This window comes from Rhinatrema bivittatum, chromosome 1 (assembly GCF_901001135.1).
Source record: "Rhinatrema bivittatum chromosome 1, aRhiBiv1.1, whole genome shotgun sequence".
NCBI lineage: Eukaryota > Metazoa > Chordata > Amphibia > Gymnophiona > Rhinatrematidae > Rhinatrema > Rhinatrema bivittatum.
In genome coordinates this window covers 457,223,113-458,376,545 of record NC_042615.1, presented here as the reverse complement: position 1 = coordinate 458,376,545, position 1,153,433 = coordinate 457,223,113, and the positions used below count along the sequence as shown (strand labels likewise).

General features: G+C 44.4%; 1 protein-coding gene and 2 long non-coding RNA genes across 8 annotated transcripts; 1 reads left to right on the top strand and 2 right to left on the bottom strand.

The window, feature by feature from the left end:
• Positions 1-115,597: 115,597 nt before the first annotated feature.
• On the bottom strand, positions 115,598-124,243 carry LOC115093606. The gene is made up of 3 exons (XR_003857352.1): positions 124,089-124,243; positions 117,086-117,228; positions 115,598-116,324 (listed from the first exon to the last, which is right to left on the bottom strand). It is a non-coding gene; the product is annotated as an uncharacterized LOC115093606 (long non-coding RNA).
• Positions 124,244-189,245: 65,002 nt separating this feature from the next.
• On the bottom strand, positions 189,246-456,662 carry LOC115093598. 2 transcript variants are annotated; one of them, XR_003857350.1, is made up of 5 exons: positions 456,508-456,662; positions 281,275-281,450; positions 193,914-194,147; positions 189,951-190,103; positions 189,246-189,304 (listed from the first exon to the last, which is right to left on the bottom strand). It is a non-coding gene; the product is annotated as an uncharacterized LOC115093598 (long non-coding RNA). The 2 variants fall into 2 exon arrangements; XR_003857348.1 differs by lacking the exons at positions 189,246-189,304; positions 189,951-190,103; positions 193,914-194,147 and adding an exon at positions 268,310-268,923.
• Positions 456,663-458,448: 1,786 nt separating this feature from the next.
• On the top strand, positions 458,449-1,120,637 carry MPDZ (multiple PDZ domain crumbs cell polarity complex component). Of its 5 annotated transcripts, none has more exons than XM_029605550.1 (48): positions 458,449-458,507; positions 476,398-476,448; positions 477,423-477,589; positions 494,202-494,423; positions 501,380-501,519; positions 519,283-519,496; positions 547,633-547,761; positions 603,587-603,796; positions 610,455-610,569; positions 611,276-611,364; positions 617,969-618,164; positions 630,358-630,447; positions 632,211-632,290; positions 644,273-644,419; positions 646,666-646,836; positions 655,323-655,409; positions 659,908-660,090; positions 668,884-669,093; positions 683,306-683,422; positions 699,023-699,190; positions 719,341-719,694; positions 722,327-722,450; positions 750,539-750,737; positions 774,782-774,886; positions 786,966-787,058; positions 800,701-800,878; positions 841,630-841,740; positions 876,525-876,623; positions 913,042-913,204; positions 932,697-932,893; positions 933,729-933,820; positions 933,954-934,041; positions 966,163-966,243; positions 967,530-967,622; positions 967,713-967,787; positions 993,839-994,028; positions 1,002,682-1,002,827; positions 1,006,867-1,006,950; positions 1,024,322-1,024,515; positions 1,035,018-1,035,165; positions 1,051,030-1,051,116; positions 1,058,204-1,058,300; positions 1,065,245-1,065,285; positions 1,077,274-1,077,396; positions 1,102,403-1,102,507; positions 1,112,729-1,112,841; positions 1,118,297-1,118,420; positions 1,119,208-1,120,637. In XM_029605550.1, exons 2-48 carry the CDS (start codon positions 476,433-476,435, stop codon positions 1,119,352-1,119,354), a joined length of 6,402 nt encoding a protein of 2,133 aa, XP_029461410.1. In that variant the 5' UTR covers positions 458,449-458,507; positions 476,398-476,432; the 3' UTR covers positions 1,119,355-1,120,637. The 5 variants fall into 5 exon arrangements, with proteins under 5 accessions (XP_029461410.1, XP_029461390.1, XP_029461430.1 ...); XM_029605530.1 differs by having other exon boundaries at positions 719,341-719,718; XM_029605540.1 differs by lacking the exon at positions 458,449-458,507 and adding an exon at positions 464,313-464,391 and having other exon boundaries at positions 719,341-719,718.
• Positions 1,120,638-1,153,433: the final 32,796 nt, after the last annotated feature.

Genomic DNA, 1,153,433 nt, shown 5'->3' with positions numbered 1-1,153,433 from the left:
ACATGTCTGAGCCTGGGCTGGGACCAGGAAGCCAGGCCCCTGCCGACCTGTACAGCCTGAGTGAGACCAACCACAGAAGGTTGGTCTCTGAGTGGTCCTCCGACTACTCTAAGCCCTTTTGGACCTGACTCTGGGAACAGCAAAGGCAGGCAGGCCGGACAGGAGACAAGGGCAGATGAAGGCTCTAGAACATGAAGACTCAAGATGAAGAACTTGGAGACGTGAAGACTCAGATGAGAAGCTTGGGACGTGAAGACTCAGGATCAAGGTTCAGGAACAAAGTCTAGTACTGGGTTGAGGGTGAGATGCAGCGCGCCCTACACAGCCCACCACAGGGCGGACCCATGGGACTGGTTGCGGACCACGCCTGGGTGCAAAGCAGACTCCAGATGAATACATGGAAGATGAAGCCGGAACATGGCGAAGATTCAGTAGAAACCTGTGCCGAGATGCGCCCTACACAGCCGCCCATCGCTGGTCATGGACCACGCTGAAACGGAGCAGGTTCAGTCAGAGTCTTAGACATGGACGGAGCATTCACAAGAACATCTGAGGGCCAAGACAAGATTCAGGGTAAAGGACCAAGATGAGACTTGGCGTCAGGCATGAGACAGGGGTCCAAGACAAGACTTGGCTTCAGGCATGAGACATGGGACCAAGACGAGACTTGGCTTCAGGCGAGGATGACCCTCTGGAGGCTTGCGCTGCAGACGAGAAGTCAGGCTCATACCACAAGGTGACGAGACATGACATGGCACGCCAGAAGAGATAGCAATGAGGAACCAAGAGTCCTGAAGCAGAAGCGGAGACAAGGCATCAGGAAGGAACATCAGGAACATCATACAACATCAGGAAGAACACGAAACATCAGAAGACAAGGAATATCCAGAAGAGACCAGGAACATGAAGAACGAAGAGAGATCCCACGAAGAACAGGAAATACCAGCAGGAGTGAAGAGGAGGAGTCCTGGAGAGGAACTAACTCTTTGCGAAGGCAACCAAGGACTGGAAGCTGGACCCTATATTAGGCTGAATATCAGGAAACGCCTTGGGAGGAGTCCAGGTGGGGCCAGGAGCATATCCAGCCACAGGCCCTTTAAATCTGTGAAGGAGGCACGGCCCACACCTTAGGAAACAGGAAGCAGGAAGTTCAACACCATGGAGAGCGGCCATGCTGCCATTGTGAGTGCAGGAGCCGGAGCAGGCCACGACCAGGCCCGACGTTAGAGTAGCGGCATCCAGGCCATGAGGGACAGCTGGGAGTGACTCCTAGCTGCAAGTGAGGCTGGGGACTGCGGCCTCCGGGCCACGAGGCTGAAGAGGGCATTGGCAGCACTCCCTGCCGCGAGAGGGTTCTGATGAGAGCGGCTCCATGCCGCGCTGAGAAGTGAAGGAAGTTGGAGGCCTCTTGGCCGCATCAGAAGCAGCACGAGAGAAGAGAGATCTCCCGTGGCTCCGGCTGCGAAGGTAAATGCCTGCTCTCGGCTAGCCCACGAGCAGACGTGTAACAACTAAATGTTGATGAGCACTGTGGTAATAGTGTGAGAGGTGAATGAAAGTGTGAAAATAATCCTCACCATACAGGAGCGAGCAACTGAATTGAATTCCTCTGTGCTAGCTAGAATAAGGATATTTAATTATCTTTTGTTTTTCACAATCAACTAGCCCAGTTCCTGTTAGGTGCCATGAATAAACACCGAGGGAGCACTCCTAGTCCTTGTACACTTCAGAAGATAAACGCAATTAGTGGAGTGGAGGAACATGCTATGTTGTTAGTTAGAGTATAGATAAGTTTCTGACTGCTCCAGAGACAATGTAGCCAATACAGCACAAGGATCACAGTCAGGGAGCTACATCTGGGACCCTCTGATGCTCAAGCCACACCCACGAGCAGCATTGCAGCAAGCCACGCCCATGAACAGTGGCAGAGGGTACGAAAATTCATCATAAATAAAGTCAGCTAAGTGCATGCTTGCCACAAAGTCTAGCTAGATTGAAACTTTTCCAACAGCATAAAGAGAGTGCAGAAACACTGCAGCAGCTGTCATAAGTTATTCTGCCAGAAACATATGTTAAGGATACGCAGTACAAAAGCCTCAAAATTCACAGGGACTGAAGAGTTCACTGGAAAGAGAAAGAGAAAGAAAAAAGGGTTAAATAGACATACAGAGTCAAACAGCACAGAAAAGAAACACCACAAAACACTTATTATCTACCTACTTGCAATTAGAGTATTGATTTTGTCCGACTGCACCTGCAAGACAGAATTGGGACATAAAGATTCATTTTCTTCATAGTGGCATTAATTACTAAATTCTTGATATAGAAAGCATAGCAGTTAATACTCAAACCATATTTATCTGATTTTATTTTTATGGTTCTCTTCATTTAAAATACTTGTTAACTAGGAATTGAAAGGAAACCAAGTTGTGTTAAATGTGGAAAACTTACAGTACATTTATAATATTTTCATGACTTGTTTCCCACTGTTTAAACTTGTGATAATAAATCTGAATTTGTAAAACTTTTATCTGTTTACATTCAAGTTGGGGGTTTTTTTCCTATTTGGATTCTGCCCTCTCTCTTCCCTTGGAAGACTTGCTGAGTGGGTTCTGGACCACTATTTCTAATATTGGGAGACCCTGTAAGGATAATTCCTTATCTATCCTTTCCCTCGCTGGACAATTACAATTTATGACTCCTCTGATACCACCTGAAATCCCATTGCTGTTCCAGCGCTGCCTCTGCCACCGCAGCAGGAGGGCCTCTACGAATGCACTCTGGAGGGGCAGGGACTTCGATAAGGAATCACCAGAAACGTTGGGATCTATGAACTAGATCTTATTCAATAAATATTTTAAAGTTCATGTGGTATTGCATGTATGCTAAAATGGCTCTTAATGGGTGATGCACTAATTCTTTTAAATCACTAATTAAAATACATTGTCTATAATGAGTGTGCACAATTAGAATGCATGCTGTCACAAAAAGCATCCCATCAATGTGTTACTCCCACCTGATTGCTAAATAGCCTTTGGTCACTACTCATAATAGTATTATTATGCCAAACTGAGCATGTTTAATCCTTTTTACCTCATGGCACTACTCCTTGCTTGAAAACCTTATAAAGAAAGTCTGGCAAATGGGGATGGATGTCTGTGCTGAGGTGTTACAATTCTAGCTGCAGTCTCACCTTCTAGCTGCAGTCTCACCTCCAGTGTGCCCTGCTATGAACTGTTCTTTACTACCTCATCCCTGGCATCATGCTTCAATCTGTCTTGCAACCTTCACTCCAATAGGGGACCCTCTAGGCTGCCTAGGCTCCTCCTTCCTTCCTGCACCACACCCAGAGTCCATCCCTACTTTACCCTGTCTGTCCCTTGCTTCAGTACTTCTGCATCAAGTCCCTATTGGCACCTTGCCCTAGCCATTCTTGCCTTGAAGCCTTCTCAGGCCTTTCCTTGCTTTGTCTCATGGCCTCAGGGCCTTCTGACCTCAGCCTTGCCTTACCTTGTCTCATGGCCTCTGAGCCTTCTGACCTCATCCTTGTCTTGCTTTGCTTTGTGGCCATTTGGCCTTCTGCTCCTAGCCTTGCCTTGTGGCCTTAGGCCTTCTGGCTCTCTTCCTTGCTTTACAGCCTATCTTGGCCTACTCCTGACCTTTGGCCTATCTAGGCCTTGCCTACCTCTGTGATTTCTTTGGGCCTCTCCCCGTATTGCCCCTCAGGGTCTTCCTGTATTTCTACCTTCAGGCTTTCAGTTCCATGCTGTCCTTGTCTTGCCCTGTCTTGTCTTGTTTTAGACCGTTCCTGTCCAAGCCTGAGTTCCAGTCTTACCTGCATGCTGTTCCTGAGTTCAAGCCTTACCTGCGCTCCCTTCCAATCCAAGCCTTGGTTCTAGTCTTACCAACCTGTCCAAGCCTTGCTTCTGCTTCACCAGACTTTCCAGGTCTTGTTCTAGCTTTGCCAGGCTGTCCAAGCCTTGTTCCAGCCTCACCAGACTGCCCAAGCCTTGCTCCAGCCTCACTGTTCCATCCAATGCTTCTTACACTCCATCCGGACCAGAGCCAAAACATGAGGTGAGGAGTAGGAGAGTAACTGAATTCCAGAATAGAAGGTAAAAGGAGAGCAGAGCGATGTCTATGACTTGGTTTGTGTCTTGCACTCCATTTGTGTATTACCTTTCCTTTGTTTGCCCTTTGCAGGTCTGTAGATGGACAGGGTTAATGAGTGGATAAGTAAGTGTTTTTGTCTATCATTCTTCCATGTCAGTATGTGTCTCGAAAAAGCAGAGTGAGAGGAGGAAAGAAAAAAAAAGGAAGATGGGAGGTAGCATCAAGAAAGTGATGGCAAAGGGGAATTTTGGGTCAAGTGTATCCAGATAACTTAACTAGTTGCTCTGCAGTTGAATGTCAGCCCCCTAATTTGTACAGCCTGTTACAAAATTACCTCCTAAATGGGTCATCTGAGAAGTATATCATCCCTCTACAAATACTCTGTAATATTATGAAAAGCAATGGCAGGATGACACAGTACGTGAGGGCCTCAAAGCTATAAGAAAGGAGTTCTGGATTCAAACTAAAACAATTGTAAATGCACTAGATGCACTGATGGCTATTGATGCTGACGCTTCTGAAAGACTGTTGTGTTCTTTGAACAGACTAAGCACATGAAAGGACAGAAATGACTATTGCAATACACCATCAAGTAGAACTTAGAAGGCAATTGTTCCATCAACTAAAGCTACTCCTCCCATCCACCATTCCTGCTCCATCCATACCTCACAAGAGTGGCCACATCAGAGGATCATGGATTCTAAGTGGAAAGACTGGAGAAATTCATCCAAGTTTCAGTGGGAAGTGGTTGTCTTCTGACTATCCCTATTAGTTCTTACTCAATACCTTCTATGAGGGACGTACCGCTTAATTATTGCTTCCTTTTCTCCACTGAAACATGTTCTGTGGTCTCTTCTTGATGCCTGAGACCATATAGAGCATAGGATACATGCAGTGCAATGTTTCTGCTCATTCATGGAGTTTGATAGGAACTTGAAACAGTTATAACATTGTGCTTTCTGTACTGTGAAATGTATAACAATGTTTGAAAAACAGTTGCCATCTGTTAACCTTTTGTTTGGAAATACATTTGCATTGTCTAAATAAATGTGATATGGTTTTTGAAATGTTCAAGTATCTGTTGATACAGAACCTCTCCTTTAAGGCCTTTCTCTACCTCTCTCTCTCTCTATTTTTCTTCCTCTCTGTCCCTTTTCTTTCCTCTATTCAACATCTCCCATAATTCATCCTGTTGCAAAAGCCATTTCTCCTCCTTCTATGATCCCAAATGCCTGCAGTTAGCTGGGTTCTTAAATGTTTATACCTAATCTGAGATAGGTATTAAATTGTATGCATGTGCTAAATAGCTTGTAGAGAAGAGCACACTATTTACCACAAACCTGCTAAAACCTAAGTTATATCTGATGCACTTCATTTTCATGCATTCATTTGAATGTCTTTTCAAAGCAATGTGCATTCCAGTGCTTTAGTACATAGCATGTATTTTCAGCATGTATGATAAATGGTCATAGCATGCACACTAAGCTTTACTGCATAGATCCCATTGACTTTTGAACAACACTTAGTCATTCTGGAAATTATTTCACTTATTTATATATTAGACACTGAAAAAGAAATTTCAAAAATAAATAGTTTAAATGTGAGGCACATACAGATGTAGATACCTAAGGCCTTACAGATAAATATCTTCATGCAGTTCCTCAGAATTCAGTTAAATACAACTGGTCAAGTAAATCATTCATGTTTTTCATAGAAAAAGTATGAATACAGCATTTGGCTAAAGTGAGAGAAATGATACCTAAATAAGAAAGAAATGTTTTGGTCAAGTATGAATCAATAGGAGTAACCTAGTAACATAGCAAAATAAGATTGAATACTCTAGCCAGTTTGCCAAGCAAGAGGGTCATTTATCAAAGTGCTATATGGCGTTTTTGCATGCAAAAACACCATAATGCATGGTGCGATGCAAATTAGGAAAAGGGGAGGAGTTTGGGGTGGGATTTCTGGCCAAGTTAGTGGTCTTTGCAAATTCATATCACATGGTTTTAACTACACCTTTTTCATTAAGCCATGTGATATGGCTTTATTGCACTTTGCAATGTTTTCACAAATAGCATATTCAGTATTTTGAGAGAGAGAGAGAGACTAGCTATAAGGGCCTCATACTAGGTAGGTATTTATACCTCTATAGGAGGCCCACCTAGCTACTCGAGGTGAGGTTTAGGTATTAGTGTAGGGGTTAGGGGCCACTTTAACATGCAGAGTGTGACGTACAAACAGAACAGTGCACTCTTGTGAAGATTTGATGACCTTCGGAGTGAGGAAACTCACCCAAAGATGAGATTTGTACAATGTTCTCTCAACCTAGCTTGATGTTACCCAGGAAAAGAGTCCATCAAGCTAGGTTGAGAGAACATTGCTCAGCAGATGAAACAGAAGAAAAAGGAGCAAGGGCAGATTGCCCCTGCATCCAAGTGTTGGCTTAACACAGCTTCTACTCCCAAGGTGGAGGCATCAACTTCCAAGACAAACATACCTGTAGGATCTGGATGGCAAAGACATGGACCCTGGAGGAAAGCCTGTTTTAATTTGTTGAAGGCAGTGACTGCTTCAGGAGGCCATTTTTTAGTATTAGCTCCTTTTCTGATAAGAGCAGTGAGAAGAGCCACAATCTGGGAGTAACTGGGAATAAAATGATGATAGAAGTTAGCAAATCCCAGGAACCATTGTAAGGGGTGAAGTCCAAAAGGCTGGGGCCAGATCTGGATACAGGTCATCTTTTCTGGATCCATGCAAAAGCCATCACTAGAGACTATATATCTCAGGAAGGGTAAACTTTCTTTCTCAAAGATTCAAATTCTCTAGTTTGGCAAACAGTTTATTGGCCCAAAGTCATTGAAGGACTTGACAGACATTCCGGTGATAGGACTGAAGGTCTTTAGAAAAGATGAGGATATCAGCTAGGTAGATGACCACGATAACATACAGCAGATCCCAGAAGACCTCATTCATCTTATTCTAAAATACGGCAGGGGCGTTGCACAAGCCAAAGGGCATAACAAGATTCTCATAATGGCCATCTCTAGTATTGAAAGTGGTTTTCCACCCATCATCAGGTCAGATACAAATTAGATTGTAAGCTCCCCGAAGATCTAGTTTCATAAAAATTTAGCTCCTTGAAGTCGGTCTAGTTCTGCAATTAGCAGCAGGGGATAATGGTCTTTCTTTGTTATGGTGTTCAGACCTTGGTAGTCTATACATGGCTGGAATGTGCCATCCTTCTTAGCTACAAAGAAGAATCCTGCCCCTGCTGGTGATGTAGGTCAGAAGAATCCTCTCTCGAGACTTTCTTGGATGTATTGTGACATAGCCTAACTCTAAGGAAGGGACAGAGAATATACCCTTCCTTGTGGTTGAGTGGTACCTGGCAAGAGATTAATGGCACAGTCATTGGTACAATATTCTGGTAAAGTATCTGCCTTCTTCTTAGAGAACACATCAGTGTATGCTGCATATGGTGGTGGTAATCCCATCAGCAGCACTGTTGATGGGGGAATAACCAGGAGAAGACAGGAAGTCCGGCAATGGAGTCCCCCAACTGGTCAATTGGAGGGTTCCCCAATCAATAGTGGGACAATGGAATTGTAACCAAGGTATCCCCAAATTGATGGGATGGACTGCCTTTTCAATGATGAAAAAGGTTATTTCTTCCACATGTAGGATGCCAGTACGAAGCTTTAAAGGTTCCGTGGTCATGGTGATGCAACCCAGAAGAGGTTCTCCATAGATAGATGAAATTGTCCAAGGTGTGCCCTTGGGACGTGTTGGTAGGTTTAAGTGGAGAACCAGATCTTTCTGGATGAAATTCCCCCCGCACCGGAGTCAATGAATGCCTGAGTAGGAAATTCGAATTACTCCAAGATGATGGCTACTGGCAAGAAAAGTTGGGGAGCTGGAGTGGTGTAACCTAGGGACTTACTCCTAGACTTGGGAGTTTCCCTGCTTCACAGGACATTGAGGAAGTAGATGTCCCTTCCCGGCACAGTAGAAGCAAAGCCCTTGAGTGCGTCATCTATTCTTTTCTTCAGCTGTAAGGTGGCTTTGACCCATCTGATAGGTTCTTCCGATTGCTGGAAACTAGCCTCAGTTACTGGGTTAGGAAACAGGAAAGCCAGTGTGACCAGTCTTCGAGAGGTCTGTAGCTGCCAAGAATAGTGCTGGAGGCAGCAATCGATTCTCCCAGTGAAGTCAATGAGGGCGTCAAGAGCTTCAGGAAGCTCCCTTGTGGCCAATTCATCATTGATTCGGGGAGACAATCCCTCTAAGAAAATATTTCAAAGGCTGTCCTCTCGCCAGTCTAATTCAGTAGCCAGGGTTCGAAATTCTATGGCATAATCCATAAGTGGTCAAGACCCCTGTCGGAGATGTAACAACTCAGAACTGGCAGTGGTCAACCTGCCTGGCTCATCGAAGACTTGTTTCAAGGCTTGAACAAATTGCTGTAGATCTGGAATGATAGGGTCTCTTCGTTTCCATAAAGGAGAAGCCCAGGCCAGAGCTTTCCCATCCAGGAGAGAAAGAATGAAGGTATTTTTAATGGAGTCACTGGGGAATTGTGCTGGTTGTAAGGTAAAGTGCATAAAATACCCTAACATGCCTAAACGCCCACCAGGCCCGGTGGGCCTTGTTCTTTTCCAGGTTTGATTTCAAACTTCACTACCACCCTGCTAAGAACCTCCGAGCGGATGCTTTATCCTGGTCATTTGAACCCAAAGATTTCCCCGAAGAGCCAGGTCACATCATCAACCCAGCTTTTTCTCCTTGCTGACACCCATCCAGTTCCTATGGGAAAAACCGTGGTGCCTCGATGACTCTGAGAAATGGTTCTCCGTTGGGTACACGATTCCAAAGTTGCCGGTCACCCAGGACAAGTGTGAACTGTCGCACTGCTCCCATGGTTTTTCTGGTGGCCTACTTTGGTCTCTGACGTGAAGGCATACGTGAAATCCTGTAATGTTTGCGCACAACAAAAACCCCCAGTTGGGCGACTGTGGGGACTCTTACAGCCGCTTCCAGCACCCAAAGAACCGTGGACCCACTTGTCAATGGACTTCATTGTGGATCTGCCTCCTTCTAAGGGTAATACTGTGATATGGTTTACCATAGACCGTTTTTCGAAAATAGCTCATTTTGTGCCTCTTACGGGCCTACCATCTGCACCCGAGTTAGCACCATTGTTTTTTCATCACATTTTCAGACTGCATGGTTTACCAGTAGATATTGTCTCTTATTGAGGTCCTCAATTTGTCGCCAGGTACTAGCGCTCCTTAAAGGCGTTCTCACGTGCATACATTAATGACCTACAGGACAACTGGTAATACTTCTTATCCTGGGCAGAGTTCTCCCACAACTCTCACATTGCCACAGCTACTTGAACATCTCCATTCTCAATAGTCTATGGAAAGCAACCTCAACCACCGTTACCCATACCTCTCTCCATGCCGTCCCCCGTGGTACAGGCTACTGCGGATACCCTTAAGACATTGTGGGAACAGACTAATCTCCGTCTGTGCCAGACCGCTTCCAGGGCCAAGAAGACTGCTGACAGTCGACGCCGTGCAGCTCCTGAATTCGTTCCTGGCCAGAAAGTCTGGTTAAGTTCCAAGTACATTAGATAAATTCCTTCATAGAAATTCGCCCTGAGGTTTATTGGACCATTCTTGATTACCCGATGCATTGGACCTGTGACATACCAACTGCGGCTGCCTCCTTCTTTGGGTATACATAACACCTTCCATGTATTGTTGTTCAAGCCGGTAATGCTGTCTTGGCTTTCCCGGAGGGTCCCCTAGCCACCTCCATTGGTGGCAGAAATCGATACAACTTATAAAGTTAATGAAGTCCTAGATGTCCACCGTAGAGGCTGCCGAAGGGAGTACCTCCTTTCCTGGGAGGGTTACTGACCCGAGGAAAATTTTTGGGAGCCTGCAAGGAACATCTTAGATAAGACCCTCCTCTTGAACTTCCATCGTGCCCATCTGGGCAAACCACGACCTCCAGGACGGGGGTGAAAAGAGGGGGTACTGTTATGCTCGCTGCCCGCGGCTGCCCTGCGGTGTGGCCCTCTCACCTCTTTAAGCATCCTCCAGGCTCCAGCTCTCTGTCGCATGCGGCAGTGGGCCACTGGCTCCGACCTCGGGCTCCTGCCAGCACCTCCGGCCCTGTTTCACTTCCTGGGATTTTCAGCCAGGGTGCCTCCATCCATTGGGCCTCTCTGCGGGTTTCACGGAGAGACACCACCAGCAGCACCGCGCCCCTCCCTTGGCATGCACGCACACAGCAGTAAACCTTTTAAAGGGCCGGTGGCGGGAACCTGCCTGCGGACCCGGATGCTGACGTCAGATCCTTCAGTGTATAAAAGCTCAAGTCTCACACTGAAGCTTTGCCTTTGCAACAGGTCTCCTCAGTTCCCTGTTGGTTATGAACACTCGTTGCCTCTGTGCCTTCTCATTCCTTGTTCCTGAGTGTCTTCCAGTTCCTGTGTCTTCGTTCGTCTCGTCTGTACTTCGACTGATCTCCTGGTGCTGACCTCTGCTACGTCCGTCCATTGCCTGCCTTCTCCAAGCCTGACCTCTGCTACGTTCGACCAGTCCCTGCCTTCTCCAAGCCTGGCCTCTGTTACGTCTGACCATTGCCTGCCTTCTCCAAGCCTGACCTCTGCTACGCCTGACCACGTCTGCCTTCTCTGTGCCTTGACCATTGCTATGCCTGACTACGCTTGCCTCCTCCATGCCCTGACCATTGCTATGAATGACCACACTATAGACTCCTTTGTGTCCAGAGTTCTACATTGCTTGCTACATCTTCTAATTGCCACCGGCTCTCATTCGAGTTCAACAGTGACACCTCTGTCCCTATTCTCTGGACTTGGACCCTTAAGGCTCCAGCCTTTCTCTGCTCAAGCACCTTCAGTCAATCCTCGTTCCTTGGTGCTTGGGTTCCTGTACTGGGACCAGTCCAGGGTAATACTACGCCACCTGCTGGCTGCTGTTTCTGGGTTGCACTACCTGCCTTCAACTTTCTATCTCGAGGCCTGCCTAATTCCTGGTGGCCCCAGCACTCAAAGGCTCAACCCGAGGGGAACGTGGGCTGGTATAGGTGAAGCTCCAGTGGCCTCTAGCTTCAGCCCACTCCACCTGCTGACGGTGGGGACCCATTGGCCCTTGCCTGCAGGTTGCATCAACCCCACCTCAGCCCAAGGATCCATATCCAGCCCAATACTGACCCATTATGGGATGCCCGAAGCCCCGATAGGCCAATCCACCCCTGCACTTGAGGGAAGGAGCCAGGAGTGTGGTGCCTGAGCAGAGCAGTGGCAGCAGTAATGGCAACAGGCACATAAAGCCGCTGCTGCTGTTACTGCTGCCATCACTACTGCGCCGGTAAAATAAAAATGGTAGAGTGAGTGCAGAGCTAGTGCAGAGCCTCCGGGGAGGCTCCCTCACTGTACTAAAAGATTGTGCGGGGCCTGGTGTTGGTTGTAGCGGCTCAACAACACTGGGCTGCAGTGACCAACACAAACCCCATGATCCTCCCGCCTGGCTTACTGTGCGGCTGCTCTTTCTTTCTTGCTGCCTGCAGGGACTGAGGACCCTGCGGGCTTGTCAGCAGAGCTGCACGTTGATGTCCTTGAAGGCAGGGTAAGGCAGCTGTGGATGAAGAGTTTTGATGGGCAATTTTTGCCGCTTCAACATTTTGCTGCCTGAAGCGACCGCCTCACCCTGCCTCATTATAGAACTGCCCCTGGGCATTACTCCCATTTTCAGGGATCTATTGAACAGGTCTTTCAGCAGATCCACCAGCGCATCTCTGAGCTCTTTTGGTATCCTGGGATGTACCTTGTCCAGCCCCATTGCCTTGTCCACTTTCAGTTTATTTACTTCTTCCCATACATTCTCTTCTGTAAATGGGGTTGCATCTACCCCAATCGCATTTGTGCTTTTGTTAAGCAGCAAAAGTTCCTCTCTAGGTTTTTCTTTATTCACCATCAATCAAAAGTTTTTTTAAATATTTCTGCTAGTTCTCAACTCCCTCCACAGATTACTCCTTGTCTCCTTTCAGTCTTGCAATACCATTTCTGGCCTCACTGATATATCTGAGAAAAGTTTTTTTTTCTCCTTGCTTAACCTCTTGCCACCAATCATTTCTTCCACTTTATGTTTTGCTTTCCTGATTTCTTTCCTCTTCTCTTTTAACTTAACCAGATATTCTTCCCTGTTCTCTTTTTGGGATCCCTTTTATTTCTTGAACGCTGACCTATTAGCCTTTATGATTTTTTAGCCACCTCCTTTGAGAACCAAATAGGTTTATTTTGATGCTTAATTTTGCTTACTTTTCTTATATAGAGATTTGTTGCCTTAGTAATCTCCTTTTAATTTGTTCCACTGTTGATCCACTTCTCCCATCTTTTCCCAGTCTCCTCTCTAAAGGACCTGAACCTTCATTTTAATTGCTATTCATGAACTGCCCTTGTCGATTAGTCTTTTGCAATGCTTTTGTTGCCTGCTTCACTAAGCATGCCATTGAATTGCTTCACAATAATTAATCCTGGAGTAATAAAAAGGTTTAAAAAGGTTAAGAATATATAGTGAATGATTTTTTGTTTGCTATCTCATATAGAGCCCACTCCATATGGCAGTCAGATTTCTCAAAATGGCAATTTGTATTTATTTTTTTTCTTCAACTTATAGACAGCTTATCCTTCCAAAAAGCTCCAGGCAGATACATAACATTCAATATACAAAATTACATCAATGTAAACAATACATTACAAACCTAACAGTGGGAAAGACACCAACACAGAACACAAATAGATGAACTGTGAAATGCCTTATAAGATGCCTAGTAAAATCCTGCTGCCCCCAAATCCCAAATCATTAAAAGTAGATGTAAGCAGCCAAGCCCTACTGAATTTATGAAAGCTCATGTGTTAGTCCCCTCCAGTCCTTTGAGTAAGGACTGGAGGGGACTATGGGTGGGGGAGCTCTCTTTGCAAAACTTGGAAAGGGTATCATTTTATATTTGCAGTGCCAGCAAATCGCCACCAGATGGCAAAACGAAGGATAGCTGAAACAGGTTGTATATTGCCTCTGAGACTGTTCTGGATGAAATTGTTAATAATTTGGGCTCCATTAAGAGGGGCGGTAGGAATATCTTGCAAGGGGAGGGTTCAAGGGATGTATAATCCTGGCTCAAGGTTTGGTAGTAGGAGATTCGGGAGATTCAAGAAGATCCCCACTGTGGATTAGGGGTGGGGAGGAACTACCAGCCAGTGCTCAGGAGACCCTCCTGTTTTGAAGTGAGCCCTGCAGGAGCTTTTCTTCTTAAGGGGAGAGGTCTAAAGTAAAAGAGTAATCCTTTTCACAAGGAATTACTCCAGGAACCTGGACTAGGTTTTCCCACAGGAGAAGAGTCCAGAAGGAGATGGCCCCTTTCTATAAGGGAAGTAGAGGAAAGAGAAGAAGAAGCTCATAAGAGGGAGTATTGTCAAGGATTCTGGAGAAGTCCTTGAACTCTGCCTGCAAAAATAGCAAGACCAGCAGGGCCGGTGCGTCCATTAGGCAAACTTCAGCGGTCGCCTAGGGCGCCAAGCCGTAGGGGCCGCCTAAGAACAGCCACGTGGTGCCGCAAGCGGGGCCCCCAACTCCCTACCTGTTTTGGCGCCGACTGTTTCTATTTCTCTTTTCTGTGAGCAGGATAGGCCCCGCTTGCGGCACCACGTGACTGCTCTTCAGCGCCCCCTATGGCTTGGCACCCTGAGAAGCACACAGTCAGTGCCAAAACAGGTAGAGGTTGCGCGACCGGGGAGGGGTCACAACCGGGCGGCAGTGCGAGGGTCACCTAGGGCACCCAATACCCTTGCACCAGCCCTGAGGATCAGGGAATAGATAGTACTCTGTTGGCCCATGAGGGAGAGATGTTCTTATTCAGAGAGCAGAGGTGGCTCTATATGGAGGAGTGTGAAGTATCCCACTAAAGGTGGGATGGGATATAGTGCCTATTGTGTCTGTGGGATCTAATAGAAATGTGAGCAACATTTGACAGAGTGAGTTTGGAAGAAGAATGAGGTAAAGTGGTGGGAAAGAATCGGAAAGCTTCTTTAAAGTTTATTACAATCTATTGCCAATTGTGTTTGGAGTATGGTGAAATTGTACCTTGGCTGTGAAACATGTGAACTCTGATTCATTCTGGTAAAGTGTAATACCCTCTTTAAAATCTTTGTAAATAGTTGCTTTGCTGGTACCCCAGGATTAAAAGTTCAGTATTTTACAAGAATACCTGATGTGGAGTTTGATTGGAGGGGCACCTTGACTCCCATAACTACCAAAAGGAGTCCTGGATGAGTGGCATCCCTGTCCAGGTCAAGGAAAAAGGGTACCTTGTCTCCTTTTTGTACAGATCCACTATGCCATCTGCTTGACCAACATGGCTGAACCCTACAAAAATTTGAGGGACTGGCACTTGGCTTCTACCGGTATCAGAGCCTCTCAACATTTTATGTGCCCCGTTACACTCAGAAAGTCTATTAAAGTCCATCACTCCTTTGGAATGGAGTTCCACAAACTAGGACCTATAACAGAAAAGGTCTTATTCGTAGTTTCCAGCAGGTGAACCTCCTTAGGAAATTTGAAAGGGTTGCCAACTGTCCTGATTTTTTCTAGACCTTTTTCAGTTAAGGCCGAGAACATTAAACTATTAGAGGCTAACTTTCAAGCATGAATGTGGCATTTACACATGAATACGGCCACGCTTACTTTTACTATAGTATTTTATAACCCATGTGTTCAATATATGCATGTTTTATTTTTTTAAAAGTGTTATCTTGACCCTTCAACATACGCACATATGTAGATTTATGTGTGAATGAATACGATGCAGTGAAGCTACGTATTTCAATGCAATGAAAGTACATACTTTACCCACCTATTTAAAAAATATATGCACATGTATTGAATCTACAATAAGACTTACTCACAAAGTCCTGATTTATGCACATAAGTTGGTGTATTTTAAAGCATGCACATATCCAGGAAATCACCAATTTTTACCAATTATTCCACCAGTTCACCCAGTCCTTCTCCAGATTGAGACCCTCCGGGTTCTTTAGCCTGAACTCCTCCCAGTTCACCCAGCTCTACCTCCCAGTCAGTACCACACAATGAACATGTTTAAAATCACTTACGCCAGAAAATTAGAAGATGTGAAAATATGCGAATACATTAGCAAATGCACATGCACACGTGTCTTTTAAAATAGCAACTTACATGCCCCTGGACCACCCACTTTTTACATGGGTATATATATATACACCAAAAATTAAAATATGCACATATTTTGGTCTTTTATATATATATATATATATATATTTATATATATTTATATATTTATAAATGATCTGGAAAGAAATACGACGAGTGAGGTAATCAAATTTGCAGATGACACAAAATTGTTCAGAGCAGTTAAATCACAAGCAGATTGTGATAAATTGCAGGAAGACCTTGTGAGACTGGAAAATTGGGCATCCAAATGGCAGATGAAATTTAATGTGGATAAGTGCAAGGTGATGCATATAGGGAAAAATAACCCATGCTATAGTTACACAATGTTGGGTTCCATATTAGGTGCTACTACCCAAGAAAGAGATCTAGGCGTCATAGGGCCTTATTTTCCAATATTGCATTGGTAACGCATTAGGGGGTGTTACCAATGCAAATGAGGCTTCTTTCATGCAGTGGGGAAACATCGTGTGCAGCGATGTTTTCCCACTGCACAATGATTCTTTTATCACAGTGCACGATATTCCCAGACAGGAAGGAGAGAGAGAGAGAGGAGAGAGAGAGAGAGAGAGAGAGAGAGAGAGAGAGAGAGAGAGAGAGAGAGAGAGAGAGAGAGAGAGAGAGAGAGAGAGACTTACTATAGTGCCTATGCCCTACATAGGTATTTTAACCCCTATAGGAGGGCCACCTACTAACTCGGGGTGGGGATTAGGTATGAGCGTCGGGGGTTGGGGGCCACTTTCGCATTCCACATGAGACCTACGGACAGAACAGTGGTCTCTAGTGCAGATTTGCTGGCTGTCGGAGTGAGGACGCTCACTCCAAGAAGTGGTTTGGGCAACTTTCTCTCTACCTAGCTTGATGGACACTCCTACCTGGGCAACAACATGCTAGGTGGAGAGAACGTTGGCCAAATCTCCGCTTGGAGTGAGCGTCCTCACTCCGACGGCCAGCAAATCTGCACTAGAGCCCACTGTTCAGTCCGTAGGTCTCATGTGGAATGCGAAAGTGGCCCCCAACCCCCGACGCTCATACATAATCCCCACCCAGAGTTAGTAGGTGGCCCTCCTATAGGGGTTAAAATACCTATGTAGGGCAGTAGGCACTATAGTAAGGTTCTCTCTCTCTCTCTCTCTCTCTCTCTCTCTCTTCTCTCGCTCTCTCTCTCTCTCTCTCTCCTCTCTCTCTCTCTCTCTCTCTTCTCTCTCTCGAGAGCCTGAAACAGGCTGTCTGAGAGAGACACTATCTTCAACTTCAGTTAGGCATTTCTCATGTTCTCCCAACATAGACATTGCCCCTTTAGTGAAATTACAAAGCTGAGAGAGGGAAAGCATCAAAGTCTTTTGTCCAGGCTTATGATCCTCCAGACATCAACATGTAAAATATTCCCAAGTTCTACAAGGTCCCAATCTGGCTCAGGACCTTCACTGAGTTGAAAAAGCCAACACTAACCTGAAAATCCGACATGACACAAGGTCAGAAGCACCAAGATGTCCTGTTTGTATGGAAAGCTAATTGCCCCTCTCCCCTCCCTACATAACTACTACTTGGGGTTTCATCCTTTTCCAACCCTTTCACCGGATGCACAAACTCCAGCCGATCACAAGCAAGGGTAACATTTGGAGACCTTTATTCACCCACGCCACCTTTACTCACTCGTGCCAACAGCCTCCACAGGAATTGTAGCATTCCCTCTGACAGCAGCAGCAATCGCTTGAGCCGGCAGAAATCTACCACATAGATGACTCGTCAGCCAAAAAGGCAGTAGACCTAGCACCCAGACTCAGAGAGGCCCCAGAGCAAGAAGAGGTCTCTGCACGTGAGTCACCTTGGGTTTCTCCTGACTGACGCTGAATATGCTGATCCACTGGGCCTCATACCAAGGCTAAACTGGGAGACGAAGTAACTGATTTCCCCTTTATCTTCTTCCCTTTCGGAACCAGATGGAATCAGAAAGAGGTAAAATAGAGGAAAATATAAAGAAAGAAAAAGTACTTCAGCAGAGTGTCAGGCAGTGACAGCTATCTTGATATCGCCCACTCCTTATCTGCTATTCTGTATTTCTGTGTTTTTCTAATGGTGAAGAGTGTCAATATGTCACCAACAATATTAAACAGCATCTCCAAATGTTCGGAAATTTGACAGTCGAAACTTGGCAACCCTAAGATTTGATAGTAATTTGCAGACACATTCAGGATTTTTGCTACTGTACAATGGCATAAAAATGGACTGTCTGGTAACAAAAGCAAATCACTCATGTGAAAAAGGCTTAAAAAAAAATTCTATTAAATTGTTAAGACATCGACATTTCTTTTCCTTTATTATCAGCCAATTGTTCTGAGAATTTCAGGAAGCTAATTTTTTTTAATAAATAAGCAAGAAAGCAATCTTATTTTATAGAAAATATCATATTTCTACCAATCACTTTTCACAGTAGCCATTATTGCCAGTTCCTCTTCAGTACATACGTATGCATCACAAATCATATCCTCTTGGCATTTGTCTGTGACCAAGTATTGCAAAGCTCTTTTATTACCTGGAACACACAGGTATGCAAACAGTACCAAATGCAAAACCAGTTTTGAAAAAAGAAACCAACCATGCATTTTTATTCTGAAATGCCATGTCATTAAAAATGGTGCATTTTTGTTTTAATTTCCTTGAATACATGATTTTTCTGTTAATTTATGGATAAAAGTGAGTGAAAACCTACTGTTGAAACCCAAATGCCATACAATGAGGACAATTGCTGGTGGCCCGGTATAATACAGGCAGCATCAGTGTTACATCAAGAAAGAAATAGGAGTAGTGTGGAACACTACAAATACAGTATTTCTCTCTGGTACATTGTTGTAGGCAAACTGAGGAAGTTTTTCATGGCCGATCAGAAAGAATAAGAATGTTTGTCACTAGTCACTACTATATCTCAATCTAATTAAAAATAAATATTTGATGTCCAGAATGGCTGTGATTATTAAAGTGTTGGGACAGGAATCCTGTAGTCGACTTTCAGTGGTGCATAGCTATTATCATATTCAAACTAAACATATACAGTATACAGAATATATACACTCACATAAGATATTAAAAGTCTACAACCTCTGGGTCAGACGTTTCCTTTTTAATAATGATAAGTCGAGTTTAATGGCCTTAGCACACATACAGTAACCCCACCACTCTGCAGTTAATTGCAGAAGATGTCCTCTCTCCATTAATTTAAAGCACATTGCTGACTACAAGTTAAATCTCTCAACCTCAGCATATCTTCTCCATCAAATGTTAGACCCATTACAAGAAGCAGGGGAAGACAGCTATATTTAAGAGTTTCTTACAGAGCTGCTGTGAGGCTGTACACTGGTAGAAAGATTTGAAGTAAACTCCTGAGAGAGAGAGAGAGAGAGAGGGAGATGGGGAAGGGAGAGAGAGAGAGAGAGAGAAGAGAAAGATCCAGGGAACTTGCACATTATGAGTAAGGCTGGCATGCACAACGGAATGAATGGTTGGCATTTGCAAAGCTGTATGGCAGGGGAGCCTCTTAGCAGTTTGCCACTGCCAGCTGATGCCTCTGTTGAGCGTCAACACTAAAGCCAAAAAAGAGAGGCAGGTGCAGGAATGGGGGTGGGTGGTGGGAGACAGGGGAATGAATCAAGGAACAAAAACACACCAACAGAACGTCTGTTCTTCAAATCCCGTCCTTTGTTAATAAAATGTACACAAAGCATTGCTTAAATATAGATAATGTATTTTTAAACATGGTAGATTCCTTGCATATGCAATCATGCCACTTTTGACAATTCTCCTTCACCTTAACAGGGCACATTGATCTAAGCGCTTTTTTTTTTTTTTTTTTTAAACCAAGAAAAACTGGGCATTGTCTAGCAAAATGCTTTATGCTGATTATAGTGGATTTCCTTTGGGGACACAGAGCATCTGCTTCCTAATGCATCCCTCCCCTTGAAGCTCCCCCTTCCTCTCACCATAGAACACCCCCCCTTAACCCCTCCCCCCCCCTCACTCAGCTAACCCAGGGCCTGGGAACGGAGGCTGTTACCAGACTCAATCCTCTGTCTTTACAGTAAAGTGTCAGGGGTTCATCCCTCCTGTATGCAGTCCTCTGGTTAGCAAAAATGGCAAGGAGCAGGCATTAGTGCCAGGATTCTGGAATTTATGCTCTGCGGTGCTGAAGATGAGGCGTGAATCTTAAATCTTTACCACTAGCCAATCTATCTGATATTTGGAGATGGCCAGTTCAAAAACAACATGAGAAATAAAATTACAAGTAGTACAGATTCTGGTGGGTGTCAAAAGCAGAAGAAACAACCGAAGTCAAACCATCAATTATACATTTTAAAATGAGTATAAAAATGGAGGAGAAATACTTTGGACAGGCTGAAAGTCTCACAATTTCAACAAACAACCATACCATCTTCATTCATGGGTCAAAAAAAATCTCCTTATTTTCATGTGAATGTGAAGAATAAATTGCTAACACATATATCTATGCAAAGAGTTTTATGCTATAATTCAAAAATAATAACTTATCTGATACAACTGATGCAATGGGGTATATGAGGAATCAGATTAAAGGAAACAAAACAAACAAAAAAAAAAAGCCAACATGATCAGAGTTTCACCATGAGGCTGCTTCAGGCAAAAGATCTGAAAATAAAAAAGCACCAATCAGATGCCGTAACTAGTCACAAAATTTCATTTCAGTTATACTTACATTCACTTACTTCACTTGCAATCACATGCAAAAATGGATCAGTTGTCAGGCGCACAAGAATGTTATAATGGATATACAGCAAATGGAAATTCTCTGAAATTAAGAGGGCAAAATGGTTCAATCACAAAAACACATATCATTCACCAATGAGTTGTTCCTCTTTAAAAACAAATCCATAATGCTACTTAGTAGGTGTAGAATACCTATTAGTCCATGTCAGACAGAACCAGAAAAAATTGTTTCCACTCTATACTCAAATTCAGTCCCTTTAGACAGAGGATTGAAGATGAAAATCAATATCTGCTCTAGAAGAGTGAGAACAGCATCATGATCACCACTGCACTGCAGACGGTTTGATATGATCAATGCAAAACATTTTTGGTGAATTCCATTGAAGGTTCTTACTTGCACAACGAGATACAAATAGGGCGCCTCATTTCTCTGAGACCAAAGACAATTCTGATGTTCCAAAAGTCGAGTGTGGAGTGATTGTATAGTTCTGGCATGGACAAGCAATGAAGAGTCAAATATCAAATTCAAGGTTCCTCCCTTTCCCCCACCCTCTTCAACATATACCTACTTCCACTCGGCCAGCTGCTAACTAACCTTAACTAAAACATTTCCTTTATGCCGACGACGTGCAATACTGATCCCCATCAAAGAATCCATTGCAAAACACTCGAGAACTGGGAAACCTGCCGACGAGAGATCAACCTTCTCCTCTCTAGTTTAAACCTGATACTAAATTCAGCGAAGACGGAAATCCTCCTCATCTCCCCGGAAAACAGTAATACCACACAAGGTGCACCATCGAACATCTTTGTCACCCAAGCAAGAGATCTAGGAGTACTAATCGACAACCGCTTGAATTTAAAATCATTCATCAACCGCACTACCAAGGATGGCTTCTATAAACTGCAGGTACTAAAAAGAATTAAACCACTCCTTCACTTTCAAGACTTCAGAACTGTCCTCCAAGCCGTAATTTTCTCCAAGATAGACTAATGCAACTCTATCTTGCTAGGTCTCCCTTCCTCATCCATTAAACCTCTTCAGATGCTCCAAAACGTTGCAGCCAGAATTCTGACAAACACCAGAAGAAAAGACCACATCTCTCCCATCCTCAAAAATCTACACTGGCTACCAATACATTTCAGAATTCTTCATAAGTCCATTACCATCCATAAAACCATTTATTTATGTATTTATTTATTTATTTAACAGTTTTTCTATACCGACATTAAAATACACATCATATCGGTTTACATTATAACAGCAGGTAGAAAATACATAGAACAGGGAGGTGGGGAGTGGATAACCAGCAAAAACAAGAGTTAGAGAGGGCTCTAACTGGGAGCCCGAGGCAATAGTTAAAAAATGAGGGGGGTAGAGGGGGCGTAGTAGGGGAGCTAGTTTACACAGACTGGGGTGGAGGGGTATAATCCATTCCCAAGCCCCTCTTAGCCTTCAAATCCCACTCAAATTACACTCATCATCCAGACCTATCAGAGAAGCCTACAGAGGATCCCTACAGGTCCCCCAAACCAAAGTTACACACCATCTTTCCTTCAGAGAATAGGCCTTCTCTACAGCGGGACCATCTATATGGAACGCCATTCCCCCTGACCTCAGACAGGAACCATGCTTATTAACATTTAGAAAGAGGCTGAAGACATGGTTGTTCAGACAAGCCTTTCCCGAACCTAACGGACTTAACAGACTGACTGCAACAACCATTAAGATACATTCCAGCACTATGTAAATAAATGTTCCTTTTCTTACTGTTTAACTACTCCGGCTTCTCTACTTCCTCCCCCAATTCATGCTCCCCCCTGTTTTATTATAACTTTGCTTGCTTCTCTCCACTTGTTAAATGTTCAAAGTTATCACTCCCCCTGTTACTTGTAAACCATCATGATGTGATTGTATCATGAATGCCGGTATAGAAAAGCTCTAAATAAATAAACAAACAAATAAATAAATAAATAAACATCTGAAACTCCAGTCTTTTGCCTACAATAGGCTATCAACTACATCATATAAGTGTTGCATCCATCGGTCTTCGACGGCTTCGCCCCGCCTACCTCTCTCTCAGCTCCTCCCGCTCACCTTGGACTAATGGCCGCCACAGCGTCTGCTTGCCGTTCTCTCTGGCATTACCTGACCGGCTTTGGTGCTGCCTCCCGCCATTCTCTTTCAAGGTACCTCTAGGGCGCACGCCGCCCTCTTCTTTAACTCCACATTGATGCGAACCCCAGGGGTGTCCCCCTGTTCTGATGTCATGACTTCTGGGTATATCTGCCTATAGTATTTGCTAGCTCGTTGAGTTAGCAACAGGATTCATATGGATGGGATTTGCTCTCCGTTCCTAAGCTTCTCTGCCACTCCAGTGCTATCTGGAACTCTTACTACCCTTCGGGGGTTTCTAACAGGGTACCCGCTCCTCAGGGGCCTCTCTGCTTCTTTCAGGTGCTATCAGGAAACTGGTACTCGCTCCTCGAGGGCCCATGTTTCCTGTGTCGCTGCCTGCAACCTCTACCCTTCTACTAGGAAGAACTAACTTACAGTTACCAGCAGTGAGTACAGAAATCATCTCTCTCCACAGTACTGCTTCACTGGAATCAGGTACTCGCTCCTCGAGGGCCTGCTCTCTGCTCCGGTGCCAGACCTCTCATCTACTGGAATCTCTGTTACTAAGTGAGTACAACACTACCGAGTCTCTCTGCTCTAAGGGATCAGGTACTCGCTCCTCGAGGGCCTGCTCTCCCTATCTCAGAGCTTCACCTATTTCTACATTGGGACTCTGAATGTTAATCTTATTGTGTGCTCATAACTCTCAGTCTCTTTCCACTACAGCACTGCCTTACAGAGGATCCGCTGTTCCAGCGTTCTGTGTGAGACGTGCCCAGCCGGGCTCTACAACCACTACTCACTACTGCCACCTCTGGTGGTCACTTAAACTGTCTAATAAAAGATTCAAATCTGTGTTTGTCTGTCCGGAGTCTAGCCTGACACCGTGGTCCCTCACGGGACTGCCCCCCCCCCCCGTGGGCGTGGTCAGCTGCCACAGTGTCCAAGGATCCACCCAAACACCATTAACCATAACAATAAGACTCCAAAATTCAACCACCCAAAAATTCCCTAAAGAGCCAATTTAATACACATCTCAGGGCAACAACGCCAACATTTTAATACAGAGCATGTAAATAGAAAAGTTATATTAATTAAAAGCCACATGCGTCAGAGGCCGACCAGAATTCATGTTTTGGAGACACTATATCCAGTGTGAATGATTTATGAATTCTGGTTGGCCACTGACACAGTTGGTGAACGTCGAAACATGGCAGTGTCGGGCTTTGGTTTTTAGCACTACAGCTTTGAATCTACATGCGGCTTTTGATTAGTATAACTTTTCTATTTGCATGTTCTGTGTTAAAATTTGGCATTGTTGCACTGAGATGTGTAATAAAGGGGGTCTTTGTTTTTGGTGGCAATTGATTTAGATTTAGTTTTTTGCACCTTAAGTATCTGATACCACCTACGATAATCTCTTTTATATGCCTCTACCTCTCATGTTTGGATTTATCATTCTATGGTATTGTCTTTTGGGTGTTTGTATATATTCATGGAAAAATAATAACATATACAACATGTGCAATAGTGCAAGAAGTAAATTGTCACAGCATATAACTTTGATTAGTAACTGGACTGACAAAAAAATGTGATAGATGACATTGGAGGGCACACAGAACAAAGTTCACATTTATAATGCCAAATAAGTTTTTCTCCAGTTAGTCTGTAAGGTCTGATCAGAAATCAAAGGAAATGTTGAAGGACATATATACTCTTTCAGATTCCTGTCTTGCATATATAGGATCATAAAACTCTAGGAGTTAAAACATGGATATAAGATTATAACAGACTAATGAATCCTGGCAATCCTCATTGATGATGCTGAAAACCAGAAGACACTTGTCATTGTCTCTTGGTGCCGAAGTGATATCACTTTGGCACTTGTCTACAGTGTGGCTGGCACCATTTTTAAAGATCCAGATGTAAGTGGAGTGAATGGGCTTTGTTCTGGCCCTTTCCATTCTTTTACCCAGAAGGAAGGGGATAAATGGGGATTAGGGAGGGAGGACCCCAGTCCCAGACCACGTCTTCGGGGTGGGGAGTAGAAGGGGCCTGAGGTGTTCTAGCTGGGTAGGCCTAGGCTCCAGGCTCAATTTTAAAGGCAGAAGTGGGACTTGGAGGGGCCAGCCCGGTTTGCATCTTACAGGGCAGGAGGGTAATTGGAGGTCTGTAGGAGGCTTGGTTTGGTTTCTTTTTTGTTTAGGGGATTTTGGGGGTTTAATGGGTTTTTTTCAGTTTAGGAAATGAATCACAGAAAAAAAACATTAAACAAAGCAAATAGCAAAACAAAACAAGACAAAACGAAAAAATGAATTTTGCATTTTTACAATTTTGCATTGTAAAACTCCACATGTACATTCACCTGGGTCATTTTCAGACAGCCAATTTATCCTGGTAAATAGGTCCTTAACTGCATAAATGGCTTCTGAAAATTACATTTGTTTTTGCAGAAATTCATCTTATTTCATTCTACCATTGTTTCCCAACTTTTCTTTCCCAACAAGTTGGGAAACAACTTTTCACAATCATTTTGAATCTTAATCCGGTTTTCAAATTTCATTTTTGTTGGGTGTGTTGGGTTTCTATATATACTGCAATTCCAGTAGCTCATTGGGGTATTACAATACATGACATATGGGGAGGGTAATTTTTGAACGGCTCACAGCCTAAAGTCTGGTGGTATTCTTTACTTGCAAACTTTGGTTAAAATGTTCAAAGCTGATTTATGCACAAATGAAACCGCTGCAAAAATTTGCAGACGCATACTTAACAGGTGCTGACATCCATGCAGAAAGTGACACCTATTTGGGAACAGGTGTAACTTTCTGCTTGCATACTTATGCACACACTTTCGAAACATGAGCATCAGTTTTGCCCCTGTCCCAACTCTGCCCCTCTGATTGCCTCTTTGTGATGTGTGGGAAAGTAAGTGGGAAATTGCTTCTGTGCATTATGGTCACATCCTCCTAGCAACTTCCCAAAAGGCCATTTACACCCAAAAATATGTGAGAAAATCTTTCCTGAAATTTATTCCCAAAATAACAGAAATTCAATGACTATTGGGAAATTAAAATGCAACCAATGAATCAAATCAATGAACATAGTTAGCTACATTAAATCAGCCATTGTTTATTCTTGTAACTTAGTAAAGATGGTAGAAAAGGACCAAATGGTCCATCCTGTCTGCCCAGCAAGCTTCTTATGGTAGTGTCTGCCGTGCCATGCAGGTTACTCCCATGTTTCTCTTAATGGTAGCAACTGCTGCTTCGTATAGTTTTTCCCAAGTCTTATGATAACCATAAAAAATGTACTGCTAGCAACATTTTTACTGGGTGAGGAGTATTCTTGAAAATTCAGACAGTGATGACGGGTTTTGCTTATGGATTTAGCCTTAGAAGTAGTCCTATGCCTTTTCACTTTTGTCTGCGTAAAAGTCAGGGCCCGTGTTGGTTTTCATCTAAATCCAATTCCTCTTCCACCCCCCCACCCCCCACCCCCACCCCCAACCATCAAAGCGGAGAATGATGATGTAGTTTCGTCAAAGCATCAAACCTTATTGGTTAAGTGTAGTAATCCCTTTCTTTTTGTTAAGAGTAGTATTTGCTGCTTCATGCAGGTTACCCCCATGCTTATCAGTTCCCCAGACCTTAAAAGTCAGGGCTCTCATTGGTTATTGTCTGAATACAACTTCCCTTTTCCCTTGCCATTGAAGCGGAGAGCAATGTTACAGTTACATCAAAGTATCAAGGCTTATTGGTACTGCACCAGCAAGTTACCCCCATGCACCCTTTACTTCATTTCCATCCGCTAGTCTTTAGGGATCCACAGTGTTTATCCCATGCCACTTTGAATTCATTGACTGTTTTAGTCTTCACCACCTCCTCCAGAAGGGCATTCCAGGCATCCATCACCCTCTTCATTAAGAAATATTTTCTGGTGTTGGTTCTGAATTGTCCCTCGTGGAGTTTCATTTTGTGACACCTAGATCTACTGATTTATTTTGAATGGAAAATGTTTGAAATCCGTGCATCATTAAAACCTTTCAGGTGTCTGAAGGTCTGTATCATATCTCCCCTGCACCTCCTCTCTTCCAGGATAAACATATTCCTATCCTTCAGCCTCTCCTCAAAAGTCTTCTGATACTGACCCCACATTATTTTGGTTGCCTTTCTGGACTGTCTCCATTCTGTCTCTATCCTTTTTTAGATACAGTCTCCAGAACTGAATTCAGTATTTCAGGTGAGGCCTCACCAAGAACCTGTACAAGGGCACTATCATCTCCTTTTTCTTACTGGTTATTCCTCTCTTTATGCAGCCTAGCATTCTTCTGGCTTTAGCTATTGCCTTGTCACATTGCTTCACCACCTTCAGATTGCCAGACACAATCACCCCAAGATCCCTCTCTTGATCTGTGAACATCAACCTTAAACCCCCCCCCCCCCCCCCCCCCCAATATCACATACAGCTCTTTTGGATTACTGCATTCCAAATGCATGAATTTACACTTCTTGGCATTGAATCCCAGCTGCCAAACCTTTGACCACTCTTAAAGCTTTCTTAAATCACTTTTCATTCTCTCTTCTCCTTCAGGCGTATCCATTCTATTGCAGATCTTAGTATCATCTGCAAATAGACAAACTTTACCTTCTGTTCCTTCCATAATGTCTCTCAAAAGATATTGAAGAGAAATGATCCCAATACTGATCATGTGCATTCCACTTAACACCATTTTCTGTTGCAGGAGCATTAGGGAGCGGTCACGATTCTGAGGAGAGTTGTGTGCCCTTGGACCATGGCACAACTGCGGAGAGCTCTGTAGAAGCGCTGAGGCAGGCAAGACGTGTCCAAGCATGGGTGGAACAGGCTGACCACCGGAGCCCTAACCTCTGCCGAAACTGCACGCACCGGTAGAGACCCAGCAATGCAATGCTGTTCTCTGGGGTAGCTTTCCGACCACTCGATAGCCCTTTCGGACCTGCCACTAGGGAGCGGCAGATACAACAGGACAGACAGAGGTCGAGGACAGGTGATGGTACTAGAACTTGGAACAAGATAGGACCTCGGGCTTGGACTAGGCTTGAAGACTTGAACAAGATGAGGACACTTGGAACTCAGATGAGACAAGGGCGCTTGGAACTTGGAACTCAGATGAGAAAGGATGCTAGGAACTTGGAACTTGAACGAGAAAAGGACATTTGGAACTTGGAACTCGGATTAGACAAGGACACTTGAAATTCAGATGCAAGATGCTCAGACGTAGATGGAAATCAGACGTAGACTCAGGAGAGGATTCTGGATACTCAGACAAGGACTCTTGGAACTTAGAACTCGGAAGAGAAGAGGAAGCTTGGAACTTGGAACTTGGACGAAGTCATTTGAAACTCGGAACTCTGACGAGATAATAAGGACTCAGGATACTCGGAGACTTAGACAGGCACTGCCCCTCAGGGCACCCTACACAGCTGACATGGGCTGGATGTGGACCACCCTGACCCACTGCGCACCCTACACAACCTGAAGAGGCTGGTCACGGACCACGCAGAGAGTGAGACATGTGCAGGACTGAGGCTCAGGGTGAAGGAGGAATCTAGGTAGTGCTCGAAGACTGATCCAACCGAAAGATGGCTCCAGCCACTGGAAACGGACACAGGATAGATATGGATTTACTCCCAGGGAAGGTCAGCTGGAGACGAGGTCCAGGGCGAGGCAAAGCTGAACCAGGAGCTAGGAACTGATGGTACTTCAGGATCGGAACTGGACAAAGGACATCAGGATCAAGACTCGGAACTTGGAACTCAGAACATCAGGATCAGGACTTGGAACTTGGAAACATCAGGACTGAAACGTAGGACATCAGTTACAAAAGGACACAGGTACCTCGAGACACCAGGACATCAGGGCGTCTGGATATCTATGGCATCTGGATATCAGGGAGCTCAGGAGAGGAGGACCTCAGAGATGTCTGGAACACGAAGGACGAAGTAACAAGTACTTCTGAAGCGGGGACATCAGGACAAGAAACATCCGGAGACTGGACACCAGAAGATGAAGACGTCAGAAGACAGGAGCATTGGAACAACTAGAGACAAGGAAGTCTAGATATCTGAAGACAAGGAGGTCTGGACATCTGAAGGCGAGGAGACAGGATCTGATGAGAGACCAGGACATGGAACAAAGATGAAGACGAAGGTTCAGGAACCATGGATAAAGACAAGGAATACCAATGAAGAACAGAGTGCCTTGAAGAAGTTAGGAAGGATCACGGAGGTCTCCTGGAACAAAGAGCTGGAACTGATAATCCAGGAACAGTCCAGCTCCATGACTGGCTCCTTGCAAAGGTAACAACAGAATGAAGGAAAGCCCCCTTTATAGGGCTGAAGAGGAAATGCCTTGGAACATCAGCAGGAGGAACCCAGGAGGACAGCCCACTGCTGGCCCTTTAAATGAAGCAGAGAGGCTTCATGAAGAGGAAGCAGGCCCTGAAGTGAGTGGCTCCCTGCTGCGAAGGAAGAAGATTGATGGCAGCACCCTGCCACAAGAAGAGGACCTTCAGGGCGGGCTACAGAAGAGGATGACAGTGGCGGCCTCCAGGCCGTGAAGAAACGGCAATGGCTCCCAGGCCGCATGGGAGGCCTAGTCGGCGACGGCTCATGCCACGTGGAGACTGCGGTGTCGGCGGCGGCCTCCAGGCCGCATGGAGAATTGGTGGCGGCAGGTCCCTGGCCACGAAGAGGGATAGCATCGGCAGCTTCTTGCCACGAGGAAGCACGGCAGCACAGCCTGAGGCTGGACGACGGCGGCTCCAGGCCGCGAGGAGCACATAGGAACTTCAGAGGTGTCAGCAGCGGCAGCGGTGGCCTCCGGGCCCTGCTACAAGGTAAGAGGCTGCTTGTGGGCCCGCAAGCAGCATCGCAACATTTTCTCTTCAGAGTAGGTTCCATTTACCATTACTCGCTGTCACCTATCAGTCAACCAGTTTGTAATCCACTCTACCACCTTGGCGCTGACTCCCAAGCTATTCATTTTATTCACAAGCCTTCTATAAAGGACCATAACAAAAGCTTTGCTGAAATCCAAGTAAATCACATCATGAACTCTTCCTTGATCAAATTCTCGTCACCCAATCAAAAAAATCAATCAGATTTGTCTAACATGTCTTTCTCCTGGTGAATCCATGCTACCTTGGATCCAGCAACTTACTGGATTGTAGGGTGTTCACTATTCTTTCTTTTAGCAGAGTCTCCATTAATTTTCCCACCACCGAGGTGAAGCTAACTAGCCTGTAGTTTCCAGCCTCCTCTCCATTACCACTCTTGTGAAGCAGGACCACAACCCCTCTTCTCCAATGCTATTTCCAAGGATCTATTAAACAGGTCTTTCAGCAGACCCACCAAGATATTTTTGAGCTCCCGTAGTATTCTGGGATGCACTTCATCTGGCCCCATGGCCTTGTCCACTTTCAGCTTGCTTAGTTCTTCCCATACATTCTCTTCTGTAAAAGAGTTATGTCTACCCCATTCCCATTGTTGTACTCACCACCCGCGGAAATCCTGTGCCGGATCGTTCTGGCCAGCAATGCCTCCATGCCCTGCCTGAGACTTCGGCTGCAATGGCCTGCCTTTCCAGTTCTACTCCGCTCACACTCTCGGATGCCGGGGCCTCCTTGGCCTCACCAGTGCATGAGACGCCGCCAGCTTCTGGCCCCGCCCGGGTTTCCCCTAGGCACGCACATGCGGTGCTGGCAGCTATTTAAAGGGCCTATGGCGGGAAACTTGCGCCCACCCAGGAGGATGACGTCTTCAGCTCGGGCCTATTTAAAGCTCCCTCGGGCCGTACCCAGATGGCTTGGCAACGAGTCTCCTGCATTGCTTCCTCTCGGGATCCTGCGCTTCTCCTGGAAGGACTCTGATTCCAGTACCTGACTCCTGTTCCAGTACCTGGTCCTCATTCCCTGCTTCCTGGACCCATCTCTCGGACGGACCTCCTGGCTCTGAACCTTGGACTGGACTTCACCCTCCTCGTCTGCCTCCTGGCTCTGAATCTTGGACCAGACTTCACCCTGCTCATCTGCCACCTGCCTCTGAACTTAGACTGGACTTCACCTCGCCTATCAGCCCCTAGTCCGGAGCCTTGGCTCTAGGCCTGCCACCTGCCTTCTGACCCTGGGCAGGCATTCTCCTCTCTGCCCTTTTGCTGGCACCTGGACTCTGCTTGCCTTGCCCTGCCAGTCAGCCATCTGTCTTGCATTTTGGTTGCACTGATATTGTTTTTGATACAAAGTACTATTCCTCCCCCTTTTCTGTCCTCTGTGTCCTTCCTTAACAAGTTATCACCCAGGATGGCCATGTCCCAATCATAAGGCTCCATGAATCATATTTCTATAATGGCAACAATGTCCAAGTCCATCTCCATCAATAGGAACTACAGATCTGAGATTTTGTTGCCCAGGCTATGAGCATTAGTGGTGATAACTTTCCAGCTTTCTTCCCTTACAGGATCATTCATCAAAATGTGTTAGGGCCCTAGCACTCGCAATAATGCCATAACACAAGCGACAGTTATTGCAACATGCAGCACAAATGCAAATTTTACAAATTTATTCAAAGCGGCAGGATTGAGTGGGACCAATGAAAATGAGGGGCATTTTCGCACTGTACAATAGCATAATGCACATGTTTAACACCGGAAATAACTACACCTTTTTTCCTGGCACTAAGCTGTGTGACAAATTCTGTGAGAGAGAGAGAGAGAGAAAGAGAAAGAGAGAGAGAGAAGCCTCTGAGATGGTACACATAGTAGTCAACTATTTAAACTGCTATAGGAAGGCCAGCTAGTAAGTCAAGGTGAGGATTTGGTGGTGGTCTAGGGTTTTGGGGCCAATTTTACTTGCAGAGTGAGATGTACGAACAGCACAGTATACCTCAGTGAAGATTTGACGTGATTTGGGGAGAGGAAAGTCACACAAAAACTGATATTTCTACAATGTTCTCGTCTAGGGTGAGAGAACATTATAGCTGGCCCTCCTATAATATATAAATAGTTGACTACTATGAAAGCCTTATAAGGAGTCTCTCTCTCTCTTTCTAAAGTGCACACTAAGATAGAGAAGAAGATACATAAATATATTGAAACAAATCACTTAGCAGATTGCAATTCTGTATGCTTTTGAATCAGGCTGCACACTGAGGGGTCAACTTTAAAAGCCACGCAATTCCATTTGTGCGCGGTTCCCGGTGATGCGCGCATGTTATAAAATACGATATCTATGCACATTTGTGAGCGGGTTCACACTTGTGTGCACAAATGGGGGGGAGGGGATTTTGTAAAGAAATGCACGGTGACGCAATAGGGCCTCTCCCAGTTCCCTGTCGGTCTGCTCCAATTAAGAAGTGGACTGGAAGGGAACTTTCCTATACCCCTACCTACCCTTCCTACCTTTTCCTTTCTCCTCCCTGACCCCTAACCACTACCTATCTAGGCTATTTATTTTGTTTTGTTTTTATAATTACTGCTCCTTTGGAGCAGAAGTAACTTCCGCGCTCCGGCTGGCTGCTTATGCGCGCTTCCCTGGGACAGAGCCTAATGGCTGCTGCCCCACCCCGCCCCTCCCCACCTAGACCCCGCCCCACCCCTTTTCGCTGGCCCAGCACTTCTGTGCGTATCGGGGGTTACGCGCATGGCCTGGCCCTTTCTAAAATGTGCTCGGCGCGCCCAAGGCCTGGCCATGTGCATAACCTCCGGTATTTGCGCAAGCGGGCCATCGAAAATTCAGGCGTAAAAGTGGGCCTCGATCTGGTTAGTAACAACTGCCAGTATATAACAACTATAAGCTAGAATACAAGAAAAGATTTCGATTTACATAACTAGCAAATTTCAATTAAAACAAGTTAACTGATAGCACCAAAGAATAGATAGTCTGTGTCTAAATGGAGCCTTTGACATAAAAGTCCAGAAAGTAGACCTCAACCATTAAAAAGCATGCTTCCTAGATTGTGTTAATCTAAACACTGTGCACGTAATCTTAAAAAAGCTTAATGGGCAGATCTGAGTGATCTAGCGGTAGTACATACCAATCAACTTTAGAGAAGAGATACAAAGGACTAAGACCTGTAAGAACATGAAAAAGAAGAGTTAAAATTTAAATCTGGCAAGAATTTTATCAGTAGCCAGTGGAATTCTCCAAATATTGGCGAGATGCTTTCTCATCTATGTGTACCTGTAACCATCCTTGGTGCTTACAGATACTTCTGATCTGGCATCATCTGCACATTTCATGAGAATTCTTCTTTATGCTGTCATCCAGTCTGGAAATGAAAACGCTGAATAGTCATGACATCAATCACATAAACCAATGAAATTCCATTTAAAATTAAATGGAACTCTTTCCTGATATGGCTGTTCTCAGAGCTTCAGTGCACCTACAGAAAGCAGCTTGAATAGTAAACGAAAATACAGAAGGGCCATTCAGCAAAATGTTTCTTTGTCACATTACATTTCTTTTTGAAATAGTACAATTTATAAGTAAATCACTAAGAGGTTTTCATGAACTTTTTTCTTCTTAATTGCAAAGATCACAAAGTCGAGAGACCAAAACATTCAGATTAACTCCTCGTGCAGCAAAGCATTTACGGTGGACTTCACAAAACCTGTTGAAGTTTTCGTACTAATCTATTTACATTACAGCGTAGCTCTAGACAGACCATAAACTAAATCAAAACAAGACTGGAAAGGTGTACTCCAAGGTGCACGCAAACTTTACAAATATGTTCTATGTACCCCACTCACCACTCATTCGCCTCTCTTACCCCCTCTCCATGCCCTCTCACTCCTCTCCCCTATTTCTCCCTCCTCCCACCTAATGCTTCTTCAGCTGCCAGCTCCTCTTACTGGTCTCTGCTTTTGTCTTTATTTTTTTTAACTTACATGCATAACTTTTCAATCATATGTGGAACTTTCTGTTAATAAGAAAAATATGTGCGCAAGTTTTAACACAGGTGCAAATGAAAAATAACAGATGGACAACTCATCAGGCACATAAGGTGTTCCTACAGTTATTGTAAAGAATGTCCTAACAAAATGAATCAGTTAAATTAAGCCTATCCATTTGTGTATAATTTATCATTCCTATGTCACAGGCAGGCCTGTAAATGAAAGTGTGCTACCACAATAACTCACAGTAGCATATGTTGGCACACGTCAGGAGCCATGGTAAATAACACGTGTTAATGCATGTTATTGTGGTAGTATACTTTCATGAATCAGCCCCAGAAACCGAAAACATAAAAGATGGACAGATGTCATGGCTCTTGCAAGCAACTGTGTGTTCAGCACTAGGAAATATTTTCTTTTTTTTTTTCAATTATTGCTGTAATTAAATTAAATTAATCAAGTTTAAATAAAATTCTTATCTTCTATGTTAGTGGAATCAAGCCCAGAGTTAAAATGGCAACTGAAGAAGATGTCTGGTGAGGAGATCCTGTACTGCTGGGGAAACTTAATTCTTTGCTATTCCTTGAGCATGGTTAAATAAAAGGAGAAGGTTTGCGGGGGGGGGGGGGGAGGGTCCCCCCTCCCCCACAGACCCTCTAATTGTGCAGCAGTCAATGCTAGAGCGCCTTCAGTCTATCCCATTGTCCAGTCGGAGGCAATGTCCATTGTCACTGAAGTCAAGAGAGCGACTCAGCAGCTGCACATAGACATGGAAATTTGTTGAGTCCCAGTCTTAGAGCACCTCTTGCTCCATTTCCCACAGTGGTAGCATCAGCAGTGAGCATGTCATAGTCTGCCCCAAGAGTAGTGGAGGAGAGCCATTGGGAGCATATTGGTGCTTGGATTTCAGCCTGTGAGGGGTTAATACCAGGGATGGAGCAGAGCAAGCAGCATGTAGATATGATACAGATATGATACAGACGTTCAGATACCTGAAAGGTTTTAATAATGCACAATCGTTAAATCCTTTCCATTGTAAAAAGAAAATCAGTAGAACTAGGGGTCATGAAATGAAACTTCAGTGAGATACTCAGAACCAACATCAGGAAATATTTCTTCATGGAGAGGGTGGTGGATGCCTGGAATGCCCCTCCAGAGGAGGTAGTGAAGACGAAAACAGTGAAAGAATGCAAAGGGGCTGTTGCACCCGGTCACAGACGGCTGCAACCTTTGCTGCTCACCTCATTTTGCCCTGTAGCTCCGATTCTGTCAAAGATGGCCACCACTGCCTCTGCACGCCGACCTCCCTGGTGTTCCTGGGACGGCGTGGGCGATCCTGGTCACCATCTTGAATCTGGTGTAACTTAGGGCATGAGTGCTCGCGCCTGCCTCTGTCTTATCCAAGTCATGGCGGGAACCTCGGAGGCGTCCCCTCCGCATGACGTCACTGCCTACATGTACTTAAGCCTACCGGACCTTCCTACCAATGAGTTAGCAAGGATTCCATTTTGCTCAATTCCTTTTCTCGGAGATGCTTCACCTCGCTGTTCCTGCATTCCAGACTGAGTGACTCAGGTACCCACTCTTCGGGGGCCTTGCTGCACTCAGGGCTATCTGCTCCTCGGAGAGCCTTCTCTGTGAGTCTCACCTTCACCAGCTTAGTGAGTACCTCTTGCTATTTCTATGGACGACCCTTCAGTGCTCCTGCTCCGGGTCTCCGCTGCTGCTACAATGATATCTCTACTGCAACACCACGGAGTGAGTACTAGACCTGATCTTCAACTCTGCTTCTCTCTTGCTGTGCAGATCCTCAGGTTACCCTGCTCTGTGGACCACTACCGGATCCATGCTGTCTTGTGTCTGCTGCCAATATCTATCTCTGGCCTATCCCACGCTGCGAACCACTACCAGAGATAACCACTCACAAGAACTACCAAGAAGCAAGTATTTCCCAGGTTACCCTGCTCTGTGGACCACTACCGGAGAATCCATCTCAGGTCTTCCTATTCAAGCACTGAGTTTACAAACTTGCTCCTCGGGTTTCTCTTTGCTGTAAAATAAATATATCTCTGACTCCTGTGTCCATCACTGCTGAGACCCCGCCTGACATGGAGAGTCCCCACAGGGATCCTCCCTGTGGGTGGAGTTAGCTCTTTCCATGACCCAAGGGCCCACAAACCAAGTTCAAGTATAACAGGGGCATGTGTAAAACACTGGATCCCAAAAACGGCAAGAAGTTACAGGGAATCGGATTCAGACAGTAACCAACAAGGGCCCTAGCTTTTACGGTTTGGGAAACTGATAAGCATGGGGGTATCCTGCATGATGCAGCAGATACTATCATAAGCTTGTGGGCAGACTGGATGGACCGTTTGGTCCTTTTCTGCCATCATTTCTATGTTTCTATGTATGTTTCTCTATAGAGAATAGAGGATGGAGTAGCAAAATGCATTTGGGAGATATTTGGTGTCACTGATGGTGGATCCCCTTCCTAGGTTAACATAGAACTCTTCTCCTGAAGTTGTGACTTGTGTGGTGTCTCTGGTTAACAGGCCCCCTACTCCCAAGTCCTCTCCTATTATGCTGGAAAATATATGAATTGTCTAATTTGTCTTTTCTACTTGGAAAAATCTGTTTCTTCTTTGGTTACATTTTCAAACAATACTTATAGTCAGATACTCAGGAAGGCACCTTGTCTGCTCAGATAGAGAACTAGAGAATTTGGAAAGTTCTATTGATCAGCTATCTTTGGTACAGTCAACTCATATGGAAGACAAAATGGCACTCATCATAAAATTGAGAATTTAGAAAATACTGTGAGGCATTTAAATCTGTGGATATTAAATTTTCCTAAGATCTCGTTGATTTCTCCTGTTGAACTTTTCAAGTCCTATATAGATGACGTTCTCAATATTTCACAAGAACTAATGCCCGATATTAGTAAGGCCTTTTTTCTTCCTTCTGGAAAGGGACAGAAATTAGTGGTGATGGGCAAGATCAGACAAGCCAGGATATTGCTAACTTTGATTTTTCTGAGATGTTAGAGTCAATGGTACTGATGAGTCTCACAGGGTTAATTTGTTTTTGACTTTTTCATTCTCCAATATCAGGATTTAATCTTGTATCTCTGGAATGCTCAAACTTTACTCACAGGTTACAAAATATGGATATTTCCAGACTTGTGTAGGTCTACAAAGAAGTGCAGAAAGACATTTCTTTCTATACGCCATGAGGTTATGGCCCTTTGTGCAAGTTTTTTCTTTGTTTCCTTTCTAAAAGTTTACTGATTATTATTGAATGTAAAATATATTTTTGAGCCCTCTCAATTATGGTCCTTTATAGACTCTAAAAAATCCAGGAATAATGAGAATTCCTCTTTCTGATTTGTATGGAGAGCTATGGAGTGCCCCAAGGAAGAAGCAAAGAAGGATCACAAACTTGGTCTTCCCTACAATAAGTACTAACTCTTCCGCTATTTTCTCCTACTTAATGTTTACTCTGCTTCCATTAAATGTTCAGTCTCTGTCAAAAAGAAAATCCCTCTGATCAATGACCTGCTAGAGGATCTACACCCCACTATTTTCTGCATCTCTGAAACCTGGCCTAATGACAAAGATAATGTTCTCTTAAACCAAATCTCCCACCATAATTATGAGGTATTTCACTTTCCTAGACCTAAATGAAAAGGTGGGGATTTATTAATAATTAATAATTAGTAGGGATGGGCTTCATTTTTATCTGCCGGGTCGGGCAACCCGTGGAAAACTTCTAACGGGTAGCTTTTTTCTTTCTCTGCAATTTTCGCCGAAAAAAAATGGACCCTCCCCCCACCCCACCCCTTCAAATTTTGTTAATTACAACCCCCCACCCTCCCAACTCCCCAAAACTTGCCTAAAGTCCCTGGTGGTCCAGCGGGGTCCCGGTAGCGATTTCCCTCTCTCGGGCCATCGGCTGCCGGTAAACAAAATGGCGCCAGTGGCCCTTTGCCCTTACCATGAGACAGGGGCTATCGGTGCCATTGGTCAGCCCCTGTCACATGGAAGGAACAATGGATGGCCCTCGCCATTTTCTATGTGATAGGGGCCGACCAATGGCACCCATGTGACAGGGGCCAACCAATGGCACCGGTTGTCGCGGTTCAGAGGGCCGACGAAACGATAGGAAAACCCCCAAAACTTCAAGTGGTTTCTTATTGTTTTTGGGGGGGGAGAAAGGGCACATTAAAAAAAAACAAAACACCCCAACCCTTCAAATTTAATTAACTGCAATCCCCCACCCTCCCAACCCCACAAGACTTGCCCGACCCCCCCCCCCCCAAGACTTACCGAAAGTCCCTGGTGGTCCAGCGGGGTCCCAGGAGTGATCTCCCCCTCTCGGGCCATTGGCTGCCACTAATCTAAATGGCGCCGATGGCCCTTTGCCCTTACAATGTGACGGGATATTGGTGCTATTGGTTGGCCCCTGTCACATGGTAGGAGCAATGGATGGCCCACGCCATTTTTTAAAGATGGTGCCAGCTGTCCATTGCTCCTACTATGTGACAGAGGCCGGTCAATGGCACCGATAGCCTCTGTCACATGGTAAGGGCAAAGGGCCACCAGCGCCATTTTGTTTACTGGCAGCCAACAACCTGAGAAAGTGAGATCACTCCCGGGACCCCCGCTGGACCACCAGGGACTTTCGGTACATTTTGGGGGGTCAGGAGGGTGAGAGGTTGTAATTAATTAATTCTGAAGGGTTGGGATGTTGGGATTTTTTTTTTCCGTTCGGGTCAGCCGAAAGAAAATTGGCCCAAACCGCGGGAAACTAAATTTCACACGGCAGGCTGATAACAAAGGCCGAACCAAAACGTTCAGCAGAATCACATCCCTAATGCAGAATAATATGTGAAATTATTTTATTCCATTTCATTTTATTTTTGTACCTCACGTCTTATGTTCTTGATTTTTAATTAATACATACTTGAAAAATTCAATAGATAGATGTTAATGCCTGTTTATGAATACTTCCTATGTATCCCACTGTTATTCACTGATTTTATACCTATGAATGTCATTATTGTAAACCATTGTGATCTTTACTTGGAACAACGTTATATAAAATGTCTAAATAAATAAATAAATAAATAAATAAATAAATAAATATTCTTTCTCTAAATATTTGTTTAGGGGGATTAGATTCTCTTGGAATATATTTTCTTCTTAAAAATATATTTCTGCTTTTCAATCCCTGATTTCTTTGTGGACTCCTTCTTTTAGTTTGGTCTTTGTAAACCTTCCTTAACCTTTGCAGAACCAGGCTAGATGCTTGGTCCACCTTAAACCCCATCAAGGGAGAGAGCTCTGTGGTCAGGAACTTGCTGGGCAGAATAAGAGGTGAAGCCCAGCTGGGATCAGGAGGTCCATGTCTCCAGGAGAAACAGTTCTTGAACCCTCTCTGTGACCAGGTATGGTGTGAGTACACTGCTAGAAGGGAGGCTGTCTGCCATTGTTTGTTTGCTGAGTAAGATAATAAAGTTGCAAATTGCATGAAGAAAGGCTGAAGTCAGTGTGTTTCCTGCCTCCAGCCTATGAAGTTTGCTCGGCTAACCCATAGCCTTCTGTAAGTAACCATTGTACTTATTTCTTTCTTGCTTAGGATTTTGTTTTTTCGTTGTTTTCAAAATGATTATTTTTTTCTTTGCAAGAAATAGAAATGTAAACTGTATCACATAAAAAGAAAAAACATTAGTGTAATCACTTTTTGTAAAAGGAATTCTTCAACCAGGCTTATGAGTGAATTCTCAAAACATTATGAAGATAACTTTAAAACATGTGCGCGCGCCCATAGACGGAGATATATGGATGCATTTATTTTAAACATAGCCATACAAGTTTTGACTTATCCAGCTAAGTGGTGAAACATATCTGGCAAAGTAGCGTTGTTTAAGACTCATTCATCTAAAAGGGTCAATCATCAAATTATGTTAGGGCTGTATGGCGTGATAAAAGGGGGGTAACGCGCAAAAGATGTGCGATATTTAGCACGTGGTGCATTAGTTTGCAAATATGATTATGAGTATGTAAAAGCTAGAAAATTACGAAAATTAGGGGTGCCTACCACATTTAGCGGTGAAATAACGCACAATAACATGGGTTTTAATGTTGGAAATAACTTTTTTTTTGCTGTAAGGGCCAAAAAAAGGTTTTATTGTAGGACAGCGGCCCTTATCGCAAAAGATTATCACGTGATAAAATGAGGCCTGCTATCAGACACATCTACCAAGGGCTCCTGGGTCAATAAAAACACCTTGTCTTACCTGGCCTGTCTTCTTAAAGCTACAATCAGGCCGATGCAATACAGTGTGTTCAGCCGAGCGCACTGGTTAACCTGTGGTTGGACGCATGTTTTGGACATCCATCCACAACCCCTTATGCAATAAGGGGATTAGCCCATCCAAAATGCATGTCTAACCCCCCTCCCCCCCATGAAGCTAATATTTATTTATTTATTTATTTGTTTATTTAAATGTTTTATATGCCAATATTCCATGTGAGAATCACCAGTTCATAAAGGTTTATAGGTAAAATATTCATAATTATAATGAGTGCTACAAAGTAGACATTCATAATAAATGGAAGTAATACAATGCTAGATTATAGGGGTTTGCAAGGGGGGGGGGGGTCTGTTCAAGACTTATTTTGGTTATCTGAATCATGGGGAACTGGGTGGACCTTGCAAGACTAGAAGATTGGGCATCCAAATGGCAGATGCTGTAGCTACATGATATTTAGGAGCTACCACTCAGGAAAAAGATGTAGGCATCATAGTGGATAATACTTTAAAATTGTCAGCTCAGTGTCCTGCAGCAGTCAAAAAAGCAAACAGAATGTTAGCAATTATTAGGAAGGGAATGGTTAATAAAACGGAAAATGTCATAATGCCTCTATATCACTCCATGGTGAGACCGCACCTTGAATTCTGTGTACAATTCTGGTTGCCGCATCTCAAAAAAGATATAGTTGCGATGGAGAAGGTACAGAGAAGGGCAACAGAAGGGGATGGAACAGCTCCCCTATGAGGAAAGGCTGAAGAGATTAGGGCTGTTCAGCTTGGAGAAGAGAAGGCTGAGGGGGGATATGATAGAGGTCTTTAAGATCAAGAGAGGTCTTGAACGAGTAGATGTGAATCGGTTAATTACAATTTTAAATAATAGAAGGACTAGGGGGCATTCCATTAAGTTAGCAAATAGCACATTTAAGACTGATCGGAGAAATTTCTTTTTCACTCAACGCACAATTAAGCTCTGGAATTTGTTGCCAGAGGATGTGGTTAGTGCAGTTAGTGTAGCTGGGTTCAAAAAAGGTTTGGATAAGTTCTTGGAGTAGAAGTTCATTAACTGCTATTAATCAAGTTTACTTAGGGAATAGCCAGTTAGCCACTGCTATTAATTGCATCAGTAGCATGGGATCTTCTTAGTGTTTGGGAAATTGCCAGGTTCTTGTGGCCTGGTTTGGCCTCTGTTGGAAATAGGATGCTGGGCTTGATGGACCCTTGGTCTGACCCAGCATGGCAATTTCTTATGCTCTTATGTTCTTAAGTAGAAGGCATTTTTGAAAAGCCAAGTTTTTAAGTCGCTCTTGAATTTCTTTTTGTCCATTAAGCCATTTTGATGAGGCTATTAGCTATTACCTCCTGATACAAAAAAAAAAGTGCTCCCGATGCGTACATTTTTACCCTCAGAAATTAACACCTGCCCTGGAGAAGGTATTATGTTTTAAGGAGCCCCTAAAGTTGACAGTAAAGCAGAAAATGCTGCTTTTCTGTAGTTCCTCCAACTTAATATCGTGGCGATATTGTCGGAGAATTGAAAAAAGGAGTTAGATTAAAAAAAAAAAAAAATTTTAAAGTGCAGGCGGTCAGGTTAGGAAAATGGACACTGCTTATTTGAGCGTCCCTTTTCCTAACCTGCTGACAGCCACGTCTCCTGGGCACCCACTGCCAAGGAGGCACTAAGGGCACACAATTTTCCCTAGAACCTCCTTTTTACTGCGGCAGCCCATTTTCATATTGCAACGGGCACCTCAAAGAGTTTGATCTTCGCGTGTTAGAAGAGGAAGTGCTCAATCATGAGTGCCCATTTTGCTCACGTCGATATTGCATCGGCCTGAATGTTAGGGGGAAGTTTACTTGTAGTAGAATGCTGGCTGTTTTGGGCTTCTCAGCAGTGATGACCAGCAGTGATGACAACAAGAACTACAACAATAAGCAAGGGAAGTTCAAAGCTATCCTAGGGAAGTCCCAGCACCAGAGCCAAAGCCACTGGGTCCACCATTTGAGCATCCTGTTATGGTTTTGAGGTGTTGGAGTGGATTCTTGGGTACTGTGGTGATGACCACTCCCACGGGGAGGAGCCCCTTAAGGAACCGCAGTACTAGGCTAGACTCGAGACACGCAAACACAGAAGATTTGTCTTTATTATACAGCTGAATGATACTACCAGAGGAGGCAGTAGTGAGGTGATCCAGTAATAGCAGTCCAGGGGCCCTCAGCAGAGGAGACCCATCTCACCAAGGTAGATGTTAGCAGCACATGGTGGTATAGGGAGTTCCAGATGCAGGTTCCCAGTGCTGAGCTGTAGATGAGACAGACTGACAAAGATTAGATTACTCACTAAGTTGGTAGCTGTATTGATGAAGATCCCGACGGGCAGAAGTAGTTGGATTGCAGGCACACAGGCAGGGAGAGCAGGCCCTTGAGAAGCGAGTACCTGGTCCCAGATAGGCACCTGAAAGAAAGCAAAGGGTCATCGAGGAGCGGGTACCCAGGTTAGTTGAATAACCCCGAAGGGCAGAGAGAGCTTCCAGCGGCAGCACAGAAGTGGCAGAGTAGCTTAGACCGGAGGCATTCCAATCCTTGCTAACTCGAGTTGTTAGCAAATGAAGGGCAGGCTAAATACCCGGATGGTGTAATGTCACTCGAGGGGGACGCCCCCAAGGTTCCCGCCATGACATGGATAAAGATCTGGGTGGCGTACGCACCCTAGGAGGCCCTCAGGAGAAACATGGCGGATAGCCTTGCCATTGCCATTCCAGGGACGCTGGAGAGAGCGGCATGAAGACACTTGGGAAGATGGCGGTAGCCATCTTCCCAAGGCTAGAGGAGAGAGCAGGAAGAAAGGTGAGGCACAGAGGTCAAAGCTGTCTGAGACTGATGGACGCAACAGTACCCCCCTTCAAAGAGCTCCCTCTAGACTCCCTACCTGGTCTTGGTTTTTGAGGATGTGATCGGTGGAATTGTTGAAGCATCTCCTTGTCCATGATATTAGCCAAAGGTTCCCAAGAGTTTTCTTCAGGTCCGTAACCCTTCCATGACAGGAGGTTTTCCCAAACTGTGCCTCTCTTTCTTACATCAAGGATGGCATCACCCTTGTACTCGATGTCTTCTTCTGCATCAACAGGAGTAGGTTCAGGTGTCTTGGTGGAAAACACGCTAAGAACAAATGGTTTCGCTGCTGAAACATGGAACACATTATGAATCTTCATTGCTGGAGGAAGTTTCAGACTGTAAGTGAGCATACCCAATTGTCGGAGGATAGGAAAGGGTCTGACAAAGCATGGAGCAAATCGAGCTGATGTAGCTTGAGTCTCAGATGTTTGGTAGACAGCCAGACCTTGTCACTAGCCTGGAATTCAGGAGCCTTGCTATGGTAAGCGTCTCATAGCCCTTCTTAGGTCTTTGTCCAGCATTTTGGAGTATCTCTTTAGTCTTTCTCCAGAGTAGTTGGATATCTTTGGCAGTAGATTGAGCTGCCGGGGACGACACTGAAATTGGAAGTGGTAAAGGTGGTAAGGATTGTCGTCCGTAGTCCACTTCAAAAGATGTAGATCCAGTAGATGATGCTGGATATGAGTTGATGGCGAATTCAGTGCAGGGCATCAGTTCAGCCCAGTCATTCTGATGTGAACCAACATAGGCACATAGGAACTGCTTGAGGGTTCTATTCATTCTCTCAGTTTGGCCATTCGACTGAGGATGGTACGCAGAGGTGAAGTCAAGTGTGATGTCAAACTTCTTACACAAAGTTTTCCAGAACTTTGCTGTAAATTGAGCTCCTCTGTCAGAAACAATGTGTTTAGGCATGCCGTGTAGGCGAAAGATGTGGCTGATGAATAGTCTGTGTATGTATGGTAAGAATATAGTGGTTGATGTATGAATATGGTGTTATCAGCAAAACAATGTGTGTATTACAATGTAAAATATGTATTTAATCGTTATTAAATGTGATATAATAACATGTTTATATGAGATGTATAATAAAGAATATGAATATTTTTGAAATGAGATAAACATTGAATATTAATGGTTATATTTTTTGGGGATTCCCTATATGTGTTGGATTGTATATTATTGAGGGGATCTAGTAGTGCCCTATAGTGATTGTGATGAATAGTTTAGCAAGCTCCATGGATGAAGCCAAGCCAGGGAGAGCCACAAAGTGAGCCATCTTGGAGAAACAATCCACTGTAACCCAGATGGTATTGTTACCTCCAGAAAGTGGTAAGTCCACCACAAAGTCTGTAGCAATGTCAGTCCAGGACTCATCTGGTACTGGTAAGGGATGAAGCTGGCCCCAAGGATGTCGGGGCGGAGGTTTCTGTCTGGCACAGGAAGCTACGTACGCAAAAGTGTCTTCCTTCATGGTGGGCCAGCAATAGTACTTCTGTAGCTTTGCCAGAGTTCATCGTTGACCAGGGTATCCAGCCAGTTTCGAATCGTGAGTCCATGCTAACAGTTTCTTTCTTAGATTGCAGGGTACAATGGTCTTGCCTGGAGGAACCGGATGAGTAGCTGTCAGAATAACTCTCCTTGGGTCAATAATATGCTGGGGTTCATCAGGTACGTCTTCAGAGAGAAAAGAGTGAGATACTGCATCTGCTCTAACGTTCTTATCTCCAGGGAGATATTTCAGCACAAAGTCAAATCTGCTGAAGAACAGGGACCACCTTGCCTGTCTATGGTTAAGGCGCTGGGCGTGACGGAGGTACTCCAGATTTTTGTGATCAGTGTAAACAGTGATGTGATGTGATGTTGTGCACCTTCAAGCCAGAGGTGCCACTCTTCAAATGCCATCTTTATTGCCAGTAGTTCTTTATCCCCAATGCCATAGTTCTTCTCCGCTGGCGAGAAACGTTGGGAGAAGAAAGAACATGGATGCAAGATCTTAGAGTCACTGGTCTGGCTTAGCACGGTTCCTATGCTTACATCCGAGGCATCGACTTCCACAATGAAGGGCCGTGCAGGGTCCGGATGGCGGAGGCATGGCTTACTTGAGAAGGCGTCTTTTAGCTTCTGAAATGCTGTCACAGCTTCCGTAGACCAATTGGCGACGTTGGCACCTTTCTTAGTCATCGCTGTTAATGGAACAGTCAGTGAAGAGTAATCCTTGATGAAGGTTCTATAGTAGTTGGTAAATCCCCAAAATCATCTAAGAGCTTTTAGATCAGTGGGTTGTGTCCATTTTTGAATACTCTCAAGCTTCTGAGGGTCCATCTGGAAATCTTTGTTCGAAACATTATACCCTAAGAAGGGCACAGATTCCTTGTGGAATTCGCTTTTAGACAACTTGGCATATAAGCGATTCTCGCGAAATCTCTGCAGCAATCTTTTGACATCTTACAGATGGGTATTCAGGTCCTGGGAAAATATCAAGATGTCATCTAAGTACACAATGACAAATTGGTAGAGTAGATCATGCAGAATGTTGTTTATCATGTTTTGGAAGACAGCCGGGACATTGCACAGACCGAAGGGCATCACCAGGTATTCAAAGTGCCCATCCCAGGTATTAAAAGCCATCTTCCATTCATTGCCAGAGCAGATGCAAATTAGATTATAGGCTCCTTTGATGTCAAGCTTGGAGAATATCTTGGCTCCCTGTAGTCTCTCAAATAGCTCCAAGATGAGTGGTAAGGGATAGCGGTCCTTTACAGTGATCTCGTAATGGATGTAATGTTCCATCCTTCTTCCCCACGAAGAAGAAGCCTGCACTGGCAGGAGACTTGGAGGATCTTATGAAGCCTTTCTGAAGATTCTCCTGGATGTACTCTGACATTGCTTTATTTTCTACTACGGAGAGAGGGTAAACCCTTCCTTTGGGTGGTTCTGTGTTAGGCTTCAAATTGATGGTGCAGTCATATGATCTGTGTGGAGGCAATACATCAGCGGCTTCTTTGGAAAATACATCTTGAAAAGATGCAAATTGAGGCAGCAACCCTGGCAACAACGGGGTAGTTGGCAAGCAGGTTATTGGAGAAACTTCCATCAGGCATTTGCCATGGCAATCTGGACCCCAACGTGAAAGCTCCAAAGTGGCCCAGTTGAATTGTGGCATATGTTTCTGCAGCCATGGTAGCCCATCATAGTTGGTGATTCGATTATTAGGAATGTAGATAGCTGGGTGGCTGGTGGGCATGAGGATCGCCTGGTAACATGCCTACCTGGTGAGAAGGTGGCGGACCTCACGCGTCACCTAGATAGGATTTTAGACAGTGCTGGGAGGAGCCGGATGTCGTGGTACATGTGGGCACCAACAACATAGGAAAATGTGGGAGGGAGGTTCTGGGCCAAATTTAGGCTCTTAGCTAGAAAGCTTAAATCCAGAACCTCCAGGGTAGCATTCTCTGAAATGCTCCCTGTTCCACGCGCAGGTCACCAGAGGCAGGCAGAGCTCCGGAGTTTCAATGCGTGGATGAAACGATGGTGCAAGGAAGAAGGATTCAGTTTTGTTAGGAACTGGGGAACGTTTTGGGGAAGGGGGAAGTCTCTTCCGAAGGGATGGGCTCCACCTTAACCAGAGTGGAACCAGACTTTAAAAAGGAGACAGAGCAGCTTTTAAACTAGAACAAAGGGGAAAGCCGACAGTCGCTCAGCAGCGCATGGTTTGGAGAGAGGTATCTTCAAAGGATACTAATGATGCATTAGAATTAGGGCATCCCAACAGTGAGGTTCCAATAATAAGAAAAGTAGTCCAAGTGCCTGTAACTAAAAACTCACCTGAGCTAAAAAATTCTAACTTACCCCTATCAATTAAAAAGCAGAATGAAAATACAAACAAAAAACAAACTTTGAAATGTTTGTATGCGAATGCCAGAAGTCTAAGAAGTAAGATGGGAGAATTAGAATGTATAGCAGTAAATGATGACATAGACTTAATTGGCATCTCAGAGACATGGTGGAAAGAGGATAACCAATGGGACAGTGCTATACCGGGGTACAAATTATATTGCAATGACAGAGAGGAGCACCCGGGAGGCGGTGTGGTGATTTATGTCCGGGATGGCATAGAGTCCAACAGGATAAACATCCTGTATAAGACTAAATGCAAAATTGAATCTTTATGGGTAGAAATCCCTTGTGTGTCGGGGTAGACTATAGTGATAGGAGTATACTACCGTCCACCTGGTCAAGATGGTGAGATGGACAGTGAAATGCTAAGAGAAATTAGGGAAGCTAACCAAATTGGTAGTGCGGTAATAATGGGAGACTTCAATTGCCCCAATATTGACTGGATAAATGTATCATCAGGACACGCTAGAGAGATAACATTCCTGGATGGAATAAATGATAGCTTTATGGAGCAATTGGTTCAGGAACCGACGAGAGAGGGAGCCATTTTAGATCTAATTCTCAGTGGAGCACAGGATTTGGTGAGTGTTATGCTCCACAGCCATGGGAGGCCACGGCTGCGATCCCCTACCTCACCCGCGACGGCGACCTGCCGCGGGAATTCCGGAGGAAGCCCCTGATGCTAGGCCCATTGGTCCGGCACGGGTCCCCACGCTGATCGCCGCAGGAGGAGCCGTCCCTGCTCCTCCCTCGCGGCGTTTAGCAGCGTTTCCTCCACGGAAGACATTCAAGTTGGCCGCCACCATCTTTGGGCACGAGGCCACGCCTCCTTCTCAGATTTAAAGGGCCCTGATCCCTTTAACCAGCCTCACCTGTTCCTGATCAACCTGAGCAGGGGAAGTATAAAAGGAAGCTTCCTCTGCTCATTCCTTGACTTGGCAACGTCCCAACGCTGTCTAGTCTGCTTGCTTCGGTGAGTTCCTTAAGCTTGGATTCTGGTTCCTGTTTCATCTTGGTGTTCCTGGTTCCTGACTTCGGAATGGCTTACGGTGATTCTCTGGTTCCTGACTTCGGATTGGCAAGTAGTGATTCTCTGGTGTGTGACTTTGGCCTGGCAAGTGGTGATCCCTCGGTGTGTGACTTCGGACTGGTAAGTGACGACCCTCTGGCACTCGACCTTGGACCTCCTATTGATCATCATCTCCAAGGGCCACCTAAGTCCCAGCGGCCTGGGTCCCTATGGGCTCCTCCCGGGGGGACCGCGGGCTTCCAGGTCCCCCCTTCCAGGTCGGACCCAGCACCTCAAGCCAAAATCGAAGAAGAGCCAATGCAATTGGGTCAGATTAGGCTTACTCCTGAAGAACGTCTCCGATGCCAGCTTTCCAGCCTTTGCCTTTTTTGTGGGAAATCAGGACACATAAGATAAGCCATACTGGGTCAGATCAAGGGTCCATCAAGCCCAGCATCCCGCCTCCAACAGTGGCCAATCCAGGCCACAAGAACTTGACAAGTACCCAAACATGAGATAGATCCCAGCAGCCGATGGAGGTTCTGCTGCCAGCACTTGCTCTGTACTACTTGCCCCATCCATCCGGGAAACTCCCGGGCCTATGTTCGGCAGGAGGACTGCTCCTAGGCCTGACTTCTCCTTCTCCTCCATTAACACTTCCAGTGTCTATCACTGTGAATAATCAGGAATTCCATACCATGGCTCTTGTAGACTTAAGAGCTGGGGGCAACTTCATCTTGAAACAGCTGACGGAACATCTTTGGATTCCTACCATCCACACACCATGCCCCTTCTCCTTTCCTCTATCCACGGAGAATCCTTGCCTGGACGGGTCACTCATACCATGGCTCCACTCCATCTCTGTACTGGTTCCTTGCACGTGGAGTCCATAAATTTCCATGTCCTGGACAAGGCCATACACCCGGTGGTCCTAGGCTTGGCTACAACAGCATCCCCCCCCCCTCCCCGTTTTACTGGGCTACTTTGCAGCTCTCCCGCTGGGGACCCTTCTGCCATTCTGTTTGGAGACTGTCGCGCCTTGGCCCTGTCTCAGTACCTTGCTCCTACTTCCGGGTCTTCCACCACAGTACTCAACCTTTGCAGACGTGCTTTCCAAAAAGGCCGCCGACACTCTGCCACCGCACCGCGCCTATGATTGCACTATCAATCTCCTGCCCAACACCGAGCAGAATTTACCTGCTCTCGCTTACTGAAACCCAAGCCATGTCGGAGTACATCCATGAGAACCTGGCCAAGGGATTCATCCGTCCCTCCACATCGCCAGCCGGAGCGGGTTTTTTCTTTGTGGGAAAAAAGAATGGGACACTCCGACCCTGCATCAACTACCATGGTCTGAATGAAATCACCCCTCATCACAGAACTCTTTGATAAGCTCCAAGGGGCCAAAATATTTTCCAAGCTGTATCTCAGAGGAGCCTATAATCTGGTTCCCATTCGAGAGGGCGATGAGTGGAAGACAGCTTTTAATACTAGAGACGGCCACTATGAATATCTCATTATGCCGTTTGGCCTTTGCTATGCCCCAGCTCTCTTCCAGAACTTAATGAACGAGGTCTTCAGGGATATGTTATACCGATGTGCTTTGGTGTATCTCAATGACATCTTGGTCTTCTCAAAGGATCTGCAAAGTCATCGCTGAGACGTCTCCTGTGTCCTCCAGCGTCTCTGGAAAAACAAGTTGTATGCAAAATTAGAGAAATGTTCTTTTGAGCAGGAGACTGTCCCTTTTCTTGGATACATCGTGTCAAGCCAAGGCTTCCAGATGGACCCTGAGAAGCTGAAAAGCATTCAAGACTGGCCTCAGCCTATGGGCCTCCATTCGTTACAGACTTTTCTTGCCTTTGCCAATTACTATCAGTCTTTCATCCATCACTACTCCTCCCTGGCAGCACTCCTTACGGCCCTGACCCGTAAAGGGGCAAATCCGTCTCAGTGGCCACCTGAAACCGTTACCGCATTTCAGAACCTCAAAGCCACTTTCCTCCATGAACCCTGTCTCAAGCATCCTGATCCTCGATGACCTTTCATTGTCGAAGTCGATGCCTCCGCCGAGGGAGTTGGAGCAGTTTTAAGCCAGTACTCTGCTAACCACACCTTGCATCCATGCTCTTTTTTTTCTAAGTGCTTTTCTCCTGCTGAGTGAAATTATGCCATAGGAGATAAAGAGCTTCTGGCTATCAAGCTAGCCTTTGAGGAGTGGCATCCTTGGCTCGAGGGGGCTCAGCATTAGATCACTGTGTATATAGACCACATGTCTGGTGTGCCTAACAGGGATGAGTTGGCAGGGTCTCCTCCTCTTCTTCCTTGACAGCCTGGCAATACTCTGCTAGTCTGTACTCATCAGCTGGTCCCTCTTCCTCCTCTTCCAGTCTTGTAGGCAGCACCCATGAATGCTACCTTGCCTGACAGAGGCCACTGAATCCAGTAGCATCTGAGTCCTCCCCGTCTCCTCCCCTGAAAAAAAGGAAAAATTGTACATACTTTCAATATATATGCTATGTGGGCTTTTTCTCTTCACATTGGATCTTCTTTTTTGGCTAACAGAACAGCTGCATGGGCTCTACTCTAGTACCTCATGCTACTAAGCAAACTTTACAGAAAGTATTCCCATGGTTGAAAAAGCTACCATGAAGCATTTGAAATGCACCAGCAGACATAGACAGAAAGAAGACTCACAAATCAGTGTGGTTCTTGACTGCTGGCTCTATAAACCCTCTGCATCACTTCATATTTCAAAACAGTAACATCTCTCTATGTAAAGGAGCAGCCATTTTTTTGGCCCTTGGAATATGCCCAACCCCTTACAACCGTCCTGTATATGGCTTTAGCTGGTCTTAGTGCCCTCAGTGTGGCAGAGGACTCATCAGACCCTGCCTGTCTGATGTCAGCATAGTATTAATGGGCAGTGGAGGAGCAGCACTCCTCTTTGGGTGGGGAGTCTTCACTGAGTGGCAGCACAGGGCTGGTATCACTCAAAGGAGAGTTTAAGAGAAGGGTTCTAGGAAAGGACTTTCTGGACATGCAGAAGACAAAAAGAGGGTGCAACAAGCTGGGTGTAAAAGAAGGTGCTAGAGATAGGGCATCCTGCCAGGGAATGGTCACCAGAGTCTAAGTCAGATGTTGCTATAAGCAGATTGATACTGCAAGGAGAAAGAAAATAACCTAGGAGGAAAATATTTCAGCTAAATCACATCTACTGGGCAGCCAAGATGGAAGTGGTACCTGTACCAAAGACCTGACCAGTGCAGTCAGTCTAGAGGTGACAATAAACTTTTTTGTTGTTGTTTCTTTTTGCATAGAGATACTGTGGGAACATTGTACCCATTTGTTGCATGTTTGCACATTTGTTTTCCAGCCAGCCATTATTAAAATATTTAATTGTCAACAGTACAAGGGTGGAGAGCATCATTTTGGAGAGTTTGACTCGAGCAGGAAGAGTCCCAGTGAGTAAAAAACCCTTATGGCCATGAATTTATTCTGCTTCCTCCCCTGCCCACCCTCCTCCCTTGTGGTAACCTTGGGTGGTCATGAGGCCTTGAATGGTTGGTGGCCCTCCCAATGTGCCCCAGTGCCCAGGGCCTGTGCTGGATGTGGGCAAATTATATTTATGTATAGCAGTAGACATGTTTATAGTCAGTACATACTAGCTCTTTATAGGCCTTTCCTGACAACACTGCTCACCTTGATGACCTTCTGGATGGTAGGTATCCAGCTCTCCAACACCTCTCACAGCTGCCTCTGAAATGGTGCTGAGTGAGGACCATCCGTTCTGCTGAGGAGAATGTGATCTGGCTTGCAAGCCTCTCAGCTCCCATCCTGGTCTACTTCTGCTTCACCCGGCATAAGAGGTCTCACCACTTGTGGCTCAGGTCTTTCTCACTCTGATTATTGTGGAAGAATGCATTGAGCCTGTGACGGATATTCTTCTCCCAGGTCTGCTCTTTTCTGTATGAGCCCAGTCTCCCGTGCTCCTGCCCATATAAGATATTCTGGGGCACTCCGCCAATGACCTTTCTCCATTTGGAAAACTGACCATTTAGTCCTAGCCTCTGGAAAATGGAGGGGAGAGGGAGCAGGGGCAGGAAAGCACTATATAAAAATTCATTTATATATAGATAAAAAATAGTTTTAAAAGACATGGGATAAAATTACTCCATATAAAATTACATATATTTATAATAATAAAAAGGAAAGCAGTAAAAATAATTTTTGAAAGTGAATTCATACCTCTCAATTTGAATCAGAGTAGCAGTAGAAGCAAGGATAGCAGTGAGAACAGGCAATTCCATATTTTCATCAGTAGATGGCAGCAGCAAAATTAATCCTGGGTCTGGTCAGAGTTGCTTCTCTGTTTAAGCCAGCCTGGGTCCTTGTGATTGAAAAGCTATCTGGTTTCCTGTGAAACTTAACTACTCCTTAGGAGGGAAGTTGCATTTTTGGCAATAAATTCCACAATTTTGTGTGGACTTTATTGCAAGGAAAATGCCATTCTTCTGATTTGCATATTAAAAGAGATTGTCAGAAACACTTCTCACAGTGCCAACTGTTTTGTACATGAACCTCCTCTCTGAATACTATAATATAAAACCTAAAAATGAGTTCAAACAAATTACCCACCATTTTAGCAATAAAATATTACAGTGTCATAGAATTGCAAAAAAAAACCCTCCCACCTATTAATTTATAGGTTTATGCACTAAAGTTTAGCATTCATTCTCGTACCATTTAGCATGCACTTAAAATAGCATGCTATATACTAATAGTTTAACATGAAATTAAACTGGGATCACATAATGTTAGCATGAACTAATATTATCCCACATGTAAATGAAGGAATTCCATATGCAAATTATCCTTTTATGCATGCACATTAATAGTGTGATTTGTTCTTTTCATCCAGACATATAATGGTCAATATTCAAAACTAAAAATGTAAATGGATAACTTGGAATTAGATGGATAACTTGGAGTTAGATGGGTGCCATGGATAACCTGGAGATAGATGGATAACTTATGAGTTAGATGGATTACTTGGAGTTAGATGGCTTTGAAAATTGACCTCTAAATGTTTAGTCATGATTTTGTAAACCTTGTCCAGACAGATAAGCCCCCTTCCCTGAAAATGCCCCAATATGCCCCTTCTCTCCTTCCCCCTTACCCCAACCCTTCCCCTCCCACTCTCCCACTCTCCCAGTACCTTTAAAAATGAAGGTCCTTGGCCTTCGAATGCAATCCCGGCAGCTTTCATCGTTGAGAGAGGAGGAGAAGAGCCTTCTATTTGACTGTACTCGAATATCATGAGAAGATAGGGATTAATAACATCCTTGTTGGATTTGTGATTTCTGTGATTTTTCAGGATTGTTTGGTTGATTTTTCCTGCCTCTACTAATTGACAGTTTCGGACTTTAAGTAAACTGTTTTTCATTTGGAACAGAAAACCAAGTTTGGACTTGTTTTTGTTTCTGGTGATCCCCCTGGGCCTGGCAGATGAATTCTGCTCCTCACACATGAATTCTTGCTGTTTCCAGATTCAGCGCTGAGTGGGCTGCTGCACAGCAGTCTTTGAAGGAGACCCTCTTGAAGGGGGGAGGGGGGGTCACATTTATGTTCAATATTTTTTTTACTGCTCATTCAACTGTATGAAATTAAATTTTCTGAAAAGTTAGAGCATGTAACAAAGTCTTCGGTCATTGCTAAAGCTGGCTCGTCATTGACTGATGTCTCGTGTTACATGGCCTCTGCAATCATGAAGTTTGTTGCATCATCCGACAAATTACAATACTTAACTTTTCTCCACTATTTTATAAATATGATGCATGCTACTTTTACAGTATAAAATATTAGCTCATTGAGCAATAGTCATTTGAGATACTGTTATTTTTCATAAATCTTTTATGTTATTGTTACTATTTCCCAATATTTAAAAACCTGGTGCTTACTCATGAAGTTGTATGCAGGCATGGGAAGAACACGTGCAGTCAAACAGGAAACCAGCTAAAGGAAAAGAACACAAAGAGGATGTTCCATTTGGTGGGACAGATTCTCCCGTTCATGCAGCATATAAGGAATGAGGAGTTATGAGTTTCAGCAGATACACGATTAATGAAAAAGAAATGTTAGTGAAGAGTATTGTTTGATAAAGAAAAGTAGGAATGCATTCCATGACTTGTCCTGTCTGTTCTTCCCTAAATTGGTCTAGTGTTGATAATTTTTGTCAAACTGGTTGATCTGTTGCTGCAGTTCATCAATCGGATTTCACATAAACCTTTAAAGGTGCATTTTTAAATCAGCATGCGGGTGTCCATGTGCAGGGAAGTTCCCTCCCAGTCCACTCCAATAAAGGAAGTGGACTGGGGGGGAACTTTCTAAACCCCTAGCTAACCTGCCTCCCTTTTCCCCTATCCGCCTTGACCCCTAAAACCCCTCTAAGCAACTTTGGTTTTTTTTTGTCCTAATACCTGCTGTCCAGAGCAGTAGTAGTAGGTTGCGCAGGCCGGCTGGCTGCCGGCACGCCCTTCAGTGGGACAGTGCCTAATGGCGCTGTCCCGGCTCGCCCATGCCCCACCCATGCCCCACCTATACCTCATCCCCGGCCTGCCCCTTTTTTTTTATCAAGCCGGTCTTCAGCGCGTATTGGGAGATACGTGTGTGGCCGTGGGACTTTGATAATGTGTATGGTGCACGCACAGCCTGGCCACACGTGTATCTCCAGGTTTTAACATGCGCCAGCCTTTTAAAATTAAGCCGTTAGTGTGTAATTTTCAAAAGCATTAATTCACAGAAAATATGCTTTTACGTGTACAGTTGGGCTTTTTAAGGGTAGTACATGTAAAAGCATGTGTGGAAGCAATTTAGCGCATAACTTTTCGGGTATACCGCAAAGAGGGCTAGAGTTGGGGGTAAGGAAATCATTTATATATGTGACTCATCTTTGCCTGTCATCAAAGATTTTCTCTTCATGTTTTTCCATCATGGGCAGTGGGAGAGGATTTTTGTATTTTTGTATGTCCTCCCCTGCTCGTAACCCCAACTTTTTGTAGGAAGGCATGAGGAGACTATAAAGTTCCCTCAGGACATGTGATTTAGGTCATTGCCTCTCCCCAGGAGCACTGATCAGCAGGAAGAGTAGGAGTTTGATGTTGATCTTGGCCATCCTACCTTTGGATTGATCAAGCAGAGAAAAGGATTTGCTACAGAATGTTGTGGATTTTTGACTGGTCTGGAAGGAAGGGAATTTCTCCTGGTACCCAGAAGGATTGGGTCATTGATCCTTTTGCCCTACTTACCAGTCAGGGCAGGGGGGGAAGAGAAGCTCTTCAGAAAAATAATGTGCATAGATTGAATTTTCAAAAATATGTGTTTCATTTTCCATCAAAAAAAGTACCTGCCAAAGGAAGGGGTGGGTAGTTTTACTTTCAGAACTGGTGCAAAGGAAAAAACCGTACACGTGGACTGTGTCCCAATACGAACGGTTTGAAAAGTGCCTCCTCTATGGCCAATGCACATGCAAAAATTAAGATTCCAAGGTAAGCTTGAGATCTTTTGCAAAAACAGACAGAATTCAGTAAAAGTGCTCCACTGAGACAGATTAGGGACTCAGAAACAGCCCAGAGACAAAGCAGCAAGCCCATCAGTAGGGGGAAAGAGAGAAAAAGGTACTGCTGCTTTAAAGGGAAGGCAGCTGGGAATTGTAGTTTTAGGAAGCCAAGATTCAAGAGAGGAAAGAAGTAATTTTAAGGAAAGGGCTACCGGGTATTGTAGTCCTAGAGGGGCATAACCTGAAAAGCAAGGTGAGGCTAATAAAGGTGTGGTGCTGGAAAGGGAGAAGTGTCTACCAAAAGACTGCTATCTGAAGAGGTATGGCCTGACTGAATGTGACCCAGATAAGCCAGGAGTTACAACCTAGTTGGGAATATCCATACCTGTAAACTAAGAGTTTGCAGCTGGACTTAGCAGCTTGCATAGGGTGCAGTAGAGAAAGGTATTTTATTGTAATGTAGAGCTTAAGCCAACCTGTAAATGAGATGCCTGTTGTAATGTCCAGAAGGCCCTCATTTTGCAGAGAATGAAACTGTTTTGCTGCCTGAGGAAAAACAGGCTGAAAAAATAAAGCCATGATTTTATTTCAAGAGCCCGACTGTGTGATCGTTTCCAGCAATCTGGAAATGATCCAGGGCAGGGCATGAGCAGTGAGCAGCCTGTTACATAGAAACAGATTCATAGAAACATGACATCAGAAAAAGACCGTATGGCCCATCCAGTCTGCCCAACTATCCAATTAATTTAGCATTTTAATTCCCATCATTTCCTTAGCGTTCCCCTGTATTTATCCCATGCTTTCTTGAATTCAGATACTGTTTTTGTCTCTACCACTTCCATTGGGAGGCTGTTCCACACATCCACTACTTTCTTTGTATAGAAATATTTCCTAAGATTACTCCTGAGTCTAACCCCTTTGAATCTCATCTCATGACCCCTCGTTCTAGAGCCTCCTTTCCATTGAAAAAGGCTCACCTCCTGTGCATGGAAACCTTTGAGATATTTGAATATCTCTATCATATCTCCCCAATCTCACCTTTCCTCTAGGGTATACATGTGTAGATCTTGAAGTCTATCCCCATATGCTTTAGAATGAAGAAGACCACTGACCATTTTAGTAGCCACTCTCTGGACACTCCATCCTGTTTTTGTCCCCTTGAACTTGCAGTCTCCAGAATTATACACAGCACTCCAAGTGAGGTCTCTGATCCTATTCAGTGGCACTATCACCTCCCTTTTTCCTGCTGACCATTCCTCTTCATAAATAGCCAAGCATCTTTCTGGCTTTTACTGCCACTTTATCCACCTGTTTGGCCACATTAAGATCATCAGAGACAATCACCGCCACACCCAGCTTTTCCTTCATGATTAGAAGAATTAAACCTCCAAAACTGTATCTTTCCCTTGGGATTTTGCATCCTAAATGCATTACCCTGGGTAATTGCCAGGTTCTTGTGGCCTGGATGGCCTCTGTTGGAAACAGGATGCTGGGCTTGATGGACCCTTGGTCTGACCCAGCATGGCAATTTCTTATGTTCTTATGTTCTTACCCTGCAATTTTTAACATTAAATCTTCGTTGCCAAACCTTAGAACATTCCTTGAGCTTTGCTAGATCCCTCCTCATGTTTTCCACTCCTTCCTGATATCCACCCTGTTACAATTTTTTGTATCATTAGCAAAAAGTCAAACCTTTTCCAACAACCCTTCCCCACGCGCTGCCTTACTCAAGGAGATTTGAGTTTGCACTGTGTGGGCCGCTGCCGCCTCCCCACCCTGTTCATCTTCATGCCCAGAGCCAAGATTTCGGGTGATTCTTCAAGCAGCGCCCACCTCAGGTCAAACCGAAACCCAGAAGCAGCTGAGGGAAAGCCTCGGAAGTGACAGCGGAAGGATGGAAGGCGGCCCCAGAGTACATCCTGCTCCCAGCCTCATGGCAGTGACCCGCCAGCTCGCTTTTCACCTTATAGTACTGAAATCGGGAGAGAGGCTGTAATCGTTAACTAGATGAACCCATGAGTTCTTTAAAAGAAAAACACACACATCCCTTTTACCAGTCTATAGTCTGGAGTATTTCAGGCATTAATGTAGCAAACTACAGCATTCTCATAAAATAATGAAAATGTTTTAAGCAGCTTTCCTTAAAATATGTTTGAAGGCTTTCAAGTGCTTAGCTCATGCAGTAAGTAATGTGCGTGACAAGTCCAAGTGAACCCTCAGATCAAGTGTGTGTCTGGGAGCTCATCTGTGACACATTTCTAAACATGGCTGCTGGTATGTCGAGCCCTCACCTATGTAGCCTCTCATCATAAGGGAGCTGTTCCATTCCTTTTATCATCTTTGTTGCTCTCCTCTGCACGTTTTCCAGTTCTGCTATGTCTTTGAGATGGGGGCAACCAGAACTGCACATTATATTCAAGGTGTGATTGCACCTTGGATTCAGACAACATCCAATACTGGGCCCTGATTTTTATGGTCTGGGATACTGATATGCAGACATTAGGGAAAAAGTGCAGGACTGCTTCTATGGCCAAGTCCAAAAGCAAAGCATGTCGAAGCAGCATTTTCTGAATTATCAAGAAGGCTGCTCACCCTGTAAAAATGTTGCAAGCAGTAATTTTGCTATGGGTTTGATAATTGCTTGGTTTTGATTATTAATATTACTACCCTTTAACATAAGGCTTGGGGGTAACCTGCATGAAATGGCAGTTACTACTATAAAAAAAACTTGCTGGGTAGACTGGATGGACCATTTGGTCTTTTCCTGCTGTCATTACTATGCTACTATATATTATATTGTTCACAAAAATGTTGAAAAAAGCCAGTCCAAGGAAGGATCCCTGAAGCATACCTCTAGTAACATCCCTCTCCTCAGAGAAAACTCCATTTACCACTACCCTTTGTCACCTCCCACTCAGCTAGTTTTTAACCCAGTTAGTTATTCTAGGATCCATACCAGGGGCACACAATTTATTTAGAAGTCTGTGCAGAACTATGTAAAAGGCCTTGCTGAAATCCAAGTACATAAGAACATAAGAACATAAGAACATAAGAAAATGCCATACTGGGTCAGACCAAGGGTCCATCAAGCCCAGCATCCTGTTTCCAACAGTGGCCAATCCAGGCCATAAGAACCTGGCAAGTACCCAAAAACTAAGTCTATTCCATGTAACCATTGCTAATGGCAGTGGCTATTCTCTAAGTGAACCTAATAGCAGGTAATGGACTTCTCCTCCAAGAACTTATCCAATCCTTTTTTAAACACAGCTATACTACCTGCACGAACCACATTCTCTGGCAACAAATTCCAGAGTTTAATTGTGCGTTGAGTAAAAAAGAACTTTCTCCGATTAGTTTTAAATGTGCCCCATGCTAACTTCATGGAGTGTCCCCTAGTCCTTCTACTATCTGAAAGAGTAAATAACCGATTCACATCTACCCGTTCTAGACCTCTCATGATTTTAAACACCTCTATCATATCCCCCCTCAGTCGTCTCTTCTCCAAGCTGAAAAGTCCTAACCTCTTTAGTCTTTCCTCATAGGGGAGTTGTTCCATTCCCCTTATCATTTTGGTAGCCCTTCTCTGTACCTTCTCCATCGCAATTATATCTTTTTTGAGATGCGGCGACCAGAATTGTACACAGTATTCAAGGTGCGGTCTCACCATGGAGCGATACAGAGGCATTATGACATTTTCCGTTTTATTCATCATTCCTTTTCTAATAATTCCCAACATTCTGTTTGCTTTTTTGACTGCCGCAGCACACTGAACCGACGATTTCAATGTGTTATCCACTATGACACCTAGATCTCTTTCTTGGGTTGTAGCACCTAATATGGAACCCAACATCGTGTAATTATAGCATGGGTTATTTTTCCCTATATGCATCACCTTGCACTTTTCCACATTAAATTTCATCTGCCATTTGGATGCCCAATTTTCCAGTCTCACAAGGTCTTCCTGCAATTTATCACAATCTGCTTGTGATTTAACTACTCTGCACAATTTTGTGTCATCTGCAAATTTGATTATCTCACTCGTCGTATTTCTTTCCAGATCATTTATAAATATATTGAACAGTAAGGGTCCCAATACAGATCCCTGAGGCACTCCACTGTCCACTCCCTTCCACTGAGAAAATTGCCCATTTAATCCTACTCTCTGTTTCCTGTCTTTTAGCCAGTTTGCAATCCACGAAAGGACATCGCCACCTATCCCATGACTTTTTACTTTTCCTAGAAGCCTCTCATGAGGAACTTTGTCAAACGCCTTCTGAAAATCCAAGTATACTATATCTACCGGTTCACCTTTATCCACATGTTTATTAACTCCTTCAAAAAAGTGAAGCAGATTTGTGAGGCAAGACTTGCCCTGGGTAAAGCCATGCTGACTTTGTTCCATTAAACCATGTCTTTCTATATGTTCTGTGATTTTGATGTTTAGAACACTTTCCACTATTTTTCCTGGCACTGAAGTCAGGCTAACCGGTCTGTAGTTTCCCGGATCGCCCCTGGAGCCCTTTTTAAATATTGGGGTTACATTTGCTATCCTCCAGTCTTCAGGTACAATGGATGATTTTAATGATAAGTTACATCTAGTGTGCTCCCTTGATCCAACTCTCTAGTTACCTAATCAAAGAAATCACCTCTTATAAAACCATGTTGCCTCGGATTTTGCAATCCGTTGGATTCCAAAAATTGCACTATCCTCTGTTTTAGCAGTGATTCCTTTACTTTTCTCACTACAGAGGTCAGACTGACTGGCCTGTGGTTCCCTGCCTCCTCCTTACTTCCACTTTTATGAACAGGAATCACATCTTCCTTTTTCCAGTCCTCTACAATTACTCCAGACTCTAAAGAAGCATTGAAAAGTTCACCCAGTGGAGCTGTCAGGAAATCTCTATGTTCTCTTAGTACCCTCGGATGTATCCCATCCAGCTCCATTGCCTTATCTACTTTAAGTTTAGTTAGCTCCTCATGAACACACTATTTGAAAATCGATTCAGGTTTACCTCACTTCCAATCTTATTTATGTTTGTTGAATATGGTACTGCTCCAGGCCCTTCCACAGTGAACACTGAACAGAAATATTTGTTAAGTAATTTTGCTTTTTCCTTATCAGTCTCTACATATCCCCCCCCCCCTTCACCTTTGAGTCTGTTGTGGAGGTGGACCCTTGGCCCAGGAGGCAAGGCTGGATGGGAAGCGGAGGCCAGCTGGAGCTTCGCCAATACCAGCCCTCATTCCCTGCAGGTTGAGCCTTTGAGTGCCGGGGCCAGCTGGACTTAGGTGGGCCTCCATGTGAATGATCCCTTAAGGAAGGCCTGAGGTTGACACACCGGAAGGCAGCAACTATCAAAGGAGTCCAACTGCAGAAGGCAGCTGGCGAGACTGAGAGGCAGAACCAGGAGGCTGGCGAGTGGTAGGCAGCTAGGTGCAGAGAGGAGTCCAGACAGGAGATTGGTACCTGCGTCAGGCACAGGTCAGGTCCGGGGAAGAATTAGGGGCGGGTGGCAAGGCACGAGGTTGAATCCAGGCAATGGGTCAGAACCAAGGAATCCATCCGAGAGGGAAATGGAGGCAGGAACTGGTACTGGAACTGAGGCAGGATCAGGAACTGGAACTGATGCAGAATCAGGAACTGGAACTGAAGCAGGATTAGGAACGCAGGCAATGTAGAGCACAGCTGAACAGCATGGAGACCTGTTGCCAAGTCAAGCTCTGACTGCCAGAGCTTGCCTTATATAGGAGGGTTTATAGACATCATCAGAAGGGGCCACGGGTTGCTTTCCCACCATGGCCCCTTTAAATTCAGAAGAGTCGAGCACGCGCATACCTAAGGCCATCAGGCCAGATAGGAGGCAGCAGCAGCGTGTAGCTGCGTGGTGGAGAAAGGGCTTAGCCAGGCCCAGAGGGACTCCCCACCATGCAGAGCACCCCAGGAGGTGAGAGAGCGGGACAGGAGCAGGAACTACTGCACGCCGTCACCAAAGGATTGGGGGCCAGACTGGAGAGCTGGCATCGGGGGTGAGTGAACCTGGCCACAGGCCTGCGGTGGCCAGAGAGCACTACAGTACCCCCTCCCCCTTTTACAGCCCCCTCCTGGAGATCTGGGCTTCCCAGGGTGTGAGGCATGAAACTGCTGAAGTAGATTCTTATCAAGGATGTTGATAGCTGGTTCCCAGGAATTTTCTTCGCGACCATATCCTTCCTATGAGTGTAAGTATTCCCACTACATCCCCTCTTACGGACATCAAGAAATTCCTGTACTCGACAGAATATATCGGTCTTGATATCAAGGGAAGATGCTTCATGAATCTTGCATGAAGGCCAGGAGAGGATCAGTGGTTTGAAAAACGACACATGGAATGAATTATGAATCCCTAATGTGGGTGGAAGGCAGAGTTGGTAAGTCACTGGGCCAATGCGTCGGGTAACAGGAAATGGCCCAATGTACCTGGGAGCAAAGCATCGAGACGGAAGTTTGAGACAAATTTGGCATGTGCTAAGCCACACTTTGTCACCTGGTTGGAATTCAGGAGCTGGTCTGCAATGAATGTCAGCAGACTTCTTGGCACAATTAGCCACTTCTTGGAGCCTTTCATTAGTACAGATCCACAGTTCATGTAAAGCCTCAGCAGTATTCTGAGCCACGGGATGGAACTTCTAGAGGCATCGGAATAGGTGGCCGAAGCTATCTCCCATAGACAACAGAGAACAGAGAGGCTCCCATGGAAGTACTGACGTGTGAGTTATGGGAAAACTCAGCCTATGGGAGTAACTGAGACCAGTTGTCCTGCTGGTCATTGTAGTAGGCCCATAGAAATGCCTTAAGCGAGCGGTTCATGTGCTCCACTTGGAACATTGGCTTGCGAATGGTATGCTGTAGTTAGATCCAAGGAAACTTCAAACTGCTTGCAGAGGGAGCATCAGTATCGGGGGACAAATTGGGGGCCTCTCTCCAAAGTTATGTATTGTGGGAGTCCATGCAAATGAAATATGTGAAGGAAGAGTAAATGTGCCAACTCGGGTGCAGAAGGTAGGCTGGGCAATGGAACGAAATGTGCCATTTTAGAAACCTGTCTATGTTACCGGGGGTCTTCAGAAGGTCAACTAAGAAGTCCGTAGACAGGTGAGTCCATGGTTCTTTAGGGATCAGCAGAGGTTGAAGTAATCCCCAGGGTTGACCCACAGGTGGCTTCTGTTCTGCACATGTGGGCAGGAATCCACGTAGGCTTGGGTATCCTTGATCATCGTGGACCACCAATAATAATGTTGAAAGAACATCAGAGTATGTGCATACCCGTGGTGCCCAGCTACTTGGGAATCGTGTGCCCATCTCAATACTCGCTCATGGAGTCTGCATGGTACTACCATCTTCCTGACTGGGATGGTCATGGCAGCTGAAAGGTAGGTATGAGCAGGGTCTATTATATGCTGGGATTCTTTGGAGAGTCCTCAGGTTTGAAAGAATGGGACAATGCATCGGCCCATTGGTTCTTTTCCATGGGCCTATACCTCAGATTAAAGTCAAACCGAGTGAAAAAGAGGGCCCGAAGGGCTTGCTGGGAATTGAAACATTGAGCATGTCGAAGATGTTCAAGATTCTTGTGGTCTGTGAATATTGTGAAGAGATGTTATGCGCCCTCTAGCCAAGGGTGCTATTCTTCCAAGGCAAGCTTAATAGCGATCACCTAGTGTGTAGTTGCAGTCTGCAGCAGAGAACTTATGTGAAAAGAAGGAACAAGGGTGTAGAGCACCCTTAGAGGAGTGTTGGCTTAAAACCGCCCCTACTTCGACAGAGGAGGCATCCACCTCTACGACAAAAGGGCGAGTCAGGTCCGGATGTCATAAGCAGGGTCCATGAAGGAAAAACTTTTTCAAAGCTTGGAAAGCTGAGACAGCTTCAGGAGTCCAGTTTCTGGTGTCCACCCCCTTGCAAGTGAGAGCTGTAAGGAGTGCGGCGATGACTGAGTAGTTCATAATAAAATGGCAATAGTAGTTCGAAAATCCTAAAAATCATTGGAGAGCACGTAGGCTGGGGCCAATTGCAAATGCTTCTGAGTTTACTGGGGTCCATGGTAAAACCATGCCAAGAGACAATGTACCCTAGGAATGCTAAGCTTTTCTTTTCAAACAAGCATTTATCTAACTTGGCAATCAAGTATTTGTCCTTTAAGCATTGGAGCACTAGATGAACATCCTGGCAATGAGCAGACAAGTCCTTAGAAAAGATAAGGATGTTGTCCAAATAAGCTACTACTTTGGTATAGAGGAGGCCCTGGAATATTTTGTTTGTTCGTTGGAACACCACTGGAGCATTACAAAGGCCTAAGGGCATGACGAGATATTAGTTATGCCCATCTTTGGTAATAAACACAGTCTTCCAGATATCTTCAGGATGGATGCGAATAAGGTTATATGCTCCCCTCAGGTCTAATTTAGTGAATATAGTAGCACCTTGGAGGTGATCAAACAGCTCGCTGATCATAGGCAAAGGATATTTATCCTTGTGGGTGATGGCATTTAGGCCCCGGTAATCTATACAAGGCCATAATGATCCATCCTTCTTAGCGACAAAAAGAAGCCCGTGCCTGCGGGAGATGTGGAGGGTCAGATGAATCCTTTAGTTAAATTTTCTTGGATATTCTCTGTCATGGCCTTGGTTTCTGGGACGGAAAGCGGGTAAGTCCTGCCTCTAGGGGGCATAGTCCCTGGCAAGAGATCAATTGGACAGTCAAACTCCTGGTGAGGTGGAAGGATTTCAGCCTTCTGTTTAGAAAATACGTCCTCGTAGTTGGCATAAGGTGCTGAAAGGTCGGGAGTGGTGACTGCAATCAGCAGAGATAAGGGTGGTTGAACCCTTTTCAATCAAGAATTATGACAATAAGCACTTCATTCAGACAATTGCAAAGTAATCCAGTTGAATTGGAGCGCGTGCTGCTGGAGCCAGGGTAGGCCGAGAACCACTGGATGGATGGACTTGTCAAGAACATAAAATTCAAGTTCTTCCTCATGGAGGGCTCCAATCTTGACCTCAACAGGGGAGATAATCTGAGTGATCTTCCCAGGCAGAGGATCTCCATGAATGGACACGATGAGTAGCGGAGTTTCAATATCTTGGCTGGTAATTCCCAAATGGACGGCGAGATCCTTCATCAAAAAATTACCACAGGCTCCGGAATCAACCAGAGCAAGCGCTGGGAAGGAATGAGAGTTCCAGGTCAAAGTAACTGGGAGAGTCAATTGAGGGGCCGGACAAGTAGCGCCTGAGTTCAGGACCTCTACCAAACTTAGGCTCGAGTGTTTCTTGAACGAACATGCATGCAGATAAATTGTGTCCTACGGCATCGCAGTACAAACATAGACCTGCTTGTCTCCTTCTGAGACATTCCTCCGATGATAGGCGTTCTTGCTCTAGCTGCATCGGTTCTTTAGAGTTGCCTTAGTCACCACAAGCGGAGGAGAATGGGAGCAATCCGTTGTAACACGAGGGAAGTGGAGCTCTCGATTGCATTCCCTTAGTCGGTGGTCGATGTGACCGGTAAAGTCAACGAGGCCCTCAAGCAAAGCTGGGAGCTCACAGGCGGCAAGCTCTTCTTTAAGATCAGATGAGAGCCCATTCAGGTAGATGGAATGTAGACAGTCCTCCTGCCAACCCAGTTCTGCTGCAAGCATGCGAAACTATATGGCGTAGTCATTGAGAGACCGATGTCCCTGCCGAAGGTGTAACAAATCAGAACTGGCGGTGGCCTGCTGACCTGGTTCATCAAAGGTCCTTCGAATATAAACACAAAGTGGGAAAGCTCTTGTAAAAGGGAATCTGACCATTTCCAGAGTGGTGAGGCCCATGCCAATGCCTTGCCTTCTAACCGTGAAAAAATAAACATGATCTTGGTAGCATCATCTTGGAACACAGTTGGCTGAAGAGCGAACTGCATATAGAACTGTTTGATGAAACCTCTATACAGCTTCGGGTCACCTTTGAAGCGAGGATGAGTGGGTAGCGAGACTGAAGCCTTGACTGGTAATGACAAACCAGACACAGCTGGAGTGGGGCCGATGGAGACCAGAAGAGAATCCAGTCGGCCATTAAGTCGCTCAATGGAAGCTGCCAATGCCTCTAGGAACTGCTGCTGCTCCTGAATCTTGAGAGCCAGGCCCGGGATGGTTGGGATGGCGGGAACCTCCGCCAGGTCCGTGGCCTTGGCAACCTGTTGCGGAGGTGGACCCTTGGCCCAAGATGGTGTAAGCGCCACCTGTGGGGGAGATAGGCCTCCACAGACCTGTGGGGGAGACAGACCCCACGGGTCCCCACCGTCGGGAGGCGTAACCGCATGGGAAGCAGAGGCCAGCTGGAACTTTGCCAATACTAGCCCTGATTCCCTGCGGTGGTCGGGGAGCACAACAGAGTCTCACAATGTTATTTTTGCACTTCCTTCTATCACTAATATATCTAAAAAAAACATTTTGTCCCCTATTTTACTGTATTTGCTATGTTTTCTTCTATTTGAATTTTCATATTCCTACTTTCCCAATTTCTCTTAATTTTTCCAGATATTGTCGCCTGTCTTATTCTTTCTGCTACTTCTAAATATAGCTTTCTAAATATTGCTTTTTTCCCCATTTCTATATGAGTATTTAATGTTTTACTTGCCTTAGTGTTTGTTCACCCATCCCTGATGATTCTATTGGTGGAAACATGGCTACTCAGATGTTCAAAATATATCCCGTTAAGTGGCTGCAAACTGGAACTAAGAAAAATAAACTTTTGGAGCCTTTAGGCCCGATTGCCCAGGCCTAACCCCCCCCCCCCCCTGAAAACATGTAAAAATAATTATGGACCTAGTACCAATCACTACTCCACCATCTCTATCCACCAAATTAAAACAAATCCAGCAGCACTAGTAACATGAGGCCCCCCCCCTCCCCTCCTCAGGTTTTCAGTTTAAATTATGATCCATTCCCTCTCCCTTTCTCCACCCACTACCTCCATTGCACTCTTCTTAGCCTTTCCAGCCACTTCCAGCATTGCTCTGACAGAAATGCTGACCTTCCAGAATTTTTCTGGTCCCCATTTGGGGATCTCTGTTGGATTTGAACCCTTGCAGGACTGCAGAGATGTCTCTCACCACTTCTGCAACTGCTGAAGGTGACCCGTGTAAGAATTGGCTTACATATGAATTGTATTATAAAATGTTGTATTTAATTTGTATTTATGTAATATGTACTTATGAAACTGGCTGCTCTAAGCCACTGTGGGCAGTCCTATGGGACTGCAAAAGCAGAATACAAGAATAAGATTAGATTAAATTAGTTATGAGATGCCATTTGTACTGTCTGAACGGCCCTTATATTAAAGGGAATGGAACTGTATTGCTGCCTGTCAGCGTATGATATAATAAAGACTTTTTTTTTTACTATGTGTGGTTGTTTCTGGTGATCCAGGGCAGGACACAGGTGGTGCCTCGTCACATTCCTGAAAACACAGCAGACTAGACATGGATAAGCCACTTTGGCCCAAGCTGAAAATTTATGAATCTTGTGCATTTGGACATCCATTTTCCAAGATTCTCTTAGGATGGAAGTGCCCAGCTATCTGAAAATTGTTTGTTTTGCTTTTTTTTTTTTTTTCCCCCCAATATTTTTTTCTCATGCTCTGAAAAAGAAATTTGGGATGGCTTTTGGAATACTCAGCTCATTTTGCAGATTAGAGATCTTATTTTTGTAGGGGGACTGAAGAAATTTAATACTCTGTTTAATGTTTATTTGAGTCCCCTTATTTCTGTTATCCAAGAATACAGTGAAAGTTGTCATCTGTTTGCAGATGATATGCAACAGTGGACCATAGTAACGGGGAATCAAGCTGAGATTGTTGCTAACCTGACTAATTGTCTGGATGTGGTTACTGATTTGCTTAAGGGGAATAAACTTAAGCTAAATCCTGATAAAACTGAGCTCCTGTGGCTGAGTAGATAGGGGAAGGAGTTGGATAAGGAGTTATTCTTCACTCTAAGGAAGTGGTGAAGAGCTTGGTAGTTTATTTGGACTCCTGCTTATATCTATGCATAAGCAGATTGATTCAGAGGTATATGGAACATTTGCTAGTCTATGCTTGATCCAGAGTTTGGGCTCATTTTTGAAGACCTTGCAATGCCTGTCCATTCTTTAGTAGCCAGTTGGATTGACTATTGTAACATGCTGTGCCAGGGTTTGCTCAAAAAGAACATTAGACACAGTTACAAGTTTTACTGAATACTAGGGATGTGAATCGTGTCCTCGATCGTCTTAACGATCGATTTCGGCTGGGAGGGGGAGGGAATCGTATTGTTGCCGTTTGGGGGGGTAAAATATCGTGAAAAATCGTTAAAAATCGTGAAAAATCGAAAAATCGAAAAACCGGCACATTAAAACCCCCTAAAACCCACCCCCGACCCTTTAAATTAAATCCCCCACCCTCCCGAACCCCCCCCAAATAACTTAAATAACCTGCGGGTCCAGCGGCGGTCCGGAACGGCAGCGGTCCGGAACGGGCTCCTGCTCCTGAATCTTGTCGTCTTCAGCCGGCGCCATTTTCCAAAATGGCGCCGAAAAATGGCGGCGGCCATAGACGAAAAAGATTGGACGGCAGGAGGTCCTTCCGGACCCCCGCTGGACTTTTGGCAAGTCTCGTGGGGGTCAGGAGGCCCCCCACAAGCTGGCCAAAAGTTCCTGGAGGTCCAGCGGGGGTCAGGGAGCGATTTCCCGCCGCGAATCGTTTTCGTACGGAAAATGGCGCCGGCAGGAGATCGACTGCAGGAGGTCGTTCAGCGAGGGTTCCGGCGCCTCGCTGAACGACCTCCTGCAGTCGATCTCCTGCCGGCGCCATTTTCCGTACGGAAATGATTCGCGGCGGGAAATCGCTCCCTGACCCCCGCTGGACCTCCAGGAACTTTTGGCCAGCTTGTGGGGGGCCTCCTGACCCCCACGAGACTTGCCAAAAGTCCAGCGGGGGTCCGGAAGGACCTCCTGCCGTCCAATCTTTTTCGTCTATGGCCGCCGCCATTTTGGAAAATGGCGCCGGCTGAAGACGACAAGATTCAGGAGCAGGAGCCCGTTCCGGACCGCTGCCGTTCCGGACCGCCGCTGGACCCGCAGGTTATTTAAGTTATTGGGGGGGGGTTCGGGAGGGTGGGGGATTTAATTTAAAGGGTCGGGGTGGGTTTTAGGGGTTTTAGTGTGCCGGCTCACGATTCTAACGATTTATAACGATAAATCGTTAGAATCTGTATTGTATTGTGTTCCATAACGGTTTAAGACGATATTAAAATTATCGGACGATAATTTTAATCGTCCTAAAACGATTCACATCCCTACTGAATACTGCTGCTAGACTTCCACCACAGATATGGGGGAATAATTAGGTTGAACCATTGCTTGCAGAGCTGCACTGGTCACCTGTTAAAAGTCGAATTGTGTTCAAGGTGCGACATCACGGAGAACCCAAGTATCTGGCAAATTTGCTGGTTCATCACAACAAGCATTTTAAGTCTTGGAAAGTTGCAACTCTTTGGTTATTTTGGGACCTTAGTTATGGTATTCCTTGCTGGAGGACCTTTGGGCAAAATTAAATTATTTTAAATTGTGCAAGAAATTAAAGGCATGGTTCCTTTTGCGTGTGTTGACCTGAGAGTTGCATGGATTGTTTGCTGGTTGGTACTATGGGTGGGTTTGCTGGTTGGTACTATGGGTTCTTATAGCCTGGATTGGCCACTGTTGGAAACAGGATGCTGAGCTTGATGGACCCTTGGTCTGACCCAGTATGGCATTTTCTTATGTTCTTATGTACTGGTTTGGGTTTCTGAAGGGATTCAGCAAGAGAGGGAGTTGGAATGGGCAGATTCTATTTGTTGGAATGTTTTCTGGTAGTTGCTTAGTTTTGATATAAAGTTTGCCTGTAAATTTACCGAACCCTGGCCATGTTCTGTTGTGGCTGAGATTGTTTGTAACTCGCCCGGTGCTGTGCGAGGTTGGGCATGTAAAACAAACAAACAAAAAAAATGGAATGAAATAAATAATTAAACATACAAGGAAATTATTCTGCTATTCTTGGGCTGGCAAGAGCTATCATTGCCACAGTTCAGAAGTACTGTAGCACCTGCTGACCTGTTGAGGTACAGGAAGAGAGCATAGAGACAAACACCGCACTGCCTGCCACATCTAGTGACTGGCCAACGGTCAGCTTTGGAAAGTGCCTTTTCCAGTACTCCTGCCTAGCCCAATTTCTGGAGGGAGACTTTTGACTAATTCTGTTGGCCGAGCTTAAACTCAGATGCATCGCTGTCTCTGTGCTCCTGCTATCTCCAGGTAAAGTCAGCACTAAAAATATCGGCAAGGGGCAGTGGAAAAAAAAAAAAGAAGCAAGCTCAGGCCTAAAGTCTCTTTCCCAAAACCTGTTTAGTCAGCAACTACATAATATGGGAGGAAGTGTGGGAGTAAAGCAGGGAAAATACTGCAGGTCAGGCATGATGGATTGCTAACACGAGGTGGATAAGAAGGAATCAAAGAAACTATACAGCAAAGTTAAAAACAACATAAAAAAATAAAGCAAACCTTCAAAAACCTGCGAATGCTTCTTAAACCAAACCCTGCTCACGGAATCTTAGTGCAAACATAATTTGATAGTCTCCTTTTTCATGGTTCTTCCCTCTGTCTATCATACTCTTCCAGTACTAATTGACTGCCATAACAACAGACTGCAGTTTTCAATGTAGTAAAAATATTTGCAGTTAGTTTAATCGTGGACAGTTTCATTGTCAGACAAGCTGTTGTGTTTTCCCTGAAAACAAGTGCAAGAAGACGAAGAGGTACTGCGTGACAGACAAAACGTCATGAATGATTCATGCCGTACATATGGGTAAAACTTTTAATCAAAACAAAAATCCAAATCTGCATGGCTGTTGCTATACTGCGCAGCAGACACTGGTTACAGAGTGCATGCAGAGCAAAGTAACATTTGGCAGTAGCTTCTTTGCCGAATAGTTGATCATTAGAATGAATAGATGCATATAACGCAGAAATGTTCTTGGTACTGGATAGTTGGAATGTGAATATATTTCTGGATATAGCTAATGTTAAATAAGAGAACACAAAGGCATGCTATATGAGGACATGGGATTTTATTTATTTATTTTTTTTAATGATTCTGTATGCAGCTAGCTCAGTATCAGATTCTGTTCGGCCGGTAGAGCAGGTCACAGTTATAAGCCTGCAATATTTTCTGTATCCAAACATGATACATTCAGGGTGAGGATCCCCGGGAAATGCAGAAAGGTGGAATTCCGGAGGCATTCTCACACGGTCGGAGATGCAGCGCACATTTAGAGCCTTTAACAAATAAAGTTTATTTCCATAGGCACAGGAATAATTCCTTAATGGCTAAGGATTTCTGTCACTAAGATTCTTTTTGAACTTTGAAAGGCAACTAGCAGAAAAAAAAAAAGCCAAATAGCAAATGTCAACTAAAATAGACAATATTGTATAGCCCCTGGGCAACATGTATGTCACAGAGATAGGCAAACCTCTGTGTTTTAGGACCCTAATAAATTAACTGAATCCAATAGAGAGAGATTTTGAGAATGTGTATTCAGTCAGTGCATCCAGAGAGAGGAGTCTTGGTGTTTGTATGTGCTGAGAGGAGGAAGGAGATGGGAAGTGGCCTGGAGTGAAGAAAATGCCCTGTTCCTGGTGAAACTGTACCACTTAGGAAGACTATGATTCTCAACAGTAGACTGTTCCACCTCATTGACACAGAATCCCATAGTGGAAGTATGAGTATAAATGGAGGATCTATTTTTGGAAACTGGAATAGTCTGGATTCACTGAGTTGTACCCTGAGAGAGGGGAGAGCCATTCAATAAAAATGGAATATGAAGATCAACTCCTTGGCAAAACTGGGGAGAAGGTGCATGCTTTAAAATCCTGAAGTGTGAGTAATTTACCTGAAGTTGGAGTAAAATAATAAATAATTTTTCCATTGACTTGAGAACCATGATCTCAAAGCACCAAGGGAAGACCAGACTAGGATGAACCCTTAAAGGAGAGGAACTGATGAGAACACGATCAGTAATTGGGAATGAAAGGGTATTTAATGTTGGATGTGTCACGGTTGTGAGCCCTTGGGCTGTTGCATGGTTGATGCAGCCTATTAGGCAAACCTACTAGGTCCATGATGACAGCTGGCAGACAAACCCTTACTGGGACTGGAGCTGGAGCTTCATCTGTACCAGCCCTGTTCCCCACGGGATGAGCCTTTGGGTTACACAGGCTGGCAGGGCTTAAGCAAGTGTCCCTTAAGGAGCAGTCAGAGAGAGTCCAGGTACAGGCAGTGGTCAGGGCAGGCAGTGAGCAGATGATGTCCAGCTATAGACCAAGGTCAGGGCAAGCAGCAAGCAAATAAAGTCAGACTCCAAGGCAGAGGTCAGAACCAGAGAATCAGACCAAGACAGACAAGATACTGAGGGACAAGACAGGGCAAGATGGACAAGGCAAGGTGGAAAGGACAAGGCAATGGAGGCAGGGCAAGGGCACAGACAAGGCAAGGCAAAGTAGCAAGGCAAGCTCAGGAACAGCAAGACAAGGTATGGGAGCAACGAGACAAGGCACAAGGAGAGGCAACATGCACTGCAAGGCAGGAGGACCTGTTGCTGAGTTGCCAAGTAATGGGATGGCTGGGCCTAAGAGGGCAGCCTCCCATGACATCCTCAGGCAGCACCGCCAGAAAGTTCCCACCACCGGGCTTATTTTAGAGGAGACAGCGTGTGCACCCGCACAATGGGCGTGCACAGCAGTAGCAGTGTTCCAGCTGTGAAGGAAGCAAGTTTGGCATCAGGCAGGTCAGTGGCTCCCATGTGTAAGTGTAAACGGTCATGGGGCTCTTCTGCAACCAGCCAAATGTTACAGGATGTTGTAACTCTGAATCTAATTTATTTTAATATTTCTATTCCACCATTTGTGGTTGTTCAGGCACTTCAAAATAGATTACAGTGCAGTACATTAGGTCAGTAGTTGGGGAATACATTACAAGGCCACTTCAGTGTAGACGTTTAGGTCAGCATTACAGTGAAGTAGATTATAATGAGCTATATTACATTACCTTCAAGGGAAAAATGTTTCAAAAGGGAAACTTTGATAAAATGAGGAAAATAGAAAAAAACTGAAAGGTGCAGCTGCAAAGGTTAAAAGTGTTCAACAGGCATTGACATTGTTTAAAAATACAATCCTAGACGCGCAGTCCAGATGTATTCCACGCATTAAGAAAGGTGGAAGGAAGGCAAAATGATTACCAGCATGTTTTATAGGTGAGGTGAAAGAGGCTACTTCAGCTAAAAAAAATCCTTCAAAAATTGGAAGAAAGATCCACCTGAAGAAAATAGGATAAAACATAAGCATTGTCAAGTTAAGTGTAAAACATTTGATAAGACAGGCGAAGAGAGAATTTGAAATGAAGCTGGTCACAGATGCAAAAACCCATAATAAAAACTTTTAAAAATATATCTGAAGCAAGAAACCTGTGAGGGAGTTGGTTGGACCGTTAGATGACCAAGGGGTTAAAGGGGCCATTGCAGAAAGACTAAATTAATTCTTGCTTAATGAGGATGTTGCGGAGATACCAGTTCCGGAGATGGTTTTCAAGGATGATGAGCCAGATGAACTGAACCAAATCACGGTGAACCTGGCAGATATAGTAGGCCAGATTGATCAGCTGGACCGGATGGTATGCATCCTAGGCTACTGAAGGAACTCAAAAATGAAATTTCTGATCTATTAGTTAAAATTTGTAACCTATCATTAAAATCATCCATTGTACCTGAAGACTGGAGGGTGGCCAATGTAACCCCAATATTTAAAAAGGGCTCCAGGTGCGATCCAGGAAACTATAGGCCAGTGAGCCTGACTTCAGTGCTGGGAAAAATAGTGGAAACTATTCTAAAGATCAAAATCATAGAGCATATGGAAAGATATGGTTTAATGGAACACAGTCAACACGGATTTACCCAAGGGAAGTCTTGCCTAACAAATCTGCTTCTTTTTTTTTGAAGGGTTAATAAACATGTGGATAAAGGTGAACCGGTAAATGTAGTGTATTTGGATTTTCAGAAGGTGTTTGATAAAGTCCCTCATGAGAGACTTCTAAGAAAACTAAAAAGTCATGGGATAGGAGGCGATGCCCTTTTGTGGATTATAAACTGGTTAAAAGTCAGGAAACAGAGAGTATAATTAAATGGTCAATTTTCTCAGTGGAAAAGGGTAAACAGTGGAGTGCCTCAGGGATCTGTACTTGGAACGGTGCTTTTCAATGTATATATAAATGATCTGGAAAGGAATACGACGAGTGAGGTTATCAAATTTGCGGATGATACAAAATTATTCAGAATAGTTAAATCACAAGCAGATTGTGATACATTACAGAAGGACCTTGCAAGACTGGAAGATTGTGCATCCAAATGTCAGATGAAATTTAATGTAGACAAGTGCAAGGTGTTGCATATAGGAAAAAATAACCGTTGCTGTAGTTATACAATGTTAGATTTCATATTAGGAGCCACCACACAGGAAAAAGATCGAGGCATCATAGTGAATAATACTTTGAAATCGTTGGCTCAGTGTGCTGCAGCAGTCAAAAAAGCAAACAGAATGTTAGGAATTATTAGGAAGGGAATGGTTAATAAATCAGAAAATGTCATAATGCCTCTGTATCGCTCCATGGTGAGACTACACTTTGAAAACTGTGTACAATTCTGGTCGCCACATCTCAAAAAATAAATAGTTGCAATGGAGAAGATACAGAGAAGGGTAACCAAAATGATAAAAGGGATGGAACAGCTCCCCTATGAGGAAAGGCTGAAGAGGTTAGGGCTGTTCAGCTTGGAGAAAAGGCGGCTGAGGGGGATATGATAGATGTCTTTAAGATCATGAAAGGTCTTGAACAAGTAGATGTGAATCAGTTATTTACACTTTCGGATAATAGAAGGACTAGGGGGCATTCCATGAAGTTAACAAGTAGCACATTTAAGGCTAATCAGAGAAAATTATTTTTCACTCAACGCACAATTAAGCTCTGGAATTTGTTGCCAGAGGATGTGGTTAGTGCAGTTAGTGTAGCTGAGTTCAAAATAGGTTTGGATAAGTTCTTGGAGGAGAAGCCCATTAACTGTTATTAATCAAGTTTACTTAGGGAATAGACACTGTTATTAATTGCATCAGTAGCATGGGATCCTCTTAGTGTTTGGGTAGTTGCCAGGTTCTTGTAGCCTGGTTTGGCCTCTGCTGGAAACAGGATGCTAGGCTTGATGACCCTTGGTCTGACCCAGCATGGCAATTTCTTTTGTTCTTATGTTCTTAAATTAGAAAATGCAAATCAATGGGCATAAATTCAGATGCTCTTCTCCAGATTGAAGAATCAGTTATTATATAAAGATTTGTTGTTTATTCAAAGTTCAAAAATACAAATTCATATTATCACTGTGTCCTGTACAACTTTCAGACATTATTGTCCCTTAACATAGCCATGTTTCACCTTACGGCTTCTTCTGGAGGCTTTGAGTAAACCACACATCTTAATATCATAATGGATTATTAATATTATAACGGATTCTTCAATCTAGAGAAGAGTATTGGAATTTATGCCCATTGATTTGCATTTTCTAATTTATCCTCACATTTTTCCCTTCATGATTTCAAAACTTATATGAGGTTTCTATATCCACTCTGACTTTATTACTATATTACATTATAGCATGGTAGGTTAAGATTAGGGGCTATATTTACAATGAGGTAGATTACAATGGCTTACATTTCATTATTGTATGGTAGATTATAGTGAGCTATAGTGAGCAACAGAGGTGTAACGAGGTTCATTTACATTACCATGAGGTGGGATATCATATCGCCATAGATTAGGTTTCAACACAGGTCATTTTCTAGAGTTTCTTTGCTTCCTAGTTATTGGATGTCATAGTTTAAGTGGCTAGTCAGTGCTGAACAGAGGGATGTTACAATGGGCATCAGTCTGTTGGGTAATTAGCCATGTTTTTAATCAGCACCAGAAATCTAAGTAGTCATTGATTCCTTGCAAGTAAGAGGAAGTGCACGCCATAGATCCAGTGCTAGAGCAGTGAAGAATCTGGATCTGTTTTTTTCTGTCAGAATTTTTAAGGGTTGGTGCAGTTAGCTATTTTTCTTTGACTTGAGCAAAGATTTCTGTTTGGGTAATATCCAGGGCCGGTACAAGGGGATTAGGCGCCCTAGGCACCTTCTGCCATCCCCCCCCCCCAGCCATACCCCCCCCCCCTTGTTTGCAGTCCCCCCCCCCCGCTTACAGTCCCGACTCCTATCTCTTGTGAGCGGCAGCAACAAAGAGAAGTGGAGATTTAAATTTTTGCCTCCATGGCTAGCTTCTTTTCAAATTCTCTTTTTGCCTGCCTTATCAATATTTTACATGTATCTTGCCAATTGTTATTCTTTTTCTATTTTCTTCAGCTGGATCTTTGTCACAATTTTTGAAAGAAGGTCTTTTGGATAAAATAGCCACTTTCACTTCACCCAATCATTTGGCCTTCCTTCCAACTTGCATGTGCATGAAGCTCTGTATTTTTTCTCTAACAATTGATAGGAGGATGAGTTTGGAGAAGCTCTCGCGGTGTTTAAGAAAAAGCTAGAAACTTTTGGATTTATCACTGGTAAATGGCTGCATCTATTCTTTTCTGTTGCAGTGATCTCATTCTCTGGGCCAGAAAGACACAGGCACTGCTGATTTTTATCTTTACTGGAGGAGGGTCAGGGTAAGAATGTGAAGATTACAGCAGTAATAATGATTTTTTTGTGTGAAGGTAGCGCACTGACACATTGAAGAGAAGATGCTTTGGTTCTGTAAAAACAACAGTTTATTTATTTGTTCAGGCATTTCAGCTTATTACATGCAGGTACTCTAGGTATTTCTCTGTCCTTAGAAGGCTCACAATCTAACAGGCAGAGTTAAAAATCTGTAATATGGCTGCAATACATGATAGATGGTGTATTTTGTGTGATATTTCCATATCGCATGATACAGCACAAAATAAGGGCAGAAAATCCACTCTATTACAATAAGCTGCATTGAATGACATTTGAATGCATACATTTTGGAAATCCATGCAAAGCAACTCATGCGACTTAATCTTATAAAATAACATGACTGACTTGAAAAAAAATCAGCCCTGTTATTTTATTGCATTTGAGGGAGTTGTAGTTATTTTCCTGGGGGAGCATTGTGATGCTAATGTGGGTCCCCGATGCTCCTGCAGGAAATTTTAAAGAGCCAAGCAGCCAAAAACACCTCTCCCCAAAATTTCCCAAATCATCCTAAGCGTGCCCTGCCACCTTCCGGCTATTTTCCCCTTTTTTGGGGGGAGGGCAGAGCTGCCTCAGAATATGGCAGAGAGGAGCAAATGTCTCCTCAGACCCCTAGGGGTGATTTGAGAGTTTGTTTGGGGGAAGTCTTTTAGCACGATGGCGGCCCTGGCTGAAGCATGTCATGGGACAGGCTGGAAGGTGAGGGCAAGCACAGGCTGGAAGCTTGAGGGCAGGCACAGGCTGGGAGCTGGAACCAGGTACTGGCTGAGAGCTTGGATCTAGCACAGACTGGAGAAAGGATACAGAGCACAGGCTGGGGGCTGGATACAGAACACAGGAGGATAAGGGTAAGGCCTGGGAAACAGAAAAGGGACTGGACTGGGCTCGCGAGCGGCAATGGCAAAGAGGAGTGGAGATTCGAATCCCCACTCCTCTTTGCTGCTGCCGCTCATGCCCCCCTAAGTTTCGGCGCCCTAGACCCAGGCCTTGCTCACCTAGTGCTTCCGCCGGCCTTGGTAATATCCTTTTATGTTGTCAGATATGCGGGGACAATGTTTTTCAGTGCCTTGGATTTGAATGATATGATCTTAAATTTGATATGCAGTGAAATGGGTAGCTAGTGTAGGGTTATTAAGAGGGAAGAAGCATGTTCTCCGTTTTTTCTGCCCATGATTATTCTACAAACATTTTGGTAGTTCAGTGTAGATCACTTTGCAATAGTCTTAGTGTGCTAGTACTGCAGCTTGCTTGTTGTGAACTGTGCCCACTCACTTGATTCGAAGGAGCAGCCTGTAAATATTTTTTCCTGTGTAAATATAAGTCACTGAAACCACATTTTTGGAGTGTGTGTAAGTTATTTCATGGTTCTGAGTATTTGAAACATGGCTTCCAGAGATGATTTGGTAACCCTTGCTATTGAGTGCTTTCACCTGCGGACCACCACTACACTACCTGATTGACCTTATACTGTCGAACAATGATTATACTTCCATAGGACCTAAAATTAGACATTCAGAGCACTCAGAAAATAGAAGTAGCCATAGATGTTCCATTAAAACCAAAGCTCCCAGTTTCCTGCAGCAGTTCAGGGGTAGATTCTGTGTTAGTAAGAGTTATTCTGCAGCAAAGTTTATAACATGTTATGGCAATTCCACCGCTTGATTGTGTGTTAAATGAAAAACTACTTTCTCCAATTTGTTTTAAATCTGCTTCCTGTTAGCTTAAAAGAGTTTCCCCTACTCCTAGTGTTATTTGAAAAGGTAAATAACCATTCCCTATTCTACTCCACTCACTATTTTGTAGATCTCAGTCTGTTTTATTTTCCATTCTTTTCTGAATAATTCCTAGTACTCTGTTTGCTTTTTGGGTCACCAGCTCACACTGAGCTAAGTATTTAGACATATTGTCGACAAGGCTCCTAGATCCTTTTCCTGGGTGGTTACTCTTCAAGCAGAACCTACCATCATGTGCATCACTTTGCACTTGTCCACATTAAGCTTCATCTGCCATTTAATTGCCCATTTTTCCAGTTCTGTAGTTCCTCATAATCTGCCTGTGTTTTAACTACCCTGAATATTTTTGTGTCATCTGAAAATTTCATTTCTTCACTTGTTGCTCCTTTTCCGAGATCATTAATGAATGAGTTGAACAGCACTGGCACCAGGACAGATTTTTGGGGTATTCCACTATCCACTTTTCACCACTGGGAAAACTGACCATTTAGTCCTATTATCTTTTTCTGTCTTTTAACCAGTTGACCAAACCACATTGAGACAAGACTTCCTATCCATGGCATTTTAGTTTATTGAGGAATCTCTCATGAAAGATTTTGTCAAATATATTCTTCAAATCCAAATACACTATATTGAGCAGCTGTCCTTATCCACATGCTTGGTTATAATTTGAAAGAATTCTAATAGGTTAGTAAGACACATTCTCAGTACATTCTAGATTATTATCAGCATATTTTTCATTCCTTTCTTTTTTGTACTCTTTTTCTCTGTGTCCCATCCAGTTAAAATTCACACACTTGTACTTGCACTATATACACTTTCTATAGGTGTGCAAATTTTGAATTCCTTACCAACATCTCATCTACTCAAACAACATAATTGCTTGGGACTATATATCCACAGCAGTGAATATATAAGCAGTAGTAATTTTAGATTTGTTCATTCATTTTATAGGTCATAGTCATTTGTTAGGTTTGTTTCAAATTACAAAAGAAATTTGTTCTTTTTTATTTCTTCATTTGTTAACTTTAGTCAATGGGGGAAACAGTTTTCCAATTTTGGACTCCCAAATTGGGCTTTTTGAATCATTTCTAATGAAACTGGTGGGCAGACATCATCATAAGGGTGAAGGCATGCCAATGCATAAAGACTATGTCAATATGGCACCAAAAGGGGCATAAAGAGCCCAATGACCCCTAATGGGGCAAAACATTTCCAGCAGTGGCTAGAATTCTACAAGGCACCATCAGAGGGAACACAACAGCAAAAAGAGGGGTTGAGGGGTGAGAGAAACATATGGACTAAGTGGATGGAGTAAGCGTCTTTCACCAAGTCTTATTGAGTACCTTCACATGGTGACCCTGTTGTACAATACCTGAACTAAATCTCAGCTAGGTGACTACTAGAATTGAAGTATGATAAGAAACAAAAATAAAAATTCATACTGGCCGCACATCACCCAGGATAAAATGGTGCCCACCCTTAGGGGCAGATTTTCAAACGCTATGCGCATAACATACACTCGTAACCTGAAAAACATCTGCCCCTGCGCGCGCCGAGCCTATTTTGCATAGGCTCGGCAGCGTGCGCAAGCCCCGGGACGCGCATATGTCCTGGGGCTTCGAAAAAGGGGCGGTCCAGGAGCGGGTCTGGGGGTGGTCCGGGGGCCTGTGCTGGGGGCCTGTGCTAGTGCCTGTGCTGGGGGATGGCGAGCCGGTGCACGCAAGTTACGCCTGCCTCAGGCAGGCGTAACTTTTGAAATAAAGGTAGGGGGGATGATTTAGTTAGGGCTGGGGGGGCGGGTTAGATAGGGGAAGGAAGGGGAACATGGGGGTGGCCAAAAAAAGTTCCCTCCGAGGCCGCTCCAATTTCGGAGCGGCCTCGGAGGGAACGGGGAAAGCCATCGGGGCTCCCCTCGGTCTCAGCGCGTGCAAGGTGCACATGTGTGCACCCCCTTGCGCGCGCCGAGCCCGGATTTTATAACATGCGCGCGGCAGCATGTTCGCCGGGTTGCGTGAACAAATCTACACCCGTGTGTAGATTTTAAGATCTGGCCCTTAGTCTAAACACTAGAGGTAATATTGGTGGTAGCGATAGTACTGAATCTTCAGGTGAAGATAATATCCCTGGTTCATGGACCCTACTGTAGCAGCTGATAAATCATGGAAGCTAATGAAAAAATTAAGAGGATTATCTACAACTAAGTGGACTCCTAATGATAGAAAGAAGATGATGTATTACTATTTATTTGCCAGAAACTCTATTTTTACATATATAAGGTATAAAAAGAGAGACCAAAAAAAATAGAAGAAAGAGAAATTATATCAAAGGCAAAGTTATAAAAGGCAACAGATGCAAATCATAGATTTTTATTTGACCAAATTATAACACAGAAATATTTAAATGACAACTTAAAACAACTGAAGGATGAAGCTAAAAAAGAGATAGCTGAAAAAGAAGGAAATGAAGATAGGAATTCCAAGGGAGAAAAGAACACAATAATAAAGTTGCCAAAGACCAGTACAAAGTAGCCTGGGAAGAAGAAAAAAGGAAAAAAATGAGGAACTCAAACAAATAAGGACTAGCGTACAAGGGGTGCCCGAGCAGTTAGAGAGGGGTAGAGAAGGCAAATTGTAGCGTGTCTCTGGAGGATGGAGTTAAAGAATACCACATTAAAGACAAATGGAAAACAAGCTAAGAAAAAGAGCAAGAAGAAGAATGAGGCACCCAAACCAGCAAGGATGACAGGACTAGGAATGGCCAAGCAGCCAGAGAAGGAAGGAAAGACAACTGGTAGGGTGTCCCTGAGGGATGGGGGTGCACTGTGGGAGAAGGTGGATGGACCAGGTCAGGCCAGGAGGCAGAATGAAGGAAGGAAATAGGAGATTGAAGAACTGGCAGTGGAACTCCTGGTTTATATGGAGAGGGATAGGTATACTGGAGTCTTGGGGAGGGAAAGATTACTGAAAGTAAATTTAACACCCAAAGTTAGAAGCATGATAAGTATTAAGGAACCATCTATTGATATTATGGATGTAAATCAGATAAAATATTGTATAGCAATATTATTACTGAGAGAATCTTGCCAATAAGAACACAAGGCCAGAAGAATAGGAGAAAGACGACAACTCCTCCTTGGAAAAAAATGCATAGAAGAGAAAATTAAATCACAGCATACAGAGGTATCATTAGTACATGCAAACTTCAAAAAAACAGACAATTAAAGTATTGAGGAAAATCAAAAACAGAAAAGTAAGATATACTGCATTAACAGAGGTATGAAGGTATAAAGAAACAGAAAGGAGAAGCACCAAAATAAAATATTTAAAGGCAACCTGAAGCAGTTCTATAAAGAGTTGGGGAAGAACATTAGTGCAGTTAAAACACCACCAACAAAAGAAGAAACAGAACAGTTTTGGAGAAAGTTATATGAAGATCCTATAGAGCATATCAAAAAGGCAGAATGGTTGCCCAGGATAGAGAGAAATATAAAACAGAGAAATATCAAAACTATGGAATGGCCTGAAATTATAACGACTGTGCTGGAAGCCAGGTTAAAAAGAGCCCCAAATTGAAGTGCCCTGTCACTGATGGCTAGCCCAACTTTTGACTCAAATATTTGACTTCTCTCCATCAAGAGCTGACTAACTGCAAAAGCCAATTGATCAGAAAGCCAGAATTAACTCCACAATGGCTAATAACAGGAAGAATACTCCTCCTTCCAAAAGAAAGAGTCAAATAATGTCTAAAAAAAACTATCAACCACTAACCTGCTTGCCAACAATCTATGAGCAGTTCACTGCAATCGATGAAGATAGAATACATCACCTCACTGATTTTAATAGAATCCTGGCAATAGAACTGAAAGTTAACGAAAGAGCAGCACGTGGAACCAAAGACCAGCTGAGACTAAATAAAGCCATTAAGACCAGCAGCGTGCATAAAGGTAGATCACTTCTCCACGTTCTATATTATCTTCCCAGCTGAGGAAATGGTAATTCCTTCTGAAGTTCTGCCAGTCTCAGCTATGCCTCAGCTTAGGAGGTGTCCACTCAATCCACTCCACTCCACTCCAGGAGAGACATAGTTCAGCAACTCCTCTTATAAGGGACTCCACTCCTACTGATCTGCTCCAGAAGGGGAAGCCTATTCCAGCCAATCCACTCCAAGAGGAGTCTAACCTGGCTGTTCCAGCTACCCAGCACCAAGGAGATGCAGTTCCAGCCACCCAGCACCACACTGTGCCAGCAGCCTAGTGCCCGAGAGACACTGGCCAAGCCACCCTGTGCCCGAGAGGCTCTGCTCCAGCCACCCAGCACCTGAGAGATTGTGGCCCAGTTGCCCAGAGCCCAAGAGACTCTGGCCCAGCTGCCCAATGCTAGAGAGACTCTGTCTCAGCCACCCAGCATCACAGAGATGCCGACTCAGCTACCCAGTATCAGAGAGATGCCTAGCCAGCTACCCTTTTCCAGAGAAATGACACCAGTCCAGCTACCCAATGCGAGAGAAATGCTGGCCCAGTTGCCTGGAGCCAAAGTAACTCTGAGCCAACAGTCCAGCCTCAAAGAGACTCTGAACCAACAGTCCAGTCTAAGAAATGCTCTGAACCAACCGTCCAAGCTCAGAGAGACTCTGATCAAGTGGCCCAGTCTCAGAGAGATGCCAGCACAGCCACCCAGCACCAGAGAGATTCTAGCCCGGCACCTCAGCACACAAGAGACATTATTAATTCGTACTTCAGCACCAGAGAAGCTCTGACCCCATACTTCAAAGCCAGTGAAACCCTGATCCAGTGCTTCAACATCACCTAAAAAACTCTGTACCTTGAGCCTGGACAGACCCCAAACTACTACTTCAGCTCTAGAGAGAGACTCTAATCCAGTACATGTTGACTTCAGCCCACATGGCAAATGGGACTCAGGAGGAGGAAGTCTTAAAAAGGGGGGTACTGCTGCACAGCCTCTCCTCCAACAGGGTTCTCAGCAAGTACCACTCCCTGCGGTACAAGTCACCACTTTCCTGGTCACATGATGCCTCAACCTCAGCCCTACTTAACCCAACCTGTCCAGTTTCTCAGTGCTTCTTCATTGAGTCATCCTGGCTCCTTGACCTGGCCACATCCTTCTCTTTATTCTATCTTGCCTTGTGGCCTATCCAGGCCTTCTGCCTTGCCTTGTGGTCTATCCAGGCCTTCTGGGCTTCCTCTGCAGTCTCGTAGGCCTACCTGCCATATTCAGTGCCCTCTTGGGTTTTCCTGCCTTACCTTACAGCCTCCAGGTCTACTAGGTTCTCCTAGGTAGACTTGTGTCCTGTTGGGCTTTCCTGTTTATTGTTGCCTGTTCTGTCTAGTGTAGTCCTTGTCCAGTCCTTGTTCTGTCTTGTACTGTCCAGTCCAGTCCCTTTTCTGTTTCCCAGGCCTTGCCCTTGTCCTTTTGCCTTAGGCCCTGCTCTTATCCTTCAGCCCCCCGCTTGTGCTCTGTATCCTTTCTCCAGTCTGTGCTTGAACCAAGCTCTCAGCCAGTACCTCGTTCCAGCTCCCAGCCTGTGCCTGCCTTCAAGCTTCCAGATTGTACCTACCCTCACCTTCCAGCCTGTGCCTGACTCCAGCTTGCTGCCCCATGACATACTTCAGCCAGGGCTGCTATCGTGATAAAAGACTCCCCCACAAAAAACCTCTCAAATCACCCCCAGGGGTCTGTGGAGACCTTCTCTCCCCCCGCCATAGAAACATAGAAATGACGGCAGAAGAAGACCAAACGGCCCATCCAGTCTGCCCAGCAAGCTGCACACAATTTTTCTCATACTTATCTGTTTCTCTTAGCTCTTTGGTTCTATTTCCCTTCCACCCCCACCATTAATGTAGAGAGCAGTGATGGAGCTGCATCCAAGTGAAATATCTAGCTTGATTAGTTAGGGGTAGTAGGGATAGTAACCGCCGCAATAAGCCATGCTTATTTGTTTTACCCAGAATATGTTATTCAGCCCTTATTGGTTGTTTTTCTTCTCCCCTGCCGTTGAAGCAGGGAGCTATGCTGGATATGCGTGAAGTATCAGTTTTTCTTCTCCCCTGCCGTTGAAGCAGAGAGCTATGCTGGAAATGCATTGAAAGTGAAGTATCAGGCTTATTTGGTTTCTGCCATCTTCTGAGGCAGCTCTAGCCCCCCCCCCCCCCCCCCCCCCAAAACAAAGGAGAAAATAGCCAGAAGGTGGATGTGCAACAAGCAGGAGTCTCCATAAACCCTCAGGATCATTTGAGAAATTTTGGAGAGAGGTGTTTCTGGCTGCTTGGCTCTTTAAATTTTCCTGCAAGAGCATTAGTGATACACATTAGCATCCTTATGCTCCCCCAGGAAATGCAATAAAATAACAGGGCTGATTTTTTTCTAAGTCGGCCTTGTTATTTTATTAGCATAAGATTAAGTCGCATGAGCTGCTTTGAATGGATTTCTAAACTTTATGTATTCAAATGCCATTCAATGCAGCTTATTGTAATAGAGTGAGTTTCCTGCCCTAACATTGTGCTATATCACTGCAATATGGAAATATCATGCAATAGACACCATTTATCATGCATTGCAGCCATATCGCAGATTGTTAACTCTGCCTGTTAGATTGTGAGCCTAAGCACAGAGAAAAACCTAGAGTACCTGCATGTATAAGCTTTGAAATGCCTGAACAAATAAATAAACTGTTGTTTTTACAGAACCAAAGCATCTTCTCTTCAATGTGTCAGTGCGCTACCTTCACACAAAAAAGTCATTACTAATGCTGTAATCTTCACATTCTTACCCTGACCCCCCCCCAGTAAAGATAGAAATCAGCAGTGCCTGTGTCTTTCTGGCACAGAGAATGAGATCACTGCAACAGAAAAGAATAGATGCAGCCATTTACCAGTGATAAATTCAAAAGTTTCTAGCTTTTTCTTAAACACCGCGAGAGCTTCTCCAAACACATCCTCCTATCAATTGTTAGAGAAAAAATACAGAGCTTCTTCCACATGCAAGTTGGAAGGAAGGCCAAATGATTGGGTGAAGTGAAAGTGGCTATTTTATCCAAAAGAGCTTCTTTCAAATACAGTCTAACTTCAGTTAGTCAGCCTGAGTGACTCACTGCTCTCTTGATTAACAAATGTTGGTCCCTATTCAAACCCTATCACACTACCTCAACACCTTTCCAAGGTGAGTAACTGAGCTGAACTATTCAACTTTTTTACTTAGGTATACACTGCTCCTAGCTTATTTCTAGCTTCTGGCTACTTTTTTTTTTTTTGGGGGGGGGGGGGGGGGGTTGTGGGTTTTTTTTCAATACAAACACTCAGTTCTTTAAAAGTCTGCAGAACACTCAGTTCTGCAGACTTTTAAAAATAAACACACTACCTACTGTTTACTAGCTACCTTATTGACTGACTTTAAAAATACAAACAGTCTAACTTGTTTATTCACTGCCTTTCTGACTATTAAAGACACAAACACACAAACACACTAAATAATATTTCCAAATTGTTAACTTTGCCCCAATACTTTTAAAAAAGACAATATCCCAAGCAAAAACTTACTGATTCCTTTCAGCCACCAGCAAGGTGATCCTCTCCTCTCCTCTCAGTGTTCCCAATTTCTGAAGAAATTGAACTTTTGGTTCTAGAGAAATCCATCCACCCAGTGGTTCTGGAACTACCTTGGCTCCAATGTCACTCCCCCCCAATTCGATTGAGGGTCTCTTCAGCTGACAGAATGGGGCTCTGCCTGTCACCAGACTTGTCTAATTAAAATGGCGACCCCACCAGTGGTTCTTCTGGCGACCATTTCCTCAGACATACTTGCGCCCTATGCAGACTTCGAAGACGTGTTCTCAAAACAGAAGGCAGACCTCCTACTACCTCTTTGGAGATTTGATTGACCCATTGATCTTCTACCTGGGACCACGCCCCCTCTGAGGGCGTACCTATACTCTGTCTCTTCCTGAGACCAAGGCCATGACAGAATACATCCGGGAGAATCTTGTGAAGGGGTTCATTTGCCCCTCTACCTCCCCTGCTGGTGCAGGGTTCTTTTTCGTCACAAATAAGGACAGATCTTTAAGACCGTGTATTGATTACCGTGGTCTGAATGCAATCACTCTCAAGGACAAGTACCCTCTGCCCTTGATATCTGAATTGTTTGATCTGCTACAAGGAGCTTTTATCTTCTCCAAGTTAGACTTACGCGGAGCCTAACTTGGTGCATATTTGCCCTGATGACATCTGGAAGACTGCTTTCAACACCAGAGATGGGCATTACAAATATTTAGTGATGCCCTTCGGCCTTTGTAATGCACCCGCAGTTTTCCAGCGAATGATTAATCAAATCTTCAGGGATCTTTTGTACATCAAAGTTGTGGCGTACCTGGATGACATTCTTATCTTCTCCAAGGACCTGGCTACGCACCGTATTGATGTTCGTACCGTACTTCAATGTCTTCAGGAGAACCATCTGTTCATGAAATTGGATAACTGTCTGTTTAAAAAATCCAGCTTGCCCTTTCTGGGGTACATAATTTCCCAACAAGTGTTCTCGATGGATCCTGTGAAACTCAAAGGAATTCAAGACTGGCCACAACCTGTGGGCCTGAAGGCAACTTTTCTAGGATTCACAAATTACTACTGCCACTTTATACTGCACTACTCTACATTGGCAGCTCCTCTTACAGCTTTAACCCGTAAGGGTCAAGACACCCGAAACTATACCCTGGAGGCTATTTCTGCCTTTTATCGCCTCAAAGAGGCTTTCTTAACAGGATCCTGTCTCCATCATCCAGACCCTAATTGCCCCTTCCTGGTTGATGTAGATGCCTCTGCGATTGGAGCAGGAGCGGTCCTGAGCCAACGCTCTGCTTCTGGATCCATGGTCCTGTGTTCCTTCTACTCATGTAAATTCTCTGCTGCAGAATAAAATTACAGCATTGGAGACCGCAAGTTACTCGCCATTAAGCTGGCTTTGGAGGAATGGCACCCATGGCTAGAGGGCACTCAACATAAATTTACAGTGTTCACAGATCATAAAAATCTGGAACACTTGAGCCAAGCCCAACGTCTCAATGCCCGTCAAGCCCAATGGGCTCTGTTCTTTTCCAGATTTAACTTCGAGCTTCGCTACTGCCTGGCAGAGAAAATTCTCTGGGCAGATGCCCTATCATATTCATTTGAACTGGAGGACAAACCTGATGAACCCAGTCATATTATTAACCCAGCCTGCATTTGTTCTTTGGCTACTTATCCTGTTCCTACTGGGAAAACTGTGGTGCCCCATCGACTCCATGAAAGAGACCTCCGGTGGGCACATGACTCTGTTTGCCAGTCACCCAGGGCGAGCGTGAACCTTAGCGCTGCTTCAGCGGTTCTTCTGGTGGCCCACTATGGTCTCTGATGCTAAAGCGTACGTTGATTCCTGCAGTACCTGCGCTCAGCAGAAACCCCCGGTCGGGCGATGTTGTGGGATCTGCTAGCAGGTTAGCAATCTGTTGGGATTTGCTATGCAGATGGGAGGAGCTAGCAGATCCGAATAGTAGTCTGATAGAATCCCCTCCCCAAAGGGGAGGAGTAGCAATCTGCCTCCTATGGGTCTACTAAGGAATGGCAATGTATTATGAAGTAGACTGCAAAGTTGACAATCTGTACCAGTGGAGTACTAGAGATGGTGCTTCGTCCCGACCAGCACCACGCCCCTCCCTAGGCACGCGTGCGCGCACAGCTAGTCTTTAAATAGGGCCTGTGGTGGGAACCTGGCCGCAGCCCTGGATGATGATGTTGGCAGAGCTCCAGTATATAAGCCCGGGCTCCGATCTCTCAAATTGCTTTTGCAACAGGTCCTCTCGCTAGTCAAGTACTCTTTGCCTCAACAGTTCCTGGTTCCCAATCCTGATTGCCTTCGTTCCTGTTTCCTTTTTCCTGTGTTCCTGTTCCTTCGTCTCTCCTTCGGATTGCCCTGGACCTCTGCATTGCCTGACTACACTGTTGCCTCTCTCCAGCCCCAGACCTCTGCATTGCTTGACTACGCCGTTGCTTCTCTCCAGCCCTGAACTTCTGCTTCGTCTGACCATCCTTTTGATTCTCTCATCGTCTGGACCTCAGCCTTGCTTGCCACTGCTTCCATATTTCCACCAGCCCTGATCCCAGCTTGCTTAGATGCCTCTTCAGCTTTTGTCCTGGACATGGTTAATTCAGGCTTCGGCCTGCTCTTGCTCGGGCACCCTCTGTCAGACTGTGTTCCTATTGGCGCTCTGTCTCCGGGACCCCGCCTCATCCAGTACAGACTGATACCTACACTAGTTACTGCCTCTGGGTTGACCTCAATCCACCCATCGATGACCACTGATGGAGGCCACCTAAGTCCAGCCAGCCCCGGCACCCAAAGGCTCAACCCGCAGGGAACGTGGGCTGGTATTGGTGAATCACCAACCGGCCTCCATCCATCAGCCCTCTCTGCCTGCCAACGGTGAGGACCTGTAGGATTCCTCCTACAGGTGGCGTCAACCCCACCTCGGCCCAAGGGTCCACCTCTGGTGCAACAATTAATTATATGAAATTTTCTTTTTTTTGTCTCCCTGCGATTTTTCTGCCTCTTTAATCAATGCTGTTAGATTTTGGTAATGGATAGGCGTTCAATTTTTCTTTTTTGTTTAAGATTCTTTTATACGATTTTCATATGTAGTTGCTTCATTTATTTCTATAATCCAAAAATGTTAATCCACAAATGTGGGGGTATATCCAATATTTAATGTGTCCAAAAACCCGCACACAAACCCAAACTTTCTTTTTTATATATTCATTGTGAATTTTTTCTTTTTGTGCTAAAATAGTCTACATTCAACCATGTGACTCTCACTTACATATATATGAACAATTTTGAAATTGCTATGTTTTGTTTCTAAAATATTTAATAGGTGTATAGTGATGCTTCATAAAACTTCAAGAGCACCTAGCCTCAGTGCCTTGCTTAATTTATTGTTTAATCATGAGCACCACCGTCCACCCTCTAGTCCTTTAATCAATTGTTCAAAAACATATAATGTTATTTTTTAATTATTTAATTTTTTTGAAAAAACGTGTTTTAAAAAGTAAGTGTAGAGCACTAATGTCAAACAGGATTGCAGGTCGCCAATCATTTAAAACCGGAGCACAAAATCCAAAATGACACTTATCTTTCAATTGGCCCGGGAAGTGGCTTGGTGTAAGTAAAGATTTGTCTGGTTCCAAAGTGCCTTGATGGCATTGGCAGTGGCTTGCACAGCAGGAGAAGGCACCAACTATGGTATGGGTAGCGGTAGTCATGGTTGTTTCCCGTAGATGATGGAAAAGGGCGATGTACCTGTGGCAGCGGCAATGTGGGAGTTGTGGTGCTCATGATTAAACAATAAATTAAGCAAGGCACTGAGGCTAGGTGCTCTTGAAGTTTTATGAAGCATCACTATACACCTATTAAATATTTTAGAAACAAAAACATAGCAATTTCAAAATTGTTCATATATATGTAAGTGAGAGTCACATGGTTGAATGTAGACTATTTTAGCACAAAAAGAAAAAATTCACAATGAATATATAAAAAATATAAAAAAGAAAGTTTGGGTTTGTGTGTGGGTTTTTGGACTCATTTATTTCTATGGCAGACTGATATGTTTTGTTTATTTCTAAAAGCTGATAAATAAAAATTAAAAAAAAAATTGCAGATGACAAAATAATTTCGGGTAGTGAAATCACAGTCACATTATGAGAAACTTCAGGAACACCTTGCAAAACTGAGAGGTTGGGAATCCAAATGGCAGATGAAATTTAATGTGGACAAGTACAAAGTGAAAATTATTCCAGGTAGTGAAATCACAATCAGATTGTGAGAAACTGCAGGAATACCTTGCAAGACTGAGAGAATGGGCATCCAAATGGCAGATGAAATTTGATGTGGACAAGTACACATAAGAAAAAGTAATCTACATTGCTGTTATGTGATGTTAGTTTCCATATTGGAAGTTACACCCAAAAAAAGGATCTGGGCATCATCATGGATAATAGTTTGAAATCCTTGGCAACAGTCAAAAGAACAAATAGAATGTTAGGAATTATTAGAAAAGGAATGGAGAAATTCATAATATATCTGTATCGCTCCATGGAGAGACCACACCAAGAGTATTGTTTGCAATTCTGGTCGCTGCATCTCAAAAAAGATATAGTTGAATTGGAAAAAGTCCTGATGCAGTGTTCACTTACAGGTTTCTCCCCAGCAGAAACATAAGAGCTGTGTGCATCTGACTTTGCTTTCCTTTATGGTAAGTACTGCTCTTTTGCAGGGCTTCCCTTTCCAGTGTGGCCACATGCTCCTGACCTGTGACCCCTATGTTTGGCAGAGTCGTGAAGCAATGACTGAAAGATGATACCAGCAGTGCACAATCAGAACAGGATAACATACAATGTGGCCTAATCTCATTCTCTGATTCAATGAAACATTACCAGATTTCCGGAGGAAGCGCCTGTGTTGTTTCTGAACATCTACTCTTTCCATCTGAATGTTTTCTCTCTGTCTAAATGCCAGAATAAGAGTTTCCTACATAATGCCTTCTACTAAACCAGACCCCTCTATAAAAGGACTATCCATCAAGGCAGCACACAAACTGAGCAAAGCTTATAGTTTTAATGGCAAAACGTGAACACATTTGAGTAATCTACAGCAGAGAAAACAGAAACATTCCAGGTGTTTTCAAGGTTTCGATGCTCTGCTTTTGTACCATTCGTCTTCCTAGTGAAAATACTGGGATATTTTCATTATCAAGTCTGGAATACTTTTTGTACCAGAGTAAAGCAGCAGTCATCGGCTTGCAGTTGATCTTTTGCACACTTTCCCTGGTGTGCACAGTGAATCAGATGAATTTCCAGTAATGGCATGTTATAAGGCAAGGAATAAAAGTGATTATTTTGGAATGAAATGCTCGTAATATATAATTAGCAAATAACAGAATACTTAAACAGCACAGCAGCAACATTAATGCTATTAATACTCCCAAAATAAATGCACTCATTTAAAAAAATTATGGGGTAGATTTTAAAAGGGTGCACACGCTACCTGGCGTGCACACATGTACACCTGATTTTATAACTTGCGTGTGCAGGCGCACTCAAGTAATAAAATCAGGGGTCGGCGCGCGCAAGTAATAAAATCAGGGGTTGGCACATGCAAGGGGGTGCACAATTGTGTACCTTGCACATGCTGAGCTGCGCAGCCTTCCCCCGTTCCCTCCCAGGCCGCTCTGAAATCGGAGCGGCCTATGAGGGAACTTCCCTTCCCCCTAACCTGACCTTCCCACTCCTTCCCCTAACCTTCCTCCCCTTAGGCCTACTCTAAACCCCCCTGACCTTTGTCTTACCTTTTGTGCCTGCCTCTGGGCAGGCACAAGTTGAGTGCGCCAGCAGGCTGCCGGCACGCGATCCTCAAACACAGCAGCAATGGCCGCTGTGTCGGATGTCTCTGGCCCTGCCCCTGGACTGCCACACCCTGCCCCCGGACCGCCCCTTTGGTAAAGCCCCGGGACTTACACGCGTCCCGGGGCTTTACGCGCGTCACCGGGCCTTTTTAAATAGGCCGAGTGCGCGTAACCTCCCTACGCGCGTAAATCCTCTGGATTTACGCGCGTAGGGCTTTTAAAATCTGGCCCTATTTATTTTAGCTTTTTACTATTTTTTTCCTTTCTGATGCTGTATTACATTATAACTTTATTAGTATGTGTGTTTACTGAATTCAGTATTCATAATGTTTGTGGCCAATGCTTATTTTTGGAAAACATACTGAAAAATACCCTTCTTTAGAGGCTGGAGTAGTTCTGAAGGACTGGAAAAGGGTGGATGTGGTTCTTATTCATAAAAGTGGAAGTAAGGAGGGGACTTGGAACTACAGACCAGTTAGTCTGAGCTCTGTGGTGAGCAAACTAATGGAACCGGTGCTAAAAAAAAAAAAAAAAAAAAAAAAAAAAAAGAGGATAGTATAATTTTTGGAATCCAATGGATTGCAAGATCCAAGATAGCATGCTTTTACCAGAGGTAAACCTTGTCAGACAAATTTGATCAATTTCTTTGATTGGGTTACCAGAGAGTTAGATCAAGGAAGAGCGCTAGATGTAGTGTACTTGGATTTCAGCAAGGCCTTTGACATGGTTCCGCACAGAAGACTTATAAATAAATTATATGCCCTTGGTATGAATCCTAGAGTGACTGACTGGGTTAGAAACTGACTGAGTGCAAGGCGACAAAGGGTGGAGGTAAATGGAGCTTTCCTTGAGGAGATGATTGTTATTAGTGGTGTGCCTCAGGGATTGGTCCTTGGTCTGGTTCTTTTCAACTATTTTTTTGAGTGACTTAATGGAAGGGTTGACAGGAAAGATTTGTCTTATTCCAGTTATACCAAAATCTGTAACAGGGTAGACAGCCTGGAATGAGTGGAAAACATGAGGCGGGATCTAGCAAAGCTGGCGGAATACTCTAAGATCTTGCAGCCAAGATTTAATGCTAAAAAATGCAGAGTAATGCATTTAGGATGCAAAAACCCAAGAGAAAGATACAGTATTGGAAGTGAAACTTTTCTAAGAACAAAGTAAGATTGGGATCTGGACATAATTGTATCTGATGATCTTAAGGTGGCCAAACAGGTGGATAAAGTGATGGTAAACGCCAAAGAGATGCTTGGTTGCAGAGGGAGTGGAATGGTCAGCAGAAAAAGGAAGGTAATAGTGCCCCTGTATAGGTCTCTGGTGAGATCTCACTTCAAATACTGTGACAATTCTGGAAACTGAACCTTCAAAAGGATTTAAACAAGATGGAGTCGGTCCAGAAGGTGGGTACTAAAATAGTCAGGGATCTATGATCTAAATCAGTGGTTCTCAACCTTTTTTCGGCCGGGACACACCTGACAGATGGTTCTCAAGTGCGTGACACACTGAACATGTGACCATCACGGGACAAAATGTAAATATACATTCTGCATCCTCAGGAACCACGTCGACCCCCAAAAATGGGTGCAGAGCAGAACTAGGGCATTATCCGTACAGCTCACCATACAAAAAAAGATTTTCTGGATCTGATGACATCTCAGTAAAAGCAAAACAAACTCTTTATACTGGCAGGCACAATACCCCTCCTTATGAAAAGACAGTAATTTACCACTACAAATATTTAACCAGGCCCTAAACACTAATACACCTCCTATTGGGAAAACAGAGCAAGCCAAGCTTTTATAGATACCCACTTAGAAATAATTGTAAAACTATACTAATAAATGTTACAAAACAGCTGATGAACAGAATAACATCCAACAATTAAAAACTTATAAAAATTAATAAAAATTGTCTAAATATCAAAATATTTCAAAACAGCAGACACATCACATAATACACAATAATTAAAATGGCAGTCAATCAAGAAAAATAAACTTAAAAAGCTGCCTTTACTTACCCTTTCCAGCAACTCTCCTACTCCTTTCCCTTGCAGGCCAATAGCACTCACCAGAAGCAGCAGTGGCTGCTAAAGCTCTGTCCTCACAGTCCTCTTCCTTAGGACCCACAACCAGTCACAACCAGTCTCTGTCTCACACAGACCAGTAACTTCCCTAACTAGTATCTCTTCCTCACACACACACACACACACACCAGTCACCTCCCTGACCAGTCTCTCTCAATCACACACATGCTCTCTCACTTACAACCACACACACACAAGCTCTCACTCATGCACCCAGGCACCTATTCTACCACACACACACACTGCCACTCATGCACCCATTGTATCACACACACAAGCTCTCACTCATGCACCCAGGCACCCATTCTACCACAGGCACACACACAAAGCTGCCACTCACCACCCAGGCACCCATTCTATCACAGGCACACAAGCTCTCACTCATGCATTCCAACACACACACACACCTGCCACTCACGCACCCAGGCACCCATTCTAACACACGCACACACACACAAAGTTGCCACTCACGCACCCAGGCACCCATTTTACCACACACACACAAAGCTCCCACTCACGCACCCAGACACCCATTCTACCACACACACACACCAGCTCTCACTCACGCACTCAGGCACCCATTCCACCACACACACACACACAAGCTCTCACTCATGCACCCAGGCACCCATTCTACCACAGGCACACAAGCTCTCACTCATGCATTCCAACACACACACACACCTGCCACTCACGCACCCAGGCACCCATTCTAACACACGCACACACACACAAAGTTGCCACTCACGCACCCAGGCACCCATTTTACCACACACACACAAAGCTCCCACTCACGCACCCAGACACCCATTCTACCACACACACACACCAGCTCTCACTCACGCACTCAGGCACCCATTCCACCACACACACACACACAAGCTCTCACTCATGCACCCAGGCACCCATTCTACCACAGGCACACAAGCTCTCACTCACGGACCCAGGCACCCATTCTACCACAGGCACACAAGCTCTCACTCACACACCCATTCCACCACACACACACACAAGCTCTCACCCATGCACCCAAGCACCCATTCTACCACAGACACACAAGCTCTCACTCACACACCCATTCCACCACACACACACACAAGCTCTCACCCATGCACCCAAGCACCCATTCTACCACAGGCACACAAGCTCTCACTTATACACCCAGGCACCCATTCTACCACAGGCACACAAGCTCTCACTCACGCACCCATTCCACCACACACACACACACAAGCTCTCACTCATGCACTCATGCACCCAAGCACCCATTCTACCACAGACACACAAGCTCTCACTCATGCACCCATTCTACCACAGGCACACATTGTTTGGCCCCAATAAGCCTGGCCTCCATTTCTCAGCTGCCTCTGGCTTGACCTCCCGCGCGCACAACGTCTCTCCAGCCGCCTCCTGTGGTGCGCAGGGTCTCTCAGCTCTTCAGCTGTCGGCAGCGGCGCACAGCGTCTCTGCATTCTTTGGCCCCGCTGGCGTCAGTGCGCAGGTCTCTTCATTCTTCGGCCCTGCTGGCGTCGGCGCGCAGGTCTCTCCGCTCTTCAGCCGCCGCTGGCGGCGCGCAGGTCTCTTCATTCTTCAGCCCCACTGGTGTCGACGCGCAGGTCTCTCCGCTCTTCAGCCGCTGCCGGTGGCGCGCAGGTCTCTTCATTCTTCGGCCCCGCTGGCGTCGGCACGCAGCGTCTCTTCATTCTTCGGCCCCGCTGGCGTCGGCGCACAGGTCTCTCCGCTCTTCAGCCGCTGCCGGTGGCGCGCAGGTCTCTTCATTCTTCGGCCCCGCTGGCGTCGGCGCGCAGGTCTCTCTGCTCTTCAGCCGCTGCCGGTGGCGTGCAGGTCTCTTCATTTTTTGGCCCCGCTGGCGTCGGGGCACACGTCTCTCCGCTCTTCAGCCACCAGCAGCGGCGCACAGCGTCTCTTCTTTCTTCAGCCCCGCCGGCCTGGCCTCCAGCGGTGGCGCGCAGCGTCTCTCCATTCTTCAGCCCCGCGCCTGGGGAGAAGGGAAGCACAAGCGGGGCAGTGGAGGAGCCGCGACACACCTGCCGGTGCTTGGCGACACACTGGTGTGTCGCGACACACCGGTTGAGAACCACTGATCTAAAGAATATGGGGATAGACTTAAAGATCTAAACATGTAAACCCTAGAGGAAAGCTGAGATAGAGGAGATATGAAAGAGACATTAAAATATCTCAAAGGCTTCCATGCACAGGAGGTGAGTCTTTATCAATGGAAAGGACTCTTTAGAATGAGGGGTTATGAGATAAGGTTGAAAGGGGGTAGACTCAGGATTAATCTTAAAAATATTTCTTTATAGAGGGGGTGGTGGATGTGTCGAACAGCCTGCCAGGGGAAATGGAGACAAAAACTGTATCTGAATTTAAGAAAGCATGGGATAAATACAAGGGAAGTAATTAGAATTATAATGCTAACTTACTTGGATGGATGAGCAGACTGGATGGGCTATATGGTCTTTTTCTGCCATCATGTTTCTTCGTTTCTATGTTTCTATGATCCCTTACACATTTTAGTTTATAAAATCAGTAAGCTATATGCTAATGAGGAACTCACTCCTGAGTGGATACAATGGAAAATGGGGCAAAGAAGAAGCTTTATCTAAAAAAAGATGATGGGGCACCCATTTTTATTGGCGTGGTTTACAGGCCTCCAAATCAAATAGTAGTACTAGACAGAGATCTGATTCTACTGAGCATTTAGTCTCTTGTATGATATCCTCCCTATCAACTTGGTGGGGGTGTGGCACATTATATCTGGGAGAGTATAACGTCCAACAGGATAAAGATCATACAAGAGACTTAATTCTCAGTAGAATCTATATGGATAGAAATCCCATGTGTGTTGGGTAATAGAATAGTGATAGGAGTATACAACCATTCACCTGGACAAAATGGTCAGACAGATGATGAAATGCTAAGAGAAATCAGGAAGCTAATCAATTTGGCAGTGCAGTAATAATGGGAGATTTCAATTTCCCCAATATTGACAGGATAAATGTAACATCAGGACATGTTAGAGACATAAAGTTCCTGGATGTATTAAACAACTGCTTCATGGAACAAGTGGTTCAGGAACCAACGAGAGAGGGAGCTATTTTAGATTTAATTCTCAGTGGAATGCAGGATTTGGTGAGAGAGGTAAAGGTGGTGGGGCTCCTTGACAATAGCGATCATAACATGATCAAATTTAAACTAATAACTGGAAGGGGAACAATAAGTAAATCTACAGCTCTAACACTAAATTTTCAAAAGGGAAACTTTGATAAAATGAGGAAAATAGAAGAAAACAGAAAGGTGCAGCTGCAAAGGTTAAAAGTGTTCAACAGGAACGAACATTGTTTAAAAATACAATCCTAAACGTGTAGTCCAGATGTATTCCACGCATTAAGAAAGGTGGAAGGAAGGCAAAACGATTACCAGCATGGTTAAAAGGTGAGATAAAAGAAGCGACTTTACCCCCAAAAACAAATCCTTCAAAAGAAGGATCCATCTAAAGAAAACAGGAAAAAGAATAAACATTGTCAAGTTAAGTGTAAAACATTGGTAAGACAGGCTAAGAGAGAATTTGAAATGAAGTTGGCCGTAGAGGCAAAAACTCATAATAAAAACCTTTAAAAATATATCCGAAGCAAGAAACCTGTGAGGGAGTCGGTTGGACTGTTAGATGACGAAGGGGCTCTTAGGGAAGTTGAGACCATTGCAGAAAGACTTCTGTGTTTACTAATGAGGATATTGGGTAGATACTGGTTCCGGAGAAGGTTTTCAAGTGTAATTAGTCAGATGAACTGAACCAAATCATGGAGAACCTGGAAGATGTAGTAGGCCAGATTGACAAACTAAAGAGCAGCAAATCACCTGGACTGGATAGTATGCACCCCAGGGTTCTGAAGGAACTAAAAAATGAAATTTCAGATCTATTTGTTAAAGTTTGTAACCTATCATTAAAATCATCCATTGTACCTGAAGATTAGAATGTGGCCAATATAACCCGAATACATTTAGAAAGGGCTCCATGGGTGATCTGGAAAACTATAGACAGGTGAACCTGATTTCAGTGCTGGGAAAAATAGTGGAAACTATTCTAAAGATCAAAATCACAGACCATATAGAAAGACATTATTTAATGGACACACCCAGCATAGATTTACCCAAGGCAAATCTTGCCTCACAAATGTCTTCATTTTTTTGGAGGGGTTAATAAATATGTGGATAAAGGTTCACCGGTAGATGTAGTGTATTTAGATTTTCAGAAGGCGTTTGACAAAGTCCCTTAAGAGAGACTTCTAAGAAAACTAAAAAGTCATGGGATAGGAGGCGATGTCCTTTCATGGATTACAAACTGGTTAAAAGACAGGAAACAGAGAGTAGGATTAAATGGTCAATTTTCTCAGTGGAAAAGGTTAAACAGTGGAGTGCCTCAGGGATCTGTACCTGGACCAGTACTTTTTAATATATTTATAAATGATCTGGAAAGGGACGAATGAGGTAATCAAATTTTCAGATGATAGAAAATTATTCAGAATAGTTAAATTACATGCAGATTGTGCTAAATTGCAGGAGAACCTTGTCTGGAAGATTGGGCATCCAAATGGCAGATGACATTTATTGTGGATGTGGACAAGTGCAAGCTGATGCATATAGGGGGAAAAAATACATGCTGTAGTTATACGATGTTAGGTCCATATTTAGAGTTAACACCCAAGAAAAAGATCTAGGCATCATAGTGGAAAATACATTGAAGTTGTTGACTCAGTGTGCTGTGGCAGTCAAAAAAGCAAACAGAATGTTAGGAACTATTAGAAAGGGAATTGTGAATAAAACAGAAAAAGTCATAATGCCTCTGTATCACTCTATGGTGAGATCGCACCTTGAGTACTGTCTACAATTCTGGTCGCCGCATCTCAAAGATATAGTTGCACTGGAGAAGGTACAGAGAAGAGGGCCAAAATGATAAAGGGGTAGATTTTAAAAAATTGCGCGATCGAGGACTTTTGTTCGCGCACCAGGCGCGACCCGGGGGCTGGTCCAGAGGCCTCGACCATGCCCCCGGGCCGGCGCCACGCCCTCGAAACGCCCCCGAAACGCCACGGCACGTCCCCGAAATGCCGCGTCATTTGGGGAACGCCCCCGACATGCCCCCTCCCCGCCCCTTTTACAAAGCCCCGGGACTTACACACTTCCCGGGGCTCTGCGCGCGCTGGCGGCCTATGCAAAATAGGCGCGCCGGCGCGCAAGGGCCCTGTGCGTGTAAATCCGGCCGGATTTACGCACGCAGGGCATTTAAAATCCACCCCAAAGTGGATAGAATGGCTCCCCTATGAGGAAAGGCTAAAGAGGTTAGAGCTGTTTATCTTATAAAATCCAGGGTAGGTGTGCACAAGGGTGTGCACATTTGTGCACCTTGCGAGTGCCGAGCCCTGGGCGCGCTGCCCGTTCCCTCCGAGGCCGCTCCGAAATCAGAGCAGCCTCAGAGGGACCTTTCCTTCCGCCTCCCCCCACCTTCCCCTACCTAACCCACCTCCCCAGCCCTATCTACACCCTCCCTACCTTTATTCCCAAAGTTACACCTGCTCGAGGGAGGCCTAACTCGCGCGCGGGCCGGCTGCCGGCGCACCAGGTTCCGGTCCGGGGCTGGTCCGGAGGCCACGGCCATGCCCCCAGAATACCCCTGGCTGGAACCACACCAGCGGCCACACCCCCGGAACGCCCCTGGATGATGCGCTGCCGTGACACGCCCCGACACACCCCCGACACGCCCCCCCAGGAAAGCCCCTGGACTTACGTGCGTCCTGGGGCTTGCGCGTGCTGCCAAACTTATGCAAAATACGCTCGGCGCGCACAGGGAGGGTTTGGGGTAGGTTTTCGGGGGTTACGGGCACTTAACCCTTTGAAAATCTATATGTAATAAAAATGTGTATCATATATCAAAAGATTGGATTGATAGCCTGGTATAGATAACATTATGAAAGCTTTATTTTATTACGTCAGAAGAATGAGTAAAGTGAATCCATTAGCCAGTAAAAATGCCACATAATGACATTCCCAGATGGAAAGGAAGGAATCCCTCTCCAGCAGTGAAAGAATCTCAGACTTTCTTGTATGCACTTATATAGGATTTTTGACATGATAAATTATAAACTACAGGATGTCACTAGCTTTTGGGTTTTTTTTTTTAGAAATCAAAACCATATGTTAGGATCTAATATTAGATTGTAGTCTAAGCCAAGTAGAAGGGAACCAGCCAATAGCATTACAGAAAGAGCAATTTCAAAACAGAGAGAAAGAAAACATGGCATGTAAAGGTTGACTGTAAAGGTTTTGAAGCATAGATTGCATTGATATGGATGAATAGATAGTAAAATAAACCAAAGGAGTGTCAGGAAAGGATGAGTCAGCAGAAGAATGTATTTGGAATAACTGTAACTTAAGAACGTACGAACATAAATTATTCTATGACGAGTCAGATCCAGATCCATCAAGCCCAGCATCCTGATTTTGACAGTGGCCAGTCCAGGTCACAAGTACCCAGCAGATCCTCAATAGTTGCTCTACCCCACTCAAGTCTACCTGGCTACCAAGCTGTCCATATTCAGCTGCCATCTGACTGAGCAAGTTTGCTGGATAAACATATCCAGCCAATTTGGCCAGGATATTGCAGCGGCACGGCCACATCACTGAATATTACCCGACTATCTAATAGTTTGCCGGATACTTGCCGGTTCATTCATCAAATTGTGATGAGCTGTTATCGCGATCTGGAAATTCAAATTAGGACACACAGAAATCCCAAAAATGACAAAGCTGAGGTAAAGGCAATACATTTTTATTAATATTTGTCAACACTTTCCCAGATACACAGTTCACATGTCACACCACATATATATGTTACCATTTTATATGTCTTTTTTAAACTATGTTTTTTATGATTTTCATTCATTTATGAGTATGTTTTATTTGTTTGTATGTTGTAGCCCCTGATGGAGCCCCATTGTAAGAGGGCGAAACTCGGCCTGAGTCGGGCTTGTTTAAAGATATTTGTCTCTGTCTAATAAAGAATCCAGATTGGACATTTGGCTTCTAATTCTGTATTGTTGCCTCGACGGTTTGGTTAAATAGCCTCCCTTGCTGTTTCATTAGTCCAGCCATGCAGCAGGACACCGCTCTTCGTCGTGGCAGGATACTGCCAGCAGGGGGCCGCAGACATTGGCTGCCACACCTCCCTCTAGGTGTGCACGCACACAACTTCCTGGTATTTAAAGAGTCCATGGCGGAAAAGTCCCCGTGGTCCCTAGAAATGACATCAGTGGCTCAGTCCTATATAAGGGCAGCAACCCGAAAGCAATTCGCCTCGGCAACAGGTCCAGCTGCTTCCTAGTAGTGCGTGTTGCTTCCCTGCGTTCCATTCTTCAGTCTTTATCCAGCTTGTCCTCAGTTGTCATGATATGGACCCTTGGGCCAAGGCGGGGTTGACGCTTCCTACTTTTACTGTAATAATTGATGCAGATGAATAAAATAAGTAAAGTGCATACTGAAAAATAGTGCAATCCCTACAGAAAAACAAAAGAAAGTACACAGTTCAAAAAAATTACAGTCACTGCCAATCTTGACACATTAAGACATTTTCTTCCTCCACTATTCACTAGCTCTGAGATACGAGTAACTGAACTGGAACAGACTCCTGAACAGATGAACTTCTACAGACTCCTTCCATGCAGCAACATTTAATGTAGATCTCCCAGTCTGGCAGTTCTTACCCTGACTATAGCCAGAAATCCCCTCTGCAAACCTTAAGGCAAGCCTTCAGTGAAATGCAAAGATTATAGAACAATTAACTCCCCTGTCACTACTCTTCACCTATTTTGTGGTCTATCAATCTCAGAATCCTCCTTGGACCTCAAGAAATCTCTTTCTCCTAAAAGGTTTAAGGGCTCTGAACCTGAATCTCAGCCACCTTCCCAGATGAAACAGTGAAAGAAAAGCTGCAAGCCAAAAAGTGGGCTAATGAGTTGTGTTAAAACATGGTCTCTCTCAAGAAACCTCCCACAAGAGAGTGTCAGGAAACACCATACACTCCTATTGTCTCTGACATCACACATTCAGCATCTTTGAAGACCCTGAGGTATATAGTAAGGGACACTTTTGTGACTCTTATATGCATACAGCTTGAAACCCATTAAGAACGTAAGAACATGCCATACTGGGTCAGACCAAGGGTCCATCAAGCCCAGCATCCTGTTTCCAACAGTGGCCAATCCAGGCCATAAGAACCTGGCAAGTACCAAAAACTAAGTCTATTCCATGTAACCATTGCTAATGGCAGTGGCTATTCTCTAAGTGAACTTAATAGCAGGTAATGGACTTCTCCTCCAAGAATTTATCCAATCCTTTTTTAAACACAGCTATACTAACTGCACTAACCACATCCTCTGGCAACAAATTCCAGAGTTTAATTGTGCGTTGAGTGAAAAAGAACTTTCTCCGATTAGTTTTAAATGTGCTACATGCTAACTTCATGGAGTGCCCCCTAGTCTTTCTATTATCTGAAAGACTAAATAACCAATTCACATCTACCCGTTCTAGACTTCTCATGATTTTAAACACCTCTATCATATCCCCCCTCAGCCGTCTCTTCTCCAAGCTGAAAAGTTCTAACCTCTATAGCCTTTCCTCATAGGGGAGCTGTTCCATTCCCCTTATCATTTTGGTAGCCCTGCTCTGTACTTTCTCCATCTCAATTATATCTTTTTTTGAGATTCAGCGACCAGAACTGTACACAGTATTCAAGGTGTGGTCTCACCGTGGAACGATACAGAGGCATTAAGACATTTTCCATTTTATTCACCATTCCCTTTCTAATAATTCCCAACATTCTGTTTGCTTTTTTGACTGCCGCAGCACACTGAACCGATGATTTCAATGTGTTATCCACTATGACGCCTAGATCTCTTTCTTGGGTTGTAGCACCTAATATGGAACCTAACATTGTGTAACTATAGCATGGGTTATTTTTCCCTATATGCATCACCTTGCACTTATCCACATTAAATTTTATCTGCCATTTTGATGCCCAATTTTCCAGTCTCACAAGGTCTTCCTGCAATTTATCACAATCTGCTTGTGATTTAACTACTCTGAACAATTTTGTATCATCTGCAAATTTGATTATCTCACTCATCATATTTCTTTCCAGATCATTTATAAATATATTAAAAAGTAAGGGTCCAAATACAGATCCCTGAGGCACTCCACTGTCCAATCCCTTCCACTGAGAAAATTGTCCATTTAATCCTACTCTCTGTTTCCTGTCTTTTAGCCAGTTTGTAATCCACGAAAGGACATCGCCACCTATCCCATGACTTTTTACTTTTTCTAGAAGCCTCTCATGAGGAGCTTTGTCAAATGCCTTCTGAAAATCCAAGTATACTACATCTACCGGTTCACCTTTATCCACATGTTTACTAACTCCTTCAAAAAAGTGAAGCAGATTTGTGAGGCAAGACTTGCCTTGGGTAAAGCCATGCTGACTTTGTTCCATTAAACCATGTCTTTCTATATGTTCTGTGATTTTGATGTTTAGAACACTTTCCACTATTTTTCCTGGTACTGAAGTTAGGCTAACCAGTCTGTAGTTTCCTGGAGCCCTTTTTAAATATTGGGGTTACATTTGCTATCCTCCAGTCTTCAGGTACAATGGATGATTTTAATGATAGGTTACAAATTTTTACTAATAGGTCTGAAATTTCATTTTTTAGTTCCTTCAGAACTCTGGGGTGTATACCATCCGGTCCAGGTGATTTACTACTCTTTAGTTTATCAATCAGGTCTACCACATCTTCTAGGTTCACCGTGATTTGGTTCAGTCCCATCTGAATCATAACCCATGAAAACCTTCTCTAGTACTGGTATATCCCCAACATCCTCTTCAGAACCCACCACTCTCTTCCTGAACCCACTCCTGAACCCACTCCTGAACCCACTCCTGAACCCACTCCTGAACCAACATCCTCTTCGGAACCCACCACTCTCAACATCCTCTTCGGAACCCACCACTCTCTTCCTGACACCACTAGCCTAGAGGGTACTCCAACCAGCTGGCTACACACCCGCTCATCCTCCACCATGCATCCACTTACTATCCCCATCATCTACAACCAAAGGTGGAGAGCTCCTAAGCTCCCCACACCCCACCTCAACCGCCAACAAAGAATCAGGCCCATCATGCTGACACCCATAACCCAATGTCTAGGCCTGGCTCTTCTTTCACTCACATTGTTCAACGCGCAATCCATATCCAAAAAAACCACATTACTCAATGATTTCTTATCTGATTCTAAACCTGATATTTGCGCTGTATCAGAAACTTGGTTAAAACCCACCGACATTGCCCTAATCAACCAGCTGCCCATCCAGAACTACGATATACTATCCATACCCAGACGTAAAAAAAGAGGAGGAGGCCTTCTCCTAGCAGCCAAGAAACCACTAGGCCTGACACTGCAGACATCCAATTCCATAGCAAACATAGAATTCGCGCTATTCAACTCTAAACATCTGACTATTGCTCTAATCTACGCTCCCCCCGGAAGTCTTGAATCAAACCCTTCCCCAATTATAGAGCTAACAGCAAAACACCTGAACTCCGGAAAACCAACCATCTTGATGGGAGACTTCAACCTCCATGTGGATGTTCAACCTCAATCCTCCAACTGTAAAACTCTTCTCTCCTCCCTCAACCATATGGGCTTCAGACAAATAGTAAAAGATCCCACCCACAAAGCAGGTCACACCCTAGACCTTATCTTCATAAACGAAGGCTTTTCATCCCACACCACTCCTACATGTTCCACGGTACCTTGGTCTGATCACAGCATCATTACATCCATGTTAGAGATGTCGGAGCCACCCCCTCATACAACCCAAACAATCTCCATTTCGGTTAGAAAACAGTGCTCAGGCGATCACCTCAGCAAACACCTGACCAAGGAGCTAATGAATCTAGACCTTACGGACACCAACTCAGCTACAGCTTCATGGCTCAACATCACCAACAAGGTCGCTGATCAAGTGTGTCCCAAGAAAACAAAGTCCATCAACCCAGATAAAGACAACAGGAAACCTTGGTTCACTACAGAGCTGAAAGCACGCAAACACGAGCTTAGAGGCAAAGAAAACCAATGGCGAAAAAACCCAACTAAAACATCCCTTCTCAACTACAAATCATGTCTCAACACATACAGAATCGAAATCAACAAAACCAAGAAAGAATTCTTCTCCAAAAAAATACACCACTTCTCATTTGATTCAAGAGCCCTCTTCGCCTATGTCTCAGCCCTTACTAAACCTCCTGGACCGTGCATCCCCGATGACCAAGCTCTTAAAAAAGCCAATGAACTAGCCAACTACTTTGACAACAAAATTACCTCACTCATTGCCCCTCTCAAAGCGACTTTCTCACACACAAGCGCCACCAGCAACCACAGCTCCCAAGCATCTATAGCACCCGTTCTTCAACCCAACACTTACACAGCAGAGCTTACATCTCTCGAACCCACCTCCACATTGGAAATATCAAACATTCTTAAGAAGATAAAACCGTCTTCTCACCCCCTAGACCATATCCCATCAAACCTGCTGAGTTCCATCTCTGACATCGTGGCCAAGCCACTTGTAGACATCATCAACCTCTCTCTCACCCAAGGCCAAGTTCCCAACCAACTCAAATCTGCAATGCTTAAACCTCTCCTCAAAAAACCCAACCTTCCCACCACAGATCCTGCAAACTACAGACCTATAGCAAACCTTCCTATGTTAGCCAAAATTATGGAGAAAGTGGTCAACCGACAACTCTCTGAATTCCTTGATGACAACAATATCCTCACCAATAACCAATACGGATTCCGGAAGAAAAAGAACACCGAATCACTATTAGCCACTCTAGCTGACACCATTATCTTCAATCTTGAGAAAGGCCAACCTTGCCTTCTCGCACTCTTGGATCTGTCAGCAGCGTTCGACACCGTGAATCATTCTAGCTTACTACAACAACTCACAGACATCGGCATCACAGGAGCAGCGTACAACTGGTTTAAATCCTTCCTAGAGAACAGAACTTACAGAGTCAAAATAAACAACAAGGAATCCCACCCCATCCAAGCCAAAATGGGGGTACCACAAGGATCCTCACTCTCCCCCACCCTTTTCAACATTTATCTTCTCCCACTCTGTCACCTCCTCACTAACCTCAAACTTACCCATTTCCTATATGCGGATGACATACAAATTATCATCCCCATAACGGACACCTTACACAAGACCATGGCCTACTGGAATAAATGCCTCTCAACCATCAACGAGCTTCTAACCAGCCTCAACCTGGTTCTAAATACCAATAAAACGGAAATCCTTATAATAGCACCGAAAAAATCTACCCTACCTACCTCCAGCAACTCTCCAGACACCTCAGGATACACCACCTCACCGCAAGTCAGAGATCTGGGCGTAATTCTAGACGACAGACTCAGCCTCAATAAATTCATTAACAACACCACCAAAGAATGCTTCTTTAAACTACAAGTTTTAAAGAAAATAAAACCACTTCTACGCTACAGAGATTTCCGTACAGTTCTCCAAGCCATCATTCTCCCGAAATTAGACTATTGCAATTCACTTCTGCTGGGACTCCCCGCATGCTCTACCAAACCCCTCCAGATGGTTCTAAATGCCACAGCAAGAATTCTCACCAACGCAAAAAAAAAAAGACCACATCACCCCAATCCTCCAGCACCTCCACTGGCTTCCCATTAAATACAGGATACAGTTCAAAAGCAGCATGATGATTCATAAGGCCCTTCATAACATATCCCCACTCAACTTAACCTTCAAGCTGCAACTTCATACTTCGGATAAGCCGACTAGAAGAGCATATCAAAACAGACTGATTACCCAGCCAGCAAAATCCGCCCTGAGAAAACGCGCTCTATCAACTGCGGGCCCGTCTCTCTGGAATTCCCTACCACCAGACCTCCGCCTTGAGCCGTGCCATATTACCTTTAAGGCGAAACTCAAGACTTGGCTCTTCCTGCAAGCATTCCCAGAGAGCTAAGAACTAGAATATTTAACACCTCAGTCCTTTGATTTTAATGTATTGTTCTCTGCCTTATTTTTTAGACAAGATTAGCAATTGCCTTTATTTATATGCTTAAAGTTGAACTCAGTTCTGTTCTTTTACTAATTATTTAGATCAAGTGTTCTGATTTGTTCCATGTAAACTGCCCCCGGCAGCTTTGTTCTTTTACTATTTATTTAGATCAAGTGTTCTGATTTGTTCCAAGATTTGTTCCATGTAAACTGCCCCCGGCAGTAGTTCTTACTGTTATTTGTAAACCGGAGTGATATGTATTGTATACAGGAACTCCCGGTATATAAAAACTATAAATAAATAAATAAATAAACACCGAAGCAAAGAAATTATTTAATCTTTCCACGATGGCCTTATCTTCTCTAAGTGCCCCTTTAACTCCTCAATCATCTAACGATCCAACTGACTCCCTCACAGGCTTTCTGCTTTGGATATATTTTAAAAAGTTTTTACTGTGAGTTTTTGCCTCTGTGGCCAACTTCTTTTCAAATTCTCTCTTAGCCTGTCTTATCAATGTCTTACATTTAACTTGCCAACGTTTATGCATTATCCTATTTTTTTCTGTTGGATCCTTCTTCCAATTTTTGAATGAAGATCTTTTGGCTAAAATAGCTTCTTTCACCTCCCCTTTTAGCCATGCCGGTAATCGTTTTGTCTTCTTTCCACCTTTCTTAATGTGTGGAATACATCTAGACTGTGCTTCTAGGATGGTATTTTTTAACAATGACCACGCCTCTTGCACACTTTTTACTTTGGTAGCTGCTCCTTTAAGTTTTTTTCTAACAATTTTTCTCATTTTATCAAAGTTTCCCTTTTGAAAGTTTAGCACGAGAGCCGTGAATTTGCTTACTGTCCCCCTTCCAGTCATTAATTCAAATTTGATCATATTATGATCACTATTGCCAAGCGGCATCACCACCATTACCTCTCTCACCAAATCCTGTGCTCCACTGAGAATTTGATCTAAAATTGTTCCCTCTCTTGTTGGTTCCTGAACCAATTGCTCCATAAAGCTATCATTTATTCCATCCAGGAAAGTTATCTCTCTAGCGTGACCCGATGATACATTTACCCAGTCTATATTGGGGTAATTGAAGTCTCCCATTATTACCGCACTACCAATTTGGTTAGCTTCCCTAATTTCTCTTAGCATTTTACTGTCAGTCTCACCATCTTGACCAGGTGGACGGTAGTATACCCCTATCACTATAGTCTTCCCCGACACACAAGGGATTTCTACCCATAAAGATTCAATTGTGCATTTAGTCTCATGCAGGATGTTTATCCTGTTGGACTCTATGCCATCCCGGACATAAAGCGCCACACCTCCTCCCTGGTGCTCCTCTCTGTCATTGCGATATAATTTGTACCCCACTATAGCACTGTCCCATTGGTTGTCCTTCCAACATGTCTCTGAGATGCCAATTAAGTCTATGTCATCATTCACTGCTATACATTCTAATTCTCCCATCTTACTTCTTAGACTTCTGGCATTAGCATACAAACATTTCAAAGTTTGTTTTTTGTTTGTATTTTCATTCTGCTTTTTAATTGATAGGGATAAGTTAGAATTTTTTTAGCTCAGGTGAGTTTTTAGTTACAGGCACTTGGACTACTTTTCTTATTATTGGAACCTCACTGTCGGGATGCTCTAATTCTAATGCATAATTAGTATCCTTTGAAGATACCTCTCTCCGAACCATGTGCTTCTGAGCGACTGTCAGCTTTCCCCTTTGTTCTAGTTTAAAAGCTGCTCTATCTCCTTTTTAAAGGTTAGTGCCAGCAGTCTGGTTCCACCCTGCTTAAGGTGGAGCCCATCCCTTCGGAAGAGACTCCCCCTTCCCCAAAAGGTTCCCCAGTTCCTAACAAAACTGAATCCCTCTTCCTTGCACCATCGTCTCATCCACGCATTGAGACTCCGGAGCTCTGCCTGCCTCTGGTGACCTGTGCATGGAACAGGGAACATTTCAGAGAATGTTACACTGGAGGTTCTGGATTTAAGCTTTCTACCTAAGAGCCTAAATTTGGCTTCCAGAACCTCTCTCCCACATTTTCCTATGTTGTTGGTGCCTACATGTACTACGACAACCGGCTCCTCCCCAGCACTGTCTAAAATCCTATCTAGGTGACATGTGAGGTCCGCCACCTTTCCACCAGGTAGGCATGTTACCAAGCGATCCTCATGCCCACCAGTCACCCAGCTATCTACATTCCTAATAATCGACTCACCAACTATGACAGCCGACCTAACCCTTCCCTCCTGGGCAGTAGGCCTTGGGGAGATATCCTCGGTGCGAAAGGACATTGCATCACCTGGAGAGCAGGTCCTTGCTACAGGATCCTTTCCTGCTGCACCAGGTTGATGTTCTCCAATCATGAGACCTTCTTCCTCCAAGGCATCACCTAGGCTGCCAGTCTGAAGTTTGGACTTGGCTACTATGTCCCTGAAGGTCTCATCTATATACCTCTCTGTCTGCCTCAGCTCCTCCAGGTCTGCCACTCTAGCCTCCAGAGATCAGACTCGTTCTCTGAGAGCCAGGAGCTCTTTGCATCGCATGCACATGTACAACTTCTCACCAGCAGGCAAAAAATCATACATGTGGCACCAGAGAGTGGCACCAGAGAGTTTGGAGGACATGAACAGGAGTGCAAATGGCTACTGCAGACATACTGGGGAGGATTTTAAAAAAGTGCGCCTTCGCATACTTTTGTTGGCGCACCAGGCGCAAACAAAAGTACGCTGGATTTTAGTAGATACGCGCGTATCTGCTAAAATCCTGGATCGGCGTGCGCAAGGCTGCCGATTTTGGGCAGCCGGCGCGCGCCGCGCAGCCTGTCTCCGTTCCCTCCGAGGCCGCTCCGAAATCGGAGCAGCCTCGGAGGGAACTCCCTTTCGCCCTCCCCTCACCTTCCCCTCCCTTCCTCTACCTAACCCACCCCCCCGGCCCTATCTAAACCTCCCCCTACCTTTATCCATGGATTTACGCCTCCCGGAGGGAGACGTAAATCCACGCGCGCCAGTGGGCTGCTGGCGCGCGGAGACGCGATCCAGGGGCGGTTCCGGAGGGCGCGGCCACGCCCCCGGACTGCCCCGGCCCGAAACCACGCCCCCGGGCCCGCCCCCGAAACGCCGCGTCCCGCCCCCAAAACGCCGCGCCGATCGGCCCCGCCCCCGACATGCCCCCCTCGAAAAACCCCGGGACTTACGCGAGTCCCGGGGCTCTGCGCGCGCCGGCAGGCCTATGGGAAATAGGCGTGCCGGCGCGCAAGGCCCTGCTCGCATAAATCCGGGCGGATTTACGCGAGCAGGGCTTTTAAAATCCGCCCCACTGTGTATGTCTTCGTGTTACTATAGGTGGTCTGCGGGTTGCTCCCGTGAACTGCCACACTCATCTTCCTGGCAGGGCCACACGATGTGGCAGGGTGCTGGGCCACTCATGCAGTGAGTTTTTGCCTCTACGGCCAACTTCTTTTCAAATTCTCTCTTAGCCTGTCTTATCAATGTCTTACATTTAACTTGTCAACTTTTATGCTTTATCCTATTTTCTTCTGTTGGATCCTTCTTCCAATTTTTGAATGAAGATCTTTTGGCTAAAATAGCTTCTTTCACCTCCCCTTTTAACCATGCTGGTAATCGTTTTGCCTTCTTTCCACCTTTAATGTGTGGAATACATATGGTCTGTGCCTCTAGGATTGTATTTTTAAACAGTGTCCATGCCGGTTCCTGTTGAACACTTTTAGCCTTTGCAGCTGCATCTTTCAGTTTTTTCTATTTTTCTCATTTTATCAAAGTTTCCCTTCTGAAAGTTTAGCACGAGAGCCGTGAATTTGCTTACTGTCCCCCTTCCTGTCATTAATTCAAATGTGATCACTATTGCCAAGCGGCCCCACCACCATTACCTCCCTCACCAAATCCTGTGCTCCAAGAATTAGATCTAAAATTGCTCCCTCTCTTGTCGGTTCCTGAACCAATTGCTCCATAAAGCTGTCATTTATTTCATTCAGGAACTTTTACTCTAGCATGTCCCGATGATACACTTACCCAGTCAATGTTGGGGTAATTGAAATCTCCCAATTTGGTTAGCTTCCCTAATTTCTCTTAGCATTTCACTGTCTGTCTCATCATCTTGACCAGGTGGACGGTAGTATACTCCTATCACTATAGTATTCCCCAACACACAAGGAATTTCTACCCATAAACATGCAGGATGTTTATCCTGTTGGACTCTATGCCATCCCAGACATAAAGCGCCACACGGCCTCCCGGGTGCTCCTCTCTGTCATTGCGATATAATTTGTACCCCGGTATAGCACTGTCCCATTGGTTATCCTCCTTCCACCATGTCTCTGAGATGCCAATTAAGTCTATGTCATCATTCACTGCTATACATTCTAATTCTCCTTACTTCTTAAATGTCTGGCATTAGCATACAACCATTTCAAAGTTTGTTTTTTGTTTGTATTTTCATTCTGCTTTTTAATTGATAGGGATAAGTTAGAGTTTAGCTCAGGTGAGTTTTTAGATACAGGCACTTGGACTACTTTTCTTATTATTGGAACCTCACTGTCTGGATGCCCTAATTCTAATGCATCATTAGTATCCTTTGAAGATACCTCCCTCCAAACCATGCACTGCTGAGTGACTGTCCGCTACCTTTGCACCAAGTAGGCATGTTACCAGGCAATCCTCACCCTCACACTCACCAGCCACCCAGCTGCTACATTCCTAATAATCAAATCACCAAGTATGAAGGCCAACCTAACCCTTCCCTCCTGGGCAGTAGGCCTTGGAGACACATCCTTAGTACGAAAGGACTATGCACCACCTGGAGAGCAGGTCCTTGCTACAGGATCCTTTCCTGCTGCACCAGGTTGATGCTCTCCGATCATGAGATCTTCTTCCTCCAATGCAGCACCAGGGCTGCCAGTCTGAAGTTGGGACTTGACTACTATGTCCCTGAAGGTCTCATTCATATACCTCTCTGTCTGCCTCAGCTCCTCCAGGTCTGAGACTCTAGCCTCGAGATATCTGACTCATTCTCTGAGAGACAGGAGCTCTTTGCATCGCATGCACATGTACAATTTCTCACCAGCGGGTAAAAAAATCATACATCTGACACTTGATGCAAAAGACTGGGAAGCCCCCTTCTTGCTGCTGGACTGCTGCCTTCATCTCAAATTTGTTCAGTTCCTAGTAAAGTTTTAGGTTGCTATGGGAGTAGGATTGTGTCTAATTAACGTCCTTTAATTGTATTAGTGAATTCACTATATGTCTGGTAGTGGCCTACAGCGGAATGATCAAACTCTCAATAAGGTTTTTTTTTTGTTTTGTTTTGTTTTCTGAAAGTTGTGCCTGCCTATAAATTAAAGGATGAGCTAGGGGTGGGTGGGTAAGGAAATACAAACAGTCTAACTTCAGTTAGTTAGCCAAAGTGACTCATTGCTCTCTTGATTAACAAATGTTGGTACCTAATCAAACCAAATCACACTACCTTAACACCTTTCCAAGGTAAGTGCTGAACTTTTAAACCTTTTTACTTAGGTATACACCGCTCCTAGCTTCTGACTACTTTTTTTTTTTTAATATACAAAACACTCTAACTTTTGCTTATTATCTGCCTTACAGACTATTAAAAATAAACACACTAACTACTGCATGTTAGCTGCCTTACTGACTATTTAAAAATACAGTCTAACTTCAGTTTATTCCCTGCCTTACTGACTATTAAAAGCGCAAACACACACAGACACACTAAATAATATTCCCAAATAATTAATTTCATCCCAATACTTTTAAAAAAGAAAATTTCCCAAGCAAAAACTTACTGATTCCTTTCAACCACCAGCAAGGTGATCCTCTCCTCTCAGTGCTCCAACTGGATTGTGAATTTTGTTTTGATAGTTCATAGATTGCCTTGCCCTAAAATGCGTGGAGCTGGACACTCACCACTGCTTTCAGGCAAGAAAGTTAAGCATTCTGTCACTGAATTGCATTCTGTCACTGAAATGCATTTGGCCAGATTTTAAAAGTAGAGTATGAGGCTGCAGGTGCCACCAGCAGATCCACCTCAACCCACCCTTCAGGAAAATGGTATTTACAGCACAAACAGCATCAGCATGGCCTTCCAGAGGAGTGGTTTGCACATAACACTGATTTTCCTTAACCTCCCAAATGAGGGCTTTCATATTGAATGCTGCAGAAACATGTTCCTTCTCATGATCGCTGTCATTTTTCTAAATCCATTGTATGCAGTTAACTCTTCCCGTTTGACCATTCAGAGTCAACGATGTAAAACCATAAGAGTGAGGTCTTGACCACTATGTACAGTACATAAGTGAAATCCTATTTCATGTTTTTCATTGAATTGTCAGTATGATGCCTTGGATAGATTCTACTAGAGTATTTAGTCTTTTTTTCCCTCATTAAAGTGGTCTATAGTAAGCATATTTCTCATAGACGCAACATGCGGAAAACCCTTCTGCACTTCAGACACTAAGTTCATGGAGTATGTAACATTAGCACAACTGAATATGTATCTTTAGCTACAAAAGAGCCTTATAAGCAACTAGGTACTAATGTATTAGTAGTATATTTTTATAGTAACTATAGTACAGTGCCATATGGGGGATCAGAAATTGGTTATATACTACACTAGTTTTCTCCCTACTACAGTATCTTGAAAATTTGTTATGGCTTAAGAGAAATGTGGAATGGTATCTGGCTGTAATTTATTTTAATTTAACTGTTCCCAACTGAGCCAGCTCATCTCAGTACCATCTAACTCCCAACTGTTTATTTTGAGATCTTCTGGAATTTAAAGTTAATACTAATTCTTTTTATCCTGGCAACCATCTGTCTTCAATTAATAACAATAATAATAATAAAATCCTGGTCCTACAGTTACCTGGGGATACAGTTGAGATTTATGTTTTTAAAATGTGCTGAATTTCACTTGCTGGAATGTTCTGGTAAAAATGAAAGAATCCAGCTTTATAGATTGTACAGTCAAATCCAGGAATTTGCTTGCGATTTAAACATTGTTGTGGTTGACTCATGTAGAGGTTGAAGACCCGTGGGGACAGTCCAGGGCTACAAGGTAAGACAGAACTAAGCTAGGGAATCTTCAGCCTATAACAGCCGCCTCCCCCACAGGTTGAGCCCATGGGTTCTGGCAGCCAGCAGGACTTAGACAGGGGCTTGGACTGAGGCTAATACTGGACTGGAGACTGAAGCAGAGACAAGGGTGGAACCAAAGGCAGGCGTGGAGCTGGAGTCTGGAACAGGATGAAGGGAGATGTGGTACACTATAGCAGGCTGGGGCACTGGAACAGGCTGGGACACTGGAGCAGACTGGGACTCTGGTACACTGGAGTAGGCTAGGACACTGGAGCAGGACTGTGACTGAGATTTCAATCAAGGACAACCTGGATTGGGACTAGATGTAATGCTGAGGGGCAACACTATCGAGTTTACCCTGTTGAGAATACCTACATTGATTCCTGCTATTCAAAGACCTACAGTCTTCTCTCTTGAGACTATCTGGGAAGCTATTATTGAACTTCGGAGTTCAATTTCACAATAACTATCTCCAGTCATATCAAAATGCAATGAGTTGGAAGAAAAGGTTGGTGCTCTCTTTGCAATACAACAATTGAAATGGACTAGCAATTTTCTTCTATTAGAGACCAAGTAAGTGCTCTACAACAAGTACAATCTGCTATGATTAAAGAAAGGGTTAACACTGCTCTGAAAATTGAAAATCTGGAAAACGCTATTAAAAATAGGAATTTAAGATTTATACATGTTCCTCAAGTACCCCTAACACCTCCTAGAGATATGTTTAGGAGGTATTTAATGGAGATCCTCCAGATTCCTGAAAATGGGATTCCACCAGTGTCTAAAATATTTTACCTGCCAAAGTTTAGAAGATCGGAAACACAAGGAGAGGAGCAGCACCGTTAATTCCAGTTGGAGAATCAAGTGTGAATATTTCAACTGTGCTGGAGACATCGGATTCAAATTTAGCTGTTCCAGCTTCATTGATTGAGACTCTCGCACTTGAACCAGATAAAGATTGGTTAACGAGACTCTGTTTTTGACATAGGGCTGAGTCTTTTCTTCAATGTAACGTTAGGGTCTTCCCGGATGTCTCGAGGTAGACTCAAAAAAGGAGGAAATCTTTTCTCTTACTACAACCGCGGGTTTTGCAAATTGGGGGTGTTTTCTCTTTCTGACGTTTCCATGCAAGTGCATGATAAAATATCAAAATAATTCATATATATGTTAGGATCCCCCACAGTTAACTCAATTTCTTGTTGGGAAAACTCATGCGTTGCCAACAAATTCCAGTGCTAATTCATTGTAGTTCCCTATAGATAAAATATGGCTGCTGTTTTGTCTATTGATCTTTTTTCTTTGATGTTGAAAGAAATTACTTTGGGTGGGGGATGGGTCTGCTCCCACAATTTGAGGACTTGTATTGAGAAATGGGAAATGTTAATATCTTGCTGTATATTCTTTTAATCCTCTTCTCATTTTTAACCCTCCTTTTTCCTCTGATTACAATATTTCCCACAGCATGTTTTGTTTACTAGAGTCAACACCAGGCATACTGTTGCAACATAAGCCAGTCAAAATTGAAAATCAGAGGCATCTTACACAACTTTAATGGAGGTTTTCTGGAGATATCATACAAATTATAAAGGTCTTTCTGTTCACATAAATCCCTCACATAGTCACTACCATTGACAACTGACCCATTCTTGAGCGCTGACAAAGAATTCATTGTAAAGTGCTTTATTAAACAATTACAGCAGGTGAAAACTTCTGCATTCCTTTCCCATTATGTTTTCTGCACTTCTGGGAACAGGAAAGGTGCTGAGTTGCTTACATACCTGGCCAGTGCCTCGCTGTTCTGAGCCTGACAGGCTAGTTAGGCCTCAGCTAAGCAGCAGAGAATAATACACTCATTGTTAGGCCACAAAGGGAAGCCGTGCAGCAGCTATGTGCTCACAGAGGTAAATAAATGGAAACATTCAGCAGATTATGCACCGTGAAGACTGCTAATGCGCTCCACTGGCATTCCCAGTCCAGTCACATCAAACAGAATATAGCATGAAGAAGCGCAGATTTCAATTTAGGTAATGCACATGCAGCTGGAGTGGAGCAGAGTACCGTGTCCGTGACAATCCATCTCCCATAGATTAATGTCTAGTGCAGGCAGGTATGTCATAAACCATGGCCGAGATGAAGAATCTTTGAGTGTTTCTCCTAGGTCTGCTAATGCACTTTGCCTGCTTGTAAAAGATTTTGAGCACAACAGATGTAAGGCAATTCCTTTTAAACGATGCCTTTAACCCATAGCATGTCAGAATCTTTGAATGCAAGCTATCTTCTTTAAAAAAAAAAAAAAAAAAGACAGCATTGTTTCTGTAATGTAATGCAAATGCACATTGTGGTTTTAATTCCCAGCTGAGGAAATGAGGCCTTATATCGCTAAAGCCATATACATGTCAATAGCCCATTATTCTTGAGTTTTAAATGTAATCACAGCCCTAGCTTGAAGAGAATTCCTAAAATATACAATTTGCAGCGTGACTATCTTCTTCTATTTATTCTGCTCCAGGAAAAATTAAAAAAGAAAATGCTTGAGCTAAAAGTGAACTTTCCTATAGCATGTGGTTGAGCTGTACTCAGTGAAGAGGTTAATGTTATTTCTAATAAGCATTGCAACAGCTGTGAATCTGAAGCATTTCTATCAGTGTATCTTTGGTCCAATTTAGTATGACAAGTTATTTCCAGGTAATTATGAATATTTGTGCTTCTTTTTCTTGGTAGGAAACTGGGACCTATCTTCTATTTCCAAAGGGTCTTCTGAAGCTAATATTTCAAAGGAAGCTAGGACACAACAACTTTAACTTAAACAAAAAAATCATCATCAGCATCATCATCCTTAGTCATGTGACCATGTGAACTCTTTCTTTAAATACTTTTTATATTTAAGAATAAATTCTGCCTACATGTCACGGGATCACATTTAAGAGGATCGTTATTTCATGTAGTTTTGCCTTCTGCTATTTGGAAGGTCTTCAAGACATTACTCTTTTTGGTGAATACCTGCTGGTAATACTGGGAGAGTATGTTCTGTTCCTCCTCTCTATTAAAAAAAAAAAAAAAGAAAAGAAAAAAAATCAGAATAGTTCTCTTGTAATTTAAGGCATCCAGTCCCTCTTTGCAATTGAGCTATGCCAGGATGCACCCTTATTGAAACACCTGGGAAAATAGCAACCTGAGAGCATTCAGCTTCTTCCATGTGCCCGGAGGTTCAGGGGTGATACAGACGGAAGAAATGCCACATCAGGCCTGGATAGCTTCAGACAAAATACTCGGTGTATCCTCACTTTAATGGTTTGGCAATGTATCTAGGACAGAGTGTGTTTGTACTGTAGCTCTGAGGTGTCTAAAGTATTTCCAGAAATATGAGTAAGACAAAGTTAAAAGTCCCTGAGTGAGCATCATGGCACCGGACTGAAAAAAAAAAAAATGATGGTGGGTCATTCCCTTGGAGTGATCCAATACGAAGCAGCTTGTGGTTTTGATTTGGAAAGGGCAGTCTGGGATTAATGTCCATCTGCTTGCCCTTTTGAAAAAGTACCAGCGGACCTGCAAATTAATTTTCAAAGGGAAACTCCCCACGAGATTCCCTGTGAAAATCCAACCAGCAAGGTCTGCAGATCCCAAGGTGAAGGTTGGACGTGAAATGCAATCGCTTGTCTTTCCAACTCAAAGCGCGTCACAGTCAGGCTCAGTAGTCTCCTGCCACAGAGGGCTTACAGTAAAGGATATGGACCCTGGACTTTGCACCTGCTGTTCGTGTGGGGTGAAGTATGACTAGGGATTTGAAAGTCCCACAGTTACCTGGGTAAATAACTTTGAAAGCTGTCCTTCCCAAGCCATTGGGTCCTTTCTGATATCTTGTTAAAGCCCTGAAAAGGTAAACCAGGGGAACAGTGTGCCTCATGACCTTTTTCGTGTCACGTTTGATTTCTATCAGTGGATTCCTGAGGTTAGAAAAAAAAATAAAATAAAACTAGCTTTACTTCACTCTTTGAAAATAAGAAAAAAAAAACAGTCTTCACAGGACTTAGAAACACTGTAATAGTTGATTAGTCCCTGCAGTGGGGGAAAATTTAATTTTGTGGTTTAGACTCAGCATGCTTCGATGGTATAATAATACTATGGCCGCCATCCAATGGCTGACAACCAAGAACTGAGGCATTCTCTGTTCTTTACTCCCTTGTGCAGCACCTGAAAGTCCTGGGGCGAATCAAACAGTAAAATAAAGCTCTACGACGCTCACCTGCAAAAGACTGTAAGAAAAAAAACCAAACCTCATTTTAATGCTTTCAGGCTGTATTAATTAGAACAGGATCCCAAAATGAACAGAAAAATAGTGCAATAAGTACTAAATCGCCTTTCCAGTGTTTCATTACTCTCTTATTATGCTTGTAGTTATACATATGGAAAGAACTTAATGGGTGCCCAATTAGACCAAGTTGTTCAGTCTCGAGTGCAGGGATATTAATGGAGGGACGCACAGGAGTGCAAAAGCTATAAGTTAATTACGGAAGCCTCTGCTCTCAGGTACTGAAAGTAAGACTAAGTCCTCCAAACCTTAGCATACCTGCTAAGGTCATTTAGCAAGCACAAAATATGGCATCCTATGCACAAAGGCCCTAGTGTACATGCTAGCCTGGTCTGAAAAGATGTTCGTGTGTATGTGCTAAAATTAGCATGTACATGCATATAAATGAAGAAATATCAGATGTGAATGAGGCTTTAGTGGGTGTGTGCCAAACAGAATGGTATGCTTTCATTCTTGAGCTATTTAGCTTACATTACCTAAAGCCAAAAATATATAACACCTGCTCCAGACCAGGTGTTAACTTTTTAGTATGCAGAGTAACTTAAGGGCTCCCCTAACAGGAGGCACTGGGAATTATGAATGGAGGAGATGGGATGGTGAGAGCAGGAAATATTGTGGGAGGTGGGGAGTAGAAGACAGGGGACAGACAAAAAAGAGAGAGAGAGAGTGAGATAGGGTGGAAAGGAAAGGAAAGAGAGACAAAGACATGGAGAAGAGGGGAGAGTAAAAATGCCAGCACACACACTTTAGAACTTCAGACAAATATGTATATACCACATCTATGAAGACAAGAAAATGTATTTTCAAAACAAAATGTTCACCAGTGATGACTGTTTTTCAAGCATTGATTATGATGCACTACACAAGGCACAGCATTATAGATATGGCAAACCCTCAAATTCCAATCAAATACCATGACTGAGCTGAAATGTTGCACTGCATGCGTTCTGTGTCTGGTGTCTTGCAGGGTCTCAGATGGTATGAAGAGTGGAGATGAGGCTGCAGCCATTGAATTGTAAGTCTGATATGGAAGGCATCATCAAGTGGGAACTCATCTGACAGCTTCTTTCCATCCTAGGTTGAATGTGCCTTCTCCTGCCTTTTGACCTCTGGTCCATGGCCCTCTAAGACCACTGTTCCTGCATGGCATGGACGAAGTGGGCAGCAGCTTCATCCATGCCATGCCATGAACTTGCTTTGCTGGTGTAGGGCAATGGTCCTTGCTGTCACTGCTGTTAAGTAGGCTGTATGACGGCAACTGCAGGCGTTCTGAGCTTTAGCATGAACAGCCATCAACATGCTATTCTTAGCCAAACACTACAGGATGCTCTTCTGACTCAGGGCTGGCATATTTCCCTCTATAGCTTCAATGGGATGGATCTGTCGGGGATGTCCAAGGCACCTTCTGGAGCCAGTCCTTCTCCTCCTTAGCAGACATCTGAGGTATGTTCTTTTTGGTCTGGCATTTCTCTCCATGAAGTCTCATTCCAGGGATCCAGATGCTCTCTTACTTTGGCTTTCAGCACTGACTACAAACCCCATGTGCTAGGCTTACTTTTATAACAGGTTGAAGCAAGGGGGCTAAGCCATGGGGAAAATGGGGCAGCAAATGCTCAGTTTATCTTGCACATGCTTTGGTAGTAGCCTCATGTTATTTAGCACAAAAAGGCTGTTAGTACGATGACCGCTACAAGGAAAATTTAGCTAACAATTTACTTTATAGGCTGATAAACGACATTTTATCGTGCATGCTAAATGTTTAGGTCAGGTATGTAAAAAACATTTTTTAAATATATTTTAGTACATAAACCCCTATATATTCTGTTTATGACGTGAATGGCATTTTGTTAAGATTAAATTAACTCCTAATGCAGATGTTGTCAGGTTGCTTTGGTTGAACTATTAATATCAAAAAAAGCACTCTGACAGTATCAACTAAACAATGACTAACTCCCCTTTAGATAAAGGCCACAGTTTAGCAGTGGGAATTATCTGAAACTGATTTTAACTGACATTGGATAATCTTAAATCCTAAACAGAGTTAGGAAAGTTTTAAAAATGTGTATAGAAAAGGAGAAGGTTTCAGTTTTAACCCTTCTCTCCAAACTTTCTGCCTGATTTTTGTAGCCACATGATCTTCCCAAAACACAACTGCCACCTCCCACCTCAGCATCCTCTCTCTTTGCCCCTTGGGATCTCCACTAGTTGGCCCTTGACTAGGACCTGGGATAGAAAATGTAGGAGTGTAGCAAACCATTTGCTACAGTATCCCAGTGTAGTGGCTGCAGGGGTAGGCTCCTGTCTGCTAAGTGCAGATGGGGTTAGCAGTGGAAGGAGAGATAGCTATTTTTTTTTTGTTCCCTGTTCCACATGAGCTAGGCCTTAGATCCTACCTATTTGGAATAGGAAGATAAATAATCTTTGCTGGTCCACAACTTGGCTAGTGATTGTGTTTCAGAGTTTGGAACAAAGTACACATGTTTGGAGATTTTCTCTGGATTCCCTATTCCTGGCTTTGGGAGAGAAATCCCCTGCCCTGGGAAGGATAAGACAAGAGAAGACATGCTGAAATCCATTTTGCACCCAATGGTTAGACAGTGGTAACTCTGGGAATGTGCAGAGAAAACATTTTTGTTTTCTTTGGCTCGTTGTCAGAAGGTTTTTTTCCCATGAATTTTGATTCATGGATTGTTTGATTCATTTTCATTCATGAGAAAAAAAACAAATCAACCAATTTAAAAAAAAAAAAAAAAAGCCCAAATGGCCAAAAAACAAAAATGAGGACTCCCAGGGCCTCCCACCCGCAAAAATGCTGGGGCCAGGAATTCCCCCCAGGACCCCACTTGCCCAGTATGGAGAGGACCTGCCAGCTTCGATCTGGGTCCAGGCTGAAGCCTTGGTCTTGTGTAGGCCGAGGACCATGGTAGCTCATCGCCACCTCGGCCTACTCAAAGCTGAGGCTTCGGCCTGACCTGGAGGCCGGGTCCAACACCGCAACCTGACCCTGATACTGGCCACTGATGCCGGGTCTCAGCCCGGACCCAGGCCCAACGTTGCGACCTGATCCGGAAGCCAGGTCCTGACACCGGGGGCTTGGCCTGGACCAGGCCAGATGCTGCAACCTGACACGGAGGTAGTTTCCCAATGCTGGGACCTTGGCTTAGGAGGCATGGACCCAGACCTGACATTGTGATCCGGCCCAGAGACCAGGTCATGATGCTGGGGCTTCAACCCGGACCCAGGCCCAATGCCACAGCCTGACCCAGAGACCACATCCTGACGCCTGGGCCTCAGCCCTGGTTCAGGTACAGACCTTGGTGTCCAGGTCTGGAGCTCCCCTGTCCGATGTCTTCTTTCTTTGGCTCTTCACTGCCAAATGACATGTCTGCTAGGGTCACCTGGGAGTGAATTAACTCCAGCATATTCACCCCCAAGGGCGGCACTATTGATGTATAGCAATGCCGTACATCAAAATGGCACTGTCCGTGGCGGTGAATATACCAGAGTTAATTCACTTCTGTGCCACCCCAGCAGATGCCATCAATTGGCAGTGAAGAGCTGAAGAAAGAAGATGTCAGCTGGGGGACCTCCCAGGCCTGGACACTGAAGTATGGGCCTGACCTTCAGGTCAGGTCTCAGCCTCGGGTCCAGGCTTCGGGTCCTGGCCTTCAATGGAACCTGATGGATCAGGCAAGATTTTTTTTAATTTTGGGGGGCCTTGTCTGAGATCCCGGTGTCGCATTTGGGCTTTGGCCTATGCCGGTGCCTCGGCCTAGGCCCAAATCCGGGGTCTTACCTAGGGAATAGGCCGCAGCCCCTGCTTTGGGCCTCGTTCTATGCCCTAGGCGAGGCCCAGCTACAGGCGCAGAACTAGGCCCAATGCATTTTTTTTTAAAAAAAAACAAAATGAACGAATAAGGTTCATTTCATTTGGGGGCCCCCAAATCAGTTCTGGACCCCCTGAATTAAACGAATTAGCCTTATTTGTCACATTTTGCAGTTTCATTTTAAACAAATGTGCAACCCTAGTGTTTTGTGAATCTGTTGTCTATTTGAGTGGTTTTGCTTTTTTGGGTTTGAGGAGGAAGATTTTGCCACCCTTCATGCCCAGAAGTGGGGAAAGAAAGGAGGAGGTTTCCTTGTATTGCTGAATATTGGAACTTGCACCCTGAAAGATCCAATAAGTGCCATCCTCCCTCGCTGACTATAGACAAATCCAATTTAAAAAACTCACCTTTTTGAAGCTGATTTTAAATTAGAACCACTTCTCTACAATAAATGAACTTACCCTAGGCTCATTTGTAATGCTCATTTGTCTTGACTAGGTTGTAAACTTCATTGCCTTCACAGCATCCCTCAGCTCCTATCAGCCCAGGGAGCAGTGTCCTGGCCAGGTCATCCACATGGCATTGCAAGGCACTGCCACTGAGCCTCTAGCTTGGCCCAATGATCAGTCTTGAAGGTGCATGCATCTGTATGAATGTGTTTGAGTGTGTATATATGTAAAGAACATGATACTAGGTGGACTAGAAAAGGATATCTCAGTTCTGTGAGAAGGCTCTTAAAAGGCCCTTTATTAGGCCTGCAGTTCCTCTATATAATTTACTTTTCTTACAAATATTCCCTATGCTTAATCCTTCATGCTGGCATTTTAATGTTCCTTTTCTGCCTGTTGTGTTCATGGTTAATATGAAATGCTCTGTGAAATTATCCAGTGCTGTTTCATTCCAATTTTACTACCCACAGCTCTAATTTTGCTGTCAGCCAGAATAGCTGAGTTTGTCACTCACAGGCACTTGTTAGTAAAGTTCAGTCCTTGGAGGATCACAACTACTTGCAATGTGCTGCTTTCATATGAACAACCTGCATGCTGTATAAAACAACCTACTATACATGCCCCAGTCTGGAAATGTATCTGTTGTGAATGGAGTACAGCCTGAGTTACCTAAACATTTACCAGCCATAAATTACTAGACACTCCAGTTCAGCAACATGTTATCCAAAGGCTAAATATCTGAAGACTTAATTGAATGTGCTCATTAATTGTAAATACAGAAAAAGCTTTTCAAAAAATAATAATATAAAAGACTTCATGAGTGCTAGTAGATTCTCCATGAAGAACAAAAAATTGAAAAAAAAAAAAAAAGACAAATATGGACTCTTCTAAGCCCATTAATCTTTAGCTTTTTGATGTCATATTTATGATTTTGATGTGAGGGAAGTGCCTAATTAATCATAAATGGAAAGCATGTGCATGCACGTTGGCTGGATTCTACTAATTTGTTGCATGTTAAAAAGGAATTAAGCTCTGTGCTTTACCTTAACGAAAGGTTTTCTTTCAAAGACCTGATAAAGAGAGGATAACTCTCAAAAGCTAGTCACAGATGTATTTAGTCCAATAAAAAGGCATTGCCTACTAGTTGATATTTTTTTTATGGTTTATTTATAAGTTTAACAATAATATACAAGCATAACTTGTAAAGAAAATAATCAAAGGATATAAATACAGAATAATCCAAAGGGAAAAAAAAAAAAGAAAAAGCATCCTTGCTAATACAGACCAGCATATAAAGGAGAAGTAATCCAGAGTCATAGGGAGAATATTATATGAAATTATAACAAAGCAAGTTCCTCCATGAAAACATTTTACCCCATAATCAAATAACCAAATTCTCCTATCCCTATCCCACCCAAAATGTCACAAGACAGAAGAAGACTCTCCTCTACCTGAAGCCCTGGAATCAATAAGGAAGTCAAGCTGTGATGGTTCCAAGAAAACATTTCTCTATAGTAAAAGTAATCAAACGTTTGCAAGGAAATCTCAACAAAAAATGGGCCCCCAAAAACCTGCCACCTCACTATGCACAGAAATAGATTTCTTCCTTCTCTCTTGGGTTGCCCTACAATATCATTTAAAAAAATATACTTTGAACTCCACATACAATAATTGAGCAGAACGAAAAACCATCATATCACCATCTTGTATAGAAGAAAAAAAGTCATCAACAGTATGGCCCTAAGATCATCATCCTCTACGGTTAGCTACAACAGTGCAGAAATGCCAAATTCAGAGTTCTCTGGACTCCCAAGTGCTTGGTCAGCAGTCAGGAGATAATTGGCCTTTAGGATAGAGCTTAGAGCAAACACTTTCTCAAAATTCTTTTTCTTCCTTCAGTGTGCTTTTGCTCTAGTATTTCTTTGTGCGGTGCTTAGAGCAAACACATTCACCCAAAAACATTTTTCACTTCTTTCAGAATCAGACTTCCTGCCAGTGCAGACACTTTCCACAAACTGCTCTCTTTTCAGACACTTCTAGGAAGCTTGGGCTTCTGCCTGTGCAGTCGCTTAGTGCAGAAAATCCCCAAACTGACACCATATGTCCCAGAGCATGAGCAGTCTATGGCTGGCTGGAGGACAGATTCACAATCTGGACTCCATTTTCCTCTTGCACAACTTTATTCTTCACACAAGAAACATAATTTAAAGGCTACTTACCTTGCAGTACTGAATACGTCAGTTATGTTATAAAGAGCTGCCTTCTCTTTCTCCCCAGGGCCTGTCTTCCTCTCCTCTGAGCCTACGCTTTATTCCTGCTCAGAGGAGACACCCTCTACCCAGAATGCCCTTCATTAAAGTGGAGTGAGCCCAGACTGCTGGGTCTATTAAAGTGTTCTGAGGGTTTCTATAGGGAACTCTGTCACAAGGTATTTCTAGCATTCAAAGGACTTCCTAAGTTGCCTGCCAGGTTTCTAAGAGATATAGAAGTCTGTTGGAAAGTCCAGCCTTTCCTGCAACTTGACTCACATGGCATATGTCTGCGACCGATTCAACTCACGTCATGTGCTGCCCTTCTCTCCTCTCCAGGCATGCTCGCGGCAGGGGCTAGCCACTACCGATGCATACCTCCGCTTTCTCAAGGTTCCTTGTGGCAGCCGGGATGCCGCTGCCACCCACGCTGACTCCGGGCCTTGCTAGGTGCATGCATGCGCCACCAGGCCCTCCTTTGAAGACTCAAGGGCGGGAACCTTAGGGGCATCCCTGACTGATGACATCACTAGGTCAGGGTTTTTAAGCACCGCCTTCACCCCATGCTAGCTGACTTGGCAACGAGTTCCTTCGCTACTGGTGTTTGTTCCTGTCTCCTTGAACTCGTGGGCTCAGATCTAGCTGTGACTCTGGCTCGGGTACCCCCTCCTTAGGGGCCTGCTTGCGCTCCTGTTGGAGACCTTGTCTCCAGGCTTTCCCCACTCCTCAGGCTAGCCCTGCACCTTCCAGAGGTCCTGCCTGCCGACCTCCCTGCTCCTCAAGGTTGCCTTCCAGAACTGCCTTACTGCTTTGGAGACTCAACTCTGTGCTCCCTCGCTCCTCGGGGCAATGCCTATGCCAGTGACTGTACTCCACGCTTCCCATTCCTCGGGGAAGTGCCTATGTTCTACACCAGTGATTGTACCTGTGCTTCCCCACTCCTCAGGGTAGTGCCTACGTTCTACACCAGTGACTGTACTTTGCACCTCCCCGCTTCTCAGGGTAGTGTCTCCATTCCTCTACCAGAGGTTCCATCGTGCACAGCTCCGCTCCTCGGGGTTGCTCACGTCATTACTTTGGAGATTTGACTCGGGCTTCCCTGCTCCACGGGACAGCCTACGTCATCACACCAGAGCCTCCTTCGCTACGCAGCCCCACCCCTCGGAGCTGCCTCTGCGGCATACCTCCTGAACCTCCTGCCTCGCACTCCCCGCTCCTCGGAGCCTGCCTAGCACTTCTCTCTCAGAGGTTCCTGCTCTGGCACTTGCATCTCCAGCTCAGCTTGTATACTGTGGGTTCCCTCTGAACTGTGTCACTCACCCCGCTCCTCGGGACCTCCCACAGAATTCTCTCTACAAGCTCCTGCGATAACGTGGTTACAACACGGGATGCTCTGTTCCTCTACACACTACTACATCTCCTGCTGTTTTGCAGAGCTCATCGAGGATATGGACACAGATGCACTGGCATATTGGCCACACAAGTATGAAGTCTGGCCAGACCTAGTCAAGGTGGCCCAACAATCTTTTCTGCCTGCCAATCAGAATGCCCAGTGAATGTGTCTTTTCAATGGCAGGGACTTAATGAGCCCTCATCACTCAATACTAATGCCAGAGTTGATGGAAAAATTGGTGTTTTTGAAAATCAAACTGTCTTTGCTTGGGTTTCCAGAATGTCATTGCATGTGGCAACATGCTGAAAGCACCTTGAAGGCCTTGATGCCATTCTGCCTACCTGCCATGATCAAGACATACTAACTAAATGGTATTACTGCCACATAACTACCTACCTACCATGTTCATATGTACCACCTTATGGATCTTGCTGCTACTGCTCTGTTTACCTAGCATGCCCCTTATGCCAAGTTAGGAATCTTGCAGCTACCACTCTGCCAACCTGCCATGTTCGTTTATACCAACTTAGGGGTCTTGGTACCACATGCCTATCTGCCATACCCTCTTACACCATCCTAGGGGTCTTGCTGCTACATGCCTACCTGCCATGACGTAGGGGGTCTTACTGATACTGGTCTGCTTGCCTAGTTGCCATGCCACTTATACCAAAGTAGGGGATATGCTGCTATCTCTCTGCCTGTCTATCTGCCCTGCCCCTTATACCACCTTATAGGGCTTGCTACTATCACTCTGCATACCCACCATGCCCCAGATGTACCACTTTAGGGGTCTTACTACTACTGCTCTGGCTGCCTATATGCCATACCACTTATCCCATCTTAGGCATCTTTCTGCTACTGATCTTCCTATCTTCCATGCCTCAGATATACCAACTTTTTATTTTATTTTATGCATTTTACAATACCAATTCAAAAAGAGAAAATAAAGAATACAGATATCTCATAATCTAATAGGTAACACACATATCTATATATTTAAGCCTTATCTGTGATAATAAGGAATTCTAATTAAACCCCAGGAAAGAAAAAAAATAATAAGCGGTTAAAGGAAAACAAGGGATTCCCCTCTGAATAATTGAAAAGAAGACTACTCCTAGATTATTTTCACTTTGCCTCGTTACCTAAGGCTACATCTTCATGGGGATGGGTGTCAAGAAATTTACGTAATTGTGTAATTTCAAAAAATACATATTTCTGACTATTTCTCAAAATCTCGCATCTACATGGATATTTTACAATAATTTTACCCCCCATATTTTCTACTTCAGTTCTCAAATCTAGGAATTTTCTCCTCCTCAGCTGCATCATTCTGGAAAGATCAGGATATATCCAAATTTTCCCCCATAGAAATTTTCCATTCTATTTCTCATATGTAAACGAAACACAGCATCTCTATCCATAGCATATACGAACGAAACATGCAATATTGATCTAATTTCTATCTTTGTTTCTATAGTGGCTTCTATTACTTCGGTTAAATTTAGTGATAATTCAGCTGATTTATTCTCTACTGTTATACTACCTTTAATAGCGACATAATATATCTTAGAGATAGGAGGCAAAGATTGTTGAGGCCATTTTAAACCTGAATTAAATATTCTTTAAATATGTCTAAAAGTGACACCAAATCAAGTTTGGGAAAATTCAAAACTCTAAGATTTAAATACTTTTGAGAATTTTCAATTGTCTCTAGTCTTTTATTATGTAGTATTTTGGTTTTCGTAAATCTTTGATGGCATGTTTCTAAAGTACTCATTCTCTTTTCCATCAATTCTCTTTCCTTATCAATCCTTGCAATAGAAGACTCCATATTTAAAGATCGAAGATTTGAGTCAGTTGTTAGTTTCGTCAGGTTAACAATCGCTGTTTCAAGTGATGTAATAGCGGACCAGAGAGAATCCAATGTTATCACATTTGTTTACCCGGTAGTATTTTCATTTCAGATCCTGATTCCCATTGTCTCCTTTTAGCTAGGTTCTCACCATTCATCTCATCTTTAGAAGTAACTACTTGTACAAAATCAGAAGAAAGCAAATGAGGTGGAGGAGGAGTACACGGGGCACCGGGACTAAGAGATGTTTCGGCCGGAAGATCGGGCATCCGCTCTATGCCTGTATCTTCAATGGCCCCTTTCTCCAGTTGCTTACTAGGAGCTAGTGAGAAGAAAGCTGGTATCTGGGATTGAATAGGCTCAGATAGTGGAGATGATGTTATCACCTCACGTATCTTTGCCTTCCTTTTAGTATGAGGCATAATAATACGTAAATTGTATACTGTGATACCTAGCTTCCCTCTCTCTGGTGTCTTCGATAGAAAAAACTTCCAGTCCTGGGTGGGTTTCAGAGCGAGTAGAATTAAGTAATAAATGTAATTTACTCACATTTAACAACAGTCCAATTCCGGGAGCATTCCTAAGTGTGTTGTCCAAAGAAAATGTTCAGCCAAGCCACGCTCCCCTTTGGCACGCACGGCTTCGGCGACGCGCCGGCAGTAGCAAGCGCCAAAGGGGGTTGGCTTTTAGGCAGCAGCCAGTCACCCCTTGATGACGTCAGCGCGGGCAAGGTTTAGGCGGCTCATTGGGGGCCGGGGAAGTCACCTCACCCCTTCAGACGTCCGCAGGAAACTTTCTAAAGGTAATGTCCTTCTTTTTCTCGCTCCTCCACCGAGAAAGCGCCGAAGGGGGCTGGCTTTTATGCAGCAGCCAGTCACCCCTTGATGACGTCAGCACGGGCAAGGTTCAGGCGGCTCGTTGGGGGCCGGGGAAGTCACCTCACCCCTTCAGACGTCCGCAGGAAACTTTCTAAACTAATGTCCTTCTTTTTCTCGCTCCTCCATCCAAGATATACTAACTTAAGGGTCTTGCTGCCACATGACTACCTGCAATGCCCCAGATATACCATCTTAGGAATCTTGCTGCTACTGATGTGCCTACCTGTCATATCCACTTATGCCATCTTAGGGATCTTATGCTACTGCTTTGCATACTTATATGCCATGCTGCTTATATCAATTTAGAGGTTTTGCTGCTACCACTATGTCTATCTAAATGCCATGCCTTTATACCACCTTAGGGGTCTTGCTTACATATGCCTACTTGCCATGACCCTAATACCACTTTAGAGTTCTTGTTGCTATTGATCTGTCTACTTGCCATGTCCCCTTATACTACCTTAGGGGGCCATGCTGCCTTATAACACCTCGCTGACTGACTACCTGCCATGCCTCTTATACCACCTTAGGGTTCTTTCTGCTACCGCTCTGCCTTCCTGCCATGCCTCTTATACCACTGTAGGGGTCTTGCTGCTAATTCTCTGCCTACCTTCCTTGCCCTGATCTTGGGGGTCATGCTGTTAATTTGCCTACCTGCCGTACCTAAGATGTATCAGCATGGGAGTTTTTATGCCTCCATGTTATTTGCTGTTCTTAGTTTGTTGATTATACTGGGGTGTTTTATTTGTCCCCTGAAAAATAATTGTGAGAAAAGGAAAAGAATTCAAGTTTCTCTTCCCACTGCACCTGTTTAATGGTTCCTCATTTTGTTCTACCCCTCAACAATACTAGCCTGGTTCTCCCATCTTGTTTGTTGGTTTTACCAGGGTGTAAAGTCTGCAAAACACCTCAGTCCGAAGGAAGAAATACATGTAGAACAGAACACATAACAAGAAAGATCTTTTACATGTTCTGAATGTGGAAAGAGTATCAGTAGGAAGAGAGAACTAATGCAACAACAGAAAATCAAGAAAAGGAAGAGACTGTCCATCCAGTAGTAAAATCAAGTTCAAGTTGGGTTTGAAATAAAAGCTCATGTCACAAAAATGATACTGATGACAGATCAATCTCTTGTACTAAATCTGACAAGTGGAAAAAGCTTTCACAGGAAAACAGACATCTTCCATGCCAATCTGTCTTGTTGTTCTACCCCATATCCTTCACCTTAGACGTTTTTCTTCTACTCAGCATTACTTGCTGCTTCCATGCTTCTTATCTCCCATGCTTCTTATATACCATCTTAGGAGTCTTGCTGCCACATGCCTACCTGCCATGCCCCAGATGTATCACTTTAGAGGTCTTGCTTCTATTGATCTGCCTACCTTCCTTGGTCCCTTATACCACCTTAGAAGTCTGCTGATACCACTCTGCCTATCTGTCAGTCCCTGATATACACCTTGGGGGTCATGTGTTAATATGCCTGCCTGCCATGCCTGTTATGTATCAGCATGGGATTTTTAGTGCCTTCTTGTTGTTTGCTGTTTTGAGCTCAGCCTAGTTCTCCTACCCTGTTTGTTTGTTTGTTTGTTGGCTATATTGTGGTGTTTTGTTTCCAGAAAAAAAGCAGGTGAAAAATAACAGAGAAATACAAGTTTATCCTCTCACCCCACCCTTTTATGGTGTCCATCTTGCTGTCAAGGCCTGTCTAGGTTTGTGCTGTTTGCGATTCACTGCATCCCTCACATTGATGGTTTAGACATATTTACGCTGTTTGTAATGGACCGGACTCCAAACCAAGGTCGTTTAGACACATTTATGCTGTCTGCAATGCACAGCACTCCAAGATTTGAGGGTATAGGCACCTCTATGCTACTTGCAATTATGCATACTGTATGCCTTGGGCGCTTTGATACCTTAAGCTGTTAATGATTCTATTTACTATGTCTTGGGAGTCAGAGTTCGTCAGCATATATTAACTCTACATCACTATAGTTAATCAAGTAACAGATGGACCCATAACTGAGTTAATGATCTATTTGCAGTTTCACTGTACCAGTCATCTGTAAATTAAACATGCATGGCTTTATCTTTACAGTTTGACAGAAGTATATGCTAGTTCACTGGTAGGGTCAACTACATTCCTCCTACTGAGATAGGCATCCCCCACTCTGGCTCTCTATGAGCTTCTTTCCATATCCCATTCCCTTATGATACTTGGTGACTCTTGCTTTTACCCTAGCTATCCGTTGCTTTGGACACCTGCTTCACTGCTCCTCAAGCTTTTGATACCATTATTCCTCAATTTCAGCCCTTGAGGTACACCTTAGGGGGTTTATGGCTTCTTTACTATGCTCCAACCATTTCAAATTTAATAAATTCCAGTGCTACTGTTGCTACCACTGCTTCAAGTCTTGATACCTTAGGGTGCTTTCTCTGCTGCTCTGGCTGTCTATGAGGCTCCTTCTAAATCCCCTTCCCATAAAGTACTAGTTAAACCTTGCTCTTGCCCTGGCCACCTGTTGCTTTGCTTACTTGCTGCACCATTCCTTGGGGTCCTTCATGCCATTCCAGGTACCATGTGTTCTTGACTGTATGATAGAAGCATAAGCTACTGGTAGGATCAACCATGTAGCCATGCATCTGACTGGGACAGGCATTCCCACTCTGGTTGTCTTGGAGCTTCTGTCCAAATCCCCTTCCCCACATTAATTGCTGACTCTTGCTCTTGCCTTGGCCATCTGTTGCTTTGGGCTTTTGATACCATTCTTCCTCCACCTCAGCCCTCAAGGTACATGGACACCTTGGGGGTTTTATAGCTTGGGGGTTTTATAGCTACTTTACATACTCTGCTCCTACTATTTCAATTTTTAATAATTGCCAGCACCACTGCTGCCACCACCTACCTTAGGGTGCTTCCTCTGCTGCTCTGGCTATCTAGAAATTACTTCCAAATCCCTTTCCCCTATGGTATTTTCTGACTTTTGCTATTGTTCTGGCCATCCTTTGCTTTGCATGCTTGCTGTACCACTTCTCAGGCTTTTGATACCATTTTTTATGTATATCTTGTGTGTGTGTGTGGGGGGGGGGTTCAGCTTCTCTTCTTGCTGCATTGCTCTGCTCCCACCATTTTAGTTTTTTATAAGTGCCAGCACCACTGCCTCCGCCATTGCTCTAAACCAGTCTTGGTACCTTAAGGTGCTTATCCCATTGCTCCAGCTGTTGCGTAGGAGGTGGATCCTTGGGCTGAGGTGGGGTTCACACAACCCATAGGTGAGGACCTACGGGTCCCCAGCATCAGCAGGTGGAGTGGGCTGAAGCTGTAGGCCACTGGAGCTTCACCTATATCAGCCCACGTTCCCCTCGGGTTGAACTTTCGGGTGCCGGAGCCGGCAGGACTTAGTCGGGCCTGAAGTTTAAGTACAGGTAGGAGATGGTTCAGCCCAGAGACAGCAGCCAGCAGGTGGCATGGTCCTATCCCGGACAAGACGTTGAACTGGAACTCAAGCACCAAGGGAAAAGAAGGAACTGAAGGTGCCTGAGCAAAAAAAGGCCGAAGCCTTAATAGTCCATGTCCAGAGGATAGGTACAGAGGCGCCACTGTCAAGCTTGAATGGAAGCTGGCAGCACTTGGGAGGTGTAGCAAGCAACGTAGAACTCTGGACTCAAGAAAGTCTGAGGCGAAGTCATTCGTAGCAATGGTCAAGGCACGGAGAAGGCAGGCATGGTCAAACGTAGCAATGGTCAGTCACAGAGAAGGCAGGCGTGGTCAGACGTAGCAATGGTCAGGCATGGAGATGGCAGGCATGGTCAGACACAGCAATGGTCAAGGCATGGAGAAGGCAGGTGTGGTCAGGCATAGCAATGGTCAGGCATGGAGAAGGCAGGCATGGTCAGACGTAGCAATGGACAGGTATGGAGAAGGCAGGTGTGGTCAGACATAGCAATGGACAGGTATGGAGAAGACAGGTGTGGTCAGGTGTCGCAATGGTCAGGCATGGAGAAGGCAGGCGTGGTCAGACGTAGCAATGGTCAGACATGGAGAAGCAGGCATGGTCAGACATAGCAATGGACAGGCACGGGGAAGGCAGGCATAGTCAGACGTAGCAGAGGTCAGAACCAGGTAGTCAATCCAGTAGACAGATGAGACGAACACAAGGAACAGGAAGCAGGAATCACAGGAACAAAACAAACCCAAGCAACTAGAACTTGGAAACCGGAACAGGAGACCAAGGCGACCTGTTGCAAAGGCAACACTGAGGAGCACTGCCTGAGCTTTATGTTGAGGGAACTGACGTCAACATCCGGGTCCGTGGCCAGGTTCCCATCGCTGGCCCTTCAAAGATTTCACTGGTGCACACGCTTGCCTAGGGAGGGGTGCAGTGCCACCAGCAGCATCTCTCTGCGAACTACGAGGAGAGGCCTGACAGATGGAGGCATCCTGGCTGGAGGTCCCAGGAAGTGAAGCAGGGCCGGAGGTGCTGGTGGAAGTCCGAGGTCCGGACTGGCGGCCCACCGCCGCCAGCAACAAGGAGCTGGAGCCTGAAGCTTGTGTAGAGAGATGAGAGGGCCGCATCGCGGGGCTGTCGCGGGTGACGAGCGTAACACTAGCTTTCTATGATGTTCCTTCCAAATCTTTTCACCTATTCTTGCACTTGTCCTGGCCATCCATTGCTTTAAAAAAGCCTTACCTACCCAGTTAACTTTAATGGTGTCATACTTACTTGGACAATTTCTTAAAACTCTTGGAAGTACACCCTTAGGGGTAGATTTTCAAATAACGCGAATAGGCGTACTTTTGTTGGCGCTCCAGGCGCCAACAAAAGTACGCTGGATTTCAGTAGATACGCGCGTAGCCGCGCGTATCGGCTGAAATCCGGGATCGGCGCGCACAAGGCTATCGATTTCGTATAGCCGGCGCGCGCCGAGCCGCGCAGCCTACCCCCATTCCCTCCGAGGCCGCTCCGAAATCGGAGCGGCCTCGGAGGGAACTTTCTTTTGCCCTCCCCTCACCTTCCCCTCCCTTCCCCTAGCTAACCCACCCGCCCGGCCCTGTCTAAACCCCCCCCCTTACCTTTGTTGGGGGATTTACGCCTCCCGGAGGGAGACGTAAACCCCCGCGCGCCAGCGGGCCGCTAGCGCGCCGGGACGCGATCTGCGGGCGGGTCCGGAGGGCGCGGCCACGCCCCCAGGCCGCCCCCGGCCGTAGCCACGCCCCCGGAATGCTCCCGACACGCCCCGAAAACGCCACGCGGTTCGGGCCCGCCCCCGACACGCCCCCCCCCCCCGACACGCCCCCTCCGAAAACCCCGGGACTTACGCGAGTCCCGGGGCTCTGCGCGCGCCGGTAGGCCTATGTAAAATAGGCTTACCGGCGCGCAGGGCCCTGCTCGCCTAAATCCGCCCGGATTTGGGCGGATTTAGGCGAGCAGGGCTCTTAAAATCCGCCCCTTAATCTTAGTTTTTCTCTTTGTTCACCTGTGTTCCTGCCTTTGTAATTCAATCTATATTGAGTGAGTGCCAACTCTTTACACCGTTGTGTGGACTAGTGAGTCTCACATGGAACAACGGTATATAAAACACTCAAATAATAATAATAATAATAATAATAATAATAAAACTCATTTCCCTTATGGTTCTTGCAATTATTGGTCTCTTCTATGAATTACACCACAGCAAAAGGTAAGGGCTGAAGCTGTGCAGCATCCAAAACTACCAGCTCTAAATTCCTCCATGATTACTGCTTCTGAGTTAATGGAGACAGTATTTGAATATACCGATTCAAAAGAAGAAGTGTGTTCTGATCTCTCTGAATCACAGGGCATTAACAGCTAGTAGCTAAAAAGCATTTAGTGCCTCTAATAGGGTGTATCTTAGCCTCCAGTGAAGACTTATTACAAGTCTAAACAGCCATCTCCTTCAGAAATGATGTCAGGCCTCCTTCAGGGTGTCTAGAGCTTTGTACCAGTTTGTTTAGTGTCCCTTGTCCTTAATTTGGAGCCTTGCATTGTTATTGCTATTCTGGGTGGCTGCTTTGCACCACTCATTATACTTTGGAGTCTTCATGCCACTCTTTCACTTGCTTTCACTCTCTATCATTGTCTTGCTTTCATCTACTATCAAAGCACTCATGTGGTGCTTTATTCACCCTTTATGGAGCCTTGAGTTCTTCATGCCACACTTGGTTCCACTTTGCTTCTCTTGTACAGCCTTAGAGAGCTCATCCCACTATTGTTGGTGCCCTTTGCCCCACTTTTAAAGCCTTGGGGTGATCTTGCAATTCTTGTAGCTGTTTTGCACCTCTGACGGTGCTTTGGGGAACTCTGGACACTTCTGGTATTCCTTTGCCCCTTTATGGTGAATTAGTTTCTTCATGCCACTTTGGTGCCATGTTGATATAGTCTTGTTGCGTTGGCATGCCGTCATCCTTATGAGATTTCTATTTTCTACCACGTTTCATTAGAAATAACTAAAAAATTCCAATTTGAAAGCCCAAAATAGGCTGCATTGCTTTCCCCATTAACTATAATAGTAAACAAATTAATAATTAAAACAAATACAATTTTTTTTGTTTGAAACTAATGAAATGAATGGAGGTGACTATGACATGAATGAACAAACCAAGCCAAATTGTTTTCTTTTCTATATTCCTAGTTGGAGTGAACTTCCTGAGTCAATGCAATAATTCTACCTAGATATGAGGGAGGAAAAAAAGAACAGGTTAGTTGCTGTGTGGTGGTAGTGAGAAGTGCATTCCTACCTAGAAGCCAGCACCCAGTAACGTACCCTTCCTGAAAGTGGTCATGAATTCCTAACTGCGAGAGGATGTAGGTATCATGACTGGATTCCACTCCTGTTTTGTCTGGCACTAAATCTGTTAAGTACTCATATTAACTCCTTGGGCTATATATTTAGCTTTAATCTAAGAGACATTAATCATCCACAGGTAACATTCCATCTACTATTTGTAGATGACTAGAAGTTTTACAGCTCCTGTGATCTTCACTTCTGAGTAGTTAAGAGTTTCTGAGATTACATCAGGATGATATCTGGCCTGGATAAATACACTAAGTTGACCTAAAGCTAAGTATAACTGAGAACATCACTTTGATTGAACACTGTAACATAAACTTGGTCCCAGAAAACAACACAGAAGCTGATCCAACGTAGCAGCAATGCAACCAAAACAAAATTAGATCAGTGTCAGGAAATACTTTGATTAAAGGTAAAAATCAGTGCTCGACTGGGGCCGAGTTTCGCCCATACAACGTGGGCTGCTTCAGGGGCTTTATACACTTCCGGTACACTGAGACACTGATTTGTGCATTTGTGCTGTTCTGTACTGTAAATTTAAACAAGATTCCTGCTGTGGACAAATACAGTAGACTTCCTGTTTGCTGAGATGTCAATCGATTTACAGACTGTGCGCTGAGCTATTGTGCCTAAGCTAATATCTGTAGCTGCACTACTAGTTACTGTGAAGCAGCTCACATTGTATGGGCAAAACTCGGCCCGAGTCGGGCACTGGCTTTTACCTTTAATTAAATGATTTCCTGACACTGATCTAATTTTGTTTTGGTTACATAAAGAACTTGAGCAGGAAGGTGTATGCTAAAAACTATGAATCAACTTGCATCCTTGCACTGTCCTACAGTTTTGGAATTATATAGACTAGCCCCACAAATTTCTCGAACATTTAGATGTAAGAATAAGAAAATTCCTTCATGCAAAGCAGGTAATCTATAAAATCAAATGTATGCTGAGATTATACATTCTGAGACCTAAAGATGATATAGAAATAGATTAAACATATAGAGCTGCTGTAATAGACATCCAAATCAAAAGGCAGAAAATATATATCAGACACACAAATAAGTCAATACACAGAATGACATATAAAAATATATGTAAAATAATGTTAATTTTATTTAGCACAAAATGGAAAACATTCAAATATGTATCATCTCAAACAATAATAATGTATCCACTAGCTTCAATCTAAAATGATTTACATACCACCACTCACACTCACACATACTAAACACATAAAAAGATGTTACAAAAGGATTGCCTTCCACCATGTTTCGCTTAGCAAAGCTACTTCAGGGGAAAGTCTGCATATCATATCTCAATATATAAATAGTGGATACAATTCTGTATTTCAAATCTTGATCTTCTCTTGAAGAAAACCACAAGTGACATCATTGTGAGAAATAATTATTCCTCATTGTTCTTTCGCGGCTGTGGCCACTGCTGACTCCATCTTCTCCGCGGCATGGAGCTGCGACATCAATGCTGAGGTCCTCACCGGATGGCAGGAAGCCATTCCAGCTGTTGCCTGCTCCTCTCTGCATTTCTGTGTGGCAGGGCACCACTGTCCATGGTCCTGCCTTCCTTCAGGGCTCTCCTCTAGGCACCAGAGCGTGCCTCTTCAATGTATTTAAAGCGCCAGTGACAGGAAGTGCTCCTGGCCCCACCTGAATCCAGCTGGTCTTCATTTCCTTGTTCAGCCCTATTTAAGGGTCTCTCTTCAGTCATCCAGGGCCTTCGGATTGGGTTTCACAGTCGTCTGTGTCTTCTCTTCGGTCCAGGTCCTCCGTGGTCTACTCCTGCTTTGACGGCTTCGTCTTCATGTTCCTTATGTCCTTCGTCCGTGCCTCCAGATATCTTCAGGTTCCTCATGTCCTTCATCTGTGCTTCCAGATGTCTTTGTGTTCCGGATGTCCTCTCAGTGCATAGTTAAGCTCTGGAATTCATTGCTAGAGGATGTGGTTATGGCAGTTAGTGTAACTGGGTTTAAAAAAGGTTTGGATAAGTTCCTAGAGGAAAAATCCATAAACTGTTATTAACTAAGAAGCAATAGTAGCTTGAAATCTATTTAATGTTTTGATACTTGCCAGGTACTTGTATCTTGGATTGGCCACTGTTGAAAACAGGATGCTGGGCTTGATGGACCCTTGTTTTGACCCAGTATGTCACATCTTAATTTCTTATGTTTTTATGTTCTCAGAATGGCAACAGGACCTTTCGAATATTGACCTCTCTATATCTGAACAGAGATGAATTAATTTTTCTGCTGATTTTCTTTGGTAATTGTTTGTACTTCAAAAATTCTAAAAGCAGGAATGCAAGAGGTTTTATTTTTTTATCTAAGAATTTCAAGTATATTTTCAAATTAAAATGATTTATGTAAATGGCTGTTCAGGATACAAAGAACGAGGGTGCTTAAATTGATACTAATCAAGTTTAAATTCATTTTAAAATCAAGGGAAACACAATTTTTTTACAGCCAAGATGATAAGCTGCTAGAATAATCTATTTCTTGGAACTGAAACAACTTCGATAAAGGTATTTAAAAATGAAGGGAGCACACCAGCTAATAGTATAAATGAACATAGTCAAAAATATGCTTTTAGAATATGCTTGGTAGAAGGAAAAACACTAGCAATACACAAAAATATTTTTAGTCAAAAACTATATAAGAATGCAGATCATATTTATTTTTTTAATGGAATGCTTGAAATGTTTGTGCATATTTGGATACTGAGCTGAAGGAAGATATAAGATAAAAGATAGGTGGATTTACTGGGGCTGTCTGACTGCCCCTTATTGAATATAAACAAACAGGTCATAGTCATTTTGAATGTTTTATGAAATGAACTAAAATGATGTGAGTTCTAAAACATATGGCTGTGATCCGGATTTGCCTTAAACATATCAAAGAGTTTAGGTCAGATCTGCAACATGCAGTTCTTATAGAAACATAGAAACATAGAAATGACGGCAGAAGAAGACCAAACGGCCCATCCAGTCTGCCCAGCAAGCTATGCATTTTTTTTTTATTTCTCTCATACTTCTGTTACTCTTGGCTCTTAGTAACCTTCTGGTTCTATTTCCCTTCCACCTGCACCATTAATGTAGAGAGCAGTGTTGGAACTGCATCCAAATGAATATCTACCATAGTTAGGGGTAGTAACCGCCACAATAAGCAAGCTACACCCATGCCTTTGTTTACCCAGACTATGTAATTCAGTCCTTGTTGGTTATTGTCTATATATAGATCCACCTTTCTACGTTCCCCCTGCCGTAGAAGCAGAGAGCTATGTTGGATATGCGTGAAGTATCAGACTTCCTCCCCTGCCGTAGAAGCAGAGAGCTGTGTTGGATTTGCTTGAAGAATCAGACTTCTCCCCTGCCGTTGAAGCAGAGAGCTATGCTGGATGTGTGTTGAAAGTGAAGTATCAGACTTTTTCCCCTGCCGTAGAAGCAGAGAGCTATGTTGGATAAGCGTGATGTATCAGACTTCCTCCCCTGCCGTTGAAGCAGAGAGCTATGTTGGATATGCATAAAGTATCAGACTTTCTCCCCTGCCGTAGAAGCAGAGAGCTATGTTGGATTTGCTTGAAGTATCAGACTTCTCCCCTGCCGTTGAAGCAGAGAGTTATGCTGGATATGCATTGAAAGTAAAGTATCTGGCTTATTTAGTTTGGGGTAGTAACCGCTGTAACAAGCAAGCTACTCCCCGCTTTTTGTGAATTCAAATTCTTTTTTTCCACACTTCCTCTTGCCGTTGAAGCTTAGAGCAATGTTGGAGTCGCATTAACTGTGTGTATGTTTATTGAATAAGGGTATAATCTCCAGGCAGTAGCCGTCATTCCCGTGAGCCACCCACTCTTCATTCATGTCCTCTAGTTCTTCTAAACTTAAAATGGAAAAGTTGAAGACTTTTTCTTGGATTTAATATGCTTCATGGGAACAAAAAATATTTGGGAACCAATCAGTGATTTACTTTGTTTCAGTAAAATTAAACAAAATCATGTATGATTATAACTTTCTGTCCCAGCAACTAAAATATTTAATCTGTAAATCACCAACAAGAATAAGAAAATGTACATTCTCAAAGGAAAAATAACCATGATTAGAAAAGTAAAAATAATATATTAATGAAATATATGCAACAATTGTCAAGATTCAGTCAATTAAGCTGTAACTTTTCCAGGATAGGCATTTTCCCATTTGAAATGTACTATTGTTCGGAGCCACATCTGAAGGAATTAGAAACAGTAGGAACATAATCATAGAAAAGCTAAGCATGTGCATTTGTTTAAAATGAATGTGTAAAATGCAATAAATTAGGCCATTTTGGTGCATTCCAAATGAATGAACCAAAATTAGCCTCCTATTAAAATACTCAATAATTTTCAAGTATTTTCATATTCATGCATTTAAAAAAATAAAAATAAAATGGGCCTCTGGCAGGACCAGGCCAGGTCCTGTAACTGAGGTCTAGGCCCAATGCCATGGCTTAGCCTGAGGCCTGGTCCTGTTACAGAGGCCTAGGCCTAGGCCTGATACCAAGGTCTGGCCCCAGGCCTGGTCTCATTCCTGAGTCCCAGCTCGAGGCCTGGTCCCAAGGCCTAAGTCCAATCCAGAGGCATAATACCATGTCTCCCAACATCTTCTTTCTTCTATTGCCAAAAAATGACAGTGTCTGCTTGAAGGATGCAGCACAGTCATGCCACTATGGCATCTTCCTCCAAAATGGATGGTTCCATTTTATTGTTTGGCCACACATTTCGATGGCTATACATCAAAATTATGCCATCTACTTAGGAGGAAGACACTGCAGTGACGTCACTGCAATGAGTCCTTCAAGTGGACAGCATTATTTTTCAGCAATGAAACAAGAAAGAAGACATTGGGAGGCCTGGTTCTAGGACCCTGGGTTAGACATAGGTCTTGGTGATGGGACTTAGGCCTTAGACCGGCTCCTTGTTGTGCCTAGGCCTATGCCTAGGCCTCAGCAATAGGTCCAGGCCTTAGGCCGGGCTCTGGTACTGACCTAGGCCTTGGTGCCAAAACAAGACTTTTAGTTGAGCCCCGGCACTAGACCTAGGCCTCTATGCTGGAACAAAGCCTCAGACCTGGCCCTGGCACTGAGCCTATGCCTTAGCAATGGGATCAGGCTTTAGGCTGGTCCGCGGACTGGGTCTAGACCAGAGCCCTGAGACTTGAGCCCTGGACAAATCCTGTATTTTATTATCTATTGAAGTTATTGGACTTCAATACAAAATGAAAAACAAGTGGAACAAATAAATAAAAAATGTTTTTCATTTATTACAAACCAAACAAAGGGAGGTAACCTATAAAATGAATGGATCAACTGAAACAAAAATTTTGCCCCTGCACATCCCAAAAGCTCAATACTACGGCAAATTCTATTTGCAAGCAGTTATTCTGTGTATGTTTGTTTTGTCTATACAATATGTTACATTTACCAACATGTCACTTCACTTACAAAGGTATTCTATTTTATGTTCATTAAATAATGCGCAGAAATTGGAAAGAACAGTTGGCAAGTGACAACCAGCATGTTCTTCCCGATCTGATAGTATGCAAATGTTTTTATGTTATTGTGTAACCATATATATTTGTCTGTTTTAAGTTAATTTTGAGTTTGATTGATCCAAATTAGATGTTACAAATACCTTCAAGACAATCATTTTTTTTTTTTTTAAATCTAAGGGGTAGATTTTAAAAAGATGTGCGCGGGCGTACATGTGCGCACGCTACCTGGCGCGTGCACATGTACACCTGATTTTATAACTCACACACGCAGGCGTGCGCAAGTTATCAAATCAGGGATCGGCGCGCTGCCTTCCCTGTTCCCTTCCCCCTATCCTGACTTTCCCCCCTTCCCCTAACCTTCCCCCCCCCCCAGCCCTACTCTAAACCCCCACCAAAATTTGTATCTTACCTTTTGCGCCTGCCTCTGGGCAGGCGCAAGTTGCACATGCCGGCAGCCTGCCAGCACACGATCCTCTGACACAGCGGCAATGGCTGCTCTGTCGGAGGCCTCCGGGCCACCCCCGCCCCCGGACCGCCCCCAGACCGCCCCGCCCCCGGACTGCCCCTTTAGTAAAGTCCCAAGACTTACACGCGTACTGGGGCTTTAAGCACGTAACTGGGCCTTTTTTAAATAGGCCAGGCGCGCGCGTAAGGCAGGTTACACGCGTAAATCCTCTGGATTTACACGCATAACCATTTTATGTGTGAGGTTTAAGAAACTCTGATGGTGTCTCTTAATCTAGCAAAACCAAAAAGACTATAAAGTCTAATATCAAACTGTGTGCACCCAGTGTAATATAAAGTGCTGCAAAAATCTTGTTGAAATTATTGTGAAACCGCATCAGCAAGCCTGACAACGGCCGTGGAAACACTTGCCGTTCGGACCACTCGTCATTTGCGGTATTGGTATGTCCATGCAAATCACTTGTTTTCAAAGAATTATGAACATTATAAGCTTTATCTGTTCCTCCATAGAGAGTTCATAAGCCCGACAGCGGCCGGTGTTTCGCGATCGGTATCGCTTCTTCAGGAGTCATTTGCAACAGATCATGGAACAGATGCTATGTAAGAACAGAAACATTGCATGAAACAAAAGTGATATCAAAAAAGTACTTAACTGAAGGTGTCACAGCACGCCAACCTTTGTCCCGGACAGTCCATCGGGCTCAGCTGTAACTAAACGATGTATCCAGTAGCGCTGGATACATCGGGCTCAGCTGTAACTAAACGATGTATCCAGTAGCGCTGGATACATCGTTTAGTTACAGCTGAGCCCGATGGACTGAATTCAGCAGTAGAATATCAAGTTTTCTTATAAATAAGCAATATTGAACCGTTTTTGGGTCAAATAGTACATTACCTGTTCAGCATAAGATATCCTTGAATTTGTTGCATCACTTCAAAGTAACGTCATCACGTCTGATTTCTCGGCTTCAGATCTATCTCACAGCTGTTTTGTTGCTATAGCAATGGTTCTTGGATGACGTTTTGACGTCACAACGTGCTCAAAAACGCGGGCTTTTTAAAGGGTAGGTTTTTAGCGTTACTCTGTCCCGCTGAAGTTTATTGATTTTGGGAGACGGAATTGTCCGGGACAAAGGTTGGCGTGCTGTGACACCTTCAGTTAAGTATTTTTTTGATATCACTTTTGTTTCATGCAATGTTTCTGTTCTTACATAGCATCTGTTCCATGATCTGTTGCAAATGACTCCTGAAGAAGCGATACCGATCGCGAAACACCGGCCGCTGTCGGGCTTATGAACTCTCTATGGAGGAACAGATAAAGCTTATAATGTTCATAATTCTTTGAAAACAAGTGATTTGCATGGACATACCAATACCGCAAATGACGAGTGGTCCGAACGGCAAGTGTTTCCACGGCCGTTGTCAGGCTTGCTGATGCGGTTTCACAATAATTTCAACAAGATTTTTGCAGCACTTTATATTACACTGGGTGCACACAGTTTGATATTAGACTTTATAGTCTTTTTGGTTTTGCTTGGTTTACGGTGACAAGACTATTTTTTGGTTCTTTGTTTTTTGTATTGTGTAGTCTCTTAATCTAGACCAGAGAATATATTCTAAAGCTCATTGTAATAACCACCTCTCTTGTTATTATTTTCAGGATATGTGTCCAAACAGAGTAAACTATACACTTCTGGAATACACATAGGGGTTGACATGCCGGGAATATTTTAGAAAAGCCCGGCGACGCACGTAAAGCCCCAGGACGCGTCTAAGTACCAGGTCTTTACTAAAGGGGTGGGGAGGGGGCGGGGCATGGGTGGAACAGGACCAGAGGCCTCTGACACAGTGGCCATTGCCGCTGTGTCAGAGGATTGTGTGCTGGCAGGCTGCCGGCAGGCGCAAAAGGAAAGACAAGGGTCGGGGGGGTTAGAGTAGGGTAGGGGGGGGGAAGATTAGGGGAAGGGTTGGGAAGGTCATGCTAGGCTAGGGGGAAGGGAAGTTCCCTCTCAGGCCGCTCCGATTTCGGAGCGGCAAGCAGCCTGGGAGGGAACGGGGGAAGGCAGCGCGGCTCGGCGCAAGCAAGGTGCACAATTGTGCACCCCCTTGTGCACGCCGACCCCTGATTTTATAACTTGCGTGCACAAGTTATAAAATCACGTGTCCATGTGTGTGCGCTGGGTAGCACGTGCACCTGGACGTGCACGCACATGTCTTAAAATGTACCCCATAGAGCAGCAGGACTGAGCATGCTCAAATGCTGATACTGCACAGACAAAAGGCATTAATCTAGTATTTCCCTAGAGGCACACCTATCCAGTCAGGCTTTCAAGATTGCCTCAATGAATATGCATGAGATAGATTTGCATACACTGGATCTCCAATGTGTGCAAATCTACCTCATGCATATTCATACAGATTTCTTAAAAATCCCAACTGGTTAGGTGTCCCTCGTGGAAATGATTGGGAAACCCTGCAGTAAGCTATATTCCAGAAAAAAAAGTACTCCTTTCTAAAGACATTTTTGCTATCGTCAGAGGAATGTTTGGTATTAGAAAATACACAAATTTTGTTTAGATTCCCAAAAGTACAGTCGTGCAAAGTTGGTCTGCTCTTCTCATTCAAGATTTAGTAACTAGGTAGTTTGACTAGCTGAAACTCATTCATAGTTAGTCTCTTCAAATTTTAAGATGTTTTCTTCAAAATTAAGTTTATTCAGGAACAGAAAGGTCTGTTCACTCGTGCCTTTTCTAGACTGTTCCCAGAGATAAAATAATTCAAAATTTAAGAAACATCAGTTCTAATTCATATATGCCCTCTCTTTACACAAGTCAAATTACCACTCCTCTATTACAAAAGTATACTCTCTCATACTTGTACATCACAAAATCTGCACAATATATTCACATACCAGGCAACAGATCATCCTGTCAGATGATCTTATTTCTATGATTTGTATTTTTGTGGAGAAGCTGTTTCTCACCAGTTTCCATGAAGATTCGCCATGCTATAAATATGTACATTTTGTGGAGTCAGCATCAGCAGGGGAAGAGATAACAGAGGAAGAGGAAATACTCTATAGGGATGATATATAGGACCAAGATTTAGTTTTTGTGACAGTCTTAGGAACAAGTTATTTTCAGGTTCATATTTAATATGAAAACCATTTTATACTTTGTGCCAGCAGTTGGAGGAGGATCTGTAGCCTTCCACACAGAGAGTTCATGAGTTGCCATTCTACACCAGTTACTTGGCTTTTATTTTTTTGCCACTGGCATATTCCAGATCTCTTTCAGGATCACAGCAGGAATAAGCCAGTCAGCCACCTCATTCTATATTGTAGTTTTTGAGTGCTTTTCATAGGCAAACCAATATATTTCTTTTCCTACTGATAGCACTAACAGTAAAATATAACAGAATTTTATGAAATTGCTCATTTCCCTTCAGTTTTTGAAGCAATTGATTGCACACACAGAGTAATCAGACTTTCTACTTGGAGTGAGATCATCTACAGAAATCACAAGGGCTTTCACTCACTCAAAATGCAAGTGATCTGCAATGTCACAGTTTTAATAACTGAATTTGCATATAGGTTTCCTGGCACTTGTTATGAAGCCTACATTCAGTCACGGTTGAGTATTTTTGACTGCTTTGAATGTGGCAATATCACTTGGGGGTGGCTTCTAGGTATATACGTAGTACACACGACCACTAGTTTCCATCTAACTATTGCTTTGTTTTCTAACAGGTCTAGCAGCTCTGCACAAGGAGGCCTACTCCTGCCTAACCAAGGGCCAGGAGCAGTGTGATTTACCTTTACCTCTCTAACATGCTTCTTCTCTGCCTCTCCTCTACAAGGTCATCCCCTCAAAACCTGATGTATGATTCCAAAGCCTAACTTAAGAGTGCAGCAAATGAGAGCTACAATGAGGCCTAGAGGCAGACCAGGGCTGCAGTAGAGAGGAGTTTGGCCTACTGAAAAGCCACTTTAGGTGCCTGGACAAATCAGCAGGATGTCTGATATATAGTCTCAGTAAGGCTTATGACATTTTCTCAGCCTGCTGAATGCTACATAATCTAGCCAAGATCTGTGGCCTGCTTGTTCCTGAGGGAGAAAGCCCACATTCCACTGACACTGAAGAGGAGGAAGAGAAGGCAGAAAGAGAAGGGGCAATTGAAAACGTACAATGCCAAGCACATGACTAGGCTGTCCTCATAAGGAATACATTGATACAGAGATACTTGTAAAGTGAGTAAATGTTTATTTACAATGGGCTCTCTCCAGTTATACATATATTTACACAGAAACCTGGTGCTTATTTACAAAGCTGTCCCCTGCTTTTTCCAGTAGCCAGCGGCTACCTTGGATGAGCCACTCAGAAGCTATGCCTCAGGGAGGTACAGTCTGAGCTGACACTGCCCTCTGAAGAGGACTGAAAGTTCATGCTATAGTAATGGGGAGGGCTTGAAGAAGGAACCATGATGGGCAAGGATTTTTGTATGGCTGTTGCAAGGAAAGGGGGAAGAGTAGGAGGAAGGGCAGGAGGAGGAAAGCCATGAATATTTATTTATTTAGAAAGTCTTCTATACCGATGTTGGTCGAAACATCACCTCAGTTTTCATGGAACAAAAGCAACGGAAATTACAAGTAACAGGGGAAGGATAGGGGGTACAAAAAACCAATAGGAGAGCAGAGAAGCATAGGAACAAACAACAAGTGAACTATGATATGCCAAGAATCCATCTTCTCGTATGTATGCTGAAGCACATCCCCAATATGGTGTAGCTCTCCTGCAGTTTTCCTATCTGCTTATTTTTGCCATCATTCTCTCCTTGCAGGCCTCATGTAACACCTCTGGGGTGGCCACAGGAAGCTGTACAAGCTGGATGATGGCATCTTGCTGCTCCTATGGGAAAAGCTCTGGTGACCAGAGAATGCAACTCTTCCTCCTTCTCCTCCTTTTCCTCCTCCATCTCTGTATCTTATGGCTCTTCTTTGGTTCCAGCTTCTCTGTTAGAATTTCCCACCACATGTGGCAGCTGCTCCATCGATGACAGGCCCGGCCATTCCACATGCCCTTGTACACCTGCATGACTGCAGTATGACCTCTCTAGAGGAATGTCAACTTCCTCTCCTGCAAATATTGAAACAATAATGATTTGTATAGCAAACTGATTTTGTAGGGCAAACTGCTGATAGATGTATTTAAACTGCTTGTGTGAGAAGAATGGCATCCAATGCAGCTAGAAGATTTGAGCATATGGAGGACTTAAATATGTGGGCAGCAGCATGACTGGATGGATATCTGCCTTTCACTTATGGCTCTAGCAACTTACTGTTGTTTGAATTGTGCTTTGACTGCTATTATATTTTATCCACAGAGGAGAGGACATGCTTGACCTTTGATGCTCTTCCACAAACTCTGCCTAGCAGCCTTTCAGTCATTTAACCTGTACTGTAAAAGGCTGGCAAAGAGAGATATGATACCAGCACTGACAGTCAAACTAGCATCAGTGCTGTACTGTGGTCGGGGATCATTATGGTATACCATCCAGGCCTGACAATTGCCTGTCTGCTAGCAGGCAAGCTAACCAGTTGCAGGAGGCTGACAGCTATGGTTTAGCTTAGCACTTAAATCCTATAAAAGCTGGTCTTTGAAGTTCCTTTGTCTAGCCACTTAAAAGTCTCCTGCAGGAATTGTAATGCCTCAGGATGTAGTCTTAAAACATGGACCTGCCTTTATTCTCCCTCTGCCGGAGCTGTCTACCTTGCCCATTCTGCTTAAGGATATAACAGGAAAGCCTTGAATGGCTGCAGACAGAGGCAATCTACTTGTATGAGGGAAAGCACTTGTGCATGTTACCTATGTACACCAAGGAAGCAAGAATGGCAACAAGCTGAACTTACCTTTTGTGCCTTCTGAGCAGGAGATATCTTAATAGCTGACACCTAACACTGTAGCTTCATCCTTGGTAAACAAAACCTTCTATTCAATGGCAGATAAGCTATGCTGAGGTAAAGAATCCTTCCTACAGAAAGCAGCCTGTTTGCCTTTGATCTTCTTGTCGTGGACACTCCATTTTTTTCTGAGGTCTTCTACATCCCTGTGGTTATGAAAAAATGCATACATTTGTTCACCATAGCTTGCCAGATTTTGTGTTTCTGATAGGCATTCACTTTAGTGGATGTCTGACTAAACAGATTATTCTGAACCTTCAGGACTACAATGACCAAGATTGCTTCTGGCAGGCTTGTGCAGCTGAGCAACCCTCCTGGCAACCATTGTGCGTGTGCTGGACAGTGGATATGCGCACAGATATAAAATGCCTGTTTCTGCACATATATTGCTGTAAACTACATGCACATGTGGAAAATTGGCACATTCATTATTCATGCATAAAAAATTGAGAGTATATCTGTGGACAAAGTGCATACATGTGTACATTTAAGAAATGCATGCACACATATTCCTTACCTCTGCATATTCAATGTGCAATAGATATGGAGCACTTATTTTATTAAGATTCCATAACTAAATATGTCGTAATGTTTTATAAGAGTGTATTGAAAAATATTTATTTATGTATTCCTAATTATCTGCAGTTTTACCCATTATTAGCTAGGGATAATTTGCACACAGGAACATTAGGTATTTTCCTGTGATGTACACAAACAGGTATAGTTTTCAGGATATCCATAATGAACGTGCATGAGATATATTTCCATACAGTGGACATTTAAATCTATCTCATGCACGTTCATTATGGATATCCTAAAACTAGACCTGTTTGTGGCACTCCAGGATCCCTGGCGTAGAATATGTTATATGTGCAATGAAGTTAAGACTACTAGGTCAGTTGACTTGATGAAAATGCTAATTACTAGGGCCAGAGAATGGCAACTAAAATGATAAAGGTGATGGAATGTTTCCCCTATGAGGAAAGATTAAAGAGTGCAGGTCTCTTCAGCTTGGAGAAAAGACAGATGAGAGAAGATATGATAGAGTTCTATAAAATAATAAGTGGAGTGAAACAAGTAAATGTTAATCGGTTATTTACTCTTTCAAACAGTACAAAGACTAGGGGACATTCAATGAAGTTACTAGGTGATACATTTAAAACTAATAAGAGAAATATATTTTTACTCAATGCATAATTAAGTTCTGAAATTCATAGCCAGAGGATGTGATGAAAGCTATTAGTGTAGCTGTTTTTAAAAAAGGTTTGAACAAGTTCCTGGAGGAAAAGTCCATAAACCATTATTAAGATGTTAGTTAATAGATTCCATGTTGCTTATCCATGCTATCTACCCCCTGGAATCCTGCCAGATACTTGTGACCTGGATTAGACACTGTTAGAAAAAGGATACTAGACTTGATGGACCTTTGATCTGATGCAGTATGCAAATATTATGTTCATTCACCTTGCTTTAGAATTTGAGTGCAGTAGCTATTGGTATATTTTGGTAGTGTACATTAAAACTTCTCTCATGATATGACTGTTTTGTAGTAGCAAGGTATATGCTGCCTAATGTGCCACTGTAAGGAATGGCAGGTCTTGAACCAGCAATCTCTGGAACTCAGAGAACTGGTCTTTGGATATGGCCACAAGACCCACTGATCTCAGAGCACTTACATAGTAATCATCTAGTAATCTTAGTGGGAGCTACCACACCTCTGGAAGCTCCCAACTGGACCAGCACAGAATGTTGTCCCCATATTGAGCCCTGAATATAAGGAGATCTCACTTGGCATGCCTTTGTTGGTCTAAAAAGTCTCATGAGGCCTTGCCTGTGGAAAACCTGCTTGGTTAGCCTTGATTTCTGATCCACACCAAATTTCTGAACTATGCTGTGTCCAAAGTCTCGATCTGTCTATGCCCACATGTATTCCATGGACCATAAAGTCACAGGTGTGGCCTGCACCTGAGGACTCAACTCATGGGGAACAGCCACGGCAATGGGGAAGGACACACCCAGGCTCTGTGCATGATAACTTTCCATTCTTCACCATTAGATGGAGCCCCCAACTAGAATATAACAATTTTTGAGATGCCTTATGGACACAGTTCTATGCATACAGGTCCATCTCTAGTCCTTGCAACAAAAGGTGGACACTCTGTAAGGGAATTTTGATCATGAGAACAAATTGTCCTCTATTTTGATATCCTTGATCATGACCACACCAAGGAACTTTTGAGTTTACTCACCCTGAAATTCCTCAGGGAACTGCTTTCTTCTTAACTAATATTTTCAATCAAATAGTTTCCAACCTTTTGGTGTTTCTGGATTGATTTTCTGTCTCAACGTCTTTCTTTCCTCATTCTCTGCCCTTGCCTCTATTCCTTTTTCTTGTTTTCTGTTTCTTTCTGGTTTCCTCTCTCCTTTTCTTTTCTATTTCAGTTCTTTCTCTTCCTTCTTTGTCTCTTTCCTCTCTAGACAATATTTCAATTCTTTCTCTTCCTTTATCTATCCTCCTCTTCTGCTTTTTTCCTTCTTTCCTCTCTTCCTGGTCTTCATTCCTTCTTTCCTTTCACCGTTTCTTCTCTCCTTTCTCATTTTCCTGCACTCTCTCTTCCATTTCTTTTCTTTTTTTCTCCACTATCTTCCTGGCTTACCCCCTTCCCCAATCCAAGGCCCTCCCTTCTCCAAGTCCTACCATTCTTGGTCCTCTTTTCCCTCTTTATTGTCCTCACCATCTCCCACCTTTGCTCTCCTCTCTACCTTGCTCTTATCTTTCTATCCTCTTTCCTATCTCCTTACTCCCACCTTTCTCTCAGCCCACTCTTTCCCACCCCACAAATTTTGATTTCCCTCCTCAAATGCACACACAGACACACACATTCTTGCCCCCCCCCCCCCTCTTTTCTTGCTCTCTCCTCTGACTGCGTTGCTTGCCTCAGTGCCTGAGTCCGTCACTCTTTCTCTCTCTTTTCTCTCTTCACTCTCTGCTCCTTTACTCTTTTGGTCAGTGCAGTCCCTGGTAGGGCTGAAATAGCAGGTGGGACCCACAGAGGAAAGCCCTTCCATACAGCTGTTGTTTCCTTTCCTTTTGCTGCTGATTGGCTCTGGTTAGCAGAATGAGCCAATCAGAGGCAAGAAAGGGGGTGGTGGAGATGCAGGTGGAGAGGCTACTCCCACCTTGGCTCCTGCCTGATTCAGCTGCCATTCTAGTTCCTGCCTTTTCATCATCAAACACCTGCACAAAAAAAATAATACCCATGCCAGGAAGAGCAGGATGGTTTTTAAGAGTCTCTAGGTCAAATCCGGAGAGTTCCAAGATATGATTATGACTGTACATTGTATCATAGACAGATGTATATGCATTACTCTTTCCCATATACCACTTGTTTTGCAGTTTCGATTTGTTATAACATTTTAAACATGCTAATGTCAACACTTTTTCTTATCTGCATGTCCAACTGGGGCATGACCTATCTGTGTCTAAATTTCCACCAAAGCTTTCTGGCCTGTTCATTATAATTGCATTCATGATTGTTCATGCACATACACTGACTGTATGCCACAGAAAGGAAGGGCAGATGACTAATGAAAAAGTAAGGGGGAAGGAGGATAGAAAGAAAGCAGGTGGAAGAAAATAATGACTTGCATTAAGTTTGCTTCTTTAACAGTCAGTTTACAGTCTGTTGCTGCTACTACTAATTCAAGGACAGGAGGAGCAGAGCAACCTCAGTCCATCCAACAGCAGTAACAGAAAGACCATGGGTGATCCTTACACTACCCTCCCACCAAGGTCCATTTATTTTTTGCAGAATTATGCATTGTCAGTTTCATTTGCTGGAATGAGATACCATTATGTACATTGCAAATGTTGAATGATTGGGTGAGATTGCAGTGAAGATATGAGAGTGAAGGAGTCATGAGTTGAAAGGAACTGTATATGTAAGGAAATAGCATGTACATAAGCATATGGCGTAGTGATCAGTGGCTGATGGTAAAACCATATTGCAGGACAGGGTTAGAACTTATCAATGAAAAAAGAAAGAACTCTGATGTTAATGTTATAATCCACTTGAGGACCAATGACCTAGCTAAAAATGGAGTCAATGTAGTGCAGAGGGAGTTCCAGAATAGGCATTTTCAAAGGAATTGCCTATTTACGCTAAGGGAGAGGAAGGGTTCTATCATACAGCCACTTGGCTCATAACCTGCCAACCTGGTGTAAAGAAAAATTATTTAGCTATATTTAGGGTTGGGCCCATTATGGAAAAATAAAAGGCTATATTACAGTGATGGCCCACAACTTTCAGTGACAAGATAAAGGATCCAAAGTGAGAAATTCAGATCATACATTGACAAACTAGAGGAAGAGAATAGCAGACAGAAGCCAGTGGTCTGTCTCAACATACATGTTAAGGCCTTATTGCATAACATGCTATTTATCATGCAGAAGAAGGCCTTAATATATATGTTATGTCATGGTTTCGCCTGCCATGCAGTTTCGCCATGCTCTGATCCAGTCTGCTGTGACACATCCCCACCAGCAGAGGCCTTCAGTGAGCTCTGCCTGTGGTGCAACCTCCTCTCCACCAGGGGTCCTCACCCTTGTCAAGCTCCACCTTGCTGCTCTCACCACACCCAAGCTCCATCCCCATTTAACCCTGCCTTACCAGAACCTAAATCAGCATGGGTGAGCGCATTGCTAGGCTATTATCATTTTGTTTTTTATATCTTATTATATTTTAGGATGTATTATTTTATGCTATTTTTAGATTAGTATTGTTATTTATTTAGTAATAAATATTGTCTTCTTATTATTGTTTTTAATGTTCATTTTATCTGTCTTTGTTTTTATATTTGATGTAAACCGGTGTGAAGCTACCATGAATATCGGTAAACAAAAATAAATAAATAAATAAATAGATAACCTAGATGCCGTTTCATGGAGTCACCTTTGGCTCTCTGATCTGGCCACTCTTATGTTGTTCTATGTCTTGTGGCCTCCAGACCTTCCTGTATCTTGCTCCTTGCCTTGTGGCCTCCGGGCTGTCCTTATCTTGCTCCTTATTATGTGGCCTTCTCAGGCCTTACCTTCCCTAGTGGCCTCTGAGCCTTATTCAGCAGCTTTTGGGTCTTCAGTGTTGCTGCCTTCAGGCCTCAATGTTATGTGTTGTCCTTGTCTGCTCCTATCCTTGTCTTCCTTGTTTAAGTCCTTCCCTGGTCTGCCTTGTATAGTCCTTCCCTGCTTTGCCTTGTCCAAGTCTGTGTCCATATCCAACCTAGTCCCTGCTAAGTATCCCAGCCTGTGTCTGTAGCCAGTTCCAGCCTTATTCAGTATCCTGCCACCCTACTGTCCCAGTATCCATCCCTCAGCTCCTTGCCTGTTCCAGTATCCTTTCCTCAGCTTCTTCCCTGTACCTATACTCAAACCTCTACTTTGAGTCTGTCTCTGCCCACTACATCCAGTCTGTGTCTGCTTTATCTTGTCCAGCTTATCCAGCCTGTTCCGTTAAGCCCCACTGGCCCCCAGAACCCAAGAGCTCAACCTGTGGGAGAGGGGGCTAGCTAGGTAGAAGACTAGCCTAACCATGATGTTCAGCCGACATAGCCAAGTCCTATTGGCCCCCAGAACTCAAGGGCTCAACCTGTAGGGGAGGGAGCTGGCTCGGAAGAAGATTAGTCCAGTTTTCAACCATGAAATTTAGCCAACGTAGCCAAGTTCTGCTGGCCCCCAGAACCCAAGGGCTCAACCTGCAGAGGAGGGGGCTAGCCAGGCAGAAGATAAACCTAGCTTCTTCCCTGTTCCTCTGAGGATGCTTCCAGACCCCAGCCCACATGACATGTTAAAGTTTATTGCAGAGGCCTTAAAGTTTATTGCATATGCTGTTTTATTTCATGTTCCTTATAAAGTGATTTCTAAATTGTAATAAATGTACCACATTGGAATCAAAGATAATAACTGATATCCATTAAAGAAGGCTCTTGGCAGGACTGGACTGATCCAGTTTCTCTCCGAGTGAGAGAATGCAATCTAATCCTAAAAGTTAATAGTTACCAAGTAAGGTAATTTTACTTCTCTCAGGAATTGGAAATCATGCCTCCATAACTCAGTGAGAGTCAGCATCATAACAAGATCAATTAATAACATTTAGCAAAAAAATCTATATAAATACCGCTTCTTAAAGATCTCCACATTCTGAAGTCCAGCCCTTCATATTTTGAGAGTCTATTTATTGCAATCCAGCGAAATGGACAAGATCCAGGAAATTCTCTTCCAGTACTGTAACTATCCAGAGGGCTCATACCCTACACATTCTAAACCTAAATAGGCTAAGGTGACCCCCAAAGGGGTCAGTGGTACAGTACATTCCCTTACTACATTCTGTCTTAGTAAATGGGTCTGCCAATATATAGAAATTTAACATCACTCTAATTCTTCCTGTTCTCTCAATCTTTGGGAATCTCTCCCTTCTCGGACTTTTCTGTCCTTAAAATATGTCAGCTCCTCAGAGCCCTCTAATAGTTAAAGTGTAGTAGATCCAATGGAAAACCAGAACACATTTCTACTACTTCTTGTAAGCCCTTTTAGCCTTTACTGTGCAGACTGGGAACAGAAGTTCCTGTGGTAATGTCCGTGCATTCCTGGCCACAGAAACAACACAGTATTCCCTAAACTGTGATGCTCAATTACTGCAGTTTAGTGAAAATCGTGGGAACTAACCCGCATTAAAACCAGATGTTAACTCACAGTTTTAATGCGACTTAGTAACCATACCTCAGTGTGTGAAATATTGGCTATATTTTTCACAGCGCCAATGCACAGTATAATCGCATACCAAAGTCCATTTTTTAATTGAAAAATTTTTTAAATTGTATAATTTGCACAACCAAAATACCATAGAGTAAGGAGATGCCCCAAAAATTGAACACATAGATCTGACTCTGGCCTCATAACTCCTAGGCCTGCTTTGGATGTTTTTGTAGTTCGTGATAAAAGCCATATCTTCACATCAAAGATAAAACTTTTTGCTGCATACACAAAAAATTAACTGGGCATCACTGCCACACAACAAATGTCATACAATACATACCACCATTACAATCTTGCAGTTCTTCTTTATGTGAATATTTTTGTGTTCATGCCCACTTTTTTGTTTCCTGATTTTTGGGGGCAGAGAGGAGTTGATCATGTTATACTACACCAGCAGGATAAATTCATCAGACATTACAAGAGGATGCAGGACATTTCTAAAATTTTTAAAAATAATAATAATACTTATAAACAACATCTATTTGTAGTAAGAATATATTTAAATCAAACACTACTTCTACTCTTTGAGAAAAAAAGGAAAAGGAGATCATACTGTACAAGTTGAAAAAAAAAATCTGTTAGAGTGGCTGCATTTTTGCCTGTGATATTTCAGCCTGCAAGACATATTCAAGTCTGAGGGCTCCCAAAGGTGAAGAAATAGTTTGGATGTATTTTACCAAATTGATGTTTGTGGCCATATATGTAGGTGGCTTGCAAGATGTTAATGTTGCATCTATTGTGGATCTTCCTTTTATGGACTACAAATATCTTTTTCAGACAAATATATATTTTTGCTCAAATCTCTCAAAGATCTGCTTTTAATACTTTTGCCATTCAGAATTTTTACAGTATTCGCCCTCTAAAGGCCAAAAAGAAAATGCTGATAAATCGAGCCCAGAAAGAATGGATAGAAGGAAATAAGTACTTTGGAAAAACATAACATAAGAACTGCCATACTGGGTCAGACCAAGGGTCCATGAAGCCCAATATCCTGCCTCCAACACTGGTCAATCCAGTTCACAAGTACCCGGCAGGTTTCTAAGAACAGATAGATTCAATACTGCTTACACCAAGGGATAAGCAGTAGATTTCCCAAAGTCTACCTGGTTACTAAGAATTTATGGGCTTTTCCTACAGAACTTGTCCAAACCTTTTTTAAACAGAGCTACACTAACTGCCTTTACCACATCCTCTGGCAAATAATTCCAGAGCTTATTTGTGCATTGAGTGAAAAAATATTTTCTCAGATTTGTTTTAAAAGTGCTGCTTACAGCAACTTCATGGATTATTCTCTAGGCTTTGGATTTTTTTTTTAAGAGTAAATAACTGGTTTGATTTGTGTTTACCCTTTCCATCACACTCTTGATTTCATAGACCTCTATCATATCTCCCCTCAGCTGTCTCTTCTGCAAACTGAAGAGCCCATGGAGGATCCATTCCATCCTCTTTATCATAGAAACATATAGAAACATAGAAATTTGGCTGCTCTTCTCTGTACCTTTTCTAGTGTGACTCTCTTTTTCTAGCATCTTCCATAAACTGATTTTAAATGAGTTCAGACTAATGCATAAAGCAAGCTTGTAACAACTCAATGCAAACCTATACAGGGTCCTATGGAGCTGCAATGCATGCATTTTCTAATGTTCCCATTATTGAATTTGGATAGGGGATTCATTTTCTCCATAATGTTACAACTTCCCCTTACCTATTTTCCAAAGGATACTTTGAGATTTTCATTACATTAATCTTTCCATAACAAAGAGAGTAATTGTGATGTCAGGAAAAAAAAATATGCATTAAGTTCATGTTTGCTAGCTTTCAACACATTTACTGAGGGGGGGGACGGGGGGAAGTGTCCTTGAATTGGAACAACATGGACTGAGAGTTTGTATATTCTCTTCTATTTTTATTCCTCTGACTCTCTAATATGCAGTAACTCTGGCTCCCAGCAACTTGGCCTGATCATGTTTCAGAAAGTGAAGCTGAAATTGAAAATAGCAGGGGGAAAATAAAACATTCCAGGCTTTTTGCATTTGTGCATGGCAACATTCACGGTGGCATAAACTACATCTTGACGACGGGGTAATAGTACTTGGCACTAGACCAACTGTTGGACTTCAACCATAATGCATGCTCTGTGTTGTTTTAAAAATCTGACTTGTTCACTTTAAAAAGATATCTTTAATACTAGAGATCATGGTAAAAAAAAAAAAAAAGAAACTTAATGTAACATGTACATTCATCGCTAGAGATGTAATTCATTGGTAAGTCCTACCGCACAACATGAATGCCACGAAATTTTAATGAGCTCCTATGAGGAACAGCAAGCGGAAGAGAGCCACAAGAAGCTCTGTAGGAGGAAAGATTGTTTATTTTTCATTTCCTTATCTTATGCTCTTGAAGACATACACAATACTGGCGAGAAAAAAAAAAAAAGAGTAAAAAGTTAAGAGCTTGATGAAAATGGCTTTATCCGGTGGTGGCCCTCCTGATGCTTGAGAAAAAGAATCCACACAGTTCTGGGCATGTTGAAAAAACAGCAGAAAGTCAGCGACTGGAATATGAAATATGATGTTGGCAGAAAGTGACGTGTCCTTAATATAGCATGCCGATTAAAGTCTCGCACCCCCCCCCCCCCCCCCCTTTGTGTATATGGCAGAGCCACAATGGTTTAAGCATAGTCATGCACAAAATGCATTTTTTCAGTGATTGGCTGATTGGAAATTGAGTGGAGCTTTTCTTTAACTTCTGTTTTTCATTTGTTTATGCTTTGGTTTGGGGTTATTTTTTTCCCTTCTACCCTAACTTGCTAGGTTGAATTAGGCGAGCCCTTGCCAGGCTGAACTACAAACAAAGGCATCAGAAATTTCATAATTGCATTAGACCTCATCATATTAGTGGTCCGGGATCATTAGGAGAATTTTTTTCCCCCCCACTGCCAGGCCTTTCATTAATCTCCTGAGAAAAACCACAAAGCACAACACAGTAAAGCATGGACTGTATTCTAGCGTAGCAGCAGTTTGGGGGTGGAAGGCACAAAAGTTTGACTATGCTTTTTATTTTACAGTGCCACAAAGGGCCAAGGGATTTCAATGTATTTTCTTTTGCACAGGGAAGAAGCAGACACAACATTTGCAGTACAACTTCACACTGTGTCAGAAGTAAACTTTTCTCAAAGCAAGCACTGTACTGCAGAGTTTGAGCGCACCAAAGCATTCTCCTCTAACCCTGCTTCGCACCCACCTTCCACCCCTAAAAAAAAACATAGTTATAATATATTGAAGAGGTTTCTCTGACTTTCTTTAACGTTTTGTTCCTCGCTGTAGAAAGGAAAAGCACAGGTGTGCAGAGCTGCCTCCACAGTTTGTGCTGCAAATCTATTAACACCCTGTTAGTGCTATTCTTCCATGCTGTTCTAAAGCTTGGCTCCGGTTCTGAATGGAAGTGTGTATACTGTGCATTGTGTAAAGCAATCAGGGAACCTCGCCATAAGAACACTGCAAACACCTGCACGCAGCTGCAAATTATCCAGAGGGATAAGTGTTTGAAATTGCTGAATCCAAATGGGTGTGCAAGAAAGGCTTAGCCCAAAAAAAAAAAATCTTTTTAATTACGCGAACGCACACTTGACATTGAAAGGGAGTTCTAAACATCATTTTTCTTTTGGTAAAATGCACCTTTTTTTTACTTCTACAGAATGCTTTCCTAAATATTTTAGGGGATTATCTTTGTGCAAGACACAGCTCATCTACATTGCATAAACCATCTTTTCTAACCTTGAGAAACACATAACAAAGACTATCTTCTTCTATTCTACTTGAGATCTAATTGGCTTTTGAAATACAGGGGGCTTCTTAGACTCGCATCTGACTCCATTTGGCAGATTCCACAGAGACCATGCCGATGACTTCAAAGCTGCAGCTAGTTCAGTTGAATAGGCTGGTTGCTGTTGGTTTTGTTTTTCTTAAGACTCACCCTTGATTTTGAATAATATGAATATTCATATCTTTTAGTAAGTAAAGCCCTTGAAGACATCTATATCACTTTTTTATGTGTCGACTTATTCACTGAACTTACACAAAGTCAGTGTGATTCAGAGGGCAACAGTCTTGCACCTAATCATAATTGAGAAGGACGTGAGTATGGAAAGAAAATCCATACCACCGTGTCATATACTGTCTTGAATAGAAGTACACTACAGGGTAAGATGCTGTCCTACAAACAGTTCTTTAAAGCAATATCCCATTTTGTGCACATTAAAAATCTCCGCTATCTTTTGAAAAATCCCATACCCTTTGGGGTAACTTGGGCATTTATGGCTTGGGAAACCACCAGTGGGATAAAAGAGACTCTGGCTGTTCCTTATCTGCAAGTTTATTTACAGTGAAAAGCAAAACAGAAAATAATGCAGTTCACCTTGCAGTTCTGGTAGCACACAAACATTAAACATAGCAGATTTTGCACATTCTGGGTTCCTGCCTCCTCCCAGGGGACCCTCTTCTAACCCTTCTGAGCCCTGACTCCTTATAATATGGTAAGGGGAACCTCCCTTTACCCAGAATCCCTTGCGGGGCTGATTCTTAAGAAGGAATGGGCCAGATAGCTGTGGTCGATCCCTTAAAGTAATTTGAAGGACTTTCCTGTACACTCCCTCACATGCGTATAAATAGTCAATGAGTTTCTTAGCTCTTGAGAAACCTTTGTGCATTTTATCCAGGGCTGCATTGACTTTGGTGGTTACTGAAGCATGGAGAAACCAAAAGAACAAGGATCTGTGAGCAAAAGTAGTTCAACTTTATAAATCAGGAAAAGGTTATAAAAAGATATGCAAAGATTTGAAAATGCCAATCAGTACTGTTCAAATTCTGATCAAGAAGTGGAAAATTATGGGTTCTGTTAATACCTCCCCATCAGCTCACCCTTATTCAGGTGAGTGCCTCCCTGTACCAGGGACACTTTTCTATACAGAAAATCCACAACAATGTTTTCCTTTCCTGCCCTGTGACATATTTTATAGATGAACGGCCGTAGAGCCAGGAACCATATCATCACTCTGACATTAGACTCTTTATTTCTATTTATCCATAGGAGCAGTTGATAGTCCATTTTGAGTATAAACTGCTGTCCCAGCAGGTAATACAATAAGGCCCATTTGACTGCCAAGGCCTCCATCTCGACGTTGAGAAATGCCTCTCTCATGGCATCAGCTTCCGGCTAATGTATGCCACAGGATGTTCTTAGTCATTCTTCTCTTGGACTAAGACTACTCCCAAGCTAACTTCTGAGGCATTGTTCTGCACCATGAAGGGTTCAGATGAAGTCTGGACTTATCAGGATCAGTTCAGAGTATAACACCTCTTTCAGAGCACAGAAGGCATCCTCTGCTTCACTTGACCACTGGATCTTCTCTGGAACTTTCTTCAACAATAGCTTTGTGAGAGACTCTGCCTTCTCCAAGTTATTGGACTTCTTGCCCTCCCAGCAAGCCCTTAGGGTTAGCCATCAAGCTTGCTTCTTCAGATTGGTTAGCATGACCTGGAGTTGGCTTAGATATGTCTTCCAATCTGGGATGTACACCATGATGTCATTCAAGTAGGCGGCTGCATACCCTTGATGTGGGAAAAGCAGGCAGTTAACCAAGTGCTGAAACATTGTGCCATGGAGTCCAAAAGGGAGGATGGTGAACTGGAAAAATCCACCTGGCATTGAGAACGCAGTCTTCTCTTTCCCTGTTGTACTGGGCTGATCCCAAACATTCAATCAGTTCATCCACTCGATGCATCAGGTACACATAGTGTTTTAAGAGCTTGTCGACCTTCTTAAAGTCAATACAGTACCTTATGCTCCCATCTGGCTTCAGCACCAGCACTATGGGTGAGAAACAACCACTGTTAGAAATCCTTTATAAATCTGAGCCAGAGCATCTCGTTCACTTCAGTCTCAATGATGTGGTGCCTGGCCTCAAGAATCCAATAGGGTCATTGCCGCACAAAACTTCAGGAGGCGTAGTGATGTCATGCTGCACCAGGTAGGTACAACCTGGTAAGTTCAAGAAGATCTTCTTGTTTTCCTCTACCAGCTGATTTAAGTCAGCTGTCTGTATAGTGGACAGCTGCTCTCTAAAAGGAATCTGGATTCGATCTACTTCAGGTCTGACCTCTGGATCATACTCTTCTCCTTGCACTACTCCACACACCTGTGCAACCCACTTCTTCAGAAGGTTTACGTGGTAGAATTGAGTTCCTTTCATTTATCTGGCTGTGCTAATTTGTAATCCATAGGCCCTATTTTCTCCAAAACTTCAAAAGGTCCTTGAGAATTGGCTAACAACTTGCTTTCTTTTTTTTTTTTTTTTTTTTAGTTTTGCTCAATTTTGCATCAATACAAAATATGGAACATGTTGACATAACATTTTGTATGTAAATAACATCATATAACACCGGTAGGTATACAGCAATAAAAACTTATGAAAACGTCAAAGAGCAGTGAATAGTACTGTGTGTGTGTAAAGTCTCATTGCTAAACACCGGAATACTCAGTACCAAAATAGGGACCTGGATCCCTCCCCTCCCCCCCTCCCCCCTATCTGCTAATAAGATGTAGGTGATAATATATAGGTGATATTCAATCGCCAGCAAATAGATCCTAAGGTATCCCTGAACAAGGTAAATTGTGCATTAAGCTAAACCTCCCAAGAGATTGGTGAAAATAGAGAGGCAGCAGAAATCATAGTCGCTTGACAGTACCCACAACAACATTTAAACATTATCAAGATTTCCCAGCCCCTTCTTCCACTCATAGTATTTATGCCAAACATTCCTAAAAATGCCCAGTGTGTGGCGGAGATGAGCCGTAATTTCTGCAAGCCTATAAATGTGTTCCACTTTGCTTTGAACCTCCCCTAGCGTGGGGACCATAGGGGATTTCCATCTCCTGGCGATTTCTATTCTAGTCACCGAAAATATATAATGAGCCATAGTATCGGGTTGGTCCTTCCCCAGGGACAAGGGAAACCCCAGCAAGGCTTGTTGAGGCAAGATGCGAATAGGGGCCCTATAAATGGTGGCCAACCAGATTTCCAATTGAGACCACAATGGGTGCAGTACTGTACATTCCCACCACATATGGAAAAAACTACCGGTGGCCGAGCATCCCCTCCAGCATTGCGGGGAAAAGGAAGGGTACATGCGATGTAACCGCTCTGGAGAGTAATACCAGCGCAACACCATCTTCCAAGCATTTTCAACAATATGTGATGCGATTAAACCCTTGCCCGTCTGAGAAAAGAGCGCCTCCCATGCCCCCTGCTCAAAGGTGCGATGTAAGTCTGCTTCCCAGGCTTTAACATAAGGGGGTTTCTGGAAGTTTTCCCTCCCCAGGAAAGCATATATATTCGAAAGTAATTTAGTAGTTTGAGTATTTAAACACAAACGTTCAAAATCAGATTTTCCTTGCTCTAAATGCCCCTGCAAGTGGTTAGACTGAGCAAAATGACGTAGCTGGAGATATAAATAGACATCAGAGGCCGCTAAATCAAATTTTTGTTGTAACTCCCAGAAGCTTAATAAATTCTGTGTGCCCCATAGCTGCCCCCAATATTGAATTCCCTTCTTAGCCCACCCTCGAAAGGCCTGACTTTGGAAACCTGGAGTAAATAGGGAATTAGCATACAAATATGTGCTATGATGAAATTCCTGATTTCCTACCAACCCAGATTTGTTAGCTTCCCAGAGCTGTAAAGAGAGCAGCATAGAGGGTGGTAAAATATCTCGGGGCTGAAGGAGCCAAGTCTTTTTAGGCTGCCAGAGAAGACTACACAACGGTACAGAAGCCAGTAATTGTTGACTAAATATTATCCAGGGCTTCTGTAAGAAACTCCGATGCCAGTCTACCAGCGTCTTAAGCCTAGCCGCGGTATAATATCTTTCTAAATTTGGTACACCCAAGCCACCCTGGGATTTATTTCTGTAAAGAATCAGACGAGCCACTCTAGGTCTGCGGCCCCCCCAAATGTAGAACAACAAGCGTTTTTGCCAAATAGTAAGGCTTTGCCTAGGTATGGCTAAGGGAAGCGTTTGAAACAAATATAAAAACTTGGGCAAAATCATCATTTTCACGGCAGCTATGCGCCCAAACCAAGAAATCCTGTATCGATTCCACTCTTCCAAATCTTTAGTTATCTGAGCCCATAATTTATCATAGTTGAGCTTGATCATATCCTGGGAAGCGCTGATATATACCCCTAAATATTTAAGGCTAGCGTGTGCCCATCGAAATCTAAATTTCCCCCTCAAAGACTGCTCCATGTCCGCTGGAACATTGACATTAAGAATCTCTGATTTTTCCCAGTTAATTCGAAATCCCGAAACCTTGCCAAAAGCCTTAAGAATTTGGGAGACTAGGGGAAGTGAGTGCTCCGGTTCAGTGACCAAAAGCAAAATATCGTCCGCAAAAAGTGATATCTTTGTGGAGAAAGCGCCCACCTGTACCCCAGAAATTCCTGGATTCTGCCGAATTATATTGGCCAAAGGTTCTAAAAAAATAGCAAAGAGCAATGGTGACAGGGGGCAACCCTGCCGTGTACCTCTCTGTACCTGAAAGGTGGACGAATACCCCCCATTAACCTTTACACATGCCAAGGGATTCTGGTAGAGTTGATGTAACCATTGTAAGAAGTGTGGCCCAAAATTCAAGCGGCGTAATAAAGTAAATAAATAGGGCCAATGAACTACATCAAAGGCTTTCTCGGCATCAACCGAGAGAGCCACGGCTGGTATCCTACGTTGTTTTACCCACCAGATCATATCCAAGATCTTATGCACATTATCACTAGCCTGCCTACCCGGGATAAAGCCAGCCTGGTCTGGATGAATAATCTGGGACAGGAACCCATTTAGCCGGTTTGCTAGTATCTTTGCAAGGATCTTTAAATCAATATTAATGAGGGATATCGGTCGGTAAGACCCGCATACCGTGGGATCCCTACCAGGTTTAGCCAAGATCGTTATGCCGGCCGTATTTGCTGATGCTGAGAGTGACTGCCCTTCCCTCAAAGACTTGAAAAATTTAGCTAAAATAGGGGCAAGTTGTAGAGCAAACTGCTTATAGAACCGCCCCGTAAACCCATCCAGGCCAGGTGATTTGCCAGGTTTAAGGTTTTGAATAACCTTTTGAATCTCGAGTTCGGAGATATCCTTATCCAGGATAAACTGCTGCGCAGGTTCTAAGGCAATCAAGTCTACATTCTCTAGATATTCGTCTATGGCACTCTGTGTTATCTGACCATCAGCAGAGTACAATTCAGAATATAATTGCTGAAAGCGCTGCCTGATCTCCGTGCCAGTGGTTAGCATGGTACCCCCTTGACTTTTAATTTTAACAATGGTCGCCTGATCCTGTCGGCATTTTAATTTGCGAGCCAATAATTTCCCCGCTTTATTACCGCCTTCAAAATATTTTTGTTGAGTCCGTTCAAGCTGAAACGCAATAGCAGCAGCATCTAAGGATGCTATGTGCGTGCGCACAGCCTCAAGGGACGCAAGAATATCCTTTCTCGTTGGGTCCCGTTTATGAGTTTTCTCCAGCTCCAGCAAGCGTCGTACTAGGCTCTCTCGTTCTGCTATTCTTTGACGTTTGAGATAAGAAGCTCTAGCTATAAATTTCCCACGTAAAACGGCTTTTAAACATTCCCAAATCGTTCCAGCACTCATCTCCCCATTATCATTAAATGCTAAATAATCTTGAATTTCTTGTTCTATGTGTGTAATAAAATCCGGATCGTTAAGAAGAGAATCATTCAGTTTCCAATAGTGGACCCCTCGATCATAATTTTTAAGCTGTAAAGAAAACCAAATGGGGGCATGATCCGACCATACAATGGCCTCTATGTCCACTTTCGTCACCCGCGGTAATATGCTTCTACTACCCAAAAACATGTCAATCCTTGAATAACTATTATGTGGGGTTGAGTAAAACGTATAGTTTCTGGATTTTGGGAATCGAGTGCGCCAAATATCCAAAAGGCCCATATCGGTCATCAGACCTTTAAGGGCCCGGCGAGCTAGCTTTGGGTCCGAACTGTGCCCTGTAGAGGTGTCCTTGCCCGGGTCTAGGGTCAAATTGAAGTCCCCACCAATAATGAGAGTCCCTTCTACTTGAGAAGCCAAAGTGTGATTCAGGGATTGAAAAAAATCTGCCTTTTGAGTAGTAGGCCCGTATACAGAAACTAAGGAGAAGATTTCTCCCCCCAGTGAGAGCTTCACCATGACCATGCGGCCTGAGGGATCTGCAAGAAGATCCTGAAATTCAAAGTGAACATCTTTGTGTAATAAAATTCCCACCCCCGAGTACCTTGAGGAGGGAGTTGCAGCCGCCCAATATTGATGAGGGTACTTAGGATGTTTCATAAGGCCCAGATATCGTTTTCGGAGGTGGGTTTCTTGGAGTAAGACCACCTCGGCTTTCATCCAGTCTAATTCCTTAAACAATAATTTACGTTTACCTGGGCTATTAAGCCCTTTAGTGTTAAGAGAAAAAAATTTTAAAGCAACCATTAGAGTACAGCCTCCCCCCTATCCTGCCACCTCCCGCCAGGGAGCCACCACCCAAAATCCACTTGCTTGTAGAAATCAACCTTATCACCTTCAATATCAGAAGCCATTGCCCCGAACCCCAACCCCCCACCCTCCCCCTTCAGCAAACCCAGAAGCACAAACCCTGTGCTCCAAATGAACATGGAGGAAATCGTCGTCACTCCTCATGGCACCTATACGGGCAGCGAATTGAACATTAATTAACCGCCAATTTTCCTGCAAACTAGCAAAACAAAGGTCCAGCATGCCCTGAACCCAAACTCAGTTAGTCCACGTTGTCTGCCGTAGTATCAGTGGAAGGATTCCTCTGAAGCCGTCTTCTCCCCTTGGGCACGCGCTGCCAGCGAGGCTGGGAATTGATTGTAGTCGCAATGTGGGTCAGAGTAGAACCGGTTCCTTTCGCCATGGGTGGTACTGCTATAACGATACCTGCCTCCTTCAAAAGCGCGCTGGCCTCCAGGACTGTCTTGACGCGATGGGTAGTACCCTGAAGCATAAAGGACACTCCTCCAGGAAAAAGCCAGCGGTACCGGATGTTAGCCTCCTATAGTTTAGTAGTAACACAGCGAAATTCCTGACGCTTTTTTAAAGTAGCGGAGGATAAATCAGCAAAGATAGCAATATCCTGATCCTCCCAACGCCATGTGCGCTTGCTTCTGGAAATAGTAAAAAGCTTTTCTTTCAAAGTGAAAGAGTGAAAACAGACCACTATGTCTCTAGGTCTATTGGCAAATTTCGGTCCCAGTGCTCTATGTGCCCTATCCAGAAGAATATTAGGCATGGTGGTGTCCTTCAGGGTTTCTTCACTTTCCCAGAGGAAAGCAGCAATTCTTTCCACCACAACAAAGCAGTCCCCATACTCCTCCGTTTCCGGTATTCCTCTTATCCGCAGATTATTTCTCCGGCTCCGGTTTTCCAGATCTTCCACCTTTTCAGCTAAATTCTGGCAGATCTCTTGTAAATTCTGGTGGCAAAGTTGCATCTGAGTCCAGCCCTCCCCCTGAGTATCCAACCGGAGCTCAGCCTCATCCACCCTTCTGCCCAGCTCTGCATGGTCTTCCTTCAGGTCAGCAATTAAGGTGGTAATTTCTGCTTTATAATTTTTAATGTCCTGCCTCAATTCTATGAACCAACCTCTAATTTCGTCCCGGAAGGGTTCTGTAATCTCCGGAGTCAGCAGTGCCGGTGCCCCCTCTTCGCCCTCCGAAATCGTGTGCTCCGCCGCCATTTTAGAATTTTCGCCGCTATTTTCGCCGGCGTCCCTGGTGAAGGAGAACTTTTTGAGGTCGCCGATTTTTCGCTTGGTCGTCATTCCTCCGAACGCTGAAGCCCCCCGACCGGCAGTCGCCCGTTTTTGAGGCAGAAAAAAATCGTTTAAATCGCGCGGTTTCAGCGATTTGGCCCGCGGTGCTCACGGAGCAGCAGAGTTAAGCTGCTCGCATGAGGGGTGACGTCACTTCCTCTCCACAACACAACTTGCTTTCTGAAGATGGGAGGAGGACAAGGACACGGTCCCCTGGATGGAATACTGTTTAGGCCATGGGGCAATTGTAACCTCGGACTTGAGGAGCCTGAGCTTTCTTTAGGCATAGGTAGGCCACATCCCCATTTTTGTTTAGGCAATTCTGCACTCAGAGAATGTAGTCAATAAGGTTCTGCCTGGGGTTCCTTTTGTCTTCCTAAGTTTTACGAGCTATGTCCAAGATTCCTCTTGGCCTTCTTCCATATAGTAGTTCATAAGGGGAAAACACCATCAAACTCTGACGTACTTCATGGATTGCAAACAGCAATGAGTCCCAATTCTTGCCATCTTCAACATTTACTTGAGCGTCTGATTGAAGCACTCAATGAGGCCATTGATGTGCAGGTGATATACTGAGGTACACGGAGTTTTTACCTTCAGCAAAATGCAAAGTGTTTTCATTACTTTGAACATGAACGGGGTCCCCTGATCTGTAAAGATCTCCTTGGGAAGCCCAAGTCATGAAAAAACCTCCATTAGGGCAGTCACTATAGATCTCTACCCAGAAACTATATCCTAAGAGAATACCTCACCTTGATCACACATGCAGAACACAGACAGACCCTCACCAAAGACAGAATAAAGAGGTCATAAATTATAAATAGAAATATGCAGACAAAAATTGAACTGGAAAATACAACAAGCCAGAATCTATATGCAGTGCAACAATGGAAAAACAAAATATCAGCTGTTGCGTTCATCGGTCGCAGATGGCTGTGACTGCTCTGCCTCACCTCTCTTTTCCCTTTCTCCTCCTCCTTTGGAAAGATGGCTGCCTCTGCTGCTGTTTGCCGAACCCTCAGCGTCTCCGAGCCAGCATGGGCGTCCCCATCCGCCATGCTTCTTCCTGAGGCCTCCTAGGGCTCGTGCGTGCACGCCGCCCATGTTCTTAAACACGTCATGGTGGGAACCTTGTGGGCTGCCCCACCACATGACGTCAATACCTCCAGGTATTTAAACCTCCGCTCCGCTCCAATACAAGTTAGCAAGGACTTCAGTTTTGCTACTCTGACCACTTCTGAGCTGATCGCTTGGATTACTCACTACCCTCTGGGGTATTTCGCTACCTACTGAAGCTCTGGGTACCCGCTCCTCGGGGGCCCCTCGCTTCTACTTGCCCTTCGGGGTTATTCAGCCTAACCTTCAGGACACCCGCCTCTTGGGGGTCTTGTCTGCTTTATTCCAGGTACCCTCGGTGCTCCTAGGTACTCGCTCCTCGAGGGCCTATCCTGCTCTGGGTATCCTGCACCTCGGACCATAGGTCCTTCTCTTCACTCAACTACCGAAGGAAGCTATCATCGCTGCTACCCTGCGAGTACTACTACGCTCCAAGCTCTCCTCATTCTACCCTTCAGGTTCACGGCCTATCCCGCACTGCAGAACACTACCAGACCTTTGCTACATCTGGGTGAGATCATCAACTACTACTACTGAGACTATCTGGAGACTTACTGTGATATCGCTGGACTACAGCACTGTCTGTCCTTGGACGAGTATCATCTTCATCACAGCAGTATAATAAAGCTTCCTTTCCTCTGTGTCTGTTTGCTATTGAGTCTAGCCTATCGTTGTGGCACCCCACGGGGCCCCTCCCCATGGGAGGAGTCATCGCCACTTCGATCAAGAGTCCACATTATGCCACAAGCACATCACCATTCCTCATAAAACATCAATCAAAAAAATAAAATATCAATTATAATGATTAAATCAAACTAATAAAAATAATAAATATTTCAAAACTGCTGATGAGAAGAATAACATCCAATAATTAAATACTCATAAAAATATTTGAAAATTTCCAAAACACCAATAAAATGTTTTAAAGCAACAGATACATCCAATAATGCACAATAATTAAAATGAATTAGGATAAAAAGAAATCCCCTTCTCTCCATACCTGTGAACTTTGATTTCGAGTCACTCTGAGATTGTCATGGATTAGTGGTGAAAAGGAGGGATTAGAGTTAGCACCCAAACTTTATCCTCTCATATACACACATATAGTCATTCTCTCATACACATACTTTCTCACACACACACACACACACACACACACACACACACATACACATGCTCTCTCTTTCATACACACAAACATGTTCCCTCTTCTGCCCTCTCACACACAAACACACACATGCTCTCTCTCTCTCTCATGCTCTCTCATACACACAAACACAGACACATACATACATGCTCTCTCGTACACAGATGCTCATGGTCTGACTCTCACACATGTCTATAGTCTCTCAAACACAAACACATGCTTTCTCTCTCTGTCTTACACATAGGGGCGGATTTTAAGAGCCCTGCTCGCGTAAATCCGCCCGGATTTACGCGAGCAGGGCCCTGTGCGCCGTGCGCCTATTTTACATAGGCCTACCGGCGCGCGCAGAGCCCCGGGACTCGCGTAAGTCCCGGGGTTTTCCGAGGGGGGCATGTCGGGGGCGTGCCCGATCCGCGCGGCGTTTTCGGGGCAGGACGTAGCGTTTCGGGGGCGGGTCCGGGGGCGTGGTTACGGCCCGGGGTGGTATGGGGGCGTGGCTGTGCCCTCCGGACCCGCCCCCAGGTCGCGTCCTGGCGCGCTAGCGGCCCGCTGGCGTGCAGGGATTTACGGCTCCCTCCGGGAGGTGTAAATCCCCCGACAAAGGTAAGGGGGGGGTTTAGACAGGGCCGGGGGGGTGGGTTAGGTAGGGGAAGGAAGGGGAAGGTGAGGGGAGGGCAAAAGAAAGTTCCCTCCGAGGCCGCTCCAATTTCGGAGCGGCCTCGGAGGGAACGGAGGTAGGCTGCGCGGCTCGGCGCGTGCCGGCTATACGGAATCGGTAGCCTTGCGCGCGCCGATCCAGGATTTGCGCGGCTACGCGCGTATCTACTAAAATCCAGCGTACTTTTGTTGGCGCCTGATGCGCCAACAAAAGTACGCCAAATCGCGCTTTTTGAAAATCTACCCCATATGCTCTCCCTCTCATACATACACATACATTTGCTTTCCCATTCTCACACATAAATATGCATACTATCTCCCACTCTCACAAATATGTTCTCTCCAATTCTCTCAACACATGCTCTCTTTCACACATACATGTTCATGCTGTCCAGCTCACATGCATGTTCATGCTTTCTCTCACACATACATACTCACATGGTTTCTCAAACACACATACTATCTCTCTCATGCACACACTCTCACACACATGCACTCTCTCTCACATGCACACACATGCATATGCTCTCACACAAATACATGCTCTCTAACACATACACAAACACAAGCTCTCTCTCTCTCTCACACACACACACACACACACTCACACACATGCTCACTTTCTTCCACTCTATCTTAATTACAAACACATGTTCTCTCTCACACAACACTTTAACTCAGGCTGGACCTCTTTCTTTGTTCTTTAGCCTACCAATGGGATGCATAGTCTGTTCACAGCCCTGCTGGGCATCTCTTCTTCTTTAGACCATCAATGGGTTGAGATCCTCAAATGTAACTCTGTCATGTACTGCACCCTTGATTTCCATTGACCCATATGAATGACTGCATGTTTCTGCATTAAATCTTAGTTGCCAAGTACTTTACCATTCATCAAACTTTCTTAGATCACTCATTTTTTTTCCCATTCCATCTAAAGGAAGTTTACATGACTTTACTGAGCGCAGCACCCCCTTCCCCATACCCCATACAAAGCTGCATGTTTTAAGTATAGTATCTGTTTATTTTTTATTTAGAAACTCTGCATACTAGAAATTTTCTAAGCCCCAAATGTGGGTACTTCAAACCCTTGGTGCATGCCAAGCCTCAAATGTCAAAGGAACAAACGTTTAGTAATTAAAAGGTTATTGTCTCCTTCTAAAGGTATACAGAGCTACATTTTAGCAATGTACACCTCCCGGGAACATTTCAACCTAGCAGATTTTTTTTTCAGTTCTCTAGGCTGAAGTAGTAATATAATATGTAATAGTTATGCTTATTTTTTTAACTACACATATTGTATAGCACATTCCTCAGGCTTTGTACTTTGGTATTAATTCTGTATATTCTATATCACTACTCCACATTGACCCTCGCCTACCTTCCTATACCTTCCTGGCAGGAATGCAAAGTTATTGTAGATCCTCAACTGGCCAAGTGCTAGAAGTGAATTTCAGCGCCTTCTTCAGTCTGCATGAGCTACCATCCTCAGCGCTCCTAAAACACCCTTCAGTACCTGCGGTACGACCAAATCTTGTCTACCCTCATTGGACTGTAGTCCCATATTCAAACCTTTATGCACCAAATTAGCATTAACATTTTATGATGCCAGCAAATTTTCTTGTAAGGTGTTTTGTTTTATTATTAGACTGCTTTCGGAAGGAAATATAGTAAGCTGTGGGTATGTGTGAGCATGTCTGTGTATGGAATTGGTGTCCTATTCACACCAAAATGTCAGGAAAACTGAGAGGGTCCATGTGGATCCTGACAAGGATTTGTTTGTTTGGTTTGGTTTTTTTTGGGGGGGGGGGATCCACGTATACACATGGACACATACACATTCACATTCTAGAAAGTAGGCTCTGCTAATTATGCATGGAACTTCTAATTTTGTTCTTTCCCTGGCAGCAGCACTTCAGCATGGGAGAGGGTGGTCTGGACACAACCTTTATTATCCACTGTCCAACATTATAGAGTTGATACTTCTGAGCTATAAGGTGGAGCTAATTGGGTCTTTCCATATGGAGCAAAGCAGGCTTGAAGTGGCTTCCCTCCCAACTCGAAAGAAATGGCATTGTAAACTAGTCAGGAAGGAGAAAAATATCTGGGAAGAAATGCTGGTTCAACTTACACAATAGCATTTCTAAAATGGAATCTAGACACCAAAGAGTAAAAAGCTCATAAAGGCTGCTGGCATATTTTTGGGAAATGAATGAGTTTTAAGTTTATAATTCCTAATAAGCAGGAAACAGAGCCCCAGTCAAGTGTTCTCTTTTGCAGGTTCAGTACAGCAGATGTTCATCAATCACACAAAGTCCTGTATGGAAATAATATAATAAAGAAACCCTTGTTGCATTTTGCAATGTCTGATTATAGATTGCTGTTTCCCAGAAATAATCTCAACAAAAAGGTAATTCTGCAGTGTACAAAAAAACACGAAAGGAAAAAACAATCCTACACGAACCCTTTACGTCAACACAGCTTTGATGAATTTGGCCCAGTGTCACCATTCTTTGCACAGGTTTGTAATCATAGATTTAAAAAAAAAAAAAAAAAAAAAAATCCGTTAATCACAAGAGGTCGTGAATAATGCAAACAACACAAAGCAGAGCAATTATAAGACAAGTATTTCAGCAATGTTCAGTTGAGTGGGTGTGGGCGAAGAAATACTTTTACAGTTTGCCTGCTGGTACAGGAATGATTTACATGCTAAGTAAAGGTTATTGTTGCTAATTATTATGGATATTTTCCTGAAGTTATTTATGTAAGGAACATTAAGTGCACCTGTACTATAATATTTTATAAGAACTGTACAGAAGTAAATTGCTAGGATTTTCCAAATCACCCAGACAAGAAATGCTTAGTCAACTGAAGCAATATTATCTCGCTTATTTAAAACTGTTCAGCCTCGATAAGGCTCTGTCTATTGACTGAAAACAGAGTTATTATCAAGATATAAGTATATAGCCAGCGCTGTATAATGGTGTAAACAAGGGATGGAGTAAGAAAGCTTTTGATCGTCTATAACTAGAACTCAAGTGCAGTACTAGAAGTTGTTTATATGTTACAATCAACAATACAAATTGCTGGTAAACTGTCCAGACTAGAAGTAAAGGGACTTTAGGTATGGAAAAAGGCTTTTCTTCTGTCTTTAAAACAACACTAAAGGAAGGCAGTAACTATCTTCTGTGTTAAACTGAACATTGAAATCTTAACAAATGGATGTGTGTGTGTGGGGGGGGGGGGGGGGGGGGGGAGGTCAGAAAGTGCCCTGTACTATTGGCTTCGGTGTTTTCATAGACACTGGGAGCTGAGATCAGAGGGAGGAGTATAATGATGCGTCTGACACTTCCCAACGACAGGTGTCTACCTGAAGTGAGTAGTTTAACAGAATGCATGAGCCCACTTGGCTCAGGGTTCAATGCCTTCCTTTTCTTATCCTGTCCTAAGAATGTGGTTGGGCGAGCCCAAGCCTGGGGTGCCCAGGTCCTCGGGATGAGGGAGATTAGTCTTGGGGATCCGAGAGTTGACATCGGAGATATTGCAAAGAACCAGAGGCGAGGTCTCAAAGAAGAGGGGGAGTTGGTCCCATCTGTCTGGGAAAGCTTTCTTCTGAGTTTTTGAAGAAAGCTGGTTTTCTTTGAGGGGGGGGGGGGAGTTAGAGAGAAGCCTGCCTTGCAATGAGAAGGTCCTGCAGAGCTGTTACCTAGAGAAAAGCATCAACAGGAGCTCATCTGAAGGGTAGCAAGAGGAGCCTCTAGTTCCCTACTGGAAAGGAGTCTGCATCACGTTTGCAAGTCCCACCGGGGAAGTGCCCAGGGAGGGTCCCTTGTGAAGAGTACGTTCTGCCAGGGACTGCAGATTTGCCAGTGAGTGTGTCTGGGATTTTCTTCTGGAACTCAGTGTAAGGGGTTCCTTCCTAGTATGCATCAGAAGCTATTGAGACCCTATAAAGTAAGTAAAGGGAGTAAAGTTTCCTAGCTGGAGTCAGGAGAAGGCCTGTCAAGCTTGGGGAAAAGCCATCCTAGCGTTGCTGCCTGAGGAAAGCATCACGCAGAGGGCTCAGCTGTCCGTGTCTCGTGAGGAGCCACGGAGAGAGCTGTCTCCAGATGCGCAAATACTACCAGAGAGGGTTTTTTTTCCTTATCACACAGTACCTACGGCCAGGGTGTGCCGATTTACATGGGATTGAGACTCTCATTCATTCGAACTTTACTTTTTCTATATTGATGTACACGAAGCAAAAGCGTCCCCACTGTGATTTGTCATCTGCAATCAAGTTTGGAGTGGTGGTGTATGTTTATTTTTGCTAATCTGTTACAGAAGGCCTCCAGGAACACCCTCCAGGGCCTTGAAAGACTTGTCCTTTCTCCAGCGTGAGGGAAGAGCCCGGGAGCATGGGAGCTGAAATGGCCCATGAACTCCCATGACGGTTCCTGTCAGCAAGAAGGAGTTGGGGCAGGGGGCTACATTTATTTTCTTTATTGACGTGCACTATTCATAAGTGTACCCTTGGTGATATTTCATCTGCAATCAATAGTCAGTAAAATTATATTTTTTTTAACAAGAGCTGGCTTGTGCAGTGTTTTGGGTTTTTTTTCCCCTTTTACCAGAAGAAGCAGAATACCTCTACAGGAAGCTTAGGGCCTTGAAAACTTTACCTTCCCCCCCCCTTGTCAGGAAAAGAAGTTGGAAGCATGAGTTAGAATGTGGCCCCAGCACTTCCCGGTGAACCCCTGAGCCATGTCAGCCGGCAGGACAGGGGTTACAGCTGCTAGCAGGTCGGGATGTGGTTAGTTTCAGTCTCTTGTAAAGGTAGAGGAAGCTATATAGAGCTTGCTTCAATCTACTCCCAAATACATTTGAGTCCTACCTATAGTTTTGTTTATTGAGCTTCTAATAAACCAAATGACAAATAAGAACATAAGAACATAAGAACATGCCATACTGGGTCAGACCAAGGGTCCATCAAGCCCAGCATCCTGTTTCCAACAGTGGCCAATCCAGGCCATAAGAACCTGGCAAGTACCCAAAAAAAGTCTATTCCATGTTACCATTGCTAATGGCAGTGGCTATTCTCTAAGTGAACTTAATAGCAGGTAATGGACTTCTCCTCCAAGAACTTATCCAATCCTTTTTTAAACACAGATATACTAACTGCACTAACCACATCCTCTGGCAACAAATTCCAGAGTTTAATTGTGCGTTGAGTAAAAAAGAACTTTCTCCGATTAGTTTTAAATGTGCCCCATGCTAACTTCATGGAGTGCCCCCTAGTCTTTCTACTATCCGAAAGAGTAAATAACCGATTTACATCTACCCGTTCTAGACCTCTCATGATTTTAAACACCTCTATCATATCCCCCCTCAGTCGTCTCTTCTCCAAGCTGAAAAGTCCTAACCTCTTTAGTCTTTCCTCATAGGGGAGTTGTCCCATTCCCCTTATCATTTTGGTAGCCCTTCTCTGTACCTTCTCCATCGCAATTATATCTTTTTTGAGATGCGGCGACCAGAATTGTACGCAGTATTCAAGGTGCGGTCTCACCATGGAGCGATACAGAGGCATTATGACATTTTCCGTTGTATTCACCATTCCCTTTCTAATAATTCCCAACATTCTGTTTGCTTTTTTGACTGCCGCAGCACACTGTACCGACGATTTCAATGTGTTATCCACTATGACACCTAGATCTCTTTCTTGGGTTGTAGCACCTGATATGGAACCCAACATTGTGTAATTATAGCATGGGTTATTTTTCCCTATATGCATCACCTTGCACTTATCCACATTAAATTTCATCTGCCATTTGGATGCCCAATTTTCCAGTCTCACAAGGTCTTCCTGCAATTTATCACAATCTGCTTGTGATTTAACTACTCTGAACAATTTTGTGTCATCTGCAAATTTGATTATCTCACTCGTCGTATTTCTTTCCAGATCATTTATAAATATATTGAAAAGTAAGGGTCCCAATACAGATCCCTGAGGCACTCCACTGTCCACTCCCCTCCAATGAGAAAACTGCCCATTCAATCCTACTCTCTGTTTTCTGTCTTTTAGCCAGTTTGCAATCCATGAAAGGACATCGCCACCTATCCCATGACTTTTTACTTTTCCTAGAAGCCTCTCATGAGGAACTTTGTCAAACGCCTTCTGAAAATCCAAGTACACTATATCTACCGGTTCACCTTTATCCACATGTTTATTAACTCCTTCAAAAAAGTGAAGCAGATTTGTGAGGCAAGACTTGCCCTGGGTAAAGCCATGCTGACTTTGTTCCATTAAACCATGTCTTTCTATATGTTCTGTGATTTTAATGTCTAGAACACTTTCCACCACCTTTCCCGGCACTGAAGTCAGGACAACCGGTCCACAGCCTCCCGGTCTGCAGACAAAGAAATGTGTCCCAATTGCAAAATTAAAAAATAAAGCTGTGAGATAAAAGAAGCCATCGGAGAAATGGGCTAAAGATCTAAAATTCAAAGTAAAATTAGGAAAGATTTCAATAAAGATTTAGGGGTAGATTTTTTTAAAAAGCGCGATCGCGTACTTTTGTTCGCGCAGCAGGCACAAACAAAAGTACGCTGGATTTTATAAGATACGCACATAGCCGCGCGTATCTTATAAAATCCTGGATCGGCGCGCACAAGGCTGCCGATTTTGGGCAGCCTGCGCGCGCCGAGCCGCGCAGCCTGCCTCCGTTCCCTCCGAGGCCGCTCCGAAATTGGAGCGGCCTCAGATGGAACTTTCTTTCGCCCTCCCCTCACCTTCCCCTCCCTTCCCCTACCTAACCCACCCCCCCCCCCGCCCTATCTAAACCTCCCCCTTACCTTTGTCCTTCGATTTACGCCTGCTAGAAGCAGATGTAAATCATCCGACCCGGGGGCTGGTCCGGAGGCCTGGACCATGCCCCCGGGCCGGCACCACGCCCCCTGTCCCGCCCCCGAAATGCCGCGGCCCGCCCCCGAAATGCCGCGTCATTCGGCCCCACCCCGACACGCCCCCTTTAAAAAACCCCAGGACTTACGCACGTCCCGGGGCTCTATGCGCGCCGGCGGCCTATGCAAAATAGGCGCGCCGGCGCACGAGGGCCCTGCTCGCGTAAATCCGGGCGGATTTACGCGAGCAGGGCTTTTAAAATCCGCCCGTTACATTTTATCTAAGAGCCACTGGGGATCTTGACAAAAGAGAGGAACAAATGATAAGCATTACGTCTCACATTAAAAGGTAGAGATGCATTTGGAGATAAATTTTGCAAAGCTTACTTGGGAATAGGGATGTGAATCGTGTCCTCGATCGTCTTAACGATCGATTTCGGCTGGGAGGGGGAGGGAATCGTATTGTTGCCGTTTGGGGGGGTAAAAATATCGTGAAAAATCGTTAAAAAATCGTTAAAATAATCGAAAAATCGAAAAACCGGCACATTAAAACCCCCTAAAACCCACCCACGACCCTTTAAATTAAATCCCCCACCCTCCCGAACCCCCCCCAAATAACTTAAATAACCTGCGGGTCCAGCGGCGGTCCGGAACGGCAGCGGTCCGGAACGGGCTCCTGCTCCTGAATCTTGTCGTCTTCAGCCGGCGCCATTTTCCAAAATGGCGCCGAAAAATGGCGGCGGCCATAGACGAAAAAGATTGGACGGCAGGAGGTCCTTCCGGACCCCCGCTGGACTTTCGTACGGAAAATGGCGCCGGCAGGAGATCGACTGCAGGAGGTCGTTCAGCGAGGGTTCCGGCGCCTCGCTGAACGACCTCCTGCAGTCGATCTCCTGCCGGCGCCATTTTCCGTACGAAAACGATTCGCGGCGGGAAATCGCTCCCTGACCCCCGCTGGACCTCCAGGAACTTTTGGCCAGCTTGTGGGGGGCCTCCTGACCCCCACGAGACTTGCCAAAAGTCCAGCGGGGGTCCGGAAGGACCTCCTGCCGTCCAATCTTTTTCGTCTATGGCCGCCGCCATTTTTCGGCGCCATTTTGGAAAATGGCGCCGGCTGAAGACGACAAGATTCAGGAGCAGGAGCCCGTTCCGGACCGCTGCCGTTCCGGACCGCCGCTGGACCCGCAGGTTATTTAAGTTATTGGGGGGGGGGGGGTTCGGGAGGGTGGGGGATTTAATTTAAAGGGTCGGGGTGGGTTTTAGGGGGTTTTAGTGTGCCGGCTCACGATTCTAACGATTTATAACGATAAATCGTTAGAATCTGTATTGTATTGTGTTCCATAACGGTTTAAGACGATATTAAAATTATCGGACGATAATTTTAATCGTCCTAAAACGATTCACATCCCTACTTGGGAACTATGTGCATAAAGTCACACCAGTCTTGACAACTCTCTACTGCAGGGGTGGCCAACTCCGGTCCTTGAGAGCCACAAACAGGCCTGGTTTTCAGACCTTCCACAATGAATATACATAAAACAGTTTGCATGCAAAGTGCATGCTCTACTGGCTTCTAGTGCTCTACCAGACCAAATTCAAAATCCTGATTCCAACCTACAAAGCCCTTAAAAGAAATGCAGTACTCTCCCTCAGCAAGCACATCGCACTTTACCTACCCTCCTGTCCTCTATGCTCACTATCACACAGCTCGATACTGTAACGTGCGGTTGGAGATTCCCCGTCTGTAACCCGCTGTGGGCACACAATTTGGACACGTAAGGCGATCCTGCAATAGAGCCTCCAGTTTCACGCGTCCTTAGCGCTTCTTGAAACCGACCCGTAACCCTTTCCGCACCCAGCATGTATTTGATATGTAAATGAACGAATTAGCTATTTAATGAACGAATTAGCTATTCCCCTCCGATACTGTGACGCGCGCTCCGATTATCTCCTTTGTAACCTGCTATTTTGCCGCGTCCTTAACCTGTTAGTTTACCACCTACCCTCTACCTGGTGTTAGTGTGGTGTTCGAACAGCTACGTACCAGACTGCACCATGGACGACCTCCATATATACTAACATTTGCAGCGTAAAGTTGTTATATATATATATAAATATATATATATATATATATATAAATACCTGTCACTTTCCTGAATCCCCCATCTCCACAGACTCAATGTCAGGGCACTGGTGTGGCAATTAGTAACTCTAAGGGCAGGAGCAGGGCTGGACCCAGGACCTGCTGACTAAAACAGGATAGGACTGGCCTGGAACCAGATCTTCTGCCTGGATCTGCCACCTCCCCCTCGAGTTGAGCTCTCGTAATCTGGTGGCTGGCAGGGCTCAACAGAAAGTGCACTTGTGGACAGGGACGAAAGGACACCCCCTAGTGCAGGACTGGACTGCAAGGAAACAAAAATAAAAGGGTGTCCACAAAACAAGCCATTAAATCTGCTGAGTTCTCTCCTAGCTCCTTAGGTTATGGAATTAGCCTTAATCCTAGAACGACCAATCCCCTCCCCAAAAATATCTCGCTTACTGTTTGTTGATGATCTGAAATGCTACAGTTATTGTGATGCTCATTTAGCAGAACAGCTTCATGTGGTGAAAAGTTTCTCAGACGACATCAGAATGACATTTGCTTTGGAATAATGTGCTAAGGCAACTTTCCTTAAAGGAAAATTAAAGCAAAACTTAAAACATCTTCCTGACTGAAGACTGCAATTATAAAGGAACTGGAACAGGAAGGTGTATATAAATATCTAGGAGTAGGGGAAGGTGGAAAAATTGACCATAAAGTATTGAGAGAAAAAAAATCAGTAAAGAGTACTACAGGAGAGTGAAGCTGAAATTGAAAAGGTCCTCAACAGCATGAAATAAGATGCAAGCTATTAACCAGCATGCAATTCCTGCATTATCATACAGTTTTGGTATAGTAGACTGGCTTCATAAATATCTCAGGAGTACCTGACGAAAAAATAAGAAGGCTCTTCTATACCCTGTCCACTCCAAATGCAGCCCCTCCCCTCCCCTGCAGGGAAACAGGGAGGGGAGTGGGAGCAATAGGACAAGAGGGGCTGGAAGAGGGAGCAGAGTGGTTCTTCTGTTGTCTATTCAGTCTCATCCATTCTCAGCTCCATCGTCTCCCCTCCCGTTCCATGCATGCTGCCTGAGAGGGGAGGGACTGGAGAAGAAAGCAGGGTGCTGAGGTCTGTAAGGTAACCTTTTTGTACTAGCCCTGTGTGCCCATCCCTAGTCAGGGGGACAGCACTGGGATCAGGCAGGGGGGCAAGGGGGAGCATGCTGGGATCACCGATGGAGGGGACAAGATAGAGAGATAGAATGTGTGTGTGTCAGTTACAGAGATGGAGTCTGCTTTTGCATCTGTGTGTGTGTGTATGAGAAAGAGAGAGAGGAAAGCGTGGATCCGTGGGTGCCTAAATGACACTGTTTCCCCTCCCCCATGCAGCCTTCGTTGCCATCTGTGTAAGCTGATGCTTTTCTGTGGCGTCCTCCTCTGCCATTGTGCCCCTTCTACCCCTACCGCTAACTTCTCTGAATCTCTTTCACACTATAGCTCACCATGCCACTGTTTTCCCCCTCTGTTAGCTGGCCAAAAACAGGACCTTGTTCCCCTGAATAGCTTGCAACGTCAATGTGACCCTTGCACGGGGCCGGCAGGAGGCATGAGGCGAACTAGGCGGCCCACCTAGGTTGCCGGAAACGGGCAGGGTGTGATGCTTATATTGATGAGATCTCTGGAGAAAGAGAGATCACGCAGTAGTAGGGGGACATCACCACTTAGGGCGGCTGAACATCTTGCACCGGCACTACTGGAATCCATCGGGCTCGCTGGAAAAACCCTCAACTGGTTTTCCTCTTTCCTTAAAAACAGATTTTTCAAAGTTTCCTACAACAACTTTTCATCTGAGGCCATCCCTCTAGATACTGGAGTTCCTCAAGGGTCGGCTTTATCACCTATTCTCTTTAATATCTACCTTCTTCCTTTATGCCATCTTTTAACAAGCCTTAACATCATTTTCTACATGTATGCTGATGACATACAACTTCTCATTCCCATTACTTCGTCTTTAGAAGAAACAATGTCAAAAGCAGCCTCACACTTGAAAGCAATACAAAATCTGCTGAACAATCTTAAACTATGCTTAAATATGAGCAAAACAGAATGTATATTAATTACAAGAAAAAACTTTGGTATAACTTCCACTCCACCCTTCCAATTTGACAACATTCAAATTCAACTCAAAGACAACGTTAAAGACCTGGGTTTCTGGCTAGATAATGAGCTAAATCTTAAAAAGCACATCACAACAAAAACAAGAGAAGGCTTTTACAAAATTCAAATACTCAAACACCTAAAACCGCTGCTTCATCCCCAGGATTTCAGAACCGTTCTTCAAGCCCTCATCTTCTCCAGTTTGGACTACTGCAACTCCCTTCTGATAGGCCTCCCTAATTCAACATTAAGACCTCTGCAGTTACTCCAAAACGCAGCTGCCAGAGTCCTGTCTGGTAAAAGAAAATCCGACCATATATCCCCAGTACTTTACAACTTACAATGGCTACCAGTTAAAAAAAGAATAGAGTACAAAGTACTCACAATCCTACACAAATCAATTCACAAAGCTGACTACTCTGCCCTGGACAATATTATACATCTACACAAATCTTCACGTACAACAAGATCTACATATAAAGTTCAGCTGGATGTCCCTTCTTTACCTCAAGCCAAATTATCCTCCACTAGAAATAGAGCCATCTCCATCATCGGCCCAAAATTATGGAACGCACTACCTCAACACCTCAATTCGCAAGAAAACTTTAAATCTTTTAAAAAAGATCTTAAAGATTGGCTACTCTCACAGTCTTACAATGGCTGCTCACCCAATGACAACTGAACATAATCTTTTTCATATCCACCTTCACGTTCCTTTTTATGCCAGCAATCCCCTCCTTCTGTCTTTCGTCCTGTCTTGCAGAAACCTTTTTTCTCTTTAACGGTTTCAACCGTCTACTTCAAGTGTTGCTTACACTCATAACTATTGTTCAATGTATTGTTCAATGTATTTATTGACTTTTTTTTTTTTTTTGTATTAAAGCGTTTATTAGCATAACAATAAGCAACAACAAGTAGCATACAAATTGAAACAATGGGAACACACTGCAGGCTAGAAGTAATACAGACAATTTGTACAACTTTGTTCCCCATCCCCCCCTAGTGTCAAATATGCTAAGAACTTTCAAAAGCCTTCAAAGTTAGTCCAGTGCAGAGCTAAAGTGGGATGATTACAGAGCTGGAAATGCATCACAATAAATTATAAATACAGGTAAGCCTGGTTGTGGTAGGGACCTATGAAACTATATAATAGCAAGGCTAACCTAAATGGGAATAAATTGGTGAATGTCATCAGGTCGGCACACATCGGAAGTGTCAAACAACACCGCCACTCTGAGACCAGTCCAAAAATGGTGTCCATACGTTTTGATGGAGCGATAACCGATGATGGCGCGTGGCTGTTAGTCGTTCCAAAACCTCCACCCGGTGAAGTCGTCGGACGATTGTGTTCAATAGTGGAATATTTGTGCTCTTCCATTTACTTGCCAATGCAATCCTGGCAACAATAAAGATCTGTTGACATAATCGCTGACCATGCGGGGATAGACTCTCCATCGGATCACCCAACAGGGCGTGCGTCGGGCCCACGAAGAGGGGGCAGCCGAACATTCGAGTCAGCCAAGCCTGTAGCATCGACCAATATGGCGTTACAATTGGGCAAGTCCACCATACATGAAAGTAAGTACCAATATGGCCGCAGTTCCGCCAGCAATTACTGGACACATTGGGGTACATTTTATGCAGACGGGTGGGCACATAATGCCAGCGATATATCATCTTTACACAGTGTTCCTGGTAGTGGGCTGATATGGAGCATCGACGAACTTGTAAGAAGATAGCCTCCCACTCCTCCAGGCTCCAATTAATATTCAGCTCACTTTCCCAAGCCAAGGAGCATTCAAGCTTAGTATTCTGGGGCCCCCGCAGTAGCATATAAATCTTGGAAACCGCCTTCTTGACATCTCGAGCATGAATACAATAAGACTCAAACAGCGTTTTAGTGGCTAAATGACTGGTATTTATTGACTTTTTAAGTTAATGTTCTGATTCATTCTCTGTCACTCTGTTATGAATTTAAATGTAACTGGTTTGTTATAATGTAAACCGGAGTGAAGGCTATGTCAGCTGTACCTCGGTATATAAACAAATGCTAAATAAATAAATAAATAAATAAATAAATAAATAAATAAAAATACTGCCTAGAAGACGCGCCCTGTGGCTGCATGGCTCCCACACATCAATACATTCCCTCTGCATGAGGAGATGGACAATAACATGTGAAGGCGTGGGGGGGAAAAAAAAACAGAAAATTCAGATACATTTTTTTTTCTGTTTAATTTCCCCCCCCCCCCCCCCCCCAAAGGCCAGAAGTGGAACATTCCTTTTATGTTTGTATTATTGTGATTTTCTGTGACTTTAAGTATAGTTATGAAAGGATTGGGAAGGAGGGAGCATGGTAACATAGTAATGATGGCAGAAAAAGACCAAAATGGTCCATCTAGTCTGCCCAGCAAGCTTCCCAAGGTAGTAACTGCTGCTCCGTGCAGATTACCCCCATGTTTCTCTTAAGGGTAGTAACTGCCACTCTATGCTGGTTTAGCTTTTTTATTTATTCCCGTCCTCTAGCCTTTTAGGGATCCACAGTGTTTATCCCATGCCCCTTTCAAATCCTTCACAGTTTTAGTCTTCACCACTTCCTCCGGAAGGGCATTCCAGGCATCTACCGCCCTCTCAGTGAAGAAATATTTCCTGACATTGGTTCTATGTCTTCCTCCCTGGAGTTTCAAATCGTGACCCCTAGTTCTATTAAATTGTTTCCAATGGAAAAGGTTTGTTGATGACCACGGATCATTAAAAACTTTCAAGTATCTGAAGGTCTGTATCATATCACCCCTGCTCCTCCTCCTCTCCTCCAGGGTGTACATATTCAGGTTCTTCAACCTCTCCTCATAAGTCATTCGATGGAGACCACCCACCATTTTGATCGCCCTTCTCTGGACCGCCTCCATCCTGTCTCTGTCTCCTGGCACAAGTGTAAGCAATGGCTTACGGGTTCCCATAGCTACCCATGGTAGGCCACTGCTTTGGCTTCTACTTCCCTGAAGGCACCTACTTCCGGAGGGAAGGAGGCCCTTTGATAAAAAAAAAAAAAAAGGCCCTCTGGAGGGCAAGTCAGGATTTGAATGTATTCATCATATTACACCTCACTCCATGGATGGGGAACAGCTCGCCATCATGGTAGTCAATTAGGTGGGCAAGTTAGTGTACATTCCCGTCCATAAATTTCAGCTTCCATTTTACTGATGTTTCACTTCCAAAAGTGAAAATGCTACTTGTGGAAAGTTTGCGCATATTCTTTTCATATATAAAAAGTACAAGCATACTTATTAACATGCATGCATATTTTTTGGGGGTGGAGGGCCAGAGATATGTGCATTTTATAATCTGTGCTACTGGTGTCATAGAGTTTAAAAAATACACATATAACTTTATGCGCGCTCATTTATACGCATATGTACCAATCAATGCACATTATTATAAATTATCCTTCCCATGTGCCTGTTTAGATAGCAATAAAGGGCATAATGTAGTGCATAATTTTGAAATGGACAAAATTGCACTCATTCATTTAGCCACATAACCCACTATTCAAACACAGTTTATGAAAATCTTGATGTCTTGTGTAAGTTTAAATGTACACACACAATACATGTTGATGTTTGTTCCAAATGGATCAAACAGAAAATAACCTATTATGAAAATACCCCCAAATTTTCAGGTGTTTATATATTCATGGCTTTCTTTTATTAAAAAGTGGACCTCCAAATGCCAAGGCCTAGCCCCAGGATGGGGGTCTGGCACCAAGGGCTAGGTCTTGGAAGCACCCAATGAAAAAGCTTAGGCCTGGGCCAGGTCTGATGCTGAGGCCTAGGCCTGGGCCAGGACTGGGAGGAGCAATGGAAAGCCCTGGATCAGGCCTAGGCCGTGACACCAGGCCCTGGGTTTGGCACAGGGCATAGGCCTTGGCACCAGTCCCAGCCTAGGCCTAGGCCTTGGTGCTGGGCCCTGGCCTAAGCCTTGGAGCTGGGAGCAGGCCTTGATGCCAGGCCCAACCCAGACCTATACCTCATCCCCAAGCCCAGGCAGTTTTTTAGCCCCAGAAAACCCAGCCAGAAACTCCAGAAGCCCGGTTTTTTTGTTTGTTTCTTTGTTTCAGGTTTTTTTCCTTGTTTGATATTTTTTTTTCAGTTTGGCAAAAGAACTAAACTGAAAACATTTTAAATAAAATGAATAAAAACAAAACAAATTTCCTGAAGCCAAAAAAACAAAACAAAACAAAATTTTATGGCTGCACATCCCTAATAAGTTTATAATAGATATATTTAGGTCAAATACACTAAGATGATCAAAATAAAAGTTAAAAAAAATAGCATTTGACTGTGAAAAATAATTGGAACTTACAGTAAATAAACTGGTGTCAGTTTGCTAAGAAACTACAGTAAGTATAGAAATCCAGGGCCAGTAGACATTATTTCAGATAGACAAAACAATCCCATGCAATGGAGGAAAAGAAAATCACAAGAAGTAGACAGAAGAAGGTGATTTTCTTGGTGGGGGATCTCATTCACCAATGTATCCAGCATACAGAAAATGATATGATATAGATATTTAAATACCCAAAAGATATTAATGCCTAATTAAACGTTTTCCAGTGGAAAGGAAAATGTAAAACTAGGGATCGAAGGAGGCAGATTTAAGAAAAACATCAGATAATGTTCTTTCACAGAAAGGGTGGTGGATGTATGGAATGCCCTCCTGGAGGAGGTAGTAAAGAGAAAGATGGTAGCAGAATTTTAAAAAGCATGAGATAAAAATACAGAATACCCCTTGTTGCCAAGAAAATGGAAACAAAATACTGGGGTGATATGCATGAAGCAGTGCTTCAGTTTCAAAACCACATTGTATTGTGTTTCAGGGAAAGGCATGGGATAACCTGCATAGAGCTGCAGTTACTGTTTAACCTTAAACAGAAACCACGGGGAAACCTGAACAAAGCAGTAGTTGCTTCCCTAAACAGAGCGGCAGTTGCACCCTAAACAGAAGGCACAAATATAACCTGCACAGAGCGGCAGCTGCAACCCTAAACACATTGCAAGGCAGATTGGATGGGCCATTTTATTCTTTTTCTGCCGTCATTTACTATGTTACTATGAAAAGAATGTAGGGAATTTGGAAATGCATCCATCATTCTATATGGATGATTAAAGAAGATTACCATCTCTTAGCAAATTTAACATTTTAGTGAAATGACTGATATCAAATAGTGTTTCAAGTTGGGCACATCATCACAGTTTTTGGCAGACATCACTAATCAGAGTGCCAGGCTCGGACCATTTGCACTTCATATGAATGTAATAAGAAATCAAGCTGAACAGCACTAACCTCTTTATCTGCCTTTATCTGCCTTTGCAAACAAAAAATCCACCAATGCAGGTGATACTTAACTCAAACAAAATCACAACCTGCATGCACAGAAAATATTTTTTTCTTTCTTATTTTTGTTTATAAAAATGAAACACTTTTGTTAATTTCTCAGAGTATACACAAAATTATTTTTTAGGTGTGCGGTGGTCGTTTCATTAATGAGCACAGGTCCCATCCAGGTTAACCTGACTCTTACTTTTAATCATGAACAAACCACCGCCACCCACTTGTTTGTATCACTTTAATCCAGAAATGCAAAAAATTCTCAAAAACTTCAAAAATCATCAGTTAAAAAGTTTTTAGTGAGAACAGATGCCATGTCAGCAAAAGAGGATGCTGAGAGTGGGAACTTAGGTTTGCCATTTTGGAAAAACTTTTGAGGCAGCACTTTGGGAGTGAGCCAGTTTAAGAGAGAAAATCTTTAAGAATTAACAACTTGGAGTAAATCTACAATGAAGGAGAACTGAGATGACATGTGGGTGAGTAGTGACCCCTGATGAAGACAGCCATAATGCCCTCACGCTAGATAGGTATTTATATCTCTATGGGAAGCCCATCTCATAACTCAAGGTGAGGTTTAGGTATTACTGTTGGGGTTAGAGGCCACTTTGACATTCAAAGTGAGATGTACGAATAGAACAGTGCTCTCTTGTGAAGATTTGATGACCTTTAGAGTGAGGAAACTCACCCAAAGATGAGATTTGTGCAATATTCTCTCAACCTCTCAACTTCTCAACTTGTAATACAACAGATTGTGAGGTGTTTTTGCCATGAAGAGAACATTCAACTCTTGTTTAGCTTGCATCCGTTCCTTTTTGATGGAATCATCCAACATTCAGGTATGTGAATGTTTAAGGGAATTTTTTTTTTTGTGAGGTCAAGAAGGTTTTGTTGGTATTTCTTTTTTTTAAATGCAGAGTAAGCCAATATATGACCTTGTAAAACTGCCTTTGCAACATTCCAAAAAGTGATATCAACAGTAAAAGATCGGATCATATAACCCCAATACTTAAAGAGTTACATTGGTTACCGATCCTATACAGAATACAATACAAAGCTCTTACCCTCATCCATAAAACACTCTACAATGAGAATATAGACTGGTTCAATGCCACTTTGCACTTTCAGATATCTCAAAGGAGCCTATGTTCTTCAAATACCGGACACAGTCAGGGAACGTGCACTTTCGTTGGTGGGACCCATCTTATGGAACAATCTACCTACAGAGCTAAGGACAGAACCCCTGATACAAACTTTTAAGAAAAAGCTAAAGACATTGGCTTTTTCATAAAGCATTCATGTGAACACAACTAGGCTTACAATAACCGTCATACCCCCATACTATAACTATTATAGCCCCATAGTACATATCTGTTAGAAAATGATACACTTATCTTTACCCAACGACTGACTACCCTAACAAAGCCGATATTATGTGACAAAATCTGTTTTGAATACCACCTGATTATAATGATGAAGCTAACATGTTATCTGCCTTTCTGCAGAAGGCTACTCAAGATAAAAATGTATGTAACACCAATTGACTTTACCTTTACTTGCATTTCCAACTAATCTATCTTTATTGTCTTATCATGAGAAACTCTGTAAAAATCCCACTGTAATCAACACTGTTTAGTTTTTTGTAAACTAGTTCGAATGTCGGTATATAAAAATAAATAAAATAAAAATAAATAAATATCATCCACATCCACAGTGTCATTGAAAGATTTATATTCCTCTCATTTCTCTTTGAGAAAGGGGGCAAATTGATGGTCATCGAAAAGCCAGGGGGACATTTACCACTTCTTAGAAGGCTGAACATCGGGAGAAAGCTCCAAATGGTATAGCACAACATCATCATCTGAGAAAACTATGGGATCTATAGTGCAGTACTCTACCATAGAGTACAGAGTTTCTGAGAATAGTAGATAGTTTAGTCTAGCATATACACGATGAGAGTGGGAGTAATGTGTGAAATCCGCCTCTTCCAAGTGGGCAGTTCGCCAAACATCAGCATGAGAAAATGCCATACTGGGTCAGACCAAGGGTCCATCAAGCCCAGCATCCTGTTTCCAACAGTGGCCAATCCAGGCCATAAGAACCTGGCAAGTACCCAAAACTTAAGTCTATTCCATGTTACCATTGCTAATGGCAGTGGCTATTTTCTAAGTGAACGTAATAGCAGGTAATAGACTTCTCCTCCAAGAACTTATCCAATCCTTTTTTAAACACAGCTATACTAACTGCACTAACCACATCCTCTGGCAACAAATTACAGAGCTTATTGTGCATTGAGTAAAAAAGAACTTTCTCCGATTAGTTTTAAATGTGCCCCATGCTAACTTCATGGAGTGCCCCCTAGTCTTTCTATTATCTGAAAGAGTAAATAACCGATTCACATCTACCCGTTCTAGACCTCTCATGATTTTAAACATCTCTATCATATCCCCCCTCAGCCGTCTCTTCTCCAAGCTGAAAAGTCCTAACCTCTTTAGTCTTTCCTCATAGGGGAGCTGTACCTCTGTACCTTCTCCATCGAAATTATATCTTTTTTGAGATGCGGCGACCAGAATTCAAGGTGCGGTCTCACCATGGAGCGATACAGAGGCATTATGATATTTTCCGTTTTATTCACCATTCCCTTTCTAATAATACCCAACATTCTATTTGCTTTTTTGACTGCCGCAACACACTGAACCGACAATTTCAATGTGTTATCCACTATGACGCCTAGATCTCTTTCTTGGGTTGTAGCACCTAATATGGAACCCAACATTGTGTAACTATAGCATGGGTTATTTTTCCCTATATGCATCACCTTGCACTTATCCACATTAAATTTCATCTGCCATTTGGATGCCCAATTTTCCAGTCTCACAAGGTCTTCCTGCAATTTATCACAATCTGCTTGTGATTTAACTACTCTGAACAATTTTGTGTCATCTGCAAATTTGATTATCTCACTCGTTGTATTTCTTTTCAGATCATTTATAAATATATTGAAAAGTAAGGGTCCCAATACAGATCCCAGAGGCACTCCACTGTCCACTCCCTTCCACTGAGAAAATTGTCCATTTAATCCTACTCTCTGTTTCCTGTCTTTTAGCCAGTTTGCAATCCACGAAAGGACATCGCCACCTATCCCATGACTTTTTACTTTTCCTAGAAGCCTCTCATGAGGAACTTTGTCAAACGCCTTCTGAAAATCCAAGTATACTACATCTAACGGTTCACCTTTATCCACATGTTTATTAACTCCTTCAAAAAAGTGAAGCAGATTTGTGAGGCAAGACTTGCCTTGGGTAAAGCCATGCTGACTTTGTTCCATTAAACCATGCCTTTCTATATGTTCTGTGATTTTTATGTTTAGAACACTTTCCACTATTTTTCCTGGCACTGAAGTCAGGCTAACTGGTCTTTTTTAGTTTCCAGGATCGCCCCTGGAGCCCTTTTTAAATATTGGGGTTACATTTGCTATCATCCAGTCTTCAGGTATAATGGATGATTTTAATGATAGGCTACAAATTTTTACTAATAGGTCTGAAATTTCATTTTTTAGTTCCTTCAGAACTCTGGGGTGTATACCATCCGATCCTGGTGATTTACATCTCTTCAGTTTGTCAATCAGGTCTACCACATCTTCTAGGTTCACCGTGATTTGATTCAGTCCATCTGAATCATTACATCTGGACTGTGCTTCTAGAATGGTATTTTTTTAACAATGACCACACCTTACAGAGATAACTTATACCAATATTTGCTTGATTTTTTTTGGCAGTTTTGAGGGGTTTGCAATCTATATTTGGGTTGTCGGTGATGTTGAAATCTCCCCCCATTAATATAGTATACTTATTTATTTATTTATTTATTTTATTTGCGGATTTTTCTTTACCGGTAATGAGGGGTGGGGGGCGGTCCTGCGCTAGCCAGCAGCGATCACACCACCGTGGTGTGATCGCTGCTAGTTTCGCACCCAATAGCGCCACCATAGAATTTTAGCTATTGGGCACAAAATAGAACGTGAAAAGGCCCTTACCTTTTCGTCATCCGTGGTGTCTTCGCGGAGTCAGCCCAGGTGACGCCCCAACTCCTCCTCTTCTGGGGCCGACTCTGCCCCCATCTTGGTATCACACACGTTAAGGGACGTTTCGCACATGTGCGATCCATCTGTAAATGACCCCCTTAGTCAGTTAGCTGGGAGAAATAGCAAAATAGTCAATTAACTGAGAGAGATAGTTACACAGGAGGAAAAGGCAAGGTATCATAGCAAGAGATAATTATAAGATAGGAAGTAAGGGTTGACAAGTGAGTGTTAAGAGGGCGTCCAAATAGTTGGCGATTACTTTGTTGTGCGAAAATTGGTAATTCAGGGAAAGGCTTGTAAGAAGAGCCATGTCTTAAGTTTTTGCTTAAATTTTTTGGGGAATGATTCCTGACGTAGGTCAGGGGGCATATCATTCCATATTGTGGGTCTAGCTATGGATAAAGCACGCTCCTTGGTAGAGGAGGGGAGTACGGCTTTATGAGATGGCATATGTAAAGTGGCAAAAAATAAGAAATCCAGTATCGCTGAAAATATTTAAATATCAAAAATGCAAGAGATTCAGCTTGAAAAGACAAAGCAAGGGAATGTTTGTTAAATCTCTAGGGAAAACTCATATGAGTGCCACTAAGGGCTACAACCTGTTATGCAGAGCTCTAGAAGCACGAGGGCTTTTTAATCATTGGAATCCCAGAGAAAATGATTCTTTGAAAAGCTATCATATGCATAGGTGCAAAAAGCCCACTTGGGACCTTGTAATTTTTGAGTTACCAGTCCTGTAGAATTACAGTGAGACCATGCCGGGTTATTTCACAGAATATCTCATGCAATCTGCACGCAATCCGACATTGCAATGTTTCAGGGAGATCCTTCTTCAGTGAAACAAGAACTGCTAGATGCCGGCAGATGCGACTGGTGTATGACCTATGGTAGAAGTGATAAACAAACCTTTCAAAAGATGGACCGCATCTTTATCACTTACAGGCAAACAAAGATGTCAGGACACCTACTTGATTTAATGCAGAATGGTCAATATGTTGGCTTGGCCGCGATTTGAAATACGCTGAAGTGAAATGTAACCAATTAATAGATTAACACCGAGAGAGTTGCAAAGTTCTATACACGGGGCTCAAAGTTCAGAGAGTCCTCTGCTTACGTGCGTGATGAAAATCTGCTGAATCCGATGTGTTTATCATTGACAGAGTACTGCTGCTGAACGCTGACATTTAACTCGGAGGAGTCCCACCAAAAGCGGCAGTAAGAAATAGGAAATGACGACAGTATGTCCAAATAAGGGCATCTATGTCATCCAGTGGCCATATTGGAATGGTTGGGAAAGCCTTTTCTCTTTCAATGGGTAAATACATCATCCGGTGGCCATATTGAAGGAACCCTACAACTCCAAATATGGGTGTCTACATCATCAAGGGGCCATTTTGAAGGGGCTGAGGAAACCCCTATTCTTTAAATGGGACAAGAAGAATTTTATGACCTTCATACAGTAATTCCTTCTTCTTGTGGTATGCTTGGAGTATGTTATGTTTGTCCATATAGTGAAGGTAGTGGGCGATAGATTGCCGTGATCTATGGTTAGAGTCCACAGGGGGGGCCAAGCGGTGGACCTGCTCCACCATTATAGATCTTGCATTGACGGTTACACCGAGGGCATTGGGCAACCACTCCTCAAACCAGTAGGGATGTGAATCGTTTTTCAACGATTAAAATTATCGTCCGATAATTTTAATATCGTCTTAAAACATTAAAGAACACAATACAATAGGAATTCTAACAATTTATGTATTCCTATTGGCTGGCTGCCCTCTTATTTATTGATGTTACCAAGGTTCCCACTGAGGTGATGGTTGGGGGGATGGGAAATGGAAACGGTTGGTAGCTTGACAAAAAAAAAGTAATGTGATCAGTCAATGCGACTAGAACTTGTGCCCTATCCTTGATACTGGGAGTGTTGTGATCTACCTGCATGCAGTGCCCTATCCTTGATACTGGGAGAGTTGTGATCTTCCTGCACACAGTGCCCTATCCCTGATACTGGGAGTGTTGTGATCTTCCTGCACACAGTGCCCTATCCCTGATACTGGGAGTGTTGTGATCTTCCTGCACACAGTGCCCTATCCTTGATACTGGGAGAGTTGTGATCTTCCTGCACACAGTGCCCTATCCCTGATACTGGGAGTGTTGTGATCTTCCTGCACACAGTGCCCTATCCCTGATACCGTTGTGATCTTCCTGCACACAGTGCCCTATCCCTGATACCGGGAGTGTTGTGATCTTCCTGCACACAGTGCCCTATCCTTGATACTGGGAGTGTTGTGATCTTCCTGCAAACAGTACCCTATCCCTGATACTGGCAGTGTTGTGATCTTCCTGCATGCAGTGCCCTATCCCTAATACCGGGAGTGTTGTGATCTTCCTGCACACAGTGCCTTATCCCTGATACTGGGAGTGTTGTGATCTTCCTGCACACAGTGCCCTAACCCTAATACCGGGAGTGTTGTGATCTTCCTGCTCACAGTGCCGTGTCCTTGATACTGGGAGTGTTGTGATCTTCCTGCACACAGTGCCCTAACCCTGATACCGGGGGTGTTGTGATCTTCCTGCCCTGAGCAGGGATACAGCACTGCATGCAGGAAGATCACAACACTCCCGGTATCAGGGTTAGGGCACTGTGTGCAGGAAGGTCACAACACTCCTGGTATTAGGGATAGGGCACTGCATGCAGGAAGATCACAACACCCCTGGTATCAGGGATAGGGCACTGTGTGCAGGAAGATCACAAAACTCCCAGTATCAGGGATATGGCACTGAGTGCAGGAAGATCACAACACTCCCTGTATCAGGGATATGGTACCGAGTGTAGGAAGATCACAACACTCCCGGTATCAGGGATAGGGCACTGTGTGCAGGAAGATCACAACACTCCTGGTATTAGGGATAGGGCACTGCATGCAGGAAGATCACAACACCCCTGGTATAAGGGATAGGGCACTGTGTGCAGGAAGATCACAACACTCCTGGTATTAGGGATAGGGCACTGTGTGCAGGAAGATCACAACACTCCCAGTATCAGGAATAGGGTACTGTGTGCAGGAAGATCACAACACCCCTGGTATCAGGGTTAGGGCACTGCATGCAGGAAGATCACAACACTCCCGGTATCAGGGATAGGGCACCTTGTGCAGGAAGATCACAACACCCCTGGTATCAGGGTTAGGGCACTGCATGCAGGAAGATCACAACACTACCGGTATCAGGGATAGGGCACTGTGTGCAGGAAGATCACAACACTCCCAGTATCAGGGATAGGTGACTGAGTGCAAGAAGATCACAACACTCCCAGTATCAGGGATAGGGCACTGTGTGCAGGAAGATCACAACACTCCCAGTATCAGGCATAGGGCACTGTGTGCAGGAAGATCACAACCTTCCTGGTATTAGGGATAGGGCACTGCATGCAGGAAGATCACAACACTCCCGGTATCAGGGATAGGGCACTGTGTGCAGGAAGATCACAACACTCCCAGTATCAGGGATATGGCACTGAGTGCAGGAAGATCACAACACTCCCGGTATCAGGGATAGGGCACTGTGTGCAGGAAGATCACAACACTCCCTGTATCAGGGATATGGCACTGAGTGCAGGAAGATAACAACACTCCCGGTATCAGGGATAGGGCACTGTGTGCAGGAAGATCACAACACTCCTGGTATTAGGGATAGGGCACTGCATGCAGGAAGATCACAACACCCCTGGTATCAGGGATAGGGCACTGCTTGCAGGAAGATCACAACACTCCCAGTATCAGGCATAGGGCACTGAGTGCAGGAAGATAACAACACTCCCGGTATCAGGGATAGGGCACTGTGTGCAGGAAGATCACAACACTCCTGGTATTAGGGATAGGGCACTGCATGCAGGAAGATCACAACACTCCCGGTATCAGGGATAGGGCACTGTGTGCAGGAAGATCACAACACTCCCAGTATCAGGCATAGGGCACTGTGTGCAGGAAGATCACAACACTCCTGGTTTTAGGGATAGGGCCTGTGCGCAGGAAGATCACAACACTCCCAGTATCAGGGATACGGCACTGCATGCAGGAAGATCACAACACTCCCGGTATCAGGGATAGGGCAGGGCACAAGTTCTAGTCACATTGACTGATCACATTACTTTTTTTGTCAAGCTACCAACTGTTTCCATTTCCCATCCCCCATATATTGTCAGTGTGAACCTTGGTAACATGAATAAATAAGAGGGCAGCCAATAGGAATACATATTCATTCCTAAACTGACCTTATCTGATCTGAAAAGTGTCAAATTGTATCATTTTCTGTTAGTGCGCACTAACTCCCGGTTAGTGTGCACTAACTCCTGTTAGTGCACACTAATCGGGAAAAACGATTTTTTAGCTAAAAAATCGTGCCAAACACGATTTTCTTCTCCTGCCAGACGATTTCGATCGTTAAGACGATCGGGCACACGATTCACATCTCTACAAACCAGTGATGTAGTGCATCAGCTTGTAGGGATTCCGGCAGGCCCACTATCCAAACATTATTTCTCCTAGAGCGATTTTCTAGCTCATCGAGTTTCTTCTCCAGTTCTAGATTTTTTGTGCGCAAGGCCACTATACTGTCTTCGGCCTGTTCTTACCAGTCTTCCTGGCACTTGACTCGCGCATCTACCACTACTATCCGAGACTGTTCACTCACCTATTTGTCATGAAGCTCATCGAATGATGATTGCAGTTTCTGCAGTTTGTCGTACAAAGCAGCTGATACCATTTTGGTGATCTCCATAAGTAGAACTTCTGAAACACCGTCTGATGTTAGGGCGAGCTCAGCCGCCATTTTGTCTTCTGTAATGGTTGTCTTATCTGAGGTCAACTTCCTTCCCTGACTCGTCAAGATGCAGGGTGATATGAAGAAAGAGACAGCAGAGGCTCACTGCAATTCAAAGTAGAAAATATCAGGTAGTTTAGGTAGAGTTTGCAAAGGTTATCGGTTGAAAGGCCATGGACCACCAAGGAGCACCAAGTGTAGACCTCCACTCAGGAAGACGTCATCACCGGAAGTCCTGATTTATGGTAATTTTAGATGTTTCTTGAAAGCAATATTAGCTCTTTTCATTGTTTGGAGGATGCTTTGTTTGGTTTTATGATTTTATTGTGATTTTAGGTTTTATGTTATTTGTTTTTGTACCTCACTTTGGAAGCTTTTATTGTAAAAACTGGAAAGTGATTTATAAATGTAAATATATATATATATAAAATATTCAACAACTGGAGATTTATAAATGTAAATATATATATATATATATATATATACCTTATAAATGGGCTCTGACCAACGGCCCGCAAATGCGCAGTAGAGAGCAGCTCTACCGCGCATGCGCAGGCGAGCACATCGGTCAGAGCCGAGCATGCCCGAAAAAAAAATGACGCTGGGGCCGCAGGAGCGGCGGCAGTGAGAAGCAGAAGCAGGAGCGGCGGCGAGGAGCAGGAGCGGCGGCGGCGAGAAGCAGGAGTGGGAGGAGCAGTAGCGGCGCGCGCGGGAGGGCCCCCCCCTCCCAGAGATCTTCCGTTTGCTGGTTGTGGATGATCTGAAAGGGGAGGGGATTGAGAGAGGGGGAGTGACTGAAGAGAGGGGAGGAGAGAGTGAGGGGAGGGGAAGGAGAGAGTGAGGGGAAGGGGGGAGGAGAGAGTGAGGGGGGAGGGAGGAAGGGAGGAGAGAGTGAGGGGGGTGGGAGGAAGGGGGGAGGGAAAGGGGAGGGGGAGGAGAGAGTGAGGGGCGTGGGAGGAGAGAGTGAGGGGGGGGGGGAGGAAGGGGGAGGGAAAAGGGGAGGGGGAGGAGAGAGTGAGGGGGGTGGGAGGAAGGGGTGAGGGAAAGGGGAGGGGGAGGAGAGAGTGAGGGGGAGGAGTAAATGAGGGAGGAAGGGAGGAGAGAGTGAGGGGGGAGGAGAGAGTGAGGGAGGAAGGGGGAGGAGGAAGGGGGAGGGAGGAAGGGGGAGGGAGGAGAGAGTTAGGTGGGAGGGAGGAAGGGGAGAGGGGTGAGGGGGAGGAGAGAGTGAGGGGAGAGTGAGGGGGAGGGAGGAAGGGGAGAGGGAGGAGGGGGCAGGAAGGGGAGAGGGGGGAGAGGAAGGAAGGGGAGGGGGGGAGAGGGAGGAAGAGGAGGGGGAGAGGAAGGAAGAGGGGAGGGAGGGAGAATAGAGGGGGAGGGAGGGAGACTAGAGGGAGGAGGGAGAATGAGGGGGAGGGAGTGGGAAGGAAATGGACTGAAAATTTTTTTTTTAAATGTAGCCCGTTGTTAACGGGCTTAACGGCTAGTATATATATATATAAAATATTCAACAAGAAAAGGAAGTAATACGATAGCTAGTGAGACCACATATTGAGTATTGTGTTCAGTTCTGAAGGTTATACTTTTGTAAGAAGAAAAATGGAAACAATGCAGAAAAGAGCTATGAAGATGGAAAGGAAGCTGTAGAACTAGGGGTCACAATATGAAGTTCCAAGGGAGTAAATTCAGGAACACTGTCAGGAGGTATTTTTTTATGGAGAGGGTGGTAGATGCCATCCTGAAGGAGGTAGCTGTTGACAAGAATAGTAACAGACGTCAAGAAAGCATTGGATAAACACATTCATAGTGACAAAGGAATGGAAATGAAGGCATTGGACAATCTTCACTGAGCAACAATTGCAGCCCAAGCAGCAGTGACATGATTGCATTGCATTTCCTGGATTGCATGGGAAAACCTGCATGGAGTAGCAGGTGCAACCCTAAAGTAGACAAAAACAAGATTGAGGGTTGGGTTCCATGTAGGAATTTGATTTACTTTGGCTAAATATGGATAAAATTGCTGCTGAGCAAATTAGATGGGCCTTTTGGTCTTTATCTGCCATCATGACATTTACTATGTAAGACCTGAAACAGAAACTCTAAAATGTATTCACTAGAGGAAAATAGGAAAAGGAGGACATGATCGAAACATTCAAATATTTGACAAGCTTCAATAAAGTATGGGAAGGTGAAATTTTCCATAGAAAAGAAAATTCTGAAGCTGCAGGGAGGAAGTTTCAAAAGAAACTTGAGAAAATGCTTCTTTATTGAGAGTGTGGTAGGTGCTGGAATAGCCTATTGACAAAGGGAGTGGCAAACAAAATCAGGCATTCAAAAATCCAAGCAAGGGATAGATATAGAGAATGGTTCATGTTGTTTTAGGTGTGGACCTTCTCATTTTTTCTATGTGAATTTTGAAAGAAAGTATGCAGTCCAGAATCACTCAAAGGTATACTAAATTTGTTCAGTGAGACAAACATAGGCTATGCTAGTTGATGTTTTGTTCTTAATTTGTATGCGATTGTGCATGTGGAAGAGGCTAACCTTTATAATATATAAATTTCATTGAAGTTGATTATTGATCGATATAGTAATCAGTCAGCCTGGCTAATGCAACTGTCAAATTGTGCTGTATCTTAGATAAGTCTCCTGCTAGCTCTGCTCTTGTTAGGTCATCAGCATAAATAAAGCTGTGTCTTTTTGGATAAATTGTTTGGTCATTCATGAAGATCTTTAAAAAACTGGTGCCAATATACTTAATTGTGGTAAGCACTAGTGGCTGCATTTTTTTCTAAGTTTGACAAAGGAGTCGTACTTTTCAATAAGGATTTGGATCATATGGTCTAGCTGGTAGATTTTCATGCCATAGATTTTCCAAAGCAGCATTTAATGGTTAACAATGTCATATGCTGCTTTGAGGTTGTCAAAAGCAAAACCAATGATTAGGTATTTTTCAAAGCCATCTTTGATGTGCTGAGATTCAGCACCTGACCTGTACATAACTTACCCAGCTGAAAGCCAGCCTTTCATGAACGAGTTGTTTTCCCAAAATTTTTGATAGCAACTCAGGAGAAAACAAAACAATAATAAAAGATAATAGAAGTATGAGTTGGTAACAATGCAAGACATAGGGGAGCCCGACAGGAACCAGCAGACTAGAACTCCTCAGAAAGCAACCAGCTTAATGCTGGTAGGTATCATTGAGCAAAGCCCACAGGGACATAATCAGCTTGATGATAGGGCAATAATCTCAGCAGTTTTGGTAAATGTATATATTATTACGAAGTTTTATGGTGAAACATAGGGAGTATGGTTATTTATCCTGGCTAATAACGAAGCAAAGAGGAAGACAATAAAAACTGACTTAGATAAGGAGCTATATCTATCAGCAATAAAGATCCTACATTTGGCAATTGGGATAAGAACATAAGAACATGCCATACTGGGTCAGACCAAGGGTCCATCAAGCCCAGCATCCTGTTTCCAACAGTGGCCAATCTAGGCCATAAGAACCTGGCAAGTACCCAAAAACTAAGTCTATTCTATGTTACTGTTGCTAGTAATAGCAGTGGCTATTTTCTAAGTCAACTTAATTAATAGTAGGTAATGGACTTCTTCTCCAAGAACTTATCCAATCCTTTTTTAAACACAGCTACACTAACTGCACTAACCACATCCTCTGGCAACAAATTCCAGAGTTTAATTGTATGTTGAGTGAAAAAGAACTTTCTCCAATTAGTTTTAAATGTGCCACATGCTAACTTCATGGAGTGTGCCCCTAGTCTTAGTAGTGCAGACCAGAAGAACTAGGCAGATTGAATGGACAGATTGATCTTTATCAGCCATTATCAATTATGCTACTATATAAAAACTGAAAAAAAAAATGATCTAAGATTCAAAAAATGAATTTCAGTACTAAAAAGTGTAAAAACATGCATTTGGGGGTAAGAAAAAAATCACTAGCTATATATTATTTGTGCAGAGAACTGCCCCAATTCCCATGTCTCCACTAGAAGTTCCTAGCTCAGGCTATCGGATAGGAAGTTAAGGAAAGTGCATACGATTTCTAACCAGTACCACTTCTAAGGATGTTGGGAGTGGTATCTCCTGCCTGTATAACTGCAGGTAGATGCGTAGAGTGCTGCGGCATTTTGAATTGGGTTTTGAGTTTAAGAGGCGTCTTCTTTTTTATTTGGAGTTCCTTGGTATCCAAAATCTAGACCCCCATATTCAGATACCTAGGAGAAGGGGATAGAAACATCCTTGTTCAGCACCCATCTGGTCTGGAAGGGTTTGAGTCAGTTTTGGATGACTAATTTTGGAAAGTCATTATTGGATTTGTGGTGAGTTTCTGATCCTGGCTCCAGGAGGATTTTTCAACTGCTGTGAAGAAGATCAGAGACTAGAAACCTGTTGTCCCCATCCTATAACATGAGGAGGAATGGCAGTGACACACCACAAGAGAAGTATTTCTGTTTATTTTAGATTTCTGTGTCCTTTATGGTTTGAAAGGCAGTTTTTGCCAACTTTCCTGCCCAGAAGAGGGGAGAACACTTTCCCTGGTGTGCTGTATTTTGGGACTTTCAAAACAAAAGATCTAGTTTGTCATCAGTAAGACAGCAGAGCAAATTGAGGAGTAAATTTGGAAAACTTTATCGTAGTTTCTACCCAAGCAGCTGAGAGGACAGTGTGGACTGAGCTTGTGAGAGCATCTGGGACCAGGGTGGGAGGGATAACTACTGGAGATAGGAGACCCCCTTCCCTACTATGAAATCCTGCTTCCAAAATCTGGGACGAGAAGTTATCCTAGTGCCACCTACGGTGAGGGACACTCACCCAGAGAAAATAAGATTGAGACTGTGGACAATTTATGGATTAACACTGAGGAAATGTATGTAGTGGCCTAATATAACCACACACATTTGATACAGTAAAGTTTGTTGGGCGAGGGATTGGAACCCCTCACCTGAGTGTCTAGTGTGGTTATTGACTCTGAGACAATGTAGAATCTATAAGACCATGAGTATACCAAGAGAAAGGTGTGGGGTTGGGGGGGGGGGGGGGATATTTCTCCTGCAGCCTTGGGTCCTGGAGTTTCATCTTCCCCCCATCCCAGGTCTGAATAAACATTGTAACTGTGTACATGAACTTAGCCCAGCACTGAATGTGACCTCTGCACATTTCAGAAAAAATCCTGAAGTAGCGGCTACATTTGGAAGGACAAGAATGAGAAACTGCTAAAGGAGCAATCATCTCAGATAACCTCAAGATTGCTAATTTAATAAAATAACAGGAGGACAAGCTAACAGTATGCTTGGTTGCTAAATAGAGGTATTATCAGCAGGAAAACGGTAATATTACCCTTGTATAGGTCACTATTGAAACCCCATCTTGAGTACTGAGCTCCATTCCAGAGACCATAATTTTGTAAAGACATTGAGAGGATGGAAGCTTTTCAGAGAAGGGCTATTAAAATCATTGTTGCGCAGGAGGGGGACCCTTGGGCCGAGGTGAGGTTGGCGCTACCTGTAAGAGAGATCCTACGGGTTCCCACCGTTGGCAGGCGGAGTGGGCTGACTGACGGAGGCCAGCTGGAGCTTCGCCAATACCAGCCCTCATTCCCCGCGGGTTGAGCCTTTGGGTACCGGGGCCAGCTGGGGTTAGGTGGGCCTCCGTGTGTAGTCGTCGATGAGAAGATGGAGAGGTCAGCTCAGAGGCAGCAATAGCAGAACTGAAGAATCTGTACTGGACGAGGCAGAGTCCCGGAGACCCGGGTGCCAATAGGAACCAAAGTCTGACAGGTGGCGCCAGAACAAGAACAGGCCGAAGCCTGAAAGGCCAAGTCCAGGACGTAGACAGAGGAAGCGTCATAGAACAGGCTGAAGTCAGGGCAGGAGGCAATCAAGGAGCGGTGGCAAGGCAAGGCTGAAGTCAAGTCCGGGAGAGAAGCAAAAGCGTGGTCAGGCGAAGCAGAGGTCTGGACTAGGAGATGATCAGTAGTGGTCAGGTGAAGCAAAGGTCTGGACTAGGAGATGATCAGTAGCGTAGTCAGGCAAAGCGGAGGTCTGGACTAGGAGATAATCAATAGCATAGTCAGGCGAAGAAGAGATCTGGAATAGGAGATGATCAGTAGCATAATCAGGCAAAGCAGAGGTCTGGACTAGGAGATGATCAATAACTTAGTCAGCCAAAGCAGTGGTCAGGTTCAGGAGAAGATCAGTAGCATAGTCAAGCAAAGCAGTGGTCAGGTCCAGGAGAAGATCAGTCCGTATGGAAAGATGAGTAGCAGGAACACAGGAATGAAGAAGACAAACCAGGAATAGGAACTTGAAGGGAACAGGAATCAGGAAAACAAAGGAATCATCAGGAGGCAACGAAGTACACGACTAGCGTGGAGACCTGTTGCAAAGGCGACTAACAGGAGCTGAGCCCGGCCTTATATACTGGAGTTTCAGCAATGACATCATCCAGGGCCACGGCTAAGTTCCCACTGTGGGCCCTTCAAAGGAAGAAGAGATGCATGCGCACGCGCCTAGGGAGGGGCACGGCGCTGGACGGCGGCGTCTCTCCACGAACCATGCAGGGAGGCCTGCTGCGGACCACAGGAGTCTGTCGTAGAACCAGGAGCGCCAGGGACGGCCCATGGACTGAGCTGGCGGCCTACAGCCGCAAGGGAAGTGGAACCAGACATTGGATTAGGCAGCAGAGGGTAAGAGGACCTGGCTGCGGGCCTGCTGCAGCTGGCATATGCAACAGTACCCACCCCCTTATGCCCCCCCCCCCCGGAGGTCTTGGTTTGCCCAGATGGGCACAATGAAACTGGAGGAGGAGGTTTTTATCCATGATGTAACGAGCTGGTTCCCATGAATTCTCTTCTGGGCTGTACCCCTCCCAGGAAAGGAGGTATTCTCACCGGCAGCCCCTACAGCGAACATCAAGATGGACCTTGTAAGTGGTGTTGGACTCCACAACCAGCTGGGATGGTTCAGGAACCTTGCACAAAGGCCAGGATAGGATTACTGGCTTCAGAAGTGACACATGGAAAGTATTGTGGATTCCCAAAGTTTGTGGCAGCCGAAGCTGGTACATAACAGGTCCAACACGACAGGTGACTAGGAATGGTCCGATGTATCTAGGTGTGAACCTTTGGGAAGGTATCTTAAGATGAATGTATCGTGTACTCAACCAGACTTTCTGGCCAGGGAGGAACTCAGGAGCAGAGCTTCGATGAGTATCAGCAGACTTCTTGGCCCGGGTTGTGGCTTGGCTTAGGCGAAGATTCAAATGATTCCAGAGAGCCTTGAGGGCATCTGCAGTAGCTTGCGCAGCAGGAGCGGGTACTGATAGTGGTATGGGTAGAGGTGGTCGAGGTTGCTTACCATAAACAATGGAGAAAGGCGACGTGCCTGTGGCAGCAGCAATATGTGTGTTGTGGGAGAACTCCGCCCAAGGAAGGAGTTCAGACCAGTTGCCTTGACGGTCAATTATATAGGTGCAAAGAAAGGCCTTCAAAGAGCAATTCATAAGCTCAGCTTGTCCGATGCCCTGTGGATGGTAAGCCATGGTGAGGCTGATGTTGATGCCAAACTTACTGCAAAGAGCGCGCCAGTAATGTGCAACAAACTGTGGACCCTCTGTCCAAAACGATGTCCTTGGGTAAGCCATGCAGACGAAATATGTGGAGGAAGAACAGGCATGCCAATTCCGGAGCAGAAGGTAAGCCCGGTAATGGAACAAAATGGGCCATTTTTGAAAACCTGTTGATGGTAACCCATATCATCGTGTGACCCTTGGATGGTGGTAAGTCCACAATGAAATCTGTGGAGAGATGCATCCACGGATCTTCAGGAGCTGCAATTGGTTGGAGCAAACCCAAGGTCGACCGATCGGGGGGTTTCTGTTGAGTGCAGGTATTACAGGAATCGACGTACGCTCTTGCATCAGAGACCATAGTGGGCCACCAGAAGAAATGCTGAAGCAGAGCTAGAGTTCGTGCTTGCCCTGGGTGGCCAGCAAACTTGGAATCGTGTGCCCATCGGAGAACTCTTTCACAGAGGCGACGGGGCACAACAGTTTTCCGAGCTGGGACTGGGTGAGTCGCATACAAGCATATATAAACTGGGTCAATGATATGACCAAGTTCTTCAGGAATGTCTTCAGGTTCGAAGGAATGAGAGGGTGGTGGTGTCTATAAGGTGGTGACTATAAGGTTCGCCTGGGGCACCTAATACCTTTGCGCCAGCCATGGATTCGGGGAGAGGGTGGTGGTGTCAGTTTTTTAAGTTTCTATCACTGAAGGGAGCCAGGCCTTTTTTTGGTGGGCCGGGGACAGAGAATGAATGATCGGGAGGGGGGGACAGCACAGCAATTGTTCGCACAGGGCAGCAAGAAAGCTAGCTCCGGCCCTGCTAATATACCATTCTGATCCTCTTATTCAGAGGCCCGCATTGGAGATTTAAGGAAAGAGTCTGAAAATGCAATTGGAACACAAACACGAAAAAGAAAAATGTATATATTTCCTGCAGCATTTATTTTCAGTGAAGATATGCCGTTATAGTATATCATACATAATAACAACAATAGTACTTGGCTGGCCTACCTCATAGTATATTATGCAAAATAGTTATGCATATGGACCGTCAGTTTCATCCCACTGGCAGTGCTTAACAAGGTTAACATAAAGATCTGGAGCTATTGCACATAAAAAGGATGCCAGCTTAACACAGTTGGGGGCATTTTTATTGCTAATTTAACTGGTGTTAAATTACTGAGTATTTAACTGTCACTAAAACCATTTAGGGCCCAATTCACTAAAGTGTCCTCTCTAGTAATACTTTTCAGCAAATGAAAAATAACACAGGCTGTTTGATTCATCATTGTTATTAAAGCAACTGTGATTTTTTTTTTTTTTTTTTTTTTTTTTACAAGAGTCCTAAACAAGCACATTAGTCAGTCATCCCTAACGACACGGCCATGAGAATATTGCAGAGAGTGGGAAATTCCCATCTGCCTGGCAATTTACAACTGTAACAGAATTGTTGAAAATAATGAAGTGCAGTCTTCATGTGCCTTTAGGCATTCTAAAGAACAAATTCAGATGACAGAATCACATTCTAACTGCATGATGTGCAATGTTATTTAATCAGTGAAATCAGCATCACAGTGTACCTATCTCTCTCTCTCTCTTTTTTTTTTCTTTCTAGAAATCCAAAATGAATTATATTCATTTGATTCACTAGTCGTAAATGGCTCCACAGAAACATGCAACCTGAAAGGTGAATTTTAAAAGCCGGGCGCTTGCCAAAATCAGGAGACGTGCGTGCATCTAGGACATTGCTTGCGTCCATCCCGATTTTAGAAGCTAGCCACATGCGTGCACAAGTTCCAATGCACGGATCTCTGGCATTGGGAAGAAAAGGGGCAGAATGTGGGCAGGCATGGGTGGGGTGTGGGCATTCCAGGGTGGGGCCAAGAGATGTACATGCAAGTACCTTCGCACCCGGCCATGCACCCCAGTATATTTGAGCAAAGAGTTACTTCTGCGATGGAGGAGGTTTAAGTCTCAATAAAACTAGCTCCAGGCATCTATGAAGTGTTTGGGTGAACTGGGGGGAGTGCAGGGTAAAGAACCAGGGGTGTTTGGAGGACCTAGCTACAGACTGGGCAAACTGGTGAAACTGGTCATGGCCTGGATGTGAGCCTGTTACAAAATTCCTGCACTTGCGCAGCTGAAAGCCAAAATTACGCAACTGGGCGCACACACTTATAAAACTAGGAGCACACGTTCACAACTCCATGGCTATTTTGTACCATACACACACATACGTGCGCACAGGATATACAATTGCTGCGTATGTGGCTGCACACCCACACACACGCTTATATGTGCACCCACATGCTCGTTTGAAAGTTACCTTCTCATTTTCTAGTTATGGGTGATTTTTAACCTTTGGGTGGATTGAGAAACGCGTGAAGACTAGACATTTTATTTCTCTGTTGCCGGTGAATGATTTAACACAAATTGTTCAGGGACTAACACATGAGAAGGGTCATAGCCTTCATTTAATTTTTGGATCTAAGATGGCTAACAAAATGGGTAAATAAAAATTTGGGTGAACTTTACCTCCCTCTTAGCCTGATCATTGTTTGGTGCATTTTGGTTTTAATTCTATTGGTGATTCTCAAGTTTTGAGTTAAGAGAACATATTTTGTATGAAGATAGCTAAAGAGATTTTTGAGGAAAAGATAGGAATTTTAATGGTATTTATTTAGAGACCACTCAAGATTTTAATTTGGAAAGTGGAATTAATAGTTGGTATAATATGCTATCCCCTACTTATGTGTGGAGTGAGCCAGGAAAAGGAAGTAAGATTAATAAAAATAGATTAATTTCCCACTGGTTTACTTTAGAATTGTTGCGCTGGAGGTGGACCCTTGGCCTGGTGCAGGACTGGTACGGCCCTCTGGTCAGTCCCAGACAGCGCCTGCCACCAGAAGGTGGAGCACACAAGGAGACAGAGGCTAGCTGGAGCTTCATCAATAACAGTCTGGGGTTTCCGCAGGTTGAGCCCTTGGGTACCTGGACCGCCTGGACTTAGGTGGGTCTCTGGTGGTCTCCCGGAGAGGTATCGGAGCAGTGTGCCCACCACGAGCAAGGGTTCGCGGCTGATGCAGAGTGGGTGAGCTAGACCTGAACCGGAAGCTCCGGAGACCTCAGGAAGGCAACAGTTTAGAAAGGTCCTCCAGATGATACAGGCTGCGCTTGCAGATCTAGCCATGTGGAGGCCACGGTTGTTATCCAAGTACATTCATCCAATGGTCACCGGGGGCCAGAAGAGAATGTCCGAGTGAAGCGCAAGGGTCAGAGCCAGAGTATCAGCCCAAGAGAGGTCAGCCAAAGCAGGTGTTAATACCAGAATCAGTCCGTTCGTAGTTGTAACAAGCGCGGGTCAATTCCAGGCAGCAGACAGTAGAGTGGTCAGGCAGGCAGTGGTCAGTTCCAGGTGGCAGACAGTAGAGTGGTCAGGCAGGCAGTGGTCAGTTCCAGGCAGCAGGCAAGAGAATGGTCAGGCAGGCAGAGGTCAGTACCAAGAAGTCAGTCCGGATAGGTACTACCTGGGAAGAACACAGGAACAGGAGACACTGAAACAGGAGACACTTGGAATAGAGGCAAACTGTCACACCAACGGTGTCGACCCGAACTAGGTGCTCACCGGACCTGGGTCCGGCCACCACAGAATGGACGCCGGACAGAATGGTGGTCCCAGGGTGTGGTCGACTGGGAATGGGTCCCGACGAGCAACTGAACAGGGAGCAATGCAACAGCCCGATTGTCAAGGCAAGGATCAGGGGTTTGAGCCATTCCTTATATATGGAGCTTCAGTGATGTCATCGGCGTGCACCTCCCGGGGTTTTCCCACACTGCTCCCTTTAAGAGTGGAGAGCTCGGCTGGGCGTGTGCCTAGGGGCGAGGCCGAACCGGACGAAGATGCAGAGCCCCGATGGGAGCTCCGCTGTGTTGCGTCCGTCGGTTCCCAACGCCATCCTCCTGTGCTCCTTACCTCATTGACGCCTCCCTCTTCGTCCTCGGGAGGACTAGCTGCTGCAAACCGTCGTGGCTCCTGTGGACCTAAAGGCACACGCACGGCGCAGCCCCGACGGAAGTACCGACGATGGCGCGAACTTCGGGGGCATCCCCCGAAGATGATTTATTTTATTTATTTATTTTGAGTTTTTCTATACCGGCATTCGCGATGAGAATCACATCAAGCCGGTTTACAATTAACAAGAGGTGAAGGAAGATAACAAATAATAAGAAACTTTAACAGGTGCTCAAAAAGATTGCAGTTACAATAAAACAAGGGAATTACAAAACTTGGGCAGTGAAAAGGTGAAAGGAATATAACAGTGAGAATAAATTTACCAATTAATGGTGTGAACCAGGTTATGGAGTTTGCAGAGTTATTGAATTACCGTGTTGAGGTACCGTTATTAATTACCCTCTTAAGAAATTCTAATCGTCAGTTAGTGGTGAATTAAGGTTCAAATGGGGTCTGGAAAGGCTTTCATAAATAACCACGTTTTGAGTCTTTTCCTAAATGTAGGAAGGCAGGGTTCCTGTCGCAGATCCGGAGGGATGGAGTTCCATAATGGGGGTCCTGCAGTGGAGAAAGCCCTGTCTCTGGAGGTTATAAGTCGAGTGGTTTTGGAGTGTGGTACCTGTAGGGATTCTCTCTAGGATTCTCTGATAGGTCTGGAGGAGGTATATTTTCTGAATGGGATTTGAAGGTTAAGCGGAGAGTATTGATGGATGGCTTTGTAAATGGTGGTTATGGCCTTATATATGATTCTGTAGTGAATTGGCAGCCAATGAAGGTCTTTGAGGATTGGAGAAATGTGGTCTATTCTCCTTGTGTTTGTCAATATTCTGGTTGCCGAGTTTTGAACCATCTGAAGGGGTTTAGTGTGAGATGACGGGAGTCCTAATAGAATCGAATTACAATAATCTAATTTAGCGAAGATTATTGATTGCAGTACTGTTCTGTAGTCATTAGTGTGGAAAAGAGGTTTTATTCTTTTTAAGACATGGAGTTTATGAAAGCAGTCCTTGGTAGTTTGATTTATGAATGATTTTAGGTTTAGCCTGTTATCAATGATAACTCCTAGGTCTCTTACTTGTGAAGTTTGTAAGTTGGCTGGTGGATTTGTGTAGATGTTACTGTTTTCAGGGGAAATTAGAAGGAGTTCGCATTTTGAAGAATTTAGTATTAGGTTTTAGGGATGTGAATCGTTTTTTGACGATTTAAAATATCGTCCGATATATTTTAAATCGTCAAAAATCGTTAGGGCCACGATACAATACCAATTCCCCCGATTTATCGTCAAAAAATCGTAAATCGGGGGAAGGGGGAGGGCAGGAAAACCGGCACACTAAAACCCCCTAAAACCCACCCCCGACCCTTTAAATTAAATCCCCCACCCTCCCGAACCCCCCCCAAATGCCTTAAATTACCTGGGGGTCCAGCGGCACACTAAAACACGGCACACTAAAACCCCCTAAAACCCACCCCGACCCTTTAAATTAAATCCCCCACCCTCCCGAACCCCCCCCCCCAAATGCCTTAAATTACCGGGGGTCCATAGCCTTAAATTACCTCCGTAGCGGTGGTCCGTAGCTAAATCAGGGGAAGGGGGAGAGCAGGAAAAGCGGCACACTAAATTGTGTAGTCTTCAGCCGGCGCCATTTTGCAAAATGGCCGCCGCAAAATGGCGGCGGCCATAGACCAAAACGATTCGACGCAGGAGGTCGTTCCGGACCCCCGCTGAACGACCTCCTGCAGTCGATCTCCTGCCGGCGCCATTTTCCATACGGAAAACGATTCGCGGCAGGAAATCGCTCCCGGATCCCCGCTGGACCCCCAGGAACTTTTGGCCAGCTTGGGGGGCCTCCTGACCCCCACAAGACTTGACAAAAGTCCAGCGGGGTCCGGAACGACCTCCTGCGTTGAATCGTTTTGGTCTATGGCCGCCGCCATTTTGCGGCAGCCATTTTGCAAAATGGCGCCGGCTGAAGACTACACGATTTAGTGTGCCGCTTTTCCTGCTCTCCCCCTTCCCCCGATTTAGCTATGGACCGCCGCTACGGAGGTAATTTAAGGCTACGGACCCCCAGGTAATTTAAGGCATTGGGGGGGGGTTCGGGAGGGTGAGGGATTTAATTTAAAGGGTCGGGGTGGGTTTTAGTGTGCCGTGTTTTAGTGTGCCGCTGGACCCCCAGGTAATTTAAGGCATTTAGGGGGGGGGGTTCGGGAGGGTGGGGGATTTAATTTAAAGGGTCGGGGGTGGGTTTTAGGGGGTTTTAGTGTGCCGGCTCACGATTTTAACGATTTTCACGATACTTTACACACCCAAACGGCAACAATACGATTCCCTCCCCCTCCCAGCCGAAATCGATCGTTAAGACGATCGAGGACACGATTCACATCTCTATTAGGTTTATGATGTCACCCGCAACTGAGATAAAAGGACTCGGCATTTGCTAACACAGCGAGTTATCAAAGGTTTACCTACTTACGGTTTGCGACCTAAGCTAGTCTGTTTCCGGACTTACCAGAGGTACCTGCTCCTCGGGGGCCTCGCTCTCGTATTTTGCAGGTTACTGACGGAACGGGTACTCGCTCCTCGAGGGCCTTGTTCCTGGACTGCTTGCTGATACTTCTGCCTCGCTACTTGCTACTTCTGGGAGTCTTCACCATCACACCCTCAGAGCCTTCCCTGGAACCAGGTACTCGCTCCTCAAGGGCTTAAACCTTCCAGCACCTGGGCATCCTGAGACCATTGCGTGAGTGTTACCATCGGGTTCGGTAAGAATATAAGAACATAAGAAATTGCCATGCTGGGTCAGACCAAGGGTCCATCAAGCCCAGCATCCTGTTTCCAACAGAGGCCAAAACCAGGCCACAAGAACCTGGCAATTACCCAAACACTAAGAAGATCCCATGCTACTGATGCAATTAATAGCAGTGGCTATTCCCTACGTAAAATTGATTAATATCCATTAATGGACTTCTCCTTCCAAGAACTTCTCCTACACACTATCTCTTCAGTGTCTCTATAGCTCCGCTTCCAGGGATCACTGTTCCGGTATCTGAGGGACGACAGCCCTGCCGGACACCTCAGCTCACTACTGCCACGTCTAGTGGTGCAACTTCCAGTCTAATAAAGATCTATCTGTGTTTGTCTCATACTGCAGCCTAGCTGGTGGTCCCTCTCAGGATCTCCTCCTGGGGGCGCTGTCATCTGCCATCGGCCCAGGGATTCACCAATTCTACTAAGTGGTTATTTCTTACACCACGAGCGGTATCATCATCTACCACTCTGTGGGAGCCAACCCACTTCAGACCATTAGCTCTACCTACGGAGTATTATAAACTGCTAGCTCCTCCCCTTGGAGGAGCAGCATTGAACACGCTGTGAGGCCTGCAGGGACGGAGATGCTGAGGGAGTCCGCTGTGAGCAATGGGGACGCTGGGGGTTCGCAGCAACAGGCAAGCCTGCGGTTGTGGAAGGTAACACCAGGTGAGCAGGCCCAGTCGCGGCACCCAGACGGCTGAGACGCACAACAAGAATTGGCTGATTATAAGCATAGGTTGAATTGCTTAGAGTGATGGTGGAGGAAGACTGATAAACCTGGGGATAGGATACTTGGGGAAATGCTGCTAATATTTATTTAATAAAGATTATGAAGATTAAGAAAAAATATTACTTTGGGTTTATTCGGAATGTGGATAATAATCCTAGAATTATGCTCAAAGTGGTATGGTCTTTGTTGTAGAATGAAGTGGATGTATCATTGAAGTTTGAGAATATCCCAGATTAAAAATGGCTTCTTTTTTCCAGGAGAAAGTTTTACAGTTAAAGCAGTATATGGATAATAAGTCTATAAGAGTGTGAAGGTTGGCTACCACTTGTTGCGATGCTGCCCGCAGCCAGAGCTATGAGCAGCCTCTTACCTCCGTGGCCCAGAGGCCGCTGCCGTCCCTGGACATTTCTGAGTGGCAGGAGCCACCGCCGATGTTCCTCTGCGGCATGGAAGGTTGCCTTTCTTCTTTGGCACGCTGGGGCCATGCTGGCGTCCCAAAACGGCAGGAGCCGCTGACATCATCCTTTTCGTGGCATGGAGCTGCTTGTGGCAGGCCTTCCCATGGAAGGGAGCCAACAAAGTCCCTGGGCCTGGTCGCAGCCTAGAGACCGCTCCGAAACTCCATCTCTGTGGCAGGAGCCGCTCCCAGTTTCTCTTCACGGCTCAGATGCCGCCTCCCATGTCGGGCCTTCCTGTGGCCTGTTCTTCCTGCTCCAACGTCTCAGCCTCATCAGCAGGACCACTGTCTGTGGTCCTGCATTCTTTCTCTTCCTGTTCCTTAGGCACAGGGCTGCGCCTCCTTCTGCGATTTAAAGGGCCAGTAGGGAATGGTCCCTCTGGCTCCACCTGAATCTTCTCCCTGCGCGTCTTCCTTCTCCAGCCCTACAAAAGGGCTCAGTTCTCAGTTTTACTTCACCTTTGCAAGGAGCTAGTTCATTCTTGGACTTCTCTGCGTTCCTGCTCCTGCTTGGCTTCCTGCATCTACGTGGGATCCCTCGTCGTCGTCTGTCCTGGTCTCTGCTGATGTCTCATCTGTCCTGATGTCTCCACTGTCCCAGTCCTGATGTACCTCGGTCTAGTATTAATGTCCTGATGTCCATCCTGTCCAGATGTTCAAGGCTTCGCTTGATCCATCCTAGCGTGGTCCGTGACCAGCCCAGCTGGGTTGGTAGGGCGCGCTGTGGCCCAGTTGTCCGCGACTACCCCCGCTGGGGTGTGTAGGGTGCTGGTGAGTCTTCTCCATTTTCGGAGCCGAGGATCTCCGTGTTCCTTTCTGTCACCTCCTGAATCTGGAGTCTTCTGGATGTTCCGCTTCGTCCGACCTGGCTGCCCTTCACTGTGGGTCCGGGGTGTCCATCCCGGATGTCCTGGATCTTCACCTTGGAGGCTTGTCTCTTAATCATTCCTCCAATGTTCTGGACTCCGGCTATACCTAGCCTCCGGCGGGCAGTGCTCCAGTGAATAGCCTGAGGGCCGTTCTGGCCACTGCAGCCCCCTCCCCGGCTGTGGGTGTTAGAGTCTTATCCGGAGTCTTCTCCATCCTGAGTTTTATCCTGATTTTAACTTGTTTCATCCTCACTTCATCTGAATATGATCTTCGTCTGAGTCCAGTCTGATCTTTGTCTGAGTCTGATCTTTGTCTGAATCCGTCTTCAATACCGTCCGAGTCCTGTCTTCATCAGCATCAGAGTCTTCAACTTCAGTTCCAGTCCACCCTTGCCTCCTGTACGGCCTGCCGCCTTTGCCGTTACCCAGCAGCAGGTCCAAAAGGGCTTGGAGAGGTCAGAGGATCACTCAGAGACCAACCTTCTGTGGTTGGTTTCACTGAGGCTGTGCAGGTTGGCAGAGACCTGATCTTCTTTCCACTCCCAGATGAGGCTACATCTCACTGCAAGGGCACACACACCTTGTTCCGCTATGGGGAGCGCCCCCTAGCGCTCCCTTCCATTGCAGTGCAACACCACTGATAGGGATAAAGTAGATATTCTATTAGTTGAAGGGAAGGATTTTTTTTTTTTGGTAGAGTTTAGTAAATTTTCTTTGTTGGAATTTAAGTATTATTGAAATTAAATTAAACCATTTTATATGCCATTGGATCCATGCCCATCCTATTTAGTTTGAGATTTGTCTGGTGGAATTTTAGATTGGCTGTTAATTTGTCATTAACAGAAGGTGAAGTTTATTTATTTAGATTTATATTCTGCTTTTTCAGGCACTTCAAAGCAGATTACATGCAAGTACTGTAGGCATTTCCCTATCCCTGGAAGGTTCCCAATCTAAGTAATAAAGGTCAGAAGCCGTGATAGTGGGATTTGAACCCTGGCTTCCCTGGGTCATAGCCTGCTGCTCTAACTACTAGATTACTCCTCCATTACAAGTCCTGTGTCTTTTGAAGAAGGTAATGGTAACTCCAGTTTTGAAGAGTACTAGTTTAGATCCAGCTATATGTAGTAATTACAGACCAGTTTCTAATTTGTCATTTGTGGCTAAATTAATTGAAAAGGTGGTGACCAAACAGGTATCTGAATTTTGCAATAGTAGTGAGATATTAGATAAGGTTTAAGCTAGATTTAGGGGTGGCTGTAGCACAGAAACAATGTTGGTAGCAGTGTTTGATGAGGTTTTATCTAGGTTAGATATAAGGGAAACAGTTTGTTTTATTATTTTATTAGATTTGGCTAGTGCTTTTGATCTGATTGATCATTCTATTTTGATTTCACATTATTTTGAATTGGATTTAAGAGTTTTGAAATGGATTACTTCTTTCTTATGTGACAGAAGTCAATTCATAATCCTTCAAGGGGGGAAATCACAGTTTAGAGATGTGAAGCAAGGGGGTCATACAAGGTTCTTCACTTTCTCTGTTTCTATTTAATTTTTTTTGTAATGTCTCTAGGTAAAATTACTAAGTCTTTTGTCTTTTCCACATATATTTATGTAGATGACATACAATTTCTGGTGCCTCTTGGGGAGACCCTTTGAAAACTGTTACCTGGGCTAGGGGGAGGGGGTGTGGTACCGTGCGTGGTCAGTGGCTGGCCAGAGAACAGACTCAAGCTGGATTCTGGCTGTTTACTCATAAGCATTTTAATAATCACAGAAAATAATGTAACAAAAGTAGCTCTGCTTACCTTAGCAGATCTCAAACAAAAGATAGCAGTATTGACTTTCCCTAGGCTCCTTCTCTTCTCTGGGGCTCCCTTGTTCTCCCCGGGCCTAACTTCTTATCCTGTTCCAAGGAGAACATACTCAGAGTGGAACTCCCTTCCTGCCCTTGGCTTAAGGCGGACCAGGCTAAATGCCTGGTCTCGTGTTTTTAAGGAGGATCTTTCACATACCCTCCCCCTCAACTTGAGCTTGTCAGGTCAATTGTCTGCCATTTCCCTGGTTAACTCCCAGGTAAATAAATCACACTTCCTTTATTCTTTGTCTATCCTCGCTTCACTACAGAGGGTAGGATCAGTAAGGGGTCCTCTAGACCAGAGAGTACCTTTCCTTCCCCAGTCTGTATATGCCTTCAGCCCAACTAAAGGGAACAATCTACTAATGGGGATTGCTTAAGTTTTCTAGGGTTACTCTCCCTCACCCTTTATAGGGAATCAGCTAAGGGCTCTTGAAATTCCCAAGGTTCCCTCTCATACCTCGAGGCCTTTCTTACCTCTGGTTGTAGCCACTTCCATCTAGCATATTTTAGCCAATGAAATACAGCTCCCAGGCCTTAGCGTGCTTCTCCAGGATTGTTGCCAGTATGTTTCTGTTGTGTAGCTCACTCTTTCTAGGATGGCAGTTTTGATATCGGAATAGCTGGCTCTTTCAACTGGATTGTAGCTTGAAAGGTGGCTTGGCTTTTGCCGGTAAGTAGATTTGCCAGATATATATCCATCTAGTTTCTGGCCAACCAATCATGCAGGCAGTTCTTTCAAAGTACTTTATTAAAACATCTGGATTTTTCCCTGACTTCATATTAAACAACACTGAAGACATTGGGATTGCCTGTGTTGTGGCAGCTTGCATTGCTTAGGCCATCTGTGTCAGCGTCCCCTTCTGCTGTTTCAAATAACCAGCTGCGTGGAATCATTTGTAGTACACAGAGCCATTTTGGGAGGAGTATCATTTTAACCAACTGTATTCTCCCTGTTAGCGATAGGGGTAATGCCCTCCAATGTTGTAATTTTGTGATAGATTGCTCCAGTAGCGGTGAGACATTGGCTTTGTATAGGAGATCTATATTGGTAGGAATTCTAATACCTAAGTATTTGAGTTCTTTCGTGACCCAGCATAGTTGTTTATTGGTTATTATTGTTTTATTTATATTTTATGTATTTTCATGTAATTTTATGTATTGTATATTTTGTTGTATGTTGTTTTGAATGATTATTTGGAAAGTGATTGATAAATACTAAGACATAAAATGATAAAGTATACACAGACTTTCTCTTTGATAATTTGTACAAAGCCCACAGGAGCAAAGTACTTGCAGACTTTGCAAGTGGGTGGGTAGCTTTCAAAATTGCCCCTTATGTATCTCAGGGGCTGTAATTTCAACACTTCTTGTTGTATTATTAAATCAATTACGTTGTACAATATGGTGCTATTATCCTCCCAGATGAGTTAATGCTACATTCACTAAATGAAAAGTGAATTCAAAAATTCTTGTGAGTTCAATAAAAATATATAACAGAATGAGTATTGGCCCTAGAGCTCATGCCACAGTACCCCCATCACTCACAGCTAGGTAGGAAAGTGGTACATTCATGCCCAGGGAAGGAGGGAAGAAGAAATAATGACTGACGCTACCATGGAAGTCCCTGCTAGCAGCATCAAGGGTATGCCTCATATAAATGTAAAAATATAAGAGGTGCAATGCTGGCTCAGACCAACAGTCCATCAAGCCAAGCATCTTCCAATTCAATTTACAATTCACTTCACTTTGGAGTACCCTGATGATCCTAATGTGTAGATCAATTCTCTGCTGCTCACTTCCAGAAGAAAGAGGCAGCAAATACCATGTCTAACTGACTAATAGTTTTTAATGGACTGTCCTCCAAAACCTTGTCCAAATCTTTTTAAAAGTGATGAGGTGACCAGGGGGCAGATTCCCGATAATGACTGGCCCGGGGATTCACCGCCCATGTCAGCCCAGGAGATAACATGTGGTCTGCTGAGCACGGCTCTGTCACAGCCCTCGGCAGACCACGTGACTAGAGCGACGGCCCACCGGGAGTTGCCCGATCCCCCAATAGGCCAATCCACCCCTGGAGGTGACCCTCTGGCTCTCAGACTGCATACTATCTGGGGAGAGGGGAAGGGACATAGTCCATTGAGAGAGAAACATGGTGGGAACAAGAAAAACAAAATCTTCAAATGAATGGTATTAACATTTTCAAATTCTAGATACAGGAACTCTTAGGTCACAATTGGTTCCTGAAAACCATGCCTTAAGCAAAAATAAGTCAAAAATAATATTCCCATAAGAAAGAATATTACACATGGGGAACTGGTTCCAGCATCAAGGCTTAGTTCTCTATTTTCACCAAAATAACCCTGAAATTACAGGAACCAATTCTGTCTTAAACCTGAGGGCTATCTGTATATCTGGATCAGTTCTGTAGGCATTTTGTGAGTGTGGGTGTATTTTAGGATGACAAAATGTGATGAATAAGGGTAATTTGTTTTATTTGAGGACCCCCAAAATGAATCAGGGCTCCCAAATGAAACAAACCTTATTTGGCTCATTTGTTTTAAAAGCCGGGGCCTCACCTAGGGTCGAGGCCCAAAGCAGGGACCGTGCCTAGGCCTGAGCACGATGCTGGGGTCGAGGCCTAGACCCGGGCCAATGCCAGGGCCGATGCCAAGACCCCAAAAAATTTGAAAAATTTACCTGAACCCTTGGTATACAATGAAGGCCAGGTCCCGACACCTAGGCCTCAGCCTGGGCCAGGGCCCTGGCCCAGGCCCAGCATCAGGCATTTCTGTAAATCAAAATGAGCCTTTGGACAGAGCCACAGTATTAGGCCTGGACTTGGGTTCTGGTCTAGGCTGAGGCACAGGCATCGTAACAGGGCTTCCTGGTCAGGCTCCAGTGTTGGGCCTGGGTTTGGGCTGAGGCCCCAGCGCTATAACTCTAGGCCTCACCGGTGGATCCCCATCAGACCGGGTAAATGGGGGCCAGATGAATCCTTGAGAGGCCCCATTTATTTTTTTACTTTTTATTTGGGGGGGGGGGGTGTATGTTTGATTCATTTTTTTTTACATGAATGAAGTGAATGAAACGTTCCATGTATCAAAATTCATGGGTAAAATACCTCCTATAAAAACGAACCAAAAAACGAAAATGAATTTGTTTTCCCTGCATATCCCTAGTGTATATTCCTTAATCCAGAGGACGGATGACCTCTGTTGTCTATTGCAAACATATTGCCCTGTTCAGCTTTTCCCCATTCATGTGCAGAATAGTGCACACTGGAACAGAAAGCTGAGGCTGTTTTAAAATTACCACCTCTCCATGTTGTTTATTGCTTCCCATTTCAATCTTAATTTCTGTTCATGCTGTAAATCCTAGGGATGTGCAGAGCAAAAGTTTATGTTCATAAGTCCATAAGTCGAAAGGGGGTCCCATTTGCGGTCAATATGGACATATGGAGAATTCCATAAGTTGAGTCTATGTCCATACGTGCAAATAAAAATTTAAACCCCTCACCCTCCTTAATCCCCCCCCCAAGACTTACCAAAACTCCCTGGTGGTACAGCAGGGAGTCAGGACGCCATTTCTGAACTCCTTTGCGAGGATCACGTGACGCGGTGTCACGTGATTCCCCGCGTGATCGCTCCGGGATCCTCGTTGCACCCAAAAGGAACTTTTGGCCAGCTTGGGGGGGTCAGGAGGCCCCCCCAAGCTGGCCAAAAGTTCCTTTTGGGTGCAACGAGGGTCCCCCGGAGCGATCGCGCGGGGAATCACGTGACGCCACGTCACTCCGACGTGACGCCGACGTCACGTGCTCCTCGCAAAGGAGCAGAAATGGCGTCCTGACTCCCTGCTGTACCACCAGGGAGTTTTGGTAAGTCTTGGGGGGGGATTAAGGAAGGTGAGGGGTTTAAATTTTTATTTAGGATCAACAATCGTGATTTCCAACTTATTCAACATAGCTATGTTGAATAAGTTTGAAATCCGATCGTTTTCGCCTCATCACTTTTTTAAGTTAAAAAAAAAAAGTTGCGTTTTACATTTAAGTTCAAAACGAATGCACACCCCTAGTAAATCCTTCACCAGCAGGGCATCAGCTAGGCTACTAAGCCCTCTGATGACTTTTTTCCCAGTTTCTCAGACCTACTACAGGGGTTTGTTTCGGGAGTGGAGGAAACTGGCACTACAACTTTCTGGTAATTATGGGGTTGGGGCTGCTGATGTAAAATCACATGTTCCTCCCTCTGCCATGTTTAATCACTCTGATATCAGCATCCATCTCCTCCTGCACATTGAGCCGCAGGGGCCAGGCCTAGTCATGCTGACATCAGCACTTGGCTACCAATAACGTCATTAGATGAATCATGCATCTTAGATCTGAAACTGGATCTACATTTTGCTGTGACTTAACATTGGGATGTCACAAGTTGGACAATGCAAGATCAAGGATTTCCTGTATATAAATGTGTTTGGTGTTTTGATTTGGAATCTCCAAAATGGCCGGTTTCCAAGCTGCATGTGCCTCCTTTCTCTGTGAGAGATGTGTGCTGGCATGGGAATGTGTATTGGCAGCATAAGGTGCTTGATATATGGGATCTTGGGATGAATGGAAGATTTTTGTTTATTTAGGCAGCAAAGAAGGTGCACTGGCCTTATTTGTGTTACAAGCAGCTGTTCTACCACTGTCTGTTCTACAGGCCAGACGCTCTGCTTTCCCCTAAGGAGTTGTGAATGAGAAGGAACAGAAGTGGAAAGTTGGGAATCAAAGACGAAAGATGAAGGCTGTTCAGTTAGAACTGTAGTTAGTTTATCTTAAGACAGAACAAAACAAAACAAACCGCAGATCCCCTCAGTCAGAGCAATCTGCGAGTCATTGCATTCTGATAGCCTTTGCAATGAGATGCCTTACTTCTGAAGTGATTCTGTCTATAGTGATTATTTTAATGTGCTCAGTTCATTAACTGATCTGCCGGGATCCCCTCAGGCAGCAGAGGCAGTTGTCTTTCTAACAGGAAGTAGGCTCCAAACAGGAATTTTTCAAACATGTTGTGTAAGACCTTCATTTTTTTTTTTGTGCTTTTTATCTGTGTGTTCTTGTTGGCTACTGCCATCTTATTAATTAAAAACAGAGTTCCGCACCTTCAGGATCTCTAGCAATGACACATGACATGATAATAGTCTTACAAAGAGACTGGGACAAAGGCAATATGTTAAGTTCAACATATGCACCTGCCAACTTTTCCTGAAGCATGTTGGTGTCAGAAAGTAATAAGGCACACTACACAGATAGAGGTTATAGTTCCATCTGGCATCATTTAATCTGCACATCAGAAATGCACAAAGAGTTAACGGTTTTAAATTACTTGTGAATACATTGGAACTAGCAAAAAAAAAGAAGAATGCCACTTTCTTAAGGACATGATTGCTGAAACCCAATTGTTTGTTTCTATAGACTATCTCTGCATTATGATGTTTATACTAGTATTACTGCAAAAACTGGAGACAGCCAACAGTGTATTTATAATGCTAACAAATATCTACTGTGGATAGCAAGACAATTTAGGGGTTAGGATGAGCAAATTGGTTCCCATTAAATCTGAAACCTCATCAAAACTAGAGAAGTTCATTGTTTCAGAGGTGAACCAGAACATCAATGAATGAGTTTGTACAGATGTGAGCCATTCACTGTGCATGAGGTCAGAGAAGTGCAGCTTAGATTGAACCTCCATGTTTCACTGGTTCAGGTCTTCCTGACCCTCTTTGGATGTGAATATTCATAGATTCACATTACATTCAGGTACTTCCAATCTGCCAATATTGTGCATGAATCTGAAGCAACCCGCCTTCTCTGAATAGTTGGGAATAAACCTTCTGTATTATCCTGTAAGGCCTAGGAACGTTCTCGCTTTCGCTTTGTTTGCAGGACTGGCACCCAAGTGATTATCTTGATATTCCTGGTCTGTGGATGGATCTTGCCTTTCCCTAGGGTGTAGCCAAGATACTGGACCTCTTGCCCTTCCAGCAAACCCTTCTTAGGGTTAGCTGTTAGACCTGCTTTCTTCAGACTGGTTAGCACAGCCTGGAAATGTGTCTTCCAGTCAGGATTGTGGACAACAATGTCAACCAAGTTGGCAGCGGCGTACACTTGACATGGGTGGAGTAGGTGGTTGAACAATCATTGAAACATTGCAAGGGTGCCATGAAGGCCAAACGGAAGTACGATAAACTGGAAAAGTCCACCAATGATTGAGAATGCAGTTTTCTCTTTCGCCGAGGGCATGAGAGGGACCTGCCATATCCTTTGGAAAAATTGAGGGTAGAAACGAACTGGGCCAATCCCAACCAGTTCGTCCACTCATGGCATTGGATATGTGTTGAGATTTGAGACCTCATTGACTTTTTAAAGTCAATACAGAACCTGATGCTCCCATCTGGCTTCCACAGCAATACTATGGGTGAGGACCAGTCACTGTTAGACCCATCTATTACCCTGAGCTGGAGCATCTCCTTTACTGTGGTCTTGAAGATACGGTGCCTGGCCTTAGGAATCTGATAGGATCGCTGCTGTAGCACAACTCCAGGAAGTATAATGATGTCATGTTACACCAGGTGGGTATGACCAGGCAGGTTCGAGAAGATCTTCTTTTTCTCTACCAGCTGCTTTAAGTCAGCTGTCAATGTAGTGGACAGCTTTTCTCTAAAGGAAACTTGGGCTCGGTCTACTTCAGGCCCAACCTCTGTGCCAAATTCTCCTTCTTATACCATGCCACACTCCTGGGCCTCCCATTTCTTCAGGAGGTCTACATGGTAGATTTGAGGGGGTTGTTTTTTTTTCCATTTATCAGGCTAAGCTATTTTGTAATCCATTGGCCCTGCTTTCTCCAAAACTTCATAGGATCCTTGCCAATGGGCTAACAGCTTGCTTTCTGATGATGTAAGAAGGAGAAAAGCACAGTCCTCTGGCTAGAATACTCTTTGGACCATGGGACGATTGTAAGCTTGAACTTGAGAACTCTGAACCTTTTCCAGACATAGATGGGCAGCCTCCCCAGCCTTTTTTAGGTGATCTTGCACTTGGAGGACATAGTCAACAAGGTTCTGTCCAGGATTTGCGTCATCTTCCCAGGTCTCGCAAGCTATGTCCAAGATTCCTCTCAGTCTCTTCCCATATAGCAACTCAAAAGGGGAAAACCCCATTGAGCTCTGTGGTACTTTGCAGATTGAGAACAGCACATAGGGTAGTAATGCATCCCAGTTCTTGCCATCGTCATCGACAAATTTTCTCAACATTTGCTTGAGCATCTGATTGACGTGCTCAATCAGGCCATCGGTCTATGGGTGATATATCAAGGTCCACAGATTTTTTTTAACTTGAGCAAGGCGCAGTGTTGTTCATGACCTTGGAGATGAAAGGGGTACCCTGATCCATCAGCATTTTCTTGGTCAGCTCAAGTCATGAAAAAACCTCCATTAAAGCAGTTCCCACCATCAGGGTCTTTATGTTCTGTAGTGAGACTGCCTCCGGATATCTTGTGGCGTAGTCTAGTATGACGAGAATGTACTTATTTCCTTGAGTCAACCTCTCTAGTGGCTCAACAAAATCTATGCCCACTCTTTTAAAAGGGATCTCTTGTATCGGCATTGGTATGAGAGGTGCCACCCATACTCCAGCAGGCTTTGTGAGCTGGCAGGTAGGGTAGGGTTGGCAATACAACTGGGCTTGTTTATGAAGGCCCGGCCAAGAGAATTGTGCTAGCATCTTTTCCTGGATCTTTTCCTCCCCCAGGTGACCTCCTAGAAGGTGACTGTGAGCCAACTGCATGACCTGCTGATAATAGGATTTGGGAACCAGGAGTTGTTCTATCACTTCCCCTTCCACACTTCCCTTTGTGACGCTGTAAAGTAAATTCTCTTTCATCACAAAATAGGAAGGAACAGGGTCTGCAAGTTGCACCCCAGAGACTACCTTTCCATCCACTCATTGTATATGCTCGTGGGCCCACTTAAAGGATTCATTCTTCCTCTGAGCATGCCAAAGTTTCCCAGATAACCCCGGAGAGTATAGTCCCCAGATAGGTAGCCTACCTGTCCTCTGGCCAGCCTGTCAGTCATGCTGTGCACTCAGACATTTTTCAAGAAGCCATCTGGGTCTTCTCCAGGGTTTATCTTAAGGAGTGCCGATGGCACTGAAAGTGGACTGGTTACAGCCATTTGCATAGCTTGGGCTATCTGCATTAGAACCATATGCTGCTGCTGCATCGCCTGCTCATGTAACACCTGCTGCTGTTTAATTTGCATTTACAGGGCATTTTGTAATTGCTGCAGGTGGGTAGCAAGGACCTGAATCACCTGCTCCATCTTCCATGCTTATTGTGCTTTCTCCCGGTTATGTACCTCTTCAGGGATAGGAGAGCAAAAACAACAAAAAAATTCTGCTGGCCTATCTGGTCTTACTCACTATTCGACCCTTGAATATACAGGCGGGATAGCTTCCTTGGCTTATTGTGCAAAGCTGGGGGGGTGGAACTGGAAGGTCCCAGGAAAAGAAAAAAACTCTGTAGGGTTTTTATTTTTCTTCTCTTGCTGTGAACATGGACTCTTGCCTGTGCTTCCCGCTTAGACAAGAGATCCCACCACTACCACCATTTGTGGTAACTCGAGCGTAGTGGGTGAGAACAGTCAGAGTCAAAAGAATACAGACTCTGGCTGTTCTTTCAGCGCACTTTATTTACGGTGGAAAAACAAACACAGAAAACGAAAGGGCAGCACAACTTACCTCCCAATCTCAAAACATGCATCGCAGTTCATCTTAACTTCAGGTCAAAATCATTGAGCGCAGCTCAGTGCAATTTACTTTAACTTCAGGTCAAAAAGTTAGTGCAGCACAGTGCAGTTCACCATAACTCCAGGGCAAAACATATAGTGCAGCTCACCTTTAGGCATAACAGGTTCTGCTTTCCGGGGCCTGTCTAACCCTTCTAGGCCCTGTGATGAAGGGCTCCTCCCTTTACCCAGGGCTCACTGCTGTCTCAACCTTAAGATGGACTGGGCAAGACAGCTATGCCTGGTCCTTTAAGGTAATCTGAGGGAGTTTTCTGTACACTCCCTCATACAGAGTAACTAATATTACTCTGGAATTACATAAGAATAAGTTGGCTGTGAGTGGTAAATCCCTACACTAAGTTGAATAGAAGAGAAGGTTTCCATCCAATAGCAAAAATATTTGAGGCTACAGGTCTAGTGTAAATCAAACAGAAGAAGAGACCCTAAATAGGAGCTGTACTTGACAAGGGGGAAGTTACCTGAAAGCAATGCTAGAAAAAAATCAGAGGTGTTGTCTGGCTGCAACCTAACTAACCTGAGAAGGTGCAATGGTTCTTTTATTTTTTCTTGGAACCCCAGAAAGTGGACTGTAATTGTTTGCTGAAGATTAGCTTTTTTTTTTTTTTTAACCTGAGCTTAGAGTTGTCATACGCTCTCAATGAAAATGCACATGTGAAGCTTGAAAAGAAAACAGCTGAAGGAATATTGTACCTGTAGCGTCTGGACTTCTGGAATTAAGAGCTGTCAAATTGTTCAGCAGGTGAAATGACAAATTATTTGTCTCTGGATTAAGAGAGCTGCCAACCCTGAAACTAGTCAGCACACAGAGCAAGGATCAAGAGCTTGGTATCCTGACTAATACCTGGGAAGTCAGTGCCATAGGAGCATATTAATTTGAAGCAGTGGTTTAAGAGTACTGGCATTTTGTTATGGGATCCTCCTGAGGCTGACATAATGAAAACCTCCTGGTATAAGAGGGCGGAGGGTCATCTTCCTTCAAAAGGGGGCGCTATAAACATTGGGTGTGACACTACTTGACATACCTTCCGTTTTGAGGAGAGTTGGTTTACGCCACACTGACCCTGTAATTCCCAATGGTTTATTAGAGTTGACTTTGTTACAAATTAACCTGCACGCAAGTCCAGGAAAGCCACAAAGCCTAAACCCAGTGTACCTGAATACCCCAAGGCTCCCGCCTCATCACAAAGGTCATATTAAACACTTTATAAAATCGTCTTTTTCAAACCATTCAGGTTACAGAGTCTCAACTTCCTTTCGGACTACATTACAAGCCCTGATTTTACTGTCTTTAAACTTTCTGTAATTCTTTGCTGGTGGGCCTTCCCCGCCACTGCATTGTGAGCCTTACAAATTGTTCAAAACTCTGCTGCTCGCGTTCTGATGGGTATCAGCACATGCGAGCATGTCACCCCTGTACTTCACTCGTTACTCTGGATGCCAATTCAATGGCGCGTGCACAATAAACTTGACATGCTTATCCATAAATTGCTTTTTCATTCCACTTCTCCTTGGATAAGTGCTGCCCTGTGTATCTATAGGCCTTGAAGGTCCCTAAGATTGGCATACAAGGGCTTATTAGAAGTTCCACCACCAAAATCGGTTCACCTATCAGAGACTCACAAGAAGGCCTTCTCAGTGGCTGGCCCATTGATATGGAACTTCCCTCCCTGAAGACCATGAGGTGAATTATGAGACTTACGCGTGTGCACACACGTGCGCGCGTGTGCTGGCTCACACACGTGGACGCTGAGATTTTAAAATAAACTATAACACATGCGCACATATGCGTGTATGTTATAAAATCAGCTGTATGCGCGTACATGTGCGTGCAAATGCAGCGTCTACCGCATACGTGAGGCCCCGCCCCCAGAATGCCCATTTTTTCAAGCCCTGGGACTTACGTGCATCCCGGGGCTTGCGCACGCCGCCGAGCCTATGCAAGATAGGCTTGGCGCGCGCAGGGGGAGGCGGGGAGGTTTTCAGGGGTTGCGCGTGTATCTTACGCGTGCAACCCTTTGAAAATCTACTCCTTAGGGAATAGCCACTGCTATTAATTGCATTAGTAGCATGGGATCTTCTTAGTGTTTGAGTACTTGCCAGGTTTTTGTGGCCTGGTTTGGCCTCTGTTGGAAACAGGATGCTGGGTTTGATGAACCCTTGGTCTGACCCAGCATGGCAATTTCTTATGTTCTTATATTCTTATGTAAGGTCAATGGCTAAATTCAGCACCAGACATAACTGAAGTATTTGAGCAGTATTATAAGACTTTGTACTCTAAAGGCCCTATTGTTTTAAATCACTTGAAGAGTTTTTCAAGGAAATTGCACTCCCTCAGTTGAGGGAGGATCATTGTCTTCTGTTGGAGGCCCCATTAAGTGAGTTAGAAATAAGAAAGGTGATATCTCAATTACAAATAACAAAATCACCTGGGCCTGATAGATTTGGGCCAGAATTTTACAAAATAATGTGATTTTATACTATTGCATCTGAAAGACATGTTTCAAGATTTAAGGAATGTAGGATATTTAGAGGAGAGTCAAACCCTAGCAACAACTGTCTTGATACCAAACCCTGGGAATAATCCAGAATATCCTGAATCATACAGACCTGACACCTTTTTAATCCAAGATATCAAAATACTCTCTGCTGTTTTGTCCAATAGAATGAACAGTATTATTAAACAAATTACACATAAAGATCAGACTAGCTTTGTGCAGGGAAGATATCCCATGGCTAATATTCTAAAGGTACTCACTGCTATTCAAATATCTAAGAGAACTAAAAAATGTGGTTTACTTTCTAATATGGATGCAGAAAAAGTATTTGACAGAGTAACCTGGTAGAAAGTTTTTCAGTTGAATTAAACTAATGGAGCAACAGTTACCACCCATAACAGAAGGCGAGTGGGGTAACCTGTATGGAGCTTACTGGGCAGACTGGATGGACCAGTGGGTCTTTTTCTGCTGTTATAATGGACAATTGACTCAGGGACTCAAACTACTTAGAGGGACTCAGTAAGGGTTCCCTTTATCTCCTTTATATTTTATTCTTACTCTGAAATTCCTTGTGATGAAATTAAGCGGAATGTCAACTTTCCAAGGAATTGTGATTGGATACAGAAAACTTAAAATGAGTCTGTTTGCAGATGATATGCTTCTTTATATTATCGCTATGATATTAAGTCAGAGGGTGTACAGAAAAGCAGTTTTTTCTGCTTTTCTATACACTTGCCCGGTGCCATCTGAAATTAACTCCTTCCTTTCGGAAAGTAAAATGTATGGCTTGGCCGCACATTTTACTTTCTGTATTGAGCCTGACTAACTAATAGGCTCATCAACATGCATTTGCATGTGATGCGCGCTATTAGTTTCGAGGGGGTTGGCCGCGCATTTTTCATGCGCTATTATTACCCCTTACGCTATTATTACCCCTTACGCTATTATTACCCCTTACGAAGGAGCGCGACAAAGGGGCTTGCCCCTTTGTGCGCCCCTTCGTGCGCACCAGAGCGCTCCAGACCCTAATAATTGCATTCCTTTCTAGGTAGGCACTTAAACTCTCCACCTGCAATTATTTGCCGGACCTGCTGGCCCTGTCCAGGAAATGTACCTCGCCAACAATACCAGTCACTATTTCCCAAGAACTACCCTTAATGCTGAAACAACAAAGTTTACAATCAACTTATACCAGACAACAACCAACAACCAGACAACAATCAACTTATACCAGACAACAACCATCCTACAATCAACTTATACCAGACAACAACCATCCTACAATCAACCTATACCAGACAACAACCATCCTACAATCAAATTATACCAGACAACAACCATCCTACAATCAACCTATACCAGACAACAACATCCTACAATCAAATTATACCAGACAACAACCATCCTACAATCAACTTATACCAGACAACAACCATCCTACAATCAAATTATACCAGACAATAACCATCCTATAACCAACAAATGGTCCTGCCCAATATTGGAACTGTCCTACTCCAATTTCTCACATACAGTGATTTATATTTCTACCAGTATTACTAAAAAGTACACCAACATCATCATGTTTGCCTCTCACATTCCAGTCCTAAAATACTCTAATTTCACTGCCTACACAACGAGATCGAAGGCTGTCAATTCATGCTACAGATCTCTCATTCCCATCATGACTTCACCATTAACACAATTCATGGGTTTAATGACATTTTCCATTCTCCTACTGAACACACAATCTCTACTAAAAAAAAGCCATTTTATTAGGGGATATCATTACAGATGAGTCACCTGATATATGTGCAATCACAGAGACATGGCTTAAAAGCACAGACGTTTCCATTATTAACCAACTACCTACAGAATCATATGATATATTCTCAATTCCAAGACTCAAAAAGAAAGGAGGAGGAATTCTACTAGCAGCAAAGAAGTCTTTTAAACTCTCCCTACAGCCCAGCCTACAACCTCACAAGATGGAAATTGGCCTTTTTAAATCAAAGAACCTCCAATTATGTTTAATTTATGCTCCCCCGGGCATATTGGAAAAAAACCCATCATTGCTAACAGAATATATTGCAAAATATATCAACATCAACATACCCACTGTTATACTAGGTGATTTAAACCTCCACTTTGACCGCACCCCCCTCACCTCAGCCTGTGAAGCAACTCTATCTACTATGAAGGCAATGGGATTTAAACAAGCTGTAACAGGCCCAACTCATAAAGCAGGCCACACACTGGATGTGATTTTCACAAACACAATCAGACCCACCCCAATGCACTCCCATACCATGGTCGGACCACTACCGAGTAGACACTAGATGTACAGTTAATAGTAATCTCCACCCGACATACCCTAAAAACAAAACTATTGAATTCAGGAAAAAATGCCAAATGGAAGACATTATTGAAGCTATAACGGAAGAAAGCAACAATTTAGATCTCTCGAATGCCAACATAGCATGTACTACTTGGCATCAAATCACCAGTGACATCGCCAATCGTCTTTGCCCACTAATAACGAAAGAGATCAACGCGGAAAAGAAAGATAAAAAACCTTGGTACACGACTGACCTCAGAAATATGAAACGTGAGCTTCGTAAAATGGAAAAAAAATGGATCAAAAACCAAGACTCAATTCTACAACAAAAATTTAAATCACTACTCCATAAGTATCGTAAATCAACCGATGAGGCTAAGAAAAACTATTACTCAACAAAAATCCATCAATACCAGTTTAATCCACGTGCCCTCTTCCAATACGTTTCTAATCTAATCTCCCCCTCACCGAACATCTACCCTGAACATGATGTGGAAAATAATTGTGAGAAATTAGCCTCCTACTTCCAGGATAAGATATCTAAGATCATGGCTTGTTTTACATCCCCATATAGGCCAACAACCCTGGCACCTACAAGCTCTCAAAGTGATTCACCCACACTCTCATATTTCGAAACTTCTTCTGCTTTGGATATTGAGGCAATTTTAAAAAAAATCAAACCAGCCTTACACCCAATTGATATCATGCCAACTAAAACACTACTGGCCATTCCTACTAGAATCGCCCCTGCAATTTCAAACATCATTAACAAATCTATTACAGAAGGAGTCTTCCCCACGCAACTCAAACATGCTATAATAAAGCCTACACTTAAAAAAGCTGACCTGGATCCTTCTGAACCAGCCAACTATCGACCTGTATCGAACCTCCCACTATTATCAAAAATACTCGAAAAAGTCATAAACAAACAACTAACTGACTTTCTAGAAGAAAATCAATTACTATTCCCTTCCCAATACGGATTTAGGAAGAACCATAGCACTGAAACACTGCTTGTGTCCCTCTCTGACGCCATACTAAAATCCCTTGACACCGGTCACTCTTATATTCTGGCCCTACTCGATATTTCGTCTGCATTTGACACAATCAACCACATGACTCTCCTCTCCCTCCTATCACAAATTGGCATCACCGGCACTGCCTTATCCTGGATACAATCATTCCTGAAAGATAGGACATACAGTGTCAAGATGGGACACCATTCATCTAAACCTAGAAATCTTTCACAAGGTGTCCCTCAAGGATCCTCCCTTTCCTCAACCCTTTTCAATGTACATCTATCTCCACTCTGTAAACTACTGAAGAAATTGGATCTCCTTCATTTCATATATGCTGACGACATCCAGATCATTATCCCGATCAAGGATTCACTTGCCAATGCCATGAAGATCTGGGAATCTGCACTTGCCGAAATAAAAAATCTACTCATGGAAAACTTTCTTGCAATCAACACCAACAAGACCGAACTACTCATCATAACGCCACAAAAGAACAACATTGCAAACACTCATCAATCTCCGTCTTCAAATACAGATCTTACTAAACTAAAACATGTCCGCAGCCTTGGAGTCATGATTGATAATCATTTTACATTGAAGAATTTCATCTCGACCACAATTAAGAGTGGCTTCTTCAAGTTACATACCATGAAAAGAATTAAGCCGTTATTACACTCACAGGATTTCAGGACTGTATTACAAGCTACAATTCTACCTAAAATTGACTATTGTAATGCACTTCTACTGGGCCTTCCGAAAAGCACAATTCAACCATTACAGATGTTGCAGAATGCTGCTGTTCGTTTAATTACCAATACTAGACGTCATGAACATATTACTCCAGCACTCATGTTCCTACATTGGCTACCAGTATCCTACAGAATTACTTTCAAAGTTCTTTCACTAATCCACAAATCAATATGCAATGGTTTTCGGATCAGTTCATATTTCGCACATCCAACAGACCTATTAGAAGTATTCACCAAGCAAAATTAGATGTCCATCCTCAAAAAAACGTCAAACTCGTATCCACCAGATCAATATCTGGAACAACATGCCGCTGGAGCTGCGTACTGAATCATGTCACAAAACATTCAAACAATACCTTAAAACATGGTTGTTTGAACAAGCATTCACTCTTTGAATCCTTTGCATACTGCTAATCCATACCCCCCCTATGTCTTTCATTCAACTTTTTGACCTTAATGGAACTTTGGTTTTGCCTATGACAGTTAATTTTATCCCGCATAATACGTAAATATTAATATATTATGGTTTTCATAGTTAATGAAGTTAGCATTTTTTTGTAAAGATTTATCAGTTAAATGTTTTACTGTGTTCAAACTGTTATATGTAAAGCTGGTTGCTAAATTATTGTTTCACTGTAAACCGAAGTGATGTATAGCTATACGTACCTCGGTATAAAAGAATCTATAAATAAATAAATAAATAAATATAAGGGGTTATAATAGCACATCGAAAACACGCATCCAAATGGGGGCTAACGGTGTGCTTGACCTGAGTGCACCGTTCTGTATCGGCCTGTATGTTTTTAATATTATGGGTAGCTATCATCTTCTTATTGATATGACCAAAAAAGTTTTATGCTTGTTTTATTATAATTATTTAGCAGCCCTACCTCTGTCTTCCTTATTTATCTGATTATGTTGTTTTTTCTTGAAGCACTCATTTTTCACCATTTTCAATAAAAGAGGCAGTTACCCAATTTTAAATTCTATTAAACCCCTGACGCAGGCAGGAGTATCTGCCGAAACATTGCAATGTTGGGTGATTATGGCAACCAAAAGGCAGATTTGGGAATGAGAAATGAGAACATTTCTACAAGTGAACATTACAAATGCTAGCAAGTTGGAAGATCATCTGGAATTTAGCACGTTTTCATTCAAGAAACAGCCAAGAAGTATCATTAAAAGATAAGTGCTTGTAAACATTTTGCAATTGAATTTTAAGTGCACATAAAAAGTATATATAAAAAATGAGTGCTTCAAGAGACAACAATATAATCAGATAAATAAGTGAGGCAGAGGTAGGACTGGTAAATGATTATAATAAAACAAGCATAAGCCTTATGTGGGCATATCAATAACAATATGATACCAGCTCATAATTTTAAAAACACAGTGTACTGTGGATAATCATTTATATAGCAGTTCCCCATGTTTTCTAAATAGAAAAAATATTGAATTGCTATATGTTCAAGTTAGCTGATTTATTTTTTTAAGATATTTAATATGGATCAGCGATTACCTAAAAGAGGGAAAAGATTAGTGATAAATCCCTTTCTATTGGCTAAGAAAACTATTTTATTATCCTGAAAACATGATAAACTTTCAGCATAATTGAATTGGAAGATATTAACAAAAAGTAATGTTGTAATGAAAAACAAGAAACTCATTGAGAAGTAAGGTAACAAAGCAACAAATATAAAAGATCTGTATATTCAGTATTGACAGAAGGTTGTAAATCTATGAAGGAATTGGTTTTCTGACTATAGGGTGAATTTTCAAAACATTTATGCATGTAAAATTAGCATATATGCATGTAAGTAGCTTATACTCATATACATGCTATTTTATAAAGATTGAAAGTGTTCTTGTAATTTTGGTCATTAACGCATATTCATGCGTGAAAAAAGGGGCTGCCTAGGGGCATTCCAGGGCGCACCAAGAAGTACACGTTCAAGTACACGTACCAAGAAGTACACATGCTATTTTAGAAGAGACATAAGCAGATACATTTGGCAACTTATTTGTGTAATATTTCACATGCTAATTATCTTGCATAATTAATATCTATTGTTTATTGTTGGTTGAGTGGGAGGTCTGGATGAACTGGGGGAGTTTAGAGTGAAGAATTAGGAGGATCTCGATGACATGGAGATGGACTGGGTAAACTCATGGGGTTTCCTCAAACTGGTGATTTCAGTTATTCAAGCATATTTTAAAATATACCAACTTCCATGGCTGCATGCACCCATACTACATCTGCCTAGGCTATTTGTCTACTATCATGTGCAGAAGGTGAGGGCCTTGGCCGTTGGGATGTCATGTTGGTTTGGTTAACTTCTCGGGGAGGCTACACAAGAATGCAGATCTGACTCTCTGAAGGTAGGATTGGGAATCAGGTGGTGTCCTGCCTTCACTTTTATTTTCCAGTCACCTCTGAAATGTCACAGTCACAGAATAGTTTTTAATGACTCTAGGAGCACCCACATCTCTCCTAAGCAAAGCTTTACATCATAGAACCCAATGCTAAGGTGTATTAGAAGCTCTTTGTGTCGACGGACCAGTCACAGGTAGCCTTAGTCAGATATAGAGATGTCAGGTTGCTATAAGGCGCTTGGACATTGTAGTTCACAGATAGTCATGTGGTGCTGTTGTATGTACATATGTATATCCCCAGAAAATATGTAGAGGAGTTTGCTTGTATCAATAGCTAGTACCACTTACAGTCCTAATGCAATCTGTGGCCACCCTTAAAGCACATAGGCTGAGCAGTCCTGGGGCAAACAGCTTGCAGATTCTTCTGTTTCTAACTTCACTCCCCACCTTTCCATGGTTTTATGGTTGCAGGCCCTTGCTGATCCACATGGCTGTCAGGACCTGTGGGCAAGCTGGAAGAGCTACTGTACTCTAGGCTGTGCCTCATGTGGTGTTTGTCACTTTTACAATTAGTGGTGAGCAGGCAGTGGGCTGATAGACTCTCGGTGATCAGCTCTATATATAGCATAAAGGCTAGAGAAACTGTTGTCAGCTTATAACTTCAGGAACTTACAAGTTGCCTCCATAGTAAACTGGCCACAGTGCTGAATGTATAGGCCTACTGCTCCCAGAGGTCTCATGTGGTTGGCATGATGGCTTATGCCCTATCTGTGTTGGTCTCTTGCAAGACACGCATTTTGTGCCACCTGAGGCCTTGAGGGACCCATGTCATTACCTCAGACAAAGGATGTTTCATATATGCCTCTGACAGATGTCTTTTATGAGGGCAGGTGTAGATAATCTTCTGTGCCAATTAAGGACTCAGACTATTTCATTAGCAGTTAGGGATAGGCAGTCACAGATATCATTGTTGTTTGATGACAAACAGTCCAAGAACATACGCATTGACCATATGTAGGTTCACGAAGTTCTGCAGGTAGTCAGTACTCAATAGATATGTGTCAGTGTGCATCTTGGTGAGTGATGTGCTGTGTTAGCCTCTGTCAATCTTAGTATTTGGGAGTGCTGTTGCACTTGTAGGTCCCTACCTTACCACACTAATGCGTACCCCAAATCAGGCAGTGTGTGTGCATTCATTTTGCACACACTGGCTTTGGACCCCAGTAATCCAGTGCTCCTACTCTTGAGAAGGGGAGTGCTGTGACCTCGACGGAAATGTGGACCCCTGGCCTGTGTTGGGATTGATGCTAGCTGGGAGGAAGACCTGCCTCAAGTTCCCAACGACAGGAGGCGAGGCTGACGGAAGACAGGGGTCGGCTGGAGCTTCATCAATACCAATCCTGTTCCCCACGGGTTGAGCCTCTGGGTGCTAGAACCAGCTGAAATTAGGTGGGCCCCTGTATGGGAGTTCCGACGAAGTACCAGAGGCAGGTTCCAAGGAGGCATGGCCTGGTGGGAAGAAGTCCACTCCAAAGTCCTGGGCAGGTGGCAAGCAAACAGAGTGAGGTCCAATCCAAAGTCCTGGGCAGGTGGCAAGCAAACAGAGTGAGGTCCGATCTGAAGACATGGGCAGGAGGCAAGCAAACAGAGTGAGGTCCGATCTGAAGTCAAAAGCCAAAAGGTCCGTCTGAGGAGAGGAGTGAAGGGCGAGGAGCCAGGAGCTGGAACAGGAATGGAAGGAGGGAGTAAGAACAGAAGGCAGAGACAGGAGAGGGTCCAGGAACGGAGGGCAGGAACTGGCAAGAGAAGGCACCAGAAACACCACACAAAGCAGGAGACTCTTTGCCAAGTCAGAGAGGAGCAGTGGGAGCAGGCCTAAGTAGCCCAAGAGTGGTAACGTCATCCGGAGGGGCCCGCGGGAATTTCCCACCGCTGGCCCTTTAATTGGAGACCACAGCCGCGCATGCACATGCCTAGAGGCCAAGCCCAACCAGCCAAGAGACTGGCGGCGTCCCACACTGAAAGGGATACCCGGCACTGAAGGAGTGGAGGCCGGGCAGCGGGGATGCGGCGCTGGAGTCCAGAGGTGAGCAGGCCATCGGCATGACATCCGGGACCGCAGGGAGCCAGGCTGGTGCGGCCGGCGCAGTCGGAGGGTGCAACAGTACCCCCTCCTCTAGGGCCCCTCCCCGGAGGCTTGGGTTTCCCTGGATGGGAGAGATGAAACAGCTCAAGCAGCTTCTTATCCAGTATGTTGGTGGCCAGTTCCCATGAATTCTCATCCGGGCCAAAAACCTCCCAGGATAAGGTTTTCAGCCTCTTTTCTGATATCCAGGCCATCATGGATCTGGTAGATGGGCTCTTCTTCGGCTGTTAACGGTTGAGGCTTGGGGGGAGTTCGAGGCAGCCAAGTTAACACCAGAGGCTTCAGAAAGGAAGCGTGAAAAGAATTGTGGATTCTTAGAGTAGGAGGTAGACGTAACTGGTAGGTGATGGGCCCTAGTTGACGTAGTACCGGGAAGGGGGCCGATATAGCAGGGGTGCCAAGCACATGGATGGGAGTTTCAAGCAGACATATTTAGTGCTGAGCCAAATCTTTTCACTGGTTTGGAAATGTGGAGCAGGCCTCTGGTGAGCATCCACAGTTTTCTTGGATTTCTGACCCACCTTTTGTATGTTCCCAAAGATGGTGTAACTCATGTGCTATCAACTGAGTAGCTGGAGAAGGAACCGTTAAGGGTAGAGGCAGTGGAGGGAGGGGCTAACGGCCGTAAACCAACAGGAAAGGTGAGGATTTGGTGGTGGAGGAGTTCAGTGCAAATTCTGCCCAAGGAAGTAGAGGGGCCCAATCATTCTGTTGCAAGTTAACATAGCTATGAAGGAACTGCTTCAGGGTCTGGTTGGTCCTCTCTGCCTGACCGTTAGCTTGCGGATGGTACACCGTAGTAAAATCCAAGGAGATATTGAATTTCTTGCAGAGAGTCTTCCAGTAGCGGGCAGTAAATTGGGTACCTCATTCGGAGACTATGTGTTTCGGGAGGCCATGAAGCAGAAAAACATGTTGCATGAAGAGCTGTGCCAGCTGCGGAGCAGAAGGAAGCCCAGGTAGCACGACAAAGTGCACCATCTTGGAGAAGCGGTCCACCACAGTCCAGATGACTGTCTTGCCTTCAGAGGGTGGTAAATCCATGACACAGTCCGTGGCAATATGCGCGGGACATGGTAAGGACTGTAATGAACCACAGGTGGGACCTGATAGAGGTTTTTGTTGAGCGCAGACTTGACAGAAGTCAACATAGTCTCAGACATCTGTCTTGGGCCACCAGTAGAATCGTAGGACCAAGGCAAGAGTGCGGCCTCGCCCAGGGTGTCCCGCGGTGTGGGACTCGTGGGTCCAGTGGAGAATTTTGTGAAGTCTGCAGGGAACCACCTCCTAGCTCCATTTGTCCCTAGAGGCACGGTGATGGTAGCCAATAGAAGGACTTGAGCAGGATCTATGATATGACGAGGAGGTTCAGCGATGTCTTCTGGAATGAAAGCACGGGAAAGAGCGTCAGCTTTGGTATTCTTAGCTGCTGGGTGGTAGCGCAGAGTGAAATTGAAGTGGGTAAAAAAGAGTGCCCACCGGGCTTGGCAAGGATTCAGCCACTGGGCTTGATGGACATATTGTAAGTTATGGTCCGTGTATACCGTGATAGGATATTGGGACCCCTCCAACCAGGGACGCCATTCTCGAAGGCGAGCTGATTGCCAGCAGCTCTTTGTCACCGATTCCATAGTTTCGTTCTGCAGGTGAAAACTTTCTTGAAAAGAAGGAACACGGATGGAGTGTACCGGTAGGAGAATGTTGACAGTAGCACCCCTACTCCTTTGGACGAAGCATCGATTTCGAGCACAAAGGGGCGCAGCGGGTCGGGATATTGCAGACAAGACTCACAGAGTAAAGCAGATTTTAGAGATTGAAATGTGATTACGGCCTCAAGGGGCCATTGCTTCGTCGTGGTGGCCTTGCGGGTCAGGCAGTTATCGGGGCTACGAGTTTGGCGTAATGGTTAAATGCCTGATAATAATTAGCAAACCCAAGAAATCGCTGAACCGCCTGTAGGCCAGTGGGTTGTGGCCATTCCTGGATGCTCTTAAGCTTCTCCGGGTCCATATGAAATCCATGCAGAGAGACTATATACCATAAAAAGGGTAGGCTCTCCTTCTCGAGCACTTCTCGAGTTTGGCAAAGAGCTGGTGGTCACGAAGTCGTTTAAGCACACAGGCGACGTCCTGGCGATGAGTAAGGAGATCCCTGGAGAAGACTAAGATGTCATCCAAATAGACTACAACACATTTGTATAAGAGGTCGCATAAAATCTCATTCATCATGTTTTGAAACACGATGTTATGGTTTTGAGGTGTTTGAGTGGATTCTTGGGTACTGTGGTGATGACCACTCCCATGGGAGGATCCCCGTGAGAAACCACAGTACTAGGCTAGAACTCGAGACACGCAAACACAGAGATTTGTCTTTTATTATACAGCTGGATGATACCACCAGAGGTGGCAATAGTGAAGTGATCCAGTAGTAGTAGTCCAGGGACCCTCGGCAGAGGGAACCCGTCTCACTATGATAGATGTTAGCATCCCACGGTAGTTTAGGGAGTTCCGGTTGCTGGTTCTCAGTGCAGAGCTGTAGATGAAAAAGACTGGTAAAGATTAGATTACTCACTAGCAGGCCGATACAGTACAATGCGCTCCGATGGAGAGCACTGTTAACCCGCGTTTGGACACGCGTTTTGACACGCTAGCTTTACCCCTTATTCAGTAAGGGGTAATAGCGTGTCGAAAATGCGCATCCACCCCCCTGAAACTAATAGCACCCCGCAACATGCAAATGCATGTTGATGGCCCTATTAGTTATTCCCGCGCAATACAGAAAGTAAAATGTGCAGCCAAGCTGCATATTTTACTTTCAGAAATTAGCGCCTACCCAAAGGTAGGCTTAATTTCTCTCGGCACCGGGAAAGTGTACAGAAAAGCAGTAAAAAACTGCTTTTCTGTACACCCTCCAACTTAATATCATGGTGATATTAAGTCGGAGGTCCCAAAAGTTAAAAATAATCAAAAATTAAAAAAAAAAAAATTTTAATCGGCTCACGGCTCTCGGGTTGAAAACCGGATGCTCAATTTTGCCGGGGTTCGGTTTCCGAACCCGTGGCTGTCAGCGGGTTTGAGAACCGACACCGGCAAAATTGAGCATCGGCTGTCAAATCCGCTGACAGCTTCCACTCCTGTCCAATTAGAAGCGCTAGGGGCGCGCTAGTGTCCCTAGCGCCTTTTTTACCGTGGGCCCTAATTTGACTAATTTTTTTTTCTGAATCGTGCGCACAGGAGCATGGCCTGTGTGCGCGCCAGGAGAGCGCTTTTTACTGTATCGGCCTGTAAGTTGGTAGCTCAATAGATGAAGATCCCAGCAGGCAGAAATAGTTGGATTACAGGCACCAATGGCAGGGAGAACAGGCCCTCGAGGAGCGAGTACCTGGTATCCAGATAGGCCCCTGAAAGAAAGCAAAGGGCCCCCGAGGAGCAGGTACCCAGGTTAGATGAAATACCCCGAAGGGCAGAGAGAGCTTCCAGCGGCAGAACGGAAGCAGCAGAGTAGCTTAGACCAGAGGCGAATCTAATCCTTGCTAACTCGATTTGTTAGCAAATGAAGGGCAGGCTAAATACCTGGATGGCGTGACATCTCTCAAGGGGACGCCCCAGAGGTTCCTGCCATGACGTGGATAAAGATGTGGGTGGCATGCGCACGCGCACCCTAGGAGGCCCTCAGGAGAAACATGGCAGATAGCCTTGCCATAGCCGTTCAGGGGACACCGGAGAGAGCGGCAAGCAGACACAGCAGTAGCCATCTTCCCAAGGCTAGTGGGGAGAGCAGAAAGAAAGGTGAGGCACAGAGGTTGAAGCCATCTGAGACCGATGGATGCAACACACGACTGGGGCATTGCAGAGACCAAACGGCATAAATAAGTATTCATAGTGCCCGTTGCGAGTGTTGAAGGCCGTTTTCCATTTGTCGCCCTCCCGGATGCGAATAAGGTTATATGCCCCATGCAGGTCAAGTTTAGAGAAGACCCGGGCTCCCTGTAGGCAATAAAATAACTCAGAAATCAGAGGCAGGGGATAGCGGTCCATCCGTGTGATAGCATTTAGACCTCTATAGTCCTTTTTGGCTACAAAAAAGAATCAAAAAAGGATGTTGATTTGCGAATTAATCCTTTGTCTAAATTTTCCCATATGTAGTCGGACATGGCCCTTGCGGAGGCAAGGGATAGCGGGTAAACCCGACCCCAGGGGGGTTCAGAATTAGGCAGGAGATTAATGACACAATCGAACGAGCGATGCGGAGGCAGGTTATCCACTCCTTGCTTGGAAAAAACCTCCATGTAGGGGGCATAACAAGGTGGTAGCCCCACGAGAAGGAGCCCCATGGAGACACAGCGATGAGTCATGGGCAACTTTAGTCACGAGACCTGACAGGCGGGACCCCACTGCGAGAGTAGCAAAGATACTGGTTAAGGAAAATGTTTCCTTAACCAGGGCATGTTCCCTGGTTAAGGAAAATGTTTCCTTAACCAGGGCAGTCCAAGTACCAACGGATGAATGAATGGAGCAGTCGATGACGTGAAAGGTTAAGGTCTCTTCGTGTAGAGCACTGGTGCGGAGAATCAGTGGGATGGTGGTATGGGTGACTTTGCCCAGCAAGGGCTCCCCGGAGATAGAGGAAAGTACGAGAGGTATTGGGGCATTGCTCGTTCGATTTTGCCATTAATCTCCTGCCTAATTCTGAACCCCCCTGGTGCCGGGTTTACCCGCTATCCCTTGCCTCCGTAAGGGCCATGTCCGACTTCTTCCTCAGGGCCGACTTCTTCCTCGGGGCCGATTGACTACCGAGGATAGCCTCTGACGCCGTCGGGCAGGACTATGCTTGTATTGTGGTGAGGCAGGGCTCCTCTTAGCTCAATGCCCAGTACATCCAGGAAACGCACGGGCTTAGGACAGGTTGGGGGACTTCTCCTGGGCTTCACCTCTCCCGATCCAGTTCCTCTCAAGATGGACATGCAGGAATTTCACACTCTGGCCCTGGTGGACTCCAGGTCAGGGAGCAATTTTATCCTCAAGCACCTGGTGCAACACATTAAGATTCCTACTTGCCAGGGGCAGCACCGATCATGTAGCCACCGGAGGAGGCGCAGAGACCCCCATAGCTGCGGACACTGAAGCTCCCGGCTGAATGGTAGAATCCAGGGGCTGGCTAAGGCGTTCTGCGGCTGAGGCGAGAGACTCCAGGACCTTTTGCTGCTTAGCATTCAGATCAAAATATTTTTTGCCGTGTTCTTCATTTACACACTGTCATAGATTTGCTATTGCAGCATTCCATACAGAGTTCACAGTAAAACATTTTTTGTCGCATTTTTTATTTATTTACATACTGCCACAGAATATATATTGCAGCAATTCTTTTAGGAATCGACAGGTCAGTATAAGGTGCGCATTTTTTTTCCAACTCGTAGCTTTATTTATTTATAATATATGGGCATTACTTTGTCACTCCTTTTCTTTTTGATTGACAGCCATTTTGGCGCATTTTTATAAGAGACGCTGGCGCATTTTAGTCTTGTTATTTCGATCCGAGAGAAACAGAACTGATGTTGCAGTGTTTAGGCTGTGCAGCGCATCAAATGGTAAGCGATTTCCAACATTGCTCTATTTTCTGTGGCATTTTTTCCGTTTTTTAACTAAATCAGTTGTTTTTATAGGCACAGACAGTTTTTCTATACCAGCATAAATATATCAGTTTTAGTAAGTTTTCTTATTATTTTAATTTTGGTTGTAATTTGGTTGTCCATAATGGATCATTTTTTGTATGCTGGCATGAATATTTTAATTTTAGCGTGCCTATTGGTTTTAATTTATTGTGGCATCTTGGCTTACTCGAATAGATTATATTACCAATTGACCTACAAGTTGTTTTTTCAATTTTGTGGTTTTTTTCGGTGCTATTTCTGTTTTGTATTTATTAAGATGTTTGGATTATTTTTCATAGATATCACCAATAATAAAGCGCACAAGAGAACTATGACGATGTGGATATAGTATTGTTCGGTGTATGCAATTGTAAGCATTATCATCAGACAATTCATATGTAAAATTCATAATTAAACTACACTACACATGATTTTAATTAATATATTGTCAAGACACGGGTTCTAGTTACTCTTTTTAAGTTTCATTTATTCATCATTCACATAGGTTGCAGCACTGGTCCATTTTCATCATTCTGTTTCTTTCTTTTTTCCTTTTACTTTTCATTTACCACATACATATCATAATTAGTTCATATTACACATGTTTGGAGAGCATTGTTTTTTTATTTTTTTATTTTTTTAGATATAAGTATTATCCTTCATTTAGTTGCACTATTTATAATATCTATATTTTTTATTTATCACATTATAGATGTTTTAATTTTTATTTACATTAGAAATCCAGATATACAGAAAGAATACAGCGATAAATTTGAGGTAAAGGCAATATTAAACTATTATTTTATCACATATATTTATTACAATTCATGTTTTCAACATTCTATGTCACACCACATACATTTATGTCACCATTATAAATGTTCATTTTACATGTTTGTTTTAATTGTGTTTTTATGATTTTTTTTTAATTTATGTATCATCACATGTTATTTATTGTATGTTGTAGCCCCTGATGCAGCCCTATTGAAAGAGGGTGAAACTCGGCCAGAGTCGGGCTTGTTTGCACATTCTTGTCTCTATTCAATAAAGAAATCCAGATCAGACATTTGGTTGCTTATTCTGTACTGTCGCCTTCAGGATCTTTTGAGCCAAGCCCTGTATGGCCTGCAGAGTCGAGGCCTCCGCTGGGTCTATGGACTTGGCAAACTGTTGTGACCTCGATGGAAATGTGGATCCCTGGCCTGGGTTGGGACTGACGCTTCCTGGGAAGAAGTCCTGCTGCAGGTTCCCAATGACAGGAGGCGAGGCTGACGGACAGGGGCCGGCTGGAGCTTCACCAATACAAATCCCGTTCCCAGCGGGTCGAGCCTTTGGGTGCCGGGACCGGCTGGACTTAGGTGGGCCCCTGTACAGGAGTTCCGACGAAGTACCAGAGGCAGGTTCCAAGGAGATGTGGCCCGGTGGGAAGAAGTCCAATCCGAAGTCCTGGGCAGGCGGCAAGCAGAGTGAGATCCAATCCGAAGTCAAAAGCCAAAAGGTTCGTCCGAGGAGAGAAGGAGCAAAGGGCGAGAAGCCGGGAGCTGGAACAGGAGTGAAAGGAGGGAGTAGGAGCAGAAGGCAGGGACAGGAGCAGGTCCAGGAATGGAGGGCAGGAACTGATGAGAGAAGGCACCAGAAACACCACACAAGGCAGGAGTCTCATTGCCAAGTCAGCGAGAAGCAGTGGGAGCAAGCCTAAGTAGGCCAAAAGTGCGGCACGGGAGGTCCGGAAGTGAGCAGGCCGTCGGTGTGATGTTGTGGACTGCGGGGGGCCAGGCGCTGCGGCTGGAGGGTGCAACAGGGAGCCTCATACACCAGTAATCCAGTGCTCCTACTCTTGAGAAGGGGATCCTCATACACCAGTAATCCAGTGCTCCTACTCTTGAGAAGGGGATCCTCATACACCAGTAATCCAGTGCTCCTACTCTTGAGAAGGGGAGCCCCATACACCAGTAATCCAGTGCTCCTACTCTTGAGAAGGGGAGCCTCATACACCAGTAATCCAGTGCTCCTAGTCTTGAGAAGGGGAGCCTCATACACCAGTAATCCAGTGCTCCTACACTTGAGAGGGGAGCCTCATACACCAGTAATCCAGTGCTCCTACACTTGAGAGGGGAGCCTCATACACCAGTAATCCAGTGCTCCTAGTCTTGAGAAGGGGAGCCTCAGAGAAATGACAGTATGGACTGCTTTATGAATGGACTCACTAGTAGTATTCTTACATTCCTCCTTGGTCACTCACTGTTTATATCTTGCATTGAGAGAGGGATGGTGTTGTGAATCTTGCCAGCGTCACACTTCAATTATGCAATCTAATGTTTTGGTATGGGTTGACATCTGCTTTTAATATACACCTTCCACCCCTGCCCCTGAGGCTTTTCCACCTAGTACTTGGAGTGGGTCTAATAGTCCAGTTATTTGGGAGTATGCAGGGTTCCCAGAGCTTCACCTGCCAGAGAGGCTTTCCAGTTTTGGGAGAGGGGTTGTGTGGTGTTAAGAAGCTATCCACTGAATGTGGGGATGCAGGGATGCAGGAACACGGCGTGCCAAGGACTCTCTAATGCCATTGATGTTGGGGTTATTTAGATTAATGTATAATACATGTAATAGTCATCTTTACCTTACATGTATTATACAGATCCCCAAGCCAGGTCATTATAGGGGTGCCAGCTAGTCTGTGGAAGTCTGCTTGGTCCCAAGCAGCAGCAGCAGCCCTCTAGGCCCTCTGCTCTTGGCCTGTGGGCATTCTTTACATGACACTATTCCCTCCTCCTCCTCCTTAGTTGTCACACAGCAGCTGACACCCTGTTCCTGCAGCCTGCAAATAGATATATTTTGTTTAGTGTGAAATCTAAAAAGAGTTGAGTACAGATAGCCTTTGAAGTGGAGTCATGACACAAATAAGAGAGTCCAAGGTTAAGTCTTGTGTGATGATGATTATAACTTCCGCTTAACACCACACAAGCTCTACATGTATACAATGTACTCTGTGGATCAGACATCTGCAGTTGCACATTTCAGCTCCCTACAGGTGAACTACACCTTGGCCATGAGTCACTTTTCAAGTAGGCCTCTGACAAAAGAGTGATATAATGAGAGCATTCGATTCCGTAGCCAGAGAAAGGGGTCATTGTATGGTCAGAGGTGATATATCTTCACTATGGAAGAGGCTAATGGGTTATCACTCCACTATGACCAGCACATAGCTGTACAACCCAGAGCGAAAACATAGCTATTGTATCTATAGTCAAGCATTTCCACACCAATTGTACCAGACAGTGTATGGAGCTGTACACTAAGCTAGCTAGTGTCCATCTCACATCTCACCAAGAGTTAGCTAACAGTATGCTGTGCGAAGAAGACAACAGGAGCCAATGCTGAAGCTTTTCTTGCTGTCTTTCTTAGGAGCATACAATGAGAGTTCAGTTGTATGGCATAGCCCATATGGTCTTGCCTGGTAGGTAAGTGCTAGTTGAAATGTACAAGAGCATTCTAGTATTCAAGGTCATATGGAGGGCAAACCTTGCACCTAGTGAACCGTTAATATAAAAGCCACACAAGGAAAGGATCCAACCAGAAAGTGTATTTTTCAAACCAGTGACCACTTTATTAGCGAACACATGTAGTCTACTGTTTGAAATAAAGTCAACATCTTTGGTAATCACATTCTGCAAGGACAAGATAGCAAATAGCACAAAACAGTGTAAATTATATGAATAGCACATTCAGTGTAGACCTGTACATATAGGGGCGGATTTTAAAAGCCCTGCGCGCGTAAATCCGGAAGGATTTACACGCGTAGGGCCCTTGCGTGCCGGTGTGCCTATTTTGCATAGGCTGCCGGCGCGCGCAGAGCCCCGGGACGTGTGTAAGTCCCGGGGCTTTGTAAAAGGGGCGGGGAGGGGGCGTGTCGGGGGCGTTCCCAAAACGACGCAGCGTTTCGGGGGCGTGCCGTGGCGTTTCGGGGGCGAGCCCGGGGGCATAGCGCCGGCACGGGGGCGTGGTCGAGGCCTCCAGACCAGCCCCTGGGTTGGGTGACGGCGCGCCAGCAGGATGCTGGCGCGCGCAGATTTACATCTGCTTTTCGCAGGCGTAAATCTGCCAACAAAGGTAAAGGGGGGGGGTTAGATAGGGCTGGGGGGGTGGGTTAGGGAGGGGAAGGGAGGGGAAGGTGGGGGAGGGCGAAGGAAAGTTACCTCCGAGGCCGCTCCGAAATCGGAGCGGCCTCGGAGGGAACAGGCAGCGCGCACTGGGCTCAGCGCGCACAGGTTGCACAAATGTGCACCCCCTTGCGCGCGCCAACCCCGGATTTTATAAGATACACGCAGCTACACGTGTATCTTATAAAATCCAGCGTACTTTTGTTCGCGCCGCACAAATTTTTAAAATCTACCCCATATTGAAATAGCACCATTACATATACAGGCTCAGCATCTTATCCTTTTGGCACAATCATGATTACAACAAAGAACATAAAACGCGGAAGTGGCACCCCCAATAGCTACAATGCAGTTCTGTTTGAGCTGATAGCACCCTTACTATTAGATGGTGTAAACTGTATACTATGTGGATCAAAGACTTGCTCATGGCCAAGGTAGATGGTATAAAAGTGTAGTCATATAAGGCAGCAAGCAGACCAATGTTATATCACAGTAAAACAGTTCAATATCAAAAACAAATCTATTATTCAAATGGTGTTCAAATTTTATTTAAAATTTGTTCAAACTATAACATATTCAGATTATATGTTTGCATAAGCAAATCACATTTGTAATTACTTTTCATAAATATTCTCTTACAAGATCTACTTTCAAGTATTTTAACAATTTTATATCAGAAACTCAGAAACTACCATACCATCGATATTAAATTATTATGTAAGTAACAACATAAATTTCTTAAGAACATAAGAAATTGCCATGCTGGGTCAGACCAAGGGTCCATCAAGCCCAGCATCCTGTTTCCAACAAACCAGGCCACAAGAACCTGGCAATTACCCAAACACTATGAAGATCCCATGCTACTGATGCAATTAATAGCAGTGGCTATTCCCTAAGTAAACTTGATTAATAGCCGTTAATGGACTTCTCCTCCAAGAACTTATCCAACCCTTTTTTGAACCCAGCTACACTAACTGCACTAACCACATCCTCTGGCAACAAATTCCAGAGCTTTATTGTGCATTGAGTGAAAAATAATTCTCTCTGATTAGTTTTAAATGTGCTACTTGCTAACCTCATGGAATGCCCCCTAGTCCTTCTATTATTCGAAAGTGTAAATAGCATCTACTCGTTCAAGACCTCTCATGATTTTAAAGACCTCTTTCATATCCCCCCTCAGCCGTCTCTTCTCCAAGCTGAACAGCCCTAACCTCTTCAGTCTTTCCTCATAAGGGAGCTGTATCATCCCCTTTATCATTTTGGTTGCCCTTCTCTGTACCTTCTCCATCGCAACTATATCTTTTTTGAGATGCGGCGACAAGAATTGTACACAGTATTCAAGGTGCGGTCTCACCATGGAGCACTATATAGGCATTATGACATTTTCTGTTTTATTAACCATTCCCTTCCTAATAATTCCTAACATTCTGTTTGCTTTTTTGACTGCTGCAGCACACTGAGCAGATGATTTTAAAGTATTATCCACTATGATGCCTAGATCTTTTTCCTAATATGGAACCTAACATCGTGTAACTACAGCAAGGGTTATTTTTCCCTATATGAAACACCTTGCACTTGTCCACATTAAATTTCATCTGCCATTTGGATGCCCAATCTTCCAGTCTTGCAAGGTCCTCCTGTAATGTATCACAATCCGCTTGTGATTTAACTACTCTGAATAATTTTGTATCATCCGTAAATTTGATAACCTCACTTGTCGCATTCCTTTCCAGATCATTTATATACCGTATATATTGAAAAGCACCGGTCCAAGTACAGATCCCTGAGGCACTCCATTGTTTACCCTTTTCCACTGAGAAAACTGACCATTTAATCCTACTCTCTGTTTCCTGTCTTTCAACCAGTTTGTAATCCACAAAAGGACATTGCCTCTTTATCCACATCCCTTTTGTTCAGAAAATGTAACTATTTTAATATCTTTAGAATTTGATTCTTTACTTCTATTCTATTCGGATGACATTCTTTAACTTCTATGCTGTCTGATATGAGTCTTTTTAATATATTAATTTGAGCTCAGGCCTGGCTAGTCTTTTGCTTTATATTTCTTGTACTTATCTTTCTTTGCTTTCTTCTTTGTTTTCTTTGTTGGCCAGGTTTATCTTTTTCTTCTTTCTTCTTTTTCTTACTTATCTGCTTTCACACTATTCTTTAAATAAATCAAAATCTATCTACTCCATCAGTGTGTTCACTGGGTGTATAGCGATGCAATCTTATTGTTACTGTTACATTTTAAACTATTACATTAAATAATAATTGTTTTGCCTTATTATTGGATTAAAAAATGTGTTTTGTAAGTCTTCAGTCCACTTTCACTCTATCTGTTACACTCAGGCTTGTGGACCCTTGGCCGACGGGAGGATGGTATACCTTTTGGAGGATCCGTAGGTTCTCTCGTCGAGAGGCGAGGCAGAGCAGAAGACGGGACGAGCTGACCCTTGGCACTGGAGACTAAGATGGCAGCGGAGACTGATGAAGGGACGAGGAGAGGAGTGTCTTCACCCCTGGAAGTCTGTGGTCCCCCCAGGAGGAGCCCGTAGGGACCCAGGCCGCGGGACTAAGGCGGACCTTTGAGAGGTCAGGTGTCGGTGCAAGGGCTGACTGGAGCTTCGCCCTGGAAGCCCGCTGCCCCCCGGGAGGAGCCCGCAGGGACCCGGGCCGCTGGGACTTAGGTGGGCCCTTGGAAACGGTGGTCTTGAAGGAGTCCTAGTTCAAGTGCCAGAGGGTCAACGCTCACCAGTCCGAAGTCATGTACCAGATGATCACTGCTTGCCAATCCGAAGTCAGGAACCAGAGAATCACCATAAGCCAATCCGAAGTCAGGATCCAGGAACACCAAGACGAAACAGGAACCAGAGTCCGAGCACAAGGAACTCACTGAAGCAAGCAAACTAGACAGCATTGGAGGACGTTGCCAAGTTGAGGAATGGTCAGAGGAAGTCTCCTTATATACTTCCTCTGGCCCTGGAGATAAGAATCAGCTGCAGGCAATTAAAGGGACGAGGTCCCTTTAACTCTGGTGAAGGGGCGTGGCCTCACGTCCAAGGATGGCGGCGGCCATCTTGGATCCGGGCCGTGGAGGAGAGCAGCAGTGGCTGCGCGGGAGGAGCAGGGACGTGGCCGCGCGGGAGGAGCAGGGACGGCTCCGATCCCGGCGGCCAGCCCGAAGGCCCACGCCACCGCGCGGGGGTGAGGAGCTCGGGGCAGGGCAGTTGGCCCGACGCTGCCCTGGTTGTCGGAGGAGGTAGGGGGCTGCGCCCGCGGACAGCCGCGGGCGCAGAACACAACACTATCTCAACCTTTTCTTTACCAATTTAACAAATTATCTTACTTTCTAGAGTTGTTTTAATAAGTGGTACAACTCTATAATTAATGTTAAAAATCTTAGCATTTCCTACTTAAATTAGCCTAATAAGATATAACATAAACTCCATTCAGTCATACACCAATTACTACAAAGTTCTCCTTTTAAATAAACTAATTTCTCTTAACTTTTAGGCACTCCTCCTTCTTTGCAAACCAGCTCCTAACTGACTCTTCAACTGTCACTTTCTTTTTTCATGCTTTTGATGATATCACTACATTAAATAGTGTCATGGATTACTTGGTTATTCTCCTTATTAGTATTTATCAGCTTCCCTTTTATTTTATTTTTAACAACTACTGATGTTGCTTAGTTTTTATTACATTAGTCAACTTTTGAGCTTTTTCTAATTTTGAATTATATCCTGATGCTTTAACTATATTTAGTGTCCCTGCTCTGATCAGTTTACTTGTATCCAGGGAAGCTAATGACATGCTTACCTGGATACGATCTCTCTTACACACCTGGTTGTGGGGGCGGTTGCGCCCTTGGTGGTAATGTGAATGTAGGGGGTGCCTATCACTTGGGATGATAGGCAGGGAGAGCGGGGATCCAAAAGAAAATAAAGAAAGCGAGAATTACATATGCAATCAGTTGACTGTTCATGTTTTTGGTATTGTGTGACGACACTGTTTCTGGCGTACTATGCCATGTTGCCGATGGTTGCGTGATACTGTTTTCTTTAGCATATGGATGCATATTCTTGCTGCCAATAAAGATTATTTTGAGAAAAAGAAAAAAGTACGTCACTAATGACCTATCCTATCCTAGCCTGAACTTTTTATCTTAAAGAGACCCTCTAATATAACTAATAACTTAAAACATCACAAAAAAAAATAATACAAGAGCCTTAAATGCACTTACCTGAGCAGAAAAGGTAATGAAGGCAGTGGAAACAGGAGCAGAGGGCTTCTTTTAAAAAAAAAATGTATTTACAGCAGCTCTTGTCCCAGGAAAAGAATTCCATTGGCAGTGTCAGCCATAGTTAGCAAAGCTGACTACTGGTGGAAGCTTGTCTCTCCTGTTTTTTTACAGATCAGTTAGCCTCACTTCGGTGGTGGGAAAAGTAATGGAGTCACTGTTGAAAGAGAGAATAGTTAACTATCTACAGTCGGGAGAATTGCTGGACCAGAGGCAGCATGGATTCACCAGGGGAAGATCCTGTCAGACAAATCTGATTGACTTTTTTGATTGGGTAACCAAGGAATTGAATCAAGGAAGAGCACTCGATGTCATCTACTTGGATTTCAGCAAAGCTTTTGATAAGGTCCCGCACAGGAGACTGGTGAATAAAATGAGAAACTTAAGAGTGAGTGTCGAGGTGGTGGCCTGGATTGCAAACTTGTTGATGGACAGAAGACAGTGTGTGATGGTAAATGGAACTCTCTCTGAAGAGAGAGCGGTTTTAAGTGGTGTACCACAAGGATCGGTGTTGGGACCGGTCCTGTTCAATATCTTTGTGAGCGACATTGCAGATGGGATAGAAGGTAACGTTTGTCTTTTTGCCAATGACACTAAGATCTGCAACAGAGTGGACACGCCGGAAGGAGTGGAGAGAATGGGACGTGATTTAAGGAAGCTGGAAGAGTGGTCGAAGATATGGCAGCTGAGATTCAATGCCAAGATGTGCAGAGTCATGCATATGGGGAGTGGAAATCCGAATGAACTGTATTCGATGGGGGGAGAAAGGTTGATGTGCACGGAGCAAGAGAGAGACCTTGGGGTGATAGTGTCTAATGATCTGAAGTCGGCGAAACAATATGACAAGGCGATAGCTAAAGCCAGAAGAATTCTGGGCTGCATAGAGAGAATATCAAGTAAGAAAAGGGAAGTGATTATCCCCTTGTACAGGTCCTTGGTGTGGTCTCACCTGGAGTACTCTGTTCAGTTCTGGAGACCGTATCTCCAAAGAGACAGAGACAAGATGGAGGCGGTCTAGAGAAGGGCGACCAAAAAGGTGGAGGGTCTTCATCAAATGACTTATGAGGAGAGACTGAAGAATCTAAATATGTACACCCTGGAGGAAAGGAGGAGCAGAGGTGATATGATACAGACTTTCAGATACTTGAAAGGTTTTAATGATCCAAGGACAACAACAAGCCTTATCTGTCGGAAAAAAATCAACAGAACCAGGGGTCACGATTTGAAGCTCCAGGGAGGAAGACTCAGAACCAATGTCAGGAAGTATTTCTTCACGGAGAGGGTGGTGGATGCCTGGAATGCCCTTCCGGAGGAAGTGGTGAAGACCAGAACTGTGAAGGACTTCAAAGGGGTGTGGGATAAACACTGTGGATCCATAAAGTATAGAGGATGTGAATGAAGAGTGGGTGGCTCGCGGGAATGACGGCTACTACTTGGAGATAATACCCTTATTCATTTTGGTCGCCTTTCTCTGTACTTTCCCCAGTGCACTTACCGTATATCTTTTTTGAAATGCTATGACAAGAACTGCACACAGTATTCAAGGTGTGGTCTCACCCTGGAGGGATAGAGAGGCATTATGATATCCACCATTTTATTCACCATTCCCTTCCTAATAATTCCTAACATTCTGTTTGCTTTTTTCACTGCCACTGCACACTGAGCTGATGTTTTCAATGAATTATCCACTATGACACCTAGATCCCTTTCCTTGATTGTAGCTGCTAATAATAAACCTAACATCATGTAACTATAGCAAGAGTTATTTTTTCCCTATATGCATCACCTTGCACTAGTCCACATTAAATTTCATCTGCCATTTGAATGCCCAATCTTCCAGTCTCACAAGGTCCTCCTGTAATGCATCACAATCCGCTTGGGGTTTAACTACTCTGAATAATTTTGGGTCATCTGCAAATTTTAACACCTCACTCATCGTATCCCTTTCCAGATCATCTATAAATATATTAAAAAGCACCGGTCCAAGTACAGATCCCTGAGGCACTCCACTGTTTACCTTTTTCCACTGTGAAAACAGACCATTTAATCCTACTCTCTGTTTCCTGTCTTTTAACCAGTTTGCAATCCATATCTTTTCTCTTGTGCCTGTATTTCTTCCTTCTGAATGAGAGTTTTTTGACAAACCACCCCAGTATAATGAACCATCAAACAGGGTGGGAGAACCAGCTGAGATTGTGGAAGGGTAGGAGAAAAGAAATAACTAAAGAACAGGTGCCATACCATGGTAGTGGAAGCTGGGGTTTTTTTGTTGTTGTTTTTACTGTTTTTTTAATTTTTGCTCTGGGGACAAAATACCCCAGTATAACAACCAAGAAGAAAGCAAGTGTGGGAAGAACACCCCAAGGCTCCAACAGAGGGCATCAGGAACATTAACATGAATTCTTGAAAGCAGTATGAGAGACAAACTGGCACCAAAAGTGGCATCAGCATCCTAAGGCACCATGAAGGGGGAGCCAAGCAGTAATTGTGGCAGGGAAAACCCCAAGGCAATGATAAAGAGGCCAAGAAGCACAAAGGCTGGCATCAAGATACCAAAACAAAATGAGAGGTGCAAAGCAGGCATTTCAGAGAGGCACGAACACTTCAGAGGCAAGGTTTGGGGGATAGCAGCAAGGCTCAGTGGCAGAAAGAAACCCAAGGTATAAAGTCTGGGCATGGAAGCAAGCTAAGTGGCACAAAGACTCCCAAGGTATAGCAAGAGGAGAATATCAGCAAGGTAGAATGGCATGGGAGATGCCAGTCATGCTGTTGAAGCACACTTGCCAATTGTCAGATTCAGTACAAGAAATTAACTGTAAAAAGTATCATTTTCTGGAAATAAGCTTTGATTACATTCCCTGCTGGAACTTGTTCTAGCTGCTGGGTGGAATTTTGATTTTCTTGTGAAATTGGCTTGCTGAAGGAAACTGATATCACGTGCAGAACATTTTAATTGTTTCTCTAATGGATATGGTGTGATTTGCTGGCAAGTTGGGAGAGTGACTTTAAATAGAAACCTTTTCCCATATTCTGTAGCTTTAATCTGTTCCATTTCCTGATTTTTTGGTTTTGCATGGATTTTCTCTGCCTGGATGATACTAATACAACACTCAGAACATGTAAATGGTTTCTCTCCTCATTCATTGGTACAGTAAAACACTACCTATTGACTGTGCCACCCTAATGTGTATGTGTGGAGAGAACTATCAAATAAACAGAGTCAGATCTGACTGACTATCCAACAGCTGAAGATTTGAAGATTCAGGTTTCTGGCCAGCATAGATTTCAACTTTCTCTGCTATTTGGTTATTTTATTTCTCTGGCTCTGGTAGCTGTCTGCCTAAGACCTGGCTTTCAAAGGCCTTGTCATTGGTCTCAATTGTAAATAAGTAGAGCATAGAACTGAGGAGTGGGAGGACTGCAGAACTGCACCCCAGGAATCCTTTCAGCTTGTTCACTCAAGCTGTTTAATTCTGTAACACTGCTCTTACTACAGAGGAGTACTCACTGGGGTAACTGCAATTAGGCTTTGAGTTATAACTCTAGGTCCATTTTGAATGGAGAAGAGAAGAGAGGGATTTTTTTTTCAAGGCTCTTAGGGAAGAGGACTACAATTACTAAAAGACCACGTTTCATCAGCACTGATGTTTCAACAAATGAAAAATGTAGAGAAATAAAACTTGCTCAATGGTGAGAATTTTATTTTAAAATATTTATGACTCTCTCTGACAGCCTAGATGATTTACAATCTTACATACATAAAAACAGGTTAAAAAACAATTACTATAAAAAATATACATGACATATAGACCCAATCATACTCTGAATCATTTTGCACAATTACTATGGCGAAAACCACTGGAGTTCAGATCTGCTTCTATCAGACATCTCAGGCAAATCGATATTTAGTGCCTATCAGTCTGTACACTCCTATTCCAAAAATGAAGATAACACCTCAGTAAACTAATGTGTCTACATTTTTCAGAAGATTTTTTAAATTTGCTTCAGCTCTTAAAATGTATGAATGCGTATCCCATATCTTAGGACCTGCAACTAAAAAAGTTGTCTCCCTTGCCTGACATAAGTATAAATAGCACAATGATGCTAATTCCAACAGTTTTTCCAAAGTGAGCATAACGTTGGGTTAGGGATATAAATCTTGAGCAATGCACTGAAGCTGTATGGGGTCACCAAGTTCAATACTTTAAATATTAGAATAAGGATTTTAAATTTAACCCTCCAAGTTATTTTCTGGGTGATGAATCCATATTGTCTCAAGATTACAAGTCTACAAGACATTGCATTAAAATTTCCTGCTCCCACTGGCCAGGAGATTGTCTGGGGCTGGTCTCTAGGGATTCCTATACTCTGAAGATCCCCCCAGTACTGTTCTTTCCATGTGCAGACCTATTGAAATCACCTTACACCCTCTTGTATAGTACTTGATGGGTACTTTGAATTCAGTAGTACTTGGTGACTACTCATATGCCAACAGGACAAGTTGACAAAACTGCTTCCCAAAAAAAATTGATGCAGTACACTGCTGTGAATTTCTAGAATGCTTTCAGGGAATCTCAACTTCAGAAAAATGTCTCCCTCTGGAGACAAATTCAAAGAGGGATCAGCTATCTTCCCTTAGGAAAGGGGAAATTCACCACTCTAAAGAAACAGAAAAATGGAAATAAACCTATAATGCCTAGATCATTAATGCAAGATGCATTTCCAAGGCACCCACAATAAAATACATTGTGGGCCACTTTGAAACACTACAGGAGGAGAGAAAAGAACATAGCCACCCCCTTCAAACTACAACTCCTACCCTGCTATTCTGGCTCTAGGGAACTGCTGAGAAAATAGTTCAGCCCATACTTTCCTACTCTCTCTAACCACAAAATATCATCTCTATGAGAGACATTCTGACATGGTAATATCTCCAAATGGGTTTGTTTTTCACATAATTATATCACACAATATAAGTCAAAAAACAATACAGACGAGATGTCAATAGGTGATGAAAAACAGACATCAGTATATGCACTTTCACTTAAACTAAATATTTTAAATAGCAATCAAATTCAAGAATAACTTATATTAGGGACCATCATACTACCCCACGGATACTGAAGCCAATTTTTTAGGCTTTCAGTTTTTTCACCGCTCTGGGTGCATTTTAATCATAGGTCCAAGCAAATATTTTGAGAATTTTTTTGTTTGTTTTTAAATTTTTTTTATATTAAAAAGAGATATTTCTCCCATTTGGCATAACCCGACATGATATCACGTTTTGCACGCGCTGCCTCAGGGCCTCACTGGTGTAACCTCTTCGACTGGCAGAAAAGCATATCTCACAGGATTATTGCTCTAAAATAAAAAGAACATTTTTAAGAAAATATAATAATGACACATCATCGGGATAAATATATTCATATCCGCTTCACTGAATATATCAAGCACAATGCATACTCCCGAAAATGGAGCGTGTTATTTAGACTTAAGCACACTGAACCAACAGATAAAATGCTTGTCAGGCAACCATTTAGCACGGCACTGAGCATGTGCAATTATTTAAAAGTAAGCCCTCATTATGTCAATATGACGTCAAACTGCCAAAGAGACTGACAAAAAAATGAGCATAATAAGAGAATGAATAAGTCAACTACAAAAAAACAGTCCATTCAATTTCACAGTTTAACCCGTGAGGAATAACTGTTTGAAATTGGAAAATCCATTGTTGTTCATGTTGTCTTAATGTTTTAACGCGATTGCCTCCATGCCAGTGTGGTGAAACAAACTCCAAAATGGTCCATTGAATATCATCAAAATCGTGGGCTGCCTCCAAAAAATGAGAAACCATTGGTGCCTCAAGTTTGCCAGTTTTTAAACAGCTTCAATTTTCAATAAGATTCGTCGGCATCATGAGTTTAGTCACACCAATATACTTCAAATGACATGAGTAGATAATCATGATCAAGATTTCATAGTGAACTTAGGATATTTGAGAAGACAAAAGCTACAATTGCAGGCATCTTTATTATAATCACAAAGTCGTGGGGGATCATAAAAAGCTGATTGGACAACATAATTCTTCAGATTTGGACCACAAGAAAAAGAAAAAGAAAAAGAAATTGAACTGGAGCTTGAAAAATAGAGTGCACTTTCTGCATGTTAGACCAGAGCTTTTGAATAGCACTACAGATAGATGCAGAGGCAGTGGTGTAGTGCAAAATCACAGTCTGCTGGTTTGAGTCCACCGATGAATTTTTATTTGAAAGTAAAAGATCACGATTAGAATACAGAGCCCGTCGATATGCAGCTTTTATTGATGACATCGGGTATCCACATTGTAAGAACCTTTGAGCCATTTGTTTGGCTTGAACTTTAAAGTCCACAGTGTTAGAGCACAAACACCAAAGTCTAAGAAATTGGCCTACCGGAAGGTTAACTTTAAAGTTAGTTGGATGGAAGCTATCAAATCATAAAAGATTATTCCGCTCATTCGGTTTTCAATGAATACTAGTGGCCAGTGCAGTATCTTGTTTGGTAATAAGAATGTCCAAAAAAGAGATCTGAACTTCATGATAATTCATAGTGAACTTCAAAAAAGGATTAAGTGTATTAAGCCACTGATGGAATGCAAGAAAGGTGGAAATGGGTCCATGCCATATGACAAAGATGTCATCTATATACCGTTTCCAGCATTTTAATTGTCCACTCCCTGGAATTCTGAATGTATGTTTTCTCAAAATCAGCAACATATATGTTAGCTATATCAGGGGCCATTGCGGCACCCATAGCAGTTCCTCATATCTGAAGAAAACATTCTTCTTCAAATGAAAAGTAATTTTTGCTTAAGGTAAGTTCCAAAAGTTGAATTATATATTCAGGAGGAATCCATTGTGGCTGTGGACGAGTGGAGAGTAGTCTACACACCAACACAATGACCTCATTCTGAGGGATAACAGTGTAAAGTGATTTGATGTCAAAGTAACCAACAATTAATCTGCTTCAAGAGTTAAAGATTTCAAAAACTGCAACATATACAAGCTATCTTTAATGTAAGACGGAGCAGTTGACACAAAAGGCTGAAGAATTTTGTCCAAAGAAATGGAAATCGGTGTTGCAGTTGGGTGCTGCAGTCAGGATAGTGGACCCTTGGGCCGGTCTACCCAGGGAGGCAGGGTAGGCCGTGAGGCGGAGCCACAGGCTAGTGGTGTTCACCCGGGAACCAGAAACCCCCCAGGAGGAGCCCGTAGGGTCCTGGAACCTTGGGACTTAGGAGAACGCTCAGAGTCTATAAACAGAGAAAGCCTGGGCAGAGGGTGTAGCAATGAAAGTCCAAAGAGAACACAAAAGTCTGTAGACCAGCAATGCAGATTGAGGACCCGCTGAAGGTAGGACAGCGGGCAGCAACAACACCTGTGGCAAGCTGGACCGTGAGGCAGGAGTTGAAGACAGGCTGTGAACTGGAGCAGGCTGTAGACTGGAACGGAGTCTGGAGCTGGCTGTGAACCGGAGCAGCTGTAAACTGGAACGGAGTCTGTAGCTGGCTGTGAACCGGAGCAGGCTGTAGACTGGAACGGAGTTTGTAGCTGGCTGTGAACCGGAGCAGGCTGAAGACTGGAACGGGGCCTGCAGCTGGCTGTGAACCGGAGCAGGCTGAAGACTGGAACGGGGCCTGCAGCTGGCTGTGAACCGGAGCAGGCTGAAGCGGAGCCAGGAACGGACCAGGGTCTGAGGCAGGCGGCAAGCTGAAGCAAAGTCAGGACAATCCAAAGGTCAAGTCAGGAGCGAGGAACAGACGAAAGCGCAACTCAGAACTACTAGGCAGTAGTGAACCTCGTTGCAAGGCAAGGAGAAGGCGTCCGGACGCCGGTTAAATCAGGCTTAGGGCGTGGTGTCGTTAGCACAGGCGGGGCCAGACTTCCGGGAGCTATGCGCACATAGTGTGCATCCTCACGCGCGCGAGAGGCAGCGGGGAGACGGGCAAGCAATGGCGGACGCCATGAGGAACCGGCAGAGCTGCAGGGGTCCCGGGTGTACGGAACGCGGCGTTTCCAGTAGTGGAGGTGAGCCCTGTTCAGAGTAAGAGAAGGGGAAGCGGTGGAGACCGCAACAATGGGTTCAAGAACAGAATCATTAGCAGACACAATAGGCCTGCTTGGAGGATGTTCAAGAGTCTTATGAATTTTAGGAATAATATACAAGACAGGTATCCTTGGATGTTTATTAATGAGAAATTCCTTTTCATGGGTTGTTAAAAAACCCCATGTATGGCCTAATTCAACCAGAATTTCAAATGTAGGATCCATAAGTAATTGCTGATAAAAACTAGTATCCATCAGCTGGCGATATACTTCCTGTTGACATTGTGAGCTAATGAGGATCACAATCGCTCCCCCCTTGTCAGCCAGCTTGATTACAATATCTTTTCTAGTTTTGAGCTGGTGCAAAGCCTTAGATTCTACGCGTGTTAAATTGTAAAATTGGTGCACAGAGGAGCGTTCAATGTCTTGCACATCACTGAGAACTAATTCCTGAAAAGTAAGTATTGCAGGATCACCTGAGGATGGAGGACACCAATGAGATTTATTTTTGACTAGTGAATCATCAGAAGATTGATTTGGAATCTTTTCAAAAAAGACTTTACATTGTAGTTGCCTGATAAATATGAAAAAATCACATCGAAAAAGAAAAGGATCATGCCGTTGAGTTGGTACATAATTTAATCCTTTATTAAGTATTAGTTTTTCTTCATTTGTTAACGGACAATCTGATAGATTGATAGTAGCAGAGGATGCAGTAAAATCTATGTTGGAGGATACTGACTTTGTGGATGATTGAAAGGGAATTGAGACTGTGTCCGTGGTGTTCCAATCTGACATGTTGTAATTGCAAGCCCCTCTGCACCGTCCACGGGCGTTCTGGCCTTGGTGCTGGGGCTATGGGAAATACTCCCCGGATTGTTGTTCTTCATCACTCCCTGAGGAACTGTCTGTTAGGTTAAAAGTAACATGCTTAGTGCCTTTAACCGAGTGATCTTTATTAAGCCAAGGATAAATAGAGCCCTTTTATAGTCGGCTTCGTCTCGCTTAAACTTATTGATCTTAGCCAATTTCAATTCCGATTTCAATTTGTCCATGCTTTTGTTAAACTCTTGAAGACTGGAATCGAACACGTCCAAAACAGTATCAGTTTTTAAAGATTCCAGCATACTTTGAGCTTGGGATAACAATTCACTTGAAATTTTACATGCCTGATCTAAAATAAGTAACATTAAATCCATACTGCATTTATATAAAAAAAATTTAAAAACAAATAAAATAATTCTCAAAATATTTGCTTGGAGCTATGATTAAAGTGCACCCAGAGCTGTGAAAAATCTGAAAGCCTAAAAAATTGGCCTCAGTATCCTCGGGGTAGTATGATGGTCCCTAATATAAGTTATTCTTGAATTTGATTGCTCTTTAAAGTATTTAGTTTAAGTGAAAGTGCATATACTAAAGTTTGTTTTTCACATATCATAGCTGGAATGAACCTCACTCATAGCCAGAATATATGGGTGAAGGGATCCTATTAGTTCCCCTACTAGGATTTAATCAAGATTATACCATTGATATGGGATAGACAATTTAGGGGTCCATATGCAAAAGCCATTTAGAAGGATGACCTAACAGTTATCCGTCTAAATGGCTTAGCTGGCTGTATTCAGCCCTTATCCGGTTAAATTCTAGCCAGGTAACTAGTTAAAGGTATTCAGCTATTGATAGCCATATAACTTCAATCGGGGATATTCAGTGGGACAGTTACCCCACTGAATATTCAGGACAAGTTATCTGGCTAACTCTAGATGGATAACTTGTCCACTAAACTGAATATTGGCCTCTACATGACTTAATGGGTTTCCAGCACCCCCAAGTGAAAGCTAGTAAAAGAAGAGTCCCTTTAGTTTATACTGCTAGATCACTATTTTACCTTGTGGATTCCCTTTTTGCTGTAGTAGAGTAAGCATGTCCAATGTTGTTCTCTAATTTTTCTATTAATTTACTTTTTGCCTCCATGGAGCATTTCATTTGGATGGGAGTTTCTGTCCACCCTTCCAATCCATTCTATCATCTTGAATTAATGTAATCAAGTTTGGAGTACCCAATCACTTGGTACTTAGTTAAGCTTATTTAATTTTGCTCTATTATCAACTGGGAGAGGTTCACTTTCCAAATGATGAACATGAGATCACCAAGTGATATTTCTGGTGGTCTGCGAGCTAACCGCGTGAACCACCGCCCTAACCACCAGTCCTGGGTTAGAGCTACCATTCTCCCATACAGCAAAATGCCAACAACTCATCTCCCAGCAGGGTGCCACTCTCTGATGTGGCAGAATACTGCTTGCCCACCATGTGGCAGGAAGTTGCCGACTCCAGCTCGCTGCGCCTCTCCCTAGGTGTGTGCATGCGTCACTCCCCTGTTTTTAAAGGGACTGTGGAAGGAAAGCCCCCACAGCCCCTAGAGATAATGTCATCAATGCTGCCCTATGAAAGGGCAGCTCCCCAGAATCAACTTGCCTCAGCAACAGGTCCAGCTACCTTGAGTGGTGCATGTTGTTCCTCAGCTTGTTCCTGCCTTTGTCTCAACCTGTTATAGTATTCATCCCAGCTTGATCCAGTCTTCATCTCAGCTTGTCCCAATCCTCATTTGCCTTGCCAACTTGTCTCAGCCCTATCCATCCTTTCTCTTCTCCTTCAGATAGATATCATGTTTGAACCTCACTTGAACTCTGAATTTGCCTGTTTGCCGCCTGCCCTTGACTCCACCTGGACTCTGGATAGCCTGACTGCCACCTGCCCTCAAAACTTACCTGGACCCTTGACACATCCATTCGCTGCCAACCTTAGCCTTGCTTTGGACCACCTCTTCAGTCATTAGCAGAGACCTTCGCCTAAGTCCTGCTGTCTCTGGCACCCAAAGGCTCAAACCAAGAGGAACGTGGGCTGATAAAGGTGAAGCTCCAGACTGGTCTCTGCTGCGCCGGGTTTGCCTGCTGACAGTAAGAATCTTCAGGGCTCCGTCTTGCAGGTAGAGCCACTATTGACTCAGCTCAAGGGTCCTCGAACATAACACCAAGATTCAAGGAGAGGATGACTTCCAGCCATCCTGAGAAGATAAAGGAGAAATAAGAGAGGAGAGGAGTTGAACCCATCAAGGGCCCATGTACATCTATGGAAGATTGGGAGAAGAGGAATAAATGTTATCACCCTGATACTATGCAAGGAGAGAGAGAGAGAGGAGAAGGACCTAAAGAGGACGTAGAAGAAAACAATACTAAAACACTTAAATTTCATCTTCAATACTTCATTTACATTGGGAGGGAAGTACCATGGCTTGGCCCTATATTCAATGGGAGGGAAGACATCAATTGACTTAAAGAACTATTTAAATTGGATTTAACATCTAACTTGATAAAGACTGCAAGAAGTCACAAACTTACTTAAAAGCATTTGTACCATCTTAACATTGAAGCACACAGCTGTAAAGACTCTAAATCATCATTTGTACCTTATTAGTTAAAGAGAAATGTTGGAAACCATGTGTTAAGAACATAAGAACATGCCATACTGGGTCAGACCAAGGGTCCATCAAGCCCAGCATCCTGTTTCCAACAGTGGCCAATCCAGGCCATAAGAACTTGGCAAGTACCCAAACACTAAGTCTATCCCATGTTACTGTTGCTAGTAATAGCAGCGGCTATTTTTTAAGTCAACTTAATTAATAGCAGGTAATGAAATGAGTAGTGACTGTAATGCTCATCTATGCTGTTTTCTTCAGTGCTGTGTATAAAAAACTTTAATGTGGGGAAAATTAGAGCAGTGTAAAGGGCCTTGAAAGGATACTTCCCCCCTGCATAGGAAACCCTGGAAATACATCTTATGGCATAATAACAGTGATCCATCTAGATTATAAATTTGAGATATGGCCTCTGGAATGGAAATGCAACCATCACAGGGGTTACATGGGTATGATCTCAATCACTAAAATATACTGCTAGTGCTCTTAATATTTGCATTCCCCTTTAAGGATTCATGGGTCCTTGAAAGTCTATTACTCTGTATTCTTTTTGCTCGCATTAGGGAGTCTTCATAAGACCATTTGCTGTATTTCAGGTTTTTCCCTCTTTCCCATTTTTATGCCTTTCCTGTGAGGGAGGTACACTCTATCACAGGCAGATACTATTTTCCTATCGGCTTTTTATGTGTGTGCACCACAGTTTAGCCTCATAAACACTACATGGCCATTGCTCACACATCTGTTCTGTGTGCCTGTGTGTATGCTTTGCATTCTTTTCGATTCTGTGTTTTGGGCACAGTTCAGGAGTTGCAAGGGCCATGTAAAATAACTGCACATGAGGCGGATTGCAGCATGTCATTTGTGAAATTACAAAATACAAAAGAAGAAAGATGACAAAAAAAAAGGTATCACACCACTTTCAGCTTAGACTATTTTATAAGGTCTAACAGCAAGCCGGTGGCACATATGGTCGTTAGAGCATTGCCAGTCTTTTCTATCATCCACCCTGATAATTTTTATCTTTTTCACTGTACATAAACTGATTCATCCATAATGTTCAAATGTAAATCCAGAACACAATCCCGACATCAGCTGATGTTTCATGCACAAGAGACTGCTTGAGGGGATAGAGTAAAAAGTCACACTTATCTGTAGATGGTGCTCAGCAGGACAACAGCATCTCAAAATGTCTACCTCATCCTGACCTGCGTTTAGCTGCATTTTGCTTCTTGTTCCTTCTGTGCTTTTTACCTTTGCTGTTTCTGTGCATGCTAATATGTCTTATTGTCTCCAAGTCTTTTTTCTATACTTTTCTTTCATTTGATGTCATGTGTTTTGTTCCATGTAGGTTAGCAAAGTTAATCCATGTGTAAAGGTACTGATTCATCCATTATGGCAGAGTTTTTCCAACCTGGCCAATATATGCAGATTTATCTCATGCATGTTCATTGTGCATGTCCTGAAAACCCAACTGGCTGGTGGATCCCTAGGACAGGTTGGAGAAGCTTTGCTTTATGGTTTTCTCACCAGTGGATGAATGGATGCATATTCTAGGGTGTGACCTGGAGTGGAACTGATGGACCTTTTTAAAGTAGAACTCTATGTCCAGATATCCCTAATGAACATGTACAAGATGTATTTGCATGCAGTATCTCCTATAAATGCAAATATGTCTCATGCATATTCATGGAAGGGAGGTCTAGGTGAACTGAGGGGGAGCTCAGGCTGAAGAACCAGAAGAGTCCCAATGACCTGGGCAGACTGGTGAAGGAATCAGAAAGCTGGTCATTTGAACTACCCATGCATGTTTTAAAATATATTGATTTCTGCGCAGAAATTGGGTTTTTTTGCGAACAAGTCCTACTTTATTTTCACGTGTAAAATAAACATGCATATACTTTTATAATTGATAGGGAAAGAACACATGCCCAAGGCATTGAAATACTCGTTTTCAACTCATTGCATGTATTCATGCATAAGCATACATACGCACATATGGGGGCAGATTTTCAAAGGGTTACGTGTGTAACCCCCAAAAAGCTGCCCCTGCGCGCGCCAAGCCTATCTTGAATAGGCTCGGTGGTGCGCACAAGCCCCGGGACGCACGTATGTCCCAGGGCTTCGAAAAGGGGCGTTCTGGGGGCAGGGCTGCGTGCATGTTATAAAATCGGGTATAGATTTGTTCGCGCCGGGTTGAGCGAACTAATCTATGCCCGCGCCCGGTTTAAAGATCTGCCCCATGGTGCGGAGTAAAGATATATGTATTTTACATTACGTGCATATCTGTTATGAGCAGGTTATAAAAAACTATTGCAGATCTCTGTGCAACTGTGTATGTGCATATATGCAGCTGCGCAGAGTTGTTTGATAGTTGCCCTCAATTTGTGTGCAAGTATCATTGGTGTGTTTCAGTAAAGATTTTTTTTCATATGTATATATTGTTAGTCTGTGTGCTGTGGCGATCAAAAAAGCAAAGACAATGTTAAGAATTATTAGAAATGGAATGGCAAATAAAACAGTTAGTGTCATAATGCCTCTGTATCGCTCCATGGTGAGACTACACCTTGAATACTGTGTGCAGTTCTGGTCAAAAAGGATATAGCTGCACTGGAGAAAGTGCAGAGAAGGGCAACCAAAATGATAAAGGGGATGGAACAGCTCCCCTATGAGGAAAGTCTAAAGAAGTTAGGGCTGTTCAATTTTGAGAAGAGATGACTGAGGGAGGATATGGTAGAAGTCTTCAAAATCATGAAAGGACTTGAACACGTTAATGTAAATTGGTTCATTTTCCTGTTCCATGTAAGACTCGCATTTTAAGTCACTCCAATGTTATATGTAAACCGAAATGATTAGCAACATTGTTGCTAGAATTTCGGTATATAAAAAATGTTAAATAAATAAATAAAATAAATAAATTTACTCTCTCAGATAATGGAAGGACCAGGGGGCACTGCATGAAGTTAGCAAGTAGCTCATTTAAAACAAATTGAAGAACATTCTTTTTTCTCAGTGCATAGTTAAGCTCTGGAATTCATTGACAGAGGATGTGGTTACAGCATTTAGTGTAACTGGGTTAAAAAAAGTTTTGGATAAGTTCCTAGAGGAAAAATCCATAAACTGCTATTATGATAATTAATAAGCAATAGTAGCTTGTGATTTATCTAATGTTTAGGAACTTGCCAGGTACTTGTATCGTGGATTGGCCACTGTTGGAAACAGGATACTGGGCTTGATGGTCCCTTGTTCTGACCCAGTATGGCATATTTTATGTTAATGTGTATGGTGCAGAAGAAATGAGTGTGGATGTGATTGAAGGAGTGTGTATGGAGGGATGTGCCAGCTTTTATCCTTTTGATCACCAACAGTAGTGCTAAAGTGCAAATTGTGTTGGAGTTCAGCTTGTGCATACATAATCATCTGTGCTTTTGTAAGAATAACGTCATTCATTTGACCCATACTACATATATAGTCATGTTCATGCATGAATGAATGAAGTATACATGTCTAGAGGGGGAGCACTGCTAGAGCCTATATAAGAGAGAAGATGGAATAGGGAAATACAATATGTAAAAGGTGACACTGTTAGGCTGGATGTAAGGTCTAGCTAAGAGTTTTTAAAGCACTTGGCTAGACCTTACATCTTACACAGCTTGCAGAGAAAGCAGTGCAGTGTCTGTTAGAGCGACTTCTGGACACAAGTGTAATCATGGATTTATTTATTTTTTTTACATAAAAGGTTTGGTCACATTTCCCTCTCATGGATAGCCATAGAGTAAAATGGCAAGGTTTTGTGTTTTGTTTTTTTTAATAGGTTTCCGGCTTTTATTATGGGAGGAAAAGAAAAGTGACAAAACAGCTCCCATAGATCTTGTCAGACAAGGTCTAGCTGGGATTCCCATAGAAGCTATATGACTATGGCAAAGCATCATCTGGCAATATTCTAGCCCCTAGCTGAAATAAATATATTCTGAGAGCTCCAGGAAATGAATAACGGGAGCATAAATGTGTGGTCCATTAACTCTGGGTGGGTTAAATTAGTCAGAAAGAAAGGTGTTAATCGAACGTCTATATGTCCCCCTCTTACATACTCCAAATATCATTTTCAAAGCTGTGTTAGATACAATGTTCATTTTTATTTACGCTGTTATTTGGTAAAAGTATCCTTATATAGTCACCTTCTAAAGCCCCAAAACCCAGGGGAATATTAAACCCATAGCCTGCTTGGTTACTTCCTGGTAACTTCTTTTATACCATAATGGGAGAGATGTAGAGTGACATATAGTATATAGAAATCTCTTTGTGGTTTATGTGGGGTTTATGAAAAAGTACTCTATTGAAGCTTGAAATAGCCCAACACAGAGTGACAACACCAGAATGGCTCAGAGCTTGAAGTGCATTTTATTTGGATCTAATTCATTAGTAACAAGCTTCAAATAAATTGAGCAGATGGGCTTGGAGATATTGTGAAAGTGTATGTGGGTGTGTGCATTTTGGGGTGGGAGGAGGAAGTAAGGCGAGATGGAGACTCTAAACGGCATTAACACTGTAGCTCATTAAATATCAAAACCATTTTTCACATAGCTTGGCATGTCTCTGCTACAACTTTTAATTGCAAGTAATTTCTCACCAAAGTTAAGGAGGAGAAATGAAATAATAAAAGATCTGAGCAATTAAGACAGATTTCTCTCTTATTGTCCTGCTAGAAGATGAAAGCTATCCAATGGATATGCACCCGGGAGGAAGACTACTATGATCTTGGGGGCCTCTCTCTTTTGAAGGCTGGATCAGGCTTTTTATCAACAGACATTGCTTTGTCACAAACATTCAAAACAGAATGGAAGCACTGTGCTCTCTTAATAGCGAATATCAGTCTGTGATATGCCTCAGGAGATTCTCTCTTCTTTTGCAATGCAAATATTTTCAAGTGTACTAAACACGTTTTAGCACCTCTGTGTAGGCACTAAAACTATTTGCATTCAGAAATACCCAGAGTAGGCAGATTGGTACAAACTTATGCTTCTGCCATATGTGGTGCAGAATTTGAGCCAGCAATCAGGGTGTGGACGCTACTCGCAATTTACATTTTATTTGACATTCTTGTTCCAAAGAGTTATTAATGAAAAGAAATCTAACTGGCTAGCTCTGTGTGATCAGGATCAGTCTGAGCCAGTCCTAGTTTTACACCATTGCAGCTAGATATTCTCTTAAATCCGTAGCAGAGTTATTTGGTCACCTCCGTTATGAAGTCAGCATGGGACCTGATTCTCTATGGCTTTTCTCCCATTCTGTATGTAAGGGGAAAAAGCTTGACAAATCATCCCCTAAGAATGATACTTATAAATTAGTTTTCATTATGAATTGTATTTCCCCTTAAACTACTTTTATTTTTTAACTAATATTACCTGAGACATGTGGTATCAAAGGGATCACAGACAACTTGCACGTAGCCAAAAAGTCATCTTAGTAAAAGGAAGACTAAAACACAGGACAGTCAGATTGCTGTGTTACAATACTGAAACTTAAAGCACAGTCCCAGCTCTGATCACGGCATCCTCTGAATGCCTGAGGCCCGATATTTGCTGTAGAAGACCCGCATAAAATGTGTTGTGGTGTTCCCTGGCTTAGGTCATCATGTAAAATTAAAAAACAAATAAAACTCAGCTCCCACATTATGATCCACTGAAACTTGCCTGATGAGAAGTACCAAGACAGTGGGTGGAATTCAAGTTTGTAATCCAAGATCAGGATCTTTTGATTCCTTTTCACTTAGGGTTGACATTGTATCAACCATCTCAACCAAACAATCTGATTCAGTCCTGGGTTTTGGGTTTTTTTTTACCCCATTTTAGGCATGGATATGTAGTTCTGAGGTTACTAGGGAAATCACGATAAAAGTCAGAACTGCAAATCCACAACTCAGCCTGTTTGGTTGACCTGGGGAGAGGTGGCAATCTATCACCATTGTTTATCTGCACTGAAATTTATTTAATTGGTGTTGTGAGCGTAGACCCTTGGACCGAAATGGAGTTGGTGCAACCTGCAGGATGGAACCCTGCAGGCCCCCACCACAGGCAGATGGAGTCGGAAGAGGGAAAGGCCCAACTGGAGCTTCATCTATACCAGCCCACATTCCCCTTGGGTTGAGCCTTTAAGGTGCCAAGGCTGGCAAGTCTTACATGGGAGCCTCTACTGATGGTCAGAAGATCCATAGAGGCAGGTTCAGGTCAGTGGCAGGCGGTGTTTGAGAATGTCCAGAAGGCAGGCTTTGGTCAGTGGCAGGTGACATTCAAGGAAGGTCCAGGAAGCAAGCTGAGGTCAATATTGGGTATCCATCCAAGGGAAGGCAGGATGGATAGGCAGGTCAGGGAGGCGAGAAGCAGGACAGGCAAGCAGACGAGGAGACGTGAAACACAGAAGAACTGAAGAAATGACCATGAGAACTGAAAAGCAAGGATGACAATGACCACTGGAACTGAAAACAGCGATGAAGACCAGGAACAGAAGACAAGGATCACAGGAATTTGAGAACACAGGCAGGGAATACTGAGGCAACTCACACCACAAGGACTGTAGAGAGACCTGATGCTGAGGCGAGGATTGCAGGGAGAGAGGGCCTTATATAGGCCAAGGGTTGGGATATCATTCATGGGCGCCATGGGGGATTTCCCGCCCCAGGCCCTTTAAGTTTGGGGATGTCGGGCTCGCGCACATCTACGGATGGCACTGGGGAAAGTCGGCGGTGTCCTACCATGTTGCGTCAGGGTTTTCTGGATGCGGCAGCCTGCCATGTAGCGGCCTCGGGACTCCTTGGCGGCATCAGGAACCTGTGACGGTAGGTCGGAGCTGGAGGTAAGAGCGGCGATTCATGGGGGAAGCCGACGGCCCGCCAAATGCAACACTTGGTTTAAGATAGTGTGCAAATGAAACTATGTGATGGTCAATTAGTTAACAGAAATCATACCTCTATCACCATCTCAAGGACTGTGATGTTCATTTCTTGGTGTCATGAACTGGTTCCATATGGAGCTAGAAAATCAGCTTCACATTCATGTAGTAAGGTATCAGAAAATTGTCAGTCGATCATCTTCTTGCATATATTTTAAAAATCCATTACTTCCCAGAGGAGAAGGCTCGCACTGCTCGTCATTGTGAAAGTTACATCAATTCTCTTGCGCAAAAGGGAAAAAAAGTCACATAACATGCACAGTAATGGTTTGCACTTTACCACTATCAATGATGGACATTATTAAAAAAAAAAAAAAACCCCTTCAAAAACATTTTCTGTTTTGTTGCAGTTTATTGTTTAGGTCTTTTTAATATGATTATTTTGATTTCTTTTCACAGTTTCTTTTTACAACTTATAAATAAGCATCTGCGGTCAGCAGAAAGCATCCATCATCTTGTAAGTTGCATCCTGAAGATCCTGAAGCATAGAATGAACTTAGCTTTGCTCTCCTACACATTTGAGAATCCTCAAGGGGTAGCATTCTGACAAGATGAGGATTGCCCCCAACTGACCAAATAAACACCTAAAAAGAAGACTAAAAAAAAGCATACACAGTGCTAATTGTTTAAGGGTGACAGGCAGCTGCAGTTTGCAGGTAGCACTGGCTGTGGTAGCTGGGGGACAGTCTCATGCCATCCCCACCCCTCACCCCTCCAGGTCCCTACTGTTTTTAAGCAGCCAGAACCGTATGATTTAAATTTAGAAGGTAATTCTATAACTGCGCATGCTGGGGGAAATTTCAGTGTGAACCTAGGTGCATAAGTTCACTTTGAAAATGCTGGGGCAATTTCCCTTCGCCAAGCACAAAATAACTCATGGAAAGTTAGACCTGTGTAACTTGCGATGGTTAATTTACGTGCATACTTTAAAAAATAATCAAGTATGTACCTAAGTCCCAACTACACCCTCAGAATGTTCTATCCCAATCCACATAAAAGTGCATGTGAAATCGGATTCTGCACGTACTTTTATGCATACTGGGCCCTTTACATGCATAGGGGAAGATTTTCAAAGGCTACACACGTAACATACGCGCGTAACCAGAGAAAATCTTCCCCTGCGTGCGCCGCTGAGCCTATTTTGCATAGGCTCAGCGGCGCACGCAAGCCCCAGGACACACATAAGTCCCGGGGCTTTTAAAAGTGGGCAGTCCGGGGACGGGTCCAGGGGCAGGGGCAGGTCCGGGGGCGTGATGGTGGTCCGGGGGTGTGACAGCGGTCTGGGGGCGTGTCCCGAGCCCTCCTCCATTCCGGCTGTGCCGGAGGTTTGCGCTCCGGCAGCCTGCCTGCGCACGTAGCAGGCATAAGAAATAAAATAAGGTAGGGGGGATTTAGGTAGGGCTGGGGGGTGGGTTAGATAGGGGAAGGGAGGGGAAGGTGGGGGGGGGGGGGGCGGAAAAAAAGTTCCCTCCAAGGCCGCTCCGAAATCAGAGCAGCCTTGGAGGGAATGGGGACAGCCATCGGGGCTCCCTTCAGGCTCGGTGCGCGCAAGGTGCACATGTGTGCACCCCCTTGTGCATGCTGAGCCTGGATTTTATAACATGCGCGCGGCAGCGCGCGCTTGTTATACAATCGGGCATAGATTTGTTCGCACGGGGTTGTGCGAACAAATCTACGTCCGCACATAAGTTTTAAAATCTGCCCCATAGCGTTTTATTTATTTATTTATTTTACAACTTTTCTATACCGACAGTCGTGGGTACATCATATCGGTTTACATGGAACTGAGAGAAATACAGCAATAATGAATGCTGTACACCATACGAGTCCTATTGCTTTACATACAATAAACTATTTTTTCCAATTTTTAACTATTTATTTTTTAAATTCTTTATGTGCTAACCTTGTTGGCAGGAGTAAATATATCTATTCCAAGTTTCCATGAGACCTGCTTTTAAGAGATCCGATGGTATCTTAGAACCATCATACATCTGTTAATGCTTGTTCACGACAAGACTGACTAACAGTCATTTGAGGCCTGCTTACATTATCCAAAGTCTTTTCTTTAGCTTTCATTTAGTGCAAGCCATGTTGAATGACTTCCCAGATATAAGATATAAATTCTAGGAAGTTTAGTCAATATAACCAAACTCTGCAAAGTACACGTATGGCTTCCAAGAATCATCCACGTGGACTGGAGCTCTGCGGTTATGCACAAGTTTTCTTCATGGAAACGGAAATTCTCTGCTCTCAGATACCTATTCTCTCCTAGTAATACACGTTCTTTTAATCGGTGGTCTAATTTAAAATGCTGAATTAATTAGGTGGTAGTGAACAACTAAGTTAGCTTGGAAGCTGAAAGGAAATGCCAACATCCCCCTCTAGTGGTTATAAAGCGAAAAATATTCATTTCGTAGAGTTCGACTCGGCTTTAGACAGGGAGTTCAACAACAAACAAAGAACAAAAATGCAGGCTAAAACTGTTTATAATTTGGTTTTCTTTCTTTCTTTCTTTCTTTTTGTTTTCTATGCCCAAAGAGAGGGCTGTGAACTCAGCTGGGTTTTCCAGATTTTCTGAGCGATCGGAAAGAGTTATTTGCAAGGGAAACACTAGGCGTGCCTCGACTCCCACTGCACTGCATGAGATAGGAGGAACTCGTTTTGGGGACTGAAAGTGCAGAAAAATATTCCTTTTTCTTTTCTGTAGTCAAAAATAAAAATAGCATATCTGCTGATGGAATGGACAGAGCCTGAACTGGTGCCATAGGAGATCCCAAAACAGATTGCTTCCCGTGGGACATCACAGATAGAGGGGGGGAAAAAAAAGGAAAAACAATGAAAATTACTTCTGCGTCTATTTGCTTATCATCAGAATCACATAAAGATATTTTTCTCTTGCCTTCTTCCCTTCCTTCCCTCTCGCTAGTTTTTTGTTTTTTTTTTAAAGGTAAAACCTCAACCCTAAATGACTGGCTAATAAGTGTTTAGATTAACACCATCGGACAAGGCAAACAAAATATGTTGTGATTTCAGTGAAAACTGCAGATAGAGGACAGAGGCCCAACCTAGCCCATAATTTGAATCCTCTTAAGCATCTGAAATAACAGATGACAGACAGATCGAGTCTCACTCATTTGGAGTGAGCCGTCTCATTTTCTTCTGGCTTCAGTTCCTTACAGTTATAAGCCTTCACAATTGTAAGGACAAAAAAAAATAAATTTATAACATCTGGAAGATGGAAAATCACACTCTGAAGATTTCAGCTCTCACCAATTCAAACAAGGGCAGCTTGACACAGATTTGATTTGATCAAGTAATACCAGGAATCTAAATATAATGCTCAATGAAAGAAAACCCTGTTACTTTGGGAGTGAAAATATGAAAGGGCTGCAGGAAAGAAAAGCTGGAAGTAAACAGGGAGGCTCATAATGTATGTAATGTGTGTCTTTTGAATTCTACAGCAGAAGGATCTTTTTACTTGCATATTCTTTTATTACCGCATTTTAAGAAAGAACCATGAGTGGAAAACAAAGAATCCAAAATGCTGCCATTGGTCTCCCCAAATAAATTGAAATTGTAGTCAACAATAACAGCAATAATACAATTAAATCACTTTGAAAATTCAGGTGTCTTAAAAGACAATTGTATTATACCATCCCTTTGAATCATGGGAATCTGATTGTCTACATTTTTTCCAACAGCACGCCTACCATGTCTCAAAAATATATTCTCTCCTAATCCTTTCTCTAGGGTCTGAAACTTTTTGCCGCTCCACATTGCTTTACTAATAAAGCAAACATAATATTAAGAACATAAGAACCACCATACTGGGTTAAACAAAGATTGCATCAAGCCCAGTATCGTTTGCAATCCAGGTTACAAGTACATGGCAGGATCTCAAACAGTAGATATAGTCCATGCCGCTTATCCCGGAGACAAAGGGTGGCTTTCTCCACAAGATGTTACATATGCCCAAACCTGGCCAAAGAGAGGGAAAGCAAGTATAATTAAAGGGCCTTTGTACAATTCATAGGTACAGATTATTGGGCTATAATTAAGATCAGTCTACATAATGCAATATAATTTCGGTTTGGTTAATGCTTTTCTACTGGTATACCAGTAGTAAATGCATGGTCAATGTAAGAATACACATAAATAATGTATAACAATAAATCATTAAAAATGTGTTAAAATATATACTAAAATAGTATAAAATACATAATTAAGAACAAAGTAATGTCAAATTAAATGAGCATTAAGCATTACAATAAATAAAATAAATTAAATAACACAATAATTACCAATTTCATGTTAAACCCATTCCAAAACCTCCTCTTTAAAAAGATAACCTCATAATTTTACATCCTAAAACATACAAAATGTCATAAATAAAAATTGTAAAGCAAGTTCCCCTACAAACTCTTGAACATACACACAATGTCTACAGCATGGGAGATATGGTGCTCTGATGAAACCGGGGTCTGTGGTAGGGTGGCCAACTTTTCCATGGACCATAACTAGGTACCCCACTAAAGTTCATGTTTTGGGAGGGGAGGTGGGGGGGGGGGAATGGTTACAGACTACTGTCAGTTGTCGATCTACTCATTATTTGGCTTTCAATCACCCCCTCAATATACTTTGTTTTATAAAATGTTATTTGAACTATCCTTATAAAGTCATCAACTACAGCCTCTCATGCAGTTTTGCTCTCTATCACAACTAAAGCCTTTCTAATACACACTCACCTCCATACTTCCCCAAAAACACACACTCCTAAACACACTTCTCTCTCTCTCACACACACACACACACACACTCCCAAATACACATCCTCCTATCTCATACACACATGGCCACTCCCAAACACTTAGCCTCCTCTCACACACACACACACTCCCAAATACACATCCTCCTATCTCATACACACATGGCCACTCCCAAACACTTAGCCTCCTCTCACACACACACACACTCCCAAACTCACATCCTCCTCTCTCAGACACAGATGGCTCGCTCTCCCTTTCCTTAAAACTTTCCCAGCCTTTCATCTGTCTCCCTTGTGCCACATGTCTCTCAATATGCCCTCTCCCTCCTCTGTGCATTCCTCTCTTGTGTTACCCTTTTGTTTCTAGTCCCCTCTCTCCTCATGCTATTGTCTTTCTCTCTCTCCTGTCTCCCTCTCCTCCCCAGTGCCTTCCTCTTTCTCTACCTCCTTTCCTCCTGTATCTTCTTGTCTCTTGTGCCTCTTCGGTCTCTTCCTTCCCCCTCTGTCTTCCCCCCTCTGTCTCCCTCCTTCACTCATGCTCCCATTGTGCCTCTCCCCTTCCCTCTGACCTTCCTTCCTTCCATACCCCCTCTGTGTCTCTTTCCTCCCTTACTCCCCATGTGTCTAGCTTCCTTTCCCCACCCTAAGACTGTCTCTTTCTCCAACTTCCCCTCCTCTGTTCCAATATCCCTCTGCCAGCTCGCTGCAGCCCCTCTCTCAGGTCTTGGCCCAGCACTCAGTGAGGGAGGGGGAGGGACCCAGAGGGCATTGCTGCAGAGATCTGTGGAGCCATTGCGAACTGAGGACTGTGCTGTGCTCCGCCTCCTCTCCCCATCCCATCCAATCACAGCACAGGAAAGGAGGCAAGCGGGCAGGAACACAGCTCAGCTCTCAGCTCTGTCTTTCCTTATAACCAGGAAGCTGTGCGAAGGAGGAGGAGCCTCTTGCAAACACCGATTTTCAGTGTCCGGTCAGTACTTGTGACCGAGCACTGTATAGCACAGCAGAAAACCTGGCTGTCCAGTCCAAAACTGGGCAGCTGGCAACCCTAGTCTGCGGTAATGATCTAATGTAGATGCTCTAGTTTTGAATTTATGCGCCCTGTGGTTAATAGATTTGATAGTATTCATTTTTATGCTTGTCTACGCATGTCACTTTTATGTATAGTTTATGTATATTGTTCATTTTTATGTTTCTTTTAAACTGCCACAGTCCTAGGAGTGTTCAGGGGACAAATGATTTTAAAATCAATCAATACACAATCTCACTGGGAGATGAAGGGGGAGGTAGAAGATGCTGCCTCACATAGCATTCACTAAACTCAAAAAATATACACATTCCCTCCCTCCCTCCATGAAAAGCAAATAAGAAAAGGCTTTTTCCATTCTGCTTTGTCACTGCCAGGATCAATCCCCTTACAGTCCTTCATCTCAAAATCAGGGAGGCTGAACAGCATGGAGCAATGTATAGACTCAGACTAGATCTGGAAAAATGTACAAAGAGAAAGAAGCTGGGTAGGTTCTATCTGTCTAAATTATGTAATCAGTTGAGGCTATATTTGAAGTCCCATCTAGTCTTGTGTCTGGGTGAAATTGCTGACAGTCCTTCATTTATTTATTTATTTAGACATTTTATATCCGTCGTTCACGTACAGATCACAACGGTTTACAAAGTCACGTTCATAGTATTAATTCAACAAACAATGATTGGTTACGGAGGTGGTATTCATAGACAGGAATTAATATCTATCATTGTAATTAATAATGGATCTAATATGTAAGGCAATGAGTATGGAAAATTAAAATGAAATGATAGCTTTCTCATCTTAGTCAGAGGGTTGTTTTGAGAATCTTCCATTCTCTTGTTTGATTTGTTCTTCATGATTCAATTATCTTTTGTCTTTCTTGTCTTTGTTGCTCTGTATATTCCAATGTTTTAAGTTAGTTTATATGAATTTTTGAATAGCCATCTTTTTAGCTCACATTTAAATCACTTCCTGTCTGATAAAATATGTAGCGTTTCAGGCAGAGAATTCCAGACCTTTGGACCCGCTATGGAAAACAAACTTGAGAACCTGTCAGCTAAAACAATTTTTTGTAAATTCCTACAATTTAATTCATTATATTCAACTTAACAGTTAAATAAATGTATGAATTAGGGATGTACAGCCCAAACGTTTTCAGTTCGGTTTGTTTTTTATAGTTTCCCACCATACAACGTAATGATGCTGGAAGCACCTCAGAAGTGCTGAAGTGATGTCACTTTGGAGCCAGTGTCCGGCCCACCAGTGCTATTTTTAAATGTAAGGAAGGCAGGGCAGGAGCAAGTAGGCATCACTCCTGCCCTGTGAACCTTGTAGCCATATGGATGGGGTAAGTGGGAGCCACAGAGGTCCCCAGCCACTGGAAATGTTGACAGAGTGGGAGTGAGGGTTGGAGGGGCCAAGTGAGGCCTAGCTGGCTAGGGCTGGGCCTCATCCTTGATTTTTACTGGGCAGAAGGTAAGTCAGAGTGGCCAGAGAGGTCCTCACTGGGCCCTTGGAGCCCAGCTGAGTAGTCCTGAACTATGGATTTGATTTTACCAGGCAGGAAATAAAAAGCTTCACGGAAGCTTTTTATTTATACAAAAATGAAAATACCAAAAAGGTTTTGAGTATTATTGTGAAAGGCCATTTTTGGTTCATTCCATTAGGAACGAACAGAAAATGCCCTCATTTGTTCCATTCTGCACATTCATTTCAAATGAATGCACATCCATGGTATGAAATAATGGTGTGCACAGAAAGATATTTTCAGATCAATTTGTTATTTTGGCTCAGTTTCCTTTTTCATCTGTTTGTTTCCAGTAAGGTCAGTGGGGGAAGCAATGCATCCTGTTTTTGACTCTAATATTGGGGTGATTCTAGTCATCAGCAGCAGAAGTACCAGGGTCTGAAGCCATCAAGAGTGGCGTGAATATTCCATGGCAGTAAGAGGAGGCAAATGACACCAATAGAGGCATAAAAGAGTCCACACCACTGTGAGAGAGGCAAGGCAGCACAAACAGTGGATTGAGGCGTCAAACTAGGGGCGAAAGCACCAAAAGTGGTATGATCACTCCAAGGCACCAAAAGAGGGGCAAAGGACCCCAGTAACAAGCAGGCATAAATTTGCTCATGCCTGTCACACTAGGCACCACTCATTTTCAAAGTAGACTTATGTGTACAAATTTGCTTTGCAAATGTGGGCAAACATCTTGTGTGTATCTCTGTGGACCACTGAAAATTACCTTCTTTAAGAAGCAGTATTGCACACATACATACACCACCCCCATGCCTTTCCCCCGTGAAAAGCAACTTACTGAATCAATAATAATGAACACAATCATTAATCTGCTGCTTTCTACTTTTGTTATTTCATCACATTGTAGGAAAAGAAGATCTCTTGCAAACTCCTGCTTAGGCACTCCTACCGCTGTAGATCTAAGTAAATCTGGGTGCTCTTCTTCTAGCACTATCCTTATACATTTAAATAATAAAGGCAGTGTAAAGAATTCAAGTGTGAATTCAGAGAAACAGATTTTCCGAAGTAAAGGAGTGTCCATGATGAAAGGTGTACATGATTGTTTCTAAGAAAATACCAAAAAAATGTAAGGAATAAACTACCTTTGGCCAAGACAGAAAGAAAACACAGAAGCGACAAAATAGTTAAGATAATTTATGCACATACACACATGCTCTTTCTCTCTCTTACTCTCGTTGCATGGACTGATCAGAGGACAGTATCTCCAGTGCTTTTTGTTGTAGAGTAACCAGCATGCACAATATGATTTCAAGTGTATGGACACAGCAGCCAAACTACAGCAACCAACATGGCAGTGAGCAGTGGAGTCGCTTACTCCTGTGATACGTGAGTGTCCAGTTATTCCAGGCACATTCTTTTTAATACTTTTTAAAATCATAGTCCTAGAATGATGTGTTCATTCCTCAAAACCACATATCACTCTGGAAAGCTACATTTCACAGCTTTCCCATACTGCAACACTGACAAGACAAATAGCTCTGGACATAATTTGCTTTTTTTTTTTACTTTTTGTTCTGGAACTTAGTAAGGTAAAGAATTTCTAAATTAACCATAAGGTAAAAGTGTCCATGTAGATAAAGTGAAGGTCACTGATAAATAGGGTTTCTATATAGTTCCATGTCTATAGGGAAAGGCACATTCAATCCTGGTTTTAATCTTATTGCACGCCTGGACTTGTAGGTCCCAATTCTTAATAAACAGGAAGTATTCGTCCGTGCATGCACTGGGTGGAAGACCAGGACTGAGTTTGCCCCACCCCATAGAAAGAGAGCTGCATATAAACCCCGACGATAAATAGTTGTCATAGTTAATGGGATGCTGCCCTGACTGTTCCCCAGTAATATGACTTCTCACTCTATCACTATGCCATCATCCTGAATGTGAGCTCGCATTCTCTGCCAACTCATAGTTAGTAAAGTTGAGTGTCAAAGATTTGTGCTTACATTCTTGCCAGTGAAAACTCTGGTATGCACATTTCTTTTTCGACTGGCTCTATAGGGGAAATTGGAGCATATTTGGTTTAAGCTGTTTAGACTTCACCCTTAGCCCATTCCATTCAACTTACATCATTTTTGACTGCTGTTTTTCCTCTATTTGGGGCCAAAATACATTCTAGCTGACTTTATCAAATTGACTCAGGAATAAGAAAAACCCGTAGATCAGGTATCAATATGGGGCTTCTCAGGGTTAAGATAATACTTTTAGTTCTTTCAAAACAAACAAAGCAATGGAGTGGCACTATCTTTGTAAAACTAACAAATCCTTAAAGAAACAAAGGAGGTTCTTTTTTCAGCCAACTTAACATAATTATGAAATTTTATGCAGGTATACTCTTATATGTTGGCAACCACGGCAAATAATGGGTTCTATGTACAAAAGTGCATTAGAATGGGCAGGTAACACTCATTGCCTGCGTTGCCTGCATTGAACTGCTGTTTAGTGTATATTACTGTTCCTAAACTAATTAGATGCAGAATGCTGTCACAATAAATTAGCCCTGTTAAACCGAACATGACTATTTCAACATGGCAGCACTCTGTGTAGTCCCTTGCATCCCCCATTAACTGGACCGTAAATGTGGACTTGGTTCAGGGGACCCAGCATGGGGAAAGGAAGGTAACAATGTAAAAGTTCTCTGCCCCTTGCCCCCACCCCCCAAACAAGTCAAATGCATTAACTCCCAAAATGTCTGAGTCCACCATTAAAACCACCCACTTCCCATTCCTGAAGTGTTCAGTCTGCTTCATTGCAACCTACACAACTCTCACCCCCATTCCCTTGCCCCTTGACATATCTGATCCTCCCATCAAAACTCAGCTACACTCCTCACCATAAATTGTCTAAACCCCTTTACAAACCTCCTACCTCCCCTCTACCATAAGTGTCTGATCACCCAGCTTCACCTCCTGCTCAGGATCAGGGAAAGCAGCAAGAGAACAAAAATGGCCTATCTTGCTCCTGCCTCTTCACTAGTCCTTGCTAGAATGGACTCTCTCTCCACCTCCTGCCACTTCCCTAATGCTGAGGTGGGAGGTGGGAGTGGTGGGGTGATTGAATACTTTGGAGGATGGGGGATGGATTATGATAGGGGATGAGAGACTTCTTGGGTGTGTGGGGTGAAAGGTGGTGTCTGCAGAGGGTGAGGCCCAGGATACTGCTTCCCCTCATTTCTCAATTGCTAGTGCATCATTCCAGAGGTCAAGGCTTTGAAACATGATATCAAGTTGGGCACAGGTATGACATTTTAAAAGGAAAGTACCTTACATTTGAAAGTGAACTCCATATTTTTAAATGCAATTTTAAAAAATGTTTTGAAAATATTGCTTCCATTTGGGACCTATGATTATATGTATAAGGACAAATAAGGTGAATTTTGATATATGCACAGGTATTCAAGCCTTCTTTGAGTTATAAAAATGTTTATTGAATTTTGCTGATGTTGCGCTGTTATAAAATTACCCACTCGATATTCAGGTAAACCTATGCACATATTGTCTGTATGTAGGTACATTTACCCATAATTAGGAAGGCATTCCTGGAGGCAGAGCTGGGGAAGGGTTAGTACTTTTGTGCATACATTTGCAAGTTAAGAACATAAGAACATGCCATACTGGGTCAGACCAAGGGTCCATCAAGCCCAGCATCCTGTCTCCAATAGTAGCCAATTCAGGTCAAAAGAACCTGGCAAGTTCCCAAAAAAACTAAGTCTCTCCCTTGTTACTATTGCTAATAATAGCAGTGGCTATTTTCTAAGTCAACTTAATAGCAGGTAATGGACTTAAATAGCAGTTAGTAGATGAAATTGCATGCTAGTAGTTATGGTGGGATAATTTTTAAAGGGAAGTTATGCACATACTTTTCCTTTCAAAACTGATGTAACTTATGCACGTATTTGAAAACATATGCAGGCTTTTACAAAATTATTTTCAATCAGGCTAATGCAAGTCCATCATGTAAAAAACGTGCACCCAAACTGGGCACACATTTTTTGAACTTGCGCACATCCACATCTCCTGGGCCCTCGATACAATAAGCAAATGAGCTGCCATGCTAAAAGGGATGAGCAATGGGTAATTTGTATGTCCATAGCATTAATTATCAGGCACCCAGGAGATGTGGCTGTGGGCCCACAGCAGCCTGGCTAGAGTTTCCTCCCCACCCCCGACAGGGCTGTTCCCGATTGGTCCCTTTCACTGTCAGCCTTCTGAAAGGAGCTTGGTCCTTTCACTGACATGAGACAGTGAATGGACCAATCAGCAGTAAGTGAAGGAGTGAATAAATTAATATTAAGTGATCGACAAACTGGTTAAAAAACAGGAAACAGAGAGTAGGATTAAATGGTCAGTTTTTTCAGTGGAAAAGGGTAAACAGTGGGGTGCCTTAGGGATCTGTACTTGGACCGGTGCTTTTTTAATATATTTATAAATGATCTGGAAAGAAATACAACTAGTGAGGTAATCAAATTTGCAGATGATACAAATTATTCAGAGTAGTTAAATCACAAGCAGATAGTGATAAATTGCAGGAGGACCTTGCGAGCCTAGAAGATTGGGCATCCAAATGGCAGATTAAATTTAATGTGGACATGTGCAAGGTGATGCATATAGGGAAAAATAATCTATGCTGTAGTTACACAATGATAGCAAGTAGCACATTTAAACTAATCAGAGAAAATTATTTTTCACTCAACGCACAACTAAGCTCTGGGATTTTTTGCCAGAGGATGTGGTTAGTGCAATTAGTGTAGATGGGTTTAAAAAAGGTTTGGAGAAGTTCATGGAGATGAAGTCCATTAACTACTATTAATCAAATTGTCTTAGAGAATAGACACTGCTATTACTGGCATCAATAGCATGGGATCTGTTATGGATTCGAGGTGTTTGAGTGGATTCTTGGATACTGTGGAAGATAACCACGCCCACAGGGAGGAGCCCTGTGGGGAGTCACAGTACTAGACTAGACTCAGGACGCACAAACACAGGGTTTTGTCTTTTATTGTACAGCTGATGTATACCATCATGTGAGGTAATCTAGAGGTAGCAGTCCAGGGACCCTCGGCAGAGGGAACCTGTCTCAGCAAGATGGTATAGGGAAATCCAGGCGTAGGTTTCCCAGCACGGCAGAGCTGTAGATACAGCGGCAGCATGGAAGCAGCAGAGTAGCTTAGACCAGACAAGTCCAATCCATACGATCCGAATCACGATCCATGCTAACTCAATGAGCTAGCAAACAATCGTCACTCGAGGGGGACGCCCCCAAGGTTCCCCAAGGTTCCCCAAGGTTCCCGCCATAACGTGGATAAAGACGTGGGTAGCATGCATGCGCGCACCCTAGGAGGTCCTTAGGAGAAACATGGCGTGAGGTTTTGCCATAGCCGTTCCGGGGATGCTGGAGAATGCGGCTTGCAGATGCGGCGGTAGCCATCTTCCCAAGGCTAGTGGGGAGAGCAGAGAAAAAGGTGAGGCACAAGGGTCGAAGCCATCTGAGACCGACGGACCAACAGGATCTACTTAGGGTTGGGTACTTGCCAGGTGCTTGTAGTCTGGTTTGGCCACTGTTGAAAACAGGATGCTGGACATGATGGACACTTGCTCTGACTCAGTATTGCAATTTCTTATGTTCTTATGACCCTAATGGTGAAGGCAGACTTAGACATTGTTGCTATTACCGAGACATGGTTGAGTGAGTCTCATGATTGGGGTACAATCATACAAGGCTGTATCCTGTTAAGGAAGGACAGAATGGACAGAAAAGGGGGAGGAGTAACTTTTTATGTCAAAAATAATATCCAGGCAATTGAAATGCAAGGGGTATGAGATATAGAATAAGCACTATGGGCTATCTTAAAAAAAGAAGATGAAGCTTCCATGTATAGTGGTGTGGCCTATAGGCCACTCAAACAAAAGAACTGGTCAGAGATCTGTTTGAAGACATTCAAAAGGTGGGTAAGAAAGAAGAAGTATGCTAGTTGGAGATTTTGACCTACTGGATGTAGATTGGAGTATCTCTACTGAGGATCCATAAGAAATAGATTACACGAGGATCTGCAATATAGTGTACACACCTGAAAGAGAATGAAAGGTGATTTAAGAAAGTATGAAGAATAGTTGAAGGCTTGGCAGCTGACATTTAATGTCAAGAAGTGCAGTCATGCATTTAGGGAACAGTAATTCAAAACAACTGCATGAGATTGGAGTGAAAGACCAATGTGCACAGACTTGGAAAGGGACCTTGGGGTAGCAGTATCTGGCAATCTGAAAGCCATGAAATAATGTGACAAGCTGGAAACAAAAGCCTGAGGGATGCTGGGCTGCATGGAGAGGGGAATAACCAGCAGGAAAAAGGTGATAATGACCTTGTACAGATCTTTGGTGAGGCTTGACCTGGGGTACTGTGTTCAGTTCTGGAGGCCTTATCTCAAAAAGGATAAGGACAGGATTGAAGCATTTCAGAGAAAGACAACCAAAATGGTGTGAGATCTGCATCAAAAGCCATATGAGATTAAACTGAAGGACCTGAATGTTTATACCCTCGAGGAGAGGAGATGCAGGGGAACTATGATACAGACCTTCAAATACTCAAATGGTATAAATGATGCATAGCCAATGGGAAGTGGAAATGATGAGCAGTATACACATTTGGTATACACCACACCAGCAACTGGTATAGTGCTAAAATGTTTGCAGAACCTTGTACTGGATTACTCAAAGGATGAAGCGTAAAGAGAAGTTAGATTCGGCATTTCCATCTTTATTCATGAGTGGTTGAAGAAAGGTTTCGGTCCCCCGACACAGACATGGGCTGCGTCGGGAGGTCAGAAGCCCAAGAAATCAGCTTACAGTGAATGTCCAATACATACAATGGAAACAGGATCCATGTGCAATCAAAGAAGTCGGCTTGGTGTTGTGTGAAGCCCTCCGCGGAGGGTTATCCAAAATGGAGTGGAGCTTGTAGGTGCAAAAACAACAACAAAACGGAAATTTCTAACTTATGTTAAGCCAATTCAGATGTTCAAAGCATGGAAAGGCAAGAGAAGCTTCAGAATAGACCTAGATGTGATTAAACTGAAAGCTTGAATTCTGTGGCGCCTCCACAGGGCACAAACAAGCCTTTTCTGCTGGAAATAAAACTACAGAATTAAGGGTCATGATATGAAACTCCAGATGGAATGAATCAGAACCAACGTCAGGAAATATTTCTTCACAGAGAGGGTGGTGGATGCCTGGAATGCCCTCCCGGAAGAGGTGGAGAAGATGATAATGGTGATGGAATTCAAAAGGGCATGGGATAAACACTGTTAGAGGATGGGAATGAAAAAAATGGTGTAACACTTCTGCATGGGGGGTAACCTGCATGGAACGGCAGTTACTACCCTTAACAGTAGGCAAGGGAGTAAGCTGCACAAAGCAACAGTTATTACCAAAAGCAACTTGCTGGGCAGACTGGATGGAGCTTTGGTCTTTACCTGCCACCATTTACTATGTTACTATGTTACAATTAAAATACAAATATGTGCGTTTTGCGCAACAAAAAAAACCTCAAAAACATTTTTTGCAAAAAAACGTTCACAAAAGTGGCCTTTACCCTAGGAAACTTTCATTTGTAGTTCAAATGTTTGAAAGTTTACTCAAATGGCACATTCATGACTTGTTGCAAAGCCAAAGCATACAAAACAGCTCCTTAATGTGCAATTTTGTGAAAATGAGTGCACAAAAAAGGCTTTGCAAAAAAAAAACAAAAAAAACCCTTCAAAGAGTTATTGTTTTGGTATTCTAGACACAGCCCATGTAAGGCCCTTTCCAAAGTGACAAGAGTTTTACTGGTGGACCAGTGGACCCCCATCCTGATCCTCCACAAATCCCCCAAGGGGCAAAAAAGTGCAGGAGCAGTTAGACCCTGCCCCAATCCCTGCCCCTTTGTAGCCCTTTAAAAAAAAAGTATCATCCCAAAATCTGTCGCCTTGCATGTCCCTCTCCAGGATGGACACTTTAGCTGGCATCCAGGTGCTCATAGGTAAAGAGAGAATGGACCCTTTCTGCACACAACTCCTTCAAAATCTCTGTTTCTCCACGGATTACATTAATTCTGTTTGTTCCAGGATTCCTTGTGGGGCACAAACGATAGTTCTTATACCCAGTTCTTGCAATATAAGCCCTTCTCCATCTTCTGTACACAGCACTAACAATCACAGTTTTTGCCTTTCATAAACACACTGGGAAGTAGAGTGATTTCCAACTCCTTTTACCGATAACTAATTACATGACTGAATAATATTTACAGTTTCAATTTGAATTTCAATTAAAGTCAATAAATGAGAAGACAGCAGAAAGATTAATAAGCTTGTGACCTCACTTCTTTAGTAAAGTCTCTAGATGTCTTTGAAAGCACACTTTTCAACGCTTCAATACTTTCTCTTCCCAGTTACTCCAACTACTCAGCTTTCTCAGATTACTCAAATTGAACAGAGTTCAGCAGAGTTCAATCCTCTTTCAGATTCCAAATTTATTCTCATCTTCTTCCCACTGTAGCTTGCAGACCCAATATTTTATCAGAACATAGTCCCAGTTCCCATTCCTTTTTCTGAATTCTTAAATACTTTAGCTCTCTTAGGCTTGGATTCATCATTCATCGCTGAATGATGAATCCAGCGAAAACAGAGGGGGCGAAGGGGGGGCAGGCCTGTGAAAACTGGCAGCCTTTGCACCACCGCGGTGTGTTCACTGCCGGTTTTCACACCAAATAGCACCACCGTGAAAGGTGGCGCTATTCGGGGCGCTACTGGCGACCATAATGTTACTAACCTTATTGCCGCCAGCAAAGACACCACCAAGTCTGCCCCCTCACCGCCCCGACTCCTCCCCTCGCCACCACAACTCTGCCCCCAGCACCGCCCCGAATCGATTTTGCATGTTTTTCGTGTGTTAGTACCTGATGGGCACTTCCCTCTCATTTACTTCAGCAGCATTCACAGTTCTCAAAGCAAAAATATCTCCAATTTCTTACCCCTTTCGATCCTTTAGTTTTCTTCTCTCTATGCCACGGGCAGGAATACTTGATTCCAGCTAGATTCCTCCATACTTCCGATTACTTCAGGATGAAAGACACCATTCTCCCAAGGTTTTGGTTACTGAGTCCTAGGTACCAAGGGGGCCATCAACTCCCTATGGAACATTGGTTACCTATCAAAAAACATATTCAATATAAAATCCTAATATTCAACTTAATTCATAACCCCTTGTCCTTCTAGTTGTGCACCTCATTACGTATTCACCAGCCGCAGTGTCATCTAAGATCTACTGATAAATTCCTTCTTGAAGTCCTGACAGTCAAAATCGCAAGGCTAGACATCACTAGAAAATGTACCTTCTTCATGGCAGGCCCCCTGCTCTGAAATTCTATACCAAGAACACTAAGACTCATAACAAATCCTAAAGAATTCAGAAAAAAATGTGCCATTTGTTATGATTTATGTATGTGTTTTTATATGTGAACCATCTAGACCATTACCTTTGTATAAGTGGTATACAAAAATGTTTAAATAAATAAATAAATAAGTCTCTGAACCCAAAAAGGGGAAAAATCAAGCAAGAGATAGGAAGGGCAGAAAAACTTCCTTGCCTCACAACAGAGGAGATAGTCCAAATTAGTTAAAATAATGTTCAAACTTCTCTGCATCGGGTCACTGTCAGGTCCATCCTCTGAAGAAGAGATAGCACACTACAGATCTTCCCTATCCCATGATCCAACCTTGAACACAGGGATGCCTCAATGCACTGTAACAAGGGGGTCTGGGCTGTCACAGGGAATTCTCCAAAAATGGATTAAAAGAGAAAAATCAAGCAGAATCAAGTCAGATGGGAGGATGGCCTCATAAGGGAAAAGTCATGACTCCTTTCCCATAAATAAGTAGGAAAAGATCCTGGCTGCAGGAAAATCCAACTCAAAATGCATAACCTGAGGAACAGAGGCTGAACAAAAAATCCACAAGGATAGATGGTGCTTGGGGATAGTAAACAGTGAGAAAACACCATCGGAGCTCCTACACGGAGGAGTACAACCCAAACTTCTCTTTAATAAATCTCCCCTGCAATTCAGCACATCCCTGTTAGTAAGGAAAACCAAAGGTTGGCCCTACAAACCATTCACTCCCTTGTATATGGCAAGAAAGCTAATGTAGTCAATTGGTCAGCTGGCATTATTTTGTGGCTGCAAGAGTGAGTGAGCATTTCTCCTGCCCCAGGAAAGCCCACCCAATTATTAGGTAAGCTTTAGGGGGACATGGGGGGAACACATTTGAGGATAATACCCCCAAAAGTTTGTCATTTAAGGAGGGGGACTCTAGCTCACCAGGGACACTCTGTCACTTTTATGGGGAGCATCATGTGGGTTGCATGACCCCCCTTTAAGGCTTCATGACGTTTTTAATCCATGGGGCTACCTGTTAGGCAAATGTTCCTTCCATTGCCACAGCTAGGATTGCACAAAGTTCCCAGTCACAGCAACTTGTGGAACATTTCACACAAAACTTTGAAAAATGGTCGCTAACCTTTGGGTTAGTACATCAGTTAATAAATACCAAGGGTTAGCACATCAGGTACTTGGTAAAGCTAGAAACTTCCAGAGCAAGCACATATAGAATGACTACAACTCACAGGAAGCCCAGGGCATAGGTAGACAAATGAGTCTCTGGGGGGTTGAGTCACTGAGAGCAGGATGGGTGGAGATTCTGATCTCACCAATTAGAAAGAGGAGATGGTTTTTCTTCTTCCCAAGCCTGGCTAGGGAACATGGCTAGAGAGACAAAACTGGACACCCCAAAATGGAATCTGATGGAGTTCTACAAGAAATGGGAAATGAGGTCTGGGGCCTTTAATCAGTGTCCCCAGGCTCCCATGATTCTACAACCACCCATGGAAGAAATTGTATAATTAGCAAGTTGCTGCACAATTTATAGCCTACCAGTCAATCAACAAACCTGAAAACCCCCTCCACCTTCTAATTCAATCATCTAAAGAAATCTACAAAATGCCTACTTTCAATCTCATCTCATCTCATCTCTCTCTCTCTCTCTCTCTCTCTCTCTCTCTCTCTCTCTCTGTTTCCGGCTTCAGTCCTTCCCCTCATAAACAAACCTGCAGGGAAGAGAAGAAGAAAAAGCTGAAACTGAGACTGAGTGGAAAAAACTGAACAGGCACTCTGCTTCCTAATCCAGCCCTTCCCTCCTGTTGCTCCCCTCCCCCTTTTTCTGAAGGGAACTGAAGGGGAAAGGGAAGGTTGGAGTTGACAGAGAAAGCATCAGAATGTTTGTTCCCTCAAAGATCTCTTAAATCAAACCAAGAATAATTTTAATATAATTCCTGGATGGAGTAATAAAATTATTCTAAAGGTACATCTTTATACAAAGGTTCTTACAGTCATATACTAGCTACAAAGACCTGGTTGACGTTCAGAAGTCTGCAATTGCTGGTGTCTCACAACTGGCAGAAAGAGCATTAATTTCAATTTGCTACAGCCCTGATGACTGGCAATACTGCTGACAAGCTTCAAATTTATGCTAACACCCCTTTTTGTGTCTGTTGCTCTTTACGCAATATGTGCACTCATATCTCTCTGTGTGATTAACAGCATGAACAAACTGCTGATGTTGATGGGATTTTCAGAATACATAAGCTCACATAAGCAAGGGCTTTCTCAAGAAAATGCAAAAAGGATGCCTGCATTCTATTTCTTTTAAAAAAAAAAAAAAAAGAGTGACATTTCACAGTTAAAAATGTGCAACTTATTTGGCACTACTTAGTAATTAGTTGATTTTTGTACTTGGCAATGTATTTGTATATTGTTTAAATATTGTTTTAAAACAATATGAAAAGTTTTCAATTAAAAATTGACCTTTTTGCATAGTGAGAGAAAAATCGTGATGTGAAATTATGCAAATATGCACCAAATTTGAAAAATCTGCCACAGAATTTGGTAACTGTTGCTGTAGAACCTTGGGAAATCTGCTGTAGGAAACCGGGGAGCTGTGCCTAAAACTGATTGTTTGAATTGTTTGGGTTTTTTTTTAATTGTTTTCCTTCTGCCAAATTTAGCCAGCAGAGAACCACAGTGGGGGGGGGGGGGGGGGGGCGGCAAAAAAAACCTGCTTTCTGAAAGCTTTGTTTTCCTTTTGCTGCACATAGTTCGCCTGCTGTCTGAGCTACAGCAGGTAGGCCCAAACAAAAGCCCAGTCAGGGGAAAACTGATGAACTTCCCCCCCCCAACTCTAATGTTTTGTTGTTGGCCTTCGCATGGAAACAGAGGGAGAATCTGAGCAGCAGCTACCAGGACACCTCATAAGCCCATGGGACAACCAATTCCTGCAGAGCTGAGACAGTTGAGTGAGTCTGGATGGTAAAGGAGGAGGCACTGGACTAGACAGGGAATCTTCCCAATAGATCCCAATGTATTGAATCTACAGTATTCAGCACGCTCTATCCAGCTAGGATCACTGTTGTGTCCCTTTCTGGATTTTACATCTCCTTTTCTTTTGATAGTTTCTTCTACTTCTTCCTTTTATTTTCTTCCCAACTCTTTTCCCCTTTCATCCAGTTTACTCTTCCTGTCCCTTTCCCTTTCCTTATTAGTCTTCTTTTCACCTTGGCTTTCTTTCTCTCTTGTGATCTTATCCCCTCCTCTTTATGGATCGCCATGTTTCCCACTTCATAATCTCATTGCAATCCTCTGAATCTGTAAATGACTTATTTCACTACTAACATACAGGCCGATACAGTACAGTGTGCTCCGACGGAGCGCACTGTTAACCTGCTCTTGGACGGGCGTTTTCCCTTACCCCTTATTCAGTAAGGGGCGGAAAACGTGCGTCCAACCCGCAGCACCTAAAAGGGCCATCAACATGCAAATGCATGTTGATGGCCCTATTAGGTATTCCCGCGTGATACAGAAAGTAAAATGTGCAGCCAAGCCGCACATTTTACTTTAAGAAATTAGCGCCTACTCAAAGGTAGGCACTAGTTTCTGCCGGTACCGGGAAAGTGCACAGAAAAGCAGTAAAAACTGCTTTTCTGTGCATCCTCCAACTTAATATCATGGCGATATTAAGTCAGAGGTCCCGAAGGGTAAAAAAAAGTAAAAAAAAAAAGAAAAAAATGTTTTAAATGGGCTGGTGGCTGTCGGGCCAAAAACCGGACGCTCAATTTTGCCAGCGTCCGGTTTCCGAGCCCGTGGCTGTCAGCGGGCTTGAGAACCGACGCCGGCAAAATTGAGCGTCGGCTGTCAAACCCGCTGACAGCCGCCGCTCTGGGCTAAAAGGAGGCGCTATGGACACGCTATTGTCCCTAGCTCCTCCTTTTGCCTGTTTCTACCGCACCACCTAATTTAAATACTGAATCGCGCGCATCGGCATTCGTCCACTCTCCCGCAGACTTTACTAAATCAGCCAGATACAAATTAGAGCGAGAGCACAAGGGACTCGCCAGAAGTTTGAGACATCATGACTTTTCCCCTATTTTCTATCATGATCTGAGAGAGCTATAAGAATAATGTACATTAGAGTAGTCCTTCTTTGTAACTAATGGATAGAGAGCCAATGAATTAAGTTGCTATAAAAAGGATTTGTTAGGGAGCTGCTACAGAGGGAACCACCTTGCCTGTACAGATTTCTCTTGCACCACCTCACCAGGCCATTTTTCAGCTTCATTGCCTGTGAGAGGAGATTTCTTCAAGTGCGAGCCAGCGTCTGATGGATGTCCCCTAAGGGCATCACATCTCTCCTTCAAATCCTGGCATGCTGCGACGCACAACCATTGGCACACCCCATTGGGAAATTTATTGGAGAGCTGTATTTTTAGCTATAAGTGATTCCTTCTGGTTTGTTTGTTTTTTAAATTTTGGCTTATCTTCAGATAAAGAAGAAAAATAAGGGCTCCATCAGACCTTTCCCATAAGGAAAGGTGGCTTCTCCTTTGACAAACTGACTGATTACCCCCAGTTCTGAAACTGATGACTGTGCTGGGGGTAATCAGAATGGCATGTTTAATGCTGCTTTGGAAGGATCAGTTTTGTCCTTAAGCCCAGATGTATGGTCTCCTCCTAGTCTAGGGTCCATTTCTGTAGTTGAAGATGCTTTAAGAACTGAGTCCTTAGATGTGAATGATCTAGAACCTTCAGATTCTGGTGGTTTACTTAACAACACAGTAGGGAACAGCCCCGATTTGATCACCTTACAGGCATTGCCCACTACTAATATGGAGATGTTGTTGGCTGCTATCAGAGGCCTTGAGAAATCATTATCAGACAGAAATGACAATTCTATTCTAAAATTTGGGGAATTGCAATCACAAGTCAACTAATATAATAATAATGTTTCTGGTCTTGAAAAACAATTTAAGATTAATTTGGATACTCACCCCTAGATTTATCAAAATGCTATAAATATTGTAGAAATAGTGCCATAGTGCCCACAATAAAAAAGGGGACATGGTTAGGCTAATTTCCCTGCTTTTATATCACATGGGTAATTTCCACAAGGCACGATACATTTATCACACATGATTAATACACTGCAGGCAAGATAGAGAGAGAAAGAATGAGAGAGAGGAGTGGGATTTGGGGGGGGGGGGGGGGGGGTACATACACAGTAGGAGATATAAACAGGAAAGTACACATCACTGAAGATTTTCTGTCATTTTAATTGATGAAAGGTACAAGAGGAGTTGTTTTGTGCAATGTACTCTCTACCTAGCTTCTAACAATTTAGGTAGAGTGTAACAAGCTAGGTAGAGAGTGTAACAAGCTAGGTAGAGCGTGCACTGTACAGATCCAGTCCTCTTGTGCAATAAAAACCTTTTCCCTTTAATGCTAGTGTTAAGGCCCTAATGCGAAATAAATGACCCTGTCAGTTTTTTATAATTAAAGACAGGAAAGTGTTAAGTCGAAGAATGGAAAATTAGAAAATTATTCTAGAAGATCTAATTTAAGGATATTAAATTTTCCAAAATCTTCCATGTTTTCAGGTGTTGAAATGTTAAGTAAATTTTATGTTAATTTTTTGAAAATTCTCTCATATTCTCTTCCTCCTATAGTTATCTTTCCAATAGTAATTTAGGAGAACAGATTGTTAGTACTCCTATACATTCTGAGGATCCTGATAGAGCCCTGAATTTACCTGAAATTTTGTAGTCATCTCAAGTTGAGGTTAAATCTAGGGCTACTTTATTAGTAACTTTTGCTTTTGAACAGGATAGGAATTGGACTATGCAAATGTTTTTCAAACAATACCTGATTCACTAAGAGTTTTTCCCATAGACACAAAATGGGAGCTAAGCCTTAATGAATCTAGCCCTTATGTTTCTTGGTAATAAAATTTCTCTTTTTCCTGATGTCTCTAGAGTCACCCAACAAAGACATAAATATTTTTTGCTTAAAAGATCCTGCGTTTGTGCTCTGGTGCTTCTTTTCTTCCTCAATGTGTGGTGAAAGTGGCTATTGCAAGATATGTATTTTTATCCAGACCTTTTCTATTTATCAAGTGTTCTTGGTATAAATATTCTAAATAAAGAAATAAAAGGTATTTTAAAAAAGGATTTGTTATATCAGACTGAACAATATGACAAGCACTATCCAGTATTTACTTTGTTATAACTGCGATTTAGAGTGGGATCCATGTATATGAATCTTAAATGAATTATAAACTGTAGCTCATTCTTATTTAAATACATTGTTCTTGTACTAATATTATCAAAATGTACAGTACTCTTACAAAATGAATAAATCTTTTGTTGTCTATTTCATGGATAAAATATTTTTAAACCAATTAATCTGGAGACAGTAATTACTTTGGTATCAATGCACTCTTTGTTTGCAGTGTGCTCATAACATTGCACAAAATATGTGATTAAATTTGATTGATATAACAGTGGCAATCCCAACCAACAAAAGCTGTATTAACCTTAAAGGCCCAACCTCAAAGATTTAAAAAAAAAAAAAAAAAAAAACTTTAACGGAAAAGTACTGAAAAAAAAACACTTTTCACTCATTGACATCAGACAAAAACAAAATAATATCTGTAAGTCAATGATTCGGGAACGTAAGGGACTAATTAAGAACTGGATTTCGGTTTCATGTTTGGGAAAGCATTCTAGAGCCTGTGTGACTCAAGAGAATGCATCGCTTCACAAAGAAAAGCCATCGAGATTATGATCAACTACAGTGCACTTTATAGGGGCAGCTCAAAAACCTGTGTGGACAAGTGCAAAGTCCATGTATCTTGTGGATTCTGCACCAGCTTGCAAAAGGAAAGTAAGAGCAGACTTTCTCTGTGAAAACTGCCCAAGGAAAAGTTTGCTGTGATTTACAACCAACTTTTTTTTTTCCGGGTACTTTTTCCATTCAAAAATAACATGTTACCTTTCCCCATCCAGGAATGCCTCCACAAAAAAACAGTTAAAAGTAGGTATGTTGTTGCACAACACTTGTACTCCCTGCATATAGGATGCACAATTGTCATATAGCCATTTACATGGGTAAACAGCTTTTTAAAATTGCCTTCTTAACTACTGACTGACTATTTCATATGGGACTTCATTCCCCTCCAGAGGGATATACGCTGAAGGAATACTTAACAAAAAGATCATGTACAATGCAGTTTGGACACGTAAATGCTAGTAAAAGGAAGGTCAAATAGTGTGTGTAGCAACTCCACTCCAAAAGAAAAAAAAATAAAGTGTAAATCACATATGCAGTACAGGTGGAATGTTCAGTCAGACAGCAGAGATTTTATGTCTTGGTCACTAGCAGACACTTTAACACTGCCATCATGGAGCATGCTTTTTATGGCCAGCGTGCTTTCAGTCTCTGTGATCAGAGAGGTGAGGTTAGAGATACACACATAAAAATTAAATCTGCCAAGGAGGACTTGGTAAGTGTGGGAGCTCTCTCCGCTTTAGTGAACAAGAATAATTTATCATCAGAGTGGCAGGGAATGGTGGACTCTCCTAGACCTCAAGCCCAATGACCTGATTCTCTTTTGAGGTGACTGAAGAAAAGGAAGTGAAGGTAATTATTTTTGTCCTTCTCCTTCTTGTTTGGGAATGGGAAAAAATAATTTTTAAAATTTGATTTTTCCATTCTTGTTTGATAGCATTGGTGGGACAGGGAGAGAGGCCAAAAGGGGAAGTAGAGTGTAGATTGGTGTAATTAATTAATCTTCAGCTGATCAAATATCATTATGGATTTGTTTCATTTTTAATGTGAATGTCCTTGGAGAGTCTCAAAGAAAAAAAATCCCAAAATATAGAAAAGTGGCATATTGTAACAGAAAAGATGGAAAAACAATCCTCAGATCATTTAGATTAAGTAGATGTTCTCACTCACATTATTTTAGATATTCTGAAGGATAGCCATCCTAGGCCTAGATTCATCTGCTATAAATATAGCAGCAATAGCACCCACATGGTTAGGCTAATTTCCTGCCTACCGCATTGCATAATCAATTTATGCGTGGCGCATCATGTTATCGCGTCATCTGAGTCAGTGCGTTGTGCGTTGTGTCAGTATGTTACACATCATTTTACTTGGCACGCATTGATTTGTGCTTAGCGCATTATTTTTCTAGTTTATATATACCAGCTTCCTGCACCTGCCTCTTTGAGGTTGTGTCAGGCGAATGGAGAGAAGAGAGGAGAGTAAGTGAATTGGTGGTAGTTGGTACTTGATTGAACATATTTAGCGAGTTTGGAGTGAGGGGTCCTGTGTCTTGTTTCTCATCTGTTAACTTTTCCCTTTGTCTATTGTCTTGATCTGTGTGTGTGAAAGTTTTTCTTAGTTTGTCCTGTTTGTGTTTGGGTGAGGCGTGTTGGTAAGGCGAAGGAGGAGTGGTGAGGCGTGGTAGTGAGGAAGAAGAGGAGTGGTGAAGCATTGTTGTGAGGTGGAGATAGGAGTGGTGAGCAGTAGTGGTGAGGTGTGGTGGTGAGGTGGAGGAGGAGTGGTGAGGCATGGTGGTGAGACAGGGGAGGTAAGATATGTAGTGGAGAGGATGGAGCATGAGAAGCAGGGGGAGAGGAGAGGCATGAGGAGAGGAGAGGAAGGAGGAGGAAGAGGGAGGACAAGGACAGGAGTGCTAGGGGAAGGAATAGGAATAGAGACAGTGACAGGAGTATAGATAGGAAGGGGCAAGGGTTAGGAGGAGGCAGGAGGGGGAAATGGATAGGCAGACGAGTTTGATGGGATGAAGATGACAGGCTAGGGATAAATAGAGAGGGCAGATGGAAGGAGAGTCAGAAGGGCAGGAAGGGACGGGGCAGGAAGGGAGGGAAGAGAGAAGTGGGAGTGAGAGTGAGGAAAGGGAGGACACCTCTCCGGAAGAAGAAGTGGAACCCCCTTCAGACAGCCAGGCAGCAGGGCGCGTTCGTCTCAGGGCATTGAAGTTCAGCCCAAAGGATAACAATATGATCATCAATGGGGTCCTAGAAAATTATGCCATGCTGTTCGGCAACTTTGCAGCCAAGACCTTAAGGGCAGCTAAGGACCAGATCTGGTGCATCATCGCCCAGGCCATCTCAAGGCACAGCGACATGAGACGCAATGGGGAGCAGGTGGCCCACAGATACCAGGACATAGAGGCCCAGTTAAAGACCAAGGTGGCGAACTGCAACAGATACATCCAGCAGACTGGCAGAGGAACCCCTTGCCCAATTATGCTGATGCCCATGGAGGAGCATCTCATCCAACAGCTGGGACTGGATGTATTCAAGGTGTTTGAGTGGCTGGACCCCGCATGAGCTGGAGCCAGTAAGTTCACCTCACCTGTAACTGGCAAGGCTGCCACAGTTGTGCATATCATTTGGCATAAGATGCTCACATTGATTGACATGCAAAGAGTACATCTCATGCCAAATGGTCTATATGTGTACCTCTTGGCTTTGGTACTTATGTTTTCTTCTTTGTTTCCACAGTTCTCATCCAGGACTCTGCCGGTCTTAGCCAGGCAGCCCCAGGGACCAGCCGTGCAGCAGCACTTTTCCATGCACCCTTGCTTATGGATGCTCAGATGCAGTTTAGTGAGGAGGAGGAGCAGCAGCAAAAGCCTCCTGAGCACAGCCAGATCCTGCAAGCCCTTGGGTCAGCAAGCCCACTGAATGTGAGCCTACATCTTTCCAGCTTCATGAAGGAACCCAGCCTGCAGTGTCACACAATAGAGCCAGCAGAACCTCACTCCAGCACACCACATGGCCAGCACGAGGCACCACACACTGACAGAGCAACCTGTTAGCTCCCTCAGAACACTTCTGGAGGCTCAAACCTTCTCTCTGCCCATGACCAGCATAGCACCAGCACCAGCTCCGGCACCATCACCAGCACCAAGAGAGGCTTCAATGCACAAGCAGCTGGACCGGCTGGAAAAGAGCCATGGTATCCACCTTTACCACATACGGGGAGAGCTAGTGCATCTCAGGAGGGCTGTCAGTCGGCAGACCCAGGCCCTGCATGACCAGATGGCAGCTCAAACAAAAGCACTCACTACAGTGGCAACAATCTGAGTGTATCGTGAGGTCCTACCAGCTCCCAGGGGGCCTCCCCAAGCTTTCTAGGCCTGGGTTCTTATGGTAGGGTGAAGGAACCTCCCTTCACCCAGAATCCCTTGCGGCATTCTGCCTTAAGGATGAATGGGTTAAAACCCTAAGCAGGGTTTCTAAAGTAGAATGAGGGAGTTGTCGGTACACTCCATCACAGTAAATATGAAACAAAAGTCTCAAAAATCAAAACTTATCAAAAAGTGAAATAATTAGTTGGCAAACCAACTACAATGTAAAAAGAGTAAACAAAAATGTTGTTTTCTTGCCCAGTAAGAAAAAATGTCTTTCTTTGAGCATTCAATATAAATCTGGAACACAAAGCCCATAAATCAAAAATCTGAAATCAAAAAGTGAGGCAAATAATGAAAGAACTGCAACATAAAGAGAAAAGGAATGTTCTGAAAATATTTCCCTAGTCAGAGATAATCCCAGCATCAGTCACGTTTGGGCACATATTGTTTCTGTTTCAGGGGTGTAGGGGATGCTGCACATGAAGAATATCTTCATAGCTATATTAAGTACTCAAATACTGAAAAGCTTAATTGGATACTAACTTTTTGCTGTACCAAATTCAAGATGTTGACCCTGACCTATAAGCCCTTCAAACTCTAGCCTCTCTCAGCAACGCCATTCCTTGCTATGAACCTTCCCACCCATTATGGTCACTGTCTCAAGCCCACCTGGTGACCCCTATTCTGGAGATTCATGCATCTTGCTAGCACTAGGAAGGAACATTACCTTTGCGGGCTCAGACCCAACCTTTTGGAATGCCTTGCCCTTGACCTTCAATCTTTCAGAAAACTATTAAAAACCTGGCTATTTGAGGCAGCTTTTGGTGCTACAATTAATACCAGCAAACACATTACCTGAACTCTCTAATCTTTGCTCAGACCACTGACTTCTTTGAACCAATATAAAGCCCCCATGTTACCTACATAGGTCATCTTGATCAATTAGTACTATTCATCAGGCCACTTACTTCACGCTGCTATAGCCACCTGCCTTCTGCCACTGAGATACTCTGTACTCCCTTCCCAGCAAGGGCGGTTCTATAATGAGGCAGAGTGAGGCGGCCGCTTCAGGCGGCAAGATTTTGAGGCGGCAAAATTGCTCCCTGAAGCCTTCCTGCCCCAGCCGCCTCACCCTGACTTTATTATGCTTGCTGTTAGAATTTGAAAAAGGGCAAACCCTGTTAGAGCTAATGGCAGGAGCTGTAATTCTGCTCATGCCGTTTAAACACCTTTCCAGGGGAGGATTGCCGCTATCGGGGGATTGGGCTTCCTCCGATGGGCTGGTCACTCCCATCATGTGATTTTTTTTTTTTTTTTTTTTTTTACTTTCTGGCTGAAGAGAAGAGGCACTGCAGCCCAAAGAGAAACCTGCGGGACCGCGGCACCTGGAAGACAGCCGTGCAGGGCCGGAAAAGAGGCCTGCAAGGTCGCGGCAGAGCCCATCCTGGCCTGCGGTGGCTGAAGAATGAAAGAGGGGCCGCCGGCCGCCGCCGGAGCCCAAGCCGCCGGTGGCTGAAGAAAGGGAAGAGAAGCCCAAGTGTCACTGACAGAACCCAGGAAAGTGATGGCTGAGAGGAAAAAAAGAGATGCGAGCCTCCGCCGGACCTTAAGCTAGTGGCGGTCAAAGAAAAGGAAAGGAGACCACGGCCGCCGCCAGAGCCCAGGTCGGTGGCAGCGGAAGAATGGGAAAAGGTACAATTTGTGTGTGTGTTGTTTGTGAGGCAGCCTGCTTGTGTGTGTGTGTGTATATATATGAGAGGGTATGTGTGTGTATGAGAGGGTGTGTGTGTGTGTATATATGAGAGGGTATGTGTGTGTATGAGAGGGTGGGTATGTGTGTGTATGAGAGGGTGTGTGTGTGTGCCCCATTGTCAATAAGGTGCCAACCAGCCCTCGGATCAGCACTATTTTGTTGTATAGCCAATACAGCTGTAAGATCATGCATTTGCGGAGGATTGGAAGATAAGGGAAGGAGCCTTGGGGGGTACCTTTGTATTTTGGCAGTGATGGGGGGTGTTGGGGAGGGAGAGGGAGAGGGAGAGGGAGAGGGGAGGTACCCGGCTCCGTTATTTTATTTTTTTTCCTTTCTGTGCTTATTTCATTTCAATTAAAGAAAAACAAATAAAATAAACATCAAATAAAATGAATTAAAAAAAACAAAAACAAAAATTAAACAAAAAAATGTTTTCACTTGCACATACTGTACCTAGCAAAAAGCACTGGAAAAAATTCAGATTACTAAGGAGTACAGAAACCTATTTAAATGATTCTATGAGAAAAAGGTAAAAGGTACACAAACTAAACAAGTCATCCACATGATTGTGGGCAGGGAAATAAGTATTGTATCTGAATTGTATCTTACCTGGAGCTCAGATTAGGACAAAGGTAAGTAATTGCATCCAAAACTTGAAATTCAAAACTAAGGGTGGGCAGCCTCCAAAATTTCATTTTGTTTTCTTCATTTTTGAGGTTCCCCTCCCACCTCAACTTGTTCAATATTTATTTTGTTTCTGTTCCTTTGCAGAAAAAAATAAAAACATTAAACAAAAACAAAAATAACAAAAAACCTGAAATGGGGTATCCCCCAGCCCTCTTGTGCTCCCTCTCACCTGCCCCCCAAAAATGCCAAGGTCAAGAACCACCCAGCCCCATCTTACCCCATCCATGGGAGTCTAGTGGGGCAGGAGAAATGCCCACTCACCTCCTGCTGCTGGGTTGTCTGCTATCAGATAGCACTTCTGGTACGAATATACAGCCATACAAGAAAATGGCACTGGCTGGTCCTAAGATTCATGCCATTTTGAATTTATTATGGCATTGGGCTCAGGACTGACTGGCATGGTTTGAAATTGTATGACGCCGGAGGCAGGAATGGGCAACCCTCCTGTCCCTTACGACCCCCACAGATGGGGAAAATTGGTACCAGGTTGAATCCTGGCTCCCAGGGCCTTTTGGGGGACAGGTTGAAGGCCCCAGGCCACTGACCAATTGTTTTGGGACCGCCCTGGGGAGATCTTGGGTTGGTCCTGGGGCAGCCTGTGATCAGCATCAGATTGTTTTCCCCTTTTCTCTTTCCAAAACAAAAAGAAAACCAACAAAATGTTGTTGGGTTTTATTGTGTTCTGTTTTGAAAACATCATAAAATGAAAGAAGAAATGCCATTGACATTTCCCATTTTATTTCAAATAAATGTGTATTTCTATCCAAATCCAGATTCCCCCAAAAGCCCAATGACCAGTGAGAGAGCAGTAGTGTCAAGCATGGTTTTGACATTTACATAGGCAGAGATAACATCAGCAGGAAAAAGAAGATAATATTGCCTTTGTACAGGTCCCTAGTAATGCCCTGCCTGGAGTACCATGTTCAGTTCATATGGATATTATATGGAAGCAGTTCAGAAAAGGTTCAGAAAATGATGCAAGGCCTGCAACTCAAACCCTACAAAAAGAGGCCTAAGAAAGTCAAAATGTCTTAAGGGGACAAGGGGGATATGGTAGAAACATTAAATATTTGATGGACTTCAATAAAGGAAAATTGGTTCTAACCTGCTAATTTTCATTCCTGTAGTACCACGGATCAGTCCAGATAGCTGGGTTACGCCTCCCCTCCAGCAGGTGGAGTCAGAGAACAAACTGAAAAGGCACCCCCTGATAACCTAGTGTGCCATCTGCGATCCCTCAGTATAATCAATATCCAAGCAGAAAGAAAACAAAATTTAACCACTGAACAATTTAACAGCCAATGACTAGACCAAAAACTAATAACAAATGGTCCCAACTTTTGGAACTATGTAGCTGTAAGGAGTGTAGATTCTTCCTTTCCTTACACCCTAACCAACATCTTCATATCTGCAAATCTTCTGTGTAAGAAGCAAAGGAAAGAAAAAAATCAACGGACTTACCAGACTATCTGGGCAGGCGTCTGGACTGATCCATGGTACTACAGGAACGAAAATTAACAGGTAAGAACCAATTTTCCTTTCCCTGTTCGAACCCGGATCAGTCAAGACAGCTGGGATGTACCCAAGCCGCCTTAACTGGGGTGGGACCCGGTAAGTTCCGCTCGGAGTACTCTGCTACCAAAACAATCCTTATCTGGAGCCCGGACGTCCAAGCGATAGGGCCTAGCAAAAGTGTGTAGAGATTTCCAAGTCACCACTCGACAAATCTCTTGAGGAGAAACATTTTGACTCTCCGCTCAAGACGCCGCCTGAGATCTGATCGAATGAGCCTTAAGACTATCAGGTATCGGACGGCCCTTACATATGTACGCTGAAGCAATGGCTTCTTTCAACCATCGGGTGATAGTAGTCTTGGATGCATTCTGCCCTTTCTTAGAGGCCACGCCATAGAACAAAGAGATGGTCTGACAACCGAAAAGTATTAGTCACTTCCAAGTATCGGAGAAGAACCCGACGAACGTCTAACTTTCGCAACTCCTGAGCCTGAGGAATCGCGATCCAAATCTGAAAAGGCCGGTAACTCAACTGACTGATTCAAAATGAAAAGCCGACACCACCTTCAGAAGGAAGGACGGCACCGTCCGAAGCGAAACTCCCGAGGACGAAAACCGCAAGAATGGCTCCCAGCACGACAACGCCTGAAGCTCTGATATCCATCTCGCCGAACAAATAGCCACGAGAAATAACGCTTTAAGTGTCAAATCCTTTAACGTGGCCCGCTTAAGGGGCTCAAAAGGCAAGTCACATAGTGCCCACAAAACCAAGTTCAAACTCCACGAAGAGCAGACCTGTCGTACTGGAGGATTCAAATGTTTGGCTCCTTTCAGAAAACGTGCCACATCTGGATGTCCCGAAAGGGAAGTACCGTCCACCTGGCTATGCAAGCAGCCCAAGGCCGCTACCTGAACACAAAGAGAACTGTACGCAAACCTTTCTTCAAGCCTTCCTGTAAGAACTCGAGAATGTGAACTACTGTGGCCCGTCGCGGGGAAACCTGAAAACCGCTACACCAGGAATCAAAAACCTTCCAAACCCGTGTGTAAGTAAATGACGTGGAAGTCTTATGCACGTGAAGCAGAGTAGAAATCACCGACTCAGGGTACCTTTTTTCCTCAGCTGGCGCCTCTCATAAGCCAAGCCGCTAGACAGAAGCGATCCATCTGATCGAAAAATACTGGACCTTGACGGAGAAGGTTCGGAAAGTGTCCAAGATGCAAGGGACCCTCGACCGCCAAGTTGATTAGGTCTGCGAACCAGGGTCTTCCCGGCCACTCTGGAGCTACGAGAACTACCGGTCCCCGGTGCGACTCTATCCGTCTGAGCACTTTGCTCACCAGAGGCCAAGGAGGGAACACATAGAGAAGCACGCTGCTGAGCCAGGGAAGGACTAGAGCATCTACCCCCTTCTGCTCCGTGCTCCTGTCTGCAGCTGAAAAACCGTACCGCTTTCACGTTTGTTTGTGTCGCCATCAAGTCCAGGTGGGGAACACCCCACCGCTGGATCAAGAGTTGCATCGCCTCCTCGGATAGCTCCCACTCCCTGGGGTCTAGCTGCTGACAACTGAGAAAGTCTGCTTGGACGTTATCGACCCTGGCTATGTGAGACGCCGCCAGACGATGCAGATTGTGCTCTGCCCATACCATAGGCTTGTCTGCTTCGACGGCCACCAGCCAATTCCGTGTTCCTCCCTGTCGGTTGATGTAGGCCACCGTAGTGGTATTGTCGGATAGGATCCTTACCGACTGATGGCGGACCAGGGGAAGGAAGTTGCGCAATGCCAGACAAACCGCTCTGGTTTCCAAACTATTAATGGACCACTTTGACTCTGGAACTGACCACTGACCTTGAGCAGAGTGCGACTGGCAAACTTCCCCCCAACCGGAAAGGCTGGCATCTGTTGTCACAATCAGCCACTGTGGATTCTCCAAATCCATCCCCTGCTGTAAGTGCTCCGGTACTAGCCACCACTGGAGACTGCTCCTGGCTGGATCCAGGAGAGGCAATTGAAGGTGAAACTCCTTGGACTTGGGATCTCAGCAGGAAAGCAACGCTCTCTGCAAAGCCTCAAATGAGCAAACGCCCATGGGACCAATTCCAGAGTAGAAGCCATAGAACCAAGAACTTGTAAATAGTCCCAGATGATGGGCAATGGGAGAGCCAGCAGCTGCCAAACCTGAGACATCAACTTGGCCATTCTCTGCATAGGAAGGAAAACCTTTCCCACCACTGTGTCGAATCGGGCTCCTAGAAATTCCAACTCTTGCAACGGATCCAGCTGTCTCTTGGGAAAGTTGACCACCCAGCCGAGAGACTGAAGCCACAGTACTACCGACTGAACTGCCTGCTCACAGAGGTGCTGTGACTTTGCCCGAATGAGCCAGTAGTCCAAATAGGGATGAACCAGAATCCCTTTTTTCCGCGGAGACGCTGCTACCACTACCATGACCTTGGTGATATGCATGGTGCAGTCGCCAGACCGAATGGTAACGCTTGAAACTGGTAATGTTCCCCTAGCACCATGAACCGGAGAAACCTTTGATGATGCTCCTGTATACTGATGTGCAGATAAGTCTCTGTCAGATCCAAAGAGGCCAAATATTCTCCTTTATGTACAGCCGCAATGACGGATCTCAAGGTTTCCACGCGAAAATGGGGAACCCGAAGGGCTCTGTTGACCCTCTTCAAGTCAGGATGGGACAGAATGAGCCCTCCTTTTTTGGAACTACAAAGTAAATGGAATATCTGCCTGTCAGGCACTCCCCCGGCGGGACTGGAATGATCACTCCCAGGGCCTTCAAGCGAGCCAGGGTCTGGAGTGTCACTTGCCTTTTCACTTGAGACCCGCAAGGAGACACCAGGAAAAGGTCCCGCAGAGGGAGAGCAAAATCTAAAGCATAACCGCGACTTACAATGTCTAAGACCCATTGATCCAACGTGATCTTGAGCCATTCCTCTCGAAAAAGAGAGAGACAGCCCCCTATCACCGGAATGGAGGAATGGGCCAGCGCACCTTCATTGTGCCGCCTTGGTGTTGGATAACCCCTGGGAAGTACCATCTCGGGGATGGCGCCTGTCTCGAAAGGAGCATGCCCAAGCTTGCGACCTCGACGGAGCTTGCCGAGAAGGAAAAGGCAGGGTAATAGCTGAACAAAAATGCCACTGGCCTCGGAAACGACCCCTATAGGAATTGAAAGGACGAATAGACCTGGGCTTGTCCTCTGGCAATTTGTAAACCTTGTTCTCTCCCAAATCCTTGATAAGCTGCTCCAGATCGTCTCCAAATAGAAGCTGCCCTTTAAAAGGGAAGGATCCCAATGAGACTTGGAAGAAGAATCTGCAGACCAATGGCGCAGCCAAAGTAACCTCCTTGCTGCCACCGCGGAGGACATTGCTCAGGAAGAGGTCCTCAGCAGATCATACAGAACATCCGCCATATAAGAGACGGCTGCTTCCAGGTGGTCTGCCTGTTCTGCCTCAGCCGGGGGTAGCTCCTGTGCAGTAAGCAGTTGCTGAATCCATCGAAGGGTGGCTTTCTGCATGAAACTATTGCAGACCGCCGCCCTCACTCCGAGAGCCGCCACTTCAAAACTTCTTTTAAGAAGTATCTCAAGCTTCCTGTCTTGCAGATCTTTCAGGGCAGTGCCGCCTGTCACTGGAATGGTAGTGTGCTTGGCAATGGCCGCTACGGCAGAATCTACTTTTGGAATCTTAAGAAGGTCCAAATATTCGTCTGGAAGCAGGTAGAGCTTCTCCATGGCTCTGCTAACACAAAGAGTGGCTACCGGAACATTCCACTCTCGAGTCATGAGCTGCAAGAGGCTTGGGTGGAATGGAAAGGATCGAGGAAGAGCGCGAAGACTGGACAACACTGGATCCCCCAGGTGTTGATCTGTCACTGATTGTGGAACTGGTAAATCCAGCTCTGTAAGCACATGTAGAATTAGAAGATCCAGCTCTTCTCTCCTAAACAAGCGAAGCACCCGTGGCTCATCCCCTTCAACCAGCTGAGGTAATGGAGCGCAATGTGCCGCCTGAGAGTCAGGCCTGGGTCTCTTTGATGGTGGAGGTTGCTGTAAAATATCAGCCTCTTCCTCCATGTAAGCTTTGTGCAAGAGCAGCACAAATTGGGATGAAAAAGGGTGCTGCCTCTTTAAGGCCCCCTCCATTGGAGCAGAGGAAGGGGGAGGAGGCAGAGGCTCACAAGCATCATCGGGGGGTGGTACAGGACTTAAACGAAGAGGCGGAGGAAAGTCTGCTCCACCGGAATCCTGAATATCCTCTGAGGGGGAATTACTCAAGATGGCCACCGTTCCCGTGTTTCGTGGGGACAGAGCCAACTGACAGGGAACATCCAGCCCCCATTTGGCAACCCATCGCGGCCGCGGGAGAGATCTGCTGCCTGGCAGAGGCAGCTGAGAAGGGCCCTCGTACCCCAGCAAGCAGTGCAAACACAATCCATTGCGGGAGAGTCGGGCTGCCGACTCTCCACAAGCCGAGCACTGCACTCCCCACGGCATGGCAGATAGCGCCGCGAAAAAATAAACTGCCTGGGTAGGAGTCCACCCCTTCTGGAGGCCCGGGAAGGAAGCAGGCTGTCTTGTTTACTTTTTTTTTTTTTTTTTTTTTAAACGAGCAGGAGAATGGAAACGTCCCTGAACACAGAGGAATGAAACTTCTCTAACATGTAGGGGAGAGGGACCAGCCCACCGGTAAATCTCCCCTACTCACCGGGCTGCCACTGGCTCTCCAGGTAAGTACGCTGAAAGACCACAAGGCTCAGGTATGCCTGCACTGAGAGGAAAATTTTATACTGCAAGTAAATAGGAGAATCCAAACCCCTAGCAATGAAAGTCTTTTTTTTTTTTTATACTCACTACGCTGTTGATCTAGTCATTAGGCCACTGAAAGTATATACAGAAAGTACGTTTGAATCAATAAGAATTAATTTAGTAAGACCAGGACCGCAGGTTATGCTGTCTTCCACCTGCTAGAGTCAGAGAGATACTGAGGGATCGCAGATGGCACACTAGGTTATCAGGGGGTGCCTTTTCAGTTTGTTCTCTGACTCCACCTGCTGGAGGGGAGGCGTAACCCAGCTGTCTGGACTGATCCAGGTACATACAGAGAAAGCCAGGGTGTTTTCGTTTGTATCTCCAAGACTGTGGAATTCATTGCCAGTGCAGCTCAGAGAAGTGAATGATCTAAATATTCTCTGGTTGCATATCAAGTCTATGTTTTTGAAAGAGACTTCTGAGGCTTAGTTGTTTTGTTTTACTTTTCTTTTTTATGTTATTGCTTGTTTCATTGTTGTTTGTTTTATTTATATGTATTTTAAGTTTGCTCTTCTGTGATGGTTTAGTCAGTCTGAGGGAAAGAATGGGGGAGGGGGAAAGATAGAAACAAAATGAGAAGGGTAGTTGGAAATGAGTCAGTGGAGGAAAGATGGAAACTTTTTTGAAGAAGAAGAGGAGGGGAGAGAGAGGGAGAGAAAGAGAAGGAAAGTAGAGGGATTATGATGCTCACACTTTCTCCTGCTCCTCCTTTTTAAAATCCTAGATCTGATCATGTATGCCATGTGGCCAGATTGTAAAACAGATTATGCAGCCCATTCTTGCTTAAGCATGATTTCGGCCAATTTTATTATTTTTTTAAATGGAACTGTCCTTTATAAAGGGGGGACACTTGGGCACCCTACAAAACATTCCAAGCTCCTATCCAAGTCAAGCACTAGCTGATCCCCTGATGCTGCTCACACATCCTCAATCAGATGTATTGCTGAGTCCCAGCGGCAGATTCTTCCCCACAATTCATAGCACTCTCTGCTCACATACAACTCCTGCCATTCTGTCACTGCCTCTCCCATCCAGCCTGATTCCAGACCTGTTCCTCAGGCTCCTGGGTGGTTGAAGTCTGTGACTCCTGCAGCCAGTCCCTGGACTCTCCTCTGCTCCAGGTGGGAACTCCTGCTTAGAACATATGTCCCGTTCTGAAACATCACCATGCTCTTCTCCACTTTTGGCACCAACGGACCACTATTTAAGCTACCATAGGAGCATGTTCATGTCTGCAATCTCAACCTGCCTTCCCAGTCCATGCCTAGGCTGAATTGATTGTCTGGCCCTGGCTAGTTACTTCCTGGGCCATCTGCCTCCCTCTGTGCAGGCTAAGTAAGGAAGCCAACAGGGTTTGCTACACTTCTAAAGGGAAGATCTGTACCACCCAAAGACAAAATAAATTTGAATGAAGGTGAGGACCAATGTACACTCAGGTCATGTAGCCTCATTAGAATGGAATACAATATGATTGCTATTCATAGCCTAAAATGTCTGAAAGCATGTAAGTCGGGATTGCACTCTATACATGCACTGAATTCTATGCATACAAACTGCCTTAAAATGACAAACCAGCTAGAGAAACAGATGGAGTGCATATTTAAACAGAGAGAAAGTAAAAATAAAAATGCTACACAAATTAAGTAATTAAATTGCCATGACAAACTCATGTGTGCTATTTGCGTGAGTTACTAACACTTCTGCACATTTCAAGACATTTGTTTGTCTTTGAAAATGGAGATTCTAGTGGGCAAATGAAGTGCTTACCCTTTCACTTCAGCAGGCACTCCACAGCACTGAGCAGCTGCACCAGCTTTAACAGAGGGAGCCGATAGAGTGCATTGCTTATTACAGTTCAGAAAGCAAGAAATTACTTTAGTCAACCAGTCTTCCCAATTAGTTTGAACAGCTTCCGGTTTTTTTAAATCAATGCCTGCTAATCATTTCCTCTAGTCTAGCCTTTATATCTAGCTCATACTTTCCTACTAATTCATCACTTCCTCTGGTGTTATCCATTTGGACAAGGAATAGGGAGAGGCAAAGGAAAACTGCTACAAACAATAGGCGACCAAAAAGAGCAGTACAACAGGACTGTTTTCTATTGGTTTATATCTGTTTTTGAAATGTTGCAATTTTGTTTTTAAACAGTGACAGTTGTAATGTGGTGTGTACTGCCCTGCAATGCAGAAGGATCTATATAACTTTCTATGTGGGAATTATAGTCAAGTATCCAGCTGGTTGATGGACTTTTGACATAATTTTATCAGAAAGGAGATTATCATTCTTGTTTATGGGGTTATGCTGATAATCATAGCACTATAAGGATGTCATTCAGATATTCTTTGCTTTCTTCTGTTTGTGGTAACTTGAGTGGTCAGTGGCTCAGGTACAGCCAGAGGAAACCACCAATAGAGTACGGCTGTGTTCCAGTGCTGGCAGGTAGAGCAGGACTGGCAATACAACTGGACCTGTTTTTGAAGGCTTGGCCAATAGAACTGTGCCAGAATCTTTTCCCGGGTCTTTTCCTCCCCCAAGTGACCCCCAAGCAGGTGAGTGTGAGCTAACTGCATGACCTGTTAATTATAGGGCTTGGACCCCAGTTGTTATAGCTCTACCTCTTCCACGTTTCCCTTTCCGAGTCTATATAATAAATCTGCTTTCATTACAAAATAGGACAGGACAAGGTCTGCACTCTGTGCCCCTGGGACTACTTTCCCACCTATCCTTTGCAATTGTTCACGGGCCTGCTTAAAGGATTCACCCTCTCTCTGAGCTTGCCTGAAATTCCCCAGATTAGCCCGTTCCCACTCCAAGGGATCCAGTAGGACTCTCTGGGCGAGTGGTTGTTCTCCCTTTGACTCTGATCCCTCCCTCCCAGCTGTCTCTAAATTAGCAGCATAGATATATTTGTCCTGACGACGTTGCCACAGGGAATTAGGAGTCTTATAGTCCTTCCAAAAGAGATCAGTGTCTTCTAAAGGGAAGAGTTCGGGGAACTCCAGTTCTTCAGGGTCGCAGCTGAATGGACTGGTTGTACTCTGAGTCCAAAAAGACTTGGAACTCGGAAAATCTTGACCAGTGATCTCGGAGTAGGGTAGCCAAGGGAGTATAGCGACCTCCATCATCTCTTGACTAGTCAGGTTTTCAGGTGTACCCGACTGGTAGGATATTGTCGATGGTCTGCGTGAATGCACGCCAAGGTTATTACTTTTTCATAGTTAAATTGGATCCGCTTCAGCAAATCCCTCCAAACAAATGTTTTCAAACTCCTGGAATCCACAAGCACTTGGGTAAGGTACCCATCCAGCTCAACAAGTATCACAAACTTAGAAACTCACTGGCTGGATAGATCTACGAAGTTGCACCGGTGAGGAATTATCACGTTAAAATCCATCACCTCAACTTTCCTGTGGGGACCGTCGCTTGAGAAATGGCCTCTTTTTCCACAACTGAAACATGGTGGCCCAGCCAAAGGATGCAGCTGGGGTGAAAAGTACAGCTGGGTCTGTTCAACTGCATGTCGAGACTTCAGATTCTGCTGTCTCCTCTCTGGGTTGAGGGATTTCTTGTGGGAACATAGTGGGTTGGACACAGACTGAGCCTGATGGTAGGCCTCTGCTATTTCTAGTGCCTTTTCCATTGTCAGACTGGGATGCTGGTAGATCCATTGCTTCATGGATGGATCGAGACTATTATAGAACTGCTCCAGTAAAACATCCTTGGCTACGTCCACCCCAGTTTTCCCATCCAGGCATAGCCACTTCCAGGTGGCATCTTTACGCTGGTGGAATAAGTTCCTAGGTTTGTCTCTGACCTGTAGAACTCCATGTTGAAATTGCTGGTGGTAAGCCTCTGGCATGAGTCTGGCTCTTCATAGAATCGCTACCTTGACTTACGGATACTTGGCCAACCTCTCCAAGTTGGCTGATAAGCCTCTTGACATGATCCAGTTAGTAAATTCCCCAGATAAATGTCCCATCTATCATCTGGCCAGCTGGCCAGTCTTGTGGTGCGCTCAGAGTTCTTCAAAAACCCATCAGGGTCCATCTTAAGGAGTGTCAGCATAGTGGGAGGGTCACAGCAGTATGCACCGCTTGAGTTAACTGTGTCACCTGCGCTTGTCAAGCCTGCTACCTGATGGCAAGGGCCTGGATCAGCTTTCCATTTTAAGTATATCTCCGGGGATAGAAAAGCAAAAAAAAAAACCTGCTGGCCTCTCAAGCACTTACTGACTTCTTGATCCCTGACTAACCAGGCGGGGCTAGCCCCCTTGCCCAGTGCACAAGCTAGGTTGGAACTGGGAGGCCCCAGGAAAAAAGAAAAACAAATTCTGAAAAGTTTTTTTTCTCTTCTTTACAGTTGTGGATCCTTGTCTGTGCTTTGCTTTTAAGGCGTGATCCCACCCCTGCATCATATGTGGTAGCTTGAGCGGTGAGTGGCTCAGGTACAGCCAGAGGAAACAACCAATAGACTTTGGCTGTGCTTCAGTGCTCTTTATTTACAGTGAAATTATCAAAATGACCACTGGCCTTCACTTCAGCAAACAGTGCTGCAGTTCACCTTATTCTTAGGAGAGTGCAGGCAATACATAGTCTTTTATAACAGCAGCAACAAATGGCAGCCCAGCTTATCTGCAAGTTCCAAAATAGTAGTACAGCTCTACTTAATTTCAGGGAACAGTTAATCTTCAGACATAGCAAGTCTTAACATACAGGAACTCTCTCACTGCTCCCCAGGGCCTCCCTAAGCCTTCTAGGCCCTGAGTTCTTATGTTCTGGTAAAAGGCTCTTCCCTCCACCCAGGATTCCCTGCAGGCTAAATCCTTAAGGAGTACCGAGCGGGATAGCTGTTCCCAGTCCTTTAAGGTGGTCTGAGGGAGATGTCTGTAAACTCCCTCACACTGCTCTTTTCTACACACAAACATAAGAATTATTATTCAGCCTCTGATGCAGATGTTAGCCAAAACACGGCCAAGTCAGGCTTTGTATTTTAATGTGGTATATGTTATGGGTTTTACAAGTTTGTATTATAATATGTCTGTTTAATATTTTTTATGTAAAATAGATTTTATCTTTCTGTTCTATATATACTGGGCCGAATTTTAAAAAGGTTACGCGTGCCGGGCCTATTTTAAAAAGGCCCGGCGACGCACGTAAAACCCCGGGATGCGTGTAAGTCCCGGGGCTTACATGCATTTCGATTTCGGAGCTTACATGATTTTGGAGCTTATACACATGTCCGATTTTGGAGTGGCCTGGGAGGGAACAGGGGAAGGCAGCCCGGCTCGACGCACGGAAGGTGCACAATTGTGCACATGTAGGTCACGCGCTTCTTTTAAAATCTATCCCACTGTGTTTATTTTTAATTTAGTGTTCCTATATATATATTTTTTTTTTTTTTTAAATATGCCTTATAACAAACGTTTCCACTGTATTTATATTCTTTCATTCTCTTGGTGTTTTACTGCTCCTCTAGGTTGCCTGTTACCCATTTGGAGTTTTGAGTAGCTACAGGAGTTACTGTGGCTGGAGACACTGAAGGAATACCTCTGGCCCCTAAATGTATTCTTCTTTTGAACCTCCCTTCTCCATTTTGTCATCTCCTAAGTAGCTGAGTAACTTCCATTTGTGCAAGCAACATGTTTAAAAATTGCCTGGTATATGTTGAAACACAAGCACCAGTTATTTCAAGTGCCCAAGTCATTACCAATTCATTTGGCATTCATTACAATAGTAATAATCAAAATTATTTCATTTTATATTTTTTTGGCTGGTATGTACCCTTAAATAATAATTCCGTTCATACACAGGGTAGAGAATGGATAGTCAAAGTACAGTCTTACTTGTAAATATCCCAAGATTAGGAACTGGTGAGGTATTCATGCTGATAATAATGTTCACAAGGCATTCATTTGGCATTCGCTTGCTTTCATGTTGATTAGCAAAGAGTGTTCTATATTAGAAAGAGATGCATTTATTTTTAATACAAACCCCTTCTTTGATCAGAAAGGGATGGGATTTTCGGAGTCCAAAAAAGAAATCCAGAAGAGGCAGTACCATAAAAATTTGATCTGCAAACCCCCAAGTTTAGATTGGATTGAAGTATTTCCAGATCAAGTCACAATGATCCGCTGTGAAAATGCCACTGTCATGGGCATTTTGGCCTCTCAGAGTTCTGAGCATGCTCAGCCTGATCTTCTCTGTGTGCAGGGACTGACAAAAAGGAAATGGTCTAAAAGCAGAAAGGAAAGGCAGGAAAGAGAAAATAAATCATTTTAAAGAAAAATGAAGAGAGACAAATAGTGGGGGAAAAAAAAAGAATAATACTGGGAGTTCATAGAAATGTAGCCTCACCCATGTACTGTCAAAATGGGCTTGATTCATGCAAATTATTTCTGACATTTGGTGTGCAAGTAATGGGAAAAACCCCAAATGGTAATTGTCATAAAAGCAACTGCTTGGGAGATATTTGACAAATGAAAACATAATATTTGGAAGAACTTGAATAAAAGACGTTCAGAGCATGCAGGAGGAAGGGACAACATTAATGTTCTCCCTTCCAACCACAAACCTGGCCACAGTTCACCCAAATAGATACATGTTGTTTACTTGCCTCTGGCAACCTTCAGCACAGCCAGCCTTAGTGTAAAGCAAGCTGGGTGGTTGCCTGAGGTGCCGTGAAGTTAGGCATTGCCTGTTGTGCTGGGCTGGGTCTGCCTCCACATTACCCCTTGCAGGAAAAGTGCAAGAGAAGCTGTATTTAATAGCATGTCAGCTTCCTCTGCCACATGGACCCATTCTAGCAGTATGAGCTGTGCGAACCCTTAGATCTTGCCGCTCATATTGCATGCCTAACCCTGTATTCATGAGAAAGCTGACTGCTATTCAGCTCAGCACCATTCCTGCTGTCCATAGAGGGTAGCAAAGAAGAGCTGAGTATTAGGGATGTGCAGAGCAAAAGTTTATGTTCATAAGTCCATAAGTCGAAAGGGGGGGTCAATTTCGGTCAACATGGACATATGGAGAATTCCATAAGTTGAGTCTATGTCCATACGTGCAAATAAAAATGTAAACCCCTCACCCTCCTTAATCCCCCCCCCAAGACTTACCAAAACTCCCTGGAGGTCCAGCGGGGAGTCAGGACGCCATTTCTGAACTCCTTTGCGAGGAGCACGTGACGTCGGCGTCACGTCGGAGTGACGTGGCGTCACGTGATTCCCCGCGCGTTCGCTCCGGGACCCTCGTTGCACCCAAAAGGAACTTTTGGCCAGCTTGCACCCTCGCAAAGGAGTTCAGAAATGGCGTCCTGACTCCCTGCTGGACTACCAGGGAGTTTTGGTAAGTCTTGGGGGGGGGGGGATTAAGGAGGGTGAGGGGTTTAAATTTTTATTTAGGATCAACAATCGCGATTTCCAACGTATTCAACATAGCTATGTTGAATAAGTTGGAAATCCGATCGTTTTCGCCTCATCACTTTTTTAAGTTAAAAAACAAAAATAAGTTGCGTTTTACATTTAAGTTCAAAACGAATGCACACCCCTACTGAGTATACAGCCACCATGGGAAGGGAGGACTTTGAAAATACCAGGCATCAATTGGGGGGGAGGGGGCGGGAGGGAGACCTACGTGAGGCAAGGGGGTAATGAAGGGGATACCTGCATGAAGAAGGACTGAGAGATGGATACTGAGGGGGCGGGGAAGAAGAAGACCTACATAGGATGGAGGTGGGGATGGGGCAGGGAGCAGGAGACTGTATATGGGATTTGGAGACGGAGATCTGCATCATTTGAGGTGGTGGAGGTCAGGAAAATGAAGACTGTACATGGATGGTAACATACATAGTAACATAGTAATGACAGCAGAAAAAAGACCAAATGGTCCATTCAGTCTCCCCAGCAAGCTTCTTATGGTAACTGAGGCTCTGTGCAGGTTACCTCCAAGCCTTTTGTTAAGACTAGTAATATTAACAATCAAAACTAAGCAACTATCAAACTCATAACAAAATTACTGCTAGCAACATTTTTATGGGGTGAGCAGCTTTCATGATGGTTCAGACAGTGCTGCTCAAACGTGGTTTGCTTTTGGACTTGGCCATAGAAGTAGTCCTGTGCTTTATCCTTTTTGTCTACGTATCACACCCTGGATCGTAAAAGCCAGGGCCCAGCATTGACTGTCTTCGGCATCCAATTCCCCTTTTTTCCCCCGACACTCAAAGCAGAGAAAGATGTTGCAGTTGCGTCAAAAGCACCAGGCTTATTGTTTAAGGGTAGTAACTGCTGCTCTGTGCAGGTTACCTCCATGCACCCTTTTCTTCATTTCCAACCTGTAGTCTTTAGAGATCCACAGTGTTTTTCCCATGCCCTTTTTAATTTGTTTACTGTTTTCATCCTCACCACCTCTTCTGGAAGAAAATTCCAGACATCCAGTACCCTCTCTGTGAAGAAATATTTCCTGATTTTGGTTCTGAGTCATCATCCCTGGGATTTTATATTGTGACCCGTAATTCTACAGCTTCCTAGGGGTGTGCATTCGTTTTGAACTTAAATGTAAAACGCAACTTATTTTTGTTTTTTAACTTAAAAAAGTGATGAGGCGAAAACGATCGGATTTCCAACTTATTCAACATAGCTATGTTGAATACGTTGGAAATTGCCATTGTTGATCCTAAATAAAAATTTAAACCCCTCACCCTCCTTAATTCCCCCCCCCCCAAGACTTACCAAAACTCCCTGGTAGTCCAGCGGGGAGTCAGGACGCCATTTCTGAACTCCTTTGCGAGGAGCACGTGACGTCGGCGTCACGTCGGAGTGACGCGGCGTCACGTGATTCCCCGCGCGTTCGCTCCGGGACCCTCGTTGCACCCAAAAGGAACTTTTGGCCAGCTTGGGGGGGCCTCACCCCCCCAAGCTGGCCAAAAGTTCCTTTTGGGTGCAACGAGGGTCCCGGAGCGAACGCGCGGGGAATCACGTGACGCCGCGTCACTCCGACGTGACGCCGACGTCACGTGCTCCTCGCAAAGGAGTTCAGAAATGGCGTCCTGACTCCCTGCTGGACCTCCAGGGAGTTTTGGTAAGTCTTGGGGGGGGGATTAAGGAGGGTGAGGGGTTTAAATTTTTATTTGCACGTATGGACATAGACTCAACTTATGGAATTCTCCATATGTCCATATTGACCGAAATTGACCCCCCCTTTCGACTTATGGACTTATGAACATAAACTTTTGCTCTGCACATCCCTACAGCTTCCTTTCCAATGGAAAAGGTTCGAATTTTGTGCATCATTAAGACTTGTCAGGTATCTGAAGGTCTATATCATATCTCCCCTGCACCTCCTCTCTTCCAGGGTTTACATACTTAGATGTTTCATCCTCTTCCTGTGTCTCCTGTGGAGACACAGGGAGAGGGAATCATCCAGGGGATGGCTGGGAGGCAGGGAGATTAGGACTGTACATGGGATGGAGTGAGGGAGCAGGAGATGGAGGTAGATGGAGTGAGGGTAGAGAGAGGGACAGATGATTTGAGATTGCAGCAGAAAGTGAGAGAGAGAGAAATATCCATGATGGGGAGGGAAAGAGAGGACCACAGACAAAGACAGAGGACAGGAAAGGGTGGAAGACTAGGACTGGGTGGGAAAGAGAGAGAGAAGAGATGACATTTTGGGTGGAAGGAAGACTACGAGAGTATAGAGGATTGGAAGTAAAACAAACCGAATCTGGGGAGGAAGGATATCATAGAGAGACCGGGGACATGGGGATGGAGTGAGCCGGAGAGGGGTGTAGGGATGGGGATAGGGAAAGGGGGATCCAGTATGGTAGAAGAAAGAATCCAGGAGGAGAGACTGAGCAAAGGGAAGAATCCTGAGGGAATGAGAGGCAGAAGAAAGTAGATGACAGCTGAGGAGGGGGTGAGTACAAAGGGTGGAAACAGGGGACTAGGGAGTGGGTGGAAGATAGAGGATGAAACAGGAGGCTGAGAAAGGATTGAGAATAGGGGGAGTGGGGTGACGGGGAAGTTTATGATAGAGAGGGGGGAGAAACAATGACTGAGAAAACAGGTGATATTTTAGAAGACAAAAAGCTGGTAGGAAGGTGAAAAATGAAAATTTGGAGATTGTGAGGAATGGGAATGACAATGGGAGTGAGAGTGAGAAATAAAGAAGTAGTCTGGGAAGCAGTGAGGGATGGCAAGACAATAAAATATGCAGAAAAATGGCAAGGAGAGAGAGGTAAAAAGATGGAAATGGGAGAGCATGAAGGAGGATGGTTGGAGATAGAGACAGTCAGCTCAGCAATGGTGGAGAGCGAGAGAGCCAGAAATGAGGTAGCAGTTGGATGGGGGGGGGGGAGGGGAGGGAGACAGTAAGGACAAGGGAGCTATATACCTGGAGATTGGTGAAGGGGAGATGGATGGAGAGCTAGAGGACTGAGAGGGATCAACTGATGGGAGAGCTAGGGAGGTGAAAAGTTGAGACAGCAAGAAGGAGGAGTGATAAGAACATAAGAACATAAGAAATTGCCATGCTGGGTCAGACCAAGGGTCCATCAAGCCCAGCATTCTGTTTCCAACAGTGGCCAATCCAGGCTATAAGTACTTGGCAATTACCCAAACACTAAGAAGATCCCATGCTACTGATGCAAGTAATAGCAGTGGCTATTCCCTAAGTCAACTTGATTAATAGCAGTTAATGGACTTCTCCTCCAAGAACTTATCCAAACCTTTTTTGAACCCAGCTACACTAATTGTACTAACCACATCCTCTGGCAACAAATTCCAGAGCTTTATTGTGCGTTGAGTGAAAAAGAATTTTCTCCGATTAGTCTTAAATGTGCTACTTCCTAACTTCATGGAATGCCCCCTAGTCCTTCTATTATTCGAAAGTGTAAATAACTGAGTCAAATCTACTCATTCAAGACCTCTCATGATCTTAAAGACCTCTATCATATCCCCCCTCAGCCGTCTCTTCTCCAAGCTGAACAGCCCTAACCTCTTCAGCCTTTCCTCATAGGGGAGCTGTGAAAATCCAAATATACTCATCTACCGGTTCACCTTTATTCACATGTTTATTAACCCCTTTAAAAAAATGAAGCAGATTTGTTAGGCAAGACTTCCCTTGGGTAAATCCAAGTTGACTGTGTTCCATTAAACCATGTCTTTCTATATGCTCTACGATTTTGATCTTGAGAATAGTTTCCACTATTTTTCCCGGCACTGAAGTCAGGCTCACTGGTCTATAATTACCCAGATTGCCCCTGGAGCCTTTTTTAAATATTGGAGTTACATTGGCCACCCTCCAGTCTTCAGGTACAATGGATGATTTTAATGATAGGTTACAAATTTTAATTAATAGATCAGAAATTTCATTTTTTATTTCCTTCAGTACCCTAGGATGCATACCATCCGGTCCAGGTGATTTGCTACTCTTTATTTTATCAATCTAGCCTACTACATCTTCCAGGTTCACAGTGATTTCATTCAGTTCGTCTGACTCATCACCCCTGAAAACCATCTCCAGAACTGGTATCTCCCCAACATCTAACTATAAGTGAACCAAGAGACAGAGAAATGATATGGAAGGAAAAGGTCAATGTCTGAGATAGATGTAGGGGAAGAAATGAAGCACACAGGAGGAAAAAGAGAAGAAACAGAAAATGGTAAGGAGACCCTGAAGAAGAAAAACAGAAAATAGGAATGCACTGAAAGCAGAAAATAAAAACCAGGACCAATGCACTTAGGAGAAAAAGCTCAAACAACAAAGGTAAAAAATATTTTATTTTAAACTTAATGATTGAAATATGTCAGCTTGGGAAAATGCATCTCTCATTTTTTTTTCTTTTTGCACAGTACTGGAAGAAATGCATTTCTGTTTCTCTTTCTATAGTGCTGCACTATAGAAAGACCTTCTAAATGTGGTCACTTATGCTGTATTTTGGTGAGGATCTGTATGTGTTCTACATGTTTGACAGAGGTGGGATATTTTATTAATCTTTTGCTTCTGTGCAGGGATCTGAAGCCGTTTGTTTTCCCACTCAGTGGTACATTGGTATTATAACAGGCCCTAGAACACCAATGTACCTCCGAGTGGGAAAACAGACTGCTTCAGATCCCTGCACAGAAGCAAAGCACTAGTAAAATATCCCATCTCTGTCACAGCTGGAAAATGGTTGGAGAGAGACGGTCAGCTGTCTTTGCAGTGCTGTCTTTCATAGGTTGGATTTTTGCTGTTTGAATCCTGGCAGTTAGTGCTGTTTTGGTATAGTTTCAGTATATACTACTTGTTGGAATGTTATTTCCAAAGTGCATAGTCATGGAAAATTTACGTTGCTGTTCTTAGGTGACTTCAGAATTTATATATCATTTACACTGACGTTCACCTGTGAGTGTATAATAGTGTATTTCTTCTGCTGTACATGTTTTATAGATCAATAAAAAGAAAGTTTCAAAAATCATAGGTAAGGTACCTGAATGTCATATTAATATAAAATGAGTTTATTTTTATATAAATTAGTGAAATAATAGCCATAGGACAGTGGTAGGGTGGGGATAAGAGAAGATGTGTATATGAGAATGGGGAAGAATGCCTAGAGGGAGTGGTGCCAGGTAGGAGAAGCAGGAGGAAATGCCTGGAGGAAGGGGAAGGGGGGCAAGGAGGAGAATGGATGGGAGAGCATGGAGAAGGAGGAAAGAATATCTGGAGGAGGGAGAAGAGGATGCTTAGAAAGAGATGGGGAAGGAAGGAGAGAATGCCTTCAGGGAGGGAAGCTGAGGGAAGTGGGAGTGCCTGGAGGGAGGGGGGGGGGAAGATAATGCCTGGAGGAAGAGCGGAGAGAATTCATGGAGTGAGGGTATGTGAGAAAGGAGGGAGGAAATACCTGGAGAGAGGGGAATAATAAGGAGAGGATGTCTGAAGGGAGGGAGGTAGAGAGAGAGGGAAGAGAATATCTAGTGAAAGAAGAGAAGGGAAGAGAAAGGGTGGAGAGAATGGATGGATGGAGGGAAAGAGGAAATACTTAGAAGGAGAGAGAAGGGGAGAGAGAGTGCCTGGAGGGGAAAAGATGGAGAGAATATCTGAAGGGAGAGAGGGGAGAGAATGAAGGGAGGGAGAATGTGTGCAGGGAAGGGGAAATGGAGAAATTTTGGAGGAATAATGCATTTCATGATCCCAAATAGGGGTTGCTCGGATAATTTGCATAAAGGGAGTGTGCAGCATGTGAATTCTCCAAGATCCCTAGAGTCTTGGAGGTGTTATTTTCACATAAGATGTGATTAGTTTTATTTCCCATAGCTGATGCACATCTCTCTATTTGTTAATTTTTCTAAGCCCCAGATTAGAGGGCATCAAATTCATAGTGCAGCAAAAATCGCTCAGTTCCAGACAGTTTTTCTACTGGGAATCATGATACGATGCTGGCATCATGTGCAGCAGCAGAAGGGAAGACCATTATATTAGTCAACATGTGGATTACTATTGACAACATATGCTGTATACTGTGCCATTCAGGCTGATGGTGCCAGTGTGCTCAAAGCGAGAGTATTAAATATAATGTTAACCGGCAAAATTAGTATCAACTGCTATACAAGTGGCATTAAAAATAGCACATTGCTTTGTGGAAAGCATCTTTCATCAGAAGTGCTTTGAATACCAAGGAAGCAGATGATTCCCCCACACGTACCATCCCATTGCAAAATTCATCACCATGACAAGCAGAGCAACAATCGTGGTCTGGCACGGACAGTGATCATGTTCTCTCTGCTAAGAAAGAAACACACACTGGCAGCAGAGGGAAAGGGGGCTGCAAAAGCCCTGGCTGCAGTGAAATGTAAGCAATGTCCCATTATCCCCACTTCTCTGAGGACAAGCTGGAGGTTAAGAGTCCTCACAGGTGGGTGAGCTCATCAGAAAGAGCCCTGGTGTGAAGCCTTCACAGCTTTAAGAAGCTCTCCTGACTACGTGTAGGATCGTCCCGTGTTGTGGGCATTAAGTAGCTTCGTTTTATTCTGTGGAATCGGTCGGTTCACGTTCACTGAGGTTAAAATGTCCTAACTTTCAAAACACCTTTTTTTCCATTTGGGGACGATCTGTTCAGAAGTTTTCTTGTCCCTCTTACTTTCCTAGCTAGGTTTTTTTGAACTTTTCTAAGGGGGTCAAAATTCAAAGGGTTTTTAGCCAGATAACTCATAAGTCTGGGATGACTGGAGTTGGTGTAGCAAGGCACAGAGCGACAAGAGTAGCAGGGACAGCCTGGAGCAAAGTTACTGGAATAGCTGTGCAGCTAGGCACAAAGTTACAGCAGAAACTGGCTCAGCCAGAAATGGAGTCACTGAAATTGCCGAAAAAGCCTGTCATACAGTCACTAGAAGAGCTGGCTTAGCTTGAAGTTATGTTACTTTATTTTTGACCAGTGTGGGAACAGGAGCGGGAACTGTAGAGACAGCGGCATTGAGTTCACCGGTGTGGGAGCAGCCACTGGAGCTGTAGAGACACTTGGAGCGGACTTCAGCAGTGCAGGGACTGGCAGATTGTGCTAGCAAATCCAAAGAATCTATCCCAGGCTGTGCCAACTATTCAAGTAGCTCCAGTTGTCGCTCCAGCTTCAGCTCCAGTTTGTGCACCAGTGAAATCAGCTCTTGCTGTCTCTACAGCTTCAGTGGCTGTTCCTGCACTAGGAACAATATTTTTTAATGTATTTACTTATTATTCTTAGCAATGTATTGTTTATGTTTTCTTTTTATTGTTAATCACTATGATTGTTTATAAACTGGATGGCAGCTGATCAAGTCAAATAAATAATAAGAATAATAATTGCCTCAAGGTTTCTTAGCAGATGTGTTTCTTTGCATCTGCCAATATTTTAGGTAGGTGACATCAAATAGGGAGGGGAGGAATGGAATTTCAATACATTTTGGTTTATAATTTATTTAATTAAATTGAACATAGTTCTTTTTTTAATAAAAAAAAAAAAGGAAGAAAAGAAAAAAGATTTAGAAATGTTTGATTCTATTAAATGTTTATTGATTGACTTATCATCTTGCACTTCACTATTCATTTTAAATTTTTTTTTCTTTATTTGAAGTTTTTCTTAAGATAGAATTAACTTTATTTTGTTGTTTATAAGCACTTAGTAAGAGAAAATAATTTTGCTCTTGTAACTTTAGTACCTATAGAAAAAATATTGAATCTTTTTATGAATTGGCCTCTAGCTCTTATGCGCCCCGCCCACGGCCGTCCCGCGCACGGGCCTGCTCACCTTCATGGTCCCATAGCGGGCCCCGGGATGACCTTCCTCGCAGTAGTTGCCAGTCCTGCCAGGCTCCGGCATCCCGTGGCGGCAGTCACCAGGCCTTCCACTGCGCGCCAGGCCTCACGCCGAGGCTCGGCATCCTCTGCCATGTTAGCCAAGCCCATATGCGTGCGAGCGCAGACTGCTCGGACTCATGTAGGGCCAAGGGCGGGTCCTAGCTCCGCGTCGCACCCTGATTGATCCCTCGATATAAGGAAGTTCCTGTCTATGCTTCCTTGCCTTGGCATTCGGGTTGGTTTGTTCTAAGATTGCCTCTGCGTTTGTTCCTGCTCTTGCCTGTTCCTAGTCTCGTTCCAGGATCCTTCTGTTCCAGTTCTGTTTCTGACTTGTTCCTGTATCCTAGTCCCTGCGTCCTGCTTGTTCCTGTGTCCGTCTGTCTGCTACCCAGGTAGTACCCTTGGACTGTCTTACTGGTACTGACCTCAGCTTGCTCTTGACCTGCCTGCCCGCCGTCTGCCTCAAAGACCTCAGCTTGTTCCTGACCTGCCTGCCTGCTGCCTGCCTCAGGACCTCAGTCTGCCTTTGAGCTCATCTGACCTCTGGTACCTGACTCTTACTTTGCTGACCATTCCTCGAACTGACCTCTGGATCTTGACCTTTGCCTGCCAGACTTCGTCTCCAGATTCTGGCTCTGTTCCTCGTCTTGTCATCACCAACTCTGTTCTGGTTCTCCTTGCTCCAACCAGCAGCCAACTTTGAACCTGATCGTGTTCCCCCTGTCTCCGTGGGCACGCTGGATATTCACTCTCTTAGGAGACCCTGCAAGGCCCACCTAAGTCCAAGCGGCCCGGGTCCCTATGGGCTCCTCCCGGGGGGACCTCGGACTTCCAGTGGAGAAGCTCTTCACAGCCTCTGTCTCCTCCAGTGCTCCGCCCCCTGGGGGCTGTTACCTCCTGTTCCCTTTCAGGAGACGTTCCTTCACTGTCCCAGGACAAGGGTCTGCCCCCGAGTGCAACACTAGCAAGAAACACATTTTCTCATCCTTTATTGAAAAATGATTCTAAGACCATTGATTTTAATAACATTTACTATTGTTAACTTTTTTTCTTTTAAGATTAATTTAAGATAGGTTTATTTGTTTAACAATATTTATTTTTAAACATTAAGACTACGCTTGCCTGCTGCCTGGGCTTGATCTTTGCCTTGAACCTTAGCACACCTGCCTCATCCCTTGGCCCGTTCCTGGTATCTCTTGTCTGCTGCTTGCCCTGACCTTGACTTGTTCCTGGAGGCCCGCTTACTCAACTGCTCTAGAGACCCACCAAAGTCTTACTGGTTGCCAGTACCCAAGGACTGAAGCTGCGGGGGAGGTGGCTGGTGTAGGTAAAGCTCCAGTTTGTCCTGCTCTAGGGCGCATTCACCAGCTGTCTGCATAGGCCTCACAGGTTTGCCTATAAGGCTGCATCAACTACACCACAGCACTAAGGGCTCACAGGCATCCTGTCCATCACAGGCGGAAGGGATAAGAGGACAGCAATGCCCCAAACCAACAGCACACTCTTCTTTCCTCACTACAGATGATGTTGTGAAGGAAATATTTTCAGCTACTGAGTCAGATGAAGAATCTTTTCTTGGCTTGTCTGAATCAGAAGATATTGAAGGGATACCAGAAGAAAAAAATTTGGAAAGAGTATCCAGTAGTATCTTAGCATCCATTTTATTGATGGGGGAGATCAATCAAAATGAGGATAGTAATGAAGAGCAGGCAGCATAGGTGGAGAGCATGACTGACACCCCTGGCATGTCTCCTCAGGATCCATCCTCTAGCTCAGCTTTCATGTCAGCATCCAACCCAAGGATGTAGAGAAGGGATCGCGGAAGAAATCCGTGATCTGGAGGCACTTCAGAGTCACGGAGGACACACGTTTTGCACAGCGTATTCACTGCACAAAGGACAGCAGTCGAGGGAAGCAAGTGGAGCATATGACAAACATCAGTATACAGTATCACCTGCAGACGCAGCATCCACTAGCACTGGCATCTGGAAAGGGAGAAAGTACTAGTAGCCAGGGGACCCCTACTTCCAGTCAGAGGAAAGTGGTTGAAAAGGGGAAAAGTGTGCCCCAAGCTAATCTCTTTCCCTCAGCTTCTTACAGCAGTGAGGTGGCAGGCCAGCAGCTACCTGCCATGTGCCAAAAGTGAGGACCTATCATGGGGGGAATGGGTTGGTGTTCGATAGCACTGCCGGGGTAGGAGGGAGGCAGCATCAAAAGTTTTAATGAAGAGCAGCCTGGTGAAATGATTTCCCTTGATGACCAATCCCTGCAGGTATTGGAAAATGTGGGCTTTCAGTGTTTGCTGCAGGTAGTAGCTCCAAATTACAATGTTCACTCCAGGACTGCCTTTTGTAGTAAGGTCTTCCCTAGCCTGTACAACCAGTGCCATAGTCACCTTCAGGCAGAGGGACTAAGGCAGAGAGGTGTAGCATGCATTTCACTAGCAACATTTGGATCTCTGCAAATGCTAAATCCTCTTATTTCTCCCTGAAGGCTCACTGGGGGGACCTGCAGCTCTAGTGGGGACCGAGCATCAGGGTGCAGGTGGGCTTTGCTGCACACCCAGACAATGGATGAATCCCATACCTTGGTAAATATTCTATCAATCATAAGGGAAATGCTGGGTTAGCAGCTAGACAGGAGAGGGAGGAATTTAAATGCAGGTTTCTTTGTCACAGACAATGGCACAAATATAGTGAAGGCAATACATGATGGAGAATTTCAGGGTAGCCAGAGGTATATATTCACAGCCTGCATGACTAAGTAACTTAGCCAGATAACAAGTTACAAGGATATTCAGGAGCACGACTATGCCATTGAATATCCAAATAGAAGTTGCTACTTAGCCGGGTATTGAGCAGGTCTAACTTAGATGGACAACTTATCCAGCTAAGTATTAATATCACTACTTAGCCAGATAAGTTATCCGGCTAAGTAGCACCGCCCTGTTTCACCCACTGCCCACTCCCAAGTTAGCCAGCTAGTCAGATGGCCAGATAAGTGACTTATCCAGCTATCTAGCAGCCACTCAACATAACTGGATAGTCAGCGGTCTTTCTGAAAATCAACCTTTGTTTGTGTTTGCTATTTTTTCATGTGAATGGCAAGAGAAATGAAAGTTTCTTGAAGACCTTGTTGCCAAAATGCCTGCCTCACATGCCCCTTATACCACCACTTTGCCTGCCTATCAAGCCTCTTATACCCCCACAGAGGTCTTGGTGCTACTGCTCCGCCTACCTGCTATGCCTATTATGTATGAGCATGGGAGTTTTGGTGCCTCTATGTTGTTTGCTGTTGTTTGTTTCTTAGATGACCTGGGGTGTTTGTTTTTCCCCTGAAAAAAAATTCTCCTCCTCTTGTTCTAACCCCTCTACATTTATCCTACCCTGGTTCTCCCACTCTGGTTCTTTGTTGGTTGCATCAGGATGTTTTGTCCCCGGAAAAAAAATATGAAAAAAGACAAGTTTCTTCTACCGTGGACTTGCTGCCTTATGCCCAGCTGCCATATTCCTAATATCACCAAAGGTGACTTGCTGCTTCATGTATAACTGCCATAACCCTAATACCCCCATAGGAGACTTGCTGCCTCATGCCTAGCTGCCACATCAGGAAACTGTTGTTGGTGCCCTCTTCCCTCTTTTGGAGCCCTGGGGGTGTTCTGGTTTGTGAGAGAGCATATGGGAATGAGGAAACCTCTGTGTGTGTGTGTGTGTGTGTGTGTGTGTGTGTGTGTATGAGAGAGAGAGAGAGAGAGTGTGAGAAAGAAAGCCTATGAGAGAGTGAGAGGCTGAGCATGTGAGAGAGAGTCTGCATCTGTGAGAGAAAGAGAACCTGTGTGTGTGTGTGTGTGTGTGTATGTGTGTGACCACACACACACACACACACACACACACACACACGTGCCTGTAGCCCTTTGTGGGCAAGAGACCAAGAGATTAGTTTGTTGCATAAACACCGGTTTCTGATACCAGACATTAAAATAAAAAAATTACTTGTATGATTTCAGGTTCGTTTTTTTTTTTTCCCTCATTTTTAATTTTTTGTTTTTGATTGTAATTGAGTGAGATATTTGCCAGTTTTTCTATTTTTGGTATTTTTCCTGCCACCTTTTCTCTTTCACTCCCCCTGTCTTTGTACCTTAGGATGCTGGTGCTACTTTGCCTCTCATGCTGCCATTAAGGGTTCATGCCATGTTGCTGGTGCCCTCTCTTGGTGTCTTGCAATGTTCTTCCCACACTATCTTTCTTCTTTGCCCCTTTATAAAGCCCCAGACTATTTGTGCCACTTTTGTTGCCACTTTGCCACAGCTGGAGTTCTTTCCCCCTTCTGGTTATTTCTTCTCACAAGTTCCATGAGAAGTGATGAGAAAGTCCTAATTCTGGAGCCCAAAATATGCCACATTGCTTCCCCCAATAACTTTACAAATCAATAAAACTAATAAATGAATTTTTTTTTTTTTTCGTTTTCAGACCGATGAAACAAATCTAGGTCCCCATGAAACAAATGAACAAAATGTATCTGTGAGTGGTCTTTGGCTTGCCGGAGTACAGAGCAGTCTGAAGTCCGGCTATTCTTCTGCAGAGTTTTATTTACATGCAAATTCACAAACAGAAGCTTGCTTAGCTCAGCAGTGCTGGAGACGGAAATGCAGTAGTTTACAACATAACTCTTGCTTTCTTCTATTCTTGTCTGGGTCCCACTATCTTTTCTGGAGCTTGCCTTCTTATTCCTGTCCCCAGGGGAAGTGCCCTGCAACCAGGATTCCTTTGTGGGCTGTCTTAAGATGGACCAAGCTAAATGCCTGCTCTGGCCTTTTAAAGAGGGTCTAACATACACACTCTTTTATATGCACATCCCTATTAATAAACAACGTTTGAGTTTAGCTAGAAGTTTTCTTAATAGTTGTGTCGTTTTGTATAAATAGAACACATTATATGGACCATATAATCACATACATTTCATAGGTAGATGAATAATTTGAAATTTGATGTACAATTATAAAAATGTAAAGTAGTATGTTGAAAAACAGATAACTGTAAGGTGACCACTTAGAAACTGCAGTGGCCACATGCAACGTGCGTGACCAACAGGTATATAAAACAGCTCCAAAGGAAGATAACAATGAAGGGATCAGCATGACAAAATGGGGCATGAGTGATCCCCAGTTGCTTCTGCTCTGCTGTGTCGGTTTTTAAAATGGTGGCAGCTAGCACGGAGGCTGACACCGTTCTTTTGTATGGCCATACAGCATACAACCCTAGAAAAAAATGTCATTGGCCTCGGGGTCAGCCAGTGCCTGTGGGGCAGTAGAAACTGGGGATTCCTCTTGGCCCATTTTGACTACTAGAACTTCATGGATGAGATAAGTGGTATCCAGGGAGAGCAGGAAGTTAGGAGAAGGACAGGAGGGGATATTAATGGATTATAAGGTTTTTGGGCTTACTTGATGGTTTGAAGTTACTAAAGGGATTAAATACAATTTTCTTATTTATGGTAATAATGTGAGATTTAATATGCGATTTCATGGCAAAGCGGGCCTAGCACTAAACCTAGATGAAGAAATATATTGAGAAACCAGTTTAAACAACACTCCGTTTGGAAGTCTCGCTACTGATATTGAGCACACTGCTCTAATCTTTTTTTTTTTTTTTTTAATGTTTATTCCACAGAAATGCACAATTATAACATCATTTAAACTCAAGAAGACATGGGGCATTTGGCTGATTGGGATGCCTTATAGTCAAATGAAGACGTAAGCAAAGTAGTATTTGCTATGTTACGGATATAGACATTTACATTTATGTTACTTTAATCTCCTGTTGTGTAATATACCTGATGAAGCCTGTTGCAGGGTGAAACAAAGGCCTTTGTTGGGGTCTATTTATCATCGCTTTCAGCTTTGCGATTTTATTTATACATCTCCGCAGTGAACTCAAGAACTTTTCGTGTGCTCTTTAAATTGGTTGATAAGGCATTCATTCTGAAGGATTATATGTCAGTTTTTAAGAACTTTACTTGACCTTTACTTCAGCAAGATGAACTTTGTACATTTTTGCATATTGTTAAATACTATATGGATTTTCTTCTATGGTGTTTTGTGCTACATTGACAATTATGTCTATGCTGTGTTTTATATTTGGGTTGTGATTTTGGATATGTGAGTGGTAGGTATGGTTAATTACTTCATGCATTATATTACAGTTTAGATTTTGATAATCTTGTCAGAAAAATAGTAGTTTCAATAAAAGTTATTCAGATTCAGCAAGCATTTTGAAGTATAAATAAAAGTAGAATATTGTTTAGATTTTGAGAAACCTTTTTAATAATAGCAGATTGAGAGAGTGTCTATCTTTATTTGTTATAAATATATATATATATATATATATATATTACTATATATTACATTATACAAGCATATATATTTACTCTTCTATATTATGACCAATTCCTGCACCCCTTAGTGGCTCCATGCACTAATATATCTACTACCCGCCACCTAATGTCCCCCCCCCCATTTGCTAACGTATCTAACCCTCACCCTACTGCCTCCCATGCACTAACATAATACCCCACCCCCTTGTGCCCCCATGCACTAACATACCTACTACTTACCCCACGTGGATGGAAGGCTCCCCTGTTGAAGGCCTAGTGCAAGTTGTGCCAAGCCAACCTGTTGCGGTGCAGAATCTGCCTCACATCAGTGTGGGGAAATAAACTGGCTTCATTTTTCACCACCAAGGATGCCAAACAAGTAACGTCCCTGGTGTTGAAGTTAGGTTGTCCTACTGATGGAGGCAACGTCATTCGCCATGCCCGGGAAGAAGAGGAGATGCCGCTCTCATGGAAACGAGCGTCAGCGTGCGTGTGCATGCCTGTGCGCACATATGTACATGTACATATACATGGCCGTGCACGCATTTATGTATGCACAAGTATGTGCACAATAGCCATAACAAACTTTCACGCTTTTTATATACTGTGAGCACTTGTGCACACATTACTAAATGTCCTCCTTTGCATGTGCACACCCATGTGAGAGCGCTCAAGGGCATGACTACACATGTTTTAAAGTTACCACCCCTGTGTTTAGCCTCCCCCTCTTTCCACTAACCCACGACAATCTCAGGGTAACTGGAAATCAAAAGTTCCTAGGCATATAGAACATGAATTTCTTTTATTCTTATTAGATTTAATTACTGGGTATTTGATGTGTCTGCTTCTTTGAAGTATTATATTATTTTATGGTCCTTTTAAAATATTTATAACTGAGTTTAATTACTGAATGGTCTATTTGAAATATTTTTTTTATTAGTATAATTTAAATATTATGATTGCTATATATTTATTTTACGGTTTGATGTTTTCTGAGGAATGGTGATGTTTCTGTTTTTCTATTGTTGCACAGCATAGAGAGTCTGGCATGTTGAAGATTTCAGTTGAGGTTTTGTCTGCATTTTTCTGTTTATGGTCACTTTATTCTGTATTTGGTGGGGTCTGTCTGTGTTCAGCACGTGTGACTGAAGTAAGGTATTCTGCTGCCATTAGTGGTCTATAGCAGCCTTGCTTGCTCTGTTTTCCTACTAGGAGGTGTATTGGTGTTTTAGGGCCTGGTGCAATATTTGCAGTGTTGCTTTTTCATAGATAGGGTTGTTACTGTTTGAATGCTGGCAGTTAGTTTTCGTTTGATAAGGGAGGTTTTCTATATTGTAAATGTAATCAGTTTACTCATGGCTTTCTTAGGAACAAGCTCACATCTAACATACTTTACAATAGGCCTAATACCATATGGGTTCCAAGAATCTTTTTTGCTTTTTTACAGGGTTTTACATGCGTAACCAGTCTTATACATGCCAGGCTTATTTTAAAAAGGCCCAGCAGCGCGCATAAATCCCCGGAACGCGTGTAAGTCCTGGGGCTTTACTAAAGGGGTGGGGAGGAGGCGGGGCGGTCCAGGGTGGGCCCGACACAGCGGCCATATTTGCTGCTGTGCTGGGGATCGCGTGCAACTTTTTTGAAACAAAAAAAAACAAAAAGGAAAAGGTAAGGGGGAAAGGGCAGGGGAGGTAGGAGAAAGAAAGGGAAGGTGGTGTGTGGGGGGTAGGGAACAGGGGAAGGCTACGCGGCTCGGCGCAGGCTCAGCACTCAAGACGCACAATTGTGCACCCCCTTGCTTACGTCGACGCTCCATTTTATAACTTGCGCACGCAAGTAATAAAATCGGGCATACATGTGTGCACGCCGGGTAGCACACGCACATGTACGCCCACGCGCAATCTTTTAAAATCTACCCCATAATGTTTAATTGTGTGTGGTGAAGGTCAGGGGCGGGGAGCATAAGACTGTAAGGTTCACCAATATTCTTGCACCAGCCCGGAGAGAGTGCATCACACACAGTCCTCCACCATGCATTCATTTTCTACTTCCCCAGGGGAGCACATACTGGGGAAGGGCATGAGGCAGATGGTAGGGTTCCTCGGTGCATGACAGGTGACAGCATTCTAGAAATATTTTCACTAGCACTCTATCTGCCACCCCTCCAGGAACCCTGACCCCTGCTTCCCAACTTCCCAAGCATTTTAAATCACTAAGGGCCTCATTTTCTAAAGTATCGCAGGCCTGCGATACTTTAGAAGATGAGGGGCGGGGGGGCCGAAATGGGGGGTGGGCCTGCGCTAGCCGGCAGCAATCGCACCGTCGCAGTGCGATCGCTGCCGGTTTTGCACCCAATAGTGCCACCATAGAAGGTGTAGCTATTGGGAGCGAAATAGGCAGCGAAAAGGCACCTACCTTTTCGCTGTCCACGTCGTCGGCGCAGAGTCGGCCCCGGTGACGCCCCGACTCCTCCTCTTCCGGGGCCGACTCCGCCCCCATCCTGGTATCGTACGCGATAAGGGACTTTTCGCATGCGAGCGGCTTGGAAAATGAGGCCCTAAAAGAGCTAGACTTCAAGGAGGGGCCCCTTCCCTTCTTTATCACACTGATGTGACCTGTGCCACGCCTTGGTGGTTACCATTTCTTTCCTCACCTCAGATGGCAGATTGCCTTGAGCCACCTCCAGCTCCAATAATGCCAAAAGCCATGATCAAAGAAAATACGCGAACCAAATGAATGAAAATAAATAAATAACTTCGACATGAAAAACCAGGAGAATTCAAGTACTTCCACAGGCTTCCAAAGTACGAATGTCGGTATATAAAAATGTTAAATAAATAAAATAAAATAAAAAATTATAAAAACAGCCAGTAGCAAAATAAAACCCTTTAGCAATGGCACAAACTCCCACCACAATCCCCCACAGTTCATTTGAGAAAATTAGGCATTTTGCCTCTTAACAAAGTGTTAGAAGGTGGGAATCTTGCAGGGCCAATGGAAGCATATTTACGTTGCCTGGGCAGTCACCTAGAGCAGCACAGGTTTGGGGGGCAGCCTCCTGGTGCTTCCACTGGCCCTGTTCAGACATAGGAGGCAAACGCTCCGGACTCCTCATGGCACAACCACAGCAATTGGGTCTCCTCCTTCCCACCCACAGGGGCTGGAATAGGAAATGTGTCATAGGCCCCTGCAGGTGGGGAAAACGGAGGCCCCCATCCTCCATGGCTGGAGCAAGAGGCTTGGGCCCCCTCAGAGCCAGAAGAAATCAGCATTCTTAATTTTCCATTGCTTCTCCTGAGTTTCGTTTGTTAAAGGGATCAAGTTGGGAGGGGGTGAGCGCTTGTCCTGTGGACGAAGCACTGCCAGTTTCAACATTATCTTGCAGAGGTGGAAGCTGAATTTGAGGATGTATTGTACCATAATGAAGTGCTTTTGTTAAGCCTCAGAAAAGTTTAAACTCCATCAAGAAATCAAGAGATTGATGAAAGAAAAGCCCCAAACAGTGCCAGGACTCTTTCATCTTGCTTGATTGTGGGAAGACCTCATGTTTTTTTGACAGATATAACTATTTGAATGATCTTAATCCCAAACTCTAATGGAAGGGAAAACGAGCATATGAGCTGTTTTATTTGTTTATGGAAGATGAAAGCAAAGCTACCTTTTTTAGAAAGCAGTTACGAGAAGATGATCTTTTGCACTTTCCCTGCAGTGAAATCCTTTTGAAGGATGTGGCGATTAACTAGTATTTTTCCTTGGAGGTGTTTTTGTTAATGCCACTGAATTGTTACCAAATAAATTCCAAGACAGATTTTGTGATTTTCACAGCAAAGAACAATTTCAATTATTTCAAAACCCTTGTGAAATGAATGTAGAAGTATACGATCAACTGAGTCAATTAGAATTGACAAGAGTTGCAGGCAAATGATATGTGGAAAGGTGAGCAGAAAGTCGTCAATCTTATTGAATTTTATAAATATTTCCTAGAAATTACTTTCTAAATATAAGGAAGTTTGCTACAATGCATGCACCTACTTTTACCCGCATACAGGATGAACAATTTTCAGATAGCCCTTTTACTCAGGGAAATAACCTTTTACTCAGCTAAATGGCTTTTGAAAATGTTCCCTCTTGGTTAATGGACCTTGGATTACTTTCTGAATCACAGTCAACACTAAAGAAAATGGCATTCATATTGAATTAGTCATGAGCCAAATTGAAAATAAATATGTGAGAAAGCCTCAATTTACTGGGAGACAGTGTGAGAACTGGGCAATACATTATGAAGGTGCACTGATTTTAATCCTGTCTTCTCTAAAGTATCAAAAACAGATTGGGAAGAATAACACTGATTTATTATGCTTTCGGCAAAACTGTCAGGCATTCAATTTCAGTGTACCTTTATGAGGCCCAGAAAACTATCCATAAGTTGTCCACAGGCACAGTATGGTACTAATGGCCTTGGAGAGCTAGCATGTTTCCATGCAATAGAAAAAGAAATAATGAAAATATTTTTGTTTTTAAAAAGGATATTTGGCACTTGAGATGATTTTTTACATTAACACAGCTGCTGTTCTAATTAGACCACCACAGATTTGAGTTGAATCATCAGTTAACTAGTATAATCCAATGAAAAATATCAGTACTGTAAGGCGTGGCTGGTATAACACAGAGATCCAGAAGGAAAATTCTCTTCTATGTCTGGTATTGACTTTTATACCATGGACCACTCAAGATAAGAGCAAACTATTGGAGGTCGATAGTCAAAAGGATCTGAAATTCCTGAATCTCTCATGGGAAAATTTTACCCGGGTAAGCTATTCCCCCAGCTAATCTTTACCAGATAAAAAGAGGCAGGGTGGGAGGCAATCTGGGGACTCAGCTAAAATGCACCTGGCTAACGCTGATAAACCAGCTAGATAAACTCAGGCATGTAAGCCTGTCCTAGAGATAGCCGGATAGCTTTATCCAGGTAAAGTTAACAGAGTCTATTCAGCACAAGACTTACCTAGCTAAATTCCACCTAATATCCAGGTACACTTGCCTTTAGGTAACGTTCCCACTCTCTGCCCCACTAAATATTGACCCCTTAGTATTTAAGAAACATCATGCACAAGACATGTAACAAATGACAGTGAAAGTGTTCCTCATTCTTTTTCTGGTATTGCTAAAATGGGAAAGGCAACGGATTATAGTAACAATGTATATTGCTATTCTGGATACAACAGCAAATAAGACAGTTTTGAGCATTGCCTGGAGTTCTATAACTCTGTTTCTGGTTTCTTGTATCCATTGAAAACTGGACTTGCAATTGACTTCCATGTCTTACTCAAAATTTCAAAGAAGGACATGTTAATATCTAGGGATTTTCTGTAATGGACTCATTTTAAGCACTTCCTTTGCTTCTTCTCCAATTCCTTATCATTTCCCTACTCTGCATCCGACTCTGAACTGCCAGAGTTCATAATGTCACTGATCAGAGACAAGTTTCATGTATACAGGACAAAGCTCATTGAAAATTCACATGCCTTTACTCCACATCAGTCACAACAAGGTGACAGCTTGGTCACTTCCTCAATTAAAGGCATCATTGTCTGTTACAGGTGCAGACACATTAGCAGTTCTACTCATTGCATCATGCACTCTGAATACAGGGTCCTAGTCCATGCATCCAGATCTCTCTAACCACTTCCGGCAGGATGTTTTCCCAACAGGAAATCTCCATGCAGACAATGTACTTCAGTGTGCAGTTTTGCAGGAGTCCCAGAATGTTAATAGGTGTTCTAGCAATCTAAAGGATTAATTCTTTCCTTCACTGCCCCTGAAATGTATTCTCAGGTATCTGCTGTTCACGCAGAGTGAAGCTACTATACCATATAGTTGTGGTTTAGTGTAAAGGTCGCTTCAAGTTTTGGAGTTCAAGAGTTTAAGACAGCTCATCAATACCTGGGGCACAACGGAGCATGGAACGGGAACAGTGAAAGATGCATTCCATTGTTTGAGATTATTGTCATTTTATAACTCTAAATTTCCAGACTCCTGGGAATTCAACCCTCAACCTTAATGCTATTGTTGATAGAATTTTAGTGAATTTCCAGGGTTTCTGTTTTTACTTGTATGCGAATCTGTGGGAAAACTTGACACTGAAATTATTCTCATGGCCTCACACCACATTCTTCATTACTTTTTCCAAATAGGGGTCACAGTGTATTCAATAAGTATTATATTTCTGTCACAGAATAGTAAATCAAATGAAATAGGCAAGTGAAGAGGTTAAAAATTACAAAAAAAAAAAAAGGAAAAATTCTCCACTGTAAAGTTGACAAACCAATGCTTGTGAGGATAAAATTTATGATGGTAACTTTTAAACAGCGGGCGCACATGTATATGCAGATGCCGGCTTGTGCCAAAGGACACGGCCATTTTGTAACATACACATGTATATGCAAACATGTTATAAAATAGGCTGAACACATGTACATGTAAGCACAATTTTCAATGGACACGCATGTGTATGCAAATCCCGTGTCTACTGCGTAAATCGGAGAAATTTTACAAGGGATGCGTGCCGAGGTGATAGGTAGTTTTCCCGGTTCATTCCCAGTTTGCCCAGTTTAGGGATAGGACTTGCAACCCCCCCTAATTTTATAGCCACCCTTCAACCCATGTTAGCTCTGACCCTTAAAGCCCCACTGCTTGGCCAAAATGTTTATAGTTTACTCCTTAAACGTCCTTCATAGCAGAAGTAAATTTATGCGGCGGGGGACCCCCAGCGCGCACCTGTGCAGGTAAGTATTTATGCGCACATGTTTTGGCCAGGGCCTCAACACACCCATGGCCCAATCGCGCCTACGCTCTGCCCCTTTTTAGAAACATTTTACTTGTGCGTGCAGCGGGAGATAAGATACATGGCCTGCTTATAAAATCTGCCTGGCACGCTCCAGCCCAACCTGTGTACATATCTCCCCGCTTTTGGCACATGCAGGGCTTTTAAAATCGACCTTTATGTTCATAGGATTAAAAGACCTAAGAAGTGCATTGATTCCTTCCTGTTAAGCAATTAACCGGGTAACATATTATATACCATCTTGTAATCACAAGTCAAAAACCTCCAGTCAAACCACACTTTATTATGAAAAAAGATTTTTATTTTTTTTTTTATATATCTATGTTTTTCTCTTTTTGGAAATTCTACTGAGAGTGGTACTCCAATTAAAAGCTGATGTGATTTAAAATATTTCCATTACCCTGAAGCAGCTAACGCAAAATGCTGGCCATCATAGGTTTTGACTGTTTTGGCAGTTGTCTGCAAAGCGAGTGATCAGCAGAAAGAAGAAAAGTCTTCGTTTTCAAAGCTTTTTTTTTTTTTTAATGATAAAAATGAAAAGAAAAAACCCAGCTAACTCACTGTTTGCCACCTCTGGCATGCAGTTTCCTTAGTGAGGGATTGCAAACCTAAAACTCTCCAGTAGCACTCTGGTCCAAAACATATTAGTTAACGCTACTGTATTATAACATTGACAAACCAACACTTTATGTTAATTTAAGGAAAAAACTTCAAAAGTGCATTGGTGCCTTCCTACTAGACAATTAACTCGGTAAAACATATAAAGTTTTGTAATCATAGGTCATATCATATCTTGTAATCATAGGTCAAAAACCTCCAGTGAGTTACGCTTCCTCTTCTAGTAAGGACCCAAATCTGTCTGCTGTCCTCCCTTCTCTATATGCCACACTCTCAAAGCACCTGAGAACTACTGAGGGAGCACTGAGGCAAATCACAACTAACCCCAAAAAGATTAGGAGTACACATTCAAAATGTTTTCCTTTTGTTTGTTTCATTTGTAGGTGTTTTTTTTTAAAATCATTTATTTGGAGCAAAATGAACTAGAAAACGAAAGAACAAGGAAAAATGCAGAGTGAGACGTACGAACGGAACAGTACACTCTTGTGAAGATTTGATGTCCTTCGGAGTGAGGAAACTCACCCAAAGATGAGATTTGTGCAATGTTCTCTCAACCTAGCTTTATGGACTCTCTACCTGGGTAACATCCAGCTAGGTTGAGAGAACACTGCACAAATCTCATCTCTGTGTGTTTCCTCACTCCGAAGGACATCAAATCTTCACAAGAGTGTATTGTTCTGTTCGTACGTCTCACTCTGCATGTAAAAGTGGCCCCTAACCCCTACACTACTACCTAAACCTCACTTCGATTTACTAGGTGGGCCTCTTATAGCAGCATAAATAGCTGCTTACTATGGTGCCACCCCCCAGAGGCTTTCTCTCTCTCTATCTCTCTCTCTCTTTCTCTTTCCTACTCTCTCAGGCCCTTACTAGCCTAAAAATGCCCAAAACGGAATTTGCAAAAAAATTGCAAATTCCGCTATGGGCATATTGCATGACATCGCACAGCTTAACGCTGTTCAAAAAGGTGTAGATATTTTCAGTGTTAAAACTGTGCAATATCATGTGTTATGGCTTCGCACTTTGCAAAGCCAGCCCACTTTTACAGAATTCCCGCCCCCGACTCCTCCCCAATCCCTCCCCTTTTAAACATTTGCATCGCACCATGCATTACGGTGCTTTTCACATGTGTTAAGGTGTTTTTCGTATGTGAAAACATCTTAACGCATGCGAAAATGCCATAAAGTATTTTGATAAATGACTGTTAGTTTGTGCTATTTTGAAATCCTACATCAGGAGGACAGGAGCAACTAGGGATTGCTCCTGGAACATTTAGACTTTGGAAACCCCATGGAGGGGATAAGATGTGGGCAGGGGGATCTGGGAACAGATGGAAGAATGGGGCAGACCCAGAGGAGGGGCTTAGATGATGAGTTTTAGTGGCAAAGGTCTTGTCAGTGGGGGTGAGGGGCCATGGCAGGTTGCTGGTTATTGGCCTGAAAACTAATGTAAACATGAAAGAAATCAAACGAAATAAGACATTTCTTGGAAATGTCATTTTTTGTTTCAAATGAAAGTACATTTCTAAAGCAGGACCATTGGAATATTTCCTGAGCTTTGCCAGTAACAACAGATTCTTTTCAACTGATGTTATTTCTTGGTGGTGTGGTCCAAGTGCTGCTCTTTTCACACCAGCTAATCACTGCATTATTGCAAGTTTTAATACTCTGAAATTAACAGATTGCCAGCCATGGAGATTGAAATTGTATTGCTCACAGACATAGTAGGACATAGGTATCAGCAGAGGAAGCTTCTCCACACTGTCCCTACCTTCACTGTAAAAGAATCACATGCAAGACTGAGTCATCCATTTTCCATGCATGTGCAATGTTAGGCTTCTGCTGCTAATATAAATCCTAACCTCTGAAAGAAGTTTTAGTGGAGTAGACTATCCACTGGACCTAAATGGGAACTACCCACTCACCTCCCAAAAACCACTAGATAACTTCAAGAATATTAATGACTTCCTGCCCTCTCTTGATGAGACAAATCTGACGACATGCCCGAGGAGGGTGACTTTGGCAATCCCATGCTACTCCTGCATTTCTCCATTCCTGCCCCTAGCTCCCTCTGCTAGCATGAGGGCTTTACCATTTGTTACTCTTTGTTACTCCAATACAGTTAATCTTCATGATTTCAATTTTATGGGTCCCATGGAAGAAAAGTCCATAAATAGTTATGTAACCCCTGTGCTGAAGTTGTCATTGTGAAGTCCAAAATCTCAGGGTCTATACCTTCTTTCTTCCCATTGTTGTTCAAGGGCCTCCAAGTTGATTCTAGGATTTGCTACGGGGGGACAACTGCTCTCTCAGTCCACTCTGATAAAAGTAACAATCATGCTGGAGTCTACAAAAAGATTCCCATGTAACTTTTACTGAATTGATGGCATGTAAAGAAGTCCAACAATTCAATATGATTTCCCTTGATAAATCCATTGCTTGCATACATTTAAATCAGATAAATCTGTAACTTTGTAACATTTTATTTAGCACTCCCAATCAGATTTGCCCCCCTCCCAATTTGGGGTAGTTTTGAAGCTTAAGAAAATAAGAACATAAGAAATTGCCTTGCTGGGTCAGACCAAGGGTCCATCAAGCCCAGCATCCTGTTTCCAACAGAGGCCAAACCAGGCCACAAGAACCTGGCAATTATCCAAACACTAAGAAGATCCCATGCTACTGATGCAATTAATAGCAGTGGCTATTCCCTAAGTAAACTTGATTAATAGCCGTTAATGGACTTCGCCTCCAAGAACTTATCCAAACCTTTTTTGAACCCATCTACACTAACTGCACTAACCACATCCTCTGGCAACAAATTCCAGAGCTTTATTGTGCAATATTGGTAGGTAGTTGGTCCAGAATTACTTTCCCAATTGTCCATACCTTAAATCTAACAACTTGTAACACAGCTTCACTCTCCTTTGATCTCTGTTGGTCCATGTAGTACTAGTGGAGTATCCCATCAGAGGGGTGCCACTCTTCTCCTTACTTCCTACTTCTCTTCTCCTCCCAGGAACTGAATAGGTATCCATTCCTCCTATTTAACTTCTGATGGGTCAATTAATTTCTCAGGAAGACAGATTCAAGTAGAAACTCCAACTTCGGACTAGACCTCCAATAACAAAAATAGAAGGAAGGGTAGATGGAAATTTCCTTCATTGGATATACTAACTGAAGCCAAAATCCCTCTTCCCACAGAAGGAAAATAAAATTCAGAAGTCCTTAAAAAGGAATTCTATTTCCAAAATAATTAATAAAAAAAGAAGAAAAAACTGAACAAAGCAAATAAAACTCCTTCTCCTTCTAAACTTGAACTAAAAACCCATATCTTCCATAGATGCTTCATCCTTTTATAGGAACCAGAAATAACTAGGGATGTGAATCGTTTTAGGACGATTAAAATTATCGTCCGATAATTTTAATATCGTCTTAAACCGTTATGGAACACAATACAATACAGATTCTAACGATTTATCGTTATAAATCGTTAGAATCGTGAGCCGGCACACTAAAACCCCCCTAAAACCCACCCCCGACCCTTTAAATTAAATCCCCCACCCTCCCGACCCCCCCCCAAATAACTTAAATAACCTGCGGGTCCAGCGGCGGTCCGGAACGGCAGCGGTCCGGAACGGGCTCCTGCTCCTGCATCTTGTCGTCTTCGGCCGGCGCCATTTTCCAAAATGGCGCCGAAAAATGGCGGCGGCCATAGACGAAAAAGATTGGACGGCAGGAGGTCCTTCCGGACCCCCGCTGGACTTTTGGCAAGTCTCGTGGGGGTCAGGAGGCCCCCCACAAGCTGGCCAAAAGTTCCTGGAGGTCCAGCGGGGGTCAGGGAGCGATTTCCCGCCGCGAATCGTTTTCGTACGGAAAATGGCGCCGGCAGGAGATCGACTGCAGGAGGTCGTTCAGCGAGGCGCCGGAACCCTCGCTGAACGACCTCCTGCAGTCGATCTCCTGCCGGCGCCATTTTCCGTACGAAAACGATTCGCGGCGGGAAATCGCTCCCTGACCCCCGCTGGACCTCCAGGAACTTTTGGCCAGCTTGTGGGGGGCCTCCTGACCCCCACGAGACTTGCCAAAAGTCCAGCGGGGGTCCGGAAGGACCTCCTGCCGTCCAATCTTTTTCGTCTATGGCCGCCGCCATTTTTCGGCGCCATTTTGGAAAATGGCGCCGGCCGAAGACGACAAGATGCAGGAGCAGGAGCCCGTTCCGGACCGCTGCCGTTCCGGACCGCCGCTGGACCCGCAGGTTATTTAAGTTATTTGGGGTGGGGGATTTAATTTAAAGGGTCGGGGGTGGGTTTTAGGGGGTTTTAATGTGCCGGTTTTTCGATTTTTCGATTTTTTAACGATTTTTCACGATATTTTACCCCCCCAAACGGCAACAATACGATTCCCTCCCCCTCCCAGCCGAAATCGATCGTTAAGACGATCGAGGACACGATTCACATCCCTAGAAATAACCAACATAGCATCTTACATGGGGGAGCTAGAAATTACCTGGTATACCTTTCCTCTACCTTCTCTTGTTAGGATCCATGGGTTAGCGGGCCCTTGGCCCGAGTTGAGAGTTGGTACCACCCATGGGGAGGAGCCCCCCTGGGCCGCACCGTCGGGAGGCAAGGTCTGGAGCAGCAGATGACACAGCCCAGAGAGTACGGAGAGAGCGAGGCTGGGATGTGGGTGCAAGTGCCAGGGTAGGAACTCACTGTGGTGGAGCGCAGAGCAGGCCCCGAGGAACGGGGAATATGAGGCAGAGTATGGAGGAGTGCTGCAGGAACAACCCCGAGGGGTGGAGCCAAGTGGTGAGCCAGCACAGGAGAAATGACAAAGACTTACCCGAGGAGTGGGGAAGCCCAATGGAGTCTCTGGCAATGCACGTAAGCACTACCCCGAGGAGTGGGGAAGTGTGAGCACAGTCTCTGAAGTGAATCAGGGCACTGCCTCGAGGAGCAGGGAAGCGCGGCACAGTCACTGAAGTACACAAGGTGTTGCCCTGAGGAGCAGGGTGACGTGGCACAGTCACTGAAGAACACAAAGTGCTGCCCCGTGGAGTGGGGGAGCGCTGCACAGTCACTGAAGTACACAACCCAGAGGAGCGGGGTGATGTGGCACAGTCACTGAAGAAAACAAGGCGCTGCCCCGAGCAGCGGGGGAGCGCTGCACAGTCACTGAAGTAGAAGGCAATGGCCCACGAAGCGGGGTACACCAACGCTGATTCTCCAAGAAGCAGTGTAGTTCCAGAAGTAACCCCGAGGAGCGGGGAAGTCGGCAGGCAGGGCTTCAGAGTCACAGGGCTTTCCCGAGGAGCAGGAAGCCAGAGACAGGAGTGAGCCCCCGAGGAGCGGGTACCCGAAGAATGTCTCACACCAGGAAGTACATGATAGAAGAACCACAGGTTCGAGGAGACTGCAGCAGGAATCAGTAATGAGGGAACTCGTTGCCAAGTCAATTAAAGCCAGGCCCGGGTGGTGCTTAAGAGTCCAGGGCTAGTGATGTCATCAGGAGGAGACGCCCCTGAGTTTCTCGCCCTAGCTTTCTTAAAGGTGGGCCGAGTAGCGCATGCACGCACCTAGGAAGGCCCAGAGGAGCCATGGAGGTCTGCGGCGTCCCTGCCACTATGAGGAGTCCCGGGACAGGGCAACATGCATCAGGAGTGATTAGCCACAGCCACGAGTTCACCCAAAGAAGAGAGGGTGGCAGCACATGATGTAAGTAAGAGCGGTTGCAGCTGTCTGCGACCAACGGTCATAACAGTATCCCCTCTCTTAAGGCCCCCCTTCGGGGGTTTGGGTTTCCTAGGACATGTGGCATGGAACTGCCTGATTAGATCCTTGTCAAGGATGTTGGCCGCAGTCCCCCTACTGTTCTCTTCAGGCCCAAAGCCCTCCCATGAGAGGAGATACTCCCACCTCTTTCCATGCTTCCTGATGTCCAAGACATCTTGGACTTGGAAAGTGACATCTGCTTCCGAAGACAGAGGTTGGGGCTCTGCAGGTTTCTTAGAGAAGTCGGACAGCACCAAAGGTTTTAGTAGAGATATATGGAAGGCATTGTGGATTTTAAGAGACGAGGGCAGTTGAAGGCTGTAAGTAACTGGGCCCAAACGGCGAAGCACGGGAAAGGGTTCAATATATCTGGGAGCGAAGCGGGCCGAAGGCAGTTTAAGTCGGATAAACTGGTTGCTGAGCCACACTTTGTCTCTCAGTTTAAATTGAGGAGTTTCTCGATGATGAGCATTGTAGAATTTCTTAGACCTTTGGACAGCTTCTTGAAGAAGTTGTTTAGTGTTGTTCCAAAGTTGATGCAACTCCTGCGCAATAGCCTGCGCTGCTGGGGATGGCACTGACAGCGAGAGCGGGAGAGGAGGCAGCAGCTGGCGTCTGTAGACCACCTGGAAGGGTGATGACCTGGTGGATGTGGACTGGTGGGAATTTAAGGCAAATTCCGCCCATGGCAGAAGGTCGGACCAATCGTTCTGCCGTGAATTTACAAGGGCTCGGAGAAACTGTTTTAAAGTCCCGTTTGTTCTTTCCATCTGACCATTGGCTTGGGGATGGTAAGCTGAAGTGAGATCCAATGAAATATTGAACTTTTTGCAGAGGCATTTCCAAAATCGGGCGGTGAACTGTACTCCCCGATCAGAGAGAATGTGTTTAGGAAGCCATGTAGATGGAACACATGACGGATGAATAGGTTAGCTAGCTCTGGTACCGAAGGAAGGCCAGGTAGCGCCACGAAGTGAGCCATTTTCGAAAATTGATCCACGGTGACCCAAATAGTATTGTTGCTACCCGAGGGAGGAAGATCCATGATGAAATCTGTGGTTATGTGCATCCACGGTTCACTTGGCACAGGAAGTGGTTGCAGGAGACCCCTAGGAGGACCCACTGGGGGCTTATAAAGAGCACATGTGGGGAAGGACTCAAAATAGGCCTGCATGTCCTTCTTCATGGTGGGCTAAAACCGCTGGAGAGTGGAGAGTCCTAGACTGTCCCGGGTGGCCTGCAGTCAAGGAGTTGTGAGCCCACCAAAGTATCTTCCATCGTAGCTGTCGGGGAACCACTGTTTTTCCAGGTAATACAGGGAATGTAGCTGAAAGGATGACCTTAGCAGGATCAATAATGTGCTGTGGAACGTCGGTAACATACTCTGTGACAAAGGATCTGGAGATGTCGTTGGCACGGCAATTTTTATTGGTTGGACAGTAGCGTAACAGAAAATTAAATCGAGTAAAAAAAAGAGCCCAACAGGCCTGATGGTTGTTTAGACGCTGAGCGCGGTGTAAATACTCTAGGTTTTTGTGGTCAGTATATACTATAATCTGATGTTGAGCTCCCTCGAACCAGGGACACCATTCCTCGAAAGCCAGTTTAATCGCCAAAAACTCTTTAACCCCGATTGCGTAATTATGTTCAGTGGAGAGAAGCATTTGGAGAAGAATGAGCACAGGTGTAAGGTATGTGTGGTCGAGTACTGGCTGAGTACTGCTCCCACGCCAACATCAGAGGCATCGACTTCGACAATGAAGGGACATCGGGGGTCCAGGTGGCGAAGACACAGTTCCTGGAGGAAGGTGGTCTTGAGATCCTGGAATGCGGTCATGGCTTCGTGTGACCATTGAGAAGGATTGGCCCCTTTGTGAGTCATGGCCATGAGAGGAGCAGTTAGAGTGGAATAATGGTGAATAAACCACCTGTAGTAATTGGTGAAGCCAAGAAATCTCCACAGGGCCTTAAGGCCTGTAGATTGAGGCCAGTTGCGGAATCTTTTTTATTTTTGGGGATCCATCCGAAACCCTTGGCTAGAAACCATGTAGCCAAGGAAAGGAATGGACTTTTTGCTCAAAAGAACACTTCTCAAGTTTGGCATACAACTGGTTGTCCCGCAAACACTGGAGAACACAGCAGACATCCTTGCGGTGTCTCTGAAGGTCTTGGGAAAAAACCAAGATGTCCTCCAGGTACACTATAACATATTGGTAGAGCATGTCTCTGAAGACTTCGTTCATCATATTCTGAAAAACCGCTGGAGTGTTACAAAGGCCGAACGCCATCACAAGATATTCAAAGGGGCCGTCATGTGTGTTAAATGCAGTTTTCCATTCGCCGCCCTGGCGGATCTGGACCAAATTGTAAGCTCCTCTGAGGTCCAATTTGGTGAAGATTTTAGCCCCTTGAAACCTGTCAAAAAGCTCTGAAATTAAGGGCAATGGATAGCGGTCCTTCAGGGTGATCTCATTTAGGAGAAGACATATGTCGAGTTTGGGGTAAGCTCAGTGCAAGCTTCCTGGATGCTCTAGACTCCTGTGAGCATTCTCGAAGGTGGTGGTCGATGTGAGCAGCAAGGTCTATCAAGGGATCCAGGGATTCCATCAGTTCCCGAGCCGCCAGCTCATCTTTGATCCAGGGGCTCAGACCTTTGAGGAAGATAGTATATAGGCAGTCCGAGTTCCAGTGAAGTTCAGACGAAAGGTTCCTGAACTCAATGACATAATTGGTCAGAGACCTGGAGCCTTGCTGAAGATGTAGTAGGGAAGACCTGGATATGGTTCTTCGACCTGGGTCATCGAAGATGGAGCGAAATAAGGCAAGGAAGCCGGGCAAGTCTCGAAGAACCGGGTAAGGATGTTCCCAGAGGGGTGACACCCAGGCCAAGGCTTTATCATCCAGAAGGGACAGGATGTAAGTCGTCTTGGTGATCACATCTGGGAAGTAAGAAAAAGTGCATATTACACTGATTCAGGAAACCCCTGCACATAAGAGGGTCTCCCGAAAAATGTTGGGGTGCCGGCAAGGGCATGGTAGGATGGTGGACCAGCGTAGAGGTAGCAGGAATGGGTTTGGTAGACGTCGAAGTGACATCCAAATGAGTACTCAAGTTATCTATGGCTGCTGCCAAAGTTTCTAAGAATTTTTATTGTTCAGAAATTCGCTGTGCCAGGCTAGGGATGGCCTGGAGAGCCGAGACCTCTGCCGGGTCCATCAACTTGGCAATCTGTTAGGATCCATGGGTTAGTGGGCCCTTGGCCCGAAGTGAGAGTTAGTACCGCCCACGGGGGAGGAGCCCCACTGGGCCTCACCGTCGGGAGGCGAGGTCTGTAGCAGCAGATGACACAGCCCAGAGAATATGGAGAGAGCGAGGCTGGGATATGGGTGCAAGTGCCAGAGTAGGAACACACTGTGGTGGAGCGCAGAGCAGGCCCCAAGGAATGAGGAATGTGAGGCAGAGTATGGAGGAGTGCCGTGGGAACAACTCCAAGGGATGGAGCCATGTGGTGAGCAAGCAAAGGAGAAATGACATACATTTACCCGAGGAGTAGTGAAGCCCAATGGAGTCTCTGGCAATGCACGTAAGCACTACCCCAAGGAGTGGGGAAGTGTGAGCACAGTCTCTGAAGTGAATCAGGGCATTGCCCCGAAGAGCGGGGAAGCATGGCACAATCACTGAAGTACACAAGGCGCTGCCCCCCGAGGAGCAGGGTGACGTGGCATAGTCAGTGAAGTACACAAGGCGTTGTCCCAAGGAACGGGGTGATGCGGCACAGTCACTGAAGAACACAAGGCATTTCCCCAAGGAGCGGGAGAGCACAGCACTGTCACTGAAGTAGAAGACAATGGCCCGTGAAGCGGGGTATACCAACGCTGAGTCTCCAAGAAGCAGTGTAGTTCCAGGAGTAACCCCAAGAAGCGGGGAAGCCAGCAGGCAGGGCTTCATAAGTGGAGGGCCTTTCCGCGGAGTGGGAAGCCAGAGACAGGAGTGAGCCCCCGAGGAGCGGGTACCCGGAGAGTGTCTCATGCCAGGAAGTACAAGATACAAGAACCACAGGTCCGAGGAGACTGCAGCAGGAATCATCAATGAGGGAACTTGTTGCCAAGTCAATTAGAGCCAGGCCCATGATGCTTAAGAGTCCAGGGCTAGTGATATCATCAGGAGGAGACACCCCTGAGGTTCCCGCCCTAGCGTCCTTAAAGGTGGGCCGAGTAGTGCGAATGCATACCTAGGAAGGCCCAGAGGAGACATGGAGGTCGGCAGCGTCCCTGCTGCCATGAGGAGTCCCGGGACAGGGTGGCATATGCGTCGGGAGCGGCTAGCCACAGCCGCGAGTTCACCCAAAGAAGAGAGGGCAGCACCACATGATGTATGTAAGAGCAGTCGCAGCTGTCTGCGACCGACAGTCATAACAACTCTGGTGGTAGTATTCTTAATAAAGATCCAGTGGGGCTCCACAGTTATTAACCAGGTAATTCAGGGAGACAGCATTTATCATAAGGCATGAGCAGCAAGAAACTGAATAGAGATTGGCCACTGTCAGAAACAGGATGCTGGACATGATAGACCTTTTGTATGACTTAGTATGGTACTTGTTATGTTCTTATTTGCAATTTTTATTTGGGCATGAATTACCAGGATGATGTGCCAGATATACTATCTTAGGGACCTTGCTACTACCGCACTACCTAGCTGCCATGCCCCAGATCTACCATCTTAGGGATCTTGCTGTTAACACTCTGCTTGACTGCCATTCCTCTTATATACCACCTTAGGGGTCTTTCTGCCACATGCCAACCTGCCATGACCCAGATATATCACCTTAGGGGTCTTGCTACCACTCTGTTTACCTGCCATGCCCTTGATTATACCACTTTGGGGGTCATGCTATTAATATATCTACCTCTCATGCCTATTATGTACCAGCATGGGAATTGTGGTGCCTCTGTGTTGTTTGCTGTTTGGCTCTTAGCCTAGTTCTTCTACCCTCTTTGTTTATTGGTTATAACGTGGTCTTTTGTCCCCAGAAAAAGTTGAAAAAATAAAATAAAATAAAATACAAGTTTCTCCTCCCACCCCATCTCTTTTTTGGTTATTTTCCTTACTGTTTGTTGGACATCTCTAGGATCCCAGCCTAGGTCTCCTACCTGTCTTTCTTGGTTATAATGCAGTGTGTTATCCCTAAAACCCCTCAGTCAGAAAGAAGAAATGTTGGCACAGGCTGCACAGGAGAGACCATTTACATGTTCTGAATGTGGTAATGTATCAATATTATAATAACGTTTTTTGGCACTCTTTACAGAGAATTATGAGTCTCTGAAGCAGGCAATGGAAGTTGCCGAAATACTGGCCTATGTTGGGAATTGTTCGCATGAATTTTTAAGAAGCCTATAGCGTGGCTGGTTGGAGCTATGCCTGTTTGTGAAAAATTATAAAACTGTAAAGTTTTATTCCATTTAGATGAGAAATCCTTCATGCTCAGATAAGTAAAAAAAAAGTCTTAAATTTTGTGAATAAAGGTATTGCCTTAGCAGATGATTGAGTTTTTGGTGCCGTTCTGACGCCATCTGCAGCCCATTGCGAGGCAAGAGATGGGTTATTGCATAGAAAGCACCTTGAGTCTGATGCTATGGCTTATTCTTTAATGTTCTGAAGTAAAGATATAATTTTGATATACATATTTATTAGTTTTTTGATAGCTGATAATCAAAGATGTTAACCTCTTTTTTTGTTTGGACCATCGCACAGGCCATATCATGATGCAGAAATATCAAGATGACTGTAGAGAAGGTGGCCCACTGCTACCGGGAAGTCAAGGCACAGTTAAAGAATAAGGTGGCAAACTGGAACTAGTAGATGCACCAGACAGGAGGAGGAGCCCCTTTCCCAACTGTCCTGACACCGATGGAGGAGCAGCTCATTGAACGGCTGGACTGGACAACTTTGAGGACATGGATGAGACCCTGGACATGAGGCGAGCCAGGGCCGGTAAGTCACATCACCTGTAAATGTCAAGTTTTACATAGAATGGTCACATTGAATGATACAGTGTGCACACCATAAGCAAAACAATACATGTGCACTTCTTAGCATCATACTTATATAATCTATGTTTCCACAGCTCTCGCACTGGAAATCCCCGATCCCAGCCTTGAAGCCCATGTACCAGCAGTGTAGCCCCCAATCTCAGCTGTCCCTTTCTCATGGATGCTGAGATGCAGTGAACAGAAGAAGAGGAGGAGCAGCAGCCACAGTAGAAGCAGCTACTTCAATCCCTTGGGTTGCCTATACTCTTTGACAATAGCCTCAACTCTTAAGTTTAATTGAGGACACTGCCATGCTATGGAAGGAACCTACCCAGTTGCCAGCCACCTCTAGCACACCATGAGTCCAGTGGGAGCTACAAGAAGACACCTAGCCAGCTCATCCCATGAACCCAGCAATGCCATCATTGGAGCCATACACAGTACCAGAGCGACCAGCCACCACTCTACCTGCAGCACCAGCAGTGGATCCAACAGTGTGCAGGTCACTCTAGATCACATTGAGAGGAGACATGGGCTACATCTTCACTATATATAGGCAGAGATGGTCCGGTTGAGGAAGGCTCAGATCAGCCACACCCAGGCCATGCAGTAGCAAACAGCAGCCCTTACACACAGCTTAACCACTGTCTCAATGTCAATCAATAATTTGACCACACTGGTCATACAACTCATTCAGAGTTTGCCACAGCCTGCACCTATGCCATCACCATCCTCACAGGAGTTCACTCCAAGAAGCAGTCCCCAGCTCTCAAGGCAGCTCAGGGATAGGCCTCCTAAACAAATGCCACCCCCAGCCAGCACAAAGCCCCAGGGAGGAAAAGATCTATGAAACCTACTAGTGCCAACCAACCCTTAAAAATTCCACTCAAAGATGACAGTTCCAACCAAGCCAGGCCTGTCCTCTGTACAGAGTTATTGTGCTGGCTGGTTGGAAGAAGACTTCTGGGCCCGTCTTGTCTACATAATTTCTGTGCTGGCTTGCTGATGTGGATGGTCTACTGTCTGCCAGTGTTGACCTGCTGCTTTTTTCTTATGCCCTCCTCTATGTTCTGCCCATAGTCCTGCCATCTTGCTGTAGTCGCCAGCAGTGATCCTGCTGCTGTCTCATCTTATCATGTCTCATCTCATCTCATCCTGTGGGTGATGTCTCATCTCATCTCATAAGAACATAAGATATGCCATACTGGGTCATACCAAGTGTCTATCAAGCCTAATATCCTGTTTCCTACAGTGGCCAATCTAAATCACAAGAACCTGGCAAGTATCCAAACATTAAATAGATCCCATGTTACTAATGCCGGCAACAAGCAATGGCTATTTCCTATTAATTAATAGCAGTACCTTTACACTGCAGAAAGTGACAGTCAGGGAACACGCAGGGAATGCAGTAGACACAAGACATGCTGTGACTTTATACTGCAGAGAGAGTAAAAGTCAGGGAACACATCATTGAGTTCAGCACACACTGGGCACACTGTGACCTTACTCCTCAGAAAGTGACAACCAGGAAACACACAGGGAGCTCAGCACACACGGGACCCACCTTGACCTTATACCACAAAAAATGACAGCTAGGGAACAAAGCAGGGAACTAGCACACACAGGTCACACTGTGACCTTACAACTCAGAGACTGACAGCCACACATGATATGCAGGGAGCTCAGCATAAACAGGACACGTTGTGACCTTATGCCACAGAGACTAATAGCCACACAGGACATGCAGGGAGCTCAGCATAAACAGGACACGTTGGGACCTTATGCCACAGAGACTAACAGCCACACAGGAAATGCAAGAAGCTCAGCATAGTGTTAAGGGGTTCCTTGCCAAAAGAAAGCCAGCAACCAAACATCTATGCTCTGCCCGTAGTCCTGCTTCTTTGCTGTGGTCTCCAGTCATGGTCCTGCTGCTGTCTCATCTCATCATGTCTCATTGCATCTTATCCTGCTGCTGGTGTCTCATCTCATCCTTCTACTAGTGTCTCATCTCATTTCATTCTGCTGCTGGTGTCTCATCTCATCCTCCTGCTGCTGCCTCCATGCCTCTGTCTCATCTCCTGGGGCTGCTGCCTCCATGATGCACTCTCCAGTCCTGGTCCTGTTGTCTCCATGCTGTGACTTCCAGTCCTGGTCCTGCTGCCTGCTATGTCAACATTGCTGCTGTGGCCCTTTGTACTCCCATTTTAGTGCACTCTTTCATCATGGACTGTCTGGGCCTTCTCTTGAACTTTGCTGCCATGGAGGCAGATAAGAAATGGGCGGCCCCCAGCACTGTGTGGGTGCTGCAAGTAACCAGGCACCCGATGCATCCATGCGGGCACTGCCCCCACCAGGCTTAATGGGATGCATGGTGGGGAGGGGGTCCCTTCCCCCCTCTGCGATGGTCATAATGGTGCCGTGGCGGTTGGCTGGCACCATGGTTGGAGCTCCTTCACCCGTCGGGTTAGCACAGTTAGTGACGCTGCTTCTCCTGGTTGGTCCGGTGTCGGGTGTGGTGATGACATCATAACATGCTCCGATTCCGAGCCAATCAATTGGCCCAGAGGAGTGGTGTGATGATATTGGCAGGGGGGAGGTGAATGGCAGAAAATTTAAAACCCACTGACTCCCCTTTGTTTGGCCTCTTCTTCCATTAACCCAATGCAGCGCGATTCCGTGCCCAACCCACCCTTGTGTTAGCAAGTTATTATTGTTCATTAGGGATGTGAATCGTTTTTTGACGATTTAAAATATCGTCCGATATATTTTAAATCGTCAAAAATCGTTAGAGGCGATATTTAATAGGAATTCCCCCGATTTAGCGTCAAAAATCGTAAATCGGGGGAAGGGGGAGGGCGGGAAAACTGGCACACTAAAACAACCCTAAAACCCACCCCGACCCTTTAAAATAAATCCCCCACCCTTCCGAACCCCCCCAAAATGCCTTAAATTACCTGGGGTCCAGATGGGGGGGGGGGGGGGTCCCGGTGTGATCTTTTACTCTCGAGCCTCCGGTGCGTTGTAGAAATGGCGCCGGCGCTACCTTTGCCCTGTCATATGATGTTATGATGTCATCACCACACCCGACATTTTGTTTTTTGTCCCCCGACGTCAGGAGCGTAGGAGATCACTCCCAGACCCCCGCTGGACCCCCAGGGACTTTTGGCCAGCTTGGGGGGCCTCCTGACCCCCACAAGACTTGCCAAAAGTCCAGCAGGGGTCCGGGAACGACCTCCTGCACTCGAATCGTTTTGCCGTACAAAATGGCGCCGGCCATACGCCGGACTTTTGGCAAGACTTTTGGCAAGTCTTGTGGGGGTCAGGAGGCCCCCCCCAAGCTGGCCAAAAGTCCCTGGGGGTCCAGCGGGGGTCCGGGAGCAATCTCCTACGCTCCTGATGTCGGGGGACAAAAAACAAAATGGTGCCGGCGCTACCTTTGCCCTGTCATATGACAGGGCAAAGGTAGCGCCGGCGCCATTTCTACAACGCACCGGAGGCCCGAGAGTAAAAGATCACACCGGGACCCCCCCTCTGGACCCCAGGTAATTTATGGCATTTTGGGGGGGTTCGGGAGGGTGGGGGATTTATTTTAAAGGGTCGGGGTGGGTTTTAGGGATGTTTTAGTGTGCCGGTTTTCCCGCCCTCCCCCGATTTACGATTTACACGATATTTAAAAAAACAAAACCGCGACGATCTGATTCCCTCCCCCCCCAGCCGAAATCGATCGTTAAGACGATCGATCACACGATTCACATCTCTATTGTTCATTTGTTATTCTGTCGCAGAGATGGTGACAGAGTCCAGGAAAGGCCATTGTAATGCTGGAGGCATTAAAAAGAAGCAGGGAGGTGCCAGTACGGAAGAGAGGGACCTTCAACCCACCACTTGGCGGTTGGCCACAGATGACGAATGTCAGGCCCGGTGATTGGGCCTTGCTAGATCGACAGCCAGGCACGTTTGAGAGGTGCTTCAGCGGGGCCTTCTGCTGGCGGCCTGCCCGGACCCCTCCGGTGATGGCAGTCCCATACCAGTCCAGGGGCTCACAGGGAGTGAGACCCCCCTCCCATTTCTGCTTGGGCAGAATGAATCTGAGATATCGGCAGCTGCCCAGTAGTTGAGATTCAGCAGTGTTGGCATGTCTCGGCGTCTAAATTGGACTGCCCGGTTAGCGTATTCTAATAAATGGCTGCAGCCATTTGCATCCCAGCAATGAGTCATAAGAACATAAGAACATGCCATACTGGGTCAGACCAAGGGTCCATCAAGCCCAGCATTCTGTTTCCAACAGTGGCCAATCCAGGCCATAAGAACCTGGCAAGTACCCAAAAACTAAGTCTATTCCATGTTACCGTTGCTAATGGCAGTGGCTATTCTCTAAGTGAACTTAATAGCAGGTAATGGACTCTTCCTCCAAGAAGTTATCCAATCCTTTTTTAAACACAGCTATACTAACTGCACTAACCACATCCTCTGGCAACAAATTCCAGGGTTTAATTGTGCCTTGAGTAAAAAAGAACTTTCTCCGATTAGTTTTAAATGTGCCCCATGCTAACTTCATGGAGTGCCCCCTAGTCTTTCTATTATCCGAAAGAGTAAATAACCGATTCAAATCTACCTGTTCTAGCCTTGGGTAAAGCCATACTGACTTTGTTCCATTAAACCATGTCTTTCTATATGTTCTGTGATTTTGATGTTTAGGACACTTTCCAATATTTTTCCTGGCACTGAAGTCACGCTAACCGGTCTGTAGTTTCCCGGATTGCCCCTGGAGCCCTTTTTAAATATGGGGGTTACATTAGCTATCCTCCAGTCTTCAGGTACAATGGATGATTTTAATGATAGCTTACAAATTTTTACTAATAGGTCTGAAATTTCATTTTTTAGTTTCTTCAGAACTCTGGGGTGTATACCATCCGGTCCAGGTGATTTAATACTCTTCAGTTTGTCAATCAGGTCTACCACATCTTCTAGGTTCACCGTGATTTGATTCAGTCCATCTGAATCATTACCCATGAAAACCTTCTCCTTTACGGGTACCTCCCCAACATCACCTTCAGTAAACACCGAAGCAAAGAAATCATTTAATCTTTCCACAATGGCCTTGTCTTCTCTAAGTGCCCCTTTAAGCCCTTGATCATCTAATGGTCCAACTGACTCCCTCACAGGCTTTCTGCTTCGGATATATTTTTAAAAGTTTTTACTTTGAGTTTTTACCTCTACGGCCAACTTCTTTTCAAATTCTCTCTTAGCCTGTCTTATCAATGTCTTACATTTAACTTGCCAACGTTTATGCTTTATCCTATTTTCTTCTGTTGGATCCTTCTTCCAATTTTTGAATGAAGATCTTTTGGATAAAATAGCTTCTTTCACCTCCCCTTTTAACCATGCCGGTAATCGTTTTGCCTTCTTTCCACCTTTCTTAATGAGTGGAATACATCTGGACTATGCTTCTAGAATGGTGTTTTTTTAACAATGACCACGCCTCTTGGACATTTTTTACTTTTGTAGTTGCTCCTTTCAGTTTTTTTCTAACAATTTTTCTCATTTTATCAAAGTTTCCCTTTTGAAAGTTTAGCACAAGAGCCGTGGATTTGCACACTGTTCCTCTTCCAGTCATTAAATCAAATTTGATCTTATTATGATCACTATTGCCAAGCGGCCCCACCACAGTTACCTCTCTCACCAAGTCCTGTGCTCCACTGAGAATTAGATCTAAAATTGCTCCCTCTCTCGTCGGTTCCTGAACCAATTGCTCCATAAAGCTATCATTTATTCCATCCAGGAACTTTATCTCTCTAGCATGTCCCGATGATACATTTACCCAGTCAATATTGGGGTAATTGAAGTCTCCCATTATTACCGCACTACCAATTTGGTTAGCTTCCCTAATTTCTCTTAGCATTTCACTGTCCATCTCACTATCTTGACCAGGTGGACGGTAGTATACTCCTATCACTATAGTCTTCCCCAAGAAGTTTATGGTTTATGTTCTTATGTTCTTAAGAGACTCATGGAGGGTTACAACGTGGGAGCAACGCCACACAGCCGGCCCAACACTAGCAACAGTCTAGACGGACTTTCTACGGCCAGAGGAAATTGTGAGCTCACTCACTTTCACCTCACATTATTAGACACTGATATTTAAAAGAGCTCGTGAGTTTGTGTTTTTTTTTGATAAGCCTCTAAATTTGAAACTCTAGTAACCGAGTTACGGTTATAGTTATAGTCTCCAAAAAGTTGCAGAGTTCCCTACAAAACAGAGCGCCTCTTCCCTGTACCATCGTCTCATCCACGCATTGAGACTCGAGCTCTGCCTGCCTTTGGAGTCCGGCGCGTGGATCAGGGAGCATTTCACAGAATGCTACCCTGGAGGTTCTGAATTTCAGCTTTCTTCCTTACAGCCTAAATTTAGCTTCTCCTAAAACCTCTTTCCCACACTGTCCTAAGTCAGTGTCTATGTGTACTATGACAGTGGGCTTCTCCCCAGCACTGTCTAAATCCTATCTAGGTGACAAGTGAAGTCAGCCACCTTGGTTCCAAGTTAATTCTGCAACAAACACATTTGTTTTCTTTAATGGGAGTACTTTGGAAAAAAGTTTGCATGGTTTTTCACCTGGAGGATGTGCTCCCCTACAGCTAAATTTAATTATACTTTAACAGTAGGCTATTCTGTTTTATAACAGTAGTAGTATTATTTATTATAATTATTTTAACTTAGACTGTTTAATGCCAGACATGAAAATTAAAAGACAGAGACATACAGGCTTTATATCTTTTTCTGCATATCAATTTCATCCTGCTTCATTTAGGCTCCCAGTTCAATAGGAACTGGGGATAGGGACTTGAGCCTTCATTTGCAATGACACAAGGATTTTTTTTCCCCCTATTCCTTATCCCCTCCCAACTCACCTAACCCAGTCGTCAGAATGAGAGTCGCTGGCCAGGGTCCATGCACCAGGTCTCCTGTTGGAACCAGCCATTAGTTTTTGCCATTGCACGATGACTAGGAATCTCTCCATCCAGGGGCTATGAATGTCACTGCCACTGAGCTGGCCAATATAGCTGAATATTTAACCAGAGTATAACCAGACTGCTGGCACTAAGCTTTAAAAATGAGGTAGAATAGCTTTTAAACTAGAACAAGGAGATAATTTTCAAAGAAGTTACACATGTGAAAGTAGCATATGTCGAAGCAATATTCATAAACCCATTTATATGCATAATAAGCATGTAAAACCTTTTAATAATTCAGCCTTATGGAGTGAATTTTCAAAGGAGTTATACACATAAAAGTAGCAATTTTCAAAAGCCCATTTATATGCATAAAGCCCAGTTTTATATTCATTATTCCTTTTGAAAATTACCTCATAGTGCTTACTTTCTGTGAAAAAAGTTGGCAGTACTCATATGAGGGATGCATGTTTTTATGGAGGAACCATAGGGAAAATTAAGCTGGAGGAGGAAATGGTGCAGATACTCAATATCAGTAAGTATCCTTAAAAAAAAAAAAAGCCCTAAATATAACTTTATGCTTAGATTGAGAAAATAAGAGTTTGCAATACAGTACGAAAATCCTCGAAGGTCAATAATGGATTCAACTTATGTAGTATACATAACTTGGCATAGCCTATATTAGCTAATTTTATTAATGTGCTTTTTCATTGTCAGATTTTCATCTAATTAGATACCTAGATCACGTACTTGATTTGAAGGAGTAATTTGAAAAGTATCCAAATCCAGAACCAGTGGTTTAACCATAGAAGAACTTTTACTTAGCCAAATTATTTCAGTCTTGTTAGGGTTTAATGTTAGTTTGAGTTGAGACAGGACTTGCTGAATAGCTTTCATATAGGTTGATAGTATTGAAACTGTATGTTCAAATGATTTAGAAAATGTAATGTATAACTGTATGTCATCCACATACAAAAGGAAAGAAATCCATAAGTCTGCCAGTAATTTACACAGAGGGAGCATGTATGTTACGGGCGCGTCCACCACGCCGCCGACGGGCCGAGGGTTTGGAGGCCCTCGGGTACTGTTGTAGGCGCGTGGAGCGCGGCCGCCTCTAGAGCAGATGGTGAGCCCTTGGGCCACGGCGAGACCCAGGGAGGAGCCCCAAGCCACACCGTGGGAGGTGAGCCGATGCAGGCATGGAGAGCCAGGCAGGTAATGAAGCAGGAATAAGGAGCAGAGTCTGACTCTCAGCCGGACCTGCATGCCCATGGCAACCAACAACGCAATGTTGGTTGATGAATGGTCCTCTGACTGTTCCAAGCCCTTTCGGACATGCCGCTGGGTAACGGCATAGGGCGGCAGGCCGGACAGAGGACAAGGGCAGACAGAGTCCTTAGTACACGGAAGACATCTTAGACGAGGGCTGGTGCAGACATCATAGACAAGGGCTGGTGCAAAGACATCATAGACGAGGGCTGGTAAGGAAGACATGGGCACTGTCCCTCAGGGTGCCCTACTCAGCCCACCCGCGGGACTGAGTCGCAGACCACCCCGTCCCATACGCGCCCTACACAGCCCAGGAAAGCTGGTCGCGGACCACGCTGAGAGCGGGAGAGCACTGGGAAGAAGAAGCGGTGGATTACTGCTCTCCAGGCAGTCAAGGCAGGTTGCTGCACTCCTGGCAGTTCAAGGCAGGTTTGCTGCACTCCTGGCAGCTCAAGGCAGGTTTGCTGCACTCCTGGCAGCTCAAGGCAGGAACATCTGGAACTGGATCAGGAACTGGAACAGACATCAGGAACATCCAGAACAGGCATCAGGACTGGAAACAAGGAACAAGAAGACATTGAACACGAAGCCATCAAGACACAGGAGACCATGGTGGACCTGGATTGGGAGAGGTCACAGGCAACTGTGGAGCCCAATCCAAAGGCAAGTAGGAAGTGAAATGAGAGTCCTTTTATACTGCAGGATGTAGGCAACTCCCTGGGAGGAGTTTACTAGGACTGCCCCTTGCTGGCCCTATAACTGAGGTGGAGTGCCATGGGCCGGCCCCTAGGGAGAAGGGCGTGGCTGGAACCAGGAAGTCCAAGCGAGCACAAGCAAGCCACAGGCAGGCCTCAAGAACAGCTAGGCCTCCCAGGCCCTGGAGCAAATCCTGGATGGTACACAGGCGAGGCCCTGGCTTCAGAGCGGCCTCCGGAGGAGAAGGTGAGATACCTCCTGTAGCGCAGCAACAGGGGGGATCGTAACACATGTAAATAATGAATAGAGTTGCCGAAAGGGATGAACCTTGAGGGACACCCATAACAATATGGAAAATATCAGGCATATGATTGCCCAAATTAACTTGAAATGATGTATTAGAAAGGAAGGAAGAGAACCATCTGAGAACACTACCATCAATCCCAATGTTGGTCAACTGATGACATAACAGGGTGTGGTCCATGGTATCAAAGGCTGCCGTTAAATCAATAAGTACAAGAAAAGAAGATTCACCCGAATCAAAACCTTGTTATACTGCGCCTATTAAGGAGAGTAGTAAAGTCTCAGTTGACCAATGTTTCCTGAATCTAAATTGGTTTGAAAAAAGAGTATCATTGTCTTCCTAATGATTCAGTGATTGGGATAATACAACTTTTTCAAGTACTTTTGAGAGAAAAGACAAATTAGATATAGGGTGGTAGTTATCCCAATCATCAATGCTAAATACTAAATCTCTGGACATGTGTCTGTTCTGATCCTGTCCGCGGAGTTCCCTGTGAGCAGGCCTCTTACCTCTCGTGCTGCCTTCTCCAATGTGGCTCAGAGCCACCAACGTTCTCCGCGGCATGGAGCCGCCTCTTGGGGCCTTGCCCACGCGGCCTGAAGCCGTGCTCTCGACCACCCATGCGGCCGGGCCGTTAACATCAAGCCACGTTCCGCAGCAGCCGGAGCCCGCCTCCTTGTTACTCGCGACAGGGAGCCATGAGTCTTCATCCTTGTCTTCAGCGGCATGGAACCGCCACCACTGGGGCCTGTTCTGCGGCCTGGGCCACCCCTGAAGGAGTCCTTGCAGCAGGGACGCCGCCATCAGGCTTTCCCTGCTCCTGCCTGTGTCTCTGCGGCAGCATGGCCACTTTCTAAGGTACTGCCCCCTTCCTAAGGGGCAGGCCCACGTCTTCTTCCCCTTCTTAAAGTGGGGTCCACCTGGCCCCACCGGAAGTCAGCTCTTCTGGTTTCCTGTCTCAGCCCTATATAAGGGCTTCTCCTGCACTTCATCTTTGCCTTGCAGTTGGAGTTACTTGCTCCTGGAAGTCTCGTCTTCCAGTGCTCCATCAGGTCTTCGTTCTTCGTTGGAGCTCCATGTCTCGTCTTGCTTCCAGTTACTTCCTGTGACTTCCTGATGTTCCATGTCTTCATGTTTCGAGGTTCCTTATGTTCCTGATGCTTCCTGGTGTTCCAGGTTTCCTGATGTTCTCCTTCCTGTGCTTCCAAGTCCTTCGGACCCTCCAGCTTCTCTGGTTCTCCAGATTACACTTTGCTTCGTCATTGGAGTCTCGTCTCAGCTGGATCCTCTTCCTGTGTTTCCGAGTCCTCTTGACTCTCCAGCTCCTGTGGTTCTCCAGATGACACCTTGCTTCGTCATTGGAGTTTCGTCTCAGCTGTATTCCTTTCCTGTGCTTGTTCCACTCTCTGCGTGGTCCGTGACCAGCCTCTTCAGGTTGTGTAGGGCATGCAGTGGGACAGGGTGGTCCATGACCAGCCCATTGGGTCCGCCCATGTCGGTGGGCTGTGTCGGGCGCCCTGAGAGACAGTGCCAATGTCCGAACCTTCCCAGCTTCTCGTCTCATCCAAGAGTCTTCCACGTTCCTCGTTTCATCTAGAGTCTTCCAAGTTCCTGGTGCTCATCCAGAGTCTTCTTGTCTCATCTCGAGTCTTCTATGTCACAAGGCCTCCATCTGCCCTCATCCTCAGTCCGGCCTGCTGCTTCTTGCTGATACCTAGCGGCAGGTCCAAAAGGGCTGGGAACGGTCGGAGGACTGTTCACTACCAACATAATGTTGTTGGCTTCCAGAAGCATGCAGGTCCAGCAGAGGGTTAGACTTTGTCTTCGCCAATGCTGGGACATGCCTCGCCAACCCTCGGTGCTGTCTTGGATTCGTCTGGGATCGTGCTGAGGCTCAAGGGCACATGAAATCCCCTCTAGTTGGGATCGCTCTCCTAGCATTCCCGTAACATAACAGTGTCTCTTTCTGTCTCACATACCCACTCACCCACAGACAGACACTGCTCCCTCCAAACTAGTCATACTGATGTGCCCCTCAATAATTCGGTGAAGACATCTTTGTCACTCCATTTCTGAACACGTTTCATATTCTTAACCAAGTCTATGGATCCTCCTTTCTGGAAACTCTGCTGTTTTCTGTTGCTACATATAGTCTATCTCATTGATCTCCTCTTCTTTCACTAGGCCAGGGCTTTCCAAACTGTGGGTCAAGACCCCAAATGGGGTCACAAGTACCTCAAAGAGCAGTGCTCTTCAGACACCTGCAGCAGCATTAATGAAAGTCATCCTGGGCGCTGTGAGCCAGCACACACTTGCAGGCCCTAAAGTGACACTGTCCTTGCATGAGTTTCTGTGGTAACCAGAAGCCCTGTATCAGAAGGGATCAGGATTGCTGTGTGGCTTGTAAACTTGCAATGGCTCAGAGACTCTACGCTGATTTTCATCACTAATACTGCTGCCACTTGTACATCACCATTGGGCTTTGGGCCAGCCATGAGAGGAAAAGTGGGCTAAGTGTACAAGGGTCAGTGAGGTGGCCATTTCTTCTCTCTTCTAACTCATTACTCAACCTACCCAAGAGAAAGTACTTGCGGTGGCGGTTGTCATTAAAAAGGAAGCCTTGTTTGATTCAAAATAGGCACAATATTAAGGTTATTTAGATGGCACTATAATTTGGTAAATTTCTACACATTTGGCACAACAATAGAAACATATATAGGAGGAGGGTTGGTGTGTTGATGATTAAAAACTAAAGCGGCATAGCCTAGATGGCTATAGCTTGAAAGCATATGAAACCACCACCTTCACCCTAAAAACATTTTTTTGAAAAAAATTTGAATCAGAAGTTGAATACGATCGTAGGTGCTGTTTGTGTTTAAATTTAATTAAATTAATAAGGTTGGGTTCCACAACTTTGATAATTCTTATACATATGATTGAACCGATACCAATGATCTTGTAATAGTTTGTTTGTATATTTGACAAGTCTTAACTATATATTAACTGTCATCTGTGAAATCACAGAGTTCATGTCTATGGGGTTACACATGTTATTATAAATATTTTCGCAAGGTGTAATTTTCATTTTTTTAAACTTTGTAATTTTATTTAGGTATTTTATATATCTTCAAAGATTTACAACAGGCTCTATAGCAAGGGTGGCCAACTCCGGTCCTCAAGAGCTACAAACAGGCCAGGTTTTCAGGGTATGCATGAGATAGATTTTCATGTACTGCCTCCATTGTATGAAAATCTATCTCATGCATATTCATTGTGGATATCCTGAAAACCTGGCCTGTTTGTGGCTCAAGGATTGGAGTCACCCTTGCTCTATGGATTACTTTCAGAAACTCGATAATGCTGGCTAAGTGTTGGTGCAACACAGGTTCTTAAAAAGCACGTCCTTCTAACATATACCACCAACTCAAAAGGAGTTGCTCTTGAGAAATTCTTGACTCCTTCACATCTTCTTCCTACTCCTCCTGCTCTTTTTTTATCCCCAGATGCCCCAGATACTTTGCTCACCACATCCTCTGTACTTTATTTCTCCTCTTCTTTTTATTTCCTTTTCACTGTTATTGTGTACAGTTTCTCCATAGAACCCTCTTCTATTTTGCCTTAATTTTGCAGGCAGGTGCCCATGTGGTGTTCTATTTTGCGCTGTTTTCTGTGGCTTTAGGACTCTTCCTCGCTTCAGTATCTCAGGTTCAGAGTATTATATAAATACATGGTTAAACATCTCTTGAGGCTAAAAGAGATATCTGCATTGTGTATATATGTGACAGCACCTCAGGACTCTGTGGCTAAGACTTTTGTTCCGCACCATCCCCAGTAGGTAAACGATACTATAAGATTCTCTGCTCTGTTTAGAATATATTTATTTATATAATTCTAATCTGCCAGGATGCAGCACCTTGCATGTCTCTCGGGTTTCTTCCTTCCATCTTACTTTTTTTCCATGTCTCCATCTTGCACAGTCTCTCCATCTTGCATGGTTTCCTAAAATGGCAATACCAAGGGGTTTTTTTGTTTGTTTGGGGTGGGGGGGGGGGGGGGTTTAGCTTACTTGGCTATTAACCAAGATTTCCAAAAAAGTACCAACAGCAGCCATGGTCTTTCTCTAACTGATGAGGTTTTACACAAAATGGCAACTATCTTATTATGTAAACCTGCAATTGTAGCAATTGTGTTACTAGAAAATACATGAAATACAATCTAAAAATTTACAATATTTTCAAGGACTAAGATGTAAATGTCACATGGATCAAAGACATTTTGATGCTGAGATTGTTTATACTTTTTGGCCTTGCAGCATAATTCTGCTCTGGCTAGTTCCAACTCTGCATTTCACTCATTGTTCAGTTAGAATTTCTATTAACCCTTTAATTTCTGCACATGGGTTACCACATTCCCAATCATTTTATTGTGGCACAGAAATGAGACATCAAGGCTTTTTCTCTGAGTGTGCTTTATTTACAGGGCAAATAAACGAACAGTATTCCATACTCACAATTTCAATTTAGTATAACAAACTCAAACAGGTCAGCTGTCTTGAAGGGGTCTGCCTTTCCCTTTTAACTTACGGTCATTCCACAAGCTGTTCTCTCCTAGAGTCTGGGACCTCGCCCTGCTCTTGTCTCAGCCTCCGCCCACATTATATCTCTGGCCCAAAATAGACAATCTGGATCCAGCATTCCCTGTCTTAAGGTGGATCGGGACATACAGCTGGGGCCCTTTCTTAAGGTGTTCCGGGTTCCCTGGGTATATGCTCTCTCACATTTGTACCCAGATCTTATCTTTAGCTCTTCTGATATTTGGAGGCTTTACTGATTTCCTCATGACATGGCACTGCTCTTGTCTTCCTCAGTGATGAAGGTTCAATTCATCACATGGTGTAAATGTTCTGTATACTCAGACTGAAGGTGGTCTGTATTTTGTAGGGCTCTACCACCCTAAAGAATGTAGCCTCACTAAGTCTCTATATGTTTTCTTCTGATGTGATTGGTACATGTGGTCTGATAACATTTTGAAACAGAAAAATAAAGTGCCAATTTCTTTTTCCAATTACATTTCTAGCAATACCAGATTTCTTCAAATTTTTAGCTCCAAAAATACTCTGCTGTAACATTCAAAGAAATAACAGTGAATATATTATTTATGTATTTATGTAATTGTATTTATTAATCACATCCCTTTCCCAAGAACCCCCAAAGTGATTTAAAATACATAATTGTCTCGCTCGAGGAGTATGAGTCCCTGCGCTGCTGTTGAGTTGGTACTGTCCAGCTTGTGAGGCATGGACTAGGCCTGCGCTGGTAGCAAGCAAACATGCCACAAGTTGGGATACTGTAGACAGCTTCAACTATTCCAACCTCTTCCCCCACAAGTTGAGTCTTTGGGTTCTGAGGCCAGCAGGACTTAGGAGGCACTCTTCTTGTTCAGAGTTGTGAGGGGTGCTGCCAGTAAAGAATAAATAGGAATGAACTGTCAATAATAGTTCGTAAAACCCGAAAAGCAATGGAGGGTTTTCAATCCTACCGACTGAGGCCAGTCCTGAATAGCAGAGAGTTTGTCTGGGTTCATCTTCAGCCCCTGATCCAAGACGATATTGTTACATTTGCCGGCTCTCAGGACATTCTTGGGAGGCGGTGCACTCACTCCAGGATCCGACAACGCTGTTCATCTCTTCACAGCAGCAGGGATGCCGCCACCATACTGTCACCCAGATTCCCCATAGGCATGTGCACATACCCAGTCTTAAAGACCCCATGGCGGGAACCGCTGCTGCTGGCACTTGAGATGATATCACATGGTAGGGGTATTTAAACTCCAGCCATGCAGGAACAGATGCCTTTTCAATGGGTCAGCTATATCTGTGTGTAGTGTGAGTTGCTGCTTCTTCCTGCATTCCTGATCCTGAGTCTGCCTTGTCTCTCCAATCCAGCCTACCTCATCTTTCCAGCCAAGTCTGCCTCATCTCCCTAGCCCAGCCTGATTGTCTTTATCCAGTCTTGCCTCCTTTCTGCCCTTCTGTGTCAATTCTTCTCATTATCTCCTCCACCTGCTCTCTGACTGACTTCCGGATCTGACCTTTCTCCGAGGACAAGCAGGATAGAAGTCCTCACACATGGGCGACATCATCGGATGGAGCCCCGATGCGGAAAACTTATGTCAAAGTTTCTAGAACTTTAACTAGGCACACTGAATATGCCCAGCATGCATTATACCACATGCTCACTCAGGGTTTATCGCCAGTCTCTTTTTCCATGGAGCTGTGTGAGTGAGCTCACTTTTGACTGTTTTTCGGCCTTGTGGAAAACATTTTTCTTGCATTTTTCATTGCCATTGCCAGGGCTCTTTCGGTACCATTTCCATAGTGCTCCTAATCAGTGTTTTTGGAGATTCGAGTAAGTTTCCTTTCATGGTCGATTTCCAGTGGTGGCGGTGCATCAGTGCCCGCCGGCCATCGACACCAAGCCGCCATTGTTTTTTGCTCATACCCCTTTCCTTTCATTCGACATGGGCACGTCCAGTTTTCAGCATTGCCCGCCGGTGCCCGAGGACCATGTCCATCATGGACCTACATGAGATATGTGCTTGGGGGCATCGCATGACATCCGGGGTTGTCACTTATGTGCCCAGATGACCCCGAAGGGACATCAGCTTCGACTCGACAAGATGGAAAAGCTGTTCGGGTCGAAGAAATCTGAACCATTGGCATCAGCATCAGCATTGGCATCAAAGAACCATGCAGCTAAACCAAAGGACACCTAGCAATTGACATCAGTGGGAACGTCTGTTCCTTCGATGCCATCAGGGGACAGGGGTGCCGGAGACCAACCATCGTCGATCTCCTCCATGCTGAGGATGTCAGGTTCCTCATCATTGGCTTCGGCACCAGGGAAAGGCTGGGCTGAGCCCTGAGATAAGCCAAAGAAGCATCATCACTGGTCCCCATAGATGCATGGTGCCATGCATGGGGATGCACTGGCTTTTGCCGCGATTCCCCCAAAGCAACCCCACGGCGAGAAGTGCCAATCTTCTATCGGAGCCCAGGGTCCACAAGGGATCCACCAGTCCTGATACCAGTCACCAGTCCACTTCAAGGGTCCAAAGAAATTTGGCCATCCCTCCTTCCTTCCAGTTGGTGTTGGCATCGGCAACATTCGAGAAGTAGCTGGAGCGCTGAGTCCAGGTAGCGGTGGACTGGGTGCTGCAGGGCTTCGGTCCCAAGACACTGATGGCACTGGATCTAATACATCCTGTCCTCGTATCACTTCTGGAGAAGCTCAATGTGCTCATCAGTGCACTACTGTCCCAGCTAGTGTCAGTTCCCGGGACAGCTTCAGAGCACCATGGGGCACTTCCCCCTACTGATATGGTGGTCATTGCCGATTCCTCAGAGTAGAGATGCCAAGGCCTGCCACCCCCCATCCAGTTCTACTGGTGCCTGTACCTCTGGACAAAGGCCAAGAACCAAGAGACCCATCACATGTGGCTTACAGTGAGGACGAGGAACCCTATGAAATACAAAGTTCACTGAACTTTGAAATGTTTGTATGCTAATGCCAGAAGTCTAAGAAGTAAGATGGAAGAATTAGAATGTATAGCAGTGAATGATGGCAAAGACGTAATTGGCAACTCAGAGACATGAAAGGAGGAAAAACCAATGGGACAGTGCTGTACCGGAGTACAAATTCTATCTCAATGACAGAGAGGAGCATCTGAAAGGCAGGGTGGCGCTTTATGTCCGGGATGGTATAGAGTCCAACAGGATAAAGATTGTGCATGAGACTAAATGCACAATCAAATCTTTATGGGTAGAAATCCCTTGTGTGTTGGGGAAAAGTATAGTGATAGGAGTATACTACCGTCCAGCTGGCCAAAATGTTGAGACGGACAGTGAAATGCTAAGAGAAATTAGGGAAGCTAACCAAATTGGTAGTGCAGTAATAATGGGAGATTTCAATTACCCCAATATTAACTGGGTAAGTGTAATATCAGGACATGCTAGGGAGATAAAGTTCCTGGATGGAATAAATGACAGTTTTATGGAGCAATTGGTTCAGGAACTGATGAGAAAGGGAGCAATTTTAGATCTAATTCTCAGTGGAGCACAGGATTTGGTGAGAGAGGTAACAGTGATGGGGCCACTTGGCAATAATGATCATAATATGATAAAATTTGAATTAATGACTGGAAGGGGGACAGTAAGCAAATCCACGGCTCTAGTGCTAAACTTTCAAAAGGGAAACTTTGATAAAATGAGAAAAATAGTTATAAAAATACTGAAAGGAGCAGCTATAAAGGTAAAAAGTGTGTAAGAGGTGTGGACATTGTTAAAAAATACCATTCTAGAAGCACAGTCTAGATATATTCCACACATTAAGAAAGGTGGAAGGAAGGTGAAATGATTACCGGCATGGTAAGAAGGTGGGGTGAAAGAGGCTATTTTAGCCAAAAGAATAAGATCTTCATTCAAAAATTGGAAGAAGGATCCAACAGAAGAAAATAGGATAAAGCATAAGCATTGACAAGTTACATGTAAGACATTGATAAGACAGGCTAAAAGAGAATTTGAAAAGAAGTTGGCCATAGAGGCAAATACTCACAGTAAAAACTTTTTAAAATATATTTAAAGCAGAAAGCCTGCGAGTGAGTCAGTTGGACCGTTAGATGATCAAGGGGCACTTAGAGAAGATAAGGCTATCGCAGAAAGATTAAACAATTTCTTTGCTTCAATGTTTACTGAAGAAGATGTTGGGGAGATACCCGTTCCAGAGAAGGTTTTCATGGGTAATGATTCAGATGAACTGAACCAAATCTTGGTGAACCTAGAAGATGTAGTAGCCCTGATTGACAAACTGAAGAGTGGTAAATCACCTGGACCAGATGGTGTATACCCTAGGGTTCTGAATGAACTTTAAAAAATGAAATTTCAGATCTATTAGTTAAAATGTGTAACCTATCATTGTAATTTATCATTGTACCTGAAGACTGGAGGGTGGCTAATGTAACCCAAATATTTAAAAAGGGCTCCAGGGGCGATCCGAGAAACTACAGACCAGTTAGCCTGACATCAGTGCCAGGAAAAATAGTGGAAAGTATTCTAAACATCAAAATCACAGAACATATAGAAAGACATGCTTTAATGGAACAAAGTCAGCATGGCTTTACCCAAGGCAAGTCTTGCCTCACAAATCTGCTTCACTTTTTTGAAGGGGTTAATAAGCATATGGATAAAGGTGAACCAGTGGATGAAGTGAATTTAAATTTTAATAAGGCATTTGACAAAGTTCCTCACGAGAGGCTTCTAAAAAAAGTAAAAAGTCATGGGATAGGTGATAATGTCCTTTTGTAGATTACAAACTGGTTAAAAGACAGGAAACAGAGAGTAGGATTAAATGGACAATTTTCTCAGTGGTAAAGGGTATACAGATTGTCTCAAGGATCTGTACTAGGGCCCGTGCTTTTCAATATATTTATAAATGATCTGGATATGAATACAACGAGTGACATAATCAGATTTGCAGATGATACAAAATTATTCAGATTAGTTAAATCACAAGTGGATTGTGATAAATTACAAGAAAACCTTGTGAGACAGGAAAATTGTGCATCCAAATGGCAGATGAAATTTACTGTGGATAAGTGCAAGGAGATGCATATAGGGAAAAATAACTCTTGCTGTAGTTACACGATGTTAGGTTCCATATAAGGAGCTACCACCAAGGGAAAAACATCTAGGCATCATAGTGGATAATACTTTGAAATCGTCGGCTCAGTGTGCTGTGGCAGTCAAAAAAGCAAACAGAATGTTAGGAATTATTAGGAAGGGAATGGCAAATAAAACGAAGGATGTCATAATACCTCTGTATCGCTCCATGGTGAGACCACACCTTGAATACTGTGTACAATTCTGGTTGCCACATCTCAAGAAAGATATAGTTGCAATGGAGAAAGTACAGAGAAGGGCGACCAAAATGATAAAGGGGGTTGAACTGCTCCCCTATGAGGAAAGACTAAAGAGGTTAGGGCTGTTCAGCTTGGAGAAGAGACGGCTGAGGAGGTATATGATAGAGGTTTTTAAAATCATGAGAGGTCTATAACGGATAAATGTGAATCAGTTATTTACTCTTTCTGATAATCGAAAGACTAGGGGGCACTCCATGCAGTTAGCATGTAGCACATTTAAAACTAATCGGAGAAAATTCTTTTTCACTTAACGCACAATTAAACACTGGAATTTGTTGCCAGGAGATATAGTTAGTGCAGTTAGTGTAGCTGGGTTTAAAAAAAGGTTTGGATAAGGTCTTGGAGGAGAAATCCATTATCTGCTATTAATCAAGTTGACTTAGAAATTAGCCACTGCTATTACTAGCATCAGTATCATGGGATATACTTAGTTTTTGCGTACTTGCCAGGTACTTGTATCCTGGATTGGCCACTGTGGGAAACAGGATACTGGGCTTCATGGACCCTTGGTCTGACCTAGTATGGCAGGGGGAATGAAGAAAAGTGGATCTATATACAGACAACAACCAACAAGGACTGAATTACATAGTCTGGGTAAACAAATAAGCATGGGTGTAGCTTGCTTATTGCGGCAGTTACTACCCCTAACTAATTAAGCTAGATATTTCATTTAGATGCAGCTTCAACACTGCTCTCTACATTAATGGTGGGGGTGGAAGGAAAATAGAACCAAAAGGTTACTAAGAGCCAAGAGTAACAGAAAAGTATGAGAAAAAAAGAAAAGTGCAAAACTTGCTGGGCAGACTGGATGGGCCGTTTGGTCTTCTTCTGCCATCATTTCTATGTTTCTATGTTATGTTCTTGTGCTCTTTTGAGGTGTATCTGGTAGAGCAGTGGTCTGCAGGGCATCCATCCATGTAGCCAGACCTTGGAGAAGCCATGTGATTTGAGTAAGTTGCTACTGCTGCTGTTGCATACTGTAGGTCAGTGCTTGCAAGAACTGAGCCGAAGACATATCTGCTGAGCTCATGGCCTGAGCAGTCTGTCATGCTGAGAGAGTGTGAGTCCCTTGACTACAGCGGAGTTAGTATTGCCCAGCTCATGAGGCACAGACTGGGCCTACGCCAGCAGCAGGTATATATGCCACAGGTGTGATGAGGGCTGAGGAGATGTGGACCCTTTGCCCGAGGGGGAGTTGGTACTACCTGAGGAAGCAAACTCCCACAGGTTCCCACTGTCTGGAGGGGAGGCTGGGCTGAAATGAGGGCCGATGAGAGCTTCACCACTGGAGGCCCGAGGTCCCCCTGGGTTGAGCCTTTGAGGACCCGAGCCACTTGGACTTAGGTGGGCCCTTTGGAAGATGGAAGGTTCGTTGAAGTCCAGTCCTAGGTCAAAAGCCAGAGAATCACCAGTTGCCGGTCTGAGGTCCAAAGCCAGAGAATCGCCACTCTCCAGTCCGAGGTCCAAAGCCAGAGAATCGTCAGTCACCAGTCCAAGGTCCAAAGCCAGAGAGTTGCCAATCGCCAGTCCGAGGTCCAAGCCAGAGAATCAGTCCAGAAGCTGCAGAAGGAATAACGGGTACAGGGCTCGGAAAGGCATGGGCAGGACTCGGAGAGACAGGAACCAGGAACAAGAGCACCAGAGGCACAGAGAATTCACAGAAGCAAGAAGACTCATTGCCAAGTCAAAGAACAGGAAAAGGAAGCCTCCATAAATATTCCCTGAGCTCTGAGGTCATCCAGGCAGCTGAAAGTAATTCCGGTGATGTGGGCTCTTTAAGAGACTGCAGGAGGCGCGGCCTCGCACCTAGGAGTGTGGTGGCTTTCTGGGACCCGGAAATGCTGGCGTGCCAACTGACGTGGCGGAGAAGAGGCCGAGGGACATGCAGGACGGGAGGAGAGCCTGAGCCCATATCGGGGACGTCTCCCCGCAGCAGTGGAGGTGCCAACGGCAGTTCTGATGCCACAAAGAAGGGTAGGCGGGGGCCATGGCTGGGAGCATTAATAGTAACCCCCTCTTTAGGATGCCTCCCAGGAGGTTTTGGTTTGAAAGGGTGGTCTGCGTGGAATTGGGCAAGGAGATTTCTATCCAAGATATTAGCAAGAGGCTCCCAAGTATTCTCTTTGGGCCCGAACCCTTCCCAGGGTAGAAGATATTCCCATCTTTTCTTATGCTTCCAGATGTCGAGTACCTCCCATACCTGATAGGTGGTGTCATTTTCGAAGGAGAGAAGTTGGGGTGCAGGTGGTCTACTGGATGGCCATGTCAACACCAATGGTTTTAAGAGGGACACGTGGAAGGTGTTGTGGATTTTGAGGGATGGAGGAAGTTGAAGCTGATAGGCTACTGCACCTACATGACGGAGGATGGAAAATGGGCCAATGAACCAAGGAGCAAGTCACATGGATGGTAGCTTCAAGTGGATGAACCGCATACTCAGCCATACTTTCTGGCCAGGACTAAGTGGTTGACTAGGTCTTCGATGGCGGTCAGCATATTTTTTGGCTGTTAGGTTGGCCTTGTGTAAGGTTTGCTGGGTGGAGGTCCAAAGCTGATGTAGTTCTTCAGCTGAGAGCTGGGCCATCGGTGAAGGAACGATCACAGAAACAGGCAGAAGTGGGCGAGGTTGCTTGCCATAGACCAGTTGGAAAGGTGACGAACTGGTGGCAGCGAAAGGGTGTGAATTGAGAACAAATTCAGCCCAAGGAAGCAGATCTGTCCAATTGTCTTGTTTGTTATTGACGTAGATGCGTAAAAATTCTTTGAGGGTCCGGTTAGTTCTTTCCGCTAGACCGTTGGTTTGCGGACGTATATTCCAGGGTGATGTCGAATTTCTCTCAGAACGACTTCCAAAACTTGGCCATGAACTGAGGTCCTCGGTCGGATAGAATGATCTTGGGTAAGCCGTGCAATTTAAAGACATGATGGACAAATAACTGAGCTAGTTGAGGTGCGGAGGGTAGCCCCAGAAACGGCACATAATGAGCCATTTTACTGAATCGATCAACAATGACCCATATGACAGAGTTGCGGCTGGACGGGGGTAGATCAACGATGAAATCCATTGAGATGTGCATCCATGGTTTGGTGAGGACAGGCGAAGGTTGGAGCAGACCCCGAGGTAGCTCTGGAGGATTCTTGTGACGAGCGCACATGTGGCAAGATTCTACATAGAATCGAGCATCCTTTGGCATTCCAGGCCACCAGTAGTATCGACGGAGGGCAAGCAGAGTTCAGTGTTGTCCCTGTTATGCTTCGACTCCTGAGGGAGGAGGAGTTAGCAATCTTGTTATACTTCGACTCCTGAGGAAGGGAGGAGTTAGTAATCTGTATGATCTACTCCTCAAGAAGCAATCTGTAATGAATCTGCTCCTGTAGAACGAGGAGTAGCAATTTGATATGCTCAGCTCCTGTAGAGGGAGTAGTAAACAATCTGGAGTACTTGGAGAGGACACTCAGCTGTAGAGGAATGTAGATATGTGGATCCTTGGGCCGATGGCAGATGACTGCACCCCAGGAGGATATCCTGAGTGGGACCACCGGCCAGGCTTGAGTACGGAGACAGACACAGATAATTCTTTTATTAGACAGGTTAGTAGAACCACCAGAGGTGGCAGTAGTGAGCTGATATGCCCAGCAGGGCTGAAGTCCCTCAGGTACTGGAACAGCGATCCCAGGGTTGCTGAGCTGAAGAGAAACTATAGATAGTGAGTAGACAGGGTATGCTGTGTTCATAGCCAGAACTGGATGACAAAACTCACATAAGGTCTTTAGGAAGCTGAGTAGCTAGAAAGGGTTAGGCCCTCGAGGAGTGAGTACCTGGTTCCAGGGAAAGCTCTGAGAGAGCGATGGTAACTCACAAATGTCTGTATCTGCGATAGCTTCCTAGCAGTAGAGAATCTTCAGTGTTCAGAAACATGGGCCCTCAAGGAGCGAGTACCGGTTCCTATCTGCAATCTGACATAAAGAAAAGAGTGAGGCCCCCGAGGAGCGGGTACCCCTGGTAAGTCCGAGGAGGCAGAGTAGCTTGGATAGCCAAAGCGAATCCTTAGCAAATCCTTGCTAACTTGATTAGTTAGCGAATACTGAGACCTTTTATACTGGAAGCGGATGACATCATCTCAGGGGGACGCCCCCGAGGTTCGCGCCTTTGCTGGTACATCAATCGGAGCGTAAGCACGCGCCCTACGTCATCAGGAACATGGCGGATCCGTAGCGTCGAGCCGGTCCGGGGACGCCGGAGGGAGACGGCAAGAAGATGCTGCGGCTGCCAACTGTCCATCAGACCCGGAGGGAGTCGCCTCAGAGGTAAAGAGGGCGGAATGAGGACGTCAAGCAGCAACAGATGCAACAGTTCCGGATGTCCTGACCTTCGAGAATCGTGGGCCCAAGTCAAGACTTGATTTCGGAGGTGGGGCGGCATGAATGTCTTCCCAGGAGGAACGGGCATAGTGGTGGCCAGCAGTACTCGCGATGGTTCAATGATGAAACTGGATGCTTCGGGATTATCCGTGATGTCAAAGGCTCGAGAGAGTGTGTAAGCTTTCAGATTCTTGGTGGCTGGGCGGTATCGCAGTATGAAATTAAATCTAGTGAAGAACAGGGCCCAACGGGCCTGTCGTGGATTGAGATGTTGCACCCGATGCAAGTATTCTAGATTTTTATGATCGGTATAGACCAAGACTTGGTGCTGAGCTCCCTCTAACCAAGGCCTCCATGCTTCGAAGGCAATTTTAATAGCGAGGAGCTCCTTGTCGCCAATGGCATAATTACATTCTGCCATGGAGAATTGGCAGGAAAGAAAGGAGCAAGGGTGTAGTATATGATCGGCCGAGTATTGGCTGAGAACAGCTCCGACCCCTTCGGAGGAGGCATCTACTTCAATGATAAACGGACACCGTGGGTTGGGGTGACGAAGGCAAGGCTGGAGGAGAAACATTTCCTTGAGACGAAGAAAGGCACATGTTGCCTCCAGAAGCCAGTGCTTGGGAACAGCGCCTTTGCGGGTCAGGGCAGTTAAAGGCGCCACAATAGAGGCGTAGTTAGAGATGAAGGAGCGGTAGTAGTTTGCAAAGCCTAAAAATTGCTGTAATGGTTTCAATCCAGAAGGTTGGGGCCACTCTTGGATGACCTTCAGTTTTTGCGGGTCCATGCTGAATCCTTTACTAGGGACAATATAACCCAGAAACAGGAGAGCTTCTTTTTCAAAGAGGCATTTCTCAAGTTTGGCATAGAGCCGATTCTCTCTAAGCCACTGTAGCACCTGGGAGACATGTTGGCGATGGGCAGAGAGGTTCTTGGAAAAGACTAGGATGTCATCGAGGTAGATGACTACGCATTGATATAATAGATCCCGAAAGATTTCGTTCATGATGTTTTGGAATATGGCTAGTGCATTGCAAAGACCAAATGGCATAACTAAGTATTCATAATGTCCATCTCTGATATTGAAGGCCGTTTTCCATTCGTCCCCCTCTTTGATGCGAATTAGGTTATAGGCTCCTTTTAGGTCTAATTTGGTGAAGACCCTTGCACCTTGGAGATGGTCGAAAAGTTCTGAGATTTGAGGAAGCGGATAGCAATCCTTGATGGTTATAGCATTCAACTCCCAGTAGTCAATACAGGGACAGAGCGTCCCATCTTTTTTCCCCATGAAGAAGAAACCAGCCTCTGCTAGTGAGGTTGATTTACGGATGAATCCTCGGTCCAGGTTCTCCTGGATGTAACGCGACATGGCCTGGGTTTCGGAGGATAGAGAGCATAAGTACGTCCCCGAGGAGGTTCGGCACCAGGTAGGTTGATTGTGCAGTCAAAGGACCGGTGGGTGGTAGTGTCTCAGCCTTTTGTTTGGAAAACATGTCCAAGTAGGAATCATATGGTGAAGGTAGACCCTGAGGAAGGACAGTTCTAGTCAAACACTGTACAGGGGATACCATGTCAAGACAGGAGTCTTGACATGGTATCCCCCGAACCAATTGTAGAGTTTTCCAGTTAAACTGGGGCCAATGTGCTTGGAGCCAGGGGAGTCCCAGCATGATGGGGTTTATTGACTGGTCAAGGACATGGAAGGAAAGCTGTTCCACATGAAGTAATCCAGTGCAAACTTGGACGGGAGCGGTGACGTCGGTGACCCGACCCAGAAGGAGTTTGCCTTGAATGGACAAAAGGACCAATGGAACCTGGGCCCAGGTGATAGGAATCCCGAGATGTTCCACCAACTTCTTCATGATGAAATTACCCCCAGCTCCCGAGTCCACCAGGGCTATATGGAATTCATGGTCTCTCGTAGTCAGCTTGACCGGCAGAGTCAGTGGAGTGCGGGTGATGCTAGGCCCAGGAAGAGTCCTCCTTCAGATCCTAGGCTTGAGAATTTTCCAGACACAGCGGGCACGACAACAGGAAGTATCCAGCAGCGCCACAGTAAAGATAGAGGCCGCCTTGCAAACGTCTGCGGTGTTCCTGAGAAGAGAGTTTTCCTCGACCTAATTGCATGGGTTCTTTGGCTGCTGCCCTCGAGAGCCCTGGTTCGACCTTCAGAGATAGTGAACATCGAGGGTGTCTGAAGGTAATGGAACTGGAACTCTTTTTGGAAAGCTGAACTTCTCGGGAGTGTTCTTGAAGGCATCTATCAATACGCCTGGTCAAGTCAATGAGGGAGTTCAAAGATCTTGATAGATTGCGAGCTGCGAGTTAATTCTGGGGTTGAGCCCCTCCAGAAAGTTGGTCCTTAAGCAGTTGGAGACCCAACTAAGCTCCGAGGACAATGTTCGGAACTCAATCACATAGTTGGCGAGAGTCCGGGAGCCCTGGCATAAATGCAGAAGAGTCCCTCCAGAGGCCACCTGGTGAGTGGGGTCGTCAAAGACGATTCAAAAGAGGTCTCAGAACTCTCTCAGGTTGCTTAGGACGGGATCGCCGTGCTCCCACAAGGGAGATGCCCAAGCTAAAGCCTTCCCTTCAAGAAGAGATAAGATGTACGTTGTCTTCGTAACATCATTTGGAAAGAGGGTTGATTGCAAATGGAAGTGCGTGTTACATTGGTTGATGAAATCCCTGCAGGAACAGGGCTCTCCAGAGAAGTGTGGCGGGCTGGGTAGAGGAATCACTGGGTGGCCGCCAGGGATTGACGATGCAGCGACTGGTATGGACGGCATGGCGGGATTTCTACTGCAGAGATGAGGGAATCCAAAGTCTTCTGTTGATCCAGAATCCACTGGGCCAAACCTGGAATGGCCTGATGGGCCGAGGCCTACACTGGGTCCATGGACTTGGCAATCTGTGATGAGGGCCGAGGAGATGTGGACCCTTTGCCCGAGGGGTAGTTGGTACTACCTGAGGAAGCAAACTCCCACAGGTTCCCACCGTTGGGAGGCGAGGCTGGGCTGAAGCAAGGGCCAATGGGAGTTTCACCACTGCAGGCCTGAGGTCCCCCTGGGTTCAGCCCTTGGGGACCCGAGCCGCTTGGACTTAGGTGAGCCCTTTGGAAGATGGAAGGTTCGTCGAAGTCCAGTCCTAGGTCAAAAGCTAGAGAAACGCCAGTTGCCGGTCCGAGTTCCAAAGCCAGAGAATCGTCAGTCACCGATCCGAGGTCCAAAGCCAGAGAATCGCCAATCGCCAGTCCGAGGTCCAAGCCAGAGAATCAGTCTAGAAGCTGCAGAAGGAATAACGGGTACAGGGCTCAGAAAGGCAGGGGCAGGACTCGGAGAGACAGGAACCAAGAACAAGAGCACCAGAGGCACAGAGAACTCACTGAAGCAAGCAGACTCGTTGCCAAGTTAAAGAACAGGAAAAGGAAGCCTCCATAAATACTCCCTGAGCTCATCCAGGCAGCTGAAAGTAATTCTGGTGATGTGGCCTCTTTAAGAGACTGTAGGAGGCACAGCCTCGCGCCTAGGAGTGTGGTGGCTTGCTGGATTTCTGGCCAAGTGGGCAAGCTTTGCAATGCCATATTTCACAGCTTTAACTACACCTTATTCATTTGCGTTAAGCCATGTGATATGGCTTTATCACACTTTGTGATGTTTTCAGTATTTTAAGCTGCTAGGGGAGGGGGAGAGAGAGAGAGAGAGAGAGAGAGAGAGAGAGAGACTAACTATAAGGCCCTCATACTAGGTAGGTATTTATACCTCTATATGAGGCCCACCTAGCTACTCAAGGTGAGGTTTAGGTATTATTGTAGGGGGTTTGGGGCCACTTTGACATTCAAAGTGCGACGTACGAACAGAACAGTGCACTCTTTTGAAGATTTGATGACCTTCGGAGTGAGGAAACTCACCCAAAGATGAGATTTGTGTAATGTTCTCTCAACCTAGCTTGAAGAGTTGTAGTTGATGTGGTTGTAGGTAGAAAATACAACAATTCTGGTACTTAGCACAAAGTGTGAAAAAGTTATCGCAGTTTGCAGTAATACCTATGCGAAGCGCTAAGATAGTGCACTTAGCGATAAACAGCCTATTACCATAAAACACACCCCTTTTCCTATCGCATGCAGACACACCTGTGTGTGTGTTCATCGACCCTTGCCCAGGGACACAGCCATTTTATAACATACTTACATATATGCATGCATGCTTTAAAATCATCTGAATGTGTGCATATGTGCATGCAGTTTTAAGTGGACGCATGCCTATGCATGCAAATGCCTCTTCTACCGCATAAGTGAGGGGATTTTAAAAGACACGCATGCTGTTGCCATTACCATTTTTCCCAATTCATTCCCAGTTCGGCCAGGTAAGGAATAGGACTTCTAAACCCCCCTAGTTTACTAGCTTCCCTTCTCCCCTGTTAGACCCAACCCTTAAAATTCTGCTGATCTGCCTAGAAGTTTTGTTCTACAACTTACATGTCATCCATAGCAGAAGTACAGTTAAGCATCAGGGGACCCTAGTGTGCATATGTATTTACACACTAATTTCAAGTTAAAATCCTGGAATGACTATGCCCTGCCCATGCCCCACCCCTTTTTTATATTTAATTTGTGCACGCAGTGGCAAGTAAGCGTATATCTGGGCGGCTTTTAAAATCCATTCAGTGCACATTGGCCCAACTTGTGAGCATATCGGGGTAGATTTTCAAAACCGCGCACGGGCGTACATGCGCGCGCGCTATCCAGCATGCACATGTATGCCCGGTTTTATAACTTGCGCGCGCAGGCTCGTGCAAGTTATAAAATCAGGGGTCGGGGCACACAAGGGTAGTGAACTGAGAATGAACTGGGAAAAATGGTAATGGCGACAGCGCGCGTAGAGCTTTTAAAATCCAGCCCATCATCTGGTTTTGGCATGCACTGGTCTTTTAAAATTCTCCTTTTTGTTCCTTTATTCATTCATTCATATTAATTGTTAAAAATGTTTGGAGATAGTTTTTTTTTTCAAATAAAAAGGATTCAGTGCCTTCTCTATTTGATTAAATGTTCACACTCACTGATTATGCATACAGCACTTTAAACTATGGGGGCCTTTATTAAAGAAATCTCTCTACTAATTTAATCAAATTAAAACAAATTTATAATACTAATTAATTCTTTTAATTATCCTCAATTTTTACATTATAGTGGACTTATGACAGAGCACATTTCACTGTTTCTATCACTATGTATTGTTAACTAGGAATTTATTCTATATTTAAATTAAAAAAAAAAAAAAGAAAACTACAATTCCCAGAATGTGTTTGCCAATTAACATGGAACAGCAGAAATAATGTGATAAAAAAAATTATGGGACAAATTCTATATCTAAGCTGAGTGGAATTAATTCTCACAGCCTGAACCACTTAGAAAGATATAGACAAACTTCCTACATTTCAACTCCTACTTACTCAAAACCAAGAATTATTAACCAACATACTTGGACAAGTGCCAGAAAAGCATTTGCAACATGTTCTTATCTTTTTTCAAGATGGTGATACTGACTAATTCCAGAAAAGATCCTGACAAACCAATACAATAAAATTATTCAATAATCAACTCTATTTTACATTTACATAAACAATATACACAGAAAAGTTCAATAACTGTAGTTTAAGTATGGTCACACTCCTGATTTTATGTATATATTTATTTATTTGTTTTATTTATTTAAAATTATTTTTCCATCACACACTCCCAATATCGTTGTGGCTTACAATACTGAAACATAAAAGTAAATACATAAAAAGACCAACAACAGTGGACAAAATTCAAGAGTGCTTCCAAGATATCATCTCTGCAGATCCCAATTTATCTTTAAATATCATACAATGCATACATCAGTCTCTTATATTCCCTTCCAGAGTTCGTTACCCCCAAAGCCTGTTGAAAAAGCCATGTTTTCAAGGCTTTTTGGTGTTATTTTCTAAGGGACTTTTCGCGTGCGATAGCTTGCCGGGGGCAGAGTCGGGGCAGCGAGGGGATGAGTTGGGGCGGTGAGGAGGCGGACGTGGCACTATCTTTGCTGGCGGTGATAAGGTAAGACATGTTATTGCCGCCAGCGGCGCGCCCAATAGCACCACCTTCCACGGTGGCGCTATTGGGTACAAAAGCCGGCAGCGATAACACCCCCCTTAGCCCCCCACCCCCTGTTACCTCCGGGATTCACCATTCTCTGCGAGAATGGAAAATCCCGGCCTAAGATACTCAGGCACAGAGTTCCATATTATTAGGCCAGCCATAGAAATAGCATGAACTCTAACCTCTCCCAGATGAGCCTGGTGTATTGTAAGGATATCCAAATGTTCTCGATAAGCACATCTCAGAGATTGTTGTGAAGTATTCATATGCAATGCCAAGTGCATTGGGGTTCACAATTATCTTGTAAATCAGCATTAAAAGCTTTATAACAAATTCTAAATTGAATAGGTAGCCGATGTAGTTTTGACAACTCAGGTGTGATGTGATCATATTTAGATTGACCCGATAATATATGAGCACCAGAATGTTGGTTGCAGTGATCTAAAGGTGATGCTGGGAAAGTTAGAATCAATTACTATATAGTTAAAAAGTTGTGAAAAAGAGTATCTAGATAGTTAAAAAGTTGAGTATCTCATATACACAAGCATAGACAATTTAATAAACTAACAATATCAAAATACAAGCAATTTAGTAAGAGATCTATATTCATTTGAAATAAAAGAAATGTTAACAAAATTTTCCATTTCATCTTTAAAAGAAAAGAAAGAAAAACAAATGTTAATTTTGCTTTTTTTTAGTAGCTTGCATGGCACACATGAGCACATTCATGGCATTCGTTTGATTTTAGAAAATGCACACGTAAATTAGTTCTCTGCCCTTATTCCACCTCCAGAAAAGCATCTTTCAAGTATGTGTAAAAGTAATCATGAAATGTCTTCCGCGTGTATTCTTACACGTACACCCCCCGGGGTAATTTTCAAAAAGCCTATACACATATTTAACATGGCATTTTACGTGTGTATATGCTTTGGAAAATTCACTCCATAGTTAGGATGATTTTTCCCTATGTGCATCGTTTTGCAGTTGCCTGATTCTAGTATGTGTGTTGTGCAATAATGGAAGAACATTTAGCGGCACTAGGGGGCAATTTTCCGACAGCCAATTAATCTGGGAAAATTATTTTTAACCATGTAAATCACTTTCAGAGTTTTCCTTCCCATGTATAACTAACTGTATTTATTTATTTATTTATTTAAGTTTTTTTATATACCAACATTCAAGACGGTAGTCCCATCATGCTGGTTCACAAGAAACAGGGGTGAAACTCAAATAAACTTTACAATTTGAACAATGGTGCAGAAAAGCACCATTGTATGTTCCTTGCTTTTTGTGATTAGTTTAATGCTTGCTGATAACTTTGTACTGTGAGTAGCTGATGTGCTGATAACTCCTGTGCAGCAATATTCAAGGACTATAGTGACACCTACTGGTACAAATGTGCTTACAGTTGCATCAAATAAAAATTGAAACCAAAAAAAATGTAATTAAGGGCCAAATTTTGTAGCGCATAAATTATCTGGCAACTATCTGCATAAGTTACTGCAATTTTCAAAGTGGACTTATGCGCACAAGCCCACTTTGAATATTATCCCAGCAAAGCTATGTGCACACAATTACACCTGCTATTTGGTGTGTGTAAGTTTTCCTGAAAGAAATTACGTGTGTATTTAAAAAAAAAACAAAAACATGTTAATTCCCAAACTTGCACAGACTCCACCCCCTGGAAAGTCTCTTGCCTGTGTGCATAGAAGTCCCTTTGAAAATGACCCTTTAAGAAAGCAACTTTCCAACTGTGTGCAGAAGTGTAAAGTCTGGGGGTGGTTTTTACCCACTGACTTTATGTACATTTTTAAAGAGGAAACTTTCCCTTTGATAATTCAGTTGGAAAAAAATGGGCACCTACTATTTCTACAGGTATTTTTTCTAGCAAATCAAGGAAGTTCACATATGCGTGTATTTATGTAAACATGCAGGTATTAACCCCTCCCTGACCCCCAGGAACTCTTCCTCTCTTTGCACATACAAGTATATGTAAATGGAACTTTGCACACGTGTTTACGTGCAGAGCAGGGAGGCAATTTTCACAGACCCTATTTCCATGATAAAACCGCATTTGATCTGCGGAAATGCCTTTGAAAATTGACCACTTAATGTTCACATATCTAGCAATGCTGGGTTATATGATTATTTCCATGAAACTGTGCAGCAGGTTATTAAAATTGGCCTGTTTATATATGCAAACATATGGAGAGTCATTTTCTAAGCCGTTTCTGCTGTTAAAACAGTGCTTTGCCAACAGAAATGGTCTTTTATAAAACTGACCTCCCAATACTTAGGTAACCTCATGCATATATGACTAGTATGTGAGTAAATTTAACTACAGTGAGAAGAGGTATTCTGAGGGGCAGGGTGGATAGGGTTTGCACAACATACTTTTGTATTTCCAAAAGAATGTATGTAATTCCTCCTTCCCCCCCCCCCCCCCCAATAAAAAAAAATCACAACAGCGCACAAATTAGCATGTGCAATTACCTGCAGGCAGTTTTGGTGGAATAATTTTTAAAAGGTAAAGTACATGCACAATTTCCTTTCAAAACTGGTATAACGTCCATGGATAATTTTCTTTAGATATATGCACTGTCATTTAAGTCTAATATCTTCCTTTGAACTCTTTGCACCTTGAGTCTTGAGCCTCTTATATATTTTACATCATTTATGGGATTGTTCCTCCTTGCTCTGTACTGACACCATTTCTATTTTGTTATTCATCTGTGCTTACCTGGGATTTTGGTCCACTTTCAGTCTAACTTATTTTCAATATTTATTTTTCTGGTTTACTTATGCTTATATTTTTTAGTTTTGCTTTGGTTTCATTTTTTTTTTCCAATAGTTTATCTACTGTTTTGGTGTGCATATTGCATGTTTTTTTTTTATTGTACACTGCACTGGATAAGGCACCATATGAAAAATGATATATTACCAATAATTGTGCAAATCGTGGTTTCTTGAATGAGATTTTTATTTTATTACTCATTTAATTCTAGGGTAAATTCTCTAAGGAATTTTTACAAAAGCAGAGGATGGAAAAGAGCACAAATACACAATAAACCCTTTTTCTGATTGCATTTCCTTTTAATAATGCTGCAGAACGTTCTTTGTATGGTTGCTATTCTGCCTGGAAAAAAGCATAAATTGGTTTTATGGTTATTAAGGGCCCTAAGTTTTTTTGAACAAGGAAAGGAAAGGTGTGTGTATATATATATATATAGAGAGAGAGAGAGAGAGAGAGAGAGAGAGAGAGAGAGAGAGAGAGCAAGAGAGCGAGAGAGATTCTAGTTAAGAAGAACCTGTGCCTTTCTGAAGTCTAAGAATGTCCTCACTTCATTTGGTCTCACTGAGGGCCACCAGCTTTTAACATGCACTCAGTCACATTAGCAGGAGCCTTTTCCAAGAATGTGACATCCCTCTGCCATCACTCCCCCACCATGTCAGTGCAGGCTGCTAACAGGGAGCCAGGGTGCTAACGAGAGATAATTAGTGAAGGGTGGATTGCAAATCATTATGTCATTTATTATTAATGATGAATATCTTAACATTTTCCTAAAACTGGTTCACGTAATGTTTGAGAAAGATTTGTATAGTCTACAGCAAGTACCGTCATCCATGACAGTTGGCCTGGCAAAAAAAAAAAAGGAAATACAAATACAAATTAGCAAAAATACATTCATGAAAAGGGTAACACTAAACAGATCAAGAAGTCAGTTTTGTAAAAAAAAAAAAAAGTGCTCATCTCATTTTACCACATTATTTCAATCTTATTTTGATTTCTCATCCTCTTGACTTATACTCTTATTATATTCACCATTTTGAGTTTTACATTGACTTTTCAGTACTTAGTGTCATTACAAACAGTAATGAAAATAGAAAGAGTAACAAGAAAATACACAGCAAAGTGAATATTGGGTTCATTTAACTCTGCATTTTTTTTAACTCTGGGGGTGACTTTTCAGATATTCTGATTTGGTTGAATAGGTACTACTATAAAAAAGGAATATTTGGGTTGGACAAAGAGATATTTGAAATGGTTAGAAAAAAAAAAAAAGATATTCAGGGCATGCATGAAAAGGAGCCACCGCAGACTGTACATTAACCCATGGACTGGCTCGCAAAAAGGTTATTTACTCTCATACATGCACATTTTTTCATTCACCTCCTTGACTCTTCAGATTTGCATATATTTACTCCTGTCTCAGGATGGAATATTAGTTCAGAAGATTTCATGGATGTTATAAAGCAGAGTGCTTTCTTTCTGGGGGGGGGGGGGGGGGGGAGGATGCTGGTATGCACATGCAGAATGCATGTTTTTTGGAGGAATCACAGGGCAAAACAAGCAGGTTGAGGAAAAAGGTGTTAGTATTCAGTATGAGCTCATACCTCCCAAAAAATGCTCTGCATAAACACTTATTCACTATGGAGGTAATTTTCAAAAGTATTTATGCGCCTAAAATTGGGTTTTGAGCACGTAAATAGGCTTCATAAGAGCTGAATTGTCAAAAAGGTTTAATTTATGTAAAGGCACTTTATGATGATGAATTTCAAATGGCCAAGCAGGTGCACATATACATGAGTGTATGGGCACACGGCCAGATACGCAGCAATTTTATAGCCTGTGTGCACATACGCGCGCATATTATAAAATAGCCCGGGCACGCGTGTACTAATTGTATGTGCGTGCGCACAGCTGCGTAATGTCAGCTTTGAGCCATGCAAGTGAGGGAATGGCACGTCCAGGCCATTACCAGTTTCACCAGTTCGTCCACCCATTTTCCTAATCTACTGCTAGATCCTCCGAACCCCCCCTGGTTCATTAGCCTGCACTCCCCCTCTGTTATCCCGGACCCCATTGAACACCTCAGAGATGACTGGAAATAATTTTATTGCGACTTACACCTAATAGCAGAAGTAACTTTATACTCAAATATACCTAGGTACGTGCCCAGGCGCATGGGTATTTGTGTGCACATCTCTTGGCCCTGCCCCAGAATGCCTATGCCCCACTCACGTTCCACCTTTTTCCCCGATGCAAGATATTCGCACTTTGGGACATGTGTGTGGCTTATAAAATCTGGTGGACAGGTGCAGGTGCTACATGTGCGCACGTCTCCCAATTTTGGCATGCACCAGGCTTTTAAAATTCACCTTTATGTGTGTAAATGGGCTTTTGAAAATTGCTGTGATATATGCTTCTTTTACATGTGTAACTCCTTTGAAAATTACCTCCTAAGGGCACACATTGTTATTTCCGACTTCCTCAGGATTTACTTGCCAGGAAAGAAATGCACTCACCATGTTTTCCCCCAATTATTTGTTTTCTGGAAGGAAGGCAAGACAAGTACATGGTGAATGCATTTATTTCCTAGAACATAAGAATTGTCATACTGGGTCAGACTGGGGGTCCATCAATCCCAGTATCCTATTTGCACAGTGGCCAATCCAAGTCACAAGTACCTGGCAAGATCCCAAACAGAAGATAAAGCCCATGCTGCTAATGCTAGGGACAAGTAGTGGCTTTCCCCAGTTTTACCTGTTTAATAATAGTTTATGGACTTCTCCTTCAGGAGCTTGCCCAAACCTTTTTTAAACCCAGCTACACTAACTGTCTTTACCTCATCCTCTGGCAAAGAACTGCAGATCTTAATTGTACATTGAGTGAAAAAGAGTTCTCTCAGGTTTGTTTTAAATGTTTCCTGGTCTTTGTATTTTTTGAAAGAGTAAAATAACTGATACACATTTACCTGGTCCATTCCCCTCATCATTTTATTACCCCCCCCCCCCCCCAGCGTCTCTTCTCCAAGCTGAACAGTGCCAACCTTGTTCGCCGTTCCTCATAGGGGAACAGTTCTATCCCCTTTATCATGTTGGTCACCCTTCTCTGTACCTTTTCCAGTTCAACTATATCTTTTTTGAGATGCAGTATCCAGAACTATATACAGTACTCTAGGTGGAATCTCATCATGGAGTGATACAAAAGTATAATGACATTCTCTGTTTTATTCTCCATTTCTTTCCTAATAATTCTTAACATTCTGTTTGCATTTTTGACTGCCTCCACACATGGAGCCGAAGATTTCTGTTATGCACTCCCTGTTCAGGAAACATCACTCGAGGGGGTAGCGCAGGATGGGACATAGGGCGGTCTTCTCCCTAGCTAGCCCCTTTCCCCACAGTTTGGGCCTTTGGTTGCTAGAGGCCAGTAGGAGTCCAGTGTGGCGGTAGTATATGGGAAGTCTGAGATTAGGCTGGATGAGGCAAATCAATAAACAGTCTGGGTAAGGTGAAGCTATGGACAGGCTGAACCAGGCAAGGCTATGGACAGGATGGACCAGGCGAAGTTGTAGATAAGCTGGACCAGGCAAGGCTGTGGTCAGGCTGAACTAGGCGAGGCTATGAGTCGGCTGGAACAGGTGAAGCTGTGGACTGGCTGGGCATAAGAACATAAGAAATTGCCATGTTGGGTCAGACCAAGGGTCCATCAAGCCCAGCATCCTGTTTCCAACAGAGGCCAAACCAGGCCACAAGAACCTGGCAATTACCCAAACACTAAGAAGATCCCATGCTACTGATGCAATTAATAGCAGTGACTATTCCCTAAGTAAACTTAATTAATAGCCGTTAATGGACTTCTCCTCCAAGAACTTATCCAAACCTTTTTTGAACCCAGCTACACTAACTGTTCTAACCACATCCTCTGGCAACAAATTCCAGAGCTTTAGTGTGCGTTGAGTGAAAAATAATTTTCTCCGATTAGTCTTAAATGTGCCACATGCTAACTTCATGGAATGCCCCCCTAGTCCTTCTATTATTCGAAAGTGTAAATAACTGATTCACATCTACTCGTTCAAGACCTCTCATGATCTTAAAGACCTTTATCATATCCCCCCTCAGCTGTCTCTTCTCCAAGCTGAACAGCCCTAACCTCTTCAGCCTTTCCTCATAGGGGAGCTGTTCCATCCCCTTTATCATTTTGGTTGCCCTTCTCTGTACCTTCTCCATCGCAACTATATCTTTTTTGAGATGCGGCAACCAGAATTGTTGTGCGGTCTCACCATGGAGCGATACAGAGGCATTATGACATTTTCCATTTTATTAACCATTCCCTTCCTAATAATTCCTAACATTCTGTTTGCTTTTTCAACTGCTGCAGCACTCTGAGCTGACGATTTTAAAGTATTATCCATTAGGATGCCTAGATCTTTTTCCTGGGTGATAGCTCCTAATATGGAACCTAACATCGTGTAACTACAGCAAGGGTTATTTTTCCCTATATGCAACACCTTGCACTTGTCTACATTAAATTTCATCTGCCATTTGGATGCCCAATCTTCCAATCTTGCAAGGTCCTCCAGTAATGTATCACAATCCGCTTGTGATTTAACTACTCTGAATAATTTGTATCATCTGCAAATTTGATAACTTCACTCGTATTCTTTTCCAGATCATTTATATATATATATTTAAAAGCACCGATCCAAGTACAGATCCCTGATTCACTCCACTGCTTACCCTTTTCCACTGAGAAAATTGACCATTTAATTCTACTATCTGTTTCCTGTCTTTTAACCAGTTTGTAATCCATGAAAGGACATTGCCTCCTATCCCATGACTTTTTAGTTTTCTTAGAAGCCTCTCATGAGGGACTTTGTCAAACGCCTTCTGAAAATCCAAATACACTACATCTACCGGTTCACCTTTATCCACATGTTTATTAACCCCTTCAAAAAAATGAAGCAGATTTGATAGGCAACATTTCCTTTGGGTAAATCCATGTTGACTGTGTTCCATTAAACCAGTTCTGCAACAAGGCTGGGTGTAGGAGCAAGCACAAGGCAAGGACTGGGACAGGACCCAACAACACCAGACAAGGACAGGGCAGGACCGAGACAGGACAGGACTGGAATAAGACTAGACAAGGCAACACAGAACATAGAACAAATATGCCTGAAGGCAGATAGACAAAAGGCCCGTAGGCCACTAGATAGTAGAATAAGTCCCGATAGGCCATAAGAGAGACAAAGCAAGGAGCAAGAAGGCCAGATGGCTACAAAGCAAGACAAGGCAAGGAGTGAGAAAGCCAGGTTGGCCACAAGGCAAGGCAAGGCAAGGATAGAAGCAGAAGGCCCGGCTAGGAGCAGAAGGCCTGAAGGCCACAAGGCAAGACTAGAAGAAAAGTAGTGAAAAATACAGAGACAAGGACAAGGAACCAAAGGTAACTCCATGAACTCCATGTAATCCAGCCCTGCCATAGCAAAGTGGCTATGGCAGGGCTGGATTACATAGGGCAGAGACCAGGGCATGGCAAGAACAGAAAGGAGAAGCTTGGCCAGCCTAAAGAGTATGCTCATTGAGGTTCCCTGGTGGAGGGGAAGCTGCAAGACAGGCTAAGTCATGAGACCAGAGATGAGATAATGAAGACAGTTCTGAACGCGGCTCACTGGAGGTCTCTGATGCTACGGAGGATTCATGGTCAAGGTACGGTGAGGCTGCATAGCAGCTGAAATCATAACAGTTTCAAAGTATTGTCCACGATGACACCCAGGTCTTTTTCCTGTGTGGTAAAAGCCACATTGCAGCATCTGCAAACTGTTCTGCCATCCCTTCTAGACTTGCTGGGAGTCTTTAAGACTCTATACTTCCTCTTTCTCCATTAGGGAGGGGCAAAAATTGATCCATTTGCAACTTTGACCCTCTTTTGCTCGAGGGGTTCCTGCTTCCTAGAGCTAGTGCCAGCTTTTAACTGCTGCTTTCCCTTTGCTTTGATCTTTGAAAAGGCCCTGTGCATCACCAAAACAAACTCGAGTCTGGCTCCTCCCTTTCTGAGCCCAGTGCCTCCTAACCCTGCTGTTCACCTGCCAGCAATGCATCCGACATTGCAGAGGAGTGTCGGACGTGATTTCCTTGCTCCAGCAGTGCCGGGGCCACCTCGGAGGACCACTGAGGCTCCACGTTGCTAGCTTTCCCCATGGTCCCTTCCTTGTTTCTTGTAACCTCTGTCTCCGCGGTGTCACAACTCCTGCAAAAGGAATTGGCCATGGTTGCGAGGTGGCGAGCCTCAGACCTTCCACACCCCCTCTCGTTGTTCATACTTTAAGGCTCGCCAGGGAAGGATTTCAGAAATCACCCAGACTTTAGACCAAATCACCACTGTAGGCTTCAGGCTGCTCTCAGAAGGCGGCTTCTTCTGAACATCTCGTTGCTTTTTTTTTTTTTGCAAGTTCCTTACAGAGGCAGCGGCACCATTTTCCTTACTGTGCTAGGGAAGTACAGAGAGCTTAGCCCTGATTGTCCTGGGGGGAAGGAAAAGCAGTCACCCTGCTAACTGTCAGCCCAAACTTCTTCAAAAGACCCCCCCCCCCCTGCTTGGCCACGGCGTTTCTGGGGAAAGCGCCTAACTACATAGTAACATAGTAATGACGGCAGAAAAAGACCAAAATGGTCCATCTAGTCTGCCCAGCAAGCTTCCCAAGGTAGTAACTGCTGCTACGTGCAGGTTACCCCCAAGCTTTTGTATTTATTCCCATCCTCTAGCCTCTAACTACGAGACCATTGTCCTAGTAGCCTTCTGCTGCATCAGCAACCTACCATCTGCTGGAAGCAGAGAACTACTGACACCTTCCCTGCTGTACCAGGCTATATAGGGAGGGGTGTCAGTGTGAAAAGATGTTGCATTCTGCCTCCATCTGCTGGTATGGGGAATGAATCCCACTGGTACAGACTGGTCTGGCAGGATGCTAAAGAAAAATGAATTTTACTGTAAAGGGATGGTATTTTAAAAACTGTATCTTTCAAAAAAAAAAAAATCAGACTACTTTTTATATTTTTAATGTGGTAGAACAATAGTGTGAACTGAACTTCTGTTGTTGCTACCATTCATTCATGCAGTAACATCAGAGGCTGGGTTCTACTAAGACAAAACATGTTAATATATGAGGACCATTTTTTCTTACACAAAACAGATGCTATTTCCAAAGTAACAACCACCTAAGGCAAGTGATAACAGCATTCTTATACAGCAGAGGTCCCCAAACCTTTCAAGAGAAGGGACCCATCGGACTTTTCAAATCACTGAGAGGGCCAGGGTTGGAGAAAGAGCCCCTCAGAATTGCTTGCTGAGAAAGGTTGGTGGTGTCTGTGTGTGTGTGTGTGTGGGGGGGGGGGGGGCGGCAACATCTGGCCCTTTCAGTGATTTGAAATGCTGGGGAAGGGGGGAGGCAGGGGGACAGGGCTCCCAGAGATATTGCAGAGTTTCAGTAATATTTCTACAGTTCTCTAAAGTTGGCAACCTGCCCCCTGCCTCTTTCCCTTCCCTACATTCTGCCCACCCTTTCCCCCTTTTCCCACCTTCCCCCTTTTCTCTATTGCAACATGCCAGATTCATGGTATGAGCAGAATGGCTCCATCTGGAGACCCAAATCCAGGGAAAGACACTTACACTTGGTATCTGAGTTATTATAATAATGAGTATTTCTGCATTCTGATCCTCTAAAACCTGCATCCTTAGGGGACAATATCCATACCCCTCCCTCAAAGCTCTGAAGAGATGGCGGTGCCATTGGGAGTGCCAGGACTCACCATCCTTATCTGGCTTTTCCTGGCAGCCCCACAGAAACCATGGCTCAGCACTACTAGTACACTAGAATAGTCCAAACAAAGCAATTATAAACAAGAAGAAAAAAAGTTGCAAATAGAGCTTTGAGATTTTAAATTACAGAGAATACTTCTAGAAGTATTCTCTGTAATTCTCTGGTCCAAAGTATTCTCTGTAATTCTCTGGTCCAAATTTAAACTTTAAAAAGTATTTGCTCACATCCACACTTTATGTGGACTAAAACTCAGTTGTCAGTCTTATCAGACTACGTCGTGTTATAATCATCAGTCATAAAAAAAATTGTTTTTCAAGAATTATTTAAATGCACATAAAAAACTTGAACTTAACTTCAGTTCTTGTGTTCCAATAGCTGCCCAACACTGCCAGTACTGATTCAATATTTCGAATGAAAAGTCTGTAAGTGACTGATCTTGAAAAACAAATTTTTGATGACTGATGATTACAACACGACGTAGTCTGATACAGACTGACAGCTGAGTTTTAGTCCACATAAAGTATGGATGTGAACAAAGACTCTCACATCCTCATATGATGGTCATATAGATCATAAGAACATAAGAACATGCCATACTGGGTCAGACCAAGGGTCCATCAAGCCCAGCGTCCTGTTTCCAACAGTGGCCAATCCAGGCCATAAGAACCTGGCAAGTACCCCAAAACTAAGTCTATTCCATGTTACCGTTGCTAGTAATAGTGGTGGTTACTATCTAAGTCAACTTAATTAATAGCAGGTAATGGACTTCTCGTCCAAGAACTTATCCAATCCTTTTTTAAACACAGCTATACTAACTGCACTAACCACATCATCTGACAACAAATTCGAGAGTTTAATTGTGCGTTGAGTGAAAAAGAACTTTCTCCGATTAGTTTTAAATGTGCCACATGCTAACTTCATGGAGTGTCCCCTAGTCTTTCTATTATCCGAAAGAGTAAAAAAACGATTCACATCTACCCATTCTAGACCTCTCATGATTTTAAACACCTCTATCATATCTCCCCTCAGCCGTCTCTTCTCCAAGCTGAAAAGTCCTAACCTCTTTAGTCTTTCCTCATAGGGGAGCTGTTCCATTCCCTTTATCATTTTGGTAGCCCTTCTCTGTACCTTCTCCATCACAATTATATATTTTTTGAGATGCAGCGACCAGAATTGTACACAATATTCAAGGTGCGGTCTCACCATGAAGCAATACAGAGGCATTATGACATTTTCCGTTTTATTCACCATTCCCTTTCTAATAATTCCCAACATTCTGTTTGCTTTTTTGACTGCCGCAGCACATTGAACCGATGATTTCAATGTGTTATCCACTATGATGCATAGATCTCTTTCTTGGGTTGTAGCACCTAATATGGAAACTAACATTGTGTAACTATACATGGGTTATTTTTCCCTATATGCATCACCTTGCACTTGTCCACATTAAATTTCATCTGCCATTTAGATGCCCAATTTTCCAGCCTCACAAGGTCTTCCTGCAATTTATCACAATCTGCTTGTGATTTAACTACTTTGAACAATTTTGTATCATCTGCAAATTTGATTACCTCCCTCGTCGTATTTCTTTCCAGATCATTTATAAATATACTAAAAAATAAGGGTCCCAGTACAGATCCCTGAGGCACTCCACTGCCCACTCCCTTCCACTGAGAAAATTGTCCATTTAATCCTACTCTCTGTTTCCTGTCTTTTAGTAAGTTTGTAAAAGGCGAAAGATTTATTCGAGATGAAGAGAAACCAGAGATTATTTTTTAGTAAGTTTGTAATCCACGAAAGCACATCACCACCTAGCCCATGACGTTTTACTTTTCCTAGAAGCATCTCATGAGGAACTTTGTCAAATGCCTTCTGATAAACCAAGTACACTACATCTACCATTTCACCTTTATCCACATGTTTATTAACTCCTTCAAAAAAGTGAAGCAGATTTGTGAGGCAAGACTTGCCTTGGGTAAAGCCATGCTGACTTTGTTCCATTAAACCATGTCTTTCTATATGTTCTGTGATTTTGATGTTTAGAACACTTTCCACTATTTTTCCTGGCACTGAAGTCAGGCTAACCTGTCTGTAATTTCCCGGATCTCCCCTGGAGCACTTTTTAAATATGGGGGTTACATTAGCTATCCTCCAGTCTTCAGGTACAATGGATGATTTTAATGATAGGTTACAAATTTTTACTAATAGGTCTGAAATTTCATTTTTTAGTTCCTTCAGAACTCTGGGGTGTATACCATCCAGTCCAGGTGATTTACTACTCTTCAGTTTATCAATCAGGTCTACCACATCTTCTAGGTTCACCCTGATTTGGTTCAGTCCATCTGAATCATTACCCATGAAAACCTTCTCCAGTACGGGTACCTCCCCAACATCCTCTTCAGTAAACACCGAAGAAAAGAAATCATTTAATCTTTCCACGTTGGCCTTATCTTCTCTAGGTGCCCCTTTAACCCCTCGATCATCTAACGGTCCAACTGACTCCCTCACAGGCTTTCTGCTTCGGATATATTTTAAAAGGTTTTTACTGTGAGTTTTTGCCTCTATGGCCAACTTCTTTTCAAATTCTCTCTTAGCTTGTCTTATCAATGTCTTACATTTAACTTGCCAACGTTTATGCATTATCCTATTTTCCTCTGTTGGATTCTTCTTCCAATTTTTGAATGAAGATGTTTTTGGCTGAAATAGCTTCTTTCACCTCCCCTTTTAACCATGCCGGTAATCGTTTTGCCTACTTTCCAACTTTCTTAATGAGTGGAATACATCTGGATTGTGCTTCTAGAATGGTATTTTTTAACAATGACCATGCCTCTTGCACACTTTTTACTTTCGTAACTGCTCCTTTCAGTTTTTTTCTAACTATTTTTCTCATTTTATCAAAGTTTCCCTTTTGAAAGTTTAGCATAAGAGCCATGGATTTGCTTACTGTCCCCCTTCCAGTCGTTAATTCAGATTTGATCATATTGTGATCACTATTGCCAAGCGGCCCCACCACCGTTACCTCTCTCACCAAATCTTGTGCTCCACTGAGAATTAGATCTAAAATTGCTCCCTCTCTCGTCGGTTCCTGAACCAATTGCTCCATAAAGCTATCACTTATTCCATCCAGGAACTTTATCTCTGTAGCATGTCCTGATGATACATTTACCCAGTCAATATTGGGGTAATTGAAGTAATTACCCCGGGGTAATTCCCCGGGGTAATTCCCGGGGTAAAAACATTCGGGACCATGTTGTGCGTTCAAATTGCTCTAAACCTATACTGAACAAGGAACCTGCCCAAACATGTGATAAATGCAAATTTTGCCCTTTAAAGTCCTCTCAGACTCAGATTGTCACGACATTGGGGAAAACCATTCCATTACCTGAATCTTCTTGTCATTCAACCCATGCTGTTTATGCTATCTTCTGCCCATGCCCATTAACTTATGTGGGCATGACAAAAAGGAAGGTTAAGATTCGTCTTACTGAGCATAAATGTTGTATCAACACCAATCGAGTTGAAGAACCTCTAGTTGCTCATTTTAAAGAGTTCAAACATGAGTTTGATGATATCAAATGGACTGTGTTAGAAATCATCAATCAGCATTGGAGAGGTGGAAATCGTGTACAGACCTTGAGACAGTGCGAGCAGAAGTGGATCTTTCAATTAAAATCAGTGACCCCTGGTGGCTTGAATAAAGACATCGAATGGTTTCATTTCTGGTGATTGCCCGCCGAAATCAGGAATCACTTGACTGTCAGGTGGATACTAGACGCAATTGCATTTAAATTCAGACCAACCCAAGCCGCTCTACCGCTAAGAACTTTAAGCGGGGAGATGGCGTTGAGTCTGAAAAATTTGATGGACCTCTAACTCCATTGAAGTTCTTTCCTTTGTAAGAATTTACGATTACCTAAAGATCTGTTTGTATCCCCGCTAAAATAAGGGGAGTGCTGGATCAGGAGAGTCTGAATACACGTCTCTGAAGCAGCTAGTGTGGCGAAACGCGCGCGTCGGACGAATACCCTCGACAGCTACGGGATGAATGACCCCGACAACGGATAACTTATAACGAAAAAATCCATAAAAATTTGAACTGAGCTATGTGGACCAATTGATTAAAAGTGACCCTAATGAAGTGCATGAAATGCAAGTCTGACTTGTGAGCACTGGGGTGGTATGATGGTCCTTAAATTCATAAGTAAATATTGATAGGCACAGCGTTGAAGTTTTTTCAAAATCTTAAACACCACGTATTTCAATTTAGTTTAGGTAATTGAAGTCTCCCATTATTACCGCACTACCAATTTGGTTATCTTCCCAAATTTCTCTTAGCATTTCACTGTCAGTCTCACCATCTTGACCAGGTGGATGGTAGTATACTCCTATCACTATAGTCTTTCCCGACACACAAGGGATTTCTACCCATAAAGATTCAATTTTGCATTTAGTCTCATGCAGGATGTTTATCTTGTTGGACTCTATGCCATCCCGGACATAAAGCGCCTCATCGCCTCCTGGGTGCTCCTCTGTGTCATTGCGATATAATTTGTACCCCGTTATAGCACTGTCCCATTGTTGTCCTCCTTCCACCATGTCTCTGAGATGCCAATTAAATCTATGTCATCATTCACTGCTATGTTGTAAGAAACGGTTTTAGTGGACCCTTGGGTCGGCCTGCGGGAGACTGGAGGAAGATGGACTTCTAGGGACAGGCCGGGAGGCGGATACCAGGCAGAGGTGGACGAAGGAGCTTCACCCTGGAAGCCGGTACTCCCCCGGGAGGAGCCCGTAGGAGCCCAGCCGCTGGGACTTAGGAGGTTCACCCTGGAAGCCGGTACTCCCCTGGGAGGAGCCTGTAGGAGCCCGGCTGCTGGGACTTAGGCGATCGGAGTCTGGATTCAACGCAGGGCGGATACTGGAACCGGACTGGAACTGAAGCAAGACAGGTTACTGGAACCGGACTGGAGCTGAAGCTAGACAGGGACTGGAACCAGACTGGAACTGAAGCAGGAGAGGTTACTGGGACTGGACTGGAAATGAAGCAAGACAGGTACTGGAACCAGACTGGAACAGAAGCAAGACAGGTTACTGGAAGCAAGCAGGAACAGAGGCAAGACTCGAGAGCCAGAGCGTAGCGAGTCTCAGGCAGGAACGGAGTTGCTTGGGCAAGCACACTCCGGGGCTTGGAGCAACTGAGAACCGCAAGGAACCCTGTTGCAAGGCAAAGTTCTGGGATCCGCGGCGGCCTTACATAGGCCACAGCGTTTGACGTCAGGCGTGAGGTGGAGTCTTCTGTGGCGGGAAAAGGCCTTCATAAGCACGGCTCTTGCGCGCCTAGGAAGGAGGCGTCCCGGAGGGGCTTCTCGGTGGCATCCCTCCTGCGGAAACGCCGCGGAACAGGCCATTGACTCCCCAAGGTGGAACGGGACCATGGAGGTAAGTGCCGGGTTGCGACACTCGCGACCGGGACCATAACAGTGCTATACATTCTAATTCTCCCATCTTACTTCTTAGACTTCTGGCATTAGCATACAAACATTTCAAAGTTTGTTTTTTGTTTGTATTTTCATTCTGCTTTTTAATTGATAGGGATAAGTTAGAATTTTTTAGCTCAGGTGAGTTTTTAGTTACAGGCACTTGGACTACTTTTCTTATTATTGGAACCTCACTGTCGGGATGCCCTAACAGTCTAACTTCAGTTAGTCAGCTAGAGTGACTCACTGCTCTCTTGATTAACAAATGATGGTACCTATTCAAACCAAGTCACACTACCTCAACACCTTTCCAAGGTGAGTAACTGGACTGAACTTTTCAACCTTTTTACTTAGGTATACACTGCTCCTAGCTTATTTCTAGCTTCTGGCTACTATTTTTTTTTTAAACACACTCAGTTCTGCTTACTAGCTGCCCTACAGACTTTTAAAAATAAACACACTACCTACTGCTTACTAGCTGCCTTTTTGACTGACTATTTAAAAATACAAAATACTCAAAAAATCCAGCTAATATATGGAACTCAAGTGTGACTTGCTTTTTTGCAACCGTCATACATAGCCTCAGAAGAATGATGGCTTATGGTATCAAGCCCGTGAAACTCTGGGCTTGAATAATCATAGGTTGCTGCAAGTGTATTAAGAGCAAATACTGTGTGAATACTACTAATATTTGCACTTATCGGTTTCCACCAGAAAGGCAGGTCATGTATGACATCCTGAAGTGCTCGCTCCAACACAGCAGTGTTTCGGAGTGTTTGACTCCTTCCTCAGGGAACTTCAGGGATACAACTCTGTGTGGAAAAGACAGTATAAAGAGTTCTAAAAAATGCCCTTGGGCTAATGATTCAACAAATGGCAAAAGTCTGGAAGTGAAAAACTTACTGTGAGTGGTGATTGTGGTCAATGGGCAAGCGGTGAAAACCACTGGCTGTACTCGCTAGAAAAAACAATTAGCGTTATAAGGGCTCCCTCATAAAAATAAAAATGCATATAAATATGAATGCTGCAACAAAGTCACATTCAAATACATATTACAGTCTCTCAATAGGCTAAGAAATGCCGTCTCTCAATCATCTGAGTGATGTAAAGGCTGAAACAATGCCGTTGCATTGAACGATGCTCTCTTGTTGGAGTGCGGCTAAGATTGCTTGTTCGTGTGCGAGCTGCAAAAATTTAACTCACTGGTGTATATTAAAGTTGCACATTATGTCAGTATCGCGTTTAGTGTCATACTACCAAAAGGATTCTCCCTCGTTCAAACATGAAGTGTTCCCTGCAATTTCCTTTTATATTTTTTATATATTTTTTTCAAAATGGTCGCCTGCACGACGTCACTGCCCTAGTATGGACTTTAGCTGCTGCAGTATTCCCCCATACACGTCATTCACCATATATGGTTATCTCCAAATTTGGAGTCACATACGTCATTTCCTGCTATTGTCAACTTCAGTCGGCAGGTCCTCTTTAAAACCGGCGTTTTTTCCCGCGGTTCTTTGTCAACTCAGCGGCATATACCTCGGCAAGGCTGCTTCACTTTTGGAGCACGTAAGTACTTCATAATCTTTTGGAGCACATAAGTTTATCAACATTTTATTGCAATAACATTATTCAGCTCATTTATAGACTTTAATATACACCAGTGAGTTAAATTTTTGCAGCTCGCACACGAACAAGCAATCTTAGCCGCACTCCAACAAGAGAGCATCGTTCAATGCAACGGCATTGTTTCAGCCTTTACATCACTCAGATGATTGAGAGACGGCATTTCTTAGCCTATTGAGAGACTGTAATATGTATTTGAATGTGACTTTGTTGCAGCATTCATATTTATATGCATTTTTATTTTTATGAGGGAGCCCTTATAACGCTAATTGTTTTTTCTAGCGAGTACAGCCAGTGGTTTTCACCGCTTGCCCATTGACCACAATCACCACTCACAGTAAGTTTTTCACTTCCAGACTTTTGCCATTTGTTGAATCATTAGCCCGAGGGCATTTTTTAGAACTCTTTATACTGTCTTTTCCACACAGAGTTGTATCCCTGAAGTTCCCTGAGGAAGGAGTCAAACACTCCAAAACACTGCTGTGTTGGAGCGAGCACTTCAGGATGTCATACATGACCTGCCTTTCTGGTGGAAACCGATAAGTGCAAATATTAGTAGTATTCACACAGTATTTGCTCTTAATACACTTGCAGCAACCTATGATTATTCAAGCCCAGAGTTTCACGGGCTTGATACCATAAGCCATCATTCTTCTGAGGCTATGTATGACGGTTGCAAAAAAGCAAGTCACACTTGAGTTCCATATATTAGCTGGATTTTTGAGTATTTTGTATTTTTAAATAGTCAGTCAAAAAGGCAGCTAGTAAGCAGTAGGTAGTGTGTTTATTTTTAAAAGTCTGTAGGGCAGCTAGTAAGCAGAACTGAGTGTGTTAAAAAAAAAATAGTAGCCAGAAGCTAGAAATAAGCTAGGAGCAGTGTATACCTAAGTAAAAAGGTTGAAAAGTTCAGTCCAGTTACTCACCTTGGAAAGGTGTTGAGGTAGTGTGACTTGGTTTGAATAGGTACCATCATTTGTTAATCAAGAGAGCAGTGAGTCACTCTAGCTGACTAACTGAAGTTAGACTGTTAGGGCATCCCGATAGTGAGGTTCCAATAATAAGAAAAGTAGTCCAAGTGCCTGTAACTAAAAACTCACCTGAGCTAAAAAATTCTAACTTATCCCTATCAATTAAAAAGCAGAATGAAAATACAAACAAAAAACAAACTTTGAAATGTTTGTATGCTAATGCCAGAAGTCTAAGAAGTAAGATGGGAGAATTAGAATGTATAGCACTGTTATGGTCCCGGTCGCGAGTGTCGCAACCCGGCACTTACCTCCGTCCCGTTCCACCTTGGGGAGTCAATGGCCTGTTGAGTATTTTGAAAGTTTCTGTTTTTCAGCTTTTCTGAGTGTTTACTATATCTATATTTAAAAATACAAACAGTCTAACTTGTTTATTCACTGTCTTACTGACTATTAAAAGCACAAACACACAAACACACTAAATAATATTCCCAAATAGTTAATGTTGACCCAATACTTTTAAGAAAGACAATGTCCCAAGCAAAAACTTTCAGCCACCAGCAAGGTGATCCTCTCCTCTCAGTGTTCCCACTGGAATGCCTCTAACTTCAGTTAGTCAGCTAGAGTGACTCACTGCTCTCTTGATTAACAAATGTTGGTACCTATTCAAACCAAGTCACACTACCTCAACACCTTTCCAAGATGAGTAACTGGACTGAACTTTTCAAACTTTTTACTTAGGTATACACTGCTCCTAGCTTATTTCTAGCTTCTGGCTACTTTTTTTTGTTTGGGGTTTTTTTTAAATACAAACACTCAGTTCTGCTTACTAGCTGCCTTACAGACTTTTAAAAATAAACACACTATCTACTGCTTACTAGCTGCCTTTTTGACTGACTATTTAAAAATACAGTCTAACTTATTTATTTACTGTCTTACTGACTATTAAAAGCACAAACACACTAAATAATATTCCCAAATAGTTAACTTTGCCCCAATACTTTTAAGAAAGACAATGTCCCAAGCAAAAATTTTCTGATTCCTTTCAGCCACCAGCAAGGTGATCCTCTCCTCTCAGTGTTCCCACTGGAATGCCTCTAACTTGAATATATCAGATATTTGTCTATGCTTCAATAAGGTGAATCTTTGTTGTTTTCTATGCAAAGTAACGACATTGATACAGCTCACTGTTGTCAAGTTAATATCCCTGTTTTACATAAATCATGTATTAAAGAGAGATGACCATATATGTTCATCATATTAAAGAAATAAAATGGTATAATTTTGTTAAAAAGTCAATTGAATTGGTAACACGGAAAAAAGCAGGATAGAGACACAGAGATAAGAGGAAAAGACTTAGGGAGATAGATTTAATGAGAGATAGACATGGAACAGAACAGTGTGAAGTGAATATAAAGAAAAAGGATAAAACTGGAAGTGAGCTGCATTGGAATGCCATTATAAATATCTCAGTGTGACCATAGCCTCATCACTTTTAGGGGAATAAAGATATATCAAATAGAGCCGGAGACAGTACAATATTTAGGGACCTTCATTTTTGGTTTTTATTGTGCTTTATTTTTCCCAGGAATTTATCAGGGTTTATTAAGACAAGATCAAAAACAGGAGAAAATCAGTTTTAAAAAAATGACATTATTTTTCCGGATAAATATTAGAATTTATTTTGGTGGACAAAGCCAGAACAATAAAACAATATTAAGCAGATTCTCCCACCTACCTGCTCAGTAGCATTCCCATCTCTACCCCCATCCCCTGCCTCCCCCCTACACTCCCACTACAACAACATTCATCCTTAACTGTGATGGCTCCGTGCTTCTCTCCTCTCCTTCAGCAGCATACTTACTGAGGCTCCCACACTCTTCAGCACTGCACTTCTGCTTTTGTGCAGGGCCAGGGAGCTTGCCAGGAACTGCTTCTGGTGGCCAGGGCCTGCTTGAAATGCATTCATGGCATTAGACAGCAGGCACTTCGGCTGCTTGGGGGGTGAGGTGGAACTTCCTCACCCCCCAAGCAGCCGAAGTGCCTGCTTGGGGGGTGAGGAGGTGGAACTTGAAATACTACATGAGTGGCATTAGAGGGTGAATGCTTTCACTGGTGGGGAGCAGGACTTGAAACACAGCATGCAATTTGGCCCAAACTGGCTTTATGCACTGTTGAAAGCCTTGAAACACTGCATCTGCTTTTTAATCATCCTATACTTAGGGTGAATATGGTTTAAACCAACTGGGAAAATATGGGAATTTATGGGTGAAAATTGGTTTAAATTGAAAACGAAGAACTCTAACAATACTATAATCTTTTATTGGTCTTTCCATACGCCTATTTGTTTTCCTTTGCTTGGTAAAACGTTTCTGCAGACTTGACTCAATGCAGTTAGAAAACTGCCACCTAATAGGTGAATTTTAGAAGCCCGACGCGCACCAAAACCAGGAGATATGTGAATATGTCGACCGGCGCATGTGGGTTTTAACATCCAACCGAGTACACGCGTATTTCCTGGTACACACACAAATGAATCCAAAAAAGGGGCAGGGTATGGGCATGGTGTGGGAGAGGCGTGGGCGTTCCTGGATTTATGAGTGAAACCAGCACATAAAAACCTACGTGCACAAACATGTGCCAGGGTTCACTACCACATAACTTTACTTCTGCTATGGATGGTGTGCAAGTCCTAAAAAAAAAAATATATAGGCATGTCAGCAGGCTTTTAAGGGTTTGGGTTAAGAGGGGAAAAGGAAAGCTATTTAAATAGGAAGGTTAGGAAGTCCTATCCCTTACCTGGGTAAACTGGGAATGAACTGCTTAAACTGGTAATTGCATCAGTGCGCATTTCAATTAAAGTCCTCCCACTTACGCGATAGAGGCGGCATTTGCATACATGAGTGCATATCCACATAAAATTGGGCACACATGGACGCGCGTTCAGCCTATTTTATATCATGTGCGCATATATGCACAAATGTTATAAAATGGCAGCATCTCTGGACACAAGGATGCATATGTGTGTTCGTGTGCCCATGCGCCGGTATTAAAGTTATCGACCCTGTGTACTATAATTAATCCACTTAGCAAATAACATATCAAACCTTTTAAAATCAATACAATGCCGAATCAAACTTTGCCCATATCTCATGCAAAATATCTGCACTGTACTCCATACATTGATCCACTGAACATTATAAATCATCTGCATCATTTAGACATCACACATAAAAAATCTCAATGAGAAAATATGAGAAAAAACATATTCTTTTATAATTGTCCAGTCTGTTCAACACATAATTACATCAGAAGAAACTGTCCTCCAACTAAACCTATAGGGAATAAAGGGCAATATGCAAATGGTCCAAGAATCCTTTAGACAAAATTTCTTAATTTATTCTTCAATTTAAGTTTTTCCCCTTCAAAAGAAAAGAAGTACAATATGAAAAAGAACCTGTTCAAATGCAGTGGGACATAACAATGGAAGAAAATTGCTGGCTATGTCAATAGGGGGTCCATCCTTGGGTCTGGACTCTACCTCAGTGATCTCAAGAAGTTTCTTTGAGTTTACTTCCAGGTATGTTTCTTGGAGAGACTCAGGTGCAGTTAGTCTGATTAGACAGGCTCTCGGGAAACATATAATAGAACCCCTCTCCCCCAGGTTCTGCAGGGTAGGAAATAACACCGACAAGAAAGAGGATATGGACTACAGGAAGGGTGTAAAGGGGTGAGGGTGGGCTGCGAGCAGTACATTGTTGCCAGGTGTTCAATAACTTTCTAGTCCAAAGTCACATCAAAATTTGACAATTATTTAAAATAGAAAGCAATCATTATTTAAATCAATACATTACTTCATACTTGACAAAGTTGTATGGGAACTAGCCCCTGCTGTAATAGAGAAACAATGGCTGCTCAAAAAAAAACAAAAACTTTTTCGATTACAAACCAGCAAAATAGTTTGAAAAAAAATGGCAGAAGCTGCATGTGTGATGTCCCTACAAGCCCATAATTTTTTGAAACTAAGGATTACAGGATGTGTAAGGACATGAAGTTGTCCAGCATTCAATTTGAACAGATGGAAATTATGACTTCAAGGGAATAGTAAGCACTGTAAAAGGCAAAGTTTGCATCTTTACTCCTTGATCCATTGGCTGCATTAGGAGTGATGATACTTCAGAAACAGAGGCGCACAGAGTTAAACATCAGGGACCCGGCTAGGTGCAGGCTCATGGCCTAAACTAATGCCTCCAAGGGTTGCAGGACTCATGTTTTCAATGCTTTCACTCCATATAGAGCCAACAGTTTGTCTAATTGCAGATTATAATAAGATCTGCAACAGAGTGGACACTCCTGAAGGAGCAGAGAAAATTAAAACTGATTTAAGAAAGTTGAAGAGTAGTCGAAGATTTGGCAGTTGGGATTCAACCGGAAAGAAGTGCAGCATCATGCATCTGGGGTGTGGTAATCCAAAAGAGCTTATTGTGATGGGGGTGAATGGCTAATGTACAAAGACTGGGAGAAGGATAATGGGGTAATAGTTTCTGGCGCTCTGAAGGCACAAAATCAAGCGATAGCTAAAACCAGAAGGATGATGGGTTGCATAGAGAGAATGACTATCAGGAAAAAGGAGGCAATAATGCCCTTGTATAGGTCCTTGGTGAGGCCTCCCCTGGAGTACTTTGTTCAGTTCTGAAGACTGTATCTAAAAAAAAAATTAAGGACAGGATGGAGATGGTTCAGAGAAGGGTAAACAAAATGGTATGGAGGTCTGTATCGAAAGATTTATGAGGAGAGGCTGAAGGATCTAAATATATATAGCCTGGAAGAGATGAGATGAAGGGGAGACATGATAGAGACCTTCAGATACCAGAAAGATTAAATAATGCACAATCTTCAAACCTTTTCTATTGGAAACTACAGAACTAGGAGTGATGAAACTCCAAGGGGGAAGACTCAAAAGTAAAACTAACATCAGGAATTACTTCTTCATAGAGAGGGTGATGGATGACTGGTATGCCCTTCCGGAAGAGATGGTGAGAACGAAAATAGTAAATGAATTCAAAAGGGCATGAGATAAACACTGTGTGTGCCTAAGGATTAGAGGTTGGAAATGAAGAATAGGGTGCTTGGGAGTAGCCTGCACAGAGCAGCAGTCACTATCCTTAACAGAAGGCATGGGGATTACTACTCACCCGTTAGCCTTGATGCTTGTGATGCAACTGTAACATTGTTCTGTGCTTCAATGGTAGCGGAAAAAGGGGAATTAGATTCAAACAACAGACAACACTGGGCCCTGACTTTTATGGTTTGGTGTACTTATTTGCAGACATTAGGGATACATCACAGGATTGCTTCTACAGACAAGGTCAAAAGCAAAACATGTTGGGGGAACGAGAAGAGAGCTGGGAACCAGTGGTGAGAACCCCTCCCTCGCCTACATACCATCACAAAGTCATTGACGTCAGTGGGAGTTCCTGCCTGCCTGCCTATATCATCCAGGCAGAAGTGGCATGAAGCCACCTGCACGCAGCCTTTAGCACAGATTTCTTTTCTTGGGGGCTTCTTTTCTTATGAGAAAGAAACGGAAGGCTAAGTTCTTCTTAACACCTTCCACTATCCAAGGTCCGATGGATCAACATCTAACCTGGCAAATTGAGGAAGCCACATAGGACTGTGGTGGGGATTCATGCCTCCTTAAGTCCAGGCATGAATCTACCCCCTCTACAACCGGGAACAACTATAGCCACTCCCGTGTACATCAGCTACCCGGGTGGAGACCCCTCCCCACAAGAGCTGAGTGCACCAGATGCTCAACTAAATGGTAATAGTCCTTCCTTTGTTGATTCACCTATGACTGTGGATTCAGCACTGGTTCCTAATATAGATGAGGCCATGCCTTTGGTTGTGAGGGCTCCTTTACCTGCTATTCTCACATTTTCAGATACATCAGTTGATTCCTCTGATACTAGGGATATTACATTGTTGAACATCTGGCAGGTGGTTACTCGGGTTGACAAGCCCTTAACCACTTCAGTGCTGCAGTTATGTAAAATAACCAAAGATACTAGAGTTAAATTACAAGAGCAGGATTTACATTTTTTTTGTACATGCCATACTTGGTCAGACCAAGGGTCCATAAAGCCCAGCATCCTGTTTCCAACAGTGGCCAATCCAGGCAATAAGAACCTGGCAAGTACCCAAAAACTAAGTCTATCCCATGTTACTGATGCTAGTAATTGTAGTGGCTATTTTCTAAGTCAACTTAATTAATAGCAGGTAATGGACTTCTCCAAGAACTTATCCAATCCTTTTTTAAACCCAGCTACACTAACTGCACTAACCACATCCCCTGGCAATAAATTCCAGAGTTTAATTGTGCGTTGAGTGAAAAAGAACTTATTTATTTATTTATTTAAGATTTTTATATACCGGCATTCGTGATACAATCACATCATGCCGGTTTACATAAAACAAGGGGTGTACAATGAACAATTGAGTAACATTAATAGTGTAGAAGTAGGCAGTTACAAATAACAGGGGTAATGAAACTGGGAGAGGAGAAAAAAAGGATAGGATAACAATAAATAACAATAAAGAAATTTACATTAGCTTAATTGTGCGTTGAGTGAAAAAGAACTTCCTCCAATTAGTTTTAAATGTGCCACATGTTAACTTCATGGAGTGCCCCCTAGTCCTTTTGTTATCCGAAAGAGTAAATAACCGATTCACATTTACCCGTTCTAGCCCTCTCATGATTTTAAAAACCTCTATCATATCCCCCCTCAGCCGTCTCTTCTCCAAGCTGAACAGTCTTAGCCTATTTAGTTTTTCCTCATAGGGGAGCTGTTCCATCCCCTTTATCATTTTGGTCGCCCTTTTCTGTACCTTCTCCATCGCAACTAGATCTTTTTTGAGATGCGGCGACCAGAATTGTACACAGTATTCAAGGTGCGGTCTCACCATGGAGCGATACAGAGGCAATATGACATTTTCCATTTTATTCACCGTTCCCTCCGAGGTCACTCCGAAATCGGAGCGGCCTCGGAGGGAACGCTCTTTCACACTCCCCTCACCTTCCCCTCCCTTCCTCTACCTAACCCACCCCCCCGGCCCTATCTAAACCCCCCCCCCTACCTTTATCCATGGATTTACGCCTCCCAGAGGGAGACGTAAATCCACGCGTGCCAGCGGGCTGCTGGCACGCCGAGACCGGACCCGGGGGCGGTTCCGGAGGGCGCGGCCACGCCCCTGGAACGCCCCGGCCCGAAACCACGCCCCCGGGCCCGCCCCCAAAACACCGCATCGCTCGGCCCCGCCCCCGACACTCTCCCTTCCGAAAACCCCGGGACCTACGCGCGTCCCGGGGTTCTGCGCGCGCCGGCGGCCTATGGAAAATAGGCGCGCCGGCACGCAAGGCCCTGCTCGCGTAAATCCGCCCGGATTTACGCGAGCAGGGCTTTGAAAATCCGCCCGTAAGTATAATTGATTAATAGCCATTAATGGACTTCTCCTCCAAGAACTTATCCAAACCTTTTTTGAACCCAGCTACACTAACTGCACTAACAACCTCCTCTGGCAACAAATTCCAGAGCTTTATTGTGCGTTGCATGAAAAAGAATTTTCTCCCATTAGTCTTAAATGAGTTACTTGCTCAGTCTTAAATGTGTTACTTGGAACCTAACATTTTGTTACTTGGAACCTAACATTTTGTTACTATAGCACAGGTTATTTCTCCCTATATGCATCACCTTGCACTTATCCACATTAAATTTCATCTGCCATTTCGATGCCCGATTTTCCAGTCTTACAAGGTCTTCCTGCAATTTATCACAATCCGCTTGTGATTTAAATACTCTGAACAATTTTGTATCATCTGCAAATTTGATTACTTCACTCGTCATATTCCTTTCCAGATCATTTATAAATATATTGAAAAGCACAGGTCCCAGTACAGATCCCTGAGGCATTCCACTGCCCACTCCCCTCCACTGAGAAAATTATCCATTTAATCCTACTCTCTGTTTCCTGTCTTTTAGCCAGTTTGTAATCCACAAAAGAACATCACCACCTATCCCAAGACTTTTTACTTTTCCTAGAAGTCTCTCATGAAGAACTTTGTCAAATGCCTTCTGAAAATCCAAATACACTACATCTACCGGTTCATCTTTACCTACATGTTTATTAACCCCTTCAAAAAAGTGAAACAGATTTGTGAGGCAAGACTTGCCTTGGGTAAAACCATACTGACTTTGTTCCATTAAACCATGTCTTTCTATATGTTCTGTGATTTTGATATTTAGAACAATTTCCACTATTTTTCCAGGCACTGAAGTCAGGCTAACTGGTCTGTAGTTTCCCGGATCGCCCCTGGAGCCCTTTTTAAATATTGGGGTTAAATTAGCCACCCTCCAGTCTTCAGGTACAATGGATGATTTTAATGATAGGTTACAAATTTTTACTAATAGATCCGAAATTTCATTTTTTAGTTCCTTCAGAACCCTGGGGTATATACCATCCAGTCCAGGTGATTTACTACTCTTCAGTTTGTCAATCAGGCCTACCACATCTTCTAGGTTCACAGTGATTTGGTTCAGTCCAGCTGAATCATTACACATGAAAACCTTCTCTGCAATGGGTATCTCCCCAACATCCTCTTCAGTAAACACCGAAGCAAAGAAATCATTTAATAAGAACATAAGAACGTGCCATACTGGGTCAGACCAAGGGTCCATCAAGCCCAGCATCCTGTTTCCAACAGTGGCCAATCCAGGCCATAAGAACCTGTGTCCCTTTAACTCCTCGATCATCTAATGATCCAACTGACTCCCTCGCAGGCTTTCTGCTTTGGATATATTTTAAAAAGTTTTTACTGTGAGTGTTTGCCTCTATGGCCAACTTCTTTTCAAATTCTCTCTTAGCCTGTCTTATCAATGTCTTACATTTAGCTTGTCATCCCTTATGCATTATCCTATTTTCTTCTGTTGGATCCTTCTTCCAATTTTTTAATGTAGATCTTTTGGCTAAAATAGCCTCTTTCACCTCACCTTTTAACCATGCCAGTAATCGTTTTGCCTTCCTTCCACCTTTCTTAATGTGTGGAATACATCTGGACTGTGCTTCTAGGATGGTATTTTTCAACAATGTCCATGCCTTTTGCACACTTTTTACCTTTCTAGCTTTCTGTTTTTTTCTAACTAGTTTTCTCATTTTATCAAAGTTTCTCTTTTGAACGTTTAGCATAAGAGCCGTGGATTTGCTTACTGTCATTCCAGTCATTAATTCAGATTTGATCATATTGCCAAGCGGCCCCACCACCATTACCTCTCTCACCAAATCCTGTGCTCCACTGAGAATTAGATCTAAAATTGCTCCCTCTCTTGTCAGTTCCTGAACCAATTGCTCCATAAAATTGTCATTTATTCCATCCAGGAACTTTATGTCTCTAGCATGTCCTGATGATACATTTACCCAGTTAATACTGGGGTAATTGAAATCTTTCATGATCGTGTGGTGCTGTGCACGCATCCAAAATTTCTGCTGAATGTGGTGACTGCTTTCCACATCAACCAGTCAATCATCTTTCCCATGGTCTTCTCATGGCCTCATTCTCACCTGGGAGAACGTGCTTTCCATACCCTGGACTGCAAGCGGGTGCTCACTTTCTATTTAGACCGAAAAGCGAGTCAAAGAAAGTCTACACAACTCTTTGTGTCTTTTGACACTAATAGGCTGGGAACAGCAGTGGGGAAGCAGATCCTATCCAACTGGCTAATGGATTGCATTGCCTTCTGCTAAGAGCAGGCAGGCCTCCACCTGTCTGGCAGGGTGAATGCCCATTCTGTGTGGGCTATGGCGGCATCAGTGGCCCATCTGCATGCGGTCCCTGTCACCGAGATCTGTAGGGTCGCGACACTGAGTTCTCTCCACACATTTGCAGCTCACTACTGTCTCAACAGGGATAATCGACAGGTCAGCGCTTTTGGTCAGTCTGTCCTCCGCAATCTATTCCAGTCTTGAACCCAACTGTTTTCATCGTGCTCTCTGTGGGGCCAGTCTGCCCCTATTTTCCCACAGCACCGCAGGTTATGTTGTGCCCGTTGGCACCTTCTTCGGCTACTGTGGGTCCCTCTGATCACATGGGGCAGTCTGGAGCTCTTTAATTACCCACATGTGAAGACTACCATCCTGCTTGTCCTAGGAAAAAGCGCTATTGCTTACCTGTAACAAGTGTACTCCTAGGACAGCAGGATGTTAGTCCTCAGGAATCCCACCCACCTCCCCACAACATTGGGTTCACCTTCGGTTTATTATGTAAAATTTTCTCACTCATATTTTTGCTATGTTACGAGACTGAAGGGGGGCCCTGCATGGACGCGCAGATAGCAGCAGGTTGGGCATGCTTAGTCTACCAGTCAGTTTCTAGAAACTTTGACAAACATTTTCCATGCCGGGCTCCATCAGATAATGTCACCCACATGTGAGGACTAACATCCTGGTGTCCTATGAGAATACCTGTTATAGGTAAGCAACTGCACTATTTTGTCACGTGCGTAATAGTGCTCCAGAAATCACCAGCCAACAACTTAATAGTGTTCTGTATCTCAGGAGCAGTGATTGGGGCCACCAATAATTTCCCCTGAGCAGTGGACACTATAGGAAGCCCAAGGGTACCCAGGAACTGGGAAATATTCTTAAGGGAAACCGACGTGGAGTCAGTATATGGTCGAGAAAAATATTGCAAAAACGCCTTTTCAGTACTTTTAGGGTTAGTCATCTCCTCACCCCGGTCACCTTTAATTCACAGAATAGGAGATCTTCCAACTTTCTAATGTACCGCCCGTGCCAAAAAGGAACTTGCTTTGTTCTTATGTTGTAGAACTTAAGTTTAACCAGCTTAAGTGCATGTACAACCTTATCGATTTCATGGGAATGTAGTTCACTTGACAAATCTATAATTTTTTATAAGTACAGGATAGATAGTCACATTTATGTTGATCTTTCCGCTATTTAATCTTAGCCATCAATGGACGAACCTTAACCAAATGCTCCTTGAGAAAACTCGCAAAGCTAATCTACTTACCCCTAAACCAGGCCTTAAATGTTTCCCACATGAGAACCAGGAAATAATCTTCCACCAGGTTGAAAGCACTAAATTCAGATATTACTTCTTTCGAAAGAATAGGGAACTGAGCATGCTCCAACCAGAGCAGTAGTCAAGCCCCACCATGAGACCCAAGGTTGCACTTCCCCAAGAGACAGAGTAAGTTCCACTGGCGAGTGATCAGATAATGTGCTGACTAGAATATCGCTACCATAAACTTTAGACACAAAAGAAGGAGAAAATAATTTATATGTGTTGTGCCTAGGGGAGTAAAAGGTATAATCCCGAGCCATCGGATATAAAAATCTCCAAATATCAGTTAAAACAAGTGTGTCTTTGAGCTCCCTAGTAGCTGATGTCCCAAGAAGACCAGAGACAGACTGGGATGTTTTGTCCAAAGTCATGTCTGGACATACATTCCAATCTCCTCCAATACACAATTGGGTGGATCCAAAAACTGCAAGGGCATCCATCAGTCCCTGATAGAACACCACTTGTTTGCTATTGGGACCATAAACAGTCGCCAAAATGAAGGAATGATGAAGAAGCTTGCGGTCTAAAAGCACATAATGCCCATCTAAATCCTTATGCTGATGTCACACAGTGAGAGGTAAGTTTTTTATCCACAAATATACAAACCCCCCTACTGAGAGACAAGTAGTAAACCGCCCCCACCCAACCCTGCTTCAATTTCTCATGTTCCACGTTCGGCAAGTGCGTTTCCTGGAGCATGAGAACTTGAGCCCCCTGCCTCTGCGCAAATTGCAAAATACGCTTCCTTTTGATGGGAGAAGAAATTCCTCGAACATTCTGAGAAATACATTTAATTAAATTTGCCAGGGCTCAAGCGAATCATGAAGGACAAGATATCAATATCGAGTATAATAGAAAAATATATGGGCAAAAAAGGAGAAAACCAAATCTAGCATTACCAGCCAAACAAATGAACCATCCAACCATATAAGGCACAGTGTAAAGACCTATTGCCAATAGACTAATACAAGAAGCGAGAAACCTGAAATCCTTCAGCTTCCCTGTAAAACTCACCCAGATCCCCCCTCCACTACCCCTCGCCACCCCAATATCCAGTTCAAGCTCAAGCCAAAAAAATCCCACCCCCTTCCCTACACTAATCCCAACCTGACAATAAAATAGGAATCCCCCCATCTAGCCAGCACTCACTCCAGTGTGATAACCATCTTGACTGAGAGACCAGCCATAAACCCACAAAACACCCAATAACCTACAAAGAACAAAACCCCTTTTCCCCTTCCATACTACTCAACCCTGGCAGGAGGAGACCCCCAGCCAAAGCCCTTTCAACACCCAACAAAATACCACCCAACCACCCTGAAACCTCCACAGCACCCTTCCTGCACTTCAGATAAAATTAGTCCCCATTCTAACAGGGAAGAAAAATGTAGAATAAATACAAGTATAAGGAAAAGAGTAAGGTAAGGTCATACAGCAAAGGAAAAAATAAACGTTATCAAAAACCATCCCCTGTACTGGTTTAATAACAAAGCATGTCAGCAAAGATAAGTAGTCTTAAGTTGATAAAAATTATGGGGATAGTGTGAGTTGGCCATCAATGAGGACATTGTACATCCCATCCGGGGCACTGAGAAAAACTGCAAAGTCAAAATTAAAGAACTCAGAAATAACTGAAAATGAAGTCCAGCAACCGAGGAGTGCAAACCCATTCATACATAAATGAATGTCCACAAAAATTGAAAGCACTGCCACCAGAAACCGGATGAAGGCCTCATGTTCCGACCGCATTGCCAGTGAGATCACAGTATCACTCTCTGAGGCAGAGTCCTCTGCATCCGATTGTTGGCTTTGCTGCGGTTTCAGGACAGTTTTAGAGTGTTTGTTACCTTTCCCAGCCTACATCTCTGGAATTGACTGCTTGCATGGCTCCTTAGCTGAAGACATTTTGGCAGAAAAAGAAATAATTGTGGTGGCAATTCTAGTAAATATAAGCACCAAAGCGGGAGCTAAGTCGACATGCTGCCTTCTTTCTCAGCACTTGACCGAAAGTTTCCCAGCTTAATATTTTATCATCCTGGCTTCTGTCCACCTAAATAAATGCTGATATTTATTTACCTGGAAAAATCTGTGGGTTTTTTTTTACCAAATGATTTTCTCCTGTTTTGTTCTTGTCATAATAAACCATGATAAATTCCTGGGAAAAATAAAGAACAATAAAAAGTGGAAATGAAGGTTCATAAACATGTTGCATCCTTCCCTTGTGGGCTGCATGAATAGCTGTGATGGGCTGAGATTGAGCTGTTGCTCCAGCCACCCTTAATTGTTTGTACCTGAAATGTACAATTAGTGAAGCTGGGGGCTCCTTGTAGTGATTTCTGCAGATCCATGTGATGTTTTATCTCAGAGGAGTTGTGTGCCTGCATCTATTCCCTGTCCCTTGTTATGCTTGGGGCGGTGGTGAAAACTTACAGCACACACCATTGTCACATACTGTAGGAGACAGAATGGGGCCGATATAATTTGACGCGGTGAAATCTATGCTAGTGGTGCTTTTTTTTTTTTTGTGCATGTGGCAAAAGCAGGCAATTCTGTAGGATGTAATAAGGGGATGGCATCCAAATGAGATCTATGCAGAAAATCAATGCAAAAGAAATATCTGCGCAGATATGAGCATTACAATTCATGCTGAAGGCCCTGTGGAATAAACCATGCATAAACCCGCATTAATGTGATGACCTGTGATTGATTCTCGGTTGAAAGCCTTTAAGACAGTAGTGAGTTAGTGGTCGGGGAGTGGGGTTGAAGGTGGGTAGAGCAATATCTAACTTTTTCATGAGATGTCACAAGCGCATGGGAGATATAATGGCAGATGCCGGTGAGCGAGGGAAATGCAGTAGAGATTTAGAAGGGGCTACAAAATCATTTAGCATTTCTGATGTGCCTGTTCCCTCTCCAACCTCTCTTCTGGCTTCTGTTGCTTAATTTTTTGATCTCCGGACAGGCACTTATACTTAACTTCTGTCCTGATCCAGGCACAAAAATACCTGCTTAAAAAAATGCACTAACATCAGCATGGCTATCTGCATTGCCCATAAATAGTTAATTACCTCCTTTGCATGGTATTAGCATGGACTCGTGCTAAACCAGGTGCAGCTTTTTGAACAGGTTTGTGCGCGCGTTTTTCCCATGCTGTGTTATTACATATACGCACAATACCACGCGCACAAACCCACAGCAAGACTACCACAGCTTATTACATTGACCCCGATGTGAGGTGGTGGTGTGGGGATCCTGAGGCATCAAGACACCACCCATATGCTTTTTCTTATGCTCTACATGTTTCATTGTTAAACTTTTTCTTCTTTCTTTTTTGTGTGATGGAAAAACAAGGGTACTAGGGAAAAAAGGTGGGTCTGAACAGGAGGTTTGGCATTACAAATCACAAAGCTTCCATGACGGAAGAAACAACTTTTGAGATTATTATTGATTAGGCTTAATGTGTAGACAAATAGGAAGTGGAATGGTGAGATCATGGCCAGGTGTGACCAGTTTAAAGGGGCAGGACCAGGGCCAGGTGTAAGTCACATACACAATCTTCAAACTCTTAACATGCTTAGTGAGTAGTACTAGTAGGCAAAGAACATATGGGGGTTGGGGATGCAGGATCACAAGGGCAAGGAGAAGTCAGATAGAGATAATGGGGCTCTGTGCCCTCTTCCTTCTTTGTGCCCTGGTGATCCTGATCCATCACTCCCCCCTCCATAAATTCTCTCTCATGACCTAAAACTTACCTCATAATCCCTCCTATCCCCTCACTCACACCATGCAGCAGCTTTGATCCTCAACTCTTTCCCTCTCTCTACACACCAGCCTCTTCGAGCGCATCACTCACTCTTTCCCCTCTCTTGGATCTCTTTACTTACCCCCCTCCCAACATACCCCTGGCCCTTTTTTCTTTTTTTTTCCCCCTTGGCTGTTGTCCCTCTCTAAGCTCCTAAATTCACAAAAATTAAAGCCAAATGGCTGCCCATGTCTCAGGATAAGCAGGTCTAACACTCTGTTCTTCTCTGCTTCTGCCAAGGACTGAGGGACCATAAATAATCCAGGCAACTATTGGCTCTGTTATGTTTCCTCAGGGGAGCCAGATGCCGGCTCTGCTCCACTTTGATGAGCCCCTGAAAAGGGGATGCTCTTCTGGGTAGATCTGCCAGAAATGAAGCCTTTGTTAATGGACACAAAAAGAAGTTGAATTAGTACAAGTTTGAAAGTTATGAGCAGTACTGTCATTCATCAAGGCCAGGGTTGACACCTTGACAATTTGCAGTACTGCTTACAGGTTTCAAACTTGGGTGATTTCACACCCTTTCTGTGGCTATTCATTATTCTGCAGAGTCTGCTTTAGTATTGTCCTTTCCCCTTCTGTGCCCTGCAATACAAGAGCGGTAGGGGGAGGCGCTGGATAAGGGAATAGAGTAGATGTTCTCTGTCTCTACACTTCAGGCTCACTGCTACTCCTCTTCCCTGCTGGCTGTGTGGAGGGGAGGGGCTGGAGAAGGACTCCCCTACTGCCTGCCCTCATAAGCCTGAAAAGAAGAGCCAGAGCTGCATTCTTGGCCCTTCCCCCACAAATTAAGTCCTTGCTGTTGTCATTTACTTCAAGGAGGTGATATGTTATTACATGTTGTTTGCCACTTTGAACATTGTTTTGGAAAAGCTGAAAAATGAATAAATCAGAATCTAATCAAATCAAGACCATGGATGTGGCCTGTTTATAAAGTATAGCAGAGACAATAGGGAACTGAAAAAAAGGTAGGCACAGCTTTCAAATGCTGTAGTAACAGAGTGGGTATTGGCATATAACACCTAGTTGCCACCAACCATTATTGTGTCATATTTGACCCCTTTTCATTCATCTGGTTTCCTTGCTGCTGCCCTCTGTCCCAAACTTTTTTCATTGTTTTGCTTTAAACCACTTGTATTGTAGGCTATTCTCTCTCAGTAAAGGGTTTCCTCTGACTTGTGTTTTCAGCTTCCTGACATGACTCTTTTTTCCTTGTCTTTTTCTATGAAGAATACTACCTTTTATCCTATTCAGACGTGTTAGATTTTTTTTGTATTATTTGTGTCATTTTCCCTTTCTCTTCTAGAGAATACATGTTGAGTTCCTAAAGCTGTTCCGTGTAGACATTTGTGTGTTATTTTGTAGATGTTTTGGAACATGTTTAGTGAAAGAAACTTATCTCAAAATCCCTTTTACATATATGGACTTATATTCTTTGTATTGTGGGTCTTTTTTTTTTTTTAAATCAAAATTAGGAACTGCTGCTCCAACAGCAAGTGGCGTACTTCCGTAAACCACTTTGGGTTGAGAGAGCAATTTCTAAATATAACATAACATTAAGCAGAGTTGACTAACAAAAGCTGTAGAAGATAAGGCAGAGGAATTTTTATTTTATTTATTTTTTATTTATGTATAAGTTTTTAATATACCACAGAATAGGGCAGTAATCTGACCGTCTAAGCGGTTTACATATATAACATACATAATAAAATGACATTACAATCAAAATTAAAAATACATTAGTATACAAAATCAATTAAAATATGCTGGTAGAAAGATGATATCTCTAAATGAACTGAAAGAGTAAATTTGTTAGCTAATCTTATAGGCTAATGTAAAAAGATAAGTGTTTAGCAGTTTTTTGAATTTCTTTGTGTTTGATGTTAAACAGATTTCTTCAGGGATGGAGTTCCTTTTGCTACAGAAAGAGATTTTGAAGTGGGGGGGACAGAAGGAAGCAGCAGATGATGATCCCTTCACAACAGCTTTATGAAAGGATTGGAGTGGGCCCAGAGAGGAGGATACTATTGCAATTATTGCAGGTTAATTGGGAGTGGATTAGGTGGCAAAAGCCAGTCACCATCCACTGCAGGGAAGTGCAGTTTTCCTCATAAACTGCTGGAGGTGAATCCATCAGGAGACAGAAGAGTGATATCCAGTGATCAGTCTCTGAAACCATGGAGAGTCTGGGGACAAAAGTGATTGAATGTTCAGAGCCTTGTTTGATCTTTGTGTGTTCTTTGACAGGCCACTTTACTTCCATTTGTCTTACATTTTTACAGCTTCAGCTGGCCAATAATTGTTCAGGAGAGAAAATCTACCCAGTTAATAGGTGACAATACAATAGGTGAAAAAGTGGCCATCGGATACAATCCATATGCAGCATGAAACAATGTAGAATTCATAGCATGTGGCACTAATTGAATTTCCATCTTGTCCTGCTATACTAGTCCAGCCATTAAAAGTAGGTTATTTCCTCCTACCAGTAGATGGAGGCAGACAGGACTTTTCCTGTGTGACATGATAGCCACTACTTAGGAAGAGGTGGTAGTAGCAGGAATCCAGAAAATACTGGATTCTAGCAAATGGTAGGACTCAATTGGGTCCAGCATCTTGACGGTGGATCTGCGGTCAAAGTCCTGGCCCAAGCCACTGGTGACAGCTAGAAGTGCAAACCCTTGTCTTGCTCCCAAAGCCTGACGGAGTCTCTGAGTTGTGGCTGTGGAGCGCGAATAAAAAAAAAAAAAAGATTTAAAATAACCCTGTTCTCCTTTCCTTTTTTCTCTTTGCCTTCTCCCTTTATATGAGCTTTCCCTGCTTCCGGGCCTGTGGTGAGTAGGTTGTTTCCCTCTCTAGTTCCTTATCTGACTACCCCACTCCCCTCTTTCACTCCTCGTGTTTGCAAAAAAAAAAAAAAAAAGGTAATAAGAAGAGGGCGTGGTGTTACTGGCTTGGGGGAGTTCATGGATAGCCTCTAGCATGGTGCACCTTTTTTTCTACCGCTTTCTCCCGTGACTGTTTGTGGTGGCTGTGACGCTGTGACTGCAAGGCATTGCTGCAAGGTCTGTGGTGTGCTGAGAGCGGCCGGAGCAAAAGGAGCTCTGTATTTGGCGTGCTGTCGCACAGAGCATTTTCCACTGTTGGCTTCGCTCCTGCTCAATCCCTGGACAATTACTTCAGCGCATCAGTACTGGTAGGCCCAGACATGCAGTCAGTCATGTAGGCTCCAGAGGTGGTGGCTATTTTGGAGTCTGCCACGTGTGCAGGCCTGGAGGCTGCTCAGTCAGCTGGGCTCATGGGGAGCTGGATTCCACGCTGGTATTACTGCTAGCAGGGGTACCACAGGAAAATACAGAGTCTGCCTTGGCTCGGGGAAGAATTTTCACCAGGATTTTTTCAGTTTTGAGGCAGGTCTTTTGTGCATATGCTAAGCCTGGGTTAGAGTCCTGTGGGGCCATGAACAAGGCATCGAGTGATGGCTTGCTGGTCCCCTCTCAATGTTGCTGGCCAAGAGAGCACTGGCAGCCATTGAGGGCTTGGGGCCTTTTGAGAGGACCTGGGAGCTCTCGATTATCCAGGGGATTATGACAGTATGGATCCCTTGGAGGAGGAGAGATTGCACCCATCTTGGAGGCTGATTCCATTATCAATCTCTTTCACAGAGACGAGATAAGTGCTTTGACCGGGTGATTGCTTGTCTTCACCTGGAAGAGTTATAGTCACACGAGACTCTGAAGTGGGATTGTATTTATTAAGTGTAAATTAAAGACCATGACAGCTTTCCCTCTCCACCTGGAGGTGGAGGAGATCATACTGGCTGAGTGGGAATCCCTAGAGTCGGGTCTTTGGAGTGTTAACCTCCTGCAGCGATTGTATTCTCTTCCTCTGGCTGTGGTACAGACATTTTTAAGGTTCTGGTGGTGGATGCCCTAGTGACTGCCAGTACCAGGCGTACTACCAATCCAGTGGAAGGGAGTGTGTTTCTGAAGGAGCCACAAGACAGAAAGATAGAACCACTTTTACAGAATGTGTTCACCTCGTCGGCGACGGCTGTTTGGATATCTGTTTGTTTAGCTAAGGTGATGCAGATGCTTCATTGGCTCCAACAGCTGCTGGAGAGCGAGGAGTTATTCTGGATGGAGTCGGCAGCTGTATTTTTGACGGACACATTCTATGACTTGTTACGCAGTTCGTCTCAGTCAATGGCCCTTTTGGTAGTAGTCTGGTTTTTATGGCTTTGGAATTGGGCGGCTGACTCGTGGTCCAAGAACTGGTTGGGGAAGTAGCCCTTTAGGGCAAGCTTCTGTTCAGGGAGGACCTGGACCAGTTGGTGAAGAACCTCGGAGATCCAAAGCCCCAGCGATTACCTGAGAATAAGGGCCATTCCTTTTATAGGGGAAGCAGAGATCGAGGGCAGTATCGGGCCTCTTGAAGGTACCATCCAGGTCTACAGTTCTTTGCATCTGCCTCCACGATGTATTCCAGGCTAAGAGGCCAGGCCAGGATCATGGAGTCAGAAGACAGAGACCTGATGGTAGCTCAGCCACATGGGTCAGCAGAGATGTCTCCTTGGGGCTCGTGGGTCCATTTTCTGCTGGTTCCCATAGTAGGATGTCCAGGGGAGTTTTACAGGGAATGGGCCTGGATAACATCTGACCAGTGGGTATTAGAGATTGTTCGCTCAGGTTATATGTTGGATCTTTATTCTCCTGTGCAAGATGTCTTTCTGATGTTGCCTTGTTCTGTTATGGCCAAGTGATGGGCCATCTATGAGACTTTTTGAAGCTTCAGTTCCTGTGGGCAGAGGTCTGGTACCCCCTTCCAAATGGGGTCAGGGTCATTATTCCAATTATTTTGTAATGCCCAAGAAGGATGGGTCCTTTTGGCCCATCTTACATTTTAAGGGTGTAATTTGCTGCCTGCGGGTTCTGTGTTTTCGCATGAAAAGCTGAAGTCTGTCCTCGCTGCAGTTCGTCAGGGCGAGTTCCTGCATTCTCTGGACCTGACAAAGGCTTTTCACATTCCGATCCAGGAAAGTAATCAGAGGTACTTGAGGTTTTGCATGCTGCAGGATCACTTTCAGTTACAGGCACTGCCCTTTGGTCTTGTGACCATGCCACGGTTGTTTACCAAGGTAAAGGTCATGGTAGCGGCAGTGCGTTGGCGTGAGGAAAGTATGGTATACCCCTGTCTAAATGACTAGTTAATCTGCGCATCGTCGAACAAGGAGGCAGTGCTGGTAACTAGGGGTGTGCATTCGTTTTCGCCGTATTGGCGATCCGCAACGTAATTGCACTATTCGTAGTATTCGTGGGGAAGCGAAACGTATCGCGATTCCCCACGAATACACGAATCTTCGCCGAATTATACGGCCACCTAAATAAAAATTTAAACAAACCCCCCACCCTCCTGACCCCCCCAAAACTTACCAAAACTCCCTGGTGGTCCAGCCGGGGGTCCGGGAGCCATCCCCTGCACTCATACCCTCGGTGCCGGTTTCATCATTGCGCCGATAGCCTTTGTCACAGGGGCTACCGGTGCCATTGGTCAGCCCCTGTCACATGGCCATCGGCGCCATCTTGTGCTCCTACCATGTGACAGGAGCTGACCAATGGCACCGGTAGCCCCTGTGACATAATATGGGCAAAGGCTATCGGTGCCATTTTGAGTACTGGCATTGGACGGCCGGAGTGCAGGAGGTCACTCCGGGACCCCCGTTGGACCCCCATGGACTTTTGGCCAACGAGGGTCCGGGAGCGACCTCCTGCATGCCAGCCGTCCAATGCCAGTACTTAAAATGGCGCCTATCGCCTTTGCCCTCACTATGTCACAGGTACCAACGGTCGGCCCCTGTGACATAGTGAGGGGCAAAGGCGATCGGCGCCATTTTGAATACTGGCAGCCGATCACCTTTGCCCTCACTATGTCACAGGGGCCGACCGTATGGCGCCCCGATATGTTAATATGGCAATTTCTATTTGTGTCCCAGCTAAAATTAAAATTAACTACAACCCCCCACCCTCCTGACCCCCCCGGTGCCACTGGTCAGCCCCTGTCACATGGTCATCGGCGCCATCTTGTGCTCCTACCATGTGACAGGGGCTGACCAATGGCACCTGTAGCCCCTGTGACATAATATGGGCAAAGGCTATCAGTGCCATTTTGAGTACTGGCATCGGACGGCCGGAGTGCAGGAGGTCGCTCCGGGACCCCCATTGGACCCCCAGGGACTTTTGGCCAGCTTGGGGGGGCCCTCCTGACCCCCACAAGACTTGCCAAAAGTCCAGCGGGGGTCCAGGAGCGACCTCCTGCACGCCGGCCAGCCGATGCCAGGACTCAAAATGGCGCCGATCGCCTTTGCCCTCAGTATGTCACAGATACGGACGGTCGGCCCCTGTGACATAGTGAGGGCAAAGGCGATCGGCTGCCAGTACTCAAAATGGCGCCGATAGCCTTTGCCCATATTATGTCATAGGGGCTACTGGCGCCATTGGTCAGCCCCTGTCATATGGTAGGAGCACAAGATGGCGCCGATGGCCATGTGACAGGGGCTGACCAATGGCACCGGTAGCCCCTGTGACAAAGGCTATTGGCACCATGATGAAACCGGCACCGAGTGTGAGTGCAGGGGATGGCTCCCGGACCCCCCGCTGGACCACCAGGGAGTTTTGGTAAGTCTTGGGGGGGTTCAGGAGGGTGGGGGGTTTGTTTAAATTTTTATTTAGGTGGCCGTATAATTCGGCGAAGATTTGTGTATTCGTGGGGAATCGCGATACGTTTCGCTTCCCCACGAATAATGCAATATACGTTGCGGATCGCCAATACGGTGAAAATGAATGCACACCCCTATTGGGTAGGTGCTTGTTATTCTGTTTCCTTTTCTGAAAGGCAAAGAGGCATAGTTACTCTTTCATAAAGATTTACCATTTCGTTTTGAGAAGAGTAAAAAAATGAGGATGGACGATATCTTTTTGTGTTGGAATCCCTGTATGGCATAAAATATAATTTTGGAAATGTAGATGCACCTAATATATACTCCTCTGAGTTTTTTGCTGCATTGCTTGCTATCATTCTTCAATATCCTGATTATAATTTGGTACTGGGGGGCGATTTTAATTTAGTAGCCAATAGTGTGGAGGATTGTAGACAAGCCAAGAAACCCAATTTACAGAAGCATAGAAGGGGAATTAATCAGTTGGTGAAAGAAGCTGGGGTGTTGGATATTTGGAGAACATTACACCTGGGTGAGAAGGACTATACTTTTCTAATCCTCACAAAAGTTATTTTAGAATTGATTTATCTTTATCATCTGAGAGACTATTCCCAATGGTACATAGCTTATATATTGGTGATGCACCAGTGGGGGTTATTTTAAAAGTAAGGGCACAAACAAATAAAAGTACAATGTGGAGGATAGAGTCCAGGCTTAAAGACTGTGAGTTTCTGCTAAATAAATGGAAAGAATATTGTCAATTTAATGATACACTAGGTATTACACCAACTGTTCTATTGGAAGTGGGGAAGGTAGTCTTGAGGGATGAAATTTTGGCTTATGTGTTTAAAAAGAGGAAACAATGAGATGCAGAAATTCTTCAACTTACTAGTCTCTTGAAGGAACAGAAAAGAAGGCATATTTCATCCATGTCGGAAGATCATAGGAAGGAGATGAAAGCCATTAGGGAAGCCCTTGATCGTCTCTTATATATTAAGGCTAGTTGCTCAATAAACTTTTTTAAATTTCAATTTTATAAATATGACAATATAGGGCAGGTAAATGATGACATCTGATAAAGGGAGCTTGGCAAATAACGATGGAGACGATGGAGGCATAACTATTGTTAATTCAGAAAAAATCTGTTCTCTCCCTCCCCCCCCCCCCCCCCCCCCCACATCAGTTCTCTATATACTTTGGTTCCTTGTTCGATGTAAAGCCTGTTGCTGAATTATTGTTCCTTGTTAACCGATGTGATGTTCCCAACGAACACCGGTATACAAACACTGTTAAATAAATAAAAATAAATCTGAGATCTTTAGGAAATATTACCAGAATTTATGCAGTGCAGGGGTATCTAATCAAGAGGAGAGGGATACATTTTTTTCAGAAGATCAAGTTACCCACTGAACTCAAGAACAATTAGGTAAGCTAAACATACCCATCTCCAAAGTGGAGATATTTTGAGCAGTTTCACTGCTCAAGGTGGCATTCCGTATGTTCACATTTTTCCTTTTCTTTTTAAAATGCTCCTCACTTTTATAATAGGGACTTGAGTTATTGTAATACTCTGATTAATTATTTTTGTATGTTTGGTTATTTTTTCCTGTAGTATTCCAATACATTTGCCTTTTAATGTCATTGTTACATGATGTTTAAATCAATAAAATATAAATAAAATTAATAAACAGGATTTGGAAAAAAATAAATTATATTCACTAATATGGTTTATTTTGTGTTTATAGCCTGAGTGGGGGATGAAACAGAGTTCCAGTGACCTCGATACCACAATTCTGTGCCCTACTCAAACAAACTTTTACTTGTGGCACCACAGACCACACAAAATCATCACAGTAGAATAAAACAGTAATTAACCCTTTTACTAGTATTGTGCAGGTAGAGAGTAAATCCAACCAGAACATTAAATGGGATAAGTACAGTAGTGAAGTATAATATAAACCTGCAGTTTTCTTATTTTAAAACAAGCAATGCAAAAATAACACTGGGTATGACCTGCTAGCCAGGGCAACCAACATACTCATATGGATAATAATAATAAAAAAAAGGAACATTAATAGAGGTTGGGGGAAAGCAGTAAAGTACACAACTTTTTAAAAATTCTTTACCCCCGAGTACTCAAAAAGGGGGAGGGAACAGATCCAGCCCAAAATCAAGGGTGCACCCTGTCTCTAACACAAAATTGTGTGAGGGAAAAAAACAAGGAAATGAAGAAGTCCCTCTTGATGATACAGCTGAGCACTGTAGTGTGTGTGTGATAGATCTTTCTCCTGAGGAGCCTCCCCAAAGGTTTTACTTGGTACTAAACAGAAAGTGAGCCTGGTTTCTGTCTCTTACAGAAAGGCCATGGACAACCAGTTTTCCCTTTCCCAGCAGGGGTTTATGCTTGACTTTAGTTGACAAGCTGAAGCAATTAAGATGAGATACTGAATTTGTGATAAAAGGCAAGGAGAAATAAACCTCCCTACTCTGATAAGATACTCTCTGTGCAAAGTTTAGATGACTTAACTTAGTCTCTTAAGAGGGTGATCCAGCCATGTGCTCCTGGGCCTGGATATCTCTGAGAAGGAAGTCTCTCAGTCTGTCTCTCAGCTCGTGGCTCTTCTATTCCTTGTTGGGATTTTATATGTAGCTAAACTATGAAGCAAGAACAGCTGTCTGTCTCTCTGTTTTCTCAAAGTGCAGACTTCTGTTTCTCCCTCTTGATAATTAGATCTTCAGGAGAAGAACTAATTACAGGGCTGCCAGATGCATTCCTCTCTTCCTGGCTCCAACTCCTGGCAGTCCCCGCTCCGCACATACAGACAGAACCAGCCAAATTGTGCCTTTTCTAGCTTAAATCATCTCCCAGCATTGCTTTGGCTTCCTCCTCTTCTGGCTATGAGGTGCTGTTGTCTGGGTAGGCTAAACAGTACAGCACGTTTCCCAGCTTGTTAACACTGTGAATGCTGGAATCTAGGTCTTGCACAACATTTTTATTCACAGGAGAGCATGTGGGTTTTTGAGAGATTTTTATATTCCTTCACCTTGTCTGCAGTGGCTTGCAGTATATGTAGGATTGAAAACCCCTTTTTGACAGGCCCAAACACGTCACTCACATCCAGACACAGCTCAGTCCATGTTGTAAAGCTCCAACACATGATAAGCTTGTGGGGGAAGGAACCTGGTTTTTAGTAGCTTGCTACAGTGATAAAGCCTCAGATTCTATCAATATGTCTTAACACAGCAATGCCTGCAAATGTCTTTTGCTTTCACACTCCTGCCTGATGAAAAGATTAGAGGAGGCTACATCAGGAGCCTGGCTGATCTCCAGACGTGCCAAAGAAACTAGTCTATAATTTATTCCACTGTACTTGGTTGCCCGAGTTCTCCATTGACAAGCAGGGCAGAATTAGCCATGACATGTGGATGACAATGTCCAGCAGCACTGGACTGATCCCTCTCTTAGGCCTAGATTTATCAAAATGCAGTAAATATCGCATGCGATAGGAAAAGGGGTGTGTTTTATGGTAATAGCCTATTTATCGCAAAGTGTGCTGTCTTAGCGCTTCACACAATTACCACAATTGTTGCAATTCCTACCTACAACCACAGAGACAGAGCGCCTAGCTATCAGGCCCTTATAGTACTTAGGTATTTATACCTCTATATGAGGCCCACCTAGTAATTTGAGGTGAGTTTTAGGTAGTAGTGTAGGGGTTAGGGGCTCCTCTGACATTCAGAGTGAGACGTACGAACAGAACAGTACACTCTTGTGAAGATTTGATGACCTTTGGAGTGAGGAAACTCACACAAAGATGAGATTTGTACAATGTTCTCTCAACCTAGCTTGATGGACTCTCTACCTAGGTGAAAAGATGGACTCTCAAGCTAGGTGAAAAAGGTGGTTATTTCCTGTGTTAAAACTGTGCGATATGGCTTCGCAAATTGCAAAGCCAGCCCACTTGGTAGAAATCCCGCCCCAAACTCCTCCCTCTTTTCCAAATTAGCATCGCACCATGCTTTATGGTGCTTTTTGCATGCGAAAACGCCTTAACGCATGCGAAAACGCCATAAAGCAATTTGATAAATGACTCCTTATTTGGTAGAGCTTTTGCTCTACTGAGCATGTGCAGGACTTCCTGCACAGGCATTGCCTTGTGAGTCCCCTCAGTCCTTTTTTTTAATCCAAGCACCAGCAAGGATGTGTACTTCCTAGCTTACTCTTGATTTTTTTTTTTTTAAATAAAAATTTCTTGTAACTTTGAAAAAATGTTTTTTGCAATGTAAAAAATGTTTAAAAAGATTTTTTCTTCAGGATGTCCTGCAAGAAAAGTCACTACAAGTGTTTTTAAGGACATTTATGGTAGGAGAATATTCATTATCGATGGCCACAATCTGTGCTACTGCTTGCTGCCCAGGATCTGACCACAATCAGGCCAACTGTTATGATTGTGGCCAGATGTCCCTACATTCCCAAAAGTCATGGGCCTGGAAAATTGAGGAACTATGTAAATCTGAGAAGTCACAGTTGTTCCTCTTCCCTACATGTTGCCTCGTCTTCCTCCCTGGGAATAGAATTGAGCAGGAGCTCCCAAAAAATTTCTTCCACTTCGGCAAAACAGGCTGAATCCTCGGGAGAAGTAAACATAATTGGAATGTGTTGAAGAAAAAGAGGTGATGTCAAGATCAGTGCAGATGGCGCAGAAAAAACAAGTCTTGTCACACTCCCCAATGCCATTGCCAGTCAAAACCAAAGCCCCTGCGCTGTCAATGCCGGGGCTTTGTGCAAATCCTTGTTGCACTCAACACATCAATCTCTGGAACATGAAATTAATCAATACTCAACACCTTTAACAACAGAGCAGACTGCTCCATCATTGATGCACTGAACTGTAGTGCTTCTAAAATAACAGAATGCCAGCTTACTGATAATATTGACAGTGGCAGAAGGGGGTATGATACCCCTACCAATACCAATTATTAGAGCTCTTAAACCAACAAAATTAATGGAACAAGGGCTACATCTGGAGACAACAGATCCTATTTGATCTCTTGCGTCTAATTGGCCTCCAATTCAAATTTTGTAGAGCATGGAAGATGTGCAAGATTTCATTCTAACTTTAGAAGAGGATGTTCCATCACCCATGCCAGGACAGAGGGCATGTCAGCCTCTTGACCAAGTGGTGGAATTGGTGAAGGATTTCTTTACCTCTTTTAGTGGCGAAGGATAAGGAGTTTACCTTCTAACCTTTTGTTTTACACAATGATGCCCATGACAGGTTGGTGGTTGTTCCCTACCTGGGTGATCACCATTTCAGAGAAAAGCTCAGAGAAATAGTAGCTCAAATAAAGGAACAGCATGTGACATACCAGAACAAGTATCTTTTATGCAAGGCGCACCTACTATACTTTTAAAAGACCATATTTCCAGAAATGCCCCTTCTGGCAATTCCTGCGAAACTGGATCCTATCTCTACTTCTGCAACAGCAATGACTTCCGGCTCATGCTCGACACTGTCTGTCAGAAGCAACACAGGAAGACCAGCCCATGCCTGCACCATGTTTTTGACCTTTTTTCAAGCCCAGCAATTATCCTCTTCCATAGGGGGGAGAGTCCAGCATTACCTGGAGGAGTAACTCAAGATCACCACTGGGTTCTCAAGGCTGTGGAGTCTGGATAACACTTGCATTTCTCCTGGCTTCCCACGCTTCCTTATTGCTCAACCCTTAATCGGGATCTATCTCACTTGATTCAACTCCGCCTAGAGGTGGAGTCACTCCTCAAAACAGTGGGCAATCACCATGGCCAGGAATTCTGCTCACACTACTTTCTTATTCCCAAGAAATCCTGGGGACTGAAACCCATCCTGGATTTAAGAAGCCTGAACAAGCTTATACTCCGGGAGAAATTAAAAAAGAATTCCCTCTCTAAAATTCTCCTCTTCATCCAGAGGGGGGAGTGGATGAGTGCTCTGAATCTAAAGGATGCTTATGCTCATATTCCCTTACAATCCTCCCACTGGCATTTTACCTGTGCTTTATGGTGGACTTCTCCCACTGTCAGTACAGAATGCTTCTCTTTGGCCTGTTGGCAGCGCAGAGGTTCTTTTTCAAGTGTCTGGCTCTAGTAGCGGTGCATCTGCGGAGAAAAGGCATCTGAATCCTCCCTTAACCTGGTCAATTGACTTGTGAAAGTGAACTGCCAGGAAGGTGTACTAGCCTCCCTGAAAAAAATCAATACTTCTACTACAGTCTTTAGGGTTCCTGATGAGTTTTGAGAAATATACTTTAATATCTTCCCAGGAAATCAAATTAATTGGAGGTTGGATGAATTCTCTACAAGAGAGTTTTCTTTCCAATAGATCAAGTAAACCTTCTGATCCCTTGTATTCAGACTGTTGAACTCAGATTAGGCATTAGTCATGGTGGTACTAGTTGTTCTGGGCCACAAGGCGGTGGCAATTCATGTAGTTTCATTAACTCATCTTCACATATAATCCTGCAGTGCAGCCTTTGCTTCCAATGGGACCAGTTAACAACTCCTGATTACCAAAATGGAAGTTTCACAAGAAATGAAGCAGGAGCTATGCTGGTTCATTCTTCAGGAAGGAGCAGAACTCTGTTTACTTCCACATCAAGTAAAAGCAACAGATGATGTAGAGATCACGTGACACCTAGACCGGAGAGGATGTGATCCCCCGTCGCGGAGCTCGGGCCTATGATCCCAGACCCATCTCACCGCATCTGAGATCGCTTTTGCACCCGGGTAGCTGGCAGTTGAATTGCTGCACCTCTTCTCAGCTGAACGAGCTGTAAATGGCGACGCGAGCCGGGAAAAAAGAAAAGGATAAGGACAAAGATAAAGAGCGGGCCCGCGCGCCTGACCCCAACCCGGAAGTGGGGGCGGAATCGTCCGAGGCCGGCATGCCCACTACCAGCACTGCCGCTGAGTTAACAGCGGCGGTACTCGCGGCGCTTACGCCGGAGCTAAAAAAAATTTCGGATCAATTGCAGGAAATAAACACCGGCATGGTGGCTTTTGATCGCCGGTTCGCCGAAATGGAAGCACGGGTGTCAGCGAATCAAGATGGCCTCCACTCAGTTCAGGCGGACGTGGTGCAGTTAAAAGCGGCGGTGGAAAAACAGGCCCTCCGGATAGAGGATCTGGAAAATCGCTCGAGAAGAGCAAATCTGCGGTTAGTGGGGCTGCCGGAGAGTCTGCCTGAAGCTCAACTGCCTAGTTTTCTCGAGGAATAGCTGCCGCAGGCTTTAAAGCTTACAGGCCTGCCGGGCCCTCTCCGAGTGGAGCGGGCACATCGCCTGGGCCCTAAACGGGAAGGGCAGACGAAACAGAGGGTAATAATTGCAAAGATCCTTAATTACTCCCATAAAGCAGCGATCATCAGGGCTTTTCAGAGGGGGAATAAGCCTAGCTATGAGAACCAACAGATCTTAATCTTCCAGGATTTCTCTTATGCGGTGTCCCAACAACGGAAGTTATTGGCGCCATTTTGCACGCAGCTTTACCAGCGGGGCATCCGTGCTGTACTAGTCTACCCAGCGAAGATGAGGGTACAATCTGCGGAGGGGGTTCGTTGGTTCACTGAGGTGGAGGCAGCACGGCGATATTTGCAAGCCTTACCCTCGCAGAGTGTCCCAACTTCCTGAATTGGAGGACCGCAGAGCTCACCCTGAATTTTGTGGGGACAGGAATCTTGCTGGGGTCTCCGTTTCCACACCCTTGGCTGTTCCGCATTCCCTGCTGATGGGAAGGATTGCCGCATTTCTCCCTCTGGGAGTCCAGGGGGTGTTTACCATGACCCATCGGGCTAGTGATATGTTTTGGGGGTGACTATGCCCTGCTAAGGAAATCCTGCATCATTGGAGCCTCGCGGATCGGGCTTTGGAACAGGGAAAGGAAGAGTCTACAGCGGCCTCCGGGTTGTGTTCTTTGGACTTTGGTGTTGCAAACGCTGTTTGGCTGGTTGCCTATATTAATGCTAATAATGTGTTTTCTGTTAAAAATTGTTTTCTGAGGGATGGGCAGGGGAGGGGGGCCGAGCTAGCTCACTGTGATCTCCACTCACTATCCACGGATGGTGAGTTTGGGGGTGTTAGGTCAGAGGGGTTGGGAGGGGAGGATTTGGGTGGAGGAGGGGTTGGGGAATGGGGAGGAGGGTCATAGGCGGAGGAGGGAGACCTGGTTTGGGTTCACGGGGGACCCCATACATTTTTCCAGACATTCAGGCTTCTGGTTTCAGGGGGGAAGGCTACGCTGGGAGGCCCTTTGCTCCAAATGTTTAGCTGTGTACTGTGTTTCACTTACTTTACAATCTTTGAGCCACCATGAGCACTAGTATTTTTCGCTATTATTCCTGGAATGTAGGGGGCATTAACTCTCCTATGAAACGCACCAAGATTTTGCAGGCCTTACAAAGGAAGAAGGCCGAGGTAGCCTTTCTGCAGGAAACCCACTTACTGGACGAGGAACATGAGAAGTTGCGGCAGCGCTGGGTGGGTTCGGTACACTATGCCTCAGCTAGTTCCAAATCAGCGGGAGTGGCAATTTTAATTCGGAAATCTTTCCCTTTTAGGGTCATCAACGAATTTAAGGACCCGAAGGGCAGATACATCATCCTGGTGGGAGAGTATAATCAAGCGCCCCTTATTCTATGTAATATTTATGCTCCTAATGTCTATCAGGCTTCCTTTTATCAGGAGCTTTGTGCTATCCTAATTCCACATATTGAGGATCTGATTATTGTGGGAGGGGATTTCAATGCCGTAAAAGATCCCACATTGGACAAGTCCTCGGTGGCTAAAACTCCAAGCCTCCCCAGTAAAGGGATATCCCTTCTAGAGACCACTTTACATTTGACGGATGTGTGGCGTACACTACACCCTCAAGAACGTGAATTTACACATATCTCTAGGGCACACGCTATTCATTCCAGAATGGATTACTTTTTGGTAAGCACTAATAGTTTCTCTCAGGTGGGAGGGGCTGGAATTGAGGACATTGTGATTTCTGACCATGCGCAGATCTGGATTGAGTTCACAAACCCTTTCTCTAAATATGTTACTAATGTGTGGCGGTATCCCTTTTTCTTAGCTGATGATGTTGCTTTTCAAAATTATTTGAAGGACTGTTGGGACGCTTTCAAACTCACAAATGCGCAGCACAAAGATGACCCTGTTCTTTTTTGGAACACGGCCAAGGTTGTACTCCGAGGAGATATCATTTCGTATGTCTCACACAGGAAAAAAGTTATTGATAAACGCCTTCTTATTTTGAGCGCCCAACTTCATAAAGCTAGGAGGGCTTAACTGCATGGTAATACTTTAGCCAACAGGGAAAATTACCTTTCTTTGCAGACCACTATCAACTCCCTCATCCAACAGCGGACAAAAAAAGCTTGTTGTTTTATCAATATAAACTTTTTCAGTTTGGGCAGAAGTCCGGGAACCTATTGTCCAAGCTGATTAAATCGGCTAGAGGACCGAGATATATCCCGGCTATCAAAAACTCCAGGCAGCGGATAGTAACCGAGGCGGAGGCCATTCAGTCGGTTTTTCACACATACTACTCTGGCCTATACCAATCTGAGGGTTGGGATGAGTCCCAATGGGAGAGATTTCATGACAAGATACAGTTGCCCTGCATAACGGTGGCGCAAAGTAGGTGTTTAAATGAACTTATATCCGAGGACGAAGTCCGTCGGGTTATACAGCAGATGAGCAAATTGAAAGCACCGGGGCCGGATGGGTACAGCTCAGAATTCTATAAATGCCTGGTGGACTCGGCTGCTAAAGTCCTTCCCAGTGTTTATCATTCACTAATTGGGAAAGGGGCCTTTCCATATGGGGGAAATTTGGCACACGTCACTCTTATCCCGAAACCGGGTAAGGATCCCCTATTGCCAGAGTCCTATAGACCTATATCCCTCTTAAATGTTGACCAAAAAATTTTGGCGAAAGTCCTAGCGGACCGTCTGGGACATCTTTTACCGTCTTTGATACAGCCCAGGCAAGTAGGATTTGTTAAACAACGTTATGCCCTGCATAATATTCGACAAGTGGTTACTGCCATGGCTCTTTGTCAGCGGATAAATGATCCATATTTGGTGGTGAGTTTGGACGCTGAGAAAGCCTTTGACAGGGTAGAATGGGGCTATTTGTTTCGGATCCTGCCACTGATGGGGATTGGGGGGTTCTTTCTCCATGCGCTTGCACTTTTGTATAGTGCCCCGAGGGCATGTTTATGGGTCAATGGGGGATTGACGGAACCTTTTGAGGTGTGTCGTGGCACACGCCAGGGCTGTCCGTTATCTCCACTCCTCTTTTTATTAAGCCTGGAACCCTTTTTGTTGGCCATACAAGCCACTGCTTCTATCAGGGGTATACAATTTCAAGAGGGGGAGTCCTCCGAAATTTTTAAATACGCAGCATTTGCGGACAACATACTGCTTTTTCTTACTACCCCGTCTAGGTCTCTACAAGCACTACTTGATTTATTTCAGCACTACGCTACGTTTTCGGGAATGCGTATAAATTGGAATAAGTCGGAGGCCCTGGCTTTTCCGGACTCACTTAGGGAACGTTGGGGAGGTACATTTCCCTTGCACTGGGCTGAAGAATCTCTCAAGTATTTGGGGATTGTCCTTACCACAGACATATCTCACATATATCACTGCAACATATCCAGGTTATTGCAGGCCACACAGGAGAAATTAACAGCTTGGCAGGATCTGCCGCTCTCTTTGGGGGGACAAATTAATTTGTTTAAAATGGTAATTTTACCCAAATGGTTATATATTTTGCAAAATTTTCCCCTGCTATTGTTGTCTAGGGATTTGTCTCGTGTGGATCAACTATTACGCCGGTTTATCTGGCACGGAAAAAAGGCAAGAATGCCATTACATCAGTTACAAAACCCATGGCATAGGGGTGGTATGAGAATACCCAATCTGTTCCGCTATGGGTTGGCAGCTAACTCCCGCTTGATTAGGGGCTGGCTATTGGGGAAGTCCCCTTTCCTCAATATCACAGCTGAGGCCACGTTTACTAGGCCGGTCGCCTTGAGTTACATTCTGATGAACCCCCATACCAAGATCCCATCAACGTTAGCCAGTCATCCGCTTGTTAAGCCTCTACGGACCACGTGGCGGTATTTAACTCAAGTCATGGGACTTCCCAGCCATTGTACCTGTTTTACCCCTATCAGGGGGAATCTTGACTTTACCCCTGGGTCTACAACTTCCTACTTTAGGATTTGGGAACAGAAGGGGGTAATATATTTGGGACATGCTTTGGATGAGGAGGGACAGCTTTTATCGTTTACCTGACTGTGTGAATTGTATGGTTTGCCCGGTACACATTTGTTTGGGTATTTGCAACTGAGACATTATATGTGGGGTCTGGGTCCGCCAGCTCAACATATGGCAGTGTTCAAAGCCTTGAATGAGTTTTTTCAATTTGACCACACTAAGGAACCCTCTCTTTCATTTTACTATAGCAAGCTGACCCGGGGCTCCCAAAAGGAGTTCAGTACCCTTTCGGTTGAGCGCTGGAATCGCGATGGAGTATTTTTGATGACCTCCCGCATTTTTTCGTACAGTTTACGAAATGTACTCCAGATCACTGGGAACATGTACCTTAGGGAGATGCATCTCAAATTTTTAAGTCGGGCTTACCTGGCTCCACAACGGGCTTACAAAGCGGGCATCGTCAGCACTGCCCAATCTATACGCTGCCGGGAGGGGCTGGGGACCCTGGCTCATGTCTTTTGGGGATGTCCCAAAATAGTGAACTTTTGGAGACAAATTGCTATGTACTTAGGGGTTCTAGTGGGAATTCAATTACCGTTGTCCCCATATCTCTGGTTACTACATTGTATTACTCGATACTTGGTGGCGAAACCTGGCTCACGGATGTTGCTCCAAAAGGCGGGCCTGGTGGGGAAAAAGGTCATCCTACTACACTGGTGCACTCAGGAACCACCTTCATTCTGGGCGTGGAGGATTCATTTCCATAAACTGATGCAGATGGAGGAGTTTCATGCTCGGACTTCACCCAAAAGGCGGAAGACTTTCCTGCTTAAATGGGAGACTTATCTGCAAGCTTTGCCCCATCGGGCTCGTAGCCTGGCTCTTAATGATGGACTGGGAACTTGAGCCATGTCTGGACAGTAATTGTTTTGAACCAAGGTCTCTGGGGGGAGGGGGGTGGGAAGGGGAAGGACTAGAGGGGATAGGGAAAGGACTTTGATGGGGAAATGTTGGGTTTATTCTGAAAAGAGTGTTCAGATTTTTCATGGAACTTTACTGAGAACTCATGGTCTTTTTCTTTTCTATTTGTTCTATTTTTTAAAAGTATACATCTGTATTGTGTGCAAATCACTCAATAAAATACATTGAACATAAAAGCAACAGATGTCTCTACAGAGTGTTGGGGTGGCCCACACAGGCCCCTTTCGAACTCTAAGTGATTCATAGAAAGAGAATTTCAAATTAATCTTCTAGAATTGAAAGCGATCAGATATGCTCTAACAACTTTCACTTCCTCCAGGGAAGAGCATTCTTATTCAAATCGATAACCAAGTTGCCATGTTCTGGTGAACAAACAAGGGGGCACAGTGTCGAACTCTAGGAATGGGCATGCAAACATCAATCTGTCCTGCAAGTGACTTATATTTCACGGAACACCAACACATTTACAGATTGCTTCAATAGAATGTTTCGACCACACGAATGGTCTCTACAGTAGTTTACAACTGACAGACTATTCCGTCTATGGGGACTTCCAGCAATCAATCTATTTGTGTCAGAGCAAAATGGAAAACTGGACGAGTTTTGTTCCATTCTTCCCAGTGAGCTCTGTTCTGCTCGGATGCTTTTCTGCTAGATTGGAATGCAGATTTTGTGTATGCTTTTTCATTAATTCCACTGATAGCCAGAATGATGCAAAAAGTGCTCAAAGACTGGGCCTATCTGATACTTGTAGCTCTAGCATGGCCTGAACACATTTGATTTGATCTATCATATTTGATATGCTAGAAAAATGCATCCAGACAGTTCAGAGAGATTTTCAGAATCTGGGGAAGAAGATTGAGTATATGACAAAGACTATTCCCTCTTCAGAAATGTTATCTGTTCACGGAAAGGGGAAGGAAAGGCTAAGCCAATTAAATAACTTCAATACATGGCTCAAAACATGGTGTAAAGAAAGTGGTTTTGGATACATTGGAGGCTGGGGCTGTGTATGGAGCAGTTAAAGGTTATATGGTAAGGATGGCCTGCAGTTGTCTGTGACAGGAAAGAGGATGTTAAGTGAGAAATTCAATTCATACATTAGGCATTTGAACTAGAAGGTAGGAGTGGCAGGAAATGGCCAATTAAATTGGTATATCACCCCAAGCTATACAGGGGAGTGGGAAGTGAAAATTAAAATCAATCAGCTTAAAAAAGCAGAAAAAGTGACTACGAAGAACATCAAACTAAGGGAGAAAAGTTGGAAAGCTATGACCACAAATGCTTGTAGTTTGGGCAATAAAATCCCAGAGTTGCAGGCTTTAATGATGGAGATGGTCTTTAACATTGTTGCTGTTAAAGAAACCTGGTTCACAGAGTCTCATGATTGGAATATAGCCATCTTGGGCTATAACTTGTCAAGGAAGGGCAGAGAAGACAGAAAAGGGGGAGGAGTAACTCTTTATGTCAGGTAGGAAAGAAGCATTATGGGTTGTCCTTAAAAAAAAAAAAGGATAGTGCTTCCATTTACACTGGTGTAGCCTACAGGCCCCCCGACTCAAATAGAAGAACTGGAAAGAGATCTGATCGAAGACATCCAAAAAGTGGGAAAGAAGGGAGAAGTGTTACTCGTTGGAGATTTTAATCTGCTGGATGTAAATGGTAGTGGAGCCCACGAAGGAGGTTGTGATTCTTGACTGTTGTCAAGATTTTGCCTGCCGTGCAGTCTCAACCTTGCCCCTATCCAGCCTGTTGTGACACTTTCCCACTAGCAGAGGCCTCCAGTGAGCTCTGTTCCAAGCTACTCAAGCCATCTACTCACTGGTCACCTGACTCAGCCTGTGGTGCAGCCTCATTCCACCAGTGGTCTCAGCGAGCTTCATCTCCAGCCTTGTCAAGCTAAACCTTGCTGCTTGCACCATATCCAAGCTCCAGCCCCATTTAAGCTTGCCTTGTCAGAACCTAGATGCTGTTTCATGGAGTCACCCTTTGATCTCTGACCTGGCCTTTCTTACCTTGCTCTAGGCTTTGTGGCCTCTAGGCCTTCCTGTGTCTTGCTTTTTGCTCCTTGCCTTGTGGCCTCCGGACCTTTTGTGTCACTAGACCAAGCTCTGTGACCTATTCAAGTTTTAACTTGCTTAGTGGCCTTTGGGCCTCCAGCCTTGCTGCCTTCGGGCTTCTGTGTTCTCTGTTGTTCTTGTCTATTTCTAACCTTGTCTCAGTCCTGCCCTAGTCTACCTTGTTTAGTCTGGTCCTTGTCTGATCTTGTCATGTCCTGCCCAGTACTCAGACCCTTGCCTGTTCCAGCCCTTGGGTCCCAATCTGTACCTAAGCTCAAACCTCTGCCTCCAGTTTGTTTCTGCCCAAAATGTCCAGCCTGTCTGCTCTGCTTAACCAGCTTATCCAGCCTGTCCAGTTAAACCCTACTGGCCCCCAGAACCCAAGGGCTCAACCTAAGGGGAAGGGGGCTGCCTTGGTAGAAGACAGATCCAGCTCCTGCCCCATGGTCCTGTCCTGCTCCTGAGAGGAATTTTCTTGACTTCTGCTCTCGTGACAACATTATGATTTGATATCGTGAATATGATACAGAGAGGTCGCACATAGACATGAGTTTTGAATTTCAAAAATACAGATTTTGTCAAAATGGGGACATACCTGGAAGAACTAAAAGTCTGGGAGAAAAAGGGGGAGGTGGAACAACAATGGGCCAAATTAAAAGGAGCTACTACTAAAGCAACACATCTATATGTTAGAAAAATAAGCAAAAGTAAGAAGAAAAAGAAACAAATCTGGTTCTCAAAGGATGTGGCTGAAAAAATAAAGGCAAAATGAACAGCATTCAAGGAGTATAAAGGATCCCAAAAAGAGGAATACAGGGAAGAATACCTCGTGAAACTGAGGGAGATGAAGAAAGAAATCAGGAAAGCAAAAGGTCAAGTAGAAGAAACGATTGCCAAAGAAGTAAAGTGAAGTGACAGAATATTTTTTAGGTATATTGGAGAAAGAAGGAAGGCCCAAAGTGGTATAGTGAAATTGAAAGGTGTCAAGGAGCAATGTGTAGACAGAGGTGAAGAAATGGCAGAAATATTAAATACTTCAGTTCGGTGTTAACTAAAGAAGACGCTGGAGAAGGACCATTGTTAGTTGACAAGACTGTAGATAGGGGTGGGGTGGGGTGGACAAAACTCCGTTTATAAAAGAGAATGTATGGGAAGAGCTAGGAAAACTGGAAGTGAACAAGGCCGTTGGGGCGAATGAGGTACGTCCCAGGATACTAAAGGAGCTCAGTGATGCCCTGCTGAGTCTGCTGAAAGACCTGTTCAGTAGATGCCTGGAAACGGGAAAGGTGCTGCGAGATTGGAGAAGAGCGGTGGTGGTCCTGCTTCACAAGGGTGGGAGCAGAGAGGAAGCTGGAAACTACAGGCCGGTTAGGCTCACTTTGATGGTGGGAAAGTTAATGGAGACTCTGCTGAAAGGATAGTGAAATATCTACAATCTAGTGGGTTGCTGGACTTGAGACAGCATAGGTTCACCAGGGGAAAGTCTGAGTTTTTTTTGATTGGGTGACTAGAGAATTGGATCAAGGAAGAATGCTCAGTGTGATTTATTTGGATTTCAGCAAAGCTTTTGATAGGGTCCTGCATAGGAGGCTTGTGAATAAAATGAGAATCTTGGGAGTGCCAAGGTAATGGAGTGGATTACAAACTGGTTGACTGACAGGAGACATTGTGTAATGGTAAATGGATCCTACTGTGAAGAGAAAACAGGGCTAGGTGGAGCATGTGCGTGCCAAGGATCTGTTTTAGGCTGGGTTCTGTTCAATATCTTTGCAAACGACAGATAATGTTTGTCTGTTTGAGGATGATATTTAAGATCTGTAACAAAGTGGACACGCCTGAAGGAGTAGAGAGAATGAAAAGTATTTTAAGAAAGCTTGAAAAGTGGTTGAAGATTTGACAGCTGGGATTCAGAGCCAAGAATTGTAGAGACCTGCATCTGGGGAGCAATAATCCAAAAGCTCTGTACGTACAGGTGGGTGAATGGCTAAGGGGTACGGACTGGGAGAGGAGCCTTGGGGTGATAGTATCTGGCAATCTGAAGGCAGTGAAGCAATATGACAAGGCAATAGCTAAAACCACAAGTATACCGGGATGCATAAAGAGGAAAAACCATCAGGAAAAAGGAGATGATAATGCATTTGGTACAGGTCTTTGGTGAGGCTTCACTTTGCGTACTGTGTTCATTTCTGGAGCCTGTATCCTAAAAAGGATAGAAACAAGATGGAGGTGGTCTAGGGAAGGGCGACCAAAATGGTGAGTCATCTATCGGATGATTTATGAGGAGAGCCTGAAGGAAATGATAGAGACATTTACATATCTCAAAGGTTTCCATGCATAGGCGGTGAGTGTTTTTGAATGGAAAGGAGGTTCTAGAACAAGGGGGTCATGAGATGAGGTTGAAAGGGAATAGACTCGGGAGTAATCTTAGAAAATATTTCTTTATAGAGAGGGTAGAGGATGTGTGGAACAGCCTCCCAGTGGAAGTGGTGAAGACAAAAACAGTATCTGATTTGAAGAAAGCATGGGATAATTACAGGGGATCTCTAAAGAAGTGATGAGGATTATAATGATAAATTAATTGAATGGATGGGCAGACTGGATGGGCCATCCGGTCTTTTTCTGTTTGTTTCTGTGATCTGAATATGTATGCTCTGGAAGAGAGGAGGTGCAGGGGAGATATGATACAGACCCTTCAGATATCTGAAAGGTTTTAATGATGCAGGAACTTCAAATCTTTTTCCATTGGAAAGGAACAGTAGAACTAGGAGTCACAAAATGAAACTCCAGGGGGGATGACTCAGATCCAGTGTCAGGAAAGGTTTCTTCATGGAGAGGGTGATGGAAGCCTGCAGTACCCTTTTGGAGGAGGTGGTGAGGATGAAAACAGTAAACAAATTCAAGAGGGCAGGAGATAAACACTTTGGATCCCTAAAGGTTAGAAATTGTAAATGAAGAAAAGGGTGCATAGGGGTAATCTGCATGGAGTGGCAGTAACTACCCTTAATCAGAAGGCATGTGGGTTACTACCATTAACTGATTAGCCTTGTTGCTTTTGGTGCAACTGCAACATTGCTCTCTGCTTCAACGACAGGGGGGGAGGGGAATTTGATTAGGACGATAGTAAGTTCTGGGCCCCGACTTTTACGGGCTGGGCTACAGATAAGCAGACTCAGAGAAAAAGCACAGGACTGTTCTGCGGCCAAGACAAAAAGCAAAGCATGTTCAGGCTGCATTGTCTGATTGTAAATATTATTACCATTAACATAAAGCTTGAGGGTAAACAGCGCAGAGCGACATTTACTACCCTTAACAGGGAAATAGGAGTGACCTTCACGGAGCACCGGTTACTACCATATGACACTTGCTCGGCAGACTGGGTGGAGTGCACTGTTAGCCTGGGTTTGGCCGCGTGTTTTCGACGCACTAGATTTACCCCTTATACAGTAAGGGGTAATAGTGAGTCGAAAATGTGCTAAAACTAATGTGCAAAAACTAATAGCGATCGCAACATGTAAATGCATGCTGATGGCCCTATTAGTTATTCCCACGCGATCCAGAAAGTAAAATGTGCAGCGAAGCCGCACATTTTACTTTCAGAAATTAACGCCTGCCCAAAGGCCGGCACCGGGGAAGTGTACAGAAAAGCAGAAAAAACTGCTTTTCTGTACACCCTCCGACTTAATATCATAGCAATAAGTCAGAGGCCCCAAAATTTAAAAAAAAATTTTAAATTAAAAAAAAAAAATTTTAAATTGTCCCGCAGGCCGGAAGACGGATGCTCAATTATGCCGGTGCCCATTTTCCGAACCTGTGACTGTCAGCGGGTTTGAGAACCTACGCCGGCAAAATTGAGCGTCGGCTGTCAAACCCGCTAACAGCCGCCGCTCCTGTCAAAAAAGAGGCGCTAGGGACGCGCTAGTGTCTCTTTTTACCGCAGGCCCTCATTTGCATACTAAATCACGCGCACAGGAGAGTGGCCTGTGCGCGTGTCGGGAGAATGGGCGCTCGCCTCGGAGCACTGGCTCTCCCGCGGGTTTTATTGTATTGGCCTGTATGTTAGTATGTAACTGTCCAGCAGTCCTCCAATCTCTTTTGGAGAAGAGGTATGTCTGTTTTACCTGAGCCTTCCCTCCGTCAACTTTATGGCTTGGATGTTGAGTAGTTGAGTGCTCGGTGATCACTGAATTGTCCTTTCCCATAAAGATTGTTTTCTGGCAGACACTATTATGTCCTCAACCAAATAGAAAAGCCTATGGTTTTAAATGAGAAAAGGTTCTCCATATGGTGTTAACATAATACCTTGGATTTGTTCACATGCAAACCCAAAGAGTTATTGAACTATTTGCTTTGTTTTTTTCTGCTTTAGGACTTGGCACCTCATCAATAAGAATACATTTCTGTGTCATAGCAGCTTACCGTGCTCAAATCGAGGGTAAACCAATCTCCATTCATCAATTAGTTTCCAAGTTCATGAAAGGCTTATAGCATACTAAATCTCTAGTTATGGAACCTGAATATGGTTCTGGCATAACTGATGAAGCCATCCTTTGAGTCTGTTTCTCTCAAGTTTCTAACATGGAAAATAATATAACTTGTAGCAGTCACGTCAGCCAGAAGAATCTGTGAGCTATGGGCTTTAGTTCATTATCTGCCTTGTATACAGTTTTTCCTCAATAGGGTGAAAAACTGAAAGTGGACAAGGCCATTGGGCTGGATGAGGTACATCCTAGGATACTACGTATACTCAGAGATGTCCTGTCGAATCTGCTGAAAGACCTGTTCAATAGAATCCTGGAAATGGGAGTGGTGCCATGAACCTGGAGAAAAGCGGTTGTGGTCCCTCTTCACAAGAGTGGTGGAAGAGAGGAAGCTGGAAACTACAGGCCTGTCAGCCTCACCAATATAGTGCGGCATCTGTATCAGAAGACTTATGAGGATAGGCTGAAGGATCTAAACATGTATACCCTGCAAAAAAGGAGGTGCAGGGGAGATATGTTACTGACTTTGATACCTGAAATATTTTAATGATTTAATATAATATTAAATATTATAATGAATTTTGAACCTTTTCCTTTGGAAACAAAACAGTAGAAGTAGCAGCCATGAAATGAAACTCCAGGGGGGGATGACTTAGAACCAAAATCAGGAAATATTTCTTCAGAGAGAGGGTGGTGGATGCCTGGAATGGCCTTCTGGAAGAGGTGGTGAAGATGAAAACAATAAACAAATTCAAAAGGGCATGGGATAAATGCTGTAGATCCCTAAAGGCTGGAAACGAAGAAAAGGGTGCAAGAAGATAACCTGCATAGAGCGGCAGTTACCACCCTTAATAAAAAGCATTGTGATTACTACCCTTAACCAGTTAGCCTTGATGCTTTTGAAGCAACTGCAATGTTGCTCTCCGCTTAGAAGATGGGGGTAAAAAGGGGAATTGGATTCAGATGTCAGCCAGCACTGGGCCCCAACTTTCATGGTCTGGGGTATGGATATGTAGACATTAGGGAAAAAGCACAGAACTGCTTCTTTGGCCAAATCCAAAATTAAAATATGTTCAAGTAGCATTGTCTGAATTATTATGAAGGCTGCTCACCCAGTAAAAATGTTGCTAGTTACAGGTTTCATAGGATATTACTATCCTTAACATAAGGCTTGGGCATAACCTGCATGGAGTGGCAGATACTACCCTCAACAGAAACATGGGAGTAATCTGCATGGAGTGGCAGTTACTACCATAAGAAACTTGCTGGCAGAACGGATGGACAATTTGGTCTTTTTGTGTCATCTTACAATGTTAACCCAAGTTACTAGCAAAAGTCGCATCAGCTTTCCATATTAATCAAGTCATCTGTTATCTATGTCCTTCCTGAGGCCACACGCACATGAAGGTGAGAAAACCCTTAATATCTTAGACTGTAAAAAGGCCTTGGCATGCTACAAAAGGAGGACTCGTCATGTTGTCAGGCTTCGCAAATGTTCATTGCACGATCCTAACAGACTGAGCATATTAGTGGCCAAACATACATATTGTCCAATTGGCTAGTAGACTGCAACTTGCACTGCTATAAATTACAGACACTATCGCGCAGGACTACAAATTAGAGACACCTACAAGTTAGAGCCACAGCCCCATCAGTGGCTCATCTGTGAGTCGTACCTCTTGAAGACATCTGGAAAACTGCAAGATGGTTTTCGATACACACCTTTGCATCCCATTACAGTCTGGATAATCTTTCACAGGGTGACAGTAAATTCAGACAAGCAGCCTTGTGTATCCTATTCACTGAGTAGTCTACTTTCCATGGTGGGGTCCAGATTGCTTATTCAGTAAATGCTTTGCTGAAACCCTCAGCTTGGGACTCCACACATATCATGGTTAATTCATCCCTGCTTGTCGACAGAGAAAGCAAGTTTGCTTACTGTAAACAGTGTTCTCCATAGACAGGATGAATTAGGCTAAATACTCTCCCGCCTCCTTGACTTCCTAGTTAGAATTAGCTCTAAAATAGACCGAGGGGGCTCATGAGACAACGTGCATTTGCTTAGTAGAGCAAAAAGTGAGGGGTCTGTTCAATGCTGCCAGATGACATGTCATGGCTAATTCATCTTGCTAGCTACAAAAACACTTTTTGATAAGTAAACTTGCTTTCTCTGATCTCTCTGTGAAACTGTAAGAGCTGCTTTGGCTCTCACATAAGTTCTCAAAACTATTTGGTGTGCCACCAATCAGGCAGCAAAGATGCTATTGACACATTCCAGGTGAGGCTGGAAGACTAATTTAGAAAACTGATAAATGCATAAATATTTTTTCTACTTTGTTTGTAAAATGCAGTATTTCAGCAAATGTTTGGACGACTAGGTTGAGTCTTTTAAGATTTTTAAACAGAGCTAAATAGTGAGGTTTATTTTTCTAAAAAAAATAACTAGAACAATTTCTGTTTTTAAATATATTTCTGGTTTATATTGGACACACAGCATTGCACAGTTGTTGAATTAGTAGAAGTTAGATGCTTGTGAGTAGGATTATTATGTGAAAGCTTCAGCTTTTCCTTGATCTTGAACTGGCTATGATTAGGTGTTCCTCCTTACAAGGTTGTTTATCCAAATTCCTCCATCTATTTTTAGGGAAAGTATTAAATGCTCTGAGAAGTATAGCCATTAGCAAGTAAAGCAGTTTTTCTCAAGTTGTGAATAAAAATTGTGTAGCTCCTTTATAGTTCCACAATGTTAGATTTTATTGGTTCAATTTGTTATGTAAAAACAGTTGTGTATTTTGCTGTCATGTTGATTATATAACGTGGTGTGACAGAAGATAGATTAACAGCAAGACTAACTGATCCATCCAATCTGCACAGTCTGACGACACTGCCAATAATATTTCCCAGCTCCCAATCATAGAATGTTACAATTTGCAGGATATTGCTCTTTATCCAAGACAGTTTTTACCATCTTGTTCCATTGTACTTCACCCTCCTAGGTAGCTGGGCATTCAAAATATTATTTTAGTTCATATCCAGCACCCTTCCCATATTCAATCACAGTGCTGGTTCCATGCTGCTGCCTCCCTTCCCTGATCAATCTCTGAGCACTGTTGCACTCCCTCTGTTCCCTCTCCTTCCTAGAGAACCTCTGAGCTTTGCAATGCTTTCTCTTCTCCACTGCCCGAAACTCCATTCCAGTGAGGTGAACCTTTGACTCAGTGAACGTGGGGACTAAGCCTGCGTTCACAAGTCCCTCTCCTGGCATGGAAATCTAGAAGTCCCCACATTCCCATTGCATAAGGGGATTATGTCGCTGGAGTGGAAAGGGGTGCAGTGATGGCTTTTGGAAGTCTGGAACAATATTGACAGGGGCAGGAAATCTGCCAGCCTCCAAATTTTGTCACATTAGCCATAGTCTAAGTCACCAACACATTTCCAATTGGACTTCAAATTTATAGTATATTTACAGCCTGCAAGACAGACTCAGCTGCTCATTAATTCTTTCATTGCAGCCTGCCAAACAGAGCCGGCTATGTGAGTGATTTGCATTTACACTCTGAATTCTAGTTCTAGTTATTATGGTACTTGCAAACTGCCAGCAGCCTTAGTGCAAGAATTAATTAGCAGTTATCTCTTCACCTTTTTGCAGCTAAGGATCCTTTGTGCCTATCTCATGCTTTCTTGCAGTCCGTTAACATTTTAGCTTTCCACTACCTGTTCTGGGTGTTCCATACATTTACCACCCTTTCCATTAAAAATTAAGTCCTGACATTGCTCCTGAGTGCACCCTCTTGAAGCTTCATCCCATGTCTCCTTAATTTAGAATTCCCTTTCCACTGAAGGTTTTAGAACACTGAGGGAATGGTGTGGCATGTTGTCATATTGTTATTATGCTTTGGATGTCTATTTTTGTCAAGTTTTGAAACATCTTCGTCCATTTTATGAGATATATAGAGGAAACATTCAGTGCATGGCAAGTTAGTTTGAAATGGCCCTAGTAATACAAGTAAGCTTAATCTATAGTCTGCTTTAGCCTACTGGCTACTCGGATAATTCATGGAACTGTAGTAGTATTTGTACAACAAAAGAGTTTGTAGTCTGTTTTGGAGTAGCTTTGGCTGCAAACTGGTAAACTAGTGACCCCCATGGAATTAAGCTACTGACTTCTGAGGAGTTTTTCCACTAGTAACAAAAGCTGACTCAGGAGAAAAAAAAAGGTTGTTTCTAATTGATTTTTGCATCAGCATGTGATGTACTGTCTTCCACTAGCATGTGCCCATTATGAAATTTCTACGGTGACAGTGTATGAGAGAGACTGGAAACAGAATTCTTTACAGAATCTTTAGCTGAGCTACAATACTTGTCTTCTTTCCCCTCCTTCATTTGTAGGTGGCTGCAGTGAACATTCCTTTCCTTAGTGTTCGAGTAGGTCAATCCCAAAGAGTGGATTATATACCCCTCTGCAAGCAAATGGAGAAGGAGCAAAGCAGATATCATGGCTATATAGTCCCTCCCCGACGTCAGCCTGCCAGTATTCTCCATCTCCAGCAGATGGTAGACATGAATTTCCCTTAGCGGGATTGCCTGTGAATAAAAAAAAAAAAAGAGGAAAAGTTGGAAAGGAGATGTTTATATAGTACCGCTTGCCTCCTGAGGTGATACTATGCAGTCCCTCCCTCAGTAGAGTGCCTCAGTCTGATAGCCTTGACTGGCGTGAACCTAAATTCCAATTAATGGTTACAGGCTGAGAAAGGCTCAGCAGTGAAGGCTTTAGCCCTTTCCCCCTGTAGCTGGGACATGTTCCTGCTTTCATCCAGGAAGGGCTAGGCTCAGGTAAGTTTTTTTTTAATTCAGAAAAAGAATGACAGCAGGAGAAGGGACTGTTTTTTCAGCATTCAGCTGGCCCGCTCATGTCTCTGGGTGGTTCTGTGAGGTGAGGAGAGTGTGCAGGCATGGTGGGTTGAGTAGCCATTTCGCAAGGCACTGCTCCCAGGCTTCTCCCATTTTGGCATGTGGTAGGCCGTATGCTTTTTTGCTGCAGAAGGTTGGCGCACGCTTTTGCATCCATGTGTGCATTCTTTTTTGTCAAAGCGTGCAATTTGAGTGTTCTTCCTTCTAGACACACATCTTGTGCACCCGGTTTATGTGTCGTTCTGGGCATCCAGTTTGGGTGTCCAGTAGGACGAACGGCCTAGGTGTGTAGGTTTGGATGCATATTTTTTTGTGCGTCCGTTATTGGGTGCGCTTGTATGTGTGGGAAAGCTAGGTGCAAGCCTTCATTAAGCTGTGTGCTTACAACATGGCACCTACGAGGAAGAAACCTAAGCACCCATTTGTGCTGCCTGCAACATCAGAGATATTCAGCTGGAGCTTTATTCAGCCTGAGTCAGCGATGCCTGGATGCTCGGGGAGATTTTCCTCCTTCTGATTTTGCTGACGATGGTCTGTTTCCTTGGTCTGAGGGGAGTGGGACCGAGGGAGACTCTGCAGGGATGTATCCTCTCTTCTGATTGATCCGCGGGTCGAGTCCTCAGGGGCCACTGGCTCGCAGGACGACAGGTTTGGAACGGACCCGGCCTCCCTTTTCCTGGGTGGAATTCTTCCAGGGATTTTAGACTTTTCTACAGGGTCGGTCTGCTGAAGTGGCAGTTGCTACTAAGGTAGCTTCAGGCGCTAAGAGTGCTCCTCCGCCTGTCTCCACGGTCAAGCGCCATAGCGCAGTGCGGTTTGACAGAGCTCAAATGCAGATGGATCAGGATGATACCAATGATGACGGTGGGGGCTCTCCTGGTGAGGAAGGGGATATTCCCCCAGATTTGGAGCCATATAGAACTCTTCTGTGTTTCTTTTAGAGAGTTGAGTTGCCAGGTCTGATATCTCAGTCCCTAAAGACCCTTGGAATGGCTGGGCCTGACTCCTTTGGGACGCAGAAGAAGGATCCTATTTTGAGCACCCTGTGCAAGGCTTGTTGTTTCTTTCCCCTCTTGGATGCAATACAGAAGTTGATTGATCTGGAATGGAATGCACCAGAAATGTCCTTTAAAATAGGACGCATCTTAGCATGGGTCTTAGCATGCTTATATCCCTTGGATTCCCAGGCCAAGGAGCAGTTGCGTTTCCCTAAGGTGGATGCCTTGGTTTGTTCTGTCACAAAACGTATCGCCATCCTGGTAGAGGGAGGGGTGGCTCTGAAGGATGCTCAGGATAGTAGGATGAGGCTATTCTGAAGCAAGCCTTTGAGGAAGTGATAATAAACTTGCAAATTGTTTCTTGTTGCGCTTTGGTAGCTCAGGCTACCTTGTGGCTTTGTCTAGAGTCTAGCGCTGTGTCTGATTTAGGACTTATGGTAGAACTGGGGGCCGCCTTCTTGGCTGATGCGGACTGTGACTTGGTATGCACAGCCACCAGAGGAGCTGCTTCAGTTATTGTGGCCAGACAACAGCTGTGGCTGCACAACTGGTCCACAGATATTATTTCAAAGTTCAGTCTAAGTTTCCTTTCAAAGACTCACTTTTGTTTGTGAGTGAATTGGAAAAAATGGCAATTAGAGAGAGCGGTGACGTCACCCGCCAAGATGGCCGCCTGAGCTTTCGGCTCCCCCCCTCCTCCGGCGTGAATCCCCCGACATCGGGGCTACATTCGGTTTGTTACCCCCGCGGTTCAGCGTATTGGCCAGCAGACATGGCGGCACCATCTACCCCGCGAAAAAAGCCGGACTTGAATCGCTTCTCTTTCGCGGCTGCGACTGCTGCTGCGATCCCGGACGCTGACAGCAAAATGGCGTCGGGCAGCGAGCCTGCTGAGGACCCGGGGCCCGCGGTGCGGGTCGGCGAGCCGGAGGTACCCTCGAGGCAGGAATTCCAGCAGTGGTTTAAGGACCTCCGGGGTGACATGGCCAGCATGCGGGAGGAGCTGAGTGCTTTAAGGGAGGACATTAAAACAGACATCCGTGAGCTGGAAAGAAGGGCGGATGAAAACGAGGCCGGCCTGGAGGCTCTGCACTCAGCTCTGGATGAGGTACGAGACGAACAAAGCAAATATCAGGAGGGGCAGGAGGAACTCCAAATGCACATGGAAGACCTGGAGAATAGAGCCCGGAGGGTAAATCTCCGGTTTAGAGGAATACCCGAGGGGGAGGATTTTAGAGACTGCACCCAAGTTGTACAGGACATTTGTTCAGCCCTTCTGGACTCGGGGGAAAAAGACAATTCTGGCCAGGCTCGGGAGGTGGTCCTGGAAAGGGCCCACAGGGCATTTGGAAACCCAAGGAATAACCTGCCACGTGATATAATTGCGTGTTTCCACAGCTTCCAAGTCAAAGAGAAGGTGGCTCGGGCTGCCCGGTCCCAGGGATCTATTAAGTGGAAGGGTATCCAGATTGAAGTTTTTCAGGACCTAGCGATTTCTACTATTAGAAAACGGAGGGAATTCCGAGATATCATTAGCATTCTGCGATCACATAACATTAAATACCGCTGGCTTTTTCCATTTGGCCTACTATTTACTATCAGTGGCACTGCTTCCAGAGTCCATAAGGTTATGGAGGCTGAAGACATCCTGCGGGAGGCAGGTCTGATTACGGCTGCAACTCCCCTACCAAAGGTCGTTGCCACTACTAGCAATACCCGGAGGGCGGACAGACCGCGCTGGAAAAGAGTGGAAAAAGGTGGACGGTGCTTGCGTCGACGATCAGGAGGACCTGCGGACATGGACGAACCGGGCTGAGAACTGTTCCTTATCAGGGCAGGTTCTTGTAGCCTGCTAGGGGCGCTTATCTTAAAGGCTCAGCGTACAGGGGATATGAGGTGTGCGGACTTTAGATAGATCTACAATAGTTTGCTTAGGCAGATGTTATTAATGTTCAAGGGGGATCCATTTCTTCACTTACACCTTTTAGCTCAGTTTGTTTCACTGTTTCATGTTCTGTATTTGATGGATGGAGGGGGGGGGGGGGGGTGGAGTTCAGTGCTTTATCATTATGGTTGTGGTGACGTCAGGTCTCTCATGGAGGCGAACCACTCCGAGGGGAGAGTGGATGGAGGGGGTTGGGTGGGGGAGGGGGATAAGAGGGGCTAGGGGTGGGTGGGGAGAGGGTAGTGTAATACCGGATCCGGACCATAATTGTGGGGTTCAGGGGAGGGGGGAATGTAACAGTATGCCTGGGGGACCTCAGGGGGGCATTTTCAGACTGCTACGTAGGGCTGGGCGTATACTTTGGTTATCATGGGGTCACTAAAAATAACCTCTCTTAATGTGAAAGGCTTGAACACCTATAGTAAGCGACAATTGTTTTCCCAGGAAATGTTCCATCTGAAGGCAGACATCATATATTGCCAAGAAACCCATATAAGGAAACGATTCGAGAGGCTATTATCCATTAAAGGGTTCCAGCCAGTGTTTCATGCTGCAGCTTCAGTCCAGCATAAGTATACGGGTGTGGGTATCTTTTTGGCCTGCTCTTTCGCGGCGGATGTAGTTTCGGTTGTGCGGGATGTGGAAGGACGGTATATACTGGTAAAAGCTAAACTTTATGATGGGCTGTACACTTTTATGAATCTCTATGCACCCAACACTGACCAGATTTCCTTTTTTTCTAAAATCTCTTCCGTGATTAGTGAATGGGCGGAGGGACATCTTATTATGGGTGGAGATTTCAATATCACCCGCTATCCTTACCTGGATAACTCTCAGGGGGGAGGAGCGGGTGGTAAAGCGGTGAGACGAGTGCTTAAACACCTTATTCAGGATAGAGGGCTCATTGACGTCTGGAGACTACAGAATCCCACTACCAGGGATTACACATTTTACTCCCATCCGCACCAGACTTATTCTCGGATTGACTACTTCTTAATTGATAAAGATCTTGTGGGATTGGTCAGGGATGCTGGATTGGGCACCATCACCTGGTCAGATCATGCCCCCATTTGGCTTACTTTGGCCGCTGGGGGATGTCAAGCGGGCACAAAATTCTGGAGACTAAACGATAGATTACTCGATGATAAAGATTTCGTTGAGAATTTGAAGAAAGAGATTGCTGCATATCTAGATATCAATGATAATGGAGAAGTCTCTCCCGGAGTATTATGGGACAGTCTTAAAGCTTATATAAGGGGTCTGTGTATTGCTAGGGCGGTCTCTGTAAAGAAGAAGAAAGATAGAGAACGCCTGACACTTATGGCGACCATTGCTAAACTAGAGCTGAGTCATAAGCGCTCTCCAGAGCCAGGCATGTTGCAGCGTTTATTGGCAGCGAGGAGGGCCCTACACACTCTGGAACTAGATGGGATAGCTTATCAGTTGGAGCGTTTGAAACAGCATCATTTTGAATGGGGGAATAAAGCGGGACGATATTTGGCCAGGAAATTGAAAGAGAGGGTTTCTCAATCTCAGATCACCAAAATCAAGGGATCACAAGGGCAATATGTCTACACCCAGAAAGAAATTGGACAAAGCTTTAACCACTTTTATAAAATTTTGTATGACTCCGAGCAACTTTGTACACCGCAGGATATTGAGCATTATCTGCAGGATATGTCATTGCCTTCCCTCTCCACAGAGTTGAGGGAACAGCTTAATGCAGAACTCCGGGAGGGGGAGGTTTCACTTGTTATAAAGGATCTGAAACTTGGAAAAGCCCCTGGATTGGATGGTTTTACCGGCAAATTTTATAAGGTGTTTAGCGCTGAGTTGCTGCCTCCATTGGTAGCCATGTTCAATGCCTTGCGATCGGATGGTATTTTATTTTATTTATTTATTTATTTATTTATTTAAAATTTTTATATACCGGCATTCATGTTGCAAACACATCATGCCGGTTTACATATAACAGGGGTGTACAGTAAACAATTCAATAACCTATTTGTGTAGAAGGAAGCAGTTACAAATAACAAGGTAATAGAACTGGGAGGAGAGAAGAAAAGAAAGAGAATAACATTAGGTATAGGTATTTACATTAGTCGCAGTATAGTGAATAGCAGGAGTCTAACACAGCAGGCATTACGATTTTGGCAAAGCCTGGTAGGGATCACACTTTATGTGGATCCTATAGGCCAATCTCCCTGATCAATATTGATCTCAAAATTCTGGCCAGGGCCTTGGCCCTCCGACTCGGGCGTGTTGCACCTCTTCTGGTGTTGAACGACCAGTCGGGTTTTATACCTAGCAGACTTGCGTCAGATAATGTTCGCAGAGTGGTGGAATTAATGTGGTGGGCACAAACCAAGCATGATCCTGCGGTTATGCTCACGGTGGACGCGGAAAAAGCGTTCGACCGTGTACATTGGCCATTTCTATTTAAAGTACTAGAAGTAATGGGGTTGGGGGACAGCTTTATTACCTGGGTAAAGAAATTATACGGGTCCCCGCAAGCTCGCATAAAGATAAATGGGGCATACTCGGATCCCTTTGAAGTAAAGAGGGGCACGCGCCAGGGTTGCCCATTGTCCCCTTTGCTGTTTGCCCTTTCCCTGGAGCCTTTTGCCGAGAAGGTACGAAGGCATCCAGATATTAAAGGCATACAAGTGGGGGGGGGGGGTGGACTATAAGATTTCACTTTTTGCTGATGACCTGCTATTCACTCTCACGAAGTCAGAGTCTTCCCTTAAAGTGTTATTGGAAGAGATGTATAAGTTTGGGAACATGTCAGGATTTAAAATCAATGCTGATAAATCTGAGCTGTTAAATATTTCTATGCCGGAAGCACTGTATAAGGAGGTGGGGGGTGCACTACCGTTTCGTTTCGCAAAAACTTGTGTTAAATATCTGGGGGTGCGATTGGGGACGAATTTGGATGATCTGTATCGTTTAAATTATGATACCCTGATGACTCAAATCCAACAAGATTTGGACAAATGGGACAGAATGGACATCTCTTGGTTTGGGAGAGTGGCAGCTACGAAAATGAATATTTTGCCTAGGTTCTGTTACTTGTTTCAGACATTGCCGGTAGTGGTACCAGACGGAGCGATGCGTATTTGGCAAAGGAAACTTTTTCGCTTTATATGGAAGCGGAAACCGCCGAGGGTTTCCCGTCATATCCTCTAACAGAGATAAAGCACGGGGGGGACTGAACATTCCCAATTTGAGTTGGTACTATACTGCGACTATGCTAGGGGTCGTAGTTAATTGGCACAGTTCGGAGGCGCCGAAGCCCTGGGTCCGCATTGAACAGTATATTGCGAGGGCCCCATCTTTAGTAGATAGGATTTGGAGCACAGATGTTAAACAGATGTTTAGTGGCATATTATCTCCGTTTACCTTAGGTGTGCTTCGATTGTGGGCTAAGTGGCGTAGTCGATTGGCAGGCTCCAAGGGGATCTACTCTCTCACATCCATTCTGTCCCATCCTGGATTTAGTCCTGGGCTGGACACTACATTCGCTAAAAGGTGGAGTCAGCTGAACCTTACAAAAGCAGGACAATTTGTCTCTGGGTTTCACTTGATTCCCTTTACGGAGTTGCAAGTTTCTCATGGGTTATCACAGGGTGATTGGTATCAATACTTGCAAATTATTCATTTCCTACGAGCCGCAGGAGCACTTACTGACTTAGGCGCAGGCAGATCGATTTTTGAATCGCTTTGTGCACAAGCGAGGTCTTTGCAACGGCCGATATCCCGTCTATATGCGCTTCTCAACAGCGGCCCCAAGCTTAAAGTGTCCTATCAGCGGCAGTGGGAAACGGACCTAGGGGAAGTGCTTTCAGATGCGGACTGGGAGCAATGTCATATGATTATGGGCAGGAGTTCTATTTCTGCTACCATTAAAGAGAATGGGTACAAATTGCTCTATAGGTGGTACATGGCTCCTGTCCGGCTGCACAGAATGAACATCAAGTTTAGTGAACAATGTTGGAGGGCGTGTGGAGAGAAGGGGTCATTTTATCACATGTGGTGGACCTGCCCCAAAGTCCAGAAGTTATGGGTGCTAATGACAGAGTTCGCTGTTAAACTTCTGGGGGTTCATATTCCTACTTCTCCTAAAGGTTGCTTACTTAGCTTAATAGATGGGCAGCTACGTGATAAACAACGAATGCTAGTGTTGCATATCTTCATTGCCACTAGGTGTGAAATAGCCTATCAATGGAAGCACACGGATGTCCCCTCCCAAGCGAATGTTTTCACAAGACTTGATAGGGTGTATCATATGGGCTATCTCACAGCAGTGAAGCATGATCGCGTTCGTAAGTTTCATGAGGTTTGGGACCCATATTGTACGTGGAAAGGCAAATAGGGTCTGAGGTTATCCGGAGCAGCAGATATCATAATAGTGGTCCCGGGGGGGGGAGGGGGGAATTGGGGGGGCCGGGGGGGGGGAATTAAAATAAAATTGTATGCATTTCTGTTCAACATACTGTTATATGGTTTCTTTGTAAGCCAGCTTTAATTATCCATGTTGGGTATTTGAGCGCAGTTTTCCTTCAACATGTACTCCACCGGCTATTTGTGTGCCATAGGTGTGCTCTCTCATATAGTTGTAACAGGATTGTACTTTTCATTCTGTATTATGGCGGGACTGCTAGTCAGCTCCTTCTTTGTATTTGGTTGATATAAGTGCATAAATAAAAACTTTCAAAAAAAAAAATGGCAATTAAATGGGGAGAGACCCAGGTCCTCCATTTGCCGGAGGTTAAGAATCCAGTTTCCCAGACTTGTCAGGCGAGGGGCCACCCTCAAGACTAACAGCATTTTCGGTTTTATAGGGGAGGTTCTTCCCAGAGATCCTGTTCCTTTAGCCCCTGAGGTCCTCAAAAGGATATGGGCTCTGGAGTCTGAGCCCTTTGATCTTCCCAATGCCCCAACGAAGGTTTGCAGGCTCACCTGGTGGTGCGGGAGATAGATGGTCATCTATCCTGGTTTTTATCACAGGTGAGCCCAGAATACTTTGGCTCAATGGGTCTTCGAAGTGGTTCGAAATGGCTATGCTCTAGAATTCCTTTGCATTCCTCTGTATGCTTTCAAGTTCTCTCCATGCATCTCCCCTCAGAAGAGGGTAGAAGTGGAATCAATATTACAGGAGTGTTGATTCTGAAAACAATTATTCCTGTTCCCGAACTGCAGTGAAATACAGGCCGATATTCCATTTATTTTATCATGCCCAAGAAGGAAGGGTTGTTTCAGCCTATACTGGATCTCAGGGGCGTCAACCGACATCTACGAGTCACTTGTTTCAGAATTAAAATGATGCACTCTGTCATAATGACGGTTCAAACAGGGGAGTACCTCATATCTCTGGATCTGATGGAGGGGCATCTGCATATTCCCATCTAGTAGGAACATCAATGGTTCCTCCGATTTGTCATCCTGGATCGTCATTACCGGTTTCAGGCCTTGCCTTTTGGACTAGCCATGATGCCCAGGACCTTTTTCCAAGGTCATTGTAGTGGTAGCAGTCCTTTGCAAGAAGGGCATTCTATTTCACCCGTCTGGACAACTGGTTGATTTGAACCAAAACATTTGAAGAGAGTTTTTGTGTTTCCTGCAGGGTGGTTTCCTTGCTACAGGAATTAGGCTGGGTGGTAAATCTGGCCAAGAGAAATTGGCAGCTGTCTCAGACCCTGGAGTATCTCGGGGTTCGATTCGATACAAGGCAGTGCAAAGTGTTTCTGCTGGAGTCTCATATCCTCTTCATCTGACTGTGGTCTTATCTACAGGTCCTGGGGTTGATGGCTCCCACATTAGAAGTGGTTCTTTGGGCAAAGGCACATATGCACCCTCTTCCTTGTGCCTTGCTGTCCTGATGGAGTCTGCAGTTGCAGAACTATGCGGTGAGGCTGCTCCTTCTGTTAGAGATGAAATCTCAGTTGAACTCGTTACACACAGACCATCTCAGGAAGGGAATTTCCCTGATGACACTGGATTGGCTGGTACTCAGGACAGATGCAAGCCTCCGGGACTGGGGGGTCTCACTATTAGTAGTTGGTGGTGCAAGGGCGCTGGAATGCAGTGTAGCGGCAGTGGAACATCAACAGACTAGAGGCACAAGCAGTTTGGTTGGCGTGCCTGTGGATTGCTGAGCAGCTAGAGGCTCGGTTGGTCTGGATAATGTCTGACAATGCGACAACAGTGGCTTACATCAATCATCAGGGTGGAACCAAGAGTCAACAGATGTCAGAGATATATGCGCTCATGTTATGGGTGGAGCAGCATCTCCTAAGCACATCCGTCTCTCACATTGTCAGAAAGGACAATATCAGAGCCAATTTCCTCAGCAGGAGAAGCTTGGACCCAGGAGAATGGGAGCTGGCAGACGAGGCCTTTCAGCTCCTGGTGGACCGCTGAGGCCTACCAGATCTAGACCTGTGGGTGAATTTCAACAATGCGAAGTTCCAAGCTTTGTCATTTGCAGGTGGGACCCAAAAGCGATGGGCGTAGATGTTTTCATTCAGGAGTGGCCACATGGCGCCGTGCTGTATGTGTTCCCTCCTTGGCCTTTGATAGGCAAGCTGATACAGAAGATTGCAAGTCAAACCAACACCATCCTTTTAGTGGCTCTGGAGTGGGCTCAAAGGCCATGGTATGCTGATCTCCAGAGACTTCTGGTGGGCAGTTCCCTCTGGCTACCGTCTCAGACGTATCTGTTACATCAGGGGCCCATTCTGCACTAACATCCTGGTTGGTTCTGTCTTGCAGTTTGGCCATTGAAAGGGCTTGGCCGTTGAAGCCCGATTATTCACTTTCTGTAATTTCCATTCTTCTTTGGGCCTGGACATTTTCTTCTTCTCTAGCTTATGTTAGAGTTTGGAGGATCTTTGAGGACTGTTCTGAGTGAGGTACTTGACACTTAAGGTGGATATTCCTTTGCTTTTGGAATCTTTATAGGATGGCTTGCTTAAGGGTTTGGCCTGGATTGTGATTTATTTATTTATATATACACCGAAGTTCGTGGAAGACATCAAATTGGTTTACAATACAAATATAAAACATGCAGTTCAAACTACAAAATGAAATACAAAGTTTTATTAAAAGAAATAAAAATGCAAATAAAATGTTATATAAAACACAAAGTATATATTAAAATAGCTAGCAACAAAAAATCATGGGAAATAAGAACAATTGTCTGTCATCAATTATGCATAAGTTTGTTGATATAGCCAAATTTTTATTCCCTTCTTGAATGTTTGAATATTTGGTTCTAATCTTAAATTCTGTGGTAAGGAGTTCCATAACTGCAGCCCTGCTAGTGATATAGCTCGCTCTCTTACAGTGTTTAAGTGAGCTGATTTGGGGGAGGGTATCGGTAAAGTGCCATTGTTACATGGGAAGAGTTTTCCCATCTGGATGTGTCCTGTTTCTTTCGTGAGTTAAACCCCTTCGTACCCTGTTGCAGCTTGCTGTGCTTTTGTGGGATCTTAACTTGGTCCTCGAGTTCTTGGCAGGTCTGACTTTTCGACCACTGAATATTATTTCCTTGCGGCTCTTTTCTTGCCTCTTTTTGGTAACAGTCTGTTCGGCATGCTGGGTCTCTGAGCTGCAGGCTCTTTCATGCTGTGAGCCTTTTCTCCATATGACTCTGGGTGCGGTTCAACTTCGGACCTTGCTTTCTTTTTTGCTCAAAGTGGTTTCGGACTTGCATTTGAATCAGTCCATTTCCCTGTCTTGGACAGGGACAGAGATGAAGCCGAGTGCCGCCTTTTGAGTTCTTTGGACATCAAGCATCATTTACTGCGGTACTTGGAGGTGACTAAGACTGTTCGGACGTCTGATTGCCTGTTTGTGCTCTGTGGTGGAAGTAAGCAGGGAGCACCAGCGATGTAGGCAAAGATTGCCCGCTGGGTTAAGGAGTTTATTAAGGCAGCCTATGTGGCTGCCGAAGTTGCCTTACCAACGCAGATTAGACCACATTCCACAAGGGCTCAGGCGGTATTGTGGGCGAAGCTTTGTTTGTCGTCTGCTGAAATTTGCCGAGTGGTGACATGGTCATCTTTGCACAGCTTCTCCAAGTATTACCACTTGGATGTAAGGGCTAGGGAGGACGCTGCTTTTGCATGGATGGTTTTGACTGGGCTGCTGGCAGCCTCCTGTGTTTTTCAGGATTAGCTATTGTACATTCCACTCGTTGGGATTGACCTACGCAAATATTAAGAAAGGAGAAATTACTACTTACCTGCATTTCCTTTTCTTTAGTTAAGGGCAAGTCAATCCCAGACCTGCTCTTGGCTGCCAGAGTTGGATTTTGTGGTTAGCCTTTTTAGGACAAGATATCCTGCTCTTCATTGATAACTGGTAAGTGGCTTCTCTAGCCCTTAGTTTGCTAGATATGTTCCTTCTTTTGGCTGTGCTCAGTGTTTCTCTTGGATGAGAAACACGAATGGTTGCCTGTTGCTAATAATGTTCGAGTTTAATCAGGTTTGTCCACAATTTGGCTTTTCCAGAGAATACTGGCGGGCTGATGTCGGTTCAGAACTATATAGGCGTGATGTCAGCTTTTGCTCTGTCTACATTTGCTGGCAGAGGTGCATAACCCACTTGTTGAGATTGACCTACCCTTCACTAAAAGAAAGGAAATTATCAGGTAAGTAGTAATTTCTCCTTTCCAAATGATTTAGCTCATGGCAATTTTTGGAAAGGTCATCTACAACATAGGAAACCTAACCTTTTTGATCAACATGTATTACACTTTATTACCTCATATTGACATCGTTGAGCTTTTCTGTGTCTCTGCCCCGCAGAAAAAAAACTGACAAGTGAAGCTCTTGCTAAGAAAGAGATCCCCTTCCTCCCCCAATTTTGACTGTACAAGATGCTGAAGAGAAACATGGCACACTGTATAATCATTTTTAAACTAGCTTTATAAAATCATGTGTCTTTCCTACCTTTAACTTTGGGATCATTCATCCAGTTTCATTCAAATTCTTACAGATGGTGGAGCAGTCAGTGACTCAGGCTCACACTTTGCATGTTCCCATAGGGGCGGATTTTAAAAGCCCTGCTCGCGTAAATCCGCCCGGATTTACGCGAGCAGGGCCTTGCGTGCCGGTGCGCCTATGTTCCATAGGCCTACCGGCGCGCGCAGAGCCCCGGGACTCGCGTAAGTCCCGGGGTTTTTCGAGGGGGCGTGTCGGATCGGCGTGACATTTTGGGGGCGGGCCCAGGGGCGTGGTTTCGGCCCGGGGCGGTCCGGGGGCGTGGCTGCGCCCTCCGGAAACGCCCCCAGGTCGCGTCTCGGCGCGCTAGCGGCCTGCTGGCGCGCGGGGATTTACTTCTCCCTCCGGGAGGTGTAAATCCCCCGACAAAGGTAGGGGGGGGGGGTCTAGATAGGGCCAGGGGGGTGGGTTAGATAGAGGAAGGGAGGGGAAGGTGAGGGGAGGGCGAAAGCGAGTTCCCTCCGAGGCCGCTCCGATTTTGGAGCGGCCTCGGAGGGAACGGCGGCAGGCTGCGCGGCTCGGCGCGCGCCGGCTACACGACATCGGCAGCCTTGCGCGCGCCAATCCTGGATTTTAGCTGATACGCGCGTATCTACTAAAATCAAGCGTACTTTTGTTTGCGCCTGGTGCGCCAACAAAAGTACGCGAAGGCGCACTTTCTTAAAATCTACCCCATAGCCTTTAATCTTAAAATCGCTGTTTGTGTTTGTAGGTGCTCCACCCACCTCTCAATAACTTTTGAACCGTTCATCCATTTTCATTCAAATACTGTCATAAATAATGTAGGAGAGCACTCCTTGACTGAGCACATGGTCCTCTTGTCCAAAATGAACAGATGGATGATGATGAAATGTTAATGGAAATTAAGGAAGCTAACAAATTTGGCAGCACAGTAATGGAGATTTCAATTACCCCAATATTGACTAGGTAAATGTCATGTCAGGACATGTTAGGCAGGTAAAGTTTCTAGATGGAATAAATAACTGCATCATGGTCCAGGAACCTACGAGAAGGGGCACCATTTTAGACCTAATTCTTAGTGGAATGCAGGATTTGATTCAAGAGGTAATGGTAGTAGGGCCGCTCAGCAATAGTGATCATAATTCAGTCCAATTTGAGTTAATGACTGGAGGAAGGACAGTAAATAAATCTATTGCTTTAGCATTTAACTTTCAAAAGGGAGACTGATAAAATGAGGAAAATAGGAAATAAAAACTAAAAGGTGCAACTACTTAGGCAAAGAGTATACATTAGGTGTGAACATGGTTTAAAAATACTATCTTGGAAGTCCAGACCAGATATATTCTATGTATTAAAAAAGATAGAAGGAAGGCCAAATGACGGTCAGCATGGTTACAAGGTGAGGTGACAGAGACTGCTTTAGCCAAAAGAACTTGTTTCAAAAATTGGAAAAAGTATCCAACTAAAGAAAATAGGAAAAAGCATAAGCACTGGCAAGTTAGATGTAAAACATCAATAAGGCAGGCAAAAAGAGAATTTGAAAAGAAGCTGGCTGGAGAGGCAAAAATTCATAATAAACCTTTTTTAATATAGCTGAAACAGGAAGCCTGTGAGGGAGTCAGTTGGACTGTTAGATGTTCAAGGGGTTAAAGGGACACTTAGGGAAGATAAGGCCATAGCAGAAAGACTAAATTAATTATTTGCTTTGCTGTTTACTGAAGATAGTATGTTGGATACCATGTTGGAAATGGTATTTAATGGTTGTGATTTGGAAGAACAAAGAAATCATGGTGAACCTGAATGATGAAACAGGGCAGATTAAGAACATAAGAAATTGCCATGCTGGGTCAGACCAAGGGTCCATCAAGCCCAGCATCCTGTTTCCAACAGAGGCCAAAACCAGGCCACAAGAACCTGGCAATTACCCAAACACTAAGAAGATCCCATGCTACTGATGCAATTAATATCAGTGGCTATTCCCTAAGTAAAATTGATTAATAGCCATTAATGGACTTCTCCTCCAAGAACTTATCCAAACCTTTTTTGAACCCAGCTACACTAACTAAGTGGAGGAGGAATAGCCTAGTGGTTAGAGCAGTGGACTATGAACCAGGAGACCAGGGTTCGAGTCCAGCTGTCGCTCCTTGTGACCTTGGGCAAGTCACTTTACCCTTCATTGCCTCAGGTACAAAAACTTAGATTGTAAGCCCTCTGGGGATAGAAAAATACCTACAGTACCTGAATGTAAACCGGTGTGATATCTCAATTGAGATCGAATGCCGGTATATAAAAATAATAAATAAATAAATAAATAACTGCACTAACCACATCCTCTGGCAACAAATTCCAGAGCTTTATTGTGCGTTGAGTGAAAAAGAATTTTCTCCGATTAGTCTTAAATGTGTTACTTGCTAACTTCATTGAATGCCCCCTAGTCCTTCTATTATTCGAAAGTGTAAATAACCGAGTCACATCTACTCGTTCAAGTCCTCTCATGATCTTAAAGACCTCTATCATATCCCCCCTCAGCGTTCTTCTCCAAGCTGAACAGCCCTAACCTCTTCAGCCTTTCCTCATAGGGGAGCTGTTCCATCCCCTTTATCATTTTGGTTGCCCTTCTCTGTACCTTCTCCATCGCAACTATATCTTTTTTGAGATGCAGCGACCAGAATTGTACACAGTATTCAAGGTGCGGTCTCACCATGGAGCAATAGAGGCATTATGACATTTTCCGTTCTATTAACCATTCCCTTCCTAATAATTCTTAACATTCTATTTGCTTTTTTGACTGCTGCAGCACACTGAGCAGACGATTTTAAAGTATTATCCACTATGATGCCTAGATCTTTTTCCTGGGTGGTAGCTCCTAATATGGAACCTAACATCGTGTAACTACAGCAAGGGTTATTTTTCCCTATATGCAACACCTTGCACTTGTCCACATTAAATTTCATCTGCCATTTGGATGCCCAATCTTCCAGTCTTGCAAGGTCCTCCTGTAATGTATCACAGTCTGCTTGTGATTGACAAACTAAAGAGTAGCAAATCACCTAGACCAGCAGTTTACACTCCAGAATTTTGAAAACTCAAAAATGAAATTTCAGATCTATTATGAGAAATATGTAACTTATTAAAACTGTCTATTGTACCGGATGATTGGACAGTGACCAACGTGAAGCCCATGACCTTTGAGCCTGACTTCAGTGCTGGGAAAAATCGTAGAAACTATTCTAAAGAATAAAATCAAAGAATATATAGAAAGGCATGGCTTAATGGGACAGCCAGCATGAACTTACACAAGGAAAGTCTTGCCTCACCAATCTGCTGCATTTTTTGAAGTGTTAATAAACGTTGATAATGGTGATCCAGTGCATATAGTTTATTTCCCTATGAGAGACTCCTGAGAAAATTGAGTTATGAGTTAGGAGGCAGTGGCCTGTGGTGGATTGCAAACTGGTTAAAAGATAGAAAACAGAATAGGAATAATAATTTTCTCAATGGAGAAAGGTAAACAGTCTTTTCCTCAGGGATCCCTACTGGGACCAGTGCTTTTTAATATATTTATAAATTATCTGGAAAAGGGAATGATGGGTGAAGTGATCAAATTTGTAGATCACGGAAAATTAGTTTGAGTAGTGAAATCACAAGCGGATTGTAAGAAATTGCAGGAAGATCTTGAGAGACTGGAAGACTGGGCATCTAAACTCCTACTTTCTATACACAATGTGATCGCCAAACCCCTCTCAAATATTCTTAACTGTTCCCTAGAACATGGCATTGTCCCCAATGCTCTGAAACAAGCCATAGTGAAACCACTCCTCAAAAAACCCAACCTTGACCCCACCACCCTCTCTAATTACAGACCAGTGTCCAACCTACCCCTACTAGCTAAAGTGCTTGAAAAGCTCGTGAACACACGCCTATCTGATCACCTGGAACAAAATAACATCTTCCCTCCAACCCAATATGGTTTCAGGAAGCACTTAAGTACTGAAACCTTGCTCCTCTCCTTACACGATACCCTTATCAAAGGAACTGACTCAGGATCATCCTATCTTATCGCATTACTTGACATCTCAGCTGCGTTTGACACAGTTAATCATGATGTCCTCCTCAGCATACTCAGAAATATTGGGGTCACTGGCAAGGCCATTGATTGGATTCAATCATATCTCCAAAATCGTACTTTCACTGTCACTATGAACAATAATGAATCTGACCCCATCAGTCTCCCCCAAGGTGTTCCCCAAGGTTCCTCACTCTCATCTACCTTATTTAACATTTACATGCTCCCCCTTACTACGCTCCTCACTAATCTACACATCAAGCATTTTATTTATGCTGATGATGTACAAATCATTTTCCCCTTCTCGGACACCATCCAAACGGCTCTACACAGCTGGGAATCCTGTCTTTCCTCTATCAACCAGCTCCTAAAGGACATGCACCTAGCGCTTAACTCCAACAAAACTGAGCTTTTAGTCATATCGAATAAGCAGCCACTCCCGGTCATCCCCCCTGCCTACTCTGCTACTAACTTCCCACCTCACACTCGCAACCTAGGAGTTATTATTGATAATCACCTCTCTTTCAAACCATTCATCAAATCCATTATAAAGGACTGCTACTTTAAACTGCAAACAATAAAGAAGCTCAGACCCTTGCTACATTTCAATGATTTCCGTACAGTCCTTCAAGCTATTATCTTTTCAAAGATTGACTACTGTAATGCGCTCTTACTTGGCATTCCCGCAATTCACACTAGACCACTCCAACTTCTACAAAATGCCGCCGCTCGCATCCTGTCAAACACAAAGAAAAGAGATCACATCACCCCCGCACTTATGGAACTACACTGGCTCCCTATACAGTCACGAATTCTTTATAAAACTCTCTCAATCATACACAAAAGTCTATTAAACTCCAACCTCAACTGGCTCAACCCCCCCCCTCGTACCCCGTACCTCCAAGAGACCTACACGCCCAGCACTCCAAGGAACACTCCAAGCCCAATCTATTAAATCCTTTAAGCTTTCCTCCACTATTAACAGAGCCTTTTCTCTGGCCGGCCACACAATATGGAACTCTATGCCCCATGATATTCGCACTGAGACCTATACCCCCGCTTTCAAAAAGAAACTTAAAACCTGGCTCTTCCAACAAGCTTACTCCATCACACCCCCTATTACATAACTCCCCCTCCGACCCTTACCCTTACTCGGATTTCCTGATATGACCACCTCTATGCTTGTCGATTTGGTACTGTGCACTAATTCTGTATATAGTTTTGATGTAAATAGTTTTGATGTAAGGGCTCCCCCCTAATTTCAATTATATGTTTCCTAGTTCAGTATATTATCTGTTTTATGTAAGGGCCCCGCCCAATGGTTTTGTGTTCACTGTAAACCGATGCGATGTGCGAACGGTCATCGGTATAAAAGAAACGTTAAATAAATAAATAAATATATGGACAAGTGCAATGTGATGCACATGGGTAAAAATATCTCACACTGTGGTTACATGATGCTAGGATCCATTTTAGAAGTTACCCCCAGGAAAAGGATCTAGGCATCATCGTGGATAATACTTTCAAATCCTTGGTAGTGGTCTAGAACAGCAATTCTCATCTGGTATGTCATGACACACCAGTGTGTCGTGTTTCCTGGTGTCCCACTGCTCCGTTGTACTTTTCTTCTATTTATTTATTATTTATTTATTTAAAGGTTTTTTATATACCACGGAACGTTACAAACATCACCTCGGTTTACAATGAACAATAATTTAGCAACAGGCTTTACAATTAATTCTCCCTTCTCCCTTTTTCGAGCCCCCGCGGGACAATTGGAAGCCTTTCTTCCTACTCCCACTGCCCAATGGGAAGCCTCCTTCATTCTGCCTGCCCCCGCACAGGCCAATCGGAAGCCTCCTCCCTTCTACCTGTTAGTGGGAGTAGTAAGAAGGGAGGAAGCCTTTGATTGGCCGGTGGGGCAGGCATCGCATAGCCCAGGGATGGGAAGAGTGGCAGTGCTGAACCCCGACAAAGCAAGGTTGCCACAGGAGCCCATCCCCGTGGCGGCAAAGAGGAAAACCCGACCCCGACCTCCACAGGAGTCCTCCCTGTGGTGGCGAAAAAAGAAGGCCCGCCAGAGTAAAGCCACGGCGGGACTGGAGCCCATCCCTGCAGAGAAGGAAGAGGTTTTTGGTGAGAGCTTGTGGGTGTGAATGGGTGCACGGGTGACAGCTTGTGTGTTTGTGGGTGTGAATACATGCATGGGTGAGAGCTTGTGTGTCTGTGGGTGTGAATACATGCATGGGTGAGAGCTTGTGTGTCTGTGGGTGTGAATACATGCATGGGTGAGAGCTTGTGTCTGTGGGTGTGAATGGGTGACAGCTTGTGTGTGTGAGTGTGTGAATGGGTGCTTGGGTGAGAGCTTGTGTGTGTGGGTGTGAATGGAAGCCTGGGTGAGAGCTGGTGTGAATGGGTGCTTGGGTGAGAGCTTGTGTGTGTGGGTGTGAATAGAAGCCTGGAGAGGGCTTGTGGGTGTGAATCGGTGCCTGGGTGAGAGCTTGTGTGTGTGGGTGTGAATGAAAGCCTGGGTGAGAGCTGGTGTGAATGGGTGCGAGCGAAAGCCTGGGTGAGAGCTGGTGTGAATGGGTGCGAGCTTGTGTGTGTAGGTGTGAATGGAAGCCTGGGTAAGAGCTGGTGTGAATGGGTGCGAGAGCATTTGTGTGTGATTGAGAGCTTGTATATAAGAGAGCATGAGTATGATTAAGAGAGAGACTGGTCAGGGAGGTGATGTGTTTCTGAGTGAGAGAAAGAGAGACTGGTCAGGAAGATGACTGGTGTGAAAGAGACCGAGAGTGGTAGTGGGGTCTAATTGCGGGTTTGTGTGTGAGTGACTGGTTGTGGGTGCTAAGGAAGAGGACTGTGAGGACAGAGCTTCAGCAGCCCTTGCTGCTTCTGGTAGTGCTATTGGCCTGGAAGGGAAAGGAGTAGGAGAGTTGCTGGAGAGGGTAAGTAAAGGTGGCTTTTTACATTTATTTTTCTTGATTGACTGCCATTTTAATTATTGGGTATTATGCGATGTCTGCTGTTTTGAAATTTTTTATTGATATTTGGACATGTTTTAATAATTTTAATGAGTTAATTGTTGGATATTATTCTGTTCAGCAGCTGTTTTGTAACATTTTTAGTATAGCTTTACAATTATTTATTATTTCTGTGTGGGGCTCTACAGAAGCTTAGCTTATTCTGTTTTCCCAATAGGAAATGTATTAGTGTTTAGGGCCTGGTTTAATAGTTGTATTTCTTAGATAGGGTTGTTACTGTTTGAGTGTGTTCCATAATAGAGGTGTAACTTTGTGCGGGTTAGTTTGTATGCATTATTGCAAATCCTGAGAGTCTGTTAGGTGCTATATTTCTCTTTCCATTTCTCCAGGTTTGCACTGATTGCAGAGTGGCTTTTTTGGATTTCCATTTCAGTTTCTGTCTCCATATTTATAATTTGTTGTTTTTCCGTACTTGGTGAAGGTCAGTTCTGGGTGTGTGACCGAGGTGAGGTGAGGTATTTTACTAGCATGTGTTTATAATTTGTTGTTTTTCCGTACTTGGTGAAGGTCAGTTCTGGGTGTGTGACCGAGGTGAGGTGAGGTATTTTACTAGCATGTGTTTTCTCAATAGGATATGCATGTATGGTAAATTACTGTCTTTTCATAAGGAAGGCTATTGTGCCTGGTAGTAAAAGGAGTTTGTTTTGCTTTTACTGAGATGTCATCAGAACCAGAATATCTTTTTTGTATGGCGAGTTGTACAGGGTAATGCCCTAGATCTGCTCTGCACTCATTGCTGAGGGTTGAGGGGATTCCTGTGGATGCATAGTGCATGTTTACATTTAGCCCCGTGATGGTCACATGCTCAGTGTGTCACGCATATGAGAACCATCTGTCAGGTGTGTCCCAGCCAAAAAAAGGTTGAGAACCACTGGTCTAGAAAGCAAAGACTTTACAGTGGATTTTGTTATTCTCTCCCTTTCTGTATTGTTGTGGTGCTGAATGAGATTTTTTTGTCTTGCTGTTTTATGTTCTCATTGCGTTTTGGATGTTTTCCTATTTATCAGGCCGATACAGTAAAGCGCGGCCGCGGTTACCCTGTTTCTAACCCGCTTTGTACGCACAATTTGGACGCGTATGTCTAACCTGCGATTCAGTATCTGGTTTTACCTGTCCTTACCGCTTCTTGAAATCGACGCGTATCCCTTTCCGCCTGCGGCATGTATATGATATGTTAATGATCGGATTAGCTATTCCCTCCGATACAGTAACATGCGCCCAGCTATTCTGCTGCATCTTTAACCTGCAAATTTACCGCCTACCCTGACCCTGGCGTTAGTGTGGTGAACTTAGCCGCCCAGTCCCAAACCAACCCAATCCACAGAAAAAAATGCTTCTCGCACAAGGGGGAAAAATTATTACAAAAAATAAAGCAAGGCGCAGGGCGAAAATCATTTCTGTATTATGCTTGGGCATCGGGGATTGCCAGCTTGACAAGCGTCAGGCAAGCCCCAGCAGCCGGCGATCGGCGGCAGGGAGCGCAACAAAGCATCTCTGCGCGCAGCTCCAATTTTCCGCCTCCTTCGGACGGGCAAGAGAGAGACGAAATTTCACAGGCAAACTTTCCCCCAGCCCCTGCTCACCTGCCCTGGCCGCGGCCACGCAAGCCCCCAGCAGCAGCAGCAGAAGGGCATCCATGGGTGCCAGTCTCCCGTGCGGGCGCGCTGACAGCTCCGGAGCAGCCCCAGTCCTCTCTCCCCTCCTCCGAGGCGCGCACCGTGGCTCCCCTGCCTCCCGGGGGCCAGCCGGCGGCGAGAGCGGCTTCAGCAGCCCGGGGCGGATCGGGCGCTCCCCATGCGAGGCGGCTTCCAGCAGCCCCCGCCGGCGAAGGTGCATGAAAGCACGCCTGTACGCCCAATTTGGGTGCTCAAGGCAGCAGGCGCATGAACGCACGCCGTGACCTGAGCGCCCGGCTGGACGTCAGAGGTCACGGTGCGCGTTCATGCACCTTCGCTGCCTTGAGCAATAACCCCTCCCTCCCTCCTAATGAAATCCAGTTTTGCTTAGATATAGTTTTTCTCATCCTGTGTTGGTAATTATTATTCATAATGCTTCCGTTTTGTATTTAATTTTTGGTAAATCTTTTTTTAAGTTAAGACTGCCCAAATTATAGATTGGATTTTTATGACCTATTAATATATTTACATTGAAAAGCTACACAGTAAGTTTCATAATACTGTTGCTGATATAACTAATGCAAAAAATGTATTTACATGAAGCAATTGCCTACTTCACCAAGAAGAAAACTGACTTCCCTGCAGATGAACTTGTTTCCATGCTGTTTAGTGGTTCTAGTCCAGGCAAGTTGCAGTAAGTGGCCTGTTGTGTTTTCTTCTTCCACAAATATTTATTGTACAGTTGCCAGACCTCTGATTCTGTGAGATGTCAAAAAACAAAGCATGGTTGGATCTGGCATATATATATTTCCATATTCAATCTCCAAAGTATACTGGATGCTGCTGGAAGTAGCTCAGTAAAAGAACTAGTTCCTCAGAGCCTGGGGTGTGCCATCTTTTGGAAGTAGCATTAACTGTGTAAACACTGAAGTTCCCAAGTCATTTTTTCAAGAGTAGGGATGTTATTTCCTTTTTCCTGACTTTTATTCTGGCTCAGATTATAGAGTCTGGCCTACTGAAATTCCTCTGCAATGTTCCATTTTATTGTTTTAATTCTTTGTTAAATCAGCAGTGCTCACAAGAGAAAAGATGAAACCTACCGTAGTTTATTTTTCTGGAATGCACAACTGAAGTTACCTTCTTACCCTCTTGAAACACAGAAGCATGGTGACAGAAAAAGACCATACGGCTTTATCTACTCCACCTATCCGCACAACTGCTCAGCTGTATAATCTTTACCCCTCCCATCAGAGATCCCCCCCATTAGAGGCACGCATTTGTAAATATTTTCCAGGATGCAAGAAATGGACGGATGGCAACAATTGTTGGGGAAATAAAGGTCACAGCTTTATCGTGTAACACCTGACCAAGCCATAACAGGGAACACTAGTTCCACCCCCCCCCCGCCCTGAAGCCTCGGTGTCTTAACACCACATCCCAGCAGAAACCACCAACGACCCACCTGGCCCTCAGACGAGGCGCTCCCCATCAAGACCCAGTAGGAAAGGCTCCTTTGGGGGAAAACCCGCCAATGTCCATCAAGTCACATGTCCAGCGTGCAAACCCCGCCCCCAAGCATTCTCCCACCACCAGAATTACCAGATTAACGCCTGGCTGAAGCAGTGACCTTACACCAACCAGCAAAATCGGCTCGGGTGTTCCCTACCCACAAGCTGCGACAAAACAGATGCTATTCGGCAGACAACCCCATAAAACAAAGGGAGAGAGGGAGGATGGGTTGCTGTGATTCAGGCAGGCCGTGCAAGGAGGGACGATTCCAGGGGGCTTCCCGCTTTAAACCCGTACCATTCAAACCAAAGCCCTACCTCCCAGGGTCTTTCGGCTAATCATATGTGCTCGTCCCTTTCCCGTCTGAAACTAAAAACCCCTCTGAGTCACGCTCATCTCTCATTTCTCCACCCTTTTTTCCCTGCCCTTTGAATGTTAATATGGGTCAGGCTCGGCACCGTGTTAATTGCGGTTGCCGAGATTGAGCTGAATGGCCTCTCAGTAACCTGCAATTGATAAAACTTCTGTATCTGGCATCGGAGACCAGAATGACAGGGCAGACTGGATAGCCTAGTTAACCTTTTTCTGCCATTTATACTTTGTTACTACCGTATTTTTCGCTCCATAAGACGCACTTTTTCCCCTCCAAAAGTGGGGGGGGGGGGGAATGTCTGTGCGTCTTATGGAGCGAATATAAAAAAAAAATGTAACTACAACTCCCCAAGACTTGCCAGAATCCCTGGTGATCCAGCGGGGGTCCTGGGAGCGATTTCCCCCTCTCGGCCATTCGGCTGCCAGTAATCAAAATGGCGCCGGAAGCCCTTTGCCCTTGCCATGTGACAGGGGCTACCGATAACATTGGTCGGTCCCTGTCACATGGTAGGGGCAATGGATGGTCCACGCCATTTTTTAAGATGGCGCCGGCCGTCCATTGCTCCTACCATGTGACAGGGGCTAACCAATGGCACCGGTAGCCCCTGTGACATGTAAGGGCAAAGGGCCACCGGCGCCATTTTGATTACTGGCAGCCGAAGGCCCGAGAGGGGGAGATCGCTCCCAGGACCCCCGCTGGATCACCAGGGACTTTGGCAAGTCTTGGGGGGGTCAGGAGGGTCGGGGGTTGTAGTTAATTAAATTTGAAGGGTTGGGGTGTTTTTGTTTTTTTTTGTGGTTTTTTTATTTTTTCACAAAATAGCATGATAAAAGTTTTCCGATCCGGGGAGTGGACCGAAATGGCCCTCCCCAGACCCGAAAACAAAACGGGGACAAAAAAAAATTGTATGCATACCCATTGCTCCATAAGACGCACAGACGCCCGGGAACGGAGCCGGTTTAGCAGACCCTTTTTTTTTTTACATTTTCCCCCTCTAGGTGCGTCTTATGGAGCGAAAAATACGGTAAGAACATAAGAAATTGTCATACTGGGTCAGACCAAGGGTCCATCAAGCCCAGCATCCTGTTTCCAATCCAGGCCATAAGAACCTGGCAAGCACCCAAAAACTAACGGTATATTACTATGCACTGTTAGCAGATTATTATGCCATTATAACATATGCCCAATACATTTTGAGACTTTTCAGAGATCAATGAATTTTATGTGACTTTAAATGTTCTACTTATCCATAACAGTTCATTGACTCCGGTTACAAACAGGTATTCTGATTTGCTGTTAGTCAAAACCATGTAGATATTGCTGTGCAGCCCATGCAGGGATGCAGCACATTGTTTATTCCCATAACATTACCATAGTTATCTCCAAGTTATAGGATGACATGTTCAAAAAGCATTTTCAGTAGCAGATTTATTTTCAGTAGCAAGATGGACTTCCAGAATGCCTATCATTGTGACAGAATTGTATTTGTCAGGTGGCTGTAATTATGGGAGGGTAACCAGGCCTACCTAGTGCCTGCTTGGCCAGCTGGCACGTAGTTAGGGGGGGGGGGGGGTGAGGAGAAGGATTGAGAAAGGAAGGGAGCAGTGCCCCCTGTGATTGTTAGGAAGGCTGTGGGGGAGGGGAAGAAAAAAAAAAAGGGGGGGGCAGTGATCTGGGTATTGAGCAGGGGACAGGTCATTCGTCCCCTGCTCATCTTTGAATCTAAATGATTAGTGCTGATTGGCTGGGGAGGGGGGATATTTGTAAATAGAAAATGCCTGTGGTGGGGGTAGTTGCAGCAGCGGCGCGAATCCTATTTTGCGCCTTTTTTCCTGCTGCAGTAGCTGCTTGGTTTGCTGGGGGCGGTTAGTGGTCGCTTAATTAAAAAAAAAAAAACAAAACAACAAATGTGTCAGGTCTGCGGCGTCTACCGAGACTCGGGTCGCGGCTTGAAGGGGCGCGGATTCCTGGGAGTCGGTATTTGGATACCGGGTGAGAGGAGCTCCCGACCTCGCTTCGGGCGCTGCAGGAGTAGCGGGTCCCGGGTGAGCAAGTGCAGAGGGTCGGAGAGTCTGGGGTCAACAATCCCTTTGCAAAAGGATCTGGAAAATGACGTGTTTTCAAGCGCGCCCACTCCTATCCGGTTGGGGGCGATGCAGTCTTGGCTTCTGGATTACCCGAAACGGGAAGAAGCTATGTTACTGTTTAGAGGTTTTGATTCTGGTTTCCGTATCCCTTGTGCGGGTTCTGCCCAGCTGGGTGGCGGCACTAATTATCCTTCGGTTAAAAAAATGATTCAGGTTGTGTCGGCGAAGTTATAAGTGGAAATTGATTTAGGGAGAAGAGTGGGACCGTTTAGTGACCCACCATTAGGGAATTTGGTGCTTTCGCCGTTGTCTATTATTCCAAAAAAGGAACCGGGGAAATTTAGATTAATTCATAATCTCTCCTTTCCCTTAGGTAATTCAGTGAATGATTTCATTCCTCCCGAGTTGTGCGTGGTGCTGTTGGGTGTTCCTGAGCAGATTACAGGTCTGAGCCAAAGAAGAATTCCATTTTGGTTTCTTTGCGAAAAGCCTCTTTTTTTTTTTTCCTTATTATGGAAGCCATTCAAGAATTGATTAATGTTGAATGGGACGCTTTGGAGGCAAATTTTAAAGGGGGTCGGACATTGGAAGGTCTGAATGCCCTGGATCCAGTAGTTAGAGATTGTTTGCTTTTCTGAAAGTGGATGCGCTTGTCTGTGCTGACTCCTAGCGGACGACTATATCCATGGAGGGAGAAGCGGCCTTGAAGGATGTACATGATAGGAGGATTGAGACCATCCTTAAGCAGGCCTTTGAGAAAGAAAGAGATTTAACGTTAGCTGAAAACATGTCACAGGAAATAGTCCAATTTATGGAATGGGTGGAAGGACATCTTCAGGTGACCTTGGCCTCTCACATTGCAGGAAAAGACAACATAAGAGCGGACTTCCTCAGCAGAGAGCTTCTGGACTCAGGAAAATGGGTATTGTCGGACGAGGCGTTTCTGCTGATAGTGGATCCCTGATGCCTTCCGTTCTTTGACCTGCTGGCAACTTTGCGCAATGCGAAAGTTCCTTGATTCTTCAGTCGCAGGAGAGATTCGTGGTTCCCAAGTATCCAAGCATGGTGATTGGAAGACAAGCTGTCTTATGTCTTTCCCCCGTGGCCCATGTGGGGCAGAATAGTTTGCAGGATCGAGGGCCACAGGTATGCCTCTTTCGTTTCGGCGGTGCAACTGATCAAGCGCTTAGGACAGGATGCCCTGTTGGCTAAAGTTGACATTTTGTCTGCTTTCAGGTTGTTACCGTTGCATCCGGATAGTTTCCATTTATTCAGTTTTCGTTTCAATGGTGCCTATTACTTTGATAAATGTCTTCCGATGGGTTCCTCCATAGCATGTGCGTACTTTGAAACTTTCACTACCTTTGTCCATTGGGTAACAGAGCAAGTTTCTGGGTCGAGGAATGTAGTGCATTGTTTAGATGATTTTTGTTTGTGGGAGTGGCTGGGTCGGACCAGTGTAGTCAACTACTTCATAGGTTCCAGGACATTGCGACAAGCTTTGGCATTCCATTGGCGAATGAAAAAACAGAGGGCCCATGTACTCGGTTGACGTTCTTGGGCATTGAATTGGACTCTGTTGGCATGATTTCCCGTTTACTGTAGAAAAAGTGGAAGCTTTGCGGGCATTAATAAAAGAAACTTTGGGTAAAGCGAAGCTGACGTTGCAGCTATTACAATCTGTAGTGGGTAGTTTAAACTTTGCTTGCCGGGTAATCCTGATGGGCAGAGTCTTCTTGCATAGGTTGTCCTTTGCGATGGTGGGTGTGTCTAGGAGACACCATCACATACGTATTATTTCTGGAATGCGGGAGGATTTCTCTATTTGGGATCACTTTCTGTCAGAGTTTAATGGTAGTTTATTCTGGCAGTCTGATTCGGTATCCAGCAATGCTCTGGAATTGTATTCGGATGCAGCAGTGTCTATGGGTTTTGGTGCCTACTTTAAGGGCGCCTGGTGCACTGCGCCGTGGCCCGATGATTGGCGGGAGTTGGGAGCTACAAAAAACATTACTTTCCTGGAGCTTTTCTCCATAGTAGTCACGGTGTGTTTATGGGGTTAGCCGCTGAGAGATGATAAAGTCATCTTTTGGTGTGACAATCTGGGCATGGTGGAGGTCATTAATAAGAGATCGGCAAGGTGCCTGATGATGTCCGAGTTGTTACGGGAACTGGTTATGCATTGTATGTCTTTGAATATGACCATTTGGGCTCGTCATGTCCCAGGTGTTGCTAATTGTGTGGCTAATTCTCTTTCTCGTTCCAAGTGGGAGCTGTTTCAGAAGCTGGCTCTGGAAGCGGATCCTGTGGGAGCTTCGGTGCCTCCTTTCCTTTGGAGGTTTGGTTCCCAGAAGCATGGAAGCTGCTGCGAGTATCGCTTGCCCCGAGCACTTGGAACGGTTATGTCACTGGCGCTTAGAAGGTGGTGTCCTTCCTTTCTTCCAGGGGATGGAACTGGGGACCGGTATTGGATTTCTTGCTTTTGCAATACATGGAAAGGCTAGAGCGGAAGGTTGCTCTAAGGCTACCATTAATAAGCGGTTATATGGGTTTTCATTTTTTATAAAAGTGCACAGATGGGGCTTTCCAGTTGGCCGCTTTGTCATTCGTCGGCTGTTGGTGGGATGGTCTAGGGATTCTACTCATGTAGGGGCCGGGAGGTTACCCATTACACACGATATTTTGTTGGGATTATGGGATGTGTTGCTGAGTATCTGTACTTCTTCTTTTGAATGTTGCCTGTTTAGGGCGGCTTTTGTATTGGCGTTTTTTGGAGCCTTCCGGATAAGTGAATTGGTAGCCAGGGCATCAAAAGGGGCAGAATCCACTGGGTTGCTAGAGCGGCATGTGACCTTAACTCCTGCCACTCTGCTATTGTTTTTCCCAAGGTCAAAAACCGATCAGGCGGGATGAGGACTGTCCGTGACGCTGAGGGCAGTTCTGGGTTTACGCACTTGCCCGGTTGCTTACGCATGGGCAAATGCACAGTTACGTGCCCCGGGGAATGCCCAGTTCTTGGTCCATGTTGACCTATGTCCGCTGACTATCAATTCCAGATGGTGTTACCGTCTTGTCTGTTGTCCTTGGGGTTGGATGTGGGGAAATTTGGAACACATTCCTTTTGGATTGGGGCTGCAACTTCTGCGGCGTTGGCGGGTCTGTCGGGTGGAATGATCCAAAGGATTGGGCGCTGGAAGTCAGATGCGTTCGAAGGCTATGTGCGGCCTGGGCATTTGTAATTTCAGTGCTCTACCTAATTGTATTTTCCTTCTAGGTGCTGATCAGTGGCGATGCTGTGTTTGGATTGTGGGACATTCATATATCGTCTGGGCTCACAGATACGCATGTGGCCGCCCATACAGACCTCATTTGGACTTTGAAGGGCGTGGTGTGTGTATCGAATGGTTGGGACACAGGGGAATGAAGTGTGATGAATTGATCCCGTGTTTGCAGAAGGGCTTAAAACGGGATGGGCATCCCGATGTCTTAATCATTCACTTGGAGGGTAATGACTGGGGAAAGATGTCGGGGCGCAAATTTATCAGCATGGTACGCAAGGACTTAATTTTGGTTTCCATGCTGTTCCCTTCTGCAATCATCTGTTGGTCTGATATCATAGCAAGGCCTGCTAAAATGGACAACTTAATATGGCGCAGGAGCCGCGCCAAAGCCAATCAGCAGATTGATTCGTGGCTGAGCGCAATGGGGGGCTGGCACATTCGTCATGGGTGGGCTTGGGTCTCGGTGGGGGTTTTGTTCAGGGATGACGGTGTTCATTTGTCATTCATTGGTCTGGATTTATTTAACAATTCATTTCAGGAGGCCTTGGAAAGGATTTTTCTGTGGGAATCTTGGCCACATCTTTGGGGGTGTCACAGATCAGGTGATCTGTGCATATGGCGGGTTGCCCTAGTCTTTGGAGTGAAATGTTATTTATACAAGTTGACTTCGGCATATTATAATTGATGCAGACAGCTGGGTGCAGTTGTCAGAGACGGGACTCCTTGCTGGGAGGTGGCGGGGGTTACACTGGCTTGGGCTTCTTGCTGGGAGGTGGCGGGGGCAGGGATAATGGGTTCAGTGAACAGAGGAACTGGATAGCTGGTTGGCTACTAGTGATTATCTTGCTGGGAGGTGGCGGATGGTCGGGTGAGTTACTGGATTGTGTACTGAGGGCTCGGGCACCTATGTTGTACAATAAAGCTGCGGCCTTTTGGATTCCAATACTGTGTTGTGTATTTTCTGAAGGAAAGAGGGGGGATGGGGAATGTTGCAATGTAAAAGGGCGAGGCGGAAGGTGTGTAAGTCCTGGCTGCCCATATTACACGACTTTCAGCCTTGTGCCTTTGTGCCCACCAGCTTGCAGCCAATTGTGACTTGCCTTATTTGGTAGCATTTTATTTGGCTGTTGTGATTGGAAGGCTTCAGAGTTTGTGTATGTTTAAGAAAATAAGGGGACTAGAGCAATGGTTTATTTTTTATTGTAGGAACCGTACAGAAGTGACCTGAAAGGTTAGTATTGGCTCTAATTCTGCTTATCGATTTTAATTAATGAGTGAGAGTTTCTCTTTGAACTTTAAAATACGTTTTAATTTTACAAAATATATAGGTATTGAACACTTAAAGCATAGATGTGGATTTTCTGTCAAATTTTGAATTGGAAAATTTTTCTGGAAAATTTCCCCATGCAATTGTTTTCTCATTTGCATAACAATTTGCATTAAATATGTTTTCAGAAAATTTACTATGCATATTTTCCTGATGTTTATAAATAGATTTGTGATCTAATTTGACATGTTTTTGACTGATATTTAGTTACCTACCCTTCCGTATTAATGTGTTATGTAAGTAGCCAAGTAGTTGAACTGAACTATTTATTTGGTGAGGGGGGTTGGGGTTAAAATCAAGAAAGACAGCTAAGGTAGTTTAAATGTTACACTGAAACAAATTCAAAGCTTTCTGTGGAAACATTTTATTTTATTGGAATACTGTAAAATGTAAATACATTAACAGCATGTACTTTGCTTATATTGTTTAAGGAAAAAAGAACAAAGCAAAGCTAGTGAAAGCTGTTTACACTCATTTTAGTATACCCAAGGTACCATGCATGATATGTTGTAATTATCCACTCATGTACCTCAACAGAGTTTAATTTTCTTTCACTGAGATAAGAACATAAGAAATTGCCATGCTGGGTCAGACCAAGGGTTCATCAAGCCCAGCATCCTGTTTCCAACAGAGGCCAGACCAGGCCACAAGAACCTGGCAGTTACTCAAACACTAAGAAGATCCCATGCTACTGATGCAATTAATAGCAGTGGCTATTCCCTAAGTAAACTTGATTAATAACCATTAATGGACTTCTCCTCCAAGAACTTATCCAAACCTTTTTTGAACCCAGCTACACTAACAGCACTAACCACATCCTCTGGCAACAAATTCCAGAGCTTTATTGTGCGTTGAGTGAAAAAGAATTTTCTCCGATTAGTCTTAAATGTGTTACTTGCTAACTTCATGGAATGCCCCCTAGTCCTTCTATTATTCGAAAGTATAAATAACTGATTCACATCTACTCATTCAAGACCTCTCATGATCTTAAAGACCTCTATTATATCCATCCTCAGCTGTCTCTTCTCCAAGCTGAACAGCCCTAACCTCTTCAGCCTTTCCTCATAGGGGAGCTGTTCCATCCCCTTTATCATTTTGGTTGCCCTTCTCTGTACCTTCTCCATCGCAACTATATCTTTTTTGAGATGCGGCGACCAGAACTGTACACAGTATTCAAGGTGTGGTCTCACCATGGAGCGATATAGAGGCAATATGACATTTTCCGTTTTATTAACCATTCCTTTCCTAATAATTCCTAACATTCATTGTGGCTTCTCCACGTTCATTGTCGCTTTCTGCAAAATCATTGGCACTACTTATTAGTCCCATTTCAGAATTATAACCATCCAGGTTATACGAGGTGGTTTGGTGTTAGTTAATGATTAAGATTCAGGCCATATATGCAACTGTCATCTTCTGCCAAAAAAATATTTTCTGACAGTCAATGAGTTAATTAAAGGTTTTGGAAGGGTGTTCGCTATAGTGTTGCAGGCATTGCATGACATCTGTGGATGCCACATGTGCAGAAATGACCCGAAAAGGACAACTGTCCCAAGTGTATCTTATAGAATGTCTATTTGAGCACCGGAAAACCAATCTATCAGCATTGAAGGACCCCAGCATTGCACCAATGGCAAGAAAGCATCAGTATTGGGTTGGCCATCGGTTCCCTCGATGTCGTTGGCCAATATAGTACCCAGAGACTGACCATCTTCCAATTATTTTCACTTGAAGAAGTTGTTGGGTTCTGCCTCTTTGACTTCGGCATTGAGGAAATCCCATGCCAAGTATCGAGGGAAGCTGAAGAACATTGGCACAATGCCAGGCATGGGAATGGTTTAGCTCTGGTAGAAAAAACACACCCCCCCAAGTGGTCCCGTAGCGAGGACTCATTCTCTAAGCATGCTGGCGATGCATGACAGCCTCCATCAGGCCTGGTGTCTGTTAGAGAGAGAGATCCAGCAAGCTTTGGAGAAACTTTGGAGGTGCAAGGCCTCTGTGCTGGAGCATTGATGGCACTGAGGCTGGCACAGACTATCCTTGAGCCACTGTTCAACTCCCTTCAGGTGCACACAGGTGATGTATCAATGCCAGCACTGGCACCAGTGTTCATTTCATTACTGATTCCTGCTGGCCCATTGCTGATCTCCGGCTCTTCAAGAGAGGAAGCTTCCCTGAGACATCAGTTCCTTGGGGGTCTAACCCAAACAACCAGCTGCACTGGTCCTCTGTCCTCAGCCCACTGGCTGAGGACAGAGCACCGAGAGCCCTCGCCTTCAGACTGCAATGACTATCTCGATATTCATGAGGGTATGGTTCTGACTCTGTGGACATCTCTGAAGACTAGATGTCTACGGATCTCCCCTCTGACCTCTCTCCTCCATCAGACAAAAGGAATACTCTGCCTAAGGACCTCTTCTTCACCAGTTTTGTGAGTTAAATGGCAGAAGCCATTCCATTTACATTGCAGACTGAGGAAAAGTCCAGGACCAAGATTCTGGAAATCCTCCAGTTCATGGAGTCCCTAAAAAAATTGTGGCAGCCCCAGTACATGAGATCCTTCAGGAGGTGTAGAGGATGAGGTGGAAGAAATCCTTGTCAGTGGCTCCCGTGAATAAGAAGGTGGATGTGAGCTGTCTCATCCAAAAGGCTACCAGATTCAATAAGTGGCAGCTGCCATACCAATCTGTGGTTGTTGAATCCACTCTTAAAAAGGCCAAGGGATCTAGAACCCACTTCTTGGTGTCCCTGGGGAGGTATTCTAGAGCTATGGGTATTATTGGGTGGAAAGGTGGTGGTGGTTTAGTTTTTGTTTTTTTCAGTATGCTATGCTAATTTCCTGCATAGCATCCTTCTAGGTCGTCTTGAGCCAATTTATGCAGGACATCCTGAAGCAGGTACAGGGGATTGCTGAGCAGCTTTCCCAAGAAGCAGCAAGATGCCTTCCATTCACAGATGGTTAAAGGGTTGGAATGTAGAAAACGCAGGGTCCATTCGACCTACAATATTTTCAAGGCAGTATTGAGAGTCTCTTCTGCGGGATTGGGGCCCACAGACTCATCTGGCTGCAAGCTTTGGATCTCCGTCTATCCAGAAGAGCAAGAAAGACATTTTATTTATTAAAAAATGTATTGCTGATGTGTCATGTATGAGAGAAAATCTCTTCAAAGATAAAGTCAAGGATGTGGTAACACAAATTTATGATCATTGTGCAATGTTTCAGCTCCTCTACTACTCAGACCTGGTCTCCTCTAGGAGGTACCTAAGATTGGATCAGAGGAGGCATTTTTTTTGCCCAAAGAGGTGCTATCCTCCACCCTCTCAGTCCTGTTCTCAACAGCCCCACCCAAGGCAGCAGAGAACGCCTGAGCCCCCAACAGCAACTCAGTTCAACACTTTGGATGGGGTTTTGACTGGATCACAGAGAACATAGCCAACATCCTAGTACCTGTGCTAGTGGCCCTGCCAGACAGGGGAAGGGTATAGTTTTACATAAATTAGTGGCCCAGTATAACCTCAGATGTATGGGTCTTCAGCATCATCAAAAGAAGATACTAATTAAGCCTTTTAAGTCTGCCAAATTGACCCTCCAGACTTGTCTTGGGGTCAGTCACTGCATCAGAAAGTGCTTCTACAGGAGCTTTCTTCCTGCTTAATGGCCTAAGTGGTTGGTCTATTCCACCAGGGAAACGAGGGCAGGGATTCTACTCAAAGTTTTACCTGATTCCAAAGAAAATCTTTGGAATCAGGGAGACTCCATCCTATCCTAGTCCTAAGGGCCTTGAACAAATTCATCAAGATAATTTGGGCACTTTAATTCCCTTCCTTCAAAAGGGTGATTGGCTATGCTGTCTCAGTCTCAAGGATGCTTATTTATATAGAGATTTTTTGTGGTCAAAGGAAATATTTCCAATTCATAGTGGGGAAACAGCAGCCTTTTAGTACTGTGTTCTGCTGTTTTGGACTAGTGTCTGCCCCATGTGTTTAAGGCCATGCCTGGCTGGGGTGGTAGTGCATTTACACAAACTGGGTGTACATATGATTCCTTGTCTGGACGATTAGCTGGTCAAGAGCCTGTCTTGGTAGGAGTCGAGGAATCGATGGAGTTGCTAGGGTTTGTTATAAACTACCCCAAGTTTCACTATAGCCTGTCACCGCAATTGGAGTTTATGGGAGCTCTGCTAGATACGACTCCGGGAAAAGCCTTCCTTCTGCAACAAAGGGTAACCACTTTGGTGGCTGCAGCAGGAGAGAGACTCAAATGAGTCAGTAGACATCAGCATGGAGCATGTTGATGTTGTTGGGCCTCATGGCGTCAACAGTACAAGTGGAAATAAAACAGATAAAATGATATTAGTTTAAAAAAACCCAAACAAAAAAAACCACCCATTGCACGTCTTTTCATTAGAAGAGCCAGGGGTCCTAGTCCACTGAAGATTTGTGGAACAGCATCCGGTTCACTCAGCCATACAGGGACTCTGATCTGGTGGCAGGAAAATTCCAGTCTTGTCAGGGGAATCCCCTTCCAAATTTCTGTGTACCAAATTGTCTTCGCAGTGGATGTGTCCATTCTGGGTTGGGGAGCTCGTGTAGATGGGCTCTGTATCCAAGGGTTGTGGTCTGCCCAGAAAACATTTCAATAGATAAATTTACTGGAGCTCCTGGCAATTTGGAATGCTCTAGAGGCCTTCAGAGATCAGTTGAGCAACAAAGTTATCCAGATAGACAGCCAGGTGGTGATGTATTACATCACTAAACAGGGCAGTTTCCGGGGCATTGGGGATTGAACCTGTGGCCTCGAGTATTCAAGACCAGGGGGGATCTTGTAGTGGAGCCATAGACACTTGAATCAGTGAGAATCTTCTAGATAATATTAGACAAAGTAAAATTAGGGGGAGTATGCTTCTAGAGGCTCCCTATTGGACTAGCAGCTGGTGTGGCCTAAATAGACAGTTGTATTTAAGGAGCTCCAGCCTGTCACATCTTTGCTGTTTCAACAGCTCACTTGGCTTCTGCCCATGGAAGCATTACCAGTTTCAGCTGTTTACTGGCCTTCTACCTGTGTATCCCGATTCCTGCTTCAGTCTTGGTTCTTGGTTACTCTCCTGGTTTTGGTTCTTGCTCTGGTCCTGGTCTTCAGCCCATTCTGTTTTCTGTTCTCACCTGGAAGTTCTGGTGGCTGCCTGTACCCAAGGGCTCAACAGGTGAGTCAATCTCCATTAATCGATTAGTATACAGATTTTTAAGCAGCCTATACAGTATCACATCTCTGGTTGTAAAATGTTTTCATGTATGTTTTGGAATCATCTGTTGGAACAGCCATCTCCACAATTATACTCAATTTCTCTCAGTTCCTTTTTGCGAGTGCAGGGTGTGGTTGCTTGCTTGAGAGAGAGTGAGCCTTTGGATCATTGCACAACCTCAGGTCAAAGCTCCAAGGAAGACACCGTGGGGAGGAGTGTATCCAGGCATGCTTGGACTTGGAATGTAGCTATCAGACCTCCGCTGAACCTGCACACACGGAGGGAGACCCAACAATGCAATTCTGGTCTCTAGGGTAGCCCTCCGGCCACTCAGTAGTCCTTTTTGACCTGCTGCATGGAATGGCGAATGCATCAGGACAGATGAAGGCATGGCATGACGAGGAACATAGGTGAAGGCACTGAAAGCTTGGAACTTGGACGAAGACTTGGAACTTGGATGAAAGCTCTCTTGACGAGGAACATGGAAGAAGGCTCAGTTTAGAGTTCAGCTTCAACAAGCACTGCATCACAGCGCGCCCTACGTTGCCCGCCGTGGGCTTGTCGCGGCCCACACTGTCCCGCTGTGCACCCTACAAACCTGCCACAAGTTGGTCGCGGACCACGCCAGGAGCGAGACTGGCTTTGGACCGAGACTCTGACGAGGATGCAAACCAGGGCATGGCTTGGAACAAGGAACATGGCTTAGAATGAGGAACAAGGAGATCCGCTAGCTGGACAAGCTCCACGAGACCTGGAGCTAGGAACATGACTAAGAACTTGAAACTTGACTTGGAACTTAACTTGGAACTCTTAAAAACAAGGATGGACTCAGAGGACTTGATCCAGTGAAGACGGTCTTGAAGATAGGCTTTATGCCAGGAAGCACTCTACACAGCCCCCTATGGGCTGGTCATGGACCACAACGCTAGCACGTCTGGAGGAAGAATGAGAGAGAGCTGGAAAGCAGAACTTGAAACAAAAACAGGAACATCAAGAACTTGATTGAAGACTTGGACGAGGAACTGACAAGGAACATGGAACATAGAACTTGGAGGAGCTCCCAAGAAGAACAAGGAGACCAGGAACAAGAAGAATAGGGAAACCAGGAACATCCAATGAGGAACATGAAGATCATCAAGACAGGATCATGACCACAGAAGACCTTGCAGGATGAAGAGACTGTGGGAGACCATGAGGATCAATTGCAAAGGCCCCAAGGACTGGCAGAGATCCCTTTTATAGGGCTGCAGGAATGATGAGATGACGATGTCATCAAATGGGGCCATGGGACTTTTTTCGCCACAGATTCTTTAAATTGTGAAAAGAGAGGCACGCATGTGTGTGTGCCTAGAGACATCAGGGCAGGAGCAGCAGTGTCGGCGGCGTCCCCAGCCACACAGAGGAGCCCGCATCAGCAGCATCCCAGCCACGAAGAAAAGTGGAGTCGGCGGCCCCATGCCGCTAAGCAGAGGACAGCATTGGTGACTTCCCCAGGCCACACTATGAGCCAGTATCAGCATCCAGGCTGCGAAGAGGGTGGTAATGGCAGCGGCACTCCAGCCATGAAGAGGCAGGCAGAGGCGGCTCCTAGCAGCAGAGAGATCACGGGACTGGCATCAGCCGGCAGAGAGGTGAGAGATCACTCGTGGGCTTGTCCCACGGCGGCATCTCAACATTCCTAATATGAAAAGGGGTATTCCTTCAATGGTAGATGCAGCCAAAAGCCTCCATGGTCTTTGGGCTTTAGTTCATCGTTTGCTATATAGGCAGTTCATTTGTAATATGATATTTTGCACACACTCATAGTTATTTTTTTTCTACCAAAAGTTCTATCAGCTCTTCGTATTATGTGAAGCCACTGTATTACCTCTGTTCTTTCTGAGATCTCGTGTATTGGTAGGTGAAGAATTCCTTCCTGCCTTAGGCCACAAGGTAGTCTAGACATTACAAGAGGAGAATGCAGCCTCATCATCAGGCATTGCAGTTATTCATCTGTTATGATGCTAACAGTCATCACTGAGCAATGGCCAAACATACCTTTGCCAACTGGCCATCAAACTTCATCATGTACTGCTACAACATGGCAGGACTTCCACTTAGTCACCGAGACACTTACAGTTAGCGCATGGCTAGTTTGCGAGCTGTACCCTTCTCTGACATTTACAAAGCTGCAACATGGTCGCCAGTGCATACTTTTGTGTCCCATCACTGTCTTGACAGTGTAATGGTAGTTTGAACAAACAGTTTTGATTAGTATGTTCACAGAGTAGTCTGCTCTTCACAGTGGTATCTGGGTTGCATATTTGGTAAAACTCAGCTTGGGACTTCTTGCATGTAACAGTTAATTCAGCCTGCTTATTGATTGGAAAAAAGTTAGCTTACCATAAATGATGTTTTCCATAGATAATGGGTATTCCATGGCTAATTCATCCTATCTGCCTTCATGGAGGGATGACTACCCAGCTAGAATTAGCTCTCAAATTGACTGTGGGGGCTCACTAGGCCACGTCCAGGCAGGAACTCCCACACAGGCTGAGAGAGAGATCTTACTGTTCTGCCAAATGATGTTACCCACATATAATGGGTGATTCAGACTTGCTATCTACAGAAAACGCTGTTTACGGTAAGCAAACTATGTGGATTAAAAAAAAAATGGTGCTCATAAGCTTCCTTCCTGTTGGAAAGTGATCTTAAAAACTGAATTTGTTGTTGACCCAAACACTTAGAGAACTAAAGTACTGAATTGCTCAAACTGCAAAGAGATCTTATTTGAGGTATATACAGAACCCCATTATAAAATTAAGTTCCCAGGATCAGAATCGACCCAGCTGTGGAAAGTTTGTGTGATAAGCACAAAAAGAAGACCCTATGCACAGTCAGGCCCCATCGAATTACCAGTATTTGCAGTCAACACAGTTGAAAAGCAACTAAAAATATTACTTTTGCTCCTAAAAGGTAGACTAGTTACTTGTTGTGTACATTACTTTTGCAAAATTTCCCTTTAATCTGTGACTTAGAAAAATTAGATCTAGGGTGTGTATTACCAGTGGAAAAATGGATAAAAATATGTGGTGGCATTGCTAAACTTTCCATTGCATTCTGTATTATGGCATTGGTTTATAAGTCGCTTGGTAGATTTTAGTTGACAGTTTCAAGTTGACCTGCTGTGAACTCTGCTTTATTTCGAGGAATATTGAAAGAAATGTACTTAAAAGGTTCCAGTTTTTTCTAACTTTGGTGGGCATGTTTGGAACTGCAAAACTTTTAGCATAAGATGCAGTTACTGATTTATAAAATGGTTAATGCGCTTTTGTCACTTGAACCTATCATCTTTTTATACACATGACCTGATATACTGTTGCTAAAATATCACTAATATTTTTCGTTCATTATAGTACAGCTACCAAGGCTAGCATGTGAAATAAGTCTGAAGATCTAGCTGAAAATGATAAAATGTGGAAGGTGACTACTGTAAGAAAGATATCTTTGACCATGGATTGGCAATAGAAAAGAAATCTAAGATCAATTTTTCAGTTCTCGCATATATGGAGGAGACTGGACATTCAGGCTTGCCTTACTCATGTACAGAATTTCCCTTCTGTTATGGATCACTAAATCAGTTGATAAATTTCAACTCTGGTTTTGCATTCTCAACAGTGTAGAAGCAAGGATTATTTATTCTTCAGTGAGGAGTTGCTAATCTTTAAGAAACCACCCAGGGAATGTATGATGATATCCTGTTAGTAGGTTGTGCATTAACATCAGTTTTTTGTTAACAGAAATGGTAGGGTCAAGATGGTTATGTGTGCAAAATGTAGGATTTGTTGTATATAGAGATCTTTATGATAACATTTTGTCCACATTTTCATTAAGGTTTATCAGTCTTACTGGAAATACAGGAATTCCTCAAAATTAAGGCACAATTAGTTCTTGAAAGCTAGATCTTAAGTTGAAACATAACTTGAAACCAAATGTCCTGTAAGAACAGCTATAAATGGGGGATTGATTCAGACACTAGAAATCAACACCTTATTTTCACCAAAATAACCAAGAATTAAGTAATATACAGTACTATAAAAAGCATTGAAACATTTTAAAGCATAACTTTTATTTATTTTATTTTTTATGGTCTGAAGAATTACATTGCATTGACACTGTTTTGAGAAGTCTCTGGTACTCTTCCTCCTGATGTCGTCTTGCCAGGCCTCATGGTCATCAGCATACCAGTGTGTGCCTATTCAGAGATGCGCAGGCTTTTTATAGTTGAAACAAGTGTTGTAGTAGGTGTCAGTTTCGATACGTTGTAATTTGAAAGGCCTTAAGACAAGGAATTCTGTAAATGAAAAAAATTCTTAAAAGACAAGTGATTAGATTGTAACTGATTTACTCTACATAAAAACCAATATGGGGTGTTATATTAAACATCTAACTGCATTGTCCGGTACTTAAAGTGTAGAAATCAACTAATCTTCTGGTAGTAACTGAAGATAGTACCACGTTTGATTTTATATTCACAATGATTCTTTTATTTTTTTATATTTTTATATGCATTTAAAAACTTGCTTTTAGGCTTCAATCCATTTTTTAAGAGCCAAAAAAGTACTCTCTTGGTGATGACACTCTTACTTTACAAAGGATAATAAAATATGCCACTTATCTTTTTTTAGTTGAGATAAATATCTCTCCGTATATCTCCCACTTTTTATATCCTCCTGTGGTAGCCTATGCCCAACGCTGACAGCATTTTGACGCTATGCTCCTGCTTCAGGGGCTAGAGAGAGCTAAATATAAAGCACAATAATTGTTGTATAGATAAAACATTCCCAAATTACAGTTAGACTTACGAATTCTAAGCGCAAGTTTTTAAATGCATATAATACTCCTGGCGGAATTCTGCGCAAAAAAATAAAAAGTTCTGCAACCAAAAATTGAAAATTCTGCGCACACATTTTCTAAATTCTGCACATTTATTTGTCAAAATAACAAAATATTTTTTGCAAATTATTCTGTATTTTAGTGCAATGAGTGTCCCTGGCAGCTTGGCTCATCTGCCAGCAGTGTCAATTGCTGCTGCTGGCAGATGAGCCAAGCTGGCAGGGACTGCTGCAGTTGTTGTTAACCTCTCCACCTGAGTATCCATACCAGGGCCCCTTCACTGCATGGGCTCTGATGCAACTGCTCCTCCATCTCTGTGGCGTGGAAGTGGCTTCTCTAATGGTTGCATCATGCACTGCCGTATGGGAGACTTGAGATGAATCCCCAACATGCTCACTGTCTCTCTTACATGATATCAGACATAGGGCCAGATTTTAAGATTTACGTGCGGGCGTAGATTCTCGGGGTTACGAGCGTAACCCTTTGAAAATCCGCCCCATATGCTTTCTCTCACATGCCATCTGTCATACACATGTTCTGTTTCCCCACATACATCTCTCTCTCTCCCCCACCCCCCACATACAGACTCCCAGGTAGACACCTGGGTCTCTTCTTTAGCCCCTTTTTCACCCTCCCCCTTCTTTCTCTCTTTCTCTGACCCCTGTCTCTCTTTCTCTGTCCCTCTTCCCCCTCCTCTCTGTTCCCCTCCCTTTCTCTCTCTCCCTCTTCTCCTCCTCTTTCCCCTTCTTTCTCTTTCTCCCTTCCCCTCCCCCTCTGTTCCCCTTCCTCCTCTCTCTTCTCCTCCTCCTTTCTTTTTCCCCCTCTTCTCTTTCCCCCTTCCCCTCTTTCTCCATTCCCGTCTCCCCTTTCTCTCTATTTTCGATTGTTGGGTCCTGGTTTTTAGCACAGTACAACTTGCTAACCTCGAGCCGCCAGTGCCGTGCTGCGATGCGATGCCCCCACTCTCCATGCGCCACCTGACTTCGCTGTCCTGGATTGGCTGCTTTCTGTGCGCGGCATGCTTCCGGGGTTTTTTTTTAATCCTTTTCCGGCGCGAGAGGAAATCGCGAGGCAACGGCAACGAGGGAGGAAATCTGCGAGGTGAGGGAGGAAATCTGCGCAAATTCTGCACTCCGCCGTAGCATAGAATTCCCCCAGGAGTAATATAAAAAATATATAAAAAGAATCATTGTGAACATAAAATCAAAGTGGTACTATATTCAGTTACAACCAGAAGATTGGTTGATTTCTACATTTTAAGTACCGGACAAAGCAGTTAGACAATTAATATATAACATCCCGATTTGGTTTTTATGTTACAGTGACAGGGTGTATAGAAGAGGCTTTTTGGATATTATAGTGTATACTAATTTATTCATCCAAATTACCAATAAGTCCACACACATCACTGCCAATCTTCAGATGTCATAAATTTTAATGAAATTATTATGACCTTCATACTAGGCTTCATCGTATAGTAATCAAACTTTAGGACTCAGCCTTCTTTATAATCATCGGTCATATTTTTTTGAAGTGACCCAATATCCCCAGTTTTTGTGAGAATCTTGATTATTTTATATTTTCATTTTTTGATAATTTGCAAATAACTTAAACTGCGTTAGTCAAAACATTAGAATAAAGGTCAAATTCGTAGAAACTTCCAGTGAATTATAGTTATGCACTTATCTGTGTGCCCAAATTCCATCATCTTGCAGAAGCCATCGTGTCTAAAGCACTAATTTACTCTAACCAGCTACTTTAGCAACTAATCATTTCTTATTTTTTTTTCCAGAGTCCTGTGTTTGACATAGTGCAACTCAAAAAGTCATGCTGGAATCAATAGGTACATTTAAATTATTTGCTGTTTACTGTTTCTTGGCTCCGTTGCTTCTCCTTTTGGTTTCATTTCTAAATCTCCATTCTTTTTTTTTTGTTATAATGTGTTATATTTCTTAGACTTCTTTTAATGTGTGCATGTTGCCTATTATACCATGTGATTCTGACAGGAGCAGCATTTCTGTTTAGTTGGACTCATTGGTTAAGTTAGAGGTGCTTTTCATACATTTTATACTTATAGTACTCAGAAATATGTCTGAACAATGGGAATAATGGTTTTGTTTACATTACCTGCTAAGTAAATACTCAAATGAAATAGTATTGATATTGCTGCTTTAAATCTAAAGCATCATTAGACATGGTATAAACAACTGTGTTTAGTTCTTCAGGAAAACATGTATGCGTCTGAAATTGTATTGAGAGTATTTGATTGGTATATTTTTATTTTAGCTAGATAATATGCAAAGCATTTATTTTCACTTTTGTTTTGCAAACACTTAGGAGGAGGGTAGATGGCACTCGAAAATGAGTGGATTTATAAGCAGAATCTTGAATGAGAATCTTATTGCTGCTGTGGGAGGGTATAAAGAGACAGTCTGGCTTCTTCAGCAGCTGCTAAGTAGAATGTGTGCTATGGGCCTAATTTAGTGTATACAGTACAATTAAAATATAAATGCTAAGTTGTGAGCACCATTATGTGATTTGAGGCAAACTTAGATATTTGAGTATTTCATTCAAAATGTGTATTTATAAAAAAAATATGCATAGTGGAACTGACTTTGCAATGAATTTGTGATTATCCATAGCACTGTATAATACATAGCCAATTTTTTTCCTTATATTTTTGCCGTTAAGGTTTAGGGGTATGTCATGTTATTATAATAGAAAAAAGTCGTGTTGATTTTGAATAGGTGGAATGAATGGTAGCTTTTCTTATTCTATCCATGATACCATGTAATAATGAGTATTTTGTGTATGCAGATACTCATCGTGCCCTGCAGGCAGTGGAGCGCCTTCAGGCCAAGGTTCGGGAACGAGGTGACACAGCAAATGAGGAGAAGCTGAGCTTGTTAAAATCAGTATTGCAGAGTCCTCTTTTTAATCAGATTCTTAACCTACAAACTTCTTTTCAACAAAGGAGAGAACAGGTAGGACCATGCAAAGAATAATCAATAGCTAAGCAGATTTAATATGCGATTCTGCCAGTCAACATTAGTAGCATGTGCTTGTTGGCAAGTTTCTTTTTCAAATTAATTCCATGGGCATTAAAACTACATCTGCCCATCATGAAACTTATAAGGAGAACCCTGCATTTGTGACATGCTTTCTTATATTTGTTCTCTGTTGACAAGCAGGGCTAAATTAGCCATGACACATATATGACATCATCTGATAGTGCTGAATAGACCCTTCTCTGATAGTTCATAGAGCTTTTGCTGTATTGAGCATGTATGGGAGTTGACTCGTGAGCCAATCGGTCTTTTTTCGTCTGAGGTACAGCATGGATTTTTTTTTTTTTGCGGTAGTGTGTAACCCTTCTCTGTTATTTTTTAAATTATATTTACTTTTCCGCCTGCTAGACCAGTCCATTGTATTTGGAATTCTCTCTGCACCTCAACTGTCTGAGACAGAGGGCATGCCCCCTTGATAACATGACTCTTTGCCATAAAGGGAGCATGACCATGGGCCCTTGCAAATAGTCTGGACAAAGTGTAGATTGACTTTCTCTCAAAGCCAGGATGCGGCCTTGGCCTGGTAGAACTTAAAGCTCCCTGGGCAAAAATTATTCAGGACTGCTTTCCCCTTTGGAACTGCCTCCCAGGAGGTTTCCTAGTTGGCAGTACTTGAGTGCAGATCTCTGCTTTCTCCCAGCACAAGCAGGATGGTAGTCCTCACATATGGGTGACATCATCAGATGGAGCCCTGTCACGGAACACTTTTGTCAAAGTTTCTAGAGCTTTGACTGGCATACTGAGCATGCCCAGCATGCCATTAACCCTGCAGCCACCTAGGGTCCCCCTTCAGTCTCTTTTTTTTCCATGCAGCAGTTGCCTCACATTTTAGGAGCTCTGTGAGAAATTTCTCACAACTTTCCTCACGGAACTTTTTGAAGTTTTTCTTCTCAAAAAATCCCTCATCGGGGTCCCCTATCGTGCTTCGTTCCCTCCAAAGTAAGTGTTTTTTCTGGTACTTGCGGTCTGTTCCTGGCGGCTTACTGCGTGCCCACCAAATTTTAGCATGGCGGCCGGGTTTAGGAAATGCCCCAAGTGTCCGAGGACCATGTCCATAACGGACCCACATAAAGTTTGCATTTTGTGCTTAGGCCCCTCGCAAGACGTCTGTCGATGCCCCAGTTGTGCACAAATGACCCTGAAAGGCCGCCGCGCTCGCCTGGACAAAATGGAGCAGTTGTTTGCTTCAAAATATACTGCTCCATCAACACCAGTTTAAGCGTCACCGACTGTGGAGGGTCCATCGACCTTGGAGATGATTCGCCAGGAGCACCGTGGACAAGGTGACTGTCCGTCACCGATTCCATCGAGGACATCGGCATCATCATCCTCGGTGTCAGGGAAAGACCGGACCGAGCACCAAGGGAAACATCGACACCGGCACCGATGGGCGTCCCTGACTGGTGCCGGCACCAATACCGCAGCGGCATCTACTTCCATCGAGCCGCCTGCGAAGAGGGCCCAGGGAGAGGAGCCCCTATACTCCTCTGGACCCGGGACCCCTAGGCGTTCCCCACCGATATCGGTGCCGGGCACTGAGCCTCCCCGGGCCCCCATGGAGGCTCTGGTGACGCCTACCCTGCCTCCTACCATGGCCCAAGAGGCAGTGCTAAAAGCCTTACGAGGCTTCCAGTCACTGCCGGCCCTCATACCTGCCCCAGAACCTTGATGATGGCACTGCTCCTCATCGGTGCCTTATTGACTCCTATGCCACTGGACACGCTGGCATCAAGTCATCCATCGAGGCCCCCGCAGGTCCCATTTCCAGTACTGGGTTCCTCGGAGGAGGAAGGATCAATCCCGGCCACGTCCCTCCACGGGAACCGTCGATGCTGGAGCCCATGCCAGGACCATCGGGTCTATCGGTACTCAAGCGCACCTCATCTGCCCCGATTCTATCGTGCCTTCCCACCCTCTTGGCTTTGGCATGCTTCCTCCATTGGGAACTCCACTGGGACAAGGAGAAAGTCCCTATAGTCTATGGGATGATGCATCTTCAGATGATTCATCACAGACGTCTGAGGACTTGCTCTCGGAGCCTTCACCGCCGGAGGAAAGGCGAAGATCTCCTCTAGAAGGCGGGAGCGGGTGGGTGGGCGCGCGTTTGATCCAGGCGGCGGCGGGAGCCGGCGGGCAGGTGGGCGCGTGTTTGATCCAAGCGGGCGGGAGCCGGCGGGTGGGTGGGCGCGCGTTTGATCCAGGCGGCGGCGGGAGCCGGCGGGCGGGTGGGCGCGCGTTTGATCCAGGCGGCGGCGGGAGCGGGCGGGTGGGCGCGCGTTTGATCCAGGCGGCGGCGGGAGACGGCGGGCATGCATTCATCCAGGTGGAGGGAGCCGGCGGCGAAAGCGGCCTCCAGCAGCCCCCGCCGGCAGTGAATGAATGCACGCCTGTGTACGCCCGTGCGATTTTGGTACTCAAGGCGTGACGCGCGCCCACCCGCCCACTCCCGCCGCCGCCTGGATCAAACGCGCGCCCGCCGTCTCCCGCTGCCGCCTGGATCAAATGCCTGGATGAACGGGCGCCCACCCGCCCGCTGGCTCCCGCCGCCGCCTCGATGCCCGTCCGCCCGTGTGGAGATGGGGGATTCGGAAAGTGACAAGGTGTGGCGGCCTTTGACACCGTCAACCACGCCCTTCTTCTAAAACAGCTGGCAAACATTGGTTTAACAGGTGCCACACTAAACTGGTTCAAAACATTTCTAGAAAACAGAGGATACAGAGTCAAAATTCATAATAAAGAATCCCAATACCACCCTTCTAATAGAGGAGTGCCACAAGGATCATCACTTTCACCCACCCTTTTCAATGTCTACCTGCTACCACTCTGCCAACTACTAACAAAATTAAGCCTGAAACATTTCCTTTTTGCAGACGACGTACAGATCGTAATCCCTATAAAAGAATCAATCTCAAAAACAATGGAATACTGGGACAGTTGCCTATTAGAAATTAAACTTCTCCTCAACAGTCTAAACCTTGTACTCAATGCTTCGAAAACAGAATTCCTGCTCATATCACCGGAAAACAATAACACACTTCCTAAACCACCCACACTCCTTCAAACAACCCACGTAAGAGACTTAGGAGCCATCCTAGACAATCGTCTCAACCTCAAAACATTCATTAACCAAACCACCAAAGATTGCTTCTACAAATTACATATCCTGAAAAGAATAAAACCGCTGTTTCACACTCAGGACTTCAGAACAATCTTGCAAGCAATAATCTTTTCCAAACTAGATTATTGCAACTCATTACTATTAGGCCTCCCAGCTTCTTACACCAAACCTTTACAAATGGTTCAGAACTCTGCAGCCAGAGTCCTTACAAATTCCAGGAAAATTGACCACATTTCACCTATTCTCAAAAACCTCCATTGGCTTCCGATCCACTATAGAATCATGTACAAAACCATTAACATCATACACAAAACTATCAACCAACACACGCAACTTGACCTACAAATACCACTTAAAAAATTCACCTCCGCCAGGCCTATCAGGGAACACTACAAAGAGTCACTCCAAATTCCAAAGGCCAAAACCTACCAACATAAATCCTTGAGTCTCAGAGCCTTCTCATCAGCAGGTCCAGCTCTCTGGAACTCGATCCCACCTGATTTGAGACAAGAGCCATGCTCTTTAACATTTAGGAAAAGACTAAAAACTTGGCTTTTCAAAAAAGCATTTCCAAGCCTTGAATAAAACCTCCTCTCACTAGCACTAACTCGTATGCAATAATGGAATGTAAACACGAATCAACCAACCTCAAACCCTCTCTCACTAATTCCTGCTGAATATTTATCATACTATTACCATTCACAACTGTCATATTTATTCATTTGATTACCTATGTACCGTTTCATAGTCTTATTTTTTCACTTGCTATTCTAATGTATCAATAGGCTGAAATGTAAATATTGTGCTGTTCAATTTCTCCCCTTCCATCCCAAGTTTATTTTCCTTGTTTTTTGTAACTTTCCCTCTCCCTTTTTCTGATTCACTGTATTTAAAGTTCAAGGTTCTTATTGAAAATATTGTTTTTTTACGTTACGTTATGCTTTACACTCCTTGTTATTTGTAAACCGGGTTGATGTGATGCCTATCATGAAACTCGGTATAACAAAAACAATAAATAAATAAATAAATAAAATAAATAAATATATATATATATATGTAACAACTTTACGTTGCAAATGTTAGTATATATGGAGGTCGTCCATGGTGCAGTCCGGTACGTAGCTGTTCGAACACCACACTAACACCAGGTAGAGGGTAGGCGGTAAACTAACAGGTTAAGGACGCGGCAAAATAGCGGGTTACAAAGGAGATAATTGGAGCGCGCGTCACAGTATCGGAGGGGAATAGCTAATTCGTTCATTAAATAGCTAATTCGTTCATTTACATATCATATACATGCTGCGTGCGGAAAAGGTTACGGGTCGGTTTCAAGAAGCGCTAAGGACGCGTGAAACTGGAGACTGTATCGCAGGATCACCTTACGCGTCCCAATTGTGCGCCCACAGCGAGTTAATCTCCAACCGCACCTTACAGTATCGAGCTGTGTGTGTGTAGGCCTTCGTCTCTGCCTCTTTATCAACAAAGTATAGCATGATCACCAGTGAGGGCTTGTGCAATAGGCACTACTGTGTGCCTCTGAAATGGGGGTGTTTCAGCAGTCTGGTGGGAGGGGGAGATCTACTATGAATCTAGAGCTTTGCTCTAGGCCTCAGCTGGAGGATTAGGCGCCCTGTAAACATAAAAAAAAAAAAAATCCTTCAGAGGCTTTCTTCTCCTTTACTGAAGAGATGCTCTTTGAGAAGGCTGGAGATCAATCACATTTTTCTAGCCTTTCTTGCAGGAGAGAGGGATCTTCTTGAAAAGGTGGATGACACAATTGTTCATCTTTTCTATTAGGACAATATTGGGGCACTATTCGATCAGGTTGTTTTCACATATTGTGAATTGCTATTCCCAAAGTTGAGGGGCTTATGAATGGGCAATATTATCAAGGGGTTCATAAGTCTTCTAAGGTCTTTCCTCTTCTCTTGGAGTAGATGGTACTTTCTGAAGGGGATTTCTCTGAGAATGGCTTCAAGGGAATGAAAAAAGTTATTAATTGTATCCCCTCTCCCAAGAAGCAGTCCAATATTTATTGCATTTGCCTCGAGAAGGCGCTATGGTCATGGTGGTTACTAGTGGAAACACTTCCCAGCAGGGAGTGGTACTTTGTAATAGGAATAAGAAGAAGATAAAGAATGCCTTTAGTAAAAAAAAAATAATATTTATTTATTTATTTATTTATTTATTTAAAGTTTTTCTAGACCAGTGGTTCTCAACCCTGTCCTGGGGACCCCCCAGCCAGTCGGGTTTTCATGATATCCACAATGAATATGCATGAGAGAAAATTTGCATGTTATGGAGGCAGTGTATGCAAATTTTCTCTCATGCATATTCATTGTGGATATCATGAAAACCCGACTGGCTGGGGGGGTCCCCAGGACAGGGTTGAGAACCACTGTTCTAGACAGACATTTGTTGGAAACATCACATTGGTTTACATGGAACAGGAAAATGCAGCAAAAGTGCTTTACACAGAACTGTTAATAACAATACCTAACGAAGGGCAGGTTGATTGGAAAAACGGGGAAAAAGAACTATAAAACTACAAAGCTACAATAATGGGGAAAATACTAAATTAACGGGTATACATTTATTTATTTATTTATTTGAAGCTTTTATATACCGAGGTTTAGCGCATGCCTTCACCCCGGTTTACATTGAAACGAAACAATGATACATAGAACAAGTAGTGAAACAAAAGTATATGCATATAACAGGTCATGGAGCAGGTTGTAACAGGAAATAACTAAAATAGTTTAAGCCAAATAACGAAAATGAATATAGAAACGAAAAACGAGGAAGGTATATACAAACTCATGCTCCAAATACAAGAAATAAATGAAGGGAGAAGAAATATAAAAGGAAGAATAATGAGAAAAGAGGAAAAACAAGATATAAATTGGTAGGTGTATAAATACGTGGAGATCATAAGGTTGATCATCGGAGAGATTACAGGGCAATAAGGATAGAAGTTGCATTAAAGGGCGGGAAGAAGTGGCAAAGCGAAGAGGATAGAAAGGGAAAATAAATGGTGAGGAGAAAGTGATGCAGAGAGGATAAGTGTGAGAATAGATCAGGTGTAAGCTTGTTTGAATAACCAGGTTTTCTGTTTTTGTTTGATTTCTTTTGGGCAAAACTCTTGTAGGTCGGTGGGCATAGTGTTCCAAATTGCAGGCCTTGTAATAGATAGGGCACGCTCTTTGGTGGCAGTGAGATGTGTAAGCTTAGTGGGAGGTGTGTGCAAGGTTGCCAAGTAGGGAGTTCTGGAGGGCCTACTGAGGGTGCTGAAATGTAGGGAGTCATTGAGCCAGTACCTATTGTGGGTATGTAAGATTTTGTGTGTGATGGATAGGGTCTTGTAGCGTATGCGGGAGGCAATAGGGAGCGAGTTTGAGAATGGGGGTGATATGTTCGGTTTTGCGAGTGTTAGTGAGAATGCGGGTGGCGGCGTTTTGCAGCATTTGGAGTGGGGTGATTGCGTTTTTGGGAAGGCCTAGAAGGAGGGTGTTGCAGTAATCAATTTTTGAAAAGATCATGGACTGTACGGAGTACTGTACAGAAGTCGCTGAAGTGGAGGAGGGGTCTTAGTTTTTTTAAAGTGTGGAGTTTGAAATAGCATTCTTTCATTGTGGTATTGCTAAATTTTTTTAGGTTAAGTTGATTGTCGATGATGCCTAAGTCTCGTACATGTTGTGATGAGGTGATAGGGGAGGGTGATGGGTTGGGAACGTGTGAAGTTATTGTGATGGGGGGATATGATCATGATTTCTGTTTTGGCAGTATTGAGAGCGAGGTTGAGGTTAGTGAGGAGGGAGTTGATGGCGGTGAGAGCGGTTTCCCAGGTTTTAATGGAATTATATAAGGAATCAGTGATGGGGATGAGGATTTGTACATTGTCCGCATATATAAAATGCGTTAGACCCAGTTCCAAAAAGAGGTGGCAGAGTGGGAGTAAGTACATGTTGAAAAGAGTAGAGGATAAGGCAGAGCCTTGGGGAAGGCCTTGTAATAGGTCGATTGAGATTCAGAGTTGCCTATTTTGACTTTGTATTGCCTGTTGCTTAGGTAGGCTTCGAACCAGCGAAGTGGGATACCTAATTTCCTTGAGGCGGTTGAGTAGGATTTTGTGGCTTATGGTGTTGAATGCGGAGGAAATATCTAGCAGAGCAAGGATGTAGGAATGGCCTTTATTCAATCCTTTGAGGATGGAATCGGTGAGCGAGATCAGGAGGGTCTGAAGTGCTTACGGAAGCCGAATTGTGATGGGAAAAGGATATTATGTTTTTCTAGAAAATCATTTAGTTGAGTGTTTACTACTTTTTCCAAGATTTTAGCTAGGAAGGGTAGGCTAGAGAGAGGGCAATAGTTGGTTAATTCAGTAGGGTCGAGTTTTGTTTTTTTGAGAATAGGTTTGACTATAGCTTGTTTAAGTGATGTAGGGACATCTTCGAATGTGATTGAGCGGTTGATTATGTTGGCTAGGGGTTGTGCTATTATGTTAGGGATGGTCAGGAGTGATTTAGTGGGAATAGTATCAGAGGGGTGTGAGGCGGGTTTCATTTTCTTTAAAAGAGATTCAATTTCAGTGGAGGCTGTGATATCAAAGGTGTTTAGGGAGGCAAGAGGGTTTTTTGGAAGGGCTTTAGTAGGGCGTGATGTGATTGGAAAGTGAGTCATGATTTTAGCAATTTTATCTTGGAAAAAGTGTGCTAGTTCGTCACATTTTGTTTCGGCATCTTCATCGGTTATGGGTGAGGGGGCAGTTTTGGTCAGATCTGCGACGTATGCGAATAGGGCATTGGCGTTGAATTGAAGGTTGTGTATTATCTTAGCATGGAAATCTCGCTTGGTTTTAAGGATAGTTTCATGGTAGATATGTAGTGAGGATTTGTATTTTGCCAGTTGTGTGGGAGAGGGGTCTTTACGCCAGTTCTTTTCCAGACTTCTAAAGTTGCGCTTCATTTCTTTCAATTCAGGAGAGTACCATGGTTTTTTTTGCGGTGAGTGTGGGGTTTAGTTCTTTAGCTTGCAAGGGGCAGATTTTATTGGCAATCTTGCTAGTGAGGTGGTTCCAGGAGGAGAGTGCGAGTTGGTGTCGGTAAGATCGAGTTTGTGAATATTGTTGGTGAGGGCTGTGATTAGGTTGTCTCTAGAGCAGGGTTTTCTGAAATGGATAGTATTGTTCTTTGTGTGTGTGATAGAGGCAGTATTTCTTATTGAAAGATTTGTTCTGATGAGGTAGTGGTCCAACCAGGGTACTGGGGTGTAGTGGGAGTGTCAGGTGATATACAAGAGTTTATAAAGATAAGATCCAAGGAGTGACTTGTTTTGTGTGTAGGGCTTGTTATAATTTGCTGAAAGCCCATTGAATTGAGTGAGGCCAGGAGAGCATCACATGTGGGGGAAAGTGGTATTGTGTCAACATGGATATTGAAATCTCCAAGAATGATAGCGGGGGTGTCAATAGCTATGTTCTCAGCTATATATTCAATGAGGGGGGGGGGATGAGTTTTTGTCAAGGAGACCAGGGGGAGTGTATATTAAGCAGATTTGTAGTTGCGGGGATTTAAAGAGATCAATTTCAAATTTGGGTGCCGTGTGGACAGTATGGCATATCAGCTTAAGTTCTTTTTTTGCTGCAAGTAGGAGGTCTCCACCTCTTTTTTTTTTTTGGGTCTTGGTATGGAGAAGAAATCATATGTGTGAATAGGGAGTTGATTGAGCAGTACTGTGTCAGAATGCTTGAGCCAGGTCTCGGTTATGGCACAGATGTCAGGTTTGTCATCCAGAAGAATGTCATTGAGAATGGGGTCTTTTTAATGATGGATTGTGAATTGAAGAGAGTGATGGTAAAGGCAGTGAGGCCAATGAATTGTGTGAGGGGGGTCAGCATGATTGGTAGCAAAGATCTGGGTTGGTCTATAGGGTGGGTGATGAAGAGAGTGTTGTGCTTGGAGAGGTGATGTTTGAGTGTGAGTATTGGGTGTCCCAGCATGTTTAGGAGGTGCGAATATAAAAGGGAAGAAATTAGGGGGGGTGTATACTGCTAGCAGGGCTGACTTATGGGGGAAGTTAATGGTTGGGGGGGGATGTTAATAGCGAGGTTATTAGGTGTAGGGTAATTCTGAGAGGGCAGGGGGCCTGGGGGTAGTAAGATGAGGAAGGAATGTGTGAAAGAAAGGTGAAATAAAAGGAGTGAGGGGAGGAGGGGAGTAGAGGTAGCGCTGAGGGTCGACACAAAGGGGCGCGCCAAGGAGCAGGCTCCTTGGTCACGCTCCTTAGGCGCGCGGCCTTACTTTAAAGCTGCAGGTAGGTCGCCGGGAAGTGAGGTCATCAAAGGGGCCGTTCTGTCTTGGAGAGAGGTGCAGCCTGGTCCGAGGGCGTCTCGGGGGTTGCGTTGAATGGCGGCAGCGGTATGCTCCTGACCCCGATGGGTCTTACGCTGATCGCGAGGAGCGTGGGTCGAGATGGGCAGTTGGAGGTGCCGGTGGGAAAGGAGGCGTCCGGGCTCGCGGCCTTACTTTAAAGCTGCAGGTAGGTTGCTGGGAAGTGAGGTCATCAAAGGGGCAGTCCTCTTTTGGAGAGTGGTACGGCCTGGTCCGAGGGCGTCCTGGGGTTGCGTTGAATGGCAGCCGCGGCGTGTTCCCAACCCCGATGGGTCTTACGCTAATCACGAGGAGCATGGGTCGAGATGGGCGGTCGGAGGTGCCGGCAGGAAAGTTGGAAGTCTGGCTAAAACAAAAAGCTCAGATAAGTATAAAGAAGAAAAATATTCTTTAAAATGCTGAATGATATTGGCAGAGGTGAACAGCACATAGAGCAGCAACTCTTTTGCGATTTCTCTTGCCCTTCATTTTTTTTTTTCTGTCATAGGCTGAGAGAGCTCTGTGTCTTCCTGGGGATAACCCCGGTGCGGTGCGCACCAGTAGTGTAACAACAGCAGCGCCACAAACCTTTCCTCCACCTCTGAGCATGTGGCAGATAAAGCAGCTTTTTCTGTTCCAGTTTCTATTTGCAACAGTTTGGTAAAATAGATGATCATACTATGGATTCAGCAGCTTCCGGAAAGTAAAGAAGCGTTACAAATGGAATCAGATGCTACATTATTAGTTGATGCCTCTTGCAATCTCCTCAGAATTTCTTCTTGATTGGAGGCTTAACTCCTAGTTACTGCATACTTCTCTGGCTCCGCGACTGGGCAATGGATTTGTGGTCTAAGTCTTGGCATGGCAAACTTCCTTTTTAAGGGAAAACTATTATTTGGAGGTTTTAATTGAGTTTTGGATATTCACATTCACAGAAGCTGAAGATAGAGGTTAGTCCTTCTATAGAGCCAACAGGTGTTGTGGTGAAATTCAGGGCTCCAGATATTATTCGCCTGGAAAACAGTCATTTTTCTTATTTTTTCAGGTCCAATGGGAAAGTCAAGCCATTTAGAAAGCCCAGAAACTAAGGCCTGACTTGGTTAGCTCTTCACAATGAAACATAGAAGGATCACTCCTTGGTCCTTCAGGTGTCATCCACTTTGGTTATGCTCTGGATCACACCATGCCAATTTTCGACAGCTTTGTAGTATCTCTGTGTGTCTAAACTACCAGAGATTGATATTTCAGTAAACCAAGGCTTCCCAAACCTGTTCTGGGGATCCGACAGCCAGTTCGGTTTAAGGATATCCACAATGAATATGCATGAGATAAGTTTGGATATATTGTCTGTTCTGCTCACTAGACTGAACTTAACCTGGTAACCTCTGTGTTATGTTATTTTTTAGTGTGATTATATTTGTATGTATGTATTTTGTTAACCGCATAGAAATTTTGATATGCAGTATATACATTTTTTAAATAAACAAATAAAGAAAGAAAGAACAAAATTGCTGAACATATAGATAAGCATAATTTAATGGGACAAATCCAACATAAATTTAGCCAAGGGAAGTTTTGTGTCTCAAAATTGCTACATTGTTTTAGGGTGTGAATAAAAATTTGGACAAAGATGAGCCAGTTGATGATAGTGTATCTGGTTTTCCAGAAAGCATTTGACAAAGTCCCTCATGAGAGACTTCTTAGGAAATTAAAAAGTCATGGGATAGAAGGTAGTGTCCTAATGTGGATTGCCAACTGGTTAAAACAGGGGTCGGGAACCCATGGCTCGCGAGCCAGATATGGCTCTTTTGAGGGCTGCATCTGGCTCGCAGACACGTGTCGCCATACTTCGCGGTTCCCCGCTGACCCAGCTGCTCCCCGGTCCTCCGCCGCCCGGGCTTAAAATGCTGTCAGCCCGGGCGGAACGCGGCAGGACAGCTGGAGTCAGCGGCACCGGCGTGCTCTCTTCTCCTCCCCCCCCCCCCGCGGCCCGGAAGAGGAAGTGGAGAGCATCGGGTGCCTGCGCGGGAAGAAGAGACCACACTAGCGTGGTCTCTTCTTCCGCGCAGGCACCCGATGCTCACCACTTCCTCTTCCGGGCCGCGGGGGGGAGGAGAAGAGAGCACGCCGACTGGAGTCATCCGGGTGCCTGCGCGGGAGTCAACGGGTGTCAGCCGGGTGCCAGCGCTGGAGTCATCGGGTGCCTGCGCGGGTCTTCCCGCGCAGGCACCCGATGCTCTCCACTTCCTCTTCCGGGCCGCGGGAAGAAGAGAGCACCGGCGTGCTCTCTTCTTCCCGCGGCCCGGAAGAGGAAGTGGAGAGCATTGGGTGCCTGCGCGGGAAGAAGACTGCAGCGCGGCTCGGAGGAAAATGAAAATCTTCAACCGCGGCCGATGGGACTCCGCCTTCGCCTCCGCGAGGGCTGAAAATGAAGGAGGTTAGTGTTGGGAGGTGGCTGCTGCTGCCGCGAGTTCCCGGGGGGGGGGGGGGAGAGAGAGAGTGAATGAGCGAGCAAGCATGTGTGTTTGAGATCCTGTGTGTGTGAGTGAGAGATTGCATGTATGTGAATGATTGAGAGCCTGTATATGTGAAAGAGAGTATGTCTGTGATTGAGATCCTGCCTGTGAGAGAGAGAGCATGAATGTAAGTTTACCATTGGGAACCTGTATGTGTAAGTTTGTAATTGAAAACCTGTTTGTTTGAAAGAGTATGTGTGTATGATTGAGATCCTTTGTGTGTGAGAGAGATCATGTGTATGTATGATTAAGAGCCTGTGTGTATAAGTAAGAGAGAGATCATGTGTGTCTGTGTCTGATTGACAGCTGGTTTAGGTGATGGAGCATGTGAGTATGTGATTGAGAGCCTGTGTTTAAATGAGAGAGAGAGACCATGTGTGTCTGTGTGATTGAGAGCTGATTTAGGTGAGGGAGCATGTGAGTATGTGATTGAGAGCCTGTGTTTAAATGAGAGAGAGAGACCATGTGTGTCTGTGTGATTGAGAGCTGATTTAGGTGAGGGAGCATGTGAGTATGTGATTGAGAGCCTGTGTTTAAATGAGAGAGAGAGACCATGTGTGTCTGTGTGTGATTGAGAGCTGATTTAGGTGAGGGAGCATGTGAGTATGTGATTGAGAGCCTGTGTGTAAATGAGAGAAAGAGAGGACATGTTTGTAAGCATGTGAATGAGAGTCTGTGTGTGAGAGAAAAAGACAGCATGTATTTATGTGATTGAAAGCCTGTGTGTGTGTAAGCGTGAAAAGATAGACAGCATGTGTGTAAATGTGTAATTAAGAGCCTATATAAGTGAGAGAGAAAAAACATTTGTATATGTGAGTGACTGAGAGCATGTGTGTATAGGTGTGTCATTGAGAGCCAGTGTGAGAGAGAGCGCTGGTATGTGACTGAGAGAGGAGAAAGTTCCAAGCAAACCACCCCACCTCCTGCTAATTCAGAACAATCTCAGGACACCTGGATATCAAACGTTCCCAGGTATGCAGAGCAAAAAAATTTTTGTATCCTTATTATTTTCATTACTGGATCTTTGTGTCTGCTATTTTGAAATATTTTGTTGGTATCTGGAAATGTTTTATATGAGTTTTTAATTATTGGATATTCCACTCATCAGCTGTTTCGAAATATGTTCGTTTTGTTAGTACAGTTTTACTGCTGATGATTTTATATTTCTTGATTTGTTTTATAAGGATGTGTGATGTTTCTTTTTTCCTTTGTTACACTGCATACAGAGACTCTGGCTTGTTGCAGTTTCCAATTCAGTTTTTGTCTGCATGCTTCTTGTTATGCGTTTTGGTCTCTTTATTCTATGTTAGGTGAGGGACAGCACGTGATTCAGGTGAGGTTTTCTGCTGGCGTGTAGTTTCTGTGTAGGACTCTATAGCAGCCTGACTTGGTCCGTTTTCCTAATAGGAGATGTATTGGTGTCTTAAGGCCTGGTGTAATATTTTCAGAGACTTATTGTACTTTAAAAGTGTGATCTTACATAAAATGCACACATTTACTTGTATTTAGTTTTAAACATATTGTATGGCTCTCATGGAATTACATTTTAAAATATGTGGCGTTTATGGCTCTCTCAGCCAAAAAGGTTCCTGACCCCTGGGTTAAAAGATAGAAAACAGAGATTAGGGCTATATAATAAATTTTCCCAATTGAAAAAGGTGAATAGTGGAGTGCCCCTGGAATTTGCGTTTTAATATATGTATGAATGACCTGGAAATGGGAGCAAGAAGTGAGGTGATGAAATTTGCAGATGACACAAAATTATTCAAAGTTGTTAAATCACAAGAGGATTGTAAGAAATTGCAAGAGGACATTGCAAAACTGGGAGACTTGGCATGCAAATGGTAAATTAAATTTAATGTGGACAAGTGCAAAGTGATCCACTTAGGGAAGTGTAACCCAGATTATAGCTACATAATGCAAGGTTCCACATTAGGAATCACCACTCAGGAAAAGATCTGGGTGTCATCGTTAGAAATACGTTGAAATGTTTTGCTCAGTGTGCAGCAGCAGCCAAGAAAGCAAATAGAATGCTAGGGATTATTAGGAAAGAAATGGAGAATAAAACAAAGAATATCATAATGCCTCTGTATTGCTCCATGGTGCAACTTCATTTTGAGTATTGTGTCAGTTCTGGTCACCACATCTCAAAAACAATATAGCAGAATTAGAAAAGTTACAGAGAAGGGCGACCAAGATGATAAAGGGAATGGAACAATTCCCCTATGAAGAAAGGCTAAAGAGGTTAGGACACTTCAGCTTGGAGAAGAGACGGCTGAGGGGAGATATGATAATGGTCTATAAAATAATGAGTGGAATGGAACAAGTAAACGTTAATCAGTTGTTTTTACTGTTTTGAAAGTACAGAGACCAGGGGGACATATAACGAAGTTACTAGATAATACATTTAAAGCTAATAAGAGAAAATATTTTTTTACTCAACGCATAATTAAATTCTGGAATTTGTTACTGGAGGTTGTTATGAAAGCTATTAGTGTAGCTGCGTTTGAAAAAGGTTTGGACAAGTTCCTGGAGGAATAGTCCATTAACTATTATTGAGGTAACATAGAAACATAGAAATGACGGCAGAAGAAGACCCAATGGCCCATCCAGTCTGCCCAGCAAGCTTTCACACTTTTTTTTTTCTCATACTTATCTGATACTCTTGGCCCTTATTAGTAACTTTTTGGTTCTAATTTACCTTCCACCCCCGCCATTGATGTAGAGAGCAGTGCTGGAGCTGCATCTAAGTGAAGTATCTAGCTTAATTGGTTAGGGGTAGTAACTGCTGCAATAAGTAAGCTACTCCCACGCTTATTTGTTTACCCAGCCTGTGCCATTCAGTCCTTGTTGGTTGTCTGAATATAATTCCTCTTTTCTTTATTCTCCCCTGCCGTTGAAGCAGAGAGTTGCGCTGGATATGTATTCCAAGTGAAGTATCAGGCTTAATTGATTCTGGGTAGTAGCCGCTGTAACAAGCAAGCTACACCCATAATTATTTGTTTACCCAGACTATGTAATTCAGTCCTTGTTGGTTGTTGCCTGAATATAAATCCTCTTTTCCTCTTTCTCCCCTACCGTTGAACAGAGTTGCAGAAATCCACTGCTTATTCTTGGGATAGGCAGCTTGGAATCTGTCTACCCCTTGGGATGTGCTGGGTACTTATGACCTGGCTTGGCCGCTGTGGGAAACAAGATACTGGGCTTGATGGACCCTTGGTCTGACCCAATATGGCAAGTCTTATGTTCTTATGACAGGTCAGCGTGCGCTTCGGTTGCAGCTCACTGTCCATGCTCGGGATCTTAGAGTGGCGATCCTGTTAGACAGGTAGCTCCTTCCATTCCTTGGCTCTATTGGTTCCACACCATGTGACTTGGGCCAGGAAATTTGTAGTGTTTGGCAGGTAGGGTCTGCTGCAGACCCTGTTCTTTGCCTCTTATTCTTCCAAACATTTGCTTGTTTTTCTATGCCCGTTGTGGCTATCGGCCAATCATCAGGTGTTCATAGGTAAATAGATTCTCTTCTTCCTCTTCAGATTATGTTAACTGCAGTTTTCTTTTTGAGTATTTTCTCAGCCCAGGTTTTCGGTTGTCTTGTGATACCGAATACTTTGCTCTTTCCTGTACGAAAGAGGACCTAGGACTACTGGTGTTTGTCAGGGTTTGCTGTTAGGAATCTCTAACTGCATTATTTTCTGTTCGGCGAAGTGTGCTTCTTGTCCTGAGTTTGCATCACTTCCCTGCCTTAGGCACTTATGCTACGCATGGGGTTTTGTCTCAGTCTGCCATATGGGTCTCTTGTGTAGAACCCATCTATTTTCCCTCCTAGACTCCTTTTTGGGTCGGTTGCCTCGCGAACAAAAAGGGGCAAGGTGGTGCCTTTAGCACTATGGAGTTTCCCCATTTGTTCTGCAGCTAGGGATTTACCCATGTACGAGGAGTGCTATCCTGCTTGTCCTTAGAGAAAGCAGAGATGCTTACCGATAACAGGTGTGCTCCGAGGGCAGCAGGATGGTCAGTTCTCATGAAATTCTGCCTCCCCTGTAAGTTGGTTCTGCATGTATTAGATATATAATGGATTATGGGGTTCTTCCTAGGGTGCAGGGAAACAACTACAGCTGCACATGCTCAGTTGAGCATGCTGAAAGCTCTAGATTCTTTGAGGTCAAAGTTACATTCAGAGATGAACTCCATTGGACAATGTCATCCATGTATGAAGACTGACAACTTGCTGTCCTCTAAGAAAACACCTTACAGGTAAGCAACTTTGCTTTGTCCAGGCAGTGTTAATAGTTGGCAAAATCAGTGGGGAATGTTTGGTCAAAAAAATACCTGTCTAGGTTAGCAGGATAACTTTTCTGGACCACTTCACTGAATTTTAGGTAAAGTTTTCTGGGTAAATGTATTCATACAACTTTCCCACTCATCAGGTTATTCAGTGTGGATCTCTGTTGATAGTATCATCTTCTATCATTGATTTGCTGAATTTTAAATTTAAAATCTGTAATGTTTTACGTTATTTCTAGGTAAATATGACACCGCCTTTGCCATCTCAAAGTGAATTTACACGTTCTCACCATCATGGAGTCAATGCTACATCGTCTTCACATAATGAATCCTATTCATTGGCTCAGCAGAATGGTTTTGATGTTAATTTACCAGACACATCATCAAGATCCATCACTGTTCAGATTAATGGCCAACCATCTGGTGAAGAATTTGATCAAATAATTAAAAAAATGGCTTTGGTAAGAGAATTAATATTGTTTAAAATTTGATAATAAAAATATACACCAGTGTATATCTACATATACATTCATATTGGTGTAGATAACTTTTGTTATTTATAGATAATATGCATATATTTTTATGGATACTGAAAAGTACATTGCTTTGCAGTGTGTGATTTTTTTTCCCCCATTTTGCTAATCATTTCTAGCTATTGGAAAACTACGTTTTAAAGAAAGTTGTGTCCTTGCTATATCATTAGTACATCAAGGTGTGCAGTTGTTATTTTAAAATGATACAGAATGCTTTTTGTGTGTCCTTTTGAACTCCTAAGAGTAGCTGTGTTTGCTAGACAGTCAGACATTGCCTGATGATCTCTGGATCTGATTAGGCTAGATATGAACATTAAGTTTAAACTCACTTGCTGCATTCCATGTGCATTTTTGGCACTCTTCAAATATATTAACTCTCTGTGTTTCAAGAGTAAGTGCAAGAGAGCTGCTTATAATAACTCGATAGTAGATTAAAAAAAATAACAGTGGAATGCCTCAGGGATCTGTACTTGGACCAGAGCTTTTTAATATATTTATAAATGATCTGGAAAGGAATACAACGAGTGAGGTTATCAAATTTGCGATGACACACAATTATGCAGAGTAGTTAAATCTCAAGCGGATTGTTATAAATTGCAGGAAGACCTTGCAAGACTGAAAGATTGGGCTTCCAAATGGCAGATGAAATTTAACGTGGACAAGTGCAAAGTGATGCATATAGAGAAAATTAAACCCATGCTGTACTTATACAATGTTAGGTTCGGAGTTACTTCCCGGGTAAGAAATCGTCAGCTCAGTGTGCTGTGGCGATCAAAAAAGCAAACCGAATATTAGGAATTATTAAGAAGGGAATGGCAAATAAAACGATGGATGTCATAATGCCTCTATTGCTCCTTGGTGAGACCGCATCTTGAATACTGTGTACAATTCTGGTTGCCACATCTCAAAAAAGATATAGTTGCACTGGAGAAAGTGCAGAGAAGAGTGAGCAAAATAAGGGACATGGAACAGCTGCCCTATGGGAAAGGCTAAAAAAGTTAGGGCTGTTTAGTTTGGAGAAGAGTCGACTGAGGGGGGGATATGATAGAGGTCTTCAAATCATGAAAGGACTTGAAAAAGTTAATGTAAATTGGTTATTTTACTCTCTCAGATAATAGGACTAGGGGGGGCACTCCATGAAGTTAGTAAGTAGCACATTTAAAACTGAAACCGTTAAACAACAACCTGACAGAATATTAGGGTCCTTAACAATAATTAGTACAACACTAATCGAAGTGCATAGTTAAGCTCTGGAATTCATTGCCAGAGGATGTGGTTATGGCATTAGTGTAACTGGGTTTAAAAAAGGTTTGGATAAGTTCTTAGAGAAAAAAATCCATAAACTGCTATGATGGTAATTAATAAGCAATAGTAGCTTGTGATCTATTTAATGTTTGAGTACTTGTCAGGTACTTGTGACTTGGATTGGCCACTGTTGGAAACAGGATGCTGGGCTTGATGGACCCTTGGTCTGACCCAGTATGGCAATTCTTATGTTTTTATGAACAAATTATTTTAATCATTAGAGAATATTTCTACTTGCTTTATGCATTTTTAAAGATTGAGCAGTGCAGAGAGGGTACAACGTTGTTTTCATACTGTATACATTGGAATTTTCACTTGACCATTATTTGCATATTATATATTAAATTTTAAATTAAATTGTTGTAACAAAAAAAGCAGAATTATACATCAGCACAATCATTGGTGTGGTAGTTTTTTTTTACCATATCATACGAAAAGATTTGCTTTCACCTGTTACTGGTGATACATATTTGCTTTTATTTCCTTTCCTTTCCATTCTCTTTGTTTCTTTTTTGGGGGGGCTCGGGGCAGAGAGCCTGGTAGTCTTCTCCAGCTCATTTTGGCTCCATGCGCAATCAGAATTGGGGCTGGGATTTGGAATATGACACCACAAGCCTTTCTTAGAAAGCTTTTCCTTTTTCTTATCCCCTCCCACCTTTGGTTAGTTTAGTCATCTCAGTAGTAGTCCTCATCCAGGAGTAATACACCAGAGTTCTCCAAAATCTGCAATTATGGGTTTTCAGTCTGGCCAGTAAGTGTCTCCATTGCATGATGACTGGGACTTTCTTATCCCAGAGGCAGCCTCTGCCGCATGCCCAGTCCTAGCTCGCTCAAGGAATGGCAGACCTGACCTAGAAATTTATTCCATCTTCTCTTGAAATAAGATACCACAAGCCAATGTAGGTTGACATATGTGAGAATTGTTTTGCACAAATGGACACTGCTTTCACTAAAAAAATGTTATCGGTTGGGACCAAAGATTGAAACCATTCAAGAGGTAGTGATGTCACACCAAACCTTATATGCAGTATCTTATTTGTAAGGAAATGGTTTTTTTTTTTTTTTTTTAGAGAGATATACAAATAGTGCTGAGATGAGTAGTGTGTTGTATTGTGATTTGCTTTTTAACCATCTCCCTACCAGTCTTTGTGTGTGATGGTTAGCACAGGCTGCCAGCCTGGCCCTAGAACTTTCCTTTCTGAGAGTGGCACAATTGCTGGTCTGATTTTTTTTTTTTTTTGCTTGAAATGCTTTCTCTGCAGACAAGCAGGTTCAGAGTGGCACACAAAAATGGGTCATATGACTATGCTTGGTGTTCAGTGGACGACTAATTCAGATCTTTCTGGAACGGCCTAAAATTCCTTACCGTTCCTGTGCTGCTGCAACCCATTAGCTTCCCTAAGTCTCTTTTTGTTCTTCAGAAACAACAGACATCTGAGAGCACGTTTGCTCAGTAGTGCCACTGCACTTGGCGTTTTTGCCTTTTTTGTTTCATTCACAAATCCTTTTAGCTTCTTAGTTAGATCTTTGGCACTTTCAGGTATATTTCTCTTTTTTTGTCCTCTCCTAAGCCAGTACCCAGGATTATTTTTCCTGAATCATCACTACCAGTTCCGGGCACTACCCTTCGGGTTAGCCACCGCACCCCGGATGTTCACCAAGGTAATAGTAGTGGTGGCGGCAACACTCAGGAAGGAAGGAATCCTCGTTCATCCCTACCTGGACAATTGGCTGATCAGAGCAAAATCACCGGAGGAAAGCCGCCAAGCAACCAGCAGAGTCATAACCCTACTGGAAAGCCTAGGTTGGGTAGTCAACACAAACAAGAGCTTCCTACATCCCTCGCAGTCGCTGGAGTACCTAGGAGTCCGATTCGACACCAAGGATGACAAGTTCAGCCTGACCCCTACGAGGAGATCAAAGCTTTGGAACCGGCTCCAGACCTTGCTGAGCGCCTCCCGTCCCACAGCATGGGATCACCTGCAAGTCCTCGGACTAATGGCATCCACACTGGAAGTGGTGCCATGGGCGCGAGCCCACATGAGGCCCCCTGCAACATTCACTTCTATCACGGTGGATCCATGATCCCAGAACTACACCGTATGTCTACCACTACCGGCCAGAGTCCGGACCCAGCTACGGTGGTGGCTACAGATCAGCCACGTGAGCCGGGGATCAAGACTATCATCCCCAACCTGGACCCTGCTCACCACAGATGCCAGTCTACATGGGTGGGGAGCACACTGCGAAGAGCTAACCGCCCAAGGGCGGTGGAACTAAGAAGAGGCGGGGTGGAACATCAACCGCCTAGAAGCACGGGCGGTCAGATTAGCCTGCCTGCGGTTCGCCCACAGACTTCGAGACAAAGCAGTCAGAGTGATGTCTGACAACGCCACGACGGTGGCCTACATCAACCGGCAGGGCGGAATCAGAAGCCAACAGGTGTCCTTAGAAATAGACCCTCTGATGGCTTGGGCGGAAGCAAATCTCCAGGACATCTCCGCCGCCCACATCGCCGGGAAGGACAACACCATGGCAGACTTCCTCAGCAGGGAAAGTCTAAACCCAGGAGAATGGAAGCTGTCACCCACAGCCTTCAAGATGATAGTGAAACAGTGGGGGACTCCAGACATGGACCTTCTAGCCAGCAGATCCAACGCTCAAGTACCCAGATACTCCGCAGTCCCAGGGGATCAATGCCCTGGTACAGACCTGGCCACCGGGGACCCTGCTTATACGCCTTCCCTCCTTGGCCCTTGCTGGGCGCAATCATTCACAAGATTCAGCAACACAGGGGACTAGTTCTTCTGGTGGCCCCGGACTGGCCAAGAAGACCCTGGTATGCAGACATGAGAAGACTACTGGCAGGGAATCCACTACCCCTGCCTCCACACAGAGACCTGCTACAACAAGGTCCCATCCTCCACGAGGATCCAGCTCAATTCTCACTTACGGTCTGGCCATTAAGAGGGCCCGCCTGAGAAAAAGGGGATACTTGGGGGCAGTAATAGATACTCTCCTCCGAGCACGCAAGTTCTCCACATCTCTAACATACATAAGGATCTGGAGAGTCTTTGAGGCCTGGTGCGAAGACCGCATCGTCAACCCATGCTCCTCTAAAGTTCCCGTGATTCTGGAATTCCTACAGAGTGGACTACAGAAGGGTCTGTCCCTCAACTCCATCAAGGTACAGGTAGCCGCATTGTCATGCTACGGCTCCAGGAGCGAGGACGACAGCATAGCCTCGCACCCAGATATATCACGCTTCCTGAAAGGAGTCAAACACATTCGCCCACCACTAAAGTGGCCAGTGCCCCTGTGGAACCTCAACCTCGTCTTGGAGCTCCTAGCAGGATCCGCCTTCAGACCCCTCCGAGGCCTGTCCCTCCATCTGTTAACTTTGAAGACGGTGTTCTTGCTGGCCGTGTGTTCGGCCCTCCGCATCTCAGAGCTACAGGCACTGTCCTGCCGTCAGCCGTTCCTCAGACTCACCCCGGGGACCATTCAGCTACGCACGGTTCCCTCCTTCCTCCCCAAAGTGGTCTCACACTTCCACCTTAACCAAACCATCTCACTACCTACGATGGACGGTTTGAAGAAGTCGGAAGAAGCCCGTAGTCTACGCCATCTCGACATCGGCAGGCTTCTATCCAGATACCTGGAAATGTCGAAACCAGTACGAAAGACGGACCACCTTTTCGTCCTTCACAGTGGGAAGAGGCAAGGGGAAGCGGCCTCACGGGCAACCATTGCCCGCTGGATCAAGGAAGTCATCAAGGTGGCCTACGTAGAAGCGGGAAAACCACCACTTCTACAGGTCAAGGCCCATTCTACCAGAGCCCAGGCGGATTCCTGGGCAGAAACTAGAATGCTGTCACCTGCCGAGATCTGCAGGGCGGTAACATGGTCCTCCATCCATACCTTCTCCAGATTCTACCGTCTGGATGTTCAGGCTCGGGAGGACACAACATTTGCAAGGGCAATCCTAAGTGGGCCACGGGCAGCCTCCCACCCAGTTTGGGAGTAGCTTTTATACATCCCATTGGTCCTGAGTCCATCTGCTACACACTAGGAAATGGAGAAATTACTTACCTGATAATTTCGTTTTCCTTAGTGAAGACAGATGGACTCAGCATCCCACCCTCGGCTGCCGTTATACATGGTTTTTCAACGAATCAAGGGTAAGCCATGTTTTCATTTACCTAGGGCATCCACCCTGCCGGGTGTCGACGCTTTCCGGTTGAGTACACTGGTGGTCTCCAGCTATAGTCAATCAACCAGTTCAAGTTAATCAAGTTTTTAACGTTCTAACAAAGTTATTTAAGTTATCCATATTAAGTTAATCAATCAGTCAGTCACACATATATCCACAATGCTTTTCAAGGAAGAATCCTGAAGCACTGCACTTCCTGCAGGGGTATGTGTACTAGGGATGTGAATCGTGTGATCGATCGTCTTAACGATCGATTTTGGCTGGGGGGGGGGGGGAAATCTGATCGTCTTAGTTTTTTAGGTTAAAAAAATCGTTTTATCGGGGGAGGGGGGAGGGCGGGAAAACCGGCACACCAAAACAACCCTAAAACCCACCCCGACCTTTTAAAATAAATCCTCCACCCTCCCGAACCCCCCCCCAAAATGTTTTAAATTACCTGGGGTCCAGTGGGGGGGGTCCCGGCGCAATCTCCCGCTCTCTGGCCACGGCTGCGTTAAGAGAAATGGCGATGGTGGCCCTTTGCCCTTATCATATGACAGGGCAAAGGTAGCGCCGGCGCCATTTTGGTTCCTGTGACCCGACGTCACGAGTGCAGGAGATCGCTCCCGGACCCCCGCTGGACCCCCAGGGACTTTTGGCCAGCTTGGGGGAGCCTCCTGACCCCCACAAGACTTGCCCAAAAGTCCAGCGGGGGTCCGGGAGCGACCTTCTGCACTCAGGCCGTATTGCCAATATTCAAAATGGCGCCGGCGCTACCTTTGCCCTCACTATGTCGACAGAGTATTTTTCTGGAACTGATAAGCTGGGTGTTCTCTAGACGTTTGAAATCTGTTTTAATTTTTGTATTTTATTGCTTTTAAATTATTTACAAATTGTAGTTAAATGATGTATGATTATTGATGGGATTTACATTTGGTTAGTTCATTTCTTGGAGCAAGGGACAAGCGATTAAGAAATAAAATTATTTTTTATTTTGAGATGGAGACAATATTCAGCTCGGCTAGTTAGCAGCAGGGTATAAACCGCACTGCTGAATATACCCGGCTATCTTAAAGTTAGCCACATAAAGTTATATGTCTATCTTTAGGACAGGTTACCAGCATGAATATCGCCTCCTGCCCACCCCAGAATGCCCCCAACTTATGTGCCTAAGTTCTAACCACATAAGTAATTATCCATTTAGAATTTAGGAGCATAAGACTTTTAATGTGCCGGTTTTGCCATTTAGACAGATAATGTTTGAGTTATCCATCTGAATGGCTTTTGAATATAGACTTCATTGTGTGTTAAGTTATGAGATAATTTGTTATAAAAGCTTTGTCATGATTGTATGTTTTCATGTTGGCATTCATTGTTTTCTGAACAGGGTCGCCAGACAGAGGTGTTGGTGCTCGTTAAACCTCCATCTGGAGGCCTGGGGTTTAGTGTTGTGGGCCTAAAGAGTGAAAACAAAGGAGAACTAGGAATATTTGTGCAGGAGATTCAAGAAGGCAGTATAACACACAGGTGAGATTATTCATAATTACACATGCATCTGTAATCCCACAATAACATTCAGAAAAGCTGTTGGAGCTAATCTGTTATATATGCATACTATTTGTTCCTGTCATTCTAAAAAAAATACAATTTTAAAGGGCCAAAATCTACCTAGGGAACTAAGGAAATAAAGTACAATTTTTGACTTGAGACCAGGAGGAAAAGAATAACACTGAATTGAAACTATGGCACTTGCTGGAATATATCCGACTGGGCCCATGGAAAAAAAAAGAAAACTGAGAAATGTGGGGGAAGTCCCTCATTTACATTGAAAAGAAGTTTAATCTTTTAGAAACATCTGGAAATTGTTCTGCTTGATCACATGCATGGTCATGTGATCATGTGACTGAATTGCAGTTTTAAGAGAGCACCCATTACAAGTTAGCACCTTGGCTTTCTCTGATGATGAACCTTGTAGTGGAGGCACATACTGGGTTACATAAAAGTATAATGTTGAGAATCCATAACTTTCTAGGGATATGTGTTTTGTTTTTTTATGCTGTCAGACCCACGGCTATTCAGTTTTTTTTGTATTCTGTTAGAGGAGCTGGATGTACACTGGATTGGAACTAGAGTCATTTTATGCCATGGGCCTTTTGCTGATGTGCTATTAAGAGATGTTTTTCAGTTAAATTTCCCTCTTTTCTCTGTAGCATTCTGGTTAGGGTTTACGTGTTTTTCAAGTTCAGTTTCTCTGACAAGCAGATGACAGCCATACAAGATGATTTGTCATCAACTGCCTCCAGTCTCTTCTGAGCCCTTCATCTCCATTGGAATTGATAGGGGATCTTCTAGATGCAACTTGAGCTGCAGCTTTTCTCCCTGCCAGAAAATTCTGGGACTAAGTGTCTGCAGTGGAGGATGTGAGGAGGAGTTAGTAGACATCAGTCTGGTCCATGTTGATAGTTTTGGGCTTTATGGCCTTGTAGCATATTTGGACCTGCTGCGGACACAGGAAAAGTTCAGGAATATTAGACTGGACCAACTTAGTTATGGTGGAGATATTTATTTAGAGTGCTTCAAAGATGCAAAGTAAGCTACTACATTGATTTATTTATTTATTGTTTTTGTTATACCGAGTTTCATGATAGGCATCACATCAACCCGGTTTACAAATAACAAGGAGTGTAAAGCATAACGTAACGTAAAAAACAATATTTTCAATAAGAACCTTGAACTTTAAATACAGTGAATCAGAAAAAGGGAGAGGGAAAGTTACAAAAAACAAGGAAAATAAACTTGGGATGGAAGGGGAGAAATTGAACAGCACAATATTTACATTTCAGCCTATTGATACATTAGAATAGCAAGTGAAAAATGAAACGGTACATAGGTAATCAAATGAATAAATATGACAGTTGTGAATGGTAATAGTATGATAAATATTCAGCAGGAATTAGTGAGAGAGGGTTTGAGGTTGGTTGATTCGTGTTTACATTCCATTATTGCATACGAGTTAGTGCTAGTGAGAGGAGGTTTTATTCAAGGCTTGGAAATGCTTTTTTGAAAAGCCAAGTTTTTAGTCTTTTCCTAAATGTTAAAGAGCATGGCTCTTGTCTAAAATCAGGTGGGATCGAGTTCCAGAGAGCTGGACCTGCTGATGAGAAGGCTCTGAGACTCAAGGATTTATGTTGGTAGGTTTTGGCCTTTGGAATTTGGAGTGACTCTTTGTAGTGTTCCCTGATAGGCCTGGCGGAGGTGAATTTTTTAAGTGGTATTTGTAGGTCAAGTTGCGTGTGTTGGTTGATAGTTTTGTATATGATGTTAATGGTTTTGTACATGATTCTATAGTGGATCGGAAGCCAATGGAGGTTTTTGAGAATAGGTGAAATGTGGTCAATTTTCCTGGAATTTGTAAGGACTCTGGCTGCAGAGTTCTGAACCATTTGTAAAGGTTTGGTGTAAGAAGCTGGGAGGCCTAATAGTAATGAGTTGCTTCTTGTATCAGGCACAACTAATAGGTAAATGTCCACCAACTGGATGGATGATGAGGTCCTACCAACTACCTGGGGTCTCCCCAAGCTTTTCTAGGTCTGGGTTCTTATGATAAGGTGAAGAGATTTTCCCTTCACCCAGAATGTCTTGTGGTGTTCTGCCTTGAGGAAGACTGGGTTAAAACCTTGAACCGGGCTCCTTAAGGTAGAATGAGGGAGTTGTCAGTACACTCTGTAACATACCCTCCTCCTGTTGCGTTCGTGGCTGCTCTTCGCCCTTACTCCACTCTCTCTACCTCTGTGGCGACTCCCTCCGGGTCTGATGGACGGCTTGCTGCCGTGGCGTCTCCATGCCGCTTCTCTCCGGCGTACCCAGACCGGCTAGACGCTGCGGATCCGCCATGTTCCTGATGACGTAGGGCGCGCGCGCCTTCCGAAGTATGTATCAGCAAGGACGCGAACCTCAGGGGCGTCCCCCTGTAGTGACGTCATCCGCTTCCAACATAATAGGTCTTCACTTTCGCTTACGTTTTGAGTTAGCAAGTACGGACGGACAGATAAAGAATTGTCCAAGCTACTCTGCCTCCTTGGACTTACCAGAGGTACCCGCTCTTCAGGGGCCTCGCTATCTTTTCTCTATTTCAGATTGCAGATAGGAACCGGTACTTGCTCCTCGAGGGCCCATGTTCCTGAATACACTGAAGATTCGTTACTGCCTGGAAGCTATCGCAGATACAGACATTCGTGAGTTACCACCACTCTCTCAGAGCTTTCCCTGGAACCAGGTAGTCGCTCCTCGAGGGCCTAACTCTTTCCAGCTACTGAGCCTCCTTAAGAACCTATGTGAGTTTGTCATCTACTATTGGCTATGAATACAGCATACCCTGTCTACTCACTATAGTCTTTCTACATCTCAGCAACCCTGGGATCGCTGTTCCAGTATCTGAGGGACTTCAGCCCTGCCGGGCATATCAGCTCACTACTGCCACCTCTGGTGGTTCTACTAACCTGTCTAATAAAAGAACTATCTGTGTCTGTCTCCATACCCAAGCCTAGCCGGTGGTCCCTCTCAGGATAACCTCCTGGGGGCGCTGTCATCTGCCGTCGGCCCAAGGATTCACTATTTACATTCCTTTCCAGCTGAGTACCCTCTCTAGCACTCCGCTGGTACAGATTGCCAACTCAGCAGTCTATATCATAACAAGATTGCTAGTTCGCCTACTGAGCATATCAGATTGCTAAACTCCTCCTTCCACGGGAGCCAGTCCCTAACAGATTGCAACTCCGCATGGTGACTCAAAACAGATTGCTAACTCCTCCCTCTACAGGCATATCCAGCAGCAGATTACAATAGATTGCTAACTCCTCCCCTCTGGAGGAGCTAAGCCTAACAGATTGCTAACTCCTCCCCGCTGGAGGAGCAAAACCTAACACCTCCTCAGCTTGGCTATGTCTGGTTGTGCGTTCAGATGTGCCCCGGGCACATCACGGCTCTGTCTCAAGGTCCTCCCTCCTCCGGCTTTATTGTCCCCAACACTCATGAGCTGTCTCTATAAGGTTGTAAAATGGGGATAGTTTTGACCCAGAACTACTGGGTATGGAAGCTCGGAGAGGACAGTCATTCTATCACGGCTTGTCCTGTGGCGGTTGTCAAGACGATGTGGGAAGTTGAACACTTTTGTTCATCCTCATATATGCATGTTACTATTTCAAGGACTTATTAACAATAAGAAAATAGAGATAATAAGTCCTGGCGAGGGAGCGTTTTGTTACAGTCAGAATCTACCAAGGCCTGGGTAGAGGCTTCCTGCAGTTCCACCTGGATAATAAAGTTCTTAAGTTTTGCACACGGGACACCACAAAATTGCAGCTTTGCTGCTTCTCATGTTCTGCTAACTTGCGCTTGCACATCAGATCATCACCCCAAGGACATTCTTCCTTTGCATGACCTTCTGTTTTATAGAAAGAATACTCCCATAGGGCCGGTTGGGTTTCTGCCCTACCAGTTTCAGTTAAAGACTCTTTGGTTTCCAGCTGCCTATATGGACAGCGGTCTTCTTCATGCCTGTTCTCTGCACAAAGGGCACAAACAGAGAAGGGTCTTCAAGGCCCCATTTCTGCCTCTCCGGATTCCCCTTTTTTTTTTGGGGGGGGGGGGGGTTTGCAGATTGTCGCTGCTTCAGAGTGTTATTTAAATATGCGCGCTTCCCCCTTCTGGCGTTCACTGGGTCACCAAACAAATGTCCATAGATTTGTTACCATCATACTGACTGTCCCTTGCCAAGTGTCCTTTCTGTCCACATTTAAAATATATGAACAAGATTAGAACCTGGAAACCAGGTTCAGAGGCCAAGCCACCTATTTTGGAGGTTCGTTGCTGAGGTCCTCTATCCTCTGTACCATGCCAGGGAATTGTTATGGATTGTTTCTCTAAGCCTCTTATGCTGGCAGGCATTGACTGTGCCTGGTAGAAGGCTGTCCTTTCCACTCTGCTGCAGGTACTGTGGCATTGGAACGCAGCTTGCGTGGTTGGGACAGATAATGTATCTGTTCCAAGGGCCTCAGACTCTGGCAGTCAGCATTCTCACTGGCTGTGCGGTCCTCAGCACACTAGAGTTCTGCCTGCATAGTCTCAGCCACTGCGTCAGTACGCACTGTATAGGGCAGAGGGGCACTAGTGTCATTACACACTCTGTGCTTGGTTGTGGGGCGGCGTGTAGCCACCGACTCTAGCACGTGGTTCTCGGTCCTTGCTGGGGCATAGGATTTCTCCCACAAGCACGGCACTATGGAGCAGGGGTGTGCCTCCATCCATGGGGGGGGTTACCACTACATGAGTCTGCCCAACGTGCTTTCGCAGTGGAGGGCTTCCAGTTGCCCTCTGTTGCATGGGCATTGGTGTATATATATATATATGTGTGTGTGTGTGTGTGTATTCATTATTCCCTCCGGGCGGTCACAACAGGTTGTGTTCCGTAGCCTCAGGACTGGCTTAGGGCTACACTCCTGGTCGGATAGTGAGGTGAGTGGCTCAAGCATCCTCTCCTTTCTCAGCAGAGAGAGGAGAAAGGAGCAATGTCTTTCACCCTCTACCATGTTCTTGTGGAACAGTCCCTGGGGCTTTGTCCCTGAGCTATTGTTTTCTCTGATCTGTCTCCTTGGAGGTCAAGGCCGGGAAGCGGCCGTCTTTAGCTGGGGCCCCTCTGGGGATTGCAGTGGCGACCTCCCCTATCCGAGGCTGGCTGCTTGTGGTGAGTTGGTTGCCTCGGCGCCTCAGCGAGCAGTGATTGTGTCTCAACTCTCCTTTGGGGGAGTTTCTAGGTCTTTCGGGATTGGGAGACTCCGATCCTGCTGCTTTCCTCTCACCTCTGGAAGGGTGAGTTGACTAGGTTTTGGGGCAACCATTTCGGAGTCCCCTATGGATGCCCCACTGTGCACCCCTTCGAGGGGTGTCCCTTGTTTCTGTTCCTAGACAAGGGATGCCACTGCTCTGACTGGCGTCAGTCCCAAGAATAGACAGAGCCTCTCCCTTGGACGCTTTGAGGCGTGGCATGTTTAACCTTGAGGGAGCCTGTCCAGTGTTGCTCCCTTGTGGCTCTCCAGGTTTTCCCCTGGTTCAGGAGCTACCTTGGTATCTGCTGGGCTCTGTGGGCGTCTTAAGGATCGCTATCGTCAATCATCCTTGCCTGCGGGACCCTCCTGTGAGGAGCATTTTAGTCCATCAACTAAGCAATCGTGCCTTTCACCTTTTTGCCATGTCCATGGCAGAGAGGGAGCTGGGGGGTCGAGTACCCCGCATGGAGGGTACTGCTCTCTGCTTGTGGTAGCATGCAAGCTAGTATTCCCTCATTTTTAGGATCACCCTGTTTGTGGGAGAAGAATACTGGTCATGCAACGTTGTCTATATTGCTGGGCCACGTGCTCCCTTAGGAAGGGAAGTATATGCATTCATGGTTGGGGTAATGATACTGCAGCTGGGTGGCTTGTTACTCTGTCCCGAGATCGCCCTGGGCATGCCCTGATGCCCTTTCAGTTTCCAGGCAGCTAATACAATCAGGATCTACCGGGGTTTTGCGCGTGTGACTCCCCCAGCTACCCATCTCCTGGTGGAGCCTTCAGGACTTCTCCCCCGGGGCAGTCACTCTCTTTCCGCTGTTTCAAGAAGACTGAAGGCTCCATCTCAGTGGGATACTCCCCGCTGTCTTCTGTAGTGAGTTGTTCACTTTGGGTTGATAGACAACCGAGCAATTCATGCTTGCCCCGGCGGTCTGCCGGTTTGCCTCCTTGTGTTCTTCGCTTCTTACAATTTCCAATTCATTTGTCGAGGGGGAGTGGAGATGAAGCTAAGAAGCCCGTGGTATCTCTCTGTATACCTGCAAGGAGAGATACTGCCTTAGTTTTTTTTCTCATTTTCTGGGTTACCCAAAGGACCTTCCTGCTCCCCTTGCTATCCTGTGACTGGATAGATGAACCGGTTCTGGCAGGTGCTCTTGAGTGAGCTTCAGGCCTATTTTATCTCCCTGCCGGGAAGCTTTGGACTACAGATCTGTTTAGGAGATTATTCTGATCCCCTGAAACCCTTGACATTGTCCTGCGCAGTCAGCTAGGTTTGATGCTTCAGCACGTAGTGTCTGTCCCAGGCCCTTCTGTGGTTTACTGCTTGTTCTTCAAGCATGACGTGAGTTTCTTCTGCCCATTCGGCCTACCAGCCATACCTGGGCACTCTTGTCCAGACTGTTATTATTTGTGACAATTGTGGGTGGATCCTTGGGCCGGTGGCAGATGACCACGCCTACAGGGGAAGATCCCGAGAGGGACCACTGGTCAGGCTCAGAGTTGGGAGACAAACACACACTTAGAGGTGGCAGCAGTGAACTGGAAGAGCCCGGCTGGGCTGTAATCTCTCAGGCACTGGAACAGCGATCCCAGGATGGCTGAGCTGTAGAGAAACTGAGATAGTGAGTAGGCAGAGTTCAGGAACAGAACCTTGATGGTAACACTCACACAATAGTCTCTTGGAACAGCCCAGGAGCTGGAATGAAGTAGGCCCTTGAGGAGCGAGTACCTGGTTCTAGGGAAAGTTCTGAGAGAGAGATGGTAACTCACTGGTGTTGTAGGCAGCGGTGACTTCCTGGCAGAAGTTATATTCAGTAGCAGGTCCGGGAACGTGGGCCCTCGAAGAGCGAGTACCGGTTCCAGACTGCAACCTGAAAAGCAAAAGAGAGCGAGGCTCCCGAGGAGCGGGTACTCCTGGTAAAGTCCGAGGAGTTAGAGTAGCAAGGTAAGCGGAGAGCGAATCCCATCCGCAGCGATACCTGGAGGCAGCTAGGTAGGAAACCATTTGCTAACTCGATTAGCTAGCAAAACAAGAGACCTTAAATATCTGGCGAAGATGACGTCATCTCAGGGGGACGCCCCTGAGGTTCGTGCCACAGCTGGTACTTGAGTCGGGGCTGCGCCGCACGCGCGCGCGCCCTTAGGCCTCAGGAGAACATGGCGGAAGGCAACGTCTAGCCGGTCTGGGGATGCCGGAGGAGGTCTGCAAAATGACGCCGCAGAAGCCAAACTTCCATCAAACAAAGAGGGAGTCGCCAAAGAGGTAAGGTGGGCAGAGTGGAGACGTCAGGCAGCGACTGTCGCAACACAGACTGTTGGCTGTCAATGGTTGACAGTCTCTTTCTAAAGAGTTCTCGGATCCCAGTTTGTTTTTTTCGGTTGTTTTTTTTAACACTGAAGAAACTGTGTGGTTTTCGTCCTAGAGTCTCTCTTGTTTACATTTCTGGTGCTTTCCTGCATCCAGAAGGATCTAGATCCATTGTTTTGTCAGAAACCCTGCTTGTACTGTTTTCTGTGCTGCGCTGTTGCTTCTGCTTGCACTCGCATCACTCTCCTGCCTCAGGCATCCCTGCTGCGTATGAGGGTTTGTATCTCAGTCTTTTTCTTGGCTTTCTTTGTAGAACCCAACTTTTCTCCAGCTTGCACCCCTGATGGGTCGGCTGCCTCTCAGGCAAAGGAGGGAGTAGTGCTCCAGCACTATGCGGTTTACCGCTTTGTCCTGTTCGGACAGCCTGTAGCTTGATATTCACCCATATGTGAGGACTACCATCCTGTTTGTCCTAGGAGAAAGCAGAGTTGCTTACCTGTAACAGGTGCTCTCCTAGGACAGCAGGATTTTAGTCCTGACAAAATCCACCTCCCCTAGGAGTTGGCTTCTCCATGTATTAGCTATATCATGAACTGAGGGACTCTACCTAGGGGACAGGGTGATGACTACAGCTGCACATGCTCAGTTGGACATGCTGAAAACTCTAGAATCTTTGAGATCAAAGTTCCGTGCCAGACTCCATCCGATGATGTCACCCATATGTGAGGACTAACATCCTGCTGTCCTAGGAGAACATCTGTTACAGGTAAGCAACTCTGCTTTCCTTCTTGGAGGCTGAAGGTTTTTACTTGTGCTTTCAGCTTAAGCAAAAAAAAAAAAAATCCTTGAACTGACACCACATTTAGCATATTCGGGCATGCAGTGGCCACAGGAATAATTCAGGAATATTAAAACTGGACCAACTTAGTTATGGTTCAGATATTTATTTACAGTAAATAAGGCGTTCTGCCTTAAGGAGGACTTGGTTAAAACCTTGAACTGGTCTCCTTAAGTTAGAGTGAGAGAGTTGTCGGTACACTCCGTCACAGGCCTCCTTAGTGCATGTCTCCATATAATGTTAAAAAAAAAATACCATCTGCTTCTTTTTATCTTTACTTTATTAATACTAAACATTTAGAAACCATTGCATTTACATGTTTTACATTTATTAAAATTTATGAATCTCCTTAACACTTCGGGCCTAGGCAAGGAACAAAAGTACAGATTTAAATATTTGAGTCCTCATACCAGGGTTCAGCCAATTTTGTCTATCCCACATTTGTCATGGGAACCAACAGTTATGTCTGTTTGGTATTTTTCCTTAATGTATGTTATATGATCACTCAACGTGGAATAACTATAATACAAACTGTCAGCAGAATTGAGGCATAAGAACATAAGAAATGCCATACTGAATCAAGCCAAAGGTCCATCAAACCCAGCATCCTGTTTCCGAGAATGGCCAGTCCAGGTTACAAGAACCCAGTAAGATCACAGGCCAGGGCATCAGGGCAGGCCCTCTTGCTTATAACTAGGGATAAACAGTTGTTTTCCTAATTCTACCTGGCTAATGTGGCTTATGGACTTGTCCTCCAGGAACTTGTCTAGACCCTTTTTAAACCCAACTGCAATAAGCTTTTTTCACAACATCCTGTGGCAAAATATTCCACAGTTTAATTGTGCACAGTGTGAAAAAATAAGAAAATGTATTTGTTTTAAAAGTACTACCTGTTAGTTTCATAGAGTGTTTCTTAGTTCTGTTACTATTGGAACAGGTAAACATCTTACCTATTTACTCATTTCACCCCACTCATGATTTTATAGACTTCTATCGTATCTCCTGTCTGCCATCTCTTCTCAGGCTAAAGAGCCCTAACATGTGTAGTCTTCCCTCATAGGTAGGTATTCTGTTCCCTTTATCATTTTGGTCGCTTTTTCTGTACCTTTTCAAGTTCTGCTATATCTTTTATAAGATGGGCTGACCAGAACTGCATATAATTCTCAAGGTACAGATGCACCATGGATAGATACAGAGGTATTATAATATTTGTTTTATTTTCCATTCCTTTCTTTATAATGCCTAACATTCTTCATCAATAAACAGGGCTGAATTAGCCATGACATGTGGGTGATGTCATCTGATGACACTGAACAGACCCTTCTCTCTAGCAGAGTTTTTAAACTCTGCTGAGCATGCACAGGAGATCCTGATCAGGCACTGCCTCATGAGCTTTTTCCATTTCTTTGTGTCTAAACAGCTGCTCAAATGTGTACTCTCTCTCCTAAGTTTATCTTCTATTAAGTGTTTTCCCTTTTTTTGCTGCCTTGCTACCTTGGCAGTCCCACAACAGATCTTGTAAGTGCTACAAAAAAAAAAGACAGTTAAGAGGAAAGAGGAAGATTATGCCAGGTAAGAACACCTCCCTGTGAGTTTTCTGTTTCTGCAAATGCAGCCAGCCCATGTTTCTTGCTATTGATGCCTCGACCATGGCTGTAGAGGCAAAAACTCACAGAAAAAACTTTTCTAAATATATCCGAAGCAGAAAGCCTGTGAGGGAGTCAGTTGGACCGTTAGATGATCGAGGGGTTAAAGGGGCACTTAGAGAATATAAGGCCATCGCGGAAAGATTAAATGATTTCTTTGCTTCGGTGTTTACTGAAGAGGATGTTGGGGAGGTACCCGTAATGGAGAAGGTTTTCATGGGTAATGATTCAGATGGACTGAATCAAATCACGGTGAACCTAGAAGATGTGGTAGGCCTGATTGACAAACTGAAGAGTAGTAAATCACCTGGACCGGATGTTCTGAAGGAACTAAAAAATGAAATTTCAGACCTATTAGTAAAAATTTGTAACCTATCATTAAAATCATCCATTGTACCTGAAGACTGGAGGATAGCAAATGTAACCCCAATATTTAAAAAGGGCTCCAGGGGTGATCCGGGAAACTACAGACCGGTTAGCCTGACTTCAGTGCCAGGACAAATAGTGGAAAGTGTTCTAAACATCAAAATCACAGAACATATAGAAAGACATGGTTTAATGGAACAAAGTCAGCATGGCTTTACCCAGGGCAAGTCTTGCCTCACAAATCTGCTTCACTTTTTTGAAGGCGTTAATAAACATGTGGATAAAGGTGAACCGGTAGATGTAGTATACTTGGATTTTCAGAAGGCGTTTGACAAAGTTCCTCATGAGAGGCTTCTAGGAAAAGTAAAAAGTCATGGGATAGGTGGCGATGTCCTTTCGTGGATTGCAAACTGGCTAAAAGACAGGAAACAGAGAGTAGGATTAAATGGACAATTTTCTCAGTGGAAGGGAGTGGACAGTGGAGTGCCTCAGGGATCTGTATTGGGACCCTTACTTTTCAATATATTTATAAATGATCTGGAAAGAAATACGACGAGTGAGATAATCAAATTTGCAGATGACACAAAATTGTTCAGAGTAGTTAAATCACAAGCAGATTGTGATAAATTGCAGGAAGACCTTGTGAGACTGGAAATTGGGCATCCAAATGGCAGATGAAATTTAATGTGGATAAGTGCAAGGTGATGCATATAGGGAAAAATAACCCATGCTATAATTACACAATGTTGGGTTCCATATTAGGTGCTACAACCCAAGAAAGAGATCTAGGCGTCATAGTGGATAACACATTGAAATCGTCGGTTCAGTGTGCTGCGGCAGTCAAAAAAGCAAACAGAATGTTGGGAATTATTAGAAAGGGAATGGTGAATAAAACGGAAAATGTCATAATGCCTCTGTGTCGCTCCATGGTAAGACCACACCTTGAATACTGTGTACAATTTTGGTCGCTGCATCTCAAAGAAGATATAATTGCGATGGAGAAGGTACAGAGAACAGCTACCAAAATGATAAGGGGAATGGAACAGCTCCCCTATGAGGAAAGACTAAAGAGGTTAGGAATTTTTTCAGCTTGGAGAAGAGACGGCTGAGGAGGGATATGATAGAGATGTTTAAAATTATGAAACGTCTAGAACGGGTTAATGAGAATCAGTTATTTACTCTTTCGGATAGTACAAAGACTAGGGGGCACTCCATGAAGTTAGCATGTGTCACATTTAAAACTAATCGGAGAAAGTTCTTTTTCACTCAACGCACAATTAAACTCTGGAATTTGTTGCCAGAAGATGTGGTTAGTGCAGTTAGTATAGCTGTGTTTAAAAAAGGATTGGATAAGTTCTTGGAGGAGATGCAGCTCCAGCACTGCTCTCTACATCAATGGTGTGGGTGTAAGGTAACTTGATCCAAACAGTTACTAATAAAGGCCAAGAGTAACAGATAAGTATGAGAAAAAAAATGTGTGAAAGCTTGCTGGGCAGACTGGATGGGCCGTTTGGTCTTCTTCTGCCATCATTTCTATGTTTCTATAAGTCCATTACCTGCTATTGATTAAGTTGACTTAGAGAATAACCAGTGCTATTACTAGCAACAGTAGCATGGAATAGACTTAGTTTTTTGGGTACTTGCCAGGTTCTTATGGCCTGGATTGGCCACTGTTGGAAAAAGGATGCTGGGCTTGATGGACCCTTGGTCTGACCCAGGATGGCATGTTCTTATGTTCTTATATCTCTCCATTGCTTGGAGGAGGAGCTGGTGCATCATCTTTCAGATTTCTGCAAGAGATTTTGTCACAGGACCAGCAACAGTCAGGGAACGACGAGGGGAACATTTGGATTCTGTCCATAGAATATGCTGGAGAGAAGACTCTGACTCCCCTACATGGTTACTGTGGCAGAATTCTGCCCATGGCAGGAAGGGAGTCCAATCATCTTGCCGGTTGCTTTCATAGGCCCTTAGGAAGGCCTTGAGGATCTAGTTGGTCCATTCCATTTGGCCATTGGTCTGATGGTGATATGTGGATGAAAGATCAAGGGGGACATTCAATTTTCAGCAGGGGTCCTCCAAAACCTTGCTGTGAATTGTAAACCCCCCCCCCCCATCCCCAAGTCGCTGGCCACATGCTCTGGTAATCCATGAAGACATTTAAGAAAAATTGATGTGTGAGTACTGGTGCTGAGGGAATCCTGGGAGGGGCAAAAAGTGAGCCATTTTCGAAAAATAGTCGACCATCACTCAAATTACTGTGCAACCATTGGAGGGTGGCAGGTCTGTTTAAAAAATAAAAATGGCTTTGTGTCTCTGAATTTGGGATACACTATAAAAGACCCCAGGATTCAGAGTGAGAAGGCTTGCTAGCAGCACAATTGGGACAGTACTCAATGTATAATTTGACTTCCTGGGTCACTTGGGGCCACTGTTAGTGGCAGGAGAGAAATTCTAGAGTCTTCCGGCTACCTGGGTGTCCTGCCAACCAGGAGTCATGAGCCCAATGAAAAACCTTCTTTCACGGTTTTCCCCGGGGTACCAGAGCAGGAACTGTTGCCATTATTTTCGCAGGATCAAGAATGTTTCGAGGGGGCTCCAGTATATCCAGTATATAAGTTACCAATAAGGGCCCTGAACTCAGCGGTCGGGGTAACAGAATGGGAAAATAAGTGTGAGAGCTTGCTGGGCAGACTGGATGGGCCTGTTGGTCTTCTTCTGCCATCATTTCTATGTATAGATTTTTCTTGGCTGGGCGATATTTGAGGTCGAAGTTAAAGCGATTGTAAAATAAGGACCACCTTGCTTGTTGGGGGGTTCAACTTCTGTGCTTGCTGGAGGTACTGGATTTTGTGATCCGTGTATATGGTTAGTGGATGAACAGCACCTGCCAACAAATGTATCCATTGTTTGAGAGTGCGTTTTAAAGCCAGTAGTTCCCAGTCTACAATAGTATATATATATTTTTTTTCTTAGGTATGAATTTCTTGGAGTAGAAGAAGCAAGGTTGTGAGTATCTCGTTATCATTAAGTTGGGAGAGAACTGATCCTACTCCTATGGAGGAGGCATCCACTTCCACAGTGAAGGGTTTCCAGGGATCAGTTTGAAACCAAGAAGCCTCAAGGAATACTGTTTTCAGATGGTTAGAGGCTTGAACTGCGGTTTCAGGCCAGTTCTTTGTATCTGAACCCTTCTTAGTAAGGGAAGTGAGGGGGTACCTCTATGGAAGAATAGTTGTGTATTAACTGATGATAGTAGTTTGTGAATCCTAGGAATCTTTGGAGGGCTTTAAGACCTATGAGCCTGGACCAGCTTTGCATAGTACTCTGCTTGTCTGGGACGATTTGTAAACCTTGATGAGACTTGATAATGTAGCTTGGCATAGAGATGATTCTCTCGGAGCCTTTGCAGCACAGTCTTCATCTGTTCACGATGCTAAGTGTGAAAGCGGGAAAAGATATGAATATCATCCAGGTAAAGTAGCACACATGAAGGTTTTTGTTGACCAAATGCTGGAAGACTGGGAGGGGGGGCATTACTATGTAATCATAGTGCACATAGCGAGTATTAAAAACATTCTTGTCCTCATCCCCCTCGCGTATACTGATAAAGGTTATAGGCATTTCGGAAATCCAATTTTATGAAAATTCTGGCACCTTGTAAGTGGTCAAATAGCTCAGCTGTTAGTGGCAGGGTATAGTGGTTTCTTCGTGTGATGGCATTAATGCTCCGGTAATCTATACATGGTCTAAGGGATGAATCTTTCTTCCCCATGAAGAAAAACCCTTCTCCTGCTGGGAACAAAGATGGTTGGATGAAGCCCCATTCCAAGTTTTCTTTGACATAAATAGACATGGCGATGGTCTCTGGGATGGACAGTAGGTAAATGCGACCCTAAGTGGTGACTTCCCTGCAGGAGATCGATGGCACAGTCATAAGGCCTGTGAAGAGGTAGTGTTTCAACCTGTTTCTTACTGAAGGGGGCATAGGCCCATGGAAGTCCTTGAGGTACTGGGAGGGATGTCAAGAGCAGCTGTCCACTGTGGCAGTACTGGGAGGAGACACTCTTTGTGACATTTGGGTCCTCACCAGGAAATCTTAAGTCTCCCAGTTGATCATGGGATTGTGCTGAATTAATCAAAGTAATCCCAATATAATTGGATTCATGGCATTAGATAACACGAAGAGTGTGATCTGCTCCTGATGCAGAGCTCCAATTTGCAGCATCAGGGGAATGATTATCATGGCTAGACTGCCTGGTAGGGGTTCCCTATTGACTGTAGAAATTTTCATATGTGGGGGGGGGCACTTAGGGATGCAAGGGTTCATTTCTGAACCACGAAATGAATGTACATACTCTGTTATCTAATCAACGCTCTCTGCTCTCTGTTACTGTTTTTTACCTATCTCTGCTCTCTGTTACTGTTTTTTACCTATCCCTCTTTTCCAATGACCAAGTTCTTCATTCCCTGTTTTATTGTAACTTTTTTACGCCTGCTGTGTTAATTGGTTCTCCCCTAGTTCATTGTAAACCGGTACGATAAGACTTGTCTTGCGCATCAGTATATTAAAAGAAATTAAATAAATAAATAAATAAAAGGGTGGATTATAGTGCCTGACCAGGGCTTCCTCAATGAAATTTTCTTTGGTGCCCAAGTCCATGAAGGCCTCTGTGGTGAATTCCTCAGTGTTGGTTTTCAGATTGCCTGGGACCAGCATTTGTAGAGAGGAGGACAAGGAAAAATGGCCTAGGGCTGCCTCCATAACCAACCCTAAGTGTGGACGTTTCCCGACTTCTCTGGGCATCTAGCCACATAGTGCCCTTGTTCCGGCGCAATACAGACATGTGTTGAGGTGTCTGCACTTCTGCTTTTCTTCATTCATTAGCTTTGCTCTTCTGAGCTGCATGGGTTCCTCCATGGTGAGTGCCACCATGGGTTCCTTGATGGGAAGTACGAATGGGTGCTGGAATCTGGGAGCCAACCTCAACTGCCATCAAGAGGAGTCCCTCTCCCAGGCTTGCAGCTTGATGCAGAGAAATAGTCTTCCAGATAGTGGAACATCTCTTCCAGGGAACTCGTCCTTAATTTGGTCAATAAGGCCTTGCCAAAAAATGGCCACCTGGCTCTTCTCATTCCACTGAAGTTCTGATGGGAGAGTTCTGAACCAGATGGTGTATTCATCAACTGTTTTGCCTCCTTGCTTTAGGTGGAATAGCTTTGCAGCCACGGAGGAAGAGCATCTGGACTCACTGAATATGCGATGAAACTACATCATAAATTCTTTTAGGTTTCCCATAAGGGAATCATTTATTTCCCAGAGGGACGTTGCTAGCAAGGCCATGATGAAGGTTACCTTAGTCCAGACAGAGGGAAAGTTTGCTGCTTGTAGCTCAAAGTGCATGAGGCATTGGTTAATAAAGCCTTGGCAGTTCCTGGGATCTCCAGTGTACCTGGGTGGTGGAGCCAGGAATGGCATAGGAGTAGTTGTACAGAGTGGAGCAGGCAGCAGCAGAGTCGGAGGAGTGGGTGTAGGTATCTGGGACTGTGTCGCAGCCTACCACATTGCCAGGCTCTGCATTAAGCCTGTTTTCTGGTTTAGTTGTTCCTGTTGTAGCTCTACCTAATGAGCCAGATTAGAGAGAGCCTGAGTTGAGGTCATGCCCGCTGAACTCATGGCTTCAGCAGTCTGTCACAGAGTACGAATCCTTTGGTTGTGGTGTGATTGGTGCAGCCTGGTAGGAGAACCAGCTGGGCTCACACCGACAGAAGGCAGACATGCTCAAGCTGGGATGGGAACTAGACTTCACCTTTACCTGTCTCTTCCACCTGTGGCTGAGCCTTTGCTTTCAGAGGCCAGTAAGACTTGGGCGATGAACCAGCAAGAGAGACGTCAGGCAATGTCTGGACTTGGCCAAGGTCAAAGCAGGCAGCGAACAAAATAGGGGTCAAGGTAAGCGGCAATAAGGCGAAGTCCAATTCTGAACAGTGGACAAGGCAGACGGTGAATCCAGGTATGGGTCAGATAACCAGCAGAGATGACAGAGAACAGAAGGAGTCAGACTCGGACTAGGCAAGGACTGGTACAGGCAAGGCAGAAGTGGGATATAAACTAATCGGTGCTACAGGCAGAAAGCATGACAGGAGACTTGTTGCTGAGGTACTGGATGGAAGTATGATTTGGGTTTAAATACCCAGCTGGTGCCGACATCATCTTTGGGCGACGTTGCAGCTTTCCCACTGCAGGGCCTTTAAAGGACTGCAAAACGCACACATGTGTGCCCAAAGGAGCTCACGGCAGTTGGGGCACTGGCGTCCGGGAGAGAGCATCGGCAGCATTGTGCAGGGGTGGCGGCATTTGGGTGAGTGAGGCCGGTCAAGATTCACATTTAATAAATAAATAAATAAATAGCTTCTCCATTGATGGTGGCTTTGAGCAAGCAGTACTAAAAAACGTGTTTACTTAAATGCTTCAGCTCTCCCCAGCCACGCTGTTCTGTGTTGCATTTACGTCATCACACTTGAAGAAATAAATGTTTTTATCCCAGGACAAGCAGGATGCTAGTCCTCACATATGGGTGTCCATACTTGTGTTAATTCAGTCCTGATTGTCCATGTAGAAGGCATTTTCTTTCCTGTAACAGGGGTTCTTTATAGACAGCAGGACAATTCAGCCACACAATATTGTTTTCCTCCCTGTAGTGTTTAAGTTTAGCTTGTGAACTGACTGAAATTTGTTCCGTGGCGGCTTCACAGGAACTGCCATGCATGCTTGGAAAGACTTTTAAGACTTTCTGAGCTGTGAGAGAGCACATTCCATGATGATGCTGTTTGGTGATGTCACCCACTTGTGTGGCTGAAGTATCCTGTCTACGGAGTACATGTATCACAGGTAAGCAACTTTTGCTTTCGTCTGGCTTCTGGGAAGGAGTCCACCAGAAAATCATATGGGTTTAATTGGAGGTTTGCTGTCTGTTATGAGGGCAATATCCTGGATCCTTTGTCTTGCCATTCACAAAAACCGATTGAGTATCTTTTACAACTTTTTAGAACCTGGCCTCAAAACCGACTCTGTTAGGGACAGAAAAATTCAAATAAACCAGGTTTCCAAAGCTTTGTTTTTGTTCTGTACTTTTTGGGTATGATATCATATGTCCATATTACAATCTATCTGGGTTCTACCTCTCCATAACACATTGCTAAACATCACAAAAAGGATTTTCTTGCTGTACCTACATGCATGTTTTGCTCTTCTGTTTTCTTTTGTTCAACTCTGTTATTTATTCTATATTTTTTTTTTAATAGAGATGGAAAATTAAAGGAAGCAGATCAAATCCTTTCCATTAATGGACAAGTGCTCGACCAGACTATTACTCATCAACAAGCCATCGGCATCCTGCAGAAAGCAAAAGATCATGTAGAGCTAGTTATTGCCAGAGGCCCATTGCCGCAGCTCATGAGTCCTGTAGTGTCCCGATCTCCATCTGCGGGCAGTACAGTTTCGGATCATTCCAATCCTGTAAGCACACTAAAGTCAAATTTGTAAACAGTTCATTTTTAATGACTATGCTTTCTTTCTGTAATATCTACTCAGTTCGTCCTCTATATGAGCAAACTTGAAGTTAAGTTTGGCTTTTGTAGTTACCTGTTGGAGACTGAAAGAAAAGTTATGAGGCCATATCCTTTGTTTCAAATATTGTTTCTTCTAAAAATTAGAAAGACTTGGTACTCTTAAAGCACTCAAATAATGTGTGAAATGTTTTTGTTTAAACCTTCTATCTGATTACTTTTTATTGGTCTTGCACTTCAGATTTCAGAAAAGGGTTGATGATTTTACCTGTTCTTTTTTAATAGTAGTTTACAGAATAGATATTTTTGTGCTAAACGTTGAACTTAATTTGTTTAGAAAGATTAAGAAAACAGCTGGAATTTCAGAATACTGTCTGGTTTTTCAATTAATTTTATTTCTTATTTTTCATACCTCTTTGAAATGCAAGGTGTAACTTTGTATTATATTGCAACCCCCTGAACTTACTGCTCATTTGGTATTCATATTTTCTATATAGAAACTGAATGTCTATATGGTGTCTTGATAAGGATTAAAGCAACTGTACCATGATTTATTCAGATTCATATTGATAAAATTGTAAGAAAAATATTTTTGCTAGTAATTTTGCTGATTTAATTCTAATGTTATGTATATATAAATCTATATATATTTTTATGTATATTTTGTATACTGATATTCTAGTAATAATCATAATGGTTCACAGCATAAATACAAATAAAATTGCATAAAACATAACATCTTCAATTTAATATAAATAGTACTGCATAAAAGTAAACTAGACTTAAGAAAAATAAAATAAAATGTACAATTCAGTTAAAACACATAAAATATATATTCAACTACTCATAAAATGGAATACCATCGTAAAAAATCTCACTTGCTCATGCTAACAGTCCTACTCAGTCTGCAAAATAAATCATAATATTGATTCTTCTCCAAACGCTTGTCTAAATAGCCAGGTTCTTAGATCTTTTTTAAAAGTTTGAAAATCAGTCTGCACTCTTAACTCAGTCGAAAGCGAGTTCCATAATTTTGGCCCAGCTATAGATATTGCTGTTTCCCTAACTTTACTCAAATGGGCCAGCCTAACAGAAGGGATAGTTAATAGACCATTATTCGCTGACCTTAAATTGCATGTGGTGTATGAATGCGTAAAGATGCATTAAGCCACTCTATTCTGTCATTATATATGGATTTATGAATTAGACAAAGAAGTTTATAATCTCTTCTAAATTTTGTTGGTAACCAGTGCAAATCTACCAAAATTGGGGTAATGTGGCCATATTTCCTTCCTCCAGTTAGGACTCTTGCAGCTGCATTTTGTAGGAGCTGAAGAAGTCTCTATGTACTACTAGGAAGATCTAAAAGGAGAGCATTTCAATAATCCATCTTTGAAAAAATCAAGGTCTGCAGAACTGTCTGAAAATCACTAAAATTTAGCTATATATATGCATTTGTATATGAATGTTTTGACATTGCTGGTTTAATTGCATATTTCAGTGAATCTCTATGTAAACAGAGTCTGATACAACCTCTACTTGGTATAAAATGAAACACATCTTTCTCCTAGGACAAGCAGGATGATAATCCTCACATATGGGTGTCATCATTGGATGGAGCCCGGCATGGAAAACTTTTATCAAAGTTTCTAGGACTTTGACTGGCATACTGAGCATGCCCAGCATGCCACTAACCATGCGTCAACATGAGGGTCTCTCTTCAGTCTCTTCTTTTCCATGGAGCTATCATTTTGGGTATGTGGAGCTCACGCAGTTTTTTTGGAAAACTGCCATGTTCAGGTTTTTTCTCAGATTTTTCCTGCACCAGGTCCCTTGTCTTCCCGGCCTTAATTAGAGGGTGTCACAGTGAGTTTTATGTTTGTTTGCAGTTGATTCCCGATGGTGCCGTCTCCTGGTGACCACTGATCATTGACCGCTCGTCGGTTGTTTTTTTGATATGGTGGCCTCAGGCTTTCGCCGATGTCCCCAGTGCCCTCGGACTATGTCCATTACAGACTCCCAAGAGTTCTGTGTCTTGTGCCTTGGGGCGTCCCAAGACATCAGGGGGTGCCCGTTCTGTGCCCAGATGACACCCAAGGGTTGCTGCATACGCCTAGATATGAAGGAGAGGCTGTTCGGCCCCAGGAAATCTGGTCCTTCAACCTCAGCATCACAGTCTCCATGTTGAGTTGGGTGCTGGAGACCAATGTACATTCCTTTCTTCTTGTTTTATGTCTGGATTGTCATAGTCTCCCTCAGCGCCGGGAAAAGACCGAGCCGAGCACTGTGGGAAGTCTAGGAAGCACTGCCACTAGTCTCCATCTTCGCACGAGACCAAGCTCGGGAAGGCACTGGCACTGGCTGAGCTGCCCCTGAAGTGACCCCGGGCCAAGGAGGCATTGCCCTCCATTGAGCCTGAGGGCCCCGAGGTGGTCCCCATTGATTCCGATACCGGGTACGGTCCTCCCTCATGGCTCCCTCAGCGCTTCCTCCTCCTTCGATTGTCCTGTCTTTGGCAGTTTTTGAGGAGGAGTTAGAATGCACAGTATGCTTGGTGGTCAGCTGTGCCTTACAAGCTATCGAGCCACCGATACCATTGGGACTGCCACGATACTGGAACCGGCACCGTCGACGCTAGCACGTTGCTGGAGAGCTTAGACATGCTCCTCATTGTCCTACCACCGCACCTGCTGCCAGTGCCCCGGGTGCCTTCGATGCCCTGGGGGGCACTGATGCTGCCGCCATCGCTGAGTCTTTGGATAAGGGAGGGTCGTCGGGCCCGCTAGTGCCTCTTCCAAGGCCGACCTGTGGCTGGCATTGCCCGAGCCCCTCCTGGGTCCATCAAAGCCCTCGGTACCTCCGAATGCCTGCAGTGGCTTTCCTGTGCCTTTGGGCTCTTCGTACCCTCGATGGCCCATCCCAAGAGCATGGTTAGGGCTCCCCCACCAGTGTCCCTGGGTGCTTTCAGTGATGAGGATGCCCCATATGACTCATGGGGAGATGATGCCTCAGAGTCCTTCTCGGAGGACTCCAAGGACCTTCCCTCCGAACCGTCTCCTCCAGAAGAGAGCTGTAAATCCCCTCCTGATGACTGGACGCTTGCGGGCTTTGTACGGGCTATGGTGGAATCTATCCCCTTCCAGTTCCTGACTGAGGTGGACTCCAGGCACATGATACTGGAGGTCCTCCAGTTTGCGGATGCGCCTAAAGAAGTGGTGACAGTCCCATTCCACAACATATTCAAGGAATTGTTTGTTTGGCTCTGGGAACACCCTATTTCAGTATCCCTGTGAACAGGAAGACCAATGTGGTATATCTGTTTTAGCCTGCCACAGGGTTTGAACGGCGTCAGCTCCCGCTTCACTTCATGGTGGTGGGATCTGCCATACGGAAGGCAAAGCATTTTCGTACTCACGCCTCTGCTCCTCTTGGTTGAGAGCACAGGGCTCTGGATGCCCTGGAGAGGAAAGTCATCCAGGGCTCCATGCTGGTTGCCCATATTGCTTCTACTATTTGTACATGAACCAGTTATTTCAGGAATCTCTGGAAGCAGGCCAGGATCTGGTCGAGTGCCTACCTCAGGCGGCTGCATGATGAATTACTGAAGGTGATCCAGAAGGACTTGGAGTGTGACAAACATGAGGTCTGGTCCTCGTGACTTTTTGAGATGGCAAGCGAGAGGAGTCGGAATGGACATTGGCGCTCACCACATGGCCTGGCTCTGAGCCTCATAGAAACATAGAAACATAGAAATGACGGCAGAAGAAGACCAAATGGCCCATCTAGTCTGCCCAGCAAGCTTCACACATATTTTCTCTCATACTTATCTGTTTCTCTTAGCTCTTGGTTCTATTTCCCTTCCACCCCCACCTTTAATGTAGAGAGCAGTGATGGAGCTGCATCCAAGTGAAATATCTATCTTGATTCGTTAGGGGTAGTAGCCGCCGCAATAAGCAAGCTGCACCCATGCTTATTTGTTTTACCCAGACTATGTTATTAGCCCTTATTGGTTGTTTTTCTTCTCCCCTGCCGTTGAAGCAGGGAGCTATGCTGGATATGCGTGACGTATAAGTCTTCTCCCATGCCGTTGAAGCAGAGAGCCATGCTGGATGTGCATCGAAAGTGAAGTATCAGGCACATTTGGTTTGGGGTAGTAACCGCCGTAACAAGCCAGCTACTCCCCGCTTTGTGAGTGTGAACCCTCTTTCTTCTCCCCTGCCGTTGAAGCAGAGAGCTCTGCTGGATGTGTGAAGTATCAGTTTTTTCTTCTCCCCTGCTGTTGAATCAGAGAACTTTGCTGTATATGCATTGAAAGTGAAGTGTCAGGCTTATTGGATTTGGGGTAGTAACCGCCGTAAACAAGCCAGCGTACTCCCCTCTTTGTGAGTGTGAATCCTTTTTTCCACATTTCCTCTTGCTGTTGAAGCTTAGAGCGATGTTGGAGTCACCGTAAGCCTGTGTATGTTTATTTAATAAGGGTATTGACTCCAGGCAGTAGCCATCATTCTGGCGAGTCACCCACTCTTCATTGGCAGCCTCTTGACTTTATGGATCCACAGTGTTTATCCCACGCCCCTTTGAAGTCCTTCACAGTTCTGGTCTTCACCACATCCTCCGATGGGCATTCCAGGCATCCACCACCCTCTCCGTGAAGAAATACTTCCTGACATTGGTTCTGAATCTTCCTCCCTGGAGCTTCAAATCGTGACCCCTGGTTCTGCTGATTTTTTTCCTTCGGAAAAGGTTTGTCCAAGGATTATCCAAGCATAATCATTAACACCTTTCAAGTATCTGAAAGTCTGTATCATATCACCTCTGCTCCTCCTTTCTTCCAGGGTGTACATATTTAGATTCTTCAATCTCTCCTCGTACGTCATCCGATGAAGATCCCTCCACCTTCCTGGTCGCCCTTCTCTGTACCGCCCTCCATCTTGTCTTGTCTTTTGAAGGTACGGTCTCCAGAACTGAACACAGTACTCCAGGTGAGGCCTCACCAAGGACCTGTACAAGGGAATAATCACTTCCCTTTTCTTACTCGATATTCCTCTCTCTATGCAGCCCAGCATTCTTCTGGCTTAGCTATTGCCTTTGTCGCATTGTTTCGCCGACTTCAGATCATTAGACACCATCACCCCAAGGTCCCTCTCCTGCTCCGTGCACATCAGCCTTTCACCCCCCATCGAATACAGTTCATTCGGATTTCCACTCCCCATATGCATGACTTTGCACTTCTTGGCATTGAATCTCAGCTGCCATATCTTCGACCACTCTTCCAGTTTCCTTAGATCCCGTCTCATTCTCTCTACTCCTTCCGGCGTGTCCACTCTGTTGCAGATCTTAGTGTCATCTGCAAAAAGACAAACCTTACCTTCTATCCCGTCCGCAATGTCGCTCACAAAGATATTGAATTACTGAAGTGATCCTCCTACCTCCTACCTCTATCCAGAGGTTCAGGAGCACCTTGCAGACTTGCCATGTACCGGAGAGAATCTCTTCAGGGATAAAATTAATAGAGGCAGTGACACAGCTAAAATATCTTCATGAGACCCTCCGCACCTTTTGGCCAGCACCTTGGACCAGCAGTGCTCAGGCAAGAAGTCCTCGGTGGCAGGGGGCCCAGACGCCCGTTTTACTGTCCGCAGAAGTACTGTCCCTGGTGGTCAGGGCAAGGGGTTCAGCAGGCTGGCCTTAGACTCGCCCTAGGCAGCCATGTGTCTCCAGGCCTCAGACGGCTCCTCAGCAAAGCCCTGCCATGGGGTTTGACTGGCTGCAAGGGAGTTGTTCATTCCGTCCCCACGAATGGTCCCCTGAAGCAGGAAGTTGTGGATATGGATTTTCCGAATTTGGGGAACCCTGGACTTGGATCTCTTTGCTTCCTCCTGCAACAGGAAGTAGATCAATTTTGCTCCCTGGTCAGGAGGAGAACAGCCAGCCATCATTGGACACCATCATCTGCCATTGGGGCATGGGCCCTCCTGTATGCGTATCCTCCGCTTCCACTAATGTTGAAGACTCTCCTGAAGCTCCAACAGGACCAAGGAACCATGATTCTAATTGCTCCTTATTGGCCATGACAAATCTGTTCCCACTCCTGCAGGATCTCTCCCTTCAGGAGCCAATCAGTCCAGGGACCTGTTGAGATCGTGAACCCTTGCTCTGCAACATTATGAAGTCTGTCTCAAAGGTGAAGCCCCTGAGATTTTGTCAGCGGAAAGCAGTGCAAGCAAAGAAGACATAACAGAATATTAATTCATACCAGTCCACATTTCTCTTGAGTTCAGTCTTTAGATGTTGGGAACATCAGTGAAGGTAGTTGAAACGTGGAAAATACTGGATCTGGAACAAGCTGAAGCAGGATCAGGATGAAGCAGGAACAAGCTGAAGCTGGAGCAAACTGGCAGACTTCATTCCACCTTAACTGTTGCCAAGACAAAAGAAAAAAGAACAGTTGGGCTTCAATAGCCCTGAGCTTGTGATGTCATCCTCTGTGTCTCAAGCCTTAGTTTCTGCGCGCGACCCTTTAGAAGTTGCTGACGTTGCTGGGACTGCGCAATCGCGTCCCGGGGGCATGCACCAATGCTCCCACAATGGCCAACCGAGCCGTGTGATCGGCCCGCAGCAGTCAGCGAGCAGGTGCGGCAGTCCAAAATACATTCCCAGATCCGCTGGAGCAGGTAGGAAGGCCTGACTGCGGTGAATCGCGGCCGGGTTTCCTAACAGGACCTTCCCAGACCTTATCATGCAGGATCAGGGCAGACTGTGCCATCCCAACCTCCAGGCCTTGTCACTAATGACTTGAATGTTGAGAGGGTGATTTTACAGCTCCTGGACCTCTCGGAGCTTGTGTCTCGGGTCCCGGTGGAGTCCAGGAAGCCTTCCACTAGGAAGTCTTATGGCCTGAAGTGGAGGAGTTTCTCCATTTGGTGTGAGCACCACAGATTGTATCCCTTCTCTTGCTCTACATCAAAGCTACTCAATTTCCTCCTGCACCTCTCGGAGACTGGACTAAAGACCAACTCTGTCAGGGTACATCTCAGTGCCATAGGGGCTTACCACCAAGGGGTGGATGGTTTGCCCATCTCGGTATAACCTACTGTGGGACGCTCTATGTGGAGTCTGCTTCAGCTGAAGCCTTCCCTAAGGCCCTCCCGCTTTGTCCTGGGACCTCAGTGTGGTTTTGGCCCAGCTTATGAAGGTTTCTTTGCCCTCCTGTGACCTGAAGTATCTGACCTGGAAGGTCATCTTGGTGGCGCGCAGGGTCAGCGAACTTCAGACTTGGTGTCGTATCCGCCCTTACACAAAGTTCTTTCACAATAGGGTGGTTTTGAGCTCACACTCTGATTTCCTGCCAAAGATGGTGACAGACATCCATCTGAACCAGTCAATAGTCCTGTCCACTTTTTTTTCCCCAAGCCTCATTCACACCAAGGTGAACGGGCTCTGTACGGTTTAGATTGCCACACTGGGCATGTCCAGCATGCCCTATATCACAGATTCACGCGGGGTCCTTCTTCAGTCTCTTTTTCTGCAGAGCTGCAGTAGCGCAGTTGGTGAGCTCTCTTTTGGCCTTTTTGGCCTATTTTGGAAACTTTTTCTGGTTTCTGCTTTTTTTGTGATTTTTTTTCACCTGCATTCAACACTGGGTTCCTCTTGGTCCTCTGGTAGCATTGCTAGTCAGGGTTTTTTTAATTTATCAGAAAGTTTCCTTTCGTGGCAAATAACCATGCAGTGGTGGAGCTTTGGTGCTTGCCGACCTTCGATACCGCCACTATTGAATTTGCTGCCGATTCCCATTTATTTTGCCCTGTTGTGGCCACATCTAGATTCTAGTGATGCCTTTGGCTCCCTCGGACAATGTCCATCACATACCCCCGTAAGGTATGTGTCCTCTGCCTGGGGGCATTGCTTGATGACCGGGGTTGCCGCAAATGTGCACAGATGACCCTAAAGGGATGTTGTTGATGCTTGACAAGATGGAACAATTCTTTTTAAGTTGGAGAAGACCAAGTCATTGGTATCGGCGGCATCGAAGGACCTTGGAGCCGCACCGATGGACATCGAGCCATCGAAATTGGTGGGACTATCATTGCTGTTTTGCAGATAGGGGCTTCAGAAGCTAATTTTAAAGGGGGACGAGTCTTAGAAGGACTGTACCCTCTGGATCCAGTTGCGAAAGAGTAATTACGTTTTCTGAAGTAGATGTGTTTTGTGTGTGTTATCAAGCAGATGACAATTCCCAGGGTGGTGGGGGAGCGGCCTTGAAGGATTCACAGGATAGGAGAATGAAGCTAACCTTAAGCAGGCCTTTGAAGCAATGGCAATGAATTTGCAGATAGCTTCCTGATGTTCCCTGTGGCTTGCTCTTATTTATTGCTCTCTCAGGATATTGATGAATCTGGTGTAAATTCCAGGGCAGTGATGGAACCTGCAGCCACTTTTTTTGGCAGAGGTAGGCTGCGATTTGATCTACACTTTGGTCAGAGGGGTAGCTTTGGTAATTGTGGCTAGGTGTCAGCTATGGCTGAGAAATTGGTTGGGTGATGCAACCTCGAAGTTCAACCTTATACGTTGTCCTTTATAGACTTGCTCTTATTTGGGAGTGAGCTGGAGAAAATGGCCAATAAGTGAGGTACGTCCCCGGTTCCTCAATTAACAGAGGATAAAAAATAGGCACAGCGAGAGGTCTTACTAGGGGGTTCAGATGTTTTCGACCCTATAGAAGAGCGGCTTTCTTCAGAGGACTTGACCTTTGGGTAGATCTCTGTCCTTTCATCCGAGGCAGCCCAGATGGGGCACAGGCTCAGGTAGCAGAGCATCCCAAGCCTCCCAATGAAGGTGTGCCAAACCCACCTCTAGGATCAGTAGATAGGTCGCCTTTCTCTTTTTTTATCGGAGGTGGGTTCAGATCACAACAGACGAGTGGGTGCTTTGAGGTGATAAGGGATGGCTGTGCGCTCGAGTTTTGCACAGTTTCCTCGGGATGTGTTCATGGTGTCTCCCTGCAAACTCTCTGCAGAAGAGACAGGCAGTTGTTCAGACTTCTCAACCCTGCAGGCTGTGGTTCCAGTGCCCACGTCTCAAGTAATAGGGACCGATATTCCATTTATTTTGTGGTGCCCAAGAAAGAGGGCTCCTTTCATCCCATCATGGATCTCAAAGGAGTCAACTGTCATTTGCATGTGATTTGTTTTCACATGGAAGCCTTGTGCTCACTGATAATGGCAGTACAGCTGGGGGAGTTACTGACGTCTTTGGATCTATCTGAGGCGTACCTGCATATTCCCATCAAATTAGAACATCAAAGATTTCTGCGTTTGCGGGTTTTGGGCCGTCATAATCAGTTTCAAGCATTTCCCTTAATTTGGCCACCATGCCCAGAACGTTTTCCAAGGTAATGGTGGTGGTGTAAGTGCAGACTTTCTCAGCAGATAGTCTGGATGCAGGAGAATGGGAATTGTCAAAAGAGGCATTTCATCTAATACTGGATCTCTGGGGCCTTCTTTTTCTGGACCTGCTGGCGACTTCTTGCATTGCAAAGGTTCCTCGATTCTTCAGTCACAGGAGACATTCAAAGTCCTTGGGGATTGATGCCTTCATGCAGAAGTGGCTGGAGGGCAAGTTGCTGTATGCTTTTCCCTTGCGGCCCATGTAGAGCAGAATGGTTCGGAGAGTCGAGAGTCACAGGGGGATCAAGTTTCTGGTGGCACAAGACTGGGCCCAGGATTCCATGATATGCAGATCTGTGGAGAATTCTGGTGGAATCTCCCCTCCGGTTTCTAGCAAACAGGAGTTTGCTATGGCAGGGGCTTGTTCTTTACGAAGATGCAAATCTATTTTGTTTTATGGTATGGCCCTTGAGAGGGCTTGGTTACTGAAATGTGGATATTCTACTGCAGTGATTGCACAGTTCTCCACTTCCTTAACCTATGTGCAGGTTTGGTGGGTGTTTGAGGCTTGGTGTGAAGATGGAGACGTTCTTCCTCATTCGGTTAAGATTCCACTCATTTTGGAATTTTTGCAGGATGGATTGAGTAAAGGGTTGGCTCTTAATTCCTTAAAGATATAGGTGGTGGCTCTTGCCTGTTTCTGAGGTCAGATAAATGGTGGGCCCTTGTCGGTTCATCCAGATGTGGCCCATTTCTTGAAAGGAGTTAAGCATCTTCGTCCTCCCTTGCGGTTGTGGAATCTTAATCTAGTTTTGGATTTTTTAGCAGGCTGTACTTTTTGATCAATGCATAACCTTATCTTGAGTTTACCTACCTTAAAAATGGTGTTTCTTATGGCAATTTGTCCTGCATGTCAAGTATTCGAACTACAGGCCTTTGTCTTGCCAGGAGCCCTTTCTAGGAGTGACTCCAGAGGTGTTACAGCTGTGTACTGTTCCTTCGTTTTTGTAAAAAGTCTCAGATTTTCACTTGAATCAGTACATTTCCCTGCCATCTCTGGACAGGGAAAGAGATGCGGAGGAATATTTCCTTTTATGGCCCTTGGATGTCAAGAGGTATATCTTGAAGTATTTGGAGGTTTCTTTTCTTTTTTTGCAAAATCATTTTTATTGTAAAGACAAGCAATTCCACTAGCACTGCAACATATTCAAAAACAATAGCAACAAGAGAACAAACAGTACAGTAGTGATGGTGGCCTGTTTAGTAACAATACCCACCCCAATAAGCAACCAGAACATCCACCACTCCCAACACATTCAAACTGCACAAACCAAACACACCACATACACCCCATTCAGACAACCACCTCACCTTCCAACCACATTCACGCCCCCCCAACCCCCGCCCAAGAGCCCTAAAAACATTTAGGGAAAGAGAAACCCTGCTCAAGAGAATTTAGTAGCAAGGCTACTCAGGAGTTACTTACCCCAGGAGAGTTGGTGTACCAAGTTTCAATATATCCTGCTGTAAGCAATTGAGTCTGGAAATCCAAGGTGAAAGAAGGGTAATAGCAAGCCCAGCAATCTGCATATCACTTATCCCTAGGCTGAGGAGACTTGGGAAAATCCATGCGTTCCAGCAAAATCATGTCCATCATGCGATGGTGCCAGGCCACAAGTGAGGGTGTACTCGCAGGCTTAATCCACTCAGCAAGTATTGTTCGGCAAGCTAGTAGAAAAGCAGTCCTGCCAAAGCGATCCTGTGCCCCCGTACATTTCACAAGGAGCACCTGTGGTCCTGCCAATAGGAGCACAGCAGACAATCGTAAAGGTATCTGAATACATTTATTGACGCAGGCCAGTATATTTTTTCCAGAAAGTCTCCAGGGAAGAGCAGAGAATCAGCCGATGCAACATGGTACCCTCTGTTGTGGAACATTTAATACATAGTGGAGAGGAGAGATGACCCATTTGAAAACGGCGCACATCGTCACAAATAGTATGATGGATAATCCGAAATTGCAGGTCGCGCAACCTGCAGTCCTTCAGTCATTTATGTAGAGAAGTGAAGCATGAAGTAAGAAAGGGAACTGTAACATCCTTTGCACAAAACGGCGTCCAGTAGCGGGCCAGAAGATCAAGATGAGGAGTCCAATCGCGTATTTGAAATCATCTACTCCAGCCCTGTATAGAATTATGTAAGTACGCACACTCAACCAGTGTTTTAGCAAAAGCAGTTTCGCGTACATACTCCTCTGATTGCCAGCAAAAAGCCTGCAAGTAGTGGCGAGCTTGTAGGTAGGCAAAGAAAAACTTACGGGGTAACTTGTAATTCTCAACCATAGTTGTATATTGTAACAGTTGAGGGACTTCTTCTTCAAAGTAATGAAAGGCATACCTAAGTCCACAGCGAGCCCAAGTCTTGAAGATGCCACTGGTGGTAATACCAGGCTGAAAATCACAGTTACCCACCAGCGGGGTAAACAATGAGAACAAGCCCGGCAATCTATACAGCCGACGGAGCCACCGCCAGGCCCTGCGGCATGGATAAAAAAAAAATTGGGGAATATTGAGAGATTGTACCGTGGCCGCAGGAGCTTGGACCACATAGAGAGGAGACCAGGGCCAAGTCATACGATTTTAACGTCCCTTCTTCACAGTAAGTATATTCATCAAGAATCCATTCCCCAAATAAAACGCATCTGACAAGCAACATTGTAAGCACGGAAATCGGGCAGGCCCAACCCACCCCGAGCCTTCGGGTGCTGCACCAGTGTTTGATAGGCAATCCGTGCACGCTTACCCGCCCATATAAATTGGATCAACCCCCTCTGCAATTTATTAAGATCATAAACCTTAAGCCAAAGGGGAAGCATGTGTAATTTGTATAGCAATTTAGGAACAATCATCATTTTAACTAGAGCACAACGCCCTGAAAAATTGAGGGGAAGAGACTGCCAGTCCTGCAACTGCCACCCCAAGGATGCCAAGGTTTCACATATGTTACACTCATAGAGCTTATCCAATTCTCTGGGGATCCATACTCCTAAATATTTTAGTTTCCCAGGTGCCCACTTGAAGGGGAAGGAGCCAGGCCACGTCTGTGGAAGCCGTGAATGTAGTGCCAATGCTTCTGACTTGGAAACTGTGTAAAAATAGAGAGTATTATGGGCACACTCTGCTGGGGTCGTCCGACAAAGAGCAGAATGTCATCCGCAAACAAAGCAAGTTTAACGGGATATCCACTCAAACTGATTCCCCAAAACCCTTTGTCCCGTCGTAACTTCTCAGCTAGTGGCTCTGTTGCCAGTACAAATAGTAGGGGGGAAAGTAGGCACCCTTGCCGAACCCCACATTGCAGAGGGAAGGAGACCGATAAACCTCCGTTAATAAGAATTTTGGCACTAGGATTGTTGTACAGAACTTGTAGCCACGTAACAAAGTCCCCAGTTATCCCATATTCCTGAAGCACCCAAAACATATAGTCCCAGGATAAGGAGTCAAAAGCCTTTTTGGCATCCAAACTTAGAATAAGAGCTTCCTCCTGGGGATAGTAATTTAGGGCAGCAATGAGCCGTCTCACATTTTGCCACCCCTTGGCGACGAGAAACAAAGCCAGTCTGATCTGAGTGCACCAAGGTGGGCAAGATAATGCTGAGCCGAGCTTCCAAAACTGCTGCAAGAATTTTGATGTCCACATTTATTAGAGAGATGGGCCGGTAATATTCCCCACCTCTTGTAAATCCCTCCCATGTTTTGGCAATAAAATGATAGTGGAACAATTTTCATCCGGTGGGAGGTTCTTATTTTTTATTTATTTTTAATTTTATATACCGGAATTCCTGTATGCAATACAAATCAATCCGGTTTACAAGTAACGAAAAGGTTGCCCTGGTCTGGGAGGTTAGACCTGGGGTTTTTTTTTACATAGAACATAGAACAATAACAATAAACCATTGAACATTATTACAAGGAACATTGAAAGTAACAATAATATTTAACAAATTTAACCTTTTTACAAGGAACTTTAGTAGTGAATATGGTCTGCAGTAAACGGTTATATAAAGGTGAATAATGACTGTTAAATAGAAATGCGAATAAGCAAGTACGGTATGAAAATTAAGTGTCAAGGTGTTGGTGACACCCTGCAATGGTTGGATCTGAAAGTCAGGAGGAGGTGCCTATTGGAACGCTTGCCTGAAGAGCCAGGTTTTTAACCTTTTTTTTTTTAACTCTGGTAGATTGGGTTCGAGTCGTAGGTCTGGTGGGAGCGCATTCCATTGGTGTGGTCCTGCAGTGGAGAGTGCTCTTTTTCTTAGTGTTGATTTGGCAGGAGCTGCGGCTAAAGTGCCTTTGTAGGCGCTTCTAATGGGTCTGGAAGATAAGTGTGGACGAAGTTGGGTTTGTAGAGATATAGGTGCGACGTTATGAATTGCTTTATGAATGATGGTTAATGTTTTATATAGGATTCTCTGTTTGATGGGTAGCCAGTGGAGGTTGCTCAAGATGGGGGGTAATATGGTCTCTTCTCTTAGTGTTAGTTAGGATTCTGGCTGCGGCATTTTGTACTATCTGTAGGGGTTTGATGCTGTTGGAGGGGAGGCCAAGTAAGATTGAGTTGCAGTAATCAAGTTTCGAAAAAATAATGGATTGAAGAACGAAGCGAAAGTCATTGAAGTGAAGGAGTGGCTTTAGTTTCTTTAGGACCTGTAGTTTAAAGAAGCAATCCCTGGTGGTTGTGTTTATGAATTTTTTTAGGTTAAGTTGATTGTCAAGCCATGCTCCTAGATTCCTGACGTCAGCAGAGAGCTCCATGTTTAAAGATGTGGTTTGTGTCAGGCTAGGTGTGTGGGTGTTCGGGTTTTGTGAAATCAGTAGCAACTCTGTTTTGCTGGAGTTTAGAATCAGGTTCAGGCTGGAGAGTAGTTGTTTAATTGGTTGAAGACAATTCTCCCAGTAGGCGAATGTTTTTTGAATAGATTCTGTGATGGGGATGAGGATCTGGATGTCGTCTGCATAGAGGTAATGAGTAAGTTTGAGTTGTGATAGCAGATGGCAGAGGGGGAGGAGGTAGACGTTGAACAGGGTGGGAGAGAGGGAAGAACCTTGAGGTACGCCTTGGTCTGATAGGATGGGGGTCAGAATCCTTGTTATTAATTCTGACCTTGTAAAACCTGTTTGATAGGAATGATTTGAACCAACTGAGAGCTGTGCCTTTTATTCCTATGTTTGATAGTTGTTCTAGGAGTTGTGAGTGATTTACCATGTCGAACGCTGAGGATAGGTCTAGTAGGACCAGTAAGAATGACTGTTTTTTCTCCAGGTTCAAAAGTAAATTATCAGTGAGAGAAAGCAAAAGTGACTCTGTGCTTAGTGATTTTCGAAAACCATATTGTGCAGGGGAGAGAATGTTGTGCTCCTCGAGATAATCGGAAAGTTGTTTATTTACGGCTTTTTCCATCAGTTTGGAGATCAGGGGCAGGTTTGCAATGGGTCTGAAGTTAGCTGGGTCCGTTAGTGATGCAGTTGGTTTTTTCAGTAGGGGTTTGATGATTGCAAGTTTTAGTTGGTTAGGAACTGTGCCCATGGCTAAAGAGGTATTGATGATTTCTGCAATAGGTTTTGCGACGGTGCTAGGGATGGCGGTGAATGAGGTTCTTACTCTGAATGAGAGAGTTATAATATGAGGTTAAACGAGTCAATAATGGGAACTTTAGGATTTTGTAAAACTCGTTACTTAGCCCATCAGGACCAGCTGCCTTCTGTATGATAGCAAAAATTTCAGAGACCACAATGGGGGCATTTAGTGTATGGAGGGTGTCTCCAGGCAGGTTTGGCCAATTTAGATGTTGAAAAAAAGCTTCCGACTGCAATAGAGGGAAAGGTTTAGATGCATATAGCGACTTGTAATACTTTACAAAACTCGCTTCAATATTATGTGGATCAGTATGATAGGTACCATCACTACCCTTAACCCCTGCAATAAAAGACTTGGTTTTGCGAGGTCTGGTTAAGTTCGCGAGAAGCCTACCCGGAACATTCCCATGTTTAAATAATTGATATTTAAAATATCTTAAGGATTTCGACGCTCTCTGGTGCAGAGCATTGTTTAAGGCATTTCGTATCCGGTCAGCCTCTTGCTTGTTGGCTGGAGTTGAGTCGCAAGCAGATTTAACCTGCGCTCGCTTTAACTGTGGTAAGACGCAGAATTTCTGCATTTCTCGGCTTGTTACGCGTGGCAATGTAAGCAATAATTTTCCCCCTCATTACTGCTTTCCCAGCGAGCCAAAGCGTGTGCGGGTCAGTGCCGGGCGTATTATTGAATTGAATATACTCGGTCCATTCCTCTTTAAGGTACACACATCAGAGTCTAAATCTGGAGGCATTCTCCAAGAAAAAGCTGCAGGAATGGACCTACCCAAATTTAAAGTAACAGACGGGGGTATGATCAGAAATTGAAATAGGCCCGATAGTGGCATCTGAGATGCGAGAAAAAAAAACGCTCGGGCACCAAAATATAATCCAACCTTGAATAAGAGCTATGAGGATGAGAAAAAAATGTGAAATCCTGTTCCCCTGGGTGTAGAGTCCTCCAAACATCTATTAAATTGAGTTCATTACAGAGAAAATTAACGCCTTGATGCATGTCATTACTGCTCTCAGCTCTAGGGGGCTTACAATCAATTTGCTTATCCATGACCGAATTGAAGTCGCCTCCCAAAATGAGGGCGCAATCAGGTAATTTCGTTAAAATACCCACCAAATGGGTGAAATAATCATGGGAATAGACGTTTGGAGCATAGGCATTACAAAAAGCTATTCTTTGATGGCAGAGTGTCCCCACCACAATGACAATAACGACCTTCCACATCCTGTAACACTTCATCCAGCTGAAATGGTACCTGTTTGTGCAGACGTATTGCTACTCCCCTCTGTCGCGAAGAATACGAGGATGAGTAGCAGCTCCCAACCCACTCCTGCTTCAATTTGTTATGTTCCAGCTCCGTCAAGTGAGTCTCCTGTAAAAAGAGCAGCTGTGATTTGGAACGCTGAAACATGGATAGCAATTGTTTCCTTTTGATTGGAGAATGTATGCCATCCACATTCAGAGATGTTATCTTAACCGATACCATGTCAACTGTTTAAAGGGAACATAATAATAGCAGATAGCACAGAAGTGACAATGACAGTTACGGGACCGAGCGCCTCCCAGCCTGGGCGCCCCGCCCCCCACATCCGAAACAATAGAAAAACTTTCCAGACACATTTAAGAAACCGAAAGGGCTCCTGGGTGTATCTTTCAACCCTCCCCTCCCCCCCAATCTGTTTCCCACACACACACACACACGGTCTGCATCCATACCCACACATACTCCACGCATATGGGTCTCATCCAACCACATAACCTTTTGCTCCACAAGAGGCACGAAATACCCATCTGCCCCTTAGGGCCATGGGCTTCCCTCTGTCCCCCCCCCCCCCCCCCCCCCAAGCCTTCGCCGCCACCATCCCCCTTCCTTACACTTAAGGCACTACAGCTGGTGACAATGAAACAAACACTTTGAAGTTTACTAAACCACTGAACCGCCCCCTCAAAGAACAGTGAACTGTAATAAAAAAAAAAACAAAAAAACTGTGAGGAGACTAGAATTGTACCCTTAATTAGGGGCCCAAAGTCAGTCACAGGGTAACTACAGTGAATTGAAAAACAAAGTCTTTTGCAAATGCAGAGCCAGCAGGCTCACACCGCTAGGAATTTGAAGACCTGACTTGCTGGCGAATTTCAGTCCAGCAGAGCTGCGTCATTCAAGTAGCATTGACTTGTTCCAGCGAGGATATAAAAGAATTGGCTTCCTCCTTTTATGCATGGGGGTAAGCTACTGGTGTAGCAATTACTAAGCTTAACCAATAAGCCTTCATACTGTTGATGCAACTCCATCATCGCTCTCTGCTTCAATGGCAGGGGAAAAGGGGAATTGGATTCAGACAGCAACCAACGAGGGCCCCAACTTCTACAGTCTGGGGAAACAAGCACGGGGGTAACTTGTTGACATGGCAGTTACTACTCTTAACCAATAAGCCCTCATACTGTTGATGGATTAAGGAGATAGTAACGGCCGCATATGTGGATGCTGGAAAGCTATTGCCTACTCAGGTTAGGGCTCATTCCAGTAGGGTTCAGGCAGTGTCATGGGTGGAGGTTAGTTTGTTGTCTCCCGTCAATATCTGCTGAGCTGCAATGTGTCCTCCTTACACAACTTTTCCACTTGTATCATCTGGATGTGCAGGCCCGGGAGGATGCAGCCTTTGCACCTGCATTGTTGACTGGACCGTGGGCAGTCTCCCATCCTATTGGGGAGAAGCTATGGTACATCCCACTGGTCCTGAGTCCATCTGTCTATACTAAAGAAAACAAAATTATCAGGTAAGTAATTTCTCCATTTTGAAGATGATACTAAGATCTTCAATAGAAGAATATATATATAGCCCTGCAGTGACCCCAGCTTGCTAGTATTCGCTTCAAAAACAACTGTGGATAGACTAGCAAAAAACTTTATTAAAAACAAGTAACCAGAACTGTACTCAACCAACCATAAACACTGAACACGAAAGAATCTAGGTACCCCAAGCTAGGGACTGGATGAACCCTTGCCAGTAATTCCTTGGGACCCAGAGCTCCACAGGAGGATTATTGACACACTCATGTGGCAGCCAAGGGCAGGAAGCTGAGTCCATCTGTCTACACTAAGGAAAACAAAATTATAAGGTAAGTAATTTCTCCATTTCCTAACATGTAGACAGATGGACTCAGGACCAGTGGGATGTACCATAGCTCCTCCCCAATAGGATGGGAGACTGCCCACGGTCCAGTCAACAATGCATGTGCAAAGACTGCATCCTCCCGGGCCTACACATCCAGATGATAAAAGTCAAAAAAGTGTATAAGGAGGACCACGTTGCAGCTCAGCAGATATTGACGGGAGACATATATATATATATATATATATATGTGCTATGTCACAGTAAATATATGTGCTATGTCACAGTAAATATATATATATAATATATATTTACTGTGACATAGCTTTCTCCATCTGCTGGCAGGGGAGCCTAAACCCATTGGTCCCCATCTGTCTATACTAAGGAAAACAAAATTATCAGGTAAGTAATTTCTCCATTTTGAAGATGATACGAAGATCTTCAATAGAGTGGACATGTCTGAATGAGTAGACAGAGTGAAAAGTGATTTAAGAAAACTTGAAATGTGATCAAAGATTTGGCAGCTGCGATTCAATGCCAAGCAGTGTAGAGTCATGCACCTGTGATGTAGTAATCCAAAAGAGCTGTATGTGATGGGGATGAAAGATTATTATGCATGGGTCAGGAGATGGACCTTGGGGGTGATTATGTCTGGCAATCCAATGGCAGCAAAGCAGTGTGACAAGGCAGTAGCTAAAGCCAGAAAGATGATGGGCTGCATCAAGAGAGGTATAACCTGCAGAAAAAGGATATGATAATGCACTTATACAGATCCTTGGTGAGGCCTCACCTGGAGTATTGTGTTCAGTTATGGAGACCGTATCTCAAAAAGGATAGAGACAGGATGGAAATGGTCCAGAGGAAGGCAACCAAAATGAAGTGGGGTCTGTTTCAGAAGACCTACAAGGAGATGCTGAAAGATCTCCTTGAGGAGAGGTGGGGCAGGGGGAGATATGATATGGACCTTCAGTTCCTGTCAGTTATTAACAATGCTCAAAATTTAAACCTTTTCTGTTGGAAAGGAAACAGTAGAACTAGGGGGTCAAGATATTAAACTCCAGGGAGGATGAGTCAGAAACAATATCAGGAAATATTTCTTCACAGTGACAGTAGTGGATGCCTGGAATGCCCTCCCAGAAAAGGTGATGAAGACAAAAGGGCATGGGGCAAACGCTGCAGAGCCCTAATGACTTAAAGAAACTGATGGTGCAGCATTTCTGCACGTAGCGGCAATTACTACCGTAAGCAAATTGCTGGGCAGACTAGATGGACAATTTGTCTGCTGTCACTCAACGCACAATTAAGCTCTGGAATTTGTTGCCAGAGGATGTGGTTAGTGCAGTTAGTGTAGCTGGGTTCAAAAAAGGTTTGGATAAGTTCTTGGAGGAGAAATCATTAACTGCTATTAATCAAGTTTACTTAGGGAATAGCCACTGCTATTAATTGCATCAGTAGCATGGGATCTTCTTAATGTTTGGGTAATTGCCAGGTTCTTGTGGCCTGGTTTGGCCTCTGTTGGAATCAGGATGCTGGGCTTGATGGACCCTTGGTTTGACCCAGCATGGCAGTTTCTTATGTTCTTATTACTATGTGCACTGACCAGGAGAAGGAACACTTGGTGTGATAGTGTCTTATTGATCTCAAGGTAGCAAAATAGAGTGATAAGGTGATGGCCAGAACCAGGAGGATTCTTGGATTCATAGGGAGAGGCATAACCAGTAGAAAAGGAGGTAATAATGCCTCTTCATAAATCATTGGTGGCCACACCTGGAGTATTGTGTTCAGTTCTGGACATCGTATCTCAAAAGATGATAGAAAAGCTGCAGTTGGTCCAGAGAAGAGCAATCAAAATGGTGCAGGTTTTGAAAAAATAAAATATGGGATATAAACAGAGCATTTCTTGTAGCAAGGGAATGGTAATGAAGGCACTAGGAAACTTTCACTGAGTAGCAGTTGCAACCCTAAAGGGGGCACAAAGTGATTAGGGATTGGATTCCAGGTGAGAACTTGGTCTGCTTTGGATAAATGTGCATAAAATTGCTTCAAGACAGTCTAGAATGAACTTTTTGGTCTTTATCTGCCGTCATTTACTATATTTTCTGTCAAGTAGGCTGAATTAGTCATTACATGTGGGTGACGTCATCTGGTGGCACCAAATGGATTCATCTCTTCAAATGGGTGTTCTCATGAGTCTCCTCAGTCTATTTTTGCCCAAGCACAACACGAATATGAACTCTCTTCTGCATTTTTTCTGAAAAAATCCTTATGCCACTTTCAATTTCATATTTTTACTTCAGTTTCTTATTTAGTTGCCTCTCTGCTTCTGCAGGTCCATAAAGCACTTTTCTATTTGAACGATTCCTTTATATTATTCTAAATTAGGAATGTTGGTTTGTAAATTGCCGTACCTTTTGGAATGGCAGTTGATAAATATTCTACAAATAAATAAATACAAAAAAACAAAATAGCATAATGAGGAAATGTGGCCTTCTCTTCCATCATGTCCAGTCAAAAGATGAAAGCAAATACAATGAGCGTTTTCAGAAATTGTATTTATAGGATGATTATGGCCTCCACTGCTATACACGTTGCAAGGGGCCACAGTGCAGTTCTGATGCAGCAGATGCAATATCTTCGATCTGTGTCTGATTCCTCGATATCTGTCTCTAAAGACCTGCTGAAACATACCACAGCATGTAAATATTCTGCCCCATCAGTCCTTGACACATCCACTGCAGACTTTGATATATTAAGCTGCTTTACCAGCACAGCTCTAAGCAACTCAACCTAATTTTGCGGGACAGTGGGTCAGATTACCCCACCACCATCAAAAACTAGGGCGTTCATCCTGCCTAGACTAGTTTTGGAAGGACTTCATCTGAAGACTGCACTATTTATGACCTCTATAGTACCGCTATATTTTATTAGGCCGCTTGTCTTCTTGCAGGAGTTTATGATGGTTTCAGAAGAAGATGTCCCACCAGTTGCTTGACCAAATTGCAGACTTGGTGAGGAGTTTCTTTACCTCTTTGACCAAGGAGATGGAAAGAACATTCCAGCATCTTCTTTCTAGTATCGTTATGGTGATACTACAGCCTGGAGTCCTGATATCACCTATAGGAGTGAACTTATCATCAGAACCCTTGCTCAGGGATCCTTCATTATCCATTACAGCAGATTCTAGCACAGTGATGGTGAACTCCAGTCCTCAAGTGTCACAAAAAGGCCAGGTTTTCAGGATATCCACAATGAATATGCATGAGATCGATTTTGCATATAGTGGAGGATTTGGCATATCAGAGGTCTTAAAACCAGTCTATTGCTTCTCATAGTCAACTAGAAGCCCCCTTCACTGGAATCGTAGGTAAGCAATCTGATCGTTTTAAACTCAGATGAAGACTCTATTGGCATACTTTCCAACCCTCTTCCAGATCCTCTGGACCACACCTTGTCACCAAAATATCTTGCTTATTCTGTGGAAAAGATGGGTACTGCACTGGGTGTCCATGTCTGCAAAGACTCCTGCTGTTGAGAACGGGGGTGTTTTTGTGTGCCCTTGGACCTTAGCCCGACCCAAGACGGATCCAGGACTAAACCGAGGGTTGACGGCGTGTTCCACTATAGCAGACGGGTCTTACCCTCCGCCAGTCCTGCAAGCTTCCAAGGCCACAACAGGATGATGTTGGAATGTGAATGGTCCTCCGACCATTCCGAACCCTTTCGGACCTGCCGCTTGGAACGGCATGGAGCAGCAGGCCTGGCCTGAGGCTGAGGGCAGACGGGGCCTTGACATGAAGACATGACACTATGACGAAGGTGAAGACATGACACCAGGGACTATGGAAGACATAACACCAGGGCTGATGCGAAGACATCACGGACCGGGTGGTCAATGCAACGGCAATCAGGGACAAGACTCTGAAGTGCAGACATGACGAGGACCTTGAAATCCAAACAAGACAAGACGCAGGGCAGGATGACATTGGCACTGTCTCTCAGGGCACCCTACTCAGCCCACCTTCATGGGCGGACCACCCTGTCCCACTGTGCGCCCTACACAGCCCAAGGAGGCAGGTCACAGACCACGCTGAGAAACTGGATGAGCGCAGGGAAGGATCCAGTCGAGGTGGGGACTCCGACGACGAAGCCGATGTCATCCGAAGCACCAACATGGCTGGCAGGACGAGACTGCTCAGGGAGCACAGACACCAGTCCACCTGCAGGGCCTCTACAACCCGGAAAGACGTCGTCCAAGGGAGAAGGACCGACAGGACCAGAAGGCTCATGAGCGCTGACGTGAACAGCCAAAGAGAGAAGGACACCAGGAGGCGAAAACACCAGGAGTCGAAACACCAGGACACCTGGACGAGGACCTCAGGCACGAAGACATGGCATGACGAGGAACAAACGAGACGAACTCCATGGAGAAGATAAAAGACCTGACGGAGCTCTGGCAGGCAGGAGCCTCCAGAGTGAAGTAACTCTGATGCAAGGCGAAGACGTACTGTGAAGACAGCCATTTTATAGGGCTAAAGCAGGAAGTCCATCCTTAGGTGGGGCCAGCACACTTCCTGTGTCTGGCCCTTTAAATTCAGAAGAGATGCGCGCCGGCGCCTAAGAGAAGGAAGCAGGAGCTTGTGCAGGACCGCGGACAGTGGCCTGCACCGACGTCTTCCACACAGATGGCAGGGCTGGGCCTGAGAAGCAGGCCTCGATGACGTCAGCATCTCCAGCCGCTGCAGGAGGCCCCGGGGGAGGCTCCAGCTGCTAATCGAGCCCGGGGATGCGGCCTGCGCGCCGCAAAGAGGAGATGACATCAGCGGTGGATTCCAGCCGCAAAGAGGATGCTGAAAAGTCCGCGGCTCTGGCCGCGGTGAAGACGGATATCCAGGGCGGCCTCCGGGCCGCGTGAGCAACTCAAGACCACGGCTCCGGCCGCACTGAATGGCCCGATGGCAGCATCCGTGCCACGTTGGGTGAAGCATGGGGGGAGGTAAGGAGAGTGCCTGCTCGCGGGGGGGACCCGCGGGCAGGGTTCATGACACCTGCTCCAAGCTCTGTAGGCTTCTTCAAATACTGGACACTACAGCCAGACCATGTCCCTTCCATTTCATAACATACTCAATATTTTTCAAATGATAATGTGGAAAACTCCCATTTCAGTTGCTCCTACAGCAAGAAAGTTAGACCTCAAATTCAGAGTCCAACAATCACCAGGCTTTGGTGTCGTCCATCTGCCTCACCAGTCCATAGTGGTTGAACCTGCTATGAAGAAAGTAAAGACGACATGGATCATTCAGATTCTCCTCTAGAAAACTATGGCAAGAAAATTTTTCGGAGTGCAATCATATCTGCTCGTATTATCATCCACCAATTCTACCTGGTTCAGTACATACATGACTGCTTTCAAAGTTTTATTTATTTTCTAAATTTATAGTTGGTGTTATCTGAGATCCTAAGTAGCTTAAAAAAAAATACAATGCAAGACAAACAAGACTGGTACTCAACAGACAGTGAAGCCTTTCCTGCCTGCCATGGAGCAAAGCAATTACTAACCACAATCACTCTTGGTTGCAGAAGAGAGCCACCCACCATCTACTCCATTCAATTTCTGAATCCTTTTGATTCCGTTTCACATACCTCATCCACATCTGTTTGAGCTAGACCTATATCATGGTTTTGAGCAAGTAGCATCCATGAGAATGTCCTCGGAAAACTGGCAGACCTCCCTGCTTAGGGGGACAATCATTTTGGGAAAAGCTCTGTGAGATGGTTTGCATAGATTAAGGACCAAAATATAGCAATGCAGTCACTCTCGATGGCTCCTGAACTGCCCACCATAGCACAGCATCATGTCTATCCATACAAGTGACTATAATATCACAGGGGGCTTTACCGGTCTTTTCAACAATATCATCTACTGGCCCTTCCCGACCAACGTCAACAGCCACATCTGCCCAGGACTCGACAAAGAGAACACTGTCACAGAAACCTGCATTACAGGCCCAATCCAAACGGGACTAGTTTTTGATCCCTTTGAACAATCCATTTCTGACCCTCCCAGTAGGGAGAAGAATCCAAAATATTGGATCCTATCTGGGTACTGGTTGCATTTCTCCCATCCTTCATACCTTCTACATTGTTCGCGCTACATTAAGATCTATCTTATTTACCATAGTTTTGACTGGCAGTCCAATATCTTCTCTAACATGACGATAGAACCAATCCCAGCATTGCAACATGCTCTGGTTTCTATTCCTGATGATTCCTTATCACCAAGAAAATGGGAGGTCTACAGCTTATTCTCGACTTGAAACATCTGAAGACACATATACTCTGAGAGAAATTCAAAATGAGCTCTCTCAGCACGATTCTGTATACAGAAGGACAAATGGATATGCATTGTATCTAAAAGATGAATACACTCACATACTATCCACCCTTTGCAATGATGCTATCTCCACTTCCAGGTGGCCACTTCACACTGCCAGTACAGAGTACTTCGATTTGGCCTTTTGTCAGCCCCAAGGGTCTTTATAAAATGCTTCGTGGTAGTGGCCAGCTTATTTCCGACGCTAGGAAATACAAGTCTTCCTGAACTGGATGATTGGCTTATCACAGCGAACTTAAGGGACAAAGTGCTCTGCTCTCTGAACTCAACCGTAGATCTCTACACCATTTGTTTTCTGATCAGTTTCAAGAAATTGAGCATGGATCCCACTAAGAGACTCAAATTCATTGGGGATTAGATAGACTCAATATAGGAAAGAGCATGCTTACCTCCCTACCGAGCCAGCACCATGACATTGTTCATCTGCAACCTCCCTCTCTTCTCTTTGTTTGTCCGACAAATGGCTCCTTGTAGCCCTCTATCAAATGGGAGCAGCCATCCATGTGGTTCCGTCTTTACATGTGCTACCTTTTAGTGGAGCCTACATACCCAGTGGAATCAATGCAGTCAACCATTGTTATTTCCACTGACACTCAACAACGATCATAAAATGGGAGTTATGCTATGGTTACATAAGTAAGTTCTTATGGAATTAACCCTTCTACCGCTTGCTCCCTTATCAAGTGGTTCTAGTGATGGATGCCTCTACCAAAGGGTGGGGTGTGCACACTGGAACCCCTCGAAGGCAAGGCAATTCAACAATGCAGTTAATCAAAATAAATAATAATAATACTAATCTGGACTTTTCAAGAGAGCTGCTGTCAAATTGGTTTTCTAGAGTTAAGAGCAATCAGATATGCTTTATCAAGGAAAGTGCATCCTGATCCAAAACAGACACCCAGAGTGTTTTACATCAACACGCAAGTAGGAACAGGATCATGGCCTCTGTGCCAGGAGGTCCTATATATCTGGAATTGGGCAGAAAGAAACTGAGCGTTATACAGGCCATCTATCTGCTGCGAATTTCCAACATATTGGCAGATCGACTCAACAGAGAATTTCAAACCATCCTAGCTGTTTCCACAGCAATCTTTGGCTTATGAACTGTTCAGCTTATGGGGGCTTACCATTGGTGCATATCTTTGCATACACAGCAGAATATAAAACTAAATCAATTTTGCTCAGTTCTGCAAGCGATCACAGATTAGTTCATTCAAGACTCACCTCAAATGGGAACAAAGTCTTGAATTTGTATTCCAATTAAGGAGATATTCTGAAAATAAGGACTGGAACAATAGTATCCTATATTGCAAAAATATAGGAATTGCTATAAAATATCTCTGCTCTTAATAAGAAAAAATGTCTTATGGCTTATATATTGTTTCAGATAAAAAGATATCCTAAGTGTCAGAGAGCCCCCAATTTCATATTGTAGATGTCTATCTAGGACAATTTTTCCAAATAGAAAAAGAATTGATGACTTGGAGCTGTATAGGAACAGTGAAACCCCCTCCCCTCCCCTCCTCCACACACACACACACAGACAAACAGTTGCGACAATGCGGTCTAGGAATATTGGTGCAAAAACATGTTTCTAAAGTATTGAGAGGTAATTGCTAGAGGTTAACCTGGAGCTGCACCTGTAAAAGTAGCATGTAAAGTTCTTTAAGGGGAAATGCAATATGTTCTGTAATCAATGAATGTGAAATTATTTTCTCTTTATTTTTTATTATGTACTGACTTGCCTATATCCATTTTCTTTTAGTAAGATGGATGTCTTGCTGTAATATTAAATTAGAAAAATAAAATTAAAAAAAAAAGAAAAGAAGTTGCATGTATGTGAGTAGATACTATTTTATAAACCTCGAGAGTATATGTGCACAAGCAGTGTTGCATGTAACATGAACAAGAGGGAAGAGGGGCATTCTGGAGCAGGGTTTGTAAGTGTGTACAAGTTGCTATTTTGTAAGAGGTAGTACGCGCATTACATTACCAAGTTGTCTAAACACTTTTATACCTGATTGATCGTGCTTGCATTTGACATTTGGATGTTTTTTTTTGTCTCGTGTTTTTTGATTGAACTGGTTGGAAGTTCATGGTGAGTGCTAGAGGGTCTAGGTGACTTTATGGAGGTATTGATAAATTGGGATTCTAAGTATGTGCGCAGGTATTTTCAGATAGTCAGTGACGCATGCTCATACTAAAATGCCTGCAATGGGTTATTATGCGTGAATTGTTACAGTTAATTATTAGTGCATAATATATGTATACAAGCAGTTAAGCCGTCACAAACGGGCTACATACATTTTTTGTTTTTCGTGTCACATTTCGAAAACAGAAACCCTCCTACACTTTTTCTCCCTCATTCCCCCTATCCCCTCAGTCAACTCCACCCCCTTCCCACCCTCAGTCTTACTCACTCTCTGTCTTCCCACTGCCTCCTTCCCCTCACTCTCACCTCCCTCCCCTTCCCTCAGTCACTCCCACCCTGTCTCAATCCCATCCCCTCTCCCTCAGCCCTCCTCCACTCCCTTTTTCTCTGCTCCCACAACTTCTTACCCTTCCACTTACTCACATCCCTGTCTCTCACCTCTCCCTCTCCCCTCACTCTTCCCATCCCCCTCCCTCTCTCAGTCCCTCCCTCCCCCTCAGTCCCTCCCACTCAGTCCCTCCCCCCCACTCTGTCCCTCCCCCTCACTCAATGCCTCCCTCCCTCTCATCAGTCCCTCCCTCCCCTCTCAGTCCCTCCCTCCCCCTCACTCAGTCCCTCCCCCTCACCCCCCTCCCCCTCCCTCACCCTCACTCCTCCCTCCCCCTCCCTCCCTCCCTCACTTAGTCCCTCCCACTCCCTCAGTCCCTCCCCCTCCCTCCCTCCCTCACTCAGTCCCTCCCCCCCACTCAGTCCCTCCCCCTCACTCAATCCCTCAATCCCTCTCTCTCTCCTCCCTCCCTCCCTCTCTCTCCTCCCTCCCTCGCTACAGGCCGTCGCCGCCGCCATCGCCGCCGCCGCCATCGCCGCTGCCATCGCCGCTGCCGCTGCCACCCGACGCCACCGCTGCCACCCGCCGCCGCCATCGCCACCTCCGCCGCTGCCACCCGCCACCCCTCGCCGCCCCCCACCCTCCCTCGCCGCTGCCTCTGCCACCCGACGCCGCCATGTTTTTTTTTTTTACGCTGGCTAAGACCGACGTCCTTGCCCACACATGCGCAGTAGAGCTGCGCTCTACTGCGCATTTGCGGGCCGTCGGTCATGGCCCATTTATAAGGTAGATATTTTTATAAAATGGGTAGAGAAAATGTGCACGTTCCTGCATTACAAATATACATGTATACTGAAACATACCCATATACTTTTGGGATAGAAATACATAGTATTTTATAAAACTCGATGGCTTCCATCATATTTTATAAAATGAACTAGCATAAATCTCCACACGCCCACTCACTCAAGCAAATAGTTTACTATGGATAGTTTTGAAAGTTGGGCTCTTAGGATTTTTAATCCATTTTTCCATACAAGAGTTTTTTAGTTATGAATTTTCTTTTACAGGTTCATTGGCAGCACATGGAGACTATTGAACTGGTAAATGATGGATCAGGTCTTGGATTTGGCATTGTTGGAGGAAGATCAACTGGTGTTATAGTAAAAACCATCTTACCAGGAGGAATTGCAGATCAGGTAGCTTTTTGTTTTCATAATTCATTGACCTGACAAATTTAGGGGGTCATTTTCTATGCGGATCGCAAACGAAAAGATCACACTATTGGTGGCGAAACAGGCCCGCCCCCTGTTTCGCCCCCCCCGCCCCCCATTACCGCCGGATTTTCTAAGGTCTGCGACCTTAGAAAATCCAGCCTTAGTTACACTCATTACTATTGATTGTCCTTGTTGAATGAAGATACTATGTGGGTAGAAAATGCCAATTCTCATTTTTCAGAGGGATAGGCAAAAAGACAACTTTGAGTATGAAATGTATTTAAAGATTAAAGGTTTTCTGTTTATTTACACTGACAAGTTATGTGATCTATCATGCTGCATCCATAAGTGCTTCTCAGTCATAGAATTCTCTGGCTGGTTATAATTTCTGCAATAGTATAAAAAACTAGAATTTTAAACATTTTTTTAGATGCTATTTAAAAAAAAGAACTAAGCTATATATTAATATAATTAATTTAAAACATGTTAAAACTCAAAAGATCATAATGGAATAAGGATTATAGTTTACCAGTTGGAATTAATTAATGTGGGACTTGCCTTTGCGTAAAAAAGTAGTCAAAGCACTGCTGTTTAGACAGGCCTTTGGAATTAACTAGGATGTTTAATAGAGAAGTTGGCCTTTTGTTCATTGATAACGAGTTGTTGTCTATATGAATTTTTATTTTATTTGGTTTGTACTTTGTTAGGTGATGTGTTAATAGGCTTTTATTATTTGAGTTGTATTTATTTGATGGTCAGTGTTGCATTTGAGTTGTTAATAGATTATGCTTCGAGTTCTCTATAGGTGTATAACAAAACTTGTAATAGGGGAAGGAGATTTGCTGAGGATATTTTCTAGCTGAGACTATTGGGGAAGCTGTTTGTTCCTGCTGGTTGTAACTGATGCTTCTTCCTTAGCCTGACTCAGTGGCTGGGGCACCAGCTCCTGGCTGTGAGTAGTGTCCGAGGAAGCTTTCAGAGAGGGCATGCAAATGATGGAGGAGATGAGAGGGGTCAAGAGCTGACATCAGGAGTCTGATAGCAATAGTGGGGCAACTCGTGGAGACTCAAGTACCTAATGAGAGCTCTTTGAGCTCATAGCCATGAAGGTACTACCACAGCGAGCAAACCCATAGGATTTCAGGATCTGGTTTTCTTAGGCCCCCTGAACTTTTTCTTTTGTTTATGTATATTTATTTATGTATTTATTTATTTATTAGCTTTTCTATACCGATATTCGAGGGTACATCATATCGGTTTACATAAAACTGAAGAGAAAATACAATATATCAAGGGTAGGGGAAGGGGAGCATCCTCTGTAGGGAGAGGGTGAAAAAAAGGACAGAAAGTAACTAACAAATGAACAGAACATACAGAGCAAAGGCAGTGAACTAGTAATGCGCATAATATACAAATTTACAATAAAGGTAATAAGCTAGATAGTACCACACATGTTCCATTTTATTTTATTAAAATTATAAATAGTTTTTTTAAGTTTAAATATTATTTAAAATTGTAATAAAATTTAAGAAGTTTATATTTACTTTGAGTGTGTGTGTCCATTATTTATTACATACTGTGGTTTTTTTCTACAACAGTAAAGTCCCTTTACTCCCATAACTATCTGACCCACACATAGCCCTGCATGTACACTTTACAGCAGAGAAGAGGTGTCATATAGATGTTCTGGTGCTGACTGCAGAACCTTTATCTGTTGGTGGTAAGTTGGACTTGCTGGGAAAGAATGCCTAAACGTCTTTAAAAATAAATAAATAAGTAAATAAAATTCCTAAAGGGTTAAATTATTACTAGCTGTATTTGTTGTGTGTTAGTTTTTAATTAGCTAGTGTATATTTACAAAGGTCACTTGCTGATCTGAAAAGTTGGGGGCTGTCTAGTCTTTTGCAGAGAGTGTCTGCACGTATGATTATCTGCCTGTTGGTAGGTGTTGTATGCGTACACCCGGTACAAAGAGCTCCTGGCTCTCAGAGCAAGTTCGATATCTGGAGGCCATGGTTGCAGACCTGGAGGAACTGAGGCAGACAGAGGTATATAGAGGACACAGTAGAGTGGCCCCATCTTTAGTCAAGCAGCACTTTTACCTCTCTAAAGCAGCATGGTTACTTAGAAGGAGACCATCAACTTGATGTGGCAAGAAATGATCCTGTAGCTAGGACCTTCCCTCCAGGTGATGTCTTATCCTTTTGCACTAAGGATGGGTATTCAGGGCTGAATGCCCAGGAGGGAAAGGTTAGAATAGCTGTTAAAGTGAGTGATTCAAACACTAGGATGCAGATAGCTGGGTGGCTGGTGGGTGTGAGTATTGCTTGGTAACTTTGCTGCCAGGTGTGAAGGTAATGGACCTCATGTGCCACCTAGATAAGATTTTATGGAGTGCTGGGGAGGAGTCGACTAATGTGGTACATGTAGGTGCTAATGACAAGAAAGTGGAGGAGGGAGGTTCTGGAGACTAAATTTAGGCTCTTAGGAATCTGAATTCTAGAACCAACAGGGGTGCCTTCTCAGAAATGCTACCTAGTCCAACTGAGGACCCCAGAGGTTGGCCGAATAGAGTCTTAATGCATGGATGAGATAGTGGTGCAGGATAAGAGAGTTTTAGATTTGTTAGGAACTGGGGAACATTCTGGGGATGAGCTTCATCTTAACTAGAGTGGAACCAGGCTGCTGGTACTAACCTTTAAAAAGGAGATAGAGCGCCCAACCCAGGGCTCCTGAGTCGGGCGCACGTGGGCCACTCCATTGGGTCGCATCGGGCCCCCACCCCCACCGCATCGCAGCCACCAGCAAAGCCCGCCCATTTTTGACTGCATCATCTTCAAGGGCCTTTGAGCCCTGCTTTAAATAAACCTCGACGCAGGTACCTTTTCTCTTCTGCCATCGCCTGCCCTGCGCTGACCCGCCGGGGTCCAGGGCTCCTGGTTCGGGCGCACGTAGGCCGCTCCGTTGGGTCGCTACTCTAATCGGGCCTCCACCCCCATCGCATCGCAGCCACCAGCAAAGCCGCCCATTTTTGACTGCATCATCTTCAAGGGCCTTTGAGCCCTGCTTTAAAAGAAACCTCGATGCAGGCGTCGCGCGACAAAGGGGCCTGCCCCTTTGTGTGCCCCTTTGTGCTACCCTCTCTGTGCCACCTCCGCATTTTTTCATGATTTTTTCATGATTGATTGTAAAATCTCTCAACTGTACCATCTCCTGCCCTCCCAACCTCCTCCCGTATATCACTCTCAATTTTGGTTTCACACTTACTTTTAACCTTCTGCTACCCTGCCCTTACCTCCTACTCTGTCCTCTGCCATCAGCACCCTCCAAGTGGGGTCCCAGTGCCCTCGCCCGAGAACTACCCACTTCCAGCTTCCAAACTCGCCACACCACTGCAACCGGACACCCTGCTGAGAATGCCCTCCCTCTCACAGCCAGAAGACAGCTCATCTACCTCCCTCCCCTCCTACCCCTTAGAGCCCCATCTACCACCTCGATCCCCTCTGCAAAATCAACCATATATACCATACCCTGTATTCATCATCCCACCCACAGACTTGCCTTCCCCTCCTTCCCTTGCCACCCTATTCAGCGTAAATCCCTCCTTCCAATCATGGTATCCCCACTAACCCAATTCCTGGGCCTCACCTCCCTAGTCATCCTACTATTCAGCGCCCAATCACTTCTCAAAAAGGCCCCCATCCTCAATGACCTTCTTACGGATGGCAACCCATCCTCAATGACCTTCTTACGGATGGCAACCCTGCTATGACTCTTGCTGAAACTGGCCTGTGGTTGTGGTTGCAATCACATTCACAACTTCTCTGTTGTGACGGTGGCTGTAATCGTAACTACAACTTTTGTTGAATATTTACCTTGTTTTTATTACTTATTTAATGTTGATGTTGCTGTCTGGTTCTCATATTTCCTTCGCTAATCTCTCTGTTCCTATTCATCCACGTGCCCCCCTCCTGTTCATTGTATTTTCACCCTGTTTGTTACAATGGAAACCGATATGATGTTGCCACGAATATCGGTATAAAAAAGTTTATAAATAAATAAATAAACCCTGAAATTTGCGCTATCACAGAATCATGGCTCAAGAACACTGACACCGTCTTCCTAAATCAGCTTCCCATCCATACCTATGACATCTTCTTTATCCCGAGACCTAAAAAAAGAGGGGGTGGCTTACTCCTAATAGCCAAAAAACACCTTAAACTTACTCATACACATTACCGCCCCCAGTAGTTGGAAATCGGCCTATTCAAATCTAAAGAGCTCCAACTCTGTCTCATATATGCACCTCCCAGCCTTTTGGAACACAACCTCTCCCCCCTTATTGAGTTAAGAACATAAGAAAATGCCATACTGGGTCAGATCAAGGGTCCATCAAGCCCAGCATCCTGTTTCCATTTCAATCTTCATGTAGACATTTCCCCCCCCCCCCCGCCACATCCTCCAGCACGACCTTCCTCAACTCTTTACATGCCCTTGGCTTCAAGCAAATTATCTCCTCCCCCACCCATAAAGCAGGCCATACCCTTGACCTCATTTTCATCAACTCCAGTATTCAATCCCCTGACTCACCCATCTGCACTCCCGTCCCATGGTCTGACCACTCCCTCATCAAGGCACTCTTCACCACAAAGGCCCCCCCCCCCACTCCCTTTCATACCCACAGCCACACAATCTCCTATCGTAAATCCTGTCCCACTGATGAATTGATCTCCTCCTGCACCAAGTCCCTTAACAATCTAGATCTTTCCACTCCTGATGCAGTCCTCGCCTCATGGAACATCATCTCTACAATAGCCAACCAACTATGTCCACTTACAATTAAAGAGATACCTCAGTCACACAGCACAAGAAAACCATGCTACACTCCCAAACTAAAAAAACTTAAGAACGATCTTAGAATCAAAGAGAGATTATGGTGTAAAAACCCCACCACAAAACATGCGGCCTTTTACAAATCTACGCTCCACTCCTACAGATTCCTGATCCTCCAGACCAAACGTGACTTTTATGCAGCAAAAATCCATGATTACCAATACAATCCCAAAGCCCTCTTCGCCTACGTGGCGGAACTCACTCAATCCACCATCCCACCCATCACGGATGAAGAAGCTGGTAATAAATGTGAAGAACTCACCCAGTTCTTCAAAAGCAAAATAGCCAACATCCTCCTTCAATTCTCCCCCAACCCTACCCCAGCTAACCCGCTCCCTAAAACTCCGACCACCAATCTAGCCTCCCTTGAGCTAACATTCGCCAAAGAAGTTGAATCTGCCTTTAAAAGAATTAAACCCGCTGCACACATCTCTGACACCATACCCACAAAAAATCTACTATCCATCTCCTCCATCATTTCAAAACCCATTGCCGATATCATCAACTGCTCCCTCACCCATGGTAAAGTCCCTTACCCCCTCAAACTTGCTGTTGTCAAGCTACTCCTCAAAAAACCCACCCTCGACCCCTCCAATCCCTCTAACTACCGCCCCATCTCCAATCTCCCCTTCCTAGCCAAAGTTATGGAAAAGATAGTCAATTCTCAGCTCTCTGATTACCTTGAGGATCATGACATCCTACACCCCTCCCAATTTGGTTTCCGTAAGTCCCTCAACACTGAAAGCCTCCTTCTCTCGTTAGCCGACACCTTACTCAAAGGCATGGATCAAGGGCATTCTTTCATCCTCGCCATCCTAGACATCTCCGCTGCCTTTGATACCATTAGCCATAAGATCCTCCTGGACCGATTAGCCGATATTGGTATCACAGGCACTGCCCTTCTTTGGTTCACTTCGTACCTAAACAATAGAGCTTACTCTGCTAAAATTGCCAAATCCGAATCCTCCCATATCCACCTTACCCAAGGCGTCCCACACGGCTCCTCCCTATACTCCACCCTCTTCAATATATACCTACTGCCCCTCTGCCACCTCCTCGCTGACCTCTGCCTCAAATTCTTCCTATACGCGGATGACGTACAAATCCTCATCCCTATCAAAGAATCTGTTCCCCAAACCCTCAAATTTTGGGAAAGTTGTCTCACCTCCATAAATACCCTCCTCACTAACCTCCACCTGGCCATCAACAAGTCCAAAACCAAACTTCTCATTATCTCCAGTCAACAGAATCTCTCTTTACCCAATTACCATGACCCCGTCCTCTCCGCTGATCCCTTCCCATCTCATGTGCGAGATCTTGGGATCTCCATAGACAATCAATTCAACTTTAAAAAGCACATCAACTCCATCTTAAGAGAAGGTTTTTTTCAAGCTCCACATTCTAAAAAAGCTTAAACCCATGCTACATGTACAAGATTTCTGAACAGTCCTACAAGCGATGCTACTTACAAAATTGGATTACTGCAACTCCTTACTCCTAGGCCTCCCCTACACCACCATCAAGTCCCTTCAAATATTGCAGAATGCCATGGTGAGAGTCTTGACAAACACCCGTAAAGCCGACCACATTACCCCTATTCTTAAAGAACTGCACTGGCTCCCTATCCCTGCCCGCATTATACACAAAACCCTCATCATCATCCACAAATCCCTCTACAACCACAACCTCTCCTGGCTCGACGCCTCTCCCTGTTTCCGCTCATCCAACCGGCCATCTAGATCAGTTCTTCAAGGAACCCTCTCCACCCCCTCACTCAAAAATCGCACACCTCTCTTCCACTAGGGAACGAGCCATTTCCATAGCGGGCCCATCCCTCTGGAATTCTATGCCCCTCGAGCTCAGATTGGAAGTCTGTACAAAAAAATTTAAAAAAGGCTTGAAAACCTGGCTCTTTAATCAAACCTACCCAGACCTAATCCCTCCCTAGCCTCTTATAAATTACTACAATACTCAACTGCCTTCTTTGTAAATTGCCAACATTCTGTAAATTGCGACGATACTCAACTGCTCACGTCGTACTCCGTATGATGTCTACTGTAAATTTGTAAATAATGACCTTTTGTTAGCCCTTTGCACCATTGTGCTCATGTTTTCTCTATCCTTTTTTCCTCCCTCCCCTTCTCTCAGTTCTCTTTTTCCCCCTGTCCCATACCCCCATCCCTGTTTATTGTATTTTTCAACAGTTTCATGTAAACCGTTATGATGTCCATACGAATAACGGTATAAAAAAGTTAATAAATAAATAAATAAATAGATGATGGGGGAAAGTCAACAGTCTGTCAGAAGTGCATTGTTCCGAATGATGTATCTCTGAAGGATATTAACAAAACTGGGAAGTTAAGGCATGCTGATAGGTTACAATAAATGCTAAAGTAGCCCAGGTGACTTTAAGTAAAGAGCAGACAGATTCCTCTGCCAACTGATAAGCAGATTGTTGATATAAACAAAATACATACTTTGAAATGTCTGTACTAGGGGTGTGAATCGTGTGATCGATTGTCTTAACGATTGATTTTGGCTGGGGGGGAGGGAAATCTTATCGTCGTGGTTTTTTGTTTTTTTTAAATCGTTAAAAATCGTAAATCGGGGGAGGGCGGGAAAACCGGCATACCAAAAAACCCTAAAACCCACCCCGAACCTTTAAAACAAATCCCCCACCCTCCCGAACCCCCCCAAAATGTTTTAAATTACCTGGGGTCCAGTGGGGGGGTCCCGACGCGATCTCCCTCTCTCTGGCCACGACTGCGTTGAGAGAAATGGCGCCGGTGGCCCTTTGCCCTTATCATGTGACAGGGCAAAGGTAGCGCCGGCGCCATTTTGGTTCCTGGTTCCCGACATCACGCGTCCAGGAGATCGCCCCCGGACCCCTGCTGGACCCCCAGGGACTTTTGGCCAGCTTGGGGGGGGCCTCCTGACCCCCACAAGACTTGCCAAAAGTCCAGCGGGGGTCCGGGAGCGACCTCCTGCACGCGGGCCGTATTGCCAATCTTCAAAATGGCGCCGGCGCTACCTTTGCCCTGTCACATGATAAGGGCAAAGGGCCACCGGCGCTATTTCTCTCAACGCAGCCGTGGCCAGAAGAGGGAGATCGCGTCGGGACCCCCCCACTGGACCCCAGGTATTTAAAACATTTTGGGGGGGTTCGGGAGGGTGTGGAGATTTTTTTAAAGGTTCGGTGGGTTTTACGGTTTTTTTTGGTGTGCCGGTTTTCCCACGCCCTATTTAACGAAACAATACAAATCCCTGACGATAAATCGGGGGCATTTGTATTGTATCGTGCACTCTCGATTTTGGACGATTTTAAATTATCTGACGATAATTTTAATCGTTCAAACGATTCACATCCCTAGTCTGTACCTGTATGTTGCATCCGTCGGTATTTTCGACCTTTGTGCCTCGCCTCTCTCTGCTCTCTCCACTAGCCTTGGGAAGATGGCTACCGCCGTGTCTGCAAGCCATGCTCTCCGGTGTCCCGCGTGGTAAAGCCTCACGCCATGTTTCTCCTAAGGGTCTCCTAAGGTGCGCGCGCGACGCCACCTGCATCTTTATCTACGTCATGGCGGGAACCTCGGGGGCACCCCCCTGGAGTGACGTCATGCCATCCGGGCATTTAGCCTGTTCTTGTTTGCTAGCTCATTGAGTTAGCAAGGATTGGACTTGTCCGGTCTAAGCTACTCTGCCGCTTCCGAGCTGCCGCTGGAAGCTCTCTCTGCCCTTCGGGGTATTCTCTAACCTGGGTATCCGCTCCTCGGAGGCCCTTTGCTTTCTTTCAGGCCTTACTGGGATCAGGTACTCACTCCTTGAGAGCCTGCTCTTCCTGCCTCGGTGCCTGTAACCATCTACTTCTGCCTACTGTGGAATCGCTACCACACAGCTACCATCTTACGGGCCGATACAATAGAACGCGTAAAACAGTGTGGTAGTGCCGGGCGTCCGCTCGTTTGCCGCGCACATATTTTTGGTTCACATACACTCGATTCAGTATTCAAATTAGACGCAAATCCAAGCAGCGTCCAAAGCGTGTCAATGAAGTGGTAGGCGCTCGCAATCCATTTTACTGTATAGAGCGGCATGCAGCGCCTATACAGTATCCAGGGTGCGTTGGTACCTGTCATTTGAAATGTCATTCCACCAGGTAAGTGGTGGTTCTTTTCTGCAGACCCCGCTGCCTTGAACGCCCGGCCGGACGTCCGGGCCGGGCGTTCAAGGCAGCGGTGCCTCCGATCATGGACGCCCGGATACAGGCGGGAAGGTCCATGAACAGAAGCCGCGACCTCTGACGTCCAACCTTCCCGCCTGTATCCGGGCGTCCATGATCGGAGGCACCGCTGCCTTGAGTGCCCGGCTGGACGTCCAAGCTCGGCGTTGTTTTCAGTTTTCATTGTAAAATGTTTTTAAAGTGATCTTATCATTTCAACTTGTTAAGGTACCATAATTCTTCTCTTGGGTTGACTCTGTGTCCAATTTGAGTTCCACATTGGGGAAAAAAGCTTGCGTAAATCCTTTCAATTTCAATAGTGTGAAGGAAAACAATCAATTTTTTTTCTTTGCCATCATATGGGGTCTGATAAATATCTGGGCGTCCATGATCGGAGGCACCGCTGCCTTGAGCGCCCGGCCGGACGTCCAAGCTCGGAGTTAAGGGGTGGGTTTGGCTGCTGGAGTGAAGCGCGTGGGTAGTACGGCAGCCGGAGGTACTTCTGTGTTTGCGGGCATTCAGCACCCAGTGTGAAGAAATGTATAGCAGCTTTAGCGCCGTGGGAATGCTGGAGTTATAGAAACGTGTTTTAAATACTGTAGCCGACCAGGTAACGCTGAAGGGGAAATGTTTTTTTGATGAACCAGGGCGGCTAGTGTGGCCTTCTCATCTGTAATCAGCCACAGCCCGAGGACCTCTTTATCAGGCGAATACATCCAGGCGTCCATGATTGGAGGCACCGCTGCCTTGAGTGCCCGGCCGGACGTCCAAGCTCGCGGCTTGAATGTCCGGCCGGACGCTCAAGGCAGCGGTGCCTACAGGCGGGAAGGTCCATGAACGGACTCAAGGCAGTGGTGCCTCCAATCATGGACGCCTGGATGTATTCACCTGATAAAGAGGTCCTCGGGCTGTGGCTGATTACAGGTGAGAAGGCCACACTAGCCATCCCGGTTCATCAAAAAAACATTTCCTCTCGAGCGTTACCTGGTCGGCTACAGTATTTAAAACATGTTTCTATAACTCCAGCATTCCCACGGCGCTAAAGCTGCTACACATTTCTTCACACTGCTACACATTTCTTCACACTACTGAATGCCCGCAAACACAGCAGTAACTCCGGACGCCAGACTACCCACACACTTCACTCCAGCAGCCAAACCCACCCCTTAACGCTAATTGGCTGCTGCTGCCTTCGGGTCGAAGCCTTTCCCGAATCCTGATTGGTTTGGGAGAGGTGTCGATCAAAGGAGACGGGGCTTTATATCTGGGATGTAAGAGTTTTTGTAATTTCTGTTCTGGGTTCCTTCCCCGAATACTGAGGTGAGAATAATCTGAAAGCAAAGGAGGCTGAAACCCTTTATGGTAGAAACTGGCGGGAAGGTCCTTGAACGGACGCTGCGACCTTGGATGTCCGATGGTCGCGGCTTCCGTTCATGGACCTTCCCAGCCTGTATGCGCTGCTGCCTTGAGCGCCCGGCCGGACGTCCAAGCCGTGACCTTGGACGTCTGGCCGGGCGCTCAAGCAGCGGTGCCTCCGATCATGGAATGCCGCGACCTTGCACGTCCGAGATCGCGGTTTGGACGTCCGGCCGGGCGCTCAAGGCAGCGGACGTCCAAGCCACTGTAGACAGCTGTAGGCACCGCTGCCTTAAGCAGCCCGACCTCGGATGTCCAAGCCCGCGACCTTGCCGAGCATTTCGAGAATTTCTCAACCGCTGTCCGGTACAAAGCTGACTGAACACCACACTAACGCCAGGGACTGGGTAGGCGGGTAAATATTCAGGTTAAAGACGCGGTAAATGAGCTGGTAACAGGGCGATAATTTGGGTGCACGTTACTGTATCGGAGGAAATAGCTAATCCGATCATTAACATGTCATATACATGCGGTGGGCGGAAAGGGATAAAACGCGTTTTCTTTTCGGCAAGCGGTAAGGACGCGTAAAAACCGATACCGAATCGCGGGGTACGCGTCCAAACGTGCGTCCAAAGCGGGTTAAAACCGGGTAACCACGGCCGCGCTTTTACTGTATCGGCAGGTTAGTGAGTAATCTAACTTGTCAGTCTGTCCTCATCTAGAGCTCGGCTGCAGCACGGAACCTGCAACCGGACCTTCCCTAACCACCTCTGTGAGACGGGTCTCCTCTGCCGAGGATCCCTGGACTGCTATCTCTGGATTGCCCTCACTACTGCCATCTCTGGTGGAAACTCATCAGCTGTTCAATAAAAGACAAATCTGTGTTTGTGCGTCCTGAGTCTAGCCTGGTACTGTGGCTCCTCCCTATGGGCGTGTTCATCCCCCCAGTATCCCGAGAACCACTCAAACACCTCTAACCTTAACAGATTGCTAACCTCCATGGATTTGGCTCAGCTCACTGCATTGCAGGCCATTCCAGGCCTGGCCCAGCGAATCGCGGAACAACAGAACTCGCTGGATAATTTGACTGCTGCCTTTAACCAGTTGCAATGCACAGATGAATACACCGAATACGCAGGTAAAGAAGCTAAACCGCCTGAAGTGATGGTCAAGACAATTGTACCTCTATCTTCTCCAACTCGCTTCTCAGGGGAAGTTTGGAAATGTAGAGGATTTATAAATCAGTGTTGCATGCATTTTTCTCTGCAACCTAATCATTTCCCTACAGCTTATGTCAAGACCACCTATATCTTGTCTTATTTGGATGGAAGAGCGTTGACTTGGGCCTCTCCGCTGTGGGAGCGTGATGACCTCTCCTGCATGACCTTTGATGGGTTTCCTAGAACTGTTCAGATCAGTATTCGATGACCCTGCCAGGTACATGACTTCGGATCCACGTTGGTTCATCTGAAGCAAGGTAACAAACCTTACCCAGACTTCGCCATAGAATCAAGATGTTGGCGTCAGAATTACATTGGGACCCCTAAGTGCCTGAAGACCCTCTTCTTTGAAGGATTGAACTCTCGGTTGAAAGACGAGCTGGCAGCTTGCGTGAGATGCCTGAGACCTTGGCTGAACTAATGAAGTTGGCAAAAAGGAGTGACTCGCCACTTCGTGACAAGGTTCAAGAGACCAAGACTCCCAGAAAACCTCTTCAAGGAGAGACTCGAGTGAAGTCCATACCCAGGCCTATTTCCTCAGGGTCCAGTTACTGGCGAAGAAGAACCAATATGATATGATTATGATAGAGGTGTTTTAAAATCATGAGAGGTCTAGAACGGGTAGATGTGAATCGGTTATTTACTCTTTCGGATAGTAGAAAGACTAGGGGGCACTCCATGAAGTTAGCATGGGGCACATTTAAAACTAATCGGAGAAAGTTCTTTTTTACTCAACGCACAATTAAATCTGGAATTGTTGCCAGAGGATGTGGTTAGTGCAGTTAGTATAGCTGTGTTATTAAAAAAGGATTGGAATAAGTTCTTGGAGGAGAAGTCCATTACCTGCTATTAAGTTCACCTAGAGAATAGCCACTGCCATTAGCAATGGTAACATGGAATAGACTTAGTTTTTGGGTACTTGCCAGGTTCTTGCCTGGATTGGCCACTGTTGGAGCAGGATGCTGGGCTTGATGGACCCTTGGTCTGACCCAGTATGGCATTTTTCTTATGTTCTTATGTTCTAATGCAATTAGGCTGCAATCATCTATCTTCAAAAGAGAGAAGAACACGAAAGAGACTGGGACTATGCATGTATTGTGGTCAAGCTGGACATGCTGTGCAAACATGCCCTATATGTCTTGTAAACTGGCAGACCTAAGTCCTGTGGGAGGACTCTTCTTAGGTCTAACTTGCACCCTCTCCTCCACTCTCTCTTCCTGTATCTTTGATCTGCGGACTTCTTGAATACCAAACTCTTGCCCTAGTGGACTCTGGGGCAGGAGGAATTTAATTTTGAAGTGTCTAGTGGAACACTTGCTTATTCTCACTACTACCATGAAGTCTCCACTACTTCTGTCTTCTATTCATGGGGGAGCCCTTACCGGGTGAAGTAACCCTGCTCACCGATCCAGTGAGCCTACGAACTGGTGCTCTTCATACAGAGACTATTTCCTTCTTTGTGCTAGAGAAGGCTATGCACCCCTTAGTACTGGGGCTACCGTGGCTGCAAAAGCATATGCCTCAATTCAACTTGGGCCACTCTGGAGCTGTCACGATGGGGTCCAGATTGCCATGGTAAGTGTCTGATGGAGGGTCTCTCCAATACCCTGCATGCCAACTACCCCCCGTTGATGGCCTGGATTGCCGCCTCAATATGCATCTTTTCCAAGATGTATTTTCCAAAGAAGCTGCAGATGTTCTACCTCCACACAGATCCTACGACTGCGCCATCAATTTGAAGCCTGATACTGAGCCACCCAAAGGAAGGGTTTTACCCTCTCTCCGTAGTGGAAAATAAAGCTATGTCTGGAGTGCATACAGGAGAATCTTCAGAAAGGCTTCATAAGACCTTCCAAGTCTCCTGCAGGCGCAGGCTTCTTCTTTGTGGGGAAGAAGGACGGAACACTACGTACATGCATTGATTATAGAGGTCTAAACGAGATCACTGTGAAAGACCACTATCCCTTATCACTCATCTCGGAACTATTTGAGAGACTACAGGGAAGCCAAGATATTCTTCAAGCTTGATCTCAAGGGAGCCTGCAACCTAGTTTGCATCCGCTGTGGTGATGAATGGAAGACGGCTTTTAATACCCGGGATGGGCACTTTGAATACCTGGTGATGCCCTTCGGCTTGTGCAACACCCCGGCTGTCTTCCAAAACATGATGAACGACATTCTGCGTGATCTACTCTACAAATGGGTCGTTGTGCATCTAGACGACATCTTGATATTTTCCCAGGACCTGAAACACTCACTTGGAAGATGTCAAAAGAGTACTGCTAAGACTTTGCGAGAACCGCTTATACGCCAAGCTGTCTAAATGCGAATTCCACAAGGAATCTGTGCCTTTCTTGGGTTACATAGTTTTCAAGCAAGGCTTTCAGATGGATCCTCAGAAGCTTGAGAGCATTCAAAAATGGACACAGCCCACTGGTCTGAAAGCTCTTAGACGATTTCTGGGATTTACCAACTACTACAGAACATTCATCAGGAACTACTCTTCACTAACTGTTTCGTTAACAGCAATGACTAAGGAAGATGCCAACATTGCCATTTGGTCTACGGAAGCTGTGACAGCATTTCAGAAACTGAAAGACGCCTTCTCGAGTAAGCCATGCCTTCGCCATCCAGATCCGACTCGACCCTTCGTCGTAGAGGTCGATGCTTCGGATGTAGGCGTAGGGGCCGTGGTAAGCCAGTCCAGTGACTCTAAGATCTTGCATCCATGTTCCTTTTTCTCCCGACACTTCTCGCCTGCGGAGAAGAACTATGGCATTGGGGATAAAGAACTACTGGTGATAAAGATGGCATTCGAAGAGTGGCGCCCCTGGCTTGAAGGTGCCCAACATCAGATGACTGTTTTCACGGATCATAAAAATCTGGAGTATCTCCATCACGCTCCACCCTTAAACCATAGACAGGTGAGATAGTCCCTCTTCTTTAACAGATTTGACTTTGTGCTGAAATATTGTCCTGGAGATAAAAATGTCAGAGCAGATGCCCTATCTCGCTCATTTATCTTTGAAGACGAACCCAGTGAACCTCAGCATATCATCGAACCGAAGAGACTGATCCTGTCAGCTACTCATCCAGTACCTGCGGGCAAGACCATCGTACCCAGTAACCTGAGAAAGAAACTGTTAGCATGGGCTGACAATTCAAAACTGGCTAAACATCCTGGTCAACGTAAAACTCTGGCCAAACTGCAGAAGTACTATTGGTGGCCCACCATGAAGAAGGACACATTTGCCTATGTGGTTTCTTGCCAGACAGAAACCTCCGCCCGTACGTCCTTGGGGCCTACTTCATCCCTTGCCAGTACTAGACGAGCCCTGGACTCACATCACTACAGACTTTGTGGTAGACTTACCACTCTTGGGAGGCAACAACACCATCTGGCTTACAGTGGAGACCGTTTTCTCGAAGATGGCTCACTTCGTGGCTCTCCCTGGCTTGCTCTCAGCCATGGAACTTGCAAGACATCACCCACATCTTTCGCCTACACGGCATGCCAAAGCACATCGTCTCCGACAGAGGAGCTCAGTTTACAGCAAAGTTTTGGAAGGCTTTGTGTAAGAAGTTTGACATATCTCTCGACTTCACCTGTGCATACCATCCTCATTCGAATTACCAAACGGAGAGAATGAACAGAACACACAAGCAGTTCCTCCGAGCCTATGTTGGCTCATGTCAAAATGACTGGGCTGAACTGTTGCCTTGGGCTGAATTCGCCATCAACTCTCATCCAGCAACATCTACTGGATCAAAACCATTTGAAGTGGTCTGTGGACGACTACCATTACCACTTCCACTTTCAGTGTCGTCCCCGGCAGCCCAGTCTACTGCCAAAGATATCCATCTACTATGGACTAAGACTAAAGAGATGCTACAGAGAAAGCAGGACAAAGAGCAAAGAAAGGCTTTGATGCTGAATTTCAGCCTGGTGGTAAAGTCTGACTGTCAACTAAACACTTAAGACTCAAGCTACCTTCAGCTCGTTTTGCTCCTCGCTTTGTCGGACCTTTTCCCATCCTCCAACGTCTGGGTATTCTTACATTCAGTCTAAAACGTCCACCAGCAGTGAAGATTCATAATGCGTTCCATGTCTCCCTATTGAAACCGCTCATTCTCAGCCAGTTTTCCTCTAAGACACTGGAACCTACACCTATTGATGCAGAAGAAGAGTACAAAGTAGAAGCCATCCTCGATGTGAGAAGAGAGGCAGAATTGGGAGTACCTCCTGTAATGGGAGGGGTTACGGACCTGAAGAAGAAAACTCTTGGGAACCTTTTGGCAAATATCATGGATAAAGAGATGCTTCAGCAATACCACAGAATGCATCCCCAAAACCCAAGACCAGGTAGGAGGGTCTGGAGGGGGCCCTTCGAAGGGAGAGGCACTGTTGTGTCCGTTCTCAGACTGCTTCGACCTTTGTGCCTCACCTCTCTCTCTGCTCTCTCTGCTAGCATTGGGAAGATGGCTACCACTGCGTCTGTAAGCAGTTCTCTCCGGCGTCCCCGGAACGGCTATGGCAAAGCCTCACGCCATGTTTCTCCTAAGGGTCTCCTAAGGTGCGCGCGCACACGCCACCTGCGTCTTTATCCACGTCATGGCGGGAACCTTGGGGGTGTCTCCCTCGAGTGACATCACGCCATTTGGGTATTTAGCCTGTGCTTGTTTGCTAGCTCATTGAGTTAGCAACAAATTGGACTTGTCCGGTCTGAGCTACTCTGCCACTTCCGTGCTGCCGCTGGAAGCTCTTTCTGCCCTTCGGGGTATTCTCTAACCTTAGTACCCATTCCTCGGTGGCCCTTTGCTTTCTTTCAGGTGCCTTACTGGGATCAGGTACTCGCTCCTTGAGGGCCTGCTCTCCCTGCCTGAGTGCCTGTAACCATCTGCTTCTGCCTACTGGAATCGCTACCACACAGCTACCATCTTAGTGAGTAATCTAACTTGTCTGTCTGTCTCATCTACAGCTCTGCTGCACTGGGAACCTGCAACCGGACTTCCCTAACCACCTCTGTGAGATGGGTCTCCTCTGCTGAGGATCCCTGGACTGCTATCTCTGGATTGCCTCACTACTGCTACCTCTGGTGGAACTCATCAGCTGTTCAATAAAAGACAAATCTCTGTGTTTGTGTGTCCTGAGTCTAGCCCTGGTACTGTGGCACCTCACAGGGCTCCTCTCTGTGGTCATGGTCATCTCCACAGTACCCTAAGAATCCACTCAAACACCTCTAACCATAACACTATACACAAATGCTAGAAGTCTAAAAAATAAGATGGGAGAGTTAGAATGCATAGCAATGAATGAAGAGGTAGATATAATTGGCATCTCAGAGACGTAGTGGAAGGAGGGTAACTAATGGGACACTGTGAAACCAAGGTAAAAATTATATCACAATCAGGCCGATTCAGTAAACTGCACGGAGAGCCGGCGCTCCAAGGCGAGCGCCCGCTCTCCCAACATGCGCCCAGGTCCCTTTCCTGGATGCGCGATTCAGTATGCAAATTAGGGTGCGCTAATAAGGAGGCGGCGGCTGTCAGCGGGTTTTGTCAGTCGACGCTTAATTTTACCAGCATCGGTTGTCGTACCCGCTGACAGCCATGGGTTCGGAACACGGACGCCGGCAAAATTGAGTGTGTGTCTTCCAACCTGCGGGCAGATTTATTTTTATTTTTTGAAGATTTTTTATTTTTTTTTATTTTTTTTTATTTTTGGGGCCTCCGACTTAATATCGCTATGATATTAAGTCGGAAGGTGTACAGAAAAGCAGTTTTTTCTGCTTTTCTGTACACTTTCCCGGTGCTGGCCAAAATTAACTCTTGCCTTTGGCAGGCATTAATTTCTGAGAGTAAAATGTGTGGCTTGGCTGCACATTTTACTTTCTGTATTGAGCGCGCTATTAGTTTTGGGGGGGTTGGACACGCGTTTTCCACGCGCTATTACCCCTTACTGTATAAGGGTAATAATAGCACGTCCAAACGGGGGCTAACGGTGCACTTGGCCTGAGCGCACAGTACTGAATCGGCCTGAATGATAGGATGGATCAAATTGGTGAAGGGATGGTGCTATATGTTAGAGGGCATAGAATTAAATAGGATAAAAGTTCTACAGGAAAGAAAATGCACTGTAGGATCTTTATGAATAGAAATTGCATGCGAAAATCAGGGTGTACTACTGTCCACCTGGCCAGAATAAACAAAATGCTAACAGAAATTTGGGACGCTAACAAAGGGCCTCATTTTCCAAAGCTATCGCAGGCTTGCGCTGTTAGCGCAAGCCTGCGATAACTAGCGAAAGTAGTGCAGGCCTGCGCTACTGAAATTGGGGCGGAGTCGGCCCCGGAAGAGGAGGAATCGGGGGCGTCACCGGGGCCAACTCCGCGAGGACGGCGCGCACAGCAGAAAGTAAGGCCCTTTTTGCTGGCTATTTCGTGCCCAATAACTACACCTTCTATGGTGTAGTTATTGGGCTCGATGCTGGCAGTGATCGCATCGCGGAGGTGCGATCACTGCCGGACCGCCCCCCCCGCTTCTGCCCCCCCCCCCCGTTAGCTCGATTTTTCAAAGTATCGCAGGCCTGCAATACTTTAGAAAATGAGGCCCAAAGTTAGCAACATAGTAATAATGGGTGATTACAGTTACCCCAGTATAGACTGGGTAAATATCACATTAGGGCATAATGAGGTAAGATTTCTAGATAAAATAAATGACTGCTTCATGGAACAACTGGTACAAGGGGTGGAGCTATTTTAGAACTAATCCTTAGTGGAAAACATGATTTGGTCCAAGAGATAATAGTGTTAGGGCAATAGTGATCATAACATGATCAAATTTGACTTTACAACTAGAGGGAGGACACTTAAGAAAATCTACTGCAATAGTATTTACCATATTTTTCGCTCCATAAGATGCACTTTTTTTTCACCCAAAAGTGGGGGGAAAATGTCTGTGCATCATATGGAGCGAATGTAGCGTCACAGACGTCACGAAACTTCTCCCTCGGCGGTTAGCCCGGTTAGGGCATTAAAATAAAAAAGCTCACCATTTTGCCGTAAACCGGCTCCGATTTTTTGTTTTTTTTTGGGGGGGGGACAGGTGCACGGCGCGGCATACCAAACCGGGCATTAAAATAAAAAAAAAAAGCTCACCGTTTCGTGGCAAACCAGCATGCCGTGCTGCGCCCCTGTCCCCTGCCCAAAAACAGAGCTGGTTTGCGGTGAAACGGTGAGCTTTTTTATTTTAATGCCCTAACAAGGCTAACCGCCGAAGGAGAGGTTTTACCACCGCTGGAAGGCAGCTGCTAACGTGGCACTTTAGATCCTGCCTGCCCCCCGCCCCCCCCCCCCCCCCGCGGTGGAAGTGCTACAGAGCTTGGGAGCCAGAGCAAAAGCAAGTGCAGGCATCCTGCCGAAGAATGGAGAAAAGGCAAAAGAGCAGCCTAAGAGCCTGGGGCCACTGCTGGTAAGGTGGGGGGGAATGCTGCTATGTTGGGAATGGGGGTTGAGAGAGAGGGAGATTCTTGGCAGGGGAGAGAGGGATTTACATACCAGAGGATGGGAGGTAGAGAGGGAGATGCTGCTGAGTGGGTGGATGGGAGAAGGGGATTAGATGAGAGCCATAAAGTGTTCTTTTTCAGTTCTACAGGAAATTATAGTAAATTTGCTTATTAAAATATTAATCTGCTTAATAGTTTTTGTACTGTCCTGACTTCTGTGCACCAAAATATACCGGTACTTTGATATTTACCGGTACCTGGAAAACGGTACATGGAGTACGGTAATACGGTATTTCCCCACTGATTTTTCTCATTTTTGAGAGAAATTCCAGGAAACATAAAAATAAAAAATGAAGGCCCCTAAAATTGATCTAAGAAAATCCATTTTTAGTAGCATTCTGCAAATCACACAAAGTCCGTCTATACATTTCCCGTCTGTTGAAGGCACTTGACCGTGTGCCTCACACCTCGGATATGCAGTAATAGGACAGTAGTATCGATCCGGCCATGTTGGCAAACTGGAAGTTTGTTGACCAACTTGACACCTGTCGGGAAATTCTGCAGGGATGATGGTTTGGCTATGGCAGTATTATGTGGACCTATAATGCACAATAAGAATGATGAGGGAGGACCATCTTATATTTTTAATATTCTTTTTTTGTCTTTGACTCCTCTTTGAGGCATTTTTGCTTTTGAGAGGTGGCATTGTTTCTGTAGAATCTGCTTTCCTTTTTAGTCCCAAATCTCACCTTCCTCCCGGCACATCCCGCAGCTACGCCCAGACACTGCTATCCCCTCTGTGCTGTCTCTTAGAACCCAGTGGGAAAGAAGCAACTGCGTGTTGGAGGGAGTGGTATGCTGTTGGAGGAATCTGTGGGCGGGTGCATGCTTTCCTTTAGCTGCCCCACGTGCCTGCTCCAGGCTGTACCTGCTTGCCATGCATGAGTGCATTTCCCTCCTGCAGACTGACAGTTCTTTCATTACTGTATTTTCTTGCAGAAAAATACCACAGTCTCATGCTACATACAAAGATGTCAAAGCAGAAAAGGCTAACATATAAAATTCCTTTTAAACTGGAGGTAGTAAAATATGCTAAGGAACATGGAAACAGAGCAGCGGAGAAACATTTTGGGCCACCTCCATCTGAAAAAATAATAAGGGAGTGGAGGAAACAGGAGGATCAGCTGCAAAAAGCAGATAAAAGTAAGCACTCTGCAAAGTGGCCACAGTTAGACGTGGACATGAAAGAATGGATTACACATCACAGGAATAATGGCTTCTCAGTCTCTACAAAAATGATAATATATGAAGCCAAACACATTGGGGTAGATTTTAAAACCCCATGCGCGCGTAAATCCTCCTGGATTTACGCGCGCCTGTTTTGCATAGGCCGCAGGCGCGCGCAAATCCCGGGGCTTCCTGAAAGGTGTGTGAGGGGGCGTGTCCGGGGGCAGGGAGCGGTCTGGGGCGGGTTCGGGGGTGGGCTGGGAGGGCGGTCCCGAGTCCCCCGGCACTGCGGCCTGTGCCGGGGGATGCCGGGGCGGCCCGCGCAAGTTACGCCTGCTTCAAGCAGGCGTAACTTGCCCAACAAAGGTAAGGGTGGTGGATTTAGGTAGGGCTGGGGGTGGGGTAGATAGGGGGAAGGGAGGGGAAGGTGGGGGGACGCGGAAGGGAACGCGCAGCCTTGCGCGCACCGACCCTGGATTTTATAAGATACGCGCGTATCTTATAAAATCTGGTGTACTTTTGTTCGCACGCGCGTATTTTTTGAAGATCTACCTCTTTGCTGTAGAGAAAGGCATTCAGGATTTTACTGGATCACCATCGTGATGCTACAGATTTATGAGGCGATGTGGCCTTGCTATGCGCACCAAAATTAGAATTGCACAAAAAATGCCAAAAGAATATGTATCAAATATTGTGTCTTTTCACAAATTTGTAATTGATGCTAAGAAGAAAAATGATTTTGAAATTGGCCAGATTAGGAATATGGATGAAGTCCCGCTAATCTTTGATGTGCCATCTAACAGGACAGTTGATCTGAAAGGTGCCAAAACCATAACCGTGAAAACTTCAGGACATGAGAAAACCCATTACACGATTGTGTTGTCCTGCTGTGCAGACGGCACCAAACTGCCACCGATATTAATTTTCAAAAGGAAAAAGAAGCGATCCCACAAGGAGGAGTTGTGCATGTTCATGAGAAAGGATGGATGGACGAAAATGTAATGAGAGTATGGGCTGAAAAAGTGTGGTCCAAAAGTCCTGGAAGGGTTCTGAAAAAACCTACCCTATTAGTGCCTGACCAGTTTAGAGCACATATTAGCAAAACCACAAAAAAGTGCTTTAAATAAGTGAAGACTCATCTAGCCGTAATTCCTGGGGGTCTTACCAGCCAGTTGCAACCTTTGGACGTTTCCATCAACAAACCGTTTAAAGTCTTTATGTGAGAGGAATGGAACAAATGGCTGGCTGCTGGTAATCATGATCTGACACCTACTGGACGAATGAAAAAGGCCCACTATCACTCAAGTTTGTGGATGGGTGAAAACATCATGGCAGTCAGTGAAGGATGAAACCATTGTACGATCATTCAAAAAATGTGGCATTAGCAATGCCTTAGATGGCACTGAAGATGATATCATATATGAAGATAGTGAAGAAAGTGATACCAGTGATTGTGAGCAACTGAGTTCATAAATTCTGACACTAGCGATGATGAGTTCTTGGGGTTCCCAGACAACTAGAAGAGTACTTGAACGTTAAAGTCTCTCCTCATTTGTTAATGACAGTGATGATGGTTCTTTATACTGCTGTTCACTTTACATTGTTGAAATATTATTCTGTTATATTTTATTAAATATTTTAGCACACCATTTGGTTCAGAATATTTTTTTTTCTTATTTTCCTCCTCTAAATCCTAGGTGCGTCTTATGGTCAGGTGCGTCTTACAGTGCGAAAAATACGGTAACTTTCAAAAGGCCGACTGATAAAATGAGAAAAATGGTTAGGAAAAAATTGAAAGGAGCAGCTGCGAAGGTCAAGAGTTTACATCAGCTATGGACATTATTTAAAAATACTATTTTGGAAGCCTAGGCCAGATTTAATCCATGCATTAAAAAAGGTAGAAAGAAGGCCAAACAAGTGCTGGCATGGTTAAAAGGTTAAGGAGAGAGAGGCTATTCTAGGCAAAAGAACATCTTTTAAAAAATGGAAAAAAGATCTGAATGAAGAAAACAGGAAACATAAGCACTGGCAGGATAGATGCGCAAAGCATTAATATAAAGTCAAAGACAGAATTTGAAAATAAATTTGCAAAGTATGCAAAAACATAATAAAACCTTTTCCAGGTACATTCAAAGCACAAAGCTTGCAAAGGGAGTCAGTTGGACCATTAGATAATTGAGGTGTTAATGGGGGTACTAAGGAAGTACAAAGCCATAACAGAGATGGAATTAATTATTTGCTTTGGTTTTTACTGAGGGTTATGTAAGGCAGTACCCCTGCCAGAAGTGATATTTAAAGGTGGTGATTCAGAAGAACGGAAACAAACATTAGTGAACTTAGAAGATGTACTAGGGCAAAATGACAAACTAAAGAGTAGTATACATTCCAGAGCGCTGAAAGAACTGACAAATGAAATTGCAGACCAACTGTAAATAATCTGTAAACTATCTTTAAAATCAACTATGATAGCTGAAGACTGTAGGGTGATCAATGTAACACCGATTTTTAAAAAAGAGTTCCAGGGGTGATCCAGGAAATTACAGCCCATGAGCTGGGAAAAATGGTTGAAACTATTTTAAAGAACAAAGTTACTAAGCATATAGGTAGTTTAATGGGAGAAAGCCAACATGGATTTATCCAAGGAAAGTCTTGCCTCACCAATTTGCTACATTTTTTTTAAAAGTGTGAATAAATATAAGTATGTGGATAAAGATGAGTCAGGTGATAGTGTATCTGGATTTTTCAGAGAGCATTTGACAAAGTACCTTATGAGAGATGCTTAAGGAAATTAAAAAGTTATGGAACAGGAGGCAATGTTGTATTATGAATTGATGACTGGTTAAAAGATAGAAAACAGAGAATAGGGCTAAATGGTCAATTTTCTTAATGAAGAACGGTGAATAGTGGAATGCCTCTGGGATTTGTTCTGAGACCATTGCTTTTTAACATATTTATAAATGACCTAGAGATGGGAATGAGTGAGATGATTAGATTCGCTTATGATACAAAATCCTTCAAAGTTGTTAAATCACAAGAGGACTGAAAAATTGTAATAGAACCTTGTGAGACTGGCTTTCAAATGGAAGATGGCATATAATGTGGATAAGTGCAAAGTGATAAGTATTGGGATAGCAACCCAAATTACAGCTACATAATGCAAGGTTTCACATTGGGAGTCACCACCTAGGAAACTGATCTAGGCATCATCGTGGATAATATATTGAAATCCTCTACCTGGTGTGCAGCGGTGACTAATAAAACAAATGGATGCTAGGATTTATTAGGAAAGGAATGGAGAATAAAATAGAGAATAGAGAATATCATGTCTCTGTATCGCTCCATGGTGCGACCTCAACTTGAATATTGTGTGCAGTTTTGTTCACCACATCTCAAAAAGATATAGCAGAATTAGAAGAGGTACAGAGAAGGGCAACCAAAATGATGAACGGAATGGAATGAGTCTCCTATGAGGAAAGGCTGAAGAGGTTAGGGTTCTTCAGCTTGGAGAAGACGCGGCTGAGGGAAGATATGATAGAGATCTATAAAATGAGTGAGAATCTGTTGTTTATCAAAAAGTAAAAAGACTAGGGGACATTCATTGAAATTATTAGGTGATTCACTATAGACAAATAGGAGAAAATATATTTTTACTCAACACATAATTAAACTCTGAAATTCGTTGTCAGTGGATATGATGAAAGCTGTTAGTGTAGCTGGAATTAAAAAAAAAAAGATTTGGTCAAGTTCCTGGAAGAAAAGTCCATAAACCATTTTTAAGGTGCACTTGGGGAAATGCACTTCTTATCCCTGGGATAAACAGCATGAATCAATCGATCTTTTAGAATCCTGCCAAGTACTTGTACCTGGATTGGCCACTGTTGGAAAGAGGATACTGAACTTGATCGATTTTTGGTTTGACTTAGTGTGGCAAATCTTAATAGGATTCACCTGAAGCAAGCTGTCTCTGAAAGTTCTGCTAAGTAATTTCCATGCCCTATAAGTTTCAGATCTAACTGAAAAGAAATTCTATCTTTCGTATACTGTAGCTATTGAAGACCTACCAGTCTTAATATAGGTGTCTGAGAAATGTTCAGCCACAAGCCTACCCCTTTCATGTTCACACTGGCTAGTCTGGCTGCTAGGGCCTTGCTTCTTTCCAGAAAAGTCCCTGGTTCCATCTGCCAGACACTGCATGGAGTTTAGCACACATATCTGTCTTCCCAGACTTACCTCGAGATGCAGATCTGCCATTAAAAGGAGTGCATTGCTTTTTGTTCTAATAAACATCAAGCATCATTTGCTATTTGAGTACTCTCACAGAAAATCTACTAGCTGTGAGCTATCAGAGACTCCTTGGTGTTTCTCAGACTTTACCTATCTCCACCACCAGTAATCCTTAAGCACCCTCATTCTAAGTATATTCCAGCCAGTCATCAGAGATTGTTTACCTACTGAAACAGGGTTAGACCTTTTAATTTCATCGGCATTTTCACAGGACAAAGGGTTGGTGGCTAGAAGAAACTACAGAAATCCATTGGAAACTGATGTATTGTAAAATTGAAATTAAGAGAAAGATAGTTGGGGGAAAAAAAGGTGGTTTCATATAATCATAACTATGGTCATTTCGAGCTTCATACACCCGACCACACAGAGAACATTCATCTTGCGTGGCTCTTCTGACTGTACATCTTCAGGGGTGGTTTATGTCATTAGTTGTTCCTGTTGGAAATTATACATTAAAATAAATATTCTGCTAGAAAGTAAGGCTCTTATCACATCTCTTAATGGAAGTATAAGGTGACCATCATATGGTGTCTCTTTGTGCGATGGCTTATAGGTGAAGCCTTTAAGGCACAAGGACTGCCTTAAAGTATCAGCCGCGGACAAGAGAAATAGAATCAGGCAGCTCGGCGTATAGCTGACCATACCAGAGTGACTTTCACTTATAGGCAAGCTGTCCTCACCAGAGTAACTCTTACTCATAGGCAGCATCACTTTCCTGAAGCTCCCAGAAGAAGGAGTTGCACACTCTGAAACCCTGCAGTGTTGGAGGACAGACTTCAGGACCACATTAAAGACTGCCAGTCTTGGAGATACGTGCACTTCATACTTTTGCTAATTGTGCATTACTCTGAGTTACTCACAGCTTCAGCCAGGAGAATATATGGACTCAGTATAAGTGACCGATGATTAAATCAGTCCTTGTGCCTTAAAGGCTGCACCTATAAGCCATCGCACAAAGAGACACCAATTGATGGTCACCTTATACTTCCATTAAGAGATGTGATAAGAGCCTTACTTTCTAGCAGAATATTTATTTTAGCGTTGAGTTCTTGATTTCGGCTTTTTTTGGGTCTCATTTCATTTGTTTTGGAAATTATACGTTGGCAAGGCATCCAGGATGATTAAAACGCGTCTCATTGAACATCGATCGAATATCACTACCCATTGTGAAAATGCCCCCCTGGTGGAACACTGGACCCAATACTCTCACACTGTATCTGAGCTAAATTTTTTGTCATTGATGTGGTCCGCCCTCCTGTGCGGGGGGGGGGGGGAGAAATTACTCTGAGATCCTAATAAAGAAGGAACAAAAATGGATTTATCTCTTGGATACTGTAGTTCCCAACGGGTTGAATTGTGAAATCAAGTGGAGTCTTTTCACCTGAGTATCGTCTGCTGCGTTCTGATTGGCTATTCATTCCTGTGTTCTGATTGGTTACTTCTTTTCGCGCCAAAACCATCTGAGCATTTAAATCACTGTCATACTGTAAGACTGGTGCACTCCCTGTACCTGTAACCTTATACAGAGGAAAGGTATGTTCTGAGACACCCCTTTATGCCTTTAATATGTTTCTTTTAAGAGTTTTTTGTCAGCTGTATCCCTTATTTTGTTGGTCTGGTTTCTTTGAACAGTGATATTTATATTTGTTTTTGCAGAATGATTTTCTAACTGTGTTGTGCCCTCCCGACGCAGCCAGTTTGGTGAAACACGGGGTCTGTGTCGGGGGACCCTGGACCTGAATTGGAATATTGTATTTAACAGTGGAGTTGCCATATTATTAAAAAATTCTTTGATAAAAGAACTTTGGATCAACAGAGTATTTTTCTGCACTTTTCATGGATTACTTGATGGTCAAAGTGCAGCTGTAGCTCGTGTATTGCTGTTTCATATGAAAAGAAACCCTTTATTGAATGACAAACAGGCCTAGCTTCAAATATAAATCAAGGATCCTGATGATTAGGTATTCATCCACAAATGCCATGCTTTCCTAAAATTCAACATATACTTTGTGTAAGTAGAATAACAACAGGCTCTGTGGATTCAGGGACAGGCAGATGCAGTCAAGGTTTTTCCAACATTGCAAACTCTAGTGAGAAACACCATAAAAGTAAGGGCCCAGCATTAGTCATATACAGGAAATTAGTAAGGGGCCGAGGAATCTTTTAAGGGGACACAATAGACCAACCCCTTACATATTTATTTAAAATTATTTATTAATTGCCTAACTGATAAAAAAAAAAATATTTCTAGGAGATGTACAACATATTATAAAACAATATCTCAACCACTTTACAAAATTACATAATAGATTTCCAGCTTAAACATGTTTCCCATTAACCATGTTTTTAACATTTTTTGAAATTTCAAGAGCTATCTTTCTTCCCTTAAATTTAATAGGAAATCATTCCATAGCTTTGGAACACATAAAGAAAAGGATCTATTCCATAAACGCATATGTCGCAAGTTCTTAACTGCAGAAATTTGTAAGAGCTGTTTGTTTGATGAACAGAGATTTCTACTCGATTCATGCCATTGCAACTGATTTTCCAGCTATTTTGCCCCAATGCCTCGTAGACTCTTAAAGGCCATTGTCTAGATTTTAAATTTATATCTCTCAGTGACTGGAAGCCAATGGAGTTCCGGAGCAATGGACCTGCTGGAATCCTCCTTAGGCTGTGCTAAATTGCAGGAGGACCTTGCGAGACTGGAAGATTGGGCTTACAAATGACAGATGAAATTTAACGTGGACAAGTGCAAAGTGATGCATATAGAGAAAAATAACCCTTGCTATAGTTACACAATGTTAGGTTTGATCTTAGGAGTTACCACCCAGGAAATAGACATAGGTGTCATAGTGGATAATACATTAAAATCGTCTGCTCAGTGTGCTGTGGCGATAAAAAAAAGAAAGCAAACAGAATGTTAGGAATTATTAAGAAGGGAATGGCAAATAAAATGATGAATGTCATAATGCCTCTGTATCGCTCCATGGTGAGACTGCATATTGAGTACTGTGTGCAATTCTGGTTGCTGCATCTCAAAAAAGATATAGTTGCACTAGAGAAAATGCAGAGAAGGGTGACCAAAATAAGTGGCATGGAATGGCTGCCCTATGAGGTAAGGCTAAGTAAGTTAGGACTGTTCAGTTTGGAGAAGAGACTACTGAGGGGATCTCTATCATATGATAGAGATCTACAAAATCATGAAAGGCTTGAAAAAGTTAATATAAATTGGTTATTTACTCTCTCAAATAATAGAAGGACCAGGGGGCACTCCCATGAAGTTAGCAAGTAGCTCATTTAAAACAAATTGAAGAAAATTATTTTTCACTAAGCACATAGTTAAGCTCTGGAATTCAATGCCAGAGGATGTGGTTACAGCAGTTAGTGTAACTGGGTTTAAAAAAGGTTTGATAAGTTCCTAGAGGAAAAATCCATACACTGCTATTAATTAATAAGCAGTAGTAGCTTGAGATGTACTTAATGTTTGGATACTTGCCAGGTACTTGTGACTTGAATTGGCCACTGTTGGAAACAGAATACTGGGCTTGATGGACCTTTGGTCTGACCCAGTAAAGCAATTGTTATGTTCTTATGTAAAAAGCTCTCTAACTATTGTAAGACAGTCTTTCAAACCTATTTCTTCACATCTCTTCAACGGTAAATTATGTTGCACTAAATCAAAGGCATTGGACAGATCCAAACATACCAATAAAGCTTTTTCCCGTCTATCCAATACAGGAAAAATATCATCCAATAAAGATACTAACAACGATTCATTGCTACATTCCCATCTAAATCCTGATTGTGCTAGATCTAGACAGTTAATAGATTCCAGAAAATCAGAGATCTGTTTGATAGCTTCTCTCTCCATCACTTTAGCAGTAAATGGTAGGTTGGATATTGGTCTATAACTGGAACATAGTCTAGAATCTAAAACTTCTTTCTTCAAAAAAGGGGAAATCACTGTCGTTTTACATACCTCTGGTACTATTCATGTTTGAAATATTATTTGATACTCAATGCAGATAGCTGAGCATTGAAGAGTTCAGCCGCCAACTTGCTCCAGATTTTCTGAACTGGTTGATCCATTCCAGGCTTTATCCTAAGGCATGCAGGGAGTTGTATTCTAGCTTTTCTAAGAGACTGCATTATGGAAGTCAGAACTACTAGTCCCTGAATGCTATGGCTACATTCAAGGACAGGTTCTTCCTGTTTTCAACACCTGGAGCCAGTAAGTAATTCTGTTCAATAACCACACCATGTAGTGAGTTCTGTCTCTGACTTTGCATGCTGATACATAAGTGTTTCCAGGGTATATATCTGTACCACTGGAATGCTTTCCTTACAGTTTGTGGTGTTGGAGAGGTGCTATATTAAGAATCGTGGAGCTGTTCTGTTAGACAGAAAGGAAGGTTTAGTGAGTTTGAAGAGAAATACCCACATAGCATGTATATTGAAAGTTTGTACAAATTTCCATTATGCAGGGGAGCAGCCCAGCAGTGACTGATGATGTGGGAGCAAGTGGCATCTGAAGGGCAAGGCAGTGCTCACAAGTACTGCCTTGTAGCCAAGAGGGGAGGACACTGAGATGGAAAAGGGACCTGCAGAGGAACAGTGACAGACTGTGATGGAGGAGGAAGGAGGATACTTGGATGACTGCTATACTTTCCCTCATACCTGATCTTGGGCATTAAGCAGAGGAGAAGCTCGTCTCCTCGAGAAGAGGAGGTGAAGGCCATCATCAAAATAAATTTCCAATGGTGGAGGAGATTGCAGGACTCAGGAATGAGAGGCAGGGCCTTCGGGAAATTGTGAGGGAGGAGATGCAGGTCATGCAGCAGGAGCTATGGAGCATTTGTGATGTGATGTAGTCTCAGACTGCAGTGTGGAGGAAGATGCTGCAGAGAATGCCCCCTTCCCCCAGCAGTTGCAACCAGCTCCCTACTATGTGGTGCCCAACAGGATGTCCTGCTCTCCAGGTGATGTATTGTCCTCTCGCACTGAGGACAAGTCTCCCAGGGCCATCATAGTTGGTGATTTGATTATTAGAAATGTAGATAGTAGGGTGGCTGGTGGACGTGAGGACTGCCTGGTAACTTGCCTGCCTGGTGCGAAGGTGGCAGACCTCACGCCTCACCTAGATAGGATTATAGACAATGCTGGGGAGGAGTCGGCTGTCGTGGTACATGTGGGCACCAACGACATAGGAAAATGTGGGAGAGAGGTTCTGGAAGCCAAATTTAGGATTTTAGGTAGGAAGCTGAAATCTAGAACCTCCAGGGTGGCATTCTCTGAAATGCTTCCTGTTCCACTTGCAGGACCCCAGAGGCAGGCAGAGCTCCAGAGTTTCAATGCGTGGATGAGATGATGGTGCAGGGAAGAGGGATTCAGCTTTGTAAGGAACTAGGGAAACCTTTGGGGAAAGGGGAGACTTTTCCAAAAGGATGGGCTCCATCTTAACCAGAGTGGAACCAAGCTGCTGGCACTAACTTTCAAAAAGGAGATAGAGCAGCTTTTAAACTAGAACAAAGGGGAAAGCTGACTGTCACTCAGCAGTGCATGGTTCGGAGAAATGTATCCTTGAAGGATAGTAAAGGAGCAGGAGAGTTAGGGCATCCCAACAGTGAGGTTCTATTAAAAGCAAACATAGTCCATGTGCCTATATATAAAAAAATCACCGAAGCTAATGATTTCCGAATTATCCCTAACAACTGAAAAGCAAACAAAAAACACACTTTGAAATGTCTGTATGCCAATGCCAGAAGTCTAAAAAGTATGATGGGAGAGTTAGAGTGTATAGCAGCAGATGAGATTGACACAATTGGCATCACAGAGACTTGGTGGAAGGAGGATAACCAATGGGACAGTGCTATATCAGGGTACCAAATTATATCACAATGATAGGGAGGATCAACTTGGTGGGGGTGTGGCACTTTATGTCCGGGAGGGTATAGAGGCCAACAGGATAAAGATCATACAAGACACTAAATACTCAGTAGAATCTATATGGGTAGAAATCCCATGTGTGTTGGGTAAGAGTATAGTGATAGGAGTATACTACCGTCCACCTGGACAAAATGGTCAGAAAGATGATGAAATGCTAAGAGAAATCAGGGAAGCTAACCAATTTGGCAGTGCAATAATAATGAGAGATTTCAATTACCCCAATATTGACTGGGTAAATGTAACATCAGGGCTTGTAGAGACATAAAGTTCCTGGATGTAATAAATGACTGCTTCATGGAGCAATTGGTTCAGGAACCAACAAGAGAGGGAGCTATTTTAGATTTAATTCTTAGTGGAATGCAGGATTTGGTGAGAGAGGTAACGGTGGTGGGCCACTTGGCAACAGTGATCATAACATGATCAGATTTAAACTAATAACTGGAAGGGGGACAATAAGTAAATCTGCAGCTCTAACACTAAGGGGTAGATTTTCAAAGGGATACGCGCGTACCCCCCCGAAAACCTACCCCAAACCCCCCCTGCGCACGCCGAGCCTATTTGCATAGGCTCGGCGGCGCACGCAAGCCCCGGGACGTGCGTAAGTCCTGGGGCTTGCACGGAGGGGCGTGTCGGGGGGGGCGTGCTGGGAGTGTCGGGAGTGACGCGGCGTTCCGGGGGCCTGACAGCGGCCCCTGGACCAGCCCCCGGACCGGAACATGGAGCGCGGCAGCCGGCCCCGCGAGCGCAAAGTTACGCCTGCTTCGAGCAGGCGTAGCGTTCGTGATAGAGGTAGGGGGGAGGTTAAGATAGGGCCGGGGGGGTGGGGAAGGGAGGGGAAGGTGGGGGGAGGGTGAAGGAAAGTTCCCTCCGAGGCAGCTCCGATTTCGAAGCAGCCTCGGAGGGAACGGAGGCAGGCTGCGCGGCTCGGTGCGCTCAGGCTGCAGATTTTGGGCAGCCTTGCGCGCGCCGAGCCCGGATTTTAATGGATATGCGCGGCTACGCGCGTATCTATTGAAATCCCGCGTACTCTTGTTCGCGCCTGGTGCGCGAACAAAAGTACGCGTGTGCGCAGATTTATAAAATCTGCCCCTAAACTTTCAAAAGGGAAACTTTGATCAAATGAGGAAAATAGAAAAAAACTAAAAGGTGCAGCTGAAAAGGTTAAAAGTGTTCAACAGGCATGGACATTGTTTAAAAATACAATCCTAGAGGTGCAGTCCATATGTTGTATTCCACACATTAAGAAAGGTGGAAGGAAGGTAAAACGATTACAGTCATGGTTAAAAGGTGAGGTGAAAGAGGCTATTTTAGCCAAAAAAGATCCTTCAAAAATTGGAAGAAGGATCCATCTAAAGAAAATAGGGTAAAACATAAGCATTGTCAAGTTAAGTGTAAAACATTGATAAGACAGGCGAAGAGAGAATTTGAAATGAAGTTGGCCATAGAGGCAAAAACTCATATTAAAAACTTTTAAAAATATATCCGAAGCAAGAAAACTGTGAGGGAGTCGGTTGGACCATTAGATGACCGAGGGGTTAAAGGGGCTCTTAGGGAAGATAAGGACATTGCAGAAAGACTAAATGAATTCGTTGCTTCCGTGTTTACTAATGAGGATGTTGGGGAGATACCAGTTCCGGAGATGGTTTTCAGGGGTGATGAGTCAGACAAACTGAACGAAATCACTGTGAACCTGGAAGACGTAGTAGGCCAGATTGACAAACTAAAGAGTAGCAAATCACCTGGACCTGATGGTATACATCTTAGGGTACTGAAGGAACTGAAAAATGAAATTTCTGATCTATTAATTAAAATTTGTAATCTATCATTAAAATCATCCATTGTACCTGAAGACTGGAGGGTGGCCAATGTAACCCCAATATTTAAAAAAGGCTCCAGGGGTGATCCTTGTAACTATAGACCAGTGAGCCTGACTTCAGTACCGGTAAAAAAAAAAAAAGTGGAAACTATTCTCAAGATCAAAATCGTAGAGCATATAGAAAGACATGGTTTAATGGAACACAGTCAACATGGATTTACCCAAGGGAAGTCTTGCCTAACAAATCTGCTTCATTTTTTTGAAGGGGTTAATAAACATGTGGATAAAGGTGAACCGGTAGATGTAGTGTATTTGGATTTTATTTTATTTATTTATTTATTTATTTATTTATTTATTTATTTTTATATACCGGTGTTCGATTTTACATATCACATTGGTTTACATTCCAACAAAAAATGCAGGAAATCAAGCTTTTCCTTTGTCAATACATTGAACAATAATAAACATGGACATTGTTAACAAGGGAATGGTTAACACTAAGGGTTGCACGAAGGGGTGAACAAAGGGGAGTGCCCCTTTGTCGCGCGGCGCCTGCTGGCTTGGAGCCTTTTAACGGTCCGGCTCGAATTGCTATGATGTCGGGGGAGGGGGCGGGTCTCACAATTTTGCCTTTCCCCACAGTATTCTCTTCTCAGTTTCAAAGGCAGTTTTTTCAATTTTTTTTTTCTTTTCTACCTTGGATGTTAGATGTTACAAGGTGTTCAGCACTGGTGGTTAGCCCTCCCCTTCATGAGCGCCTGCTGGCTTGGCGCCTTTCAACGGTCCGGCTCCGATTGCTATGACATCAGAAGGTGTTTGACAAAGTCCTTCATGAGAGGCTTCTAAGAAAACTAAATAGTCATGGGATTGGAGGCGATGTCCTTTCATGGAATACAAACTGGTTAAAAGACAGGAAACAGAGAGTAGGATTAAATGGTCAATTTTCTCAGTGGAAAAGGGTAAACAGTGGAGTGCCTCAGGGATCTGTACTTGGATTGGTGCTTTTCAATATATACCGTATATAAATGATTTGGAAAGGAATACGACGAGTGAGGTTATCAAATTTGCAGATGATACAAAATTATTCAGAGTAGTTAAATCACAAGCGGATTGTGATAAATTACAAGAGGACCTTACAAAACTGGAAGGTTGGGCATCCAAATAGCAGATGAAATTTAATGTGGACAAGTGCAAGGTGTTGCATATAGGGAAAAATAACCCTTGCTGTATTTACACGATGTTAGGTTCCATATTAGGAGCTACCACCCAGGAAAAAGATCTAGGCATCATAATGGATAATACTTCAAAATCGTCAGCTCAGTGTGCTGCAGCAGTCAAAAAGCAAACAGAATGTTAGGAATTATTAGGAAGGGAATGGTTAATAAAACGGAAAATGTCATCATGCCTCTATATCGCTCCATGGTGAGACCGCACATTGAATACTGTGTACAATTCTGGTCACCGCATCTCAAAAAAATAGTTGCAATGGAGAAGGTACAGAGAAGGGCAACCAAAATGATAAAGGGGATGGAACATCTCCCCTATCAAGAAAGGCTGAAGAGGTTAGGGCTGTTTAGCTTGGAGAAGAGACGGCTGAGGGGGGATATGATAGAGGTCTTTAAGATCATGAGAGGTCTTGAACGAGTAGATGTGACTCGGTTATTTACACTTTTGAATAATAGAAGGACTAGGGGGCATTCCATGAAGTTAGCAAGTAGCACATTTAAGACTAATCGGAGAAAATTCTTTTTCACTCAACGCACAATAAAGCTCTGGAATTTGTTGCCAGAGGATGTGGTTAGCACAGTTAGTGTAGCTGGGTTCAAAAAAGGTTTGGATAAGTTCTTGGAGGAGAAGTCCATTAACGGCTATTAATCAAGTTTACTTAGGGAATAGCCACTGCTATTAATTGCATCAGTAGCATGGGATCTTCTTAGTGTTTGGGTAATTGCCAGGTTCTTGTGGCCTAGTTTGGCCTGTGTTGGAAACAGAATGCTGGGCTTGATGGACCCTTGATCTGACCCAGCATGGCAATTTCTTATGTCCTTATGTCGCCATTATCAGCCTTTAAAGCACCATCAGACTGGATGGCCACTCCCCAGATCTGAGCTCAGCCTATTCCTCTACCAGCACTCATCATTATACCACCTTCTTTTAGGCCATCTCCTCCTCTACTCCTGCGGCATTCCCACCACCATTACCACAGAGAGGTGCTGTCACCTCTCCGATGGAACAGTTGCTGAGGAGGAAAGTCCCACTACAGTTGCCGGCCTGTCTTCTCAGCTGATTCTGAGCCCTGCAGGCCCCTCCAGCAACTCTGATGTGCCACAATTACCTGCTCCTGTGCCCTCCGAGAACAGCATTGGCTGCGACAGGACATTATTTATTTATTTTATGTAACTCTTTTCTATACCGACATTCATGATACAAATCATATCATATCGGTTCACAAGGAACAGGGGGGTTGTAACAATAATATTGAAGAAGAAGAAAAGTTACAATAAAACAAGGTTATGTGAACTTGGAAACAGAAATGTGCCGGAGACAGAGGAATACATTTGTAAACTTAACAAGGCTATGCTGGAAGTGCATTGGGTTGGAAATATATATATAGAACTTATATACAATCATGAAACTGGCTAACAATGCGGGGCTGTGACAGTACTGGGGGGAGGATTAGCAAGGGGTGGGGAGACTTTCATTACTGCAGAGAAGTAACAGAACTGGAAGGTGCAAAGCACCAGTACGTATCCCTCTCTGAATAAAAGGATGGCCAAGGAAGCACTAAATAGATTTATTAAATTAGTTATCATATTGAGCACACCATGTAAATAAGTGCACGTTTACCTTCAAAAATGTATTTGTATAAGACAGGGGTCGGGAACTTTTTTGGCTGAGAGAGCCATGAACACCACATATTTTAAAATGTAATTCCGTGAGAGCCATACTAACTACAACCCCCCACCCTCCTGACTCCCCCAAGACCTGCCAAATTAATTTACTACAACCCCCTACTCTCCTGACACCCCCAAGACCTGCCAAATTAATTTACTACAATCCCCCCCCCCAAGACCTGCCAAAAGTCCCTGGTGATCCAGCGGGGGTCCAGGGCTCACAGACAAATCTTTAATAAAAAAGTAAAAATCTAACAAAAACCTCCGCCCTCCTGACACCCCCCAAGACCTCCAAAATTAATTTACTACAACCCCCAACCCTCCTGACGCCCCCCAAGACCTCCAAAATTAATTTACTACAACCCCCACCCTCCTGACCCCCCCCCCCCAAGACCTGCCAAAAGTCCCTGGTGGTCCAGCAGGGGTCCAGGAGCGATCTCCTGGACTTGGGCTGTCGGCTGCCAGTAGTCAAAATGGCGCCGATGGCCCTTTGCCCTCACTATGTCACTGGGGTCGACCAATGGCGGCGGTAGCCCCTGTGACATAGTAAGGGCAAAGGGCCGTCGACGCCATTTTGATTACTGGCAGCCAATGTCCCTTTGCCCTTACTATGTCACAGGGGCTACCACCGCCATTGGTCGACCCCAGTGACATAGTGAGGGCAAAGGGCCATCGGCGCCATTTTGACTACTGGCAGCCGACAGCCCAAGTCCAGGCGATCGCTCCCGGACCGCTCCTGGACCCCCGCTGGACCACCAGGGACTTTTGGCAGGTCTTGGGGGGGTCAGGAGGGTGGGGGTTATAGTAAATTAATTTTGGAGGTCTTGGGGGGCATCAGGAGGCTGGGGGATTTTGTTAGATTTTTACTTTTTTATTAAAGATTTGTCTGCGAGCCAGATGCAGCCATCAAAAGCCATTTCTGGCTCCCGAGCCATAGGTTCCTGACCCCTGGTATAAGAGTTTCCTCTAATCTATTGTTGACTCTGGCGATAGATGCTGCAATTCCTCCTGACTTAGTTCTTCTCCTTCCTCCAACTCCTCCTTCCTCCAACTCCTCCAGCTTTTCAACTAGATGATCTTCTAATTCCTTTGGAGGAGGCAGGCCTCTGGTTCTGGTCATGTTTACAAAGTATGCAGTAGGCTAGAAAGAACTCTGTCATTAGGTGTGTTGTAGAGAAAGCATCCCCCCAGAACTGTCCAGGCAGCAGAAACTTGTTTTGAGTAGGCTGTAGGTTCTTTCAATGACTGCCCTGATTTGCTGGTGGGCCCTGTAGGGAACATCTCCAGCATCTATCGGTTAGTCTGCGGGATCAAGAACCAGGTTTTGAGGGATATCCTCTATCACCTGAAGGGAAGAAGAGCAGTTAGATATGCCTTTGGGTTGGGCACCGGTGTAGTTCACAGCGCAGGGTTAGAGCAGTCCTCCTGGGCCAAATGTGTCAGTCCATGTAGATATGAGGGAGACAATAAGAAGAGGTTAGTTAGTGTGTGATGGTAGTTCCAAATGCTTTACTACCTATAAGCCAGCCCCTGGAGATGTGGTCTTTAAGGGAGAGATCATGAATTCCTGACTGCGAAAGGATGTAAGCCTCATGAGTAGATCCAGGAATCCAAGGCATGATGTCCAAGATGATGCCTTTGGCATTGCAGACTACCTGCATATCGAGAGAGTGGAAGTCCTTGTAGTTACAGTAAATGGCCTTATGTCTCCCTGGTGCCCTTATGGGGATGTGAGTGCAATTGATAGCCCCCAGGTAAAAGTGGAAGCATGATATTTGGTAGAAATTGATGCATGATTCGTTGTACTCCAACGGAATGATATATGTGTTTTCTGGAGCAACACTGCCAGGAACTGCTTGATACACATGAATATGGCAGACTGTCTTATTCCAGCTGTAACTCCTACAGGTTCTGGAAGGCACCAGTGGCCAACAGTGCCTGGGTGGTAGTCACATTGATAAGTACTGGCAAGGCATGGCCCCTTAGAGTGGTAGGCTGCAGGTCCTGCGCATGGTTTCCTTGTTGCACCTGCGCATGACTTGCTGCTCTGAGAGATTCAAAAACTGTGCCGTATTCCTGTATTAAAAGTTACCTCCCCTTCCTCCTCCCTCCTCAGCTGATGTAACACAAGTATACATAAGGCCATTAGAATGATATTGAAAAGGAAATCACCACGGACTCCCACCCACCAGTATGTCCCAGTAAGACCCCTGCATGTCCCAGTTACCCCCTCAATCTGTTTGTTATCCATGGGTATGACCATCCATGGTCATACCCAGTATGACCATGGATGCCACTTTACACTAAGAGATTGCCAGTGTAAACCTGATATGTTTGCATTATCAATTTTAATTGCAAGTTTCCAAAAAATAAATTAAAAAAAATAATATGATATAAGGTGAAGCTATATGATTATACCATGTGCCTGACACTAAAAAACACATATGGTGCATTCAGATGTATGGTACGCTCTCCTTTTAACTTATTATTATATCTGAGCAAGTGGTTTGTTATGAGTTGTGATCCAACCTGGTGATTCTTTGCATTACCAATAATTCCACAGCATGCTTTTTTGTCATGCAAACAGAGAAAATACACTGCTCTATTATGTTACAATACATAATGACATGGTATAGAATATTTAGATGTGAAGGATCCCTGGATGATCTTTCAGTTTGTCTGTCTCATGGAGATGTCTTGGTTAGCATTTTTTGTATGTTGTCTCAGCAACTCTTCTGTGTGTGTGTGTGTGTGTGCGTGACACTTTTATATCCTTTTGCTAGAAAAGTGTTGCTATGCTATCATGGGATTTTGGAATGTCACTCAACTGGGATTGCTTCTACTTTAAACTTTTTTTTTTTTTTTTTAATATTTATTTAGGTGATACAACATTGTACATTCAGTAGGTTCTAAATATACAGACCACTGTACCTTACAAAAGAGTTGTGGTGCTTGACATGACAACCAAATAAACAAGTAAACTATATTGTATCTTTTAAACATAAGCCAAATAACATTACCTTAGTAACCACATAAAACAAGCACAAAGACAACCATTCATTCTCCCTTTCACACGCATATTTTGAACCTTGTACGATAAACTAAGTCAGCTGTAATACAGAGTATTGTAATTTCTTCAATCTATCCCGCATCTTAGATGGTAAAAGAAAAGAAAATATCTTCTAGGCCTGAACATAATCTTTTGCTTATTCTCAACTTCTACTGATTTTTCATTTTGGCTCATCCTTCCATTCTGTTATTTTGAGTTGCTAGTGGACACAGATCAAGCTGGATTGTAGTCCTCTCAGGTCACATGACTGTGGACAGACACTAGCTTTGTCTTGCTTTTTGTGGGTTTGCAATTTTTCATTTCCCCTAGAAGTCAGCTCTGTTTTGTCAACCATAGAGATTGGTCACAAAGTTACTAGCTCGTTGTTGATACACTGATATTGTAAAAATATTTGGTATCCCATGATTTTAAAGTTCACTTGCTGAGGAAAGAGCGTCATGGTATTATACTGCCATTTCTATTAATAGCTGCCTAGTGTCCCCTAGATAGGAGTATTTAAAAGAGGTTCAGTGTTCTGCTTGTAATTTTTCTTCATACTTATTTATGGTCATTGCCTATTAAATAAATTGAAATACATGAAGTATATTAGGCAATTTGCATTTTTCAGGGTAGATTGGAAGTTATGCACGTAAGTAGTAGTTTATAAAAACCTGAAATATGTGTGTACTAGTAGTGTCGTGCTTAAATGCGAAAAGGAAAAACAGGTGATTTAGGGGCGCTCTGATCCGGGTTTGGAAGTTTGTGAACCAGCAATGTTTATATTATGTGTGTGTGATTGGGTAGGGGTGGGGGTGGGGGGAACATTAGGCTCCAAAGGACAAATACAAAATAAAAATGAATGTTTATTTACAATGACCCTTAGTAATCAGTTTCTCCTAGAACAAACAGGATGGTAGTCCTCACATGTGGGTGACATCCATGTGATGGGGCCTGGCACAATAAGCATGCTCAGCATGCCACTATCCACGCGTCCATGCAGGGTCTCTCTTCAGTCCTTTCTTCTCCACGGAGCTAATGTCTCGCGGAGGTGGAGCTTGTGCTCTTTTCTCGGGAAACTCTTTAAAAAAGTGAATTTCTTTTTCGTTTTTTCTTCCTGCGTGGGTCTTTCTTCGGTTTTCTGCTCCTTTCTCGGTCAGTGGTATTTTTTATGCTTCTCCTGTATCCGCCCACCGGTCGCTGTGCCTTTTGTGGTCCCCAGTGAGCCTCATGGCGGCCACAGGCTTCTGTCGGTGTCCCCAGTGCCCCTGGACTATGTCCCTGACATATCCACATGATGTGTGCATCATCTGCCTGGGGGCATCGCATGATGTTCGGGATGCGAATTGTGCGCTCAAATAACCCCAAAAGGATGTTGGGCCAGGTTGGATAAGATGGAGAAGGTTTTGGCTTGGGAAATCCGAGCCCTCCACTTCGGCATTGATGTCATCGATACATAAGGACCAAGGGGAACCGTTCGTCTTCTATCCCTTGGTGATCACTCCTCCCCCTGAGGCTTGCAGGGGTAACAGGCTCTGGCGATCGCCCAGTCTCAGTCTCCTCCAAGTCACGGACTTCAGGATCGTCTTCTTCATCCTTGGTGCTGGGGAAGGACTGGGCCAAGCACCATGGGAGATCTCGGAAGCACCATCACCGGTCCCCGTCTGCACGCGGGGCCGGACTTGGGCTGGTTCCGGCGCTTGTCGCCTTGCCCCTGAAGTGGCCATGGCAAGAGGAGGCGCCATCCTCCCTTGATGCCGGTGGCTCGAGGCCATCCACACCGGTTCTGGTGCCGGATGTCAATCCTCTTCGGGACTCTGAGGAGAGGAGTTGGCATCTAGCCTGCCCTCTCATCGGAGGCTTTTGAGGCGGAGTTGGAACATCGGGTGCGCCTGGCAGTGGAACGAGCTTTGCGCGACAGGGAGCCGGTGCTTCCGCCATCTGGTTTCTCAGTGGGCCGTCGGACACCGAAATGCAAGGCGTCCAAACTTGTCCTCGAGGGGGATTCATCCGAGGATGAGGGCCCGTCAATGCTCTTTGCTCCACGGGGGCCCTCATGCCCCCCATCTGGCGCTGCCGGGACCTGGTCCTTCGAGTCTCTCAATGCCTCTGGGTTCCTCGGGGCCCCCACCTATAGATATGCCCAGTGCTCCCCGGCCCCCATCTCCAAGTGGCCGAGATGCGCCTGGGGACCTGTAGGACCTCTGGGGGGGGGGGGGGGGGGGAGGACGCCTCTGATGCTTCATTGGTGAATTCCGATGATCTTCAGTCAGATCCTTCCTCCTCGGAGGAACACTGCCATTCTCCACCAGAGGACTTAACCTTTGTGGGGTTCATCAGGGGTATGAGTAAAGCTATTCGTGTTGTGCCCGTCGGTCGCAGACGGCTGCGACCTTTGTTGCTCACCTCTCTTCTCCCTGCAACAGCGATTCTCAAGGCCATGATGCCCTCAGCCTGAATATGCTGCCTTCCTTGGCGTCCCCGGGATGGCGTGTGCTATCCCGGCCGCCATTTTGAATTGGGGATTACTTAGGGTGCGCGCGCGCCAGGACATCTCTTATTTGCGTCATGAACACATAATTTGTAATGTCATATATAGTGTCTCCTGTATGTACTAGTTAAAGATAATATATATTATTGTATATAATACTTTTTGTTATTATTGTATATAATACTGTTTGGAGTGTATAATTTATATAAGGTTACCCACAGTGTATAAGGTTATACAAAGTCCCTTATTGAGTGTATAATTTGCAGTGCTACTTATTATGTTTTTTCATTTCATTTTCATTTATTAAAATTTATTAATCGCCTACCACAGGGAGGCCTAGGCGATTTACAGCATTAACATACATAATAAAAACATAAAAAATAACAAATACAATAACACGTGAATTACATATGTTTCACAGAAACAGAAATAGTCAATGTCATGTAAATAAAATGAATAATCGATCACCCAAAGTATGTAACAGAATCCTCACATCTGTAGGAATATTTATTCTGCAGGCAGCATATGTTGTTGTAGAATATGTTGTTGTAGAATATGTTGTATGCACGCTGGAGAAGATGCTCTTTCAATAACTGTCTGAATTTTTTTTGCATCATCCAAAGACCTGAGCTCAAATGGAATGAGATTCCATTGTGTTGGCGCAGCAATGGAAAAAGAGGTCTCACAAGTACTATATAAGTGAGCTTGTTGAACAGAAGGAACTTCTAGCAGATTCATTTGAGAAGAACATAAGCATCTTCCTGGTTTATGAATGCGTAAAAGGGCATTCTTTTGTTTTCCATCAGGTACTGTTCCTTTTCTCCTCTTCCTGATTTTCCCTCTCTTCTCTCACCCCTTCTCTCTTCCTATCTGCTCCCTCTCCCCCCACCCTGGTTTTTTGTAATTTCTCCTTCAGTTATATTGTAAACCGGCATGATGTACCCATGAATGTCAATATATAAAAGCTAATAAATAAATAAAATAAAATAAATGGTGGGAACCTCGGGGGTGTCCCTTCCGCATGACGTCACCTGCCAGAAGTATTTAACCCATCCAGCCTATGCTTCCTATGAGTTAGCAAGGACTTCCTTCCTGCTTAATTCCACTACTCTTGGAGATGCTTCGCTTTGTTACGCTGAACCCATGCCTGGACTTCTGACCTTAGAACGCTCTAGATACCTGCTCCTCGGGGGCCTTGTCACGTTCTGGCTATTCGCTCCTCGGAGGGCCTTTTTGCCTGAAGCATCCACCCTATTCAGCTTTGTGAGTACGTCTCTTGCTACTACCATCTTGCTTTTGGAACCGTTGGTGTACCCCGTGCCTCAGGTCACTACCGTGCTCATCCCAGCTAATCATTGTCTACATTTCAGAGTGAGTACCATCATCTACCTTGCTTTGCTGATCTCCTGTTCCTCTCTGTTCTACTACTGTGCTGATTTTCGGCGTACCCTGCGCTGCGGGCCACTACCGGATCTACCCTGCGAGGTGTGACACCTGGAGAGGAGTTCCCTGGCATACCCCGCTCTGCAGGCCACTAACGGGGATAACATCTGTGAGCTACCATTCTACTCTGGACTGTGTCTTCCTTCCACTCGGTGGGTATTCCCCCACATTCCAGTCTAATAAAGCCTTGTTACTCCTTGTGTCTGTCTCAGCTGAGGCCACGCCTATTGTAGTGAGTCCCCACAGGGCTCCTCCCTGTGGGTGGAATCAACTCTCACCTCGATCCAGGGTCCACAACCACACCAGATTATAACATTCGCTTTCAACTTATGACAGGAAAATGCCCACCATTAAATGCTGGAGATCCTCCAGTTCATGGATGCCCCGAAGGAGGTTGTAGTGGTGCCTGTTCACGAGATTTTCAGAGAGCTGCTTCTTCGGCTCTGGGAGCACCCCCTTTCTGTGGCCTGGGTGAACTGGAAGGCTGATGGGGTGTACCTTGTACAGCAAACCGTGGGGTTTGAGAAGCACCAACTCCCCCACCAATCGGTGTTAGTTGAATCTGCGCTAAAGAAGGCAAAGAGGTCAAAAACCCATCCCTCAGCCCCTTCTGGCATGGACAACAGAGCATGATATGTTATGGGGAGGAGAATGTTTCAAGGCTCCATTTTGGTGGCCTGTATCGCTTCCTACCTTTTGTATATGACCTAATATACCCGTAATCTCTGAAAACAAGTTCAGGAGGTTGCGGATGGTCTGGCGCAGCAACCTCAGGAGGCCCTTACGGCGCTTGTCCAGCAGGGCCTGGAGTGTGGGAAGCACGAAATACGTGCTACCTATGACGTTTTTGAGACGGTGGGCCAGGTGGCAGCTTCATACCTCGGAATTCTGTCCAGAGATCCAGGTTTATCCCCAGTGCCTTGCACTGGGGATAAACCTGTTTGGTGACAACGTCAAGGAGGCGGTCGCACAGCTGAAGGCCCACCATGAGACCCTCCACAGTTGTTGGCCGATGCCTCGGCTTCACCGGTGTTTTCTAAGAGGTCTTTCCGGCCAGGGGAGCTGAGGCTATTCTACAGGCAGTGGCAGTACTATCCTCCTGCCCCTTGCTCTTGGTCACAAAAGGCCAGCGCCAGAGGCAGATCTCGGCAGCCGCTGGGGCCCTAGGCCTCAGCTCCGCTGTGGGGTTTTGACTGGATGCAAGGGAGTATAAGCCAGTTGCCGCTTCAGGTACCGGAGTGTCCACCAGTCGGGGCAGACTCCGTTTCTTTGCGGATCAATAGCTAGCCATGAGGTCGGATCAGTGGGTCTTGTCCATCATCTAACACGGCTACAGGTTGAATCTTGTGGCTGTTCCACCAGATTCTCCCCTGTGCCTGCAGTGGAGGTCCCTTCTCGCACCCAGAAATGCTCCAAGGGGAGTTCTCAGCCAGAGCAATAGAATCTGTTCCTCGGGAGCAGCAGGGACGGGGGTTTTACTCCTGTTATTTTCTAATTCCAAAGAACACAGGAGGCCTCCGTCCCATTCTTAATCTGTGACCCTTGAACAGATTTCTCAAGAAATAAGGGTTTAAGATAGCATCCTTGCGCACCTTGATTCCCCTCTTACAAAGAGGAGACTGGCTTTGCTTCCTCGACCTCAAAGATGCTTATACCCACATCAAGATCCTTCCCAGTCACAGGAGATATCTTCGCTTTGTGATAGGCCGTCAACATTTTCAGTACGGCTTGCTCCCGTTCGATCTGGCCTCCACGCTCTGGGTCGTCACGAAGTGTTTGGCCATAGTGGGTGCCTATCTTCGCCAGCTGGGAATTCAGGTCTTTCCATACTTGCACGACTGGCTGATCAAGAGCGGTATGCACACAGGGCAGCGCGGTCTCCATGCTGGACCATTTGGGTGTTGGAATACCTGCGGTTTCTAATCAACTACCCGAAATCCAATCTGTCAGTCGTCAAGGCTGGATTTCATAGAGGCCGTGTTGAAAGGTTGATCCTGCAGCTGTTTGACCTCCCAGAGGAAGTGTCTCGGGTCCTGGTAGCCTCAAGAAGGCCTTCCACGAGGAAGTCTTATTCTTTGAAGTGGAGGAGGTTTACAATCTGGTGTGAGCAGAAGGGCCTCAACCCCCTTCTCCTGTCCGATCCGGGAACTCCTAAATTACCTGCTGCACCTTTTGGAGGCTGGGCTTAAGACCAACGCCTGGGTGCATAGTCGTGTACTACCAGGGGGTGGATAGGTCACCCATCTTGGTGCAACCCCTTGTAGGGCAGTTCATGCATGATTTGCTTCAACTGCAGCCTCCCCTAAGGGACCCTGCAGGATCCTGGGACCTAAATATAGTGTTGGCCAGGTTGATGATGCCGCCCTTTGCGCCACTGCGCTCCTCTGCTTTCAAGCATTTGACCTGGAAGGTTGTATTCCTGATAGAGGTCATGTCGGCACTCAGGGTCAGTGAGCTGCATGCCCTGGTGACTTATCCACCCTACACAAGGTTCTTCCATGACCAGATGGTCCTGTGCACGCACCCTAAGTTCCTGCCGAAGGTTGTTACTGAATTTTACCTTAACCAGTCCATTGTCCTGCCCACTTTTTTCCTCAGGCCTCATTCCAACCCAGGGGAAAGGGCGCTGCACGCACTGGATTGTAAGAGGGCCTTGGCCTATCTGGACTGGCAGCAGGCCATTGGCAATCCGCCCATCTGTCTCTTATGACTCCAACAGGCTGGGTAGAGCTGTTGCTAAACAGACTCTTTCTATCTGGCTAGCTGAATGCATCGTCTTCTGCTATGACCAGGAGGGATTGCAACTGGGGGGGCCATGTCACGGCTCATTCTGTTAGGGCCATGGTCGCTACTGTGGCCCCATCTGCGTGTAGTTCCTATGGGGGAGATCTGCAAGGCTGCGATGTGGAGTTCTCTCCACGTCTTCGCGGCTCATTATTGTCTGGACAAGGACAGCCGTCATGATTGCAGATTCGGCCAGTCTGTCCTCAGGAATCTTTTTCAGCTGTGAATCCAACTTTTCCCCACCTATGGCCCTATTTTGTGTTTAGACTGTTCCTGATGTTACCAACAGCACTTCTGTTGTTGTGCCCGTTGGCACCTAGTTTTGTGTCTGTTGATCCCATTGGTCTCTGGTCCCGTCTGTAGCTTGAGATTCACCCATATGTGAGGACTACCATCCTACTTGACTTGGAGAAAATGAAGATGCTAACCTATATCAGGTGTTCTCCTAGGACAGCAGGATGTTAGTCTTCAGGAAAACCACCCGCCACTCCGCAGAGTTGGATTCTCCTGGTATGTTTTCTTTTTTCATGATCTACTTAAGAGACTGAAGAGAGAGACCCCGCGTGGATAGTGGCATGCTGAGCATGCTCAGTGTCCCAGTCAAAGTTTCTAGATACTTTAACATAAGTTTTCCGTGCCGGGCTCCATCGGATGATATCACCCACATATGAGGACTAATATCCTGCTGTCCTAGGAGAACATCTGTTACAGGTAAGCAACTTCACTTTCTTTCAGAACTGCTCGATATTTATGTCAAGAGCAGTACTGAAAAAGTACATAATCATAAACCTTATCCTAGAATCTGCTGATAACATCAATACTGTGACTCAATTTGTTTAACAAACTTTTAATTTATAGATAGCTTAATTAAAGAGGATTTGCTTTTTGGTCCAGCAGGGTTTCTAGGTCAATTGTAACCAGTTCTGCATGAGCAATTGTGCCATGAACCTTCATTCACAATGATGGTAGATTTTCCCCTGTTTTATCCCTCTCCTATTTAGTTCGGCAATTGCAGAGAAAACCCAAAGCCAGGCTCCACAAACCCTCTAGGACCCAGTACGCATGCATCCTGTATTTGAACAATAGCTGTTGTTTTTAAATGAAGACTGACTGTCCTCTTCCCATAAGAGCCCCAACTCTGATAACACTGCCGTGCCAGTGGGCCCAAAGGTGTGGAAAATGAACCCAGATCATATACAGCCCTGCTGTTCAGACATGGGGATGACATAGTACAGAGTTTTTTTTACCTATATAGTAGATTAGCTGTCTTATCGTAGGAATTTGCAATGGTTTATCTATAAGATGTACTTTCATTCAGGTTTTTGAGCTGGTATTTTTCCCAGATAACCATCTTTGATGGGTCTTTGTCAAGTAAGGTTTTAGCATTGTTGTAGTTAAAAAAAAAAAAAAAAAAAAAGTGATGTATTTCCATTTGCCTGGTGCTTTATGGGCAGTAGTATCACTCCCTTCTGCATTTAGAAGACGGTTTTCAAAGATTCTTAGCTAGGTAACTGGTTACTAGCTGGATTGCCGTGGGTGAAAATTGTCCCCCTTAGAGCTGCTAAAAGTATGCATGGGCTTTCACAACACGCACACTTTTAGTTAGATTAAAAGGAGGTGTTCATGAAGAAGTATACGATGCATGCACATTTGTATTTTCAAATGTATGCATGGTATTTTGCCTCTGTTCTGCACCCTGCAGAAAGAGAAGGGGCAAAATATACTAACTTTATATCCATGTACCTTGTGGTCAGTTTTCAAAGGGAAATTTCCTGTATTGTCACAGGGACCACTCTTCATGGTATGCTTATTTGGTTATGATGACTTCTATTGCATTTAAATTGTCTTTTGTGGTTTTAATACTATTTGCTGCATATTTTAGCCTGGAAATGGGAATTATTTCACAAAATGAAACGTCAAATGTTTCAGTCAACAACAAAGTAGCTAAACAAATTGGAAAATGTTGTAATGAATTTTTAAACCAGCAAGGACTGCTTGCAGATTATTTAGAGGACATACATTTATTGAAGTGTTTTTCAAGGCTAGCACCTTCTGTGTCACTAGAGGAAGCTCAAGACTTCATTGGCATGTAAGATTTGCTTTTTATCCCTCATTTTTTTCCCGAAGGACAGAAGTATGTAACAGGCAAAATCCCAGATTACATAGTGAAAACTGAGAATTGTATATATATATATTTTTTTTTTTAATTTGTTTTATTATAGACATAGGGAGAGTAATTTTTAAAAGCATTTCAAGGGATAAAATGGTGTTTTAGTGACAGAAATGACCTACGGTGTTATAAAAGTGCCCACCCAATATATGGACTTATTTGCATGTAGTTTGTTCATGCATAAATTTGCTCGGAATGAACAAACATGTTCAGGAGTGGGGGTAGGAAGGCAAAATTGGGGAGGGATTGAAACTTATGTGTATACTTTTACATTTTAAAAAGTATGCATGAAAATTATCCACACATAATAGCAGGTATAATTGTGGGTAGGCAGTTCTGATAGGATAATGCTCAAAGCAGACTTATATATACATAATGGCACTTTGAAAATTGGTGAAATTTATATGTATATTTGGCACCTAATTTAGATGGGCTGTTCTATAAAATTACCCCCAAAAAGGAGATGAATTAGTACAAGTTTTAAATTTATACTAATTCAACACTCTGTGTCTGTTACCATATGTTCATTGTATGAGCGCATATTTTTCTGAGTTCTGTTATGAAACAACTAGCGGAAATGCTCGTAAAAAATGATGGGAAGAAAAGGAGTGTGAATGTGGATACTTTTTTGAGATTGAGCGGCATTTGAAGGTTGACTGGTTAAGATGGTAGTTGTAAGCATGGACGAAGTGGTGATGATAGGTTATATTTATATATGTGTTTGCACTATGTTGCAATTAGCAATTTATTGTGCCAAATTGTGAAAATTAAGAGTGAGATTGGAGAGGGATAGGAGAAAAGTTTATAATGTATTTGTGATAACGTGCGAACTGCCTTTGGCTTTATAAGGGGGCCTGGTGACAGAATAGTCTGGACTCCATCTTTTTTCACCAGAAAATCAGCTTTATTTACAGTACATCAAAACAATAACAGAAAAGTCTGCTTACTTCATCAGTTCTGACTCAAATGTTACAGCGATGGGTCAGTCTTGTAGTAGGAGCTGCCTTCTCCTCATCCCCAGGGCCTGTGTGTTCCCTCCTGGGCTTACTCTCTTATTCCCCTACTTAGGGAAATCTCTAGCATAAGAATTCCCTTCTGGGCTGTGTTTTAAGATTGACCAGGCTAGATGTCTGGTCCTGATCTTTTAAGGGGGCTCCAATATACACTCCTTTTTCACGTAGAAAAACAGCTGAATTAGCCATGCTGCCTGGGTACATCTTCCATGCCACTAGGTGGTGGAGCTCTCTAAGATTAGTAAAGTCTTTCAGCTAGGTGCTCCCTCTTGTATCTTCCCGTGTTTCCCTGAGGCTCCTCAGTCCATTTTTTCCATGCGACTGATCACACGCGGAGCTCTCCTCTCCTGAGAGACATCTTTGTTGTGAGGAAAAAAAAGAAGAAAAACGCCATCAAAAACCACAGGAAAGGGCCATTCCAGCCAGGATGCCTCGACCAGGTTTTAAATTCTGTGCCTGTGGCAAGATTATGTCGGTCCTGATGGCCACAAATCTTGTTATCTCTGCCTAGGTCCGGATCATGACCAGGCAAACTGTGAGGACTGAGGCCGCATGTCCCCAAGAGCGCAGCATCAGAGAGCTGCCAGAATCCAGCAGTTAAAAGCAGGACCATCGGGCTCTTATGCCCCTTCTGAGGCCTCAGCAAGATCCTCCCCAGGCCCAAAGAGAAGAAAAAAGTCCCCCTCTCATAGACGGGCTTCTTCTGTGGACCCTCCCGGGTCAAAACATCCACCTTCAGTGCCCCGTCAAAAATTGACGCAGGGCGCGGGGGATGCATCAGTAGTATCACGGCCGCATGCTACGTTGACGCCATTGACTCACCGGCGCACCGAAGCTCATCGCACTGACTCTCATCCGAAGCATCGATGCACCAACGCATCAGCACACCGAAGCAAAGAAAAAGGTGCATCGCATCCACATCCTGCCGACGCACCATCGACGCGCATGGGTGCAGGTCTGATTCCCCCGACTTTGCTGACGCAGTCGAAGCCTAAGAAACACACAACTGGTCATAAGAGGCCTAGAGATATATCACTTCTACTAGTAGTTGTTTCTGACCGGGATATCTCTCCTCCAAGATTCTCGGGCAGCACATCATCTTCCCCAGATGCACTTTCCGGACTTTCTACAGTCTCTATATGCTGTACAGACTCTGGTCTTCAAGAACTCCTTACTTGTAAGGTTGTCCAACCTCAAGAAAGGGCAACACACACCAAGAGCCCAAATGCAGATACACTCATGGCCACCCTACCACCCGTAGCGGACCTGATGCTTATCCCTTCTACTTCGGGGTTAGCTTCACAAGCTATCTCACAGATCACCACAATATTATCCCAATTTTTACAATCAGTGGAGCAGTCAAATCAGCCACCACTACATATTCCAGCAGTATCACCAGCAGTTCCAGAAGACTCCTCTATTCCAGATCCAGCTCCAAAAGACCAACCACAAAGGCCTTCATTGCCAGTGGAAGATATCCTAGACACGACTTCCTCAACAAGCTTATCAACAGGCTATCCATCAGACCCAGCTGAGGTCCCGCCTAAGCCTGCCTCTCCACCAGAAGACCTTACCTATTCCCAATTCTTGGAAAAGGTAGGTTTAATGCTCTATATAGAAATGAAGGAAATTCCAGATCCACTTCAGGAAATGTTAGGGATCTTGAAAAGTTTTGATAATCCCAGTGAGCCGACAGCACTTCCTCAGCACTCTGTGCTGAATGCAGTGATGGAAAAAGCATGGGATACCCCTCTCTCTACTCCACCGACATCGAGGAAAAATAGACCTTAAATACCGCATGAAGGACTCCTCCTTCTGCTCAGCAGTTCAACTCCCACATAATTCTATAGTGGTTGAATCTGTGATGCAGAAAGCAAGGAAGTCACGGCTACACTCGAACACACCACCAGCTTGAGATACTAGATCTCTGGATGACTTTGCAAAGAAAGCGTTTCAATCCAGTATGCTGAATGCTAAAATTAAAAACCATCAATTTCATAGAACAATATCTGTTTGAGAATTTACAAGCTATAAAGCCGCATTTATAACTGGGATCCCCAGAGGCCAATTTGCCTGCAGAATACCATAATCTAGAAGAAGGTCTCAGACACCTCCTTTGATCAGTTTATGAAGGATTTGAGATTTCCTCAAAAACCTTGGCGAACAGTATAGCAGCAAGGAGGCTCACATGGCTCAGATCCAGTGCCATTAGGGACGACGTACATGATAAGATAGCCAATCTTCCATGCCGTCCTGATAATTTGTTTGGAGATAAATTTACCGAAACGGTAACAAAGCTAAAAGAACAAAAAACAGCAGTTCTATCACTGACATCCTTTCACCAACCTTCATCATCTAGGCGACAATATTCTTCTTACAAAAGATCCAACTACAGAATGTACAAGCCGTACTCGTTCTACAGGCCTCCAACTTATCAACCTTTCAGACAACAACCTTACCAACATCAGGTGCCATGCCAGCACCCCAGAGCCCCTTGCCAGCCCCGTCAACAAACTGACCCTCAACCCTCAAAGACCCAGCAGAGTTTTTAGAAATACTCTTGCCACCGGCTCAGACATCTTTGGTAGGGGGCAGGTTGTCCAGGTTCCTCCCAGCCTGGAGCCACATCACATCCGACCAATGGGTCCTGAACATAATAAAAGAAGGTTACTCTCTCCATTTCACACCCTCCCGACCCTCCTGCACTTTGTTTTTCAGAAACATCAAACAGCACATCGAGGACCTCTCCTTCAGGAAATCAAAATGCTCCTCCAAAACAAGTGCATTTGGAAATTAACTTCCCCACAACTTCATCAAGGGTTCTATTCACAATACTTCCTTATTCCCAAGAAGTCAGGAGGGCTGCATCCAATCTTGGACCTACGCTCAGTCAACAAGTACCTTCACGAAGAGAAATTCAAAATGACTTCTCTCAAGTCTATTATACCCTTCCTTCGACCCAACGATTGGATGTGTACACTGGACTTGAAAGGATGCATATGCCCACATAGCAATGCATCCCAAATCCTGGTGTTACCTCTGTTTCCAGATGGACACCCAACACTTCCAGTACAAAGTTCTTCCATTTGGCCTCTCCTCTGTCCCCAGAGTCTTCATCAAATGTCTAGCAGTAGTGGTGGCACACCTCCATCGATAGGGGGTTCAAATATTTCTTATCTGGACGATTGGCTTCTAGTAGCACCCAACCAGACTCTCTTATGGGACAATCTACTTCGCACTATTTCTTGCCTGGACAATCTAGGTCTACTAATCAACTATGAGAAGTCAAATCTACAGTCAACACAAACCTTACAGTTCATCGGGGCTTATATCGACACCAATCAAGACAAAGCATTCCTGCCACACCCGCAAGCACTAGCTCTCTCCACACTATCTTCAGTTCTGCTTCACAGTACAACTGTTCCGGCCTGCCAAATCCTAACTATTCTAGGACACATGGCAGTATCTATCTATGTAGTCCCACACACACGACTGCACATGCGTCGCTTGCAAAGGGGTCTAAAAAATCAATGAACCCAGTTCCTTCATCTGCTGTCGACTCCCATCACCATAACCATCAGCATGAAAACAGACCTGCAATGGTAGCTACTCCCATCAACATTAACAATGGGATCACATCTACAACTCCCTCGACATCAAATAATACTCACCACAGATGCCTGTCCCAAAGGATGGGGAGCTCACCTAGACCACCTTCAAACTCAGGGACTATGGTCCAATATGGAGATATATCTACACATAAACCTTCTGGAACTTCGAGCGGTATGAAACGCCCTTCGAGCCTTCGAAGAATCCCTGCAAGGGAAAACTGTGATGATTCGCACAGACAACCAAGTCACAATGTTTTACAAAAACAAGGAAGGGAGGGTCAGGTTCTTGGAACCTCTGTAGGGAAACAGTCCAGATCTGGAATGGGCTCACAACAGATCTATCTCCCTACAAGCCACTTACTTACCCGGAATCAGCAATTCCAGAGCAGACAAGCTGAGCAGAATATTTCACCCCCACAAATGGGAACTACATCAAGAAATAGTGCATCACATCTTCTCCACGTAGGGTCTCCCCTGCATTGATCTTTTCGTGCCAGAGCGCAACAGGAAAGTGAGGAAGTTTTGCTAAGTGATTCCAAGCCCACACCGACTAGCTGAGGGACGCGTTCCTCATAAACTGCTCTCTAGGTCTTCTGTATATGTTCCCTCCAATACCACTCATCTCTCGCACAGTCCAAAGATTTATCGAAGATAGGCAGATTTGATTCTCATCACGCCATCGTGGCCAAGACAACCGTAGTACAGATACCTGATACAGTTGTCAATACACAATCCAATTCCCCTAGCAACTGCCCTCAGCTACTTACCCAGGAGAATGGATCACTACTTCATCCACTTCATTCATCACTGCACCTCACGGCATGGAGATTGAAAGGCTTGCTTTCCAGAACTTGAACATCGCTCCTCCTCTTCAAGACATACTAGTCTCCTCCAGAAAACCATTGGCTAGACTCAACTACTAACAAAAGTGGTCACGCTATGCTTCCTGGTGCTCAACTGCAGGTATGAATCCACTCACCTGCCCACCAGAAAGCCTTCTGGCCTACCTCCATCTACTCTACAGCGAAGGCCTAGCCACTGCCTCACTCCGAGTACATTTAAGCGCCATAGCAGCCTACCATAATCCCCCAAATGGGAAACCCATATCATGTTATTCTCTCATATCCAGATTCATGAAAGGGGTCCTATGCTTACGTTCCCCGATAAAGAAACCACCAGTGCCATGGGATATTAACATAGTCCTCGAACAGCTAATGCTATCCCCTTTCAAACCATTGGACACTTGTCATCTCGATACTTTTCATGGAAAGTACTCTTCTTATCTGCCCTCACATCAGCAAGGCGGGTTAGTGAACTACAAGTCTTGGTTCACTACCCTCCTTATCTCAATTTTACCATGACAAAGTGACATTATGCACACACCCAAATTTTCTGCCGAAGGTGGTTTCGGTTTTTCACATTAACCAAACCATCACCTTACCCACTTTTCATCCAAAATCTCATGCCAATGACAATGAGCGAAAACGTCACACCCTGGATTGTAAACGTGCGCTTGCCTATTACAAAAAACACACTCATTCGCCCAACAGAGCCTCACAACTCTTCCTCTCCTTCAACCCAAGCGCACCAGGATGTCCAGTATCAAAAAGAACATTATCCTCCTGGATATCCAACTGTATACAATTCTGCTATCAAAAGCGTTCGGAATAACTAGCTGTGACGCCAAAAGCGCATCAAGTCCATGCCCACCTCCTCAAGGTGCCTCTTGTAGACATCTGTAAAGCAGCAACGTGGTCATCGCTACATACCTTCACATCCCATTACTGTTTGGACAACAGGCTGCAGATGTTGCACGCATGAGGAGGACTATACTACAAAAAAGCACATATTCAACAGAAAAAATGCCTTCATAAGAACTGTCCGCCTCTAATTCCAGTATTGAGCGAAATTAAACAAACCACACTCATATACATATGCTTAATATGACAGCTGGGGACTCCCAGACAGCATGGCTAATTCAGCTGCTTATCTACGTGAAAAAAGCAAGTTTGCTTACCGTAAACTGTGTTTTCCGTAGATACATGAATTAGCCATGCTGACCCTCCCGGCTCCCCGGACAGTTCCATCAAGGCATACTAACTTGCTTTGATATGGACTGAGAAGCCTGAGGCAAACGCGGTAAGATACAAGAGGGAGCACCTAGCTGAAAGACTTTACTAATCTTAGAGAGCTCCGCCACCTAGTGGCATGGAAAATGTACCCAGACAGCACGGCTAATTCATCTGCTATCTATGGAAAACACCGTTTAGGGTAAGCAAACTTGCTTTTACAGTATTGTTATGGATAATGTGAAGGACAAGTACTAGGTGTGCATGTGGAGACTGTATGGTGTTGAGGTTTGTGGATGTAGGAAACTGGAAGAAGCGATATCCACCTCTGGTATTAAAAACCTTCATAATCCCCCCCCCCCGAACAGAGTCTATAACCCCACCCCTCGCTAATTTATCCCTCACCATCCCTCTTCCTCAAATCCTACATTAACATACTTAGTCTATATCTCTTACAATACATTTTCAATTTCCTTAGGTTGATCTCCCCAATCACCCCACATAGCATCTTCTGTATCAACATTGTATTATTGTATTACTGAATGCATATTGTACTGTACATTTTATTGCATTATTGTATGTATATCCTCGATTCTTATCTAGTTGTATATGTATTTGTATATCCTCTGTTGTATATCTATATCCTCTATATTTATCAAGTATGTATATACACTATTGTATTCAAGTTCTGTTGACATCCCCCTCCAAGCTACCATGCACCCTGTTCCATGTACTGCGTTTAAGTTCCTTGTAAACCGATATGATGTTCCTATGAATACCAGTCTATAAAAGCTTTTAAATAAATAAATAAATAAATAAGGTCTTTGTGATTAGGATTTTGTGATACATGGGAGTGTGTAGCTAGTGAGGAGGTTGTGATTATTATGTTTTTTGTAAAATAGATATGAGATGGCGTAGTACATACAATTGATTTTAGAATTGTGAAGTTAGGATTTCTTCATATATAAAACATTGTTGGCAAATATATTGTAGTGGGCATTTTGTATATGTATGGGGAAGAGGTATATAGTTTTAAGGGTGCGTGAGGGTGATAGGAGTGGGTGATGAGAGTGGTGTATTGGTGGGTTGTAAGTAAGGGATGGTGTGTACATGTTAGTGAGTGTGTGCTTGGATTGTGTGTGAGTGGGCAGGGCATTTATAAATGCATGGGGTTGGTATGAGTGATTGGGTGGAGTGTGTGTGAGCAGGTGAGTTGTCTGTCAAGCAGTGATTGGGCAGGGTGTATGTCTTACTGAGTTAGTGTGGTTTGTATGCAAATTAATATATAACTGGTTAGGTGTATGACGGGAGGAGTAAATGACTGGGCGTGTATGTGGGTTGCTTGTGTGAGTGCAGTCTCAACTACCCCGATGGTCTGTCCCTTCCCCCTTATCCATCACATCTTTCCTTCCTTTCTCCAGTCTTATCCTAATCCTAATCCTACCCATCTCCTTTTCTTTCTCCCTCCCGCTCTCTCCATCCTCATCTTGTTTGGTAGTTTGGCCTTGACTGATGGGGCTTGACCTACCTATACAAGTCTCCCAGCGGCACCCTCTTTGTGACTCATGGCGTTCGGTCTCCCAGCTGTGCTGCACAGCTACCACCCTGCTTCCAAATAGCATTTCCTTGTTGATTTTCAGGGTTTGGGCTCCTCGCTATGCCACTCTTTGCTTCAGGTACTTAATGTACTGAAGTTGTGGACAGAGTGTAGTGTGCATATGCGCTGCCCATCCCACCACCAAAAATACCAGTCGTGTAAACAACTGCCTTTTATTATAGAGGAGGATTATTGATAGACTGATTCATTGATTCATATAGCATGGAAGGCTGTGCAGTGGAGACCATATCTTGAAAATTGGTGACACAGACCTGACTGGAATGAGCAGTGAGCAGGTGGCACAAGTATTGCGGCAATGTGGAAATCGAGTAAAGTTGGTGATTGCAAGAGGTCCTGTACAGGAGCCTGCTATAGGAGTCCCAGCAGGTACTCCAACACCAAATCCTCTTCCATCTTGGCCAGAAAAACAGGTAAATCCAAATTAAATGCACATGACTATTTTTTTTCACTTATTTTTAGACTGATCTGCGTAGCTTCTTGCCTAACTCCTTTGTTCTATCTGTGAGTCCTTATGAATAGCAGTGATTTTTCATTTTTCTCACTTACACTATCCATACAAAATGCAGTTGTGATCATTAACAACTCTAATTTTTTTTCCTGAGCTATATCGAAATCTGCTTTATGGTAAACCCTTTAGGTCATGGATAGGCAACTCCAGTCCTTGAGTGCCACAAATCGGTTTGCATGTACCATCTCCATTGCAAGCAATTGCATCTTGTGCATATTCATTGTGGATGTTCAGAAAACCTGACCAACTTGTGGCACTTGAGGATCAGAGCTGCCTACCCCTGCTTTAATTATTACTGCTTACCATAAAGCTTAGGAATGTGAGTGTATGAGCTGGAATAAACCTTATTGAGAAGGGGAGCAAAACCTTCATGACGAGGCATGTCCTTACCTTAATGTTTTCAAGCAGTTGTTCATTCTGGCCAAAAAAGATTTTACTATTAAGTTTATATTGTTTCCAACTTCAGCATTTACTTTAAATTGGAAACAAGGGGTGAAATATGAAATACTTCATTGTTCTTTTTTTCCTCTAACTTATGACAAGAGTACAGGATATCAGTGCCTGTAAAGGCAAGTTTTCATACCGTGAGTCCACAGAGCAGTGGTTCTTATCTCAGTCCTTAGAAGCACCCTTGCTGGTTTTCAGCTATCTATAATGAATGTGCAACATGTATGTTTGTATTTGCTAGAGACATGTATTCTTTGCAAATATATCTTTTGCATGTACTTTGCAGATATCCAGAAAACCAGATGAACTAGGGTGCACTGAAAGATTGGTTGTAAATCACTGCTATTAAGAGTGTTCTTGGACACTGGAAGATATGTATGTATTTAAAGCAGTAACACTAGCTACAGTGGATTCTTCCAAACATTAGCTTGATTGTTTATTTGATTCTGCAACTTTCTCTGTGGGCTTCTTCCTAATCTTTTCTTTACTTTTTTATCTAAATATATTTTTTTTCTTTCTGATATGAAACGTTACCTTATTTTTTTCTTTCAAATAGGTTTAAAAGATTGAGAAAAGTCTAAAGCAGGGCTTCCCAACCTGATCAGCTTCAAAACATTTCACAGACCACAACATACATCTGTAATTTTTGCATGCCATAACAAAAGAAAGAATGAGATGCATTCCTGAATCTCTCATAATGTATAAAACTTTGATCTAAACTGAATATATAGGGAGGACAATTTCCAAAACTATTTAAAAATTGCCCTCATAATTGAAGGTTGAGGTCATTCTCCCTTCCAGTCCAGCTGCAATGGGAAAGGGAAGGAAGTTAAAAAAATGTTCCAGTTTGGCAACTTGGAACAATTTGGCAGCAAATCATCCCTGTTCTAAGATGGTAGTCCTCACATGTGGGTGACATCATCCAATGGAGCCCGGCACGGAAAACTTTTGTCAAAGTTTCTAGAAGCTTTGACTGGCAGACTGAGCATACCCAGCCTGATACTATACGCGTGTCCACGCGAGGTCCCCTTTCAGTCTCTTCTTTTCCACGGTGTAGTTGCCTCGCGGTCATGGAGCTCCACGTTTTTTCCTATTTTCCTCAAAAAATTCGGATTTCTGTACCACTCCTTATTGGGTCCTCCTTCGCGGTCGGTGCCCCCTCGGTGTGGTAGATTTTTCTTTACAATTTTTTCCAACTTTGTGATTGATTCAAGATTCTTACCTCAAGGTGACCGCTGGACATCAACTGCATGCCGGGTTTTTTGTCATTAATCAATAAACAAGATATCACCTCTCTTTAGCTAATTATACCCAATTATTATTTTTTCAAAAATACTTTAATGGGAAAAAACTCTCCGACTTGTTCAATAACTTTCAATCTCTCATAATTGAGAGCAATGTTTCTCACACGACTATCTTTTACCAAAAAGTTTTTTAGGAAAGAAGAGGAAGGTTTCATGCAATCTCCTTATATCACCACATCCAGCAGTGTGTAGTAGTTTAATCATAAACCAACCTCCTCCAACCTGTTAACTTACTTTTTTTTTGTATTTTTTTCAGTGTGTTGATATCGTGACTCTAAAAACTTGAGCAAACAGAATGTTAGGAATTATTAGGAAAGGAATGGTGAATAAAACGGAAAATGTCATAATGCCTCTGTATCGCACACTTTGAGTACTGTGTACAATTCTGGTCACAGCACCTCAGTTAACTCCTGGGACGGGGTTTTGACTGGATCGCAGGGGACATAGCCTGGTTGCATGTACCCGGGACGATGGACCTGCCAGTCGGGGAAAGGCTTCGGTTCTTTGCCAACCAATAGCCCAGGGTAACCTCAGACTAGTGGGTGCTTTCCATTGTACGCGAGAAGTACAAATTGAACCTGTTGGGTATCCCGCCAAATTAGCCCCCCCCCACCCCCGAGCCCATTCTGGGGCCTGGTAGCAAATCAGGAAGTATTAGTATAGGAGCACTCTTCATTCATAATGGCCAGAGAGGTCAAACCCATTCCACCAGGATAGAGAGGGCAGGGATTTTACTCTCTGTACTTCCTGATACAAAAGTATCCCATTCTAGACCTAAGGTCCTTGAACAAATTTATAAAAAGATGGTTTCCCTGGGCACCCTGAGCCCCTTCTTGCAGAAAGGGAATTGGCTAAGCTCCTTGGATCTATCATATCAAGATCTTCCCAAGTCACAGGAAGTATCTCTGAAGTGTGGTAGGAAAATAGCACTTCCAGTATCGCGTTCTGCCATTTGGGCTTGTGTCAGTCCCAATTGTCTTTACAAAATGTCTAGCCATGGTGGCAGCATGCCTTCACAGGCTGGGAGTTCATGATTTCCCGTACCTGGGCGATTGGCTGGTCAGGAGCACCTCTCGGTCTGGGGCCGACGAGTTCATGTGCTCGATCATCCAGGTACTGGAGACAATAGGGTTTGTTATCAACTACCCCAAGTCCCATCTCAGCCCATAATCACAATTGGATTTCATTGGAGTCCTGCTAGACTTGGCTCAGGCCAAGACCTTCCTACCTCGACAAGGGCCATCAACCTGATGACCATCACGGTGGGGATTCAATAGAGCCAGCAGACATCAGCTTGGCACATGTTGAGGCTGTTGGGCCATATGACCACAACAATTCATGTCACTCCCTTGTCACATTTACACATGCGAAAAGCCCAATGGACCCTGAGGTTACAGTGGCATCAGGCCATGCAGAACCTCTAGGATTGCATCTGAGTCACTTTGTCTTTCTGGGACTATTTGTCCTGTTGCGAAATTTCAAATCTGGAAAGGGGGGTGTTCTTCCAAACTCCTACAATCCAAATTGTCCTGACTTCGGATGCATCCACCCTTGGCTGGGGAGCTCATGTAGATAGCACTCGGGGCCTGTAGTCTACCCAGGAATGTCTCTGTCAAATCAATTTCCTGGAGCTCTGGGCGATCAGGTATGTGCTGTAGGCTTTCAGAGTTCAGCTGTCCAACAAAATTGTTCTGATGCAGACCAACAACCAAGTGGCAACGTATGTCGGCAAGCAGGGAGGTATGGGATTGTACCTTCTATGTCAGGAAGTGGTCCAGATCTGGTTGTAGGCACTTTCCCATGGGATGGTGCTCAGGGCCATGTAACCTGGCCGGAACAGAAAATGTAATTCCGGATAGACTGAGTCATGTCTCCAGAACCCACAGCTGATCTATGGACCAAGAGGTCACAAATCAGATCTTCTGCATCTGGGGAAGCCTGAATGTGGATCTCTTCACAGCGCCTTGAAACAGGAAGGTTCCTCATTTCTGCTCCCTGTACGGGACATGCAGAAAACCAGCCTCAGACACTTTTGCCCGCTATTGAAGGGCGATGGTCTCTTGTTTGCGAATCCTCCAACTCCACTGGTAGCGAAGATTTTCTTGAAGTTTCACGAGGACAAAGGGACAGTCATCTTCATAGCTTCTCATTAGCTGAGAGAACGCTGATTTCCATTCCTCAGGGAGATGACCATCTGGAAACCGATCAGGCTGGGGACTTCCTCAGATCTCACCACCCAGGATCGAGGCAGCCTGGATGTTGAAAGGTTGATACTACAGCTGCTCAACCTTTCGGAGGATGTTTCTCTTATCCTAGTGGCTTACAGAAAGCCTTCCTCTAGAAAGTCCTACAGTCTGAAGTAGAGGAGGCTTTTCCGTGCTGTATGAGCAGAAGGCCCTAGATTCTTTCTCTTGCTCCACACAAAAGCTGTTTGATTACCTTCTACAGCTATCGGAAGCTGGCTTGAAGACCAACTCCATTAGAATTCATCTAAGTGCAATTGGCATATACCACTGTGGTGTAGATAGTATGCCCATGTCTGTACAGCCTATAGTTGTACGTTTCATGAGGAGCCTGCTTCAGTTGAAACTTCCCCTAAGGCTTTCCCCTGTATCTTAGGACCTCGGCGTTGAGCTGCTGCACTCCTGTGGCCTGAAGTACTTGATGTGGAAGGTCATATTTTTGGTGGCGGTCACTTCCGCATGCAGTGAGCTCTAGGCCTTAGTGACTTATCTACCTTATTCTAAGTTTTTTCATGACAGGGTGGTCTTACGTACACACTTCCATCTTAACTAGTCCATCATCCTGTTAATATTCTTTCCCAGGCCCCATTCACATGAAGGTGAAGAAGCCCTGCACAGTTTGGACCACAAAAGAGCCTTAGCCTTCTATCTGGAGTGGGCAGAAGCCCATAGATAGTCCCCTCAAATTTTTGTTTCTTTTGATTGTTGGGTATCAACATTGGCAAACAGATGCTTTCGAATTGGCTAGCAGACTGCATCTCCTTTTGTTACGCCCAGGTGGGACTGCATCTTGGGAGTCATGTCGAGGCTCACTCTGTTAGTGGCATGGCAGCGTCGGAGGCCCACTTGCGAGCATTTCCCATGGAGGAGATCTGCAGAGCTGCAATGTGGAGTTCTCGCCACAAATTCATATCGCATTATTGTTTGGATAGAGATGGCCAATGCGACAGCAGGTTTGGCCAGTTTGAACCTTCAGAACTTGTTTAAGGTGTAGAACCAAACTCTGTTCCTGCCTAGGGCCTGTTGTGTTTATTCAGACTGCCCCCCTACTCATTACCAATAAAACTGGTTGTTGTGGCCTTTGGCACTTATTTTGGTGTTCTGTTGGTCCCCTTTTATGTTGGGGGCAGCCTGTGGCTAGAGATTCACCCATGTGTGAGGACTGCTATCTTGATTATCCTCTGAGAAAGCAGAGTTGCTTACCTGTAACAGGCATTCTCTGAGGATAGCAGTATGTCCTCATGAAACCTGCCTGCCACCCCTCAGAGTTGAGTTTCCACTGCTTGGATTTTCTCCTTTATTATTTTATTCTCTTGAATTTTATGATATAAGGGGATGAGCATGCTCAATGAGGCTCAATCAAAGTTTCATAAACTTTGACATACGTTTTCCGTTTCGGGCTCCATCTGATGATATTACTCATGTGTGAGGACTGACATCATGCCATCCTCAGAGAGCACCTGTTACAGGTAAGCAACTCTGCTTTAGCCTCCATTTCTTCCTTCATTTCTTCTCCACTCATACTATTAATCGCAGTCCCATTTCCTCCTTTCTTCCTTTGAGCCATTCTGTATACTTTTTTGGTACAACTCTCCTTTCTTCTCTCTGTCAGATCAGTGGCAGAGTGTGTGGCATTAGTAGTGAAACGTTGCTCACCGTCATGATAGTCCAACTTTGCTTTCCTCATTGTGCTGCAAAGGTTCTGACACCCATTATCTGGCTCTTCTCGTCTCCCGAAGTGCAGCAGTGTGGGGCTTGTGATTCTCAAGGGCTATAGTCTGTCCCTCTCTTCTTCACCATCACCTCCAGTGCAGTTTGAGGCTTCTAATATGTGCAAGCAGCCCTTCTCTGCCCTGTTCCTCCTGGTCTATAGCAATATGGGGTGATGTTTTTTTTGGGGGGGGTCATAATAAGCGCCACTCTCACTCTCCTGGCCCCTAATCACAGATAGCAGATTCTCACTCATTTTTTCCCTAGCTAAACTTTCTTGCATCCCTTCTGGCGGAACCTCTGGGATGCTCTCGTGGAGCCCTGGGATTCCAGGGGCCCCAGGTTGGGAACCACTGTTCTAAAGCATCTACAATATGAAATCATTGATGCTTTATGATAAATGAACATATGCTCTTAGTGGTGCTTTTCATGACTGGAGTTTTGTACATTAAGTCACACTAGTTTAAGTCTAATAGAACCTCTCATTTTCTGCTCTGCTTGCCTGAATTTGCATGAGAGAATTCTTAGGGCCAGTTTATTAACTTTTAAGGTTAATGACCTTTGAAGACGTCAACTAAAGATGCAGCTTATCATTTTTTTTTTTTTAAGAATAAGTATTCCTTTTAATTATAGCTTGGTAATTTCTTCTCATCATGAAAAATTTCACAAACTGATGTGACTGCTAAACCTGTGATCACTGTCGCAGTCTTGAGGAATGCATGCTATGCGATGCTTCCTCAGTAATGTTCTTTACAATCAGATACGGTATCTGAGAAGAACAATTCATTAGCACTGCTGAATGTCTTCATGTAGAAACCCTAGTCGCTCTAAATATTTTACCTTGTGATCTTCATAGGTGGAGGCTTCTGTTCCTAAAGTTGTGGACAGTGACACGTTTGATGTGGAGCTGACTAAAAATGCCCAGGGTTTAGGAATAACTATTGCTGGATATATTGGAGACAAGAACTCAGGTAATGTAATTTAAAAACAATAATAATCTAAAAGCTTTAATTTTCTATATTTTTAATATTTATGTAACATAAAACTTTCCTTACATTGATTTCAGACAGAAAAGCCATGATAGCTTTACAAATAAAGGAAAATGTATATTTTTAAGTGATGTGATCTTATTAAGCTTTAGGTGTAATACTGTAATGAAAGGAAGCTATAGAGGTCATGTCTAATGGTTGGAATTTGAGATTTAATCAGGGAAGCTTACTAGATGTGTAACTCTAGTGAAATGTAGTGTTAGCATATTTTCCAACTTATAATTTAGAGTATTTGGCAATAGATGCTTATGGTTTTTAAAGGAAAAACATTGCAAGACTTGTTAAAGTATTATGGATCTTTTTTTCCTCTGTTACCCAGGAATAGCTTTGTGGTTCTGATATGTGTTGCTTTTTTGCTCTGAACTCTTAGTTAAATACTCTGCTACATGCATTGTTGGCTGATAAGTCCATGTTAATAAAAAAAATCATTTAATTGTACTTGTAGTTTTAGCTTGTTCCTGGTTAACTGAAACAGTTGATAACCACATTTACATTACTTTGTATTTGGAGAATGATAATTTAAGGAAAAAACAGGTTAGAGTTCAGTCAAGAATAACAATGATGCTTGTAGTGGTAACAAGTGTGGAAAGTCTATCATTCTGGTGATTTTTTTTTTTTTCTTTTACAGAACCTTCTGGTATTTTTGTTAAAAGTATTACAGAAGGCAGTACTGTTGAACATGATGGACGAATCTGTGTTGGAGATCAGATTATAGCCGTAAGTAGACAAAGCTGTGATTGCATAACTTAGTGTAATATGTGTGTTTCTATTTTGAAAAGTAAGTTTAAATATTTTTGGTCAACTTTTGCAGTTTATTATAATGTCAAAACCCTGATGAATATATTTCAGAAAAATTTTAGTCAGGTGAATTTTTCCTTTTGTTCTAGCGTCTAAAACTTGAAATCAGCAGTTTACCAGCGAGCTTTCAGAGTTACTAATATCAAACTAATATTCCAACCGAGAAAGCTCTTTATATTGAGGCTAATTTTATAGTAGTTCACAAACTGCTTGAAGTCTGCAGGTAGAAAGTACTCGTTGATTTCAGCCTTAATTTTCAAAGTGCACTTATGTGTAAAAGTCTGCTTTGAAACTAGTGATTTCCTAGCGTGTAGCAGATGGACTCAGAACAAATGGGTATAGTGTGCTCGTGCTAGCAGTTGGAGACGGATCTGACGTCAGCACGTGGTACATATACCCCTGCAGGAAGTGCAGCAACTCAGTAATTTCCGTCTCCAAAGCAGTTTGGAGCTACTTCACGCTCGCTGAGCGTTTTTCCAAATTCTAACGACTAAATTTCATAGAAGAATCCTACCTGAAGACGAGCCCCGCACTCCTGCGTTGATACCCTCGGGTCCCTCCCCCAGTTGAGTTTCCCGAGGTGATTTCCGTGGTCCCTCGGAGGTTTGAGCCTCGGTCCGGTGGCCGACTCGCGGCAGGGACCTAGCCCCTGAGTGAGAAGGGCTCGGGCGCGGCATAGAGGCAGCCTTGGTCCCGGTGAGGACTTGGCCCCCGAGCGAGACGAGTTCGGGCGCGGCCTAGAGGCAGCGGGTGCACTTCCTCGAGCGCGGCAGTGACGGTAATCACCCTCTCCCCCCGCAGTCGGAGACCGCCCGGGTTGCAGCCGGGAAGCGCCGAAGACCAGGTAAGGCGTACATCTTTACTTTTGCTGGTCTCCGAGGAAGCGAGGATTAGCGGGGTTTGCCTATGTGGCAGCCCGCCAAGGAGGTCGCCATTTTGCCTGCCTGCTCGCCGTCGCCATCTGCCCTGGTTCGCCGCCTTGCTCTAGCGCTCAGTCCAGACTAAGCGCACAGGCGACGGGCGCATATGTTAGGCGCCCGAAAATAATTGGGCGCATATTGATAGAGGTGCACATTGAAGGGCGCACCTTGATACACATTGATTCAACGCACGTTGCTAAGCGCACGTTGATAGGCGCACGTGGATAGGCACATGCTGATAGCCGCATGTTGCTAAGCGCACATTGATAGGCGCACGTTGATAGGCGCACATCTTCGCGCATATTACAAAGTGCATAGAGATAACAGACACGATGGAGCGTATGAGAGCCCCTGCGTCCGCAGAGCCGGCACCTCCAGAATCAGGCATAAGAGCTCTAGGCCTCTGCTCAGCATGCCACCTCAGAGCCACACAGAGCGAGGAAGCAGACTCCCTATGTGCCCAATGTGAGGAGGCCCTGGGAGTTCCAGGCCAGGGCTGGTCCCAGCCCAGCGTAATTGCTAGTTCCTCAGGGAACACCCCGGACTTAGCAGGCCGCGGTGAGCAGCCAGGGAACCCTAGAGACCTGGTGCCCTTAAGGCTAGAACCTGCTTCGCTCTCCTGGGTAGAATTATTCAAGGGGATTCACGCCTTTGTCCAGATGCAGTCTGATCCCTGAACGGACCCGTACGTACCGGATGACCCTACCCCTGGACCCTCAAGACCTAGGCACGGCCACCCGGAAGCCCCACTTATGGGGATTCAGATTGCTCTGTGGAAGAAGACGAGCTCCCCGAGGAGGGAGAACTTCCCTCGGGGATAGAGCCGTATCGAACCATGAGATGCTTCTTTCTTAAGGAGGATCTCCCAGACCTTGTCTCTCAATGCCTGTCGGAGCTGGCTATCCCGGGCCACGGCACCCCAGGGGAACCTAGAATAAACCCCCTGCTGGAAGGCCTTCGTCAAACGGCCCACCACTTCCCCCTCCTACAAGCAGCACAGCAGCTAATCGATCTGGAGTGGAATGCGCCGGAGGCCTCATTCAAAAGGGGTCGGGCCTTGTCTGGCATGTACCCCCTGGACCCGGCAACCAAGGAGCTGCTGGCGTGCCCCAAGGTAGACGCCATAGTTTGCGCAATTGTGAAGCGCACCACCATTCCAGTGGAGGGAGGGGCGGCCCTCAAGGATACACATGACCGGCGCCTGGACGCCATTCTGAAACAAGCCTTCGAGGTGGCAGCCATGTCCCTACGAATCGCGACCTGCTGCACCGTGGTGACGCGTTCCTGTTTATCACAAGCCAGGAACAACACCCTGGGAGAAGAAATGGAATCAGCTCTCTCGTTCCTCACTGGCGCTACCTCCGACCTAGTCCATACGGCAGCCAAGGGACTGTCATCCTGAGTGGCAGCCAGGAGACAGCTCTGGCTACGAAATTGGTCGGCCGACTCCTTCTCCTCCAAGACGCGCCTTACAAGAATGCCCTTTAAGGGATCCCTCCTGTTCGGCAGCGACCTCGAGAAACTGGCTAACAAATGGGGCGTGCCTCTCCATTACCCCGTCTACCAGAAGACAAGTCAAGGAGGAACCAGTGCCCTTTTCCTAGGCCATCCAGAGGTAGAAGGTCTCAACGCTTCAACCCCTACAGGACTAGCTACCAAGCACCTTGTTCTCAGACCAGGAACCAGTCCTTTCGGACCAGGCACAACAAGAGGGGAACCGGCTCGGGTTCGGGTCCCGGCCGCACCCCACAATGAGAATCAGCTGACCCATCTGGGGGAAGAAGCCATAGGGGGCAGGCTAACCCTACTCTACCGCAGATGGGTCGAGATTACTTTGGACCAGTGGGTCCTCGCCATCATCCGAGAAGGGTATTACCTGGACTTCCTTCATCTCCCTCCGGACAAGTTTGTGGAATCTCCTTGTCCACCCCTCAAGAGGGCGGCACTGGAAGCTACCTTGTGGAGGCTCCTGTCCCTAAAAGCCATAATCCCAGTGCCTGCATGGGAGATAAATTCTGGGCATTACTCCATTTATTTCATCGTTCCCAAGAAGGGGGGCACCTTCAGACCCGTCCTGGACCTCAAGTCAGTCAACCGGCACTTAAGGGTCCCAGGATTTCGCATGGAAACTCTGCGGTCAGTCCGAAGTGCAATACAGCCAGGGGAGTATCTCACATCCCTGGATCTGTCAGAGGCCTTACTTGCATATCCCAATCCATCGGGATCACCAGCGCTACTTACGCTTCAAAGTCCTAAAACAACACTTTCAGTTCCGGGCTTTACCCTTCGGGTTAGCCACCGCGCCGCAGACCTTTACCAAGGTAATAGTAGTGGTGGCGACGTCACTCAGGAAGGAAGGAATTCTCGTCCATCCCTACCTAGATGATTGGCTGATCAGGGCAAAGTCACCGGAGGAGAGCCACCGGGCAACCAACAGAGTTATATCTCTTCTGGAAAGCCTAGGATGGGTAGTCAACATAAACAAGAGTTCCCTACAGCCTTCACAGTCGCTGGAATACCTAGGAGTCCGATTCGACACCCAGGGAGACAAAGTCAGCCTGACCTCCAAGAGGAGATCAAAACTCCGGAATCGTTTACAGACTCTGCTGAGTACCACCCGGCCCACAGCTTGGGATTACCTACAGGTCCTCGGCCTAATGGCATCCACTCTGGAAGTGGTACCATGGGCACGGGCTCATATGAGACTGTTACAACGCGCCCTCCTATCTCGGTGGAGCTCACGATTACAGAACTACACCGTGGATCTACCTCTACTGGCCAGAGTACGGAATCAGTTACGGTGGTGGCTGCAGCCCGGCCACACGAGCCGGGGGTCAAAAATGTCCTCCCCAACCTGGACCCTGCTCACTACAGATGCCAGCCAGAGCGGCTGGGGAGCACACTGCGAAGAGCTAACTGCCCAAGGGCGGTGGAACAGGGAAGAGTTGGGGTGGAATATCAACTGACTAGAGGCACGGGCAGTCAGGTTAGCCTGCCTGCGATTTGCCCACAGACTTCGAAACAGAGCAGTCAGAGTGATGTCGGACAATGCCACCATGGTGGCATACATCAACCGACAGGGCGGAACCAGAAGCCGACAGGTATCCTTAGAAATAGCCCCCCTGATGGCTTGGGCGGAAGCAAATCTCCAGGACATCTCCGCCTTCCACATCGCCGGGAAGGACAACGCCACGGCAGACTTCCTCAACAGAGAAAGCCTAAACCCGGGGGAATGGCAGCTGTCATCCACGGCCTTCCAGATGATTGTGGATCAGTGGGGGACTCCGGGCATGGACCTACTAGCGGACAGGTCCAACGCTCAAGTACCCAGATACTTCAGTCGCAGGCGAGATCCTCTATCCCACGGGATCGACGCCCTGGTACAGCCATGGCCTCAGGGGATCCTGTTATATGCCTTTCCCCCATGGCCCCTGCTGGGCGCCATTATACACAAGATTCAGCGGCACAGAGGCCTAGTTCTTCTGGTGGCCCCGGACTGGCCAAGAGGACCCTGGTACGCAGACATGAGAAGACTGCTGGCAGGGGATCCTCTACCCCTGCCCCCTCACAGGGACCTGCTGCGACAAGGTCCCATCCTCCACGAGGATCCAGCTCAATTCTCTCTTACGGTCTGGCCATTGAGAGGGCTCGACTGAAGAAAAGGGGATACTTGGGGTCGGTAATAGATACACTCCTCCGAGCACGCAAATTCTCCACATCACTAACTTATATAAGGATCTGGAGAGTATTTGAAGCCTGGTGCGAAATTCACAGCACCAATCCACATGCCGCTAAAATCCCCATCATTTTGGATTTCCTGCAAGATGGGCTTCAGAAGGGTCTGTCCCTCAATTCAATCAAGGTTCAGGTGGCAGCGCTATCCTGCTATGGCCCCAGGAGTGACGGCAACAGCATTGCCACACACCCAGACGTTTCGCGTTTCCTGAAAGGAGTCAAACACATTCGCCCGCCACTGAAGTGGCCAGTGCTCCTGTGGAACCTCAATCTAGTTTTGGAATTCCTAGCGGGACCTGCCTTCAGACCCCTCCGAGGTCTGTCCCTCCGTTTGTTAACCTTGAAGATAGTGTTCTTGCTGGCCGTATGCTCAGCACGCCGCATCTCAGAGCTACAAGCACTGTCCTGCCGCGATCCGTTTCTCAGAATCACCCCAGGGGCTATCCATCTTCGCACGGTTCCTTCCTTCTTACCCAACGTAGTCTCACCCTTCCACCTTAACCAAACCATATCCTTGCCAACCATGGAAGGGTTGAAGAAATCGGAAGCAGGTCGAATACTGCGTCGTCTCGACATCGGCAGGCTGCTGTCCAGATACCTGGAAATGTCGGAAGCAGTACGAAAGATGGACCACCTGTTCGTCCTTCACAGTGGGAAGAGGCAAGGAGAAGCGGCCTCACGGGCGACTATTGCTCGCTGGATCAAAGAAGTTATCAAGGCGGCCTACGTAGAAGCGGGAAAACCACCTCCTCTATGGGTCAAGGCTCACTCTACCAGAGCACAAGCGGCCTCCTGGGCAGAAACTAGGATGCTGTCACCTGCAGAGATATGTAGAGCGGCAACGTGGTCCTCCATCCATACCTTCTCCAGATTCCTACTGTCTGGACGTCCAGGCCAGGGAGGACACAGCATTTGCAAGGGCAATCCTAAACGGACCTCGGGCAGCCTCCCACCCAGTCCGGGAGTAGCTTTTGTACATCCCATTAGTTCTGAGTCCATCTGCTACACGCTAGAAAATGGAGAGATTACTTACCTGATAATCTCGTTTTCCTTAGTGTAGGCAGATGGACTCAGCATTCCGCCCGGCTGCCGATATACATGGGGATTCACCGATTCAAGGTAAGCCATGTTTTCTTACATAGGGCATCCACCCTGCCGGGTGTCGACGCCTTCCGGTTGAGAACACTGGCGGTCTCCAGATACTGTCAATCGGTCAGGTTAATCATGTTCGGTTAATCGGTCAGTCACACATATATCCATAATGCTTTTGCAAGGAAGATTACTGAGCTTCTGCACTTCCTGCAGGGGTATATGTACTACGTGCTGACGTCAGATCCGTCTCCAACTGCTAGAACGAGCACACTATACCCATTAGTTCTGAGTCCATCTGCCTACACTAAGGAAAACGAGATTATCAGGTAAGTAATCTCTCCATTTTCTGAGGCAATGCAGTTCTACTGCCATGCTGCAGCTGAGTAAGCTGACGTCAGCAGTGTACTATATGAAGCCCAGTCAGAAAGGGTGAGCATTTGAAATATTCAGGCTGGCTGACTACTGCTGGACATTCTGCAGAGATGCTCCCGAACAGGTGTACAAGAGACAAGCAAAGAAATCTAAGACGTAGTCTATGACTTCATTTTTCAAACGGTATTAACCGTAGGTCTCCTACTATTGGCATACAGTTCAAGATGTAATTATATTATTGCATATTACAAAAAAACTAGAGCCAATTTTGTATTTTCACAGTCACATTCATGTTTAGCACATGGAAATTTATAAGAATTGACTAATTTCATTTCAGTAACATGACTTTTGTGAAAATGTGTTGCCCAGTGAAATTGTAGGTAAGCAATTATACTTTCTTCTAGGTGGATGGAACAAACCTGCAGGGCTTCACCAATCAACAAGCAGTAGAAGTTTTAAGGCACACAGGACAGACAGTACAACTGACTTTGATGAGAAAAGGACTTAAACAGGACATTCACTTCCAGACTAATGAGAGCTCCACTGCAGTCCCAGAGAAGAGCCTGACGTTACATAGTATGGAGAATGATGTTGTCAAAGGTATAACAAATATTTGTACATTAGATATAATTTTCTGTTTATTTCTTTCTAAGCTGCTTATTTTTTACTGTATGGTATTTTAAATCTTAGAAACCTGTAAGTGATCTGATAATTACCTATCTAAAATATCTGTGATATCTATATGTTTTAGGGAATAGCTTGAATGTTTTATAAAAATACAGTGAGAGTTTTTGGTGAAAAATAAGTTCTAGAGTAAGGGGTCATATGAGAGTGAAAGGAAGGCCTAAGAAGTACTATTTGGCATTTTATATAGCGCCCTTACCCAAAACACTTTACAACAAAGTACATAGAAGTACAATAAATCTCTTCTCCAGTGAGCTTTGGAACATTTTTTCAACAGACATGTTAGGACTACAAATGGTAACAGAATTAAAATAAATTCATGAGACACAACTTTAGCAGTGGGAAAATGAGAGCAGACTAGAAATATTTTATAGAAGATAAGGAAAATATTCAGACTACAAAGCTTGGAAGTCTTTATCTGCTGTTGTATTCCATATTTCTGAGCTTCTAGTTTCTAAGTAAAACATAGAATACAAAGAAAGTAATGATGTTACAGTAATATGCCCATTTAATCTTCAGGAAACTCTTCTGTTGCCTCACATTGGGTGTAGTGGAAAAATGGAAGGCTTTCATGAAATAACCTTTCTTCCTTCCTATACCCTCCCCCAAGATTACTTGGAAACTTTGTGTTTCACTATAATTTTGTGTAAAACATATCTGATGCAAAATTTGTCACTTTATTTTCCTGGGCCATCGTAGACACTATTCATACAGTGCCATCAGCAAAGAAGATGGTAAACTAAAATATATGCACAACAGGTATTTTCATCTTACATCAACAGTATTGGTATTGTGTGGAAAGCAAAGCATCAAAAAAGCAAATGGAATGTTAGGAATTATTTGGAAAGGGATAAGAATGAAACTGAGAATATCATAATGTGTCTGTATAGAAATGTGGTGCAACATTACTTTGGGTAATGTTGCACCACAATGTACGGCCGGCGCCATTTTGCAATACGGCAACGAGTGCAAGAGGTCGCTCCAGGACCCCCGCTGGACTTTTGGCAAGTCTTGTGGGGGTCAGGAGGCCTCCCCAAGCTGGCCAAAAGTCCCTGGGGGTCCAGCGGGGGTCCGGGAGCTATCTCCTGCGCTCGTGACGTCAGGGGACAGGAACCAAAATGGCGCCGGCGCTACCTTTGCCCTGTCATATGACAGGGCAAAGGTAGCGCTGGCGCCATTTCTATTAACGCAGCCATGGGCCCCAGGTAATTTAAAACATTTTGGGGGGGTTCGGGAGGGTGGGGGATTTATTTTAAAGGGTCGGGGTGGGTTTTAGGGTTGTTTTAGTGTGCCGGTTTTCCCCGCCCTCCCCCGATTTACGATTTTTGACGATAAATCGGGGGAATTCCTATTGTATCGCGCCTCTAACGATTTTTTACGATTTAAAATATATCGGACGATATTTTAAATCGTCAAAAAACGATTCACATCCCTAATAGTTAGTGTAGGGTCAGGAAGAAATTGGGTATTAGGCTTGTTTTTCTTTCCCTTTCCCTTTCTAGCAAAAAAAAAAAAGGATCTCCTCCAGCATCGGGTCTGAGCCTCCCAGGGGGTTGTTAGTTCCCGAGGGGACCATCCCTCCTGGTTGTTAGGCCGCTGTGGCTTGGGGTCGAGGACCCCTCAGGTGTGAACCGGCCCAGCTGGGGTGATACCAGGGAGCCTGGCTCACTCACCCCAACCAGACCGCTTCAGCACTCATCGGGGGACAGCGTCAAAAAAAAAAAAAAAAAGTTAAGACTTCTTTCCTGTCTCACGGCGGCGGCTCAACGGCGGTTTTTTCTCTTTCTTCTCGCCCCGGTTCCTTTTCCCAGAGGGTCGTTGATTTTTCTTTTAAAGTTAACAGTTTGGCAGCGTGGGCCGACCCGCGATGCCACGTGGTGCGACCTTTGCGGCCTGTGGGTCGGCGCGTGCGCGTCTATCCAGGGACGGGCTTTGTTCCACCTGCATCCCTGGCGATGAGGGCACATCGGGGGCCGTGCGGTGGTCAGGTGGAGCGCCATGACCGTCGATGTTGGCGATTTCCCCGCGCCTCCCCACAAGCAGCTCAGGGCCGGAGTGGCAAAAGCCGCCATTTTGGCGCTGGTCCCGCTGGCGGTCCCGATCGTACCGCAGGGGGAGAGAAACTCGCTGCACTCCCTCTCCCCTCACGGCCGTTCCTCAGCCGGCCTCCCCCGTGGGTCCATCGGGGGAAGGAGCAGGGGACGTCACAGGAACTGACTCAGATGTCTACTGCTCCTCCTTCTCTTCGGACTTCATTTTGGCCATGCACAGGGCCTTTAAGGCCCGCAAAGCGCATAAGCGACCCTTAACGACAGCAGGAGGACCCGAGGGGCCAATCTTGGCTGTTAAGGGCCTGTCCCGACAGGGGGCGCCGGCAGGACCGTCACAGGCGAAGAGGTCATTGAGGGCCCTTCCCCCACAGGAGGACTCAGAGTCCCCAGCGGACACTTTGGACTCGGAGGATTTGGAGGGTCCATCCCTACCCCCGAGGGGGGTCAAGGGAGACGGGACCCTGTCGCCAGGCATAAAGAGGTAGCGTCAGGCTTCGGAGGGAGATGATCCCAGAGTAAACCGTCTCTTCCGTAGGGATGAGCTGGGGCCTCATTCCCGCAATCTTGGAGGAGCTAGGGATTGCCACTCCGTCAGGAGATTCTCGGCTTGGGTCCATGGATCTGGTGTTGTTAGGCCTGAGCGGTCCTCCTACGACTTTTCCCTTCCATTTTTTGGCTACGGATTTTCTGTTTAGGGAATGGGATACCCCAGATCTGGGGTTGAAAGTTACGAAAGCTATGGATAAGATTTACCCATTGCCGGAGGAGACGTTGGAGGTCCTGCGGGTCCCCAAGGTGGACGCAGCCATTTCCGCAGTCACGAAGTGGACTATCATTCCGGTCACAGGCATCACGGCACTGAAAGATCTCCAGGATCGGAAATTGGAGATCCAATTGAAGAAGATCTTCGAGGTCTCGGCCCTCAGGGCGCGGGCGGCGATTTGTAGTAATTTCGCACTGAGGGCCAGGCCCCACTGGGTTCAACAGCTCCTTGCAAACGAGGGCCTGTCGGAAGAGGAAGCACGACAGGCTGGCCGTCTGGAGGCGGTCGTGGCTTATAGTGCGGATGCCCTGTATGATCTTCTGCGAAGTTCTGCACGTTCCATGGTTTCGGCTGTTTCAGCGAGGCGACTGCTATGGCTGCGAAACTGGTCCGCCGATGGAGCGTCCAAGTCCAGGCTCGGTTCATTGCCATTTAAGGGTAAGCTCCTCTTCGGGAAGGAGTTGGACGACATGATTCAGCTCCTGGGCGAGAACAAGGGTTATCGTCTCCCGGAGGACAAGGCACGTCCCAGGTCCATTTTCTCTTCTAGGTCACGATATCGGGGGAATCGCAGAGCCCGTGCCTGTCACCCAGGTACCCCTTCCCCCTCCTCCTCCTCCTTTCGGTCGGGGGGGGGGGGGGTAGACAGCAGTCTCAGTCCTTTTGAGGCAGACGTTTTGGCAGGCCTGGTTCTCAGGCTACCTCCGGTGCTAAGTCCGTGCAATGATGTCCGGCCGGGCCATTCCTCAGTACCCAGGGTAGGGGGCAGATTGTCTCTCTTCTATGAGGAATGGACCAGGATCACGTCGAATCAATGGGTACTCTCGGTGATAAGACACGGTTACGCTTTAGATTTTGAATGTCAGCCCCACCTGCGATTTTTCCCGGTCGCCTTGCGGGCACGCTCAAAAGCGGCTAGCGGTCCAGCAGACCTTGGAGCGACTTCTGGACCTGGGAGCAATCGTACCGGTATCACATACGGAACAATGAAGAGGGCACTACTCCATCTACTTCGTCGTGCCAAAGAAGAAAGGGGCCTTCCGACCCATCCTAGATCTCAAGTGCGTCTTCAGATGCCTGTGGATTCCACGGTTTCGCATGGAGACGTTACGTTCAGTCATCGTGTCCGTACGTCCGGGAGAATTCCTGGCGTCCCTGGTCTCACGGAGGCATATCTGCATATTGGGATTCGGGAGAATTATCAGAGGCATCTCCGGTTCTACGTCCTAGGGAAGCACTACCAGTTTCAGGCATTACCGTTTGGTCTGGCGACAGCTCCCAGGACCGTCACCAAGATCATGGTGGTCGAGGCAGCACAGCTTTGGCGGGAAGGATTGCTGGTACATCCGTACTTGGATGATTGGTTGATTTGTGCCAAATCAGAGTCCCTCTGTCAGTCGTCAATCAGTCGGGTACTTCAGCTCTTACGCTCTCTGGTTGGGTGGTGAACACCTCCAAGAGCCACTTTGCTCCCTCTCAGTCATTGGAGTTTTTGGGAGCCTTGTTCGATACTCGGCGAAGGGCAGTCTTTCTCTCGTCGGGGCATTGTCACAAGTTACAGGGACAGGTTTGGTCCTTACTGCTGAAGCAACCGCCGACGGTTTGGGATTATCTACAGATGATAGGCTCCATGGCGACGACGTTGGACCTGGTTCCCTGGTCATTCGCGCACATGCGGCTCTTTCATTCAGCGTTGCTTTCCCGATGGAGTCCAGTGTCCGAGCAATTCTACCTTTCGTTACCACTGACGAAGCCGGCTCGTCTAAGCCTAGGATGGTGGCTGTGCTTGGCCAACCTACTTCGGGGAGTTCCCCTTCTGACGCCGGAATGGACGGTGGTCACCACGGATGCGAGTCTCCTCGGTTGGGGAGCGGTGTGTCTACGGCGGTCGGTCCAGGGTCACTGGTCCTCAGCCGAGTCTCGCTGGTCGATCAATCGTCTGGAGAACAGGGCGGTGTGCCTGGTGTTGCAGACTTTTCTACCCTTGGTTTAGGGAAAGTCAGTCAGGGTTCTCTCCGACAATGCGACCACAGTGGCCTACATCAATCGTCAAGGGGGAACCAGAAGTCAGCCGGTGGCCTTCGAGGCGCGTCTCCTAATGCAGTGGGCGGAGCGTCATCCAGCCAGCATAGCGGCGTCCCACATAGCAGGGGTCGACAACGTGCATGCGGACTTCCTGAGTCGCCATCAACTTGACCAAGGAGAGTGGAAACTGTCGGACAGGGCGTTTCGACTCATCTGCGACAGATGGGGCACGCCGGCCATGGATCTGATGGCGACCTTCTAGAACACCAAGGCTCCACGGTTCTTTGCCCGAAGAGACACGGGGGCAGGAGGAGTGGATGCCTTGGCGTTGCCCTGGCCAACGACGGTTCTTCTGTATGTCTTCCCTCCCTGGCCTCTGATCAGCAGGGTGCTGTGGCTCATAGAGGTTCATCCCTTCGAGGTCATCCTGGTGGCTCCAGAATGGCGATGTCGGCCCTGGTTTGCAGATCTAGTCAATCTAGCAGTGGAGGGGCCGCTGCGTTTCCTGTATCTCCCAGATCTCCTGCATCAGGGGCCATGTGTTTCGATCTGGTAGATCGCTTTTGTCTAGCGGCATGGCTTTTGAGAGGCGTCAGCTAAAGAGCAAAGGCTATTCGGATGCAGTGGTTTCTACTTTGCTCAGATCGTGAAAGAGGTCAACTTCCTTAGTGTATGTGCGAGTGTGGAAGGTTTTCGAATCTTGTTGCGTTGAGCGTTAATTTTTCCCCACCCGAGCGTCTGTTTCCACCATTCTGACATTTCTGCAGGATGGCTTAGCTAAAGGGCTATCCTGTGGTTCTCTGAGAGTCCAGGTGGCGGCTCTTGGCTGTTTTCGGGGGTATCTCGAAGGGAGACCCCTGGCGGCGCATCCTGATGTGGCCTGGTTTTTGAAGGGAGCGAATCGGTTGCGTCCGCCCCTGAAGGTCCCGTGTCCCTCTTGGAACTTGAATTTGGTTCTCAGGGCCCTGTGTGCTCCTCCTTTTGAGCCTTTAAAGAGGGCGACCCTTAAGGACCTTACTTTGAAAACAGTATTCTTGGTGGCGATCGCGTCAGCTAGAAGAGTGTCCGAACTTCAGGCCATGTCCTGCAGGGAGCCTTTCATGTAGATTTCTGACTCTGGAGTTTCTCTGTGCATGGTCCCCTCGTTTCTCCTGAAGGTGGTTTCTTCGTTTCATTTAAATCGGTCGGTGGATCTTCCCTCCTTTGCGGATATCAATGGGGAGGATCCAGATTCGAGAGATCTGAAGAAGTTGGATGTGCGTAGAACACTGTTGCGATACTTGGAAGTGACTAATGACTTTCGTTTATTGGATCACCTTTTTGTAGTTTGTCAGGGTCCAAAAAGGGGCAATATGGCCTCCAAGACCACCATTTCTCGTTGGTTGAAGGAGGCCATAAGCTCTTCATATCTGCTCAGTGGTAGAACTCTACCACAGGGTCTTAAGGCCCATTCGACGCATTCCCAGGTGGCTTCCTGGGCGGAGTGTATGCAGGTATCTCCACAGGAGATCTGCAGGGCTGCAACTTGGAAATCATTGCATATTTTTGCGCGTCATTATCGTCTGGATGTCCAGGGCTCAAGGGAAGGCAATTTCGGAGCAGGCATGTTAAGGGCGGGCCTCTCCGGATCCCATCCCAAATAGTCTCAGCTCTGGTACATCCCAGGAGTCTGGATTGATCCGGTACGTACAGGGAAAAGAAAATTAATCAGTTAATTTTCGTTCCTGTAGTACCAAGGATCAGTCCAGAGTCCCTCCCTCAATAGCTTTTCAGTCTTGGAGAGCCCGCTGTGTTTCCTTATGGTGGTTTTTGGGGGGGCTTTCCGGTTGTTCAGCAATTATCTGTTTGTATTTTTTTTTTTTTTTTTGTTCTCTGGGGCAGGTCTCTCGTTGGGGACAGTGAGCCCAGGGTTCTCCGGTTACGCTTCCGGTGTTTAGCTACTGTGTAGTTTCAGGGCAATCTGCTTTGACATTACGTTATACTGGCAGGCTGTGGGTGGCACCCTGGTATATATACAGAGCCTGACAAATTTTGCTCTGTCTCCATCTGCTGGTGTGGGGACAAAACCCAGGAGTCTGGACTGATCCTTGGTACTACAGGAACGAAAATTAACAGAGGTAAGACCTAATTTTCTTCAATCAATCAAAACCAAGCAACTATCAAACCCATAACAAATTACTGCTAACAACATTTTTACTGGGTAAGGATCCTTCTTGATAATTCAGACAATGCTGCTTGACATTCTTTGCTTTGGGACTTGGCCGTAGAAATCGTCCTGTGCTTTTCCCCTTATATCTGCTTATTAGTACCCCAGACCATAAAAGTCAGGGTCATATTGGTTGTTGTCTATATCCAGTCCCTTCTGTTAAGGCTAGTAACTGCCGCTCCATGCAAGTTACTCCCATGCACCCTCTTCTCCATTGTATTCAGTTCTAATCATTCCATCTTAAAAGAGGTTTAGAGAAACTGGAAAAGATGCAGAGAAGAGCATCAGAAATAAAGGGGATAGAACAGGTTTCCTCTGAAGTATATTTAAACAGTTTGGGCTCTTCATTTTGGAGAAGAGATGACTGAGAGCGGATATGCTGGTTGGAGATTCATAAAATCATGAGTGGGGCGAAACAGTTATTAACTCTTTCAGACAGTGCATGAGTAAGCAGCTCCGGTCCTGGAGTGCCACAAATAGGTCTGGTTTTCAGGATATCCACAATGAATATGCATGAGATATATTTTCATACAATGGAGGCAGTGCATGCAAGTATTCCTCATGCATATTCATTGTGGATATCCTGAAAACCAGGCCTGGTTGTGGCATTCCTTGACCAGTGTTGCCTATCCACCTCAGGGGCTGAAGTGTAAAAGTCTGGTCTAGGGGATACTCCATTAAACTAACTGGCAGCAGAGTTAAAATAAGTTTAAGAAAGTATTTCAGTCAATGCACATGTAGCACCTGCTTCTATTATTGTCCTATTTTCCAGCATTTCTAGAGTTTTGCATATTTTGAATCCTTCTCTTCTTTTTGTCCCACTTTTTCATGGGCTGTGTCTCAGGGATATACATTTTCCCCTGAGCACGTGCACAAGGTCTTTCTGCTTCTCTGGTGGACTGACCAAGAGAGGAAGTCTTTCTGCTCCCCCGCAGACTGATCAAGGAGGGTTTTTTTGCTGCTTTACAATGGACTGATCTAGGAATTGGAGTTTTCAAGAAGCTTAGATTTTTTAAGAAGTTTGTAGTACAGCTGAGACCCTGATTTCCAGATCCTGAAGGACAGGCAAACCCCTGGACTTGAAGGGCTAGGTTTCTGATTTTCATCTTTGCACCCAATAAAAATCAAAGGGGGAGGATTTGGGGGGATAAGTTTGGAGAAGAGGTTTTTGAGACCAATCTTCGAAGTGAGGTCAATTTTCCCTTGTTGTGGACATTGGAGGTTGACTACTGATTTTGGAAAGCACTGGAGAAATATTTTGAGACTGGTGTTTTTGAGAGATCTAGGGTTTTTGTTTTTCCCCTGTTTTGTGAATGAAGACAATCATCCCATCCTCTATGGGGAAGGGATAGCGGAGAATGTGGAGACTGGGTCAGTTAGAGGAAAGCAGAGTTGCTAACAAATCACCACGGACAAAGAAACATTACTTTTCTGGTTATGATTTTTATTTTGCTCTTTATGATTTTTGCAATACTTTCTTGGATCATCCTCCTTAAGTTGAAGTAAAGTTTTTTCATTTGAACACTACAGTTGGACTATGTGCTTCATATACTGGTGCCTTTGACTTTTACTATGATCAGCCACTATGAGTACTCACTGACCCGGGTATGTGAATATGAACTGCATTTTGTTGCCCGCCCCTCCACCAGGGGGACCTGGAGGTGTAAATCTCCTTCCCGCTGGATGAACCTGATATCTCAGGGGCTGAAGTGTAAAAGTCTGATAAGAGGGAGTGAGTTGAGAAGGAAGGAAAATCTGTGGAAACTGTGTAGCCCCCTCAGATTTAGCATACCAGGGATCTGGGAGTCCTACCACACACAGTTAAGTTGTGGAATTTGTTCTTGGGGGCTATGGTCAAAGTTAAGAACTTAACCGGATTTTTAAAAAGTTTGGACAAATCCATTCATGTTTTATTAGGCAAGGTTACGGATTGCCATCTACTACATCTGGGAATGAGTTATAGAGAAGGGATCTTCTGGGCACCTTCAAGTGATTCAGATTTGCTTCTGTTGGAGACAGGTTGTTGATATGGATAGACAACTTTAATGCTCTGATTTCCAAACCTTTAAGTAAAGGCTCTATAAATGGTGTAGATTACACAGTAGCTTTCAGGGATTGCACAGGCTCGTTTGTCAGAAATAGAAATGCTTGCACAGCTGAGACACTAGGAGAGTGGAATTTTGTTAGGATACTGTAGTGTTGGATTTAATTTTATCCTGATACTGAGGGGGTTGATTTTAAGACCCGCGCGTGCGTCCATGTGCGCACGCTTCTCGGCATTCGCACATGGACGCGCCAATTTTATAACATGCATGTGCTAGCACATGCATATTTTAAAATCCGATGGCCACATGTATGGGCGGCCCATGACTCGCATGCGCGGGGGGGATTTTAAAATCTATGCGTGGCAACGCGATGGGCTGGGTCCCAGTTCCCTCCCAGTCCGCTCCAATTAAGGAGCGCATGGCCCTTTTAAAATTGGGCCGTAAGATGGAAGAAAAATAATGACTTGGAGTTGATCACACCATAACTATGCCTACCCTGATTGCTGTATCACCCAATTTTTGAAGTAGTTTGTCATTTTTAGTGATTGTGGTATACTTGACCTCACCTTTAGGAGACAATTTTAAATAGCCTGCATTGTTGCAAGGTGTGTGTGCATGTTAGCGAATTTTCAAAGGGAAACCAGTACGATACATTTGCAGTTTCTATTTCTGCAGTTGCTCAGTCAGGTAAAACAGCCATGTAGTTTTGAAAATCAAACCTATGACCTGGGGGAAAAGCCTGCACCTATCTTTAGCCTTTGTGAGCGGAACAGTTTTCAACTGGGGAATTTACCTGGATAAATACTTTTGAGAATTGTCCTCCCCATGTCTCAGTTTAAGATCAGAGCAGTTTATAGTACAGATCCATTGTCCAGAAAAGTGCTGTGGAAATTATTGGGCAGAGTTGCAGCCTAAAATTTGAGAACTGACTAAAGGCATCTCTGCAGATTTCAGTAAAATATGTAACAAATTACATTACTCTATTGCACTTTCCAAGCAAGATAATGTCTATTTGACACTCACTCTTCTCCAATCTCTGGTATCTCTTTGCCACACTCGCCTTGTTCGTCCAGAGTATGGTTGACTTCCATGATAGGACTGACCAGATTAATCATGAATTCTCCTCTAGATCGCCATCTCCCCTTCCATTGGCCCATGCCATGCTTTCTTTTCTGAAATTACGTAGGAGGAAACTACCCATCTTCTCTCTTCCTCCAAATTAACTTAACTGTTCCTGTGGCTCCGTACCCACCCAGCTCCTCAGTTTTGTTTTCCCTGCAATCATCCTTAACATCTGTCATATCATCAATTGATCACTTGCCACCACGATTCTTTCCTCCTCTTTAAAGTATGTTGTGATCATGACACTTCTCAACAAATCTTCACTGGACCCTACCAGCCCTGCTAAAAATAATCCCATCTCCCTCCTCCCTTTTGATTGCAAACTGCCTGAGCATGCCACTTATCTCTGCTGCCTGCACTTTCTTTTGTTTCAAGATGCTGCAGTCTGGCTTTTACCCTTTACATTCCACAGACACTACTTTTACCAAAGTGTCTAGTGACTCTCTATGGCCAAGGAGAAGGGCCTTTATGCAATCCTCATCTTCTTTAACCTGTCTGCTGCCTTTGATGCTGCTGATCAGTAAACTCCTGGACATGCTGTACTCCATTGAATTTTGGGACTCTGCTTTATTATGTTCTTCTTCTTACTTCTTCCATTGTACCTGTACAATATTCTCTTCCTTCACCACTTATTTTACTGTCGGTTGGTGTGCAGGAAAGCTCTGTCCTGGGCCTGCTTCCCTTTTCTTTCTACACTTCTTCCCTTGGTACTCTGATCTCCTCCCATGGCTTTCGGCACCATTTTTGTGCTGATGACTCCCAACTCTACCCCTCAATGCCACCCATTTTACAAGCCCAGTCCCAGATTTCAACCTGCTTGTCTGACATTACCATCTGAATGTCCTGCTGCTGCTGTCCCATATTAAACTGAATATGGCGAAGATGGAACTTCAGGTTTCTCCATCCCCACTCCCCCCTGCTCCAGATACGCTTCCCTTCTTCCCTTTTATTCTGTCTTTGTGGATAGCACTCTCATTCTCCCAATTTTCTCAGTCTGTAACCTTGGGGTCATCCTTGATGTCTCTTCTCTGTGCACATTCAAAAGACTACTAGAGTGTGTCAGTTTATCCTGTATGTCATAGCAAAATCCATCCCTTCCTTTCTTAGCATTCTACCAACATGCTCATTCATTATCGTCCCCCGCTTAGACTACTATTACAACTGCTGAATTGTCTTTTTCCACTGCATTCTACTCAAAATTTAGTCGCACAACTTATCAATCTTCAACGTTCCTATTACCATGTAACTCGTCCTCTGAAGTCACTACAGTGCTCCCTATTTGCTTCTATAAACAGTTCTAGCTTCTCTTATTCACTTATAAATGCATTCACTTTGCAGCTCCTCATTATCTCTCTTACTATTACTTACCTACAGCCTACCTCGTGAACTCTGTTCATCTAGGAAATCACGCTATCTGTGCCCTTTTCCTCCACTGCCAACTCTGAACTTTCCTTCTTGCTGAACTGTATGCATGGAATAGATTTCTGGAGTTGATGCGTCATGCTCCCTCTCCGGCCATATTCAAATCCAGTTTAAAAATTCACCTTTTTGAAGCTGCTTTTAAAGCCTTCTCTAAAAGAAGTACTTCCCACAGACTCATGTATGTTTGTCTTGACTAGATTGTAAGCTCTGTGGAGCAGGGACAGAATCTGTGTACAGTGAGGTGTATGTCTAGTAGTGCTTTAGAAATGATAAATAGTAATAGTAGTAAATAATCAATCTCCCCTGAGGTTAGTACATTGGCAAACAGAAATATTTTTATTAAAAATACATCTTGAATTTTTAAAAATTACCACTAGAGACTAATGCTTCAAACAAATGGAAGAAGCTTTTCATTAGGAGTCGTGATCACAACTAGAAGGCAGAAGCTGATATTCATTTTAATTTTCTTTTGCAGAAAATTGTGACAGTTTGCAAGATTCCCCATCCTTGATGGACACTTCCACCATGCCATGCATTGTGATGGAAAGCAAATCTCTCCAATCAGGTTCAGCTTTTTATTAATTGTGTGCTATTTTTTTTCCCATTTATAAAATACTTGCTGTAGATTATTGTTTAAAGATATGCATTATGGGCCTGATTAAATCATTTACATGCTTAAAACTGGGTTTTACATGTGTAAATGCACTTTACCTATGTAAGTGGGCTTTTGAAAATTGCCAATTGAATTGTCAATAAGGTTTGCCTATGTTAAGTGCACTTAATGCAGGTAAATAGCTTTTGAAAATTGCTGTGATAGTATGTTACATTTACATGCATAACTCCTTTGAAAGTTCACCTGTATGGTTATATCAGGAGTTGTTCTTGGAGTATTTTCAGTGTGTTCCACAGAAAATGGTTAGCGTATAGATAGATGTGTGTGTGTGTGTGTGTGTGTGTGTGTGTGTATATAAAGAGTGTGACAGGAGAAAAGAACATACAAGTTAGTGTAGCTGGGTTTAAAAAAGATTTAGATAAGTTCTTGAAGAAGTCCATTAACTGCTATTAATCGAGTTGACTTAGGTAATCGCCACTGCTATTACTGGCATCAGTAGCATGGGATCTACTTAGTGTTTGGGTAATTGCCAGGTACTTGTAGCCTGGATTGGCCTCTGATGGAAACAGGATGTTGGGCTTGTTGGACCCTTGGTCTGATCCAGTATGGCAATTTCTTATGCTTTTATGTTCTTAAGAATACAAAATAAAAATTCATAGAATTAGGTATATATAGAAAAGGGGTGGGAATGTTACATTAAAGTGATTTGATAATAATTTTTATTTTATTTTGTACATTTTCTTCTCCTGTTGCATTACCACCACCATACGCAAATATGCTTACTCTGAAATGACAGTGATTATCATACTAAATTTGCCTCTTTTTCCTATGGAAAAAGTGAATGGTTGAGGGAGAGGCAGATCATGTGTAGAGTATAAAGAAGTGATTTAAAATCCCTATTCTCTTCAACTTTTTTTTTTTTTTCATTTTTTTTTAAATGTTCTATTCTTGCTGGAGAGGGTTTAACAATTGACTACTGTGTATGACAGATAGGAAAGGATGCACTCCTGTTTACCATGGGATTCTTTTTAAAAATGTCACTGGAAAACCATCACATAACCAGGGAAACACACTGCTAGTTGAATAGAGAGACATGATGTATCCTCACTGACTCCTGCAGTGTCATTTTTTTTTCTTGTCATTTTACCTGGAAATGACAAGAAAGAAAGAGAATCTGCATTTTTACTGTTAAAGATTTTCTAAGTAGTTATTAGTTTATTGTTCATTTTACAGAGATTTTGTTATAATTCCTGTATGTTGTACAGTGAGCAAGTTAGATGCACCAAATATCTTCTGTTCATTTTCAGAGCTCATAATATTTAGATTAATTTGTTTTTCCCTATTATAAAGTTAACATGGTTAAAGGTTTACATTTATAACAGGACACTTAAAACTATTTTCAAGATTTCTTTGGGAGATTATCTCCAACATACTTTTTATATTTTGGTATTTAAATCAGTTGGAAATAGTAGAGCAGGATACTGTCTTTCTAAATTGGATTAAAATCACTGTAATGGTACTTTGGTTTAGGTTTTGACAAAGAGAGAATGCTAATAAAAATCTGTAATTTCATATTTTGTTAAGGATTCCCTTTTTGTGTCTTTTTTTTTTAAAGAAAAGATCCTAACAGCTGAGAAATGCTTTAATTAATGCTTTCTATGTCATTAAAATTGAAATTTATATGGTAATGCCAGTGTCTTCTATAAAATTATTAGGGTGTCAGCTAACTTCAGCTGAAGAAGAAGAAATGCAAAATAAATGGAGGAAAATTATGGGTGCTAATTATGAGATTGTGGTATGTATGTTAATATTTTCTAATTCTGATTATTTTAGCTAGTATGCATTGTATTATTAAAATACATTGAATATTCTTTTACTGATGCATTAGTCCCAGGAATGAATGGGATCCAGTGAATGTTTTGTCAGGAGAAATTTAAAGAAGAACTTACCTGCAATACATATTGTGTAAGATTTACTTCAGGAGCAGGGGCTGTTCTTACATTTAGGTAGTGTGAGGTGGCCACCTTGGGCAGCAACCAGAGCCCACAAAACACTCCTGTGCTGGCCGCTTTGCCTTTCATCCAGACATGAGACATGAGATGCAGGTTGTGTGGGTTTAATGACTTGCCCGCCGAGTTCATGGTCAAAAAGAAAAGAACAGCCTGGAAAATGGTTTCCCACATCCCATGGGCAGGAATAAGAGAAACGCAGAAGATCCGGTGAAGGAAGAGAAGGCAAAGGAAGGGAAGGTGGGGGTGTGAAGGAAGAGAAGGGAATATTAGTGAAATGAAGGAAGAGGCAAGGTAAGGGGTGGGAGAGGGAGGGGAGGAGTGAGTGGATGGAGGGAGGGAAAGGGATGTGAGTGAGAGAGCAGGAAAAAGGATGGGACGTAAAGGGAGCAAGAATGTAGAGGGGGTTGTGAATGGGAGAGAGTGCAAGGTAGTAGAAACACTAGGTGGACTAGGCAGCTGCTTAGAGTGCCACAGTTTTGGGAGTGGCAGAGAATGGCAGATCTGCAGCGACTGCAACTCCTTGTTCCCGCTCGTGTTAATCCAGAAGAGGAAATTGTCATGTGGGTCTGTGTGGGTGGGGGAAAAAGGAGGCACAATTGCTGCAGCCAAAAGAAGCAGGAGCATTATTGGCCCACGTGACCAGAAGAAAGAAGCAGGAGTGGTGTCAGCTCATGACCCAAGAGGAGTGTTCCAAGCAGCTGCGTGGGTTGAAGGTGGAGGTTACTGCTGCTCATGCATTGTGGAGGGGAAGAAGAGCGTGTGTGTGTGTGTGAGAGAGAACATGCGTGTATGTGTGTGCGAGAGAGAACTTATATGTGTTTGTGTGTGAGGAGCATATGTGGGTGTGAGAGAGCGCGTCTATGTGTGAATAAGGGAGAGAGAGTGTATATGAAAGAGAGGGAGGACAAACTTTTGTTTGTAGCCATCTTCCCCCCCCCCTTCCCCACACACTAATCCAGACAATCTCGGGGTGTATGGAAATCGAGAGTTTTCAGGTATGGTGAGCAGGAAATTTTTAAATCTTTATTAGTTTTAATTATTCAGTGTTACTTGATGTGTCTGCTGTTTTGAAATATTGTATTGTTTTTGGAAACCGTTTACAATTATTATTGAATGTTCTATTTGTCAGCTGTTTTGAAATATTTGATTGATTATTATGGTTTTACTATTATGATGTTTTATATTTCTTGTTTGTATTGTTTGATGCTTTATGAATAATGGTGATGTTTCTGCTTTTCCATTGTTGCACTGCATATAGTCTGGCTTCTTGTGGTTTCCTTTTTGCTTTTTGTCTGCACAATTCTTTTTTATACTTTCTTGTCTTTGTGAGGGTCTAACTGTGTTCTGCATGTGTGACCAAGGTCAGGTATTCTGTTACCATGTAATTTATGAGTAGGAATCTATAGTAGCATGAAGTTAGCATGGGGCACATTTAAAACTAATCGGAGAAAGTTCTTTTTTACTCAACGCACAATTAAACTCTGGAATTTGTTGCCAGAGGATGTGGTTAGTGCAGTTCGTGTAGCTGTGTTTAAAAAAGGATTGGATAAGTTCTTGGAGGAGAAGTCCATTACCTGCTATTAAGTTCACTTAGAGAATAGCCACTGCCATTAGCAATGGTTATATGGGATAGACTTAGTTTTTGGGTACTTGCCAGGTTCTTATGGCCTGGATTGGCCACTGTTGGAAACAGGATGCTGGGCTTGATGGACCCTTGGTCTGACCCAGTATGGCATTTTCTTATGTAGCTTGGCTTGTTCTGGTTTCCTAATTGGAGATATATTGTTGTTTTAGGGCTTGGAGTAATAATTGCAGTGTTGCCTTTTCATAGCTGGAGTTGTTACTGTTTGAGTGCTGGCAGTTAGTACTGTTTTGGTAAGGAAGATTTCTTATATTGTAATTGTAATTCAGTTTACTCAAGTATTTCTGAGAGCCAGGCCACACCCAGCACGTGACACCATAGGGCTAATACCATATGGGTTCCAAGTGTCTTTTTTTTGCTTTTTTGAAGGGTTTCTTGGTTGATACCACAGCAGTGCATTTAAATATAATATACATGTTGTAAGTGATATTTCTTTACCTAAGAAGAGTGTAATTTGACTATCATTTTTCATATAAAATCTGGTATAAATTCATAATTTTTAATTGTTTGTGGTGAGGGGAAAGGTTGCTCAGGGTTCCTAATACCCTTGTATCGTCCCAGAGTGAGTGTATCGTCCCAGAGTGAGTGTCTCCCACTTTCTCAGGGGGCAAATATTGGGGAAATGTGGGGGAGGCAGGTGGTAAGTGCCAGCTTCCTAGAATTATCGCTGTCTGCTACTCCTCCGGGGAACCTGACCCCTGTCTCCCCCTCTTTCCCCAGTATTTCAAATCACCAAATGGGCCAGACTCTAAGCGGGGACCCCCATTTGACCAAGCTTTTTCATAACCTCTCCTTTCCGCCATGGTCTTAGTCCACATCGTTAGGTTACCTCTCCCTTATGAGGTTCTCAGAGTCCTCCACAAGCTAAGTTCCCGGCTTTCGCCCAAGCCATGATTACCCATTGATCCTTTACCTGCTTTCACCCAAGTTACCATGTTACCTGCTTTTCACCCAAGTTATGTTATCCAGGTTTTTTTCTACCTTGTTAAATGTAAGACAAGACTTTGTCACTGTTGTTTTTTGCAGGTTGTAATGTAAACTGAAGTGATAATTAATCCTGTTAATTGAACCTCGGTATATAAAAGTTATAAATAAATAAATACATTTTTGCCCTCTCACTGATTTGCACAAGCATTTCAAGTAGAAGTCAGCCAGTAATTTCCTGTGCTTTTTTCCTACGTGGATACTTTGTGTTGATTATTTTATGATAAACAGACATAGTTTAATGAGATTTTTACTTTTACATTTAGTATTTTAGTTCTTATGCAATTTTTATTTTATTTTAAATAATTCCCTTATGATTGCTTTAATTTTATTGTATTTTGTTTTATTTATGAAGCACTGTATTCTATGTTTTTTAATTAAGAAACACTATAAACCGGTGTGAAGGTATACGCCTACATCGGTATAGAAATTTAAGTAAATAAATAAATAAAATAAACTGTGCTGCACCTTGGGGATGGTGGTGGGGAGGGGGCAGTTTCATTCCTTGCTTCAGGTAGATTACCTTGAACCACTCCTGTTCAGAGATCATGGCTTCAATTTGTGATAGTTCAGATTAGTTACATAAGGAGGTTGTTGGGAACCTGCCCATCTGTTGTATTTAGTCTGTTTTATTCATCTGTACAAAGGCAGATTATTTTATGAACCAATTTATAAGTACTATACAGAGTAAATGTAGTTCAATAAATATGCAGGCTATGGTAGCCCCTTTTCTTGTGGCAAATTTTCCCATAGATTTGCATTACAAAATGCTAATGATAGTTGAGACTTTACAGGTTTTAAAGAGGATAATTCCATTTTCATTTATGTTTACTTGCATTTTTAGTTCGTTCATATCATTGTACAAAAGCTGCTACCTATTTAAATACTAAGAACAGTGTGTGATTACATATTTTTTATTATTTGAGATAGCACCCCAGTAAAATCTCAGTGGAGAATTCATTGAGATCTAATTCGGAACTCTTTATCTAGTTCATCACGTTCTGTGTTCTTGACTCATTTAATTCAATTGGCTATGCAAACTTGTGTTCCCTGTACGTACCAGGATCAGTCCAGATTGCTGGGTTATGCCTCCCTTCCAGCAGATGGAGTCAGAGAAAAAACTGAAAGGCATCCCCTGATAACCCCTGATAACCTGCGATCCCTCATTATTTCTCTGACTCCAGCAGATGAAGGATAGCATAACCTGCGGTCCTGATCTTCCAGATTTCTTGATTCTTAATTAATCCAAAAGGGTTTTTGTTACACCCTGATGTGCAAATGACTAGATCAACTAGTAGTAAGTAACTTAAAAAAAAAAAAAGAGATCAGAGGTTTTTTCTGTCAAGGAGTACAGATTCCTCCAAATAGACAAAAAAGGCAGAAACAAGGGGCCAGTTTAAGCAGGCACAGCTGGACCTTGGGTCTTGCAGCTTGAATACCTGGAGAGTTATTTACAGCCCGGTGAGTAGGGGGGATTTACCGGTGGGCCGTTCCTTCCCCCCCCCCTACATTCCAGAGACGTTTCAATTCCTCTGAGCACAGGGACGTCTCATTCCCCTGCTGCACTAGCTCGGTTGAAAAAAAATAAACAAAAAAAAAAGCCCTACCGAGTAAGCCTGCCCGTTTCCCGGGTCTCCAGAAAGGGTGGATTTTCTACTCAGCTGTTTTTGGTTTCACGGCTGTACTTGCCATGCCGCGGGGATCGCAGTGCTCAGCTTGTGGAGAGCCGGCAGCGCGGCTCTCCCGCGACGGCTTGTGCTCACGCTGCATCTCCGGGGGAGAAGGCCCTTCACATTTGCCTCTGGAAGGCAAAAGATTATCTCTCCCGCGGCTGCGAGGGGTTGGAAGAAGCAGGCAGGATTGTTCTCAACGGCCGGCTCCATCCCCGCGAAGCGCGGGAACAGCGGCCATTGTGGGTGACTCACACCCCGATGATGCACAGGACTCCGAGGGAGGAGATTTTCCTTCTCCTCCTAACTTAAGTCCTGCCCGGCCTCTCGATCCAGCATGCGAGCCTCTGGCTCCTTCTCCTCCTCCTCCTACTCTGCCTGGGGGGGGGAGGGGGGCTTAAAGAGACAGCACCTTTTCATCTCAATTTGTGCTGTTATTACATAAGGCTTATATGGAGGCAGAGGCTGATTTGCTTTGGCAGCAACCTCCTCCAGCAAAGATTCCCAGGCCCACAGACAATCCGGAGGTGCTCAGGGCTCAGCTACCATGGCCTGTCCCTGCTGCAGGAGCAGCGCCACCTCCTTCACCTGACCCCGCACCCCAAGACCCCACATTGGACCCGGGTGATGATGTGGATACTTCCGTTCCGGTCGAGGGGGATGATCCACAGGTGCTCCGGCTGTTCCAAAGGGACGAGCTGGAACCTCTGATACTGCATGTGCTCACTGAGCATGATATTCCAGCTCCGCAGATTTACTAAAAGGAACAATAGTAAAACCAATTTTGAAAAAAAAGAACAGCGATCCACTCACCCTGAGCAATTATAGACCAGTATCAAACTTACCACTAATTGCAAAATTAATAGAAAAAACCGTACAAAATCAATTAGCAGAACACTTAGAGGACAATAATATTCTGTACCCATCACAACATGTATGACACAACATATATCTCTAAAAGTAAGAGAAGGTTACGCCAAACTTATGACTCTCAGAAGACTTAAACCACTACTAACACCAAATGACTTCCGGTCAGTACTACAAGCATTAATTTTTTCAAGCACTGATTACTGTAATGCCCTTCTAATAGGATTACCCCACACCACGATAAGACCACTACAGGTATTACAAAACACAGCTGCAAGAATTTTAACCGGTAAAAGTAAAAGAGACGATATCACCAAAACCCTAATTGAACTACACTGGCTACCCATTGAACAAAGAATTCAATACAAGACTCTTTGCACCATACATAAATTAACACACGATGAAAAGGCGGAATGGCTGAACACAGCCCTTCACTTACACGTCCCTAATAGAAACTTGAGATCAGCAAACAAAGCCCTACTAACTATTCCCTCAGTAAAAACAGCCAGACTAACTCAAGTAAGGGATAGGGCCCTATCCCTGGCAGGACCTATAATATGGAACACAATGCCTTTAGAAATAAGAACACAAAGAGACATCAAAGCATTCAAAAAAAGTTTAAAAACATGGCTATTTAAGCAAGCATACCACAAAGGGAATGAAGAGAAGAATCCAGGGAATTGTATGATACAGTCCGAAGAACTCCCACACACACACATCAGCTTACTCGAATGGTGTGTGTGTGTATATTTCATTTTACTTTACCTCTATTAGATTGCAACAACAGAGGACAAGACTTAAGTGTTAATTTATCTTATAGCCGATATACTTAAAGTAGACATGACTTATCACAACCACTAAGTAATATTTAATATGAAACTGTTACGGTATTTGATGGCACCTGTTTAATATAACTCAACACATTTAAGTTTGAAATTATGTGCCTTATTGTGAACCGTTGTGACGGCAACTAGCTTAACGACGGTATAGAAAAGATTTTAAATAAATAAAATAAAAAATAGCGGATACTTCTCAGGGGGGACCCTGGGTTGTCCGGTATTTGCGCCCCTCCTCGGACTTTTCCTTTTCACCCGAGCCTTTTGCAGCTTATGACTCGGGAATGGGACACCCCGGAAGCCATCCTGCGTGTTAGTAGGGCCATGGAAAAGCTTTACCTGCTCCTGGATGAGTTCTTGGAACTCCTTAAGGTTCCTAAAGTGATGCGGCTGTATCGGCCATTGCCAAGCGCACCACGATCCCAGTAACAGGAGACGCCGTCCTCAAGGATCTCCAGGACAGAAAGTTCGAGGTACTTCTTAAGCGGATTTTTGAGGTGTCAGCACTTGGCGTTAGGGCGGCCGTCTGCAGTAGTCTCATGCAGAGAGCCACCCTTAGATGGATACAGCAGTTGCTTATGGCTCAGGAACTTCCTCTGGCAGAGGCGGAGCAAGCAGACCGGATGGAAGCAGCGGTCGCTTATATGGCGGATGCCCTGTATGATCTGAGAACCTCCGCGCACATGATGTCATCTGCTGTGTCAGCGAGGAGGTTGCTTTGGCTGCGCAATTGGTCGGCTGACGTCTCTTCCAAGTCTCAGCTGGGATCTTTCCCCTTCAAGGGCAAGCTCTTATTCGGGGACGATCTGGAAAATCTCATTAAGGACTTGGGGGATAACAAGGTTTACAAATTGCTGGAGGACAGGCCCAAATCTACTCGCCCATTTGGTTCCTTTAGGGATTGTTTCCGGGGCCAGCGGTGTTTTCTGTCTAGTAGGGCCCCATCTTTTCCTCCTTGCCAGGCGCCGTCGAGGTCCCAGGTTTGGGCCTGTTCCTTTCAGGGCAGATGATCTGCCCGGGACGGAGCCTCCCAAGGATTTTCTGCCAACAAATCTTCTCAATGAGGGTACGCCGGCCCATTCCTCCATTCCGGTGATCGGGGGTCGTCGTCTCTCTTTCGAGAGGAATGGGTCAAAATCACATCGGATCAATGGGTCTTAAATATTATAGATCACGGTTATGCTTTAGATTTTGCTCACCCACTGTGGGATCTTTTCTTGGTGTCTCCTTGCGGGTCTCGGGCAAAGCAGCAGGTGGTGCTCCAGACCCTCTGTCATTTGAAGCTCTGGGAGTGATCGTCCCAGTTCCGCCGGGCGAATGCCGGACTGGCAGATACTCCATTTACTTCATAGTGCCCAAGAAAGAGGGCTCCTTCCGTCCGATTCTGGACTTGAAGAAAGTCAACAGGGCGCTTCGAGTTCCGCGCTTTTGCATGGAAACTTTGAGGTCCGTCATTGCGGCAGTCCACAAAGGCAAATTTTTGGCCTCTTTAGATCTGACGGAGGCATACCTGCATATAGGCATCCAAGAACATCAAAGGTTTCTACGGTTCGTAGTACTGGGCGAGCATTACCAGTTTCAAGCGCTTCCGTTTGGTCTGGCGACAGCGCCACGTGTGTTCACCAAGGTGTAATGGTGGTGGTAGCAGCGTCTCTTCGGCGAGAGGGGATTCTAGTTCATCCCTATTTGGATGACTGGCTGATTCAGGCAAAGTCAGAATACCTTTGCAGAAAGGCAGTTCAGTCAGTGTTGCTTCGTCTTCAGTCACTCGGCTGGGTTGTTAATTTCCCCAAGAGTCAGCTGGTTCCGTCTCAAGTTTTGGAGTTTCTGGTAGCCCATTTTAACATGTGGGTAGGCAAGGTTTTCCTCCCCGTGGAGAGAATGACCAAGCTCATGACTTAGGTTCGCCGTCTGTTGGCCCTCCTCTTGCCCAGGGTCTGGGACTACTTTCAGGTTCTTGGTTCTATGGCTTCTACTCTGGAGTTGGTTCCCTGGGCGTTCGCTCATATGAGACCTTTGCAGAGGGCATTGCTTTCCTGCTGGGATCCCAAGTCCGAAGAGTTCCATCTCCACTTACCTCTCCTGGATCCAGCCAGGAGCAGTCTTGAATGGTGGCTGGTCCCAGAGCACTTGCAGCTGGGGATGGACTTAGAGAATCCCCAGTGGCTGATTGTGACATCGGATGCCAGTCTCTCTGGTTGGGGGGCAGTTTGTCAGTCGAGATCGGCCCAAGGACAGTGGTCAACTCAGGAGTCCAAGTGGTCCATCAATCGTTTAGAAACCAGAGTGGTTCATCTAGCATTGCACAGCTTCTTTCCCCTCCTCCGCCATCAGTCAGTAAGGGTCCTCTCAGAAAATGCCACTACTGTGGCGTACGTCAACCGGCAAGGGGGCACAAAGAGTCAATCGGTGGCTGCCGAAGCGGACAAGCTCATGGTCTGGGCGGAACGCAGTCTGGCTCGTCTGACGGCGTCTCACATAGCCGGGGTGGACAATGTCCAGGCAGACTTTCTCAGTCGGCAGCGGCTAGACCCTGGAGAGTGGGAGCTGTCCGAGGACGCGATGCTTCTATTAACCCGTCGGTGGGGCGTGCCCCGCCTGGACTTGATGGCAACATGCCTGAACGCGAAGGCGGCCCGGTTCTTCAGTCACAGGAGAGAGCACAGGGCGGAAGGGGAAGATGCCCTGGTCCTTCCGTGGCCCCGATAAATGCTTCTCTGTGTTTCCTCCTTGGCCACTGGTGGGCAAGGTCCTGAGGCGGATAGAGTATCACCAGGGATCGGTAATTCTCGTATCGCTAGAGTGGCCACGGAGTCCATGGTTCGCAGCCCTGATCAACTTGGCGGTAGACGGACCCTTGCGTCTCGGTCACCTTCAAAATCTTTTTCGTCAGGGTCCAGTATTTTTCGATCAGGCGGATTGCTTTTGTCTAGCAGCTTGGCTTATGAAAGGAGACAGCTGAGGAAAAAAGGGTATCCAGAAGCAGTGATTTCCACTCTGCTCCGCGCACGAAAGACATCCACTTCACTTACTTACATAAGGGTTTGGAAGGTTTTTGATGCCTGGTGCAGTGGGTTGAAGATGTCCCCGCGTACGGCCACGGTGGTGCACATTCTTGCGTTCTTATAGAAGGGCTTGAAGAAAGATTTGGCGTACAGTTCGCTTTGTGTTCAGGTAGCGTCTTTGGGCTGTTTACGAGGTAAAGTTGATGGTACTTCCCTTGCAGGGCATCCGGATGTAGCACGCTTTCTGAAAGGGGCCAAGCATTTACACCCGCCAGTGTGTCCAGTCTGCCCTTCGTGGAGTTTGAATCTAGTTCTCCGGGCACTGTGCAGTATGCCTTTTGAGCCTCAAGCGGACTACGATGAAACATCTGATGCTCAAAGCGGTGTTTCTCGTGGCTATCTGTTCGGCCAGACATATATCGGAGATTCAAGCGTTGTCCTGTCGGGAGCCGTTTTTGCGGATTTCAGACTCGGGAGTTTCGCTTTGGATGGTGCCTTCCTTTCTACCGAAGGTGGTCTCGGCTTTTCATATGAATCAGTCTGTCGAGTTACCGGCTTTTTCGGATTTGGATTGAGATTCTCCTCAGGCTCTTGATTTGAGAAAATTGGATGTCAGTCGGGTACTTATTAGGTACTTGGAGGTGACTAATGCTTTTCGGTTATCTGACCATCTTTTTGTTTTATGGAGCGGTCCTAAGAAGGGACAGAATGTGTCCAAGGCCACTATTGCCCGATGGTTAAAGGATTCCATTGTATCGGCGTACATATGTAAAGGGCGACAGGTACCGGATGGTCTTAAAGCTCATTCGATCAGATCTCAGGCGACATCTTGGGCGGAGAGCCAATGAGTTTCTCCTCGAGATTTGCCGAGCAGCTACTTGGAAATCTTTTGCTAGGCATTACTGATTGGACGTCCGTGCTCCGGATGTTGATTGTTTTGGTAGCGGAGTGTTTCGAGCGGGACTTTCCAGGTCCCACCCCAGTTAAGGCGGCTTGGGTACATCCCAGCACTCTGGACTGATCCGGTTACGTACAGGGAAAGGAAAATTGGTTCTTACCTGCTAATTTTTGTTCCTGTAGTACCACGGATCAGTCCAGATGCCCGCCCAGGTGTTCTGGTAAGTCCGCTCAATTTCTTTACTTCTCTTCCTATACATGGGATTAGTGACGGTACAAGGAGTTTGAAGATTACGCACAGCTTCATATATATGATAACGCATGAAAGATGGAAGAATATTTACTCCTTGCATGTACATAGTTGAACAAATTGGGACCAGTTTGGTCTAGTCATTGGCGGTTAAATTGTTAAATTGTTTTCATTCTGCTGAGGGATTGCAGGTGGCACACTGGGTTATCAGGGGGTGCCTTTCAATTTTTTCTCTGACTCCATCTGCTGGAAGGGAGGCATAACTCAGCAGTCTGGACTGATCCGTGGTACTACAGGAACGAAAATTAGCAGGTAAGAACCAATTTTCTTTTCATCACTTGTAACTGTGGAATGATGACCCTTACATGGCAAATCTCAATTTGTGTTTAATATATTTGATGTACAGTATAGCATTCAGTAGTACAATCTGTGCTACTTCTGTGATATAGAATAAGTAGTAAAGCTATTTCATCTACTTTTATTTACTTATTTGATAAATGAGTCTTATGCATAAAGTGAATGAACAGGGGTGTGTTCTGTGGACATTGTAGCTCAACATGTCAGATAAAATGTCATTCATAGTATTCCGAATGAGTCAAAGTGTTTGTATGACTGCATATCTGCTGTACTAACTGAAAAAAGCTAATTTGGCCTATCCAAGCAGCCAATGTAATAAGGCCTATGTTGATTTTTCTGCGCGGATTTTTTTTGGCGTGCACGGCAAAAAGTAGTGGAAACACGGGATATAATAGTGGCTACGTTTGCTAATTAGATACTCGCATTAAATCTACACTCATGAAACATATGTGCCATTATGCACGCAGTAATGCACACTCATGGCCCTATGTAGTAAATTGTACAGACATCTGCACAGAAACCCGTATGGACATCCATCGGGCTGTGAACACTTGTGGTTGATTAAGGGGCAAAAGCCTTTCTTTAAAAAAAAAAAAAGAATGTTAGTGATGTGAAGTTGGGTAGAACAATATCTAACCCCTTCATGATCGTAATTCGATTGCCGGCGAGAGAGTGAAATGCGGATTGTTGCTTCTGCCTCATTGAGAAGCTGCCTTCTCTCTACCAGTTCCGTCCGCTGCTTGGCTGAACCGTAGATGCATAAAGAAAGCTGGTGTCCACGCCGGTGCTTTCAGTTAACTCTTGCCGTGACCCAGGCATTAAAAACCCACACTAAAAAACCTGCATAAACCATTTCTCCCTGCTAGCACGGCTCCCTGCATTGCCAATGATTAGATAATCGCCTCCTTTTCATACCATTATCATGCACTTGCACAGAACAAGCAGCAGGTTGGTTAGCGGGTTTATATGCACGTTTTTTCTGCACACAAACCCTTGTTATATACCTGTATATGCCTTGCAAGGGAAATCGCTCACACAAACCTGCGGCAGCTTTAGTGCTCCTTATTACATCAGCCTCCTTGTAAGCCCATTCATACTTTTTCGGTGAACAAAGCCAAATTGCCCAGCTGCATATTGACTGGATGAATAGTTTGAATTTGAGCCATTGTTTCTTATTGTGTATAACAGTGTTGTAAACAATGAAACTGTTAGGAGTCTGCTGGAATAGTGAAAGTCCTTTCTTCCTACCACTTTTAGGTGGCTCAGGTTAGCAAATTCAGTGAAAGCAGTGGATTGGGAATAAGCTTGGAAGCCACAGCTGGACATCATTTCCTCCGGTCTATTTTACCAGAAGGACCTGTGGGTCGCAGTGGCAAGCTGTTCAGTGGAGATGAGCTGCTGGAAGTAAGAGTTTTTCCTTTAACCTCTTGGCAATCCGTTTTCACCCAGTAAAAAAATGTTACTAGCTGCAAGTTTTATGGGTTATCATATGGCTAGGGGATAACTGCATGGAGCGGGGGTTACTACCTTAGGAATGGATCATTTGGTCCTTTTCTGCTATCATTTCTATGTTTGTATGTTTTCAAAAGGGCTAGCTGTCTGACTATGGGAGTTAGGTGGCTAGATCAACCCTTTTTAAAAGATTGATTGGGTCTAAAAGGCAAATTTAGCCACTTAGATTCATTAGGTTGCTAAATTTCCCTGGCCAAAACAATGGGCAGCCTCAGGAGCATGTTTGGGGCAGGGAGAAGACTACCTTTAACAGAAGGAATGGGTGGGGGCTGGTAACTTGTATAGAGTGGCAGTTACTACCCAAAAAATAATTTTAAAAAACCCCAAAAACTTGCTGGGCAGATTGGGTGGATCGTTGGGCCTTTTTTTGCCATAATTTACTGTTACTAGCCATCTTGTGCTGATTTGATCCACTGTGAATGCAGTATACATGCGGAATACATATTTTTGAATAAATGTTTTGCTAGGTGACTCAGAGCATTGTACTTGCAGGCCTAAATCTAGCCAGCTAATTTTGAGTCTGCTAGACTTAAGAAAATGTTCAGCCCCAGCACTCACATGCTTTTGCCCCCTCTCCACCTGCGCCCCCCCTCCCCCGCAGTCGAAGAACCCAACATACAACTGAACTCATCCTTCCTAACCCTAGCATCTAGTGAACTTCAGCGCCCCTGCTCCCATAGGACCCGGTACCCAATTCCCTCCTCCAGCCCACTCTCCAAAGCAAATCTTCCTGAACGCCACCCGATCTCTGCCTCCCTCCTACATGATCTCCAAAATAAGTCTTTGCAACAGCCAAGCTGGTCCTTCCTTTGTTCCCTCCCACCCGATCTCTAAACCAAGTCTCCCCGAAAGCCACCTGATCCCCCTTCATCCTGTCCAATCGCCAAAACAAATTTCTCTCTCAGAGCCACTCGATTCCTCTTCCATCCCACCCAGTGTGAAATAAAAGAAGCCACTTTTGCTGTAACTGGCCCTTCTTCTTCTTGTTGGCAATGATTCAGAATAAAAGCAGAAATACCTGGATATAATCCATAGTCTTAGATTAGTTTCTTAGACTGCTGCCTGCATTTGGAATCAGGTAGGAAGTAACCCAAAGATACCATATATTGGTGATGCATTTCAATAAAGGGCCTTAACCTGCTCACTTGTATCAGAAGCAAAGAAAGAATTTTGATATGGTTAACCTCATAACTCCTTCAGAGATAAATTGGTTAAGCTTGTCTCTGTCCCTCACCTGTCAGGCAACCCCTAGAGCTGCTTGTGCTCCTTTTCCTGCCTAGAGATGCCCCCCCAAACACACACATGAAGTTTCTCACATCTGAGACCTTGAGATAAGCTCAGTGTCCCTAGTAGGCACAAACCAAGAATACATTAATGCTTAGGGTTGCATAGAACTGGTCAGCACCATGTAGGATTTAGAAACTGGATTTAGTAAGAGCTCAAGAGGGCCTTACATAAGGTTTGAGTCTTTTCCTTAAGGCTGCATGTTATTTATTTATTTATTTATTTATTTTATTTTATTTTATTTTATTTTATTTTATTTATTTATTTATTTATTTAAGTTCTTTTAATATACAGATGCTCAAGACAAGGTCTTATCGTACCGGTTTACAATAAACAAGGGGAAACCAGTGAAAGGAAGTGAAAAAAAGTTAAAAAAAAAAAAAGTTACATTAAAACAGGGAAATCAAACATGGTAGTTGGAAGGAAAGGATAGATAATTACTATTCTAAACATAAAGAAGAGTCAATCGGCAGGAGCGGTTGCTTCTATGTTAAACTTAGATACATATTTGTTATGTGTTTAGCATTCACAGCAGAAGAACGTGAGGCAAACAATTAAACTGGACAATACCACTTTAACCAGAACACTAATATTTTAATCTGTGCACTGTTCTGGTTAAAGTGGTATTGTCCAGTTTAATTGTTTGCCGCACATTCTTCTGCTGTGATTTAATTAAATGTGTGTGCCTTTTACTCTGCCCCTTCTGTATGCATGTGTTTAGCATTGACATGTGGTGTGCTTTCTTTAGGAATTATGCCAGTGTTTTCAGAGTCTTAAAGCATTTTATAATTTTATGCTTATAAGACATTTCATTAATTCTTCTCTGGTAACACCTTTACTTTTTTGTTCAACAGGTAAATAATATCTATTTGCGTGGTCAGAATCATAAAGATGTTGTAAATATTTTGAAGGAGTTACCTATCAGAGTGACAATGGTATGTGGTCGTCCAGTTCTTCAGCCTGGTAGCCAGTCTGAAACGGATAATCTCAACCTGCCTGAAGAGGAAATTCAGCTAACAGAACAGGTATTGGCCTTTCTGTTGTGATATTACTCCTAAAAAGAGGAGCCATTGGCCTATTTCCTAAAAGCATTCTGTACAATTATGACATTTTTATGACTGGTGAAAATCTTCCACTTCTTTGCTTTCACAGCTCAGTTTTGGATGTCTGTCTTAGGTAGTTTAATAGTTTCCCTATTACTTACACAAACAGCGCATGTATTAAAGAAGAAGAGAGGAACAAAATCCAGTTTTATTTTCAACCAGATTTCTCAGGAGTTTATAAGAGTGGATATTTTTCCTTTGACACATCAATAAAAGAAAAACAATTCACATTGGAGCACCCAGCTTCACTCGTGTGTAGCTTCTGGATGTGGTATTAGCTCAGTTAACTTTCCTGCTCCACAACCGGCATCAGAAATAGCCGATAAATTGCGTTATAAGTTTGTTGGCAGTGACCTCTACTGTGCTCTTGCAAACTGTTAGGGATTTCTCTTACACCTCACTACACAAGAATGGCAGTCAGAACAGCTTCACAGGTTTCAAAAGCCAGAATTGTTTCATGAAATTTGCTATATTTTGATACCTTCTTGGCAGCCAAATATGCTTTCCTGCTTTGTATATGTATATCAAAACAAGCCATGCCTGCTAGATGGACACAATTATCCTGAAATGGTCATATGAAAAAAACAACCCAATAGTGTCATTCACTCCTCTAAGCAGAAGTAACTTATTGAATATACAAAAAAGATACAATCTGGGATATAAGCAGGGACCTGATTGTAATGTGGGCCTACTTCTGTTAATTTCTTTTTGACATCCTTTCTTCCCAACCAAAGGACAGTGTCTCTTTCCTCCTTCCCTCCCATTCCCTGATTAGCTGCTACCAAAGCCGCCTTCTTTACTCCATCAGCTATTGCCAGGCCTCCTCCCATTCTGATTAGCTGCCACTGCCAGACTTCCTTTCTAGCCCAGACATCCAAGTCGCCGTTTACAGATCTGAGACCAATTGAAACTCCGCCCACAAAGCAGCCTGCACCCTCATGGAATGAGCCTGAACCTGTTTTGGCAAGGGAATGCCATAATTCACATTAGCTGCTGTAATTACCTTTTTAATCCAGTGCGTCACCATAGTTTTGGAAGCTGCTTCACCTCTCCATGTTCCACCATACAGAACAAGAAGATGATCGGATCGCCTGAAGGCACTAGTGACCTTGAGATATCTTATAAGATGTCTCCTCATGTCTGTAGGACGAAGAAGCACGTAGTGTTCAGGATCTGCCTATCTGCTAAACAAAAGCAAATAAATGGATTGATTTAATGAAATTTTCGGTAGAAAGAAGGGAACTGGGGAGCCTCTCCGAGAGAACCACCCTCAGCTGGAGGGGAAACGGCCCGTGAGACTGTCCTGAGCCTGGGGAACAACAACGCCACAGCTCTGCATGGAGCGAGTTGAGCCACGCCCCCCTGAGACGTCATCGACCGGCGTTTGCAAACCAGATAAAACCAGGGGCCTGCGGCAGGTCAGTGGGAGCCTCTCCGAGAGAACCACCCTCAGCTGGAGGAGAAACGGCCCGTGAGACTGTCCTGAGCCTGGGGAACAACAACGCCACAGCTCTGCACGGAGCGAGTTGAGCCACGCCCCCCTGAGACGTCATCGACCGGCGTTTGCAAACCGGATAAAACCAGGGGCCTGCGGCGCGCAGCCGCTGGCGCGCTCCTTGCGGAATCGGCGAGATACACAACTGACTTCTCATTTATCATCTATGGGCAGGAAAAGGAAGATAAAATTTCCTGTTGCTTCTACCCCTCTGTCGGTGAGGGGCCCTATGGACACACATGTAGTTCGAGGGAATTTGGAATTACAAAACCCAGACCCCGAAGTCTCTTTCTCTTCAGGCTCAACACGGAGTCTCGGCCAATCTTCACCTTCTCCAAGTATAGGACCTGTTGGTGAGCAGAGTTTGAGTATGGCAAGTAATTTACCAGATGACTCTAATCCAATGCGGTTGCCCCAGACTGGAGGGAATGCTACTCTCCCTCTGTCTGGTCCTGTTTTAGACCTTATGGGAAAAGGGGATAACGTAATAGATGTTAAAGATGTCACATTATTAGATGTATGGAAGTCTGTTAATAATATGCAAAAAATGTTAATTCAAACAATGAACCAGTTTCAAACTTCCAATATTGAAATTAAGCAAACGTTACAAGAGCATAGTTTGAGATTGGAAAATTTGGAAGGAAATTTTGCCACAGTAAATTCACAGATAGTGAATATACAAACAGCAAATACATCTTTTATGAAATATAGTTTATCAACTACAAGGCAATTAGAATCTATGGAAAATTTAATAAGATCTAAGAATCTCAGATTTTTAAACTTTCCAATGACGAGGTTATTGTCACCTTTAGAGTTACTGAGAAAATATGAGTGAAGTTTTACAGATTTCCTCCTATAGAGAAATTTTGATTTCTAAATTGTATTACATTCCCAAATCCAGGACTTCTCCAGGTCCGGAGGCAGGAATGGATACAGTTCAAGAAAATAGTCCAAATTTGACTTCATTTCTTGAAGCGTCAGTTGACGATATCCCAATTAGGGCAACTCTATTGGTAACTTTTGGTATCGAAAGTGATAGGGTAATGGTATTGCAAAAATTCTTCAAAAATAAAGACTTTTCCTTCTGTGGAGGGAAAATTCAAGTATTTCCTGATGTGGCTAAAACCACACAATTAAGACGGAAACAATTTTTGTCTTTAAAGAATAGAGTTGTCTCCTTGGGAGCATCATACATACTTAGATTCCCTTGCAAATGCTGTATTGTATTAGCTGGGAGTAAGTTTATCTTTTACGATCCCCTACATCTAGAGACATTTCTTCTGGATAAGGAGTCATCTAAGGGAAATTAGTCTATACTAGAGTTACTGGTGAAGTTAAGATAAAATTATATCTCTCTATAAATGCATAAATATGCTGTTTTCTTTAAAGTGGTTTCATCTATAAGCTCCTCATTATGTGGACTAACAAAGGTTTGTAACATGTGAGAATTGATTTTCTTAAGCATTGTAATTGGAAATCCTTTTTTTCATTGTATTTTATTAATGTAAATTGATAAAAATTCAATAAACTATAAATTAAAAAAAAAAGAAAGGAGGGAACTATATGAATTGGGACTTTCTCTTTCGTAATCAATAAGAATGGTTCCAAACAAGAAAGTGCTTGCAACTCCAAAATTCTTAGAGTCAAACAAATAGTGACTAGAAAGACCATTTTTAGCATGAGCAGTTGTAAAGACATCACCATAAGAGGTGTAAACATGCCAAGAAGGACAAAACCTAGTTCAGATCTCAAAGCAGAACCGGAATCTAGAGTGGAGGTCTATTATGCTTAATATGCCCTTCAAGAATCAAGAAACATCTGGATAAGAAGATAGTGATATACCTTGAATGCAACCTCTATAGCAAGAGAGAGACACTACTTCCATCTTCAATGCATTAAGAGCCAAGCCCTTAGACAGGCCTTCCTGCAAAAATTACAGAACCAATGTGATTGGTGAGTTCCCAGGAACAGACTGGCGTCCAGAGAACTAATTCTCAAAAACTCTCCAAACCCACACATGAGCTAAGGAAGTGGACAATATTTTAGCCTTTATGAGCATGGCCACCACTCTCCATTCCTCTGGGAGGTATTCCAGGACAATAGACTCAGCTATTGAGTACTTGCCGTGCTCCCTAACAGTGACTCTTGGGGTTCCGCTGTCTATGATTGGATGCCACTCAAGAGAACTTCCTTGTTGCCCTCAGTCTAGGCTTTTAGGGCTGATGGTATTAGGTTGGCTCACTCAGCCACATGTTTTAGGGCCATGTTTCTCCCTTGAAAAGAGGTTAGGGGTGTTCCACTATATCAGGTCTCCTAGAAAGGACTAGGTTCTCCTATTCTTTGGGTCCTCATGCAAAATAACAAACTTAAGGCAGTTCCCCACATGGATATACAGGGTCATTCCCCCTTATCTCCTCTAGGAGTTATTACCAGCTATTTCTCACATGCATTATCCTGGATCTATTACCAAGAGGCAGTACTCTGGTGCTAATCATGACCCTGGGTACTTGCAGGTCAAAGCATAGTTAAAGGTCTCCCTATGCAGGGAGGGACTTTGGTGCCTCCTTTAGTCAGACATCTGATTACTCCGGCTGAAACGGAGCAGGAAAGCTGTTCAGCTGCAGCCAGGGTTTTGCAGGTGTGGAGCCCTTAGGCTGACTGATGATTTTCCCAAACAGCAATTAGTCCCTCCCAGTCTCTGGCATATAGAGAAAACCCTCTCTTACCCAAAGAGGAAAGTGTCTTATGGCCTTAAACTTCAAGGGATGAAAAGCCTTATTTCAGATGCACAGATCTCCCATTTCCATGTCCGCCCTGAGCATGGCCTGTTCTGCAGGCTCTAGGCTTCAGAGTAAGGGACCTGAAGTTTGTAACTTTGATACAGAGTCATATGCATCTCACTCAATTTGCACTCCTTTCAGAAATGCCAAAAGGCTTTGACAAATTTTATTGATTAGCAATCAATCAAATTAAATAAATAATAAAGGCTACTTTCCCTGTCTCTTGAGAAGTTATAAGGAGCCTGAGCAGATGGCTTTACATAATTGTCTCCTGCAGGGAATGGATTTGATTATTTAACATTGTAGGCATGAGCTTTTATAGGTTAAGAGAGGAATTATGATCCAGGTCTGCTGAAGTGAATTAAGAGTTCTAGTGAGAACCAATGGGTTCAGGTCTATGGCGAGAGCCACAATCAGCCATCTAGTGCTCCAGAAATCCTGGCCTCTAGTTCAGGAAAAGGCAATCCAGCCATTAGCTGATGTGAACAAGTTGAGGGACTCTAGTATACCTCAGGTACCGTGGTAAGTGAGTTAAATTTGGTCTGGGATGGAGTTTCTCTGCAGTACCTAGCAATAGCTTATATGGCCAAAACCATCATCATAGAAACAAATGTTTTGAGCTGACACAGTTGAGACCCCAAAATGTAAGGACTGGCAGAAATGGCCTATGCCCTACTAGCGGTCAGTTGGGGCACAAACACAAGTGGATTTTTGATCAGCCTGGCAAAGCTCCAAGACTAGCAAGTTCTTCACAAAAATTGAAAACAGGAGCCCAGGGATTTGGATATCCTTGAAGCACTTTGACTGGTATCCAGTCTTCAGCATGTGTTCTCACCAGGAGCCATGACATTCTCTAGATTAGAATTCTGAAAGTTCAAGCATAAGTTCTCCTTTACCCTTTCCCTTGGACAAAGGATTTTTGGTTGTAAAAGAGCATGAAAGAGATAATGAGGATACTTAGTGTCAAGGTTTACATCCTTCTGTGGCATCAAAGAGGACTTTTAGCAGACCAGAATTAGAGTTTGGAATCTCTGTGAGCCCAGTTTATGGAGGAGGCAATATTTCCCTTTGAGGGATCCATTCCTTTAATCTTCTTCCAGAGGAGACTGGGATGAAGGCATAACTTGCAAATCTCACAGAGGGCAGAGACTCTGGCTTGCTGAAAGGGAAATAGTCGTGGAAGCCTTCTCACTACTCTCTTGGATGGGATACTTCTAGAGCAGAGCTTTCCAAACTGTGTCTCGCGACATGTTAGTGTGTCGCCTGCAGTGTGCAGGTGTGTTGCGCAAGCCCGGTCAACTCCGACGCGAGTTTGGCTTTTTATTCTAGCAATTCACTTTTTTTTTTTTTTTCAGTTCGTGGGTTGCTTATTATTGGGCGATTTTTGCTGTCAATCGTGTTTTTTTTGGACTTGGGGGGTGGGACAGCCCAGCTGTCCCTGTCATTGGCTGCTGCTGCCGCTGAGGCCTGGCCACAAGGAGTACTGACTGCAAGCAACAGTGTCTGGTGATCATGGAAGGTGTTATGCACCACGGCAGGCTTAAACCCTGAAGAGAGTGAAGCACTTAACTGGCAACAATCAAAAAGAAGAGGTGCATGAGTGTGGGGGCCTGGCATGTGCTTGGGGGGGAGAGAGATGACTGTTTGGGGGACAAACATGTGCTTGGGCTTATGTTTTCATGAAACACTGGCAACAATCAAAAAGAAGAGATACAGGAGTGTGGGGGCCAGACATGTGCTGGGGGGATGGGGTGGAGATATGAGTGTGTGGGGGCCAGATATGTGCTGGGGGGGGGCAGAGAGATGAGTATGTGGGGGATAGACAATTTTTTTATTATTGTTACTCATAAATTATAACAATAACATTAATCTTGGAGTATTATATATTAATATAAATGAAAGGTTTTCATGAGATAGGTTGTGTCATGAAACATTTTATTTATGTATATATTTAAGGAAACAAACATAAATTGTCGAAATACGTTTTGTTCATTTAACCTTTAACCTCCGGTTTGCTAGTAGACTGAATCACTGTGTCATGAAATTATATTTGTCAAAAAAGTGTGTCACCAACATGAAAAGTTTGGAAAGCTCTGTTCTAGAGAGTCAAGAACACATGTCTTCCACTTTGGAAGGTCTACTCAACTTGGAACCTGAAGGAAAGGCCATCCTCAAAAAGAAGACATGCAAAATATGTCTGAAAACAATCATGAATCAGAAATATGCAGCACAGGGTCCTACTCAAAGCAGTACCCTTCTTAACAGCAAAAGCAAGTTCATATTTAGAATATTCATATTAGAATATTTAGAACTGACAACAAAGTTAAGAAGTTTTTTCTCACTGCCAACCAATAAGGTTTGTACAGTCAAAGATTTAAAAATAACTATGTGAAATGATAGAGATTCCTGAACATGAAGAATGACAAATTTGTTCCCATACTTGTTGCTAATACATAGATAAATTGCAACAAAAATCCTTTTGTGGATTACAAACTGGTTAAAAGACAGGAAACAGAGTAGGATTAAATGGTCAGTTTTCTCAGTTTAAAAGGGTAAACAATGGAGTACATCAGGGATCTGTACTTGGATTGGTGCTTTTCAATATATACAGTTTATAAATGATCTGGAAAGGAATACGACGAGTGAGGTTATCAAATTTGTGGATGATACAAAATTATTCAGAGTAGTTAAATCACAAGCACATTGTGATACATTACAGGAGGACCTTGCAAGACTGGAAGATTGGGCATCCAAATGGCAGATGAAATTTAATGTGTTGTATATAGGGAAAAATAAACCCTTGCTATAGTTACACGGTTAGGTTCCATTTTAGGAGCTACTACCCAGGAAAAAGATCTAGGCATCATAGTGGATAATACTTTAAAATTGTCGGCTCAGTGTGCTGCAGAAGTCAAAAAAAGCAAACAGAATGTTAGGAATTATTAGGAAGGGAATGGTTAATAAAACGGAAAATGTCATCATGCTTCTGTATTGCTCCATGGTGACACCGCACCTTGAATACTGTGTACAATTCTGGTCACCGCATCTCAAAAAAGATATAGTTGCGATGGAGAAGGTACAGAGAAGGGCAACCAAAATGATAAAGGGGATGGAACAGCTCCCCTATGAGAAAAGGCTGAAGAGGTTAGGGCTGTTTAGCTTGGGGAAGAGACGGCTGAGGGGGATATGACAGAGGTCTTTAAGGTCATGAGAGGTTTTGAACGAGTAAATGTGATTCGGTTATTTACACTTTCGGATAATAGAAGAACTAGGGAGCATTCCATGAAGTTAGCAAGTAGCACATTTAAGACTAATTGGAGAAAGGTTTTTTCACTCAACGCACAATTAAGCTCTGGAATTTGTTGTCAGAGGATGTGGTTAGTGCAGTTAGTGTAGCTGTGTTCAAAAAAGGTTTGGATAAGTTCTTGGATGAGAAGTCCATTAACAGCTATTAATCAAGTTTACTTAGGGAATAGCCACTGCTATTAATTGCATCAGTAGCATGGGATCTGCTTGGTGTTTGGGTTATTGCCAGGTTCTTGTGTCCTGGTTTGGCCTCTGTTGGAAACAGAATGCTGGGCTTGATGGACCCTTGGTCTGACTCAGCATGGCAATTTCTTATGTTCTTAAAAGAAAAGCTTATATGATAGGGACCCCACATTTAAGTAATAAAATCAGCTTCTAACATCACCGAATTTTGGCCACTAAGTGAGCTAGTCAAGAACAGATGTTAAGGATTTGTAACTGGTTGTCAGTAAATCTGTGCAGAATTTATTTTATTTATATTGTATTTTTGAATTGAATGTTTTTAGATTGTCCATCGCTGTGGGTGTTTTTTAAACAGTAAAGCAGTCTATAAATGTCATTAATAAATAAACAAACATACCGTATTTAAAATCATGGCGTTTTTCAGCTCCTAAATAAAATATATTTGCATTGTGAAGCTGATGAACATAAAATACCCAGAATTCTTACAGAATACAAGTTTGAAGAAATCTTTGTAACCATACTATATCTGGCTGCTGTGGTAAATGTAGTTTGGAGGTTTTTCTGATAGAAAACTACAATAATCATGTCATTGCTTTTGCCTTGTAAAATGCTTTATTTTTATCAAATAATTTTATGTATTACAGACATCTGACATTTTGCCATCTTCATTACCTGCTCTATGGAAATATCAGGAGGAGGGTCCCCATATTATTGACCAGGATATAGCACAGGTATTGCTACTTTTGATATTAGTCTTGAGGACTATTTTCGAAAGGATCTAGACACCTAACGATGGAATTGGGTGCCTAGATCCCTGGGTTGGAAGAATGCCCTAGGCACAGCAGCTAAATATATCTGCGTTATTTCACACTGCAACTAGACTCAGTTGCTGATAAAAAGGGAGATCCAGGTTGTGATTTTATATTCCCGTTTATGGATTATTTGATTTATTGCAATGTTTTATATTTAATTTTGGTGTGATGATTTCACACTTTGAGCATTTTAGTTGTAAAGCATGTAAAAATGTTAAACAACAACAACAATAAGATGTTTAACTTTCAAGTATATATGGTATTCTCCAGCATGTATTTGGCTCACAGCAATAACATTTGCAAGATAAATGAGTACTTTTTTTCTAACATTTGTACCTTGTAACTAATTTTTATAGCCAAGATAACTGCAGATCATGCATCTGGGAGGGTTACTGACCATGTCCTCTAAACTTTTTTGTTGCTGCTTTAACGGGTCCTCTTCATTAAAAGTTCCCTATTCAAAAGGTTTGTGCAGCTAACTTCAAGATTTAGCCTGGTAAACTTAAGTCATTGCCTGGCTAAAACTTACTAGGATAAAAAAAGAAGCAGTGTGAGGACATTCCAGGAGTGGGACTTAAACTTAGCTGGGTACCACTAGATAAGTTTATCTGGGTAAGGTTCTTTTTGGTCCAGAGCAAGTCTAAAGTTACTCCTAGGACAAGCAGGATGGTAGTCCTCACACATGGGTGACATCATCGGATGGAGCCCAGCACGGAAATCTTGCGTCAAAGTTTCTGGAACTTTGACTTAGGCACATTGAGCATGCCTATCATGCCCTACACCACGCATCCACACAGGGTCCCTCTTCAGTCTCCTTTTTTCTGCAGAGTTTTTGCCTTGCGGTTAAGTAAGCTCATGGCTTTTCCTTTGGAAATTGCCTTGGAAAACATTTTCACCAATTAATTTCTGGGTTTTTTTCGCGGTCCTCTGACGCCGGGTCCCTCTCGGTGCCTTCCCTTAGGCTCCTTAGTCAGGCTTTTTGGGATTTCGGTAGGTTTTTTTTCGTTCCTTCCCCCCATGGTGGCGTTGCCTTGGTGCCCTGCGGCTTTGGTTGCCTGCTGTCACCACTCTCATTATCCCCTTCTTTTCGTTCGTCATGGCCTTGTCTGATTTCCGATGATGCCCCAGTGTCCGAGGACCATGGCCATTACGGACCCCCATGAAGAGTGTGTCCTCTGACTTTGGAGCGACACCGATGGATATGTGATCTAAAACATGGCTATTCAAAAATGCACATAACCTAACTTAAAAATATCAGAATGTAAAGAACTATAGTAACAAGATAGACGAGTTTTTAATTGAAGCATGAGGAATAAAACATAATGAGATAACGTAAGAATCTTAAAACAATGTACAGATTATTATGTGTTAATTGTTATATTATTTTCCAGTATTACTTGCCTTATGTCTTAAATCTTTAGTAAGCAATTTAATATATATTGGAACATTTCATTTCATTTGAGATGTTAATTTCTGCTTATGAATACTACCTATGGAAACTGTCAAGATTTGTCGATTAATAGTTATGAATGTGATTTCTGGAAACTGTTGTGATCATTTCATGGAACGACGGTATATAAAATGTCCAAATAAATAAAACAAAATAAACAAACATTATGCCATCGACATCGGCAGAGCCATCGGTTTTGTCGATGTCGCTGGTGGATAGGGGCGCCGGGGACCTGCCGCTGTTGGTCTCTTCTAGGTCGAGGACGTCAGGTTCATCATCATTGACCTTGGCACCGGGGAAAGACCGGGCTGAGCACCGAGGGAAGTGGAGGAAACTTTGGCACTGATCACCTTCAATGCACGGTGCTGGGCTCAGGGAGATGTCGGCTCATGCCATGATGTCCCCGAAGCAACCTTTGTGGTAAGGAGTGCCAATCCTCCATCAATGCAGGGAGTCCGCGACTGTATCCACCGGTCCTGGGCCAGTTGCCGATCCACCTCGGAGATCCAAGGAAGTTCTAGCCACCCCTCCTGCCTCGCAGTCTGTTTTGGCATTGGCAACTTTTGAGGAGGAGCTGGAGCTGGATTGAGAACTGCAGGGCGTTGTGCCTTTGGCAACAATGTTCCTGATACTCGCGCTTTTTGTTATGAAACCACTGCTGGAATGACTCAGTGTATTACCAACCTAGCTGGCATCTGTTACTGGCGGGGGCACCAATGCTTCCCCCGACCGATATGGTGCTTGTTGCCGGTTCCTCCGAGGAAGAAGCTCTTGTGCCCCCCTGTTTGTCAAGTGTGTCCTTCCTGGAGTCTTAACTTGGTCCTCAGAGGCATGTGTGAAGCACCGTTTGAGCCTCTTAAGAGGGCCACCATAAAAGATTTGACTTTGAAGGTGGTTTTTCTGGTTGCGATTTGTTCAGCCAGAAGGGTGTCTAAACTTCAAGCACTGTCATGCAGGGAACCCTTTTTTGAGGATTTCGGATTCTGGAATTTCTCTGAGGACGGTTCCGTCTTTTCTGCCGAAGGTAGTTTCAGCGTTCCACTTAAGTCAGTCAGTGGAACTCTCGGCCTTTACACACCTAGCATTTAATGCACCTCATGCGAAGGAATTGAGACGTCTGGATGTCAGAAGAGAGAGTTTCAGGGTGACGGACTGCCTTTTCATAGTATCACTTTTTTGTACTATGGTATGGTGTGAAAAAAGGTCAAAAAGCATCAAAGGCCATGATAGCCTGTTGGTTGAAAGAGGCAATTGGTTCCACATATATCTGTCAAGGTCGCCCGGTCCTGAAAGGTTTAAGGGTGCATTCTACACATTTGCAGGTGGCATAGTGGGCTGAATGCCAGCTGGTTTCGCCGCAAGAGATTTGCAGGGCGGCTACTTGGAAGTCTTTTCATACTTTTGCAAGGCACTACCGATTGGACCATCCAGGCTCTGGATGTCGCCAATTTTGGTAAAATTGTTGTGCAAGTGGGAGTCTCACAGTCCCACCCTGTTTAAGGAAGCGTTGGTACATCCTAGGAGTCTGGACTGATTTGGATATGTACAGGGAAAGGAACATTGGTTCTTACCTGCTAAGTTTTGTTCCTGTAGTACCACAGATCAGTCCAGATGCCCGCCCGCTGGGGGTTCAGGAGTCTCTGGAGAGTCCATTCGATCTGATTTTCTTATTTGCAAATTTGTTCTGAAGATTGGCACAGGTTTCTCAATAATCCTTTTTTTACGACGTTCTCTACTTTTAATTTCGAATTTTCATTGGCCTCTGCTTGTTCTGGGGGATATAGTAGAGTTGATTGGTTACAAGTTTTTTGATTATATATTTTCTGCTTGGGTACTGATAAATACTGAAGTGATGCAGGTTGCACATCGGGTTAAGAGGCGGTGCCTTTGAAACTTTCTCTGTCTCCTTCTACTGGAAGGGAGGCAAAACCCAGGAGTCTGGACTGATCTGTGGTACTACAGGAATGAAAATTAGCAGGTCAGAACCAATGTTCCTATTTCTACATGCACTCTCGCCCTAGCATGATAGCACCTAGGTAGAGAGTGTGTCAAGCTAGGGTGAGAGTACATTGTAGAAATCTCATCTTTGTGTTCTTTCCTCATTCCAGATCACATCAAATGTTCACAGATGTCTACTGTCTTGTTTGAATGTCTGACTATGCATGTAAAACTGGCCCCCAAACAGTAGACACCACCAAAACCTCACCTCGAGTTATTAGTTGACCCTCCTACAGAAGCACAAAAATAGTGCGCATTGTGGTAACTCACAAATGAGTCTAACCGTGCCCCCTTTTTTTTTTTTATCGTGGGCACTCTTCATTCAAAAATCATAGCAAAATGATGAATCTAGCTTTAAGTTAGCTGTATAATTTAGCCCTGCTTGTTGACAGAGAAAGCAAGTTTGTTTTTCCGTAAATGGGGTTCTCCATAGATAGCAGGATGAATTTGCCATCCTTAATGCTCGCCCGCCTCCCTGGATTATTATTTACCTCTCTAGAGTTAAGGTGTTCAATTGACTAAAGGGCTTATGAGGCAGTGTTTCCATTGGAACTCGTGCACATGCTCAGTAGTGCTAAAGCTCTTCTGAACTAGAGAGTGGTCCATTTGGCACTGTTAGATGATGTCACCTCAGTCGTTATGGCTAATTCATCCTATCGTCTAGTGAGAACCCCCATTTACAGTAAACTTGCATTCTCAGCACTGTAGGAAGATATATTGATATATGCACATACTCATCAGGATTTGATGCATCTAGATGTAATGCAGTGAATCAAAAGAAAATCTTAGTGATGATGTAACATTTAAAGTAGAATGATGCCCTGGTCTTTTGGAATTTTGAGCTTTGAATGTTGAGATGCTTAGCTGAGATGAGTAAACAGTAATGGAGAGATGGAGAAGGTAAGAATTTCAAGTTAGCACAACCTCTATAATGACAATATCTTTGTTTCCCTTTGTCTGCATTCTCAGATAGATTTTGGTGGCATACTCGACTCCTCTGAAACAGATGACCCCATTTTGGAAACTGCTGATATGGGTCAGGATGCTGAAGAGTTGCAAGGATCTTCGTTGGCAATGTGGGAAACAGAAATTCAGGATATAGAGTTGGAGAAAGGGAGCATTGGGCTTGGTTTCAGCATATTAGACTATCAGGTAACAGTTGCTTTTAAATGCTCAGAATGGAGGATGGATGAGTAATACATTTTTTAAAATAAAAAATGATAGGACTGCCATGTTTTTCTATGATATAATTTTGAGGAAGCTTTAGGGAATATGCTATGGCATTTTGCTATGAAATGTAATCTCATTTTTTGCTTGATTATCAAGCATTTCCTCTCATTTTTTTGCTATGGGAAAACCTTTGAAAAACTAGACATTATATGTATATAGGGACTTTTGTTTTCATTTTTTTTTTTAATTTTACTGGGAATTTCAATGTTATAACAAAAATAACCAATGGAAAAATGACTTTAATATAACACACAGGAGAAAAATTAGTGGAAAAGTCATTTTTCCACTGACATTTTTTTTTATTCTAACATTGAAATTCCCTGGCAAAATAAAATAAAAACTGAAAACAAAGGTCCCTATATATATATATTAACCCTCTGAAGCCTACATAATTGGAAAAAATTCATAGGACTTTATATAAATCTATTTTCAGACACCAAAATGGGGTTATAGAACTTTTATCCACGAAAACGTGGTTTTGTGTATTTTTTTGACATATATTTTATTTGACGTGAAGCTCTACATTTCTGATATGTAAAGATAAGAACATAAGAATTGCAATGCTGGTCCAGACCAAGATCCATCGAGCCCAGCATCTTGTCTCAGACAGTGGCCAATCCAGGTCTCAACTTCCTGGCAGATTTCCAGGTCTCAAGTACCTATCAGATCATATAAAGTAGATCTAATTCCTGTTACTTACTCCCAGGGATAGCAATAGATGGTTAATGTGGAGTGGATATGCTTAATTGTTCAAAACCTGTGATGTGACCTTGAGGATTAAATGCATTGTGTTATGTTTAACTTTTGTTGTTGTTGTGTAGGGAGGAAGAATATTTATTGGTATTGTTTTAGTGTGTGGTGTGGGCTGTTTCCAGAGTAGGAGGGTGGGGCCAGTCTGTTTTAGGGATTATTATTTTGTATGTTTTAAATGTTATATTTTTAATTGATGATGTATACCTCTGTGTGTCTCATTTTTTTTTTTTAGCAAAAGGTGCTATAGAAATAGGAAATTAAAGAAAATAAATGAAGAGTAATGTGTCATGCTGAGCAGGCGGTGAGACCTTGGGCTGCTGTCAAGTAGGCACAACCTATGTTGCGCAAGCACAGAATAGGCCTTGGCAGGCAGCAGCTGAGACACTATGGCCGGTATCTTCCACCTAGCCAACTCCCCCCCCCCCCCCCCCCCTGGGTTGAGCCCTTAAGTTCTGGCAATGGCAGGTCTTACAGTATAGGTCGAGTTCCAGTCCAAGGTTGAGGCAGGCTGAGAACAAGGCGGGGTCAAGTCAGCAAGGAGACAAAGCTGGATCAGAGACAAGACAGGATTGACAAAGGAGCAGGAAGAAGATAAAACAAGGATTTGCAGAAGACCAGGAATAGGGAAGGAGCAAAAAGACAAAAGGAAACAAGTAGGAACTCAGAAACATGTAGGAAAGCTGGGCAGCTAGCAGTGCAGAGATGCAGGAGGCTTCTTGCGAAGGCATTGAGTGGTACTTCTGAGCCTCCCTGTATACTAGAGAGGAAGTGATGTCATTGGGGCATGTTCCAAACAGCAGGAAGTTCGAGCCATGTTCATGAGATGCTGCATGATGCTGGAGGTGCTTCAGGCTAGAGATGAGGGATGTAACAGTAAGAGAATATGGAAACCTGGAAAATCTGCCAGAAATAGACATGTTAATTATTTTTTACTTCCATCATTCAATTTGGAAATAAAATAATTTTATAAAATATGACTAAAATGTCTGATTGGCTAATGCCCTCATCATGAGTTATAACAACAGATGAGGTGATGAATGCTTTCTGTTGCATTTAGGTCGTACTTACTGAAAATATGTTGTGATTTGTTGACATTCTTATATAGCTTTTATAGGGCTAGCACTGCTGTACAAGGCATAAATCATATAGTTATACAGTGAAGGAGTTGTGCAACAGTAATAACAAATTTTTTTAGCTAATTTAGTTGGCATTAAGATTCCCCTTTTTCTGATTTTTATTTTATTCCTAAGATTAATTTAGTGTTCAACGTTTCTAATAGCACCATTTACTTAACCACACCTGCCATTAGATTTATTTAGATTTATGGTGAAATTTTGATGAGTCTGCGTGGTTTGCACTGTATAAATATATCCATATCTATATCTATAGGAAAATTATTCCTTACCTGCTAATTTTCGTTCCTGTAGAACCATGGATCAGTCCAGATAGTGGGTTATGTCCCCCGTCCAGTAGATGGAGTCAGACAAAGCTTCAGAGGGTGCTCCCTTATAAACCAGTGCACCCTCTGAAAAACCTCAGTATACAGAATATCAAAGCATGAACAATAAGCATGGATGGATCAAGAAAACAACACTAATACCACATTAGTAGCACTTTAGAACATAGCTATGAAAACAACTGTAAAAACCAGCAAAAAACTTGCAAAAGGAACCATGAAACCAGCCTTAGAGACTGAAAAAACAGAGTCAAGTGAAGAACATTTGAGCAGGAAGAGCAATCCCATCAACCCCAAATACTTAGGGAGGGCATCTGGACTGATCCGTGGTACTACAGGAACGAAAATTAGCAGGTAAGGAATAATTTTCTTTTCCCTGTACGTACCCGGATCAGTCCAGACAGTGGGATGTACCAAAGCTTCCCTATGTAGGGTGGGCCCCAGATAGCCCTGCTGGAATGACCCAATTGCCAAAGGAGCCAAACACCGGTGGTCGTAGATTTAAACGATAGTGCCGAGCGAACGTATGTAACGATCTCCAGTTTGCCACTCGGCAGATTTCCTGGGAGGAGACAGAGCGGCTTTCTGCCCAGGAAGCCGCTTGAGCACGGAGAGAATGGGCCTTGATGCCCACCGGAGGCTGCCTACCTGCTCCCAGGTAGGCTGCTACGATAGCTTCTTTCAGCCATCGAGCAATAGTGGTTTTCGAGGCCTTTGACCCCTTCTGAGGTCCATTCCAGAGGACGAACAGATGATCTGACAATCGAAATTCATTAGTAACCGAGATAGCGAATCAGGATACGCTTCACATCTAGCTTACTTAGATCTCTTGGATCAATAGCTGCGAAAGACGGGAGCTCAACTGTTTGATTCACATGGAATGCTGAAACCACCTTGGGAAGAAAAGAGGGTACTGTGCGCAACGAAACCCCCGAGTCCGAAAAATGCAAGTAGGGCTCCCTGCAGGAGAGTGCCTGTAGCTCAGAAATCCGACGTGCAGAGCAAATAACCACGAGAAAGACCGTCTTGAGGGTGAGCTCCTTGAGAGTAGCGGAATGCATAGGCTCAAACAGAGCGCTTGCCATAATCCGAAGGACTAAGTTGAGGCTCCAGGAAGGACACAGGGTGCACACCGGTGGATGTAGGTGTTTCACTCCCTTGAGGAATTGGACGATATCTGTGTGCAAGGAGAGAGAAACTCCCTTGCGACGATATACTAGGGACTCAAGGGCTGCTACCTGAACCCTCAGGGAATTGTAGGCCAAGCCCTTCTCTAGGCCCTGTTGTAGGAAAGATAGAATCTGAGCTACTGAGGCAGTCCGCGCAGAAGCCGCTATGGAAGTACACCAAGACTCAAAAACCTTTCATACTCGAACATAGGCCACTGACGTAGAAGTCTTCCTTGCCTTGAGTAGGGTGGAAACCACGGCTCCGGGTATCCTCGCCGTCTCAAGGGGCGCCTTTCAAAAGCCAAGCCGGAAGACAGAAGTGATCTGCCTGGTCAAAAAATACAGGACCCTGATGCAGCAGGTGTGGGAGATGGCTCAGTCGAAGTGATCCGTCCACCGCGAGATTGACCAAGTCCACAAACCATGGATGACGTGGCCATTCTGGAGCCACCAGAATCACCGGACCCTGGTGGACTGCTATTCTCTGGAGGACTTTTCCCACCAGGGGCCATGGTGGAAACATGTAGAGGAGAATGTGAAAAGGCCATGGAAGGATAGGGCATCCACACCTTCCGCGCTGTGCTCCCTTCTGCGGCTGAAGAATCGCGGTGCTTTGGCATTGCGGGAGGTGGCCATCAGGTCCAGGTGGGGGAGGCTCCAACGACTGATCAGGATCTGCATCGCATCCTCAGAGAGTTCCCACTCCCCTGGATCCAAACGCTGTTGACTGAGGAAGTCGGCCTGAATATTGTCTACTCCTGCAATGTGGGAAGCCGCCAATCGGGAAAGGTGAGCCTCCGCTCAAGCCATCAACTTGTCCGTCTCCTGAGAGACGTGACGACTTCTTGTGCCCCCTTGACGGTTGATGTACGCCACTGTGGTTGCGTTGTCGGAAAGCACCCGAACCATCCGACGATGAATAAGAGGGAGAAACTGCCTCAATGCCAGGTGCACTGCCCTGGTCTCCAAGCGAATGATCGGCCAGGATGCCTGCAACAGCGTCCACTGATCCTGGATTGAGGTCATCTGGCACACTGCTCCCCATCCAGAGAGACTGGCATCCGTGGTGACAATCATCCACTCTGGCATTTCCAAGGGCATCCCCTGTGAGAGATGAAAGGGGTTGAGCGACCAAGTCAGACTGTCCCTGGCCTCCTATTGGTGAGGGAGGATGGTCTGGAACTCCTGAGACACCGGCTTCCAGCAGGAGAGTAAGGCTCTCTGTAAAGGATGCATATGCGCAAGGTACCAGATTGATAGTGGAAGCCATGGAGCCCAGTACCTGAAGGTAATCCCAGGCAGTGGGAAGGGGAAGGCAAGAGAAGCACTGCACCTGCGCAGGAATACCATGCCCACCGCTGTGTTGAAACATGCTCCCAGGAAGTCCAGCGATTGAGAAGGCGTAAGACTGCTCTTGGCGAAGTTGATTACCCATCCCAGGGATTGGAGGAGATGCAACACTCGATGACACAGGCTGAGGGACTTCGCTCGAGTGAACCAGTCGTCCAGATATGGGTGGACTAGGATGCCCTCTCGTCTTAGGGCTGCCACCACCATCACCATCACTTTCGTGAAGACCCGGGGGGCAGTAGCCAGGCCGAAAGGAAGCGCTTGAAACTGGAAATGCCGTCCCAGGATCTTGAAACGGAGAAAAGCGCTGGTGAGACTTGAGGATGGGGATGTGGAGATAAACTTCCGTCAGATCCAGTGAGGCCAAGAATTCCCCGCAGTGTACTGCCGCAATCACGGAACGCAATGTTTCCATCTGGAAGTGTGGGACCTTGAGTGCTCTGTTCACCATCTTGATATCTAAGATCAGACGGAAGGAGTCCTCCTTCTTTGGAACCACAAAGTAGACTGAATAATGACCGGTCCCCACTTCCCTCGGAGGAACCGGCAGGATTGCCCCAAGAACGAGGAGTCTGTCGAGAATCTGGTGTACAATGAGTCTTTTTCGCACTGGACCGCTGGGAGAGAAGAGGAACCTGTCTGTTAGAGGACAAGGGAAATCTAATGCGTAGCCGTGTCTTAGAATATCCAGGACCCACTGATCCGATGTAATCTTGACCCACTCCTCGTAGAAGAGGGAGATCCGTCCCCCTATCCTGGGGATCAGGGAGTGGGCCTGCCTGGCTTCATTGTGCAGGCTTGGAAGACGCCCCCTGGGACAAACTGTCCCGAGCTTGTCTTCGGCCTCGAAAGGAACGGGACCAGGACTGAGAGTGCGAAGAGGGCTGGCGAGGAGCCAACTGTCTCGTAGTGTGGAACCGTCGTTGGCCACGGAAGCGGCTTCTGGAGGAGCTGAAATTCCTAGAGGTCTGCGGCCGATCTTCTGGCAATTTATGCACCGAATTTTCACCCAGGGACTTGATGATCTGGTCCAGATCTTCTCCAAAGAGGAATTTGCCTTTGAAGGGCAGGGATCCTAACTGAGCCTTGGAGGAGGAATCCGCCGACCAGTTGCGGAGCCAGAGGAGGCGTCTGGCCGAGACTGCCGAAACCATCGACCTGGACAGAACTCAGAGAATGTCATACAGAGGGTCCGCCCCATACGCTATTACTGCCTCCAAATGGTCGGCCTGCTGAGCTTCCTCTGGAGGTAGCTCCTGCAAGCTTAGAAGGTGTTGGACCCAGCGAAGGCCTGCCCTTTGTGCTAAGGAGCTGCAGAAGGCCGCCCTTATACCCAGAGCAGACACCTCAAACACACTCGAGATAAAATTCGAGCTTTCTGTCTTGAAGATCATGCAGAGCTGTACCTCCTGTCACCGGGATGGTTGTCCTCTTAGTAACAGCTGAGACCGCTGAGTCTACTCTCGGGACCTTAAGAAGCTCCAGGAAATCATCCGGAAGCGGATAGTCTTTCCATAGCTCTACCGACCTTAAGGGAGGCTTCAGGAGAATCCCACTCCCTGGACAATAGTTGAAGAAGAGTAGGGTGGGTAGGAAAAGCCCTTGTCAGATGTCGAAGCCCTGCCAAGAAGGGTCTCCCTCCTTAGCCTGAGGCGTGGATCCAGGAATTTCCTGTGAATGTCCAGCTCCTGTAGGATGAACGGTATGAGAGGGTCTAGTTCATTCCTCTGGAAGATACGCAGGACTCTCGGATCGTCCCCGTCCACCTGAGCCGTTGGTAAAGTCTCATCCGGGTCTGGGTCCGGGTTGGGAGCAATACCGCCCATAGAGGGATGCACCATGCAGACCCTGGCAGTGCCCGGAGGGGCCACTGGAACAGGAACCCCGACACTGTCCTCACGCAGGTTGAGAGTCCACTATCCTAAGTATCTTGGGAGGAGTAGGACCTGCTGCTGGCTCATCCTAGCCAGGTAAGCATTATGCATCAACAATACAAAGTTCGTGGAAAACGGAGGTGGCCTCAAGGGAGGCAGAATCGATGGGTCTCCAGCTGGTGGAATGGTTCCTAGAGGTGGCACTGGCGTCAAAATCGGTGGCAGAGGCAAAAATTTGGCATCCCAATCCTCCCCTGACTGTGAACGGGCATCCGGCTCCTCACACAAAATGGCCGCTGTTCCCGCGCTGAGCGGGAATGGGGCTGACCTCTGCACATCCAGGCGCGCTTGAAGGCACGAAACAGGGCGCCCCGCCGGCTGTGAGGGGCCCTCCCCACCAGGGAGGCACCTCTTACACACACCCTCCCGGGAGAGCCTCGACCCGGGCTCTCCACACGCACTGCACCAGGAGGATTGCGGCATCGGAAGCGGAGGAGGGGAGCCGTGAGGCAGACAGCTGATTTTAAAGAACACGCTGTAAGCAGCGGGAAAACTCGTCCGCCGCAGCAGAGACTCTCAGTCACACTGTCCGACCTAAAAATAGCAATAAGACCGATGAGAACAGAGGGATGTACTTCTCTGTGTAGGCTGCCCCGAGGAAGGCGGCTTCTCAGGGCAGCGGGCCGGGTCGTGACGAGGAGGGAGAGGCTGGACTGCCAGCATGCACCCCTAGTGAGGAAAGCCAGGTATTCGAGCTGGAAATGCAGAAATAACAAACAAAACTTACCCAGCATACAGGGGAGGAAAGGAGGGAGACTGTAAGAAACAGTTCAGCCTGCAAGTCAGAAGCTGTGGGGGCCGTAAGCCCAAAGAATAGGTCAGACTACCAAATTGCTGAATTTTTTTTTTTTTTTTAAATTACCCAACTTGATCCATCGAAATAAGAATACAAGAAAATAAGTAAGTTAAAGAAGTGTAATGGGGAATCAGAGGTTCCACACTCGCATCTGCTGGAGTCAGAAAAATACTGAGGTTTTCCAGAGGGTGCACTGGTTTATAAGGGAGCACCCTCTGAAGCTTTGTCTGACTCCATCTGCTGGATGGGGGACATAACCCACTGTCTGGACTGATCCGGTTACGTACAGGGAACTGTCGTTCTCTCTATATATAATCACTTTTAGTCCATATTCACTGCATCTCATTTTCAAAGGGAAATGATCTGCTTTGTTTTCCTTTGAAAATTTCATAGCTGTGAAGTATGTGCATTGAAATTGCCTGTGTTTGTAACTTCTGTGTGTGGGCGGTCAAATGGGGGCAAAATAGTACATGCAAATTTGAAATTGAATATACACATGCAGTTTTCCTCCACCAACTTTAATCTGCCCCCATGGACCGCCTGTTTTTGACCCAGTTAAGTGTGTGTTGTGAAAGCTGATGCATACTTTTAGCATGAAGGCAATTGTCAGCCAAGTATGGGTAAATAGCTTTGAATATTGTTATCCCGATGTACTGACTGTCATCAGAATCCTATGTAGGCATTGTGCTGAGGCATGCAGTGCATGAATATAGCAGAAATGACTGAATTTGATGTGCAGTACCTGAATGTTATCCGCTTTGAAGTGGCAGACAGGCGGAATATATATAAATAACATAAATAAATAAGAGTAGACTTGGAAGATTTTTAAAACAAAAAATGTTTCAGTAATTAAAGAAATGCATCTTTTAATCCAAAAATAATGACTATATAAGAGAGAATTTGCAAACAAGAAAAAAAACCCTATAATATCAAGAGGATCACAAGAAGTGGTAGACTCAGTAAATAGAGAAGGTGATATTAGAATATCCTAGTCAATACATCGGCTTTAACACAGATCATATAGTACAAAAAATAAGGGAGTTCCTTGAACCAACAAGTTATAAAAGGGAAATGAGAATGAGGACAGAAATTAAAAAATAATAGTGATACTAGACTGTTTTTGAATAGAGACAAAGAAAACAGAATTTAAATATATGTAAATGTCCAACCCACTCTTTCTAGTTCCTCCAAAAATCTCATTTATTTACTCATAATATTCAAAGCTGATGATTAACCTGTTTTGTTTTCTGATTTCAGGACCCCGTTGACCCTGCAAATACAGTAATTGTAATCCGGTCTTTGGTTCCTGGTGGCGTAGCAGAACAAAATGGGAAACTTCTTCCTGGAGACAGACTCATGTTTGTTAATGAGATCAACTTGGAAAATGCTACCCTAGAAGAAGCTGTACAGGCATTGAAAGGAGCTCCAGCAGGAAGAGTTAGAATCGGAGTGTCCAAACCTTTGCCTGTAAGAATTTGGTTTTAAATGCATGCTTTTCATAGTTGCAACTAAAATATGGGAATCAATATAATCTAATTTTTAAAGTTAGGGAATGTGTATGATAATGACAATTTACAGCTAATAACATACTTTGGCAGGATGTAGCTACAGTTCCACTCAAATGCATTTGGTCTTGCATCTGTAATAATATACCTTATTTTCTGGTGTATAGGTAGCACCCCTCTCTCAACAGCCTTTTTCATGAAAAATTCAGTAGATAAAGTTGCATTTTAGATAAGACGCAGGTGATCACGGCGACAGGTTGTGAGAGGATGAGGTGTAGTAGGTGAGTGCTGAGTGTTACAGATGAATGTGGGAGGTGTGCCAGGGGAGCGCCATATTTTAGCGGACTGTGTGGTGTGCTAACGGCCACGTGGGAGGTGTCCTAGGGGAGTGTCGAATGTTTGCAGGCTGCATGGTGTACGAGCGGCTGTTGGTGAGGCCACGTGAAGGAGCGAGCGACAGGGAGGCGCCATTGGTAAGGAGCGAGAAAGAGAGAGAGAGAGACACACTTATACTGTAAGCACCGGCTATTAGTCGCACCTGTGTATAAGACGCAGTGATGGGAATGCCAGAAAAAGAACACCTCTTATATACTGGAAAATATGGTAGATCTTCAGATATTAGGGGTCAATTTTCAAAGAGTTGAGGTATCTAACTTTGGATTTTAGGAACCTAAATCAATCCCTTTGAAAATTAACTAGGATTGAACATCTAAATTTAGGTGTTTATATTCAGTAGCATCCTACATTTAGGGGTCTACAAATTGGGTGGCTGTGGTGGCAATGATAAGGTGGAGAAAAATAGTTCTCCAAGGACAAGCAAAGATGGTAGTCCTTACACATGGGTGACATCATCAAATGGAGCCTGGTATGGAAAATTTTTCTCAAAGTTTCTAGAAACTTTGGCACACCGAGTATGCCCAGCATGCTGTTAACCTCATGTCTACGCGGGGTCCTGCTTCAGTCTCTTATTTTCCGCAAAGCTTTTGCCTCGTGATCATGAAGCTGGTGCTTGTTTTTTATTTTCTACAATTTTTGTATCATCTGCTTCGAGTAGGATCCCTCGCGGTTCTTGGGTTTTTCCTCTCCCCTTCAATCTGTTAAGTGCCTTGGGTTTTAGCAGTTGATTTCCGACGGTATCACCCCACCCGGTGGCTGTCGACCATCGACTGTGTGCCGTGTTGTCTTTGCAATGGCATCGTCCGGCTTTCACCAGTGCCCCCAGTGCCCCCGCATTATGTCCGCTCAGGAAGGAAGTCCCAGCCTCAACCCCCTCGTGGTCACTCCCCTGCTGCTCACCAGACCCAAGTGGGAGTGGGGGACCGAGCCCGGTCTTTGTTGTCCTGTTCCAGATCAGGGTCTTATCCATCTCCCTCGGTTTTGGGCAGGGACCGAGGGGACCATCGAGAAAAGTCAAGAAAGCATCGGCATCTGTCATCTTCATCCAAGCTGGATTGCGAACAGTCATCGACTGCATTGGTGCCTTCCTCGAAGTGGTCTACGGTGGAGGAACTAATTTCCTTCAATCCTTTTGAGGCCTCTCGGTGGCCTCCACTAACATTGGTGTTGCCAGTCTTCCAGAGGACATTCCGAGTCCTCTGGTCTTCCTCCTCAAGCCGTTTTGTCCTCAGCTGCTTTTGAGGAGGAATTGGAGAGGCAGTGGCGGTCGGCCGGGCCCTGCAGGGAATCGAGCCTCTGGTTCCACTGGGACCGGCACCACTACAGGAGCCGGCTCCTCTGGTGCTTGTGCCTTTATTAGAGTGGCTGAATATGCTGCTTAGTGTCTTGCTGAAGCAGCCAGCTCTGATGTCTCAAGCCCCTTGAGGGCCGAAGGGAGCATTGATGCTGCCACCACTGGTTCCCATTCCAGTGAGTGATTCCTCAGATGAGGAAGGGCTGTCGGGCTCTGTGGCGCCTTGCTTGCACTTGGTGCCCCCATCACCTTCTGGCTCTCTCGGGGCCATCAGGATCGGTGCCGTTGGTGCCCTTGGTGCTTTTGTGGCCTTGAGCCCCCCCCCAGTGCCCTCATTTCCCTCTGCGGCTCTGACATGGCCAGCGCTAAGGGCGCAGTTGGGTGCCTGGCCCTCCTTGTCTCTGGATGGATGCAGCAAGGGGGAGGTCTCTTATGATCCCTGGGAGGGTGAGGCTTCTATGTCCTCCTCAGAGGAATTGGAGGATTTACCATCTGAGCCCTCTCCACCGGAGGAGCATCAGAAATCCCCCCCCCCCCCCCCCCGAGGACCTTTCCTTCACTGGCTTCGGTAAGGCCATGGCGGAGTCTGTGCTCTTCCAGGTCTTAATGAAGCAGGACTCTAGACACAAGATGCTAGAGATCTTACAAATCTTGGATGCCCCGAAGGATGTGGTGGCAGTTCTAATCCTTGACATCTTCAAGGACCTGGTAACCTGACTCTGGGTGCATCCCACCTCCATACCTCCGATGAACCGCAAGATGGACGCGGTTTATCTGGTCCAGCTTGCCACTGGTTTTGAATGCTGGGAGCTCCCTCATCAGTTGGTGGTGGTTGAATCGGCTTTAAAGAAGGCAAAGAGGCTTTGCACTCATGCCTCAGCCCCTCCAGGACGGGAACACAGAGCTCTGGATGCTCTCGGGTGTCGGGTGTTCCAAAGCGCAAAGTTAACAGCCAGGATTGCCTGTTACCAACTATGTATGGGTCAGTACTTCAGGAATCTGTGGAAATAGGCCCAGGAGTTTGGAGAAAGTCTCCTGCAGTAATTTCAGGAGGAGTTCTTTAGGGTAGTGCAGCAGGGCTTTGAGTGTGATAAACACGAGGTCTGCTCGGCATATGATGTCTTTGAGACCACCATGAAAAATGCCGCCCCGGGCATCGGTGCTCACTGTATGGCTTAGCTGCGTACCTCTGATCTGCGCCCTGAGGTCCAGGACCACTTGGCTGATTTGCCTTGTGTAGGTGACAATCTGTTTGGTGACAAGATTAAGGAGGTGGTAGCGCAACTGAAGGACTACCATGAGACCCTTCAGCAGTTGTTGGCCAGTACTTCTGACGCCTAGCCTCCCAAAAAGCCCACTCAGCAGTACCTGAGACGGCCTTTTATCGGCCATGCAAATATTATCCACCGGCTCCTAGGATGAGACCTCAATGGCCTCCTGCAAGGCCGAGGTTGCGGCAACCTCGCATGCCCCGTCTGGCCCCAGCCCCGTTGCAGAACCCCGCCATGGGGCTTTGACTGACCGCAAGGAAGTGTGAGCCAGACTCCTCTGTGTGCCATCGACTCCCTGGTGGGGGATTGGCTACAGCTATTTGCAGACCGGTGGACTTTGATTACATCAGACCTCTGGGTCCTGTCCATCGTATACCAGGGTTACAAGTTGCACTTTCAGTGAGTTCCACCCAACTCGCCTCCATGCCCTCGATGGAGAGCAGTAGGAAACTTGCAGATACTTCGGGTAGAGCTCTCTGCCCTTGTACCGGCTTAGGCAGTCGAACCAGTTCTGCCAAGCCAGCAGGGCGAAGGGTTCTACTCCAGATATTTCCTGATTCCCAAGAAAATTGGTGGCCTTAGGCCCATCCTGGACCTGTGGGCACTGAACCGTTTTTTGGTCACGGAAAAGTTCAAAATGGTCTCGTTTGGGTTCCTTGATTTCCCTCCTCAAAGCGGGAGACTGGCTCTGCTCCCTTGACCTAAAAGATGCGTACACCCATATCCCCATTTCTCAGGAGGATTGTCAGTACCTGCGATTCCTGGTAGACGGAGAGCACTATCAGTACCGGATGCTGCCCTTAGGCCTTGCGTCCGTGCCCCGCGTTTTCACCAAGTGCCTAGCGGTTGTCACAGCCCATCTTTGGAGGAGAGAGGTTCATGTTTTCCCTTACCTTGATGATTGGCTGATCAAGAGTGACTCCAGGCCTGGGTCACAGAGTGCCGTGCGAGTCACAGTCTGTGTCTTGGAAAATCTAGGCTTTCTGATGAAATATCTGATATCCCATCTCCAGCCATTCTTGCAACTGGACTTTATCGGGGCACGGCTGGACACCATCCAGGCGAAGGCTTTCCTACCCTAGGACAGGGCGGAGACCCTCATGGCTCTCGCTCGTGTAGTCTCCAGTTGCTCCTATATCTCCGCACTCCAGTTTCTCTGATTACTGGGTCATATGGCAGCGAAAGTGCATGTCACACCATTTTCTTGACTTCACATGTGCAGGTCAAAGTGGACATTATGTTCCCAGTGGTGTCAAGCTACCCAAGACCTACGAGCTTGTATCCTGGTCACCACACTCCTTCGGCAGTTCCTACTATGGTGGACGACTTCGTCAAATATGGAGATGGGGATGCCCTTCGGGAGCCCACACCATCAGATTGTCTTCACTACGGACGCATCCCAGATGGGTTGGGGAGCCCATATTGCAGGCCTCCACTCCCAGGGCCTTTGGTCCTCACAGTAGATGCGGTCCCAGATCAGCTTTCTGGAATTACGGGCGATCTGGTATGCTCTACAGGTATTCAGAGAGGAACTTCTCAACAAAGTGGTCATTGTTCAGACCGACTGTCAGGTGGCTATATGGATTCTGAACAAGCAGGGAGGAACGGGGTCCTATGCCCTCTGCCAGGAGGCTGTCCAGATCTGGTTGTGGGCCATCGAGAACGGCAATCTCCTCATTGCAGTGTACCTCCCTGGAGTGGACAATGTCCTCGTGGACTCCCTGAGCCATGCCTTCCAGCCTCACGAGTGGTTCCTCCATCAAGAGGTGGTGAAACACATCTTTTGCTCATGGGGGACCTCGGCCTTAGACCTCTTTGCTCCCTTGGAAAACAGGAATGTGGATCACTTCTGCTCCCTTGGCCAATTGAGCAGGGGATCGATGGGGGATGCTTTTTTGATTCACTGAGCATATTACGAGTGCTGCTGGAGTCCAGAAAACCCTCCACAAGGAAATCCTATAAACTCAAGTGGAAACGGTTTTTGGCTTCGTGTGTGAAGCGCTGTCTGGATCCCTTCTCTTGTTCACCACTGAAGCTTTTAGACTACCTGTTGTCCCTCTCTGAGTCTTGTCTAAAGACCAGAAACTTTGACTAAAGTTTTCCGTGCCAGTCTCCATCTGATGATGTCACCCATGTGTGAGGACTAACATCCTGCTGTCCTTGGAGAACACCTGTTACAGGTAAGCAACTCTGCTGTGTTTAGTATTGATTTTCAGCACTGGGCAACTAACTTATCTTAAATCTAGGCAAATGATTGCAGGCCTAAATTTAGGTACCTTCATTTAAATCAGTTTTCAGCCAAAAATTTAGGATTCTAAGTTCGACTGAAAATCTTCCTCATTTTAGGTGCTTAAAATTTAGGAACCAACCATTTTTTGAAAATTGACCTCATAGTAAACTGTTGGCATGTCAACTTATTAGGGAACATGTTCTGTCCACTGAGACAAATTTTTATGTAAAGTATTTGTCAGACCGAGCTGTACAAGTTAAAAACACAATTTTAACAATACTTCAGTTTCCTGGCAAGTTCATAGTGCTATTGTGAACTCCTTTTTCTATGTAGTAATTACTTTATTATAACTGAATTCAGGGCAATATAAATCATCAGGAAGAAGGCTTATCTCAGATTCAGGAAACTTTTAGTATAACAATATGTTGCTAAAATAATACATAAAGAGGGCGATAATCAAAGGAAATGTTTTCCTTGGGCACTAATCAAAACAAACTACCAGTGTAGTTTTCTTTTAATTATTAGGCGTCTCTAAGGACAAGCAGGATGACAGTCTTACAAGTGGGTGACATCATCTAATGGAGTCTGGCATAGAGCTTTTATCTCAAAGTTTCTAGACTCTTGAGTATGCCCCAATGGACATGTGCAGCATGCCGTACTGTCACGCATCCATATGAGTACCTCTTCAGTCTCATCTTTTCCGTGGAGTAGACCGGTCGTGGATCTTTGCTCTTTCTGCTTTCCCTGGATTTTTCTTATTCCTAACTGGGCAGGAATTGCTTCATCTTGGAGCCCTATGGTCTTATTGTTCCTTTTAGTCATTCTTAGAATGTTCTTCAAATAGAGAAGTCTGCCAGCGGCTTCAGAAGATGTCCTAAGAACATAAGAACATAAGAATATGCCATACTGGGTCAGACTAAGGGTCCATCAAGCCCAGCATCCTGTTTCCAACAGTGGCCAATCCAGGCCATAAGAACCTGGCAAGTACCCAAAACTAAGCCTATTCCATGTTACCGTTGCTAATGGCAGTGGCTATTCTCTAGGTGAACTTAATAGCAGGTAATGGACTTCTCCTCCAAGAACTTATCCAATCCTTTTTTAAACACAGCTATACTAACTGCACTAACCACATCCTCTCTGCAACAAATTCCAGAGTTTAATTGTGCGTTGAGTAAAAAAGAACTTTCTCCGATTAGTTTTAAATGTGCCCCATGCTAACTTCATGGAGTGCACCCTAGTCTTTCTATTATCCGAAAGAGTATATAACCTATTCACATCTACCCGTTCTAGACCTCTCATGATTTTAAACACCTCTTATCATATCCCCCCTCAGTCGTCTTTTCTCCAAGCTGAAAAGTCCTAACCTCTTTAGTCTTTCCTCATAGGGGAGCTGTTCCATTCCCCTTATCATTTTGGTAGCCCTTCTCTGTACCTTCTCCATCGCAATTATATCTTTTTTGAGATGCGGCGACCAGAATTGTACACAGTATTCAAGTTGCGGTCTCACCATGGAGCGATACAGAGGCATTATGACATTTTCCGTTTTGTTCACCATTCCCTTTCTAATAATTCCCAACATTCTGTTTGCTTTTTTGACTGCCGCAGCACACTGAACCGACGATTTCAATGTGTTATCCATTATGACGCCTAGATCTCTTTCTTGGGTTGTAGCACCTAATATGGAACCCAACATTGTGTAATTATAGCATGGGTTATTTTTCCCTATATGCATCACCTTGCACTTATCCACATTAAATTTCATCTGCCATTTGGATGCCCAATTTTCCAGTCTCACAAGGTCTTCCTGCAATTTATCACAATCTGCTTGTGATTTAACTACTCTGAACAATTTTGTGTCATCTGCAAATTTGATTATCTCATTCGTCATATTTCTTTCCAGATCATTTATAAATATATTAAAAAGTAAGGGTCCCAATACAGATCCCTGAGGCACTCCACTGACCACTCCCTTCCACTGAGAAAATTGTCCATTTAATCCTACTCTCTGTTTCCTGTCTTTTAGCCAGTTTGCAATCCACGAAAGGACATCGCCACCTATCCCATGACTTTTTATTTTTCCTAGAAGCCTCTCATGAGGAACTTTGTCAAATGCCTTCTGAAAATCCAAGTACACTACATCTACAGGTTCACCTTTATCCACATGATTATTAACTCCTTCAAAAAAGTGAAGCAGATTTGTGAGACAAGACTTGCCTTGGGTAAAGCCATGCTGACTTTGTTCCATTAAAGCATGTCTTTCTATCAGGCCGATACAGTAAAGCTCGACCGCAGTTACCCCGTTTCTAACCCGCTGTGTACTCACAATTTCGCCACGTAAGTCTAACCTGCGATTCACTATCTGTTTTTACCAATCCTTACCGCTTCTTTAACTCGACGCATATTCCTTTCCGCCCGCGGCATGTATATGTATGTAAATGATCCGATTAGCTATTTCCTCCCATACAGTAAAGTGTTCCCCGACTATCGCCTTTTAAACCTGCTATCTTGCCGCGTCTTTAACCGTCTGGACTGATCCATGGTACTATAGGAACGAAAATTAGCAGGTAATAGGTTATAAAATTGGGCGTCCATGTGTGCGCGCTGGGTAGCGCACGCACATTGATGCCCACGTATACTGTTTTAAAATGTACCCCTAAGTTTACGCAGATGAAAGATATTGCCCGAACAATTGGTTTACTATTGGCTTCTATTTGTGAATCATTAAAAATGATCAACTGTGCTGGATAAAAGACCCCCTAATTCTAGTACCTTTGGTTAGACTGTGAATCTGAAGGAAAGCTGTAAAAATGAAGACCAAAAAGCATTCTAAGGAAATTTTAAAAAAAGTTATAGACGTGCACAAGATAGGAAAAAGCTACAAAATAATATCCAAGTGCTTGAATATCCCAGTGAGCATAGTAGTATAGTATGAGGCACAGACTAGATATGACAGCTATAACATTATTATATTTATAAACCACATTTTGAATTTACTTTAAGAAATTTGTAAAACTAAAAAATTCAAAAAAGCTCAGAAGTGGCAATAGTTGATATAAGCTGAAGCCATTGTTATACTCCATATATATGAACAATTAGGGAGCCTACAGATTAATTAGATTATTTGTCTTAATTTGCAGGGGAATTGCCTGGAATGCAGTTCCTCCATTTTTGTTAGTTAAAAGGCAGAGCAGCTGGAGTGTTCTGGTCCAGCCCTCTCCACTTCTTGCATCTTGCAGGGAAGAGGAAAGGAGAGGGTGAGCCTGGAACAGAAATAGCAGAGAACAGCCAGCCACTCTGCTCCCTAACCCCAGTCCCTTTTCTCTTGTTTTCCCCCTCCCTTCTTTTACAAGGAATAGGAGAAGAAGGGGTAATACTGAAACAGAATAAAAAACAGTCACGAAAAGGGGTTAAATTAACACAAGTTTGAAACTTATGAGCAATAATGCTAGTCCTCAAGGCTTTAACCCCTGGCCTTGATACGCACTACAGGATTCAAGTTTCAGACTTGTGCTAATTTAACCTCTTTTTGTGTCTTGTTACTTAAGGCTTAATTTCTGGTAGTACAACCAAGAATGGTGTTCTGATACCTCTTTTCTGGCAGTAAATAAATTCTGGCTCCCCCATAGAAACAAAGCAGAGCCGATGGTGTAAATCACTTCCAGCTCCCTGAAGAAACAGAGCTTATGCTAGTGGGGATAGGATAATTTCTGGTCCCCAAGTTCCAGAGAAAGCATAGCAGAAAGCATTGGAGCTGCTTACCCCAAGATGAGAGCAGCCACGTGGGTTTGATTTTTGTGCAATTTCCTCGCACAATCGAAAGGCCATGAGACAGGATGGGAAGAACTGAAGAGATGTAAGGTGAATGTCTGTCAGCCTTATTGCTTCTGCTACTGCTGGCTGTGTTTGCATATATACAATGGCTTGCAAAAGTATTCAACCCCCTAAAAAAGTCAGCAGATTTGAGTGGATTACAAATGGCACTTACACAGATTGTTTCAGACAATATGTTTATTGCAAACCAGTATGCTCTTAAAGGACATTTTCAAAGTCACGAATCATTAATTTCTCTGTATATTTTGTAAAATAAAAACTGAAAAATGCTGCTTGCATAAGTATTCAACCCTTGTGCTGTGGAAGCTCTAAGGCCTGAATTTTAAAAGGCCTACGCGCCGGGCCTATTTTAAAAAGGCCCAGCCATGCGCGTAAAGCCCCGGGACGCGAGTAAGTCCCGGGGCTTCGAAAAGGGAGCGGAGTGGTTCAGGGGTGGGGCAGGGCGGGGTCAGAGGCTCCTGGCACAGCAGCTATTTGCCGCTGTGCTGGGGGATCGCGTGCCGGCAGGCTGCCGGCGCGCACAACCTGTGCCTGCCCAGAGGCAGGCGCAAAAGGTAGAACAAAAGTTGGGGGGGGGGGGGTGTCTAGGATAGGGCTAGGGGGCAGGAGGGGAAGGGAGGTTAGTTTAGGGGGTTGGGAAGTTCCTTCCCAGGCCGCTCTGAAATCGGAGCGGCCTGGGAGGGAATGGGGGAAGGCCGCGGGCATCGGTGAACACAAGTTGCACTAATGTGCACCCCCTTGTGCGTGCCGACCCCCAATTTTATAACATGTGCGTGCATGTTATAAAATAGGGCGTCCATGTGTGTGCGCTGGGTAGCGCATGCACAAGGATGCCCGCATATACTTTTTTAAAATTTACTCCAAAGTTTACACAGATGAGATATTGCCCGAACAATTGGTTTTCTATTGGCTTCTATTTGTGAATCATTAAAAATGATCAGCTGTTCTGGATAAAAGACCCCCTAATTCTAATACATTGGTTAGACTGTGAATCTGAAGGAAAACTGTAAAAATGAAGACCAAAAAGCATTCTAAGGAAATTTAAAAAAAAGTTATAGACATGCACAAGATAGGAAAAAGCTACAAAATAATATCCAAGTGCTTGAATATCCCAGTGAACATTATTGGATCAATTGTGAGGAAATGGAAGCTGCATCATACCACTCACAGCCTAGACAAGGCTGTCCCTCAAAACTCAATGTCTGAGCAAGAAGGATATTTGAGGGAAGCCACCGAGGCCAAAAATCACTTTGAAGGAGCTACACAGACTTCAGTGTTTGAGACTGGAGTAGAGGTGCACCAGTCAGCCATATTGAGCTCTGCATACAACTGGCCTGCATGGGAGGGTGGCTAGAAAGAAGCCATTACTGAGGAAAAAACACATCAGATCACGTCTGGAGATTTTCAGAAAGCATCAGAGTGACCCAGCTAAGCGATAAGGTTTTGAGGTCAGATGAGACAAAAATGAAGCTTTTTGGCCAAAATTCATAAAGGTATGTGTGGCACAAACTGAACAGTGCCCATTCCTCAACAAACACCATCCTAAAGGTAATTTATGAGGATGGCAGCATCATGTTGTGGTGACCATTTTCCTCAGCAGGGGACTGGGCATCTTGTAAAAATTGAAGATAAGATGGATTGTGCAACATACAGGGAGAGACCACAAGACAATGTTTCAGTCTGCTAATCTAAAATTTGGGAGAAAGTTCACCTTTCAGCAGGACAATGATCCCAAGAACAAGGCCAAAGCAACACAGGAGTGGTTGAACAAGAAAAAGGTGAATGTTCTACAATGGCCAAGTCAAAGTCTAGATCTCAGTCCAATCGAGAATATGTGGCACTATTTGAAATTGCAATCCATAAGCATCATCCAACCAATCCAAACAATCTAGAGTAAATCTGCCAGGAAGAATGGGCAAAACTCACTTCCAAACAGTGCGCAAAGCTAGTAGAAACTTATTTCAACAGACTTAAAGATGTTATTGCAGCAAAAGTTGGTTCTACCAAGTATTAGTCTGAAGGGGATGAATACTTATGCAAGCAGCATTTTTGAGTTTTAATTTTATTTTACAAAAATGCAGAGAAATAGTGAATTGTTGTTGCAGCTGCGACCTACAGGTCCTGATGCGGGCGCGACCGCTAGCTCATGGGAGAGCGTGAGCCCCTGGACCACGGTACGACTCAGAGAGGAGCCCTGAGCCACACCGTGGGAGGTGAGCGCATGCAAGCACGGGCAGAGCAGGAACAAAGCAGGACTGGAACTAAATCAGGAACTCAGAACAGGCACCAAGCAGGATCAGCCCTCCGCTGGACCCACACGCACCAAGGAGACCCAGCAACGTAATGCTAGTCTCAGGAGTAGCTCTCCGGCCACTTGAAAGCCCTTTTGGACCTGCTGCTTGGGAACGATGAGTACGTGAGGCCAATCGGAGGCTGAGGGCAGGAACAAGATGAAGACATGGAATTTGGAAGGACTCAGACTAGGACTCAGGTTACTCGGAAGACTTGGAACTTGGAAGGACTCAGGCGAGGATTCAGGTTACTCAGAAGACTTGGAACAAGGATTCAGATTACTCAGAAGGTCTCAGGCAAGGCTTCAGGATTCAGATGAAAGTACTGGATAAGAACTGCATCACAGCGCGCCCTACACAGCCGCCCACCACACTGAACGCGAAGCAGACACCAGGCAAAATAGTGGAACTTGAGACTGGAACATGTTGAAGATTTAGTAGAGGCCTGCACCGGGGCACACCCTACACAGCCGCCTGTGGCTGGTCACAGACCATGCTGGAGTGGAACAGGTTCTGGCAGAGTCTTCGTCATGGACGGAAGTGGGCAAGGAACTCCGAAGACCGGGACAGGATTCAAGACTCAGGATTCAAGACTAGGAACTTGGAACTTGGAACATTAAAAACAAGGGTCCTCCAGAGACTTGCGCTGCAGACGAGGAGAAGGCCTTGTACCACGAAGCGCACTACACAGCCCCCTATGGGCTGGTCACAGACCACGACGGTGGCACGCCAGGAAAGGTGGACGCAGGAAACTGAGAACTGGTTGCAGAGGCGAAGACGAAAGTATCAGGACCAAGACATCTGGAACATCAGGACTCAGGAACGGAACCACGGAACATCTGGAACATCAGGACATGGAACAGGCGACGAAGGAGCTCCGAAGAGGGACGAGACCAGGAACACGGAATGAAGAGCCATCTAGACAAGAGAAGACCACGGGGGACCTTGACCCGAAGAGGAACACAGACAACTGTGGATTCTGGATCCGAAGGCCCCGAGGAACAGTAACTGAGCCCTTTTATAGGGCTGAAGCAGGAAATTAGCTGAAGAGGACTTCCGGTGGGGCCGCCGGCTTTTCCCGCCACTGGCCCTTTAAACAGTTTGAAGAGGAGGGCCCAAGAAAGAAGCAGTGGCGTCCCTGCCACACAGACAGAGGAGGGAGCAGGCAGTTGTTGGGAGAGGCCTCCAAGGCCGCAAGATGATGTCGGCAGCGGAGCCCGAGGTCACCAGACCGCAAAGATAGAGAGATAGCAGCGGCTCCCTGCCGCGCAGGTGGCGAAGTCCTGGTGGTGGCTCAGGGCCGCGAAGAAGGACAGACATCGGTAGCCCCTCCTGCCTCGAAGAAACAGTGGCGGCTGGATCGCAGGAAGCGGCAGCAGCGGTGGTGCTGGGGTAAGGTGAAGGCCTACTCGCAGGATGGGCTCCTCGAGTAAGCTTGTAACAATTGTGACTTTGGAAATTTACTTTAAGAGCATACTGGTTTGTAATAAACATTCAATCTTGAACAATCTGTGTGTCATTTGTAATCCACACAAATCTGACTTTTTAGGGGGTCAAAAACTTTTGCAAGTCACTGTCTGTGAAAGAGAGAGAGATTGTATATATGTATGGGAGAGAACTCGCACCTGGTTCCTCCTCCAGATTACACCTAATCCTCCTCCCTACTCCCTTTAATTCTGCTTTCCTCATCTCCACCCATTTCATGTTCTATTTCCTTTTTGTCTGCAAATTAAGTCCTGCTTATTGGGCATTTTCTGACCATTTTGTAAATATGAATAAATTTCAGCTGCACTATTTTGGTAGATTTAATGGTATAAATAAAGTCTTTAATAGCTTCAGTCATGCAAATATTGAAAATGTTGAACCACCAAAATACAATATTATATCCCTAATATACTTTAAGTTAAAGAGATGTTTCAGTATCAATAAACTTTTCACTATCATTCTTATTTCAGTATATGCAAAGGTGTCAGCAGCAGTTTATAATATGGACAACTAACTGGAACAACTCCTGAAAAAGCCTATTCAGGAGAATCAAAGGGCCCTTGTTGGGGTTTTGGTATAATGCCTTTATGGCTTGGAGATTCTTTTTATGTGGTTTTTGGCTATAATAAGGAAGGAATTTGCTGTTCTGCAGTACAACATGAAAAACTTTTTCACCTTTGCATTAACTGGAAGAAGAATGGTAATGAACATTTTGCCAGCTAAAAAAAGGAATTGTTTAACTATTGGGGCTTTTTGAGTTTTTTTTCAGATCATTGTTATTTCTAAGAGAAGTGTGATTATGAGGATTTTGTGTATAATGCTAAAAATCTTTGTTACTTAGCATACATGTCTAAAAAGTTTAATGTAAAGAGATGTTAATTATCATTAAAGTATCTTAGAGATGGTGTATTTTGGTGGTTCAACGTATACAATATTTGTAGATATCTGGTTAGTTGAAGCAGTTGATAAAGGCCAATAATAAATAAATAAACTTGCATGGGTAGATAGACATATGAATGGTGCCATTTTTGAGAGTATGTATGTGTATATCTTTTAGAGAACATAACTCTTACTGTTTTATATAATAGTAGCAATGGAAGGTCTACATTTGTAAGATTAAAATCAAACTGTTTACAAAAGGTATGTATTTTCAGTATTGCTGTTGGTAAATAGCTATATATCGCTGGTAAAAATAGTAGAAGGACCGGAGGGCGAAACAGAAAATTCAAAACCTTGCATTTTCATCTTAACTGCAGTTTTGTTTCTTGACAGCTATTTTGTCTTTTGTCTTTGTAAACTTTTTTTTAAACTTCACACACACTGCATGAACTGTATGCGGCTCTCTTAAATAATTCAGAGCTTTATTCTTTCTGCAGCTTTCTCCAGAAGAGGGCAATGTTTCTGCTAAGGACAACTCATTATTCTACACTGCACAGTCATTTGAGGAGGAAGGGCTAGCCGAGGCAGCCCTTTTCCATGCTGAGCTGGCTCTGGTTAGTGTCTGTAACTTACTAAGTTTTTCTGTTAAACATTTCTATTTGTTCTAACATTGTCATGAGCATCCCTGTTTTGATTTTGTACTCATTTTTTTTAAGGTTGAATTTTCCAAGGTATTTCTGTGCATAGAATATAGTTTTATGCATATAGATAGCTGTTATAAAATAACCCGAAGTTCAGTGAGTATAAAAGTATTCGCATAATTTGTGGGTTATTTTGTGCGCATACCAGGGCACTTATCTGGGAATTTTGAAAGCAAACTTATGTGCATAAGTGTGCTTTGAAAATGTGGGGTAAAGTCCGTCTGTAAAAAGACTTTACCTGTCACCACACAATTTTAAAATTCCTAAGTATAGCATAATTTGTTTTCCAAAAGCAAGTTTTTTGCTTTTGTTTGTTTATATATGGATTCTTCTAGATAGATCTGTTAACCCACTACATGTCATCTGGAGAAGCTGCCCAATCTCAGCATCCATCCCTTGAATTTCTGCAGCTGATCATCTACAGTAGTTGGGTACCTAGGATTGTCACAGAAGGATGACTCGTTAGAGGGCGGTATTCAGTGCCACTTAGCTGCTTAAGTGCTGATTTAGCCAGCAGAGTTGCACACTCTGAAAATTTGGCCATTAACTTTTTATCCAGCTAAACCATTAGCTGGATAAGTGAGAGGTGGGATGGGGGCATTCCAGGCAGGAGCTACTAATCCGATTTTCTATAAGATTGCCACACCACTGAATATCACGTCCAGGTTACCTGGATAAGTTTATCTAGCTAACATGCTCAGCCGCATAGTGGATGAATTTTGGCCTTTTAGTTATTAGTCGAGCAATCTTTAGATTTTTAGCCCATCATTAACTACTAAAGCTAGAAGTCCTTTCTCTGTTGTTCGTTCATGCTGTCAGACCTGTCTTTCTGCAGGAGAGAGGGCAGGGATTTTATTTCTGATACCTCTTAGAATCGTAAAAGATAATAGACTTCAGATTTATTGGGCTGAATTTTGAAAGTCATTTATGCACTTGAAACCTGGCTAGAAATTTGCCAGTCTTTCTGTGCAAAAAGCATGCGTGTAATTCAGTTTTGTGTGTACTTTTGTGCACATAAAAAAGAAGCATTCCAAAGAGTGAAGTTGGTGCAGAGTTCGGATTTAAACGTATTCTCCTTGGTTAGACTGGGACATATTCAGCCACATAAGTGGGTGACATCATCCAATGGTACTGAGGTAGACGTGCTTTTTCAGAGTTCAGAAAGACAAATCCTATTGAGCCATGCATGGGAGTTCCCGCTCAGTCCTTCCACATGAGTCTCCTCAGTCTAATTTCTTCCATTGAAGTGATTAGATATGACTTTGCGTTCTTTTATGACCCATGTTTTTCCATGCTTTTAATTCATGAACTTTCACAGTTAGTCTTGTTTTGTTTTTCCTGAATCTCCAGGAAAAAAATAAAATTTCTTTTTTTTCCCTTGTGTTTGAGAGAAGACCTTTCAAACTTTGTGCTACCTGCAGGCACAAGATGGCCACTGTGGACTTGCATGATGTCTTTGTCCACTATTTGGGCCCTTCACATGATAATAGTAATTGAGGCTTGTGGAAGGATGTTTCCAAGAGCCCTAAAATTGTATGATTATAAATCAAAATATGACATGCTGCCTCAAAAAAAAGGATGAAATCGTTGGAGAGGCCTGACTGTAAAAAAAAAAAAAAAAAAAAAAAAAAGACAATCAGAGTCTTTTAGGAGAAGGAGTCGAGAAACTTCTATCCCCTACTCTGACAATCCAAAGGTAAGGAAGAATTTCCCTTCAATGCATAGCTCTTGCCACTGCCTAGACAAATCATCAATGTGCAAGGAACTGGTGCTGACAATATTGGAATATTCCCATTGATTTCCATCACTGATACAAAATCCATTGGTGCCATCTGCATTAATATCTTTGGCGTCATCTGCTTTGATCACCTCAGCGCTGATTTTTTCAGCTGCCTCTGCATCATCATACTCAGTGCCAATATTGTTAGCAACAACATCTTTTTCAGCATCAAAAAAAGCTGAATTCAGAATATGTAAGGATTGTGGTGTGGTTGACGCTGCCTAGCAAGCGAGCCCACTAGGCGCATGCAGACAGCTGGCAAACATGCTTAGTTCTGAGTCAGGCTGGCGCTTCGCCTAAACCAGCCCTGTTCCCCGCAGGTTGAGCCCTTGGGTTCCAGAGGCTGGCAAGACTTAGAAAAATCCTAAGGGTGTGATACCAGAGAAAGTTCAGAGACAGCCAAAAGTCAGGGCAGATAGCAAGCAGGCGATATCTATATCCAGGCTAAGGGTCAAGACTGGCAGCAATCTAGGAGTGAAGTCTAAATCCAAGGCAGGAGTCAGAACCGGTGGAACAGGCCAAGACAGAGAAGACACTGAGGGATAAGACAAGACAAGCAAGATAGAGCATGGCAAGACAGAAGGACTGGACCAGACAAGATGGGCAGGATAAGAACAAGACAAGCAGACAGAACGAGACAACATAGAGCACACTCTGGCAGAGGCAGGCTAAGGCTGGACTAGGCTGAGCAAGATGAGGCAGGATGTAGCAATGCGCACACTGCTAGGCAGGAGGCCAGTTGCAGAGGTGCCGGCTGGAAGTGTGGCTGGGGTTTAAATCCCCAGCTGATGCTGCTGTCATCTCCCGGCAAATTTCTTGCTTTCCTGCTGCGGAGCCTTTAACAATGGGTGCGCGCTGCATGCTCGTGCCTAAGGAGCCCAGCAGGAAGGGAGATATGGCAGCATCCAGCCATGCAGCAGTCACAGGTGAGTACTGCCAATCGTGGCCTGACGTCATGACCAGCAAAAGTAACAGAATAGTTATCAAGTCTTGTTCCTGAATGTGACTCAATATCCGCATCTCATCATCCTAAGCAAGAATCCCATGTTTTAGTACAGATTTGGTTAGTTTGTTCACAGTTATATGAAGGATATTCCATTGACAATGCCTTTTCCTTCTAATTGACCCAGTGTTGGAAAGATTCACTTCTTAGATTGAATTACAGGCTTCACTCCATTCATATCAAAAGCTTATAGATGCACCTTTGGAATTCTCTCATTCTCCAGTAGCACAAGGGTCTGTATCTCCTCTTCATTTAGACATTGATTCAGAAAATGAATTGGTATCTTCTTATGGTATATCCTCCTATTATTCCTTGTATCATTCTCCAGGGTTATTTCCAGAGCTGTACCCTGAGACTCTAGATGTAGTATGCCATTAGAAACATTTTTTCCTTACTTTTATACAGAAAATGGTGCAATCCAATCCATACCTTTTCAGGTGAAAGTAGATTTAGAATCCACTGAAACTTTTCCAGGGATTTTAAAATATAAAAAAGCCCCAAAATAACTTCTCTGTAATATCAGTCTGCAAGGCATTGCTAGCACTTCAAACCAAAAGGATAAAGACACTTTTGTCTACTTTTCCAGTAGCCAGAAGAACTGACCTAAAATACAAGATGAAAAATTGTCCAGTACGTGACCAGATGCAATTCCCACATAAGAACATAAGAAAATGCCATACTGGATCAGACCAAGGGTCTATCGCGCTCAGCATCCTGTTTCCAGCAGTGGACAATCCAAGTCACAAGTACTTACCCAAACATTAAATAGATCTCAAGCTTTTTTCCGTATTGATTAATAGCAGTTTATTGACTTCTCCTCTAGGAACTTATCCAAACCTTTTTTAAACCCAGTTATACTAACTGCCATAACCACATCCTCTGGCAATGAATTTCAGAGCTTAATTATGCGTTGAGTGAAAAAGAATTTTCTCCGATTTGTTTTAAATGAGCTACTTGCTATCTTCATGGTTGTTGAATTAGCTCTTAAAAGAACCAAGAAGTCAAAATTCTTTTTCTTAGCACTCCACTAGGGAAGGACTCCAGACTTTTAGAAAGCTGCAAGAAAGAAAAGATTTAATTTGGCAATGCTTCAGAGCAGGATCCTCTGCTTACCTGTTCCAGAAAATAATATATTCTTTGCCACCTCACCCAAATGTTCTTCAGAATTCCATCACTTCACATCTCAATGAAGCCGATGAGTGCACAAAATATCTCAGCAAATGCATCTATGATAGCTTTAATATATCTTCTCAATCGTCAGTTACAGCCATAGGTATAAGAAGAATGGCTTGGCTAAGAGCTTTGGGATTATAGGAGGATGTCCATGACAAATTAACGGATGTTCACCTGTTTAGATGATGATATATTTGGGTGGAAGTTTCAAGAAACTGTCAGTATGATAAAGGAGCATTGAATCACTATACAAACACTGACAGCTTTCTCTTATCCTTTTTCTTCTTAGAGAAGATATCAGTCTCAGTCTAAAGGAAGGCAATACTAATATCCTTGTAGATGTTGTCAGCCATTTCAATGTTAGAGGCATTGTTACCGTAAACGACCATCCCAGCAGCTGCTTCAGCAATCTTAATCTAGGAGTCAACCTAGGGAAAGATCTCAGCAGAAACCTGTATAGCAATCCACCCAAAAATTAATTCCAAATTTATGATTATGCAAAATGTTTTCCTGTATTCTTTGAGACTCTTCCAGTAGGGGGGAAAACTTCTGTTTTTTTCCCCAGTGGATGCTCAACACATACCAGTGGGTTCTAAGCATAATTCAAAAGGGATATTTTAATTTTCAGAAACACCCGCCCACTTCGCACATTTCCTCAGACGAAATTCAAATTCTAAATGAAGAACTGCCCTCTCTTCTGTCATAACAAGTAATAGAACAAGTTCCACTGTTAGAGAAATGGAAAGGTTCTTTTCAAGATATTTTCTCATCTCAAAGCAAACAGGATGTATCTGCCCAGTTCTGGATCACACGAATCTGAACAACAGCTCAAGAAGAAAAAGTTCAGTACAGTGACCTACTATTTGGCCTTTCTGCAGTTCCAAGAGTTTTCACCAAATGTCCAGTAATAGTAGCTGCTTATCTCAGGAAATACAATATTTTGGACTTTCCATACTTAGACAATTGGCTAATATCAAGCAGATCCTTATAGGGAGACAAGCAAGAACACATCCTTCACAATCCAAACTCTTCTTTCTCTGGAATTCATCATTAATGATCAAAAATATCACCACATTGCCTCATGTTGAATAGAATTTATTGATGCATATCTAAATACATAGATCAGGAAAACATTCCTTCCTTCATAGCGAATGCACAATCTAATTCTCGAAGTTCAAAACATCTCTAGTCAAACAGGGGTAGATTTTCAGACGAGCGCGAACAGCCTACTTTTGTTTGCGCTCCAGGTGCAAACAAAAGTACGCTGGATTTTAGTAGATACGCGCGTAGTCGCGCGTATCGGCTAAAATCCTGGATCGGCGCGCGCAAGGCTATCGATTTCGTATAGCCTGCGCGCGCCGAGCCGCGCAGCCTACCCCCGTTCCCTCCTAGGCCGCTCCGAAATCGGAGCGGCCTAGAAGGGAACTTTCCTTTGCCCTCCCCTCACCTTCCCCTCCCTTCCCCTACCTAACCCACCCGCCCGGCCCTGTCTAAACCCCCATCCTACCTTTGTCGGGGGATTTACGCCTCCCTCTGGGAGGCGTAAATCCCCGCGCGCCAGCGGGCCCCCTGCGCGCCGGGCCGTGACCTGGGGGCGGGTACGGAGGAAGCGGCCACGCCCCCGGGCTGTAGCCACGCCCCCGTACCCGCCCCCAAAACGCTGCCGACACGCCCCCGCAACGCCGCGCGCTCCGGCCCCGCCCCCGACACGCCCACTCCGAAAACCCCGGGACTTACGCGAGTCCCGGGGTTCTGTGCGCGCCGGTGAGCCTATGTAAAATAGGCTCACCGGCGCGCAGGGCCCTGCTCGCGTAAATCCGCCCGGTTTTGGGCGGATTTACGCGAGCAGGGCTCTGAAAATCCGCCCCACAGTGTGCACAAAGTCCTTCATGAATGCAGTATATTTGATGTGAGATTCATATACCCTTGTTGCTGTGGGGAGATTGGCTCAACCTATAAGGGAAACACTGTAGGTCCTCACCAACAGCTGGCAGAGCTATTATGGAAGAGACTGGACAAGAGCTTCACCTATACCAACCCCTTTCCCTTTGGGTTAAGCCCTTGGGTTCTGGGAGCCAGCAGGTCTTAGACGAGAGTCTCTATGAAAGTGGTATAAACGCAAGCCCAGAGTCAGACTTGGGTTAAAGGCAGACGGCGAGCTAGAAGGGTCAATGTCCAGGCAGGAGTCTGTGGCAGGCAGTAAACAAGAATGGTTAGTATCCAGGTAAAAGCCAAAAGCAGGTAGTGAACAAAAATCAAAGTCTGGGCTTGGGTTAGATTCAGAAATCAATTTGAGGGCAGGCTTAGGAGTCAAGGAGAAGGACAGACACAGCAAGGCAGTCAAGGAGGCAAGGGCTGGATAAGACGAGGCTAGACAGGCTGGAGAGACTAGGTAGACACTGGATCAGGAATGCAGAAGTCAGGAAATAGCAACTCACAACCACACACAGGATACATGTGACCCATTGCTGAGGCAAAGAGGAGGCAGCAAGAAAGCCCTTAAATAGGGCTTGGAAGTGACTTAGTCATGAGGGCACTGCGGCCTGTTCCCGCCACAGGTTCTTAAATCTGACGATGCTGGCTATCTGCTTAAATCCTTATGCATGCAGATGGCAGCAGCTGAGCTGGCGTCCTGCCGCACGGGTGAAGGTCAGTAACATCCTCCGCAGGAGGGAGGCCCAGGTAACTGGCGTTGTTGGGGTGAATGCAACATCTTGCGGTAGCGTCCTGTAAGCCGCCAAACGTAACAAGCCTCCTTCTCAAGGGCTGAGGCTTAGGCTTTGAAGGAAATTGACAGAATTCTTTCACCAGCAGAGATACAGTGAGATTAGCTGCTGACTCCCAAGAGTTCTCTTCCGGTCCATAATGCTTCCATGCAATGAGGTATTCCAGTCTCTTGCCTCATCTGCGAGAGACTAAAATTTCCTCTACCTTATAGTGTGTGTATTCTTCCAAAGAAACATCTGTGGGTTTGGGAGGCCTTCAAAATGGCCAGGAGAGAACCAGTGGCGTCAGTAAGACATGTAGATTGCATTGTGTATCCTCAAAGTGCAGGAAGACTGAGTTAAGTTCCTGGTCCAATTTGACGCAAGACCGGGGAAGGGCCTATAAATCGAGGTGCCAGCCTGAATGAAGGGACATAAGGCATAGGTGCTGCGTGCTTAACCATGCCAAGTCTCCAACTTGGAATTGTGGGGCCAATCTGTGTTTGATATAGGCATATTTCTTGGCTTGAGCTGCAGCCTTGGTTAGTTAAATGGTTAGTTTGTATCCATAAGTCCTGGAGTTCCTAGACTGTAAGTTAACTGAGAGAGGAAGTAGCAGAGGAACTTGTGGAAGCTTGCCATAAACAACCTGAAATGGGGAAGAACCAGTGACACTACTAATGAGGTTGTTGTGTGAGAACTCAGCCCAGGGTAGCAGGATGGCCCAGTCATCCTCTCTCTGATTGACATATAGATGGAGGAAGATTTTGAGGATTTGATTGATTCTCTCCATCTGACCATTGTCTTGAGGATGATAAGCTGTGGTAAAGTTCAGAGTAATGTTGAATATTTGATAAAGGTTCTTCAGTATCGGACTGTGAATTGGATGCCACTGTCAGACAGGATATGAGAGGGTAATCCATGCAATCTGAAGACGTGCTGGATGAAGAGGCATGCTCAGGAGCAGAAGGGAAGTCAAGGAGAGGTATGAAATGTGCTATCTTGGAGAATCTATCCACCACAACTCATATTGTGGAAAAAGTCATGTGAGAGAGGGAGGTCTATGATAAAATCTGTGGACAGATGGGTTTATGGTTCCTTGGAGTCTGGCATTGGCTTTAACAGCTCCCAGGGTAGGTTTCGAGTAGGTTTATGCTGCGCACAATCAGGGCAAATGCTACATAGCTTTTTACATCTATCTTCACATGGGCCAACCAATAGTGGCATTGGAGGAGCTCAAGGGTATGGGCTACTCCGAGATGTCCTTCCAGGCAGGAATCGTGGGCCCATTTTTACCCTTGTCTTGCAGGCATTTGGGTACCACAGTTTTCCAGGTAGAACTGGTGTTGCTGTAGCAACCTTAACCTTCGCAGAGTCAGTGATGTGTTGAGGCAGCTCTGCTATGTCCTCCATTTAAAAGTAGTAGGAAAGGACATCCACTCTCTGATTGTCGGTTGGTGGCAGAGCTCAAAATCAAACGGGTTAAGAAAGAGGGACCAGCAAGCTTCTCTGGGATTGAGCTATTGCGCCTATTGCAGGTACTCTTAGTTCTCGTGGTCAGCATAGATCGTGATCTGATGTTTGGCACCCTCTAAGAGGTGCCACTACTTTTCCATTGCTAATTTCACTGCAAAGAATTCACAGTCCCCAACTGTGTAATTCACTACGAGGAGTTCACAGTCTCCAATTGTAATTTTTCTCTGCTGGAGCAAACATTTTAGAGAAGAAGGAACATGGAAGGAGATCCTGCTCACTCCTTTGTCCTGAATGTAGATGCCCCTATCTCAAAGAGGTAGATGCCCAAGGGTAGGGGCATCTACCTCCAGATTGAAGGGGTGAACAGGGTCAGGATGTCGAAGACAAGGTCCTTGAGAGAAGACTTGTTTGAGTGCCTGGACAGCATCAATAGCTTCTGTAGTCCAACATCTGATATCGGTGCTCTTTCTGGTCAAGGTATTGAATGGCGCCACAAGGGTAGCGTACCCAGGAATAAGTTGGTGCTAATCGGCGAATCCTAAGAAATGCTGTAATGCCCAAAGATCAACCAGATGGGGCCAATCTAAGATGGCCTTCTATTTAGCAGGATCCATATGGAAACCAGTTTGAGAAATGATATACCCCAGAAAGGGAAGCTGTTCCTGCTTGAAGAGGCATTTCTTAAGTTTTGCGTATATATGATAGGCTCGTAGGCTTTGTAGAACCTGTCTGTGCCTGATGGTCATCCCAGAGTAGATGAGTATGTCTTCGAGATATATGACCACATTGGCGTATAAGAGATTCTGAAAAATCTCATTCACCATATTCTGAAATACGGCTAGGGCATTGCAAAGTTCAGATGACATGATGGGGTATTTGTAATGTCTGTTGTGCATACTGAACGCGGTTTTCCATTCATCACCCTCTCTCATGCAAATGAGATTATATGCTCCTCGTAAATCCAATTTGGTAAAGACCTTAGCTCCTTGCAAGCAGTCAAAACGTTCTGAGATCAGAGGTAATGGGTATTGATTTTTCTTTCTGATAGTATTGAGATCTCTGTAATCAATACAGGACCAGAGACTACCAACCTTTTTTCCAATGAAGAAAAAGCCTGCTTCAGTGGGGGAAGATGATGGATGAATAAAGCCCCTTACCAGGTTCTCCGTGATGTACAGACGCGTAGATTCAGTTTCTGGGACTGATAAGGAGTAGACCCTTCCCTGGGAGGGGAGGGGGGGATGGACACACTTTGTCTGGGAGGAGGTTGATGCAGCAATCGGAGCAATGCAGGGGAATAGTCTCTCACCGTTGTTTAGAGAATGTTGGTGAAGTCCGCATATTGTAGCGGTAGCCCAGGTATAGCAGCTGCTAGTGTTAGTCTAGAGAGAGATGGAGCTGAAATGAGACAGTGGTGAAACAGAAGGGCCCCCACCATGCCAGTTACAGGGAATTCCAGTCAATATCTGGCTGGTGCTGATGTAGATAGGGTAACCCCAGGATAACTGGGTTCACGGCCCGAGGGAATGCATGGAGAGAGAGAGAGTCTCCTAGTGGAGATGGCTGGTGCAAAGAGAGAGTAGAATGTTTACTTCAGTAAGTTGGCCTGAGAGGGACTCCTCACAGACAGAGGAAATTGTTAATGGATGGTCAGAATCCGATACTGGTGGATATGGGCTTGGTCAAAAAAATTCCTGGCTGCTCCAGAATCTAGGAATGCTTCTGTGTGGACCTGACCATATTCAATGGAGATTGCAATGGGAACCGGCAATTGGGGGGAGGAGAGTGTCTGACCTAGGGTTGCCTCCCAGGTTAAACCTAGGCATGGGAGTTTCCCAACTTCTCTGGGCAATGGGATGCCATATTAAGAACATAAGAAGAACATAAGAAAATGCCATACTGGGTCAGACCAAGGGTCCATCAAGCCCAGCATCCTGTTTCCAACAGTGGCCAATCCAGGCCATAAGAACCTGGCAAGTACCCAAAAACTAAGTCTATTCCATGTAACCATTGCTAATGGCAGTGGCTATTCTCTAAGTGAACCTAATAGCAGGTAATGGACTTCTCCTCCAAGAACTTATCCAATCCTTTTTTAAACACAGCTATACTACCTGCACGAACCACATTCTCTGGCAACAAATTCCAGAGTTTAATTGTGCGTTGAGTAAAAAAGAACTTTCTCCGATTAGTTTTAAATGTGCCCCATGCTAACTTCATGGAGTGTCCCCTAGTCCTTCTACTATCTGAAAGAGTAAATAACCGATTCACATCTACCCGTTCTAGACCTCTCATGATTTTAAACACCTCTATCATATTCCCAGGGTTGGCACAATATAAACATAGGCGCAACTGCCTTCGTCAAACTTCTCCTCTAGAGAAAGTTTGACCCTGCCCAGCTGCATGATTTTCCCCAGAGTGTTGGATTTAGGAGAAGTGGGGACAAGAGGGTGCTGTAAAATGCAACCAGTGCTACTGGTCACCGAGTGCCCTTAATCTCCAGAGCCCTTTCTTGAAAGCGGCAATCAATTCTGCCAGCCAAGGAGATCAAGGCATCTAATGAAGAGAAATCTCTTGCCCGGCCAGTTCATCTTTGATTCTGCTGGAGAGGCCTTGCCAAAAAATGGTGGTGAAACTATCTTTCCCCCAGTTCTGATCGGAGGCAAGTGAGCAGAATTGATGGCATGTTCCCGAAGAGATTGGGAACCCTGCCAAACCGGAGCTTGTCTGCTGCCAAGAAGGAAGCTCTCCTTGGTTCTTCAAAGACTAGCTTGAACTTTGGAGGAAATTAGGAAGGCTATGGAGCAGAGAGTTGTCATGCTCCCATAAAGGAGATTCCCAGGGCAATGTGGTGCCACCCAGCAATGACAAGATGTAGGTCACCTTAGTCTGGTTAGTAGGAAAGTGAGTGGACTGCAGATGGAAATGCATGCGGCATTAGTTGATGAAGCCATGGCATTCCTTGGGATCACCCAGGTATCAAAGAAGTGCCAGGAGCTGAGGAAGATCTTGGGGAAGATGCAGAGCTTGTGGGAAGATGCGGAGCTTGTGGGAGAGCCACAGGAGCTGGAGCTGGTACATGGGTCAAGGTGTCCATGCAGTGCATGAACTTCTCCAGGACCACAGTCACCTGGTTCAGAACCTCTTGTTGTTGAACATGTTGAATCATAAGGGAAAGTATAGCGCTGTAAGAGTTCATGGATTCTTATCTTGAAAAATTAAATAAATGAAACTTGAAAATTAATTAAGAACATAAGAAATTGCCATGCTGGGTCAAACCAAGGGTCCATCAAGCCCAGCATCCTGTTTCCAACAGAGGCCAAACCAGGCCACAAGAACCTGGCAATTACCCAAACACTAAGAAGATCCCATGCCACTGATGCAATTAATAGCAGTGGCTATTCCCTAAGTAAATTTGATTACTAGCCGTTAATGGACTTCTCCTCCAAGAACTTATCCAAACCTTTTTTGAACCCAGCTACACTAACTGCACTAACCACATCCTCTGGCAACAAATTCCAGAGCTTTATTGTGCGTTGAGTGAAAAAGAACTTTCGCCGATTAGTCTTAAATGTGCTACTTGCTAACTACATGGAGTGCCCCCTAGTCCTTCTATTATTCGAAAGTGTAAATAACCGAGTCACATCTACTCGTTCAAGACCTCTCATGATCTTAAAGACCTCTATCATATCCCCCCTCATAGGTGCTAGTCCGTTGCATTTCCGATCTTTAGGAAGGCTACTGTGGGGAAGATTTTTTCATCTCTCGGTTGGGCATATAATTTGAATGAATTACTTAAAGCAGGGGTGCTCAAACTAGTGCTCGGGAGAGGGGGCCCTCCTAGCCAGTTAGGTTTTCAGGGTATCCCTAATGAATATGCATGAGAAATATTTGCATACTTAAGCTTTGGAATTCATTGTCAGAGGATGTGGTTACAGCACTTAGTGTAACTGGGTTTAAAAAAGGTCTGGATAAGTTCCTAGAAGATAAATCCATAAACTGCTATGACGGTAATTAATAAGCAATAGTAGCTTGTGATCTATCTCATGTTTCGGTACTTGCCAGGTACTTGTGACTTGGATTGGCTACTGTTGGAGACAGGATACTGGGCTTGATGGGACCCTTGGTCTGACCCAGTATGGCATATCTTAAGTTCTTATGCAAATCACAAGCATATGCATTAAGGATATCCTGAAAACTCACCTGACTGGGGGCAGTCTGAGGACCATTTTAAGCACCCCTGAATTAATGGTTACTAATGTCTTTAAGAAGTTTGATTATTTGTAAATTTATTTTGCTGAGGCAAAGAAGAAGGGTGACCATTTCCACGAGCATTAGAGTGAGGAGGCTGAAGAAAACAATAGGTTTGCCCTACATCTCGAAAGTTCTGTTGGTTTCTAAGGAGCTCGGAACTCTTTTAACCAGGGCACAAGCAGCCTCTTGGGTGGAACATTATTTGATTTCACCTGAAGTGCTGTATGAGGTGGACATTTGTGCTTCCTTATATTCCATTTGGACATTCGAGGTAGAATTGAGTCAACTCTTGTTTTGCAAGTCTTAAAGACAGACATTTCAGGCTCCTTCCCAGTGTAGGAGGTTTAACATAAGAACATGGGATGTATCCATGGGTTTGCATGGATACATCCTATGTATCTGGACTGGTCTAGTGAAACCATAAGGAAGGAAACATTTGATTTTTACCTGCTAATTTTCTTTCCTTTAGTTCTACCAGACCAGTCCAGGAACCCACCTAAATTAACCTTTGGTCTGCTATACTATGAATATTTTATTTCTGTCAGATGTTTTTAAGCTTCAAGTCTGTAACATTCTCTGTTTAAGTGCCTCTGGTGTTTGGGGGGTTCAGACTCAGTTGGGACCCATCTGCAATCTCTCTGCTTGTTGGGGGAGGGGAGAGTTAAAGTATTATTTGCTGTAAGACGGATATACTTAAGAGCTGTGGGTGGCACAGTACTCTGTATAGGGTGATTTCAGCAAATCACTTGCTCTCTATCTCAATCTGCCAGTAGGGGAGGAAAACTCATGTGGCTACTCTAGACTGACCTGGTAGGACTCGAGGAAAGAAAATTAGCAGGTAAGAAACAAAATTTTCATTTATGCATAAATAGCTGAAGTTTAAAAACCCTACGCACACCAAAGCCAGAAGATGCGCATACAAGTTGGGCCGGTGCGTGCTGCACGGATTTTAAAAGACACCCATTTACACGTATCTTCTGCTACATGCACAAGTCAAATGTTCAGAAAAAGGGGCAGGGGCATGATCTGGGCGTGTCAGGGAAAGGCCAAGAGATGTGAGTGGAAAAACTTACGTGCACAGGTGCGCTCCGGGGTCCCCTGCCGTATAGCTTTGCTACTGCTATGGATGGCTTGTAAATACAAAAACAAAAAAAATCTAGGCTAGTCAGAGGGGTTTTAAGGGTTGAGGCTAATAAATTAGGGGGGTTTGGAAATCCTATCCCTAAATTGGGTGAACTGGGAAAACTAGGTATGGCGTCTGCATCTGCTCTTATAAAATTTCCCCACTTACGTGGTAGACGTAGCATTTGCACGCACATATATGCAACCATTTAAAATTGTGCACACATGTATACGTGTTCAGCCTATTTTATAACGTGTGCTTATATGGACGTATGCTATAAAATAGCTGCAACTCTGGACGCGAGCCAGCAAACGCTCGTCCATGTGCACCCGCATGGCAGTTTCAGTGTTACCGTCAAAGCATATTTTCTGCAAATAAAGTATGTTATATACTCTGAAATTATGGTCTATGCATAGAAAACATGATTTGTTTACAGCCCGTATTTTATGCATATAAATCCTGAATATAGGACCCCTGCACCAGAGCTTCCCATAGACTAATGATAACTCAGGAAACTTTACTCTGCTCCTGACCAGGAATTACTTCTGAGTGTTAAGAAAACATGAGTAAAGCTTACGCACCACTCTGCATCATGGAGTAATGGCTAATAGCTTGATTAACATAGGAGTTGCATAAAGGAGCATTAATATATGTGCGCATATTAGCATTAGGTTTTGCGCAGAACTCCTTAAATTGGGAGTAAAACCTGCAGACAATCCGGCGCTCATATGTGCATACACATTAGCTCTTCTTATTACTTTGGGGCCTTAGGTTATAAGCTCTGTGGGGGCAGAGAAGTTACCTTCTATACCTGAATGTTACTTGTCTTGTTAACAGTGAAAAGATGTAAGCTAAATCCAATTAAATAAAATAAATGTGCATATACTTTTATCCACATTAAGAGGAGACATTCTTGGGAGTGGGGCAGGGTTGATAAAGGATTAACACTTTTTACATCATTTTCTTGAAATCACTACCCGGACAAATTAGCAGGTATAAATGTATGCATATAGATTTTCTGGGATAATGTAATAAATTATGTACAAGAATATTCAAATAAGACTGAATATAATTTAATTGTTCTAGTTTTATTAGTTTTAGTGGTAGTGCCATACTGTATTATGAATTGTTGTTGTAGTTTTTAGATTACCGTATTTTCCAGTGTATAAGTCAAATCTATATGTAAGTCGCACCCTGCTATAAATACGAATGTTGCTGAAAAAGTTAGCAGATAGGTCACACTGGTGTATAAGTGGCACCTCTTCGTCATTCATGTGACTGAGAGACAGCGGCTGGAGGAGCATGCACGATAGGCAGGTAGTGAACGCACAGCTGGCATAGTTGAGTTCGAGAGGCTGCATGGAAGGAACAGTAAGGTAATGCTGCAAGAGAGAGAGAAAAAATCAGCAGATAGGTCGCACTGATGTATAAGTCGCACCGACAAAAATTGGGGAAAAGACCGAGACTTATACACCAGAAAATTCGATAGTCTGTTTTCACATGCATTTTAATACCTTTAATTTATCTTAGGTTATGATGTATTAATTTATTAATTAACTTGTTCTGCCTGTTTTAAAAAGTTTGTTTAAAAAAATGACAATGTTATTTTTTTTAATTAATTTTCTTTTTTTATATTTATAAACCAAAAATTCATATTTAGAAATTAAAATTTTGACTGGTAAATGCAAAACATAACTGGATAACATCTCATAGTAGATAACGTCTGGTATAAAGCATATGAAAAACTGTAACTCCGATCCTCAATAGCCACAAACAGGCTTGATTTTCAGGATATCCATAATGAATATGCATGAGAGAGATTTATATGCACTGTCTCTATATGCACTGTCTCCATTTTATGCAAATTTATCTCATGCATATTCATTGTAGGTATCCTGAAAACCTTGCTGTTTGTGGATCTTGAGGGCCCTTGAAATAGGCAATAAAAGATATGAAAGTATCTTAAAGGCTATGGATGGACTGACTAATTTGCATTTGTTAGGTGGACTCACGTGAAGCAGACTTAACAGATGAATCCACATTTGAATCACAGTACTTTCCAGAGAATGACAATTCCTTGCAAGTCTCTCTTATTGAATTGCATGGCAGTTCCTGTACTGAAAATCTGAACTATAATAATCAACTACCACTTCCATTATCCATTTCAAAGGTAAGTGTAAAACATATTTTATCAATGGCAGCTGATATGGATTAAAGGAAGAATTTGATGGAACAAGATTAGCGTCTGTTTTTCTGTCAGTTTTGTTGTGAAATGATTATGCTGCCTTTGATCCATCTGTTCATTTGTTCATTAGATGAGGGCTGATTATTTAAAATATTTATGACCCGCACCTTCCAATGTTTGGGGTGGAGTACAGAAATATCACATAAAAATGTAGTACATATAAACAAACATCAGAAAAGAGACTCTTTCTATTAAAGACCCGAAATTGGAACAAGTTGTATGACCTGAAAAACTAAAAGCAGCTCAAAAAATGAGAGGACTACCCAGAAATCAGACCTGTATAAATGGACAACTCAAAAGCCTTTTTGAATAACATGGTGGATATGTGGCTTCTTTCCAGCTTGTTGCAAGCTTCCAAGTTCTCCTTCCCTGTTGATTGTAACTTTGACTTATTCCTACCTATTGTTATCTTTCGTCTACTTGAATTGTTACTCCAGTTATATCCTTGTTAAATGTAAACCGATCCGATATGGTTATTTACTATGAAGGTCGGTATAAAAAACTGTTAAATAAATAAATAAATAAATAAATAAATAATGTTTAGTATGGAGTTTAGGATGACCCCAAATTTCTGATCTCATAAGAAAGACAATATAGTATCTTCAGTAGATAAGGAGATAATCTGTACACAGCCAGTTCCTTGACATCCCGTAACAGATCAGTCTTTGGCACATTATTTATTTATTTATTTATTTATTATTTTTATAAACCGACCTTCGATCTCAATCGAGATATCACATCGGTTTACATTCAGGTACTGTAGGTATTTCCCTATCCCCAGAGGTCTTACAATCTAAGTTTTGTACCTGAGGCAATGGAGGAGAAAGTGACTTGCCCAAGGTCACAAGGAGTGACAGCAGAACTTGAACCCTGGTCTCCTGGTTCATAGTCCACTGCTCTAACCACTAGGCTATTCAAAAGTAAACCGTTCATAGCCAACCAACTTCTGACCTTAAGAATAACACGTCTTAGTAAATGGTTTGGGGCAGATACCATTCTCATCGCATGGGATAAACTGAATATCATCAGCGTAAATAAAGTAAGTTAGCCCCAGCTTCTTTGAAGCTGAACTTATTGGATGGAGCTAAATAAATATGAAACTTAACTGACAAGGACTGTAGGACTCCAGATGTTAACCCCAAAAGGAAGAAGCATTTCCTGTCTGAACCTGCAATTTTCTCTCCTATAAAATAGACCTGAACCAAGATAAAACTGAACCACATATACCAATAATACGCAACCGTATAATCAATGAATCATGGCAAATGGTTTCAAATGTGGTGGTAACATTTAATTGAGCCAGAATGCTTGCATCCCCCTTTCTCTTTCTACAATATAGACAATCTAATAGAGAAAGCAATAGCATATTGGTAATGTGACCTTTTGTAATTCTGAACTGAAAGGCATCTAACACTGCCTTACCAAGAAACCCATCAAGTTGCAGTTCACACATTTCTCCAATATCTTGGCCCTAGAGGGTATATTAGAAATTGGGTGAAAACTGGAGAACTTATTTGAAGTTATGTTCATAGGTTGAGGATCAGGTAATTATTCTCTCTCTTGTGGAAATGTATGTTCCTAACGAACTGAAGAGAGCCATTGTGAGGCCTATCGTAAAGAGGTGTAATTTACCATTTCATTTGCCATCTAGTTATAAGCCAATTTTGAATATATCTACTTGAGGTAAAATTTTAGAGAAAGCTGTACTGGGTCAATTTACTGATTTTTCTTTTTTTTTTATTTGAAGGAAAGAAATGTTTTGCACCTTAACTAATTAGGTTTTCAGTCTAATCACAGTACCAAGACACTGTTAGTATCTGTATCTGACTATTTATTGACATAATTGGATAAGGGTGTTGCAATGTTTGCAATTTTCTTAGATATTTCAGCTGCCATTGATACAATTATTCATGAAATTTGACTTTACAAGGTTAAGGGCTATTGATATTGAGGTTAATGTCCTTGCTGGGATCTTTTCTTTCATCCAGGAAACAGAGAGTTAAATGTCAAGATAATTATTCTGCCTGGTATAGCTTGAGTTTGGTGCTACCCCAGTCCTCTGTATTATCCCCCACTTTATTTAATATTTTCATGCTTTCTCTTTGCTCATTTTTAGATTCGTATGGGGCCGGGTTTTAAAAGGTACGCGCGGGCATACATTTGTGCGCAACCCGGCACGCACAAATGTACGCCCAATTTTATAATCCAGGGTCTGCGCGCGCAAGGGGGTGCACAATTGTGCAACTTGCGTGCGCCGAGCCGTGCAGCCTTCCTCCGTTCCCTCCGTCCCCCCCACCTTCCCCTCCTTTCCCCTACCTAACCCGTCCCCCAGCCCTACCTAATCTCCCTTACCTTTATCCTATAAGTTGCGCCTGCCTCTGGGCAGGCGTAGGTTGCGCACGCCGGCTGGCCCGCAATCCCAGGCTCAGCAGCAAATGGCCGCTGTGCCTGGAGGCCCCGCCCCTTTTTTCAAGCCCCGGGACATACGCGCGTCCCGGGGCTTACACGCATCGCCGGGCCTATGCAAAACAGGCTCAGTGTGCACAGGAGGGTTTTAAAAGGGTTACGTGCGTATATTACGCATGTAACCCTTTTAAAATCCGCCCCATGGTATATTTTTTAAATTGTAAGCTGATATTCAGCTTTTGTTTCCTATTTCTCAGGATGCTAAGTGTGATTTATTGAGGGTTAATAAATGTAAGATATATGTTTGGATGTGTAATAAAAAATGATCCTCAACCCTCAAAAATCAGAAGCGTTTGGTTTCTAGATTTTCTTGCTTGAGCATTTGTATTCCATCTTTGAATGGGGTTTCTATTCCTGTTTGACAGTCTGTATGAAATTTGAGGTTTTATTTTGATGAAAAATTTTCTTTTAAAACCCAGATAAGTAATGTTTTATAGACAAGGTTTTTTAAATTGAAGCTGTTAAGTCATGTAAGGTACATTTTTACACAGAAGGTTTTTCATAATTTAGTGCAAGCTTTTCTTTTGACAACTTTAGATTATTGCAACTCTATATGTTGGGCTCCCAAAAATTCAGATTAAGGCTCTTCAGGTGATGCAGAATTCCGCAGGTAGGCTAGTTTTGGGAGGTCATTGATAAAAACATGTTACCCTGGTATTGAAAGAGTTGCATTGGTTGTTGTTGATTTAAGAAATTTTTTTAAGCTTTTGATTTTAGTGTTTAAATCTCTACACAGCCAAACTGCCCCTTATGAGTCCATTGTCTCTCTCTGCTCAGCACATCAGGACTTTCTTAAAATGCCTTCATTGAGGCAGACTCGTCTGCAAGAAAGTCATCATCAAGCTGTGACAATTATTAGACCAGTGTTATGAAATGCTTTGCTAATAGCTTTGCATTTCAGCCCTGATCTTGCAGTTTTTCTTAAATTATTTGTTTCAGGAAATATTTGAACAATAAAAGTGCCATCTGTATTTTAATATTTTAGCTGGATTTGATTATTAATCAAGTATTAGACATGTATGTTATTGTTGTAATTTTTTTTTAAATTATGGATATATTAATATTCACCCAGCACAGTTTTCTACTATGGGTGCAAAATAAATGTTTTAAATAAATAAATAAATAAATGCTTAATAGGGGTAACTGTAGTCTCACTTGAAGCATTCAAGAACAACTCCCTTCAGCTAAGGATTTGTTGACCAATGTCCTGATGATAACAGATGTTTTTTCTTTCATGTTCTTAATCAGAACAAACAGACAAGGTCTAAAGGGGAGGTAGTAGATTGTAACAGGCCTGAAGTTGAACTATACCTCCAAGACCTGGTTTTCACACAACTTAGGTACTATAGCCTGGCGAAGCAAGCTCAGTTGTTACCGTGTTTTTACGATATTTTCATGAAAAAATCAGCTAGGGTGTCACAGCTAGGAATGCTGCTGGCTGTCATCACAGGCCTAGTGGTGAACTTCCTAACCAGTGCAAATAGCTCAAGGGGCCAAATGGATTTCTCCAAAATTGTGGTGTGTAAAAAGCCAGCTTGATAATTTGTCCTATTCTCCTGTAATATGGATTTATGTTGCTCTTTAGAGTTTTCATCATGATATTTCATCTAGCGCCTTTCGGCCCTTCTTAAGCTTTTCCTCTGGATGACTAATGAATGTGATAACCAAGGTGTATATTTGTCCACTCCTTTGTGATACCTCAATTTGGGGTTCTGTGATATCATGAGTTGCAGACAGACTGGAATACCACTTACTAATACCCTCCTTAATAGATAGACTATCCCATGTGTCAATAGCCACACATTTTTGCTTCAATAGCAACATAGTCGAGGAAGAAAGATTTCAATTCTTCTTGTGGACGTATATAACATTTGCTATTTAAGACAGTAGGAGTCCTGGATACACCAGTGAATTTAAATGATATTAAAAAATGATCAGACTACAGAACTTCTAAAATAGAGAGATTGGTTATGTACTTAACCCAATACACATGGCAAATCAGCAAGCTGCAAATGTGAACTGCCCTATGTGTTGGAGAATAAATCAACTGAGAACAATTAATTGCCTCCATTACAGCCAGTACATTTTTAGCTCGACTGAAGAGCCATCATCCTCATGAAGATTGAAATTGCCCATAATTATTAGCTTGGAGAACTTAAGCTGAAAGCCAGCCAAAAGCTCTATTAAACGATTCACCTCCGAAACAGATAGCTTAGGTGGACAGTAAATTGTACAGAATGTCTAATCATTAATCTTAAAATCATTTCACATGGGTGAAATGATACAGGTTTCATTGTATCAACCATAAGCTCTTTTCTGCAAACATTCCCTCAACCTTGTATCAAACTCATAGTGCCAGGGTTCTGTGATAAATAGCACATCAAGGTTATGTTGATCATTAATATTTGATAAATTATCAGCTTGCTTTCTGACAAAACACACATTCATGTAACCCATTTCAAACCCAGGTTCAAGATTTTCATTGTTAGTGAATGACTGCTTCTGTAAGTTAAATATTCACCTACCAGAAAATACTTTTCTTGCAGAAAGACCAGTATACTGCCCCAATTAACTATCACAGGATAGAACCTCTCATAATTGGTACCAGAATTAAACACAGAAAAGTACACAAAACAATCATAACTTAAAACTGCTAACCGACAGAGTCAGTCATCAAAGTGCGTTATGGCGTTTACGTCCATAACAACACCATAACGCATGTGATAGTTATTGCAGCGCACAACGTGAATTCAAATTTGGCAAATTTATTCAAAGGGGCAGAATTGGGGAGGGGGTTGGGTGGGATTAATGAAAATGAGAGGCTTCATTGCACCGTTCGATAGCATAACACACACTATCGCACGCTTTTAACACCGGAAATAATTACACTTATTTTCCTCGCATTAAGCTGTGCGATATACCCGAAAAGGCCATAGGTTTTGGTGGTAGTGTAAGGTTTTGGGGCCAGTTTTACATGCAGAGTGAGACATACGAACAGCACAGTACACCTCAGTGAAGATTTTACAAAATTTAGAGTGAGGAAAGTCACACAAAGATGAGATTTCTACAATGTTTTTTCGTCCTAGCTTGATTTGCGCTCTCTCTCTCTCTACCTATGCGAAGCGCTAAGATAGCGAGTGGTGCGGTAATTCTAAAATTATCAAAGCCATGCCCCTTTTTTCTTATCGCCGGCATTAGCTAATCAAAAATTTATAGCATTTTGATGAATCTAGGCCTGAGGTAGGCAGAAACATTACTTGCTAAACAGAGTACCCAGCTAGGTTCCAGGGTCCCTCAAAGTTGCCGACAAAGGGTGAGCCCATAGGTGACGTCCTGCCTAACAGGCCTTCTTTTTATGCTGGTCCCACTGGTGCTGATAAATGACATCAGAGGTCAACATGGGCCCTTCCAACACCACAGCACATAAATTAATGGCAGCACTGAATAAAATGCAATAGTTTAAAGTGCAGGTGTGTTGTAGTGACAGGGAACTTCAGGAGGACCACAGCTCAGTTCCCAGTGGCCTAACAGGCCTCCTTTTTATGATGTTCCCTGTTAACGCTGATAAATGATGTCAGGGGACAGCATGGACCCTTCCTAATTTGTCTCATTGTTCATGGAGAACACCTGTTACAGATAAGCAACTTTGCTCTACCCTTGGTCCAGCCCAGCTGGGAATGCACCACTTTGCCAAAGCAGCCCAGTACAGCCTTCTCCTTGCAGAGCATCTATGGTGATCTTGCTTCTTGCTTGTCTCCAATATCTTTTTTGAGCCATGCAAAATATTTTTTTGCTAACCTGATTGTCTCATGAATATTCTTTTGCAACTCTTGTTTGTCAAAATCTGAATATACTACAATTTTAGCCTTCAAGCAATGTCATTCAAACAGTTAGTAAGTCTAAAGAGAGCCACATTTAGATGATGTATTTTTTTGTAAAGTGAAATATCTCCATTTGGGTCTATGATGTATAAAAGAGCAATCTGAGGGACCATGTGTTGCGATTCCGGGGCGGCCCCGGAATCGCCACTCACCCTGCCACGGGTCCTCGGTCACCTCTCCTTCCTCGGGACCCCGGGCACAGTTCCCTCCTTGTGCTCCGACCCCGCGCGGGCCTGCAGGGCCTTCAGGCGCCATGCGCCGGCTCTCTCTTCGCCGCCGGCGTCCTCCCGCGGCTGGCCCCGCCCCCTAGGCACGCGCGCGCGGCTGAGCCCTGTTCTTAAAGGGCCCAGCGCGGGAAAGCACGGCTCCTCCTTTCCTGATGTCAGACGCTGCAGGGCTATTTAAGCCCTGCAGTTACTAGCCTTCCTTGCCTTGCAACGAGGTTCCCAGGTTTCCTGTCTCCAGTTGCTGCATCCTGTGTTCTCCTGGTCTTCCTGATTCCTGATACCGGATTGGCTGACGGTGTTTCCTGGCTCCTGACTCTGGACTGGCTTATGACGATTCCCTGGCTTCTGACCCCGGTTTGGCTCACGGTGATCCCCTGGCTTCTGACTTTGGACTGGCAAGCGACGACTCTCAGGCACTCGACTCTGGACTGGCAAGCGGCGACCCTCTGGCACTTGACTCCGGACTGGTGAGCAACGACCCTCTGGCACTCGACCTTGGATCTCGTCTGACTCCGCCCCCGCGGGCGCTCCTAAGTCCCAGCGGCCGGGTCCCTACGGGCTCCTCCTGGGGGGACTCCGGCTTCCAGGGTGAATCTCCTAAGTCCCAGCGGCCGGACTCCTACGAGCTCCTCTCGGGGGAGGTTCGGCTTCTAGGGCGAAGACTTCCTCACCACTGTGTCAGCTCCATCCGTTCCCTTCTTCCTTGCCTAGCCCTTGGTCGCAAAGGGCGTCCCAGGGTCTTCTTCGGTCCAGCCACATCTCCGTCCTTGCCACCTCCCGGTCGGGGCCTCTGCTGCTACCTTGCAGCAGTACACCTTTCGGTTCCGATCGGCTCAAGGGTCCACGAATCCAACAGATTGCAAGGCCATGGACCCGGCGGACCTTGCCGGCCTCAAGGCTATTCCAGGCATAGCCCAGAAGCTGCAACAACAACAGTCCTGCCTTGATACCTTGATGTCGACCGTTCAACGCCTGGCGGATCATGTGGAAGGGGCCTCCGCTGCTCGTCCCTCCGCATCCTCGTCTCAGGTCAACGTGGGTTCCCCTGTCCCGGTACAGATGCCATCCCCGCCACGGTACTCTGGAGATCCGAAGGCGTGTCGGGGATTCCTCAACCAATGCTACATCCGCTTTGACCTTCTGCCTGCGCAGTTCTCTACAGACCGGGTCAAGACGACCTACATTATTTCTCTCCTGGATGGGAGACCCCTGGCTTGGGCTTCTTCCCTTTGGGAGCGCCAAGACTCCCGACTAAATAACCTCATACAGTTCGTCAAGGCCTTCCGGAGGATTTTCGATGAACCATCTCGTGCCTCTACTGCTGCCTCGGAACTCCTCCAGCTGAGACAAGGTAATCGCCCCCTAGAGGAATACGCGATGGAGTTCCAGACCCTTGCCACCGAATTGGCCTGGGGAGAGGACAGCCTGCATGGGATATTCCTGGAGGGTCTTTCCCCACGGCTCCAGGACGAACTCGCGGCTCGGGACCTTCCGGATGACCTCCAAGAGCTCGTAGAACTGGCTGGACGAGTGGACCGACGCATCCAGCGCCGCTTCCGGGAGCGAAGGCCCGTCCAGGGGCCGGCTGCTCGTCGAACCACGCCACCTCGGGCCCGAGCTTCGCCTCCTGCGGCACCTGCCCTTCCGCCTGAAGAACCTATGCAATTGGGCCGGGGCCCTCTCTCGGCCGAAGAACGGAGGCGTAGACGCTCGCAGGGCTTATGTCTCTATTGCGGTGGTAAGGGGCACTTTCTGGCTCGCTGTACAGAGCGTCCGGGAAACGGCCGAACCTAGAGTCTAGTGGGGAGCTGACTCTAGGCAGTACCTCTCTGAACTCCCCATGTACTGTCCCAACGAGACTCTGTTTCCCAGGAGGGGGATTCGATACCTTGGCACTGATCGACTCCGGGTCCGGGGGGAATTTCATCCTCCGAGATCTGGTACAACAACTGCAGCTTGAAGTCGTGCCTCAAGAACCACCCTTGCGGGTATCGTCCATCCAGGGGATCCCTCTCCCAGGGACCATTACCACTCGTACCACTCAATTTCACCCTTCGGTTTCGACCAGCGGCCAAGAATACTAGGGCTGACGCCCTCTCACGCACTACTGAAATTGAGGACGCCTTCGAACCCCCTCAATACATTTTGGACCCGGCTAAAGTCCGACTGGCAGCCACCGAACTTGCACCGGCGGGGAAGGTGGTAGTCCCGGTACGTGCTAGAAGGAAGGTCCTAGCATGGGCACACAACTCCCTGACGGCGGGTCACCCCGGGATCGCCCGGACTCTTCAATTACTGACGGAGTTCTATTGGTGGCCACGGGTGAAGGAGGATGTCCGCCTGTACGTACAATCCTGTCCCACGTGCGCGCAGCAGAAAACCCCGCCTGGTCGTCCCTGGGGACTCCTCCAGCCACTCCCTGTACCCACGGAGCCGTGGACGCACATCTCCACGGATTTTATTGTTGAGCTGCCCCCGTCCCAGGGGAAGACTGTGGTTTGGGTCACTATTGACCGCTTCTCGAAAATGGCTCATTTTGTGCCACTTGCCAAGTTACACCTTTCGGTTCCGATCGGCTCAAGGGTCCACAAATCCAACACCATGTGGATTGCAAGGCACTAGCTAATGTCTTATTATACTTGTTCACTTATATAATCTATGTGACTATCCAGGATTGTGGATGGGACTTCAATTGTGGTTTGTAATATGTATATGTGTATATATATATATATATATATATATATATTTTTTTTTTTTTAACCAGTTCAAATAAAAATGTATTTATTTCACAGCAAGAGAATTTGTTATAGAAAGCTGATATCCTTAAATATGTTGTGAAAATCCAGTATGAAACACAAACAAAATTAAATGTGTCAGCATACAATGAACTAACAGTCATGAGTAATTGTCATGAAAGTTCTCTATTTCTTGAATTTAGTTGGCATACCACTATTATGACCAGGGCCCCTAGTCTCCCATGAATCTGGCTGTGGTAAAGGCCACATAATCCACCCCTTCCAATGGAATTTGCTAGCCCCTGCGGAATTGCCACAGGAGATTGGAGGACCAGTTGTTTTGGGGAAATTAAACTGTCCCACAGAGTATCTGTAACTTTCTTCCCTCCCCTCTGGCCAATCCTCTCTTCCTGTGCTGATCCAGCAGTAGGAAAAGGAAAAAGAGTGATGGTACTTCAAACCACATTCCCTTTCTTTGCTGTCTGGGCCAGACTGCGGTTATACAATGTCCTGTATGATTTAAAGCAACAGTCAGGGAAAGGTTGTCAGTATAGAGGAAAGTGGCTTCTCTTCTGCTGCCAGGTCAGCTTGGGAGGGGGTGAGAAGGAGGATGGGGAGGAAGTTATGTGAAATAGGTGTTATGAATCAGAAAGTGGACCCCTGTTCCGAGGTAGAGTCAGCGCAACCAAAAAAGGAAGTCAACCCTCTTCGGTCTCTACCATCGGATGGCAAGGCCTGTTGAAGATGTTCAGATGAAGGCTTCACCCTGGAAGCTCGTGATCCCCCCAGGAGGAGCCCGTAGGGATATGGCCGCTGGGACTTAGGAGACTCCCTGAAGAGTGAAGATGGTCTGGATGCAGGCGCCTTCTGCAGGTCGTGGGTTCCAGACGGCTGGCACCTCCAGCAGGTCATAGTCAGTCCGGGAGTATACGTCGAAGGATAGTCCAGAGAGAGGTCGAGAGCCAGTCCAGGAGCAGATGGGAGAATGGTCCGAAGCCAATCCAGGAGCAAAGAAGGAGAAGGGTCCAGAGTCAGTCCAAGTCAATACCAGAAGATCACCACCATCAGTCCGAGGGTCAGGAGCCAAAGAGTCAGTCCAACGAGGAGAAGAGCAGAAGCGGGATGGAGAGCGGATCCGGAACACAGACACAGGAACCAAGCACAGAGCCTCAATACCAAGGCAAGGTTTGAGTATCAGACCTTGCCTTAAATACAGGAACTGGAGGGAGGAGTCCCAGGGGGAGCCATGACAATTTCCTGTCATGGCTCCTTTAAATTCTCTCTTCAGCCATGAGCGCAGCTCCTAGGAGGCTGAGGGGGAGGAACTGGACCGGCCGGGAATCATGTGGCCGGGCTAGGCCGCGGCAGCGGCCACAAAGAGTTGAAAAAGAAGGCTGCCTGCCACCGCAGGAGCCTCCGATGCTTCGGGGTGAGTTACTGACGCCGTGGCCGCCGGCTCGACCCTGGTCGCGGCCCGCCGCAGCTGGCGGCCATGACACCCGGCTGCGGGCTTCCGCGGCCGGCGTTTCTAACAATAGGAACTGGGGAGGGTTGTATGAAACAGGAACTTTGGAATATCGGGAAAGGGGTGTTTGAATAGAGGAGATGGAAGGATTGTATAAAAGAGGGACTTGGTGAAAAAGGGGTGTTTGAATAGAGGAGATGGAAGGATTGTATAAAAGAGGGACTTGGGGAATGGTGTATAGGTGGAAAGGGATTTAGGGTATAAATGAAAGAGCGGTGGGTGTATCTGTATGGGTACAAGAATTGAAAAGAAAGAGTATTGCGGATGAAGAGAGGAAGGGAGAGAGAGAAAGCACCGGTGTGGGAAGAAAGAAAAAGGATAAGGACCAGGGAAGGGTGTAGGGATTTGAGAGGGAGCAAGACTGGAGCCAGGGGAGGTGTAGCTTCCTCTCTGCATCCCATTCAAGATTCCAGAATCTCTTCTGCTCCCCATCTCAATTTTCCCTTCTCCCTAATCTTCCTTTCTTCTCTTCACCCCATACCCAATCCTTCCTTTCTTCCTCCTTCTCTTCTCCCCATCTCTGATTTATCTCTCTCTCTATCTTCCCACCATTGAAACTCCCTCTGCTTTCCACATCCTTGAAATCTCTTCTTTTTCTTTTTTCCCCACATCGAGATCAACAATTCTCCACCCCTAAAACTCCCAAAGGAACCCAATAAAATAATTCAGACACAGCTCAAGCCACTTCCCTTCATACTTTTCAGTTTACACACAGCCCAGATACACACTCACATACTGCCCCCTATCATATCCCTTCACAACCACACCACCTGCACTCAATCAGGCCCCCAAAACACACACCACACAATTCTGCCATACCCCTCACACACACACAAATACTTACCCATGCAAACACACACACATATATCCCATGCACACACATATACCTAACACCTACACACCCTCCCATCTACATCCCCCTACACGCACCCATGCCATCCAAACACAGATCCCCATGCACTCAACTCTCCCAACATACACACCCTGACATTTGCAGCCACCTTACAACCAGACCTCATACATACGCACACCCCTTATTCATCAATGCACACATGAACCTCAACACACCCTATCCAGCCCCCCCCCCCACACACACACAGATCCACACACACCTACAAATATATTTTAGAAAGCATTCCCAAAGGCTATGCCTTGGCATGCTTTCCCTACTTTTTTTTTTTTTTCCCTGGCTTTTCCAACAAGCCTTCCCGGACAATTCATAACCACCTCTAACTCCTGTAAGAATGTGACTGTAAATATTCATTAAGTTATTTATTTTATCCCCATACAATTCTTTTACTCCCCACTGTTCCTCTTTTTCTCCATCCCAGTTATTCCACCCCTGGTTTTTTGTAACTGCTTCCCCTTTGCACCAGTTTAGTTCTACTGTTCTTTGCACCCCTTGTTTGTATGTAAACCAGCATGATGTGACTTGTTCATGAATGCCGGTATATAAAAAACCTAAATAAATAAATAAAATACTTATTTATTTATTTATTTATTTAAGGATTTTTATATACCGGGGTCCGTAAGAAACATCACCTCGGTTTACATTCAAACATTTACATTCAAACATTTTTCTCTTTCAACCACACTTCATTGTGGCATCTTTTCTTTTAGCAATAGTGGGTGTGATCATGAATGATGGTTATGAATGCTACAGTATATATCCTAGTAGTACACATGTGCAAATTATGTATGTTCATGGAGAGAGAACAATTGGGGGAGGGAGGTAATTTTCCTAAGTGAGAATTTTAGACTGTTTGGCGTCTGGCAAAGTGTTTTTAAAAACATGAGCACTGTGATATTCTGCGACAAAAGCGGTATGGTCTTTTTAAATGTGGCTTTTTCCATATGAAAATGCAGTCAGTGAGTTTTTGACAAGGACAGAGTAATTTTCAAGCCCTGCAGAGCTTGCAGGCTTGTAAGTGCTCAGTACTCTCGGATTTGCAAATTCATATTCAAAGGGAAATGCCACACAGAGTTTCCTTTTCAAAATAGGAACTGGCACACATACCGCTGGTAGAAAGGACCTGCAAACTCTGCACCTGCATTGAAATGTGTGAATTTGTATCGTTGTGCATGCTTTCCTGTGCCCACCATTGGTGCTGCTCCCTTTTGATGCACCTAAAATTAAATGCACTCTCCTTCAGGATGCGTACTTTTAGCCATGCTCATGGAGGACATTTTAATACTGGCATTTGTATGTAGGTAAATGTGTTTATCTGTGTGAAATCTAAGTTTATCAATTGTCTGCCTAGGTGCAAAGTTATGTGGGTATTTTCAATTTGCACTCAAGGACCTTGAACCAAATTTTCAAAGGGAAAGTACGCTCATAGTTTCTTTTTAAAAATTGCACAGGGGTACACAGTACCCTTGAACTTTTGCACCTGCTTTTTCTTCAAGTATATTATCTTTTTATCACATCCTGCTACATCAGTCCAGCCATGACAAGTGGGTTATCTCCCCCTACCAGCAGATGGCGGCAGACTAAACTGATTTCTACTGTGACTTCACAGTCACTACTTAGGAGTGGTGCTAGCAGCAGAGATCCAGTATTTTCTGCCTCCAGCAGATTGTAAGACAGGTAGGTTGGCACAGCAGCTTGATGTTGCATCTGAGATCAGACCCCTGGGCCAAGCCACTGGCTTAGGTCAGCAATGCAAACCCATTAACACCTTCCCAGCCCCTATGAGTGTGTTTGATTTAGCAGGGTTGGAGGAGCAGCATAAAAAGCAAAACATAGGACATTCAGTTAAGTTGTGTCTGTTTTCCTTATTATTGATTTCTGAGAGGGGGTTTTCTTGTCTCTTTCCTCCAGGTTTTTGTTCTCCCTCTGTCCTGGTCGGGTCTCGCCACCCGCCACCCTTTCCCTTGCACTGAGCCTTTGTTTAGTGCACCAAGAGTTGAGGGCTGCACTGGGAAGCATTTGTGGATAGAGGGGAACAGTTATCTCCTGCGACTGTCCAAGGGAGTGATGGTGGAGGTGAGTCAGGATAGACTAGCCCGGCTGTGAGAGCAGTACTATGAAGCTCGTGGAGTGCTTTGAGTCGCCGTAGAAAAGGGGTTGATCTGCCTGGTATGCTCGTATACTGGGAAAGCTCCTGATGAGTGCTCTGTGGCAGGTCTAGCTCCCACCTCCCTGCTTGCTTCCTTTTTCAGCGTGCCATGCTTGGAGGGTCCTGACACGCGGTCTGCTACCTGGTTCTCCAAGGCGGTAGCCAAATTGAGATTTCCTGTGTGATTGGGTCCTGGGCCCTGGGCCCAAGGAGACTTCGGGACGCCTCTAGTCTTGATCCCGGCTCTACCCCTGGGGGGAGGGTGCTGGCAGTGTCCCTGGGGCCCCGAGGAGAATTTTCTCCCAATTTCTTTCATTTTTTACACCAGAACTTTTATACCTTTGCAAGACCAGTGGAAGTGCATAATGTGGCTACCACTAGTGCACCAGAGGACCTGCCAAGAGGGCACGGCCAGCCATTTAGGTGCTGGGACTCTCATGGGAGAATTTGGGAGATACGGAGGAGATCGGGGATGTGGAGAGTTCGGCATCCTTTGAGCAGGGGACAATTTCCCTGGCACAGAAGATGATTCAGTGATCCATTTATTTCACAGGAATGAAATAGGTAGTTTTAATTGAACAGATGGTTTCTTGTTTCAGGATAGAGGAGCCCAAGCCGCAAGAGACCACATTGTGGGGCTCCTTTATTAAGGGGAAACGCAAAACTACCACTGCCTTCCCATCTATCCAGGGATGGGGGAGATGTTGACAGAATGAGAGTTTCCTGAGACAGGCTTGAATGGAGTTATTCTCTTATATCGGCTCTATCCCCTTCCACCTACTGCATTGCAGACATTTTTTTTCAAGTACCAGTGGTTGATGTGTTGGTCATGATGGTGACCAAGTGCACCACTATCCTGGTGGAGGGGGTTGCATCTCTTAAAGATCCCCAGGACAGGAAGATGCAGCCGCCTCTCAGAAACTTGTTTGTCACTTCAGCTACAGTGGTACAGATCTTGATCTGCTCATTCCTGGTGATCCAGGCTCTGCTTCGCTGGCTACAACAGCTTTCCAAGAGTGAGGAGGTAGCCAGATTGGAATCTGCTGCGGCATTCCCAACAGATGCCCAGTATGACTTGTTGTAGAGCTCCATCAGGTTGATGGACCTGTCAGTCAGGATGTGTCTCTTCTTGTGGTTGCACAATTGGGCAATTGACTCCTTATCCAAAATGTACGTGGGGAAGTTGCTTTTCAAGAGCTGGCTATTCTTTGGGGAGGATCATGACCAGTTGATTAAGAATCTTGGAGATCCCAAACCCAGCATTTGTTAGAGGATAAGGACCAATCTTTTTATAGACCTGGTAGGCATCGCAGACAATTTCAAGCTTCACAGTGGTATTGGCCAGGTAGGCAGTTTTTTGTGGCTATTTCCGCTGTATATTCGAGCCCCAGAGGCGGGGGTCAGTCCTTTTGAGGACCTAGAAGGTATAGAGGGGACTCCACTCCCTCTTCAGTGGCCAGTAGAGCTTCTTCATGAGGCTCCGTGGGTTCACTCACTCTTGTCGCTGCTAGGAGGCCTCCCTCTGGAGTTCTTCATGGAGTGGACCCATATAATGGCCGATTGGTGGGTTTTGGAGATAATCTGTCTTACAGCCTAGATCTGCATTGTCATATTTGAGATGCTGTCATGGTAATCCCTTACATGGCACTGGCTAAACAGCAGGCGGTCCGCAAGACCCTCCTGAAGCTGGAACTTTTGTGGGCAGTGGTACCCATGCCTCAGTCAGAGCGGGGCCAAGGACGTAACTCTATTTACTTTGTGATCCCCAAGAAGGGCGGGTCTTTTCATCCCATTCTGGATTTCAAGAGTGTGAATTGCTGTCTGTCCTGTGCTTTCGTATGGAGATGCTACAGTTGGTTCTGGCTGCAGTTCAGCAGGGGGAGTTTCTTTGCTCGTTGGACCTGTCTGAAGCCTACCTGCATATTCCCATTCAGATCATGGATCAGAAGTATCTCCATTTCTGTGTGCTGCGAGCATACTTTCAGAACCGAACATTATCTTTCCGTATTTGTAGCTGCACCACGGATCTTCACCAAGGTGATGGACATGATGGCAGCGGCCCTGCGGTCTGAGGGAATCACGGTCCATCCATATCTCGCTAATTGGTTAATTTGAGCATAGTCTCATGGCAAAGTGGAGTGGGTGACTTGTCAAATGGTTTGGTTTTTAGAATACTTGGGCTGTGTAATCAATTTTCCAAAAAGTTCTCTATAGTCCACACAATCACTGGAATACTTAGGGGCATAGTTTGACACACGAGCAAGCCAAGTGTTTCTCATGGACGAGCAAGTACACAAGATTCTTAGGTACAGGATTTTCTGGATTTGCCAATTCCTTCAGCAAGGGATTATCTTCAGGTACTCGAACTCTGGATTTGGTGCCGTGGGCCAGGGCTCACATGCAGCTGCTTCAGATGTTGCTTCTGACTCGAAGGTCTCTGTAGTCACAAAACTATGGAGTTTGACTCCCCTTGAGTCAGTTGGTGCTTCAGTCACTGCTCTGGTGGTTGGATTCTTCCCACTTATTGAAGATAGTCAGCCTTGCTTCACTGGCTTGGGTCCTGGTCACCACGGATGCGAGGCTCTCCAGCTGGGGAGGGGGGGGGGGGGGCCTTGATTGTCTGACTGAGGTGGCTCAGGGGAGTTGGTCCCCGGAGGAGGACTCATGGTTCATCAACGGAATTGAGGCCAAGGTGATTCACCTAGCTCTCCTCCATTTCCTCTCACTAATTTGGGGAAGGGCCATTCAAGTCCTCTCAGACAATGCCACTGTGGTGGCATATGTAAATTGGCAGGGGGGGGGGGGGGAACCAGAAGCTGTGGAGTATTGCTGCAAATGTCCCTCCTTTTCCCATGAACAGAGAAACTTTGATCTGCTGTCTGTGGCTCACATCATGGACAAGGAGAATGTTCAAGCCAATTTTCTCAGCTGAAATCATTTAGATCCTGGGGAATGGGACTTAAGTGCAGATGTGTGTTGTGTGTGTCACAAATGGGGTTATCCTCATCTGGATCTGATGGCAACCCTGTGGAATGTGAAGGTAGATCCTTCAGCTGACGATGGGAGCAGGACTCAATGGAGTTCGATGCCCTAGTGCAGTCTTGGCCTTCCTTTCATGGGCACTCATTGATAGGCTACTACTTCGGATAGAGCTGGAATGCAGCTGGGTGAAACATGTCACGCCCGATTTGCTGAGCAGGCCTTGGTATGCAGATCTACTCTGGTTTCAGGTGACCTGATCCTTGTGCCTCTCAAAGGCGCAAGTCCTTTTTGTTCAGGGGTCTGTGGTCATGGAGGATCCGGATCCATTCTCTCTTACAGTCTGGCTCTTGAGCGGAGTTGGCTATGTAAGAATGGATATTCTTCTGCGGTGATCTCCACGTTATTGAAGTCCCATAAATGGTCTATCTCCTTGGCTTACATCTATGTCTGGTATCTGAACAATTCTGTCACTCCAGGTTGGAGTCACCCTGGCGAGCCATGGTTTCTTGCATCTTGGCTTCTCGACACGGCAGTATAGATAAAGGGACTGGCCCTGAACTCCTTAAAGGTGCACGTGGTGGCTACTGTTGCATGTTATCAGGGGACTTTTGCCAATCATGGGATGTGTCCTCTTCCTGAGGGGTGTGAAAGGGCTATGGCTGCTTTTCTGGTGTATTGTTTCCCAATGAGACCTTAATCTGGTTTTGAGAGCTCTGATCGGGGCAACATTTGAGCTGTTAAAGACTAATATTTTGGTGGTAATCTGTTCTGCATGGCAGGTCTCAAAACTTCAGACCCTCTTGTGTCGGGATCCCTTCCTACTGATCTCTTCTAATGTAATGGGTTTTAGACCAGTGCCCTCCTTTCTCCCAAAGGTCATTTTGGCTTTTCACATCAATCAGGCGATTTCCCTCCTGACTTTTTCTCCAGAGGAGTACAGCCCTGAGTATCATTCTCGCAGATGCTTGGATGTGTGAAGGCTCCATATACTGCACTATTTGGAGGTCATGAATTATTTTCGCAAGTCAGACAAGTTATTTGTCCTTTATGGTGGTCTGAGTAAAGGAAAGGCAGCCTCTAAGGGTACTTTGGCTTGCTGGATTAAGAAGACTGTTGAGCCGGCTTAGCTACTGAAGGGCAAGTGATCTCCAGAATTGGTGCAGGTGCACTCTACTAGTGTGCAGTCCACGTCCTGGGCTGAGGTGCAGTGCTTGCCGATAGCTGATATTTGCTAAATGGCCTCTTGATCCTCACTACACATCTTGCTGAAGCATTATCGGCTGAACGTTATGGCACAGGAGGATACAGTGTTCAGGGTGGGGGTCCTTAGGGCAGCCCTCACTTCTTCTTGCCCAGGTAGATGAAGCTTTGGTACTTCCCACTTGTCATGGCTGTAGTGGTGTAGCAAGACAAGATAGAAGGAAAATCTTTCCTGATAATTTTCTTTCCATTAGTCCTGCTACACCAGTTCAGGGAAGCAAGGATCTGTTTTGTTCAGGATGTCTACATTAGTTGTTTGGGATTCTTCATTTTCCTATGCTGTGTTCCGGTTCCTTCCCTCTTGTTTGTTGTAAGGAACTTTCTCATAGGGAACTTTCTCAGAATTTGGGCACAAGAATTAATTACTCTTCATTGATGGGGGATCTGACCCAAAGCTTTGTCAGAAAGATACTGGATCTCTCCTGCTAGCACCACCCATAAGTAGTGGCTGTGATGTCACAGTAGAAATCAATTTAGTCTGCCTCCATCTGCTGGTAGGGAGAGAGAACCCATTTGTCATGGCTGGACTGGTGTAGCAGGACTAATGGAAAGGAAATTAATAGGTAAGGAAATTTCTCCATAGAAAATAACATGTATAGATCTGAAAGTACAATCTATGTGCATTTTTTTTTGGCCCTGCCTACCTCACACCCCTAGAAATACCTCACCTGGATCTGTCTAAAAGTATGCACACTATGGATCCTGTGAGTACTTTTGGCCAGACTGAATGGCAATCGTTTTCAGACAGCTAGTTTACCAAGGTAAATCATTTGAAAATAGCCTTTTGAAAGGTTTCTTGTCTTTTGCTACTATGTGATAGAGTAGAAAAGCATGGCTCATTCGAATGTGATTTGCTGTTTTTGACATGAGGAAAATAAAACAAGTGACAAAATCATTTCAATAGTTTGATAGGAGCACAGTTATAGCAGGGAACCTTTCGAAGGATCTCATGCCCTGCAACAAGTATATATATTTTGGTGTCTGGTGCATAAATAACATAGAGCTTAAATAAGGCATAAGTGTTTGGTTGAATTACCTCTTGCAGATTGGTCTGTGGACATAACGAAGGATGTTAATGGGCTATGGAGACACTGACTCCTGTGCACTGTGTGTTTCCTCGTTAGAAAATATTTTATTTTTTTAAAGTTGCTTTACAGTGTTTGTATACAACCTGTATGGATTACTCTGGGTTACTGTGATGGAGTAACATTTTTCTCAGAGAAGGATTCTGCCAACCATTTTATAATGGTAGATTGTATGACAGCTCAGAAAACAATAGATTGACTATATAACTCAGCAGATCATCTAGCCCTATATACTGCTGACCTTATAAAGATGCTAGCAGTCCACAGCATCCTATAGCAACTTGTATAATGATTTCATTGCAGTCTGCAAAGTTGAAGGAGATTGCTCCAGTAATTAACAGAAATGCAACAGGATATCCATTGACTTTTGTTCTGAATATTGACTTATTTATAAAATAATAATTGACCTTCAGGTATCCAGTTGCACTAAATATACATGTCTTTTGCAACACTTCAAGGCATCTATTATACTTATTTTACTGGAAACCCTCTTTGATATTACTTACAGCCTCCACAAACTCTTCATATCATATGACAAAAGCATTTCTTAAAGTGATTTTGCTTCTGATTATGTAAAAAGAAGTTTACATTTTTGCTTTTCTGACTGTGCTAGTGTTTCATCTGCAAAGGAAATGGGAGTGTTAGAGGCTGTTCATGGTAGATGGAATTTCAGACAAACATGCAAATCCTGCACTATATGTGAGCTAATGCTTTTTGAAAAAGGGAAGTCCTGTCTTGTTTATGATCTTTGCTTTCTTCCAACTGACCTTGCAAAATATTTTCTGAGACTTTTGCTGTTTTTCTGCAATAACAATGTGACACTGCTATTTGCAAATTCTCAATTCTGTTTCCTAGAATGTTAGAGAAGAATCCTTTGGGAGAGACTCATTGCCATCATCTCTAGAACTTGTTTCAGAAGACCAATCTTATCCTGAGGAGACATCTGGTTCTATGGCTAAGTCTTGGATAACCTCAGCACCAGCACTAGATTTTAGGATGTCCAGTAAAGATCTATACAATATGAAACTAATCCAGAAAGGAACAGAGAGCATACCATCCGGGGAGATGAGCATGGATCCTGCTGCTACACAAAAAAATGCCTTGCTTATTGATTCTCATGAGAAGCAAGTGGGAAACAAAACTACAACCACTTTGATTGAATCTCAACCCACAGTTGAAACTCTTCCAGAAACAAATATTACGTCTGAAGTATGTTCTGATCTTAACTTGAAGGTAGTTCTGCTGTAGTAACTGCTATGTATTAGAAAATTAACTTTGGTATTGTTCCTCATTTAGAGGGTGTCTTAAAATTTAAAACAACCTGGTTTTTATGGTCTTTTTTCATATAGCAGTTTTGGTGCCTGGAGTACTTTGATAGTTGTTCTGTTGTCAATAGTGGACATGCTAAACTTTCCAGCGAGGAAGTGTTAATAAATGGGCTAATTAGAAAAATCTGTTTATTCATAGCAAGGCTTGTGTTAGTTACATTATGATTTTAATATAATTGTGCAAAAATCAGTAAATTCTGAATTGGCTGCCCCAGTAATCAAAGATAGACATCAGTTTACATTGACGTCATTTCACAGATTATTGTATTACAATATCCCACTATTGTATAATGCTTGCAAGATTGGATTTATTTTCATGTAGAAATATGTATCAGAGGATTAAAAGACCCTTATAAGTATGAAGTAACCCAGTTGAATTCTGTAACCAGGTATTGTAAATATGTAGTATTTTATTACTGCTTTTGTAGAATCTATATTAATATTGAACATAGACTTAAAAAATATACAGTACTGTTTGTAGATGCTCATTTCATGTTTTGGTCTTTTACATTGTGAACCATACATGACCAGTTTTGAAGTTGGAAGAGTTTAAAATTGTTGAACTAGGCACAAGAAAGTGAACATTGAGATTTAATTTAGAACTTGCATTACAAGTAGGTCGTCTTGTTTTCTGTACCTCTGGTAAACGCAGATGCATTTCAGTTCTGTCTGTGTTTTTATATAGAAAAAAATTATTTAAAAAATCTATGAAAGTGAGCAAAATGGTAAATATAGAAAGAAAACATGCTAGGGTGAATAATGACTAGCATATGTAATCTATATCTTTGGTTCTAAAGAGAGTGGATTAGGCTGAGATCAGTTTACAGAGTGACAGGAAAATTCTACCAAGATTAGTGAGCAATAGCAGGCTAAGAATAACACAAATTAAACCAAATTAAACCAAAATGATAAGGGGAATGGAACAACTCCCCTATGAGGAAAGACTAAAGAGGTTAGGACTTTTCAGCCTGGAGAAGAGACGACTGAGGGGGGATATGATAGAGGTGTTTAAAATCATGAGAGGTCTAGAACAGGTAGATGTGAATCAGTTATTTACTCTTTCGGATAGTAGAAAGACTAGGGGGCACTCCATGAAGTTAGCATGGGGCACATTTAAAACTAATCGGAGAAAGTTCTATTTCACTCAGCGCACAATTAAACTCTGGAATTTGTTGCCAGAGGATGTGGTTAGTGCAGTTAGTATAGCTGTGTTCAAAAAAGGATTGGATAAGTTCTTGGAGGAGAAGTCCATTACCTGCTATTAAGTTCACTTAGAGAATAGCTACTGCCATTAGTAATGGTAACATGGAATAGACTTAGTTTTTGGGTACTTGCCAGGTTCTTATGGCCTGGTTTGGCCTCTGTTGGAAACAGGATGCTGGGCTTGATGGACCCTTGGTCTGACCCAGTATGGCATGTTCTTATGTTCTTATGCTCTTAACTTTGAAAAGAAAAGGTAAAATAAGGAAAATCTAAAACTGTAAATGAAATGGCAACAAATGTTCTCTTATTTTTGGGTAAAATATGCATTGAGTGTCGTGTACAGATATCCACATGTAAAGAGTCAAACAAGAACTTAATGTAGAAAGTACAGTAATTGTATTTGGGTAAAATTATTTCTGGGAATGTGTATTAGAAAAATCTAGCAAAATACAGTCATAAAAATTTAAAAAACTGGGAACCATAAGAAGCTGATTAAAAAAACCCCCACTTAGGTCCCTTTCAAAATATAGGTGCCTAATTTAGATATAAAATATAGACGTCTAACTTTAGATATCTGAAACTTTAGATATCTGAAACTGAGATTCTTAAATTTAGGCTTGCTGTACGCTCGCTTAAACTTTTATCCTTAATTTATGGGCTTAGTGCTTGAAATCAGCACTGAGCACCTAACTTTGTTCCCTTATCTGATCACTCCTTAGGTACCTGATTTTCCATGCCTAGTAAAAGTAGCTACCTAAACTTAGGGGCTTTGCTAGGGAAAATGTTCAGTTTGCCAGATTTAGGCACCTAGAGGTAAATTTCAAACTACCTTTGGGATATAAACCTATAAATTGGCTCTTTTCAAAGTTTACTAGGATTAAGTGCCCATATTTGGGATCTTACTTTTACTAGGCATCTAAATATAGGTCCCTAAAAAGTGGATGAATATAGGGTTAGAGTTAGGGTGGGTAAAAAAGTAAACATGCTTAGCACTGATCAGCATTAGCCCCCTATTTTAGAGCAAAATCTAGGCAAATGAATAGCAGGGTCTGTACTTTTAAGGTCATAACTTTAGGAGAATTTTCATCTGAAAAACTGGGCTTCTAATTTTACCTGAAAATAGGCAACTAACTTAGGAGCTCAGCTTTTTTTGAATATTGAATTTAGGTAGGCACCTGGATTTGTTGAATATTGATCTCATATTGAACAGCAATATCATTCCACTATATTGCTACCTTCCACATGAGCCATAGCATTTTTTTCTCATACTGCTAATTTTAATGATCTGGTCTGTTTGTTGTTGTTATCAGGTTCATGGACATTCACTAGATAAGAGTCCTTCCATGGCTAAAGAGGAATGCATCACACTCCCATTATCATCAAAAAACTTGTTGGAGAGAACAATTAATATAGCAAAAGGCAGTTCAAGTCTAGGTAAGAAGCTTGCATTTTTTTGCCTCATATACTTTTAGGTTTTTGTTTTTAGTTTTAAATTTTGGTGTCCTTTCTACTTCCAGTGCTTTAATTTATGCAGTACTTTCAAATAAGCACAGAATTGTCCTTACAAGTAATTTGTGAACTGCAGTACCAGACTGTGTTATCCATGGAGTTATTGGGAGTTCCCTGTACGTACCAGGATCAGTCCAGACCGTGGGTTATGTCCCCCTTTCAGCAGATGGAGTCAGAGCAAAAACTGAGAGGGCGGTCCCTGATAACTGGTGCGCCCTCTGTAAGCCTTCAGTATTTCTCTGACTCCAGCAGATGGCAGTTGCACCTTCGGTTCCCCAGTTCATTTAGAGGATAGTTTACAGAATTTCTTTATTCTTTGTTTTCCTCTAATTATTTCCTTGGATGGATCATAGTTATAAAGTTAAAAAAAAAAAAAAAGCCTCAGTGTTCAGCTTCTCTGGAGACTTGCAGGCAGAACTTTGTTTTGAATGACAGGTCTGCTTGTACATTCCTTCTATCTACAGCCAGTATTTAAGCTGCCTTATGGGTGAATGTTGGTGGTCCAACCTCTCCCCCACGACCCCCTGCTGCCCTGAGATGCCGCTTCTTCCTCAGGGCAGCCTAACAGTTGCAGAGATGCGCCATTCCTCTGACTGAACGGGAGAGCAGGTCATTCCTGACAGGTAGCAGTGCTGAATTTCTTGTTCCTATGAGGAGCTGGGTGCAGGGGGAGGGGTGGTCCAGTCCCTTCCCTGTGGATGTAACCGTCTCTTTTTAGTCAGTAGGAGGTCCAGACAACTGATCCGTAAAGATAGACTTTTATTGCCAGCAAGATGCAGCTAAGACAAAGGCTCAGTACAACTGCATGCCACGCCCCCTCGGAGCAAACTTTTATGCACTTTACAACTCTTATCTTTCACACATGCGTTCTGGTTTTTGCTGAACAAACATTTCACAAATTGCTGAACAAGCATTAGCTAGCGTGGTCCTCTAGTAGGTGTAGCTTAAGATCAGACTATTGTTTCGTCATTTAATTGACGTGTTAGACATTTTACATTGTCATTCGTATTAATACAATACAAAGTATTATTCCAAAATGGAGTTACGTTATGTTACGCTAAAAATTAGTGCGTCACTGCGTCACTACGCATTACGTATCATTTGCGTTGCAAATATTAGTATGTTCAAGATGGCTGTGCGTTTCACTGCTGGCATGATTAGTCGGAGATGTTCAGTTGCTCTTCGTACTTCAGGGGGGTCCGAAATTGAACCTCTTCATTCCCCCCTTTGATACTTCAACTTTGAAGAGAAGGCAGAAGTATCACTTTATATCTGAAGAGTAACTGAAACGACAATGAGAGTTAATACCAGTGACATTGAATGTGAGCCCTAATATGTTGTTAGGTCGTTGGTTTCTTCACGGGTTTGAGACGGGTGGACCATATTGGTGTCACCCCCCTTTGTAGCCCGACTTACCCCAACAACACGTTGGCTCCATTATGGCAATGCTTAGAGGTTAGAGTTTTCAGACTTATAAGTTAGTAGTTAAGTACTCTTTATCAGAATCAGTATCCGAATCATTGTAGTGTCGTAGTCAGAAGAATCAGATGAAGGAAATGTGGAGACAGACACATACTTATTAATCATCATGACGTGAGCAGCTGCTCGCCGATCAGCAATATGTTCAATCATGGATCGGAGATGCTAAAAATAAGAGGGAGACAAATAGGAAAGAATGCATGTAAAACAAGAAGTATCAGAGGAAAGAGGAGTTCTTTAAGGCCAGGAATGGAAGTGAGCCAGTTGGGTAAAGACCTGTCCAGTCAAGGATTCCAGTCCACGTCTGCACTGGTACATGGGCCAGGCGAATCATTCGATCAGTGATCTCCTCAATGACTTTACTCTTGTCATCTACCTGTAAACAACAGTTAGAAAGATTAAATTTGCCACATACACCACCTTCCTGGGCTAGGAGGTAGTCTAAAGCCAATCGGTTTTGGTAGACAGCTGTTAAATTTTAGTGTTTTGCTTGGCTAAGATGTTGAGAGCCAAGGCAGAATCATTTGTCAGGAGTTCCAGTACTGCTTGGAGTCTTATAATTCGATTGAGCATATAGATAGGTGTTCTATATCCATAAGAACCATCCTCAGCCCAGGTGGCCGGACCATAGTATTGTACAATTCGTTCAGGAGGCCACTCTTGATCTTTCCAATCTCCTATGGATACTTTAGGAGTGCTGCGACGTTTGTTGGGTCTCATGGGACTGTATACTGGAACTCCTAAGGTTTCTCCAGCAGTATGGGAAGTAGGAAGAAACTTGGCCGAATTGTAGCCAAGAAGCAAGTTCCATACCAGTTTGTTGGTAATGTTCATAGCTCTTCGTCCACATACATAATAATAACCATCTGGAGCATTGAAAACGGTAGTAGCAACACCTGCAGCTGTCCATGTCTTGTTCAAAGTCGAGTCAGTCCAGATGGGAGTTGGCATGGTAGAATTTTCAGTCTGCCACCATGTCTGGGTGGTAAGGTTGGCAGTAAGAACTCCTGTGCATGGAGAATTTCCAACAGGCACGGTATAGATGCGTGAATGTTGTCGAGAGATACATAGTCTGCCAATAACATCAGTCTGTAGTGCCCACTCATATGGATGAGATTTACGGTTATAGGTTACAGTGGTATTCAAGGTGTTAAGATCGGATTGGAAGGTTTCCTTGGCTTCCCATGGCCATTGCTCTCCTGTATCTGTTCCTCCACATACAAAACAGTTCTTGACTTCGAGAGAGAGAGCTATGTTTTCCGCCAAATTGACAAACAGGTTTTTTACTTGTTGAGAAATTGTATGTTTCTTTAATCCTCAGTGGCATGAGATATTTCATCGAAGAAGGATTGATAACCCACCACAGTAGTCTGGTGAATAATTGGACGAGGTTTGTCTTTTCGCTGAGTGATGGTAATGTAGGTCATGGGGTCTTTTCCAGTTCCGTCGATACCAAATCCCCAAGTATCTTGCCAAGGGATTCCTTCGCTTCTTAGAGGCCATTGTATCGATACTGTATTACCATTTACTGCAGTTAACGTCCTATTCCGTGGCAGCCATGGTAACCTCCACCGGTGTAATCACAAACTAGAGCCCATCCTGACAATGTCAGGTCCCCTCCGCATGGCAGCCAACTGGATGGATTAGCTGCCCGGTTGTATGGGCAGAGGTATTTGTGATTGTAGACATAGGAATTTCTCCAGGCTTGAGACCCACAGTGAAGTGCATTTGGGTGTTTATCAATGGCTTCGCAGGCATCGAACGTTATTGTGACAATCGTTTCACTTCCCATAAGAACCTTAGTGGAGTTGATGTAGTACAAGATGCCTTTTCCTTCTGGGACAATACTTGATGTGTAGCTCTTTGGTAGACCTGCAGTGAGGGTGATGTTGTAGTACTTAGGAGTGGTTGGGGTATGACATATGACTTTGCCAGTTTCTAAACATCGATGGAAGGACTGATAGCCTTGAGTAGTATTCAGGGCGCAAGCAGGTAGTGTGGCACAGGAAGTTGGTGGTTGAGATTGGTGGATGATTGTTGAGACAACTTGAAATCCAGTTTGAGTGGTAGTACGAATTAGCTTGATACATTCGTGCAATTCTTGCTCAAGGACAGGAAAACAGAGGTAGTCGGTTACAGAAGAGTAGTAAGTGAATGTAGAAGATGGATGCAACGTAGATCTTGGAAGTCGGAATCTGTGACATTGCTTTATGACGTAGATGGTTGCATTCATAAGTAATGGATTCTGAAAGGAAGGAAAGAAATGGACACATTAATATTCAGTTGTAGTTACTGATACTTTTTACTCAGGACTAGCATTGGGCCTGCCTTGGGTGAATCTTAATTTGTGGTCTCCAATCCTGGAACCTGCCAGTTGGCTGAAGCTGGTTTGAGACGTGTCCAATGAATCCATGAAGAACATCCAAAAACTTTGACAGCTGTTGGAGTAGTTAGCAATACGGTGTACGGCCCTTTCCATCGGGGCTGGAGGGAATCAGACTCATCCCAGTCTTTTATCCACACCGAATTCCTATCTGGTATGGATGAATCGGGTTTAGCAGGACTAATGGTTCAGTGTCACAGGTGTATTTTTGAATCGCAATAACTGTGTTATATAGTCCTTTGAGTTGGTTACTGAGAGACATTTCCCCTTGTATTTGCAGCGATTCAGGAAAAGATGGAAGAGGTGGAGGCCTTGCGTACATCATTTCATAAGGAGTTAACCCGACTTCCGTGGGGTGCATCGGACATGTAGTAGAGCTAATGGCAGGATGTCTGGCCATTTAGTCTTTGTTTCCTGACACAATTTAGCGAGCTGATTTTTTAGTGTCCTGTTAGCTCGTTCAACTGCTCCACTACTTTGAGGTCTCCAGGCGCAGTGCAGGTGCCATTGGATGCCCAGAATTTGACTCAGACGTCGCGTGACTTCACTGGTGAAGCTGGTCCATTATCTGAATTTATCTGCCGAGGTAATCCGTATCGTGGTAAAATTTTGTGGAGAAGCAATGTTACTACTTCCTTGGCAGTCTCAGTTCGAGTGGGTATGGCTTCGATCCATCCGGTATAAGTACAGACAGCTACCAGCATTGCTTTGTATCTTTTTGAAGCAGTCATGTGGGTGAAGTCGATTTGGCAAACTTGAAACGGAGTTGTTCCTCGCAATATATGTCCAGGGGCTGGACCAGGTCCATTTCTGGGATTGTTCCTTGCACAGGTAACACATTGATTAACAGCATATTTAGTTAGTGAAAGAGTCTATTAATGTAGTAAGTTTTTGCCAACAGTGTTGCTAATGCATCTCGGCCGAGATGGGTTTTATTATGGGCTTCCCTGACAACAGTCCATGCCAGGGCGTCGGGTATCCATACCCTATCTTCTTGTACAATCCACCACCCATCCTGCTGATGAAATTGTTCGGTTTGTGCCCAATCATTTTCTTCCGCTGAATAAATGGGGGTTTCATTCGTGAACTGTAGAAGTGGGCAAGTGGGAGTTGATGTATGTGGTGATTGCACACGTGCTGCTTCTTTCGCAGTCTTATCTGCCCATTGGTTTCCTTTGGCGATGGGATCAGTTCTCCCTGTATGGGCTTTACAATGCATGACAGCTACCTTCTTTGGTGCCCATACAGAGTCTAGCAATTGATGTATCTCCGATGCATTAGCTATTTGTTTCCCTTCCGCAGTTAGGAATCCTCGTTCCTTGTATAAAGCTCCATGCACTTGGATTGTAAGGAAAGCGTATTTGAATCAGTATAAATATTTACAGTTTTCCTTCTGCCAACTGCAGAGCCCTTGTGAGCGCAATTAGTTCAGCTTTTTGCGCTGATGTCCCTGGGAGGGGTTCGCTTCAACAATGTCGTCTTCGGAGACTACAGCATACCCAGCGACCCTGATCCATTTATAACCTGGCTGCTTCCATCAGTGAATAAAGTCCATGCTCCTTGCCAGGGTTGGTCGCGTAAGTCGGGTCGGCTGGAATGTACTGTTGCCATAATTTCCCCACATTCATGAGAAACTGAGGGGGGGTTGGGAGTAGAGTTGCAGGATTCAAGTTTTTACTGTCCTGTATTTGAATCTCTGGAGTTTCACATAATAACGCTTGGTACTTTACAAGACGTGAATTTGTCATCCATTTTGGCCATGGGTCTCTAGCAGTCCTTGGATAGTATGAGGAGTTGTTACTTGTAAAATCTGTCCAAATGTTAGCTTAACAGCTTCGGGTATCAGTAGACATGCAGCAGCAATGCTTCGGAGGCATCCCGGCCATCCTTTTGACACATTGTCCATTCCTTTTGACAGATATGCAACAGGTCGTTCCCATGAGCCTAAGGTTTGAGTCAATACCCCTATGGCCATGCCTTTTTTCTCGTCGACGAATAGATGGAATGGTTTCATCACATCTGGCAACCTAAGGCAGGTGGTTCAATTAAGGCTTCTTTTAGTTGACGTAAGCTTGCCAGTTCGTTTCCTTCCCATTGGAAGGGTTGAGATTCTGCCTCTTTACCCCGCAGCTTGTCGTACAGGGGTTGGCAATAACTGCATAGTTAGCAATCCACAGCCTACAGTATCCTGCAGCTCCAGGAACGCCCGGAGCTCTTTCTTACAAGTGGGTACAGGTTGATCTCTTATAGAACTGGTGCGAGAAATCCCCAGACATCGGGTTCCTCCACGTATTTGGAAGCCTAAATACTCTACTTCCAATTCACAGATTTGCGCTTTCTTTTTACTTGCACGATACCCTTTTGAGTACAACGTCTTTAGCAGCTGAAGAGTGGATACCGCACATTCGAGGTACGTCTCTCGAAACAACAGAAGGTCATCCACGTATTGTATGACTGGCCCATACTTTACTTGATACATCTTTAAATCTTTGCCAGTTGCTCACCGAACAGCGTAGGTGAGTGCCTAACCCTTGAGGCAACCTAGTCCATGTGTACTGCTGCTTTACTCCAGTATCTGCATTTCCCATGTGAAAGCAAAAATCTTTTGACATTCCTCCGCCACCGGGACGGAGAAGAAGGCATCTTTGAGATCAATGACACTGTACCACTTTGATGCAGGAGAGACTTGAGCCAGGATTGAGTACGGATTTGGCACGAGGGCTACTAGATCTGCTACTTGACTATTCACTTTTCTTAAGTCTTGTACTGGTCGATAGTCATTTGATCCAGGCTTCTTTACTGGCAACAGAGGGGTGTTCCAAGCAGATCGGATTCGCCGGAGAATGCCCAAATCATACAATCTTTGCAGGTGTATCTGAATTCCTTGTCTGGCCATATAAGGAATGGGGTATTGAGATTGATTTATCACCTGTGCATTCTGTTTCATCTCGATCCAAATAGGGGTAGCGTTGATGGCTATTCCTCCTGGATTTTGTTCAGCCCATACTTTAGGTATACTGTCCATTAGCTGTCTGCGCTTTTCGTTGAGGACGGTGTTTTCTCCATATCGGTGCGTAGTGGTATGTTTGACTATGGGGAGATGTAATCTCCATTCTTCTTGGAGTGGACAGATGAGAGAGACTGGGTTATCAGCGAAGGATGCTCTTATTTCTCCTGTCGATTCGAATTGTAAGTTGGCTCTTAACTTACAAAGAAGGTCTCTCCCTATGAGGGGAACTGGGCATCCCGGGACGTAGAGAAACTGATGAGATACTAATTGTCCTCCCACCCGACTTGTCGTTTCTGAAGAAAGGGAGCGATAAGTGGCTTTCCAGAGGCCCCTACAATAGAAATGTTTTTCGAAGTGGGTGGTAATAGCGGTAGTCATGACTGATCTTTGTGCCCCGGTATCTAACAATCCCTTAAATGTCTCAGTTCCTACTTTATTTCTACTAAGGGATCGAATGGAAGAATTCCCTTCTCTAGTCATGCTTCACTGCTGTCTTCGCTAGAGGTTTCTCCTACAGTCATCTGCCATTCAGCTTCCTTTGGTTTGGACGGAGTATATCCTTCCTGCTTCATTTGCAGGGACTCTGGGCATTCAGACTTCCAGTGTCCTTCTTGTCTACAGAATGCACATTGATTGGCTCCCAACGGCACCCCCCCCCTAAACGATCCTCCTCTGCCAGCTCGTCCTCTGGGCGGTCCCCTCGAGGGTGACCTGCCCCTTCCTCTCGGCCCAGGATATCCCTGATAGTGCCTGCCGAGTTTCCGAAATTCGTTTCTTCCAGCGCTGCGCTAACAAACTAACACTTTCTCTTAACTTTCTACTTTCTTTCTTTTCTTTCTTGTCTCCGTCCGGCTCTCGGTTTACATAAACTCTGTCAGCCATGGCTTTTAAGTGGCTAATAGTCATTCCCTCAAATCCTTCTGATTTCTGTAGCTTCCGGCGGATATCGGGACAGGATTGTCCGACAAAGCTCATCACTATGACGGACTGACTTTGGGGTCCTCTGGGTCGAACGGACTGTATTGCCGATATGCATCCATCAATCTCTCCAAAAAGATTCCAGGAGTTCGTCTTTTCCTTGCACCACGTCGCGGATCTTTCCCATATTCATGACTTTCTGCTTTCCTTTCTTTAAAGCTCCGAGAAAGGCGACTTGGTATGCAGCAATGCGGCTCGCCCTGCAGCCGTCTGGAAATCCCAGTTGGGATCGGCGACAGGGGCATGCTCTCTCACTACTTCATCTGGATTACCGTCTGACCCGGCTCCCAGCCGAGCTGCTTCTTCCATGTTTAATTGTATTTGTCGGCGTTCTTCGGTGGTAAAAAGGATGGAGGCGAGGTGCCGAATGTCAGCCCAGTTGGGGTTATGGGCTGCAAAAATTCCTCGTAAAAAATCTAGCATCTGATCTGGATTATCAGCGTAAGAGGGGCCGAGCTGTTTCCAGTTAAAAAGATCGCTGGAAGTGAAAGGTATGTAAGTAAACAACTTTATAGTTTGCGTAGTATTATACTCGTTTTCTTCAGTAGGGACCACGGGAACTACGGTGGTTGTTTCTCTAATTGGTAGTTGTAAACTTGCGGCTTGGGTTTTACTGCGAGTGCCGCCGATACGGACGACTCGCCGCCGTCCAACTTTTGCCGCCGCCGCTTCCGCTTCAAGCGCGTACTTCGGGAATCGGCATTATTTCATGATCAACTTGGGCAGCGGCGGGAGCTGGGGGATCTGGTGGCGCATTATACGATTGAGGGCAGCTAGGGGCATAGGGTGGCGGCAGAAGATCTTCTGCGTCAGGCAGTACTGCAGGCGGCAGGGGTTTAACTTTTTTTTCTTGAGTCCGTGTGTTCCCTTGCACTACAAACATGGCCGCCGCAGATGACGCATGGTCCTTTATTCCTAAGATGGCCGCCCTTCCCTTTCTTTTCCGGTTTGAGGACTTCCGGTCACCCATTTTGTTTACTTGCGCCACCATTACGAGGGCGGCTCCCTCCTCTAACTTCTTTGCCCACTTCGGAGGATTCTCGATAACTGCAATCCAAGCAGTTATGTATGGCTTATCCTCAGGGCAACCCGGATTTTCTCTCTTTCTCAACTATTTTCAGACCCTTGTGGCCGTTTGGAAATTGAAAGTTCCTTCCGGAGGCCAATTTACACACAAACCGGGCCACCTATGGGTGCATCGCTGAACCATTCCGGGCTTAGTACATTTACGTTTATCGAACACTTCACTATAGTGTTCCGTCATAACTTTTAGTGGAGTTGAATAGCCCCCTCCCATTAGGATAGAATTCACAGACAAAGGAGGGAAGGGAAGACGGATAGGTAAGGGGTCCGTATCCGTCAGACACAAAAGGGTCACAATCGCCCCGACTAGGACGCGGTCAGCCCGGCCTAGAACTGCGAGGCCATTCACTCTCTTTCACACAACAAGAAACCTATTCCCACTATCGTACGCGTTACTTCTTTTTCCTCTTTTTATGCGCGTGGTTTCGGAATGCAATTCCTACCAAACCACCGCTTGGGGTGTGATCAAAGCCCCCTCGGTCCCCTCACGGATGGACCGGTTATTTGCTACTCTTTTAGCTATTCTTCTTTTCCATCATTCCCATAATACTCGCCTGCAGGTTCTTCCGATCGTCACGAAAGCCTTCTTCCAGATCACCAGCCCAGAGGTCTCAGAAGAATTTCTGTGGAACGGTCCCCTCAGAAACCCGATCGCTGAACTCAGCGGTGGCCACTCACCAGGTGCGTCTGGGGGATCGCTCCGCCACCAAACTACCGGACCACTGGGGGGCTAAAATAGCGTCCCCGGTACCTCCTGGCTGGCTCGCCAAATGTAACCGTCTCTTTTTAGTCAGTAAGGAGGTCCAGACAACTGATCCGTAAAGATAGACTTTTATTGCCAGCAAGATGCAGCTAAGACAAAGGCTCAGTACAACTGCATGCCACGCCCCCTTCGGAGCAAACTTTTATGCACTTTACAACTCTTATCTTTCACACATGCGTTCTGGTTTTTGCTGAACAAACATTTCACAAATTGCTGAACAAGCATTAGCTAGCGTGGTCCTCTAGTAGGTGTAGCTTAAGATCAGACTATTGTTTCGTCATTTAATTGACGTGTTAGACATTTTACATTGTCATTCGTATTAATACAATACAAAGTATTATTCCAAAATGGAGTTACGTTATGTTACGCTAAAAATTAGTACGTCACTGCGTCACTACGCATTACGTATCATTTGCGTTGCAAATATTAGTATGTTCAAGATGGCTGTGCGTTTCACTGCTGGCATGATTAGTCGGAAGATGTTCAGTTGCTCTTTCGTCCGTGGTAGAACCCTGAGAAGTCTCATACCTCAGGTCTCTCAAACATTCCTGAGAAGCCTCATACTTCTCTGATGAGACCCCTGAGGTATGTGCATTCTCAGGGATGTTAGAGGGATTTTACTTCTCTGATGAGACCCCTGAGGAATGTGACTTCTCAGGGATGTTAAAGTAACAGAGGAATTTTACTTCTCTGATGAGACCCCTGAGGTAAAATTCCTCTGTTACTTTAACATCCCTGAGAAGCTCCATACCTCAGGGGTCTCATCAGAGAAGTAAAATTCCTCTGTCACTTTAGGCTGTCTGGAGGGGAAAAGAAAAAGGAAGAAGAGGAAAGGTTTTTACTTTTTATTAATCAGTACCCTGTACAAGGACCAGCAGCTTATGGGGGAAGGAGTGGAGAGCAGTTTTCTCTCTCTCCCGCTCGCAGCAGCCAGGCACAGAAGGACTTGGCTGTTCCCGCGGCAACCCCTCACCCCCCCTCCCTCCCGATACCTCGATTGCCATTTTGTATCCACATGTGGAGAGCCAGCCTACTGCACCTGTTTCTTTGCCAGATGGGGGAAGGGAATTCTCATTTTCCTACTGATGCACTTTTATTATACCTAATTTAAGCCCTGTGCAACTGGCTGACCCTAGAGCCTGCCTCTGTTACTGCGATATAATTTGTACCCCGGTATAGCACTGTCCCATTGGTTATCCTCTTTCCACCATGTCTCTGAGATGCCAATTAAGTCTATGTCATCATTCACTGCTATACATTCTAATTCTCCTACCTTACTACTTAAACTTCTGGCATTAGCATACAAACATTTCAAAGTCTGTTTTTTGTTTGAATTTTCATTCTGCTTTTTAATTGATAGGGATAAGTTAGAATTTTTTAGCTCAGGTGAGTTTTTAGTTACAGGCACTTGGACTACTTTTCTAATTATTGGAACCTCACTGTCTGGATGCCCTAATTCTAATGCATCATTAGTTTCCTTTGAAGTACCTCCCTCCGAACCATGCGCTGCTGAGCAACTGTTGGCTTTCCCCTTTGTTCTAGTTTAAAAGCTGCTCTATCTCCTTTTTAAAGGTTAGCGCCAGAAATCTGGTTCCACCCTGGTTAAGGTGGAGCCCATCCCTTCGGAAGAGACTCCCCCTTCCCCAAAAGGTTCCCCAATTCCTTTCAAAACTGAATCCTTCTTCCTTGACATAGATGAGATGTAGGCCACATTCCATAAATGGAGTTAGAAGACATGGAAAAGCAGCTTATGGAGATCTGGGATGTAAAATCTAATTTGGTTCAAGGAAATCTGATTCAAGATAGAAATGTGGAGAATCTTGAGAACTCTGCTAGATATCTAAATCTCAGACTGTGGAATTTTCCACTAGTAGAATATATTTCTCCACAGGAGCATTTTAGAAAATTCTTGGCTGAGATATTAAACTTTCCAAGTAAAGCTGTGCCATCTATGGCTAACGTTTATTTTCTGCCTCTGGAAAGGGGGCCATTCGTGAGGGGATCCGTGTGGACTTTTGCTCCTTTGGAGTGGGATCTAATTTGACAGACTTTCTTGAGCATTTGCAACATCTTTGGAAGTGGCTGATAGAGGAACTCTTTTGGTCTCATTTCTTTTTCCTCAGGATCAGGTTATGGTCTTGAGGTTGTTTCTTTGCAATCATTTCTTTGTTCCAGAGTCAGAAAGTATGTATCTATCCGGATGTCACTAGAGTAACCCAGGACCGTTGGCAAAACTTTCTGGCTATGAGATAGGAAGTTTTGGCTTTGGGGGCACAATTTATAGTTTGTTACCCATGTAAATGTATCTTAAAACTTGGGGATACCAGGTATGTTTATTTTGAGCTGTGCCAATTGATTTTTTTTTTTAAATATTTGCTGGGCATCGTCCAGCAAGAATTAAGCTGGTTTAATTTAATGTAATTTTCATTTCCTACCTGAATCGCTTCTTGTCACCTATTTTATTTTAATTTTGAGGGTTATATGAAGTGGAACTTTTTCTATTTGACTTTTTTCCCCCCTATCTTTTTTTGGGATGTTTTGGTAACTTCTCATAGACCCATATTTCTGTGTCAAGTTATCTTGGGTTAATTATGAAAATCACAATAAATAAAAAAAAGCAAAATAAGAATGAATAATTAAAATTTGAATATGGAATGAGGTTAAAAAAACGAAAAACTAAGGGGCGGATTTTAAAAGCCCTGCTCGCGTAAATCCGCACGGATTTACGCGAGCAGGGCCTTGCGCGCCGGCGCGCCTATTTTCCATAGGCCTGCCGGCGCGCGCAGAGCCCCGGGACTCGCGTAAGTCCCGGGGTTTTTTGTTGGGGGCGTGTCGGGGGCGGGGCCGATCGACGTGGCGTTTTGGGGGCGGGACGCGGCGTTTCGGGGGCGGGCCAGGGGGCGTGGTTTCGGTCCGGGGCGGTCCGGGGGCGTGGCTGCGCCCTCCGGAACCGCCCCCGGGTTGCGTCTCGGCGCACCAGCGGCCTGCTGGCGCACGTGGATTTACGTCTCCCTCCAGGAGGCGTAAATCCGTGGACAAAGGTAGGGGGGGGGGAATTTAGATAGGGCCGGGTTAGGTAGAGGAAGGGAGGGGAAGGTGAGGGGAGGGCGAAAAAGAGTTCCCTCCGAGGCCGCTTCGATTTCAGAGCGGCCTCGGAGGGAATGGAGGCAGGCTGCGCGGCTCGGCGCGCGCCGGCTGCCCAAAATCGGCAGCCTTGCGCGCGCCGATCCTGGATTTTAGCAGATACGCGCGGCTACATGCGTATCTACTAAAATCCAGCGTACTTTTGTTTGCGACTGGTGCGCCAACAAAAGTACGCGAACGCACATTTTTTAAAAATCTACCCCTAAGTCCTCAAATAAAATAAAACAAATTTAAAGAAGACTTGGAAAAAAAAAATGCCTTCATATATTTCCTAAATTTAATATACTTCTTCTCTATGTGCAGAGAAGGAAGTAATGTACTCTACAGAGAAGAAGCTAAAATGAAAAGCTTTTCTTGTGAATTCTTTCTAACCTGATTTCCTTAGGTAATCTCAATAATTCATGTTGAGAAAAGTGTAGCCTACGCCCAGACTGATGGGGAACAATTAGATTACCAAGATAAGGTGAAATTCAATGCAAGGCTTTAAAAGTAAGAAGATGATCTTGAATTCTATCTGACAAGCAACTGGCAACCAGTGAAGCTCCCTTAACACAAAGGGGTTACATGACCAAACTTCTTTTTACCAAAGATCAGTTTAGCAGCTGTATTTTGCACTAATTGAAGTCAATAAGGTAAATTGGAAGATAGCGTAATCTGGCTGGCTTTAGTACCAATGCATGTATTAATGGTTTCACATCTTGTAATTCTAAAAATGGTTGAAGCCATCGAATAAAACACAAAAAATAAGACGAATGAGATGAAAAGTTTGCAGAGAAAAGTTCAAGAAAGGATCAAACTTAATATTGAGGGTGTGTAGTTGAACCTGCCATTTCTGGATATACAGAGCAGTGAGATTACAATTTCTAGCAAACCACACTGCTTCAGACTTCTCTGAATTTATCTTAACTTTGAAAGAGGAGAGCCAGTTAGTATCAGCGGTTAGGCAGACATTGAAGTTAGACAAAGATCCAGGATTCTTAGGATTAAAACCAACTAAAATTTGGATGACAGCATTAAAAAAAAAAAAAAGGCACCCAAAATCTAAACTTTGAATCAACATAGCAAAGAGTGGAAAAATACATTTTGAAAAGTTTGGGGGACACAATTAAACCTTGAGGAACACCACAGTTCAAATGCAATTCAGATAGTGATGTGGAGTTCCAATATCTGCCAAACACTTAAGTAAAAGTTGATGATCAGTAATATCAAATGCTGAAGTCATTCAAGAGAGACAATGAGAACAGCTTTTCCTTTGTCTAGGTTTAGAATAATCTTTTTTAGCAGAACAGTTAATGCCGATTCTGTTGTAAAGCATCTTTGAAAGTCACACTGCTTCAGATGGAAAACTAAAGAGTTGTCTAAAATATTATATAACTGAGTGAAAATAACCTTGTTAATAACTTTTGACAACACAGTGAAGATTTGAAATGGGTTTAAAGTTACTAGTGATGACCGGATCAAGATTGATTTTTTTTTTTTTTTTTTAAGATAGGTTGAACTTTAACAGCTTTTAGAGAATCTGGAAAGCACCCTTTCTCAAGATGAACATTAATTATTTTTTATTTTTTTAAAAGCTTTTATAGGCTGCCTACACCACAGCTCTAAGCAGAATACATAATTAAAAACATACATAATCAGTAAAATCAAACAAACAATAAAGAGGACTGTTAACCAGTCATAATGTCCAAAAGTAACAAACTGCAACCCTTGCCTCAATGAACCCCTTAAAAAAAAGCCATATGAAACAAATGGGTTTTCATCAGACACAGAATTTCAGGCAGTGAATTCCATGAAATTGGATTCATCACTGAGAAGGCCCTGTTACAAGTCTCAGTGTGTAGTGCAACATCTAAATGCTTTCTTTGAGATAATCTCAGTGCTCGAACAAGATTGTAAATATGTAATATAGAATTAATCCAGGGCAGAGCATCTGTACTGAGCATTTTATGGACAAACAATGCAATTTTAGATTAAACCCACCAACTGACTGGCAGCCAGTGCAGCCCCATCAAGATAGGAGAGATGTGAGCTCTCCTTTTCAGCTCTGATATTAACCATATGGCCAAGTTCTTTAGTATCTGAAGAGCCTATAACGCAAATATGGGCAAGCCCAGAAACAACGAATTACAGTAATCAAGGCTGGGGAGAATCAAAGCCTGCACTTAGGCTGTAACCTATCATTAAAATCATCCATTGTACCTGAAGACTGGAGGATGGCCAATGTAACCCCAATATTTAAAAAAGGCTCCAGGGGTGATCCGGGTAACTATAGACCAGTGAGCCTGACTTCAGTGCCGGGAAAAATAGTGGAAACTATTCTCAAGATCAAAATCGTAGAGCATATAGAAAGATATGGTTTAATGGAATACAGTCAACATGGATTTACCCAAGAGAAGTCTTGCCTAACAAATCTGTTTCATTTTTTTGAAGGGGTTAATAAACATGTGGATAAAGGTGAACTGGTAGATGTAGTGTATTTGGATTTTCAGAAGGCGTTTGACAAAGTCCCTCATGAGAGGCTTCTAAGAAAACTAAAAAGTCATGGGATAGGAGGCGATGTTCTTTTGTGGATTACAAACTGGTTAAAAGACAGGAAACAGAGAGTAGGATTAAATGGTCAATTTTCTCAGTGGAAAAGGGAAACAGTGGAGTGCCTCAGGGATCTGTACTTGGACCCGTGTTTTTCAATATATATATAAATGATCTGGAAAGGAATACAACGAGTGAGGTTATCAAATTTGCGGATGATACAAAATTATTCAGAGTAGTTAAATCACAAGCAGATTGTGATACATTACAGGAGGACCTTGCAAGACTGGAAGATTGGGCATCCAAATGGCAGATGAAATTTAATGTGGACAAGTGCAAGGTGTATTGCATATTGGGAAAAACAACCCTTGCTGTAGTTACACAATGTTAGGTTCCATATTAGGAGCTACCACCCAGGAAAACGATCTAGGCATCATAGTAGATAATACTTTAAAATTGTCGGCTCAGTGTGCTGCAGCAGTCAAAAAAGCAAACAGAATGTTAGGAATTATTAGGAAGGGAATGATTAATAAAATGGAAAATGTCATAATGCCTCTATATCGCTCCATGGTGAGACCGCACCTTGAAAACTGTGTACAATTCTGGTCGCCACATCTCAAAAAAGATATAGTTGCGATGGAGAAGGGCAACCAAAATGATAAAGGGGATGGAACAGCTCCCCTATGAGGAAAGACTAAAGAGGTTAGGACTTTTCAGCTTGGAGAAGAGATGGCTAAGGGGGGATATGATAGAGGTCTTTAAGATCATGAGAGGTCTTGAACGAGTAGATGTGAATCAGTTATTTACACTTTCGAATAATAGAAGGACTAGGGGGGCATTCCATGAAGTTAGCAAGTAGCACATTTAAGACTAATCGGAGAAAATTCTTTTTCACTCAACGCACAATAAAGCTTGGAATTTGTTGCCAGAGGATGTGGTTAGTGCAGTTAGTGTAGCTAGCTCGGTTCAAAAAAGGTTTGGACAAATTCTTGGAGGAGAAGTCCATTAATGGCTATTAATCAAGTTTACTTAGGGAATAGCCACTGCTATTAATTGCATCAGTAGCATGGGATCTTCTTAGTGTTTGGGTAATTGCCAGGTTCTTGTGGCCTGGTTTGGCCTCTGTTGGAAACAGGATGCTGGGCTTGATGAACCCTTGGTCTGACCCAGCATGGCAAGTTCTTATGTTCTTAAACAAAATTCATATAGGCCTAAGAATGATTTTAAAAGGCGCGGTAACTGGATTTTATAGTAACCAGATTTAATCACTGACTTAATGGAATTATGCATCTGATGATCCTTTTTCATTGTAACTCTTAAGCTTTGAACCTGTGGAACTATTCTCAAAAAGCAAAGAAGGTAGAGCTTTAACCTTATCTGATTTCTGCAAAACTATCACCTCGATTTTATTTAGGTTTAGAGCCAATTTATTATGGTTCATCCACCTCTTTACTGTTGAGAGGCAGATTGACACAACATCAAATGTGTTGTTAAATAGGGGATCATACCAAACTCTTGTGGTTTTCAAAAGTCTAAATAGTAAAGCATCCTTTGGACAAGAGAAGGAATTCATTTCTTTCAAAAGTAACTGTAGGCTATCTGAGTGTTAAATGTGGAAAACTTACTAATAGGTATTCTAGAGTCACTGTGGGAAAAGGTGTTATCTACTTGTTGTGCTTCAGACTCTTGAGCATTAACAGTAAATTCAGCCCAAATATTCCTAATTTTTCTTCTAAAATGAACACAGGGTCTTCAGCTGTAAGCTTGTCAGGATTTGCCAAGAGCTTTCTTAAAAAAGTCTTTCTTAGCCAATTTAATCTTAAGAAGATAGCATTTCATGCTGTATTTTTAACAGGGCCCCATTATCCCTTGTCTTTCTTTTATTCTGTTGATGGTGATGGGGAGCATTTCCCTCCCTTTGGAGCCAAGTTGAACTCTACTCTGTTTCTTAGAGATGAATTGCTGAGTTTGATCTCTCAGGCATTGAAGACCCTTGGAGCTGCTGGGACTGTCTCCTTGGAAAGGTAGAAGAAAGTTCCTATCTTGGTCACCTTATGCAAGGTTTCTTGTTTCTTTCCTCTCTGAGTTGCATTCCAGGAGTTGACTTCTGTACTGGAGTGCCCCAGGGGCATCTTTTAAAAGAGGATGATTCTTGGTGGGTTTATACCCCTTGGATCTGCAGACCAGAGAGTGGTTACGTTTCCCTAAAGTTGATGCCTTGGTGTGTTCTGTCACGAACCATACCACCATCCTGGTAGAGGGAGGTGCAGCACTGAAGGATGCTCAGGATTGGAGGATTGAGACTATCCAAAAGCAAAATATTTGAGGCGTTGTTAGCCTTATAGGGGAGGTTCTTCCCAAAGTTCCCGTTCCTTCCACAGATCTCAGTCTTTTCACCCCCAAGGACCTCGAAAGAATGCAGACTCCATAGGTGGAGCCCCTTGGTCTGCTAATGAAGGTTGGCAGGCTCACCTATTAGTTCAGGAGAAAGGCCTGTTTTTACTACAGGTGGGTCCAGATTACTTTGGATCGATGTGTTCTCAAAGCTTTATGGAGCGGGTATGCTCTAGAATATCTTTGCATTCCTCCAGATTCCTTCATGGTGTCTCTAACTCCCTCAGCAGAGAATAGAAGTGGAAATGACATTACAGTGGAGGTTGAACCTGAAAGCAGTTATTCCCATGCTTGAATCACAGAGATATATGGCCCATTCTTCCATTTATTTGTTCATGCCCAAGAAAGTAGGGTCGTTTTGGCTCATACTGGTTGCATACTCCCATCCGCTGGGAACTTCAGCAGTCCGTTTTGCTGTTCTGGATCGTCCTTACCAGTTTCAGGCCTTGCCTTTTGGGCTAGCTGCGGCACTCGGGACTTTGCCTTTAGAAATCAGAACACAAAGAGACATCAAAGCATTCAAAAAAAGTTTAAAAACATGGCTATTTAAGCAAGCATACCACAAAGGGAATGAAGAGTAGAATCCAGAGAATTGTATGATGCAGTCCAAAGAACTCCCACACACACACATCAGCTTACTCAAATGGTGTGTGTGTATATATTTTATCTTACTTTACCTCTATTAGATTGCAAACAGAGGACCATACTTAAGTGTTAATTTATCTTATAGCCGATATACTTAAAGTTGACATGACTTATCACCACCACTAAGTAATATTTAATATGAAACTATGTTACAGTATTTGATGGCACCTGTTAAGTTAATATAATTCAACACATTGAAGTTTGAAATTATGTGCTTTATTGTGAACCGTTGTGATGGCAACTAGCTTAACGACGGTATAGAAAAGATTTTAAATTAAATTAAAAATTAAATTTTTTCTTAGGTAACTGTGGTAATGTCTACTCTCTACAAGGAGGGCATTCTAATTCACCCCTATCTGGACAACTGATTGATTCAAACCAAAACCACGGAAAGAGTTTTTCTACTTCCTGCAGGATGGTTCTTTGCTACAGGAATTAGACCCAGGAGTAAATCTAGCCTAAAGTGATTTGCAGCCATCTCAGACTCTGGAGTATCTCAAGGTTCGGTTCAGTACAATGTGGGAGCCTTAGTTCCACACATTGATGCTACGAGTTCAATCCCTGCAAAACCCTGTTTGTCCGATCATCGCTGCCGCATTAGAAGTGGCTCCCTGGGTGTGAGAGCACATATGTGCTGCCTTCAGTGGTCATTGATCTCCTGTTGGAGTCCACAGTCGAACTATGCGGTGAGGCTGTTTCTCCCAGGACAAGCAGGATGGTAGTCCTCACATATGGGTAACGCCACTGGACGGAGCCCTATTACAGAAAACTTTTCTGTCAAAGTTTCTAGAACTTTTGACTGGCACACTGAGCATGCCCAGCATGCTATGATCCCTGTATGCACAGGAGTCTCCCTTCAGTCTCTTTTTTTCTGCGCTGTAGTTTGCCTCATGTCTAGGAGCTCTGTGAGATTTCTCTCACAACTTTTCCTCATGGAAACAATTGAAGTTTTACTTCATAAATAATTTCTCTACACGGGTCTCCCTTCGCGTACATTTCATCGATGCTTGGTGAGTACTATGCCCTGTTTTCCGGTCGGTTCCTGTTACCTCACTATCGGTTCCCCGGGTTACCAACTGGATTGCAGCCCTCTTTTCTCCCTATGTCTATCACCCTCGGTCTGCCCCACGATGCCCGCGAGTGTCCTTGCTAATCTTCCACCAGGTCCATTGGGGCTAGAGGTATTAAGGCATCCACGGTTCCTGTTGCCTCCCGGGCCGCTGTCGATGCCCTCCTCGATGCCATCTGTGCCCCCATCAATGCCGTCGATACTATCGAAGTCGCCATCAACACCTACATCGATGTCCTCGACTAAAGAAAACGCTCCATACTTCGGGTTCTAAACCAGAGCCCTGTGTAATCCTTGGGCGACAAACAATGTCAGGAGCAGTAGAGGCAAGGTGACCATCCGTCACCAATTTCATCTGGGACAGAGAGGGAATCTTCCTCGGTGCTGGAGAATGACCGGGCTGAGCACCGTGGGAATCATCATCACCGGCACGGTGAGCGTCCATCACTGATGCCATTCTGGACATCAGAGGCAGCTTCCTCAGTGCTGGAGAATGACTGTGCCGAGCACTGAGGGAAACATAGTCACTGCCACGGTAAGCGTCCATTACCATTTTGGACATTGGTGGCAGTTTCCTCGGCGCTGGTGAATGACTGGACCGAGCACCGAGGGAAACATCATCGCCGGCACCGACGTGGTTCCACGTTCAGTGCCGGCACTGATACCACACCGGAATCAATATCCATTGAGCCAGTTGCAACACCGGTGCCGGGTACTGAGCCACCACAGATTCATGTGGAAGAGCCAGTACACCTAGCCTGTCTCCCCCTGTAGCTATGCTACCTATACCAGCTTCCAGGAAGGAGCTGGACATCCTTGTCCGTCAGGCTGTCCTTGATGCCTTCTGGAATCTAACCCCAGAGCCATGGATATTCACACTGTTGTGGCACTGCCTCGTTGTGGCACCTACAAATGACAGCCTAATTCATCGATGCTGACTCGTCCTTCTGAGCCTCCATGGACCCCTATACCTATCCCGGGATCCCCGAAGGGCTAATCTCGCTTCGACACCGATCCCATTGAGACCTAATTAAAGGGACATGTCTGAAACCATCCCTTTCGACCTGGTCACTAAAAAGGACCAGAAGTTTTTGGGAGGGTCTTGTCATAACTTCTCCCAAGAACTATATTGGTGTCACATATTGCTATTTACCAGCTATAGACACAATACCACATGAACCTCGAGCAACAACAGGACTCAGTGCTAGATGGTGAACCTGGCTTACAGCCCCTGATTTATGGCCCGAAATCCAAGATAAACTAGCTGATCTGCCATGCATCGCATATGGGTGACATCACAGGATGGAGCCCTGTACGGAAAACTTTTCTGTCAAAGTCATGCATTTGGGGAGTGGAAATCCGAATGAACTGTATTCGATGGGGGGGGAAAGGCTGATGTGCACGGAGCAGGAGAGAGACCTTGGGGTGATAGTGTCTAATGATATGAAGTCGGCGAAACAATGCGACAAGGCGATTGCAAAAGCCAGAAGAATGCTGGGATGCATAGAGAGAGGAATATCGAGTAAGAAAAGGGAAGTGATAATCCCCTTGTACAGGTCCTTGGTGAGGCCTCACCTGGAGTACTGTGTTCAGTTCTGGAGACCGTATCTACAAAGAGACAAGGACAAGTTGGAGGCGGTACAGAGAAGGGCGACCAGGAAGGTGGAGGGTCTTCATCGGTTGACATACGAGGAGAGATTGAAGAATCTAAATATGTACACCCTGGAGGAAAGGAGGAGCAGGGGTGATATGATTCAAACTTTCAGATACTTGAAAAACTTTAACGATCCAAAGACAATGACAAACCTTTTCCAACAGAAAAAAATCAGCAGAACCAGAGGTCACGAGCTGAGGCTCCAAGGAGGAAGACTAAGAACCAATGTCAGGAAGAATTTCTTCACGGAGAGAGTGGTGGATGCCTGGAATGCCCTTCCGGAGGAAGTGGTGAAGTCCAAAACTGTGAAGCACTTCAAAGGGGCATGGGATAAATATTGTGGATCCATCAGGTCCAGAGGACGCATATAAAGAGCAGGTAGTAAAATACTGCACGGAGCGGCAGTAGCCACAGAGGCATTCACGGAGCGGGATGCCAGTGGCCAGTGGTAGGTGTCCATATAAAGAGCAGGTAGTAAAATACTGCACAGAGCGGCAGTAGCCACAGAGGCATTCACGGAGCGGGATGCCAGTGGCCAGTGGTAGGTGTCCACCTTCACGGAGCGGAAGGATGGAGGGCTGTCATCTCCCAATTAAATAAATAATAAAAAAACCCAGGGATGGGATCCATCAGTTCTAGAGGACGCATATAAAGAGCAGGTAGTAAAACACTGCATGGAGCGGCAGTAGCCACAGAGGCATTAACGGAGCGGGATGCCAGTGGCCGGTGGTAGGTGTCCACCTTCACAGAGTAGAAGGATGAAGGGCATCCATCTCCCAATTAAAAAAAGAAAAGAAAAAAAGAAAAAAAAACAGGGATGGGTTCATGGGCTTATAGGTATTACCAATTATTAGGCTTTTCAATATTTGATGATAGTTAATGTGACTTTCAAGGCATTCTTCACTTTCGGTGCATGTCCGGCATGACTCCTTGCTTCAATGACAGGGGAAAAGAAAAACTGATACTTCACACATTTCCAGCATTGCCCTCTGCTTCATGGCAGAGAGCTATGCTGCCGCTTACCCAACTAATCAAACTTAATATTTCACTTGGAAGCAGCTCCAGCACTGCTCTCTACATTAATGGTGGGGGTGAAAAGGGAATTAGAACATAAGGTTACTAAGAGCCAAGAGAAACAGTTAAGTATGAGAACAAATGTGTGAAGCTTGCTGGGCAGACTGGATGGACCGGTTGGTCTTCTTCTGCCGTCATTTCTATGTTTCTATAAAGCTTTGAATGACACTGGCACACTGAGTGCACTGAGCATGCTCAGCCTGCAATTATCCCTGTGAGCCACAAGTGTCTCCCTCAGTCTTCTTTTTTCCGCTCTGCAGTAAGCAAGCATAGCGGTTACGAGCTCTGTGAGAAATTCTAACACTTTTTCCTCAAGGAAAGACTTAAAATTTTACTTCACAAACACTTTTCCCTGCACGGGTGTCCCTCCGAAGGTCGGTGAGTACTATGCCCTGTTTTTTTTCGGTCGGTTCCTGTCACCTTTCTGGCCTGCCAACCAACTGCGGCCTTCCCTCTCCCTATGTTTTCAATTAGCTACCCATAGCCTGCGAGTGTCACTCTGTGACACTCTGCTTGGTTATTAGCGCTAGTGGGACAGGGACTTCCACGGTTTCCGTTGCCGCCAGGGCCCCTGTAGATTCAGGTCCTTCGATTTCCTTGGTACCCTCACGCAGTTGATGCCCCATCGCTACCGTTGGTACCCCTTCAGACCATCCTGGATTCTTAGATGCTATCGGTACCCCTCCCCCTGCAGTACTCTGATGCCATCGTCCCTGCATCGTTTCTATCAGTGCCATTCATGTTTTTTCATCCATGGCACTGATTTTTCCTTGGGTTCCATCAGTGCCATCATTGCCTGGATGGATGCCATCGAAGTACACCTTGTCTTGTCTGTGCCATCCATGCCCGGGGCAATTCCATCGATGCCGGGGTCATTCCATCGATGCCATCCTTTATTTTATGGATGCCTTTCCATCGGTGGCCATCGATGCCCATGTCTGTGGCATCAGTGCCCACGTCAAATCCATCGGTGCCTGCGTCCGTGGCGTCGGTGCCAGCGTCCATGGTGTCGATGCCATTTCTGCCCGAGTCAATCCAATCGATACCGTCGACATCCGTGGCCATGCCATTGATGCCCATGGCCATGCCACCGATGCCCTCGGTGCCCGCCTCCATACATCAATACCCTCGACAACCACATCATTTCCATTGTTGTCTTCGACGTTCCTATCGATGCGGTCATCAACTCCTTCGATGCCGGTATCTTTTTTCCGATACCAACGATGTTTTTTCGACTATTCGATGCCACATTGTTCCCATAGATACCTACGCTGATGCCGTCAGTGCTCTGTCACTGTCACCATTGCTCTGGCCGAGTCATCGACATTTTTTCATATACATTTTTGACGATACCCTCGAGGCCTCTTTGGCCGCCATCAACGCCGTCAATACCGCCACGTAATGCCCTCGCCTAAACACAGTGCTCCATGCTTTGGGTTCTTATTAAAGCCCCGTATTAGCCTACGACACTACATAGTGCCAGGAGAAGAGCAGGCATGCTGACAGTACGTCATCAATCGCCATCCAAGACAGCGAGGGCTTTCATCTCGGCGCTGGAGAAAGACCAGGCTGAGCACCGTGGCACGCATCTTCATCGACATGGTGACCGTCCGCCACCGACGCCATCCAGCACATCGGTGCTATCCTTCTCGATGCTGGACAATGCTCGGGCCGAGCAACATCACCACTGCCATCAGCACTGTTCCGCAAAGTTTTGGCAGTGCTTGGTAATCCAGAAACACCGGATCGAGGTCCGAAGAATTCTGCACTGGCTTCACGAGACATCGAGCCGCTGCGACGAGGGGCGGGTTCACAAGCTCGTTAATCGGCTCCCCTGTTCCCAGGTGTGCCCCACTGTCATCGGTGAGGGATTGTGGCCCTCCGCTAATTACGATGTAAGCGCCAGCCACGCCCAGCCTGTCTCCTCTATACCTGCGCCACCATACCAGGCATCAGAGTTGAGACGGACGTCTACGTCCACAGGCTAACCCTCGAGGACTCCGGAAATCCACGGAGCCAGCAATCTTCACCGGCTCGTCCTTCGGCGATCCATGTCGGATTGTAAGTACCCGCTTCTGCGGCATTCCCATTGAGATGTGTTCACTACTTCGGGCCACATGGTTCAAAAGGTTCTAGGTCATGTACCGTCCAAGAACCGTATTAGTGTCACATATCGCTATGCTAGCTACGTCAGCCCCAATACCAGGAGAACCTCTCTATCATTTCTTTGGGATTGCATCAGGGCTTCCTCCCTTTTTCAGTAACGAGGCTCTTTCCTGATTAATGCTCTGGCTTCTGGTTCCTGCTTCAGAACCAAAGCTCCAGGTGCATTCGCTGATCTGCTAAACACGAGATCCAGCAAATACTGCCTCAAGTGCAAGTCCACCTCAAAGCCTTACGACAGGTCTCGATGTCTCTTTGTACAGCACACAGAAATGCGGGTAAGACTTTACTGCTCACAGTCCCGTGGGAGGTTACATGATATCCAGATTACATCAGCCCCTCCAGTTGGACACCTCCTTGTCTTCCAACTGGCCGGATATCAGAGCGGCCACCCCACCTTGTACCAAAGTTCCCGGTACACTCCCCCAGACGCTACAAAGCGCAGAGAGGGGGAGGGGGGGTTGGGGAGTTTTAATTACACTATTCTTTCTTTCAACAGAAAGTAGTTACTCTCCGCCCAACCTGGACCTCAGAAATACCAACTTTCTTCCGAAGGCACAGGTAAAATGGTATCTCTCGTTACCATGCTTCCATATCACAATAAGTACATTACCTCTAATCTTTCTGTGTGCTTCATGGTGAGTCAACAATATTACAATCCCAAGCTCTGCCGGTTGCACCAGCTTCGGCAACTGGGGTATTCATTGAATCACTATCTGTGAATGCTGTTTCTCTGCGGAGTGCAACATCATTCACACTTTTCCTTGCATGGACGGCTGCATAACCACAGTCACTCCACACAAGGAGCTCTCACTTCTTCATGACTCACTATACATTTACTAACTGGGATTACTGTCACTGCCATAAATCCCTTATACAACACTTCTAGACACCACAGTCATACTGACCTTCCTGTCCAGCATACGCGCAGACATTCTAATAAATTCTTACATGTCCCTGAGCGCATTTTTCCATAACCTCAGCCCCTCAATTCTTCATTGTCGGGCCATGGGGTTTTTTCACTATGCACTTTCCTCATAGATCCAAAACTGCTATGGGTTAGATTCAGTGAAATTCCATTATCAGTGGGGCTAAGCTGTTCAACCGCTTTCGTCCCTCATCCATATTGCAGATCTAGAACCACAACCTAGTCTGATTCTGCTCATGCTCGCATTTACTCAGGGTTGTAAAGTTTGACCTAAAAGCTTCTCAACCCAATATGCATCTATTCCATTCCAGGCACAGTTTCACATGAAATTCCTGGAGCTTGTAGCCATGAGTTATACCCTTATGCCTTTCAATACTGCTTCTGCAACAAATCTTTGTGCATACAGACAGACAGCATAGGGACAATATGCTTTCCAACACACAAGCGCACACAACCTCTTCGCTGCTCTGCAAGGAAGCTGCGCAGCTGTACCCTTAGCCCTTGCTCACTTCATACATCCTCGGGCCACTTATCTAAGAGATTTACTGTATGCACTAGCAGACCTTCTCCATGTAGGTTTCTATCCTCTCGAATGGTCTTGGACTACATTGTAGCAGAAACAAATCTTCTAATGCTGAGGTCAACCGAACTTGCCCTCTGTGTCCGAATCGAACCATACGGTGCACAGATTCTACTCCCTACACATGTTTCCAATGCGTTCCCATAGACGCCTTTCTTCCATCAAGGGCCTCTTAAATGTGTCTCTTCTGCTGCCTCTCATAGCCAGCACTCTTCTAATGTTGAACCGGAACGGGGTTCACTGTTCCTTAGACCCATGTCCTGGCCGAGACCAGTATGCTTCCCATACTTCTCAATCTATCACACCAGTAACCAATTTGCCTTCTCACAAGTCAGTCTCAAATCGTAGACTCACTGATGTTCTCAGGTACTGGCAGCGTCACAAAACCTTTCACACATAAATCCTACCACTCAAAATGGCATGATTTACCACATGACGCATACAAAAGGGTATTACCCTTTTTTCTTTTTCTACACCACTCTTTTCTCTTGCTCCCTCGGATTCTGCTCCCCAGACATCCTCCACATAGGTACACCTCTGTTCCAATTGGTGTATCATTTGGGAGTGGGGATACCCGATTTACGGTAAACCCTTTCTGAGTCAACTTACCATGGATTATCCACTGATCAAGCCACCTCTATTTTCACTAGTCACGGAATGGAACCTATATCTTATCCTTATAAGTCTCATACGTTCTCCATTCGAGCCTTTCCATTCCTGTCATTTCACAGTTTGATGTGGGAAATACTTTCCCTCATAAATGTCATTTCTGCCAACAGGGTCAGTGAGTTACACACTTTGTTACATACTCATCCGACCCTGCGTACCTCCGTCACAGAGTGGTTTTTACGCATTCAACTTCCTATTTTTCTTAAGGTAGACGTTGCATCTCACCTTACTCAAGATATACTCTGCCCATTTTTCCCAACCTCTCTCTCTCACCAGAGTGAGAGGGTTTTTTCCACTTCTTGGACAGTAATAGTGCACTTGCATTCTATCTAGATCACACTACATTCCATAGGAATTCCACCTAACTCTTTCCTTCTGTGGCAAGAGTCAAGCTGCGAGTTCCAGTGGGCAAAGAGACCTATTCCTCCTAATTGACGGTCTGTATCTCTTTTCTACCAACAAGCAGGCATTTCACTACAACACTGTGTGTAACCACACTGTGTTGCTTGCGTCCGAGCCTTAATAGCTTCCCCTCGGCCGCTGCTGCTTGTACATATTTATCAGGCTGCAATCTGTAGTTCTCTCCATACCTTCGCAGCCATTATTGCTTAGATACGAGTAGCCGGCATGTTCCATGTTTGGCCAGTCCATCTACTCTTATTCTTTTCGGTTTAACTACCCAACATCCTTCCACCAACCTGTTAAGGGTTTCAGGATGCCCTCTGTTCCAAATTCCACCCCCGTCATTGCGCCTGTCGCTCGTCTTGGGTGCATTTGGTGCACTCTCGGGCATCCTCAGCTTGGTACTCACCCGTATGTGAGGACTACCATCCTGCTTGTCCTGTGAGAAAGCAAGTGTTGCTTACCTGTAACAGGTGTTCTCACAGGACAGCAGGATGTTAGTCCTCACGAAACCCACCCGCCACCCCACGGAGTTGGGTCTGTATACGTTTTTACGTTTATTTTAGTTTTGCTTGCACTTTTAGCTATAAGACGAGACTGAGGGAGACACCTGTGGCTCACAGGGATAATTGCAGGCTGAGCATGCTCAGTGCACTCAGTGTGCCAGTGTCAGTCAAAGCTTTGTAGAAACTTTGACAGAAAAGTTTTCCATACAGGGCTCCATCCTGTGATGTCACCCATATGTGAGGACTAACATCCTGCTGTCCTGTGAGAACACCTGTTACAGGTAAGCAACACTTGTTTTATGTCATATGAAAACTGTTCCTCAAATATAAACATAATACTGTGCAGCACTCTAAGATGCATATCATACTTTCTTGTGGGAAAGGGGAAAGATAAACATTCTAACTTTTACTTAAAGATAGCTAATAAACTATTATAAACAAATGAGTCTGCCTTCCCACTTTCTGTTCTGCGCTATAGAAATGTGACAAGAAGTGAATAGAAGGTTTTTTTTCTCTTTTACCATTATTAGTTGTCACAGTAATTTTTTTTAATCCATTAGGAATGACTGTAAGTGCCAATAAAGATGGCACAGGAATGATAGTACGGAGCATCATTCACGGTGGTTCTGTAAGTCGTGATGGGCGAATTAATGTTGGGGATTGTATCTTGGCTATCAACGAAGAATCAACGATCAATTTAACAAATGCCCAAGCACGAGCCATGCTAAGACGGCATTCTCTAATTGGACCAGACATAAAGTAAGTTATATTAAGTGTCGTTAACTGTTAAAATTCAAAATTGTCTTTATTCTATTGGTTTTCATTTCAAGTTAAGGTTTGCCTTGATGTATTACAAAAACTAAGACGTTGATAAACTTTAAAGCAGTAGTAGTAATTTTTTAAAAATTACCCTCTATTTACTGTGAGATATCTCATTAGTATACAAGATCAATAGTAATGCTTACCCTTGATCAATGAAAACATTAATTGGAAAACCACGTTTATTAAAATTCTATAAACTTTAGTGCAATTTCCTTACGCCCTTGCAATTAATCATTGTCAGAACAATATCAAATTCCATAGAATGAGATTTCATTGGTTCATACAGTACATTTTATATAATGAATGTTAATCTAGCCATCATGAGCTAATTAGAATCTATCTGGCAAATTTTTAAAGGGCCGCGCTCGTAAAAATCGGGACATACGGGTGTGGCCGGGTCCTGCACGCACCACGAACATTTTCAAAAGGGCCCGGCCACATTCGTACGTCCTGATACGTGCACAAGTGCCCTGGCCCTGAAAAAGGAGTAGGCCGGGGGCGTGGTCTGGGCGGAGCAGGACGGGGGCCGGCCAGGACAGCGGCCATTAGCCGCTGTTCCGGGGAAGAATGTGCCAGCAGCTGGCTGGCACTCGTAAGTTGCTTCTGCTCCGACAGAACAGTAAGTAAAAAAATTTAAAAAATGGGGATAGTTCAGGTTAGGGATCGGGGTGGAGAGGAGAAGTAGGAAGAGAAGGGCTAGGGATCGGAAAGTTCCCTCCCAGTCCGCTCCTTAATTGCTGTGCTCCAAGCGCTTTCTCTCTCTCTCTCTCTCTCTCTTTAAAGAGAGAGAGAATCTTGATCCAGACAGACAACCAAGCGGCTATCTTCTTCATAAACAGGAAGGTATGGGCTCTTATGCCCTCTGCCAGGAGGCCAGCTGTTGCTGCAGAAGAGTGGGAAATTAGGAAGAAAGAGTATGTTAAACATGAGATCATTGATAATAATCAGTTACATATTTTTTGTATTACTGAATAGTGGCATCATAGTTTTGATACTATTCTTTGAAATCTGCCCTTCGGGGTATGCTTTCTTTCATCAGGCGAGTTCTCACAAATGTGGAGACAGTCAGTACTTATATATAATCAAAAGTTAAAAATTTGTAGTTTGGAAATTCCAATCTCATCGAGTTGGGAATTATTAGCCAAAACTGAAAATTGTGTGTTTTGTATTGTATACTTTCCACCAGGCCACACAATTGAAGAAATTAATAACTTGTTAGGTTTTTTTAATTTCATTAACCATTAGTCATCCTAGAATGATAGTTTTAGGGGATTTAAATTTACACATGGATGACCCAGATGCTAATCAAGCTCAAGATTTGCTTTTAAGTATGGCTGCTGCTAATTATGAGCAATTAATTACAGAATCAATGCACAGAGCAGGACATTTGTTGGATTTGATGTTTAGTAGTGAGGAATGTGTTAATAGAATCTCAATTTTAGGTGTTGAGGTTTTATGGTCAGATCATTTCCTCATTCTTTTTGAATTAGTGAATGAGAAAAAATTGATAAGAACTCCTTGTTTTAAGGAAAAGACTATATATTCTCAAGTGAATTTTGAACAATTGGAAGTTGATTGGATCAAAGAGATTGAGAATTATGATTGGGGAGATGTTTCGGGTGCCCAGTTAGTAGATAATTGGAATTCAAGCCTCACCATGGTTTATCAAAACCATTTAGACCCACGTACTAAAATTGTTAGGGCCCCACATAAGCCTACGCCTTGATTTTCCAGAGCTGTAAAAGATATGAGGAAAAACCTTCGAGGAAAGGAGAGAACATGGAGAAAATATGGAGATTCTGATATGAAATTAGATTATTAGGCTTATTTGCGTGATTATAGGAAGATCTGTGTTCAGACTGAAAAGGATTATTATGTTAGTACCTTGAAGATAGCCATAAATAAGCCAATATAATTGTTCAAAATAGTTAAGTGTTTGACTTCTAAGTCTATGGAATGTATGGAATTAGAGCTAGAGCCAAATGTCATAGCTTACTATTTTGAATCTAAAGTTGCCTGCCTATGAAATCAAGTGGGTCAAGTCTTTATGAATTCTATAAAATTCAGTTTGGTCAAGTTTTGACCCAGTGTCAATAAAAGAAGTAACTTCGGCCATTTCTAACCTTAAATCTACGTTTTCAGTTTTGGATCCATGTCCATTTTATTATGTAAAAATGGCAAAGGAATCCTCTTACGTTCTTATTACTGATCTGATAAATAAGAGTTTAGAGGAAGGTATAGCACCTGATGAACAGAACATATAGAAAGACATGGTTTAATGGAACAAAGTCAGCATGGCTTTATCCAAGGCAAGTCTTACCTCACAAATCTGCTTCACTTTTTTGAAAGCGTTAATAAACATGTAGATAAAGGTGAACCAGTAGATGTAGTATATTTGGAATTTCAGAAGGCGTTTGACAAAGTTCCTCATGAGAGGCTTCTAGGAAAAGTAAAAAGTCATGGGATAGGTAGTGGTGTCCTTTCATGGATTACAAACTGGCGAAAAGACAGGAAACAGTGAGTAGGATTAAATGGACAATTTTCTCAATGGAAGGGAGTGGGAAGTGGAGTGCCTCAGGGATCTGTATTGGGACCCATACTTTTCAATATATTTATAAATGATCTGGAAAGAAATATGACAAGTGAGGTAATCAAAATTGCAGATGATACAAAATTGTTCAGAGTAGTTAAATCACAAGCAGATTGTGATAAATTGCAGGAAGACCTTCTGAGACTGGAAAATTGGGCATCCAAATGGCAGATGAAATTTAATGTGAATAAGTGCAAGGTGATGCATATAGGGAAAAATAACCCATGCTATAGTACACAATGTTAGGTTCCATATTAGGAGCTACCACCCAAGAAAGAGATCTAGGCGTCATAGTGGATAACACTTTGAAATCGTCAGTTCAGTGTGCTGCAGCAGTCAAAAAAGCAAACAGAATGTTGGGAATTATTAGAAAGGGAATGGTGAATAAAACGGAAAATGTCATAATGCCTCTGTATCGCTCTATGGTGAGACCGCACCTTGAATACTGTGTATAATTCTGGTCGTCTCATCTCAAAAAAGATATAGGTGCAATGGAGAAGGTACAGAGAAGGGCGACCCAAATGATAAAGGGAATGGAACAGCTGCCCTATGAGGAAAGGCTGAAGAGGACTTTTTCAGCTTGGAGAAGAGACAGCTGAGGGGGGATATGATAGAGGTGTTTAAAATCATGAGAGGTCTAGAATGGATTAATGTGAATCAGTTATTTACTCTTTCGGATAATAGGAAGACTAGGGGGCACTCCATGAAGTTGGCATGTGGCACATTTAAAACTAATCGGAGAAAGTTCTTTTTCACTCAACGCACAATTAAACTCTGGAATTTGCTGCCAGAGGATGTGGTTAGTGAAGTTAGTGTAGTTGTGTTTAAAAAAGGATTGGATAAGTTCTTGGAGGAGAAGTCCATTACCTGCTATTGATTAAGTTGACTTTGGGGGTCATTTATCAAAATGCGATACGGTGTTTTCGCATGCGTTAAGGGCTTATCGCATGCGATAGGCCTTTAACGCATGCGATAGCACCATATCGTATGGTGCGATGCAAATTCAGAAAATAGGAGGAGTTAGGGGCGGAGAGTGGGCTGGGTTAGCCTGTCTGCGAAGAGCTATCGCACAGCCATAACACTGATTTTAACTACACCTCTTTGGATTGCGTTAGGCTGTGCGATAGCTGCCGTGACCATGCGGTAAGGTTTCATTGCCATTTGCGATGTTTCCTGTAAGTCCTATTTCAGGTGAATTGATAGGTCCAGAGAGAGAGAGAGACTGGCCATAATATCATGGCCCGTAGGTAGGTATTTGTATCCCTATGGTAGGCCCACCTAGTAACTCGAGGTGGGGTTTAGGTAAGAGTGTAGGGGGTTAGGGGCCACTTTGCCATTCTACGTGACACCTACGAACAGAACAGTGGTCTCTTGTGAAGATTTGCTGGCCTTCGGAGTGAGGAAACTCACTCCAAGATAAGATTTGGGCAATGTTCTCTCAACCTAGCTTGATGTTACCCAGGTAGAGAGTCCATCAAGCTAGGTTATTACAGAAAAGCAAATGGCTTGCCCATCTGTAGTTGGGGTATATTTCAATGCTTTTTAAAATTCTAGTTTGTCATCAGAAATCTGAAACAGGAGATTGCTGTGGTTTATGTTCATTTTGTTAACCTACAGGGATAAAATGAATCCTTTCAGTTCCTATATTATCAGTAGTTTGACTGTCTTACTCTAAGCACTGTTAAACTAAGTCTCTTGCTCTGTGCTTTGACTTGAAATAGCAGAAGATTGAGAAGAAGCTGCCATCTAAAAGTGGATGTACTCTATGCATTTTAGGAGTTGGGTTTTTTTGTGATAACCCAGCCTTCTTTAGTTTAAATTGGCCTACAAAGTGGTACAATAAAGCAAAATACATTATGTGCTTTCTCAGGGTCCTGTGTACAGTGGATCAGTTTAAACAAGCGTTTGTGCTTGGCATTATTGAACAAATTATTTTTTTGGCACGCCTGTCTCCTCCTGTTCCTCTGGGCTTCAAACCATTGGGCTAAAGTGCCATAGATTTTATTCGCAAATATCTGGAGGTCAATATTCAAAAGCATTTAGCCAGCTAACTCAGAAGTTAGCTGGCTAAATTAATATTAGGGCTTATATCTGGCTAAATTTTAGTTTCCTAATAAGTTCGGAGGCTAGAATTTAGACAGCTAAGTTAGGGGGCGTTCTGGGGGCATAACTGGGAGGAGTTGAGTTAGCCATGTCAGTTAACAGGCTAACTCCAATATTCAGAGTTAGCTGAATGACTTAGCCGGCTAATTCTGGTCAGGTGAAAGAGCTGTCCTAAAGTTATCAATTATACTTAGCCAGCTAACTTTGATAGCTGGCTATATTCAATAGTGCAGTGTCTCTATTAATATACCACCAAAACTTATCCATCTAATTTTGCTAGCTGGACTGTGTCTGAATATGGACTTCCTGGAGTTTTCCTCTTAATTTCTAATTCCCAGCCTAGCCTAACCACTGTAGCAATTGTTCTTGGCCAGGGCCATAGACAATGCTTTCTTATGAATCTGTATGTGTGAACCCAGAGTCTGAACACTAGGTATAACTATTGTGCAGTTGCTAAAATTTACCCTTCTAGGGCTATTAACAGAACTAAATTTTAAAACACAAAGGGTCAGATCATTTTCAATACTCCCTTTTCATACCAAAACATTTTTATAACCAGTTTCAATTATAGCATACAGATTTTGACATCCTAAGTCATTCTTATATATTAGAATACTTTTTCTAGCTTTCAATTATGCTTTTGCAGATTCTCTGCAAAAGAAACACATTTGTTGGCTTCTAGCCCATTTGTTCTATAAGGGATTCAATTTACCATTGTTATATTGTCAAAACTAAAATTGTAAGCTTTAATCATAATTGTTTAATCCGCCATACTTATCATTTTGTCTCTTTTGCTGCTAGTATTGATGCTCTTAATGTGTTAAAAAGAGACATAATCAAATCAATGTTAGAATTTGTATCTGAATTTTCAAAAACTCATCAATGCATACACACATGCACTCTGAGCTAATTATTTGTATCTTGGCGGTGGTGGTTGCATGTTATGCAGAACAAGTCTGCCTTGTCCATCTGTACTTTTATCTAGGGATATTAGCGACAAACAGACTGGAAGTGCAGCATGATAACACACTGAATAATAGAACTCCCAAACTGTAAAGTGTGTATGAACTCCCTGGAGAATAAGATTGTGACTTTTAAAGCACTTTCTTTTTACAGGTAATTAATTTGGCAATTAATGACCAAAAACCACCTGTCTTTTATTTAATTCTTGAGAGGATATAAATATTTAAAGTGTTGCAGAGCATCTTGAACTTATCTGCTCTAATTTTTTAAAAGGTTTCCACACCTTTTAAAAATCTTCATATACGCATGTAAATAGCAAGTACACAATTAAATGTTAACTGTGAAAAAAGGGGTGGTTTGGTGGCATTCTGGGACAAGGTTTGGAGGTACAGGCATAAATTTTGTAAGCAGTATTCTTGCACACATTACCATATTAGTCCATACGTTTTATATCTGCTTCTTAAATTGTGGAAGTGAAATTGCACTTGTCATTTGTCTGCAGTTTTTGGGAGGGAGGTCTGGGTTAAATGCTGGAGGGTCTGGATGAACTAATGGAGGTGTCCGCAAACTGGTGATTCCAAGTATTCCCATGCTTTGTAAAATACATGCCTTCATGTATGTGCAACAATTATTGCACATGTAAAATATATGCATGCACTTTTATAGAATGGATAGAGCAAGTATTTGTTTTCCTTCAATACAAATATGACGGTGTACTGAAACATACGTGGAGGTCCAGCTTTTGGGGTGTGCGTGAACTTTGTGGTTGCACAGAGTGCCATCCACTAGGGGGAAACAACACTCCTGCCAGTACAGCTGCAAAAGAGCTGCCTCTCTCTTTTCCACTACAGCCCAGGGCAGAGTAGTTGCTGGCCTGCAGGACCCAAGAGTGGGTACTGCCAGCTTCCTTGTGGCACCGGGCCAAAGAACAGTCTATGTAATCATTCACTGCCATACACGCTAATTCTCTCATCTTACTTCTTAGACTTCTGGCATTAGCATACAAACATTTCAAAGTGTGTTTTTTGTTTGTATTTTCATTCTGCTTTTCAGTTGTCAGGGATAAATTGGAATATTTTAACTCAGATGAGTTTTTAATTACAAGCACTTGGACTGCTTTTACTATTAGTGGATCCTCTCTGTTGGGATATCCTACCCCTAATGCTTAATTAGTATCCTTTGAACCATGCACTGCTGTGCGACTGTCTACTTTCCCCTTAGAGCAGCTTTTAAACTGGAACAATCTCATTTTTTAAAGGTTAGCGCCACAGCCTGGTTCCATTCTTATTAAGGTGGAGCCCATCCCTTCGGAAAAGACTCCCTCTTCCCCAAAAGGTTCCCCACTTCTTTACAAACTGAATCCCTCTTCCTTGCACCATCGTCTCATCCACGCATTGAGACTCCGGAGCTCTGCCTGCCTCTGGGGAACTGTGCATGGAACAGGAAGCATTTCAGAGAATGCCACCCTGGAGGTTCTGGATTTCAGCTTTCTACCTAAGAGCCTAACTTTGGCTTCCAGAACCTCCCTCCCACATTTACCATGACAGCCGGCTCCTCCCTAGCACTGTGTAAAATCCTGTCTAGGTGATGCTTGAGGTCCGCCACCTTTGCACCAAGTAGGCATGTTACCAGGCTATCCTCACGCCCACCAGTCACCCAGCTGTCTACATTCCTAATAATCGAATCACCTTGATAGACACACTTTAGAGAGAATAAATAAGGAGAAAGCTCAAATGGGACTGAATTGGCCCAGGAGACCATGACGTGAATCTAATGAGGTTAAGAATCGTCTGTTCTCAATAATTTCTGGAATTCCAAGTACTTCTAATATAGGGTCCAATATTAATAGAGGGCTAATCTCCATTCTATATTATGGCATAGTTCTTGAGAGATCAGTATTAGTTAACGGATACTGTCCCTCCTTGATATCTACCCTACTAAAGGCTAGAAAAAAAATCAACATTATTAACAATTATACAGTATGAGGTAATGATGTCATAGGCTCTGCTTCTTTCAACTGGCAGAAGAACTTAACCCAATTGTTTTGGACTGGTGTAGCAGAAATAAAAGAAAGAAAATTGTCAGGTGAGATTAAATTTTTCCATTGATGTGCTAAACTTTATTGGAATGCTGGGCAGGTAGCACACGCATCGATGTGAAATACAAGTCTAGCAGTGTAAACAACTGAAATGTAGAAACCTGAGTGTTTCTTTGCCAGCATTCCCTAGATTCTCCTTCTGTTTTAGGAACAGGAGGCATTCTGGTCCTGTTTCTGTTAGCTTTGTGACTCTGTTCTAATCCAGTGCCGAAAGGGAAATTATTATGGTTGCATATTTATCTGTATGAATATGCAGCCAAAATTGTTCATTTCCCTTTGTTTTTGGTTTTATTTCTTATTTTTCATTTTGCTTTGTTTCATTTAAACATGCTCTAAAACCTATTAACATGTGTTAACATGATTTAATGTATACTAAATCGCTTTAGTGCAAATTAAAATTAACCAGTGCTAAACTAAATGAAATAAATGACTGCACATCTCTGTTGCGATTTATAATCTGATGAATAAACTCATGGATATACATTATTGCACTTTCATGTTGAAAATCACATTTTTAAAATGTGGTTATTTTAGTTCACAGATGATGCAGAGTAATTTACATGGTTTATTTGTAAAAATGTATATGCCGCCTTTACAAATTGAACATACATAAAATTTAAAAACTAAGGAAAATGTGCGATTAGCAGATACTCGTGCAAATGCTTAAAATTAGGAGCACATGTGTGTGCTGGAGTGTATTATAAAATGCACACACATTTGCTTGGACGATACAAAATGCTAGCGCATGTGCATTTGTGCCCACTTATGCGCGCACCAGCGCTCATTTTAAAGTTACCATCCCTGCCATACGAGCTCATTTAAAACGAATCAAAGAAAATTCTTTTTCACTCAGCACATAGTTAAGCTCTGGAATTCATTGCCAGAGGATGTGGTTTGACAGTTAGTGTAATTGGGTTTAAATAAGATTTGGATAAGTTTCTAGAGGAAAAATCCATAAACTGCTATTAATCTGTAAGGAATAGCAGCTTGAGATCTATTTAATATTTGTGTACTTGTCAGGTACTTGTGACTTGGATTGGCCACTGTTGGAAACAGCATACTGGGCTTGTTGGACCCTTGGTCTGACCCAGTATGGCATGTCTTATGTTCTTATAAACAATTCAAACCTGAATTCATGTCCTCTGCAATCAAAAGCTTGGCAGAAAACTTTTTAAATGCTTTTTTACATTCATTGGTCTTAAGGCCATAGGCAATGAATTCTAGAGGACTGGGCCGGCAACAAAAAAGTGTCTCTCATGAGACTCAGCCAGATGGTTTGATTAATTTTAATGTTATGTGCTTGATTAAAAGGTAACCATCTCAAAATATGTGGTCCATGTGACTGTTGACTATTCTTATACTATTTCTCTCTTCAAGACCCTCTGTGTGACTTGGGATAACAAATATGCAAACTGCCTGTAGATGTTGTAAATGTGGTTGAGGGTCTTGAGGACCAGATTTCAAAACCACTTCATTAAGGATTCAGCAGACTAAATTCATTAAGTAAAAAAAAAAAAAAAAAAAGAGTTTTTGGGGGTACTTTTCAAGTTGATTTCTGCAGATAAATGGGTATTTCTTCGAGGACAAGCAGGATGGTAGTCCTCACACAGATGGAACCCTAACACGAAAAATGTTAAAGTTTCTAGAACTTTGACTTGGCACACTGAGCATTCCCAGCATGCCCTATATCACGCTTTCACGCAAGGTCCCTCTCCAGTCTCTCTTTTTCCATGGAGCTGTAAGCATCATGGTTGTGAGTATGCACACTTTGGCTTTATGGCCAGGCCAAAGACATCTGGTTCTTTGTCATTGTCCTCGGCACTGGGGAAGGACTGGGCTGAGCATCGAGGAAAGTTGAAGAAGCATCAGCGCCGTTCCCCAGTCGATGCACGGTGCCGGGCACGGGGATGCACTGACTCATGCCATAAAGTCCCCGATGTAACCCAGCGGCAAGGAGTGCCAGTCCTCCATCAGTGCTGGAGGTCAGCAGTGGTCTCCACTGGTCATTATGCCAGTCACTGAAGAAAATGTCCAAAGAAAATCTGGCCATCCCACCTTCCTCCCAGACTGTGTTGGCAACGGCAACTTTCATGGAGGAGCTGGAGTGGTGAGTCCAACTGCTGGTGGAACAGGCACTGTAGGACATTGGTCCTGTGGCACCTATGGCAGTGGAGCTGGTATGTCCATCCTGGAACCGCTGCTGGAGAAGATCAAAGCGTACATTGGTGCATTACCGACCCAGCTGGGGTCGATTCCTGGGACAGCATTGGTGCCCGAGGGGCACTCCCTACCGATACAATGCCTACCCCTACTGATACGATGGTCATTGCTGGTTCCTCCAAGGAGGAAGCTCTGCCTAGGCCAGCAAAGACACCAAGACTTATAGTCACATCCAGTTTTGTTGGCCTGCATCACTGGATGAAAGCCGAATGCCTAGGGCCCCATCCCCTGTGGCTTACAGTGAGGATGTGGATCCCTATGATCCCTGGAGAGAAGGTACCTCTGAGTCCTCCTCCAAGGACTTTGAGGGACTCCCTTCAGACCCTTCTCCAGAAGAGTGAAGGAATTCTCCGCCTGAGGACTTAACCTTCGCAGGGTTTGTGAGGGTGATGGTGGAAACCATTCCATTTCATTTACTGATGGAGGAGAATGCTATGCACAAAATGCTTGAGATCCTCCAATTCATGGAGGCTCCTAAGGAGATTGTGGTGGTCCCAGTACACAAGATCCTTAAGGGGTTGCTGCTGAGGATATGGGAACACCCCCTCACAGTGCCTCCCATTAGCAAGAAGGCTGGTAGGATCTACCTCGTCCATCAGGCTGCCAGATTCGATAAGTATCAGCTTCCTCTCCAGTCTGTGGTGGTTGAATCTGCTGACAAGAGAGCCAAGTATTCTCAAACCCATTCCTCAGTGCCCCTGTGGAAGAACAACAGGGTAATGAACATTCTTGGGAGGAAAGTGTTTCAGGGAGCCAGTACTCGCAGGACATCTGAAAGCAGGTGAAGCAGGTGGCCAAGCAGTTGCCTCAACAGCAGCAGGACACTCTCATGTAGCTAGTATGTAAGGGTCTGCGGTGCAGGAAACTTGAGATCTGAGTGACCTATAGTGTTTTCAAGACCTATAGTGGTCTCTGCAGCGGGAATTGCTACCTGCAGAATGGCATGGCTGAAGGCCTCGAATCTTTGAGGTACAGGAATGACTCGCTGACATGCCGTGTACTGGGATGAAACCTCCAAGAACTCTGTCAGCACTCCAGACCCGTCCTCTTCTTCTAGGAGGTCGGCAAGAATGGAGCAGAGGAAGTCTTTCTTTCGCTAGAGGAAGTACTATCATAAGAACATAAGAAATTGCCATGCTGGGTCAGACCAAGGGTCCATCAAGCCCAGCATCCTGTTTCCAACAGAGGCCAAAACCAGGCCACAAGAACCTGGCAATTACCCAAACACTAAGAAGATCCCATGCTACTGATGCAATTAATAGCAGTGGCTATTTCCTAAGTAAAATTGATTAATAGCCATTAATGGACTTATCCTCTGTCCTCTTGCTCCCATCAACACCATCAGGCTCCCATGGCCATACCAGGCAATAGAGAGCTCTCAAACTCTAGCCAGCACCTCAGTCAACTCCAGGGACAGGGTTCTGACTGGGTCATAGGGAGCATAGGCTAGTTGCCCATACCCGGGACTTTGGACCTTCCGGTTGGGAGCAGGCTGTGGTTCTTCATGAACCAGTGGCCCAATATATCTTCGGACCAGTGGATTCTTTCCATTGTCCTGCAAGGGTACCAATTGAATCTATTGGGTGTCCTGCCAAATTGCCCGAGAGTCTGTTTTAGGGGTCCAGTAGCGCTTTAGGAGATATTGCTAGCAGAGCTCTCCTCCCTCATAATGGCCAAAGCGGTCGAGTCTGTCCCACCAGGGCATAGAGGGCAGAGATTCTACCCCAGGTACTTCCTGATTTCAAACAGAACAGAAAGACTCTGTTCCATCCTAGAACAAATTTCTTAAAAAAGAAAAGTTCATGATGGTTTCCTTGGGCACCTTCATACCCCTTTTACAAAAAGGGGACTGGCTGTGTTCCCTCGATCTAAAGGATGCATACGCTCACATTCAGATCTTCTCCAGTTACAGGAAATATCTGATTTGTGGTGGGAAAACAGCATTTTCAGTACCGGGTGTTGCTGTTCGGGCTAGTGTCAGTCCCCCCCCCCCCCCCCCCGAGTCTTCACAGAATGCCTGGCCGTGGTGGCGGCGCATCTCCGCAGATTGGGCTGCATGTTTTCCCCTATCTGGGCGATTGGCTGGCCAAGAGCAAATCTCAGTAGAGGCCATCAGGTCCATGTGCTTGACCATCCTGAGGATGGAATCACTAGGATTCATCATCAACTACCCAAAGTCCCATCTTGGCCCGTCACCTCTATTGGACTTCAGAGGAGCCCTGCTAGACACAGCTCGGGGCAAGGTCTTCCTGCCTCGTTAAAGGGCCAACATTTTCATGACTATCGCAGCAGAGATTCAGCAGGTGTCAGCCTGGCACATGTTGAAGCTGTTGGGCCATATGGCCGCAACCGTCCATGTCACTCACTTGGCTTAATTACACATGTGCAGAGTCAGTGGACCCTGAGGTTGCAGTGGTGCAGGCTACATAGAACATCCAGGACTGTATCCAAGTCACCCCATCTCTCCGGGACTCGTCCTGGTGGCGGGTACTTTCAAATCTGGAATGAGGGATCTCTTTTTGAAGTCTTCCCTCTCAAGTTGTCTTAACCTCTTCGTTCCCTCCTTACTCAGTACCCTCCTTGAATTCAAAGGTTAAAGTTTTGTAGAACGCAGGAAATGTGCATATTAAAGATAGTCTGATGTTGAATAATGAGATGGAAAATATTGAGAATGCGATAAGATCTAGAAATTTACATATAGTTAATTTTCCATATACACGTTTGCTTTCAGCTCCTAAAATGTTTAGAAAGCTTCTTAAAGAGATATAAGCATACGATAAAGATAAGATGCCAGCTATTTCTAAAATATTTTATCTCCCAAGACAAAGTATTTCAAATGGTAATGATATATTGACATTTTTGAACAGCAGTTTTTTTTAACTCTCTATAACCGCATTCATTGCTTCTCCACTGGGCAATTGCCTCAGCAAAACTTGTTCTAGATTGGTGTATGTGCAATTACAAAATAGCCTACTGCATAAACTTTCTCATAATTTCAAGCATGATTTATCCGTTATGTGTTCCGAAGCATAAGGGAAATGTGCCGTGATGACAAAGGTGCTCCTCTATCCTGGCGGCACTTTCCTAAGTGGTGGCATGCCTTTGCTCCCACCCCTTTGAAGGTGCAGGGGCCGGCTGGCTGTGATTCTGTTTTAAAGTTATAATGCTGCTGGCCACGAGCTTCTGCACTTCGAAGGGGGAGAGCCCAATCGCACACTGCTGCTTAGTGCTGCTGGGATAGAGAAGGTAGTGCTCCTAGGCAGCTGCTTACTCTGCCTAGAGTGAAATCCAGGGGAGAACAAAGACTTTGCATGCTTATATTTTGGAAGACTACCTTTTCTCTTTCTCTCTCTCTCTGAAACACAAGTTCAGTTGTAAGAGTCCAGGATAGCCATATTGCTTCTCAGGTTTTATTTTCCATTAAGAACCAGATGTGTAGCCTCCCATAGAACACATTCTATTCTGCATCTCACTTCACCTTGCCAGGAGTTCTTACATTCTGTGCTATAATAAAAGCCAGGGCTTTGCACTTAACAGCAGCTGCTGGTAACATCTGCTATCTGATTACTGAGATGAAACAGAATTCACCTGCTTTAACCTAAAGTGTGGAATGAATTTCTGATCAAAGAATAAAAGATTGATTGCAGTTACATTTTGCAATGCTTGTTAATAATCACTGCTATAGACTCCAGTAAGAAGCAGATGCCATCCTGGGGGAGGTGTAGATACCAGAGAGATGGGAAGAAAGAAATAAAGAAAGCGCCTACCACACTTTTAACTACATATGTATGCATCTCACATTCAGCACAAGACATTGACATTTGTTAACACCATTGTAAAAAGATGCTGCATCGTATGCTTCACATTCTAGATCTTCTCCAGCACCTGCTGATGATCAGGCCCTCTTTTATGTGTGAGTATTGGTGATTCAAAAGCTCATTATGGCTATATGTTGCAGCTTGTCTGCAAAATCATTTCATGCTTTGATAACGTCTGATTTTATAACCATATCAGGATACAGGTGTGTGTGTGTATATAGATAGATAGATATAGATTTTACACTGAAAAGTGAAGCATTTCTGACGTAAACAAAAATGTAATCGCTTTATTTTCAATATTTTGTTAGTTTGTCATATAGTCTTTCAGACTAGAAAAGCATTTAATAAAGTACAAATTAGTATTTCTTGCAAGTGAGTTCTGAGTGATGCATTCCTGGCTATCCTGATATCTGGTTGAATATAACTTTTTATTTACTGCAATATTAATGTTTTCTTCCCTCTGTAACTAGAGATCCACGGTTTGTAAGACAGTCTGATTTTTCCATTAATTGATTTTGGTTAGTGTCTTGTATGGGTTTTTGGTCAAGCATGCAGTTGATGTTCCTATTATATTTACTGCATGCTACATATTTGACATGTTCACATTTCTTACTATTGCTACTTACGTTCTTTATATTTTCTGTTCATCAAAGTCCCTAAAACTGCTTTCCTCCAAATTATGATAAAAAGCCAAATATTTCTTCTTAGCTTAAGTAACCAGGTAAATGGCATGTATTTTAAAAAACTACATTTTACCCTTTTTAACATATTTCATAGAAGATGACACGAAATAAATTCTACAAGGCCTAACCAGTCTGCCCACTTTCTCTGGTCTGTGTTGCTAAAGATATATCTTAGCTGCCTGATGCAGATAAAGACCAACTGCCCCATCCAGCCTAATCAGATGAAAAAAGCCATGCCTTTTTACATTTTACTTTCTGCTTTGCTTTGTCTTTTGCGATATCACAATCACAAGTTTTTTGGGGTGTGCTAACCACCTCCTGCTTCTTTTGGGAGTTTGAGCTCAATCATAACTTGGGCTGAGATCCAGCACCATGACCCTTCATTTGTAACTACTCAGAGAGTTTTCCCCATATTTCATAAACTTTCCCAGCTCACGTAGGCCAGTAATCGCAGTGTCAGGCCTCAGGGGGCCATGTATCAAGGATCCTTCCAGAACCTTGCTATCATGGTCCCTAAATCTAGCAACTTGATGTCACAGTTGTGCATTGATGGGAACTCATTCCCCACCAGAGGTTGTGAACTCGGCCAGCAATTTTTCCTTTTGACTTCATTTTTTGCTTAAATAGCTTCAAGATAAGTCTCTAGCAGTTTCCAGCAAAATGAAGCTATCAGATTTCTGAAATCCACTTTAGTAGAAGAGATAAGAGATTCTGCCTTCCAAGAAGAGGTTTGTGTGTTCATCCCAACTTTTTGTTTCCTCACCGGTAAATATATCCTAATTGGGGATGGCATAACTTGGGCCAAGATCTTGTGAATATTTTTCCGGAAATGTTGTAAAGCCTTCTCTAAGAAATATTTTTTCTCTTGTAGGAGAAGCAGCATTCTAAAGATTTCTGTATTTCTGAAAATTCTCAAAATTTTTCAGCAGTTTTCATCTATACAGATTTAACTTTATTTTTGATACTTTGCAGATTTACTTTGGTTATCACTCGTTTCTGTGCTACTTTGATCAAGTCCTCATTCTTTTATTGCAGGCAGAAATAGTTAGAAGGAAGTACTTTTAACTGATGCATTGGAACTTCAGTAAGAAACCCATTAAATTTGTGGTTCTAACTTTTGTATTGTTAAAGTAGCATATAATGCTCAATTCAACCAAATCATAAGGTTGTTTTACCAGAATAACCTATAAAATTTGCTGTTCATTGAAACTAGCATTTGGTAGTTGAATGCTGTGTTGGGTTTAGCTAGCTGTCTCTTCAGCATTCACTATCCCCAATTTGAAGCATAATATGCAAACTTCTTGTTTTCTTCTGGTGTTGTCTTAGCACTGTGGAGGAAAATGAGAAGGTAAAGTTGGAAACAATAGCAGCTGCACATTACAGTTTGCCTGGCCTGGACTTACAGAGGTTTTAACTGCAACTTGCTAGTCTTAAAAAAAATGGATTGTATCAGTTACTACTGTGCAACTCCTGGCTGCATGTTGTTATCTTATTATAAAAATTATATATTCTTCGTGGTATCTTGCGCATTAGCACTTCCATATTTCTGTCCCACCTTAAGCCTTCTCCTAATTCCCCAATGTGGCAAAGAGCAGTCCCAGGGGAAACTACTCTCTTGTCCCATATTTTGGTGTACTTGACACCTTTATGAAGAGCTGAAGGATTTTTGAAAATGTTTCTTCACAATATTATTGTATTAAATCCCTCAACAAAAGCATCTGTGATTGATTGACTTAAAAATTACTAATGTAAATAGTTTTATTGTCACAATACAAGTACTCCTCTAATAAAAATGTTTCTCATACGACCTTTTTCAAAATATTTTGTCACAAATAAAACAGTTTTTAAAAATTATCTAGGCCTTAGTAACAAATACAGTACCTGAGGCTGTTTAGCTGGATCCTACTAATCTGCTTTGGACGACAGTCAGAAAACCCAGGTGCCAGGCTTTGGAAGATATTCTTTCAGTGATGGCATCAGGCTTACTGGCTGATTTCCAAATCTGTTGGGTTAGTGGCAGTGTAGACACTACCAGCTGTGTTACTTGATTACAGCCCCAGAAATACCACAGAATATTGTTTTTTTTTTTATTTGCAGCTTTCTATGGAATGCCTCTTTATATATATCCCAAAATAGCGTTTTCTTCTGCAAATGCATTTCTGGAAACTCAGTCTTTCCATGTTTCTTGCCAGAATTGCTGTGTTAGGGAGTCTAAGAAATTGACAAAGTGTGTCTTTAACATATTGACACACATTACTACATTATGTACAGTTCCTATTCAGAGACTGCAGTGACCTTACCATATTCCTCAACACTCCATGCTACAGTTCATTTTAAATATATCAGTCACATTCTCAGTTACTCAATGAGGGGCCGATGCAATTAGATGCACATTAAAAAGTGCCTGTTTTCCTAATGCGTGCACAGCCACATCCCCTAGGTGCCCAATATACTATTAAAATGAGGTACTGTGTTAAAAAGGTTGCGCTAGGGAAAAATTGAGTCCCTAGCACTCAAATGCATTGGGCACCCAGAATTGCAACAGGCGTGAGTTCTATTCTGTTTCAGACTGATTTTGCCCCCTCCTATTGTGCATGTATATTTTGGACATATTTTGTGTATAAAGTGTGTATGTAAAATGTGTGTCCAGAATTTTTTTTTTCATTAAGCCATTACATTATACCTTTATTTTTAAACACCAAGCAGCGGATTAAAGTTTCGCAATGATAATGAAGTAGGAGAAACCACAGAGGACAAAAGCAGGATGGTAGTTCTCACACATGGGTGACATCAGATGGATTCCCGAAACTTATTTCAAAGTTTATAAAATTTTGACTAGGCACACTGAGCATCCCAGCATGCCCTATACTACGCGTTCCCGCGCCATTATCTCTTTTTCTGCAGAGCTGTAAACCTCACAGTGTGAATGAGCTCACTTTGGCTATATTTGGCCTTCTGGAAAACTTTAGTTTTTCTTTTGTTTTTCATGGTTTTTCCTCATTATTCCGTCACCAGGTCCCTTTCGGTGCCCTCCCGTAGTGTCCCCCATTCAGGGTTTTTGGCGATTCGGGTAAGTTTCCTTTTGCAGTCTATTCCCAGTGGAGGCGGTCCATCTGAGCCCCCTGGCCATAGATGCCCCACTGCCATCACCTTCATATTGTCCCCCTTTATTTTGTCTGTCATGGCTATGTCCAGTTTTCAATGATGTCCCCGGTGCTCAAAGACTATGTCCATCAGAGATCCACTTGAGATATGTTTCCTCTGCCTGGGGGCATCGCATGACATCCGGGGTTGCCGTTTAATGGCTCAGATGACCTTGAAGGGACATCAGCTTTGACTTGACAAGATGGAGCAGCTCTTTGGGTTGAAGAAGACCAAGCCATCAACATCAGGGGGACTGTCAGTTCCATTGATGCTGCCAGTGGACAGGGGTGCTGGAGACCGATCACTGTCTATCTCCTCCAGGCCAAGGATGTCTGGTTCCTCGTTATCAGACTTGGGCACCAGGGAAGGACCGGGCCGAGCATCAAGGGAGGCCAAAAAAGCATTGGTAGTGGTCCCCATTAATGCCTGGTGCTGAGCATGGGGATAAAATGGCTTTTGCCACGATGCCTTCAAAGCAAGGAGTACCAATCCTCCATCGGTGCCAGTGGTTGCCAGTCACCGATCCACTTTGAGGGTCCGAAGAGGATCTGGCCAAGCTACCATCCTCCCAGTCGGTATTGGCATCAGCAACGTTCGAGGAGAACTGGAATGTGGAGTCCAGCGAGCGATGGACCATGCGGTGCAGGACTTCAGTCCTGTGGTACTGACGGCAACGGACCTGGTACCACCCATCTTCGTACCGCTTCTGGAGAAGCTACGTGCGCTCATTGGTGCATTACCAGCCCAGCTGGCACCGGTTCCTAGAACAGCATCAGTGCCCAGCGGGGCACCGAGGCCTCGCCCTATCACTATGGTCATTGTTGCTGGTTCCTCCAAGGAAGAAGCTCCACTGAGGCCGGCAGAGATGCAGAGGCCTGCCACTCCCGTCCAGGTATACCAGTGCCTACACCTCTGCACGAAGGCCGAGCAACTATGGACCCATAGATCCATAAACCTATGGATTACAGTAAGGATGAAGAACCCTATGATCCTAGGGGGATGATGCTTCAGAGTCCTCCTCCATAGGCACCAAGGGACTCCCTTCAGAACCTTCTCCAGAGGAGTGAAGGAAGTCTCCGCCTGAGGACTTAATCTTTGCAGTTTTGTGAGGGTGATGATGGAACCCATCCCATTTCCGTTATTGATGGAGTAGTATGCCATGCACAAAATACTTGATATCCTCCAGTTCATGGAGACTCCTAAGGAGATTGTGGTGGTTCCGGTTCACAAGAAGCTGCTAAGGATATGGGAACACCCCCTCAGAATGCCTCCTGTTAATAAGAAGGCAGACCTGGTCTGCCTCATCCAGAAAGCTGCCGGATTTGATAAATGTCAACTGCCCCACCAGTCACTGGTGGCTGAATCTGCCTTCGAGGTCTAAGTGCTCTAGGACATATTCCTTGGCTTCCCCGGGGAACAAGCATAGAGCAATAGACACTCTTGGGAGGAAGGTGTTTCAAGGTGCAGTGGTCATTGCCTGCATCGCTGCCTACCAGCTCTACATGAGTCAGTACTCGTGGGACATCTGGAAACAGGTACAGGAGGTGGCCGATCAGCTGACTGAACAGCAGCAGGACACCCTCATGTCTCTGGTGCATAAGGGCCTGGAGTGGAGAAAACACTAGGTCCGTGTGACTTGTGATGTTTTTGAGGCGACATCGAGAGTCTCTGTAGCGGGAGTCAGCACCTGAAGAATGGCATGGCTGCGGGCCTCGGATCCCTGACAGAGCTACAGGAACGACTCTCTGACGTGCCGTGTACTGAAGAGAATCTCTTCAGAGATAGGGTAAGGGATGCTGTAGCCCAGCTTTGGGACCACCATGAAACCTTCCAACAACTTTCTCCAGTACTCCAGATCTGTCCTCCTCTTCTAGGAGGCTGGCGAGACCAGGGCCAAGAAAGTCTTTCTTTCGTCAAAGGAAGTACTATTCTCTGCCCTGTCACTCCCGTCAACATCATCAAGGCTCCCATTGCCTTCTTAGGTAGCAGAGAGCCCCTAGCCCCAGCTGGCTCCTTAGTCAACTCCGGGAATGGGATTTTGACTGGGTCATAGAGAGCGTACACCAGTTGCCCGTATTTGAGATGACGGACCCTCTGGTCAGGGGAAGGCTGTGGTTCTTTGCGACCCAATGGCCCAGTATAACCTCATACCATTGGTTTCTGTCCATCGTCCATCAGGGGTACCAATTGAACCTACTGGGTGTCCCACCAAATTGCCCTCCATGCTCATTTTAGGGGCCAATAGCCCTTCAGGAGGTATTACTAATGGAGTTTTCCTCCCTCTTAATGGCCAGAGTGCTTGAGCCTGTACCACCAGGGCAAAGAGGGTGGGGATTCTACTCCAGGTACTTCCTGATTCCAAAGAGAACAGGAGGACTCTATCCCATCCTAGACCTAAGGGCCTTGAACAAGTTTCTAAGAAAAGAAAAGTTCAAGATGGTTTCCCTGGGCACCTTGATCCCCCTTTTGCAAGAAGGGGCCTGGCTATTCTCCCTTGAACTAAAGGATGCATACGCTCATATCGAGATCTTCCCCGGTCGCAGGAAATATCTCTGATTTGTCGAGGGAAAACAGCAATTTCAGAATTGGGTGTTGCCATTCGGGCTCGCATCAGCCCCATGGGTATTCACAATATGCCTGGCCGTGGTGGTGGCGCACCTCCACACTGGGAGTGCATGTTTTCCCGTACGTGGACGATTGCCAGGTTAAGAGCACATCTCAGACAGGGCCAACTAGGTTCATGCACTTGTTAGTCACTAGGTTTCATTCTCAACTACCCAAAATTCCATCTTAGCCTGTCACTTCAGTTGGTCTTCATAGAGCCTTGCTGGGCACAGCTCAGACCAAGGGCTTTCCTGCCTCACCAGAGGGCTGTCATCTTGGCAACCATCACTCCAGAGATCCAACAGAGCCAGCCTGTGTCAGCGTGACACATGTAGAGGTTGTTGGGCCATATGTCCGCAACTGTCCATTCACTCCCTTAGCACGTTTACTCATGCACAGATCCCAATGGACGACAGGCCACTTAGAGCCTCCAAGACTGCATCTGAGTCACCCCTGTCTCTCCAGGACTCATTGTCCTGATGGCTGGTACTTTCAGATCTGGAACAGAGGATCTAGTTTTGAAGTTCCCCTACCCAAATTGTCCTAACCACAGATGCATCTACCCTGGGGTGGAGATCTCATGTAGATGGGCTCAGCACACAGGGTCTCTGGCAGGCCCAGAAACGCTCTTGTCAAATCAACTTTCTGGTGCTTCGGGTGATCAGGTACGTGCCATGGGCTTTCAGTGATCAGCTGCCAACAAAGTTGTCATGATCCACACCGACTACCAAGTAGCTATGTGGTATGTCAACAGGCAGGGAGGCACATGATCATACCTCCTGTGTCACAAAGCTGTCCAGATCTGTAGTGGGCCCTGTCCCATGGGATGGTGCTCAGGGCTATGTACTTGGCTGGGATAAAGAACTTGGTAGTGGACAGGCTGAGTCGAGCATTCAGACTCCACGAGTGGTCCCTGGACTAGGGCGGTAGTGAATTTGGATATTCCACCTCTGGGGGAGCCTGGATATAGATATGTTTGTGTCCCCCTGCAACAGGAAGGTGCTTCAGTTCTGCTCCCTGTACAGATAAGATAGCAAACCAGCCTTGGATGCCCTCGCCCGTCATAAAGGCAAGGGTCTTCTGTATGTGTATCTTCCAATTCCCTTAGTGGCGAAGACTCTCTTGAAGCTTTGGCAGGACATGGGGACTATGATCCTCATAGCCCGTCATTGGCCGAAACAGATCTGGTTTTCACACCTATGGGATTTGTCCATCTGGAGACCGATTAGTCTTGGGACTTCTCAGGATCTCATTACACAAGATCGAGGCAGGCTGCGGCATCCCAACCTGCAGGCCCTGTTGTGCAGAGCCTGATGTTGAGTTGTTAACCCTGTAGCTGCTTGATCTTACAGAGGATGTGTCTCACGTCCTGGTAACTTCTAGAAAGCCTTCCACTGAAAGTCCTATGGACTGAAGTGAAGGAAGTTTTCCGTGTGGTGTGAGCAGAAGGCCCTAGATCTGTTCTCCTGTCCCACACAAAAATTGCTTGATTACCTCCTACACCTATCAGAGGCTAACTTAAAGACCAACTCCGTTAGAGTTCATCTCAGTGCAATTGGCACATTCCACCAAGGTATAGATGGTATGCCCATCTCTTTTAACCTATATTTGTATGCTTCATGTGGGGCCTGCTTCAATTCAAGCCTCTATTAAGGACTTCCACTGTGTCTTAGGACCTCAATGTGGTGATAGCTCAGATGATGAAAGCTCCTTTTGAGCCACTGCGCATGTGTGACCTGAAGTACCTAACCTAGAAGGTCATAGTTTTGGTGAATGTCATTTCAGCATGCAGGGTCCGTGAGCTCCAGGCCTTAGTGACTTATTCATCTTATACTAAGTTTTATCATGACAGGGTGATCTTGTGTACACATCCTAAGTTCCTGACTAAGGTGGTGACAGAGTTCCATTTTAACCAGTCAGTTGTCCTGCCAGTATTTTTCCCAGGCCCTATTTGCACCAAAGCAAACGAGCATTGCACAGTTTGGACTGCAAGCGAGCCTTAGTCTTCTATCTGGAGTGGACAGATGCACATAGACAGTCCACCCAACTTTTTATTTCTTTTGATAAGAATAGGTTGTATGTTGCTGTTGCAAACAAATACTATCCAGTTGGCTAGTATATTGCTTTTCCTTTTGTTTCGCCAAGGCAGCACTATATCTTGGGGTTCATGTCAAGGCAAATTCTGTTAGAGCCATGGCAGCATCAGTGGCCCACTTGTGAGCAGTTCCCGTGGAGGAGATCTGCAAGGCTGCAACTTCATTACTGTCTGGATCGGGATGGCTAATACGACAGTAGGTTCGGCCAGTCTGTCCTTTGGAACTTGTTAGAGGTGTAGAATCCAACTCTCCTGCCTAGGGCCCATTGTTTGAGTTCAGGCTGTATCTCCCTTTGTTACCAATAGCACCAGTGTTGTTGTGCCCGTTGATACCTGGCTAGGTATCTGTTGGTCCCCTTTTGTGTTCAGGGGCAAACTGTAGCCAGGGATTCACCCATTTTTGAGGACTAGCATCTTACTTGTCCTCTGAGAAAGCAGAGCTGCTTACCCGTACTACGTGTTCTCCAAGGATAGCAGGATGTTAATCCTCACGAAACCCGCCTGACACCCTGCAGAGTTGAGTTTCTCCTATTTTTTATTTTAATTATAATTTTATGTTACAAGACTGGAGAAGGGACCCCACGTGGACGGTTGGGATAGGGCATGCTGGGCATGCTCAGTGTGCCTAGTCAAAGTTGTAGAAACTTTGACATATGTTTTCTACATCGGGACTTCATCTGATGATGTCACTCATATGTGAGGACTAACATCCTGCTGTCCTTGGAGACACTATTACAGGTAAGCAACTCTACTTTCTCATGAGCCCTTGGCTTGTGGATTGACTTAATGACAGCTCAGGGGCTGGAGTTAAATTTGCTGCATTAAAAATTGTGCGAGTATGCCCTGCAATTTTCTGCATCAGGGTTAAAAGATAATAGCTTCATCAACATGGAATTTACATGTGATGAGCGCTATCGGCTACACATTTGTTTGGGCTCGCTAATCACCTTATTGCATCAGGAGCTAGTTTAGCATGTCCAGAATATGCGTCCAACCATGTTAAACCCATGCGCTAGGCTAGGCGCACTTTATTGCATCAGCCCCTAAGTTCACTTTCTCTCTGTAGAAGAAGTTCTGACTTAAAGCCAGAGATCTGAAATCCTAACAAAATCCTGAGGAAAATCATTATGCAAAGCTTATGTAAATTAGCTAAGTAGAAACCCAAGCTACGGGCATGTTTTCTATCCTGATATTTAGAAATTTTTAGGAAAAGTATAAATATTCTTTACCATATGCAATTTGTACATTGTATAGTATGGATATGTATAGACAATTTACAGTCAAAAATTAAGGAGTACAATTTTTACATACAGTATGCATTGCAAGAGCTCATTCTAGAAATGTAGGTTCGAGATGTTAAGACATTTTTATATAACCATAAGAATATTTTCATGGTTATCAATCTGCCAAGGTCTTATCAGCTGAATAAATGTTAAGAATTAATACTGTAGTAATATGGCATCTTAAATTATGTAAATTCAGAATTAGATTGTATTTCTCAAATTCAGATAACAATACATACCATTTCTTATAGCTGAGGAAGTATACATTGATAATATTTTGATCTTGCTGCTAGATTTTCCTGGTGTTTTCTGATCTTCTCAGCTCACCACAGAATATGATGCAGGATTTTTTTTTGTTCCTGTATTTTGCTTTATTTCAGTATTACATATGTGCCAGGAGGACATCTGGAAGAGTACAGAGCCTGTATAGGGCAGAATCCTGAGGGAGCTATGTCTTTGGATCTTTTCTCTTTGCATTCTGTCAGGTAAATTATATATCATGCCCTTGTTATATCATTTTTCCCTTATTGAAATTCTTTCAGCAGGGTTACATTATAGCTATAGCAACCCTGTAGTACCCTATTACGAAATGATGAATGTGACATGTTTTAGTTAGAACCATATTTCATGTCATTCAGTCTAATAGCATTGCTAGTCTGATACATATCGTTACTGAAAAATTTTCAGTATCAGCATTCTTTATTTTTTTCTCTCTTGTCTTTTTCATTTCATACTCCCATGGTGACCTACAACAGCTAGAACAGAGTTTACTGTCAGGGCAGCTGCTGGATGAAAGCTTCTTTGATGCTAATAAAAACATAAGGAATTGCCATACTGGGTCAGACCAAGGGTCCATCAAACCCAGCATTCTTTTTCCAACAGTGGCCAATCCAGGCTGCAAATACCTGGCAAGTACCCAAACACTAAGTAGAGCCCATGCTACTGATGCCAGTGATAGCAGTGGTTATTCCCTAAGTCAGCTTTATTAATAGCAGTTAATGGACTTCTCCTCCAAGAACTTATCCAAACCTTTTTTTTAAACCCAGCTACACTAACTGCACTAACCACATCCTCTGGCAACAAATTCCAGAGCTTAATTATGCGTTGAGTGAAAAAGAATTTTCTCTGATTAGTTTTAAATGTGCTACTTGCTAACTTCATGGAGTGCCCCCTAGTCCTTCTTTTATCCAAAAGAGTAAATAACCAATTTACATTTACTCGTTTTAGACCTCTCATGATTTTAAAGACCTCTATCATGTCCCCCCTCAGCAGTCTCTTCTCCAAGCTGAACAGCCCTAACCTCTTTAGGCTATCCTCATAGGGGAGCTGTTCCATCCCCTTTATCCTTTTGATTGCCCTTCTCTATTCCTTCTCAAGTACAAGTATAACTTTTTTGAGATGCAACAACCAGATTTGTACACAGTACTCAAGGTGCGTTCTCACCATGGAGCGATACAGAAGCATTATGACAATTTCTGTTTTATTCACCATTCCTTTCCTAATAATTCCTAACATTCTGTTTGCTTTTTTGACTGCTCAGCACATTGAATCGACGATTTCAATGTATTATCCATTATGATGCCTAGATCTTTTTCCTGGGTGGTAGCTCCTAATATGGAACCTAATATCGTGTTACTACAGCATGGATTACTTTTCCCTATATGCAATACCTTGCACTTGTCCACATTTAATTTCATCTTCAATTTGGATGCCCAATCTTCCAGTCTCGCAAGGTCCTTCTGCAATTTATCACAATCCTCTTGTGATTTAACTGCTCTGAATAATTTTGTATCATTTGCAAATTTGATGACCTCACTCATCGTATTCCTTTCCAGATTGTTTATAAATATATTGAAAAGCATCAGTCCAAGTACAGATCCCTGAGAACCCTTTTCCACTGAGAAAGTTGACTGTTTTCGTACTATTTCCTGTCTTTTAACCAGTTTGTAATCCACGAAAGGGCATTGCCTCCTATCCCATGACTTTTTAGTTTTCTTGGAAGCCTCTCATGAGGGACTTTATCATACGCCTTCTGAAAATTCAAATACACTACATCTACGGTTTCACCTTTATCCACATGTTTATTAACCCCTTCAAAAAAAATGAAGCAGATATGTGAGGCAAGGTTTCCTTTGGGTAAATCCATGCTGACTGTGTTTCATTAAACCATGTTTTTCTATATGCTCTGATTATGATCTTTAGAATAGTTTCAACTATTTTTCCTGGCACTGAAGTCAGGCTCACTGTTCTATAGTTTCCCGGATCGCCCCTGGAGCCCTTTTTAAATGTTGGGGTTACATTGACCACACTCCAGTCTTCAGGTACAATGGATGATTTTAATGATAGGTTACAAATTTTAACTAGTAGATCTGAAATTTCATTTTTTAGTTCCTTTGGAACCCTGGGGGTGTATACCATCTGGTCCAGGTGATTTGCTACTCTTGTAATAGGCCAGACTGACAAACTAATCTTCCAGGTTCACAGTGATTTGGTTCAGTTCTTCTGACTCATCACTCTTGAAAACCATCTCTGGAACCAGTATCTCCCCAACATCTTCATTAGTAAACACAGAAGCAAAGAATTAATTTAGTCTTTCTGTAATGGCCTTATCTTCCCTAAGAGCCCCTGTGCATTCATTCTGTTCATTTTTACGGTTTGTGTGCATGCATTTTTTATGTGCATAAAATCTGATGTATAAACTTATGAAAATGAACATAACATAGATATTTTGGAACAAATTTGAATTGAAAACGAATCCAAAGAAAACATTTTCAGTGCACATCCTTGGATGCTAATTCACTGTCGCTATCTCTCCTGGGGATGCCACAGTGAACTATATCGGTTATAACATAATAGTCAATTGCTAATGTAGCTATTTCCTGAAATTCATGGGAATTGCTAAACTGCTGCTTAAAGAATTAAAAAATGAAGAATTTTCAAAGCTGTTAACCAGGTATTTATTTATTCATTTGGATTTTTATATTCTGCTTTTTGGTACTTCAAAGTGTACATCAAAGCGGATTACATTCAGGTACTATAGGTATTTCTCTATCCCCACAGGGTTTATAATCTCATTTTGTACCTGAGCCATTGGATGGTAAAATGACTTGCCCAAGGTCACTAGGAGCATCAGTGGGATTTGAACCCTGGTTTCCCTGGGTTGTAGCCAACTGCTCTAACCACTAGGCTTAATTGAAAATTGCCCTCCTCTGCCCAACTGAAAGGAAGCATGGGCTAAAAAAAACTGTTCCTAGTGATGTGTTTAGGTTGGGGTAGTAAAATAGCTTGTATGTGTAACATTTTTTTTATGTGCGCACACTGTTTTACTCCTCCTTGGTCCCTTGTACAAAAAGCTAGGGCTTTTGCAAGAAAATTCGTTATCTGCAGGCTAATTTTGTAAGGAAAATTTCCTTCAGACTTTCCCTTTAAAAATTTGGGCCAGAAGGGCAATGCTGGTACTTTGTACCTGCAGAATTTGTGCCTGCTTGTGAAGTAGGTGCAAAGGACACAAGTGAAATGCAATTATGTTCTTTCCTGACTTGTGCTTGCCTCTTTTATTCTGCAGGTGAAAAATTATTTCCTTAGCGTTCGGGTAGGTCAGTCCCAATGAGTGGGTTATGCACCTCTGCCAGAAGATGGAGAGGGAGCAATGGCTGACATCACAGCTATATAGTCCCACACAGACAGCCTATATTCTCTGTCTCCAGCAGATGGTGGACATGCATCTCCCTTCGGGGGATTGCCTGTGAGTAAAAAAAAAATAAAATGAAGATATTAGAAAGATGAGCTGTCTTTGTAGAACCACTTGCCTCCTGAGGAGATACTGTGCTGTCCCTCCCTCAGTAGAGTGCCTTCAGTCTGGTATCTTTAACTGGCATGGGCCTAAATTCCAATTAGCATTTGCAGGCCGTGTGAGGCTCGGCAGTGAAGCTTTCCCGCTTTCCTAGCTGGGATCTGTTCCTTCTCTCAGCCAGGGAGGGGTAAGTTCAGGTAAATGTTTTTTTACTTAAAGAAAAAAAAAAGACAGCAAATGGAAGACAGCAGGAAAAGGGTCTGTTTCATGGGCGTTCAGCTGTCTGGCCCATTTCTCTGAGATGTTATGTGAGGTGAGAAGAGAGTGCAGGCTCAGCAGGTTGAGTGGCCATTTGGCTAGGCTCCACTCCCATGATTTTGGTGTATGGTAGGCTGGAGGGCGGTTTTGCGTGCTTTCTGTTGTAGGATATTGGCGCACGCTTGCGCATTTGTGTGGTCTTCTGTTCTCACCTGTTTGGTTCAGGTTTGGGCATTTTACCTTCTGGACGCACATCTTGTGTGTCCAGTTTAGGCGTCGGTACTGGGCGTCCAGTTGGACGAGCGACCTGGGCGCATGGGCTTGGATGCACAATTTTTGTGTGTTCATTTCGGGTGCACTTATACGCGTGGTTAAGCTAGGTACGAGCTTTTATCAGTCTGCACGCTTACAGCATGGTACCTGCGGCAAAGAAATCTAAGTGCCTATCTCTGTGCTGCATACCATATCAAGGCCATTCTGCCGGAGCTTTCTTTAAGCCTGTATCAGTTCTGCCTGGATACTTGGGGAGATTTGCCACCTTCTGATTTTGCTTACAATGGTCCATCTCCTCGGTCTGAGGGGAGTGGGACCAAGGGAGACACGGCAGTGTCCCCTGAGGACACGGCAGTGTCCCCTGAGGACTTGATCCATGGATCAAGTCCTCAGGGGACACTGGCTTGCAGGACATCAGGTTCAGGCCTATGGGGCCCAGAATGGACCTATCCTTTTCCTGGTTAGAATTCTTCCAGGGATTGCAGACATTCCTACGGGGCCGGTCTTTGGAAGCAGCAGTGTGCTCGTCCTGTCTCCACAGTCAAACGCTGTGGCACAGTGCGTTCTGACAAAGCTCGAATGGAGGTAGAGCAGGATGATACCGAGGATGATGGGGTGCCTCTCCTGGTGAGGAAGGGGGACATTCCTTCAGATTTGGAGCCATATTGAACTCTTCTCCATTTCTTTCAGAGATGAGTTGCCAGGTTTGATATCTCAGACCCTAAGGACCCTTGAAGTGGCTGGGCCTGACTCCTTGGGGATGTAGAAGAAGGATCCTATTTTGGTCACCCTGCGCAAGGCTTCTTTTTTCTTTCCCCTCTTGGATGCTATCCAGGAGTTGATCGATCTGGAATGGTGTGCGCCAAAGACGTCCTTTAAAGGGGGACGCATCTTAGTGGGTTTATACCTCTTGGATCCGCAGGCCAGAGAGCAATTGCATTTCCCTAGGGTGGATGCTTTAGTATGTTCTGCCAAGAAACGTACCACCATTCTGGTAGAGGGAGGTGCGGCACTGAAGGACGATCAGGATAGGAGGATTGAGACTATCCTGAAGCAAGCCTTTGAGGCAGTGACTAGGAACTTGCAAATTGCTTCTTGTTGCGCCTTGGTGTAGCTCAGGTTACTCCTCATCTTTGTCAAGAATCTGGTGGCGCTGGGTCTGATCTTGGACCTATGGTAGAACCGGGAGCCACCTTCTTGGCTGATGCGGCTATGACTTGTACATAAAGCCTCCAGAGGAGCTGCATCAGTTATTACATCAGGCAACAGCTGTGGTGGTGCAACTGGTCCACTGATACTGTTTCAAAGTCCAGCCTTACTAAGCTGCCCTTCAAAAGCTTGCTTTTATTTGGCAGTGAATTGGAAACAATGGCAAATAAATAGGGAGAGACCCAGGTCCCTCATTTTCCAGAGGACAAGAAACCCGTTGCCAGGTCTTATTGGGCGACTGGCCGCTCCCAAGACTACCGGAATTTTTGGCCGTATAAGGGAGGTTTTTCCCAGAGATCCCTTTCCGCAGGTCTCGGGTCTTTTTGCCCCCACGATCCTTGCAAGGATGTGGGCTCTGGAGGTGGAGCTCCTTGGTCTTCCGAATGAAGATTTGCGGGCTCACCTGGTGGTGCAGGAGATAGGTGGTCGCCTATCCCGGTTTTATCACAGGTAGGTCCAGATGACTTCAGCTCAATGGGTCATTGAAGTGATTTGGAATGGGTATGCTTTAGAATTTCTTCTGAATGCCTTTATGGTCTCGCCATGCAATTCCCCTCAGAAGAGAGTAGAAGTGGATGTGACATTACAATGGCTGTTGATTCTGAAAGCAGTGATCCCCGTTCCCAAATCACAGCAAAATATGGGCCGATATGCCATTTTTGTCGTGTTGAAGAAGGAAGGGTCCTTTCAGCCCATACTGGTTCTGAAGGGCATAAAGTGTCATCTACAAGTCACGCATTTCAGAATGGAAATGGTGTGCTCTGTCATAATGGCTGTTCAAGCAGGAGTGTACCTCATGTCTCTGGATCTGAAGAAGGCGTATTTGCATATTCCCATCCAGCAGGAACATAAGCAGTTCCTCAGATTTGCAACCTGGATCATCTTTTACCAGTTTCAGGTCTTGCCTTTCAGACTAGCCACATAACCCAGAACCTTTTTCAAGTTCATAGTGGTGGTAGCAGCGGCTCTTCACAAGGAGAGCATTTTTGGTCACCCCTATGGGACGACTGGTTGATTTGAGCCAGGACAAAGAAGAGAGTTTTCGCACTTCCCGCAGGTTGGTTTCCTTGCTACAGGAATTAGGCTGGGTGGTGAATCTGGCCAAGAGCAATTTGCAGCCGTCTCAGACCCTGGAGTATCTTGGGATTTAATTTGTTATAAGGCATGGCAGAGTGTTTCTGCCAGAGTTATGGATTCTCACAACGATGCTGCGAATTTGATCCTTAAGGAACTCTGTTTGTCGGACCATGTGGTTTTATCTACAGGTCCTGGGTTTTATGATTGCTGCATTAGAAGTGGTTTCCTGGGCGAGGGCGCATATATGCGCTCTTCAGCGCACCTTGCTTTCCTGATGGAGTCCGCAGTCGCAGAACTATGAGATGAGGCTGCTCCTTCCATTGGAGGTGAGATCCCAGTTGGACTGGTGGTTACATGTGGACCATCTCAGGAAGTGAATTTCCTTGACTCACCGGATTGGTTGGAACACAAGATAGATGTGAGCCTCCAGGGGTGGGGGACTCACTGACAGGAGTTGGTGGTACAAGAATGCAGCAGAGCAGCAGTGGAAAATCAACAGACTTGAAGGCACAAGCAGTTTGATTGGGGTGCCTGCAGTTCTCTGAGCAGCTAGAAGCTCGGGCGGTTTGGATAATGTCTGATAATGTGACATTGTTGGCATACATCAATCAATGTGGAATCGGGAGTCAACAAGTGTCAGAGGATATAGATGCGCACATGGTGTGGGTGGAGCAGCATCTCCTAAGCATATCCACTTCTTTCATTGTGAGAAAGGACAATATCAGAGCAGATTTCCTCAGCAGGAGAAACTTGGATCCAGGAGAATGGGAGTTGACGGATGCAGCCTTTCTGCTCCTGGTGAATCGTTGGGGCCTACCAGCTCTAGAACTGTTGGTGACCTTTGACAATGTAAAGATTCCAAGATTATTTAGTCATAGGCCAGACCGAAAAGCAATGGGTATTGACACTTTTGATCAGGAGTGACCACGCGACATCCTTTTCTATATCTTTCCACCTTTGCCTTTGATAAACAGGCTAGTCCAGAAGATTGCAAGTCAAGCCAACACCGTCCTTTTAGTGGCACCGGATTGGGCTTGAAGGCCGTGGTATGCTGATCTCCACAGACTTCTGGTGGGCAGTCCTCTCAGACTGCCGGCTTGGACGGATCTATTACGTTAGGGGCCCATTCTGTATGAAGATCCATGTCTATTCTGTCTTACAGTTTGGCCATTGAAAGAGCTCAGTTGTTGAAGCAGGGTTTTTTGCCTGTGTTAATTTCTGCTCTTCTTCAGGCCCAGAAATTTTCTACTACCCTGGCCTGTGTTAGAGTTTGGAGGTCTTTGAGGCCTGATGTTCTGAACGAGGTACTCAACCGCTTAAAGTGGATATTCCATTGATTTTATAATTTTTACAAGGCGGCTGCTTAAGGGTTTGACCCTGAAGAACATAAGAAAATGCCATACTGGGTCAGACCAAGGGTCCATCAAGCCCAGCATTCTGTTTCCAACAGTGGCCAATCCAGGCCATAAGAACCTGGCAAGTACCCAAAAACTAAGTCTATTCCATGTTTCCATTGCAATGGCAGTGGCTATTCTCTAAGTGAACTTAATAGCAGGTAATGGACTTCTCCTCCAAGAACTTATCCAATCCTTTTTTAAACACAGCTATACTAACTGCACTAACCACATCCTCTGGCAACAAAACCCTTAATACCTTGAAGGTTCAAGTTGCAGTCCTGACTTGTTATAGAGGAAGTGTCAATGGAGGGCCTTTGTCTTCCTATCCTAAGGTGTCCCATTTTCTGCAGGGAGTTAAGCTCTTTCTTCGCATCCCCCCCCCAAACATGTTTCAGATTCTGCTGCCTCTGTGGGATCTCAACTTGGTCCTCAAGTTTTTGGCAGGACTGACCTTTCGACCGCTGTGTACTCTTTCCTTGCAGCTGCTTACCTTGAAGTTTTTCTGGTAGCAATCCGTTCAGCATGTCAGGTCTCTGAGCTTCAGGCTCTTTCCTGTCATGAGCGTTTTCTCCAAATGACTCCGGGTGCAGTCCAAGTTCGGAATGTGCCCTCCTTTTACCCAAAGTGGTTTCAGACTTTCATTTGAATCAGTTCATTTCTCTGCCTGCCTTGTTCAGAGGCAGAGATGAAGCTGAGTACCGCCTTTTGCCTTCCTTGGATGTCAGGCGTCATTTGTTGTGGTATTTAGATATGACTAAGACTGCGTAAGACTGATCACCTGTTTGTGCTCCATGGCGGAGGTAAGCATGAAGCACTGGCGATGTGGGCATTGATTGCTCGCTAGGTTAAGGAAGTCATTACAGCAGCCTTTGTGCTGATATTACAGCAGCCTTTGTGCTGATATTTTCTGAGTGGCAACGTGGTCATTTTTACACACCTTCTCCAAGTTACTACTTGAATATCTAGCACTTAGTCTGCTAGATATGTTCCTTCTTTTGGCTGAGCTCAGTGTTCCTGTTGGTTGAGAAACATGAATGGTTACCTATTGCTAATAATCAAGTATAATCAGTTTGGTCTCTAGAAATGCCAAACTCTGGACCAAACTGAATTCTCTAGAAACGCCAAACTCTGGACCAAACTGATTATACTTGTTTATTAGCAACATGTAACCATTCATGCTTCTCAACCAACAGGAACACTGAGCTCAGCCAAAAGAAGGAACATATCTAGTAGACTAAGTGCTAGAGAAGGCACTTACCCATTGTCAACGAAGAGCAGGAATCATACTCTGCATAACTCACCCTACAAAAGGCTAACCACAAATTCAAACACCAGCAGCCGAGGGCGGTTCTGGGATTAACCTACCCTTCACTAAAGGAAAGGAAATTATCAGGTATGTAGAAATTTCTCCTTCCTTAGCATTCGAGTAGGTCAGTCCCAACGAGTGGGATGTACCAAAACTAATCTCAAAAAGGGCAGAAGGCTGCCAGGGGTCCAGTCAATACCACCTGCGCAAAAGTGGCGTCTCCCTAGCCCTAACATTCAAGGCTGATTTTGGGGTGGGACATTATAACCATGACGTCAGCTTTTGCTCCATCTCCATCTGCTGGCAGAGGTGCATAACCCACTAGTTGGGGTTGACCTATCCTTCACTAAAGGAAAGGAAATTATCATGTAAGTAGTAATTTCTCCTTATACTTTCAAGTGTATGTACTTTTACCTGCCCTGGGGAGCAAGAGTGCAATTTTTAAACCATGTTTTTAAATGCATAAACAAGTTTCACCCTCTTAAAAACAACTGAAAATTGCCCTCATAAAACATAAACAGGTAAACATTTTTTAGGAGTCTAGCACCATACAGACAGACAGTGAATAAATAGTAGCTTATCATGAGTCATGAGGAAGACAATCTGTTCAAAAATAGTGTCAGACCGCTGAGACAAGAAGTGTAGGGGAGAGAGAACTGAATGGAAGATGCAGCTGACTCATAAGGCTAAAAAACAAGAACAAAAATTTAGAGGAGTAATGCACAGCTGTTCTATTAGTATTTTTTGTCCAAAGTACTTTACAGACATATTGTAAGATACAATTTGATTAAGAGACTGATTTACTAAGGTGCAATAAATGAGCCTGAGGTACCAAGTGGTCAGAGGGTAGCCAGTGAACAGACTTCAGGCTGGATTCTGGCAAAATCTTTTATAAATCTCTGTATTTGTAGCAAGTAACTGCCAAAGCATCTTTGCTGTTCTATACAGTACAACAAACAAAATATGACAGTGCCATTTATAGTTCAATGCAATTCTCTTTCTCGAGGCTTCCTTCTTCCTACAGGGGCCCACCTAACCCCTCTGGGTCCTGCTGTCTTATCCCTTGCTTAAGGGAGTCTCTTTCCCACAATCCCTTACTGGGTGAGCTCTTAAGGAGGACTGGGCAAAGATAACTGTGGCTGGTCTTTTAAGGTGTTCTGAGGGAGTTTCTTATACATATTCTCACAGAGCCATTGTCCAATAATGGCTCATGTTAAATCCAATGCAAATGATTTTGGAGGTAAGTAGCATGCATCAAATGTTGCATTATGGCAGAATAACTTAATTACTCCTTTCTGAGAAGTTTCTTGCAATAATGACTGTGTATTGACATACACACATTTTAATGCATGTTGTCTAGCTTTGCGAAGATTTGCATAACTATGGATGGCGTGTAAGTCATAAAAAAAACCCAAAACCCTTAAACAGATCAGTGGGGTTTTAAGGGTCGGGGGTAACAGGGGAAGGAAGGCTATTAGAGGAGTTTGGATGTCCTATCCCTTAAAACTGGGCGAACTGGAACAAACTAGAAAATCGGGCAATGACGTCGGCATGCCTGTCTTTTAAAATTCCCCAACTTTGGTAGAAGCGGGATTTGCGCGCATGTCCACTTCTCATATACGTGCAAATGTTATAAAATGGCCATGCTTATATCCCCAGCTTATATCTCTCTGAAGAAATTAACACGAAACTGTACTTAAGCATATGCAACACTATATTTTATCCTGTTACCAGATTCTATCAAGTTCAATGTTATTTACTTACTTATTTACTTATTAACCTGCTTTTTAGTTATTAACTGGTTAACCATATTATATACTTTTTCTCAAATTAACTATTTTATGTTTATTTATGTTTATTTATGTTTATTTATGTTTTATTATGTTTTCTCAAATTAACTATGTTCAATATAAACCGCTAAATGTTCAATGTAAACCACTAAATGTTCAATGTAAACCGCTAAATGAAGCGATAGTTACGGTTCCTTAGCGATAGTTATGGTTCCTTGTAAACCGGGGTGATATGTATACTATACAGGAACCCCGGTATATAAATTCTTTAAATAAATAAATGTCCCTGGGTGTGGGCCGACGAACGCGCGCACATGTTCTCCTATGTACTTGTTTAAAAGTTACATCTATATTTTCTTTCTTTTAGTTTCTAAAGCTTTTTTAGGGGGAAGGAGAAATTATATGTCTATAAATTGTATGTTTAATTTGTCAAATTCTGATTTTATTTTATTCTACTTAAAACATTTAAAAAAGTAACACTGTATGGGACCAGTCAGATTGCCTAGTGGCAGAGCTGGCTTTTATTCCTAGACACCACGTCTGTTCCTTAGTCTGAACATAAGGAGTGCCATACTGGGTCAAATTATCAAGCCCAGCATTCTGTCTGACAGCGACCAGGCCAGATCTCAAGTACCTGGCAGGTCCCAGTAAATAGATGTTATATCTTCTGGGGACTGAGTACAGTGCTCAGACAGCAGTTATAAGTACCTGTAGTATTTTTTTTTTTTTTGTAAAGCAGTGTGTGACTACTGAGACAGTTTTCTGTTTTCATAACTTTTATGCTGGTTTGTGTTTCACATCATGCTTATCAAGCGACCACACTTTCCAAGTATAAAGATGTCTCTAGATCTCTTCTGATCTGTTAAAGGTTCTAATTAACAAAGAAATCGCATTCCTATCATAAACACAAATGTTCATTATCTCTCAGGTAAATCACCATTTGTTTTTGTTCCTCTTTTGACTTTACTTAATAGTAGAAAATGAAAGGGGAACTCCTCAGAGCAGCATGCATCAAAACAGTTTAAGGAAGTATGCCATGTGGTTACTGTCTCCAGTTAGACTGCAGCTGATTTTGAGACACATGAAATCTAAGCTTGATCAAAAAAAGACATTCAGATCAAGTTTGATAAAGCCAAACTAGAGAATGGTTGCTGACTCTGTATGAGCTAAATTTTATGAGACTGCATACACACTTGTGTATATATCTTATTAGTCCTTTTCCTTGAAGGCAAGCGATATTCCAGCCTACAGTTCTCATGGTGGAGCAAGCCAGTTTATATGTTTCAGTTGCAACTACTAAACCACTTAGGCATACAGCTGAATGGATCGTATTGCAAAGGTGCTTGACATAGTTTGGAGTAATACTTTGGTATAAGCAGCTGATATGATTTATTAGTAGGGAAAATTCAATTCAGATGATGGCACAAGGAGTGTAAGTGTTTTTTTGTTACTTATTCACAGAGAAACCCCAGAGTTGCCTGAACGTGAAGAAGGAGAGGGAGAGGAAAGTGAACTTCAGAATGCAACTTTTAATAACTGGAACCAGCCCAGGCGGTGAGTATAATACACAATATACTATATATATTTTTTTTTTCAAATTTGCTCCACTGTCAATGAAGTATAAAAGCTAAACAGAGTAGTGAACAAGTACATTTAAAATTTGCTGCCCCTGCCCTCTTGACAGGGTTACGGCATCCCTTCCCTATGTCTACCCAATCATCTTTATTTTTGTTCCTGCTGATTACCACCTAAAAAGTGCAGGGAAAATAGAAACCAAAAGACTCCTTCAGCATGGAAAATAGGTTTATTTTTATTTCTTAGATTTGCAGTATTTAAGCCAGGCACATTAGGTGCTTGGCCTCATTCAAACTAGTTTTAGTGACTCCGGAAGGGGGTCTAGGTTTTGTTTTGTTTTGTTGTCTCTATCTACAGACATTGAAGAAATGTCTGGACATCTATAAGGGGCAGGGCTGCTTGTGACGGATCCCACTCTGCGTTCGTTTAAATAGAATGGAACATATTGTGAAATACTTAAGCACTGTATATAACATCTGCTATTCAAACAGTATGTATGTGTGAAAATATATATACACACACATATATGTATATATATATATATATATATATATATATATATATATATATATATATATATATATATATATAAATATATACCTTTTGAATGGCAAATTTATATAGAGTGCAGAAGTGTGTGTGTGTATATATATATATGTATATAGATTACTACCCTTAGGAGAAAGAAGGGAGTAACCTGCATGGAGCAGCAGTTGCCACCTTTAACAGTAACATGGGAATAGCCTGTATGGAGTAACATGGGGCTAACCTGTATGGAGTGGCATTTACTACCCTTATCAGAAACATGGGGGTAACATGCACTGAGTGTCAGACACTACCACAAGAAAAGAGGGATGTTGCAGTTACAACAAAAGCATCAAGGCTTATTGGTTAAGGGTAGTAATCCTCATGCCTTCTGTAAAGAGTAGTAACTGTCGCTCCATGTAGGTTACCCCTATGCTTATCAGTACCCCAGACCGTAAATGTTGGGGCCCTTCTTCGTTGTTGTCTGAATCCAGTTTATTTATTTTTATTTATTTAATAATTTTTATATACCGACTTTTCATGCAAGCATATCAAATCGGTTTACAGTAGTTAGCAATTAATCATTTAAAATTATTTGCATTTCCAAAGAAGAAACGAAGTAAATACATTGTTCCCCTCCCCTGCTATTGAAGTGAAGAGCAATGTTACATTTGCATTAAAAGCATTAAGGCTTATTGGTTAAGGATAGTAATCTCCTTGCCTTCTGCTAAAGGTAGTAACTGCTACACCAGCTAGTTACACCCATTGCATGCTTTTCTTAATTTCTGTCCTCTCGGCTTTAGTGATCCACAGTGTTTATCCCATCCACCACCCTCTCTGTAAAGAAACATTTCCTGACATTGGTTCTGAGTCATCCCCCTTGAAGTTTAATTTCGTGACCCCTAGTTCTACTGATTCCACAGATGTTACAGCATAGTATTTTGGGATATATCACAGGATATCACTGCCACAACTTTTCAGTTGACTTTTGGCCTTAAGGGTCATAACTTTCAGTTTGTAGGCATATTATGATTTTAGTGAATTATTTCTTCTAGTAAATTTAGGGCAGAGATCTTATAGCCATTTTGGCAATGGATCTAAGGACAAACAAGATAAGTAAGCCACACACATACACTGCTTCGCAGTCCCTAGAGCTCTTCCTTTTCCACTTTTTCCTCGATATTCTCAAGCTTTTTTCTCAGGTCCTTGTCTGGTCTCTCTTCGCGGTTGGTGCCTCCTCAGTATGGTAGGTCCTTTTTCAGCCATTTTTTCCAACTTTGCAGTTGATTCCTGACTTTTTACTTCACGTTGTCCGTCGGTCATTGACTGCATGCTGGGTGTTTTTCATGGCGTTGACAGGTTTTCATGGGTGCCCCCAGTGCCCGCGGACGATGTCCATCACAGATCTGCACGAGGTTTGCATCCTCTGCCTGGGGGCCTCGCATGACGTCCAGGGGTGCCATCTGTGCGACCAGATGACACCCAAAGGACGTCGATAAAATGGGCGTTGATAAAATGGCTTGATAAAGTGGAGAAACCTTTCAGGACCCCGAAGTCCTTGACGCCTGCATTGTTCCCTTTGATGCCTAAAGATCACAGGCAGCAGTCCGACCCGCTTCCCCCTCCCCCTGATCCTTGGAGGTACTAGCAAGAGGGACTGCAAGAGGATCGATCCTCGATGATCTCCCCGCTCTCCTGGAAATCGGGATCATTGGCTTCCTTGGTGCCAGGGAAAGACCGGGCCGAGCACCGGAAACGGCTCAGCAGCGTCGATGCATTGTTCCGTTCTGGAGCGGCATTGGCAGCTGCTGAGCTGCCATCAAAGTGGCACTGGCCATCGGAGGCCCCATCCTCCGGTGCTCCTGGTAGCCCAAGGCGTTCCCCACCGACACCGGTGCAGGGTACTGTGCCACCTCGGAGACCTGAGGAAGAGCAGGTGATGTCTCATCCCCCTCCATCAGTCCTGGCCACCCCGGACTTCCAGGATGAGTTGGACCGCAGGGTGCCGTCGGCAGTGCTCAAAGCGGTGCAATGTGTTTAGCTGCTGGTGCCAACTGGCTGCCATACCAGTGCCCAAGCCTCTGCCATCAATGTTGGCACCACTGCTGGAGCATCTGGACGTCCTGGGCACCCTACCGATGCAGCCGGTGCTCGAGGGGCCCTCGATGCAACCCTTGGCCACCGATGCTTTCCACCGCAGCGTTCCCGATTTTCTGGTTCAAGGAAGAGGAAGATATGGCCGGTACCGTGTTCCCTCATCTATGGTTCCCCGAGCTTCTGCCGGATCCCTGCAGCTTACCGCGGCCTATGATCCCCTCTGTTCCAGGGGAGCCATCTATGCCACTGGTACCCTTGAAGCTTCCGAAGCCTTTGGAGCCCAGGGCTGATGCCCCTCATGAACCTCGCCTACGATATGCCAGTCCCAGTGAGGAGGAGGGGCCCTATGACCCCTGGGGTGACAATTCCACACTCGTCCTCAGACTACTCCGACAATCCCCTTTCGGAGCCCTCCCCTCCGGAGGAGCGGCGCATATCACCACCTGAGGACTTGTCCTTCGCGGAGTTTGTCGGGGCTATGGCCAATCCATTCCCTTTCAGCTCCTTCGGAGGAGGATGCGCGTCATAAGATGCTGGAAGTTCTCCAGTTCATCAATGCTTCCAAAGATTTTGTGGCGGTTCCGATCCACGACATTTTCGCGACAGTCAGTGATCGTAGAGTCTGCCTTTAAAAAGGGCCCGGCGCTCCTGTACCCATGCTTCTGCACTTCCAGGACGCGAGCATAGGGAGCTGGATGCCCTGAGAAGAAAATTCTTCCAGGGCGCCGTGCTGATTGCCCATATCACTGCCTACCAGCTTTATATGACCCAGTACAACTGCAATCTCTGGAAACGAGTCCAAGATTTTGCGGAGTGTCTTCCCCAGCAATAGCAGGAAGCCCTTTCTGCCATTGGCTCGCTGGGTCTAGAGGCGGGAAAACACGAGGCGTGTTCCACCTATGATGTTTTTGAGATGGTAGCCCGCTTAGCCGCCGTGGGCATTGGTACCCGGAGAATGTCGTGGCTCCGGGCCACTGATCTCCGACCGGAGGCCCAGGACAGGCTTGCCAACCTCCTCTGCACTGGTGAGATCCTGTTCGGAGATAAGGTCTGGGATGCAGTGGTGCAACTGAAGTACATCATGATACCCTTCAGCTGCTGTCTGCTACTGCCTCAGAGGGACCCTCCTAGGCCAGGAAACCCTCCAGGCAGGGTTCTCACCAACCCTTTTATCGGCAGAGGAAATATCCTCCAGCCGCTCCAACTCGTCTGCCTTGCACTGGTTCCAGGGGTCGTCCCCTCCAACAGCGAGCACCTAGACACCAACCAGCTCCCTAGCAAGTCCCGTCTACGGGCTTTTGACTGGCGGTAAGGGAGTACAAGTCAGCTGGCCATACCCCTAACCTGCCCAGTCGGTAGCAGGTTTCCTGTCACTGGGAAGAGATAACATCGGACCGCTCAGCCCTCTCCATTGTCTGCCAGGGTTACCATCTGCATTTCAGCCGGCTCCCAGAGAGGTCTCCCCCATGTTCCGCCACATTTATTCGCATAGTCTTATTTACTCATCTTGTTACTCTTTTACATTAATTGGCTGAAATGTAAATATTGCTCTGTTCCTTTATCTCCCCTCTTCCAGTTCCAAGTTAATTTTCCCTGTTTTTTGTAACTTTCTCACATCCTTTTCTGATTCCCTGTATTTAAAGTTCAAGGTTTTTATTGAGAATATTGTTTATTACGCTACGTTATGCCTTTCACACTTTGTTAATTGTAAACCGGGTTGATGTGATGCCTGTCATGAAACTCGGTATAACAAAAACAATAAATAAATAAATAAATAAATGTTCATCGTGGGGTTCATCTGCCCCTTTGGTCATCCCTCAAACGGAACTCTCCACCCTCCTTGCAGTGGGTGCGGTGGAGCCGTTCTCTCGCCATCATCAGGGCCAAGGGTTCTCTTCAAGGTATTTCCTCATTCTGAAAAGGAATGGCGGCTTGCACCCCATTCTCGACCTCAGGGTATTGAACAAATTTCTCGTAAGAGAAAACTTCAAGATGGTCTCACTGGTCATGCTGATCCTGCTTCTCCGAAGAGGAGACTGGCTTTGCTCCCTCGATCTTAAGGAGGCTTACGCACACATCGCGATTGTCCCCAGTTACCAGAAGTACCTCCGCTTCGTGGTGGGGAGTGCACATTACTAGTACAAAGTGCTGCCCTTTGGGATGGCATTGGCCCCCCGCAGCTTTACTAAATGCTTAGTGGTGGTGGCGGCCGCTTATCTCAGGCATCGCTCAGTCCATGTGTTTCCATACCTGGACGACTGGCTGGTCAGGAGCTACTATCGTTCCTGAGCTTTGCAAGCTCTGGCCTTGATGGTGTGGACCCTGCAGATGGTGGGGTTCATTATCAATTTCCCCAAGTTGCACTTCTGTCCATCTTCTCAGCTGGATTTCATCAGCGCCAGGCTGGACACGGCAAAAGCGATCGCCCTCACATCGCTGACTACTCTCGTCCACAACAGCTGGAGGGTGCCCGCCTGCCTGCCTCTTGCTCCGCCTACCGGGCCAAATGGCGGCCTCTGTCCATGTGACTCCTCTGGCCCGCCTCTGCGTGAGGAACCCCTAATGGGCCTTGCGGGCCCAGTGGCGGCAGGCGGTTCAGAATCTGGAGGCTCCAGTCATGATAACGGACCATTTAAGGATATCTCTGGCCTGGTGAGAAGACCTTTCCAACTTGGAACAAGGACTTCCCTTCCAGCCCATTCTGCTCCAGGTGACCCTTACCACCGATGCTTCCCCCCGGGGCTGGGGAGCCCAAGCGAACGGCCTCCACATGCAGGGCCTATGGACCGCCACCGAAGCCCGCTGTTAGATAAACTTTCTGGAGCTTCGGCAATACGGTACGCCCTGTTGGGCATTCAGGGATCAGTTGTCATCCAAGGAAGTTCTGATCCAGACAGATATCCAGGTTGTGATGTGGTACATCAACAAACAGGGCTGCAAGGTCTCGTCCCTCATCTGCCAAGAAGTGATGCAGGTGTGGAACTGGGCTCTGTCTCAAGGGATGTCTCTGTGAGCAACCTACCTGCCAGGTCACCTCATTTTGCTGGTGGTTCGCCTAAGCCGGTCCTTCCAGCCACACGAGAATGGTCTTTCAACCCAGCAGTAACGGCCGAGCTGTTCCGCCGATGGGGTACACCAGATGTGGACCTGTTCGCCTCCCCTCACAACCACAATGGGAGCAGGTTCTGCTCCCTGGTAACGGGGACCAGCCATCTTGCCTGCGATGCTTTCTCCCTTAATTGGAGGAAGGGCCTCTTGTATGCATACCCCCCATCTACCGCTCCTCTTGAAGACTTTGTTGAAGCTTCAACAGAAAAAAGAGGACCATGATACTTGTGGCATATTCTTGGCCTTGGCAGGTCTGGTTCCCACTTCTGCAGGACTTGTCAGTGCGTATGCCCAGCCAGCTGGGGATGGCGCCCAACCTTATATCACAGAATCAGGGCACCCTGTGTCACCCGAACCTCCCGGCACTAGCCCTCACGGCTTGGATGTTGAGTGCATAGTTATCCAGCCTTTACAGCTCTTGGACTGTGTTTCCCGGATCTTGGTAGAGTCCCGGAAACTTTCGACCAGGAAGTCCTACAGCTCAAAGTGGAAACGTTTTTCCATCTGGTGCTGGGGTCATGAAATAGATCCTTTCTCATGCTCCCTCCTCCAGCTGCTGGACTACCTGTGGCACCTGTCTGAGTCTGGGCTCCAGACCAATTCTGTCAGGTTGCACCTCAGCACTGTCAGCGCCTATCATCGAGGTGTCGTTGGCACGCCCATTTCGGTCCAGTCCTTAGTGAACCACTTCATGCGGGGTTTCCTCCAGCTAAAGCCCCCTCTTCGACCTCCGGTTGCATCCTGGAAACTCAACCTTGTCCTGGCAAGACTCATGCGGCCTCCTTTTGAGCCGCTGCAGTCCTGCGAACTGAAGTTCCTCACCTGGAAAGTCATATTCTTGGTGGCCATCACTTCAGCTCAGAGAGTCAGTGAGCTTCAGGCTCTGGTTACATACACACCGTACACGAAGTTCTTCCATGTTTGTGTAGTCTTGCGTACACATCTTAAGTATCTGCCCAAGGTTGTGACTGATTTCCACCTCAATCAGTCCATTGTTTTACCCACCTTTTTTCCGAGGCCTCATTCCCATCCAGGGGAATGGGCACTTCATACCCTGGACTGTAAAAGGGCTTTGGCGTTCTACCTGGATCGCACAGTAAGCCACAGACAGTCTACTCAGCGTGTGTCCTTTGACTCCAACAGGCTGGGAGTAGCGGTCGGTAAGCAGACCTTGTCCAAGTAGATGGCAGATTTCTTTGCCTTCTGCTTACGTGCAGGCAGGCCTTCAGCTAACCAGCAGTCATAAAGGCTCACTCTGTGTGGGCTATGGCAATGTTGGTGGCTCATTTGTGTGCAGTCCCTGTCATTGAAATTTGCCAAGCTGCAACCTGGAATTCTCTTCATACGTTTGCGGCCCATTACTGCCTAGACAGGGACAGCCATCAGGACAGTGCTTTCGGTCAGTCCATCCTACGTAATCTGTTCCAGTCTTTAACCCAACTCTTCTTGCCTCATGCTCTTGTGGGTCCCAGACTGCTCCCCTGTTCACCCACAGCACCTCAGTTGTGTTGTGCCCGTTGGCACCTTGTTGGGTCACTGTTGGTCTCTCTACTTGACTGGGGCAGTCTGAAGCTTTATACTCACCAACATGTGAGGACTACCATCCTGCTTGTCGTAGGAGAAAGCACAGTTGCTTACCTGTAACAGGTGTTCTCCTAGGACAGCAGGATGTTAGTCCTCAGGAATCTTGCCCACCTCCCCAAGGTGTTGGCTTCACCTTCAGTTTGTTGTTTTATTTTTTCGCTTGTATTTTTGTTATGTTACGAGACTGAAGGGGGACCTCGTGTGGACGCGTGGATAATAGCAGGCTGGGCATGCTCAGTCTGCTGGTCAAAACTTCTAGAAACTTTGACAAGTTTTCCGTGCCGGGCTCCATCGGATGATGTCACCCATATGTAAGGACTAACATCCTGCTGTCCTAGGAGAACACCTGTTACAGGTAAGCAACTGTGCTTTCTAGGCATGCTTGGGAATTCTTGCTTTACTGCTATTGCATGGGGTCCCCTGCAATCTTTGTCCTGTCTGGGCCACAGTTGGACACATTTCTTTTCTTTTCTGTAGTATATTCACGTCTCCACCCGATTTTATAAGCCGCATACAAGTCCTGATGCATGAATATCTTGCATTAGAGAAAAAAGGGACAGAATGAGGGTGTGGTGAGGGCAGGTCATGGGTATTCCAGGGCAGGGCCAAGAGACGTGCATGCAAGTACCTATGCCCCTGGGTACACGCCTGGGTATGTTTTAGCATAAAGTTACTTCTGCTATTGAGGAGTTGGAAGTCTCAAAAATATTTCCAGGCATCTATAAAGATTTTGAGATGTCTGGGATAACTGGGAGAAGTGCAGGCTAAAGAACCAGGGAGGTTTGGAGGACCTAGTTGAGGCTGGGCAAACTAGTGGTCGAACTGATGAAACTGGTCATGGCGTGGATGTGCGTCTGTTATAACATTCCCTCATTTGCGTGGCACAAAGCCGACATTACATAGCTGCGCGGGCACACACATACACCAGGGCTATTTTATAACATGCATGATGAATATAAAATTGCCGCGTATATGGGCATGCGCCCATATACACGTGGATATGTGTGCATGTGCACCTGCTTGAAAGTTACCATCAAATAGGGTCATTCATCAAGCCATGTTAGGGCCTTATGGCACAATAAATGTTGATTTTAACTACTGACTATAAAAGGTTGTTGTAACTGTAAACCGGAGTGAAGGCTTTCACCAAACCTCGGTATAGAAAAAACTTCAAATAAAACAAAAATAAAATAATGGAGTCTAACACGAGATAGACATCATGCGTTAGCATGCAAATATGATGAATATGCAAAAGATAGAAAATTAGCAAATGAGAGACTCCTACCACAATTTGTGGTAAAATAAATTCTGTGTTATTCTACGTTAACATCAGAAATAACACTTTTTTGATTTGCAGTAGAGTAAAAAAAAATGTTTTTAGTGCACCATATCAGGCATGATCGCAGCTATCACTGCATGCAATAAAATGTGGCCTTCTCTCAGACACATCTACACAGCCTTGGTAGCCCAATAAAATTGGCTTTTCTTACCTGCCCTGTCTTCCTAAAGCTGCAGTGTTAGGGGGAAGTGTATTAATAGTGTGATACTGGCTGCTTCGGGCTGCTCAACCTCAAAAACAGCTGCTACTACTACTACTACTACTACTACTACTACTACAACAGGCACGGGAGGTTCGAACACTTCCTAGGGATGTACCTGCATTAGAGCCAGAGCTGCAAGCCCCACTGGTGAAGCGCCCTGGCCGATGGCAGGCCTTGCCATGTAGGTGGTACAGGGAGCACATCTTTAATCCATTCACCACATTGCTAGGGATGCCAGAGGAACACATGGTTACAAGGTATCACCTGAGCTCCTAGGCTATCATGGAATTATATCAAGAACTCAAAGGAGATCTGGATCCGGTCACCGAAAGGTCCTGTGCTACACCAGGCCTCACCAAACTATTGTGCACCATGTATTTTATGGCATCCAGCTCCTTACAGTCAGGAGGATGTCTCAAACGTCTTTTTCTCGCTGTCTGGGCCAGGTCATAACAGCTGTATGTAGTCATGTTAACCATTACATAAGATTCTTTCATGAAAGGTAGGACTTGCTGGACTTGAAGAGAGGTTTTTATGCCATTGCCAACTTTACAAATGTTCTGGGAGTTATTGACTGTACTCCATAGTCAGCATCCTACCCCTTGCCAGGGAGGAGAGCTACCGCAACAGAAAGCTCTTCTACTCCATCAATGTGCAAATGGTCTGTGATGCTCGACTGCACATCCTCGAGCCATGCACGATTCCTTTATACTTAGGCAGTTGGGACTGTTTGAAAATTTTGAAGACAGCCTCTATGGTGATGGTTGGCTCATAGGTAACTTCTTTCCATAGTCCCTCTCCGTCTGTATGTTTACAGCAGAGGACTGTCAGGGATGTGACGCCCTCGATTACATGACAAGTGGCTTGTACAGTTAGGTCAATCAGCCATAGTGCCAGGGCCCAGCTTTCTCTTTCCATGCTGTGGAGACTTACTAATGTTGGGTCCCTACAAAGCACTTTCCACTAAGGTCAGTGTGTGACCGAGCACTACAGACTTTCAACTGGTCAGCTTAAAACAAGTGGCAGTTCAAATCCTCTCTCTTGGAGCTGTTGAAAAGTCACTTGTCTACCTAAACCTTTTTGGACTCACAGTGCAGGGACTTCCAAGACATGCGTACCCCATAAGTACTGTGTTGACCCTCGGCTAACAGTGTCCATATTGGTGTCCTGTCAACAGTGCTTCAGCTTTGACAGCTAGGTTGCTGGCCACAGTTTGTCTTCACCATCACGGGATAGACAAGTTCAGTGGAAGCTGAGGGAATAGCCTTTTGGGACAATCCTATTCAGTGTGACAGGTCTGACAAATGTGTATCTCATAAGAACATAAGACTTGCCATACTGGGTGAGACCAAAGGTCCATCAAGCCCAGTATCCTGTTTCTAACAGTGGCCAAGCCAGGTCTCAGGTACCTGACAGGATCCCAAGGGTAGATAGATTCCAAGCTGCTTATCCCAAGAATAAGCAGTGGATTTCTGTAACTCTACCTTAATAATGGTTAATGGACTTTTCCTCCAGGAACTTATGCAAACCTTTTTTAAACAAAGCTATACTAATAGCTCTAACCACATCCTCTGGCAACAAATTCCAGAGCTTAATTATGCATTAAGTAAAACATATTTTCTCTTACTAGTTTTAAATGTATTACCTGGTAACTTCATTTTGTGTATCCTGGTCTTTGTGCTTTATGAAAGAGTAAACAACTGATTAACGCTTATTTATTCCATTCCACTCATTATTTTATCGACCTCTATCATATCTCTTCTCATTCATCTCTTCTCCAAGCTGAAGAGTCCTAACCTCCTTAGCATTTCTTCATAGGAGAATTTATATCATTCCCCTTTATCATTTTGGTGGCCCTTCTCTGCACTTTTTTCTAATTCTACTTTATCTTTTTTGAGATAATATGACCAGAACTGCACACAATACTCAAGATGAGATCACACCATGGAGCAATACAGAGGCATTTTGATATTCCTTTCCTAATAATCCTTAGCATTCTATTTGCTTTCTTGCTTTCTTGGCTGGTGCGCACTGAGCAGATTTCAAAATATTTTCAACGATGACACCTAGATCCTTTTCCTTAGTGATGACTCCTACTGTGGAACCTTGCAATATGTAGCTTTAATTTGGGTTACTCTTTCCTAAATGCATCACTTTAAATTTAATTTGCTATTTGCATGCACAGTCTCTGTTTTTCATTGTCCTCTTGCACTTTCTCACCATCCTTGTCACAGCATTCATGTAGGACTGCCAACACAGTGAATATAGCTTGCCATTACTTGCGCCTTCTTGCTTGCCTCGGCTACGCCTTTGACACTGTCCTAGCTCTCACATATTGGTGAGATAGTCGCATATATATGATGGAACTCCAGAGCCTGGCACATGGAGCCAAATGTTCTGTAAGTCATTGAAATCACAAGTAGCTCAGCTGCTTAAATGCATAGCCTGAAGCTAGAAGTTGACAGTTATAATCATCAATCAAAGACTCAACGTATATTAGCTCTTCAGAATGCTGGTCTAACTATCTGAAGGCTGGATTAGGAATAGTATGGTGCCATGCGTTCACATGTTGTTGAAAGTCACCTCTGAAATGTATAGTTCAGAGTTTATTTAATGATGGCTATAACAGCACCCACATATCATATAACAAAAAATGTACTTCATTGAACCCAAGGCAAAGCTATATTAGAAGCTATCAGCCTAGTTTGACATGTCACAGGTAGCTACTGGGAAATATTCAGATGTCAGGGCACAGCAAGGTCCTTTTCCTCTCCAGTTCAAGGCTACTCATATGGTAGGAGCAATGGATGGCCGGCGCCATTTGTGCTACCGGTGCCATTGGTCAGCCCCTGTCACATGGAAGGAGCACAAGATGGTGCCGGCCATCCATTGCTCCTACCATGTGACAGGGGCTGACCAATGGCACCGGTAGCACAAATGGCGCCGGCCATCCATTGCTCCTACCATGTGACAGGGGCTGACCAATGGCACCGGTAGCCCCTGTGACATAGTAGGTCAAAGGCTATCGGCACCATTTTGATGCGAGGTAGGCCCAAAAGCCCAACGGCACGGAGGGAGAAATCGTTCACGGGACCCCGCTGGACCACCAGGGATGTTAGAAGTCATGGGGGGGGGGGGGTGTATTTAATGTGTTATAGTAAATTTTAATGCTTGGGGTGTTTTTTTTTAGCTTCGCTTTCCTGTGTCGTTTTTTGGGCCCATTTCGTTTTTCCCTGTTTAGTTTTTGTTCGTTTTTCCAAAAAACTAACCGAGGAAAAACGAACTTTACCCCAAAGCGTCCGACACAAAAAACGACCCGGTAGAAAAAAACGAAGCTCATCTCTATTAGTTATTCACTCCCAATGCAAAAATAAATATTGCGCATCTAGGATGCACATTTTAGCAATCAGAAATTAATGCCTGCCCAGAGTAGGCTTTAATTGCTGAGTGCTCCTAAAACTAGTACAGAAAAACAGAAAAACTGCTTTTCTGTACTGCCTCCTACTTATTATCGTTACGATATTAAGATTTGAAAAATCGTTACGATATTAAGTAGGAGGAAAAATCTTTCACAAACTAATTTAAAAAAAAAGTTTAAAAAACCCCCAAAAACGCCTGCAGTAGGGTGCAGGAAATGTACACTCAATTGACAAGTGTCCATTTCCAGAACTCCCTAGCTGTGCGCCGTTTAGGGAAACCAACGCCGATAAATTCGGCATCGGATTTCCTGACTGGCGGACGCTCTCAGGCTCTTGTTATCAAGGAGGCACTAGGGGCGCAGAAACGACCCTAGCGCCTCCTTGCTATCGCGACCCCTAATTTAAATATTACATGGCGCCCCCAGGAAGGGCGCCTGGGGATGTGTTAGGAAAGCGGGCACTGACTGTTCAGTGCCTGCTTTCTGCGTATAAATATTGCGTTGGCCCCTTTAGTAGTACCCCAGACATAAGTGAAAGTTTGACAGTTTTTGCAAGATATTGTGAGATATCCTGACTAGCATATTTTAAAAGTGTAACAGGACTTGAACTTTGTGAGCAGATAGTGCTTTTCTTTTCTGAAAGTATGCACCGGATAGTATTAACATTTACTGTTCTAAATGTTTCCCATTTTGGGGTAGATGCCAAATTATGAGAATCGATAGGGAAGGGAAGATTTGAAAAATCATTCTGAATTTGCTTTGGTTTATGAATCAGGTGGACGCCTAGTAATTGCAAAACTCCACGGTGGCTGGTGTTTGAAAATCTTCTGTACTCGGCAAAGGTTTTAGCCAGCAGATAATGCGTAGCTTAAAGAATATCCCCTTTACAATTGATTTTATGTAAATGTAGAGAAAGAAATCAGATTCCAGCCATATGTCTAAATTTTAACTTGTGATGTGATTGATATGTAGCAGCTGTCAAACTTCACTCCAGGTGAAAAGACCAGTCTCCATTCAGAACTGAGTAACTTTAATTGGCTGAAGTTAGCCAGATAAACTTTATCTGCCTAACTTTATTCATTCCAGTCGGCCACATTTGCTGATTCATGAGGTGGAGATTTGGTCATCACTTTTTTTTAAGGAATGGAATGGGACTGGCACTTGCACAGTATGCTAGGTGTTTTGTTTTCAATATTCAAAAGGCTCGTGAGTGGTAAAGTTACTCGAATAAATTTACGGGGTAACTTTAGCCAATTATATTCAGCAGAAAACTTACCTGGTTAAGTCCTGCTGAATATGTTGACCAGAGTTAGCTGGTTAACCTCATTGAATGTATTGCTGTTTATAGAATTGAACTTTGGAGAGAAGCTGGTAAGTCGCTTGGAATCAGCATTGTTGGTGGGAGAGGAATGGGAAGCCGGTTGAGTAATGGTGAAGTTATGAGAGGAATCTTCATCAAGCACATTCTGGAAGATAGTCCTGCTGGAAAAAATGGAACATTAAAGACTGGTGACAGGATAGTAGAGGTATAGTACAAAAATCTTTTCTCTGATATTCATTCTTTACTTGTATATTTGATACCATCTTCTTCTTTTCCTCCATTTCCATTCTTTGCTCTCCATTACAATATTTGGAAAATTTGTACTTTCATATTTGATGTTTGTCACATCCTCCATATTTGATGTTTGTCACATCCACATATTTGATGTTTGTCACATCCTCCTTTGATCTCAACTATTATAATAGGTTAATTGTCACTCCCTGAATCCTCAATTTGTCTCTCTGTGTGCTACAGAATTCAATTGTCTGCCTTCTTTTTCAGCTTCCCAGTTATTTTCATGCTTCTACTTTCCTAGACTCTTTGCACTGGCTCTCTGTGAAATACTGCTCTCATATCAAGATTCTTATTGCATTTAAATATATTAATACGTTTGCTCCCTACTACTAGTCTACTCCTCATATGGTTTGCTTTGATTTACTTTTCAATTGTCTCAACACAAGACCTCTAGCCTTGGATATCTACAAACAAAAGTTTTTGTAAGTGTGCCAACTATACACTGAAATAAGTATATTCTTTTTTTTTTTTTTTCATAAAATTGCCATTATACATATTCTACAGTCTTAATAGCATGTGTGAGATATATATTGGTCCTAATGGCATGTATCAGACATCTACAAAGAAAAAGTATTCTTTTTTTTTTTTTATTTCTCAAAATCAAAAATACAATCAAGAATAAATACCTTGATATAGATGTATGGCCATCCAAACATAGATATACATGTAAGGTTACAAATAAGGAAACATTTCATAAACCATATTTTTCTAAGTCCTCAAAAAATGGGGGAGTTTGAACAGGAAACATTTTAAAGGCATATCATTCACAGAAAATTCATTAAGAAATAACAGATGATCTCACTAGGTTTGCCTAATTCCATCTCATAGAGCATTTCCTAGTTATATTCCTGAGGAGTTGTAGCTCCTAAATTTTACTCAGATTGTTTATCTGTAATAAACTTTATCAGGTGTGACAGCTGGAAAAACCAATACTTTGCATTCTGGTTTGTGATGCAACATTTGCATGGAAATTTTAATTTGCTACAAATGGGAGCATTGTATAATTTAGGCCTTAAATTAAGCAATTCTTTCCTCCTCCTCTGGGTATCTTTGGTTACATCTGGAGACATTCTAACATCCAGCTGACAACATTTCTCTTTAATATTTCTAAAAAATAATTTCTGAATCCACTCTTCATCCAAATTTAATAAAAAGGAAATGATCATAGTGGCTGGCTGAGCCACTTCTAGATTTGTAGATTCTAGAATTTCATTGACATTTAATGGTGTTATAGACTGATATTCTTGTTCCTTCTCAGGTGTAATTTTCCAAGCAGGAACATAATAAATTTGGGTAAGAGGAGGAAGTGCTTGTTGAGGGATTTTCAGAAATTCTAGAGCAAATTTGTTCCACATTTCTTTAGCAGGTAAAGCTGATAACTTTGGAAAGTTTACCAGCCTTAAATTTCTACTTCATAATTGATTTTCAAGGTTTTCCATTTTTCTAGACAAATATTGATTTTCTTTTATTATTAACTCATTTTGAATACTTAGCCTTTTCAATTCACCACTATTATTTTCAATTGTCTGATCTCTCATTTTGTCATCAAGGATTACCTTGTTGACCTTAGATTCCAATTTTTCTATATTATTTACTATAGGTTTCAGTTGCAAGGTAACATTCTTATTTAAAACTACTAAAGTTTCCCATATGACCTCTAAGGAAAATACAGGCGGTCTCACAATTGGTATTATTCCAGGATCACTACCTGAACTAACTTCCTGGGATAGCAACAAACCCTCTATAACATTCCCCTCTGAAAGATTAACCATACTGGTTGCTCTTGCAGGTGGAAGCAAAGTTGTTCCCAGTCCACCACCCTGTTCACCACTCTTTTCAAGAGGCGACAGGGTATCTTTAAGTGATTCCGATCTTATCATTGCAGGGTTCTCAGGGGGGGGCTCTTTTTTCCAGGGACAACAAGATCTCCAAGTCACAAAGGGCTACCATGCCTTTCTGCAACCCTTCAAGGGACGTTTCACCTGGAAAAAGTATTCTTTGCAGATAAAATATTTGTCTAAAAAATTGTTTCTTAGTTGATAAGAAGGGTTGAACTAGCCATGACACACGTGGGGTGATGTCATCCAATGACATCGAATGAACCATCTCTCTAACTCAGTCAAGTTTTTACTACCGATCATGCATGGGAGTTCCTGCATGCTCACTGCCTCGTGAGCCCCTCAGTCTTTTTTTATACAAGCTTCCACAGGGAAGCTTTTTTGTCCCCCTCTACCTTAATGGCTTTCCTTGCTGTTTTTCTTTTGCCCCACTGCCTCAGCAGCCCCCTCAAACAGCACTTTTCAGTGCAAAAAAAAAAAAGTTTTATGAAAAAGTGTTCAGTTCCAAAAAAGCTAGTGGTCTCAAAAATTGTCTGTGGTCACTGGATGTCTGACTGATGGCCACGACATCTATTACAAGTGCCTGGAACTGGACTATAACTTGATAACTTGTTGCGACTATTGCCAGATGTCCTCTAGAACCTAGCGGAGCCGGGCATGGAAAATGGCAGTGCTCCGCAGGTCCATGGAGAGAGACAGCCGATCTACTCAGAGTGGAGCCTCCGCGGACTCTCTCTGTGCTGAGTCAAGTAATGTCTCCTTGATCAGGGCTCCCCCACCCTGTTCCTCAGGATTCTGAGTCTGCCATAGCTTCTGTGTGCAGAAGCACCAGGGTCAGAGTCTGCATGTTCCATGATTCACTCCTGCGCCCTGTCTCCATCACAGGGTTTGTAGGCACCAAAGAAAAAATACCCTTCGGGTCCATCAAGGAGCTCTCAATGCACATGCACCATTGGAGCACTAGCTCTAGATACCATTGACATGGAAAGCTATGGCACTGTTGATGTTTGATTCATCGGTGCCATCAATACACACAGATCCTTGGTTCCATCAACACAGAAGTGCATGGCTCAATCTGTGCCATCAAGGCCCATGCTGACTCTTATACCTGAACCCTAGAATAACTAGGTCCCCATCAGTGTCATCTGCTCGGAGCACCGAGCTTAGGTCCCTCCTTCTGCATCTAAAAAGACCAGACCCTATCAGTGCCATCATGCCTTTGATCTTCATGCAATTGGAGGAAGTCACTACCTGGAGTTCTGTACATGGTTCTCAGTATGATAATCCTATATTGGTATTAGTGGAAAATGTTTTATCTCTTCAACTGCAGCCCAGAGGACACAGCAATCCATGGACTATATCACGGAACTGGTGAAGACTTTCTTTACCTCTTTAGTGGCCACTGACAAGTAGCGATGTGCATTTGTCTTTTAGTTTCATTTTGATTAATACGCACTATTTCAAAAGAAATGAAACAAAAAAAAAATGAAAATGGAAAAAGAAAATAAAACGAAAAAACACATATTTTGTCTCAACACCAGACCTCTCTCTTGCTTATACCAAACCCACCAATTTCACTGATGGAGCATCCCTTAGGCCCATGCTGTTATATTGAAGGATAAGTGCTGGTCAATAAATCATTAAGGTCAAACTGATATACCATGATGCTTGATTGTACACAAGGCTTTAAACAATCATCACAACCTTGAATTTTATCCTTCATGAAATTGGGAGTCATACTTAGCCGACTGGCTGGTGACGGGACTGTGTTAAACAAGGGTGCTAGACTCCTTGGAGGAAGACCATTCAGCTTCTCTAGACCCTGAGCTTTATAGTCAATTTCACCAGTTGAATCCAGTTCACAACCAGAGATTCAAGATGAAAGCATCCCATTTTTGGTGCTGGATCTACCTTTCCTAGAGGTGGATTCCCCTCTTTGAATTTTACCTCATTAGGTAGCACTTGTGATGGATGCATCCATCTCTAGTGGGGTGCACATACATGTTCCTCCCAAACTCCATGAACATAGTCATCAACGGAACATCTGTTTCATATCAACATCTTAGAGCTGTAAGCCATTTGGCATACATTGTGAGTGTTGACTCGTATCCTTCAGGGAAAGAGAGTTCTGATCCAAATGTAGCAATATTCTGTGTAAACAGGCAAGGGGGCACAAGGTCCTGGTCTATCTGCCAAGAATCTGAAAAGATTCGGGAGTGGGCTCAAAAACAGAGAAATATGCTCCATTCTTCGAACAAATTCAGATACTCTCCAGATGCTTTTTTGCTGCAGTGGAATGCAGATCCGCTAGTGTCGAGGATGCTGTAGAAATTGCTCAAGGATTGTGTATACCTTTCCTCATCGCCTTAATATGGCCCAAACAGGTGTGGCTCTTCTATCTCATCAGAATGTCAGTCCACCCTCCCATATTTCTAGGAGCCGACCCAGTGCTGCTGAGGCAGGAAGAGCGTAGTTCAGTAGTTTTCTCATTATCACTGTCCAAGGAAGTTAAGAATGTTGTTATTTTGGCTAGGAAGCAATTCACCAGAAAGGTGTACAGATTTAATTGGAAATGTTTCTCATCTTGGAGCCAGGTTGGCTCTCTGGACTCTTATCAGTAATCCCAAGGATCTGCTTTAGTATTTGTTCTCCCTCTCTACATTAGTGAAAGTACACCTTAGTGCATTAGTTGCATACCACCCTCAGGTGAAAGGAAAACCGATCTCCCTTCAACCTTTGTGACAGAATTCATGTAGGGCTTGTAGCATATGAAGCATCCAGTTTCAAAACATTCTGTGCCATGGCATCTCAATGTCTTCTTAGAACATCTGGAGTCAGCTTCTTTGAAGTTTCTTACATGCAAGGTGGTGGTCTTAATCACTGTCACTTCTGCTAGAAGAGTCAGGAATTTCAGGCATTAATCTCATACTCTCCTTACCTTCAATTCTTCCGCAACAGAGTGGTGCTCTGCACCATTTCTAAATTTCTACCTCAGCTGGTTTCTGCTTTTCACATGAATCAAGCTATTGTTTTGCACACATTCTTTCCAAGACTACATCTGCATAAAATAGAAAAAGACCTTCATTCGCGCAACTGCAAAGAGCACAAGCCTATTATCTGAAGAGAACTCAACCTCATCGTCAGGCCTCTCAGCTATTTTTATCCAATGAACCCAGCAGAATGGGTGTAACAGTTGCTGAACATACTTTGTCCATTTGGCAAATGGACAGTATCGTGAATTGTGATGTGCTAGCTGGGCGTCAGATTTCAGACTGTATCAAGACTCAAGTAAGAGCCATGGCTACTTCAGTTGCTTACCTAAGAGCAGTCTTCAATTAAGACATTTGCAAAACTGCAATATGGCTGTCTGTACATAAAAAAATACCTTCATGTTCCGTTACTGTTTGTACAATCTCTCAAGAAGTGACAGCTTTATGAAAATAGTGTTTGCAGCCTGTTCACCTAGCAGTCCACTTTACATGGGAGAGCTGGGTTGCTTATACAGTAAGTGCTCTGCTTTGCAACCCTCAGCTTGGAACTCCCCACATGCCATGGCTAATTCAGCCTTGCTTGTTGAATGAGAAAGCAAGTTTGCTTACCATAAACAGGGTTCTCTGTAGTCAGCAGGATGAATTGGCCATGCTGAATACCTTTTCACCTCCCTGGAGAGTCGACTATCTAGCTAAAGTTAAGCTGTACAATCAACTAAGGGACTCATGAAGCAGCATGAAAACTCCTGCACATACTCAATATTACAAACTTTACTGAACTAGAAAGAGAGGTCTGTTTGGTGCCATCAGATGATGTCACAACTAATTCATCCTGCTGTCTACAGACAACCCTGTTTATGGTAAGCAAATTTGCTTTGTGTGTACCTCTTGTGCTTTTTGTTTGGTGTATGAGATATCTCCATTCTTCTGTTTTTCTTGGACCTTTACTAAACTTATGGTTCTCTGCTGCCAAGTCATGCTTTTAATTTATCCTTTTCTTCTATCTAGTTGATCCTAAACAATCTCAGTGTTAGTATGAAACTATTAGAATGTATTGTTGCCATACAGCCTCTGAAAGTGACAAATCGTGGTACCAAAATGTTTTTTCCTGACAGCATTGTTTTTGTGTGATTTTGATTACCTTTTCTTCTTTTTAATTTTAAGTCTGACAACCTAAATTTCTGTTAGATAAATTGATGAGTTGAAGCGATAGTCTTTACTTTAAGCTCTCCTTTTTTTTTTTTGCAAGATTACCTTTTATTTAATTTACACATTCATATCCAAGGAAACATAAAAGATAAAAAAAAAAAACCATCAACAGTGCAATGACAACAAACTAGTATAACTGGTATACTGTACAGCTGCTGAATCTGGCCTTCCAATTCTAAGGAAATCACGCTCATTGTGTGCACTTGTTGGGAGCAATACTTTGCTGTTGAAGACTAATTCCTCAGTTAGCAGAGGAGCTGTTGTAATAAAGTAAGCTCAAAAGAGTTCACAGTTTAACCCTTAGTTATGCACACATATTTTTGTGTTCAATCTTTAGTACAAATTCTGCAAGAAATTTTCCTTCCAAAAAATGTGTACATAAGGTGCATATAGGCTAGTGCCATCTAATATCCCTCAAATGTAGAAAGATGGGTTATCTTAACTCGAGTTATTTTAGAACTGGAAATGTAACTTTTAATGTAAGGTGGAGTAAAGTAGGGTTAATGTTAGTCTATGGGTGGAAGTTGGAATTCTATTGCTGGGACTTATAATTCATATTTTATGTGCAGAAACGGCCGGATTTTAAATGCTCTGTGCGCGTAAATCCAGCCGGATTTATGCGCGCAGGGCCCTCGCGCGCCTATTTTGCATAGGCCGCCGGCACGCGCAGAGCCCTGGGACGCGCGTAAGTCCCGGGGCTTCGTAAAAGGGGCGTGTTGGGGGCGTTGCGTAAATGACGCGGCGTTTCGGGGGCGTGACGCGGCATTTCGGGTGCCGGCCCGGGGGCGTGGTCGTGGCCTCTGGACCAGCCCCCGGGTCGGGTGATGGCGCGCAGATTTACATCTGCTTTCAGCAGGCGTAAATCTGCCAACAAAGGTAAGGGGGGGGTTTAGATAGGGCCGGGGGTGGGTGGGTTAGGTAGGGGAAGGGAGGGGAAGGTGGGGGGAGGGCGAAGGAAAGTTCCCTTCGAGGCCGCTCCGAAATCGGAGCGGCCTCGGAGGGAACAGGCAGCGCGCGCTGGGCTCGGTGCGCGCAGGTTGCACAAATGTGCACCCCCTTGCGCGCGCCGACCCCGGATTTTAAAAGATACGCGTGTATCTTATAAAATCCAGCGTACTTTTGTTCACGCCTGGTGCGCGAACAAAAGTACGCTGGATTCGCCTGGTGCGCGAAGAAAAGTACGCGCTCGCACAAAATTATAAAATCTACCCCAAAGAATATGTGCTCACAAATTATGTTTTCTGTGCATAAAATATGGTTCATGTGCATTAATTATGTTTTTTTATGCACCAAGACTTTTCTTTATGCACATTTTTGGGTTTTTGTGCATTTTTTAACTCAGATGCATTGATATACCATTCGGCATTAATATACCATTCGTGTACTGCATCAAGAGTTAAAGAAATTTTAGCTTGTATTTTAAGAGATTGTGTGCTGAATTTCAGTGCACAGTTTTAATGCTTAGCTCATTACTATAGCCCTCTTACGAGTATCAGAGAGCAAAGGGTAAAACAGAAGGTGGTAGTCTTCCTTTCTACTTCAGAGACATCTGCTTAGCCAAGACTTACCTTGCACCAAAGTCTGTCCAGAGTAAGAGTTATGGTATTAAACACCTACTAATGAGACTATTGAAAACTATATCAATGAACATTGATAAAATTGGTAAATTCTCACTCTGATACTGTTGCGACCGTCGCTGCTCGACGTCTCCACTCTGCCCTCCTTACCTCCTTGGTGACTCCCTCTTGCTCAAGTGGAAGGTTGGCTACCGCGGAATCATTCTACCGACTCCTCCCGGCATCCCCAGAGCGGCTCGACACTGCAATCCGCCATGATTCACAAGAGCCTAAGGGCGCGCGCGCAGTGCGGCTCCAACTGATGTACCAGCAGTGGCGCGAACCTCAGGGGCGTCCCCCTGACATGACGTCATCCGTACCGATATTTAAGGTCTCAGAAATCGCTAACGAATCGAGTTAGCAAGGACCAGTTTCACACTCTCCTAGCTACTGTGCCTCCTCGGACTTACCAGAAGTACCCGCTCCTCAGGGGCCTCGCTCTATCTTTGTTTTTCAGGTCACAGTCAGGAACCGGTACTCGCTTCTCGAGGGCCCATGTTCCCGGACTGGTTGCTGAATACTTATTCTGCCTGGAAGTCATCGCTGCCTACTACACCAGTGAGTTACCATCTCTCTCTCAGAGCTTTCCCTGGAACCAGGTACTCGCTCCTTGAGGGCCTAACTCATCCCAACACCTGGACTACTTCTAGAGACTATTGTGTGAGTGTTACCATCAAGGTTCTGTTCCTGAACTCTGCATACCCTGCCTACTCACTATATTCAGTTTCTCTACAGCTCAGTTATCCAGGATCGCTGTTCTAGTACCTGAGGGACTACAGCCCTGCCGGGCACTTCCAGATCACTACTGCCACCTCTGGTGGTTCAATATACTGTTTAATAAAAGAACTACATAAGAACATAAGAAAATGCCATACTGGGTCAGACCAAGGGTCCATCAAGCCCAGCATCCTGTTTCCAACAGTGGCCAATCCAGGCCATAAGAACCTGGCAAGTACCCAAAAACTAAGTCTATTCCATGTTACCATTGCTAAATGCAGTGGCTATTCTCTAAGTGAACTTAATAGCAGGTAATGGACTTCTCCTCCAAGAACTTATCCAATCCTTTTTTAAACACAGCTATACTAACTAACCACATCCTCTGTCAACAAATTCCAGAGTTTAATTGTGCGTTGAGTAAAAAAGAACTTTCTCCGATTAGTTTTAAATGTGCCCCATGCTAACTTCATGGAGTGTCCCCTAGTCTTTCTACTATCCGAAAGAGTAAATAACCGATTCACATCTACCCGTTCTAGACCTCTCATAATTTTAAACACCTCTATCATATCCCCCCTCAGTCGTCTCTTCTCCAAGCTGAAAAGTCCTAACCTCTTTAGTCTTTCCTCATAGGGGAGTTGTTCCATTCCCCTTATCATTTTGGTAGCCCTTCTCTGTACCTTCTCCATCGCAATTATATCTTTTTTGAGATGCGGCGACCAGAATTGTACACAGTATTCAAGGTGCGGTCTCACCATGGAGCGATACAGAGGCATTATGACATTTTCCGTTTTATTCACCATTCCCTTTCTAATAATTCCTAACATTCTGTTTGCTTTTTTGACTGCCGCAGCACACTGTACCGACGATTTCAATGTGTTATCCACTATGACACCTAGATCTCTTTCTTGGCTTGTAGCACCTAATATGGAACCCAACATTGTGTAATTATAGCATGGGTTATTTTTCCCTATATGCATCACCTTGCACTTATCCACATTAAATTTCATCTGCCATTTGGATGCCCAATTTTCCAGTCTCACAAGGTCTTCCTGCAATTTATCACAATCTGCTTATGATTTAACTACTCTGAACAATTTTGTGTCATCTGCAAATTTGATTATCTCACTCGTCGTATTTCTTTCCAGATCATTTATAAATATATTGAAAAGTAAGGGTCCCAATACAGATCCCTGAGGCACTCCACTGTCCACTCCCTTCCACTGAGAAAATTGCCCATTTAATCCTACTCTCTGTTTCCTGTCTTTTAGCTAGTTTGCAATCCACGAAAGGACATCGCCACCTATCCCATGACATTTTACTTTTCCTAGAAGCCTCTCATGAGGAACTTTGTCAAACGCCTTCTGAAAATCCAAGTATAATATATCTACCGGTTCACCTTTATCCACATGTTTATTAACTCCTTCAAAAAAGTGAAGCAGATTTGTGAGGCAAGACTTGCCCTGGGTAAAGCCAGTGGTCCCTCTCGGGATGTTCCCCCAGGGGCGTGGTCATCTGCCACTGGCCCAAGGATCCACCCACAACTACCTCAAACACCAACAGATACAATAAAGAATTAAAATGTTCTAAATGAAATCTTAGAAATAAAGACCTGGGAGGAAGCATAAATCATTATCTAACTTGGAAAATTACAGATTATGTCTACCTAAATATAAACAAATGGTCATTAAACCTAAAAAGCAGTACTATTCAAAGAAAACTCATGCAGCTTGGTTTAATAATAGGTTATTATTCTCCACAGTAAGAAATTTGATTAACTCTGTCACCCCCAAGCAATAAAAGCTTTAAAAGATGAGGGCGGAGAAAACAACAAAATCAATCAGCACAAAAAAGCAGAACAGGTGTCTAAGAAGCAAAACAAATCAAGGGAAAGAAATTGAAGTCTATGACTACAAATGCCTGTAGTTTGGTCAATAAAATCCCAGACCTGCAGGCCCTAATGATGGAGGCGGATTTGAACATTGTTGCCACGGAGACATGGTTCACAGAGTCTCACGATTGGGATGCAGCCATCCTGGGCTATAACTTGTTAAGGAAGGACAGAGAAGACAGAAAAGGGGGAGGAGTATCTCTTTATATCAAAAACAATATCTAAGCAACTGAACTGCAAGGAATGTGGGTTAGAGAAGAAGCATTATGGGCCATCCTAAAAAAAAGATGATGGTGCATCCATTTTTAGTGGAAGGAAGAACTGGACAGAGATGTGATCAAAGACATCCAAAAGGTGGAGAAGAATGCAGAAGTGTTGATTGGGTGGAGATTTTAACCTGGCGAATGTAAACTGGAGAATCCCTTCTGCATACTCTACCAGAAGTAGAGAGATATTGAATACTCTGCAAGGGGCTCTCTTCAAACAAATGGTAATGGAACCCGCGAGGGAGGGAGTTATACTCAACCTAGTGCTCACTAATGGGGATAATGCCTCTAATATCCAGGTGGGTGCCCACCTCAGCACCAGTGATCATCAAACAGTATGGTTTGATATAACAAATAGGATACAAATAAGTCACACAAAGACCTGAGTTTTGAATTTCAAAAATACAGACTTTGTCAAAATGGGGAAGTACCAGGAAGCAGAACTAAAATACTGGGAGAAAATGATAGAGGTAGAACAACAGTAGGCCAAACTAAAAGGAACATTAAATCTATATGTTAGAAAAGTAAACAAAAGTAAGAGAAATAAGAAACCAATCTGGTTCTCAAAGGAGGTGGCTGATAAAAGCAAAAAGAACAGCGTTCAAGAAATATAAAGGATCCCAAAAAGAGAAACACAGGGAAGAATATCTGGTGAAACTGAAGGAGAAGAAGAAAGAAATCAAGAAAGCAAAAATTCAGGCGGAAGACAGGATTGCGAAAGAGGTAAAGCGAGGCGACAAAACATTTTTCAGATATATCAGAGAAAGGTCCGAAGTGGTATAGAGAAATTAAAAGGAGACAAAGATCAATTGGGGGGGGGGGGCGACAAAGGAATGGCCAAAATATTAAACAATTACTTCAGTTCTGTGTTCACTAAAGAAGACCCTGGAAAATGACCACGCTAATTGATAAGACTGTGGTTGGGGGAGGAGTAGATGAAACTCCATTTACAGAAGAGAATGTATGGGAAGAGCTAGGAAAACTGAAAGTGGACAAGGCCATGGGGCTGGTTGAGGTACATCCCAGGATATTGAAGGAACTCAGAGATGTGCTGGCAGGGCAGTTGAAGGCCCTGTTCAACAGATCCTGGGAAACGGGTGTGGTGCCACAAGATTGGAGAAAAGCGGTGGTAGTCCTGCTTCACAAGAGTGGGGGCAGAGACTAGGCTAGAAACTACAGACTGGTTAGCCTCACCTCAGTGGTGAGAAAATTTATGGAGACACTGCTGAAGGAAAGGATAGTGAACTATCTACAATCCAATGGGTTGCTCAACCAGAGGCAGCATGGATTCACCAGGGGAATGTCCTGTCAGACAAATCTGATTGATTTTTTTGATTGGGTGACTAAAGAATTGGATCAAAGAAGAGCACTCGATGTAATCTATTTGGATTTCAGCAAAGCTTTTGATACAGTCCCACATAGGAGGCTTAGGAATAAAATGAGAAACTTGGGAGTGAGCACCAAGGTTTGGAGTGGATTACAAACTGGTTGATGGATAGAAGGCAGCGTGTGATGGTAAATGGTACCTACTCTGACGAGAGAATGGTGTTAAGCGGGGTGCCACAAGGATTGGTGTTGGTACCGGTTCTGTTTAATATCTTTTTGAGCAACATTGTGAAAGTGATAGAAGGTAAAGTTTGTCTATTTGTGGATGATACTAAGATTTGCAATAGAGTGGACACGTCGGAAGGAGTAGAGAGAATGAGACATGATTAAAGGAAGCTTGAACAATGGTCGAAGATATGGCAGCTGGGATTCAATGCCAAGAAGTGCAGAGTCATGCATCTGGGGTATGGTAATCCAAAAGAGCTGTATGTGATGGGGGTGAAGGGCTTCTGTGCACGGAGTAAGAGAGGGACTTTGGGGTGATAATGTCTAGCGATCTGAAGAAGGCAAAGCAATGTGACAAGGTGATAGCTAAAGCCAGAAGAATGCTGGGCTGCATATAGAGGAATGACTAGTAAGAAAAAGGAGATGATAATGACCTTGTACAAGACCTTGGTGAGGCCTCACCTGGAGTATTGTGTTCAGTTCTGGAGACGTATCTCAAGAGGGACAGAGACAGGATGGAGGCAGTTCAGAGAAGGGCAACAAAAGGGGGGTCTCCATCAAATGACTTACGAGGAAAGATCGAAGGACCAAAATATGTTTACCTTGGAGAAGAGGAGATACATGGGAGATATGATACAGACCTTCAGATACCTGAAAGCTTTTAATGAAGCACAATCAGCAAACCTTCTCCATTTGAAAGAAATTTAGTAGAACTAAGTGTCACGAAATGAATCTCCATGGAGAAAGACTCAGAACCAACATCATGAAATATTTCTTCATGGAGAGGGTGGTAAATGCCTGGAATGCCCTTCCGGAGGAGGTGGTAAGACAAAAATGGTGAAAATTTTCAAAGGAGCATGGAATAAACACCATGGATCCCTATAAACTAAAGGATGGAAATGAAGAAAAAAGTGCATGGGATAAGTTGCTGGTGTGGCGGTTACTACCCTTAACCAATAAGCATTCATACTTTTGATACAACTCCAATATTGCTCTCTGCTTTAACGGTAGGGGAAAAATAAAAATCAGATTCAGACAGCAACTAACAAGGACACTAAATTTTAAGGTCTTGGAAACTGTTTTGTCCTTTTCTGCTGTCATTTCTATGTTTCTATGTTAAACCAGATTATTCCTCATTGTTGCCCTCAAACTGCAAAGAATTTTCTACCTTTTTCAATGAGAAAGTTGAAAACCTAACTAAGCAATTCCAGCCTATTCAAGACACCTTATTAGTACCTTCCCTTGCAGTAATCTCAAATTGGTAAAATTTAACCTCTGTTTTGACAATTGAAGTACAACAGATAATTCCCTGTACGTACCCGGGTCAGTCCAGACTCCTGGGATTTGCCCCCACCCCCTTTAGCAGATGGAGACAGAAGTTTACAAACCAAAACTCCACCTATATTTAGGCTGGTTCCACCTACAGTCTGGCAGTATTCTTCTGTCTCCTAGCAGGTGGAGGGGGTGCAAAACCTACAGTCTGTGCTGAGGCCTAGGGATTAGGTGGTAGATAGCATGGGCGGAGAAGCATCTGTGTAGCATAGCGGCCTCTCACATTGCCGGGGTAGAGAATATTCATGCAGATTTTCTCAGTCTCAATTGGCTGGACCTCGGAGAGTGGGAACTCGCGGAGGACGCGTATCACCTCATTTGTACACGGTGGGGAACCTTCAAGAATGCGAAAGCTCCTCATTTCTTCGCTCAACGTAGGGAGACGGCAGCAGAGGGAGTGGACGTTCTAGCACTGCCGTGGCCGACAGATGTGTTACTTTATGTGTTCCCTCCGTGGCCACTCATCGGCAGGGTGTTACAGCGAATCGAGTTACACCCAGCAGAAGTGGTACTAGTCGCTCCGGAATGGCCATGGTTCGCGGATCTCCTGAGTCTGGCAGTGGAGGAACCCATTCGCTTCCCGTATGTGCCGGATCTTCTGCATCAGGGGCCCGTTTGTTTAGACCAGGTCGATCGCTTTTGTCTAGCGGCATGGCTTTTGAGAGGCAAAGGTTGAAGTCCAAGAGATATTCGGATGCGGTAGTAACCACTCTTCTATGTTTCTGGAAAGTGTCTACATCGTTATCTTATGTGCGGGTCTGGAAGGCGTTTGAATCATGGTGTCCTACCCAAGACGTGGTTCCTACTCGGGCGGCCGTGTCGGATATCTTACTTTTTCTGCAGGACGGTTTGACTAAGGGACTTTCGTATAGTTCGTTGCGGGTCCAAGTAGCGGCACTGGGTTCCTTGCGCGGTCGGATTCAGGGGTCGTTGTTGGCGACTCATCCGGATGTAGTGCGGTTCCTTAGGGGGGGCAAAGCATTGTCCTCCGTTTCGGCAGCCTTGTCCATCCTGGAATTTGAATGTGGTTCTCAAGGCATTGTGTGGCGCTCCCTTTGAGCCTATTTGTAAAGTCACCTTGAAGGATTTAACTTTGACGGTGGTGTTTTTAGTGGCTGTTGTTTCGGCACGGCAGATTTCCAAACTTCAGGCTCTATCTTGCCGGGAGCCTTTTTTGCGAATTTCAGAGTCGGGAGTGTTGCTTCGTATGGTTCCTTCTTTTCTGCCCAAGGTGGTTTCTTCTTTTCATGTGAATCAGACGGTCGAGCTGCCATCGTTTTTGGAGTTGGACGGTTCGGATCCATTGTCTAGGGAGCTCCAAAAATTGGATGTGAGGCGAACGTTGCTGCGCTATTTGGAAGTGACCAATGTGTTCCGGGTCTCCGACCATCTATTCGTCCTTTGGAGTGGTCCTAGAAGAGGTAATGCTGCTTCTAAGGCTACCATTGCTCATTGGTTGAAAGAGACCATAAGTTTGGCGTATCTAGTCCAGGGACGGTCTCTACTATTGGGTCTTTGGGCTCATTCTACTAGCTCTCAGGCCACATCCTGGGCAGAATGTCACCATATTTCTACAGAGGAGGGCAGCCACATGCAAATCTTTGCATACCTTTGCCAGGCATTATCGTAAGGCTCCAGGACATGCAGGATTTGGAGAAGGAGTGCTCAGAGCGGGCCTCTCCGGATCCCATCCCAAGTAAGGTAAGCACTGGTACATCCCAGAAGTCTGGACTGATCCGGGTATGTACAGGGAAAAGAAAATTGGTTCTTACCTGAAAATTTTCAGTCCAGAGTCCCGCCCAGTCATACTGTTGACAACGGGAGAGGCCGTACTGTATGTGTGTGTCTGTTCTGTTTCAGTCAGAATGCTCTGCTGTATTTTCCCGTTATCGATGATAAGGGTTCTTTTCCCAGTTGGGGGGTTTATTGAGCCGGTGTCGATGTTAGTTTTTATATAGTTAGTTGGAGATGTTTGGTTGATTTATTCTGCTTTGACATTAAGTAATACTGCCAGACTGTAGGTGGCACCAACCTAGATATAGGCAGAGTTTTGATGTTTAAACTTCAGTCTCCATCTGCTAGAGGGGGGGCAAAACCCAGGAGTCTGGACTGTTCCATGGTACTACAGGAACGAAAATTATCAGGTAAGAACCAATTTTCTTTTATGAAACTAAACCCCACACCATGTAAATTAAACCCCATTTCTGTGAGATTACTAAAATCAGTAAAAGATGAGGTATCACCTTTCTTAGTGAAAATGGTTAATCTTTCATTATCGGAAGGTTCTCTTCTAAATATGTTTAAAAGAGCCCTAGTCAGACCGCTTCTAAAAAAAAATAAAAAAATGAGAAGCTAGATCCTAATTTATCGTCTAACTATTGCCCCATCTCCTCCCTTTCCTTTTCTGCTAAGATGATTGAATATGCTGAATTTGCACAATTGACAGACTATTTAGAAGAACATTCTCTATTTTATCCAAATCAATTTGTATTTAGAAATAATAGCACTGAGACCGTTCTCTTATCGATGTTTGACACTGGGCGCCGTGGGTTCGATGACAGCCAAGATTCCTTATTAGTTTTGTTGGATATCTCAGCTGCTTTCGATACAATCAACCACAGAATCTTAATATGTTGATTAAAAGAATTAAGAATCATAGAAATAACAATTAGTCCTATCTTCAAAACAGATTTCAGCAGATTTATTTAGGTGACAAGACGTCAAATTGGAGGGATGTTTGGATGGGTGTTCCACAAGGGTCCACACTCTCAATAATGCTCTTTAATATTTACTTAATTCCATTATGCAAATGATTAGCAGTATTGGGTTTGAATTTTTACATTTATGCAGATGACATCCATTTTCTTGTCCCATAAAGAATTCATTGTAACTATTGAGTTCCTAAAAATGTATTTGGACACAGTTAAAAAAATGGATGTTCCATAATAGTTTATCACTGAACATTGCTAAAAGAGAGATTATGATGTTGTCTAGAATGAAGGAAATAACAGGGAGCCCAAAGTCAGGAGTGGCACACATTCCTTCTTTATATCTCCGTCAGGCTGTGATTTGGGAATTCTACTTGATTGCTGTTATTATTTGTGATAATTGTGGGTGGATCCTTGGGCCGGTGGCAGATGTCCACACCCACGGGGGAAGATCCCGAGAGGGACCACCGGTCAGGCTCAGAGTTGGGAGACAGACACACACTAGTTCTTTTATTAAACTGTTTTAGAGAACCACCAGAGGTGGCAGTAGTGAGCTGGAGGAGCCTGGCTGGGCTGTAGTCCCTCAGACACTGGAACAGTGATCCCAGGATGGCTGAGCTGTAGAGAAACTGAGATAGTGAGTAGGCAGAGTATGCAGAGTTCAGGAACAGAACCTTGATAGTAACACTCACACAATAGTCTCTTGGAACAGCCCAGGAGCTGGAATGAAGTAGGCCCTCGAGGAGCGAGTACCTGGTTCCAGGGAAAGCTCTGAGAGAGAGATGGTAACTCACTGGTGGTGTAGGCAGCGGTGACTTCCTGGTAGAAATTATATTCGGTAGCAGGTCTGGGAACATGGGCCCTCGAGGAGCGAGTACCGGTTCCAGACTGCGACCTGAAAGGCAAGAGAGAGAGAGCGAGGCCCCCAAGGAGCGGGTACCCCTGGTAAAGTCCGAGGAGACCACGGAGGACCTGGATCGACGAAGGAGCACAGACGACTGTGAGACTCGATCCGAAGGCAAGGAGTGACTGAAGAGGAATCCCTTTTATAGGGCTAAAGCAGGAAGACATCATCAGGTGGGGCCAGTAGCACTTCCTGTGGCTGGTCCTTTAAATATTATGAAGAGGCACACGCCAGCGCCTAAAGACAGGCAGAAGAGAGAGGCAGCACCCTGGACAGCGGTGCTCTCCTACACCTCAGCACGGAGGCACAGAGACAGGCAGGCAGGCTTCAGGGTGACCTCCAGGCCGCAAGACGATATCAGAGTGGCAGTGGCTCTCCCCTGCCATGTTGTCTTGTTCCTGATCCTGATGTCGGTGTCTTCAGATGTCTCCGTGTTCCTGACGTCCTTCGTCCATGCTTCCAGATGTCCTCAGTTTCCTGTTGATCTTCGTCCTTGCGAGAGCGCTGGTGGGTGCGGCCTCCAGGCCGCAGGTCTTGGCGGCGGCACTAGGCTGCGAAGAAGGCAGGGAGAGGCAGGCATCGGCACGAAGAAGGAGCGGCAGCGGCGGCGGCAGCCCTGCTGTGCAGGCCAGGAGATGGCCACGGCCTCCGGGCCGTGGTGAACGGAGTCGGCGGCATCCTGCTGCGTCGGAGAGCAAGGAAGGTAGGGGATTTGTTCGCGGGTGCGGGCAGATTCACAACACTCTGGCTACTCAGGAGGATGTGACCTCTTCGAATGAGCTCCCTGCAGTATTAGAAGTAACAGTTTTTGAAGCATTATTTGTTTATACATTTTCAAATTAGAAAATAAAGCATTTAAAAATAAACTAAACATAATGGCTGGGCAGACTAGGTGGATCGTATTAGTCTTTATCTGCCATGTCTTCTGATGTCTCTGTATCCCTGATGTCTGTTGTCCTTCCTGATGCCTTTGTCTAACATCTGTCTCCATGCCTTGGTTCCCTGATGTCACTTTCCTGGCGTGCCGTGCTCGTGGTCCGTGACCAGTCCCACGGGTGGGCTGTGTAGGGCGCCTCACAATACAAGGCCATCCTCATCTCCGCAGTGCAACCCTCCGGAAGACTTTGCTTCAGTCCGTTGTTTTTAATCCTTGAGAATCGAATCCTGTTTCAGTCTTGTCCGGGTCTTCGGAGCCTATTGCAGCCCTGCATCTGTCCATGTCAAGTTTGTGTTTGAACCTGCTCTGTGCCTGGCGTAGTCCGCGACCAGTCCCGCGGGGGGCTGAGGAGGGCGTGTCCCAGTACAGGCCTCTTCAGGACCTTCGTCATGTTCTAGTTTCAGCTTCCACTATTCCTCCTGGAGTCTGCGTCGAGCCCAGCGTAGCCCGCGACCAGTGCCGCAGGTGGACTGTGTAGGGCGCACAGTCTCGAACCAGTTCTTGATCCTTGCTTCAGCCCTCATCTACAGTGTCTCGCTCCAGTCCTTGTCTTGATGTCTTCGCTCCAGTCCTTGTCTACGATGTCTTCGCTCCAGTCCTTGTCTACAGTGTCTTCACTTCAGTCCTAGTCCAAAGTCTTCTGTGTTCTAAGGACTCTGTCTGCTTTCGTCCTCTGTCTGGCCTGCCACCTATTGCCGTACCCAGCGGCAGGTCCGGGCACATCAACTCACTACTGCCACCTCTGGTGGTTCTACTTTGTGTCTAATAAAGAACTATCTGTGTTTGTCTCCATACTCCAGCCTGGCCGATGGTCCCTCTCAGGATATCCTCCTGGGGACGCTGTCATCTGCCATCGGCCCAAGGATTCACCAATTTCCACTAAGTGTTTATTCCTTACACTACTAGAGCGGTATCATACAGACTGCCACACTGTGGGAGCCAACCCACAGCAAATCATTGACTCCACCTACGGAGTATTACAGATTGCTAGCTCCTCTCATTGAGGGAGCAGCATTGATCAGATTATTCACCCCTCCTCTCTGGAGGAGGTGATCCATAACAGATTGCTAACTCCTTAGCAGATTCACAACAGATTGCTAACTCCGCCCCCCCTGGCGGCGTGATCAATAACAGCTTTTGCAATGGGTTCACTCAGAAGTGGTGCCCAAAAGCCTATGGCACTGTTGATTCCGAAGAAGAAGAAATCTCCGACTATCAACTTTACGTTTGGTTTACTCGGAAGTCGTGCTGGAGGTTTACAGCACTGTTGATTCCGGGGAAGAAGATATCTCCATCCATCAGCCTGTTCGTTTTGCGGGTATTGCCATCATCTCTCTTCCAGCATCCTGCGGAAGAGCTACTCAGAAGTGGACTTTGGACAAGTTTCTACATCACCACTTCCACTGAAACCTCAGTGACGTCCATGGCAGCCCTCTCATTGCTGCTGACTTCATTATTCATTCTGCTAGATTCTTTAAATCTCAACATCCATCTGTCAATGTGAATTTACGAACTTGAACTCAAGAATTAGAGACCCTGGATGTTTGTACAGAGGCTGAGATTTGATTGCCTGAAAGGGCTTCGGCCACAAAATCATCTTTGGGAGCCTCAGACCTATTGGATAAGAGATGCTTCATTAGTTCCACCTCGCGCATCTTTGGTACTTAACCTGGTACCCGAAGAGGAGACTGCCCTTTGAAAGGGGGGGGGAGGTACTGTTGTGTTCTTGCCTGTTCTTGCCCTCGCTCCACCCTCTCTACCTTTGTGGCGACTCCCTTCGGCTCTGATGGACAGCTGCTGCCGCGGCTTCTCCTCGCCACTTCTCCCTGAAGTCCCCGGGCTGGCCTGACGCTGCGGATCCACCATGTTTTTGATGACGTAAGGGTATGCGCACGCTCCAGAGTTTGTACCGGCAAGGGCACAAACCTCGGGGGCGTCCCCCCATAGTGACGTCATCCGCTTCCAACTTAAAAGGTCTTTGTTTACTTCTTCGAATCGAGTTAGCAAGGAGGAAGCTTCTCTGCCTCCACAAACTTACCAAGGGGTACCCGCTCCTCGAGGGCCCCGCTCTCTCTTCTTGATTTCAGACTGCTAGACGGAATCCAGTACTCGCTCCTCGAGGGCCTATGTCCCTGAAATGCTCAGAAGACTCCTTACTGCCTGGAAGTGATCGCAGACGTGAACACTGTGAGTTCTATTACAGATAGGAACCGGTACTCGCTCCACGAGGGCCCATGTTCCTAAAACCCTTCACAGACTCTTCTATCTCAGAAGCTATCGCATACCTATATCTGGTACATTATTATTACAGATTGCAGATAGGAACCGGTACTCGCTCCACGAGGGCCTATGTTCCTAAAACTCTCCAAAGACTTTCTTCTATTCCAGAAGCCATCTCATACACAGATATTGTGAGTTCTTATTCCAGACTGCATATAGGAACCAGTACTCACCTACAGCTCTTGTTCCTGAATATACTGAAACTCTCTGTTGCATAGAAGCCATTGCAGATATCTACAATTGTGAATGTATTATCTACTACTGATTATGTATTCTGCATAACCCTGTCCATTCACTACCTATAGTCTCTCCCTACAGCTCAGCAACCCAGAAATCGCAGTTCCAGTATCTGAGGGACTTCAGCCCTGCCGGGCACATCAACTCACTACTGCCACCTCTGGTGGTTCTACTTCCTGTCTAATAAAGAACTATCTGTGTTTGTCTCCATACTCCAGCCTAGCCAGTGGTCCCTCTCAGGATATCCTCCTGGGGGCGCTGTCATCTGCCATTGGCCCAAGGATTCACCAGTTTCCACTAAGTGTTTATTCCTTACACTACTAGAGCAGTATCATACAGACTGCCACACTGTGGGAGCCAACCCACAACATATCATTGACCCCGCCTATGGAGTATTACAGATTGCTAGCTCCTCCCCTTGAGGGAGCAGCATTGATCAGATTACTCACTCCTCCTCTCTGGAGGAGGTGATCCATAACAGATTGTTAACTCCTTAGCAAATTCACAACAGATTGCTAACTCTGCCCCCTGGCAGCGTGATCATCAACAGATTGCTAACTCCGCCCCCTGGCGGCGTGATCATCAACAGATTGCTAACTCCGCCCCCCTGGTGGCGTGATCAATAACACTTATGTTCTTATAGGTGTAAGGCTTAGGCTTTACGTAAACTATTGGCCCCTTTAGCTGCGCTTTGCAGACTGTAAGAGGATGTTCCAATTTTCATCTATTGAAAATCTCTTCAAATTCCCCAATAGGAATTACTAGAAATGGAACTGTCCTCCCTCTTGCAGACTTAACCAGTCAAATTTTTAGCATCACAGGAGAGAGCATAGGGATTGTACTTCAGCTATTTCCTGGTGTCCAAAACAACTAGAATATGTTGTTCTATCATAGACCTAAGGGACTTGAACAAGTTTCTTCTGAAGAAAACGTTTAATGGTTTCCTTCCACTATTTCCCTTCTACACAAAGGAGACTGGCTGTGGTCTCTATTTTTCAAGGATGCATACATAGAGATACATCCCAGTCACAATAAGTATCTCAGATTTATAGTAGAGAACAATTACCTCCAGTTCTGTATATTGCCCTTTGGCTTTGTGTTGGCTTCTTGTGTATTTATCACAGCATTCAGACAGGTAAATCCATGACTAGTGGGTTATGCACCTCTACCAGCAGATGTTGATGGAGCAAAGCTGACATCACAGTATATATATATTCCTGTATCTACATCAGCCCCTGTATTCTCCATCTCCAGCAGATGGTAGATGTGCATCTCTTTACTGGGGATTACTTGTTTAAAAAAGAGAGAGAGAGAGAGAAGGAGAAAAGAAGGAGATTAATCACACAATGCTTCTCAGGTGATACCGTGTGGTCCCTCCCTCAGTTGAGTTCTCCTGAGGTGATATCTCATGATCCCTCCCTCAGTCAAGTGACTCAGCCCAGTAGCCAGTTTTCTGGCATGGGCTTAGCTGCCAGGAGAGAATCAGCTGAGAGCCTAGCGGGTGCAGGAAGCAGAGTGTGGCGGTGAAGGCATGTGCCCTCTAACCCTTGTTATATTCCTTGTTCTATGTAATAGCATTCTTACATGCATATTAATGTTAAAATGTAAACCAAATTGATTTGTAACTCTGCTACATGAAATTCGGTATAAAAAAATGCTAAATAAATAAATAAATAACCCTGTAGCTAGAAACTGACTCTGTACTTGGGCTGAGCTCAGGTAAGGTGATGAAAATAAAATAAAATCTACATATATCAAAGAGAAAGGGATACTTTTAGGGATTCCTCCCCGCCCTCTTCTGGTCTGGTCTCTGAGCCTCAGCATGTCGATCCAACTTTCGTTCCTGCCTCTGAGGCATTTGGGGAGTCACAGCAGTTTTGGCGGATTGAGCAGCCTTTTGGCTAGGCCCTGCTTTCAGGCTTCTCGGAGTCGCTGCTTGATAGACTGTGGCTGCATTTGCGTGCTTCTTTTTGTGCAAGTCTGCTACAAAACAATGGCTGACATTGGATCACGCCTGTGCGTGCAGGTTGGGCATCCATCTGGACTGCACAGATTGGGCATCCAAATTTTAGGCGTCTGTAGGTCTTGCGGTCCTCGGCTCCTAGTGCCTAAGCTCTTCGTTATGAGAGAGTACGTTCTTATGGGACATCCTAGCTTAAATATAGACATCCCTTACTTTGGCGTCCTGTTTTTTGGGTGCCTTTCCAGGTTTGCCTTGTACAGGTCGCACATTTAGACACAAAATTGTCAGACGTTTGTTTGTAAGCGTGCTGCTAATGGACATCTTATCCATGGCGCCAGTAGCAATGAATCCTAAGCGCCTTGCGATTTTCAGTGCTTGCCATATTCGGACATCACAGCAGGGTGACCCTTGTAATCTTGTCAGCACTGCCTGGAGGCTCAGGGAGAGTGTCTCCTGCAGGTTTGGCTGAGCCTGGCCCTTCCCAGCAGGATATGGGAATTGGACTGGAGAGGGATCAGCCAGAAGTTTTGCCTGGTTTTGAGGCTCCACTAACTGGAATTTGAGCAAGGGAGGATCTCTCAGTGGGAGCCTCTCTGACGTCCTATGGTTTTGGTATGTATCCTTATGCCTTTTTTCTTGGATGAAATTTTTTCAAAGGCTGCAGTCCCTTCTAATGTTCTGCGGAACCGGCCAAACCTGGAAGTTCAGTGTCTCAGGCTGTGGAATCCCACAAGTCTGGTGCCGCGGATAAGCATTGGAGCACGTCCCGGACTGCTGCATGTTCCACTGATGGGGACACTGCTGGCTCGGATAATGAGGGTGATCCTTACTCCCTGGTAGATAGAGAAATCCCTCTGGATTTGGAGGGATTTGGAGTAACAAAACAAGCTAGCCTGCTATAACACGGTAGCAGAATTACCGCACCTCAGTCACACATTGGCAGAACACAGACTGACCCTTACTTAATACAGGAACTACAAATTAGAAACAAACATGCAAACAAAACTGAAATAAAAAACTTGAGAAACCAGACTAAAAGATAAGAAATGCACATTCCCAAAGATGGCATACTCCAAGTGCTAAAATCTCAAAATATATTTTTTTAACCTTTGTTGTTTGATCTTTGTATTTTTCAAATCAGTTGGTCCCAGTCTCTCCTTTCTCACTTTTCCTGATTCATTTTTAGGTTCTCTCTTCTTGTTATGTTTCTTCTCCTACTGACTTCTTCCCTTCCTCCCTCACACACACACAGGCTCATGCTTTCTCTCACAGACTCCCTCACACACACAAGCTCTCACTCTCATATGCTCTCTCCCCAAGCTCTCACTCTCACATTCTCTACACACACACACATTGACACGCTCTCTTTCACGTTCTCTACAATCTACACACACAAGCTCTCACTCTCACATGCTGTACCATAAACACAAGCTCTCACTCTCATATACTCTCACTCCACACACACACAAGCTTTCATTCTCTCATTCTCTATCATACACACATACACACAAGCTCTTACTCTCACGTGCCCTACCATACACACATACACATAAGTTCTCATTCTCACGTGCTCTACCATACACACATGCTCTTACTCTCACATGCTCTACCATACACACATACACACACACGCACAAGCTCTCACTCTCACGTGCTCTACCATACACACACACGCACAAGCTCTCACTCTCATGTGCTCTACCACAACAAGCAGTTCACACTCTCTCAATCCTTCCCCCCGGTTTCCATTCTCACACACACAGACGCACACCCAGGCTCCCATTCTTACCCACAGACAGATGCAGACCCAGGCTCCCATTCTCACCCACACTCACACATTCAAGTTCCCATTTTCACCCACAAGCATACAGGCCTTTTCATTAGGCACAGCCAAACTTCTACTTCTGCCACTGCAGGAATGAGATCCTGTGATGGCATTGCAGCTCCAGCCCTCTTTTTTACTGTCATGGGATTGTGATCCCACGATGGCATTGTAACTCCGATCTTCTTTGCCATTGTAGGGGTAGGATCCCGTGACGATTGTTGCTCCGGGCTCAGGCCCTCTTCCAGGTCAGATAGCCCTAATTGGATGGACCTGAGCCCAAAGTGGGTGGGCCATGGTTTGGAGTCATATAGATGGGTAATCAGTTCTGATCTCCTAGACACTGACATGCTGATAGTGCCAGGTGTTGGTTCCATGTCTGGGCCAAAGAAGAATCCCATTATAATACCTTAATTGGCCTTGAATGGAGTTCTCTGGAAACTAATTTTAAAAGAGGGATAAGCCTTGGTAGGGTTGTAACCCCCTGGATCCAACAGCAAGAGAGAGCAGTTGCATTTTCTGAAAGTGGATATGCTGGTGTATGCAGTCTCCAAGTGGGATGACCTTCCTGCAGAAGGGGGAAGCGGCATTGGAGAATGTGCAGGATAGAAGAGTTGAGGCTAAGCTTATGCAGGCCTTGAGGCAGTGGTAATGAATTGCAGTTAGCTTCATGAGCTTCCATGGTAGCTCACGCTTGTTTGCGTCTGTCTCAGGAAGTTGATTAGACTGGTTTGAATACCAGTGTAGTGAATACCGGTTGCCTTCTTTTGGAGGATGCGGGCTGCGCCTTGGTCCGTCCCTTGGCCAGAGGGGTGGCTTCGGTGTTAACAGCCACATGTAAGCTATGGCTGAGATTGGTCAGTTGCTACAATTTCAAAATCAAATTTTATGAAATTGCCCTTAAAGGATCACTCTTGTTCTGGGAGTGAGTTGGAGTAAATGACCAAAAGCGGTGTGAGTCCCAAGTTCCTCGTTTACTAGAGGATTAAAAGCAAGCGCCATGCTCTTTCAGCACAAGGGGCCATGCTAGGGGTTTCAGATGCTTTCGACCCTACAGATAAGCATCTTCTCAGAGGACTCGACTTCTGAGTAGGTGTCAGTGCTTTCAGCCCAGTTAGCCCAGACTGGGCATAGGCTCAAGTCGTGATGTATCCCGATCCCCATCATTGAAAGTGTGCCGACTCACCTCCTAAAACTGGAGATAGGGGTTTGCCTGTCTCCGCTTATCAGATGTGGATCAAGATCACATCAGACCAGTGGGTTCTGGAGGTGAAAAGAGATGGCCATGCTCTGGAGTTCCGTGTTCCTCGGAACAACTTCATGGCTCCTCCCTGTAACTACTCTGGAAATGAGGCTGGCAGTAGAGGTTACATTGTTGATGCCCCTGAGATGGTGGGTTGTGTTTCCAGTGCTTAAATCACAAGAAAGTATGGGCTGTTATTCCTTTTATTTTATGTACGCAAGAAGGAGGTTTCCTTTCCTCACATTCTGGTTCTAAAGGGAGTCAGTAGTCATTGCGAGTGGCTCATTTATGCATGGAAACCTTTCGCTCGGTGATAATGGCGGTACAGTCGGGGGAATTTATGTCTCTGGATTTGTCAGAGGTGTATCTACATATTAACATTCGGCTAGAGCATCATTGGCTTCTGTGATTTGATGTTTTGGGGTGACAGTTTTCATACGCTACCTTTCAGTTTGGCCACCATGCCTTGGACCTTCTCCAATGTCCTGGTGGTGGTAGCAACAGTGTCAAGATAGGATGGTATGCTGCTCTACCTGTACCTAGATATTTGGATAATTGGATAATTTGGGCCAAGGGCATGGAGAGAGTCTTCAGGCCTCGTGCAAGGTGATTTCCTTGCTGCAGTTTCTGTGTTGAGTGATGAACTTGGCCAAGAGCAAGTTACAGCCATCTCAGACGCTGGAGTGTCTCGGTGTTCATTTCGGCACGAAGTAAGGCAGGGTGTTCTTGCCGGAGGCCCGCATTCAGAAATGGAAGTGGCTTCATGGGCAAGGGTGCATATACATCCTCTTCAGCGCATACTACTTGCACGATGGAGCCCACAGTCTCAGGACTTCTCAATTTTAGTTACCGGTGAAGATTAGCATCCAAATACAATGGTGATTGAAAGTGGATCATCTAAGGAAGGACATTTCCCTACGAACACTGGACTGACTGATACTCATAACAGATGCGAGCCTCCTGGGTTGGGAGGCTCACTGTCAGGAGTTGATGGTGGACTGCAGAGGAGACTCTCTGGAGCATTATAATCTGGAAGCATGTGCCATTCAATTAGCAAGCCCTCCGAATAATGTTAGACACTGTGATGATAGTGGCATGTATCAATCGCCTGGAAGACACCAAGAGCCGGCAAGTGTCACAGGAAATAGTCCAGCTCTTGGAATGGATGGAAGTACATCTTCAGGAAATCTCTGCCTCCCACATTGCAGAAAAAGACAATGTAAGAGCCGATTTTTTTCTACAGAGTCTGGGTCCCGGAGAATGGGACTTGTTGGATGAAGCATTCCAGCTCATAATGGGCCACTGAGGCCTACCATTTATAAACTTCCTGGCGACATTGCTCAATGCCAAGGTTCCCCTTTTTCAATTGCAGGGGATATCTGAAATATTTGGGTGTCGATGATTTCGAGCAGAAGTGGCCATAACACAAACTTTGGTATGCTTTTTCCCCTGCCCATGTTGGGCAGAGTGATTTGGAAGATACACATGAGACTGGTGCTTCCAGATTGGCCCACGAGGCTGTGGCATGTGTTGCGTCCGTCGGTCTCAGACGGCTTCAACTTTTGTGCTGCAACTTTCTTCCTTCTCTCTCCTCAAGCCTTGGGAAGATGGCTGCTGCCGCATCTTCATACCGCTCTCTCCTATGTCCCCGGATCGGCAACGGCCGATCATGTTCGCCATGATTTTCCTGAGGGCCTCCTAGGGTGCACGCGCGCACGCAACCCATGTCTTTATCTACGTTATGGCGGAAACCTGGGGGGGCGTCCCTTCCGAGTGACATCATCACATCCTGGTATTTAACAAACTGAGTTAGCGAGGATTGGATTGCCTCCGGTCTAAGCTGCTCTGCCGCTTCCCAGCTGCCTCAGGAAGCTCTCTCTGCCCTTCGGGGTATTCTTCACTAACCTGGGTACCCGCTCCTCGGGGGCCCTTCTGCTCTATTTCAGGTACCTATCTTGGGTTACCGGGTACTTGCTCCTCGAGGGCCTGCTCTCCCTAATCTGGTGCCTGCCACTAACAACGTCTGCCTGCCAAGACCTTCAGCTATACAGCTGTCTGCTTCAGTGAATACTAACCCTTTCAGTCTGTCTCACCTTCAGCTTCAGCGCTCTGTGTCTCCATCCGGGACCTGTCCCTGCTACGCCGCGCTGCCTATCATCTACTCGAGTGTGAGATAGTCTCCTCTGCTGAGGACCCCTGGACTACTTCTTTGGGTTACCTTCACTGCTGCTCGTTCCCCGGGCAGTACCATCGAGCTGTACAATAAATACAACTTCTCTGTGTCTGCGTGTATAGAATCTAGCCTAGTTCTGCGGTTCCTCACAGGGCTGTTCCCCGTGGGAGTGGCCATCACCGCAGTACCCAAGAATCCATTCCAACACCTCATAACCATAATAGCATGCAGATTTTGCGGAGGCTTCTAGTGGCCTCTCCTTCATGGTTACTGGTCCACAGGGACCTGCCTCGCAGGGACCTATTCTTCGTATAGGTTGGTCTTGATTTTGTCTTTCGGTATGGTCCTTGAAAGGGCTCATTTGGTGAAGCACAGATTTTTTACTGCTGTGATTTCCACCTTCCTTTGAGCACAAAAATTCTCCCCCTCTTTAGATTGCATTTGGATTTGTAGAGTTTTTGAGGCTTGGAGTGAGGAACAAGGCATGCTTCCTCGTTCGGTTAGGATCCAGCTCATTTTAGAATTCTCACAGGTTGGGTCACTTAAATGCTTGGCCTTTAAATTCTTGAAGGTGCAGGTGGCAGCTCTTGCCTATTTTCAAGGGTCAGGTGAATGGCAGAGCCTTATTAGCCCATCCGATGTGACACGGTTTTGCAGAGGGTGAGGCTTCTTTGTCCTCCCTTGCGGTTTCTTGTTTCCTCATGGAGCCTTAATCTGGTTCTATGATTTTGGCAAATTTCTACTTTTCAGCTACTGCGTAGCCTCTCCTAGAGGTTAAATTCTTGAAGACTGTGTTTCTCGTGGTGAATTGTTCCATGCGTCTGGTAAAAGATGCAGGCTTTTTCTTTCCGGGAACCATTCCTGCGGATGACTCCAGGGGCAGTCCAGCTTCTGACTGTCCTGCCCTTTTTTGCCGAAAGTGGCCTCAGATTTTTATTTAAATTAATTGATTTCCCTGCCATTACTGGACGGGGGAGAGGTGTGGATGAATATCATTTGCTGTGGACCTTGGAAGTCAAGAGTCTTCTGAATGCAGTATTGGAGGTTATTGAAACCTCTCAGGAAGACTGACTGCCTGTTTGTTCTAAACAGGGTGAGTTGGCGTCGCAGGCTATGTTAGCCTGTTGGGTTAAGGAGGATATCATGGCCATGTATATGGATGCTGAGTAGCCATTTCCTAGACAGGTTAAGCTCATTCCAGTAGAGCTCAGGCAGTGTCATGGGTGGAGCTTCGATTGTTGCCTCCTGTTGAGATTTGCCAAGATGCAACATGCTCCTTACACACTTTTTCCAGGTAGTACCGCTTGGATGAGCAGGCTTGGGAGGATGCAGCCTCTATGCGTACAGTGTTGGTTGGACCGTGGGCAGCCTCCCACCCTGTTCAGAAGAAGCTTTATTACATCCCACTGGGCACGGATTAACTTGTCTGAGTGCTGAGAAATGAGAAATTTCTTCTTACCTGATAATTTCCTTTTCTCTTGAGAAGACAGATTAATCCACTTTCCCTCTCTTGGCTGTCTGTTTGTGGTTCAATGGTCTTCTTGAATGGCTGAATGTCTGGGGATAACTGGTAAGTGTCAGTTTTAGTCCTTAGATTAGTGGTTTTACCCTCTTTGATCTCAGTGTTTCCTGTTGATTGAGTACTTAAGTAGTTGTCTATTAAAAGTTATAATCAAGTGTTGTTAGTGTGTCCACAGTTGACTTTTGCAGAGAATATTGGTGGGTATATATACTGTGACATCAGCTTTGCTCCATCTACATCTGCTGGTAGAGGTATATAACCCACTTGTCGTGGATTAATCTGTCTGCATTAGAGAAAAGGTAATTATCAGGTAAGTAGTAATTTCTCATTTCTACTTAGAAAAGGTGTGTAGAATAGTTTTGCGGATATGCCCTGCAGTTGAGAAGATCTTTTTAGAATCAAATGTCACATGCTTCTTACATGCTCTGCAGCTATCTCCAATCCACCCTCCACCACAAAGTGGATGATAGGTTGATCAATTTTGCATCTCAGGTTGGGCTAAAAAAATCTATGCATAACGCCATCCAGTTGATAGTTATTAGGGATTATCATAAATTAACTAAACTGATCCTGTCAATTCAGTTGGAATTTATTGGGGCTCTGCTAGACACAACTTATTTATTTATTTATTTATTTATTTATTTTGCATTTTAATATACCGACATTCTTGTATCAGATACAAATCATACCGGTTTACATTAAAAACAGAGTATGCAGGAAAATTGGTTTCCTAAGTCAAATACATTGAACATATTTAATAAACAAAGGATTACTAAACACTATGAAAAAGGTTAATTAACAAAGGAAAACTTAAGGGAATTAAAATAAGCGTAGCACAAAGGATTGCACGAAGGGGTGCACAAAGGGGAGTGCCCCTTTGGCGCACCCCTTCGACGCATGGCGTGCGACGCCTGGTGGAATGTGGCTGTTTACCGGCTCGCCGCTGAGCGTGATGTCGGGGGGGGCGGGTCTCTTCATCCCTGAGTTCACAGCATTCTCAGTTTCAGCGCGAAGTGTTTTTTCAATTTTTTTGGTCTTTTTGGTCTCTTTTTCTCTCAGCGATTGCCCCTAAAGGTGCCCGGTACTGGTGGGCTGCCCCTCCGCACCACTGCCTGGTGGAATGTGGCCGTTTACCGGCTCGCCACTGAGCGTGATGATGTCAGGGAGGGCGGGTCTCTTCATCCCTGAGTTCACAGCATTCTCAGTTTCAACGCGAAGTGTTTTTTCACTTTTTTGGTCTTTTTTGTCTCTTTTTCTCTCAGCGATTGCCCCTAAAGGTGCCCAGTACTGGTGGGCTGCCCCTCCGCACCACTGCCTGGTGGAATGTGGCCGTTTACTGGCTCGCTGCTGAGCATGATGACGTCAGGGGGGGCGGGTCTCTTCATCCCTGAGTTCACAGCATTCTCAGTTTCAGCGCGAAGCTCTCTTGCCATCAATAGCATCATAGTGTTAATGTCGATGTTAAAGGACGATTCTCAGAATCAGCAAACATCTATCTAGGAAATATTGAGGATATTAAGAACATAAAAGGTGCCAAGTTGGGTCAGAACAATGGTCCATCAAGCCCATCATTCTGTCTCTGACAATGGCCAGTCTGGTTAACTTGGAATTACCCAGCAGATCCCAGATAGGAAAGCTTATTCCATGCTGATCACTATCTGTAATGGGAGATGGTCATATGGCATCAACAGTTCATGTTACTCCCAGTGGATCTTGATCAAACCATTCAGAGAGTAGACAAGCACATTTGTATCACATAGAGCTCAGAAGCTATGTCCTGGTGGTTCTGCCATGCCAGTCTGCCCTTATTCTACAAAACGGAGTCCATATGTAAATGAAAGGCATTCATAAATATTCTCCCATTCCCTGAAGCAGACATTGCAGTGTCTGGCATTTCCTCCAGTGGAAATATCATTTGTGATCTTACAAACCAATAATGCCACTCATTGAAGACATTAAGATAAGTACTGAAATTTAGTAATACAAATAGGTACGTTTACCACTAATGTTTGAATGGGAGAAGAACCAGATGATGTTTTAAACGATTTTACATGCAATCAAATATTTTTCTTAAAAAAGGGAGTATATCAAAATACAGGTATATGATTCTAGCCTAATGGTTATAGCTGGTTTGAGTAGTGAAAACCACATTTATATGATAACAAAACAAACTAATTAAATTGCTTTCCCCTCGTTGGTCTATTATAAGAAAAAGTAACATCCTGATGGGAGACTTAGATATTTTTTGAGTGAGGAACGTCTAAGATGGATCTGTTTGACAGCCCACTGAACAGGAAAGTCTTGAGCTCCTGCTCCAAAAGAGAATCAAAAGGCAAGCTAGCAAAAGATACCACATGCCTTTTGGGCTGATACAGTAAAAATCGCAGAGAGCGGGCGAGCGCACAGGCCACTCTCCTGTACGCACGATTCAGTACATTAATTTATTTAAATTAGGGCCCGTCCTAGCGTCCCTAGCGCCTCTTTTTGGACAGGAGCGACGGCTGTCAGCGAGTTTGACAGCCGACGCTCAATTTTGCTGGCGCGGTTCTCGAGCCCGCAGACAGCCACGGGTTCGGAAACCGGACGCCAGCAAAATTGAGCGTCCGGTTTTCAACCCGCGAGCCGCGGGCTGATTTAAATTTTTTTTTTTTTAACTTTTTTTAACTTTTGGGACCTCCGACTTAATATCACCATGATATTAAGTCGGAGGGTGCACAGAAAAGTAGTTTTTACTGCTTTTCTGTTCATTTCCCCGGCGCCGGCAGAAATTAACGCTTACCTTTGGGTAGACGCTAATTTATTAAAGTAAAATGTGTGGCTTGGCTGCACATTTTACTTACTGTATCGCGCGGGAATGACTAATAGGGCCATCAACATGCATTTGCATGTTGCGGGTGCTATTAGTCTTGGGGGGGGGGGGGTTGGATGTGCGTTTTTTTTTGTTTTTTTTAATTAAAGATTTTTATTGCTGTAGACATAATCCAACAACAGGAAAAGATAGTACGCGTCAACCAGAACACCAGATGTGAAACAGAGATACACAATACAATAAGGCAAGCAGAATGTCATACAGCAAATACAAGTTTAGAAACTTTAGAACCCGTCATCCCACCCCCCTCCCCCCTCCCAACATGCCTAGTCCAGAATATGTCAAGAGTCCAAGCTAGCATAATTTGTCAAAGTTCAAGGTCGATGCAAGTAAATAAAAAGGAAAAAATGCAAAAGGATCAATACGAGACAGCTATCCTCTCAACTTGGTGTAAAGGTCAATGGTCGCCAGGTAATGTAAGCGCCCCAGACTTGATGGAATTTGGCAAGCCGATGATATTTCAGAGCTGTAAGGCGATATAAAAGACACGTCCCGTCCAGGCGTTTTAGTAGTTCCTCCGCTGTGGGAGGCTGCGGCCTCTTCCAGTGATAAGCAATCTCCATCCTGGCAGCCAAGCACACTTGATAGAGCAACGTCTGCTCAGATGGCTGGAGTCCATCCATAAGACCAAACAAGAGCGCCTGCTCCTTAGTAAGGGAGCAAGGAGCCTGTATGAGTTGCGAGAGTAGCGTGGACACATAAGACCAGAACGCTTGAATACTGGAGCAGTCCCACCACATGTGGATAAATGTCCCACCACATGTGGGTAAAATTTTACCCACCACATGTGGGTAAAATTTATCCACATGTGGATAAATGTCCCACCACATGTGGATAAAAGTCTATCATTAAAACCCAGCCTCTAGCCTATATTAGGCACCGCTCATGTTAATTATGTTATTACCCCCATATATCTTAATCCAAGTTAATTCGACCTGTTCATTGTAAGACATTTACTTGTCATTGTTGTTATTGTTTAAAATGTAAACCGAATTGATCAATAATTTTGTTATTGGAAAGTCGGTTTAGAAAAATGCTAAATAAATAAATAAATAAATAAATAAATGTACCGGGCTGCGAACAATTCCGCCAGCAGTGTGGTTGCACATGAGGGTAGCACTTGTGTAGACGTTCGGGTGTTAAATGCCAGCGGTACAGTATCTTATAATTAGCTTCAATGATCCTGGAGGAGACGTTGCCTCGCGAAAGCTTAGAGAAAATCGTCAGCCACTCTTCTTCAGAAATGTCTCTCTGTAGGTCCAGTTCCCAAGCTCTCATATGGGAGTGTCTAGTGAAGGGACCGGATCCCAGAATCTGATATACTTTAGATATCAGTCCTCCGATTGGGCGTGTGGATGCACAATATCCCTCGAAAAGGGAGCGGGTTGTCGATAGTGCACCCGCGTGTTGTAGATGCTGGATGAAGTGGCGTAGTCTCATGTAGGTGAGAAATTCCCTCGCAGGAAGCTGATAAGAGGTCTGCAGCGCCGAAAAGGATAGGACGGAATTCTGAAGCATAATATGGCCAAAGGTAGAAATGCCCTTTGCCTTCCAGGCATCATACGCCATCGAGGGAATACCCGCCGGAAACTTAATGTTATGGAATAAAGAGGATATGGAAAAATAGTCCATGTGGCCCACCAATTTGTGTTTCCACAGTTTCCAAATATTGTAGGTTTGTCGTGTGCAGGGCATCAATCTAGTGTCCGGCCGCCACGTCTTGGCGGGCTGCCAAGGAAGAGATGCAATAGGCATCGGAGCCATCCATTCCTGCTCCAGGGCCACCCACGATTTTGGGCTGGAGGTACAGTGCCAGTCCAGGATAGGACGAATCTGCGCCGCTGCGTAGTACCAGAGCAGATTAGGCAAACCCAGACCCCCTGTTAATTTAGTCTGGTACAGAATCTTCTGTGCAACATGTGGGGGCTGGCGCCTCCACAAGAACCGCAACAGCTTTCTCTGCCAAAGGAGTAATACAGTGCGTGGAATCATCACCGGGAGCGTCTGAAAGAGGTATAAAAGTTTGGGAAGTATGGTCATCTTAATAGTCGCCAGTCGTCCAATCCATGTGAGGGGGAGCGAAGTCCAATTGTCCATATCTGATTCAAGTTGTTTAAATAATGGGGTATAATTAAGATTATACACAGCAGAGAGATCATGACTTAAATAAACCCCTAGATACTTGAGTTTGTTTGAAGCCCACCTGAAAGCATGAGATGCCTTTAAGGAGTGAACCATATCTGACGGGCAGGAAATGTTCAATATCTCGGACTTTTCCCAATTTATTTTAAAGCCCGACAACGCACTGAAGCGTGCTAGGTCCGCTTCTATTTGGGGGAGGGACGTATCTGGGCTACCAACGGTGAATATGATATCGTCAGCAAACAAAGAGATTTTTGACTCATAGGACCGATAGGTAAAGCCTCGCACATTCTTATTAAGACGGATGGTAATGGCTAGGGGTTCCAAGAAGATGGCGAACAATAGAGGTGACAGAGGACACCCCTGCCTAGTGCCCCGCCTAACGGGAAAGGAAGCAGTATATCTGCCATTTATTTTCAAACTGGAAGATGGCTCATGATATAAGGCTTGAAGCCAGTTATGGAAGTAAGGCCCGAATTCCATGGCGAGCAGGGTATGAAATAAGAAGGGCCAATGGACCATGTCAAAGGCCTTCTCTGCATCGATGGCCAATAACAGATGATCCAATCGGCAGTGTGTGGCCCCCCAGATAATATCCATGATTTTACGCACATTATCACTAGCCATCCGTCCCGGAATAAAACCAGCCTGGTCGGGATGAATAATGCGGGATATGAAAGTATTCATTCTATCAGCCAGGATTTTAGCTAGAATTTTAAGGTCCAGGTTGATCAGAGAGATTGGACGATACGATGCGCAAAGCGCGGGGTCTCTCCCCGGCTTAGCAATTATGGTAATCCCCGCCGAATTGGAATCTAAGTGTAGCCGGCCCCCGCCCCTTAAAAAATTAAAGTGTCTCTGCAAGTGTGGCACTAGAGTATGGCTGAAAGTTTTATAAAATTTAGCGGTGAGACCATCAGGTCCCGGTGCCTTTCCCACTTTCAGGGATTTGATGACCCCTAGAATCTCGAGGGACGTAATTTCTGCATTTAAACTCTCTTGCATATCAGGGGTAAGGCGGGGTAGTGGGAGAGCCTGAAGATATTGAACTATATCGGCAGACTGGATATGGGGTTCCGCCGAATAAAGGTCTTGGTAGAATTTAAGAAATTGCTGCGCGATGGCAGAGTTGGTAGTTTCAAGTTGTCCTGACCCATTTTTAATTTTAAGAATATGGTTCTGGAATGATTGTTTTTTCAGTTGTTGGGCCAGGAGACGTCCAGCTTTATTCCCTCCCTCAAAGTGTGCTTGTCTGGAAATGCTTAACGCATGAGAGATATGGTCCAACTCCAGCCTATGCAGGTCATCTCTTGCCCTGGTAAGTTGCGTCAAAAGCTTTTTAGATCTGGTTAAGCTATGCTGCATTGTGAGGTCCAGAATCTGCGCCCTCAGCTGGGAACAGGCTGCCTCCCTCTTCCTCTTTAAATAAGAGGATCGGGATATGAAATGGCCTCTGAGATAAGACTTAAAACAGTCCCAAACCACAACCGGTGAAGAAATGGACTCGGTATTAAGCTGGAAAAACTCCTGAATAAGCTGAGTGGTAGATTGGGTAAACACCGGATCATGTAGGATAGAGTCATTCAGGCGCCAGTATTTAGTCCCATGATCACCTGCCGGCAGCTGAAGCTGCAGGGAGACTGGGGCATGGTCCGACCATGATATAATCCCTATATCGGACTTATTTAACATATGAAATAAATTTTTGTCCACCATTAGATAATCTATTCGGGAATAGGAATCATGGGGCTTAGAATAAAAAGAGAATGATCGTGAGTGAGGATAAGAGGCCCTCCAGGAGTCGATTAGGTTGTGCTCAGCCATAAGAGCCTTAAGAGCCTTGATATGTACAGGGGCTGTGCGGGATACCCCCTTGGAAGTATCCAGGGGAGGGGACAAGGTGACATTGAAATCACCTCCAATCAACAAATGACCAGAGGCATGCATGGCGTTAAAAAAAGCAGCCTGCTCCCTATTAGGGGCGTATACAGATACGAAAGTAAAATCAAGGTCATACATGGTAATACAAAGCAAGAGGAATCGACCCTGCGGATCAGTAATACATTTCTTACATTCAAACACCAAATGAGAGGCAAACAAAATACCGACCCCAGCATACTTAGTATTTTTGTGAGCGGCAGAGAAAAACTGGTGCTGGTACTGCCTAGAGCGCATCAGGGATTCGTACCGTCGCATAAGGTGTGTTTCTTGGACAAAAATAATATCTGGGTGTGAGACCAACATCTCCCGGTAGAATAAGGATCTCTTTTGGGGAGAATTAAGACCTTTAACATTTATAGAGGCTACGTGTAGCGTGGCCATGATTTAAAAGTGAAGTGGAGTACAGTAGCTCGTGCAATAATAACGCCAGAATCAAAAGAAATCCTGACCACGGATGAAGCACCAGGTCGCTCATAGCAGCTTAAGCTGAGAGAAAAGATCGAACCTGCCATTAACAAAAAATATGCAGCATGGAAGAACGGCACAACAGCACCTTGAGAGTTCAGGACAAAGGCATGTTCCCCTTGAAGGGCTATAGAGCCCATAGTTCCCCTGGAATTCAGTCTGCCTGATCCTCCCTGCAGACTAACTCCCTTTCCCATATGGGGGGATGGAGAGATGTCACAAGAGAGAGGCAGTCCCCCGCCCTCCTCCCGCCCTCCCCCCGCCCCCACAAACCCACAGCAATCAACCACTGAAAACTGTTAACATAAAACCAAGGCAAACATCAGAAACGCGCTCAGCATTTTTCAAAAATATTCAGACATTAGTAACCATCATAATAATATAAGAAAATAAGCATAGCCTCCATGACCCTTAAAGAGATTGGTAAAAGAAAAGTCATGAAGGGCCCTGCTTGGAAGAAGATCCGCCCGAGTGCCTACGCAGCCTGCTGCTGCGCTTCCCCACCCGTTGCCACGCAGGGTGCTGAGTGAGAGGGGTGGCGGTTCTTGACGGCCTAGGAGGAGGTTGAGAAGCAGTATATCCCATTGAGAGTAAACTAGGAGCGGCCTCCGCAGCAGAAAAACATTTGTGGGTAACCCCCTCGAGCGTAAAGGAGAGACCAAAGGAGTGCAGCCACCGGTATTTCATATTTTTAGTACGCAAAAATAAAGTCACTTCCCTGAACGTTTGGCGATTTTGCAGAGTAGCCAAGGAGAGGTCCGGAAAAACACCAATGTCGTGTCCCTTCTAGGGCCACGCAGTCCGCTCCCTAGTAGCTGCTGCAACCTGTTCCTTGATTTTGTAGGCAGAGAAACAATTATGTCCCGTGGTCGGTTATTCTGAGGGGACCGCAAAGCCCTATGCGCCCGGTCAAATTGTATGTCAGGGGGTGGGAGTTCTCCTGAGGTATTAGCAGCAGCTAAGAGATGTAGGCAGAAATCGCGGACCAGCACGTGGCAGTCCTCAGGCCCCGACGGTTCAGGAAAGCCGCGAAAGCGGAGGTTGCTCCTCCTCGCCCTATTTTCCAGGTCAGCGAGTTTAGCTGCAATTTGGTCCACATCCGTGTGGAGAGAATCGGTGAGGGTTTTTGTCTCAGAGAGCTGCATGGCATGGCCCTCGAGGCGGACATCTAAATCGTCCACTCTGTGGCCCATAGTCGTCAGGTCCTCCCGTAACTCCTCAACATGTGTTAGGAATTCCTGTCGGAAAGACTTAATGTCCGCTCGCAACCCGGCAAACCAGTCCCGGAATTCATCCCGGGTGGGGTGGGCAGACATAGGTCCGGTAGCAGGATCGGAAGTAGACGGAGTATCCTCCGGTGGGTCTGCCCGCGGTGGACCGCCATTTTGTTCTCCGTCCATGTTAGGAGGGGCAGTGTCAGATTCTTTAAGCCCTTCTTTTTGATACGAAAAACGCTGTAAGTCCGGATTTTTTTTCTTGCTCGCCATAGTATGCGAAAGGGCTGCACTGCCCAAGCTAAAAGTAGGTTACTAGTGGTAGTGAGAGGGCGGATTGCCGCGGATTCGGGTTAGGGCGGCGGGAGCACATGATTCAGGCTGCCATTCCTCAGCGTGACGTCACACGCCCCCCTGGATGTGCGTTTTTGACGCGCTATTACCCCTTACTGAATAAGGGGTAAAGCTAGCGCTTCGAAAACGTGCGTCCAAATACGGGTTAACAGTGCGCACTGTACTGTATCGGGCTGTTTGTTGGTAGGCAGGTCTTCTGTATGTATATCCTCCAATATCTCTGGAGATCAAAGGACTATAATTTTGGTAGCACCTTTGTGGCTTAAACCAATTTGGTTTCCCCTCCTTTGGGAGTTTTCTATCAGGAAGCGAATCTGATTGGGTCATTCACCAACTTTGATCATGCATAATTGAGGAACAATTTTTAATCCCAGTATCTTCCTGCTATCTACAGAAAACACCGTTTATGGTAAGCAAACTTGCTTTCTCTATCTCCTTCCCTTATGAAGTTGTTCATATAAGCTATTATATAAAATTGACAGGGTTCTGTGAGGTGACGTGCACAGGAAATCATGAACATCCCTAGGCTAGTTTTCAGGCTTTTCCAGAATGTTCTGGGACAGGGGTGCTAGTGAACTGTTCAGCAGGATGGAAGCATAGAGCTGGAGCACAAAAATACTTGTTTTCACTGCCAGATAGAGTATATCCTGCTTTTAAAGGGCCTGTCATAACATTACTACAGGAAACACATTTAGAAAATAAAGAATCAAGTAAATTGAAAGCTGACTGGGTTCAGCTCTCAAGAAGGGTAGTAATGTTGCTGAAGACAGCACTTAGTATTAGATTAGTATCTTAATGTCTCAGTGCTCAAATACAGAAGGATGAAAGGTACAGACAATTTTTGAGCTGATACAAAAATAATGTTTTCTATGTACAGGTTACAGATTACTTTATTTATATGCTACCTATGCAATAGCACTAGGTAGCTCACAAAAGAACAAACCCAATAAAATAAAACAAACATACTGTGTGTATGCTCTGAACATGGTTTCTCTACAGATTTTTTAGAGATGTGGCCAATAAAGTGACAGTAGGTAGTGATTAATAGGAAGGGACTTCAACCATCCTTTCACTGTGGCAATGGATAGATGTTCTCTGGTTAAAGATAGTGGAGACAGTTTGTTTTTATCAACTCTGTTATGTTGGAGGGTGGACTGGTTGTCCACTGAAGGCTATGCACCCAAAAGGAAGAGTGTACAGTCTACTTAGCCCCCATTGTCATGTACCAGAAGAGATTATTTTATTATCCCTATCTTCAGTGTATATGGTTGGCATACTCATGGTTACAGATCTCGTGGCAATAATTTATCTAGTGGGGTCATAAGGGTAAAAGTACCTCTTTTTAGAGATTTAATTCTGGTCTATTAGAAAAGAAAGATTTTAGACTTATAATAGAAAGAGCTTTGACATTGTGCGGGGGTGAGGGAGGGAATTGGATTTAGAAGCAGCCAATGCTGGGCCCCCCACTTTTACAATCTTGGATACTGATACGCAGACATTAGGGGGGAAAGCCACAGGAATGTTTCTATGGTCAAGTCCAAAAGCAGAGCATGTTCAAGGAGCATTATCTGAATTATCAAGATGGCTGCTCACCCCGTAAAAATATTGCTAGCAGTAATTTTGTTATGAATTTGACAGTTGCTTGGTTTTGATTGTAAATATCACTAATCTTAACATAAGGCTTGGGTTAAATGGCACGGAGCGGCAGTTACCTCCCTTAATGGAAGGCATGGGGGTAACCTTCATAGAGCAGCAGTTACTACCTTAAGAAACCTTTTGGGCAGACTGGATGGACCATTTTGTCTTTTTCTTCCTTCATTACTATGTTGTTATGTTACTATGTAATGCATATTTTGGGTTCAATGATTCATATTCAGTTTCAGCAGCTGGGAAACACAATAATTTAAAGTGAGTCTCAGGGGCGTCCTTATAAATTTTGCTAGTGTGAAAAATAAATTGAGGAAAGGAGTTGAAGCAGTTAGAACAACAAATCAAACATTTAATACATCAATATATTCATAAAAAAGAACATTTGTTATTGCTGATGTTGCAACAGTTAAAATACAAATGTTTGATTTGTAGTCAACATGCTGGAAATGTATTATTTATGCAGAAACAAGGAAGATACTATGCAGAGAGTGATAAGAACGGTCTTCTACTTGCACAATATCTTAAAGCAAAAAAGAATAGATTTCAGCAATTAAAAATGTGGGTCAGAATTTTCTGGGAGACCATCCATCTTGATGCCATCAAGTGATGCCACCCACTCGTGGGGCAGATTTATCCTGTTTACCTATACCACGAAGAACACATGGTACAGGTAAACAGCTTTGCTTTTGCTTTGTCAAAGCTTTTGAAGTACTTTTGTGCCAGGATTATGCATTGATTTATCAAACATCACTTAGAACCAGTCATGACCTGAAACTGTGCTGTTTGAATTCTGAATTTCTTTGTGATGTTAATCTTAAATTTCCATTTTAGGTGGATGGAACTGACCTCAGAGATTCTAGCCATAAGCAAGCAGTGGAAGCCATCCGAAAAGCAGGCAATCCAGTAGTCTTTTTGGTGCAAAGCATTATAAACAGACAAAGGGTAAGATTACAAAGTGCTACTTCGGTAAATAGTAAAAGTATGGCCGTGCTGAATATTGCTTTTGGATTCCAAAATGTGGTGTACTGCAGACATATTAGTTGACTATACAGAAGTAAGCTATTCCAAACCTGTTCCTCATCCCTTGGTCACATTACTCGTGCCTATAAACAATGGTGTAATTTATGCCTATGTTAGGTTCTGAAATCAGATACTTTAAATAAACGTTTTCAGTCCGAGAACCCTTTTCTAAAGTATGTACACCCATTACAGTGAGTATTTGTATTCATTTGAATGTAATATATCCGATGATGTCATTAGCCACTTAATAAAAGCAGTTTTGTTAATGTTGGCTAGTAGGGATATGCCTACATACGTGTTCTGGTTTGGTTTATTCATTCATTCATTTCTACTTTTTCTCTTCTGTGCATTTTTTTGATAGGCTAAGGGGCGGATTTTAAAAGGCGCGCGAATAGCCTACTTTTGTTTGCGCTCCAGGCGCAAACAAAAGTACGCTGGATTTTAGTAGATACGCGCGGAGCCGCGCGTATCTGCTAAAATCCTGGATCGGCGCGCGCAAGGCTATGGATTTTGTATAGCCGGCGCGCGCCGAGCCGCGCAGCCTACCCCCGTTCCCTCCAAGGCCGCTCCGAAATCGGAGCGGCCTCGGAGGGAACTTTCCTTTGCCCTCCCCTCACCTTCCCCTCCCTTCCCCTACCTAACCCACCCGCCCGGCCCTGTCTAAACCCCCCCCCTTACCTTTGTCGGGGGATTTACGCCTCCCAGAGGGAGGCGTAAATCCCCGCGCGTCAGCGGGCCTCCTGCGCGCCGGGACGCGACCTGGGAGCGGGTCCGGAGGGCGCGGCCACGCCCCCGGGCCGCCCCGGGCCGTAGCCACGCCCCCGGGCCCGCCCCCGGAACGCTCCCGACACGCCCCGAAAACGCCGCGCGGTTCGGGCCCGCCCCCGACACGCCCCCCGACACGCCCCCTCCGAAAACCCCGGGACTTACGCGAGTCCCGGGGCTCTGCGCGCGCCGGTAGGCCTATGTAAAATAGGCTTACCGGCGCGCAGGGCCCTGCTCGCATAAATCCGCCCGGTTTTGGGCGGATTTACGTGAGCAGGGCTCTGAAAATCCGCCCCTAAGTGTGTAAATCCTGTTTTGTCTACATAAAGTCAAATTTGATGCATATATGTTTGTGTTCATAAACTACCAAAGCATATGGAAATGGATGCAAATCCTTATTCAGTAATGAAAACAGCCAAATTAACTTTTCATTTATAAATACTAATTAATTTATTTGACCATTTGAATGGATCACTCTGAAAATCGTTTTTTCTCCAAGGACATACAGGATGGTAGTCCTTACACATGGGTGACATCATCAGATGGTGTCCAGCATGGAAAACGTTTGACTGACACACTGAGAATGCCCAACATGCCACCATCCACGTGTCCACATGGGGTCCCACTTCAGCCTTTTTCCGCGAAGCTGAAGCCTCTTGGCTGTGGCGCTTGCACTTTTTTGTTGTGAAAACTAGTTCTTTCTTCTTTCTCAAGTCCTATTGGGTCCCTCTGTGTTTTTCAGGTCTTTTTCTCTCAGTATTGGTAAGTTTTTGCAGTACTTCTATGTCAATTCCTGATGCTGTTGCCTCCTGGTGGCCGCCAGGCATCGACCATGTGCCACATTCTTTTTGCTATGGCATCATTCGGCTTTCGCCACTGCCCCCAATGTCACCGGACCATGTCCATCACAGACCCCCAAGAGGTCTGTGTCTTGTGCCTGGGGGCACTGCATGATGTCCGTGGCTGCGACCTTTGTGCCCAGATGACCCCCAAGGGTCATCAGGCACACCTGGACAAAATGGAAAAAACTGTTCATCACTAAAATATCAGAACCATTGACTTCGGCGTCTGGGAATGCCACACTGCAAGGAAAGGGAGTGTGAGCCACGACCCCCTCGATGTCCCCTCCGGTACTGAGCCATGGTCTTGAGATAGGTGCAGGGGACTGAGCAAGATTGATATCCTCATGTTCCAGATCAGGTTCCTCTTCATCTCCATCAGTTTCAGAGAAGGACCAAGGTGAACACCAGGAAAGGTCCAGTAAGCACCGGCACTGGTCTTCCTCATCGAAGACGTCTGACCATGGAAAGGCACCGACGTCATCTGTGCCTCCACCGAAGCAATCCTGAGTGGAGGATGTAATTCCCTCTGGACTTCCCAAGGAATCTCAACGGTCCCCACCAATGCCGTTGGAGGGTTCTGTCCTCCCCAATGACTCCGGGGATGATCCAATGCAGTTACCTCCTCCTCCACAAGTAGTTCTATCCTCAGCAGCCTTTGAGGAAGAATTGGAGAGACATGTGTGACTAGCAGTTGGCGAGCCCGTCAGGGCATTGAGCCTCAAGTTCCACCGGGACCACCACCGCCGCAGGAGCAGACTCCAGTGGTGTTTACGCCTTTGTTGGAACAGCTGGACCTGTTGCTCGCTGTCTTACTGACACAGCCAGCCCCGATACCCTGAGTCCTTTCCTTATCGAAGGGGGCCTCGATGCGACCTCCACCAATTCCCATCCTGGTGAGTGATTCCTCAAATGAGGAAGGTCCATCGGGGTTATCTGCTCCGAGACCATGCATGACCCCCCAAACAGCAGCTAGCCTTCCTGGGGCTTTCGGGCTGGTGCCCTTCGAGCCCTCGGTTCCCACGGTGCTCCCAATGCCTACAGATCCATTGGTGCCAATGCGCCCCTGGATTTCATCGATGCCTTCGGTGCCGACTTCGATTCCACTGATGCCCCCAAGGCCTCCAGTGTCGTGGCGTAAGACACGGAGGGGGGCCCCACCTCATGTGTCCCCGGGTGTTCAAAGTGAGGAGGAAGCCCCATACAATCCTTGGAAGGTAGAGGCATCATTTTCCTCCACAGAGTAATCTGAGGACTTGCCTTCCGAACCCTCTCCACTAGAGGAGAGACGTAAGTCCCCACCAGAGGATCTGACTTTTTCTGGATTTGTTAAGGCCATGGCAGAGTCTGTGCCTTTCTGGTTATCTGTTATAATCTGGTATGGTTGTGGACCCTGGATCGTAGTGAGAGCTGACTCCACCCACAGGGAGGAGCCCTGTGGGGACTCACTATGATAGGCGTGGCCTCAGCTGAGACGGACACAGAAGTAAGAGACTTTATTAGACTAGAACGTGGGTAATGCCCACAGAGTGGAATGAAGATACAGTCCAGCATAGTGAGGTTGCTCAATGATAATATCCCTGGTAGTGGCCCGCAGAGCAGGGTACGCCAGGAACTCCTCTCCAATGACACACCTCTCAGGGTAGATCCAGTAGTGGCCCGCAGTGCAGGGTATGCCGAAAATCTGTGAGTAGTAGTTCAGAGAGGTGCAGGAGGTCGTGGAGCAAGGTAGATGACTGTACTCACTCCGAAGTGTAGAAGAAGGCAGCTGAGATGAGCACGGTAGTGGCCCGAGGCACGAGATACACCGGCAGTTCCGTCAGCAAGCTGGTAGAAAAAGAAGCATATTCACAAGGCTGAACTAGGCAGGATCCCAAAAAGGATAGATGGATTCTTCAGGCAGGAAGGCCCTCCGAGCAGATAGCCAGAACGTGACAAGGCCCCCGAAGAGCGGGTACATAAGGTGTTCTAAGTCCAGGAGTTCAGGAACGAGTTCAGAGTAGTGAAGTGAAGCATCTCCAAGAGAAGTGGAATAAGCAGGAAGGGAAGTCCTTGCTAACTTGTAGCAAGCATAGGCTGGATAGGTTAAATACGTTTGCAGGTAACGTCATGCGGAGGGGACGCCCCTGAGGTTCCCGCCATGATGTGAATAAGAGAGGGTCTGGCGTGCGCGTGCCCTAGGTAATCCCCGCTTCAAGATGGCGGATGGGATCGCCCATGCCATCCCGGGGACGCCGAGGAAGGTGGCGCTTGCAGGCTGAGGCCACCATGGCTCTGAGAATCGCTGGTGCAGGGAAAAGAGAGGTGAGCAGCAGAGGTTGCAGCCATCTGCGACCGACGGGCGCAACACTATCAACAGAGCAGGATTCTAGACATAAGATATTGGAGATCCTGCAATTTATTGACGCTCCTAAAGAAGTCGTGATTATGCCAGTACATGACATTTTTAAGGAGCTAATCATCCAGCTCTGGGAACATCCCATCTCCATCCCTCCAGTGAACCGGAAGATAGATGCGGTTTACCTAGTCCAGCCCACCACAGATTTTGACTGCCGTCAGCTTCCAAATCAGTCAGTGGTAGTAGAATCAGTCTTGAAGAAGGCAAAGTGGTTTCAGACTCATGCCTCGGCTGCCCCAGGTCATGAGCACAAAGCTCTGGACGCTCTTGGACGGTGCGTATTTCAGGGCTCAATGTTGGCAGCCAGGTTTGCCTGCTATCAACTTTATATGGGCCAATACTCCAGAAATCTCTGGATACAAGTCCAAGATTTGGTGGAACACCTCCCACAACAATTTCAGGATGAGTTCCAGAAGGTTCTTCAAATGGGCCTGGATTGCGGGAAGCACGAGGCCTGCTCTGCAAATGACATGTTTGAAACCACAATGAGGGTTGTGGTGGCCGGCATTGGGGCTTGTCGCATGGTCTGGCTGCGTGCTTCAAACCTCCAAACCAAAGTGCTGGATCATCTGGCAGATCTTCTCTGTACAGGGGAGAACCTCTTTGGGGATAAAATTAAAGATGCTGTGGCACAACTAAAGGACTATCGTGAAACCCTTCAACAGTTGTCAGCCAGCACATCGGACACCCAGCCCTTAGGCAAGAAGCCTCCCAGGCAGTATACAAGATGCTCTTTTTACCAGCCATGGAAGTATTATCCGCCGGTACCCAGAACAAGACCCCCAGCAGGCGCCAACTAGATCAAAGGTATGGCAGCCCCATGCCCCTCGACTGGCCCCTGTCCCACTTCAGAACACCGCCATGAGGTTTGTGCCAGCAAGCCCTACCCCAGGTAGCTGACCTCCCAGTGGGGGGCCACCTGCAGCTCTTCGCCGACCGATGGATTTCTGTCACCTCAGACAAATGGGTCCTGTCTATTGTGAGGCAGGGGTATAGGTTGTATTTCCAATGGACTCCTCCCCATTCTCCACCATGTCCTCAGTGGAGTGGTACAGAGAACCAGCAGATACTCTGAGTGGAGCTCTCTGCCCTCAATGGTTCGAGCGGTTGAACCAGTGCTGCCAAGCCAGCAGGGAGCGGGGTTCTACTCCAGGTATTTCCTGTTTCCCAAGAAAACTGGAGGCCTTTGCCCCATTCTAGACCTAAGGGCATTGAATCGTTTTCTTGTCAGAGAAAAATTCAAGATGGTCTCATTGGGAACCCTGATCCCTTTCCTCAGAGCTGGGAACTGGCTCTGCTCCCTCAATCTGAGAGACGCATACGCCCAATCCCCATTTATCCCGCAGAGGTATCTTCGATTCATGGTAGAAGAGGAGCACTACCAGTATCGGATGCTGCCTTTTGGCCTGGCATCAGCACCTCACATCTTCACAAAACACCTGGCGGTGGTGGGAGCCTATCTCAGGAGGCAAGGATCGCATGTCTTCCCTTACCTCAATGATTGGCTCATCAAGAGTGATTCCAGGCAGGGGGCTTTACACTCCCTGCATTCCACCTTATGCGCCCTGGAAGGCCTGGGATTTCTAATCAGCTATCTGAAATCCCATCTCCAACTATCTCTCCATTTGGATTTCATTGGAGCTTGATTTGATACTGTCCAGAAGAAGGCCTTCTTACCCTGAGTCCGGGCAATGGCCCTCACGTCTCTGGAAAAGGTAGTATCCTGCTGCCCTCATGTTTTGGCGCACCAATTTCTGCGCCTTCTGGGACACATGGTAGCAATGGTTCATGTCTCATCTTTCACTCAGCTACACATGTGCAGGGCACGGTGGACGTTGCGCTCACAGTGGTGTCAGGATCTTGGGCTCACGTCATGGTCACCACTCCACTTCGTCAATCCCTCAAGTGGTGGGAAGCCCTATCCAACCTGGAGAAAGGGGATGCTTTTCTGGGCCCCTCAGCCCCAGATTGTCCTCACCACAGATGCGTCGCACACAGGTAGGGGTGCCCAATTTGCAGGTCTCAGCACCCAGGGTCCTTGGTATGAGCAGGAGCGGTATTTCCAAATAAACTTCCTGGAGCTATGAGCAATCTGTTACACCCTGAGGGCATTCCGGGAGCAATTGATCAACAAGGTAATCCTGGTTCAAGCCAACAATCAAGTGACGATGTGTTATTTGAACAATCAAGGGGGGATGGGATCGTACCTCCTCTGCCAAGAGGCAGTGCAGATTTTGTCCTGGCTCTTTCGAGGGGCATCTTCCTCCAAGACGTGTACCTCCCGGGGATGGACAGCATCTTGACAGACTCATTGAGTCGGAGCCTTCCGGCCCCACGAATGATCCCTGAAACAGGCGGTTGCAAACCACATCTTACATTATGGGGGACCCCGGACATAGATCTGTTCGCTTCCCCAGAGAACAAGAAAGTGGATCGATTCTGCTCCCTAGGCAGAGCGGGCAGGGGATCGGTGTTGGATGCCTTTTCACGTCACTGGGGCACAGTCTCCTGTACGCTTATCGTCCCCTGTCAGTGGTCTCAAAGACACTTCAAAAGCTCCAATAGGACCGAGGCACCATGATCCTGATCACGCCTTTTTTGGTCTTACCAGATTTGGTTCCCGCCTTTGCGGGAATTGGCCTCATGCCCTCCAATCCGGCTGGGGACTGCTCCTCATATAATCACGCAGGACCAGGGCACACTGTGCCACCCCAACTTCCAAGCCTTATCCCTCATGGCATGGATGTTGACCAGGTGACCATGCAGCCCTGGGCCTTTTGGACGGTGTGTCTCGGGTTTTCCTGGAGTCCAGGAAGCCTTCTATGAGAAGGTCTTACAATCTTAAGTGGAAGAGGTTCTCTGTTTGGTGTGAAGGGCATGGTCTGGACCCATTCTCATGTTTCCCACCAAAGTTTTTAGACTACCTTTTGCACCTCTCCGAGGCTGGCTTGAAAACCACTTTGGTGAGAGTTCACCTCAGTGCCATCAGGGGATGACTGGATCACACTTCCATTTCTGCCCATCCACTTGTGGGGCATTTTATGCAAGGCTTGTTGCAACTTAAGCCTCCGACACAGCTCCCAACGCTCTCTTGGGACTTCATTGTGGTCTTAGCCTATCTCATGAGCCCCTATGACCTTGAGCCCCTATGATCTTGCAATCTGAAGTACCTGTCTTGGAAGGTCATCTTCTTGGTGGCGGTCACCTCAGCGCACAGGGTCAGTGAGCTTCAGGCATTGGTGTTGTATTCACTTTATACAAAATTTGGTCATGATAAGGTGATCTTGTGTACATACCCGAAGTTCCTTCCTAAGGTGGTCATGGAATTCCATCTCATTCAAACCATTGTATTGCCTACCTTTGTTCCAAGACTACACTCTCACCAGGGTGGGCGTGCCCTGCGCACTCTGGATTGTAAAAGGGCCTTGGCCTTTTACCTGGCATGAACAGCACCTCACCACCTGTCCACTCAACTCTTTGTCTCCTTCGATAAAAACAGGTTGGGAATCGCAGTGTCCAAACAAACCTTATTCCATTGGCTAGCAGATTCTATTTCTTTCTGCTGTGCACAAGTGGGACTACAGCTTGAGGGCCACATCAAGGCTCATTCGGTTCGAACCATATCAGTTTCAGTAGCTCCCTTGCATGCAGTACCTGTACACGAGATCTGCAGGGCGGCAACTTGGAGTTCCCTTCACACGTTTCTGTCTCATTATTATATGGACTAGGATGAACGGCGTGACAGTCATTTCGTTCATTCGGTCCTCTGTAATCTATTTCAGCCATGAAAACCCAACGCTTCGTACCTCGGGCTCTTTGTTGGGTGCAAGCTTGCTCCCCATCTTCTTGCAGCTCTAGTTGTTGTGCACGTTTGCACCCGTTAAATGCTGCACATGTTGGGAGCAGTCTGTAGCTACATATTCACCCATGTGTGAGGACTACCATCTTGCTTATCTTTGGAGAAAGCAGAGTTGCTTACTTGTAGCAGGTGTTCTCCAAGGACAGCAGGATATTAGTCCTCATGAAACCCTCCCACCACCCCGCACAGTTGGATTTCTTTCTGTTTATTTTATTTTTCGCAAATGCTGTGTTATAAGACTGAAGAGGAACTCCACGTGGATGGTGGCATGCTGGGCATGCTCAGTGTGTCAGTCAACGTTTTCCATACCAGGCTCCATCTGATGATATCACCCATGTGTGAGGACTAACATCCTGCTGTCCTTGGAGAACATCTGTTACAGGCAAGCAACTCTGCTATACAGAAAATCTGGAATTTATTTTTTATTTTAAAATGTTTTAGGAAAAAAATAAACTTGAGAAAAACAGCTACTGATAGAGCATAATCGATGAGAATATTTGTTAGTAGAACAAACTGGTTAAATACAATTTTAGTAGCTGAATTAAAAAACTGCATTTTTTCCTTTTTTATGCAGATCAGTATTACAATCTCCTCTTTCTGTTACTGTTTTTTTTTCTTTGAGATGCTATTTTTGTGAATATATATCATCTAAGTAAGATAAGCCAGGTGATTTTTCACTGCCTAGTCATATTCATGACTTTTGGCACTATATCAAAATACAGCATCTGTACTAGTCTAACAGAATTGTTTTATACTGGAAAAGGAAAGTTATTTATAACTTTTTTTTTTTAATTTATTGGTGTTGCTCTAATCAGGCACATAACTTACAACTTTGCAAAATAACAGGTTGATTAAAAAAAAAAGTTGAAAACCATGAACATAACTCTCTTAATTTACCCCAGTCATGACATTCTGGTGCAGCCCCTTCAACCTGGCAAACTAAAAGAATATATTCTGATACGGAAAATTGTGCAATTTATTTATTTATTTGTTTGTTTGTTTGTTTATTTATTTATTTTTCTATACCGACATTTGATTTGACATATCACATCGGTTTACATATAACATGATGTCTAAGGCCCACCTTATAATGACATGGTACATTGCAACAGATTAAATGCATAAACTGGCTAGGTACATATAACTGATTTCCAAAATAGTATATAGGTATAAATATGTTTAACAGAAAATCTATTTTTCATACCTAGATTGCCAACAGAAAATCTATTTTTCATACCTAGATTGACAATGGTAGTTTTTCAACAGTAGGCCTCCAGTTCAAGTTGGGCTCAATTCTTAGGGACCAACAATCATGCTGTCTTTTCAGCAGTCTGTGTGAAATGAGTAAATTTTATTAGTCCTATTGCCAGTGGATGGTTTGTTGGAAGTAGTATGCAGAAACTGAACTTTTTCCTTCATCCAGTCAAACCAGACCAGATGAATGGGTTAAGCTCACTAGACAGCAGATGGAGACAGAAATCAACACGTTTGCTGACATCACCCCTTATATGCATCCGTACTGACCTCAGCTTGCCAGTATTCTCTGTTTCCAGTAGATAGAAGGCAAGTATCCTATGCTGTAGTCTGAGACTAAATAGGTTTCGAATCTTCAGTGGGCTGCTTCTGTAGTGAAAGTCTTGTACTTCCTCCTTTAGTCAAGTGAGGCTAGAGATTCCAGTAAGAACATAAGAAATTGCTATACTGGGTCAGGCCAAGGGTCCATCAAGCCCAGCATCCTGTTTCCAACAGTGGCCAATCCAGGCTACAAGTACCTGGCAAGTATCCAAACACTAAGTAGATCCCATGCTACCGCTGCCATCAATAGCAGTGACTTTTAGAACATAAGAACATGCCTATACTGGGTCAGACCAAGGGTCCATCAAGCCCAGCATCCTGTTTCCAACAGTGGCCAATTCAGGCCATAAGTACCTGGCAAGTACCCAAAAACTAAGTCTATTCCATGCTACTATTGCAAGTAATAGCAGTGGCTATTTTCTAAGTCAACTAGCAGGTAATGGACTTCTCCTCCAAGAACTTATCCAATCCTTTTTTAAACCCAGCAACACTAACTTCACTAACCACATCCTCTGGCAACAAATTCCAGAGTTTAATTGTGTGTTGAGTAAAAAAGAAAGTCAACCTTATCAATTCAAGCAGCTCCTGTAGCGAAAGGCATAATGTCCCTCCTACGGTAGAGCGTAATCAGAACCAGGGGGACTTCCAGCATTTTGGGTAGGGAGTAAAGGGTATTTTCCTTATTCTCCTCTTCCACCTCCCACACCTCCCCAATTCTCCCCATCCTTGCTCATTGTCTTTTGCCTTCTGGTTAAGCTCCTTCCTATCTCTTTAAAATGAGAAGAGAGTGGGTTTTTTTTTGTTGCGAGCTTTCAGAAAAGTAAAGATAAAAAAAAAACGAAGAAGGTATGGAAGAAATCTGAAGCCCTGCTGAAAGGAGTCTGCCTGCAGTAGTGCGAGACCACAATGGAGGCATTTAAGGGGTGAGTGCTAGACAATTGATCCTGGAGATGGTATTTTTGGCTGAAGAAATGGTCTCTTCAGCATAGCATAAAAGAGAGCCTGTACTCTGCTCTATCTGCCATCGCAGGAGCTTCCAGGGGAGGGAGGGAGAGGTGCCTGGGCGCGTGTTGGGAGAGCGGGCGCGCGCCTTGGAGTGCCGGCTCTCCCGCGCAGTTTACTGTATGGGCTTGTTAGATTGGGGAGCTCATTTAACAGGGCTCATAATCCCTCCTAGGAAAAAAATTAAACACCAGTCTCCCACAGTAGAGGGCAATGCATTTTACTCTAAAGGTTTTCAGAACTTAGGTTATCAATTACATTTTTCCAATTCAAACCAATAAATCAGATAGCCATGCTTTAGACTCTGCAACTTGGTGAGGGAGCGGGATACAATGGGGGTGGGGTGGGCCGGGAGACACGCTAGAGTAGTGGGTCTGGTAGGGAATGGGAGGAGTGTGAGGGGGTGGGGAGAGGGATGTCGTAATGGGGAGAAGGGCGGCACACGATTGGTCATGGCTGGGGCTCAAAAAGGAGCCGCGCTTCGGCAGGCTCTGCTTTTGCCCGGCGTGTTAGCCGAATCAGCATATCAGCAGTGAGCATCCACTTCGTCCCCTGCATCGCAACTCTGGCTTTCGGGCAACGGAGAGAAGGGCATGATTTGATTTGGGTAGGTTTCTTTTGGGGTGCTCCTGTGCCTTTGGCCAGGCCAGGCCGTCGCAATCCCAACATTCCTTTGGAAGGGCGGTGGTTGTCTTTGTTGTTCTGCCCCGCCTTTCCGCGAACTGCCGCCAGCGGCCAGCATAAGTACAACCAAAAAACTCTTTGCTTCTTGCAGCCTAGATGATCAGTCCACCTCCACTGCGCCTCCATGCCGACGGCTAGTGCACAGCGGCTTTGGGTTGCAGCAGCGAGCAGTGGCACTGATGAGCAGAAGTTAGGTGATCGGGTGACCGTGAGAAGTGATGTAGGGAGGACGGGTTCTTTGTGGAGGCATTTTCAGGAGCACGAGCTGAGCAAGACAGGTCGGCGTCAGGCAGAGGGATGGGGGCTGTGGTCGTCCTAAGGGTCAGGCATCAGGCAAAAAAACCAAAGTAATGGGATCTTTATTGTGAACTTTATTGTTGAGTTGCATGCATTTTGAGTCCTTGTGTGGATCAGGGGCAAAAGGATGGGCTGCCCAGGCTCCCTTTCGTTGGGTCAGCTAGTGTCGTGCCACATGAGAGAGGCATGGCTATGCTTGTTAGCAGAGGCCCTTGGTTCGTTACAAGTCAGCAGAATCTAGTGAAGCGAAGCCAGTCTCTGCTGTCTCTGTTTTCTTGGGTAGTCAATTTGGCTGAGGGCAACCAGGAAGGTAAGGGCGGACATGTTCTTTAAAGGATCCATGTTTATCAGGGGCAGCCATGGTTCGTTAGTTTAAGGGCAGCCATGTTGGATGAGGGCGACCATGTTGGATGAGGGCGACCATGTTGATTAAGTTGGCCATGCTGGTTTTGGGCGGCCAAGCTGGTTAGGGACAGGTTCTAATTGAACAATATAACTTATTCGAATTTTGAAGAGCAATGTTTCCTGCCATGCTCCATTTCTTGCGGCCCTTGCATTGAGAACTTCAGTTGCGTCAGTTGTGAGATGTTGCTATGGCCCCGAAGTGAAAAGATGTGTTGGCAGTTTGACCTCAATCTCGAATTAACAGGGCGAGGACAGTGGCCCAGAAGAATAAGGTGTCAAAAGAAAGGAAGAGTACTAAAGAGTAACCGGGTTGCAGATGCGGCGTCGTGAGGAAGGAAAGGTTTGTCTAACCGTGATCACCAGCTAGTGACTCTGCTCGGGCAAACCAATCCGATATTAAAGAGCTGATGTCTGAGCTTTGCGAGCAGGCGAAGGCGTACGGCACAGACTGGCTAAGGCAGTGCATGGTGAGACTGGACACCGGAGACAGTCGCATGTGCAGGAGGAGCTAAGCCTCCTATGCAGACCTCAGAGGACTCTGTCACTGCGGAATGCCAGGTCAGCCCCCAGGGAGTGAGCAGAAGTAAGGCAGCGATCTCTATCAGTGACTCCGACTCTGGTTCTTCCCCCGACAGTAGTGATGATGAGCTAGTCCTGGCCATTGTTACGCAGAATGCCTTGAAGTCGTTCAAGAAGTGGGAGTCTGGGCGGAAGGGTTCAACATTTTTCTGTGGCGCGATTAATCACTGGCTGCAGTAAAACTGACCACATTTCTCCTGATCTTGCCAGCCTCCACTGGTTCCCTGTTCAGTGGAGAATCAAATGTAAGATGGCCATGTTAACACTCACACTTGTGGCCAATAATTATTTGCCTTGGGCAAATGCAATGCTACAAGTGTACAACCCAGGAAGAGCCCTGAGATCCTCTCAGATGGTATTGCTTGACGTCCCTTCTGTTAAACAGGCAAAGCTATGCAAAACTAGGGAACATGCATTTTCTGTCACATCACCCAGTTACTGAAATACCCTTCAGTTGGAAATTAGGTCAATAGGCTCTCCAAAGAGATTTAAAACTGTTTTAAAAACATATTTATTTAAACAGGTTTTTAATTAGATTTACATTTAGATTGGACTTTTGTTTTAGCCTGTTCTTTGCCTTTTTTTTTTAAAGTATTTTAGTGATACTGTTCTCAATATTTTAAGTTTTTTAGATGTTGCTTATCTTTTCCTAGGCTTTATTTTAGATAGTATATGAATGTTTTAGTTGGTCCTGTTGTCTGTTATGTTTTTATGATTTTATTTAACATCAGTTTGCTTTCTAATCTCTTTCTGGAGCAGAATGCTGGTACCTTCTGTCATAAACAGATCCATCATGGAAGTTCCCCACAAAAAAAGATGCTGACTCAGGGATCACTCATGAGCACCTAGTTGGCAATTACCTTGTCTACCAGAACATTTTGCATGCCTATCAGATAAGCGGCTATTAGAGCCATTCCAAATAAGATGGCACAATGCCACAGCCTGACAGCTTTGCAACACAGAAGGAGAGATCTATTCCTCCCTCCTTATTTATTGGTATTTATAGGCCATTAATACCAAGGCCCATAGTGGCTTACAATTCAAACATACAGAATAAAACCACATAACATGATAAATAACTTCTCCCTATTTTGGATTGAAGCAGACTAAAGTTCTTACTTATTCCACTCGATTTTTGTTTTTTTTTCCCTAAAGTCTTAGATTGGTGTGTCAAATATTTTTTTCTTTTTTTTTGTAATTATCTGTTTATTGAGTGATAACAAAAGAGCAAACTTAGAATAACTAATACATTCACAGTATATGTTCATGAACTGAATTTGAAATACAACAGATGTCATACACCATGTAAACAGATTAGGTAAGATCGAGGAAAAGCGCTTGAACACTTAATCAACAACAATCGCTACCCGCTTGAGTGCCTCTCATCTAATACCAATCAACATAACATTTTGGCCCTATATACATGTAGAATAGCAAATTAACTTTTAGTCCCCCCCCCCCCCCCCCATGTCTCCTTCCCTCCCCTCCCCCCTAACTCTGGTTTATCTATTGAACTATCATTAGAGGCAATCCAAAGTTGAAAGATATACAATATACTATTAAATGGTCGCATGTTATCTCTCCGTAATGTAGTGAGGTATTCCATATAGTGAGTCCATTTCAGTCTCTGAAGCACCGACGTCATAGAGGGCGCCTAAGCCTCTTTCTAATGTTTCACAATTTCCCCCCTCACTGCAAGAGCTGACGCTCTGATGAGAGGTTGTTGAAGGGAGGACACTCCATCCATTGGGTCATGTAATAAGGCCCCCCGTGCAGTCCAGTGTAGGTTAGTACGTAGCAGAACCCAAAGCCAAGACTCTGCTTTCTCCCATAACTGTTTAATAACCGGGCATGTCCACCACATATGGTAGAAATCACCTACCATCCCGCATTTTCTCCAGCTTAAATTGTCCTTTTTAAGCCCCATTTTATGTAGCTTATATGGTGTTAAGTACCATCTAAACAGCATCTTATAGCTTTGCTCCACTAATTGAGCAGCTAAAGAACTTCGGCTCACCTCCTGAAAGCAGGCATCCCATTCGCCCTCCGTCAAGGTGTTTCCAGGTCAGTCTCCCAAGCTTTCAGATGCCCCACAGTGCGTGGCAGAGTCCCATTAAGTACAATATACATTTTGGATATAGCTCTTTTAAAAAGGTGAGCCTTGTCACAATAGCCTTCAATCAATGTTTTTCCTTTGTTCATATCTACTCGTACGTCTTTAGAAGTAAGAAAATGTTTTAACTGAAGATAAGGAAAATGATCCCTGTCAGTGAGGCAGTATTTATCTCTCAAACCCTCAAAAGACATTTATTTATTTATTTATTGGGTTTTATATACCAGGGTTCCTGTATGGGATACAGATCACCTCGGTTTACAGTGAACGGTAAACTTTGCTCATGGGCTGTACATAGAACATAGCTCATGGGCTGTACATAGAAACAATAGATAACAATGGAAAACAATAACAATAGAAAACTTCGCTCGTGGGCGAAACCAATATAGAGGTAACGGGACTTGGCACAAACTGGTACAACGGGTGCGTTAACTTCGCTCAAGGGCTGTACAAAGAGCAATATGGGCTAAAACAGTAGAGAAAACTTTGTATGCAGGGGGAGCAGATAACGGAAAAGAAACAAGAGATTGACAAGAGCTGGTACAAACGAGTAACAATAGTTGCAACTGATGGGGTGGAATGCAGGACTGGTCCAGTTAGTATCTAGAGAGAGAGAAATATAGCAGGGGGCAGGTATTAGCGTGGGGGCAGGTAAGGGGTTGGATGACAAGAAAGCAAAAGGTGGGACTAAACTGGGGAATCCCATCGAGGAAATGGAGGAGGGGTTATTACAAGAGAGAGGCAAAACAGGGGACAAATGAAGGTGAAGTAGAGAGCCTCATGGAGGCTGAAGTTGTCGTAGTCGCACACACTCAGGTGATCAGGGAAGAGATCAGGGAAGTGACGGGGAGGGGCACAGCTGTTAAAAAAAACAGTCCGAGGTGGAGATAAGGTGTCCGGGAAGGCTTGGGTGAAGAGCCAAGTCTTCAGTTTTTTTTTTGAAAGTTGGGTGGCATGGTTCCAGTCGAAGGTCCAGTGGGAGAGCGTTCCATTGGTGAGGACCTGCTGTAGATAGAGCTCACCTCCTTCTTGAAGTTTTCGCTGGAGGGGCATACAGTGTACCTTTGTAAGTGGATCTGATGGGTCTGGTTGATGTGTGTGGTCTTAATTGGATGCTTAGCGAGAGTGGGGCTAAGTTGTGCGTCGCTTTGTGGATGATTGTGAGAACTTTGAAAAGGATTCTAAACTTGACGGGCAGCCAGTGCAGGGAACGTAGGATCGGGGTGATGTGGTCTCTTTTTTTAGAGTTGGTGAGGATTCTAGCAGCGGCATTCTGTACCATCTGAAGTGGTTTGATGGAGTTAGCTGGGATACCAAGCAGGAGGGAGTTACAGTAATCAATCTAAGATAGAATGATAGATTGTAACACCAGGCGGAAATCGTTGAAATGAAGCAGAGGTTTAAGGTTTCTGATGACTTGCAATTTATGAAAACATTCCTTTGTGGTGTTATTTATAATTTTTTTTAGATTAAGTTGGTTATCTAGCCAGGTTCCTAGGTCCTTGATGGCGGATGAAGGGTTGAAGTTAGTGGTTGTAGGTTGCATGGAGCTTGGAGGGTTGAGCCGGGTAGCGGTGTCATCCTGCGATATGATGAGCATCTCAGTTTTATTGGAGTTGAGAACTAGGTTGAGACTGGATAGTAGGTCCTTGATTGATTGTAGACACATATTCCAATGAGACAGGGTTTTGTGAAGGGACTCTGTGATAGGGATTAATATTTGGACATCATCCGCGTAAAGGAAGTGAGTTAGCTTAAGGTCGGTAAGTAGCTTACAGAGCGGGAGAAGGTATATATTGAACAGAGTTGGAGAGAGGGAGGAACCTTGGGGGACTCCTAGGTCAGAGAGGATAGGTGGAGAGTTTTTATGGTTTATTCTCACTTTGAAGAACCTGTTGTCTAAGAAGGATCTGAACCAGCTGAGGGCGGGACCCTTGATGCCTATGTTTGCTAGACGTTCCAAGAGAATTGTGTGTTTGACCGTATCAAAGGCTGCGGATAGATCTAAAAGAACGAGTAGGTAGGATTGACAATTTTTGAGGTTCAATAGAATGGTGTCTGTGAGTGATATGAGGAGGGATTCAGTGTTCAGAGTTTTACGGAATCCGTATTGCATCGGGGCCAGTATGTTGTTTTCCTCCAGGTATTCCGAAAGCTGTTTGTTCACTATTTTCTCCATCAATTTGGCAATCAACGGTAAATTGGCTATGGGATGGAAATTGGCTGGGTCCGTGGGTGGTAGGTTTGGTTTTTTTAATAGAGGTTTAAGAATTGAAAGCTTTAGCTGGTTTGGTACTAGGCCTTGGGTTAGGGAGATATTTATAATATCTGCGATAGGTTTGGAAATAGTGTTCCTGACGGAGATGAGGAGGTTTGTAGGTAAGGGGTCCAAAGGGTGGGAGGATGGTTTGAGGTTCTTGAGGAAATTTTCTACCTCGAGGGATGAGGTGGGCTCGAATGCTTCCAGACTTGTGGTTGGATGAGGTAGGGTCACAAGCGCAGAAAGAGGCGGGAGACTGAGTGTGGAGAGAGGATCAGTCAGGGTGGTGATTTTTTTCTTGAAGTAGATGGCCAATTCGCTTGCTTTGTTGAGAGCTTGGTTGTCTGGGATGGTAGGGGGGGGATGGTTTGGTGAGTGTTGAGACAAAGGAAAAAAGAGCCTTGGAATCAAAGATGAAGTTGTGGATTTTTTTAGAATAGAAGTCTTTGTTCTAAGGATGGTGTTTCTGTAACTGTTGAGGAGGGATTTGTAGGTAGCTTGTGTCGTGGTGGAAGGGTTTTTTCTCCAACTTTGTTCTTTTTTTCTTAGTTCTTATTTGAGCGCTTTCAGCTCTGGTGTGAACCAAGGTTTCTTGTTTTCTAGTGCAGGTTGAAGAACTTTGGTGGTGGATGGGCAAATTTGGTCCGCAATCTTGCTGGTGATATTGAACCATGAAGAGGTAGCGGTGCTTGCGTCTGAGAGGTCCAAGTGTGATAATTCCTTGGAGAGATGCTCGCTGAGTAGTTCTGGTGGGCAGAGTTTCTTATATTGGATGGTGGTTTTAGGGTAGGTAATAGGCGGTTGCTCGTTGATTTCTAGTGCTGTTGTTATGATACTGTGGTCCGACCAGGGGACTGGGGAGCAGGTGGGATTGGAGATAGTGGTGATACTGTCATTGATGAAGATGAGGTCCAGCGTGTGGCCTGCTTTATGCGTAGGGCTGTTTATGATTTGTGAGAAGCCCAGGTGACTAAGTGAGGAGAGGAAGGTTTCACAATTATGGGATTGCGGAGAGGCGTCCACATGTAAATTAAAGTCTCCCAGGATTATGGCTGGTTTGTTGGCGTTAAAATGTTTGGTTACGAGTTCGATCAACGGCAAGGGGTCGGATTCTAGGGTTCCTGGAGGGGAGTATATAAGGCCGATTTGAAGATGTAATGATTTGAAGATGGAGAATTCGAGCTTTGTTGTTGAGATAGTATATTGTAGGGTTAGCCCCAAACCTTTTTTAGCAGCTAAAAGGAGGCCTCCGACTGAGAAGAAGTCGTAGGATTGAGTGGGAAGTTGATTCAGTAGCACAGTGTCGGTGGGTTTAAGCCACGTTTCCGTGATTGCACAGATGTCAGGGTGAACATCAATCAGGTAGTCGTGGAGAATGTGGGTTTTTTTGGAGAGTGATTGTGCATTGAAAAGGGTTAGCATGAAGAGAGAAAGTCCCAGAAATTGGGTGATGGGAATGATCATAATAGGGATTAGTCTTTGAGGACGAGTAACAGGTGGGGACTTGACTTTCAAATGCATTCTGACATCACCCCTTGGTCCTGCCATACCTGTCCCAATGAGTGCAAACCCTTATCTTCCCAGTCTTGAAACCACTTTCCTGTATTCCCAGCAGGGAACGCTTCACATCCTCTAATTGGGGTGGAATACAATAATCTACGGTTCCCCACTATCAAGGACCTCTATTGATTCCAAATACTTATAGTGGTAGCAGTGCATGGTGAAACCTGATCCTCATCCAGCCATATCCGCTCCCCCCCCCCCCCCCCCCCAGTCCAGAAGAGCTTCCTAATCGACAGGCCTTAAGCCATGTCATTTTCTAGCTGAACCCATTGTTTAGTGTGTACCTGATCATGAAAGTCTATCATCACCTTGAGTTAGAATGCCGCATAATACTCAAGAAGGTGAGGAACCCCCAAGCCTCCATCTGCTTTGCTTTGATAAAGCACTGAACGTGAAACCCTTGGGGGTCGCTGCTTCCAGATAAAAGAAAAAATGTTAGCTTGCATCCCCTTGAGATAATGTGCTGGCACTATACATGGGAGAGTCTGAAAAGAATACACCAATTTCGGCAAAAGGTCATTTTTATGGCAGCAATCCTGCCCAGCCATGACAACACTAACCTATCCCATGATTGAAGATCTTTCTCAAGTTGTTTGAATAATGATAAATAATTACAGCTAAAGATAACCCCATATTCTGATCCTATCTGTACCACTAAATACTTTACCAATTGTTTCGCCCATTGAAAGGGGAAGGACTGTTTTAACTTTGTAATCTGAGGTTGAGACAAGAAAATAGGGAGTAGCTCTGATTTCTCTTTATTAACTTTGAAGCCGGATACCCACCCAAAGTTTTCAAGCTCCGATATTAACGCATGTAAGGATTTCTCCGGGTTGGCCAAGGTAAAGAGCATGTCGTCGACATAGAGAGAGATCTTATAATTCTTATCTCGTATCTAAATACCCTGAATCTCTCCCACTGTCCTGAGTTTTTCTGCCAAGGGCTCTAGGCAGAGGGTGAACAGTAATGGTGACAATGGACACCTTTGCCTTGTTCCCCGTTGAACTTGGAAATTTTCTGAATAGCCCCCATTCACCTTTATGCAGGCAGCAGGATCTTGATATAATTCTTGCACTCACTGGAGAAAACCACCACCCAAGCCTACTTTTCTCATAACCTGAAAAAGAAAGGGCCAATGCATCTTATCAAATGCCTTTTCTGCATCCACCCCGAATAATAAGGACGCTATGGCATTCTTTCTTGCATAATGGACAATGTTAGGCACCTTTCGAATATTATCCCCTGCCATTTGGCCCAGCATAAATCCCACCTGATCATCATGAATTAGGGATGTAATTACCACTTTTAGTCTAGTAGCCAAGATCTTAGCTAATAGTTTCAGGTCAATGTTAATAAGTGATATCGGGCGATAGGAGCTACATTGAGTGAAATCCTTTCCAGGTTTGGGTAAAATAGTAATGCCTGCTACATTTACTGCATGCAGTAAGTGTCCACCAGACCCAAGAGCATTAAACATGTTGACTAAAGGGACTACTAGTATGTCTTTGAATTTCTTGTAAAAAAAGTGGGGTATATCCATTGAATCCCGGGGCCTTTCCTGGTTTTAACTCAGTGATCGCTGCTAAAACCTACTCAGAAGTAATAGGTTGACCTATCTCTTCCGTTATAGACAGATCTAAACAGGGCAGCTGAACTTCATCCAAATATTTAATTATATCCTCCCCAGAGACTCCCTCTTCCCGAGCATATAGTCCAGCAAAAAAACTGATTAAATTGAGCCCTAATCCCTTCTCCGTCCAAGAGCAGAGACCCATCATTTGCCTTGACTTTGATGATCTGTGCCTGGGATGTTCTAGCCTTTAACTTGTGCGCCAACAACTTCCCCGCCCTGTTGCCATGTTCATAATAGATTTGTTTGGCTAAATCTAAATTATAAGCCAGCTCCTCTGCTTCCAGCTTACGAATTTGATAGTGAATATCTCCCAATTCCTTTAACCAGGTGCCTTGTTGGTGCCTGTTTATGAGCCTTCACCACCTTTGCCAACTGTTCCCATAGCATCTTATGTTTTTGGGCTTTCTCTTTCTTTTTATAAGCAGCTATCGCAATTACTTTTCCCCGAATAACTGCCTTCAAACAGTCCCATAATATTACTGGGGTCGTGTCGCTAGTGTCATTAGTTGTTAAATAGTCCCTGATGGCCGTTCGTATTTGTAGTTCTACCTCCCTATCTTTAATTAGAGAATCATTAAGTTTCCAAAACCTACACCCACAATCAAAACTCAAGCTATTAAACTCCCACCAAACTGGTGCGTGATCAGACCATACTATATACTACCTATACCTGCATTGTATGTACTGCTCACCAATGTCTTGTCTATTAAAAGAAAGTCAATTCTAGTATAGGTGTCGTGAGCTGGAGAGTAGAACGAGTAATCTCGACTATCTGGGTTTCTTTCCCGCCAGATGTCCACCACATTCCATTTCATGATGAAGCTCTTAAGAGCTCTCCGATCTACTTTAGAATAATGTCTACCACCCTTAGAGCAATCTAGCGTGGGGTCGCCGCCCATGTTAAAATGTCCCCCGATTATCAAAATACCACTCTTACATTGTAATAATAACGCATCCAGACTGTGGAATATCTCTCTCTGGAGCTTAATGGATACAGAAACTACCAAAAATCTCCCCCCTTCATCACTATGGATTGATTCAACTTGCACCATTAGGTCCCTAGAGAGCAAAATCCCCACCCCCGTATATTTATGTTTAGGCGTGCTGGCCGTGAACAACATATGCGGATATTGAGGTGAGGTTAACAATCTTTCATATTTCTTTCTTAGATGAGTTTCCTGTATAAAGATGATGGAAGCTTTTAAAGAAAGAGCTTCCTTAAACATGAGTTTACATTTAAGAGGCGTATTTAAACCCTTAACATTAAGGGTTACCACTCTAAGTGACATCATCAGAAAAATATCCACCCCGTGAAGGTCTGCTTCTTGTAGACTTTAGCCCTTCCCTCCCCTGAACCTCATTGCCTTGTGGCTGTTGTGAAGGAATACCTCGTAGCTCCCCGAACCTGAGTTTCCCCTTTGTTCCCTTCCCCCTCCCGCCCCCCCTACCTGTGCCTACCCTCCACCCCCTCCCTCCCCCCACTCCCCTGACATTCCACCACTGATACATCAGTAGTGCCCCTCTGGGAAGCCGACAACCTCACCTTCCCCTCACACCTTCCCCACATCTATATACACATCCACTAAGAACATTTTATCTGTAATCTACCATACACAAGTGGCATCAACCAAATTGTAACTTGTAAAGATTACTAACAGTTATCCAAGAAATATCCATACTTCCACCAATAATAGGAATTCTGAACCAATCATGAGTTTATCTTCAGGTTTCACTCTACACCCTCTTTCGGTATACTTTGGTCCATAGATTTACGGCGGAGTCGAGAGCCCAATTTTCCCACTCGCTGCCATCTTGGACGTTCAGTCCCCACTGTCTGCTGAACATTGTTTTCTCCATCTGGCAGAGCTAGCCCCGCTTCTGCCAATATCGATCCTGCCTCCGATAACCTCTTGATCCAATAAGTTGTACCTTCCACTGTGAAAGCGAATCCGCTTGGGAACAGCTATCTGTAATAGATATTCTCTTTACAGAGAAGGGAGGTCACAGCTTGGAGGTCCCTTCGTTTTTGAAGGGTAGTGGCAACTAGATCATTATAAAGAGCAATGTTATGCCCTTCCCAAGTGAAGGTGCCCATCTGGCGGGCTTTCTGCATAATCGCTTCTTTTTGGCGAAAATTATGGATGCAGGCGATAATGTCGCGAGGTGCTTTATTTCTCGGAGCTCCAAGGGCCCTGTGTGCCCGATCCAGCTTGATGTCATTGTCCAGATCAACTGCAGAGTCAGACCCTGCATTAATCACAGCTCGGCATAATTTTTTAACCACCATATCTGCATCCACGTAGGCTTCCGATTCCAGCACGCCCCTTATTCTAATATTAGAATGCCATGACCTGTTTTCAATATCTTTTATCTTCAGCATAATATCTTCGTTTCAGCATAATATCTTCGTTTATATTTTGGAGCGCTGAGAGTTCTGTTTTTAGGCGCGATGTTTCCATGACCTGACCTTCCACGATTTCTCCACATCCTCAACTCGGCAGCCATAGTCCCCCAGCTCTGACCGGAACTCCGCTAACGCTGCCTGCATATCCATCTTGATCGATTTTATGTCTCTTTGGATTTCCTGAAGCCATAACTGAAAGTCCTATTTGGTAGGTTCCCTGATTGTCCCTGACACACCAGTCGCCATCAGATTCCCATCCTCTTTAGATTTCTGTGCGCCTGCATTCGCCATCTTATCTTCACCTGATTCCGGATATTCTCGCAAGGCCGCAAATCGGGAGCCTCTGGCTTCGTATGAAAAAGATTTCAAATCAATTGTTTTCTTCCTGGAAGTCATCATAAACCCTTTAACATATCCCAGTTACATTTCACGACTCTCAATTCCCATCGATGTCGCTGATTCTTTAAGGATTATAGAAAGTGTGAGGGGAGCTAATGCTTCAAGCGTCCATGCTGGAAGGCTGACGTCACTGCCCCTCAAATAATTTTTTCTAATTAAATAACAGTTAGCATATTTATTTATTTTTATTTTATTTTAGATTTTATATCTTTCACTTATGACCAAGCTAGTCTGACTTTGGAGGTCATATCACTGACATGACTGCATCGGTAGACAATTTAAGGGTGACTTCTATTAAAAAAAAAGATATGCAAGGCCACAAAAAAGCCTTCTGACTACACATTTGCATCTCAGGACTTATTACATATGAACTCCTGATGCAGCACAAGTTTGGGCAAGCCAAACATCATTGTATTTTTACTGTTTATGTAGTATACAAATTTATTAAATAAATAAATAAATAAATACAGTTCTGCAAGGCCTCTGAGGTTTAGAGCTCTTTCAACTCCCTTATGACCCATTTTTATTATGTAGGATTTTCATTTTTAAAAAAGTAGAGAGTTTTATCATACTAAAAATAGTTATCACCCTGTTAGTAGTGATATTTGAAAACAACCCTTAGCTAAGGAGTCCCATCTGTGTGACTAATGATTCTGCATGTCTTCAGAAATAGTGAAGTTACTTACCTGTAGCAGGTGTTCTCTGAAGACAGGGGAATCACCAGTCGCACACTCTCTCTTTCCTCCTGTTCCGGAATTGGGCTTCTGTTGCTGTAGAATGAAATGAAGCACACTGTGGTAATGCAGCTGCATGGTAACTACTGCACATGTCATGGATTTCTAACAATTTCCTAGAAAGCTCTAGGAAAAGGTCTATTTGGTGACAAGCAATAATATCACCCATCTGTGTAACTGTGATTCCCTTGCCTTCAGAGAACAACTGTTTCAGGTAAGCAACCACCTGTCTCATTCCATTAACCAATTAGCCTTCAGTCATTCTATTACTCACTTTCACCACTTCCCTGCACTCCCTTTCATACATTATTACCAACCTTCCTTCTCCATTTGTCTCATTCATCTTTCTTTCCTAAACATACCCAGATCAGTCCAGACAAGCGGGTGTTATTCATTCCTACCAGCAGATGGAGGTAGAGACCAAAGATTTGGGCACTGCCACATATACGAGAGTGCCACCTGCAGTCCCTCAGTATTCCTCTACCTCCAGCAGATGGTAGAGGTGTTAATCCTGTAGTACTGAATGACTGAATATTTTAAGGAAAATTGTTCCCCGACAGGCTCCTGCAGAAGGGTTGTCCCTCGGATTGAGCCAGCTTCAGCCCGCGACCCCGGGACCACTGACAGCCAGTGGTCTGGTTCCCTCAGTGAGCCCAAAGCCCCTCCGCCTGCCCAGGACAGGGAAGTACCCTTACTTTTATTTTTGTGCTTTCCTATGTGTCTGGGCCTTTAAATCTTTATTGGAAAAAAAAAAAAAAGTCACTGGCAGCTGTCTACTTTTGCAACAGCAGCCACATGTGAGCAGGCTGTGCGGCCTAGCAGGCTGAATGCAACAGCAGAAGCATGTGGCAGGCTGTGCGGCCTAACAGGCTGAAATCCTTGGCAAGATCGGGTGCAGGCCGGGCAGTAAGTGGGGGGATCATTCGGAGGAGAGTGGTCCCTGTCAGGACAGATTCACTCCGGTGGGGGCTGGCTGTACTCCCGAACGAGCCGCGCGGTTTTCAGTCGTGGCAGTGGCCTGTTCACCGCAACAGCGGGAAATTCTTGGGGCAGTGCGCCCTCTTCAGGTTTTGACAGCTGCCGCATGGTGCGCCTCTCCCCCTTGTGATCCGGGCCGCGTGGAAGCGTGGTAAGCATAGGATTGCCTGTTTGGATTTTTATTTTGCCTTGCTTTATTTCCTGGTACTTGTTATGACAGACAAGCAGCTCAGAGAGACCTACAGGGCCTGTGGTAGCCTGTCGGTCAGCCTGAATGACCTCTTCCTCTGCATGGAATGTGTTGGAGGGGGGTCTGAAAGGCAAGCAAAGCTGTGGAGGCATTCGTGGACCGCGGCAGTGGTGCTGGGATCACAGGTGGAAGTGGCTATGGCCGCAGAAGCAGAGCTGGATAGGGGGGCTTCTCCGCAGGGGTCTGGGGTTCCCCGCTGCTCCTGTCTCCCATGGTTCGACCTGGAGAAAAATGTCCAGATTTCTCAGGCCCCAGCAACCCGAAGCGCACTTTGGGAGTCCCGGGGGGGGGGGGGGGGGGGCAATTCGCCCGAATTCATAATTTTACTGCATGAGGCCTTCCTGGCTAGGCAGGCACGTATGTGTGGTGTCACAGAAGACCCGACGTGTTCGTAAAAGCGGGGGAAGGTCCCCCCTAAAGGATCTACTGGCCCGCGAACACTGCCTCCCGAGGGGTGGCTAGCCTGCTTGGAATTGGACTCAGAAGAAGATTAGGATGAGTCTAAGCAGGAGGATGAGGTCTCCTCGGAGGCCTATCATGATGGGGACCCAATTGGGGTGTCCCCCTCTGGACCCAGGAGACTCTAAAACTGAACAGGGGACCTTGGAGGGTCCAGAGGTTTAAGGCGATGATCCGCGGGTGATCCAGCTTTTCAAGAGAGAAGAGCTTCGCCTGCTTATACCTCAGGTGTTGGAGGAGCTGGGGATTAAGCTCACCCTGGAGGATTCAGATGCTGAAGGGGTTAATCCAGTTCTGGATGGCCTATGGAGACCCCCCAGCACTTTCCCAATTCCGAAGAAAATCCAGAAATTGATCAACCGAGAGTAGGATTCTCCCGACTCGGGTCTGCGTGTTGGCAGAGCGATGTCCAAGCTTTATCCACTTCTGCAGCACCATCCGGACGTCCTCAAGGTCCCGAATGTAGATGCGGCAGTTTTGGCGGTCACTAAGAAGACCACTATTCCGGTGACTGGAGCTTCCACTCTGAAGGATGTTCAGGATCGGAAGTTGGAAGTGCATCTCAAGCGAGCTTTTGAGGTCCTGGGGCTTGGCCTGCGGGCGACGGTATGTGCAAGTCTGATGCAGCAGACCTATTTGTGTTGGATCCAGAAGCCGCAGGACCAGTCAGCCTCCGGGACTCTTTCCCCAGTTCAGGCGGCCCGCCTAGAGGCAGGGTTGCATATGGCACAGATGCCTTATATGACCTGGTGAGAACCATGGCCCGCGCTATGGTGTCGGTGGTGGTGTCCAGACGACACTTGTGGCTACGCAACTGGTCAGCAGATTTGTCATCAAACTCACAGCTCTGTAATCTGCCCTTTCAGGGGAAACTGCTGTTTGGTGAGGACCTTGATCGTCTGATGAAGTCGGTGGGAGAGACAAAGGGCAATAGACTGCCAGAGGATCGAAAGTCTGGCAGAAAACCTTTCTGTTCTCGGCCTTGCTTTCGGGAGTCCAGACGTTTTCATCAGACGAGGCCCTCGGGGGCCTTGGCCCCAAGACAGTCCTCGAATAGGCAACAGTCATTTCGAGGGGCGAGAAAGTCATCTAGAGGTGGATCCACCCAGGGTGTGGGTGTCAATAAGTCCTCACAATGAGATCCGGCAGGTCCACTCCTCGTCTCTGATAATCAGGGGCAGGCTGATCCGGTTCTACGGGTGTGGACCAAGATCACTTCCGACCAGTGGGTGTTGAGCGTGGTGAGAAACGGCTATGCCTTAGAATTTTCTCGCCCATTGCGGTCGGTCTTTCTGGAGTCGCGTTGTCTTTCCCGAAGCAAGCGGGCAGCGGTCCAGGAAATGCTTCAGCGGTTGTTAAGTCTGGAGGCGGTTGTACCGGTGCCAGTGTCCGAACAGGGACAAGGCAGATATTCCATCTATTTCGTGGTGCCCAAGAAGGAAGGCACATTCCGACCTATCCTAGACCTGAAGAAAGTCAACCACAGTTTGAAGGTACCAAGTTTTCGGATGGAGACGTTGTGCACGTAATTGCGGCGATACGGGGAGGAGAGTTTTTGGCGTCTCTGGATCTCACCGAGACTTATCTGCATATCCCCATCCGTCAGGAGCACCAGAAGTTTCTCAGATTCATGGTTCTGGGTCAACACTATCCATTTCAAGCGCTGCCTTTCGGGCTGGCCACCGCCCCACGGACTTTTACAAAGGTGATGGTTGTAGTGGCGGCGGCGCTGCAACAGGAGGGATTGCTGGTGCACCCGTAATTGGACGATTGGCTGATACAGGTGAAGTCACTAGAGGAATGTGTGCGGTCCGTGGACCATGTTCGGTCGCTCCTGGAATCTCTAGGCTGGGTTATCAATGTGCAGAAGAGCCATCTGGTCCCCTCCCGTTCCCTTGAAAACTTGGGAGCCTGTTTCGACACCCAGCGGAGCAGAGTGTTTTTTACAGACAACAGGGTGAACAAAATTCAGGGGCAGATAGTGCGTCTGCTTCGTCTACAGGTGCCAAAGGTCTGGGATTACTTACAGGTCCTGAGCTCGATGGCATCCACATTGGAACTGGTGCCCTGGGCATTTGCCCATTTGAGGCCTCTGCAGAGAGCCTTGTTATCCCGTTGGAATCCTCTGTCGCAACAATATTTCCTTCCCCTGGCTTGATGGAGTCGGCCAGGGCCAGTCTGACCTGGTGGATGACACGGAACAATCTGGAGAAGGGGATGCCTCTCGAGGTCCCGTAGTGGGTGGTGGTCACCACGGATACAAGTCTTCAGGGCTGGGAGACAGTTTGTCTGGGCAGGTCTGCTCAGGGCCTTTCGTCGACGTCTGAACAGACATGGGCCATCAATCGCCTGGAGACGAGAGCAGTGCGCCGAGCTCTGGAGCAGTTTCTACCCTTGGTCCGTGATTGGATGGTGCGAGCTTTCTTGGAAAATTCGACCACAGTGGCTTACATCAACCGCCGGGGGGGAACCAAAAGTCCCATGGTAGCACAGGAGGCTCAGCTGCTGTTTGAGTGGGCAGAGCTTCATCTCGAAGGAATAGCCGCCTCCCATGTCGCAGGAATCGACAATGTCCAGTTGGATTACCTCAGCAGTTGAATCCGGGGGAGTGGGAATTCTCTCAGAGGGCCTGGGAGCTTCTCTGAGAACGGTGGGGAAACCCGCAGTTCAATCTCATAGCAAAGAGTCTCAATAACAAGACACAAAGGTTCTTCAGCTGCCGGAGGGAGGCCGGGGCAGTGGGGCTCGATGCCCTCGTATGTCCATGGCCGACCGGAATCCTCCTGTATGTCTTTCCTTCGTGGCTGCTGATAGCAAAGGTACTCAGGCGTGTAGAGGGCCACGCGGGATCAGCGATTCTGGTGGCTCTGGAATGGCCTCGCCGTCCGTGGTTCGCGGATCTGGTGCGGCTGGCAGTGGACAGACCGCTACGCCTGACCCACTTACCGGATCTCCTGCATCAGGGTCCTATATTTTCTGATCGGGAGGATCACTTTTGTCTCGCGGCCTGGCTTTAGAAAAGAGGCGATTGCGCGTGAGGAGGTATTCGGAACCAGTAATTAACATGCTGCTCCAAGCGAGATGCCCTGCTACGTCTTTAGCCTATTCCAGGGTATGGAAGGTGTTTGAGACCTGGTATGGACAACAGGGATTTGACCCTCTTCAGGTGTCGGTGTCCCATATTTTGTCTTTTTTGAAGGTGGGCTTATCCAAAAGATTAACCTATAGTTCCCTTCAGGTCCAGGTTTCCACTTTGGATTGTCTCAGAGGGGAGAGTCCAGGGGAAGGCCTTGGCATCCCATCCGGATGTGGTGCGTTTCCTACGAGTAGTCAAACATCTCTGTCCACCTCTGTGTCGCATTTGTCCGGAATGGAATCTTAATCTCGTGCTACGGGTCCTTTGTGAGGAGCCGTTAAGCCTCTGAATCAGGTATCTTTGAAGATCCTGACTCTGAAGATGGTCTTTTTGGTAGCTATCTGTTCTATTAGAAGGATTTCGGAATTGCAGGTGCTTTCATGCCGTGATCCGTTTCTCCGGATATCATCCGATACGGTGTCCTTGCATACGGTACCTTCGTTTCTTCCTAAGGTGGTGTTGGTTTTTCATGTAAACCAGTCAGTGGAGTTGCCCGGATTTCCAGATTGGGCTTGGGATCCATCGATGGGACGAGAACTTCACCTTTTGGATGTGAGACGGTGGTATTACGTTACTTGAAAGTCACTAACGCTTTTCGTCGTTCTAATATAGAAACATAGATATGACGGCAGAAGAAGACCAAACGGCCCATCCAGTCTGCCCAGCAAGCTTTCACACTCTTTTTTTTTTTCTCTCATATTTATCTGTTACTCTTGGCCCTTAGTAACCTTTTGGTTCTATTTCCCTTCCACCCTTGCCATTAATGTAGAGAGCAGTGTTGGAACTGCATCTAAGTGAAATATCTAGCTTAATTAGTTAGGGGTAGTAACCACCGCAATAAGCAAGCTACACCCATGATTGTTTACCCAGACTATGTAATTCAGTCCTTGTTGGTTGTTGTCTGTATATAGATCCACTTTTCTTCATTCCTCCCTGCCATTGAAGCAGAGAGCTATGCTGGATATGCATTGAAAGTGAAGTATCAGACTTTCTCCCCTGCTGTTGAAGCAGACAGCTACGCTGGATATCATGAAGTATCAGTCTTTCTCCCCTGCCGTTGAAGCAGAGAGCTTTGTTCGTCCTATTCAGGAGAGCAAAAAAGGGCGAAAAGGCATCTAAGGCTTCTTTGTCTCATTGGTTGAAAGAGACGATCTTTGCAGCTTATGTATCAAAAGGAAGAATGGTTCCAATGGGTCTTAGAGCACATTCGACACGAGCTCAGGTGCCGTCCTGGGCTGAGTGTCAGCTGGTGTCTCCCCAAGAGATCTGTAGAGCTGCGGTGTGGTCTTCATTGCATACCTTTACCAAGCATTACCGTTTGGATGTGCGGGCCCCGGAGGTGGCCCCCTTTTGGAGAGAGTGTTCTTCGAGCAGGTCTTTCAGGTTCCCGCCCAGTGTAAGAGGGCTTTGGTACATCCTGGTTGTCTGGACTGATCTGGGTATGTTTAGGAAAGGAAAATTGATTCTTACCTGCTAATTTTCGTTCCTGTAATACCACAGATCAGTCCAGAGGCCCTCCCTGAGGATCTCTGCTGAAAGACTGCTTGGTCTACTACTGTATTTATTTGCAAAGCAGATTTGTCATTTTTTGGCTTCAATTTCTAAGTTTAGAGTTTTCTGCACGGTTATCTAGTTGGTCAGGGGTATCCATGTTGGGAGCCTTGTTTGGTCTTTATTTTTCTTATCTTGGCTTGGGTATCGAATAATACTGAGGGACTGCAGGTAGCACTCTCGTATATGTGGCAGTGCCCAAAGTTTTGTTCTCTACCTCCATCTGCTGGTAGGGATGAATAAAACCCGCTTGACTGGACTGAGCTGTGGTATTACAGGAACGAAAATTAGCAGGTAAGAACCAATTTTCCTTTCTCCCTCTGTGTTACTCACTTGGCAGCTCTTTATTTGTTGGTGACTATTTATTGCTGTAGAGCTGCTTTTCTGTCAGCCTGCTCTGAGCAAGGTTCAGATGCTCCCTGCAGTATATCACTGTTGGAATGCTGAGTAAAAGCAGAGAAAATAATAATAATAAAAAAAAAACTTTCAAGTATGTTTTCAGTGTTGAATATTCTAAGCTAATTTATTAATTGAGTAAAGAATGTATGGACATAAAAATAAGTTGTAATATATTTGCATAAAGCTGAACTTCCTCATTATGGGGTAGATTTTCAAAATTGCGCGAGCGCGTGCTACACAGTGCGCACACATGGACACACGATTTTATAACATTTGCGCACGTTATAAAATCTGGGGTTGGCGCACGCAAGGGGGTGCACAATTGTGCACCTTACGCACACTTCCCTTCCCCTACCTCCCCTGCCCTTTCCCCCTACCTTTTTCTGCTGTTTTTTTTTATTTCTAAACTTACTTCAGCCCTGGGGCTGAAGTAAGTTGCGCACGCTGGCTGGGCGGCAAATGGATGCTGTGCCAGGAGCCTCAGGTCCCGCCCCGTCCCTTTTTGCAAGCCTCGGGACTTACACGCGTCCCGGCGCTTTATGCACATCGCCGGGCCTTTTGAAAATAGGCCCAGCGCGTGTAAGACCGGTTACGTGCGTAAACATACATGGATGGCCTTCGGAGTGAGGAAACTCACTCCAAGATGAGATTTGGGTAATGTTCTCTCCACCTAGTATGATGGACTCTGTACCTGGGTAACATCAAGCTATGTTGAGAGATCATAGCCCAAATTTCATCTTGGAGTGAGTTTCCTCACTCCGAAGGCCATCCAATCTTCACAAGAGACCACTGTTCTGTTCGTACGTCTCACATTGACTGTCAAAGCGGTCCCTAACCCCCTACACAAACACCTAACCCTCGCCCCGAGTTACTAGGTGGGCCTCTCATAGGGATACACATACCTACCTTGGGAGAGGACATTATGGCTAGTCTCTCTCTCTCTCTCCCTCCCCCCCCCCCCCCAAGTGGTTAAATGCAGGAAATACAACAGTCTGGCACCTATCGCTAAATCTGAAAAGGTTATCGCTATTTGCGCTCACTTAGCTCTTCGCATAGGTAAGTAGCGCAAAGTGCGATAAATTGTATATTAGCATAAAACACCCCTTTTACTATCACATGCGATACTTACCGCATTTTGATAAATCCAGGCCTGAGTTTGTTGAATTTCATTTATCTGAAGCCTGGTAGAAGAAATTTGCTGTTCCAGTTCCTGATTAGTATTTGCAACCACATTCATTTTCTCATCTATTTCTTTAAATTTCTCCTTAACTGGAGATAACTGTTGTAGGATAGACAGTCTCATCTCAATAATTGCTTACCATTAAAGTCTCTAGTGAGAAAACCCGAGGTCTTACCACAGCTGGTATTTCTGTTGTGGGGATTCCACCAAAAGCCCCCGCTGTCTCTCCCATTGATATTCCTTCCTCCACACCAGCTTGCCCAGATGACGCTCTCAGGCTCCCTGTTGCTGCTGCTGCCCTGTCAGACCTTGCAGGGGATAACTCCTCCACTCTTCGGTTGAGGAGTACTTCCCTTGTTTCCAGGGCACCTCTTATGGCAGCAAGGTTCACTGGTGGGGTTCCCTCCTCGGGTCTAAATGGAGATATTGAACCAGGGAGAGAGGGGAGCTCCGATTCCCCTCCCCCCCTCTCACCAGCAGCTGAGGGTCCCACTCCTGTGTCGCTGCAACGTACATGGGCATCCATCAATCCGGTTATGGGCATTGCCGAAGTGACCGCAGAGTAAGGTGTCCTCTGTTTTTGCTTCCTCCCCATTCAGGTAAGTATATAGCAGGAAATTCAAGAAAAGAAGCTCTTGACCGACTGAGCCAATGCCATGCAAACCTATCTGGCAGCCATCTTGGATCCGCCCCCTCATGTGATCAGGTTTAGAATGTTTATTAGCCATTCATATACTTTGCTTGTATAACTTAAAACTAAACTTCCTCTTTATAGATTCTGTTTGAGCATCATGTTTATATACTAGTCATTTCTTAACTTTTGTTCCCAGCTCGAGTCTCTGTACTGTAATTCATCATCCAACCTTCTCAGTAGGCAGAAACCCACTAACCCATTTTAGCATCAGTCATCTAGCTTTGTTGAATATTGCTAATTGGGGCTTCTGCAATTTTCTGGTTATTTGACAAGTGTAGTGCTGCTTTATAAATGTTTGATATCAGGACTATGCTTTGTTGTGTCTCACCCTTGTTCCCACCATCATCTTTGCCATGGGTGTTATCTGAAGAACATAGTTGTTATGATCTTTTTCTCCTCTTTTTGTAGTTTATTTGAACATTTGCTGCTTTTTTAAATGATTCTATAATAACGAATCGTATACTTTATGCTAAGTTTTATTATAAATATATGGCTAGGGAAATTCTCAAGTTTATCTTATAACTATGCAATCATCCTAATAGCAGTGTCTGTATTGCACTATTGAGGGTGCTGCATATTCATTTACTGCACAGCTCCATTCAACTGTTAATTGCAGGATTCACAATTTCAGACATAATTGTGCTAAATTTGACAGTTTATATATAATTGAGCTATCAGTAATAACTGCTCACAGTTGTTATGGATAGAAATATAGTTTGGAAATTTCCATATGTACATCTCATTGGTAGATAAGGATTAGCAATAGTCCATTAATTGATAACATATTTTCAATTGAATTTAATTTTAACATTCTCTAATAATATGTTGCTCCAATGGAGGCATACACATGAGTTATATGACTTGAGTCATGTATGTCATTGGAGAAACGTCTGGAGAACTTTCCACAGAAAGCTTCTGAGCATATGCAGGAAGCAATCTACTGTCTCTCTGTTATGATTTTATCTGTTTGAGGGAGTGTATTGTTAGGGCACTGCTGTTCCCACGGTTTTGTGCCATGTCAGGCTTTCTTGATGATTTTTTTAATCCCTTTTTCTTTCTTAGTATCTCTAGTGAAGAAAAGCTGAGATGTGGTGAAAGTTCTTGAGCTGAAATGAGTCTTCACAAGTGAAGCTCCTGGCTTTTGTGACCATGTCCTTCCGAGGCCCTTTGCTCCAAGTGAGCACGTTCTCAGAAAGGTCCTGCTTTTTACACTAGCATATGTCACATAGGAGATTGCTAGAAATGTGTTGTTGAATTTCTCAAAGCATCTACCGAGTCTCAGTGCACCAATATCGGGTGGTGTGTCTCCAATATTTGTGTTGAGGGACCTTCCTGAACCTCTTTCATTGGGTATGTTTGTACTGTGGCTGATGAAGCCTGCCAGATTATTCATGACCCTGAGGCATCAAGGTCTTCATTCTTCTTTTCTATTTAGAAGAGGAAGGTTTCTTTTCCAGTCAGTGCCAGAGCCTAACCATTTCTGGGCCAGTTTCACTTCAAGCTGCAGATACACCAGTTGAGGAACAGGATTTGATATTTTATGAATTTTATTTGCCTAGATCTCAGAGTTCTGAAGATAATTGTGATCCAAATCTTGTTTTGCATCCATCTTCCAAACCAGCTAGTAATCATTCTCTACCTGAAGACATTTTCTTCCCTGCATTGGTTCAAAAGTAGGATAAAACCATCCCTTTTGTAACCAGAGCAACACTTCTCGGTTTCTCGATGCTGCTAAGGTTTTTTGTGGCATCAACTGTCTGTCCTGTCTTCTTAGATATCATAAGGGCTTGGATACACCCTGCTCACTGCAACTAATTAGTTAGAATGCATACATCAAAAATTGTGGCCAGCTAATTATGGAATTTCTAAGAAAGTTGTATGATTATCCTTCAGTTTTTTTTGTTTTTATTTGTTTGTTTTGCCTGTGTTTTTAGCTTGTTAATAACATTTCATTAACCTTGATGGATATGCAATTTTGCATGCTTTGAAACTATATAAGATGTGTGCTACAGCCATGGATTTTTATAAGGGGCTGCTTTCTGGAATATTCTCTCTTAAAAATTGTAAGGACTTTAAAAGAAAGCTAAACCTTAATATTTCAGAAATACTGAATCATTTAAATAAATTGCTAAATCTTTTTTTCTTTATTTAAGCTGCTTCCCTCCAGCTCTACTGATCTGGCAGAAACTGTGTTTAGAATGGTCATAGATTATATCATATAAAATAGATTTTGGTTGTTCAGCAATTCTGCTACAATGTAAAGGTGCTGCTTAAAGAATTAAAAGGAGTAATGACTTACCAATAAAAGTTTGAAATCACATGTGGGGGGAGTGTATGTTACTTATTTTTTATACTTTTGAAATATCGCCCAAGAGACAGAGGCTACAGCTATGTTTTATGGCCCAAGTATGGTCTCTCTGCATTAAATGTAAAATCGGATTTTCAGTAATATCCCAGTTTAGTTTTGTAATGTTTGAAAAGCTGCAGATATTCTGATTATTTTTGAATGGCTGGTTCTTTTGTTTAGTTCCTCTTATGTTTTTCTTTTAGAAAAATCCATTGTCTTTTCTGCATTTGAACCTTGCCACTAAGCCTTTATTCAGCAGTACTAATCCTTTCGCTGATTCACTTCAACTGAACACTAACAAGGTTAGATGTGTTTGACTGTTTTGTAATTCATTACTAATATTTTGTGTATGCTTCATTGCTATTCCGGTATACACTGTATATTAGTTAATATTTGTTTTTGAGAAGACATTTATGGGGGTTATTTTCTAACTGAATTGATGGAAAGTCTATGTGCACTTCCTACCTGTGGACTTTGCCCCCCATTTTCAAAGTGCTTACTTTCCAGGAAAACTGTCTGCACTCATTTGCACCTGCTGATTTGTGTGAGTAGGTTTTCTGAGAAAAAATGCATGCATACTTTTGAAATTTGAAAAGTATGAATGTAAATTCATGCCCCTTCCTCAATCCTGCCCTCACAAACTCCTCCTCACTCTGTATGTAAAGCTGCATGCAAAAGTTTACTTACACATAGGTAGAGCAATTAACACAAAACTTGAGGGCTTTTCAAAAATGTAAATACTACTTTTCATGCAGAAATGGCTTTGAAAATGTTCCTCTTCCTATGTCCATAAAATTTATTTACTTTTAATGCATTTGGAATTTCTAATATATTGAAGTACTTTCTGTCTGGGGTTGCCTTCCAAAACTAAAAGTAAGTAGTAAAATCCAATTTTAAGATTAGTAGCTCAATCCAGCTGGATGTGACCTCACTGCAGTCAGATGATTCTAGTCATTGCTATGAACCCATGTGATTTAGTACATAGCATATCCTCTGACTAATTTCTACCAGCACTCAGCCTATGTTGGCACATATGAAAGCCGGAAGAAGCTGCAGCAACACAGTCAGCTGGGGAGGTCTACAGCAGTCATTGACAGCAGCGAGTCCGGGGGAGGGGGGGCAAGGGGAATAGCAAGCACCTAGAGGATTGACCTAAGGGAGAAGAGAGATCAAGCATGGGGAAGAGGTTTAAACCATAAGTGGAGAAAGCTGGGGAGGTTGCCACATTTCCACGGCCTACTTGGTGGATTTACCTGTATCAGAAGGGAAACAGGTTATTTGGGTAACCATCGATAGATTTTCTAAGTTGGCCCATTTTGTGGCTCTCTCGAAACTGCCTATGGCACCTGAACTTGCTCAACTGTTCACCAAACATATTTTTCATTTGCATGGCTTACCCCGACACATTGCCTCGGATCGGGGCTCACAGTTTACCGCCAAGTATTAGCATGCGCTGTGCAAGAAATTCGGAGTCAAGCTAGACTTTACGTCTGCATTTCACCCACAAGGAAACAGGCAAGCTGAGCGGACTAATCACACCTTGAAGGGTTACCTCCGCTCCTTCGTGGGTCACTGACAAAATGACTGGGCTTCCCTCCTGCCTTGGGTAGAGCTTTCGTACAATCACCACGTCCACTCAGCCACCGGAACATCCTCCTTCCAGGTTGTCTCCGGGAAACAACTGACTTCTCCTTTGCCCTTACCTCTGGCCGTACCATCACCGGCAGCCCAGCTCACAGCTCAGCAGCTCCATGCCTTATGGAACTCCAATCAAACCCACTTTCAGAAAGCAGCTGAATCTGCTAAGAAAAATGCGGACAAACACCGGCAAGCTCCTCTCTTCCAACCTGGGGACCGAGTCTGGCTAAGCACTCGTCACATCCACTTAAGAGAGTACCCTGTATGCGCTTAGCACCCAGGTATTTCGGACTCTTCACCATAAAGGAGCGCTTGGGTACAGTCTCATATCGGTTATACCTGCCCTCCAGTTTAAAGATTCATAATACTTTTCACGTGTCGCTATTGAAGCCTCTAGTCCTGTCAGCCTTCCACTGGAGACCTCCTGAACTCTTGGATGTGGCCGCTGACAAGGATCCCATCTACCAAGTCCAGGATATATTGGACGTCAGATACTACTGAAGACGCTCGGAATACTTGATCTCCTGGCAGGGCTTTGGTTCGTAGGAGAACTCTTGGGAGCCAGCTTCCAACATTTTAGATAAGTCCCTCCTACTACAGCTCCACCGTGAGCACCCGGACAAGCCAGCGCCTTCTCGGAGGGGACGTGGGGGGGAGTTACTGTTGTGAACCCCGGCCGCAGACCGCCAGACCACAGACCGGGTCCCCCTAACTTACCTGTCAGACGCCGGTCTCCGATGCTCCCCGTGGTTCCAGCGACTGCCGCTTGGGCTCCTCCCCCCTAGGCACGCGCACACAGCCTAGCTCCACATTTAAAGGAGCCGCGGTGGGAAACTTGGCCCGGCCCCCAGCGATGACATCACAGCTCTGGGCTATTTAAGCCCACTTCCTGCTCCCTTGCCTTGGCAACAGGTTGACTCCTGTGAGTAACTAGTTGCTGTTCCTGTGTGTTCCTGATCCTGCTCTAGTGTTCCTGCTTGTTCCTGATTCCGCTCCTGAGTTCCTGCTTTTTCCTGCTCCATTCCTGTTCCCGTGGTCCCGCTCCTGCTTCCGCTCCAGCTTCTGCTTGATTCTTCGGTTTGACTTCGGCCTGGTTCCTGGATTCTTCTGTCTGCTGCCCGTCCTGACCTCTGGCGTGATCCTCGGCTCTGCTAGTCTGCTGCCTGCCCCGACCTCTGGCCTGCTTCCTCGTCTTACACTTCCACTGCCCGCCTCGACCCCTGGACCGACTCCATCTCTTCTAGTCTTCAGCCTGCCACGACCCGGCATGCTCTTCAGACTTCCTCCGCCAGGAGACCTTCGCCTAAATCCTACCGGCCCCGGCACCCAAGAGCTCAACCTGCGGGGAACGAGGGTTGGTATAAGTAAAGGTCCTGTCAGGTTTCCTGGTCCTGTTCCGCCTCCCAGCCTTGAGTACTGCTGTGAGGGCTTCTTCTAGTAGTTCTTCCATCCTCGAGCCAGCTTAAGGGTCCAAGTTTCCAACAGTGGGAGTTATCCATCCAAAGACCAATCAGTCTGGAGACTTCCCCAGAACTCATCACACAGGATCAAGACAGGTTGCGACATCCCAACCTCCAGGCCCTGTCACTCATAGTCTGGATGTTGAGAGGTTAATTCTGCAACCGCTAGATCTCTCAGAGGGATGTGTCTTGGATCTTGGTGGCTTCTAGAAAACATTCCACTTGAAAGTCCTATAGACTGAAGTGGAGGAGGTTTTCCGTGTAGTGTGAGCAGAAGGCCTTATACCCTTTCTCCTGCCCCATACTAAAACTGATTACCTTCTACACCTGTCGGAAGCTGGTTTGAAGACCAACTCCGTTAGGGTTCACCTGACTGCACTTGGCACATACCACCATGGTGTAGATGGTACGCCCATCTCTGTACAGCTTATAATTTTATGCTCCGTGCAGGGCCTGCTCCAGTTGAAGCCTCCCCTAAGGCCTCCCGCTTTGTCATGGGACATTAATGTGGTGTTAGCTCAACTGATGTTAGCTCCTTTTGAGCCGCTGAGCTCCTGTGACCTGAAGTACCTGACCTGAAGGTCATATTTTTGGTGGCAGTCAGTTCAGCGCTCAGGCCTTAGTGACTTATCCACCTTACACTAAGCTTTTCTACGATAGGGCGGTCTTGTGTATGCACCCTAAATTCCAGCTTAAAGTGGTGACAGACTTCCAACTTAACCAGTCCATCAGCCTACCAACATTTTTTCCCAGGCCCCATTCATACCAAGGCGAGCAAACCTTGCACAGTTTGGACTAAAGAGAGCCTTAGCCTTCTATCTGGTGCAGACAGAAGACCACAGATAGTACACCCAACGTTTTGTTTCTTTTGATAGAAAAAGATTGGACATTGCCATTGCCAAACAAATGCTATTGAATTGGCTAGCAGACTGCATCATCTCCTGTTATGCCCAGGCGGGGCTGCATCTTGGGGGCCATGTCAGGGGTCACTCTGTTAGAGCCATGGCAGAGTCTGTGGCCCACTTGCGAGTAGTCCCCATGGAGGAGATCTGCAGAGCTGCGATATGGAGTTTGCTTTACACATTTACATCTCTCTATTGCTTGAATAGGGATGGCCGATGCGATAGTAGGTTTGACCAGATGGTCCTTCGGAACTTGTTTGAGGTGTAGAACCCAATTCTTTCCTGCCTACGGCTCATTGTTTGGGTTCAAGCTGTCTCCCCTTCTTGTTACCAACACTATTGTTGTTGTGTCTGTTGGCTCCTAGTTTAGGTGTCTTTTGGTCCCCTTTTATGTTGGGGGGACAGCCTGTAGCAAATTATTCATCCGTGTGTGAGGACCAAAATCCTGCTTGTCCTTGGAGAAAGCAGAGTTGCTTACCTGTAACAGGTGTTTTCTGAAGACAGCAGGATGTTAGTCCTCATGAAACCTGCCCGCCACCCCACGGAGTTGGGTTTCTCCTGTTTTTGTTTGTTTTATTTCTATGTTTATATTAATTCTAAAGAGGGGGAAGGGTGGTATAGAGCATGCTAGGCATGCTCATTGTGATCAAGTCAAAGTTCTAGAAACATTGACATAAGTTTTCTGTGTTGGGGCTTCATCTGATGATGTCACCCTTGTGTGAGGACTAATATTACAGATAAGCAGCTCTGCTTACTGATGCATGAATATCTCACACTGGAGAAAAAAAGGGGGCAGAAAGTGGGAGGGGCATGAGCATTTCAGGGCAGGGCCAACAGATGTGTGTTCCTGTACCTATGAGCCTGGATGCACATCCAGGTATATTTCAGTGCAAATTTACTTCTGCTATGGAGGAGGTGTAAGTCTTAATACATTATTTCCAGGCATCTATGAAGTGTTTGAGAGGTCTGGGTTAACTGTGTGGACTGCAAGCTAAAGAATTGGTTGGAGGACCTAGCTCTAGACTGGACAAACTGATGGATGAACTGGTAAAACTGGTCATGGCCTGGACATGCATCTGTTATAAGATTCCCTCACTTGCGTATCCCAAAGCTGACTTGCGCTGCTGTGTGTCCACAAGTTTAAAATTAGGAGTACACATATGTGCTAGAGCTATTTTATAATGTGCACACAGGATATAAAATTGCTGTGTATCTGGCCGCACGCCCATTTACACGCACATCACAAGCCTTAATTTAATCCTTAATACCAAAAAAACGGAACTACTCCTCGTATCAGAGGACGGCAACGATGCAGTTTCCAACACGCTCCCCACAAGGCATCCATCCTTCTCCCCTCAAGTTAGAAATCTCCGAGTCTTAATGGACAACCAATTGAATCTAAAAAGATTCATCAATAATACCGCAAAGGAAGTCTTTTATAAATTACAAGTTCTAAAACGGCTGAGACCGCTCCTCCACTTCCAAGACTTCCGGTCAGTTCTTCAAGCAATTATCTTTTCAAAAATCGACTATTGCAAGTCACTGCTACTCGGCCTTCCAGCGAACTCCATTAAACCCTTACAGATGCTGCAAAACGCCTCAGCCAGGATTTTGACGAAGACCAACAAAAGAGATCATATTACTCCCATACTAATGAACCTGCATTGGCTCCCAATTAAGTTCAGAATCCTATACAAAGTACTAACAATCGTACACAAAACCATTCACAATCTCATTCCACTGGAGCTCATTATCCCGTTTCGACCACACTTACCCTCCAGACCGGTGAGATCCGCTTATAGAAATACTCTCATTGCTCCACCCATTAAAACTTCTTTAAGAAAACGAGCCCTGTCCACACTGCGGGCCATGCGCAATGGAACTCTCTACCACCAGAGCTCCGGCTAGAACAATGCACGATTACCTTCAAAAAGAGACTCAAAACTTGGCTGTTCGAACAAGCTTTTCATTTATGCTGGTGATCTTTCTAGTACTTCACCCCACATACTAACAGACAAGCTCTTAGATTAGCACTCCAACTCCGCAGATGATCAAGTTAACTATGCTCCTTTCACCCTTACCCTAAGTTAATTCATTACGCTCTTAGAACTTTAGTCAGTTTTTCTCTGGCCCCTCAATAGAGCCTATTATTTATTGTTGTTTTGTCCCTGTTTCATTGCTCCAAGTTATTTTATCCCTGTTAAATGTAAAGCATTCTTACTTGCCAGTTATTGTTATACTGTAAACCGAATATCGGTATATAAATGTGTTAAATAAATAAATAAATAAATACATGTGCGCCCACACACCCGTTTGAAAGTTACTGTCCTGAGTCCAACTTTCAAGCCTGTCTGCAGTTAGATGGTAAGCTCGCTGACTTGCCTTCATCTACTCCAGTCTCTTATATAAAATGACTTATTAGAATTTTTAACTCTAGCAGTCAGCTTATTTTGTTCGTTTTTTTCTCTTACATTGTACCTTTAAATGTCCCTTTGTAGTCCGTTTGCAGCTCGTTTTTGTTGTCTTGATGGGATATGTATAATTTCTTGTATTTGCTTTGTATTTTTCCTTATGGTTCTGTTTTATACATTATCCTTTTTCTTCTCTCAAGCTATTTGCTTGTAGTATCATTCTGAAATTTATAAACAGAGTAAAAAAACCAAAACCTTTCTGCATAAAGCACTTGTGGACACAAGTGAACACGCAGAGGTTAATGCTAGGGTTTATAAACTGTGACGGGAGCTGCACAGTTTATAAAATACCGTATATTCACTGCATGAATAAACACCCAGAATTAAACACGGAGACGGGTATTTATAAAATAAGTAGAGTACTTGGAATCACCAATTTTCCAATATCTCTACCTGGAAGAGAGGAGATATGATACAGACTTTGATACCTGAAAAGTTTTAATGCTGCACGACCTTTTCGTTGGAAAGAAAAGTGTTGAACTATGGGTCACAAAATGCAACTCAGAATCAACATCAGGAAATATTTCTTCATAGAGATGGTGGTATATGCCTGGAATGCCCTCCTGGAAGAAATGGTGAGGATGAAAACAGTAAATGAATTCAAAAGGGCATGGGATGAACACTGTGCATTCCTAGAGGCTAGAGGTTGGAAATGAAGAAAAGGATGTATGAGGTTAACCTGCATGGGGTGACGGTTACTACCCTTAATAGAAGATATGGTGGTATCCTGCATGGAGCAGAAGTTATTACCCTTAACAAAAGGCTTGGGAGCAAACTGCATAGTGCAGCAGTTACAACCATAAGCTGCTATGCTTCCAGTTCACCAGGGTCCTTCTCCAGTTCACCTAGACCTTCTCGCACTTCACCCCAAATCCCCACCAGTGTTCTTGGACTTCCCATCCAAAAACTGCAGACAACAGACAAGTCTGATTTCATTTGTGTGAGTCAATTAGCAGGTGTAAAAGTGTACGAATAAGTTTGGTAAAGTATATGAGTATAATATCTATTGGAAAGTGGCAATAATATCTATTGGAAAGTGGCAACGCATTTTCTGAACTTCTCCCTAGAATGCCTCTTTTTTCCCCTCCTCATAATATGTTCTTATAAAACAGAACATACACACACAGTCTCTGCTTTTATAAAACCGTATATACTCATAAAACCCCTTTCAAAAATCACTCCATGTTTTTTATCATACAAAACTATATGTGTACTTCCAGTATCTGCTTTGGGACCACTTCATTATTCTGCAGGCAAAAGTATGCACATTATTAAACAAAGTGCATTATCTTTTACCTGTGGACAGGGCTTTCATTATTGCTCTCATAGTATCTTTTAAAATGTTACAGAAATATTCATTTCAGGTACTAAAGCCCACATTTTCAGAGCCCGACGCACACAAAAACCGGGGAATGCACATGTGGCCAGGCCCTGCGCGTGCCTAGCACATTTTAAAAATGGCCCAGCCATGCGCGTACCTCCTGATTTGCGCCGAAATGCTGGGCTCCTTGAAAGGGGCGGGGTCTGGGTGGAGCGGGAGCCAACCGGGGCAGAGGGGAAACATGCGCCGGCAGCCAGCTGGCGTGCGGAACATACTCTTGCTCGGAGGAGCAGATAAGTTCTAAAACAAAAAAAATTATGATAGGGTAGGTTTAGGGGTCGGGGAAGAGGGAGGAAGGGTAGATAGGGGGATAGGAAAGTTCCCTCCCAGTCCATGCCGGCCTTTGAAAATCTACCCCTAACTGTTTATACAGAATCTTGCATCTGAACTACATTACTTAAGCCATATCTAAATCTTCATTATCATACTGTCATGGATTGAATTGTCATGTTATGACTGTTCTCAATTATATTTATTAGTAGAAGAAATGCATGTAAATCAAAATTATGGTATATTACAGTCTGCTAATATGATATATGCATACACAGTACTATAGACCATTAATTTTTATGCATTAACAATAAAATTTGGTTTATTAGCTTTCATTCAATGTTTACTCATTTCTTGTTTTTACCTTTTGTTTTATTAAGTGTTCTTATTTATTTAACTGATTTTGTTTTCTGTGCTTCTATTGTATCAGTAAACAGTAGAAATGGGAATTTTAATATTTTTACCTCCTTTTCTGACTTCTCTAAAGTTTTCAGAAAAGAGGACAATTCTATCTTGAACTGAGTAGAAATTATTCCACCCAAAACCTGAAACTCCCATGATACATGTTGATCATTATGCATTTTGGCTAGATATTTTACATTGAAATTAAACAGAAATGCACATTTATTAAACAGATTTAATTCAGCTAATGGCAGTTTTTTTCTGATACAGTAAGACCCCAAGTGTTAAATGTTAATTTCTAATGTTCATTTGGACATACTCAATGCATTAAATGAGTTGAATATATACACTATGTATGTGTTCTGATCTAAATACTGTTTTCTGTTCTTATAGAATATTCAGAATCCAGGTAGCATTACCTTCTGTTGTAACTCAACTAACTATTTTACTCCCACGCCATTTAAGGTTGGTTTTGGTGAACCAGTTGCAGTGATATTGGATGTGTAACAGTGTCTACTTTCTTTTAATACCAATGTACATGGCATGCACAATTTTTTTTAATGTAGTTGGTTGCTTGGATATTGTTTGAGTGAATCTTGACATATGCATTAAGGGGTAGATTTTATAAATTTACGCGCGTGTGTACTTTTGTTCGTGCACCAGGTGCAAACAAAAGTACGCTGGATTTTATAAGATATGCGCGTATCTTATAAAATCCGGGGTCGGCGCATGCAAGGGGGTGCACATTTGTGCAACCTGCGCGCGCCGAGCCCGGCGTGCGCTGCCTGTTCCCTCCGAGGCCGCTCCGAAATCGGAGCGGCCTCGGCGGGAACTTTCCTTCCACCTCCCTTCACTTTCCCCTCCCTTCCCCTACCTAACCGACCCCCCCGGCCCTATCTAAACCTCCCCCCTTACCTTTGTTGGCAGATTTACGCCTGCTGAAAGTAGGCGTAAATCTGCGCGTGCCAGCGGGCTGCTGGCGCGCCATCACCCGACCCAGGGGCTGGTTCGGAGGCCTCGACCACGCCCCCGGGCTGGCGTCACGCCCCGCCCCGCCTCCCACCCCACCCCAAAATTTGTGCCACCCACTCGACACACCCCGACACGCCCCCTTTGCAAAGCCCCGGGACTTACACGCGCCGCCGAGCCTATGCAAAATAGGCTCGGCGCGCGCAGGGGGGGTTTGGGGTAGGTTTTCGGGGGGTACGCACGTATCTTACGCGCGTACCCCTCTGAAAATCTACCCCTAAGTATTTACATTCTGGTGTGTGGTGAAATAAACATTTTCATCTTTAAGCAGAGAACCTGATTAACTGCATAACAAGTCTTGTGTGTGAGCATACATAGTGCATATTTTATTACATAAAGATTTACCTCATTTTTCACAGAATGGTCACAAAGAGAATCTAAAACTATTTTATAATCTGGTCTTGGCTTGATGGTATCTGGTCTCTTGTGTCGAGCTGTGACCAGATCATGCAAGATTAAGTACCCAGAAAATGTGCAAAATTACTGAAGAATATTAGATCACTATAGATCATCTAAAAACAAGGCAAAATACAAGAAATTTATAAAACAAATCAAACTTTGATTAATAAACCCAAACAGCTCTTTAATGTAGCCAAGGGCCTAGGGTCTAGAACGGGTTAATGTGAATCAGTTATTTCTTTCGAATAATAGAAAGACTAAGGGGCACTCCATGAAGTTAGCATGTGGCACATTTAATACTAATCGGAGAAAGTTCTTTTTCACTCAACGCACAATTAAACTCCGGAATTTGTTGCCAGAGGATGTGGTTAGTGCAGTTAGTGTAGCTGTGTTTAAAAAAGTGTTGGATAAGTTCTTGGAGGAGAAGTCCATTATTTGCTATTAATTAAGTTGACTTAGAAAATAGCCACTGCTATTACTAGGAACAGTAGTATGGAATAGACTTAGTTTTGGGGTACTTGCCAGGTTCTTATGGCCTGGATTGGCCACTGTTGGAAATAGGATGCTGGGCTTGATGGAACTTTGTCTGGCCCAGTATGGCATGTTCTTATCTCACGCTCCTTAGCTTCTGCTACTTACCCATCAACACAAATTGACATAACCCTGTGAGAATCCTTCCCAAAACACTCTCAGCAGAAAATCTCTATCAAATTTCCTCCATACACTGCACCACTCATTCCCCTGATTCTCTACCACATCTTTCTAGTCAGAATTTGAATGCATTTCTCAACCTGAGATATTACAAACAATTTCATTGCTGAACTGAACAAATTGGGGTTGAGAATCGGGGATTGAGCGACTGGTGCAGTCTGTGGAGGAAATTTGATAGAGATTAGAAATTTTCTGCTGAAAGTGTTTTGCGAAGGATTCGCACAACCTTCTGTCAATTTGTGTTGATGGGTAGGTAGCAGAAGCTGAGGAGTGTGAGATGAGACACTTGACTACATTAAAGAGTTTGGTTTTATTAATGTTTTGATTTGCTTTGTAAAATGTTTGTAATGTGTCTTGTTTTTAATTGTACAGGCCTACTGAAAGTAATCTCTCGGAAATACACATCACTGGTAACTTCAATTGTCAATTTATCCCTTTCCTCTGGAACCCTTCCATCAACTTCAAAGCATCTATATGTCCAATCCTTAAAAAAACCCTACAGTCGATCCTACTGATTTTCTGTTTCCATCCCATCATTTCCTCTCTGCCTTTCCTATCAAAGATAATCAAGTTATTATCCTTAAGCAACTCACTCAATTCTTTAATGACCATTCAGTACTTAGACCAATATCAAATTGGCTTTAAGAAACATCATAATACGTAAACCTTCCTGCTTTCCACCACAAATGTAATTCATAGAGGCTTGCTTATCTGCTGATTCTTCTAGACATTAGTTCAGCTTTTGAAACTCTAAATCTCAATATGCTTCTTGCATGTCTTTCTGATATTGGTCTTTTGAGAGCTGTCCTTTCCTGGTTCAGATCTTATCTCACAAACAGAATGCAACATATTAGGATAGCCAATTATTACATCATCCTGATTCCCTGTCACAAATGGTGACCCACAATGTTCGCACTTTTAGCTGCCCTGTTCAACATTTACATTGCACCTCTCTGATGTCTATTTGCTACTTTGGGTCTATCCTATAGAATCTATGCAGATGACATCCGGTTCTTCTTTCATATCACATTTTGGTCAACTACCTCCCATTTCATTTCCCCTATGTCTTTCCTCTGACAGAGCTTGGCTTATACACCATAGACTATTACTCAATCTTGGCAAAACAGAAATCATGATGATAGGCCGTACTTCTTTATATGATATGCCATCTTCACTACAATTTGATTGCGAATCCATTCCCATTGTTACATTTGCCATAACTTCTGTGTCCAGCTGGACTCCACTTTATCCATGCATATCCATGTAAAAACAATTATATGCTCGTCCTTCTACAAACTATGCCTTCTTCAACATATTAAACTTCTGCTGAACCCAAACACTTTAGGACACTACTACAATCCTTGATAATTACATCACTCAACTATTGTAATTCCCTGTATACTGGACTCCCATCTACCACCATTAAGCCACTGCAAATAATTCAACTCTGCAGCAAGACTCGTTACAGGCTTATGGAAACTTGAGCACATCACTCCAACACTGCAAGCTCTTCACTGGCTCCACATACAGTACTACATCCAATACAGACTTGCACTGTTAGTACATAATCTATTACTCCATATTACGTCTCCTTGGATCAACAGAATTCTTAAATTGTATGTTCCTAGAAGAGCACTTTGATTAGCCTCTCAGTCTTTATTGGAAATCCCCTCCCTCTGAGCCTCAGGACTGTCATGTACACGTGAAAGAGTTTTCTCCCTTGCTGGCCCATCCCATCCATTGTGTATTTTAACTGTCACTGATGAGTTTAAGAAAGCTCTAAAAACGCACCTATGTACAGTCCCCTTTTCCCTGACAACAGCAGCCAGCCACTCTCCTCCTTAGCTCAATGTGCCCCCGCCCCCCCTCCTTATGGCTTACACCTAAAGCCAAAGCGTTTTCTCCCTAAAAAAGCCTTCATCTCTTAAGCTCCATCTTTGATGAATTGTTTGCTAGGCATTGACTGTAGCAAACAGCAGTTTGCTTAGGGTTATTTTTATTTTTCGTACGATACCATTATTTTTACTCATGTAATATTGTTACCCGCCTGAAATTTAGAGAGCGCGGACTACAAATATTTTTAAATAAATACTTCCATTTTCTAATAAGGTCTTTATGAGTTTCATTTTATAAATAACATGAAAGCAGATCTAAGGCTAGTAAATCTAAAATGGAAAAAAAGGATTTTGAGGGCCTAAATTGGTTATCTTAAGCCCTTTGAAGTTCACAAACCTGCATTCATAGTTGTTCACTAAGTTAATCTGTACTACATGAGCACCCCTACGGGTAGGCCACTAGATATCCCTAGTTCCCCATAGATAGGACTAGGAATTGGCAGCTCATCCTTTATGAGGAGCTGAAGAGGTGGTCCTGGCTATAAGAGTCTCAAGGGGAGTTTTTGTGTGTGTGTGGGGGGGGGGGGGGGGGTTGAGGAGAGAGTTTCTATGGAAAGGAGCCCTAGAGTGAAGGATCCTTTCCCACTGGAGAGGCTTAGAGCCTTTCCCATATTCTTTGGGAGAATCAAACCTATACACATACTGCCAGGTTAGGAGCTGTGTGGAGGGAAGTAAAGCAGCTCCAGTGTTTGGACTGAGTCTGAAATATTTCAGCCTGGGCTTTCAGGAAGGTTACCCTAGGTTCAGCGGCCAGGTCACCAATTTGTGACAATACTCTGTGGGAACAAAGAAGGAGAAATCCTCAACTACATATCAAGAGAGCATTTTGGAAGACCCTTCCCAGGATCTTCAGGCAGGAGACAGGTGCAGGTCGGGGCATCCTGTGTAGTCTGTGGGACGCAGGTAAGACTGAAGAAAGTTCCCAGGAAATCAGGGCCAGTCAGGAGCAAGGAAGCTACCATACTCTCCAGATCAAGGGAGTCGGGACCCACCCCTGGAGCCAGGAAATCAGCACTTACATAGAGAGAGTAAAAGGATAATCTTTGTACAGACAATTACACACTTGGAAATTTATTTTCCATTAACATAATCAGTAAACTTTATTATTTGAACATCCCATCCTGCGTTAAGTCTCCTTGATTATGCAACCTCAGAAAATACCTATTGCAAGCAGTAACATGAGGAGAGGTCACTTCCTCCACTTGGGCCATAGCAGAAGCATCCCACATAGAAAGAACTCACCCCTGGGGGTTAATGGCAAGGAAAGAAAGCCCAAGAAACAATAAGTTCTTTTATGAACTCTCTGAGGAGATGCCCCTCAGGAGAAAAGGGTTACATAAATATGAAATATGAATTCATGTTTAAAAGACACTGCATTCTCAGTCCTTCTAGGAATATAGCTTGCATTTGTGATAAAATCATGATTCACAAGCTTCAAAATAGAGAAATGCCACGTCCCTTTTACAGTCCTAATGACAAACTTAGCTATTCAAGTAGAAAAATGTATTAGCTATTACTAACACGGCTTTTACTAACATTTTTCCCTAGCAGTCATAAATTGATCTCATACTTATTTTTTCAACCTGCTCAAAAGAATGCATCTTGGGTTTTTTGTCCATAGATTTATAGAAAATTCTAAAACTAAGAATGCCGCCAACTTTTGAATGAATAGTCTACAATACTAAAACCATTTTTCCAGTCAGGTATTACGAGTATCGAATAACCAACATGAGTCTATCTGAGTAGACATATCGCTGACCAAAAGATTCCTTTTCCTTGCTGTGGAAGCAAGACAATTCTGTGGATCCTGTATGTTCACTGATTTCAAGTTATTGCTTTACACCAATTCAAGACCCCACCACCAAACTGCTTTTAGCTTTTAATTTTGATTTCAAGATTTGGAAATGAGTTGGACATGTATAATAAGGGAAAAATCTATGTAAATTGTATATTGTATGCCATTTATAAATAAAGTTATTTTTGGGATGAAGAGCACATAACACTTTGCAGAATCAGGATCTTTTACCATAAAGATATCTTTTTTTTGTCCTGTCAAACTTTCTGTTGTGAGTGTAATTTCTGCAAACCTTTTTTTATGGTTTTGTAATACCATTGGCAGGGTTTATTTTATTCAAGTTTTCTGGCAGTAAAATCATCCTCCAATGCAAAATAGAGGAGTGAATTTTGGAAAAATATGTGCTGGTTTATAAAATGTGTTTGCCATTTCATTGCCCTTATTATTCTAGTACAAATGAGAATACAGCCTTTTAATACACTTTGAGGGTTTCTTGTTTGCAGATTGTTGCAGTGCTGGAATTTATCAACATATATCACAATATAATATTGACATTTTTAAATTTCAAACTACTTATCGTCCCCCATATCAGTTCAGACGAATTGCTTTTTCTCACCTTCCAGCAGCTAGAGACAGAGGAGAGAAGCTTTACTGAACCGGTGGGACAGAAGACAGTGTGCCACCTGCAGTCGCTCAGTATTCTTTGTCTCCAGCAGATGTTGGAGGTACAAAACCTGAAGTCATGGTAGAGAATCAAATTGCTCTCAGGGATTTTAGTCCCTATCTTGGGGCCATCCCCCTGGTGGAGTAAGGGCGAGCAGGGGGTCAGTTGCCCTTAGTTGGCTTGGCCCTTTCTCGGTGGAAGATTTTCATAGCCAGTGGTCTGGTTCCCTCATTTCCTGCCTCCCCCCTCTTTCTTTCTCTCACTAGGCCTCCTTGCCTTGGTGGGATATCGTTTTCAGGAAAGTATCTCCTTTTTATATAGGTGTTCTGCTGCTGTTCCTTTAACAATGCTTAAAAAAAAAAAGGGAAACCTTGATTATGTGGAAACCTCGATTTGTTGAGGTGATCATTGAGGGGAGGGGGAGGAGGTGAAACTGCAGTCAGGCACGGGCCGTGAGATGGCTGTCAGGTACCTCATTAATCTCTTTGGTGACCACGAACAATTAAGAAAAGGTCCGTGCGGGTTCCCAGCATCATGGTCATTTTTTTGCTGCATGAGGTTTAACATAGCGGCTTCTGCTGAGCTCAGGAAATGCTGCAAAGCATGTGGTGCAAAAAGGCCAGAATTAATGCTTGTGGCCTGTGAGGGTCTTCTGTCTGAAGTGGAGAAGGCAGTTAAGGAAGGCAGTTCAGGTGAAGAGAGCAGCCGGAAGAATACAAACACCATGGGTTGCAATACTGTGGCCATTTTGGCTTCAGTTCCCACAGTGCAGATGATCTAGGAGGAGAGAGTTACTTCTCCCCCTGCTTTGTCCCCTGCGGTGGAGGCCTCTAATAGTGCCTGGGGAGGAATTGAAGGGGCTCTGGTATCCCTTGATGAGGAATTTGATTCGAAGTAAGCATTTTCCACTGAGTTTGAGCCATGAAGTTAGCAAGTAGCTCATTTAAACCAAATTGGAGAAAATTATTTTTCACTTCAACGCATAATTAAGCTCTGGAATCCATTGCCAGAGGATGTGGTTACGGCAGTTAGTGTAATTGGGTTTAAAAAAGTTTTGGATAAGTTCCTAGAGCAGAAATCTGTAAACTGCTATTAATCAACAAGGATCTATTCATTTAATGTTTGGGTATTTGCCAGGTACTTGTAACTTGGTTGGACAGAGGATACTGGGCTTAATGGACCCTTGGTCTGACTCAGTATGGCATATCATGTTCTTATGTTCTACATTCTTATGAGCTGCTGTGAAGTATTCTGCAGGGACTCCGCAGTCTTGTAAGGCGTGGATGGTGGCCCCTCCATGAAAGGTCTGGAGAACTGCCTCGCCCCAACAAGAGAAAACGGATGCTGAATCCAGAGCCAGATATAGATTGTAAAGGTTCTGTGGAAAAAGAGGTGTGATGGTTCCTTGCTGCATCTGATCGGGGACAACGAACCTCTGGAAGAGGGAGAGATCCTGGTAACAGAAGGGGTCCAGCCTAAGGTGGTCTGGCTTTTCTGTACAGAGGAAATTGCACACTAATTTCTCAGGTACTAAAGGGTCTAGGAATTAATTTATTTAAAAGATTTCTTACCCAACCCTTTCAAAGTTCGCAAGTGGGCCTGTACCCCCGTACAAGTAGCCCACCACGTAACCGAGCACCACGCAAGGCGTCCCAGTTATGTCTTCGGTGGGGGCTCCTGTGTCAGGGCTGAGCCTTGGGGCGTCTTCCTTTCTTCCTTCCCACTCCGGCTCGGAGTGATGGTGGCATGGTCGGGTGGGGAGGGGGAGGAGCAGTTGCAGGCTGATGACATCGCGGCCCATTTAAAGGACCGCAATTGAGGCACACCTGTCTTCTTCTTCCCCAGCCAGCATTTGCGTTGTGATGGGTGCTACGGGGAGGGCGGGGGAGCATGTGGCCCACTTTCCTGGGAGCCCTTTGCTGCTCTTCCTCCCTGTTCAGCGTTTCTTTTGGCGCGGTGGGTGATGGGGAGGGCGAGAGAGTGCATGTCCCGCCATCAGAGGAGCCCTTTGTTGCTCTTCCTTTCCCGTCCACCTTTGCTTTTGGCGCAGTAGTTGCGTCCGGGGGATGTGGAGGGCGAGGAAACACAGGCCCCGTTCTGAGAGGAGCCCTTTATTGCCCTTCCCCCTGTCCTCCTTTGCTTTCGGCATGGTGGGTGCATCGGAGGGATGGGGGGGCGAGAGAGCGCAGGGCCCATTCTCGGGGGAGCCCTTGTTGTTCCCTTTGAGCCAGGAAGGGGGGGGGGGGGGTTGCCGATGTGCAAATCGTACTCGAGGAATGTCAGGATGGTCCCAAGGGGAGGGAGCAGTGTTATTGGAGGTTGGGGCTTTTGGTCACTGCAGTGGACCCTCCTGCCTTGCTCATGAGGTGGGGGACACTGCCTCCCAGTTGTGTCCCCCTGCTGGGAGTGGGTCAGCTCCTTTTTTTTTTCTCTTTCGGCCCCCCTGGCCTCTGGGTCCTAGCCGGCATAAGTCTGATGAATTTCTCAGTTTGCTGCTATTTGCCCTGTTCCCATCCAGGGGGACTTTGGTATTCCAGACTTTGAATGGCACAGCTGTGTTTTAATTTTGACTTGCATGGTTCTTTCTCATGTTTTCGGCACTCCTAGGTCATGCCATGTCCTGTGCCTGAGGTGGGGTGGGGTGGCCGGGTGTCTGGTTTTGGAACCAGACATTTCTGTTTTTGAACAAGGTGTGTAGTGTCTGTCGATAGAAGTTGTTGGACATCGTAATCTCTGTTTGGGTTGTTTGCCAGTGCTCGGTGTCATTCAGGAGAGAACAACCATTCTGCTTCCTGCTCCAGACCCTCCCCTCCAGGTGCACACAGGGAACAGGAGAATAGGTTTGAGCATGGAGTGGACAGAGCACAGAGTAGAGCAAAGAAGAGCCTTTCTGCTGCCTAATCCTGCCCCCTCTGCTCTTGTCGTTCTCCCCACTTCACCTCTTTCTGCTGTTTACCTGGGGAGGGAAGGGGGACTCGAGTTGGAAAAGACATAGCACGGTGACTCTGCAGGAAAAGGAAGAGAGCACTTCAAGAAATGGTTTTGTAGGGAGAGTTGTTGTGGTGCGTGCTCCCCCCTACCAGTGAGGTTCGTGCAGGGCTGGCGGCCGCATTCAGCGGGGCGGTGCTGCATCTGCTGGGTGTGTATTGGTAGCTATAGCTGACCGTGGCCAATCGGCAGCAAGTTGCACCCCCTCCCCCACCCCAGCCAGCCGGCCAACGGTCCAGCCTGCACTGGTGGAGCAGCTGGATGCTTCGTTGTGTCATTCGGGGCCAGAGAATGGGTTGGCGATGGCCATCCGATCTGCTGGTGACTCGTAACGGTGTGTGGCAGTGTCCCAGTGATTGAACTTTGTCCCTGTTTGGCTCCCATGTCTCAGTCTCACGGTGGTTGCCCTTGGTGGCAGTGTGGGGCGATCATCCACTGCACTGGGCCATGTGGGGTTGTGCTCAGGGCTCCTAGGCAGCTCTGCGGGTGGTTCAGTCGTGGGCCTCACGGTGGGGAGTAGCTTGTCTCTTTGTGGTTGCATTTGTGGCGGGGCGCAGGTTGGCGGTGGCCAACCATGGCCAGTCACACGAGCCGCTGGCGACTCGTGAAGGGGCTAGGAGGGCCTCAGGGATTGGGTGGGTGGTCGAGTCTGTGCCATTGGGGTAGCGAGGAACTGCATTGATCTTGATGTTTGTTCCATCCACAGCACAGCAGCGATTTACGGGCGGGATCTGGGTTCGAGGAGCATCAGACATTGCCTGCGTTGCCGTGTCCTTGGGCTAGCCCACACAGCCGGGAGTTCTTCCCCCCAGGATTCCCAGAAGGCAAGCAGGGCCCCTTCTGTCCATATTAATTATATCAGCTGTTGGAGAGCGTACCTAAGCCATTAAAAAAGAAAATAAGAGGTTGTACATGGACATATGCCGGATACTGGAGGGCAGCGACATGAACCGACATGAAGGTGAAGAAGAGGGTTGAGGTGTGGGGGGGGGGGGCAGTCAAAAAGAGATTCCCAGAAACTTAATTAGTGGGACATGGGTATTCCAAAAATTGGGTAGTGCATTAGATCACATGATCCCTCACTATACAGCTCAATACTGGGTTATTGACCAGGTTTCCCCAGGATGCCGCTCGTTACCTAATGAGTCCGATTTCAAGAGCATAGCGTCCTTCTGTCAAGGGCGGACATCGAGTCTCGGCCTTTGCAGGCATACCCAAGCAGCTTTCAACCTCTAGGTTTTTATTGCAAGGGGTCTCTATTGTGACGGGTGTCTGATAACGGAATTTTCTGGTGTAGTGCACGGGCTTTAGAGCATTGGGCTCTTTCCTACGTGCGAACTGAAGAGGCATCATGGCTCCTGTCAATGGTTTATAATTCCGATTATATTGTGCTGATGGGAGGGGGGTCGCACCTGAAGGCACCAATTTGTCCTACATGTCTCGTGGGATGGCATACAGGTTCGGCACCCTTTTGCCAGAGGACAAATCTGGCATCACGGTAGCTGTCCTTGTTTTTCCCTGGGGAATGAGCTTGGTTCCGTGCGATTGGCCCATGGACCCCACCCCCCGCTCGATAATTTGATACAGTCGGTCAGTTTGGTGCTGGGGCACATGGGGCTCCCCAAGGGTATCCTGTTCTTTACCGCTAGACTTGTTCCCGGGGCAGGAATTTCCCGTGCCGTGTAACCCTGTCCACAGTGGGTCAGGCTAGTGGCCTCCAACGCCAACTGAGAAAGAACTAGCTTGTGATTGTCGCCTCAAGGAATTTGCAGGCTTCGGCATGACTTCACAGTACGGTCACCAGCTGTGGCCTTCAGCTGTGCTCTGATGTGGCAGGGATGTTGGTGGTTGTTTATGTCATGGAGCCTGCTACGCAGCGTGTTTTGCCAGACCACTAGACAGCATTTACTGCGCTGTTTTTTCTCATTATAGTTGCCACACACCAGGGTGAAGCACGCAGACATCTACAGGTTGTTGTAGTGGATGTCGCAGCATCCGTTCAGACAGTGTCACACATGGGCAGCAAGGCGCAAGCGGGATATGCCATCCCTGGGGGGTGCAGTGAGATGGCGAATTTCCAGTCTTACTGCTGGGGGCTCCCCATTCAAGAAGCTGGCACCATGGGCGGATCTGATCGCATAGTGCACGCCAAGCAGCAGGACTCTCTGGGAACATGGCTCATTTGTACCTAGGCCCCATAGTGTCCTCTCAAGGCCGGGAAGTCCCCGTGTTTGCGCAGGAAGTTTTGATATTTAATATTTAAAGCCCTGGTTCCAGCCCAGCACTACCTCGGCTATAGGCTTGCTTGTGCTGGTGCTCTCGTTGGATTCCCGTGTGTTTTGGCATTACTGACTCTGGACTTTGCCTTGGATATTGCCTTCTTGCTGCCTACCCAAAACTCTGATCGGATTTGGTTCTTCTCTTGCCTGCTGCCTGCCCTGACTTTGGACTGTGCCTTGGATATTGACTCCTTGCTGCCTACCCAACATCACCTCTCAGCTTGCCAGCTTTGGCCTAAGGTAAGACTGTTGTTCTACTAAGGGATTCACTATCAAATCCATAACACCAGGCTTATTTGGTTGCAGTTCACCCCCCCCCTGCCATTCGTCATACAAGTCGACAGTCCAGACCATGGGCCAACAGGTCCATGGTCTGGATTGTCGAATTGTATGAGGAATGGCGGGGGTGAACTTCAACCAAATAAGCCTGGTGTTATGAACTGTGCCTTGGATATTGCCTTCTTGCTGCCTACCCATGACTCGGATCGGATTTGGTTCCTCTCTTGCCTGCTGACTGGGATTGGTATATGGACCTTCAAGTGGGGGAGCATCAGATAGGGCACAATATGGGCAGATGCCCAGGGCCAATGTTCATTTAGGATGGATAGAGTCCATCTTTTGGACATTTGTTTATGATATCAAATCCCGCTGGAGATGCTGGGGAAATGATTGTTCGTAATTCATGGGCCACAGCTAGGTGTTGGTGGGGGGGCATGAGGCTAGCTCTTGCCTGTGGCAGTTTACCTGGGTCAGTAGGGGCATCTTTGACATGGTGCAGGTAAGCATCATGGTCCAAGTCAGCAGTAGACTTGTGCCTTGGGGACTCAAGGAGGGGTGTTCCGTACCCTGGAGGTTTGGGGGCACCCTTGCTGGTCCCGAGTTGGGGGGCCCGGCACGGTGTTACTTTGCTAGTTTATTGTGGCAGGCAACGGACGTGGTGGGTATAGCTAGTCTTTGGGCAACTGCCATACCAGCTGAGGTACCAGTTTGTAGAGTGATAGCAGGGGTCCCCCTTCAGTCTTCTTTTTTCCGTGCAGCAGTAGCCACGCGGATTAAGGAGCTCTTCAGAGGTTCCTGACAGGAATTTTTCCTCATGGAACTTCTTCAAAAATTTCAAAAAAAATTTACCCCACAAGGGTCCCATTATTGATATCTTTGCTCCGTATTCGAACGGTAAGTTTTTTACGTGCTTACGGTCGATTCCCATCAAGTTTTTCTCTCATGCCCAACCGGCCATCGACCACAACGCAGCTAAATTTTGTTGAGGCCATGGCATTGGGTTTCCATCGGTGCCCTGACCGCACTCGAACGATGTCCATCACTGACCCTCACGGTCTATGTGATGTATTTGGGGTCCGACCATGATGTCCTTACTTGCACCAAATGTGCCCAAATGACACCAAATGGTCGCAAGGTAGGCTGGAGAAGATGGGGACTTCTCTTTCGTCCAAAACCCCCGACGCCATCGATAGATTCAACGTTGTCTGAACCAGTACCGTCTACTTTGCGCCAGCACCGGGAAACCGGCAGACTGGCTTTCGACAACTCGAGGGTGTCAACCCCCTCTGTTCCTCCTCAGGAGAAAGACCGAGGGGAACATCGAGAAAAACATCGTCACCGCCACTGTAAAGCTCATGCCACCGATACAGGCAAGTCCTCGGCATCAACGTCGTCTGAGCCACCAACAAAGAAGTCCCAAACAGAAAAGGCCCCATCCTCTTCTGTCTCTGGGTCACCAAGGCGTTCCCCACCTGGACAGGTGCCAGGATCCGTGATTCTACCTTCACCGGTGGACCCTGTGGCTACGCCAGTGCTACCTCCTATTCCGGAATCTGGTATCCATGCCCCAGGTTTCCATGAGGAATTGGATTGGATGATCTAAGAGGCCATCGGAAAAGCACTCCAGGGGTTCAGACCTCCATCGATGCCGGTGCCGGTTCCCGAGCCGGCCACGATCCGATACCCATGGTGCTTGCACCACTATTAGTAAGAATGGATAAGTTAATCGGTGCCCTTCCACCGGTGCATCCGAGAGAACCGATGGCCCCGATTCCTTCCTCACCGATACCCTTGTCATCGAAGAAGAAGAAGAATCACCAATCTCCATTCCGCCCTCCAGAGTGCTACCACCGACACATCCATCGATGTCACCGATTCCATCGGTGCCTCCAATGCCTCCCTCGATGCCATCGATGCCTCCGATGCCTCCATCGATGCCTTCGGTCCCACTTCCAAAGCCATCGATGCCTAGGCCCAGACCTTCCGGAATAACACCGTTACTCCCTTCTGATGAACATATGGGAGCTGGTGATGAGCCATACAGTCCCTGGACTGATGATTCGTCCAAGGATTCAGACAATCTGCCTTCACAGCCCTCTCCTCTGATGAAAGGAAGCATTCTTCTCCAGAGTACTTGTCCTTTATCAACTTTGTTAAAGAAATGTCTGAAACAGTTCCATTCCAGCTTCAGACTGAAGAGGACTCTAGGCATCAGATGTTACAACTTCTCCAGTTTCTCGATGCTCCTAAGGAAATAATGTCTATCCCTATTCATGACACTCTTTTGGACCTTTTAAAGAGAAATTGGGAGCACCCTGGCTCTGTGGCATCTGTTAACCGTAAGGCAGATGCCACCTATCTAGTTCAGCTAGCCCCTGGCTTCCAGACAGCTCAACTAGATCATCATTCAGTAGTTGTGGAGTCAGCCCAGAAGAGGGCATGACACTCCAAACCCCACTCTTCCATTCCCCCAGGAAAGGAACAGAAATTTTCTGGATGCGTTTGGAAGACGAGTATTTCATGGGTCAATGCTCATCTCTCGCATTTCTTCCTACCAATTATACATGACCCACTACAATAGGGCCCTGTTTACAAAGATTCAGGAATTTGCTGAAGCCTTACCTCTGCAATTCCAGGACCAACTTCATGCCCTAGCACAAAAGGGGCTAGATGCCGCCAAACATGAAGTACATTCGGCATATCACATCTTCAACACCGTCTCCAGAGTTTCGGCGGCAGGAATTAGTGCAAGGAGATGGGCCTGGCTAAAGTCTTCAGACCTCAGACCCAGAAGTACAGGACAGGTTAGCTGACTTGCCCTGTGCTAGGGATAATCTTTTCAGAGAAAAGATTCAAGAAGCAGTGGCGCAGCTCAAGGACCACCAAGAGACTCTGCGCCAGCTCTCCTTCCTGCCTTCTGATCTCTCTTCCTCTTCCAAACATTTTTAGAAGAGGCTCCAAGAGACAATTCTACCGGCAAAGGAGATTCTATCCCCCAGCGTCCAGGGTTCGAGCTTCTAAGCCTTACCAAAAAGGCCAATCCAAGCAACCTCGAGTACAGAAGTCACAGCTAGCCTCCCAGCCAGGTCCAGCGTCTGGCTTTTGACTCCTTCCTAGAGAGCAGTACCCAGCCTCCACTTCCGACTATTCCCGTTGGAGGCCGGTAGTGCCACTTCTCCAAATCATGGCACACAATCACCACAGATCAGTGGGTACTCGTTGTAATAACCCAAGTTTACCACTTCAACTTTCTCTCTGTTCCACCGGATTCCCCACCTCAGCTAACATGGGGAATATCCGACCACTCACTGCTCCTGGAGCAGGAGGGTCTCCCTCCTCCTCCTGTCCCGAGCAATAGAACCAGTGCCCCTCTCCCAACAGGGGCAGGGTTTCTATTCCAGGTTTTTCCTGATACCAAAAAAGTCAGGTGGTGTTTGCCCAATATTGGACCTTCGTACCTTAAACAAATACCTTCAAAGAGAAAAGTTCAAAATGGTGACCTTGGGTTCTCTTCTTCCCCTTCTCTAAAGGGAAGACTGGCTCTGCTCTCTAGACCTCCAGGACGCCTACACACACATTTCCATTTCTCCATCACATCGCAGATTCCTGCGGTTCCTAGTAGGCCCAAAACACTTCGAATATCGAGTGTTACCATTCGGCCTAGCATCTGCCCCACGAGTCTTCACCAAGTGCCTTGTAGTGGTAGCAGCCTTTCTCAGAAGTCAAAGTGTCCACGTCTACCCCTATCTCGACGATTGGTTGATCAGGGCTCCTACTCAGCAAACTGCACTGACGTCTCTACGTCATACCCTGATCTCCCTAGGGTTTCTCATAAACTATCCAAAATCCAGGCTAGTTCCCTCTCAAACCCTATCGTTCATAGGGGCCGACTTGGACACTCTAAAGGTGAAAGCCTTCCTACCTCAGGATCGAGCTTTCACTCTCGCCTCTCTGGCCCATCGACTGCAGTCTCGACAACACTCAACTGCATGTCACTTTCTGATCTTACTGCGTCATATGGCCTCCTCGGTGCATGTCACTCCCATGACCCGCCTGGCCATGAGAGTAATGCAGTGAACTCTAAAATTGCAGTGGATTCAGTCTTCTCAGCCAATGTCCACCATTGTCCACATCACCAACCAGCTCTGCTTATCGCTGGCTTGGTGAATAAACCAATCAAATCTGCTTCAAGGCCTTCCATTTCAGGCTCTAGAACCTCAAGAAACCTTGACAACAGATGCCTCCAACCTCGGCTGGGGTGCACATGTTGCAAACATGCAGTCTCAGGGCATTTGGTCTCCAGAGGAAGCCAAACACCAAATAAATTTCCTGGAGCTTTGTGCAATCAGATATGCTCTCAGGGCTTTTCAGGATCACCTTTCCAACCAGGTCATCCTGATTCAAACACAACCAGGTGGCCATGTGGTACATCAACAAGCAAGGGGGAACGGGCTCCTACCTCCTGTGTCAGGAAGCTGCACAAATATGGGCGGAAGCCCTTTCCCACTCGATGTACCTCAGGGCCACCTACTTGCCGGGAGTGGACAATGTGTTGGCAGACGAGCTGAGTCACACTTTTCAACCACATGAGTGGTCCCTCAACCCCACTGTAGCGGACTCAATATTCCAACATTGGGGTTACCCTCACATAGACCTCTTTGCGTCAGTTCACAACCACAAAGTAGGGAACTTCTGCTCTCTCACTCGCAGCCAACACTTTCAGCCAAGAGACGCTTTCTCACTCTCGTGGGCCAGCGGTCTCCTTTATGCATACCCTCCACTTCCACACATTTCAAAGACTCTCGTGAAGTTGCGAAGGGACAAGGGACTAATGATTCTCATAGCCCCTCATTGGCCATGCCAGGTCTGGTTTCCAATTCTCCATGACCTATCAGTACACCGGCACATTCCTCTGGGGAAGGACCCGCTTCTGATCACTCAGAACAATGGCTGCCTTTGTCACCCCAACCTCCAGGCCCTCTCCCTGACTGCCTGGATGTTGAAAGGTTAATACTTCAACCTCTTAACCTTTCAGAGACTGTTTCCCGTGTCCTAGTATTCTTTGCTTCGGTGTTTACTGAAGAGGATGTTGGGGAGGTACCCGTAATGGAGAAGGTTTTCATGGGTAATGATTCAGATGGACTGAATCAAATCACGGTGAAACCTAGAAGATGTGGTAGGCCCTGATTGACAAACTGAAGAGTAGTAAATCACCTGGACCGGATGGTATACACCCCAGAGTTCTGAAGGAACTAAAAAATGAAATTTCAGACCTATTAGTAAAAATTTGTAACTTATCATTAAAATCATCCATTGTACCTGAAGACTGGAGGATAGCAAATGTAACCCCAATATTTAAAAAGGGCTCCAGGGGCGATCCGGGAAACTACAGACCGGTTAGCCTGACTTCAGTGCCAGGAAAAAATAGTGGAAAGTGTTCTAAACATCAAAATCACAGAACATATAGAAAGACATGGTTTAATGGAACAAAGTCAGCATGGCTTTACCCAGGGCAAGTCTTGCCTCACAAATCTGCTTCACTTTTTTGAAGGAGTTAATAAACATGTGGATAAAGGTGAACCGGTAGATATAGTATACTTGGATTTCAGAAGGCGTTTGACAAAGTTCCTCATGAGAGGCTTCTAGGAAAAGTAAAAAGTCATGGGATAGGTGGCGATGTCCTTTCGTGGATTGCAAACTGGCTAAAAGACAGGAAACAGAGAGTAGGATTAAATGGGCAATTTTCTCAGTGGAAGGGAGGTGGACAGTGGAGTGCCTCAGGGATCTGTATTGGGACCCTTAATTTTCAATATATTTATAAATGATCTGGAAAGAAATACGACGAGTGAGATAATCAAATTTGCAGATGACACAAAATTGTTCAGAGTAGTTAAATCACAAGCAGATTGTGATAAATTACAGGAAGACCCTGTGAGACTGGAAAATTGGGCATCCAAATGGCAGATGAAATTTAATGTGGATAAGTGCAAGGTGATGCATATAGGGAAAAATAGCCCATGCTATAATTACACAATGTTGGGTTCCATATTAGGTGCTACAACCCAAGAAAGAGATCTAGGTGTCATAGTGGATAACACATTGAAATCGTCGGTACAGTGTGCTGCGGCAGTCAAAAAAGCAAACAGAATGTTGGGAATTATTACAAAGGGAATGGTGAATAAAACGGAAAATGTCATAATGCCTCTGTATTGCTCCATGGTGAGACCGCACCTTGAATACTGTGTACAATTCTGGTCGCCGCATCTCAAAAAAGATATAAATGCGATGGAGAAGGTACAGAGAAGGGCTACCAAAATGATAAGGGGAATGGAACAACTCTCCTATGAGGAAAGACTAAAGAGGTTAGGACTTTTCAGCTCGGAGAAGAGACGACTAAGGGGGGATATGATAGAGGTGATTAAAATCATGAGAGGTCTAGAACGGGTAGATGTGAATCGGTTTTTACTCTTTCGGATAATAGAAAGACTAGGGGGCACTCCATGAAGTTAGCATGGGGCACATTTAAAACTAATCGGAGAAAGTTCTTTTTTACTCAATGCACAGACTCTGGAATTTGTTGCCGGAGGATGTGGTTAGTGCAGTTAATATAGCTGTGTTTAAAAAAGGATTGGATAAGTTCTTCGAGAAGTCTATTACCTGCTATTAAGTTCACTTAGGGGCGGATTTTAAGAGCCCTGCTCGCGTAAATCCGCCCGGATTTACGCGAGCAGGGCCCTGCGCGCCGGTGCGCCTATGTTCAATAGGCCTACCGACGCGCGCAGACCCCAGGACTCGCGTAAGTCCCGGGGTTTTCCGAGGGGGGCGTGTCGGGGGCGTGTCGAGGGGGCGGACCCGATCCTTCGCGGCGTTTTCGTGGTGGGACGTAGCGTTTCGGGGGCGGGCCCGGGGGCGTGGTTACGGCCCGGGGCGGTCCGGGGGCGTGGCCGCGCCCTCCGGACCCGCCCCCAGGTCGCGTCCCGGTGCGCTAGCGGCCCGCTGGCGCGCGGGGATTTACGTCTCCCTCCGGGAGGCGTAAATCCCCCGACAAAGGTAAGGGGGGGTTTAGACAGGGCCGGGCGGGTGGGTTAGGTAGGGGAAGGGAGGGGAAGGTGAGGGGAGGGCAAAAGAAAGTTCCCTCCGAGGCCGCTCCAATTTCAGAGCGGCCTCGGAGGGAACGGAGGTAGGCTGCGCGGCTCGGCGCGCACCGGCTATACGGAATCGATAGCCTTGCGCGCGCCGATCCCGGATTTTAGCGGATACGCGCGGCTACGTGCGTATCTACTAAAATCCCGCGTACTTTTGTTGGCGCCTGGAGTGCCAACAAAAGTACATGAACGCGCCGTTTTTGTAAATCTACCTCTTAGAGAATAGCCACTGCCATTAGCAATGGTTACATGGAATAGACTTAATTTTTGGGTACTTGCCAGGTTCTTATGGCCTGGATTGGCCACTGTTGGAAACAGGATGCTGGGCTTGATGGACCCTTGGTCTGACCCAGTATGGCATTTTCTTATGTTCTTATGTTCTGGTAGCTTCACGAAAACCTTCCACAAGGCAGTTTTATTGTTACAAATGGAACAGGTTGCGGATTGGTGTACTTCCATGTCCAATCGATCCCTTCACTTGTTCTACACCGAAGTTTTTGGACTACCTCTGGCACCTGTCAGAATCAGGTCTCCAAACTTCTTCCATATGGGTACATGTCAGTGCAGTAGCCGCCTTCCATAAAGGTGTAGGGGATGTACCCATTTCAGTACAACCCCTTGTAACATGATTTTTTGAAGGGCTTGCTCCACCTTAAACCTCCACTGTGCCCTCCGGCCCCTTCCTGGGACCTCAACTTGGTTTTGGGGCGGCTCATGAAACCGCCGTTAGAGCCTCTCCAATCCTGTGATCTCTGCCATCTCACCTGGAAGGTGATTTTTCTTTTGGCGATCACATCTGCTTGCAGAGTTAGTGAGTTACAGGCCTTAGTCACCTACCTGCCTTACACTAAACTTCTGCATGATAGGGTAGTACTCCGCACTCACCCTAAGTTTTTGCCTAAGGTAGTATCGGAGTTTCATATCAATCAATCCATTATACTACCCACCTTCTTTCCCAGGCCCCACTCAAACCCAGGAGAATGGGCTCTGCATACCCTTGACTTTAAACGTGCTCTAGCATTTTATCTAGATCGTACAGCTGCCCACAAAAAATGCACTCAATTGTTTGTTCCCTTCGATCCCATCAAATTGGGCAAACCTGTGGGTAAGAAGACTCTCTCCTCCTGGTTAGCGGACTGTATTTCATTTTGTTACCAACAGGCAGGCATTCCGCTTCAAGACCGTGTTAAAGCACACTGTGCCAGGGCCATGGCAACATCAGTAGCGCACCTACGCTCAGTGCCGCTTGTTGACATCTGTAAGGCTGCTACCTGGAGTTCTCGCCACACCTTTGCAGCCCATTATTATTTAGACAAGGCTGGCAGACAAGATTCCATCTTCGGCCAGTCTGTGCTTCGCAACTTATTTGCGAACTGAGGTACCAACATCCTTCTGTCAACCCGGTAGGGCTCAGGTTGCCCTTTACCAAATTCCACCCCAGTTCTTGTGCCTGTTGCACGTCTTTGGGTACATTTGGTGCATTGCTCGGGCATCCTCAGCTCGGTACTCACCCATATGTGAGGACTACCATCCTGCTTATCCTGTGAGAAAGCAGAGTTGCTTACCTGTAACAGGTGTTTTCACAGGACAGCAGGATGTTAGTCCTCACGACCCGCCCGCCACCCTGCGGTGTTAGGTTCATTTACGTTTTCTTATTTTATTTTTCACATGTATTTTTTACTATAAGACGAGATTGAAGGGGGACCCCTGCTGGCTGCAGGGTTGATGCTCTGCTGGGCATGCCCAGTAGGTGCCAGTCAAAGTTCTAGGAACTTTGACAAAAGTGTTCCGTGATTGGGCTCCATCCTGATGATGTCACCCACATGTGAGGACTAACATCCTGCTGTCCTGTGAGAACACCTGTTACAGGTAAGCAACTCTGCTTTCCTAATAAAGCTGCAGTCCTTTTCTTCCAGTTGTCGTTATTCTGTTGTATCAAAGAATGTATGCATGTAAGGCTGTGGGTCAGTCAGAGGTGATGGGGGGGGGCATTAGTAGATTGCGGATTGGGAGGAATGCAGACGGGATGACTCTATATTCGCGGCTGCTAGAGTTAAGGTTGGGGTACAATAAAAACATCCATAGCAACTCAAGACAAAACTAATGCAAACAATATACAAATATACCTCTGTAGTTATTAAACAGCCAACAATATTGTATGCCTTCTGAAATAGGAAAGTCTTTAAGGCTTCCTTGAAGAATTTCATCTTTGTAGTAAATCTTATCTTCGAAGTAAGTGAGTTCATAGCACAGGTCCAGCCGTTAAGAAGGCAAATTCCCTGGTTTCATCGCTATAAACCAGCTTCAGTAAAGGAACATCCAACATTCCTTGATGTGAGGATCACTGTGACCAACCAGAGGTGTAAAATTTCATAGAGAAGGAATTCTAACAGCACGTTTCTATTGAACATGATAAGTAACCAGTAACCAATGAAGGAATGGTCGTGCTGGAGTGATGGGATTACATATTGGAGGTTTTATTAAGAGACGGACTTCAGAATTTTGATATTATTTGGAGAGGGTGGATAGCAGAAGCAGGAAGACCAGTGAAGAGAGAATTACAATAGTTCAATCCTGAAAAGAGAAGCGATTGAAGTACAGAGCAAAAGTTAGTAGGATCTAATAAAGGTTTTAGGTGATTCAATAGCCAAAGCTTGAAGAAGGAACATTGAGTGAGTGCTTTAATGTGATTATTCATAGACAGAGGGATCAGTGATGACTCCAAGGTTATGAACAGTTTTAGAGATAGCAGACTCTTGATTTCTGAAAATTATTTTGTCATGGATGTTGGTAATAGGAAAACCTGAGAGCAAAATAATTTCTTTTATTGATATTCAGAGCACGTCTATTGTGTTGCAACCAAACATGAATGGAGGATAAGCATAGCGTGGCAAATTGATTAAGACCCATGTGGACCTCAATGGAAAAAAAATTGTATGTCATCTGAAGAGGTTAGGGCTGTCAGCTTGGAGAAGAGATGGCTGAGGGGGGATATGATAGAGGTCTTTAAGATCATGAGAGGTCTTGAACGAGTAGATGTGAATCGGTTATTTACACTTTCGAAAAATAGAAGGACTAGGGGGGGCATTCCATGAAGTTAGCAAGTAGCACATTTAAGTCTAATCGGAGAAAATTCTTTTTCACTCAACGCACAATAAAGCTCTGGAATTTGTTGCCAGAAGATGTGGTTAGTGCAGTTAGTGTAGCTGGGTTCAAAAAAGATTTGGATGGGTTCTTGGAGGAGAAGTCCATTAACGGCTATTAATCAAGTTTACTTAGGGAATAGCCACTGCTATTAATTGCATCAATAGCATGGGATCTTCTTAGTGTTTGGGTAATTGCCAGGTTCTTGTGTTCTGGTTTGGCCTCTGTTGGAAACAGGATACTGCGCTTGATGGACCCTTGGTCTGACCCAGCATGGCAATTTATAAAAGAGTTAATCATGGAATCCAAGCATGAAGGCAAAGACACCATCATGGAGGGGCTTCGGGCACCTTCTAAAGCATTCCTTTTTATCATACAGTCAAGGCTCTGGTGTTTAGGGAGTGAGACATTCCTGAGATGAGCATACAGGTGAGAAGAGGCATGGTAAAGCTTTATTCATTTCTGCAGGAGGCTCTACAGCTTTTAAAACTGCCTAAAATGTCTGCCTTACTTTTGGCGGCTTCTAAGCAGACCACCATTTTGATAGCGGAATGCTCAGCTCTTAGGGATTCCCAGGATCATAAGTTGGAGCTGCATTTTCAGAAGATGTTTGAGGCCTCGGCCTTAAGGATCTGAGCAATGGTGCGTAGTATCTTCATGGCCTGGAGCTGTGCTGGGTTCAACAGGCTCCAGTGACTGGGAATGGGAACTCTCTTTCATCAAAAAAGGCAGAGCGTTTAGAGGCTGGGTTACCCTTTATAGCAGATGCTTTATATGACTTGCTTTAGACATCAGCCAGGAATATGATGTCTGCAGTCTCATCTAGAAGACTGCTCTGGTTGTGCAATTGGGTGGCAGATCTCTGGTCCAAGTCACAGCTGGGAATTCTCCCCTTCAAAGGCAAATTGATATTTGAAGATGGCTTGAAGCAGCTGGTGAAGCAATTGGAATCCTAGGAGCATAAGTTGCCAGATGATAAGCCCAAAGGGAACCAGAATACTTTTTTCAGTAGATAGAAGTTCTGGGATGCACGATGTTATTGTCCAGGGAAGGCTTTCTCCTTGCAGAAGCAATATCTGAACAAATCACAATTGTTTTGGGGGAGTCATAAGCCCGCTCAGGAAAGCTCCAGCTGCAGAGGGCTTAAGAGAACAATGCACTCTTCGTGCATGGGCATCAGGAGTTGCTTGAGCCAGTTTTACGAAGAGTGGCCCAAGATAACGACAGACCAGAGGTCCTATCTGTCATAAAACATGGTTACACCTTAGAATTTGCACCCAATGCATAATGCCTTTATGGTGTTTCCATGTGTATCCAGAGTCAAAGCTATTGTTCGATCCATGTTAACTTGAATGGTGGTTCCGGTGCACTCAGAGAAGCAGGAGTGAGGAAGTTACTCTTAACTATTTTGTAGTTCCATAAAATGATGACACCTATCGACCCATCCTGGATCTTAAGAAGATGAATGCATCCCTATAAGTACCTCTATTTCGGATGTAGACTTCACTCCTTCATCGCCGTGGCTCATCGTGGAAAGGTGGTCTTGGTAGCTCCAGAGTGGCATCGCCATCCATGGCTCATGGATCTGGTGAGCCTGATGTTGAATGGGTTCTTGAGACTCGGGAATCTTCGCAATCTGCTCTGTTAGGGTCCCATTTTCCTGGAGCAGGTGGATTGCTTTTGTATCATAGCCTGGATTTCAGTGGAAACATCTGAGTTTGAAGGATTATTCCGACAAAGTGATTACAAGAAAAGCCTTCACTTCCTTGGTATATGTACGGGTGTGAAAGGTGTTTGAGGCCTGGTATCTTGAGGTGGGAGTCTCTCCGCTTCAAGCTTCTGTTCCCAGAATGCTTTCCTTTTTGCAAAATGGCTTACAGAAGGAGCTTGCCCTGAATTCTTTTAGGGTGCAAGTGGTGGTCTTGGTATGTTACAGGGGAAGCATACATAATGCATCCTTGACATCTCATCTGGACATAGTGAAATCTCTCAAAAGGATGAAGCACTTGCTTCCCCCAGTGTTGCAGATGGTTCTTCTATGGAACCTTAATTTGGTCTTATAGGCCTTATGTAACTCAGCTTTTGAACCTCTAAGTAGGACAATGTTGAAAGCCTCACCCTAAAGGCAGCCTTTTTAGTGGTGATCTGTTTGGCGAGACATATTTCTGAGTTACGGGTCTTGTCATATTTGGGATCCTTTCCTTCAGTTTTTGGAGGCTAGGGTTTCCCTTCACATGGTGTCATCCTTTTTGCCAAAGGCGGTGTTTGCCTTTTATTTGAGTCAGTCCACAGAATTGCCTGCTTTCTGGAATTTTCTTCACTTGCCCAAGAGCTTCATGTTTTGGATGTGTGTAGCATCCTCTTGCACAATTTAAAGGTCAACAATAGATTTTGCAAGACGGATTATCTGATTGCACTATTTAGCAGGCATAACAAAAGGAAGAAGGCTTTGAAAGCATTGATTTCCAGGTGGATTAAAGAAGCTATTGCTTCTGCTTATGTATGTAAAGGCATTTCCAGTTGTGGAGGGGCTGTGGGCTTATTCCACTAGGGCACAGACTGCACCCTAGGCTGAATGTTAGTTGGTGTCGCCACAGATCTGTAGGACGGTGACTTTGTCTGCATTGCAGAATTTTGCCAAGCATTACAGGCTGGATGTTTGAGCTACGGACTTAGCTGGGTATGGGGAGAGTGTGTTGCAAGCAGACCTTTTGGGTTCCTGCCTAGTTTAGGGAAGCGTGGGTACATCGCATGTCTCGACTGATCTAGCAGACAATAAGGAAAGGAAAATTAGTTCTTAGCTGCTAATTTTCATTTGAATCCCGCGGATCAGTCAAGAAATCCGCCCTGTGTTGCTAAAGACTACTTTTTTTTTCTTTGTGTATATATGTCAAAAGTTGCCTTGTTTGGCATTCGAATTCCGTGATCCTCTAGTTCAAAGTTACCTTTTCCCTGCACAATCAAATGTAGGGGTTTTGTTTGTAGGTTTGTTTCTTGACTTGGATACAGTTCATTCTGAGTGACTGTAGGTGGCACATTGTCTTATGTACTACTGGTAGTGTAAAGCTTTTCTTCTATCTCCATCTGCTGATAGGGGAGAAAAACCCATGCATCTGGACTGATCTATGTGACTCAAAGAATGAAATTTAGCAGGTAAGAGCCAATTTTCCTCATCCCTTTGAAACTGGGTAGTATATTTAGTAAGAGAATGCAGATATCTAATTGAACATCTTTGCGCTGAAAAATTGAAACCAGATACATGTCAGTGGTTCTTTAACAAGACTGACTCAGAGCTCTCTCCAATTTACATAGACAGGCAACTTGAGTTTTGCTAATTACGCAATTAGGGCCAGATTTTCAAAAGGTTACGCTTGTAAATCCTCTGGTGGTCCGGGGTGGGGGCGTGGCCAGAGGCCTCTGCACAGCCGCTGGGCTGGGGATCGCGCGCGAGCAGTTGGCCGGCACGCGCAACTTACTTAAGCCCCAGGGCTGAAGTAAGTTTTAAAACAAAAAAAAGAAATCAGCAAAGGTAGAGGGGAAAGGGCGGGGGAGGTAGGGGAAGGGAAGGTGGGGTGGGGGGGGGTAAGGAAGTTCCCTCCCAGGCTGCTCCGATTTTGGAGCGGCCTGGGAGGGAACAGGGGAAGGCAGTGGGGCTCGGATAGGGCTCGGTGTGCGGAAGGTGCACAATTGTGCACCCCCTTGCGCGCGCCGACCACGGATTTTATAGCATGCGCGCGCCTGCACATGCATGTTATTAAATCAGGCATACATGTGCGCACGCGTGTTAAAATCCGGCCCATAATGGCCAACTTTTTGAGAGTGAGGAAATCCAAAAGCTGTGTCGCTGAGGACTGCAAAGCAGCTATCAGATACAGCAGATAAAACATGAAACACAATTCTCTAAGTGCTTTACCCACTCCTATTCACTTCTATTAAGGTTCAGCACAGGCTAGTGTTTTTTTGTATCTTGCTGTATACCCTGCCAAGAAAATAAGTATTGTTTTTGTTCTTTTAAAATTTCCCAAAATTATAAGGTCATTCATCAAAATGTGTTGGCGTTAACGCATGCATTATGAACAATAACACGAGGCATGAATGCAAATATTTTGGAGGGGCAGGATCAGGGAAGAGTTTGGGCGCAATTTAGTAAAATGAGAGGCAATATCACATCGTACAATAGCATAATGCATGCTATCGCATGGTTTTAACGCCGGAAATAACTACACCTTTTTTCCTGGCATTAGGCTGTGCGATATGCCCGAAATGGCCATAACCCAATTTGTGATAAATTTTTGGAATTGCATTTTGGCAATTTCTAGGCTTGGGAGGGGAGAAGGGTAGAGAGGAGAGGAGTGAGTTAGAGGTAGGTAGAGAGAGAGAGCCTCTGGGTAGGGCCTCACTTTGACATCATTTGGAGTGAGGAAAAACTCACAAAGATGAAATTTTGTACTATGTTATCTCACCCTAGCTTGATGGTTATAGAGTCCGTCAAGCTAGGATGAGAGAACATTGTGAGACTTTCCTCACTCCAAATGATGTAAAATCTTCACCAAGGTGTACTGTGCTGTTCGTACATCTCATTTTACATGTGAAACTGGCCTCTAAACCCTAAACCACCACCAACACCTCACCTCGACCTATTAGATGGCCTTCCTCTAGAGATATAAATACTTCACCACTACAAGGGCCTTGTAGATATTCAGTCTCTCTCTCTCTCTCTCTCTCTCTCTCTCTCTCTCTCTCTCTCTCGCTCCTTAGCACAAAATGTGAAAAAAATAGGGATTATCGCAGGGTGCGCTAAGTTTATCACACCACATCGCAGGGTGCGCTAAGTTTATCACACCACGCGATACTACCGATGCAAACTGGTAAGTTACCGCATGGTGCGGTAATTCTAAAATTTCCCTAAACACGCCCTTTTTTTAACGCGAGCGTTATCAATGCGTTAATAACGCATTTTGATGAATCTAGAATTGGATTTTGTGTACTAAAATTGCTAATAGTGGAAGTTAAATGGTATATTTTTAAATAAATAAATAAATAGATAGATCATGTGCACTATTTGTCCTTATGGAAGGTAATTTTATAACTGCAGGTAGGACTATATTATTTTAAAGCAAACTTATGTGCTTACATTTACTTTGAAAACACTTGGGTAATTAGCCTGGTACACACACAGATTAACTTGCAGAAAGTTACACCTCAGCTTTAGAAGGCATGTATATACTTTTTGAAATAAAAATAAATATTCACATATATTCCAACTCTGTCCGGATTGCCTCTTTCTAGTTTGGTAAAAGTACACACATTGCGCTCAAGCAGACATTGTAATGGCTATTTATGCACAAGTGCACGAATTTATACACATAAATGGCTTGGAAATTCATTCCTTAGCATGCAAAATTTAACTGTTCACCGTGAATATAGCTATTTTTTATGTGTAATTTTATGCTTGTGAAATTTCAGGCAAATTCATTGTTTAGTGATCACAATGCAAAATTATATATAGCAGCTCATAAAAAATGTACACTAAAACTGTGTAAAAAAATCCTTCACAAACTTGATTTCACAAAAAACTGTAATTACATCTATGATATAGTTGGTAGAAAAAGTACACTTGTTATTTTGCTACCAATTTATTTGCATAGAAGTTTCAGTAGCAAAATAGTGCACACTAAAGTGCAAGCAAAGATTGGCACAGAATTGTATATTGGCCTTCTAGTTTGTACCCTAAAATAAAAATTCTGCCTCTTGCACTTTCATATATAGCTTGTGTTACTATATTATGTAAATGTTTTTACATCTCAGTCTTTTCCAGTTTGTTTTCCCCTGAGTCTGGTTACCACAGCATTCTCTTGTTCTCTGCAGGCATCCAGTCAATCAGATTCAGAACCAGAAAAGACTTCAATATGCAATTTGCCTCTACCTCCTCCTTCAGAATTTTCAGAAGTGAGTAGTGATAGCATACAATCAGCCTGCAGCATTATCTCTGAAGACCCAGAAACAGAAGATGAATTTGGCTACAGCTGGAGTAAGTGATATTTTGTAGAAGATTAATTACCTAGCATTGGAATATGCTAGTAATTTATATGGCTAAATTTTCAAAAATATACAGTTGTATAGTTTTTAACTCATGTTAAACACACACAAAAAAAAGCTAGAGCGTGAAAACATTGAAGTAAACTCATCTTAGTCTGACTTTCCTCACTCCAAATCACGTCAAATCTTCACCGAGGTCTATTGTGCTGTTCATATGTCTCACTCTGCATTTAAATCTGGCCCCAAAACCCTAGATCATAACCAAAGTCTGACCTCGAGCTACTAGCTGGCCTTTCTATAGTGATATAAATAGTTGACTACAATGAAAGCTTTGTAATCTCTCTCTCTCTCTCGTCTGAAGATTTTGTGGGGTGCGATAAAGTACTTATATGAAGCACTAATATAGCACACCGTTCGGTAACTCTTGAATTCTTATAGTCACGCCTACATCTCTGAAACAGGCAGAGGTTAGTCCACTTCTAAAAAAACAAAACAAAACAAAAAAAAACCCAACCTTGACCCAACTGAGCCAACAAACTATAGACCGATTTCAACACTACCCTTTAATTAAAAAATTTTAGAATCTGCAGTACTGGCGCAACTTACGGATCATCTAGACAAACATGATTTACTTGACCCTCATCAATATGGCTTCAAACATGGTCTGAATACCGAATTTCTTTTGTCTCTGATAGATACACTCAGACGTGACATTGATTCTGGCTGACAATATTTGCTTGTCTCTTTAGACATTTCTTCAGCCTTTGATACAGTTGATCATAACATCCTACTCTATCGTCTGCAGGAGTTCGATCTCAGTAGTACGGTTCTCACATGGTTCCGCTCATACCTGTTTCAGTTTTAATTATTGGGTGTTATTTGATATGTGTGCTGTTTTGAAATATTTTATTGATGTTTAGGAAATTTTAAAATTATATATTAGGGAGGGGGGTGCTTCTGTCCTGGGAGCCAAATACTTTAGGTACGCCTCTGCCTCTGGCAATGAAATCCAGAGCTTAATTGTGCATTGAGTGAAAACATTTTCTCCAATTTGTTTTGCAGTTAGGGTAGAGGAGGTGCAGGTTTATGGAGGACAAGGATCTGTAAACCTTCTAACTATGGCAAAAAGAACTTTAGGGTTGTATCCAATTTTCCGGATTTTTTGAGAAAAATGATCTTTCATAACAGTGTTCTCAGCAGATTGAAAAGTGACTATGAGTGAGCGAAATGATTGTGCGTATTCAGATATAGGTGTTTTTTTTCCATCTTCGTTTCGCCTTTCTGAGTAGCTGGCATATGAGAACAACGTTTTGGGATTTTAGCCAAGGTGAAGAGGCAGATTTCAGGTGATTAAGCAATTTAAGTGGAGCTACTTCAGTTAGGGCGAAGTCGAGTAGAGTATTCCATTCTTGTACTGCATCTTAGGTATTATAAAAGGATTTTTAAAATCTCCCACTCTCCATATGGGAAAATTGGTTCTTAGCTGCTAGTTTTCGTTCTTGTAGTACCACAGATCAGTCCAGACTCCTTGGTTTTGCCTCCCTTCCAGCAGATGGAGACAGAGAAAGTTTTGCTGAGACTGGCATATAACCTGATGTGCCTCCTGCAGTCCCTCAGTATTGACCTGTACCCAATCCCAGATACCACTGAACCTAAACAAACACATTCCTCCTATAAACCCGTTCCTCCAAATGAGCAGAAGGATGTGGAAACCGCCCCTTAATGGGAACAATCCTTTTCAAAAAGAAAACGAGAAGAAACCTATGCCTTTCTTCAGTCTAATTACAAGAATAGAATGAGTGGACTCTTCAATCCTCTTCCCCTAAATGGGCTGGACTCTGGATTGATCTGTAGGAATGAAAATTAGCAGGTAAGAACCAATTTTCCTTTCCCTGTACGTACCCAGATCAGTCCAGACTCTTGGGATGTACCAAAGCTTCCCTAACCAGGGTGGGACTGCTCGAAATACACTTTCACTAAAGCCCATGGCCTCTGGGGCCTGGGCATCCAAATGATAATGCCTGGCGAAAGTGTGCAATGACTTCCAAGTAGCCGCTCTGCTAATCTCTTGTGACGACACTTACTGGAATTCAACCTAGGATGCTGCTTGCGACAGAGTAGAGTGAGCTCTAAATCCTCAGGGATACAGCGACCTTGACATATGTAAGCCGTATCTATTGACTCTTTCAGCCACCTTGCTATGATGGCTTTTGAAGCTTTATGTCCCTTCTTTGCGCCACTTCATAGTACAAAAAGATGATCTGATAGCCAAAAGGTATTAGTGACCCTTTTCATATCCAAAAGTCTCAACTCTGTTGTGTGAGGCGTAGACGTATTCAGATTTGGAAAAGCCAGTAGCACCACTGACTGATTCAAATGAAAAGGCGATACCTTTTTGGGCGGATACCTTTTTGGGCAGAAAAGAAGGAACTGTACGCAACGAGACCCCATCATCTGAAATCCTCAGAAAAGGATCCCTGCATGAAAGAGCCTGTAGCACTGAAATCCTCCTAGCGGAACAAACTGCCACCAAGAAAACAACTTTTAAGGTAAGATAATTCATAGTTGCGCTTCGAAGCAGTTCTGTACTTGGACCGGTGCTTTTCAATATATATATATAAATGATCTGGAAAGGAATACGACAAGTGAGGTTATCAAATTTGCAGATGATACAAAATTATTCAGAGTAGTTAAATCACAAGCAGACTGTGATACATTGCAGGAGGCCCTTGCAAGACTTGAAGATTGGGCATCCAAATGGCAGATGAAATTTAATGTGGACAAGTGCAAGGTGTTGCATATAGGGGAAAATAACCCTTCCTGTAGTTACACGATGTTAGGTTCTATATTAGGAGCTTCCACCCAGGAAAAAGATCTAGGCATCATAGTGGATAATACTTTAAAATCATCAGCTCAGTGTGCTGCAGCAGTCAAAAAAGCAAATAGAATGTTAGGAATTATTAGGAAGGGAATGGTTAATAGAATGGAAAATGTCATAATGCCTCTATATCGCTCCATGGTGAGACCGCACCTTGAATACTGTGTACAATTCTGGTCGCCGCATCTCAAAAAAGATATAGTTGCGATGGAGAAGGTACAGAGAAGGGCAACCAAAATGATAAAGGGGATGGATCAGCTTCCCTATGAGGAAAGGCTGAAGAGATTAGGGCTGTTCAGCTTGGAGAAGAGACGGCTGAGGGGGGATATGATAGAGGTCTTTAAGATCATGAGAGGTCTTGAACGAGTAGATGTGACTCGGTTATTTTCACTTTCGAATAATAGAAGGACTAGGGGGCATTCCATGAAGTTAGCAAGTAGCACATTTAAGACTAATCGGAGAAAATTCTTTTTCACTCAACGCACAATAAAGCTCTGGAATTTGTTGCCAGAGGATGTGGTTAGTGCAGTTAGTGTAGCTGTGTTCAAAAAAGGTTTGGATAAGTTCTTGGAGGAGAAGTCCATTAATGGCTATTAATCAATTTTACTTAGGGAATAGCCACTGCTATTAATTGCATCAGTAGCATGGGATCTTCTTAGTGTTTGGGTAATTGCCAGGTTCTTGTGGCCTGGTTTTGGCCTCTGTTGGAAACAGGATGCTGGGCTTGATGGACCCTTGGTCTGACCCAGCATGGCAATTTCTTATGTTCTTAAAAGGAGCCGTACACAAACCCATAGAAATTGTCAAGGCGGGGCACAATTTACTCACTGGAGGTTGCAAATGCTTCGTACCCCGGAGAAAACGCACCACATCCGAGTATGACGCTAGGGCTGCTCCCCGAATCTTTCCTCTAAGACAGCCTAAAGCCACCACCTGGACCCTGAAGGAACTGAAAGCCAAACCCTTCGCCAACGCCCACTGCAAAAAGGCCAAAATTTGTGCTACAGATGCTCGAGTAGGATCAATTCCTTGTTCTGCGTTCCAGGAGTCAGACTGTCCACACTCTGACATAAGCTAAGGAAGTTGAAGACTTTCTAGTCTGTAACATAGTGGAAATGACATCTTCAGAATAACCTTTACTCCTCAAAACGCATCCTCTTGAAAGCAAAGCCGCGAGATGGAAGCGATCTGCCTGTTCTGAGGATATGGGGCTTTGACTCAGAAGGTTGGAAAGACGAGCAAGGCGCAGTGGACTTGATCAAATCCGCAAACCAGGGCCAACGAGGCCACTCTAGCACCACTAGAATCACCTCTCCCGGATGAATCTCTGCACCGCAACACTGCCTAATAGCGGCCATGGTGGAACACTTACAATAGAACCCTTCGCGGCCATTGGAGCATCAAGGCGTCGACTCCTTCCACTACGCATTCCCTCCTGATGAAGTGAAGCACCTTGGCATTTCGTGGCATCACCATCAAGTTGAAGCAGGGTGTACCCCATTTGCGATGGAGAAGCTGCATCATTTCCTCAGACAACTCCCACTACCCAGAATCTAGCTTCTGATGACTGAGGAAATCTGCCTGAACATTGTCTTTGTTCTGTGTGAGAGGCTGCCAATAACTCCAGATGTTGTTCTGCCTAGCTAACTAGCTTCTGGGCCTCTTGAGCAACCGCCCGACTTTTGGTTCCTTCTTGTTGGTTGATGTAAGCCACCATTGTCGCATTGTCCGATAAAATCCTTACCGGCTGTCCTTGTAACAGAGGCAGAAAAACTTGCAACCTGATGCGCACCACCCTCGTCTCCAAACGATTGAAGGACCGTGACAACCTCCTCCGGTGACACAGTCCCTGCGCCGACTGCATCTGACACACAGCCCTCCAGCCAGCGAGGGTTGGCGTCGGTTATAACCACTATCCAGCTTGGAACTTCCAAGGCTACACCCCTGCTTTAGTGGTCGTGACCAAGCCACCATGAAAGACTTGACCTGGCTACCTCTGTAAGAAGCAACGGTAGATGAAACTGCTCTGACAACGGATCCCATCTGGACAGCAATGCGCCCTGCAGTGACTTCATATGAGCAAACGCCCAAGGAACCAAATCCAAAGTGGAAGCCATGGCACCAAGAACCTGCAGGTAATCCCAGACTCTGGGAACAATCATCTCCAAAAAACTGCGAACCTGACTCTGCAGCCTGTCTATCTACTCTTTGGTGAGAAACGCTCTTCCGATCCTGTGTCGAACCTCACCCCCAGGTACTGCAACACCTGAGAAGGGGGTCAACTGACTTTTTGACAGATTCACAAACCAACCTAGGGCCCGTAAGTGCTACAGCATCACTGCCTGACTGCAAAGAGCCTCTGACTTCGCTCAAATAAGTCAATTGTCACGATATGGGTGAATCAAGATGCCCTCCTTCCTGAGGGCATGTCCATCATCTTGATGAAGGTTCTTGGGGTCATTGCCAGCCCGAAGGGCAGAGCGCAAAACTGAAAGTGTGACCTAAGAACCATAAACCAGAGAAATCTGTGATGATCCAGCCAGATTGCTATATGTAAGTGAGCTTTGGTCAAATCTAGAGATGCCAAAAATTCTGCTTTGCGCATGGTGGCTATTAATAAATGTAGGGTCTCCATACGAAAACGAGGGACTCTGAGAACCGCCTTCACCTTTCTCTGATCCAATAGAGGGTGGAAGGTCCCTTCTATTTTTGGGACCACAAAATAAATGGAATACCTTCGCATTCCCCGCTCCCCAGTGGGGGGACTGCATGATGGCTCCCAGCATTTGTAAACAGCTGATGGTCTCCCGAACCATCCGTCATTTGTTTGCTTAGGTGCAAGGAGACACCATAAACATGTCCTTTAGGGGGCGAGCAAATTCTAAAGCGTAACCATGTCTTATCACACTTAGGACCCACTGATCCGTTGTGATATTGGCCCTTAGAGTCAACTGACCTCCTATAGCCGGCACTGAGTAGTGGACCGGCCTCAATTCGTTGTGCGGACTTGGATCCCAACCTCCCTGGCTGAAACATTCCCTATCTGGCTTTTGACCTCGAAAGGACTAGTCCCAAAATTGCTGCTTGCTAGATCCTTGTCTTTGGGCATCTCCCAACATCAGATTCTTCCGAAAATGCCGATTCATCCGCAAACTAGGCCGTGAGGAGTAGGCACCCTTGCCACCCTTCGGCTTATCCTCTGACAGCTTATGGGACTTATTCTTGCCCAGCTGCTTCACCAGCTCCTCTAAGTCCTCTCCGAACAAGAGCTTCCTCTTGAAGGGTAACGCTCCTAATTGGGACTTAGACTAAACATCTACCGGGGAGCCTTACCGACAGAGAAGCCGTGCCAAAAGGCGTTCGGGTGAGAGGGACCAATCCGGAGGTGTCGAGACCTGACTTCCCTATCCTGACATCATCAAAGCCTGCTGGCTGCACCTATTTATATCTTAGGGCAGTGGGAGAGAGGTGGGAGCCTTACCGACAGAGAAGCCACGCTGAAAGGCTTTCAGGTGAGAGGGACCAATCCGGAGGTGTTGAGACCTGACTTCCCTATCCTGACGTCATCAAAGCCTGCCGGCTGCACTTATTTAAATCTTAGTGCAGCGGCACGCAGCCGCCGGCGCGCTGCCAAAGCCACGCACCAAAGGGGCGCACCCCTGGGAGAGAATTCTTTCTGTAAAGTTTCTTTGCCGGAGAAGCGGGCCCTGATGGGGAAAAAGAGGAAGATAAGACCTGTTGCTTCTACTCCTGTCGGAAAAGAGATTAAAGGACCGATGGACCAACATATTCTCAGAAGGGTGAGTCTAACCTCGAGAGAGGTTATTCCTGACATTTCCTTTTCGTCGGGAGCCTCTAGTAGTCCTGCCCAATACCAGGATCCCAATTTAACCTCTAGAGTTCATGGGGCTAGCAATGTAGCTAACCCTGGTTTGATGAAATTAACATCTCCAACAGACAGAGGAGGTACTCCACCAGGTCAGGATGAGATCTCTCTACCATCTGTTGAAAAAAATATGGGGGTTGGTATTTCCTTGGGCTCAGAGTTAGAGATGACCAATCCTGACAATATAACACTGGTGGATGTCTGGAAAGCCATCACTAAAATGGAAAAGATGCTGTCTTTATCCATGGCCCAATCCACCAACTTTATTTTGGAGACCAGGAACACACTGGAAGACCACAGCAAGTGCATTATACACTTGGAATCAGTGAGTGCAACCTCTTCTTCACAGATAATGTCCTTACAAGCATCTGGGACTACTTTTATAAAAGACTCACTAATGATATATAAGCAATTAGAGGGATTAGAGAACAATTAGAGAACAATATAAGCAATTAGAGGGATTATGAGGTGTAAAAATTTAAGATTTTTGAACTTTCCAACTACCAGATTAATCTCAGCTCAAGAATTATTTAAAAAATATGCAAAATATGTTTTGTGTATTTCAAAGGATATGCTTATATCTAAATTGTATTATGCATCCAATATAAAAAGAGGGGTAGTAGCACAAGAGGGGGAATTAGATGTTATTTCAACAGATAGTCCAAATCTAACAGCTTTTCTGGAGACATCTGTTGATGATATACAAACTAGAGCCACTTTAAAAGTGGTCTTTAGTCTAGAGCAATAAAGAAATCTGGTCCTCCAGAATTATTTTAAAAACAAAGATTTTAGCTTCTGCGGTCAAAAGGTCCCGGTGTTCCCAGATGTCTCTAGGAGCACACAATTAAGGAGGAAGCAGTTTCTATCAATGAGGCAGAGAGTACTGGGCCTAGGGGCCACGTTCTTTCTCAAGTTCCCTCGCAAGTGTTTGGTCACTTTACATAAGAATAAATTTGTCTTTACAGAACCTGCCCACCTTGAAGTATTTCTTGTAGATAAAGGTGGATGAGGGCATAGTAACAGTCTTTATTTTTGGGATTAATTTAAACTGGTAAAAAAAAAAAATATTCTCCAAAATACACATTGTTGTGATTTTCTGTTATAAAAGTTTTCTTTTCTTCTCTTGCTCCCTTATAAAGTGGACTATAAACTTTGGAAGTACATGTTTTGATTTATCTATTTTAGTTTTCTTTTTGTTGGAGAAATGTGTATTGTAATCCAAAAACTTTTCTTGTTTCTCTTTTCATTGTAAAATATAATAAGAATTTTAATAAACTATAAATTAAAAAAAAAGACAAAACATCCACCGACCAGTTCTGCACCAAACTAGCAGTCTGGCCAAAACCGCTGACATCATAGTCCTGGAGGATGTTCGAATGAGATCATGCAACGCATCTGCTCCATAGACCACCAAGGCTTCCAGCTGCTCAGCCTGCTTGGCTTCTGATGCTTTATACAGTCATTTTATCAGACTGTAATCGCTGAACCCAGCGTAAACCAGCCTGCAGCGTGAAACTGCTGCACACCACATCACGAATACCCAGATCAGATACCTCAGAAATCTTTTTGAGATGGACCTCTATCTTCCTGTCCTGCATATCCTTAAGCATAGCAGAACCAACCACAGGAATAGTCGTCATCTTAGTGGCAGCCAACACTGAGGGATCCATCTTTGGCATCCGCAACAACTCCATAGTTTCCTCTGGCAACGAATATAACTTATCCATAGCCTTGCCAACCTTTAAACTGATAGCCGGAATTTCCCACTCCCAGAGTACCAGCTTCTTCACTGACTTATGGAATGGAAAAGCCTTTGCTGGACCTCTCACGCCCTGCATGACCGGATTCACTTCTTCATGATTCAATTCCTCTTCGGTACTTTAATTCCCAGTTCCTTAAGGATATACGGAATCAGGGGCCACAACTCCTCTCTGTGGAAAAGATGAACCACCTTAGGATCGTCCCCTTCCACTGTTGGAACTTGGCCCCACCCCTCCTCTGGATCCTGAAGGTCTGGGGAAGAACCCATGTCCAGAGGGTCCACTACCGGAGACTCATCGACCTCCGACTCTCTGGAGGGCTCGTCCGCATTTTCCAACAGCACAGCTTGACCCAGGAGTCGCCGAACCCTGTTTTACTCACTCGCATCTGTTTGGCCCTTTTGGCCTGACACAGCTCCTGTGTGTCCTCAAACCTGGAAGGTGGTGTCCCACAGCCCTCCTGGCAAGATAAGCCCTGTGTAGAAGGAGCACAAAATCTGGAGAAAAACTTGCTGGGTCCTCAGGATCTTGATTTAAAAGATCCTCCTCCTCCCCAGACAAAGGTTCCCAGGAATCCTGAGCTTCTGCGGGCCTTCCATCATCTGGGGAGAGCAGTGGAGTCAGAGCTCCTGCTCCTCCTGCCCTCTCAGCTGCTGACTGAAAGGAATCCAAAATGGTCACCATTCCCGCAGATACCGCAAAAGGGTTGCCCACTGAAACCGCATCTCCCTCGCTCTGCACTGCAGCCCGTTTCCAGACAATCACCCCTGCCAACATTCCTGAGCTGCCCTCTTACCCGGAGAGACAGCGAGAACAGAGGCCGCTCTGTGCAAGAGGCGCGCACTTCTCTACAAGCCGCACATTGGCTGCCATGCGGCATGGCATCCGTCAGAGCGATCGCACGAGAGATAAACTGTCACCAGGGGGATGCCTGAGAGAAACGCTGGCCACCCGCCAGGCTGCCTCGGATTGCCCCACCGCTCAAACCACGCTAATAGAACAGAAAGAAAAGAAGGCTTCCCTTTTTTTTTTGTTTTAAACTTTAAAGAAAAGAACAGGGACTTAACAGCAAATACCTCCCTGAAGTTGGGCAGCAGGCTCCTGGTGTCCTCCTGGGGGGGGGAAGGGAGCTGGTATCACCAATATCCTCCCTCCCCCGGGCAAAGAAAAGGGCTGACACAAAAAAAGGGTTACCAACCTCCTGCTATTCAACCTTTCGACCAGAAGGGATGGCCCATCAGGACCTGCCAACCTTCTGAGAGGAACGCCTGCTGGCTGAAAATCTAACTTTTACTATAATTACCTATAATCTCTTTTTTTATTCTTATAAACTAAGCCTAAGACTGCAGGTTTTGCACCATCACCATCTGCTGGAGGCAGAGAAATAATGAGGGACTGCAGGTGGCACACCAGGTTATTTACCAGTCTCAGCAAAACTTTCACTGTCTCCATCTGCTGGAAGAAAAAGGAAACCCAGGCGACTGGATTGATCTGGGTATGTACAAGGAGCTGTCATCCTAAGATTGTTGTAGACTGAGGACACACACACACACACATGCTCATTCTGTATGCAGTGCAACAATGGAAAAGCAGAAAATTAATATTCCTCAAAACAATACAATCAAGAAATATAAATCAATCAAGTTTACTTAGGGAATAGCCACTGCTATTAATTGCATCAGTAGCATGGGATCTTCATAGTGTTTGGGTATTTGCCAGGTTCTTGTGGCCTGGTTTGGCCTCTGTTGGAAACAGGATGCTGGGCTTGATGGACCCTTGGTCTGACCCAGCATGGCAATTTCTTAAGTTCTTAATAGTAAAATAATACTAAAAATATTATTTCAAAACAGCTGATGCATAGAATAATATTCAGTAACTAGAAGCTGCTGGACAAATTTTTAAAAATTTCCTAAACATCAATAAAATATTTCAAAACAGCAGACATCAGATAACACTCAGTAATTAAAACTAATAAGGATTTTAAAATACCCCACCCTCCTTACCTGTCACGCTGAGATTGTCATGAAATGGGGGTACACACACACAGAGACACAAACAAAATATGCTCCCTCTGTCTCTCACACACATACACGCTTGGTGAAAGACAGAGGGAGCTTGAGTATGTTTGTGTGAAAGAGACAGACACACGTTTCCTCTATCTCTCTGTCACACATACACACTTCCTCTGTATCTCTCACACATGATTCCCGTCTCACCTACGTGTTCGCATGCGTATATGTACGCACACACATACCTTCCTCGCTCTCACCCCCTCACAAAGGCATCCTCTCATACACACCCACAGGCACCCTCTTATACACAGGCGCGCACACACTCAAACGCTTCTATACACTCACTGTCTCATACACCCACAGGCATCCTCACATACATACACACCCTCATATACACACACCCATACCTATGCCCTCATACACACATCCCTCTCATACATTGGCAATTGTTGTCACAGAGCCAGTCTCTCGCTTCTTCTGCCACTGGCTCTGGGAGACGCAGGCGACACCACTGGGCCGCTTCCACAGGACCTTGCTTTTGCTGGTGGGGAGTGGAAACCCAGCCAGCAAATCACTGCTCCGTGCCATCTCAGGACCCTTCCTGCTGGTGGCAATGACACCCCTCTCCCTGTTGTCACCCGGGGCGGATTGCCCGCCCCTCTCCCCTTAGTAAGCCTCTGGCCAGAGGATGTGGTTAAGGTATTTAGCGTAACTGCGTTTAAAAAAGTTTGGGTAAGTTCCTGGAGGAGAAGTAAATAAACTGTTGTTAACCAAGTAGACTTAAGAGATAGCCACTCCTTATCACTTCGCAATAGCAACGTGTAATCTATTTACTGTTTGAGATCTTGCCAGGTACTTGTGCCTGAATTGGTCACTGTTGGAAACAGGATACTGAGCTTAATGGACCCTCGGTCTGATCCAGTATGGCAAATTTTTTTGTTCTTATGTAGTTCATAATCAGAAATAGAGAAAACTGAGAGCGATATAACATACACAAAAAAAGGTAAAAAAAAAAAAATTAACAAAGAAAAATAACATTGGACCTGCATAAATGTGGACCTCCCCTACTTCATGTCAAACTGGATCAAAATCTAGATCCATATTATCTGTTATGCTCAGGCTTGTGGACCCCTGGGCCGACGAGGGGATGTTACACCTTGCGGAGGATCCGTAGGTTCTCTCTTCGGGTGGCGAGGCAGGACAGAGGAGGAGAGCAGCTGACCCTTGGCAGTGAAAACAGAAGCTACTGTGGAGATGGATGAGGAGATGAGCAGACGAGCAACCTTCACCCCTGGTGGTCTGCGGTCCCCCCGGGACTAGCCCGTAGGGACCCGACCGCTGGGACTTAGGTGGACCTTTGAGAGGTCAGGGTATCGGTGCAAGGACCAACTGGAGCTTCGCCCTGGAGACCCGTGGTCCCCCCAGGAGGAGCCCGTAGGGACCCGGGCCGCTGGGACTTAGGTAGGCCCTTGGAGACGGTGGTCTAGAAGAAGTCCGAAGTCGAGTGCCAGAGGGTCGTCGCTTGCCAGTCCGAGTCATACACCGGGGAATCACCGCTTGCCAATCCGAAGTCCATACCAGGAATCACCGTCAGCCAATCCGAAGTCAGGAACCAGGAACACCAAGACGAAACTGGAACAAGGAGTCAAGAAGCTGGAACTCACCGCAGCAGGCAGACTCGAACAACACTCACAGGAGACGTTGCCAAGTCAAGGGACGGTCAGAGGAAGTCTCCTTTTATACTTCCTCTGACCCTGTGGATAGGATTCAGCTGAGAGTAATTAAAGGGACGAGGTCCCATTAAATCTGGAGAGGAGGTGTGGCCTCGCGCCTAAGATGGCGGCGGCTATCTTGGATCCCGGGCTGCAGAGGAAAGCAGTTGCTGCTGCGAGGGAGGAGCAGGGACGGCTCCAGACCCAGCGACTAGCCTGGCAGCCCTCACCAATGAGCGGGGGCATCAGGCCTGGATGCAGGGCTGTCTGCCCCAACACTGCCGCCGGTGGCCCGGTCATGGGAGGAGGTAGGGAGCCATGCCCACGGGCGGACGTGGAACACAATATTATCTAGACAGTGTTAGATTATTTGGAAATCATGTTCAACATACTGACATCACAGAAATGCCACGTAGCCCCCATAGAGGTGCGAATATATCTGTGCGGAGATCTACTACAGTATTTTGTAACCTGCACGTATCAAGTACATGCAGATTAGAAAATATGTGTATGTCTGTAATGTATTGAAAGTGCATGCCTTTTCTGCCTGTGTAAAAAATATGGGGTAGATTTTTTTAAAAAGCGCGATCGCGTACTTTTGTTGGCGCACCAGGCGCAAACAAAAGTACGCTGGATTTTATAAGATACGCACGTAGCCTATAAAATCCTGGATCGGCACGCGCAAGGCTGCTGATTTTGAGCAGCCGGCGCGCGCCAAGCCGCGCAGCCTGCCTCCGTTCCCTCCGAGGCCGCTCCGAAATCGGAGCGGCCTCGGAAGGAACTTTCTTTCGCCCTCCCCTCACCTTCCCCTCCCTTCCCCTACCTAACCCACCCCCCCGGCCCTATCTAAACCCCCCCCCCTACCTTTATCCATGGATTTACGCCTCCCGGAGGCGTAAATCCATGGATAAATCCACGCGCGCCAGCGGGCTGCTGGCGTGCCGAGACCCGACCCGGGGGCGGTTCTGGAGGGCGCAGCCACGCCCCCGGAATGCCCCGGCTCGAAACCACGCCCCCGGGCCCGCCCCCGAAATGCCGTGTCCCGCCCCCAAAACCCCGTGTCGTTCGGCCCCGCCCCCGACACGCCCCCTAAAAAAAAACCCGGGACTTACGCGCGTCCCGGGGCTCTGCGCGCGCCGGCGGCCTATGCAAAATAGGTGCGCCGGCGTGCGAGGGCCATGCTCGCGTAAATCCGGGCGGATTTAAGTGAGCAGGGCTTTTAAAATCCGCCCGTATATACGTGTATATTTTACATGTGAAAAAAATTGTGACTTGCATAAAACCCGTTTACGCACAGCGTTTGGAATATTTTAAAACATGCGCTTGTAATTTAAATTACCAGTTTGTTGAAACCTCCACCAATTCATCCAGTTCTCCTCCAGGTCTATAAAGACCCTCCTATTTCCTTATTCTGAACTCCCCCCCCCCCCCCCGAGTTTACCCAATCAATAATAGACAATAGATGAGTCTGATATCAATTGCACAAGATAATAACTGTAAAATTATGCAAATAATTTGACAATTGTATAAGCATAAGTCTCTTATAAAATAGCAACTTATGCATGTACCTCTTGGACCTGCTCTGAAACGCTGCTAGATCACCCCTTTTTTCACACATAATTGCACATTCACGACCAAAAATGTGTGCACTTTTCATGTTTATAAAATAGCATGTATGTGAGTACAAGCTATTTACGTACCTATATGCTAATTTTACATGCATTAGTGTTTTTAAAATTCACCCCTGTTAATTGTAAAATATGCAGTTGGAGGCAGAGTTGTTTTTTTCATGTCATCACCTGTATGTAGTCGTACATGGAACCAGATATAGCCAGCCAGTGTTTTTTGCCTCCAGCTATTGAATGGACTGTTGTGGACAAGCTTCGACACAGTTTTTTTAATTGAAGAGAATTTTTCTGGCTATTTCTCGATTGTAATATAGCATTTAAACTATTTTTGAGTCAAATGTATCTTAAGGGACAAGCTCCTATGGACCTGTGTGCTCTGCAGTGAAGTGAGTCAGAGCAGCAAGCAGTTCACTACCCATCTGACGAGATTGCTTTTCTCTGGGAGAGCACTAAAGGTATAGTTTGAGCAAGTCTGTTTCTAAAAAAGGACCATCTGTTTACTCTCTGAGCTAAATGCTCGTGGAGGCCAAACTCCTGCAATTGATCAGCCTTGTAGCGAAATTTGCCATTGACTATTTGAAAGCTCACTATCTCTTGTTAGGACTCAAAGCAAGCCCACTAACTCAAAGGCTCCATCCCTTTAATGTTGTAACAACCTGATCAATAAAAAAAAAACAGTTGATAAGGACAGACGATAGGGTCCCAAAAAACAGACCAGAAGACAGTCTGTCAAAGTGAAAACAAGACAGACCAGTCACCTTAGATGAGGATATTCATTCACACATATAGGGGCAGATTTAAAAAAACTACGCCCGCGCGTACTTTTGTTCGCGCAACCGGCGCAAATAAAAGTACGCTGGATTTTAATAGATATGCGCTTATCTTTTAAAATCCAGGGTCTGTGCGCGCAAGGCTGCGCAAAATCGGCAGCCTGCACACGCCGAACCGCGCAGCCTGCCTCCGTTCCCTCCACCCCCCCTCCCTTCCCCTACCTAACCCACCCCCCCAGCCCTATCTAAACCTCCCCTACCTTTGTTCGAAAAGTTACACCTGCCCGGGCCGGCTGCCGGCGCACCATGTTCTGGTCCGGAGGCCATGGCTACGTTCCCGGGCCGGAACCATGCCCGCTGCCCCGCCCCCGGAACGCCCCCAATGAAATGCCGGCTGCGACACGCCCCCTGACATGCCCCCCCCCAGGAAAGCCCCGGGACTTACGTGCATCCCGGGGCTTTGCGTGCGCCGGCAGCCTATGCAACATAGGCTCGGCGCACACAGGGGGAGCTTGGGGCAGGTTTTCGGGGGGTACGCGCGTACCCCTTTGAAAATCAGCCTCATAGTGTGATAAAAGAGCCCAACTCTGGCTGAGTTTCGCACAACGGTTGCGTCAGGAGCTTTATAGAGAATATTTTGGTTTATTGTTTTGGTAGATGTGGATTCTGGTCTAATAAAAGGATTATAAATTCCTGCAAACTAAATCTTCGATACAGTGTACTGCGATTATTATACGCTGGAACCTTATAATCCTTTTATTAGACCAGAGTCCATATCTACCAAAACAATAAACCAAACTATTCTCTATAAAGCCCCTGACGCAGCTGTTGTGCGAAATTCGGCCAGAGTTGAGCTCTTTTATCACACTATATGTGTGAATAAATATCCTCAATCTAAGGTGACTTATCTGTCTTGTTTTCGCTTTGCCAAGGAGAGATTACACTCTTTTATTATTCAAATTGCCTTTAATTTATTTAAAGGCAGAAAAAGAACCAGATCTTTCAGCTGGCTAAGGTAAAATAGGCTATGATTAAAAAAAAAAAAGGAAAGGGAAAAGATACTTTCAGTTTGATTTGAAAGCAATTTTCTAAGGCTAGGAGAGATTTTCTGAGGATTACCATGTGCTGCGTTCTCTGTGACAATTAAAAGCAATGTCAGACAGCACATAATGTTCAGCTTGCAAACCCGATGATAAAACAGCAGAGTATAAATCAAACAGAGCAAGTTTACAATCTGGGGTCTTACTATCCTGCACCTAGTACAAAAGTATATTTTAAACTCAGAGAGACATTCCCAGAGAGAGAACAGCTAATGGTTTCTTGGTGGTATTTGGAATGCTGCCATCTTGAGAACAGCTCGAGCAGCTGCAGGTTCTGCACATCCGCATATAATTAAAAACAAGGACCCTCTGTTGTTAACTCTCAAAATGCTGGGACAAAGTAACAAAAATAGCATAGTGATTGCTGCCAACATCCCTGCCTCTGGGGCTTTTTTTCCACCAGATCTTTTAAGAATCCTAAACAAAGCCTTTCAGCCTTTAAAGAAAAAGATAAATATAGTTAAATGGCATACAATCTTCATGTCCTGCAGCACAAATATAGGAATCTAGTAACAGGACATACTGAGAGGGTATAGTGATTTCCCTCAAGCAATAGTCTCTCTCCCCCTGTAGATCAGGAGGAGGTAGTTAAAAAAAAATAAGTCTGAGCAATAGGATGTCTCAGTAATCCATCTGTTTCACTAAGATGAAATTTAGGTATTAAAATTTCTGACTGGGATTCAGTTCTGAGAGAGACAAAGAAGGCATCCATGCAGAACTGGAGATTAAACTCCTTTCAGAAATAAACCTTAACGGAGACCGGCTATAGACGGAAAATACTATTTTCAAGGTTAGCTCCTTTACCCTTAGAGGTAAAGTAATGTCCATTTCAGAAGACACAGGTTGATGCCAGATTCTTGCCACTGAGCAGGAAATCTGTCCCTATGGAAGGAGGCGCTGCACGTAAAGAATTATGCTTCACATTTTTTCTTCAACTATCTGTGCGGATGGCACCTACACTAGTAGTGAGGCAAGAGCCCTATTAAGCAGAAATCAGCAGCTTTTTGATGGAGAACAGATGGCACAGCTTGAATCCACAGCTGCTTATCATTCTGACTAGATTGATGAATTTGTTTGTTCTTCAAGATCACTAGCTAGGAACTAGAAGGCTTCTATGACTCAGGCATAAGTTTGCTGGTTCTTGCTCCAAATTGAATCTCTGCAAAATGTCTTGCAAAGAGAGTTTATTTGGTGAGATACCAATATTTAAAAGACTAGTCATGAGTCTAGATGAATCAAAACCACAGAGACTTCCTGAGGATAGGTCAATTTTTAGATTTTACAGAGGGTGCCAGAAAAGCTAGAATTGAATGTTTTACAAAGAGTGGATCCACATTGCCAGAGGCTAGTAGGTCTTCGATATCATTCAAAAATGTTTATGCCCTAGAGTTAGTTTCCCTAACATATTCATGTTTTTTTTCCATGTATATAACCAGCGAAGACAATTGCTTTAATGACAACACTAAACAATTAATAAAGCTATGAATAGTATGTCCTGCTCCATTTCAAAATCAAGAGCAAAGTTGTTAATCTTTGAAATTTCAAAAGAGATTAAAAAAAAAAAAAAAGAAGAGGGAATTGGCCCTTACAAACCAATTATGAATTTTCATTTGTGTGAACAAATGCTTACTTTAACCTCATTTTTTATTGGAATCTTTTTACTCATATCATTTTGTCAGTAAGAAAAGGCAGATATCTGTCTGTTAGAGAAATACATTACAATAGACTATAATACTAAAAGCTGAGCTTCCGTTAAAAGATATATGGCCAACAATCTTATTTTGGTCTCCTAAATTCAGAATTTAGTCTGCATGTTTTGTCTTTGGAGTCACAAAGAAAACTGATTAATGCTAGGGTCCTGATTTTCAAAAGCATTTGCATGTTTAATATATGTTTTATGCATGTACAAGCACTTTTTCCATGCAAATGGGCTTTTGAAAAATTGCTATAACATATGGCCTTAGTTTGTTCAGTAAGTTTTTGCTCGGACTAGGTACAAAAATTACTATGATAGTATGTTACATTAGCATGCATAATTTCTTTCAGACTTCACGTGAAAATAATGGTAAGGTTTATGGTAGTGGGCAAACTCCCTGAATGTGCAGAGGGGAGAATATCACTGGCATACCCAGATTGGATATTAAAAGACCACAGATGCCCATTCTAAGAAATTGTGGTGCCCTTTGCCAGAATCATTATGCTGAGGTTTGAGCAAAGAGAGTATGGGGTCCATGAATTGCTTAGCATCAAAAGTCATATGGCTCCATTTTCAATGATTAGGTGAGGAGCAGACTGAGAGTAGATCGAACATTGCATTTTCAAAGCATTGTACGTCTCCTTCACCAGGGACCGGTAATAATGAGAAACTCATCTCCGTTCTCACTTATGGCATGGTTCTTAAGAAGGTGAGATTAGCCCATAAGAGATACAAACCGTCTAAAAAGAATTCCACAAAGAGACCTTATGTGAAGGTATAGCAAATGTTTGCAACATATTATAGACAGATTAACTGTTTGCCATGGCATTCCAAATAGGAGATATTCTTACGGAAGGGTCTCGACAGGGGATGGCCTTGAATTTTTTAAAGGGACAGGTTGCAGAGCAGAGAATGTTGCTATTTCTGGTTCCATGCATGATATAAATATAGGTAATGTCATTAAAAAAAAAACACCCAAACGCTGCTTCCAACTGCTGGATGAGGGGACTAAATCCACATGTTCTTGACTGGTGTAGGAGAAGTAAAGGAAAGGAAATTATCAGGCAAGTCTTAATTTCTCCATTCTTATAAATCATCACAAACAGATAAAATTTACTACGTTTTATAGTTACTGAGATGATGAAGTGGGTATTGAAAGAAAATGATTTATCTTTGACCAAAACAAGATTGTCCACATATTCCAAACTCACACAGCCAAAATCTAAATTAACTGGTATGGCAAACTAATGAATACCTGATCCAAAAAATATGATTTCTCATATAAAAACATGTAATTTAAAATCTTTTTACATTATCAAATGGTCATTTTGTAGGATGTATGTAAAATACAACACTTGAGGAAGTACAAACAATACATATTTTTTTAAATTATAGTTGATATAAATTGCTATTATAAAATAGAAAGAAAGTACTCAGAGTGAAAACATCTTCCTATTTAAATTCACTGTTGGTGCATGATTAGGTACATAAATGCCATAAGGTTTTGAAAATTACATCTAAACGGCTAAAATACAACCATTCTCTTGAGCACCTATCGGGGAGGGCAATTTCAAAAGCCATTTATCCAATAAATACCTAAATAAAAGGGTTATTTGAAAATTGGCTAATGCAAAATCTGCCAGTAAAAGTACCTGCAAGCTTTGCATCTACCCATGTGATTTTGAAAATTGCATTTACCCATGTGATTTTGAAAATTGAATTATTTGTAGGCTGTGATATCTTTTGTTAGACTAGCATACGAATAATCTGAAGATGTTATGGTAGATGAGCTTTCAAGAACACATCAATTCAGATTTGACCAAAAGCTATGCAGCCTTTGGAAAAAGTATCTCATGCAGGTATATTTCATGAGAATTTGATAGCTCATTTCACCTTTCCAGAGAGATTCTCTGTAGCATAGTTACTTCATGTATTCAGTTTAGCTTAACTAATAACTCAAAAACCATAAAACATACTATTTTCTTTATCTTGTCCTTTTTTGCACTTGTATTTCATTTTGCTTTTTCTTCTTTCATGTTTAGAAAAGATTTGGCAGCGCTATGGAAATCTGCCAGGGGACCTTCATATGATAGAATTAGAGAAAGGGAAGGCTGGTTTAGGTCTTAGCCTTGCTGGCAACAAAGACCGATCCAGGATGAGTGTCTTCATAGTAGGAATTGATCCAAATGGAGCAGCTGGCAAAGATGGGAGGTTACAGATTGCCGATGAATTACTAGAGGTCAGTTTCTGTGAGCAATAGCTTTAATTAAGGCATACTGAAATTAATATAGTGATATTACCATAGTGGGCAGAAATTGTGATGATATAAATCAAATTGAATAGTGGAACAGAAATAAGATGTTCTGGTTGGTCACTGCAAGGATATTACCTGTTGAGAAATTCCCTTGACAGTCCAACATTGATGGAAACATCATTTTTCATTAGAGCTAGAAATGATACCATTGAGGTCTGTGATTTACAAAAGGGGCCATCTGTTATCAAACTACTTACTGTGGCACATAATTTTATAAATAACAGTCTTCAGCTGTCAATCCCAGTATTTTTATTGTGGTAGCATCACAATTTAAGCTTGTCATGCAGTAAATAATGGAGGGTCCCACTGTATCATAGAGTTAAATCAAAATTTCAACCTGGCCAGCCCTAATGCGAGCTAGCCACTTTCATTCACTTCTCACACTCTTAAACCCCACATATTGTGACATTTTTTAAATAAAAAGCTATTTTTTCATCCAGAAATATATATATATACACACACACCAGCAAACACCCATAGAAGAGTATTTAAATCTTTTGGGATTTTGACAGCATACAAGATTCAAATGTGGATTTAGTATCTTAGTGAGTAGTTGCCAATTCTACCTAGGTCATTTTCTACACATTAGCATTATATTTTGTCAGAATTATTCTGTACTAGTGTAACTGAGAATTGACACAAAATGTTGTCATTGTTAGAAACTGCAAAACCTGTAAGTTGCAGTTGCCATTCACATTTGTTCAGTTTGAGCAAATGAGAGATGTCATGCGTCCTTCATGAGTCATTTTCATTTGCATAGATCAATGGACAAATTCTTTACGGACGAAGTCATCAGAATGCCTCCTCAATAATCAAATGTGCACCATCAAAAGTAACAATCATTTTTATCAGGTAAATTGGATCTATGAATATTTATTTTAAGTGCATATCCAACATCTTTCATGTTAGTGAACTGGGCAGCATGATATGATTAAAGCGCAGCATTTGTCACCTGCTTTTCATTTGCATGTTTCACCTTTTGCAGAAATAAAGATGCTGTAAATGAGATGGCTGTTTGCCCTGTGAAATCAATGGAATCTTCTTCCACCTTAGGAACTTTTCAAAACAAGGAGGTAAACAGTACATCACCCTAAGTATTTATCAATGATGAGTAAAGGAGCACAAGCAGTTACATAGTATTCTAAGCAATGGAGAAACATTTCTCATTTTGCAAAAACTTTTACAAGAATTTGGTATCTTCAAAAATGTTGTCTTCGATACAAACTGTAAAAATCTGTCAAACGTTTTTGTAAAACAGGAGACCATCCATGATTGTCTTTTCTCTGAGAAACTCAAAATAGTTACAGCAAATTCTGATGAATATAAGAAAAATCAATGGCAAATTTACTTGAAAAATAGCACAGAACAGGTCATTTTTCACGCTGCATAGCTAGTGTAGAGAAAGTACTGTCAAGTTTTCTTTGAATTATTTGCAGATTATCAGTGTAATCAAGTTGCCCATTTCTGCCCACTTTTTAGTTGTTTACACTGCATATCAGAATAATGCTGTTAGAAATCTTTGAAGGAGGGCAGGCCAGTGGCTCACAGCCATATAGAGGACCTGAGTTCAGTTTTCAGGTCAGATCTTCTGCTTCTTAGGCCAGCTAAGGCTGGGAATGCCATTGAGGAAATCTTCCCAGCCTCTGGGGGAGGAAGTCTTAGTCACCATGTAACAGCAACACCTAATGGTCAGACATAGCATCCGTTTCAGAAGGAACTGTGGTTTGTGATCCCCTCCCCCAGCTGAGGACTGCTGCTGCAGTGACTGGGATGAGACAGGAGGGATATGGTATGAGATGGGGAACCCCCAGGTAGTTAATAATGAAGGCTCATGGCACCATAGCCCAACAGAGTCCAGTTTTGATTCAGCTGGAAACCAAAAGGTGCAGGAGGAAACTTCTGGGACAAAACAAGGATACATCTTTTCAGTCAAATATCTAATTGTTTGTTCTTCAAACAGGCCCATGAGAACTAATTTCAATGAAAAATTACTGCAGCAGGCTTGTACTGCTGACATTTTTCTAGTAATTAGGGTTTTTAAAATGAATATACTATGCAGGAGAGCCAAGTGAAATTACTTCAGGTTTGCTTCCATAGAAATCCTACAGATTTGCTGTAGATTGTGATAAAAAAAAAAATGCACTGAAACTATTTCAGTTGACAAAAATCTGCTGCAGTAGCAAATGTACTGCAAATCTATGCTGCATTTTGCTTTACCGTTTGATACTTTAAGAAAATTTCCCCTTATCTGATTTGAAAATAAATCCATGATTAAAATGAGCAGACTACAATGTGCTACTGCACCACAAGCGTTAACATGCATTTAAAGTACTGTTTAAGCGCACAATCTAGTTTACATGTGTTAGTGAGTTTAATGCAAATAAATTACACTGTTAAACACATTTCTGGGAACATTTTGTTTCCTCCACAACCTTTGGTGAAACAAGTAGATTTTTTTTTTTAATTTAAAACAAGTAGGTTTTAACAAGCTGAACACAAATATGTATTTATTATGTCTGTATCATGTACCGTTTGCCAAAAAAGTGCAATATACATTAAGCATTGTTACGTGTCTGTAGCAGCATAAGCTATAATGGCAATGTTGGCACCAGAAAACAAAACTAAAAATGTTTTGCTGCAGATTTTTGTTTGTAATCACTGTCCGACGCGTCACGGATGAGAGTTCAACAATAGTCACCCAGCATGGAAGGGTTCCACTTGCTTTGATACCGTTTCTCCATTTTGACAATGTCTTGATGAAACCTTTCACCATGTTAGTCATTCACAGCGCCAAGGTTGTCTGGGAAGAAGTCCAAGTGGGAATGAAGAAAATGTATCTTCAATGACATGTTGCACTTCATCAATTTGTATGCCTGAAACAGATTTTCAACCTGTTCGACATAGTCTGCTGCCTTATAGTTGCTTAGAAAGTTACAAACGACATTCTGGAAGGCTGTCCTCGCAACACGTTCTGTACCTTGCAGAAGACCATCAAAGTGGCTGTCCTTCATCACAGCTCGGATTTGTGGGCCAACGAAAACCCCACCTTTTATCTTAGCGTCACTTATGCATGGAAACATTTGCCGCAAATAATCAAAGGCTTTACTTTGCTTGTTCATTGCCTTAATGAAGTTTTTCATCAGCCCAAATTTGTTATGCAAAGGTGAAAGAAATATCTTACTTGGATCCACCAATGGGTCATGTGCAACATACTTCTGTTCTGGAGCCAATTTCTTGTGGAGAGGCCAGACTTTTCTGACATAATGAATCCCGCCTTGCCTCTAGTGCCTCTGGTATGTGTCTGGTGATTCCTCTACCCGGTCCTCCATGCTTCTCTGGAGAACCCCGCTCCTGTAGGGGGCTTCATTAACCAGTGCAGCATGCACTTTCGTTTACAACCAACCCTCTTCCCTGATAATGCTACAAAGACAACTTACATCTTACCTCTCCTTGATGGGAAGGCCTAGCCTGGGCGTCTCCCTTGTGGGAGCGCGACGACACTGTCTTACACAACTTGAGAGAGTTCCTGGATATTTTCCGTATTGTCTTTGACGACCCCACTCACCAGGCAGCCTCCGGGGCGACTCTTCTACATCTCCGCCAAGGGTCCTGGACTCTCGCCGAATATGTAATTGAGTTCCGAACATTATCCTCGGAACTTCATTGGGATACCTCCTGCTTGAGGACCATCTTCCTGGAAGGACTCAACCCAAGAATTAAGGACGAACTCGCAGCCCGCGACTTACCAGGGTCCTTGAACTCCCTCATTGACTTGACTGGGCGCATTGACAGACACCTTAAAAAAACACTCCCGAGAGGTTCAGCTGTCCAAGAAAGATTCCAGTACTTTCAGATGCCCTCAACGTTCACCATCTCCTCTGTCTTTACTGTGGCGGTGCTGTCTTGTCATCATGCCCGGTGCGTCCGGGAAACTCCCAGGCCTAGGATCTGAAGGAGGACTTTTCCTGGGCTGGCATCACCCGTACCACCACTGACTCTGCTAGTCAAGCTGACTATAGGAGACCACAAATTCTACACCCTAACCCTGGTGGACTCGAGAGCCGGGAGTAATTTTATCATGAAGAGTTTGATGGAACACCTCAGGATTCCACTCGTCCATGCCCAGGTTCCATTGGTCCTCTCATCCATTCAGGGTAAACCACTCCTGGGCCGGGTCACCCACGTCACCGCTCCCGTCCAGGTTTGCACCGAATTGCTTCATGTGGCACATCTTTCCTTCCATGTCTTTGACCGGTCTATATACTCCCCTAGCTCCAAGTGCATTGTCCCCAGTTCAACTGGAAGAATCTACAATTGGTCCGCTGGGGACCGGCTTGTCAAAACTCATGTCGATACGGTATCTCCTGTACACTGCTTGACTGCGACCACCCTTCCTCAGGTCCTACCATCACTGTGTGCTTCTTACACAGATGTTTTTTCCAAACGAAAAACTGAGATGCTACCAGCCCATCGGCCCTTTCACTGCATAATTAATCTACTACCGGGGATATACCTATGCCCTCTCGTCCTCCGAGATCCAGGCCATGTCATGTTACATCCAGGAAAACCTGGACCGAGGATTCATCTGCAAATCGACCTCACCAGCAGGTGCTGGGTTCTTCTTTGTGGGCAAAAAGGATGAGACACTCCGTCCATGTATTGACTATCGGAGGTTGAACACCATAACCCTGAAGGATCGCTATCCATTTCACTTAATTTCTGAGCTCTTTGACCATCTCCAGGGTGCACAAGTCTTCACCAAGTTGGACTTTAGGGGATCCTACAGCTTAATTTGCATCAAGGAGGGTGACGAATAGAAGACGGCGTTTAACACCAGGGATGGGCATTATGAATACCCAGTTATGCCATTAGGCCTTTGTAATGCCCAAGCCGTATTCCAAAAATTAATGAATGAAATCTTCCGAGATTTATTATATCAGTGTGTAGTCATCTACTTCGACGATATCTTAGTCTTCTCCAAGTACCTCTCTGTTCACCGCCAAGACGTCTCCCAGGTACTACAGTGTCTCAGAGAAAATCAACTCTATGCCAAACTTGAAAAATGCCTCTTTGAAAGAGAAGCTCTCCCATTTCTGGAGTATATCGTCTCCAGTCAAGGGTTCAGCATGGATCTGCAGAAACGTAAGGCCATTCAAGACTGGCCCCAACCGTCCGGACTGAAACCCCTACAGCGATTTCTAGGTTTTGCTAACTACTACCGCTCCTTTATCTCCAACTATGCCTCCATTGTGGCACCACTGACTGCTCTGACCCGTAAAGGCGCTGACCCCAAACATTGGCCGCCTGAGGCGATATCCGCCTTTCTTCACCTCAAGGAAGCATTTCTCCTCGAGCCCTGCCTTTGTCATCCTGATCCACTACACCCATTTATCGTTGAAGTGGATGCCTTTTCCGAAGGGGTTGGAGCCTTTCTCAGCCAGCACTCTGCCGATCATATGCTACATCCCTGCTCCTTTCTCTCCCGCCAATTTTCCACAGTGGAACGTAACTATGCTATTGGCGACAAGGAACTCCTTGCCATCAAAATCGCCTTCGAAGAATGACGTCCTTGGTTAAAGGGAAATCAGTACCAGATTATGGTCTATACCAATCATAAAAATTTAGAGTACCTGCACCGAGCGCAACGTCTCAATCCTCGACAGGCCCATTGGGCCCTATTTTTTGCTAGATTCAACTTCATATTACGATGCCGCCAAGAACTTGAAAGCGGATGCGCTCTCTCGAGCTTCAACACCGTGGATACTTCAGAACCTCCCAGTTTCATCATTGATCTGTCCCGGGTACTGCTGGCCGCCAATACGCCTGTTCCACCAGGAAAAACCTTCATGCCACCATGCCTCTGAAGTCAAGACCTGACCTAGGCTCACGACTCCCACCACACGGGACATCCTGGAAAACACCGGACCCTGGTCCCTTCTCCACCGGTACTACTGGTGGCCTGGGATGTCTAAGGATGCTCAATCCTACGTTGAATCTTGCCACACGTGCGCCCGTCACAAGAATCCCCCAGGGTTGCCCCAGGGTCTGCTCCAACCTCTGCCTGTTCCCACTGAACCATGGACTCACATCTCAATGGACTTTATCGTAGACTTGCCTCCATCCAAAGGCAACACCACCATCTGGATCGTTGTCGATAGGTTCTCTAAAATGGCTCACTTTGTGCCACTTCTAGGGTTACCATCTGCCCCTCAGCTAGCCCAGTTATTCATACATCATATGTTCAGATTGCACGGCCTACCCAAGATCATCCTATCTGACCGAGGATCCCAGTTCACTGCCAAGTTTTGGAAATCACTCTGCCAAACGTTTGATGTTACCCTGGAATAATCTTCAGCATATCATCCGCAAACCAATGGTCTGGCGGAGAGAACTAATCAGACCCTCAAACAATTCCTACGCACCTACGTTAATAGCAAACAGGATGACTGGATGGACCTGCTCCCCTGGGCCGAATTTGCCCTCAATTCTCACCCTTCCGCCACCACAGGCTCTTCATCCTTCCAAATGGTCTACGGCAATCAGCCTCTTCCACCTCTGCCCATCCCTGTGACGTCCCGTCACCTGTGGCACAGCTGTCCATTGAAGAATTACACCACTTTTGGACCTCCACCCAGCAAGCCCTGATCAAAGACAATCAAGCAGCCAAAAGGTTTTCCAACCGTCGTCTGAGACCAAGTCAACTTCTTTGACCTGGTCAGAAGGTTTGGCTAAGTACGTGATTTATCCGCTTGAAGCTATCATCTATGCGACTTGCTCTCGTTTCATTGGTCCGTTTCCCATCCTTCGCTGTGTGAGCGCAGTAGCATATCAACTCCAACTTCCTCCATCTGTCAAAATCCACAACATTTTCCATGTGTCACTCTTAAAACCTCTGGTGTTGTCATGGCCATCCAGACTGCCACCTGAACCACTGCCTCTCTCCTCCGAAGACGATTCCACCTATAAGGTCCGAGAGGTTCTAGATGTCCGGAAGCATAAGAAAAGATGGGAATATCTACTAGCCTGGGAAGGATTCGGACCTGAAGTAAATACTTGGGAGCCCCTTGCCAATATCTTGGATAGGAACCTCCTCGTCCAGTTCCACGCGGACCATCCCTCCAAGCCCAAACCTCCTAGGAGGCGCCCTAAAAAGGAGTGTACTGTTAGAATTCCCAGCCATGGACGGCCGCGGATGGCCACTCCTACCTCCCTTCGTGGCTTCGAGACCCCCGCTGGCACCTCCGCAGCAGCAGGGTGGCGTCCCCGATGCGAGCTCCTAGTCTCTTCTCTCCGGGCAGCCCCGCCTGCGGAGCTCCTGCCGCGCTCCGTGGTGGAGGGGATGTCCCTTGGCCTCCTCTTCGCGGCATCGGGCCACACGCCTGTTCTTCCTGCTTCCTCATTGGGCCTTCCTCCTCCTAGGCACGCAGCCACACTCCCTGTATCCACTTAAAGGGCCCACATCACCAAAATTGCCTGCAGCTGTATGGATGACGTCTGAGTTCAGGAAGTATATATAGAAGTCTTCTCTTCCCATTCCTCGACTTGGCAATGAGTCTGCTGGCTTCGGTGAGTTCGTCTATGCTTTGTTGTGCTCTTGTTCCTGCTTCCTGCCTTTCCGAGTCCTGTTCCTGCCACCTATCCTTCAAATCCTGGACGGATCTCCTGGCTTCTGACCTCGGACTGGCGGTTGGTGATTCTCTGGCTTCCAACCTCGGACTGGCGATTGGTGATTCTCCGGCTTCTGAACTTGGACCAAACATCAGTGATTCCTTCGTCTTTTCTAGGGCCCACTTAAGACCAGCCGGCCCTACGCACCCAAGGGCTCAACCAACGGGGAACGGGGCTGATATTGGTGAAGCTCCAGCCAGCCCTTGCATCAGTTCAGCCTCGCCTCCCGACAGTGGGGACCTGTGGGAGTTCACTCCCTCAGATAGCGCCAACTCCCCCTCGGGCAAGGGGGTCCACATCTCCCCTGTCAACACAACAGATCAGTCAGAGTTTCTTGGTGTATTTTTAAAAATAAGTTAGTCTCTGTTACGTGTTACATTGCTTATGGCCGTCAAAAATATAACATGAATTTTAAAAATCATAAAAACTACTGTTCAGCAAGAAAATATATGTACGTGGGATTATGTTTTAAAATTTCACATTTATTGTAACCCAAAATTGGCCGTTTCTCAAAAACCTTACGTGATGTAGAAATTTCAAAGTAATATCTGTGATCAGCATCAAAAAATCTATTTGGAACACCAAAAAGCCTGAAGAAAACAAAAACTTTGTTTACCAGTGTTATCTTGCAAGAGTTGTAATACAAAAAAACGTGATAATGAGATGGAAAACTATGTAAAACTGCTCATGGTCTATCAGGGCATAGAAAAACAATGCACATTAAAACGTGCAAAAGTTAACACAGGAGTCCATGGCAAAGTTAGCACCCTATACTTGTCTGGTTAACTTAGCAGGGTTATTCAGTGGTGCCATCCGCACTGCTAAATGTACCTGTCTATTTTAAAGTTAGCCAGATAAGTTTATCTGGCTGACTTCAAGACTGCTCTACACCCAGAAACACTCCTGAAATGACTCCAAGTTATCCAGCTAAGTTTTATCCAGCTAACTGGATAACTAGGAGATGGTCAGCTAACAGTAACTTTCAAACTTAGGCCAGATTCATTAAGGCTTTTCTCCCATTTTGTATCTATGGAAAAAACCCTTAGTGAAACAGGTCAGATAAATGGTATTGAGTATAGACTTCTTAACGCCTAAAATTGAACCACACTTCAGGGAAGTGTAGTTAAATTTTTCCAGTAACTTCCATATTGATGTGTGCTTTAATGCTTGTAAATTAACTCAAAACTCATTTGCATATCTTTAATACGGCCATTAATGCATTTTAACAGCCAATATTAATGCTCTTTAGTACATTAGCCTCTTTTTATACAAAATAATTTAGTTTGAGCATCCTTAATAGAACCAATTGTAAAGAATAGAATCCTACTAGAGATTCTATTTTATATTTTATTTAGATTTCTTTTCCACCTTTCAGCCACTTCAAAACAGATTACATTCAAGTACTGTAGGCATTTCTCTGTCCCTAGAGGGTTCATAATCTAAGGGCCTGATTTACTAAATCTTTTCTCCCATTCTGAGACTATGGCAAAATGCTTAGTAAATGAGGCCCTGAGTTTTTTGTATCTGAGGCAATGGTTGATGAAGTGACTTGCCCAAGGTCACAGGAGTGGCAGTGGGATTTGAACCCTGGCTTCCCTGGATCACAGCCCACTGCTCTAACCACTAGGTTACTACTACACTCCGCGCTTGATGATTAGGAGCAATATCACATGATTGAGATTCACTCCTCCATCCATCTGCCAACGAGGAGCCCTTCTTGTCAGGCTGTCTCTCTATTTCTGCCTACTTCTTGCTGGGCTGACAAATGTTGGTTTTGCGCTGGAAGAGGTCTGGAGCCACAACGAAGTATCTGATTCTGATCTGATCATTCCTTTTCCTCTGTGTGGTTTGGTGGCTTTGGCAGTCTTTGGAAAATACCATAGCTTGGACCAATCAGTGGCACAACAGCAGTCCTACCCTCCCACCTGGGTTTAAGGATGGAATTTGATTTGTTTCTCATTGATAAGGGTCCCCAAATCCTGTCATTCCAGCCCCCTGGCCTCTGGACTCCTATGGGATCTGTCCTTATCCAGAGATGGTTCCAGGAGAACACAGAATTCTATGCCATGGAGTAATAGGGCATCCTTAGGCTCTAGCAGTGATCAGCAGGTACTTGTACAAGCTGGTGTTGCCTCAGATTGTGGGGTATTGTTGGAGATAGGTGGGGAGTGAATGTCAGGGGCATAGGGTGACTGCTGAAGTTGGTGGTGCACCAGAAAATTTGCTGTTGCCAGATGCCCTAGAAAACAGTCCACCCTTCTGCATTACCTTGTGAGCACTACTTTCTTTGATATAAAATGTCTATCAATTTTATGTTCACAGCAATCCAATGAGCTAAATCTATCCCTTAAAATAATCGCCCTATCTACTAACACCATTTACAGTTAAATATGTGAATGAAAAAAAAATTTTCTACAGGAACATTCAAAACCATTTGCTGCATGCAAATGAAATTAATAAAGAGCAAACTTCTATATAAAAAAGAAATGTGGAAGAGAGGATCATAATGCTAAGTCCCATAATGATGATATGTACCATAATTATCACAGCAAGAATTCAAGTCACAAAAGAACTGTACCTTTAAAATACAGACATACCCTCACCAAATACACAATAGAAGCATGCCAACAAAAACTGTACTGGAAACCCAGAAGTTCAACTGTATTATTATTCCTCGTAAAACATCAAGCAATAAAATCAAGAAATATAAAACATCATTCATAATATTAAAACCATATTGGGGGTCACGTGGGGTGATGTGCTGAGGAGGACGCGTTTCCCTTCAGCTCCGTGCTCCCCGATCGCAGAACACCGGCGAAACTCTGAAAAACGGCGCATTTCGGACTTTGTTGACCTTCCCGAAGAGACAGCATATGTCTATAGTGAAATACATGAGAAAAACGCCGCAATCCATGGCTTCCCGAAGTGCCCGTAAGGAGAAGGAAAAAGACGGCAGGAAAGGCAGCGAAAACAAGATGGCGACGCCAGCGGCAGAAACAGAGGCGGAAGCCAGCGCCTCAGAAGGGATCACGGCGGACACACTCAGGGACATTATTGCCTCCACGCTAGACGACAAACTGGCTGGCATCCACGAAAAGCTCACGGGGGTGAGTGAAGCCCTACTAGATCTGGGTCCCAGGTTAGACCACGTGGAGAATCGGGTGCTGGCCGTTGAGACCGACATGGACGCCACACTAAAGCAGCTCCAGTCGCAGGAGAAGGCACTTAAAGAATGCCAGGAGAAACTGGACGACCTCGAAAACAGGACGAGGCGATCAAATTTAAGATTTTTAGGCATCCCGGAAGAGATCACCGATGGTGGCCTGGGGGAATTTCTGGAGTCGTGGTTGCCGGAGGCCGTCGGGCTGCCAGGCCTCAAAGGGCTTCTTACAGTGGAAAGAGCTCATAGGGTAGGCCCGAGGAAGCCATCGGACGCGCGTCCACGTATTGCGATTGCGAAGATTATGAACTATGCTCACAAACAAAAGATATGGGCGGCTTCCCGACAGAAAAAAGACATCACATATAACAACCAGAAGATACGACTCACACAAGACTACTCAGTCCGAGTATCTCAGCTCCGGAGGCAATTTTCCACGATTTGTTCGCACCTCGTGGACACCAACACAAAATTTGCCCTTCAATATCCTGCCATCTTAAAAGTCTGGATAGATGGGAAAATGCACTCTTTTTCTTCCCCGGCTGAGGCTACGGCTTTTCTGAAACCCGGACCTTCCTAGATGCCAGCAGAGCAGCTCAGACCGTATGGTACGTGGGCTTGTTTGTATTTGGACTGTATGGAGGGACTTATGGACTGCACTGGTGACCTAGCCGGAATAGGCCCAGTGCGATAGCGCGGTGGGTCATGAGACGTTTGCCAGACGGACCAGATTATTTGCTTATTGTACAGGCCCCATAAACATCAGGGAGGCAACTTGAAGGGCGAGTCCACCTGCTCATCTCGAACTATGTCGGTTGGGAACACACAAGCTGACCGCCTGCAAATATGCGACCACAGAGTTCTAAGCCCCGGCGCTGGGGCCTGGACCCGATTGAACGCATAAGAACTTTCTATTTGCGACGGGGAGCCGGACCATCCTGACACGGACCCCAAATCTCTCCCTGCCTTGAGACGGGAGAGACTTATGGTTTATATGTTTATTGGGGGGGATAGGGTGAGGGGAGGGGGGAGGGAGCGGGAGGGGCCTTTTAGGGACATGGTTAAAAGTGAGGTTTGTAAGCTAATTTGGGAAGGGGAAACTAGAAGGTACGCTACTGATTTGAGGGGTGGTGAGATGGGGGGCTGGAGTTTTGAGGGAGGAGGGGGGCTGGGCTCCTCCCCCAGACGACTTACTAATTTTCATGGCTGGTATACTGTACTAATGCAGGGTGTAACATGAGTAAATTGGTGTCGTGGAACGTCCATGGTCTGGGTACACCCATTAAACGTAAAAAAATTCTAAACAATTTTAAGAAATTGGGCTCTGAAATTGCTTGCCTGCAAGAGACGCACCTGAGCGTAGGGGAAAGCCGTAAGTTGAAAAGGGACTGGGTTGGCGAATGTGTGTTTGCGCCTGCGCAGGGGCGACGGGCTGGTGTGGCAATCCTGATTCATAAATCTGCAGATTTTACACTAAAGCACACAGTGGCAGACCCCGAAGGCAGATATGTGATAGCAATCGGCCGCTGGAATGGTTTAGATGTCACGATTTGCAACTTGTATGCACCTAACACTAATTCTAGAGCGTTTTATAAGGGCATTATTCTTACCCACACCGAGGGGGCTCTCCTTGTGGCCGGAGATTTCAACTGCACCCACAATGCTGACCTGGACAGATCACAGGCGAGTCATCCTGTACGTATCAATGCCTCTAATGGAGTTGACCTATTCTGCCAGAATCTAGACCTCATTGACGTGTGGAGGACACTTCACCCTACAGAAAGGGACTATACCTTCTTCTCCCATCCACACGGATCAATGTCCAGAATTGATTACATTTTGATAGCTCGCTCTCTGTTTCCCAAGGCTCAAAACGCTACCATTGAATCTCCGGTTATCTCGGATCATTCACCGGTCACCGTAAAATTGCAGCGGGTTGGTAGTAGCGGAGGACTGAAGTCCTGGAGATTCCCAGCTAGACTGGCCTTGGACCCCGATTTTCAGTCCTTTTTAAAAGAAAAATGGAGAAACTTTCAAGACTTCAACAACCAACATAGAGAGACTCCTATCCTCTTTTGGGAAACTGGGAAAGTAGTGTTGCGTGGTGATATAATCGCCTACCTAAGCGCAAGAACGAAACGGACCAATGCTAAAATCCTCTCTCTGGAAGCACAATTGACGTCGGCCAAGAACCTATGGCTTTTGGATCCGAAGGAAGAAACTAAGAAAAGCTATTACCACATCTTGGAACAGTTGAACACCCTACTTCATGCTAGATCTTTTAGGGACTTGCAGGCGGCCCACCACAACTTCTTTAAGTTTGGTAACAAAATTGGCCGGCCACTAGCAAACCTGGTTCGAGGCGCTAGAAGGCGGACTTTCATCCACAAAATGAAGACCAAAGACGGGCAGCTAGTGACTTCGAATGGGGATATGGGCAATGTGTTTCGGGCCTTTTACGAATCCCTTTACTCGGACGAATTACCCCGGTCTGACACCCAAGAACGCGATTTTTTCTCCGACCTCGATCTCCCGTCTTTGACAGCTGAGCAACGGGACTACCTTAACCAGCCTATCCAAACTTTTGAAGTGCTCCGCATTATCAAAGGAGCTGCCAAGGGCAAGGCTCCGGGACCGGATGGTTATTCCTATGATTTCTTCAAAATCTTGCAGGATCTCATCACGGTTCCGCTCACCGAATTTTACAGGGCGGGACTTGAACGCCAAGAATTCCCAGGCGGTTTTAATAGTGCGATTATCACCGTTCTTCCAAAGGACGGCAAGGACCCTTGTTACCCGGCGTCATACAGACCGATATCACTTCTCAACAGCGATCTCAAGATTTTGGCTAAAGTCCTTGCGGACCGTTTGAATGGTCTACTCCCCCTGCTGATATTTGAACACCAAGTGGGCTTTGTCCAGGGCAGGAGAGCCACCAGTCATGTGCTGAAATTATTGACGGCAATGAAATTCTCACAACAAACAGCCACTCCGTCATTAGCCGTAGGATTCGACTCCGAGAAAGCTTTCGACAGAGTGTCCTGGAAATACCTCTTCTCGGTTCTCAGCCGATATGGATTTCAGGGGGACTTTCTGCAATATATAGCTCTATTGTATGATCACCCAAGCTCCAAGATCCTCATTAATGGCCAACTATCAGAGGGATTTCTTCTACAAAGAGGGGTGAGACAGGGGTGCCCGTTGTCCCCATTGTTATATATCCTCACTATTGACCCGCTATTATGTAAAAAAAAATAAATATTAAAACCATATTAATAAAAAGAATAAATGTCAACATAGCCGACAAACATCCAATAATTTGTTTAAACATTTGCATAAATTTGTTCTAATATTTCTCAGACATCAGTAGGATATTTCAAAACACCTGATGAATAAAACATCCAATAATTAAAAAAAAAAATCTCCTGCTCTCTATACCTGGGACCTTTTGATTTCCACTCATCCTGAGATTATCATAGATTGAGAAAGGTAGGAGATCTCTCTCAATCACACACATACTAACACATTCATTCTTTCATATACTTCCTCTCTCATATACATGCCAATGCTCATACACACACTCCCACTTTCTCATACACACAGGCTCTTTCTCCTGCATGCGAGCTTGTGGAGAAGCCTGTGTGTAACACACCAGGCCCTAGAACATTAACACATCACCTACTGGGCAAACAGAACAAGCCAGACTGCTACAAATCTCTACATAGGAACTACATGCTAGTGAAAATACTACATCTCTGTCACACATGCATATCACAGACAGACCCTTACCCTAATACAGAAAAGGGGCTACAAATTAGAAACAGAAACATGCAGGCAAAATTGAAATGAAAAGCCAGAGAAACCAGACCTTGTGAACTCTGAAATACTGAAGAAAAAGCAAAATACAAATATATAAGAAATGCACATTCCCAAAGATGGCATATCCCAATTGCTAAAAGGCAATATATATATATATATATATATATTTTTTTTTTTTTTAATTTAATTTAATTTAATTTTTTTTTTTGCCTTTGTTGTCTGATCTTATTTTTCTAAAATGTTGGGCCCAGTCTTTTTTTTTTCCCCTTGTCTGTCTTTTCCTGAATCCTTTTTCCTTTTTCAGGGCCTCTATTATTCTTTCTGTTTGTTCTCTCTCCTCCTATCTTCTTTCCTTCCTCCATACACACACACAGGCTGTCTCTCACATGTGCACTCTCACATACAAGCTTTCTCTCACACAGGATCCCATTCTTCCATGCTCTCTCTTACATACACACAGACTCCCACTCACATATGCAGTCTTTCACACGCAAGCTCTCACTCTTACATGCTCTTATTCACACATAGGCTCTCACTTCCACATATACACACTGACTTCCATTCCCCCTCAAACACACACAGGCTCTCACTCTTACATGCTGTCATTCACACACAGGCTTCCATTCCCCCTCAGACACACAGGCTCACTCTTACATGCTCTCTCACACAAGACACACATACATACATATGCACACACACAGGCTTTCATTCTCACATGCAGGCTCCCACTCCTATACATATGTACACACATAGGCTTTAATTCTCACACACAGACTCCCACTCCCACACAAAGGCTCCTACTCCCACATGCTCGCTCTCTTACCTTCTCTCTCTCTCTCTGAAATACACATACAGGCTCTCACACCCATATATTCTCTCTTTCATACGCACACATTCAGGCAGGCTCCCATTCACACACACCACCGGGTAGGTTACCATCCACACTTCACACACACGCACACCCAGACAGGTTACCTATCACACTACACACACACCCACACCCAGGCAGGTTACCTATCACACTACACACACACCCACACCCAGGCAGGTTAACATTCATACACACCCAGGCAGCTTATCATTCTCTTTCACGCATACACAAACACACAGACAGGTTACCATTCACTCACATGCACAAAGACAAAACACAGGCAGGCTCCCCACCAGTGGCCAAGATGAGGAGCAAGTCCAGGAGGCTACCAGTGGCCGAGAAGAGGAAGAAACCCATTCTCCCACTGCTCCTTGTGTGCCTGCCCACGATATTCAAAGCTCACGGGGCTAGCATGTCCTCTTTGCTGATCTTGCGATGCACGAGATCAGCAGAGAGCACATTCTGGCCGCATGTGGTTTGAAGGCCGGAACACAGGCTTCTTCCTCTACTGTGCTGCCAGCAGCCTCCCAGGCCTGCGCCTTTTCTCGGCTGCCTGGACCTCTTCTTTATTTAGCCACCGACATGGGATCCGTCGGTAGCCTCCCAGGCCACTTCTTTCTTCAGCTGCTGGCGAGATGGGGGTCCGCCGGCGGCCTCACAGAACTCTTCTTTCTTCAACTGCCGGTGAGATGGGATCCACCAGTGGCCTCCCCAGGCCTCTTCTTTCTTCAGCTGCTGGCAAGATGGGGTCCGCCGGTGGCTTCCTGGGCCTGTTCCTCTTCTCTGTCACTGCTCTCCAGAATGTGAAAATGGCCCAGTATAACCTCAAACAATTGAGTTCTCAATATAATGCAGAACAAAAAGAGACTTCATCTTTTGGAAACCCTGCTGGATTGCTCACTAGGAGGATCATGTTCTGCCTTTCAGAAAGAGCTTTCTTCCTCCAGGGAAAGAGTGTGAGGATTTTATTCCAGGTATTTCCTAATCTCAAAAAAGACAGGAGGACTTTATCCCATCCTAAGAGCCTTAAACAATTACCTGTTGAAGGAAAAAGTCAAGATGTTTCTCTGGCCACCTTAATCCTCTTTCTGAATAAATGACTAGATAAACTCTTTGGACTTAAAGGATTTTTGCCCCCACATAGAGATATATTCAAGTCACAGGAATTATCTCACATTTGTAATACGGAAACACCACTTCCAATATTGCATACTTCTGTGAGGCCTAGCATCAGGAGCACAATTGTTCACAGGGAGGATTATTTTCAGTGGGTCTTCTGTGGGCAAAACAGTGTTTTACACACAAAAATGGCCTTTTAAAAAATTGCCCACCGGATATTTGGGTAAACCTATGCATGTAGGTTTACCCAGAGAGAGTGGAAGTATTCCCAGGGGCAGGGTTGAGAAGTGGTCTGGACTTAGACACATTGGGGTAGATTTTAAATACTTGCGCGCTCGCGTACTTTTGTTCACGCACCAGGCGCGAACAAAAGTACGCTGGATTTTATAAGATACGCGCGTAGCCACGCGTATCTTATAAAATCCAGGGTCGGCGCGCGCAAGGGGGTGCACATTTGTGCAACCTGCGCGCGCCGAGCCCAGCGCGCGCTGCCTGTTTCCTCCGAGGCCGCTCCGATTTCGGAGCGGCCTCGGAGGGAACTTTCCTTCGCCCTCCCCCCACCTTCCCCTACCTAACCCACCCCCTCGGCCCTATCTAACTCCCCGCCTACCTTTGTCGGCAAAGTTACGCCTGCTGAAAGGAGGCGTAACTTTGCGCGTGTCGCCGGCAGCCCCGCTCCGTCCTCCGGTCCCGGGGACTGGTCCGGAGGCCTCGACCACGCCCCCTGGCCGGCACCACGCCCCCGGGCCCACCCCCGAAACGCCGCAGCACGCCCCCGAAACGCCGCGTCGTTTCGGGAACACCCCCGGACACGCCCCCTCCCGCCCCTTTTCGAAAGCCCCGGGACTTACGCGCATCCCGGGGCTTTACGCGCGCCGGCAGCCTATGCAAAATAGGCGTGCCGGCACGCGTAAATCCGGAAGGATTTACACGCGCAGGACTTTTAAAATCCGCCCCATTGTTTTCAAGAAAAAAAATTGTGCATATTATATTGTGGGATAATTTTCAATGCAGACATATGTACATAAGTCAGCTTTGAAAATTGGTGTAAATTATGCATATTTGCCAGCAAATTTGTGTGAAACATTGCAGAGCTACCCCCAAAATGTCTAGCATTAGTTGCCTTGCATCTACTGAAATTGGGGTGTACGTGTTTGTCTATATGGGCAATTGACTGGTTAAGAGCACATCTCAGAAGGTGCAATGAATTTAATGGACAGAGCCATCCAGCTGACAAATTTACTATAATTTGTTCTAAATCAGTGGTTCCTTGTTCATACCTTGATCAGCCCAGACTCCTGGATTTATGCATCCTTTGCAGCAGATAGAAACAGAGAAAGTTTCACTGACACTGCTTCATAAACCCTAGGGCCACCTGCAGCTCCTCAGTATTTCTCTGTCTCCAGCAGATGGTAGATGGTGCTAAACCTGCGGTTCTATAATCTGGGCAATTCTTAGTTTTGAGCCTTTTTGGGGGCGGGGGGTGTTCTTTGGTATCCTGCAGGGTTCTTCTCTGTCTGGTCGAGGCGGTCGACCTGAGGGTCTCTGACTTTTTTGTGTGCTCAACTTGTGCACCCGTGGGGTGTAAATCTGGGGGTCCAGATCCCTCCCCTTCATGAGGTCGCTCTGGCGGCTGCAGGCTCTAGAAGTCCTTTTTTCTTAAGGCAGTCTATTCCTTTTATTTTTAGGTTTAGACTGGTGCCTCGACAAAAAGATTATATTCAAAAGAAAAAAAATCTTTTAAGAGCAGGGAACTGAAGGGAGGCACAGCTTGCTGTGCAACGGCTTCCTCCTTTTTCAGGCTATGGTTGGGGGAGGGGGGGGTCTGGTTTTGGAAATTAAGTAGGTTTTGGTTTTTTTTGTTCTCTAGCTCTTGTCTTATTTTTAGGCAACCTCCTTCATGGCTGTAATGGCCTACAGGTCGGCATGCCGAGCCTGTGTGCGGCTGAGTCAACAGGGCCTTTGTGCTGGATGCTCCAAAGGTGGGGAGGGCTCGTCAGAGGGTCTGTCGGGAGCGAAACAATGTTGGGGCTCACCTGCGGTCGGGTCACTTGAACAGCAAGGCTCTGGCCAGGGTTCTGATCTTTCCTTGTTTAGCGCGGGAACGGTGGCCATTTTGTTTTCTCCGTTGGCAGTTCCTGCGCTGCAGGGGGGAGGACAGGGACATTCCCCCGCACCTCTCCCCGGCCTGTTCCGTCTCTAGACTCGATTCGGGGGACAGGGAGGAGGAAGTGAGCCCTAAGCTACCAGTTCCCAGCCCCCTGCAGGGAAGGGCAAACTTTATGAGGCCTTTCTCTCTGTATTTTGTCCTGCTGCTGCTGCATGATGTCTACATGGCAAAACACCAAGAAGATTGCAGGGTTAAATTTTTCCCGTCCCTGCCGATAGTCCCTCGGGGGTCCCCAGGCAGCATAGCTCCAGGCTCAATTGGGCCTTCCAGGTCCAGAGGCTGCTCAGTCCTCCTCCGGTTTCAGGTACGGCACAGGAGGTGTCAGATGAGGCACTCAAGGTTCCTATGGATCTCGTGGAGACCCCTGATCAGGATGTCCCGGTAGATCCAGGGACTGGATGGCCAGATCCAGCAGATGGCTCGGTCATCTCAGTCCCCGAGGGGATGACCCAAAGGTGGCTCACCTTTTTAGGAAGAATGAACGTGAGACTATTGCCAGGTTTCAGGGGTAAAGATCCCCCAGGAGGAGTTAGATTTGGAGGGGGCCGATCCCATTCTGGATGGGCTGCGCAGTGCTCCGACAGCTTTCCCATATCACAATTTGGTAAAGAAATTGGTGGAGGCGGAATGGAGTCTCCCTGATTATGGTCTCAAAGTGGGGAGGGCCATGTCAAAACTTTATCCTGTGCCAGAGCAAGAGTTGGAACTTTTTGCTCTCCCTAAGGTTGATGCTGCGGTTTCCGCGGTCACTAAGAGAATCACTATCCCGGTGATAGGTTCCGCTTTGTTGAATGACGTTCAGGATCGCAAGTTGGAGATCCACCTCAAGCGGATTTTTGAAGTCTCGGCCTTGGGAGCGGCTGTTTGTACTAGTTTCATGCAGCATGCATGCCTCCGCTGGGTGCAACAGCTGCAGGAAAGCTTGCCGAAGGCGGGAGAGGACGCAGACAGGGCTGAATGGCTCGAGGCAGCCATGGCTTATGGGGCAGATGCTCTATATGATTTGGTACGTACCTCCTCTAAAGTTATGGCTTCTGCAGTGGGGGCCAGAAGATTGCTCTGGTTACGTAACTGGGCAGCGGTCGTCTCCTCCAAGGTGCAGTTAGGCTCGCTACCCTTCAAAAGTCGCCTTTTATTTGGGGAGGATCTCAAGCAGCTGATGAGGTCTCTTGGAGATAATAAGGTCCTCAGATTACCTGAGGATAAGCCTAAAGCCAAAAGGTTTTATCAGGTGCGATCTCGGTTTTGCTCCGATAGGAGATCTAGGCCCTCAAGGGCCGCGGCCAGTTCTCAGAGGCATTTCTCTCTTTGAGTTCAGACCTGGGGGGGGGCAGTTCTTTTGGGGTGCCCAAAGGCCGTTCCGAGGAGCCGCTGGAGGGTCTACAGCTGGAGGTAAGTCCTCGCAATGAGGCGAGGTTGGTCCACTCCGTCGTTCCTATTATAGGAGGTCACTTGGCTCAGTTTTATGACGAGTAGTCCAGAGTTACACAGGACCAGTTGGTTCTCAGTGTGGTAAGAGTCGGCTATGCTTTAGAATTTGCTCGCCCCATTCGTGAACTGTTTCTAATTTCCCCCTGCAGTCCCGTAAGCAAGCAGTCAGCGGTACGGGAGACCCTGGATCGCTTCCAGCGCCTGGGAGCTGTAATTTCAATTCTCTCTGCAGAAGTTCACAAGGGAAGATATTGTATCTAATTTGTGGTTCCAAAGAAGGAGGGCACGTTTCGTCCGATACTCGATTTGAAAAAGGTGAATGCATCACTTAAAGTGCCGCGCTTCCGGATAGAAACCTTATAGTCAGTGCTAGCAGCGGTTCGTCATCTCACGGAGGCCTATCTACACATTCCCATCCATCTGGACTTGCAACATTTTCTCCGCTTCATGATCCTGGGGCAACATTTTCAGTTTCAGGCCCTTCCTTTTGGATTGGCCACAGTCCCACACACTTTTCACCAAAGTGATGGGGGTGGTAGCAGCGGCGCTTCGAAAGGAAGGTGTTCTGGTGCACCCAAATCTGGATGACTGGTTTATCAGGGCAAAGTCGAAGGCCCTTTGTCACCAATCGGTTCACAATGTTCTCGATGTTCTCCAGTCCCTTGGTTCGGTAGTAAATGTGGTGACAAGCTATTTGACACTGACACAGTCCTTGGAGTACTTGGGCGCTCAGTTCGACACTCTAGTCGGCAAAGTGTATCTTTCAGAGAAGAGAGTACTAAAACTGCAGAGTCAGTTTCGGCGGTTGTTGCAGTTACATGTACCCAAGGTCTGGGATTATTTGCAGGTCCTGGGCTCGATAGCATCGACCCTGTAATTGGTGTAGTGGGCATTTTCCCATATGAGACTGTTACAGAGAATGCTTTTGGCTCATTGGCAGCCGGTCTCTGAGAAATTTAAACTGCCGTTTCCTCTCAAGGGCATTGCAAGAAAGAGCCTTTCTTGGTGGCTTCAAATTTTCAGTCTCGTGCAAGGGGTGGACCTCAAAGTCCTGGAATGGGTGATAGTTACTACCGATGCCAGTCTCTATGGATAGGGAGCAGTTTGTCAGCGTCACTCAGTCCAGGATACCTGGTCCGCGAGAGAGTTTGCATGGACTATCAACTGGTTAGAGACCAGGGCGGTCCATTTAGCCTTATGAGAATTTCTGCCATTAGTGAGAGGTTGATTAGCGCAGATTCTTTCAGACATTGCGACGACAGTGGCTTATATCTATCAGCAGGGCGGAACCAAGAGCCAGCCAGTAGCTCGGGATGCATAAGAGTTAATTCTTTGGGCAGAGGGGCACCTAGAGCTCATAGCTATGTCCCACATAGCCAGGGTTGAAAATGTTCAAACGGATTTTTTGAGTCAGACTCAGACCTGGGCGAGTGAGAATTATCGGAAGCCGCAATGCAACTCATTAGAGATTGGTGCAGATCTGTTCACATGGACTTAATGGCGACTCATCAGAATGCCAAAACGTTTTGATTCTTCAGTCGAAGATGCCAGCACGGAGCCAAAGGCGTCAATGCTGTAGTTCTGCCTCGGCCAAAAGGGGTCCTACTCTGTGTTTCCCCATGGCCATTAGTGAGCAAAATGTTGCATCGCATAGAAAGACATTGCGGCGAGGTGGTCTTGGTTGCACCGGAGTGGCCGCGGCATCCCTGGTTCGCGGGTCTGATCAACTTGGCTGTGGATGGGCCGATTCGCTTCGGTCATCTAGTGGGCCTTTTTCGGAAGGACCCCATATTTTCAGACCAGGCTACTCACTTTTGTCTAGCAGCATGACTTTTGAGATGTGGCAGTTAAGACGTAGAGATTACACAGAGACAGTCATAGCTACATTATTACAAGCCAGAAGAAAATCCACTAATTTGGCTTACATTAGAGAATGGAATGTGTTTGAGTCCTGGTGCTCTGCTAATGGAGTGTTCACTTTCAGGTCTTCAATCCCTGACTTTTTGTCATTTCTTCAAGAAGGTTTTGCTAAAGTCTTGTCTCCTAGCTCACTTAAAGTACAGGTGACAGCTTTGGGCTGTCTTCGTGGCAAAATTGAGGGTTCTGCTATATCAGCTCATCCAGACATTAAGTTCCTTAGAGGAACAAAGAATTTGCATTCTCCGATCAGAAAACTTTGTCCATCCTGGAATCTTAATCTGGTCCTCCGAAGTTTGTGTGCGGCTCCTTTTGAACATCTGTGGAGAGCAACATTGAAGGACTTGACTCTCAAAGTGTTTTTTCTAGTTGCTATATGTTCAGCTAGGAGGATTTCGGAGTTGCAAGCTTTGTCCTGTTGGGACCCATTCCTTCAGATTTCGAATTTTGGGATTTTGTTAAGGACAGTGCCTTATCCCAGGACAAGCAGGATGATAGTCCTCACATATGGGTGACGTCACTGGACGGAGCCCTATCACAGAAAACTTTCTGTCAAAGTTTCTAGAAACTTTTGCCTGGCACACTGAGCCCACTGAGTATGCCCAGCATGCCATTATCCCTCGAGCCACAGGGGTCTCCCTTCAGTCTTCTTTTTTCTGCGCTGCAGTTAGCCTCGCAGTTAAGGAGCCCTGTGTGTTTTCACACAACGTTTCCTCACTGAAAAACTAATATTTTTTTCTCAGAAAAATCCCCTCATTGGGGTCTCCCAGTCTCAGGATCAATTTTTCCATCGATCGGTGACTAAACCTATATTTACGGTCGATACCGTTCCTTAATTTCATCGGTGACCACAGACCGTCGACAGCTGTTGGGCCTTTCACAATGGCAACCGACTTTAAAAAATGCCCTAATTGCCCCCATACAGTGTCCATCACCGATCCCCACATTGAGTGTGTTTTGTGCCTCGGCCCCAGATACAACGTTTCATCATGACCCCAATGTGCCGAGATGACTTCCAAAGGTAGATGGGCCCGTCTAGATAAAATGAAGCACCTTTTCAATACAGTCCCAAACTACGGAAGCACCCTCCTCTCGATAATCTCAACAAAACTGTCATATGTGAGGGGAACAATGTTATTAAACCCAATTCTCACAAAATATTTTCAAAGATGTCTTATTACCAACAGTTTTTTAATATAAGGAAGACAGTATCAGAATGACTGTACTTATAGTATAATCCACTGTCTCTCGCCCGCAAAGGGCTGCAGGCAGTATCAGTCTTTTCAGCACTGTTGCTATAATCATTTACTGTCTCCTTGTAGATTATTTATTTTATATATTTTCAAAAAAGTTTTATTAATCAAAAAATCCCATATTCCACTTCTAGAAATTTTTTCTTCTAAAAAAATTTTTACATTTATGGCACCTAATTTTTCCTTAGATTAATTATGCAGCTACCATGCAATTCCATCCACATCTTTTGAAATTCACTGTATATTAAAAGAGATACTTAGCCAAATGAGTTGTTCAAATGTCCCATAATTTCACCCGACATGGACCATGTTTCGGCTAACAAGCCTTCTTCAGGGGAAATCTCATTCTACTGTAATAAGAGCCATCGGCCAGATATTCTCTATTCCCAAGGAGTACTAATCGTCTCTAATGCCTCGGAACCTAATAATGGCGTCTTGGCATCTCATGATGTTGCACCTTTTCAATATACAGCTCATTCCATCGTCACCAGCAGGAGTTACAAAAAACGTAATCCTAAAGACCCGCCGGGTGCATGGGGTAGTGGGGACCCTCTATCTCCAACTCCTTCTAAGGCATCCACAAAATCAGCATCGGTGCTCGAGAAAAAAGAGCACCATGAGAAGCATCGGCATCGACGGGAACCGCCTGGTGCCGATTCCGATCCGGGGATGGGTTCCATAGCTGTTGACCCACCCGCTAAGAAGCCTAGGATTGAGGATTCATCAACACCATCGATGCCAGAACCGAGGCAATCTCCACCGATATCTGTGCCGGTTACTGAGCCCCCCCCCACAGGGACCTGTGGTGCAGCCAGTATTGCCTCCTCTGCCACCCCCTATAGCTGCTCTGTCCGCATCAGCTATCAGGGAGGAACTGGATGGATTTATTCACCAGCAGTAGTCTATGCCCTCCGTGACCTCCATCCACCAGTACCAGTGTCCATACCTCCACCGGCGCCGGAGACATTGATGCTTCAACCGCTACTGTCCCGGCTCGATACCTTAATTGGTGCCCTGCCAACTCAACCGGTGCCATCGAGGCCGATGACACCAATTAAGCAAACTAATCAACCGATTCCGATTTCGGACTCTTCAGATGCTGAATCCACCGACTCCGACCATCGACTCCTCAGCCGATGCCAAGGCCGTCGGGGCTATCGGGATCGAGCTGCCCGATTCGGCACCGATTCTATTGATGCCGATCCTGATGCCATCGATGCCAGGAAAGAAAAAACAGAAATCATCGATGGGTCCATTGAAGACTAAGTCACCATCAATGCCATTCTCCTTTCCTCCTTCCAGTCCACGCCCACATACTTTATCAGACACCTGGGAGGATGTGGACTCCAGTTCCTCTTGTGAGGATATCTTGTCGGAACCCTCACCACCAGAAGAAAGGAGAAAATCTCCTCTTGAGGATCCCTCCTTCTCTAACTTTGTATACTCAGTACTGCCTTATGAATATACCTGTGTTCATGGTACCCCTTTGTGAATATTACCGCTTTGTGAATATATCCGCCCTGTGAATAGAACCGCTTTGTGAATATTACCGCCTTGTTAATATCCCTTTTTCACATAGATGTGTAAGACTTCCTCACAGATGTATAAGCCTTTCCCATCCTGTATAAAGTTGACCATAGTCACATCCTGTACAAAGTTGACCATAGTCACATAGATGTATAAGACTCTCACATAGTTGTATAAGCCATTCTCATAGATGTACAAGATCTTTCTAATCTGTACAAAATTGACCATAGTGCCTCTCGCCAAGTGCGCACACCATGATGTTGTAGTTCTTAATCTCTCCAGTGGCTCCCTTTTACCACTGGCCTTTCCCCCCTATTTATTTATTTATTTATTTATTTATTTATTTATTTATTTAGGGTTTTTATATACCGGAAGTTCCTGTATACAATACATATCACTCCGGTTCACAGGTAACAAGATAACTATCGCCGGGATGGCGGTTTACATGGAACAAGTCAAACGATTAATCAATTATAGAGTAAAATACAACTAGGATCAACTTAAAAACATATAAATAAGGCAAATGAACTTTACATTATTGTTGTAATAACAGGAGGGTTATTGCTCTTCTTGAACTTAGCTCTCAGGGAAGGCTTGAAGGAAGAGCCAAGTTTTGAGTTTAACTTTAAAAGTAGTATGGCACGGCTCAAGGCGGAGCTCTGGTGGTAGAGAGTTCCAGAGAGACGGGCCCGCTGTTGATAGTGCGCGTTTCCTCAGGGAGGATTTTGCAGGTTGGGTGACCATTCTGTTCTGGTATGCCCTTCTACTTGGCCTTTTAGAAGTGTGTAGTTGAAGCTGGAAGGTTAAGTTGAGTGGAGAGATGTTATGTAGGGCCTTATGGATCATCATGCTGGTTTTGAACTGTATCCTGTATTTAATGGGAAGCCAGTGGAGATTCTGGAGGATCGGGGTGATATGGTCCTTTTTTTTGGCGTTGGTGAGAATTCTTGCAGTGGCATTCAGGACCATCTGGAGGGGTTTGGTGGTGCAAGCAGGAAGGCCCAGCAGAAGTGAATTGCAGTAGTCTAATTTCGGGAGAATGATGGCTTGGAGTACTGTGCGGAAATCCCTGTAGAGTAGAAGTGGTTTTAGTTTCTTTAAAACTTGTAGTTTAAAGAAGCATTCTTTTGTAGTGTTATTTACGAATTTGTTGAGGCTGAGTCTGTTGTCTAGGAGTACACCCAGATCTCTGACTTGAGGTGAGGTGGTGTGTCCTGAGGTGTCTGGAGGATTGCTGGTGGTGGGCGGGGCAGCTTGATCCGGAGCTATTATAAGGATTTCCGTTTTGCTGGTGTTTAGGACCAGGTTGAGGCTGGCTAGTAGATCGTTGATTGTTAAGAGGCATTTATTCCAGTAAGCCATGGTTTTATGTATAGTATCCATTATGGGGATGAGAATTTGTATGTCATCCGCGTATAGGAAATGGGTGAGCTTGAGGTTAGTAAGTAGATGGCAGAGTGGGAGAAGATAAATGTTGAAGAGGGTGGGGGATAGTGAGGACCCTTGTGGTACCCCCATTTTGGCTTGAATGGGGTGAGACTCCTTGTTGTTTATCTTGACTTTGTAGGTTCTATTCTCTAGGAAGGATTTAAACCAGTTGAAAGCTGCTCCTGAGATGCCGATGTCTGTTAGTCGTTGCTCCTTTCCTTCTTTCCTTCTTTCCTTTCCTTTCCTTCTTTCCTCCTTTCCTTCTTTCCTTTCCTTTCCTTCTTTCCTTTCCTCCTTTCCTTCTGCTCCTTTCTCCTCCTCCTCCTTCCAGCTGCTCTCCCGTACCCCCAACCCAGTTTTATGTATTTTCTGCCTTTCTGTTACATTGTAAACCGGCATGATGTACCCACGAATGTAGGTATATTTTAAAAGCTTATAAATAAAATAAATAACTAAAAAATAGAAAATCCACCTAGCTGTTTCTTTTGACAAAAACAAACCGGGTATGGCAGTGGGCAAACAAACACTCTCCAACTGGCTAGCAGCCTGTATAGACTTCTGCTATGAAAAAACAGGCCTTTCTCTACAGGGACGAGTAAAGGCGCACTCAGAGCAGTGGCAACCTCAGTAGCACACTATCGCTCAGTACCGATTGCCGACATCTGCAAATCTGCAACATGGAGCTCGCTTCACACCTTTCCAGCTCATTATTTCCTAGACAAGGAAGGACAAGAAGATTCAGCCTTTGGACAATCTGTCTTAAAGAACTTATTTCCAGTATAATTCCAACTCCTTCCACATCCAACCTGCTGTGATTTCAGTCTGCCTCATTTTTTCCAACAGTACACCAGTTGTTGTGCCTGTTGCACAAGTTGTACACTGTTGGTACAAAACAAAGATGACTCAGCCTGTAGCTTGCTAATCACTCATATGTGAGGACTATCATCCTGCTTGTCCTGGGATAAAGCAAAATTGCTTACCTGTAATAGGTGTTATCCCAGGACAACAGGATATAGTCCTCATGAAACCCACCCGCCACCCTGCGGAGTTGGTGCTGAAACGTTTTATTATTTTATTTTTTCGCTTACACTTACTGCTACAAACGAGACTGAAGGGGGAGACCCCTGTGGCTTGAGGGATAATGGCATGCTGGGCATGCTCAGTGTGCCAATCAAAAGTTTCTAGAAACTTTGACAGAAAGTTTTCTGTGATAGGGCTCCATCCAGTGACGTCACCCATATGTGAAGACTACATCCTGCTGTCCTGGGAATTTTGCTTTCCTTTTTGCCGAAAATGGTTTCAGCATTTCATGTGAACCAGACGGTGGAGCTTCCAGCCTTTTCAACTGTAGATCCATCCACTCCACATGCAAAGGAGCTCAAGCGGTTAGATGTTAGGTGGGCTCTATTGCGCTATCTCAAGCTGACGAATGATTTCAGAAGGTCCGACCACCTCTTTGTTTTGTGGAGTGGTGTGAAAAGAGATTTCAAACCTTCTAAGGCTACTATTGCGCATTGGTTGAAAGAGGCGATTGGTTCCACTTTCATGACTTGTGGTTGTGAGATTCCCAAGGGCTCGCGTGCTTATTCTACGTGTTCGTAGGCAGCCTCCTGGGCTGAGGCACAACTGGTATCTCCTCAGGCGATTTGCAGAGCAGCAACTTGGAAGTCACTGCATACCTTTGCAAGACACTATCGTTTAGATGTGGGAGATTCAGATTCTCCTTCCTTTGGCGAGAGTGTTCTGAGAGTGGGACTCTCCAGGTCCCACACTGAGTAGGGAGCTTTGGTACATCCCAGAAGTCTGGACTGATCCGGATACATACAAGGAAAGGAAAATTGGTTCTTACCTGCTAATTTTTGTTCCTGTAGTACCATGGATCAGACCAGAACCCGCCAGATTTGGGGAGGTGGAGAGTCGCCCACTAAGCTGTTCTTTTTCTTACGGAAGACAATTTTGTTAGTATAGTTCAGAAATGTTTTAATTGTTTGGTTGTACAACTGTTTTTTATTGCTTGGATACAGATTAATGCTGAGGAACTACAGGTGGCACTAGGGTTTATGAAGCAGTGTCAGTGAAACTTTCTCTGTCTCCAACTGCTGGCAGGGATACATAAACCCAAGAGTCTGGACTGATCCGTGGTACTACAGGAAAGAAAATTAGCAGGTAAGAACCAATTTTCCTTTTTCAACCTTTTTTCTGTCAGGACACACCTGATAGATAGTTCCCACATATGAGACACACTTGAATACATGACAGTTATAAGGCTAACCCCGCCCCACCCCCGACCCTCAGTAATGAGTATAAAGCAGAATTAGAACATTTCCCGTACAACTCACCATGCAAAAAAGATATATTCTGGTGTTATCTCAATAACAGCAACACAAACTCTCTCTACTACCAGGCACAATAGCCCTACTTATAAAATGACAGCAGTTCACCACCAATGCATGGCCTGTTGAGAAAACACACAAAAAAAGATGAGGTATTTTACTAGCCTACATGCTAGTAAAATACCTCACCTCTGTCATACACACAAGATCGACCTTCACCAAGTACAGCAAGACCACAAATTACAAATATGGAGACAGAAACTGGAATAGAAACTCAAAAAAGCCACTCTGCATGCAGTATAAAACTGGAGAAATGGAAACAGAAATATAGCACCTAACATAGTACCAGGATCTGTAATAAGGCACACAAACTAATCCACACAAAGTTACACCTGCATTATTGCATGTACGCAAATGGAACAACTTTACCTATAAAAAGGCAACACTACAAAAACCAGGTCCTAAATACTAAAACACCTCCAATTAGTAAAACAGAAAAAGCCAAGCTGTTATACAGGGATATTCAATTGAAAGAGGCCCCAAATATTCTGTAAAACTCTCACTAGGACGAAGCAATCTGAACGAAACAATGTGCAATGTGCCCCTCAGTAAATGGAGCTTCGAACAAGCCAGGATGCCCCTGCATTGGAGCAATGAGGTAGGCACCAAACACCCGTCGCAACGTTTAACCTCCATTTGTGAGATGGAGCAACGTGTCACACATCAGCAAAGAGCATAGCAGAAATTGAGTCTTGTTTCGGCAACAGGGTAATTTCAAAAGGGCTTTGGCCACCATGGTCGCCGGATCTGACACCACCAGACTTCTCCCTTTGGGGTATGCTCAAAGGAAAAGCCTCGCACTGTGGAAGATTTGAAGGAAAACATCCAACGTGAAATTGCTGCTATTCCCCCCGATATGCTCACAGACACATTCAGAAACATGGAGCGCCGTGTCAAATTGTGTCTGGTGGAAAACGGCGATCACTTCCAGCATCGCATGTAATGCAAAAGATTATACATACGTTGAGGTATGTAGCATAATTTTTTAGTTCAGATTGCTTCATCCTAATGGAAATTAAAACAGAATATTTGGGGCCTCTTTCGAGTGAATCTCCCTGTAGATGAACACACAGAAATAATTGTAAAACTATATGAATAAATGTTTCAAAAAGGTTGATAAACAGAACAACATCTAACAATTAAAAACTCTTAAAAATTATTAAAAATTCTCCAAACACCAATAAAATATTTCAAAACAGCAGATACATCACATAATACCCAATAATTAAAATGGTAGTCAGTCAAGAAAAATAAACTTAAAAAGCCACCTTTACATACCCTTTCCAGCAGTTCTCCTCCTTTCCTTTGGAGGCCACACCAGAAGCAGCAGTAGTTGCTGGAGCTGTCCTCATGGTCCTCTTCCTTAGGGACCACAACCTGTCCATTCTCTCTCTCTTTCTCTCTCTCTTACACACACACACACCCTCAGGACCAGTTTCTGTATCTCTCACGCACAAATCATCTCCCCGACCAGTCTCTCTCTCGCGCGCACACACACACACATATACATATACCAGTCATCTCCCTGATCACTCTTTCTCACACATACACACGTCACCTCTCTGACCAGTCTCTCTCAATCACACAATGTGCTCTCTCTCTTACTTACACACAGGTTTTCAATCACACACATGCTCTCCCTATTTCACTTAAACACAGGCTCAAATCACACCCATGACCCCACTCTCTCTCACAGTCACAGCCAGCGAGAAACATGCTCCATCTCTCTTGCACACACACACAGAAACACCCTCCCTGTCTCACATACACACCACAACCCCCCACAAGCACCCTCCCTGTCTCACATACATACCACATGCATACAAGCACCCTCCCTGTCTCACATACACACCACACACACACCCAAGCACCCTCCCTGTCTCACATACACACACCAGCCCCTAGCTGAATAGCTCATCTTCAGCCCCGCCGGCCTGGTCTCAGGCGGTAGCAGCCAGTGGCTCCAATTTTCAAGTCTTTGGCCCTGCCAGCCTGGTCTCCAGCAGTGGCCAGTAGCGCCAGCCTTCGTTTCTTTGGCCCTGCCAACCTGGTCTCTGGCAGCAGCCAGCAGCACCAGTCTTTAGGTCTTTGGTCCTGCCAGCCTGGTCTCCGGCTGCAGCCAGCAGCACCAATCTTGGTATCTTTGGCCCCAGCGGCCTGGTCTCCGATGGCGGCCAGCAGCGCTGATCTTTGGGTCTTCGGCTCCACCGACTGTGGGTAGCAAGAGAGAGACACCTTCTGGTACATGGCAACACACTGGTTTGTCACGACATACTGGTTGAGAATAGCTGTTCTAAATTATCCTAAATCCCACTTGAGTCCGTCATCCTTATTGGAATTGATAGGAGCTCTGATAGACACTATTCTGGCAAAAGCCTTTCTTCCACCAGAAAGAATCATCAACTTAATGTCTGTAGTGAAAGAAATATGCATCAATAGACATCCACATGGGACATGTTGAGTCATATGGCATTAGCAGTTCATGTCAGTATGAAATAGGGCCAGTGGATCCTATGGTTCCAGTGGCTTTAAGCCACTCAAGATCCACAAGACAGCATTTAGCAACTCAGGGACTCATTGGCTTGGAGACTGAACCAACCACCTGCACACTGTCTAATTAGATTGCAGAGTTCATCTCTTTCTGTCATGCCAAGGCAGGCTTGCACCTATGTCACATTATTGTTTGAATAGGGACTCACGACATGACAATAGGCTTGGTTAATTTGTTTTGCAAGATCTCTGGGGTTTAGATTCCAAATCCATCCCACAAGACCTATTTTTATTTTCCAAGGTTGTCTTTACAAAAAATAATAGCAAATGAAGGCTTGTTGCCAACAAAAACATATTGTTTACCCTTTGGCAAAGATTTTCATCATTATTTCCTTTTTCTAAATTGAAGACAACTTGTAGCTAGAGATTTCCATCTATGAGGATTGTGTATCCTGTTTGTTCTTGGAGAAAAAAATGCTTACCTGTAACAAGTATCCTTCAAGGACAGCAGAACATCAGTCCTCACATAAATCACTCTCCTCCCAAAGGAGAAAGTTTCTTCTAATTGTATCCATACACTGACATGAGGGGGACCTGTGCCAATGCCATGATGTGGGACAACCTACATATGCTCATTTGAGAACTCTGGAAAGTTTTGGTAGCTTCCTAGTCACTGCTCATAATCATCAGATAAAGTTGTCCATCTGTGCGGACAGATGTACTGCTGCCCTTATAGAATATCTGCTATAGGTGTCCAAAGAACTGCAGCAGCAATTTCCAGTTACCTCTGCCCTGCTGCTGCAGTATTTAAAAATGGTGCCAGATGACTTGAGATGGAGTCTCTGGAGGGATCCTGGGAGTGAGAGAAATCCAGAGATGCCTTTCAAAATAAAAATTAACCAGGCAGCATGGGTTATGTTTTTTGTGTTTGCTGTCAATAGTATGCACTAAAACCTTTTAGTATGCATGTGGTTAATAGGTTTTTTATCTGTTCTCCTGATTTCTCATTTTATCCTGGGACTTCTTTTGTCTCCCCAATGGAGAACTCATTCCCTTAAGCTAGCATTCAGGTATTGTCCTGGCCCTTACAATACTGTAATTCAAACTGAGGCTTGGATAACATTTTTCCCAGTATCCTCAGGAGTTGTAAGATTATAACATTCTGCAGTATCAGTTATTACTTTGTGTATCAGTTATTATTTTGTGCCTTGATTAGTCTTTCAAACACAGTCCACAGAGAGCTAGCCTTAAATCTGCTAGCTTTCTTGGCTGGGAGTGCAGAGGAACTAAATCTGTGTTAAGGCCCTATCCCAGCTCCACACATCATTGAAGACAGCCTATTTTGAATCTCCCCGGAGACTGGCTAAATACAGTGAAACTTACCTAAATAGTGATACGTATTGAATCATTTTACCTGTTGGGTAAAATACCTGTTCACCTGTTCACTATTCCTACTGTTTGTTAATAAAATTTTCATTTTATTAGCTTTGTCTCTGTGACTGATTGGTGATCCTAGAATTTTTTTTTTTTGTATTTGAATTGTAGGTACATTTTAGGAGCTGTGATATCTCTTGTTTTTGTGGAGGAGATAGTTTACAGGCATTCTGCTTGACAAGAGACATGTAGGAACCCATTTGGTAGACAGAATGTTGTCAATGTTAGGGGTATGCGTGCAGAGTGCAGACAGATCTGAGAAGTACTTGGCAAGACCTTCCAGTTGTCCATGGTATTAACCCTGAGTGGGTGTTATGGGGTGGTGCAAAGATATTACATTACAGTGTACTGTTGTAAAACAGAGTTCACTAAAACCCAAATGAAAAATAAATAAGGGTATACTCCCCTAACTTTTACACCTGTGCTTATTAGGTGATTATCTACATGCACAATACTGGAATTCAAGAACAGTTCTTGCATGATCTGTTCTGAACAAATATTTCTTCTCCTTCAGATCGAACAAAGTGCTGCGAGTCCTGTACCAGCCATAGACTTCAGTTCTTTCAAAAATGTCCAGCACATAGAGTTGCCAAAGGTAAATATGTATACAGATTAGTATTGCTATAATAATCAAAACAGTTCACTCTCTATTACGTCCCAGATAATTAATAGTAAGTTTTTATTGTGATCTAGAATTTTCACTGCCATAATTTTTTCTGTACTTTTTATTTGAAAATCAAGGACAACCACACTATCTCAATCCATTATCAAAAGTAAAACAAAAGTACTAAAATACTTAAAATATCAGTTTCTTTCTTCTTTGTACTTTCTCTTTTGATCATTCGCAGGCCTGCCTTCTTTTATGTCTTCTGATACTGTATTTCTTAGAGCTTATACTTTTATAGACTAAAAGACATGTACCTTTTATTATGGTCATGTGCCAGTTTTCATAATTGCGTTTCCTGAATCCACTCTTCTATTTTTATATTGTAGTCCTATTTTATATGCACCTGTCTATGCTTGAATTGTCTTGGATTTCTTTTATGTGATTTAATGTGGCTTCAGATGTCATGGCATATTGTTGAGCGTCTATGAACGTTATGTTTATCTTGCCAAGGAGATAACATTACAAAGATTTTGCATAGACTCTATAAAAAGATGTCACAACTTTTAACTTCTGAGATTTCACAAAAGTTGAAGGTTCTTGCCAGCCAGTGAAGTTCAGCAATAAAATCTGCAACACTAAGGAAAGGCCTGGTGACTCACTGGCAGTGCACTGCCATACAGAGGACCTGCATTTAATTCCCAGGTCAGGTCTTTCACTCCCTGAAATAGCTGGCGATGGGGAATGCTGTGAAAGCAGCATTCACAGCTTTGGAGGGAAGGAGTACAAGTCATTGTTCCATGGTAATTCCAAGGGGCCAGATTTAGTGCCCATGATTGTAAGGTTCCAGAAGGAGCCCTGGTGTATGATGCTTCACTAAGGACTGTCACTATGATAGGTGAACTAGGAAGGAATAAAAAGAAGAGGGAAAAAATCCTTGGGTAGTTGAGATTGAAGAGTTGTGACACCAAATTCCAGCCCTGGTCCTGACTGAGTTGAAAATCCAAAGCCAGTAGTAGGAAATTGCCACTATCCTCCCTTCTCTTCACCAGCACCAGCCAAAAGATTATCTGGAACTAACTTCATCGGAGTGGTGTTCCTTCTTGTATAATTTAAGTCCCTGTTTCAATTCAGACAGTATTCATGAGAAATGTTCATTAATTGTCTTTTCCTTGGGAAACACAAGTCAAGAATTCATCCTATATAAAATGCATCTAGTTTTATTATTGGAAAGACTGTACTCCACATGATCAATGTTACTCTCTTAATTTCCACAGGACCAGGGTGGACTAGGTATTGCAATTAGTGAAGAAGATACAGTTAATGGAGTTCTTATCAAAAGTATAACAGATCATGGGGCAGCAGCAAAGGTAAGACTTTGAAATGCTGACCTGTGTAAAGGAAAAGCATTGTAAGAGGGCAAAATCTTTCTTAATACTAATGCTGATTTGATTTCACAGGATGGACGAATCAAAATTGGTGATCGAATATTGGCAGTGGATGATGAGTGTGTTCTGGGACATCCTACAGAAAAGGTGATTAGAGAAAATTAAAGCTATGGCATATAGTTAGTATAGATCAGGATTTCCCAAATCTGTCTTGGAGACCCCCCCCCCCCCCCCCCCAGCCAGTCGGATTTTCAAGATATCCACAATGAATATGCATGAGATAAATTTGCATATCATGGAGTCTCAGTACATGCACATTTATCTTGTGCATATTCATTGTGGATATTCTGAAAACCTGACTGGCTGTAGCTTCCCCAGAACAAGTTTGGGAAACCCTGGTATAGATTTTTGACACTGAGTGAGGTTGGGAATTATTGCATTAGTACCAAAGTGTTTTGAGGTGAAGCATTATTTTATGAAGTACCATCTTCCAGTGGCATGATTAGCTTCCTCTTTGTTTTCCAAATGTATAGTATATTAGAAGGCTTGAGCATGGTGGATACTGTGGTTAAATCTGGATTTTTTAAATTTGCGAGTATTACGTGGGGTTTAAAACCTTTCCTTAATCATTCTGCTTTCTGATCAACAGTACAAACATTGATTCTTCCTCTAATTGATTCTTCCTCTAATTAACTGTGTACTTGGGTCTTCTTACTGCTACTCTGAAAACTATACAGCTGTTAACAAAATTTAACAGCTCATCTGATTTCAGGGAAATCCAGCACAGAGCAATCACTCCAGTTTTGTTTGCGTTACACTGGCTCCCAGTACATTTTTGTGTGGAGTATAAAGTTTTGGTACTTTTACATTTACTACTAAGATTGGATTCATGTCTTTGGATCAACATACTATTAAAAATATATAATCCTACATGATTGTTGCATTCTATGCAGAGAGGACTGTTGGATGTGCCATCAATCGAATAAGCTAGGCTGGTGGAAACTAGGGAAAGGACCTTTTCAATTGCTGTTCCTCAATTATGGAACAGGACACAACTGATGGAATGTTCAAAAACATTTAAATCATCATTGAAAACATTCTTGTTTAAGCAGTTTTTTAATTGAGTGATTTGTTCTCCTGTATTGATGACCAATTTGTATAATCATTGTTCTTTTTGCCTTTATTTTTTCAGCCACCTCCTTTGAGAACCAACTTGGTTTCTTTTTTCTCTTACTTTTGTTTACTTTTCTAATATTTTGATTTGTTGCCTTTGTAGTAGATCGTTTTAATTTGGTCCACTGTTGTTCCACCTCACCCATTTTTTCCCAGTTTTCTAGTTCTTCCTCCAGGAATATCCCCATTTTGGCAAAGTCAAGTTTTTAAATTCAAAACTTGATCTTCATGTGACTTCTCTGTATCTTATTTGTGATATCAAACCATACTGTCTGATGATCACTGGTGCTCAGGTGGGCACCTACAGGGATAATAGAGACATTATTCCCCTTGGTGAACACTAGGTCAAGAATCACACTCTCCCTCATGGGTTCCATTACCATTTGTTTGAGCAGAGCCCCTTGAAGGGCATCCACTATTTCTCTACTTCTTGTAGATTCTGTAGAAGGGATACTCCACCCACATCTGGTAGATTAAAATCTCCAACGAAAAATACTCCCTTCTTTCCCATTTTTGGAAGTCTTCGACCTGATATCTGTCCAGCTGTTCTGTCTGAATTGGAGGCCTGTAGACTACACCAATGTAAAAGGAAGCACCATCTTCCATTTTTAGGACAGCTCATAATGCTTCTTCCCTACACTACACCCCTTGCATATCAGTTGCTTGGATATTGTTTCTGATATAAAGAGCTACTCCTCCCCCTCTCCTTCCCTCATTATCCTTCCTTGATAAGTTATAGCCTGGGATGGCCGAATCCCAGTCATGAGACTCAGTGAACCATGTCTCTGTAACAGCAGCGATGTCCAAGTCTGCTTACACTGTTAGGGTCCTCAGGTCTACTGCTTCTTTGTGGCCTTGGGGTCCTCAGGTCTGCTGCTTCTTTGTGGCCTTGGGCAATCACTTTAGCCTCCATTGCCTCAGGTACAAACTTAGAGGTACATTCATCAATTTGCAATAGCCGTTATCATGTGCAGTACAGAGTTATCACATGTACGAAACAGTGCATCAGAAATTGGATATGCAAATTGGGCATTTGTTTTTAAGTGAGCGTGGTTTGGGCGGGGTTAATGTAAAATAGGGTCTGCTAGCGATAGCGTATCGCACATTATTGCAGGTTTTATCGTGGGAAATAACTACACCTTTTTTCTTGGCAGTATGGTCAAAAAAGTAATTATCGCGTCCGGTATTGCGGATCACACTTATTGCAGCGAGTATTGCGCGTGAAAAAAAATCAAATAACGGACACACCTACCAGGCCTTCCTGGCCCAATAAAAACGCCTGTTTTTGCCAGGTCAACCTTCCTAAAGCCATATTGTTTGTGGCAAGCGTACTTGTAGAGGCATACTTGATGCCTCACCACATGGAAGAAGAACAACCTGAACAACAGGCAAGGGCAGTTCCAAGACCTCCGAGGGAAGTACCAGCAGTGTAGGCAGTGGCATTAATGCCTGGGGCTCAAGCCCCGGCCTAGCGGCCGGCATGCAGGTGACCACAGCACTGGAGATAAGGGGAGCATATCTTTTCTCCATGGACATCCTTGCTGGGCATGCCAGAGGACTTTGAGGTTAGCACGTATTAGCTCAGCTCTCGAGCAATCCTGGAATTATATAAAGAGATTCGAGAGGATTTGGATCAGGTTACCGAAAGGTCCCACGCCGTCCCTGGCCTCACCAAACTCTCGGCTGCCCTGCATTTCACGGAAAGCGGCTCCTTCAACACCACAGTAGGAGTGGTAGGGAGAATGTCCCAAACCACTTTCTCATTCTGTCTCATCCAGGTCATCGAAGCAGTCACTGACTGCATTCCTCGCTGCATAACATTTCCTTGCGACTGGCAGGACTTCATGGACTTGAAGAGTCCTTCACAGTCTTTCCCATTGTTGTCAGAGCAATCGACTGTATTCACGTGGCCATCATTCCACCCCGACAGAGAGAGGAGACATACCACAAACGAAAGCTCTTCCATTCCATCAACGTGCAAGTGGTGTGTAATGCTTGAATGCGCACCCTCGACATGGTGGCCAGGTACCCGGGAGCCACGAACAATTCCTTTATATTTAGGCATTTGGGGCCTCTTTGACAATTTTGAGGCCAGCCTGGCTCGTAGGTAAGACACATTTTTCTTTCTATATTCCATCTCTGCCTATGTGTATGTGGCTAATGATACCCAAATGAGGGTTGGTTGTGGGGAGGAAACAATAGGCATGATAACTGCCTTGTGCAGTCATGTATGCAGGCATTTGGCCCAGAGCATGTTTTTTCTCCCCATGTTTCAGAGCCCTGCAACATTGGTGATGGCAAACAATGCATGGGACCTAAAGGTTGCTGAGTGAGGAACCACTATATACTTTGCACGTCTTAATTACCAAAATGGCCCCATTGCTGTCCTCCTCTTGGGAGCTCTTACATTGTCACTGGTGAATCATAAGCTTGAACTGTCCACACTGCTGGTACAGCACCATCACATCTGGGCCATTACAGAGGCATCAGGAAGATTGTCGCACACTGTTTCTGTACAACCTCACACACCTGTACCTCGAGCAGTGTCTTGTGCATGTTGATGGCCTGTCATATTCCCATTGTGTGAGCTCACTAATGGGTTTGTATGGCGGATAGACTGCAGAGCTGCCACAGATATTCACATGCAGAGCATAAAAGCTGGAAGAGTAGGCCTACCATGTTTTGCCCATATGAAGGACAATACCTTTTCTGTGCATACATACATACATAGTATACTTGGATTTTCAGAAGGCGTTTGACAAAGTTCCTCATGAGAGGCTTCTAGGAAAAGTAAAAAGTCATGGGATAGGTGGCGATGTCCTTTCGTGGATTGCAAACTGGCTAAAAGACAGGAAACAGAGAGTAGGATTAAATGGGCAATTTTCTCAGTGGAAGGGAGTGGACAGTGGAGTGCCTCAGGGATCTGTATTGGGACCCTTACTGTTCAATATATTTATAAATGATCTGGAAAGAAATACGACGAGTGAGATAATCAAATTTGCAGATGACACAAAATTGTGCAGAGTAGTTAAATCACAAGCAGATTGTGATAAATTGCAGGAAGACCTTGTGAGACTGGAAAATTGGGCATCCAAATGGCAGATGAAATTTAATGTGGATAAGTGCAAGGTGATGCATATAGGGAAAAATAACCCATGCTATAATTACACGATGTTGGGTTCCATATTAGGTGCTACAACCCAAGAAAGAGATCTAGGTGTCATAGTGGATAACACATTGAAATCGTCAGTTCAGTGTGCTGCGGCAGTCAAAAAAGCAAACAGAATGTTGGGAATTATTAGAAAAGGAATGATGAATAAAACGGAAAATGTCATAATGCCTCTGTATCGCTCCATGGTGAGACCGCACCTTGAATACTGTGTACAATTCTGGTCGCCGCATCTCAAAAAAGATATAATTGCGATGGAGAAGGTACAGAGAAGGGCTACCAAAATGATAAGGGGAATGGAACAACTCCCCTATGAGGAAAGACTAAAGAGGTTAGGACTTTTCAGCTTGGAGAAGAGACGACTGAGGGGGGATATGATAGAGGTGTTTAAAATCATGAGAGGTCTAGAACGGGTAGATGTGAATCGGTTATTTACTCTTTCGGATAGTAGAAGGACTAGGGGACACTCCATGAAGTTAGCATGGGGCACATTTAAAACTAATCGGAGAAAGTTCTTTTTTACTCAACGCACAATTAAACTCTGGAATTTGTTGCCAGAGAATGTGGTTCGTGCAGTTAGTATAGCTGTGTTTAAAAAAGGATTGGATAAGTTCTTGGAGGAGAAGTCCATTACCTGCTATTAAGTTCACTTAGAGAATAGCCACTGCCATTAGCAATGGTTACATGGAATAGACTTAGTTTTTGGGTACTTGCCAGGTTCTTATGGCCTGGATTGGCCACTGTTGGAAACAGGATGCTGGGCTTGATGGACCCTTGGTCTGACCCAGTATGGCATTTTCTTATGTTCTTATGTTCTTATAGATGTGGTGCATCCATATATGTCTTCAAATGGAGGGGGCACCATTTCCGAAACACTGTAGGCGCTTCTACAGTAACCAGGCGTTCACTTCTACTAAGCTATGTACTTGCTGATTCTTGGAACACAGTGTCAGCTGCTGTGTGTCAAGTAGGAAGGAGGAGTGAGTGACTAGTATGTGGTACTCAATCTGCACAGATGCAGAGCAAAGGATGTAGAGTTGTGCTGCTGGTGCTGGGGACCAGGCAGACTTCCACAGACTAACTGTCATTCCTGCAGTGGCCTGCCTTTTGGATCTGGATGCTACCTGTAAGGTCATCCTTACCTTACACATATACAGACCCCCAAGCCAAGCCAGTACAGGCGTGAGAACTAGTCTGTGGAAGTTTGCCTGGTCCCTAGCAACAGCATCATGCCTCTAAACCCTCTGGTGTTTGCCGGTGGATATTGTTGACCATATGGTACACCCTCATTACTTCTCCCTACTTGTCACCCAGCAGCTGACAGTGTGTTGCAACACTCAGCAAGCACGCATCGTATTAGGTTTACAGTTTAAGCTACAAATGTTTGCACTCCTGACAGAAATAAGGGGGTAGAAAATAAAGTCTTATGTCATGATGACTCTTAAGTTCACCGAAGCTGTACATGCATACTATATTAACTCTTGCCCATGAAGGTACAGAGCAGGTCACATACAGGCGTATGTAAGAAGGAGTAACCAAACGGTATGGTGTGTGAAGAAGGTAACAAGAGGCAGTAGTAAAGGTCCCTGGTAATGAGCTTCTTTACTTCTGCCTGTCTTCCTTACCAACATGCACGCAGCTTTCATTGTTATGCCATAGCCTATATAGTTTTGCATGCTCGATAACTGCACAGTTGAAATGAGGCAGGGTATTCTAGCATGCAAGGACATGTGGAGAGCAAGCCTTTAACCTTCAGAACCATGAACACAAAAACCACACATTAAAAGGGCACGACCAGAAAGTTTTTTCCAAACGCTGACTACTTTATTAGCAAACACATGTAGTGCACTATTTGAAATAAAGTCAATTTCTTAGGTAATCACATTCTGCAAGGACAAGATAGCAGACAGCAAAAAACATTGCACATTTCATGAACAGCACATTCAGTGTACACGTACATAAATACATTGAAATGGCATCATTACAAATACAGGCATTGCATATTATCCTTTAGGCACAATTATGATTACAACTAAGAACCTAGAAAGAGGAAGTATCACCCCAAAAGTTATAGTAGTGCTGTAAAATAACAGCTACATGCAGCACTACTATGTGCTGTCAACCCAAAGGCCCCAGACAGTCCATGTTGAAAGAGTGCACTCAAAGGGGACAGCCTAAGGGCCACAGCAGAAAAGTCCAGCATTTAGCCAGTAGGACCAAGACCAAACAGTTCAGCATGAAGGTAGCAGGAGCAGGACCGGAGAGTGTAACATCGACGCAGCAGGAGCAGACGAAAACCCAGCAGCGTGGAGGCAGGAGGCCCAGGAGGAGACCCAGTAGCATGGAGGCACCACTTGCAAAAGATGAGATGACACACCAGCAGCGTGGAGCAGGAGATGGGATGTCATGACAAGATCCAGCAACTGGAAAGTAAAATGAGGCTACTTAAACGACCCTGTAATAGGGGCTGAGCCTCGAGAAGGACTTCTTAGTTAGTGTGCTACATGAAAATGCTTCACAGAACACCATCTATTCCGCATGCTGGCACAGCAAGTCTGTAGTGAGGATATGCAGGGCAGGTTTCTTCCATCTAGATGGCACAGCAACTCTGTAGTGAGGACAGGCAGAGCAGGTTTCTTCCATCTAGATGGCACAGCAACTCTGTGAAGAGGCTGCCCCAGTCTTGTCCAAAAAATTTTGTTCTTCCCCCTTACTGGCCATGTGCTTCACATATTCAAAGCCCTTTACCATGTCATGGCTTGTCAATTGAGAGGGAACATGGTTTTTGTGGGCCCAACTCTCCGGCGGCTTACTTTACTGGGAATGCTGCATGGTGTTGATTCCAATGATGAAGCGGAGGACTCTGAAAGCTGCTCTGGCATCTGTGCAGTATTTGGGTGAGAACATCTGTCATGTTCAAATCATTCTTGAGTAATAGAACATACCAAGTACACATTAATAATTCATTCTCCGAAATTATTAAACTGGAAACAGGAGTTCCACAGGGCTCCACTCTATCTGCAACACTTTTTAATATCTATATGACTCCTCTATGTCATCTTTTCTCAGGTTTAGGTCTAACATATTATCTATATGCCGACAACATACGGATCTTGCTACCTGTTAACGATACACTGGAAAAAACATTTCAAACTACAACGATGTACCTGAACATAATAAAACAATTACTGACATAAATGAGACAAAGTATTAACATAGAAAAAACAGAAATCATCTTACTGGAAAGAAAATCAGCTATAAACAATAACAAGGGTTATTTACAATACAAAAATAATCAAATAACTCTAGAGACCAAAATAAGGGACCTAGGCGTTTATTTAGATCCCGAACTGAATTTCAAAAAACATATTGAAATAAAAACAAAGAAGGCTTTTATAAATTACTACTCTTAAGAAGACTAAAACCACTATATTCGGGTGATCCTGAATTCAGTGATGGTGGATCGGCTTGATTTCCTAGGACTACAAATACAACGCTGAACATTAGCCCTTGACAAAGAACCTGGAGAGTTCGAAACATGGAACCATGTCGGGCATAGAGATGACTTCAGCGACTGCACTAAGCTAAGTTCACCAATCACATTAAGCAAAAAGAAAATATTTTAAAAAATTGATTCTTGCTATTGACCGATGATTATACACAAGGCATATCATCTAGCAAAACTGCTATTCAGATGAAACCTATTATGATAGGTTAAAATTAACCTAAGCGTCTGTTTAATAAGTACTATAGTACCGATGAATTCCTTGATATTTGACAGAGTGACATTTTCACTGAGTACTTACACTGATACCTTAAATTTATAGAAACATACATAGAAACATAGAAATGACAGCAGAAGAAGACCAAACGGCCCATCCAATCTGCCCAGCAAGTTTCACACTTTTTTTTTTCTCATACTTATCTGTTACTTTTGGCTCTTAATAACCTTTTGGTTCTATTTCCCTTCCACCCCCACCATTAATGAGAGAGCAGTGTTGGAAATGCATTGAAGTGAAATTTCTAGCTTAATTAGTTAGGGGTAGTAACCGCCGCAATAAGCAAGCTACACTCATACTTATTTGTTTACCCAGACTAAATAATTCAGTCCTTGTTGGTTGTTGTCTGTATATATAGATCCACTTTTCTTCATTCCCCTGCCGTTGAAGCAGAGAGTTATGCTGAATATGCATTGAAAGTAAAGTATCAGACTTTCTCCCCTGCAGTTGAAGCAGAGAGCTATGCTGGATAAGCACTGAAAGTGAAGTATCAGTCTTTCTCCCCTGCAGTTGAAGCAGAGAGCTATGCTGGATATGCATTGAAAGTGAAGTATCAGACTTTCTCCCCTGCAGTGCAGCATAGCAGAGGGCTATGCTGGATATGCTTGAAGTATCAGTCTTTCTCCCCTGCCGTCGAAGCAGAGAGCTATGCTGGATATGCATTGAAAGTGAAGTATCAGGCTTATTTGGTTTGGGGTAGTAACCGCCGTAACAAGCAAGCTACTCCCCTGCTTTTTTGTGGATGCAAATCCTTTTTTCCACATTTCCTCTTGCCGTTGAAGCATAGAGCAATGTTGGAGTCGCATTAACTGTGTGTATGTTTATTGAATAAGGATATTAATCTCCAGGTAGTAGCTGTCATTCCCGCAAGCAAGCCACCCTCTTGCCTCTTCTCTTCATTCACATCCTCTAGACTTTATGGATCCACAGTGTTTATCCCATGCCCCTTTGAAATCCTTCACAGTTTTGGTCTTCACCACTTCCACCGGAAGGGCATTCCAGGCAACCACCACCCTCTCCATGAAGAAATACTTCCTGACATTGGTTCTCAGTCTTCCTTCCTGGCGTTTTAAATCGTGACCCCTGGTTCTGCTGATTTTTTTGCAACAGAAAAGGTTTGTTGTTGTCTTTGGATCATTAAAACCTTTCAAGTATATGAAAGTTTGAATCATATCACCCCTGCTCCTCCTTTCCTCCAGGGTGTACATATTTAGATTCTTCAATCTCTCCTCATAAGTCATTCGATGAAGACCCTCCACCTTTTGGTCGCCCTTCTCTGGACCGCCTCCATCCTGTCTCTGTCCCTTCAGAGATACGGTCTCCAGAACTGAACACAGTACTCCAGGTGAGGCCTCACCAAGGACCTGTACAAGGGGATTATCACTTCCCTTTTCTTACTCGATATTCCTCTCTCTATGCAGCCCAGCATTCTTCTGGCTTTAGCTATCGCCTTGTCACATTGTTTCGCCGACTTCAGATCATTAGACACTATCACCCCAAGGTCTCTCTCCTGCTCCGTACATATCAGCCCTTCTCCCCCCATCGAATACAGTTCTTTCGGATTTCCACACCCCATGTGCATGACTCTGCACTTCTTGGCATTGAATCTCAGCTGCCATATCTTCGACCATTCTTCCAGCTTCCTTAAATCCCGTCTCATTCTCTCCACTCCTTCCGGCGTGCCCACGCTGTTGCAGATCTTAATGTCATCTGCAAAATGACAAACCTTACCTTCTATCCCATCCGCAATGTCACTCACAAAGATGTTGAACAGGACCAGTCCCAACACCGATCCCTGCGGCACTCCGCTTAACACTGCTCTCTCTTCAGAGTAAGTTCCATTTACCATCACACATTGTTTTCTGTCCGTCAACTAGTTTGCAATCCAGGTCACCACCTTGGCACTCACTCCTAAGCTTCTCATTTTATTCACCAGTCTCCTGTGCGGGACCGTATCAAGAGCCTTGCTCTTCCTTGATCCTATTCCTTGGTTACCCAGTCAAAAAAGTCAATCAGATTTGTCTGACAGGATCTTCCCCTGGTGAATCCATGCTGCCTCTGGTCCAGCAATTCTCGCGACTGTAGATAGTTCACTATTCTTTCTTTCAACAGTGATTCCATTACTTTTCCCACCACCAAGGTGAGGCTGACCGGTCTGTAGTTACCAGCCTCTTCTCTGTTCCCATTCTCGTGAAGCAGGACCACCACCGCTCTTCTCCAATCTCTCGGCACCACTCCCGTTTCTAAGGATCTATTGAATAGGTCACACAGCAGACCCGCCAGCACATCTCTGAGCTCCCTCAGTATCCTGGGATGAACCTCATCAGGCCCCATGGCTTTGTCCATTTCCAGTTTCCTCAGCTTTTCCCATACATTCTCTACTGTAAATGGAGTTACATCTACTCCACTCCCCTCCAGTTCCTTGTTAACTAGCGATGGTCCTTCTCCAGGGTCCTCTCTAGTGAACACCGAACTGAAGTATTTGTTTAATATTTCTGCCATTTCTTCGTCTCTCTCCACACATTGATCCTTTTCATCTTTTAATTTCACTATACCACGTTGGACTTTTCTCCTTTCACTGATGTATCTGAAAAATGTTTTGTCACCTCTCTTTACCTCTTTGGCAATCCTTTCTTCCGCTTGACATTTTGCCGTCTTGATTACTTTCTTTATCTCCCTCATTTCTACCAGATATTCTTCCTTGTGCTCCTCCCTTTGGGATCTTTTATATTTCTTGAACGCTGTTCTTTTAGCCTTTATTTTGTCTTATACCTCCTTTGAGAACCAGATAGGTTTCATTTTTCTTTTGCTTTTCTTTACTTTTCTAACATATAGATTAGTTGCCTTGGTAATTGCTCCTTTTAGTTTGGTCCACTGTTGTTCCACGTCTCTCTCGTTCTCCCAGCCTACTAGTTCTTCCTCCAGATACTTCCCCATTTCATCAAAGTCTGTGTTTTTGAATGCAAAACTTGGTCTTTGTGCTTCTTTTCTGTATCCTTTTTGTGATATTAAACCATACCGTATGATGATCACTGGTGCTGAGGTGGGCACCCACCTGGACATCAGAGACATTATCTCCATTAGTGAGCACTAAATCAAGTACAGCTCCCTCCCTTGTGGGTTCCATTACCATTTGTTTGAACAAAGCTCCTTGTAGGGCATCCAATATTACTTTACTATTGTTAGATTCTGCAGATGGGATTCTCCAGTCTACATCCGGCAAATTAAAGTCTCCAACAAACATCACTTCTCCCTTCTTTCCCATCTTTTGGATGTCTTCAACCAGATCTCTGTCCAGCTCTTCCTTTTGGTTTGGAGGCCTGTAAACCACTCCAATAAAAATGGATGCCCCATCTTTTTTTAGGTTGACCCATAAAGCTTCTTCATTGCCCCATCTTCCTTGCAGCTCAGATGCTTGGATATTGTTTCTGACATAAAGAGCCACTCCTCCCCCTTTCCTATACTCTCTGTCCTTCCTTAACAAGTTATAGCCTGGTATTGCCGTATCCCAATCATGTGATTCCATGAACCATGTCTCTGTGACAGCAACAATGTCCAAGTCCACCTCTTCCATTAGGGCTTGCAGATCTGGGATTTTATTGCCCAAACTACGAGCATTTGTGCACATAGCTTTCCAGATTTCATCATTCAGGTTACTGTTGTTCCTGGACTCCTTTTGTGACTTTAGTTGAGTTTTGTTATCCACTTCACCCTTTTCCTTCGCAAGATTAGTGCCTCTGATGTCAGATTCATCCAGCACAAAGCTTTTTCCTTTGGTTACTGATCTGGAATTTCTGTATGCATTGGGTTTCTTCTCTCTTTTCAGACAACACTTCAATCTTTTTCTCAAGAACTTCTTCAGTATTTAATATAGAGAAGGTGTTTTGTACTTGTTGCACTTGATACAGAGTGTGTGTCTCCGCATCACAGGTCTAATTCTACCAGAGCCCACTGTAATCCTGTTGTTTTTTGAGTTCCTTATGCCCTGTGTGAGTGGTGGGGTAGACATGTGTGCTGCACAGCTGTCAAGAATGGGTGTCTGGGTCACGGGTCTTATCCTACCTGAGCCCACTGTAAATCTCTTTTTCCTTGACTTTTGGTTTTTCTGTGGTAATGGGGAATTAATTCCTGAATAATGTAGAGTTGGTGAGACTTTCTTCATTGAAGCTAATTCAGCTTTAACTTGAGCCAACTCCTTTTTCAAGGAAGAGAGTTCTGAGCAAATGGGGCAAGCCCTTAGTTTCCAGATAATTTCCCTCAGAATAAAAGTTCCACTATAGTTACATTGGATAGTCCTCATTTTGGTAAATATATTTGATGGATAACACCTAAGGGATTACCAAATTTCTAATTTATCTAGTTGCCAATTATGTACTCAGGCAGGCTATAGCAGAAAAACAAAACTAGGAGTGGGTGGGAGTTGAACAGTTAACACGTGGCCAGGGCTGTTCACTGGACACTATCTGCTATTGATTTTGAACAGACCCGCAGATTTGGCTACTAATTTAAGCTTTTCCTTATCTCTCCCCAAGAGTTTGTGCTTCTGGCTGCCTCCTTCGTTCAAATCAGACTGAGGACTTGAATGCCCCTGCAATACACTGAGTCTGCTGCCAAAAGCAGTTTAGCTAGAAAGCAGTCCCACCCCCACAAACACTGGCTGAGGAGGAAGTGTCTGATCTGAATTAATGGCTGGCCCTTGAAAGCAGACTAAAAGGCACTCACAAGTTACAATTTCAGTTTAGCTTCTTTGTAACAGACAGTGCACAAGTTTTGGTAAATATAATGCCATAGTTCTAAACACTGGTAAATAACCAAATACATTTGTACTTTACTTCAGCAGGCTGGATCCCAGCTCCAAAATGATTCAGTTACCAAAGCACATGAGACTCTGGCATGCCAAATCCAATTAGTGCCTTCCCCACAAACACTGGCTAAGGAGGAGGTGTCTGATCTGAATTAATGGCTGGCCCTTGAAAGCCATTTTGATGATGTGTGTTTTTATGTTTATCTGTGGCTATTGTAAACCGATGTGACAGTCTTTTCCAAATACCGGTATAAAAAAATAAAATAAATAACATTTGTTAACTTCAGGTATATTCCCTTCCTCAAATCCTAAAACTTCTTGTAGAAACATTTTTAAGGAAACATATGGGATTTCTCCCAATATACGAGGAAAATTTAAAATCCTTATATTTAAGTGTCTATTGGAATTTTCAAGTGCTTCCACTCTTCTTGTAAGATATTGTCTGTCTTTAACAACTGCTGCCTTGAAAGCCAAATTATCAGATTCTTTCCCCTGTAGTTCCAACACTTGTTTAGATAGTACATCAACCTTTTTCTGAATTTCAGTAGAATTTTGACTGTTTTGAGAAGCAAAAAATTCCACCTTGGTGTTTAAATTATTCAACGTTGTAGCAACCCCCACCATCAAGTTCCACAAAGCCACCATCGTTACAACCTCCGGGCGTTCAGGAATCCTTAGGGGCTTAACTTCGGGGTTTGTCTCTTTCAGTAATTGCAGGCTATTACCAGTCGGACTTACCCCTACTGCCCCTTCTGCTGACATGACAATCGATGTTTCCGCGCTGCTCAGCACTCCCGGTGCAGATTCTCGCTCAATGGCGTCCCAGAGAGCCAGAGTATCAGATGACCTCTCTGCTAGCGATCCGGAAGGGATTTCCTCCTTTTGCGTGCCGTGTAGAACATAAGCCCGGAGCATTGTTGGGGGACTGCTCTAAGTTCTGGGCTCAGCGTTGTCTCTTCCGGGGCCGGAGCCTCTCCCTCAGTTCCATGCTCCAAGGGTTCCTTGACCGCTGGTTCTGTTGAAGCTTGTGAAGTAAAGAACCAAATTATTTCCTGCTGCATTACCGAAGATGGTGGGGGTGTTGAGGGATAAACCCTAATCTTCCCCTTCCTTTTCGGAGGCATGAGGAATAAATATTAGGAGAAAAATTCTCAAAAAGGCAGGACCTCTCTCGGCTCCTACACACACGGTGCAGGAACAGGTAATACTTCTGAAAAGGTAGTGGTCTTTGCCATAGATCTAATCCTCTTCCCTAGATTTTGGAAATCTTTCTAGAAAGGATACCATTCCTGGAAAGGCTATCATTTCTAGCAAGGTCATTGGCCCCATTGATGTCAGAGTCTCTGTTTTCTTCTATATTTGCATTGACTATTTGGTGAAAGTTCATCAGGGAGTTAGTAAGGTTGGGGAATTTTTCAACATTGATGTTTACAGCTTAGGGGCTATTTCTCTATCCATGTGGCTCGGAGTCTGTCTACCAATATATCTTCTAATCCTTGGGGATCCAGAGGAGGCCATGGTATGAGAAGAAAAGTTCCTGATGTGTGGCTCAAGAAAAGGTCTAAGAATCTTTTCTCTGCTTCACCAGAAACATGTGGTAGATAAGTTGGTCAAAGAACCGCCTTATATGTGCTTTATGTTGGCTAGGTTTTGATCAAAGTTCAATGCTGAGCCTTCCATAGTGTCGTGAGATCTCAGTACGGTATTTGCCTGCTGCTTTGAGGCTCTTTTGTGCCTCTGTACTCAGCATAATATCTGACCTAGGAGGTCAGGTTTGTATTGTTGGTCCCTTGGCAGGTTGGATCTGCTACAAACCCTGGTGCCTTTCTCATCTTCTTAGAAGTTTTTTCCAAATAAATTGTTTTTATGTATGTTTCTTGTCACTGATTAATAGTCTATAAGTCTGCAAAGGTAATCTGTTACTCTTCAGATACAAGCAATCCAACTGGAGGTCTCTGCAGCCCGAAATAGTCTAATCAGGTTTCTTCTTGACACCAAAAATCTGTAATGACTATGGGCAAAAGTGCTGTTTCTCTTGGTTAGTGAATTGTACCTTTGGTCTAATGAGGCACATCAAAGCACCTTGTGCTGAGGCTTTGATTGCCTTTGTTTAGAAGTGACAAAGTGGGATTTTCACCAAACATTCATAACACACTCTATTTTTGGCAGGGGGTCCTGCCAAATAACTGTATTTTAAAACTGTCCTAGAGAGTCTCTTTGAGGTGTAAAACCCAACTCCATTCCCTCCTAGAGCCCGTATTGGTCAGACTGCCTCACATAAAATAAAAAAGAGGAGATAAGAGATTATATAAGGTTTACTTATTGCTACTGAAAACAGTAGTGCCTTTGGCACTGTTTTTCCCTTTTGTCTCAGGCAGCCTGTAGCTTGGTAATCCCCTTATATGAGGACTGCTATCCTGTTTGTCCTTGAAGAAAGTGAAGTTACTTATCTGTAATGGTGGTTCTCTGATGGACAGCAGGATGTATGTCCTCACAACACCTTCCCACCTCTCCTTGGAATTGTTTTTTCCAAGTCTTAGCTTTATCATGGACTGAAGAATCCTGTCTGGGAGGCAGGTAGCTTGCTACAGCTGCACATGCTCAGTAGAGCATGCTCAAAATGTCTAGAATCTTTGAAATCAAAGTTCCATGCCAGGCTCCATCAGGTGACATCACTCCACATGTGAGGGCTGACATCCTGCTATCTATCGGAAGACTATTGTTACAGGTAAGTAACTTCACTATCCCTAGAAGTAACAAGAAATAGATCTACTTTATGGGATATGGTAAGTACTTGCAATCTGGACTAACCACTGTCCCTCAGGCTACGCTTTAGTTCTTCATACCATAATCATGCAATACATGTATAAGTATCTTATAGATCTTCACCCTGATTTACCCAGATTCATAGCTGTGGGAGTTGCTGCAAGCAGGTTTCAAACAATAGAAAACACTAATGATGTCTTGGAAATTGAATACAAAGCAAAATGAAATAGTTCTAACTACCAGCTGAATTATCTAAAATTATTTATTATTTTTATAGTTTAAATTGGCCATCTAGGGATAAGTCACTATGTAAAAATGAGTTCTCTTGGTTGTGTGCAACTGCTTTCTTATTTCCAGCATATGTTTGCTCAGTTACTGGTTAAAATCGTTTCCTATGTCCAAATTACCAAGCTCAGATGTATTCTTTCATAGATGCCATCACACAGTTGAAACTAGTCAGATTGTGGCAATGCTATTGTTTGATAACAGGTATAGGAAGAACATATAGAATTGTGGGCTTCATATTTCAACTCCAGATGTAGTAATTGAACACATGCAAGATCATTTTGACCATCAGACTTCTCAAATATGAGCTGAAAGTCATACCTGTGCAATCCAAAGGATTTGTACAAAGCAAATTGTATCTCTTTATCCAGTCAGACCAGTCCAGACAATCAGGTTATCCATGCCAATCAGCAGATGGAGACAGAGATTAACAGGCTTTCCATTGTCACTCCTTATATACATCTGTGCTGACATGCGCCTGCCAGGATTCTCTTGTCTCCAGAAAATAATAAGCAAGCATCCCGTGCTATGGACTGAAGTCTGTGTTGATGAAGATGTTAGGGGACTGCTCCCAAGGTGATAATCTAATACTCCCTCCCTCGATTGAGAATGGTCCTGGATTTGTTTGGATCAGATTTAGGCTGCTTCCTCAGTAACAGATATGGGCTCCCTCCTCTGGTTGAGCATTAACAGGTAATGTCAAATTACATAGGTTCAACCATACTACATAATACCAACACTCTAAATTCAAGAAAATGAAACTGCCAAAATGAATCACATTTAACCATAACCCCCCCCAAACCTGGAGCTTCATCATAAGATTTTTAAGTGAAAGACTTCACCTCATGTTATCAAATGCCAGCATTTTCTAGTCCTGTTCTTTTAAATGGTGAAATAAACATTCAAAAAATCATCAAAACTTTTGAAAAAATATCACTTCACACTAGTGTAAAAACTTAATTTTAAAACTGATGCCCACAATGTCAGTCAAAAAACTGGTTACTTCTTAAAAAATAGATGTCTCTAGGCAAACCAGATGCTTTCACTGTGTTACTTTACGCAAACCTCCTAATGAAGACCAGTTTTGAAACATTGATGTCTGTACTAGCTCTGAAAACATTTTGGGATCGAGTGGACCTTTGCTGCATGGAAAATAATGTGGAAAGTAATGCAGTGAAAGCATTTGGTTTGCCTAGGTTCAGATCTAAGCAGTGCCTTCCCTTGTACATTGTGGTAAAATGCTCTCATGAATTCTTAAAGAAGCTTGTTCCTGAGGTCCACTCTAGATTTTTCTTTGGCTCCTCCTCAGGGATTTGTAGGGCCAGATGGTGCCCAGAAGGCTCTGGAATGGATATGAGGTTGATTAGCTATGGTGCCACAATCTAGTGACTTGCGAGGAAAAGGAATGGGAAGGAAGATGTTTAACTTCTGGAGGCTCAGGGCTGGCTCTTTAATGCTCCCAGCTTTAGTTAAACCATCTTGTGACCTCACCAACAGGGCATAGGCCTCAGGGTTATGGCCAAGGGCATCTCCAGTGAAACCTTTTCGCCTCCTCCCCATAAAAGTTCCAACTATGAAGTTTTTATCTCAGGGGCATCTCCAGCACTCCCGCTTCATATTTCCTAGGGTGGATGTCTTGGTGTACTTGGTGACAAAGAGTATCGCCATTCCAGTGGAAGGTGAGAGGCTCTTAATGATGCACAGGATAGAAAAGATAGTCTGTGCTTAATCAGGCCTTTGAGGCTTTAAGCATGCCTCTTCATATCTCAGCATGCTATATTGGTGCAAGATCTGGACTGCATCTGATGCTGGATACCCTGATAGAGTTAGGGAAGGATTCCCTGCCATTAGAGCCAGGAGTTGCATGTCTAGCTGGTGCCAGATGTGATTTGGCACACAGCTTGGTCAAAGGGGTAGTGCCATAATAGCGGTTCAGAGCCTTCTCTGGATGTGCATCCGATCAGCAACACTATCTCTAAGGATAAGCTGGCTAAACTGCCCTTTAAGGGTTGGCTTTTGTTCGATAAAGAGCTGGAGAAAATGGCAAAGGCATGAAGAGTCTTGAATTTGCCAAGACTCCTGGAAGATAGAACAGCCCCAGCTTGGAATTTCTCCTCTCCTAATATAGGCATCAAGATTCTGGCAAGGTTGGAGCTCTTCAGGATTGAAGTTTAGGCCCTATTCCAGATTCCATTCCTTTCATTCCAAGAAGGGAGGTAAGGATGGATCTGCGGTCTTCAGCTCCTACAAAGTGGCACAAAAAGTGCTTGTGGGCCCTATCTCTGGTAACAGAGATAGGCAGCCATCTGTCTCTGTTTTATCAGATGTGGGCCCAAATTATGACAGACCAATGGGTCCTGACATCGTAAAGAATAGTTAGTCCTTGGCATTTGCTTGTTCTGTTTCCGACACCTTTATAGTTTCACCTTGCCACTCACCCTGAAAAGGAGAGGCTGTTATGTCTACTCTGAAGAGACTTCTAGACTTGAAGGCTTTAATCCTGGTACCAAAGAACCAGGTTGGTCTAGAGCACTACTCCACCCATTTTGTGGTTCCAAAGAAAGAAGGGTCCTTTTGCCCTGTCCTGGATCTGAAGCAGGTCAATGACTTCTTGAAGGTAGCCACTTCAGGATAGAATCCTTAAGATTGGATATTCTGGAGGTGCGGAAAGGGGAATGTCTATATCTCTTTGGTTTTGATGGAAGCCCATCTTCATATTCCAATTTGGAAGGCTGAACAGCATTCCCTGCGTTTTTGCAGTCCTGGGGCAGCATCTTCGGTTTCAAGGTCTAAACTTTGGATTAGAAACAGCCCTGGAAACATTTTTGAAGATGTGGGTGGTGTTGGTGGCAGCAGTGTAGGGTTTTTGTGCAATTGGCTCATAAGAGCTAAGCCCTTTAGGGAGAACATTTTAGCCTCCCAGCAAGTTGTATTGGGTTGTATTGTCTGTTTGTACAAAGAACTCTGTTCAATACAGAAATAGGATATGTATGTCTAATTGAACAAAGAATTCAGGAGTTGTGTGGCCAGATCTTAGCATTGAGGAATGGATACAATCTGACGGGGTGGTCCTACCTCCAAGCTGTCAAATCCATAGCAGTAGCCTTGGAGTGGAGCTAATGCTGTGGGCAAGAGGGGACATGCATCCTCTTCAAAGGGCATTGCATTCCATGTGGGATTCCCAGTCCTGAGACTAGTCTGAGACTACCGCTGCCATAAGTGACAAGTCAGCGCTCGCAGTAGTTGCTAGGCAACAAGCATTTTGAACTGGGAGTGGATTTGGTGACCCCTAGTCTGGATCATTCTACCATCAGATGCCAGTCTCTCGGGCTGCATTGGGACGCACTTTTGGGAGCTCTTTGCACAGGGACAATGGACTCCCGAGGACGTTAGCTTGGCCCATCGACTACCTGGAAGCCAGAGTGCTTGGGTTGGCTCCCCTCACCTTAGTACCTCAGATAGTGGGGCAAGCGGTCAAGATAATGTCCATCACCACAGTAGTAGCTTATGTGAATCATCAAGAGAGAACCCGAAGGGAATGCTTCTGCTTGGTCCAGTTTCTGGAGGCCTGAGGGGTGTTGCGTCCATCGCTGCTCGAAGCCCTCAATCCTCCCTCTTTACCTCTGTGGTGACTCCCTCTGGGTCTGATGGACGGCTGGCTACCACGGCGTCTCCATGCCGTCTCCCTCTGGCATCCCCAGACCGGCTCAATGCTGCAACTCCACCATCTTGTCCTGATGCCTAGGGCACACGCGTCCTGACTCTTGTACCAGCAAGGGCGCGAACCTCAGGGGCAACCCCCTGAGATGACGTCATCTGCTTCCAATATTTAAAGGTCTTTGAAAACACAAATTGAGTTAGCAGGGGTAAGGGGATTGCTTTGGCTACACCTCCCAAGCTACTCTGCCTCCTCGGATTTACCAGAGGTACCCGTTCCTCGGGAGCCTCGCTCTTTTCTTTATTTTCAGATTACAGATAGGAACCGGTACTCGCTCCTCGAGGGCCCATGTTCCTGGACATTCTGAAGATTCTTCCGCTTGGAAGCTATCACTGCTACAAACAAATGTAAGTTACCATTGCTCTCTCAGAGCTTTCCCTGGAACCAGGTACTCGCTCCTCGAGGGCCTAATCCTTTCCAGCTCCTGAGCTTACTTGAGACCTTACGTGAGTTTTGTCATCTAGTTCTATTCATGAACTCTGCCTACTCACTTTCTACAGTTTCTCAACAGCTCAGCCATCCTAGGTTCGTTGTTCCAGTACCTGAGGGACTACAGCCCTGCCGAGCATTTCAGCTCTCTACTGCCACCTCTGGTGGTTTCTAATAACCTGTTTAATAAAAGAACTAATGTGTGTCTGTCTCCATACTCCAGCCTAGCCGGTGGTCCCACTCGGGGTATCCTCCCGAGAGCATGGTCATCTGCCATCAGCCCAGGGATCCACCCACAGCTATATCAGATTCATTACAGATTGCTACTCCTTAGCAAGATGATATCTGAGACACTACAAGATTGCTGACTCCTTCCTCTCCAGGAGCCCACTACACAGATTCTCTACAGATTGTTCCTCCTATCTGCTTGCTCCTCCCATCAAGCATCTTCTCCATACAGATTGCTACTCGAGCAGCAGATATACATCAGATCTTCAACAGATTGCTAACTTCCTAGCAAATCTGTAACAGATCTACAACAGAGGGTGAGCTTTGATTACCATCCCCACCAACATCATCAGAGTGCCAGGGGCTTCAGAAGCAGCAAGCAGCGCTAATGCCTGGGAATGCTCCTGCCTGGTCCAGTTTTTAGAGGCCTGAGGGTGAGGCATGAATACCATTCCCCACCCTCAATGCGGATACCATCAGAGCGCCAGGGACTTAAGAAGCGGCAAGCAGTAGTGCTCCAAAGCCGCACAACTCAGGGATGTACCCTTTAGACCATTTATTTCTCCTCTTGATGATGGGGGAAAATAAAGGAAAAGAGAACTGTACCCATCCAACAATTTTCAACACCAGCTGTGTTGGTCCCATGGATTCATATGTGACCTGGGCAGATTTATTAGTGCAAGTGACTCTAGCTTCAGAATCTGCCGAAGCCTTTCTACATCCAGAGGCCCAGAGTCCCCTTCCTCCTTTAATGGTCCTCTTCTTGCAGGGAGCTCGGGAACAGAGTGCTCCAGGTAATTAAGGAAACTTTGACGTTTTACAATCTCAAGAGTGTGATTGTGTCAAAGCTGCTTCATCTTGTATGGACAATTTAGAAGCTCCTGAGATGGAAACATCTCCTATTGGTGAAAATGGGAGAAATGTAACACTGAGCCCTACTCCTCTTCCTGTTTTCATATCTAATGTTTCTTGAGATGCAGCAGCTGGTTTAGAGTCAGATCCTGGTATGATTCACTAAAGGACATCTGGAAGATTATTTCAAGAATTTAGTTGAATTTAATGGGCACAGTTTCTTAATTGTGTGATTATACGAAAGGGGCTTCAGCCAAATTCACAGAGTTGATGGTAGACTGTTGAAATAGCAATGTCTACATATTTTGGGTTACTTAATAATTTTCAGTCTGCCAGCATTTCCTGCATTAAGGATAGCTTATCCTTACATTTTAAATGTGAGAATTTGGATAATAGGTTAAGAGCTAGAAATCTGTGCCTTATAAATTTTCCTAAAACACATTACCTATCTGGGGTTGAACTTTTCAAAAGTATATTAAAAAATCTTTTCTGTTGTAAATTATTATATCCCTGATAGGAAAAAAAAGTTACAAATGAGGAAGTATAAAAATGACTTATTTTGCAGCCAACAAAGTATTGGTCTTTCCAGGTGTCTTTAGAGAAACCCAGGCCAGGAGGAAAAGTTTTATGGGCCTGAAAGCACATGTGTTGGCAATTGGGGGTATTTTTTCTTGAAAATTTCCTGTAAGTATTTAGTTTTGATATATATCCTTATCATTTGGAGGTATTTTTGATGGGCAAAGAATCTAGTAAGGGATGAATGGGATGAGGGTTTAAGATTCAGAAACTTTAGATATTCCTTAATTCTTTTGTTAATGGGGCTGGTATTGTTCCTCAAATAATGTGGACTTGTTTAATTTTCTTATTTCCATATTTTGTGTTTGTATAATGTTTGATCATTTTATTTGAAATTTTTACCTTTTTATTTCTTGTATTGTAAGCTTGAATTCAATAATTAGTAAATTATATATATAAAAAAAAGAGGGAAGTTGAAGTCCTCGAGTGTCCTTAGAGATGGACTCATTGCTTCTTTGGGCAGAAAGAAATTTGTAGGCCTTGGCAGCATCTCACATAGCAAGCATGGACAATGTTCAGGCAGATTACCTCAGTTGCAGTATCATAGACCCAGGGAATGGTCTCTATCGCAAAGGGCCTTTGATAAGATTGTTGCCAGTTGGGAGGTGACCAGCTACACTTTTAGGCATGTGGTTTGTTCAGCCAAAAGAGAGACTCTCGTTCATTAGAGATTGATGCCTTGATTTTAGATTGGCTGGTAGAAGAAAAGGTCCTTTACATGTTTCCTCCTTGGTCCATGATAGGCAGGGTTATTCAGAAGATTGCAGGTCATTCAGGGCTAGGGATATTAGTTGCTCCGGACAGTTCTCATTGACGGTGGCATACAGAGTTAAGGCTATGCTGCAGCCCTCCAAGGCTTCTGCCTCACAAAACATTGCTTCTGATGTTCCAAGACAATCCGAATCAGTTTTGTTTTGCAGTTTGGTCCTTGAAGGGGTAATGATTAATGAAGCAAGATTATTCTCAGGCTGTGGTGACTATACTCCTGAAAGTCATATAATTTTCTACTTCCTTGTCTTAGGTGCTTATTTGGAGAATTTTCAAAGATGGTGTTCTTGTTGTCAATGTGCTCCTGGAAACATGTCAGTTCCATTGATTCTGGATTTTTTATAGGAAGGCCTGTCTAAGGGCTTGGCACTTAACACCTTAAAGGTACAGGTTCCAGCTCTGTCTGGCAATGGAAAGCATATGCAGGGTAGACCACTGTCTTCTCATCCAAATGTCTCTTGGCTCTGGAGAGGTGTTAAGCATAGTTGACCTTCACTCTGGATTCCAGTTTTGCTTTGGGATCTGAGCTTAGTTTTGCCCTTAAAAGGAGAGTTTGCTCCTCTTAAGTCTTTTAAGACTGCTTACGTTGAAGGGAAGTCTTTCTAGTTCATCTTTGTTTAGCTAGGAGGATAACTGAGTTTTTCTTATTTACTTCAAAGGACAAAGTCCAAATTCGCACAGTTCCTTCATTTCTACCAAAGTTAGTTTCAGAATTCCATTTATATCAGTCAGTTCTTTGCCTTAGTTTAACAGGCAGGCAGAATCTAGGGCCATCATTTAGAATATATCAAGGTCACTAGTGTTTTAAGTGGTCATCTTTTTGGTCTGGTACAGTGGAGTGTGGAAAGATGAAATGACCACTGAGCTACAATGGCACTGGTTTGCAGGGGTGATTACAGTTTTTTCTGTGGACTCTGGCACTCCATTGCCGAAACAGATTCAGGATCATTCCACGAGAGCATAGGCTTTTTCTTGGGTGGAATTACTTTTGGTCTCTCCTTTGGAGAGCTGTAGAGCAGCAACTTGGTCTGTGCATTACTGTTTTGATATCAGAGTTAGAAAGGAGGCATCCTTCGTCTCGAAAATTTTGTGAGGGGTTTGGGTAGTGTCCTACCCTATTAAGAAGTAGCTTGGGTAAATCCTGATTGTCTAGACTGGTCTGACTGGATGAAGAAGAAGATGAAATTTATTTATTTATTTTATTTATTTAAAATCTTTTCTATACCGTCGTTCAATAGATTACCGTCACAACGATTTACATAGAGGCACATATAGTAAATTGTACATGCATCTGTTCCTATTATTAGTAATGGAGGTGCCTGATAAGCTCGGTAACATAGTTTCATAGTAATGGCTATATGTTCAGTGTTGTCTAACCTGACCTGTGACTACAATAAAGACTGTTAGATTTATACATTCAAATAAGAGGTGCAATAAACAAACCATGACATACATACATATAATGTGCTAGTGCTGTATAAAGATTTTGTGTGTACAGCTTTCAGCATTTTTCTCTTTCTCGTTCTCTTTGTGAAAAAGCTTCTCTAAAGAGCCATGTCTTTAAGCTCTTTTTGAAAGTCTTGAAATTTCTCTGTAGTCTTACCTCTGTGGGCATGGTGTTCTAGAGGACGTGAATGAAGAGTGGGTGGCTCACGGGAATGTCAGCTACTGCCTGGAGATAATACCCTTATTCAATAAACATACACACAGTTAATGCAACTCCAACATTGCTCTAAGCTTCAATGGCAAGAGGAAACGTGGAAAAAGATTTGCATTCACAAAAAAAGCGGGAGTAGCTTGCTTGTTATGGCGGTTACTACCCCAAACCAAATAAGCCTGGTACTTCACTTTCAATGCATATCCAGCATAGCTATCTGCTTCAACGGCAGGGGAGAAAGTCAGATACTTCACTTTCAATGCATATCCAGCATAACTTTCTGCTTCAATGGCAGAGGGAATGAAGAAAAGTAGATCTATATACAGACAACAACCAACAAGGTCTGAATTATTTAGTCTGGGTAAACAAATAAGCATGGTTATAGCTTGCTTATTGCGGCGGTTACTACCCCTAACTAATTAAGCTAGATATTTCACTTAGAAGCAATTCTAACATTGCTCTCGACATTAATGGTGGGGGTGGAAGGGAAATAGAATCAAAAGGTTACTAAGAGCCAAGAGTAACAGATAAGAATGAGAAAAAAAAAAAGTGCAAAACTTGCAGGGCAGACTGGATGGGCCGTTTGGTCGTCTTCTGCCGGCTTTTCTATGTTTCTGTGTTTCTATAGTATCGGTCCAGCCAATGATAGTGCTCTTTCTCTGACTTGTGTTAATTTTGCGGTTTTGACTGAGGGGATGGTTAGGAGGGCTTTGTTGGCAGATCTCAGGTTTCTTTGTGGGACATGGACGCGGTGCTGTGTTTGGCCATTCAGCTTTTTCGTCATGTATTAGTTTATGTATAGTGCAAAAGGTTTTATATTTTACCCTGTATTAAATTGGCAGCCAGTGTAGTACAGCTAGCATTTCTTTAATATGATCTCTTTTTCTTTTGCCTGTCAAAATTCTTGTGGCTGAGTTTTGGAGTATTTGGAGTGGTCTTATTGTCGTGTATGGTAATCCTAATACTAGGGCATTACAGTAGTCAATGCTGGCAAATATTAAAGCTTGTAGGACAGTTCGGAAGTTTGTTTGATTTAGTAACGGTTTAAGTTTTCTGAGGACCATTAGTTTGGCATATCCTTCTTTGACTTTTAATGATATGTGTTGTTTGAGGCTGAGTTCTGTGTCTATTATTACACCGAGGTTCCGTACTTTCTCGGCTATTTCAATTTTCTGATTGTTTTTTAGTAGTATAGGAGATTGGATGACTGTCATGTTTTTTCGTTCAAGATGGAGGAATTCGGTTTTTTCTATGTTAATGACTAGCTATATTTGGTTTAGTAGTTGTTAAATGATGTCAAGGTACATGATTGCTAGGTTTAGTGTTTTTTCCAGTGAGTCTTCGATTGGTAGTAATAATTGAATATCATCGGCGTATATATAGTGATTGATACCCAGGCCTGATCATTTCCTTTCCTTGAATACAATCAGACCAGTCCAGGATTCTTCCTATGCTGCTGCTGTCTTCAGTGTCTTTGTTCACTCTGAGCATTGCAGAGGATGTTTGGCAGGCAAATATTCAGAATTAGAAACCATCATGAATGCCTCTGTTTTGCTTCAGTTGAGTGATTTCTTTTGCTGTCATTGAAAACTGTTCCTTCTTTTTTCTTCCTTAGATTTCTGGAAATTCACTGGTTAAAAAACAATAATAATATATCATAACCCATATTATGGTTTACTTGTTGGTTGTTTTAAAGCTGTCCACAGTTATCTTGTTACAGAAATACTGGCAGTCTGATGACAAGCACAAGGAGTGACATCAGCAAGCTTGTTGATCTCTGTCTCCATCTGCTGCTTAGTGTATATAACCCGCTTGTCTGGACTGGTCTGACTATATTCAAGGAAAGGAAATAATCAAGTAAGAAGTAATTTCATCTTTAAATATAACTACTTTAAAAATACAATTAATGTGAAAACTATATTACCATCCATAAAACAAACATCGTAGTTTTGTCTCTTTTTTATTGATTATCTTTTGCCACATTATTTCATCAGGTTATTAATCTCCTGAAAAAAGCAAACAGTACAGTAAAGCTGACGATCAGTGCAACTGAACCAGATATTGAAAAACCTCTTCCCTCAGCACTCTCATCATTTGCCGCCACCACCATCTCAGAGAGGAAGGACAGCCAGCAACCTGCTGCATTGTCCCTCGCTGGGCTCCTAGAAGTCGAGCCACTCAAAAGTAAGAATAAAATTACCTTATTATCTCTAGACATAGAGGTGAATTTTAAGACCCGCACACATGGACACAGCAATTTTATAACATACACACATGTGTTATAAAATAGGTTATATGCGCATACATGTGCGCACGTCTCTACCTCAGTCACTTAAGTGTGGGGGATTATAGTAGATACGCACACTGACGCAGTTATCTTTTTTCCCCAGTTCATTCCCAGTTTGCCCCAGTAAAGGAGAGGACTTCCTAAACCCCCTAGCTAACTTGCCTCCCTTTTACCCTATTAACCCTGACCCTTAAAACCCTGCTGACTAGCCTAGTTTTTGTTATTTATTACTTACACACCGTCCATAGTAGAAGTAAAGTTACACAGCAGGGGACCCCGGTGTGCAGACTTCATGCTACGGACTCGGCCTGCCCATACCCCACCCAGATCCCACCCACGCCCTGTCCCTTTTTTGAACTTTTTAATTTGTAAGTGTACCAGGAGAAATGTGCATACTCGCACGATTTTTAAAATCCACATGGCGTGCACCAGGCCAAATCCCAGCTTTGGTGTACATAGCAATTTTAAAATCAACTAGATAATGAGAAGAAAGAGAGAATTATCTTTTCTGCATTAGCTTCTACTCTAGTTTACAGGTTTGATTTCCTGTTCATACCCCAGATCAGTCCAGACAAGTGGGTTTTGCATTCCTACCAGTAGGTGGAGGCAGAGAATAAAAACTTTTCAGGCACTACTACATATCAAAGAGTGCCACCTGCAGTCCTTCAATATTTCTCTATCTCCAGCAGATGGTAGAGGTGCAAACATGCAGTCTGGAGTAAAAATAAATAAATAAATAAATACGATTTAAAATTGGAAGAAAGAAGATTCCTAAGAAGAGGTAGCTCCTCAATGTGTTAGGTTCCTCCATGGACCAACCCTCAGGTCGAGCAGAGCGTGCGGGGGCTCGGTGCTCCTTGATCTGGCTTGGCCCTCATCTTCCAGAGGAAGTGATAGTCAGGGGTCCTGGTTCCCTCACTCCATCTGAGTCCCCTTCAGCCTCAGCTGCCAGCGTCCAGAAGCAGGGAACTATTTAGTTTTTCTATTTCCCTTCCATTGTGTTTTTGCTTCTGGAGTACTGTTGCTTTAAAAAAAAAAAACATAAAAAGCATTGATTTAAGAATTCAGCAATGAAAGGCTGAGCGGTCTTTGTACCGGGAGCAGAATCAGGTGAGTGGGGGACAAGAGTTGTCTAACCGTCGAACTGGGTGCAGGGATTTTTCAGGCAGGAGCCTATATTTAGCAACGACCACGGCTTAATGGTTCCTCCCGGTCAACACGGGAAACTGTGTCGCAACTGTGGTCTGAGGTGATAGTGCCTTGATGCAGCTGCGTTTTATTTTATTTTTTTATTTTATTTAAAATCTTTTCTATACCATCGTTAAGCTAGTTGCCATCACAACGGTTCACAATAAGGCACATAATTTCAAACTTAAATGTGTTGAGTTATATTAAACAGGTACCATCAAATACTGTAACATAGTTTCATATTAAATATTATTCAGTGCTTGTGATAAGTCATGTCTACTTTAAGTATATCAGCTATAAGATAAATTAACACTTAAGTCTGGTCCTCTGTTGTTGCAATCTAATAGAGGTAAAGTAAAATAAAATATACACAGTTTTGCCCCAATTGTGTCTCTGAAAGGGTAGGAGCATCCAAGGGACTCACAGGGGGGTAGGGGTCACTCCACCCGATCGTTCAGGCCAGTAGAGGCAATCTCGGGGGAGGGGGTCAGAGGAGGCAGCAGCCATCTTGGCTCCACGTGTTAGAAGACAGACCTCTGCAAGGGAGCCTCAGGACTCCCCTTCCCCGCTCTTTCCAGTTGATCAGCACCCTGTTGAGACGGGGATAGGGAAGAAGAGCAGAGGGGATGCAGACCAGGATCAGCAGTCTAGTGATTCTGAAGAATTCTCCGCAAATTTTGTCCACCTCCATAAAGCCTATTTGGCTAAAAAGAAGGCAGGAAATAAGCGCTCTCTCCATCAGAAGACTCGTTTGGCTAAGAAGTCTAAGGCAGCTAAGCAGTCGGAATTCTTCAGCTTCTCCGGCTCGATCATCCCTCTGGTAACAAAGAGGACACGTCGGACGAAGCAGAAGATACAGATCACCTGCAGGGAGGTCCAGGGATTGATCCGGACAAGGACCCTGTGATTGCTTTGACTGACGCCATGCAGGATGTGGAGGACGTCCTGATCGCAGAAGGGGACAATCCTAGGGTGGTGAGGTTGTTCCAAAAGGAGAAACTATGACCACTAATTCCCCAGATGTTGAAAGAGTTGTAGATTAAGGTCACGCAGGAAGATTCTGACAATGAGGGAGTGAACCATGTCTTGGATAGACCACCTAAGGCCTTTCCTTTAGCAAAGAAGGTGAAGAAGTTGGTGGATCAGGAGAGGGTATCTCCTGAGGCAGGCCTAAAGGTAGCTAGGGCTATGGCTAGTTATATCCCTTTCCGGAGCAGACCTTGGCATGTTGGAAGCTTCCCAAGGTAGATGCGGCAGTGTCAGCAGTGACCAAGAAGAGAACAATCCTGTGGCAAGTTCGGCCGCTCTGAAGGATATCCAGGATCAGAAGCTGGAGATTCTGTTGAAGAGTCTGAAGTCTCAGCCTTAAGCCTTTGTTTTGTGGTCTGCGAGAACTTGATGCAAAGAGCCTGCTTGTGCTGGGTGCAGAAGGTACAAGAGAAGGTGTCAGGGGCGATGAATGAGGCCGCTTAAGCTACACGCTTGGATGCGAGGGTAGCCTATGTAGTTGATGCCCTATATGACATGGTCCGGACTTCCGCCAGAAATATGGTTTCCACAGTGGCAGTGCGGAGACTCCTGTGGTTACGGAATTGGTCAGCAGATGTGAGGTCTAAAGCACAGCTGTGTAACCTCCCCTTTAAAGGAAAGCAGTTCTTCGTCGAGGATCTGGAACAGCTGATGAAGCAGTGGGGAAGTCGAAGGGAAATAAATTGCCCGAGGATAAGAAGATCGGCAAGAAGAGCTTTCTGCCATGAGCTTGTTTTTGAGATGCAAAGAGATTTCAGTCAAGCAGAAGTTCTTTGACTACAGCACAGAAGCAGTGCTCAGGTAGGCAGCAGTCCTTTCAGGGGCAGTGTAGGCCCTCCCATGAAGGTGCCGACCAGGGGGCCAGAGGAGATAAGATTAGCCAATGAAGGCAAGCTGGTCCACTCCTCCCTGAAAGTCTTTGGAGAGAGGCTATCCCTGTTTACGAGGAGTGGACCAGAATCACATCAAACCAATGGGTTCTGGAAGTGATAAGAGACGGCTACGCTTTAGAATTTTTTCCCCGCTCAGGGAGACCTATGTGGTCTCCTGTTGCATCTCCCTAGCCAAGCGGAAGGCGATGCGGGATGCTTTATAGCAGTTGTAGCACCTACACACAATTGTTCCGGTTCTCTCTCAGGAGCAGGGCCTGGAAAGGTACTCAATGTATTTTCAACCCATTCTCGATCTACAGAAGGTCAATGCAGTGCTCCAGATACCACGCTTTCGAATGGAAACATTGTAGATGGTAATAGCAGTACTGCGCAAGGGGGAGTTTCTGGCATCTTTGGATTTGACGGAGGGTATCTCCACATTCCCATAGGAGCCGACCATCAAAGATTCCTAAAATTCATGGTGTTGGGAAGCATTTCCAGTTTCAGGCCCTTCCCTTGGGGTTGGCGACAGCGCCATGGATGTTCACGAAGGTGATGGTGGTAGTGGCAGTGGCACTCTAGGGAAGGAATCCTAATGCACCCATACCTGGATGATAGGTTCATCAGGGCAAAGTTGGAAGTGGAGTGTCGTCATTCAGTTCAATGGGTCATGCAGCTGCTGCGGTAGGCTGGGTGGTGAATCTGGCAAAGAGTCACTTGGAGCCATCCCAGTCATTGTAGTATCTGGGAGCTCGGTTCCATACCTGGGTTGGGAGAGTGTTTCTGGCCACAGAGAGGGTGATCAAGTTGTAGAGTCAGGTGCTCCGACTTCTGTAGCTTTTGGTTCCAAGAATCTGGGACTTTTTACAGGTCCTGGGTTTTAGGGCATCCATGCTGGGTGTAGTTCCGTGGGCATTTGCTCACATGCGACCTCTTCAGAGGGCGCCTTTATCCTGTTCAAATCTGCTTTCAGAGGAATTTCAGCTTCCTTTAATGCTTCAGTGGGACGCCAAGTCCAGTCTCTCATGGTTGCTGTCTCATTCCAGTTTGGAGAAAGGGATGGACCTGGAGGTACCGGACTGGGTGGTGGTGGTGACCATGGATGCCAGCCTCAGAGGTTGGGGGGAGGGGTGATTTGTCAAGGAAAAACTACCCAAGGTCAGTGGTCACCAGAGGAAGCATCCTGATCAATCAATCCAGTTAGAAACGAGAGCAGTTCTCAAAGCCTTTCTCGCCTTTCTTGCTTTTCTTCTGCTCATTCAAGGTCGAACAGTATGAATATTCTCGGACAATGCAACAATAGTGGCATATATCAATTGTCAAGGCAGAACGAAGAGTCATCTGGCGGTACAGGAGGTGCAGGAATTGTTTATTTGGGCTGAGAAGCATCTAGCAGGAGTGGTGGTGTTTCACATGGCCGGAGTGAACATCATGCAGGTGGACTATCTCAGCAGACAACAGCTGCATCCAGGGGAATGGGTGTTGTCAGCAGAGGCCTTTGCCCTTACACAGGCAAGATGGGGTAGGCCGGAATTGGACCTTATGGCGGTTCCAGGAAATGCAAAGATGGATCAGTTTTACAGTCACCGGAGGGAAGTAGGCTCAGAGGGCATCAATGCCCTCGTACAACGGTGGCCAACAAAGCTGCTGCTCTACATTGCCTCTCATAGGTCAAGTATTGAGTCGCATTGAACATCATTCAGGTAGGGTGATTCTTGTGGCACCAGTGTGGCCACACTGGCCATGGTTTGCAGATCTGGTTCATCTTGTGGTTGATGGTCCCATTCATTTAACCCATCTGCATGGATTGCTGCAGCAGGGACCCAACTTTTTAGATTGTGAGGATCGCTTTTGTCTAGCGGCTTGGATTTTGAAAGGCGACATTTTCGCTTGAAAGGATACTTGGAGCTGGTGATTGCAACTTTGCTTCAGCAAGGAGGCCTTCCATGTCTTTGGCTTATATCCAGGTCTGGAGAGTATTTGAGTCGTGGTGTTTGCAGAACAGGCTACAACCATTGCACATAGATATTTCTCAGGTTTTATCCTTTTTCAAAGCAGGTTGACAAAAGGATTGACCTATAATTCCCTTTGAGTTCAGGTGGCAGCCTTAGGTTGTCTTTGAGGCAAGCTACAGGGAAGGCTGTTGGCGTCTCATCTGGATGTTGTGCGTTTTTTGAAGGGGGGCGAAACATCTGTGTCCTCCAGTCCGGACGTTGTGCCTATCCCGAAACCTTAATCTGGTTCTTCAAGTTCTTTGTGGTCCTCCATTTGAACTGATTAGAAGGGCTTCTTTGAAGGATCTTACCTTGAAGTCTGTTTTCTTGTTTGCTATTTGCTCAGCTAGGAGGATTTCAGAGCTTCAGGCATTATCGTGTAGAGAGACCCTTTTCTACATTTTTCGGAGGATGATGTATTGGTATGTATGGTTCCTTCTTTTTTGTCCAAGGTTGTGTCCTCATTTCGTCTCAACCAGACGGTAGAGCTGCCAGCCTTTCCACATTTGTCACCCGATACTCCATTTGCGAGGGAACTTCACTTATTGGGTGTGCGGTGAATTTTCTTGCGATATCTTAAGGTGACAAATGTCTTTCAGAGATCAAATCATCTCTTTGTCCTGTTCAGTGAAGCAAAGAAGGGAAATAAGTCTTCCAAAAGCATGATTGCAAGATGGCTTAAGGAGACATTAAGTTCAGCTTATATCTGTAAGGGTCAGTTGGTTCCAGATGGGTTGCAAGCACATTCTACTAGGACGCAGGCAACCTCCTGGACGGAGTGTCAGCTGATTTCTCTACAGAAGATTTGTGGAGTGGAGATAAGGTCTTCACTTCATACTTTTACCAAATGTTACCGCTTGGATGTGTGGGCGCCAGAGGAGTCTGCATTTGGGGAGAGCGTGTTGCATATGGGTCTTTCGAGTTCCCACCCAATATAGAAGGGCTTGGGAACATCCCATTTGTCTGGACTGATCTGGGGTAAGAACAGGAAAGGAAAATTGGTTCTTACCTGCTCATTTTTATTACTAGAATAACACAGATCAGTCTAGAGACCCATCCCCTTTTTTGGCTTTTTCAAAAGACTTCCTCGCTTCTGGATGTTGCTAAGTCAGTTTGTAATCATATGCAGATTTACTAAGAGGCCAATACAGTAAAGTGTGGCCGCAGTTACCCTGCTTCTAACCCGCTTTCTACTCACAATTTGGCCACGTTAGTCCAACCCGCGATTCACTATCCCCTTTAACCCATCCTTACCGCCTCTTTAAATCAACGGGTAACCCTTTCCGCCCGCGGCATGTATATGAGATGTAAACGATCGGATTAGCTATTCCCTCCCATACAGAAATGCGCGGCCCGATTATCGCTTTTTAAACCTGCAGTTTTGCCGCGCGTTTAACCTGCTAATTTACCGCCTACCCCTACCCCTGCGTTAGTGTGGAGCGTCAGGCAAGCCGAGATGAAATTTCACGGGCCACGGAGCAGCCTCGGCCAGCCCCGCTTCACTGCCTGACCCCCTAACTCCCCGGGACAAGACCGAGCAAACTTTCCGCCAGCCCCCGCTCACCTGCCCTGGCCGCGTCCATCTCCCACGCTGACAGCTCCGGAGCAGCCCCAGGGGCTGACTGACCCCCTAACTCCTTTCCCTCCAGGACTCCTTCCTCTCAACAGGCCAGGCCATCCTCTCCCTGAGCCCCAGCCACCCCCTGACTCCCCCCCTAACTCCCCCCAAACTTTCCGCCAGCCCCCGCTCACCTGCCCTAGCCGCATCTATCTCCCGCACTGACAGCTCCAGAGCAGCCCCAGTCCTCTCTCCTCTCCTCCCGGGGGCAGCCGGCAGCGGCGAGAGCGGCTTCGGCAGCCCGGGGCAGACGGGCGCTCCCTATGGCTCCCTATTCTCTAAAAGGTAATGCGTGCACGCCATGACCTCGGACATCCAGCCGGGTGCTCAGGTCACGGCGTGCGACGTCCGAGGTCACGGCATGCACGCATTACCTTTTAGAGAATAGGGAGCCATGGGGGGCGCCCGATCTGCCCCGGGCTGCCGAAACCGCTCTCACTGCCGCCGGCTGCCCCCGGGAGGAGGGGAGAGAGGACTGGGGCTGCTCCAGAGTTGTCAGCGCGGGAGATGGACGCGGCCAGGGCAGGTGAGCGGGGCTGGCGGAAAGTTTGGGGGGAGTCAGGGGGTGGCTGGGGCTCAGGGGGAGGATGGCCTGGCCTGTTGAGAGGAAGGAGTCCTGGAGGGGGAGGAGTTAGGGGGTCAGTCAGCCCTTCTCCTGTATCCACTTCCTGGTACCTGTCATTTAAAATGACAGGTACCAGCGCACCCAGGATACTGTATAGGCGCTGTATAAGCGCCTATACAATAAAATGGATTGTGCTTCATGGACACACGTTGGACGCGGCTAGTATTTGCGTGCAATTTTAATACAGTATCAAGCGGTAGGTGATCCGGACTGTGCGTGCGGCAAACGCGGGTGCGCCCGGCACTAACGCACCTCCTCCTACCGCTCCTTACTGTATCGGCCTGTAAGATTGTAAATAGGTTATGCCTTAGATTTGCTAATTATTATAATCCTTTTTTTGAGACAGGAGGTCCTAGTTTAGGGGGCTCCAACTTGAGTCTCTGCTCGGCCAGAGTTATTTGGGTTTGTTGGATTGACCAGTACCCATCTTGGCTTGGGTACAGGTCAATACTGAGGGACTTTAAGTAGCACTCTCTGTTATGTAGCAGTGCCTGACATTTTTTTATTCTCTGCCTCCATCTGCTGGTAAGGATGCAAAACCCACTTGTCTAGACTGATCTGTGGTATTCCAGGAACGAAAATTAGCAGTAAGAACCAATTTTCCCTTTTCAGTGTGTCTGAGGGAGCTTTATTGTTTCAATGGCTTTCTACTTTCATATTGATCTTAATCTTCATAACTATAGTATTCTTTCAATGGGCTTGGTTCTAAAAGAGTTTTAATAGGTAATCTGTAATATATTAGAAACTCTTGTGTCAAAAATTCAAAACTCTTTTTCAGATATATGCGTATGTCAAGCATACTCTGATAAACCACATTTTTCTATTTTAGGCACCATGCTTCTGGATCATATTTTGAGGACTATTTTCAAAAGTCATTTACCCTGGTAAAAGGGCTTTTTGAAATTGCCCACCCTGTATATAGGGAAAAGTACATGATGGTGTTCCCCTGTGCACACACATTTTACCCACATTTTCATGGAGGCATTTCTGGGTCAGGATTAGGTTGGGGGAAGGAACATGTGTAGTAGTTTTGGGCAAAGCATCCTTAGAAAAAGCCGGTGCATATCTCTGCAGGTAATTTTTCTTTGGTGAATTTTCAAAGGGAAAGTACATATTTCTGTTTGAAACCTGATACAAAATGCATGGATCAAAATATTCGTGAACTTTCACTTGCCCGCAGTTTTAAAAATGTTTCTCTCCATATTATCTGTTTCGTGATTTCAGGTACAAGCAGATCCTCAACCCCTGCCATGTCAGCCTGTGATCCATCTACGTGTCCAATTATCCCAGGTTGTGAGACAACCATTGACATCTCCAAGGGGCGCACAGGACTTGGACTGAGTATTGTTGGGGGTGCAGACACTTTACTGGTAGGTAAATTGAACCAGATTAATGCCCTCACTAAACAGACAACAATATACTGAAATTCTATCAGAGTGTTTTTTAGTAGGCTAATCTTAATTTAAAAGGTAAAGAGTCTTTGTCTACTGCATAGTATACATACACAAAATAAATGTGAATCCTTCTTCGATATCCATTAAACACTTTGCGAGAAATAGTCAATTATCTGGGTAAAAAAAGATTTTACTTGTGAAAACAGGGACTTTGAATATTGCCCAACCTCTCTGTGGGTAAAAGTATGCACATTGTTCAACTTACATACTTTTATCCACAAGCTCTAAAACTGTTTCTGGGGCAGGGAGAGATGGTGAGAGCAATATATGTAAGTTTAAGAACATAAGATATGCCATACTGGGTCAGACCAAGTTTAAGAACATAAGATATGCCATACTGGGTCAGACCAAGCCCAGCATCCTGTTTCGAACAGTGGCCAACCCAAGTCACAAGTACCTGGCAAGTACCCAAACATTAAATAGATCTCAAGCTTCACTAGCTTGTCCAAAGTGCCTTCCTGCTCACTTGAACTATCCTGTAGACAGGATGGATAGCCCTGCCCTTGACAGGGTGCAGTGTGGGTGAGCCTGCTTGGGGGTTTTGGGCTAGCAATCCCATTCAGGGATTTTTTTTCATCCCCTGAAACTCTTGATGCTGTCCTGCGTGGTCAGATATGTCTGATGCTTTGACTCGTAGGGTCTGTCACCGATCTTGCCGTTGTTGCTGATTATTCTTCCAAGCATTGCTTGGGTTTTTCTGCCCTTTGCCTATCAGCCAAACACGGGCACACTTCTGCAGTGGCATTCTGTGCTTCAGATGCCAGTGGACTGCAGTTTCTTTCTGGGGAGCTCTCAGGCCTCAGCTGGTTTTTTGTTTATTTTGTAAGAACGAAGGAAACTATGAGGTCTTCATCCAAGGGTCCTTCTCTTGTTTACATCTCTAGACTTTTTCTGTATCCAGGAGATTGTCATTGTCAGGGTGTCCTGATCCGAAACCCTGCTTGTAATATTTTCCGTGATGCAGAGTATGCTTCTTGCTGGCACTCATATCACTCCTCTGCCTGCTATGCATGGCGGTTTTGTGTCTCAGTCATTTCTATGGGTTTCTTTTTGTAGAACCCAACTCTTTTCCCGCCTAGACTCCTGTGTTTAAAAAAGGATTGGATAAGTTCTTGGAGGAGAAGTCCATTACCTGCTATTAAGTTCACTTAGAGAATAGCCACTGCCATTAGCAATGGTTACATGGAATAGACTTAGTTTTTGGGTACTTGCCAGGTTCTTATGGCCTGGATTGGCCACTGTTGGAAACAGGATGCTGGGCTTGATGGACCCTTGGTCTGACCCAGTATGGCATTTTCTTATGTTCTTATGTTCTTATGTTTTTGGGTCAGCTGCCTCACTGACGAAAGGTTTCCCGCTTTGTCCTGTTCAGCAGCCTATAGCTTGGGAATCACCCATCCTGCTTGTCCTCAGATAAAGCACAGTTGCTTACCTGTAACAGGTGTTCTTCGATGACAGCAGGATGTGCAGTCCTCACAAAACCCACCCTCCTCCCCTGGGAGTTTGTTTCTCCATGTATTACCTATATCATAGATTGAGGGATTCTGCCTAGAGGGCGGGGTGATGACTGCAGCTGCACTTGCTCAGTAGGGCATGTTTGAAAGTTCTAGAATCTTTGAGATCAAAATTCCGGACTGGGGCTCCTTCCGATGATGTCACCCATGTGTGAGGACTAACATCCTGCTACCCTCGGAGAACGCCTGTTTCAGGTAAGCAACTCTGCTTTATGTGCTTCCCTTTGATTTTCAAAAGTGTGCATGTGAATCTACATTCTTGAGCAGGATATAACGTTCTGTGTGTAAGTGCGTGCATGCATGCATGGAATGTCCAAATCCACAATTTTCAAAGAAGACTTACCATATATACCCTTGTATAAGCCCACCATGCTTTTTTAACCTCCTAAACTGGGAAAATGCAAAACCTGCGTATAAGCCGAGGTTCAAAATTTGATAGGCATTCATTTGCTTTACTTTTAAGAGCTTTCAAATGTAGCTTACTCGCTTTGCAAACATCTTAATGCCCTATTATAGTAAGGTAAATTTCATTTAAAAACAAAACTGGTGTGTTCTATTAGATGATCTTACTGACTGAAGCGATGTTTTATTATGTTCTTTTCCTAACATGTTGAACATGTTTCCTCAAATATAGAGAAACAAGGCATGATAATTTACTTTTCACAAAATGATTTAAAACAGAACATAGTGCATAAATATTGCATTAAAAATCAGCTATTTAAAATAATTAGCGTAATAGTGAATTTATATTTTTCTGATATACTAATAGGTAGCTACATGTGGCATGCCCACATTGGTCTCAAAGTTTAGCAACCATACTTTGTCTAAAATTTGGCTGTGATCTGCGCATTAGCCAAATTCAGCTCTTCAGGCATATTTTGGAGCATAAATTTTAGGCTTATATGCGAGTATGTACTGTATGTGAATATGCCTTACAAAAATTAGCCTCCCTTCGTGCAAAGCAGGTGCAACACTATCAAGTCCTCCTTACTCCAATATTATAGGAAATTGGAAGGCTAGCCCCTTTAAAAAAATGACTTTAAGCAAATTGTTAAATTGATACAGGGTAAATATCACTATTTTCCATATCATTTATTGAAATATTCCCCAATTAGAATAAATTTCTTTTAAATTGCTGATGTTCATGGTATCCCAATGAGTTGTTAACAGCCTGTTCACAATAACTTTCCCTCCTCCATCTATAAAGCATCTGAGAGCAAGTGACCTGTGTATGTGTTGTGTGAGAATGGACATATGTGTATTAAAGAGTATGTGTATATGAGAGGGGACAAAGTTTGTGTGCAGCCCCTTTTTCCTACTATTCCACAAGAATCTCAAGGTGATTGGAAGTCAAAAGTTCCCAGGTACAGAGATTTTAATTGTTGGGTGGTGTTTGCCATGTCTAATGTTTCGAAATATTTAATAGATTTTTGAGAATTAAAAAAAATTTTGTTTAATTATTGAGTGATCTTTTTATCAGCTGTTTTGAAATATTTATTTATTTTTATTAGTATGGTTTTACTTTTATGATTGATGTATTTTATTTCTTGATTTTACTATGTTTTATGGGAAATGGTGATGCTTCTTTCAGTTTTTCCTTCTCTAGATTATTTGTGGAGAGGGAGTATATGGAGGATTAAAATAGGAGAGAATGGGAAGTTAGGGTGGGGGAGGAAGAGGAATATAAGTGAATGAGTATTTTTGTTTTAATGTCTAAGGGGGATAGGATGGTTAGGTTATGAAAGGGTTTTAATGTTTTCATGTATTTTTATGCTATCTGTTGTAAACCACCTCGATCTGTCTTGTAAGTTTGGTATGTGCGGCATATAAATATTAAATGAAGTGAAGAATGAAGTGAAATTGTTTCTAACTGATGTTAATCCAGTTTCTGCTCTACACTTCCTGATGACTTCTATTGTGAGAATTCCTTTCCCACCACATTCTCTGGATATAAACACTTCCTTCTTTCAGCAATGGAGTCACATCTGGAGGCAGGAGCTTTGTGATCTGAAAAGCTCATATACTGCCTTATCTTTAAAAAAAAAATCACAATTTACAAAGATTCTGGTGGGCACATTGATGCTTTTTAACTTGAAAAAAAAGTACTGTATGTATGTATATTCTTATTTAAAAAAATAAGTAAAGGAGATGGTGAAATCTTGAAAGATTAAAGGCATGTAAAGGAGGGTCTTTAGTTATTTTTACCAGTTTTTCATGTATATATGTATTGCTAGTTCATAGTCTTGTTTCTCCCCAGTGGAATAAGGAAATTGAATCTGAGTTCTACACACAAGTTCAAATATGTATAAAATGGTTCCTGGTTTACTGCTGGCACTTGCTTGTAATTTTCATGCTCTTTATTTGCCCAGAAAAGATATTACATGGCAATGCATATATGTGTGTAACATTATAATATACTTTCATTTGCTGTACAACTGCAGGGTGCAATCATTATTCATGAGGTGTATGAAGAAGGAGCAGCATCCAAAGATGGAAGGCTTTGGGCTGGTGACCAGATTTTGGAGGTACACTTTGCATGGGGGTCTACCAGGCATGATCTTTTTTCTTTCCTAAAACTTCTATACATTTGTAGGAGCTTTAAAATGACCCCCCCCCCCCCCCAAAAAAAAAAAGGGAATACTGTGTGCAATTCTGGTCACCGCATCTCAAAAAAGATATAGTTGCACTGGAGAAAGTGCAGAAAAGGGCAACCAAAATGATAAGGGGAATGGAACAGCTCCCCTATGAGGAAAGACTAAAGAGGTTAGGGCTGTTCAGTTTGGAGAAGAGACGACTGAGGGGGGATATGACAGAGGTCTACTAAATCATGAAAGCACTTGAACAGGTTAATGTAAATTGGTTATTTACTCTCTCAGATATTTATAATATTTCTATTATAATAGAAGGACTAGGGGGCAAGCCATGAAGTTAAAAAGTAGCTAATTTAAAATAAAGCAGAGAAAATTATTTTTCACTCAACGCATAGTTGAGCTCTGGAATTAATTGCTAGAAGATGTGGTTATGGCAGTTAAGTATAACTTGGTTTAAAAAAGGTTTGTATAAGTTCCTAGAAGTGAAGTCCATAAACTGCTATTAATCAATAAGGAATAGTAGCTTAGGATCTATTTAATGTTTGGGTACTTGCCAGTACTTATGACTTGGATTGGCCACTGTTAGACACAGGATGCTGGGCTTGATGGACCCTTGGTCTGACCCAGTGTGGCATATCTTATGTTCTTATATAATGGAAGAAATGGAAAAAGCAGACAAAATTCATGCCATCTTGTTTTTTGAATGGCAGCACCTTATGGTAGGGCTCACCATCACTTCTCTTGGATTATTCCAGAATTTAGGCATCATATGCAAGCGGCAGTTTTGTAAAACTGGTCACTATAAGATATGTGCTCAGTATTTGCAAAATGTTTCCTCAGCAAGGCAAGATACAGGAATGCCAACAATGTAAACACGCTTCCAGTTCTTTTTAATGAGGCTCTAGTTCTTTATGCTTTTCTCGTCATATCTGAGCATTGAGAATGTTTGGGTCTTCATCAGTATTTTTGTCCTCTCATTAGTGCTTAAGTACTAGAAATTGTCTTATAACTGTAGTACCTTTATAGTAAATTGGAGCTTTGTGACTACCTCTATATTTAGACATCTGGTGAGTGGCAATTTTATTCAGGAAAAATTATGTGTGTAAGTTTCACAGATAAAATTAGGATAGTAATAGGTATTTTAAAGCTGAATTATTTGGTGTGGATGGATAGACTAGATAGACTGTATGGTCTTTTTCTGCTGTTTAATTTTAAGAATAGCTGTTTTTCAGACCAGACTTACCTGCATAATTTTAGCTGGAGAGTGCCACCCCAAAAAACAACACCTGCTGAAGCATATTTTTTTCTGGATACATTTTTGTGTGTGCACTAAATTTATGCAGGGAAAGGAGGGAATTCTAAAATCTCATCTTCCCTGTACGTACCAGGATCAGTCCAGGACACCTGGGTTGTGACTCCGCACCAGTAGATGGAGACAGACTAAAACTTGTGGGTGGAGCCATATATGCCCCTGTGCCAGTCACAGCCCCTCAGTCTTACTCTGTCTCCAGTAGATGGTGCAGGTCCAGTCACAGCCTCGGCTGCCCTGGGTACTGATAGTCAGTTAGGGGTAGTGTGTTTCTTCATTTTCAATTGTTAAGGGTCTGGTTTGTAAGTTCCAGGCGTTTTTATTTCTGTGTTTTCTTCTGGTCCGCCCTGCCTCCCAGGGGGGTTGGAAGGTTCTGAGGGGACCATCCCCCCCTGGTTGAGGCCGCTGCCAGGGCTGAGGGCCCGGCTGGTCAAGTGGCAGCGTTGGGGGTGACACCGGGGAGCCCGGTTCACTCACCCCCACTGGAACAGGGCTCCAGGACCGTGGACAGCGGTGAGTACTTGTAAAAAAAAAAAAAAAAAAAAACAGGTTTACTTTTTCTGCAGGCCGGCTCTCCGTTTTCTTCGCGGCTGCGTTTTCTCTTCACAGGGGAGGGGGGCCGCTTGCCGTGGGGCGCTTTTCTTGGTTTGTTCGTTCTTTTTCGGGGGTTTTTCGCCGCGATCGCGCCTCATGCCACGCAGGTCGGTCTGCCGAGCATGTGGCTCGGCGCGCGCGCGCGCCTCTCCAGGGACGGCCTTTGCATGTCGTGTGTCCCGGGCAGGGAAGGACCGTCCGGGCCGCGTGGGGGGAGCCGTTCCCGGGCGAATCGCTCGCCGCCGAGTACAGCAGCAGCGTTGGGGGGGCCTGAGGAGCCTTTTCCGATTAGCGCGGGAGTGGCGGCCATTTTGAATTCGGCCCACGAAATCGCGCGGATCCCGGTAGAAGATGGCGCCCTGCCTCCTCCGCTTTTCCCGAGACCGGGTCCGACGAGGGGGGCCGTCCCAGGGGGGGCAGTGGCCCCTGGGGACGCTAGTTCAGGGGAGGAGTCTTCAGCTTCCGGGTCCTCTTCTTTTTCTGCTGACTTTGCATTGTTGCTCCGCAAGGTCCTCAAGCACAAGCGCCACAGGCGCAGGCATGGGTCGGAGGCCGTTTCAGGGACTCACAGGTCGGGGCCCAAGCAAAAGAAAGTCAAGGGGTCCGCGGATACCAGGGTGAGAAGGAACCCACGGGGAGTCCCGCGGGGAGTTCCACAGACCTCAGATAGTGAGTCCTCCGTCTCAGATGAGGTGAGTGCCCACGAGGAGACCCCGCGGGGGACCGAGGAGACGCCAGGGGGCGGTTCCACCCCGCCCAGTGTGAGCAAAGGCACGCAGGCCGTGGAGGGCAACGACCCGAAGGTGGTCCGCCTCTTCCGTAGGGAGGAACTAGCCCCGCTTATTCCAGCTATTCTGGCGGAGCTGGGCATTGCGGCTCTGACGGTGGTCGCCAGGCAGGACGCCAACATGGATCCGATGCTACTGGGGCTCACTGGCCCAGCTGTAGCTTTTCCCTTCCATTTCTCGTCGACGGATATTCTGTTTAAGGAATGGGATTCCCCGGAGTTAGGCCTTAAGGTGACAAAGGCCATGGACAAGCTTTATCCTCTGCCGGAGGACGCGTTGGAGCTGTTACGGATCCCGAAGGTAGACGCGGCGGTGTCAGCAGTGACAAAGAGGTCGACGATCCCTGTCACGGGCGCCACGGCACTCAGGGATATCCAGGATCGGAAGCTAGAGGTACAACTCAAGAAGATTTTTGAGGTATCAGCTTTAGGAGTCCGGGCCACCATTTGTACTTACTTCGCCATGAGAGCCAGTCTGCGATGGGCTCAGGTTCTCACAGGCGGATCGCGTAGAGGCGGCTATAGCATATGGGGCGGATGCTCTCCACGATCTCCTACGGACCTCTGCTAGATCCATGGTCGCGGCAGTTTCGGCGCGTCGTCTCCTTTGGCTTCGTAACTGGGTGGCGGATGGTTCCTCTAAGGCTCACCTCGGTTCTCTTCCATTTAAGGGTAAGCTGTTGTTCGGCAAGGAGTTAGATGATTTGATGCTTTCCCTGGGGGAGAACAGGGCTTTCAAATTGCCTGAGGACAGGGCTAGGTCCCGGCCCTCGTTGTCCAGTAGGCCCCGTTTTCGCGGAAGCAGAAGGTCGCGTCCTCAGAGATCCTCGGGTCCCGCATACCGGTCATATACCGCTCGTACCTCCCAGTGGTTGCAGTCCTTTCGTGGGAAAAGATCCGGGCGACAGGGGGGACCCCCATCGGGCGCCGGGTCCAAGGTCCCACAATGAGATGCGGCTGACCCATCCCTCACCTCGGCCCCAAGCCGTGGTTCCCAACGTCGGGGCGAGGTTAACGTTATTTCTCGAGGAATGGGTCAAGGTAACTTCGGATCACTGGGTCCTCGACGTGATAAGACACGGTTACGCTTTAGATTTTGCTCGCATCCCGTCAGACAAGTTCCTGGTGTCGCCCTGCAAGCGTCCGGAAAAGAGAGCGGCCGTGCTAGGGACCCTCGAACGTTTGGAAGGCCTGGGGGCCATTTCTTCCGTGCCGGCAGGTCAACAAGGCACGGAACGTTACTCAATTTACTTCATCGTTCCAAAGAAAGACGGCACGTCCAGACCAATCTTGGACCTGAAAGCGGTAAACAGGTGCCTTCGCGTCCCTCACTTCAAGATGGAGATGATTCGGACCGTAATTGCCTCGGTGCGGCCTGGCGAATACCTGGCCGCGCTAGATCTCACGGAAGCGTACCTCCATGTGGGTATCCACCCATCCTTTCAGCGGTTCCTCAGGTTCTGGAGGGGTTCTTGGTACACCCTTACCTGGACGACTGGTTGATCCGGGCCAAGTCCGAGAGCCAGTGTCGCTTGGCAGTGGACAGGGTCCTCCAGCTGCTGCAGTCCCTGGGCTGGGTCATCAACTTCCTCAAGAGTCATCTTGTTCCCACCCAGTCCTTGGAATATCTGGGGGCCGTCTTCGACACGAAACGGGGCCGGGTGTCCCTGTCCGCGGAGCGCGTATGGAAGCTGCAGTCTCAAGTCAAGCGGTTATTGTCTCTTCGGCTACTGCTGGTTTGCGACTACCTGATGGTTCTGGGATCTATGGCGTCAACGCTCGCGTTGGTCCCCTGGGCGTTCGCTCATCTGCGTCCATTACAATCATCCTTGCTATCCCGTTGGAAGCCGGTGTCAGAGGAATTCCACCTTCCGCTACCGCTAACGGATCAGGCGAGGGACAGCCTGCACTGGTGGCGAGTGTCGGAACACCTGACGGGTGGTGTGTCCCTGTTGGTTCCCGACTGGACAGTAGTGACCACAGACGCCAGCCTTTCCGGTTGGGGCGCGGTTTGCCCAGGCAAGTCGGTGCAGGGCCGGTGGTCCGAGACTCAAGCGCAGTGGTCCATCAATCGGCTGGAGACCAGAGCGGCTCGCCTGGCACTGCAGTCCTTCCTGCCGTTGATACGGGGAAGGGCGGTGCGGATATTGTCGGACAATGCGACCACCGTGGCCTACATCAACCGTCAAGGCGGAACATGGAGTCCGCTTGTAGCGGTGGAGGCGCAGCTCCTGATCAGCTGGGCGGAGCAACATCTCAGCAATATCGCAGCGTCCCACATTGCCGGAGTCGACAATGTGCAGGCGGATTATCTCAGTCGTCATCACCTGGATCCAGGGGAATGGGAGCTGGCGGAGGACGCCTTCCTTCTCATCTGCAGGACGTGGGGGGTGCCCCACATGGATCTCATGGCCACGTGGCAAAACACAAAGGCTCCACGGTTTTACAGCCGACGCCGAGAGAGAGGGGCCGAGGGAGTCGACGCACTGGCTCTTCCCTGGCCGACAGACGTCCTGTTGTACGTGGTTCCTCCGTGGCCAATGATAGGAAAGATCCTGCGACGTATAGAGCTGCACCCGTCCAAAGTGATCCTTGTGGCGCCGGAGTGGCCACATCGTCCGTGGTTTGCCGATCTCATTCAGTTGTCGGTGGTCGCCCCTCTTCGTCTCCAGGGGTTCCCGGGGCTTCTTCGTCAGGGCCCCGTCTGTTTGGAGGATGCGGATCACTTCTGTCTCGCGGCATGGCTTTTGAAAGGCATCGCTTGAAAAGCAAAGGTTACTCGGATTCGGTGGTGGCCACGCTATTGCGTTCCAGGAAGCAGTCTACGTCCCTAGCGTATGTCCGAGTCTGGGTGATTTTTGAAGATTGGTGTCTGCAGCGCAGGGTGGTTCCCACTTCGGCCTCCATCGCCGATATACTAGCTTTTCTCCAGGCTGGTCTCGCCAAAGGGTTGGCGTGCAGTTCCCTGCGAGTACAGGTGGCAGCGCTTGGTTGCTTGCGAGGTAAGGTTCAGGGGTTTCCCCTGGCCCTGCACCCAGATATTTCCCGGTTTCTTCGGGGAGCAAAGCACCTCCGTCCACCATTGCGTCATCCCTGTCCGTCCTGGAACCTCAATTGGGTTCTGTCTTCCTTATGTTCGGCACCGTTTGAGCCCTTAAAGCGGTCAACGGTCAAAGATCTCACGTTGAAAACGGTATTCCTGGTGGCGATTGCTTCGGCAAGACGTGTTTCTGAGTTGCAGGCGTTATCCTGTAGGGAACCGTTTTTGCGTATTTCCGACTCAGGAGTCTCTTTGCGGATGGTTCCTTCCTTTTTGCCTAAGGTCGTGTCGGCATTTCATTTGATCAGTCCATTGAGCTCCCCGCTTTCGGGATAGGGGTGTCTTCGGACCCAAAATTGAGAGACTTACGGAAGCTAGATGTCCAGAGGTCTCTCCTTCGCTATTTGGAGGTCACTAATTCCTTTCGGGTGACGGTTCATCTTTTCGTCCTGTTTTCGGGTCCAAAGAAAGGTGCCGCTGCGTCCCGCACTACGATCGCCCGTTGGCTTAAAGAGGCCATTGGTTCAGCGTACGTGGTGCGGGGAAAGCCGGTCCCCGTGGGTCTCAGAGCTCATTCGACGCGGTCTCGCGCTGCGTCTTGGGCGGAATCTTCTCAGGTGTCGCCTCGAGAGATTGGCAGGGCGGCTACCTGGATGTCGTTACATACCTTCATTAAACACTATCGGTTGGATGGTCAGGCTGCTGATTCCGGGGGTTTTGGAGCGGGAGTACTCCGAGCGGGACTCTCTGCTTCCCACCCTCGGTAACTTAGCTCTGGTACATCCCAGGTGTCCTGGACTGATCCTGGTACGTACAGGGAAAGGAAAATTAGTTTCTTACCTGATAATTTTCGTTCCTGTAGTACCAAGGATCAGTCCAGGATCCCGCCCGCAGTGCTGTTCTGCAGTAACGGAGAGTCCGCTCGTAGTCTCATTACCTAATCTGTTTCTGGTTTTACCCCCTCGGTTAGGGGAGTTCTGTTTCCAGTGGGAGTCTTGAGCTGCTCCCTGTTGTGGTTAGGTTATTTAGCTAGTTTATTGGTTTCCTGTTTTTCTACTTTGACATTTTGTAAGACTGAGGGGCTGTGACTGGCACAGGGGCATATATGGCTCCACCCACAAGTTTTAGTCTGTCTCCATCTACTGGTGCGGAGTCACAACCCAGGTGTCCTGGACTGATCCTTGGTACTACAGGAACGAAAATTATCAGGTAAGAAACTAATTTTCCTTTTTGTGCAGGTATCTTGAAACATTACCCACACAAAGTCTTTGAATATAAACCGTGTCTAAAAGTTGTTTCCCTGTACGTACCCGGATCAGTCCAGACTGTGGGTTGAGCCTCCTTTCCAGCAGGTGGAGACAGACTAAAACTGAAAGGATATCCTATATGAGGACAGAGCCTACCCTGTAACCCTTCAGTATTTGTCTGTCTCCAGCAGGTGCAGCACGTCTCCCTTTGGTCTCCTGATCTAGGCTAGTCAGCCTTCTTTTTCTTCCTTCCTTCTGGGATCAAGCAAGTACTTATTCCTTAGGGATTTTATGGTTTTTTCTTCCTGTTAAAATAAAATTAAAAGGTTAGTCAGGAAGTTGTAGAATTTTTCTTCAGGAGACAGCTCCGTCTCCTGGCTCTTGCCGGACTCAGGGGGGCTTTGCCCCTTGTGCAGTGCATAGCCTGTGTCCGTTACCGCTTCCAGGTGTGGGGACCGAGTCTGGTAGTCCAGTTCTCGTCTTCCCTCCCCCCCCCCTCCCCGGCTGCCGAAGGGTCTTAAATTTACGCTGCTGTGCTCAGTCTATTTAAAAGAAAAAAAAACAGAGGCACTGGAACAGGTGTAAGTTTAAAAGTATTTCTAGTACTTTTATTACTTACCTACAGCAGCAGACCAATATTCTGTGTCTTTGTTTCCCACCTGGGCTTGAACCGGCAGCCAGACAGGCAGGAGTCAGCAGGGTTCCCCCCTGCCTCACTCCGGGTCTCCCGACTGTCACTCAAATTTTTCTCTGCAGTTTTTTTCTCTTTAGTGCGGCTCTCTCTTTGCCACGGCAGGCAGCCTGCCTCTTTTCTGCCAGCCCCCTTTGCGTTTTTTGCGAGGGGGCCTCTTCTCTGCCTCCCTGCCGGGTGGGGAAGGTCCCTCCTCGGCAGGGCAGGCAAATTTAGCCCGGTGATCGTCTCCCCAGAGTTTGGCCAGGCCGTTCCCGGGTCGGGAAAGCCCGGGAACGGCGGCTATTTTGGATTTTTTATCGGCTCCGTTTTCGGAGCTCCCTGGGGCTGGGGGGCCGATTTCTTTGCAGCTATCCCCCGATTTGAGCCCTGTGGCACCCCCAGGATGGGTTTTTTGACACCCTCTCGCCTCCCTCTCCCCCTCCCCCACCCCCACACAGGACTCCCAGGACTCTGTTTCTATCTGAATTTGCCCTCCTCCTGCGTGGATTTTATTTAGTGAGGCTGCAGGAGGAGGAGGAAGGTTCCCCCCTTGCCCCCCCCAGCAAAAATGTCCCCGCTCCGCGCCGTTGACGGTTAGATCAGCTGCGGAGCCCCCGGGGTCCCTTGGGGCGCGGGTGGTCCCGGGGGTGACCCCCCCCCCCCAAACTCCCGGTGGATCCAGTACCCCCGGATCCTGCCGCCATTCCGGATGCGGAGGATACCCTTCCACCCCTGGAGTGGAACGACCCCAGGGTCTTACAGACACCCTTACAGCCTCTTTGCCCAAGGCTATGGACCCGGTCCTGGCGGGAATCAGGGATCCAGCAAGCACCTTCCCCTTTCATCCCACGCACAAGTTGTTTCACCTACGGGAATGAAACGCTCCCGAGCCGGGACTCCGGGCGGGCCATGCCCTGGACAAGCTCCCCCTCCCGGCGGTATGCTTAGATTTAAAAAAAAAAAAAAAAAGACAATAATCCCTCCATGGACTACATATGCGGTCACGATACAGGAGGGTTTCCCGGCTTTAAAAGCCGCTCACGTCCGCATGCTCGAGGCTAATGTGAAGCGCATTTTTGATGTCCTGGTGCTGGGGGTGCGTGCGACTATTTGCAGCAGTCTCATGCTGCGGGCAGGTCTCAGGTGGGTTCAACAATTACTCTGCACCCGGGACCTCCCGTGGACAGAGGCTGCACATACGACCTTCTCCGCATCCATGCAAAGGCGATGGCCTCGACGATGTCCGCCACACAGCTCCTCTGGCTGCGCGATTGATCGGCCGATCCGTCCTCCACAGCCCGGTTGGGCACGATGCTGTTCAAAGGTAAGCTGCTCTTTGGCAAGGACCTTGAGAAACTATGGATTCCTTAGGGGAAAGTAAGGTCCATAAGCTTCCAGAGGACAGTCCGAAGCCATCCCGTTCCTTTACACCCTCTCGTCCACATTTTCGGGGCCGGAAATGGTTTACCCCACGCGGGCAGGGTGACTCCTCAGGGGTTTTTTTTCCTTCTTAATAGACTCCTCCACCATGGCTTACATCAATCACCAAGGAGGCACCCGCAGTCCACCGATGGCCCTGGAAACCAGCCGTCTCTTCGCCTGGGCCGAGCAACATCTACAGTGCCCGGCTGCCTCCCACATCATGGGCAAGGGGAATGTTCAGGCCGATTTTCTCAGTCGTCAGTCGCTCGATCCCGGGGAGTGGGAACTCTCTGACGCAGCCATGAATCTCATCGTCGACAGGTGGTTTCCTCCCCCCCCCCCCACCTGGGACTCATGGCGACCCTTCGCAATGCCAAGGCACATTGGTTCTTCCTCCGCTGGAGGGAACACGGCTCGGAGGGTGTAGATGCTCTGGCTCTCCTTTGGCCAGCGGACATCCTTCTGTACGTGTTCCCCCCCCCGTGGCCCCTGGTCGGGAAAGTTCTCAGAAGAATAGAACTTCACCGGAGTCCTGTGGTTCTGGTAGCACCAGAGTGGCCGCGCAGGCCGTGGTTCGTGGATTTTTCTCAACCTAGCGCCGGACGGGCCTCTGCGGCTACGCCATCTTCCTCGGCTCCTTCATCAAGGACCTGTATTTTTCGACCAGGCCTATCGCTCCTGTCTAGCGGCCTGGTTTTTGAAAGGCGATGCCTAAGGCGCAAGGGCTATTAGGAAAAGGTCATCTCCACCTTGCTGCGTGCCCGGAAACAGACGACTTCCCTGGCGTACGCGCGTCTCTAGAACGTGTTTGATTCTGTTTGTGCGGAGTCGGGTATCTCAGCGCTCTCCACCCCAATCTCATTGGTCCTCTCTTCTCCAAGAAGGTCTTCTCCCCTCTCGGCTCTCTCCTGGGTCGGGTGGAATGTCATCACTGATCGGGCCACCCGGATGTGATTGGTGCTTGAAGGGCGTCAAGCATCTCCGTCCACCTTCTCGGACGCTTGCCCTTCTTGGAATTTTAATCTGGTCTTTCGGGCCCTCTGTGTGGCTCTGTTTGAACCTCTCTGTCGTGCTACCTTAAGACTGTCTTTCTGGTCTCTATCTCTTCTGCTCGTCGGATCTCTAAGGTCCACACGCTTTCCTGTCGGGAACCTTTTTTGCGATTTTCAGATTCCAGGGTAACCTTCGTGACGGGCCCTTCCTTCTTAGTGAAGGTTCTTCTAACCTCCATGTCAACCTGTCGGCAGAACTCCCTGCATTTTCCCCTGCGACTGGGGACGATCTTCGTAAACTTGATACCATACGAGTTCTCCTTCGCTATCTCTAGGTTACCCATGGCTTTCGGGTCTCGGTCCATCTTTTGTCCTCTGGAGTGGGCCCAATCGGGGTAAGCCGACTTCTAAGACCACTATAGCACGGTGGTTGAAGGAAGCGATCTCCTCGGCCTCTCTTTGTCGGGGTCGAGCGTTTCCCGAGGGCCTAACGGCTCATTCACTGCGTTCTCAAGCTACTTCCTGGGCGGACAGTCAATTGGTCTCTCCACAGGCGATTTTCAGTGCCGCCACTTGGACGTCCTTGCATACTTTTGCTCGACACTACCGCCTGAATGTGCAAGCTCCGCTTCTTGGTTCTTTTGGGCTACAAGTGCTTCGAGCGGGACTGTCTCGGTCCCACCCAGTTTAGGGAAGCTTTGGTACATCCCACAGTCTGGACTGATCCGGGTACATACAGGGAAAGGAAAATTAGTTCTTACCTGTTAATTTTCGTTCCTGTAGTACCACGGATCAGTCCAGACGCCCTTCCCTGTTTGTCTTTCTTCTGTCCTCTCGAAGTTTGTTTCTCTTGCAGATTCGTAGATTTCCACACATCTTTTTTGTGCATGAAAACTGAGCAAATACACCGGAAGCCTTGGTTGCTCAAGCACCAAGTATATGCAAGAGCGGTTAGTCCTACCATATCTATTACATTGTTCTACATCTACTCCATTGAGCTTTCTGGTTACTTGCTTGATCCTATTCTGGTTTTGTTGTTTTCTGCTTTGACAGTGGTTATTCTGAAGGGTTACAGGGTAGGCTCTGTCCTCATAAAGGATATCCTTTCAGTTTTAGTCTGTCTCCACCTGCTGAAAAGGAGGCTCAACCCACAGTCTGGACTGATCCGGGTACTACAGGAATGAAAATTAACAGGTAAGAACTAATTTTCCTTTTCTTATGATTCTGTTACACCAGTCCTGAAGTGTTAGTTATCACCACTCATTGACATCATCTGGTATATTGGCTGGTGGCACTGGCAATAACCAGTATTTCTCTGTCTCCAGCAGATGGTAGACACATGTTGGTCTGATGTAGCCAGGGCTTAATTTGTGGGACTGTGGAGCAGAGGAGTGGGCCAGAACCAAATGTAGAGGTGTGGGCCAGAACCAAATGCAAACTTTCTCTCCCCCAAAACACATACCCGAGCACATTCTTTTCCTTTCCTATGGACCTTCACTTTCAGTTTCTGTACTATTTTTCTTGGGATATTTAATATTAGAACAAAAATAAAATGGAAAAATGACTTTTTCACTGATTTGTCTTTTGTGTGTGACATGAAAATCATTTGTCCACATTTGTTTGTTATAATGTCACAATTCCCAAGAGAAATAAGTTAAAACTGAAATGAAGATCCCTATCCTTACCCCAATGCTCAACCTCCAGTTGCCCTTCACCGATCATAATTGATTTATAATACTGGCTCTGCTTCACTTCCTCAGGTCCTGGAAAAAAGCTGTTAGAATATTGTTCTAAGTAATTCCACCAGAAATTAAACCCTGAGTAACAATACAAAAAGGGGTTAAGTTAGCATAAGTTTGAAACTTATGGGCAGTATCATAATTGCAAGGGTTGAAACCTTGACAGTTGGTGCTAATGCTCACATGCTCATATGTTTCAAATGTGTGTTAATTCAAATACTCTTTCTGTTTGGTTTTTTGTGCTGCATTGTCTGCTTCAGGATCACACCTTCCCCTTCCTGTTCCTGAGGAACAGGAGTTGAGGGGGCAAAACAACAGTGGGGGAAGGGAAAGGCTGAATTAGGGAGCAGAGTAGCTCCAGGCTCACCCCCCTCCCCCTCCCCGCTTCTCTGCAGGCTGCCTGGAGGGGAGGGGCTGGAGAAGAACACTCCTGCTGCTCTGCCTCTTAAGTCTGAAAAGAAGTAGTGGAACTCCATTCCAGGTTGTTTCCCCACAAATTAAGCCCTGGGTGTAACCAGGATTCATTGGCTCCCAGGATCCTGGCCTTCATGTCTTGTCCCTAGAGGAGCTTGCTGTCAGGGCAACAGCGTACGTGCTGTTTTTCACTCTTCGAGCAGGATCTTGGTTCCTAGGACAACAGTTTTTGCGATTGTTCCCCTAGTGGAGCATGCCTCCTGGGTTCCCTTCAGGATCTGGTTGAACAGTGTCTGTTAAGTAGTTTCCAGGTTCCTTTCAGGGTCTGATTGACTCTTTGGGCCTAGTTGAGTAGGGCCTGGCAAGTGGCTTAAAACCTTGTGGGTGGCTCCTAGACCTCTTGTGGATCCTGATTGAGACTTGAGACTTCCGGTGGATGTAAGAGGCTCCCCTGCTACCTGAGGCTTGCAAATGTGGGTACCCCCCACCCACCCAAATTCTTCTCCTCCCTCCTTTGAGGCCTGTACTTGAGTTTAATTCTCTTCTCTTTGGACGAGGCAGCAGCAGTAAAGCCAGCCACCGTACTTCAGGCATTTACAGAGCCATGAGCAGGAAAGAAGGGCCTTGTCCTTTCTAAAGACCCTCCAAGCATGCATAAGTATATGCTGTCATAGTGTGACCCACAACCATCAGGGTGCTCTGCTTGCAGTGGTATGTTTCCTTAATGAAGGTATGTTTGTGCAGGGCTGCTGTTATTGTGGAAACAACTGGTCCTTAAGGAGGGGGAGTCTCGGCAGCTTGCCGAGAGCAATTTTCTGTGGCAGGCTCGGCTGCCATTCAAAGGGAGCCAGAACTTTCAATTGTTTGTCTTGCACGCAGGAAAAGCTGAAAGGTGGAGGGAAACAGATGGCTCTGATACTACAGCAATCCATGTTGGCAGCACCAGCCACCAGTTTTGGGTGTCCCATGCCCTTTGAGGTCGAGCAGGCAACCACAGGAACAGAAGCTATTTTATGTTTACATATGCAAAAGCAGTGCAAAACCAGCAAGACTGCATACTTGGCAGAAGGCTCATTTTTAGAGGACATCATGTTAAAGCCATTATGAAGGCCTGCCGTTTAAGCCATGCATGGGAAAGTTCCTGGGCCCCAAGTAAAAAGTGCCACTTGCTCTTTCCTTGAACTCCTTCAATACTGGGCTCTTAAAATATTATGTGGGAGGGCAAAGGAGCTAGTTCCTGAGATTAGTGAAGTCCAGAAAGTTTAGAGGGACCCTTCTTCCCTCTCCCTAGGGACCTTCTCCTAATCTCTTTGAACTACACAACAAGCTTCTGCTGTCTGCTGAAGCCTGGATGGGGAGGGGTCTTAGGAGCTTCTTGATTAGGTTCTTCTTCAAGGACAAGCAGGATGGTAGTTCACACACGAGTGATATCATCCAATGGAGCCCGGCATGGAAATTTTTTGTCAAAGTTTCTAGAAATTTTGACAGACACACTGAGCATGCCCAGTATGCCGCTAACCACACATCCACGTGGGGGGTCTATCTTCAGCCTCTTCTTTTCCGCGAAGCTGTTGCCTCGCGGTCACAGAGCTTGCGCTCTTTTTTGGCAGTCTTTCAGAATTTTTTCCTTACAAGCAACACGTAGGGCCCCTTTCTTATTCTTCGATTCCCTTTCAGCAGTCTGCTAAGTCCCTCATGCTTTCGTGGTTGATCATCAATGGCCTCCTTCCCCAGTGCCCGCCGACCATCGACTGCTGCATACTTTTCTCCATGGCTCGACCGCCTTCTTCTGATGCACCCAGTGCCCCCGAACTATGCCCATCACAGGCACCCTTGAGGTCTGTGTCCTCTGCCTGGGGGCATCCCATGATGTCCATGGTTGCAATCTCTGTGCCCAGATGACCCCCAAGGGTTGTCGGGCCCATCTTGATAAGATGGAAAAACTTTTCAGGTCGAAGCGGTTAAATCCGTCCTTGGCCTCGGAGACCTTCACCTAGTTCGGAAAGGAGATCCTAGTCTCGACTCCATTGGAATTGCCCCCTCATTCACTCCCCAGCCCCGATCTCGGAGCAGGGGACCAACCGTGAACCTTTTTATCCCATTCCCAGTCGGGGTCCTCACCGTCTCCATCATTTCTGGGCAAGGACTATGGTGATCATCGAGAAAAGTCGAAGAGACACAGTCATTGATCATCTTCATCATCAAAACCAGACCATGGACAGACAGCGACCTTGGAGCCCCACACAAAGCGGTCAAGGGCAGAGGAAGCAGTTCCCTCTGACTCCACCGATGCCTCCAGGCAGCCTCCACCGACACCAGAAGAGGGCTCGGTGTCCTTCAATGCCCCAGGGGATATCCCAATTCTGCCTGCTCCTCAAACCATTTAATCCTTAGCTGCCTTTGAGGAGGAGTTGGAGAGGCACATCCGATTGGTGATTGGCCAGGCCCTGCAGGGCTTCACGCCTCCAGTTCCAACAGTACAGCCACCAGCACAAGAGCCTGCTCCTCTGGTGCTTGCACTATTACTGGAATGGCTCGACATGCTACTCTGTATCCTGCCAATGCAGCTGCTCCAGTGCCAAGCCCCTTTGCAGCCGAAGGGTGCACCGCTGCCACCGCCACCGGCTCCCATACCAGTGAGCGACTCTTCCGAAGAGGAAGGGCCATTGGGCTCAATGGCGGCTTGGAGACGCTCGGTGTTACCTTACCTCCCAGCTCTTCCAGGGCCATCGGGATCGATTCCACCAATGCCTTTGGTGCCCCCTGATCTTGCCGACACTGTTGGATCCATCGGTGCTCCTGCAACTTCGAGGTCCTTCTATGCCTCTGGCTCCTCTCTCGGTGTCCTCGAGACACCGAGAGAGGACACCGATCTATGGTGGTTGAGTCAGCACTTAAGAAGGCTAAAATGGTCCGGCTCCTATGCCTCGGCCCCCCCAGGGCGCAAGCATAGAGCTCTTGATGCCCTTGGGCGCTGAGTGTTTCAGGGCGCCATGCTGACCACACGAATAGCTTGCCACCAGCTATACATGGGGCAATATTCCAGGAACTTGTGGAAGCAGACCCTTGAATTTAGTGAGCACCTGCCACAGCAGTTCCAGGAGGATTTCCTGACTTTTTTCCAGCAGGGCCTGGAGTGCGATAAGCACGAGATTCGCTCTGTTTATGATGTTTTCGAGACAGCCATGACTAGAAGACTTTTAAAAATCTTTATTAATTTATAATAACTTTCAAGAAAAAAATCTTGACCAGATATTTTAGGAAGCACTCAAGAAATAATAGATCATATACAATACAAAAAGAAATATTAGAGTCTCCAAAATTTCAAACTCTCAATTAAGACAAGCCCAATACCATAATCTAAGAAAAAAGAAAGAGAAGAAGCACAATGGACATGCAATCTGTAATAAGTATTACCAGATCTCTCAAAGAAAAAATAATCTATAACATTACTGAAACCCATGGCTACGATTTTATCATCTAGTGAATTTCTGGTTCTACTTCCAGTCTATGAACATGATGTATAGCCACCAGAAGAACTATAGATAGATGGATACAGATAAATATTTATTTTCTTTATTTATTTATTTAACGAGTTTTATATACCATCATTCGGAAACGTCAAAATAACGCCATCATAACGGTTTACAAAATAAGGTTATAGGGATAAAGGGGTTGACAAGGGGTATAAAAACATAACATGTTATTAGGCTTAGTAGTAAACAAATTCATGCTTAAGATCAAAATGAGTTCATTCTTATTTTAGAAAAGTATAGTTGTGCGTCTCCAAGCCGCCAATCATGAGGTTGTAATGGAGGGCGGTGATGATTAGTTAATTCTTTGGGTGGTTTGATATGCTTTGTTGAACAACCAAGTTTTTAATTCTTTTTTGAATATTCTTAGGTTTTCTTGAATTCTGAGGTTAGTTGGGAGGGAGTTCCAAAGTTGTGGGCTACCAAGGGATAACGCTCTATTTTGAGTAGAGGTGAGTTGATTTGAGTGCATTGGTGTTTTTAGGAGTCCTTTATTTGCTGACCTCAGGTTTCTACTTGGGGTGTGGAGTTGAATGTAGGGGCTTAACCAATTTTTCTGTTCTTCATGTATAATTTTATGTAGGATGGAAAGGACTTTATATTCGATCCTGTATTTTATTGGCAGCCAATGAAGTGATATGAGGGTTGGGGTGATGTGGTCATGCTTTTTGGCACCTGAAAAGATTCTTGCAGCTGCATTCTGCAGGATTTGGAGAGGTTGAATGGTGTTTAGAGGTAAGTTGAGGAGTAGAGAGTTGCAGTAGTCTATATTGGAGAATATTAATGATTGCAAGACTGATCTGAAGTCATTATTTGAGAGAAACAGTTTTAGATGATGGAGTGTAAGTAGTTTATGATAATCGTCTTTAATTTTTGTTGATATATGGTTTTTAAATGAAAGTTCTTTGTCGATTATTACTCCAAGGTTGCGGGCATGGTTGGTTGGAGATAAGCTTGAATTTTGGTTCATGAGATTTAGAGTCAGTGTATGCAGAGAGTTGTTCTTTCTGTCAAGTACTATTAATTCAGTTTTGTCAAAGTTGAGGATGAGTTTTATGTTGTTTAGTAATTCCTTGATGCTGTTTAGGTAATAGGCAGTTAATTTATATGTTTCTTCAATAATTACAGATATCTATATGCACAACTAAGATTTGATGCTCTTTTAATTTTTCTTACTAGTTTTACTTACAGCTGCATTGTTACTTTTGTTTGCCAGTAGTCAGAAAGCAATGATTTGACTGATCCCTAAATATTCACTTATGTGAATTCATAGTTTTTCCTTTTTCATTTGTTCTGCTGATACATGGGAAGATATTTACATAGGTAAACAGCAATTTACCCAGGTAAATTGGATGTCTGAAAATTGCCTCCCTCAATCTGGCTAGAAATACACAGGGGCTTCCTTAAGTGCATGGGCACTTTCCCTTTGAAATTTGGTGCAAAATCCGCAGGTAGGATGTTCCCATGGACTTTGCTTCAAGGCAGGTAGTTGGAAAATTGCCTGCTTAATAAAGTCTCAGTGAACAGTCAGAATGTACTCTTAATTCTTTTGCAGGTGAATGGAATCGACCTTAGAAATGCCACACATGATGAAGCAATAAATGTACTTCGTCAGACGCCACAGAAGGTCCGTCTGACCATGTACAGAGATGAGGCCCAGTACAAGGAGGAAGATATGTATGATACGCTCAGCGTGGAGCTTCAGAAGAAGCCAGGCAAAGGATTTGGATTAAGCATAGTTGGGAAAAGGTATTAACATATCACTGAATCTTTATAAAAGCTGAGAAATCCACTAAAATCTTGTCTTATCCATGAAACCTATAACAATATGAAAGAAATATCATTACATTATATCCATACAATTTAACAAATATATATGACATCAGGTTTATAGATCTTAGAGCTGGCCCGGTGGCTTTATGGCAGCTGCTGCCCACTGCCATATGGGAGAGCTGTGTTTGATTCCTAAGCCAATACTCTGCTTCCCAGGCCAGCTGGAGATAGGGAGGCAGCTTTCACAGCACACGAAAGACTGAGTCTCCACCGTCACTTGACAGTGATACCTAGTGACCACATTTAGAGTCCAGGTTAGCTGGGTTCCATAGGAAACTAGTTTGTGGCTCCTGGCCAAGGATCATTGCAGCAATGATAGGGTTGAATTCATTGTGGTATAGGAAAATAGGGAAGAATCCCCAGATAGTTGCAAATGAAGACTCATAGCATTGCAGCCCAACAAAATCCCAAAGAAGCTGGAGGAAAATACCAGGTCATGCAAAACTTTGATATACCTTCACAGGAAAGAGTTCCAAAATAACTATTTTGAGGATGCTGTTATCACTTCCCAGTACAGTGGACACTACATATAAGTTTTGACTGTGTTGTCCATTTTCCTGGAACTCTGTTGATTTTATATGAAATTTAGCTATTTATATTTCTCTAAGTTTGTAATGGTCTATAGTTCAACTGTGAGAAATTCTGCAGCTGTGGTTTATTTTAGTACAAAGGATGAATAGCAGACACTTTCCTATTTATTGTGCTAGACAGTACCATATTGCTGGCAGAAGGTTTGGGATTTGTTTTGATAGAATTTAGTGACTGTGATCATATTTAGAACTTGAAATCTGTACATATCCCATGTAAATGTATATAAGTGGAGGATGAGGGATGATTTGGAGTTAAGAGTTTGTTTCAAAATGTCCTCAATTTAAATCATGATTCTTTCATTGGCCTTAAATGTAACCTTTTGCAATTCACATTACCTGTCAGAGTCTTCTTAGTCTTGTGGATTTTAGCACTTTTCCATAAAACACAAATTTCCCATAGATTCTTGTTTGTCCTGGGTGTAGTTCTTGACTAAAGTGTAAGCTCCACAGTGCAGGCACTGTTTCTTATGTGCGACTGTACAGAATACAGAACTGTGTATGCTGTATAGTACTATAGAAATGATAAATGTTAGGGTTTCTAACTAACAGCGATAGTATTATGACTGGTGTGCTTGTAAAATTGTTTCTTCTTCATCCAGTTAAATCAGTCTGGACAAATGAGTTATACTCCGTGATTAGCGGAAGAAAACAGAGACTTAACAGGTTCGCTGATATCACTTTTTATATGCATTCGTGTTGACCTCAGCCTGCCAGTATTCTCGGACTAAAGCAGATGGTGGATGAACATCCCATGCTGTGGACTACAGCATAGTTAGACTAGGTGAACTGGAAGAAAGTTTAGAGGGCAGCTCCTGAGGTAAAAGATTGGTTTTCCCTCCTTCAGTTGAGCAGAGCCCTGAGTCAGTTTTGATAATAAAACATAGAAACATAGAAATGACAGCAGAAGAAGACCAAACGGCCCATCCAGTCTGCCCAGCAAGCTTTCACACTTTTTTTTTCTCTCACATACTTATCTGTTTCTCTTGGCTCTTAGTAACCTTTTTTTATTCTATTTCCCTTCCACCCCCGCCATTAATGTAGAGAGCAGTATAGGAACTGCATCTGAGTGAAATAGCTTAATTAGTTAGGGGTATTAACCACCGCAATAAGCAAGCTACACCCATGCTTATCTGTTTATCCAGACTATGTAATTCAGTCCTTGTTGGTTGTTGCCTGAATATAGATCCACCTTTCTTAAAGTGAGGCTCTTGAGGTGAAAGCCTTTGCTATCTCCCTCAGAACCCTGAAAATTGTTGGATGGCAAATGGCAGCTCTGAGTCTGAAAGTAAGATCTCCCTCAATAGAGCCTGGATTAGGTAGGTACCTCTGGGCTAGTTCTTAGTTCTTTCCTCTCTCCTCCTTATCCCCTGCCTCCTGTTGTCTCCTCCTTTTGGCAAAAAGAAAGGCTCATTTTTTTTTGTTTTCTGAACAGATATGCTTAAAAAAAAAAAAGATCTCCAATGGGGGGGGGGGGGTGTCCTGTTTAGAGAGACGTTTGGGTAGTCTTTCGCCATGTAGGTGCAAGCCCCGCAGCTGGTCTGGCTGCATTCTAGTTTCCACCGGGATTCATAACTCAGAGGAAGGGAACAGTGGCCATTTTTGCTGAGCAGGAAGATAAAAGGAGCAAGGGCCTCCTGCAGGATGTAATTAATCTGGGCCTTTGAAGTACAGTTGATGGCTGTCTCTTTTGTTTAGTAATCAGCTGCTTCTCCCCAGTTCAGGTAGCCTTAGTCTCATTAAAAAAAAAAAAAAAGAAAAGAAAGCCCCCCCACCCCCATTCTTCAATGCCTGGGAACATTTCCTTTATGATATAGGGTCCATCTAGACCAGTGATGGCCAACCTTCTGAGCTCAGTGTGTCAAAATTCAGTAAAAAAAAAAAACGAGCATAACTCGGGTGGTGTCACTTCTAGAAAAATCCATAATTTTGTGATATTTGTAGCTCTAATTAATAACAAAGTTATAATTATAATATATGTACTGTATTTATTAATAAAGTAAAAACAAATAATTCTTTACCTTACCTGCTTAGTGACTTTTTTGTTGCTGAATTTCATTGGCTAAATCTTCAATTGAAGGTTGGTATTTCGTACACTTCAAGCCCAAGCAAGCGTTACAAACTTCATCTGTCAGTCTGTTTCTTTTATTGGCTCCCATTCATGTTCACACCACTCCCTCCCCATCCCCCAGGCATGCACACATTCATTCTCACACACACAGACCCCCAGGCAGGCACCCATGCATTCACACACATACACCCCCAGGCAGAGTCCCATTCATACAAATGCACACACTAAAGGCAGACCCCCCTCTCTTTCTTTTGCCAGCAATCTCGGAACCTCTCTCATTCCTCTGCTGCCACTGTCACTGCTGCCACATGGCTATTGGGGAGGTGCCGATTGCTGCTACTGACACTGAAGCCCATTCTGCTGCCTCCTCTGTGCAGGCCCCGTGGGCTTCCACTTTCTCCATGCTGATCTCGTACATTGTGAGATTCGTAGAGAAAGTGCTATTCTTGTACATTCCCAAAGATTATATGTGCCAATCACTAAAAACTATTTTTTTTTTTTGCCTTTGCTGTCTGATCTTAGTTTTCTAATTGGTCATAGGCTTTTTTTTTTCTATCTTCCCTTTCTTATTTTTTTTGCCAATTCCTTTTATATTGTCTTTTTTTCTGTTTCTTTTCTTTCCATCTTCTTCCCTCAAACACACACACAGGCTCTCATTCTCACATGCATTTCTCTCTCTCTCACACACACACAGGCTCTCACTATCACATGCTCTTTCTCATACAATCATACATACACACAGTCTCTCAATGGCACATGCTGTCTGACACACACACACACACACACACACACACAGGCTCTCTCTCACTCCCACATGCTGTCTTGCTCAAGCATAGTCTCTCACTGGCACATGCTCTCTCTCATACACACAGAGGCTCTCACATGCTGTCTCTGCAAACATTCAGGTCCTCACTCTCAAACATAATCTCTCAACTCATCTCATACACGCACACACACATCCTCTACAGACCCTCAGCCTCTCTCTCACCTCTGGGCCTCCTCTTCACGGGTCGCCGCAGGAAGGGCTCTGCAGCGGCCCTGCTGCTGGGCCTCTTCCTCTTCTCAGGCCGCTGCGACTTGGAATTCGCGGCAAGTTCTGCTCCTCTTCTGCACGCGCTGTTGCTCCTCCTCCTTCCTGCCCATGCGGCTCCGGCAACGTTTATTTCCAGGGCCGCACAGGCAGGAAGGAGGAGGAGCATCAGCGCGTTTAAATGCAATCATTTTCTTCAGGCTGTGGTGACGTGATCCTCACCACGGCCCTGCCTATCACTGCGCCGCATGAGCCTCCCTGTGCCTGGGGGCATTGGGGGGGGGGGGGGGTGGAGGGATACTAAAAAACAAATTTTAAAGGGTCGGTGCAGCTGAAAAAAAAAAGGCTTGGTGCAGCCAATTTAAAAAAAAAAATTCCCAATAGTCCATGAAACGCTGCATGTGTCAGCAAAAACATCTCGGCGTTTCACCTCTGACACGCGTGTCATAGGTTAGCCATCACTGATCTAGACAATAAAACATGAAAAAGAAAAAAAAATCAGCACTTAGGACTCAGCCAGGAGTTTTGGCGGTCCAGGACACCATTCAGAGGAAAGACACCGGCACTGGGGTTAGCTCTGGTTTTCATGACCTGGGGAGCAGGGCAGCGATCATGGCAGCTATGGCAGAGCACAGGAAGGATACCACACATTGCATGGCTCACAGCTTAGAGAAACTGCAAGTGGGGAGCAGGATCTATTTTACTGTAGTTAAGGCAAGAACCTGAGACAGATCAGAGCGGTGATCTGCAATTTACCAGGGAGGGAGAGCTGCGGTCGCGATCATCCCTTTGAGCAGGCACACGGTTTCTGCTTCAGCCGGTTACCATTTTTTGTACACACAGAAACAATGGCCATCTTAGAGTATGAGGAACAAGAGGGAAGCTAAGCCTGCCTTTTTTTTTTTCTCAGCCCATAGTCTCTGCTCAGTTGGGAGTTCCTTTGAATTCCACTGGATTTTCTTCAGCTTCTTCTCCTTTACCCCTGTCAGCAGCCTCCTCCAGAGCCTGGACATTTTCTCTGGGACAGGAGATTGTCCCTGGGCATTTCCAGCAACCTCGGCACCTGCAGAGCTATCCTGGAAGTTAGCCAGCAGAGTACAAACTTCTCTCTGGACAGTTCCTGATTAAAACCCCCAGCAACTCACCCCTTTGTTCTCTTGGGGGTGCAAAAGAAATAAAAATAAAATGGAGTAACCCAGGAAGGTGGAAGACAAGATAGACGAAAGTCTTTCTCTCTGGGGCCTCACTGTCTGGGTTCAGCTGATGCCTGGGTTTGTCGCGCACAAAGTTTTTGTTGATTGTATGCTGCGAACCTTCCCTATGGGGTGCACTTTGATCCCACAATCCACCCCAGCCTTTATCTAGGCCTGTAGAAGCTCTCAAGAGAAGAAGACTTCCATAAAGGAGAATTGGATCTGGATGAGAGTAATTCTTGGGTACGGAAGGGATATAAATCTAGGGAAATATTTCCAAAAAAGTAATGTTTATAGAGGGTGAAGACCCTTCAGAAGGGAGGGATGCATCATCTATGGTGCACTTGTTCCAGGAAAAAACAATAACAGGGTTGTTCAATCAAACCCAACTGGCCCTGATAGTCCTTCTCTCAATTTCATGTAATCAGTAATTAACTAGATGGTGTATATCCCTTTTGGGTTTTAAAAGTACTCTGATTAAAAAAAAAAAAAAAGTCCTCTGGCCATAAGAGCCTTAGGGTTGAGTGTCACTAGATGACATTTGAAGGATGTGGATTGTCCCTCTGAAGTGGAAGACAGTTCTGCTGCGGTCAGATTGTTTCACAAAGGAGACCAGTTTTCCTTATTTGTTGTTCTTTGTGGGTGTTAAGTGTTCTGAGGGTAATATGGAGGAAGGCCCAGGACCTCGAAAGATCGTAGATAGTCTAGTGGTTGAAAGTCATTGAGGGTTTTCCATTGCTCATTCTGTTTCATGGGGGGTTTTTTGGTTTTTGGAGTCCCCTGAAGTTTCAGGATTTTTTTGCTTTCTGCTAAAGCTATATCACCTTATCTTCCTGGAAGTGGAAACTTTGTGTTTTTCTGATCAAGATATGCTGCCTTCTGCTGTAATCTAGTTTGTTACGATTCATGTGGGGGATTCTGATACCCTTGAAACTGCATAGGATGAGAGACATGGTGTCAGCTTGTCACAGTATGGTGGACAATGCTAGTTGTGCTGATCAGAACACTGGCAGATGGCTTAAGAACATAAGAACATGCCATACTGGGTCAGACCAAGAGTCCATCAAGCCCAGCCTCCTGTTTCCAACATTGGCCAATCCAGGCCATAAGAACCTGGCAAGTACCCAAAAACTAAGTCTATCCCATGGTTCTGTTGCTAGTAATAGCAGTGGCTATTTTCTAAGTCAACTTAATTAATAGCAGGTAATTGACTTCTCCTCCAAGAACTTATCCAATCCTTTTTTAAACCCAGCTACACTAACTGCACTAATCACATCCCCTGGCAACAAATTCCAGAGTTTAATTGTGCGTGGAGTGAAAAAGAACTTTCTTCGATTAGTTTTAAAAGTGCCACATGCTAATTTCATGGAGTGCCCCCTAGTCCTTCTGTTATCCGAAGTCCAACTAAAGGCCCTGCTTCGCCCACTGGTGACCCCATGGGATCTCAATGTTGTTCTAGCGAGGCTCATGCGACATCCGTTTGAACCTCTCAAATCCTCACCTAGAAGGTTATGTTCCTGGTGGCGATCACTTCTGCTCGCAGGATCAGCGAGATCCAAGCCCTGGTTACGGAAACTCCCTACACAAAGTTCTTCCATGATCATGTAGTGCTGTGCAAGCATCCAAAATTTCTCCTGAAGGTGGTGACTGCATTCCATATCAACCAGTTAATTTTCCTTCCCACGTTCTTCTCACGGCCTCATTCTCACCCGGAGGAACGTGCTCTTCACACTCTGGACTGCAAACAGGCTCTCGCTTTCTACTTGGATCGTACAGCGAGGCACAGACAGCTTTTTGTGTCCTTTGACACCAACAGGCTAGGAGCAGCAGTGGGGAAAGCAGTGGGCAAAGCAATCCGCTAGCAGAAGGCTAGCGGATTGCATTGCCTTCTGCTACGAGCAGGCAGGATTCCGGCTTGCCGGCAGCATGAAGGCTCACTCTGTGCGGACTATGGTAGAATCAGTGGCCCATCTACTTGCGGTCCCTATCGCCGAAATCTGCAGAGTTGCAACCTGGAGTTCACGCCACACCTTTGTGGCTCAGTACTGTCTCGATAGGGATAGTCTGGCAGACTGGCTTTTGGCCAGTCTGCCCTCCGCAGCCTATTCCAATCCTGAACCCAACTGTCCTCATCATGCTCTCTGTGGGGCCAGACTGCCCCTGCCTCCCACAGCGCTGCAGTTGTGTTGTCCCCGTTGGCACCTTGTTCCACTACTGTGGATCCCTGTGTTCACAGGAGGCAGTCTGGAGCTCTGTAATCACCCACATGTGAGGACTACCATCCTGCTTGTCCTAGGAGAAAGCAGAGTTGTTTACCTGTAACAGATGTTCTCCTAGGACAGTAGGATGTTAGTCCTCAGGAATCCCACTCACCTCCTCATGATGTTGGGTTCACCTTCATTTTGTTGTTTTATTTTTTCATTCATATTTTGCTATCTTACGAGACTGAAGGGGGACCTCGCGTGGATAGCAGCAGGCTGGGCATGCTCAGTTTGCCAGTCAAAGTCTCTAGAAACTTTTCCGTGCCGGGTTCCATCTGTTGATATCACCCACATGTGAGGACTAACATCCTGTTGTCCTAGGAGAACACCTGTTACAGGTCAGCAACTCTGCTTTTTCAGCCAGTTAAGGGACTTCGTCTGTAAATTTTCAATGCTCTGATTCAGCTTTGGCTGGCAGCAGTGCTCCTATATCCTTTCCTCCTTTGCTAATGGTAAAGAAGTAGCATCACAAGATTCAATACTTCCAGGTCTGGTGATCCTGGTGGTTCCAAACAGACTTTGTCGCCTGAGATATGCAGGCCTCGTGAGATGGATACTCCACAGCCTGTTGAGAATTATTTCACTCTCTGGGCTGCTGACTCAGGTGCTGCTTTTCCTCGAGGATATGGCTCGGTTTGGTTTTGTGATATGTCCCTTGTAAAAACTCATCTAAATAAGAAGTTTAATTCCCATAGAAGAGTAGGTACTCCTTAAAGCAGAAAGGTCTTTTACTTCCTTTACCTATGTGCATATTTCAAGAGTTTTTGGTCTCCTACTTCATTGAAGAGGCAGTTCACAACTCTTGCTTGCTACAAGGAGCATACTTTGGGTAGAACCTTGTAATCACATCTGGATGTGTCCTGATTTCTAAAGAGTGTGCAGCATTTTCAGTCCTTTCTGGCCTTCCCCATTTCATCTTCGGGCAAGATTTCGCTATGAACTTATTCAGGATTCTTTTCAAATCTGTTTATCTTGAAAGCAATTTTCTTGCAGGTATTTTGTTCGGCTTGAATGAAATCTGAGTTGCATGTACCTCTGAGCAGATAACCCATTGTGGGTATGTCAAGATTTGTTTCTCATGTACATCAGTCTACTTGCCTTCATTTAGCAAGTGTTTGTTTTTTGTTTGGATATAGTCTGCTATATGACTTAGATGTAAGAGGATTCTCCTGAGATATCTCTCTGTTTCTATGCTATCAGGAAGACAGATTTTCAGTTGTGCTGAGTGGTGGTGAAATGAATGGTGAGACAACCTCAAAGCCTGCTAAGGCTTTAATAGTTCGTTGGCTATAGCAGAATATTTCTGGAAACTATATCTTGCAGTAAGGCTTTGCCTTTATAAATTCAGGCACTTTCCTTGAGAGTGCAGTCTTCTTCATGGGCAGGGCTAGATTAGAACTGTCCTCTGAAGTTTTGCAGAGCAGTGACTTGATCTTCCTAATTGCCTTCTTGAAGCATTACTGCTTCAGTATAGGCATCAGGGAAGAGACCTCTTCAATGCTGAGGTCTCAGGAGTGGGTTTGGCAGTATCCTACCCCGTTCAAGAGTAGCTTTGGTACATCCCATTCATCTGGTTAAGTCTGACTGGATGACTAGGAAGAAGAAATTAGGTCTTACCTGATAATTTTCTTTCCTTGAGTCCAGTTAGACCAATCTAGGACCCTTCCTGTGCTGCGAAACTGGAAACTTTTCAATTAATCTCTATATTATTTACTGTGGTGGTACTTTCTTCAGAACAGGTAATGTTACGTTATATTCTGGCTTCATAGATATTTGCTGTTTAGAAGAAGCTCTTTGGTTGTTAGTTTTAAGCAATACTGGTAATGATTGTAATTGATGTTGTCCACAGTTAGGAGCCGATGCAATTATGTGCGCTGAAAGTGGGCACTGACTTTTCAGTGCCCACAAGGGGGGCGGCCATGCAATATGGAAATTAGGGGGTCGCCGCGGCTACCGATTATGAAGACCGACGCTGGTAAACTCGGCCTCGGTTTTCATAACCTGCCTGTCTGCCAGTAATAAAAACGACTGCCGAGTTTATCGGCTTCCATTTTCATTACTGGCAGACGGCCAGTTATGAAAACCGGCGCCGAGTTTACCAGTGTCGGTCTTCATAACTCTGTGGTCTGCCGAGTTGTTATTTTATTTTATTTTTTTTACTTTAAAAAAGAAGTACAGAAAAGCAGTTTTTTCTGCTTTTCTGTACTTCTTTTCAGTGCGCTCAGCTATTAACGCCTGCTCCAGGCAGGCGTTAATAGCTGAGTGATAAATGGCATTTGCATGTGATGAGCGCTATCTCATTCACTCTGCGTCGGACGCACATTAAATAGGCACTAATCCCCCTATTGCATTAGGGGGTGGATTAGTGCCTATTTATCCCGATTCCGACTGCGGGTTATACAGTGCGCTCGGCTGAGTGCACTGTATTGCATTGGCCCCTTAGCTTGTTACAGATAATACTGACAGGGTGAGGACAGCATGGAAACTTATAAGGAGTGATATCAGTGAACCTGTTAGCCTCTCTCTCCATCTGCTGATCAGTGAACATAACCCATTCCTCTGGACTTGTATGACTGAATCCAAGGAAAAGAAATTATTAGGTAAGAAGTAATTTCTATTTGAACTTGAATACATGCTAGTCCCGCATATATATGAAACAGCTGCATATTATTTGAAAAAATAAAAGCTATAAGACATCAGTAGGTGAGCTCTTACTTGCACAGTTCCATAGAAGTGTTACAGTACAAAGAACTGAGGAAGATCATAATTTGACAACCATTTTCTTTGCTTATAATAATCTGACATAGAATAAAAGAACCCAGAATGCCAATCATAAGAAAACAAAAGGCAGGGCTATAAAATGTATGTATTTGCACTGGGCCAAAGAAACAGAAAAGCCAAACATTTGCCAAGTTTTTAAAAAATTCAAAATGATGAAAATCCTGGTTTTAAGAATTGACATGTCACTGTAAATAAATATTTTAGTTTTTGGTTGTTTGATGTTAATAGATTGATCTGCATTTGAATTTTTTGAAGCCTGATATCCAGTGCACACAACTTGGTCACAGAGAAATCTTTTGATTTAATGTGAGAGCTTACGGTGAACAGAGCACCGTAAAACTGTTGCATTGTTACAACAAATAGCCTTTGAAACCAAACTGCTATAATTCTCAGAAACTACTTGGAAAGAACAAATAGAAAAGTAAAATGAAAATCATATTATTTCAGAGACTGAAAAAGCAGGTTATATAAAATTATCAAACTGTGTGTTTGCAGGAACGATACTGGGGTATTTGTGTCAGATATTGTAAAAGGAGGGATAGCAGATACCGATGGAAGATTAATGCAAGGAGACCAGATACTAACTGTGAATGGAGAAGATGTTCGAAATGCCACCCAGGAGGCTGTGGCTGCTTTATTAAAGGTAATGGAAAGGCAGAGATGATAACAGTGACACATTGTATGTAGTGAACGGAAAAGGTGGTGTTACATTTTTAGGACCTTATTTACTAAAGAGCTCCCGTGAACATGGAATTTACTAAAGGGCATTAAGCCCTTGGTGAATCCCATATTTCCTGCCCACCCAACCCTCCAGGGCATGATCTTTAAATATGCAGCAAGCTTTGACTGGTGTCTTCCCTGCCCTTCAAAGCAGAATCCCTCTTCCAGACTCATACAGTTAAGACTGAAGGGTCACACTTGTGTCTACTTATTTCTCACAGGACAAGCAGGATGGTTGTCCTCACAAATGGGTGACATCGAGGATGGAGCCCACCACGGAAAACTTCTGTCAAAGTTTAAACAGAACTTTGACTGGCCCCTACTGGGCATGCCCAGCAAGGCACTGACCCTGCAGCCAGCAGGGGTCTCCCTTCAGTCTTCTTTTTTCCGCGCAGCAGTTGCCACGCGGTGAAAGGAGCTCTCTAACCACGTTCCTGACAGGAATTTGGGAATTAATTTCCTAAGAAAATTTGCCCCTCAGGGGTCTCCCTTCGACAAATTTTTTAGTCATCTTACGGAACCCGGTAAGTTTTTTGCCTTCTTCCATCGACTGCCGTCGATTTTGGCCCTTGAGGCCTGTGGGCACTTACCGATCCCCAGCCTAAATTTTGGCTTTCAGCCATGGCAACGGGGTTCCGTCGTTGTCCGGATTGTACCCGGACTATGTCCATCACAGACCCCCACAGGGTTTGTGTAATGTGTTTGGGTAGTGGGCATGATGTCCTGACTTGCACCAAATGTGCCTTAATGACACCCAAGGGTCGCAAAACCAGGATGGAGAAGATGGGGCTCCTCTTCCATGCACCAACCCCAACGCCATCGATAGCATCGACGTCATCGGAACCGGCACCGTCGAAGTTGTACCATCATCGTCAACCCTCCGGTGACCGTCCGCCATCGATCGCTTCTCGGCCGTCGACTCCCGTCCCTTCCCCGGATGGGCGAGGGGATCGGAAAGAAAAGCACCGCCATCGACGGCATAAGTCTCGGCCTGTCGAGGATCCACAGCCATCGACCTCTGCTCAAGCCGAGCCACCGACAAAGAAGCCGCGAACAGACCGGATGCCCTCCACGTCTCGTTCGCCGGCATCGAGGAAACCCTCACCCTCTCGGGGTGTGGGGGCCGTGATCCCACCGGTTACGGTGGTCCCTCCGGCCCTGCCTCAGCCTCCCTCTCCCGTCGAGCCGGGTATGGTTACCCCTGGTCTCCGGGCAGAACTGGACCGGCTGGTCCAGGAGGCCATCGAGAAAGCGATGAAGAAATTACAACCTCCATCGGCACCGTCTCCGGCACCGGTTCCAGTGCCGCCACCGGCACCGGCACCGGCTTCGCCACCGAGGAGGGAACCGACCACCGAGCCGTTGATACAAGCGCTAGCACCGCTACTGAGCCGCATGGAGGCACTCGTGACGGCCCTTCCATCGGTGATTCCAGTGCCATCGACAACACCACCGTCTCCGACTGGTTTCTCATCGGCAGGAGAAACACCGTTTCGAATTCCCCCTTCCGGGGTAGTTCCATCGGTACCTTCTGGTATATCTCCACCGATTTATCCTTCGGCTCCATCGATTCCGCGCCAGGCACCGATTCCATCGGCAGCACCGAAGCCATCGATGCCATTTCTGGTTCCACCTACTGCACCGATTCCACCTCGGTTTCCATCGATGCCTTCAGAGCCTCAGCCAGGTCCATCAGGGCTACAAGCCACACATGATCCCTACGATACCTGGGGTGATGATGATGATACCTCTTCTGACACAGATCTGCCTTCGCCACCATCTCCTACAGAGAGTAGAAAAAGATCTCCTCCTGAGGATCTATCTTTCATTAATTTTGTGAAAGAAATGTCAGAAGTTGTACCTTTTCAACTACAATCTGAAGCTGATGATAGACACCAGATGATGGAACTACTTCAATTTCTGGATGCTCCAAAAATCATCGCTTCCATCCCTATACACCAGATGTTTTTGGATCTGCTCAAGAAAAACTGGGAATCTCCTTCATCGGTGTCACCAGTTAACAAGAAAGCTGACTCCACATACCTTGTCCAGTCAGCACCAGGTTTCCAAAAGCCTCAACTGGATCATCGCTCTGTTGTGGTTGAGTCCGCGCAGAAGAAGGCCAAGCGTCTTAAGCCGCACTCTTCTACCCCACCTACCAGGGACAACAAGTTCCTGGATAGTGTAGGACGGAAAGTGTATCATGGAGCTACGTTGATTTCACGCATAGCTTCATATCAACTTTACATGACTCAATACAACAGAGCCATCTTTAAGCAGATGCAAGACTATGCTGACACATTGCCGGACCAATACCAACCACAGCTTCAAGCCCTTCTTCACAAGGGATTTGAGGCTGGGAAGCACGAGATTAGGACTGCCTATGACATATTCGATGCTTCCACGAAGGTTTCAGCCACAGCCATCTCAGCCAGACGTTGGGCTTGGTTAAAGTCATCCAACCTTCGCCCAGAAGTCCAAGATCGTCTTGCTGATTTGCCCTGCTTAGGCGACAATTTGTTTGGAGAGCAAATTCAACAGATTGTGGCGGAGTTAAAAGACCACCATGAGACGTTGAAACAACTCTCATCTGTCCCACCTGAGGTGACCTCCAAGCAACCGCAAAAGAAGGACTCTAAGAAGTCATTCTTTCGACCATGTCGCTACTACCCTCCGTCAACTAGGGCTCGTCCTGCACGGTCCTCTAACAGGCCTCAGCCTCGTCAGCCAAGAAAGCAAAGACCTACTGTAGCCCCACCTCCTGGGCCTACGGCGGGCCTTTGACTTCCCTGTATTGAGCACATGCCATCTCCCTCTTCCACACATCCCTGTGGGAGGTCAACTGTTCCACTTCTTACACCGTTGGAAACAGATCACCTCAGATCAGTGGGTGCTAGCAATTATCGCACAGGGTTACCACCTCAACTTCATAACACTTCCGCCAGACTCCCCGCCCCTTCAGGCATGGAGTCTAACCAGCCATTTGACTCAATTACATCAAGAAGTATCCCTTCTTCTACAATCAAATGCTATAGAACCCGTCCCTCCTTGTCAACAAGGGAAAGGATTCTATTCCAGATACTTCCTAATACCAAAGAAATCAGGAGGGCTACGTCCAATTCTGGACCTTCGGGCCCTCAACAAGTATCTGCAAAAAGAAAAGTTCAAGATGGTAACCCTGGGCGCCTTGCTCCCTCTGTTGCAAAAGGGGGATTGGCTGTGCTCTCTCGACCTCAAGGACGCTTATACCCACATTGCGATCACACAATCCCATCGCAAATATCTGCGGTTTCTTGTAGGCCACGACCATTATCAATACCGTGTCCTACCTTTCGGTCTGGCTTCTGCCCCACGAGTCTTTACCAAATGTCTCGTAGTGGTAGCAGCATTCCTAAGGAAGGAAGGTGTCCACGTCTACCCCTACCTGGACGATTGGCTAATCAGGGCCTCCTCCCAACACATAGCTCAATCCTCCCTAAAATTGACAATTCAAACACTCCTTTCCTTAGGGTTTCTTGTCAATTATGAGAAATCTTGCTTAGTCCCGTCTCAAACCTTATCCTTCATTGGAGCAGACTTGGACACCTTGCAGGCAAAGGCTTACCTTCCTCTTCAGAGGGTCCATACCCTAATATCCCTGGCTCGCCAGCTCCAGTCTCAAAACACTGCCACGGCTCGCCAGTTCCTCATTCTCCTAGGACACATGGCATCCTCGGTTCAAGTCACTCCCATGACCCGACTAGCCATGAGAGTAACACAATGGACTCTACGACACCAATGGATTCAAGCTTTTCAGCCTCTGTCCTCCATAGTCACAGTCACACAGGCCCTGCGCCTATCCTTAACCTGGTGGACAACTCAGGTCAACCTCCTTCAGGGCTTACCTTTTCTTCCACCGGATCCGCAAGTAATCCTAACCACCGACGCTTCTCACATCGGTTGGGGAGCCCATGTGGACGAATTACAAACCCAAGGGTTATGGTCCAAAGAGGAAGCCGAACACCAGATAAATTTCCTGGAACTTCGCGCAATCCGCTATGCACTCCGAACTTTCAAAGATCATCTATTCCATCAGATAATCTTAATCCAGACGGACAACCAAGTGGCCATGTGGTACATAAACAAGCAGGGAGGCACAGGCTCCTTCCTTCTGTGTCAGGAAGCTGCGCAGATCTGGGCGGAAGCCCTCTCCCACTCTATGTACCTCAGGGCCACTTACCTGCCGGGAGTAGACAATGTATTGGCAGACCAGCTGAGCCGTGTCTTCAAGCCACACGAGTGGTCACTCGATCCTCTGGTAGTGACCTCTCTGTTTCACAAGTGGGGTTTTCCCCGCATAGACCTCTTTGCGTCCCCTCAGAACCACAAAGTGGACGATTACTGCTCTCTCATTCGGAGCCAACACTTTCAGCCGAGAGATGCCTTCTCCCTCAAGTGGACGACAGGTCTGCTTTATGCATTCCCTCCACTTCCTCTTCTGTCAAGGACTCTCGTGAAGCTACACCAGGACGGAGGAACCATGATCCTGATAGCACCCCACTGGCCACGCCAAGTGTGGTTTCCCATACTCCAGGATCTCTCCATCCGCAGGCACATCCCTCTGGGAACGGATCCGCATCTGCTCACTCAAAACGACGGATGCCTCCTCCATCCCAACCTCCAAGCCTTGTCCCTGACGGCATGGATGTTGAAAGGTTAGTCCTTCAGCCTTTTAACCTTTCGGATTCGGTTTCTCGTGTCCTGATAGCTTCACGAAAGCCCTCTACCAGAAGATCCTATTCATATAAATGGAAAAGGTACACATCATGGTGCACTTCTCAGTCCCTTGATCCCCTTTCCTGTCCAATCTCTAAGTTCTTGGACTATTTATGGCACCTATCAGAATCCGGTCTAAAGACCTCTTCCATTAGGATGCATGTCAGTGCGGTAGCCGCCTTCCATAAAGGTGTACAGGGTGTCCCTATTTCAGTACAACCCCTGGTAACACGTTTTCTTAAAGGCTTGCTCCATCTGAAGCCACCCTTACGTCCTCCGGCCCCATCTTGGGACCTTAACCTGGTTCTTTTCTTGGTCGTCTAATGAAACCTCCTTTCGAACCTCTGCACTCCTGTGACTTGAAATATCTCACTTGGAAAGTGTTATTCCTTTTGGCTGTTACTTCAGCTCGCAGGGTTAGTGAATTACAGGCCCTAGTTACCTATCCGCCTTACACTAAGCTCCTGCAGGACCGGGCGGTACTCCGCACTCACCCTAAATTTTTACCTAAGGTAGTTTCTGAGTTTCATATTAATCAATCCATCATACTACCTATCTTTTTTCCCAGGCCCCACTCCAACTCCGGGGAACAGACTCTGCATACCCTAGACTGCAAACGAGCTCTAGCTTTTTATCTAGACCGTACAGTTGCTCACAGGAAGAGCACTCAATTATTTGTCTCTTTCCATCCTAACAAGTTAGGACATCCTGTGGGTAAGCAGGCTCTTTCCTCCTGGTTGGCGGACTGCATTTCTTTTTGCTATCAGCAAGCTGGCATTCCTTTTCAAGACCGTGTGAAAGCACACTCTGTGAGGGCCATGGCGACGTCAGTGGCACACCTTCGATCGGTGCCGCTTCCTGACATCTGCAAAGCTGCAACCTGGAGTTCTCTCCATACCTTTGCAGCCCACTATTGTTTGGACAAAGCTGGAAGACAGGACTCCATCTTCGGCCAATCTGTCTTGCGTAACCTTTTTCCAACGTGATGTACCAACACCCTTCCACCTTCCCGGTAGGGTGCGGATGCCCTTTACCAAATTCCACCCCAGTTGTTGTGCCTGTTGCACGTCATTGGGTGCATTTGGTGCAAGTCAGGACATCCTCAGCTCGGTACTCACCCATTTGTGAGGACAACCATCCTGCTTGTCCTGTGAGAAAGCAAATGTTGCTTACCTGATGTAACAGGTGTTCTCACAGGACAGCAGGATGTTAGTCCTCACGAAACCCGCCCGCCACCCCGCGGTGTTGGGTTTGTTTTGTTTTTACTTTTTAGGCACTGCCTGTAGCTTTGAAAATCAGACTGAAGGGAGACCCCTGCTGGCTGCAGGGTCAGTGCCTTGCTGGGCATGCCCAGTAGGGGCCAGTCAAAGTTCTGTTTAAACTTTGACAGAAGTTTTCCGTGGTGGGCTCCATCCTCGATGTCACCCATTTGTGAGGACTAACATCCTGCTGTCCTGTGAGAACACCTGTTACATCAGGTAAGCAACATTTGCTATATCATAAAAAAATAATGGTGTTATGCTTTACATTCAAAAATATTTAACTGAGTCTCCCATTCGAGGTGTTGAGTACTAGAGATGTGCATCTTGTGCCCGATCGTTTCCGCTTTTGGTTTCATGTGCCCGCAGGAAAAGTTCGTATTCCTGCGGATCGGCATTTTTTTTTTTTCGTATAGAATCGTTTGTGTTAGCGGGGTGCGCGCTAACACAAACCCGTTAGCGCGCACCCCGATCCTTCACATTTAATAATTTACAATTATTTACCCAAAAAACCCCCAAACCCACCCCAACCCTTCAGATCTAATTATTTACAATCCCCCACCCTCCATCTTAAAAAAAAAAATGGCGCGAGCCATCCATTGCTCCTACCATGTGACAGGGGCCGGCCAATGGCACCGATAGCCCCTGTCACATGGTAAGAGCAAAGGGCCATCGGAGCCATTTTGATTTGTGGCAGCTGACGGCCCGAGAGCGGGAGATCACTCCTGGGACCCCTGCTGGACCACCAGGGACTTTGGGCAAGTTTTGGGGGGGTCAGGAGGGTGGGGGATTGTAAATAATTAGATGTGAAGGGTTGGGGTGGGTTTGGGGTTTGTTTTTTTTCTGTGTGCCCTTCCCCCCCCCCCCCCCCCAAACGATAAGAAAACCACACGAAAGTTCATGGGGTTTCCGATCATTTTCAGGGACCCCGATACATGTTGAATTATAAAATATCGTACGATATTTTAATTTGTCATAAAAATCGATGCACATCCCTATTGTGTACAGGGTGAGGGAGCACTTTTTCACTTAGCCATAGATGCTAAATTGTATGGCAATGGCTCTGATGGAGATCTTAGGCCACATTGCAGCAACAGTAAGATTACGTAAGAGAATAGCTAAGCAACAACAACTTTGGAATCAACACTCTCAACTCTATTATACAGAATATTTTTTAAGTGTTCTATATTGCATTGCCTCAAATGGTGGATTCCCTCACCCAGTCTCCTACAGGGACATTTATTTCATACTCCTCAAATTCAGACGACTACCACGATAGAAGTATCCAATCAAGCCTGAGGTGCGCACATCTGAACAGCACCTGTTCTCAAGGATTATGAACTGAACAAGAATAGAAACGTCATATAAATCTTCTGAAATTAAAAGCTGTTTTCAAAGCACTCACAGTTTTCAAATCATAAGGGGAATGATTGTTCAGATTCAAGTAGATAATGTTAAAGCCATTTACTGCATAAACAAACAGGAACAGCATCCTTCATAATGTGTCAAATCACAAGGGATATGGACATGGGGAACAGAGAAAAACATTCATCTCTATGGCATGTATCTACCAGGACATCTTAATACACTAGCAGACTCCCTGAGTAGTTATGTCCAACCTCACAAGTGGTATCTGCACCAGAACATCTTACTAAACATTTTGCAAACAGTGGAGGACACCACAAATAGATCTTTTTTTTTGCAACTCCAACCACAAACTTCCAAATTATAGTTCCAGGAAACCGGATCCAAATGCCATGACATTGGACACCTTCACTGTCTCTTACTCCCAAGGTCTGCTATATGAGTTTTCCCCCAGTTCACCTGCCAAAACAATTCTCAAGTTACGTCACGAGGGGGGAAGGGGAGAAATGATCCTTTCTGGTTCCACCAAGCTTGGTTTTCTTGGCTTCAAAAACTATTGACCAGTTCCATTTGCAATCTTTCTGGATCTCCTAACCCAATACAACTGGTTTCTTCACGCCAACCTTCACTGTCTAGCACTGAAAGCAAGGATGTTGAGCACCAAGCTTTAGATGGCAAATCTCTTCCCTTAGATATAAAAGTGTTGTTAGCTACAAGAAAACCATTTACTAGACATTCCTACAGTTTTAAATGACATTCCTACAGTTTTAAATGGAAAAGATTTTCTCACAAGTGTAAATCCCTTCCACTACTAACCTCCATGCTTTTACAATACTTTCTTCATCTGTCACACTCAGGTTTACAGTACAAATCTGTTAGAGTGCACTTATGTGCCATAGTTGCTCTTTTATTTATTTACAAGAATTTATATGCTGCCTATACACGGTTCTAATGACACTGAAGGTACAATCTATATTTTCTCCTAATAACAATATTCCATCTACTCAATGAGAAAACAATTGATTAAATAATACCATTCAAATTTTTAATATTGTTATAGCAAACACTTTACAACATTTATAACAAACCTAACTATACAATAAAAACTATCTAACTCTCACATACCATCACACATTCATTCTTCATTAAAAATACAAAATCTGAGAAATACAAAGTATCTAACATATGTATTCTGTGGAAGGAGTGTGAAGCCAGGCCTGCGCTTTCGGCGCCCAGGACCCGCCGGGGTAAGGCCTCAGTACCACCCTTACCCACAGCATCCCAGGCGCCGACCGCGAGGCTCTAACCCCGCCCGCCGACCGGAACACATCACCACCGTCGGCCTGCCGAGTCCTGCCCACCAGCCAGGACAGCCTACCAGAAGCTGCCCCAGCCGGCCTTTAAATCCTCTCCGCTCTCCAGCGCTGGCCATCTTCTGTGGAAGGAGTGCGAAGCCAGGCCTGCGCTTTCGGCGCCCAGGACCCGCCGGGGTAAGGCCTCAGTACCACCCTTACCCACAGCATCCCAGGCGCCGACCGCGAGGCTCTAACCCCGCCCGCCGACCGGAACACATCGCCGCCGTCGGCCTGCCGAGTCCCGCCCACCAGCCAGGACAGCCTACCAGAAGCCGCCCCAGCCGGCCTTTACATCCTTTCCGCTCTCTGGCGCCGGGCGTCGCGCGCACGAAGGAGTGCGACAAAGGGGCCCGCCCCTTTGAGTGCCCCTTCGTGCAGCCCCTGAGGAAAGCCGCCACGCTCCCATCTCGCCGGACCCAGTAAATTCCTTGGGAATTAAACCACCTGATCTGACTGTTACCCCGCAACAATTTTCTCCATAAGACTGATCCCGGCATCCACGTGATACACCCCGGCCACCTACTGAAACGTACTACAAACCGCCTGCTGCCAATAGCACAGCTCAACCTCGGCCTAAGGTGAGATTCCCAATTTCCCCTGACCCTTAAACACCACCTTAGAAAAAGACACACTCTCGCAACATCCCCCTCGAATCTCCTCTAGCAACTCCTAATAAATAGAAGGGTCTCTATCTACCCCTTCAAGATGTACCCACTCCCCATACCCACAATTCCTTACACTCCTAAACTCAAGACCAGCAAACCCAGGATTCTAGGTATACGTCATCAAAGACTGCTCCCAATCATGACATCACCTATCTCCCAAACCCTCGGGCTCACTCTTTTCACCCTAACCTTATTCAACGCCCAATCTATCACAAAAAAAATTCATCTCCTCAATGACCACCTGATTGACAACAACCCGGACCTCTCCGCCATTACCGAATCGTGGTTGAAACCCTCAGACTCGGTACTACTAAACCACCTCCCCAACCAACTCTATGATATCCACTCAATCCCTAGAAACAAAAAAAGGGGAGGAGGCCTACTGCTAAAAAAGGACTTGGATTCTCACATCAATTATCCACCAGAATCAGCAACCTAGAAATAGCCCTTTTCAACTCGGACCATTTACAAATTGTGCTGGTCTACTCACCCCCAGGAACCTTAGACTCCGATCCATCCCCACTTATCGAATTCACAACTAAACATCTCAAGAAGGACAAACCAGCAATTCTATTAGGAGATTTTAACATCCATGTGGACACTCTTCCACTATCCCATAACTGTGACATCTTACTTACAGCTCTGAGCCACATGGGTTTCAGCCAGATTGTTAATGGCCCCAAGCATAAAGCGGGACATACCTTAGATCTGATTTTCCTCAATGACGGTCTATCATCCGCGGCCGTACCTTCTTGTGTCCCAATTCCATGGTCAGATCACCATATTATCTCCGCCGAACTCCGAATTATTGACCACCCGAGACCAGTTCCCCCCACAACCACACTACAATATAGGAAACCTTGCTCCACAGATCTTCTCAGCAATCTGCTCTCAAAAGAGCTGGAGCGACTCGATCTCTCTGACGCACCCGCAGCCATCAACTCATGGATCTAGATAACCAGCGAGGTTGCCAACCAATCCTGCCCAACCGTCACTAAAACCTTAAAGCAACCACAAGCCAACAGAAATCCGTGGTACAGCCCGGATCTTAAAAGCATCAAGCAAAAACTCCGTAACAAAGAGCTAAAATGGGGCAAGACCCCATCTACCGACGCACTTTTAATCTACAAAGCCCACCTCAATGCATACAGGATTGCCATTCTCAAAGCGAAAAAAGACTTCTTTGCCAAAAAAAATCCATAACTTCTCATTCGACCCTAAAGCTTTATTTTCAATTGTATCATCTCTTACAAAACTCTCACCACCTATCATCCCTGACGAGCAAGCTTCCAGTAAAGCCAATGAACTTGCTATCTACTTCGACAAAAAGATATCCAATCTCCTCAAGCCTTTCTCCGCATCTCAACCAACAACTCTTCCATCCAGCACCGCTCCACATACTAGGAGCATTAGCCTCACATCCTTTGAGACCCCATCCGCAAAGGAGATCGCTACCATCCTCAAAAAGCTAAAACCTTCTTCTCACCCGTTGGATGCCATACCCTCCAATCTTCTACTCTCCATTCCTAACACAATTTCTCAATCGATAGCAGACATCATCAACTGCTCTCTAACACAAGGCAAGGTCCTAGATCAATTAAAAATAGCCATTGCCAACTACCTTCCAATAGCCAATCTTCCCCTGATCTCAAGAAAGATTCGTAAATAAACAACTATCTGATTATCTCGAGGAGAATAACATACTCTCTCCCTTCCAGTTCGGATTCAGAAAATCTCAAAACACTGAAGCCCTACTTTCATCTCTATCTGACACCATCCTTCTCAACCTGGAAAAAAAACAACCCTACCTTCTCGCACTGCTAGACTTATCCGCTGCCTTTGATACGGTCAATCACTCCATACTATTGGAACGCTTAGCAGATATCGGCATTCTAGGAGAGGCACATAATTGGTTCAAATCGTTTCTAGAGGATAGGTTCTATAAGGTCAGAATTAATAACAAAGAATCTCTCCCAATCAAATCAAACCGGGGAGTCCCACAAGGTTCATCCCTCTCCCCTACGCTCTTCAACATTTATCTACTACCTCTCTGCCATCTACTCTCCAACCTTAAACTAACATACTACATTTTTGCTGATGACGTTCAAATTCTTCTTCCAATCACCAAATCCCTGCAAAACACCTGGGCACACTGGAATTGCTGTTTACAATCCATCACTAACCTGCTCTCCAGCCTGCACCTCATCCTTAATTCAAATAAGACCAAAATCCTCATCATCTCTCCAGATAAAAAACACAATCTCCTCAATTCACAAAGCACATCCCAATTCGCAAATACAGTCATCAACCACACCTCCTCCGTTAGAGACCTTGGGGTTCGGCTCGACAACGTATTCAACTTAAAATCGTTCGTCCACAACACAACCAAGGAATGTTTCTTCAAACTACAAGTCCTCAAAAACCTGAAACCCCTTCTACATTTCAGTGACTTCCGGCTAGTAGCCCAGTCCATCATCCTTACAAAGTTAGACTACTGCAATTCTCTTCTCCTAGGCCTCCCTGCAATAACCACCAAACCTTTACAGATGGTCCAGAATGCTGCAGCTAGGTTACTCACCAATTCAAACAAAAGAGCACACATCACACCCATACTCCACGGTCTGCACTGGCTTCCCATAAAATACAGAATCACCTTCAAAACACTAATGATGATTCACAAGGACATTTACGGCATCGCCCACCTCAAACTAAGCTCTCAACTCCGCACTCAAACATCGGCCAGACCTATCAGAAACGCCTATAAAGGATCCCTTTACGCACCTCCGACCAAAACCACCCTAAGAAAACGCGCTATCTCCACTGCCGGACCCAGCCTTTGGAACTCGCTACCACCCGAGCTTCGCCAAGAACCCTCTCTCCAAATTTTTAAGAAACACCTCAAAACATGGCTCTTCAGACAAGCATTCCCAGAATCTCAACATTACTCGGACACTGGTCAAAAGACTTAACAGGCCACCAGGGAACCTCCGGACTTAAGACATATCAGGACTCTAAAGAGATACTTGATCATTCATTACTTCCTTAACATAGTCCTCCGTTCATGACTCAATACCTCACTTCCTTCCCCCCCTTCCCCCCTTCCCTCTTTCCTCCAACCAAATCCTCATTGCTACCCCAAGCCTTAAAGCCCCCGCCACGCCCTATTTATGATGCAGTCCCACTCTTTAAACTTATTATTGTAGGTGACACCCTCAGCCGCCCCAGTTGCGGTGGCTCCTTATATTATGTTATTCTGTGGCTCTATTTATTATGTTATTCACTGACGAATTATTTTACTGTTGCTTGTTATTGTTGACTTGTTCTGTGTTCATTGCCCAAATGTTCAATTGCTCAAATGTTCTATGTAACGCCATAGCCGCGACTGTTCTGTTATATGGAAACCGACATGATTTGATATTTTGTTCAAGAATGTCTGTATAGAAAAATTCTAAATAAATAAACAAATATGTAAACATGGCAAAATACGAAAAAGGAATCCACAATATTGATATCTCATAATACCACTCCCAAAAAATTTTTGTTATATTATTTTTATAATTAATTTTTTATTCATAGTATTATTGTAGAAAGAACCACATCAGCAAGCCTGATGACGTGCCTTATATCCTTAAAAGGCCATCCGGACTACTCAGTCATTTGCGGTTCTTTCTACAATAATACTTTAAATAAAAAATTAATTATAAAAATAATATTACAAACATTTTTGGGGGAGTGGTATTATGAGATACCAATATTGTGGATTCCTTTTTCGTATTTTGTTAGTGTGTGCGGATCTTATTTGCTCTTTTTTTGGATATGTAAACATGGACCATATTATGAATAAACATACCAAGAATTGGTTTAACTCGATTTGTAAACAGTATCCTCACTACATATATTACTCCCATGTACTTCTAAAAATTCTTCTGTAATATAATCCCCAACTCTTCTCCAATGTTCTATAGCCACTCTTCTGTCAATGACGTTTTATGCTACGTTCTCCTATGAAGGCCATACTGCAGTGTCATTCCTCTACAGTATTCTCCTATGAAGACTCTTCTATCATGTCATCCGACAAAGAATTCTTTGTTTCGCCCTCCATTAAACAGGCTTCTTCCGGGAGATATTCAATACGACACTTCTTCCTTACATAGAATCTTTGGGGTAGATTTTAAAAGAGTTACGCGCATAAGTTATGCACATAACCCTTTAAAACCCCCCCTGCGCGCGCCAAGCCTATTTTGCATAGGCTCGGCGGCATGCGCAAGCCCCGGGGCTTTCTTGGGGGTGCGTGTCGGGGTGCGTGGCATGTCATCCAGGGCGTGGCCGCGGGCGTGTTCCGGCCCGGGGGTGTTCCGGGGGCATGGCCGCAGCCTCCGGACCAGCCTCCAGACCGGAACCTGGCGCATGGGCAGCCAGCCCGCGAGCGTAAATTACGCCTGCCTCGAGCAGGCGTAACTTTGTCGACAAAGGTAGGGGGGCGTGTAGATAGGGCTGGGGGGGAGTTCCCGCCGAGGCCGCTCCGATTTCGGAGCGGCCTCGGAGGGAACAGGCAGCGTGCGCAAGGTGCACAAATGTTGCGCCTGGTGCGGAACAAAAGTACGCGTGGGCGCACTTTTTAAAATCTACCCCTTTATCTTCTTTTACAAAACTCATTTGCCAATTCCAACCATCTTACTATTCTATAAATGCTGAGCCTTCCAATTCTATTCACTTAAAATTTGTCAAGCTGATGTTATATAGATCACTTCCCGCTGGAAGTAGAAAACATCACGTTATGTAATACAATGTTATGTAATACAAGTCCATCCGGTGAGTAAATAAACCCTTTGTCTGTTGAACTGTATTATCTTTTGTTATAGGGAAAAAAAGCTTAGATCTCCCTGACCAGGTAAAAATGCATCAGACTCCAGCAACTGCAGTAGTATTTCAACATTCTGTTTCAGTACAGGACATTTGTAAAGTTGACTGCCTGGTCCTCCAGTCACACATTCGTTAAACAAAAGACTCTAGAACAAGTCTCTAACAGATAGTGCCTTTGACAAAGCTACACTAAACATTTATTCCAGTAGTAACTTTAACTCTCTCATCACTTTTTCACCAGGTTACAAAATGAAAAAAGAAAGCTATATTGATAATTTTGTTTTTTCTTGCAACCCTCAGCTTGGGAATCCCCACTGGTGTGACTGATTTTTCATCTTCCCACAGAGAAAGTGAAGTGGCTTACTTAAAACAGGTATTCTCTGTAGAAAACAGCTACACAATCCTACCAGGATTGTGTAGCTGTTTTCCCCCAAGGAGTTGACGTTTAGCTAGTGAAATGACCGAGGAGACTAGCATAGGGCTAGTGCCAAGAAACTCTCACGCATGCTCAGATAGGTTTATCTTTCTGAGCCTTGAGAGAGCAGGTCTGTACTGGTGCAGCTGGAGGATGTCACCCGCTTATGTAGCTGTTTTATATTGTTGTCTATGGAGAACACCTGTTTCAGGTAAGCAACTTTACTTTTCAAGAGATTTACCCAAATAGGTATTTATTTGGATAGATTTCCCTGATTGAAAATAATCACACCCAGAGCGGCTAAAAGCATGCACTTACTTTCACAGTGCACATAGTTTTAGCTGGTTTAAATAGGTTTCCTGGTGAGGGAGTGTGTAGCAAGAAACATAGGGATATATTTTCAATAATTCTCTCTTCTTCAGATAATAATCTACACAATAAGAGAATCTTTTTTAACTACAATATACTCATGCAAAAAATATTTTTATTAATGTAACAAAAATATAAAAACACAACCCTCACTAAACAATGTTAAAACTAACTAATCAACATCCCCTCACTTCATTCATACGAACGTTGAATGAAGTGAGGGGATGTTGATTAGTTAGTTTTAACATTGTTTAGTGAGGGTTGTGTTTTTATATTTTTGTTACATTAATAAAAATATTTTTTGCATTAAAAGATTCTCTTATTGAGGGAGTGTTTAGGCCAGGAGAGAAAAAAAACATGCATACATTAGATTTTCAAAACTTTAGATGATTATCCTCGTTCTGCTGCCCACAGAAATAGCAAGTGAAAAATATATGTGTGGTGTATATGCACATATTTTGTAAGCTACTTTCAATAGTGCACCCAAGTGGTTTCCTTATGAAAATTAGCTATAAGTTCTGCGGGGACAAGAATAACTATATACTTTGCAGCTATGTGGGAAATTGCCCATTCATGGTAGAAAATGTAGCTTAAAGTAATGAAAGCACCTTTGAAAAAAGTATGATTGATATTTATTAATATAATACTTAATGAAAAGTATGATATTTTAAGTGTGCATTAATCTAGAGTGGTATGCCTTAAAAATGAGAAGATCTGTATAAAACATGATCTGTTCTTTAGTGTTCATTAGGTACAGTGAAACTAGACGTTGGAAGAATAAAAGCAGGTCCATTTCATTCTCAGAGGAGGACATCTCAGAATAGCCAGGTTAGTAGAAAGGATGTGGAAAAAAAACTGGAATTTCTGCAACTGAACAATTGAGAAGTAATTTATAATGACCAATGTATTAAGGGTACTTTGCCCACCCATAACAACAATGCTTAGAAAAATGCACAAAACTGCTTGTGTGATCATTTTTGCATGTCACAGCAAAGTGTAACATAAGATATATTTTATCTTGTTTTCTTACACAGTATGCTACAGGAGTCAGAATGTCATTTTAGTTAATCCAGGTTCTAGAATTGTTCCATAGATTGAGGCACCACATCTGTCTCCTGCTAAGGGGAAACATTCTCTGAACAGCCAAATGATTTCATTCTGCTCACAGCATGATTTTCTAACTAGAAGAACAAAAGGCATACTATGCTTGTGCAATGAAAATAAAATTGAGCATGTATAAGTCTGTTTTACTACTGTTCAGAAATCCCACCAGTTTACAAATCCAAAAATAAAAACAACAAGTTCACTGACTAAAAGATATCACTTCACCTGGCAAGAGGTGCCATAGGTGTAACAGCCCTTGAAAGATGCAGCAGTAAGAAAAACATAGCATGAGATTTAAAGTTTGACTTGTTACTCATAAAACACAGAGGGGGTAATTTTCAAAGAAGTTATGCACGTAAATGTGTAACCTACTATCGTAGCAATTTTCAAAACCATTACTCGAGTAAATCCTATGGATAATTCAGTGGCATATCATGTAGCAATTTTCTAAAGCCCACTTGCTTGAGTAAAGTACATGGTTTCTAAAATCAGGCCCTGTGGTTTTTGTATATGTTGGTAACTTATTGAGTATAGAGGGGTACATTTTAAAAGAGAGCGCGCGTGCGTACTTTTGTTCGCGCATCAGGCGCGAACAAAAGTACGCTGGATTTTATAAGATACGCGCGTAGCTTATAAAATCCGGGGTCGGTGCACGCAAGGGGGTGCACATTTGTGCAACTTGCGCGCGCTGCCCGTTCCCTCCGAGGCCGCTCTGAAATCGGAGCGGCCTCGGAGGGAACTTTCTTTCCACCCCCCGCACCTTCCCCAACCTAACCCACCCACCCACCCCCCCCCCCCCCCCCCCCGGCCCTATCTGACCCCCTCTACCTTTATCTTAAAAGTTACTACTGCCTCCGGGCAGTAGTAACTTACACACGCCGGCACGGTAGGCCCCGACACAGGCCACGCCCCCGGACCACCCACACGCCCCCGAACATGCCCCCGATACAAAACCACGCCCCCTGGTCACACCCCTGACCGCCCCTTTTTGCAAGCCCCGGGACTTATGCGCATCCCGGGGCTTGCGCGCCCCGCCGAGCCTATGCAAAATAGGCTCGGCGGGGCGCGCAGGGGGGGTTTAAAAGAGTTACGCGCGTACCTTATGCGCTTAACCCTTTTAAAATCCGGCCCTTAGGGAATAGCCACTGCTATTAATTGCATCGGTAGCATGGGTTCTTCTTAGTGATTGGGTAGTTGCCAGGTTCTTGTGGTCTGGTTTGGCCTCTGTTGGAAACAGGATGCTGGGCTTGATGGACCCTTGGTCTGACCCATCATGGCAATTTCTTATGTTCTTATGCCAAGAGATCAAATTAATATCTAAAGACATAGCTTGGTCTAGCGTTGATGAAGTATCTGTAAATGAAGTGTTAACCTTAATCAATAATTTAAACCCCGTGCAGCATCCGAATGATTCAATTCCCATCACAGCTCTAAAACAAATCTCTACCTCAATTGCCCCTTTTTTAGTAGATATAATTAATACATCTCTAGTTGAAGGTATGCTTCCAGATCAATTAAAACAAGCTGTTATTAAACCAGTTCTGAAAAAAAAGTCTCTTGATCCAACAGTGTTAAACAATTTTCGACCAATTTCCAACCTTTCATTTATTGCCAAGCTCACTGAGAAGGTGATACTTAAACAATTCATGGATCATATTGAAAATAACGACGTATTACACCCAATGCAATTTAGTACTGAAACGCTTTTACTCTCTCTTTCAGATACTGTATTAAAAGGTTTTGAATACGGGCAACGTTATCTATTAGTGCTTCTTGATTTGTCAGCAGCGTTCGATACTGTAGATCACAGTATCCTCATTATGAGACTTTTCGAAATTGGCCTTAAGGATAAAACTCTGGAATGGTTCTCCTCCTATCTTAGTAACCGTTCGTATCAGGTTTACATCAATAACACTTATTCCGAAATTTTTCCATTAGAAACCGGAGTTCCACAAGGTTCATCACTTTCCGCCACATTGTTTAATGTCTACATGTTGCCACTTTGGCACTTATTATCTGGTTTACAGCTTAATTACTACATATATGCAGATGTCATTCAGCTCATCATCCCAATAAACGACTCAATAGACAAAACACTCAAAATTACCAGTATGTACCTAAACATCATAAGGCAATTAATAACCCAAATGAAGCTTAGTTTAAATGTAGAAAAAAATGGAAATTATGTTACTTGAACGTAAGTTGTCACCTACAGATCAATGTAAATCCCTTAGGTTTGAAAATGTAACACTTACATTAGGTAATAAGGTAAGTGTAGAATAGTGAACTGCATATATCATGCACACATGTAGCTATAGCACTATGAAGCACTATGATCACTGAACTTACCAGAGAATCATCCAGCACGGATGACATCATTCCTGGAAGGATGGAATTAATTTTGTTTATTTTACTGATAAGAAGAGGCTTGTGGCCTATAGTAAGAGCACACAAATGTACACATGCTAAAATATATATTGATTGGCTATTAAAGGTAATGGGTGTGTATTATGCAGATGTCTGGTATTCAGCAAAACCCATAACCCTTATAAGCTGAGCACACTCGTTAGAACACTGAGCAGATTCTGAACAGACTGTGTACACCTTTGCTTGTATCATTTTTCTCTGTATCACCTTCTGCTCCATAGAGGAACTTTCCGCCTTCCTCTATTACTTTCCTCTATTATCAAATAAATCTCTTTCTTATAATTGTTTGAAGCTGGTATTCATTCCGTTATCAGATAGAGGTGAAAGGCCTCTCTTTTAACATAAGAGATTTAGGAATATTGCTTGACCCGGAATTCAGTCTAAAAAAACATATTTCCATTAAAATACAAGAAGGATATTACAAACTGTTAATACTTAGACGCTTAAAACCCCTTCTAAATCAGAATGAATTCAGAACAGTTCTGCAGGCTCTAATATTTACAAATATTGATTACTGCAAATCTTTATATCTTGGACTTCCACAAACATCGATTAGACCCCTTCAAATACTTCAGAACTCTGCTCCAGAATTCTTACAGGAACAAACAAAAAAGATCATATAACTCCCGTTTTGATTGCACTCCACTGGTTACCAGTGGAATATAGAGTTAAATACAAAACTCTGTTTAATACACAAAGCCATTTATGCCAAACATGTTGATTGGATGAACGCAGCCATACGCATTCATACACCAAAACGAAACTTACATTCAGCCAACAAAGATTTATTATCAATTCCCTCTGTTGCATTAGCTATACTCACATCAGTCAGCGAAAGAGCTCTTTCAATAGCTGGCCAAAGTTATGGAACACCTTACCTGTTGAGCTAAGACTCCAGAAAGATTTGAAACCCTTCAAAAAAACACTGAAAACATGGCTTTTTGAACAGGCATTCGGAACAGTTGCCAGACAGTGATTATTTTTATTGATTTATTTTATGTTTATGATCCTTACTTATTGTTTTATGTTTATGATTTGTTTTTTATTTTTACGTTATTGATCATTAATTAATCTTAGTGTTAAATTAATGGGGTAATTATACTGCTTCTTATTAAGTTATACTTTTATATTTTTATTGAATGTTTTAATTTTGTAAGTAGAATAAGAGTATTATTATGATTGTATTTTTGCTTTTACAAAGAAACTGTAAACCATTGTGAAGGTCAACACCAAACATCAGTATATAAACCTTCCTAAATAAATAAAGATATTAGGCAAATGTCTTTAGGCAAAGAGTTCCAGAGAGTCGGGCCGGCAACTGAAAAAGCTTGTTTGCGAGTTAGGTCAAGCTTTGCTGTTTTTATTGTTGGGATCTCAAGAATGCATTTGTCCATTGAGTGTAGTTGGCGTGTTGGTTTATAAAGTCCTAATATTGTGCAGAGCCAAATTGATGAGGGATTGTAAAGTAAGTTGTGGATTATGGTAAGAATTTTGTATTTGATACAATATGGAACTGTCAACTAATGGAGATGCTTGAGTGATGTGATCCTTACGGGGAAATGTATTTGCATAGGAAAACTACACTTATCATCGTGCTACACAAGTCTGTTTCCATGGGTTTACACTGCCTACTAGCAGATGGAGACAGAGGGCACAGCTTTTTCTGTGACATTATCACCTGTAAAGTTGAAATCGGAAAGGGATATATTGCTATTTAGGTAAAATTAAAGACCTGGCAGATTCAGGAGGATATGTAATAGTGAAACAGTGATAGTTGAGGAGGGAGATATGGGGAGAGGATACTGTGGTACTGGCAGCAATCTTATTAAAACAAGAGAAATTTGGTCCATGTTATTTTTATGTTGTTGTTATGGATTTTACTTTGTTATACTGAAATTTAGATTGTATTTATTATGCTGTTCACGGTTTTGGGTGATGTTATCTGAAGGTGATATATAAATATGTATAAATAAATATAGGATGGTGTGGTGCAAATAAAAGCCAGTGTTCTCTGTTTCCAGCAGATGGTAGTTCTGGACTGATACAGAAGGATTTTGGCTCCCAGGCTTCAGCTTTTCAGTCTCTCCTGGTAGAGTATGTGCTGACTCCTAGGGCAGCAATGTATTTCTGTTCACCCTGGTTGAGCCTTCTTGGATCAGGCTCCCAAGTTCTCGTGACTAGTTGAATGAGCCCTACTGGCTAAATTCCCAGGGACTTGGTACCTGGTTGACTTAGCCTCTTAGTTGGCTCTCATGTTTCCTGTAGGGCCTGGCTGAGCTTGAGGGGTAGTGTTTAGCTCAGGAATGTTCCTTTGAGTGAGGTTTTCCTGGGAAGATTTCCTCTTGTAGATCCCTTCATCCTTCTGTTGTTTATGCTCATTCTCTCTCAATCTCTTTCTTTTCTGGACTACCTGCTCCTGGATAGAGTTACTTATTTATTGAAATTATTTTAGTATCTAAAATCCTAGGTGGGTTACAAAATTAAGCATCCATAAAATACATAAAACAGTGAAAAGGGAAGAAAAATGCACTGTGCACAGAAAAAGCAGCAGGCAGGAAAGGGTAAGGGGCTGACAGAAATGGCTGGAATCAGGGTGTGGGGTATAGCACCAGGGTTCTTTGAAGACATTTTTCCCACACTTTGTACTTAGTTCCCTATTCCCGTGTTTCATTGGATCACAGGGTGTGAGGTATTTTCTGGCAGCATTCCATTTCCTATTGGGGAGGGATTTCTGTAGCACTAGAAGGCCTGCATACATGGTCTAATTGTCTAAGTGGAACTTCCAGTGTGGTAGCTGCCAGAATTGGTGTTTAAGCAGCGTGATTGGCTCCTACTACCCTACTCACATTCGGACTGAGGATTCAATGGGGAAGACATCTAGGAGAGCCACCAACTCCTCCCGCAGTTGGCAGGCCAGCAGTTCCTGAGTTGAAAGTTGCATCAAGCGCTATAGTCTCCTCTCTCTCTGCTGAGGCCAGCATGGTGATAGGGACAGACGCCGTTTTGAATTCTCTTTGAGTCTATTCCAGCCAGCAGGACCTCTTTTATGGGATGTTATCTGTCCTTTTGTGGTCTTTGGCACTGTCCTTGTTGGATGGGTTGGGACAAGGGACCTTTCAGGGTTCCTACCATCTCACATAGGGGAGGTTTTTTTTCTCCCAAATTCTTTGTTTCTTCACTATGCCTTCTCTTTGTAGCGGCATGGCATGGGAGGGTTTCCTGGAGCATGGGACCGGGGACATTCCCTGTCATTCCTCCCTGGAAACTTATTGGTCAAGGACTCTTGCCTCATGAGAGAGGCAGTAGGTTTGGTGGTGGGGGATGTGTTCAGGTTCTCAAATTTGAGTGCAGGGAATGAGCTTAGGGGGCTTATAGTCCTTCAGATTTGTTAGAGAAGGGTGGATTGTCATCTGAAGTGCAATGGATAATGGGGTCTGTGAGCCTTTAGTGTTGTGCAGTTCACGAATCCTCGAGGGCAAGCCCCCGAGGCCTACGCCAGCAGCTGGTGAACGCACACTGTAGCTTACTTAACCTTTACTAGTTGCCTCCTTCGCATGTTGGGCCCTTGGATTCTTGCGACTGGCAGAAACTTACCTTGTCTTTGGTATCTCTCTTGTCTCTAGCTACCACCTTGGGCCTTTAAAGATTAGGTGTGCACCGCATTTGTGCACCTAAGGGGATCTCCTACTATATGACACTATCATCTAAATTAAAGATCACTCTCCCAGGTTTTAATCAATAGAACTAGACCAAAAATTCACCTGGTGTATATGTATAGCTTCTTAATCCAAAGTTATTGCCGTATTCATATATTTTCTTCAGTTTGTAGCTACTTAATTGTTATGAGGAAAGGTGGTGGTTTCATATCTTACTATTCAGGCACTCTCCATGTTGCCTGTTAGCACTTAAATTCTTTAATCATTAACTCAACCCCCTACCTTCATTTACTTTAATCATTAACTCACCCCCCTACCTTCATTTACTACCCAAGTATTTTTGTATTAAAGAATTTGGCAATAAAATGTGTTCAATGCTACTAACTAATTTTTTTATTTTTTTATTTTTACTAGTGCACACTCGCCTCCTAATTATTATAACCGTCAGTAAAACATGTTTACTTAATATTTTTTGATTTTTACTTAGCTTTGTCAAGTTGTTTCCTCCTGAAAATATTCTGAAAGTCCAAGATGTTAAATGGTAGCAGTATCGACTTGTACAAGTTTCGGCAAAATGCTTTACTCAGGAATTATTTCTGTCAACCTTTTTTTAAAAAGCTGTATTTCAAACGAGACCGATGTTGTTTCTCTTGCCGGTGCCCAAAAGCCTCCTTGCACTGGAGATCACAGTCACCGGAAAATAAGTTTCTGGATTTTGCTTTTTTTAGGTCAGTGAAGAATGTGGCAGTCTATCGTCATTCAGTTTTCCAGTCTCTGGATCAAACCCATCTGATATATTTGAAAGTGGCCCAAAGAAGCTTGCCAGTAAGATTCCTCTGATTTCTTTAATATTTTATGGGTTCATTTGCTAAGCTACATTAAAATTAGTTATTGGCCTATGTTAAGAGCCAATTTAAATGTGGACATTAGTAAACCTGGTGTTAACTCATTTTGCAGCCTTAGTAATGCTCATTCATTACCACTGCCAGTAAAGCAAGGCCTGATGAAGACCGCACTTCTCTCTCCCCCTGGACTTTAAAGAAGGTTCCATGGGCTGATCCCTCTCACCCCAAAATACAAAAGAAGGACCCCCATGTGCCAATCCCTCACATCCACCCGGAAGTTAAGAAAGAAGGCCTCAATAGGACGATCTCCCCACCCCCCACCCCACCCCAACTCATCCATCCCAGACTCCAGATCCAAACACCCATGGACTGATTCCCACCCACCATGACTATCAAGACCTAGGCACAATTCCTTCAGCGTTTTCCTGCCACTTGACCTTTCTGCTTTCTGTAAAAATTGAAACCATTCTGGAATGGGAGAGGGGGGAAGGTTTCACTTTCCAAAGATATAGCATCTGGAAAAGCACAGGATGGCGATAAGCTGTTCCCAGAGTAGTAGCTGCAAAGGTTCTCAACCCCTCTCCCTATGAATCTTCTCTTAAATCCCTCTCCTCTTCTCAAGTCTGTCTTTCAGTCTCCTCCTCCACCCTACCAGACTCATTCTCTCAATTCCCCCTCCCAGCCTTGCCCCACTAGTCTATCAGCACCATCCTCATCCCCACCAGTCTCTGTTCCTAATTTCCCCCATTCATCTGTCACTCTCTTTTTCAAACCCCACTTCCCCCCCCTCTTCTCCCCCACCAGTCTCTCTCCCCTTCTTCCCCCTCCCCACTGTCTCTTATCGTACTTTGAACTTTTTTACTGTGTTTCTGTTTCTCCATTCCAGCAGTAGGCAGCAGCTTTCTTCCTCCTCAGTGCTGGTGAGTTCGTTCCTTGGGCCTACTTCAGCTGGAATCAGCCCACCCCCTTCCTCCTAGCAGTGGGTTTGGTCTTTGGTAGCTCTCCTCCATACCTCTCAGTCATGGACTATCTCTAACTGCTCCTGTTAACCTCCTTCACGAAACCACTGCTGCTACAAAGTACATACTCACTATGGCTGTGTTGCGGGTGACTGCACAATGGTGATGGTGCCTCCTGTAGTTTCAGAGGTGGTTTGCTGATGGTACCTTTTGGCCCTGCTACTGCTGGGGAGGACAAAGGCTGACCAGGTTCAGTGTCTGTACAGAGAATGCATCAAGCTGGGAATGGAGGAGAAAATATGGAGAGTGGCAACAGTACACTTAGTCACATGCCTGCTCTGCCTAGTGGCAAATCTGGTCTTGCCCTAGACAGCAAAGGAAGGCCTTCAGTGGTCCCTCTTGACATCCTGATCAAGGGGTTTCAGGATCCTGACTCATCCTCACCTCCATTCTGTGAGGATGAGTGAAGACCTCCTAACATGTTGGAGGTCTTCACATTATAAATTGGGGGCAGGAGGATGCATTTCTGCCCGCTGCCCCACTGGCACCAAGGTCTGATATGATGCCCCATCATCTCATACATTCCTTTGTACCATATGCATGAGGTCAGCGGGCATCATTTTGTATTTTGGCATCAGTGGGGCAGCACGGAGTAGCACTCACTGCTACTTCCAGTTTACATTTTGAAGAAACCTGAAGAGGTAGGCGGGGTGTAGCCTGGAAAAGAGTTGAATTCGGCCACCAGAGCACCTCAGTCAGATGTCAGGATGATGGAAGAAGGGCTGCTAGGGCCCTTTTTGGATATCTCGAAAATGGGGCAGAAATGAGTCTATGAGGGCCTTAATCTTGACACAGGAGTGAGGGGTTTGGCCTGTGGGGGGCCTTCTTTCATGATATGGTGAGGATTAACACAGATTTAACAGGCTGAAATGTGTTAAATAATGCAATTGTTAATACATGTTGAACATACAGTCTTAGGTTAGCATTAATGCACTTTAGTTAATAGACTTCATAGTGTTGAAAATGTCATTTCTTACATTAGGATTCAATTTACTAACAGGTTGCATTAAGTATCTCAAATATTGTGGATAAATGAATTTTAACAGGAGGGCTATTTTTCTTAATAATTTATATTTGCCTACTTCAAACATTCTTTTGTTTAGCTACAATTAAACTTTGTGTGTATATTTTTTTGCTTCCCTTCTATATGTTACAGATAAAGGATCTTAGTCAATAAATAGTTTTTACATTAAACACAGAATACGCTTCAAAGTGAGCGGTTGATAATGTGAACTGTAGCTGTTCATGTTCACATTGGATCATGATCACATTATCGAGATTCCTCATTTTACCCATTTTGCTGTTAATTTTGAATTAAAACTACTACCATAATCATAAAGTCCATGCATTACAATATAGACTTAGTATGTAAAATTTACTTTTCTACAGACCTACTGTGCTGTATGGGTTGGTAACAATTAAAATGAAATACTTCAGGATAGCCAGATATCTAATGGGCGGGCAATGGACAGATCAGGGAGGAGCTACTTATCTGTCTATCGTAGCCAGATAAGTGTCGATATTCAGACTTAACCGTCTATAGTAGACAGATACTTTGTTAGACCTGCTCAAAACTAATATCAAAGTTTCAAAACTAATGTCATTAGTTTTGAACTAATGTCAAAGTTTCTAGAACTTTGACTCTTTCACACTGAGCATGCCCAGCATGTCTTACACCATGCCTCCACGCGGGGTCCCTCTCCAGTATCTCTTTTTCTGCTGAGCTGTAAGCTGATTTTTGGCCTTGTGGAAAAGTTTTCTTCTCATGTTTTTTGCGGGGTTTTTTCCATGCTATTCCCTCGCTGGGTCTCTCTCGGTGCCTTCCCGTAATGCTCCTAGTCATGTTTTTCGCCAATGCTGGTATGTTTCCTTTTGCGGTTGATTTCCCATGGCAGCAGTGCATCGGTGCCTGCCAGCCATTGACAGCCCACTGCCAACGTTTTCGGTTCGTGCTCCTTTTGTTTCGTCCAATGTGGCCAAGTTCAATTTTCAACAATGCACCGAATTCCATGTCCATCACTGATCTGATATGCGTCCTCTGCCTGGGAGCATCGCATGATGTCTGGGGTTTCCATTTATGCGCCCAGATGATCCCAAGGGACTTCTGCTTTGACTCTACAAGATGAAGCAGCTCTTTGGGTTGAAGAAGTCCAAGCCATCGACATCAAAGGACAAGGAATTGCATCAATGCCGACGGCAGATAGGGGCACCAGAGACCGACCACCGTCGATCTCCATCAGGCCGAGGACATCGTGTTCCTAGTCATCGGTCTCTGTACCAAGTTAGGACTGGGCTGAGCATCGAGGGAAGCCGAAAAAGCATCGGCACCTGTCCCCATTTATGCATGGTGCAAGGCACGGGGGTACACCTGCTTATGCCACAATACCCTCAAAGCAACCTCACGGCAACAAGTGCCAGTCCTCCATCAGTGCCCGGGATCTGCAATGGTCTCCACTGGTCCTGATGCCAGTCACGGATCCACCTCATGAGTCTGAAGAGGATCTGACCACCCCTCCTTCCTCCCAGTTAGTGTTGGCATCGGCAACATTTGTGGAGGAGATGGAGAACTGAGTCCAGCTAGCGATGGAATGGGTACTGCAGAGCTTCGGTCTTTCGTTAACAGTGGTAGTAAACATAGTGCCATCTCTCCTAATACCGATTCTGGAGAAGCTCAATGTGCTCATCGGTGCGTTACCGACCCAGATGGCGTCTGTTCCTGGGACACCAGCAGTCCCATCTCAGCCCGTCACTTCAATTGAACTTCATAGGAGCCCTGCTAGACATAGCTCAGGCCAAGGCCTTCCTGCCTCGCTAGAGGACCATCACATTGACTGCCATTGCAGCAGAGATTCAACAGAGCAAGCAGGTGTCAACTTGGCACATGTGCCTAGTCCAAGTTCTAGAAAATTTGACATAAGCTTTGCACAGTGGGGCTCCATCTGATGATGTCACCCATGTATGAGGACTAACATCCTGCTGTCCTCGGAGAACACCTGTTACAGATATGAAACTCTGCTATACTTGGGGAGTTGAGAACGAAGCCTAGTATCTCCAACACACAGGTGGGCAAGCGCATAGACCGGATGACATCTGTCTGAGATGTGCTTTTGACCAACTAATCATCCAGATAAGAGAAAACATGCATTCCCAGCCTGCAGGGGTGCATAACCACCATGGCCAGGCAATTTTTAAAGACCCGTGGGGTTGACGCTAGTCCGAACGGCAACACCCGGTACTGGAAGTGATGTCTTCCCACCACAAATTGGAGATACTTTCTTTTTGTAAAAGCAGGGATCAAGGTGCCCAGGGAAACCATTTTGAACTTTTCATTTTTTAGAAACTTTTTCAAGGTCCTAAGGTCTAGGATAGGTCGGAGTCCTCCTGTTTTCTTTGGAATCAGGAAGTACCTGGAGTAGAATCCCCACCCTCTTTGCCCTGGTGGTACGGGTTCGTCCGCCCTGGCCATTAAGAAGGAGGAGAGCTCCCCCAGTAGTACCTCCTGATGTGCTACTGGCCCCCAAAATGGGCACTGAGGGCAATTTGGCAGGACACCCAATAGATTCAATTGGTACCCTTGACGGACGATGGAAAGAACCCACTGGTCCGAGGTTATACGGGTCACTGGTCGGCAAAGAACCGCAGCCTGCCCTCAACTAGAGGGTCCACCGTCCTGGGTATGGGTGACAGGTCTATGCTCTCTTCGAGCCGGTTGGGGCTTGGGGGCTCTCTGCTGTCTGGGATGGCCACACGAGCCCTTATGGTGTGGGCAGGAGCGAGGGGGTGGAAGATAGTACTTCCTTTGGTGAAAGAAAGGATTCCTGGGCCTCTGTCTCATCAGCCTCCTAGAAGAGGAGGAAGGGTCCAGAATGCTGGTGGAGAGCTGTTGGAGGGTTTCATGGTGGTCCTGAAGTTAGGCCACAACATCCCTCACCATATCTCTGAAGAGATTCTCCCCAGTACATGGCATGTCAGTGAGTCATTTCTGCACCTCTGGTTGGAGAGCCAAGGCCCACAGCCATGTCATTCTGCGGGCAGAGATTCCTTTTGCCAGACTCTCAATGCTGTCTCGAAAACATTGTAGGTTGCTCGGACCTCATTTTCTGCACTCCAAGCCTTATGCACTAGCGACATGAGAGTGTCCTGCTGCTGTTGAGGCAGCTGCTCGACCACCTCCTGTACCTGTTTCCAGATGTCCCATGACATCTGGTAGGCAGCGATGCAGGCAATAAGCATGGCACCTTGAAACACCTTCTTCCCAAGAGCATCCATTGCTCTATGATCCTTCCCTGGAGGTACAGAGAAATGAATCTGAGAGCACTTGGCCCTCTTGAGGGCAGATTCAACCCTCACCGACTTGTGGGGCAGCTGACGCTTATCAAATCTGGCAGCCTTCTGGACGAGGTAGACCCGTTCACCTTTTTATTAACGGGTAGCACTGTGAGGGGGGTGTTCCCATATTCTCAGCAGCAGCTCCTTAAGGATCTCATGCACTGGAACCACCACAATCTTCTTAGGAGGCTCCACAAACTTGGAGGATCTCAAGCATTTTGTGCCTGGCATCCTCATCCGTTAACAACTGAAATGGGATGGCTTCTGCCATCACCCTCACAAAGCCTGCGAAGGTCAAGTCCTCAAGTAGAGACTTCTTTTGCTCCTCTGGAGGAGAAGGGTCTGAAGGGAGACCACTGGAGCAGGACTCTGAAGCATCATCCCTCCAAGGGTCATAGGGCTCCTCATCCTCACTGTAAGCAACTGGAGAATGGTCCCTAGGTGCTCGGCTTTCATCTGGCGGTGCAGGCACCAGTAAATCTGGATGGGGGGGGGCATGCCTTGGCGTGTCTGCCAGTTTCAGTAGGGGGAAGACACTGAGACCTCCCCCTACTGATACCAGCTAATTGCAGCAGAGATTCAACAGAGCAAGCAGGTGTCAACTTGGCACATGTGCCTAGTCCAAGTTCTAGAAAATTTGACATAAGCTTTGCACAGTGGGGCTCTATCTGATGATGTCACCCATGTATGAGGACTAACATCCTGCTGTCCTCGGAGAACACCTGTTACAGATATGAAACTCTGCTATACTTGGCTAATCATAAGTCTAAAAAATCCTTCTTAAATTTTAGTGAAACGTATTGTGCTCAACAGTTAAAAATTTATCTTGAAACCAAAACTCAAAATCATGAATCTTTCATTGTAATCAATAGTCCAAGACTTATTCAGCTTGATAAAGGAAATTATCTTAAATCCAGATTGCAAGATACATCTTCTTACAATGCGAGCAATGGTACAATGGTTCGATGTGACCACAGATGGCTGCATCGGGAACCAAACATTTCAAGTGACTACCATCTACCATGCCTTCTTCATAGCTACATTTTTTGTGGAGTGTTGTTTTGCTTTCATTGGATAGGAATTTACATTACAGATTTGCTATGGTGCACCACTCACTTTAAACTAAATATATCCATGGTCTATCTCTCTTGAAGTCTTTTCACATAATCTTCACTTCTGTAATCAATCTTTTATCTGTTACTCATATTACACAAATATTCTCTCACTTCCATGCTTTGTCCTTATTGCCCTGCCCCACCCCAAACTACCAATTTGTAATAACTACAATTATTTCAATCTCTTCGTCTTTGTTCTTCTTTAAGTATAAAATGAAAACTCACTATAACTTTGTTTTTAACTAATCAGTCTCATTATTCATTAAGCATTGCTTATTATAGCTCTGTCATGTCTAAAATTACATTTGTTGCACTGTGGTTTGGACAAAGATATCTTATAACTGCTGAAATAAAAACAAATAAGCTTGTTGCCATACTTTATTTATGAAGCAATAGTTGAACATAGTTGTGGCGGTTAATGCTGCAGCATCTGTTTTAGTAAAATTATGTTTTTATTGCAGCATCTGAAATACAAGGCCTAAGAACAGTGGAAATAAAGAAGGTATGATTAAGCATGAAATTATTTATTTATTTATTTATTTGCCATTTTTATATACCGACATTTGTTTAGTAACCTCACATCGGTTCACAATTAACAGAAACATTGCAGCTGTGCCAACTAGAACGAACATGTGCAACAGTGCTTTACAATAAACTTGTTAAGCGGGGGGGAGGGGAGAGAACAGTGGAACAAAGAATGGGAAAAATAAAATAGTGGTACAAAGCAAATTTTTATCTCACTAAATTTATAAGTCTATAAATAAATAGAATGAATTTATAAGTCTATAAATAAATAGAATGAATTTTATAAAACACAATTGGAAAAGAGAAAAGCTGGGTATGAGAGAAAGAAATGGGATAGAAGTCTTATATACAATCGATATGAATAATTGCCAACAAAAAGTTAGGTGTGGTGAGAAAGAAAAAGGGGATGTACATTTAAGTAAATTAGTGGGCAAGGCTGCAGGAGTAAGGGAGAGAGGAGAGCGTAAGGGATAAGTATAAGCCTGTAGGAAAAGCCATGTTTTCAGTTTTTGCTTAAATTTTATTGGGCATGTTTCTTGCCGTAACTCCGGTGTCATATTGTTCCAACAGTTCGGTCCGGCTATGGTTATCGCACGCTTCCTAGTTGACTCAAGAGTGGTGGTTTTATGTGTGGGGGTGTGTAGGGTGGCTGCATGTTGTGTTCTAGGGGCTCTGGAGTGTTTGTGGAAGTAAAGTTCATTATTGAACCATGTCATGTTTTCATTGTGTAGGGTCTTGTGTATTAGAGATAAGGTTTTGAACATGATTCTCTGCGCAATGGGGAGCCAGTGTAGATCTCTGAGTATGGGAGTAATATGTTCTGATTTTCTGGTGTTGGTGAGAATGCATGCTGCTGCATTCTGAAGCATTTGTAGTGGTAGAATGGTAGTTTTCGGTAGGCCTAGGAGAAGGGCATTACAATAATCAACTTTCAAAAAAATGAGGGATTGCAGAACAGTACGGAAATCATGTTGGTAGAGTAATGGTCTTAATTTTTTTAGAGTGTGTAGTTTGAAGAACCCATCTTTAATAATGTTGTTGATATGTTTTTTAAAATTAAGGTGGTTGTCTAATGTGACTCCAAGGTTTTTAACAGTGTTAGTGATGTCAGGAGAAGTGAGTGATGTGTGAGTGGCAGCAATTGTGTTTTTATGATTCTGTGGGGAAATGACCATAAGTTCTGTTTTATCGGGGTTAATGGCCAGATTGATGCTAGTAAGGAGGTTACTAATGGTGGTGAGGGCAGTATCCCATGTTTTAAGGGCATCATTAAGGGAGTCAGTGATGGGGATAACAATTTGTACGTCATCCGCATAGATGAAGTACATAAGGCCAAGTTCTGTCAGTAGGTAACAAAGAGGGAGGATATAAATATTAAAGAGAGTAGAGGAGAGGGCAGATCCTTGTGGTACTCCGTGATTTATATTGTATGGTTGCGATTCATGGTTTTCAAAATTGACTTTATATTGCCGTCCTTGTAGGAAAGCTTCAAACCATTGTAATGGGGTGTTAGCTATGCAGGAAATATGCAGGTACTAACCATCCTGCTGGTCCAGGGATTTGTGCTGCAGTGCCATGTAAAAGATACGGGTTTATTTACTAAAATTCTCACAGTCCGCTTATGTTGAACTTATCGTTTGAATCTCTTTGCTTCTCTATCACTTCATTGCTTTTATAGCGCCTATGGGATTTTGGTGCTGTACTTGCAGAAGACAACTTGCTAGCAAAAGAGCACACTAGAAGTATTGATGAAAAGTTATAACATACTATGAAAAGTTATAAAATACCATGAGCTGCAATACTGCCTGTTCATGAAACTAAACAAAATCAATATTGTTACATTCATGTATTTTTATTTATATTTTTACAGCTTGATAGACTATTTCCTATGTTCAAGAACTTAGTAAAAGTTACATTCCTTATCTTTCTTCTACACCTGTCCAGAAAACGCTTGTGATTCAGCCCTTTCCTCTCTACTGTTGGATGTAGAATGTCCATTTAATTAATTATTGTTATGTCTGACATCACTGGTGTTATTAGGCACTGATAGAATCCTTAACATTCAGTATTCAACTACTGTGAGGTTCTTCCTGGTGTAGCAGAAACCCTTCAAAACTTTTTAATAATGAAAGCTGTCTTTTTTTGGGCATCTCTATTAGGGCCAGACTCCCAGCTAGAAGGCTGAAGGAGCAAGCCCACTTTTTAATTGCTCCCTCCCCTCTCAGCAGAGGACATGGTTGAGCGCAGTGGCCATTAAATCCTAAGGCCATTTAATCAGTGAAGTCTCTCTTTGAGCTTTTCATTCCTTCACACATCAAAAAAAAAAAGTTTTCACAAATAGCTTACACATACCTTGAGGTAAGAGTATATAAGTTTTCTTTTAAGAGGAAAGCCAAGATGTCTAAGTTAAACTTCTGTTGTGTTTTTTTGATAATCACACTACTTCAGAGAGCTCCACTGTTTGCACTGCCTGTGCTTCTCCAGAAGTGACGTCAGGTGAGCAAACAAAATCAGCTCAGACAAACTTAAAAAGGAGCACTTTATAAGCAGCAAAAAGCTATCTTACTCAAAATCAGGTAAATCAGAACTCACGAGCACAGGCATTGAAACAGCCGCAGGAGCCATATTGAATTAAAAATGTATTGCTTCAGCTGGGATACAGCCTACTTTTCACTGAGAATATAGATCCATGTGAAGAGATCTGTGCTCAAACCAGAAAAGTTTAGATTTTCAGACCTCAGAATTTTACAATTTCATGCAGTTTCCCTTTAAATCATGGCAACATTTAAATGTGTCAGAAGAGGCTGCAGCGCTGGAAAACATAGTGCAATCTAACGCTTGTCCTTTCTACATAGCAAAGCAAGCGAAAAGCACAAGATGTAAAGCTGCTAGTGATTATGTTTTAAACAAGTGAAAATCCCAGATATTGAAAGCAAATGATTCCCCAGAGGAAGGAAAACGTATTGCAAATGAAGATGAGGAGACAGTAATTTGTTTATTCCATAAAGATGAAATATCACCTTTAATTACACTGGTTATTAAATCTCTAGGACTCATGGAACAAAAATCTGAGCTATCAGAGAATTAGGATCCTATTATAAAAAGCATAAGAAAGCCTCCAGTTTCCTTTACCTTGCATTCAGAAATCGAGTGAATGATTTTGCTAGCATGGGAGGCGCCAGGTTCTTCAAGGCTTTACCCGCCATTGGAAGACCACCTGATAGTGCAGCAGGGTTTTTGTTAACTAATGATAGCCTTTAATGTTCACTTTTTTAGCCAAAAATGAGGAGAGGCTATTGTTAAAACTCATGGGCCAGGGATGCAAGCCCTTTTCAAGTCATGCTCTCTAACTCATAGCAGAGTATTTGGTAGAGCTTTTTGGTACTGCGAGCTCTTCTCAAGTTATACTCCCCATCTAATAGCAGGAGATTTAATAGAGCTTTCTGGTAAGAATTATATTTTAATCAAAGCAAGAAGAAAATCTGATTTTTCTTTACTCTCTATTTGAGACGCTGCTTCGGCTCAGTCCAAAGAAAGCTTTGCTCATTTAAAAAAAAAAAAAAAAAAAGGTTTAATGAGCAATAAAGCCAGAGCCAGAACTTCGGCATCAAAATGTTCCTCTTTTAAAGGAAATGTAAACTTCAGTTTCAAAGTTTACGCTTAAAGATGGTAATTTTCTAATGGCCGTGCCTGCGCACATGTACATTTGTGTGTTGACGCGCACCCAGAGATGCAGCAATTTTATAACATGCGCACATACACGTGTACGTTATAAAATAGCCTAGGCATGCATGTGTGTTCCCTCAGTGTTGCACGTGGGTGTACACAGCCCCATAAAGTGAACTACACAAATGGGGGAATTTTATAACAGACGCATGTCCATTCCAGTTTGTCCATCAGTTTTCCCAGTCTAGAGCTATGTCCTCCAAAACACCCTGGTTCTTTAGTATGCACTTCCCCAAGTTACCCTAGACCCTATATACCCCTCAGGGATGCCTGTTTGTTTTTTTTGTTGTTTTTTTTTAACTTAACCTCCTCCATAGCAGAAGTAAACTTACATGGCACTAGACCTGGGCTCATGCCCTGGCATGTAGGTGCTTGCGCACACATCTCTTGGCCCCACACCACCCCCCTTTCCTGTTCATACCCTTCCAGCAGATGGAGACAAGGTTTTACTGATGCTGCCATATAGCCTGGTGTGCCACCTGCAGTCCTTCAGTATTTCTCTGTCCTCCAGCAGATGGTAGAGGTGCAAATCTTCCAGTCTGGTCAAAAAAACAAAGAGAGGAGTTAGAATTGGAGGATTCCTCCCAGGAGGTTGCTAGGCCCTGGTAGGGCTATTCCTTCTGGGGCTGAAGTGGACAAGCAGGGGGTTGGGAACCCTTATTTAGCTTGGATCTTTCACCGCCGGGGGTGGACAACTGGTGGTTCCAGTTCTCCCCCTCCCAAAACAACTCTTGATGTCCTACAGCAGTTCAGCCACACAAAGAAGTTCCCTTGGCTTCTGCTCTTCTTTGGATTTTAGTTTAGTAAAGTTAAAAAAAAAAAAAAATGAAGTAGCAGGAAGATCGACAGGATTACAGCATCCACAGGTGCTGTGGCAAGTATTCCGAGAGTTCTCAGGTGGCAATGGTAGTTAACCATGCGGTCAGGCCTACTTGTCCGTGGTTCACTGAAGGTTGGCTGATGGTGCTACAACAGTGCCTGCTGCTCATGCGGCGATTCTCGCGCACCAGCTTTTGCTCCTGATGCCTCTCTGGAGGGGGGAGGGTGGATTGGAGCAGGCCACGGTGGCGGCGGAGTGGCAAGGGAAGCTTAAAGCAGGTGTGGTGCACCTCAGAAGCCATGAACATCTTCCTATCGAGCACAGGAGCGGCAACCATCTTTGCTTCGGCAGAAATCCTTCACAGCCTTTGAGGGGGGGTCGAATGATTTCCCCCCCTCCTTAGTCCATGGTGATTCAGAACCCTGTTAACGGACAGGAGCTTAATTATGATAAGGAGGGGGACCTCCTCAGGGATGATTCTGAGGGTTCCTCAGTGTTTTCTTCGGAGTTTGTGCTGCTTATGCATAAAGTGTACTTGGCCAGGAAAGCAGCAGAGAGGCAGTCAGCTCAGCCTCAGGGACTCCTGGTAAAAGACATAGGGGCTCGAGGGAGCAGATTCCTAGGCAGATTCAGAAGGTCCTAGGTATGGCAGAATATCCAGTTAGTCCAGATGAAGGCTCTGAGGATTCAGAGGAAGTGGTACTGCTGGTAACTGTTTCTCCTGATGCTGCTGCAGATATTAGCACGGATGTGACGGAACCAAATGAAGGGCCGGGCCAGATTCCTGTCGCTAAATGGGATGACCCAACAGTAGTACATCTTTTCCGCAAAGAGGAACTGTGGCCTCTGATTCCCCATGTCCTAGAGGAGATAGGGATCAATGTTCCCCACGAGATGTCAAATCAGGAAGGGGTGGATCCAGTCATGGATGGCTTAAGGGATCCAGTGAAAGCTTTTCCCTTTCACAAATCTGTGAAGAAACTAGTGGTCAGGGAGTGGGATACTCCATAGAGATGCCTAAAGGTTGGCCAGGTGATGGCAAAATTGTACTCATTGCCTGAAGACATACTTGAGGTTTTGGCGTTTCCAAAAGTGGAAGTGTCAATGGTCACTAAGAAGACCACCCTTACAGTAGCTGGTTAAGTGGCACTGAAGGATATGCAGTACAGAAAATTGGAAATTCATCTCAAAAATATTTTGAGGTGTTTGCATTAGGCATACGTGCTGCCATTTGCAGAAGCTTTATGCAGAGGGCTAGCCTGCGCTAGGTATAGGAATTGCAGGCTACGATGCCGCTGTCTGCGTCTGAGGCTAACAGGCAGACTGTCTAGAGGTACCAGTGGCTTATGTTGTTGATGCCTTGTATGGCCTCATCAGAGCTTCTTTGAGGATTATGATGACACTGGTCTCGGCCAGACACCTCCTTTGGTTAAGGAACTAATCGGCAGATGTTTGGTCCGAGTCACGTTTGGGAGCATTGCCAAGCATCTTGGTGAGACCAAGAGTCATAGGTTGTCAGAGGATAAGCCAAAAGGAGGCAAGGGTTCCTTTTTGGGGTGTTCCTAATTCCGACCAAAAAGGAGGTTTCGACAGAATAGGCTTCCGGCAGGAACCCACAGTCAAAGGGTCAGAAGGCAAAAATCCTGGGGCCAGTTCTTTCAAAGGAGCAGAAAACCAAACCGGGATGACCTTAACCAGGGATCTGGTGGAGCTAAGTCCTCACAATGAAGTGAAGCTGTTCCACTCCTCTGTTCCTTCTATCGGAGGATGTCTGTTTTATGAAGAGTTGGCCAAAATCATGATGGACTAATGGGTGGGCCCTAAGCATAAGAGACAGTTACACATTAGAATTCTCTCGGCCATTACAAGACTTGTTCATGGAGTCCCCTTGCGCCCCATTCAACAAGAGGAAGGTGGTCCAGGAGATAGGGATCATCAGGAACCTTGAAAATAAATTCAGAACCCCATTCATCCCGATGCATCTGTGAATAACTCTGTTTCACTGTTGAAAACTGGGGGAACGTCATAAGGTAATGCTATTGAACAACTTCAGAAACCTCACCCATACCTGCAAATTATCTTTAATACCTGTTGTAAGTCTAATGAAGTGGCATTGCTTCACTTTACCTGTCATGGCCAAAGCTAGACATCTAATGAACACTCTGCCTATAGGATGACCCTACAAGCAACACCAAGGAGCACCATTAAAGAGTGGAATTGTGTCAGGGTCTTTTTTTTTTTGTTTGTCTCATGATCTGCAGGGTCTCTTTTAATTGGAGCAACTTGTCCCATGGAAGTCTGAATAATTTCACTCAGATGTCCAATTCAGTGGCCCAAAATGTTAGAGATGAGGCTGGACCAACTATCTTTTCTTGGGTATTCCAAAATGTACCTCTCCTATCTGGGAAATAGATAACAAGGCCTTGCATTTGGAGGAATCCCTTCCAACAAACAAAAAATCATTGAGGTACTGAAAAATGTTCTGGTTCTCTGAGGCTTGCTCCAGAATCCAGTGCACAAATGTACTGAATTTCTCAAAATTTGCACATGAGCAGCCCATGGGCGATTCTATGATGAGGCAGGGTGAGGTGGCCATTTCAGGCTTCAACATTTGGGGGTGGCAAAAAGCAGCAGTCACCATTCTTTTTTTTTTTTTTAATTCTTTATTCATACGTTTTCAAAATATATTACAAAGAACAACCTTGCAAGGAAATACAGAAAAAAAAAGAATTATCTAGGAAATTTACATGCATTCCCTTATGCATATAATACCAAATACATATTAATCTCTACTGATTTTCATTGGAAATTTAAGGAGGGAGGAGATAGGAAAATCAGAGAAGACTTCAAAAGAAATACAAATTGCTAAATACAAGCTTGTAACTCTCTGCCATTTTTTTGTCCCGATTAACATAATGTTATGTCCCCCCATCCAAAACTGTCTCAACTGTTCAAAATATGTATTTCCAGCTGATTTTACAAAATATTTGCAAGGAAATCGAAGTAGGAAACTCGCTTCCTTGGCCAAAACCTCGGGGCACATAGCTATAAATATTTTCCTACGTTGTTGAGTGGGCCATGAGAGGTCCTGGTAGACCCTTACCACTCCACCTATAAATGCATTATTTATATTCTTGAAATACGCTTTCATCAACTGTCCTTTTTCCGCTTCCGTGAAAAATTGGACAAAAAGAGTTGCCCTTTCTGTGACTTCCATATTAGAGTTTTCCCAAATATTGTGTTAAATTTATGAATTCATCCCTATTTTCTCCAGAGTTAATCTGTAAACTATTCCTTCGAGGTGTTAGAAAGAATAATTTCTTTACAGGAGGCACACTTTCTGATAACATCTTTAGGGATTCAGTCGCAAAACGTTTGAAAGTCACTAGAACTGGTTCTCCTAATACTTTAGGAAAATTGACCAATCTAACGTTTAAATAACGAAGATGATTTTCTACAGACTCAAATCTTCTTTGTGATATAATACAATCCTTCATAATAGATGAATTGAGTAACTGAGTCTGGTTTAGTTTCACAGTTAAATCCTGTATAATATTAGAGTGGTCTTGAATTTTCTGAGAATGTTCTTTTTCCACAGTATCACATTTTTTCTCAAATTTACCCATTTGTTGAGACTGAATCTTCAGGGGCGGGCCATAACAGCCATTAAATCCCATAAAGCTTCTAGTGTGATTTCCGTAGGTTTCTCAAACTCCAGGGGATCAAGCATGTTTTCTCCTACCTCCTCTTGTGGTCTTTCTCTCGCTGTCTCCAGAGATTCAATTCCTGCACCGACCAAACTCCTCGCAGGCATTTCATGACCATCAAACAGAGGTGGTAGGGTTGTCCCAGCTCTCGCCTGATCAACGGACCCACCCTCTTCCGGCTAGCCTTGCTTCGGGGAGTACAGCTCCGTCAATAATGCGGAGGGGAGAGCTACACAACGGACCTCGGGGTTCTGGCAGGCTCAGGGTGACCTCGCCTGGCGAGAGAACCGCTCCTCTCAGCTCTCCCGCAGCGGCACTCGCTGCCCCCACCGCAGAGGGAATAGTCACGAAGTCAGTGATATACCGCTGTTTCACCGGGCTAGGTGAGTCTCACCTTGCCCTTCCGCTTGTGAGTCATTTTCTGAAGAATATCCGCTACTCACCCGGTCAATTTCCAAGGAAATAGCGGATAGCGGAGCAGCTTGACTCAGCATCCTCAAGCCGCGACCATCTTAACTCCTCCTCCAGCAGTCACCATTCTTTGCCTTTCCAACCCTGCATCTTATCAGTGCTGGAAGATCTGTGCAGTGACTGAAAATGATGTGCTTGAAGGGGTTTCCACTCCCTGCCAGCCAGAAGACTACCGGCACATTAGTGGCAACTAAAAATGATGTGCTGGCAGGGTTCCCATTTCCCACCACCAAGAAAAAGACCTGCAGGCTTCTCCTGATGCTATCCTGCTGGTAAGAGGAAGAAATAAAGGCCTGGGAATTGGAGGAGTTAAAAGGGAGGCAAAGGCAGGGGATGTGAGTGAGTGAGGAGGTAAGGGAAGGAAGGTGAGTGACTGAGAGGGAAGGGAAAGAAGTGAAAGAGTGCTTGTATGTGAGCATGTGTAAGAGAGAGAGCATGTGTGTGTGTGTGTGTGTGTGTGTGTATGTGAGAGAGAGAAGAAAATTTGCGCAACCCCTCCCCCCCTCCCTAACCCTCGACAATCTCAGGGTGACTAGAAACCAAACATTCACAGGTATGGAGCACAGGAACATTTTTATCCTTATTAGTATTGATTATAGTATGTGATTTGATGTGTCTGCTGTTTTGAAATATTTTGATTTCTGGGAAATTTTTAAACATTATGAGTTTGATTATTGGCTGTTATTCTATTTAGCAGCTGTCTTGAAATATTTTTATTTGTATTGTTTGTTATTAAGACTGACGTTTTATATTTCTTGATTTTGTTTTGTGAGGAATGTTAATGTTTCTATTTTAATACTTCAAAAACAAAAATCCAATTTTTTTCCTAGAGATTATGATGTCATCAGAAATAATTATCCCACCATTGTATAAACATATTTAATACACTTCTTTTGTATTTATTATTAATGCTGAAGGCAATAGAAGTATATTAAATACATATATATTGGTGGCAAAATTATTTCTAATGTTTCTGTTTTTCCATTGTTGCACTGATTACAGGATCTGGCTTGTGGTTTCCAGTTCAGTTTTTGTCTGCTTTGTTTCTGTTTATACTTTATGGTCTCTCTATTCTGTGTTTGATGAGGGTTATCTGTGTTCTGCATTTATGATCAAGGTGAGGTATTCTGCTATCATGTAGTTTCTATGTAGGGATCTACAGCAGCCTGGCTTGTTCTGTTTTCCTACCAGGTAGTGTATTGGTATTTTAGGCCTTGGTGTAATATTTACAGTGTTGCATTTTCATAGGTAGGGTTACTACGATAGGAGTGCTAGAAGTTAGTGCTGATTTGGCATGGGAGATTTACTGTTCAATAGGCCTAATACCATATGGGTCTAGTTTTCTTTTTTGCAGTTTAAATCACTGAAGAGGCCAAAGGGGGAGGGGTTCCCCTTGATGTCTGGCACTTTTGGTGATTTGAAATGCTGGGACGAGGGATGCAGTAGTCAGAGTTCCCACAGAAGTAGCAGACAGTATATCAGTAATAATATACCTAGGAAGTTGGCAACCCTACCAGACTCCCAGGAATCCTACCACCTGCCTCCCACCCTTCCCCAGCATGTCCCCCCTGGGGATGTGGGAAATGGTGAGGATCTATGTGTGGTGCCCTTTCTCAGGCCAGTGCAAGGGTATAAGGCACCCTAGGCAAATCTTAAAGCCTCCCCCCTGCCCTCTCCAAAAACAATTTAAAATTATGCATTTATTTTGAAGTTTCTTATTAACCACTTCCCTGAACTAGAATGGGAGAGTTTATATAACGAAACTGCAGGATCAGATTTAGGCATTGGCAACATAGGCAAGTGCCTAGGTAGCCAAATTCTGAGACATTCAAAAACTAGAGTTCCCTATGCTTCTCTGTGATTTTCAGGGGTGAAAACCTGCCCCTCATCCCTGATCCTCTGCCTATGGGTGCCATAATCTCAAATCCTGCCCTGTTCAAAGTACAGTCTTCTGAAATAAAAATAGTATTTACAAAATGTATTTTACATTTACATGCACTGCTGTGATACCAATCAATAAATCCTGTTTCGTCAACTAGCCGCCAGTGAACTGCAAGGGCTGATCCTTTCCTGCATTTCTGTTTTGGTTTTTTTTTTTTGGGGGGGGGGGTTGTTTTTGTTTTTAAGCTTTGTGGCAAGGCTCCCTGGCCCACACAAAACCTTAAAGGCAAGGTAAAAAAAAAAACACAGGAGGATCCGAGGAGAAGGCACAGAAGGGGGGGGGGGAGGGGAGGAGAAATACCAAAGGAGGTAGGAGAAGCACCAGCAAGGCTTATTTGGATGCTACCACCTCAGGTCCTGTACTGCTCAACAGTGAGAGGGAGCACTTGGCTTTCACTGCTGGAGCCACTAAAGTTTCTTCTAATTTAAAAAAATTCTCCATTCTACAATATGGACTCCACTCAGCTGAGGAAGGGAAAGCAAGTCTTTCACTTCAGGAGCTTCAGCAAATTTTAATTTCCTTTTCAGCCTATCAGGCTGCAGTCTACAGCATGGGATGCTTGCCTACCATCTGCTAGAGACAGAGAATACTGGCAACCTAGTGTCAGCATGAAGGTATATAAGGAGTGACATTTATTTATTTTATTTATTTATTTATTTAAATGCTTTTAAATATACCGACATTCATAGGACATATCATGCCGGTTTACAATCAACTTTGTAGAAGTGAAGGAGAAATTACAAATAACAGGGAGGGGGAAGGGGAGCAGGGTTGGAAAAAGGAGAGGATGGGGGCCAGGTGAAAGCAAGCGCTTTCACAGAAGCCTGTTAGTCTCTGTCTCCATCTGCTGGTTGGCATGTATAACCCACTGGTCTGGCCTGGTTTGACCAAATTAAAGGAAAATAAATTACCAGGTAAGAAGTAATTTCATCGTTATGCAAAACTTGTCCAAATAAGTCTACCACTGAACATATATGATAAGATTATCTGGACAGCCTTATTCAATGACTAGACTTACCCGCATAACTTTAGCCGGACAGCACTGAGTATGAAGGGTGACCAGCTGAAGTATTGCAATGCCCTAGGAATGCCTCGAGCTGCAACAGTTATTAATGATTCAGAAAGCTGCCTATTGCATGGAATCTGTTGCTTGCAGATTATGTTTTTAAAGTACAATTCAGACCACATTGCACCGTATGGATGCATTAGACCCCACATCTTTTACAAATACTTAATTAATTCTCAGGAAGTAGTATAATCAAATACCGAATCTGATTTAATTTCATTGTATGCTGATAGGGTCCTTCTGACTCACTGGGAATTAGCATTGCTGGAGGAGTTGGAAGTCCCCTTGGTGATGTTCCAATATTTATTGCCATGATGTACCCAAATGGAGTTGCAGCCCAGACTCAGAAACTGAGAGTAAGTAGTTGTTTTTTCATATTTTAGTGGAGGTAAGACTATCATTGTAAATTTCAACTATATGGTGTTCTGTAATTGAAGGCTTGCAAATCTAAAAATGGGTGTGATTTGATGTCCCTCTACTTTCATTAATCCCTTCTTCCCAGTTCTTATCACCAATTCTCCCCAGCCCTTGTTTTGAAATAATTCTCTCCTTTCCCCCATATATTTTCTTCCCTGAAAATTATTTACATGTATGCCTCCTCTACAGTATAAATATATCCATTCTATCATTTTCAGCAGAACTGTATGCCAAGATCTTGTTGGTTGTCTTGATAACTGTAATCTTCTTTACAAGCTTCTTGTCTCACCCTTTAAAAATCTTGTCAGGAATGCTACTAAAAAAATGGATTTGTCTTCTGGTCTCGTTCTCTTTTCTCAAGCATTTCAGTAGGCTATTAATTTCCTTTATCGTCAAATTCAAGCTATTATCCCCCTTCTTTCTCTCATTTCCCACTGCAGTAATAGTATACTGAGCTCACGCCTTCCTATATTAACTTTTATTGTCTGTTCAGCTCACTCTGGCAGGGCTTAATTTGTGGGGAATGGAGTTCCTCCACTTCTTTTCAGACTTAAGAAGCAGAGAGCCGTGGGTGTTCTGCTCCAGTTCTTCCCCTCCAGTCAGCCTACAGGGAAAGAGAGGGGAGGGAAAGAGCACTAGTGGGCAAAGGATGGCTGATGATATAGCACTGATGGAGGCTGGGAATGGAGGATCACAGGGATAAGGAGGAGGAAGAGTTTATTCAGGTGTGTGTGAGAGAGTGTGTGTTTGGGGGGGGGATTCACACCTGCCCCTGGTCTCTTGCATAAGTCAACAGGTCACACCTGACCTTGGGCCCGCTCCCTCCCTTCACTCCCACCCTCGCTTGACAGCTCCACTTTGTTTTTGTCTATAAATGAAGCCCTGCACGCTGATATCCAGACCTCTGAAGCTTACTCTTCTTTATAATATGCCTTGTTTTGTGTATGCATTACTATTTTGTAATTATATCGCCAAACGTTTGGGAGAAAGCAAATGTCCTAGTGGTTAGAACAATGCACTGGGAACCAGAAAACTTGGCTTCAAGTCCGCTTTTGCCATCACACATGTTGTGATCTTGGACAAGTCACTTTTTCTCCTATTAACTCACCCACTTAATTTGTAATTTGTTATGAAGTACTCTGATTTAGGGTACTGTAAATCCTGAAATTATAATAATATATGTCAGTATCTTGGTTTTATCAAGTTTTCTGGCTAGAAGAAATTATAATCCTCAACTGATTTGACTGTATGTCAACTCCTTACAGTTTTACTGTATTTTATTTTTAGGATTATTGGCAGATTCTTTGGTTCTGCTGTTGAACACAAGATTATCTTGCTTATATAATCTTCTTGTTTCCCAATTGTCTTCTGTTTTTTTTAACTGACTGAAATTAATGGATAACTTTGGGACCAGTGTTTAGAAACTTGTTCCTAAAATATTTTATCTTGCAGGCTCTAAAATGGTTCTTCATGGGTGATGCACAAAATATTTTTATGTGCCTGCTAAAATGCCTCTATAGCAAGTGCACAAAAGTAGGTTTGGTGTGAAGATCAAAGGGTTCTTCCTCATTCGGTTAAGATCCTGCTCATTTTGTAATTTTTGCAGGATGGCTTGAGTAAGGAGTTGACCCTTAATTCCTTAAAGGTATGGGTGGTGGCTCTTGCCTGTTTCCAGGTGAATGGTGGGCATTGTCAGCTAATCCAAATGTGGCCCGTTTCTTGAAAGGAGTGAAGCATCTTCATCCTCCCTTACGGTTACCAATGCCCTTGTGGAGTCTTAATCTGGTTTTGGAATTTTTAGTGGGCCTTACTTTTTTGTCCGATGCAAAACCTTTCCTTGAGGTTACTGACCTTGATAGCAGTGTTTCTTCTGGCAATTTGTTCAGTTTGTCGGGTGTCAGGCCTTGTCTTGCCAGGAACTGTTTCTACGAGTGACTCCAGGGGCAATACAGCTGCATACTGTTCTTTCCTTTTTGCAAAATGAATTCTCAGATTTTCACTTGAATCTCTGCCGTCTCTGTACGTCCTCTGAGATGCAGAGGAATATGGCCTGTAACGCCCTTGGATGTCAAGAGGCATATCTTGAGGTATTTAGAAGTTTCTGAACCTCTCAGTAAGACAGATCAGCTGTTTATACTCCATGGTGGAAGTAATCAGGGTGAGCCTGTGTCACAAGCTGCAATAGCCCACTGGATTGAGGAGGTAGTCACAGCCATGTATGTGGATGCTGAGCAGCCATTGCCTAGTCAGGTTAGGGCTCATTCCACTAGGTCTCAGACAGAGTCATGGGAGGAGGTTAGATTGCTAAGAGGCGACATGGTTCTCTTTACACAATTTTGCAAGCATTATCGCTTGGATGTGCAAGCCTGGGAGGGTGCAGCCTTCGCACATGTGGTTTTGACTGGACCCCGGGCAGTCTCCCGCCCTGTTCAGGAGTAGCTTTGGTACATCCCACTGGTTTTGGATTCACCCATCTGTACGCCAAGAAAGGAGAAATTACTACTTACCTGATAATTTCCTTTTCCTGAGTACAGATGGATGAATCCAACTTCCCACAGTTGGCTGCTGAACGGTTGTGCTATGGTCCTCCTGCATGGCTGTGTGTGTTCCAGGGTATACTGATCAGTTCACATTCAAAACCCCCTCATAGATTATTTTTAAATGAATTCTCTAAACACTAAATGGCTCATGAACCATGAATCCTTTCATTCAAAATGCCACAGCTATTCACTAAAGAGGCTGCGGGATCTATGTTGTGACCCAAACTAGCCTCACTATTTAAATGAAGAAAAATTTTTGAAAGATGGAGGACGGGTTTCATATGTATGAGTTTAAAACCCCAACCAGGGTGAACTCAATTTTTGTAAATATAATCATAAACCAGGCCTCCTCCATCCAATTTTTAAAGATATGTGCAACCAGTTCAAACACCCGAGGCCTAGTTTATGATTATATTTACAAAAATTGAGTTCACCCTGGTTGGGGTTTTAAACTCATACATATGAAACCCGTCCTCCATCTTTCAAAAATTTTTCTTCATTTAAATAGTGAGGCTAGTTTGGGTCACAACATAGATCCGGCAGCCTCTTTAGTGAATAGCTGTGGCATTTTGAATGAAAGGATTCATGGTTCATGAGCCATTTAGTGTTTAGAGAATTCATTTAAAAATAATCTATGAGGGGGTTTTGAATGTGAATTGATTAGTATATTGTAACTCCCCAAAAAATATTTTGGGTGCTTGGTATACCAGGGTATACTGATACATGTCAAGCCAGTCCCTAGATTAGTGTTTGTCTGAGCTCAGTGTTTTCCTGTTGGCTGAGTGCTGGAATGGTTGGTTTATTTATTTATTTATTTGTTTGTTGAGTTTTATATACCGTCATTCGGTAGAGCCATCATAACGGTTTACAAAGTATACATTTTTCTTAGCAGTTGTGAAACAGTATAACAATGTGAAAATTTACAGAAATAAACATATCAAGTCCAGAAAGCACTATTAGGTTGGATGAGGAGGGTATGCAGGTTCAGGTTGGAGAGAAGGTATTAAGAGGTTTATAGATGAGAGTTCAATTGAAAGTTGGGATGATCAGATGTATGAAGGTCAGTGTAGAATTTGCAAAACAGTGTTTTTAGGTCTTTTTTGAATGTTTTTAGGTTGTGCTGGGTTCTCAGGACTTTAGTAGGGTGTTCCAAAGTTTAGGGGAGGCAATGGAAAAGGCTCTTTCTCTTGTTGTTGCCGGATGCACATCTTTGATGGGGGGATGTTTAGGTAACCTGAGTTATTAGAGCGTAGGTTTCTTGGAGGATTTTGAGGAATTATGTTTAGGGTGTTTAGACCTTGATGATCATTGTTTAAAATTTTGTGAATGATGGTCATTGATTTGTAAGCAATATGTGCTGTAATAGGGAGCCAGTGAGGTCAATATGGGCGTTATCTTTTAATAATCAAATTTTGATAGTTTGTCCACAGTTCATTTTTGCAGAGAATATTGGCAAGTTGATGTCACTGCAGGAGTATATATACTATGATGTCAGCTTTGCTCTATCTCCATCTGCTAGTAGAGGTGCATAACCCTACTGGTTTTGGATTCCCCTGTCTATACTAAGTGTTCTGTCCCCAGCAGTGGGTACATGTCTGTAATGTTGTTTAACTGTGTTTAGTGCAGTCCTCACCTCTGAGGATTCTTATTAATGAAGCACTGTTTGTAACCTATGATAAAAATCTGTGAGCCTTTGTTTTTAAGAGGGCCCCCCCCCCTCCACTTTTTCTCACTATCTGTAGAGCTTGAATCCTATTCAACCTAACTTAAGTTTTCCTGGGTGCCTTATAGGTTCAAAGGACTGCCCTTCATGCTCCCCCTGTGTTACGTGGTTCTTAGGCTCGCTTCCATTGGAGCCTGTCTCTAGCTTGTGGAGGCGTTTCTTTTGACAGCTCTCGGCCATGAAGCAGTTGATCCATGCTTGCCTCTGAATAGCTGTGTGCTCTGTGTGTTACCCCCTGAAACGGATTGGGTTTCACCTTCCCTCTTATTGCCATCTTCTATGGATAAATCAGCCTCATATTCCCCTCATCCTTCCCACCTCTACAATAACTAACTCCTGCAACACAAGAAACTCCTTTCTCCTGCCATAATTCCAGTTACCAAAGATTCTTGCCTGGGGCTTGCGTCTGAAGTGCAGCAATTGAGAGTAAAGTTTACTTGTACAATAAACAATTTCAGACTTACAGAATCTTTGTCATGAGGACTGATTGGGGGGAAATTTAGCTGCCTGGATAATAAAATATGGATGTTTTATGTGAGCCAGAACACTAAGGAAAAGGAAATTATCAGGTAAGTAGTAATTTCTCCTTTTGAATTTTCAAAAGGTTTTATGTGCGTAAATGGCTTTTGAAAATTGCTGATATATGCTACTTTTATGCATGTAACTCCTTTGAAAATTCATCCTGAACATTTTCCTCATTGATACAAAATGGACCCCAAGGCAAAGGTGGATGACAACTGTTAGGAAGAGAGGACAAGCTGATGACAGGGACAACATTTTTCTCTTGGCTAGATTCAGTCATGGGTCATAAGTGAGGAGCAGTGGCAGTCTCCACCAGTGCATACCAACTCAGTGCCTGCCCCCCTTCACCTCATCACTGGTCCTAAGACCAGCAGTAATCTGCAAGCTGCTGCAGCATTACTAATGTCCTTTCTAAGTTGAATATTAATTGTAAAGCACTGCCGCTATTTTCTATCTGTTCCAGCGCTGCTGCTAAAGTTTTGTTGAATGTACACCGACATGATGTTACTAAACGAATGTCGGTATATAAAGAACCTCAAATAAATAAATAAATAAAATAATGAGAATCAGCATGGGACCTGTAGGCTAGTAAGAGCTCACAGGTCTTGAAGTGATCTTTATCCCTCCTGGTTCGGGGATTCCTTTTACTACAGAAACTCATGCAAAGGCAATGCTAATGCAGGGCTTGTGAGCATGTGCTGGCTCACAGGCACCAATCTGACTTCCACTACTTATGCTGATGACTAAGAATGCTGCCATTTAATGCACTTGTGATCCCAGTGGAAGGTTTTGTGGCCACATTTGAAAAGCCTATATTCTATATTTCTATTTGGCAAAGGTGTTTGATGTCCTAATTTGAAATTCTTAAACTCCTAGTATTGTGGGACTTGTTTTTCATGTAATTAACATTTCCATTGGTGTTTAGCTTCTGACTCATCAATATACTTTAAGGCATTGAGGTTTCAAGATCCTGATCATTTTTAATAGATTGATACATAAGTAATCATTTCCGTGCTTTTGTTAGAATTTTCATTGTGATTTATTTTACTTGATTATTAATTTTAGCATTTTGTTTTTTTAGTACAGGATGTTATTTAAATTTATATCAGAATTTGTTTATCTCCTCACTTCCAAGACATTCATATGAAATAATTTTCCTTCTGAAGGCCCACATCCCTTTTAGCTTGTGAAGCAGACTTTACACATGTTTTCTTCCTTTAGTACATTGACCCCAAGAATTGTAAGGCTAATTTCAGGAATGTCTACTTTCATTCCTGTTGCACTCTCATTGCTTCCAGTTAATTTTTGGCTTTCCCCTCAGTTTTTGTAACCAGAGATTCTCTATGCTTATCCTTTTTCTTTCCTGCATTTTGATACTGCTTTTGTCTCTATTGCTTCCATTGATGAGGGGCAATTCCCTGCATCTGCTACCCATTCTTTAAAGACATTTTTTTCTGATATTGCTGCCGAACCTACCCTCTTGGAGCCTCATACTGTGACCTCTTATTCAAGACCATTCTTTCCTCTAACAAAGGTTTGTTTGTTTCTTATGTATTTATTTATTTTTTAGGTATTTAACTGTCTTCCTTATCTCCTCTGCCTCTCCTGTCCTCTAGGATTCATATATTTAGGTCATGTCTTTTCTCACAGGACAAGCAGGATGGTTGTCCTCACAAATGGGTGACATCGAGGATGGAGCCCACCACGGAAAACTTCTGTCAAAGTTTAAACAGAACTTTGACTGGCCCCTACTGGGCATGCCCAGCAAGGCACTGACCCTGCAGCCAGCAGGGGTCTCCCTTCAGTCTTCTTTTTTCCGCGCAGCAGTTGCCACGCGGTGAAAGGAGCTCTCTTACCACGTTCCTGACAGGAATTCGGTTTTTTCTTTCCGAAGAAAATTTGCCCCTCAGGGGTCTCCCTTCGACAAATTTTTGTCACCTCCGCGAAAGCTGGTAAGTTTTTTGCCGATTTTCATCGACTGCCGTCGATTTTGGCCCTAGAGGCCTGTTGGCACTTACCAATCCCGCGGCTAAATTTGGCCCTAGGCCATGGCGACGGGGTTCCGTCGTTGCCCGGATTGCACCCGGACTATGTCAATCACAGATCCCCATCGGGTCTGTGTTCTATGTTTGGGAAGTGAGCATGATGTCCTGACTTGCACTAAATGTGCCCTAATGACACCTAAGGGTCGTAAAGCCAGGATGGAGAAGATGGGGCTCCTCTTCCATGCACCCACCCCAACGCCATCGATAGCATCGACGTCATCGGAACCGGCACCGTCGAAGTTGCACCACCATCGTCAACCCTCCGGTGACCGTCCTCCACCGATGACTTCTCGGCCGTCGACTCCTGTCCCCTCCCCGGATGGGCGAGGAGATCGGAAGGATAAGCATCGCCATCGACGGCACAAGTCTCGGCCCGTCGAGGATCCACAACCATCGACCTCTGAACAGGCCGAGCCACCGACAAAAAAGCCTCGGTCAGACCTGGCACCGTCCACGTCTCGTTCGCAGGCACCGAGGAAACCCTCACCCTCCCGGGGTGCGGGGGCCGTGATCCCACCGGTTACGGTGGTACTTCCGGCCCTGCCTCAGCCTCCCTCTCCCGTCGAGCCGGGTATGGTTACCCCTGGTCTCCGGGCAGAACTGGACCGGCTGGTCCAGGAGGCCATCGAGAATGCGATGCGAAGATTCCAGCCTCCACCGGCACCGCCTCCGGCACCGATTCCGGCACCGCCTCAGGCACCGACCTCAGCACCGACTCTGCCACCGAGGAGGGAACCGACCACCGAGCCTCTAGTGGAAGCGTTGGCACCGATACTAAATCGTATGGAGGCACTCATGCGCGCCCTTCCATCGGTGATTCCAGTAGCACCGACTACAACCATCATCTCCGGAAGGACATTCATCGACAGGAGAAACACCGTTCCGGATTCCCCCGTCCGGTGTCGTTCCATCGGTGCCTTCACATACCTTTCCACCGATTTATCCTTCGGCTCCATCGATTCCAAGATCGGCACCGATTCCATCGGTACCCCCGAAGCCCTCGATGCCGTTCACAGTTCCGCTTGCAGCACCGATTCCATCGATGTCTTTGGATCCTCTACCAGGTCCTTCAGGACTGCAAGCCCTACATGATCCTTATGATACCTGGGGTGATGATACATCTTCAGATACAGATTTACCATCCCCACCATCTCCTACAGAGAGTAGAAAACGATCTCCTCCTGAAGATCTCTCCTTTATAAATTTTGTAAAGGAGATGTCAGAAATTGTGCCTTTTCAGCTGCAATCTGAGACCGATGACAGGCACCAAATGATGGAGCTGCTCCAATTTCTGGATGCCCCAAAAATCATCGCTTCCATCCCCATTCACCAGGTATTTCTGGATCTTTTAAAGAAAAACTGGGAATCACCTTCATCTGTGTCACCAGTTAATAAAAAAGCTGACTCAACATACCTCGTTCAGTCAGCACCAGGATTTCAGAAGTCTCAACTGGATCATCGCTCTGTTGTAGTTGAGTCTGCGCAAAAGAAGGCCAAGCGCCTAAAACCACACTCTTCCACTCCCCCTATCAAGGACAACAAATTCCTTGATAGTGTGGGAAGGAAAGTGTATCATGGGGCTATGCTGATATCTCGCATAGCTTCATACCAACTTTATATGACTCAATACAACAGAGCTATCCTTAAACAGATGCAGGACTACGCTGACACATTACCGGACCAATACCAGCCACAGCTTCAAGCCCTCCTTCACAAAGGATTTGAAGCTGGGAAGCACGAGATCAGAACGGCCTACGATATCTTCGATGCTTCCACGAAAGTCTCAGCTACTGCCATCTCAGCCAGACGTTGGGCTTGGTTAAAATCATCCAACCTTCGCCCAGAGGTCCAGGATCGTCTAGCCGATTTACCCTGCTTGGGGGACAATCTGTTCGGAGAACAGATTCAACAGATTGTGGCGGAATTGAAGGATCACCACGAGACGTTGAAACAACTTTCGTCTGTTCCATCTGAGGTATCCTCCAAACCACCACCTAAGAAGGACTCTAAAAAGTCATTCTTTCGGCCACGTCGTTATTACCCTCCGTCGACTAGGCCTCGTCCGGCTCGATCCTCCACCAGACCTCAGCTACGCCAACCTCGGAAACAAAGACCTGCTGTAGCCCCACCTCCCGGGCCTGCGGCAGGCCTTTGACTTCCCGATACGGAGCACATGCCATATCCCACTCCCCCACATCCCTGTAGGGGGTCGTCTGTGCCACTTTTTATAGCATTGGATACGGATTACCTCAGACCAGTGGGTGCTGGCAATTATCGCACAGGGTTACCACCTCAATTTCATAACTCTTCCGACAGACTCCCCGCCTCTTCAAGCATGGAGTCTATCCAGCCACTTGACTCAATTACAACAGGAAGTATCCCTTCTTTTGCAATCAAATGCTATAGAACCTGTCCCTCCCTCTCAACGAGGCAAGGGATTTTACTCCAGGTACTTCCTAATTCCAAAAAAGTCAGGAGGGCTACGTCCAATTTTGGACCTTCGGGCCCTCAACAAGTACCTTCAAAAAGAAAAGTTCAAGATGGTAACCCTGGGCACGTTACTCCCTCTGCTGCAAAGAGGGGATTGGCTATGCTCCCTCGACCTCAAGGACGCTTATACCCATATTGCGATAACACAATCCCATCGCAAATATCTGCGGTTTCTAGTAGGCCGCGACCATTATCAATACCGAGTACTACCTTTCGGTCTGGCATCTGCTCCACGAGTCTTCACCAAATGCCTCGTAGTTGTAGCAGCATTCCTCAGGAAGGAAGGTGTCCACGTATACCCCTATCTGGACGATTGGCTAATCAGGGCCTCCACCCCTCAGATTGCCCAGTCCTCCCTACAATTGACAATCAACACACTCCTTTCCTTAGGGTTTCTTGTCAATTACGAGAAATCTTGCTTCGTCCCATCTCAAACCTTATCTTTCATTGGGGCAGACTTGGACACCTTACAGGCAAAGGCCTACCTTCCGCTTCAACGGGTCCAAACTCTCATGTCCCTAGCTCACCAGCTCCAGTCTCAAGACACGGCCACGGCTCGCCAGTTCCTCATTCTCCTAGGACACATGGCATCCTCGGTTCAAGTCACTCCCATGACCCGACTAGCCATGAGAGTAACACAATGGACTCTACGACACCAATGGATTCAAGCTTTTCAGCCTCTGTCCTCCATAGTCACAGTCACACAAGCGCTGCGCCTATCCTTAACCTGGTGGACGACTCAGGTCAACCTCCTTCAGGGCTTACCCTTTCTTCCACCGGATCCGCAAGTAATCCTAACCACCGACGCTTCTCACATCGGTTGGGGAGCCCATGTGGACAACTTTCAAACCCAAGGGTTATGGTCCAACGAGGAAGCCGAACACCAGATCAATTTCCTGGAACTTCGAGCAATCCGCTATGCGCTCCGCACTTTCAAAGATCATCTCTTTCATCAGATAATCTTAATCCAGACGGACAACCAAGTGGCCATGTGGTACATAAACAAGCAGGGAGGCACAGGCTCCTTCCTTCTGTGTCAGGAAGCTGCGCAGATCTGGGCGGAAGCCCTCTCCCACTCCATGTACCTCAGGGCCAGTTACCTGCCGGGAGTAGACAATGTATTGGCAGACCGGCTGAGCCGTGTCTTCCGACCGCACGAGTGGTCACTCGATCCTCTGATAGCGACCTCTCTGTTTCACAAGTGGGGTTCTCCCCGCATAGACCTCTTTGCGTCCCCTCAGAACCACAAAGTGGACGATTACTGCTCTCTCATTCGGAGCCAGCACTCTCGGCCGAGGGATGCATTCTCCCTCAAGTGGACAACCGGTCTGCTCTACGCATTCCCTCCACTTCCTCTTGTGTCAAAGACTCTCGTGAAGCTACGCCAAGACGGAGGAACCATGATCCTGATAGCACCTTACTGGCCACGCCAAGTATGGTTTCCAATACTCCAGGATCTCTCCATCCGCAGGCACATCCCTCTGGGAAAGGACCCGCATCTGCTCACTCAAAACGACGGATGCCTCCTTCATCCCAACCTCCAAGCCTTGTCCCTGACGGCATGGATGTTGAAAGGTTAGTTCTTCAGCCTTTCAACCTTTCAGATTCCGTTTCTCGAGTCCTGATAGCTTCACGAAAGCCTTCCACAAGAAAGTCTTACTCATACAAATGGAAAAGGTACACATCATGGTGCACTTCTCAGTCCCTTGATCCCCTTTCCTGTCCAATCTCCAAATTCTTGGACTATTTATGGCATCTCTCTGAATCAGGTCTTAAAACCTCTTCCATTAGGATGCATGTCAGTGCGGTAGCCGCCTTCCATAAAGGTGTACAGGGTGTCCCTATTTCAGTACAACCCTAGTAACACGTTTTCTTAAAGGCTTGCTCCATCTGAAGCCACCCTTACGGCCTCCGGCCCCATCCTGGGACCTTAATCTGGTTCTTGGTCGTCTAATGAAACCTCCTTTCGAACCTCTGCACTCCTGTGAGTTAAAGTATCTCACATGGAAAGTGTTATTCCTTTTGGCTATCACTTCAGCTCGCAGGGTTAGTGAATTACAGGCCCTAGTTACCTATCCGCCTTACACTAAGCTCCTGCAGGACCGGGCGGTACTCCGCACTCACCCTAAATTTTTACCTAAGGTAGTTTCTGAGTTTCATATTAATCAATCCATCATACTACCTATCTTTTTTCCCAGGCCCCACTCCAACTCTGGAGAACAGACCCTGCATACCCTAGACCAGCGCTTCTCAACCGGTGTGTCGCGACACACTAGTGTGTCGCCAAACACCGCCAGGTGTGTCGCGTCTCCCGGTGTCCCACTACCCCGTTCTACTTTCCTTTTGCCTTTTTCCAGCTCACGCGGGCCAATTGGAAGCCTTCGTTCTTCCTATCCCCATTACACAATGGGAAGCCTCCTTCATTCTGCCTGCCCCCGCGCAGGCCATTCGGAAGCCTCCTCCCTACCAGTGGGCGTAGGAAGAAGGGAGGAAGCCTTTGATTGGCCGGTGAGGCAGGCAGGGAGGAATTTTGAACTCTGACGAAGCAAGATCGCGCAATGAAGAGGAAACCCGACCCCCGACGAAGCAAAGCCGCCATGGGAGCCCATTCCCGTGGCGGCGAAGAGGAGACCTGACCCCGACAAAGCAAGGCCGCCACAGCCTGTGGCGGCGAAGAGGAAACCCGACCGAGGCCACCACGGGAGCCCATTCCCGCGGTGGCGAAAAAAGAAGGCCCGCCGGAGTAAAGCCGCGGCGGAACTGGAGCCCATCCCTGCAGCGAAGGAAGAAGAAGTTTTTGGTGAGAGCGGGTGCGTCTGTGTGCGTGGATGAGTGCCTGGGTGAGAGCGGGTGCGTCTGTGTGCGTGGATGAGTGCCTGGGTGAGAGCGGGTGCGTCTGTGTGCGTGGATGAGTGCCTGGGTGAGAGCGGGTGCGCCTGTGTGCGTGGATGAGTGCCTGGGTGAGAGCGGGTGCGTCTGTGTGCGTGGATGAGTGCCTGGGTGAGAGCGGGTGCGTCTGTGTGCGTGGATGAGTGCCTGGGTGAGAGCGGGTGCGTCTGTGTGCGTGGATGAGTGCCTGGGTGAGAGCGGGTGCGTCTGTGTGCGTGAATGAGTGCCTGGGTGAGAGCGGGTGCGTCTGTGTGCGTGGATGAGTGCCTGGGTGAGAGCGGGTGCGTCTGTGTGCGTGGATGAGTGCCTGGGTGAGAGCGGGTGCGTCTGTGTGCGTGGATGAGTGCCTGGGTGAGAGCGGGTGCGCCTGTGTGCGTGGATGAGTGCCTGGGTGAGAGCGGGTGCGCCTGTGTGCGTGAATGAGTGCCTGGGTGAGAGCGGGTGCGCCTGTGTGCGTGGATGAGTGCCTGGGTGAGAGCGGGTGCGCCTGTGTGCGTGGATGAGTGCCTGGGTGAGAGCGGGTGCGTCTGTGTGCGTGGATGAGTGCCTGGGTGAGAGCGGGTGCGTCTGTGTGCGTGGATGAGTGCCTGGGTGAGAGCGGGTGCGTCTGTGTGCGTGGATGAGTGCCTGGGTGAGAGCGGGTGCGTCTGTGTGCGTGGATGAGTGCCTGGGTGAGAGCGGGTGCGCCTGTGTGCGTGGATGAGTGCCTGGGTGAGAGCGGGTGCGCCTGTGTGCGTGGATGAGTGCCTGGGTGAGAGCGGGTGCGCCTGTGTGCGTGGATGAGTGCCTGGCTGAGAGCGGGTGCGCCTGTGTGCGTGGATGAGTGCCTGGCTGAGAGCTGGTGTGAATGGGTGCCTGGGTGAGAGGTGGTGTGTGTGGGTGTGAATGGGTGCCTGGGTGAGAGCTGGTGTGTCTGTGTGTGAATGGGTGCCTGGGTGAGAGCTGGTGTGTCTGTGTGTGAATGGGTGCCTGGGTGAGAGCTGGTGTGAACGGGTGCCTGGGTGAGAGCTGGTGTGAACGGGTGCCTGGGTGAGAGCTGGTGTGAACGGAAGCCTGGGTGAGAACTGGTGTGAACGGGTGCCTGGGTGAGAGCTGGTGTGTCTGTGTGTGAATGAGTGCCTGGGTGAGAGCTGGGGTGTCTGTGTGTGAATGGAAGCCTGGGTGAGAGGTGGTTTGTGTGGGTGTGAATGGGTGCTTGGGTGAGAGCTGGTGTGTGTGGGTGTGAATGGGTGCTTGGGTGAGAGCTGGTGTGTGTGGGTGTGAATGGGTGCTTGGGTGAGAGCTGGTGTGTGTGGGTGTGAATGGGTGCTTGGGTGAGAGCTGGTGTGTGTGGGTGTGAATGGAAGCCTGGGTGAGAGCTGGTGTGGGTGTGAGAGCATTTGTGTGTGATTGAGAGCTTGTATATAAGAGACCATGAGTGTGATTGAGAGAGAGACTGGTCAGGGAGGTGAGAGAGACCGAGACTGTTCGTGGGGTCTAATTGGAGTTATGTGTGTGAGTGACTGGTTGTGGGCGCTAAGGAAGAGGACTGTGAGGACAGAGCTTCAGCAGCCCTTGCTGCTTCCTGTGAGTGCTATTGGCCTGGAAGGGAAAGGAGTAGAAGAGTTGCTGGAGAGGGTAAGAAAAGGTGGCTTTTTAAATTTATTTTTCTTGATTGCCATTTTAATTATTGGGTATTATGCGATGTCTGCTGTTTTGAAATATTTTATTGATATTTGGACGTGTGTTAATAATTTTTATGAGTTTTTAATTGTTGGATATTATTCTGTTCAGCAGCTGTTTTGTAACATTTTTAGTATAGCTTTACAATTATTTCTGTGTTGGGCTCTATAGCAGTTTGGCTTATTCTGTTTTCCCAATAAGAAATGTATTAGTGTTTAGGGCCTGGTTTTAATAGTTGTATTTCTTAGATAGGGTTGTTACTGGTTGAGTGTGTTCCATAATACAGGTGTATCTTTGTGCGGGTTAGTTTGTGTGCATTATTGCAGATCCTGGGACTGTTAGGTGCTATATTTCTCTTCCATTTCTCTAGGTTTGCACTGCATGCAGAGTGGCTTTTTTGGTTTTCCATTCCAGTTTCTGTCTCCATATTTATAATGTGTGGTCTTTCTGTACTTGGTGAAGGTCAGTTCTGGGTGTGTGACAGAGGTGAGGTATTTTACTAGCATGTAGGCTTTTGTATCAATCTTATTTGTTGTGTTTTCTCAATAGGACATGCATTAGTGGTAAATTACTGTCTTTTCATAAGAAGGGCTATTGTGCCTGGTAGTAAAGGGAGTTTGTTTTGCTTTTACTGAGATGTCATCAGAACCAGAATATCTTTTTTGTATGGTGAGTTGTAATGCCCTAGATCTGCTCTGCACTCATTGTGGGGGGTTGAGGGGAGTCCTGTGGATGCAGAGTGCATGTTTACATTTAGCCCCGTGACGGTCACATGCTCAGTGTGTCACGCATGTGAGAACCATCTGTCAGGTGTGTCCCGGCCAAAAAAAGGTTGAGAACCACTGCCCTAGACTGTAAACGGGCTCTAGCCTTTTACCTAGACCGTACAGTTTCTCACAGGAAGAGCACTCAATTATTCGTCTCTTTCCATCCTAACAAGTTAGGACAACCTGTGGGTAAGCAGGCTCTTTCCTCCTGGTTGGCGGACTGCATTGCTTTCTGCTATGAGCAAGCGGGCATCCCTTTTCAAGACCGTGTCAAAGCACACTCTGTGAGGGCCATGGCTACGTCAGTGGCACACCTTCGATCGGTGCCGCTTCCTGACATCTGCAAGGCTGCAACCTGGAGTTCTCTCCATACCTTTGCAGCCCACTATTGTTTGGACAAAGCTGGAAGACAGGACTCCATCTTCGGCCAATCTGTCTTGCGTAACCTTTTTCCAACGTGATGTACCAACACCCTTCCACCTTCCCGGTAGGGTGCGGATGCCCTTTACCAAATTCCACCCCAGTTGTAGTGCCTGTTGCACGTCGTTGGGTGCATTTGGTGCAAGTCAGGACATCCTCAGCTCGGTACTCACCCATTTGTGAGGACAACCATCCTGCTTGTCCTGTGAGAAAGCAAATGTTGCTTACCTGATGTAACAGGTGTTCTCACAGGACAGCAGGATGTTAGTCCTCACGAAACCCGCCCGCCACCCCGCGGTGTTGGGTTTGTTTTGTTTTTACTTTCTAGGCACTGCCTGTAGCTTTGAACATCAGACTGAAGGGAGACCCCTGCTGGCTGCAGGGTCAGTGCCTTGCTGGGCATGCCCAGTAGGGGCCAGTCAAAGTTCTGTTTAAACTTTGACAGAAGTTTTCCGTGGTGGGCTCCATCCTCGATGTCACCCATTTGTGAGGACTAACATCCTGCTGTCCTGTGAGAACACCTGTTACATCAGGTAAGCAACATTTGCTATCTCATATGGCTTTTGGTAGATCCTGCACAGTTTTGAAAGCCTTTCTCTGTACTACCTCCATCCTGTCTATATTGGAGGTACAGGTCTTACCAGTGACCTGTACAGAGGAATTATCTCCTTTTTTAACCAGTTATGCTTCTTTCTTTGCTATCTAGCATACGTCTGGTTTTGGCCACCATGTTATCTAGCACACTTTTCTCTATCTTGAGATTATCTGGCATAATCACCCTAAGATGTACATTAGTATCTCATCTGTCATGTACTGCTCCTTTGGATTTCTGTACCCCCAAATGTATGATTCTGTACATTTTACTTTGAATTTTAACTGCCAAGCATTCAACCACTTCTTAAACTTTCCTAGATCACTTCTTTTCTGTCTACTTTCCCAGGAGTATTCACTCTGTTGCCTATCCTATTGTCATTTGCAAAAAAGCAAACTTTTCTTTTTATTGCCTCCTTGTCCACCATGATTACTTTTAAAAACTGAACAGAATGTTGAGTTTTTATTTGTATTACTTGAATAAATCCTCCACAGACCTATTTTCCTGGTTTTCAGAGTATAGCCCAGTACATTTTCATTTTTTTGGGCCTATTTAAGCCATCCTTGGAGGGATCCTTCTGTTCATTACTCCCCATCAGTTTGAATATGTGGAAAATAGTTATCTTTTTTTGTTCCTGATCTATAATGTTTTTCATGAGTTTACCCAGACCACTCACCTGCACTTTGGGAGTTGCACATCAGTCACGATAGATATAGACTCTTCTAAATCATAAATAGCTGACAGTTGGCAGAGTTCTAAGTTCTAGAGCGCTAAGCTTGGAAAGTTTCTCCAGGCAGCATACAAGCATTGTGGCCCATTGGTGTTGCTCCACTAAAACTATTTTCTGGAGAAGAAAATTACAGGTAAATAATTAACATGTGCAAATATGGCAAAACACTGTCTGCCTTTGTGCAGAAGAAAACTGGGATTCTCATGCAGGGACTTTTGTTGAACTGATCAATGATAGGAATTACTTGTATTTCCCTTTTTATTTGGTTAGTATCTAATTCCTTTAGTTAGTATCTAATTCCTGGATTTGTTACCTGTTCAGTGCTGAGTTCATAGACTTCATTGATCTCAGTAGAAGGTATTTAACAAGAAGCTTAGAAGAGCCTAAGGGGTGAATTTTCAAAACGTCCGTGCAGAAAAATTAGCATATACACACACATGCTATTTTATAAACATCAAACATACGTGTGTAAATAAGGGTTTGCTGCCTTTATCTATATCCTGACTGCACACGCATAATTTGAGAAATGGCGACACAACCGGAACTTTTATGGGCCACCGGAAAACCCGTATGCAGCTGTGGTGTTCCACCAGGTCCGCTACTCCCCTTGACAAATAAATATAGTTCTCTATCAGGTCCACTACAAATAGATATGACACCGAAAACACGTCAGCAGCTATAGTGCTCCATCAGGTCCGCTATTCCCCGTAATGAGTAGATATGGGTTTAGTTCTCCATCAGGTCCCCTACAATTGGACATTGGACATGACTCCACGGGAACAAATGTCCACAACTGTAATTCTTACCCAGGTCCACTTCACCCTATAACGAGTCTCCCATCACGTCCTAAATGACCGGCTTAGACTGGGGGAGACCGGGAGCCGGCTAAAATCCTTGAGTATCATCTTCAATGGGTAAGAAACGGAAGGCAAAGATCATCATTACCTCCTCCCCATTGCAGCAACAACGTATAGGCCCCATGGATCAACACGTCGTGAGGGGCAGTGACGTGTTGGAAACGCCAAAAGAGGACAGTTTGGGAGGTATGTCGTTAATCTCCCTTAGTCCTGGCGCAGGACATTTAACCCCACCACAGCCAAAGCCTTTTACATCTCCTGTAACATCCAATGAACTGATAGGGGCAGCCCAGGGAGGTGCAGAAATTGAAATTCAAATGGCACCTCCTCGGGCCGAGAATGGAAGTATTCTTTATTCTGGTGTGCAATTATTACCTCCAGTTCATTTAGATAGTAATATTGTTCGATGGTAGTACCCGACAATGTTACTATGGCTGACCTGGGTAGAATGATAATGAGATTAGATAATAATGTTATAAAAATGAATGAATCATTGATGACTGCTATTAATACTAATAGGAAGTTAATTGATGATCAAGTGAAAATTGTAGAAAAACATGAGAAAGATATTCAGAGTTTAACTAATAAGATCCAGTTAACTCAGAATTCTGAAAATGTATTTATACGAGATAGTATTACAATGCATAAGGAAGTAGAGTATATAGAAAACTTGTTGCGCTCTAAGAATATGAGAATTATAAATTTTCCAATCACTCGGCTGATGTCCCCTTGGGAAATGTTTAAAAAATTTCTCAAGGAGATATTGTTATATCAAGATGAGGAAATACCCAAAGTTTCAAAAATTTATTACCTAGAGAAAAAGGCCCCCAGAGTCACTGGTGAGCAGACTGGTATTGGGGAAATCCCATCTTCAGTGGGGGTGTCGACCTTCTTAGAGGAGTCAATCGACATCATTAATAAAAGAGCAACTCTCTTTTTATCATTTATAGCCGAGCAGGATAAAGAAAATATATTTAAGAAGTTTTTTAGATTAAGGAATATGTTATTTTGTGGGCACAAGTTACAAATATTTCCAGATGTGGCTAGGGCCACACAAGCAAGAAGAAAATACTTTCTTTCATTAAAAATGCGGGTACTTGCAATAGGTGCCACATTCTTTTTGAAATTTCCGTGCCTATGCTTAGTTAACTATCAGGGTAATAAATATGGTTTTGTGGATCCTACACATTTAGAAACATTTTTACTAGATAAAAGTCAACCTGAGGTATAGGGGGAATAATGTCCAGAAAAATAATCAATCTCCCTTCTCTTTAAATTATTTCGTATATACATATTAGAACAAATAGGTAGAATACCTTTTGTTATTATATGTAAGATTGCTTAAATATTTGAATGGTATAGATCTCCCCCAATTATGGGATATGTACTCAATGCAAATGATGATTTAATATGGGTTTTTGTAAAGTAGTTGTGTTATGTTGAAGTACACATTTTCTAATTTTCATGATGTATATAATTGTGAAAAATCAATAAAAATTAAATTTAAAAAAAAAAGAATTACAGTCTTGGACATTTGTTCCCGTTGAGTCGTGTCCAATGTCGCCATTTCTCAAATTATGTGTGTCTGAGTTCAAACCGCTTGAAGAAAGTATCTACACGTGACTAGCCGTTTGGGATATGCTGATGGAATGAGCAGTGGTTTAATGGATTGAAATATACTTCTGGATTGGATTACCGGAGCAGTTCCCCTGAAGCAGGACTTCGGTCTGAAACATGGCCATGTCGGGACTTTCGGGACTCCTTTTCGCTGATAAGTATTACAAAATATACTAAATACTTGGCATTGAGTGAGTTGCCTCAGCTTTTCCACTTGATTATACTAATTAGGAGATATTTATCCGCATTTTCGTGTTTTGGAGTTTTATGAAAAATATAAAAAAAGATGCATCAAATAGAAATGTTACTCAAATAAAAAAGTAAAGTGACCCTTTATCATAAACGAGTCAGTTTATAAATTCTGATTCGGGATTGAAAGGTTCAACAAATTTTGTCGGTAGTAGGGTGTTACATAAGCAATACCAGTATACCCTCGTTTTATATCAAGTAGACAGTGAGCCAGCCACACAAGGCTGGATCACTTTAGGTAGGCCTACAATTACCTGGCCATATGTATCTGCATACGTTTTGGGTGAATAGATTAGCTGGCACATGGATCCTGCTGAATATAGGGGCAGGTTCTGCTGCTAACTGTAGCTGCATCACTTGTCCACTACCCAGCCTAATGATTATAGACCTCAGTGTATTTGCAGCCTCCTAGAACACAATCAGGCCAATGCAATATCGGCGTGCATTAAAGGTGCGCTCATCATTGAGAGCCCGCTCCCTTAATATGCACCTCTCTGAGGCACCCAATGCAAAATGCAAATGGACTGCCATGGTAAAAAGGAAACACAGGGAAATTGCACGCCCCTAGCGCCTCCTCAGCAGTGGGCGCCCAAGAGAGGTGGCTGGCAGCCGATCAGAAAAACGGATGCTCAATTTTAGAACATCAGTTTTCCTAACCTGACTGTTAGCACACTTTTTTTTAAATTTATTTTTGGGACATTTCTAATTTTTTAATTCCTTTGACCTAATATCGCCACAATATTAAGTCAGTGGAAGTACAGAAAAGCAGTATTTTCTGCTTTTCTGTACACTTTTTGGGCTCCTCCAAAATTAATGCCTGCTCCAGCACAGGCGTTAATTTGGTGAGTAAAAATATGCACCTTGGGCACACATTTTTTTTTTTGCATGGGGGGGAAATAGATAATAGCCTCATCAACATGCATTTGCATGTGATGAGCGCTATTACCTATGCGTGCGATTGGAAGTATGTTTTGGATGCGCTAATCCCTGTTTTGCATGGGGGTTAAAGACACGCATCCAGTCATGGGTTACACCGTGCACTGCAGCCAGCACACAGTTTAGCATCAGCCTGAATGTCATCCCAGAAAGTAGCTTCTATGTCAAGCTCATATAGCATGCTGTGAGATAACTGAAGAATCACGGAGATGTGGAGGATAGAGAGGCTCCCCACTGTCTAAGAGCAGAAAGTGATGAGGCCTGCTGTTGCTTGTGACCAAGGGAACTTTCTCCTACTCACTACCACCCCTGCATTGCCTTTGGTTGCTGATATGTAGAAAGCTATTAGCAAAGTCTTGTCTATGTGTTGTTACTATCCCTTATTGGCGTCATTATTTATTGAAATAATAGATCAGACTTTGCTAATAGCTATCTATATATCAGCAACCAAAGGCAGTGCAGGGGTGCTAGGGAATAGGAGGAAGTCCGCCTGGTCACAAATAACAGCAGGCCTCATCTCTTTTTGCTCTTAGACAGTGAGGGCACTCTATCCTCCATACCTCCATGACTCCTCAGTTGTCACACAGCAGACTATATGAGCTTGATATAGAAGCTACTTTCCGGAGTGATGTATTCTAGCAAGCTGCAAGTTGATAAACGTATATGTAAAATTGTCATACCTAAAAAAGCTAATGTAATTCCTGCCTTTTAGGTGGAGTTAAGACAAATGGAAGGGCCCCAGTGTTATCTATTGTTGGGTCATTTATGTTATTACACCTAAGACTAGACAAGATTTACATGTACAGTATCTACTCTCTGCACCTGCAAAAATATGTTCATTAGAGATGAGCAAAAAAAGTGGTTAATGTATTTTTCAAGTAAGATTCTGACTAAAGAGTTATGTGATTACATTAGATGCTAGACCCAGAGAGAAGGCTCATTGTTTGGTCAGAAGGTAATATATCTTCACAGTGGAAGAGACCACTAGTTTGTTATAGCTTGACATGAGCATAGTTATACAACCTATTGATCACCAACAGAGTGAAGAATTACTCACCTCTAGCCAAGTTTTTCTAAATCTAGTCCACATGGAGGTGAACACTAGCTAGATAGTGCCCATCTCACATCCATGCTCATGTACCCAATAGTTAGCAGAGTATGCTCTCTGGAGAAGGCAATATGAGCCACTTGTGAAGCTCCACACTAAGGAGTTCCATGTTTTGTTCTAACTGCTCTTCCTTGGGAGTATACATTTAGCTTTCCTTTATAAGGCCTAGGCCACATAGTCTTGCATGTGAGCAATGTGCCTACTTGGAATAGCCAATAGCACTCTAGCATGCAAGGTCATGTGGGTCCCAAACCTCTAACCTATTGAAACCTTAAGACAAAAACCACATAATAAAAATACATAACTAGAAAGTGAAGTTTCAAACTATGTGATCACTTTAGTAAACAACATTTGTAGTTACAACATTTAAAGCAATTCAACATCTTTGGTAATCATATTCTGCAAGGACAAGATCAGATAGCCCATGACATTGTAACTGAAATAACCAGCACATTCTATGGATATATGTACCTACATGGTTAAAAATGGAAACACAATATATACAGAAAAATGATCTGATCCTAAGTAAAATGATGATTACCGCAAAGAATCTAGAAAGTGGAAGTGACAACCCAGTTTTTACAGGACAGCTCTAATGTTAGAGCTGATGCCAGCTCAGCAAAGTGATGGCAAGTGAAGGCCCCGACAGTCCATGTTGAAAGAGTATACTCTAAACAGACTGCAAAGAGCCACGGCCGCAAAGTTGACATAACAGGCATCAGGACCAAGAATGGAGAGCGCAGCATGGATGCAGCAGGACCAGGACTGGAGACCACAGCAAGGAGGCAGGTTTATGGGCAGAGCACAGAGGAGAACATAAAGGAAGCATAAGGGCAACATTGGCAGAGAGTAGACCATCCACTCCAGCAAGCTGGCACAGGAAGTCTGAAGACAGGATGGGCCCAACAGTCTTCATCCATCTAGCTGTTGCAGGAAATCTGTAGATAGGCCTGGCTTGATTGGGGCTGTCAAGTCTGAGTTCAGTTTGTAAGGATTGGTTGGCGCAAGTTGACTTCTTGGTCCTTTTCCTTCCTGGAACTTTTGGCTAACTGGGGGTCACATTTGTTTAGGAAGCCTACCCCTTGGCTGTCCTGAGACCCTGGAACTGCTTCTCTGAGTGGATTCCTGTGAGGATGGTGATGCAGACTGGTAAATGCTGAATGAGTTGTATGACCGCTGTGGCCAAATTATTTTTTGAAGTCGAGACGGTGGTTAAGCTCTGTGTAAGAGCTGCTGTTTGCTGCTGCACAGCATTTGTGTGGTCAATCTGAGCCTTCCTCAACCGAACCACATCTGCCCATCTATGGTGAAGTTGCAGCCCCTGCCTCCTCTCAATTCAGTCTAGTGTGACCTGCACTGTTGGATCCACTGTTGTTGCTGCTGGTGCTGCAGGTAGTGGAGTTGCTGGTCGTTGAGGTGCTGTGTGTGGCTCTGATGATGGCATTGCTGGGCTCATGGGATGACTGGCTGGGTGTCTTCGTTTTTTTTTACTATTGGCTATAGTGGAGACATTCCCATTTGTTCCTCCCGATGCAACATTTTGTGAAACATGGTCCCGTGTCAGGGGACGAACTGTTTTCTAAACCTATTTAGTGATGTACTGTTAATAATCTGAACTTGGGGGCATTTCCAAGATGGCGATTTAGACGGCGTCTCTGTCCTGCTCCCGCTTGCCGTTTCTACTAAAAAGTAAATATTTTCCACTGATTAAGTGGTTTTCAACTACCATTATGCCGCATAAACGCAAGGCCAAGATCAGGGTATTCCCAGCGGACCCTGATATTGTGGCGGAGCAGCGTTTGATTACTCAGTACACCGTCACTGGACAACCCAAACCGACGGAGAGCCCCATTGGCGGTTCGGGGAGAAAAGCCACGATTTCGCCCGGGGAAATCACCTTAAGCCCGCCGAACCCAAAACAACCTCTAATTGCATCCTCGCCGAAGCCTGTCGCCTCTGCACTAACATCGACGGAGGGAAGTCTCGTCGAAGCGTTTGTGCTGGCAGGGAGGAGCGGCAGTGAAGCGGAGCAATTACCAACTACCATGCTGCTGAGTGCCCCGGATCCAACAGAGAGAGGAGCGGTTGGAGGGGAGATCTCCCTGGCTGGAGAGGAACGAGACTCAGCTAAGCAATCTGGATTGAACGATCTGGAAGTAGAGGAATTTATCAAACCAGAGGTTGTCTCGATGGATTCCCTATGGGGAATGATGGCAGGTATGGCAAAACTGATTAAGGAACAAACCTCTCAAATTGCAAGTTTGGGAAAGAAACTAGATTTGGTGTCTAAAGACAGTTTACTGGCGCAACAAGAACAAGTGCATGTGACTGAGACGCTAAAAATAGAAGTGAAAAAGTTACAAGACACATCCACAGGCCTAGTGCGGGACTCTTTGGCTTCTTCAAGACGATTAGAAGTAGAGAATTTTCTTAGACACTTGAATATTAGACTCCTGAACTTTCCTAAAGTTTTGGGTGAAATACCTATTGTGACTTTCAAGAAATACCTTCAAGAGGCCTTAAAAATTCCAATTGATCAGATACCTCCTGTTAAAAAAATCAGCTTTTTATCTCAAAGAGCTGGTAATGTTTCTTTAAGGGAGGGGAATAGGCCTGATTTATCTAATCTTACCCAGTATTTGGAAAATTCTGAAATAGAGATAACAGAGAGAGCTGTATTGTTTATCTCACTATATTCGGAACAGGACTTTAGCTTTATAATGAAAGCTTATTTCAAGAATATGAAAGAATTATACTTAGGTCAGCTGATCCGCATGTTTCCTGATTTATCTCGGCCTACTCAATTGCGACGAAAAGTTTTCCTATCGATGAGAGCGGAAGTGTTGGCACTGGGAGTGAGTTTTCATCTTCGATATCCGTGTAGATGTGTAGTTAAAACCTCTAATAATGTTTATGTATTTTTTAACCCGGACCATTTGAGAGAATTCCTTGTTAGTAAAAGCCAACTGCAGAACTTGCGCCGTCTTGTTTTTCTTTTTTTGTGTTGTATTATTTTCAGTCTTCTCAATTCTAGTAAATACGCCCCCATTCTCTCATATTTACTTATATAAATCCGATGGGATACAGTTTATGAGAAGGATTATATCAATGATGTAATTAGACTCATGTGATCTTTGCAAATTTTATTTCTTCTTATTTTGAATACTTGTACCTATGGAAATGTTATCAAACAAAGTTTATTCTTTGTGTACTATGCAAAATTGATAAATTAAAAAATTAAAAAAAAATAATCTGAACTTGTGAATTTACTCTCCTTTAATAAACATATTTACGCTCCTTATTTTTAAATTTGCAGACCCTTTAATCCCGGCAACACACCTGTATTTTGTCATTAATTTATTTGTGTGATTTGTGCTCCTTTACATGTATTTTTGTGGTGATTACCTTGTATAGAAACATACCATCATGAGCAAGTTGATCAGAAAGACAGTCTACAAATTAAATAAATAATCTGCTCCAATTCTTTAATATTCCCAATGTTAAGAATGTCTTAGAAAATAGTGTATAACAAATGCAGGTTTTTTTTCAATAGGAAACAAAACTCAATTATGGTTAAGAAACAGTGTGTTAATTTAATGTGTACATGTACATTATCTTTTTTTATGTTTCACATTTATTCAGTTTACAGTACTTCCATTTATTCTGCATTACAACCTACCATTCTATTTAAAAAAACATATAATTTAGTTTGTGTTGCTACAGTATCATGTTAATATCTATGACATAATTTCACAATAATAAGCATATTTTTTCAACTATTTTCCCCTAACCCCAAAGGTTGGAGATAGGATTATTAGCATTTGTGGAACATCCACTGAGGGCATGGCACACTCCAAGGCTGTCAGTTTATTGAAAAATGCTACGGATACTATTGAACTGCAGGTAAGAAGCTTGCTAGCCAAGAGAATTCAAATGAGCTATGTTTTGGGACTGCAACATAGAAAACAAATGTTTTAATCAAAGTATTTAGTGGAATGAATTGTGTCATGATATGGTGCACATAAATATTCCCTATGACTTTGTCAAGGCAATATATAAGGAAAATTATGCTGTTCTTAGTCTCAGTTACTGTAGTGCAAACCTGTAAGAGGGAAATAATTGTTCACCCATTGAGGAACACAGGTTTAAATTCTGATATGTTAACAGTCATCTTAACGTGCATGTCTCTGGGTCATAAGCACAAGGTTCAGGATAGTTTTGGGAGAAGGCAGTATCAGAATGCTGTGCTTCAGTCCTTCATAGCATCTTGCCAAACCTATGTTATCCAGTTCTAGCACACCATTTTTGAGAAGACACACAGTTTCACTGAACACCTTTTTTAAGAACCCCAGGTCAAATTTAGTTTTGTTTTGGCACAAGCAAGGATTGTGAAAAGCATCATATCTACTTGGTATATGATGCTTTTGAAATGGTATTGAGAGCTTCTTCAATGGCTGTTGAGCACAGGTTCCCAAGACGGCATGCATCCAGGCAATGTTAAGATGTACAGAAAACGTTTGCTGATATGTCATATACAAAAGGGAATCTTATTGGAAATAGGGTCAAAGATGCCAGGTCCTCTCTTTCCTCCTGTTCTCCTCAACCTCTGAGCTAACCTCTTTCAAGAGGTACCAGTGTCATCACCCCAGGAAGCATTTCTATCAGCAGAGAAAATTATTCTAGGGATCGGCTCACCTCTGTCACCAGCAGAGCGTCAAGCTTCACTAATGTGAAGGGAGACACTCTAAGCCCCAGATTATTATGCCAAAACTGGAACATGTAGAATGGATTAGTGTGGGCTAGGGAAGTGGGCATTTGTTTAAAAAAAGACACCACAATTTTTTTTAACCAGGGAGTAATTTTCAAAGGATTTATTTATGTGAGTAAAATTAGCATATATTGTAGCAATTTTCAAAGGCATAAAGTTTAAAATATTGTGCTTAGTACATCATGCTTTATAGGGGGAGATTCCAGTTTATTTGAAGAAGTATTTGATAGTGTATACTTCATCACATTCATGGAAGTCTGCAGGTCAACATTTACTAGTAGCAACTCCTGGTGCCAGAGCTATACAACTGAAAGAGACTAACCGTTGGGCCTTTTCTTGTGATGCCCCCGTGCTCTGGAATAGGTTGCCTTTAGAGTTACATTCACTGTCAGATTATAAATCATTTTGGAAAGCCTTAAAGACTCATCTATTTATTAAATATTTTAAAGTGCTTTTGTTATATTTTATATGAGAAGGATGGATATGGGAATATGGGGGTGTTTTGAAGTATGTATATGCATTTGTTTTATTGTTTTATGTTGTTATAATGTTTCATTGAGAATGTTGTTTATTTGTATAAAGTTGTTGTAATCCACTCAGAACAGAAATTTGTAAATGGGTGGAATAGAAATTCCTATAAATAAATAAATAGATAGATAGATAGATAAAGGAATAAAAGAAAGTTCTTTTATGCACTTAAACATGCACTAATACATGTGAAACCTATTGACAATTCAACAGCATATGGGGTAGATTTCAAAGCAGCGCGCAGGCGTACATGTGCGCACGCTACCTGGCGCGCACACATGTACACCCGATTTTATAACTTGCACGCGCAGACGTGCACAAGTTATAAAATCAGGGGTAGTGAGCGCAAGGGGGTGCACAATTGTGCGCACGCCGAGCCGCGCTGCCTTCCCCCGTTCCTTCCCAGGCCGCTCCAAAATCAGAACGGCCTGGAAGGGAACTTCCCTTTCCCTTAACCTAACCTACCCCCTCTGACCTTTGTCAAACCTTTTGCACCTGCCTGGAGGCAGACGCAGGTTGCGCGCGCCAGCAGCCTGCCAGCACGCGATCCACCGACACAGCGGCAATGGACGCTGTGTTGGAGGCCTCTGTCTCCGCCTGTGCCCCGCCCACACCCCGACCCTTTAGTAAAGCCATGTTTTGGGCAGCTAAGTCTTTCCCCTACCTCTCATCTCTAGAAATGCCTCCAAGCCTCTGATCTAAAGAAAAAGAAAAACTTGGAACAGATTTCAAACCTGCCTTATTTAAGGAAGATTATTAAGAAGGTAGCATATTTAATTATTTGGATTTTTTGATGACTTGGCATTTTTTGACACTCACAGATTTGGTTTTAGATCTAGAAGAAATATGGAAACATTGATAGTGGCATTGTTAAATAACCTCAGGCATAAACTTAAGGCAAAACTGCAGGGTTATACATGTGGATCTTTCCTCTGCATTTGATACTATAAACCACAGTCTGTTATTCAACAACTGGAAGTATTGGGAATGAGAGGAAAAGTGTTAATGGTTTATATCTTTCCTGTAAAACAAGGAGCCAAAGGGTAACCATGGGGGCAGCAAGATCAAATCTGTGGTTATTGACCTGCGGGTATACCACATGAGTTAGCATTATCTCCTGTGTAATTTAACATTTATATTAGGGATGTGCATTTGTCGGCCATTCATTTCGAGCCATGTACTCATATCTCCCTCTTGGCAGGTACGCGCTCAAAACTGGTATGCACGTATTCCAGTGGGCGCTCACACGTACCGTTTGGAGATACGCGCACATCGATGGAAATAAATGGCCTAAAAAAAGCAAATGAATGCACATCCCTAATTTATATTAGACATTTATGCAGCATTATCCAGCAGTATAAAATTGGCTATCATCTGTTTGCAGAGGATATCAAATTATATTTTACATGAGGCAGGGATAAGGAGCAAGTTATAGTTGTTAAGAACGTTAATGAATGCTTAAAAGGAATCTCAACTTAGTTGTTGGAGAATAGGCTCAACCTGAACCCAGATAAAACTGAGGAGTTGTTAATGTGGTAGATGGTTCCTGATCCAGGTCACCAGCTATGTTATGATGATATGTCTTTACTTAGAAGTGATAAAGTATGCATTCTTGGGATCTGGCTTGATTCAAAGCTCTCATTGGAGGTGCAGATTGCTGCAATCTCCAAAAAGTATTTAATCAATTGTGGCTTTTAAAACACATAATGTTACTTGTTTAACACTAGTGACCTAGCAACACTTGTGCCAGCATTGGTAATGTTGCATATTTAATTATTGCTTGATCTTATTCAATGGCTTGTCCTAGAAGCGGGCAAAGAAATTACAACACATTCAGAACATTACAGCAAGGCTTCTTTCTAATTTGGTGTACTGAGAGCATAGTAGCCCAATTTTATATTCATTATATTGGTTAGCAGTAAAGAATCACTTGCACATTAAATTGTTTATGTCAACATTTAAATCTAAAAATGATCTAGCCCTGAATATCTTACGGATAGGGTTGTTCTTCGGCCAGTAAAAACGCTATTCAAATAATCAATACAATCAAAGATGAAAGATGATATTATCATCCATCTGGGAACCAATGACCTTGCTAGAAACAGCATCCAACTGGTAAGAACATAAGAACATAAGAAAATGCCATACTGGGTCAGACCAAGGGTCCATCAAGCCCAGCATCCTGTTTCCAACAGTGGCCAATCCAGGCCATAAGAACCTGGCAAGTACCCAAAAACTAAATCTATTCCATGTAACCATTGCTAATGGCAGTGGCTATTCTCTAAGTGAACTTAATAGCAGGTAATGGACTTCTCCTCCAAGAACTTATCCAATCCTTTTTTAAACACAGCTATACTAACTGCACGAACCACATTCTCTGGCAACAAATTCCAGAGTTTAATTGTGCATTGAGTAAAAAAGAACTTTCTCCGATTAGTTTTAAATGTGCCCCATGCTAACTTCATGGAGTGTCCCCTAGTCTTTCTACTATCCGAAACAGTAAATAACCGATTCATATCTACCCGTTCTAGACCTCTCATGATTTTAAACACCTCTATCATATACCCCCTCAGTCGTCTCTTCTCCAAGCTCATTTCGGTAGCCCTTCTCTGTACCTTCTCCATCGCAATTATATCTTTTTTGAGATGCGGCGACCAGAATTGTACACAGTATTCAAGGTGCGGTCTCACCATGGAGCGATACATGGAGCGATCCAGTCTCTGGCGAAGCAAATTAGTCACATGGCAAAGACTATTGCCTTTTCAGAAGTCTTACCTGTTCATGGAAAGGGGAAAGAGAGACTAAATCAGATACATAAATTCAATACATGGCTCAAAACTTGGTGCAAGGAACAAAGTTTTGGGTATATTGGAGGCTGGGGCAATTTATGGATCAGAAAAGAGCTCTATGTCAAAGATGGCTTACATCTATCTATGGAAAGAAAAAGGATACTAAGGGATAAATTCAAATCCTATGCCATAAGACATTTAAACTAAACGGCAGGGGTGGCAGGAGAGCATTGGAATGTCACCTCCCAATACCAACACCACCAACAACAAAACAAATAAAAAAACAAGGGATAAGGGTAAAGAGGATAAAAGCCAGCTGAACAAGGAAAAAAACAAGTTCAAGAAAAGCAGTAAACAGAACAAGAGAAATTGGACAGCTATGAGCACAAATGTTCATAGTCTGGGTAATAAAATCCCAGACCTGCAAGCCCTAATGGTGGAGGCGGACTTGGAAGTTGTTGCTGTAATGGAGACATGGTTCACGGAATCTCATGATTGGGATGTGGCCATACCGGGCTATAACTTGTTAAGGAAGGACAGAGAGGACAGAAAAGGGGGAGGAGTAGCTCTTTATGTCAAAAACAATATCCAGGCAACTGAACTGCAAGGAATAGGGGGTAGAGAAGAAGCCTTATAGGCTGTCCTTAAAAAAAAAAAGAGGATGTGCATCCATTTTTACTGGAGTGGTTTACAGTCCTCCAACTCAAAACTGAAGAACTAGACAGAGAGCTGATTGAAGACATCCAAAAGGTGGGAAGGGAGGGAGATGTGCTGATTGTTGGTGATCATCAAATGGTTTGGTTTGATATTGCAAATAGGATACGGAGAAGTCACACGAAGACCCGAGTTTTGAACTTCAAAAATACAGACTTTGCTGAAATGGGAAAATTCCTGGAGATGGAACTTGAAGACTGGGAGAAAATGGAGAGGTGGAACAACTATGGTCCAAACTAAAAGGAGCAATTACAAAGGCAACTAATATTTACGTTAGAAAAGTAAACAAAATCAAGAGAAATAGGAAACCCATCTGGTTCTCAAAGTAGGTGGCTGATAAAATAAAAATAAAAAGAACGGCATTCGAGAAATATAAAGGATCCCAAAATGAAGAACACAGGGAAGAATATCTGGTTAAACTGAAAGAGACAAAAAAAGTAATCAGGAAAGCAAAAATTCTGGTGGAAGAAAGGATTGCTAAAGAGGTAAAGAGAGGTGACAAAGCTTTTTTCAGATACATCAGAGAAAGGAGAACAGTCCAAAGTGGTATAGTGAAACTGAAAGGTGAAAAGGATCAATATGTGGAAGGAAACAAAGAAAAGGCAGAAATATTAAACAAATACTTCAGTTCAGTGTTCACTAAGGAAGACCCTGGAGAAGAACCATTACTGGTTAACAAGGCCATTTACGAAGAGAATGTATGGGAAGAGCTAGGAAAACTGAAAGTGGACAAAGCCATGGGGCCAGATGTACTGGGGGGTCCGCGGAATGACCTGTTCAATAGATCCCTTGAAACTGGAGTGGTGCCGAATGACTGGAGAAGAGCGGTGGTGGTCCTGCTTCACAAGAGTGGGAGCAGAGAGGAGGCTGGAAATTACAGACCGGTTAGCCTCACCTCGGTGGTAGGAAAATTAATGGAGACTCTGCTGAAAGAAAGGATAGTGAACTACCTACAATCTGGCGGCTTGCTCGATCTGCGACAGCATGGATTCACCAGGGGAAGATCCTGTCAGATGAATCTGTTTGATTTCTTTAATTGGATGACTAGAGAATTGGATCTGGGAAGAGCACTCAATATGATTTAGTTGGATTTTAGTAAAGCCTTTGGCATAAGAACATAAGAAAATGCCATACTGGGTCAGACCAAGGGTCCATCAAGCCCAGCATCCTGTTTCCAACAGTGGCCAATCCAGGCCATAAGAACCTGGCAAGTACCCAAAAACTAAGTCTATTCCATGTAACCATTGCTAATGGCAGTGGCTATTCTCTAAGTGAACTTAATAGCAGGTAATGGACTTCTCCTCCAAGAACTTATCCAATCCTTTTTTAAACACAGCTATACTAACTGCACGAACCACATTCTCTGGCAACAAATTCCAGAGTTTAATTGTGCGTTGAGTAAAAAAGAACTTTCTCCGATTAGTTTTAAATGTGCCCCATGCTAACTTCATGGAGTGCCCCCTAGTCTTTCTACTATCCGAAAGAGTAAATAACCAATTCACATCTACCCGTTCTAGACCTCTCATGATTTTAAACACCTCTATCATATCCCCCCTCAGTCGTCTCTTCTCCAAGCTGAAAAGTCCTAACCTCTTTAGTCTTTCCTCATAGGGGAGTTGTTCCATTCCCCTTATCATTTTGGTAGCCCTTATCTGTACCTTCTCCATCGCAATTATATCTTTTTTGAGATGTGGCGACCAGAATTGTACACAGTATTCAAGGTGCAGTCTCACCATGGAGCGATACAGAGGCATTATGACTTTTTCCGTTTTATTCATCATTCCTTTCTAATAATTCCCAACATTCTGTTTGCTTTTTTGACTGCCGCAGCACATTGCACCGACGATTTCAATGTGTTATCCACTATGACACCTAGATCTCTTTCTTGGGTTGTAGCACCTAATATGGAACCCAACATTGTGTAATTATAGCATGGGTTATTTTTCCCTATATGCATCACCTTGCACTTATCCACATTAAATTTCATCTGCCATTTGGATGTCCCGCATAGAAGAACCATAAACAAAATGAGAAGCATTGGAGTGAGCGCCAAGGTGGTGATGTGGATTACAAATTGATTGACGGTTAGAAGACAGAGTATAATGGTACATGGAACCTACTCTGAAGAGAGAGTGTTAAGTGGAATGCCACAGAGATCAGTGTTGGGACCGGTTCTGTTAAGCGTCTTTGTGAGCGACATTGCGGAAGGGATAGAAGGTAAAGTTTGTCTATTTGCAGATGATACGAAGATCTGCAACAGAGTGGACACGCCGGAAGGAGTAGAGAGAATGAGGCGTGATTTAAGGAAGCTTGAAGAGTGGTTGAAGATTTGGCAACTGGGATATAATGCCCAGTAGAGTCATGAATCTGGGATGTGGTAAACCAAAGGAAATGTATGCAATGGGGGGTGAAGCACTGCTATTCATGGAACAGGAGAGAGACTTTGGGGTGATAGTGTCCAGTGATCTAAAGATGGCTAGAAGAATGTTGGACTGCATAGGGAGAGGAATATCTAGTAAGAAAAAGGAAGTGATAATCCCCTTGTACACAGGTCCTTGATGAGGCCTCACCTGGAGTACTGTGTTCAGTTCTGGAGACCATATCTCAAAAGGAACAGAGACAGGTTGGAGGCGGTAGAGAAGGGTGACCAAAATGGTGGGAGGTCTCCATCAAATGACTTATGAGGAGAGGTTGAAGGACCGAAATATGTATACTCTGGAGAAGAGGAGGAACAGAGGAGATATAATACAGACCTTCGGATACTTGAAAGGTTTTAATGATGCACGATCAACAACAAACTTTTTCCCTGGAAAGAATCCAACAGAACTAGGGATCATGAAATGAAACTCCAGGGAGGATGACTCAGAATCAATGTCAGGAAATATTTCTTCACAGAGAGGGTGGTGGATGCCTGGAATGCCTTGCTAGAGGAGGTGGTGAAGACAAACACTGCAAGATTTCAAAAGGGCATGGGATAAAGACTGTGGATCCCTAAAGGCAAGGGGGAGAGGAATGAAGTAAGAGGCTTGGGGATAACTTGCTGGTGTGACGGATACTACCCTTAACAAATAAGCCTTCATAATGTGATGCAACTCCATCAATGCTCGCTGTTTCAATGGCAGGGGGAAGAGAAGAATGGAATTCAGTCAACAACCAACAAGGACATCGAACTGTACAGTCTGGGATAACAAATAAGCATAGGGGTAACTTGCTTGTTGCGACGGATACTACTCTTAACTAAAAAGCCTGATACTACACTTCTGATGCAACTCCAACATTAGTCTGCTTCAATGGCGGAGGAGGGGAGGGGAAGGAAATTGGACTCAAACAGTAACAAACATAAGCCCTGACCTTGGACTGAGTAACTGATAAATATGGGAAACTGGTAGGCTATGAGGTCCTTTTCTGCCATCATTTCCATGTTTCTATATACTGTGTTTCTCCAATAATAAACCCTACCCTGAAAATAAGCCCTAGCTTGATTTTCAGGATTTTTGGAGTAGGGCTTGACTTCTCAGCGGCAGTGGCTTCTCAGCCGTGAAGAGGAGATCCTGGCAGCAGCTCAAAGTCGCAAAGGAGTGGAGGCACTAAGGCCATGAAGATGGAGTCAGCGGCGGCGGCTTCACACTGCATTCGGCAGCATTGGGTCGGGCGTCCGGTAGCAGAGATGGCGGTCTGGGGCGGCGAAGGCCGCATCAACGGGGAACTGGCGGTGTCGGAGTGGTGAGTGGAGAGCCTGCTCGCGGGATGGGCTCCGCGAGCAGGATCGTAACAGTCATACTTCTATCTTAACCAGTCAGTCAAAAGACCAACATTTTTCCTGAGGCCCTATGCCAGCAAAGGTGAATAAGGCCTTCACACTTTGAACTGCAAGAGAGTTGTAACCTTCTACCTGGAGTGGGCTAAAGATCTTAGAAAGTCCACCCAGCTTTTTGTTTCGTTTTTCTCTAACAGGACTGGGATAGCCATATCAAAGAGGACTCTAATTAGATAGCAGATTGCATGCGCATTGCTTATTCCCAAGCAGGTTTTACCTTAGAGGGGCACATCAAGCCTCATAATATCAGAGCTATGTCTGCATCGGTAGCCCATGTAAGGTCAACCTTTGAAAAGATATGGAAGGCTGCAATGTGGAGTTCAGTCCACACATTCCTATCTCAGCGTTTAGCAGTGACTTCCTACAGAGTGTCTTTGAGAATTAGAACCCAACTCAAGCCTCATTTGGCCCCATTTTTGTTCTGAGTTGACCTTTCATTTAAAGAAAAGAAAGGAAGTTCTAATTCAACTAAAATAGTTGACCTGCCATTTTGGGAGACAGTTGTATCATCCTGACTTTATTCTGAGGCCATCCCTTAGCTAGGAATTCCCAGTTGTATGAAGGTTGGGAATCGGTGTTCTATGAAGTTGCTGTTTAGTCATAAATCTTCATCCTCCATACCTTCTAGAATTGAGCTCATTAGGTTAATAATTGAACTAAGGCATGCTACAAGTGCATGGCTGCACAGGATCTTTTGCAAGTGCTTAGTGGAGCTGAAGAATGTCCTAGAAAGCTCTGGAAGAGAATGTCCAGTTCAGCATGATCAGTATGATGTCATCCAACTATGTAACTGGTGAACTGCTGTCCTCAGAAAATACCTATTACAGGTAAGTAATGTTTTACTTGCTCCACTCATTAATGACAAATATCAGGGTTGAAACAAGTCCTGGTTGGGCTAGACACCCATATATGACAAGAGACTAGCTAATCAAGATTTAGGAGCAGAGTGTCATCAACAAAATACATTTATTATTATTATTGATAAAAGCACTGAATGTAATACTTGAACTTGTTGATTTCAGGTTTTGGTGGAATAGTGTGTAACTTGGGTACTTGGGACCAGAATAACCACTGTCCGAGGCAAGATGCTGGGCTTGATGGACCTTGGTCTCACCCAGCATGGCATTTCTTATGTTCTTATAGCTTTGTGACATGGGTTCAGGGTATTTCTGATTAATTTTGGAGCACATATAGCTATAATTAAGTGCCAAAAACGTTTATCAGTGAAGGCAACATGCCTGAAAACTATTCAGGATTCATTTTTTATTCTATAAGCATAATAACAGTGAATAGAATCTTATAGAGATTTGCAGCTTTTCAAATCTTTGCTTTTACCTTATCATCTAGTATTTTTTATCCTTTCTTATATGGCAGGTCAAAGTGAGATTGGAACATATCAGATTACCTTAAACAGTAGCTTTCAAGTATTCAAACTGTTACTAAGATACTGTATATTATGGTACTTATGCATCTTTTGCCTTCCTCCTTCTATTCACAATTCCCCATAGGTGGTGGCTGGAGGAGATGTAAGCGTAGTAACTAATCATCCTCAAGAGCCAGCTGGATCCAGTCTCAATTTTTCTGGACTGACCTCAAGCAGCATTTTTCAAGATGATTTGGGGTGAGCATCTGTGGTATTCAGGGTCTTCTGAAATATTATTATTAAGTTTATCTTATACTACCAGATGTATGCAGTACTGTGTAGATAAACATAAGAGATTGTCGGCTCCATAAAGCAGGGACTATCTAGTCAAAATCACGGACTAGACAAACAGACAAAACAAGTAAGAGGCTTAGGGTAAAATCACAAAGGGTATGAATGGAAGAACGAGAACCAAGTGGGTAATTAGGTAGAACTGATTGAGGAAAGAGACTATTTTAACTGAGTAGAACCCCAGGAAATAAAGCCTCTGTCTTTCAAAAGTTTATATGAGAAGATGAGGTGGAATATAAAGTCAGAGAAAAATTAAATTTCCAAGCGCTGGTTTTTAATAGAAATGCAAGAAATTGTACACAAACATACAGCCAAAGTTAAATCACTTGCGTTAACTCCAAAAGCACAAAATAGGCACCTAGGTATAAGACTTATAAAATCAGAGACAATTAACATTTCCAAGCACACTCTTAATAGAAATGCAAGGAACTGAAACATACATTTCTGAGAGCCATATTAAATGAATTATATCAGGAGGAATTTCTACTAGTTTGTTTTTCTAGTTTCCTTAATTTATTTTGAATGGAATGGATAGAGCAGGAGTGGCCAACTCCAGTCCTCAAGAGCCATAAAGAGGTCTAGTTTTCAGGATATCTGTAGCAGATATGCATGACATAAATGTTCATGCACTGCTTTTGTCGTATGTAAATAGATTTCGTGCATATTCATTCTGGATATCCTGAAAACCAGGCCTGTTTGTGGTTCTTGAGGACTGGAGTTGACTGCCTGGGATAGAGTTTTATTGCAATTTTTACAAAAAGAATTAACTACTATGTCATTATGAAAATATACTGAAAAGAAAATAAATATAGTCATGCTACATTTGTGGTCATTGATATGATTCTCATACCATGAAATCAATTTTAAATCCTGGTTTTATGCTCTACTTGTAGAGTTTACAGTGCTTAGAAACCCACTAGAATTCTATTGCTAGCAGCATGTTGAAGCAGGTTTAGTGCTATAGCTGTTTTCATATGTGAAAATCCTAGAAAAAATCTTACTAAAACTAAAAATATGATAGAAGCTTTTATTAGGGTTAGGATTAAAGCTGTGTTCCAGGTTTCACGATGCTGAGCTCTCATCCATTAAACTACATTGCCAGCCTACTTAGTAAGAAGTTTCAGGTTTTCTGCATTTTCTATAGTCTTTAGCACATTCTCCCCTAGATTCATCATTCATCATATTTATAGCAGAATGCTGAGTCACAAAAAAAAAAAAAAAAGGGGCGGGGGCGATAGTGAGCAGCTGGCGGCATCGCGGCAGTGTGGTTTTGCCCACCACGGTGTGGTCGTGCCATACACAATTGCCCCCATAGTGCCACGGGAAAAAGTGGTGTTATTTCCTGTGGCGCTGCCGGCGATAATGTTTTCCACATTATCGCCAGCAGCGCTGGCAGGCTATAACCCCGCCCCAGTCTGGCCCACACTCCTCCCCTTCCCCTAATTTAGCATGGCATCGCCTAGATGAGGCTGTTATCGCATGTGGTAGAGCTTTATCGCGTGCAGTAAGGCCCTAAAGCATGCAATAATGATCCCTCTCAGAATAAAGAATGACCCTGTCTGTGACTTAGCACTTGGAGAACAGTTTGAAAACTTCATTAAACAAACAATGTGAAGTTAATGAATAAAAATAGGTATGCTGTTCACTAGAAGGTAGAACAAGAATGTCATTCAAAATAGAAATTAGCATACCTCAGAAAAAGTATTTTGTCTTATATCCAAAATGTTATTTATGTATTTATTTATTTAAGGGTTTTTATATACCACGGCTTGTTAGTAAACATCACCTCGGTTTACAATGAACATTAAATGTAATGTCTTCTGTACCCCAAAGGAAGGCCTGTAAGCATAATCATCATGCTTCTGGAAAAAAAAGTTCAAAGATTCTGCATCCCTATTTTTTTTCACTTTTGGACTCTCATTTTTATGAGTTTATTTTTTTATGGGGCGAGTGTTATACGTTTGTATTTATAATTTCCAAAGTATAAGAATAAGCTGTACACTTTCCAACAGAAATTCTGTAAGAGTGCTAACACAATACCGTAGCTAACATTAAATAAAGAAAATCATTAATGTTAGAAGTCTTATAACAATAGTTTACCGCTAAAGGGAGGGGAATCAACCTTAGGAAGAAAATTCAAAAAAATAATAGAGGAAATCCGAAAAGACTGGACAGCAGCAGCTTCTATACATCCTACAATAAGTCGTAAGGCACATTAGCAGTTAGCTATTCTAAAATGTATAAATAACTTACTAATAAACAAGACTGACAGTGGAGGTAAGTCAAAGAATATATAATGAACCCCCCTGAAAATTAACAATACATTTACACGGAAACCATAGATTAAAAGAGGCACCCAATTAAAACAATTTAGATCTGAAAAATAAACACTGTTTCCTTTTCCTTTCCACATTCCCTGCCACTTCTGAAAACATAGAAATCTTACAATACAAAAAGGTAGCATCTCTAAATCTTAAAGATGTTTGAGCTCCCTCTCTGATCTAAGGTCTGACTGAAGAAGTAGTGTCAAAGGTTGACACTGCATCATTATCTAACCTCTCTAAAAATCCAATTAAGGTGATATTGCAGAAGGGTTAGAAGGTAAAGTTTGCGATTGAAGGGAGGTAGCAAAAGACCAATGTCCATAGACTGGGAGAGAGACCTCAGGATGATAGCATCTGATGCTCTGAATGTAGTGAACCAATGTTGCAAGACAGTGACTAAAGCTATAGGGATGCTAAAGGAGATGATAATACACCTATACAGGTTGTGGGTGAGGCATCATTTGGTACCTAATCTAAAAAAGGATAGATTCAGAATAGAAGCAGTCCAGAGAGAGGCAACCAGAAAACATCAAAAGACTTACGAGATATCTATACTCTGGAGGAAAGAAGAGACAGGGGAGAGATAATACAGACTTTTAAATACATGTAAGATATTAATGATGCACAAGAATTGAAGCTTTTCTGAGGGAAAATATGCTGTAGACCTAGGGGTCATGATATGAAACTCCAAGGGGAGAAACTCAGGAACAATGTCAGGAAATATTTCTTCATGGAAAGGGTTGTGGATAGATGGAATGCCTTCCTGGAAGAGGTGGTGAAGGCAAGTACGTTAATATTCATTTATTTATTTATTTAAAAGCATTTATATCCTGTACCCTTCAGAATTCGGGGTGGGAAACATAAAAGCACACATAACAGTTAAATATAAATCAATCATGGACAAATAGAGCAGACTTAATATGTACTGTGCTAATGCCGGTTAAGCAAAACTGAATGGCATGCAAAATTGAAACTGTCATTGAGGAAGTACCTGACGAACAGTAGGATTAAGGGCAAAAGCAGCCACAAACAGATATGTTTTTAGGGCTTTCTTAAATTTCTTTGGATCGTTCGCAGGTGCTGAGGGAGTAAATTCCACAAAATTGAGCCAGAGAGTGAAAAGGCTTACTCACATGTGATTGATAATCTAGCAGAGCATAGGGAGGAAATGTCCAAGAATGTTTGGGATGCTGATTGTAATTTTTTTTTTGGGAGTGTCGAAAGGTTTGAAAGTGCTACTGATCCATGGTGATGAGACATGATGTATAAAGTTGTGTATAATATATGTTAATTTATATTGAATATGACACTGAATAGGGAGCCAATGTAGGGATTGAAGAATTGGTATAATATGTTCTCAACTATTAAGACCAGTAAGAAGGTGTGCAGTGGAGCTTTGAACTATCTGTAATGGCCTGAGTGTGGAATATGGAAGATCATTGTAGAGGGTGTTACAGAAGTTTAGGAAAGTGATGATTAATGGTTGCAATACAATCCTAAAAGTGTATGCTTCTAGCAGAGGTTTCAAGTGGTGAAGGAGACAGTTTGAAGAATGAACAGCTGTGTTTTTTATGAGTGCGCGTCAAAAGGGTAGAGTCCAATAGTATGCCAAGATTGCGGGCATTTTTTGCAATTGGTATGGAATAAGAATCAAATTGTAGTAATGGAGGAGTATCATGTGGAATGGTGCAGCCTATAATCATGATACAGTTTTTTGTTTTTTTTAAATAGAATTCAAAAGGAACATGGGACAAAAACACAGAATCCCTAGTGGCTAGAGGATGGAAATAAAAAAAACCAACAACCTAGTAACCTGTGGTAACTTTAAGTATAACTTTTCTGCACAGAACTGCAGCTAACTACTCTTATTAGAAAGTATGGGGTAACCGTATAAAGCAGCAGCAGTTACTACCCTTAATAGAAAGTACAGGAGTAGCCTGCACAGAGCAGCAATCGCAACCCTAAATAACTTGCTGAGCAGACTATAGACCATTTGGGTCTTCATCAGCTCTCATTTATTATGTTACTATGTCAAGAGTAAGGACAACTGGGATTACTGCCTCTCCATAACTTTCCTCTTAGCCTGAGTGAGGTAATACATTTTAGACAGAGGAGGGAATGACATTCCAGCACTTTTAAGACCTCGAGCAAATACCTCTTAAACACATCATAAGCTGATACAGAACATTTTCAAAAAATTGATCAGATGCAAATTCCTACATCTGATCAAATTTTCTAAATTTTCACCTTTACTGTGCAATGTCAAATTATCCTTAAGCATCAAAAACTCATTAAGTTCCAGTTTCTTCAATCTGTCTTCATACAGTTTCATTTTAGTCCGCAACTCTGTTATCTAGGATTTCATTGAAGAAGATACCGTATTCAGCTGAGTGGATAATTGTTGAATTTGCCCTGAGAAGGAGAGATGCACTGCTGCTATGGCTTTCCATAGTGTCTCAAAACTAAGTTATACGGCGCTTCAAAGACTTTAATCCCTGCTGAAGGGCCTGAGACCTGCCAGTTTTAGTACATAGATCTATTAGTGTCCTCCCTTTGATGCCATTGTAGGTCTGCCAGTCTTCTCTAAATAGATTTGTAGTTGATCATAGAAATCATAAGAATTTTTTCATTGACATCATTTCAATGTATATACTCTATTGAAAAATGAGGCTTTATGGGTCAGATTTTCAAAGCCTGTTGGGAGGTTGCAGGTCTATGGATACCCATGGGACGTTTCCCTTTGAAAATGTTTTGCATGGCAGGGACTCCATGTGCATAAGTACCCTGCAAAATTTACAGATGCAGACTCCCTGCCAGAAAGAACATGCTAAGAATAAAGTATAAACTTCCTGTGTTTACTTTCCACGCATGGTTCTGGCCCCATCACCAGCACTGCCTCTTTTCCTACACTGGAGGGTGGAACAATTTTGAAAGGGGCTTTCTCCATTGATAATCACCCATTTACTGTGGAGAATTCCTTTGAAAATGTCCTCCTGTAATACAATCCTAATTTGTTTACATCTTTTTCTCTATTGTAGACCTCCCCAGTATAAGACCATTACTCTGGACAGAGGACCTGATGGTCTGGGCTTCAGTATTGTAGGAGGATATGGAAGCCCTCATGGTGACTTGCCTATTTATGTGAAGACAGTATTTGCCAAGGTAAAGGCTCAGGCTTAGACAATACTCAGAACCATTCATTATTTGTGGTCAGGAATTGATTTATTAGTTCATGGCCTGAGGTGAAAAGTCAAAGATGATTATCAGTCCACCACATTGCTTCAGCTCTTTCGGAAGCGGTATTCCATTAAAAATAATCTATATTTTGAGAGACAAGTACATTTTAATGAGAGAGACTGTTAAATTTGCAAAGTTTAAAAAAAAAAGGTTGTAAAAGTCATGGCCCTTGACCTATTTATTCATTTTTGTGATGGTTAACCCATTCTGAGACACAGAAATATACAAATGCATGTCTTCAATTATATATAAACAATTGTCAATCAAAAACAATTGGTCTCTATTGTAATGTCTACTATGTACATCCCAATGTATATATTCTGTTCTTGTACATGTTACTCAAATAGGAAGGGAGAAAAATATGTTAACTGCATACAGCCTCCTTCTTACTGATAAAATAGTGTGTCTAGTCAGAACGGAGACATGAGCATCGGCATGGTTTTAATGAGCAGAAACTGAACCTACTTAGCTAAAAGAGATGAAGAAAAGCATTCGTACAAAGAGCAGCATTTGCACATACATTGGCAGCAGGAATCTGATTTTTCTTGTTCAGCAGAATCTTTTGCAGACAGTGGTATTGGGCATGAAGTTTATCACTATCAAACTGATTAACAATGCGATTAACATAATTTGTCACAGTTCTTATTTTGTGCAGTTTATGCAAGCAAGTTAACACAGATTTGGAGTTCTAAGCAGTTTCTTATGCTTGTAGGGTGCAGCAGCAGAAGATGGCCGCCTGAAGAGGGGTGATCAGATCATCGCTGTGAACGGGCAGAGTTTAGAAGGGGTCACACATGAGGAAGGGGTTGCTATTCTTAAGCGGACAAAGGGGACAGTCACGTTGACCATACTCTCCTAAACTTGCAGCATACCAATAGTAAAAAAAAATGTGTATTTCAGTAAAAAGAAATGGAAATACATATGTAGCATCCCTGCCAATTCAGTATTATCAGGCTCTGTTACACAATGAAAGCACTGCTGAGAACTACATGACTATTTCTAATAGAGTTTAGTATGCTTGTCTCAGCTGTTGGAAAGCAGTATTAGACAGACAGAGTTTTTCTAGCAGAGTAATTGTGTTTAAGCCACCGCTACACGCAAGCTTATATCCATAACTGCACTGCAAAACTACATTTCTGCAATTGTTTAAAAATGTAAGTATGATAACTGTTACAAAATAGTAGGCTAAAGGAAAAGAACAAAGATTAGAAACAGAAATAAAATCACAGATAGTCAAAAGAATTAAAACACATGATAAAGCAGCAGCTAGAACAAAAGCAGACAACGGACTGAATATATTGTATGGTTGTAACCCTCTATGAAAAATGTCCAGCCTTCTAATCTTGTGTATCAAAGTCAAAAAAGCACTGGTGTTTGTTATTAGCATATCTCTTGTAAATAACGTATTGTAGAACTATGTGTTAGAATGTTGAGGGCATTGTCTCTGTAGTGAACAGAGCAACATGTAGATCATTGACTATATTAAAGTGCTGATGTTTAATATAACATTAAAACACTAACAGGACATTATAGAAATACATTATATAAATATTATACACTCCTGAGATTATATTTATACACATGAGAAATACAGCACTAGGGTTTTTGAAAATAGAAAGCATTGTGTTAAATATGAATGACAAATGCAGGGAAACCTTCCATTAATTATGTACAAAGTATATACTAAGCAAAAAATAAAGGAGCAAATCCAATTCACCACCTACCAAACCTTAAATTAAAAAAGCTGAAAAGTAAACACTTTATCAAATTCAAAAAAACAAAAACATTTCGTGAACAAACAGCTTTTTAAAAAAGTTAAAACGGCATCAAATGCGGCTCAAAAGTAGAATCATTTACTTCAACACAACCCTCACACTTGTCATCTGCCATGATAATTTTTGAAACCTTTTTTTTTTTTTTAAACTATAACAAGTCCAGTCTTCACAATGTCTCTAATTGAACTAGACATCAATCCACAAACATGTCAAAGTAGAGAGCGTAAAGATGTAATATATAAATACGTTGGGGCTGATTTTAAAAGCCCTATGCGTGCCGGGTCTATTTTATAAAGGCCCGGGACTCATCTAAGTCCCGGGGCTTTACAAAAGGGGCGGTCCGGGAGCGGGGCCACAGTGGCCATTTGCTGCTGTGTCGGAGGATCGCCTGCCTCCAGGCAGGTGCAAAAGGTGAAATAACAGTTTGGGGGGGGGTTAGGTTAGGGTGCGAAAAGGCTAGGGGAAGGGGTGGGAAGGTCAGGCTAGGAGGTAGGGAAAGGGGGAAGCCCACGGGCGACGGTGCATGCAGGGTGCACAATTGTGCACCCCCTTGTACACACCAACCCCCGATTTTAGAACATGCACACACATGTTATAAAATCGGGCATACATGTGTACGCGCTGGGTAGCGTGCGCACACGTACGCCCACGCGTCTGTATGAAAATTCACCCCTTAGCTTGGTAGATGAACAACATAAGATTCAAATGTTCAGATATGCCCGTTCTTGAGTCTCTTCAACCACATCGCAAACAAAACTGGTGTTTCACTGACATTTCTGATTTGATTCAAGTTCCTCTGAGGGAATATTCATGCAAAACACCGGTATCTGGACATATTTGCGGATTGATGTCTAGTTCAATTAGAGACATTGTGAAGGCTGAAATTGTTATAGTTAAAACCCTGGCAGATGGAGTTGTGTTGAAGTGACTGATTCCACTTTTGAGCCCCGATTGATGCCATTTTAACTTTTCTAAAATGTTTTTAGTTCAAGAAATTATTTTGGCTTTTTGAATTTGATAGTGTTTACTTTTCACCTTTTTTGATTTAAAGTATCTACTATACATATTTTAAGTAGTGACAAGAACTATGTTCTCAAATGTCCTTCCTACTGCATTATTTGCAATGCAGTACAGAATTCACCAAAATGGGAAGATGCTAGTCAAATTTTTTTTTTTTTTTTTTTGGGGGGGGGGGGGAGTAAAAATTTGGGAAAATCAGTATTGTTCCTTTCTGCACCTTTGTTCACAACCTACTGTGATATTTGCTCACTGCTTAAACAAACTGAAGCAACCCTAAACAGATGCCTTGGATTTGCTCATAGTCATCAGTTACATTCTTCTTTTGAAATTAATAAGGATGACAATGGATGGAGCAAGTTCAAGATTTGTGGAGAAAGACCCAACTTAACAATAAGTTTTACTTTTGTATGGTACTCTGCGTAGGGTGTCTGACAATAAATATACAGTATAAAATAATCACATTCAATGGAAAATGAATCATAAATAACAAAGATAAACCTTTTGAAACAGATTCTGGTGTAATATGAAGACTTCCTTATCATCCCCTAGATCAGTCCAGATGAATGGATTTTTCTCCCCTACCAGCAAACAGAGATAGAAGTAAAGCTTTACTCTACCCGTGGTACATAAGTCAGTGTGCCACCTGCAATCTTTCAGTATTCTCTGTCTTCAGCAGATGATGGAAGTTCAAACCCTGCAATCATGGTAGAGGACAAAATTGCTCCCAGAAGTGTTAGGCCCTGTCATGGGGCCATCCCGCTAGTGGAGTAGGGGCAAGCAGGGGGTCGGTGCCCCTTGGATAGATTTGCCCTGTATTGGTAGAGGAATTTGATTGCCAATAGACTGGCACCCTCATTTCTCTCCCCTCTGGCTCCCTGCCTTGCTGGAACAACATCCTCAGAGAAGTATCACTTTCCTTTTTATTTGAATTTTTGAACTATTGTTCCTTTGAGAAATTTAAAAAAAAGAAAGGAATCAGGCAAGGTTGGCCATTTGTTTCAACCTAAGGAATGGGGGAGCCTCAGATTGCCACAGAGATCTTTCGCAGGGAAGAGAAAGGGTGAATCGTCAGACAGGCATGGGCCGTGGAAAGGCTGTCAGGGACCTTAACAGCCTGTTTTAGGGACCGCAGATAGTTAAGGAGGGAAGGGTTAGGGTCGGCCATTATAGTTGGTGATTCCATTATTGGGAATGTAGATAGCTGGGTAACTGGTGGACGTGAAGATCGCCTGGAATTATGCCTTCCTGGTGTGAAAGTGGCGGACTTCAGGTGTCACCTAAATGGAATTTTAGACAGTGCTGGAGAGGAGCCTGCTGTTGTGGTACATGTGGGCACCAATTACATAGAAAATGTGAGTGGGTGGTTCTGGAAGCCAAATTTAGGCTTTTAGGTAGAAAGCTGAAATCCAGAACCTCCAGGGTAGAATTCTCTGAAATGCTCCCTGAAATGCACAGGCAGAGATCCGGAGTCTCAATGCGTTGATGGGACAATAGTGTAAGGAAGAGGGATTGTTTTGTAAGGAGTAACCTTTTGGGGAAGGGGAGTCTCTTCCGAAGGGATGGGCTCCACCTTAACCAGGGTGGAACCAGGCAGCTAGCCCTAACCTTTAAAAAAGATATAAGCTTTTAAATTAGAACAGACAGTTGCTCAGCAGTGCATGGTTTGGTGGAAGATATCTTCGGATACAAATGAAGCAGGAGAGTTAAGTAATCCCAACAGAGAGGCTCCAATGAAAGCAAAAGTAGTCGTGTGCTCGTTGCTTGTTCCGGTCCTCGTCTGTGTTCCTGGTTCCTGCTCCTATCCTTGTACCTGGTTCCTGGTTCCTGCTTCGTCTGACTACGTTACTGATTGATTCCTGGCTTGACCACTGCTTCGTCTGACTACACTTCTGATTGATTCCTGGATTGACCTCTGCCTGACCATTCTCAGACTGACTCCTGGTTTAACCTGTGCTTGTTTGACCGCCTATCCTTGCTTGCCGCCTGTCCCGACCACAGCCTGTTCTTCAACGCCTCTATTGACTCTACCCTGATCTTGGCCTCTTAGGCTTCGGCCTTCTTTCTCGGGCACCGCTAGTCTTGCCTTCCGTTTTCCATTGACACCCGGGTCTCTGGAATTCTGCCTCGTCTGGACTCGTCCTCCTATCCTTGCTACCTCTGCTGGCCTCTGGCGGAACCTACCATCGCATTCAAGGAGACTTCGGACAGAGGCCCACCTAAGACCAGCTGGCCCTGGTACCCATGGGCTCAACCTTCGGGGAATGAGGGCTGGTATTGGCGAAGCTCCTGCCGGCCTCTGTCGTTCAGCCAGCTCTGTCTTCCGACGGTAGGGGCCCTGCGGGTAGCGTCAACCCCACCTCTGGCCAAGGGTCCACCTCTGGTGTAACAGGTTGCCAAGGCCATGGACCCGGCAGACCTATACGCTCTCCAGGTCATTCCAGGCCTGGCCCAGAAGATCCAGGAACAGCAACGGTTCTTGGAGGCATTGGCCACTTCCATAGAGCATCTAAATGCCCGTCTGGATTCTCACCAGGCGGACTTGGCCACACTGAAGGCTGTACTCGGGCTTGTTCTGAAGCTCCACCATCATCCCCTGCGGCCTCCATGCCGTCTTCTGATTGCAGGCGGTTATTTCCTTGCCGGCATCTCTCCGTTACATGGGAGACCCTAAGCGGTGTTGGGGATTCTTAAATCAATGCCATATGCATTTTACTCTCCAATCTATGCTGTTCCTGAATGATTTGGTCAAGACGACCTTTATTTTATCCCTTCTGGATGGCAAGGCTTTGGCTTGGGCCTCCCCTTTGTGGGAGCGCTCCGACCCCTTGGTTTCAAATCTTCCACAGTTTGTTTCAGCCTTTAAGCATGTTTTTGAGGAACCAGGCAGGCTTCCTGCCATGGGCTCTGATCTTCTACAGCTACGCCAAGGAGCTCGCTCTTTAACCGATTACACGATAGAATTCCGTACCTTGCCCAAGGAATTAAATTGGCAGGGGGACATTTTGCATTCCATTTTCCTAGAGGGATTGGCTCCCAGGATTAAAGATGTACTTGCGGCACGAGAGCTTCTCACATCCCTCGAAAGCCTCATCGATTTAACGGGGAAGATCAACAGACAACTCCAGGAGTGGACCCGAGAAAACCATTCTATTCCAAAGAGTCGCCTCAGGGAAGCACTCCTACCCGGCAATCGCCCCTTACCCTCCAGAAATTCCTCAGAGGAACCCATGCAACTGGGTCATGTTTGCCTCCTGAATGAAGAGAGATCTCGTCGCTGCCAATTAGGTCTTTGCCTCTATTGCGGGAACTTAGGTCATCTGTTACCTCAATGTCCAAGGAAGGGCATTGCCCCACACCAGAAGACCTCTGAAACAGTAGGCCTTGGTCTCACCACGGCATCACCCTTGTTTCTATTGCCAGCCTCCTTGGAGCAACCCCCCATCTGCTTTACCACCCAGGTCCTAGTGGACTCCAATACTGGGGAAAATTTTATTCAACAAGCACTCGTGGACAAATATCAAATCTCCATGTGTCCCTTGACACTACCGTTAGCTCTTTTCTCAGTCCGCAGAGACTACCTCCCTGGTTTGGTGACCTGGACGACGCGCCCTCTTATGCTGAAGATTGGGCCAGATCATACAGAACTTATCTCCTTCTTGACCTGCCTAAAGCTATGAACCCAGTTATTCTGGGTTTGCCTTGGTTACAAAAGCATCAACCGCAGTTTGACTGGACCTCGACCGATCTCATCCAGTGGGGTCCGCAGTGCTCGGAATTTTGTTTAGAACCAGTGGAGTCTCCCCACTCGGTTGTAGCTACCGCTCTTCATAATCTTCCTCTTTCATGTACAAAGTCTCAGGAGGCTCAGACTAACCTTTGTTCCCTCCGGAAGAACATCTTGAGGGCTATCTTCGCACAGCTGAAGGAACAGTTGATGCAAAGAACGGCCAAGAACAAAGCCTTTGTAAAGGAACACAATTGAGCCAAGAAGGGATTCATTTCCCTCTTGACCTACAAGGAAGAGGAGATCCAGAATCTGCATGCCCTTTTGCAGCTTGAGAAGGGTAGAGGGCTCCTCCCTTCGGCTTTCTCTACCTCGTCTGGGTCCCCAGTCGTTGCTCGAGCAACTCCGAAACAGTTATCCCTGTGTTCCGTGGGTCTTCAGCCAACGAATCCGCAAGAGCTGGTGAACAATCGGTACCCTGGCTACTCACTCCCTTGGAAGGGGGGCTTAGAGGAGTGGGTACTGTTGCGTCGGCCAGCTGCGGAGCTCGCAACCGGCCTTCCTTACCCGGCCCGCTGCCCTGCTGGGGGTGGGCTCCGGCTCCTCTGTAGTGCAGAGGGAACGCCTCCTGCACTGCCCTCCTCTTCACGGCCCTGCGTGCCACCAGCAAGCTTCGAAGCGTGGTGGAGATGCCGCCGCCGTCCGCTCCTCACATCTGGTACCCAGGTGCGAGCGCGCACTTCTCTAGATTATTTAAAGAGCCCGCGGCTGCCGGCCCTTTTCAGTGACGTCACTGGGTCCCGGTACTTAAGACCGGGCCCAGCCAGTGCTTCCTTGCCTTGGCAACAGGTCTCCTCGTCTGTGTTCCTGGTTCCTTCTATCCATCTGACTCCGTTATTGATTGATTCCTGGCTTGACCCCTGCTTCATCTGACTACGCTACTGATTATACATTCTGGCTTGATCCCTGCTTCATCTGAGTACACTTCTGATTGATTCCTGGATTGACCTCTGCCTTGCCTGACCATTCTCGGACTGACTCCTGGTTTGACCTGTGCTCATTTGACCGCCCGTCCTTGCTTGCCGATCACAGCCTACTCTTCAATGCCTCTATTGACTCTACCCTGGTCTTGGCCTCTCAGGCTTCGGCCTTCTTTTACTCGGGCGCCGCTAGTCTTGCCTTCCGTTCTCCATTGGCGCCTGGGTCTCCGGAATTCTGCCTTGTCTGGATTTGTCCTCCTATCCTTGCTATCTCTGCTGGCCTCTGGCGGAACCTACCATCACATTCAAGGAGTCTTCGGACTCCTTCGGACAGAGGCCCACCTAAGACCAGCCGGCCCCTTTAAGAAGGGTGTTGCTGAGAGACCTAACACTGAATGTGGTCTTTTTGGTGGCAGTTTGTTCCTTGAGACGTATTTCCGAGCTACAGGGCTTGCTTTTATTTATTTATTTTAGATTTTTATATCATGTAGGGGTCCTTTCCTTCAATTTTCAGAGACCAGAATTTCCCTTTGCATGGTGCCATCTTCTTTGCCAAAGGAAGTTTCTTTCTCTCATTTGAGTCAATCAGTAGAATTGCATGCTTTCAGGAATTTGGAATCATCTTTTCCACATGCCTGAGAGCTACATGTTTTGGATGAACTTATGGTCCTCATGCTCTATTTAAAGGTCACCAACAGTTTCCGCAAGACAAATCATCCATTTATGTTTTTCAACAGGCATATCAAGGGATGAGGAGGAAGGCATCAAAAGCTTCAATTTCCAAGTGGATTAAGGAAGCTATTGCTTCTGTTTACATTTGTAAAGGACTACCCTTCTGGAGGAACTGTGGGCTTATTCCACTAGGACACAGGCTGCGTCATGTGCAGAATGTCAGTCGGTAAAACCACAGGAGATCTGTTGGGCAGCAACTTGGTTTTCATTACACACGTTTACCAAGCATTACAGGCTTAATATTCGGGCTCAGTTTGGAGAGAGTGTGTTGTGTACAAGTCTTTTGAGTTCTTGCCCAGTTGGATACATCCATAAGAACATAAGAAATTGCCATGCTGGGGTCAGACCAAGGGTCCATGAAGCCCAGCATCCTGTTTCCAACGGAAGCCAAACCAAGCCACAAGAACCTGGCAAGTACCCAAACATTATGAAGATCCCATGCTACTGAATCCAGTAATACCAGAGGCCTTTCTCTAAGCCAACTTGATTAATATTTCTCTAAGCCAACTTGATTAATATGTAAACCGATATGATATGATTTTTTTCATGAATGTCGGTATAAAAAAGCAATAAATAAATAAATAAATAAATAAATAAATAAAAGCAATTAATGGACTTCTCCTCCAAGAACGTATCCAAACCTTTTTTAAACCCAGCTAACTAACTGTACTAACCACATCCTCTGGCAATAAATTCCAAAGCTTAATTATGTGAAAAGAATTTTCTCCGATTAGTCTTAAATGTGCTACTTGCTAACTTCATGGCATGCCCCCTAGTCCTTCTATTATCCAAAGGTTTAAATAACTGATTCACATCTAATCGTTCAAGACCTCTTATTATTTTAAAGATCTCTATCATATCCCCCCTCAGCCGTCTCTTCTCCAGCTGAACAGCCCTAACCTCTTCAGCCTTTCCTCATACGGGAACTGTTCCATCCCTTTTATCATTTTGGTCACCCTTCTCTGTAGCTTCTCCATTTCAGCTATTATCTTTTTTGAGATGCAGCGACCAGAATTGTACACAGTATTCAAGGTGCGGTCTCACCATGGAGCAATACAGAGGCATTATGACATTTTCCGGTTTGCTAACCATTCCCTTCTTAATAATTCCTAACATTCTGTTTGCTTTTTTGACTGCTGCAGCATACTGAGCTGACGGTTTCAAAGTGTTATCCACTATGATGCCTAGATCTTTTTCCTGGGTGGTAGCTCCTAATATGGAACCTAATATCGTGTAACTAAAGTAAGGGTTATTTTTCCCTATATGCAACACCTTGTACTTGTCCACATTAAATTTCTTCTACCATTTGGATTCCCAATCTTCCAGACTCGCAAGGTCCTCCTGTAATGTATCACAATCCGCTTGTGCCTGAACTGCTTTAAATAATTTTGTATCATCTGCAAATTTGATAACCTCACTCATCGTATTCCTTTCCAAATCATTTATAATATATTGAAAACTACAAGTCCAAGTACAAATCCCTGAGCACTCCACCGTTAACCCTTTTCACTGAGTAAATTGACCATTTAATCCTATTCTCTGTTTCCTGTCTTTTAACCAGTTTGTAATCCACAAAAGGACATCGCCTCCTATCCCATGACTTTTTAGTTTTCTTAGAAGCTTCTCATGAAATCCAATTGCACTCCATCTACCGGTTCACCTTTATCCACGTTTATTAACCCCTTCAAATAAATGAAACAGATTTGTTAGGCAAGACTTCCCTTGGGTAAATCCATGTTGACTGTGTTCCATTAAACCATGTCTTTCTATATGCTATGTGATTTTGATCTTTAGAATAGTTTCCACTATTTTTCCCGGCACTGAAGTCAGACTCGCTGGTCTATAGTTTCTCGGATCACCTATGGCCCCTTTTTTAAATATTGGTGTTACATTGGCCACCCTCCAGTCTTCAGGTACAATGGATAATTGTAATGATAGGTTACAAATTTTAACTAATAGATATGAAATTTCATCTTTTAGTTCCTTCAGAACCCTAGGATGCATACCATCCCATCCAGGTGATTTGGTACTCTTTAGTTTGTCAATCTGGCGTAGTACATCGTCCAGGTTCACAGTGATTTGGTTCAGTTCATCTGACTCATGACCCTTGAAAACCATCTCTGGAACTGATATCTCCCCAACATCCTCATTAGTAAACACAGAAACAAAGAATTAATTTAGTCTTTCCGCAATGGCCTTATCTTCCCTAAGAGTCCCTTTAACCCCTCGGTCATCTAACAGTCTTACCGACTCCCTCACAGGTTTCTTACTTCGGATATATTTTAAAACGTTTTTATTATGAGGTTTTGTCTCTACAGCCAACTTCATTTCATCCCATTCATGTGGACTGGTCTGGGGGACAATAAAGAAAGGAAAATTGGTTCTTACTGCTGATTTTCATTCCTTGAGTCCCATAATTCAGTCCAGAGACCCTCCCTGTGTTTCGGAAGACTGCTGTTTTCTGTGTGCATATTTGTCAGATGTTGCCTGTTTGGCATTCACTTACCTTGATTTGGATGGTGTTCTCCAGTTCAGGGTTACCTTTCCCCTTCTCGATCGGAAGTGGGAGGAGTTTTTAGTTTGTTAGTTAACTTGAATACCGTGCATACTGAGTGACTGCAGGTGACACACAGTCTTATGTACTACTGGTACAGTAAAACCTTCTCTGTCTCCATCTGCTGGTAGGGGAGAAAAACCCATTCATCTGGACTGATCTGTGGGATTCAAAAAACAAAACTTAGCAAGTAAGAACCTGTAACACTAAGAGAGAGTTCTAGGGGTTTCTCAAGACTAGTGTAGGATAGAAACATTTCATTTTCCATGCAGACTTGTCCATTCTGCTCACTACCCCAAAAAATAAATAATTTTCTTTTGCACAAAAATTATTTTTGGTAATTATCCTATAGAATAGGATTAAACATCTATTCCAAATTTGATTAGGTAGAAGTCATATTTAATTGAAAATATTTGGGGAGTCTTCTTGAAAGAAGGTTACATGACATCCAAAATGTAATAAAAATTACAAATATCTTTTTTTTTTCTCCAAATGTACTATGCTTTTGACTGCTTGCATCCATATGAGAGCAATGTTTGGAGCACTGAATTATAATTCATCAGCACTTCTGGGTCTTGAATTCAATACTTCTTTCGGCCACCAAATGTCTGTGTAATCTGAGACAAGTTACTTATCTCAGGGCAGTCACAGGGGATGGGCAAGCAGGGTAAACTGCCCTGTGCTCTAAGCTGCCTTTAAGATTTGCAAAGGTGGGCTTAAAAGCGAAGTGGGTACTGAAAGCATCTCTTGCTCTACGCATCCCTTTGTCCATCAACTGCCTCGACTTATCTCTCTCTGCCTCCAGAATCCAGTTGCAAACAAGATCTCTGTCACAGCATAGCTTTCCCTGTCAACATAATACAAAATAAATGAATAAAAAATAATAGGAATATATTAACGTTTGGAAACAAAATTGCAGCACTGGCTCCAGTCCCTGCAAAAATAAAACAACAATCCTTACTATAACTTGCATCAGGGGTAAGCAGCGTCAGTTCAGGAGTACAACAAACAGGTCTGGTTTTCAGGACATCCACAATGAATGTGCATGACATATATTTACATACAATGGAGGCAGTGCAGACAAATATACCTCATGCTTACTCTTTATGGATATCCTGAAAACCAGACCTGATTGTGGTACTCCAGGACTGATGGTGCCTACCCATGTCTTATATTATAACCTGTCCACACATTGTTATTTGTTATTCTGGCAGTTTAACTCTGTGTACCTCATGAACTGTGAAACCCAGAGAATCTAGTTTAATTCCTTTTTCCACCTTTTATAAGCCACTTAACCTCATATTTTGTTGTAATCTCTTTAGGGCATATATTTTGTAACTATGCTCTATATTGTACAAGGCTGTATACACTGGAAGTAGGGTGCAGAAAGTATAATTCTACGTGACCCTGTGCCCACGTTAGTATAAAAATAAAAAATATTACTTTCTTTTCTGAGACTCGGGTGTTATTTCTTTTCTGTTTTGTTTGACAAAAACTACAATTTAAAGAAAAAAAATAGATAAAACTGCTACCAGTTTCCAAAAACCTCAGGCTGGCTGTGGGATAGCTGAGCAACCTTCACTGGCTGGAGACAAAAATCATGCAACTTAAACTTTATTCTTCCAATCAGTCGGCAAACAATCTAGCAAACTGCCTATCTTCTTCTAGCAATGTACTCTTTACATTCATGCAGAGCTGTATACAGGAGCTCCACTCCTGGAGATGCAGGGGCCTCCTGAACCCAGCTGGGCTCACATTCTTACCCTGCTCCAGCAAGGTCCTGCCCACAGAGCTCTCTCTCCCAGAAGGATTTAAGGTGGACTAGGCTAGATGTCTGGTCCAGCATAGGTTAAGGAGGGGAAGTAGGACCACTCTTAACACTGTTATAATACACTGTAGATGATGGCCACAAATGTATATAAATGTACACATTAGGGGGCAGATTTTCAAAGGCTGCGCGCGTAATCCGAGAAAATGCCCCTGCGCGCCGAGCCTATTTTGCATAGGCTTGGCAGTGCGCGCATATCCCGAGGCTTCGGGAAGGGGGCGTGATGGCAGTCAGGGGATGGTCCTGGAGTGTGACGGCGGTCCGTAGGCGTGTCCCGAGCCCCCCTCCATTCCGGCCATGCCGGAGGTTCACGCGCCAGCAGCCAGCCAGCATGCGCAAGATACACCTGCCTCCGGCAGGCATAAGACATAAAATAAGGTAAGGGGGGGAATTTAAGTAGGGCTGGGGGGTGGGTTAGATAGGGGAAGGTGGGGGAGGCTGGAAAAAAGGTTCCCTCCAAGGCCGCTCCGATTTCGAAGCGGCCTTGGAGGGAACGGAGAAAGCCATCGGGGCTCCCCTCGGGCTCGGCGCGCGCAAAGTGCACATGTGTGCACCGATCCTGGCATGAAACTGTGCCCCTTTAACTATATTGCATCTAAAGAAATAAATTATCATCAACTCTGGGGCATAGCTGGAGCTCTACCTGAAATGAAATTCAGCATAATTTAGGAGGCCCATCTATCAAAATGACAAAATACAGTAAAAGCCAGTGGGGCAAAAATAGGAAAAAAAAAAAAAAAAAAAGGTCAATTTTAGTTGCTAAAGTATATAAAATAATTTGGGGAAAACCTTTCCTTTATTTTAGCAGTTAATATTTTGGGTCTGTGAAAGCTAATTCATGTTGGTTGTAATCTATACACATCATTCCTCACTCTACAGCTGAAAAAATGTTTCTAGTGATTAAAAGTCAAGCTAATGTATTTAAAGAGCTACAGTATAGTTAATTTATGCAGTCATTCTGGAACCTGAAGATGAGAGACAGAGAAAACCTAGAAAGTTAGTGCACATTTTATAACAGTAAATCATAATGGGGCCGATGCAATACAGTGCGCTCAGCCGAGCACACTGTTTAATCCGCAGTTAGACACAGGTTGTGTAGGCGCATGCACAGCCACTTATGCTATAAGGGGATTAGCGCCTCCACGAGGCATGTCCAACGCGTCGGGAAACTAATAGCACCTGTTCCCTGTACGTACCTAGATCAGTTCAGAATCCTGGGTTTTGCCTCCCCTCCAGCAGATGGAGACAGAGAAAGTTTTACTGACGCTACAACTTAACCAGTGGTGCCTCCTGCAGTGCAACCTGCAGTCCCTCAGTATTAATCTGTACCCAAGCCAGAAATGCAATCAACCAAACATGACTTTTCAAGCAAGCATTTTACAAAGAGCGATAAATAGTGGTATATGAAATCTGGCAGCAGAACAACGGAGCGCAGCACCTTTTTTCCGATCAATAAGCGTGTTTTTTATTAAGCAAAACATATATTCCGATGGAGTTAGATATACAATTGAAACTGAGAAATGTAGAAAAAGGACAAGATCTTTAACTTTTTGCAAAATAGTCTTTATTACGAAACTATGTTACCGGACTTCAAATGGCACCTTCTAGAGATAGTATTAAACTATACATCTTTCATAAATGTATATATGTGCCTCAATGTAAACCGTTGTGATGGTATACTACTTAACGACGGTATAGAAAAGATTTTATATAAATAAATAAACCATCTAGACTTCCCCCAAACGAGCAGTGGGAAGAGGAAAACCTTAAAAATGAAACTGCGCCCACACTAAACCCTGTGTAGGACTATCAAAACCTCTGACATTCTTCAGAGTAAGTCAGAAAAAGAAAGACAAATTGAGTGGACTCTCCAAATTACCCACATCCTCCAGAGGGTGGGACTCTGGACTGATCTGTGGTACTACAGGAACGAAAATTAGCAGGTAAGAACCAATTTTCCTTTCCCTGTACATACCCAGGTCAGTCCAGACTCCTGGGATGTACCAAAGCTTCCCTACATAGGGTGGGATTGAGAGAGTCCCGCTTAGAGAGTATCCACTAAATCCCCTGGCCTCTGGAGCCTAGACATTCAAGCAATAATGCCTGGCAAAAGTGCGCAACATCTTCCAAGTAGCCGCTCTACAGATCTCTTGTAGAGAAACTAGCTGACATTCACTCCCAATGCAAAAAATAAAAAGTGTGTCCAGAGCAGGCATTAATTTCTGTGCACCCCAAAAAGTTGTACAGAAAAGTTGTACAAAAAGTTGTATAGAAAATGCTTTTCTGTACATCCTCCAAATTAATATCATGGGGATATTAAGTTGGAGAAAGGAAAGATTTAAAAAAAAAATTTATTTTAAAGTGCCGGCGGTCAGGTTCAGGAAATGGATGCTCAGTTAACCAGCGTCCGTTTCCCAAACCCGTGGCTGTGCGCCGATTAGGAAAACGGACGCCAATAAATTCATTGTCCATTTCTGAACTGGTGGACAGCCGACCGCTCGCGGGCACCAGTTGTCAAGGAGGTGCCTGGGGGCGTGTTAGGAAAGCAAGTGCTGAACACTCAGCGCACACTTTCAGCGCTTTTTTTTTGGAGGGGGGGGGCATTGGCCCCAATGTGAACAGCTTTATTCTCTGATCCATTGCAGAATTTAGAACATAGCTGGAGACAGCATTTGTCCATTCAGTATAGTCAAAATCTTAATATATTCTCTGCAGGTTACTATAAAAATGTTGTCCATGGTGTTATGGTCCCGGTCGCGAGTGTCGCAACCCAGCTCTTACCTCCACGGTCCCGTTCCGCATTGGGGAGTCAATGGCCTGTTCCACGGTGTTCCCGCGGGAGGGACGCCGCCGAGAAGCTCCTCTGGAACGCCTCCTTCCTAGGCGTGCGCAAGAGCCGCACTTATGAAGACCTTGTCCCGCCACCAAAGACTCCGCCTCATGCCTGACGTCAGATGCGGTGGCCTATGTAAGGCCGCCGTGGATCCCAGAACTTTGCCTTGCAACAGGGTTCCTTGCAGTTCTCAGTTGCTCCGAGCCCCAGAGTGTGCTTGCCCAAGCAACTCTGTCCCTGCCTGAGACTCGCTGTGCTTTGGCTCTTGAGTCTTGCCTCTGTTCCTGCTTGCTTCCGGTAACCTGTCTTGCTTCAGTTCCAGTCCGGTTCTAGTACTTGTCTTGCTTCAGATCCAGTCCGGTTCCAGTACCTGTCTTGCTTCAGCTCCAGTCCGGTTCCAGTAACCTGTCTTGCTTCAGCTCCAGCCCGGTTCCAGTACCTGTTTCTCTTCAGTTCCAGTTCCAGTATCCGCCCTGCATTGGATCCAGACTCCGATCACCTAAGTCCCAGCGGCTGGGCTCCTACGGGCTCCTCCCGGGGGAGTACCGGCTTCCAGGGTGAAGCTCGTCGTCCACCTCCTGCCTGGTATCCGCCTCCCGGCCTGTCCCTAGAAGAGACTATAGTCCATCTTCCTCCAGTCTCCCGCAGGCCGGCCCAAGGGTCCACTAAAACACCTTTCTCACAACACACGGGCAAGTAAATCATAACAGGCGCGCAAATGGGTGACATTGTCCCATGGTGCTGAGAAGGCTCTTACTCTCTCCTAGTCCAGAAACGTCCTTTGTTTGTTCTGTGCATGCGCGACAGCTCCCACATTAACATTGCCATGCACCCTTCCCACAGTTCATTCTCTGGCAATGTTTGATTTCATGGGAAAAAGGGAGAGAATATGTTGCTGTTCGTTATTCTGATCACAGAGAACATCTGTTGCAGGTAAGCAACTTTGCTTTCTCTGTGGCAAGCATAAAATGATAGCCACACAGATGGGACTCCTCCGTTAAGGGTTCCATGTATCTTTCCTTTATTTATGTTTTTGCAACCCAGTACTATTCTGCAAGAAGGTTTAGTACACATTGCCCAAATTTACTGTCCATTCAAGATTTGGCTTCCAGACAACAAGTTTGACAAAAGTCTGTATTGAAGACTATGTTGCCACGTTGCATATTATCTTGCAGTGAAGTAGATTGTGGGCTAAAGTCGCTGCAACTGTTCTTAACCGATGTGCTTTGACCTGTAATGGTTTGGATTCCATTTGATTGATAGCAATGTTAAAACACACTGGGAAAACCACCAAGACAATGTTTACTTCATTACTGGATTATTTTTATTTTCAGCAAATGAAATAAATAATTGTGTTGAATTCCTATGAGATTTCGTTCTTTTAAGGTAATTGCCATGGGAAGAACCTTCTCAAAATAAAATAAGCCATGGTTCAGCTGGGAAACAAATTTGTCATTGACATGGTGCTTGTAATTGAGTTAGATTATAGGAAAATATTTTATTGACAATCTTAATTTAGTAGCATAAGAGTATGGGGTTCTGGTTGACTACCATTCCTACAACATGTATGCTCTTTCCTCATCAGCTTTAGATTGATCATTCTTTTATATGGATAATATATTTCTGAATTTTCTGCATTTTTTAATATTCCACTTTTCAGCACTTCAAAATAGATTATATTTAGGTACTGCAAGTATTTCCCTGTCCCCGAATGCAAGTTAAATGGGGGTCTAACATGCATTGTGCATGCTAAAATAGAGCAACGCAAGCTAGAATGCAAATTTTAATTTTAGTATGCAAGTGGGAGGAGTTAATGCAAGCTAAGGTGTCCTACCGCATTCCACAATAGAATAACACACACTAACGCAGGATGTAATGTCATAAATAACTACACCTTTTTTTTTTTTTTGCGGTACTAAGGGAAAAAAACTTTTTATTGCACATCCGCGGCAGTATCACAGATCGTAGCTATTATCACGGCAATTATTGAGCTTGTTAAAAGAGGTACACACCTGTTCTTCCCTGGTCTGTCTTCCTAAACCCATAATGTTTGTGGTAAGTTTACTTGGAGAATATTGGATGCTTCAGGAGGCTCGCTGCAGACAACAACAAGAGGAGGTTCCAACCCCTCCCAGGGAAGTCCCTGCACTGGAGCCGCAGCACCACTGGCCCCGCAGGGAGAGGGTCGTGGGCCAGTGGTGCTGCGCTTGGAACGCAGGTGGGCACAGCAGTGGAGATAAAGGGAGCGCATCTTTCCTCCATGCACCTCATTGCTGGGCATGTCAGAGGATTATGTGGTTAGCTGGTATCACCTCAGCTCTTAGGTTATCCTGGATTTATATGAAGAAATCAGTGGGGATCTGGATCCAGTCACGGAAAGGTCCCAAGCTGGGTTGGGCCTCACCAAACTATTGGCCACCCTGCATTTCACGGCAAGCAGCTTTTTCCAAATGACTGTAGGGGTCATGGGGGGAATGTCCCAAACCACTTTTTCCCACTGCCTGGATCAGGTCATAACAGCTGTATCTGACCACTTGAATCGCTACATAGCACTTCCTCGGGACAGGCAGAACTTGATGGAATTGAAAGGCTTTTATTCCATCGCTAAATTTCCCAGTGTCCTGAAAGCTATTGACTTCATTCATGTAGCCATTATCCCACCCCATGACAGAGAGGAAATCTTCCACAACAGAAAGTTGCTCCACTCCATCAATGTGCAAGTGGTCTGTGACGCTCGAATGCACATCCTCGACATGGTGTCCAGGTACCCGGGAGCCGTGCACGATTCCTATATACTTAGGCAGTCGGGCCTCTTTAAAAATTTTGAGAACAGGTATAGAGGCTCTGAGGTCTTTTCCTCCTTTTGGATGCCATCCTATATATTCATAATCATTTAAATTGATTTAGATGCTCATGTGCAGTTTTTTGTTTTTTTGAATGGTTTGTTATATCTTCACATTTGTCTGTACTTTTTTGGAATACCTCAGATTCACCAGTTTCAGGTGCCACTGAGGGAACTCATACATTACAGCAGATCCAGTAGGAATGGAAAGGACAGCTGGAAACTTCAAAGATGTCTTTCAAAGCCCAAGATTATCATAAAAGAGAAGAACCTCCAGCATATATGTTGGGTCAGAAAGTTTGATTAGTGGTGAAAAATTTGAAATCCATAAGCCCATGTCACAAGCTAGTCATCGATATCTTGGACCATACATTATCACCCATCAGACAAACCCAGTCACCTTAGAATTAGAGCTCCCCCAGGCCCTCTAAATACTAACTGGTGGAAATTTAAGATCTTTAATTGGACAAATCATAGAACATAAGTACCTAAATAATATCTTAAAACAGCTGATATATTTTTTTTTTCAATTTATACTTCATTCAATTTCTTAATACATTTACAATGAGAAAGAAATAACAGGTAAAGTTTTGGAAAAACAAACCAAACTTTTACAAACTGGAATGAAAAGAAATTACTTTTATGTTTTACCAATTTTTAAGTCCACAATCTGGGAAGCCATCAAATAAAGAAAAAAAATTATTTAGGAAAATTCAAACAATTTGAATAATTAGAGCCATTTTTCCATTTAAACCAGTTACATTATCCAATAAAGCTGTTATACTTCCCTCATCCACCCTTATCCAAAAGAAAAACTTCTAAATGTGCAGGATCAAGAAAGACAAATTTATTTTTTTTGGTACACAATAATACATTTGCAAGGGAATTTGAGAAAGAAGGTGGCTCCCAAGGAAACCACCCTCTGTCTCATTATAAGAAATTGTTTCCTTCTTGACTGCAGCTGATATATTTTATTTGATTTCTGTAGTATATCATATGTTACAATTTATATGTATTGATATTATATTGTATTACATGTGCCTTTAACTGCCTTGGACATTCCATCAAGGAAAAGGAGGCACCATAGAAGCTTGCAAAATAAATAAGCTTGTCTTAAAACTGTCCTCCTCACTCCAGCAAATAGAATGTCTGAGATTGCACAATATGCATACTTTTAGTTGGACTGTGAAGAGGTTTTCCTGTGGGGGAGGGGCGAGGGTTTGGGAGCGTTTAGGCAGGGATGGAAAAATCCAATGTGCATTGTTTTGCCCCTGCTAGCAGAAAAAGCAGGTACAAATGTACACAGGTAGTTGGCCTTTGAAAATGTGCTACAAGATATACCGGTGTACTCATATACTTTTCTAGAGAGCATGAGCTTTTCAAAACTGCCCCCAATTTATGCAGGTTCACGATCAACACAAATAAATTCGTAGTGTGCTGAAATCTCGCTCTTAAAAATTCCTTTCACTTGGCATCTCTGCTAGGCCCCTCCAAACATCATTATATCTGTATTTTATCGCTTTTCTTCTGATCAAATTTGTATTTATTATTTTTATTGATGCTCTCATTTTTACCCTGTCCATCTTTGTTTTTCGCTTTATACAGTTGTGAATGTGAAATCTGTACGCTGCTTAGGGCCTTCCATAAGTGGCCTATAAGAGCTTGTAAATAAATAAATATTAAGATATATATATGCTCCTACTAATGATGAATCACTAATGTACTGATATGCATTTGAATTTATGATTTTGTTGTTATATACCCAGTGGTTTTCATAACAATGTTTCTTCATTTTGAAGTCCTTAAACCCTCTGCTGGCTGGCACAGCCGAGCCAATAGGGAGCCTTTTCAAATAAATAAACATCAGAAATGTCAACCAGCATAGGGGCTCCCTTTTATATTAAAGCTTATATTATATGTACCAGAACAGCAGTTCCCAAACCTCTTCTGGGGAGCACGTCCCTCCCCCTCCCCACCCCAGCCAAACAGGTTTTCAGGATATCCACAATGAATATGCATGAGATATATATCTGTGCACTGCCTTCATTGCATGCAAATGTATTTCATTCATATTAAAGATATTCTGAAAATCTGACTAGCTGGGGGTCCCCCAGGACAGATCTGGGGATTACTGTTCCAGAGGAAATCCAATTTCTCTTGGGGCCTGTCCAGTTTACTTTATAGGATGCAGTCAGTCAAAGAAGGAGCCCCTGCACCTACTTTCTCTAATCCCATCTGCATTAGTACTTGATCTAATAGAAAACCAAGATTATTTGATAACAGGTGGTGAAGCCAAGCACTGGTTAATGGGACTGATCTGCATGAAACATCCTGGATTATCTGCCTTACTTCAATGTCTGTAGCCATGCAGATTCTGAAATTACTTACGTTTAGGCAGGCAAACCAAAGCCAGGGAAGCCAATTCTGGCTGTGTACAGGCTTGCTTTTGGCTCCAAGAGACCATAATCTAAATTGGCTCCATGGAAGAAAAATGAGAATAGTGGTGTTAACATGTGCTTAATGTCATTGATATCATCTGCCCATTAAACAGCAGATGGCTCTTAACGTTGAACTGGGCTCCAAGGAGAAATATTCATGCCATTCAAGAATGCACAATATTTACAACGACACAGTCTGCACAGTTCACCAAGCTGCATGGTGTACAAACTGATGTCTGCACATTAGGAGATGAATATGCAATAATCGAAAATATATTTTGAATCCAAGGAAACCATATTCTTGTCAGAAGGATATTTTGAGTTCTCCCATTGGAATATGTCAGCCTAATAATTCCAGTCCAGTTTCATGGTTGCAGTTAGAAATAGCAATCTGTGTTAGATACTATAATTAGATTAACAATCAGTGCATGTATATGTAGACGCCATGGCTTAAATCATGTATTTTCTTAGCGCTTTTTATGTTGAATATAGTTATAGCCCACCATAGCAGATTGTATTTAATAGGAAATAATGTTATCCATCATGGTTTGCAGCAAAAGCCCTTTAAGATGAGCCTTAAAGCTCTAGATTCATATACTACAGAAGAAGAGAAAGAGGGCGATGTGATAAGAGATATTCAAATGCTTAAAAAATATAAAGCAGGAGAAACAAGTCCATTAACTTGGATGTTCTAGAACAAGACTATAAGGCTGCAAGGGGGTAGACTCGAGAGTAAAATCAGAAAATATAACTGCACGGAGAGGGTGGTGGATGCATGGACCAGCCTTCTGGTAGAAGTAGTGGAGGCATGAACAATAGAATTTAAGAAAGAAGGGAATAAACACAGAGAAAGTCACTATCCACTACAAAGTAAAGAAAAGTTGGAGATTAACTGGGGTCTACCACATGCAAAGGAGGTAGTATTTGCAGACCAGACAAATCCTAGGGATGTTAACTTTGAAACATCCGTGCAGGCAGACATTTACACCTGTATGCCAGCTCGCACCAAAGGACACGGCCATATTATAACATATGTGTGTATGTGTGCTCATGATATAAAACAGGTTGTACGTATGTACATGTGCACACAATTTTATATGGATGCCTGCACTCTCTACTACATAAGAGGGGTGATTTTAGTAGACATGCGAGCAGGCACAGTTACCAGTTTCCTTGGTTTGTTCCTAGTTAGCCCAGGTAAAGGATAGGACTTCCTAACCCCCCTAGTTATTTAGCTCCCTTTAACCCTGTTAGCCCCTCCCCTTAAAACCCCACTGACTAGCCTAGTTTCTCTGTTCCTGGACTTACACACCATCCATAGCAGAAGTAAAGTTATGCAGTAGGGGTCCACGGCGCCTGCTTGTGTGCATAAATATTTGCTAGCAGATTTTTTTTGAGAAATCTAGGAACGCCCATGTTCCACCAAGACCATGCCCACAAGCCTCCCCGTTTTTTGAAAAAGCTTTTGTGCACCTACTGGGAGATATGCACATCTTCGTGCGCTTTTTAAAATCTGTGTGGTGTGCGCCAGGCTGACTTCTGCACGTATCTCCCGGCTTTGGTGTGATAGGGCTTTTAAATTTCACTCCTCAATGCTCATCTGCCATCATATTCTGTGTTTGGCTTTGAAAGATACCTGATCTTCTATAAGAATGTACTTCCAAAGATCTAGAGATACACTTTCTACAACTAATAAATTATCCACAGTATATACTATAAATATATGCACTTTTGACAAAAGATATGACTTTCCTAAAAACAAATATTTCAAACAGGCAGATACAGTACAGTGCGCTCCGGCGGAGTGCACTGTTAACCCGCGATTGGACGCGCGTTATCGATGCGCTAGTGTTACCCCTTATTCAGTAAGGGGTCAAAAATGTGCGTCCAACACCCCCCCCCCCCCCCCCCCGAACCTAATAGCACCTGCAACATGCAAATGCATGTTGCAGGCGCTATTATGTATTCCCGCGCGATTCAGAAAGGAAAATGTGCAGCCAAACCACACATCTTACTTTCAGAAATTAGCGCCTACCCAAAGGTAGGCGCTAATTTCTCTGGGCACCAGGAAAGTGCACAGAAAAGCAGTAAAAACTGCTTTTCTGTGCACCCTCCGACTTAATATCATGGCGATATTAAGTCGGAGGTCCCAAAAGTTACAAAAAATTAAAAAAAAAAAAATTGAAGTCAGCCCGTGACTTGTGGGTTGAAAACCGGATGCTCAATTTTGCCAGTGTCCGGTTTCCGAACCCGTGGCTGTCAGCGGATTTGAGAACCGACGCCGGCAAAATTGAGAGTCGGCTGTCAAACCCGCTGACAGTCGCTGCTCCTATCCAAAAAGAGGCACTAGGGACGCGCTAGTGTCCCTAGCGCCTCTTTTTACCTCTTTTTACCTCTGACCCTAATTTGAATACTGAATCGCGCGCACAGGAGCGTGGCCTGTGTGCATGCCGGGAGAGCGGGCATTCGCCCGCTCTCCCGCGGACTTTACTGTATCAGCCCGAAAGTTTGTTCATGTATCAGTTTTGATTCTATAATATAATAATACCAGGATTAGGGTTTCATGGTGTTTACACAATTCATGGGAGGAGTACAATATCTAATGTTAGTTCACAGGACCAATATGAGGTTATTTCTACAGGAGATTGCAGAAGCACATTTTTTTGCTTTCCAAAAATAACTTTGTGTTTTCATGGAGAGAGATAGTGTTTGGTGGAATTGATCACAAAACTTCCAGAACATGTCTGGGTTCTTGGATTTGGATTTAGGATTTTAGATTTTATTACTTACCTTTCTCAACCTGAACTCAAGGCAACTTACATATTTAGATTTATTTAAATTTATGAATCGCCTAATCACAAAAAGGTCTAGGCGATGAACAATAATGACATACACAATAAAAGAACAAAGAACATATTAACTAAAATACACTCATTAAAGCAAATAAGTTTTATAAAACTGAATACAAAAACAGTCAAGTAAAATAATTAAAAATAACGATTGAAACAAAAAAGTTTTGAGGAGAGACCTAAGTGTTTTAACAGATTTGCACTGCTGAATTTCTAGAGATAAAGAATTCCAGAAACTAGGTCCTGCTACAGAGAAAGAGCATTTGCGAATTGTGTGCAAACGAGCGACCTTTGGGGATGGAACATCAAGGATATAGTGTTGTGTTGAAAGAAGGTTGCGAACTGGTTGATAAAACTTGAGAATAGCATTTGCCCAGGGACATGAAATATCATTGATAAGTTTGTGAATGATAAGACCTTAAATTTGACACTGTCAGGAATAGATAGCCAATGCAGTTCAATAAGAGTTGGAGTAATGTGATCAAGTATTTCTAACAATTTAAACGTTTGTACTTTCTTAGAAATGTGTATGTTATGGCGGTGCCATGATATCTCATGAATTATGAAATGACTGATTTCCATGTTTTTAGCAATAAATGCACAAGCCAGTGGTGCTATTATGCGGGCAGCTGAGGGACCAGTTATCCCAAAGCTGATAATCTTATTTGTAATAATTTGATAATATGGGAAACCATGGAAAATTAACAATGCCACTATGCTTATCCACTATAAATCAATTAAAGAATCCCTTACGTAAAAAAGTAGAAATAACATGTTTATGTATAAAGTGTGTGCAGTTCTGGCATTTGTCTTTTAAATGTGTATTGCTTTATTTTTTCCTTTTGTATCAGACCACTAGATAGCACTAGAGAATAACAAAGGAGCTCCTGAACTGTGCAGTCTGAAAAGCTGTATTTCTCCTGGTCTTTCTTTCCCTGTGTGGCAACGGAGCCCAGAGGCATAGCTTTGCACATTGTTGAAGTTATTGCATCTGTTCTTGTGTTTGAAACTTCAGTAGCTGCACTTCAAAGTTCAAGCAGACTATTAAATGGAAAGAGATTCAGAAAAAGGAGAGGAAGGAAGAAAAGAATCCACAACTCAGCATTCTAGTTAACATCTGAATATTTCAGAAGAGCTACAGACAGGGCAAGTTCCAGTACAATGGAAAAAAAAAAAAAAGATCAGTTCCATATTTTCCTCTACCTCTTGGAAGGAAAACAAACCTCTAGGGTAAAATGTAGATGCATAACAGAAACAATTATTATCAGGGAGAGAAGGCCTGAATTTTATTCCATTTCCTTCTGCTTTACTAAACATTTATATGCTCGGTAATTCCTTCTGCACCAAACTATTCATTCCTAGTAACTCTTTGACCCTGTGTATATCAGTACAATGGTAGCCATGGGAATAATCCATGATTCCATAGTGCAGCTGTTTATTATCTATAGACTGCAGTGCTCTTGAATACTCCTTTGCTAACTGTTTTATCCTCCTCACCTGTCTGCTTGCCTGTTTTACCTGTGATCTTTTCCTTGCTTTCACGTCTTCCTCTGCTACTTCTCTATCTCTTTCTCTTATGTTCTTGTTGCTAGATTGGGTTAATGTGATTCCTGCACTGACGAAAAAAATATCATGCCAGGTCATGGAATACACTTCTTCTCTCTGTCAGGCATTTGGACGCGCGTTTTGGACGCGCTAGCTTTACCCCTTATTCAGTAAGGGGTAATAGCGCGTCCAAAACGCGTGTCCAAACCCCCCCCCCCCCCACCCAAACCTAATAGCACCCGCAACATGCAAATGCATGTTGATGGCCCTATTAGGTATTCCCGCACGATTCAGCAAGTAAAATGTGCAACCAAGCTGCACATTTTACTTTCAGAAATTAGCGCTTTCTCCGGGCACCGGGAAAGTGCACAGAAAAGCAGTAAAAACTGCTTTTCTGTGCACCCTCTGACTTAATATCGTGGCGATATTAAGTCAGAGGTCCTGAAAGTTTAAAAAAGTAAAAAAAAAAAATAATTTTGAAATAGGCTCGCGGGTTGAAAACCGGACCCTCAATTTTGCCGGCGTCCAGTTTCCGAACCCGTGGCTGTCAGAGGGCTCGAGAACAGAAGCCGGCAAAATTGAGTGTCAGCTGTCAAACCCGCTGACAGCCGCCGCTCCTGTCAAAAAAAAGAGGCGCTAGGGACACGCTAGTGTCCCTAGCACCTCTTTTTACGGCCGGGTCTAATTTTAATAAATTAAAATACTGAATTGCGCACACAGGAGAGTGGCCTGTGCGCTCGCCCGCTCTCCCGCATGTTTACTGTATCATCCCGTGTATCAGCTTACCTACTGCTGCCACTGACTCCTGCTCTCTCACTGCCAGCTCCTTCAGCTCACCCGCCAGTGTAGCAGGCTCCCAATTTCTGGATGCCTATTCTTTTGGCTCCCTTATCATTGCTGCTGTATGATAGTCATACAAAGTAAGTCACTTAAGCTCTAAAGTGAATCAAACCATTTGGGGATGATTTTGTAACTGCCGGCACTGGTACTTTTATTCTCAGAATTCTCAGAGAGAAAAAGGGGAAAAAAAATGGATAAAGTGTGTAGCTTGCTGGGCAGACTGGATGGGCCGTTTGGTCTTCTTCTGCCGTCATTTCTATGTTTCTATGTTTCTATGTTACACCAACTTTCTATAGGGAAGTATGTACGTACGCTCCGGTTGAAAAATCTCCCATGTATTTATTTTTTTATTGAGGTCTTTTATATTCTGTCCTTCCAAAAGAAGATCACAGTGGTTTACAGCAACAGCATTCATATTCATGGACTATGATCATATGCATTGTGTCAACATTCATCTTCTAATTCATCACCACAGCAAATTACATTTTCTAGTTATCGGATATCAAAGAAGCTTCTATATGATTTAGTTCATATTGATACTTTTCTAGATCAACACTATAGAAAATACAAATTCTAATTCTACTAGCAATACTTGTTATATCATTCATTATATATAGCTTGCTCAACTAGCATTATCTCTGGTACTGTCATTGCAATTATTAGGTTATTGGCTTTTATGTTAAATCGAGGGAGAGAGGGGGCAGGACACACTTGAAACTCATCACAATGGGCCAGATCCCTTTGAAGTCGATGTAATATGGGAAGCCAGCTTGAATAGTTACCTTGGCTGTCACATGTGACTGTCAGAGTTCCCCCACTGTTGCTACTCCCAACAATAAGAATGAGGTCCATCTACTGCTTAGTGCAAGCTCTCCCTGTCTTATTCAGCCTGGGGATGACAGAGGCTGGAAAGACTCAAAGCAGGAAGTTCAGGAGGGGGAAAGATGAGGAGATGCTGAATAAAGTGGGGTCCAGCTACCCATTGATGACCACACAACAGGGCACATGCTGTAGCTAGGAAGGACGTTAGTTATAAAGACCCTAGACAATATAACATGTAACCAAATCTAAGCAATGAGTGACCTGTTATATGGATGTCAAATTTGAAGTCTGAGTGTACCTTCATACGATGCTGTGAGAGATTCAGCTATCGTGTCTATGAGCCTTCATAGAGGCTTCAAAAATCATTAGGTACCTCAGTGATGAAAACTCTTTAAATGTCCACTGTCCACTTCCAAGTTATTGCATTGATGATAGCACAAATAACGCCATTGTTGTCACTTATCTTTAGTTCTGTGGTCAGTCTTGCACAGCCGACATCTAGATGTTTCGGAGACTAGCTCCTTCTTCAAGGGCTGGTTGTTCTCAAGAAAGACTCGTGGAACAATGCTACAATGGCAGTGTTGATTCATCAAATGTGGACTTATTCCGCTGCAATGGCGGTCCGTGAAGCTCCGTGAATAGCGGACGGCTGCTCCTACGGCTGCCGTCTTATGTAGTAGAGGCAGCATTTGCACGCACATGCATGCACACATGTACATACGTACATGTGTGCACATGTACAAACGTACAACCTGTTTTATATCATGAGCACATATACACACATATGTTATAATATGGCCGTGTCCTTTGGTGCGAGCTGGCATACAGATGTAAATGTCTGCCTGCACGGATGTTTCAAAGTTAACATCCCTAGGATTTGTCTGGTCTGCCTATACTACCTCCTTTGCATGTGGTAGACCCCAGTTAATCTCCAACTTTCCTTTACTTTGTAGTGGATAGTGACTTTCTCTGTGTTTATTCCCTTCTTTCTTAAATTCTATTGTTCATGCCTCCACTACTTCTACCAGAAGGCTGGTCCATGCATCCACCACCCTCTCCGTGCAGTTATATTTTCTGATTTTACTCTTGAGTCTACCCCCTTGCAGCCTTATAGTCTTGTTCTAGAACATCCAAGTTAATGGACTTGTTTCTCCTGCTTTATATTTTTTAAGCATTTGAATATCTCTTATCACATCGCCCTCTTTCTCTTCTTCTGTAGTATATGAATCTAGAGCTTTAAGGCTCATCTTAAAAGGCTTTTGCTGCAAACCATGATGGATAACATTATTTCCTATTAAATACAATCTGCTATGGTGGGCTATAACTATATTCAACATAAAAAGCGCTAAGAAAATACATGATTTAAGCCATGGCGTCTACATATACATGCACTGATTGTTAATCTAATTATAGTATCTAACACAGATTGCTATTTCTAACTGCAACCATGAAACTGGACTGGAATTATTAGGCTGACATATTCCAATGGGAGAACTCAAAATATCCTTCTGACAAGAATATGGTTTCCTTGGATTCAAAATATATTTTCGATTATTGCATATTCATCTCCTAATGTGCAGACATCAGTTTGTACACCATGCAGCTTGGTGAACTGTGCAGACTGTGTCGTTGTAAATATTGTGCATTCTTGAATGGCATGAATATTTCTCCTTGGAGCCCAGTTCAACGTAGGAGCAGCCGTCCGCTATTCACGGAGCTTCACGGACCGCCATCGCAGCGGAATAAGTCCACATTTGATGAATCAGCACTGCCATTGTAGCATTGTTCCACGAGTCTTTCTTGAGAACAACCAGCCCTTGAAGAAGGAGCTAGTCTCCGAAACATCTAGATGTCGGCTGTGCAAGACTGACCACAGAACTAAAGATAAGTGACAACAATGGCGTTATTTGTGCTATCATCAGTGCAATAACTTGGAAGTGGACAGTGGACATTTAAAGAGTTTTCATCACTGAGGTACCTAATGATTTTTGAAGCCTCTATGAAGGCTCATAGACACGATAGCTGAATCTCTCACAGCATCGTATGAAGGTACACTCAGACTTCAAATTTGACATCCATATAACAGGTCGCTCATTGCGTAGCTAGGAAGGAGGCATTCATGATTACACATGTTCTTAGAAAGGAGTGCCTACATGTTTAAGAGCCACTATTGATGTCTCTTGTTGCTGTGAGAACAGAGCCCTGTTCTGGATCCAAGCATCAGGCAGTGGTAACTTTCCTGTGTCACGCCTGATCAGGTCTGAGGGCACACTAGTTGGGAAACACTGCCCTAAAGTGACTGACTGGCTTAGAAACTATGGGAGGCAACAAAGAGTAGTGATAAATGGTATTCACTCTTAGGAGAAGGGGGTTAATGGTGTGCTGGAGGGATCAGTCCACAGTTCAGTTCTGTTTAACATTTTCATAATCAATATTGCAGAAGGGCTGTCAGGAAAGGTTTGCCTTTTTTGCAGATGATACCAAAATGCGCAGCAAGGAAGATGTGGAAAACATGAGGAGGGATCTAGTGAAGCTGGGAGAAATGGTCTAGCATCTGGCAGCTAAGATATGCTGTAAAATACAGGATTGTACATTTGGATTGCAAAAAACCAAGGCAACAGTACAGTATGAGGGATGAAGTTCTGTGCTGAAAACAGGTGTGGGAACTAGAGATGATCACATCAAATATTCTTAAAGTGGCCAAATAAACAGATAAGGTGATGGCAAAAACCAGAAGGATGCTCGGATGCATAGGGAGAGGAAACAGGAAAAGGGAGGTAGTACTGCCTCTGTATAATAGTGAGACCTCATTAGGAATACTGTGTAAAATTCTGAAGACCACACTTTCAAAAGGGTATTAGCTGAATAGAGTCGGTCCAGAGGGCAGCTACTACAATGATCAGTTGTCTTCAATATAACGCATACAGGGGGAAACGTAAAGATTTAAACAAGTATATATATGCTGGAGGAAAGAAAGGAAAGGGTAGATATGATAAGAACATAAGAACATAAGAAAATGCCATACTGGGTCAGACCAAGGGTCCATCAAGCCCAGCATCCTGTTTCCAACAGTGGCCAATCCAGGCCATAAGAACCTGGCAAGTACCCCAAAACTAAGTCTATTCCATGTTACCGTTGCTAATGGCAGTGGCTATTCTCTAAGTGAACTTAATAGCAGGTAATGGACTTCTCCTCCAAGAACTTATCCAATCCTTTTTTAAACACAGCTATACTAATTGCACTAACCACATCCTCTGGCAACAAATTCCAGAGTTTAATTGTGCGTTGAGTAAAAAAGAACTTTCTCCGATTAGTTTTAAATGTGCCCCATGCTAACTTCATGGAGTGCCTCCTAGTCTTTCTACTATCCGAAAGAGTAAATAACCGATTCACATCTACCCGTTCTAGGCCTCTCATGATTTTAAACACCTCTATCATATCCCCCTCAGTCGTCTCTTCTCCAAGCTGAAAAGTCCTAACCTTTCCCCATAGGGGAGCTGTTCCATTCCCCTTATCATTTTGGTAGCCCTTTTCTGTACCTTCTCCATCGCAATTATATCTTTTTTGAGACGCGGCGACCAGAATTGTACACAGTATTCAAGGTGCGGTCTCACCATGGAGCGATACAGAGGCATTATGACATTTTCCGTTTTATTCACTATTCCCTTTCTAATAATTCCCAACATTCTGTTTGCTTTTTTGACTGCCGCAGCACACTGTACCGACGATTTAAATGTGTTATCCACTACGACACCTAGATCTCTTTCTTGGGTTGTAGCACCTAATATGGAACCCAACATTGTGTAATTATAGCATGGGTTATTTTTCCCTATATGCATCACCTTGCACTTATCCACATTAAATTTCATCTGCCATTTGGATGCCCAATTTTCCAGTCTCACAAGGTCTTCCTGCAATTTATCACAATCTGCTTGTGATTTAACTACTCTGAACAATTTTGTGTCATCTGGAAATTTGATTATCTCACTCGTTGTATTTCTTTCCAGATCATTTATAAATATATTGAAAAGTAAGGGTCCCAGTACAGATCCCTGAGGCACTCCACTGTCCACTCCCTTCCACTGAGAAAATTGCCCATTTAATCCTACTCTCTGTTTCCTGTCTTTTAACCAGTTTTCAATCCATGAAAGGACATCGCCACCTATCCCATGACTTTTTTCTTTTCCTAGAAGTCTCTCATGAGGAACTTTGTCAAACGCCTTCAGAAAATCCAAGTATACTATATCTACCGGTTCACCTTTATCCACATGTTTATTAACTCCTTCAAAAAAGTGAAGCAGATTTGTGAGGCAAGACTTGCCCTGGGTAAAGCCATGCTGACTTTGTTCCATTAAACCATGTCTTTCTATATGTTCTGTGATTTTGATGTTTAGAACACTTTCCACTATTTTTCCTGGCACTGAAGTCAGGCTAACCGGTCTGTAGTTTCCCGGATCGCCCCTGGAGCCCTTCTTAAATATTGGGGTTACATTTGCTATCCTCCAGTCTTCAGGTACAATGGATGATTTTAATGATAAGTTACAAATTTTTACTAATAGGTCTGAAATTTCATTTTTTAGTTCCTTCAGAACTCTGGTGTGTATACCATCCGGTCCAGGTGATTTACTACCCTTCAGTTTGTCAATCAGGCCTACCACATCTTCTAGGTTCACCGTGATTTGATTCAGTTCATCTGAATCATTACCCATGAAAACCTTCTCCATTACGGGTACCTCCCCAACATCCTCTTCAGTAAACACCGAAGCAAAGAAATCATTTAATCTTTCCGCAATGGCCTTATCTTCTCTAGGTGTCCCTTTAACCCCTCGATCATCTAACGGTCCAACTGACTCCCTCACAGGCTTTCTGCTTCGGATATATTTAAAAAAGTTTTTATTGTGAGTTTTTGCCTCTACAGCCAACTTCTTTTCAAATTCTCTTAGCCTGTCTTATCAATGTCTTACATTTAACTTGCCAATGTTTTTGCTTTATCCTATTTTCTTCTGTTGGATCCTTCTTCCAATTTTTGAATGAAGATCTTTTGGCTAAAATAGCTTCTTTCACCTCCCCTTTTAACCATGCCGGTAATCGTTTTGCCTTCTTTCCACCTTTCTTAATGTGTGGAATACATCTGGACTGTGCTTCTAGAATGGTATTTTTTAACAATGACCATGCCTCTTGGACATTTTTTACTTTTGTAGCTGCTCCTTTCAGTTTTTTTCTAACAATTTTTCTCATTTTCTCAAAGTTTCCCTTTTGAAAGTTTAGCACGAGAGCCTTGGATTTGCACACTGTTCCTTTTCTAGTCATTAAATCAAATTTGATCATATTATGATCACTATTGCCAATATTTAAATATCTCCAAGGAAAAGTTCACAGGAGGCTGGCTTCTTTCAATGGAAAGGAGGCTCTGAAATGAGGGGTCATGGGAACAGAATGAAAGAGAGTAGACTCAAGCATAAGTTAAAGAAATACTTCCTTACAGAAAGCATGGTGGATGCATGGAACAGCTTCCCTGTGGAGTGGAGTGGTATACATGAGGACAATACTGGAATTCAGGAGAGCTCAGGACAAGCACAGGAGATGTCTGAGTGAGAGGTAAAAACTATAAATCTGAGCAGATGTGGATAGGGAGCCAGTATGGGCCCAATGGTCTTTAACTGCTCTCATGTTCTATGTTTCTGTTTCTATGTTAATTGCCTTATATCCTAGATGTAAAAATCTTTGCAAAAATTTTGGATGCTGCAATAGATGCCATACTTCCAGAAATAACTGATCGTGACAAATCAGGGAATACTCTGAACAGAAAGACATTTTATAACATTTGTAAAATCACTAATGTGATTCATGATGCCAAAAGTGAAAAGATCCCATCAGTACTTCTATTCATGCCAAAATGACATCTAATATGGTTAATCAGAATTTTCTCATAAACTTATTTGAAAGATTTGGCTCTGGGACTAATTTTTGCACTTGGGTTCAGTTCCTGTACAATGATCCCAAAGTATCAGTCAAAATGAATGATGGTCTGTCAAACAGGTTATCTTTTATTTGTGGTGCCAGGCAGGGTTCTGTTACTTTTTCTATTACATGGAGCTATTGGCAAGGCCCATTAAATAGAAAGCTATCATTCACAGAGTGGATGTGGGAGACAGGAAACATAAGCAGGTTCTTTTTATAAAAGATATGATTTTTTCCCCCTATATTTAAGCCTTTAACATCCTTGACAAATATTCATAAGGAATTGTGTCAATTTGAGACCTTAGCAGGATTGAAGAGTAATGTGTCTGTAAGGACAAAAGAGGTTCTCTGGATCTTGAACTGTGAGCCTGCTGGTGAAAAGGCAACAGCCCTGCCTTCTAAGCCACAAGAAAAGGCAATTGTGTAAGAGAAGAGACCTGACATTAGGCTTGAATCGCATATCAGGAGCTCCACTTCTGAGGAACTGGATTGGGCCCTGGGCTTGAGAAGGAATCTCCGGGAATACCACCTTTTTTCTGGCAACTTGAGAGTTGCTTGGATGTGCTGTGAATACGCGAGTATATGAGCTGAGCGTGAGCAACACTTATTCTACGACCAGCAAATTACATGCAGATATGCGCAAGCAACAGAACGAACAAAAAAAAAATAGGCAGATTTAGGGTAGGTCAGGGGTGTTTTGGGATGGCCCCAACATTTATGCATGTAAATCCCGATTTTAAAACTGGCGAATGCAGCACTCTTTGGGCTGTTACCTGCGAATATTTACCTCTGCTCTTTTGCAGGTTTAAATCAGAATAAAACTAGCTATAGCAAAAAATTGACTGGGTGAGGGTCTAGGTAAAATGGAGGGGAGGGGTGCAGGCTGAAGAACCAGAGGGTTCTTGATGACCTGGAAACAGACTGGGCAAACTGGTTGACTAAGTGGTCAAACTAGTTATTTCCTTCATGCGCGCATGTTTTAAAATGTGCTCACTTGCACGTGTAAAGCTGACAAGTCTTAAGGAAAGATACTTGAATAACTTTTCCTTGCGTAACTACTTAAAATTAGGATCATGCATATGCACAGAAGGTGCATTTTATATTATATGCACACACTTGTGCGTGCAATTTAAAATTCCAGCACGTGTTTGCTAGTGCCCACATATGCATTTATGTGGTGCCCGGACGCATGCACGCTCGTTTTAAAGTTACCTTCATAATGAGCCATCTCCCTAGTCTAGAACAAAGCTGTTCTGATTCTCTGGTCCATGTTTTTATTCTCAGAAGCACTGTCCTTTGCTACAGACAGGAAATGGAAGAAAGCCACAGCATTTTGCTCTGTTCTGTTTATTTAGCATCAAAGAGTTGAATGTCACACTTCAGCTAGACCAGTTCAGAATTTGAGGCGTCACCTTCCCTCACAAGACTGCAACGCTTAAAACATAGTACTAAACACCCACTCATAAAAAAAAAAAAGCTTTTAAATTTAAAAAGATATTTTCTTCATGGTTTGTTTTACAGCTCATGTACTTTGGTAGCATCAAAAAGCGATGGAACTGGGGCAGAATGAGAGCAAGGAAGAGTCAGAAGGCACTGGAATTTGGTTTTGAAATCTCCATGCAGGCACAAAGTATGCTGGCACTTTTGCAAACATGGTCCTGGCATTTTCCCTTGAAGAAAACCAGGTTTTCTTCAAGGGAAAATGCCACAAAGAGCTCCCCTTGGGAAATAGGCTTGCAGCTGCCCGACCAGTCCCAAGGTTGCCTTTAGTATGTTTTGGGGATAGGACTGTGACAGCCGTGATTCAACTTCCTGAGTCAGCGGGACCAGCTCTTTGCCGCACAGGTGACTTTTATTTCACAGCAGAAGCCATATTAGGAAATCAAAGCAAGCACCACAGCAGGACAATTTTCAACGTCAGTTGAGAGGGTAAATATAAATAGCAACTTGCAAGCGTAAATTGCCTGTGGGAAAATTGCCCTCCCTCATTACTACTAAAAGTATGCATGAAGGTCTCAGTTTTATCCACATTTAGCATGGACATTCCTGTTTTGGGCAGGATGGGAAAACAACATGCCCAGATTGTTATTTTCAAGTTGATGTGCATTATTTCCCCCCCCCCCCCCCAAAAAAAAAAAAGAAAGAAAAAGAAATCTACCTGCATAAAAATTAGACCTAAATATCCTTGGGGTACT

Bases quoted from the DNA above. Each gene is read 5' to 3' on its own strand.
- MPDZ (XM_029605530.1), top strand. The intron at 934,042-966,162 runs GTAAACAGTACA...CTTCTCCTTCAG, and splicing joins GAACTTTTCAAAACAAGGAG to ATCGAACAAAGTGCTGCGAG. The intron at 1,035,166-1,051,029 runs GTAATGGAAAGG...TCTGTTCTTTAG, and splicing joins CTGTGGCTGCTTTATTAAAG to TGTTCATTAGGTACAGTGAA.